This window comes from Lissotriton helveticus, chromosome 3_1 (assembly GCF_964261635.1).
Source record: "Lissotriton helveticus chromosome 3_1, aLisHel1.1, whole genome shotgun sequence".
Lineage (NCBI taxonomy): Eukaryota > Metazoa > Chordata > Amphibia > Caudata > Salamandridae > Lissotriton > Lissotriton helveticus.
The window spans coordinates 1073676186-1074829618 of NC_136061.1; the positions used below are offsets into that span (position 1 = coordinate 1073676186).

The 1153433-nt window shown below is 45.1% G+C and overlaps 1 protein-coding gene, 1 long non-coding RNA gene and 1 other non-coding gene across 3 annotated transcripts; 1 reads left to right on the forward strand and 2 right to left on the reverse strand.

Annotated features, from left to right (window-relative positions):
* The first annotated feature begins 349428 nt into the window (after window positions 1-349428).
* On the forward strand, window positions 349429-839366 carry SLC38A11 (solute carrier family 38 member 11). The gene is made up of 9 exons (XM_078683357.1): window positions 349429-349591; window positions 398563-398628; window positions 402799-402905; window positions 413314-413393; window positions 677998-678068; window positions 690990-691151; window positions 769927-770039; window positions 827396-827527; window positions 839091-839366. The coding sequence occupies exons 2-9, from the start codon at window positions 398565-398567 to the stop codon at window positions 839364-839366; spliced, it is 1005 nt and encodes a 334-aa protein (XP_078539483.1). The 5' UTR covers window positions 349429-349591; window positions 398563-398564.
* Window positions 676046-676177, reverse strand: LOC144825879 (small nucleolar RNA SNORA26). Its single transcript, XR_013609644.1, has one exon. It is a non-coding gene; the product is annotated as a small nucleolar RNA SNORA26 (small nucleolar RNA).
* Window positions 839367-1023976: 184610 nt separating the features above from the next.
* LOC144824867 (uncharacterized) lies at window positions 1023977-1074902 on the reverse strand. Its single transcript, XR_013609153.1, has 3 exons — window positions 1074881-1074902; window positions 1073559-1073815; window positions 1023977-1025501 (listed from the first exon to the last, which is right to left on the reverse strand). It is a non-coding gene; the product is annotated as an uncharacterized LOC144824867 (long non-coding RNA).
* Window positions 1074903-1153433: the final 78531 nt, after the last annotated feature.

Genomic DNA, 1153433 nt, shown 5'->3' on the forward strand with positions numbered 1-1153433 from the left:
CCACTCTTATGGAGGCAGCGAAATCTGCTTTTCAGCAGTCCAAAAGTGCGTTCCACCACGTAACGTGTTGTTCTGTGTGCCACGTTGTACCGCCTTTCACTCCTGGTGGATGGGTTCAGGTAGGGGGTGAGGACAAATGAACGCAGGGCATATGCACTGTCACCTGGATGGAAAATGAAATAATCACATACTCATGATTGATCCTTCTGCATTGACTATCAGGGTGTCTCACAGTTATTTACCTAGCAGGTATCCATCCCCAAAATCACCAGCAACAAGGTGTGTGAATATCCCACTATTCTGGAAGATGTAGGCGTCGTGGGTACTCCCTGGAAATTTGGCAAAAATGTCGGTAATGATGTTGGCAGCATTGCATATCACCTGCACATTGATTGAATGCGTAGACTTCCGGTTTCTATAAATGTGTTCTGTTGCTGCAGGTGGGCATAGTGGGATGTGCGTGCCATCGATACAGCCTATGATGTGCGGGAAGTGTGCAAGTTGGTAGAAATTGGTTTTGGTCTTTGCTAGTTCAGCAGGTGTGTCAGGGAACTCAATGTAGTGTCCCATCCTCTGCATCATGGCGTCAAGGAATTTCCTGAAGAAACGTGACGGGCAGCTCTGGGACAACCCACCTGCCACAGCAATCACATTCTGGTAGCTCCCAGAAGCAAGAAGGTGTAGGCAGCACAGCACCTGCACATGGGGTGGGATGGCGTGTGCTCTTGGGGTTGGGTGTTCCAGATATGGGTGGAGGTCCCTGATCAAGTCCAGGATGGTTCTGGGGTGTAGCCTGTACCTTTGCAGGATCTCTGGTTCAGTCAGTTGGAATAGGGTGATCCTCTGCCTATACACCTGCTCCTCCCTTAGCCAGACCCTCTCTCCTGATGCCTGTATCCATAGCCGCCTTGTCATAATGTAGAAAGCCGCCATTGTGGTTGCACTGTTGCATTTTGGGGCCTTCTTTTATATCCTGCACCTGGTTTCCACCTGCTTTCATTCCGTGGTAAATACCGACTCTTAAATACCGATTTTCATGGTATTCGGTATTTTTTGGGTTTCCTACATCTCGATATGCCATTTTTACCATTTCTGATTTACCGATTCGGTAAATAGGAATTCGGTATATTCCGAATCGTGAAATACCGAATCAGTATTTTACCGACTGGTTTTTATCGATTCGGACACTTTTTTTCCACATACATCTCGATACTCCTATTTCGGTCGGTAAGGGCCGAAATTACCGAATTTTGGCCATTACCGAACGGTATTTGGCTACCTACATCGGGCCCATAGAGAGTAGACTAGAAAATTGCATAGACCTTAGTAATTTGTTAATTTGTTTTACAGTGTCTAATAACTAAACTGCGGATGTTGGACACCTAGAAGTAGTGGTTAATTTGAAGACACCATCTTCAAGAGGACGAAGGCTGTCTCTTCCCTGTCCCCACCCCTTTTCCTCTTCGGGAATTCCTTCATTCTCTCTCGAAATATTCTTGGGTTGCGTCGAAGGGGTCCTAGAGAGCATGGGTAAAAGGCATGATTCTGTTCCTGTGAAGTGTCTCGGAAACTTCAAGTAAGACTCTTGACACTGGCATTCAGGATGCCTCCAGGAAACACATTGGAACTGGTGGATATATATCTATATCTATATCTGTATGACTTTCTAAGTGAGCAGGAATAAAGATTTTCACGCCAAATCCAAGTGGAGTTCGCGCCTTCTTTATCGCCGTTGGGAGGTTGAGGAAGGTAATCCAGTTTTGACTATATCTATATCTATGCACGAAATGGTGTTGTGAAAAAATAAAAATTATTCCTACCTGAAGTATCACGTATTGGATCCTGTTTGCGCTGTGGTGTACTTGGACTGCCTGGCTGCACACTGGAGCTTGGCTGGGTTCGTTCTTTTTTGAAAGAATATATATATATTCATATATATATGTGGAGAAGTGTGGCTCACTGGTTAGAGCAGGCAGACCCTGAAGCAGAGGTCAGACCCGGGACCAGGGTTCAATTCCCGACGCGGCAGGGTCTCGAGCTCAAATGTCAACGTACTCGATAATTCTCGCTTCGGTGCCTGACCTAATCATGGGTTCACACTCTGCAACTCTGGGCATTAAGCTTGCTTAATCTCCACAACGGCCCCCCGCGGCGGGATGCCTGGCTTTCACCTTGGGGATGCCCTGTAGGGGCTATCTCACAGGGAAAAGCCAGGACGGGTTCCCAAGGCAAAGCGCTTAGAGACCCCTGGGTTATAAGCGCTATATAAATCCAAACATACATACATATATATATATCTATATATATATTCACTGAAAAAACCATAGGTTATAGACCATATATAGTTAGGAATTAGCATTTAAAAAACCTTATTTTACTCACACAAAACCATTGAAATTCCATATATAGTTAGTTGCACTAACTATATATCGCGCACCCGCAATCCACTGCTGATCATGTCACATATTACATCATTCATGACATGGTCAGTGACATCACTGATGACATCACTGATGACATCTCAAATGACATCACTGATGACATCACTGATGACATCTCATTTGACATCATTCTTGTGCTAATACGATAAACCTCTTCAGACTCTAATATAACCTTAGATACACTCAGTGTATACAGACACTCACACACTGCCACTCATCCATGGAGTTACTCACACACCCAGTCAGTCATGCAAAGAAACAATCTCACCTCCATTTCTTCAACTATACAGTTAAACACACCTTACTTATTGAAACATATACTAACACATATTTACTCTCTTATACAATCCCTGATACAAGTTCACAATGATCGATACAACCACTCACTCATTCAGTGGCTCTCATGCACAGTTATTTATATATGCCAACTCTCACATGTACTGTGTTTTACATATGTACTTACTATGACATGTAGCATTGAGATATCCATTCACTCATCAATACACTCATGCACACAGTCAACTGCCCATGTAGCTGTTTCCACATGCACTCTTGAACTCATACACCTAGTGAATAAACTGTTCACACATCTATGCATAGAGTCACACACCTTCCAGCCACCCCCACACAAACTCAATCTCCCATAGAAATACTTGGGCAAGCAATTAATAACACATATAGCCTCTCGTATAGCTAATGATCAACACATGCAGCAGTTTACAGAACAACAGACATAATGATGCACAAATTAAGACAGTTTAGTCACTAACCCATGCATTCAGTGAGACACATTTAATCACTCACTCATACAGTCAGTCACGCACCTACTAAATCCTTCATCCAGACACTTATACATCCACTCATTCTTCAATATGTAAGATATATTTTAACTTTACAGAAACATACAGTCACTGGATGTTGTCATCAGTGATGTCATCAGTGATGTCATTTGAGATGTCATCAGTGATGTCATCAGTGATGTCACTGACCATGTCATGAATGATGTAATATGTGACATGATCAGCAGTGGATTGCGGGTGCGCGATATATAGTTAGTGCAACTAACTATATATGGAATTTCAATGGTTTTGTGTGAGTAAAATAAGGTTTTTTAAATGCTAATTCCTAACTATATATGGTCTATAACCTATGGTTTTTTCAGTGAATTTTCAAGGTTTTGTAAATGCTAATTCCTAACTATATATGGTCTATAACCTATGGTTTTTTCAGTGAATTTCAATGGTTTTTTAATAGCAAATATCATAAGCTGTCGAATGTCAAGTACGTGGTGAGTGAAAACATTTTCGTGTTTATGCACACTGATCTGCTTTGAATGGTGCCCCCCCCCCTCATTTCTATTAGGAGTACTCTCTCTTTGCAGATAGTGAAAGGTAGTTAACGCAGGTCTTTGCCCCCATTGTAATCCGTCGTGCCTGCTTCTCTCTCCATTTGATTGATTGTTATCCAAGTATTTACTGTTTTAGAATTAGTTCTCTTTGGTTCATTCTCTATTTACAAACAAACACAGAGTCGCAATACTCTGTTCAGTCTTTGCAGATAACGAAAAATCGTGTAAAAAAAAAAGAAAAGGAATCGAGCAAAATCAGTAGGCCACTAATGGGATCTCTTTTTGACCTCGCTAAAATAGAAACATTAGGAACAACCCCTCATGACAAATACAAAACTAGTGAGATGAACTGAACTCCACACAATGATGGCTGCAAAACAACTCGGCTCCGCCACCCACCCCGCCCAAAATAACGATAAAGAACGGCTGCCATGATTGGTTGCGGAATGACCACGACGGAGCTACGAAATGGTGCTGCTCTCATGCTAACCCCAGCTTTAGTCTGAAACATCCAGAAACACTGTAGACTACCAATTCGATCAGTTCCGGTAGCGCCCCAATGTAACCCGGTAGAGAAGAACTAGCTCTCCCCTCTTTGACTGATGGTTCTTGTTGCCTGTCCCTTCTGTTGTCATTTAACAGAACTATTTAGCCTGCTGAAAGGGGTTGTGTTCCGACCGCTGGTTGGTGGAGACATTTTGACTATATTCTGTACCTGCGTTGTCGCGTAATGCGTCATATGACGCGCCGCGTTAGCGCATCCGGAAGTCATCCGGGGCGCGCAGCGCGTAACGTAAGCATAACAAGTCATGTGACTTGTTAATAAAACTTTTCATTGGTTCATTTTACTTTTCTTATTGTAATGATGAAAGGCTTGGTCATATGACCTAAAAATTACGCTTTTCATTACTTCCGAACATTATTTTTTCTTAAATATATGTTATAATGTTCCAGGCTAATGTACTTTCCCGGAAATTTTACAACTGCCCTGCAAGTAAAATATATTCTTTTTTCGAGAAAAAGAGCGTTTCTTCGTCCCATGACGGAGCCGTTGAGCAAAAGAGGGTCGACCTGCTGTCTTAGTCGCCGATACGCCTGAATATGAGATTCTTATCGATCACTTTATGTTGCAGGAATAGAAAACACAACAGCCCTTGACCATTTATCTTTACTGCGTTCCTTCGTATTATACCTTTTACCCTTCATGTAATTGGTCTGCTTTATTTCACTTGCCTTTTAATGATTCTAAAACAGTCACTATTATTAAAAACTTTACCAATGTATATACTACTACCATGTTTTCTTTTAAAAACCTTTATTGAGAAAATTTCATTATACAAATACGAGCCTATAACCACGTGGGCCTGCCACAGAGCAAACTGTAATCGTATATGATGAATAGACATTTACACTGTAGAGGAACGTAACGGGCGGGCCATTAGGTTGCAAGAACTAAGGTGTCTAACAGTTACGGAATCGGTGGACGTACATTTTATAATTAAAATACGACAGGGCCAGTTACAATAAAATTATCTAGATATACATTTGCGGGCAAGTACCATGGGTGACGTTAATTCGAACTTTCAACAGTACAGTAATCAATAACACATCAGAACTTAATATCAATAGGGATGTCGAAATATTCAATCAATTCTCGTCCCCGCCCGCCATGTGCTTCAAAACTGCATACGTATCTCGTGATTTCAAGGTTCTGCAACCAGTACACAACAAGGAGTTACGAGTCCCATTTATTCTGGCGCCATTTTGGGCGAGGACGGGCAGGTCCAGGATATAGTCAAAATGTCTCTACCAACCATCGACTATGATGATCTTCATATGCTGTATTTATTAGAGTAACACTCATCTGTCCACATGAAATTAATTTGCCACAATCTAAACATGTCATTTTAATCTTTCCAAAGTTCTTCTAAATATTTGGGACCGTTTCCCTTGCCTCTGAAGCTCTCAGTGCCACTTCTTTGATGAATGTACTAGCAGGTCAGGGGTTCTCCTCCAAATCTCTCTTTTATGCAGCACTATAATTAATTGGTGCCACCTCTCCATATGACGATGCATGGTATAGTTACCACAACTATATTTTTTTTCGGTTCCTCTGGAGAGTTCATCGTGGCAGATGAAGCGTGTAACGTACCGGGCATTTACCTTTTTTTGCATGTACAGGAAAGGAAAAAAAAATCGAGCGTCCGAGTTCTAAGGTGTCCCAGGGCCATTTTGGTGGACCAGGCCCAAATCCAAAGAACAGCCATCTCACAGGCTAATGGGGCGACCCACGCCGAGTTTCAGCATTGTAGTATGACCACACAAGTACAGCAACTTGCTAGACATCACCTCGGTGCCATCCGGATCTCGGCGCCCCACTGCAGATGAAGTGCCTCTCAACTATGAAACCACCACGGTGACATCCGGATCTTGGCGCGTTGTGCTGCCTTCGGCCTATTCGCACATCGGTCCGCTACTGACGCCATCTCACAGGCTAATGGGGCGACCCACGCCGAGTTTCAGCATTGTAGGATGACCACACCAGTACAGCAACTTGCTAGACATCACCTCGGTGCCATCCGGATCTCGGCGCCCCACTGCAGATGAAGTGCCTCTCAACTATGAAACCACCACGGTGACATCCGGATCTTGGCGCGTTGTGCTGCCTTCGGCCTATTCGCACATCGGTCCGCTACTGACGCCATCTCACAGGCTAATGGGGCGACCCACGCCGAGTTTCAGCATTGTAGGATGACCACACCAGTACAGCAACTTGCTAGACATCACCTCAGTGCCATCCGAATCTTGGCATCTCAACGCCTAGTGGTATCTTCCATACAAAAAATATTGTTACGCTGCCTTTGGCCCCATTCGCACATCAGTCCGCAACTTAGACACCACCTCGGTGCCATCCGGATCTTGGAATGTCAGCACCTTTTGGTGTCTTCTCGTCAGAAAATATTGTTGTGCTGCCTTCGGCCTATTCGCACATCGGTCCGCTACTGACGCCATCTCACAGGCTAATGGGGCGACCCACGCCGAGTTTCAGCATTGTAGGATGACCACACCAGTACAGCAACTTGCTAGACATCACCTCAGTGCCATCCGAATCTTGGCATCTCAACGCCTAGTGGTATCTTCCATACAAAAAATATTGTTACGCTGCCTTTGGCCCCATTCGCACATCAGTCCGCAACTTAGACACCACCTCGGTGCCATCCGGATCTTGGAATGTCAGCACCTTTTGGTGTCTTCTCGTCAGAAAATATTGTTGCGCTGCCTTTGGCCCCATTCGCACATCAGTCCGCTACTGACGCCATCTCACAGGCTAATGGGGCGCCCCACGCCGACTTTCAGCATTGTAGAATAACCACACCAGTACAGCAACTTGCTAGACATCACCTCGGTGCCATCCGGATCTCGGCGCCCCACTGCAGATGAAGTGCCTCTCAACTATGAAACCACCACGGTGACATCCGGATCTTGGCGCGTTGTGCTGCCTTCGGCCTATTCGCACATCGGTCCGCTACTGACGCCATCTCACAGGCTAATGGGGCGACCCACGCCGAGTTTCAGCATTGTAGGATGACCACACCAACTTGCTAGACATCACCTCAGTGCCATCCGAATCTTGGCATCTCAACGCCTAGTGGTATCTTCCATACAAAAAATATTGTTACGCTGCCTTTGGCCCCATTCGCACATCAGTCCGCAACTTAGACATCACCTCGGTGCCATCCGGATCTTGGCATCTCAGCGCCTTGTGGTGTCAGTCAGAAAATATTGTTGTGCTGCCTTCGGCCTATTCGCACATCGGTCCGCTACTGACGCCATCTCACAGGCCAACGGGGCGCCCCACGCCGACTATCAGCATTGTAGGATGGCCACACCAGTGCGGCAACTTGCTACACACCACCTCGGTGCCATCCGGATCTTGGCATCTCAGCGCCTTGTGGTGTCTTCTACTCCGGAAATATAGTAGAAAATATTGTTGCGCTGCCTTTGGCCCCATTCACACATCAGTCCGCTACTGACACCATCTCACAGGCCAACGGGGCGCCCCACGCCGACTTTCAACATTGTAGGATGGCCACAGAAGTGCGACAACTTACTAGACACCACCTCGGTGCCATCCGGATCTTGGCGCGTTGTGCTGCCTTCGGCCTATTCGCACATCGGTCCGCTACTGACGCAAACTCACAGGCCAACGGGGCGCCCCACGCCGACTTTCAGCATTGTAGGATGGCCACACCAGTGCGGCAACTTGCTACACACCACCTCGGTGCCATCCGGATCTTGGCGCGTAGTGAAGCTGCAGCAGCTGCAAATAAGCTTCAGACAGTGTTACAACCGCTGCTCAGAACTCTCAACTATGACACCACCTCGGTGCCATCCGGATCTTGGCGCGTTGTATTGCCTTCGGCCTATTCGCACATCGGTCCGCTACTGACGCCGCCTCACGTGCCAACGTATTTTCTCCGCATTTTATACCCTATGCCGCATAACAGGTCATGTGACTTGTTTATAAAACTTTTCATTGGTTCATTTTACTTTTGGTTTCCTAATGATGGAAGGCTTGATCATATGACCTAAAAACAACACTTTTCATTGGATGAAAACTTTTTTTTTCCCCCAAACGATGAAAGCCCCACCTTGTTTCTGGATGTTTCAGACTAAACTGGCGTCACCATGAGAGCACCACCATCTCGTAGCTCCGTCGTGGTCATTCCGCGAGCAATCATGGCAGCCGCTCCCCACCAGAAGCCTGCAGGAGTCGGGGCCCCCAAAACTTTTGATGAATTCTCAAGGCGGAGGGGACGCTTTCGAGAATGGGGTCCAAGACCTAGCAGACAAGCGTCCGATTTCCAAGGTGTCCCAGGGCCATTTCAGTGGACCACGCCCAAAAAGGAAAGAGCCTGCCGCCATTTTGAGAGTCCTGTGGCAGCCGCCTATCGCTGCACCGCAAGAGTGGGCGCAACTCAGCTGAATGGCGGATTTTGACACAGTGGACCAAAAGCGGACGGAATGGCAACTGAAACGGTAAAGGGGCGCCCCACTAAAACAGATGAGACTCCACCTGGAGAGGCCCGTTCACGCCGCCTCCCCCGGGGCGCTCCACGCCGTTATTCGGAGCAGCATTGTAGGATACCAAAACCAGTGCGGCAACTTACTGGACATCACCTTGGTGCCATCGTTCTGCTGCCTTGGAACTATTCGCACAACAGTTTGCTACTGATGACCCACCCCCCGCGACGCCCCACGCCGTTATTTGCTGGGTGGCAACTTACTAGACATCACTTTCGTGTCATCTAGATTTCGGCGCGTTCTGCTGCCTTGGAACTATTCGCACAACAGTTTGCTACTGATGACCCACCCCCCGCGACGCCCCACGCCGGAAATCTGGACGTTGTGCTGCGTTGGGACTATTCGCACAGCCGACCGCTACTTCGTTGTTTTTCTCTAAAAATGTTTATATGTTATTACTATTTTTGTTTTCTTGTATATATTTATAAATTATTAAAGTTTTATAATCTTACTACTTTGTCGGAGTGCTATATATTTTTAATGTGACACATAATTGTAAAAACTTTGATGTACAAAGAGTCATCCCTGGAATCTTCCGCTTCACGCTCGGTCCCCTCCCCAATCACAATACAGGATGGTTTTCAGATAATAGCAACGCTTCTGCTGTGACGGATCTCATCGAGTGTGGGCCTTGATCTACTATAACTCCTTTGAAGAGGGGTGATTCTTTACAGCTGTGGCCATAAACTACATCTGCAGGGCTAGCTGATAGCCTAGGACCGGCCTGGACAATCGGACACAGAGGAAAAGGAGTGTCAGAGGGTGCGGTAGTGAATAGGGCGAAAGGGAGGTGTCGGGCGGGCACAGGGTGTGATTCTCAGGGAAGAGCAGCGCAGATGGGGGGAGGTTTATTACCCATGCATAAGACAGAGAGCGGGGGTGACCACTGCCTGGGTGAGATGCTTGCGAGGGTGGGGAGCCATGCTAAGGATCGACAGCGTGCACAGAGTGGGTCTGGTCAAGGCATCTAAAATGGCTGCCGTGCACGACAAAAGTGTGGCATTTGAAAAAAGACAAGATGGCGCACACAATGTTTTTCAACAATTCCTGATTTCCTTCGAATCGAACGTTAACAGACGTTGGGGCATATTACCAAAGTTAAGCGATATTTATCCCTAACGATGCATTGCAAAGATTTTTTTACCGTCAGAAATTATCGCAGATAAACCTTGCTATTATCAAGGTTTATCGCAAATACGATAAAAAACGAGCGCAATGCATTAATATCGCTGAAAACTCCGCGATATTCATGCATTACCGAGCTAATGCTCTTAGCCATGTTATCCACCTCCCATTGGATAACATGGCTAAGAACTGCTCAGGGCAGCTGTTACTTTTTGGAGATATTCGCGCTTATCTCGAATATTTCCAAAAGTTGATAATAGGAGATAGCGATGTTAGCGACTGTTTCCAGTCGCTAACATCTTGGCATGCCCACTTTGCATGTCATTAGTGATAAATATCACTCACATGCAAAGTGGGACCCAAGATGGTCGCTATCTCCTACTAGCCGTCGCTAACTGGTGTTAGCAACACCTAGGTAATACAGATATAATTTTATCTCCGCGAAGCGGAGCACTGTTACAGATATATATCTTGTTTTTGAACGTTAATTTCTCAAAATGCACTGAAGCACATATATTGAGACATAGCAAAGGCACATCGGGCTACCAGTCCCTAATATTTTACCAAGTTTCGTGCAAATCCATTCAGCCGTTCGATTATTATTATTATTATTTTTTTTTGCCCCGCGGGGCCCTTTTAAAACCTCCACATCAAACCTAGGGGGTCAGCGAGGATCTACTATGCCCCCTTATGGTCATTTGCCCCTTCGCTTTGGCCTCCTCTTGTCTCTCGATCCTACCGAGAGACAAGATGGCGGCCGCTACGTACTGTCTGGAATGTTTACAGACACCGGTGAGCCAATCAGCTTCGCTTCGCAAAGCTCCGTAACGCGAAAAGTACGCGAAGCGGTGCGCTGTTACAGATATATATCTTTTTTTGAACGTTAATTTCTCAAAATCCACTGAAGCACATATATTGAGACCTAGCAAAGGCACATCGGGCTACCAGTCCCTATAATTTTGCCAAGTTTCGTGCAAATCCATTCAGCCGTTCGATTATTATTATTATTATTTTTTTTTGCCCCGCGGGGCCCTTTTAAAACCTCCACATCAAACCTAGGGGGTCAGCGAGGATCTACTATGCCCCCTTATAGTTATTTCCCCCTTTGTTTTGACCTCCTCTTGTCTCTCGATCCTACCGAGAGACAAGATGGCGGCCGCTACGGACTGTTTGGAATGTTGACAGACGCCGGAGAACCAATCAGCTTCGCTTCACAAAGCTCCGTTGCGCGAAAAGTCCGCGAACCAGTGCGCTGCCTGGTCCGCGCTTACAGATATATATCTTTTTTTAAACGTTAATTTCTCAAAATCCACTGGAGCACATATATTGAGACCTACAAAAGGCACATCGGGCTACCAGTCCCTACAATTTTGCCAAGTTTCGTGCAAATCCATTCAGCCGTTCGGGCTAAAAGTGAGGCCAACCGCCCTATGGAAATTAACATGGGAAAAACGCGTTTTGGGACCCCCCTTTTTTCTCGGCCCCCCCTTGACTAACCCCCCCCAAATTTTCAAAGGCTGCTCAGAAACAAAATGTGCCATTTTCCTGAAAATTTCAGCCAATTCCGTCCACAAACGGCAAAGTTATATATATATATATTACCTACTGGCGGTCGCCAGTAGGTATATATAGTTCGAATTTTTTCCCTATGGGATTTTTGAAAATTCTATGTCTAATAACTTTGGCGTTTGTGGACGGAATTGGCTGAAATTTTCAGGAAAATGGAACATTTTGTTTCTGAGCAGCCCCTGAAAATTTGGGGGGGGGGTTCGTCAAGGGGGGCCGAGAAAAAAGGGGGTCCCAAAACGTGTTTTTCCAATGTTAATTTCCATAGGGCGGTTGGCCTCACTTTTAGCCCGAACGGCTGAATGGATTTGCACGAAACTTGGCAAAATTGTAGGGACTGTTAGCCCGATGTGCCTTTGCTAGGTCTCAATATATGTGCTCCAGTGGATTTTGAGAAATTAACGTTCAAAAAAAGATATATATCTGTAAGCGCGCTCTGGGCAGCGCTCCGGTTCGCGTACTTGACGCGTAACGGAACTTCGCGAAGCGAAGCTGATTGGCTCTCCGGTGTCTGTCAACATTCTGAACAGTCCGGAGCGGCCGCCATCTTGTCTCTCGGTAGGATCGAGAGACAAGAGGAGGCCAAAACAAAGGGGGAAATGACCATAAGGGGGCATAGTAGATCCTCCCTGACCCCCTAGGTTTGATGTGGAGGCTTTAAAAGGGCCCCGCAGGGCAAAAAAAAAAAACCATTATTTTTTTTTTTTGCGTGGGGAGCGCCCGGTTCGCGAACCGGGAAGCGTTCTGGGGAGCGTACTATAAGGAAAAAAGAATGATAGACTTTTCAAATACTGTATGTTAATTGATTGTTGGTTTTGTTGATTATTTTTTAAGCAATTATTTATTATTGTGATTGTGTTTCAAAATTTAATAAACTTTCTAACATTTCACTGTCTGAAATGTCATTATTTTCATTGAACATAGTTTGTAATCTCTGAGGGTGTAAAATGTCCTCATTTTGAAGGAGGTCATCTACTGCTTGCACACATTGCAGTAGTTCTTGGTCCCAAGTTTTCATCCATAAATTCTATATATTTTGGATCAATTATTTCTTGGCTGCTCTCTTGCAGGACAATTTGAAATGAAACTTTGTGTTCGCCTTCCATTTTGCCTGAAATTTGGATAAAAAAAATATATATTAGTAGAGATAGGGCACTGTTGGGATTAATTTTAGATAGGCAGTTTTTATCAGTGAATTTATCTTTGGGCAGTGTATAGTATCAGAGTGGAAGTAGGAATATAAAAAAGTGTATGTGATTTAACGTAAGTAATTTCATAATTATACAAGAGAAACCTAACTCCATCCATAACTATAACAGAGAAGTCTATCTAAATCTATAACTACTACAGAGGGATAGTATATAACTATCAGAAAAAGTTTACCATATTAACTTATAGTGCACAATATACTTCAGTTTTAAAAATAACAACTTACCTTTACAAAGAAGTTGAAGTGATTAGTGAAAATCCAATTGAAATGTACAAGAAGTAGTAGTCAAAATGGCTGTGTTTCCTTCTCTTCCTTTATATATATTCAGGTGTATAACCAATCAAATGTCAGGTAATAAAAGTAGAAAATGAAAGTAACATTTTCATTGGTTGTCAATTCCAACACTTCAGATGTGTTTTGAGAAGTAATTTACCTCACGGTATTTAGAGAGGTCTACAGGCTAAATGGCTAAATGGAATTTCAATCAAATTTGTGAAAATGATAGGGATTGGTATGTAGTATGAGCTAATCTATATTTGGTGAGAGTGTCTCCAGTCGTTTTTCTGTAAATTACTTTCCCACCTTTTTTGATGGTGCGCTTCCCAGGGAGCGACCCGGTACGCGAACTGGCGAGCGCCCCGGTACGCAAACCTGAAGCGTTACGGGAGTCCACCATTTTGTGTTTCGGTCGACTTAAGATACAAGATGGAGGGCAAATAATGTTCAGAATGGGTAGAAGGGGGCACGGTAGACTTATCTTGACCCCCTAGGTTTTCTGAGGGTGGCTGAGGAGGCTTATATGTGCGAAAAAAACATTTTTTTTAAAAATTTCGCGAGGTTAGCTTCCGGTTCGCGTACCGGGTAGCGCCCCGGGGAGCGTACTTTGTTGAAAATTAGTGAAAAAAGTTAGAGAAAAATAATAATTGTGAGTGATCAGATGTAGGGTAGCTCTGAGAAGAGCTTTTGGGTTTATGGTACATTTAGGTACTTATAAGTAGGTACCAATGCACAGTCTTAAATTCAGAATGAAAATTCTGTTGCCCTCATCTGAGAAGTGAACTCCATCTCCTCTGTAGATATCTTGCATGTAGTAACGCAAGTTATTGTTGTACATGGAGCCCATTCCATGGTCTCTCATGTAAGCTGAAACAGATTTGTTCACATGCTTCCTCGACTTCTCAATTTGTGGACAAAATTGGTTTGACCACCTCCATTTCTGTCTTTAGCATATATTTGAATATACCAAGGCAGTTTGAGGAAAAAGTGCCATCAATTGCTCAAAGGTGTCCTTTAAAAGCATTTCCAGACCTACCCCAGTCAAAGTGCCCAAATCATTACCTCCACAGTGCACAATTAACAGGTCAGGTTTTGGCAAATGCATAAAGGTTTTCACTAATGGTATCAATTGGTGACATTTTAATCCTCTGTGGCCAAACCACTTAATTTCCACATCTTGTAAATTGAGGTTAGGTAAATTTCTGTTCTCAGCATACCTCTGAGCCCAATAGATGTAACTATGTCCAACAATCCAGACAGAAAACATGGTGAGAGAAAGTTCTGCTGCAGTCAGATGAAGTGTGGCAATGAAATGGCAGTTGAAAAAATAAGAGTTTAAAATTAAAAAAACTGTGGAGTTTCTGTGTTAATGAAGCAGTAACAGTGATTGGTGGATTTTGATTGCTGAAAACAGAAAGTTAGGGTGCATGGATGAGTTCTTTGAAAGATGTATTTTGAGTGGTCAAGAAAAAATCATTAAATGAAAGAATGCACTGGATATGCAGGTGCACTGAGAGTTCAGAGTTCAATTGAAACATTGTTGTGTGAACTTGCAAACACCAGAGGTCTTCCAAGAGGTGGTTGCTATGCAAATTTGGCAGAGAGGGCAGAGGGGGGAAGGGTTTTGATTTGAAAAAAGTGAGGGAAGAGTTTTGATTGGGTGACATGAGAGATATGTGTGAAGAATTACAGCATTTCTGTGCTTTTGATAGCTGCAGACTCTGGAGTGCATACCTTTTGCTCTGCTGAAGACAAATTGGTGTGTTTCTGAGACTGTTTTGAAACTCATAAAGTATTTGCTAAGGTGAGAAAAGATTTCTTTAATTTAGATAGAGAATAGTGTTCTTTAAGGAGAAAATTATGAAGAAAGTTGTGTTTTTCAAATGTTGCTTTGTCTCAAGTGTTTTACAAATAGATTTTGTTTCTTTGAGAAATTGTATTTGGAGAAAATGTGAAGTATTAGTACTGACAGGGTGTTTTTGTGCATAGGAGCTGTGGAGTGTTTTCAAATTATGACTTGAAAATCGTTTTTGAGGAAAAGGAATGGTTTTAAAATTTATGACAAGGACATAATGGTGTATGCTTCTTTATAAGGCAATTGAGTGTCTCTGATGTTATTTTTCCCATTTTAATGTAAGACCTTTCCCTGTGGAGCAAATTGCTTGTAAATATGCTCCCACCTGTGCATGGCAAATTTGGATTTTGAATGTTTGCGTTACATAGCCATGTTAAAAGTGACCCAAAAAAGTTGCAAAGGCTTTAAAAAAACACTTTCATGTGTCTTAAGGACATTTTAAGTCATTTCCCCGTGGGCAGTGTTTTCAAATTATGACTTGAAAATCGTTTTTGAGGTAAAGGAATGTTTTTAAAATTTATGTGCGCCATATGCCCCCAAATTTCTTTTTCAGGGGTGCAGCAGGGTGTTCTTGAGACACCCCTGCACCCTTGAAAAAATTCCTAATTTGCGATGAGCTAATTGCTAATCGCAAATTGCACCTTCATTCCTATGGGCCTCCTGGCCCATGGAAATGAATGGGTAATTTGCAATTAGCAATTTGCTCATCGCAAATTAGGAATGGTAAAGAATCGCTATTTATTCCTTAAAATTCGCTATTTAGGAAATGCAAAATAGTTTGATGATACATATGGTGGTTCATCTCTAACAAGATAAGAAGCTTAGGGATAGATTTATGATGACTGGCGCAATGAGGTCGACATCACTTACTTCATTGGTAGGCCTTTACATGTATTATCTCCTCTGTATTCTTCAACAAGCGTAACTTTGATCTGCAACCCTGAGTAGGCCTCACCTTAAACAAACCTCTGGATAGGCCACAGCTTATCGTCATCCTGAATTAATCATTTAAAATGCTAGGGACAGATTTATGATAGGTGTATGCCTCTTTTGCGCCACTGTGCGTCACTTTTGTGATGCAGCGGCGGTGCAAAAGATTTGCTATGAGGCGACAAAATTACAAATTGATGCATTTAGGCAGATGTGTCATGCTGTAAAAAAAACGTGCCACATGAAACCGATGCAGCAGTGATGCAAAAGATGCACCATGTTGCAAGACAGGCCTCACTTGGGGCCATATGTATCAAGCTAATTAGCATTCGCAAAGGCCGAAATTCTGCGAATTTCGGCCTTTGCGAATGCTAATTAGACAAATGGTATGTATCAAACAAGTTTGATGCAAAATAAGGAATAGCAAAATTTGCTATTCCTTATTTTGCGATTGCACTTAAGGATTTGCAAATTTTGCGATTCCTTAAATGCAATGTATCAAACAAAAAATATGCAAAAAATGCCATTAAGGATTTGCAAATTACCACCAACTTCTAGTTGGTGGTAATTTGCAAATTCTTTTCAAAAAGCTTTTTTTCCAAAAAACAAAAGGTGCCATATGACGCCCATACATGCCCTTAGGGCATGTATGTGCGCCATATGCCCCCAAATTTCTTTTTCAGGGGTGCAGCAGGGTGTTCTTGAGACACCCCTGCACCCTTGGAAAAATTCCTAATTTGCGATGAGCTAATTGCTAATCGCAAATTGCACCTTCATTCCTATGGGCCTCCTGGCCCATGGAAATGAATGGGTAATTTGCAATTAGCAATTTGCTCATCGCAAATTAGGAATGGTAAAGAATCGCTATTTATTCCTTAAAATTGGCTATTTAGGAAATGCTAAATAGTTTGATGATACATATGGCGGTTCATCTCTAACAAGATAAGAAGCTTTGGGATAGATTTATGATGACTGGCTCAATGAGGTGGACATCACTTACTTCATTGGTAGGCCTTTACATGTATTGTCTCCTCTGTATTCTTCAACAAGCGTAACTTTGATCTGCAACCCTGAGTAGGCCTCACCTTAAACAAACCTCTGGATAGGCCACACCTTATCGTCATCCTGAATTAATCATTTAAAATGCTAGGGACAGATTTATGATAGGTGTATGCCTCTTTTGCGCCACTGTGCGTCACTTTTCTGATGCAGCGGCGGTGCAAAAGATTTGCTATGAGGCGACAAAATTACAAATTGATGCATTTAGGCAGATGTGTCATGCTGTAAAAAAACCGTGCCACATGAAACTGATGCAGCAGTGATGCAAAAGATGCACCATGTTGCAAGACAGGCCTCACTTGGGGCCATATGTATCAAGCTAATTAGCATTCGCAAAGGCCGAAATTCTGCGAATTTCAGCCTTTGCGAATGCTAATTAGACAAATGGTATGTATCAAACAAGTTTGATGCAAAATAAGTAATAGCAAAATTTGCTATTCCTTATTTTGCGATTGCACTTAAGGATTTGCAAATTTTGCGATTCCTTAAATGCAATGTATCAAACAAAAAATATGCAAAAAATGCCATTAAGGATTTGCAAATTACCACCAACTTCTAGTTGGTGGTAATTTGTAAATTCTTTTCAAAAAGCTTTTTTTCCAAAAAACAAAAGGTGCCATATGACGCCCATACATGCCCTTAGGGCATGTATGTGCGCCATATGCCCCCAAATTTCTTTTTCAGGGGTGCAGCAGAGTGTTCTTGAGACACCCCTGCACCCTTTGAAAAATTCCTAATTTGCGATGAGCTAATTGCTAATCGCAAATTGCACCTTCATTCCTATGGGCCTCCTGGCCTATGGAAATGAATGGGTAATTTGCAATTAGCAATTTGCTCATCGCAAATTAGGAACGGTAAAGAATCGCTATTTATTCCTTAAAATTCGCTATTTAGGAAATGCAAAATAGTTTGATGATACATATGGCGGTTCATCTCTAACAAGATAAGAAGCTTAGGGATAGATTTATGATGACTGACGCAATGAGGTGGACATCACTTACTTCATTGGTAGGCCTTTACATGTATTATCTCCTCTGTATTCTTCAACAAGCGTAACTTTGATCTGCAACCCTGAGTAGGCCTCACCTTAAACAAACCTCTGGATAGGCCACAGCTTATCGTCATCCTGAATTAATCATTTAAAATGCTAGGGACAGATTTATGATAGGTGTATGCCTCTTTTGCGCCACTGTGCGTCACTTTTGTGATGCAGCGGCGGTGCAAAAGATTTGCTATGAGGCGACAAAATTACAAATTGATGCATTTAGGCAGATGTGTCATGCTGTAAAAAAAACGTGCCACATGAAACCGATGCAGCAGTGATGCAAAAGATGCACCATGTTGCAAGACAGGTCTCACTTGGGGCCATATGTATCAAGCTAATTAGCATTCGCAAAGGCCGAAATTCTGCGAATTTCGGCCTTTGCAAATGCTAATTAGACAAATAGTATGTATCAAACAAGTTTGATGCAAAATAAGGAATAGCAAAATTTGCTATTCCTTATTTTGCGATTGCACTTAAGGATTTGCAAATTTTGCGATTCCTTAAATGCAATGTATCAAACAAAAAATATGCAAAAAATGCCATTAAGGATTTTCAAATTACCACCAACTTCTAGTTGGTGGTAATTTGCAAATTCTTTTCAAAAAGCTTTTTTTCCAAAAAACAAAAGGTGCCATATGACGCCCATACATGCCCTTAGGGCATGTATGTGCGCCATATGCCCCCAAATTTCTTTTTCAGGGGTGCAGCAGGGTGTTCTTGAGACACCCCTGCACCCTTGGAAAAATTCCTAATTTGCGATGAGCTAATTGCTAATCGCAAATTGCACCTTCATTGCTATGGGCCTCCTGGCCCATGGAAATGAATGGGTAATTTGCAATTAGCAATTTGCTCATCGCAAATTAGGAATGGTAAAGAATCGCTATTTATTCCTTAAAATTCGCTATTTAGGAAATGCAAAATTGTTTGATGATACATATGGCGGTTCATCTCTAACAAGATAAGAAGCTTAGGGATAGATTTATGATGACTGGCGCAATTAGGTGGACATCACTTACTTCATTGGTAGGCCTTTACATGCATTATCTCCTCTGTATTCTTCAACAAGCGTAACTTTGATCTGCAACCCTGAGTAGGCCTCACCTTAAACAAACCTCTGTATAGGCCACAGCTTATCGTCATCCTGAATTAATCATTTAAAATGCTAGGGACAGATTTATGATAGGTGTATGCCTCTTTTGCGCCACTGTGCGTCACTTTTGTGATGCAGCGGCGGTGCAAAAGATTTGCTATGAGGCGACAAAATCACAAATTGATGCATTTAGGCAGATGTGTCATGCTGTAAGAAAACCGTGCCACATGAAACCGATGCAGCAGTGATGCAAAAGATGCACCATGTTGCAAGACAGGCCTCACTTGGGGCCATATGTATCAAGCTAATTAGCATTTGCAAAGGCCGAAATTCTGCGAATTTCGGCCTTTGCGAATGCTAATTAGACAAATGGTATGTATCAAACAAGTTTGATGCAAAATAAGGAATAGCAAAATTTGCTATTCCTTATTTTGCGATTGCACTTAAGGATTTGCAAATTTTGCGATTCCTTAAATGCAATGTATCAAACAAAAAATATGCAAAAAATGCCATTAAGGATTTGCAAATTACCACCAACTTCTAGTTGGTGGTAATTTGCAAATTCTTTTCAAAAAGCTTTTTTTCCAAAAAACAAAAGGTGCCATATGACGCCCATACATGCCCTTAGGGCATGTATGTGCGCCATATGCCCCCAAATTTCTTTTTCAGGGGTGCAGCAGGGTGTTCTTGAGACACCCCTGCACCCTTGGAAAAATTCCTAATTTGTGATGAGCTAATTGCTAATCGCAAATTGCACCTTCATTCCTATGGGCCTCCTGGCCCATGAAAATGAATGGGTAATTTGCAATTAGCAATTTGCTCATCGCAAATTAGGAATGGTAAAGAATCGCTATTTATTCCTTAAAATTTGCTATTTAGGAAATGCAAAATAGTTTGATGATACATATGGCGGTTCATCTCTAACAAGATAAGAAGCTTAGGGATAGATTTATGATGACTGGCGCAATGAGGTGGACATCACTTACTTCATTGGTAGGCCTTTACATGTATTGTCTCCTCTGTATTCTTCAACAAGCGTAACTTTGATCTGCAACCCTGAGTAGGCCTCACCTTAAACAAACCTCTGGATAGGCCACACCTTATCGTCATCCTGAATTAATCATTTAAAATGCTAGGGACAGATTTATGATAGGTGTATGCCTCTTTTGCGCCACTGTGCGTCACTTTTCTGATGCAGCGGCGGTGCAAAAGATTTGCTATGAGGCGACAAAATTACAAATTGATGCATTTAGGCAGATGTGTCATGCTGTAAAAAAACCGTGCCACATGAAACTGATGCAGCAGTGATGCAAAAGATGCACCATGTTGCAAGACAGGCCTCACTTGGGGCCATATGTATCAAGCTAATTAGCATTCGCAAAGGCCGAAATTCTGCGAATTTCGGCCTTTGCGAATGCTAATTAGACAAATGGTATGTATCAAACAAGTTTGATGCAAAATAAGGAATAGCAAAATTTGCTATTCCTTATTTTGCGATTGCACTTAAGGATTTGCAAATTTTGCGATTCCTTAAATGCAATGTATCAAACAAAAAATATGCAAAAAATGCCATTAAGGATTTGCAAATTACCACCAACTTCTAGTTGGTGGTAATTTGCAAATTCTTTTCAAAAAGCTTTTTTTCCAAAAAACAAAAGGTGCCATATGACGCCCATACATGCCCTTAGGGCATGTATGTGCGCCATATTCCCCTAAATTTCTTTTTCAGGGGTGCAGCAGGGTGTTCTTGAGACACCCCTGCACCCTTGGAAAAATTCCTAATTTGCGATGAGCTAATTGCTAATCGCAAATTGCACCTTCATTCCTATGGGCCTCCTGGCCCATGGAAATGAATGGGTAATTTGCAATTAGCAACTTGCTCATCGCAAATTAGGAATGGTAAAGAATCGCTATTTATTCCTTAAAATTCGCTATTTAGGAAATGCAAAATAGTTTGATGATACATATGGCGGTTCATCTCTAACAAGATAAGAAGCTTAGGGATAGATTTATGATGACTGGCGCATCACCAGGGATGTGCCAGTCATCCTGCGCCGCTGTTCCGCCACCCATGGTGTGCTGCATTTACAATGCGGCGCACCATGGGGCAAAAACGGCACAGATGCGTGACGCATCTGTGCCGTAAAGGTGGCGCATTGCTGGAGTTGTATCGCAAGTGCGATGCAGCTCCAGCAAGGCTCAGGGGTGCCCCATCTCCACAATGCTGCGTCAAGACCTATGCATGCTTCAAGCAGGCGCAGGGTTTTGACGCAGCTTTGTCCTATCTGATTGTAAATGCGGCACACCATGGGTGGCAGAGCAGCGGTGCACGTTAACTGGTGCATCCCTGGGGATGTGCCAGTTAACATAAATCTGCCCCTTTACATTTAAGTATGTGCAGGGGACACAGAGTCGGTGAGGCTTATCCAAGGTTAAGAAGAGATGAGTCCTGTTCACTGAAAAATTGGACATAGGCTTCACCTCCTCAGCATCGCTGGACATGGCTAAATAATAGCTGCAAAATGTTACTCTTGTTAAACAATTTTACTATTATAATCTCTGAGATTTGTCTCTTACTCTGCAACATCTCATTGTTGTTATCTTTCTTTAAAGATAAAGACAACATCAACATGAGCGACAATCAGCAATCAGTTGATTTCGACCTCATCATTGAACTCGTAATTGAAACATCAGTGGATGTTGATCCCTTGGATGATTTAAATCCTGAGGATGAAGAAGAACGTGATGAGGATGCAGATTTGTCAGAATTGTATGACATAGGATGGGAAGCTGACGTGCTTGAGCCTATGGAACTATAAACATTTATTTTAAAAATTTATAATAAATAAAAAGTAAAAATGTAAACCGTTTAATTTAAAAATAAAGACACCTTCAAAAACAGGTTATGTGTAGTGTCTTCAATAAAATATTAAAATATGCTCATAAAATTAGATCAGATTCACATATAAAACAGCACAGGTAAAATGAATATAAATTCCATTTCTTTTCTGCTATTACTGTATTCTAAATTTGCCAAGCACTAAAAAATCTTCTATGTAAAAATGTCAAGTAGTGTGTTAAGTTTTTGATGACTGTTATTGATTTACTGTTGGGTAATAGTGGTTAATAACATTTTTTATTATATTTTACCACAGATTCAACTGCAGATCATTTCAAGATTTCAGCATGCCAACCAAAGAAAGACTGAGAAAGGCTGCAAAACGTCAAAGACAGCAGGTCAATGAAAATAAGCCGCAGTCCTCTAACAAAAAGATTTGTCAAGTCACCAAGAAAGCACCGGGTAAGAGTACAAAAACATTCATAAGAAATATCTGTAGTAAAAAAAATATTACTACAGAAAATGTTTCAGTCCAGAAAAAGAGAAGCAATTCAAACGGAAAGGAAAGGCCAATGAAAAATGTTACTGCTAGAGCAAGAGATAACTCTGTGCATGATAGTAGAAGGAAACAACAGTTTAGGGACATTCGTAAACGAATGCTCCGCAACAGGATAATTGGCAATTTGTTAAAAAATATTAAGAAAGGTCAACAGAAAGTGGTTTTTTATAAGAGAAAAAAAATAGTTGAGAAAGTTATTGATCAGGCATTTGAAATTAAACGTAAGTTATTTATTTTGATAATCAATAGAATTAGGAAGCTAAACAAGGCAATTTATGATTTCAAAAGAAATAGTAGATGGGAGAGAATAGTTAATCGTAGTAATTTTTGTGAAGTTTTTTCTGGAGAATGGATGCATAGTTCAAGCTGTGAGGCATTTTTTAATGAGGAGAGTTATTTCCAGGATAATGATTTGGTGCATGCAGTTGACACCAGTGGTCGAGCTTATGAAGTGAAAGATGGTTGTCCAGTTGAAAAAGAAAAACTTGTGACAACAGAGATAGAAGAGGTGTTAGGTAATGAGGTTTTAGGAAGACGTCCTAAGGGTCTTGTGTACACCTGGAAGTGTAGTAGTATTTGCAGTGTGCGACAGGATTCCATCAATTTGCTTTGTGATTTTGTAAGGTCATTTAATAAGAAAAGTTTGAAGCAGAAAATGAAGTTGTTGCAAGAATTAGATCCTTGCAGAGTGAGAGAAGTGACAGGTTTGCATGGTCATTCACTGGCTTGTCTTTCCAGGAGAGTATGCCAGAGTCCAGCAATTATGCTTAAACAATTATGCGCTGCTCTTTTGCATGGTTCTGAAATAGATGTGAAGAATATATGTGAAGAAATTGAGTTTTGTTACTTTGGAAGTAAAGAGGAGAAGAGGAGAATGTTGAAATTGACCAAGAAGAAGAGGGTAATGTGGTAGTGTACAGGTTTCCAGTACAGATAATTTCCAGAGGGAAATTGCGACGTTTGAGGTGAAATCAAGTGAGAGGCCAAATTTCACTTGTGTGTGTTGTCGACGCACTTATTATAAGAATCAGACTAAGTTAGTGGATTTATATGCAAAAAGTGAAAGGGAAAATAATAGTGAATGGAAGGATTTCACAACATACTTGATGGTAGAAAATTGTTTTGATTTGGGATTGGATCAACGTGTGTGTACTTATTGTTGTAACAAATTAAATCAAAACCAGATGCCTGCTAGAGCAGTTCATAATAATCTGGAATTGGTTGAGATTCCTTCTGAATTGAAGGATTTAAATACTTATGAATCTATTTTGATTCAAAGTATCCATCCCTTTCAGGCTATTGTAAGAATGGAGCCAAAGACAGGGAAATTGCCTCCATCAGATTTACAGAGAGGATTAAAGGGAAGAGTTGTTTATTTGCCTCTAGATTTGAAGAAAAACATTAACACAATTGGAGTAGAAAAAGTGGAAGAGGAACCTCTGGTTATCTTAGTTAATGGGGTTCCGACAAAGAATAAGAAAATATGGCAAGATTTAGTGGATGTTAGGAAAGTTAAAAAGGCAACATTGTATTTGAAAAAAAATAATAAATACTATAAGAATGTATATGTTGCAGAAGAGGAAGTAAGTGAGGAAGAGGATAGAGATTTGTGTGCTGGTCAAATTGAGAAAGTAGAACCCTGTACTAGTGAAGAAATATATGAACATTATAGTGTTCATCCTTTGCATTCCAAGGAAGTCATGGGGAATGCTATTGAGTTGTTTCAAATGAAACAAGCCAAAGGGAGTCCCATTAGTGTTTGGGAGGAAAGTTTGGAAGCTCGGTGTTTCCCACAGCTTTTTCCAACAGGTCAGGGAGGAAGATATGATGAGCGACCTCATCAAATTCCTGCTTCTGAATACCGGACTTTGCGATTGTATGCAGGAGATGCTAGGTTTCGACAATGCATTCCCTATTTGTTTCATCTCCTGTTTGAAAGCGATCTGTCTGGACTGTCATATGCAGTGAACCACATCTTGAAAAGTGGTATACACATGCAAAACATCTCGGCAAGTGACTTTATGGATAAAGTCAATGTCCAAGACAGTATTTTGGATTCTCACCTGATTAATCTCATGGCGTGTCAGCGTGGTACTAATGAGTACTGGTACCGTCGTCATGGTGATTTAAAATGTATGCTGAGGAACTTAGGAACTCCCACATGGTTCCTCACTCTGAGCTGTGCCGAGTATGGCTGGGAAGACTTACTTGAATTTCTACGAGAGGCAAATGGAAACATCGAAAACATCGAATTCAAGACACCCGGATAACTGTGCTCTTTGGATCCAGTCAATGTATGCAGGTACTTCAATCATAGATTTGAAGCTACGATGTCTTTCATCATGAATAAGAAGAATCCACCTCTTGGAGAGGTGTTGGATTTCTTCTGGAGAAAGGAGTACCAAGCATGAGGTGCTCCTCATATACATATGCTGCTGTGGATCAAGGATGCACCTAAATTTGGAACGGATCCAGAAGACTCAGTGATGAGTTTCATACAACAGTATTCTACGTGTGCTGTTCCAAACGCAAAGGAGAAGAAAAGCCTAAGAGAAAAAGTTCTACGTTTCCAAAGCCATCGATGTGGAAAGTACTGTCGTCGTAAATTCCGAAACAAGGACAAGTTCTACACCAAATGTCGTTTCGGCTTTCCACGACCGGCGATTTCTAAAGGAAGAATAAACAGTTTGATGTCTTCGCTGCGACATAATGTGATGAAGAAATCACCTAAAAACACATACAATTTGAAGAGGAACGAAGAGTCTAAGTACATCAACGACTACAACCCGGTGATTTTGTCCATGTGGAATGCTAACATGGATATACAGTTTGTGGCTGATAACTGTATGGCAGTGGCTCGGTATGTGACATCTTACATCACCAAAAAAGAGAAGACAGAATTGAAGGATATGTGGGAGGACATTTCCCATGAAAAGAGCCTCAGTAAGAAGTTGTACAGTTTCAGTCTGAAGATGTTGTCGCATCGAGAAATCGGAGCTTACGAATGTTCTGACCGGTTGTCTTCAGCAAGTCTCTATGCCAAGTCCAGGAGTATCGTTTGGGTGAGTCTTGGTCTTGCTGCAATGCGTAATTGAGTTCTGAAACCTGTGCGGGAAATTGAGTATTTGGCGGAAAAGGAGCCAAACAGTACCGACATTTTGAAGACCAACATGTTGGATACATATTATCCAAATCGAAGCAGTCACCTCGAGAATGTTTGTCTGTATGAGGTTCTTCAAAATTCCATATTCAAGAGGAACATCAAAGAAGATACTGAGAAAGGAGTGTATGCTGTAATAGGAAGTGAGGGATGTCTGGTCAAGCAAAGAAAATGCCACTTGGTAAACCATCGAAAATTGAGTGGCGAATCTCCTGAAAAAAAGGAGTTTTTCTATTTAGCACTTTTGCAACTTTTCAAGCCTTGGCGTGCAGAAGAGGAACTGCTTGAAGATTTCCTCTGTTACGAAGACTCTTTCAATGCTGCCAAGGAGACCATAGAATGTCCTGCTTTTCCCAAATATGTAGAAATGTTGAATGCGGAAATTGAGCAGGAAGCAACGATTGCAGCCGAGATTGCCAGAGACAGTTCTCAGGACAGTCAGAGTTCTGCTTCATTGAGTCAGGATCCACTAGGAGGACCTGTTATCGAAAATGAAGCTGCCACTGCTATGAATGAAGTGGAAAGAGCCATGGCACATGCTCAGGAGGATGCGGTTAACTTAGAAGAGTTGGAAAGACAACTCAACGTTGAGCAGAGGAAAATATATGACGAAGTTACCATGCAAATTGATCATGGATTAAGTCATGACAAGAAAGAGTGCTCATGTACGTCGTTGAAGCCTGTCCGACTGTACGTGAGTGGAGAAGCGGGAACTGGAAAAAGTTTCCTTATTAAAGCAATTTCATGTTATTTGCAGGAAAGGACAGAGTCATCGCTGTCTTGTGTTGTCACCGCTCCAACTGGACTGGCAGCACATAACATTAAAGGGATTACTTTACATCGTTTACTGATGCTGCCAGTGGAGCATGACAACAAATTACAATATCACAAGCTATCTGGAGATGCTTGTTGTGAAGTTTCAAGAATCTTGAGGAAAATGAAACTTCTTATCATTGATGAAGTAAGCATGGTTTCCAATGTCATGCTTGCCTTTGTGCATTTGAGAATGCAAGAAGTTCTCAAAACAGAGTATGATGTGTTATTTGGTGGCAAACACATCATTGTTTTCGGAGATCTTCTGCAGCTGACACCAGTGAAAGGGCAACCTGTGTTCAAAATGCTCACGCATGAAGATACCAGGAAGTGCCTAGGGAGCATTGGCAACGTCAATATATGGTTAAACTTCAATTATGCTGAACTGCATGAAAATATGCGTCAGGCGAAGGATGAAGTTTACAAGACTATTCTACAAGATGTTAGAATTGGAAAAGTGACCGAGCATGGGAAAGAAGCTTTACATGCACGATTACTGTCAAACTTATATCCAGAACAAGATGTTGTGCCTGAGAATATTTTTCAGAAAATTACTGAGAAGAAATCTGGAATATGTTTGATGCCAACTCTTGCAGAATGTGCCAAATTCAACAACAAAATGTTGCATTTAGAAAAGCAAGAGATTGTGAAACTGGAAGCTATTGACAGAGTAGAGCATATGGGATCAACAATTATTTTGTCTGAGAATTTGAAAACAAAATTGGATTCATTAGAGAAGACTATATCTAAAACTGCAGGTTTTGAAAAGACTCTGAATGTGTGCTTGAACTGCCGTATAATTTTAAGAAGGAATTTACATGTTGAAAGAGGTCTGGTAAATGGATCAATGGGTAATGTTGTTGATTTTGTAAAATACAGAAATAGAGATGGAATTGAATTTTTAAAAATTAAATTTGATGGCATTGAGGAAGTACAGCTAATTGGTCGTTGTTCTGCTAGATTTTTGCTTGTAAAAGACTTATATGTTCGCCGTAAGCAGTTTCCTGTTTGCTTGGCATATGCGGTGACAATCCATAAATCGCAAGGTTTAAGTGTAGACAGTGCATTGGTGAATATTGGCAGTTCTGTGTTCAAGGAGGGTATGGCATATGTGTCATTGTCACGAGTTAGAACTTTATCGGGATTGTACTTGATTGAGTGTGATGTCACAAACATTTGTGCGGATCTAGATTGTGTTAAGGAATACAATAGGTTAAGAAGAGAGTATGCGCCACATTTGCCTCAATATCCTTTGTTTGAGAAACGTGTGGTAGGCCGGAAACGAAGAAATGTGACCAATACTGGGGAGGTTGTAGCAAAAAGACGAAAAGTCGATGAACCTGAAATTATAAGCAGAAACAAAAAGGATTATGTTGAAGATGTTGTTGGTTTTCAATTTGAAAACAGTTCTGGTGTCAACTGCTATGCTAATGTAGTGGTTAATGTTTTGTTTTCTCTAGAAAATGTAAAAGAAGAGATTGTGGTCAATTCTGATCAAAGATTTTGCAGTTTGTTAAATTCTGTGTTAGAGAAATGTAGCACTGATAGAACAAAAATAGAAAGTGTGTCTGAAATTCGAAATCTGTTAGACAGATGTTCAGGCCAAACACAATTCTCTCAAAATATTCAGCAAGATTGTCAGGAGTTTTTAATGTATATGCTTGATGTATTGCATGCTGAAGGTGTAGATGTAGATCACCTGTTTGGGCTTTCTTATCAATGGCAGCATGATTGCGAGAACTGTAGGGTATCAAGTACTACTAGTGTAGACTCAGAAAGATTTATATATTTAACTTTGCCAGACAGTAAATCAGTCTCTTTTAATAAACTAGTAAAAGCAGCTGATCACAACATGGAGTGTAGCCAATGTAAATCTGAAATGATGTCCACATTATTTATACGAACATATGGCCAGTATGTTATTTTAATGTTCCAACGATGTAGGCCTGATGGAACAAAATTGACAACTTTAATTAAAAATGTTGTGGCTTCACAGTTGTCAATATCAGGAAGGACTTTTGTAACTGCAGCAATTATATATCATGACGGTCCTTCAATAACATCAGGACATTACACAGCTTATTTAAAGTCTAGAAATGGCTGGTCATTCTGCAATGATTCTGTTTTAATTTTCACAAAAAAAATGCCGTATGACCTTAAAAACTCTTACCTGGTGTTTTTAAAACCAAAATTTTAGGGAAAGAATCTCAGGATGTGCTCTGAGGAATTTCAAGAAGTTCTAATGGCTCCTACACGATTTGGCCTTGAGGATAAGTGTAGTACAGAGACATAACTTCTTACCATAACACTGGACGTCATGGAGAAATAACTGCACTTTGAATGAATTCAGAAAAACTGTTTCTTTTTATAAGCAAATTGAAGCAGCCAATCAAAACATGGAGTAGAGGGAATGTAAGTCTGCAATGCTGTCTACTGTTTTATATTGCTTTGTGATTAAAAGTGATGTAGAGAATTAAATAATTGTAGTAGTCATAGAGATAGTGTAAGTCTGCTTCATAGTAAGCAGTATCAGTGTCATAGGAAATGTAGAACATGACTGAGCAAGAAGGGGAAGATATTACTAGTCCAGGATTGTGAAAATGATCTTCAACATTTTAATTGTGAAAGTTGCGGAAATACAACATGACGGGATTGGCTTACAAGAATTCTAAGAGTTATAAATGGCTCTGACATGATTTGGCCTTGTGGAAACGTGTGGTAGAGAGCAAGAAGTCATTTATTGTATGTAACATGTTTTTCAAAACGATGGAGGTTTTCTTTCAGAAAGTGGCGGTCTGAAAGTAATAACAGCACATCAGAGTGTAAGCTGTTCATAGGACATCCTTCGACGTCATGGAAAGTAAGTTAACTTTAAGGAGTTCAGAATTCTGATTTGTTATGTTGTATGGGTTTTTTAAACACAATCATTTTGATTGTGTTTTTTTTTCCCCGCTGTTATATGATGAATACCTTCAAGTCACTGTTTTTAGTGAAATTTGATACATTCTGAGAACAGCAAAAATAAACCATTTAACATGTATAATTAATTCTGTACTGTTTGCATTTATGATGTACATTTAGAACTGTGTAGGAGGCATGGAGAAGGAGAGGCTTCTGTAAGTGTCAAAGTTGTTGCATACAGTGCTCATATTCTACGTAGTCTTTCATATGATAGACTACATTTCCACAATGAGATACCTAAGCAAAGGAAACACAGGTGATATGATTGTGGAATGAGCAAAATAAATTGCACGTTTTTCAATTATATTACCTGTGTTTCCTAACATTACACATCACATTGTGTAGATGAGGTTTAGGCCTGTTCCTGGAGACAGAGGAGGTCTGACATTTGTTCAAGAGTGCAGTGGACATGACTCACTTCGTTGGTAGGCCTCCACATGTATTATCTCCTCTGTATTCTTCAACAAACCTAAATTCCATCTGCAACCCTGAGTAGGACTTACCTGAAACAAATCTGTGCATAGGTTACACCTTATTGGCATCTTGAAACAATCATTTCAAATGTTAGGGTCAGATTCATGGTGGCCGTGCGCCTCTTTTGCTCCATTGTGGGTCACTTTTGTGTAAAAGATGCACCATGTTGCAAGATAGGTTTCAGTTCATCTCCAGCAAGATACCATCAGTTTAAAATGTATATAATTAGCACTGTGTAGGGGGCATGCAGAAGCTGAAGCTTTTGTAAGTGTCAAAGTTGTTGCATGCAGTGCTGCACTTCTGGGTACTGTTTAATATGCTGCACTACATCTGCACTATGAGATACCTAAGCCTAGGCAACACAGATGATGTGATTGTGAAATGAGGAAAAGAAACTCCACATTTTTCAATTACATCACCTGTGTTTCCTAAGTTTACGAATGACATTGTGCAGATGAAGTTTAGGTCTGTCCACGGACACAGAAGAGGTCTGGCCTTTGTTCAAGAGTGAAGTGGACATGACTTACTTCATTGGTAGGCCTTCACATGTATTATCTCCTCTGTATTCTTCAACAAGCATAAATTTGATATGCAATCCTGAGTAGGCCTCACCTTAAACAAACCTCTGGAGAGGCCACACCTTATCGTCATCCTGAATCAATCATTTCAAATGTTAGGGACAGATTTATGATAGGTGTATGCCTCTTTTGCGCCACTGTGCGTCACTTTTGTGATGCAGCGGCGGTGCAAAAGATTTGCTATGAGGCGACAAAATTACAAATTGATGCATCTAGGCAGATGTGTCATGCTGTAAAAAACCCGTGCCACATGAAACCGATGCAGCAGTGATGCAAAAGATGCACCATGTTGCAAGACAGGCCTGACTTCATCTCCAACAAGATAAGAAGCTAAGTCTTCTGTAAATGTCAAAATTGTTGTATATACTGCTCAACTTCTATGTACTCTTTGATATGCTAGACTCCATCTGCACTATGAGATACCTAACCAAAGGCAACACAGGTGATGTGATTGTGAAATGAGGAAAAGAAACTCCACATTTTTCAATTACATCACCTGTGTTTCCTAAGTTTAGGAATGACATTGTGCAGATGAAGTTTAGGTCTGGCCACGGACACAGAAGAGGTCTGGCCTTTGTTCAAGAGTGAAGTGGACATGACTTACTTCATTGGTAGGCCTTCACATGTATTATCTCCTCTGTTCTCTTCAACAACTCGAAATTTCATTTGGAACCCTGAGTAGGCCTCACCTCAAACAAACCTCTGGATAGGACACATCTTATTGGCATCCTGAAACAATCATTTAAAATGTTAGTGTCTTGCGACACTTTTGTGGGACAACAGCAGTGCAAAAGATGCACCATGTTTTAAGATAGGCCTCACTTCATCTGCATCAAGATACTGTTAGTTTAAAATGTATATCTTTAGGACTGTGTAGGGGGCCTGGAGAAGCAGAAGCTTCTGTAAGTGTCAAAGTTGTTGAAAAACTGTTTGTCCTTCAATCTTTTCCCTTGTCTTTTCTAATTTTTAAATACATGTTTTAATATTTTTCAAATGTTTGTTCTCTCTTTCACAGATTGAAAGTATAAAAACAAAAAGTGAGTAAGTTAACGACAATTATAAGGTAAATGTTTTGTACTCTTTTCGTTACATTTCTATCACATTCACCTACTAGTAGTTCGACAGCTTCATTTCTTTAACCCTCAGTTTCCTGCCTTTGCTACTTCCCTCATTCCTTTCTCTATTACCTACTTACTCTACTCCTTCCACTCCTTTTCTCAGTCCCTCTCTTCTCATAGTTCCTCACTCTTGTTCACTCACTCCGTCTCTATTACTCTTAGTGTCTTTGACTGATCACTCTTTCACTACTTGTTCATTATGCTTCTTCTGTGTAGTTGAAGCACACTAAGGGGCATATTATGAACACAGCCAATAAAATTATTGCTGTTTTTATTGGCAGAAAACTGTTGCAAAAGTGGTTTTAGCGGCAGTTTTCCTCCGTAAAAGCGGCTTTAGCGACACATTTCTGCCGATAAAAGCTGCAAAACTTTTATTGCCTATGTTGATGATATGGCTCTATGTTATTTACATTTCTTTGCTGTTTCAATTAATCTTTTTCTGTTATTTTTTCTTTTCTGTTTTCTGTTTTTTCGCTCTGTTATTCCACATGTTTTAATCTGATTTTGAACATTCACTCACATTCTCCAAGAAACTCTTCTTTGTTATTGTTCTACTCTCTTTTTTTCTTTCACTTCCTTATCTATTTTGTTTTTCATAATTATACCCTCTTCCATCTTTTCTTCGGTAAATAGATCTATTAAACAGTATCTCGGGTTTACTCCCTATAGCTGTCTTTCTTTTAACATTACTCTCTGTTTACTTCCCTTATACTTACTCTTCTTTTTTTTTTAAAAAAAACAAATTTTTGGTTCGCTCCCGGTTCGCGAACCGGGAAGCGAACGGGGAAGCGAACTAAAAGAAATAGAGCTTGCCAGAGTGCTAAACATTCTAGCAATTTTTTTTTGAAAGGGGAGGTAGTTCTGAATGTTTTTGTTGTTTTATCCCCATACAAATGCTTGGGCAACCAATCAATAACCCATATAGTTAATCATATAGCTACTGATCAACACATGCAGCAGTTTACAGAACAACAGACATAATGATGCACAAATTAAGACAGTTTAGTCACTAACCCATGCACTCAGTGAGACACATTTAATCAGTCACTCATACAGTCAGTCATGCCCCTACTAAATCCTTCATCAAGACACTTATACATCCACTCGTTCTTCAATATGTAAGACATATTTTAACTTTACAGAATTATACAGTCACTGGATGTAGTCATCAGTGATGTCATCAGTGATGTCATTTGAGATGTCATCAGTGATGTCATCAGTGATGTCATTTGAGATGTCATCAGTGATGTCATCAGTGATGTCACTGACCATGTCATGAATGATGTAATATGTGACATGATCAGCAGTGGATTGCGGGTGCGCGATATATAGTTAGTACAACTAACTATATATGGAATTTCAATGGTTTTGTGTGAGTAAAATAAGGTTTTTTAAATGCTAATTCCTAACTATATATGGTCTATAACCTATGGTTTTTTCAGTGAATTTTCAAGGTTTAGTAAATGCTAATTCCTAACTATATATGGTCTATAACCTATGGTTTTTTCAGTGAATATATATATATATATATATTCACTGAAAAAACCATAGGTTATAGACCATATATAGTTAGGAATTAGCATTTACAAAACCTTGAAAATTCACTGAAAAAACCATAGGTTATAGACCATATATAGTTAGGAATTAGCATTTACTAAACCTTATTTTACTCACACAAAACCATTGAAATTCCATATATAGTTAGTTGCACTAACTATATATCGCGCACCCGCAATCCACTGCTGATGATGTCACATATTACATCATTCATGACATGGTCAGTGACATCACTGATGACATCACTGATGACATCTCAAATGACATCACTGATGACATCACTGATGACATCTCAAATGACATCACTGATGACATCATGACACACCAATACCAGTTACTACATACGCACTCACTGATTCCTACGTCTACACACACATTCACTCATTCACCCATACAATAACTCATACATACAGTCACTTATTATTACAACACTATCATATGCACTCATACACCTATGCAGACAGTCACACACTGCCACTCATCCATGGAGTTACTCACACACCAAGTCAGTCCTGTAAAGAATCAATCACACTTCCATTTCTTCATCTATACAGTTAAACACAGAACACCATACTTCAGTGACATCACTGATGACATCACTAATGACATCTGAAATGACATCACTGATGACATCTCAAATGACATCACTGATGACATCATGACACACCAATACCAGTTACTACATACGCACTCACTGATTCGTACGTCTACACACACATTCACTCATTCACCCATACAATTACTCATACATACAGTCAGTTATTATTAGAACACTATCATATGCACTCATACACCTAGTCAGTCCTGTGAAGAATCAATCACACTTCGATTTCCTCATCTATAGTTAAACACAGAACACCATACTTTTCACACATATACTAACACATACTTACTCTCTTATACAATCACTGATACAAGTACACATTGATATGCACAGAGTCACACACCTCCCAGCCAGCCACACACACACTCAGTCTTCCATACATCCAGTCATTCTTCAATATGTAAAACGTATTTAAACTTTACAAAAACACACAGACACTAGATGATGTCATCAGTGATGTCATTTGAGATGTCATCAGTGATGTCATCAGTGATGTCACTGACCATGTCATGAATGATGTAATATGTGACATCATCAGCAGTGGATTGCGGGTGCGCGATATATAGTTAGTGCAACTAACTATATATGGAATTTCAATGGTTTTGTGTGAGTAAAATAAGGTTTAGTAAATGCTAATTCCTAACTATATATGGTCTATAACCTATGGTTTTTTCAGTGAATTTTCAAGGTTTTGTAAATGCTAATTCCTAACTATATATGGTCTATAACCTATGGTTTTTTCAGTGAATTTCATTGGTTTTTTAACAGCTAATATCTGTAGCTGTAAAATTTATTCTTCTTTAAATCCAAAAATATATTTTATATGTTTATGAATAATTATTTTTTTAAATATTTTTTTTTCTTCGTTCCCGCTTCGCGAATCGGGAACCTTACAGTAAAAAAATGTTCAGCAAAATAAAAAAAAAAGTTCTTTTCAGAACTACCTCCCCGTTATTAAAAAATTGGTACAATATTTGGAACTGTGCCAACCTCTATTTCTCTTAGTTCGCTTCCTAGTTCGCTCGCTGGTACGCGAACTGGAAGCGAACCAAAAACAGTAAGTATAAGGGAAGGAAACACACACTTATGTTAAAAGAAAGACAGCTATAGGGGAGTAAACTAGAGATACTATTACCCATAATCCACTACTGATGATGTCACATATTACATCATTCATGACATGCTCAGTGACATCATCAGCAGAGGATTGCGGGTTTTTTGGCAACATGCCTTATCGACGGTTTAATAACGCTGCCTTTTGCTTTATATAAGTTTTCAAATTGTATGAAATATATACCAATAGGTCTTTATGAACCTTTAGGTAGTGCTTTTGTTCATGAGGTCTGGTCGCTTCCATACACATACAGATGTTTCAAAGATGATCAAGAAGTTTATCTGAATGGAGAGGAATGCACTGAGACGCCAGATCATTCACTAATGTGTAGGCACATACAGTTACACGATTCATGCAACAAACAGCGACCAAATATGGCTTGCGTGATGCAAGGCACGCCAGTTCCTGCTATCATCCCCACGTTCAAGTTGTTGGAAAATGGTAGTTATTTGATGCTCAATAATGAAGATTGTTCTGAGTTAATTAAAAGTATTCCTTTTATCGTAACAGTAAGTGAACGGGTTATTTGCTGCAGAAATGTTCTATTTCCTCCCACACATGAACATAGGGAGTTTTCAATCTGGCCACAAATACCAACCTTGGGACACGTTTCAACAGCATGACAAGAATAAGAGCTCTTTTGTCTCAGAGAGAGGTGGCCTTGAGTTCGGCCCGTGAAACTTTCGTACTTCACATAGCGAACACCCGTACACAGGTTTGCCTTTCAATTTCAGCAACATGTTTCCGACTATCTTTAACGCATCCTCCACAAAATCCCTGGCACACTTTTTTAAAGTTGTTACCAGTGGTCTCGTGACTTCATTTGAGAAAATCTTTGGAGTCATCCCTACTCCCTTTCATTCCATTTTCTCCACTCTGGTTCGTGGATTGCATTTTTACTTGCATTACCAGCGGACGCTCTTGTACTTTTTTACATTTTTAAATATGGATGTCCCTCCTATGCAACCTCCGACCCTGCAGCTGCTGACACTGTTCCGCAATCGCATGCTAGAATATTATGGCACAATGCCGTTGGCGATATTAAGCACGGCATATGGATTATCTTTTCGGTTCTCCTACTTCACCTGTGTCCAGCCTGTATTTCACTGCCTGACCTGTGATTTCGATTGGGCCATTGATTTGTGTCTCTGCGGACCGGTTTCTCCTGACGTCGACTTTAATCAGCTGATGACTCCTATCATTACTCACGAGTTGATTTGTCCTGGCGAAAGGATTATGGCTGTGGCATTGATGCATGGACTACTTGGTCCCTGGAATTTACTGGCGGCAGCACAGTCTTTCTTGGAACACAGCTTTCTTGAAAACCCACCGAGCTGTCCTCTGATGGTGATAGAGGATCCGGTGCTGGGAGAGCACGTATGTTCTTTTCCGCTTTTAAATTGGATGGCTGAACTGTTTTCGGATGAAGACGGTGACTTCCTGTTGGAGGCTGTTGCAGCTTATTTTGCATACACAGTTATGTCATAGACCTTTTTCATGTTTCATATGCTGAGTACTAGCATTTCATTGACAATTCATTGACTTAATTGTCAAGTTTTTATTATTTACCTTGCCTATTGGCTTAAGACTCGATAAAGTACTTGGCTGTTTTATTTTTCTTTAGCATTGAATTTTCCTAGTTTTTAATGCTTTACCTTGCGGACCGTCCACATATAAACTTGCAATCTGCTCTCATGAGATGGCACTTCTATTATCTTATTCAGTTCGTTTCCGGATCATGAGGAGGTGTCATCTAGGTCCTGGATATCTTTACACCGTGTTAAGTTAGCATGGGCTCATTACCGGTTTAAACGCCATTTTTCCTTTTTTGCAACTTCTGCACACGACATTTAGTTGTTGCTTTAGCTTTCCACCTAGTAGTTCATCGTGGTTTACATGAGAATAATATGTTATTGCTCTACTATCTGCTTTGCTTGTTAAACTATATCTGTACAGCGAGTGCTAAAGTTTCAAGAACAACACGATACAGAATTGTTATGAGGTCTGATCTCCACGACTTCATACTCATAACATAAGTGCAACTTCTGCCAATTCTGGGCATGAGGCGGGTTTTATATTGCTTTGCCGAACACACATACACAACAGTTGATGCGGTTCACATGAAGAGAGAGCTGGTGTATGCTGATGTGATTCCTTCAAATCTAAGACACTAAAGTATGGGCACGCCCTAAACCAACACAAAGAGACCTTCTTAGCAAATAATATAATATGTGTATTAGGGAGGGTGAGATATAAGCAGCCGCGGGCCGTGGAGGGAGTTACGGTGAGGCAGGGAGGCGGGGAGGGGGAGAAGCAGGGTGGAGCCCTCTCTACCTTGCCCCTCCCCCTCCCCGCCTCCCTGCCCCACCGTAACTCCCTCCACGGCCCGCGGCTGCTTATAAGTGTTGCTAACTCTTATTCATTTACAGCATGTTAACATACTGTCACCATTCGCTTTTTATGTACTAGTAACTATGCTGGTAATTTTGCTACTGATAATATGTGTACTTGTATTCTCCACCCTGCTTCTCCCCCTCCCCGCCTCCATGCCTCACCGTAACTCCCTCCACGGCCCGCGGCTGCTTATAAGTGTTGCTAACTCTTATTCATTTACAGCATGTTAACATACTATCACCATTCACTTTTTATGTACTAGTAACTATGCTGGTAATTTTGCTACTGATAATATGTGTACTTTTATTATCTAAGGTACTACGCCTGAGAAGACGGCATTAGTAAATAAACATTTCAAATACACATGTGTTCTTCTTAACTCCATGTTCTGGTTTCTAAGAAATATATAACGACCGACTGTTCATGAGTTCCACGTATCCTGAGGTACTATAAGTTCATATTCTGGATTGTCTAAACATTGAGAGTTTGTTATATCCAATGTGACACTGTACCTAGCTTGCTAAATAGTTTTTGATTACTAACGTGAGTTTTGGGACACCCTAATTCGCCGAGGTTCCAATCCTCTGTCCACAGTTCTGTGTGAGAACAGAAACCCTGCGACAGGGGCACCCCCGACCCTTCCTGGAGCTTCATCACACTTGCGATACAACTCCAGCAATGCGCCACCTTTACGGCACAGATACATCACGCATCTGTGCTGTTTTTGCCCCGTGATGCGCCGCATTGTAAATGCAGCACACCATAGGTGACGGAACAGCGGCACAGAATGACTAACACATCCCTGGTGATGCGCCAGTCATCATAAATCTATCCCTATGCTTCTTATCTTGTTAGAGATGAACCGCCATATGTATCATCAAAGTTATTTGCATTTCCTAAATAGCGAACTTTAAGGAATAAATAGCGATTCTTTACCATTCCTAGTTTGCGATGAGCTATTTGCTAATTAGCCGAATGTAGCCCAATGAAGCCCAATGTAGCCCAATGTAGCCCAAAGATGGCCGCCAGACACACAAAAAAACAAATGTAGCCCAAATATCAGCCAGATGTAGCCCAACTATAGCCCAGTGACAGAATGACCAATCAGCTTCGCAAACCTCCGTTACGCGAAGCGGAGCGCTGTTACAGATATATATCTTTTTTTGAACGTTAATTTCTCAAAATCCACTGGAGCACATATATTGAGACCTAGCAAAGGCACATCGGGCTACCAGTCCCTAATATTTTGCCAAGTTTCGTGCAAATCCATTCAGCCGTTCAATTATTATTTTTATTATTTTTTTTTGCCCCGCGGGGCCCTTTTAAAACCTCCACATCAAACCTAGGGGGTCAGCGAGGATCTACTATGCCCCCTTATAGTTATTTCCCCCTTTGTTTTGACCTCCTCTTGTCTCTCGATCCTACCGAGAGACAAGATGGCGGCCGCTACGGACTGTTTGGAATGTTGACAGACGCCGGAGAACCAATCAGCTTCGCTTCACAAAGCTCCGTTGCGCGAAAAGTCCGCGAACCAGAGCGCTAACCGGTCCGCTGTTACAGATATATATCTTTTTTTAAACGTTAATTTCTCAAAATCCACTGGAGCACATATATTGAGACCTACAAAAGGCACATCGGGCTACCAGTCCCTACAATTTTGCCAAGTTTCGTGCAAATCCATTCAGCCGTTCGGGCTAAAAGTGAGGCCAACCGCCCTATGGAAAACTCAATGTTAAAAACACGTTTTGGGACCCCCCTTTTTTCTCGGCCCCCCCTTGACGAACCCCCCCCAAATTTTCAAGGGCTGCTCAGAAACAAAATGTGCCATTTTCCTGAAAATTTCAGCCAATTCCGTCCACAAACGCCAAAGTTATTAGACATAGAATTTTCAAAAAACCCATAGAGAAAAAATCCTAACTATATATACCTACTGGCGACCGCCAGTAGGTAATATAGATATATATATATATTCACTGAAAAAAACATAGGTTTTACACACGTTATAGTTAGGAAGTAGCATTTAGAAAACCTATGATATTCACTGAAAAAACCATAGGTTTTACACACGTTATAGTTAGGAAGTAGCATTTACAAAACCTATGAAATTCACTGAAAAAACCATAGGTTTGACACCAGTTATAGTTAGCTGGAAATTTTACTGATATAAAACCAATGAAATTCCACGTTATAGTTATTTGGACTCACTATAACTTGCGCGTGTAATGCACTGCTGATGACGTCACATATTACATCACTCATGACATCACTGATGACACCATCCAGTGAATGTGTGTCTTTCTGAAAAATAAATATGTGTTATATATGTATATATTATTGAATATCTTAGTGAATATATATATTACTGAGTAATGCTTAAATATTTAAATATATGTATTAGTGTTTCACTTTGTGTATAAGTGGCTGCATGGGTTGATGAGTAGGTACATGTGTATGTATATAGGTTATTAGATGTTTTTCTTAGTATCAGTATGAGTGTTTGCATGGTTTGGTGGGGGTATTACTTACTACATAGATGCAAGAATGACTGAGTCTCTGTTTGTATGTGTTTTGTAGACAGCATATGTGAAGGACTGTATGGGTGAATTAGTGTGTATATGTCTGTGTTAGTGAGTGAATGACTGTCTTATTAGTGTCTTTATCAGTAACTACATATGTTTTAATGTAGTATATGTGAATATTGATGTATATAAGTGAGTATATGTGAGAGTGAGGGATTGTAAGAGTTCCTGTTTAAATTAGTATGTGTTTCTATAAGTGATTTTTTAAGAGAGTAAGTATGTGTAAGTTTCCTTAGAAGTAAAGTGGTAGTGTGTGTATAGCTGTTTATGCAAATAAATGGATGTTCAATAGTTTATTTGCATGTGTGAGTATGTGTGTGAATAACTTTTGGATGACTGTCGGTGTGTAACAGGATGTGTAGGTGTATCACTACATATGATTAGTGAATATATGTATGAGTGACTATATGGAACTGTTGGTGAATTAGTGCATGTGTATATAGATGGTGGAATTATTGAATTGTTTGTTGTAACTGGTATGGGTATCTCCATTTTTTTGAAAATGTTAGTTTCTATTTTTGAATATGTGTTTCAAGGGTTAGATTACAGTGAAAGGAGGTCTGTCACTGTGTCACAAGGATGGTGTCATCAGTGATGTCATGAGTGATGTAATATGTGACGTCATCAGCAGTGCATTACACGCACAAGTTATAGTGAGTCCAAATAACTATAACGTGGAATTTCATTGGTTTTATATCAGTAAAATTTCCAGCTAACTATAACTGGTGTCAAACCTATGGTTTTTTCAGTGAATTTCATAGGTTTTGTAAATGCTACTTCCTAACTATAACGTGTGTAAAACCTATGGTTTTTTCAGTGAATTTCATAGGTTTTCTAAATGCTACTTCCTAACTATAACGTGTGTAAAACCTATGGTTTTTTCAGTGAATTTCATTGGTTTTTAAAATGCTAATTCAGAAATATCTCGTGTATACAACCTATACTTTTGTCAATAAAGTTCTGGCAATATTTTTTTCGGAAACAAGCCGTTTTCTTCACTGTTCAAGTTGCATAGAGACTCCTTGTAAAACGATACAGAATTAGAAAGTCTGTACCTTGCCTTTTTTGAACGCATTAAAATTTGTCTGTAAATAAAAATAGCCTTTCTAAACTTTCGTGCGCGACCCGGTGTGCGCACTCTCGGCAACAGTTCTCAATAAAATGGATATCGCATTTCCAGGCTCACGTGCGCGACCGTGTGCGCGCACCCACCTATATATTTCGTGAAAACTTTGCAATCTGAACTTATTGAATTTCTTCATAGACCCATCAAAGAACTTATAGTACGTCAAAGAGACTAAACCTAGACTTAAAATATAAAAGATTTTATAGTTTAACAATTGTATGCTTGAATCGAGCTCAGAAGATATATAAAATCCGGATGTGTTTAGATTTACCCCTTTTCACGTTTTGAAACTTCGCTGAATTAGACCGCTACTTCCAAATGACGTACGTGACCAGATACTATCACCGCGTAAACGTATCTCCATCGAGTGCTGTGATGGACTTGAGACCATATCTTGCAAAGGTGCACATGAAATGCAACGAGTGTGGAGAAATTCTTCTGTACGGAGAGCAGAGCCTCATTCTTATTAAACTAAAAATTGAGAGTCATAAATGCCCCGAGAAAAGATAAATTTCTTCATTTCATTTTGATCCTGTGTCACAACTGAAAATGTTCTTGCAAGTTTAAAAAATCCAAAACAACATAACACTTGTTTTAAAAAAAAAAAAAAAAAAAAAGTTCTTTTCAGAACTAACTCATTGTACCAAAAAGAGCTCCAGGAGCATATTATAAAGTGGGTTTATCTCCGCCTTTTTGGCTTTCGTTCGTGCGCGACCGTGTGCGCGCACCCGCCTATATATTTCGTGAAAACTTTGCAATTGCAACTCATTAAATTTCTTCATAGACCCATCAATGAACTTATACTACGTCAAAGAGACTAAACCTAGGCTTCTTTTTTATTATTATGAACATTTTCATTAAATGGAGCCCAATGTCTTTTTAAACTTTCCTGCGTGACCGAATGTACACACCTTGGTATTTTTAAAAAAAATATAAAAAGTTTTATACTTTAACAATGGTATGCTTGAATCGAGCTCAGAAGATATATAAAATCCGGATGTGTTTAGATTTACTCCTTTTCACGTTTTGAAACTTCGCTGATTTAGACCTCTACTTCCAAATGACGTACTTGACCAGATACTGTCACCGCGTACACGTCCTGAGACGCGCATGTGAAGTCATGTGACTTGAAAACAACACTTCCAATTGGTTCTTAGTAGTTTCTATTCTGCAATTTACACGGAGCACTCCACCCACTTCCCTCACTATCTTTTCTACTCTCAAAAGAGAACAACGTTCAACATCTTTCGGAAGATTTTCTTTTCACGCGATAATGTGAAATACTGAGATTATTACAGGATTTTCTAACAGATATGTGTTCCCATTGATGTTGAAGCACTAACACCGTGGAAAATTCCACGGACATCTCTACCCTGTTATCTGCAATTGTGAGCATCAAAAGGAGCTGCGCTACGCCCCTGTGAGAGGCCTCACTCCCACTGCTGCAACGGCTTGGCAGTCCTCCAGATGCACAGGAACAGCCCCTCCGATCCATTGAAGTTCTGTGTCGGTCTCAATACCACTTACAAAATGAAAATAAGCACTGAAGAATATTCAAGTATGTAGTACTCCTCGTGCTACAGCATACAAAATGCATTCTATTACCTATAAAAAAGTCAAACACCCACGCTACAATCATATAGAACACTTCCTCTAAAGAAGCCTGTGAATAACTTTAAAACATCAGGTTAACCTTTTTTTACTCTCTCATCATTATTAAAGAGAAGTATTTACAATGCTATATTAAACAATGCCATGGTTCTTGCTTTTTAATTTTAAAAATCTTGCAATCTTTCACAAACCCAATACTCATGGCTTCTTTTTCGTGACAAAAATCTTGCAATATTACATACCTACATAGAATAACAGAAAAAACATAACACTACAAAGGCCGAACACTCTACTAAACGCGGATTTGTAACCTATGGGGCAGATTTATGTTAACTACTTCATACCCAGATATGCACCAGTTAATGTGCACCACAGTATGCTAGTGCTCCGTTACCCATGGTGTGCCACATTTGAAATGTGGCGCACCATGGTACAAAAACACCATACATGCGTAACACATCTGTGCTCAAAAAGTAATACATTGCTAGAGTTGCATCGCAAGTGTGATGCAGCTCCAGCAAGGCTCACCAATGCACTATATTCACAATACTGCGTCAATACCTACGCCTGCTTCAAGCACATGCACAGTTTTGAAACAGCATAGGTCTGAAAGTCACTGAGTGAAATATCATGTATTACAGTCAGCCACTTTCAAGACGCATTCCTTCAGAGGAACACTTCCTTATGGTGCAGGGCTTTAGAATGTGACATATCTCCTAGATCCATAACATTGTAAATATGGTACATTATTTCCACTGTCATTGTATTAAATAAACTGACGAAATTGTGGCGCAAAGAGACGCATCGTCAACATAAAGCTGCTACAATGTGTTTTAAAGTGCCCTTTAAATTACAACCAAACACTCTCTTTGAAGAGACCCCTCATGTTTTTTTAACACCTGTTAAGTCCTTCCATGCTCATGACAGAGCCGCTCCATCAAGAGCATTGCCTCAGCTGTCCTCAGAATAGACCAGTTTTGTCATGGGCTTGCCGCTGTGCTTGCACAGCACTAATATTGTACCTCCATGACACGTTCTATTGACTAAGCAGAGCCATGACAGAACCACTGTATCATGAACAGATCTCAACCGTGGCTCATGAAGGAGTACCTCTATCATGAGCATAGAAGTACCACTCAGCCCCCCGGCCCCTAATGCTGAGGCAGAATTGCCACTGCAGCAAAGGACTTAAACTCCTGGAAAGAACAACATGTAACATTTAATATCATTTCCCACCAATGTTTTCATATATCAGTGTTGCTGAACTCACTCAGTAAAATGTCGCTCATTTCATTAAATCACTTTTAAAGCATGCCTTATAACAATGCACCCAATCCTATGTGGAAGTGCTTATATTAAACATGACATTGCTTTAAGCAGGATAGACAAAGAAATGACACAGTGATGTAAAAGTTTCTTTATTTTTTATACTTACCTAAAAAATAGTAAAAAAGTAAAGTACATTTCTTTTAAAAACGTAGTACCTGTGGAAGAAAAGTAAAAATAAGATTATAATGTACATTTCATAAAATAAAAAAAAGTAGGAGTCAATAAGAGAGAGGCAGAGAAAACTCTCGGATGTTATTAGTTGTACTTACCTTATAAATATAATATCTGTGGAAGACAGTAAAAAAATATGTTTTAATACATATTTCTAAATTCAATGTAACAAAATAACTCAAACAACATATTAAATGGTTTATTTTTGCTGTCCTCAGAATACCTTGATTTTCACTATAAACAGTGATTTCAATATTAATCATCATATAACAGCGGGGAAAAAAAAACACAATCAAAATGATTGTGTTTAAAAGAAACATCCAAAATCTCCATACATATTATAAATACCTGAAAAAAACATATCTTAAATGTTTTTCTCAAATTCGCAATTTCTTGAGTAAGCCCACTACATCTTCCACAGTTACAAACTAATTAAACTATACGACCTATTTTTAAATATATCTCAAAAAAACACCGTGCAAGTATCTCCTATAAAAATCTATCTTAACTATACATTTTCTTCTCTCATACCTTTCCGCGTGGCCAAATTGTATAAGTTAACTCATTATCTTTTAAATACCTCTCCCAAAAACTTGCGTCCATATATGTTCTAAAATAATTATCTAAAGTACTCATTTTCTTCTCTCATATTTTTCCACATGGCCAAATACTATGAGTTAAGTAGTTTTTTTCAGAAATTTTTTAATCTTAATCTTATCTATTCTTTTGTGAACCTTTACAGTAACAATGTGTAACATGTTTTATACCATCAAACATTAACTAAATTTCTACCTGATGTTATCACTATACCAAACACAAATTTCATTTATAGATTTGTAGACCCTCAGTCACATGATATTTGTAAACAAGAAAGTTTCATATCTTTACAGTATTAATCTTCCTACAGCAAGTGATTCTACTGAAATTTGGGTCCAAAAAATAGCAGATAGGAGTTAGTTAAGGCAAAAGGCAAACGTTTCTTAAAAGTCAATTGGGTATCATTGCAAAGCGTCCAGCCACTTCCACACTTCAAATAAGCTGTATAATGTCCTGATGATGTGGAAGGCCCTTCATGAAAAATGATGGCTACAGTTACAAATGTTCTTCTAGAAATAGATACTTGAGTAGCCACAACATTTTTAATTAAAGTTGACAATTTACTCCCATCAGCTCTGCACCGTTGAAACATTAATATTACATATTGTCCATATCTATGGATAAATAAAGTTGATAACATTTCAGACTTACATTGAGAACAGACCATGTTCTGATGCGCATCTTTTACTAGTTTATTAAAAGACACTTCTTTACAGTCTGGTAATGTTAAATATATAAATCTTTCACTGTGTATATCAGTACTACTTGAAAATGAGCAATTATCACACTTATGTTCCCATTTATAAGAAAGGCCAAAAAGATTATCAATATCTACACCTTCATCTTCCTAAACTGTAAAAATATACATAATAAATTCCTGACAATCTTGCTGAATATTCTGTGAAAATTGATTTACTCCTGCACATATGTCTAAAACATTCCTTAGTTCTGAAACACTTCCTACTTCACTTTCACCACTACTACATTTTTCAAATATAGAATTTAAGGAATAGCAAAATGTTTGCTCTTGATTTTCTACAATCTGTTCCTTAACATTTTTTAGAAAAAAACAACATTAACTACTACATTTGCATAACAGTTGACACCAGACCTGTTTTCAAACTTAAATCCAACAATCTCTTCAATACTAACCGTTTTCTTATGCCTACTAACAACAGCTACATCTTTTTTTCGTCGTTTCTCAACTACTTCAGCACATTTCTCCTCATTTTTCCTTTTCTGACCAACCATACGCCTTTCAATTAAAGGATATTGAGGTAAACTTGGAGCATATTCTCTTCTTAACCTATTACACTCCTTCACACAATTTAAATCTGCACTAATCTTTGTCTCATCATAATCAATTAAATAAAGTCCACATAAAGTTCTAACTCGCGATAAAGCAACATATGCCATACCCTCTTTGAATACAGTGCTTCCAATATTTACCAAAGCACAATCTACACTTAAACCTTGAGATTTGTGAATAGTCACTGCATATGCCAAACAAATTGGAAATTGCTTCCGACGGACATATAAGTCTTTCACAAGCAAAAAACGATTTGAACAGCGACTAATTTTCTGAACTTCCTCAATTCCATCAAATTTTATTCTTAAAAATTCAATCTCATCTCTATTTGTATAATTGACAAAACCAACAACATTACCCATTGATCCATTTACCAATCCTCTTCCTACATGTAAATTTCTCCTTAAAATTATCCGACAATTTAAACATACATACAGATTTTTCTCTAAACCAGCAGTTTTAGATATACTTTTTTGAAGAGAATCCAATTTTAACTTCAACTTTTCAGACAAAACAATAGTACTACCTTCATGCTCTATTCTATCTTTAGCTTCCAGTTTCCTAATTTCTTGATTTTCTAAATTCAACATTTTCTCATTAAAAACTGAACATTCTTTCACAGTTGGCATCAAGCATATCACTGATTTATCTGCTACCTCTTTACTATATATTTTCTCAGGTACATTATCTTCATTAGGAAACAGCTTGGAAAGTAATCGTGTTCGTAGAGTGTGTTTCGCATCTTCAGTTAGTTTTCCAATCCTTATATCTTGAAGAATATTTCCATATTTGGTATCCTTTGCCTGTCGCATATTTTGAATCAGTTCAGTATATTTGAAATGTGACCATATATTAACATTTCCAATACTGCCCAGGCACTTTCTAGTCTCCTCATGCGTAACAGTTTCCAATAAAGGTTGTCCTTTCACTGGAGTTAGTTGGAGTAGATCTCCAAAAACTATGACATGTTTACCTCCAAATAACACATCATACTCTGTCTTAAGTATCTGTTGCATTCTTAAATGCACAAAAGCAAGCATTAAATTAGATACCATGCTTACTTCATCAATAATAAGAAGTTTCATTTTTTTAAGCACTCTAGAAACTTCAAAACAAGCTTCTCCAGATAGCTTGTGATATTGTAATTTATTTTCATGTTCAACTGGCAGCATCAGTAAACGATGTAAAGTAATACCTTTAATATTATGTGCTGCCAATCCAGTTGGAGCAGTAACAACACACGACAGTGTTGACTGAGTTCTTTGCTGTAAATATGTAGTAATTCCTTTAATTAGGAAACTTTTACCAGTTCCAGCTTCTCCACTTACATATAATCGAATAGGTTGAAATGACATACATGAGCAATCTTTTCTCTCATGACGAAAGCCATGCTCAATGTGCTCTGTCACTTCATCATATATCTGTCTTTGCTCAACATTAAATTGCTTCTTTAATTCTTCTAAGTTGATTGCTTCCTCTTGACCTTGCTGCATTGCTCTTTCCACCTCATCCATGGCGGTGGCTGCTTCATTTTGGATAATTGGTTGTCCCAGTGGATCTTGACTTAATGAAGCCGAACTTTGACTATCTTGTGAACTATCTCTAGCAATCTCCGCTGCAATTGTCGCTTCTTGCTCTATTTCATCATTCAACATTTGGAGATAATTACTAAAAACAGGACATTCAATACTACTTTTAGAAGCGTTGAATGAATCTTCATAACTATGAAACTCCCCAAGTAGTTCCTCTTCTCTACGCCATGGTTTAAAGAGTTGCAAAAGAGCAAAATAGTAAACTTCTCTTTTGTCAGGTGTTTCGCAACTCAGTTTCCGATGATTAATCAAGTGTCCTTTTCTTTGTTTCACCAGACATCCTTCTTGTCCAATTACAGCGTATACACCTTTATCAATGTTCTCTGTAACATTCCTTTTAAAAGTATAGTTTTGAAGTATTTCATACAGACAAATGTTTTCTAGAAGAGTACTTCTATTTGGATAGTATGTATCCAACATATTTGTTTTCAGAATGTCTGTACTGTTTGGTTCTTTCTGGGCTAAATATTCAATTTCTTGCACAGGTTTTAGAACACGGTTTCGTGTTTCTGCAAGACCCAAACTCACCCAGAGAATAGTCCTTGATTTAGCATAAAGACTTGCTGATGATAATCGTCACAACATTCATATGCTCCAATTTCTCGATGAGACAACATCTTCAAACTGTACGTATACAATTTCTTGCTTAGGCTCTTTTCATGAGAAATGTCTTCCCACATCTCCTTCAGTTCCGTCTTTTCAGATTTTGTGATGTAAGACGTTACATATCGAGCCACAGCAATAGAGTTGTCTGCAACATATTGTATGTCCATGTTAGCATTCCACATGGACAAAATGACTGGGTTATAGTCATTTATATATTTGGATTCTTCACCTCTTCTTAAATTGTACGTATTTTTAGGTGACCTTCTTCTGATGTTATGTCGCAAAGATGACATCAAATTGTTGACTCTTCCTTTTGAAAGTACCGGTCGTGCAAATCCAAAACGACATTTGGTGTAGAATTTACTCTTTGATTTGAATTTTCGCCGACAATATTTTCCACAACGATGACTTTGAAAGCGTAACACTTTTCCTCTTAAGTCGTTATCAGTTGTACTATTAGGTATGTCACAAGTGGCATACTGTTCAATAAAAGACAGTACAGTCTCATCCGAGTCTCTTCCAAATTTAGGAGCATCCTTGATCCATAACAGCATATGAATATGAGGAGCACCTCTTGCTTGGTATTCTTTTCTCCAAAAGAAATCCAGTACTTCACCAAGAGGCGGATTTTTCTTGTTTGTAAGAAAAGACATCATAGCTTCAAATCTATGATTAAAATATCTGCAAACATTAACCGGATCTAACGAACACCGTTCTCCGGGTGTGTTGTAGTTTATATTTTCTATGTTTGCATTCGCCTCCTGAAGAAATTCAAGTAAATCTTCCCAAGCATACTCTGCACAGCTTAGAGTTAAAAACCATGTTGGTGCTCCTAAGTTTCTAAGCATGCACTTCAAATCTCCATGACGACGGTACCAATACTCATTAGTACCACGCTGACAAGCCATTAAATTAATTAGATGTGAATCCAAAACACTATCTTTCTGTTGCACTTTATCCATAAATTCCTTTGCTGAAATATTATGCAGATGAACTCCACTTTTTGAGATATGGTTTACTGCATAAGAGAGACCAGATAAGTCACTCTCAAACAGAAGATGAAACAAATATGGAATGCATTGGCGAAACCTCGGATCTTCTGCATATAATCTTGTTGTCCGGTATTCAGATGCAGGAATCTGCATAGGTCGATCATCATATCGTGTACCTTCACCTGTAGGGAATAACTGTGGGAAACAACGACCTTCCAAACTTTCTTCCCACACACTAATAGGATTTCCTTTCGCCTTTTTCATCTGAAATAATTCAATAGCATTCCCTATTGCTTCTTTGGAATGCAGTGGATGAACACTGTAATGTTCATAAATTTCTTCACTTCTGGATAGGTCAACTTTTTCAATTTGTCCAATAGACAAATCACTCTCCTCTTCTTCACTTACATCTTCTTCTTCTACGTATACATCTTTATAGTACTTATTGTTTTGAACTAAATACAACGTTGCCTTTTTGACTTTTCTAACATCCACTAAATCTTGCCAGATTTTCTTACTCTTTGTAGGTACACCATTAACTAGAATAACTAGAGGTTCCTCTTCTACATTTTCAACACCAATTGTTTCCATATTTTTTGTAATCAAGTGGCAAATATACAACTCTACCCTTTAATCCTCTTTGTAAATCTGAAGGATTTAATTTACCAGTCTTAGGCTCCATACGAACAATAGCCTGAAAAGGATGTACACATTGGATCAGAATAGTCTCATAAGTATTTAAATCCATCAATTCTGATGGAATATTTATCAACTCTAGATTATTATGAACAGCTCTAGCAGGCATTTTATTTTCATTTAATTTATTATAACAATATTTACAAATACGTTGCTCAAAACCCAAATCAAAATAGTTTTCCACCAACAAATAAGTTGCAAAATCTTTCCATTGACCATTACTTTCATCTTCACTTTTTAAATATAAGTCAACTAACCTAGTTTGACTTTTGTAATGAATGCGTCGACAACAGACACAAGAAAAATTTGGTTTCTCACCTGCAATTACCTTTAACTTTATTATTTCCTGTTCAAAATTTTCAATATTAACATGTCCAACATTTTCTAACACATTTCCTTCTATAATTATATCAGTTTCTGCATTATCTTCCTCTGGACCAAAATAACTTACCTCAATTTCTGCACAAATCTTCTTAACATCTAATTCACAACCATGCAAAAGAGCACTATTTAACTGTTTAAGTTTAAGTGCTGGACTTTTTGCATAATACAACTTTCTCACTAATTTTCTCATTTTAGTATGATGCACTGCTAACATCCTGAAGTGATGAAACACACTCTGGCATATTTTTTTAGAAAGACAAGCCAGAGAATGACCTTGCAGACCTATTTTTTCTCGCACTCTGCAATGATCTAATTCTTGCAACATAACAATTTTTTTTCTAAGACTTTCTTTAGTGTACTAACGTGAGAAATTGCGAAAGAAATCAATTGAATCCTGTTGTACACTACAAATGCTACTACAATTCCAACTGTAAACAGGAACATTAGGACGTCCCCCTGAAGCTTCTCCAGCCATCACCTCTTCTGCATTTCTAACCACAATTTTCTCTTTCTCAATTACACATCCCTCCTTCACCTCATATCCTCGACCACTGGTGTCAACTGCATGGAACAAATCGTTACTTTGAAAGTAACTCTCTTCATTAAAAAATGGTTCAGAAGTTGAAGTATGCATCCACTTCCCAGAAAACACTTTACAAAAATTACTCCTATTTATGTGTCTCTTCCATTTACTTTTAGCTTTTAAAACTCGTATTGCCTTATTTAGCGTATTTATTCTATTAAGTACTAAAATAAATAATTTTCTTTTTGTCTCAAACGCGCGCTCAACAATACCCCCTATATATTGTTTCTTCTTAAGAAAAGCAGATCTTCTTTTAGAAAGTTTCTCCTTTTGTAATAAATTCGAAACTACTCTGTTGTAAAACATACGCTTCCTGATTTGGCTAAATTGGTTCATCCGAGTTTTACTGTACAGATTTTCCTGTCTGCTGATTCCAGAAACATTTTTATCTTTGGTTCCATGTCTCCTTCTCGATACTGGTATACTTTTTTCCTTGTGGACTTCAATACTAAAATTTTTCCTTCCACATATTGCTCTCAAAAACTTTTTGGTTTGCTTACCAGAAGCACTCTTCTTTTTATCCGTCCTATGTTCTTTTGATACTTCTTCAATTCCTTTCTTCTTCAAATTGTAAGTCCGTTTATAGAGCTTTCTTTTTTCAGTTCTGGTTGGCATCTTAATTTAAGATTTTGATGAAATTCTCAATCTGTAAAACACAAACATAACAAATATTATAGTTGACTACTAGCATATAACGTACAAATTTAAACCACAGATTCATTTTCTAAGTAGAATAAAGAAAATAACAGAAAGTCTCTGAACAGAGTAGGAAATCCTGTAGTAAATGTTGGTTCTTAATTTTATCACACTCCACATCTGTTTTAACATTATAGACAGTTTTTAATTCGAATTTTTAAAGCATACAAACAGTACACTTTTTTCAAGAACTATGGGTCATCGTAGATGTTTTAACCTTTTTTACTACAATCTCTTTTACACTTCATGAGAACATGTCTTATCACTCTCATAAAGCACATCATCGATGAATAGGACAAGAAAACTGTCTTCAAGAATGCTTTACTATCAAATTTTTTTTATTCATTGAAAAGTTCATAATCTAGTAGAACTTCCAGCATTATATCATCAGTAACTTCTTCAAGTCCAAAGTCCTCATCTCCTTCTACCATCTCTAAGTAAGCTGAGTCTAAAGACATGTCCATAAAATCATTATTTTCATCAATTTCCTCTTCAAAGACTGCATCTAAAATTTCCTCCATCACTTCGTTAATGATTTCAAAATGAATTTGTTTCTCTTCTGAGGAATTCTCCATAACTAGACTCAGTTTATTCTTCTGTATCCTTTTAAAAAAATATACAGACTAAATTATATATTTTTTCATAAATGTATAACTTAAAAGTACCTTTACTAATTTTTAAACTACATATATTTTTATAATTTCTAACTTATTAACTGTATATATATTAAGATACCACGTTCCGCTTGTTTTGAAAAGAAATTGGCAATATAACCCTAAACATTAACACTGATTTTTTTTTTCCATTAAATAATTACTGTTCTTAAAAGACATTTTACGGTAAAATTTCTTTTTAGATTTTCTAGATATCACAAATATTGATTAACTGTAGAATTAATTTTTAGAGACCCATTTTTTCAGTTCACCAGTACAAAGAGCTATGTAAACTATATGCACTCTGAAGAGAAGGCTCACACTATACAAACCATAGCATTCACTTAACAGATTACTACTTTCCACAGAGACAGTTCCTTTTATGTTTCAACAGCATACTCACCATGTAAATGTCATAGCATATACAAAATGTCATACTAAGCATGAAGAACAACCTCATAATAAACCTCTGCATGAATATGTAAAATAATACCTATACATAGTATAATCACAGATATGCAGGAAAGATACCCATCACACCTAGAACCATATCATAATACCTCTCTGTAAATAAAGGAGAAAGACTGCCAAACATAATGCAACAAGATTTCAAAAATCATGAGCACTTCACAAGATTTAAGTAATGGAAACATGAAAGAATTATACCCCAATGATCCATAAATCTGAACTCCATCAAAAACAACACATGCACCAAGCCCATTAAAAGATAATTTCAACTGTCAGTGGAGAATATCTCAAAATACATATCTAGTATAAGCAGATACAACCCATGTGAATAATTCAAAATAAAATCATATTTCAAAATGAAATTTTACAAACATTTAAAAAAATCTTCTTCATTATTTTCATGTGCACCCAAAAAAATTGCCTATGCAAAAATACCAACTCACCTGAAAAAAAGAATATAATTCCTCAAATTGTGTAATTCAGAAGGCAGGTTGTTGCTTTTCACCACCAAACACTGTAAAAAAGAAAATAATAAAATTTAATTAACTTATTACAGACTTATTTCTTACACAACATAGAGCCATTATAGCAAAGAACAAGCATAACAGATAAATTCCCCAAGATTCTCTATCATTACAATAAGATACAAAATGTCTCATTTATGAAACCATTGCGCCACAGATATGTCACTTTTTCTCATGTTAAAACTGATGCACCAGCGACACAAGGCCTTCATAACTAAAAGCCCATGTGACGGAGAACAAGTGCATAGACAGAAAATACAGGGCCAACCTTGGGCATATGCAAGCAGTACACCTGCACAGGACCACCAAACCCCAGGAGCCACCATATTAATATATATCCTTAATATAATAATCCTCTAAGGATGCATACATATTTGCGTAGCGGCCCATGGCAGGAATTTGGCGTGCTCTGGCTCTGTTCCACTTCCAAACACCTTGATCCACCCCCCCCTATTCAGTGGGCTGCACGCTTCGCCCCGCCCAAACCCCCTGTTACAGAGCCCCCTACCTACGCTCCCTGCCCAGGGCTGCCATGACCCTATACCCGCCCCTGGAAAATGTATAAGACACAGCAACAGTAAAAATCAAAGAATAGGCAACATGCAGAAAAACTGCACAGTAGATAAAGAAACATATGTTTAAGATAACCCCACTGAAAAACATGTAGTATTTTTTTTAATCTGCCATGCATCTGGCCCTCCAGGACCGCTTTGGAAACTCCTGCTTTAAACCTTTACATTTCATTTTCACCACACACACGTTTTGTAAAAACCCATGTAACGGACAACAACTGCATACACAGAAAATGCAGAGCTGGCCTTAGGCATATGCAAGCTGTACACCTGCACTGGATCACCAAACCCCAGGGGCCACCATGCCAATATATATCCTTAATATAATAATTCTCTGACAATAGATACATGTTTCTGTGATGGCCCATGCCAAGAATTACGCGTCCTCTGGCTCTGTTCCACTTCCAAACACCCTGACCCCCCCCCCTCTTCACTGGGCTCCGCACTCCGCCCCGCCCGGACCCCCTGTTACAGGGCCCCCTACCTACGCTCCCTGCCCACGGCCACCATGACCCTAGATCCGCCCCTTGAAAATGTATAAGACACAGCAATAGTAAAACTCAAACAATAAGCAACATGCTGAAAAACTACACAGTAGATAATGAAACATATTTTTTAGATAGCTCAATTGAAAAACATGTAGTAATTTTTTTAATCTACCATACATCTGGCCCTCCACGACCGCTTTGGAAACTCCTGCTTTAAACCTTTACATTTCATTTTTAAACCATACACACGTTTTTTTTCAAAGCTGCATATTAAACGCCTAAACATGTATTTAGTCGTCCACATGCAGGCACTTTCAATTACATGACTTATTTAAGTGGAATCCCTGTAATGTTGCATATCTTTCCAAAAATACACCAGTGCCTATTATTATAACGATTTTTTTTCATTCTTCATCAGTGATATTATTTTTTACATATAATGAAAATCACTATGACTTTTTAAACGACAAAGCTTACGCGGTAAAAATCACTCTGCATTTGCTTCCCTTTAAGAATGTAGTTTATCTACCCCACGCATTTGAACCTTGATGTTTCCATCTGGCAGCGAATTCCGGCCTTGAATCACAAGACATGAACAACAGCCTTATTGTCACAAAAAGAAGTTAGCGTAGCATCTGTTCGCGAACATATCTTTCACTTAGCTAATATTCACAGACAACACCATTCCTTATAAAAGAGTGGCCTTCCTTTACAATTTACTGAGGTGACTCCCTTAATCTTAAACGCATCCTCCACTTCAAGACAGGCTATTTTTTTTATAACTACTAAGCAATGGTTTAGTGACCGGACTGCCAAAAATTATATCAAGTCATTCTGCTACTCTTCACTCCATGCTCTGCGACCTATTTCTGTGGACTTCCTGTTGAACTGCCAGTGCTGCGACGTTTGTGTTCCCATCTCGTTTATTTAAAAATGGATGTCCCTCCTGTCTTCGCAAACAAGCCGGAACACTTAGAACTATTTCGCCAGAAGATGCTTGACTACTACGGCATCTTAGCACTCTCGACTCTGAATACTTCATATCGATTATCATTTCGATATTCCTATTTCACCTGTGTACAGCCTGTATTTCATTGCCTGAGCTGTGATTTCATGTGGGCCCTGGACTTATGTCTCTGCAACTTGGTACCTCCTGAAGTGAATTACAATCATCTCATGAATCCGTTAATTGATCATGAACAGCTATGTTGCAACGGAGGGATTATGGCCTTTGCAGCGATACAAGGAGTTCTAGGTCATTGGAATATATTCGCAGCGGCGCAAGATTTCCTGACAGACAGCTACATTGAAAACCCACCGAGCTGTCCTCTGATGGTACTAGAGGCTCCGATAATAACAGATCATGAATGCTGCTTTCCTCTTTTCAATTGGATGGCTGACATGTTTTCGGATCATAACAGTGACTTCCTGTTAGAAGCAGTTGCTGCCTACTTCGCCTATACAATACTTGGATGACTGTTATACAAGCCATTGACGTCCACATTTCGTTTTGCCTCCCTATCTTTTTCACGTTTTCTTGGATATTTTCTTAACATGAACAGACCTATTGGCTTTACTAACAGTGGACATTATGATTTCCTGCTGGTTAAATTTTGATCTTTTCTGTGGACTAAATTTTTTTTCTTCAGCTACTCGATTTTGAACTTTATTTTTTATTAAAGTCTAATCTCAACAATTCTATTGTATATCTTATCTTATGTTCTTTCAAACGTACTCGAAGCAAAACTCGGTAATATATGCTACATGTGCCCTAATTAATGTGTAAATATAGAATGAGTTTTTTATAACTGTAAACGCCATTTCGCATTTGAACTGCTTATTTCCGCCTCACACACCTCTGCTCCTTTAATTTTCCATAAACTAAAATATTTTTTAATACATAAGAGAAAAATATGTTCTTTCAATAATATTTCCATTGTTTTTCGTACTGTACTTCAAATGCAATACTGCAACCTTCAAAAGATATCTCAATACAGTAGTTCTTCTCAACACTGATTTGCGAACGATCCAACACATTACATACATGCACCTCTCGCCATTTTGTCGGTTTTGGCGCGTTTTTTTTCCCTTACACAATAGCATAACAGAAACGTGATAGTGCTTCGCATGCAGAGAGCTCATTGATAAAGACATATTGTCTAACCACTAGCATTTTCATGTATCGTTCCTAAACTGAAAGGCCAGAGACCTTCTTCCATTTATTAACATATAATGAGCCTTATTTATAAAGGCCTTGCGCCGCCAGTGTGTCACTTTTTCCCATGTTAAAAGTGACGCACCGGCGGCGCAAGGCCTTCATAAATCTGCCCCAATATACTTCCTCATAAGAGTGTATAATTAATTTTGCTGAACCATATTCATTTTTCATCAACTATACCGTTTGTATTTTATGTACTAGTGGCTATACCGATTACTTTGTTTTTTGCAATGTCTGTACTCGTATTCGATAAGAAACTTGCCTTGAAAACAGTGCATTTCTGAATAAACATTTCAAATATACACGTTCTCTCTTTTAATCCATAATCTCAACTAAAATGATTGTATATTGAAACAGTATTCATGTGTTCCACGTAACTTCAGCTGTACTAACTTAATATTTTCTTTTGTCGACCTGATTTACTCATACTAGAACCCACAGGCCTATAACAGCCCGTGAACCCTTTCTCAGTAGGTCGCGCACCATGCAGACAGTTGTACCTCTGTAAAAAAATAATGTATTACTCTTACCAAGCACTACCACAGTTCCGCTTCTCTCAGTGTTAATCACTGCTCCCACGCTTCTACAGACCAGACGCTATGTCGTATTTCACTCCTTATCACGCTTTAATCTCCACAATAACAAACACTTCTCCGCCAGCCACCAGAGAACAGAGTGCAGATGCAGAGGCACTAAGTAGTGAAATACAACATACCCTCTGCTCTATGGAAACAACCGAGCGGTAATTGTGAAAGAAAACATTCACTAGCGCTTCAAAAAAGCATTTCAATTATATAAATAGTTTTTTAAAAACGTTCCAACTACTTTGATGAGACTATCTGTGTGTGCCTCCACAGCAAAGTTCCTCAACCCGGACTGAAGGCAGACACAGACAGACACACACACAATAAGATAACACAGGGCAACGGAGACGGAAAACAGAAGGGAGATGAAGATGCAGTCAAACAGCAGGAGTGAGAGAGATATTTTTATACTCCGTTTGGTACCTCAATTTACGAACACATTTACTGCACAAATCTGTGTACAACCTCATGGTCAGAACTTTTCATTTTATTTTACTCGACCACCTCCCCCTCTCACCCCAGCAGTGCAAGCAGCGGCCACAAACTACAATGTAATTTTGTCGTCTGTCAGAAAGTTTAAGAATTCATTAAGCATTACCACTTTTTCAAGACGATATCACATGTAATGTACCAACTTTTCATTTTATTTTACTCGACCACCTGCCCTTCTCACCCTACGCCCACCATCGCAGGCCGCGGCCACAAACCGCACTATAATGTTGTCGTCTGACACAAACTTTAAGAATTCATTAAACATTACCACTTTTTCAACACGGTATCACATGTAATATACCAACTTTTCATTTTATTTCCCTCAACCACCTGCCCCTCTCACCCTACACCCACCAATGCAGGCCGCGTCCAGAAACCGCACTCTAATTTTGTCGTGTGACAGAAAGTTTACGAATTCATTAACCATTAACATTTTTTCACGACGGTATCACATGTAATTTACCATTTCTCTCTCTATCTGCATTATCTGTCTCTCTGCTAATATCATTTTTTCACTTCATAAACAACTTCTCTCATTATATATAAAGGCTTCAAAATCACACACATAATTACTCTTTATATTAAACATATTTTAAACTTCATATTTCACATTTAAATTAAAAATAGTTTTAGAAATACAACACATTATGACAGCCAAAAATGAGTTTAGTTTCAAACTATGAGGAAAATCAATCATTGTTTGTGAGTAAACCATATTTTACGGTACATGACAAAACAAACAGTTACAGACTTACCTTTACCAATGCTTTGTACGATGTACAACAGTGACAGTCACAAAATAGATATTCGTTTGACGGAAGTCTCAATTATGCTGCTATCACTGCAACCAAAATTCAATGGCACAGATATCCAGTCAATACAGACTCATATATGTCTCTTCAGCCAATCATATTTCCTCCCGCAAAATTTTGTATTCAAATTTACATTTCAGTTGGTTGTCCCTCACAATATTTTCAATGTCACATAAAAGTCACCCATCACCCACTGCCATCCCTGGCTGTTTCCATGGTAACACCTCACTCTGCACCTGGCTGAAGGCACAGGTCAAAAGTTCATATCTCAACGTTCTACAGCAAACTAACAACACTGTTTTCCCTCCAGAAACACCTGCCTATCCACAGCTCTGTTACATGTCATTTTTTTCACACCCAATACTACTTTTTCTTTTACATAATATTAACATGCAACGTAGTCTTCAATCTTCACGTATTAAAATCAACCAATAATTTTTCGTTTTTCAACCACACCAAGCTTCATCCATTTTTTTATCCTGACTTTCAGCATCTAACTGCCATTCCACTTCCAGAACCCATCGGAGTACGAGTGCATCTGCCTTGAAAATGAAGGTTTGGCTTTTAGGACACAGCTATATTCACTGGAGTGGAAAATATGCAGCAAGCAGACGAATTTCCAACCTTGATTTACCAAATGTGCAGATAACGTGGATTGGGCAAAGAGGATTAAGATGTCACCAATTAATACCATTGGTGAAAACTTTTATGCATCTCCCAGAACCAGACCTTATAATTGTGCACTGTGGTGAGAACGATCTAGGCACATTGACTGGGGTAGGTCTGGAAATGCTTCTAAAAGACACCTTTCGACAATTGATGACACTTTTTCCTCGAACTGCCTTGGTATATTCCAATATATGCCAAAGACAGAAATGGAATTGGTCCAATCAACATTGTGCACAAATTGAGAAAGCAAGGAGACATGTTAATAAATCTGCTTCTGCTTTCCTCAGAGATTATAGCATGGGTTCTATTTACCACAACAACTTGCGTTACCACATGCAAGACATCTATAGGACAGATGGTGTTCATTTCACGGATGAGGGAAACAGAATCTTCCTCTGCAACATCAGACTCTGCATCGGTACTTACTTATAAATGCAGAAAAAACTCAATTAACACAAGGGCTCTTTTCAGAGCCACCTTATATCAAAGCACTCAAACTTCTGATTTATCTCCATTTTCACACTCTTGTAAATAGGTGTGCGCGCCCGAGTGCGCGCACCCCGCAACTTTAAAAAAAAAATATATATATATATATTTTCGCGTTTAAGGGCCTTACTGCACACCCTGAGAGAACCTACGCAGCAAAACAATCTCTACCTTCTCCCCTTTCCATGTTCCAACGCTTTGAAATGACAATATATTTACTCGCAGTGACAAAATGGCGGTCAACACTTCCTGATTTCCTTCGAATCGAACGTTAACAGACGTCACGCAGCAAAAAAAATTCCGCTCGCGCGCAGCCGCTTGAGTGCGCTCACCCGTGCGCGCTTATAGATATATAATTGACTTTAACTTTAATTTTCTCAGCAACTACTGAACAGATTTACACCATTCTAAAAAAAGCGTAATCTGCGAGCCGGACTCTACAGTTTTGCCAAATTTCTTATAAATCCATTCAGCCGTTCGACCTGTAGCCGTGTCTAAAGGTCCTAAGGAAAATAACATGGAGAAAACACGTTTTGGGACCCTCCTTTTATCTCAGCCCCCACTTCACCATTCCCCCCCAAACTTTCAGGGAAGGAGCGCAGCGGACCAAGCCATCTTCTTTGAGAAATTCGCAAAGATTCATCCACCAGGGCCAAAGTTAATCCAAATAGAATGTTGAGGATTTCCTATGGAAACTAGGTCCTAACTATAACTACCTACTGGCGGCCGCCAGTAGGTTATATATATATATATATATATATATATATATATATATATATATATATATATATATATATATATATATATATATATATATATATATATATATATATATATATATATATATATATATATATATATGAAGAGAGGATCCCAACCTGTCAATGGACGACAGGCTACGGCAGGGTGCAGACCTCAAAACGCCACATCAAACGGTCAGCAAGGCTCAAGAATGCATCAACTCCAGTGAGTAAGCAGGAAAAACGTTTTTATTTTAAATAACGCGTTTCACTCCACAAGGGAGCTTGTTCATATATATATATATATATATATATATATATATATATGTGGGATTTGTCGGCCAACTTACACCTAGAGCCACTGACTGACACAGCGACACATGGGATGATACCTAGCAATGTGCGCACACATGGAACATAACAAGCGTTGTTGTGCATTATGGGTTTGAGAAAAACCAGTGTACATTTTTTTCACTATTCTATTTACGTGTCACTATACTGCTGTTTCTTTATTATTTAATTTCTCTCCACTAATATTGGTTAATGTACATAGGAATAATTGACATAATATTTGTAATCCGAGTACAGGTTGTACATAATGTGGAAACACAGCTCATGCCGACAATATGTGAGAGTGACGAGGCAATAACTCTTCTATGTTGTTTTTTAGAATGGTGTCACAGGGTTGCCATGGCAACCAAAGCAGTTCTAACATGTCAAGCTTTCTAATGTATAAGAATGTTACAGCATTGAGATTGGATGTAGTAAGCAAGGTGGTTCTGTCCACCGAAATGCATCTGAGCATTTAATTGGTGAATAAAACCTTTCTTACTTTGGAGTACACACGGAGTCAGCGCTTTCTTTGTGAAGTATAAGGTTGGACTGGTGTTCGATATATATGTATATATATATATATATATACACCGCAAAGTTCCCGCTTTACTGGAGCCCAAGATCCTACAGAGCGGCCTCACAAAGAATGGGCATGGGGCAGCCCATTGAAAACATCACTGTAGCACAAAAGGGAGTGAGGCCCAATACTGCAAATGGCATTTATTTTCAGGTACAGCAGCGCCTTATTCCGTCTTCTAACGTTTTGGCTTCTTGCCTTGTTCACAGAAGGAAATGAATAACATGCAGGTGTGCTAGGACGCGCATTTACAAAGATAAATCACATGACTGACTTTTGATTACTAGACGTTCCATAGTGCCTTGTGTTAGTATTTTAAAGTTCAAAGGGAAGCCCTCTGAAAATCTTTACCTTGGTGTTATTTCCTACAAAGCACAAGCACTAGTCTTATTGCGAGAGTCAGTCAGGTGAGTAGAAACAATGTTTGAATGTTGATAGATAATCTGACTTGAAAATCAAACATCTCTCGCAGCACGATCACGGCAGCAAATAATCCTGCCTGAATCTCTTCCTCGCGCCATCCTTTTTGCACCATTGGCTTCTCCTAAGTAGGTTAGGTGCGTGAGTGGATCAGGCTCCTCCATTATTATACACCACAAAGTTCCCACGTTACTGGAGCCCAAGATCCTACAGAGCGGCCTCACAAAGAATGGGCACAGTGCAGCCCATTGAAAACATCACTGTAGCACAAAATGGAGTGAGGCCCAATACTGCAAATGGCATTCATTTTCAAGTACAGCAGCGCCTTATTCCGTCTTCTAACGTTTCGGCTTCTTGCCCTGTTCACAGAAGGAAATTAATAACATGCAGGAGTGCTAGGGCGCGCTTTTACAAATATATATCCACCACCAAACTTACACGATCAAGTAAGCACGAGCCACACTGATCCAAGGTTTTAAAGATTAAATGTATTCCGGACACAAATGAGGCATTTCGAGCTAAACAGCTCTTGGTCACATGACCTCACCTCAGAGTTCACTTTTTTTATAACCACAAATCGCATCACAGACGACGCATAACATAAAGGAAAGACTGTGCTTTTACCCAACGTCCCATATCACATCAGTGCTCATAAATAACAATAGTATATTATACGAAAATTGTGAAAGACGGAAATTAATAAATTTTGACCTGTTTGCTTAACATAACATGATAATTAATTACACCTCATGATATATCATTGTAAATCTCATATCTTTGATACTGGTTATGTCTGTTTAGAAAGACCACAAATTCTCAATATATACATATTTTGGACAATAAATAATATGTTAATAGTCTGGTTCATCATGGGTTTAGTACCCCCTAATTAATCATGACTTATGTCTTATTGAATCACATATCAGTGGTTAAAAATAGTTCATATTTTATCAATAGTGGATTGAATTTCAGACCCTCCATTTACGCTGGGCAAACACTCTAGGGTGTAGTACCCATGTGTTCAGAGTTCCCCCATTCTAGCCTTATATAAGATGTACCAAGGGATGTTTTACCCCATCCGATACTAATAAAGAGAGAGCGGTTGTTTGATGAAACATCCGGTTCCCTGTGCTCTTAGCTTCTAAAGTTTTAGCTTGTGATGGAGGTAATCAAGTGAGTCACTAGTGGATCTGCAAGAAAAGCAATCAAACAAAGCAATGTGTGACAAAGCTCGTTAGTAAAACTGTCATTGATAATATTAAAAAACCTCAAAGGTATTTTTTAACAAGAGTCCAACTCAAATATTCTCTGTCCAGGAAACTATTTGGTTGCTATATTTGTAAGTAATAATCAGCCATTTTTGGTATTTAAAAAAAAAATCTATCTTCAAGTCACATAGCATTAAGGGATACAAAAGGAAAAAATGAAAAGGTGAGGGACGGGTAATACAGTAAATATCAACAACACATACGAATAACATACATAGGAGGCAAACTCCAGTTCCTGAAATAGTTACATAAAAAAGGGCAGATGTATAGATGCACATGCATCTCCTCGTCTTTATTCATTCCAAACGGAAACACACTTCCAGCTTGTAGAATAAATCTAGATTCAGAACTTCTCAAGGATTGGACTCGGTTAGCACCGCTAGGACGTTAGGGGATGGTATCAAGGGCAAAGTATTTCGCAGTATTCCAATCTCCATTGTGTGCTTGGTTAAAATGACTAGCAGTGCTATAGCTAAAATCTTTGTTTGTAATGGCTCGCCAGTGCATTAAAACTCTTTTCTTCACTGGGAAAGTTGGGGATCCAATGTACCATTTGTCACAGGGGCAAGTGATAACATACATTACAAAATCTGTTCCACAGCTTATGTTCTTTCTAATGATCCACTGCCTGTTAGTTCTCTGAAGTTTGACTTCCTTCACATTTTGACTGTTGCTGCACGCCTTACATTTTCTACACTTGTGGAAACCCCCTGTCCTCTCCAGCCAGTTGGGTTTGTGATGCTCCATATGGCTCCTGACAAGCATATCCTTAAGAGACGGGCCCTTTCTGTATGTTAAAGCAGGATGTTTTCCTAATTTATCTCTCAACATGTGATCCTGCATGAGAATATCCCACCTACTCTTGATGATTTTACTAAACTGTGCAGATTGTGTGTTGTATGTTGTGATCAATCTGATCGGAGGTCCCTCCTCAGTAAGTTTAGTTTTGGGTGCTTGGTAAGAGCCTCATTTCTCTTAATGGAGTCTGCTTGGTTTTCACCTAGCTTCAGCATTTTGATGGGATATCCTCTTGTTCAAAATGTGCCCATCATCTCTTTTTTGTTCCTCTGATAGTTAGCTTCAGAGCTGCAATTTATTTTGGCCCTTAGAAACTCACTAAATGGAATACTCCATCTAAAGTCAGGAGGATGGCAACTGGCTGAGTGCAGTATAGAGTTGCCTGCTGTGCTTTTTCTGAACAGATCTGTGACCAATTTGTTGTCTTTGACAGTAAGCCTAATGTCAAGAGAATCCACTGTCTGTTGGCTGTGGTGCATGGTAAATTTCAGATTTACAGTATTTTGGTGTAATTAATTTATAGACTGTAAGAGGTCGACCTCTCCGCCTACCCATACAAAAAAGACATCATCGATGTACCTTAGCCATATATTCACTTTGCTTGTCCAGTGTTCAAAGGACTCACTCCAGAGCACCTGCTTCTCCCACCGGCCTACCAACAGATTGGCATAACTGGGGGTGAAGCAGGTGCTCATCGAATTCCTGTACCCGCTTGTACAATGAACCGTTCAACATGAACACATTTTCTTTCAAACACATCTCTATTATCTGTAACAACATGTTTGTGTGTTCCAGAACCCCTGGCCCTCGATGACACCAGCTCACCCGCAGGACCTATGATGCCGCGACCCTCCACGCACTCAACGCCGGCCAGAACACCGCCTGCCACCGAGCCACCCCGAAGCGCAGCCACGGACCCTTCACCTGCCAAGCCTGCAAATTCACCTGCCTCCGAACCTGCACCGCACCCGCCAAGCCAGGCACCAGCAACGATCACCTCAAGTGGATCCTGCTCAACACTCGCTCCATCCACAGGCACGCCGTCGAACTCTGGAACCTCCTCGACACAACATCACCAGACGTCGCCTTCCTCACAGAAACATGGATGAACACCTCCTCAGCCCCGATATCGCCATAGCCATCCCGGATGGCCACAAGATCTCCCGGAAGGACCGCGTCAACCAAACCGGAGGAGGCATCGCCATCGTCCACAGAAACACCATCCGAATCATGACCAACTCCGACGACACCCTCACCGCCGCTGAGCACCTTCACTTCCAGATACACACCTACCCCAAGACCACCCTCAGAGGCACTCTCATCTACAGACCCCGGGACCACGCACACAGTTCAGCGATGCCATCGCAGACTTCCTCAGCCCACACGCCCTAACCTCCTCAGACTACATCCTCCTAGGAGACCTCAACTTCCACTTGGAGAACAACAAGGACAGGAAGACCACCGCCCTGCTGGACAACCTCGCCAACCTCGGACTCAAGCAACTGGTGAACACCCCCACCCACTAAGCCGGCCACACGCTTGACCCCATCTTCTCCTCCAGCAAGCACATCTCCTTTAGCCACTCCACCGGGCTACACTGGACAGACCACAGCTGCGTCCACTTCAACTTCAGGAGAACCACGACCCACCACCACCCGCAACAGGTGCCCCGCAGAAGCTGGAACAAGATCACCGCCGACCAACTCACCACCTCCCTTAGCCAGAACCCTCCCACCAACACAACGGACCCCAACGAAGCAGCCAGCAACCTCACACAGTGGCTCACCAACTGCGCCGATGACCTCGCACCACTGAAGAACCCCCCCAGCAGACACGGCAGCAAGAAAGCCTCTTGGTTCACCAACGACCTCAAGAACTCCAAGAAAACCTGCCGCACCCTCGAGAAAGCCTGGCGCCATGACCAGACAACAGAAAACATGACAGCCCTCAAGAACGCCACCCGCAAACACCACCAGCTGATCCGCACCACCAAAAGGACCACATTCAAAGAACGACTGGACAACAACTCCCACAACAGCAAGGAACTCTTCAGCATCGTTAAAGAGCTCTCCAGCCCCAGTGCCTGCAACAACGACATCGCACCCTCGCAAGACCTCTGCGACTCACTCGCCTCGTTCTTTCACCGCAAGATCGCCGACATACACAACAGCTTCGGCGCACAGACCACGCACCCAACCACTGATCCAGCACCCCCCGCCACCACCCTCTGCACCTGGACCTCGGTCAGCACCAAAGATACCACCCGCACGATGAACACCATCCACTCCGGCTCCCCTACCGACCCCTGCCCACACCACATCTTCAACAAAGCCGCCTCCATCATAGCACCCCATCTCCGAGACACCATTAACAGCTCCTTCGCATCGGCCACCTTCCCGGAGAGCTGGAAACACGCCGAGCTCAGCGTCCTCCTGAAAAAACCCACCGCGGACCCCACGGATCTCAAGAACTACCGCCCCATCTCGCTCCTCCCTTTTCCGGCCAAAGTCATCGAGAAGACTGTCAACTCTCAGCCTTCCTCGAGACAAACGGATCCCTCGACCCCTCGCAGTCCGGTTTCCGAGCAAACCACAGCACCGAGACCGCCCTCATCCCAGCCACCGACAACATCAGGTCCCTGCTCGACAACGGGGAAACAGCTGTCCTCATCCTCCTGGACCTTTCAGCAGCCTTCGACACCGTATGCCAGCGCACCCTGATACAACGCCTCAGCAACATCGGAATACAAGGAAAGGCCTTGGAGTGGATCATCTAGTTCTTCGCCAGTAGAACCCAGAGAGTCCGCCTCCCCCCGTTCCGGTCAGCGGCCACCAAAGTCATCTGCGGCGTCCCACAAGGATCCTCGCTCAGCCCTACCCTCTTCAACGTCTACATGACCCCCTTCGCAGCCATCGCACGCCAACACAACCTAAACATCATCTTCTAAGCAGACGACACCCAGCTGACCCTGTCCCTTACCAAAGACCCGCCACCGCCAGAGCCAACCTCCAGGAAGGAATGAAAGATGTCGCGGAATGGATGAAGCTCAGCCGGCTGAAACTGAACTCAGAAAAGACAGAAGTCCTCATCCTGGGAACATCCCCCTCCACCTGGGATGACTCCTGGTGGCCCCCTGCCCTGGGCACCGCCCCCAAGCCAACGAACCATGCACGCAACCTGGGCTTCGTCCTGGACTCCTCCCTCATGATGATCAAGCAAGTCAACGCCCTGCGCATGCTCCGAAAGATCTTCCGGTGGATCCCCACCGACACCAGGAAGACGTTCACCCAGGCCCTCGTTGCCATCCGACTGGACTATGGAAACACCCTCTACACTGGAACCACAGCCAAACTACAGAAAAGTCTCCAGCGCATACAGAACACCTCTGCACGACTCATCCTGGACACCCCCCGCCACAGCCTCATCACTCCCCAGCTGAGAAACCTGCACTGGCTCCCCATCAGCAAGAGGATCATGTTCAGACTCCTCACCCACGCACACAAGGCTCTTCACGACATTGGGCCCAAATACCTCAACAGCCGCCTCACATTCTACACACCCACCCACCAGCTCTGATCCTCCAGCCTCGCACTCGCCACCGCCCCACGCATTCGCAGAACCACCACCGGAGGAAGATCCTTCTCCTACCTGGCGGCCAAGACATGGAACTCCCTCCCCACCCGCCTACGACTGAACAAGGACCATCTCTCCTTCAGGAAACAGCTCAAGACCTGGCTCTTCGAGCAGTAGTGGATCCCCCCCCCAGCGCCTTGAGACCCTAACGGGTGAGTAGCGTGCTTTACAAATTCCCTGATTGATTGATTGATTGATAGGTGCATGCTTCTGGTTTTTAAGAAATGCTCACAAGCCTTGAGACCGTCCCTGTGTCTGATGTTGGTGTAGAGACTTTCAACGTCCAAACAATTTTTTGCAAAAAGTCTTTCGTATCTCTGACATATGAAGTTAGGTCTTTAACATAACCTGACAAGAAATAATCAGCATAAACAGATACCTTCTCAAAAAGGCTATTATTTAATGAAACTATTGGACGTCCAGGTGGATGTAGTGGATCTTTGTGCAACTTAGGGAGTAGGCAAAAGGTGGGAACCATTGGTGTATAGTTCTTTAAAAATTGCTGCTCATCCCAATTAAGAAGGTTGTCATCAGACCACCCTTTAAAAAGATTATTAAATCTACTGTGTTGTTCTGTCAGGTAGGATTTATCCACTCTGGTATAGCATACAGTGTTATTGAGTTGTCTCATAGCCTCATGTATGTAATCTGCCTTGTCCCATAGGATAATGTTGCTGCCCTTGTCTGAGGGTTTTATCATAATACTTTCATCACTTTGTAGTGCCGATATGGCCTCCCTCTGAGCTCTGGTTACGTTAGAGCTTGACACTGTTTTTAGTAGTTGTAAGATATGTTGGTTGACAGCTTCATGAAAGATATCTATGTTGTCTCTAGCAATTTGTGTCATGTACTTAGATTAGGCTCTAAACCCCGTAATGTTAGATGTTACTTGTTCAATACCCAGACCAGCTATTGCGGAAATATTTCCGGGATCAAAAGAATCCACAGCTTGTGTACCCTGGATCCCAGGTACCTCATCTATCTCTTGGAGTGATCTAAGAATGTTCATATCCTCAATACATAGTGATGTGGTTGGTCTGCTATCTTGGGTGGTGCTCTGACCTCTCTTTTTTAAGTTGTGTATTTTAAAATGTTTAAGCTTGCATGCAAACAGGTAAAGGTCAATGTGGGTCTGTGTGTAATTAAGTGGCGGGTCTGGACAAAAAGTAAGGCCTAGTTTAAGTACTTCTTCTTCTATTTCAGTTAAATGTCTTTGAGATAAATTCATTACCGTAAAATTGTTGTCCATCCATTACTTATCCTTTCTGTTCTGGCCCCTTGTTCCCATGCCAGTGCTGTAGGTTGTGTTTGCGGCGGTTTCGTCTTCTTTTGCCCTTGTTTTTCCTCCTCTGCCTCTGCCCCTTGTTCTCCCTCTTATCGACTGTTTGTTTAGTTCTTGAAAGAGGTGCAGTTCCTCTGAAAAAGACACAATTTCGGAGGGGTTGGAGTTACTGCGGTCCACGGAACCCATGTCAGAGCTCAGAATGCTGCCAGACTCCCATCTTCCTCTGTCTGCTGCTCCCAACGCTCGGTCTTTATTGAGGTTAGAGTGGAGTTTATCAAATTTCCTTGTGAACGTTAGAATTCTTCCACACCTGTAGTCTCTCTCGTCTCTCTCAAATTTTCTCTGATCCGTTCTATAATCTCTTTTTCAATTATCTTGATTTTGTCATTGACTGCAGACAGGATCTTCTTAACTTCATTTTGGTCAGACTCTTTCAACTTTGCATCCAGTAGATTCTGTATCTGCTCCAACAGATCTTCCCCCATGCGTTTTTTATCAGGATTTGCAGCATTGTTTTCAAGCAGGCAGTAGTATTTTCCATCCACGCTTTAAGTACTTCCTGCTTCGGATTATTCAACGTAGGAACTATGACGATTCTGAGCCCTCTTGGGATACGGTCGACCTCCAGGTAATTTTTAAGAGAGGTCACTTCCCACCATCGGCTCAATTCCTTTCTCCATAGTTTTTCTAACGGGTTACCTTTTTGTTTGATGCTGGATGCTGTTTGCGTTTGGGGAGGGGTTGTTCCATCTCGATTGTTCTCCATGGCGTTTGTTTTTTTTTAAATTAAACTCGCAGATGCCTCTCTGCCCTTCAGGAGCTCCATTGGTCACAATGCACTTCGATCATCTGATCTTTTACCCTTGGATCGCGTTACAATGAACTACTGTCCAACGAACCCTGGCTACTATATATATATATATCAATGAAATTGATTTCTAACAAGCACTTTGGTTTGCACTATCATAGATTTGTTCTTTTAGGATAATTGGTTTTGCACATAAAATATTTTAAAATTGTAAATATTTTACCCGGTATGTCTACATTTTACAATTTGTTGTAAATCTATGCGACTTGTAGGCTAAACCATGTGATTACAATTGTGCTTTTTTAAACCAATGTCCTATTAGTTGTCTGTGTCATGTGATCAAGCGCTCTGGGCAGCGCGAAATGCGTCATGGCGATTTGAAGCACCTGAAAAAAAATCTTCACGAGCACTTACTTTGGGTCCATATGCGTTTCTTCAGTTTTCACGAGTCTGGCAAAGATCGGAAATCCTTGGAATGTTTGAGCTGGTGTGAGTCTCTTTACGGCTTATACGGACCCCCTCTCGTCTTGGGCCACAGCGTTTGGAGAGACACGTTTTCCCGCGAAAAGGAAAGCTTTTGAAAAACTCCGGTAGGAGCAGGGCTGTGGAACCCCCTTATGCCGCACAACAAACACAAAGCCTGAAGACGGACCGGGACGCGACTGCTTCGGAGGAATCAGCGCTACCTGTTGACTGTTCGAACGTACGTGTGAAACTGCGGAATTGAGAAGGGGTGAGAGGCGTGCACAGCCGAGAATTCCCCGTGAGCTGATTACAGCGAATTGGAACTCCGAGGCACAGAAGTTAAAAATAATTGCAGTGCTAGAATTTCGTCGGACACATTTAAAGAACGCGAGACAGCAGCGTTATTGATGTTTAAAGAGGCAAGAGCAGAACCTGTAAAAGAAAATAATGGCACAGATAAAACGCAGGAAACTAACAGTACATCAAAAGACAAATTTAAAATACTTGAAAAAAAGAGCCGCGCTGAACAGAGCAAATGGTGGGAAGCGAGGTCATTAAGAATGTACTTGGATGTAGATAGAATCCCACGTGGACTACATATCCTTCTGGCACCCAGTTATGAGACACCTAACCCTCTAATGATGCGCGAATGGGCGGAATGCAATTTGGATTCCTCAAAATGCCTAATGGCAATCCTGAATAAATATGCAGATACTGACAGAATGGTGCTTCTTGAAGAAATTAAAAAAATTAATGATGAAATAGAAGCCCTCAATCAGGAAGATGAAGCAAAAAAACTGCGACAGGATATGGGCATAAGACTTAAAAAGGAGGAGGATAAAATAAAGGACGGTAAAACCTACAAATTTTTCCGCGACAAAACGGATTATAAAATGGGCCAAATTTTTACTTTCCCCAAAAAATATGAGGCTCTGAGAAAGAATAAGTATACGAACAAACAGTTATCCACCAAACCCAAAGGAGTAAGAACAGACACTATTTCGTCAGGCACCTCATTATCTGAAACCAGTTCAAACCCTGACAGTGACTCTGAACGGGAAGGGCAAGCCCGTGAAGCAGGTCCTAAACATACTCTGGACGAAGAGCTAGCCCTTTTTTGCGAGGACCGGAGACAAACCCTGCGCCCCCGGACAAAACGAGCAAATTATACCACAGCAAAAACTGGAACCGGAGGCAATGCAGGAGGGCAAACAAACGTCGGAACAACACGCAAAAAGAGAGGTGGATGGGGAAGAGGGAAACAATAACTGTAGTGGATCTAGACAAAACCATTATCGGATGTTGCTCAAAATCAAACTGAAAAGGAAATATTGAGCTTGGGTCTTACATACTGCCCTAGAAGAGATTTCAATTATGTGAATACAAGATTAGACATCTTTAAAATCACGCGCAAATTGAAACTCAAGAAGTACTTCACCTTAAATAAAAATACAAAGGACCAAATGCCACCACAAACAACCTTAAGTACAATGGACATTGAAATGACACAAACTACAGTAACACTGATGGAAGAAATACAGGAAATGTGGGAGTCGGACTCTATAAATGACAGTGCAGTAGTATTGACCCAGACTAGACAAACTCCTGTGGAAAGGAACTTTTCAACCTCCCAGACAAAACTACCATTAACCGGATTTAGAGCAAAATCCACATTCAATCCAGTGATGTTGAAAGATGCAATTGATTTATTTCATGATCAAGTCACCAAACAACTTAAGGATTTGAATATCAAGGTGCGTTGGGGCAAAGCCAAATACAACAAAGAAACGGCAGAGTACAATACTTTGGTAACAAAATTTCAGAAAAACAACAAAGTAATCATCCGGGCATCTGACAAAGGAGGAAATATTGTTTTGATGCACAGGGATATGTATATCAAAGAAGCCCTTACACAATTGAATGATAAGCTCTGCTACACCAGATGCACTGGGACAGAATTGAAGGCAATGTATTCTAATTTTAACAAGAAAATATCCAAATGGAGATCAGAAGGCCTAATTACTGGACAAGAACACAAATTCCTAACAAATGAGTTTCCGGTGGTACCGACAATATATTTTTTACCGAAGCTACATAAGAATGCAAAAACCTCCCTGGACGACCGATTATCTCAGCCAGAAATGGATGTCTTGAACACATGTCCCAATATATAGACTTTTTCTTACAAGGTCACGTCAAAAATCTGCTTTCTTATGTGAGTGACGCTAGTGATTTCCTCTACAAAGTAAAAGACGTCAAGTGGGAGGACAATTATTTATTGATAGCTTTTGATGTAAGCGCACTATACACTAGTATTGTTCACTCGGATGGCCTTAATGCGCTTGATTTCTATTTAAAAAAAATCCCTGAGTAACAAGTAAATGCTGTTGGAAATGGTGGAGTTTTGTCTAAGCAACAATGTTTTCATGTTTAATAATTTGATGTACAGACAGTTACAGGGTGTTGCCATGGGGGCCAGCTTCTCTCCCAGCTACGCGTGTCTTCACATGGGTTGGTGGGAGGAGCTGGTCCTCATGACCGAATACTTAGAACTCATGAAATCCAATGTAAAGACTTGGTTACGTTTCATAGAAGATTTATTTGTAATATGGGACGGGAGCTTAGAGTCAGCTGAAAGGTTTGTGCAGGACATTAATGTTAACAATTTGAATCTGCACTTTTCTGCAACCATCAGCAATACATCAGTTACCTTTCTGGATACAGAGGTCTTTATTGAACAACATAGAATTGAGACTAGACTCCATCGCAAACTAACTGCAGGGAATTCTACCCTACACGCCAACAGCTCACATGTGAAACACCTCATTAATAGTATCCCGTATGGGGAAATGTTGAGGCTTAGACGTATTCACAGCAGAGACAACGATTTGAAGCAAGCGCAGAATGAAAGCAAAGTAAGATTTATAGAGAGGGGCTACTCAGAGAAAACAATTGAAGCTGCTATCTTTAAGTCAATGCAGAAAAACAGGTTGGATCTTTTGATGGGAGGGTTAAATACCACCGTAGGAGAGATACAGACCCCAGAAACCAAACAGGAATTTAGGATGATTATCCAATACAGTACACAGCACAAACAAATTGAAACCATTATTAACAAAAATTGGCCCTTGATTTTAAGTAATTGGCAAAGATCTTCCTAAAAGACCCTCAATAACGTACAGTAGAGGTCAATCCATGAAGGATGAGCTCGTAAAAACCAGTCCAGAGATTATGGAATCAATTAATTGGCTACAGACGCATGCAGGCTTCTTCAATTGCAAAACTTGCAAAGCCTGTTTACAAGCGGTGAACAAAACTACTTACCTTTCACTGTTTGATTTGAAGGAACATAAGATCAATAAATTACGCACGTGTAAGACGGAGTATGCAGTCTATGTTTTGTCCTGCCCATGCAACTTGCTCTATGTGTCTTCAGTTTTCACGAGTCTGGCAAAGATCGGAAATCCTTGGAATATATATATTTATGGCACTGTGCCATTTATTTAATACAAACAGACACTGGTTAAAAAGTAGAACATCAAAGGGTTAACGAGGGTAGGCCATGAACTTCTAGCGCCACCCCCTTTTTGAGCTCCATAAGTATCCTCATCACTGTCAAGCAATGTATCATGTGATCAAGCCACTGGCTAGAGGCGAAACGCGTCATGCGGGCTTGCTGGGTGTTATTCGATTTAACGGAATAAAACACTGATTTGCACCGGAAATTGGGTCTGACTTGTTCGTTTGTCAAACAGTCCAAGCGGAGTGACTGTGATGCAGTAGCGTTGAACGAAGTGAATGAAAATATATATATATATATATATATATATATATATATATATATATATATATATACATATATAAAAACAATTCCCTTGCAGGCATAGAGTGGCGCATAAATTATGCACAAAAAAAGGAGAGAACTCTGGGTAGTTCCCAAGTTTAGGTGGAAGGCAGCTCCTGTATAGAGCACCCTCAACACCAGCGACACTCTAAATTTGCTCACCTCAAATGTCTGCTTTTCTATCAAAGATTTTAAGCATAGGATTAGCACAGTGCTATCCACGCCGAGCTGTAAAATGACAAAAGCCATTTACCACTCCAGGCACAATATTACAGCTTTGGATTGGTAAAATACAATCCAAGCCAACCTGAAATTAATAAAAGCAACCCCTGACACGTGTTTCGCTGTCATTACAGCTCTTCAGAGATGTTTAGCTTCGTCCAGACACAAGGGAGCACCCACTATAAGTCAAAACAATTCCCTTGCAGGCATAGAGTGATGCATAAATTATGCGCATATATATATATATAGCCAGTAGGTATATATAGTTAGGATTTTTTTCCTATGGGATTTTTGAAAATTCTATGTCGAATAACTTTGGCGTTTGAGGACAGAATTGGCTGAAATTTTCAGGAAAATGGAACATTTTGTTTCTGAGCAGCCCCTACAAATTTGGGGGGGTTTCGTCAAGGGGGGGCCGAGAAAAAAGGGGGGTCCCAAAACATGTTTTTCCCATGCAATTTTCCATAGGGCGGTTGGCCTCACTTTTAGCCTGAACGGCTGAATGGATTTACACCAAACTTGGCAAAATTGTAGGGACTGGTAGCCCGATGTGCCTTTGCTATGTCTCAAGATATAGGCTCCAGTGGTTTTTACGAAAATTAACTTTAAAAAATATATATTGGGCTACATTGGGCTATATATATGTTGGAGCCCAAATGTAGCCCAATGTAGCCCAATGTAGCCCAATGTAGCCCAAAGATGGCCACCAGAGACAAAAAAAACAAATGTAGCCCAAATATCAGCCAGATGTAGCCCAACTATAGCCCAATGACAGAATGTCCCAGAGTGTTCTAAAGAACAACTAGAGTGCTAACAGTCCTACTTATTACAAAGGTATGGCACACCTGAAGCCATCTTGATTGGAATAAAGTGGTAACTCTTAAAACATTTAATTTAAAAAGGAACAAAATGAGGGGGTTCATTTTGCCATAGAAAGTATGATTAGCGAATATATGACGAAATCCCGCATACCATCAGTCCGCCAAAAAAATCCCGCATGTACTATTAGGCCGCAAATTAAAATAACGAAAACTTTTAGAACGAATATGCCTTTAGCATACACTAAACAACTAAACTACCCTAAACCCTAAAACACTACCCCCAGCATGACCCTACACTACACAAACAGTACAACACTACCCTAAACCCTAAAACACTACCCCCAGCATGACCCTACACTACACAAACACTACAACACTACCCTAAACCCTAAAACACTACCCCCAGCATGACCCTACACTACGCAAACACTACAACACTACCCAAAACCCTAAAACACCACACCCCAGCATGACCCTACACTACGCAAACACTACAACACTACCCTAAACCCTAAAACACTACCCCCAGCATGACCCTACACTACACAAACACTACAACACAACCCTAAACCCTAAAACACTAGCCCCAGCATGACCCTACACTACGCAAACACTACAACACAACCCTAAACCCTAAAACACTACCCCCAGCATGACCCTACACTACGCAAACACTACAACACTACCCTAAACCCTAAAACACTACCCCCAGCATGACCCTACACTACGCAAACACTACAACACTACCCAAAACCCTAAAACACTACACCCCAGCATGACCCTACACTACGCAAACACTACAACACTACCCTAAACCCTAAAACACTACCCCCAGCATGACCCTACACTACGCAAACACTACAACACTACCCAAAACCCTAAAACACTACACCCCAGCATGACCCTACACTACGCAAACACTACAACAGTACCCTAAACCCTAAAGCACTACCCCCAGCATGACCCTACACTACGCAAACACTACAACACTACCCTAAACCCTAAAACACTACCCCCAGCATGACCCTACACTACGCAAACACTACAACACTACCCTAAACCCTAAAACACTACCCCCAGCATGACCCTACACTACGCAAACACTACAACACTACCCTAAACCCTAAAACACTACCCCCAGCATGACCCTACACTACGCAAACACTACAACACTACCCTAAACCCTAAAACACTACCCCCAGCATGACCCTACACTACGCAAACACTACAACACTACCCAAAACCCTAAAACACTACCCCCAGCATGACCCTACACTACGCAAACACTACAACACTACCCAAAACCCTAAAACACTACCCCCCAGCATGACCCTACACTACGCAAACACTACAACACTACCCAAAACCCTAAAACACTACCCCAGCATGACCCTACACTACGCAAACACTACAACACTACCCAAAACCCTAAAACACTACCCCCAGCATGACCCTACACTACGCAAACACTACAACACTACCCAAAACCCTAAAACACTACACCCCAGCATGACCCTACACTACACAAACACTACAACACTACCCAAAACCCTAAAACACTACACCCCAGCATGACCCTACACTACGCAAACACTACAACACTACCCAAAACCCTAAAACACTACCCCCAGCATGACCCTACACTACGCAAACATTACAACACTACCCAAAACCCTAAAACACTACCCCCAGCATGACCCTACACTACGCAAACACTACAACACTACCCTAAACCCTAAAATACTACACCCCAGCATGACCCTACACTACGCAAACACTACAACACTACCCAAAACCCTAAAACACTACCCCCAGCATGACCCTACACTACGCAAACACTACAACACTATCCTAAACCCTAAAACACTACGCCCAGTATGACCCTACACTACGCAAACACTACAACACAACACAACCCTAAACCCTAAAACACTAGCCCCAGCATGACCCTACACTACGCAAACACTACAACACAACCCTAAACCCTAAAACACTACCCCCAGCATGACCCTACACTACGCAAACACTACAACACTACCCTAAACCCTAAAACACTACCCCCAGCATGACCCTACACTACGCAAACACTACAACACAACCCTAAACCCTAAAACACTACCCCCAGCATGACCCTACACTAAACAACCACCACAACTCTACACTACACTAACACAACACTACACTACACAACACTACACTACACTACACAATCACTAACCCACGAAAAAATTAACACAAACCCACTTACCTCTCTCGTCATCGTGGTTTTCACAACGCAAATGCATTTACCATACATGCCTTTAAAACGTAATTCTTTGTAAAGGCATGCGTGATAAATGCACATGCGTTTTGAAAAAATGCGGGATAATGGTATGCGAGGTCAATGACCTTGCGGGATAATGGTATGCGGACTGAAAGTCTGCGGGATAAAAAATGCGGGAAAATGGCTGCAAACCATGATTAGCAGCAGACTTCCCTGGTGAGCACTAGCTTTACTACAGTGATCTAATGAGCAACTAGAGTGCTAACATTCAGAATTTATGGCAAATGTGTGACACATCTGAATGCCTTCTTGATAGAACCAAAGTAAACAAGCATTGAAAATGCAATAGATCGCGCCCTCGTTTAAGTTAAAGCCATTCTGTTTGTAATGAGGTGGCTTTTTAGCTTTGCTTTTATTAGTGTTTTTAAAACTTTCATGTAAATAACATGCATATGTATGCATATATGTATATGTATGCATGCATTTATATTTATATAGATATGCAGATTATATATGTTTATATATGTATATTACCTACTGGCGATAGCCAGTGGGTATATATAGTTAGGATTTTTTCTCTATGGGATTTCTGAAAATTCTATGTCTAATAACTTTGGCGTTTGTGGACGGAATTGTCTGAAATTTTCAGGAAAATGGCACATTTTGTTTCTGAGCAGCCCCTGAAAATTTGGGGGGGTTTCGTCAAGGGGGGGCCGAGAAGAAAGGGGGGTCCCAAAACGCGTTTTTCCCATTCATTTTTCCATAGGGCGGTTGGACTCACTTTTAGCTCGAACGGCTGAATAGATTTACATGAAACTTGGCAAAATTGTAGATATGGTTTGCCCGACGTGCCTTTGCTATGCCTCAATATATATGCTCCAGTGGATTTTGAGAAATTAACGTTTAAAAAAATATATATATCTGTGACAGCGCTCCGGTTAGCGCCCCGGTTCGCGTACCTGACGCGTAACGGAACTTCGTGAAGCGAAGCTGATTGGCTCTCCGGTGTCTGTCAACATTCTAAACAGTCCGGAGCGGCCGCCATCTTGTCTCTCGGTACGATCGAGAGACAAGATGTGGTGAAAAACGAAGGGGGAAATGAAGGAAAGGGGGCAAGGTAAACCCCTCCTGACCCCCTGGGATTGATGAGGGGGATATTAAAGTCCCCCGCGATTTTTCGCGGTAGAGGCGCTTCCCGGTACGCGAACCGGGCAGCTAACCGGCAGCGTAACGGGAGTCCGCCATCTTGTGTTTTTGGAGCGTCCGGTTTGCGTACCGGGTAGCGTCCCGGTAAGCATAACAAGGGGAAAACCAAGAGAAACAGTAAAAAAAAAATTAAGGGAATAGATTTCCAGCAAACTTGACAAAATTGTAGGGACTGTTTGTTTGATGTGCCTTTGCAAGGCCTCAAGATATGTGCACGTGTGGATTTTGTCTAATTAAGGTTAAAAAAAATATATATATCTGTAAGCGTGCTCCGGCACACTTACGTTACGGGTTTTGTTTGCGCTGCAGAGCCGATACGTCACGGTTATGCGACGCGTCATGAGGCGTCTCACGTGGCTACGTGATACGTCACGTAATAAAGAATATATTTTACAGCTATAGATATTAGCTTTTAAAAAACCAATGAAATTCACTGAAAAAAACATAGGTTATAGACCATATATAGTTAGGAATTTGCATTTACAAAACCTTGAAAATTCACTGAAAAACCATAGGTTAGAGACCATATATAGTTAGCTGGACATTTTATTGACATAAAACCAATGAAATTCCATATATAGTTAGTTGCACTAACTATATATCGCGCACCCGCAATCCACTGCTGATGATGTCACATATTACATCATTCATGACATGGTCAGTGACATCACTGATGACATCACTGATGACATCTCAAATGACATCACTGATGACATCACTGATGACATCTCAAATGACATCACTGATGACATCATGACACACCAATACCAGTTACTACATACGCACTCACTGATTCCTACGTCTACACACACATTCACTCATTCACCCATACAATCACTCATACATACAGTCACTCATTATTACAACACTATCATATGCACTCATACACCTATGCAGACACTCACACACTGCCACTCATCCATGGAGTTACTCACACACCTAGTCAGTCCTGTAAAGAATCAATCACACTTCCATTTCCTCATCTATACAGTTAAACACAGAACACCATACTTCAGTGACATCACTGATGACATCTCAAATGACATCACTGATGACATCTCAAATGACATCACTGATGACATCATGACACACCAATACCAGTTACTACATACGCACTCACTGATTCCTACGTCTACACACACATTCACTCATTCACCCATACAATCACTCATACATACAGTCACTCATTATTACAACACTATCATATGCACTCATACACCTAGTCAGTCCTGTGAAGAATCAATCACACTTCGATTTCCTCATCTATACAGTTAAACACAGAACACCATACTTTTCACACATATACTAACACATACTTACTCTCTTATACAATCACTGATACAAGTACACATTGATATGCACAGTCACACACCTCCCAGCCAGCCACACACACACTCAGTCTTCCATACATCCACTCATTCTTCAATATGTAAAACATATTTAAACTTTACAAAAACACACACACTAGATGATGTCATCAGTGATGTCATTTGAGATGTCATCAGTGATGTCATCAGTGATATCATTTGAGATGTCATCAGTGATGTCATCAGTGATGTCACTGACCATGTCATGAATGATGTAATATGTGACATCATCAGCAGTGGATTGCGGGTGCGCGATATATAGTTAGTGCAACTAACTATATATGGAATTTCATTGGTTTTATGTCAATAAAATGTCCAGCTAACTATATATGGTCTCTAACCTATGGTTTTTTCAGTGAATTTTCAAGGTTTTGTAAATGCAAATTCCTAACTATATATGGTCTATAACCTATGTTTTTTTCAGTGAATATATATATATATATATATATATTTATTACCTACTGACAGTCCCCAGTAGGTATTATAGTTAGGATATAGTTTCCATTGATTTGCCAATAACTCAGGTGTCATTCGATGAATCCTCGCAAAATTAGCAATCTTACTTGGATGCTGACTTCAGCGACTGTCTTAAAAATTTCGGGGTGATCCATCAAGCGGGGGCGAAGAAAAAGGGGGAGTCACAAAACGCTTTTTCCCCATGTTAATTTCCATAGAAAATTTTAATCAAGACTACTACAGCCTGGACTGCTGAACGGAATTACACCAAATTTGGCAGAATGGTAGCTGTTGGTCCAGAAAGCGCCCTTTTTGTTAAATGGTGTAAATCCGTTCAGCAGTTTTAGAGTTATTTAAAGAAATTTTCAGTTGTATATCTAGGGACCAGGTGGATACGGTACCTCTCCCGATCTTGTGCTGAGATGTGATTGGCTGCCAACACTACAAACCAGGAAGTGTTGGCAGCCATCTTGTGACTCGGTTGAACTGTGTCACAGAAAAAACCATTAAAAAAAGAAAAGGGCACAGAGTAGAAACACCCTGACTCTCTGGGCCTCTTGAGGGGATCCCGCAGGGGCAAAAAAGCATTAAAAAATATGTTGGTGGGAGTCACGCTGGATCCGCGAATTCCCTCGAAAATAAATTAAAACAGAAGCGAAGAGCGGGTTCGCGCGCTTCATTTTGAATCGCCAGGTCCCGGGGGCATGTCTATATTATGTAGGAAGGAGGAGCACGTCCTTGGGTCCAACTACCCCTCCTGTTGCCTTCAGTATGTCCTATACAGCAGGATTGCTAAGAGGTCTTTGGAGGTCATTCCCCCATTCTCCACCACTCTGCAAATGCGCCTCCTGCGGCACTACTGTTTGGATGATTAAGTACACTTTACTCTTGAGGGACCTTGGGGGCTAAGAAGCCATCCTGGTAACTCCTCTAAAACCTACACCGTGGGATTTGGTAGAGCTGGTTGGCGGCTCAGCCCCCTTTCTCCACCATTCTGCAAATGTGACTACTACTCAAAAAACCATAGAAATTCACTTAAAAAAACAAAGGTTACATGGACATTATAGTTAGCAATTAGCATTTAAAAAACCTTTGAAATTTACAGAAAAAAACAAAGGTTACAGGGACGTTATAGTTAGGAATTAGCATTTTTTTTAAAACGTAGAAAATCACTGAAAAAAATTAACGTTACAGGGGCGTTATAGTTAGGCTCAGATTTCACTTGTACAAAACCAGTAAAATTCAGCAGTTGAGCTAACTATAACTCACACACCCACAATGCCCTGCTTATGACCTCAGATATAACATCACTCATGATATGGTCAGTGAGATTACTGATGACATCTCAAATGACCTCACATGACATCACTGATGACATCACCAACAGAATCACTGATGCACCCACTCATACCCCATAGAACCTTTCATACACCCATTCCCACTCTCTCACAACCATTCACAAATCCATTCACAGACCCATGTCTGTACTTACACAGCCACTCACTGATTCATAGATCTACACACACATCCACTCACTCACTAATACAGTCACTGACATATCCACGCATCGACCCATACAGTCACTCGCACACTGAGTCAGTCACCCATAGAGCTACTCAAATACCTAGTCACTCACCCATACAGTCAATCACACAGCCACTTACTCACTCATACAGATACACACACACCTACTCACCTACTCATACAGATACTAATATGTACTCACTATGCAGTCACTGACACAAGCACACACTCACCCATATATCCACTCTCACATTCACTCACTCAGTCACACATACAGTCACTCATATACCCCATCACTCACCTATACTGCCTTTCACATACCCAGTTACTCACCCATATACCAGTGACACATTTATTTACTCACCCACACAGGCACACACACACTCCCCCATACAGCCCATCACATATGCACTCACTAACCCATACAGCCAATGACCCACCTACTCACTCATCCATGCAGGTAGTCACACACCCTCTCACCCACTCACACAGATACTCAGACAACCATACAGGTACTCAGAAAACCAATCACTCACCAATACAGCCACTCATATACCCACTCACACACCCACACAGTAACTTAGACACCAACTGAAAGACTGATACAGACATGCACACAGTCACTCACCCATACATTCACTGAGACACCTAATCACTTACTTATACAGTCAGTCACGCACCCATTGAGTCACCCATACAGGTAATCATACACCCACTGATTCACCATTACACCTTGCTATATATACACATAAACTTTTTAAAAATACTCACAGTCTCTGGCTGATGTCATTAGTGATGTAATTTGAGATGTCATCAGTGATGTCACTGACCGTGTCATGAGTGATGTAATATGTGAGGGCATAAGAAGTACATTGCGGGGGCACGAGCTAACTATAACTGCTGAATTTCCCTGGTTTTAAACGAGTGAAATCGGAGCCTAACTATAACACCCCTGTAACCTTTGTTTTTTTTCAGTGAATTTCTAAGGTTTTCTTAAATACTAATTCCCAACTGTAACGTCCCTGTAACGTTAGGAGCATGTTTCTATCGGAAAATCGTTTTTTGACTTGCCTATAATTTCAAAATCTTTATTCGATTGTAGGTTTTACAATCATAAAAGTGCAATTTATAAACACACAATAAAAATAACATTAAAAACAATTCACTTCAATTGGCAAATAGAGACACAGTATACAGTACAATATATTAGGCAGTACGGGCATGGGCAACATGTGATTAAAAATATAAATAACTGTAATATTAAAATCACCTAAAAGAATTGCAATGTAATTAGCCATCCATGCTTTTCCTAAAGCTGATGGCTTTTTTAAGAAAATTACAAACAAATAAAGTGCAATCGCTATTCAGTAGTTGTAAGTAATAAAGTGCAGGTTTAATTTGTGAAAAACTCAGCTTTTTGAGGCACGGTTTGAGGTATAATTTCCGTGGGATCGAATAATAGGGGCAAATGAAAAGGAAGTGTGCCAGGTCTTGTGGAGACTTTCCGTCGCAGCCACAAGCTGGCAACACTTCTCCCCGTTGAACCCCACTGGGGACTGCCAGTAAAAGATGGAAGAGGTCAAAGCGGAACCTTATTAACAAAAATCTTTCATAACTGGACATAGACCAGGTCAGGTAAGGTTCCATTTGCAAGCAGGTTTTTAATAGAAAATGTTTCCTAACACTGGCCTTCTGCATCTCAACCTCTTGCCTATATCTTTGGAACCATTTGAAGAACCTTAATAAACTTTTCCCAAAAAAGTGTGCCAGTGATTCTTGTTGTGCATGGAAAGTTTCGGGGTGATCCGTCAAGCGGGACAAGTGCGGTCTCCTGTGCTTCTTTACAGTATAGCCCCCGGGAGGGCCCGTTCCTGGGGCATGTGGGAATACAAAACAAAGGGAGGAGATGCCCGGGGCTCCATTCTAAGGCTCTTTTGAGCTCAGGGACCACCCCTCCCAGGGCGTTTTAATATATTGGAGGTGGCACAGGCGACCCCCCTCCATGGGCTCATTTGATCACCCCGGGGATTGAAATCTAATATAGAGGGGGGCTTTGGGGACCCCCTTACCGGGGTTAAATTATGAAGGTCCGATAATTTGTCCACCACTCCTCAAACATACCTCCTGGCACTCTACTTGTTGGGGAAAGCATTCCCCTTGGATGCTGAAGGTCCTTGGGTGCCAAGAACCCCTCCTATTACCAATAGCAATTCCCATACAGGAGGACTGCTGAGAGCTCATCAGAGGCTCCGCCCCCTTTCTCCACCACTCTACAAATGTGTCTCCTGGCTGACTATTCATTGGGGAATGAAGTCCCCTTGGATGCTGAGGGGTTTTTGGGACTTAGAACACCTCCTGTTACCAGCAGTAAGCCCACACAGCAGGATTGCTGAGAGGTTGTCGGAGGCCCTGCCCCCTGGGTCCACCACTCTGAAAGGGATATTTTCCAGTTTTAGTAGTGCATCCTTGGTATCTTGGATGTATGAGGGAAGACTTTTCATATACCGTTGAAGATGGTAATCTATATATTCACCTATTTTCGAGCAGATGGGATTTATGCCTGCTATAATAGTTAGGTCTGCCCGGGGGTGCAAAACCTTTTTTAGTATTTTGGAAAGAAGGTATAGTGTTGCCAACTTCTATCTTGTGTTTATCATAGTCTTCCTAAGCTATATCTATCAGCTGCTGTATAATATTATTAGATGCTTCTCTCATATTTTCTTCCGCTGCAATCTTCTCCAGTGTTCTACTGTTCTTTCCTTCAAAATGGCTAAAGTGTGGGTTGTGGGTTTAAAACTATGACTTCTAAGCCTGAGAGAGTGCTGGAAAGAGTGACATTGACAGAGACTTGGGTTTGTCTAATGTGGACATTAAATGGATTGTCCAGAAAGGGTTAAAGTGACACCAATTACTGCCTTTGGTTAAAAGCATTGTGCATTCCCAAAATCCTGACCTCATAATTGTGCACTGTGGTGGCAATGCCCTAGGCCCACTGACTGGGGTAGGATTGGAAAAAGCAATGAAGGAGACCTTTAGCCAATTAATGGCACTTTTCCATCTTACTGCCTTTTTGTACTCCAACATATGCCAATGACAGAAATGGAAAGGGTCAGAAAAATGTTGTTGACAAATAAACAAAGCCAGGAAACATGTTAATGAAACTGTTCTGCATTCCTTAGAGACCACAACATGGGCTCCAGCTACAACAACAACCTTCATTTGACATGCATGGAATGTATAGAAGTGATGGAGTGTTTCTCAGCAACCTGAAACTCTGCATCCGGTCCAATGTATAGCTTTCCCATACTCTTAATGAACACAAAAGTTATTCTCAGGGCCACACTATTGCCCAACACTAAATAATATTTGTTTCATCTCCTTTTTAAAAAAAACATTTTTAATGGAGATGTGACTTCATTGCGGTTCCGCAAACGAAGAGCACAAATTCACAGCAAAACAACACTTTTAAGATGTATAACTGTGATTTTGACCCTATACAAACTGAGAGTGTCTAAGTTTGTATGTAAGTGGGTGCATGAGTGTTTGAGTGGGTCTGTAACAGACTGTCTGAGTCTGTAAGTGGGTCTGTGAGTTGGTGCATGAGAATATGAGTGGAACTGTGAATGGGTGCATGAGTGTACAAGTGGCTGTCTGACTGGGTGATCGAATCTCTGAGTGACTCCTGAGTGGGTGTATCACTCTGTCTGGGTGAGTGAGTGGGTATGTGAGTGTCTGAGTAGGTTTGTGAGTGGGTCTATGAGTCTCAGAGTGGTTCTGTCTATAGAAACATGAGTGTCTTAGTGGGTCTATGAGTGGGTGTGTTAGTGTCGAAGTGCTCCCAACTGGTTCCTTCTTTTTTTTGTCTCATTGAGTTTAGCTTCTATGGAAACGAGGAAGACTAAACCTGAGGTTACCACTCCATAACACAGACTATCATACCACACAATTATTCTCCATAATCCCATTCTACATAATTCCTATACAATAAATACCACATACTTTCTATCCACATAATTTCACTGCACAACATACCACATAATTCCACTACACACAACCTACATTCACTCCACTCCAAGAAAGATTAATAAAAACACTTTTACATTTACAACGCCAATAACTCTAACTCTGGCAAATGCAAAACGTATTACATTGCAAATGCTTCATTAACTAGTAGTCGCCTTTGCTGAGAGGTAGAGAAAGGGGGCTGGGCCTCCGACCACTGCTCCGGAATTCCGCTGCATAGGACCTACAGGAGGTACCAGGAGGGCTTCATGGCCCCCAAAGTCCCTCAGGAAAAAAGAGGACTTCATCCCCCAACCCATAGTGTGCCAGGAGGTGTGTTTGCAGAGTGGTGGAGAAAGGGGTCATGGCCTCCGAAGCCCTCTTAGCAATCCCACTGTGTGGGACTTACTGGAGGTAACAGGAGGTGTAGCTGGCCCCCAAGGACAACCTTGGGGGCAAACTACCCCCTATTTCCTTCAGTAAGTCCCACATAGCAGCATTGGTAAGTTCTCACAGCAGGCCACGCCCCTTTTTCCCACCAATCTGCAAACGTGCTCCCTGGCACGCTCTTTTGATTGGGATTAAAGTCCCCTTTGCTGCTGGGGGTGGTTTAGGGCCAACTAGCCTACCTGTTACCTTGACCTTGGAGTGACCCTTGACCCTGTCCCAGGCAGGTCGCTCCCCACGCACAACAGCACCACCAGTTGTGCCCTTGTCTCCCAGCTTGCTGTTGCTGCCTCTGACGAGAGTTCGAGGCCCTCCTCCACCCACAGGCTACCATCTGCACCTCATCCCTGGTGGCCAGTGGTAGGCGGTAGGTAGCTGTGTATTCTGGTATTGTATTGTATTGTGCCTGTATTCCGTTTTTTCACCTTGTATTCCTTGCATTGTTGTGGTATTGGAGGCAGCTGATAGGGTTTGTAATTACAGATGCCCAGGCGCTCTACCTAGGGTACACGTTAAAATTTCATAGGAAAATGATGTCTAAAATGTGGTGCGTAAAGAGCGAACGGAGTAACCCTAAACCGTTCCAAGAAAATCTGACAGACTTTCGTTCATGAACTAAGAGCTAAACTCTCGCAACCAACAGTGGTTGCGAGAGTTTAGCTCTTAGTTGTTGTGGTATTGTATTGTGCCTGTATTCTGTTTCCTCCTTGTATCCCTTGCTTGTTGTGCCCTTGGTTCCCCGCTCGTTCTGCTCTTGCATTTCCCGCTGCTGAGTCCTCTGCAGCCTGCCCCCGCTCACCCATTCATCCCACTCCTGCCTCCCAGCTGCTCCTTCCTCCCTCCTCCCCTTCTTATGGCGGCCGCTGTGCGGTGAGGAGACCAAACCATGACCCTGTCCCAGGCAGGTCGCTCCCCACGCCGCAACAGCACCATCTGTTGTGACCGTGTCTCCCAGCTCGCTGCTGCTGCCTCTGACGTGAGTTTGAGACCCTCCTCAACCTGTAGGCTAGAACCTGTATCTCATTCCTGCTTGCCAGTGGTAGGCTGTAGGTAGCTGTGTATTCTAGTATTGTATTGTATTGTGCCTGTATTCCGTTTTTTTCTCCTTGTATTCCTTGCATTGTTGTGGTATTGTATTGTACCTGTATTCTGTTTTCTCCTTGTATCCCTTGCTTGTTGTGCCCTTGGTTCCCCGCTCGTTCTGCTCTCGCGTTTCCCGCCGCTGAGTCCACTGCTGCCCTGCCGCCCTGCTCGCCCCTTCATCCCGCTTCCGCCTCTCAGCTGCTCCTCCCTCCCTCCTCCCCTTCTTATGGCGGCCGCTGCACGGCTGCGCCGCTGGCGCGTCTAAGTCAAGCCCATCTGCGCCCGTCCGTGCCTGGACCGTGCCCAGCGCCAGACCCTCTGGCCCCCGCGAACGCCACAACACCCTACGCCACTACGACACTAGTACCCTCCACGCACTCAATGCCGGCCAATCACACACCTGCATCTAGGCCACCCCGAAGCAGACACATGGACCCTTTGCATGCCAGAACTCTCACTACACCAGCCTCCAAACCACCACCACGCCCACCGTGGTAGGTCGCAACAGCCTCTGATGCCTTCTACTTAACACCTGATCCGCCCGCAAACACGCCATCGAACTCTGGTACTTACTCAACTACACCTCCCCAAACGTCGCCTTCCTGATGGAGACCTGGATGAACCCCTCCTCGGCACCCGTCATCGCCATAGCCATCCCTGTCAGCTGCAAGATAACCCGCAGGGACCGCACCAACGGAACAGGAGGGGGAATCGCCATTGTCCACAGAAACACCCTCAGAATCTCGACCAGCACTGATGACACGCTTATCACCGCCGAACGCCTGCACTTCCAGATCCACACCGACTCCAACACCACCCTCAGAGGAACTCTCATCTACAGACCACTCGGCCCCCGACCGCAGTTCAGCTACTCCATCGCCGACTTCATCGGCATGCATGCCCCTGCATCCACGGACTACATCCTCCGTGGAGACCTGAACTTCCACCTCGAGAACACCAACGGCAGCATCTCCACCACCCTGCTCAACAACCTCGGACTCTAACAGCTCATTACTACTTCCACCCACTCCGCCGAACACACGCTCGACCCCAACTTCTCAGCCAGCAACCATGTCACCTTCAGCCATACCACCGAACTCTACTGGCCCGACCACCGCTGCGTCCACTTCACCTTTGAGAAGCCCATCACGCACCACCGCACACAAGGGCCCCCCCACCGCAGCTGGAGCAAAGTCACCGAAGACCAGCTAGCCAACACCCTGGCCCGAAACCCACCTACAGACACTACCGACACTACTCCGCCACCCTCAACCTCAAGCAATGGATCGATGACTGTGCCAACACTCTTGCCACGATCAAGAAGCCCTCGAACAGACGCACCGACAGAAAAGCCATCTGGTTCACCACCGACCTCCAAGCATCCATACGGGTCTGCCGTAGGCTCGAGAAGAAGTGGCACCATGAACAGACACCAGACAGCAACACAGCATACAAGAGCGCCATCCGCAGACACCACCTACTCATCCATACCGCCAGAAGGACCTCATTCAAAGAGCGCATTGATAAAAACGCACACAACAGCAAAGAGCTCTTCAACATAGTGAAGAAACTATCCAACCACAATTCCAACTCCAACGATATCCCGCCTTCACAAGATCTCTGCGACTTTCTAGCCACCTTCTTCCAGCGCAAGATCGCAGACATCCACGACAGCTTCCGCAACCAGGCACCTCCAACAGACACTGACACCTCAGACGCACCGCCCTCCAGCCACATCAACATTGACCCCTGCACTCCTGGACCCACGTCAACGTCGAAGACACCATCAAAATCATGAACACATCCACTATGGTTCACCATCCGACCCCTGCCCGCACCACATCTTCAACAAAGCAAGCTCCACCATGGCACCACATCTTCGCAGATCATCAACTGATCCTTCGAGACCGCCACCTTCCCGGAGAGCTGGCAGCACGCCGAGATCAACGCCCTACTCAAGAAACCCAAAGCTGACCCCAGGGACCTCAAGAACTTCTGGCCTATCTCCCTCCTGCCGTTCCCGCCGAAAGTCATCAAGAAGATCGTCAACAGGCAACTGACCTCCTTCCTCGAAAACAACAACATCCTGGACCTATCCCAATCCGGATTCCAAACAACCACAGCACCAAAACAGCCCTCATTGCCGCAAACGACGACATCAAGGCAATGATGGCCACAGAGAAATTGAGGCCCTCATCCTCCTGGACCTCTTGACCACCTTCGAGACCGTCTGCCACCACACCCTCCACACACGCCTCCACAATTCAGAATCCACGAAACAGCACTGGACTGGACCTACCTCCTTCCTCACCGGCAGAACCCAGAGTGCCCCCTTCCCCCCATTCCGCACCAAAGACACCAAGATCATCTGCGGCATACCCCAAGGATCGTCCCTCAGCCCGACACTCTTAAACATCTACATGGCACCGCTCGCCAACATAGCCAGAATGCACAACCTCAACATCGTCTCCTACGTCGACGACACCCAGCTGATCCTCTCCCTCACCAAGGCCCCCACCACCGCCAAATCCAACCTCCATGAAGGAATGAAGGTCATCGCCGAACAGATGATGATCAACCGCCTGAAACTGAACTCAGACAAGACGGAGGTCCTCATCATTGGATCCACCCCCTCTGCATGGGACGACTCATGGTGGCCGGCTACACTGGGAGCCGCACCGACACCCACCAACAGCGCACTCAACCTGGGAGTCATCCCTGACTCCGCATTGTCAATGACCCAGCAAGTGAACGTCATCTCCTCCTCCTGCTTCAACACCCTCCGCATGTTCCACTAGAACTACCGATGGATCCCCACTGGTACCAGAAGGACAGTCACCCAGGCCCTCATCACCAGCAGACTGGACAACGGCAATGCTCTCTATGCAGGAACATCAGCCAAACTCCAGAAACGACTACAACGCATACAGTATGCCTCTGTAGGCCTCATTCTCGACATCTCCCGCCACAGCCACATCACAACCCACCTGAAAGACCTACACTGGCTCTCCATCAACAAGAGGATCACCTTCCACCTCCTAACCCATGCTCACACAGCCCTCCACAATGACGGACCAGCATACCTCAACAAACTTCTCATCTTCTACACCCCGAACTGCCAGCTTCGCTCCGCTGACCTCGCCCTCGCAACCATCCCCAGCATGTGTTGAGCAACAGCCGGTGACAGATCGTTCTCCCACCTCGCCACTAAATCCTGGAACAGCCTCCCCATCCACCTACGACAGACCCAGGACCTGCTGGCCTTCAGGACACTCCTCAAGACCTGGCTGTTTGAGCAGTAGCAGCACCCCCCCACCCCCCCCCCCAGCGCCTTGAGACCCTCATGGGTGAATTGTGCACTCTACAAATGTACTGATTGATTGATTGATTGATTGATTGTTATCTCCAGTGAGCCCCACACAGTGGAATTGCTGAGAGGCGGACACAGGCCATGCTCCATTTGTCCACCACTCTGCAAACGCACCTCCTGGCTCTTGGTTGGGGGATGAAGTCCCCTTGCCTCCTGAGGGTCCCTGGGGGCCAACTAGCTCTCCTGTTACCTCCAGTAAGCCCCACACAGCTGGACTGCTGAGAGTGGTGCGTGGCCATGCCCCCCTTATACGCCACTCTGCAAACCATCCCCCTGGTGCACTGCTGCTCAGAGGATGAAGTCCACTTCAGCCCTGAGGTCTCAGGACACAAGAGGTCCTCATTACCCTACCAGCAGGGTGCCCAGAGGCGCGTTTGCAGAGTGGTGTCAAAAGAGGCATGGCCTCGGACCACCTCTCAGCAATCCCACTGTGTGGGGCTTACTGGAAGTACCTGGTGGGCTAGTTGTCCCCTAAGGATCCTTAGGATTCAAGGGGACGTAATCCCCCAAAACGGGAAGGCAGCCTACCTCCTGAGGACTTTTTCTGCCCCGGGGACCCCATCCCCCGGGGCTGTGCCTCGTTTTTTAAATTGTATTTTACTACGGAAGAGGGGAAGCGTGGCCCCCCTTCCCTGGGCCACTTTTTACCCCAGGGACTCCATCCGCCAGGGCCTGGCCTCATTTACTTTTTTGACAGGAGGAGGGGTGCATAGCCCCGTTCCCTGGGCCTCTTTTAGCCTCGGGGATCTCACCTCCAAGGCCTGACCTGCTTTTTTAAAACTTACTTATGGAGGGGAGCTGCGTGGCCCCCCTCCTGTGGACAATTTTGTCCCTGGGACTCCATCCCCCGGGGCCCGGACTTATTTTTTCTTTTATTTAAAACAGGGAGGGGGCTGCATGGCCCCTTTCCCTTAGCCACTATAGGCCCCGGGGACCCCATGCCCCGGGGCCTGGCCTCCTTTAAAAAAATAATTTCTTTTAATTAGGAGTGGGGAGCCATATGGCCCCCCTCTCGTGCCACTTCTGGCCCAGGGACCCCCATCCCCCAGGGCTGGCCCTCAACATTGGGGACCGTGGGGGAGCCCCAATGCACCCGCGGTCCCAGATGGCTCCCCGCCTCTTGCGGGAGCTGACATTGCTTTTGGATAAGGGGAGCTGCTGACATGCAGCTCCCCTTGTCCAAAAACAATACTGCTTTGCTTCATGGAACCGAGAGCAGGTTTCCTACTCTCGCTTCCACAAAGCAAAGCAGAGTTTGCAAACTGCAATATCCAGGGGGTGGGCACCCCGGGACATTGCTGGAGCCGGCACTGGGGGGTGGTAGTCCCCAGGGCCATCTAGGGCTCCTTGAGGGGGACCATGCAGCCCCCCTCCTATCATTTGCACATCCACGGGGAGGTGGTGGTCCCCGGGGCGAGGGGTCTGCAACGGATCGCCGTATTTAAATAATTAGTGCCCCTGGGAGGTGATGGTCCCCATGGCAGTGTGGTTGGCTCGAGCCCCATACTTACTATTTGTTATAGCCCCAGGGAGGTGGGGGTCCCCAGGGCTTGGGGGCCCGCGAGGATACCCAAACAGAATTAAGTAAAGCCCCAGAATGTGGCAGTCCCAAGTGGCCCCCAATATCTGGATGCCCCGGGGAGGTAGTGGTCCCTGGGGCAGTGTGGGCAGCAGGAGCCCCTCACACATTTCATTAAAAGCCCTGGGAGGTGGTTTGTCCCCAGGGCCCGGGAGAACGTGTGCCCTGAACATAATTAATTAGGCGCAGAGGTGGCGGTCCTTGGGGCTGCAGGAGTCCACGTGGCCCCTGCTTATATTTAGCATATTGCCCCCAGTACCTGGCCCACCCGGGGTCTCTCGCCCTTTGTTTTTAAAATAAATTCTTGGTAGGTTTCGGGCACCCTGCACGAATCCTGCCGTTTAGAAAAAAGAATGCTTTTTGGGGCCCTGGGTGGTCCCTGTGGAACCCCCTGAGCAGGCTTAGGGGGTTAGGATGTTTACTTTATACCCTGCCCCCTTTTGTTGTTTTTTATCCTTTTTTCACCCTTTTTCTTGTAACTCGGTTTTACCGAGTCACAAGATGGCTGCCAACACATTTTGGTTTGGAGTGTTGACAGCCAATCAGAATGAAGCTTGTACTCTGGAGGGTTCGCGAATCCTCCTCTGCCACCAGAAATCAATATTTGTTATTTTTGAAATTCTCAGGAACTGCTTAATGGATTTACACCATTTAAAAAAAGCACGCTTTCTGAACCAAGAGCTACCCTTTTGCCAAATTTGGTGTAATTGCATTAAGCAGTTCGGGCTGTAGCTTTGTCTAAAGTTTCCTATGTAAATTAACATGGAGAAAACACACTTTGGGAACCCCAATTTTTTCTCGGCCTCCGCTTGACGCATCACCCCGAAACTTTCAAGACAGGAGCTGACAGGAGAGCCCCATTAGTTTTGAAAATTTTGCGATGATTCGTCAACGGCGCCTAAGATATTGGCAAACCAAAAAACACTTGCCCTATGGAAACTAGGTCCTAACTATAACTACCTATATATATATATATATATATATATATATATATATATATATATATATATATATATATATATATATATATATAGATATATATATATTTATTTATTTAAATCCAGTAATTGAATGATTCATTGCAGCCATGTCCGTTATTCAGTACCCACGTACAGGCATTCCACATATTTTACATTACCAATGGTAACAATGCCGGATGAATTGAATTGATAACTCCTAGTAATCTTGTATATGGCGGCCACTAATGTAATCTTGTCTGTCAAGGTCATTATTACAAAACTAATAATATTAGTACCATGTGATAGTTTTCATGAACCTAAATAACCCCTAGTGTAGACAGAGGTATTTCAGTCATTCAGTAAAAATGTTTATTTGTTACTCTACAGTAACATAAAAGTACTTCAATACATAAAATCACATAAAAGAATAAACCATCACAGTTTAGAAACTTGCAGAATAAAAAACTTAAAACATTCAAAACAGCATTTCATTTAGATGGGATACAGCATCACACTTTTCCAAATTGTTTTAATCTGCCACATTTAAGAGGCCATAGCCCAACTGACCTACAGATTACTCAATTGTTACAGGAATAATAGAGCTGGTCTTACATTAAACAGTAAAAAAATGGGGAGCACAAATTTGCTTCTTGGCAAATCATAAAAAGGATAGATAAATACAATATGCAGGTTTGTTTGGGAGGAAACACCATCACAGGATCACAGAGAGATACTTGATAACGAATGGGAGTTTGTAGGATGACCCACCATCAAAGGCAAAAGATCATCCCTGAATCTGTTCAAAACAAAGTGATGCTGGATGTTCAGAACAAGGGTTAGGTAGAAATGCAAATCATCTTGGAAAGACGTCACAGTATAAGCAATAACAGATATCTTTATACTCTAAATGTCCCATCTTTTACTCTGTGCCTTTACATGGACCAGTTATTTCAGCTTGCACTTCGCAAGCATTCTACAGGAATCAGGTTTGTTGAAGAGATCGGGTGGCCAATCTCTTCACAATATGTTTTTACATATCCCAACCACGGAATCTATAAAGCATGATCTATGGCAAACAATCCCTGAGTATTGCTTTATTCAGACTCGCTTCCTTTTGTGACCATATAGAATGCCAAAGTAAGAGTGGGGCCATCTTAATCTTATCTGTGATATATGGGGCTCCAGCTCAGAATGACAAATAAAATTAGAGCAGCTTGGGGGAACTGCTACAAGATTTTTCATAAATACATTTTCCACCCTTTGAATGCTCTGCTCATTCATCATACGCCATACCCCTGCACCATAGAATGCCACTGCCACACATTTATTCTTATAAATTGTCAAGAGTACCCTCATTGGCTTCCTACCCAGTTTTATCATGAAGGAGTAAAGTCCATTAATGGATTTCTCCATCTGGGCACACCTACTTGATACCATGGGAAACTCAATCAATCAATCAATCAATCAATCAACAGAATTTGTATAGCGCGCTACTCACCCGTTAGGGTCTCAAGGCGCTGAGGGGGGGGGGTCGCTACTGCTCGAACAGCCAGGTCTTGAGTTGTTTCCTGAAGGACAGATGGTCCAGGGTCAGCCGTAGGTGGGTGGGGAGGGAGTTCCAGGTCTTGGCTGCCAGGTAGGAGAAGGATCTTCCTCCGACGGTGGATTTGCAGATTCGTGGGATGGAGGCGAGGGCGAGGCTGACGGAACGGAGCTGGCGGATGGGTGTGTAGAATGTGAGTCGGCTGTTGAGGTACTTCGGGCCCGTGTCGTGGAGAGCCTTGTGTGCGTGGGTGAGGAGTCTGAACGTGATCCTCTTGTTTTTTTTTTTTTAAATCTCTTTATTAGCATCAGATCGGTCCGTATAAGCATACAAGCACATAGTAAACCAAGTACAGTGAAAACCTGAGTAGTCATCATACAAAATAGGCAGCTGGAGGACGTGACCAATAATATTACAAGCGGTGCAACACATTCTAGTAGTCTTATTTTCCTTTTTCTAGTTCTACAGTGGAATCGCACATGTGGAAGGATAACGTAAAGAGATATATATGCTTTCAAACATAACGAAAATGAATATGCCATCGTGAGAGAGAGAGCGACAAGCAACACAACAATCATGATTAAGGTGGTAACAGCATTGGCATAGGCAGACGAGGATCGATGGAATGACATATGAGGAGATGTGAGTAGTGCAATATCGTCAATCGGGGCCAAGTAGGCAAAGACACAGAGAAGAAAACACCCCTTTCTCAAACATCATTAACCATGGAATCTGCAGTTCCCGCCACCCCGTCCCAGTAGTGTTTTAATGACAAGACCTTCATAACGCAACAGGCAAAGCTCAACTGTCATGTTAGCGATACCTATCCCACCCCTTCCGGGACAATAGAACTGGCAGCTTGGGATTGTGTAGCCTGTGTTAATTTGCTGATGTACTGTCGGTATGGGCCCCAGATATCAGCTGGGCATGAAGCTGTTGGGACCTGCGTGGAATATTCCACACTATTGATGTTACAGTGGGCAAGACTGCGTAACCATGCCTTGGAGTTGGGGATTCGTCTGGACCCCCATAATAAAGCAATTTCCCTTTTTGCGAGCAAGAAGCCTATGGCAGCCAGCTTCCGCGTGGCACGGGGGAACTCAACCACAAAACCAAGCAGTGCAATCTCTGGTATGGGCTGCAACTCGCATTCTAAAATGTCGCCTAAGATGTGGTGTACTTGCAGCCAGTAGTCATGCAGTTTAGGACAAGTCCATGTAAGGTGTGCAAAATCGGCATGCGGGGCCTTGCATTTGGGGCAGCAATGAGGCCTGGTTGGGTCAATTTTGTGGGCCAGGGCTGGTGTGAAGTACAGCCGCCTCAAAAACTTGAAATGTATCAATTTATGCCTACTATTAATGGAGACGTCTTTAGTAGCTCGACAACAAGCAGCCCATTGGTCATCTGAGATAGTTCTACCCAAATCGGTTTCCCATGCCGCACGGACCCTCGCGTCCGAAGTAGGAAGGGCCGCCACACAGAGTCCGTACAGCTTAGAAACCATATGTGCGCCTGTATGGGACTGGAGTAAGAAAGTTAGGGCAGCCATGTCATCTGGGGGTAGTGGGAACGAGGGGAACTGCGCTCTTAGCATGGGTCGCACTCTGGTCAATACAAACGAATCCATAAACGTCCGGTCAGTGAATCGCTGATCCTCTGACACTGAAAAGACATGTCCGTCTGGGAACAGGTCCCCTATTGTGGTGAGCTGATATTTGGACAGTGTGTTGCAAACCACTTTTTCAGCGGTAATAGAGAACCAGTGTGGGTTCGGTAGTGGAAGAGCCGGAGAATACAGCACGTCTAACTGGAGTAGTCTACGCAGTTGCATCCATGCCCATGACGTAGTGGAAACAGTCTGTATGTCTTGCGGGTCTCAGGGTAAGCCCTTGGGTAGTACCGCGTTGAGGGCAAGCGGTAACACCAAGTCCGCCTCCGGCCGCAGATATGGAATCCGAGCGTCCGGGTGGAACCAGGGATGTGCATAAGCGCATTGCGCGACTAGGTAGTAAAGATAAAAATCGGGCACTCCAAAGGCAGTGTCAGGATTTGCCAGGAAACTCGAGGGTTCTTGTCTCCCCACACCAACCGCAGCAACAACGAGCGCAGTTGGGTGAAGAAGATTTTAGTGAGTGGGATCGGAATGTTGTTAAAGAGATATAAAAAACGGGGGAGCACGATCATTTTAATTATGGCGATACGGCCAGCCATCGAAAGAGGAAGGCGAAGCCTACGTGCCAGATTATCTTCCAGGATGTCCAACGCCCGGCCATAGTTCAGACGAATCATAGATACCGTGTCCAAATGAATGTGGATACCCAGATATTTCACCGAATCAGCATTCCACTCAAGCGGGAACGGGCAGTCCCAGCGTTCAGTGGAGGGGGTGAGTGGAAAGATGTCGGATTTGTGCCAGTTAATACGAAGGCCAGAGTATTCCTTAAAGCGGGTGACCTCCAGAAGCAGGGGCGCCAGATTCGTCTCCGGAGATCTGACATATAAAATGGTATCGTCCGCGTATAGGGAAATGAGAAGCGGACCCGTTCGAAACTGGAGCCCACGGTGCATGTGGTGTTCTTGAAAGTGCCGCACCAAAGGGTCCATGGCCAGGATATATAGCAGGGGGGACAGGGGGCATCCTTGTCGGGTTCCCCGAGAGAGAGGGAAGCTATCAGAAACTGTGCCATTAAGGCGCAGCCGCGCCCTAGGGGCGGTATAAAGCAGTTCGACCGTGGAGACGAACAGCGGTGGCATGCCCATCCGTCTCATGACAGACAGAAAAAAGGGCCATTCTAAAGAGTCAAACGCCTTTTCGGCATCAAAAAACACCGCAGCCGCTGGTGTATTTGGGTCTATTCTGTGGAGCACCGAAAACAACGTTCTGAGATTAAAGGAGGTGGATCTGTGGGGGACAAATCCAGACTGAGCCGGCGAGATATTAGACTCCATCAGTAAAGACAGTCGGGTTGCGGGGACTTTGGCTAAAATCTTGTAGTCAAGGTTGAGTAGGGAAAGGGGTCTGTAAGAGCCACACCTCGCGGGGTCCCGACCCGGCTTAGGAAGTAGAATGATGACTGCCTCTCGGAGCGTGGGCGGCAAAACCCCCGTTTCGAGTGCCTCCGCATACATCTCTATCAGGCGCGGTACTAGCTCCTCCTTGTATTCTTAACGTGATCCTCTTGTTGACGGGGAGCCAGTGCAGGTCTTTCAGGTGGGCAGAGATGTGGCTGTGGCAAGGGATGTCCAGGATGAGTTGTGCTGAGGCGTTCTGAATGCGCTGGAGTCTTTTCTGGAGTGCGGCTGTGGTTCCAGCGTAGAGGGTGTTCCCGTAGTCCAGACAGCCGGTGACGAGGGCCTGGGTGACCGTCTTCCTGGTTTCGGTGGGGATCCATCGGAAGATCTTTCGGAGCATGCGCAGGGTGTTGAAGCAGGATAGACGAGACGGCGTTGACTTGCTTGGTCATCGTGAGGGAGGAGTCCAGGATGAAGCCCAGGTTGCGTGCGTGGTCCATTGGCTTGGGTGCGCTGCCCAGGCAGGGGGCCACCAGGAGTCGTCCCAGGCGAAGGGAGATGGTCCAAGGATGAGGACTTCCGTCTTGTCTGAGTTCAGTTTCAGACGGCTGATCTTCATCCATTCCGCGACGTCTTTCATTCCTTCTTGGAGGTTGGCTTTGGCGGAGGCGGGGTCGTTGGTGAGGGAGAGGATCAGCTGGGTGTCGTTGGTGTAGGAGATGATGTTGAGGTTGTTTTGGCGTGCGATGGCTGCGAGAGGGCTCATGTAGACGTTGAAGAGGGTGGGGCTGAGTGAGGATCCTTGTGGAACGCCGCAGATGACTTCGGTGGCCGAGGAGCGGAATGGGGGGAGGCGGACTCTCTGGGTTCTTCCGTCGAGGAACGAGATGATCCATTCCAGGGCCACTCCTTGGATTCCGGTGTTGCTGAGGCGCTGTATCAGGATGCGGTGGCATACGGTGTCGAAGGCTGCTGAGAGGTCCAGCAGGATGAGGGCAGCAGTTTCTCCATTGTCGAGCAGGGACCTGATGTCGTCGGTGGCTGCGATAAGGGCGGGCTCGGTGCTGTGGTTTGCTCGGTACCTGGACTGTGAGGGGTCGAGGGATCCGTTGGTCTCGAGGAAGACGGAGAGTTGTCTGTTGACGGTCTTCTCGATGACTTTGGCTGGAAAGGGGAGGAGCGAGATGGGGCGGAAGTTCTTGAGGTCCGTAGGGTCCGCGGTGGGTTTCTTCACGAGGGCGCTCAGCTCGGCATGTTTCCAACTCTCCGGGAAGGTGGCGGATGCGAAGGAGCTGTTGATGATGTTCCGGAGTTGGGGTGCGATGATGGAGTCGGCTTTGTTGAAGATGTGGTGTGGGCAAGGGTCAGTAGAGGAGCCGGAGTGGATGGTGTTCATCAGACGGGTGGTGTCTTCAGTGCTGACCGGGGTCCAGATGCAGAGGTTGGTGGTGGGTGGCGTTGGTTCGGTGGTTGGGTCCGTGGTCTGCGCGCCGAAGCTGTTATGTATGTCGGCGATCTTGCGGTGGAAGAACGAGGCGAGTGAGTCACAGAGGTCTTGCGAGGGTGTGATGTCGTTATTGCAGGCGCTGGGGTTGGAGAGCTCTTTAACGATGCTGAAGAGTTCCTTGCTGTTGTGGGTGTTGTTGTCCAGTCGTTCTTTGAATGTTGTCTTCTTGGTGGTGCAGATCAGCTGGTGGTGTTTGCGGGTGGCGTTCTTGAGGGCAGTCATGTGTTCTGCTGTCTGGTCGTGGCGTCAGGCTTTCTCGAGGGGGAAACATCCTTTACAACGCAACTTTTATCACGCAGTGCCTTTACAACGCAACTTTTACAACGCAAACCATTACAACGAATTGCACTGGGGGGCGCTCTAGGATAGGCAATAGGTTTGATATACTATCCAACACCTTCCCTACTATCCAAGGGGACTGGAGTTGGAATAGTAAATTAAACAATTCACTATCCAGCGCCCCAAAGCACTATGCGTTGTAAAGGCATGCATTGTAAATACCGCGTTGTAAAGGCATGCGTGGTAAAAGCATGCGTTGTAATGTCATACATCCTTCTCGAGGGTGCGGCAGGTTTTCCTGGAGTTTTTGAGTTCGTTGGTAAACCACGCGGCTTTCCTGCTGCCGGGTCTGCTGGGAGGATTCTTCAGTGGTGCGAGTTCGTGTGCGCAGTTGATGAGCCACTGTGTGAGGTTGTGGGCTGCTTTGTTGGGGTCCGTCTTGTTGGTGGGCGGGTTCTGGCTGAGGGTGGTGGTAAGCTGGTCGGTGGTGATCTTGCTCCAGCTTTTGCGGGGAACCTGTTGTAGTTACTGTAAAACATGACCCCCAGATAGGAGGAGGGAGCTTCACTCAGTTTCGACCCTTCAGCTAAAAAGGCAGGTTTTTTTCCTAGGTCTAGGTCATGACATAAGTCTTATCTCGTTGACTTTTCAGTCCAGCCCCAGCATCAAGGAAATTTAATCATCGATATGACCTTACATCTCTCTCCCTGTTCTAATAATCAGCCCTGCATCGTCTGCATAGTGTAGAACAGGGAGGAGACGCAAACCAATATAGGGTGTTTCTCTCACCTGTGTCCTTAGGGCTAACTCCACCCAGTTAATGTACAGGGAAAACCAGAAAGGAGGTTACAATGCACCCCTGTCTAAGCCCTCTCATGATGTTAGCACTACCCATACATTCACCGTCGCTACCAAAACTTATGCGGGCATTATTATCACCATGAAATTGCCTAATAAAAGTAAATAAATCAACCTCCAACCCAAAACCTCCATAATTGGCCACAATTTCGAGTGCAAAACGCAATCAAATGCTGCTGATAGGTCCATAAATGATAAAAAGATTATGCCTTTTTTTATCCACTGTGTACTTCCCAATTATTATACTCAAATTCAAACATTGATGAAGTGTGCCCAGCCCCTTTTTTAACCTATATTGCATATCTACCAATGTATTGTTGCCAATCGCCCAATCCTTCAGCCCATGCAACAATGTAAGCCCCATAACCTTTACAGTAGTAAACAGTCGCGCTCGGGAGTGGGAGTACCTGCCGGGAGGTGATGTGGGGAGGGGAGGGGCAGGGTGGGGGTTAGTAAACTATGGATCACGGAGGTATGCAGGTAAGTAAACATATAATAAATAAAACGAATTTTGTTGCGTGCACTGCATCCCCAAATGCGATGCAGTGCACGCAACAAAATTCGTTTTATTTATTTATATGTTTACTTACCTGTAAACGTCTGTAATCCATAGTTTACTTCCCCCCCTTTACCCTGCCAAGCCCTGTCCCCACGTCACCGCCCGGCAGGTACTCCTACTACCAACCGCGGCTGGTAGTATCTAAAAAAGAAATGGGCCGGTAATTTTGCAGTAGCGCTTTATCATCTTTTTAATAGATTGGGATGATAATGGAAGTTTTTCATGAAATAGAGGGTCCAGTCTGCTTAACTGCATACAAACATTTGTGACTAACGGGACCGTAGTTCTTGCTAATCACAAAATAAATCCAGAGGCATCCCATCTGGTCCTGGTGCTTTCCCTTTACTGTTTTCAGTCAAAGCCCTTTTCACCTCACTCAAATGGAATGACAATGGATTGATCTGTGAATTATTAGGCCCAGGAAAAGGAAGTATGCCAGGGGTTATCTGAGGGCCAGATTGTACACTAGAGCTATTCTGAGAAGTAGTCAAACCATTCCTCTTCTGCTATATGTATATCCATTGAGGGATTATTGGAATACCTAAAATATATAAATTGCTCATTCTCCAAAAGGACCTGCTGTCTTTAAGGGCACTATCCTGTAGCAATGCCTCCCATGCAGCATCTTTTATCAGTTTCTTTCTGTGTGCTATAGCAACCTTAAAGTAAGCACACACCTGTCTTATTAGTACCACGTTGAAAGGCCTCTGCTGAAGGATGTTTTGCAACGGAGTGTTAGCTTTATTGAAATTTGCATTAAACCAACCCCTATATTAAGCCCTTGGTGCCTAAGTACTACGGCTCAGAGCCTGTTTTAAATGTTTGGCTATAACCGAAAAAGCTCTGGTAATTTTCATAGTTCCTCCTCGGGGTCTAAGCATACATTAACCTGTGCCAGGATATCCTTCACAATGTCACGAAGGAAAAATGCATGTTCGACGTTGTGCCATTTAATTGATTAGCCATTTTTGGTGGCCAAGATTGGTTTAAGGGCTATTTTCTGAGAATTATTCAATTTCCTAGCTCAGCATATCCTCAACTTCAAGAGTGCTTGGTCACTAACACACTATATAGGACTCAAAACCCTCATAACAGTATCTAACTCTTCAGACACCATGATATAATCAATGGTGGAGAGATTATTGTTTCTAACAAACAGGCGCTAAGCTCCCATCTTCATCCCTCTATGTGTTCAACATCTTGAGGCTATTCTTCATCATTGGAGTGTTCAAGGCTTTACCATAACCATCATGTTTAAAATGGGCAAGGGCTTCCCCAGATGCATGTACAATCCCACAGATTGGTTCGACAACGAAAGGGCAATAGTGTACAATAAACTCTCCTACCCAAAAGATTCTCAGGGGTTGTGATGCAAGGACAATACAAACTGAATGGTTAAGTCAACATCTGCAACTACCTAGGTTCATTGATTATCAAAACAATTATTGCAAACGTTAATTAGGAGTAGGTCCCATGTCTCCCCCACCTGACAAACAGACAATAAATCAACTTGCCCCAGTAAAATAAGACTTATAATGGATAGTGTGAGCCTGCATGTTCATAGAGACTCGGGTTCAATCTCATGTACCCAAGACACACTCTGTTAGCCATAAATAACTCCCAAAGAGGAGCCAACACCTTAAGGCAGGGCATAAATAGGGCAACAGTCAATGTCATTTATAGTAGAACTCTACGATCGTTGCAACATGTCTCAAAACAAAAAAATAAAACCATCATCCGTGCACTAAACGTTTGTCGTGGCAAGTTGTGTAATGAAAGAGATTTCTGGCCAATTTTCCTGGACGGTATCTAAAATGCATATCTGTGTTTTTAGTTATATAAAGCAGCATTTCTTTCCAATTGCATTTTTGATATGAAAAGGCACTGCAGAAAAATCCAATCTAACATGCAACGGATTCTTGTGCTCAATCTATTTAGCTGTTTTGCCCTGTGGTAGGCATGCATAATAAATTGTTTTCTGCAACATTTGACATACATTTTCAACACTTGTCTTTTGCTGCCTCTGGTACTGCTACTAGCCACTGAGAATGTGCTCAGCATATGCATCAGTAAGCACATCTTTGGACAGCGTCTGTTTTTTCACCCTACTACCTTAATTTGCTTTTTACAAATTGCACATTTCTAATTATTTACCAGTGTGTTGTGAATAATAAATAAATATGGTGAACATTGTAGTATATTATTTCATTAAAATGTTTGGCTTAGGAAACAATTACATGGAAATCGCTTGCTGTTTCCTCTATCCGTTTTAATAATGAAACATTGTCCTATTCTTTGGCCCTACCAGTGAAAATAGATTATTTCTAGTTTGAACGCATAACGCAATATCTTAAAAATAAGTGTGAATTTCATATTAGAACATGCACGCACAATTATTTTTCTTTAAAAAAATGCACAGATTTCGTCTACATCAGCAGTCTCGAAAATAAGCACAGAAGGACCATTTCCATCACAGAGTGTACGAATTTCCAATGCATATGCACATGATTCCCATGTAGGCCTCAATTACGAACTCCTCATTCTCTATGGGGGACATATCGGGTTGGTGTCTGGCCGTGAGATGATGGGGATTACAAGCAAACGCCCCAGAATGGAGAATGAACTTCCAGTCCTGGAATTACGGGGGCAGAATCAGATTCATCTTTATTCGGCCATTATTTGACCATAAAGACACAAAACATACATAAAAGAAGAAAGTGTCCATAAAAGAATCTACAATAAATCATCACATCTTTAAATCCTCTTAAAACAGTGATTAACAAATAGTAAAACACAGCCTTAAAAAAAATTCTAGAAATTAAGGGCCTCATTTATGAGATGTGTCGCATCAGTGCCTGAAAGCAGCGATGCAACACTTCTCAGTGCTGTCTCCTTGCGACACAAATGATGCATCATATTTACTGTATGACGCATCATGTTGCAAGGAATGACAGATACATCAGTATTACTGACGTATCCGTTGGCACAAAAGTGGTGCATTGCTGGAGTTGCGTTGGAAGAGTAACGCAACTCCGGCATGTTCCTTTCACATGGGGTAAGCCCCATATGGAAGGGCCTGCGTCACCCTTATGCCTGCCAGGCATAAAGTTTTGAGGCATTGGTGTCTTAGAAGTGGCGCAGCGAAATCTCATAGATTTCACTGCGCCACTCCTACGACCCATTCTTGCGGAGAAACGCCGACCCTCCATACATTATACCTGATGCAGGTACAATGTAGCGCAGTGGTTTACTAAGTGGCGCACCTGCCTAGATGCTTCACTTCGTAAATGTGGTACAACATGGCGCATTATTTAAGCCGCCGTTGCATCACAAAAAGTGATGCAACTGTGGCGCAAAAGTGATGCTGGGGCTCATAAATAAGCCCCTAAGAGTTATGCCAACGCAGGGCACATTTATAAAATCCCCCCACTGCATAACAAACGGCCGGCACAGACATAAACAGAAAATAAGATGGCGGCCTGAATTGTCGAAACCCATAAACTTTGAAAAAAGTTAATACATGACTGCACTGCGCCTGAAAGGCTTGTAATAGCAGCACAAAATATAACGTGCTCTCGTGGCTTCAGAGAAGAGTTGTCACAAGGGAAACAGAGACGACCGAAATCAGCCTGCCCAAAACTTGTCTCACAGTCACCGTTTGCAAACATTTCTCACCAAGGAAAGGGAAGGCTCAGGGCCGTGACTAACTTTGATAGCTAGATATTCTCTCATCATAGATTTATGCAAAGCTCGCCACTCCCTGGTATCAGAAGCAGATTTCAAGAATAACACCTTAATCTTACCCCTTGCACTCTGGCCCAACCTATGGAGAGAGGAGAACAAATCAGGTCTGCCAAAACCCATGGCGGTTCTTTATTACATATTCCGACCATGGGATCTTGTCCCTTCCTCAAACCTTTAAACAATCTAAAATCGCCCCTCATTAAGGGACATATGTTGATTGCTACAAATCGCCTTCCACAAGAGAAGGGGAGCAGGTTTGATATGATCTTCTACATATGATAAACCCAGTTCTTCATGTGGGAAGAAGTGGAAATACTTGTGCCAAGACCCAATAATCTTCTACAGAAACGAATTTCCTCTTGTAGTTTTGTGCAGTCATGATAACCTGACATGACTGCACCATAGGTCATAATTGGTAAACACTTAAGTCTATAGACCTCAAACAGGTGAAGATGGGCTTGCTCCCCACTCTGTCTGCAAACCCAAATAGTATCCCTGCTGATTGATTAAATGCAGACAACTGTTTGCAAGGCATGGTAGCCAACTATTTCTAGAATCAAAGGTTATGCATTGATAGGGGAACTCACTAACCCTTGTGGCACTTTTGGCTTCATGGAGATTGGCCTTATTTTACAGTTTTGCTTCCTTATGACCATATAATGGGTCTTAGCGGTATTGGTTTCTAGATCGAGACTATCCATAAAAAGGATAAAAGCATCAATAAGACCCATAAGACCATTTGGTGTACAGGAAAGCAAGCCCACGTGTAATGACCCATTGCTGGAGTTGCGTCACTTTTGTGACACACTCCAGCAATGCGCCATTTTTGAGCCTACAGATATTTCAGAAATACTGACGTAACTATAACTCCTTACGACATGATGTCTTGTATCCTGAAATGTTTTTGTTGTGGGGGATTTTAATTTTCACTTTGACACCACTACTAATATCGATACAGTAAATCTGCTAGCAGCCATGGAAACGTTAGATCTTTCTCCCAAAGTATATGAGCCAACACAAATAGCTGGCCATACACTTGATAATATTTTTACTAATATGTCGAATTTTATTATTGAACCTCCTCAAGCAGTACGCTGGTCTCATCATATGGCGCTGAGCTTCTCCTTCTCCGCCCCTAAAAGTCTAGGTCAGCCTCAAGGGCGTGAAGTCACGCGTAGACAATGGAGGAAAATAACACCAAAAACATTTGGTTCACTATTCTCCCCACCGTCCTTTAGTGAGTGTAATGACATCAATGAAGCCATAAGTAAATTGAGGTCAGAGATGACAAGGACTTTTGATATTATTGCCCCAATCAAAACAAAAATAATACATAACAGACCCACCCTGGCTCCCTGGCATTCTGATAGCCTAAAGGCAGAGAAAGTCTCATGCAGAGTTAGAGAATGTAAATGGAGGAAATCAAAACTAGAGGAAGACAGACTGGCCTATAACACAGCACACAGGATATATCTCAGGAATTGCAACATAGCAAGGCAAACATACCTAGCCACCCGAATAGATGAAGCCAAGGGCTTTTCCAAAGAACTCTTTAGGGTTCTCAAAGAGTTCACCAATCCAAGAGACAGCAATCCTGGCTGCCCCTCCATGCAGGAATTTTGCGATGAGCTAGCCACGCACTTCACAAGTAAAATACATAATATCTATGACTCTTTTGAGCAGGTTCTGGAGACTAGGGTAGAAATCCTGGCTCCAGGTAATACTCTCCAGCCGAGACTGGAGACCTTTGAAACCATCACGAGGGAGCAAGTCCTACCATTGTTAAAACATATTAAGGCAGGCTCCCCGTCTGATGTGGCTCCTCCGCACATCATGTCCGATTTTGTGCTGGAGTTGGCCAATCCAATTAGGGTAATTTGCAATTTGTCTTTAGCAATTTCCTCTTTCCCATTGAAATGGAAGAAGGCATTTATTAAACCTCTTCCCAAGAAACCTTCAGCAGACTGTGCTGACCTACAAAATGATAGGCCCATTTCTCTTCTTCCAGGGTGCTAAAAAATAATGGAGTCCCTGGTTAGCCGACTACTCTCAGACTATCTGGAATGTCATAATCTCTTGGACACTTCGCAGTCAGGTTTTCGTGCTGGATACAGCACAGAGTCTTCCTTAACAGAGGTAACAGACACGATCAGGTTGCTGTTAGACGAGGGGACTCCTACTTGGCTGGTTCTCTTGGATCTATCAGCAGCCTTTAACACCATCTCTCAGAGAATTCTATTAGATAAACTGCGAGAGATTGGTGTAACGGGAATGACATTGGATTGGATGCAGAGTTTTCTTACGGATAGATCCCAATGTGTACAACTGGACACCTATGTATCCAGGACTACAACTGTGGATAAGGGTGCGCCTCATGGCTCCATATTAAGCCCTACTCTGTTCTATATCTATGTGTCATCTCCGGCCTCTCTTATTAAATCCTGCGGTTTCCAAACCTTCTCCAATGCGGATGATACGCAGGTTATTGTCCCCATAGAGAAGGACCTGGTAGTGACCAGAGATAGATTCAAGCTTTGCATGACAAAAATAGCTGCATGGATGAAAAAGAACTTCCTGCAACTTAATTCCAACAAAACTGAGATCTTATTGTTTGGGAAAGCTGAGGACTTATGGACTGAGGAATGGTGGCCGGGGGAACTTGGAGAAGCTCCCTCCCCCAAAAAATGGGCTAAAAACGTGGGCGTTTTAATGCACAGTAAACTATCTATGGAGGAGCATGTGAAGACCCTATCTGACAAATGTTTTGGATTGATGCGTACGCTAACGAAGATCTTCCCCTGGATTCCTCTCTCCACCGAATGGTTCTGATACAGGTACTTGACTATGGAAATGCTCTACTGGTGGGAATGAGGGAATACCTGTTCTCAAGGCTACAAGTCGTGCAAAACACGGCGACACGCCTAGCCCATAACAAGCCAGCAAGCACCCCTTCCTTACCATTATTGAGAGAGTTACATTGGCTCACCATTTGGAAAAGAGCAGTTTTCAAACTTTTGAGCCTGGTTTTTAAAGCCCTAGTCGGACTGCGACCCAGATACCTAACGAAGAATTTAGAGTGGTATACCCTGGCCAGGCAGTTAAGATCTAGTGGCCAAAAGCTCCTTCAAACCCGGAGAATTAAAAAGGCTAAGATGGGTGGTTGTGCCTTTTCCCATCTGACCCCCAAATATTGGAATACATTGCAAGAAGACCTGCGGGCATGACCCACTTTTACGATCTTTAAGAAACACCTAAAAACCTGGCTATTTTAACTGATCATTGCTGCATTATGTTGCCTGCTGTTCGGGCGCCCAGAGATACTCCTGGGGATGATTTGTGCGCCATATAAATAATAAATAAATACATAAATACTGTAAATATGACGCATCCATCATGTCGCAAGGAGGGCGCAATGAAAAGTGACGCAACGCTATTTTCTCACAGCGATGCGTCACTTTTCATAAATGAGGCCCTGAGTTTCTAATCAGAGTGGCTAGACTCCTTGCTCTCTTTGGCCAGACGAAGCAACAGCAGGTACCAAGAAACATTCAAAACCAACTACACAATTTTTCTATGGACCCAGTTTCTTGTAGCAGAATAATATTAAATTTGGTGACAAAGTCCAACCAAGACAAGTCCTCCAATTTGTAGTGAATACCAGCAATATTCCAACTTTATAGAGAGGAATAGGTATTAGGGCATTCCTCCATGTCCAAGGATAGATGCCTCTCTGCAATGTCAATCTTTGGAGAAGACCCAGAACGTTCATTCCAAAAAGATGTCCAAAGTAGTACTATGGGAGGTATTGACTTTATCAATGGCTTTTCCGGTGTCCTCACCCCCAGGTAACTTTTTCTTCCCATGGTCCTTCTCACAATACCCCCAAATGACATAAAAACAGTACAATATCACAAAAGGAGGAGAATCAAGAAAGACCCAGAGGGTAGGCCCAGCCTGGCCTCTTTCGGCCGATGATGGGCGAACACAGGACGGGTCTTGGCCCGGGCACACACCCGGCATGTGTCCCACACCCGCAGCTCCTTACTGCACTAATAAGCTCTCCTTGTGGTGAGCCCCTCCTTTTGCCAATAATAGTTCCTGGGGGTTGTTGTCCCCCTGTAGCCCAGCAACACTGAATGCAGGAGTGAGGGCAGGTAGAATCATGCCCCATGGCTCCGTACCACACTAATAAGTTCTCGGGACCCCACACACCCACGGACCACGCACGAAACCTCAGCATCGTCCTGGACTCCTCACTCTCAATGAACCACCAAATCAAAGTCTTTTCATCCTCCTGCTTCCATACGCTCCGTCTGCTTCGCAAGATCTTCAAGTGGATCCCCACTGAGTCCAGGAAACCAGCCACCCATGTGCACGTCAGCAGGAGACACAACAATGTCAATGCACTCTATGTGGACACCACCTAGAAGCCCCAAAACAAACTGCAGAATGTCTAGAATGCCTTGGCCAGTCTCATCCTGAACATCCCATACTGCAACCACATCACTGGCCACCTACGCTGCCTACCTGTCAACAAAAGAATCACAGTCAAGCTCCTCACTCATGCCTACAAAGCCCTCCACAATGCCGGACCAGCATACCTCAACCACTGCCTCTCCTTGTATACTCCCACCAGACATCTTCACTCCACCCAACTGACCCTGGGCACCATCCCAAGGATCAGCAATACCACAGCTGGAGGAAGAACCTTCACAAACCTCACCGGGAAGACCTGGAACTCCCTGCCTCTGCACTTTCGGCAATCACCTTCACAACAGCAATTCAGGAAAGACCTCAAGACCTGGTTCTTTAACACTGCATTGTAGCCCGCCCCCCTCACTGAGCACTTTGTGACCCTCACAGGTGAGTAGTCATGTTTTATAAGATCATTGATTGATTGATTGATTGATTGATTGATTGAATAATAAGTGCTCCTTGTGGCAAGCCCCGCCTCCTGTCAGTGCTAATTCCTGCAGGGTGTAGTCTCCCTGATAGTTCCTGGGGATTGTAGTCCCCCTGTAGAACAGCCACACTGAAGGTATAGTGAGGGCAGGCAGAATCACAGAATTACAGGGTTCTTTTGCACAGTTGTTCCCTGGTACTTGGGATTTTAATTCAGACAATGTAGTTATGGTTCAGCACTTTAGCTGAAAAGCCATTTTTTGATTTACCTATAACTTTGGCTCCCATGTACAGATCTGCACTAGACCTGGCACTCAAAATTGTAGTCAGCTAAGGTCTGCATGACAGTTTTGATGCATTTCGGCGAAGAGGAAAAAAGTTTGAGGAGAAGGTGAAGAAAGAAGTGTTTTCTCATTTTAGATCCCATAGAAAAAAAAACGATGACAAACTTCTCACAAAAAGCATGCTTTCATTGATTTTGTGAAATTCTAGTATGTAGTTTACGTGCTTTAAAAAGTTGCTGAGGGGGCTTTAATGTTTAACTCTTCTGATTATCTTGACTTGTTTACTCAGTCTGATTGGCTGATGAAGAGGATTCGGCTTTTATTTGACCATCTTTAAAAAAATTCTTTTAAAAATCATGATTTATGTTCCGTGGAAAACAAAATCCACAGATATTGAGGGGCAGCATGAGAGGAGTCCCACCACAGTGGAGTGCTGTCAGCCACTCAGGTATGGCAAACTGTGATAAAATCTGAAAAAAAACAAGATCACAACCATACAGTCACGACTTTTGAAAAATCACAATTGTGCAACCACCCTTTTCCTTTTATGCCTTCAAAAAAATGCCTCTTTTTTTTAAAAACAAATTAGATTTTCATGAAAATCACAATTTTTAGAACTTTTAAAAAACGGAAATCAAATATTCATTCACCAGCAGTTATAGTTAGGACCATGTTTCCAAAGGAAATGCATTTTTTGACTTGCCAATATCTTTGGTGCTGTTTGAAGATTCTTAAAGAAATTCCCCCAAAAAAGTGTTTAGTTGTTTCTTGATGTGCATGGAAAGTTTTGGGGTAATCCGTCAGTGGGGGCAGAGAAAAAGGGGTGGTCAAAAAAGTGTTTTCAAATGTTAATTTCCAAAGTGAATTTTCAACACAACTACAGCCCAGATTGCTGGGTGGAATTACTCCAAACTTGGCAGAAAAATAGCTCCTGGTCAAGAAAGAATGTTTTTGGTTATTTGGAATAAATATATTCTTCAGTTTTGGAGAAATTAAAAAAATATCAAATTTGTATTTCTTGGATTTATATCGAGGATCCAGCAGTCCCTGTGCTGAAATCTGATTGGCTGCTGACTCCCAAAAAACATTTAAAAAAGAGAAGGTGCTAGGGTAGGAATACCCTGACCCCCTTGGCCTGTTGGGGGAGGTCCCACAGGGACCCTGCCTGGAGCAAAATATCATTTTTTTTTAAATTTTTGGGCCGCAGTCGCGCTAGAGCCACAGCTCCACCGAAGTATAAATAAAAAGTGGGGGCTCCTGTGATTCCATAATGTTGAGCCCCCCTCTTGGAGCCAATAATGGCCCGGGGGACCGCCACCCCCAGGCCAGGCTCCTGCTGTGTCCCAGGGTGCCAACCCCCGGTACATATCTGTTTGCTGTGGCTTGGCAGGAGCTTTAACCGCTCATGCAAAGCCACAGCAAACACTTCACTTCAGCATGCAAAACAGGAAAAATGTTCTCACTTGCCTGAAGCAGAGCATTCGTCTGTTTCCCTGCCCACTGTCAAGTGAGTAGGGAAACAGATGAATTGCTTTCACACATAGGGGGCTGCATGTTGTGCAGCTCCCCGTGTGTGAAAGCAATGCTGCTCCCGCATGAGGCAGGGAGCCGGCAGGGACCGCAGAGATCTTCAGGCTCACCCCACAGTCCTGTCACCAAGACAACCATGGCTGGGTCCCGGGGGATGGGGTCCCCGGGGCAGAAATAGGCCACGGGAGTGGGGCCACAAGGCCCCGTACTCTATGTAAAAAATGAATACATGTCTGGGCCCCTGGGGATAGGATTCATGGGGCTGAAATCAGCGTAGGGAACAGAGCTGCATGGCCCTTCTCCCCATTTGGTAAAGGCCAAGCCCCGGAGGATGGGGCCCCCTGGACCAAAATCGGCCAGGGAAGTGGGGCCGGGCCCCCCCCCTCCCATTTGGAAATGGCAGGGACTCAAGGATAGGGTCCTCTCCTCTATTTAAAAATAAATAAATAAAAGGCAGTGGCTCTTTCTTTTCATCTGCGGCTGAGAGTAGGGATCATGTTCTAAACTTTTAAAACCTAGAAGTATGACAACTTGCCTAGAAACCCCGCCCATTTGGCCCTGCCCCATATACATTAGCTGTATGCAATGTCTTTCCAGCCTTTTTCCAGGATGATGGAGAGCTTACTAAATGCCCGCCGCAATTTTTGAGATGGGGTCTTGATGCCTATGAATACTATTGCATCTCCACCAAAGTACTCACTTCTGTAAAGTACAAAGCATCCAGGTGTGTTTTCCCTGCAGTTCCATCTTGTAAAGTTATCTGATGTAGACGCTCGAGGAACAATCACAGTGGCCAAGTTACAGACACACAATGTCATTAGAGACATTTCCACTGTGTCCTTTATGAAGCTGTAGTGTAGAAGATGAACTATACATTTACCCTACGAGGTAGCACTTACTAATTAGCCAGTAGAAAGTACTCAATGTGGTTAGAGGTGTTCCAAAAATGGTGGCCTCTATTTTTTGTTTGCAGTTTTATAAAGCGTGGACTCAACTCGAAGGTATCAGAGCACTTTACATGAGCACCAGTTGCATTACAGATAGACACATTCATTTTTTTGGCACAGGGATATTAAGTCGTTTACCCAGAATCACATGATATTTGAGCCTTCTGCTAGCTTCGCACCTGGTTCCCCAGCTTCAAAGTCAGCCGCTCTAAACGTTAAGCCTCCTCCTTAGATAAATACACAGGGCAGGATTGATAAGTGACGTCATTTGAAATGTCATCACTGATGACAACTCAAATGACATCACTGATGACATCATCCTCAGAAACACTCACACCCCATACAACCTCCCATATACCCCCTCATACACCTACACAGCCACTCACATACCTATTCACAGACCTGTACAAACACTGACACACACATTCATACAGCCATTCACACAGTCACTCAAACACCCATACCGCCACTAACACACCCATAATTCCACTCATACACCCACACACAGACCCATACAGCCACTCACATACCCATATAACCAATCACTCACATAACCACTCACACAACTACTCAATCACCCATACTGCTACTAACAGAGCTACTCACTCACCCATACAGCAACTCACACATCAATTTACTCATCCACAAACCCACTTACATACCCATTCACACATTGATACAAGCACTCACACACCCACTCACTCACTTTGCAGCCAGTCATACAGATACTTACTGTGCAAACCAGTCACTCACATGCCTGCTCACAGGCCCATACATCAACTCAAACAGCCATTCACTTACCCATACATTCACTTACATACCCAGTCACTCACCCGTAGACCCATTCACACAGTCAGTCAGTCACCCACACAGCCACTTGCATATACACTCAACCACCCATAGAGCCGCTAAAACAGCCACTCAGTCACCCATACAGAAAGTCACACACACTCACCTACCCAAACAGCCACTAACCCACCCATACAGCCACTCAAACAGCCACCCACTCACTAATACAGCTACTCACACAGTCACTCACTCAGCCATACAGCTACTCACACAACCACGTCTCCCATACAGTCACTCACACACCCATACAGCCACTCAGACAACCACTCATACACTGATACAGACAATCACAGTGCCATTGGGATTACATATATAAGAAACAGTATCACTTGTTAGTAGTACAAAGAGAATTGTAATTTAACCTATGCAGTAGCTTAATATACATCTGTAAGCATCAAAACGTCTATGAAACACACACTCTAGATGATGCATCAGTGATATCGTTTGACTTGTCATCAGTGATGTCACTGACCATGTCATGAGTGATGTAATATTTGAGGACATAAGCAGTGCATTACGGGGGTGTAAGTTATAGTTAGCTCAGGTAACTATAGCTGCTCAATTTCTATGGTTTGGTATGAGTGAAATGTGAGTCTAACTATAATGTCCCTGTAACATTCATTCTTTTCAGATAAACTACCTGCTGGCAGTCACCAGTAGGTAGTGATAGTTAGGGTGTAGTTCCAAAAGAAGACTGCTTTTTGATTTGCCAATAACTTTGACGTTGTTCGATTAATCCTCACAAAATGTTCAAAACTAGTTGAATGCTCCCTTCAGCTGCTGTCTTGAAAATATCCGGGTGATCAGTCAGGCGGTGTCCGAGAAAAAGGGGATGTCCCAAAATGCTTTTCCCATTGTTAATTTCCATAGAAATCTTTAGACAAGGCTACAGTTCGAACTGCTGAACAGAATGACACCAAATTTGCCAGAAAGGTAGCTGTTGGTCCAGAAAGCGATCTGTTTATAAAATGGTGTTAATCCATTCAGTAGTTGCAGAGATAATTAAAGGTTTTTAAGATATACAACAGGGGACGCGGAGGATCTTCAACCCCACCTGAGATCTTGTGCTGAGATCTGATTAGCTGCCAACATTTCAAACCAGGAGGTTTCGGTAGCCATCTCGTGACTCGGTTGAACTGAGTCATCACAGGGGAAAACGTAAAAAAAGAAAAGGGGGCACGGTAGAAACACACTGACCCCCTAGACCTCTTGGGCCCAAAAAAATGTTGGCAAGAATCACACTGGATCCGCGACTCCTGCCAACTTAATTTTTTTAAATGAAGCGCGGTTGAGTCAGGTGCCGGGGTCATGTCTATAATATGTAGGAGGGAGCCTGCTCCTAGGAGGCATAAAGCCGTGGAGACCACTTCCTCCCGAGGGCAAACGTTATATTGATGCGAGAGGCCCGCATGGCCCCCTGCAGCCCCTGGGACATCCACCTCCCAGGGGCTAAATATGACATGCAGGGATGCCTTGGGACCCACCCACAGCCTCGGGAACTGCCACCTCCCGGGACTAAATGAAATATTAATGTGGTAGGGCTTCAACCCCCCTGCAGCCCCAGGGATTGCCACCTCCCAAGGCAAATTAGTATAATTAAAGTGGGGGGCAGCATGGCGCCTGCAGCCCCTAAGACCACCACCTCACAAGGGCTGTGTTCTGTAATGGAGGGAGCTGCACAGCCCTTCTCCTGGAGCTATAGATGGCCCTGGGGACCTTCCCCCACAGGGTTGGCTACTGCTACCTCCAGAGGTGCCCACCCTCAGGAGGTAGCTGTTTGCTATGGCTTGGCTGGAGTTTAATGGCTCCAGCCAAGCCATAGCAAACTGAGCTTGCTTTCAGCAAGCTGGAGCCTTGAAATGCTCTCGCTTGCTGAAAGCGAGCACAATTGCATTGACAAAGAGGAAGCTGAATGTTAGCCGCTACCTCTGTGTCAACACAGTGCCTGGTCCCGCAGTAGGTGGGGAGTAGGCAGGGACTGCAGGGGCCTTGAGGCTCCCCCACGCTCCCCAAATCTACAGTGTGGGTGCCCTGGGTGGGACTAGGGCATCCACACTAGAGTCTGGTCCCCATCTGATTAGGTCACTAGGGCCAAAATCAGCCCAGTAGGGGGTGCTAGACCCCCCTCCCATTGGTATAAAAAAAATAATTTGAAAACAATAGGCCGGGCCTCGGACATGGGGTCCCTGGGGCTAAACTCCGTAAAGGGAGGGGGGCCGCTTGGCACACCTCCTCCTTCCAGAAAAGGCCAGGCCCTGGGGGATGGGGACCCCCGGGATGGAAATTGGACCTGGAAATAGGGGCCATAGGGTCCCCTCCACTAATATTAAAAGAAAGGACGGGCAAGTCACCGGAGGCCCAGCACCCTTTTAGCAACACTCTGCAAACGCACCCTGTTGTGCACTTCTGGTTGGGGAAAGAAGTCCCTTAGGCTCCAGACGGTTTTAGGGGGCCAATAGGCCCTCCTGTTACCTCCTGTAAGTCGCATAAAGAACGATTGCTGAGAGGTCTTTGGAGCCAATGCCCTATTTCTACACCACTCTGCAAATGCACCTCCTGGTACACTTTTGGTTCGGGGATGAAGTACGCTTTGCTCCAGAGGGTCCTTGGGGGCCAACAGCCCTCCTGTTACCTCCATTATGTCCCACAGACCGTAAATGCTGAGAGGAATTCAGAGGCCATTCCCCCGTTCTTCACCACTCTGCAAACATGGATCCTGATGCACTGCTGGTAGGGTGATGAAGTCCCCCTGCTCTAGAGCATTCTTGGGGAACAGCAAGCCCTCATGTTACCGCCTGGAAGTCCCACAGAGCACCAATGCTGAGAGGACTTCAGAGGCCATGCCCCTTTCTTCATGACTGTGCAAACGCGCCTTCTGGTATACTGCTGGTTGGGTGATAAAGTCCCCTTGCTCCACGGGGTACTTGGCAGACAATAAGCCCTCTTGTTATCTCCAGTAAATCCCATACAGTGCAATTGCTGAGAGGACTTTGGAGGCCATTCCCATGTTCTCTCATTAATCTGCACACATGCCTCCTGGTGCACTTCTGGTTGGGGGATAAAGTCCCCTTGGCTCCAGAGGGTTATTGGGGGCTGTTAACTCCAGTAAGTTCAACAGACCGCGATTGCTGAGAGGTCTCCTGAAGCCATGCCCCCTTTCTCCATCAGTGTGCAAAAGTACCTCTTGGCACACTGCTTGTTGGGGAATGAAGTCCATTTGGTTGCTGTGGGTTCTTGGGGGCCCAGGAGTGCTCCTGTTTCCTCCTGTAAGTCTGACACAGCAGGATTCCTGAGAGCTGGTCGGAGGCCTCACCTCCTTTCTCCATCACTCTGCAAATGCGTCTTCCAGTTAAAAAAGAATCAAAATTAACTTAAAAAAGCAAAGGTTACAGGGACATTGTACTTTGAAAATAGAATTTGAAAAACCTTAGAAATTAACTTAAAAAAAACAAAGGTTGCAGGAATGTTATAGTTTGGAAATAAAATTTAAAAAATCCTTAGAAATTCACTGAAAAACCAAGAGTTACAGAGACGTTATAGTTAGTCTCATATTTCACTCTTACCAAACCAGTGAAATTCAGCAGTTATAGTTACTTGAGCTAACTATAACTTATGCCCCAATAATGCACTGATTATTACCTCACATATTACATCACTCATGATATGGTCAGTGACATCACTGATAACATAACTAATTACATCTCAAACGACATCACTCATGACATCATCCACAGAACCACTTACAGACCCACTCACAACATGCTCAACCTCTAGAATGCCCAGTTGCACACCCACATAACCACTCACACGCCCATTCACAGACCCATACCAGTACTCACACACCCATTCACTCCTCCATAGTCACTCATACACCCACTTACTCACTTGTACAGCCATTCATTCATACAACCAGTCACCCACCCATACAGCCATTCATTCAGCCAGTCACTCACCCATATAGACAATCACATATTCACACACTCACCCATACAGAGACTCACATACCCACTTATTTACATACACAGTCACTTACACACCCACTCACTCACCCGTACAGCCTCTGAACACAGCCACTCCCTCATCCATACAAGCACTCACATACTCACTCACACACCCACACAACCACTTACATACCCATTCACACATCCATAGAAGCGCTTACACATCTAGTCACTCACACATAGAGCCATTCACACAAACACTTACTCTCCAACACAACCACTCACACACCAGCTCACTTAACCAAACACCCACTCACACAACCACTCATTCACCCACACAGCCACTTACACAGTCATTCACTCATACAACCATTCAGACACCCACTCACTCACCCATACAGTCACTACACACACCCATTTACCCACCTATAAAGACACTCACACAGCCACTCACTCACCCATATAGCCACGGATACAACCACTCACTCACTAATACAGCTACTCACACAGCATCTCACTCACCACGCAGCCATTCACACACCCATATCCATAAGGATACATACAGTCACAGAGCCACACACATGATATATGTTAGAAATAGTATCACTCAGTAGTAGTGCACCTAGTATACTAATTTAACTTTTGCAATAGGTTAGTATATATATTTAACACCCATAATCTCTTATAAACACTTACACTCGCTTGATGATGTCATCAGTGATGTCATTTGAGATGTCATCAGTGATGTCATCGGTGATTTCACTGACGATGTCATGAGTGATGTAATATATGAGGTAATAAGCATTGCATTGTCGGGGTATAAGTTATTGTCAACTCGAGTAAATATAACTGCCGAATTTAACTGGTTTTATACGAGTGAAATCTGAGACTAACTATGCCGTCCCTGTAACACTTGTTTTTTCAGTGAATATACATGTATATATATTCACTGAAAAAAACAAGTGTTACAGAGATGTTAAAGTTAGGCTCATGTGTCACATTTACAAAACCAGAGAAATTCAGCCGCCATAGTTAGTGAGCTAACTGTAATTAGCACCCCCGCAATTCACTGCTTAGGACCTCAAATATTACATCACTCATGACATGGTCAGTGGCATCACTGATGACATCTCAAGTTACATCACTGATGACATTCTGTGACTGTGAGTGTTTTTAAAAAGTTTGAGTGTTAAATTACATACCAAGGTGTATTGGTGAATCAGTGGGTTTATGAGTGCCTGATTGGATGATTGAGTGGGTGTTGGACTAACTGTATAAGTGGGTGATTAGGTGTCTCAATGAATGTATGGGAGTGACTGATTGTGTGAATGTCTGTGTCTGTCTGCCAGTTGGTGTCTAAGTGGCTGTGTGTGAGTGGGTATGTTGGTTTCTGTATGGGTGAGTGATTGGTTGTATGAGTACCTCTATGGGTGTCTGAGTGTCTATGTGGGTAGGTGATGAGTGAGTGGGCGAGTCAGTGGCTGTATGGGTCAGTGAATGCATGTGTGTCAGACTGTATGGGTGAGTGAGGGTGTGTATGGCTGTATGGGTGAGTGAGTGAATGTGAGAGTAGCTGTATGAGTGAGTACCTGCTTATGTTGGTGACAAAATAGGTGAGTATGTGTTAGTATCTGTATGAGTAAGTGAGTGTGTGTGCAACTGTGTGGGTGAGTAAGTGGCTGTGTGATTGACTGGGTGAGTGAGTTGGTGTGTGAGCAGCTCTATGGGTGACTGACCCAGTGTGTGAGTGGCTGTATAGGTATATGAGTGACTATGTCAGTGGTTGTATTAGTGATTGAGTGGCTGTATAAGGGGCTGTATGGGGAGTGAGTGGATGTGTGTGTTGATCTATGAATCAGTGAGGGGCTGTGTAAGTGCTAGTATGTGTGTGTGAAAGGTTTTGAGAATGGGAGTGTGGTAGTTGGAGTGGGTGTATGGGGGTGTGAGTAGTTGCATCAGAGATTCTGCGGATGATGCTATCAGCGATGTCATCAGTTATGTCATTTGAGATGTCATGAGTGATGTCATTTGAGATGTCATGACTGATGTCACTGACCATGTCATGAGTGATGTCATATGTGAGGTCATAAGCAGTACAATGTAGGGCCGTGAGTTATAGTTAGCTCACTAACTATAACAGATTAATTTCTCTGGTTTTGTATGAGTGACACCTGAGCCTAGCTATAATGTCCCTGTAACCATTGTTTTTTTCATTAAATTTCTATGGGTTTTAACTAGTTGTCACATTTTTAAAGTGGTGGGGAAAGGGGGCTGGGCCTCTGGCCAGCTCTCAGGAATCCCACTGTGTAGGACTTACAGGAAGTACCATAAGGTCTTCTTGGCCCCCAAGGTCCCTCAGAGTAAAGTGGACTGTATCTCCCAACCAGTAGTACACCTTGAACCACATTTGCAGAGTGGTGGAGAAAGGGGGCATGGCCTTCGAAGACCCCTTAGCAGTCCCGCTGTGTGGACATAAAAGGAGGGTTATTTGGCCCCCAAAGTCATCCTTAGGGGCCAATTACCCCTCTTGGTACCTCCAGTAAGTCCCACACATCAGGATTAGTGAGACCTGGTAGGAGGCCATGTCCCCTTTCTTTACCACTGTGCAAATGCGCCTCCTGGTGCACTGCTAGTAGGAGAATGAAGTCTCCTTGGCTATTGAGAGCATGTTAGCAGCTCCATTGGTTTCAAAGAATTGCCGGCTCTTGCAGGGTCAAGAAGCTCACAGGACCACAGGGACCTTGAGGCTCCCCCGCGGTCCTTGGCAGTTTCAATGAGGGTGCCCTGGATGGGACCAGGGCACCCACATTGCTGGCTCAGCCAAGATGGGATCCCTGGGGCTGGAAATAGCCTAGGAAGTGAGGCCCTTTGGCTTATCTCCCTTTTAATTAAGTACAATTTATTTAAAAAGGGGCAGACCCCAGGGGATGTCATTTGAGATGTCATCAGTGATGTAATCAGCGATGTAACTGACTATGTCATGAGTGATTTAATATGTGTGGTCATAAGCAGACTATTTTTGGGGTGTAAGTCATAGTTAGCGCCGGTAACTATAACTGCTGAATTGCTATGATTTTGCATGAGTGAAATATAAGCCTAAGTTTTTTTTAGTTCCGTTTCCTAACTATAACGCACCTGTAATCTTTATTTCTTTCAGAAAATTTCTAAGGTCTGTTCAATTCTATTTCTATCTTATAATGTCCCTGTAGCCTTTGTTTTTTCAGGGAATTTCAAAGGTTTTTTAATTTTATTTCCTAACTGTAACATGTAACCCTTCAGTGTGGGTGTGTGAGTGGCTGTATAGGTTGGTGAATGGGTGTGTGTGGTTGTATAGATTGGTGAGTGGGTGTATGAGTGGCTATATGGGTCTGTGACTGGGTGTGTGAGTAGCTGTGTGGGTATGTGAGTGGGTTTGTGAGTGAATGTGTGAATGGCTGTTTGGGTCTGTGAGTGGGAGTTGCTGTGTGGGTCAGTGAGTTGGTATGTGAATGGCTGTATGTCTTTAGAGTGGTTGGAGAAAGGTGCAAGGTCCCCAACTAGATCTCAGCAATCCTGCTGTGTGGGACTTACTTGTGGTAACAGGTGGCGTTCTTGGCCACCAAGGACCCTCAGCATCCAAGTGGACTACATTCCCCGAGTATTAAACCAGGAGGCATGTTTGCAGAGTGCTGGACAAACGGGGCGAGGCTTCTGACGAGCTCTCAGCAATTCCTCAGTGTGGGACTTGCTGTTGGCAACAGGAGGGGTTAGTGGGCACCAATGACCCTCAGCATCCAAGGGGACTTCATCTCCCAACGAGTCATGCTCCAGGAGGCACATGTGCAGTGGTGGAGAGAGGGGGCAGGGCCTCAAACGAGCTCTCAGCAATCCCACTGTTTGGGACTTTCTGGGTGGTAAAAGGAGGGGTTCCTGGTCCCCAAGGACAATCAGCATCCAAGGACAATTCATCCCCAACTGAGTAGTTTGCCAAGATGTACATTTGCCGAGTGGTGGACAATGTGGGCAGGTCCTCCGACAAGCTCTTATCTATCCCGCTTTGTGGACTCGCTGGTGGTAACAAGAGGAATTCTTGGCCCCCAACGACCGTCGCATCCAAGAGGACTTCATCCCTCAATGAGTAGTGTACCAAGAGGTGTGATTGTAGATGTGGACAAAATGGACAGTTTTAGAAATATCACAAATGCGTGCAGTCAGGGGAAGTTAAAAAATGTTTCACACATAGGCGAATGAACACAGTAATTCACCAATGGGAACTGATAAAAGACCCATTTTAAGGTACATTAAATACAAGAGATTTCACAAGAACAGTGCAAGCACTGTGCAGGCAATACATAAAAACAGTTATCACAAGGGCCTCAAAAGACTATTCAAGTGGGGGAGTTCCATGCCTTTTCCAAACCCAAGCAGGGGAAGGATACAGCGGATAGCAACCTTTTTACCCTTGGGGTGTGCCTGAACTGACACAAGCCAGGACATAAGAAAGGAGACTCAGGGGGATATTCTCAAGAACGTGCGATAATCATCGCAAAAATTAGGCTAACACAATTTCTCATATCACCTTCTATCACGGGAAAATAACGCTGTGTTAACGTCGTATTCACAATAGTTTGCTGATAACGCATCAAATGTCCTCAATAAAATTACTGTGACGGCGATAAAAATCCAAAGCCGAACGTGAAAAAAGTGTCGATAGGCGCAACCGCTGTTAGACCTGGCACCATTGGCATTGGTCTCCCTTCCATTTTTTTCTATTGCCTCATATTTTTCTTCGGTGTTAGATGCTTTGGGCACTGTGCCACTGCTGTCCAGTGTCACAGTGCAAGTGCTCCATATTATAAATTGATGTATTAATGAGTGGTTCCATGTTTGGCTATTTGGTTTACTTGTCAGACCCTAGTACAGTGTACTGAGTGTGCTCAGGGCGTGTAAATCCAAATGCTGCTGGTGAGATTCTGGACATGCATTTGTGACTCGTGTACAGTGATTGGTGAACACTACTTAGTAAGTGCAAACCATAACGCAACCACATACTTTTTGACAGATTTATTTTTGAATTTTCTATTTTTGAAAGATGCCTGATTCAGTTGTAGTAGAGAGAGCCGAATCCATAGCCTCTATTGATTGTGAATGGGAAGAAGAGAGGCTGGAAAGCTACAAAGTAAGACACCTGAAGTACTTCTGCAAGTAATTCAAGGTTTCCACTGTTGGGTGCACCACAAAGGAAGAGTTCTACAAGGTGCTGAGGGCCTGGGTAGAAGCAAGGAAACCCCTGAAATTGAGGAGGGGGATGACCATGCAGATGTACAACAGGAAGAGCCATTGGACTCAGGAGGAAGGAAGGTACCTTCCCCCATAGTTAGCAGTGCTTCTGGCAGGAGTCTGTCTCCAGAGGAGTTGAAGGACGGAGAGAGGTCCAGGATGCATGAAATGGAGAGGACCAAGTTCAAGGTGAATAGGCAACTGGAGATAGAAAATCGGAGATTAGATATAGAGGAAAAGAAAATACAGTTTGAGCATGAAAAGGTTTTGAGGGAGTTGGAATTTAAAACCGAAGGTTTAGAGGTTACTCCCTCTGGTGGCAGCGTATCCTCAGCGCCTGTGGAAGCTAGAGTGTACAATCCCAAAGATGTGGTGAAAGAGTTTTATAAAAATGATGATATTGGTCAGTGGTTCAGAGCCTATGTGGTAGCCATGTCTTCCCACCGGGTCCCTGAGAGAGATTGGGGAGCGGGGTTGTGGGGAAGATTCCTTAGTGAGGGGCGGGACACACTGTTAGATTTGCCTTCTGAAGTCCACAATTCATACAGCCACATGAAGGATGCATTAATGTCTAGGTATGGTTTGACTCCTGAACTCGATAGACAGAGGTTCAGGAAGTGCAAGAAGTTAGAGAACAGTACATGGGTGGAATATGTCACTTTCTTTTGCAGAGCATTGGATGGTTGGGTAAAGGGCAGCAAGGTTAATGATTTTCAAGGTCTCTTTGATTCGATTGCATGGGAGCACTTGTCTGATAATTGTTTTTCAGCACCTGATTGATAGCAAGCTGCCCAACCCTCGGAAGCTTGCTGAGGAGGCGGACCGCTGGGTTAGCACCATGGTCACTAAGGGTCACATAGGAGACTCAGCCAAAGGTGGGCAGGTTCTCCAGTAGAAGAGTCGGCTGGGACAAGGGTAAACAAAAGGAGTTCCGCAAAGGGCCCCAAAGTAGTCCCCAAGGGATCCAAGGGAAAGGTTCCCAGCCTCCCCCTGAGAGAAAGCAAGGGGTCCCGATAGGTAGCCCTGTTCCACAGGGACCCTTGAAATGTTAAAAGTGTGATGACCTGGGTCATAAGGCGAATGACCCCAGGTACCACCTGTTTGGTAACCCAGTACCCACTGGTGCTCCGCACCGGAAGATAGCTAGTGTAGCCTTGGGGGAGGAGATTGATGTCCAAGGTGGGTGGGGTCCCACACAGATGACCCTTGTCTCTTTAGGTGACCGTGAGGTGGACCCAGAAACTCAACTGCCCAGAAACACTAAGAAATATGGGCAGTGGGTGACAAACAATGGCCAACGGGTGGAAGCTCTTAGAGATACAGGACAGGAGCCAGTGTGACAGCTGTCAGGTGTCACCTGGTGTCTCAAGAGCAGATTGTCCCTCATGCATTTTGCCGAGTTGTTGCCGCCGACAACACAGAGAGCCGTTGTCCAATGGCTCAGGTTCCCTTTGAGTGGGGGGGTCTCTGGTACTCTTCAGATAGCTGTGAGGCCCGCCATGCCTGTTGGCTGTTTGTTGGGGAACGATTTAGAGAGCTCACCTTGGGAAACGGTGGAGAAGAGTACTCACTTGAAGATGGTGGGCCTGCCTGACTGGGCGTGCGTAACCACCCGGTCAATGGCAGCCAGTAGGGATGCTCAAGAGGACCTGGAGCCTGAGAGGGAGGCCCAGGAACCTGCCTTAGAGAGAAGTGACGGGTGTGCAGGAAACCGGCCCCCGAAGTTCCCACGGCCCAGGAGGAGGTAGACCCTGAGGGGGATGCACTGGAGCCTACCGGAGAACAGGTAGCTGAACTGGGGGACCTGCCTGAGCTGACCCATTGGCAGAAGGAAGGAGGCCCCTCCAGGGAAGAATTCTGCAGGGAGCACAGAGAATGCCCTTCTCTTGAGGGCTTGCGGCAACAGGCTGCAAGCCAGGCAGCAGGTGATCAGTCAGGATCACATTGGATTTACTGGGAGAATGGTCTCCTGTATAGTGAGCCTAAGGTTGCTGAGCTTGGTTAGCCCGTGTGCTGGTGGTACCCCAGCGCTTCAGAGCCTTCCTACTGGGGCTGGCTCATGATGTGCCATCGGCAGGACATTTGGGGCAGAACAAGATCTTTGAGAGGCTTGTCACCCACTTTCATTGGACCAAATGCGCAAGAGTTCAGACACACATTGCAGGACTTGTCAGACTTGCAAGGCAAGTGGAAAGAGTGAGAGGAAGCCATTCCCTGTGGTCAGTACCCCCTTTGAGCGGGTGGGGATTGACATTGTGGGGCCACTGGACCCCAAGACAGCCATGGGCAACAGGTTCATCCTGGTCTTGGTGGACCATGCCACCCAGTACCTGGAAGCCATACCTCTGAGGACAGTGACGGCCCTGTGGTGGGACAAGCACTGATGGGAATTTTCTCCCGAGTGGGAATCCCTCACGAGGTAGTGTCTGACCGGGGCACCAACTATATGAAGTCCCTGTAGCAGGAGTGTGGTGTAACTTACAAGTTCACCACTCCTTACCACCTCCAAGGAAATGGGTTGCTTGAAGGGTTTAACCAAACCTTGAAGGGCATGATAATGGGTCTTGAGGAACCCATGAGGTGTAAGTGGGATGTTCTCTTACCATGCCTACTCTTTGCATACCGGGGGGTGCCACAGAAATCTCTAGGGACAAGTCCCTTTGAGCTTCTCTATGAACACCCGGTCAGAGGACCTCTGAGTCTGGTCGAAGAAGGCTGATAGCAATCTCCTAGAAAATCTCCCCAGGATGTATATAGCTACATGCTGGCCTTCAGGAACTAGACTAGGCATTTCAGGCAACTCGCTGAGGCGAATTTGGAAGCCAGCCTGGAGGAGATGAAGCGATGGTATGACCAGAATGCCACTCTGGTAGAGCTTCAACCTGGCCAGAAAATGTGGGTCATGGTCCCAGTGGAGCCTTGCGTGCTCCAGGATAAGTAGACCGGACCATTTGATTTTGTGGAGCACAAGAGTCCAGTTACCTACTTGGTGGACTTGCGGTCTCCCAATAACCCCTTGAGGGTCCTGCATGTCAACCGCCTTAAGCCCCACTTAGAGAGGTCTGAAGTGGGCATGCTCTTAGCAACAGATGCTAGAATGGAGATGGAGACTAAGCCTCTTCCTGACCTCCTGGCTGCAACAGAGCAAGATGGGTCAGTGGATGGTGTTAACCTATCTTCCACCCTGACCCATGAGCAACAGAATGACTGCTGCCAGTTGCTGGGACAGTTTTCTAATCTGTTCTCCCTGGTTCCTGGTGTCACAGATTGGTGCGTCCAATCTGTGACACCCGAACTCCGGTTCTGTGTGGACTACAGAGGGCTCAATTCAGTCACGAAGACTTACGCGCACCCCATCCCCAGAGTTGATGAGCCCATTGATCGGCTAGGGGCTGCACGGTACCTCAGCACGTTTGACTTGACTTCTGTGTTGGCAGGCTTATTAGTTTAGGGGTGTGTGATGTGTGCGACTTTGGTATTTATGTTTGACATGTATTGCATGTGGCAAATGAGCGGCATCCATGCGTATTACTTTGCCTCACATCTGCTCCTCACTCCCCCCGAGCCTATTTATTTGTGTGCACTGTGCGGTTGCAACATTTGCACCCCTAAGACACATCATTGTCATGACCGTCTGCGCATGTCCACAAGCCTGACAACAACACTGTGATATTGGCCATTGAAGGTGGTCAGCCACATGTGTGTAGGCCTATGGTCAGGATATGGCGGACACAGAGACACATGCAGTATTTATTTTGTTGGCCATCCTGGAAGTAAACCACGTCCACAGTCCAGGGCTATTGATTCCCACACCTACGCTGGACTGGCGTACGCCGGCCCAGCCCATTCCGCTTACCCTTACAGGGAGGGGTGACATAGCTACATGTCCAAGGTCTTCCCCACTGCCTGAGGTAACATGGTTGCGTCTACTGTCCACAACACTACAAACATGAGCAGTATATGGCCACATGTACATGTCTGTGCTCTGCATACTGAAGTCTGTCCAGCACATCACCACCACACATGCAATTGTGTACAATCTTATTCATGGGTCACTTGCCGCCTTCTCTCAGACTTGGTTCCCACCTCTCCCCACATTCAGCAAATGTGTGACAGAGGTGCCATGACGTGATGGTTTGTCTACATGGCTGGCAAAAGTTACCACAGTTACTTGTGTTGTCATGTCTCGGTAGGTGGGCATGTTGTTTGGCATGTTGTCTGTGATTTTGTAACGTGTGCATTCCTACAGTTGTGAGTTGCATGATTGTGGAGTTGAGGTGAGTGGTGTGTTAATTTGGTACTTGCCAACGAGAAGAGCATTTCCATAGGTGCCATCCTGGAAGCGCGGGTTGATGATGGACTGTCGGAAGATGTAAGAATCATGCACACTGCCTGGGTAGTTGGCGGCGATGTTGCTGAAGAGTTACCGGTGGTCCACTATTGCCTGTACATTGATGGAATATGTGTGCTTTCTGTTGCGGTAATTGTGCGCAGTGTCTGCAGGGGGCACAAGTAGGACATGTGTGTAGTCAATTGCCCCCAACACATGCGGGAAGCCAGCTATGGCGTAGAAGCCTTGCTTGGTCTCCAGCCAGTCCTGTGCAGTGTGGGGGAAGTGAAGGTGCTAGGGTACCAAGCTGATGATGGCATCCAAGACAGGTGTGAGGAACTTTGATAAGGCTGGCTGTGAGACCCCCCAACTCTGGCAGTTGTTGGTTGGAAGGTACCAGAAGCCAACAGGTGCATCACAGCCAGCAGCTTGGTCTGCGGAGGGATGGTGGTTGTCCGCTGTGTTGGTACTGTCAGCCTGTGAGCAATGTGGGTCAGGATGCGGAGGATGGTTGTCCTTTCGAGCCTGTAGTGGGCAATGACATCCTCTGGTGTTAAGTCTGTGAGGCTGGTGCATTTTCTGAAGGTCAGCTGTCTTGTTCTGCGCTGTCCCGGTGGTAGACTGGGGGTGGTGGTGCGGGGGGGCCTAGGGGTGGTGGCGGTGGGTGTTGTAGTCCTTTTGGGTCACCGAGCTGCATGATCAGTAGCTCCATGACATGTGTTGGTCTTCAGATGTGGCTCTGGGCTCGGCTCCCTTTTATACTGCAGGTTGTTGTCCTGCTTAACACCACCAGAAACAAAACTAAAAGGGATGATGGACGGAGTGTTGAACATTGCAAGCACTCACCCCCAGTCAACTGATCTGGGTTTAATCCATTGCCCTAAGTTGGCAGGGTATGCCCAGACATGGGTCCCTTGCTCACTTTGCTACTGGATTCAAGCTAGCCTTGCTGATGATGGCTGATTAGCCAGAAACCGGTCCCAGGATGCTTATTTCCGGTCCAGAGAAAACATGGCTTGTTAGTTCGGGCTGAACTGTTCCCATGAGGCACAGGGTCAGACTGATTTGCATATGTCCATGTCTGCACTGGGGTGGTGGAGTGAGCTAAAGAATGATGATTGATTAAACCCAGATCAGTTGACTGGGGGTGAGTGCTTGCAATGTTCAACACTCCGTCCATCACCCCCTTTGGTTTTGCTTTTTTAACACCATTAGAAGGCAGGTGTTAAATCCCTGCTGCTAATGAGCATTATCGCCTATTTTTAGATTGCATCGCAGATCTGGCTGATTGTTGAGAATATCGCGAAGTGGTGTTTTCCTGTGTTTTGCAAGGGAATGCCTCCTCTGCATATCATTAGCATTAGTTGTCACTCTTATTCGTGCGATATTTTTTGCGGCAGCTATTGCTTGAAAACTGGCGATTTCAGCAGTTTGCACCAGCTTGAGAATAGGGCGAAATCTATCACCACTTTTGCGGCGCTAAAGTGCCATTGACTCTGCGATAAGTCCTTGAGAATATGCCCCTCAGTCTTTTGCAAGAACCCCCTACTGGTGGGCAGTGTCAAGGGCTTGCTGGTGTAGGAATTAGAGTGGACTGAAACTATCTTAGTCTCTGTAGGTGAGGTGAATGTTGAAGACCTTACCTACCAGCATGGCGGAGGACAAGCAATGGCCAATAATTAACTGGTCCAAGGTAGAGGCTATGAGGGATACATGAGCCAGCATGGCCACAGTAGTGGCCCGCTGGTTTCCCTAGAGCAGAATATTTTAGGTACTCTCCATAGGTTAGTCAGAGTGGCCAATGATCTGGTTTCCTGTGACACCCAGGAGATTGGTGATCCCCCAAAAGTACAGGGCCTTCTTCTTGAACTTAACCCATGATTTGCCCTTGGCTGGGTATTTATGGCAGACCAAACCCTGACACAGGTTGGTCAACCTCTTTTACTGACCCCAGATGTCTGAAAAGGTAAACTAATTCTGTCGCTCCTGCCCACATATCAATCCAGTGCCGAATAAGGAGGGCATTCAAAGGCTCTCTTAATTCTACAACTTGTGGTTGGGACTCCTTTTCAGTGAGGGGGATTGAAATTGTGAGTCCTCGGACCCTAAAAATGTTTCAGGGTATAGGCTCATCTTGGTGGTGGTGGACCCTGCTACTAGGTATCCTGAAGCCATACATCTAGGATGGTAACTGCGCACGTGGTGGCCAAGGCCCTGGTTGGTATCTTTACAAGAGAGGGGTTCCCTAAAGAGGTAATCTCAGTTAGGAGAACAATTTTCATGTCTACATACTTGAAGCCCAAGTGTGATGAGTGTGGGGTAATTTACATGCTCACCACCCCTTATCAAAACTAAACCAATAGTTTTGTGGAGAGATTCAGTAAGACCTTACAAGGTATGCTGATGGAGCTGTCTGAAAATCTTTGTAGGATGTAGGTTGTCTAACTCCCATGCTATTTTTTGCCTACACAGAAGTCCAACAAGAGCAAGTGGGCTTCAGCCGCTTTGAGTTTTTGCATAGGTACCCGGCCAGATGACCCTTAAGTCTTGGAGAAACCTCTCAAAGGAACCCAAACAGGACATTTTGGACTATGTGCTGGGTCTGCTTTCCCACATGGCTGAGGACATGAAAAGGGCTAACAAAGTCTTGGAGACCAGGCAGTAGTTTATTAAGCACTGGTGGAATACCAGTCCGATTAGAAAGTATGGATTGTGGAGTCTGTGGCTCTCAGGGCCGCACAGGACTAATGTACCGGGCCGTACACAATACCAGAGAAGATGGGTGATCCATCGGTCTGAAGCCTCATTTTGACAGAGGGACATCACCACTCCTATGGTCACTGATGGAGGGGAGTAAGGAGAGAGTGACCCTTTGCCAGACCTCCCACTCCACAATTCCCAAGATGGTTTAATAGAGGGAGTGGTGCTCTCTACTACAATGACAGAGCAGCAGCAGAGAGACTGTCACCAGTTACTGTATAGTTTGCTTGACTGTTCTCACTGACACCAGGACTGGACTTATGGTGTGTACACGACATTGACACGGGGCAAATAGGCTACAGTGGAAGGACTGCACTAATGTTTCCACTGTAATGTCAAGGGTGCTGCAGTCCACTAGTGGCATTTTACCTACAGGCCATGGGTATAGGTACGTTAAAGATTGCAGTTAGGAGTATAGCCAATTTCAACATGTTTTAGGGGTCAGAGCACATGCACTGGGGCCTGGTTAGCAGTGCCTGAGTGCACAGAGTAATAAGCAGCATCAGTCTAAATAAATGGGGGAGGTCATGCAAAAAATAACTTTGTTACATGACTCCCCTCCAAGTGAAGGGTGAGGAGCAAGTCCACAATGCTCTTGGCAGTAATCATCATATAAGTGGAGGAACCTGGAAAGGCCAATCTGCATTGGCATGGTCAGTCCCAGGTCGGTGTGCCACTGTAAATTCTTTTTTTTTTTTATATATTTTTATTGAGTTTCCCCCCCCCCATTTTTCCAAGAAATCCAATGCATTTTACAGTACAGATATTACATACGCCAAAAGTTCGACATTCAAAAAAAAAATAAAAACAAGAAAAAATAAAAATACAAAATATAACCTGAAAACACAGTTTTTTACCCCTATTTCCCCCTATTCTTCCATTGCTCAATGGGAAACCATATCCTACCCCCCGGTACCCTTGCCCTTCTACCTTTCCTCTCATAGATGGCTTTCTCCAAGTTGTATGTAGCAAGAAGCCTTGCTATCCATGACTGAAATGTTGGTGCCGACTTATCAAGCCAGGCCCTTGCGATAATAATCCTAAAAACTGCCGTAACCATAAACATAAATTCTGGATATTCACTATTATCCCCTATATTCACCCCTAACATTATCAACTCATCTGTTAATTTGATCTTCAACCCTAGATATCCCTCCAGGAATTTTTCAATTGCCAGTTTAAGTGTATAGAGTTGTGGGCAATGTGCAAACATATGTGTAATATTGGCACTACTTGAGTTACAGCGTGGACAGGTTATTCCAGTATTACCCCCCCCCACTGGGCAATTCTAGCAGGTGTATGATACAGGGAGTAAACTGTCTTATAGTGTTGAGTCTGTAACATTGCCGAGCATAACACCGACCGGCCTAGATCTAGTGAGGCTTGTAATCCCTCGGGGTGTGCCCCTACTTGTTCCACCCACTTGTTAGCATATTTCTCTCTATCATCTGTTTTTAATGCATAGAGTTCTGCGTACAGTTGCCTAATCGTACCACAAGTGCTACGCCCCAAATAGTCCATTATTCTACAGTGAGCCATCCCTGCTGGCCCACCCTGTTTCTTATAAAAATAGCTCCTTACTTGTAGATATTTAAAAAAAATTGCTCCCTGGTATCTTAAATTTGTTTTGAATATCCTGAAACAGTAGGAACGCCCCTTTTACATCCAGCAGATCCCCTAATTTCTTGATCCCGTTGCCATCCCAATCTTTAATAACTGCATCCCTAAAAATCTCTGCAGGAAAATCATTGTTTGTATAAAGCCTCAGATATCTATTATACCTCCCAATACCTAATTTTTTCCCGACGGCCATCCAGATTTTATATATCGCACTTAGTGTCTTGAACCTAGTGTGTTTAAAGTAGGCATAATCCACTGTATTTACTAAGGCATTCTCTGCCTCCTTGCCCAGAACCGCTTCATAAACGTTCCTGCCGCCCAATCTCTCACCGTACTGGCTACTGCCTCCTAATAACCCATGAGAGTATTGGAGAGCTACTGCCCAATAATACAACCTAAAATCAGGTGCTCCCCATCCCCCTTCTCCCTTGGTAGTGTCAAGAATCGATATGCTCTACGTGTCTTCCCCTGTGCCCATATTAGCCTGTTCAATGTTGCTTCTAATCTATTAAACCAAGTGCCATCAAAGTATAGGGGAATCGCTCTGAACATATATAAAATTTTTGGAAAAGTAACCATTTTAATCATATTATTACGCCCCATTAATGTCAAATGTAAGTTGTTGATTCTCTCCAAATTTCTTTTAACCTTCCCCAAAAGAGGCTCCATATTAATCTCTACTAATCTGTCCAGATCCGCTGACACCCTAATCCCCAAATACATTGCTTCTGTAACTACCCTCGTGTCCTGAAATGTTGTGAACCTCTGTTTATAAGGTATCCTGAAATCACCCCGAAATTCCTTGCCTCTTGCTCTATTTCGCTCAATGCCCCCCCCGGTTCTGGTGTTGTAATGGCTATGTCGTCCGCATAAGCGAATAATTAGTATTCCTTCTCATGCAGCCTAACTGGGGGAATCCTATAGTTGTAGGTGAGCCTTCTTAACAATGGGTCCAGATATATAGCGAACAGTAGAGGCGAAGCTGGGCATCCCTGCCTAGTCCCCCGCCTAATCTGTACTGCCTTCGTATAGGATTTATAAATTCTTATTCTGGCCGATGGATGTTTATATAATGCCTAGATTGCTTTTATATAGCCAATGCCTATACCCGCCCATTCCATGGCTTTCCACAAGTAGTCCCAGGAGACCCTGTCGAAGGCCTTCTCGGCATCCAAAAAAATAGCCGTGACAGGGTCTCCTGCAACCTCAGCTGCATCCAGGATGGTAATCATCTGTCTTATATGTTGGGTAGTCCCTTTACCTGGAATAAAGCCATGCTGTGCCGGGGATACCAACCCCTCGATAACCTTACTCAGCCTTTTTGCCAAGGCTTTAGAAAATATTTTTGCATCTGCGTTCAGCAGTGTTATTGGCCTGTATGACCCTGGCTCTGTTGGAGGTTTGTCCTTTTTTAATATCACAATTATATCCGCCCCGGCCCAGGACTGTGGGACTACCCTACCCCCCTGCGCCAAGCAGCAAATTGCCCACATGTCCGTTCCTAACACATCCCAAAAAGTCCTATAGAATTCTGCCGGAATTTGATCTTGTCCTGTCGCCTTGCCAGAGGGGAGACTGAATGTCGCCTCCCTTACCTCCTGAATGGTTAGCTGCAGATCTAGCTTTTCCCTCTCTTCCGCACATAGCCCTACCTGTGGTACCTGTGCCAAGTATTCTGTAATCCCTGTCTCTACGTTATTTGAGTCCTGCTCATATAATTTTTCGTAAAACCTCCTGAACACTTCCTGTACCTCCTCCACCTTGTTGACTATGGTCCCTGTACTATCCTTGATTTCTTTTATTTCGCCTGCTGCTAGTGTCTGCCTAGTCCTTATTGCCAACAAATGACCCACCATCTCAATAAATTCATGCCATTTTTCTTTTTTTGCTAGGAAGTTCCCTGCTGCCTTTTGCGCCAGACTGACACCTGCCTCTGCCTTCTGTATCTCCAGGTCCAACAGGATCTGTTCAATAGGTTCTTGCCTACTTATTGCATCTACTAGACCCTCCTCTAAACACGCCAGCCTTCTAATCCTCTTTTCTATCCTCTCCTTCTCCTTCTTGCTTCTTAATATAGTATAGCTTAGTGTCCCTCCCCTCACTCCGGCTTTAAATGCGTCCCATACCATATCTGCTGAAGCCGAATACCTGTTTATGCCCCAAAATTGTGTTATCCAATCCTGCATCCTTCTAACGTACTCCTTCTCCTTCAGCAACCCCCGTTCAAATGTCCATGCATTAGTCGTCCTGTCCCTATTTTTAGACAAAGTCATGCTTAAAACCAATGGATTGTAATCTGAGACTATCCTGGGAAGTCGTTCTATTGCGGCCCCGGACACCAGTGAACTAGAAATGAAAAAGTAGTCCAACCTCGCAACCGTTTTATGTGGAGCTGAGTAGTAGGTACTGCCTGTGCCTATTGGGTTTTTCTCCATCCACATATCCACCAGCGCATTATGCCGTACCAAATTCTGTACTGCTTTGTGTGTCTTTCTCTTCCTCCCCCGATATCTACCCCCACCTCTGTCAATTAGGCCATCCAGACCATTAATATTAAAATCCCCACAGCATACTATGGGCTCTGTCCATAATGCTAGTTCCCCATCCAAAAATGCAATCATCTCAGGTTCATCTTCAGTTGACCCATACAGTGAGGTAAGTGTAAATCTCCCAGCCATGGTTTCCACATCCAGCATAACCCATCTCCCCTCTTGATCCTCCTTTTTCTTTTTGATCTTTACAACACCTTTCCTGGCTAATATCGCCACCCCCTAATTTCTAGCATCCTGTCCTGTGTACGCAAGAAACTCAAACCCCATTTGATCCAGCATGAATTTATCTTTAATAGCCACATGCGTCTCCTGTAGACAGACTATATCGATTCTCCAAAATCGAAGCAGCGCAGCTAGCTTTTGCCTTTTTTCTCCATTGTTTAGCCCGCAAATATTGATCGTAATTAACCTAACTGACATTTATTCATGCTTAGTTTTGCCAACTTTCCAGTAACTACTATGAGATTGACCAACCACTGCCTCCCTCCTTTATAAGCTTTAGAAATCTGTACTGTAAATCTCCAACCCCCAACTCCTACACCTACCCCTACACCACCACCCCCCCTTTGCCCCCCCTCCACCCCCCCCTCCCCCTCCGCTGACCCACCCCCCCTGTCACAGGCAAATAGGTCACCACAGACCTATGCGGGACCATTGAGCATTGTAGTGTCGCCCCCCTCTCCTTCCCTCACCTCTGTTCTATCCACCATTTTCTTACCAGACCCAGATTACGAGGCCCAGCCACATCCCCCCTATCATTCTTCCTCTTTTCCATATATTCTCTTTTACTTCTTCCTAGTTCCCCCTTGTTCTGTTAACTCTGCGAGAAATTCACCCGCCTTTATCTCGGAAAAAAACATTCTTGTGCGTCCTGCTGAGATAACTTTTAACTTTGCCGGGAACATTAGATAAGCCTCTGCCCCTTGTCTCTGAAATGCAGCAATTAGTTGTCTAAGTCGCCATCGCCTTTCCACTGTCACGTGGCAAAAGTCAGGTCTAGCAAAAAATGTTACTCCTTCGAAACATTTCTTGGAGTCTGGCCTGGCTTTCTCCATCAACTCTTGTCTTGCTAGAAAGTTCCCAAAAAAGACCAACATGGCCCTTGGGAGCGTATCTGCGCCCCCGTCCCGCCTTTTCTTCAGTGACAGTGGAAACCTGTGTGCTCTCTGGACTTCGAGCTCCCATTGCCATGGTGCCTCTGGAAAGGTCCCCTTTAGGAGCTTAATGACAAAACCTCTTGGGTCTTGCCCCTCCACTCCTTCCTCCAGCCCAAGGAGTCTGACGTTATTTTGCCGCTGACTATTTTCCAAATCCTCAACCTTCCATTGTAAGTCCTCCACGACCTTTGTCTGTTCCACTCTGAATGTCTGCCAGTCCGTGACTTCATCTTCCAGCCTACCAGCTCTCTCTTCAACTTCTACCACTCTCCCCTCAACCTCTTCATATTTTTTATTTACTTTCCTGATTGAGGCTTGGATTTTTTTTGTGTCGTGCCTTGCTCTCCGGCTTTCTGCTCTAGCTTCTGCTTGTATCTGCTTTAGAGTGGCAAACATAATGTCCAATTTCCCCCCTTCACCATGCCCGTCTTGACCTTCTTCTCTATACATACTGGATGTGGCTGAATAGTCCGATAATAATTTCTTATGGGTGCTCAGGGGAGAGCCTGTTCGTCTTGTTACAGCCTTGCTCCTTTTTTGAGTACATCTCCCCCTGGAGCCTCCACTATCCTCGTAGCTCAAGCTTAAGTCTAAAGTATCTTTCTCCTCATCACTACTGGCAATAGTGGATTCAGATTCTTCTGGGACCGAGAAGAATCTATCTTCCTCGGGCCCCTCAGTGTGTTCCGCCTCTGACTGCCCCTTCTGAGGGCCAAGACTCACCAGACTTCCCCATTTTGCTTCCTTGGCCCCCCGCATCTGAGCCTGTTCTCCCAGCATCTCTGCCTCCACCTCTTTTAGTGCGTCTAACATTTGTGCAGTGTTATGGCATTCTGCTCCAGCAGCAGCCTCGCTCACCCTCAGATCGGCGTTTTCCATCTCTCCTCGGCTCTCCTGCCCCTGCTCCTTCTCAGGGCTGTCAGTCAATACTGCTGAGATTGCCGCGGGAAGCGTGAGGTCTGCGTGCTCTGGTTGCCTGGCAGCGCTGCCGCTTGCGTCCTCAAGGACGTTGCCGCTTGCTCCCCTGGTCGGCTGGCTTGCCGTGGATGTTCCTGTTGCTCCTACAGCCGTTTTCGGCCCGAACACTTCTGACACTGATGGCTGTCTAAAGGTACACTCTTTTTCAGCCTTTTTCTTCGCTGTTAAATCCCGCGCCGGCTTTTCTTGGGTCCCATTGCTTCGAGCAGCCACATCCCTGTCTTGCTTGGTCTCCTTCTCCTTCTCGATTGCTTTATCCAATTTGCGCTGCTGGGCTTTGGTCGCCGCTGAGACAGCTGGTGTGGAGCGCTTAGCCGGCGGAGGCATTTTAGTCTTAGGAATGGCGCCAGATTTCCCCGTGTCTCTCTGACTCGCCTCCATACTCAGGCTGCTAGGCATCGGCTGGTACTTCTCCCTTCCACGTTGTGCCATCCCCTTCACCAATACGTTGCTGCGGAGTGCTTCAACCAGGGATATAGTTAATGACTTTGCCCTTCCCCATATGCATGCAGCTCTGTAAAACACTCCGAGCTTCCTCTGTGAAAATGTCCTGCTGCTTTCACCTTGTTGGTCCTTTTTCCAGCGGAGGATAAGCTGCATACTATTTTTTGAGGGTTATCTGTATCTTGGGACTGGGCTTCGATCTGGGCTTTGGGTCGGAGAGGGGTTGAGATGCGACCTCTCTCTACAACGCTACGGCGGCCATCTTGCCAAGCCCACCTAAGCTCGTGCCACTGTAACGTGCCATCTACCTGAAAGGTATTGAATTTACAGTGCCACTGTAAATTCGATACCTTTCAGGTAGATGGCCCACCTCAACAATGTGGAGCTTTCCCCTCTCATCTGCATCTGCATGAGACATATCAGAGGCCTATGGTCAGTTTGAACCTTGAAGTGAGTCCCAAACAAGGAGGCTTTTTCCTAGACCAAGCCACAGCAAAGTCTTCCCTGTTTATAAATGAAAATGTTTTATCCTCCTGACACACATTATTTAGTTATGATAACACTGCACCATCCCCATGTTCTGAAACTTTTGTTTGGACCCCAAAATCTCCTTGCACCCATTGTGCCACCCTCTACAGTAACAGTGCAAACATTACTGCAGGCCTACCACTGTAGCATGCCTGTGCAGTTTTAAAACAGCAAATTCGACCTTCCAAAATAACCCATTTTAACACCTCATTTTAAATATTAATAAATCACCCCTAAGTAAGCCTTACTGCCCGCAAGGCAGGGTGCATGGTTTTTGAAAGGAACACATGCAAGCGTTTCATGATTAACAGGTCTTTATCATGAATAGGTATCTTACGCTATTTTCACTGTAACAGGGTTAGCTGTCCCATAGGAAAGCAATGGGACACAATAACAAATGTATTAATGTCATCTTTACAGATGAAACAGCTGCTAAGTTTATTCATGGACTTTTAACAATTGTTATTACAAGACCAGTTCACACGTAAAGTCACACATGTGATAACAAATTTAAAAAGGGACTTTTTGATGGTCATTTGCATGAGCTTCCAGCTGTCACCCAGGAACTGAATGGCCCCCTTGATGATGTGTGAACTTGCTTCCAGAGCTAAGACAAAGGCCCAGGATGCGGGTAGGTGTCCTGTTCCTCTGGCAGGAGGACCATTTAGGTGTGCCCAGAATCTTAATTGACTACAAGGAGACCTACCCTGTCACAGACAAATGTTAGCTGACATGCAGGTGCCACCTTCTTTTGTCTACCTAGTCAAGCAGGCACTAATCCCATTGTGAGAGGAGCTGCCCCAGAACTGGTTTGAAGTGACCACAGAGGAGCAGTTACTCATTTCCTTGGTCACACCCCTCCAGGAACTCTGCAGTAGGGAAGAAAGGTTGTGGGACCTTGGTATTAGGTAGAGATTGGCGCTGTGGAATTATTTGGAGTAGAGCACACAGGAACTGCTGCAAACATGGATAGGGTAACCTCTGGGAACCATTTCCATATTGGTTAGGGAGGGGGCGAAAGTCACCCCCACGCACAGGCTAGTGCTAGTCATAAATGTGGCAGCCCTTCTGAGCACTGATGGACATGTGCCGATAAGGACCGCACCTGCTTTTGAGACCTGTGAGGAGACAGGAAAGGTTGGGTCTGCTTCCACTTGTACTCAGGACAAGGAAGTGGACTCCAAAGGTAAGTTGGCTTACCTCCTGTTAAGCTTTAGGGAGACAGCAAGCTACTAGAAGCCTTTTCCTGAAGAGCCCAGCTGAAAAAATTCAACTTGACATGCCCTGGACCGTACTGCTGGAGTAGGTCTTGACCCCCCCATCCCTCCAACTTAGAAGCTTTTTGTGACCATTAGAGCACCAAGACAAACCTGCCAAGTCAATCTGACGAAGGTGCGTCACCACTGAGCAGAAAGATTCAGGTCCCCCCTCTCTGAGCAGCAAATCTGTTGCAGAGCGGGTATACAGTTGGTGGAGCCCTGTTCAGCAAAAACTTGCAGCCTTGCCCTGCTGGCGGAATGCAAGCCCCAAAAAAGTGATGAAGTCGGAACATAAAAAACTTCAACAGGTGAAAGTAACAACAATATCTAGCCGGCGAGCATCCCTTCTTGGGCAGGGATTTAGAATTTCTCCCACTCTGGGATTCCCTCCAAAATTCAACAACTTCACCAGGATATTGTCCAACAACTATCCTGTCTCATGTAATCCATCTTGGACACAGGCTGCTGCCTTGCCAAGCTGCAGAGTTCTGATTTGCATTTCAGATATTGAGTCAAAAAGTACAACTTCCAACTGGGATGAACCTGATTTCTATATCGGGCCCAAGCTCAATCACGGACGGCCTTAAATTGCGCGTAGGTATTGGTCAAGCTAAACTGGGGTTGGCGCTTAATGATTTTTGGTGCTATTTTTATTTAAATCTTTAAAAACTAATTTCTCTGTTTCCCTTTATTGGATTTTTGTCTTTTTAGTTCCATTTTATTAATTACATTATTCCCTATTGCTATAAATTACATTGAGATTTTTTTTTTTTTATTTCAAATCTTTTTTATTGAAGATTAGATAAAATTGAAAATAAAGACAGTACAATAAATCTTCCAGAATATAGATGGATATAGCATTGGCAAAAAGACACCCACAATAATCAAATCAAAGAAGGAGGAAAAAGAGGAGAGATAAAAGGAGGAAAGAAGAGAGAGAGAGGACAGATGTACCCATGTGTCACTAGCAATTGGTATACAGGAGCCTGGGTCGCGGTGTAGGCGACAATAAGTACACAGCTAAGCATATACATTAAAACATATTAAATTCTATATAGACAGGCAATCCGTTGAGGCGTGCATCCGTTGAGGTGTGCATCATGGGGGCTCAAAGTGGGAGGATGATGCAAAGTGGGAGGATGATGCATCCAATGGAGGCCCACAGTTTGTTCTTCGAAGGCTTCCACGTGGTCGACTGTAGTGCCGGGTTGTCCGCCCCTCTCAAGAAGGAAAGCCATTCCAGCCACATTTTAAAGTTGACTTCATTAAAATGTTTCCACTTATATAGAATGACCTTACACGCCAATGTCAACATGATATCAAGCAATTGTCTGTCATGGATGTCCGGCAATTGTGTTTCTAAAGGGCCTAAGATGACATATACAAATTCCTGCACAGGTGAGATTCCGAATACCTTATGAATGTATGCAAATATTTTTCCCCAAAATGACTTTAGTAGGGGACAATCAAAAAGCATGTGTGCCAAGTTTCCAGGTGCTTCCTGGCAGTTCCAGCAATTAGGCGTATCTCTCAGTTTACATGTAAACAATTTCTGAGGTGTCCAGAACACTCTATTCAGCAACATGTATTTCGTTTGACATAGAATCGGGGATATCTTGTTTGTTAATGCAGTATTGTGTAGTACCTCCCAGTCTATTGGTATACCTGTCGAATTAGGTTCTGAGTCCCACTTACTTTCCATTAACTTGTGTGGTTTCTTGGGCAGGGGGAGGAGCAGTTTATATATTCTAGATACAAAATGGTCAGCATAGTACAATAGTCGGAGACGGGTCAGCAACCATGGTAAGTCCGTGCTGAGGGCGCGCTTGGAGATAGCGGCTTTCAATTTCAAGAACTGGTAGAATTCTATGGGTGGCAAATTAAATTTCTTTTGTAGTGTCAAAAAGGGTAGGGGCCTACCATGTTCATAGAGGTCATTCACCATGTGGATACCACGTGTAGCCCACACCTCCCAAAAAAGGGTCTTTCCCTCTATCCGAAACATAGGGTTATACCATAACGAGACTAGGGTGGATTTCTTAATCACCGAAGCAGTTTTATGTGACTGGTCAAGCCTGAGGAGTGCTCTTCTAGTATTTAGTAGGATGTATTTGGAGTGGGATACGTGGTTCAAATCCATGGTGAGGAGAGCTGAGAGGGGTGCATGTGCCATTAACGACCGCTCGATAGATAGCCACACTGGGGTATAAGATGTAGAGTTAACCAGCCAAAGGGCCCCCTGCTTACAGAGGAAGGCCGTCTGGTAGTTCCTGAACGAGGGCAGGCCCAGGCCGCCTTTTTCTTTTGCCAATTGCAACTTTTTTAGTGATATCCTGGCTTTTTTCCCCCGCCACAGGAACTCTCCAAACAGCCTGTCCAATTTTTTGATGAATTTGTCCGAGAAAGTCATCGGGAGCATGCAGGCCAGGTAATTAACTAGAGGTGTGCACATCATTTTAAGAGTTTCAACCCTACCCCACCAGGACAGAAATTTGGGTGACCAGCTATCTAATAGCGTAGATATCTTTTTTAACGTTAAGTCTTCATTCACTTTCAACGTCGTTATTAAGTCTTTCTCAAAATCTAAGCCCAGATATTTAAAAGCTTTTGGCTGCCATGTAAGGCCAGATGATCCCAGTATTTCTTTACCCCCGATGTTGTTAAGTAGCTTGACTTCTGTTTTGTCCTTATTCAGCTTGTACCCTGAGACTTTAGAGAACCCATCAATTGTGTCCATTAAAGCCGGGATAGCCTCATCAGCCTTTTCCGTCAGAATCAGCACATCATCGGCGTATGCAGTTAATTTTACATTACAGTCATCAAATGAAACACCAGCAATGGATTCATTAGTTCGAATATGGCATAGAAAGGGTTCTATAGATAGTAAGAACAAAGATGGTGATAGTGGGCACCCCTGTCTTGTTCCCTGTTTCAAGCTGAAGGAAGAGGAGAAGGAGCCACCCGCCCTAACCTTAGCAGTAGGGCCGGCATACAGAGCCATTACAAGTTTAATGAATGTCTTCCCTAGATTAAATTTGCGTAGAACTGCCTCAAGGAAGGTCCAATCTACCTTGTCAAAGGCTTTTTCAGCGTCTAGTGTGACTGCTACGGTGGGGGTATTCAACAGTTTTGCTTTTTCTAGGGCATGGGCTAATACTCTGGTGTTGTCGCTAGACAGTCTGTGTTTTAAGAAACCCGACTGAGATGGGTGTATGAGGGCAGGAAGAACTTTTTGTAAACGGGCTGATAATATCATGGCTAGTAATTTGCAATCTAAATTAATCAGGGAGATCGGCCTATAGTTTTTTGGTAACGACGAGTCCTTGCCATCTTTTGGTAGAACTGCGATAGTTGCCTCTGCCAACGTGCCCTTCACTTCACCTGATTCCGTGAATTCGTGGAAGAGGTTCAGAAGAGGTGTGACCAAATCTGTAGCAAAGCTTTTGTAGAATTTAGCCGTAAAGCCATCAGGGCCTGGTGCTTTCCCACATTTCAATCCCCTGATTGCTTTTTCCACCTCAGAAGCCGAAATCGGTTCATTAAGGCTGTGTTGGTCTTTTAGTCCTAGTATTGGGAGGTCACACTCCTGTAAGTATTCCTGAATTTTGCCCTCCTCAACCGATTCATTTTTAGCATACAGATCCTCATAGAAGTCTTTAAAGACCTCTGTTATTTTTTGAGGGTCCGAGTGGCCTACTCCTGCAGAGTCCCTTATGACATTAATAGTATTTTTTTGCACTTTGAACTTCAGGTATGCAGCCAGGCTCTTACCAGCTTTATTAGATTCACAGAGCTTAAATCTTCGCCTTCTGTCTAGCCATACCCCCGCCCTTTCGCTCACCAGCTTGTTATATTCGTATTTTCTGCTAGTCATGACATTAAGTGTCTCCCGATCCCTTGTCAATTGGTGTCTGTTTTCCAGATTAGCTATCTCTGTTTCTAACGCTTCCAATTTTGCGTTGCAATCTCTGTTCATTGCTGAACGGATTTTAATACACACCCCCCTCAGGGTACTTTTCAAAGCCTCCCATCGCACTAGGTCTGAGGTGTCCCCCCTCCTGTTAATCTCCAAATATGACCGAATAGCTGTTTGGATGTCAGTTATATTTTGCTCCTTGTGTAAGATTTCCTCATTGAGTCTCCATGACGTTTGTTTTGGGGACGGTGTGATATTACTAAGGGATAGAGATATACATGAATGGTCTGACAGTACTCTTGGTTCAATTGTCGTATCCTCTATTCTTGCTACGCCATTTTGTGTAATGAAAATATAGTCAATGCGGGAGTACGAATCATGGGGAGAAGAGTAAAATGTGTAGTCCCTATCAGTAGGGTTTTGTATTCTCCACGCATCAATCAAATTGAACCTTTGACATAATTTGATGAAAGCATTATGTGATTTGTTTGGCTTAAACACACACTTCGAGTCTCTGTCTAGGGCAGGGTCAAATGGAAGATTAAAATCACCCCCTAGCACATGTACTGCCGTATCAGGTATCGTCTCAATCTGCTTGACTAAGTCCTGCCAAAATTCTAAATCATTAGTGTTAGGTGCGTATATATTTGTGATAAAAAATTCCGTGTTGTCCTTGGCAAGCTTTACTGTGACCCAGCGCCCCTTTTCGTCTGATGAGGAAGACAGTAATTCTACCTTTGATCTTTTTGATAATAGTATCAGGACCCCATTCTTTTTACCAAGTGCACCTGACCCCACAACCTCCGGATAAAACTTGTTGCGCAAAGTATAGAACTGTTTAACATCCAGTTTGGTCTCTTGCAACATAACAATGTCCCCCTTCTGCCTGCACACATAGTCTAATATCTTCTGTTTTTTTACGGGTTGATTCAAACCTTTAACATTCATAGACAGAATCTTTAGTTGGTCAAGTGAGGCCGTCCCAAGCGGAGTGGAGAGCGTTGGATATGACATTTATACTAATGTATGTATCATGAATGCTTTATGAGACCTAAAAAGTGACGCGCCGGTTGGCGCTTCATGTGAGGAGCACCCTGCTTTGACCCTTATGTTGCAAGACAGACAAAGACCACGAGCAGACGCTCGGGCGCCCAGAGATAAAACACGAATGGTCTGATTGTGGGTATGCAGATATAGCACGTGCATGATACAACTTGTCCAGTCAAGAGAAAAGGGATAGGCTAGAGGAGAAAGGAATAGCGAAGAAAAGAGAAGAAGAATGAGAAGAGAAAGCAAAAGAAAAAATACAAACCATAACATACAATACACATCCCCCCCTCCCCCCCACATCCCCCCACCCCACCCTCCCCAACTGTAGTGCAGAAGCATGGCGACGTGAGGAAAATCGCAGTAGCCCTCCCGCCTAAACTAGTCTTGTGTAAACATTGGAACAGCTATGCACAGTGCATAATACTACTTATTAACACTTACGTAAGCAGTGAGACATTGAAATAGTGTGGGGAACCAACATGGAACCAAAAAGACTTCCCCGGTACATTCCTGTTAGCCAGAGATAATCCAGAATACTTCATTAGATGTATAACAAAAGAACTGTAAGTAAACTGTGAGTAAAAGCAATATAAAGCACAACACGGCCCACTGGAAGGTATTACAGCTTCCTATCCTTCATCAATTGCCCTAGGGGCTAGTAGATTCAGGGTCTATTCAGTAATGTAAGTAGCCTAGCAAAGTAGCCTAGCACAATTAGATTCTGGGCCTATTCAGTAAAGATAAGTAGCCTAGCAAAGTAGTCTAGCAAAAGCAATAAATTGTCAGTGAGTAAGCACTTGTTCAGTGTGTCCATGTCACATATTTTTATCTATGAAAAATGACTAAACACAGTTCCAAGCAGAGAATTAGTTCGTTAAGAGGAACTATATCAAGGAATCAGGGCAAAATAATGTGCCATCGTTTATCATCGTTAGCCAAAATAGTAGGTAGTACGTTGTAATCTAATGCAACTCACGATACAACTCCCCGGTTCAGGAAGATGATTTGAATGCAAGACCCAACTTGTTAGTTGTTAGGGTCATAATGTCCGTGAGTCCATACGAGTGGGGACGGTCCGTTGTATGCATCTACTCCAGAGCGATCATTTATATCCTGAAGCCGAGGCCATCATATTATCCGGGTTATTGGTGTCCATGTCGCGTTCATCAAGTTCTCCGAGCATGCGTTTGAGTTTCATGGGATCCGTGAAGATGTGAGATGTTCCCCGTATCGTTACTCTATATTTCGCTGGACCCACAAAACCAAATTGATATCCCCTAGACTTCAGCCGTGGTCGCAGGGCCAAGAATGCCTTCCTTACTTCTACCGTTTCTTTACTATAATCTTGAGAGATATAGATCTTTGCGTCTTTCCATAAAATATGATTGTGCTTTCGAACAAAGGCGAGTATTTGCTCCACATGCTGGTATCGTAACGGCTTACAAACGATGGGCCTGGGACCTTTTTGCGTCTTATTAATTCTTCCAGGAACCCTGTGTGCTCTGTCAAACTCTAGGGGGTTAGTGAAAGTCAAATTGGTGGCCTGAGCAAACCACGACTCCAAGAACTGGATGCACGACCCTTCTGAATCCTCTGATCCTTCCGGAATCCCAAAAATGCGTAGGTTTCCTCTCCTGTTTCTATCTTCCAATTCAGCCAGTCGTCGAGCGGTTTGATCAGAGGAGATATGTAGGTGTTTTAGAGCAGCACAATTCTTGACCTCGATATCCTCCAAGCGACTAATCCTGGATTCCGTTTCCGTTAGACGAGCATTAGTGTCCCTAATATCTTGACGTATCGCCACCACTTCCTCCTTGGTCGTCTTAGCCAAATCTTTTACCTCGTCCAGCCTGTTTAAGATCATATCAAGAGCTTCTGTAGTGACTTTCTTCGTCTTGTTCGGTGATCCCGGGTTCGAATGGTCTGATTTGAGTCTTTTCAGGGAGTTCTGGTCTTTGATATCCATCCTGAGTGGCGCTTCGAAAGCTTCGAAAGCTTTTGCCCCAGGTGTGTAAAGCAGAGGCGATCAATATTTATAGGACTGACGCAGTCACGTTAGCGTAGGTGAAGGTTGTGGATTAGTGGTTGTGGATTAGTTGAGGACCAGTTCAGTAGACTGGCTGAGGCATAGAGGCTCCCACAAGCAAAGAAATTGTATTGTTGCGTGGGGTTTAAGGCCTGGTATGATCCGGAGAGATCCGCCCTGAAGATTGCCACTCGTTCTATACAGTGCCAGCTAGTGCCAAGCCTCAATAACACATGAGTCCAAGGAGATTTCACATATGACCATCCAGCTTGCAGGACACATAGGATACACAGCAGTCATGAAGCACCACGTGGAAGATCAAGGAGTTGCCGTAGGGCGCCATCTGGGTTCACTCAAACTCACACATGGCTTCATAGGAGGAGTCACGTTATTAGGGATATTTGCGCCACATTCAGACGGTGCACATTTATTAGGCCTTCATTGTTGGTCAGGATTGTGTGCCCCCGACTTTCAACAGATAACAATACTGCCAATGGTGTTGCAATGTTGTCTTTCATATATGTAGTCGATATATTGGGGGCTAGTTACACTCGGTCTATTCATTTGCGAAGATGGCGGCCGCCATCTTGGTAAAGGTGCAGTACATACAGGGTCCCCGCATTTCGGGCCGGGCTGGGCTGCACTCACTTGTATGTAGTGTCACCGGATTCAGGGCAGATCCTACCGATCTTTTCTCTTCCAGACCTCCGCGTCCCTGTGTATCAAGAGCGCCGTGTAGCCGCAGTCACCTACAGCTCCTCGGTGATCGCACGCAGCATTCCGCTCTCACTCTCTCATTGGAGACGCGGCAGAGAGCTTCCAGAGTCCCGCTCGACGATTCTCCGGTTTCGGAGCAGCTCCAGCCACGAAAGTCGGCTCACCGCATTCTCTGGATATTCCGATCACCAATTCCGCTTTCACATTGCGGATGTGATCAGAGGAACGTGTTCCAATGTCTGGCTTGGGAACTCGTTGCGGGAGGAGAGACGCCTTAAGCCGCCATCTTCCTCGGCGTCCAAGCCACGCCCCCCTTACATTGAGATTTTTATCGTGCTTTTGACTTTCTAACTATTTTGTACTTCTAAATGCTTTACACAATTTCTTACGTTAAGCCTGTTTGCTCTGTGCCATAGCTATCTGTGGTTAAGCACAGGTTTACATTACTGAAACCTTTAATGAGCCTAACAAGAACAGTGGCATTAATCATGCCGGTGAACTATCATCCACCCCAAATAATAATCCACTTTCTCACGATTATTATTATTATAATTGCATTTATTAAGCGCGCAGCTACCCGGAGGTTTCCCGGCGCTAAAACAAACAGAAGGTGAGTTAAGGTTAAGAGGGAATAAGCACGCATATTAAGTATTAAAAAGCCAGGTCTTAATTCCTTTACGGAATGTCAGGTAACAGATTTCAGATCGCAAGGATTGAGGCATAGAATTCCATAAGAAGGGTGCCAGTAGAGCAAATGAGCGGCCGCCCATATTGGCTCTATTGACCCGAGGGATCTGAAACTTGTATTGTGTAGAAGATCTCAGCGTACGGGAGGGAGCATAATGCTGAACTAAAGAGGACAGGTATTTAGGAGCTTTACCCATTTTAATATGGTGCATTATGCAGAGAGCTTTAAATTTTACTCGGCTCTCAATGCGCAACCAATGCAGCTTGCGCAGATGGATGGAGGCCGATGACCTGGCAGGTAAGTTACAGAGAAGGCGGACTGCCATATTCTGAACCACCTGAAATTTCTTTAATACCTCCTTACAGGCACCCAGAAGCAGAATGTTCCCATAGTCCATGCGTGAGATGACAAGGGCCTGGACCACTGTCCTCAGGGTGTCAGCTGGAAGCATCCACGTGATTTTTCTCAGACACCTTATGATGGTAGTGCAGGTGGCAGAGACTTTTACAACATGTTGCTTAAATGACAGCTGGTTGTCAAAAAGGACCCCGAGGTTGCGGACTGAGGCTGAAGGGGTAGGAGTGGGGCCCATCTGATGAGGCCAATGTTGAGGGCCCCAGAGCGAGGTGAGAGGGCCGAATAGAAGTAGCTCTGTTTTGTCACCATTCAATTTTAATTTATGTCTGTGCATCCAGTTGGAGATTTGTTCCAATCCGGACTGCAGGGAGGACGTGGGGAGATGTTTATTGGTAGATAACGAGTAGACGATTTGCGTATCGTCTGCGTAAGAATAGATCATGAGGCCTGCTTGCTCTGCCAGGAAAGCAAGCGGTCTCACATAGAGATTGAAAAAGAGAGGGCTAAGGATAGACCCCTGGGGCACACCGTGAGGGGAGGAAAAGATGGAGGAAACAGACGAGGAAGAAAAAACTTGGAAAGTGCGATTAGAAAGAAAGCTAGCAATCCAGGCCAGGGTGGGACCATCAATACCCACAGATTTCAGGGTGGACAGCAAGATGGAATGGGAGACGGTGTCAAAGGCGGCACTCAAGTCTAGCAGAATGAGTGCCACTGTCTCCCCGCTGTCCACTTGTCTTCTAATGGTCTCAGACACACCGAGAAGCGTGGTCTCAGTAGAGAAGCCGGCCCTGAACCCAGATTGAGAACAGTGTAGAAGATTTGAGGATTCAACATAAGAGGTGAGAAGAGAGTTAACGTGTTTTTCAAGAACCTTGGAGTAGCAAGAGAGCAAAGAAATAGGACGAAAGTTGGAAGGGTTATTAGGGTCCGCGTTGGCCTTTTTTATCAATGGAACCACCATCGCATGTTTCCATTCGTTAGGGACCGTAGCTTCAACCAATGAAGCATTTAAACGATTCAAAATGATCTGGAGTATGGTTGGATCCAAGGTACGCAGTATTTGTGGAGGCATAGGATCAAGAGGAGAACCAGTTTTTATTTCATTTAGATATTTTTGAAAAAGTAAAAGCGAGATCGGCTCCCAGGAGTGAAGTAGAGGGGCAGTGGGAGTTGGATTAGATGCATTGATATGACCAGGAGTGGGTAAATGAGATACGGAAGTGGAGGAAACAATGGGAGTAGCGTTAAAAATAGCATAGATCTTATCTATTTTCTCCCCAAAAAATTTTGCCAGGGCATTACATTGTGTTGTGTCCAGACAGGGGTCTTTGGGTGCAGAAGACATGCCTGAAAGATCTTTTACCACTTTGAACAAGGCCTTAGGTCGATTTTGGGCATTGAGTATGGAAATATTGGCATGATCAGCTCTGGCGGTATCACAGGCAGAGTGGTAAGCTCGCAAGGCAGCCCTATATCTTGTTTTATTGGTCGTACAGTAATGTGTTCCAATTTCTTGCAACAAGATTTTTCAAGACGGAGTGAATCATTAAACCAGGGTGCCGGAGGATGATGAATCTGAGATTTGTTACTCTGAGTTGGGAGGCAGGAGTCTAGGGCTGATGTCAACCAAGAGCTGACAACAGACACCTCCTTCGTAGTGATGGTGGGACACGTAGGTTTGGAAATTTCAAGGCAGGTGTTCAACTTATCCTTGTCTAATCATTTCCAGTTCCTACTGGCCTTGTGAGGGTGTGAACTAGTGAAAGAGTTGTGATTGGATATCTTAATTGAAAAGTCAATAATAAAATGATCGGACCAAATAACAGGAGAAGAGGAGTGGTGAGTAATACAACTAAGATTCGAAATAAGGGGATCTAATAAATTACCGGCTTTGTGGGTAGGGCCGGAGTTAAGTAGGCGGAGGTCCAAAGCGGCTAAATCCAGTAATAGGCGCGTGCTGATAGGACAAGAAGCTTGATTAAAATGAATATTTAAATCAGCCACTATAAGAAAATTAGTGGATTGTAATAACAAAGGGGCAATAAGCTCAGGAAGAGCAGAGGCCCATGCCGAGGCCGAGCCAGGGGGACGGTAAATGAGGATTCCTGTCAGAGTAAAGGAAGGAGAGAGAGACAGTTTAAAGAGACCTGCTTCGCAACTAGGAAAATCTAAGTCTTCCCATTTGCAGGAGAAATCTCTTTTAAAAATAACAGCAATCCCTCCGCCCTCCTTGAGAGCACGGTTTCTCCCCACAAAGGTGTAGTTGTTGGGGAGGGCCATGGCGATGTCTGGGCCGGAGGTGTCGTTGAGCCATGTTTCTGTTACAAACATGGCTGCCGGCTGGATGACTCAAGGAGGTCAAAGATATCTCTCCTGTGCCTAGGGAGAGATCGGCAATTGATGCTAATAAAATTCAAATCAGGGCAGGTTTTCAATTTAGAAGAGGAAACCTGATGCGTGGTAGGCGAAGTGCCCCAGAAAGTGGATGAGAGGGAATCTGTGACCGAGGTAACAGAGTCTAGTGTGAGAGCACATTTAGGACATTTTAACGGCGCATCTTGACAGTTTAGGCTAGGGGCAAAAGTACAGGGAGGTGGCTGTAGACTCAATAGGGTCGAGCGTGAATATGTAATGTAATCAGGGGCAGAGAGAATGGCCCCTGGTCCCGGGCTGGCGCGGACGGGCGCAGACGGGCAGGACTTTGGCAGGACTTCGGCGCGAAGTCGGCGCTCCCCCGCTGCGCTCGTCCGCTGCGCTTCAGCCATTGCGTCATTAAATACCAGGAGAAAGAAACTCACTAGCCCGCTAACCTGCCAATTGGCCAGCAGGACGGAAGTGAGGATGTGGGGGCGGAAAGAAATTCGCGCTCATGTGGCCCCGCCGCTGCAAACGGCACAAGCCGTGGCGGATCGGTGCCAGGAGCGAAATACAATATTGTGCAGAGGAGAGAGCGTTGCGCCAAAGAGCGGCGATCAAATACAGGTATATTGTTCGTAAAATCAACAATAGGACAAATTAAACATAGCGCTAAAAAGCGGCAAGATAGAGTGTCGAACACAGAGCAAAATTATTAAAAGCTTTAAAATTGTGAACAGTAAATGCGCGGAGCCTCAGCGGCCTCTCTTACCAGCTGTTAGCCCCAACTAAAGGCTGCGCTGGACTTAAATAGCAGCGACTATTCCACTCACTAGCCCGCTAACCTGCCAATTGGCCAGCAGGGCGGAAGTGAGGATGTGGGGGCGGAAAGGAATTCGCGCTCATGTGGCCCCGTCGCTGCAAACGGCACAAGCCGTGGCGGATCGGTGCCAGGAGCGAAATACAATATTGTGCAGAGGAGAGAGCGTTGCGCCGAAGAGCGGCGATCAAATACAGGTATATTGTTCGTAAAATCAACAATAGGACAAATTATACATAGCACTAAAAAGCGGCAAGATAGAGTGTCGAACACAGAGCAAAATTATAAAAGCTTTAAAATTGTGAACAGTAAATGCGCGGAGCCTCAGCGGCCTCTCTTACCAGCTGATATACAATGCCCTACTTTAATCTCTTGAAGGGCAGGGACACAATGAGTCGAAGCAACATTCGTGTGAAGGAGAAGCCACTTAGAATATCATGTGCTTGTATAAAGTAAGTTCCCAGCTGCAGAAATGTTGCTGTAAGGATTTTTAAACATTAGCATTTGTTCCGGTTACAGGTTTGCATCTTCTTATAAATGTATTGTCTTGGTGTTCACAGATGGTATATGCCAGAAACATCAAGTGTTTTTTTTTTCAATGATCTTTGATCACATCCATTGCTCAACGATGGATAGGTTTGTTGCACAGATTAGGTTTGCGCCCACTCTTAAGCCAGAATTGACTTTCTGAACTCGAAATTGTGGCTTGATTAGAGCGTATGCACCTTGTGGTATTGCTAGAGGTCTTGTGAATGCCCTATCAGGTGCACCATTGTAGTTTTTCGAAAAGAGTAGCTGTACCTAATACATTTTAGTAATGCTGTATATAAATGTTGATCTCAGCAGCACTGTATCGCAATGAGTCAAAAAGTTGGGGGGGGGGGTTGAATTGGATGTGCATGAGCATCTGTGCCGCTACTAATCATTCAAGTGTATTCTAAGTTAAATGATCCGACGTGCCTTTTATGGGCTTTCTGCAATTGGCAAATGGCTGCCTAGTGGCCTTATGTCATGTATGTTAGATGTGAAGGACATCTAACATGGGCTTTAATTGGAATCGCATAGAGCATATTATCAAGCCCATTATTGCTGTTTTAGCGGCAGAAAACTGCCGCTAAAACAGCAATAATTTTATCGCCTGTCTTGATAATATGCCCCACAGTTTTTAAGTGCCAAATATATCGCCATTTCCCTATGCCGATTATTGTTTGCATCTCCAGACTTCAGGCATCAACCTCACCAGGCTAAAATTATACAACGATTCTGATAAACATTCTGCTAATACCCCTGTCTTTTCGAGTCATTTATATGCTTTCAATGCCACTTTCTACTGAGATGTTAAAGAAAACAGCTTACTAGCAGCCATCTCGCTCCTTCAGCGGATAGTAATGTGGCTCCAGCAGCTATGCCTGCCAGTAGCAAGGGTGTTCTCTGCAGTATATGTAGTATAACCATCCTGACAAGAACTAACATCTTTTCCTTGAAGATATCCGATATCTTTTTCCATGTGAAATGCCACCCTAATTAAGGGAAGATCAAAGCTAGGAGAACAAAGTGCATTTTCAAGCAACTTTAACATCTTTCTCAGAGTTGAGACAGCTTGTTATTTACCTTATGTCGGCAGAATTCTTTAAAAAAATCCCATCTATAGTTTTTTGTACTCAGTATGACGAGAATCCATTTTTGACATTTCTGCTGTGTAGATGTGACATGAATCTATTTAAGTATTTGCATTTTTTCATAATATTGCATTGGTGTCTGAACTCTCATCAAGCGTTTTTATAGAAATGGCAAATGATTTGCAACCATTCCTCCCATTACCTTTTGTGGATGTGATGTGCAATCATAGGTGGCAAGGGTATTATGTCCAGACTTGGGTCCAGTGCTCACTGTAGCAGTCGAACCAAACTAAACCCAACTGACAAGCCCCAATCAAGGCAAAACCGGTCTTGGGTTGCTTGTGTTTCAGCTCATGGAGGACATGACCTGGCGGTTGTTTTGCATATGGCTTGGTCCAAACTCACGTGGCATAATGGGCAAAAGAACAATCGGTTGGAATGCTTTTCCAAGCGATTGCCAGTAGTTAAATTTATGGCAGCATTCCTCCCATCATCTTTTGAATGTTTGATGTAACACCCAAAGTGGCCAAGCATGTGCCCAGATATGGTTCACTGTGCCACTGGAACCAAGCAACACTTTACTGAAGAACCTCAGTCAGGGTTAAACCAGTCTTGGGTTGCTTGTGTTTCAGTTCATGGAGGACATGGCCTGTCAGTTTGGGATGGACTATTCCTATTGGATGAAGCAGGGGCAAGACTGATTTGAATGGTTGGGTTCAAACTGATGTGGCATGGTGGGCAAAAAAACGATAAGTTGGAATGCTACCCGAAGCAATTGCCAGTGCTTAGACTTATTGCAAACATTCCTCCCTTCATATTTTGTGTGTAAATGTGATTTTCCCAAAATACCTTTTCAGTCCCACTCATTTCTTAAAACAAAAAGTGCACCCCGAACATTTGGCAGTTACTTATTTAGTACACAGCAGAGTTTAAATTGTATTCGAAGTGTTATGATGTTAATGGGCAGATGGCTCTTGTTCAAATGTTCTTCCAGTTAGACTTTTCACCAGGATGGATGCGCATTGAAGAGACAGTCCCATCTGAGACTTGTTCTACTGTTTGTCATTGCAGATGCAGTAATGTGGGTGTAAGCATTTGTTTTTTATTGTGTTGCGTGGATTATTCTTATAAACAGTAACATGTATAGACCTCTTGTTAGATCTCGCCTACAGGTGATACAGCTGTCTGTCAGAGACCTCATGGTGGTCTAGTTGAGGCTCAGAAACCTAGAAACTGGCATCCACGGCATAGAGGATGAAACAACTTCTACAGCAAAAGCAGCAAGGAAACTGAATTCTGCCAATATCATCTCCACCAACACTATCCCTAATTGAAGTACAATAGTGAAATCCTGGTTCTGTACATATCCAGTCACATTTGGCATTAGCCAAAACATTCAGTGCGATTACGCTGAATTACGCAAGAATAGTACATCTGCATTTACCACAAACATGCCAAAAAAATCACAAAATGCAAAAATACATGAATGGAGGCATGAGCAGCTGCTTGCTAAATGTTTACTCGGGGTAGGATTACCCACAAACTTACTCCCCGCATCTAGCGCTATTTTCGTAGCTCAAAATGCTGTGGAACATGTAAACTAGCATGAGCAGCAGCACGCGCCTGGTAAATGAGCTCTTGTGGTTGGAATTTTCCCCCAAATGATACTTAACTATGTGACCGGATACAAATCATATTATTATCGGTAATTCTGCATCAAAGAGTAATGTGGAATTACTGAAATTATTCTGATTCCTCCAGTGCAATTGAAATTCCGCCCAGGCCTAGATGGAAGAGGCACAATGATGTACCTTTAACGCCCAGAAGATGTACCGGATAGATGAAGAGCACATGTACTGCAACCTGGTCCCCTCCTGTTTGTTTAGGAAACATCTTGACAGCATGCCAGATTAATTCTAGGCCATGCACATGGATACCAGTCACACAGCTGTGTTTGTTATGAGTTGATGAATTAACAGAAGCAAAGTACTGGGTCACTAAACGGCATTTCACAACTTCATTAAATATGCATATGCATGTGGGGTGACCAATCACTAGGTAAGAGCTTTACCCACTTCACAGAAGAATAGTAAATCATTTAATGTTTATGTTTATCAGGAAACCCCAGCAAAGGTTTTGCTCTAGTCTGGTACAGCCATTAGTAGGGACCACTAAATGACAAAAGGAAGTGATTGCATTATAAGAACCTTAGACAAAGTAAGACAATGTGGATACATGGTGTTACAGTGTGGATCAAAGTGGGGTGCCATGCGTGATTCTTAATTTGCAAATATAACCACATAAAACTATTTTTTGATATTTTGAAGTGTTGATGTTATGTTCATACTATGTGGGATCACTCGATCCTCTCTAAGGCACTTTTGTGTTAGTGCAGCTTGTGTAGTAGATGGACATAAGTTTACAGTATTGCACAACATGTAACATGTTACTATAAACAAAAAGCGTAACAGTTTCGTGGTTGGTGTGCCTAGAGGTAATTGGCCTGATTCATAAACTGCACTTTGTAGTATGTTTTGTAGTACTACAGTAGTACTGCAAAGTGCTATTCACAAACAGCATATTTGTAATAACTTACACTTCTGAGTGAGTCTACTTCTTTTCATTATTCACAAACTACACTTATGTAATAGTTTACACTTTTACAGTAACTTACACTTTTGTAGTATGTCCCTACATTCATTATTTTACATGGAAGATTTTGCAGTACCACTGGTTGGCCATGTGTGGTGCTGGACTTACTACAGAAGTTTAAGTTACTATAAACGTATGTTACTACAAAAATGCCGTTTGTCAATACCAAAGAGTAGTAAACTTACTCAAATGTGTAAACTTTCTCACAAGTATAAGTTCCTTTATGAAGCAGGCCCAATGTAAAACCCTCAGCCACATGAGTGGCATGTTTCATCATCCAGTTTTGCTATTTATTGCAGGAAAATTATGTAGCCAGGGGTGGACTTAACATGGTAGGGAGCTGCTTTTCTCTATCCAAGTTATTTTATGAAGGGGCTGTGTTTCCTAAGAGTTGAAATTTACTTTTCCTTCTCACTTTCCAATATTGATGTACTCCGTTGCCAAATTATAAACAGATGGACTGATTATGGCTGAACCTTCATGTCTTGTGTGTGGATATGTTTCTTGCCTATCAAATGCCCTAGCATGCCCAGGGGCATTTCTACTAGGCAGGAGGACCCCTCTAGTGCCTGACTACCTAGGTACCACACACTGCTAAAAGAGGTAAGAAGAAGATGATTGCCTCTTGTCCTTGCATGGTCTTTCCTTAGAGCACTCCAGGGTATTAGAATAGGTTACAACACCTGTCAATATTATGCAAGCTCTCTCATAGGGCTAGGTGAGTCAGTCTTGCAAACAGAGCCATACACTAAAAACATTTATGTTGTGTTTTTGTAGGCACAAGAATGTTTGGTAATGTGAATAGAAGCCTGCACAAAGCATTGTGTTGACTTTGTATGCACAGAATAGGGTGTGCTGCTATTTTTCACACTCTGAAGAAGTGAAACAGAGAATCTAACTGTTCTCTTGAGGTAACCATATCACAACCTTGAAAAACAGAGTCCTTGTTTTTAAGACCTATGTCACTGTGCTGTCACAGGGTTTGTTATACTCCCACTGTCGGTAGTATACCAAACCCTGTGACAGCACGGCCTAACAAGTCTATACAACAACAGTGATACATGCAATCAAGGATTTGTATGATTTTGCACCTACGCACAACCCACCTCTATCTACAATACCTATTCATATTTTGGTAGGTAGAGGAGACTTCCTGTCCTGAAGAATTGCCACTGACCCTGTTACAGCTTTTAATTGACAAGCAAAATGTTGACACACAAATAATGATGGCACATAATCAGCCCTCTTGTTTACCTCAGGAAAATTTAATTCTGCATGTCCCAGTCACCCTCAGAAACACCCGAGACAACACACAATTTAGAATGGTAACCCCTCCAAAATTATCTTGAATCGTGAAAAAGAAATCCCACGCTGGTTGACCCCACCTCAGACAACATTATCTTCCTGGGACAAAGAACAACTAGCCCAATGAAGAAATACATGTACAGTGGGTGAGGGATTTGCATCCTTTTTGCTTTAAAACCTTCAAAGTAACATTCTATATGCATTGATAAAAGCAATAGGATTACAGTCACACTCATGTAGCATATCACCTCTTTACACACCTGCCATGTTTTTAGGTCTGGCCTTTGAGAGAGAATTAGCTGTCTTGCCTGACTATTGTTTTTACAAAATAATCATACATAATAAACCAACAAAGAGGGACTTTGACTGTGGGCTTCCTCCATTGGTCTGTTAACTTGCCATTCACATTATGCTTACACTCACAACAGCATGAAGCGTGAGTTAATGAGGAAGTCCACTTTACTCATTGACTCTCTTCACAGTACGTGACTGTGCAAAGCCTATACACTTTGTTCACATCCGCCTACAAACAGCTCCTTTCTCTGTAGTGACAAATATTGTTTAAAGTGTGAGTGTTTTTTTACATTAACTTTAAATACCAGCTATTTATTTTTCATGCACTTAGTTAGTTGGTCATTTATTTTCCTTCTCCTTTTTAAAGTCACTGTTATAAAGTGTTTAAGTGACAGTGTAACATGTTAGATGCTTGCATTTTGATTGCTCTGGTGATTTCTTTTTACTCTTTTCTCCCTAGAAAATAATAATGATAAAATACATGGCACAACAGAAGTGTTACTTAACAACATCACTAAATAAATGAGCACATCAGTTAAACATTTTTATTGCACGCATATGGCTGCTGCATTTAGGCAACTGCATGCTTTATTTTTTCATTTTTATTGCTGGTGCATATGCTTGCAATAAATAATAAATAAACAATTCCAGTTTGCCAAGACCATACCTATTGACTTTGCCAGTGCTTGACTATTTAGAGACTAGTGAATCTGGGAAGGCACAAGACGTGTCTCACTAATCTTTCCTTCTCACTCCTCATTGTAATCCTCATCCTTCCCTGGTCTAAGCCACACGTAACTATGAAGATAGCCATGTCATTGTCCATTCTGCTTTTTTTGATAGGCATGCAGTCAAAAAAGTTGAAAGCAGCCTGCTGTTCTTTTGACTTTCGACTGAGGGCTATAGAGGTCTGCACTTTGCGTATGCCTGTGTTCAGGGTCAGACTGGCCTATAGAGCAATCAGGCAGTGTGAGAGGGGCTGGACTCAGAGATCAGTGTGTGGGCTGTTTTTAGGTCTCGCTAGACGTAAGCAAAAGCGAAGCTTTTGCTGTCTATGCGAGACAACTTATGTAGTTACTTTTCGGGGAATGAGGACAGCAAAGTGCCACGCGCATTTGCAGGCCGAGATTCGACCTCGTGAGCGCGCACGTCGTCACTCACGCATGCGCACAAAGAAAGCCATACACACTGCATATACACACACGCACCCCCCCTTAATCAGACACACAGCGCACACAGACAGACAGACGCACGCACAAACACACTAAAACAGACACACGCGCATACACCCCACCCCCACTCACCCCTCCTCTCACTCAACACACTTACCTGTTCTGGCGGTGCTCGGCGGCGGATCTGCATCTCGGGCGGCGGTAGCGCTTTGCGGGGCTCTCTCACCACATGAGAGCCCCGCCTTCCCCATGCGCCCGCCCGCTCTTCACCCGGTCCCCCATCTCGGGACCGGGACTCAATGCGGAGCCTTCGTGGCTCCTCGGGCAGCTCTCTCTGTCTCTCGCCGCGATGGGGCGGGACTTCCGGTTGGGGCCGCGCTGGGATTGGCCGGCTTCCCAACCGCTTCCGGGTCGTCGCGGGCAGCGTGGCGGCCCGGCACAGCCATGATGCGTATGTTCCCTTTCAACTTCAGACACCGTTTCTTGTCTGATTCCAATCAAGAAACCTGTAGAGTTTAGTTTTTCTGTTTGCTGCTGAGTTTTGCCAATTTCTTGGTTTACACTCGAACTATGCACAAATATATCCACTCCCCTCCCTCAATCAGTAACTCATTCAGTACCTCATTCAGTACGTCATTCAGTTGATTACAGTATTCAAATACTGCTTTGCCTCCAATAAATACTATTTAGCTGATCATACATCACATGTACCGGTTTTGAAATTTGTAGTTGTGAACGCGGTTTCATTTTCATAATATAATAATTCAAAAAAAGTCCAGTTTTATTTGTGTGGATGAAAGCGATTTAGCACATCCCATAATGTAAGAATTACCCTTTTAAACTTTACTGTCCCTTCCCAATGCTGTTATCCCAATTTGTTTCCTTCAACATTTGTGACCTAATTTAACCACTTCGCAGTCAGCACTGCTCCTGTTTTAAAGCATGTTTGCTGCAGTAATAGATCTACCTTTTAAGTTATCTAAACCTTCCCTACGTGAGTATTTTCATACTTATCTTCCACTATCCCACATGACTTCCATGATAACGGAGTACACCATACAAAAGGCTGAGTGTCCACAAGAGTGTGAATACCATCTCCGTCCGAATCCCAGACCCTAGCCCATTCTGAATTACACAAGCTCCAGACTATTCTGATCCTGTTAAACATTTGCCTATAATTATTACAAGCTCAGTTCAGTACCTATTTTACCTCTACTTTGAGTCCCTACCAGAGTCTTCCAAACATCGTATTACCTGTAGCTACACATCTCCATAGTGAGGTTGCTAAATATCAAACAATCAATGTCTGCAGGGTGAAGAGTCAAAAGAATAAGATCCAACAGGTGGAGTGTTTTAAAGATTAGGGATTGCTCTTTTTCCCTCTCTCACCCTCACACACCCTCACACACCCTCTCTCACCCTCACACACCCTCTCTCACCCTCACACACCCTCTCTCACCCTCACACACCTTCTCACCCTCACACACCCTCTCTCACCCTCACACACCCTCTCTTACCCTCACACACCCTCTCTCACCCTCTCTCACCCTCACACACCCTCTCTCACCCTCACACACCCTCTCTCACCCTCACACACCCTCACTCACCCTCACACACACCCTCTCTTCCTCACACACACCTTCGCACCCTCACACACACCCTCGCACCCTCACACACACCCTCGCACCCTCAAACACACCCTCTCACCTTCACACACCCCTCACACATCCCTCAATCACCCCTCACTCACCCCTCACTCACCCCTCACTCACCCCTCACTCACCCCCCCTCTCACCCCCCTCTCACCCCCCCTCTCACCTCCCCTCTCACCACCCTCTCACCACCCTCTCACCCCCCCTCTCACCCCCCCTCTCACCACCCTCTCTCACCCCCCTCTCTCACCCCCCTCTCACCCCCTCTCACCCCTCTCACCCCCCTCTCTCACCCCCCTCTCTCACCCCCTCTCTCACCCCCCCTCTCACCCCCCCTTCTCACCCCCCTCTCTCACCCCCCTCTCTCACACCCCTCTCTCACACCCCTCTCTCACCCCCTCACTCGGCGCTCTCTGTGTGTGTGTGTGTGTGTGGCTCTGTGTGTGTTTGTGGGTGCAAATGCAATAGGTCTCGCATTTGCGAGAGATTAAGCTATTGGCATTGTAAATGACAATGCCATTTATTTATGTTTTAAAAACCAACACATAAGTAACAATTTTGTCATTTACAGTGCCAATAGCTCTAACTTTTGCAAAGGCGAGACCGTTGCATTGTAAATGCTTGTTTGCAGTATGTGGGCCTATTTTATGGCTAGGTGGGCTGGTTTTTACTGTAGATTTATGTTATATGTCCACAAACATTGTTTGCAGCAAACAAAAATGCATGCAATTTCCCGTATCTTGCAAAGCGCCCATATGACATGTCTATCCATGTTCAAAACTGGCCTGATTTTCAAATGCGGGCCACTATTTTAGCTATCTGGTTCACTAATGGGGCCACTTTTATTTTGGTGCCCGTACCTATTTTGTGTCCCAGTCCGACCCTGTGTGTGTTTAAACTAATCATATAAGACAGACTGCCAAGAAAAAGCAATGGGTGCACAAATAAATATTGCTCTTCTGGCGTGTGCTGTGTACTTCTGTATGCACTTTCGCTTGAATTGGTCTGAAGAAAACGTTTTAGCCTGTGGGTTCTGAGTGATTCTTTTTCCACCGCATGCTGTGTTTTTTGTGAAGGTCTTATAACGCACACGTCTGAATTAGTTTAAGACTAGAGAAACGGGACATCTCCCTTTCTTTGTTAATTTCTCTTCAGTGCAGCTACCAGTCTGGAAACTGCATGCACACAAGAGCGTCTGCAGAGGCTTTGACCTACATTCAAGCACTTCGTTCATCAATCATACTGCATGCATATTAATGTAGAAAGGGACCAAAGAGATGCACGCACGTTTATATCTATCTTTATAGGTGGAAGACGGAGAAAAATAAATTGGTCTTTGGGAAGCACTGTTACAAAAAAATCGGGGAGGGGCTATTTCAACTTTCAAAGCACTCTTCAGCAGTTATTCATTGTAAAGTTATTTTTGGCCAACATGTGTTCGTGTCATATGCTTCCTCGAGGCCACATAATATTAAATTATCACAATTTGATAATGCTGCTAAAGAAAACACAAAGGTCTTTTAAAATCATTGCCTTCAAACCAGTTCAATATGCTGAATACACTTTCCCTGGAAAACAATAGTTAGGCTACAGAGAGCCTAATTTAATGTTTCAAGTCCCATCCACAAACTGATCATCATAACATTTTTTAATTTCAACACAAAGGGCCTCATTCACATAATATAATCTTACACTTTTGTATAAGTTTACAATTGTCTGCTGTTCACACAAATATTTTACTAGTAGTATCTTCATGACTGCGGAATCGCGGCACGTAAAAAGATAGGACTGTCCTATGACCACCACTTTTATACTAGCAACAATTCAAAAATGATGTTCGCCATGTCAAGTTCACATTTAAAGACTCTATTGTATTACAGGTTTCTGTTGTTGTTCCCACTCTGAATAAATAATTAAAGATGGTGATGGAGCGGTGTTTTCTACATTTCAGACTACGAGTGTCAGCATTAAAAAATAAACACCAATTGTCATATCGACATTTGTCCGTGGACAAGGAGAAGTAAGGAGCAATCTTCTACATAGCAATAAATCATTAAAGACTTCTAGTTAATAAAGAGAATTAGTGTGTGTTTTATGTTCAAATCTTTCCGTCTTTTATCTTTTTATTCATTAGATAATAATCTTTAGATTTCAGCATTAAAATTGATTATAATCCATAAATTCACGTTTGATTATAAAATAGAACAAAATGTTTGTTAGAATCACAGTTAATATAGTAATAATACAGCAAGCATGTTACATAAAGGAAAATTCCCTATTCTAAAATAAGTTGCAATTATGAGAAAAAAGATGAGGTATTAGATAAGAAACCCAATGGAGAGTTGTGATGAGAGAGTCAGTGCGCAAGCATAACACCTTTGCAGAATAAGCTGCAAAGTATTCTCAACTCAAAAGATATCAGCAGACAATCAACAACATCTAAGTAAGTCAACCTCTCATGAAGAAAGGCATCAGAACCCCAAAAGTAAGTCTCCAGACAGAGAGTCAGGATGGAATCCTGAAATCTGGCCGCTACTCTAGGAACATGCACAGATATAACAGAAAATATTCTGTGTTGAAACATTATTTCTTCTGTCTTTTTCATCCTTCAATAGGATTTCATTTAACTCCTGGAAACAGGCAAACTCCAGATGTTCCCTTTCAGGTACAACAGACTTTCAGACATTAACACTTAAAAAAGTTTCATCTTTGATATGTTGTGATCCAAACAATTATTCCCATGAATCATCCTTCTAGTAGCCTCCTCTCCTCCTGGTGAGAATTCATTTTCAGTTGTCTAATACAAAACAAGTGTTTATTTACTAGGTAACAGAAGGCTTCTGGAAAAATACAACATTTGAAACAAAGAGAAAACATTGTGTGCAAATAATTATTCATTGTGAAAAACAGTCCTTTCCTTGTTAACGCATTATTTTTCATTTAACATGGCATCAACAGTTATGCTAACTTAAATCAGCATATTAATATATTTCAGCCCTACATTATTTAAGTATGATTGCCTACTACAAATTTTGCATGTAGTATATTTTTCTTAAATGTAAGCTTTGCACATTATTAATAGAAGCAGTATGTTAGCGAATAAAAATTGCGTTATTAGTTTCCGCCATCTGATGCTTTAAAATCATCACAATTTCTTGGCAAATGAATCTTTAGAGAGCACTCTTTTTCTTTGCCAAGTCATCCAATCAATTTTTCACGGTTTCAATTTCCTTTGACTTCTCCTATTCTCTATTTTCTCTCTCTTCCATTGCTAATTCTCCTTTGATTTATCTTTTTCTATCTTTAATTGTCTCCTTTTTTAAATAGCATATAATTCCTTCACATAAAGTGTAAAAACATATTAAGAAAATGCTAAGGATTAATATAGGGCTCAATATGACTCTAAATAGTCCTCCACCGACTGTTGCAAACCAGTTTCCAATAATATAAGCTCCATTGCCTAAAGTCCCTAATACACTAGTGGTTTCTAACAGGTCTAATTCAGGTTTCATGTCAGATATATTCTTTACAAATTCTTCCATCTTTCTACTCTTGTCAGGGATTTATGAGCAGCAATGTTAAGCTATCAACATTTTGCAAACTCTGCCTTACTCTGCCAATAATATGTCTAGAGCTAAACAAACTTAAAAGACCATTGATTTAATAGCCACTTATTCTGTGTTAAATGCTAGCAAGACACCAGATGTACTAATAACTAATGTATCTACTACTGTTGATAACTTTCCTTCTTTTGTCGTCATTTAAAACTAGTTCTAAAGGAGGTGTTATTGCTCCAAAAATGTCTCCCACTAATTGTGTTCCATCGTTAGTACTATGTGTATGACTATGGGCTGGTGTTATTGTTAAAGCATCTATGCTAATCACATGATACACTTTAGGACCAATAAAGCTAAGTAGCAAACACCCTCCCAATCAGAACATAATTGAAAATAGGCATCTTGTCCACAAACAAAATAAACTTCTAGAATGACTGCTTATTCGCCTGTTAAAATTTTAACAGATCCTCCCAAAACCTTGAATCCATTTTCACAATTACTCTCAGTATGTCTCTTTCTAAACTGGTTTCTCCTTTTGTAAACACATATTTTCCTTTAATCTAACTAGTTTCAATTTTGGATAAACCATTTTCTTTTTGTATTAATCTTCTTCTTTCTTCCAAACATTTCTCAAGACATCGTCCCCAATTAACCAACAACAATCACATGTGAGATGGGACCCAGCTCTGGAACAAAAACCAGCAGATAAAGGAGGGGCAACGGTGATTATGGATATGGAGATCTATTGTGCAGAATTTTTTAGACGTTTAAATGATACTAAGTATTACATATCCATTCAGCATGATCCCACATTGAGATTGCAAAGAGAAATAAAGACCTTAGTGAATAGAGGGAGAAAATCAGGATGGATTACGATGGGGGATGCTGAGTTTCTTATTCAAAATCACCCGAGAACTCCAGTCTTCTACATCCTCCCGAATATTCATAAAACCCAGAGACTAGCACCAGGAAGACCTATCGTCTCGGGAATAGGCTCAATACTTGAACCGCTCTCACATTTTGTAGACTGTTTTCTTTGTCCCCTCGCAGTTGAGATGCCGTCATATTTACAAGACACCAAGCATGTGCTAACCTTCCATGAGTTGGTTGTTTTTGATCCAAACATACACAGTTTGGTATCATGCGATGTGGAATCGTTGTATACCAACATTCCACAAGATGATACACTTCACACTGTCAGCCTATTACTAGAACAATACACCCGACAGGATCAAACCCCGACTGAGTTCATTCTGGATTGTGCTAATCTAGCCATGAAGGAGAACTTTTTAACTTTTGAAGGACAGTTATACTGGCAAGTGACTGGGACATCTATGGGCAGTACCTGCGCCCGAGCATGGCGAACCTGTAGATGCATGGATTCGAAACTGCACATATTTACTCAGCGGTTAACCCCTTCCAGATGAATCTAAGATTATGAAAGAGATACATTGATGATATCTTGGTCATCTAGGAGGGAGATGTGATATCTCTGAATACTTTCACAACTGGGTTGTACAGTCTAGACTCTAATCTACATTTTACCTGCAAATTTAGTAAAGATGAACTTCCCTTTATGGACCTGTTGCTGTATCCAAAAGAAGGCAAGGTATATACTGAACTTTATCAGAAACCAATGGCATGTAATTCTCTACTCAGCTATTCGAGCTTCCATCCACGGGCATTACTAAACAATCTCCCTGTGGGCCAATTCCTTAGGTTTCAGAGGACCTGCACCGAAATGGATAAGTACAAACAACATGCTGTTAACCTAAGCAGAGAGCTACAGATACGTCAATACAAGGGGTGGGCGTAATTTGCGTAATCGCGTTACGCAAATCTCCGCGAAACGGTAAAAAATCTCTGCGAACATGCAGAAAATCCGCGAACACGTGGAATTGCTTGTTTGCGATGCTTTTCTCCTGTTCGCAATTGCTGTTTGCGTGCTCGGGGGGGGAAATATCTTTTGAACACGCATTTTGAGTACGCAAACAAGCGAAAAATTTCGCGAAGTTGCAGAACGCAGAATTTTGGGCAAATTCGCGTTCTCCGCAGAACGCAAAATTACCCATATTCCGCAAATTCCGCAAGCGGAACCGAATTTACCACCCAGGCCTAGTCAATACCCAAAGGATTTGATCTGTAGGTCTCTCAAAAGGGCACGTAATAATAACAGGGATGACCTTCTGGAGACAAACCCCAAAATCAAAACTGAGAGGATAGTCTGTGTGAGTAAATACATCCACTTAACAAATACAGTTTAGAAGGTTATATATAAAAACTGGGACATCCTCAACAGAAGGAGATAAGGTCATAAACAAACCCTTGAGCGAAGCAGCAACCTGAAAGACTTTTTGGTCCACACAAGGCCACGAGTTGGGAATAGATAAGTAGCCCAACAGTCACTTTGGGGTTGCGCTCCTATCAAGGGACATTTTCCTTGCGGATCTTGCTCTGTGTGTGCGTTCACACAACAGACCAAACAGATAGATTTAGACCTGAAGACTCCATGGCTCTTAACGAAGCACACCAATTGCAATCCATTGGGTGTAATTTATTTGATTAAGTGCCCCTGTGCCCTTATGTATGTGGGCATGACCACTCACAAAGTGAGGAGTAGGATTGTTGAACATCGTAGCTCCATTAGGCGTAAGAAGAACAACACCAAACTGACTTTTTGAGCTGGGTCATACAGAGAATGATCTGATTTGGGTAGTTCTAGATAAACCCAACTATGACTTAGAAATGGGCCCCCTAGACAATATTCTCTTAAAGAGAAAACAACATTGTTTTTTTTTATAATAGGCAGTTACAAGAAGGGACTTAATGATGATATCCCTTGGGGTTCCCTTTAGGTTAACGTATTACTAGATTTTCCTGACGTGAGATTGAGTCGACACTACTTTCCCTGCATGCCAAATGATGAATATGGAATCCTTTTAAAATTAAAATGATGCCCTTGTGTTACGTCCTATGTGACATATCATCCCCAGACCTTATGCTATATAATATAGAGACATTAGGAGAAGACTATTGTGCCTTTGTAAAATGACATGCATGTAATGTACTTAGCGTAGGTATGGGGTTTAATTTTTTTTAATTGCATTTTCGTAGTAGCAATATCCTCTCAATCCAATCTGGATTTGATTGTTTACACCAAGTGGTTCCTTTATGGGTTTTTTTGTGTTGTAACTACAACTCTTATGATTCACTCTACAAGGGATCAGCACATGCACATCACTTCTGGTTCATGATGCTCAAAGGGAAGGGTCTTCCTGAATCTCGTCCCTACCGGCTCTTCTGAGACGCGGCGGTTGAGAATATTCAGGGAAGACTTCTATCATTTGCATTTACACTTATTGGACTTAACTATCGTGCCGACACAATATTGTAGACTTATCGAGTCTCGCAGACTTTGAAATAACGACGCCCATTGTGACGCACACTCTTTCTTCATCCATACCTTTTTTGTTCTCATTACATTTGAGTTATATGAACCTTTAAAGACACACCTCTACCTCTGAGCGTCTGTTTGAAAACAATATGGACTATGTAGCTCGTTGTTATCCATTGTAGGTGATGGTCACCTAATTATGAATCATGTGACCCAAAATATGTTTGCCACGCTCGGCTACCCCTTTCGAGGGTACATTTCTTCTCCCTTTACGATAATTGTCTTTAAGGAGACGAGACATCACACTCATTTTCTGGAGACCAACTCAGATACTCAGCATTTTGATGCTCCCTGTGAATGGCTTGGAGAGGCTCTTAGATATATACATTACATCAGGGAGTATGTACGACTACGATAGAGCCCTTCTATGTTTGTACAGCCAGAGACCTTTTGTGAATCATTGTGGTCACAGTGTGTTTGAAGACATTAAGACTCCAGTGATTTAATTTAATTTACTTTAAGTTGAGATGATCCTGACACCATGTGTATATACCCTTATAGCTCTGATCCGCCATGAAGTGACTAATGAAGGTGGGATTAGTTGTATAGGTTACAATTGGTAAGGATATTATAGTTAATTTAATAATTACATTACACATGGGTTATAGTGTTGGTAATGGACACTAGTTGGGTTAAAAATGAAGGAAAGTAATTGAAATGTTTTCATTTTGTGTTTAGATATTTTCAGCACCTGGTGGACCCTACTAGATGTCGGTACCACAGGATAGCTACCAGACCAATGAAAGTATAGTTTTTCATTTTCAAATACGAGCAGAGTGACTCATAATCTTGGTCTTGATGAATGGCATGAACCTGTTGGCAAATTGAGGCAGAAACATGTCGACCAGAATATGAAATAGGAGAATATCCATAACCATATTTCACAGTGCTTGGTTTTAATCCTATCCATTGGGGGTACCAGAACAGAAGTTGTCCTCACCCACCAAGAGATCATTTTAACTCACATAGAATTTTTCTTTTTGTACTCTGCCCCTCCCTCCCCTACAGATTCGAAAGTAGGGATGACAAAAAAACTCCCTGCTCCTCCCTACGCAGGAGTTGTAGCCCGCATTGGGTATCTTTCGTTCACAGTGTGAAGAGGGGACGCTATGATGAAGCATGTCACCCTAAGGTGAGATAGGGTTCCCATCTTAAAACAGCAGTGCTTCCTAGCCCCCTATTGTCCTCCCCTTTTTTACATGTTTTCGCTCCTTTTCTTTGTTACTAGCCCCATACCTTTTGTGAGATAGTTCTTTAGGAGTAGTACTGTGGGTGGTGCTAAATACTCGCAACCAGACCCTTTCCTGTGAAATATCACATCTTCCCCTTTATTGGCATTATGAACAATTTGATATCTTTTCTCCACTAATGTTAGAATGAACTTCTTTTCTAATGGTCTCATTACATAGGTTAGGTTAATCTCTTATGCTTTAGCAATGATTACAACTATGGGTGATCTAAAGAAATACCATGCAATCTCCATGTCCCTGTGCATGAGGAATCATTCTTTTCTGAAGAGGAACTTTGGAAAGAATCATACCCATAGTTAGAAAAATAATGTTCAAAATGTTCCTGTCTATAAAATAAACAAAGTAAAATATTACATGTAATTGCATATGAAAATGGGGTGTGACGTGCCGTTTCCTCTGCAGCTGAAGAAGGTAAGTGTGAGAAGACATAACAGTCCCTAGATTCTAAAGCTTGAGTGTATTTCTTAACTTATCTAGAGTAAGCATTAGTCGAAAAATCTTCTTTTGAATAGTCTACAAAGAAAGCTTTTAATTTCGTTTATTGTGTGTGCAGGCATAGTAGATGCAAGTAGAAATCGAAGTGTTTCTATCACTGGTGTGAAATGTTTTCCAACTACAAGGGCTATACTTTCTAATACAACAACTATTAATTTGACAGCAATAACTATTCTGCACTTAACTTTGCTAAGGGCACACATGCTTGTCTACAGTCAGACATTTAATAAAATGTAGCAGCAGGCAGGTTCAATATTATGTGTTGACTTCTATTGTGCAAGTGGGAAAATCCTCTTTGGATCAACTTGCAGATATTATATTCAGCTTTTTTACAAAAATCTTCATGAGTCATCCCTACCCCAACTCCATATTCATCTAAATGTGTTATCCCTACTCTTTTACTGCAACCTTGGCCCTGGGGAATTCTTCTTAAATCTTTTTATTCACTTTTGTTAATTGTTTTTTTTTCAATTTCATTTATATCGGTCTTCTATTTTTTCTGCTTTAAACACAGTTCATCATTTGTCGTCCCACTTATTTTGGTTTCAAATTCACTAAATAGTGCCTTTCAAGTTCTTCGATTGTTATATTTGCTTCAGAAATCTTATTTAATCAATGTTGGTTTTTTTAAGTGTGGCATATTATGGAGGTTCAAATGTCTCTGACCTGATGCATTTGGTACATTCTCTAAGTAATTAGGCCATTCAGGTGCAGAATACCTGTGTCAAGGTACACTCGCTCTTTTGGATTTCCTTGGTGTCTGTTGAGCTTCTGTTTCACTTACACCACTAGATTTTGTTTCTTCGGTGATGTTTGTGGCATACGTTCATCTGACACACATGATCTCAATTACCTCCTACCATTTGGCCATCCTAATCTCCATAGGGGTCTTTCTCTTCTCACACTCGTTCCTTCCCCTGGATCATTTGGTTGCTCTGAGAATGATTCAATAGTTATCCTCAGCTCTTCATTCTTCTTCTTTAATGAGTATTTCCAGACCACTTTGCGAGATTTTAGGAACTTGCACCGGTGTGAGATGTTGCTGTACTTTACCCACACTGGTCCTACTGGACTTACGGGTCCAGGTGATCTCAAACTTAGCTCATAGAACACTACTTCCTACAGGCACCATACCCTTTGAGTGTACTAAGCATGCATCAACTTAGGTATCTCTGCTCATTTGACAGCAGTGTTAGTAATCTCGATATCTTGTTAGGGGCCTTTCCACCTTGGCTCCAGGTAAGATGTTCGCACATTTGTTCCCTAAAACCCAGTCTCGTGGGGTAAGGTTATGACACTGCTCCTGATGTGGACTGGCAGTGGCAGCTCTAACCTGACGAGGAACAGAATGCACCACATCAGCTACTTCTTTGCAGTAATCGAGTATTGTGTCTTCTGTGATGTTTACAAGCACATTTTCAGGCGGAGCTGGCAGTCTCATGGTAGGACCCTTTGTATTTCATGTGGAGAAGATCCATTTCTCCTGTCAGGGGTGCTTCGAAGACTCATCAAAAACTGGTGGTAAAATATCTGGCCATTTCAACATAGTGGATGCCCAGATCTTGGCCAATTGAGACTTAAGAGTCCAATGTAATTGTTCCACTTTCCCAGAAGCATTGGGACGATAGCTGCAGTGTAATCTCTGTTCCACTTTAAGGGCCTCACACAGCATTCTAAGGCCCTCATTATTGAAATGGGTCCCTCGATCTGACTCCAGAGAATCCAGGAATCTGAACCACAGAATGAGTTAACGTAACAGCAGTTTAGCTGCCTTGAGACTGTCCTTTCTCTGCGTAGGTTAGGCTTCCGCCCATCGGGAGAAAATGCAATCTATAATCAGGACATAGCTCAGCCCATTGCAGACAGGCTTTTCGATAAAGTCCAACTGCATCCTGTTAAGGGGTCCTACTGATCTGTGTATGTGGTTAAGTGTTATAGGTTCTCCTGTCTACATTCATCTGCTGATGTGTAATGCACCTATGGCATAGCTCTTCAGCTAAAACTCTGAATCAGGGATTGATCCAATCCTGCCTAAATAGTCTAACCATTGCATCCCTTCCAATGTGTGCAGGACCATGGAAATTACGTATCATAGCGAACAATAAACTGTATGGCAACACTGGTCTTCCATCTCTGAAACCCAAATGTTGTTTGCATTTTTAACACATCCTGCTCTGATCCACTGAGTATCTTTGGAGTTGCAGAATGTCGGGCCCGATTCACAAAAGTAATCTGAGACAAAATCCTAACTTTACGACTTTCGGTATTCACAAAGGGCATTTAGGAGTAGTAAAGTTGGGATTCCTAACTTTACTACTCCTAAATGCCCTATGTGAATACCAAAAGTCATAAAGTTAGGATTTTAAGACCAAAACTTAAGTTTAACTGAGACAAAATCCTAACTTTACGACTTTCAGTATTCACAAAGGGCATTTAGGAGTAGTAAAGTTAGCATTCCTAACTTTACTACTCCTAAATGCCCTTTGTTAATACCGAAAATTGTAAAGTTAGGATTTTGTCTCAGATTACTTTTGTGAATCGGGCCCATAGATCTTAAGTACCTTTTCATGGGGTATTTCCATGAAAAGTAAGGGGCATGTGGAGAACATTGGAATAGATCCGGCTATCTTTACTTACACTCCATCTTTTACAACAATTAACATTTTCGGGTGATCACATATTGTTTTCTCTTCTGAGGCACGGGACTCACTTCCAGTATGCACAAGACTCTTCTATAACTCAGTGCTAATATCTTCTGGAATCCTTTTTAGTTGTTCATCTCTAAAATTTGAACTCAAATATATACTTGACTTGTGATATTTCCTCCTCTCTTACTGTTATTTATATTTTTCACAGTGGCTTCTGAAGAAGGGACTGATATCTCAAAATGCATTGGGCAACAAATTAAAATTGTTTGGAATTGAAATCTTTAATTGTAAAATAGGCCATTTCATCCTTCTTCGGTTGTGTTATTCACTCACCGTATAGCGCATTGTTGAAAAAGCTAACATGTATGTATGCTCAGGAATGACGAACATCACGGAAGAATTGTCATATCAAATAAGAACATTGTAGATGTAGTTAAACAAATTCATAGTGACATCACATTATTTTGTACAAAAGGAAATTATAGATTCATGAGCTGTGCAGCCAGGTTACAAGTGATCAGTGACACTTTGAGCAATGAGTAGTATTATGAATGTGTCATGCAGTCACACGCTTCTGACCAGCACGCTAAACAGGCACACTGCTATATTATTCTCTATATCGCTCTTAAATATAACCATCATTTGAAGTGTGCAATACATATACACAAACAATAAATATTTTGCCAGGCTTAAACCTACATTTTTAAAACATATGTTACCCTAAGGTAGGCCCTAGACAGCCCACAGCACAGGGTCGATTGTAAGAAATATGTTTTTTAGTTTTACATGTCGTGGAAGTAAAAAAAACCTCCTAAATTCATGTTTTACTACTGTGAGGTCCATCTCTCCCATTGGATAACATTGGGTTACCTTACTTCATTTGATAAGTGTTAACTTTTGATTGGGAACAGATGGAATTCCAAGTATGGACTCAAGAGAGTTGTAATATAAAATCCTCTTTCATGGTAAAGTCAGATTTCAAGTCACAATTCTGAAAATTACTCTTTTAGAAAGTTGGCATTTTCGTGGCCTAACCATCTGGTTCCTGCTGCCTGTGTCCTGGGTCACATGAGTGGGAATAGCTTGGCAGTTGGCCTCTGCTTATTCCTCCTAGACAGGTGACTAGGTGTTGCTAGGATGAGCTATCATGCCAAGATGGGTGGGGTAAAGCTGTTCCCTGCCCCATTTACATTTCAAAGGGCTGCCTCTAGGAGGAACCTGACACCAGTCGTTTGTCACCCCAGACTTCTCGGAGCCTTGGCTGAGGAAGGGAAGAACTTTTCAGATCTATATGTGGGGGTAGCCAGGATGTCAACCCCACTAAAAAAGGCTGGGACCAGGTATGATTAATGGACCTCCTGAACCACCTCTTCAGTACACTCCTGGAACTGTGGGTTCTTCAGGGGACTGCCCTGCAGCTAACAGAGGACTGCCCTGATTATTGGAGGTGAGAGGACCATTTCCCTGAACCAAACTGCCAGAATTACTCCAAAGGCTAGTTGGCTTGCCTCCTGTGTAATTTACTGGATCACAACAAGCTCTAGAGACCATGAACCCTGCAATTGGCCTCTGTTGGAGTGAGTCCTAACCCCACCCCCCCAAGTGGCGCCACCCAGGTCCTGGATTCTTGGAAGCGATGTTAGAGCTGCTGCTCCTCCATAGCCCTTAAAGTTGAAACACTTTCACCAAAAGTGCCAGGAGAACTGACAGAAGACCAAGACCTACCTACCAACTAATCCTCCCACTGTACATTGCCACCTGGCCTACGACTATTTGACATATGTTGGGCATCCTTGAACTAATCATAACATAATGGAGCATATACTTGCCATATTGTGGGTCTGTGTGGCTTATTTCTGGCCATCTATCACATATCTATGACCTTACATGGGACAAAAATGTCCATGACTGATGTGATGTGGTTCTCAGCATAATGGTGGGCAGTCATGGCACAATTGCGGCCCTGATATAATCATCCTTGTGCTGTACTGTATTGCAGCATTTATGTAGCACGTACTATCCCTGTAGGAAATGCCCTTTTTGTATGATCAACCCCACACTTTCTTTTCTCCTATGCTGATAGTTTTGACTCTGAAAGTGTACTGAAGCCTGCTAACCAGGCCCCAGTGCTTCAACTCGACGCCTCATGGCCCTGATGTTGAGAGTTTGCATCCCCTTCCTCACCAGCACTATCTAAACTGCGGCTTCTGTCTTCAGCACCAAGAACAGGCAGGATTACTCTACCCCTGGGTCCTATGAGCCAGGTAAAATATAACTGACTGTCCGAGCCTGGTCCTGGGACCTACCTCACCTTATCACCTAGTTTTTTCCACGGAACTCGAACCGTTTGTCACTAGTCCATCTCCCCATTGACCTCAATGATAAGGTTTTGCAGGAGTGAAACGCACTGATTTATTTTTCCTTTAAAAATCTATAATTCTGGTTGTATGTCATCTGATTGTATTAATTTTGGTGAATACATTTATATAAAAATCTGCTCTATTTTTATACATTGGCATCTAATTTCTATAGAGTTGTGTCAATTACTTATCACCCATGTTCGTATTATAAAATGCTTAACACGTTCCCCTAGTAAAGTCTGACTGCACTGTGCCACACTAACAGGACTGAGCTAGGGCGATTTTAGTGTGAATCCAAGGACCTATTTGGGATCGTGAGATTATCACACAGTGAAGCCTAACCAACCTCACTGCATAACCCACTTTCCATCAACCCCTATTAGGTGCACTGAAGCGCTTGCCTACATCAGTAAGGGTGTGAGGATGGAAGAATGTTGTTTTTGTTATGATCCTACGTGGGAGTTGTTTCCATGTCATGAGTGATGACAACCGGGGAGCAGTTAACATGTTATGGGGTGCATCATTAGCAGTGTGTTGGATTATGAAGTGTAAGAGACAGACACGCAGTTTTATAGTTTTTTGTATTCTGTTAGATTTGAACAATTCTGCAGGTCCTTTATGGTATTTCGTATGATAAAGCCTGCTTAACTAATTATTGCACTGGGTTGTCCAATCTGAGATTTTGAATTTAGTTTTGGTCCTGAGCTGACATGGTTGGAGAAAGAGAGAAGTGGAGAGATCTGTTGAGATGGACATTTTTGGTTGTTTATCCCATATCTGAGGGTATGATTTTGACTTTGGCAGTCTTCCATCCAGACAGCCGCCATGGCAGTCCGAGAAAGACCGCCAGGCCTGTGGAATCTCGTCTGCCCAAATACGATTTTGTAGCTGGACTGGAGGGGCCGCAACGGTGATCCCATGGTGGGGGCATGCTTTGGCAGAGGATTACAGCCAGCATTCGGGTGCACTGTGTGGCATGCACCATGTAGTGCACGCCACACAGTGCACACAACATGTACCCAGGCACGCACCACCATGGGCAGATTCACACCGGGGCCCTGCTTGGGCCCTCTTCCCTACGATTCCACTATTTATTTCATGGCGGGGTACCTGCCATGAAATGGGCAATGGAAAGGCAGATCATTACCTGCTTGGCGGTGCAGGCATCAACACAGGCAGCATTTCCATCCCTTCTCAACACTGTCGCGGGATCCTGGATCCCAGCGGAGGTGGCGGTCTTGTAGCAGTCCCACCACCACCGTCATAATTGGACAGAAGGCCCAACACAATGGCGGCGGTCGGACAGTTATCCACTGCCGTACTCTTAATTAGACCCTGAGTGTCTACATGAGAAGCAGTCAGATTTTATAGATTTTTGAGACCTGCAGGGAAAGGAATATATTAGAGCCCACCAAAATTGTCCAGTAATGTGTGGCAGATCTCTTCAGTTATTCCATGCCTGTTCATTTGGTGATGTGTGTTTGTTTGCTCTACAGTGCGGGTTGGTGGACAACCCTCATAGCAGATATGTATTATATGAATTTAATAGATATAAGGTACAATTTGTGGTTGACTGCTGGGTATTATGGGTTTAGTATTATTATGGGACATAATGTTTATTTGTGGAAGTACATACTAACATACTGCCATGGCGAAACATAAGCCAGCCCTTTTTTGTTTACCTGCATAATGAAAGCAGTTGAATTGTTTGCAATTCTTGGATTGTAAGCTGAGGATTGTGCTTGAGTGTGTGACTGGTTTCTGGACTCTGTTGCCAAGACGCAGATGGTAGCCTGATCTAGGAAACAACCACATTTTTAACTGTCTTTGGAAGGGAATATGCTCCTGGGTGCTTCTAGCGTTTGTTGATAGTGAGTTCCAAAGCTTGGTGGCTAGTACTGGGAAAACAGAGCTCCCTACAGATTTCTTAAGGTAAGGTGATATGATGATATGAGTTGCAAGCCAGGAGGGCAGTGTTATGTTTGGTTTGTATTGCTTGAATTTATCTTGTATGTATAGTGGTCCTTTCCCTTCAGAGGGTCTGTGGACAATGAAGAGTGCCTTGAAAATTGCCCTTATAGCTGTAGGTAGCCAATGGAACAATCGAACAACTAGAGTCATGCATTTTCTTGGGTGAAAGTAGAGCAGTAGCCTTGTGGCAGCGTTTGAATATGTTGTATTTTGCTTATATTAAGTGTGGGTGAGCAATGGTATAGGCTGTTAATTTAGTTAAGCTTGGGGATTATGAGAATGATGATGACTTGCAGTTTATGTTGGTATGCAAGGAATGGGAAGATATGACGTAATGTTTTTTATTGTGTAAAAGGCACTCTTTGTGACATTATTAACATGAGGTATCAACGACAGGTCTGAATCCACGGTTACTCCTAGGTTTCTAACTTTGCTTGATGGCTTGATGGACTTAAAGTTCCTTAGTAGTTTTGCCATTGTCCGCATGCCATAATGTCTGTCTTTGCTATATTGAGCCGTAGCTGGTTATTCATCACCCATGTGTTGTGATGGGCAGAATTTCTATAGTTGTACTTAAGTAATCACAAAATTACCTTTTGGGGCTATGCATGAAAACTGAACTTTGAGGCAAAAATTTAGTTTTTTTTAAAAATTGATACAAGTTTCTTTCAGTGTGTTAACACAATATTGAAAGTGCAAACTTGATAGAAAACCATCAATTTTGAGAAACTAACATGCTGATGTCCGAAAAAAATGATTACAAATCTAAAACACACTTATAGCTGCTATTTGAATTATAGGTCACACAGGAGATTTTGTGGCTGTTAGTATTTCTTTTGTGTCAGAGGGAACTTTCATCTATGACTTTTATTTCATTAGCCATGTGAAGCCATTTTCAATTGATACAGCTTTTTCTGACATTGCTGTTAGTAACCCTTTTGGGGTAGTTGACGTTCTACTACAATAATGAGTTTTTAAATATCATCCAGCCAAACAATTATATCTAGAATATTAACTACCACAAGATCTTGATGGTAAGTATTTACATGTATGTTTATTTTATTTATATTCTTAACTCCACATCCATTTACCTTGAAGATTTATGCTCCTTTATGGTATGAAGAGGTTGAGTTATTAATAGTATATTTTGCATCTGCCTATGTGTACGTGCTTTCATAATACTATATTAGTCAACAATCTCTTTATGAAATTGATTTTTGTCCTCATTCTGCCATCTCTTTCTTGCTGGCGTAGGTCCCCCTCCCTGGGGGCGAGGGGGATGGGTACCCACACAAGATTATTGCTGTTTCGAAATGGCCTCCCCAGGCTCAAGAAGGAGAAAACACAGAGACACAACAAGCATGGCTTAATCATTGGACCCTCTATTCAATTGCCAATTCACTTAATGTTTTCAGACCCTCTCAAGGCTTCAGGAGTCACAGGTTATGTTCATCTGACTTATTACCCTGATGTTTTTTTAACAGTCTTTAAAAAGCAGTGCATTTGCTGATTTCCAAAGCCTACATATCTCTCGTCTTGCAAGCCAAACCACATAAAAAACGAATTTCATTTTGGTAGATGTTGGACCCGGCCTCGTGGCGTGGTTCGCCTCTGTCCCTCCGCACCCCGTGAGCGTAGTCCTGTACCCCGAACCCCCTGCGCAGCCCCCTTGTTAGCGTAGCCTGCACCCCGAGCCTGGTCGCCCTACTCCAGTTAAGCCTAGATCCCCCTAGCACCTCGACCAGGCCTGCCTTTCCCGTCCCACGCCCGGCTCCAAGCACTTAACATTGCATGCCCGACAAGGCCCGGACGCCATCTTCCCTTCCGACATCCCTGTCTCCCTGGGCCTAGCGTGACCCCGGCCCCCAGCGAAACCCAGACTCCAACGGCGCGCCAGTCCCGGCTGGGGGGTAAAGGGCCCTGAGTGAGATAAGACCAAGGAGTTTCGATTGCACCTCCGGCCTCCCCTGGGAGCCTGGTTTGTCTCACACCTCTGGCCTTCCCTTGTGGGCCGGATTCGATCGCACCTCTGGCCTCCCCGAGTGCTGGCTCCAGACCCGCTGGGCGTCTGAGAATTCCCGGACCCTACTTTCAAAGGGATCAAAGAGCCGACCGCCGGACCTCGCCCACGACCAGCCCCCAGGGCTTGCGACCTCCGCCTGCGAGGGTCCGGACATCAAAGGGCTAATGGACTATATCTGGGCCCGCCTGACAACTAGCAGGCAGTTGTATCTTGGACCTGAAGCCCTGCTGATCTGATCGCGGCTGACCCTAAGAAGAACTCATCTTGAACCTCTGAGCCCTGCTGACGCTGTCGCGGCTCCCTCCTCGCAACCAGAAACTGGACCATCGGAGCCCTGCTGACGCTGTCGCGGCTCGACCTCTAAGACCATCGGAGCCCTGCGGACGCTGTCGCGGCTCGACCTCTAAGACCACCGGAGCCCTGCTGACGCTGTCGCGGCTCGACTTCTAAGACCACCGGAGCCCTGCTGACGCTGTTGCGGCTCGACTTCTAAGACCATCGGAGCCCTGCTGACGCTGTCGCGGCTCCCCACGAACTTCTCCAGGTCGAGCCCTGCTGACCTCGTCGCGGCTCGAGGAGTACTCTGGTCCGGCTGGACCATCGAGACCACCATCACGACCGAGCCGACTCGACGGAAGTGAAGCAGCCAGTACGACCATCATCGTACGTACCCCCCGGCTCGAGGATTGAGAGCTGTGCGTAGGGTACGCCCCGTACTGCCCCAGAGACTAAAAGACTGTCCCGCTTCCCCCTTCCTGAACCCTCAACGACTTTGTGATCTGTCGATCACTGTGTACATATGAGTGCTGCCTTCTTTTATTTTCTTATATAAAGAACTTGTTACTAGGAACCCAACGGTGTGGTGTCTGTTCCTAAGTGTGGTGTGAGCTCAGTGTGTACGATCCTAGACTCGAAGTCCTCCCCGGTGAGGACCTCACGATAAGCAAGATCTGTGGGAGAGGTGGGTCTTGGGGTGACCGGGTGAGCATAACCTGGCCCTCTGAGATTGCCCCTTCTAACATTGGTGGCAGCGTCGCGATAAGAACCTACGTCTAGGGATCGTACAGTACTGACACACTACCCGAACAAAGAAGAACAACCATGAGCATCGTGGAAGGCGAGACTACCTTCCGGGTGGAGCTCCTGAAGGACTATACGCACCGACAAATGAAGCAGTTCTGCAAAGATCTCCACATCCCGACAACGGGATTAAACACCAAAGAAGACTTTCATCAAGCCCTAACCGCCTGGGTGGAGGCCGGAGCACAACCTCCAGCACCGACAGAAGCCGATGGAGGGGGAGCACCCCTGACCGAAACCCACGCCCCAGAGCAAGAGAGAGCAGAGTCCCCGACGCGGACTCACAGCACAGAGATAGGCCTGTCTCGAGAAGAGATGACCGACCGAGAACGCGACTGAACCCTCGAGCTAGAACTAGCCCTTCTGAAGATGGAAGGGGAACTCAAGCTGGCCGAGAAGAAGCTAGCCATCGAGCAGCTGCGGCTGAAAGGAGAACTGGAGGAGAAGAAACTCCAGAGAGAACACGAAGGGAAAGACTCCAGCTGGAGCACGAGCGCAGCATGAAGGAGATCGAACTAAAAGCCAGGACCGAAGACCACAGAACATTGGCGACCCGAGAGTCCGTTCCCCCGGCGGAACCCTAGGTCCACATCCCCAAAGATGTGGTCAAAGAATATTATAAAAACGATGATATCCAGCAATGGTTCAGGCCCTACGAGGTCGCCATGACCTCCCACCGAGTTCCGCAGAAAGATTGGGGAGCAGGGCTGTGGGGGCGATTCCTGAGTGAGGGGAGAGACACCCTGCTCGATCTACCCTCCGCCGAACAGACCTCCTACAGCCACATGAAGGAGGCCCTCCTCACAAGGTACGGACTCACCCCTGAAATGTACCGCCAACGCTTCCAAGAATGTAAGAAGATCCCCGGCACCACATGGGTGGAATATGTCAACTTCTACAGCCGGGCCCTGGAAGGGTGGATCAAGGGCAGCAAAGTATCCACCTTCGAGGGGCTCATCGACCTCATTGCCTACGAACATTTGTCTCTGAACTGCTTTGTGGAACTCCGACAGCACCTCCTGGACAGCAAGTTGGCTGACCCCCGTAAGCTGGCCGTCGAGGCCGATCGCTGGGTGAGCACCAGAGTACCCCGGGGGCCCGGGGGACACTCTGGTCGTAACGAACATGGATCTTCCCGCCAGAGGGGAGGGGGGAATCAGAACAGACAGAGAGGGTCCCAGGTAGGGTCCCCGCGCAGTCCCCCCAGAAACCAGCCCGGCACCTCGCCTCCCACAGCGCGCGCAGGGTTCCCCCCAGCCAAGCCAGGGCCCCGAGTCAGCCAAGCCTGCTTCCATTGCCAGCAACCAGGGCACTATGCCAATGACCCCCGCTGCCCTTTATTCAAGAAGCCTGCCGCTGCAGGGCCCCCCGTGCGCCACATCACCTCAGTAGCCCTAGAAGAGGAGGGGGAAGAGGAGTTCGAGGGAGCTGACCCCGCAGCCATGATGTTAGTCTCCCTGGGTGATAGGGAGATGGTCCCAGGAGCCCCCCTGCCCGACAACACCGAGAAGTACCGACAGCAGGTGACTGTCAATGGCCACCACATAGGGGCGCTCCGGGACACCGGTGCCAGTATCACCGCAGTCAAACGACACCTAGTCACTGAAGCCCAGATTGTTCCCCACATCTCCTGCCGGGTGATCGCAGCTGATAACTCCGTCCGCACCTGCCGGATAGCTCAAGTCCCGTTCGAATGGGGGGGCGTCTCCGGAGAGTTACGAGTGGCGGTCCGCTCCGACATGCCCGTGGACTGCCTGCTTGGCAACAATCTAGAGAGCTCCCCATGGCAGCGGGTTGAGAAAAGGACCCACTTGGAGATGGTGGGCCTGCCCGAATGGGCCTGTGTGAACACCCGGTCGATGACCGCCCGAGGGGCAACCTCAGAGGCAGCACCGGCTACCCCCGAGGACCCCGAGGTCCCTGCACCCTCTGAGACCCCTGAGCTGTTCCCCGGGGAAAGCTTCCCCCCCCCGACGCAGGCCCCCTCGGCCCTGGCGTCGAACCGATCCCGAGCTTGGACGACCTTCCTGAGCTGGCCCAGTGGCGCCAGGAAGGAGGACCGTCCCGAGAAGAATTCTGCCTAGAACAGACCTCCTGTCCGTCCTTGGTTGGGCCGCGGCAGCAGGCCGCCGCCCAGGCCGCCGGTGACCAGTCCGGCTCCCACTTTGTCTATTGGGAGAACGGCCTCTTGTACAGCGAACAAAAGTCTGCCGAGCTAGGGTCAGCCCGAGTGCTGGTGGTACCCCTACGCTTCCGCGGCTTCCTCCTGAACCTGGCCCACGACGTGCCCCTGGCGGGACACTTGGGGCAAGACAAAACGTATCACCGCCTAGTCACCCACTTCTACTGGCCGGGCATGCGCTCCGATGTGGAGGCCCACTGTAGGTCCTGCCCCACGTGTCAGTCCAGCGGAAAGAGCGGAGGGAAGCGCAAGGCCCCCCTCCAAACCTTCTCCGTGGTCAGTACCCCCTTTGAGAGGGTGGGAATTGACATCGTGGGCCCCCTCGACCCCCGGACCTCCCTGGGCCACCGCTTTATCCTTGTCCTGGTGGACCATGCCACCCGCTACCCCGAAGCCATTCCCCTCCGAACGGTGATGGCCCCCGTAGTGGGGCGGGCCCTCATGGCCATCTTCTCTCGGGTGGGATTCCCCCGAGAAGTCGTCAGCGACCGAGGGACCAACTTCATCTCGAAATACATGAAGTCCCTCTGGCAACAATGTGGGGTGACATACAAATTCTCCACCCCCTATCACCCCCAGAGTAACGGCCTGGTGGAACGATTCAACCGGACCCTCAAGGGAATGATCATGGGTCTCGAAGAGCCCCTGAGGCGTAAATGGGACGTCCTCCTTCCCTGTCTCCTCTTCGCGTACCGTGAAGTCCCCCAGAAGTCCCTGGGGTTCAGCCCCTTCGAGCTCCTCTACGGGCACCCCGTCAGGGGACCCCTCAGCCTGGTTAAGGAAGGGTGGGAGCCGGCGGCCCTCGAGTCCCCTCCCGATGTGTTTCGCTACATCCTGGCCCTCAGGAACCAGACTAGGAAGTTCCGAGAACTGGCCGAGGCCAACCTCAAGGCTAATCAAGAAGAAATGAAACGGTGGTATGACCAGAATGCCACTCTGGTCGAGTTTCAGCCCAGGCAGCAGGTCTGGGTGATGGCCCCCGTGGAACCCTGTGCCCTACAAGACAAGTGGGCAGGACCCTTTAAGGTGGTGGAACGTAAGAGCCAGGTGACATATCTCATTGATGTGCAGTCCCCCAGGAACCCCTTGAGGGTCCTACACGTGAACCGCCTCAAGCCCCACTTCGCCCGGTCCGAGTTGAGCTTGCTCCTCGCCACGGACGATGGAGAAGAAGAAGAAACGGAGCCTCTCCCCGACCTCCTGTGCGTGAAAGAAAAAGATGGCTCCGTAGAGGGTGTGAGTCTCTTCTCCTCCCTCTCTCCCGAGCAGCGTGAGGACTGTCGCCAGTTACTGGGACAGTTCTCGGACCTCTTCTCCCTCACCCCCGGTGTCACCAGCTGGTGTGTCCACGACGTGGACACCGGGGATAGCCCACCAGTACGGCACCGAGCCTACCGGGTACCTGACAGAGTGCGGGCCTGCATCAAGGCCGAAGTCTCTAAGATGCTAGGTCTCGGAGTGGTCGAAGCCTCTGACAGCCCATGGGCTAGCCCCGTGGTCCTGGTTCCGAAGGCAGCCGCCCCGGCGCTGTTCCCGAGCTGAGGTTCTGCGTCGACTACCGCGGGCTCAACGCGGTCACCAGAACCGATGCACATCCCATCCCCCGAGCAGACGAGCTTATTGATCGCCTCGGGGCTGCTCGCTTCCTTAGCACGTTCGACCTGACCAGCGGATACTGGCAGATCGCCCTCACCGAGGGAGCTAGGGAAAGATCCGCGTTTTCCACCCCGGATGGTCACTACCATTTCCGGGTGATGCCCTTCGGGATGAAAAACGCCCCCGCCACCTTCCAAAGGCTGGTAAACCAGGTACTGGCGGGGTTAGAAGAGTTCAGTGCTGCGTATCTGGACGATATCGCAGTTTACAGTTCCCACTGGCCCGAGCACCTCCAGCACCTCTGGGCGGTGCTGACGGCCCTGAGACGGGCCGGCCTCACCATTAAGGCAAGCAAGTGCCAGATCGGACAAGGGTCCGTCGTCTACCTCGGGCACCAAGTCGGAAGCGGCCTCGTAGCCCCCCTCCAGCCCAAGATCGATGCAATCATGGCCTGGGAGGCCCCCACGACCCAGACGGAAGTGCGGGCGTTCCTAGGGCTCACGGGGTACTACCGAAGGTTCATCAAAGGGTACGGCAGCATCGTAGCCCCCCTCACGGAGTTAACCTCCAAGAACCAGCCGAAGAAAGTCAGCTGGACCCCGACTTGCCAAGAGGCGTTCGAAACTTTGAAAGACGCCATGTGCACTGCCCCCGTCCTACAGGCCCCCGACTACTCCCGAGAATTCGTCGTTCAGACGGACGCGTTCGAGCATGGCATCGGAGCAGTTCTATCCCAGGTGAACGAGAGCGGCCTAGACCAACCAGTAGCATTCATTAGCCGGAGGCTACTCCCTCGAGAACAAAGGTGGAGCACCATCGAGCGGGAGGCCTTCGCGGTGGTTTGGGCCCTGAAGAAGCTGAGGCCCTACCTGTTCGGTACTCACTTCCGGGTCCAGACCGACCACCGACCCCTCCGGTGGCTAATGCAGATGAGAGGGGAGAACCCCAAATTGCTGCGCTGGTCCATCTCCCTCCAGGGGATGGACTTCACTGTTGAGCACCGGCCTGGTGCTGACCACGCCAACGCAGACGGCCTGTCCCGATTTTTCCGCCTCAGCGAAGAGAACCCCCAAGAGGATGGGTAGTTCTCCCCGACCAGGCCTGCCTTTCCCGTCCCACGCCCGGCTCCGAGCACTTAACATTGCATGCCCCACAAGGCCCGGACGCCATCTTCCCTTCCGACATCCCTGTCTCCCTGGGCCTAGCGTGACCCCGGCCCCCAGCGAAACCCAGACTCCAACCGCGCGCCAGTCCCGGCTGGAGGTTAAAGGGCCCTGAGTGAGATAAGACCAAGGAGTTTCGATTGCACCTCCGGCCTCCCCTGGGAGCCTGGTTTCTCTCAAACCTCTGGCCTTCCCTTGTGGGCCGGATTCGATCGCACCTCTGGCCTCCCCGAGTGCTGGCTCCAGACCCGCTGGGCGTCTGGGAATTCCCGGACCCTACTTTCAAAGGGATCAAAGAGCCGACCGCCGGACCTCGCCCACGACCAGCCCCCAGGGCTTGCGACCTCCGCCTGCGAGGGTCCGGACATCAAAGGGCTAATGGACTATATCTGGGCCCGCCTGACAACTAGCAGGCAGTTGTGTCTTGGACCTGAAGCCCTGCTGATCTGATCGCGGCTGACCCTAAGAAGAACTCATCTTGAACCTCTGAGCCCTGTTGACGCTGTCGCGGCTCCCTCCTCGCAACCAGAAACTGGACCATCGGAGCCCTGCTGACGCTGTCGCGGCTCGACCTCTAAGACCATCGGAGTCCTGCTGACGCTGTCGCGGCTCGACTTCTAAGACCACCGGAGCCCTGCTGACGCTGTCGCGGCTCGACTTCTAAGACCATCGGAGCCCTGCTGACCATGTCGCGGCTCCCCACGAACTTCTCCAGATCGAGCCCTGCTGACCTTGTCGCGGCTCGAGGAGTACTCTGGTCCGGCTGGACCCTCGAGACCACCATCACGACCGAGCCGACTCGACGGAGGTAAAGCAGCCAGTACAACCATCATCGTCCATACCCCCCGGCTCGAGGATTGAGAGCTGTGCGTAGGGTACGCCCCGTACTGCCCCAGAGACTAAAAGACTGTCCCGCTTCCCCCTTCCTGAACCCTCAACGACTTCGTGATCTGTCGATCACTGTGTACATATGAGTGCTGCCCTCTTTTATTTTCTTATATAAAGAACTTGTTACTAGGAACCCAACGGTGTGGTGTCTGTTCGTAAGTGTGGTGTGAGCTCAGTGTGTACAATCCTAGACTCAAAGTCCTCCCCGGTGAGGACCTCACGATAAGACTTGGCAAGATCTGTGGGAGAGGTGGGTCTTGGGGTGACCGGGTGAGCATAACCTGGCCCTCTGAGATTGCCCCTTCTAACAGTAGAGTTTAAACCAAAGTATCCTTCAGAGCTGTTCCCAAAAAGTATAAGTTGAGGGCTTACCTCAATGTGATGTCCTGTTAATTTGCTGATGAAGTTGCATTTAGTGCCCCAGAAAGGAACCAGGAATGGGAATTGCATAAATATATGTATATTATCTGCCGTTACGGACTTACATTTCGGACATCCAATTTCTTCCCCAGCCATTTTTACAGCTTACTTGGAGACCAGTAGACCCTGTGTGTCATAAACAAATGGGTTCTCTTAAGTGAGGCAGATTTCACCACAGCATATAATGTAGAAAAAGATACTAGCCATATCCTCCTTATATCTCCCGCCATGATTCCCTCTTCCCAAATTGAAAATATGTCTGTATATTTCTTTTTTTTTTGTCCTCATTTGCCTCGGAAACACCTTCCATAACACGTTCTTGGGTTTTCCTGACCTTTTGCTGGAAGAAAGAAAGTTTGATCAATACCACCCTTCGATTGTGAACCTTACTTCTGTACACCATTATCCTCCAAGCAGACTCTGCCCAGTAGGATATATGCCAGCCGAGGCGAAGTAGGCTTAACCATCGGACCCCTCACCCACCCTTCCAGTGTGTAACCACTTGGTTAGTGGTAGCCAAAAATCATATATTTTCTTCCCATGATCCAATTGATCTAATCTAGCATTATTCTTTACCGATAGTATACAGTCATTATAGTAGGGGGGGTTTGGGTCTACCCACTTCCTGCAGATTTCCCTGCGTGCCAACAGTACCGCATAAAATATCAGCTTTGATTGCTCTCTGTTACCTTTTAACTGTACATCCAGAAATCCCCAAAAAAACAAAGATATGCTTACCTGAAGTTGTATCTTCAGGATATCAGATAAAGCTTACAAAATGGCAGAATCTTACGACACTGCATAAACATGTGTACATCATCCTCTTTCAATTGCCCGCATTTCGGGCATGCCACCTCTCCTCCATTCCCAAATTTCGATAATCTTAGTGGAGTCCAATATGCCCTATGGATTGAAAACAATGGTTCCTTCTTAAATAGGCGGGTTTTACTACTTTATAAAGCATATGTGAGAAGTTGGCCTGGCATATGCTGTCCACCATTCTAGTGGGCACCTTGCACCAGTCCAAACGGCCCTTATTGATGGTAGGTTTAAGACAACCTTTATAGAAAGCTATCCTAGTGGTAGCTGTGGAGAGCAGCCTTCAGGCTAAGTTTTGAAGGTATGTAAAACAGCTTGTTTTACCAGTCTATAATCTCATGAGTGATCAAATGAAAGGAGAACCACACCAGGTATATATATAAAATATATGTATTTATTCTAAACACACCCCTCAAGTCTCTTTATGAGGCTAGAGGCAAAAGTACAACACAGTTACTTAAATAGCACACAGTAAATTAGCACAGTATACGTTTTGCCCTAGGGGCCTCAAAAACCATATCCTAAGAAAGTGGTATAAGAACCACGAGAGAGATAGATGCAAGGCCTAGGGCCTGTAGAACCGCTGGGGCAAACAGGAACCACCCAAGGTAGGGACGCAGGAGACCCACGGGGGACGCGTGCAGTGTCTAAACACAGCCGCGAATCACCATTGACTTCTATGTAGAAAGTCGCAATTAGATTTTTAAAGATTAAGGACACTTAGGAGTGGACTAGGAACAAACCCATTCAGTACTGGACACTTCGAGAGTCAAGACCCACTGGAGCACTGAAGTACTCGTGTTACCTCACCCAGGGAAGCCGGGTGCATAGGTGTCTTTTCGTGTTGTGTTTCATCGTCATTTCCTATGGAGAGCTGCAAAGAAGTGCTGCAGACGACCAGATGAGGAGTGTCCGGATGGATCCAAGGGTGGATCGGAGATCTGAAGAACCTGAAAGCAGAGGAGACAGAGTCTGGGTCACTTGCCAGGGACCAGGGAGGCAACAGGAAGATGCCAGCCTCTGTCGGGTGATTTCAGGTGATGTAGGTGAAGCTTGACTCTTCAGCCACGTGGACCAGGAAGTGTCGACGACAACCAGGAGCTGGATTCAAGCTGTCCCACATTGGATGATGAGTGCTGCAGCGTTGGTATCCGGATTGGACCCATGCAGAATGGAAAGATTGGCTTGATGCAGACCAGCAAGGTCTGAGGGACTCACCCTTTGGAGGGGAGTCAGGGCACGTCTGGAGCAACCAGGAAAAGCCAAGAAACAAAAGAGATTCCTTCATGGGGACCCACCAGTCAGCGGACCATGGATCACAAATGGGCCTCGAGCAGAAATGCAGGAAGCGGGCCCATGGAACACTCGTGGAGTGTAGGCCCACAAGCTTCAGTGCAAAAGGTGCTCAGGGTTTGGACTTCAAGTCGCCCAATGCACAACTTCGGGAAAGTTGATGCACTAGCTAATGTTTTGGATGTCCAGGAGTTCCGGTCCCATGTCTCTCATGATGGCTACCTGTCTCAGCTTTGCTGGGGGCTCGTGTCAGCCTCGGAGATGTCTGGAGATGTCTGGAAATCCATGTCATGTGTCGCAGATTCTTCAGGATCCGGCGGGAGCCTCAAAAATGCAGACCAGCAGGATGCTTATTTGGTGCCTGCTTAAACAGGGGAGTCAATCCTTGACCCCAAGGGAGATTTCTTGCATCTTCCATGGAATGTCGAAGGTCCAAGATATATGTTGCAGAGTTTCGACCAGGGTAATCAAAAGTTCTAGGGACTGGGTTCCTATACTTATACCAAGTTTAGGGGATGTACTAACTCTAAGGTCCTACCTATGGGAGGACCTGGGGAGGGGGTTTTTACCCCCTCCGCCAGAACTGGGGCTAAGTGCACCAGAAACCGGTTCGAACTGGGAAATGCACAGGGGAACCTTGTGGGCCCCAAGCACTGTCTGAAAAGCAATCTGTGAATGCACCCACCCTGCTCCAATACACTAAAGCCTGTCTGGGGAGGTGGTTACACCTCCCTGGACAGGAAACCTATTGTCCAGGCCTCCCCTGCTGGAGTTTCGTCCAGCAGCAGGAGGTCAGACTCGTGTCTGTGGCAGCAGCATCCATTTTGTGATGCTGGGGCTCTGTTCAACTTTTACTGGGTAAACCAGTGTATATATGTCTTCTCCCTCTAGAAGGGTGGAATGCTACCCCCACAGCCAGAACTGGTGGGGGTGGTATTCCAAAGTGTTTGACACCAAACACAAAATGTTTTGATGCAGCCATTCCAAAGTTGTCATTCACCGCAAGGTTATAATGCACTTAAGAGTATATGGTATGGCTGTATCACATAACAGCTATAAGGAAGGGATTCCAAAAGCTGTAGAGGGGCTCAGCTCATGCTGGGGCACCCTCTCACACAAAACCAAGCACTCTGCCTCCAGGATTGTCAAGGCCTGCCATAGGAGTGACTTATAGGTTTATATGTGTCTGTTTTAAAAGGTAGATATAGGTATACTATATCTAAGTAAGAGGTGCAAGCACCACCTTACCCAGGCTGCAGTAGCAGACCTGTGGTGTCATTTTGATAGGCTTCCCAGGGGTGGCATAATACATGCTGCAGCCCCTGGTAGGATTCTGGGGTACCTATGCCCTTGGTACCTAAGGTACCATATACTAGGGACTCACAAAGGTAACCCAGTAACCAATCTAGATTGTACCTAATGTACATGCAATCAGTTTAGAGAGGGAAACAGATAGGCTGGGACTCTGGATAGCAGGATCCCAGCCAAACTAAGTCAAAAACGATCAAAACACCAGGCAAAAAGCAGGGATAACCGTGCAGTCGTATTCCACCTTCCTACAGCATAGTCATAGATACTTGCCATAAGATCTCCAGCAAAGACTCCAGCAAGCATTTTTCCCACAGCTCCAGCGGCAACGTGAACTCCCCATCTGTCATGTCAATCATCATCCAATACCAGACTGTCATTTCTTTCTTCATGACTGTTCCTGACATCAGTTTCTCTTCAAATTCATTTGGTCCCCCTATCATTGTACTAGGGGGTTGGTACCAGCTCTGGATTTGGAGGAATTTGAATCTCAACACCATTTTGGCTGTCCTTTCTCTGCACATCTCCCATGTTATCAAATGTCCTTCATTCCTTAAATGTTCCCATCTCAATATGCTTGCTTCCCTCAATGAACTCGCCAACTTATCCTTTGTCTAGTCCGGAGAGTCCAAAATTGGGGCCAAATTACCAAAATAAGGTAACTTTAAGTTTCTTTTAATCCTGTACCATGTCTCCGCCATGCCCTGTAATATTTTCATTCTGAACTTTTTGGAGTATTTGGGATATGCATACTTATGCAAGAAAACAAACTCCCCTCCTTTCACATCTTTTAACATCTCAACGACCAATCTGCCTATTTTTGAGCACACAGGTCTGTCCAGGAGCATTTTCCAGTATTTTAGCAAGAACACCCAAAAATAAAATTGTAAGTCTAGTAACGCTAGACCCCCTTTCTCTATTTTCCTTCTCAGTTTCTTCCAAGCCATTCAAGGACCTTTTGAGGACCAGATAAATCTACTGATGCGGTCTTGCAACTTTCCAAACCACTCCTTCTTGAAAGGTAGAGGGATTGAATTAAATAGAAAAGTGAACTTTGGTAGGATCCACTCCTTGAAAGGTAGAGGGATTGAATTAAATAGAAAAGTGAACTTTGGTAGGATGACCATTTTTACCAAATTGACTCGGTCAAATATGGTTAGAGGCAGGTGTGACCAATTTGACTATCAAGTTAGACACTTCCCTCTTGGTTTTTTCAAAGTTTGCCTTAGATAGTTCGGTGATGTCTTGCGTTATCTTAATCCCTAAGTACCTCATCTCTCCCATAACTTTTTCATTTCCCTTTATCTCTGTCTTTCCTCTGTTAATCTCATTTCCTGAGACCGTGGCAAAATCCATTGTTAATATCATAACTTGACTTATGGTCTTCTGCAGATCGGTCGTATAAATCAAAACCTCACCAGCGTATAAGGCTAATTTCTTCTCCCAGCCTTTAAATCTGAAAGGAGGAATCTCCGGGTCATTTCTGATTTTCTTCGCCAGAGGTTCAATATATAGGTGAAATAATAAGGATGACAGAGGACAACCTTGTCTCGTTCATCTGGTTATTTTGAATGTGGCCATCAGAGAGCCATTTACCATTACCCTTGCGTATGGAGAGATATATATTCCAGCAAGTGTCTTACAAAACTTTGTTCCCAGATTAAGAGATTTCATAATTGCTCGTAAAAAGACCCAATTTAAATGATTGAATGCTTTTGTAGAGTCTAAAGCTATTACTGCTAGGGGAAGTTCATATACAGTAGCCAGATCTATGGAACCAATAAGGGTATATGTCAGCTCATATAAGGATATTCCTCGTATAAACCCCTTCTGATCCTCATGTACAAGATCTTTCATAACCCCATTAAGCCTTTCAGCCAGAATCTTTGCAAAGACTTTGTAGTCGCAATTTAATAACGACACCGGTCTATGTGAGTCGCAGTTCTTAGCACACTTCCCTGGCTTCAAGATTAATGTAATGATGGCCTCCTTCCAAGAATTAGGCATGCTACTTCTTTTATAAAAATCTCATTAAATACATCAGTTAGAATTGGTGCTAGAGTTCCTGCCAATGCTTTGTAAATTTCGTGAGGTCGGCCATCTGGACTGGGTGCCTTCCCCTGCTTTTCGAACTTAAGTGCTTGATCTACTTCCTTCTTTTTTATCTTCTCATTCAAAATCGTACTTTTTTTCCGTTAAGGCTTCAAAATGTTCCTGCTTTAGCCAATTTCTGACCTCCTCTTCAGTTGTCTCTATCTCTTCTTGATAATACTTTTTTGAAATACCTAAAAAGGCTCCTTCAATCACCTTCTTGCCATTCAGCTCGGCCCCAGTGTGTTTAGATTTAATCTCCTTAACCAAATTACTCACCCGGTCATTTTTTATTTTCCATGCTAGCAATTTGCTGCATATTCAAAATGAGCTAGCCTGCTTGCCTCCCATATCTTACTGACCCTACTCTCCAATCTGCTAGCTAAATTTGTTTTAGCCTCCGCTATTTCCAACAGTGAAGCCTGAATGTCGCCCTGATTTATTCTTAAACTGACAATTTCCCTTTCTTTTTCTCAGATGTGCTTTTCCAGATTTGTAACTGCATCGCGATAAGCCCGCCTTCTTGCTGTCGATAAACTACCTACTCTGCCTCTTAGATAGGCATTATATGCATCCCACACTATTCCCACTGGGGTAGAGCCTAAATGAACTTTAAAAAACTCTTTTGTTTCCTTATTCAACAGCTTTACTGTATCTTCCTCTAACAACAGAGTACATTACGTTGTCCATCTAGACTGAATATTTTTCTCTATTAAGTTTAAATCCAGCATCACCGCAGAGTGATCCAATAAATGAGTACCTATCTGATGTCTTGTGCCTTATTTTTTTAATTTATGTCTATTAAAAAGTAGTCAATTCTTGACTGATGACTCTATTTCTTATTATTATATGTGCATCCTGTCTTAGATCCGTCCCTTTATTGCCAAATATCACAAAGGCCCATTTGCTCAATAATTCGTCTTATCTGTCCTGCCATCTTCGGATTCACTGCAGCTCTGCTTTTCGTAGATCTGTCTAAGATATTATCCAGAACTACATTGAAATCCCGAGCCATGATGATCGGTTCTGGGAAGTTCATAACTCTGTCAACCTCTTCTTAAGGGGAGCAGTCTCATACTTATTCGGCCCATAATATCCTACCAATGTAAAGCCTTGCCCTGATATCCTCAGTTTTGCTATAACCCATCTTCTCGCACTGTCTGAAACACTCTCCATAATGGTGATCTTAGCATCTTGTTTACCAGAAAGGCCAACACCTTTGTTACGGTTGAATGCCTTGTACGTACTAATTTTTGCACCCCTCTTTTTGCCTTGAAAATCTCTAGGCAGTCTTTTTCAGTCAAGTGCCGTTCCAGTGTGATTATTATCTGAACCAGGCAATCCTTTATGTACAGCAATAGTCTCTCCCATCTTCCACTTCCCCTTAAACCGTTTACATTCGAGGACAGGATTTTAATGTATGTTATTTGTTTCTCACCCATCCCGTTTATCATCCGAATGCGAGATCTGTATTACTGAAACTTCTGAGGACTTTTTTTGCTTTTCTACCACATGCTCCCCACCCAGTGCCCACTAACTCCTCCCCGCCTGGAGAACCCATCCCTGACTCTCCATGACCTCAGCCTTATGGATCTCCCCCCCCCCCCACTGTGCCTACCTCAATAAACTAATACATAGGAAAAAAAGAAAACTCAACCATAATTTAATCCGTATTAACCTTCCTTATTCCGAGTATTATACTCCTGTTTGTACACTCTCAATAAATTCATCTACCTCCCTAACTGACCCAAAATTTTGCATTTTGTTGTTTAACATAATTTTCAATACGCCTGGCAACTTCAGCTGAACCATGGCCCCTAATTTCTTCAATGGATCTATCCTCTTTCCCAGTTCCCATTTTCTGTTAAAGGTAACATTAGATAAATCTGACCTGACTTCACATTTGACACATCCACATCTACTGATTTTTTATTCAGGGTTTTTAGCAAAAAAAAATCTTTTAACAAGTAAGTGAGGAAATGTACCAATATGCTCCTTGGCTTAGTGCTTTTGGTGTTCAGTCTGAAGGGGTCTCTGTGAAACCTCTGAATATCCTTGCCAATTTACTGCTCTGAGTCTTCCATCTGTAGTTCCTTATTGACCAGCTTAACTACAAAAGCCTTAAGATCTTCCCCCTCTTTCCACTCGGCACCTTCAAATCTGCAAGTTGTTCCGTCTCTGAAAGTTTTCCATTCTCTCCAGTCTATCCTGCTGCTCCTGTTCTTTCAATTTTAGGCCTTTAATCTCTGCACTATTTGTTTGTACAGACTTTCTTAGATCCCTAACTGTTTCCTCCAAAATGGCCGTTCTATTAGTGAGATCATCTATCTTTTTCTCAAAAGTTTTGCATGCCAACCTTATCTCTTTCTGATTCGTTTCTGATACCTCAAACCTACTTTTGATTTCTGAGGAGAGTGTCGCTAAAAGGGATCCTACCGTAGGCTCCTCACTACGTATATTACCACCTCCTCTCTCCTTTTACTTCAGACCTCTTTCTCTCATAAGCTGTCTTGGACTTCTTGGCAGTCCAGATACTGTTGCCTGGTCACTATCTGTCCCAACCTCAGAGACTGCTGGGTCCTCTATCAATAGTGGTTGAAATCGATTAGGATTCATGTCTTTAACCCATTTAGACATGTCTAGTACCCCCGAAGAGTCTGGCAGCCCCTGCTGATCCGCCTCTGTTGAACCTCCTTGTTTGCCATATTACCTTCACTTAGTATTATAGTTTTTGGCAGGACTTTGAAGAATGTTCTGAGGGAGGGTGAGATCCTAACCCTCTGATCTAAAATACTCTGTCTTGATTTTATTATTTTTTATGGCTTGTGGGTTTAACCAGGGCTGACCTGTTACAAACTGCTGGGTTTATAATCTCCTTTTTGTCCTTCTTTTCCCCCACCCCTCCAGCAACTGTTTTTACCCCACCAGTGCCCTGACCCAGAAGCTCTTTTCCTCCCTGCACTCCTCTAGGCGTACCTGGAAAACCCCTTCTTCCCCTCCAAAGTTTCTTTCTCCAGCTTTCCCTCACTCACGTTCTTACTTGGCTCAGTGACTGCCTGCTCTTTTGTCCGATGAGTCACTCACAGCAGCGACAGTGGTTTTGTCTCTGCCTGACCTTGCTCCTCAAACTCCTGCTTCTGGCTGATCGCTCGTCCTCGCTCCCGTCGCTGCCTCCTCTACCCTGGAAAGGGATTCTAGAAGCTGTGCGCTGTCCTTTATGCACCTGCGCGGGCCTCACCCAGGGCTGTTTGTTTTAGTCTGCCATGGTTGCTCCGCATGCCGTGGCTCATTCCTCCTTCAATCTATGCCTGTTTAGTTCCTGCGGGCCCGTAGTTTCGGTACAGCTTTTCGCGAGGTAAGATGCCAAAAATATATTTCTTTTTCTTTTATTCGTTTTCAGACGTAACAAAAAACAAAGTGAATATATACAGTACTTATGTACAAATGTTCAGCATTGGCATAATTACAATTAAGCTGTTGATTCTGAATAACACATGACATGGCTTTATGGACAATCACAATACGGATATACACTAAAATGGCATTACATGACAATATACTCAAAAGAGAAAAACAAAAGGGACACAATTCATGACAGTATAAGGCAGAGCATTCTTTTTTTTTCTTTTTTTTAAATACAGTACATCAGATAGTGGCTACAGTCAGCAAATAACCAGTAAGGGGCGCCCAAATGTCCCGTGGTTATGATATTGTGGGCAATTCTTCTGCATAGCATGTAAAGTGATCACGACAATAGGTCAGGTCCTGAAGCCATGGTTTAGTGGTGGGCACAGGTCAACTCCCCCCCCCCAGCCCCCCCCCCCCCAGCATATAGAGACTCTTCGCTTGGCCATTAGTAATGCTATTGCCACAAACCTCCTGTAAGAGCCTTAATGTGAGTGACCAGGCCCAAAAGACATAGTCGGGGGGTACAGGTTAGAGGCATCCCAAACATCAAGTGTATAATCCTTGTGACAGATCCCCAATATAAACACACCTTCGGGCATTCCCAAACAAAGTGATAAAAGTCGGCATTAATCGCTCCACATCGCCTACAGGTATCTGAGTCCAGCAGACCGTATTTATACAGATAGGCAGGTGTGTAGTATAGTTGATGTAAATACTTAAAGTGGACCAATCTCAAGTTACCATTCGCTGTTAAGTGCCCAGTCAGACGGCAGCATTCAGACCACATGTCTTCAGATATGGGATTTGGTAAAATCACATTCCATTTATTTAATGCAGATACACCTAGGGCAACCACCTCCCTCTGTGATACCTGATATAATCTAGTGACCAGCTTCGCCCGTGAAGTGGCGGTGTATAAAAGTTGCAGTGCTTCTAGCGCAGTTGGTTCCGCAGGAAATTGTGGATAAAGCGCGCGCAGAGCAGATCGCAGTCTTGTATAGATAAAGAGCTGCATAGCAGTAACGCCGCCACCTGCAGCAACAGACACCGAGGCTATGAATTGGCCATCAGGAAACACATCCTCCATTTTCACCATGTCCATATCTTAAAGGGTCTTTAGAGCACCTAGCTCAGCAGTGACAGAGAGATCTGTATGGTATAGGATTGTCATATTGGGCGCATATAGCGCCGATTTCTGTGCTCGTTTTCCCAGTTCCCGCCATGCTTTGGCCGTGATTTGAACTGTGTCGAACTCCCCCTTCTCAAAGATTGTATGTGTATTCACTATCATGGCTTTGAGTGGTATTGGGTGAACGGCTCCTGCCTCGACCGCAACATGGGGCATGTAAGCTGGATGCTGCAGCCAGTAGTGGGCGTAGTGGGCCTGTGCGCAAAGGTAATATAGATGAAAATCAGGTGCCGTAAAACCTCCCTGATCATAAGGAAACGTAAGTTTCTCCCATTGAAAGTGAGGTTTCTTTCCCCCCCCTGCCAGTTCAACCAGGAGGGAGCATAGGTATTAAAAAAGTGACATGTCAATTGGACAGGAATGTTTAAAAATAGATACAGAATACGCGGAAGAATTACCAACTTGATCCAGCGGGCCACTTGCCCTTTAAGTCGTGTGATGGCTGTACCATAACTAGCTTGTATCACAACTTGTGGGTCTCTATGGAGCCATATTCCTAAGTATTTTGTCATATCGGTACACCATACTAAGGGATAGTCCAGGTCGAGTGGGGTTGTGCAATCCGTAAGGGGTAGGATAACCGATTTGGACCAGTTTATGCCAAGTCCAGAGAACCACTCCAATCAGATATATTCCCTGGTGAGGGGTGCCAGGTGCAGAGTGGGCCAACGGACATACAACACCATGTCGTCTGCATACATAGAGACTGCTATAGGGCGTTGGAGAAATCGCAAGGCCGCGTGAGCATAGCGCTGTCGCAGGATACAGGCCAGCGGTTCAAGTATGAGTGTGAAGAGTAAGGGGGACAACGGACATCCCTGACGTGTGCCGCGTTGAGGATTACCTCTAACAAGTGACGGTTGACTCTCACCCGTGCAGTAGGACGTGTGTAGAGCAATTTTATCCAATTGGTAAAAATAAAGGATACCCCCATGCGATGCAGAATTGCAAACATATAGGACCAGGAGATAGAATCAAATGCCTTAGTGGCATCAAGGAGCACTGCCAATGCCGGCGAAGTGGGCTCCAGTACATGCATGAACCATGAAGAGTGTCGCAGATTATGGGATGTTGAGCAAGTAGGGACAAACATAGATTGATCTGGCAGTACCATTACTGGAAGGAGTAGCTTCAACCTGGTCGCCAGAACTTTCGCTAAGATCTTTACATCAGTATTAATTAAGAATCACACCTGTCTGAAGGTTTGTCAGGTTTGAGCAATGTAACCACCAGCGCCTCTCGCAAAGTCAGAGGTAAACATTGAGTCTCATACACTTCTTCATAAACCTGATGAAGACAGGGGGCGAGGATGTCTATATATGCCTTATAAAATTCCGCAGGCAACCCGTCGGTACCAGCCGACTTTCCATTAGGTAGTGCAGTAATGGCGTACGGTATTTCGTCCTGGATAATAGGATGCATTAAAAACTCTAGTTGTCCCTTTGAGAGCCATACCAGCGCTATATCGTCTAGATACCATTGCAATTCAGTCTTATCTGCAGCTTGTCGATGAGCATACATTTCAGTATAATACTTTGCAAAAGTTTGCAGTATATTTGGTGTGTCATAATGCATTACATCATCAGCGAGGACTGCATTAACTATAAATGCTTTGTCTCGTGGTTCTGCTATACGGGTGGCAAGCGCTGTACCAGGTCTGCCGCCTCCAACATAGTTGAAACCACCGCAATGGAGCGCACACCGCTAGCCCCTCCTCCGGATCGCCCCTCAGGATTCTGGTACTTGTAGTTCAATAGTGGATCACCCAGGTGGGTGCAAGTCGGTACTTGTTGGACTGATGAATCTCTAGACCCGATACATGTCCGGGTTTTTGGATATCGCCCGAGACATGGCTCGGGTTTCGGGATAACTTCCCTCATCAGTAGAGAAATGGTTAGGGGTGGAGGAGAAGGCCGCCAAACAACCGTCAATGGCCTCGATGCCCGAACTGGCACGCAGGGCAGCATCCAGGAGCCCGTCGGCTCAAAGCTCAAGGGAGCCAATTAATTGAAACCACCGCAATGGAGCGCACACCGCTAGCCCCTCCTCCGGATCGCCCCTCGGGATTCTGGTACTTGTAGTTCAATAGTGGATCACCCAGGTGGGTGCAAGTCGGTACTTGTTGGACTGATGAATCTCTAGACCCGATACATGTCCCGGGTTTTTGAGTATCGCCCGAGACATGGCTCGGGTTTCGGGATAACTTCCCTCATCAGTAGAGAAATGGTTAGGGGTGGAGGAGAAGGCCGCCAAACAACCGTCAATGGCCTCGATGCCCGAACCGGCACGCAGGGCAGCATCCAGGAGCCCGTCGGCTCAAAGCTCAAGGGAGCCAATTAATTGAAACCACCTCAATGGAGCGTACACCGCTAGCCCCTCCTCCGGATCGCCCCTCGGGATTCTGGTACTTGTAGTTCAATAGTGGATCACCCAGGTGGGTGCAAGTCGGTACTTGTTGGACTGATGAATCTCTAGACCCGATACATGTCTCGGTTTTTTGGGTATCGCCCGAGACATGGCTCGGGTTTCGGGATAACTTCCCTCATCAGTAGAGAAATGGTTAGGGGTGGAGGAGAAGGCCGCCAAACAACCGTCAATGGCCTCGATGCCCGAACCGGCACGCAGGGCAGCATCCAGGAGCCCGTCGGCTCAAAGCTCAAGGGAGCCAATTAATTGAAACCACCGCAATGGAGCGCACACCGCTAGCCCCTCCTCCGGATCGCCCCTCGGGATTCTGGTACTTGTAGTTCAATAGCGGATCACCCAGGTGGGTGCAAGTCGGTACTTGTTGGACTGATGAATCTCTAGACCCGATACATGTCCCGGGTTTTTGGGTATCGCCCGAGACATGGCTCGGGTTTCGGGATAACTTCCCTCATCAGTAGAGAAATGGTTAGGGGTGGAGGAGAAGGCCGCCAAACAACCGTCAATGGCCTCGATGCCCGAACCGGCACGCAGTGGCAGCAACCAGGAGCCCGTCGGCTCAAAGCTCAAGGGAGCCAATTAACAGAAACCACAGCAATGGAGCGCACACCGCTAGCCCCTCCTCCGGATCGCCCCTTGGGACTCTGGTACTTGTAGTTCAATAGTGGATCACCCAGGTGGGTGCAAGTCGGTACTTGTTGGACTGATGAATCTCTAGACCCAATACATGTCCCGGGTTTTTGGGTATCGCCCGAGACATGGCTCGGGTTTCGGGATAACTTCCCTCATCAGTAGAGAAATGGTCCCTAACCTAGCGGTGTGCGCTCCATTGATGTGGTTTCTGTTAATTGGCTCCCTTGAGCTTTGAGCCGACGGGCTCCTGGATGCTGCCCTGCGTGCCGGTTCGGGCATCGAGGCCATTGACGGTTGTTTGGCGGCCTTCTCCTCCACCCCTAACCATTTCTCTACTGATGAGGGAAGTTATCCCGAAACCCGAGCCATGTCTCGGGCGATACCCAAAAATCCGGGACATGTATCGGGTCTAGAGATTCATCAGTCCAACAAGTACCGACTTGCACCCACCTGGGTGATCCACTATTGAACTACAAGTACCAGAGTCCCGAGGGGCGATCCGGAGGAGGGGCTAGCGGTGTGCGCTCCATTGCTGTGGTTTCTGTTAATTGGCTCCCTTGAGCTTTGAGCCGACGGGCTCCTGGATGCTGCCCTGCGTGCCGGTTCGGGCATCGAGGCCATTGACGGTTGTTTGGCGGCCTTCTCCTCCACCCCTAACCATTTCTCTAATGATGAGGGAAGTTATCCCGAAACCCGAGCCATGTCTCGGGCGATACCCAAAAACCCGGGACATGTATCGGGTCTAGAGATTCATCAGTCCAACAAGTACCGACTTGCACCCACCTGGGTGATCCACTATTAAACTACAAGTACCAGAGTCCCGAGGGGCGATCCGGAGGAGGGGCTAGCGGTGTGCGCTCCATTGCTGTGGTTTCTGTTAATTGGCTCCCTTGAGCTTTGAGCCGACGGGCTCCTGGATGCTGCCCTGCGTGCCGGTTCGGGCATCGAGGCCATTGACGGTTGTTTGGCGGCCTTCTCCTCCACCCCTAACCATTTCTCTACTGATGAGGGAAGTTATCCCGAAACCCGAGCCATGTCTCGGGCGATACCCAAATACCCGGGACATGTATCGGGTCTAGAGATTCATCAGTCCAACAAGTACCGACTTGCACCCACCTGGGTGATCCACTATTGAACTACAAGTACCAGAGTCCCGAGGGGCGATCCGGAGGAGGGGCTAGCGGTGTGCGCTCCATTGCTGTGGTTTCTGCCTCCAACATAGTACCTAGCCTTACATCTACAGGACATATGTTGTATCTTCTGGTCAGCAAAGTCGTTATATTCTGTCATTTTTGCTTTTATGAGTGCCAGTGTGGCGGGATCGGCCATGACTTCATATTGTCGCTCTAGTTCTTTCAGCTCACGTTCAAGCAAAGAAATGGTGCTGCGCAGGGATTTCAAAACACCGGCCTGTAGACCTATACAGGCACCGCGTATGGCCACTTTGAAAGCCTCCCATAATGTCCCCACTGTCTCGACCAAACCAGTATTATGTGAAAAATAGACAGTGATAGCCTCACGGATCCCCTCACAGAACACCAGATGCAGTAGAGAAGAGGACTGCAATCGCCATTGAAATTGAGAGGGGGTATAAGATGGTAAAGCCATATTAAGATTTATGGGGGAGTGGTCTGATAGCGTCCTAGGTAGGTGATTTATCTGTACTATCCATGCGTTAGGGTCCTGGGTGACTAACCAATAGTCAATACGAGACCAAACTTGTCGCGCATCCGAGTGACATGTACCTTCTTTAGAACCAGGGTGACATAATCTCCAGACGTCTGTAAGCCCCAGGGTTAGCATACCATCATGTAGTGATGCAGCAGCCCTCTTAGGAGTGGGGTCAGCCGTGGACACCCTGTCAATGGCAAGGTCCAGAATCACATTGAAATCACCGCCTCAAATAATAGTAGAAGGAGGTAGGCCGTGAAGCTTACCCCCAATGCATCATAAGAGGTTGGATCGTCGACGTTTGGTCCATACACATTTACTATTACCATCGATGTACCATATAATGTTCCCTGCACTATTATGTATCTGCCACAGTCATCTTCATCTACATGCATTGGTACAAAGGGGATCCTTTTCTTAATCAGAATCATTACACCCCACGCATAAGAGGAGTAGGATGCAGCCATCCTCTCCCCCGCCCATCTAGTGGCTATGGTGGAAACCGCCCGCTTAGTGAGGTGAGTTTCTTCTAGAAGGGCTATCTGGATATGATGACGATCCAGATAGGACAGTACCTGACAAACTTTTGGGGGGTTATTAAGTCCCCTGACATTCCAGCTAAGCCATGATATGGTCGAGACTTTGGATTCAGTCATGTCCTAACTGCACAATGTATTTGTTTGTGATATTGCCTAAATAGTATCTCCTTACTAACCATGCCATACCAGTACAATGCCGCCAATGTGCTATCCATAAAACATTGCCCCGCAACAACCCCTCCTGCCCACACCAGCAAAGGAACCTGCTGTGACACTCCCCCCCAATTCAACAAAAACACAAGTGGATGGTTGCATATCTGAATAAGCGAGCCTGAAAGTTAGGAACATATAAATCATTACAACCAAGGCACTGAGAAGTGCTCTGACAGAAGGAAGAACTTTGTGAGGAATTCCCATACAGTGGGATACTAGTAGCCAACGGCACCCCGTAGAAACAGGGTGGGATGAGATATAAAGTGATAGGCTAAACATTCATGAGCATGAATACAGGACAGTGGATCTAAACCATGAGTTTCTTTATATACCATTTTAACATAGGCAGCCCAACTATCTAAAAATCACAAAAACATCAGATAGGTACATATGGCCTACGTAACAAGTAAGAAAACAGCATTTGGGCCTACTTTGATATATGGGTTACATAACACGAAGAGATAAGTAAGAACAAAATGGAGCGCATGTAAAATATATCTGTCAACAGTGAGCAACACAACAATAATGGGTAAACAACAATGCCAATCCGCAGATGGGCTGGGTACAACATTGCGTATTGAATGTGTAAGGCTTGCAATTTTTTTTTTAACAGATTGAAACTCCCTGCGCGCTTGCTGCACCACCACAGTGAAGTCAGGAAACAGCTCCACCTTCTATCCTTGATAATTCAATTAGCCTTTCTCGCTGGCCAAACAAAGCGCAGTGTTCTGACGGGAGGTGCTCCAGGTACAGGTCGGGCAGCTAGTGATCGGTGGGCTCTCTCAACAGTTAACACTTTTAAAAACTGTTCCACCCCCAGTAAGGTTGTGAGCAGTGTCTCCACATATGATTCCATAGGCCCAGTGTTGGTTGTTTCCGAAATGCCAGTTATACGCAGATTGTATCTTCGGGAACTGGCTTCAATATCCTCATTCTTGGCTGGTACTACTTCCAGTAGTTTCTCCATGCTAGCACAGGATGTGCTGACCGCCTCTACCCGATCCTCTGTGGTAGAGATGTGCTGTTCAGCCTCCGCGAGCTGTGTACCATGTTTCTCCAGCTTTGTCGCCATATTGTCTATACTCAAATTCAGATGGCCTATCTTGGCATCGATGGTGTGAAGACTCTATTGTACATTCATCATTCGTCGATTTTATCAACAGGCTTATGTGTGGGTTCACCCCTCTTTAGGGGTGTGTCTACACCCATGAATTTTTAAATGGAGCGCAAACTAGTTGACCCAATCTAGTTTTAATCAGAACACTACTCATAGTTTATTAACTTTATTTTGCAAATTCTGGACAAATTTACGGGAGCCTAATAAATTGTAACGCTACCACTAGACTAAATATACCTCTTTAAGATGGCGCCCGTGAATTCTACACACACGCGACCACGCATCCGAAATCACATGTGTCTTACTGGAGGACCTAATATCCTGCGTTTTGGAGCCGTTGGGATACTCGCACTCGAGTTTCCAGGCGTGGATGAGAGGCAACGCGGATTTGGCGTTTGTCGGAGCAGAAACAGGTAAGGGGCTGGGGAGTCAAGGGGTTATATTCCCACTAGAAACCGAGCACTGCATCCGACTGTCCACTACTTGGGAAAACAATTTGATTGCTTACACGCCGGGTCGGGTTTCACCTGTGACTATCGTTGACCTTTTGACGAAAACTTCCCGAATTACTATTGTTTCGGGTTCTGTGCATCCACGGAAGACAATTGGTTTTTAATTTAAACCATCTCTTTTATTAACTGAATATGTAACTATTCATATGTGGGGTCGTGTACGCTATTTTGTAACTATGGATTTGGTTATGTCACCTAAACTTAGATCCCCATTTAACTCACCAACTTTTTTAGTGGCATTTACGGCTAGAAACCTGGATATTGAATTTGGGGCATTCATTCCATTTTAGATTTTGGAGTGCTGATATTTGGCCAGTGAATATCATCTCAACATCCTACAAGGATTTAGTGTTTACACGCCACGGGACCGGGTGGATTGGAATTATCTCCACATGAAAGGTAATTTTACCCTTTTTACTAGCTGTCCCAATATATATGATTTGATAGGAAATGTGTTGGCATACTAATTTTAGATAATGACCAACACAAGTTTTTGTCCTTTTCTTGATACTTTTGCAGAAATACATCAAAGGCCTCATATTCAGGTCAGTGTGTGTCTTTTCCTATTTGGTTTGGAGAACTCTTTACATTCCATTCATAGTACTTAGAGTGTTCAAACAACCGCAAGGTTTCTCTGTCTCGTCTATGGAGACGTTGGTCATTTCAAGCATGACTCGCTTTTGGTCCGCATGACAGGGAGGTTAACATGTATTGCTAATACGGTGCAAACATAATACACATATATATTTTTTCACAAGCTTGTGGTGATTTTCCATGTTATTATTTTAGTCAGCCTTTAATTCTGCACTATTTGTACTTCTGAACCGTCCTAAAGGCTTTTTTGACTATGTTAATTATGAGATAACTAAGAACAACACTGGGTGTTGTTTTTTGCTGCGGGGGCGCACATTATTTGGAACTACTCACAATTGTGCATATCCAAATGAGAAACTGAATTCCTGACAATGTATCATATATGTTTTACACCTAGCCGTGAACAAGTCGCATGTTCTAATGTGTACAGAAGGCGACGAAACACGTGTTGGCTTGGCTTGAAAATACATGGACCCCAAACTCTGGGATGTCGGATTAAACAAAAAAGAAGAGAAAAGAATAAGACTCATCGCTTTTTGTTGTATCTACTTTGTCTGAATTAGACTATATTAACTTTACGTGTGCTAGGGTACATGAATTGTGCTCCTGTAATAGTGTTGGTCTGTGTATGCTCCACCATGACAGGCAGAATAATGTGTCCCACGGCCCTCTACATGCAATAACCACCAGGGCTTCACAGTGCCATTCGACAGGCCGCGGGAGAGGCAGAGTCTCAATGAGCAGTGCCTGTCCCTCTATGCTGAGGGGAAGATAATTACTGCAGCGTAGGTGCGCAGCCACTCACCCATCACCTCGCGGCAGGCCCAGGCAGTGAGAGCCGTGGCAGCCACAGCCAGAATCCCGGTCAGGCAGCTGGAGTCAAGCAGCGCTGCTGCAGCGAACAGGCCACCCAGTCTCGGGAAAGTCACCACGGCTATCGCACTCCGCCCCGGGGTCCGCACAATCACACAGCGGCCTGACGGGCGAGTGGTCGTCACGCAGATGCCTCACCTCCGCACCTTGGGCCCACGTTGGCAGACGAGCTCCACAGTGTGGGCGGTGAGCCAGCACACCTCCCTGTGACAGGATGAGTATTGTACTGCCTTCCCCTGCTTGAGCTTGCCTCAGCAGCAGGAGGGCACAAATGTGTCTCTGGTCGGCAACAACCATGTTGTGCTGTCTGCGACTATAAGGCTGGTACCGGGAACATTGAGAGCCTAACATAGGGCTCTTTCAGTGCTTGGAATCATACCTCCCACACGGTTTATGGTGTGTGGGTATGATTCCAACATGTTTGATACCAAACATGATAGGATTTGTTGCCCCCGTTTTCAAGATGGTCATCGTGTGGTCACGTGATGCTCCTCTATATAGTATATGGCTGCTTCACTGACAACCCAGGAGAATGGACTCCCTAGGCTGCAGGGGTGTTCTGCTCATGCTTGGGCACCCTCTCACTAAGAACCAAGTACCCTGCCCTAAGGATTGTAAAGGCCTGTTATAGGGGTGACTTATAGGTTTTAAGTGCAGTGACTTATATATAGTAAACCTATATCTTTAGTAAGTGGTGCATGCACCAACTTACAGAGGCTGCAACAGCAGGCCTGTTGTCGCGATCTCTCTCGCCACCACAGCCAGAATAAAGGCACAAAAAGGCACGTCGCATGGGGCGTCCTTACCAGACGGACTACATGTCCCAGAGGGCAACGCGGCGTTGGAAGGCTGGAAAACGGGCTGATCCTATATAGGCTCCTCCCCTGTAACAGAAAGGTGCTTGACAAATGTTTTTGTAGTCTAGGTAATGGCGGATGGTGTTGTCCCCGCCGGATTTATTGCCGAGAAGCCCAACGCCGACGAAGAGCCTGCGAGGTCAGAGTGTGTGTCCCAGCGCCGACGAAGAGCCTGCGAGGTCAGAGTGTGTGTCCCAGCGCCGACAAAGAGCCTGCGAGGTCAGAGGAGAAGCTGTTTTCCTGCTGCAAGTCGCAAGTATTGTTAAAGAAGAACGGGCTCGTTCTTCTTTCAAAACCTTTTTCCTGATTGAATTCCAACCGCGCGGATGCGCATCTTATGTTTATTTCTCGCACCAGAGTTTTTCTGACTTTAGAGGTCAAGTATTTGATTTGTATTCCGTAAACTTTCCTTTGATACATTGGCCATCATTTGTTCCCAAGAATTATTGTGAGCAACACGAGACTGACAAGAAACACCGCTTCTTGTCACAAACAATACCTTTCAGAGCCGGAGGTTAGAGACGTCTCTCTGGAACAAACTATCTCTATTGAGGGAAGTGACTATAACTTTCCTTTTCAATGTATCCCGTTATCTTGGAGTAGGGGACAGCGCCATAACATCGCACAAATCATATCGTGGTGTTTTTGGTAAGTGTAGTAACCAATGGATAGGGGGCGTTGATGATAGGCAGAGGAGGCTCTTACTCTTGCTCTCTGTCTCCCCACGCTGCAGTACCTTCCTCATCCGAGATCTCGTGGATAACTCAGACCAGACCCAGAAGAGAGTGCAGCAAACCCTGATCATACTATTACCTTCTCACCTCCCGGCTTCTTACAATACTCGCTCAGGAAGTGGCTGTAGATTCACTGCTGAGTGTTGTGTTGGGAAAAGTCGAGGGGACTTTCCATCCGATCGTCTCTGCTGGACATCTGAATAAGGTTAGTGGCGCCCGTCTATTCTTGCGCTGCTTACAATCACGACAGATTGTCAAGCCCAAGAATACCGCCCAGCCCAGACGATGGATACCAATACTGTCCTTGCTTCATTATTGGAAAGTTTTTCGGAATTACAACAGGAGGTCCAAACCTCTCGTGCAGAGAACCAAGCGTTGTATCAAGAAGTTTCTCTGATGCGCAAGGAGTTATCTCATATGGAGCAACAGGAATCAGGGGTGAGACCCTTACTCAAGCCTGCCACGTTGCCCCCTCCTATTTCGTCTCGGCCAGGGGTTTTTTTTGTACCTACGTCTACTCCACCTACAACTACAGATGCCGTGCCTACGGTCCAGATAATCCAGAACACTGGGATACCTCTTGCTCCTCCCGAGAGGTTTTACGGAGACCCTCGAAAATTTGAGACCTTTCTTAATCAGTGCCGTCTCCATTTTCTGTACAAGCCAACGGTCTTTCAGGATGAAGCAGCAAAAACTGCGTTTATGATGTCGTACATGGGGGGAATGCGTCGAGTTGGACCATCCCCTTACTGGAACGTAATGACCCAGTGTTACATAGTTTTCCCGATTTTTGTCTCGAGTTGAGAAAATTATTCGACAGAAAGTCTCACATGTTAACTCTTGACCGTGAACTAATGACATTGAGACAGGGTTCGCAAGATCTTTTGTCATATATTACCACCTTTAATCGCCTCCTAGTTGAAACTGACTGGCCTGTGGAGAAACGGATTTCCCTCTTTTATCAGGGTTTGAGAGGAGAATTGAAGGACGTGTTAGCTCAAGTGGTACAATTGCCGACAACTATAACGGAGCTCATTGACTTGACCGTCCAGCTAGACCATCGCCTGCTGGAAAGAAAAGGGGATAGAACTAGGGGGGAGAACCGAGTCTACTATCCTCTAGCAAGACAACGAGTAGGAGGAGAAGAAAAAGCCAAGACACCAGAGGAGCCGGAACCTATGCAGATAGGAGGGATTAGAGGCCCCCTCACCACTGAAGAAAAGGAGAAAAGGACACGGCTTAAGTTTAGTCTATATTGTGGCAAAGGGGGGCATTTTATCAAAGAATGCCGAGCTCGTAATTACGTTCCAGGACGCGTTTCCCTTCCTCGAGTCCAAGCCACGATGTAGGCCGAAGACCAGTCGGAAAACTGAAGATCTCATATCAGACGGAGGTCTCTGATTTGAGATGCCAGCTTCCCATGATCTCCCCTATTCTTGCCAACACCCTCCATCCAGCAGTGGCCCACATGAATGTCAGTGTGTCTCTCTGGATTACTTCAAGAGATAAATTGCAGATTGAGGCCCTCTTGGACTCTGGGGCCACTGGGAATTACATCGACCAAGACTTCGCATTGCGAATGGGAATCCATTGCGAAAAGAAACTGAAACCCGAAACTGTGAAGGCGGTGGACGGAACGGTCCTTTCATCGGGCCCGGTGGTATATCACACCCTTTCACTTTTGATGGAGTTTGGGGGGGATCATCAGGAACATATACAATTCGACCTGATCGACGCACCGCAATTTCGTCTTATCCTGGGGATGCCATGGCTCACCCTGCATGATCCTTTTGTGAGCTGGTCATCCCGCACCGTTAGTATGACTTCGCTCTATTGTAAGGAACATTGTAGGAACCAGGAAGTCCTTCCTTTACCTACTGAACCCTCACCAGCTACCTACTTGGCGAATGCATGCACCCTCGAGAAGTTCTGTTGTGCCACGGTTCTGCCTGCTGAATACCTAGAGTACCACGCATTGTTTGACAAACAAAAGGCTACCCAGTTACCACCCCACAGGGTCTATGATTGCCGTGTAGATCTGGTACCGGGAGCGGATATTCCTTGCAGCAGGGTGTATGCACTAACGGAAAAGGAGACCCAATATCTGAAAACTTATATTGACGACAATTTGGCAACCAGGTTTATTAGACACTCCACCTCACCTGCTTCCTCGCCGATGTTTTTCATAGCCAAAAAGGACTGTGATGAGTTGAGACCCTGTATTGATTACCGCGCCATCAACAAGGTAACAATAAAGAACCGTTATCCTCTTCCCCTGATTCCAGTCCTGATGAATCAATTGAAAGGAGCACGTTACTTCACGAAGCTCGATCTCCGGGGAGCGTACCATCTTGTAAGAGTACAGAAAGGGGGCGAGTGGAAGACGGCGTTCAGGACCAAATTCTGCCTTTTTGAGTATAGGGTAATGCCCTTTGGTCTCTGTAATGCCCCGGCCGCCTTTCAATTCATAATGGACGAGGTGCTCAGAGGGTGTTTGGAGTCATTTTGTGTGGTCTACATTGATGATATTTTAATTTATTCATCAAATATGCTAGATCATATCACTCATGTGAAGACCGTGTTGAGAAAGCTTCAACAGAATTCGTTGTATGCTAAGCTGGAAAAGTGCCTCTTCCATGTCCAAGAAGTCGCCTTCTTGGGGTACGTGATAGATGCCCAAGGGTTCAGGATGGACATGAGCAAGGTTGAAGCTATTCTTAACTGGAAGACTCCGCTGAACGTGAAAGCTGTACAAAGTTTTCTTGGCTTCGCCAACTATTATCGGCGCTTCATTCAGGACTTCTCCATGACCATACATCCCATCACAGCCCTCTTAAGGAAGAATGTACCTTTCCTATGGGGAGCAGAAGCAGAAGCATCCTTTCAACTCCTGAAGAAGAGGTTCACTCAAGCCCCCATTCTCAGACATCCGGATCCTTAGTTGCCATTCATCCTAGAGACCGATGCGTACCAGTTCGCCCTCGGAGGGGTTTTATCCCAACGGCATCCTACTACAGGGAGCTCCACCCGGTGGCCTACTATTCGAGGAAACTTACACCCTGTGAGGTGAATTATACCATCACTGACAAGGAGCTCCTTGCAATTAAAAGAGCGTGTGAAGAGTGGCGACACTACCTCTTGGGGGCTTTGCATACTGTTGAAATCATTACGGATCATAGGAACTTGTTGTTCCTAAAGACGGCTAAGGCTTTGACTCCACGGCAGCTTAGATGGGCCCTGTTCTTCTCCGACTTCGACTTCATGATCAAATACAGACCTGGATCCCGTAATGGAAAAGCAGATGCTTTATCCCGTTTGGGAGAAGAGGAGACAGTCGAACCTGAGGAACCCCCTTGTATCCTTAAGGTAGGAGAATGTCCTAAGACGTAGATTGCCCTGATCACTTCTAAAGACTTTTTGGAAGATGTCAGAGTTGCTTTATCTGATATCGATGTCCCCGCATGGGTACAGGAGGCACCGGAACACCGACACACAAAAGACGACTTGGCATATCATTATCATGCATTGTACATACCCCTGACTGAGTTACAACAACAGGTGTTGAAGTGGGCACACGATTCCGTACTGGGAGGACATATGGGAATATATAAGACCACAGCAAATGTGGAACGTTCCTTTTGGTGGAAGGGTGTACGAGCTGATGTAAAAGAATATGTTAAGAACTGTGCGATTTGTGCCCAAGGCAAATCCGTCCACACTAAACCTTCGGGCTTACTCCATCCATTGCCCATTCCTCCTAAACCATGGCATACACTATCTATGGATTTTATCGTGGAGATGCCTCCCTGCATCAATCAGACGGTTATTTTGGTAGTGGTAGACCACCTCACTAAAATGGGACATTTTGTAGCATTACCTGGTCTACCAACGTCCGTGGAGTTGGCTACAGTGTTTCTCCAACACATTGTGCGGGCGCATAGATTGCCGAGTGTGCTGATAACTGATCGCGGTACGCAATTCACGTCCCACTTTTGGAAAGCTCTCTGTGCCATCCTGCAGATTGACGCGCGACTTTCTTCCAGCTACCATCCTCATACAGACGGTGAAACCGAACGTCTGAATCAGACGTTGGAACAATATCTCCGCTGTTTTACCTTGCAAAACACCACTGAATGGACCACCCTTTTGTGGTTAGCGGAATTCGCATATAACAATGGTGTTCACACCACTTTGGGGTGCTCTCCCTTCTTCTGCCTCTACGGTTTCCACCGCATATGCTTCCATTCGACTGGCCTGCGGAATCCTTGGTTCCTACCATACACAAGCATCATGCTCATTTAAGAGCTATTTTGATCGATGCTCGGAATAGTTTGGAGACCGCTCAAGCTGCTCACAAACTCTTTGCTGGTCGGAGGAGGTCCGAGGAGCCTGCTTATAAAGTGGGGGGACAAGGTGTGGCTTTCCACACGCAATTTACACTTGAAAGGGGTTAACAAACTGAAACCTAAGTTTATCGGTCCATATGGGATCTGTGAAGTGGTGAATCCCGTAGCGATGAAGCTATCCCTGCCTGTCTCTTGGTCTATCCATCCTGTATTCCATGTGTCTCTCCTCCGGCCCTGTCCGCTGAGTATGCGTTTGCCGGAGCGTCCTCAAGCTCTGGAGGTTGAAGGTCAGGAAGAGTATGAGGTTCAGGAGGTTCTGGATTCACGTATGGTGCGTGGCAGAATCCAGTACCTGGTCGATTGGAAAGGGTATGGTCCCGAGGATCGGACATGGGAACCCGTGGATAACTTGCATTGCCCTGACTTGGTCGCTCAATTCCACGAGCGGTTCCCTGGTAAACCGGGTCGACCGCCGGGACGGCTGTCCTCGAGAGGGGGTACTGTCGCGATCTCTCTCGCCACTACAGCCAGAATAAAGGCACGTCGCATGGGGCGTCCTTACCAGACGGACTACATGTCCCACCGGGCAATGCGGCGTTGGAAGGCTGGAAAACGGGCTGATCCTATATAGGCTCCTCCCCTGCAACAGAAAGGTGCTTGACAATTGTTTTTGTAGTCTAGGTAATGACGGATGGTGTTGTCCCCGCCGGATTTATTGCCGAGAAGCCCAACGCCGACGAAGAGCCTGCGAGGTCAGAGTGTGTGTCCCAGCGCCGACGAAGAGCCTGCGAGGTCAGAGGAGAAGCTGTTTTCCTGCTGCAAGTCGCAAGTATTGTTAAAGAAGAACGGGCTCCTTCTTCTTTCAAAACCTTTTTCCTGATTGAATTCCAACCGCTCGGATGCGCATCTTATGTTTATTTCTCGCACCAGAGTTTTTCTGACTTTAGAGGTCAAGTATTTGATTTGTATTCCGTAAACTTTCCTTTGATACATTGGCCATCATTTGTTCCCAAGAATTATTGTGAGCAACACGAGACTGACAAGAAACACCGCTTCTTGTCACAAACAATACCTTTCAGAGCCGGAGGTTAGAGACGTCTCTCTGGAACAAACTATCTCTATTGAGGGAAGTGACTATAACTTTCCTTTTCAATGTATCCCGTTATCTTGAGTAGGGGACAGCGCCATAACATCGCACGAATCATATCGTGGTGTTTTTGGTAAGTGTAGTAACCAAGGGATAGGGGGCGTTGATGATAGGCAGAGGAGGCTCTTACTCTTGCTCTCTGTCTCCCCACGCTGCAGTACCTTCCTCATCCGAGATCTCGTGGATAACTCAGACCAGACCCAGAAGAGAGTGCAGCAAACCCTAATCATACTATTACCTTCTCACCTCCCGGCTTCTTACAATACTCGCTCAGGAAGTGGCTGTAGATTCACTGCTGAGTGTTGTGTTGGGAAAAGTCGAGGGGACTTTCCATCCGATCGTCTCTGCTGGACATCTGAATAAGGTTAGTGGCGCGCGTCTATTCTTGCGCTGCTTACAATCACGTCACCTGTAGTTCCATTTTGATGGTCTCTCATGGGTGGCATAATACATGCTGCAGCCCATGGGAGACCTCTGGAATACCTATGCCATGGGTACATGGGTACCATGTACTAGGAACTGACATGGGTACCCCATTATCCAATCTGGGTTGTACCTGAGTACATAGCAGAGCAGGTTAGGGAGAAAGTGGATAGACTGGGGTCCTGATTAGCAGGTTCCCAGTCAAACTAGTTAAAAACAGCATCACATCAAGCAAAAAGTGGGGGTAACCATAAGAAGCAGATCCTACATTCCTACAATGAGCACACCTTGTAACAAACTAACATATTGAGTTATGCTCAATACCGGCTGGACAGTTTTGCTTACAACCTCAATAAGTGCATCATCTATGCCGCATCCACTGAGATAAATTCCTGTACACCACAATGCAACTTTTGTAAAACGCCCATCACTGGATAAAGATCTTCAAATTCTACTGGATTGCTCATAAAAATTTCAGCATCTATACGGAAAACACCTTCATCGCAGAAAATTGGCAGGATAGAATGGTCCTCAAGCTGAGAATGCACATTTTGGAGTTCATTTAGAGCTGTGTATGCTGTTGCTTAGTTTGTGACTGGAGATGGTATTACCAGTTAAAATACAATCTTATTTGGTGGGACGGTATTCTGGGAGATCAGAGCATGAATTTGAGCCCTTGGAAGAACTGTTTTTTCTTCATCCTTCAGTCTGCACCAAATAAGCAATATGATAAATTCAGTTAAATCAGCTTTGCGTACCACAGCATAGGTAAAAGAAGATTCTCAGCCACTTTGATACTTTATGTTAGACTGGGGTGTGTTGCTGACTTGTAGTGATTTTGCACACATTGGCAAGGCAGTTGGGTTATACATTTGCTGTTTCATTTGTTTATGCCTACAGCTGAAGCAGCTTGTTTTCCAACAGCTACTTCATTGGTACAGTCTTGGAAAAAGCTCCATCGCAGTATCATGTTTGCTGGACTTTCTAGACAAAGAAGAGCTGTCTTCAAAATCTAAATTATCAAGAGCAGCAATTGTAAATCCTTTCCTGGTAAAGTGACTTTGAAGTGGTGTGCTGTCTGATAACGCATTTAAGATCCTCTGCTTTCTGATTAGTTGTTGACGGTGTACGAGGGGTATCCATCGATCTTCTAAGTGCATGGTGATTTGGTTTGGTTGTCATCGCTTTCTCAAAAGACTTAGGGCCAGATGTAGGGAAGTTCCATTTACCAATTCTAAAATACCGAATTTTACCGATTTGGTATTTCAGAATCGGTAAATGGTATTTAGGTAAGTATTCGGTAAAGTTTACCGAATTGGTAATATTCAGTAATTACCGATTCAGTAAATACCGAATCGGTAATTCCCATTCATTCCTATGGACCTGGAGGCCCATAGGAATGAATGGGAATTACCGAATCGGTAAATACCGATTCGGTAATGGGGGGACACATTCAAGGGTGGCAGGGTGTCACATTGACACCCTGTTGCTCCCCCCTGAATAGTGCATGGGTGCACATGTGGCACACATACATGCCCTAAGGGCATGTATGTCTGCCACATGGAACTTTTAAAAAAGCATACATTTGCTTTTTCAACGGTTTTCAATACTTAAGACCAACTTTTATTTGGTGGTAAATACCGAATCCTTAACCATGCAATGCACTGCATTGAGTGCTCCTTACATTTCAGATTCGGTAATTTACCGATTCAGTAATTTAAGGAATCAGTAATTTACCGAATCCTTAAATTACCGATTCGGTGAATCTGAAATGTAGCCACCTACATCTCAATAGCCTAATACTGGTCGGTAACGGCCGAAATTCGGTAATTTCGGCCGTTACCGACAGGTATTGGGCTACCTACATCTGGCCCTTAGATTCTTGTTGTGATTCACTGATTTCTGCTATTTTATGACTAATTATTTCCTGGCTGTTTCCCATTATATATGACTTGTAGTACTTGTTGGTACAATGAAAAAATATTTGATTAACGTCACCCATCAGTTTCAACCTTTTGTGAATTTCGTTGTGCCGTATTTCTACATCATCTCAAACTCTATCCTGTCTAGGCCGCTGTTGATGTGAGCTTTTCTTTTGGATTAGATTGACATATGACACATTTTTCTTTATTTAAGGAGTCCTCAGATTTTGTAGTTAGTAACACTCTGGCAAGAGGTAAATGGAAAACCTGAATTAAAAACAATATTAAAATAAATGAGCAATATGATGGCTAAAACAAATTCTTATCGAACTGCCATTTTGGAAAATGGTGAATGGGTGGCTCTGAGGAGTTATTTTGAGTCTCTATAAAACTACTTGACCCCCAAAAAACTATGTTTTGACACCAAAATAAAGTATATAGGTTTCATGCTCACTGACAAATTACATCATCCCTGCAACATATCTGCCATTTTTAAAAAGTCATCCATAAAAATTTGGCCTGGATTAGCAATGTCTACCCAAGCTAAATTACTTCTCTAATGATACAAAAACACAAATCGAAAATGAAAATCTCTGGACAATAATTTTTTACAGAGGTTTATCAAGGGGCCAGGACTATGGGTCTCACAATACCTACTGCCCCATTCATATTGAGGAGGCAGGACATTGTGTGACCTCCTGCCAATGTGCTTTTTGTGATGCAATTGTTCAGTACTGTATGGAGTGTAAAATGATCCGGTGCACTGGCTCAAAACAGACAAGCGCCTGAAGTTTGTAAAGTGAATTCATTTAACCTGCCATTCCTCTGAGTTAGAACTTGGTTTTCAGACAGTTCAGCGGAGAAAGAGAGTTTGCCTCTTTCTAATTCTGAGCTGTACTATCTAAAATAATGCACCAAGTCAGAGAAACATCAGCTAATGTGAATGCACTTTAGAAAGTGCATGTGCATAAAAACTGGTTCTTGGCTCTGCACTGATGCAGTGTAGCTCTTTGCAATACAGCCCTAGCTGCAACAGGAAATGAAAGGCATGTCACCAACCAGTCAGTGTGCAAAAACTCTGACTAGTTTATGACCGGCCTTTTCGTCTTCGGAGTACTGGTATGGGTGACAAATAAGTGCATGATCTGCTCCAGGAGCCATAACTATTTCTGTCTTTTTTATAAACTTGGGGATAGGAACGGAAATGAGGGAGGGTTGTACTTTTAATAATCAGTACTTTTGTATACTCTATTGGTCTTCCATGATTGTCTTTCGTGCCTTCGCTTTATCTTTCATTTTACACATAGTAGTGTTCTTCATTAAGTCTCTCCTATTTTCTTGCATGACATGCAACATTAACTCTACAGTATGGATTAGACCAATATAATTAAAGTCCCATTTATTTGAAGGAAGCAAATGTTTATAACAGCTACTGTTTCCAAATGTGTACCCCATCAGTGAATGTTAACTGGGTATCGAGCTCTGAAAGAATCTGGAACTTATTTTACTACTTTGCTTATTGTGCATCCAGTCATATTAATTTCTATTCAATTTATTTCTATCCAGTGTATTCGCCTCACACATTTTTTTATTTGATTCTAATTAATATACAGCACACTGACACCAAAAGCATTCCTGGTGCTGTGTTTAACCAAAAACACAAACCAGTGAGAGTGCTCACTAAGAGACGAGTCTTAGTACCTTTCCTAAATGCAAGAAATTGAGGATTCGGCCATACATAAAACAGCGGTTGGGTCCATAATTTTGCTCTTTGAAATCCGAAGGAGCCACCTTTCTTCTTGCTAGATTTGATTAATTGGCACTCGCAGGAGTAAAAGTTTCTCTGAACGAAATGAACAAAGAGGTCATAAGGAGTAATTCAATTATTCACACAAAATGTTTGAGGGGGATAAATAGGCTTATCCGCAAGGTAGAGGCATTTAAACTAAATATTTGATTCATAGGGATCCAGTGAAGCATCTATCTTGTTTCTGTTATGTAATAAAAAAAATCAGATAACACCCTCGAGAGATTGCCATATGCATTTTGTGGTGTTTGTGGTTTCGAACTAAGGTCAGCTGTGAGACCCAAGTAAGGCGGTTACAGTACCATAAGAGTGCATAGTGTCTGGGGTATATCAGAGTACTATTCTCAGCAGGTGCAAGGTGTTGTGGCCCGAACTACATATTGAATTGACCTGGGATTATCAAGAGATCTCTCGGTGCTGCTGATGGAGGAGAGCCCATTCTAGTGGGCCAGTATTCCTCATCCCACTGGTTGTTGTACTTTCCTAGAATCATTAATTCAGCTTTATAAGAATTAATGGCCATGTGTACAAAAGTTTTGCGATTCAGTAATTAGTCGCAAACTTGTTACCAGTTACAAAAACACCAATTTAATATGTATGTTAGAAATCCTGTATGTTAGAAACAGGGTTTCTGGTTGGCTGTGGTATGCATCCAGGCCAAGCAGGAACCCCCACTTTAATTAGGGTAAGCTAAGGGCTTGATTACGACTTTGGCAGTGCACCGCCGTGTCTGCATGCCGCTGCACCGCCAAAGCCGTGGTTTCCTCCTATCTGGAAGGATTTGTTTTTGGTGTTCCCATGGCAGTGCCATCGAAACGGGAAAGTCAAAAACTGTTCCTTCATGCATGGACTTTGGCAGTCTGGCAAAGCATATTTCTGCCTTCTGCCATTTCAACAGCTGCCTGGCGGCTGCAGCGGGACAATGGTGATCCAACCACCCTTACTGTAATAGGGTGGTGAGAAGACCACCACTACCATGCCTTCACAATCTGATGGTTCGTGGAGCGTCAGACTCGTACTCTGCCCCTAAAAGATAACCTGTGTTCACCCTCTGGTAGCTTGGCACACAGCAGTCAGGCAATTCTAAAGAGGCAAGTATTTATGCAATACACGCACATTAAAAACAATGAACACACCACAGAAAGACTCCACACATGTCTAGTAAAGAGTATTATATTGTTAGCAAAACAAGACCAGAACGAAAATTCAATGTATAGAAGTTGAGATTTTTTTTTTAAAGGAATAAATGCAGCAAAGCACTTAGAAGCAAGTAGCACTAAAAAGGTTACTGTAGGTTACACTGGACCAGGGCAAAGTCAAAGCTCGGGCTGACCACAATGGAGCACACAGGCCCTGGTGAAAAAAGTACCTTTCCTAGTCACAAACAATTAAATGCGTCAATCTTCTCTGCGAAGTGAAGGCAATGCATCAGTTCCAAAGAGTGGATGGAGTTGAGAGGCATTGATGGATGCAGCGGGTTCTGCCACACAGTACAAGGGATGCATGGATCTCACCAAGCTGCAGCAGCGGTGATACGCTGTCCAATATCTGTAGGCAAATTGCTGGTTTTGATGTGATGCAGTGATTTTTCTCCTGCACCTGGGTGGATGCGCCGGTTCTGCTAAATGCAGACAGGAGATACAATGAAATCCATGCTGCAAGTATCTGGGCCACTTCCAGTGAGCCAGGTGTAGCGACTTTGAAATCCCTGGATCTCAAGCAACAGGAGGAAATCCAACAAGCCCTTGGCGATCACTTGGAGTGAACGCACAGTCCAGCTCTCTTTCAGCAGAGTCAGAGAGCAGAAAAGCAAGTCTTCCAGATCAGTAGTCCAGTTGAGTCCTTTAAGCAGCAAAGCAGTTCTTCTGTCGCAGCTTCAGTTACAATTCCAGTAGTGCCTGATTTTTGGGGGTAAGAGACCCAGTACTTATACCCAAAACTGACTTTAATATAGGGAGTGGCTTCAAAGGAGCACTCTGAAGTGCACAAAGACCCCTTTCAACACAGTCCTGTCTCTCAGGCTATCTGTGGGGGGTAGTCAGACCTTTGTGTGGGGACAGGACACAGCCTATTCAAGTAAAGTATTATCCCCTCCCTTCCATCCTGCTTAGGCAAGGTATGAAATTCATTTGCAGCTGTAAATTCTGCAATGGAATGAATCACAAATCAGTATTTTACTGACTCCAAATAACAAATAGTTATTTAGAAATCGTAATAGTGATTCGCTATTCCTATTTTAATCACATTTGCAATGAGAAAATAGTCGCAAAATCATGATTTTACACATGCAATTTACCAACCATGTGTTAACTATGTGCAAACTATAAAAGTTGGCCCAGAACGCATCTGAGGTTTTCCGAAATGGCTAATATGTATGTGAAGGCAAGGGGAATGTGTATTCTTGCTGGATTGCAGACAAGAAAGAAAAGACAGGAGGGGAGCTTCAGACTGAGAATTACACTATGTGTGCAAAGGGAAGAAGAGTTGTATGTAAAGGAAGGCTATGCAGTGCTGTTATCCGGGAGCTCTTAGCTGATTTAAAACCTCCCCTTCAGAGAAACGCCTTGTGCAGTATTCTATCCCCACTCATGGGCAGGTGTTATAAAGTTTGCATCTGTTAACCTCTGGTAGCTATGAAGGTGTCATTGCAGCACCTGGTGGTGAGTCACAGAGTGCCCTTTCCTGTTTTTTCCCGGGCATTTTTAGATACATTGTTAATGTGATGCCAGAGCACCTTTCAGAGGGACACAGGGCCCAACGGTGGTGGTTAAAGCCTTTGACTCCTGATATCCTGGGGCCTGACCTACGATGGATCCCGCACTACTGGGCTAAGTACCACTTATGCACTTGACTCTCAGTAGTCGCTGAGGTCAAGCAATCAAGGATCCATGTATGTAGATACAGGTCAGTGAATGCGACTCATAACTCAAAATGCAAGCTGTGCAAACAATAAATCAATGTCCAGCCAAATACTTTCTTTCATAAGAAAAAGAGGTATTTTGTATCTAATTCTACACATGCAAAGAGATGCAATGTTAAAGACAATAACACAATTCCCCTTGAGGCTGGAGCACTAGTAGTGGTCAAGCAAATCCCTGTCCCACCCTCCTCCATGTAACGTGTTCAGCGTTATTGTCCATTCACTGGTGGCCGCATCAAGGAATGCAAACTATTAGGCCATACTCAGGAGTTATCCCTTCTGACTTTTGAGGAACATAGTCAAACATCTCTATGTTTGCACAGCTCCATTAGCAGCAAGTCCCCAGAGCCCCACAGGCCCAGTTTCAGTCTTACCCACTCTGGCTGTATAGTGGTGTTCAGCGGTGCAGTGAATGCTCTCTCCTCAAGCGCTCCCAAGTCCGGATCCTGTACAGCGAAGTCAGGTCACTCGTCGTGGATGCTGCAGGACCCAACATTGCAGGCCCTTGCCATCAATCAGCAGGTTAGCTTCCAGTGATGGGAGCTACTCCTGCTTGCTAGACACAAAAGGTAAGTAGCTCTTCCCTCTAGTGGGGACGGTGCTGGTGTGATTCTCCAGGTTCTAGAGGCACTAGTACCTCTATGCATTGTACTCTCACATGTACCCATACATCCAGCACATGCACTCGGTTTGTGCGCACTGTCCAACACTGAATCTTCCCTGTCTTTCACCAGGCTGTGTTAGTTCAGAACACATGCACTGCCAACACACACACTGTCTATATGCATGCTGCTCAACTCTTCACCCCTCACGTATTGTACGTCACACAAGCCCACACACACCAGGTGTAGGAAAGTGCTAGGAAAGTGCCCCATTTTGCATGGCTATCACCCAACTTTTTACCTGATACCTGATGCCAACTTGACTGAGTGTGTGCTTGGACCATTCTAACCATGCCCCTGCACCTATGTTCTTGCCAAAAATGGAATGGTGTACTAGTCTATAGACCGCATGACCCATGATCCACTTTTATTCATGAGATTACCTCCCTACTAGAGACCGGGCTATTTTCGCATAACTTTAACATGCTAGGGGATTTTAATTTTCATCAAGAGTTGCGGACACTGAGGATCTATTGGATATGTTATCTTGCTTTGGTCTCACACAGCTAGTGGATGACCCTACAAATGGTGTGGGCCACGTGCTGGATGGCGTCTTTTCTAATGGGCATTTAGTATCTCTAACCAACATTCTCCCGCTATGCTGGTCGGACCACCATGCGGTTCTTTTCAACCTGAATATTAAACAGGTCAACACAAAGCCCTGCAATAGCCATTCATCCAACACTTATCAGCCCTGGAATAAAAAATATCCTTATATTTTTAAACAGGTCTTAATCAACTCCCAGACTCAAAAGTACATTTATTTAGAGCACCTCACTCATGACTATGATAATTGGATTCAATCCACAGTGCAGGCTTTAGACCATGTTAAGACAGCTAAATGCGGTAGATCTAAACCCTCCTCGCCCTGGTTTTCTGCTAGGTTGAGAAATCAAAAACAGGTCTGCAGGAAACAAGAAAGACTATGGAGAAAAGATTACAGTCAGGTAGAGAAAGCTAATTATAAGCAGTGTATTGCAGCCTATAAAACCATGATAAAAGAGAAAACTAAGTTTGTCACGCAGAAAATAGAGTCTGCAAAAAATTCTATAGAAGAACTGTTTTTAACAGTAAAAAATCTCTCTAATGTGCTCTCAAATGATACAGAGGAAAGTAGTATCTCCTTTTGCAACTCATTGGCAATATTTTTTCAAACGAAAGTGGAACTTATATTTAATAAATTTACGGACTCGTAGGAAGGGAGAATGACCGGTCAGTCAAATCTCAGCCACAACTACTCTTACAGCTTTCTCCCCCGTAAATGACAGATTATAAAATTGATTAAAACCACAAACTCTGGCTCTCCCTATGAACCATGTCGTGTAAATATCGCGCAACTGGCCCCTGAGATCATTGCGAGTAATCTTACGACTATCTTTAAAGAAATGATCACCACTGGGGCTTTTTCCGAGTGATTGGAAAAAAGCATCAATATTCCCTCTTCTAAAGAAGCTGAGCTTGGATCCTAGAGAGCCCAACAGCAACCTCCTCATCTCCAGACTTTCCCATTCCTGCGAAAACTATACTTATAAAGCTTTTATTAGCCATTAGGTACATTCATATTAATTTATACAGCTGGTTCCAATTTTTTTTTTTTAAAACAACAAAAAAACAAATATAAAATACGAACATTAATACAGTCCATCCATACATAGAAATACTAACAAGCGCATATAATCAAAAGATACAACCTTACAGTTTTGCTTCAGCAAAATTAAACTATTCCTAGTGTCTTACTTTAACCTACACCCATTCTATCTCCTAATGTACTAATGTATCTTGGCCTTTTCCCAGCAGTTTTGCTAAGGTGGCGCAGATCTTCTCCCCTCTCTTCCTGGCTCGATAGCCCTTGTTTTTATAGAGCACCATTTTCATATTATATATATTCAATAGGCGGTGGAGCCAGGCAGTATATGCGGGTGGGTTCGAGTGCTTCCACGCCGCAGCTATTAGTAGCCTTGCAACTACTATTGAGACAGGAGGAGTCAGGGATGTACAAGCATAGAACATATGTGTACTGTGCGCAGGACTGAGCTGGTATCCGGAGCAATGATAGTTATCTCTTTTCCCCCACCCAAAGAGTTTTGCTGGGTTTAATATAGGTTAAACACCGTTTTATAGTGTTGGGTTTGAAGATTTGCGGCCAAAAATATTTTTTCTCCCAATTTAATTGACATATCAATATCTATATCCTCATTCCCCAGCTTTAATACCCACTTTGACTCTGTTTTCTCCATATCATCGGGTATTGTTTCTATTAAGATTTTATAAACATCCCCAATCCTCCCACCCCCCCCGATATACTTTATCCATAAGCGGTATTGCTCGTAGATTTCCCTGTTTCTTCACTCGGTTTTGTATATATCCCCTCATTTGTATATATTTAAAAAATGTTCTAATTCCAAACTCAAATTTCTGAGCCAATTCTGAAAAAGACTGCAAATAAAAAAATTTGTTAAATATATCCCTAATGCGCCGTATACCCGCCTGCGCCCATTCTCTAGCCATGCTATCTCAAAATTCTGCAGGAAAAATCGATGATCCCCATAATACGGTATATCGGTTCCATTTTAGAATTTCCATGATTCTACACACTTTACTCCAAACCGATCTAGCTGCTTTCAAGAATTTGGATTGGGATTTTTTATAAAAGCTAGGTTCTAGCTGTCTGAGCAGGAGCCCTGCTGCATCTCTCCCCACAGCAAATTGATAGATTGAGGGCACTTTATCCTCACTCACGCATTCATCTGCACCCAATAAATCGCCCATTTCTAATACGAAATTTGCCAGATAATAGAAAAATAGGTTTGGAGCAGCCAATCCCCCTCTCTCCCTTGGCAATGTTAATGTCTTCAAAGCTCTCCTAGTTTTTTGGTAGTTCCAAATAAAGTCAGAGAAAATTGAATTCATTTTCTGAAATGTGCAGCGTGGCAGTTCTAAAGGAATTGCTCGAAATAGATAAAGTATTTTAGGGAAGATCTTCATTTTTAGGACATTAATCCTGCCTACTAATGTTAAATGCAGGTTATCCAACCGTCGTAGCTCGGTGGATATCTCTTGTAACACAGGGTCAATATTATTTGCCCATAATGCATCCATATGTTATGTTATAAGCTGTTTTGTAATGTGCTCAATTACTACCGGAGTATCCTGGCACGGTATACCGCTGGGGAACCCGTCCTGGCTTTCCCTGTGGGATGGTCCCTACTGGGAGTCCCCAAGGTGAAGCCAGGCATCCCCGGCGTTGATGGGGCTGTTGTGGAGATTAGGCAAGCTAATGCCCAGAGTTGCCGAGTGGGACCCCTGGTTAGAGTAGGCACCGAGACGAGAATTATCGAGTCCGCTGACCCTGGTCCATGACCCTGCCGCGTCGGGAGTTGAACCCTGGTCCCGGGCTGACTCCTGCTTCCGAGTCTGCCGCCTCTAACCAGTGAGCCACACCACTCCACCACTCCACTCCACTAATGCATCCATATCCGTCCGATCTTTACTCCCAGATAGGTTGCACTATCTGTCTGTGTCTGATCTTGAAAATTTCCCTGTCCGGTTCAGACTCTCTGTGTCTTTCCTTTATTCAGACTATATTATTTTTATATATATTATATATATATTGCCTGATCTGCTACCGAATTCCTCTGCCTTTCTCTCTATTTCTATCATTGTCGTTTTGGGGTTTGATGTCATTACCGCAATATTATCCGCGTAGGTCACATAGGGGTCAATCGTTAAGTTTTCAACTACCTGTCTGATAAATGGATCAAGATATATAGCAAACAAGATTGGAGAGCAAGGGCAACCCGGCCAAGTGCCCCTTGCTACCTCTATCAGATCTGATGCCATTCCCATCGTTTGTAATCTAGCCGATGGATTATAATACATTGCCTTGATTGCTGTTATCATTTTTGGGCCCAACCCTAGTTCTGCTAACGCCGCCCACAGATACTCCTACTTCACTCTATCGAAGGCTTTCTCAGCGTCCAAGAAATCACAGCCAGCCCGTCCCCCCTTGCTGCAGCTAGATCTAGCAAAGATATTACTCGCCGAGTGTCATCCGTTGTTCCCCTTCCTGGCACAAATCCATGCTGCCATGGAGAGACCAAGCCGGCTATGATTCTCTGAAGCAGAGTAGTTAAAACCTTTGAGTATACCTTCATATCGGAATTTATCAGGGATATGGGTCGGTATGACCCAGGTACTGACGGAGGTTTCCCCTTTTTATGGAATATAATTATGTCTGTCTCCTTCCATGAATTAGGCGGAACCCCCCGATATTGAACAGCCAGAAAAAGATCTTGAAGGAGGATAGCCAACTCGCCTTGAAGTAATTTATATATCTCAACTGGAATTTTATCTGGGCCGTAGGAGCTGTCATAGTACTGAAACCGCAGTTATACCGGCCTCAGAGGAGATCAGATGTATCCTGTATAAAGGAGGACGCGCTTCGCTTATATCGTTAGATCTGTCTGCGCCATGTGACACGGTCAATCATGCCCTCCTGATTGACACCTTGGCTTATATTGGAATAAGAGGACTTCCTCTCTCTCCTTTTTAAGATTTTTTGGAGTGAGCGTGAACAGACAGTGTCTTTAAAAGAGTTTGAATCCAAGTCCTTCTCTTTACCCTGTTGAGTGGTGCACTGGTCTTCATTGAGCCTGACACTATTTAATGTGTACGTTACGCCTCCTGCAGCTTTGGTTAGATTGTTTGGTTTCTCTCTGCTATCATATAGTGATGACACCTCTGATTCCTCTGATAACACTTTCTTAGATTCCATGATTGCATGCTGGCCGTCGATGACTGGATGGACACAAATTGTCATAAACTGAATTCCAGCAAGATGGTGGTCCTCCTTTTCAGAAAAGACACCAACTTTTGGACACCCTAAATGCTGGCCACAAAATCTTGGGCTACTACGTCTCCTGTTAAGAAGGTTAGAAATCTTGATGTCCTTATGGACAACAAAATTGCCTTTGGTGACCAGGTCAATGCTGCTATCTCGACCACTTTCTATACACTTCAGCTAGTTAAGAAGAGGTTTCCTTTTATTCCACCTACTCTGCAGAAAATAGTAGTAACAGCATTAGTACTGTCAAAATAGGATTACTACAATTAACTTTATCTAAACCTACAGGCGCAGTATCTTAACAAGGTGCAGCCCCTTCAGAATGAGGCCATTAGGTTTTGGTCAGGAACCCCCAAATTCCAATCCGCGAAACCAGCTATACGGATTCTTCATTGGCTCCCGGTCAAACAAAGAGTCAATTTCAAAGCCCTTTGTATCAACTTAGGGCTTTGCATGACGTAGTCCCAAGCTACCTCAAGGACAAGCTGAAATGGTATTTTCTGGAGAGGTCACTCGGTATAAGTGCGGCAAAGAACATTATGACACCTAAGTTCAAGTGCGCCTATTGGGGCAGTAGAAGTTTTGCGACAGGGGCTTCAATACTCTGGAACTACCTGCCACTGCTCATTAAATTCCAGACAAACTTACTTTCCTTTTTCAAGTCATTTAAGACCTGGCTCTTTACCTATGAGCCTATCTTTACACGCTCTGTAATTCAGCAGCGTGTTGCGGCCTCTGGGCAATTGTTTGCGCTTTATAAAATAAATAAAAAATTGTTGCTTTGTTTCCACAATTGGCACAACCCTGGGCCACATGTACCCCTGGTACCAAGGGCCTTGTGACCAGAGAAGGCCTCTGAGGGCTGCAGCACGTATTATGTCACCCTCAGAGACCTCTCACCTTAACACTCACACACTGCCACTGCAGGTTGCATGTTTTGGTACAGACCAAATTGACGAGTCAACATGGCACATGTCCCTGTGTGCCATGCCCCCCAACACTACCTATGGCAAAGGTAAGTCACCCCTCTAGCAGGCCTTACATACCTAAGGCAGGGTGCACCATACCTATGGTTAGGGCACAGCTGCATGAGCAATATGCCCCTATAGTGTCCGTGCCATTTACAGACATTGTAAGTGCAGTGAAGCCATTTTGAGTACATGGGCTGGGAGTTTCTCATTATGAACTCCATGGCTCCATGATGGCTTTACTGAAAACTAAGAAGTTTGGTACCAAACTTCTCAGCATAATAAACCCACACTGATGCCAGTAATGGATTTATTATAAAATGCACTCAAAGGGCATCTTAGAGATGCTCCCTGAAAAATTACTAACTTCTAGTGTATAGGCTGACTGGTTCCCACCAGTCAGCCACCACCAGACAGGTTTCTCACTTCATTGGGTGAGATCCTTTTGCTCTCAGAGGTCAGGAGCAAAGCCAGCTCTGGGTGGAGGTGCTTCACACCTCCCCCTGACAGGAACAGCAACACTTGGCTGTGAGTCTCAAAGGCTCTTACCTTGTGATGTGCTGATTTGAGTATCTCCAACTAGTGGAGATGCCCCCACTGTCCAGGCCCCACTTTTGGAGGCAGGACAGGCAGGAAAATTAGTAAGCACAGTAGGAGTGTCCACCTCAGCCTGGCACATCCCTAAGTTCCCCAGGAGCTGATATGAACCCCTCTCTTAGAAATTTCCCATGCTGAATGGGAGAATTAGGCCTAAAAGGATCAGGGATGCGTGCCTCTCCCCAAAGGGAGGGGGCACCCAAAGAGCATAGTCAAAATTGGGGATGTGGTGGTGAGCATCAGCAAGGCCTACCAGTGCAAGGGGTTCGCCCTTCTCTGCACAAGTCCTCAGACCATATGATAGAAGTTGGCACAGAAACTGGAATATAAAACAAAGTATCTATTAACCCCATGAGGTGGAACTACATTCACACAACACCCTTCGGTAGTGTATGAAGTAGCACCCTGAATCGAAGGAGTTGTTCCTTTTATACCCACACAGGGGCTCAAAAGAAGGCGGTACAAGTACAAGAGAAGGTTTCAGGTACTTATAAGGTCATACAGAAAATGCACAGTCAACAAGAGGGAGGAGCTAACAGTTGCTAATTCTGGTGAACACATCTTGACAGTTACAGACTAACAGCAGCTGCATGGACAGCTGCAAGCTCAACTGAGCATGTGCGAAGCAGAAGAGGCTAAATATAACCTGTCTCTAGGCAGATTTCAAGAGCAGACAACAGCAAGGTAGGACAGAGCACATGGCACGCATGTGGTAGCACATGGCAAACAAGATGGCTGCCAGAAATACAAAATGGATTCCACAAAACTGACAAGATAACTTCTAAATACAGGATGGCTTCTGCTAATACTAACCCAATCACTGCAAAATTACAGCAGGGACAGTAGCCATTGGCTATTGCCCCCCACCAACCTCAGCAACGCCCTTACATTTAGTATTTAAAGGATCCCCTGATCCTTGTTCCTCAGAAAGACCAAAAGAAGAAGATGGAAGAAGACTGCTGCCAGACCATGAACTGAACCGCTGCTGAAAGAACCCAAGAAGAACCTCGCCGCCTGTAGCCAGTACAAGACCTGCTGTCCTTCCAGAAACCCTGCCAGGCCTTCAAGAAACCCCGGAGACCTTCCAGCCTTCAAACAATCTCCAAGAACCTCAGTTTAGGCTATAGGCACTAGTCCCCAGAGTCCCCCGGTGCAAAGACCGCAGGTGAGGACTGACACTAGTGTTGATGTGACTCACTACTGCAAACAGATCCCCAAGACCACAGTGGTAAAGGATCGACACTTGTGTCAACGTGACTCTGCCCTACCAGAAGAAAACTCTGCAGCTGGACGGCGGTCTCTTCGAGAGGGCCCAACATCAGGGTAACACTTCTATCCCCTGCGCATCTCCATCTCCATCCCCATTGCCATGACTGCTGGGCTGGTTGTGCCTCCCTTCAAACTATATTGACTCGCTGACGACTACCACAACAGTACCAGCATTGGTGGCCTACTGACTCCCATTCATCCCCATTGTTCTCTGCTGACCGCAAGAGCAAATATCATTACCGGTATCGAACGCTGCAGCGCATATACTGAATCAGTGAAGTAGTGTGGCTCACTGGTTAGAGGCGGCAGACCCGAGAGCAGAGGACGGCCCGGGACCAGGGTTCGATTCCCGGCGCGGCAGGTTTCTGGACCAGGGTCAGCGGACTCAATAATTCTCTCGCCTCGGTGCCCACTCTGATCAGCGTTCACACTCGGCAACTCTGGGCATTAGCTTGCCTCATCTTCACTAACGGCCCCACCAGACCGCCGGGGATGCCTGGTCTCACCCTGGAGATACCCATTAAGGGACCATCTCTCAGGGAAGCCAGGAAGGGTTTCGCAGCGGTCGAAGCGCCTTGGGACCCTACGGGTAAGTAGTGCGCTATATAAATGCCTATACATACATACTATACATACAACTCCACACCCCTCTGGGTGCCCCCAGTCTCAATTGCCTAGCCTTGGTGAACTCTGCACCTGGCCGCCCCAGTGCCGCTCGTGGTGCAGTGCCTGCCTTAAACTGATCCTTGCCCAGGGCCGTTCTAAAACCCCCAAAGACTTTAAAAGTATGTTGTGTACTTACCTGCTCATGCATAACCCCGATTTCCTTTCATAGGATGGCATTGCATTTTTATACAACTGTCAATCTTTTTCAGGAAATATGTGTTACTGTTTCAGATTGACAATACCAAAGCATTCCCAAGACCAAAAAGTATTGCACTGCCTTAGTGAAAGTATTACCTGCCAGAAATGTTTACTTACCTGTAACTGAGTTCAACATCATTCCTAAAATAAAAGTAATTAAAGTAATATTTTTGCAAAACATTGGTCTGGAGTTAGATATTGAGTGTGTGTTCCTGTCTTGTATGGGCGGGTACAACAAATACATTCACACTACCCTCTGAGAAGCCTAACTGCTCAGCTCAGCCAACCCTAAATTGAGTGTAAGGTATTATCTACTTTAACCTCTGCCATACCTTTGGGGACTCACTGCACTCTGTGCACACTATACCTCTTTTTGGTATAGTATATACAGAGTGGGCATCCTATACTTAGTACATGCGGTCCCTGCACATACACTGCACAGCTCTACATCTCTCATGTACTGTATTCCTCAGGCACACATACATTCAGCACATGGACTAAACCACATGTACTATACAGTACTGCTCCACTCATGTGCTCTCCCCTTCACCTAGCGCAGTCACCACTCCTGCACTATGCAGTACTCCACATCTACCTGATGTAGCCATGGGTGACTTAAGCTGACAGCAGACAAACGTTTAAAAAGCTGAGTGAGGCTGTAGGTCTCACTTCAGTGACATAGGGTAACTAGCATTTGCAGTGCAATAGGTCTCGCATTTGCTTGAGTTTGAGCTATTGGCATTATAAATGACAACGCCTTTCATTAATGTGTTTTGCAAACCTGCAAACGGTGCGTAAGCACACACTTTGAACATCTAGTCATTGCTTATGAGAAGCAAGGCTGGCAGTAACCGTGCCTCTTTTAATGCCAGCATTGCTTCTCGTAAGCAAGGACTATAAGTACAAAGTGCGTGTTTATGCACCGCTTGCAAGTTTTCAAAACACAAATAAAAGGCATTGTCATTTACAATGACAATTGCTCAAACTCTTGTAAATGTGAGATATTGCATTGCAAATGGTTGTTTAAGTATATGCCACAAAATGTGGAAAAAAGCATATGTCCACCATACACTTCCATTAAAAGTTTATGTCATACTTTGACTAGTAAGGCTTATTAAATAACACCTTTAAGTTGTGCCATACATTTTGTTATTATTTGTCAATGAGACAACAATACACCACTAGCTAATTAACTACTAAAATTGCAGACAGCTACAGTGTTACAATGGCACTTAAACATTTTATACCAGCAACCTTAAAAAGGAGATGGAAAATAAATCACCATCCAACTGGCAACCCAATATGCAAGCAAAATAAAATGCAAGAATTAAATTCAAAATAAAATTAATTAAATAAAACAATTTCAACCAGACTGATCTGCTGACGAGAAAGGAACTATTTTTAGGTGGGTAATGTAATGTATGTATACTTGTAAAGCGCACTGTTACCTCGTTACGTGGTGTCCTGGCGCTGTATACCGCTGGGGAACCCGTCCTGGCTTTCCCTGTGAGAGGGCACCCCAAGGTGAAGCCAGGCATCCCCGGCGTTGCTGGGGCCATTGTGGAGATTAAGCAAGCTATTGCCCAGAGTTGCAGAGTGGGACCCATGGTTAGCGTAGGCACCTAAGCGAGAATTATCAAGTCCGCTGACATTGACCCAAGACCCTGCCGCGTCGGAAATTGAACCCTGGTCCCGGGCCAACCTCTGCTTCAGGGTCTGCCGCTTCTAACCAGTGAGCCACACTTCTCAAATGGGTGAGAACAATATGAACATACTTTGTGCAGTCACTCAAAAGCAAGGGAGCCAGTGGGCTATGTGGGCTGGCTGATTCCTATGCAGTGTGCTATGCTGGATGGAAACTAAATGTGAATGACAATTTAACTGACTAATGGATGAAGACCACAAGCAAAAAGCCTCTTATAGTACGTGTATTATGTACTTTTTTTTAAAGAATGGTCTGGCAAAATAGCTAAAGGGGTCCTCAACCCAGGCCTAAAAGGGGCTGAATTATATACGAAGGTGAGCAGAATGGCAACTATTAGGGATTCAATTAATGTGATTGGTCAGACGGCTATTAGAAAAAGAAACAAGCTTAGATCAATGCTGGATAACAAAAGGCACACTTCTTTAAAGTATTCCTCGGTTCAGGAAGTTCTTCAGCAAAAACTAAAGAGGCGAGTGATAGAGATGGGTGACAGCCTTTAATCAACAATGTTTTATGGTTTAAATCTCTTTATTAGTTTCAATAGACAGAAAAGGAAACATAGGCTCCCTGCTCCAAAACAGTGTTTGTAAGCCCAGCCGGGTGCTAGGAGATGTATTACCAAAGGCAAATAGTAAGGAGCGGGCCTTCAAACAAAAGACAGTCGAAGACCACCCTAACAAGAAAAGCACCTACCCCCACCTTCCCTTCCCTCCCCCCCCCCCGTCCACCATGAATTAAAAGGAAAGGAATAAAGGGAAAAAGGGGAGAAACTCAGGGCCATAGTGGTGTCCTCAGCGTTTAGCTTGACGTGGCTTTCGGCGTGGAGCATCCGGAATTGGTGTGTCAGGGAGGCGGAGAAGACGTAGATATCTAGGACACATCCACTCCTGGAATTCAGTCGTTAACAGTGTGAGAAAAGGTCGCCAGAGCTCCGGAAATTCAGACCCCTTCCCTGCCATCGTCAGTGTAAGTTTCTCCATGCCCAGGACCGACCATAATCTGTGAAGCCATCCGGTGTGTGTCGGGGGTCAGTTGGCTAGGATATTCTGGGTCGCTGCTTCCAGAGCGATGGCAATCAGGCGGCCTCTGCGTGATTTAAGAGGGTAGGTCAGGGGGTTGGGAAGGCCCAATCGGACATATGATGGACAACGAGGGATCTGGGTGTCAAGGTGTATGTCTACCACATCCAGGATCTGAGTCCAATAGGCTTGTATGGCCTGGCAGGTCCAGAGGATGTGTTCTAGCATGCCTGCCTCCCTGCAGCCCATTCAGCAGCGGTCGCTTCTACCTCTGTCAAAGTGATGAATACTCTCGGGGTGTAGTACCAGTACGTGGCGACTTTAGTAAGCGTCTCTGTGAGACCCATGTGATACGCTGAATGTCTAGCCCTATATTATACTCACTCCAACTCTTTATGACTCAAAGTCCTACCCAGGTCCCTTTCCCATCTGGCACGGCCTGCATTATATGTGTGTGCAGTAGGGGTCAGCAGCCTCTTATAAATATCTGAGATAAACTTCTTATCTGAGGTGTGTGTTATTAGCCACTTTTCGTATGTCGTCAGCAGACGCTGCACGTTTGGTGTGATTGTAGGTTGCAGCGCCCAGTGTCTAACTTGTAGGTAAGGCAGACGTTCCTGTTCTGATAGGCCGTAATGCTCTTTAATCTGCAGAAAAGGAATGATGCCTCCCAGGTCAAAAAGATGGCCCAACGCCCTACACGGGGAGCGGCTCCAAGTACTAAAGGCAGAGGCCGCCATGTTGGGGCGGAAGTCAGGGTTATCGAATAACGGAGTTAGGGGGGACGGGAAAGTGGTAAGTTGTTTGGAAACGTTTGTACGGTCCCAAGAGTCGAAGATGGTGCTTGTGACATAGGAGGCATAAAGGTTTGGAAGTCTGTGCTGCCGAGGTAAAAAGGGCACCCCTTGGAGAGGACGACCTGCCACTGCCTTGTCTTGGTAGAGCCAATGTTTAGCTGACTCAGGGCGGTGCCACTCCACTAGGTATCTGAGTTGGGCCGCATGGAAATACAACTGAATGTCAGGGATCCCCACCTCATCCTGCTCCGGCGGCAGAACTGCCACCCGATGGCGGAAACGGGGCTTACGGCCATGCCATATAAATCTCGATAAGCCCGCCTGTGTTTTCTGGATCCAACTCAACGGGGGTCTGAGGGGAAGGGTCTGAAAAAGGTACAGAATTTGGGAAAGGATAGTCATCTTTATAGCTGCGATCTGGCCTAACCAGGGCAGGGTGCAGCGTTGCCAGTTATTGAGAATCTTACAAATCCGTTTACGCAAGTTAAAGTAATTAATGTCAGCCATGGCAAGGATGGTAGGGCCTAGTTGGATCCCCAGATATGGGATCGCCGTCGGGGACCACAGGACCCGGTGTTCCTCCTGTAGGTGGGTGAGAGTGGCCGGCGGCAGGGATATACCAAGGGCTATGGATTTATCCATGTTTATCTTAAACCCTGACCCCAGTGCAAATTGGTGTAGATCAACAGAAAGGGCACGCATAGCCACAATCGGGTTAGAGAGGGAAAGGAGTATATCGTCCGCGTATAAGCTAATTGTGTGGGTATCCCCCAAATGTTATGCCCGTGATAAGGGGATGTTGCCGAATTCTATGTGCTAGGGGCTCCATATAGAGTGCGAATAGGAGGGGTGACAATGGACACCCTTGTCTCGTGCCTCTCCCTATGGAGAATCGAGAAGATGTGTGGCCATTCACACAAACTGTAGCCCAAGGGGAGCGGTAGCAATTCAGGATCCTGGTCCGCAATTTCTCCCAAAGCCAGCCGCCAACAGAACTAGTTCAAGATAAGGCCAATGAACCCTATCAAAAGCCTTCTCGGCATCAAATGTCAGGAGCATACATTCCTTCTGGGTGCGGGACGTCTGCTCAATTAAGTGATGGATACGTTTAGTATTGTCGCTGGTTTGCCTTTGTGGGATAAAGCCTGCCTGGTCGGGATCAATCAGCTGGGGCGATACGTGGTGCTATAATACTGGTATATAACTTTAGATCTATGTTCAAGAGGGAAATGGGTCGATATGCCCCACATGTCGTCGCCTCCTTCCCTGGTTTGGGAATAACCACTATGGCCCTCAAGCATGTCTTGGTGGATGGCTCCCACCCCATCGAAGGTGTTGTACAGGGTCGCCAGGATCGGCGCCAACTGGGCGCAGAAGGTCTTATAAAAGGCAGCTGTCTAGCACGTCTGGGCCCGGGGATTTGCCCAGTTTTAGCCTAGAGATTGCAGAGACGACTTCCTCTTTCTGGATCCAACGGTCTAGATACTCAGCTTGGGACTGCGTCAGAGAGGGCAGGCGGGCCTGAGCGATGTAGTCAGCGCTATCTTGGTTATCTAAGGTGTCCCCAGCATAGAGGCCGGCGTAGTAACCCCGGAATGTCTCTGCTATGGTAGCATCCTCAGTCATCAATTCTTCTCCTGGAGTTTGGATCGCCGGGATCCCTTGCCTCTGTCTAGCCTCTCTCAGTTTATTTGCTAAGAGACGACCGCACCTGTCCCCCCCCTACATAATATGAATGGCGAAGTCTAAGGGCCGCATATTCGGCCCTATCCTGGTCCAGAGTCTCCAGCTGTTTACGTTCCGTGCACAGCTGGTGCCAGGCGCCTGAGGCCCCTGTGCGCTGGTGCATCTGGTCCAATTCAGAGACTCTTTTCGTGAGTTTAGCGCGCTTAGGTTCCCTGTCCTCATTATCAGCAGCCGATATGTCTATAAATACCCCTCTCAGGACTGCTTTCAGAGCTCCCCATTGTGTAGCTGGTGTACTGTCAGTATTGCTGTTGTGCTCTAAAAAGTCTGTGATAGCCTTTTGGACTTGTTTCACCACCAGAGCGCACTGTAACAATGTGTCTCGCAAGCGCCAGTGTCGCTGAGGTTGGGTCAGAGTTGGGAGCGAGAAAGAAGCTAGGACCGGTGAATGATCTGAGAGAGAAACTATGAGGATCTGAGCGCTGGAGACATAGGCCCTGAGTGAGGAAGAGCAGAGGAAGTAGTCTAGCCGTGCATAGGTCGTGTGTGCTCCGGATTAGTATGTATAGCTACGAGTGTGGGGGTGGAGGTGGCGCCATAGGTCAATCAACCCAATTCTTGAAGGCGAGCCTGCCCCTGTGCTGGGAGCACCCCAGTCTGGTGAGTTCTTTGACAGGATCGGTCTAGGGCATTATCAAAGCCAATGTTGAGGTCTCCCCCCTGCAACAAGTGGCGATCTGGCGTGGCAGCTGCCTCACTGAGAGCCTGCATGAGAAATTTGAGCTGCCCATCGTTAGGTGCATAGATGGATCCCACCACAAATGTCAGCCTGCCTAGGTAGAATTGGTACGTAAGCAGACGGCCCTTTACCTCGGCCTCTTTCTGAAGAATTCTGCCCTGGAAAAGGCAGGAAACTAATATGGCCACTCCCGCAGTTTTGGAGGTGTTAGAGGAGAACAATTGGATCGGGAAAGCTCGGGATTTCAGCCTATGATGATCTTTAAAGAGGAGGTGTGTCTCTTGTAGCAGGCATATGTCAGCTTTGGAACTCTCCAGGTAGTTAAGGACCGACCGTCTCTTAATCGGGTTGTTTAGGCCCCGAACATTAAGCGTGAGGATAGTAAGGGGAGCTTGTGTCATCCCGATGTGTTGTGATGGGGGGAGCGCTGGGGACTATGATACCTAGGAAGAACAGGGCCAGGAACTAACAAAAAAGGTGGACGAGGGAACCCAGACCCAAAACAAAACCCCCAAAAAGGTAGAAACTCCAGAAGAGTATCAACAGCAACAGGAAAGGGAAAAACAGGGGAAATGAGTACATCCAAGAACATTGTCCGCCATCCTGGGCCAACCAGGAGGTTGTCGTTGTGGGCACAAATTGCGACCAACAGAGGGGGTCATGGCCCCACCCACCGTCCGCCACTGCCAAAAAGGCCAGAGCCGAGTCCATCGAGGAGCTCGCTACCCTTCAGCTAACTGGTTCTCCCCGGCTAGAGCCTCTGAGGCTAGAGCCAGAGTGACCCGTTGATTCTTGTCGATGTGCGCCTTGTCTGGCTTCCGAAACCGTCTGCGGCGCCGTTGACGCTGCCACCCCGAGGGTGTGACCTCAGGCCCCGATGCGCCGCTCTGAGCTTCGTCTTCCTCACCCAGAAGTGCCAGACCCAGGAGGCGACAGGAGTCTACAAGGGAGTGCAGCTGGTTTAGCTTGCCATCAAGACGAAATATAAGCCGGAATTGGTGGCCCCAGGCGTATTGAATACCCTTCTGTCTCAGATGTTCCGTCACAGGGCGGAATTGTCGCCGGCGCTGCAAAGTAATCAGAGCGAGGTCTTGATAAAGAACTGGGTTGTGCCCCTTGTAGGAGATAGGATGAAGAGATCTTGCTTTGGTGAGGATTGTCTCTTTGACTTTAAAGTCTTGAAGGCATACCAAAATGTCAGCCGGCGGAGTGTTAGGTGCATGTGGGGAGCTCACTCGGTGTGCTCTATCCAGCACGATAGTCATATCGTCTGGTGCTGCAAGGACGTGGCGAAACAGGTCCTCTGTGAATGCAAAGAGGTCCGCATTGTCCTCTGCAGGTTTAACCCCATGTATTCTTATGTTATGTCTCCGAGACCTATTCTTCCAGTCTTCCAGATGTGTTTGAGTGTCCAGATGCTGACCCTGGAGTCGGAGTATCTCTTGTTGCAGCATGTTGACATCAGTTGTGGTCGCGTCGTATTGTTCCTCCAATGTGGTCATTCTTTCCCCCACACTATCCACATCCCTGCGTATTTCTTTGAGCTCGGCTGTTAATTCCGTCTTGACAGCCTGGATGTCCGCCCGGAGGGTGTTGAAGAGGGACTCCACCGCGGAACAGTGGAGAAGCGTGGCTCAATGGTTAGAGCGGCAGACCCTGAAGCAGAGGTCTGGCCCGGGACCAGGGTTCAATTCCCATCTCAGCGGCTCTTGGACTCAATTTCCCCGGACCTGATAATTTTCGCCTTGGTGCCTAGTCTAATCATGGATCCCACTCTGTGACTCTGGGCAATAGCTTGCTTAATCTCCACAACGGCCCCAGGAGTGGACATTTCACAGGAAAGCCAGGATGGGTTCCACAGCGGTATGAATACAGCGCTACGAGACCTCTGGGTAGAAGTGCGCTATATAAATACAAATACATTTACATTTACATTTACATAAAGGCTTTAGTGATGGGTTCACTGCCTGACTCCAGGGTGGGTCGCGGGGATGTCAACTTAGGCGCGGTTACCGTCGCACCAGGGAGCGTTCTGCCAAAAAAGTCTATTGGAGCTTTTGTTTTCCGTGATCTAGATGAGGACATGCTCAGTAGTGGGGCGGCGTGCAGGAATTACCAACCTACCCTCCGCAGTGTGCCAATGTGTGAAAGTTTCGGTCCAGTCACTAGACCCTGCTGTTATGTTGTGTCATACTCTCCACAGGGGAGGCGCAGTATCAGGTCCTCTGACAGGAGGCCATTTAGGGGGTGCACCGCCTCACATACACCCAAGTGTCAACAACCGCTGTTATCTGCCAGACGTCCTCGCTGTCTCAAGCCACGCAAGGCCCCAGTGGTAAATCTGGCCAGCGGAGCTCCCAGAGCTCCCGATCAGAACAGTCCGGTGCGATTGACCAGCAACAGGGCACAACTCGGGCGTCACGCTCCCCCAGTGGTTGTGGAATGCACACTGACCAAGCTGCAAAAGTGAGAGGCCAGGCCTTCAATGTCCCAATGCAGACCCTCGCTGGTAGTCCTGGCAACTCTCCTGCGCCCACCTCTGCGGGTCGAAGGCGTCAGCCCGCTCGCCCCAAAATGGCGGCCGCCTGTCTCTCCCGTCACCCCGGGCACCGCGGAACTAGGGACACAAGGGGGCCACACTCCGCTCAATCGCCGCTGCAGTATCTGCCATCTGCCCGACTGCACAGTCGATATTCCCAGTATCGACAGCTCAGGGGTCGCTACTCCACACGCTGCTATACCCCAGTACCTCAAGAGGCTGCTCTCTCCTTATGGCCGCAGGCCGTCAGGCTACTGCTCTCGGTCCAGCCAACGGGGCGCATGGGCGGCGAGTTGCCGTTAACTCATCCCTGGAGCTCGTGCCTGCCCTCAGAGGGGAGGACCTCACCAGCACTGCCGTGCGATTCCGGCGACCTTGCCTCGCCTCACCAACCCGTTCCTCACCAGCTTCTCTCGTTCGTGGTCCGGGGCTCCACCCGGTGCCCCTTTCTGCCGCGGGCCGCCTGCGTCTAGTAGGCTCATCCGGACATGTCCCGCAGGCCCCTGCTGATGATGCAAGCCTCGACAATTGCCAGCGGGACTGCCTCTCAATCAAGGGCGCGACTGCGGCGTGTCCCTAGGGCTGAAGGCCTCTCACCACGCGGCGCCAGTATGCGGCACCAGAGTCATCTCAGCACCAAGATTTGTCACCGGCGGGGTCTATACACGTTATGCGAGTCTCAGGGACACTCTAGGGTCCGGGCTGTGCTTGTAGAAGTTGAATCGCCGGATGGAGAGCAGGAGCTCGGGTAGACACGTCCTAGCTCTCCGCCATCTTGGCCATGCCCCCCCATCAACAATGTTTGAGATAAAGCAGGGAACTACTCCTGTGATTACCCTTACACCCAGTTTATGCAGTTCTTTATTAGGGTAACTTGTGTTGTCCTTCAAAAACAAAAACATTCAATTGACAGAAACAATTCGACCTCGAGAAGAGGGGTGAGTGGTGACCGGCTGGCAAAGAGTTGAAGCACAATCATCCTGTCAATAAATCCTGGCTACATCACTGCAAGCCTTACCAAGCACTGCAGTCTGCACTGCTCTGTCCCCAAGAATACTAGATGACTTCCCATCACAACAGATGGTATGCTCTTGTTTAACAAAATGGTGCATTGTTATAGTTGTTGCCTTAATTCATCTAATTTTATTCAACTGAACTAAAAACAGTTGAAAAAACATTATCTGTAGAAGAAAAGTTAAGGGTTAATACAGCACTGTGTGCTAAGTGACAAGGACTCCTTTGGCAATCTTATCTCTTACAGGAATTGCACTGTGCACTGCTATCTCAAATGTACTGTGAGGTATACAGCTAATATTAATACAGTGACCACCGGTCCGCTACTTACACGGAACCTCCGTAAACACAGCGTTATGCCAGTCGTCCGTAGGTGATGTTGTTTGGCCATAATTTTAACACTTCCGAGGGCACAAAAAAACAATCCGACAGCTTAACATAATATGAAAGTCATCTGAAGTAGGCGGTACTGCTAATCAGCCGCGGTCGGCAGTAGGAGTTCCTGCAGGGCGGTGACGTGGGGAGGGGGAGGGGCAGGGTGGGAGGTAGTAATGTATGGATTACGGAGTTTAACAGGTAAGTAAACATATAAATAAATAAAACAAATTTTGTTGCGCGCACTGCATTACCAAATGCGATGCAGTGCGCGCAACAAAATTTGTTTTATTTATTTATATGTTTACTTACCTGTTAAACTCCGTAATCCATACATTGCTACCCCCCACCCTGCCCCTCCCCCTCCCCACATCACCACCCTGCAGGAACTCCTACTGCCGACCGCGGCTGCTGCTAATGTGTAAAATGACCTAGGATTGGAGCATTGGTGGCCCCCAAACCAATCTTAGAGCGCCATATAGAAATCCAAAATGCTAATTGGATGTGGAGTGTACCCGTACATTTGTCCTGTCCGCCCTCTTACAGCCAGCGTGTGCCGCCTTCCTTAAATAAACAGGGCCATGGTGGCAGTGCAACAGGTAACACCAATCTAATATGAGTTAATAAGGAAGCCGGTAAAGACAGTCTTCTTCGAGCCTGGCAAGCCAAATCGGGCTGTTGCTGCTTAATACACGGGCGGTCCAATTCCCAGGTGATACATGGGAGCGATGGTTGAGCCTTGTAACATTTGGGAGTGTTTCAGGGGTCAGGCTTGGCATGACAACCCAACCGTACGTTGCACTGTCGGGACCCGGTAAGTCATGGTGCGTTCCTTGTAAGGCCAAGGTGGCATTACTAGAATTTACCGACATTGGGTAGTAGTCTGTTAATGATGTGACACTCATTTAATTGGCACCCTAGTGCTACTTTTCTCTCTCACGTGTCTGACAGCGTCCTAAACGTTTGTAGCACTTTTAACAGGGCAGATCCCTTTTCCAGTGTCATTTTGCATGGCATGCATACCCCAGGGGATTTTGGCTAGACCATCAGCTCTTCTGAATTTGTGTGTTGGGTTGTTTAGCAGCTACATGCTTTTCTGATTCAACTCTTATCAAGTAAAGCACCACTTAAACAACTACACATATTGCTGGCAGCTACCGCGTAACATTGTCACTTAAACATTATAGAGCAGCAACTTAGTGTACTTCACAGCTCAAGCGGTCTTCTGGGGTGAGGACGACGCTCACTGGGGAAGCAGATACAAGAGTGGCTTTAAAACAAACAGAAACAAGACTAGCCCGGCTTCCAAAGTGGTGAACCCGCGAGCGAAAGTGAAAGCTGCGTGTTTGCACATATGTTTACAATTTACGCTAGACGCGGTGGGGGAGGGGCGGAGGAGTGTTGAAGGAGCAAGCGAGAGGAAAGCCAGATGGCGCCTGATCGGGCGCTGAAAGCTGGCGGCTGCGGTCTTGACGCGCACGTAACCGCAAGAGCTAGGCCAGCAAAAGCATGTGGTAGCACTTTTAAAAGCCCACTTACTAAATGTCTCGCAGACGCAGTGGGGGAGGGGCGGAGGAGCGTTGAGAGAGCAAGCAAGAGGAAAGCCAGATGGCGCCTCATCGGGTGCTGAAAGCTGGCGGCTGCGCTCGTGCACGCGCGCGTAACCGCAAGCGCTAGGCCAGCAACAGCGCGTGGTAGCACTTTTAAAAGCCCACATACTAAATGTCTCGCAGAGCGGCGTATGCGCTGGCTCAGGCGAGACCTAAAAAGGTGCTGTTCACTACTACTGATAACTATATGGTATGCTGCCACTACTGCGCTCATGCTGCTTAACTCATGGTGAACGCAGTAGCCTTCCACCACTATGAGAGTAGTGCTTTGGGCATCCCTCCCGCTCTAACAAGACTGCAATAAGTGAGGCAGGCCCATGCCATGGTACAGACACCTGATTCATGTTTGCCTATGCCAAGAAAAATCAGCATTAGGGATCCAGACAAGAGTACATTTGTGCACTCAGGGCAGGGGTACAGGCCTCTTAACATGCAAAGTACTCTTCCGTCTCAAAATGCACATTAAGACCTATAAATATTTACCCAGAAATGCACAGGAATTGCACACCACTAAAATATAATTTATTAGGATTGCAAAGTTTTCCTATACCATAGGTTGCATAGATGTGCCTAAATGCCCACCATTTGACCTTCAAATGTATTCAGAAATCGGTAAAAAACCCATTCATTGAACATTCAATTGGTGAATGGTGCCAAAAACATCTTAACAAATATTGTAGCCCAGTTTCCAGAGAGCACGCATGACTCGTTCATCTTTGGACATAGTGAAATTTACCAAAGGCTATAAAGAGGATATTTTAATGATATATATTTAGTGGGGAAATACACATACATTAACATAACATAGAACTTAAATGTGATTTTTATTTCATAGCTAAATATGTTTTGTCTGTTTCTGGTTTACCTTTATTTTCAGGTAAGAAATTGTATATCTCAAAAGAAGCTTCTCTTTCCAAACATTTTTTTGAAAAAATAATATGAACGTGAAATGCTATGTTACTATGTAACAGTTCACCCTTTCTAAGGCTTGCGAGCTGATGGTTTCGCTCCAACTATTTCAGCAGCACCATTATGACTCCGGCTTCGCAACAGATTTAAAGAGTCTGTAGCTGAGATGCTGCTGGCACTTGATTGTTCCTCACTTTCTCCCACTCCAACCTGCGTGCCACTTGCAATGCTAGTTGTTTCCATTGTCTCCACTGCCTTTGTCATCTGGATTAGGCATCTTGAAACACCTGCACTGTAGTGCCCCATTTCCACCTGTAAGCTAATGGTGCGCCATAAGGCGGTTGTGGCTTGTGCCATGTGGCACGAGTTAGCTCATCATTGTGAGATAATGTATGGCGCTCACTACGTATTTGTTGGATGCTTTCATGGTGCAGTTCTTGACACTAGGACTTTATAACATCTCTGAGTTTGGTGAAATTGTCATTAATTACCAACTGATTCGTAGCTATGACACGTGTGGCACTTTCAAACCCAGTTGGTTTGTTTTTATCTAGGTTTACCAGTTTTTGTTAGTCGTTTTTGTCTGCCTATGTTGCAGGTGCTGGACCTTGCGCATATAGGTTTCGAAACCTCCAAAGAGTTATTGGTTTGCAGGACTCATGAAATTTGGAACAGGGGACTGTGATTGAGTGGGTTGAGGATGACAAGCATCAAGTCGATATCTTTCCTGCAATTGGCGTGACCTCACTGCAGGTTCCTGTGCAACAACAGTTGGTGTGATATCCGCACTCTCTTCTTCAACTGTCTCTGTATGTTGTGTAACTGCAGGACCTGTTTGCAGTGTGTGTTGGACTGACCTGGCTCCCACTATCATTGGAGTCAGCTACCTGCATGTGCATGTCTTCTGGACATTCCCATGCAGAGTTGTCACTTTCTGGAGGTGGACTGTCTGTGAAAAAATGGATTGAGCAGACCACCGTGATTTGTTCTGGATTATACATTGACTATAACTTATGCCATTTACTATTCAATGTATTTGTCCTGCTGTTTGTTGTACATTTTTTTAAACTGCATATCCCATAATGCACTTTGAAAGTACATGGGCCACTACTATTGTATATCTGAGATTCAGACTTGGTCTTTAATTTCATTACATTACTGTGGGTTAACAGTAGGTTCTTTTTGACTTAATGGCACCCCCCCAATACACTGTTTAGTTTTAAAAGTCTATTTTTGACTTATCTTGTGAGATCCAGAAAGGTCTAAGGTGTCTGTTGCATCATAACTCCTGATGGGTTCTGGTTCCACGGTGCTTTGCACAGCGGCGGGGCTCCTCCTGTTCCTCGTGACTCACGTTGACAGCTTGACACTTTTTCCTTGGTACGCGATCTTAGATCATACCATCTATTCCTTACCTCCTCAATTAATCTCTTGGTGACTCCAACTGCAATGATCTTCTTCATCCCCTTCCATTTTTTTCTTCTCGGTCTCAGGAACTGTCAGGGATGACTTGCCAAACAGTTTGTCGTGGTGCCCAAAACATTCCTCTGTGAGAGTTTCCAGTTCCTTTTCAGAAATCTTCAGTTGTTTCTCCCTGCTTCTAGCATCCTTCTCACTGTCCTAACATGACATATTGCATTGGCTCAAGGCTGGGTGGCTATCAAACACTGTGATACAAGCAGGATTATCCTAGGGAGATGTTGCACTAATTCTCTCCTGCTTTAAGGGGAGGCCCACTTCCTGGTTCTGATGTCATCTGTATGCCCAAAATTCCGGTCTCTATTTGTGACTGCATTTGCTCTTTAGAAAATCTCTAAATGTGATCTCCTCAATACCAAACTGACTACTTAAATAATTGCTATTAATTTCACCATTCATTTTGGACTTACCAATTAGCAATTACCAAATATGATTCATTAGGATTTGCTTTTATGTAATCGCTATTCAATATTTTTGTATGTATGGCCTCCTGGGCCAGCCTTTCCGCAGACAGCGCCCTGGGTGAAACTAAATCTGGTGCCCGTCCTAATCATCCTCCTCCATTCCTTCCCTAGCTGTCCCCTTCCATTGATGATCCTAGTGGGGGACCCTTTGGTGCTCACAGGTCACCTCCTGGCTGAATACCTCAGAGCAATGACTTGCCTGTGAACGCACATTAGCACCTTTTCTCCTCACCTCAATCTCCTATTAAGCTGCCAAACTAGAGGTGAGAGTCCCTGGGAAGTGCTGTGGGGGAAGAAGGTGGAGTGGAAGACAGATAATCCAAGGAGGCTATGAAAATGAAAGAAAACATGATTTGCACATACCCCGAAGGCAATGAACTGAACTGTTGGCTGATAATAAAAAATGTATTCAGGGCAACTCACAAGGTCAGCTACTTGTGCGGCCCTCCAACTTTAGGTGCCCTGGGCCTGGGCCCAGCTCATCCACACCAAAAGCTGACCTTGTATGTCCCTAAGCTTTAGACAATTGAATGCAATCCAGCATTCCACCTCCAAGAGGCAGTTATGAAATGGGCTAAGGGAGGATTCAATATACTGGTCGAACAAAGGTAAGGATATGAGATGCATATGAATAGACATTGCATTTGCAAGTATGGATCATTTTATAACTGGTTGAACACAGATATTTTATAACTTTGGGTATAAACAAGATCCATGAGGCACTCTGAAAGAAATTAGATTAAAATCGAATAGAAAATGTTCCAATTTAACTGTATGAATGAGGAATACCATTCAAGCACATGGGCCCCAATACCAATGTCTACAAGATGTTGAATTTAGATACGGTGGTCAACTGTGTTGAATACTACAGACAGGTCTAGAAAGGCAATCACTGAGTGACCTTCAACGCAAATGGTAAATTCCTGAAGCTGAATTGTCTATCATCTAAAATGCTATCCTTTTCTAGGTAGTCTGATCATTGTTTGGTGATTGTCTTTTCTATCACGTTACACATTGCAGGTTGCAGTGCTTAATGTGTAAAAGAATAGGTGCCTGTGTCCAACATTTTGCTCAGAAGTAGGGGCAGTTATTGAATGTCCAGGGTGCCACACTGGAAGGGTGCGTAGTCTTGATTCCACCACATGCCTCTTTCATCGGCCATTGTCACTTTATCTTACTCTTTCAGATTCTCTTTCATCCTTGCTTTCTTTGTCTCTGTTTTCCGTCTTTCTCTTCCTTTTCCTTCCCTTCAATGTTTTTCCCTGTCTTGCTCTTGGACCAATTGTGATGAGAAAAAATAAGTGCTGTTGTTCTTCAAAAATAAGTGCTGGTGGGGCCCACCTGCAACCACCGGCTCAAATTAAGCACTGCAGGTAGGAGTTTTGAGACGACAGTTAGAAGTGTCTCCTGGAATATCTAGTTTCCTGCTCACTAAACTCACAGTGAAGCCCTAGGATTCAGAGTACACATTATAGAACATAAACTTATAGGTTACTAATAACTGAATATGTTCATTTGTTACACAACCACTGAGTATGTAATATAGGAGCCTACTCCAAAAACAGACAGAATTATACAAAATAATAGATACAGTCACCATGGTAATCTATTCGAACAGCCGCCCCCTTAGACAAGCACTTTGGCACATTGATTGAGAACATCAGATCCCCATAAATTATGTTTTCTTTTTGTCAGCTGCGTGGAACTACCTGCAAACGGTTTCATATTTACAGATTGCATTTTTGACTGAGATCATAATTGGATTATACTGTTCGGAATTGTCTCACACTTACATCCGGACAACTGCAGAGCGCCGTAGGGTAGCAATAAAGAACCTGAAATGACGCAGACCGAGCAGGGCAGGATGTTCAGATAGTAACAGCAGTCCGCAGTAACATATTTTATCTTAATTGCAGTGCCGACCTTTCAACAAATTATACGGGATTTCAGCCGAGGTTGGGAGTGATGACTCGGAGGATAACGCAGTTTGGAAAATGCCAGCTGGACCGCGATGAAAATACCTCACACCTGGGTCTGGCTAAACTTCCGGTGCCGCAGCCGTCCGACAAGGAGGCGTGATACAACACAGAACGGATGCAACGGAGACGAAAAAGCCCTGTCGGTTCATTTGACAAGTCAGAACCGATCCAGAGATTTGCTTGTGGCTAAATAGGCATGTGTTTACGCGATAAGAGGGGTACAATTCACGTCGTTTGTAGTGTGTACGCCAAAAGCATTCGTTATCGCCATAAAAATATCTACGTGTTTGCCATGATGCTTTGCAGAGAGATGGTGGGGAAGAGAGTTCGAAGAAAGAACAAACATTTACAATGCAATAGGTTTCGCATTTGCGAGAGTTAGATTTCGAGCTATTTTCAATGTCTTTTACCTGTATGTTTAGGTTTAGATTGTAGTGGATGTATGTATGTGTACATGCTCTATTATCTGGGCATTTGCATAAGTTAATGGTATAGGACAGGGGAGAGAGGGTGCTTAGTTTAATGTTTTGTAGGTACTGGATAAGTGAATCATTTAAGAACTGTGGTGGGGGGCGGGGGCGGTGTCAGGGGGTAGCCCTGCAATGATTCCGCGAGACAGCTATAATTCCCGCATATCATAAAAATTCTTACTCAGGGTAATAATAAAAGGAGAGGAATAACCATGCCTGAGAGAAAAGGATGAACTGTAGTTCTGTTAACTGTTTCCCCCCTTAGAGGGGAGAGTGTCACGTTATGACTGTACTGCATCATTACTAAAATAGTTTGAAATCCATATTACAATATAAATAGGTGAGGTGATACATTTAAATCCCATTCTAACACACCTAAAACAGAAAGTCTTGCCCGGTTCATGACAAAATACGAACATTATTAGACTAATCTGCCGCCATTTGTTTTTTTACGATGTCTCATGAAGCACTGGAGGTGGCAAGGTTAAGACACTGGATGTAAAGAATAGAAATGTCACAAGAAACACACTGGCCATAATTAGCTAAAATTCTTCAAGCACTACATGAAAATCAGCAGTGCTGTGTTGTGCAAAGAGAAAAAAATGTGCAATGCCGGATTCACAGACAGCTCTGTGCTGATAATGTCATTATTGGTGCTTGCGGCCTAACTGAGCTGTTTTACTGCCTTATATTGGGATAGACGGGGACATTGGGGCAAACAAATGCAAGCTGTAATTTAACAAGCAGCTACTCTGTACTGACGTCTTAGAAAATGGGAAACGCAATAAACCCTTGGAGGCTTGAGAAGTTTAATATGGGCAGGTAAGTGCGCCTGCAAGGGATGTATTCAAATATGTATTTGTAACAGTTGATAAATACAATTTGGGCAATCTCTCTCAGAGTAACTCGCAGTTGAATCACTCAAAAACCGATTCAGATTTTTTGGCAATGAGAGAATCATACAAATAAATATAGAAAAGACACAGGTGTATATATTCAAAAACTGATTTTGTATTAAGTAAAACATTCTTAGTTATAAAGGGTACATAATCAAAAACAACACAATGCAGCCAGAAGTAACAAACATATCAAATTAGATGTCCTTCGTCGTTACAATTTTGAACACCTTTTTCACAGAAAAGTTTTTAAGGCAATCTGAAGAACTCACACAAAGCAAACATTGAGTACAATATAATTAAATGAAAAATTGGTGTAATAGTAGACGTTTCGGTCTAATGATGTCTTTGTCCTTTAGACCATCTTCCGGACTTTGAATATGTTGAAAAGGAAAGACCCTTCACACTTAGTAGGATTATTGTTTGATTTATCTGACCAACAATTTGGAATATACCATAAATTCTTTATTCCAGCAGACAGTTGTAAGTTCTTCAATTGTGGACCAGAGTGTTAACGGGCTCGTATTTTTTAGCAGTAGAGACAAATCTGTATATAATGTGGAGGAAGTTCCAGTGTTCACGCTCGCTCGGCAGTCGGCGTTTTGCCGAGTGACCATGAACACTTGGAACTTCCTCCACGTTCTCTACAGATTCGTCGCTACTGCTAAAAGTACGAGCCCGTTAAATAGTTTGATGTAGGTGAAACTGTCCGGCACAATTGAATATGCTGCGCCTCAAAGGTAATCACACAAATCTCAATTTGCCACGGTGCCCTCATAAATGGCCTTTTGTGAGCTGTGTGATTCCGTGTGGCTAGGCTAGGCTCCCCTACAACTCTGCGCCAAATATGACCCCTGGACTGGTTGTACCTTGTGTGCTTTTGAATAATTTGAGGGGATACACATTCCCAGTTGTTGCTGATGTGCCATTGAAGCTTAAAAGAATGAGGCTTTGATTTTAGAATCCTTTTCATGTGCCACGCTGGCTTTATCAGATATCTCGCTCTCCTTCCGCTGTATTTATAGCTGTTCGTTTACTAATCGAAGAAACTTTGTTGCCCTACAAGCAAGCTGCAGCTTGTCATCATGGCTGGTTGAGAGGTTATCTGAAGAGACCGGAGAGCTGATGGTATTAATAAGTGCTGTCTCACCGCAAGGTTAATGCACAGAAGATGTAGTATGGTTTCCTCAGAAAGGCCACATAGCCTACAGACGTGGTTCAGCCAGGTTTTTTTCGACAATGGAAAAGCTCCCAGATGAATGAGAAGAACAGAGTGCTGTATTGGGGGATGTATGACTTATGAGATAGGGTTGTTGACCCCAACTCTCATATGATGCCATAGGATCCATCCATTTTTTTCACTGCCATTTCTGCTATATCGAGTGTCCAAGCTTGTATTATTGATGCTTTATTGGATATTTTTTCATAGGCGGAAAAGCTTATGTTTAGATCCCAGGCTTCGTTTGTAATTAACGCCTGGTGGAGCATTGTTGGCCAGGCGTTCTTAGATTTTGGCTGTTTTTTTATTTCTTTCCAGCATAGGGTGGCCAGCCAATCAGGATATGCTGCTCTACAGCATAGTTTGATGAGTGCGGCCGTCCTGACCAGGACTGGTGGAAAAGGCGAATTTTCCAATCGCATCTGTGCCTGAGAGATGAATCATGGGAAGCGGAAGATGCCTTTCAACAGAGGCGATTGCTGTTGATTCAATATAGTTTCATCCTTTCCCTTTAAAAGTTATGAACCATAAGTGAGTGCGGGTAGAAATTTGACTGCGATTACTTGTAAAAGTTGAGCATGGGACAGGCACCCTAACTTTGTTCGTAGTGTATTCGGTGCGAATTGAAGTTTGTTTGCCAGGGCCCGTCTGTGAACTAGATGTTCTTTATATTTTCTTTATATTTTTGTTTAAAATCTAGAACCACCCCTTGATATATGTATGATCCGACCTGATCTAATTTTTTCCCTGCTACCATTCACTTGAATTTCACGTTGTGAGTATGCCCATTTGCAGGAAAACAGATCACCTTTGTTTTATTATAGTTTAATTTCAAAACAAGCTCCTCTGTATAGTCATGTAATTTATCTATCAGGCGCTAGAGATCGATTGGAGTCTGACTGCACAGGACTATGTTGTCCGCATATTGTCTGCATATTATAAGCACCTCACTGGCTGATTTGCTAACTTGGATGGGTCACTTTGAGCTTTTGACAGCCAATCATCTAGGTCTGCCATATACATAATAAAAAGGCTCAAGGCAAGCCTGCACCCCATGTGTGCAAGGGAATCTTCTCCATGGCCCTGTCACCTTTGCCTACTTTGCTGAGGACCCATGTTTCTGAGTAAAGATTAGCTATGGCCTCTAGTAGCCTGGGGGAATGCCCCATTTAACCATCTCTGACCTTAGACGCTCTCTTGGAACTGTGTCAAAAGTTGCTTTTAAATCAACAAAACAGGTGTACAGTTTGGTACTGTTTGGTGGATTTGTGGAAAGCTTTTTCAACAAGAATAGTGATGCATAAAAGGTTGCTCATTGTGCTAGTGCCTGATCTAAAGCCAGTTTGTGTGATCGGAATGATGTTCTTCTCCGTGGCCCATGTCTCAAGGTCTAAAAGGAGATTAGAGCCATACAGTTTGGCTTTGATGTCTATGAGCGTGATCAGTCGGTAGTTCACAGGATCTGATCTGCTTTCTGCTTTGAAGATTGGGCGGAGGATACTACCTCTCGATGATGCGGGTATGGGGTTAGTTATAAACGTGCAGTTGAACAATGGGGTTTGGGACAAGGCCCAACATGATTGATTGAACTTAAATAGAGCATTTGGAAAACCATTTGGGTCTGAAACCCCGTCTGCTCTCAGTCTTTTTGAGGTGTTCCAGACATGTAGTTCATTCAACCATTGTTCCCAGGGCTGATTTTCAGGATCCATGTTTGTCTGAGTTTTTCGACCTTGGAAATCTTTGAAGGTTAATGCTTGTGAGTTAGCAGATTCCAGGTGCCTTGTCTATTCTGTATTAGAGATGTTTGCATTATGGTGAAGGAAGTTGCCATTAGCTATGTTGTTAATTTCTGCCCAGAATTGTTTATTGTTCCTTGTTTTAGTCAGGTGCAGCAAATGTATCCAGGTATTAGATTGATGTATTTTGTTTTCTAACCAGATTTCTTTTTTGTAGAGACGCCTTAACATTCTGATTTGTTGTTCCATGTATGGGCTATGCCTTGAATCTTGTTTCCGGAGTTTTCTAATCTCCTTACTTAGTTTCCTTTTTTTTCCTAAAAGTGATTTGGTAAACCAATGTGCATCTTTCCTGTGACTAATCGGATGGTAAAAGCGATGAGCTGAAAAATTATCAATGAGGTGCATTGCTATTGATTCCCATATTTGCCACAGAGACTGTAAGTGGTTAGTCAGGTTAGTCAAAAGCACTCTATTCGATTAATTAAAATGATAAAAGCAAGTACAACATTTCATCCCTCCAAATAAATACAAATATTGGTGCAAGTTCATCATACAATATACAATAAAAGTAGTAAAAATACCATAATAAGGGTTAAATACAATCTACAGGCAGATAATAAAATCACACAGAGAGATCACTAGCCGCTATTCTTTTTGCTTTGTTGCGAACAGCGGCCACCAAGAAGCTAGCAACCCCAAAAATTACCCGGGTACTACTTAACAGTTGTAAATAAGTGAGGGCAGGCCTAACTTGAACAAACCCACCCTCTCTCAATAATGGTACTAAAAACTGTATCCTAATATCAACGTAGTGCTCACAGAACATTGATGAGGTGCATCGTATCTTGGATAGACAAATTGTCACAGCTGCAGGGGATGGAAGATTCAGGTTTGCCCCAAGATGGAAAATGACCCAGAGAAAAATGAATTATGTTAAACCTTAATCTAATTAAAAGGTGACGGTGAAAAGGAATTGTGACAATCTGTAGGTATGACTCAATGAGTAATGAAGTTGAAAGGACATAATTAACTCTAACACAAGGTTTCTTCAACTCCATTTCCTCCCGTTCAAGTGCTAGCATACCCAAGAAATTTTTCTTAATCCAGTTCAAGTCTTCCCTTCTAATCAGATCTGGAGACATATACATTTCTGGGCGTCCAAGTTTAAGAAACATCTCTTTAATATAGACTAACCAACGAATCTTCTTAACCTTCACCAGAGCCATACAGTCTCTTAAAATAATATGATTTAATGTAATCTCGCTGTTCATCCAGGTTTTTGTCCAGCAAATCAATGGGGCCACTTTCAGTTGGTCAATAATGTACCCCAGCCCTAGTTCAGAATGCACGGAAAATGTGGGGGTAGATTGCGGAACCACCAATAAAGATCTTAAAAATTTATTTTCTACTATCTGTAGTTTTTCTTGGGGTAGAGAGCCCCACAGCGAGGCTCCATAAGAGGCTATGGTCAGACATTTAGACTTTTATACTTTTAAAAGAGCTTCAATAGGTCGTGACCCCAGCCGCTTCGCAAAGCTTAATAATGCAGATGTTGACCTTGCTACGGAGTTGCATTTAGCTTTCTGTTGGGGACCCCAGGTGCCCTTATCATCAAAGATGACACCTAGGTATGTAAAAACCGGTACCCTAGATACCTTCGCCCCATTACAGGTAAAGCATTTTATTTTTTGGGCCCTAGAGCGTCTGCCCACAACCATAACGTGCGAGTTTTTATTATTCACCTGCAGGTTTAACGAGCCCATAAAACCCCCAAAGGCGTCCAGCAGATTCTGCAGTCCCTGTCCAGTACGGGCCAATAGCACCGCGTCATCTGCGTAAAGGAGGACTGGGATTACAGAATCTCCTACACGCGGGACGTCTAGAGATGCCCCCTCCAAAGATTTATCCAGAGCATTTATATATAAAGTAAACAAAAGGGGTGCCAGGATGCAACCCTGCCTGACACCCCGCTTAGACTTAAAATACCTAGTGCAACCCCCCTCCTTATTAACCCTAATTGATGCTAAAAGCCCCTGGTGAAGGGCAGCTAAAAAATTAACTAAAGATGGATCTATCCCCAAGTTCAATAAAATTGCCCATAACTTGGCCCGATTAACCAGGTCAAAGGCTGATGAAAGGTCCATAAAGCCCATATAGAGCATTCCATCCTTTGCCTGGGTATATTTACTGATTAACAGGTGCAAATTTAAACATTTATCTAGGGTACCTCTTTTAGGTCTGAACCCGTATTGAAGATTTGAGAGGACCCTCTCTCCTCCAGACAGTCACTAAGCTTATGCAGAATGACTCTGCCCAAGATTTTAACGGCCAAGTCAATCAGAGAAATAGGTCTGTAGCAGGAGGGGTCACTCCTCAGGCCCTTTTTAAAAACTGGGATTAATATAGAGGTCGCCCAGGATAGCGGGAACCCATTAATACTTGAGGCATTAAAAACATTTGTCAGGATCTTTTCCCAGAACTTAGGAAGAGTCCCATATAAGTCCTCGGGGACGTTTGGGGAAGGGAACCTGGCAGCGCCTTGACTAGTTAGTTGCCACAGTCCCCTGTGCTCTTAAAGGACATAAAAGAGGCACCCCAGGCACCCAGACTTTAACTCACATCTGTACTGAGGAGGGAACCAAAGAAGGACTGCCATGCTGTTCGCTGGACCCAGCAAAGAGAGTCTGTACCAAAGACGGGCCTGCAACTGCTGCATCTTAGGCTAGCAAAGAAAGGACTGTATCTTTGTTGTCCCGCTCAAGGAAAAGTCGTCCCCAAATGACAGACAGAGAAGGTGACTCCAAAAGTCAGTTGGTTGACTCCCTTTTACAGCCTTTACAGGGACATACAAGTGAAGAAACCTGCTACTTTGAGATCCCCACACCAAGAAGCCAGATCACCGCTGGACGCTAAGGTGCAGCCTGGAAGTCTGAATCCCAACCCTCACAAGTTGCATCTGAGTGTGCTAGACTAGGAAAGTTCTCAGAGTGCAGTTTGGTCACCCTGCACAGAAGTTACTGTAAGTTAAAGGAAATTGCTGATGTTGCTGTAACTAGAGACCAGTAGACCTTTGGGAATTGGTTTTGTGCTGGACATCAAACCCTAAGGTCAAAGTCACCCCTTCATGTTTGTGGAAGAAGGGGTGGACACAGGAAGACCCCAACACCGCCTCAGCATCCTCAAGCAATTTCAGCATACTGCATCCCTCACATTAAGATCACTCCATTGACTTCTATGGGGGTTCGTCCGTCGAAACTGGAACTGGACTGAGACTGTGTGAGGTAACTGTTTAACTGGACCTGTTTGGTCCCTGTGACTGTCTCCCTGTCGGAGGTGGTCCCCGCAAGAGTCGCTTTATAGCTATTTTCAAGTAACATGCCATGGCTAAATCTAAACTGTGATTCACAGTAGATTCCAATGATTTATTGCATTAAGCAAAATGTTGTGATTTATTGTTTCTTTAAAAATTAATATCTCCAGAATTCTCTGGTGGATTTTTGTCATTGAGGTGTCTTTTTATTTATTTATTTATTTTTTGCTTTTACATTTTTTTATTTTTCAGTGACAAAAAAAGTACAGAAGTATGATATTTAGACCACCCACCCTGCCCCCCCCACTCCGTTTAACTAGCGATTCAGTGACACAGAAAGAAGAAGAAAGAAAAAAAGAAAAAGACAGGCCACAGGTAGATAGCACTGCCAAGTCAAGAAAATAATAATAAAAGAGGAGGAAAAGAAGAAAAGCGGGTGAGGATGAAAAGAAAAGAGAGGGAAAAAAAGAAGACAGGCGAGGAGGAAAAAGCAGTCCGTACTAACCCGGCTGCTCCAGCCAAGACGTTAGCATTTCCCATACGTCCAGACCCTTCTTCCGCCTTTTACGGCCTTTTTTAGAGTAGACAGCTTTCTCTAGGTGGTAGGTTGCGACTAGCCTAGCCAGCCACTGAGAGAATGGTGGGGGATCGGCATCCAGCCATGCGGAAGCGACACAGATCCTCCACACTGCCATTGCAATAAAAATGAATCCCCTTCCTTTGTTCCTAATGGTTTCAGGCTGGGTCCCCAGCAGGATGACTGTTGGGGTTAGCACAATGGTCTGAGTGATGACTTCCCTTAAAAATTCCTGTACTTTAAGAAGGATTGGAACAAGTTTAGGACAGGTTGCAAATATGTGAACTGAGTCGGCACCAAATTCAGAACATCGGGGCACAGTGTCCCTTTACCGAATCCCCATTTGGCAATCTTACTGGGGGTGAAGTACAGAAAAAAGATGGTTTTAAAATGTTGTGAGAGAGTTCTAAGGAGCTAAAAAACGTACTGTGTGGAGATTCAAGTTTGGTGTGCCACTTGTCAGCTATTTTCAGTAAGTCATCTGGGGTTTGTCTATTTAATATATTATGCAAAAGACCTATCCGGGGAGTTACGGTGTCACGCAGTGTTTTGACAAGTTCCACTTCCGCAAACCCTACGGTACCCCCAACCTTTCTGGAAAGAAAATCCCGTATGGAGAGATACTTGAAGGCATCTTGGCTTTTCAAACCATATTTAGATTGCAGATCTGCGAATGATTTGACTCCTTCACTGTTGATGAGATCCCCCAGTTTCGTAATGCCTGCCTTGTGCCAATCTGAGAAGAAGGACCTACTGAAGATAGCGGGGAGATTGCAATTTGTCGGGAAAGGAGAGTAATAGTTGAATCTTCCCAGCCCAAATATTCTGCGGATATTACGGAAGACCTTGTAGGAATTCATTAAGGTCTTGAAACTCACACGTTTTTAGTATCCTAACGAGGTCTGTCGGAAGAGACAGCCTCGGTGCTCTTCACCCAGTAGGAGCTGAAAAGGCGAGGCGAGCCCAGATGAAGATGAGAGGGAGAGTTCCCTCACCATTTCAGTGCAGTATTGCATAACTGAGGCCCAGTAGTATAGCATAATGTTGGGGAAGGCCCACCCGTCCCGTTCTCTGGGGAGAGACAGTTGCCTTAGAGCCCGCCTTGGTTGTGAGTAGGCCAAGATAAACCACGTAAATATTTGCTGGAATTTCTGCAGATTGGTTTTGCTGAATTCCAGGGGTATGGTACGAAAGAAGTAAAGTAGTTTAGGAAAGTATGTCATTTTGATTAAGTTACATCTTCCAACAAGGGTCAGGTGAAGATTATCGATTTGTTTAAGTGCCTTCTTGGTATCGGCCGTGAGAGGGGCTAAGTTCTCTGTTACAATTTCATCGATGTTAGCAGAGATGACAACCCCCAGGTATTTAGCCTTTGGCACTCCCCGGGCGTCGGTCCAGGTTATTTCCCTGTTTACAGTTATTTGGGTTTTCTTGTTGTTTAAAGCATAACCCAAATTTTTCCCAAATTTTTGTGCCTCTATTTTCAAAGCCAACATAGCATTCTTGGGATCAGGGGAAGTTATGGCCAGGTCTCAGCATAAGCCATAATTTTAGTGTTGTTGCCCTGGATGCTAGTTGCTATAATGGCGGGGTTCCTTTCGATTTGCTTAATGAATGGGTCTAGAGGGCAAATAACAGGGGGGAGCAGAGGCAGCCTTTTTTTAAATGAAGCCGTGCTTCCATTCTGAGACTAGGGACTCGGCCACAGAGGATATTCTAGTTGCCAATATTTTAGAGAAGACTTTGGAGTCGCAGTTGAAGTGTGATGAGCCCATTTCTAATGGTGACTTACCCTCTTTGGGGAATATAGATATTTTAGCATTAGACCAGGAGGCAGGAGGGGGAGCCCCATTAAAGATAGAAGTTACCACGTTGGTAAAAATTGATTTGATTTGAGGAGCAAGATTTTATAGAACTCCACAGGAATGACATACATTCCTGCAGCTTTTCCATCTGGTAAACTAAATATGGCGTCCTTGATCTCGTCCCAAGTTGGGGTGAGATCTAGCAGTTCGCAAGAGGCAAGCAGTCTAAGGTCGACCTCACTTAAGTAGCTAGCTATCTCACTTTCGATTAAACTGGCAGCACTGCAGTTCTCTTCAGTGTATAACTCAGTGTAAAAGTCTTGGAATCCCCTTTGTATTGTATTAGGGTCGTTGGTCTCAAACCCTGTAGTCAGTTTGATTGCGTGTATTTTACTGCTTGTGGACTGTTGCCTGGTCTTGACGGCAAGGTGATGCCCAATACAGTCACTGCATTCGTAATTCTTTTCCCGCAATAGTGCCCATTTGGCTGCAGTTTTTTCAGCAAATACTGCTCCTATCTCTGCTTTAGCTAAGATTACATCTTTTTGGACATTCTCAATATCCTGTCCCGACTTAACCATTCGGGCCAGTTTAATTTCTGATCTCCTTAGTTTCTCCTGAAGATCACTAATTAGCGCATTCACCTTCCTATTCTTCCTTGCTGTAAACCTCAAGGTTTCGCCCCGAACACCTGCCTTTAGCTTATCCCAGACAATCATCATTGAGGCAGTTCCGATGTTTATTTCCAGGAACTCCTGAATCCAGCCTTGCATGGGCACCCGGTAGCCTGCGTCTTGCAAAAGGGCTATCTCAAAGCTCCACCTTACTGCCTCTTTCCAGTTCCCTAAACCCTTGATGTTTAATATAAGAGTATTATAATCTGGCATAAAAGGAGATGCAATGTTTATAGTGCAGTTACTAAGTAGTGAAGACGAAATAAAGAAATAATCAAATCTAACAAGAGTGAGATGCGGGTCAGAAAAGTAAGTGTAGCCAGGTTGCATAGGGTTTAAACTAGCCCAAATGTCGCTCAGCCCGTGGATCTGAGCTAGGTTAGCTAGTGCTTGAAATACTAGGGGTTTTCTGCCCTTGCACCTCCATTTGCTATCTGTTTTGCAGTCACTGGGCAGATGTATATTAAGGTAGCCACAAAGGATAATTGGGGTGGGCCAGTGGGCTAACTCCCCTGAGACCAGGTTAATGATCCCTGGATCATCTGTATTGCTGCCGTACAGTGAGCAGAGGGTAAAAGGAAGATTAGGAGGAAGGTGGCATTCAGTTATTACCCATCTGCCAAGTGAGTCCGTTTTAACACGGAGATTTTTAAGAGAAAGTCTTCTGTCTGCCATGATTCCTACCCCTTTTATTTTGGCGCCCTTTGTGGTAGCCCCCACGACTTTAAACCCCAAAGTGTGTAACAAATGTTTCTGAGAGCCCTCTATATGGGTCTCCTGGAGGCAGATGAGAGCATAGACCTTGTGCTACATTTTGCCTTTCTGAGGCGTCCTTCAGCCCGCAAATGTTGGCGGAGACAAACCTAAGTGAGTCTATCTTAGCCATTTGAGTGTTTGAAGGAAACATAATAAAAGCATTTCTTGAGCCTTAGAGTGTGCTTCCCTTGGTGAGTTTTTTTTGTCCCCACCTACTCTCTAACCTCGCCCAATATCTTGAGAAGTGAGCGTGTAAACGTGTGTGTGTACGTGCCAAAGAGTACCCTTGGTTCTTCGGTGCCATTTTCGGTGCCCGTCCAACCCCACCCCCCACCACCCTCTCTCCCACCCACCTCTGTTCTTCAATCAGAGAACTTGTAAAGCGTGCTACTTACTAGTGAGGGTCTCAAGGTGCTGAGGGGGGGGGGTTGCTACTGTTTGAAGAGCCAGGTCTTGAGGAGTCTTCGGAAGGCGAGCAGGTCTTGGGTCTGTGGTATGTGGGTAGGGAGGGTGTTCCAGGTCGTGGTGGTGAGGTAGGAGAAGGATTTGCCGCCGGAGATCGTTCATTGGATGAGGGGGACGGTGGCGAGGGCGAGGCTGGCAGAGCCTAGCTGTCGGGTGGGGGTGTGGAAGGTGAGTCTGCTGTTCAGGTAGGCTGGTCCGGCGTTGTGGAGTGCTTTGTGTGCGGTGGTGAGGAGCTTGAAGGTGATCCTCTTGTCGACGGGGAGCCAGTGTAGGTCTCTCAGGTGGGGGGTGATGTGGCTGTGGCGAGAGACGTTGATGATCAGTCGGGCGGAGGCGTTTTGGATGCGTTGTAGTCGTCGTAGGTGTTTGGCTTGGATTCCTGCGTAGAGTGCGTTGCTGTAGTTCAGTCTGCTACTGACGAGGGCCTGTGTCAACTTTCTTCTTGTTTCGGTCGGGATCCACTTGTAGATCCTGCGGAACATGCGGAGGGTGTTGTAGCAGGAGGAGGAGACGGCGTTGACCTGTTTACACATGGAGAGGGAGGAGTAGAGTATCTAGAGATCCTAGGTTGCGTGCACGATCGGTGGGTGTTGGTGCTGCTCCCAGTGTGGTCTGCCACCGGGAGTCGTCCCAGGCTGAGGGGGTGGGTCCGAGGATGAGGACCTCCATCTTGTCCGAGTTCAGCTTCAGACGGCTGCTTCTCATCCAGTTGGCGACGGCTTTCATTCCCTGGTGGAGGCTGGTTTTGGCGGTGTGTGGGTCCTTGGTGAGGGAGAGAATGAGCTGGGTGTCGTTGGCGTAGGAGATGATGTTGAGGTCGTGATGGTGGGCCACTTGTGCGAGGGGGCAATGTAGACGTTGAACAGCGTCGGGCTGAGGGATGAGACCTGGGGGACGCCGCAGATGATGTCGGTGGCTTCGGATCGGAAGGGTGGGTGGCGGACGCTCTGGGTTCTGCCGGAGAGGAAGGACGTGGTCCAGTCAAGGGCCTTCTCTTGGATCCCGGCTTCAAGGAGGCGTGTCTTTAGATTGCAATTGCAGACCGTGTCGAAGGTGGCTGACAGGTCCAGGAGGAAGAGGGCTGACATTTCGCTGTTGTCTAGTTGGCACCTTATGTCGTCTGTGGCGGCGATGAGGGTGTCTCAGTGCTGTGGTTACATCTGAATCTGGACTTGGATTGATCCAAGATGTGGTTGTCTTCCAGGTGGCGGACCAATTGCAAGTTGACGATTTTCTCGATGACTTTTGCCGGGAACGGGAGCAGGGAGATGGGCCAGAAGTTCTTGAGGTTCTTGGGGTCCGCTTTGGGCTTCTTAACCGCATGCGTGCGGGCGGAATTCCGCTCGCACGCTGAGATTTTGTAAAGCGCATGTTACATGACGAGCTGGGCTCGTCATGAGCGTGCGAGGAGGCTACCTCATGACGAGCCCAGCTCGTCATGAGCGTGGAAGGGGTTAAGGAGGGCGTTGCTTTCGGCGTGCTTCCAGCTTTCCGGGAATGTCGCAGTTTCGAAGGAGTTGTTGATGACCTTCCGTAGTTGGGGTGCGATGGCTGCGTCTGCTTTGTTGAATACGTGGTGTGGGCACGGGTCTGACGAAGATCCTGAGTGGATGGAGTTCATGACCTTGCATGTCTCGCCGTCGTTGACATTGGACCAGGAGGTCAGGCGGTTGGCGCTGGTGGTGTTCACATGGGGGATGGAGCCTGGCGCAGTCACGGCGGTCGTGGTGTTGAAGCTGTCGTGGATGTCAGCGATCTTGCGGTGGAAGAAGGTGGCTAGTGAGTTGCACAGTTCTTGTGAGGGTGGGATGTTGTTGGCATTGGCGCTGGGGTTGGAGAGTTCCTTAACAATGCTGAAGAGCTCTTTGTTGTCTTGTGCGTTGTTGTATCCAAGCGGTCTTTGAAGGAGGATCTCTTGGCTAGTCTGATGAGGTGGAGATGTCTGTGGGTGGCGTCCTCGTGGGCGGTGTGGTTGTCCGGTGTGCGTTCGTGGAGCCATATTTTCTCCAGTTTCCGGCATGCGCGTTTGGAGGCTGGCGTGGCTGTTTGAGGGGTTTTTTTGCGGGGCGAGGGTGTTGGCGCAGTCGTCGATACACGGTCTGAGGTTGTGGGCTGCGGCGTCTGGATTGGTGGGGTCGGTGGGTGGGTTCTGGCCGAGGGTGGTGATAAGCTGGTCTTCTGTGACTTTGCTCCAGCAGTGACGAGGCAGCTGTTAGGTGCGGTGGTGCATGGTTGGTTTCTTGAAGGTAAAATGGATGCAGTGGTGGTCGGTCCAGTGGAGTTCGGTGGTGTGGTCGAAGGCGACGTGGGGGCCTGTGAAGAAGACGGGGTCCAGCATGTGGCCGTCGGCGTCGGTGGGTGCGGTGACGAGTTGCCTGAAGCCGAGGTTGGCGAGGTTGGCGATCAGGGTGGCGGAGCTGGTGTCGTTGTTGTTCTCGAGGTGGAAGTTCAAGTCCCCGAGGAGGATGTAGTCCGTGGAGGCAAGTGCGTAGGTGCTGGCGTGGTCGGCGATGGAGTCGCTAAACTGAGCCAGGGGTCCGGGGGGTCTGTAGATGAGTGTTCCTCTGAGGGTGGTGTTGGGGTTGGTGTGGATCTGGAAGTGCAGGTGTTCGGCGGTGTTGAGGGTGTCGTCTGCGTGGGTGGCGACCTTGAGGGTGGGCTTGTGGACGATGGCTATTCCTCCTCCGGTTCAGTTGTTGCGATCCCTACGGGTGATCTTGTAGCCGTCCGGGATGGCTATGGCGATGTCGGGCGCCAAGGAGTCGTTTCACCAGGTCTTGGTCAGGAAGGCCACGTCTGGGGCGGAGGTGACGAGCAGATCACAAAACTCGATGGCGTGTTTGCGTGCGGAGCGGGTGTTGATGAGTATGCAGCGGAGGTGGTTGGGTCCAGTCCTTGGAGGTTTGGTGGTCCTGTCGCAGGTGAAGCTGCAGGTGCGGCAGGAGAAGGGTCAGTGGGTTTGTTTTGGGGCTGCCTGGAAGCAGGTGTGGTTTCGGCCAGCGTTGAGTGCGTGGAGGGTACTGGCGTCGTAGTGGATTCTGGTGTCGTGGTGTTTGCGGGGTCCAGGGGTTCTGGCGCTGGGCACGGTTCAGGCGCAGACGGGCGTAGACGGGCTTGCCTAAGGCGCACCAGCGGCGGGCCTGCTTTGCGCGGCCGCGCAGCAGCCGCCATTATAACGGGAGGTGGGAGGAGCAGCTAGGAGGCGGTAGGCGGGTGGCAGGGGGCAGCGAATGGGCGCGGGGGCGGGCTGCAGGGGCAGCAGCAGCGGGAACTGCGGGGAATGGGGAATGGGGAATGGGCACGGAGGGAAAAGGCAAAACGGTTACACAGGGCACAGCAGGGTTACAAAGGGCAAGGTTTACACAAGGCAAAATGAACTCAATAAGGGGGAGTGAAATACAATGGTCAGTGGGCACAGAACACAAAACGGCAAGAGCACTGGTGGAGGTGCAGCGGGGGGAGCGACCTACCTGGCAAGGTCAAGCTCAAGGTCAAGGTCGTCTGAGCAATCAGGAATAACCTGAGTGATGGTAGTCAGTCATTAGCCCCGACTGTCGACCACGCCTGAAAAAAAAAAACTTAAACTTTCATTCGGCTAGTAACCCCTTTTTTTAGAGAGAAAAAGAAAAAGAGAAACAAAAGACTGCCCAGGTAATCAATCATCAGATTCCCATAGAGCTGCCCTAATGTGGCCAATGCCACAGCCCTAGGAGGCTTGAAGATTTATAGAGCATTGCAAGAACGAAAGCAGAGACCAAAAGAAGACAGCAAGGGCCAGAGGGTGAGCTTTTCATCTAAGACTCTTCTTGGATTTCAGCTCATTCAAGTATTCGCCCGCTTTAACTTCGGACAAAAAGACTTTGGTCCCCCCGTTGAAGATTACTTTGAGTCTGGCGGGGTTCATTGGATATACTTCAACCCCCAGCTGCTGAAACGGGGAAATCAGTTGTCTCAGATGCCATCTCCGCTCTACTGTCTTGTGGCAAAAAATTGGGTTTTGTGAAGAATGTTATGCCATTAGCCCCTTTTTTGGAGTTAGGGCGAGCCTGGTCATAGATAAGCTGCCTAAGGAGAAAGTTGCCAAAGTAAACCAGGAATACCCTTGGCTGTCCCCCAGTGGTGTTGCCACCGTCGCTCTGCCGTCTCTGATTGAAGGGAAAGCGGTACGCCGCTGTACCTGGCGATCCCAGTCCCAACCTGGCTGGTCTGGGAAGGATTCCTGCAAAAGTTTTACGATGAAACGTCTACGGGCTTCCCCTTCCTTCCCCTCCGGAATACCAAGCAGGCGGAGATTGTTCCTGCGCTGGCGGTTCTCCTGCTCCTCCATCTTGGACATTAGGTCTACTAGGCAGGCAGTGTTGGACTTGCTCTGTTGTTTAGCTGCTGTGGATTCGGTTTCCAGGTGTTCGGTTCGTGCTTCCACCATAGAAACACGGTCGCTTATATTGGTACAAGATTTATTTAGCCGTCTTAGGCCTCCCTGAAGTTTCTTGGCAGAACCTTTAGCTGTGCGATTGTCTGCCCAAACCTCCTCCTGAAATTCTTTGATGGAAGCTAGAATAGAGGCTAAGGAAGGCTCAGCAGTGTCTGCAGGCAGGCTTTTTGTTTTCCCCCACTGTGCTGTGCTAGGATCATCCTCATCCAGAGGATAGGACATTTGAGAGTCAGAGTAGTCCCATTTCAATTGGCTGTGCCACATGCTCTTGCTTCTGGGCTTCTTTGACCATTGGACTGTGCCAGTGTCTTTATTTGAGACCTCACTATCACCATCGCTTGTGTCTGACCCCCCCTCGCATGATGAGGTTGGTGTGCCATCATAGACTGAGTAGAAGTGCTCAGGCCCTGCTTCTGGGCTCCAAGGAGCTTGCGCACCAGCAGGGGCTTCTAGACACTGAATGAAGTTGGCTATACCTGTCATCTGCATCTCCGGCGCTGTAGGAGGGGTGCCTAGGTTGACAATATCGGGGCCATTGCCCAAGTTCTGTGTTACAAAGGGCAAGGTTGAGAAGGTTTGATGGTCAGTTGCCCCGTCTAGAGGATTAGTAGCAGGCTCGCAGGGAGAGATGCCTGGGTTCATGACAGGGTCCAGTGGCCCGGCTGAGGTATATGTGGTGTTAGTGTTGGTGAGAGGCCCTCCCCCGGGTCCAACTCCCACCAGATCAGTCTCTAGGACAGTCTCTTGATTAGCTATTGAGCCGGCCTCTTGCTGTGAGCCAGGTGCAGGTGCTGGCATGGTCAGCCTGATAGATGGGGTTGCGGGGGGATTCTCAGGGGGAAGCGCGGGCAAAAGAGTCTTGGAATTAGTGCCTGAGGGTTGGGCTCTAGCTCCCATAAACATTTTAGCTAGGGGAGGCTGTGTAGATGCTGGGTCTTTAAAGTCTTTTAAGTCTTTGGGCAGCCCACTCCCCCCTGCTTTTTCCAACATTTTTTACTGCCACTGACCTCTTGCCTGGCTTTTGCAGCTCTCTCTGTGGATTCAGCGTCCCTGGGTTCTCTGGGCTCGGAGATGGCATCTGCTTTCGTTTTGCCACCCTTCCTGGCTCCCCAGGCGCTCATACTGATGTTGCTGCCAAAGTTGCTGCCAAAGTGAAGCTTCCGCCATGTCCGTATCCCGCCACATCTGTGGGTAAATGATCGGGCCAAAGAAGTTGCAGACGGTATAATCCAAGTCAGGGCGAACAAGCACAATGCGGGCAATGCTCGGGGGTCCGCCGAGAGGATGAAAGGAGAAGCAGTTGTAGTGTGTCGCCCAAATTCGGAGCCTCCCGCAGGCAGCCTCTGCGTAGAAAGCATCCTCTGAGTCAGCATTGCATCGCAGGATGCAGGGCGGCTAGCCGATCGTTCACGCATCTGGCGTGAGCAGCCGAGCAGCGCGAACACTCATGCTGGTTCCATCTTGCCCCCAATAAAAAGGAGGTGTCTTTTTAAAGATAATAAAACAACCTATTTTTATCAACACCCCACACCAGTTTAGAAACATAAAGGATATTTATATGAGTAAAACAAGAGTAGAACAACAAAAATCCAAAAAGTCGAACTTGAGATACACATTTTTAAAGAATAAACTGCAATATAGTGCTTAGAAGTCAATAGCACTTAGAGGTTACCTGAGGACACGCTGGACCGGAGTAAATCCGAAGTTTATGGCCGAACATAATGGAGGGTAGGCCGGCTGCATGGCCTATGCAGGGCTTGCTTAAAAAATACCTTAAATGGAGCAAGCGTCGGTGTCAAAGACTCAATGTATCAGTTCCGATTCACGCAATTGGGCTGATGTGTCATTGTTGAACCTCACAGTCAGGTCCCGCGTTTTCGTCAAACCCGTTATGACGCAGACATTGTGTTGTTGTCGAGTGGGCAGGGATTTATTCAGCGCTGTATTGCCATCGATCCTCACAGTCGGGACCCGCGTTGTCGTCGAGCTGCTCAGGGATGTAATTGGCTCTGAGTCAATGTCAAGGGCACTGCGTTGGTTCCGATCAACGCAAAGTCGTCACTGCATCGATTTTGCAGAAAACAGCAACTTACGCCACGTCCAAGGCCCTGGACTGGATTTGCACCTCTTTGCAGGACAGGACTCACAGTTGCCAGAGTCCAGCAGCAGAAGCAGGTTGGAAGGAAGTCTTTGATGGCCCTGACACTTCAAGAACAGGAGGCAAGTCAGCCTGGGCACAAGGATGTAGAGAGCCCTTCCAGTCCTTCTCACACCCAGGCAAGAAGCAGCAGGCAGCAGGCCAATACAGCAGAGAAGTTAGCAGAAGGGCAGTCCCTCCAGTGCAAGGCCAGTCTATGTTTGTTATATTTCTGTTCTTTGAAAAGCAGGCAGTAAATACCAGCAACTGCCAATGTGCCCAATTTGTTACCTGGACGCAGATTGTCGTGTACGGTGTACACAATCATGTGTGAATTTTCTTGTACATTTGTCTAGAACTACTACATTTTATAATATATGAATATATGACATATGAAGTCATTGAAATACCATCATCCTATGAAAAAAAGACATCATTATATTGTGAACATATGTAAATCAAATGATGTACAAAAGCACGCATAATAAAATGTATGTAAATGAAAATAAGAACACTAATAAATGTTTGCTGTCAGGGGCTGAAAAGTAAAGGGAAGGCATATTGCAGAGGGACTGAATCATAAGTAGATTAAGAAGACTAAAATGTTTGAAGAGTGTTAAGGATTTTAGAGTGTGAAAATTCAGTGAAATGAGTCAGCAGGTCATGGGAAGGGATAATAGCAGAATGTTGACATTTTCAAACACCACACTCATCTGAATAGGGGAATACCCAATGCATTGTTTGAAGTATGCAGACTGTGATGTCCTAAAATGTATTTTGTAGATTTCCAGATAGATAGCGTGATCTAAAGCACTATAAGTGGTATGCCAAAGCTGCACAGCTTTGTGCACTTGCCTCTGGCAAGATGTCTCATCACTGAATGCATGCCTTCAAAGTCCTGACCCATTGCAATACCTTCTTAGCTTGTTCAATTCTAGCTTAGCTGACCTCTCTTACAGCAGATTGTCCAATCAATCTGTGGCTAGATCACAAAATCACAAGGTTTGCGACCACAAAAACACTTTCTTAAACGGGAAAAATATACTGACTTTTGCAACTCTTTCAAGATCACAAATAGAAGGGGACGTGAAAAGAGCACTGAATCTCATGTTTGATTTAGAAAGGGATATACCAATGGTTTGTGACAGCATATTTAATTTGCAAACAGTTGCTAAGTTACCAGTTCCTGAGTTGGGGTGGTAATTGATTCACAAAAAGGACTCTATCCTGGGGTGACAGCAACCTCTCTGGGAATCCTGCTGGTGGCCTTGGGGAGCAGACTGTGGACCACCGCCTGCTCCCTCAGATGCCTTCATAGATAGAAAAAATATTTTTCACTGGCTCCTAATCACCAAGAATCACAAACTGCATCCTGCTTAATTAATATCCCTTATGTAAGGTGTTTTGCAACCTCTTATGTCATTGGACAATTTGCAATGATAAATATTAGTGCTTAAGTTGCACAGCAAATTGCAATCCCATTCACAAACAAGTCGGTGTGCAAATTGCACACCCCTGTTTTGCGAATGGCAATAGTACATTGAGCCCTTAATACTGAACTATTATCATTCAGTGATATGGTGAAGTTATTAAAAGTTCTGGGACTCTTTCCACAAATGTAGCCCAATGTTGCAGCTGCCAGCGCTGGTGCGGTGCAGCTGGGAATAAACCAAAAGGCCTGGCACCACTGTGCTTCCCCTGTCCCACTCAGGGACTTCTTATCACAAAAACGCGGCCAACGTTGCAGCTGCCCGCTATGGCGGTGCAGCTGAAATGAAATGAAATGTGATATTTATAAAGCGCAAACTGTCACTCCGGAAGGAGCCTCCTGGCCCTACACGAATAACAAACTTAGCAGTGGAGAATGGAGACCTAGATGAGGGCTTGACAGAATTCATCTGATGCTCCATAAGTCCAGGTCTTTAGGGCATTCCTAAACTGCATTTCAGGTTCTATCGATCTCAGTTTATTTGGCATTAGATTCCAGGCGTTTGCACCTAACACGGTTGCAGATTTCCCTCCCCGAGTTTTAAGTTTAAAACCAGGTGGTTTAAGTAGGTTTGCTGACGAAGATGTAAGTGCCCTCGTTGTCGTGTATGGTGTGACTCTTGTGGAAAGGTATACTGGCCCCAGTCGGCGAATAGCTCTGGAGGTACTGACAAGAAGTTTGAATAAAATTCTCTTGTGTGGCGGGAGCCAGTGAAGAGATTTCAGCGCTGCAGAGGCTGAAGCCCTACGAGGAAGGCTTAAAACCAATCTGGCTGCTGCGTGCTTCACTACCTGTAGCCTCTTCAGGGATGATTTATTAGCCCCTGCCAAGAGGCTGTTACAGTAGTCTAGGCGCGAACGTATCAGTGCCACTGCAACTGTTTTCCTGGCTGAAAGCGGAATCAGATCAAAACATTTTTTCAGGGTTTTGTTTAAACCAAAGCAGGTCCCCGCCACCTTAAGTGCAGGGGGTTTAAAGGAAAGGGAGGAGTCAAACAACCCCCCCAGATTTTTAGCGACCTCCACAGTGGATGGGGGCTGCTACATCCTCCGGCCACCAGGCCTTGGGTTGAAAGGGATTGTCTTTTCCTATCAGCAGGATTTCGGTCTTGTCTGTATTACATCGGAGGTGATTGTTTTTCATCCTTTTGATGACCTCCGTAAGGCAGGATTTAAAGGTTTCTTTCTTTATCAAGGGACAGGATCAGCTGCGTATCATCAGCATAAGATGTTATCTCAATCCCATATGATGAAATAAGGGAGATAAGAGGATCCATGTATATATTGAATAAATGTGGACTGAGTGACGAGCCCTGTGGGACCCCTGCAGTAATGGTGTGTTCTGAAGATAGGAAGGGGCCAAGAGAGACTGCTTGTCTCCGGTTGGTCAGGAAGGACTTGATCCAGGCCAGTGCAGTGTTGGAGATGCCGCAAGATTTTAGTCTGGCCGAAAGTATTTCGTGTGACATGGTATCAAAGGCGGCAAACAAATCAAGCAGGATCAGCACTGCCTTCCTGTCATTATCTGTGATGAATTTCAGAGTGTCTGTTATCTCTAACAGTGCAGATTCTGTAGAGTGTTTGGAGCGAAAGCCGAACTGTCGAGGGTGGAAGGTCTGAGATGTTTCAAAGAAATTAGAGAGCTCCTTATAGACCATTCTTTCGGTTATGTTATCCAAAATGGACAGAAAGGATATAGGCCTGAGATTGGAAAGGTTGGATGGGTCCATATTTTGTTTTTTCTTTAGTGGCTTCACTATGGCAAGTTTCCACTCATCCGGCACCCTGCCGGAGCTAAGAGAGGAATTCACAATGTGATTAATCACAGCGTTTACTATATCCATGATTTGATGTAATATCACAGGGGGCATGCACCCAGTGGTGAACCTGATTTACACGCTAAGATTGCTGCGTGTCTTCGCGAAAGAGTGACAGGTTGAAAAGCATGCAGGGAGGGCCTATTATGCCTATGGTCCAATTCATGATCGTTGAGAAGTTCTTGTGAGCTTAAAGTTCCAAAATCCTTCTGGATATTCTTAATCTTATCCTCAATATATATCGCAATATCATTGCAGAGAGTCTGAGAGGTGGGAATATCTGAGTAAAAAGCTTTGGGGTCAATAAAGGATTTTACGATTGAGAGTATCTCTTTTTGATTTTGCTTGGCCATAGCTATTCCTTTAAAAAAATAGTATTTTATTGCTGATTTAAAAGCTGAATGGTATTGTTTCCTATGAGCTTTAAAGACATGCAAATCGGCTAACTTGTAGCCCCTTCTCCATCTACGTTCTAGTTTTTTGCAGTGTAGATGCTGCTTTCCTAGATCTTTTGTAAACCATGGGTCGTTGTGCGATTTTGCTTTGCCCCTTCGGGTAGTGTGTTAGGATGGAATGAATTCCTCACTTATAACCGTCATCCAAGTGTGGAAGTGGTGGGGATCTTGTACGGGCTCACCAGTAAACCAGCTTGTTTTCTTAGGCAATTTTGGGAAGATTAGGGTTGGTTGCTAGCAGATGCCATTTACGCCTAGGCACCGCCATAGGGCTATTTGTAGCTGCCTGTGCAGTCCTGGGTGTTAAGATGGTCAAAGGGGTGACCTGACCAGGAATGCGGAGTAGGTGTCTCTGTACTGAGTGAGCTGAATTTGGAACAGACTCCATCCAGTGTATGTCCTACCCTGTGTGTCGGCCCCCTAACCAGTTCATTCAGGACAAGGGGAGTAATTGTTTCCAAAAAGGTGGCGACCCCCGGGGTGTTACCACATTCTAAGTGCAGATTAATATCACCAAGCATGGTAAAATTGGTGTATCTGAGTAGAACGTGGCTAAGTGTTTCCCCTAATGAGTCAAGAAAGGCACTACTATGGCCATGAGGGCGATAAATCAAAGCCCCAGAGAATGAGAGGGATCCAGTTATAGCACAGCAGAAGCCAAGGCTTTTGCTTCCTTATGCGTGTGTAGGTCGAAATGTTTCCATTGTAGTGAGTCTCTGTGGATAATGGCCAACACCCCTCCCCTGATAACCTCTCTGTCCTTCCTACAGCTCGTATAGTTAGGGGGCAGGGCAATATCTGGGTTACAGTCTTTACAGTCTTCCTTTAACCAAGTTTCTGTTATACATAAAAAGTCTTATTCTTGTTCTATGGTGAGCTCTCTGATATCAAGTGCATGATTGACAAGGGAACGTGCATTGATTAATCCCCCTTTTATTAAAGCCTGATGGTTGACTGCTTTGTTTCCTTCCATTGTGTGTTTAATTTGAAGAAATGGTAACTCTGATTGGCATCCCCAGCAAGTTACAGGGCCTCTGATTTTGTCTACTTCCATATGGTGGCCGCACTTAATGTTATTATTTAAATCCCTTAAGAGAGTCGGCGAAAATACCTTATCTAGATGGAAATAGGCAGCATAGCTGGCGGTGGAATGCTCCGCACGCATACGGGCGCAGACGGCTTGCCTTTGGCGCGTCGGCGCCATTCCCCACTTTTGTCCTGTGAGGCCGGTATGCCTAAGGAGATACTAGACCGTCTCCCTCACAAGATGGTATCCACTAGTGGTGCTGGCGGAAGTGAGGAGAAATCTAGCGTTGATGCTCCCTCCACACAATCAGCAACAGCTGTGGTGGAACGGGGAAGTAACGTGGGTGGTAAAACAAGAGGAATTAGCGAGGTGAGGGCACAATTTCAGTTTTAACACATCACTTCCAGTACCCAGAAATATAATTTAAATGCAACCAAGAAATTAGTGGCATACAAAATAAAAGAACAGGAAACTTGAGCGGTGCAGTGCTATTTAAAAATCCAGAGAACAGTGACTGACAGTTTAAAACAACGTAACTGGCCCCTAAAGTCTCCCTCACAAGGTGCCGTCTGCTAGTTGTGCTGGCGGAAGTGAGGAGAACTCTAGCGTTAATGCTCCCTCGACACAATCAGCAACAGCTGTGGTGGAACACAGGGTAATGCGGGCGGTGAATCCACAAGACAGGCACAGGCACCTCGGTGCCCTCTGGACCCCCACTGGGGCCCTAAGAACAGATCTGGCCCAAAAAGAACTTTGCACTGGCACTCATAGTGCCTGAGGAGCCCTCTTCACCGGGCTCCTCCTGGGACCATCACTCAGAAAGACAACAAAAACAGAAAGAGGACTGAGCCAGAAGCACACCACAAGAAAAGAAAGAAGACTTCTATAGTGGCCATCTTGGCATGGGCATAGGATTTATAGACCTCCCAATCTATTCCACTGCAAGAGACCTAGTAAACCTCCCACCTTGGCGATGAGCATATGATTAATAGCCCCTGCATGTGTTCTCGCTGTCTTAAGACTTGCCTCGTAGCGTGGGAGCACTTTCCCTAAAGTAACCCTTGACAGTAGGGCAGACCCTCTGATACACTCCCCACACAAACCTACCACTGGGGCGGTAATTTCGTAACTCTGCCCAGCATGGCAGAGCCCTGCTTGTCCCCCGCGGGCGACAACTACTATACCTTTAACTATCCTCCTAATCTCCCCAAATCCGCCTCTAAATCCCTCAAGCACTCCATCCTGAAAAGCCATACCAAGACCTTGATATCTGATCACCATCTCTGCGTGAACCTGGGCAACGTCATCAACTACCTCATCTTTCACTCCAGGAAAATATCTCTCTGGCGTAATGCCTTCTCGAGCCTCCTCAAAGTACAGGAAGCCAGGAACATCCCTCACGGAAAAAAACTCACCATCTCTCCATCGGCAAACCTGCGTGCTGACCTCACCATCACCTTATATAAAAGCGGCATTATCCTGATTCAAGGCCCTCCCAAAGACCGCATCAAATTTGCAGTCCTCTTTACCCTCCTCAAACAATATGTTCACAACCCTTCACAATCCACGCTCCCATCGCTCCACCTATTACCTAATCCGCCAAGTGTACCTAACCTCTCACTAACCACAGATGCCAGGATCAAGTCATTGGGCGATCAGGCCTAGTCAGATATGTCAACCACTGCACGCCCATGCCACTGAACTTAGACCCACAAGCGCTCCCCGCTCCGTCGGCTTCTGAAGCGCCCCCTAGGGCCCACATCGCGAACCAATCTAGACCCGCTATCACTGATCCTGCACTAGCTATCAGAAGCACCTCCAAACCCCTATCCTCCTGCCCTCATAATCCTTCCATATTTTGGGCTGTTGAAACGCCTACTAGGGCCCACAGCACTACCTTGGACACGTCCAATAGGGCCTTGAACTACAGTCTAGTTAACCTCACCACTAAGCGGCCAACCTAGTCCGACAGAAGCTTCCACCCTTTTGGCCCCCTGCCCGCAAGGTCTTCCATCTTTTAGGGACAATCGACCCTGCCCCCAACACTCCGACCAAACTGCTCACCTGAAACCGGCCCTTGGCCCTCCACGTCTCACGCCCAAGTCACTAGTACACCCTATCAGAATCTCTCCCTTGCAACTGGCCCACTGCCTGCCTGAACCCACCTCTCTTAGTTAGAGATATTCATCATCTCCACCGCAGAGCCACTGAATTAACCCTAAGAATCCATAAATCCATCCTGGACCTAAAGCACCTCCTTCACATCACCGAACTTTCCTTCTCAAATCTCCGGCTCTCGCAAAACATGACCCTCATCCCCCCGCCAAGCCACTCCTTCACCCACTTCCACTATCCCCAAGACACTCACGCCCCTGCTAGCAACCCTGCCACCTCTCGGAGGAAGAAATCATTGCACTCCTCCAGACCTCCAAACCCTCCCATGGCACGCTTATCCCGCCGGACCTCACGGAAAAAGAAGTGGCTGACCTCCTCATTAGCTACAAGTCCGCCTTGACAACCCAGTGCCCCTCAATCCTGATGGAAGAACACCCTATCCGTTCGGTGGCATTCAACCCCAACAGATCTTCCACCCTCCGGGACAGAGGGGTGGTCAATAGCAACCTAGCTAGAGTTCCCATCTCTGCACCTACCCCTGACATTCACACCTACCCTTCCTTAATAGGCCTCCAAATAAACTGTTGATCAGCAGTAAAGCATGCATCAGATGTCGACGACCTCATCCTGAGACATAAACCGGACTAATCGATCCTGACGGAATCTTGGCTCAAGGAATCCTTTTCACCCTACCTAGACCTCTTAGTCTCACCCAATTACAACATCGTAAGGATGGACAGGCACTCAAATAAAAAAGGGGGTGGCATTGCCTGCATCTACCGCTCTAACCTCCTGGTTACGGAACTGCCGGTAGTCCCTACAGACTCCTGCGAATACCTTGCAGTCTCCGTCTGCAACAACACCTCTCAACTGTGCAAACCTCACATATTTTGCCACCCCCAGGCAAGAATAACACCTTCATGGACCTCCTCATGGAAATCATCACAGCCAAGGTCTCTCCAAACTCTAAAGACATTTTCCTTGGCGACTTCAACTTGCACTGGAATGATCCCAAGGACCCTCAGGTCAATGCCATCAGTGACTTCTTTGCCGACCTAGCCCTCACCCAAGCCTGTTCTCTCCCTACTCACTCGAAAGGCGCCACCCTAGACTGGATCATTGCTAAGGAATCAGCGGTCAAAATTATCTCTATTGACGCGTGTGATTGGTCAGACCACCACACCATCACCTTCCTCCTGCCCAGCTCTCACAAGGCATGGACACTTCAACCCGTGATTCCCAAACGATGGGTTAGAGACACCAGGAACCTCGATAACGGGAAACTAGCAGCGCGATGTGTCACCTCCCCCCCCCCCTCAGTGCACCTCGATTGACAACCTAGTGGATCACTATTCCTCAACCATATCAGACATTCTCGATGACTGGCACCTCTGAAATTAAAAAGAACCCAGATCAAGGACAGGAATCCCTGGTTCAGTGGATCCCTCAACAAAGAGAGGACATCCTTGTGACAGACTGAACGAAACTGGAAGCAACACCCATCAGCAGCCCATCTAAAACTTCTCAGCCGGGCCAGAAATGCTTATAATAAGAAAATACTCGACTCTAAAAAAGAATTCTTCAAAACCGAACTCGAGAGTGGCAAAAACCGACCTCGCAAGCTGTTCGACTTGGTCAAACACTAATCCAACAAACTAGCGAAAACCTCCAAGGAAACACCCAAACCCCTAATATCAAGCGAGGAATTTTCTTCCTTCTTCTGTGAAAAAAATCTCTGCCCTAGGAAATGAACTTAAATCCGCAACCCACCACCAAAATCAAAATCTATCAGATCCACCTCCTCTCCACGCACTATCGTCCTAAACCGCACCCAAAAATCTAGCGCATTGGTCCAACTTTAAATTCCATGACAAACACTCTATCTCGAAAATTCTCGCCTCCTTAAACCCAAACAACCACTTCAATGATTCTCTCCCCTCTAACTGCCTAGCAGCCACCTCGCAGGCCATCATCCCCTCCTGGACCTCAATAATCAACGCCTCCCTCCAACAGGGCTCAATTCCTGAATCACTCAAGGCTGGCCAAGTTGTCCCTATCATAAAAAAACTACCTTGGACCCTGCTTCCGCTCAGAATTACAGAACCATATCCAACATCCCACTCCTTGCCAAAGTTCTAGAAAAATGTGTACAACAGCAGCTGAGCCTACAGCCTAATAACTTCCACCTGCTAGAGGACTTCCTATCCGGTTCAGACCTGGGCACAGCACGGAAACCACCTTCCTCCACATCGTTGATGACGCCCTCCAAGCCCTCGATCAAGGCAAAACCTGTCTCCTAACCCTAGCTAGACCTATCTTTTGCCTTTGATACGGTAACCACGAAATCCTCCTTAAACGACTCAAACTCATGACGGGGTTAGATGGCACCGTTCTTGAATGGTTTAGATCCTTCCTCAAAAACCGCTCGCAGAGAGTCCTCATCAACAGTAATCTTTCCGCTCCCTCTCCGGTCATGGTTGGTGTCCCCCAAGAATCAACCCTCTCCCCTACCCTTTTCAATCTTTACCTCGAACCACTCACCGAGGTATTACGTTCCGCCAATATCTCCTACCAGCCCACTTCTGCAAGAAAAAAACCTACAATCGGGCCTTCTCTGTGGCCGCTTCAAGAATCTGAAGCTCCCTCCCACCCGCCATTAGAAGACTTCCATCCTTGGCACACTTAAAAGGAAAACCTAAACCTTCTTAACCCCTTGGCTTCGGGGCTGTTTCCCCCCGCTGTGCTGGGGGGAGGGGAGGGCGTACAGCGCCCCGGTGCTCATGACGAGCGTTTCTCATGTGTTCATGATGAGCTGAGCTCGTCATGACCATGCCCGTTCCTTAGAACGCCCAGCACAGCAGGGGAATTAGCCCCTCACCTGAGCGTTCTAACGGTCATGACGAGCTCAGCTCGTCATGAGCACACGAAAACCGTGGCTCATGACGAGCAGAGCTCGTCATGAGCGTGGGAGAGGTTAATGGGCAAATACCTCGTCTGATGACTACATCGCAATCACCTTAGCGACTTGTTTCCACCCTCCACCTTGACATCATCCACTGCTCTGTGAAGGTTACCTAATACTGCACTCCTGGGCATCCCTCTCAAGAGTTGACACTGCAGGCCTTCTTTTATAAGTTTCTACCTATTGTTAATTTTGTATCCTTCTTGTAGCCGGGACATTATACTGCGTGCTTTTTTCTTGTAGTCAATTGTTCCCTTCCTTCCTAATGCTTTGTATACCACCCTCAAACCTGTAAAGCGCTCTGATACCCTCACGGGTCTGGTTCGCGCTCTATAACACTTTGAAATAAACAAATAAGTTCCACTGTGTGCCCTCTGCAGCCCCCACTCACCGGGCTGTTCTGGGGAGGTTCTCCTGACTTCACCCGGGCTCCCTCCTGGGACCCGGGAGTTCTATGGGGGGCTCGTGGGGCAGGACCACGATGCGGGGTGAGCTCCCGCTGGCCCACACTCTTCTACTGGCCGTCAAACGCGGGGCTCTCCTCGTTCTTCCGGGAGCCCTGCCAACAACAGCCATAACTCTCTGCTTCCGGTCTGCCTTTTTCTGCATATCGCCAGTGCGGGGTGGGATCCCGCCTGACTTCTGCTACACGCAGGCCGGCACCTATTTCCGAACTCCGGCCTTCGGCCACGCTGCGTGTCAGGATCTGTAGGCTTGTAAAACACTGACTGCACGATAACGCAGTAAACACCAGGAAGTACTGCTAAAAACTTCACTTCCCAGCGTCCTTCGTGTGAGCGTGCTCCACGTGACTCCGACGCTGCTCGAACCTGGATATAGGGACACCAAACACCTCTAACGCTGCCGATTATTCCTGGATTTCCTGCGGCTGTAGCAGCATTCCTCTTTGGCTATTTCGAGGTGGTAAGGATGCTTCCCGCACCTCGCTCTGGTTCTTTGTTATATTTGCACTTTGTACTTGTTCGCTGAGAACTGCTTTCTCAGTGTGCCCTTGGCCTTCGTTTCTCTGTTGGGGAAAACAGCGCTTTCGGCTGTTTACATGAAGAGAAGCATAACAGGCAGCATTGTACTCATCCCTTCATGACTGGCTGGTTAAGAGTAGGACGAGCTCCTACCTTCTTGTTCTTGTTGGTGGAATCAATCAGTCAGGGATTCTGTGAGGTGAGTCGCTTGTGTCTTAACAGTGGTTCACTCTTTGGTTATTCATTCCCTGTTGGCGAGACCAATAGCACCTGGATTCTCATGCAGGGAGTGGATCCGTTTCTTTTGGCATTTCTTTTTTGGATGAAGTATTAACATTCTTGGGATTCCCTGCATTTGAGGATCTATGAACCTTGCTTTCCTCTTACACGCTCACCTAAGCACATCTCTGGATGGCCATAGGGGTACTGAACACCTCCAAATGTATTTTGGTGAATTCAAAGTGCAGACAATTTAGTGCACCTCGTTCTTAGTTCTATTCATACATAGTCTGTTCTTTTATACAATTCCTAGGAGAGAGAGAGATAAAAGAGGGTGCTTTAGAAGTTATATATTGCATTTGGGACTGTTTCACACATGACCCGGGTAGGTGGAGTAAATACATGGTATTCCTATATCAGAGTGTACTGTGGGGGTATGTTTAATACTAATGGATGTTTTCTCCCTCGTACAGTGGTTCATGTTGGAAGTCGGCAATCACCCTCTCCTCTCTTCTGGTAGACCTCTACTTTATTTCCTTTACAGGTAGAGTGTTCTATAGGTTCCCTAAGATACCCTTCTAGAGCGTTCATCTGTTTTCACTGTATTGTTGCAACACAGATGGGTACTTACCTTGTTTTTCATGTGTCTTCCGTAGGTCTCCCTCCCTGCTGTTCCTACTCTTTCCTTCCCTCGCTTAACTACCCCACTAGTCTGCGTGCATCTATATTCCGGACTTGGGACAGTTGAGAGGTGGACCCCTTTTGAGCATCAGCACAATCCCGAGGATTCTGGACGGTGGAACCTGACACTGCGATTGGCGGCCTTGGCCGCCTCCTCCCATTGGCTACGCCCGAGTAAGGCAGCAGGAGCCTGGCTTCCGGGTCGCTATTCCTCTCAGTGGCGGCTCCCTCTCATCAACGGCAGTTTGCAGGGTGGGCACCTGTTGTAATTCAAATAAGCATTGAGGTTGGGTGGACACTGGCTCCTCCTGGCAAACTCCGGGGTAGGGTCCTGCCATCCTGATGCACAACATGCGGGGTGGGCACCCGATCCTTGCCGCAATTCAGGGGAATCTCTAAGCCGGGAATTCCTTCCCTCTCCACACAGTGCAGGGTTGCAGACCTACACAATGCTCCTCTCTGGAAAGCAAAATCAGAGCGCTTATGAGGCGCTAGGAGCAAAAAGTCCAGAGCAAAGATCTAGCTCCATAGGGCATTGCGGGCCCAGGGAGGCCAGCACACAGGGCCCTCCAGCAGGGAGGCAAGCCCCAATGGCGGTTCCTCCTGGGCCCCAGCAGCAGCATGCTCCAGCAATGTCAGGAACAAGCACACAATCATGGGGTCACAGCCCCTATACTTATACCCAGATTCTCTGTCTGCAACACAGGGCTTGGGGGAACCAGATGCAACTGGATCAGGGGGGAATTGGAGCACTTTGTTTACCAAGCTCTTCTTCCCCTTTGCCAGGTTGGGGTTCAGTGATTATACACACCACAGGGGGCAGAGCCAGCATTGTACAGGCTAGGCACATACCCATTCAGGGTCAGGGGATTACTCCTCCCAGTACTCCTAATGCAGATTTCCCATTCAGCCTAGTACTGACTCAGCCTGACCCTCCTGGAGCCACACACACCTCCCAGCCCCTTTCACTCAAAGGCCAGACATGCAATTCACATCAGGCAGGCAGACACATAACCCACAGAAATGCAAACTTCTTAAAGTGGCATTTCTAAAATAGTCACAATAAATCTGCGCACATCATTGCGCAGCATTATTATTCCAATTCCAAATATACTAAACTTGACTACACTGCTCCTTCCATATCAGGAATTACCACTGAAACACTTATCAGAGAATCCCCAATACATTCCTGAGGGAGGGCAGGCCAATCCTACCAAATGTAACACAGAGAGCGCACACACATTACACTGGACAGCAGTGCTAAAGTGCCAAGAGGCCTAAAACTACCAACACCATGTCAGAGAACAAGCAAGGAGAAAGGTAGAAAGTTTAGGGATGACCCGGCAAAAAGGGACAAGTCCAACACCAACCACAACATTTAAATTCCATAGGATATAATGAGATTTATGTTTCAGCGGACGAGATACCCATCCCTGTTGTGACGGAATAACCCATCTTCCAAGATCCAATTCAGGTACTACATCTTCCCTGCTCTGCTACAAAACGCTGACCTGATCTCTTAAAAATGGAATCCGCTTTTAAGGACAGGATTCATGTTGCAAAAACATATGGTCTGTTCTCGTCTCCATTCAATGAGGATTCCCCATTCTCCAAAAGTTCCCTTTCTCTTATTTGTTCCCACATGTAATCCATCATCTGAGCTGGCTATCTTCTTTAATGCAAACATAAATCCCCATGGTACTTTCCTTAACTTGAGTCTTTATTTAAAATTACTTCACTTCCCTTAACCTTCTAATAAAGCATGAATGTATTTTAACTAAGCAAATAATTTGTGTAAAAATATTGCACTAGCTGTAAGAAAAGTATTAAGCAGGAAATTCATTCAGCAGAAATATAAATTGTTTAATACGTGGGTTTTCTCAGCATGTAGTCAATTGTGAATGGTGCTCTGTGTCAGCAAACGAAAGGTATCATTCCTGTTATTTTGAAAGCTAAGCTGATGTCAGCCCTTTGAAACGTTCATGTACTTGCATTTTCTCAAGTCAAGCAATTATTTTGGTAAGCTGTCACTGTTTTCTCCACTTTTAAATGTTGTGTTCATTTAATACAAACTGTACATTCATTGTGCATACATTTTTTTACTTTGTAAGTTTAATAAAAAAGTACATTTCTACAATTGGGATAAAATCTTAAGGCAGTCACATTAAGTATATTTGTTCATGGTTCAGTATTTCCAAAAGAATTTATTAATTAAAGATGGAGGGACCGATTACAATGTCGGTGAGACTGACATCGATGTGCCGTTGGTCCCACCGACATCTATAACCGCTTTCAGACAGCTACATTACGATGCGATTGGTAGGACCGCATTGCCACAGGGACCGACCAACAGCTTCCAACGGGCTCAAGGAGCCCATCGGGCAGTCGGTCACAACGCATTCCCCAAAAGGGAGGCAGTGCCTTCTCAGGCACTGCCGTGGGGGTTACAATTGAATGTATGACATTACAACGGATACATTTACAACACATGCCTTTACAACTCAGTTTTTACATAGCAACATCCTTTACAATGCATCATGTTACATCGCATGCCATTACAATGCATTTTTTAAAACTACACTTACAACACATTCCATTACATCGCATCATACCATTACAACGCATACTGTTGCAACGCATACCATTACATTACATTTAAGTTAAGTATTGGATAGTGTAGGGGTAAAAATTACTATTCTAACTCCCGTGGGTACAACAGTAGGGTAAGTGTTGGATAGTGTAGTGGTACAATGCGTTGTAATGGTATGCATTGTAATGACATGCAATGTAATGCCTGCGTTGTAATGACATGCGTTGAAGAGACTTGCAATGTAATGGCTGTGTTGTAATGACATGCGTTGTAAAGGATGTTGCGATGTAATGACTGCATTGTAAATGTAGTGCGATGTAATGACTGCGTTGTAAAGGTTGTTTCCCATTACAATCCACCTTTCTGCCAGCCATTTCACATTGGTTCTTCCTACGTGAAAAGGCTGGCAGAAAGGCTTTTTGGGGGCCTTAACAGGGCCCCTGGCACCTGTGGCCCTCCACTATGGGTCCTGGGGGACATCGCTAAAAATTCCTACATCGTCTGGCAAGCACCGTATGGTACCTGCCACAGGGTGCAGGGATGTTTACAAACATGCCTTTTGGCATTGGGGCTTGTGCAGCGGCCCTTTTCCTGGCCGCAGCAGAAGCCTCAAGGCATGTTTCCGACCACCTACACGGTGGTCGTATCGAAATTTGGCAGGCGGGACAGCCAACTACCTGTTGGCCGGTCCCGTTTCCCCAAAAATGGTGGTTGGACGCTCGTCCAATTGCCATCGCACTCAGCCCCAAAGTGTCTAGTTAAGGCATGGCATGAAAGTATGAAAGCCTAATGTTTCCAGCACCAATTATCTTCAGGTCATTTTTAAATTCATGTTTGAAGCCTAAGGCAGATTATCATTAGTATTGACACATTTTTCATTAAAATGTTCAACTTCCTCACAATCTAAAGCTAAACAAAAATGAACGAACTTGCGTCCAGCCCTTGCAGAATGGCAGTCCAATTGGCTTTGCTAGTGGTCGATTTTCATGAACTGACGCTCTTCAGATTCTTGGCTGTAGGCGTTTCAGGTCCAAGTCTGTCTCAAAACTATTGCCAGCCCAAGCATCAGGCTACTGCTGACCTTCTCCTGCCTCACTTCTAGTGCTTACCATATTGATGTATTTACCAACTATGGACCTGAGTCACAATCATTGTGTTGTAAGTAGGGGTGAGTAACTCTTACAGTAATACTGGCTTACCATTGGATTTCAAGAGTAAGTCAGGAGTACTACAAGACCAAGTTACAGTAAATGTAAATGTAAATGTACAGGAATTTATATAGCGCAAATCACCGAGCGGTTTCTAAGCGCTTGCTTAGGGAACCCGTCCTGGTATTCCCCTGTGAGATAACCCCGGCAGGGTATCCGCAAGGTGAAAGCCAGGCATCCCACCGCGAGGGGCCGTTGTGGAGATTAAGCAAGCTATTGCCCAGAGTCGCAGAGTGTGAACCCATGAATCAAGTAGGCACCGGAGCGAGAATTGTCGAGTCCATGGACATTTTAGGACTCAAGACCCCACCGAGACGGGAATTGAACCCTGGTCCCGGGCTGACATCTGCTTCCAGGTCTGCCTCCTCTAACCAGTGAGCCACACTTCTCCACTGACATTGTGGATATGGCCATTACTTGTTACGCTGTTTTTTTTCTCATCACAACCTTTTAGAGTTAATACATATTTGTTTTCTCTGAACTTCTCAGTGTTGTCTGGAGTGCTTTACTCATTTTAATACTAGCTTTATTAAGAATTATATTACTCATCGTCGCCGGACACCATAATTCTTAAATCTACTTGTTTACATGTATTTGTATCTAAGTTTAACTTACTGATCAAATATATGTGAACAAGTAAATTTATAATATTTGAAAAAATACCTGACTCTCCCATTATTCCGGATGTAGCTTCTACTGCATTCATCCCCTTTGCATACAGTGATGTCCAGGGGTTTGCTGGAGTCAAACAGCCTGATTCATGTACGGGCCGTTTTGCGTGGCCCTAATAGCGAATCATAGCGACTCGCTATTGAGGACACGCAAAACGGCATTCATGTAGGAATTGCTAAATCAATAGCGATTCCTACATGTTCTCTATTTGCGAGTAGCAATTTGCTACTCGCAAAAAAAGGAATAACTCCCCATTCATTCCTATGGGCCAAAAGGCCCATAGGAATGAATGGGGAGTATCCCTTATTTGCGAGTAGCAATTTGCTACTCGCAAATCAGATAGCGATTTTAAGGGTGCCAGGGGTGTCCAAATGACACCCTGTAGCACCCCTAAAATGCACATTTGAACAGGTGTTGCGCACACACATGTCCAAAGGACATGTGTGTGTGCAACATGCAACTGACAAGGTAGCTGCTGCTGCGAGAGCGCTTCGCGAGTTTTTGCAGTAAAACTGCTGTTTTAAAAACGCTTATTTATAATTTCTGCTGGCTTTGGTCATTTTGACCCTTTTTTAAATCCCCCCTTACCTGCACCATAATTTTGTGCCCCTCACCGCCGTTTGGGCGGGTCTGGTCCTGGGGTGGGTGCCCTGCTCGTTTTTGGTGGCCATCTTGGAGTGGGGTGAGTGGAGTGAGGCATTTCCATCTGCTAGCGCTTGTTTGCGCATGTGACGCCTGGGAACACCTACTTAAGGCGAGTCCCTCCTGTTCTCAGCCCCTGACAAGGTAGCTGCTGCTGCGAGAGCGCTTCGCGCGTTTTTGCAGTAAAACTGCTGTTTTAAAAACGCTTATTTATAATTTCTGCTGGCTTTGGTCATTTTGACCCTTTTTTAAATCCCCCCTTACCTGCACCATAATTTTGTGCCCCTCACCGCCGTTTGGGCGGGTCTGGTCCTGGGGTGGGTGCCCTGCTCGTTTTTGGTGGCCATCTTGGAGTGGGGTGAGTGGAGTGAGGCATTTCCATCTGCTAGCGCTTGTTTGCGCATGTGACGCCTGGGAACACCTACTTAAGGCGAGTCCCTCCTATTCTCAGCCCCTGACAAGGTAGCTGCTGCTGCGAGAGCGCTTCGCGCGTTTTTGCAGTAAAACTGCTGTTTTAAAAACGCTTATTTATAATTTCTGCTGGCTTTGGTCATTTTGACCCTTTTTTAAATCCCCCCTTACCTGCACCATAATTTTGTGCCCCTCACCGCCGTTTGGGCGGGTCTGGTCCTGGGGTGGGTGCCCTGCTCGTTTTTGGTGGCCATCTTGGAGTGGGGTGAGTGGAGTGAGGCATTTCCATCTGCTAGCGCTTGTTTGCGCATGTGACGCCTGGGAACACCTACTTAATGCTCCTCCCCTAGCGCAGCGGGATTGCGCAGCGGGCGTGTCCTCGCGTGGCCGGAGTCGTGCCAGAGTCCTGCCCGTCTGCGCCCGTCCGCGCTCGGTTGCGCTGGTTTCGCGGTGGCCTTAACATCAGGTACATCATTAATTATGCTTACGTACACCAGGGAAACTCTCCTGGCGATTAACAATTGCCTGCCTCCTTGCGCTGGAGCCCGTGTTGACCCTTTGTGTGGCCCCCACCATTGTGCTTGTGGTGGTTGGCTACTCGAAGCACCATCTTGCTTGGGGTCCAGTATAGTGCAGCCTGCCATAAGCAGCAACGTCTCTTCGCGACATCTCACCATCTGGAATTTGAACGTAAGATCGGCGGTCAAGCATTATCAGGATATTGCTGATCTTATGGACAATGACCCCCCTGACATCTTCTGTCTGACAGAGACATGGCTGCAGGATACCGATTCTACTGTATTGAATTTGGCGCTCCCCGCGGAGTATTCCATCTACACGCTCAACCGCTCTTCGAGAGGGGGTGGAGTCGCTCTTGCAGTTAAATCTTGTTATCCTTGCGCCTGGAGAGTGCAGAACATCACGGGATGCGAGAGCGCCCTGTTCAAGGTTGCAGTTACATCGCATTTTACCATGTCAGGATTGCTTATTTATCGCCCACCTGGTAGTTCCGTGGCATTTAGGGAGGCTCTTCCCGAGGCAGTTAGTTCACTAGCAGTAGGGTCTGCCAATTTTTCTATCATTGGAGACTTGAATCTCCATTTTGACACTCTGTGTCTTTCTTCAGTGGGAGGGATGGTGGCGGATCTCGAGGCCCTTCAACTGTTCCAGCTGGTCTCGGACCCCACTCATAAGGGTGGCCACATTCTGGACCCCTTTTTCTCCAACTTAGAGGGGGCTACAGTGGCCCCCCCTCTCCCCCTGACCTGGTCAGACCACTCGCTCGTGACTATCTACTGTCCTCTTATAGAAGCCCCACTTAAGGCGCCACTGCGAGCTATGCCCAGACGGCGCTGGAGCAAACTTAAGGCGGAAGATCTCCATCGCCTTCTCACTGATGATCCTCTGGGTGCAGTGGAGAACGTGGAATCTGGTTATGACCATTTCTGCGGATGGGTAACCAGAGCCCTCGACTCCCTTATCCCGATGGTTTCCAGTAAGTGTGGCCTCCGCGCCCCCAGCCCCTGGTATGATGGCAATCTGAGGGCTCTAAAAAGTGTCTGTAGATGTGCAGAGAGAGACTGGAGGAAGAGGTATGACAGCAGCAAAAAAAACCTGTATATGGCTGCGGTTAAGTCCTATCACCGCGCGGTCTGTAGAACCCGGGCGGCATATTACGCTCTGGAGTTTCGCAGCAGTGGGAATCCTGTTAAAACCATCTTTAAGGCCCTTAAAGACCTTGTGGCTAGGAAGCCTGCCGGCAATTCCATCAGCTCCAATACCCATTGTGAAGCGCTGGCGGCTTTCTTCCTGGAGAAGGTCCAGACCATCTATAGGGCCTTCCCCACCACTGCACAAACCAGTACGGGGCCACCCATCCAGCAGGATCAGGTGGTGCTAGATTCTCTCCCCTGTCTCTCTTTGGAGTCTTACACGGCATTGGCCCTTCGAGTCAAGTCTGGGTCGCCGGTTGACCCGCTCAAGCCACCAATGTTCAGAGACCAGACTTTTGCTCGCCCGGTCTGCGACTTAATCAACATGTCGCTATCATCTGGCCAGGTGCCTTTGAAATGGAAGCATGCGGTAGATATGCCCATTTTGAAAAAACCATCTCTCGACCCCTTAAAATCGGAGAACTACCGCCCGATTTCGCTTCTCCCGTGGCCAGCCAAACTCGCGGAGGTGCATGTTAACACCGCCCTCACTGATCATCTGTCGCGTGCCAACATTCTGGACGACACCCAGAATGGTTTTCGGGCCGGCCACAGTACGGAGACAGCATTGTTATTTATGGTCGAGCACCTGCGGGCAGTTCTGGATGCAGGTCAAACGGCGGCGCTTGTTTTGTTAGACCTAAGCGCCGCCTTTGACACGGTCTCCCATGAAATTCTCCTGCAGCGGCTGGAGGAGATAGGGGTGACTGGCACTGCACACCAGTGGTTTCGTTCGTTTCTCAGGGATCGTTCCTTCTGTGTGGCGTCCCCGCCCTATCAGTCCAAATGTCATCCTCTGTCTCTTGGGGTTCCGCAGGGTTCCTCGCTGAGTCCCACGTTGTTTAACATCTACGTGAGGCCGCTGGCTGAGGTGGTGAAGCTCTGTGGTATGACCATGGTGTCATACGCAGATGATACCCAGCTAGCGGTCACGATCAGCGGGGACTCTGGGGTGGATGCCCCAAGATTCAGAGAAGGACTTAGGGCGGTGGCTGGTTGGATGACGTCCAACTGTCTCCAACTTAACGCCAAAAAAACGGAGGTGATGGTCTTTGGGAAGCGGACGGACCTTTGGGGAGATACCTGGTGGCCCCCTGAGTTGGGTCCCACCCCCACTCCGGTTGCGGAGATCAAAAATCTTGGTGTCTGGCTGGACCCTTCCCTCAACTTTGTTGGTCACACTAAAAGGACGGCGGCGTGCTGCTTTGGCATCTTGCGCAATCTGCGACCTGCCCTTAAATATTTTGATGCCGCAACCCGTCAACTTGTGGTACAAGCAACGGTTTTGGCTCGGCTGGACTATGCCAGCTCCCTTTTCATAGGGTTAAACCAGGCCGAGCTAACCCGACTTCAAAGAGTGCAGAACGCAGCGGCCAGAGCAATCGTAGGTCTTCCTAGGTTTTGCTCGGCCGGTCCAACCTTGCGAGCCTTGCATTGGTTACCCGTTAGGCAGCGGATCCATTTTAAAGTACTGTGCATATCTTTCAAGATTCTGAAGGGCCTACCGCCTCCCTTACTGTGCCAACTTTTGTGCTCTTACATCCCGGGCCGCACTTTGCGTTCGTTGGACCAAGAACTAGCGGCAGCCCCTCGGTTCAAACTCAGTCGGGCGGGGGGTCGCTCTTTTAGGGTGCGGGCAGCCGCGCTCTGGAACGCTCTCCCCTTGAAACTCCGGACCCTTGGCGACTTGCTTTCCTTCCGCAAGGCCGCTAAAACCCTTCTGTTCTCTGAGTTATGTTAAAATCCATACCCCCATTTTTAAATAATATTTTCTGTTTTCTGTTGTGTTGTGTTCGCCACCTTGTCGGTGCGCCGGGACGCTCCTTCGCTGGAGCAGCCGTGCGCAATACAAATAGCCCTAACATAACATAACATAACTTAGAAAAATGCTTTTAAAAGCATTTTTCTATGTTTTTGCTATTTACCGAGAGGTCTGACCTCTCGGTAAATAGCGGCCCAATTTTGCTAAATCGCAATTTTTGCAAGTGTCATGAATAGCATTTAAGGAATCTCTAATAGAGATTCCTTAAATGCTAATTCTCGCATATTTGCTAATTCCTCATTAGCGAATTTTGCATTTGGGATTGTGAATCCCAAATGCCAAAATTGCACTCGCAAAAGGCAAGATTCTGAGAATCTTGCCATTTGCGAGTGCAATTTTGCTTCATGAATCAGGCTGTTAGTCACACCTGTTACCAGCGTTGTAAGAGTTTACATTATTTCCGGTGCACCTGTTTAAAGTGGTGGGAACTAGCCGTAATTTCAAACATTTTACTTTGATCCCACTCACAAGTGTGTTTAGTTTCAAATACCTCGATGTGTTTTTTCTTCATTTTCAATGTACTATATTCTATTACATAAAAAAATATTAAATTCTATTAAAGAATACATGATTTTGTGTACGCAGTATTTGGTTTGTTTCAGGGATAGAAACATAATTTGGGCTTGAGGGTCCTTGGTCATTTCCTCCAGATGAGGATCACAGGGGAAGAGAATGTATTTAAAAAGAGTGAAGCTGTACAAAACACCAGCACCACACGCACCATTAACAGACACTTACCTGACTGATCTACCGCCACTACACCACATCCGTTTCTGCTCTTGCATTAGCTGGTTTGCTTGCAAAACCCCCAAGAGGTTTAAGTATGGCTGCCCCTTGCACTCACACTCAGTGCCTGACTCACAAAGCTATTTAAATCAATCCACCTAATTCTCCATATAAAAATGATCCCATTTATTTCTGACCCATGTCTACGAAAGGATACCTGTCAGAAGTAGTTGGTTTTACTACAGCATCCTTGTACACAAGGACTATACACAATGATACAGCAGTAACCCCCACATACAGAATGGGATTGGAGGAACAAGGGTTGATTTGCCTTCAGAGTTTATGAATGCCTACAAACCCATGAGATTGTTGGCTTACGTAAACTCCTCTCCGGCCCCTTCCCACCTTGGAAATGGTTGGAGATTTACTCCAGCAAACAACTCTAATAACTCCACTTTCAGTGTGGGAAAGGCAATGGATCTACCCCAAAGTTAGGATTTTAGTGGAAGGAGTTTATCTCATAGGGAAAATGTTTTCCTCATTGAGAAAGGAAAAATAAAAAAATACACATTTGCACATAGGTCTGCATTTACTCAATGTAAAATTATACCCTAAAATTCCCCTTATATAAGGGATAAAGTACCCCATGCCATACATTATAATTAAAAGTCACTAAGGAGTTTTATAAACATATAGAGGAACGAGGCCAAAGGCCGATTTCCTTTATATGGTTATGGAACTTAGAGCTGACTTTCAATATCCTGATCATGTATGCTGGGGGTATTTTATCCCGTATAATATGTGGCCACATCATCAACTTTTTCACAGACTACTTAAAACCTTGGGGCCTCATTTATGAGGCCTTGCGTGAGTTTTGGGCTTCTGATACGTCACTTTTTGTGACGCATCGGCGGCGTAAAAAATGCCTCCTGATGCGCACTATTTACAAAGTGACGCGTCTGAGCAGATGCGTCACTTTGTAAACCCCTGCGCTACATTATACCTGAGTCAGGTATAATGTATGCAGAGGGGGCGTTCACCCGCAAAAAGCCTCGTAATAGTGACGCAGTGAAATCTATGAGAATTCACTGCGTCACTTTTAGGACGCTGTTGCGTCAAAATCTTGCGCCTGCCTCACAGCTGGCGTAAAACTGACGCAAGCCCTTTCACATGGGGCTTTCCCCATGTGAAAGGAAGCATTGCTGGAGTTGCGTCACTTTTGTGACACACTCCAGCAATGCGTCACTTTTGCGCCTACAGATACGTCAGAAATACTGACGTATCTGTAACTCCTTGCGACATGATGCGTCATATTATAAATATGACGCATCAATCATGTCGCAGGGAGAGCGCAGAGAAAAGTGACGCATCGCTGTTTTCACGCAGCGATGCGTCACTTTTCATAAATGAGGCCCCTGGTATATAGCTCTTTCATATGAAAGAGCAAGCATGTTTGCAAAACATGAAGAAAAACATAGACTCTAGTACAAAATTGAACACATCAAAAACATGTTAGATATTTGTTACAATCAGATATTCAAAACAGTTCAATATTAAAAACAAAAAAGCTGCAGTAGCTCGGAATGTGTAGAAACATGCAGAAAATTAGCTTTTCTCTATCTAAGGAGTGCAAAAAATAAAAATATTCTTTCTGCTTGTCATTGTAAGCTATTAAAATAGAGCAGAAGAAAGAAAAGCAACATTCTGGTTTCAATGCTTTAAACAGCTGCTTCAATTGTGCTCGGAAAATTGAGCTGCCTTGCACCCTTGTCAGCTGGCTCTGGCAGCAGGCATTGTGACGTCAGAACTCAACTGTAATAAACTTATAATAGTCGAGTTCTGACCTCGAGTAGCCGCCTATTTATAAAGAAATTAGAGACTTGCATTTATATGGGAAACAGCTGTTATAACAGGGGTGTTTCGATACAACGTAGCCCTTACCACGCGCCTAACATTACCACGTGATGGGCCCGATTCACAAAGGTAAAGTGAGACGAAAGTCTAACTTTATGACTTTCGTTATTCAGAAAGAGGATTTTCTTCTCATAAATGCCCTTTGTGAATACCAAAAGTAGTAAAGTTCAACTTTTGGTATTCACAAGGGGCATTTACAAGAACTTCGTCTCACTTTACCTTTGTGAATTGGCCCATAGCCTTTACCACGCATTGTTTCACAACGAGTATACCTTTACCATGCATGCCTTTACAACGAATTACGTTGTAAAGATATGAATGGTGAAGGCATATGCTGGTAAAGGCATATGTGTTGTAAACTTAGAGACCCTCTGCAGGAAAGACATCATTTCAATCTTCAGAGCCACGTTTCAGTCTTTTCCCTTTTCTCTGAGTTTAATTTTTGCTCTTCCGTTTATAACAATAAAAAGTCTGCACGTCGGTTGAACTTCATGCGCCCTCATCCCCCTTTAGAAGCCAAAGGTAAACATGGGGTTTTAGGGCTCAGGGCTCGGGCAGGGGCTTTTAGGGCGGGTGTCACGCCGGGTCTGGCTTTAAGGCTCGGGGCTGGGGTCGGGGTTTTTTACAGGGGTGGGACTCAGGCCAGGGGAGGATGGTTTACAGGGCTGAGGAGAGGGGAAGAGGGGAAGGGGAAGAGTGGTGTTAAGGCTTTGGAGTAGGGATATTTTGAATCTGGGGGTTGGGGAGAGGCTGCTGCAGGGTGCTGGTATTAGCTTTCAGGGCTGGTATAGGAGCGTTTTTAAGTGTTCAGAGTGTCAGAGGGGCCGTGACGGGTACTGTTACCACACATAACCTTTACCATACATATGCCTTTACTATTCATGCCTTCACAACACAATTCGTTTTAACGGCATGCGTGGTCCAGATATATTTGTTATGAAAAAAATGCGTAGTAGAGATTATTTTGTGGTAAAGGCATTTGTGTTGCAATGCATGTGTGGTAAAGACATGCGTTGCAATGGAATGAATTGCTCCGTCATACAATCTATTTATACAGGGATTTCAGAATTCCATGTATTATAACATTCCCAGGACTATGGCCAAATGATGCGACTGGTACAGCTGACCTTGCATTTCACTTGGAATATCTGTGAATTCCCAAATGTCGTACATTTACATCCGATGAAGGATTATATTGTTTTGAATATAGGAGCATATTTTGGCACTGGGGCCCTTGACGTTATGCAGGTTCATCTCTGGATCCCAATTTGCAGTTACATTGATTTTCTGCATAAGTACCCATTTAAATAAGATGAATTGTAATATTTTAGACAGTTGCCAAATCAAGAGAATTGCTCTGCCAATGTTCGTGAATAACTCAATGTACTATATAATTCAGATAAAAATCAATTTTGTGACGATAACAGCAATGTACCTTTTCAAATTACATAGTCCAATGCTGCCATCTAGTGGCTGATATACATATAACGTTGTAAACTATTATTTTGAACATCTTTCTTCGCGTGTTCCGATGTCAATTCTGCAGAGCTGGGTAGAAAACAAATAGGGGTTTATTTACAAGCCCATTGCGCCGCCGGTGTCATTTTTTTGGCGGCGCAGTGTGCCTGTCCTGATTGACAAGGCCACGCAAAGCCACCTTGCGTGGCTTTTCAAGGTCTTATAAATATGGCCCCCTTTCACGCATTAGTCTGCGTGAAAGGGGCGGTCCATGGGTGTTGCGAGGGGTATTTCCATGCAACATCCATGGAACCTGATGCATTCCCAGATTTACAAGGTTTTATAAACCTGGGAATCCGTCAGATTCCTATGCCTCCCCAGGGAGACGCCACAAGGAGAAATACCTTTACTTCTCGCCGTTTTTAATTTTTCTGTGTGCTGTATTCTGCAGCACACATAGAAAAAGGACAACACCTCTTGTGATTGTTATTGTGCAGAGAAGTGTGCCTTTCTTTACAAAAACAATCACCCCTACAACTCAGACACCCTTACACCATGGGGCAATGGTGCCTGCATAGGCGCATGGTAGCCCATTGTGCGCCACTTCAGGGGAAAAGGACAGGAATGCGCCGTGTCTTGTAGATATGGCACATTCCTTCCCTTTTCTTTTGACGCACGGCAGCACAGCAGGGAGGTTTGCTGTGCTGCCGTGCATCAAAATATTGTACATGAGGCCCCAAGTGCATATCTGCATTTTCTGTATGGATCTCCAGTTCAAAAGCCAGTGGCACTGACTCAGGGCCAGATGTAGGTTGCCCAATACTGGTCGGTAACTGCCGAAATTACTGAATTTCGGCCGTTACTGACCGGTATTAGGCTTTTGAGATGTAGGTGGACAATTTACGGATTCGGTAATTTACCAAATTGGTATTGTAAGGAATCGGTAAATTACCGATTCCTTAAAATACCGATTCGGTAAATTACCGAAACCTTAATGTAGGGAGCACTCAAATGAGTGCTTTTCCTATTTCAGGATTTGTTATATACCACCAACTACAAGTTGGTGGTAAATATCGAAAACCCTAAAAAAAGCAATTTTTTGCAAATTACAACAGTGCCATGTGGCAGACATACAGGCCATTAGGGCATGTATGTGTGCCACATGTGCACCCATGCACTATTCAGGGGTGCAACAGGGTGTCAAAGTGACACCCTGCCACCCTTGAATGTGTTTCCCCAATTTTACCGAATCGGTATTTACCGATTCGGTAATTCCCATTCATTCCTATGGGCCTGGAGGCCCATAGGGAAGAATGGGAATTACAGAATCGGTAAATACCGATTCGGTATTTACCGAATCTTACCGATTCAGTAAAATATACCGAATGAATACCTACATCCCATTTACTGATTCTAAAATACTGAATCGGTAAAATTCGGTATTTTAGAATCGGTAAATCTGGATTACCTACATCTGGCCCTAAGTCTTTTATCTATCCGAGGATGAAAACATACGATTTGCACAGATACAATGGTTTCACCGACTCCTCAAGCCTGAAAGGACTGTATCATTATTAAGGATGTTATCCTTCTCATGCCTATGTCCTCCACAAGTTTCGAGAGTTCATGAGTAACAGAATAACTGTGCACCCTAGTGGCAGTTTCAGGTATGGCAGGTAACAGGACTGATTAATGCCACTTCTAAATGCATTATATTTAGTAGGTATGCATGCTGTTCTTTCCTGATAGTTTACAGCAACCAGGATCATATTTGGAGTGACACCACGGTGTAGCTGTTACTATTATTGAGGCATATGTCAGTGCATGAGCCCAAAGATAATAAATATGAAACAAAAGAGGAAAGAAAGAGAGGGGCAAGAGAGCGAGAAGAGACAGAGGGGTGGCATAAAGGAGTGAGAGGAAGTTCTGATAGAGCTAGAGAGAAGAAAGAGACAGAGACAGATAGCTGGGTCAAAAGGAGAGATAAATAGAGAGAATAGTGGGGGGGCAAGAGAGACTAGGATAGAGAAGGAACAGACAAAAAAAGATAAGCCATGGGGGCAGTGAAAAAAGAAAGATCAAGAGAGGAAGGGCGCGTAGTGAAGGAAAGTGATGCAGACCGGAGACCTGAAGAGTGAATTTGATAGAAAGAGAGGGCTAGGTGAGAGGAATATAGAAACAGAAAGTATGGTACAGCGAAGGGAGCGGTGCACTGCTTCCATTCCTGTACATGAGAAAGGGGAGCAGTAGTCAGAGAAGGTTTTAGAAGAGGAAGGAGAGCTACAACATGGGATTGAGACAGAGTGTGAGAGGGGGTGACAAGAAAGAGACCATGATGAAAAAGCACACTGCACGCTGAGAAAGCGATGAGGTGAGACTGAGTGAGAGGGTGAAAGCAACACGAAGAGGAGGTATTTTGAGGCAAATCAATTCAGAGGCCTGTGATATCCAAGTCTCTTCTGTTCGTGTATTCAGATAAAGAGTGAAATGAAGATATGCCTAGAAGAGCACATAATCATGCCTTGTGATGACATTGACTTACGCCACACATTTCCTTCCTATGGGTGTGTCTAATTGTGAATGAGAAAATCTCTATTTCTTAACTGAGGTCAATTTCTTTGTTTTAAAACCTCACATTTGATTGGTGGATCGGTCAGGGCCCTGCCATAACCAGCCACAGCCCACTTTTGGAGTTTAAACATGGCCACGCGTCCTCCCCATTTCTGTTGGGCAAATTCAGCACCACAAAGACATCCCAGAGGTTCCTTTAGCTCTGCACTGAGGAAATGGCACCGTAAAGTCCTTTTTGGAAGAATGGCATCTGCATTTGGGTCAGTATCTCTTGGTCAGCACCCCGGAATACCTCTTGAATATATTCAAAACAGTGACGTGTTAGTGGGGGAGGTTGGTGTGGTGTGGAGAGGGCCCACCAGTTGCTGCATCATCTTCAAAGCGCAGGGATGTGGCGTATTAACAACAATACAACGCATTCCTGTGCTTTTCCCAATCCCTGGTGCACGGTTGGCTGCCATGCATCAGTGCAGGCACCCTGGCATCATTTTGCAAGGTTGCCTGCGTTGTGGGGATGATTGTTTTTGTGCAGGAAGGGACACTTTCCTGCATAAAAAAAATCATTAATGACATTTGCCTCTTTCTATTGCAGCATGCATAGAAAGAGGAGAAAACGAGGAGAAATAAAAGTATTTCTCCTCGTTGCGCCATTCCTTTGCCTCCCCTGGTGAGGCGTAGGATTTTGACGCATTCCAAGTTTTACAAGTTGTAAATCTGGAAATGCATAAAAAAAGTGGCGCAATAGGCTTCTAAATAAGCACCTGCGTCTTCCTGTTTTGGCCTTTGCTCATTACATTGTAAATATGATCCTTCAAGCCTGAGCATGGAAAGTCTGTCGTTTAGTGGCATAAACTACTGACAAAGCCTTTTTCTTTTTGTCCTCTTCTGTGTGCCACATGCCAACAACTTCTTCCCATGTGAGCTCTCACAGTGTTTCTGTCCCATGTGCTTACTGAGCTGGTACCCACTGTGTAGAAGTGTTATTCATCCAATACTTCTGTCTGTGGCTGGAGTATGTAACATTGGTGTAACCTGTCTGCTCTCTCATCCTTGCAATCGCTGTGTAATTGAACAGTTGCATTGCTGTATGTGTCTAAAGTATGTGTTTGTTAGATTAGTATAACTTTTAATTTCGGCAACCTATCCTTCAAGACAGATTCTCATCCGAGTGAAGAAAGATGCGCTTTATATTTTGGTGCCTGATACACCACCTAACATTGCATTCTCATTTTCATTTAACTACTTGTAATAGTTATAATGCTTTTTGGCATATTTTAGGCAAATTGTCCAGAACTTACTGTTTGGCCATCCTTTTCAAAGGCATGTTGGGAAGAATGAGCTGCAGTAACTTCTCAGGAGTTGAAGGCTTGCCTGTAGGCCCAGTGTTATGGGGAGGGCCGGTGGGCAAGGCCCACCCAGTCAGGCATAAAAACAATTGCAAAATGCACATGTTAAATTCCTCTTTCTCTGTGTCATTGGTCTGAACGTTGTGGCGTTCTTGAGCTGCTGTGGGCTCAGCTCGGCTGTGTCTGTCATCCTATCTCAACCACACCACGAGTTTGCCACAGGTGTTTAAAAGACCATTTACGTGTCTGTTTGAACTTGTAGGCTACCTCCAGAAGACCCAAAAATCGTGCCCGCCACGTTACACCTGAACGCACCCTTGGCCCATCCAAATAAAAATTCCTTGATACAATAGAAAAGTAGCGAAACATGCCTTTAGCGCCCTTTCAGAGCATGTCAACAGACATATTGGGAAGAGTAAACGTAAATGACCCCTGTGGGGCGAAAGGCTTGCCTGGCTCACCACAAAAGTATCAATATGTTTAATTAGTGCCACTTCAGAAGAACTCTAGATTGCTACTCTGTTTATATCAATATGGTGCTATGCAATACATTAGGCAATGTATTTTTTCCAAGTTTGTTTCGGGGGGAGGGGGGAAGCCCCCAAATCTCTGCTAAAAAAAAGTCTCAAGCTTGCCTTCTGTACTTACTTGCCTGGGCCTATTTGAGGCAGAGTTGCGCTCAGCCATTTTAAAGGTTTGACAGCCATCATTGCTTGCACAAAGGTTCGGTGCTAGCACCAAAAACAGCGGGCAGTGCCCATAGTCAGGGGTAGAAGTGGGTCATCCCAGCAGTGGCAGTAGGTAATGCCCATCTTACAAAAAAATACAAATTAAGAATTGTGTTGATGTAGTTACGGCGCTGTGTTCTGTTGTTTTCGTTTAATTTTATGTTGCATTGTTCTTCTGTGTCGTGGATTCTGTTGTCCAGTTAAATTATGTTTGTGTTCTCATTTTGTATAGTGTAATTATTCCGTGTCATTGTGGTGTTCTTGTGGCACTTTGTGGTTGTGTTGTCATATTACATAGATCCTCTACAGATTTCAACAAATGCTGTCCAGGGCCCAGCCAAAGGCTGCTCTAAATTCTAGTGAAATAGCAGATTATTACAACTCACTCTAAAATCATGTTAAAGATAATGTCTTCTAATAGCATTTCCCGAGTTCACTTTATGTGATCGGTATCAGATCTCTCTCTCTCTCTCTCTCAACGCTGCACTGTTTCTGAGTTGCAGCAGAGTAACCTCAACACACGAGGAGCACAGAACATCAAGAAATAACATTTACACAACAACGAGCGCCAACATTATTATCTACAGCGCCAAGAAGCTCTTCGGTGGTACCATGGACAGCACAGGCGAGGGTGCTGAGCTGCACAGAGACTCTCCGCCGCAGGTAAATCTGCTTTTTTCTGAAAGTGTGCCCTACTTATTCGTGCAATTCTCTTCTTTTTTGTGATCCCCGCCTATTTTAAAATGTTTTATCAGCAGCTGCTTTTTTATTAGTTAATATTGCCTCTGATTGTGCTGACTTGTTTTGTGAGTGAATCTTGTTTCTTTCTTTATTGAGGAGGAAACAGATAGCAAGACCCATCTCATCCGCGAACGATTACGAAGCACTAAAGGCGCAGTGGGAGCTTGTAATCTGCCTTCAGCCGGATTAAACCTCCTCAACGCTATCATCGGATCAGGCATGATAGGTAGGCTCGTTGGCGGATTAGCATAATCTCGCGCTAATTCCAAATAATCTGCGAGCGAGGCATCCATGGGCTGCTTTCACGCAGTGCCTTCTTAATGGCATAAACGCAATCGCTGCTTAGTCTCAGCCTTTTGCGGCATTAATCACGGTAATTGTAAAACGATCAGCATCCTCCTAGGGAAACAGCGCGCTGAGGGAATATTATTCATTCATGTATCCATGCATTCATTCTAATTTTCACATAATTTATTCCAAAAAGTTTTAAAACTTGATCTAGTTCATCAGGGTCAGTTTTTAGGAGGGTGGTGGACGACGGAGCACTGGCCTGTCTCTCAGGGGTTGGATGACACATTGTGGAGAGCACTGTTGTTGCAGGAGCACCTCGGGCCTGATACCCTGCACAGAGAACACTATGGGGGCTTATTCACAAGCCCTTTATTCCACTTTTAACATGGGAACAATGACGTCCCTGCGGCGAAAGGGCCTTGTAAATAAGCCCCATGCAGTGTGGGTGCTGTCTGGGGCTTTAGTGGCCACGCTGTGATTGTAGGGGGTGGGAGGGGAGGCTGGGAGCATGTACTTGTGGCACGTGAAGACAGCTCACCGGGTTGATCATTCTGTACATTATACATGTATTTATAAGGTAATGCATAGCGAGGTGAAATGGTTTGCCCAGGCTCACACAGCGGGCTGTGCTACAGGAACTTTACAGCCATGCATAACCGTGTTCAGCATTGAAAGGGGTGAATAGATGTGTACTTCAGCCCATATCACAGGTAGATATTTGAACCCGGGGAAAATTGAGGAAACCGATAGTGAAACCATTGGTTACATACAGGAAATTACACATGAATTATTTTAAATGTTCAATCTTCTTTAGATAACCTACTTTCATTAGAACATAATATAATAGACCAGATTGTTTGCATTCCTACTGCTAGACATTTACTGAAAATGTAGCAAATCAGTTATGTCTCAAACATAATCCCCTACTCCACGTTTTAAAAGGGTAGAAGGGGTGCCTCAGTGCAGAAGTTTAGTTAGGAGCAACTACACACAGCAATACCACAAGCACCAACAAATAACAGGGCTTAAAATACAGCGCCATTAAATCACAACATACTTACAAACAAAGAAATGATCTTGTATATAAACTGATAGCATTGATAATGTTAACATTAAGGCGATATGTAACGTCACCAGTGATGACATCAGCGTCATTTGTGGTATAATCTAACACATAATGGGTGAGGTCCCGAGAACTGCTTGTAGGTTGCAAGTTATGGTTTGTTTACCAGGGGCACGAGAAATGAACTGCTCAGGCCAAGTTTACCTTGTAATGTGGCACACGGGGACAAGACACATCCAGTATCCCCCCTTAGCTACACAACCAGCTGCGCATGGCGTTAAACCAGCAGTGTCTGTATGAGCCCCATATCCACTGACTCAATCATACATAGCCTTGGGTACAACTGGATGTACTAAATGTCTGGCACGCATGCTAAATGTCTGCCAAACATTATGGAGAGTGATCAGATGACCCCAAAGTTATGAGGAAATCAACATTCGCACTTACGGTGGAAACCGCAACGTAACTATTACGTTTACATACTTACAATAAAGATTTCAATGTAAGATGCAATTTCGTTTTACAACGCTGTCCGAAAATCATCTTATAATTGAGCTTTTTCATATTCAATAATAATCTTTTATCTTCTCTGGGACTGGTCAAGGGTTAAAAAGGTACTATTTTGTAATCACTCTTCATGTCTGGTTACATTGGGAGAAATGGAACAGTGAAAGAGTTTTTTGTTGCCACTATTCTTGACTATAGGCTTGGAAGCCTTTTGTGTTCTTTAACCTCTCTGTTTTACCCAATGTTGGTGGGTGTATTTTGTTCCCAACCATTCCTTCCCCAGTAGTGGGAGTGTTGTGTGTTCCCTCTGCCGCTTTGACAAATGGCCAGTGGAGAATTTGTTCTGTTTAACACCAATCCTTGTCCAAAGGAAGTGGGTGAATATAACCACTACCATGGTCGTGCTGAAGGGTGGTGCTAGTGTGGGCAATGCCCCTTCTTTGCCCAAGGGTGGGGGTACATTTCCTTCCCATGCCTTATATAGGTAGATGATATTCTATTAACCCCTTGCTCCCCCAGTATTTGTGCATGGCAGAGGATAGTGTCTTATATATTTTTTGCTTCTCTCCTAATGCTTAGAACATCGAGAAAGCTGAAGAAAAACCCCAGATTGATTTTTGCAGCAATATTCTAATCTCATCATGAAAATAGTCAATTTTGAGCAGAATTGCCATTTTGATTAAAAAAAACAGCACATCACCCTGTTCTGAACCTCACCCCGTCCCGTTGAAGATAGAATGCTTTGCATTTTCAGTGGCTATGCGGGTTGCACCTGGCCAGGTTGTGTATTGGAAATGCCTTGTGCCTTGACCAAACTTGGGTACTAGAATGGTTAATTCCTCTTCACTTTGCCCCAGCGTAGAGGGTATTACTTACTGCCCCGCCATACTCAACAGCAGGAACATTAAACCGTTTCACTCCCTGCCTTGCCCAGGAGCAGGATGAAGAGTACATTTATCTCCTGGCCTTGCCCAAGGGTGTGGAGGTATTTTTTTTTATCCCCTACCTCTTCTCGAAATCCAGAAATTATCATAAAGAGTGACTCAAGTGCCAGTTGGACACAACAAATGAAAGGGATGAGTTATGTGGTACCCCAAAAGTTTAGATTCAATGAATGTAGAAAAAAGACTCCGCTTGGCTTGTCACATATACACTTTGTGTACATGTTGCTTAACTGCATTGTGCAAGTAGTGAATTATTTATCTGGTTGGGGCGTGGGGGAGAGTATTGTTTTAAAATGTGACACCATGTAAAATAGTATTCCGATCATTCACTAAATTACTTTTCATAGGTTTGCCCTACTCCATGAAACAAGCCGGTTGTCCATTTGGAATTCTACTTTTAATAGGAGTTGCATGTGTGACAGGTACTGTACCAAACCTCTCCTTTTTAATACTTTTGCTATTAAGTAATGTGAGTGTATAAGATTTCACTCTTTTTTATATGCCAATACTAAACACAATTAGCGACACTTAATTCAAAATCAACCCCATGTGAACACCCTAAAGTCAATGTGCAAAACGTTGGTAAATTTGTTTCTACTCTGACTATGCCGGAGTGAATGAGTGGTGGTTCCAACACTTATAGAAACCGAAAAATAGGACAGGGGCTGTATTATGATGGGCTGCGCGGATCCAAGCATCTGTTTTTATGTACATGCAGTGTGAGTTCATGTAATCTAATATTTCTTCATGTTAGTGCATTATTTGCGAAGGCAAAAACCAAAACAGAAAGCGGCAAACCTTGCTCACTGCATCCTGAGCTTTACTGTCTGAAAACAAAGCTCCAGCTCAGTGTTCTTACTGTGATTGATCCATTTTTTGAAGCTGTTTTCATACCTTGACATCATCTGCTTCAATTGATGCAGGTTACTGATGGACTATGTTTCCTTACCTTCGCCTCCTCTTGTTTGCTTAAAAGGTTTGTAGAACTTTTCAAAATCAGCCAGATTTCTAGTTTTTGCCTGGATCATGATTCTGCTATTCGTTTCTTTTGTTTCTGGAACTCTAACTAGCCCTGCAGGACTGCATTTTATCTTTTCCATCAATGCGCCCTTGGACTGACCTTCCACTTTTATGGTAGCTGAAAGATATTAGCTAGTTCCTTTGTTGCAGCACTCTGCCGTCACCTGTGTAAACTCTGTAGGAGGGATGCAGTCAGAAAAGATCCCGGTGGTCTCGTTTATCAGCCCTGTACTGTCTGCTGGACCATCGAGGCTGAGAAGGACTGAGTGAGGCTGGCCATTTGGCAGGTTTCAACAGCCCTGGCCTCCCTATTCTCTTGGCCCTTCTTACTGCTTGCTTCAAGATCTTTGGTCATGTTTCCTTGTTCAATCAGGTAAGCCCTTTGAGAGAGGGGACTGGGACCTGAGTAGGAGTTTACAGCCTGAGAATCTCTTGGCCTGGTGTTGGATTTCGAGATTGCAATCTCATTTCCGACACTCATGCACTATCCTCATCTGGTTTGAATTTGTGATCAACTTTCAACACTGTTACAAGACAATTTGACAAAATGTATAATGTGCTCTTTTACAGCCTCTGCCTTCCTCTCTATTGGTATGATATGGAATTCATCAGATATGGATACTTCAAAGTAAAGTCTTCAACATTTTTGCAAGCCACTGAAGATAGATTATTGCAGTTTTTTCTCAGGTTCCAAACATTCGGCATTATCTTTAAGTTTGTTTGTGAGCTTGAGGAATCTTCCATTAAACTGTGGGATTTTCAGAGAAGTCATCCAAAGCAAAAAATGCTGCGCTGCGTTGAGTTGTGTAAAAGGGAGGGAGCAGGAGAGTGCCATATCTACAGAGATATTGCTCTCTCCCTAGCGCCGGCGCTGATTGCAACTGCCGAGCGCCAGGCATACACATTAGCGCCATTGCGTTAAAGTGGGTGTCAGAGTCTAGCACAGGTTTTCTATAGGAAGGCTACCCTTCCTGTACAAAATTCTATGAAAACATTTTTCCTCTTAACGCCTCCTTTCAGATGGCATTAACTTTTGGCTCTAAACCATATGTACAGTTTTTTGCAGGCAGGGTTTTGCGTCAAAAGGCGTGGGTGGCTGCATTGTAATGCCCATTTAACTGCCTCTCAGTGCTAAGTAATGCAAAGCAATGCTTTGTGCTGCTTTGCATTACTTGTAGGGTACTTTCCAACGCAAAACAAGTTTTGCACTAGAAACATTTTGTGCTGGTTAGCATCACTTTAATAATGCTAACCCAATGCAAAATGTTTAAAAATCTACCCCTTTGTGTCATCTGCAAGCAGAAGAAAACGCAGTTGTATTTTTTAAGCTTGACGTGTAATGGTGCGTGCCATTTAGGGCATCACGTTGTGCCCTCTTCACAAAGATAAATTCAGTTACAAATGCACATTTCCAGCTTAATTTAGATTCACAAAGTGATTCCTCGCAGGTGCAAACCCCTTTGCAAGTCTGGAGATCTCTGCCACCAGAGAAGACATCTCTGTAGTCGTAAATCCAACTGAAGGGGATGAAAGTGGGTGTTTTAAGGCATGGTTTACCTTGGAAATTTAGGAATGCCTACAAACAAAAACATCGAGGTGAGGATGTAACCTAATGGCCAAATCTGTCCACTTTGGAACTTGGGAACCAGGTTCATGTCTCGGAATTGGCTCAACATCTGATTCTGAGCTAATCACTTAATCGCCATGTACCTAGTTTAAACAAAGAAAAATATATATATGAACCTGACCTTATGTAATGTAATCTGGTGCTCACATAAAGGTATCTAATACCCTTAGGCCAATTTAACACTATATAAAAACTGGAAATAAAAACATTTCCAAACTCTGGTTTGACCCTTGCCCACCATTAAAGTGGTCAGAGATATTCTCTTGTACAGGGCTAGAGTTCCTCCCTTTAGAGAGTCCGAAGGGGAGCAGAACACACCCAGATTTGCTTTCTCCCCAGGAATTTTTTTTCCTTGGGATTATAACAAGAAATATGGATTTGCACCGGGGATCCTACTCCACTTTGGTGGAACACTGCACAGCTGCAAAGTCACCTCACCTTCTAAAGAGTACGCCTTAAAGCCTGGCGCATGCGCAGTATTTAAGGCATATTGCTGGGCATGGTGGTAAATAACAAAAGGTACGAAGACAACATTCAGGTGACGGCAGAGTTCTCTGAAGGCACTTTTCCCTTTTTTTTGTGCATTGGCCGCATTGCATTCTATATATACTTGATATAGGGGCTGATATAGGGCCTCCTACATCTAATGTACTGTTGGGCTCCGAGAGCTTCAGTCATTGGTTTGAATCAGCCCACGAGTATTTCAGCCTCAGCATTTTTCTATTTGGCCTTTTAGTTGTGCTCCAGCCTAAGAAGTTGGGTTATTGGCTGAGGGGGTGGAAGCCCTAATCACTCAACAACCACAATCCTTATCAGGGTTAGCTACAGAAGTCATTAAACCTGTGCTTAACCCTCTAGTATCTAGGCACAAAAGCAGTCAGAAATTACTTTAGAAGGAATGTGTGAAGTATTCATGCAGCACACAAAAATAATAAAGTAAAAACAGAACAAAAGAAAAACCCCAAACCAATTTTGAAAAATAGATTTGATTTTAATAAATAAAATGATACCAGAATAACAAAAATCAGATCAGTAGAACTGGGGATATTACTTTTAGAGAAAATAACACCTAAAGTGCAAAACGCCACTCATGGTCGTCTGGTAGCACTAGATTGGGGGAAAGTCACATGTTCAGGCTAACCACGATAAAGCATGTGTCGAATGCAGGGGCCAGGGAATTCCTGCTGAAGGGTTACCTTCTCAAGACTGGTGTAAAGAGTTTGTTCATGTTGGAGTAGGCTGTGATGAGGAGGCTTTTGGTGCAAAAAACAAGTCTGGTGTCATAGGCATTCGTTGCTGTACCACAAAGATCCGGTCGCTGCTGGAGTTTTACATTGGTGTCGCCTTTGGCTGTCATTGTTGTAGTGCGAACTGAAGGTCTCGCGTTTCTGGTCATTGTTGACATTCACTGTCATTGCGAAAAGCAGGTCTCACCAGAGCTTTGCTTTGGCGATCTTTGTGTGCGGCAGGCTTTTGATGTAGATTCGCCTGTTCACGGTCATGTAGCGCCGCCTTCAGGATGTTCACAACTTTCTTCTTGGAGGAGCTCCCACTGATGCCAGCCAAGGGTCTGGGGGGCATCTCACAGTCAAGTGATCTAGGCCACTAGTAGAAAGGCACAATTGGTTGGGACAAGAAAATACTAACTTCCTAACAGGGGCATTTTAAGAACTGTAACTTAAAATCTGACTTCACCATGAAAGAACATTTTAAATTACAATTCATTTAAGTATAAACAGCATTTCTCTATCTGCTCCCAATCTGAAGTTAGCACTGAATACATGTAATAAGGGACGCCAGTGTTAGTCAATTAGAGAGCTAGGCCAACAGTGAAAACGACTTTTGACAGCCAGGATAAGTAAAACGTCAACTCACATGTCCTACATTTTAAATACCACGTGCCCTACCCTATAGAGCTGTTAGGGCCTACTTTAGGGGTGATGTATACATGTTAGAAAGGAATGTTTTGGCCAGGCAAAAGGTACATTTTGCCAGGTCGAAATGGCATTTTAATATTGCACTAAAAGCTGCAGTGGCAGGCTCAAGACATGTTTTAAAAGGATACTTTAGTGGGTGGCACAATGAGTGCTGAAACCCACTACTAGCATTTGATTTGTAGGCCATGAGTATGACTTGTACCATTTACTGGGTACTTAACAGTAAATTAAAATTAACTGTGTTTATTAGTTGTAGGCCAATTGTACCATGTTTTAGGAGAGAGCACAAGCACATTACCACTGGTTATCAGGGGTGAAGTACACTAATGCCATCCAAAACTGTTTCAGAAAAAAATCCGGGAGTGAAGGCAAACCGTTTCAGATAATACTACACCCAGCAAGTCAGGTATAGCATCCACCATCTCCATTGGAATGCTCCAGGGAATATTTCCCATCTGGAAAAATATATTGTCATCAGACATTCAAGATGCTGAAATTATTGTAAAAACCAATACATTTCGCTATGTTTGTGGGTAAAGTTCATGCATATGTATTGTGAGGTCTACAGTCATAGAAAGTGCCATGGTATTGCCAGTAAGTCGGAGCACTTACTTCGACTAACTATTTTGACTTATTATCCCAGACCATTACCAGCAACCTGGTATAAACCATTAAACTGAGCTCCCTATTCGAAGCAGACCAGGTGAGAATTCTGCATATTGGAATCGACAAAAAGAGCCCAGATTTGACATCGCTGTGCAAGGCATCGCTTATAGGTGCCTCAGTGGCAGTTATCTGGAAACAAGCCATAGAGGTAAATGTAACAATTCCTTGTGACAGGTTTGAGAAATCAGGTGGAATGTGATTTTCAGTACAAAAAGCCAAAAGATGGAATGTGAAGCCAGGCGCATTAAGATATACTTTAGACTACCTCACTTTGAGGAAAGATCTCAAGACTACTTTTTACAACGATATAAAATTGGCAGTGGGAGGTTGAATCCTTTTAGATTTAGGATTATGTACGATTAACAGATGGGCTTTATAAATAATTTACCATGAATAATTTATTATCGCATAACATGGTCTGCATCACGTTAAGACTGAACTCCAAAGTATATGCTGACACGACACCTAATTGTATAGATTGCACATTCATTTTAACCTTATCATGGAGGCAATGCAATACATTTATTCAGATTCCATGCGGGCACCGCTAACACTCTTAGAATGTTAATCATTTTATTCATAGGCATCTGCAGGAGAGGAATTGACCCACCCCCCTGGATTTTTCACTTGCCCTTATTAGGGCATTGACCCTCTGACATTTTGGCCCCAAAGTGAATATATACAAAGTATTGTTGGAATCCAATTAGCGTGAACGTGAGTTAGCTTTCAGCCATGGGCCTGATGACTGCTCTGAAGGGGGTGGGGCTTCAAAGAGATATATACACTCATGGGTAACACTGACAGCGCAGGGCAGGTAGACTACAAAGTGTGCATGTCGGGTTGGACGGCTGCCTATCTCCAGCCAGCCTGACATGCGCACTAGAGGCTTCTCCCTACCGCTCATTAGAGAGCGGAGTTTGCTGAAAGCTACAGACCCCTAGTCTCCTAATGAGCGGTGAGTTTCCCCACTCAAGCCAATCCTGGCTGGCGCTGCTCTCATGGTATGTAACGTCTGGATTGGCTGTGAGATACGTGCTTAGCCAGCCTGTCTTTCCCTCTTCCCCCTCTCTGGGAGGCAGAGCCAGTCAGACCACACCTGTGACCTATGCTTCTGTGGTCAGTTGAGTACGCTTTGATCAATCGTCACGAAGATCCGAGTCTACTGGACAATCAGACCCAGTAATTATAGCAAAATTTGCTAGTATCAAGAAGAGAAACAAATGCCTCCTCCCCTGGCTCCTTAAATGAGTTGCAGTTGTGACTTTATTAAAAAGAATAACTCACTGTTGTCTCCCAAATGGCTCAATTTGGGCATACGGTGGAACAAATCATCCCCACAGTTCCATCTAAAGGCTGCCGAGTAAGCCTCGCCCTGTGCCACCAATTCTCATTAAATGGTTGATATTGACAACTAAAAGTCAGAAATGTTATGAGGTCTGTGCATAGCTGCAAAGTGGGGTCTTGCATAGTAAGAGCCACGTTATACAAAATGGCTCTGTCACTATACACACGTGTAGATAGTGGTACACAAGAGAGGTGCACATTAGTGAGTTATGGGAGGTGGCACAAGTGCCCTGTGCCGTTTGACCAGCAGATGTACCTCCTTTTTCCCACTACTAAAGCTGACTATGGACAGAGGACAAGGAGCTCAATTTGCCACGTCACTGTTTTTCTTCAAAACCACCATGAAATGGCCTCCTAACTCTTCTGCAATTTAAGCAAGAATGTTCACATCATTCACAGCTATCCCTGTGCATCTTACCTTAAGTGAAACTACAATTCTCATAGCATAAATAATAAGAGAGTAACAAGACCCAGCACATGATGTAGTCAGATCCGTTAATGTCGCCAGCATGCGACCATTTGTATCAGCCTGTGCATGTTATTTCTTCTGTTGGTTTATATTGTGCTGGCATTTGTAAAGCACCTTGCTCTGTAGTATGGGAGTCATTCAAGTCAGAGCTTCTCAGGTTGGCTTGTTTGCCCTATTTTATGCAAGTCCTAGTACGGACGTGAGGGTGGTGGGATGGACTGCCCTGGGGTCACTTATTTTGGAAGCATTGTTTTAGGAGTGAGGGAAAGAGTGGGGCACTGGTCATCTTGCTGCGACTTTCTCCTGCCTGTGTTTGATTTTTAATGACAAGAAGGGAGTGAATTAGTTAATTGAACAGTTAATAGTTCAGTTGTTTTTTTCCTGTTCTCATCAGTACCTGAGAGAGACCTTGATACAGTTCATTCGATGTTTCTGTACAGGTATATATTTATGCAGCAGGAAAATGTCATGAATAATTTTTAGTTCCCGAAGTCACAGAAAATGAAGATGACTAAATGCTTACTCCTTTAGCATCAGCATTAACAGTTTCTTTAAAAATACAGACCATGAGTCACCCCCAACCCTTTCTCCACTATCGATCGATGCTTTACAGGGGAACGCATTTGCAAGTATACTGTATCATTTTAATATTAATGGTAAAGTCGTGTGCAGAGGTAGTGTTGTCATCTTTCACTGCTGTATCCCATTTAGCAAATGAACACATATCTATTTTAAAGAAACAGTAAAGGCATACACACAAGCTTCTACATTTGCATTTTAACAGTCACAGGAGGACTAGTGAAAAGAATTAACGTCTTGTAAATATCTGAAGAAGAAAAGCTGCCAAGAAGCCTGAAGTGCACACGTGACGTGTCCTTTTGCATCCAATAGGTTGTGATACTCAAACCAAGTGGGTTTTGGGGTTGGGCAACTATTTGTGCTAGTGAGTGCGCAATACTTTATTTAGTTGTAAGTGGCACTACAGTCATTAGCCTCATTTGACATTAACATTTTTAATCCTGTGAGAAGAACCATGGCAGTGGGTGGATATAGTTTAAAAAAACGTTATTGTGTGTGTAAGAGTTGGGGTTGTGTCAGGATTAGGAGATGCACCTTGAAAGTAAAAGGCCTACTTGTGTTGGCAGCTGTGGTACCTGCCTTACTTGTCGAGGCCTAAAATACTGGGCGGTGATCCATCTGGGTCTTAGTGACAGATCTTAAGTTAACCCTCAATTTAAAAAAAAGTGGACAAGTGATAACTTTATCAAAGTCACCTCCTGGGTATTTGCAGGGCACTGGAATTATGGGATTGTGTGACCACGGCAGTTTTCACATAATTATAGATTTTCAGCCTTTGCCACATAATCCACCATCTGCTGCATAATCTGCAAATTTAACAAAAGAGAATTTGCTTCTAGCCCACACGGTTCAAAAATTACTGAAAATGTAGCAACGTGTTGCCATGCAGTGGAAGTCTCTTTGCAAAGGTTGACTGGTCACCTTTTTGTTTCTTGTTGCTATATTTGGTTGTTAAACTAGTACTAATGAAGCCTAACCAAAGCACAGCCAGTCAGAGGACAAACCAGCCCTGGCAATACTGCTCGACGAGTCCTGGGTGGCCAGGGGGAGGATGTCGGTGCTAGTAAGAAGCACTGGCCCGGTGGGGGGGGGGGGATGCTAATGCGAAGCACAGCTGCTGCTTTTGTTACAGGGGGAAGATATTGCAGCACTGTTGCAAAACCAGCCCCTGTAACAAAAGTGGCCCCCACCACTCTAAAACCACCCCCACCCTTCCAGCACACCAGGAAAATGCCCAGTGCACGCTATGGCCAGTCTGGCCCTGCAGCCAGTGCTAACATATGTAAAAATGACAAATAATGAAGTAATGCTATCACAAACTCTGCTGCATTATAAATAAGCAGCTACTTATATCATTATCTTTTTTTGTATTCTTTTTTGCTCTATCCAGAACAAAATAACAATCTCTATACATTACATACACATCCTTTTAACATACTAAATGCTTGTACCTTTACATACATAAAAAATCTGTAAATCCATATCCAAACAGAGAGTACATTTTACAGTGGCCTTCTCCTCTAAACTAACAATAATATTCTACCAGTACATTTATTTCAAATGTTCTATCACAGGTCCCCATATCTGAACTCCCAATTTCTGCAGTTTTACAGATTTCACTGCGTATAAACTATACTCCAGATTAAAGATATAGAATTTATCTCGCCACATCTCAAATGAGGGAGCTAATTGCTTTAACCACACTGATGCCACACATAGTCGTGCTACCGCCGCCGCAATACGCATCAAATATCTGTATGAATGTGCAGGTTGTCCCTGTTGCAAACTATCTCCATCTCCGGTTAACATGATATCCATAGTCATATGTATATCTATCCCTGCGATCTCAGACAAGAATCCCTCAATCTACCCTATTAATTGTTGTAGATAGCTATAGGCATAAAATATATGTCTGATATCTGCCTCCTCCCTTGCAGATCTAAATCATTTCCCATTGTTCCCTACCCCCCTCCTTCATTTTTTTTAATATGACTATATTAGCCTCTGACCACGATACTGGAGGATTTCCTAATTGGGCCTCCTGAAATGTTACTAGCATTTCCCTCCTTAATACTGGAAAGAATGTTCGATACACCTCAAGAGGTAATTTGTCAGGCCCTGCCGCTTTCCCTCTTGCTAATGACACTATTGCCATTTCCAGCTCTTCTATTGTGATCGGGTCTTCAGGTGCTACAAGGTCTTCCTGTCTTCCACCCACTATCTCTGCTTGCTGAACAAATTGTCTAATGGCTTGTTCACTCTAATCCCCTTGTGTGTACAATTTCTTGTAAAAATCGTGAAATTCTTTTAATATACCCTCCAAGGTTACAACCTATCTCCCCTCGTTGCTAATAATTGAGGAGATCTTTTGTGCTGATTGCTTAGCCCGTATTCTCTGTGCCAAACAGCGGCCTGTAGATTCCCCATATTTATATCTTTCCTCTTTAAAGATTTTATACCGGAAGGCAATCTCCTTACTCCATATCCTATTAATTTTAGCTTTACAGCAGGCTATCTTTGTTTGTATCCCCTTTAACTCTCCTCCCCTCTTTATTCCCACTATCAGTTCTAACTCTCTACCTCCTAATTCATCCAGCAGGACCTTCATGGTATTTTGCTGCATCTTCTGCCTCCTCCATCCAAAACTAATTATTTCACCCCTCAACCCCCCGGCTTTCAAAGTATCCCATACCACCTTACTACTGGCAGACCCTCTGTAAGTTTCAAGAAATTGTTCAATCTATTTTTCCATATATTCTACAAAAGAGCTATCCAATAAAAGCTTTGTATCAAAGGAAAAGTATCTCCCTACTTTCTCCTGAACTATTGAGTGAATATCAAGTAATAATGGTCCATGATCCGCCGTGATCCTAGGCCACACCTCTATTCGGGCCCCTACCATAAATAGGCTAGATGCAAAAACATAATCCAGCCTAACTAATTTTTTATGGGGATGCGAATAGTGCGTATATCCCGGATCTGGATACTTCAGGGTTTGCCACCCACCGACTAGCCCATGGTCCTTAATAAGTTGTCTCAATGCTTTAAAGACCTTCGGCTTCCGCCCTCCATATTTATTCGTCTCCAGCTCCTTTGCCTGGCATTCCAAATGTATATTAAAATCCCCACATAAAAGTAAGGTAGTGTCCCAAAGGGCTAGCTCCACGATTAACTCTTCTAGTACTGATTCTTCATCCAGGTTTGATCCATGTATTGTACATACTACTAACTTGCTGCCCCCTACTTGACACTCTGCAATAGCCCACCTACGATACTTATCTGACAACACCCGCCCCGTCCCAGAATTCCCCTGCCTAGCAAGTATACCTACTCCCCTATTCATAGTTGTTGGTCGGGAAGCAATAGTTCATGAAAATCCGAGCTCTATTAACACCATACGATTTGCCCAGGGTATATGTGTTTACTGCACACATAAAATATCTGGTTTCATCACCCTCAGATCGGCAGCTACTCTCTTTCTTTTATTAAAATTATTCAGGCCACAAACATTAAATGAACAAATCCGTACACCGGAGGTTGTCTCTCTGCTAGCCATAATCTAAAACCCAGCCTAATGCCTTGCATATCAGTCTTAGCATACACATACTTATATCATCTTTGTTCAGGATTGATTTTTTATTCACCCCCCTCTCCCTACCCCTCCCATCTTCCACCCTCGCCCCATGCCCCTCCCCCTTCCTACCACCCACCTCTCCTCCACTTACCCCCTCACCCCTCCCAAATACACAGACTGTAGAGCTAACAATAGCCTTGGGATGGGGAGTAGTTTGCTGCCCAATATCCCCCTTCCCTCTCCATACCTTTCAAATAATTATTGAGCAAAGAAAAGTTCCAAAGCATACATTCTAACAGGAAGACTTTTTAAAAGAAAACAAAAGTTATCACCCTGCTCTTACTCTATTTTTTTAATAGATTGAAAGAATTCCTTCACTTGCACCTCTGATGTAAAAAAGTGTGTCTGACCCTTATATATTATTTGAAACATAGCAGGGTTTAACAAAAACGATTGCGCCCCCTTATCCTGATATGGCGCTATTAATTGCTGCAACTGCCATCTTTTTTGCACAGTATAGTGACAGTAATCAGGTTGCACAAAAAACTATTGACCCTTCCCCAGCCTCTTTTTATCAGGCCTTACAAGGTCATAGACCACCTGTTGCGCCAAAAAATTATTTACACAGATCAATATTGCCCTTGGCCTACTATCAAGTTGCCCAGCTCTGGTCCTCACTTGTTTAAAGGGGAACCTAGGCGCCCTCTGAATCTCACTCGCCTAATTCCACATTGAAAGCTCCAGTAAAGCCTTTGATAATGCTGATGTGTTCACGGTTCGAAAGAAGGAGGTGGCTAAGGAGGGAAATTTGCTAGCCGAAGACACTAATAATCTGATGTGGGATGTATCAACATCATTGGAGGGAGCCCCTGCGGGGATGAGTATTAATGGTCAAGGTTTGGAAGGGGTTGAAGAAGGGCAAGCTGGAGCAGTATCATTGGAATCAATCTACCAGAGCATAATAGATCATAGAATGGAAACTCGGGGAGAAAACGCCAAAACACATACAGCATGTCGTAAATTACACAGTAAGGAAGCTTGCCAAGGTCTGTAATGAGTTTACGGATAGGATGAACGAGGCTGAGGCAAGGATATCCACATTAGAGGATGAAGTGGTGGCTCAAAAGGCGGCGCTGGAAGCTATAAGCTCCCATAAAGAAGATACACAGCTTAACCCCTTCCATGCTCATGACGGAACGGTTCCGTCATCATCGTCGGTGCTCCGGTGCTGATGACGGAACATTTCCGTCATGAGTCAATGTGATTTATGACCCTTCAGCACTGCAGCGAAATTCGCGCAGCACTGAAGAGGTTAAGTTAGTGGATTTGGAAAGTCGGCTATGAAGAAATAATTTAAGGATACTTGAAATACCGGAGGAATTTGAGGGACGAGGTGTCCAAAACTTTGTAGTCGAACTGTTTAAAGAGGCTTTTCCTGAACTCACCTACATCATTATCATAGGAAATCTCTAATGAAATCATAACTACACTTTCACAATTGCCTTATAACCTTCTTGTTTTTTCAAATTTGCTTAAAAATGCACCATTTGCCACAGTTGTTTTCAAAATTTTCTCGGGGGAGAGCCAACCCAAACCTCCCTTATAGTAGTCAGGCTTGCTCCCTATGCTCGCTCGCCACATGTCAATCATCTGGAACGATTAAACCCCCCACTTCCACCAGCCGCCACCGTAGATGACATTAAAAGGATGCGTCCCCCAATCCCCCTGAAAAGAAATTCAGTGTACGTCCATCACTTCATTATAAACAAATGTGACAGGATGCCATAATCTGCACAAAACAATGTTTGCACCGTGGGGTTTAGATTAAATAAATCAGGTCCACAAAGGTGATATAACGACTTGAATGGCTGAAGACAAACAGGCAAAGACAAAACCCTTATGCCATGCTTAAGAATGGGCCTGAGTTTTCTGACCACTGCCCAAACTACTCTTTAGGTACCAAAATACACATGTTCTTCATAAAAAACTGTATAAAGGTGCAGGTTTTTAGATTACCAGTTATTACAAAAACAGTTCCAATAATGAGTACCTACTCCTCGGGCACTTGTATTGAGGGCCTTAAAATGGCTTTATTTGAGTGCATGTAAACAAAAGCATGCACATACAAACACATGTAAACATGCAGACAGACGGAACAACACAATTACCATCGTTAATGCCCAGAAAAACAACAACATAGTGACACCCACACACACAAAGAGATGTCAGGGCAGGCAACCACACACATGGATCTGCCGACCACTTAGCACACGTTCACTTACATACAAGCTACAGACAGACACCCATATGAAGAGACAACAGAAAGAAGTCTAACACACATGTAAGTAGATTGATAGACAAGACTACATATATATACATACAAGCATAGGTGGATTCATTTCTTCCCTTTTATTCAATGTTCTTTTTTCTCCTTTCTTTCCCTTTTCTTCTTTCTTCTCTTTTCTTTCCTTCCTTTCGCCCTTTCTTCCCTTCTATATCCCTTTTTCTTTTTTCCACATTTCTTTCTTTTTTTCTTCTTCCCCCTTTCCCTTCCATCACCATAGAAACATCAAACCTACTGGCATTGCTGGTCTTTATTAATTTCAGAAATATTATTTGAAGCCACTTAAGAATTGAACTGTTCATATTGTTTATCTAAATGTTAATGTAAATGAGGCAAAAGGCAGTCAGGTCTCTTTCCTCATTTGGTTTTGAAATGTCTTCAGAGTTTGTACTCTTATTCTGCCCTGTGCTCATGTTTTTTTTTACAGTATACCACTTTTAGATGTCAGTCGGACATAAGTTTGGTGACTAATTCTTACAAATATAAATACATAGGGGCAAATTTATGAAGGCCTTGCGCCGCTGGTGCGTCACTTTATTTGACGCAACGGCGGCGCAAACAATGCGCCCTATTTACAACGTGACGCATCTAGGAGATGCGTCATGTTGTAAAGCCCTGCGCCATCAGGAGGCGTTCCGGCGCAGGGTGGGCGTTCCAGGGCAGGTGCGCCTCGCAAAAGTGGCTGAGTGAAATCTATAAGATTTCACTCAGTCACTTTCAGGACAATGCTGCGTCAAAAGCCTGCGCCTGCTTGAAGCAGGCGTAGGTCTTGACGCAGCATTGTGGAGATGGGGCACCCCCGAGCCTTGCTGGAGCTGCGTCGCGCTTGCGACGCAGCTCCAGCAATGCGCCACCTTTTCGGCACAGATGCGTCACGCATCTGTGCCGTTTTTGCCCCATGGTGCGCCGCATTGTAAATGCGGCGCACCATGGGTGGCGGAGCAGCGGCGCAGGATGACTGGCGCATCCCTGGGGATGCGCCAGTCATCATAAATCTGCCCCAAAATTTATAAGATCTTGCCGCATCTTCTTGTCAATGTGGTACCTTTCTCTGCCTTCCCTGTAAGGCTGCCTTCCAAAGATTGATGGACTATTTACATCTAAAAACTACTGAAAATTATGACACTTGCTGTTGCATTCCATCCTTTCTGTCACCCATATTTTTTAAACACAAAGGGGATTATTTATGAAAAGTCACGCAGCGCAGCAAGTCACTGTGCTGCGCTGCACTGAGTAACAGGGAAAGGGTAGGAATGCACTGTATTTAAGGCAATACAGCACATTCCCGCCTTTTCCTCAATGCTGGGACACTTTTGGCAGCCTTGCACCAACACAGGTACCCTTCCATCATGGTGCAAGGGTGCCTACATTGCAGGCAGGATTGTTTATTGCAAGAACAGGTACCTTCCAGCCGCGGCCGGTAGTGGGAGTACCGGCTGGGCGGTGACGTGGGGAGGGGCAGGGTGGGGGGTAGTAATGTATTTCGTTGCACACACTGCATCGCATTTGGTGATGCAGTGTGTGCAATGAAATTCATTTTATTTATTTTTATGTTTACTTACCTTTTAAAGTCCGTAATCCATACATTACTACCCCCACCAGGCCCCTCCCCACATCACCGCCCGGCCGGTAGAACGAGCAGGTAATGAGGAGAAATAAAGAGATTTCTCCTTGTTACACTTTTCCTGGGAAGGCGTATCTTTTATGTGCATTCCCAGGTTTACCATGTCTGGTAAACCTGCAAATGTGTCAAAAACCATGAGGGTTGCATGAGGATATCCACGCTATGCCCAGGGAACGCCGTCCCAAAGCAGAGAAGAGCACTGCAGCGATTTGCTGCAGCATTTTTCCTTCCTGTCAAAAAAAGTAATTACACTTTCCTTAGTATCTGAGAATAGGTTTACAACTGGGTCCAAAGTCACTAATTCTTTTATGCCATTCAGCACAGCATTCCAATTTGCTGGACTACATTTCACAAAACCACAGCATCAAATCTCAAAAGACTGAACCTGCTGCTTCTGTCAACATCTGGGTTGACATACAAGATTCCCTTGTGCAATGCACAGCCTCGCAGCATGCTACCGGGATGAGTGTGCGCTGTCTAGCATAGGATTTGTAGAGGAGGCATAGCTTGCCAGTGCAATTCGTATGCGTAAACAAACTCAGAAAGTTGCCATACATTGGATGTGCTGTGCACAGCAGCACACATGCAGTGTCAGTCTTTGTTAAGAAATGGGCACATTTCTCCTCGTTTGCTTCTGCTTCAAGTAGGCCTTAGTTTTTAATGCAAAGTACGGGCTGGCTAACATGCAAAGCAGCACACACTGGTGTTTGTTTTGTAAAAAGTGCACCTTTCCAACACAAAACATCTTTTTTGTTGGATAAAAATAGCATGCACTGCTTTGAATCTGGCTATATTCATGATGCAGATGAATCATGTTTGAAATTTCAGCAATACAAGTGCAGAATGTACTTTTATGTATTGTCAGATATTGTTAAGCATACTTCGAGATGATAAGCTACAATTTTTATAGCGTGCTTTCTTATATACTATTATGGCATTCGGTGCTCTTTACTCTTTACTATTAAATAACATATTGTCATTTGTGTTTAACATTTTAAGAATTTGTTCATTGAATTAAAGGAAACTTTTCCTTGCAAGAATAATTGCTGTCTAATAAGCCACATCAAACAAAGGGGAGGGCAATCGAGGTAAATTTCCCCCCTCTAATTGCGGGTTTATATAGCGCTAGGAATCGACTCCCGGAGGAGTATCTCCACGCTTCGACCGCTGGGGAACCCATCCTGGCTCACCCTGAGAGATGGTCCCTGATGGGTATCTCTAAGGTGCGACCAAGCATCCCCGGCGGTCTGGGGGGGCCGTTGTGAAGATGAGGCAAGCTGATGCCCAGAGTTGCCGAGTGTGGTTTCTGACTAGAGTAGGCACCGAGGCGAGAATTATCGAGTCCGCTGACCCTGGTCCACGACCCTGCCGCGTCGGGAATCGAACCCTGGTCCCGGGCCGTTCTCTGCTTACAGGTCTGCCGCCTCTAACCAGTGAGCCACACTTCTCCACTCCCTCTGCCCAGCATTATGGGCTTACTCATACCTGCCAACTCACACGATACCAACGCGTGTCATATGATTTCAGCCCCCTTCACACAGTCACCCAGTGACGAGGCGAAATCACACGGTGGCAGGGAAAATGAGCTGAAAACCACTTTAAGCATGTCCATTTATAGGTGCGAAAACACCCCAGGACAACGGCGACAGTCTCGATGACCTTTTGTTTTTTTCGTTTTTTGGGAGAGGGTGGGGGGCTTGGTGTGGGTCAGAGTGCCACTTTGCTCTCAGCCCCAGGCCTGCCCCCTCCTCACACAGTAAAGTTATTTTGTAAATTGGCTTATGATGCCTTGAGAAACTGCCTCATTTATCCATTTGCATAGCCAGCGTCTGTTACTCCATTCTTGTTTTGCATTTAAACTAGAAAGACCATATTTCAGAACATAAATAACATGCCACTAGCGGGGGGGAATATTTAATCAGCGGCGCATGCTGTTCCGTACTCTTGTGCTTCCAAGACACGTCATATGTAGAATTTGAAAAATTGTAACCATTATCTGTCACTCAATTTTAAGCATCCCTGATAGTGGTTGATTGAAAGATACAAATGTTTCCACTAAAATGTATCATAGGCTATGCTAATGCACCCAATAAGGGATTGATTTACTTATCAATCACTAATAAGAATATGCAATATTCATATGCAACATTACTCCCCATGCTTGTTTGTAAGATATTCATACTGATCAAAACCTGGATAATGCACACTTTTTGGATGGACAGAGCATTTACATGATTGGACAATTTGCATATTTGCATTGAAGTAACTACTGCGAATGGGTATTTTTTTCTTTTGTTTTGCAGTTTTATATAACCCAAACTCGTCCCGAAGATATTAGAGTGCTTTACGTGAGAACCAGTTGCGTTACACAAGGACACAAATTTATTTTTGGTAGGCACACGGAGATTAAGCTATTTGCCCAGAATAATAGGATATTGAGCCAAGGCTCGAACCTAGGGCCATATTATCAAGCAAGGGCGATACATTATCGCCACTTATATTGGCAGGAAACTGGCGCTAAAGCGGCAATAATGGGCTTGATAATATGCCCTTGTGAATTCCCATAGAAGCCCAGGTTAACACCAGAACCTGGGCTTCAATGGGAATTCACAAGGGCATATTATCAAGCCCATTATCGCCGCTTTAGCGGCAGTTTCCTGCCGATAATAGCGGCGATAATGTATCGCCCTTGCTTGATAATATGGTCCCTGGATCCCCAGCTTCAATATCGGCAGCTCTAGCCGTGGCGGCTGCATGCTACTGATTCACTAAGGTGTGAACTTCCATTCCATCCCTCTCTCAGGAGAGTGCATCAGCCCAAATACTGTCTAACCTATGCTTCTACGCATTAACAGTTTACATGAAGCCGTGAGTTATGTGCAGATCTATCAAAAAGTTCGTATCTGGGTCTTCCTTTGGTACAAGCTAAAAGTGTATTCAGTGCGAAATGTGTAAATTAATGCTTGCTGCTGTCCAAAGCTCTGCTCAGAAACCTGCGCCCAGTGCAATTAAATGTCAGAGCACCGAATACTAAAGCTGTGTAGGCTTGACTTCACCTCAGTCCTCTTTAATCCACTCCCAGCCCTTTATCTCACTCTTGCAGTGCCTGCTTTCTCCCTTTGTGACGACTTTTCCGTTTTTCTTTTCCTCCCTCTTTCTGCTTTCTGTATTTTCCCCCTTACTTTGTCTTACCGCAAATGTCTGATGCGGAAAAATAAGTGGCAGTCAAAAATAAGTGCTGGTGACCCCTACCAACACCCTCTGGCTCAAATTTAGCACAAGGCATATTTCTGTTGGGTCAAACAGAGAGCAGCCCAGCCATTTTATTAGTGGGGTTTGAAACAATCTGGAGAGGTAATGGTTTGGTAGCACAGGACCACCAGGTAGAAATCTGGAACAGAGAAACAGATTTTTTTCCCCCAATGAACATATGCTAGAGTTGGTTTGAATATTCCTTTACCGACATATCTTTTGTGACTCTTAGGACAAACGGGTAGAATGTGCTGAGAAAACGTGGAATAATTGAATTCCCACAAAGTGTGCTTTTGACAGATTTAATAAAGTACTTTATGGACGTGTACTTTTGGGTGCGCTTTATTTATTTAAGGTAATTATAAAAGACACAATTGCCAAAAATTGCAACCGTGTGCTATAATAAGATTAAGCAACCATTGCAGTTAAACCATAGGAAAAAAGCAAACAAATAAAGAAACTTGCGTTTTCTATCTACCAGTATATAAATAATGTAACTAACAGTAAGCCCCTAAAAAAAGCATTATACAGTATTTAACTGTTTTCTAAATTGTATTAATTTGGTCCGAGAGAGCAGAAGCCCATTACATTCTTTAACCCTCTTGTTAAGTATAAAAATGGCCATCTTGACGTGCCTTGACGATCTGAGGTACTTTAAAAAAACAAGCATTTGCAATGCAATAGGTCTCGCATATACGCGAGATTGAGCTATTGACATTGCAAATAACAATGCCTTTTATTTTTGTTTTCGTTTTTAAAACATAAATAAAAGGCATTGTCATTTACAATGCCAATAGCTTAAACTTGCATAAATGCGAGACCTCTTGCAGTGCAAATGCTTGTTAAAACAGAGTTTAACTAAAAACTTGCCACCAGGCCACTCCTCAAGACAATTAATATGTGAAAGATGCTGTTTATCGGATACACAAATATGAAATATATAATTTTTATTCCATTTGAATTATGAGTACACGATCTATGGGCTGCGATCAGAAACGTTTTGTACAATTATATATTGAATTTTTATACGTTTTGTATGATTAGTGTACAGTACAATTTACCGTAATTTATTATATTACTTTACCAGACGGCTCGTGCAGCAAAAAGAATTAAAAAGGTAGAAAAAGTATGCACAATGCAGCACACATAGAAACAGTAAAGCGAGGAGAAGTAAAGCATTTCTCCTTGTTTCGCCATGCTAAGTCCAGGTTTTCCCTAGTCATAATTTTGGCACATCCTCTTATTTACACCACCCTTGTAAATAGGGCGAAGCGCCAAAATCAATGGGTGTTGCAGTGGAACCCCTGCAACACCCTTTGTCCACCCCTTTCACATGAAGTATGGCGTGAAATGGTGTCTCATTTACAAGGCTGTGTTAAGCCACGTTAAGTGGCTTCATGCCGCCTTGTAAATAAGGCAAAGACCCTATCCCCACAGGGACATCATTAAAAGTGATGTTTCTGGAGGGCGTGGCATGGCCGCCAATATGAATGGGCGCACAGAGACAGCACGAGATAAACCCCAACATCCGTCTTTAATCTGTTGCCCCAAAGGGCATCCCAGACTGAAAAGTGAGGAGGAGGGTGGCGGGACTGGCTAGTGAACACCACACCGATGAGCAGTGTGCCTCATCGCGACCTACATGAAACCGGCGGCCGCCCTGGAAGTGACGACATAGCGAAAACGAGCTATAACAGACAAGCTGCACACCACCGGCGACTGTAGTTCTGGAAAGAGGTGAGGCCATTTGATCCTGCCTCAGTGCGGATCCCCATGAGGGTGGGCCATGAAAAACTGGGTTGCGGCGGCCGGAGACAATTTGGGCCAAAGTGTGGAGGCCTGGAGGTATGGCCCTCGTGGGCTGTCCGGACTGCCGAGGTGACGTCATTACCAGATCTGTCCTCGAGTGGCGGAGGACGGATCAACAACCCAACTATTGGAGCCAGGGGTTGTGGTGGGCCCACAGAATGGCAAGAGGGCGGGGTTGAGCCCTGGCACTGTCTGCAACACAGGCCTGTAAAATGAGCGGCTGCCAGGAGGCCCCTGGAGAGGAGTGAGGCGGGAGCAGTTCACCAGGCAGCAGAGACTGATGACCCATGCGAGTGATTGGCAGTCTTGGTCCTGTGGAGGGGAGAGTGTGCACTGGCCCTCTCCATCTGGGCTGCACCCCATACAGAGAACAGATCTGGCTGCCGGGTACACAGAGGCAGTGCCAGACCGGTGTGCAGAGTCATTGAGGCCTAGTGCTATTTGTAAAACAGAAAGTGGAGAAGGCCATCCCTTGACTGTCTGGAATGACGGGCCCAACTAGGCAGATCATGGAACCTGCAGACACCACCTGCTGAGCATTGCTAAAAACAAGTGAGGAAATCGGACAACACCCAGGCCAGTAGCCTGGCACAAGGACCCTGGGTGGGGAGATCGGGAGGAAGGATTGCAACGGGTCAAGCGAGGAATAACGATCTGAGACCAGTCTGTAGCTGGATTGTCAAAGGGGTCTGCATTTGGGGTATATTGGGGCAGCTCGGGACACAGGTGTGACCCTGAACGGGAGCCCGGTGAATGAAGGTGCACACAACCGGGCATTAGAAATTAACCATGGTGAAGCCAATGGGCACAAGAGTGCCGCAATCCAATAAAATGAGTAACTATACAGTTCCAAAGCCAACACTGATAGGAGAGGGTGAATGTGCAGGGGACCCTTCCTTAGGGGCAATCATGGCGGCGAATAAAGAAGTCAAAGGCACCCAAAATTGATGCAGTGAAGGTGGAGGTCAACCTGATCAGGGCAGACCTGCACGGGCTAAGTGAGAAAGTCTCAACAGCAGAGACACATATATCCCACCTACAGTCCACGATGATGCGGCTGGAGGCACAGGTGCAGACCCTGACACAGCAGGCTTCGACCATGGTGGCAAAGTTGGTGGACCAGAAAGGAAGGGCTAGAAGGAACAACATTAGGGTGGTGGGGGTTCTGGTTTCCGGGTGCTTGTTTACGGTCCAGGGAAGACATTGCTTGGCAGTTCGACTGGACTGTTCCCATGAGGCACAGGGTTAAGACTGATTTGCATATAGCTGTGTCTGAACTGGGGTGGTAAAGTGATCTAAGGAATGATGATAGATTCAACCCAGATCTGTGACTGGGGGTGAGTGTCTAAAAAGTTTCAGCGCTCCGTCCATCATCTCCTTGTGTTTCCTACTATAAGAAACTCATTTAAAAAGGCAACCAGTGTAAAGCACTGGACAGGTTTGGGTATGTGCTTTTAACTCATGTGGGATACACAACCGGCTCCAGGGGGATGATGATACAGTGTAAAAAGAATCGCTGAAAGTGCAGTCTTGGAATGTCAATGGCCCTAATGGCAAAATTAAACGTTCAGTACTGATGCACTTCATCAAGAAACATGCCCCAGACATTGTCCTACTACCCTAGGTGATGTTTGGAGAGGGCAGGCAGATGTTACGTTTGACACCCTTCAGAGGAAGTACGAGATGGGGCAGGGAGTGTGGCTGAAGTACATGCAGCTAGGACACGCACTACGAAACGACATCTGGGAGGGGGAGGAATTGGCAGATGTTTCTCTCCTAGAAGAACCCTAGAGGAGAAAGCAATGTCATTAATATACAAGAAATAGTAAACAATGCGCCGGACCCCCTAGGGCCACTGAGAACAGCCTGAGGAAATTATGTGGGCCACATTGAAGATGATGCGTGGATAGAGGCCATGCGGGGCCCAAGGGAGGTTGCAATACATTCCCAATTTCGCCTAGATCAACTAAAAAGATTCCATCGAATATACTACCCTCAAACACTACTACACCGTTTAAGTCATGTGGGCAATACACCATGTCATTGGAGGTGTGGGCAAGAGGGAAACTTCTATCACCCGTTGTGGGAATTTCCAGAAATACAGAACTACCGGAGGATTATGGCAAGGTCGCGGGGTGGAGGTTCCAAAAGAGCCAAAGTGGCTCCTGCTACTGATCCCGGGAGATAAGACCTGGCCTAAATATTCAAAGCTGTAGCTGGCTCTAGCTGCGGTTATGGCAAAGCACAACCTTGCACGACTCTGGGGGGTCCCAACCCTACCAAAAGTAGCGGACTGGGAAAATTATCTTGATTGGTGTAGGCAAGCATAACCCACAATTTATTTGAGTAGAGGATGTCAGAGGAAATGGAAAAGATCTGAGGGAACTGGCAGGGCTATAGAGGGTTGTAAAGAGGGTTGGAGAGTTGAGGGAAGTCTGTTGTCCCATTATGTGGATTATTTATTTACAACATGATGCAATACTAAATGTAAAATCAAGGCGAGACCGAAGATGCGTTTACATTGTATTCTTGAACTACTGTTGTCCGAATACACTGCAATAAAAATAAGGTAAAACATTTAAAAAGTGATGTTTCTGTGGTGATAGGGACTTGTAACTATTTCACTTAGAATTGTCACAAGTCTTAAAACAGACACAAAGGGCATCAAAAAAAGTGACGCACCTTGCGTTACTTTTCATGGCCTTGTAAATATGGGCCCCTTTCATGAATTACGCGGCGTGAAAGGGGCGTTCCGTGGCTGTTACTGTGGGTGTTCCCACTCAACATCCATAGAGCCTGATATATTCCCAGATTGACAAATGTTTGCAGCACACTTATAAAGAGGAAAATGGCATCAATTATTGTTTTTGTGCAGGAAGGTGCTCCTTCCTGCACAAAACCAATCATCCGCACAACGCAGACACCCTTGGAACATGACAGAAGGGTGCCTGGGCTGGGGCACAGCATCCAATTGAGCACCAGCACAGGGGAAAGCACACAGATGCATAGAACTGTTGTTATTCCGACGCATCCCTGTGCTTTTAAAATGACACAGCTTGGTGCACCGTAATGGCGTGCGGCGCCACGCTGCATTATTTATTTTTATAAATGAAGGCCAAACTCTTTTAAACAAAAAGATTTTGCCAGCCGATAACCAAAATAGGTTGTAAAAATGCTGGCTAACACATGCATGCCGTGGCAGAATGAGGACTCTGAATCAGCTGCAAACAATTAATTGAGCGAGAAGGAAGAACTGCATATCTGTAATGCAATAGAGCTCTGATAATACCACAAACACTGCCTGTAGCAAGCACAAATGCATGCAGTCTCTCATACCATGCAATTAAAGTTAAAAACTGCCAGATTTGCAAATAATTCACTAATTGCTGGAGTTTTCATTTTGGTTTCGGTTCTCTGGTTTTAAGCCCTAAACAGAAATGTTTGACTATAGGTCCAGTGCCATCTAATCTAAGAATGATGTGCTTTTCCTCTGCATAACACAAACAGGACAACCGGAAGTTCTCGATTAAGGCAGAGGGTGGGGCCACATAGAGATTACACAAAGAGGGAATAAGGGATGACCTATGGAACCTCACAATAAAGAAGCTGAGGGCACAATCTGTAAGGTAGCTGAAACATTGACTGACTATGCCCTATTAAAAAAAGATTGAAGCCAATTCAAGGCTTGTTTGTTAACTCCTGTCCTGCAAGTAGCACGACGTTCAGTATCAAAAGCAGCAGACTGATACCTAAGGATCAGTGCACCAGACCCACTTTGTCCAGAATCATATGCAGTTCATTCTGAACTGCTGTAAGTGCAACCTAGGTACCATGACCAAATTGAAATTTAGCCTGAAAGGAATAAAAATACCATTAGTGGTAATCAGCTCAGACGGCTTTCACAGACAATTCTCACAGTTTACAGCCCAAAATCCACCTACAGTACCAACCTATTTGGTCACTCTTATATAGTATTAATAAACCCTATTAAAAATATATTTTTGAAGACACTATCAGACTTTCCAAAATCAATTTGGATACTCAGTTTGGCAAAATGAAACAGGAATGAGGTATTGACTAATACCTTCTTCTTTATACTAGAATGTGGAATAACCATGATATACTTCAGTATTGTAATGTCGCACAGTGTGTTCTCTGCAGATCGGGAGTGGGAGAACTTGCCTGGCTCATGCAAACAGGGCCGACTGGCCGTAGCGGGCACCGCCGCACGGGTGGGGGCCGTTGTTGGGCCGCTGGGGGCCGTTTTTGTTACAGGGCTGTGTTTGCAGCATAGCTGCAAAATCGTCCCTGTAACAAAATCGGCAGAAAACCGGCCCTGGCAAAGAGCTAGGCGGCACCTCCAACACCCCCGAGTGGGGAGGGGGGATCGGCCAAGCACTTTGCCAGGGCCGAATTTGGTTCCCAGTCTGGCCCTGCATGCAAACCAAGAAGTGGCATTTAACTTTGGCATATTTGATCTGTGGACCTACACCTAATGCACAGCAAAGCATGATATAGCACTGTATTGATTTATTTAGCAGTAAATGTAGAGCAGTAACATATTTTGTATCTAAAGACCTGGGCCACATGTACAACCATTTCCTTTTGCGACTCACAATTTGCAAATTTTTGCAACTCGCATATTTTGACTCGCAAATGTAATTGTACTAACGTGTCTGAGACACATTTCGCGATTCCTTATGGGGTTGCAAATGATCTGCCTCATCAATATTCATGAGGCAGGTCAGAATTTGCAACCCATTGGGAATGGGCTACAAGCAGAGCAGACCACCATGTCTGTGACTGCTTTTTCAATAAAGCAGTTTTCGTTTTTGAAATGCAGCAGTTTTCCTTCAAGTAAAACAGATAACATTTCAAAAATAAAAATGAAATATATCAGTATTTTTTTTTAAGAGCAGGCAGTGTGGTCTGTGGACCAATGCTTGCTCTTAAAAAACATTTTGCTGCGAATATTGATGGACACATTTTTCAAACTTGTAGCATCTTGCTACAAGTAAACACAGACACTTCTTGTGGTGTAAACTGGAGCTTTATTGTCTACATCCAGTACCTTCCCTGTCCCTACTCTAACTGCCCACGAGCCGGTCCCGGCTCCTCCTGTTCCCATTCCTGGCTCCGCCCTCCCAAGCACTAGACTGCACAGAGCAATACTACATCTCCCCCTTTCTTAACAAAATTAAATTAACTTCTACCAAGTTCGCAACTGTCCACTTAGCCCCATGGGTCGGCAGACAGTCTGTTTGGGCCACAGGAAGGTGGCTCCATGCATGAGCTCGGACTCAGTCCTGTCTTCAAGCATCAGCAAGGTCGAATCAGTGATGGGTCTGTCTTTGGTCGATCTTTCGGTTGTCTCGCCACAAACATCTTTGACCACGGGCGCGCGTTCTTGAAAGCGTGAGACATCGTGCGTGAACGGCTTGTTCTCAGATCCCACAGTTATCACTGTTTCGTTCTGCTGTGTGACTACTGATGTCTCGGCGTGGCAGTGGCAGTCCGTTCTCCATTGTGACACGTGTTTTCCTAAGCATCCGCTTGTAAGTTCACTTCCTTTACCCATTCGGTCAGGGGCATCAATGCTCTCGTGCTCACGATTCTGCATGTTGGAGGATAGAGCGCTGAGTGTCTTGGATCGGTTTTGGGACTCATATGCCTGTTTTATTGATCCTCTCGGCTCCCACCCACATACGTAAATGTTGAGCTCAGTGGGCACGGAGTTCTCAGATTCTATTGATCCTATCTGCTCCCACTCGCGTTTGAAGATGTTGAACTCTTCGAGCATGGGAGTATGGGCATGTTCCGTGCTCGTCCCTTCTTGTCTCCACGGTGCGGACCCATCTTTGCCAGCACACCTTGTCTCCTTGACGGAGTGATGAGACAGTCCTTTCCCACGCCAATGTGTAGTGCCCCATATGGCTGCCCCTTTTCTGACAACTCGTGGAGTCAGCCTCGCAAACCCCGTCAGGGGTGACGGTACCCTCCTCAAGTCCAGATATGACTGCGACAGACGGGACAAGTTGCTTGGCGGGGTAATCAAATGTTCCGAGACATCTGCGTGCAATATGCTGTTTTGGGTGAGTGAAGTAGTCTCTGAGTTTAAGGTCCGTTCAGGTGATCGGTGCCATGTATGTTGTTGTGCACTTGATTCTGTTGGCCTCAGTGACTGTACCGACCTGTCCTCTGAATCAGAGAGATCCCTTGCTGCTTTTCTACGAGACCCTTCTTTCAAATGTGTTTGGACTGATGCACTTCTTGAACTGGTAGGATGTGACAAACGGCTCTCAGGTTTAGAGTTGTCTGTGGGACACTTCGTGGGGTATGTGTCTCGCCATGTCTTCCATGCTGTTTCAGTGAAATGATTGTCTGAAAGCCAGGCGTGTATTTCTGTTGTTTGATCCCGAGGCTTTTCGTTGCTGCCCTTCTCGTATGATGTTACTAGTCTTCTCTCAGTTCCCTCACTTTCATGGGTGTCCTGAGTGTACTTGCCTCTCACTTTCTGGTGTCGGAGTGAATCACCCAGTTTTGCAAGGTCTCTTTCGTCTTCTGGCTCGCTGGGGGTCCTGGTGTCTGTGTCCTGGGAGTGGTGTTTTCTGCGACTGCATGTTTCTTCGGACTTGTCTGTGAAGGTCGGTGACCCGCTGATTGCTCGGGTGTGTTTGTGTATCGGCTCCCAGAGTTGACATGACTGGTCCGATATTCTATAGCTTGTCTTTTCTTCATACTTGTTGAGTAGGCTGACATCGGTTCCATCCATGTGCGTTATCTCACTTAACTCTTCTTCAGAATAGTTTGTGTCATTTGCTAAGTGACTCCTTGAAGTTGAATAACTCCCTGAGGTTATGTCTGTGAGGCTGTCATGATTCTGGATCATCCCAGTCTTTTGTTTTCGCATTGTTGACTCAGAGTGTTTTATGTCACTTTGCCTTGCCCACTGTCTTGTCTCTAGTCTACCTTCGCCTTTTCTTTGTCTGGTTTCAGTTGCCTCTTGAATCTTATGCTCTGACCTGGAGGAGGTCTCCTTTCGCTTATCTTCTCTTCTTGCATTGATGTGAAACTCTCTTGACAATTCTCTTGTTTCGGCTCGCTCTCCAGCTTTGGTCCTCCTGACAATTTCCTTCAACGAGAATTGCCATTGAAGTATCTTGCGCTGAGTATCCGGTTCTGAACAGCTCTCAATCACCCGCAGGCGGATAGCTTCCTCGTTTGTGAACGTGTTGAATTGACAATATCGTACCAACTTGTGTAACCGCGTTACAAAGTTTGATAAGGATTCTCCTGGTTCCCGCCGTGCTGTATTGAAAACAATGCGTTCATGATCGACGTCTTCCTTTGTGATGAAATGAGCACATAACGCCTTTTTGAGTTTTGTATATGTTCCTGTATCCTTTGTTGAGAGGGTTCTGATCAGGCGTCGGCCTTCGTGACCCAATAATTGGAGTAGTAATAATAGACGTTTACTATCTCTTCGCTCTCCGATAATGTCCAGAAATGCATCCAGTGACTCCAGCCACCGGTTCCATTCTGGACCTAGACTCTGGTCGCTGGTCTGTGTCACTGGGGGTGGCACTCCAATGCAGGGGCTCGATGTATGTGTTTCTTCTCTCACCGACATGATGGTGGAATGTGTTGGCATGCCGATGTCACAGGACTGTTTCCTCCTTTCTTCTTGTGTTCTTTTGCTGACCCTTATCGTCCGCTAGTCTTCGCTTGGTCGTCTCCTTTGAGTTGTGGTAAGGTTCGCCGCTCCCGGGTGTCTACTGAATGTTGTCTGCCCTTGGCGCGACTGTCTCGGTATGTTACTGTCAGTTGGATATGAATTTCCTGAGGTCAACTGGCCACCATTCAGCTGCACCATACGTGACTCGTGGCTCTGCGAATTCCCGCTTTCCTTGGTGTTGCGTGCCAACTGCAGGTGGTCAGTGGTACTTCCGCAGTGATACGTGGCAACGCTGTCAGTGTTCTTGCGTTCCGTTTCAAACTAATACAGGTTATCCAGTCACTTAGTTGACAAGAGAAGACTTCTTCTACTTTTGTAGCTATTTGTCTTCACGTGGCGCTGAAGTTTGCTTTGGTACTTGTCTTTGCTCGCGCTTGCTTCACCCTTTCTTTGCATGGGCTTGTTTTCTTATTACGCCTCTTGCGTTTGCTTGGGTTTGTTTTCTTATTGTACTCCTCGCATTTGCTCGTGATTATTGGTGTCCACTTATCGCTTCTATCTAGCTCTCGCATGTGTCTATGCTTGTTGGCTTATCTTATTTTTGGCTTTGCCCATGCTTGTCTGCTGTTTCTCTTTTTGTCTTTCTCAATGCTTGTTTTCTTAGATTGCTTCTTGCATTTGCATGTGCTTGTTGTGTCACTGTAACTTACTCTTGCCAATGTTTGTTTCCTTGGGTTTGCCAATGCTTGTCTTAGTATATTCGCCAATGCTTGTTGCTAAATTTGGCTCGCCTGACCTCAAAATGGCCGCCTCCAGTTTGCACAGGGAAGACGTCCCAACAGTTGCCTGACTCGAAGATGGCCGCCGTAGTTATCTGTAGGCACTACTTTCTCTCTCTTTACTCGACCCAGTTCTTTACACAGGACTCAGCGGCAGTCGTTTTCAAGGGCAGCACCCTCCAGATTCGGCTCCCTTCGGTCACTGCTGCAGTCAGGTGAGGTTGGGGTGGGCTCCCGCCTTACTTTGCAGGGTCCCGCGCTCCTTCGGCGGCGGCGTGCCGAAACTCACGCATCCGGCGTGAGGTTTTCCGACGTCGGATCTCGCTCGGGCTCCAATTTCAACGCGCTCAGTAGCGCTTGGCAGCAGACCTTCGTGGGGCGATATCCTCCACACTGAGGCACTTTTCTTTCCTTCTGGGGCTTGGCAGAGTCGGAGTGGGCTCCCGACTTCTGCTCGTGCAGCGCTCACCAGTTTTACACGCTTCCCGCGTGAGTCGCGTTTCGGCGCGAACAGCGTCTCTTCTTCGAGCAGTTTAGCGCTCGGTGCTTCGGCTCCCTCTTGGGTCCCTCTCGACTGCTGGAGGGATAGGGCCACCTGCTGCTAGCCTTTTTCTCAGGGGCAGCTCCACACAGCGGCGTTTTCTTCTTCTCGGCGCCGCATGTGACAGGGTTCTGTGGGCTAGGTTCGTGCCCATCCCACCCTCGTCGCCAGTTGTAGCATCTTGCTACAAGTAAACACAGACACTTCTTGTGGTGTAAACTGGAGCTTTATTGTCTACATCCAGTACCTTCCCTGTCCCTACTCTAACTGCCCACAAGCCGGTCCCGGCTCCTCCTGTTCCCCTTCCTGGCTCCGCCCTCCAAAGCACTAGACTGCACAGAGCAATACTACAAAACTTGTCCTAGATCCTTCTTGGAGTCAAACTATAGTTGGATGTCATCCACATGCATGTGATAATATGGGTCAATGATGTAATGTAGCCATTGAAAAGGTTAGTTGAGAGAGTCAATCCATAGGGAACAAAATTGGATACCATTGGTACCCGTGGAGGAGCTAGCCCTGATAAATGACATCAACAGTAAGGTCCAGTGCATGCTCAACTTCACTCTGCACTGTATTCTAAGGGGTCTAAACAGAGCATTCAGTTCCACACCGAGTTCAAGAACAGTACATATGACTGCTAGGTAGTTCATTAGTCCCTGGGGCTGAGGACAGTTGAGACATGACCAGTGTGTGTACTGTTTCCTCATTGCAGGAAAGGTCCTATAAATATCTTGGGTATCAGAAGTCATATTTGAGCTGCTGAATGGCTTTTCATTTGCTGTGATTGGTTGGTGCCTGGTCTCCTATTTGTCATAGTGTTCTGATTGGTCAGAGCGAAGGTTTCCATTGGCTGAAGGTGCCACCTGACCACTAGGGCATCTCAGCCTGGGTGGAGAGGATAATAGCAGTTTCCTGTTTGGGCCTGTTCCAGACTGGTCGGACCTGGGGCCAGATATGCTGCCCTGTTTTGCATTCAGCAGCACCCTCCTTAGCCTATTCAAAAACATATTAGCACACTCACAGCAAATGCACTCCACACATTTACTACAAAAAAACCTACACACATTCCAATGTCAACACCAACTAAAAACCCCACAAACCACACCCATACACCCTTCTACCTCAACTATCACACAATGGCACCTGCACGAACACACAAAACACATATATTTGTCTTATGCCGCTAACCAATCCGTTCATCACCAACACAACCCAAATCCACACCATACATATATATATACCCCATCCAGACACACACTCCCTGCTCATAAAAAGCACCAACTTTGACACAGTTGGCCATGACACTCTAATACAAAGACTCCAATGAGACAGCATAGAGGGGATTGCTCTTATCTGGATCACATCATACCTTCAAAGCAGATCTAATGTCATCCACACCCCCCTTTCTCATCCAAACCGTACCACACAAAAGCAGGGGTCCCTCAAGGCTATATTATCTCCCCCTTGCTTTAAAACATCTGTATTAAGTCATTCCCTGCTCTGATTAATACATTTCACCTTGCATGCTATGACTATGAAGATGACACATAAATACTACTTAAACTGGAAAGCCCCAAAATGTCCCAGTGTGTAATAGATTTGCTTCTTTAGATCTTATTGATTTACTTGATATAATTAGCAGCTACTCTCGTAGTTTACAAGCCCACAGACCTAGCAAGGAAACCTGTAGGAGAGTGAGACACTCCAATGATCATAACATTAGCCCGAGGATATTATTGCCCAGTCCGCTCAATGAAACCTCTAGAGCAATTAGATCTCAGGTAGGGGTCTTTCTTAACCTGGACCTTACCCCTAAGGTGACAACGTCATCTAAGGCAAAAATACCTTATAAGCCCCTACGCTCTCTGAACAAGTGAGTGGGAAAAGTGCAGAGACTCCTAGGGGATCTCAGTTAAGTAGTAATCTGCAGGGGAACCTAAGAAAACTAAGGCTAATCTCCTGGAATATCGCCGGCCCTGGTACTAAATTGGGAGATCCTGACTGGGGCAAATATATCAATATGTTTGATATTTGCCTCTTTCAGAAGATGATGCAAAGTCATGAAATAAGTTATCCTAACTTTGCCATCTACAATGTTAACGCCAGGTCTTGTGGGAAGGGTAGGCCCTCAGGAGCTTTGGACCAAACAATTGAGCAAGATATTCTCTGTGTGACTATTAAACTACCTAACGGCTCCGGATTAAACATCTATACCAAATACTTGAGACACACTGTTAAACGCTTGGAATCCATCACCATTAATAAGCTAATTATCCACACTGCATGTCCCCATCCACATACTCTAAAACATGTGGAGGGTGATCTAAAGTGCCAATTTGAACCACTGGACCTGGCTAATCACCATTCTCTGGCAGAGGAGGATAGGATATGGTCAATCCCTGCTCCCACTATTAACCGCATCAGAAGATGGTCCCACTTGGCATTACAATTAACTCTGTACCCCTGAATAGTATGATCCGAGCCTGTAACGGTCGTACTAAATCCAATAGAATCCCATACTTTTAATGGAATAAGAAGCACTAGTCTTATTGACTATTTATTTTTAGATGTCAAAATGTGGCCATTCCTAGTAGACATGGCTATGGAAATCAGGCATGATAGTGACCACAACACGCTTGAGATTGATTTACAATTCTCTAACAATTTAAATACGCAAATCATCCCCCAGCCATTTGATGAGAGGGGTAGGCGTTCTAATAATAAACATAGAATCCATTGACAGGCAGTGGCCAGGTCAGAGAGGGCCTTGAGATCCATATACAATAAGATGGGCACAATTCGGAGGTATTTAGTACTTTTGAGCTAGGACCCAATGATGAACTAGCTCTACAATGGGCAGAAGAAGTGCATAACTCCCTTTTCCATAGTTTAAAGGCTAACCTTTATCAGAGATGCAACTAGCCAAGGAGTAGTGTACCACCCTGGTTCAATAAAAAGTGTAGTCTGGCTAAAAGTGCTCTGATAATTGCCATCAAGAGCTGTAAGAGGGACGAGGTTCAGGAAAAAAGAGTCAAATATAAATTAACTATAGCAGCGTAAAAAGGGAATGGCTTGCCAGAACTGTGACCTTCTTTTAGCTGCTTCTAGGGAAAATAACCAAACCCTGTTCTGGAATCTAATTGCCACTGGGAATAGAGAAGGAAGAACTAAAATGAATAACAATGTAGCAGCAAAGACAAGGATAGCCCACTTCACCAACTTACACCAACAAAACCCTGAGGTGAACATACTTCCTGAATCTCTAGTCGTCTCCCAGTGTGCTGGACTAGAGAGGGAAGATAGAGATTTCCCCCAAAAAATGTGTAAGGAGCTGGAAGATGCCATTAGAAAGATAGCCCCGCAGAAAGCACCTGGCATTGATAAGATCTCAGGAGATATTTTACTATCAGAAAAAGAGGTGTGGTCTCCATACTTCACTGTGGTATTTAATGCCATTTTAAAAGGTGCAAGAATACCTAAGTCATGAACCGGGGCTGGGATTCTCCCCATCTATAAGAAGGGCTGTCCCTTAGACCCTGCCAATTGCAGACCAATCAAGAAGATAGTTAACCTCGAGAAGGGAAGGCTTTCTGCAGTATTTGTTGACCTAAGAGCTGCATTCAACCTTGTTCCAAGACCCATGTTGTGGAATCGCCTTGCAGAACTGGGCATCCTCACCTACCTGTGCAGAATAATTGAGAAACTGCACCAAAACAACTACTCACAAATTGGATGTGGTAGTTGGGTGAAGATACCTGTCCTATACCAGTGAACCATGGGGTAAGGCAGGGCTGTGAATTGGCCCCAACTCTTTTTACTTTGTTTTTAAATGGCCTGGTAGATTTTTTGAGTAGCAGTAAAAATGATGCCCAGCTTCTAGTGGGCATGAGGGTCCCAGCACTCATGTTTGCTGACGACACACTTTTGTTGTCAAAGTCCCCCAAGAGCTGCAGAAAAGACTCGATGGTTTCAGCAGATTCTGCGGGTTGAGGGGGTTGGAAACTAACGTTAGCAAAATTAAATTTATGGTCTTTAACCCATGTCCCGCAACACGCTCCAAACCCACCCTAGACGGCGTCCCATTAGAACCGGTACATCGCTTTGATTATCTAGGGATTACAGTTGATGAGAATCTGGACTGGACTGGACATCACATGTTGCTAAAAGAAGATTACAATTAAAACAGCAAGGTGGGGGTCTGGGGAAGTTGTAAAGAGGTTTGTTGTGTAAGTTTGTAGCACCAGTAATCCAACTATATGTACCAGGCATTAGTGGTTGCACTCCATGGCAAAGAGCTATGGGATCATAAAAACATCAAACCCCTGGAAATGGTTGAGAACAGATTTATCGGGCAAATTCTGTGTCTACCAGTCAGCACTCCCGTAGCACCATTGAGGCTTGATCTGGGTCTCCGGTCTATTACAGAGAAGATTTCACTTCGCCTATTAATTTTCTGGAGAGGAATCTGGGTCACACCTGAACTTCAGCCCTATCGAAATGGGCTGGTGTAAATATTTAGACATCCAAATGCTATTAACTTAGCATGGATTAAATATGTGAAAGAACCCTTAATGGGGATGGGTTTAGATAACTCTGGATTGACCCAACAAACTGTTGAACCAATATTACTGTGAAGGAGTTAAACAAAAATTCCACTAGTATAGCTAAAACAATATACATTTAGCTCCGACATGGAAACCTGCCCCTCAAAGGTTTTGCATCAAAATGCCCAACCTTTTAAATCATATAGACCAGGGCTGTTGCTTGTGTGGCTTTAAGAAAGGGCAAACCACACCTGCTCTTTTTTTGCCCAATGTACAAAGAACCGTGGGCCAAATTATTCCAATTTGCCGAAAGCTGGGTGTCAGAAGGTATAAGGAAGGTATCAGGATTTTGCAAGCTGACACAACTCCCTATCTGGTCTTTTCCGTATCCAGATATTTGTTTCATGCTTGGCTAATAAGAAATCAGTCGTAGAATATTAGCAAATCCCTACCTAAAGTGGCCTTACCACTATTAATAATTTTGTAATTTGAGTGCTTTTTAACTTGTACGTGAAGCTGTAAGGATCTAGTGTGATTTTATATCTATCCTAATGTTGCATTGATTTGTCTTATCTATTTTAATATTTAATGTGAATCTTTTTTATGGTATATTACCAAAATAAAGAGTTTTTGAAGTTGGAAAACCCCAAAGACATTGGAAACTCACACATTTTTAGCTGCCTCAGAGCCGTTGATTAGTGGATGCCATGAAGCCATCTCAAATTGAATGCTTCTAAAACATAAATGCTCACATGTGGTGATTGGAAAAATGTTGACCCACTTGCTGCCTGGCCTCACTATCTGGGAACACCGCGTAAAGTATCTAAGGAAGTAAGAAACTTCAGAATTACCATGAACTCCAAGCTATCAATGAATGACCAAGTATACAAACTAGCAAGATCCAGCTTTATTACTATAAAAATTATGCTACACATCGTCCCCCACCTGGAATTTCCACACAATATCCAGGCTACTATATCTCCTATTCTGGCTAAACTTGATTAGGCCAATAGCCTCTACCACGGATCCTCTTTAACAACTATGAAAAGACTACAACAGATTTAGAACTCTGCTGCTAGACTACTCTTACATACAAAGCCATAAGCCCACATCCCCCCTGCCTTGAAGCCCCTACATTGGTTGCCAGTCGCCAGAAGATCCAGATTCAAACTGCTTTGCATCACCCACAAAGTTATACATGGAACAGGGCAGCTCTTCATCGGGAATAAAATCACCAAATGCATTCAACAAAGGAACCTCCGCTCTAGATTAGCACCTCGCATCAAAATCCCACCATACAAGAAAAAAACCATAGGTGGCACATCCTTCTCTGTTCAAGCAGTCAAACTATGGAACTCTTTATCCCCAAACATAAGATCCATGGATAACTACCTTATCTTCAGAAGACTACTCAAGAGTTGGCTCTTCCTCACATAATCATCATACTCAAACATAACTGTACAGCATATCCCTGTCTATATGAGCATTTATTTGAATTATATATGTCTACCTAGATATGTGTATTCCTTTGTATAAATGTGTATAATAATCATATGTATAAATGTATAGCTATGTTAGTTCTTCTTAACAAATATACATATTACTTATGTTTATATTATATAGGTCACTGCATAAATAAGTAAATATTTATCATAACAATTAATCTACGATTGCATCACTATTGAATTAAAACATTTTTATAGAAGAAAATAAATTAGTTTAAAGTACAGCAACACTTCAAAGTCTGAGTTTCTTAAATATGAATTAAATTTAGATATATTACCTTACGTATACATTTATACCTTCCATTTACTTATAGACCTTCATATTTATTACTTTACTCCTAATTCAGCATCTCAAACGCACTACCCTATATTTCACCCTATACCTTGCTCTATATTTCCTCTACCTCCACTCTCTGACTCATCCCAAACCTCACTCTACTACTCTCTCCAATGCACTACCCTCTTTCTCACTCCATACCTCTCAGTATATCCTCTACCTCCCCTCTCTGCCTCATCCAAAACCCAATTCTACTAATATTATCCCCAAAATAACCCTTTCTAGACTCTTCCCTCCTCTAACCCCTTGCATCTTCTCAAACCTCTTTTACTATTCAGAGCGCCAAAAAAAGCCTTTCTAAACCCTTCTCTCTTACTCTTCCCCCATCCATTCTTCTCATCCCTACTCATCCCATTTGGGTTCCGAAGCAGCGCACTGCTTGACGAAAAGCACTTTGAAGCCTCATCGTGGTACCAAGCACTATATAAATGTAAACTCTTTCCTCTTCTATCTCTCCAATCCAAATAACAGACTCACATCTTCACCGCTCAAATCAACTTTACATTTGCATATACAGATTCAACACTAATATTTTTTGGGTTCTGGAGTAACATGCTACTCGCCGAAAAGCGATTGAATGCCTCGTCAGTTGTAGTAAGTGCTATCTAAATGCAATTACAATTACTGAGATGTTAATGAGATTGTTGTTGTGGAGGACCAGGAGGCAAAGGCCTAAGCTGAAGGTGTTAGCGGGCAGTGGCTGTGCTGCTATCCTAATGGTACGAGCACTATTGTAATTTTTTATTTGCAATATATCATGATGTTATGCGGCTGAGTTTTGGCAGACAGAGGGTACTCCGTCGGGATGGTGGAGCACATTGACCCCTCCATCCCCAGGGACAGCGCTTAACATTGTCAGGAACTGTGGTCACAGAAATTTTAAAGAACAAAGCAGTAATTTGTTTTTGAAAAGCGAACATCTTATAACCCCCACACAATAGGAGGTTTCTCCCACAGTGTCGGGGCAGGGTCACACTGGGAGAGAAAATAGGCTTAGGCAGCCCTATTAGCGAATCAGATAGCTAAAAATGTGTCCCAGGATTGCAAGTTTAAGCAATTTTGAGCTTATAAAGGGCATGCAGTATGAGTACTTTGAAATGTATGTGAAGACAGCATAGATTTGAGCTTGCTGCAGGCAATCTTTGTTTTAATATCAGGGAAATTAATAGTAACAACTGGTGCAGCAGACAATAAAACAGGCCCACAAACAGCCAAAAAACGGCCCATACACTGACTCGTCAGACCAGTCCATCAGGCTCTGCCTGATTGCTGTATAGTTATTTATGCACACTAAAGATCGTAAAGGAGAGAGCCCCTCAAAAAGGAGCGTAGGAGGGCGTACCACTCCTGATCTACCGTAGCATTGAGTTGAGTAACAATAAACATCTATTATTCAGCACCAAGATACCTCAGGTGAGCGTGCGCTTTACAAATACACATGTTATGTCATGTTATGTTATCCAAATAATTACTCACACTAGGTACGGTCTCTACCAAATTACAACAGATACAGTTGCATTAACTCATGCCAAGGGAAAATCAAGGGTGTTATGCAGAATGGGGGGGGATCCTTTTTTAAGGACGAGTACCCTCACTCAACCGAAGGTGACATGGTTCATCATAGGGTTCCCTCCTCACACTGGGATCACAAGGTCCCCAGTGTGGGCTTCAACTCGCCAAAAAGAATGGAAGAGGAGCTGAGGTGTTTTATTTGATTATTTTATAGAGGGGACCAAAAAACACGGTGAGAGAGGGGCAGAGTGCAAAAATAAAAAATAAATGTGTGAAAAATGTTAAAACTGTCTCCAGGATACCTAATACCTTTATTGTGCGGTGTCCTGGGGCAGGATTAAAAACTCAGAGGACTAGGCGTTACCAACAAATATACCCTTATTATTGGGTCAACATGTCTCTTCCCTCTATTCGACCCCTAACGGGGTATAATGGGTATTCGTCAGGACCAGAAATATGATTAGTCACTCTGCACATAGAACATAAAGATAATGTGCAAACAGGAAACAGAGGTTTATACTGGCCATCAAAGATTAGCAGCCGTATACACAGAATTTGTGGACTATGTCGTCTCAGCTGTAAAAAATAAAAACAAAACATAACCAGAATTATTCCGGCTTGCATGTGCACAAATAATCTTAGAACGAAGAGAATGATAAGTGGAGAAAGATCCCCACCCAACAATAATCCCTGGAGTCTTAAAAAAATATGTTTGAGGTTACCTGGTCAAATGCATTCGATTACCTCTCAGCAGCCAAAGAGTACCCCATTAATGCTCCGCTAAAGGAGAGAATCCATACAAACATGGCAGTGACAATAAAAACAGTCAGTGTATCACAAATCAGTGTACGTCACCCTCATGTTGTTATCTCATTGACTAAAATCTGTGGAATAATTTGCCTACCTTCATAACATTATATACCTCTGCCCTGAATATTATGCACTCCACTGGATCACTCATGTGATTGTTCACTGTGCTCAGGGCTAAAACGGGATTATGGCTGTCTCGACTTGAGACCATCAAGCTAATCCCACGTGACAGTCCGTTTTACCCTGCCATGGGTTGGAAAGAACGAAATCCCCATGTAACCAGAGTCTAATGGTCACAGTGGCCCTAAGGTGACTCGCTAAAGACGCAGAGAAAGCGTAGTGCCCAAACAACTACATGACTCTCTAATCTATTCCACTATGCTCAAGACTAAATGGGCACCCTTTGGAATTATCCCAGATAATCTTCCAGGAATGGAAAAAAGAAGAAGGTATGTATCAAATAGTACTGAGGTTCAACCCGAACAGGGCTTCAATGTGATAGGGTCCCGCCGAGAGGCAGCGGGACGCTGACGTTAACTGCTAAAGATGGAAAATCCAGAAAGTGACGTCGTCACTATGCGTAAAGTCCGTGCGAGGAACATGGGAATTGTAGTTTCCTCTACTGCCCCTACAGAGTTCCTTTCTCTCTGCTATAATGAAGCGTATAGCAAACTCATATGTGGGAATGTGACATCAGGCATATCCTACATAGATGACAGTCTCCTTAATGTGTCTCTGTGAAAACCGAAATGTTAATGGCCCAAATCCTAAAAAACTTCATGTTTTACTAGTCATAATCAGTACAATTTACTCCCTACTGTAAGCAGTGTTAAAAAGGGTGTATATATATATATATATATATATATATATATAGAGAGAGAGAGTGTACATATATAGAGAAAACATGAAGGATGAAGGGCTGGGTTGGCGTCATTTCCAAGCTTGAAAACAGCATCCATATCAGGTTAGCTGACAAGGCTGGTCCAAGGAATGTCATCAGTCAGTCCTTGGGTATCGCAGCAGAGTCTGAAAATCCACCTTTGTTCTCATTGAAACAGGACGGATTCCAAGAGCCCATTGTTTCCACAAAGTGGGGCTTATCAATGGCAGTCCATCGGATGTCATTCTCTGTGTGGCCTATACTGAGGAAGTGCAGTGTATGTTTTGTGTTGTCTTTCTTACACCTTATGGAGCTCCGATGTTCGACTGTCCTTTGTTTAGCTTTTCGGCTGGTCATGCTCAAATAAATTGTAGTGTAGTTCCTATTATCCCAATAGGCTCTGCGCATTGGAATAATATCTTCAATAGTATAGACGTAGGACTGTGGTTAACTAGGTCTTCTACCGACGATATTAAACTTAAAGTTATGTGTGTGCCAGCTAGCTCAGAGTTCACTAGAAACTTTCTCGAATAGGCAAGGAGGAGTTTAACCTCCCTGGATAGACAAGAAGGGATTTAGTTTCTGACAACCATCGAACATGACAACTTTGCTCTCCCCTAATCAAGAGTATATCTCTAGAGTCGTGTGAAAACAAAAGACAACTTATTTTACTCAGTCAGTATGTGCATTCTTAGTTTCACCAGATTGTAGAGAAAAGGAAGAGACAGGCGTGTTCAATAAAAAGATGTTATTTATTGATCAGTCTCCTTTCTCATACAAGAGAAATGAATCGCTATTATTGCAATACTTATAGTTAAGTAAAGTGCATACAGTAAAAACAGAATTATAAAATAATACTGTAAAAGCATTGATATGGTTTCTTAGCCATATGATACTTAAAATGGATAAAATAGATACATACATATATACATTGACTAATCGTACTCAACTGGTGCTTCTAACTACGCCTACCCCGGTGTACCTGACCTAAGCCTAATACGTGGGCGGGAGTAGATAAGTAGCAGTTTAAGTTAAGTTTGCTTTGCAAAGAATCTGATTCAAGAATTCTCTGTGAGGGGTTATTCAGTTCAGTACCTGGGATTTAGAAGGCTGGAGGGCTGGTATCTCAATCTCAGGACTCGATATCCCAGTTGCCCGCAAGGGCGGCTGGAAACGCCGGGGCTGGATTTCTCGGCAAGAGAAAAGGCAGCGTCTCTCTCTCAGCGCGTCAAAAGGGAGGGGCAGCGTCCGTGGGCTTTTTCTGCAACAGCTGGGCTCCTCGGCAAGTATCGCTGCTCCAATCTTGTCACCACCGTGTGTTTGCTTAGGGCAATGTCGGTAATATTTATACCTGAAAGGTGCCGAGATTGATGTAAGGATGGACATGAATACGTCAATAAGGATGTCATAAGAACTGGTCGTTCGTACATTCTTTACTGGAGTTCGTGGTTAAATCAAAACAATAGCTGCGGGGGATTTCCCAGGTTGCTGGAGGTTTGATTTGTTTTGAGAACACGGTATGCTTTCTATGGGGCTGGGGGAATAGTGCTTGCCTAACGTGGTAGCATGCGCTATGACCTAATCAGAAAACGGGTTTCTGTGCCGTTGTATGGCCACTATTGATTTATTAACCGGACAAGGGTCAGAAACAGGAATATTGATACAGTTCCCATAGGAAATACATCACACCCACTCCACGGAATCTATGTCCATATTTACTAACCTAAGCATAGTAAACATAACTAATATTGTATGTGTATTAAAACCGCCCCAAAATACATTAAATTTGCATTAAATTTGGATTTGCGTAACACATCAAAAAAAATTAATATAGTTACTGTATGCATTCAAGCAGTGTAATCATTGAAAGAGGATGCACATTGTATATCAGCACGAATGATTTGTGAAAATAACACATGAAATGGCTCTTAGTACAGAAGAAAAAGTGCGAGTCCATTTCATCACATAGAAATACAATCGTATGTGTAAATAACCCAGAGGTCGAGGTAAAGTTTTCTTGAGGTACCTAAAAATAGAAGTTTCAGTTCTCTAAGAATAGTTTTACTTTAAGCAGAAGATAAGTGCCTGAAAGGTAAATATTTTGGAATTTGGAGAAAAAGTTCCCGTTTGCAGGAGCAGAATCGAAAAATTCACAGTGGCTTTGTTATTTAAAATTGAAGGCCAAATTCAGAGTTCATGGAATGCTGTGTGCACGTTTGCTCAAAGTCATTCTTTCTGTTCTGGTGAAAACATCATATCATTAAGATGTTCGAAAAAACAGTCAACAGCTTCTGGTGAAAGTTCGACATGGTTGGAAAATGACGCTACCATGCAGTCATGAGCATGATCGCTTTCAGTGATGGTCTGATCAGCATTGCTGACAGATGGTCGTACCTGATCGATGCTGCTTTCATCTTGTACTTCACTACCCTTCAATCGCAGTGGTGAAGCCTCCACGAATGCCGTCATCAGGATTGGTAGCCGCTGGGGACAGCACAATGCATGAGCCTTAACTGGACTCAACAAAGTCTCTGCATCCAATGGCACTTCTGATTGTAGTGTGAGACAGGTGTCCAACAAGCATTCTTCGCCGCATAGCAAGCACCTTAATACAGGCATAACACAGGTCTGCCACAAGGGTCTGAATGAAAGAAACCAGGTCATATTTAAATCTCGTAGCCGTGCTAGTCCAAGGACTTTAGTTATGCGGTCCCGGTAGCGTATAGCTAGGATCGTTTCTTCCATTGTTGTTGGAGTCATGTCTGTGACACGGTTTGCCATATCGAAGCAAAAGTAGCAAAAATAGGACGCCTGCTACTAGTCCCAACAGGAGAGGTAGTCCGTCGAAGAGGGAATGGACGAAGTTTGGAAAAATACCCAGGATCGCTTTGAATGGTGTTAAAGCGCCTGAAAAAACTGTCTTAAATACACTGGTGATGCCACTCGTATCAGAAATATTTAAGATTTCGTTTAGTATTTCTGCGAAGTGTAGGGGGCTATTCGTTGATAGCAGTGAATGAATCTCTGCCGTTGTCCTTGCAACTTGGAGATCATACGTTTCTTTTGATGACGTCAACCTGGTTGGCGTCTGTAGGAGCACAGTCTTCATTCTGCTTAAAGTATCAATTCGAATAGAAGAGAAATTAAAACTGGGCCATAACCTTGCCTCCCTGTCTGGAGTATCGTTCGGGACCAATACTCTTTCACAGCACATGACCCTGGTAGTCACGCTTACGAGATAAGGTTTTCCGGGCATTAGGCTGCAACATCTGCGGTCTACAATTAGAATGTTTTTGAACTGCCTTTTGGTGGAGTCGCACAATGTTCCCATTGATTAAAATTTAAAACATTTCTAGGCTGAGTAGATTTATGCAGATAATGGTTACCATAATGGTTATAGCAAAACATTTGATCGTAATTTGATGAACCTTGTAAATAATCATGTTCTGTAAATTTGGCTGACATCACTAGATCAGACATCATATCATTAATACTTTCAAAATCCCAATCATCAGCGAATGTGCTTGGTTTTACAAAGTCACTTAATTAAATCTTAAATTGGTGTGGGTACTTCAGGAGTTCAACCGGACCATATATTTCATATTCAGTTTTGTCCCATGCTACCCCGCCGGGTATAGGATTGGCTGTGAAGTTGACAGAAGAAAGTTCTCTTTTCTCGACGTGTGAAGATGTGTGTGGTTTAAGGACCAAGTTGATATTCTGGCTTGCTGTGTCCATTTTAGCATATCTTCCCTCAATGAAATGTCCCAAGCATAGTACCATGATGAGCCAAAGTATGAGGATAAATGCACCAAATGCCACCCAAATTTCAATCCATGGAGAAATCAGATAGGTTTCTTTTAGTTGATGAAAAAGTTCCTTTGCTTTGTCTTTAAAAGTTTTTGTTGATGGCTGTTCCTCAGGTTCACTCAGATCTTCAGAAAAATCATCGAAGTTGATGAAGTACCCGGATGCTGTTCTGTCAATTGTTTCAATTGCTTCTGGATTACTTTTTGCTTTTAGAATTTGTTTTGTTTCATTAGCATAGTCCGTTACATCACTGAAGAGTGGAGTTTCTTGATGTAAAGTTTTGATTTGGGTTTTAAGAGGTTCAAGTTCTATTGCTTTGTTGCATAGTCCTTGTTGGTTCACTGTAGATTTTTCAAATGTGATTAGTCTTTCAGTTGGAACCTCTGTGGATGTAGCAAACTTTGGTGTTCTACTACTTCTTGGGAGTCCACTTGGCCTACTACTTGTTATCGGCCACATGATTGTGGTTTAACCAGGTCGATGGATACAACTCGGTTCTCCTTTTTACCAGCAAGGGGCGGTAGTAATACTGATCTTGTTCCGTTGACAGACAAGACAGGAACTGCTTTTCTGTAAGAAGGCCCAAATTCCTTCTTCACCGCGATCTTCTCTCTGACTAGATCCCCGATTTTTGGAATCCAGACAGGCCTTGCTGGGACAGGTGGTTTCTCTTCAGTGGTTGTTGGCTGTTGTTTCAACTTTATGTTGCTCAGGTCTCTTCTTGTTTCATTTAAGTCCTGTAAAATAGCCAAGTGATCTTTGATATCAAAGCATTTTTCTTTAACCACTGAAGTCTGACTATCCAAGTCCTGGACTAACATTCTAGTCCCAAACAATAGTTCGTACGGACTGAGACCTCTCAGAGAATTTCTTGGCAGATTATTAAGACTACGTTGGACACTTATTAAATGTTTGACCCACCCAGCTCCCGAACCTAATACCTTTGTTGTTATCGATTGCTCTATGCCTTGGTTTTTTCTTTACACCATCCTGTTTCCCTCAGGATGGAAGTGAGAAGAGTCCCACAATGCAATGCTCATTCTGGCCAAGCACCCCCCCACAAGCTTTTTGGAGCTAAAGGAAAGATGTTGGTCAGGACGTAGCCTGCTTCTAGCGTATATGCCATTATAGACTCGCAAATCTTTTTATAACAGTTCAGACGTCAGCCGAAAGTTGGGGTCTACATTATAAGTGAAAATAGTCTCTACATGTTAATAAGACGTATTATTCATACTGGGTGAGTTTATGTTGTTAGTCTATTGCTTATTGAGCAAAAGCCGTGGGAATACACCGTTTCGTTCACCACTGCGATGTCTGTTGCAGTTTGAACAGCTTATCGCGAATAGGTGTTGGTCCAGACTCATTCCTGGCCACCAGTATTTTGATTGTAATTCTGATAGAGAATCCTTAATTGTGCGATGTCTAAGACCCTCGCCAATATGTGCGTCTACTATTAACAAGACTCTCTTGTTCATGTTTGGAATCACTCTATCCCCCACTCCAGGGATTCGAGCAAAAGGAACGGAGTTTGCATCGATTATGTATGTATAATTGAGTGGATAGTTGATCGGTAAAGCTGAGCAGTCGCTTTTTGATGACTTTTTCACCGCCAGCACTGTTTCACCATCAATGTATTTTACTAAACGCTTTTTTGTAGCTACTGAAGCCGATTTGGTTGCTACTGCTGTGGCTGTCTCAGCCAATGAATTCCCTGCAACGTGAACGCCATCACGTTGATGACTCAGTGAATGTATCACGTGAGTTTTTGGTAGTTCTTTCTGTAAAAGAACTACTTGTTCCCAAAGCGATTTTTGCTTTATTGTTGCACCTGTGTCATCTTTGTAACCGTTTTGAATCCATTTCTGTAAATCGTTATTGTATGATTTGACGCAGTAATACGAATCGCACACAATAAGTGTCGGGAATTCGCGATCGGCATTATCTAGCGCCATTTTTAACGCTATTATTTCAGTTTGTTGTTCTGAGTTATTTTCTACAGAGTGTGTTTTTGTAAATAGAGGTCTCAGTTTATCTCCGCGCCACACGTCTTTTACAATCTCGCATGTGGCGTTGTATGCTTGCTCTCCCCATACTGAGGGTTGAGCATGTCCGTCTGTATAGATTACACAGGCGTACTGTCGTAAAGGCAGAATGTTGATTGGCAGAGGATATTCTCTCTCATATTCTAGATATTTTAATTCATTCATTTCTGGATCAAAATAGTATTTCACTTTGTCTGTAGCAACAGAATTTACCCACTGTATCCATTCTGGATTCAGTGCCGTTGTTGGTAAGTTACATGGGGTTGTTAATGCCTCAAAAGCTGATTCTGCTGTTCTGACTGTAATACGTCTACCGTCAGCTTGGTATTTTTCTCTTGCTACAGCTGTTTGAACCGCATGACCAATGTTTTCCTTAATGCTGAACTTTTTTTCAGCTTCTGTGTATAAGTGTGATTTGTATGCTATTGGTACCTTTTCTCCCTCATTAGAGGTCAGGTATGTGAATCCGCATCTTCCTGGGATGACTCGAATCACAAGATTGCGTGTGTTGTCACGTGTTTGTAATTTTGTTTTGACTAACATGTCTGTTTGTAATGATCTCAAAATTTCTGTGTGATTTTGAGTCCAGTTGATTCTTTTAAAATCTGGTTTTATTAAATCATAGAGGGGTTTAACCCTCTCTGCATAATTTACAATGTATGTTCTTCCGAAATTCAGGAAACCTAGAATTGATTGTAAGTTTTTTAGTGTTCTAGGTGCTTGGATTACAGCACATTTCTCTAGGAAATTGTCAGCCAGGCTTTTGCCTTCACTTGATAATTCATATCCTAAAAATAGGACAGTTAGATGGGCAATTCTCGACTTTTTAAAGTTGAATTTGAAACCCTCTGCTGCGAACCCAAGTATTATGGTGTTCACTCTTTTCAAGTGAGTATCCAAGTCATCATCTGTTAGATAGATGTCATCGACATAAGATAATGCCTCATCATCATATATTTGTAGTAACTCTGTTACTCTCGCTGAGAATAATCCTGGGCTGTTCTTGAACCCCTGTGGTAAACGACAGAAATTTTTTTGTGCGCCATTTATTGAAAACGCGGTCAAATATCTGCTTTCTGGTGCTATATTTTGACAAAAGAATCCATTAGAGATGTCTAATGTAGTTTTGTATTTTTAGCGCACTATGCTATTCATTAGTGCTGCACTGTGTGAGTTTTGCACTGCAAAAGTTTTGCAACATGAGTTCAAGTGTCTGTAGTCCAAAACAAGACGATATGAATTATCTGGTTTGGAGACAGGAAACAAAGGATTGTTCATTTGTGAGGTGCATGTTTCAATCACCCCCTGGTATTCAAGTAGATCTAGGATCTCTTTTACCTGTTTTTTAGCTTCTTGCTTAATTGGGTACTGCCTCTGTGCAGTAGGTTGTGATTTTAACTGGATTTTGTGAGGAGGAGAGTCCTCATCCCATCCCACATGGTTATTATATAATGCAGGAGCTTGGGCTACTGCCCACTTTCTTGCAAGTGTATACTTTTTATGTATTGGAATATGATTTGAGAAGGCAGGCATAATTATTTCTTCGCCATGAGGGCACTCCCTGGCAAACTCTGGTGGCCAGTCTTTTTCAGCTAGAAGGATGTCATAGCCTTTAGAGAGATTATCCCAAAACAGACCCCTTATCTTCCTAGTCTTATCCCCTTCTATACGCAATGTTATTTCATATATTTTATGAGGTTTGCTAACTCTGGTATCTGCAGTTTCCACCTGAATGTATTCATTCGTGTCCACTGTCTCCAGATGATTCATCAGGATCTTGCGAGCTATGCTCACTTCTGCTGCGCTGTCTAGCATTGTCTGAGCCCATTCTCCGTTTTTCAGTTGTGTCCTCAGTATTCTCGGCATGGTTGATTACTTTAATACTGGCTACCTTCTTCTTTGGAAATTGTAATTTTTTATTTTGATGAGCAGGTTCCTTGTATTTGGACTTGACGTGCTCTTCCGTGTTCTGATCGTCCTCTTCTTTCCGATTTCTGCGAGGAAGTCTGAAAAGATTGAGAGGGACGTGTATCAATATCTTGATATCTGTCAGGTTTCTTTATATTATCCCTATTTCTAAGGTTGTATTTTTTCACAGAGGGCTCCCTTTGGGGAGACTTGTGTCCTTGGTCCGGAGATCTTTCTCTCCGTCGAGGAGACTTTCCTCTGGTTTGGAATCTTTTTTCTTTAGGAGTGGATTGTTTATTTCCATTCCAGCTCTTTTTTGAATGTTTAGATTATTTTTAATAAATACCTTTTCAGGATTTTCAATTAGTTGGGGTTTCACAGGTATTCCACCCAAACTATCTCTTCCTAGTTCTTCATAGGATTTTTCTATGATTCTGGCAATTTCAAATGGTTGGTCTGCTATGTCTGTCTCTTTCAACCTCTGGCCGATCGCCACATTTGCTGCTTCTCCCTTTATATTGGCTAGTAATATTGCCGAGACCTGCTTGAAGTCTTTTAGTAATTTCATACCAAGAGTTAAGGCAGGTTCTGGACCGTATTCATCTTGAATGTGTTTTAGCACATCTGGTATTACTGACATGGATGGAACACCATGTGTTTTTTTGGAAACGGAAGCAAAGACTGTACCCGAAGTGTCACAGTCCTCCACATGTTCTCAACCGGGGTGGTATCCGGAAATACCGCCTCTATTTGAGTGATTTTTTGTGCTAACCAGAATGGAATTTGTTCCCGTTTTGCGGGTACTTTACCTAAACAGGACTGTATGTTCTGTGGTGTAATTTTATTTGTGTTCCCCTGATGAGGGGTCAGCTGTGGAATTTTAATAGCTGGTTGGACTGTTGAAGTCCGCATTACATATTGGACTAGTTGTCTATGTATTTTGATTAGTTGTTTTAGCTGTGCTAAAATATCTGGTGCAGACATTTCTTCAATGTCTGGATGTGGTGTGTATCCGGCTAGGACCGGCCAAGTTGCTCCTGGTCTACCTAGTGGACCGAGCCTGGTGATGTGATTATTATGTTTTAGGGCGCCATTAAACCAGAGCAGGTGCTCTTGGTATTTGAGTGGTATTTCCACCTCCTCGAAAGGAGTGTACTCATTCGGAGGTTCCTCTATTTTGTAATAGTGGAAGTCCTTTGTTACAGCGTTTGCTGCTGGAAAGTTTATCCATGAATAGAATACCTCTGTCTGCCGATATTCGTGTGCCTCAATTACGAATATGACTGTACCACCTCTTGGTGTCAGTCCATTTTCTATAAGTTTTAAGGTTATAGTTTTTCTTATGTTGACCGGGATTAGTATTGCCTCCGGGTCATTCTGTAGCAGAGTTGTATCATCTGCTAGGAGTTGAGCTGCTACTCTAGCTGTCTCCCTTTCTTCTTCAGTTTCTGACATTTTACTGTCAGGAAGGTTATTTTGTTTATGTGCAGATCAGGTTTCTGTGGAAACAAAGATTAGATGCACAATATTTTGGAACAGTGTATCCTTCAACGTTGAATAAACCAAGAACCATACATAGGAGTCTCCTCCTACGAAGTTTGGCGGATTTACCTTTCACCCACTACAGACGTCTTTGGAGTATTATGGGAAAAAAGGGGTCTGTGTGAAAAAGCACGACTGAGTTACTCTAATGTCTTACGTTAGATTTATCGCCTATCCAAACAGTTGGGCGCCATGTAGTGTAGTTCCTATTATCCCAATAGGCTCTGCGCATTGGAATAATATCTTCAATAGTATAGACGTAGGACTGTGGTTAACTAGGTCTTCTACCGACGATATTAAACTTAAAGTTATGTGTGTGCCAGCTAGCTCAGAGTTCACTAGAAACTTTCTCGAATAGGCAAGGAGGAGTTTAACCTCCCTGGATAGACAAGAAGGGATTTAGTTTCTGACAACCATAGAACATGACAACTTTGCTCTCCCCTAATCAAGAGTATATCTCTAGAGTCGTGTGAAAACAAAAGACAACTTATTTTACTCAGTCAGTATGTGCATTCTTAGTTTCACCAGATTGTAGAGAAAAGGAAGAGACAGGCGTGTTCAATAAAAAGATGTTATTTATTGATCAGTCTCCTTTCTCATACAAGAGAAATGAATCGCTATTATTGCAATACTTATAGTTAAGTAAAGTGCATACAGTAAAAACAGAATTATAAAATTATACTGTAAAAGCATTGATATGGTTTCTTAGCCATATGATACTTAAAATGGATAAAATAGATACATACATATATACATTGACTAATCGTACTCAACTGGTGCTTCTAACTACGCCTACCCCGGTGTACCTGACCTAAGCCTAATACGTGGGCGGGAGTAGATAAGTAGCAGTTTAAGTTAAGTTTGCTTTGCCAAGAATCTGATTCAAGAATTCTCTGTGAGGGGTTATTCAGTTCAGTACCTGGGATTTAGAAGGATGGAGGGCTGGTATCTCAATCTCAGGACTCGATATCCCAGTTCCCCGCAAGGGCGGCTGGAAACGCCGGGGCTGGATTTCTCGGCAAGAGAAAAGGCAGCGTCTCTCTCTCAGCGCGTCAAAAGGGAGGGGCAGCGTCCGTGGGCTTTTTCTGCATCAGCTGGGCTCCTCGGCAAGTATCGCTGCTCCAATCTCGTCACCACCGTGTGTTTGCTTAGGGCAATGTCGGTAATATTTATACCTGAAAGGTGCCGAGATTGACGTAAGGATGGACATGAATACGTCAATAAGGATGTCATAAGAACTGGTCGTTCGTACATTCTTTACTGGAGTTCGTGGTTAAATCAAAACAATAGCTGCGGGGGATTTCCCAGGTTGCTGGAGGTTTGATTTGTTTTGAGAACTCGGTATGCTTTCTATGGGGGCTGGGGGAATAGTGCTTGCCTAACGTGGTAGCATGCGCTATGACCTAATCAGAAAACGGGTTTCTGTGCCGTTGTATGGCCACTATTGATTTATTAACCGGACAAGGGTCAGAAACAGGAATATTGATACAGTTCCCATAGGAAATACATCACAACATCAAATCACACGGGTAGTGTAACATGTAAATGACTTTGTGTTGGCGTTCGTCAGTTTGCGTAGTTCCCAGGGCGTATTAAGACCTAACTTATAGATGTTGAGGCTGAGGTGAAGGGACAGACAGAGCATGTTCCACAGGGGTAATGCTTTTAGCTTGCGTCCTGGAACACAAGGTGTTTTGACCTGTCTGAGTTGCCGGAATCTGTGGAGAGATATGGACTAGCATATCCCTAATACTCCTACTCCACTTCAGGGCACAGAGAGGTCTAGGCAACTGGTTCTCACCAATGTTCAAGATGGCCCAGTTCTTATTGATGGACTTCTTCACTATGTCAGTTAGGTAACTTTAAGTGCTTACACAAACCAAGCGATCCATAGGGCTTTGTGTGCATGCATCAAGTAGGAATTCTTGGTTAATATTCCTTGCCCTTTTGCATGCTCTTTCTATTAGCCCTGTAGGATATGGAGCGGACCCGAGCTTAGTTTGTTTACATATTCTTTGAATTTCTTGACCTCCGTGCAGTTCCACCGCAACCCAAGGAACTGACCTACTGGGAGGTTATGTCTAAGTGCGTGTGGATGAAAACTGGTAACGTTCTGTAGAGAATTCTGGGGCATAGACTTCTTATTGAACTTAGAGTATATTCCACCGTCCTTCGGGTAGAGGCGTAAATCTAGGAAGGGCAAACAGACCATGCTAGATTCACACATAAACATTTAGATGTGTATTTCTTGTGTTCAACCAGTTTGCAAAAGTCAAAAGGTAGTTCATCGAACCTTTCCACACCACTAATACATTGTCAATGTATCTCTTCCACACTTTCAAATTTTATGTAAAGGGATTGTCTTGTGGATAGGTATGCTAAACTTCAAAACTATGCATGTATAGATTGGCCATACTTCGAGCAAAAGTACTGCCCATCAATGTTCCAGTCACCTTCCAATACAACTGTTCTTCAAAATGGAAAAAAATCTCTTTAGAGTGGCACATTGCAACATGAATGAAGTAGGAGTTAGATCATCACGTCATCGTTGGCTCAATATTTGTCTCACTGTTTCAAGAGAATTATCCTGTGGAATGTTTGTATATAATGATTCAACATCAAAAGATGCTAAAATGTGAGTCTCTGGGTTGAAAGGCATTTCCGTAAGTATATTCAATATGTGTTTAGTGTCCTGCAAATATGGCGGCATCTCTGTTACCGTAGGATGCAAGAAGCAATCCACAAATTGTGAAAAAGTTTAAAGTAATATACCTATACCCGAGATGATGGGTCTGCCCGGGGATGGTCTAGGGACCTTATGTACTTTGGGCAGCTCAAAGAAATAGGGTATCTTTGGTTCTTTCTGAATCAGAAACTTGGCTTCACCTCCTGTAATCCAGCCTTCGGCTTCTGCTTCATCCACCATTGTGCTTATGGTGGTCATGATTTTGGGGGTGGGATCAAGACTTAGGTGCTGATAGTATTTTTCATCATTGAGTTGGCGAAGACATTCACTTCGGTACTCCTGTTGGTGTATGATAACAGTGGCCCCACCTTTATCTGTTGTTTTAATGACTATCTCCAGCTCACAAACTAGATGATGTAGGCACTGTAACTCCTTCTTGGAGAGATTGAAAAATGGCATCTTCACAGTGGGTCTCAATTTATTAAATTCTTTGATAACGGCTTTTCAAAGGTCTCCACCTCTGATGGAACCAGATGCAGAGGAGGATTGAAAGTAGATTTCGGTTTAAGACCAGTATTAGTAACTTGATTTGGGTCCTCCGTCTGTGTATTTTCTGCTAAGAAGAAGGTCAAGAGAACTTTCCTAAAGAATTGGGACATCTCAACAGAGATTAAAAAGTCATCACCCAGGTGAGTCGGCACAAATCCCAGACCTTTATTCAAAACATCAATTTCCAAAGATGTCAGCACGTTCATGCTGAGGTTGATAATCAGGTCATCACGGTGCTCATCGAAGGAGATGGATCACACGTCATGCTACTCATGATTCGCTGTTCGATCACGGGGTCCCACTGCACCCTCTGGGTCTCTTGTCAGTTCCCTGGTCTGGACCCTCTTCTCCTGTGTCCTCTTCCCTCCCGGCCATACTCTAAATAAGGATAATAGTTGGGTGCTCCAAAGGGCATAGGATGGACAAGTTGCATTGGACACCCCCATGGCTGTGCTGGCCACCATGGGGCTGCCAGAAAATGTGTTTGTGGTCTGTTGAACCGTCCTCTCTGTTGTCGGTTCCTTGGCTGGTAAGGGGTGTTGGATCCACTGGAATCCGTACTCCATTCTTCCGAGTTGAAGCCCACTCATCTGTCCCCTGTCACCAACCTCTTGTTGCTCTCCAGTTGTTATTCTTCATAGAGGATGGTGCATAGTCATCATTAATGTAAGCATAAACCTTCTTGTGAGTGAATCTGTCCATGTCCTTTTTTCATTTATTGATTTTGTATTTAAGAATAACCCCTCTCGTCTCTGCAAGGAGTTTGTTTACTTCGTCCAGTTTCTTCTTATACGTGGTTATCTGTACAGTTACTTTAATCTGTAACTCCAGTTGTATCTCAATTAGCAATTGGTCAGCTACCTTGGCTGTATTGACCAATTCAATTAGCCAATCAAGCGTGCATCTCCACAAGATCAAGGACCAATTCTTTTTAAAGACTTTATTATCAAGGCATGGGGCATTAGTGACAATGAGGTCATGAGGAGCTAGATTCCCTCAGAGATATTCAGTGAGAACAGCTGCATGCATCTGTTGTAGTTTGGTAGAGACCGTACATAGTGTGAGTAATTATTGCTATATAGGGCAGTCTGACCCTGTATGGGGACTTACTATTTTTTTTTTACTGTACCTCATCACCAGGACAAAATTTAACAATGACAGACACTGCCATCGTAGCAATATTTTCTAAAACAAACTCCTGGAGTGGGAGTTTGTTTTTGAAAATTGAATAACGAATGACCCTCACACTATCGGCCACTCTATTGCTAGACTTAACTGTCTTATAGGCCAACACTGAGTTGCCCTATTACACTTAATAAGCACTCTCCTCTAATTAGGAGCAGTTAGAGAAGTGATGTTTACCCTCTAATGAATTGTAATGTACATCCTCTTTAATGGTAAAGTCAGATTTTAAGTTACTATTCTGGCAATGCCATTTTTAGATGGCCATACGGGTGCACGTTAGGAATGAGGTGAAGAGTTTAAAACGTGGTGTGTAGCAGTTTCCCGGTTCACTATTTGAGCACAAGGAATAAAGGTGTCTGAACACTTTTGAGTGTCACGCAACTGACAGCTGATTACGTTCTCCGGGCACACTGTGACTGGCTATCTTTACACGGAATTCAAGCACTTCATGATTCCTCCCTGTTTCCTTTTCAACTCAAGATATTGACAGGTTAATGTGGACAGTGTACATTGGCTTTGTTAAGAATGATATTGGACACATCTCACCAGAATTTTTGTGGTATCAGGGACTCGTAGTACCTTTACCAGTTTGTGTGCATAGTGGATTCGGAGTCTGATTATTTGGGAAAACCAACACTGTTTTCTTTCAAGCTGGTTGACACACAGACATAAGGGCGTGAAGATTCCCCTGAGGAAGGGTGTAATCTGCACCCAAAATGCATTGGGCTAGAGTGATTCACGCCCAGCATTTATGATGCTCAATAGATATTTTGTTGAGAAAAAGAAAATGTCAGCAAAAGAAACAAATAAAACAAGGATTCATGAAGGAATGAATCAACGATACCACGCCCCATTGTTTGATTAAGTTGTTTATATGCACGTGAATGTTGTTTGGTTATGTGTTATTGTATTATCCATTACTAATACAGTGGTATATTTTGATGACGCAGTAATGAAGCACACAAGGAGTGCAGACTCTAAGACTTTTTTCGTCCTAGGAGGTTCACTCATTTAATATTGGCGGGGGTAGTACTGCCACAGAGGATGCACACTAAAAATTCATATTTATAGATTCTTTGGGTCACTTGTTTAGTGTTAATAATCTGAGTGTACCGACAGCTGTTTTTGTTCCCCTTACATTTTTAGATGGCTGGTATTTTTGTGCCCTAAACCAAATGTGCCATTTTGTCTATGCCCTGGGTTACATGACTCTGAATGGTTCTCCTGTTGTGTTTTGAGTATTGCTTCCAGACATGGAACAAAGAACGCCTAGGTGAGAGGGAAGTGGATATTCCTGACATGATAGATGAGGAGGAGATGTATCCTGCCCTGATTGCAGTTCAAAGGGCTCTGCATGCAACACACACAAAGGAACCTAACACCAGGCCTTCCCTTGCCTTTGTCCCCCTAGACAGTTGGAAGCCAGGACAAGAGGAAGAATTGACGAGGGCCATTTTTGATGGGTAAGTTAGAGAATATACCCAAAGGCTGGTATGGGGCATAGAAGTGGGTTCTTCGGTACCTCTCATCAGAACATTCCTGGACCTGTTGAAGATTCTGAAGAAGAACTGTCCTGGTGAATGCTCAGACGTGAGTCCCTTGCTCACTTTGCCACTGGATTCAAGCAAGCCGGGCTGAAGACGGATGGAATGCCAGAAACCGGTCCTCGGAAGCTTGTTTCCGGTCCAGGGTAGGCATGGCTTGGCAGTTCGGGCTGGACTGTTCCCATGAGGCACAGGGTCAGACTGATTTGCATATAGCCATGTCTGAACTGGGGTGGCAGAGTGGGCTAAAGAACGGTGATGGATCAAACCCAGATCTTTTGACTGGGTGTGAGTGTTTGATTGGTTCTGATGCTCCGTCCATCACCACCCCCTTTTGTACCACTTTTGGCCGCCATAAGTGTGGCAGGGTATGCTCAGACGTGAGTCCCTTGCTCACTTTGCCACTGGATTCAAGCAAGCCGGGCTGAAGACGGCTGGAATGCCAGAAACCGGTCCTCGGAAGCTTGTTTCCGGTCCAGGGTAGGCATGGCTTGGCAGTTCGGGCTGGACTGTTCCCATGAGGCACAGGGTCAGACTGATTTGCATATAGCCATGTCTGAACTGGGGTGGCAGAGTGGGCTAAAGAACAGTGATGGATCAAACCCAGATCTTTTGACTGGGTGTGAGTGTTTGATTGGTTCTGATGCTCCGTCCATCACCACCCCCTTTTGTACCGCTGAGCCAAGCTTGAGCAGGGAAAGGCAGAACAATAGGCATCCTGTCGCAGGGAGGTGTAACCACCTCCCAGACAGGATTTAGTGTATTGGGGCAGGGTGGGTGCGCTTGCTAGTGCCACTCAGTCTGCATGGGGGGCACATTTGGTGTCCCCATGCATAGTGCAGTTAAAACCAGTCCTGGGGGCTGTTGGCCCCCGCTGTGACGCGAAACTGGACAAAGGACATGGGAGTAACCTCCCCTCTGTCCAGACCCTCCCCTGAGAGGGTCCCCTGATTCTTCCTAACCCTTTACCTAGGGTACTTAAGGGCTTACCTGGTTGTCGGTCCCTAGAATCGTTGTGAGATAAGATTCAGACTGACTAGGGCCCTCACTAGAACATGATCAGTTAGAGCTAAATCCTAAAAATATGTACAGCCGAACTAGTAAATACACTATTTCTCTCAATACAAGTCAATGTAATATGACCATGTGACAGAACTTGTTGTTCTGAGCCAAAACGTATCTAATGTGCTGGTGCCAGAGACTTCCCTACAAAGAAGCGCAGAACACCCTTGAAGGTAAAAAAACAATACTAGCTTCATTCTTCTCACAGAAATTCAGCTTCCATTGCCTGGTTTGAAAGCCAGATTACGCTACTGAAAATGTGCAGTGTACAACATTGAGCATTTTGGCTTCTGTGTGATTAATACAATGCCACAGGAAACTTCAAACAAATACAAAACAGTATTCATATTTGATAAACAGTGAATACATTTGTGATTACATATAATATAATTAGCATTTCTATTCATAGATGAATATGAACATAATATATACAAATCTTAAGTATATTTTGACAAAAGCCGTTGTCGAAACATTGTCTTTTATGGTAGATAAATATCTTAGCAATTATTGATTACACTTCTTATATTGGTGTTCTACTTTTAATTTAATCATATTGTGTCAGGATTTTAGGTGAATAATCTACTCGTTGTACATGTCATTCAGGTACGCCTTTTTGGCTGACTGGGTTTCAGTCCTTCTTTTTGATTATTTATTCTATGCTTTTAACAGTGAAATGTTAAATAGTTCAGAATTATTTATTTCAATAATACCTTTCAAATATGATATAGTTCATAAGTCATTTCAGCAGGAAATATGTGTTTCCTTTACTGGTAATTGTTTATCATTAGCACTGTTTGATAGCTCATAAAAACTGTAACACGTGAACTATTCTGACATTCTGACATAAACGATTAACACTGTTCGGTATGCTAATTAAATTACACCTTTCTTTAACAGATTACTCTATCATATTGTTGATAAAAGGGGGAAACATCTCAGGCACACCTACCTACCAGTCTCTGGTCAACAAAGCCTTTGGAGTGATTGGGTTCCTGTTGGTTTCATTACTGCAGTTTTTGTATACATTTATCGGTAAGTTTGATTCAGTTATACACACCGCTACATTTTGGTCAGAGGAAACAGAAATTGTAAAAACGCTCTCCACAAAGTGATCCCTTTCAATGCCAAGATTGGGGCCATTTAACTGACACATATGTATTCTGATCGCTAGAGGCTTCATGGCAAATATGAGTAGAAGCTTTCCCTTGAAGAGGTTTTTTCAACTGTGGTCTATATATAATGGTAAAACAAACTATGCATTTAAGGCTCTGTCTGAATTTCCATCGAAAAAGGCATTTTTTTCTCTGCTTATAATTTTGGTGTCTTTTGAGGAATCTGTATGAGACTTTCCAATCAAAATGCGAAAATGGGGGTGTTCTGGCCAGTAGTGTTGCAAGGATGCCAAGGACCTTGGTGCCAGCAGAGAAAATGGCCCCTTTAATGCTGATAGAATAGTATAGTATAGCCATTATCAGGGCTCAATAAGCCCTTCAAGGCTCTAGGTCCCTGTGCCACTGCACTTGCTGCACCAATGGTGGCTACGCCCCTGGTTTTAGATTGTCAACTTTCAGGCAGATCTGTTTGGAGGAACTAAGGGGAATTAAAAAAATGAGACATCGAATAGCAATGTTTGTTCTCCATTTAAGCAAAAACTGATAAACAGTATTAGACCAAACTTGGCATGAAAGTAGAATGTTAGTCAGGGCTGTGATTATGCTTACTTTGTTGTAAATCCTTTCAGTAGATTGTGACAAATGAGCCTCACAAAAATGTGCTTTTAGTGCCTCAAAGAACAAAATTATAGCAATATCTCAACAATATTTTTCAAAGCAGGTTTGTGGACTACCCATAGACCAAAATAAAAAATAAAAAAATTCTATTGTGCAAGGAAACTTTTACTGTTGTCATCTGTTTCAAGTCCACTGACCTAAACTGGACCCCATGGACCCAAATGTTCATAATGTCCAGACCCAACTTGAAAATTTTTCTTGTGGTCACCATTTTTGGATCCAGAACATGAGGGCAGATGTATGAAGCTCAAACGAATTCTGCGAATTTCGGCGTTTGCGAACTCATTTTCGCTAAATGGTATGTATGTAGCAAATTTGAGTGCAAAATAGGGAATCGCTAATTTGCGATTCCTTATTTTGCGATTGCATTTAAGGAATCACAAATTTTGCGATTCCTTAAATGCAATGTATGAAGAACCCAAGTTGTGCGATTTCTCATTAAGAAATCGCAAATTACCACCAACTTGAAGTTGGTGGTAATTTGCGATTTCTTTCACAAAAGCACTTTTTTTCATTTGTGAAGGTGCCATGTGGCGCACATACATGCCCTTAGGGCATGTATGTGCGCCATATGCGCACACATGTGAATTTCAGGGGTGCATCAGGGTGTCTTTATGACACCCTTGTACCCTTGCAATTATTCTCAATTTGCGATTCTCAAATTGCGAATCGCAAATTGAGAATAACTTCACATTCATTCCTATGGGCCTCCTGGCCCATAGAGAAACAATAAGAGCGGTGCACAGCGAGTTTGTAATGTTGCTAGGTATGTAGTTAGTTTGGGTTCCTTCTATAAGGGTGCTCCTGCTGGTGGCGTAACTGTCCGTTTGCGCCGATAAGGTTAATATTAACTAAGTGGGCACACAACTTGTGTGCACATCCCAGCGATGGGCACTCCCTCCGGTTCGTCATACAAGACAGACTCCTCTCATTTTACAATTGGTTTCTTTGTAATTTATTTGAATTTAACGAATGTAGATTTAGTTCATCGCATTCACTTCAAATTTCAATCCATATGGTTCAAATGCTTTCAACAATGTTGCTCCAATGCATTTCGGGCAAGGGTCGCCCTTTCTCAAGGAGCCCTGGAAATAAGAACGGCAATAATTTACTTCATAGCTCATCATAATGACGGTTTGCACAATAGAATCAATGTTTACAAAAAAACGATACAGTCTAAATTAGCCAAGTTAAACATGCTTAAATGTAGTGTGACAATGTTCATTGGTGGAACCAGAAATATCAAGCGAACGAATTTAATGTGCCTAGTGTGCTCAAGTAACGTCACACAGAGTGGATGAGCGAATGTGATTTACAACGAGTGTTTACCGGAACGTGAAGGGTTGGGGAATTCGTGATCATGCAAAAAGCGAAAACTCAACGAAAAAGGTGCTCACGTGATCTTGAATTGAACTGCAATGTTCACGGAAGCTGCAATAAAGAGTAATATCAGAGTAAGTAAAAGTGGTGTGGGTTATCGAGTAAATGACGCGGGTTAGCATGCGAGCAGGGAATAAACTTACTGAAGCGTGTTTAGCGGGTACGCGAAGTCTCCATCAGTAATCATGGTCGGCTTAACGCGGCTAACGTGAAGCGTGAGGATGTTGTTATAACGCAGCTGCGTTATCGTGAACAGAGACGTGGGACTAATACTTGTTAGTCAGGCTTCTGCAAGCGCCATAAACATAAACGGTGGACGATATCTGAAGGACTAAAGACCAAAACTGTGTCGGCCATCTTAAAAGGGGGTGAACCTATAGAGTGAACGGCCATATAATGACGATGTTACAAAACCAATAAAGAAATTGTGCGTTCGCAGTTTGAGCGGTGTCTATGACGATGTGTAACATACTTTACAATGGTTACTAAAACATGTTCAACATATTACAACTACAACGTTTCATAAGAAAATCATGTAAACAAAAATATACAATGGCACAAGAGTTTCGTGTCTATATGTACCTCAAGGGGTACTTATAAAAAACAGCTTAGTTCAATACGGTCATTCAGACCGAACGGTTTCAAGGATTGCAAACGGTAAATTCAAGCCGTTTCTTTTTTTAGAAGAATTTTGTTATTGTCATTTCCTTCTCTTTTTTCAAGCGTTTCCAACACCATGAATTTCAGTTGTGCCACATTGTGGTTGTGTTCCATGAAATGCATAGCCACACTAGATCTTTCTTGTTTAGTCCTTATGTTTGACTTATGTTCATTCAGACGGATTTTTATTTTTCTCTCAGTTTTGCCTATATAGATTTTCCCGCAAGGGCATTTCAACAAGTAAATTAAATTGGAAGAGTCACATGTGGCATTTACTTTGATTTTGATTTCTGTGCCCTTCATAGGATGATTTATTTTATTGCCTTTGATGATATCGTTACAACTATTGCAGTTGAGACAAGGTCTGGTGCCTTTGTATGTTGTTTCTTGAGCTGTGTCTCTAGATAAAATCTCTCTCATGTTATTCGCTCTTGCATAGGCAAATATTGGTGGGTTTTTAAAAAGGTCTTTGAATTCAGGTTCTGATGATAGGATTCTCCAACGTCCCAATATGATTTTTTTGTATCTTCCACTAAGTGTGGAGTATTTAGATACTGCCACTATCCTGGTTTCTTCACTTTTCTTTGCTCTTGTAAGTGCTTTGTCACGAGTAATCTTGGAGACTTTGCTCATGGCTTCATCCACAATTTCATGTGGATACCCTCTCTCAGTGAATCTTAAGTTCATTTCGGTCAGACGTTTCGTGCAAACTTCCGGGCACGAGACAATCCGTTTCACTCGCAACATTTGGCTAAAAGGCAAGTGGCGTTTGAGTGAGTTCTGGTGGAAACTGGACAAGTGCAATGTATTATTGCGGTCAGTTGTTTTCCTAAAGAGGTCAGTTTCCAAACCTGTGTTGGTCCTTGTGATGGAAACATCCAAGAAATTGATAGTTTGTTCATTCATGTTCCAAGTGAGTTGAATTCGATGGTCTTTGGTATTAAGCTCATTTAATTCCTTCTCTAACTTGTTTTTCGTGCCTTTCCAAATGAAAAATAAATCGTCTATGTAACGAACATACATAAGCAAGTTCTTCATCCATTGGGAGTTGTCATAGATATATGTTTGTTTGAATTCTGCCATGTATATGTTGGCATACGTAGGTGCGGCGCAGTTGCCCATTGACATGCCAGACAGCTGTTGGAACCATTTATCATTGTAAGTAAAATAGCTATGATATAGCGTAAATATCATGAGTTCCATAAGTAGGACTTGCATGGATTCTGGGATGTCGCTGTTTAACAGTGTCTTCTCTACTGCATCAATTCCTCCACCGTGTGGGATGGAAGTGTATAGACTATTAACGTCTGCTGTACATAATACCAGGTTGTCATTTTCATTGATGCTAACTTCCGAGAGTTTAGGTAAAAACTCCGTGGTATCTTTCACGTAGCTCTTAAGTTGCTTGACAAGGGGTTGAAGATAACGATCAAGGAGTTTTCCTACAGGCTCGTGAAGAGACCCCTTTGTTGAGACAATCGGCCTAAATGGTGGATCCATTAGGCATTTGTGGATTTTCGGCAGTATAGTTATTGTTGGGCTTCTTGGATGTTCAACCAGTAAAAACTTTTTGGTGCGTTCGTCAATTGTCTGTTGTTCATGTGCTTTTGTTACTAATGTAGTTAAAGTTGATTTGTATTGGCTGGTGGGATTGGATTCTAATAGCATATAAGTATCAGGGTCCGAAATGTGTTTGGTCATTTTTGCTTGATACATGCTGGAATTGATGACGACCAAGGCGCCACCCTTGTCAGCTTGTATGCATTTAATCGCCTTGTTTCCTGCAATTTTTCTTAAGGTGTCATAGTCTTTTTGTGTGATGTTCTTTTTGTTCATTTTTTTACTGTAATTAATTTTCTCCAAATCTTGTTTGACTAGTGTTTCAAAAGTGTCAATGCTCTTATGACTGGTCGGTGGCATATAAGTAACCCTGGGCGGGCGGCTACGCTCCGTGCACGGAGTGTGCGTAGTGCCGGCTTCTACGCATTTTGCGTAGCAGGCGTAGAATCCGGCACTACGCACGCTCCGCAGACGGAGCGTAGCTGGCCGCCACCCGCCTCCCTCCCGCCCTCCCTAAATACTTTAAATTAATAGTGTAAAAGAATTAAAACGCACTTACCTTGCCCGCCGCTGCCCGCCGCGTCCCCGGGGCTCGCTATCTTCATTGCTTCCGTCTTGTGTATCTAATGCGCATGCGTGAGCGGCCGCGCATGCGCATTTCTCACGAGAAATGCGCATGCGCGGTCGCCCGCGCATGCGCATTAGTACACAAGACGGCAGCCATGAAGATAGCGAGCCCCGGGGACGCGGCGGGCAGCGGCGGGCAAGGTAAGTGCGTTTTAATTCTTTTCCACTTTTAATTTAAAGTATTTAGGGAGGGCGGGAGGGAGGCCTGCGGTGCGTAGTGGGGCTACGCGGAGTGCGGAGGTGGGCGTAGTTTCTCGCCCACTTCACGTAGCTCCGCGAAGCCCCACTACGCCCACTACGCCCAGGGTTACATATAAGAGCTTAACGGGCGCAAGCCGCAAAGTTGATCCGGTTGCTTTTCTGCTACCGGTGGAAGAACGTTTTCGAAAAAATGGCGTAGCCTCAGTTTACGTGTTAGTTTAAAGGTACTTGTCTCTAATTCGAGGTGGTTGGTGAAAGTAGTCGGAATGAATGATGTGTCTTTCTGTAAAAGGTTGATTTCGTGAGTTGATAATTTGGTATCCGAAATGTTAATTACTAGCGATTCCCTTTCTTTTTGTTGTCCTTCTTGGAGCTTCGTGTGGTGGGAACTTCTTTGTCCTTTTCTTTTACTCCGCCTGGGTCGTCGGTTTCTCGTAGGCCTCCCTCTAAAAAAGATCCTGATGTAGATGCATTCTCCTCTAGTTGAATTGTTGTGTGTTCTTTGTTCCTATTTTCATCAAATGTTGGTTTTTTGGGTGGACGACCGGAAACGTCACTCCCAGATGAGGAGGTGTCTGTATATTGATTAAATGGTTTGTTACGTCGACGTTGTGCATATATGTCAGCCCAGGTGTACACTTCATCTAATTTATAATCGAGCGTATCACGTCGAAATTTCCTGATCTTCCTGTCATTAATATCTTTGGTATGTTTTTCTATTTGTGTCTTCACTTCTTCTAGCATTTTAGATAATTCTTCAGATGAGGTGAATCCGTCCAGCTCCTTTTCGACTTCATTGATTTCATTTGTTAATTCTGAAAGAATGGTTGACAGTTCCTCCACTATGAGGAGAATTAAATCGAGGCTACACTTATTCAAGATAGCGTTCCATTTGGCTTGGAAGATCTTCGAAATTTTACATATGGAGGGCTTTAACGCGATCCTGAGTCCACGGGGAATGCGTAGGGCTTGATGGTACCTCCTGGCCCATAGAAATGAATGGGAAATTATTCCTTAATTGCGATTCACAATTTGCTAATCGCAATTAAGGAATTTTGAGAAACCGCAAAAAAATTTGATTTTCTACATACATACCAATTTGCAAATCTCAAATAACGATTTCTAAAAAATCGCTATTTGAGATTCGCAAATCTGGATGTTGATAAATCTGCCCCATGGTCCCCACATCCTGAAACAAAAAAGCCACATAAGGGGACAGGGTTAGCAGACCCCAACCCCTAGGCTCTGTGAGGGGCCCCAAATGGGACCCACATGCACAAATATGTGCATGTGCCTAACAATTTTGAAGATCTAGCTCACTAGGCCATGAACTTGTGAACCCAGTTTGAGCACTACTGCAAAAATTCACAAACAGTTTGATTTTCTGGGCAAGAGGCCTGCAAATATAATGAAATATAATAAAGATAATATATAATACAACATTTCCACCCTAAACATAATCATCAAAACTGGGGCGTCTTGCCTTGAAATGCAGTGAAAAGGTATATGAATTACAGGTATTACTAATTTTTGCCATATTTTTAATGGTAGAAGCTTGTGGCCTGGAAATGGAAGCCTGCAAGTCAAAATCAGGAAGAATCTCTCTAAAAATGATAGGCATAAATGGAACTTCCTTCCTTGACCCTGCTGGCTCCTGTCCTGCGAGCTTAAACCTTACAAAACAAATTATAAATAGAAGCAGTATTAATGATATTTAGTGGGCAGGCAATTCCTGGGATCGTGTTGTTGATATCATTTTCCAGATATGGTAAACTGAGATTTCTTTATAATGTTGTGGGTTCATGGCACTAAAAGTGGAAGCATTCTGGCATACAGATCAAATTACCATTTAACGCCTGATGCAGAGCAGGACCTATGCCCACTGTGCATGGCCAAAGCCAAGTTGTAGTTCAAGTCATTTGAATGTGGAATATCATAAAAAATATCACTGGAAAAATAGAATCAAAGTACAGCATGTATGCCCAATTAAAACTTAAAACCTCTGAAAATTGCCAGCTGTGGTTAAGTGCAATTACCATATTGCGTGTCATAGCCATGCACTGCATAAGACCTTACAGAGGACATCACTGATGGCATCTCAAATTGCATCATTAATGACAACACTGATGACATCCCTGTAACATCGCTGATGACATGACTCGTATAATCACTTTCCATTAAGTATTAATTTGATCAAAATACAGTAAATGTCTAGAACTCATTATAAAATCTTCATACTACTATACACCCCCCTCATTTACCCATGCAAGAACCATATAACTATGACCTACCAAATATAATCCACAGACACACACACACTGCATCAATGAATAACATATTTACCATAACTTACCAAATCAACCAACTTTACATAAAACATACATGACATCATATTCCTATCAACATGTTCGTTGTTGAGAGGGCGCATCGAGTCCCAACTCGGAGGCCCCTCCCTGGAACGCGGCCTAGATCCTTCTTAATCCGTCTCCTCAACTTCAGGGACCAAGATGCTATCCTACGGGAGACCCGGAAAGCCTCAGACACAAGAGTTGACAATACCCATGTCATGTTCTTCCCAGATTATACAGCGTTGGTCCAACAGCGCAGAAGCTTTTTCGAGAAACGCCTTCAGGAACTAAACATGAGATACTCCTTCCCATTCCCCGCCCGCCTCCGCGTGACAGTAGATGGTACTGCGCACTTTTTTGAGTCACCCGCATATGCCTGGTCCTGGCCAGGAGTCACAGTGAAGACACGATCAACCAGGTGCCGCCGAACGTGCAGCAAACATCAGGTAGCAGGGTCACCACCCTCACGGGTCACGTCACCCAACTTGGACCAAATCATTGTGGAACGGTTGAGGGCCATACAAGTTGCGGCGACACTGGGCAATCCATCCCAAAGTTCAGACCCGGAAAATGACTCCAATTAATCCATGGCTGAAGATGAGCAGTCCCGGTCATGGTCGAGCGGGCTCGACTCCCTCCACCCTCCTGAAGTAACGCCACAAACTGCAGACGACATCATCTAGCACCTGTAGCCTCGACAAATATTTATCATCGTCAGGACTCTTAGGTCCTTAAGAAGCAACAGCAGTCACTCCTGAACACTTTTGTTCAAAGGGCCATGAGTGGACTAGGCGGAACTGTGCATCGAGAGGCGGCCCGCCGAGCTGTACTACCGTGCTACATCAACCCAGCAAGTAGCCAGCTTTCTTGGCACATGCCGGCCTCTAGTAGAGGTCATACCAATGACAACTCATGAGGGCACAGCGATTAAGCCACCACTGCACACTGTAAGCCCATATTGTACTGATAATGTTTGTTGCACAATGTTCCTGCACTATGGTTTGGGAGCGTTCCCGCTGGAGCTCCACTCCATAAGTTTCTTAAGTTCTATTATTCTCCCTCCCTTACCCCTTCTCTCATAGCCCGTATCACAGTGTACCCCTTATGAAGTCGGGCACTCACACACTTTTCGTGTCACAGGGTCGTGGGAGCGGCGGAGAGCGGGGCACCGTACCTAGACATTATGCACCCCAGTATGGCGCACATTAATGTTATAACATGGAATGTCAGGGGCATCTAAACGCTATGCCATATACTCATATCTTCAGTGCAGAGCTGCCAACATAGCGCTGCTACAGGAGATGCATATCACGCAGCTGGAGGCCACTATACTTCGCAGGTGATTGCGTGGACAAGTGTTTAATGAAGTTTTCCGCCCAGGCAAGGGGGTCACTAGTTTGGGTTCATGCTCGCACTCCATTTATCGCAGAAGAGGTGACCACCGAGCTGGAGGGGCGCTATGGTCTAGTATGAGGTAGGGAAAATGAACAGTCCATTCTCACAGGGTCCATATATGCTCCAAACATAGAACAGCCAGTCTTCCTACAAAAACTCACCAGTGCGCTTGAACCTTGGGCTGGGATCCCGTGGCTGTTAGGCGGGGACTTTAACTCAGTGCTCGAAAGCTCTTTAGACCGCTGCTTCCACCGCTGATGCACATCTCTGACTCCTCCAATGCCCAGGCCCTTCGCAATTGGCTTATCCACTGTTCCTTGACAGATATTTGGCGAGCTCGACACCCAGAAACCCGCATATACTCATTCACCTCCCATGTGCATAACTTACATGTTCAGCTGGACCAAATTGTCGGGTCCTCCTCGCTATTGCCGTTCGTTAGATCCACTGACTATCTAGGTCACACACACTCTGACCACAACCCCCAGATACTGCAGCTGGCTTGGGAGGCTGGCCCCACACCGGTTCCCACCTGGCGCCTTCCGCCAGCAGCATTGGAGGACCCTGCGTCCACGCTTCAGTAGGAGTTGCTACTGCACAATACTTTGAAGACAATGCTGGTACAGCGCACAATACCCCTTCAGAATGGGAGCCATTTAAGTCGTTGTCAGGGGGCACAGTATGGGACTGGGCTAGTATATGCGAAAACAACTCACCCGAGAGATAGAGCAACTAGAACAAGGTCTTCTACCATGCAAAATCCAAGTAGCATCAGGCACAGGGAGCTCACAACCATTGCACGAGAAACAGGGCAAACACATCAGTCTCCTCGAGCGGCTGCGCTGCCTCAACTACAAAGCACACTTGGCACATACGCATGCACTGTCCAACAGGCCTGGCAGATTGTTGGCCTGGCTGTTACGGCATGACCAACCCAGACAACCCATACATGCCATACCCCCTGCAGGCGGCCCTATAGTATACACCCAACACGAAATCCACGAGGTGATGACCAAACATTATGCAACCCTGTATAAAGCCACAGGCACACACAATCCCACCAGGCTGGATGCGTTCCTCTCAGCGATTCAACTGCCTACCATTACACCGGAGCAATGTGGGACGCTGGGCACCCCTATTAAACCGGAAGAAATAAGAGGTGCATATCAGCATTAGCAACCGGCAGAACCCCAGGCCCGGATGGGTTACCATCCGAGTTTTATAAAGCTTACGTAACAATACTGACACCACGTCTCCAAGCAGTCTACACTGCTGCAATAGATGCCTCTTCCCTTCCACCCTCATTAAATGAAGCACGGCTGGTCTCACCGCTTAAACCAGATCGGGACCCTATGGACCTAGGCTCTTATAGGCCCCTGGCCCATTAAAATATCGATTATAAAATACTAGCGAAACTGCTAGCGGACAGGCTAGCCCCCTTAGCCTGAACGCTTGTGCACAACAGCCAAAATGGGTTTGTCCAGACACGCAGCACCTGACTCAATCTTCGCCACTTCTTCAGAGTAGCCGAATATGCTCCGCAACATTGGCCCTGCACAGGATGCCTGATCTTAGATCTGGAAAAGGCATTCGACACCCTGGGATGGGAATTCCTATTCGCCGTGCTGCCACTGTATGGGCTTGAGAAAGCCTTCATCAGGATGGTCCGGCTACTGTATGACGACCCGCTAGTGAGGGTAAAAACGGGCCGTACATGTCAGCCCCCATCAAAATACAAAAAGGTACCAGGCAGGGGTGTCCTCTGTCCCAGGTGCTCTTCTCACTCGCGGTTGAGCAGCTGGCAGTGATGTGTCTGGCGAGGTGCGTGGGCTGGGGGATCCCCCAGGGTGATAGCATATACATCAGCTCATTGTATGCGGATGACCTCCTTCTATACCTAAGGGATACACACTCTATCCCAGGTGAAGTGCGGGAATTTGCCGCAGTGTCAGGGTTGGTAGTTAATGCATCTAAATCCTGTCTCTACTCATTTAGTGCAGACTCTCCTAATTCTCAGTATGCTCTTGACAGTATGTGCATCAAGTGGGAGGCCCACACACTCTGAGGATCTGGGTGTACCATCGCCCAGAGGACCTGCTTGACGGGAATCTGGGAAGAGCAATAAAATCGACTCTGTCGCAATTAGCATTCTGGGGAACACTTCCTCTAACCACCATGGGCCGAGTAGCATTAACAAAGATGATAATCCTGCATCGGTTTCTATATTACTTCACCAATCTGCCAGTATCTCTCCCACCGGCCCTTTTCTAAACGCTGGAAAGATTAGTGAGAGAACATATCTAGGCGGAGTCCCGGAATAGAGTAGCAATCTGGAAGCTATATCTACCGACAGACCATGGTGTGCTTGCCTTACCCAACCTGGAACACTACTACCTAGCTGCTCAGCTGCAGTGGGTAGCCATGTGGCTTTCAGAACAGCACCTGGTAGACACTGCATCAGACCTTCCGGCCCTAGCCCACCCGACCCTTCTCGCTCTCTTCCATCCATGTTGTAAGCAGAAGCCGCCGTCGCAGCTCATGTTAACCGTGGCACATCGATGCTACCTCAGAATTCTACACTTGATGAAAGATACCAAACCGTATGCCCCTACCCTCCTGATAATAAGTTCACCAAATCGACACTGCGCCATCACGTCTCGAAAAGTGTGTCATCTAACTGATGGTGGAATACAAGATCTCGGGTATCTGTACCAAGATGGCACCCTGTTGTCTTACGCCTCACTCATTGATGCTTACGGAATAGCACCGGGGCAGTTTCCAGAACACCGTCGCTCATAGCTGCTCTTAACGAGGATTGGGGAGACATGTCCATAAAGCCGCCTATGCATCTATCCACCCAATACCTACACATGATGGGGAGGGGCAGATATCTCAAAAAGTGGTTTACGGCATCCCTTAAGTCCCATACAGCACCATTGTTACTCCCTGCGTGAGCATTGGGAGGCAGACCTTCAACACCCGTTCACAGACACTGAGTGCGACAGGATACTGGAGAGCCTGATAGGCATTCCGCGTAACATGCGGTACCGGCTCATACAGTACTTCATTACGCAGATGGTTTATCTCACGCCAGCGAAAATCAACAAGTACTATGCTGATGCGTCCGCTGCCGCCAACGCTGTAAGGCTGTCGACACAGATTTGCTGCACATTCTGGGGAACTGTCTGAAACTAGGGGAGTATTGGTAGTCAGTAGTGACAGCACTATGCTGTTACACAGGCCGCACTATCTCCCTAACCTAGGAGACATGCATTCTGCACCTATATGCGAACAAGAAATGTTTGTGAGTTACCTCTCGCTTTCTGGCACTGGGGTTGATTCCTGCAAAGAGACTGATCATGAAGCATCGGCACTGCAGAACCAACGATGGTGCAGGCCTGGAAGGGCTCGCAACAGGTCTTGGCCTCGGCAGAAAGCATTGCACTGTGCTGGGAAGATGCACTGGGTCTTCATAAGATCCTAATTGCAGAAGACTGGGACGCAACTCTTGAGTAACGCTGAGGCTCTAGAGCCTGATGCTGGCCCTGCAGCAGGAGATTAGCAAAGGAGACCCCTCACAAGTAGCATGTAACCTAACACGCGTAGAACACGCACAGTGGCACACAGACACACGTCGACTCTATTAGAGTGCGGTGCCTTCGCCCTCCCCGTAGCACGCAGGTCACCCTCTGGTGCTACAGCGGAGACATAATCTGCACTCCAGCGACCCACAAACATTCCACCCACCTAATGCCCCCTTACTCAGTTATTCATAGTTACCCCTGACCCCTGGCTCTGGCACACGGAAGCAGCAAGAGTACATCCCATAGGAAAATGATCACCCCCTCTCGGCGCACAATTGCGAAGTGCAGGGCACGCACCATTGAATAATCCTTGTGCCCCAGCCCGTAACTCACAATCACAGCATAGCGGGTACAGCCATTCACCTTCCTCTACTAGGCAGCAGCCACCCCGCACCTTCAGCTCTGGCCGCGCCTGCACGATGACTAAATGTCACAGAAGGCCAGGGGAGGCATGTCCCTATGATCAGACCATTTAGTGTCATCAATGTTCACAATTTGTTTACAGCATTAACTTTTTACATCTGCAATCTCAAATGCTGATACCACAGCTGTATTATGACATCCCATCAGCCGAAAAGTGTCCCGCACTTGTGTCGATGTCATATTATTCTGATGGCAAAGTATTATACCCCCTTTCGTTAGCACGTACTGTGTATGTCAGAGCTGAAGAGTTGTGAAACGTTGTGAATTGTATTAAAATATGGTTTCATGAAAATGCAATAAACAGAGTTAAACAAAAAAATCATATATTAGTCTGGAAGAATCAAGAAACACACTCATATTCAAATAGCCGCATATCCACTATAACAACACTAGACAATCACCCTAATGTAACAAACAAATGGTAAAAAAAACACAGAATATGGTTGTTAGACCTGTCAGCCTTAGGGTGGTCTTCCCCCAAACATTTTGCCTGATTGCCTCCAATTTTGCTGATCTCGGTTTTGTTGGCCTTAGGACTATGTGTACATTACCTCTTCTAACCTGCACTTCTCCCCTAAACATGATTTGATTGGATTATCCACAATTGGCATATATAATTTACCTATACAGTGCCTGTAAATTAAATGCTATCAGTGGGCCTACAGCACTGATTGTGCAACCCACTTAAGCAGCCCTTTACATATGTCTCAGACCTGCCACTGCAGATCATATGTGTGCAGTTTACACTGCCATGTAAACTTGGCATTTAAAATCCCTTGCCAATACATATGTCACCCATCAGGTAGGCCCTACGTAGCCCAAAGGGCTGGGTGCTGTGTAATTAAAAGATAGGACATATACCTTTAATTTTTACATATCCTGGTAGTGAAAACACCCACATTTGTTTTTCACTACAGTTAGGCCTACCCCTCCAATAGGTTAACATTGTGGATTCATTATTACACAGGATAAGCTATTAATTCCCAATTGGAAGGAAGAAGAGCTGTCATGTTTAGTACCGATGGAAATGTAATGATAAATCCACTTTAACTGTAAAGTCGAATGTATCATTGCAATTTTTAAAATGCCTCTTTTTTCAGAAATATGCAAAACACAAATCTGCTCACTCACTGGTATCCTCAAAAGCCTTTTGGATCCTCTCTCCCTTAAATTAGATTCTATAGAGGCTAGACTTATAGCTATAGAAAGACTAAGTGGAAGTGGTGGCGGTCAGCTAGGGCCAAGAGTAAGCATACATGGAGCCCATGGGGATAATGCCAGGACTTCTCATCCCCTATTGTTACAACCACTGTGGCCCCTATTCCACCAATAGCCCCCTCTGGGGATCACACTAGCATAGCCACGGTGCCACAGCCTGCCCCTGTACCTCTTCCTAGGCAACTGCCTCCGGTACCAACTGTAAGGAGGTCGAAGCTACCTGCCTCGGCCAGCTTACTTGGCCAGGAGAGAAATGGAACAGCTAACTGCTCAAACCGGTTAGCTAGTTCTAAAAACGGGCGAGAAACAGTTAACTTGCCTCCTGAGGCGGCATCCTACATTGTGATTCTGATGGGGGTACCAGAGCTTTCTAGCGATGTGGTAGAATCTTATGATTCCCTACGTAATAAGGTAATCAGTTGGTTAAATATTCAAAGGCCCTTACCACCTAATCTAAAAGGAGAGGTTCTTATGGTTAGAAGGGTTCCATGGGTTGGGTACACCGCCAAGAAATGTGTAGGGGACTGCATAATTGTAAGCTTTAAGAGTCCCCAGGTTGCTACCTACAATCTTAATTGGCTTGGGGGTGCAGGAAATACTTCCATAGAATTGGTTCCCCTGTCATACTTCTACCCTAATGTACGTGATTTGACTATGAGGAGGGATGATGGCTGGACAAGGGTGGGCTTTGCAGTTGATGGATCAAGATATAGGCCCACTCACAATGTTACTCCTGCCTGTGGCACCTATGTACACCCCAACAGATTCAGCTGCCTCGATCAGGTCGATTGACTCCAAAAGGGTGCATATTCACGACGTATCCAAAGTATCGCTAGTGAATCTGCAGGCGTCATTGATGATATCATTCTAGAAATTGATGTATCCCCCCGGGAAAGCTTCATTCCAACTGGCTCCCAGGGCCGAGTAAGTGACTTGCCCTGTAGTCCACCTGGTCATAGTCTATCACCCGTAGTTCCGCCTGGTCCTAACTTAATACCCACTGCCTTATCCATCCTGGAAACATCACTGCAAGGGCCCGCAGTTCCATCACTGGACAGCGAACCAGAGAAAACCGGGGGGTTGGGCTCAAAACCTCCAGCTAAAACCCTGAAGGTCCTCTCTTGGAATGTAGCGGGTATTGTTAATAAACTACACACAAATAATTGGGATTCCCTAGTAGGCAGTAGTGATATCTGTCTTTTCCAAGAGACATGGGCCAGGGAACCTCTGTGTAGGGTAGGATATGCAGTTTTTAAAATTCAAGCCAGGTGGAGTGGTAAAGGGAGGCCCTCAGGCGGTTTGGCGGTTTGGGTAGCCAGTCACATTGGGTGTAATACGGAGAATGTACCGACGTTCTCGCAAGACATCCTGTGTGTTCTACTCAAGTGGCCTAATGCAGTAAATCTGGCAATTATCAATGTATACTCTCGCCCAGTCAGTGCGGCCATGGATGCACCTACACTAGAAGATCTCTCGTCATTCCTGGGCCAACTCCCCACTGATTGTAAGATAGTGATGGGCGGAGATTTTAATTGTCACTTTGAACCATTGGAAGGTTTAAAGGAGGGTGCCCTTACTGCTGAAGATGACTTTTGGGGTGTTCCGTTATGTAAATCCCCCCACCCTAAATCCTGGTCCCCTCTCGCAGTGCAAATTATGTCCCTAACACTAAATTTCGCATTAAGGGCCTGTAATGGACGCACTCCTTCTGACACCCCTTCATCGTGCACCTTCAATAGGAAGGACAATGAATCAAGGTTGGACTACATTTTTGTGGACATTGGTTTGTGGTCCAAGGTTCAGGATTTTAGGGTAATTGTAAGAACAGACAGTGACCACAACGCACTTTTATTAGATATGGTGCATCCTGCACCTGCGGTTGGGTCACTACCCGTTAATCCCAGTGAAGATCCAGGGAATTTGGTTCTTAGCTCTAATAGACGCAGGGTAAAATGGGGGAAACTGGCAAATTCAGAAGAGAGCTTAACTAAAATCTATGAATTAGCACTCCCTAAGCTAAAAGAACTGGATGTACTAATTAATCAGCCTAGACCACCAGACTTCAATCAGAAAGTAGCTCAAATCCATGTAGACCTAGTGGGAGCTCTAGGTGAGATTTTTTAACCAGTGGTAGTCCCACGGAAGAGAAAGATTCGTACTCCAACTTGGTACAATTCTTCCTGTAAAAAGAGCAAGACAGAGCTACAATAAAAGCAGGTTCTGATAAGGGTAAGGTCGCCGAGCTTAGGCGGAAATATAGGGAAGCCATGGCAAAGGCAAGGTCGGAATGGGATTGGAACAGATGGCAGGACCTCTCCCTAGCGCTAGACGCAAGGGATGCCAGAAAATTTTGGTCTTTGGTAAACACAGGCACAGGAGAACCCAAAGCTGCAGTGGAGCCAAACATTGCATCTTCTGTCTGGGAAGACCACTTTGGCAAATTATACCAAGATACCTTTGAATTTGCCAATGATGTGGATCCCGATGCTATATCCGATTCTGTAGCCGGATTAGAATACACCCTCGGCGAGGTGGTCAGTGCAATAGAGAGACTGGCGAAGGGGAAGGCCCCGGGACTAGACAGATTGCCCGGCGACCTCTTTAGACACCACCCAGAGATATGGGGCCCGTACCTCCTCATTCTGTTCAATTCAATCGCGGGCGTTATGGAGATCCCCTGTACTTGGCTGGGGGTGGAGATAGTGCCTATTTTTAAAAAGGGCTCTCCTCTTCTCCCAGCCAACTACAGGCCGATCAGCCTCATAGATGTCCCCCAAAAACTATTTTCCCGCCTCCTCCTGGACCACCTTCTAGATTGGATGGAGGAAAATGAAATTCTGAGTCCCCTCCAGGCTGGCTTCAGAAAAAACACATCCACCATGGATCAGATTTTCCGCCTCGTTCTCCTCTATTGGAAAACTGTGAGGATCGAGGGGGGGAGGCTGTACATGGTGTTCGTGGACCTGAGGTCAGCCTTTGACCTTGTCCCCTGAAAAAACTGTGGGAAGTCCTTAAGGAGCTGGGTGTCCCTACCCACCTACTAAATGCCATAGTTAGGCTCCATGCCAGTAATTTTGCACAGGTTAGGTGTGGGAGGGATGGAGCATTGTCATCTAGGTTCTCAGTTCTTAGAGGGGTAAGACAGGGTTGCGTTTTGGCGCCAACCCTGTTTTGCCTCTTCGTTAACAGTGTCATATCTCATCTCGACAATGTTAGGGACAATGACGCTCCTTTCTTGGCAGGCAGGAGGGTACCGGCTATTATGTTCGCCGAGGATACCCTCCTGCTTTCCAAATCCCCGATGGGGATCCAGCAGATTTTAGATGGATTTGGTCTTTTCTGTAGACAACATGGTCTTGAGATCAATACAGAAAAGACCAAATTCATGATATTCAATCCCTCCCCCAAAACTAGACCTAACCCATCCTTGGGCCCAGCAAGACTGGAAAGGGTAAAAACCTTTCAGTATTTGGGTGTAACCCTACATGAGAACCTATCTTGGGACCCCCAAATAGCAAGATCCCGGCTAAAGATGTCTCAACTGTCGGGTGCAATTTTGAAGGTCGTAAACACTTCAACTTTTAAACCCATTAGCCCGGCATTAGAAATGTATAAAACCCAAGCTAAAGCGGCCGCTTCTTATGGAAGTGAGCTATGGGGGTATAAAGCAGGGACAGAACTTCTGAGTGTAGAAAATATTTTTCTTAGACGTCTCCTAGCCCTCCCCCGTGGCACACCCCTGCTCCCCTTGAGATTAGACGTGGGTCTCCCCTCCATAGTTGATGATCTGGAATTAAAGCCTTTAAGATTCTGGCACAGGCTTTGGACCACAAGCGAGCTTGCTCACTATAGGCAAGATCTCATTCATGTAATGAACTTGAACAAGTGTGACAGAATTCCTTGGTTGGTCTTCATTAAGAAAGAACTGTATCGTCTGAGACTACCGGAGTTATGGGAGGTTCCTGAACAGGGCTGCCAAAGGGTTTCCCGTAAAAGACTGGCGGAAATATACAATGAAAAAAGTTTATTCCCTTTGGTAACTGCACCGAATAATGGCATTTTAACAGACCGATTTCTGGATTCCAAAAATTCTTACCAATTTGAAGGTTTTATGGACATCATTTTCCCCATTTTAGCACGAAAATTGTTCATCCAATGGAGATTAGGCACTCTGCCCATTAAAACCTTTACCTGCAAATGGACTAAGAGGGATGATAAAATCTGTCCAGGGTGCAACAATCATGATGAGGAGGAAATTCATGTTCTGTTCTTCTGCCCAGCCTACAATAGACCAAGGAAATATTGGCTTGTGCTACTATGTAGGAACCTGGGCATAAGGAGTTATCTGCACTCTTACAGAATATTGAAAACTTGTACTCTGCCCCACATAGTCTTCGCAGTTGCCAAATACATAATGGCCATGTGGCAGATAAGGAATAAACTATTAAAAGACTGACATTGATATGAACTCTAATGCTATCCCCCTCTATGAATTGATTCCCAAGGAAATGATTTTTATGATATGTTTTTTTAATGTTTTTTAATGTTTAATGTTTTTATTGTATCTTTTATGGTCTAAAAGACTGAAATAAAGAATTTTTGGATTGGATTGGATTTGATGGGCCTCTTCAGTCTGCTGGTCCGCAGACAAAGGCCCATAATGGACTTGAAAGGGTGGGTGAGTGAAAGAATGGATGAATAGATGCATGTATGAATAAGTAAAAGGGTGGATGTACAGATGCATGGATGAATATGTGCAAGAGTTGATGATAGGTGCATAAATTAATGAGTGAAAGGTTGAATGGATAGATGCATGTATGAATAAGTGAAAGGGTGGAGTATAAATGCATGGATGAATACGTGCAAGAGTGGATGATAGATGCATAAATGAATGAGTGAAAGGGTGAATGGTAGATGCATGGATGCATGAGTGAAAGGCTGGATGGATAGATGGATGAATGAGTGGAGTGAAAGGGTGGATGTTTAGATGCATAAATGAATGAATGAGTGCAATGATGGATAGGTGCATGGATGAATGAGTGGATGGATAGGTGCATGGATGAATGAGTGGATGGATAGATGCATGTATGAATAAGTGAAAGAGTGGATGTATAGATGCATGAATGAATACGTGCAAGAGTGGATGATAGGTGCAAGGATGAATTAGTGAAAGGCTGGATGGATAGATGCATGGATGAATGAGTGGATGGATGTAAGGGTGGATATGTGAAAGAATGGTAGGATAAGTGCAAGGGTGAATGAAGGGATGGGTGAGTGGATGGATAGGTTGAAAGTGGATTGATGAGTGAAAGGATGGATGGCCTATTGAAAGGGTGGATTAATTAATGAGAGAGTAGATGAATAGGTGGCTGAGTGGGTGGGGGGATGGATGGGTGGCTGGGTGGAAGGGTTGATGGATGGGTGGGTGGGTGGACAGTTGAGCGTAAAGGTGGATGAAGGGATTAGTGAAAGGATCGATGGATATATGAGCGAAACGGAAGATGGATGGGTGAAAGGGTGGATGGATGAGCGAAAGCATAAATGGAGGAAGTGAAAGGGTAGGTGGATGGATGGGTGAAAAGGAGGATGGATGGGGTGGATGGATAAGTGAAAGGATGGATGGAGGGATGAGTGAAAGGATGGATGTAGGGATGAGTGAAAGGGTGGATGAATAGGAGTGAAATGGAGGATGTGTGGATGAGCAAAAGGATGGATGAGTGAAAGGAAGGCGGGATGGATCAATTGGATAGATAGGTTTGGAGATGGCAGGATAGGCTTGAACAGGGGCTTCGTGAACGCCCCGCTTTAGCAGCTGCAGTAGAGGTGGAGCTCTTGATGGGCCTCTTCTGCCTGCAGCTCGGCAGACAAAGACTCGTAATTAATGTGAAAGGTTGAATGGATGTGTGGATGAAAGGATGAGTGAGGGGAAGTGTGACTGGCTAGAGGGATGGATGAATGAGTGACCGGGATGGTTGATTGACCGGGATGGTAGATGGACAAAGGATGTTATAATGAAGGAAAGGGTGAATGAGTGGATGGGTTACAGGCTGTAAGGATTAAGAGTGAAAGGATGGATGAGTGTAAAGGATAAATGGATAGATGAGTGGAAGGATGGATTGATGGATGGGTAGAAGGGTGGGTGGATGGATGAGTGAAAGGGAGGGTGGATAGATGGAGTGAAAGGAAGGGTGTAGGGATGAGCGAAAGGATGGATGGATGGATGGTTGAAATGGATAGGTTTGGAGATGGATGGGTAGGTTTAGATATGGATGAGCGGATGGACTGACGGATGAACAGATGGACGAACAGATTGGTGAAAGGCTAATGGATAAAAGAATGAATGGGTGCCAATGTAAAGGTGAAATGCTAGATATCAGTGGGTGAAAGGATGAATGGATAGATGCTTAGATGGAAGAGACAAGAGAGCTATTCTGGAGAGGATTCCAATGACTTTTCGCTTTCTTGGGTTCATAAGAACTTTGGATCAACGTGGGGGGTATTTAAATTTTCTGGTTACTCACTTGGCCTACACTTTGCTCCTTTTTCTACCTGGGGATTATCAGGTAGGCGTGGTGCTGTTTGCCTGCGCGTTCTTACTAGACAGCTAGTATTTGGTCTCATAAAGGCCAACTTGCCATAGAAATTGCTGGCACTGAACAAAACTACTTTGTAAAAGAGCAGAATACGGTCACACACAATGAAGCCAGCTCACAGATAGGAAGAGATAGCATTTTAATAAAAACAAAAGGTCTTGGTTAACTCAGATTTAATTACGGGCTCGACGGTTAAAGTCACAAAAGTGCACCCATGATATATTTCCTTGTAGTAATACAGATTTACGTTTTTCCTGAATTCACATGAATTTCCTTAAGTAGGCTAGGAAACCATAGTCCTAGAAAATATTTGTGAATTGCATCGTAGCATGAGCAAATATGAATATGCCTCAGCAGAAATCTGGTGAGTGCTTACAAGTTCACTTTTTCTCCAACCACATTTTTCCCATCCCTGGAAGAACCTTTAATTCTGCCGTTGTCAGGGGTAAATTTCCAACCTTTCTCGGTATGGGAAAATATTAGAGAAGAGCTGGTGAAAACCTCCAAAATTCAAATCCTTCCATAGTATTAGCCTGACCTAACCAGAGAGGCTATTATCTGAGCTCTTCTATAAAGAGATTGCAGCCATTATTTGACGGCGCACTACATAGCACCAAAGGGACAAGTGGATTTTGTTACAGGACAAGTATATTTATGAAGCTACTTGTTCCATGGACAAGTACATATTTCATTCAATTCCACACCCCTGTTGTGCCATATGTGGCGGGGAGGCTGGATAATGCACTTATTCTTGAAATGAGCGGGACTGAATTGAGTCGAACAATCTAGCAAATTGTACCATGCAAGCGTTTTAGGGTAAAGAGACAGGGACTACATTGGGATGTCCCTTTGCTCCAGAACTGCCAGTTCTGTACATGGCCATCGAGGAACGATTCACCTACCAGAACAACCGTTTCCTTTACCTAATGTCAAGTTGGCAGAGATAAATTGACAATATTTTTTTTTTTCATCTGGACAGGAGATGAAAACTCTTTCAATCAGTTTTTCACCTGGCTTAAAAACAGATCTCAACAGTAGTGAGAGAACAATCACATTTGTGAATGTGGAAGCCCTGGTCAAAGAGGGTCAGTTGGGTACAACATTACACACAAAACCAACAAACCACAACAAAGCTCTCCTTTATTTTAGCTACCATCCTCGCAGCCTCAGAGATAACTTGGCCTACGGGAATTGTCTGAGAATCAGGCAAAACTGTCACTACAAGGAGGATAATTTCCATCATGCTGCAAATTTGGTTGAGAAATAAAAATAGCAGGGTTATCTATGCAAATTACTTAAAAATTCAGTGAAAAGGAGGGGCGTGGCCAGCAGCATGGAGGAGTAGGACGTGCCTCGGCTCGGCTCCCGGCCTGCTGCACTAATCCGACTCACATACACCTCCAAATCTTCCTAAAACTACCCACAATTGTAGCCTGGGCAAGCCCCATTACCTTTGCTGCCGACACTCCGAGGATTCCTGGCTGATTGAGAGCGGTAGCCGGCCGAAAAGAGAACAACACCGGAGCGGAGCTGCTTCACCAAGATGGCGGCCGGGCGGGCTCCGACGGCCCGGCTCTGACTTCCCCCCGGCATCAGAGACTCTTGCCGTGGGGCTCCCCGGACATCGGGACCGGAGGGGAGGCGAGCCCGATTGGGGGAGATGCGGACGCCCGCACCACAACACTGCCGCCGGTGGGTCCCTCCCTGGAGCGCGACGGGGGTTGGCGATTGCTGGGCCAGGAGGAGACGCCCGGCGGACCAGACACCGGGTGAGGACCTGGAGGCGGCCGCGTATCGGAGGCGGGAGGTGCCGCTGCTGCGAAAAGTGCGACGCTCCCCGACCTCGGGGAAAGCTGTGAGTGGCCCGGCCTGGGAAACTGCCGAGGGAGATCCCTCACGGAGCTGAGTCCCTGGCCTGCCGGCGCGGACACTCCCTACCTCCGAGAGGCACGAAACGACCTGCGGCAGAAACCGGCCGCACTGGGGGACACGGCTGTGAGGTGACGCCGGGTGAGTGGGCGCCTCCTGCTCCATCGCTCCCTCTTCCCCCCCCTTCAGGCGGAACATACGACCGGCCAGGCAGGTTGTGACGTGCAGAAGGGGGGGCCCGTACTCAGTGGAGCTCCGGATACTTGCCCTGCCTGGCTCGGGCCTGCGCCTCGGCCCACTCTGGGGAGGCCCCGGGGGGAGACGCACCGCGCCACGAAGAGGGGGCCCAGAGTGGGGTGCTCCACACTCCTGTGAACACACTGCCCCCCCGGATCTCCTGGACACACACCACAATTGGTTAGGGCGGTGATCACCCGAACCCACCCAGCTCAATCCACCTGGGGCACCCCATCGCTACTCACAGGAGAGGAGGCGGCCCATCCCACAAGAAGACCACAGACTAAGGGTGCAGCCGTGCCACGGGGGAGACGGAGACCAGAGACTGACCGCGGAGGCGTTGCCTGTCCCCGCTGAGTGGCCCACTTGTCAACTGCGGGGCTGTGGGGTTAGGTGCTGAAGGGTGGGCTTCTTGCCTCCCCCCACCCCCCCGTGTCGGTTGTCTCCGGGAGACCCTGGTCATACTCGAGAACCAAAATGGGGAAGAGGGACCCGGCTGCGAAGCCAGCTAGACAAGAAACGATCGAGAGCTACACCACGCAGAGGGCCCAGAGAGAGGTGACCCAGGGACCGCTGGGAACACACACGGACACCGCCATGCTTCTGGAGGCGAACCAGGCCTCCAGAACAGATATAAAGGACTCTAGAGCGGCACTCGAAACCAAAATAGGCGAGGTGGGCTCTGAAGTCCTTCTATTACACCAAGATTTCCGGAATCTCACTGAGAGGGTGACGACGGCGGAGTCCAGAATAGGTGAGACGGAAGACTCTATCTCCACCCTCCGTAAGGAAATGGCGGAGCTACGGGCATCCCACAAACAATTGCTGTGGAGGGTGGACGATGCCGAAAACAGGGCGAGGCGAAACAACCTCCGTTTCGTGGGCTTTAGAGAGGGCATTGAAAAGACGGATGTGGCAGCCTTCCTGCAGGACTGGTTACGAACAACATTTCCGCAGGCCCAGTTTTCAAATTGCTTCATTATTGAGAGAGCGCATAGGGCGCTGCTAGTGAAACCGCCGGAGGGCGCACGACCACGGCCGATAATTGCACGCTTCTTGAACTATGCTGACAGAGATCTTATCCTCCGGAAGGCTAGAAGGAAAGGAGAACTTAAAATGGAGAACACGGCCATCATGATCTTCCCGGACTACAGCCAGGACGTCCAAAAACAGAGGCGATCATACGACTCGGTCAAAGCGAAACTCCGAGACCTGCGTATCTCGTATATGCTGCTCTTCCCGGCGAAACTGAAGGTGATGTTCAAAGGCAAGTCTCACTTCTTTAATCGACCAGAGGAGGCCTGGCAGTGGCTGGAAGAGAGACCCCTACTCCGAGAGGCTGAGGAGGATGGCCGCAGAATCCGAACAGAACTGGCGGCGGCAAACTTCCGGAGGAATTCACCTACGACCAAGAGGTCCCAAATCCCTAGAATGAGACGAGGCTCATATCCATCGCCCTATCCGGACCTCCATGCGGCGGGCCGGGGGAGGGGAGGCCGGGATGCACCTACAACTGATCTTTCGGACCGGGGTTCCAGATTCGGCCCATTAGCCCACCTACCGGACACCGTGGTGGGAGGCTTGGAAAATGAACAGATGTCGGATGTGGAGGACTCTACGGATCGCTCCACACACCCCCTGGTCGAGGTAATCCGTGAGATGGAGCAGGGAGCTACAGGCGGCACAGACGAATGCGACACTGAAACACAAGACTCCCACTCGTGAGGAAGATTGGAACTGTCATCCGTAACAGCAGCACGCCGCTGCTGGAGACGCGCAAGTTACAATCACTTTTCTTTTTTGGTATTGACTCAAAACACTGTTAACGGGGTTATTGAGGGTGGACCTGCTGTCTTGCTTGACTCCGGCAAGACGAGGCTTGCAATACAGAGCACTCACAAAAGACTTAACCCTACTGTGGCTCACGTTTGAGCCCTGGGAATAGTTTAAACTTGGGATCCAGTGGGTGGGCGACAGACCTCTACCACCTGAAAGTCCTATTGGTCAATGGCTGCACAGATGGGATGGACGGGGGGGAGAGGTGGGGAGGGGGTGGGGGGAGAAGGGAATGTTGAACCGGTTTTGTTGGTGGGTTCCTGGTTGGGAGGGAGGGGGGGAATGTTGGTTAAATGCAGTCATGTATTTCAGTACCTCATGCCACACCTTCACACTGGGCAACATGCTCACACCACTAGAAATGCCCGAGAATGCAGCAGTAAACACTACATATATCCACGGACCGTCCCATGCCAGGGGACTGCCTGTCTGACTACACGAGACCCAAACCATGCTGGGTGACATTGAGACACACGGGGGAGGAGAGAGGGGGCTTAGCGTCCTGTCCTGGAATGTCAATGGCCTAGGTAGTATGATTAAGAGAGGACTGGTTAACTCTTACCTGAAACGACTAGGCCCGGATATCACACTGTTACAAGAAACCCATCTTAAAGGTACAAGTTGCGCCTTCCTAGCCAGAGGCCGCTTTAAGCTTCTAGCGCATGCAGGATACACGACGGACTCTAGAGGGGTTGCCATCATTCTAAAACAGACCACTCCATTTACTATAACCCAGACGTGGACGGATCCCCAGGGAACATACGTAGGCATCAAGGGAACGTGGAACAGGCAGGCCTACACCATAATCTCGGTCTTTGTTACCCCGAAACTCCAAGCACTCACACTAAAGAAGGTGGCAGATATACTGCTTGACACGGCGGACACTATACAGATTGTAGGGGGGGACTTTAATGTCTTGGATGTCACGCAGGATTGAACAGGCACGTCACAGAAACTAGGGACTCAGACCCCCTTGTCACAATGGTCGGTTAGCCTGGGTCTTACTGATGTCTCAAGGTGGCTACACCCAGAGTCAAGGACTTACTCGTACTTCTCGGGCGCCCATAAGGTCTTCTCGAGACTGGACTACGTTTTCATGTCCCGTCAATACCTGACAGTTCAGGATGCAGCAGAATATAAAGCCAGAGGCGTTTCGGACCACTCACCGTTGCTGATCAAACAAGGAGTGAGACGCCAAGGTGACACGCGAATGTTGCAATTGACGGCATGGTATCTGCAGAACCCGAATGTCCTACGGGGTCTGAGAGCGGATATAAAAGTGTATATCGCCGAGAACGAGGACTCGGTAACCTCGAAAGTAATTTTATGGAAGGCGCTAAAGGCAGTTATGAGAGACAGGGCGAAAACTAGACTGGCTGAGGAACGAAGAAAGGTTCACTCAGACGCTGAACAGATAGAACAGGACATACTAGTCCAGGAAAGGGAATACTAGACCTCGAGAGACCCAGTGGCACTCAGGAGACTTACGGATAGACAATCACAATATAAGGAACTGGTGACCGGAGAGGCGAAAACCCAAGCCCTAGCCACCCTACACCACCTTTATGATGTAGGGGATAAATCGGGGAAACTCTTGGCATGGCTAAGCAAAAAAGAGCGTGCGGAGAGGTGGGTGGAGCAGATCAAAGATCCCCAGGGAGCGGTCCACCGATCGGATCCGCAAATAGCTGAGGCGTTCGCAGACCACTATGAAAGTTTCTACGAGGCCAGGAATTTAGGGACGCATGAAGAGGCCATGCATTATATGGACCAAGCCGAACTCCCGACTTTGTCGGCTGAGGACGCCAAAGACATGGACACTGATATCACCCTCGACGACATTTCTGAGGCCCTGGCCAAACTGAGACCAGGGAAAACACCGGGACCCAATGGCTTCCCAGCGGAATTATTTTAACGTACGGCTGACCTCCTGGCGAAACACCTGAAGGGCCTGTACGAAGGTGCCCTGCAGGATGGGAGACTCCCCCCAGACCTAGCCCTGGCGACCATTATCCCAATTCATAAGGAGGGCAAACCGAAAGAGGACTGTGCGTCCTATCGCCCCATCTCGTTGTTGAATACGGAGACGAAACTGCTAGCCACCATCCTGGCAATGCGGCTGCGCCTGGTGATACCGCAGCTGATGCACCTTGACCAGACGGGATTCATACCGGACAGGGCCACCAGAATGAACCTCCGGCGCTCCCACAACTGGCTGCAAGAGGTCAGGGACAGGAAAGACCCGCACTGGTTCCTGTCTCTCGATGCGAAAAAGGCCTTTGACGCAGTTCATTGGCCGTTTCTTGAAGGCGTCCTGCAGAAATTCGGTTTCGGGTCAAAGTTCCAGCAGTGGGAGCGACTGCTGTACACCGAGCAGAGTGCCAGAGTGAGGGTGAATGGTACCTTGTCGCGCGAGTTCAGGGTGCGACAGGGGACCCGGCAGGGATGCCCTCTCTCCCCCCTTTTGTTTGCTCTGACCATCGAGGTCCTGGCGACTAGGATTCGCCAAAACACAGGCATTAGGGGATTTAGATTGAGTGAAGATGACACGAGTGAGGAAAAGATTTCGCTTTATGCGGATGACGTACTCCTCTATGTCACATCCCCGGAGACTACGATCCCAGAGTTGTTCCATGAATTGGAGCGATATGGTGGTTATGCCGGATACCGAATAAATTGGCACAAGTCGGTTCTATATGATCCCGCAGGGCGGGAAACATGGTCGGACCTCCCGAGGACACTCTTGACAACAACGGAGGGCTTTCAAAACCTCGGGGTATATCTCACCCTTGATAGAAACATTGCGTATAAGCGAAACATAGAACGCATCATGATGAATTCCATTGCAGATATGGACCGTTGGAGCCAACTCCCACTCACACTTCTAGGCCGCGCAGCGATGTACAAGATGATTATTCTCCCCAAGTACTTGTACGCCCTGCAAAATGAGTATTATCCACCCCCCCCAAAAGTCTTCTCCAAGATACATGCAGACCTACGGGCCTTCATATGGCTGGGCAAACACCCTAGAGTGGCATTGACCACGCTACAAAGGCACCAATACAGTGGGGGGATTTCGCTCCCGAATTTGGAGGCATACTACTAGGCGGAACACTTGACCCCGATCAACGATTGGTTGCATGCACAGGCCGACCACCCCTCCTATGCATTAGAGCGCCACAAGCTAGCATCTAGACACTTACTTTCTTACCTATATGGGGGGGCCGGCCGGAGACGTCTCCTACCGGCAACCGAAATTACTCTACTTGCTTGGACTGCAGCAACGAAACGCATGGGATGGGATAGGAAACCCTCGAGACAGACGCCAATCTGGCACTGCACGTGGCTGACGGAACTCCACAAATTGACGGGTTATGGACGGTGGGATGACATAGGAATCTCCACCCTGGGAGACGTAATCGCCAAAGGGCAACTGAAGTCCTTTGCGACACTGTCCTCAGAATTCGGATTGCACCCCTCACAGAGATACAAATACACTCGACTACAGCATGCCTGGGGGGCCCAACATCTCCAGGAGCACATTTCGCAGAAGGCGGTCTCTCTGATGTATAAAACTCTCACGAACAGCATGTTAGGGGACCTGGCCAAGCTCCGGCGGCAGTGGGAAGCGGACGTGGGTGGCATGGAAGACATTGACTGGGAACTAGTGTTAACACATCCTAGAGAAGTGGCAGTTAAATCCAGACTCCGTCTCATCCAATTCAATATATTACATAGAACTTACTTTGATAGGGTGCGGCTCCAGAAAATGGGGAGGATCGACAATGCAAGGTGCTTAAGATGCCAGGACCCCGGGGGGGACTTTTATCACGTTTTGTGGTCATGCACTAAAATACAGGGATACTGGTCGGACATTTTTACGGAATTATCCGCGGTCCTGGAGAGCCAAATACAAATCGACCCCAAGCTGGCCCTACTGGGCATGACAAATGACAAATGATGTAGACTTGACTTTCTGGTGCTGGCCTTGGTAGTGGCCAAGAGGGACATAGCGAAACACTGGGGGACATCCGAGGTACCATTATTGGAAGAATGGAGGAGAGGCCTGGACCTATATATGGCGGCTGAGAGAGTCACTTATAAAGCGAGGGGATGTCCTAGGAAGTTCCGCAAAGTCTGGGGGAAATGGAGAAATTATCATGGCTTGGATGGTGGGCTGTGACGGGACAATGTGGGATGCGCATAGTGGGACTCGGAGGGATCGTATGACCATTAGATTGTTAGATTGTACATTGGAGGGTTAGCCTAGTGGTCTTTTTCAAATTGGAACTGTCTGCATTAAAGTGGGTAATGACATGGAGGGAGGCGGGTGTGGGGGGGGAAATGTGGACTTTGCTACTGAAATGACTGTAATGTTAAGTTATGGAGAAAATGCAAATAAAAATGTTTTAAGATTAAAAAAAAATTTTTTAAAAAAAATCTGTGAAAAAGCATGGTTCACACCCTGTGAATCTCTTCTGGTTAAAATAAACAAAACACATTCAGAGCGCCTAGTGTGTGTTTCAACATTTTGCCCTTAAACCAATCATTTTAAGAAAATCATCCTACAGAATTGGCATTTAATCTCAAAACGTGACCAATCTTTTTAACAGCCTTTGTTTGCACGCAAATAATGTTGCAACATAGGCAGACAGATTGTTCGGGTGTATACCCCACCCATAAACTACCAAGTGTAATCTCAGACAATTTTTGAATCTGGCACCACTAGAAGGTCATCACAAATGAGTTCCAACATAGCAACACAAAGTGGAAAAATACTGCATTTGAGAATTGCAAAATCAAAAACGTTGTCTATGGAATCATCTGTTCGTGTAACAAGTCATATATCTATAAAACAAACCAAGAGATCAGACAATGAATCATTCAACACAGATCGGGTATACGTCAGAAGGTCATCACAGCACCCCTGTACAGTCATTTTATTGAAAGGCTGCACACAGAGGACGACTTTAATTGACAGTGTTGAAAGTTGTCAAACCAAGCCCTCGTGGTGCTGATGTGAAAAGAAATTTGGTGCAAAAAGAGGCTGAACTGATACTTCGTTTAAACATAGTGGTTAATGGGTTAAATGAAATGACAGTACTGCAGAATCTATGTAAATATGGTTTCTAACTAGGATCTAAAACCATCCATGTTCTCAAAGCTAATTTTAGACATAGACGCAGTGTGCCAATTTTCCCACAGTACATCTACCAACTTTGAATCAAAAGGGGGGAGTGAAGAGGTAGTGCTAGAAAGCACTCAGGTGGGCGCACCCTCCTCCAGTCATTGGTATAAATAAACAACAAGGTCCACCTCTAGAAGGTTTCCTGTGAGCCAGAGTATATCAGGCATGCACAGTATTTGTTAAAATACCCTTCACACACCAAAAGGGCCCTTGGTGCCCTTGGTGTCATGCTTCATCATCGGGGTCTTCCCGCCCCGCTGGAGCACTTAGATATTGTAAGTGCTATGTGAAGTGTATTGAGTGAGTGTGAGTAGGGTCAGGTGTGATATGGAAAAGTGAGATTTAAAAAAATACCTGGCCTTATGAAAGCAATAAATTATTTATTAGTCATAGGCTGGTATCGTTAAAAATAGTGTGGCGGAGACAATCTAGCTTAACAATGGGCTAGTTCTCCTGGTGTTGTCAACATGTTTCGAAGCTGACTGCCTCTTCGTTAGGACGGGGTCAGATCCCTCTGTCACTCACTAAGGTTGGCAACAATGTGTGCTATGTGTATATACAAGTGAATAAAATAAGGATTATAATACAACTGAAATATGGCATTCAATTTTGAACAGTTATAGCCCTGTCAAGCCAAGGAAGCCGCGGATGAGGGAGGATGCGAGGACTGCTCGAGAACTAATGGAAGTTCCATGTACCCCTTTTCCAGACTGGCTCATGGGGCACTGAGTCCTAATTATTCCAGCCCACGACTCAGAAATACTGACAGGGCTCCTCCACACTATTTTTAACGATACCAGCCTATGACTAATAAATAATTTTTTGCTTTCATAAGGCCAGGTATTCTTTTAAATCTCACTTTTCCATATCACTCCTGACCCTACTCACACTCACTCAATACACTTCACATAGCACTTACAATATCTAAGTGCTCCAGCGTAGTCGCTAGTTGTAGCACGCCCCGTCCCGCAGCGGGCGGGAAGACCCCGATGATGAAGCATGACACCAAGGGCCCTTTTGGTGTGTGAGGGGTATTATAACAAATACTGTGTATGCCTGATATACTCTGGCTCACAGGAAACCTTCTAGAGGTGGACCTTGTTGTTTATTTATACCATCTACCAACTTTGCCATAGCTCAATTGTTTATGAGCTACCCCAGCCACCGATATGTAATTTCTATGGAACTAGGGGTGTAAACACACCAGTTAAGGTTAACCAACACAATGGACACCATATCATCAAATTTAAACAAGTAATGTCAAACTGCCTGGAGCTGGTGCCATGCTAACTTTCAATTCAACGCAATCATTAACATGGTTGGAAACTACGTGCCCCACTATACATTGTGTTCTAGAAGCGCTCCCGAGACCACCAGCACAGAGCGCTAACAGCGAATATTGTTTCGATTGCCCACAATCTTCAAATATAGAACTAATTGACACAGGTGTTCGCAGTGCCATTGTACAAATAATGATAGTTGTGAGAATCCAACCTAACTAACAGTCTGACGTCGTTGGTCAGTGACCAGAGGTTTAACACCCATGGACTTTGAATTTTGAAGTAAGTCATAACCATGTAGTCATACATGCATTGAACAATTCGCTGTGTCACTTGTGTCACTGCAGCAGCCCCTTCACTTTCTTGAACACATGCTGATCAATGGTATGGGCTTCACACGCACCTAATACATTGTAGCAAGATTGGCCACACCAGCATCTCAGAGTGAGACACAGCATGCTTCCATGCGCAATTTTTCTTATACTGACACAACATAGCAAAACTGGTCCTAATAATGCACCCCTGAGTAACCTAGCATGAAAATAAGCTAGTGAGAAAGAAAAAAATGGGCAGTGGTGCCCTGTTCAATACAGCGGACCCCGTTTAGAAGATTGTCCTGCCTTTTTACCCTAAAAACACTTGCATGGTTCAATTAGCATAGCCCCGGCCCTTTGCCTCTCCCCAACTTTCCATCCTTGTATTCCTTATCATAAATAAGCCAACGTACACTCTTGTCTTGTGGTGGTCATTTGTTGGCTGCAGTTTTATTAGGAGTGCATGTATATATATATTGCATACCTTTGTGTATCATGCCATAAATCATTATTGGTGAACTGTCATCTTTGTGTCATGCCTCATTTGCATCTCATTATACATTGCATTTGCGTAAATCATATGTACATTGCCCAATAGCAGATTATACTGACAGTTCGTTGCATAGGTTATTTGCGGGCTTTTATTATCTTTTGGCCCCACTGGTTTCATTGCTTCGTTTGGTTGGGTTTGACCTCTCTTTGCGCGGGGGGTGTAGCTTCTGTCCCGGAGTTAGGCCACAACTTGTTACCTTGTCTGACTCTTGTTGTGCCCTGCAATCCGGCGGGGGCTGGGCAGCGAGTGCTGTCTCCATTTGCTACCCCCTTGTGGTAGGCCAACTCACCCAGAAGTAAGGCATCCCAAAGTGAGTGGTTCTACACACCGCCCTTAGGCCAACTCACCCAGCCATGAGGCATCCCAAGGTGAGTGATCCTATTTCGGCACACCGCCATCCGGTGTGCCTCGGTACCAACCATTATCCCCGTAGTTTCTCGCCACACCACCAGGGAGGCTTCCATCTTCCTGCGGCTACCCCCTTCCTCCCTTCTTAGGCCATTTAGTCTGCATCCTGCTAAAGCCATTGCATCTCACAGGTTGCTCCAAAAGACTCCCATGCCCTCATCATACAGGTGCACCCCATCTTTTACATAAAACTCTGGGCAGCCCGTGTGGATGAGCCCGTGTCTAACCGATTCAAAACCATTGGTTCTGCAGGACTTGCTCACGGTGAGGTTCAGCTATTTTTGTGAGTTCTCGACCGCTCTTTGCGATTGGGCCTCACGCCATTCGTTTCTGCTAATCAGCTCTGACCAGATGATGGCGGTGCCCCCAAAAGCCTTGCCTGCCTATGACAGGTCCCTCTGTATGTCTTGAAAAAGGTCTTTCCCCCCTTGCCTGGCCAAATCATTCCCCCCTAAATATATGATCAAAATATCCAGGTGCCAGGCTGCCTCCGCCTGCAGTTCGTGAGGGTCGCCGGCAGCTGCTCCCATTTCCTTCCCGGTCAGCCAAACCACCTTATGCAGGTGTCCACTGGCCATCCATCTTGCTTGTGCCCCTTCTGCCACCACCAGGATTGCATCTGCGTTATGAAGGAGTGGCCCACCACCCACACCAAGCGTGGTGTCTGTCCTGCCGAGGTAATGATAACATGTCCCTCTATTGCTCGGCTGGGGGGGAAACGCACCTCATCCTCCCCCGGCAATCGCTGCGGTTTATAGCAACTGGGGGTCTACGTAGGTAGGTCCGGTATGCCTGTGACAGTCATCTTCCTACGTCCTGTATCCCAGCCTTGGTCATCCCATGTTGCGCGGCCGTCGTGGCGGCCCCTATCTTGAATGAATGGGAACCGAAACATGACGGTGGCAGACCTGCTTTGCTGAGTGTGAGGTGCATGATCACAGTGAACTGGAATCTGCTACGGTGTGTGTCATCTCTGTGCTTGAATAGGGGCCCTTCGCTGGCTGGTCGCATTGTCATGAAGGCAAGCAAGCAGCACACCGCACAGCAGTTCCGGTTCTCAATGCACCATAACCTTACTACCGCCCCTCTACCGTTTTGGTCTGTCTTTGATTGCCTCAGTAGGATCTCTATTTCCCCTGTTTTTGGTGTGATATCACCTGCCTGTAGGCAGTAGGCAGTATGTTGCTGGTCCTGTCCTTGAAGGTGCTACTAATTCGCTAATGCGGAACACCCCAAAGAAAGCGGTAGAAAATGCTGCCCTGAGCAGGAAGTGCTCAAAATTGTCCTTTGTGGTGCCCGCAGTGCTCCCAACAAAACACCCAGCTTTGTGTAGTCTATTGGGTGTCTGTTATCCCTCCTTGCGCCTTCTGTGCGCCTCCACCCCTTCATTGCCGCCTTGATGTAGTGCATGGCCACGGGATCCAGCCTGGTCTCTTGCTTGGCGTAGTATAACACGGCGACAGGTGGGCTTGTGTCCATGACCTGGATTTCTGGGAGGTAAATGCCCAATGTAGGAATTGTTCTGCTGCTCTGTGAGCGGCCCCCATATCGTCCAGAGACTGGATACCCCCCACCCGCATTACAATGCCGATATACGTTTTTTATCTCCTGGCGGCTTCTGGGGTGAGGGTTTGGCTGACAATCTCTGATAAATCTGTCCCGCCAGGTCCCACAGCTGGCCCGGGGAAGGGGTCATGTCCTGCTCTGCACCAGGTGCCAGCTCCCTGAAGTTCTCCCATGAAGGGGGCGTTTGCAACTTCGTTGTCCACCCCTGGTACGTGGTGCGCTCTCAGGTCTATGTTGCCTTCCAGCTGTAACCTAACCAATCTGCGCATTAATCGTAGTGTATCTGGGCACCTTGCTGTTCCTTTGTTAATCGCCTGCACTACCCCCTTGTTGTCATACCAAAGTGTTAGCCTCATGCTCTGCAATTCTCGCTTCCAAACAGTGAGTGCGACTATGATAGGGAATAGTTCCAGAAAGGTGATATTGCTGGTTATGCCCGCCCTGTGCCAGCTGCCAGGCCACTGCCCTGCACACCACTTCTTGCCTGAATTGCCACAAAACCTGTGCTGTTAGACACGTCTGTGTACAGCGCGATCTGTTTGCTGGTTACCCAGACTTCCCTCCAGATCAGTAGTCCATTATTGTCTGCTAGGAATGTATCCCACATCAATAGCTCTTTCTTGACTTCTGCCCCGAGCCTGACGTGGTGGTGCTTATGGGTGAGCCCACATGTCAATCAGGTCAAATGCCTGGCGAATGCCCTGCCTGCTGGGATTACCCTGGCTGCAAAGTTCAGCTTGCCTATGAGACTCTGGAAGACCCTCAGTGTTGCCTTCTCAAGCCCGCAGAGGCTCCTGATTTCTTCCCTGAAATCCTCCACCTTTTCTGGGGGGAGCCTTGACATCCTGGCGGCTGAGTCTAATTCTATTCCTAGGAATGTGATTTTTGTCGCCGGGCCCACTGTCTTTTCTGCTGAAAGGGGGATCCCTAGTTCCCCAGCCAAATCTACAAATGCCATCAAGGTGTCGCCACACTTGGCTGACACCGCGGGACCAGTGAAAAGGAAATCGTCCAAGTAGTGGAGTTTCCCACCGAGGGATGCCAGACGTGTAGTGCCCATTCGATAAAGGTGCTAAATAGTTCAAAATAGGCACATGATACCGAGCACCCCATTGCCATTGCTTTGTCAAAATAGAGGTTTGCCTCCAATTGGAAACCTAATAGATTAAAGCTCGAGGGGTGAACTGGGAGTAAGCGAAAGGGAGACTCAGTGTCCGCCTTTGACTAGGTTGCGCTCTAACTAGGTTGATGGCATTGTCTATCGTGGCGTAGTTCACAGAACATACCTCTGTGCTGATCCCACCCTTTACTGAAGCACCGTCTGGGAATGACAGGTGGTGAATTAGCCAGTATTGCCCTTGATCTATTTTGGGGACTACCCCTAGTGGACAGATTACCCGTTCCTTGCTCCTGTGAGCGGGGAGGGTGCCCTCTATTCTACCCAAGAACCTCTCCTTCTCTATTTTCTTTGCCACTACCCGTGGGTGCAGCATCACTGATTTTAGATTTGTGTGACTGCCTGGCGGGAGGGGGCCTGTAAACGGGATGGGGAAACGTTCTTCAAAACCTTGAACTTAAGTCTCAGCGTCTATCTTGTTGTGGTAACCATTGGCTAGCTTGGTGCGTGTTGATGGGGGACCGTGCAAGCCTGTAATTTTGGAACCAATCTATCCCCCTCGCCCCCCCCGTGTCTGCTTTACTGTCTCTTTTTCTCTTTCCTGTCTCCTTTGTGATCTTTTTTGCGTTTGCACCCTGCTGCCAGGTGACCTCCCCTTCAGGAGGTGCAGATATGCTGGAATTTGCATGATGCCCCGTAGGTACATTTGTTCGCTTCGAACTTCCAGCAAATTGCTGGTGTCCCGTTGCTGTGTGGTGCTTTCCATGAACTGAATTGTTTGGGTTTTTTAAAAGGTCTCCCCTTCCTTTTGTGGGAGGACCCTCGAAAGGACTTCTCGTTTCTTCCCACCCATAACTTGGCCTCCCTAGCCAGCATCATTTTGTGAATTAAACCAGATACATCCTCCTCGTTCCACTCCATTTCTTGGTGTGTTTGCATTTTTAGCCTGAACCCTTTATCATATTCCAGCCATGCATCGCCTGGGAATTGTCTCTGCGCATTATGGATATTGGCTTCATAAAGCCATAGGTCGGCTGAGCAGCATGGGAATTTCTCCACTATTATGCAGGCCATTATTCGGAATGCGTCTAGCCAATTATCACAATTTCTCTCCTTACGCTCTTTCTTTCTTTCCCTTTTATCCTCATCCTTCTTATAACAGGTGGTCAAGTCAAACCCTTCTAACTGTATCTCCAGCAATGAAAATATATCAATGAATTCCTTCCTCCAAATTCTTTCCTTGACCACCAGCGGTATGAGGCTAGCTATCCCTGTGGCCCTGGTGGTTAATGACGCTGGACCAGGTGAGGGCCGTGTATATGCGTCGGGTGCCTCTGTTGTGGTGGGAGCTGTAAAGCAATATGTCTTCTTGCTTTGCACTTACACACCTACATGCCCTATATTAGGTGTGAATTGAAAGCTACGGAACAATATAGATATAGGCTTGAATGAAGAGCAGGCAGTGAATTAAAGGAGTGGAGATACTCAGAAAAAATAGAAACATACAAGAGAGAGGGAGCTAGAAGAGAGCAAATAGAAGGATTGGAGAAATACGGGTAGCAAGGAAAAGTGAGGCGGATGTAGAGATACATGGTAGAAAGAAATGTGCTGGGGAAAGATGAAGAGGGGAGAGAATGTGGAAGATGAGTGGGGACATGTATCAGAAAATGTGAATGGGAGAGCATGGAGTGAAACAACAGATTACAAAGCAAAAACAGAGAATATTAAAGAGGGAATATGAGTGGAAGGATACAGGAGAGAGGACAAAAGGTAGACAATAGTGACAAAAAAGGACAGAAAGAGAAGAGGGGAGTGATAACGTACAAGAAAGGATTCAGAGATAGATGAAGAATGGTAGGAGGAGAAGAGAGCCTAGAGAGGCAGGGCAGAGTAGGGAGAGTGAAAGATGTAACATATCAAGCTACAGATGAATGCAGACACTCAGGGAAGAGCGAATGATGGACAAAGTGAAGTGAAGGGAGAGACGAAAGTGAAATAAAGGGGCCTTGAGTTATGCAGGAGAAAAGAGAGATGCAAAGGGTTAGAGAAAGGGATGGGGAAGTGGAGAGAATGAGATGGTAATGGGCAGAGTGAAAGGTAGAAAGTAGCAAGATAAGGAGGAAGCAGGAGTAGGATAGAGTTGAGATTCACAAGAAAGGAATATTACGGTATGACTATGAGTAAAGCAAGTTGACACCTTCTTCGGGACACATTAATAAGAGCTCTCAATCTTGCCCTGCCATGAGCACCGACTCATCATAACCTGAACTCCCCCAGATACCTAGAAGCAGCTCAGGTCACAGTATTTACTATAAAAGAGTCATATTTTGCGTGCAAAACAACTCCAGAAATACAACATCTGGAAAAAGCAAATAATGTTAGGGAATGCAAGATGACAACAGTGACTACTTTGCTGACTTGGTTACCCTTCGGGTTCTTACAGCCATTGCTGAGAAATCAGCCGTGGTTTTGCCTGTAAAGTTAAGGACATGAGCATGGGGCCGGATAGGGAAGCGCTTGAAAGTCAGTTTTCAATTACTACAGGGTATGAGACCCAGCAGGACTAGGCCTGAAATGTGGCAGGCCCATCACACCTAAAGTAAGGGCCCTGCATCAGGATGTACATTACATAACCATAGCCTAACCTAACCCAACATAGCATAGCATAGCATACACAAACATAACATAATATAACATTACACAACCTAACGAAACCTAACCTAACATAGCATAGCATAACATAGCATAGCATAACATAACATAAGGTACTCCTGAGTCATCTTGCGACTGAATAACAGGTATTCATTTAGTTCTACACTGCACTCCATCCCAATTCTGCTAAAAAAAACTGGGGCAATACAGATGTGTCATTGTATGTATGTCTGCAACCAGCTAGTAGTCTACACGTCAGTGAGGACACCTGGCACAAACAATGGTCCCAAGGTACTATCCTGAAACCCTATTATCTGCATCTTTGGGTACATCTCTCATTATTACGGTGTACCAAACATGTTCATGCGTGGCTTGTTTCCCTGCTAAGATAGTCGACAATAAGTATGCTCTGTCATCAACGTATCACACGACTCAGTAATATTGGCTGACAACGTGTTATGATTATTGTAAATATCATACCCTCCACTCACCGGAATAATCAAGCACAGGTGTGTTTAATTATATATTTATGTGATGCCATGGCCTGGTGCACCATTGTTCATAATTAGGTCATTCAAGTTATTAGACCTGCAACTTTCAATATTATGTCTATGTGGTGTAATAATCCCGCTGAACTGTTACAGTTTAGTGTTTTACTTTTCATACGTTTCATTTTGTGTTATATGCAGAGAAACAATTATGACTTAAGATTAAATTGTATCTTTTTGCTTTTCTATTTTCTATCCTATTTTAAGCCTCTCTCATTCAATGTAGTGTTATTTCATGCCAACTACATGTAACCTGAAATGAACAAAGTAAAAATGCAAAAGATACACTCCTGTGGAAACCACTCAAAATAAACAACACGCACACCCATCCTACATACAAGCAGTCTTTTGCACTCTGGCCTGCAGTATGGCTGGGGATCATGATTAGGGTCCTCAGCTTTATTTGAGATGGGGAGATTGTCACTGTTGGAGGCCTCACAAAGTGCCCTCAGATCTACGAGTGTGCAGACAACGAGCTGGGCTTGAATGGAAAACTAGGTAGGTGCAGCCGCGGCCCGTGGAGGGAGTTCCAGTGGGGCAGAAAGGCGGGGCGGGGCGGGGCAGTGTGGGGGGTGCTAAAAACCGGAATATGGATAATTGGAGGTAAGTAAACAATATTGTTTACTATGTGCAAAGCTCTAGCCACATGATAAACTTCAAGGCGGAGAGTAGCCTCTTTATGTATAATTCGTACTGCTCAGTATACTTATATGCCACTATTTGGAGTGGCTAAAAGATTACCATCTTGATAGCCCTGTTTGTACCCGATCACATGAGGAAGGCTGTGTGTGCCACATTCGGTGGTTCCCTCACTTGCTGACTGGCCCTGAGTCACAAATCAATATTCATTTTGGGTACAGAATGAACTGCAAAGTACGTAGATGGAATTGTGTACATTGTCATCAGTAATGGATCATTTTGTAATACACAATGAATAAACATACTTAGAAACTGATAACTGATACATGTGCCATCTTAGTTATAATGGCACTTCTTGAACATCAGAGTGATTATCTAAATATTTGGTTGTGTTAACTTTGGGATACAAGCTCTTGCCCTGGGAATATGGTTACCCTATAAGGTTTCAGGAGTCTGATTTTCATTTGTCATATCCTCTCACGCACAATACTACGCTAATGGCTGTTGTATCGCAATCGGACAGAACGGTTGGGTAACTGTTGCATGTTGCATGAAGTGCCCAGATTCTCCTGTGACAACTTCATTCAAGCCTTTATGGTTTGTTTTTGGTCCTTAACATTAATGCCCATGGTGGATAAACAGTAGCCAGTTGAGATGTGGGTTACTCCATGTGCTTTACCTCTTGTCTCAATAACCCTTGCTGGATGTAGAAGTAGAGGTGGACTGGCCTGTAGGGCATTCAGGCACTGGTCTGACAGGTCAGTTTGTTGGCTGTGTTTTTTTAACTTTTAGTGGGCCTATTTTATGGCCTGTTGGGCCGGATTTTACTGTTGATTACCCTGATATCAAAACAAACATTGACTGCAGCAAGCTCACATCCATGCAGTCTTCCATATCTTTCAAAATACTTATACAGCATTTCTTTGCAAGTAAAAAACTGCCTCAGTTTGCAAACATGGGTCACTTTTTTAGCTGTCCAATTCACCAAAGGGGGGGGCACTTTTATTTTGGTGCTCAGGACTATTTTCTCTTTGTAGATGTGTTCCTCGCAAGGACGGCAATGCCATAACCCCATCCACCCCACATGAGCGGATGAGACTTCCTGTGTGCATGAGGTTAGCAAGGTTGAGGTGAGACTTAATGAGATGGAAGATGTGGGGAATGGAGTACACATGATGGCTAATCCTGCCTTGTGGAGTCCCGTCTGTATCATTCAGGTCAGAACAATGGAGATGTACTCAGCATGATGTGTAGGAAAAACATCTGGGGTCACAACACAGTGCTTAGAAAACATGGGTTTTGATATAAGGGATATTGATCCAAGCATCCGCAACCCAAGAATTCCCGGAAGGCTGCCTATTGACATGTTATCCATGTTCGCCTCAAAGGATACAAAGGATACAAATTGCCGTCTGTATCATGGTGTACTTCTCCGGCACATGCCTTGTCTTACCTGGCCACTTTTATTTATTTTGTCCTCCCCATAATATTCACCATGTCATTGAGCTCTTCCTCATAGCATGCATTCCTGCTGCTGCACTGAGGGTCATTGAAGGCAGACTGAACACTTGTCAACAGCCTAGGTACCACATTGATGGGTTCTTCACTAGTAAAATTCCTCTTCTTCATCATAGGTACTGGCTTCATCTTCTGAGTGTGTGTGGGCCATGATGTGCAGTTGAGGTGATAAGGACAAGGCATGACTAGGAGCTACTGGATGAGGAGTTGCTACGTATGTGTTTAGTTGTGTAATTGTTTTCAGGTGAGTATGTCTGGAGTTATGTTCTCTGTTTACGTAGTTGCTATATTAAAATATTGTATTACGCTTATCAACATCTGGTAAATATTCTGTTTCATCTAGTTGGAAGTTTTGCTTGCAGAAATCTATGCCTGATAATATTACATGCAAAAGTACAGTTGTACACTTTGCCAGCATGATGTCATATGTCGGTGGTCTCCACATTGATAATAGTCTCTGGGTAGAATTATTTCAAAAGAGGGAATTCATATTTCTATACCCAGGCAACGTTGCAATATTTTATGTGCAAGTAGCATAATGCTTACACATTTGTGGGGGAATTGTGACAAATGTGTTCTCTTATTTTTATCACTAAGATCTTATTATAATATTTTTTCAACTAGCAGTTAGTTTATATAATTATCCATTATTTTCTAAATTTAAAAAAGCAAGTATTTAATCAGAGTTGTTTTCATACAAATCATTTGCTGTATTAAACCTCATATAATATCAGCTAGCATGACTCAAGCTCAGCAACTCAAAAAGTCAAGTTACAATCAGAAATACTGGAGCCATTGCTCCAGCCCTATCTGGGTAATTACTGTCTGTGGTACACGCATCAAACATATGCATTTGTTGCTTGAATGTGAATTTATCTTAAATAAACTAAAAGATGAGAGGCGTTTGGTAAAACAGGAACACGTTTATTCAATTAAATGCAGCAGCCGAAAGAGTATTGACAAAGACAGTCTCAAAGTAGAGAAGTTTTGGTCACACATATATCAATTTTTTGGGTACAATGAAACACTTCGACATTCATTGAAAAGCATCATAGTAATAAGAAAAACCATCTGATAAGGGGGGCACAGATGGCTCTCAGTAACATGGAGAGCTAGTGTGGGCAAGTGTGTGCATGTTCAGATGTCTGGTGTGGTGAGCACGCGATCACCTTGTGCGGTGTGCATGGTGTGTCCTTATTGGCGGAGTGTTCTTAACTACATATGGCATCTAACTTTGTGGTATTTTGGGAACACGTGCCTTTGGCAAAACATGCTGTATTGGGGCCAATCTTCTCGGTCCTGCTTGTGGTTTGACTACCAGTGGCAGCTGGTGAAGTTTGAGAGTGGTGAGGCTGGACTGGGCGCGGAGGCAGTGGTGGGTTTCACTTTAAGGGGACACAGCTGTTTAGGGAGACTAGTCACCATTTCCCATTCAAATCTTTTTTTTTTTAACATAACAACCAATGGGATAAAATAATGCATTTTTCAGCAAAATGGTTTGAAAGAAAAAGAAAATAAAGCAATAGCTTTTTATATGTTTTGAACAAGAACTCTTAAAGTATCTTGGAAATGTCCTAGCTTAATAGGCAAGCCAGACAAGGAATGTGTGCAGCAGGCAAAACGTTTTTTGATTGGTATCACCCTCACAAAATGTTTAGAAAATTAGTTCTCTTACCTCTATGTGAATGCAAGTCAGGCTGAGACACTGAGGGTAATAAGACTCAAATGTGGCACAGCAAGTAGGCCCACCTCTACTCAGAGTGGCAGTAGAGATCTCCAGAGAAAATTCAGGAAATTACAGGGTTTAATAGCATATTTCATGCACTATTTTCACGTGATTAGCTGCAATTCCAGAGATACTGAAGAATCATTAATAAAACATTTTCCAATCATTTTGTGGTGTGCCAGGCAAACCTTACAAGCTGTGTTAAAGTTTGTATTTCCCAAGGAGACCTCTTATAAATGGCAGTGGAACAGTGAATCTTCCAACTTAATTTCCTGGAAATTAGCTGAAAGAATATGCATATAAGACTAAGTTTAAAAATCCGTTTATGCAATGACTCTAGGGCCGTCTTTTTTTAAAAGTAAAATATTTATGGAAGTCTCTACTCTTCATTGTTCCACCCTGCAGCTTCCAAGCACTTTATCACTTATCTATTACAACAAAAACACTAATTGGGAAAGATAAGGTGGTAAAACCAAACTTAACATCTCACAATACTGGCAACAGCCTGCAGTGCTACCTGCACATTCTTTTATAAGAATTATGCTGCCAAATGATATCAATTCAGTTAATTATTTCAAGATTTCACACACCACTACCATCAGACAACTGCAGATTCTGCCTTTTACATCTATTTTACATCATCATCAAGCAAAAGTTATCTTCATAGGAAATGGATTTTCCCCACAACTGTGCAAAGGACAGCCCCCACATGCATCAACCTATTTAGGAAGTGCAAACGGTGCGAATCGGTAAATTCGGCCGTTTGCACTTCCTAAATACGTTTTTGGGATGCATCAAACAGAGTGCCATATTTCGCTATTTTTTGCATTTCTTAAAAATGCAAATGCAATTAAGGAATCGCGGCCCACATGCATCAAGCATTTTTGTAGTCGCAAACGGTGCGATTCCTTAAAATCGGCCGTTTGCGAATGCAAAAGTGCTGTTTGGGATGCATCATGCCATTTTAGAAGTCGCATCTTTTTTACGATTTCTAAAATTGCGTTAGCATATAAGAAATCGCAATTGTGCGATTTCTGAAATGCTATGCATCATTACAGAAAAATGTGCGATTTTTAAAATTGGAAGTGCAAATTACCACGAAGTTCAACTTCGTGGTAAATTGCGAAATTGTTTAAAAATGCACAAAAATGCATTTTTTAAACTGTTAAGCTACAGACACACATGTCCTTAGGACATGTGTGTATGTAACTTATGCTGAAAAGTACATTTCATGGGTGCAGGGGGGGGTCATTTTGACCCCCCTCTCCACCCTTGAAATGCATTGATGAATTGCAATTGCACATTGTGAATTCGCAATTCCCATTCATTCCTATGGGCATTTTGGCCCATAGGAATGAATGGGAATTGTGAATTCGCAATTGAAAATTTGCATTTTTTTTGCAAATCGGTAAAAATAGCGATTTTTACCGAATTGCAAAAAAATATATATATATTCATGCATAGGCTTTTGCGAATTCTAAATTGCGAATCATTATGTTTCGCAATTTAGAACTCGCAAAAGCCGATATTGATGCATGTGGGCCCGCATTTGTGCGATTCCTTAATTGCAATGCATAATTTTTTTTTAAATTGCGAATTTTGAAATTGGAAGTGCAAATTAACACGAGGTTGACCCTCGTGTTAATTTGCGAAAATTTATAAAAAAGCAAAAAAAATCATTTTTTAAACTTGCATGTTACAGACACACATGTCCTTAGGACATGTGTGTGTGAAACATGCACTTGAAAATAAATTTCAGGGGTGCAGGGGGGGGGTCCTTTGGACCCCCCTCTGCACCCTTGCAATGCATCAACAAATTGCGAGTGCAAAAAAAAAAATGCAAAACGGCATTGATTCCTATGGGCCTCTAGGCCCATAGAAATCAATGTAATGCCATTCCTTAATTGCGATTCGCAATTAAGGAATCGCAATTTCCGAAAATTAAGAAATCCTAAAAACTTTTAGGACTTCTTGATGCATAGGATTTTGCATTTCCTAAATAGCGATTCCTTAATTTTCGCTATTTAAGAAATGCAAAATCCTAGATTGATGCATGTGGGGGAAAGCTCTCTAAAATGTGGAAATACATAGGTGATTGGCTGGTGTACTTATATAATATAATAAAAAGCTGAAATGTGTTATTAGATAACATCAATGTTGGATAGATGCAACCACAAGACAACTCAGGTAAGATGTGGCAGCCTCCATCTTCTGTGTTTAAATGCTACTGGATGGTAACTTTACAAACCATTTCTGCAAGTGGCACATTAGGATCAATTCCCATATTGACACTGCAGTACTCTACTGAGTAACCATGGAAGTTAAAAGAAGATTTATGTTAATTTGACTGGTGGCTACTGAACAGTTGTGAGGCGCCATAAACAAATACGTTAAGATATTTTGCTAAATACTGCATTTACTACATACAAATGATATCCAAATACAATATAATTATTACAGGAAACACTTTTTGTCTGCAGTCAGTACTTCACTGTAGAAATATGACATGTTCAAACTACAACATCACAGTAAAGTCTCAACCTAAACGTTTAGGACACAGGACCCGAAATTAAATTGAAGAGATCGGGGCTGCATTAATCATCATTTTCAAACATTATCAGTGGAGCATTGTACCTTCAATTTGCAGTTAAAAGTTTAAGAGAACGTGGGCTTTGGCGACAGCCACCTCCAGTACATTGCCAGGCAGCAGTACATGCAGTACTTATCAGTGCAGACAGCTCCCACTGATTGAGTCTTTAATTAACCGCTGCCACTTCCCTGTCCCTGGGAGACTCTCTGAATAACTTCAACACTTATGGCAAGGACCAATATGAAAATTCAACTGTGGATAAGGCACACATTTTTCTCTGCATAAAATAATAGGAAAATAGTTTGATCCTGTACAGTGGCATTGGCATATAACAACCTTTGACAACGTGTTAGTCCCTTTGCCCAATTACATTGAAAGAGAACTGAAAACTTGCTGAATGCAAACCTATGGGCCATGAAGCAAATAACGCTGCACACGAGAACAGAGAGAGCTACAGAATTTGGCAACATCCAGGGCTAACACGGATGTTCCAGCTTTTGTTTATTTTTTAGAGGTGATAATCTTGCAACGGTCACATGCAACATCATAGACATTCATTGCCTGGAAGAAAAAGTCGGATTTGCACGGCGGCTAATAAGCTATCAGTCATGACATAAACATAGTATGAGAGACAGGAGTTTTTTAGCCATTTTTACACTAACATGAAGATGTGAATCAAGCTCTATCTGTGGGTGCGTTCTCAGATTGTCTCATATCAGAAAAGTCTGAATATGGTGCTGCCTTTTGTCAAGATGGCACTTTCTTCATTACCAAAACTCTTCACACAGTCATTTACCGGTAGATGTTGTGGCAGGATTTGCAGACAGGCACCTGTGAGTGAATTTATGGCCCGTGCTATCTACATGAGACCTTCCCCTCTGACAGCCTGCCCCCCCCCCCCCCCCTCCACTGTCTTGTCCTTTACCGAGAGGCCAGCGGGCAGATTTGCACTCGCAGGCCATGAGCGCATTTTCTGTCGAGATGATTTAAACAAACACTTCATGTAGTGTAGCAAGCAATTATCTCCCTCAGTACGAACGCCCGTCCCTGTGACTTTTTAAGTATTTTACTTGCTTAACAGAATTACAGTAAATTTAGCGTGCCAGTGCCTGGAAACTTGCTAAGCATTTTCTTTTGCTTACCGAGTAGTAGCTTGGTGCAGTAGTGTACTCACACGGTGGAGAGCTGCAATAGGTATCCTCAGCCGCGGCCGTGGAGGGAGTTGCGGTGGGGCAGGCAGGCTTGGCGGGGGAGGGGCAGGCGTGGCGGGGGAGGGGCAGGGTGAGGGGTGATAAGCACCGGAATATGAATGATTACAGGTAAGTAAAGAATTAAATTAATAAAAACGAATTTAGTTCCGTGTCCTGCATCTCAAAATGCAATGCAGGGCGCGCTACGAAATTCGTTTTATTAATTTAATTGTTTACTTACCTGTAATCATCCATATTCCGGTGCTTATCACCCCCCACTCTGCCCCTCCCCCACCCCGCCTGCCTGCCCCACCACAACTCCCTCCACGGGCCGCGGCTGTGTATCCTTCCGGACTTTCATTGCATCTCAGCTACTCGCTACCAGAGCAGATTCAGTGGAACTCAAATAATGATGTCCACACGGTCCTGATGTTAACAGCAGCACGGGAAGCAGATAACTGGAGTCTGCGCAGTTTATCTTCAAACTCTTTGATGACAAACTACGCAGTCTCAATTTCTCTGCTTCACGCCTGCCTGCAGCCTTCACCCCACCCTTTCTCAACTCGCCACAGGGTGGGACCACCCCCGTGACGAGTTGGGAAAGGGTGGAGTGACCATCCTCTCCACTCCCTGACTGACGTGAAGCCACTGTGAATCAGGGCTTCAGTCTAAAACGCCCGGGGCTAATTTCACCCCCACGTCGTCAAAGGGCGGAGACTGGCCCTTTAGGCTGTGTCTTTACCGAGCTGATGACCTCACAAGCCTCAGGACTGTGAGCTCGTTAGCCCAGCAAATACATTAGGCCCTAGCCCCACCCTCAGGCAGCAGATTTTGGAAACGGCATGCGTCAACATCGTTTTCTGAACTGTGTCATGAGAGGTAAGCACAGCAAAAACATACAGCCTTGACCCAAAAAAAGATGTGTGTGCAGTGAGCACAATTTTTTGTAAACATTAAAGAGTTTGTGTTTTTAACTTTGGTAATGATCTACTTTGGCCGGTAAAAGTAAAGGGGGCGGAGCCCGAACGCCCTGGCTCAGAAACCGCCACTGGTGACTACCTATCTGTGGGGTCGATCAGGGTTTCCACTGGGTGCGCGTTTGTCTTTGGGCCAAGTGTAACCCGACTTGTGACCTGTCAATCGGTAGGCTTGGGTTTGGGTCGCCGGGCCTATTTGACAACGTATCACTGACTCTGAGAGGATGGAGAGGTCATCTCGAATGAATCCAACGGCAATAATTTGATTTTATGAGTGTGTACACGTGTAACATAGCAGCCACTGATATCATATTTACCAATATTCTTGTTATCATATGTACAGTATTTACATTGCACATCAACATTGCACTCATTGAGATTGACATCATTAAGCGTGCATAAGTTACAGTGTACATCGACATTGGATTTACTGATATTGACATCATTGTGTGTGCAAAGGGTACAGAGTACATTGGCATTGTAATTACTGTTTTTTACATCACTGTGCATGCATAGATTACCCCAAATATCAATATTGTATTTATTGGTACTGCCTCTGCTATGCATGCATATACCAGAGTGTACATTGCTATTGTATTAATCAACCTGAACACATATGCATAAACATTATAAAAAGTCAAATTATTTTATTGATATACATTATTGATGACTTAAATTATTTATCAAGATTCGTGTGAGACTCTGATGTGCAATTTCAAGTGTCTTGGTACTGAAAATCTAGCACAACAAAATGAAATTTAAACCACTACGAAGACCTCATTTAAAAATGTCCAATAACTGAAGCCTGCTCAAATTCAGCAGTTTCTTTGGCTGCCTCCCTCCCTGTTCTCCTATTTCATCTCCCATGGCGGAGCTTCAGCCGGCTCCACTTTTGGAATCCCCTTCATTGTGAGCCAGCCACCACCAAGCTACAATCTCTACAACATCAGAGGTTGGAACGTCTGCTGTGGTTTGTTCCTGCCCGTAACTAAAATGCAAGACTTGTTGGTCCCAGCAGTAAAATATGAACTATGTACCCGACACACTAGCTGAAAGCTCCCAGCATATTTCCCCACATGTATTCTAAAATGTAGTCAAATATAATTTGATGACATGATGTAGTTAATATGCTTGACATAATTTAAGGTAGGATGCTATGCTGGTTTATCTGAATTCTAATTGTTTTTTTTAAATTTAAAAAGAAATCATTGATTAAAATCAGGACATTTTGTCATTTGTTTCGTATAAAACAAGTAAATTCAATGAACATGTTACTGCTACAATATACTGTAAAGGTGAAGAGATATTGATAAATAATTGGGAATTTTACAGGTGAAACATAGCACTTTATTTTTATGGCATTACAATATGTTAGCTATTTGGAGGATATATAGAATGGGAAATTATTCGCTGGACAGATCGGAAAATCTGATGGGGGGAAAGACTGTACCGAGGTGATATGACCTTATTTCAATAAAATAATCAAGGAAACTATTATTCTCTCCATAGAATGTTCTTATGGAAAATACATACATTTAGGGAAATTCAGTTCTGACTAGAGGCTGTCAATGTTCTGGAATTCAGTGTATATTTACGCTATGTCTGCAGTACATGCATAAAACATAGTAGCTTGTTTCAAATGAACACATTTGAAAATGTATTGTAAGTGAGGCAATCATTTCACTAAATTACTTAGTGTGTTTTATTGTTCATTAATATTTTTTTTCTTTTGATTCTAACTATTCGATTAAATTGCTTTCTGTTAACATAATGCTGTACAATTTAACATCTTGGTAATGGAGCCAATTGTAATTTAAAACTGCATTGTTATAGTTATATTTACTCATGTGTTTTACACGATTGCAATATAATGCCAATTGCTCAACAGTGTAGATATTTTCTAACTGTAATATAACGACCGAGCATTGCTGTGACATTTGAAGATAGTTTTAAAACAGTACCAAGAGCTACTGAGTATTCTTTGTGTATTTTAAAAATATATGTATTTTCTTTCAGCCATGATTAGTTATAACATAATAATAGGAGATACTTTGACAAAGGTTTTTCAAAGAATACTTGGGGGTAAGTAATACAGACTTAGTTATTATTCTAGAATGTTCTTTGTTTAAATTGTGAATTTTAAAGTGGATTACTTGTCTTGAAAAAATGTAACACTCAATGTGCATTACAAAGTTGGATACATTCCAAATTAGACAACAACAGTGCTATATGTTTGCGATATTGGCCATGTTTGATTGATACATTTCAGTGATGTGGAATAAATCAAGACAATCTCATCACTGTGTGTGGATTTGCATAGTATGCTAATGGGATTTGTAACACTTTATTATGTTGCTAATTATATAACTGTTGAAGAAGTGGATAATAATTCAATGTCTTTCCTTGTAAATAACACTTATAATATTACAAAGTTAATAATCTGTTAGGGAGCTGTGAGAAATTGTTACTTTCATATATTTGTTTTCTATTGAAAGCTGAAATGTAATCTCTGGAGCAGCCATTCCATGTTGGCAAAACTCAAGCTCCATTTTCTCAGCCATAAAAAACAAACGTATTTTGGCTAGAAAGTTGGCACAAAGTTCAATTTTGAGGTACAAGGTGGAATTCAATAAATGTTCTACTACAACATAACATACTGTATTCTTTAAAGGTCCATGGGGACCATTGAGAATTTGGTATAGAAGTAACACCGCTATAAATTAGGGGTGCCCTTGCCCCACTGAAATCACAGTTCCCCAGTGCCATTTAAAAGCGGGACACAGAAGGACTACAAATAGTGGAGCCACAGCTGGCTCCACTGTGGGAATCCTCTGACTTGACTGGTTGAGGTAATAGTGGCAGTTGCCCCACACTGTTTAGAGCTTTGCAAACTTCACTAGCATCTGTTTTTTCTCGGATGCCAAATAATGTATGATGTGCACAGGCAGAGAAATCATACAATGACACCAAAGCGCTTTGGGAGTTTATTTGAAAACAAAAAAACCTTTGCTAGGCAGGTGCAACAAACATCTCAGCTCAGGTGAAATAGCAAATATTAGCACATGCCTAGTAGCGAACAATTATTTTTAGCAGGTGGTCCTTTGTCATGGAAGCTTCAGTCAAGTCCGCTGCGGCGCTGACGGGCCAGCGGGCCACCAACCATGTTTTTTGCATTAAAATGAAAGGCATACTTTTAACGTGTCACGTTGATAAAATCCCCTACATTTATTTAATCAGTAAGGGAGTATTGAGCTCAGATTCACAGCATTTATGTACATAGGTGTAACAAAATCAACAGGACTTTTGTTTTTTCTTGCTTAAGCTATTTATATTATAGCATTTGCAATATCGCCTGCCTAAATCTTAGGAACTCATTAGATTATGGTGGACAGTCCACCAACCCGCTAGTAAATGGAGACTCACAAAGTGCCTTTTATAACTGTCTTTTTTCTCAAAACACAATTAAACACTATTTAGCAATCACACACAGTTGTGGTGACATGTCAAAGGGTTTCATATAGTGGAGAATTTGTTATATATTATCCTAGCTTTAACTCAGCCACTTCTAGTCAGGCACAGATAGATATGAATAGGAGAACCCCCAACTAGGAGCAGGGAGGGGCAAACAAGAAAAAGTGCCCTCCCTAGTCTATTTTGTTTATTCACTAACAGTCTCTGGAAAGAAGTAATTACTTCCTCAACGATGCCCAATGTATCAAAGTATCACTGGGCTAATTTTGATCTATGTAGTTGATTTTTTGTAAAGATTGCTACAGTAAGATAGGCCCGTGAGTTGAAAAAAAACGTTTTATTGCCAGACAAGTGAGTAAACATTTTGGGAAATGGACTTAGCCTAAACATAAAAGTTACAAAGCACATATTCAAGCTACATAGATGTGGAGTTAGGAATAATAGATCTATACTTCGTCTATATGCATTCATCATTTTAGTCTTTTATAATGTGTCCATGATATTCTTGTAGCACGATATTCATATCTTCGATATTCAGTAGTACAGTCTCTTAAAATGCAACGCATGGGATGAAAACACAAAGCTGAAAACTCTTCCATAAAGGGCATAGCATTAAAACAGGAATTTCTGAAATATTGATCTAGAAAGTCTGCTTAAACCTGAAACCCACAAACAGGGGGCAAAATTATAACTACAGGCCCTGCTGAAACACTCCTTTCAAAGTAAAAAGCATAAACAAGAAAACATTGAAAATGATTAGCACATCTGGGTTGGTAGAGCTTCTAAATTGTGCTAAATTAGCTCCCAACAACATTACATGCCAACTCTAGCAAAGGTGCTTGAAAGATGACTCTTTGCTACGGCAAAATGTAAAGTGATACCTCTTGCAAATAGTCTGGCGAGGTGAAAGTGAGTAGAGGAAGAGTTTCGAAATGATTTTCGTTTATTTTGCCGAGAAGAGACCCTCGGACATGAAAATTAATCCTGGACAGAAGACAGGGCCTTAGGATACCATGGAAGATTTGAACAACTTATAAAGGTGTTGGTAGCTCCAATAAGAAAATAACTAGGACCTAAAAGAAATGCCAAATGATATAAAGGATTCGAATTTTAAATTTAAATCTGTAGGCTTTATTTCATTTAATCAGATTTTTAAAAGTTGCTGCACCTAATTTTTCATTTTTCAGTTTCCTATTTTGAATGGGTGAAAAGCATTTTGTTGAAAGGCCAATGAATATTTATCAAATATACTTTAGTAGTACTTTAGCAACTCTTTTTTTGGAAGATGTGAGAAACAGTTGGTTAGAAGCTTTCAAAATGATTGCCCGGCGACATTTCAGTAAATGTTAAGTAGAAAACGTCAACCATTTTACCGTCTAAATCAATGCTTCATTTGTAAAACAATAAATGCTGGGGTCCAAATTTTTCATCAGAAGCCTGCAGCGGGCGCTACGGATATCAGGGGTGCAAAATACCAAGTCTGTGTAGTTTTGATTCCACTTCTTACCTCTTTCGTCCACCACCTGACAACTCATGCCTCTTTAATTCACTGTTGCAGGTTCTTTTTCATCACAGCTTTCTTCTTTTGCCGCTGTTTTTCCGTCTTTCTCATTCTTTCCCCTTTTTGCACTTTTCTCTCTAATGCTCTGAGTGAAAGTCTGAGGAGGAAAAATAAGTGCTGGCCCCCAATGAGTAACAAGACTGACTGGCTGACACAGCTTTCATCAGTGGTGGGCCCCCACTAAGACGGAGTAGCGTCGCCCCACTGCTTTTAAGCAAAAAGAAACATAAAATGGTATTAACTCAAAGTCATTATCATTTTATGTTTCTGTGCTGCTTTGTGGGTGAGCGTGACTGCTCTCCTCTCAGATCAGGGCAGGGGAGGAGTGGTTTGCTCACTCCAAGTGTATATGACTGTTTGGCCGACTCGCTGGGGCCGGCCAAACAGTCATGCACACTTTGAATGGCCTCCAAGCAGGCTGCATTACAGCCTGCATGTAGGACATGCCTAGGCTCCCAGTCCCTGTCTGAGCGCCGAACCACGGCGCTCAGACCAATCCCAACACTGCATTGCAATGTTGTGATTGCTCAGGGAAACCTGGGTGCTTACCAATCACAATGCAGCATTGTGATTTGTCAGGGGTTCCTGTTCGGCCGAGTCCTGATGCGGAGGATTGACGCAGCGGCGATAGGGTAAGTTAAATATGTTTTTTTTTACATCCCCCCCTTGCCCCTAAAATTCACCCTGCCACTTCCAATTGGTGCTGGCCGCCACTGGCTTTCATGGATGAGACAGATGGTCAAATAACCAGAAAGCCAAATTTGATTACCCCACAGAAACCACTCTAAAAAAACTTCATCCTCACATGAACCAGATCAGCTGGTCACATTGATTCATTCACCTTTATAACACTTAACAAGGAAAACCTAACATTTTACGTAATAGGGGCACTGACTATTCACAGACAGTCCCACAGATTCCTCTTCATGGGAAAACTCACCACCACAAACACATATATCTACAAGAAAAAGCTCCAAGGTGCCAAGTAGTTGTGAATGTCTATTATTATTTTTTTAAGCACGCAATATAACATGCTATATCTGAAAAAGATCTCTGAACAAAACTCTTTGGATTCATATGTGTGCTCTTATACCTCCCGTTGTATAAGCAGGCACCACTTATTTCTGAGTTATGTTTCTGGTTTTCTCAGCTTTGTTATTTTTCAAAATCTTCTTTGCATTCTCTTCTTTTTTTTCTCAAACCTGTTTTCTTTCTTTTAGTTGACACTGATAACATCCTCACAGATCGTCACTTCGTTATTGTGGCTGTCACTATTACATTTACCTTCCCGGTGTCTCTTTTTCGTGATGTAGCAAAGCTAGGAAAGGTAATATCGATGTACCATTTGTCTATGTGTTTTCATTTCGAATATGTAGTGTGTCAGTGAAAATGAAGAGTCTACTACCTTTTCTAAGTGTTTAAATGATGCAGAATACTTATGTCTTTCAATCAAATGTTGTGTTCTTTAATGCGTATTAGCAATATAAGAGTTATACACTGAAAAATAAATAATGCGGTCTTTTTCAATTAGAGGTTTGTCGGGACATCAAATAGACAATAGGATTGAAGCTTGAATTATTTATGATGTCACACAGAACTCTAGGGGTGAACATCATCCCATTTATTTACAGTTACCCATCTACAATTTTATTAAATTAATGCTCCTTTCAAATCCTTTCACCTTTCCAATATCAGCAGTGTAGGGGTAGAGTAAATATTTTGGACTGGTGGACTTGGCCTTGCTTCCCTCAGACTTCCATCCTCATTTTGAGTATTCATTAAAAATCGTACTTTGTGCCCTCCCAACCACACCAACCTGCCGCTGTCCATCTCTCTCGGAAATAAATAAAACAAAACAATCCTTGGCATCCTTCCTTCCACGCCTCAGGTAGCATTATCCAATCTGCCCAAATATTAAAAAATAAAATAACTTAGTTTCCTGCCATCTACACACCATCCTCAGTATTATCCGTCCCTAACCCAAATAAGAAATATTAAAGTACCCGGTATACCAATACTCACCTCAAAACCCTCAGCATACCCTCTCCGACACCCTACCAAGAATAACAAATTTAAATATCCTGCTAGCCATACTCACCACCCTCTGCTCCATACCTCTGCTTGTCACTCATGGCCACAGTCTCAGCGCAAAGAATAGTCGACTGTCAACTTGGATCTGTGCAGATCCATGCTGACACAGAATATAAAAGATGGTAGCACTTCCACTAGAATTCTCCTACCTCTCTTGAGTTTGGGAATATCAAAGGAAGCAGGGAAAGGTGAATATCAAAGGAAGCAGGGAAAGGTGAATGAGATCGCGATCATCCACCATTTGACCACTTGACGTGGGTCTCACGATACCTCAGGAAAAGCAGGGAAGTAGCTCTTCCCGTGACATTGCACTTATAGCTTTCAATGGAATTCTTTTATGAATGGTTTCCAAGACAATTGCCTTAAATCATACTACAACCTTCCAGGACTTATGAAAAATCATCTACATTGATTTTTATGCATCACCCCATATCAGAAGAGTGTCTCTTTAATTACGGGGAGCTGTCTGCTTCTGGTGGCTGGAGACAGATGCACTGTCTCTCATGAGTCGCCCACATGTGTGGGAAACAAATGACGTATTAATACAGTAGTTGAAAGAAGGCAAGTTGAATAGTATATGTTCTTGGTAATGCACTCACTGCAACACTTCACAAGTGAATTACCTGAACCAGAAGGTTCAGCTGCTGACAACTGTCTCCCCAACAGTAACCTCTGAGAAATGGTGATAAATCCCTCTGAAAAATAGTTGTAAACGTGCACAAATGTAAGTCAGAATAATGAATCCGAGATAAAACACCCAAAGGATAGTTCATATGAATCAGGAGTAGAAATATTTCAAAATAATCGGGAGCAGGAAAGGGATCCATAGCAAGGAGGAAGAAGAATCAAAGGAGCGCCCCTTAAAGAGGTAGGAAACTGGAACAACATTAGTGCAAAGCCTAAATACATAAACAGTTTCGGTAGCAAAGCTGGAGCAGATCTGGTCAACATAACCAGTCGTCTCTCATACTGAGGAGGTTGATGATACACTACTCTTTGTGGCTGTGCCTTGTTTATAGAGGTTAACCCTGCTTATTAATTAGTATAAGGTGTCCTGGATAGGTGTGTGTAAGAGAGGGAGGACCCCATTAGAGTGAACTGTGATATAGAAGAAGAATTTGACTGCCAACAGCTTGCCGGTCACTGCATGGTGCAGGCATTTCCTGGAGCCCCTCTTTTGCAATTGGGTTCCGCCCATTCCATACGTTTGGGGTCTTTTGCTTTCTGGATCACCAGCTTTTGGACTTTTTTTTGTGGTTGAGTCTCACTAAAAGTGTCTCACTGTTAAGTTGGCACTTTTTCCCTCTCGCATTGTTCCTTCCTTGTCCCCGTTCCTGCCGCGCGACCCCGCATTTACATGCGTGTGACGTAGGTACCCTTCCATCTTGCTATTGTCCCCTGCATGTTCCCGTCCCTGCCGCGCGACCCTATTAGCATACATTACGTTGGACGGTGTGTTGTGTTGTAATCTGACAGTTAGTTGAGTTGATGAGGACAGTAGCAGCTGTCCATGATATTGAGCCGGTGACCGGAGCGCTCTGCCCGGTGTGTCGTGTCTAACTTAAAATAAAGTGACACTTTCAAAAATACCGTGTGTCTACTTTACACTCACCCACGGTAATCACGTGGCTAATGGACTGCGCCTGTTTCTCGCCAGTGTCCACCTTTTAAGATAAGGCCTCTGGGATGCAGCAAGGGTGAGGGGCACTTGGCTGGTTACATGTGAACATGTGTACACTCGTGTGCGAGCTGCGCGTGTGAGACTGCCGATGTGCCTAGCCTGGTTAAAGAGCACTAGTAGCCTGGTGCAAAGGGGACTCTGCAGGATCAGATATTGAACTGGGGTAGTGCTTATAATTTTAGTGTACACTAAAAGGGAAAGTCAGCATGATTTATTGTTTTGTCTGTAGTGACACTCTATGATACACATAGGGGAAAACTGCCTTTGAATGCAGTTTCGTTTCCCTTTGGCTGTAGAGAGCAGTGACGTATGGAAATAAGGTGTACCCTATGTGACAAAATCAAATGAGTGAGTTCCAAAATGATATCTGTACAATTGTCATATTTTTCTGGCTCAGCTCATGATCATAGCACAGGACTTTTATCACCCTTCTGTACCATGTTAATTACATTTCTCTCCAGCAGCAAGAAAAAGGTCTCCCCACACCAAGGGAGCAATTGCCAGTGCTTCACCCAAATCCCGAGGTGGAAGGGGGTGAGACTAAATGAGCTGCATCAATCAATCAGCTACCACATTGTACCAGGGATAGGCCTGCCCAAGCCCACTGAACTAAGGGGTGCACCCAGACCTCTGGAGCATCACAGGAAGGGGCTCCTCTTTGAACGTTTAGTGAGAAAGGCCCTGGCACTGATGTCCGGACAGGTCTGTCTCATTATTTCCTCAATTGACACATTGCATGTAATTTTTTCCTGCGCGGATAGAACTACAAGTCCCATAAACCATAGCACACGGCGGTGTGCTTTTTGTCATGGCAACACCAGTGGCGTCCATCTTTGGATCCATGCAGTATGCTGGACACGTTCACCGAGTAAGACGGAGGTAAGCACGGCTCCTGCGGAGCCACGCCGCCCCCTTTGTTCACTCTCGCTTTTTCGCGCAACCAAACTAACCCGGTTCCGTTTGCTCATAGTGATTCGGAGCCTGGCGAATATTGCACGCGCTGGCTTTTGAAGTTAAGTTGACCCGCAGAACCAGACCCCTCGCGCAGAGCGATTGAAAAATAAAGGTATGTTTTCTCGCCACTCAGTTTAGTGCTTGTTGTTCACATCAACTCCAGCCATACATATTAACCCCGCACTGTTTATGCACAGCGCCCGGACTCACCCTTCAGTGTAACCCCACGGAAGGATCTAATTTTACATCCAAAGGCGACTGCCCCCGTACAGCAAAGAAGCAGCTGACGGTATGTGCATTTTTTGCATTTTCGAGTCTTCCCTTCAACCGATTTGTGTACTTTATATGTTCTAGCCACGCTAATGGTAATCCACCTCATTGCAGGTAGTTCTGCCCCCCTGACTCCTTTAGGAGCCGTTCCAGCCTGCATTCCCAACTTTACCTTGAATTTGTTTCTGCTGAAGACCCTGTAGGTCCCTTTGCTGTATGTCACTTCACAGGGAGTCCTGTCTTTTCCATCCCAAACACTGAAACGCCATCTCTTCTCTTTAAAATTTTACAGACAGAGTAATTGTGCCCTGATGAGAATCCTGTACATAATCGCCTGGATTCGAAACGCGTCGGCCAATTAGAAAGGACAATTTGGATAGCAGCATTCGCTGGCTGACAATTAATTTTGAATCTGTTTCCACGCTCCTTTCCTAATTTTTCTATTTTCATCACCAATTTTGTGTTTCGCACAAAGTCTTTTTTCAATAAACAGAAGCAACCAGCAGCTGACTAAGGTTTCGCACATCCACTTCGTCTGTTTCAAAATTATTAGGCGGTGCGGCTACTCTCACCATCCGCTGCCAAGGATGTATATCAGACCAATGGTTGTGTAAGAGCAGAGAGGCGCACACAGTGAAGTCAATAGTATACGGAAGTCCAAAAAGAATTGTAGGTCTTCGGTTCTTATTTGTAAAAGTTTTCTTTATTTTCATGTACAGCGGCACAGCCAACGCGTTTCATTCCCATTCGTGCCTTGGGAATTTCATCAGGGCTGCAAAAATACATTGACATATATAAGTATTTATCAGATATTAAAAAGACGTTTGCCCAGAGGGGGCACCAGTCCAAGTCAAATTGCATCAACGTGCGCACCCATAGATCCAGATACATTAGCCGAGTTATACAATTACTAGGTGTCAATCTCAAATTTTAAAAAATTACCTCATGACAGCATATACCCCCTCACCGGTACTATGCAGTCACAACGCAAGTCCAAGCAAAAAGTGCTTGGTCCTGATTAAAAACACCATGCCATGCCTATTGGAGAATTAGGCACCGAGATGTGCAAGTGTTCGGGTCGTACAGACCCTTGAAGAAGAGAGAAAGAAAGACGGGTTGTGATTCAGATGTCCTTGTTCCCAGTGTAGCGCGCCGTGTTTTAAAGCAGAGAGAGTCGTCACTAGACGAAAGTCACGTGACGCCGGGATCAGCCCCTATCATGGAGGGTGGAATGTCCATTCTAATGTGGCGGCCATCTTAGAGTGAGGCCGGTGAAACGATTTAAGTTATAGTATAAAGCCGGCAAGGCGATTTCAATTATGATACCGTATAATGGTCCAGTAAATATGAAAATCCTGGCTACTTTCCACTAGTGTTAATTAATAGAGACAGGGTTAGTGTCCGAAATATACGGTGTTACAATAACGAATGACAACCCAGGTGATACCCGACTGAAGGTCAAATCTGCAAACAATATTGTGCTTACGAACCCTCGTATTATATTTTTATTATAGGTACACATTGTGACCCACTGTGACTGCCCTTCAAACTGTTCTTGAAGAAGCACGATATCGAGAGTAACCGCACAGACTAGACTGTCTAAAACATGGTGAGCGGTAATATTCTCTCAACCATCTCCTCATGCATCTCAGGGTCTTTTTGACCTGTTGACTTTGGACCTTTTCACTAGGGAACTTCCTCCTTTTCCTTGGTTTTCAATCTCACAAACTGTTGGATTTCAAGCATGAGCACAGGGTAGTCGGATCACTTTCTCTCACTATGTCGGATCACTTTCTCTCACTATGTTCTTTATTTATTTCTTCACACTGGGAACAAGGACATCTGAATCACAACCCGTCTTTCTTTCTCTCTTCTTCAAGGGTCTGTACGACCCGAACACTTGCACATCTCGGTGCCTAATTCTCCAATAGGCATGGCATGGTGTTTTTAATCAGGACCAAGCACTTTTTGCTTGGACTTGCGTTGTGACTGCATAGTACCGGTGAGGGGGTATATGCTGTCATGAGGTAATTTTTTAAAATTTGAGATTGACACCTAGTAATTGTATAACTCGGCTAATGTATCTGGATCTATGGGTGCGCACGTTGATGCAATTTGACTTGGACTGGTGCCCCCTCTGGGCAAACGTCTTTTTAATATCTGATAAATACTTATATATGTCAATGTATTTTTGCAGCCCTGATGAAATTCCCAAGGCACGAATGGGAATGAAACGCGTTGGCTGTGCCGCTGTACATGAAAATAAAGAAAACTTTTACAAATAAGAACCGAAGACCTACAATTCTTTTTGGACTTCCGTATACTATTGACTTCACTGTGTGCGCCTCTCTGCTCTTACACACCCAAAGTCTTTTTTCATTTGTCAATTTGTGTTTCATTTATTACATTGTAAATATTGTTGTCTGTTGCGATAAGCTTTTGTATTTAAATCTCTTTGTCAATAGTGAATATTATTTGTTGTGATAACATGTCGTTATGTACATAAGCCACACTAAATGTTGAATGTATATTGTATATATGTGTTTGTCTGACCATAATAAGGTTGTTTTGACAAAATAGAATTTGAAATCAAAAATTGATTGGTATAAATAAAAATACCCAGTTGAGTACGACAAACAGTGTTCTTAACTTTTCCTCAAGTGTGGGATAAAAAATAAGTGGCGAGGCATTTTTCTTTGTTCATTGATCTAATTAGGCCCAGCCTCCCCATTTGTCCATCAGGGCCAAGCTCCTCTTGTGCTTCTCTGGCACTGATGTCAGCAAGGGCTGGAGATGAGTTGTGGCTAGTAACTTCTGGATGATGATATTTTGAACTGTACCAGCATACTGTGCTGGAGGGTTGGGATGGAATGGAGAGGAGATGTGGCACCAGAGGATTCCAGGGGGCCTGGCTTCTGGAACCTTCCACCCTGTTTTAAAAACTCTTGTACAAGGAGTAGACTATCTATTGCCTGGTGATTTATCTGCACTTCACTGCTGGGCCCTGGGGCCGCCACAGACAACTGAAAGGAAGAACCCCTTGATTACCACCAAGGACTATTGTCTCTGCCCAGTTGACCCCAGAACCAGTGGGTCTCCCCAGGGACCAGTGGGGCTGGCCCCCTTAGACCTCCTGAGGACCAATTGGAGGAAAGCCCTGGACTTCTGCCCCAAGAGACAGAGGTTAGCACAGGGCACCAAGAGAACCAGCTCCCTAAGGATTACCCCGTTATAGAGGTGAGGAGGTCTGCTGCAACTGCCCCTGGTGGCTAAAGCTCGCAACCAGAAGTAAAACAAGCTCAATCTCATCAAAATTGGCCCAACAGGGCCCAAGTTATGGTATTTTAATGTTTGCCAACCTTTGACCTTTCTTTGACAGACCGCGCATGGGGCTCCTCTGCTCTTTTCCAAAATTACCCCCAGTATGGGCTAGGGACTAGGAGTTGGCGCAGGAGTTGTTTATTAATTTGGACTCACTGTATTGCCCAAGGCCCCCAAACCCCTAGCTTTTTTTATCATGGAGGGGTGCCATGACCCCATCCTTGAAGGCCAAACATGAAGTAGGAGTGCTGTCACGCCACCCTAATGGTGGTGGCTGTGCCCCCGTTCCTCAGGCCTCGGGGTAGCAGAGCAGCCACCGCAGAAGGCTGAATCCAGACTGCCAGAGCGGGTAGAGAGTCTCTTCCGTCTCCAGTGACCACACGCATAGGAGCCGGCGATGCAGGAGCCAGCGGCACAGGGAGTGGTGAGCTCCCTCGACTGTCCCTAACATGATGGAGGCAAGAGGGTGCCCAGGTGGGACCAAGCACCCCCCAAAAGTACAAACAACACAAAAGTAAAGCTATGCGGCTCACCTGACACAGCAGGAGAGCACCTCATAATTCTCTGCAGGGCTTTTGTATTGCCCACGTTTTCTGCTGATGGTGACCCCAAAATGGTAGGGGCACCACAGAACAAAGTGAAAGAGGTGTACCACCAACGAAGTCAAAAAGGTGTAGGGGAGCTGTAGGAGCATAGCAGCTCCCTCTCTCAGAGTTTTTTAAGTTACTCACTCTATGTTTGCGGGCTCCTTGAAAAGGGACCCCTCTGAAATGTCCTAATGTTTTCAAAGCACTCCACCCCCCCCCCCGTTTGAGCTTCAGCTCTAGCGCTGTGAGTGCTGCACTCTCTAGTTTTAGTTATTGTGGCCTATAAATGTATGAAAGTAGGACATGTATTGAAGTGCCATCTGGGGGCTATGTCTATGGTTGCATGTAATGCAGTCATAGACCTGTAATGCAGTCAATATGTTATCCGTTCTAAGGGCTGCATTTTCATGGTTGGAAAGTTTATAAACAATGTACAGACACATGTTTTTCTCCTTTTAAATGCTTTATTGAGATAATAATGTTGTTGATGATTATTGATCACCATGAATATGCTTTATTAACAGGAATAAGTACACATGATTATTATTATTGATGACTGCATTTATACTCATAATTATGTCTTCAACCTGTGGTTTGCTGATCTTTAACCTTTGACCAAGCCAATAGAGATACAGTATATATTTGTATAACCCCTTTATGGGTTCAATGGTGTTTATGTAAGGTCATCTATGGTCTTTTCCATCTACCAATATATATATTTGTAAATTACTGTGTAGTATTTAGCAAAGTGTTTGTAATAAATGTACTTCTCCTTTTTCTAAAGGAAAAGTACTGAATGGACAGTCATTTATTGAGTGTTATTGTTGTGTGCCAGTGAAAGGGGGAATACTAGCCCACACCACCTCTTCTGGGTAGGCCTTGTACTGTTCTGCTTCTGTACCCTAAGAGAGTCAAGCACAAGAAAGGGGTGCTTGGTTCTCAGTAAGGAAAATTACAGACATTTTACTTGTGCAGGCCACTTAGTGATTAGCCCAATTTCCTACACCCATAGGAGCCTATTTCTGAAAAAGTCATGCAGTGCAGCACAGAATGTAACCTTGCTGCACTGCACTGTGTGACAGGGAAAGGCAGGAGTGCATCATATTTAAGGTAATACTGCACATTCCTGCCTTTACCTCTGCACTGACGCCGGTTTGGTAACCTGTCGCCAATGCAGTCACCCTTGCTCCATGGTTACAAGGGTGCCTGCGTTGCATGCAGGATTGTTTTTGTGCAGGAAGGAACAATCCTGAGAGGCATGTTACCTTTCTATGTGTGCTGCAGAATGAAGCACAAAGAGGAAGTAACAAGGAGGAATAAAGATATTGCTCCTCGTTACACCTCTCCTAGGAAGGCATACCCAAGTATTCCAGTTGTGGTAAATCTGGGAATGCATAAAAAGCCGTGGGAGCTATGTGTGAACACCCACACAATTCCCGTGGAATGACTTCCCAAGGCAGAGTGAGGTAATGCAGCAATTTGCGCTGCGTTGCCTTACTCCAGATTTATGGAGCCACTTAGGGCCATAACTCTGAATTAAGGTTTGCGTCGCTCTTGGTCCATGTTGCGTGGTGCAAGAGCCAAGCAAACCAGCTCATAAACAGGCCCCTGAATGTGTGGACTTCCAGCCCCTCAGTGGCCACGGTCTCTATTGTGCTTTTCTCCACCACGTCAGTCTCCAGATTACCCGCCTTCCGCTGTAACCAGTGACTGTTTATGTAGTGCTAGCAATGGGGAGGCGATGGAAAGATGAGCACATCAGTGCTCAGTCTTAACATAATGTCCGACCTCATCATGAAATAGTTTATTTCAGAAAAATACTTTCCTTAAAAACACATTACACATACTTTCAATTATACAATACAGCAACATATCACAAAGTAAAACATTTTTAGAAATACAATATAGATTAGTGGCACTTCGAATAGTCATATGTCATTGAACAGCATACATGCTCGGAGATATACATCCGTAACAGGCATACAAAAGATATAAAAGTGAATGATCAAAGGACAATATGTATTCTTTAGGCATAATAAGGTTCATGAAATTATATTATTTCTATAAGAACATTTTTGACGTATAAGGGGAAGACATTATCATTCTGCATTTTCTTTCTTTTCAAGGGTGGCTGCTTTTTATCTTTCTACCTCCTCTAAAAACACACACACACACACACACACAGAGACACACACACACACACAATACCCATGGCAATATTAGGTCTATGAGACACTTATTAGGATTCGTAAATTACCAATACAGTTAAGGAAGCATAACATATAAGCATCATTAAGTGCAAATGGAAATAAATGTTGAATAACATCAGCAGTCATCAGACTTTCTGAAGTAAACAAGTACAGTGTACTGTAAACTATTTCCTGTAATTGTTTTTTTCATTCACACAGTTCAGCAACACTCTATCAGGAGCTCAAATCTCCTGTAAAACGCATGATATACAGTGCAAAGGACCTGGTACTATTAGCATAACTGTGGTCCTGTCTCCCTCCAGACTGCACTTCACTTAAAAAAACAGTTGGTAATCTTTTTCATTTTGTTTTCTCAAATGCATCCCAGCTCCTTTTAGGAAAATGGTCTGCATTTTAAATTAAAAAATTGCTTTATTGAAATGCAATCACAGACATGGTGGCCTGCTGACATCAGTAAGTCTACATGACTGGGACCTTAGGCAATAGTAAAGGGTCGCAATTTGCGAAGTAACTCAACAATATTTATCAGGTAGGTCAAATTGCGACCAACTATGATTCTGTATTTTGTAAACCGACATGTTAACTGGTATAAACTCTAATGTGTCTTGCTTTCTCTTCCAGGTGTCTTTTATTTCTCTATTTCTAACAGCTGTGATCGTTGTGATTATAGTTACAAGAGCAACTACTCTCAGCACAGAAGTGTAAGTATTTTAGTTCTGTTACTGTACATGTAAAAAACACTTCAACATGTATTCATGATGTTCCTTCTGAATGTTGCTTCACATTTCATACAATACAATTCTAAGTACAATGCATCTCAGTTTTAGATATGCTTTTCTCCAGTCCCTTCCACATGTACATGACTTTGTCTGTCAAAAACATGAATGGTCAATGATTGAGATCTAGTAAGTCGTTTGTTGTCAATTAAGCTGTCGATTTCCCCTTTGTCTGTGGTTTCCATTTTTACTATCCATTAATTTATCGTTTTAAAGCAGTTTATTATGTTTAACTTGTTTCTTTTTTGTGTTTTTTAGTTGCCTTTCTCTAGTTTTGCTTTTATTCTGTATTTTGTAGCTCACCCGATGTGTTAAATTTATTTTACATGTGGATTCACATACACCCACACTTCCTGGACTCTTTAGTGGAGCTGTGGAGACAGGCCACAGACTCAAAAGGACTGCAGCATGTGGCGTGTGAGTTATGGTTTGCATGACTGCTGTGTGAGTTATTGTTTGCAAAACTAACTGTGTCTGGCAGTTTTTCTTATTTTATCATTTATAAAGAATATACCATCACCAACAGCTGGGTATATTCTCAAAATAGTATATTAAGTTTTACGAATATTAATATCCCAGAAGAAAAATGTGCCTTAAAAAAACAGAAAGGTTTTGAGTCTTGAGGTATTTTTAGGTCGAGCCTAGACAGCGCATGCACTGTCGCATGACCTATAGTAAACACAATATCGAGGGTAATTTCTCCTGCCGCTTGCCATTGGTTAACTTTTGCATTGCTCTTGTTAGCTGGCTTATCGTTGGCTTGCAATCCCGTAGGTCACTTACGTTTCGCAGGAGGCAGCACCTACCGACTACAGTTTAGTTCCGCTGCTGGGACTACTTCCTTGTTTACCAAGTGCCCTGTTGTGCGCTTTCATGTACTGGCGGACGCCACATTTTGTTTTTTAACGAGCGCCCGTTGTGCGCTTTTGTGTAATGGCAGACACGCTACTTTGTTTAACAAGCCCCCGTTGTGCACTTTTGTGTAATGGCGGACGTGCCACTTTGTTTTTTACCAAGCGTTCTGGTTGCCACGTTGTTCCGTCAGCTCATCTTCCTTTTAAGCTTTTCTATGGGGAGGGGAAGCACACTGGCTTTATTCAACTCCCCATGCTATAATCACGGACATTATAGGACAGCACATGAAATGATGACGCCCCGTTTCTTCATTTAGTTTCAATAGAGGGGCATGTTTTGTTGAAAGCAACAATAGTTTTGTTCATTAATGTAGCCCGAACCTGCCAGTGAACTGTCACTCTGCCCTTGAGGTGCTGTGTTCATAAATATTAATCGTATGCACTAAAAACCGCTTCTCCTGTTTAGCTGTGCACCCGCACAAAGCACAGCTGCCTTTTGGAAAGGCGTTTTTTTAAAAGGGTTTTATGTGTTTTTTAGAGCGCTGCCTTCGCGTCATTATAAATACAGAACAAAGCAATGACTCCCTGCATCAGACCGTTATTTAGTTAGACACATTTACGGCCTGCTTCACATCCATTAAAGGCGTTTTCCTCCCTCATAATTAATAAATACTTGATTTTGTTTTTGTCTAGGGGCCGTGAAACGCTGACACTATTGCACAGTGTAACTCTTGAGATCAAAGGCAGCCCGACACAAAACTTTTATATCACAGGCAGAAGTAATTCAATGATTGCCGCAGTTTAGTTATGGACTGGACGTTATCTAAGCCCATTGTTGCTGGGGTCTCCACGGCGCCATATGGAAGTACAGTATGTGATATGCAAATTTGCAAAGTGGAAAATATTCTTTTTTTATGTGCCATCCCGCGTCCTAACCCACTCAGCATGATATCTTGGGTAGACACATCTTCGCTTTGGCTGCTTTTCTCATCGCGCCTTTTTTCATGGTGTCACCTCCAGTGAACTGCAAGCTGCGTCTTTATGCTATTGTGTTCGGGGCCTAGCAGCAGGGTTTTAAGTGGGCCGGGTCTCACCGGTGCTGAATACTGGCAGTTTTTTTAAGGGGGGCTTGAAACCGGTCTCTATCGGTCTCTGTCTTGTGCCCTGGCACAGGTGGTCAGTTATTTTCTGACCTGCAGTGACAGCAGGCTCATCGATGTGCGCATGCTCACACTGCTCACTGCTCACTTCTCACTAGTGGAGAATTTACAGCATGACGTCATGCCAGGTGCACGTTGTAAAGGAAGAGAAATCCCTTAAAGAGAGCCATTTTCTCTCTGGATTTCCCTTCTTTTTGAAACTCAGGAGCAGCAACAGTATTGTGGTGTCACCAGGGCTTTAAGTGGAAACTTTTTCAATATTATATGCAAGGCATAGTTGCTTCTTATTTACGCAATACACAGATCACGTAATTTTTCAGTGATTGGTCTTTGACATGTTTGAGGCATACCAAGTGTCCTGGACTATGCATTACTTTAATGCACATGGGTTGATTGACTGTGTTCCCCCTCAGTATGGGATTTGTCGTATTGTTTAATATCCTATTTTCCAATGTCAGTAAATTACAGTAATCTGGGTCTCCTGATGAAGTGAGCACTAATCCTGCCTACAGGTCCATACTACAGTACAAAGTACACATCTTAGTTCATGCTGGGTGCAGTGTGTGCACAGGCTTGGCGCACCAGGGTGGTACATGGCCTGTCATTGCTGAGAATGGTCTGCTCCAACCACACATCCCGTCGCCTCCAACCCCCCTAGATTTAAACTTTGCTCAAATCTTTGGATTAGGGGTCGTATACCCCAGCCGTTTTTTATTACACAGATGATTAGCAGTAAAAGACACATCATTTCAACTATTTCATACACAGTAACCCTTACAATCTTTAGCATGTCTGAGGCTTTTAAATGAAAATTCTAGGTCTCAAGAGAAATTGACTATCCTTGTGCTACTTTTCATTCTTTCAAGGGCAATGGAAATAGTAGATTCAACTGGCTTAAACATGAAGTGGCTTTATGGTACCATCACAAAATAGACATGTTAAATTATTGGAGTAAAAATACAGATTTCTGTAAATTCTGCTGAATCAGCCAGCAGCTTCCCTAATGTCAGCCTTTCCTTCCTTCAGAAGAATATCAAATAAAACAAGCATTTGAGATGTAATAGGTCGAGAGGCAAGGCTGGCATTAACCTCACCTCTTTTACTGCAAGCCTTGCTTCTCGTAAGCAAGGACTATAAGTGCAAAGTGCGTGTTTACGCACCACTTGCAGGTTCTCAAAACATAAATAAAAGGCATGGTCATTTACAATGGCAACAGCTTAATCTCTTGCGAATGCGAGACCTATTGCATTGTAAATGCTTGTTCAGATAGCATGGGATTTAGGACCCATAAATCCCAATGGTCTACTTCCAGTTCTCTGTGGAATTTAGGAACTCTGAAACATTTAGGGGCCTATTAAGAGGTTGACAGTGCGACAGCAGGACTCTCCCGTCACCAAACCCGGGTGAGAACTGCCCACTGTATAAAGACTTTTTTAGTAATTGCCGGCGATTCCTTTGCCAAATAGGCACCACAATGGGAACGTCAAAAACAGTTTGCACGGCATGGACTGAAAAGTACATGCTGTGCTGGAATTTCTGTGCATGTACACAGGGGGGCACATGTTGTGCCCCCCCTGTGTGCATCCACAGGGTGTGAGGCACAAGGGGGCCCTGTTCTTCCTCTCTGCTAGGGTTGTCATGGAGGAGGAACCGCCATGAAAACCCTGGCAGAGAGGAAACACCTAATATGCTTGGTGGGACCTTGGTGGTCCCACCAAGTATATGGATGCCTCTGGACCCCTGTGCCACTGCCTGTGACTGGTGGTGTCAGCGGTCTCAGTGTGGCAGAACCACTAGGGTCATAATGTGGCGATTGCAACACCACCACCGCTGCTCCACCACGAGTCTGGCAGTCCGGGGACTGCCAGACTCGTAACCAACCCCTTAGAGTCCATAGAGCTAAGATTTCTATTCAAGGCATACGTAAAAAAGCACCTTTCTAGAAGAAACATTTCTAGATCATAAAATGTCTTGTGAATTAGGCAATGTACTTTAGACAGATTCCTCTGCATGACGGGGAGCAAGAGAAGAGGTTTTCTAGCTTGTGAAACACTTTCAGCCCTCTTCATGCCACAGAAAATCCTCACTGCATAATTCTGTATAGACTGGAGAGGCAATATAATAGTTTCAGGCTTTTCAACATATGGCGCATTGCAATATTTCAGCCTAGACAGAGTGCATGAAGTCCTAGTTTGAATACGGAAAGCTTTGGGCAAAAAGTATAGAACATATTTTAAACTTTTTGGCTTGTGGAAGCACATAGAAGATAAAGAATAAACTAGATGTTTCAGAGACAGTTAGTCATCTGTCCAAAAGCGCAGTGATTGTACTTTTGCCGTTGGGTGAAGGCCACTGGTTGTCATTCCAGTTCTCATGATGGGTGCCAACTATTATTTGTTCTGTTTTGTTTACATTCAATTGAAGGATGATTTGCGACACCCAATCAATTGCACTTAGCATTCAATTGAAGGATGATTTATGACATTCAAGTTTGAATGTCGAGGAGACAGTCTGTTAGTTTAGATTTATTCTCTAATTGACCCTGTTTCGGCCAGAAGATGGGTTGTGTGTCATCTGTATAAAAGAATACAGTACATCCATAATTTTTAATTAGGGACATTTGCTGAAGGAGTTTAGTGGGCAGACTACAAGCCCCAGTCAGTACCGCAGGAGAAGGCAAAGGCTGGGAAGCTGCACCGCACAGGTCGCAAGCATTTTAAGCCCTCATTGTTTCCAGCGGCGTGGGAAATTTCCTGAAGGAGTTTTCGCAGGCGGACTACAAGGCCCAGTCAGAGGCACAGGAGGAGGCAGAGGCTGGGGAACTGCCTAGCGCCATTTGGGCACATTTAAGATCTCAGGGTATATTCACAAGAACGTGTGATAACTACCACAAGAGTAGTATACGCAACTATCAACATCGCAGCCCATAGTGGGAAAATAATCCTGTGTCAATGTTGAATTCCCCAGAAGGCGGTAGCATGCGATAGACACCAGATTACAGAGGAGTGTGGCTCACTGATTAGAGTGGCCGACCCTGATGCAGAGGTCTGGCCCGGGACCAGGGTTCAATTCCCGACGCGGCAGGGTCCTGAGCCCAAAATGTCCACGGACTCGATCATTCTCGCCTCGGTGCCTATTCTAATCATGGGGTCCCACGCTGCAACTCTGGGCAATAGTTGCTTAATCTCCCCTACGGTGGCCCACCCGCTGCGGGATGCCTGGCTTTCACCCTGGGGATACCCAGTAGGGGTTATCTCACAGGGAAAAGCCAGGACAGGTTCCCAAGGCAAGCGCCTTAATGCCTTCGGGTGATACGTGCGCTATATAAGTCGCAATACATTTACATTTACACATAACACGGTGATAATCAGCATGAAAATCTACACCGCGCCGCTAAAACGCAAACGCAAAAAAACATGCGATGAGGCCAATCGCTGTACAAAAATCAGAGTAAACCAGCCACAAGCCTGCTAATCCCACGTGCCAAGCGGGAAAATGCACTATAAAAGAAAGAGAGAAAAAAAAACTAAAATGCAGAGGACAAGCCAAACCCCACAATCCCCATGGAGGACCAGCAAGGAACCCCATGCTCGGAGAAGGGCAAGGCCAAGAGGAAGAGGAAGAGGAAGATGGGGTTCAGTCCGCACAAAGACTGGACCATCGTCACGGAGGTTACAGGACACTACCAACAACTGTTCAGCACCTCCACTGCGGCACTGGAAACCCAAACGGAATTATGGCAGGCCATCGTCAACAACGTCAATGCAGTTGGAGTGGAGAGGAGGACACCGGAGGAGGTCAAGAGGCACTGGCATGAAGTGTACAGCCAAACCAAGGAGAAGCTCGCTGCCAACGGGAAGGCAGCAGGGGCGACTGAAGGTGGGAGTCCTGCGACACAGGAGGTGACTGATGTGCTGGAGGAATGGTAGCCACAATCAGCAGTGTGGAGACGGTGGCAGGAATTTGGGGGCTGGACACATCACGATATGACCTGACCCAACAGCAAAAGGGTGAGTAATGACCAGGGCCAGGGGGGGTGAGGGAGATGGGCACAATGGCACACGTGCACAAATATGTGTAGCACACTGCACCCCTACAATGATCGTGGAACATGTCACTGAGAGCCTTGACACACTGCAGCACACATAGAAATGCCAAGTAGGCCCCCGTCCACAATGTGCACAGAGGGGCCCCCTCCAGATCCCCAACATCATAATGCAGCACACACATAGCAATCACAGAACATCAGCAATGATGGCAATAAGGTACAAAGTGCAACACCAGCACCATAGTACACGACTCACAACAGGTCCCGTACTTGCGTAGTAACGGTCCACTCATGTCTGGCATTGCCTGACACTGCGTGATGACAAAGCACGGGTACTACCACACATCCGTCATGTAGATCAAATACACTGACTGCCATCAAATAGCCAGCAACCCCAAAACAGCCACAATGTACATTGGCATGCAGTCAGAACGCATACATCTGCAAATCTCCAACATACATGTACAACTCTGTAACCCTGCTTCTCCCCATACACATTGCAGAGGGAGAACCAACACCTCCTGCAGAGCAGACCAGACACATCTTCAATGACGATGAAGAGGACCCCCAGGTTATCTGCACTGACACCCACCAATGGATCGTAGATAGCCTCGCATCCCATCCCCAGAAGCAGGGCAGTCCAGCTGCCCCTAGGTGAGCCCACCACCTGCACAGACCACACAGCAGGAAACACACACCACCACGGCTGTCTCCCAGCACCCCCGACCAATTCATGGATTTCCAACAACGTATGTGCCCTTGCCAGGTGAAGTTGGCTGACCAGCTACAGGTGGGCTTCGAACTCGTGGCAGTCAAACTCAATGCCATACGTGGGTGTCTGAGTCCCATCAGGGACCACGTACAGTCCCTATTATACACCCCCTAAACACACCATGCGCCAGCACAGACCTTGGCTGAATTCACTGGGGCAATGAACACTATTCAAGAGCTGTGTGGTCAGACAGGCACCAGTAATCAGAGCATAGGGTTGGCACAGATGCAGAGGTCAATGGACACCATGGAGCAGATGCAGGCTGGAGGTTTGTCTGCCACGGCTGGACACCAGCAAGTAGTAACTGGGAACCTCAATGCCCTGCAGTACTTCATCTTGCCATTGCTGCCACTGAGCCATTCCCAAATGACTGAAGCGGGAACTTCGACACACACAGCTCCAAGCCCTGATGTGCCCGTGGCACACAGTGATGCTGCTCCATCAACTTCGCAGTCTGTTGTGTCAGTGGCACACAGTGATGCAGCCATCACCCCGCCACACACACCGGACACACCGGACACAGAAACCCGTATCAGGGGAGTAAGAAGGGGAGGGGAATTACTGTGTGAGGAGGTGACAGTAGCATCCATCACTGCCATGTGCCCTGTCCCTGCCTGGTGATGACCTATGCAGCATGCCCTGGGAAAACCTCGTACTGACCCCCAGAAAACTTTGTGACATTCACCCGGACCCCGACACGGACGGCCAGTTCATCACTGCTGAGCAAGTACAGAGCAATCCTGCTGTAGAATGCACTCTCCCAATTTCTAATAACTGCTCAATCCCCCAAGGACTGTGTTTGGCCCACCATGTGATGTGGGTTTGGATGGCCATGTACAGCACCAGCTCTGTCAATCACCTGAATGTGAATAAAACATTCTGAATCACACAGATGTGTCATTACTATGTTCTCTCATGTATGGGAGTATGGCTGAATGTGGGGACAATGATTTCACATGAAGGTACACCATGGTAACGTACGTCTATGCGCATGTGTATCCCTGAGACACTTGGCAAATTGGATGACTTTGAAGGTGAGTACTTGCTGTGTCCCTATTGCACAGCATCAATAATCTCATGACCCCCCACACTATAGCCCCACGTCCATGTGTTGAATAGGGCTGTGGGTAGGAGAGACCAAATATGTAGCAGCCCAGGAACGCTGCCCTACATCACATGTGACAACAAAACTGCACGTCGCAAGCCCACATACACACATCTGTGTGGCAACATTCCGTTAGGATGTATGACAGTGCTCGACATGGTCAGGGGTTGCACACCATACTCACATTGTTGTAGTCACGTAAGTGCACATGTCGGCCAGCACCAATCCCATGACAATGACTGGCTCACAGAGGTTGAACTTGCAAAAGGGACATACCACCATTGCACATGCGTCAGTCACTTCCTCCCTGTGTAGGGACGATGCTCATTGTGGCACACGAGTGGAAAATCAAATAAACACACAACACACTTAGACACCAGTGGGGTGACATGGACTTTATTGGGATGTGCGTGTCATTACGGACGAGGCAACGGCCACAATAGGCAAGAACATGCTTACGACACTTTCACGCAGCATGGGTACATGTCAAGGTTCAGACATTTTTTTTTTTTAAATTTTAGAAATGGATGAAGGTCATCACGGATGGCAATGCTCCCAGCCCACCTTGCCATGCTGGATGAGTTATGTGTTGTTTGGCGTCTACCTGTTGCCCCGTTTGAGGGGGCACGACTCACTGCCCATGGGATCTGCATGGTGCTCTGCCACTGGGGTGCATATTTCGTCTGCTCTACTGACAATGCTCAGGTGAAAGGGTCTGACGTGTTCACAAGTTGTGCCACAGTGCTGTGTGTGTGCTGTCCCCCAGCAGTGTGTCCAAATTGGCAACAATGCCAAACGAAGTTGTGTTGCTACAACCATGGACCTACCTCACCTTGCACAGGTGTGTGCACACACACGTTGTTACACGCACATGCATCCAGGGATCGGACGAAGGCAGACATGTCATTTGTTGTGGTGGGACATGTGAGCAATCGCCACGTAGCAACGTGTCGTTGGGACCTGTGTTGTGGGTGACAGTTGGATGTGGCTGCAGGGACATAGTTACTCATCCATAAATGCCTGTGCAGCTTCATATGCAATGTGTTCAAAAAGTACATCGTTATCGTGTTAAAGGAACACCAGGGTGAGCCAATCCATTAACTGATCCGGGCAGGTGTGCTCAGCACACGCCGTTTCACCAATCCGCAATACAGCTCAATAGGGTAGCACCTCGATGTGGTCACTGCACACGAGGAATTGTGCAATCTCCCATGCACAACTGCCAATACATATGCAGGATGTCAAGGCATCCCAGGCTCGGCTGTCTCGGTTACACTCCTGTTCATGTTCCAACAGGGGGCACACACTCAAGTCATAGTCCAATTCTTCTACGGTTGTGTTGGATAGGCAGACTTCCATGGGACACTTGAATGTGCATGTTCAGCAGTGGAACCAGGGCTGGACGCAGGTGATGTAGGCAATGCCGAAGCTGAGCAAGTAACTGATCCGCAGCAGTGCCAGTGGCACTGCGCCCAGTAAATGCAGCATGCGTGCAAGGTAGTGTCCCACGTGACGGGGGTCGTGCATGTGCCCGTTATGGCCTGCCATTACCTTAGTTCGTCTCTTGGAACCTGCACTCTTCTGTGCTGCGGCAGTTGTGTGGAGGATATGCCACGGCTCTGAGAAATGGTTCGAATGTGTGTGCATCGTTGGACAGCATGGGTTGCTGTTTCCGTGTGAGTCAAGGCCATCCCATGCAGGGGTACCTCAGGCAGGGGCTTCGGTGTGTGGGGTGTAGTTAAGTCAGATAGTTCTTTTGCGCAATGTGTAGTGCGGGAGTCATCCCCATCTGCTATGGCATCTCTCTCAGGGTGTTCCAGGCATGTTCGGGACCAAGGTCAGAGGAGCAGGTGTCCTCCAGCCTTCTGCATTGGGACAATGGAGCTTACATTCCGGAGGTTTGTCTACCTACTACTTTCTGTTTCGGAATGTAATGTGGTTTTGTGGCTGCGATTGGGACACAGCCTTGGGCTCATGGTGTACGGATGGCCATACACACACACGTTGGCATGTGTTGCCAGGTGCTCTGCAAGGCCTTGTGCTGCTCTGCAGTCTCACTCCCTCTCTCTCCCTCGCTCTCTCCCTCTCTTTACTTCGTTGGGCGCATGGCACACCTTCTTCTGTTGTATTTCGTCTTCCAGCCTGTGTCCTACGGACTGTCCAGTGTGGACCCGCTAGGACTCACCCGAATGGTTGTTTATTATTTTTGTTTGTATGGTGTTTTGTGTTGGTGATTGCAATGCTGTATGACTGGTTCTCCATTTTCTTGCCAGGCATGTATGTTGATAGTTGTCCTTGTGCGACCTCAGGCAACATATTTGTTTTGTGATTCGTGGTGTTGGTGTGCAGTTTTTTGGTCCGGGTTTGGGAGTGGGCCCGGGGGAGGATGTTGCGGGCATGGGTTTGGTGTTGGTGGGTGTTGTGGCCTTCTTGGGTGTCCGTGCTGCATGTTCAGTTGCTCCATGGCATCTGTTTGTCTTCAGGTGTGGCTGTGGGCTGTGCTCCCTTTTGTGGTGCAGACTTTGGTCTGACTCTGCACCAGGTCAGGGCAGGTGTAAAGTTCCTGCTGCTAACGTGCCTTATCGCATGTTTTGTGTTCTAATCGTCGATCTGTCTGGTCATTGTGAATGTTGAGGTGTGGTGTTGTTGCGGCTTTTGTCACGGGAACGCCTACTCTGCATCTCATTAGAGATAGTTGCGGGGGTCCTCTTTGGCGATGTTATTTGGGGCTGGTATCGCGGGAAAAGTGGTGCTGTGGGCTGTTAGCACCAGCTTGTGAATGGTGGGGTAAATTTATCACGACTTTGGCTGCCATAAAGTGCAGTTAATTCCACTATAGCTCCTTGTCAATATGCCCCTGTATTGTTTCCTGCAGCGCTGGACGATCAGGGGCTAAGAACGGGCCGTCTGTGTCCGTCCATGGCTGTGCGAGGCTGGGCTGGGTCCACTCTCTTTGCTCTTCGTGAGGGTACTAATTTGAAAGTAAGACTGAATTTTATTTTGGCTTTTCAATCTTTTAGTTACCCAGTGCACTGTATCTCTGGCTTGTGAGATGGGGAAGTGGAAAGCTACACTCACTAAAGCCCCTTGGACTCCTAATTGTACAACCATTGATCATTATGTGGTCAGGGCTGTGGGGTAATTACCAAAGAAATAGATTTGGTAGAGAGACGCAAATACTTGGATTTAGCTGAACCCCAAAATCTTCTATTGGGAACTGCATCTGATCTGGATTGTGCAGAGCACATAGCTTCGACAGTTCCTCTGAGCATATAAGACTCACAGCCCACTGACCCAGCTTTGGGCCTGTTGGCGGAGAACAGCCATTACAATGCGGGGATTACCCCGCACTACCATTACAACGCGGGGATTACAACGAAAGTCGTTACAACGACTTTCGCTGGAGGGCGCTGTTGTATAGGGAATAGTTTAATTTTCTATCCAACACCTTCCCTACTGTTAACGTGGGTTGGAGTTGGAATAGAAAATTAAACTATTCCACTATCCAGCGCCCTCCAGCGACAGTCGTTGTAACGACTTTCGTTGTAATCCCCGCGTTGTAATGGCATGCGGGGTAAAAGCCCGCGTTGCAATGACATACAACCCCTGTTGGCACAGGAGTCACCCCATGGTCAGAGCCCTGCACTTAAATGCAAGTGGAAGCTGAAAAATGTTGTCCATACCAGAAAGACTGATTCAAATGGCCCGAACCTGGCCACTTAATGGCTTTTAGTGGTGGTCCCCTTTAGTGCAATTCCTGAGCCCTTCTCATTACACTTTTTGGCGACACCTTGAAAACCTGCTTGGCACCTTTGATTGTCAGACTTGGTATGATAAAATCTGAAGATGTCTGGTTCCTGTGAGAGTTGAATATGCTGTTCTGCGTCAACAGCGTCTAAGTCTTCTCCTGGCGTGCCTTTGATAGCCCCTCTGTATGTTCCCCAATTCTAAATGTTGTCCTGATGTCAAATTAAAACTGATCTGTGGGAACATGGCTGGAATGACCTCCAACATAGATGATGTAGACTGGATTGAATATATATCTGGCTTTGATCTTATGCTCTTGCAAGAGACTTAGTACCTGGATTTTCCCACTTGGGAAGGTGTCCAGTGTTTTAGTGTGTCCACTTGGAGGTTGCAGAGGGGAAGGTGGCTGGGGCTCTGGCAACTTTATTCCACACGTCATGTAAACTTAAGATCTATCCAGTTCCATCATACTTGTGGAAATGTAGATATTGTGGGTGGTTCTCCCTTGCTCCTTAATCTTTTATCCAATTTGTTTTTACAACACTGTGGATCCTAAAGACTCTTCTTGTAACTTATAGGATTTGTGTTTGGTAGTACAGTGCTTACGGAAACGGTTTGTACATGTTTTTCATAATTTTGACATATTAGCAGGGGGTGATTTCAATGCCAAACTAGGATTAAATGCCAGTTGTGAGAGACTAGTGCTCTGGGTAACATAGGTCGTAGGGGTAAAAAGTTGCTTAAATGTTTACTTGAAGTTGGGCTTTATAACAGAATGGAACAAAGAGGAAATTTAGATTCTTCCATTTCCATGTTTACAGGGAAGGGCTTAGGCTTTATTATTGATTACATTGTTACCTCACCATCTCTGGGTACCATTATTGAAGCGATCAACGTTCCAGCCAGTGCATTTAGTGATAATTACCCCATTTAGTTACCCTAGTTCTACCTGCTTATACTGAACCTCCTGTTAAACACAGTTCTGTGGCGGCTCGGTCCCCATGACTAAGGATGAGGCTTAGGTGAGGTGCTGATTATTCTCAATTTCATACCTTATTGGGAAAAACTAATTTATCCTTCATTTCGGATGATTTATTGGGGGAAACACAGTCTAGTGATACTATACTTATGGCCCTTAGCTCTTTGAATGTACAGGTCAAACACAGGGCCTGATTATGAGCTTGGTGGTCTTGCAGCGGGCCATCACACCAGTGCCCGCTGCAAGACCTCCAAACCCGTAGTTACACCGCCTGCCGGAATCCGACTGGAATCCATGTCAGGTGGTGGTCCTTCTGCAGAAGACCCACAGTGTCAGAACCCCTAGTCCACTGGTAGCGACAATCTCGCATCTAAGGCATGATTACATCCGAAAGAACTCGATAGGAGGCTTATGGTCCGACTATGTGCGCAAACGGAACTCCAATATGGCCGAAAGGCTGGAGCTCGAGTTTGCGGTCTAGTGTTTCACTGCAATAGAGTCCTGAGTCCTGGAGCGGCGCGCGCACCCGGGAATCTGCGCCATCATCGTGTGAGGAGAGGAGTTTTCGAGTTCAGCGTTCCGAAGTTTGTAGAAACCGTACGCGAGTGTATGAATCACTCGTACCCCAGGCTTGTAACCCTAGATAAATCCTAGAGCCCGTAGCAGTTTAGAGAGACCCTGCGCGCTAGAGAAAAAGAAGCCAGAGACCAGCCTTCGTTTACCGAGACGACCGTGACCGGAGTCAGCCAACTGCTGTTTTCAGTCACAGAAGACGTAAGCGGAAAGCGACCTGCGCTGGAGAGTCTAACGAGGCAACCTGACAAGGAAAAATAGGAGATAAGTGAAAACGAATTAGCTGTGTTATTCGAAGGCGAACGTTATAGTAAAAGCCTTAGAGTTCGTTTACCTGAAAAAGAGTGAAAGCCAATTATTCTGTGACACAAGTGTGAGTGATTACCTGATAAGTCTACCAGCGTAAAATTCCAGTTACGCTTCTAAGAACCAAAACGAAGAGAGAGAATCCTAGAGGAAATAGCAATGAGTTTAGTCAGTACTAAGCAGAGGGCAAACTCCAAGACAAAAGAAAGAAAGAAATAAAAGCAGTAAGTCAGAAATAATAATAGTATATTAAAACAGGTAGTGCGGGTAGACAAAAATAATTAAGTGTAGTGTGTACCTTTTCCACAGAAAAAGAAGAAGAGATTGACAGAAGAGAAAATAAGGCACTTAGGATAAAGGCACAGGAGGATAGTGAACAAGTGAGTGAGAATAGACAGTGTAACAATAATTAACCAGCATAGTCACAGATCTAAGAGACTAATGATATATTACTATATGTACCTTGCAGGAGAAAACGTACTCAAAGATTCATTCCTTCAAAGCCAGAAGTAAGAAAAGATAGAAGAGAGGGCAAACTCTTGAAAAGCGAATGGTAGGTGAGGAATAGGGGGGAACAAGTGTGTAGAATTAGGTAGAGTAGGGAATACTAAGTTAAAATGTGATCTTTCCCAACCGAGTTCAAAATCAGAAGTGGTCTGCAGGACGGACTGACGAGAGGACCCAGTCAAGAAATTCTCTTCTTGTTGTTTATTATTTTATCCAATTTCCCCCTTCCCCCTTGAGGTAACAGGTTGGAGACTTAATTGAATTGAGCTCTGGGTTGTTGCCAAAGGAGGATTCGGGAGCTAGCATCTCTGTTCCTGTGCAGTAAATCCATGAGTATCCTTTAAGATTTAGAAGACCTGACAGAGTGAAGTGCCCAAGTTGGACCTGGCACCCGAACAGAGATGGCAGAGGGTATAGACGTGCAAGGTTTAGGAGTAATTTTAGACACAATACAAAAAGAGCTCAGTGCAGTTAGAGAGGAGAATCAGAATCTTAAGTTGGAGATAATGAATTCCAGAAAGGAAACAGCAGAGTTAGTGCAGAGGTTTAGGCAACCCCTTAGTTCTGGACAGTAAGCTCAGAATCCTCTAGGGGAGAGTGCCAATAGAATGACCACACAAGTAATCCATTCATTGTCCCCAGTGATACCCTTGGCAGCCCCTGAGCGATTTAGTGGGGATCCACAAAAGGCGCAAATATTCATAACTCAGTGCTCACTACATTACATGTGCCGCCCTTCGATTTTCCCTGATGCGCAATCCAAGGTGGCATTTGCTTTATCTTATCCGAGTGGGGATGCTGCAGCTTGGTCCTTACCGCTCATAACTTGAAATGATCCAATATTGAGAAACTATGATGAATTTAAAAAGGAATTTTTACCGATTTTTAACAGGAGAAGAATATCTCAAGTTGTGGATAATGAATTGCTGGACCTGAAGCAAGGTAATAGGGACCTGGTCTCGTACCTAGCACAATTTAACAAACTTGTAGTAGAAACCGAGTGGCCAGAGAGCAAGCGAGCAGCGGTATTTTACCACGGGTTGAAGGACGAGTTGAAAGACACCCTAGCTGGAATTCCTAACAGACCCACTGAGGTTTCCGCATTAGTGGACCTTGTATTAGAAATCGACTTTCGGCAGGGAGAAAGGAAAGGATAAAAGAGAAGGGAATTCAGACCGTTGGTTCAGAGATTTGATCGAGCGAGATCAGAAAATAGACGAAGCATTGAAGGGCCATCGGGAGTGGAACCTATGCAAATCGGGACTATACGTGGACCTCTGTCGAAAGAAGAAAAAGAGGAAAGACGGTCTAGTAACTTGTGTATGTATTGTGGAGCTGGAGGTCATTTTGTCAGAAACTGTCCTAAGAAACCAAAGACAAGTTATAAGCCGAAGGAAAACTACTAGCACCACTTGTTGGAGGAGTTGAACAGGTGGGTGCGACTCAAGAGAAAACTCCAGAAGAGCATAGGGTGGCCAACACTTTACAGTCTGCAGCACCTCATTTGAGTCTATCCATGGAAGTCAGATTCAGGGATTTAGTCCTAACAGAAGTATCGGTAATGATAGACTCGGGAGCCACGGGAAATTTCTGCGACCTCAAGTTTGCACAGAAGGTGGGAATTCAAGCCATTATGAAGAACAAGAGCGAATCTGTGAGAGCAGTTGACGGCACGAATTTATCTTCCGGTTCCATAGTCAGTCATACCGAAATGATTCATTTGGTTTCAAATAATGGTCATGAAGAAGAGATCCAGTTTAATTTGATTGATGCTCCCCAGTTTGAATTAATCCTAGGTCTGCCTTGGCTCACTGAGCACAATCCGACAATAGACTGGAGTAATCGGACTATCAAGATGGATTCCGAGTATTGTACGGAGAACTGCTTTGGGAACACGGAGGGAATGCAAGAAGTCAGTCAGGCGCATTCACTGTGCTATAATGGAGGAACAGTATGTGTAATTAATGTGCCAGAGATTCCTGAGGAGTATATGGAATTCCAAGATGTTTTCGGTGAAGTAGAAGCAGATCAACTACCCCCGCACAGAATCTACGACTGCAAAATAGAAATCGAACCTGGCTCTAACCTGCCCTGCAGCCGAGTGTATGCATTAACGGAAAAGGAACATCACCATCTTAAGTAGTATCTGGACAAATATCTCGCCAATGGCTTCATTCGACCTTTGCAATCCCCTCTCTCATCACCTTTATTTTTCGTACCGAAGAAAGAAGGAGATTTTAGAACCTGTATCGATTATAGAGCAATTAACAGGATCACCAAAAAGAACAGGTACCCATTGCCTCTCATATCAGAATTATTGGACCAAGTGAAAGGGGCACAGGTGTACACCAAACTTGACTTGAGGGGGGCATACCATCTAGTCAGAATGCGAGAAGGGGACGAATGGAAAACAGCCTTCAGAACTCGATTTGGATTGTTCGAATACCAAGTTATGCCCTATGGTCTTTGCAACGCCCCCGCGGCCTTTCAACATTTCATTTATGATGTACTGAAGGAATACATTGATCAATGGGCCATCGTCTACATAGACGACATTCTGATGTATTCCGCTAACAGGGAAAGGCATCAAGATCAGGTCCGAGGGGTCCTCCTGAAATTGCGAGAAAATCAGCTGTATGTCAAGTTGGAAAAATGCGCTTTCAACGTTACACAGGTGGAATTTCTGGGTTTCGTTATCTCCCCAACTGGCATACTAATGGACCAACGAAAAATTGAAGCGGTAATCAATTGGAAGTCCCCAGTGAGTGTAAAGGAAGTTCAAAGCTTCATTGGGTTCGCGAACTTCTACCGAAGATTTCAGCAAATTTTCTCACAAGATTCTACCACTCACAAGGTTGCTCAAAAAAGGAATCCAATTTGAATGGACTGCAGAAGCTGAAGAAGCCTTCAATTTGTTGAAGAAAGATTTCACCTCGGCTCCAGTTCTTCAACATGCTGATCCTACCCAGCCTTTTTATGTTGAAACTGACGCCTTGGACCAAGCCGTGGGAGGAGTTCTGTCCCAACGCAGCAAGGTTACAGGGCAACTGCATCCAGTTGCTTACAGATCGAGAAAACTGTCTCCAGCAGAATGTAATTATACCATCACCGAGAAGGAGTTGTTAGCGATAAAAGACGCCTTCAAGGAGTGGAGGCATCATCTCATGGGAGCCCAGCATCAGATAATGGTGTTTACACACCATCGAAATTTAAAGTTCTTAAAGACTGCCAGAACGTTGACTCCAAGACAGTTGCGATGGTCCTTGTACTTCGCCGATTATGATTTTGTAATTACCTATCGGCCAGGGACACAGAATGGAAAAGCATATGCCTTGTCCAGAATTAACACTGAAGGTCAGAAGATGCCACTGGAAAACCAATCAATCATTGCAAAGGAGAAAATAATAGGTGTTACCGCTTCAATTAGCCTGGAAACCAGTATTTCAGAAGTGATGAGTATAGAAGCAATGGAAGAGTGGGTTAAAGGAAAAGAAGGAAGAAAAATCATTTGGCAACTTCCTTATTACCTGGATAATTTATATATTCCCACCAAAGAGCTGCAAGAACAAATTATGCAAGAGTGTCACGACGCAAAATTGGCAGGACATAAAGGAGAAGCGAAAACCAAAGATATAATTAAGCGACATTACTGGTGGCCGGGAATGACCAAGGATGTAGAGGATTATGTCAAAACTTGCGAGATCTGTGCTCAGGGAAAATCTGAACGGCAGGCTCCGAAAGGTTTGTTACAACCTTTGCCCACACCACCCTATCCTTGGCACACAATCACATTAGATCTCATCACTGATTTGCCACTCAGTCAGGGATACAACATCATTTTAGTAGTGGTAGATTATTTTTCAAAGATGGCACATTTCACAGCTTTGCAGAGCCTACCATCAGCTAAACAGTTAGCTACTCATTTTAGTACAGAAATAGTTAAGACTCACGGAATACCCAAGATTGTAATTTCAGACCGAGGGCCACAATTTATTTCTCACTTTTGGAAATCTTTTATGGAGAGCTTAGGGACAGAAGTGAGATTCTCCACCAGTTACCATCCTGAGACCGATGGTCAAACAGAGAGAGTGAATCAGGAATTTTTAATATTTAAGGCTGTTTCTCTTAAAACAGGATGGCAACTGGTCCGAGTATTTATGGGCAGCAGAGTTTGCTTACAATAATGCTGAGAACGTTTCCACAGACTTCTCTCCCTTCTATATGAATTATGGAAGACACCCAAATTCCACTCTTAGACAAGTTGATATCTCAGTTCCAGCAGTGAAAGATATAGTGTCCCATCTAGAGTCGATTCATCAAGAAGCAAAGGAAAGCTTGAAGGTCGCAAAGGAGAAATATAAGAACTATGCGGACAAGAAAAGACGAGAAGGCCCTGTCTTGGAGATGGGAGATGAGGTCTTGCTGAGTACAAAGAATTTGATACTGAAAGGAAACCGAAAGTTTCAGCCACGATTCATCTGTCCATACCCAATAAAAGAGAAAATTAATCCAGTGACTTATCGACTAACTACCACCAAAACGTAGAATTCACCCAGTTTTTCATGTCTCATTACTAAAGAAGGCTCCGACCAATTTGCGAAAGATGTTGCCACCACGGCCCTTAAGTTTAGAAACGGGAGCTGAGTACGAAGTCAAAGAAATACTCGATTCAAAATGTTCTAGGGGACAATTATACTACCTTGTAGACTGGAAAGGTTATGTTCCCGAAGAACGGTCTTGGGAGAGAAAGGAGGATGTTCATGCTCCAAGATTGGTCAAAATCTTTCATCAACGATTCCCTGCAAAACCAAGTTGGAGAGGATCTACCTTGTTGGGGGGTACTGTCAGAACCCCTAGTCCACTGGTAGCGACAATCTCGCATCTAAGGCATAATTACATCCGAAAGAACTCGATAGGAGGCTTATGGTCCGACTATGTGCGCAAACGGAACTCCAATATGGCCGAAAGGCTGAAGCTCGAGCTTGCGGTCTAGTGTTTCACTGCAATAGAGTCCCGAGTCCTGGTGCGGCGCGCGCCTCCGGGAATCAGCGCACTTCACCTGCGCCATCATCGTGTGAGGAGAGGAGTTTTCGAGTTCAGCGTTCCGAAGTTTGTAGAAACCGTACGCGAGTGTATGAATCACTCGTACCCCAGGCTTGTAACCCTAGATAAGTCCAAGAGCCCATAGCAGTTTAGAGAGACCCTGAGCGCTAGAGAAAAAGAAGCCAGAGACCAGCCTTCGTTTGCTGAGACGACCGTGACCGCAGTCAGCCAACTGCCGTTTTCAGTCACAGAAGACGTAAGCGGAAAGCGACCGGCGCTGGAGAGTCTAACGAGGCAACCTGACAAGGAAAAATAGCAGATAAGTGAAAACGAATTAGCTGTGTTATAAGGCGAACGTTATAGTAAAAGCCTCAGAGTTTGTTTCCCTGAAAAAGAGTGAAAGCCAATTATTCTGTGACACAAGTGTGAGTGATTACCTGATAAGTCTACCAGCGTAAAATTCCAGTTGCGCTTCCAAGAACCAAAACGAAGAGAGAGAATCCTAGAGGAAATAGCAACGAGTTTAGTCAGTACTAAGCAGAGGGCAAACTCCAAGACAAAAGAAAGAAAGAAATAAAAGCAGTTAGTCAGAAATAATAATAGTATATTAAAACAGGTAGTGTGGGTAGACAAAAATAATTAAGTGTAGTGTGTACCTTTTCCACAGAAAAAGAAGAAGAGATTGACAGAAGAGAAAAATAAGGCACTTAGGATAAAGGCACAGGAGGATAGTGAACAAGCGAGTGAGAATAGACAGTGTAACAATAATTAACCAGCATAGTCACAGATCTAAGAGACTAATGATATATTACTATATGTACCTTGCAGGAGAAAACGTACTCAAAGATTTAGTCCTTCAAAGCCAGAAGTAAGAAAAGATAGAAGAGAGGGCAAACTCTTGAAAAGCGAATGGTAGGTGAGGAACAAGTGTGTAGAATTAGGTAGAGTAGGGAATGTGATCTTTCCCAACAGGGTTCAAAATCAGAAGTGGTCTGCAGGACGGACTGACGAGAGGGCCCAGTCAAGAAATTCTCTTCTTGTTGTTTATTATTTTTATCTAATTTCCCCCTTCCCCCTTGAGGTAACAGGTTGGAGACTTAATTGAATTGAGCTCTGGGTTGTTGCCAAAGGAGGATTCGGGAGCTAGCATCTCTGTTCCTGTGCAGTAAATCCACGAGTATCTTTTAAGATTTGTAAGACCTGACAGACAGCGGTGCCTATCTAAGGCACATAGGTGTGCCTTAGACATGTACCGCTGTGAGACTGCTGCAGCCCATTCCTGTATGGAAAGAAATACACTATATTGTGCATTTCTTTCTGTGCAGGAACAGGGGCTGTAAAAATACAGGGGGTACAACATGTGTCCCCCCCCCTGCATGCACCCCTATGCACAGAGGCGTCAGGGTGCCCCCCTGTGTTACCGCACCGCCACCCTTTTCATGGGGAGCTCACCGCCATGAAAAGGAGGGCAGTGAGGAAACTTGTAATATGCTGGGCCGTGTTGCTGCGGCACCACCAGCATATTGCAGCCTCAAACCGCTGCACCACCATAGTGGGATGAAGTATCCCGGTGGTTGCAGTAGTCCAGTGGCAGTCCAACTGCCGTACCTGTAATACTGTGAGTCGACTGCCAGTCTGTCAGTCCACGGACCACCAGCGAAAGTAAGGTGGTTCGATGGTCCTGCATCCAACCCTATGGACAAGGCTTTAGTAGGGGCTGGCTATGTTGCCTATAAAGTGACCATTAGCAACAGGAAGCAAACTATTAAGCAAAGCGGCTATCCATCTCTAAGATACAGGAGCTTTTTGGAAAATCATTAACATGCCCAAATCGACTAAAGCCTTGACCATTGGTTTGTGGTCCAACATTAATGAAGAAAAATGAGTTGCCTACTTTAAAGCTATCTATTCTTTTACGTCCTCTAGGGATGCCAAGCTAGAGGATTGTTCGTCTTTCTTCCCCTTTTCTATGAAGTTTGACTTTTTCAAAGTAAGGGAAGCGATCTTAGAAAGCCTGTCAAGAAAGGCACCAGGACCAGAATGCGTTCCGATGGGCTTAAACAAGGGAAATGTGGAGCTTTAGACCCCGATCATCATCGCTGTCCTTCATATTGCTCCTTTACAGGGCTTCACTCAATCTTGGCATGGTGCTGTGATTGTGCCAGAATATAAAACAGGATCTAGAGACGATCCACAGTGCTATAGACCATTTTCACTCCTAAATTCGATGGTGAAGATAATTGGGCATATAGCCCTTAAAAGGATTGAAGATTGGATGAGCATTAATCAAATAATCTCACCTGTGCAATATAGGTTCAGGGCTGGTCTGAGTACTATTGAGCAATGCCTCAACATCCACTTAGTAGGCAGTAAATATACACTTGCCAAGGGAGGCCATCTATTTCTTTTTTTTATGGAATTAAGCAGCATGGGGCATCTTCTTGGTGAATGGACTTGAAAAGGATTTGGGTACTTTCCTTCAAGCCGTACATTGCGGGGTAAATGTTCCGTCAGATATGAGCAGGGAGGGGGGATTGCATGGATGCCTTTGAATTACACCAAGGAGTTTGTTAGGGTTATGCCCTGGCCCAATCCTGTTTTTATTACATGTCAATGGATTGAATACATGTTTAATAAGTGCAGGGTACGCCTATGATTATGGCTACACTGATCCCGACCCTGCTCTATGCAGAGGACACCTTGTTAATGTCTCGCACCCCAAATGGGCTAAAGATTTTAATCAGCAGTTTTGTCACTTTTATGGACGGCCTACACTTAGATATTAACACTATCAAAACTAAGTACATGGTCTGTGGCCCTAGATCAAAGAAGGAAGGTTCCTTTCTGATCAAAGGAAGGTGCATTGAAAATGTCTCCGACTGCCCCTATTTGGGTGTCATCTTTGACCAGAAATCCTCATGGTCGCCTTGTACAGCATCCCAGTGTTCCAAATCCAATCAATCTGTGGGAGTGCTGTTTGACTGTGCCAAGACGGTGATCAATCAACCAGTACAGCTCCTCCTGGAGGTCTTTCAGTGCAAATGTCTGTTAGTTCTAATGTGTGGTGTGGGTGTGTGAGGCTATAGAGAGGTTGCTTCTATTCAGATTGAGGAGAACCATTTCTGCCATCAACTCCTCGGCCTACCACCCTCGACACCACACTTTTTCCTCCATGCGGATCTGGCCATCACTTATGTGTCAGATCTGATCAGGGTGGCCCTGCTAGTCCTGTGGATCTATGTGTGGGCTAATAAGTCTACCTCTTTAAACAGAATGCTCATACTTGATTGTTTGGGCTGCTAAAAGGGTCTCACAATTCTCTAGTTGAACTATGTGAAAGAATAGGGGCCTGATTTAGGTCTTTGCACATCTGGTCCTGCCGTGACTTTTACATCTGATTCTCCGTCCGCCTACTAGGCGTTCCGCCCGCTTTATTTAAATGCTGGTGGGCCGATGGATGAGAGTCCATCCAAGTGTCACAGTCTCACACAGATTTTTCCACCAACATCGATGGCGCCATAGGCAAAAACGACTGTCAGAGGGAGTACAGCCAGTATTTCTTCTGGGCCAATCACGATGTGCCTTCCTCCCAGCATAACTGTGGCAGGTAAACAACGACAACAGAGTTGGCAGTTTTTAAGGGATATAAGAAGGAAACAAATCCTTTTTTCCAATTCCTTTTCTGTCATGGACCCGATCGTAGGTAGGATTTGCTTTTACTTTACATTAGCTCTGGACTCGTGTATTTTTAAGCCACTCTTACAAACAATATTTTACTAATGTGTAATGCATATGTGTGTCTTGTGGTCATTTAAGAAATTTAAAGAAACACACCTGTATAATGTTATTTTATTTTTAAATTTGGAGCACACTGCCTTCATGATATTGGACACTTCACACAAAAATTGCCATCAATCAAAAAATCTAAATAAGTGTCCAGCCAGTTGTTCCTAATTATTTTTCTTAAGCTATGAAATTATAAGCATATGCATTACACATTATTGGAATAATTGAAATGTAATATAATGTAGAAATTGCACTAGACAAAAGAGAATGTTTTTTTTAAATAACTGCAAAATGAATGTTCATTCTAAACTCAAATCATCTTAAATATTAATTAATGTAACATTTCCCCTTGTCTAGTATATTTCCTGTATTTTATTATATTTGAATTGTTTCTTTATTTTTGTAAGGTGTAATGCACATGTGTTTATTGATATCACTTATCATTTTCAAATGAACACACATGTATTAACACTTTAAAAAACAAGAACAACTATTTTTGGGGGGTAAGGGTCCATTATCATGCTTGCACCAACATTTAAATGCCCATCATGTTCTTTGTTTTACTAGTGTATGAACTTTACAAATTGGACACTTAAAAAATTGGTGTATTTCCTGTCATAAATATAAGTTTAAATATGTCATTCAGATTTTCATTATTAACATTTCTAGGAATCAATGAATTGTAAATGAAACATAATGTTAGGACTAACTTTGTCAAATTGAAACTGATTTTAATTAACAAATGAGATACTTCTCCCATATTTATTTTTTATTTTTAATCATAAAAGGGTAACAAAAACCTTTCCCTTCACAGCAAACTCTTGCCCAAAACGTGCCTCCTATACACACTGCCAAAGGGTAACCACCTCAGGAAGAGGCATCTATTGGGCACAGAACAGGCACCTCAATGATTGGGGAGAGGGGTTGGCCTAACGGCTAAGGCGCTCGACCTCGGACCTGGGGAACTTGGTTCGAGTCTCGGTAACGACGCCAAAAAACCCCTGTGATTCTGGGCAAATCACTTAATCTCCCCGTGCCTAAAATGAAAGTGTGTCCTCATGTAACGTAACTGGTGCTATGTAAAGCGCTCTGATAACTGATTTGGTTCGGTTCTAGTTCGCGCTATATAAAACTCTGCAAAAAAAAAAAAAAGATCTTTCTTGGGGGGGTGGGTCTAGGTTTAACAGGGTTAGGGACAGGTAAGAGGTGAATTTGGGAGAAGGAGTACATGTAGGAGGGGTAAGGGAGGATTGGGTTTGGGAGGTAGAGGGTGCTGGAGTGGGTGATGTGCCGTTGTCTGTATGTTTGCATTTGCATGTGGGTCTGGTGTATGTTTTGAAGTGTGTTTTTGGCAGGGGTTTGGATGAGTGTGTGCATTTGGGTTTGGTGGGTGTTGTTTTACATGTAGGTGTGCTTGTGTGTGAATGTGTTGGTTTAAATGAATGTGCTGTAGAAGTGGTATGTGTGGTTGTGGTTCATATGTCTGTATATTTTACAGTTGCATATGAGTCTGGTGTATGTTGTGTATGTTTGGTTTGCCTGGTATTCTGGTGAGTGTGTGTGTTTGGGTTTGGTGGGTGTTGTTTTGCGCATAGGTGGGCTTGTGTGTGAGTTTGTTGGTTTTTATGAGTGTGCTGTTGAGGTGGTTGGTCTGGTGGTGGTTGTGGGTGTGCTGGTGGTTGTGGGTGTGGTGGTGGTTGTGGGTGTGGTAGTTGTGGTACCTGTAGGCTATCTTTGGTAGTGAGTTCTGCATGCCAGGCATTGAACTGTGAATGGGATCCAGAAATGCAACCATTTGTTGCCTTTGGCAATGAGTCCCTGGATGCCATTCATGATCACGGTTAGGCCTACAGAGATGCTGCGTAAGAGGTCAATAGCCTCCTCACTCAGTGTAGCTGAGGTGACAGGGCAGGGGGTGAGGTGCCTGTGGAGAAGGAGACCCCAGTCCTTTTAGGGAGGTGAGTTCGCCCAACTGGATGGGGGAGCAGGAGGAAGGGTGTAGATGGGTCTCTGGGTGGTGGACAAGGATGCAGTTTGTACAGTTCCTGTCGGGTACACCACCACTAGGGACTGTTGCTTGTGGAGGCCTCTGAAGATGATGATGAGGAGGTGACTTCCATTCCAGTCCTCTCACCCTCTGTGCCACTGTGTCCATCGGTGTCCGATGTCTCACCACCCAAAACACGGTTGCCAGCTGCTCCTCTGCCTTTGTGGTCAATGTCCACTTTGCCTGCTCTTGAAGAGGCTGAAAAGACATTTACAATAGTTTTATTGTATCTGTTTAAATAGAACTGATCATGAAGTTTTTTCTCAAAAGAATTTACAAATATTTGTTTTCACCTGCTTCAAAGCTTTCAAACTTTGGTATCATTTGATCGTTATCTCATGAATTTAAAGAACATCTCCAGAAACAATTCGGTCATATTTATGTTATTTTCAATATTGCTCCTATCTTATTTTTGATAATTTCTCTTAACCATTTTCTCCAGGGACTGTTTACCACCTTTGAATGGTTCTAATTGATTGTTTTGAATAGTGAACTTATGTTACAATAATCAATATAAAGCAAAACACCCTTTGTACATTGTGTGTACAATGCAAAAAAACTGATTTTAATTTATTAACAAACATACAAATATGAATTAATGTGTGTTAATATTTACTGCAATGTTGTACCAATATTTGTAGAAACAGAATGCCTGTTTTTTTTGTTTGGCCTTTTCACAAAGGTAACACTTCAAGTAACTTAAGTATTTTTGAAATTTTAAAATAAATGTTATGGACTCAGTACTTAAATTGTACATTAATGTCTCACACCTTATGTATTAACTTATGCTGTTGTGGACATTGTAAAATAATTGTGTTGCTATTTTCAAATGACTTCTGCAGCATAAGTAAATACATAGGGCCTGATACATTTCTAATCCACTTCAGTATAGATCCAAAATATGTTTATATTTGACTCAAAAATATCTTAAGTTATTTTCAGTTTGTTTTACCATTGTGAAAACAATTGAAAAACATGCTGGCTATCATTTTATGCAAACATTGGTACAACATTACAGTACATTTTAAAGACACTGATTCAGATATATATTTTTTCAAACAAAATGCAAATCACAATATGATACACATTAGGGCCCTCATTGGTGAGATGCCTCGTGACATTCCGTGGCCCAGAAGCCTGCGTGATATTTATCAAGCAGCACTAAACCACTTTTTTTGGCTTAATGCTGCCTGATAAATATCAGTCCCTTTAACGCAGTGTTGTGCCTTAAAGGAGCGTGCAATGGGTGTTGCTGGGACGTTCCCAGCAACATCCATGGCCTTTTGACACTGCCCCAGATTTACGGGAAATCGTAATTCTGAGGCAGCGCCAAGAGCTTACGGCTCCCCAGGGGAGACGTAAGGGAGGTACAACGAGGAGAAATATCTTTATTTCTCCTAATTTTTCCTTTTTCTATGGGTGCTGCATTCTTTAGCACACATAGAAAGAGGAAAAAGCCTCTTGTGATCATTTTTGTACAGAAAGGTTTCCCTTCCTATATGAAAATAATCATCCCCTCAATGCAGGCACCCTTGCACCATGGTGCAAAGGGGCCTGCGTTGGCACACGGCAGCCCATTGTGCGCCGGCGCAGGGGAAAAGTACAGGAATGCGCTGTATCTTATAGATACGGTGCATTCCTGCCCTTTTCTTTTGTCGTAGGGGAGCGCAGCAGGAAGGCCTGCTGCGCTTCCCTACGACAAAACCTCATAAATGAGGCCCTAAACCTTGATGCATTTCTAAAATTTCCTAATGAGTCATGAGTTGTGCCTGATTTTGAGTTTTCTTGATGGGATACTCCAACATATATGTGACGGAACATATCATCTGCAAAAGTCCCTTTAAGTAGCCTATTTTGATTCATCATTGATTTATCATCTGGACATAACAAGGACCATTTAAACATGTTTTTGGGTATGTGTTACTCTGTCACCAATGTGTTCACATTCCTGTCTTTTTTCCAAAAATGTATGCACATTTGTGAAGGAGTAGGACATTATGCAAATCTGTCACTTTTAACATATATTAAAACATATTTTGGATTCAAAATGTAGCCATTTAATCATATGTATCTAGTCATTGTGGCTCACAAGCTCACTCTTGTTTGTTTTTTAAAACTAACTCACAAATTTGATGTTTGGAACATCCACTGTATCATAAGTGCATTTCATGCTTTGTCACCTGTAATAGAGCTAACTTAACATCCTTCACAATTGTGACAGGGCATCATAACTGACACAATCCTAAATAGTGGGCTGTTTGCTATAACTGTCCCTTAGAACATCAAACAAAGTCATGTAAGCTGGAAAGATAGGTCACCGCAAGTATGCGGGCCATGCAAGGGGGTCAGGATGCGGCACACATGCTTGGCGTATTGTGAGGACTGGCCAAGCTGGACTTCAGCTGAATTTTTGTTCCAGCAACGTAGGTCCTCCCATCTCTTTCTGCAGTGGATGCTGTGCCACTTGTAGACCCCCAGGGTCTACATCTTCTTCGTGATGGCCTTCCATATCCCATTCTTTTGATGGGCGTTGACCTGTATGGATACAAAAATGGAAAACACCCAATGTTGTGAGTGTTTGTTTGATTGTACTGATGTAAAACCATTTTGAGAAATCAATCACAAGCAGTTTTTATAGCTACAACATATTTATTAAATTTGAAAAATTGGTAGTAACCTGCTGACTACCCTTATCCCTTGTCATGTCCTTATTTTACTAATCCAGGTCAGTGGCATCATCTAGGCCGGGGTCTCCAACATTTTCTGTAGTGAGAGCTACTTCTGTTCAGTGCAGATCATAGCAACTGGAGGCTAAACAACTTGCGCATTGTTACCAGACACCCCGATGCCCAACTTTATTGACTTTAAGCCTAATGTCCATAGAGCCCGATACTACGGTTTGAACAAAATATTATGCAGCATATTTACGAGAAACTGTTGGAGCCCGGAGCTACGGAAAATTTGTCAGCGCCACGCTCTGACATTTTCAAAATGCAGGGATGTGCCATACTCATAAGAATACAGTGCACCCCTCTGTTTTCCCTAGCTCTGGTACTAAATGTTGCTGCCTAGCACCAACGCAAGCACCATTGCACCATAATACAAGGGTCTCTGCGTTGCAGGGAATTATTGTTTTTATGTGCAGGAAGGTGTCTCTTCCTGCAGATAAATAATGATGGCATTTTGCTCTTTCTATGTGTGCCCCGGAATGCAGCACACATAGAAAAAGCAAAAAGGAGAAGAAATAGAAGTATTTCCCCTACATCTAAATAAGGCGGGCAAGAATCCGTCATCTCAACGGAGTACTTATAAACTCCACCACGAAGGGACGACGGGAGTCCTGCCAAAATCTAAATCAGTCCATATGTCTAGGCCTATCTGTTGGGAGGGTATGTTGTCATCTTCCTCTCTGATTAAAGCTGGTATCTTGAAGGATAAACAATTAGTTTTAGGATTTGTACAGACTTCCAGGGAGCAGGCACAGTTGAGTAGATCTAACCTGCGAGAGTATGTAACTATACAATTAACAAATTGCCTTGAGCCATACCTGAGTTGGGTCATGAGCCCCTGGGAGAGAACACTGTTAGCCACATTTCGCTTAGGGACTGTAATATCTCTACTTTGCTCTCGCTTTGGCCAATATGAAAACATCTCTGTTTTAGTCTGCCCTTGTAACAAGTCTGCTGGGCAATCCCTTGAGCACTTTGTTTTTTATTGTAAATATTATGCACAGCATACCAGAAAGTTCTTAAACCAATTTTAAATATGTATGGATTCACACAACGTAAGCCTGGCCTGTTTTCTTTATGTATATTACCCCATATTCAGGTTTGTATTAATATTGGCAGCTTTTTAAAATCAGCCGTTTCTAATTGGAAACTTTTATCTATTTGCTTGGTTGCTTTTATCTTTGTTTTTATCTATGGGATTAATTGTGAAATGTTTGTACCCCTTTTATGAATGTTTGTTATTATTCACATAAAGGTTTGTTGACTGACTGATTAGTGGCTGTGTGTAAATATTAAACAATATAGGCGACTGATTCAATCCCACACACATCATTATAAGTCTTAGACCTGAAAGGTGGCTAGACAAACTGTGAGTAGTTGGACAGAAAGGATGAGAGGTGCCTCAGTATGGTGCTTTTTAGTCTGCAGCTTTCAAGTCTTTCCATTAGAATTTTATGGATGAGAGTATCAAAGACTGAAGACACATCCAGGAGCAATACTGCCACTTAGTCACCCAAGTCCATAATGGTTCTGATATCCTGCATCATTAAAGCTAGAACTGATTCTTCACTTTTAGCTGCTCTATTAGAGCTGGGGTTTCTGGTTGGCAGAGGTTTGTACACTGTCCAAGCAGGAACCACCACTCTTGTAAGGGTAAGCTAGATCCACTAAAAGATAACCTATGCTCACCCTCTGGGGGCATAGCACACAGCAGTCAGGCTTATCTAAAGAGGCAATGTGTAAAGTATTTGTGCAATACACACACAAAGTAATACAATGAATATACAGCAAAAAGACTCCAGGGTAACAGGGTTAGGACAATAGACTATACTTATCTGAGCAAAATGAGATACAAAACGCAAAAATCCAATCAGTAGAAGTCGAGATATGAATTATTTAATATTAAATGCAAAAACAGTGCTTAGAAGTCACTAGCGTTCAAAAGATTACTTGAGGTCACAAGGGACCAGTGCAAATCCAAAGTTCAGGACGACCGCAATGTGGCACAAACAAATGATGGATGGAATGCTGAACAAATCAAACATTCACCCCCATTCAAGAGACCTAAGTTAAATCGATTGTTCTTTTGTTCACCATGCCACCCCTGTTTGGACCAAGCCATATGCAAATCAGTCTTGACCCTGCTCCTCATTGTAACAGTCCAGCCCGAACTGCCATGTGAGGTCCTTCCTGCACCAGAAACAAGCATCCTGAGACTGGTTTCGGGGTATCCCCCCCTCATCAGCCAGGCTAGCTTTAATCCAGTGGCACAGCTAGGCAAGGGACCCACACCTGGGCATACCCATCCCATGAGTGGGAAAATAATGCTGTGCAAACAAATGATGGTCGGAATGCTGAGCAAATAAAACATTCACCCCCAGTCAAGAGCTCTGGGTTAAATCCATCATTCTTTTGCTCACTGTGCCATCCCAGTTTGGACTCAGCCATATGCAAATCAGTCTTGACCCTGTTCCTCATGGGAACATTCCAGCCCGAAATGCCAAGCCAGGTCCTCCCTCGACCCGAAACAAGCATTCTGGGACTGGTAACGAGGTATCACTCCTCATCAATCAGACCATCTTGGATCCAGTGGCACAGCAAGCAAAGGATCAACAGAATGCTGAACAAATCAAACATTCACTGACTGACTGACTGACTGACTGAATTATTTATTAAGCGCACTTATGCCGCGGCGTCTTGGCGCTGTAGGAGGAAGATGACAAGGACTAACAATTAGACCATGGAAAACAGCCAGGTTTTCAGAGCTTTACTAAATCGGGTCTTATTAGTATCAAAGCGTAGCACAGAGGGCACAGAGTTCCATAGTTTCGCTGCCTGGTAGGAAAAATATTTGCCACCCCATCGGACTCTCTTTGTTCTAGGCAAACAGATCAGGCCCAGACTACCGGATCTTAATGTACGGGACGGCACATAACGAGAAAAATGGTTTGTCATGTCCTCCGCCCCCTTCCATTTAGGGATTTATGGACTAGACAAAGGGCCTTGAATTGCACCCTTCGCCTAACAGGGAGCCAATGGAGTTGTCGAATGGCATTAGATGTTGGGTGACACTTAGGAAGATCCAGCAATACTCTGGCTGCCGCATTTTGTAGTGACTGGAGTTTTGAGATCTGTTTTTCACCCGTTCCTAAATACATAGCATTGCAGTAATCAATGCGGGACAGTACCAGGGCTCCAACTACTGTTTTCCTCAATGTAAAAGGTATAAATGGTAGAATTTTCCTGAGGACCTTAATTGTAAAAAAACAGGCCGATGTAACTTGACTGATTTGCGAGGTACACGTTAATTCTTTATCAATCATAATGCCTAGGTTCTTAACTTTTTGTGCTGGGACGGGTCAGGTACCAGCTTCTGGAGGCCACCATAGATGACTCCAGATAGAGGGTTTTTGTCCAAACTCAATCACCTCAGTTTTTTCGGTGTTGAGCTTCAAAAAGTTCTTATTCATCAAGCTCTTTACACTTAGGAGACAGTTACGAAAACGCTCCGCTGTGACTTCCACCGTCTGGGAGAGTGACACCACTAACTGAGTGTCATCAGCATAAGACACTAATTGCAGACCATGGGATTTTATAAGTTTTGCCAGTGGGGTCACATACAAATTAAACAAGGTAGAAGAGAGTGCTGATCCCTGAAGGACACCACATGGGAGAAAAAACTCTCCAGACTGAAAACCCTCCCAATGGATTTGCTGTACTCGGGCTTCTAGGAAAGACCTAAGTAGCGTTAAAGCAGTATCTGAGATTCCTACAGCTCTGAGCCTATCTAATAGGACCCCATGATTGACGGTATCAAAAGCTGCCGTCAGGTCCAACAATATTAGAACATAGTCCTGCGAATTTCCTCGGTGGCCATTATTAAAGCAGATTCCGTGGAATGACCTGACCTGAATCCAAGCTGGGTGGGGTCTAAGATGTTATTACGGTCCACAAATTCCATTAGTTCCTGGTTCATAGCTTTTTCAAGTATCTTGGACGGTAAAGGAAGGCAGGATATTGGACGATAGTGCTTGGTTTCCAGTGGGTCCAGAGATTCCTTTTTCAGGATGGGTCTCATGCAGGCCTTTTTCCAACTTTGAGGAAAAACTCCAGACCTTATTATCTCATTAAATAGGGAGGTCAAAATGGAGCTAATTACTTCAGGTGCCAGATGAAGTATATAAGGAGGACAGGGGTCCAGGGGCGAGCCTGATTTTGTCTGAATTAACAAATTTGTGACAAGGTTATCATTTAAAAGAGAAAATTGGAAGAGATGATTCACAGGGGTTTCAATTTGTTCCTTGTGGTCAGTTCCTACTGTTGCTGACAAGTTATGAAGCTCGTCATAGACAGCTTGAACTTTGTGCTGGAAAAACAGGGCCAACTTATCCACAAAATGTTGATCCGGGACAAAAATTATGTCTCAAGGGCACTTCGCTAATTTAGAGACAGTTTTAAACAATTCCTTTGAGGAATTTGAGGCCTCTTGAATTTTATTGGTAAAAAAAGCCGACTTGGCCTGTTTTATCTTTATTTTATAATCATGTAGGACACTAGTGTATTCTTTCCTGTGTTGAATGCTATAGTTGGATCACCAGATCCGTTCGTATCGTCGACATTTAAGTTTAATGAGTTTAACATCAACTGTATACCATGGTGAGGTGACTGATTGTCTCTTTGGTTTATTTACTTCCTCGGGGACCAGCTCATTTATCGCCTGGTTAATCCATAAATTAAATATATTGGCCCCTCCATTGCTATTATCTATTAAGGGGGCATTAGTGGACAAAATTTTAGTTAACTGATCTCCTTGAATGTTCTTCCAGGCTCGCGTTTTGGCTGGGAGGGAATAATCCCTTCGGCGAATGATAGGGGGGTTGGTTTTTATATTAAAAAAGATGGCCGCGTGGTTGGACCATGGAACAGGCTGAATCGATGTTATCCCAATGTGGTCATTATTAGTTAAAATGCCATCGAGCGTATGGCCCGCATGATGCGTACATTTAGAAACTATCTGTTCCATCCCAAATCCCTGAAAGTTATCAATAAGGGCAGAGTCGTCAGTATCATTATTTTCCTCTAAATGAAAATTAAAGTCGCCTAGTATTGTAAACGTGACTGTGTCAAGGCAAGATTCTAGAAAGGTTTGAAGTGCTCTAATAAAAGGGGTTCTAGGTCCAGGGGGCCTGTAGACCAATAAGCCTGACAGAATTTCTTGATTCTTGTCCTTGACACTAAAAGTCATAGTCTCAGCTTCCAACCCAGATTGTGGAAGGATATTTACTTTGAAATGTGAATGATATCATAATGCAATTCCACCCCCTGCTGCCCCTGTTCTGTCTATCTGTGCCACTGAATATCCAGTAGGAACAGCGATGTTCCAATCAGGTTCTGATGTATGAGATGCCCATGTTTCCGTGAGGTAGACCAGGTCGGCGGAGTTGTCTGATATTAAGGTTTCTAACTCATGCTTGTGCTTGGGCATAGATCTGGTATTTAATAAGATACATTTTATTATTTTATAATTATCACCTGTGGGCCTATTAGTAAGTTTTCTATTTACAAAAGTAGTCGCCGGGTTAGGGATTGTGTTGTTAGTCTTGCACCGAGTAGTGTTTATATGCTGAGGGCCATCCCTTGCATGTACTAATGGATTCGTAAGCATAAAGCCGCAGGATGGGCAGCCGTTGAGGTCAATAACACGGTGGTCAAGCATAATGGTAGGATTAAAACAGTTATCCGTATTTAACTCCAGCAATTCTTCACGGAAGAGGCTAACCTTAGAAAAATGGGCAGGGGTGGTGTCACTGGGCACGGTTCCGGCGCGGACGGGCGCAGACAGGCTTGCCTTTGGCGCGCTTTCGGCGCACCAGCGCCCGCCCGCTGCTCGCCCTGCTGTGCATTGGGCTAAGTAGGCTCTCCCCGGAAGTAGCGAGAGCTGGAGCGCGTCCCCACCTCACCCAAGATGGCGGCTATGCTCCCTCCTGAGACCCGGAGTAACCCTGCTCTCCCTCCGCACAAACGGGACTTCCCGCGGCAGACCAGCGAGACGGGCAATAAGGTGCAGTACAAATTCTAGTCACATTTACAGCGCATTAAAAATAATTTTCAAATGTATGGTAGTATCATAAAAGATTTCAGGTTTCGAAATAGCAGCAATTTCCAACTAGCAGCATTCACTCGTTAAAACTCTGAAAGCTGTGCATTCAGAATAAGTGGTCAACTGAGCTAGCAATGTTCGAATGCAAGTTCTTCCACCCTGCCCTTAGGGTTACTAAGGGGCTACAGTAGGAAGCTGGCTCTTTATATAGTATAGACAAGGAGATGATGGAAGGAGCGCTGAAACTTTTCAGACACTCACCCCCAGTCACAGATCTGGGTTGAATCCATCCTCATTCTTTAGCTCACTTCACCACCTCAGTTCAGACCCAGCTATATGCAACTCAGTCTGGACCCTGTGCCTTATGGGAACAGTCCAGCCCGAACTGCCAAGCCAGGTCTTCCCTGAACAGGAAACAAGCATCCTGGGACCGGTTTCTGGGTAACACTCTTCATCAGCCAGGCTAGCTTGAATCCAGTGGCAAAGTGAACAAGGAACCCACATCTGGGCATACCCTGCCAACTTAGGGCGAACAAAGCAAACACAAGGAGATAATGGACTGAGCGCTGAAACCTTTCAGACACTCATCCCCAGTCACAGATCTGGGTTGAATCCATCATCATTCTTTATCTCACTCCGCCACCTCAGTTCAGACCCAGCTATATGCAAATCAGTCTTGACCCTGTGCCTCATGAGAACAGTCCAGCCTGAACTGCCAAGACAGGTCTTCCCTGAACCAGAAACAAGCATCCTGGGACCAGTTTCTGGGTAACACCCTTCATCAGCCAGGCTAGCTTGAATACAGTGGCAATGTTAGCAAGGGACCCACGCCTACTTTTCATACTAATTTCCCACCTGTCCTGGTGCCAAATGGCCCTCAGGGCAGGGGGTGGCATCTCCTAGGTTAGGGGTTTGATGGGTCGCATATCAAAGGTGGCAAGACTTTGATGCCTCGGACCTTGACACGTTGATTGCTAGCCATCCTGTTTGGAGCAGGTTTGAAAGACCTCCTGCCAGAGCAGGCAATGTTACTGACCTCTGAGAGTGGGGCTCTCATCTCCTAGGGGTATGAAGTGCATCTTTGGTGGCAGGCTGGACTGGATCAGTCAGCCAGCACACAAGTAGACTAGTAGGTTTCAGTGGGTACCTCTAAGGTCCTCTGGGTGCATGTATTAATAAATCCATCACTAGAATCAGTGTGGGTTTATTAATATGAGATGTTTGATACCAAACATCTTTGGTTTCAGTGAAGCAATCATGTTGCTGGGGAACACGTAATCACCTGTGCCCAGTACATATACTCAACTGTCATCCCTGTTCTCTGGTAATCTCCAAGATTAAACTTGGCCATCACAGGGGCATATCAGCTCATGGAGAAATGTCCTTACGTGTCATATAATGCACCCTGCTTTAGAACTGTAAGTCCTGCTTTAGGAGTGACTTGCATATATTGCAGGCAGTATTGCAGGCAGTATCTGTAGGCATGGTACAAAGGTCTGCATGCTGCAGACCTAAGGGACCCTCTTTAGTACCCATGCCCTCAGTACCAGGGATACCTTTTACAAGCGGCATACAGGGGTCCTAAAGGAATTGCCAATTGGGGGAATTATTTTACCGTTTTAGGGAAAGAGATCTGGCACTGGGGACCCGGATAGTAGGAACCCATAGCGATTCAAAAAGGGGGTGGTGATAGCACTTCTGTCAACATTGCATAATTTATCAGGCAAAAAGAAGGGGTGACCATGTCAAAAAGGGACACTTTCCTACTCCTACCTTAGGTTTGACTTATATGCAATAAAAGGGGAGTTTAAGGTCTGGCAAATAGTTTTAAATGCCAAGTCGAAGTGGCAGTAAACTGCACACACAGGCCCTGCAGTGGCAGGCCTGAGACCAGTTTGAAAGGATACTTTTGTGGGTGGCACAATCAGTGCTGCAGCTCACAAATAGGCTAATTAGGTATACACCAATGTCATCATGTTTATGGGAGAAGCGCATGCACTTTAGCTCTGGTTAGCAGTGGTAAAGTGCTCAGAGTCCTAACACCAAGAAAAATTATCTGCAAAAACGAGAGGCAAAAGATAAAAAGTCAGAGGAAAGTGCACTCTAAGGATGACATTTCTAACAGGTAGACACCAAGCAATAAGGTGACAGTAAGGAGAACACCATACCCACTTACTTAATTGTGAGTCGTTGTAGCGACAAAGTTATGGCCTCACTGTGTGAAATCCAAAACACTCTGAAAGGGAGAAATATACCCAAAGGTTGCTTAATAGGATCCCTAGAGACCTAAGAGAAGATATAGGTGCAGTTAGAGGCACTTGCACTCACATGATGAAACAAGGTGTATTCAAAAACTGGGCTGTGTTCTTAAAGCAATCTAAAAGGGAACAGGAGAGTAAGGGTTAAACTCGTGTAAAACTGATTAGATTAAGCATGAGAATATGTGGGAGAAAGTTAGAAGGCGTGACATATCTGTGTGCCAAATCACGGTGAATCAGCTAATTTAATGGATTGATAAATTAATTATTCCATCCTGGACCTGGAAAGATCAAGAAAGGGACATTGGAGTATTCTTTATGGGAAACTCCATCGTATGGGACCTCAAAGTCAATCCAAGAAGAAATAAATTAAAGCAGGCTGAGAGCTGCAACATACCTGTCAGCTCTCGTCCGTGGCGATCAGGATACTGATGAGCGGGGCCGGAAAATGTCATCAGCTATGTCAGAAACAAAAGCGTGCACGCCTGGCACGCCGTCCGAACAGCCGCTTGATGCAGGCTGTGCCATTTTCACACGGCGTGTGTCATGTGTAACGATGACGCTGTCATCAAATGTGGTACAATACTCCGATAGTAACAAACCCGTCCGGGTTGTATAAGGATTAATGAAAGTGTCTCCTTAGGCATAGGTAAATCAGATTAAAAGGTGGCTGATATCAAGCAACGCATCTTAAGAAGACAGCAGGTATCATGAAGATAATGTGACTGCCGTTTGTGAATCCAATGTACCGACCCGGACAGGTTCGGTTTATTTTTTCCACCATGACATATGTAGTTTCAGAATGGCTCTGCTTGCCATAAGCGGCGGATTAGTTTCCAATTGATGATACATGCCGTCTTCTTAAGATGCGTTGCTTGATATCAGCTACCTTTTAATCTGATTTAACTATGCCTAAGGAGACACTGTTATTATTCCTTATCCAACCCGGACGGGCTTATCAATATCAGAGAATTGTACCACATTTTATGACAGCGTCATTGTTACAGATGACACCCGCTGTGTGAGAACAGCGCAGCCTGCATCAAGCTGCTATTCGGATGTCGTGCCAGGCGTGCACGCTTCCGTTTTTTACATAACCGGCGGCACATTCCGGGCCCGCTCATCAGTATGCTGATCGCTGGCCGTGTTTAGCGTGCAGAAAATTAACTCCGCCTATCGTCGGATTCTATCACCCGGTGTGCGCACTAACAGCAACGCGCATCTCCGAGGCGATAGAAATCCAGGCAATATCGGCGATAAGGGGCAATAATGCAGGATTACCGGTGATGAAAAAAAAAAGTTAGACAAAAACATTGCTGATAGGGAGATGTGGACTCAGCATAATTATCCACCTCCCATTATAGACATAGCTAAGTCAGAAAATTAGCAGGCGTAAGAAACCTGAGATAAAGCCGGTTACTGCTAGTTTAAATGTCGCTAGACCGGTTAGCGATTTTATTGATGATAGGGAGAATGTCTGTTAGTGATTAATATCGCTGTAGTTCACATGGGAACGCCTACCTCGCATCTCATTAGTGATGCGAGGCGATAAGATTATGGGCGCTAAGGCATGGATTCATGCGTTAGCGTGTCCATGCTGATTGGACGTTAACATTATCGTCGCTTTTCGCCCGAAAACAGACTCAAAAGCGGCGATAATATTAACGCCGGCCCTTGATGATATGCCCCTCAGTATTTTGTAAGTTAAGTGTGAGTGATACTGATCTTGCCTACAAGGTTCTCTGCCTCAGAATTTTTGCACAGGGTTTTTGCAAGATCTGGAGAGAGGAACAGAGGGTAGCATGTGGCAATGTTCTTAAGTGATTTCCTCGGCCGCTCAAAGAAGCTCACTTTGCCACAGTCTGAATTTCCTGTTTACACCGCACATTGAAGAACTAAGTGTTGCTAAAAGAAAAGTGTCCCTGATTATCCAAAAATACTAGGGTTACTGATAAAGGCTCTTAAGCAGGTAAAGTTAGAAGAGCAGGTTTATTGGTACAACCATCAACAGCAATCCACAGCAACTGACAGGTATTAAGAATATCAACATTCTAACAATGATGTAAGAAACACAGAGTTCTATTAAAGGGAAAGCAACCATAACAGTTACCTCCTCTGAAGGGAATGTGTGTGATGGGCCACACATGCAGCACAAAGAAAAATGATTGCTGGGTTAACCTGCTCAAAGTCAAAACTGAGTTAACGAGAAACCTTCAGTAGCTGTAGATTGAGACGGGGGTCTCAATGAGGGGGGTTTGCGAGGAACAGAGGTGAGGTTTCACAATTATAACGTTATTTTTTTCAGTACAGAAAGTACGATTCTGATTGCTAAATTGGTGTTACTACACAAACTGTTTTAGCATAGAGGCTCAATCGCCTTTTAAAATATAGACCCATATATAACTTTTTTTACAATTGTACTGACCTAACACTCCATGGATCTGTTGAATATTGAGTACCCTCTCCTCAGGAGGGGTTGCGGGCGATGGCACTTTTAGGTGAAGCAAAAGGAATGGGCAACCCTCGGAGGAACATTCCAGGACCTCTGCCCCTCGCTACAGCAGGAAATTGGAGCCGGATGTGGAGAGCAGCGGGGGATGGATTCTGTTGCTGCAGTCACTAGTGGAAATCTAACAGCGACTATTAATGTAGGGTGAAGGGCCAGCTCTTACTAATGAGCGTGGAGTGTCAGGAAAATGAATGTCAGAATCGGGTAAGGTAAAAGTGGCAACGGTGTCTCTAATATTGGGCTAAAAAGCAAAGGAAGGAAAATGAAAGAATGTTAACAAGGTTGGCCATGCAGGAGTGGTATCAAGTCACCTGGGATAAAGCACATGGGCCTGAATAAGACATCAAAATAAGCAGAAATCATCAATTAAGAGATGACACTGCTGACACATCTTATTAATTACTAACCCTAATTAGAAAGTAAACAGGGCCGTTCTCAGAGCAAGTAAACAAAGATATTTTCTTACTTTTGGAAAAAGATGGGCTTCTCCTTGTCTACCTGTTCCTGCAACCATAATCAGAGCAGGACTACACCATCTTCACACTGAGCACTAAGACTGCTTCACCTTTTTAAGTGAGCTAGCATTTAATAGCGTCTTAATTCATTTTGGCCATTGCTAGTGCTGAATATGGAAACGTTTTCCTAAGCAGCTGTGAGAAACAAAAACAAGCCCAATCCCCCTTAAGAAGAAGCCCAAACTAAGTAATATCCTGCCAAAAAAAGCCCAACTGGCGGTCGACATCGAAAATTGCAGAACGGCTAAAAAATGACAATCAACGGAGTGGAAGGCATAGTGTAGGAGGCAGCACACAACTATAGCATTAAGAGGAGGTGTGAGGGAAAATTCTGTAGTTAAATCTAAGCAGTTATGGCACCAAAGCTGAGCACAGGTAAACAGTAACAGAGCAGGAAATCAAGAAAGAAATTGTCCCCCAAATAACAGATAAGGAACCATAGAGTAATGAGACAGTACTTAGTCCCTGCTGCATGGGAGGAACAGAAGAGAAAAAGGAGGGACAAAAAGGCTCGACTGACCATTAGCAAGCAAAGATTTTTAAAGGACACTGAAACAAATAAATGAAAAGCAGGGGGTTGGCATTAAGCCCACAAGGGAAGTTACAACAGGTCTCTAATGCTCAACCTAAAAATAGTGGTCCCAGTTTGTCATCCCTGTTTAGTCATTCAAATAGACTGCCTTCTGGAAAAAAAACACTTAAATGTTTGCAGACCACAGCTGTATAGTGTGCGAAAATAAGCCTTTTGTTCACCACAGTAAAAGAAATGTAAAGTTTGAAACGAACAGACCACAAACACCCAAACCAAAATTGCAACGTACTAATAAATAACATCTAATAAGAAAATCACAACCTGAACACACTGGTAGATACTGATCTCCAGGAAAAGGCAGACATGTTGTCAGTGGGCTCTGCAAACAGAGCGGATATGCAGTAGCCATAAATGTGCACTTTCCAAAATGGCGGTCTATCCGTAGGATGCTATCTGAGATTACCAATCCTACATTTAGGGGTCAATTCCGATTCGGGAAAAACCGCTCCGAATAGCCGTTCGGAGCGTTTTTCCCGTACGAATCGTTCCCTGCAACGTCCCCTGTACGTACGACGAAGTACGATTCGTACCAGGAGCCGTACTCCGTACGAGTCGTACAAGACACCGTACGACTCTAATCTCCGTACGATTCTCCCTCGGAACCCGCTGTACGTGACATCTGTACGGTTCGTGGCTGGTTTTTACGACCCAGCAAGTACGATACGTGTCGGGTACGCACCGTACGACCCTTTTTCTACGGGAGCTGAAAACAGCCGTAAAAGCAGAGTTCCCCCATTTGTCCGATCGGTGTACAAGCCGTACCCCCATTGTACGATCGGTGTACGAGCCGTACCCCATGTACGATTGGTGTACGAGCCGTACCCCCATAGTACGATGGGTGTACGAGTCGTACCCCCATTGTACGATCGGTGTACGAGCCGTACCCCATGTACGATGGGTGCACGAGCCGTACCCCCATAGTACGATGGGTGTACGAGTCGTACACCCATCGTACAATGGGGGTACGGCTCGTACACCCCATGATCGTAGGGGTATGGTGCGTACCCCTGCGATCATGGGGGCTACGGATCGTACGGTGTGTATGTGTTTGTGTGCTTTTCTGTACGACTCGCCCTTACCTGACGTGGACCATACGAATCGCGTCCTTATACCCCGGTCCGGATCGTACTCGTCGGGTCGTACGGCATGTGTACGAGTCGTACGGTTCACGGTTTCAGCCTTGCAATACGTACGGATCGCGACGATTCGGACGGATTCACGGAAAACGGATCGTACTTCGCGACTCGGACGGACGGGTACGATTCGTACGGAGAGGGCTCCGGATACAAATCGTACGGACGTTTTTTTTCCCAAATCGGAATCGACCCCTTAAAGTACAGTGTTTTCCTGTGATATCAGTTTCTGTTTAAATCATATATAAATGAGGCAAGACACATTTGTTCCTTGATGTTTCATCACATTCGTTGCTCTCTCTCGGCTACTTTTAGACCTGATTTTTGTTGTTGGAATTTCTTCTGGATTCTTTTTCTGGATATTTTACCTGGTTATTTTCTCTTACATGATGGCAAGGGAGTGTGGTACCATGCTAATCACTTCAGTTTTAATCTTAAACTTCAATCAATAGCTATAAGATTGCCAGTGATTTTTTGTTACTGTTTTGTGTTTTGGTCTTTATAACGTTTTAACTGGGACCCTCTGAAGGAGATACTTGACACATTTTATGTATACTAATCTGTGTAGGTGGCACCGTGGCTACTGAGTGGAGTTACCCTGTCATATAATTTCAAGTCCATTTGGGTAAAAAAAACTATTGTCGGGCATGGGATTAATGCGAACAAAGAAAACTTGAGTGGCTATTGTTCGTGGCGCTGTTGTTTTTTATCCTTTTTTATCACAAAATAAAAGTATTGTGCACTAAAATAGAGCACTACTTTTGTGTAACTTCATGTGATTTTACTTAATTTTTCAAAATTTTGGATAATTATGCAAAACTAAATTGCTCAAATTTGCAAGAGTCATGGGTCATATTGCTCTTGCTTTTTATGTTCCTAATTCAGACATATAGACATTAATCTCCAAAAGCTACAGCATTTCTCAGGAGGAAGAGTCATAAGGTGAGTGTAGGTTTTCTGAATCTGACCCTTCTTTTGGGAAAGCACTTACTGACCATACATTGGTGGGTGCAACAACTGCAGCATTTTTCCCAGTGGTGTAAGGTTCTGCACCTCTGGGGTGATGGAGAGGGTACTGCATTGCACTGGCCATTTTCGTGGAATTCGGAAATGGCCTATTGCAGCAGCATGGAACACCATGTTAGTGTAATTCAAAGAATTCACGGCTGTGGTGGTGCCACTGGTATCTGCTGCATCCTGATGGCTCCTATGGTAAAATCACTCTTAAACACCATTCATTCATATCATAGAAACAAGTTTAAATTGTGATGATTATTATTCATCCGGATGGGTGGCACTCTTGATATGCCGGGACTTCTCCCATAACCTGACTGGTGGGTGTTGTGAAGCTCAGCATGTATTCCGTTTCACTCTCTGCCCGGCAATTCCTCCTGTCCGTCCACCAGCCTATTGTTTTATGTTATATGCTTGTGTGCTCCTCTTTGTTTCCCCTTTCCAAGTTGTAATTCCCTATCATTATAAACCTAGTGTCTATTGTATTTGGGAGACTGAAAACTTGAAAAAGCTGCACAGTTACCATCTTTCGCATTTGTATAACAAGTATTTTTTATCTTCATTGTGTAGCAATGCTTTATTATGAACTGAGAAACAGTTTAAAACAGTTATTAATTTATTGAAAACCCCAATAAAAATAATTTGAAATACATAAAAATAAATCCTCAGCTATAATTATCCCACTGGCTAATTTAACAGAGAAGACAATATTTTAATTTTGCCCGCGATTTGGGTGTTTGACCGGGGTACTGGAAGGTCAGTGTTCATCACCTATTATATTTTTTCTGAACCAGTTATATTGATACTGGATTTGTGTCTGTAACTCTTGTTGGGATATTGAGAGGAAACGGACCATTAGTTGTGTGGCCTGAATAAGTAACAGGTCCACATTCACTCTCCACTGGGAACCAAACACCCTATTGTAGCGCTTGACTCCCTCAGGGAAGTGAAGCGGAACAGTCCTAGGTCTACTCAAGAGAGGTGATGTGGGACAGTAACCCCCACTCGCTGGCACACAACAATAATACTCAATAAATGATTGTCCAGGCTGTGCTTTTTTTCTAGGAAATTAAAGGTGCATTGCAATCATATGCCACATTATCAGTAATAAGGCAAAACATCCCGCATTATCAGTAGTAAGGCATGACATACTCTTCTGCACTTATTATGAGTAATCAGACATTGCAATAGGGTGCTCACATCATCAGTACTAAAACATTGCAGCCTCTCAGGAATATGAATTACTGTCAGTGTTAACAATCCTTTAAAAAAAGCATTGACATCTTTGAATAAAGCAGTGCTTAACTCTTCTTAATTAATACGTTTCAAGAAAGAATTGCCAAACCGCCATGCAGAAAACTTTCCAATAAAACATTTTCCATTATCCACCATGTTTCTGTCTCTTCTTCGACAACCTTTAGGCAACTGAGCTTGAAGCCATAAACGTAGCTAGACGAAACAGCGCTCCCAGCTGTAGAGCTCCAGCTCCAGTCACATGAGTGCTTAGCAAACATAAGCAAGGCCTCTAAACTTAGGGGCACTACTTTTCAGACGGTTCTTGGGCATGCTTGGGTGGAGCTGCGGTGCTTATGCAGCTCCTCCTCACTCTCTCTCACTTGTTGGTGTTGGCCCAACTGTCCTGGGTCCCACCACTGATAAAAATGGTTTTATCCATTTTAAGCCCTGCAGGTTATTATGCGGGGCTCCCTCAGAAGCTCGTGCATACTTTATTAGCGGCTTCGGGTACTCCCTTTGTTTTTTTATTTAGATATCTTTATTGCATTTTTTATCTTTTCTATTACATACATTTCAAACATCGATACATATCAGCACATCTAATGACATCACTTGTCCCATAACGTTTCGTACATAATTTTAGGTAGATCTTTCACATATTCGTGACATTATTCGCATCATCAGTGTGAAAATGCTTATTGATTTATATATCGCCTTGGGCATCTATAGCCCGCATATTCTGTTATCTCCAGTGAGGGGTCGGATTAGGTCTAGTGAATTTGCCTCCCTGCGGCAGCGTTTGTTAATGCAATAATACATCTATATGTGCAGAAATATGCAGTTCGTAATTGACTCGATGCTTTGGTTCACAGTATGGAGCACTTCGTGGGTGACTGAAAGCAATGTGCATGTAAATGTCGTATCTGCTCATCAGATATCTTTCGTTATAGAAAAACAACCACTTCTAATAAAAATGAATAATGTATCAAAACAAAAGAGATATCAAAGAACTGAAGGAATACGTATCTAATGTGTGATGTGCCATCTGGGTGTGGTCACAGCTAGGCTGTTGTGCGAGCAGTGAATGTGGGCCGCTATTCTCTTGCTCTATATGGCTTGTATCGACGTTAGAGTATTATGTGGCCAAAGCCACGTCTTCATGATAACCTGTGAGGAATGCGAGGTCTGTGCCTGGTGCAGTGATTGTGGTCGGGGTGACATATAGGCGCAACGTGTCTTCTACACCCGCGTGGTATGTAGGGCGCTCGGTCATGCCTGCTGTGCAGGAGGCATCTGTAAGGCGGTATCAATACGTATGAAGGTTTTGAGCATACCATCCCAGGTCTGTGCAATTGGATATTTTCGCAGCACTGCCGTTTCTTCCCTAAAAAGGGTGGTGCCCTCCGCTAGTGGCCAGACTTCTAGGGATTTCACCCAGTGTACTACTTCCGGTGGGTCCTTGTGTTTCCATCGCTTAGTTATAAGACGCTTTGCTGTTATTAGGCCCAGGTAGCGGAATCTGGAGCTCACTTTATTTGCCTTAGGTCTTTTATAAAACCCCAGAATACAGACCTCCCATGTGGTAGGCATAGCATATGCAATAGGTCAGCACCTAGGAATCGGCATCTCAGACATTCGGAGTTATTGATGCTAAAATATTTGTTAATCTTATCTGGTGAAAGGTATGCTCTGTGTACTATGTACGTTTGTATGAGTTTGAAGTGCGAGTTGTGTGGTATGTGTGTAGCACTGGCCAAAACACATTCCCACTCGTTATCAGTCCATCGCGCACAAAGTCTCTGTGGTGGCTTCAGTACATGGGCGAGTAGGGCTTGTACTAACCAGTGTATCACATGCGATCCCTCCCCCATTACGTGTAGGTACTGCAATAATTGATGTGTCGGTGGCTCAACATTCATGTCTCCCCATGCCAGCGTGAGTGTACGTATGATGGCTGCATACTAAAGGAATTGGCCTGCAGGTAGTCCGTTCTCTGCTGTTAATGTCTCAAAAGGCAACAAGGTGCCGTCTGCGTACAAGTCTCCTAGTGTTTCCACTCCCGCTCCAACCCAGGTCGCCATGGACGTGTCTGTTATAGGGTCTCTACCCCTGGGTGTCCCAATGAGAGGCAACATCGGAGCATACGGCATCGTGTCTTTCGTGAGGTAAAGACTTCTCCTATAACATTTGTGCGCCAACTCAACATATAACTACGTCAGGCGGGGAGCTTTTTCCAGCGGATGGAACAATCCATACATTTGAGTCTGCCTCAAGATCGTTGTCTCAGATGCCGTATCCATCAAGTTTTTGCCACTGAACCATTTTGCGACCCATTGTAGCTGCACAGCTAAATACGATAGCTCCAAATAGGAACTGCCAAGCCTCCACTCTCCGGGAGCGCATATAGCTTCTGTAATGCTATCCTGGGTCGTTCCATATTCCATTCCACACTAGGCCTCTGACTAATCCCTCTATTTCCCTAAAAAGCCGCACTGGGACAAGTACCAGAAGGTTTGCAAAGTGATATAATAGCCTTGGTAGTACTATCATTTTGGTTAAGGTGGCATGGCCCATCTCGTTGAGCAGCTGTGTCTTCCGGAATTGTATCTGTGATCTTATAGAGGAGATAGCATGAACCAGATTGCCCTCCAGTATGTCCGTTGGGGACCTGTAGATGGATGTATGACATTACAACGCATGCTTTTACCACGCATGCCTTTACAACGCGGTTTTTACAACGCAAACCTTTATAACGCATAGCGCTTTGGGATGCTGGATAGTGAATAGTTTCATTTACTATTCCAACTCCAGTCGCCGTGGACACTAGGGAAGGTGTTGGATAGTAAATTAAACGTATTCCCTATCCTAGAGCGCCCCCCAAGCGCAATGCGTTTTAATGGTTTGCGTTGTAATAGTTGCGTCGTAAAGGCACTGCGTGGTAAAAGTTGCGTTGTAAAGGATGTTTCCCCCTGTAGATATATATACCTAAGTATCTGAAAGTGGTCGGATACCAGTCAAGCGCTATCCTGTTGAATATTATATCCGGCGCAGCCACATCTTCACGAAAAGAATAGGCGCCTGATTTAGCCCAATTTACCTTGAGGCCCGATACAGCCTCAAAGCTGTGGAACAGTGCTGGTATCATCGGCGGTACAGCATGTAGGTCCCTGACGTACAATAACAGGTCATCCGCATATAGGGACACTACGTGAAGGGCGTCACTCAAGGGGATGCCCCAATCCTTGCCACCCTCTCGGAGAAGAGCCGCCAGGGGCTCAATGGCCAGGGAAAAGAGCAACAGGGACAGAGGGCATCCCTGCCTAGTTCCCCGCCGCACCCTGATTGTTTCAGACAAGAGCTTGCCCATGCGAGCGCGCACTGTAGTGAGTTGATACAGCAGTTGGACCAGTTGTAAATATCCATCTCCCAACCCATATTTACGCAAGACAGCTGCAGGATAGGGCTACTCCAACGAATCAAAGGCCTTCTCCAGGTCCAGTACTAGACAGCCAGAGCGAGGCCAGTTCCCTACTGCATATTTCTGAATTCTAAATAACCTGCGGATATTCAGAGAGGTACTTCTGGTGGGGACAAAGCCATTTTGATCAGCGTACACCAGTGTCGGCACAAACGGGATAATACGTTTGGCTAGGGTGGAGGCAAGGATTTTATAATCTATGTTTAACAAAGCCAACGGGTGATAGGAGCCCAGGAGTTCTGCCCGGCTTCAATAGAGAGACCAGCGTCGCCTCATTTTGTGTGGGAGTGAGCGTGGAATATTCAAGAGCCGCGTTGTACACCCGTAACAGCTCCGGCACTAGTATGTCTCAGTATGCCTTGTAAAATTCAGCCGGCAATCCGTCAGGGCCCAGAGTTTTACCATTCGAGAGGGAATAAATACTATCCCTCAGTTCCTCCAACAGCAGAGGAGCACCCAATTCCCCCTGTTGGTGTTCAGTCAGTTGCAGTAATATTAGGGTGGAAAAGAAATCTTGCACATCAGCGGCTGTAGCCATCATACAAGATCTGTACATTGTGGAATAGTGCTCCACAAAAGCGCAATGTATATCACTTTGGGTTTCCATCATAGTTTCTTGCGTATTTTGTATTGCCATCACGGGTACAGTAGCTATCAATCAATCAATCAATCATGGCATTTATATAGCGCACTACTCACCCGGAGGATCTCAAGGCGCTAGGGGAGAGGGGTCCGCTACTGCTCGAACATCCAGGTCTTGAGTTGCTTCCTGAAGGCGAGGTGGTCCTGGGTCAGGCGGAGGTGGGTCGGGAGGGAGTTCCAAGTCTTGGCGGCGAGGTAGGAGAAGGACCGTCCTCCTGTGGTGGCTCTTCGGATGCGGGGGACGGCGGCGAGGGCGTGGCTGGTCGATCGAAGCTTGCGTTTGGGAGCGTAGAAGTTGAGGCGGCTGTTGAGGTATCCTGGGCCTTGGTTGTGTAGGGCTTTGTGTGCGTGGGTGAGGAGACGGAAGGTGATTCTCTTGTTGACCGGGAGCCAGTGCAGGTCTCTCAGGTGTCCGGAGATGTGGCTGCGACGGGGGATGTCCAGGATGAGTCGTGCTGAGGCGTTCTGAATCCGCTGGAGTCTTTTCTGGAGTTTGGCGGTGGTTCCGGCGAAGAGGGAGTTGCCGTAGTCCAGACGGCTGGTGACGAGGGCCTGGGTGACCGTCTTCCTGGTTTCGGTGGGGATCCACCGGAAGATCTTACGTAGCATGCGCAGGATGTTGAAGCACGACGAGGAGACGGCGTTGACTTGTCTGGTCATGGAGAGGGAGGAGTCCAGGATGAAGCCCAGGTTGCGTGCGTGGTCTGTTGGTTTGGGTGCGCTGCCTAGGGCGGGGGGCCACCAGGAGTCATCCCAGGTGGAGGGTGAGGATCCCAGGATGAGGACTTCCATCTTGTCCGAGTTCAGTTTCAGGCGGCTGTTCTTCATCCATTCGGCTACCTCTTTCATCCCTTCGTAAAGGTTGGCTCTGGCGGTGGTGGGGTCGTTGGTGAGGGAGAGGATCAGCTGGGTGTCGTCGGCGTAGGAGATGATGTTGAGGTTGTGCAGGCGTGCGATGTTGGCGAGGGGGCTCATGTAGACGTTGAAGAGGGTCGGACTGAGCAAGGAGCCTTGAGGGACGCCGCAGATGACTTCGGTGGCTTCTGATCTGAACGGGGGGAGGCGGACTCTCTGTGTCCTTCCGGCGAGGAAGGAGGTGATCCACTCCAGTGCCTTCTCCTGGATTCCGACGTTGCTGAGGCGCTGCACTAGTGTGCGGTGGCAGACAGTGTTGAAGGCCGCGGAGAGGTCCAGGAGCATGAGGGCCGCTGTTTCTCCGTTGTCGAGCAGGGCTCGGATGTCATCGGTGGCTGCGATCAGGGCGGTCTCGGTGCTGTGGTTGGCCCGGAAGCAGGACTGCGAGAGGTCGAGGGATCCGTTCGTCTCGAGGAAGGCGGCCAGCTGCTTGTTGACGGTCTTCTCGATGACTTTTGCAGGGAACGGGAGCAGCGTGATGGGGCGGTAGTTCTTGAGGTCGGTGGGGTCGGCTGAAGGCTTCTTTAGTAGAGCGCTGAGTTCGGCGTGCTTCCAGCTCTCCGGGAAGGTGGTGGTGTCGAAGGAGGTGTTGATGATGTCCCGCAGGTGGGGTGCGATGACAACGTCGGCCTTGTTGAAGACGTGGTGGGGGCAAGGGTCGGTCGGGGATCCGGAGTGGATGGAGTTCATCGTGCGGGCGGTGTCTTCGGTGCTGATCGGGGTCCAGGCGCGGAGGGTGGTGGTGGGGGGCGGGGGTTCGGTCGTGGCGTGCGTTGGTTGAGTACTGAAGCTGTTGTGTATGTCCGCGATCTTGTTGTGGAAGTGGGTGGCAAGGGAGTTGCAGAGGTCTTGCGAAGGGGTGATGTCGTTGTTTCCGGCGTTGGGGTTGGAGAGCTCTTTAACGATGTTGAAGAGTTCCTTGCTGTTGTGTGCGTTGTTGTCCAGTCGTTCCTTGAATGCAGTTTTCTTGGTGGCGTGGATCAGTTGGTGGTGTTTTCGGGTGGCGAGCTTGAGTGCAGTCATGTTGTCTGGTGTTGGGTCTCTGCGCCAGGCTCTCTCGAGGGCTCGGCAGTTCTTTTTGGAGCTCTTGAGTTCATCGGTGAACCATGGGGCTCTCTTGCTGCAGGGTTTGCTAGGCGGGGTCCTCAGGGGGGCGAGGTCATCTGCGCATTCGCTGATCCACTTCGTGAGGTTGGTGGCCGCTTGGCTGGGGTTCGTTGCGCTGGTGGGTGGGTTCTTGCTCAGGGAGGTCGCGAGTTGGTCGGTTGTGATCTTGTTCCAGCTTCTGCGTGCAGCCTGTTGCTGGTGGTAGTGGGTCGTGGTCCTTCTGAAGCTGAAGTGGACGCAGCTGTGGTCCGTCCAGTGGAGTCCGGTGGAGTGGCTGAAGGCGATGTCCTTGCTGGATGAGAAGACTGGGTCGAGTGTGTGTCCGGCGTAGTGGGTGGGGGTGGTCACCAGCTGCTTGAGTCCGAGGTTTGCAAGGTTGTCCAGCAGGGTGGTGGTGTTGCGGTCGTTGTTGTTCTCCAGGTGGAAGTTGAGGTCCCCGAGGAGGATGTAGTCAGCGGAGGGGAGGGCGTGCGGGCTGATGAAGTCTGCGATGTCTTCGCTGAATTGTGTGCGTAGTCCCGGGGGTCTGTAGATGAGAGTGCCTCTGAGGGTGGTCTTGGGGTTGATGTGGACCTGGAAGTGCAGGTGCTCAGCGGGTGCAAGGGTGTCGTCGGCTATGTCTTGTCGTATCAGCCACGATAGCAACCTTCCAGGCTTGTCTCCCATATGGTGAGTGCGCGCAGAGTGTGCTGCATAGTTAAGGTTACGGAGACAATCCAGCAATCTAGAGTGGTCTTCTCTAACCTGTTCCAGGGGTCCAGTATTCCCAACTATCGCTTCACCCTCTCTTCGGAGCATGTCAGTTTCAAGTCACGTGATGTCTGCCTCCAACTGTCTTCACATACCCGCCTGCACACCTGGACAATCTCCCCTGATCACTACCTTGAATGCATCCCATTCTACCTGAGGTGTTGTAGCTGTACCAGTGTTATCCTCAAAGTATTGGGTGATGTTGGCGGCTAGTAGAGTACGAAGGGGTGTGTCTAATAGTAAATCAGGTTGGAGCCGCCAGGTCGGAATTGCCGGCTGAGGGTGCTCCCATAGCATCTCTAGCACATGTGGGTTATGGTCAGAATGTGTCCTGCCTAAATAGTAAGCTGATGATACATGGGGGAGCAGCGCTTCTGAAAGCATATAACGGTCTAACCGCACATGTAAGTCATGAACCCCCGAGTAGTAGGAATATACTTTGTCATGGGGATAACAGTGTCTCCAAGCATCTCTCAAGTGCCATTGCGTCGCCCAGTTAGTCAATGCCTTCATAGCATGGTGTGCGGTTGTACCTGGAAGGGGTGGAAAGGACCTGTCTAGTGACACATCCAGTACGCTGTTATAATCGCCTCCTAGTAACATGGGGACTTCATGCCATGGTGCAAGGATGTGCGACACCTTTTCAAGGAAAGCAGCTTGCTCTGTATTAGGAGGGTATAGTGATGCGATTACTATATGTCGGCCATCCAGTGTGCCCCTAACTGTCATATACCTGCCCTCTGCGTCCACCAGTGACTGTGTAACTGTAAGCGGAACCCCCTGACCTCACCCAGATTAGCGTACCTCGCGCAAAAGCCGACTACCCCGTGGCATACAGTAGGCCGCGCCAGCGGCGGTGCAAACGTTGCAGCTCCATTGTGGTCAAGTGGGTCTCCTGCAGTAAGGCTATGTGTATATGATGTCGCTTGAGGTATGAATATATCTGATATCAGCGTGACGGCGTGTGCATGCTCCTCACATTCCAAGTACAAATTCTAAACGAAGACATACATCCTACAGTCCGTCAAATGAATCTGTGCCCGTAGCAGTCGTACAGGTGTATGTGGCGAACCTGGCGTAGCATTACCCATCCTACCCAGCACGGTTACTTGTGGCACATTCCAGTGTATGATTCCACACAGAACAATTGATATCTCACAATAAAACCAAAACAAAAACATAACCATATGCAATACCAAAAGGGCGAAAATGCAACTAGCAATCGTCCAAATTCCCATATGGAGACAACAGTCAAAACAATCCAGAGGGGTGCACTGCAAACTGCTGTTCGTTACCTAACAATCCGCATATCTAGCGGCACAGAGGCTCCCATCATCAGTAAAACTGGCTATGCATATTAAATTAGGAGCATTGAACAATTTAGTGGTGTACATTAGTGTCCATACAGTATCATCAACACAAATAGCAAAATTCCACCACCCCATCATGCAGTCCCAACTGTAAATGAATAAGCTGCAGTCATAGCAATATCTACCGCAGATGCCCACCCTGGTAATGACTCCGTACCCCCGCAGACACACCCTGATACCTCAAATTGTAGTCCATACAAAGATAGGAGCCAGCAGCGCTCACACTATTAAGTCCGCCGTCTGCGGAGTGACATCTGGTTGTTCAGTCGAGTCCTGTGAGTTCTGCAGACCATAATTCTGTTCGTCATCACTGGACAGGTCTGTTTGGCTAGAGTTAGATGCATCCTCAGTCCCCAATGAACCACTAATTTCTGCTATCGCCTGCAGGGAGTCCCGCTGCCCACTGAGGTTTAGTTCTGAGTGTGGGCCCACAGGTGGCGAAGGCGGTGTTCTTATTCCCGTGGATCTGTGCTCCTCCCACCCGCGGCAAAAGGGGCCCTTCAGCCTCGGCAGTGTTGACGTTGCGGCATGATCACGAGACCCCGTGCTGGTGAGAGTGTCCAGCCAGTCCTCCGCCTCCTCCGATTTGTTAAAAAAGTGTGTTTTGTCACCAGCAACCACTCGTAAACGCGCTGGGAATAGCAAAGAATATTTCAGGTAATTTTGTCGAAGACGCTTTTTCACCTCCATAAATGAAAACCTCTGGCGTTGTACCTGGATAGTGTAGTCCGAAAAAAACATTATTTTGTGGTTGTCAATGTGGATATCTTGGAGTTTTCTGGTTTCTTGTAAAATTGAATCACGGTCCCGATAGTTGAGGATCCGAAGGAGCATGGGCCGTGGGTTTAATCCTGTTGGGGAGGGCCTCGCCAGAACTCTGTGTGTGCACTCTATGACAAAGTGTGGTGAGAGGGACCCCTCCAGCAATAAATCTCTGAGCCATTTTTCCATGTGCAGGATGGGCTCCCTTCCTTCCCATCGTTCCGGTATACCTACTATGCGCACATTGTTCCGTCACGCCCACCCTTCGGCATCCTCAGTTCTATCCTCCAGGAACTCCACGCGATTTAGCAAGTCTTGTACATGCTTATCTGTTTGTGTCACCTGCGGTTTGATGTCAGCAAGCATAGATTCCAATACAGTTGTGCGATCTGTCAGCTTCCGATGATCAGCATGTATATGGGTAAGGTCAATGGCTACCTTGTCAATTTTGGATTCCAGGGAGGTGCGGGACTGGTTGGGTGTTTCTTCATCCGTTCCATGACAGCCAGCACCACATCTAGCTTGTTGACAGTCTGATCCAAGAGTCCCTGCTTCACCATTTTGTCCAGTTTAGGCTTGGATGGCGGTGGCAGGGTCTGCGCTCCCCCGTCCCAGTCCGCACCCGGGTGCCACCCGACATCGGGTGCAGAATCCGCTTATCCTTTCTGCTCTGCGTCTAGGAGACTTGTAGTATGATATCTCCAAGGCTCGAGTACCACTGTAGGTTCTGGCTTGGTAGCAGTAGATCACAGCTAGCCGACTCCCAATGGCATACAGCTGAAGTCATGGGGTCCCGCACCTCATTCGCCAGTATGCTCCCCGCAGCTCGGCCGCCAACCGCGTTCCCCAGCTGTCCAGGTCCCAGGAGGTAGTGGTGAATCAGTTCGCCTCTGCAGGAGACTTCGCTTGGTCAGGGTTGGTGCCGAGTGCAGCAATGGGTATCAATGAGCGTGGTTCCCAGGAGCTATCCAGGTGGCCTGCGCGATGCACACCAGGCATAACTTATCTTTACAGCAATGCATCTCTGCCTACCTCACAGCGAGTGCGGAAGCGGGAGTGTGCAACCCCCCACCGTTCCAGTACATGATAGGTCGGACATCTGGTTAGCGTCTCGGACCTTGCTTAACAGCAACTCTGTAAGTGCAGCAATCTCGCTGTTTGCATGTGTCTGGCTAAATAGGGTTAATGGGTTTCCAGGTGGTGCCACTCAACTCCCATAAAGGCTTTAGCAGGAAGTTCTACCTTGCTGGGCCCTAGGTAGAGTACTGTATGCTTTTTCACTTGCCAGCATCATCTGCTTTGCTAATGTGTGAGCGCCTGCAGGGTTAAGAGCTCACCATTAGGACGCGGCCAGCAATCTCCCGGGGGCGGGATCCTTGCCCCAGGTGCACGTCGTTTAGATAATGGCGGCGGCAGCAGCCTGAACGGCGCAGCCATGTATTGTCCTGCCACTCTCACTGCAACAAGGGCCGCGATCTCCTTCATCACCGCATCCCGCCGGCAGCACAGCAGGGGCTTCAGTCACACCCTTCATCCCCGCCTGCGGATGCTCTCAGGAGCGATGGACAGCCAATGGTTGCTGTGTCTGGCTCACCGGCGGGGGATATATACACCGCGACCGCATAGACAGCAGGGGGTCAATTAGAACGATGGGGGGCCCACACACCACAACCATGCCGCGTGAGCGGCAGCAACACAGGTGGGCCATGCAGTGCCCGTGCACGCCGCGTCTCTTCAGCCACTTCGCTGGTCAGCAGCCAAGTCAGGGGGAGCCACAGCCCGGGATCGCGCAGGCAGCGACGTGGGGGTTGTAATCATATCCCGCTCGTCGTTTAATAAGGAACTGCACGGCAAAAGGATATACACTCCCAGGTGGGCATCATGAGTGTAGAATCTCTCATTGCAACTCCGCCTTGAGGGCAATGGCCATGCAGACGATCCATGTGGCCCCGCCACACATGGCTCGCCTCCAGCAGAGCAGCGGCCAGTAATTGGGGCAAAGATGCACAGGCGGAGGCGATCAGGCAGTTCAGCAGCAGCCCCAGTCACAACTCGCCAGGAACCAATAGGCATATACTCAAGTGGAGACAGGATGTGCGCCAGTGTCACGACATGTCCTGCGACCTCATGGGTGAAGCCAGACCACGGGCTCTCGTAGATGGACTCCCCTGGCTGGAATCATGCTGCAGTCGGCCTCTGCAGTCGGGCTCCACACAGCAGTCGGGTGAGTCAAGAACCACAGCGCTGCTTTAAAGTGTTCTGCTTGTTCCCATCTCAGTCACAGCCTCCATAATCGACTACACATGGAGTTAGCAGCCTGTTTAGGGGAGCCTCCGGCAGAGCTTTACCCAAACACATCTGCCTCCATTGCAGTCGCAGCCACGCCCCCCTTCGGGTGCTCCCTTTGTTGAGACACATGGCTTTGTTTCCCTTTTTTGTTTTTGATCCTGGGGTGCCTGGTCCCACCCAAGCACACTTACATGCCGCCAACATTGGGTAAAGCTCTGCGGAGCCCAACCCTGGCTGCCCAACCAGCTCCTCATGTAGACAGCACTTCCTTGTGTTATTCCCTGGCAGTTCTTGTCCTGTCCTGTTCCCCCCCAGACACAGGCACGGGGTGTAGGGCAGCTCCACTAATTCACGGGGTCATGGTGGCACTCTTCCAGGCACTTCTCCTGTTGCGGACCTTGTGTTGGGGGTCCTGGGCCTCTGGCTTCACTCACAGGAGGGTGCAATGCCACTCCCCACTTTCTTGTGGTGGTGGGGGTCCAGAGTTGGCGGTCCTGAGCCCCTGAAAATCAAATACGGCCAAGCAGTTGGGATCCCTGGGCCGTCAAAGCTCTGAGGAGGGGCCCACGCACAACCCTCCAAGGACTTAAAAATTAAAAGCTCCTTGTGGTCACCCCTGGCATCCCTCGGGCATGTTTCAATGCCGAAGTAGAGCCCCACCTGCACAGTAATCAAATCCCTTTCCTGCTCAAATCTTGGGCACTGTCTGCCGCTTTGCTTCATCCTGGGCTCGTTTTGCTCCTAGTGTCGAGCCCATGCCTCCTGAAGCTCTTCTGGCCTCCAAGTTTTCAAACTTTGCACAGAGCTGGTTTTACTTGCTCCCTGCACCTGCCTTTCTACTCTTTCTCCTCTGATGCTTCTCTCCCCCTTGGGCATAATCCAGTTCCTCCCCAGCTAGTCCTTATGAGGTATATAGGGACCGGATTCCCTGATCCTGGGGAGAACCTCACTGGTCCTAGAGACAGCTGTAGTAGCAGAATCCTTAGTCCAGATCGATATCAGGGGTTCCTCCTTCCAGTTGTCCTTGACTGCAACCTTCAGTCCCAGTCTACAGCGAAAATCAAAACCAAGAAAGAGCGCTCCACCTTGTGAAAGACCTCTTAAGTGGGGGTGGAAAGTTCTAGAAGCCAGGCACCTCTGGCCTATCCTGGGGTGCGGTATCATCTTTCTGCCCCTGCCCCAACCCTTCTACACAGCATGCTGGGACAATTCAGAATGGCGCCACTAGGGAGTCACTGGGCACATCTCTGGGGGCCTCAGCCCCGCACCTTACTGACATCACTCCCAGTGCCTTTACCAACAAAACTTTAAAGCAGAGCCCCCTCCTGTGTCTGCACCAGAGGTCTGGACACCCTCCTTTATTCAGTGGGCTTGGCCTCACCCATCCCTGGGACAGCGTGACAGCTGCTCCTTCCTCCCCAGGGGATGCAGATCTTTCATCCCCACTCCTTTTCTTTTCAGGAGCTGAGTGAAGCATTGTTAATCACTCCCTTTCTGTGGGGTGGCATTTGCTCCTCCTCCTGGAAAGAAATTGAATTAACTTCGCACAGCAGGGCAACAAAAGGCCTGGGCTTTGATTCTGAGCTGAGCCAGAGAAGTATGACAATCCTTGATGACCCAAAAGTTGTACAGATATCACTTATGAAGTCTTACCCATAGGTGTATAATGGAGTGTCACTGCAGACAAGACAGTAAACTAAACTGACTTTCTCTATGAGTGTACACTAACATTATGAGGCCTAACCCAGGGCAATATCCAATCCTGCAGAGTCCTCTTTGAGCCCGGCTACCTCTTCACAGTTAGTGTGCTGCACACAACAGAAATCTCACACAAGCAGCCCTCAAAGGTGTGCACCCACCATATACGTTCATGTTCACATATAACTAGCCATGTGCCCCTTACCCTTGCTGCATCATAGTGGCCTTATCTTAAAGGGAAGACATGGCAGTAAACACTTGGTGTCCATTTACAGTTTGTTTACAGTGGGTGAGTCACCAGTTGTGAGGCTTGCTCACAGTAAAATGGTCCAAAACCAGGTGACCAAAATGCAAAACATCTGTGTGGATTTGATGAGCACACCCCATTGCATAACAGAGATAGATTTAAAGTTCCCTTTTTCATGCTCCATGTATGTTAGAGTACAAAAACTGTGCCTTGATAAAATTTACAATTTTTTTAATGGAAGGAAAATAACCATGAAGTTGCCTAAATCAGGATCCTGAATATTGTTTAAGAGATTATCACTGCTACAGGGCACATAGGAGCTACTGGGCCTTACATCTAGCAACCCCAATAAATGATTGTCCATTCAGATATTTGCTTTTAAGTAAAAGTGTTATTTATACACATACACAAAGTGAAATATATCACCGCCCCCACCGGCATACGGAGATAGTGTACAGCGCACTCTAGGCAGCATCCCTGTTCAGGTCACAACACTGTACAGGGCGAAGGCCCTACATTCCTCACCAAACTGCACCCAGGTGACAGCTCTTAAAATTCACTGTGGCGCCCACCTGGCTTACAGGGGTGGCAAACAACGTACATGGGCAGATGAGCCGCTCTGTGCAGAGAGCTCAACTGATCTGAATCTCACACTGAGCTCCGGGATCCACCCAGTAGGATCCCCTCTGGACCTTGCTCCCACCGGGCAGTTTGCTTCTCCTCACTGGGTTCTCTGATCTCAGATCAAACAGAAGCTGGTGCTCTAGGCTCCAGAGACAGTAGTCTTGATTCTCCTGGCTGATGTCCCTTTACCTGAAGCTTCCCTTTTTATAATGTGTTTTGAAACATAAATGTAATTTAGTATCATCTGTCTTATTCTTCCTCCAGAGAGCAGTCTATAACAGCAGGAGTACCTCTAAACTTGATTTACCCAAACCACAGCCCATGGGTGTTTCTAAAGGCCTTTTGAAGTGAACTGAAAAGCATGGCTCTCCCTTCTTCGAGTATGTGTGTCCCACCCAGCTCTCAGGAATGCAGCAATCCACAAATTTGTCTTGGGAGTTCCTCAACCTCCAGATGCTTCTCCAACAGGCCCTGGGTCTTCACAAGCATACTCACATCCCTGTGCACACTTGTAACACATGCATGCAGGCTCTCATGTACTGCACCACTTCACAGACTCACATACATCCCAGCATCCTTACGCAGATACACACTGACTTCTATGCATTGCACCACTCACAGTTACACATACATCCCAGCGGCACCCTGTCAGGCACAACATCCATCCTAATGTAGGCCAAGGGTGAGTTAAGCACACAGCATCAGAATGTTACATGACTGGACCAGTAGGGACCACTCCAATGACCAGTGACATAGATAAAATGGTCTGTTCGCTCTACTGGTCATTACTACTTACAACACAGTATGCTTCCACCGCCGCACTCATGCTATTTAACTCATGATGAAGGCTGTAGCCTTCCACAACATAAGAGTATCTCTGTGGGTGCACCCCCCAGTCGAGGCAAGACCACAATCCATGAGACAGGCATAGGTCATAGAACAAACCCAGGGTCTGTGTATGCTCATGACCAAAAATCACCAGCAGTAACACAGAGATCACTACAACTCGGGTCTCTCACGGCGGTGGTGCACGTCCATTACCATGGGAAGGACTCTTCAATCTCAACAGAAAACAAACAACTTGTCTAATTCTTACTTTCATCAGTCATGAAAGCAGTTTTTTGTTTTATTTTTACTCTGCATGTTTTTTAGACATGTTCAGCATCCTCTCCTAATTGTGCAGCTACTATCAGATATACAAACACTTGGCCAAAGGACCACCATTTTTTTTTCTCTTCATTCAGTCAATCGTGGGCCATGCAAGTGGGTAGAGGTATAAATTGTACATTTCTTTATCAGTTAGATGATCTGTTTTGTAGCACTATCCTCATAACGTAATACTTTTGTAGCCTGCTGTTGGGATGGGAAAGTCATTTTCATGGTAAAAACATACTCCTACCTTGGGTGCCCAACTGTTTTGCTATTTGGATCCATAATGCTGATGTTTGTTGTCATATGCATACAGGGTTTATGCACGTGCACCTTCACAAAGGTCTGTCTCACGGGTTGCAGTCTTATTGGGCCGGGAAGGGCGGCCAAAGTGCTACCATCATAGTGGTGTAAGGCTACTGCCTTCATCAGGAGTTAAGTAGCATGAGCACATTGATGGCAGCATACAGTGTAGTGATCAGTAGGAGGGAACATGTCCTTTCTACCCTCCATCACTGAAGTGAAGCCTACAGACTTGTGCACCTATTTAAAGTTCCACTGCAGTGTGCTTTGCTCACCCATGGCCTACATCAGGTAGATGTAGTGCGTTGTGTAGCACAGGAGTAGTGACCCTGCACTGGAAGTATTTGTGCTTAGGAGGGCTACAGTACAGGGATAGAGCAGTGCTTTGCAGTACATGCATGGTGTTTCTGTGTATGAGTGAATGCATATCTGGTAAGGATACATTACATGGGATGTATAGTGTTATTCAGTGCCTACGCAATGAAAGCATGTGCTGGGTGTATGTGTGCTTGCGAGAAGTACAATACATAAAGGGAGAAGTGCTGTGCAGCGCACACATGGTGAGTGTGTGCACTGGCAGCGTGTGTTTGCAAATAGCACACCACAGTATAATACAGAGAAGCTACTGAACAGTGCACAGCAGATGGAATGTGTGTTCTAAATGTATGCATCTCTGTGGTAGGTCAATACATGGAGGTAACAGTGCTGGCAGTATGTTTTCTGTGTATATACACTGAAAGCAAGTGTTCCTGCAATGGTACATTACATGGAGGACCCTGTCTTGCATGTTGGGAATCCCAGGCCTGCCTGGTGAAGACATGAGAAGTAGAGGAATCCCCCAGACAGATTTGTGTATTACTGCATTCCTGTAACCTGGGTGGGACTCGCCAGAGGAGGAGAGAGAGACTCCCCTTTACACTTCAAAAGGGTGCTCTTTGTTTCCACAAGGAAGGGCCCTGTACACATCTAATGTTGGAGCAGTGAGGTTCCGTGAGAATCGTTATGATGTTTTGGGCGTGATCGAATATGGGCAAGTTTGGTATCTATGAACCGTAAATGACGAGTTTAGTAAGTGTACGCGTTTTCGCTACACTACTTGGAAGGGTTCGCCTTATTTACGTGTTTCTTCATCTGAACCCTCGGGTTCCATTTTAGATACGGCATCCATTTTGTTTCTTGCCCTCACGTAGTTAGTTAGCAGGCAACTGTCCGCGTCATGACCCTTAGTTCCCAAGCCTTACGGAAGACGCATATTCCTTTCATGCGTCTTTTATGACCAGGGGAATGACATTGCAAAGGCAGATGGCTCCGCTTGAGGGTAATCTTGCCGTGCCGGTCTATTGTTTCAGCCGTGCATGTGCTAGGATCGAATCCTTTGATCCTGTGATCATGCTTCCGATATTACCCTCACACTCTTTTCTCTACTGTTGTCTGTCTTCCTTGCAGCTGTTCTTGTCTCCTTCTTTCGTCCGTTTACAACTAGAGTGGAATGTGCCTAACGGTGAGAAGATGTGCTTTTACAGTTGAGAACCGGCAATGTTACTGTAATTATGTTCCGGGTTTCAAGAAGTCCTTTTGAAGTTTATTGTGGGAACTGAGTTGTAACCTTTTGTTCGTATGTCGTGCAATGACGAAAATGTGTATAAAAGGAGCGATCCACATTTGCAATTTGAAGCAGACTCTCAGAACCTAGACTCTGTTGTACTTCTTGTGACTTTTGCCTCCCTGCAGTAATAAACGCAGATCTTTGACGCCGAAGGAAGTGTCCCGTGTCTCTGTCATTTGTGCGCTGAACAGGTATCCCACAAAGGTTTCAGGTGTTGTTCCCTGGCACCGCTGGACCTTAGAAAAAGTCCAGTCCTTCAGTTGGCGCCCAACGTGGGGCGACATCAGCGGTACCGGTCCAAAGCCTGACGATTGTGAGGAACTTCGTGTGAAATCTCCGAGGGAAGGTGCACCCCGCTTCATCGATCCTGTTGTCGAAATAAGTGGTCCGAAGATTTTTCCCGCGAAGATTCCCGCCTCCTGACGGCTGCGACGGACCGATGCCCTGACTGTCGACCTGTTTTGGCACCTGGCGTAGTCCTTTGTACGGCGAGACGATAAACGGGCCTTCCTGGTGACGCCATTGTACTCTCAGTTAAGTATTTGTGGGTCGCTCCCAGTATCCTTGGTTTTGTTGAAGCTTAGTTGTTTTGCATGGTTCCATTGCATTTGTGGTGCTTAGTTGTTGGTTCTTAGTTGTTATTTGACAGTTGCAATTGCCAAAAACCGAGGGTTTTGTCTTTCACGAAGATTTAGCGCTTCGATAACCCTTGAAGTTTGATACTTGGTTAGTGAGCAAGATGCCTAGCCTTAGTGGTTTCTTTGGTTTCTTTAAATGTTATAACACTGATTCCCGGTTGGAGGACTCGTGTCCGATACCTCCAGTTGGAACTCCAATTTATGAGCTCTATAGTCGACATGGTGTAGGCCCTATTATATATAATGAATATTGGGTTTGTTATACGAAAAACGATGGTGACCTTAGTTGGCCACCGCATGGAAGTTTTGAAATTACGATTTTAGATAATCTTGAAGCTAAATTGTTTAAAAAGAAAGCTAGGCCTGCTATGTTTGATTCTTTTCGGTTATGGCGTAAAGAGGCCAAGCAGAAAGAAATCAAACAGCTTAAGAAAAATAAAAAAGAAGGTATCATTACAATGATGCAAGGTGCAGAACAATATCAGCGAGATAAAGCAGAAAAAGAGATAGAAATTTCTACTAGATTGCATCACATGCAGGTAGATAAATGTTATCCGGTTTTACCATCTAATCATGTTAAAAAGGAAGAAGATGTGAAGGAGGATCCCTTGTTAGCCTATTTATTGAAATCACCACCTCCTTATGCACAGGGTGCTACAGCCCCTGTAGTTCCTCCTGTAGTTCCTCCTGTCGTTCCAGCGGCTGCTGGTCAGCCTGTTGTTGGTCCTGTAATTGTCCCTTCTACTGCTCCTTTGCCTGTACCTCCTCAGTCCATTGTTCCTGTTACCTCAACTGTCCTGGCTACCTCTGCTGTCCCTACGTTCACTTCTAATGTTGTTGCTCCAGTTCTTCTTTCTCCTTCTGTTCGTAATCGTATCCCTAATACTGTTGCTACCCTTTACTCCCCACTTTCTGGATCGTTATTTCGATCCGATGTCTCTGAAACTCCTCAGAGACGAAGTCAAATCCCTGGTGGAAGGGAGAGTGCAACGTTGGTAACTATGGCGCGTAGATGGATAAGACACCCTGCTAACTACCCTCCGCGCATGGTTTTTGATACATTCTCTCAGTTTAATGAGCCCACTCAGAGATTCGTGTTTGAAGAAATGTGTAACTTCTTGAGAGAAGAATGGTATAATGATGACTTGGATAATGTACCGCCTGAGATGACGGAACTCCAGAGTCAGTTTTCGAACGGTATGATTGTGGGTGGAAATGTACGACGAGCATTAGAGCGATTGTTAGCCTTTAGATCGACAGTGGCTTCTTGGGTGTCATTTGATGATGACACCGACAATACGAAAACAAACTCTGGTCAGTATCCTATGAGAGAGGTTCCGCCAGTATGGATGCCAGGTGATGCTAATGCTAATCCTGTGATTCTTCCATACTTCCAAAGAGTTTGGATACACCTCCCATGGAAGCGATCAGAAGTTTTGCAGGTGAAACAATCCTTGCCTGATCCACGCAAGAATCCGGCAGGTTATTATAAGGAGTTATCCCAACTGGTGGATGCTTCTATTATGAACCTTGCTGACATCGACATGCTGTTTGGAAATGTCGTACCACAACCAATTTGGGCAAAAATTCGCCAAGAGAATCATTCAGTTGAGTTAGGTGGTGACTGGGCTCCACTAGTAGCGGCTGATGGACGACAAATTGGTGGGGCTAAGCCCGAGCAGTTAATTTTGGATCTACCCCAGAAAATCAATATACTTATGAAAACACTCATGCCAGCGATGAGGGTGAATTGGGATAAATTATCGGCTTGCAAGCAAAAGAAAGACGAGAGTGTCTCCGATTTCTTTACTAGATTCGAGGAGGCATTTGTCGACCATAGTGGTCAGGACATGAGCACCGAAGGAGGCCAACGGTTGTTTGTTGATAAGTTTGTGTTAAATTTGTTGCCAGAGCTATGCAATAAATTGAAAAATTCGGAAAGTTCATGGGCTGTTTCAACCACTGCACAGATATTAGCGACGGCTCAATATTATGAGAATAGGGAAAAGGAAGAAAGTGATCGTTCAGACAAGAAAACGAAGTAGCTCAAAACAAAGGTTTTGTTGCAGCAGGCATATCCTCCACGTTCAAATCAAAATGATTTACAACAGCAGTATCGACCACGAGCCCAGTCCACTAGGATGCAGTCGCGCTCTGACTCCTCTGACTTTAGATCTACGCTCGGGTATAATCAGTGTGCATATTGTAGGAGAGAGGGCCATATACAATTTGATTGTCCCGCTTTACGTGATCGTTATAATAATGTTTCGGTTCGGGGAGGTCGTGGTGGTCCTCAACAGGCCTCTCGAGGTAGAGGTCGAGGTTTCGTTCAAAATCATGAGCACTCTACTGTTTCATCAGACGCGAATAATTGTTTCGACCAGCGAAATGCGAGGTCCGATAAATCTGCACAGTACCATGTGGACGATTATTATGTTGAGCATGAGATTGTTGCGGACGACCGTTACTAGGACAGCCATCGACAAAGAGAGGGAGTAGTGTCAGTTCCGGTTGATCAGAGAGGGCCTTACGTTGCGGTTGCCACATCTGGCATAGTTGAGCCTTTTCTGTTGGACACTGGTGCAGCAAAAAGTTCCATCACGCATTCAAAACTCCCTGGCGCACCTTTGTCTGGCTTAACGAATGTTTCCATTGGATTCTCTGGCGCCCCTGTTAGCAATCCTGTCTCTAGCCCTTTGTCCCTTGCGATTGGTCCTTGTGAGCTGGAGGCTCCATTGATTCTATCCACTGGGTGTGGTGAGAATCTTTTGGGTCTGGATTTGTTGAAACGGTTATATGCGACTTTGTACTGCTCTCCTGCGGGAGTGGAGCTTACATTGGGTCAGAGAGTAATATCTCCTATGTACTTATCAGTCGATAAGTTCCCACCGGAATTGAGTTCTCTTCCTGCGTCTTTATGGGCAACAGGTCCCAATGATGTGGGCCTGTTAAACATTCCACCCTATGTGGTCCAGTTGAAAACGAATGTTCGATTACCACGTATACCTCAGTATCGTATCTCTCTTGATGGTGAGCGAGCGCTATTAGCGATCATTTATGACCTGATCGAAAAAGATGTCATCGAAGAAACTCTGGGAAATGTGTGTAATAGTCCTGTGTTACCCATTTTGAAACAAACCGATACAACTAAACCTCCTGTGTATCGTTTTGTAATTGATTTAAGAGAGGTAAATAAAATAGTGATCCCACAGTTTCCTGTGGTGCCTGACATCACAGCCTTGTTGACCCTGATTCCAGCTTCTGCCTCCTGGTTCACGGTGATCGACCTAAAGAATGCTTTCTTTAGTATTCCGATCGCTGAGGAAAGCAGAGATCTATTCGGATTTTCATTAGGAGGTCGAAGTTTTAGGTTTAAACGCGCACCTCAAGGCTACTGTGAGAGTCCATCGATCTACAGCCAAGCCCTTAAAAGTCAACTTGATGCATTTGTGTTAACGACGGGTGCGGCTTTGATTCAATACGTTGACGACTTGTTGGTGGCAGCCGATACCGAGGATATTTGCAGATCTGCTACAGTATCATTGTTGCAACATCTATGTGACCTACATCACAAGGTGTCACCTTCTAAGCTGCAATATTGTTGTCAAGAAGTAACCTATTTGGGTCACTTATTGTCAAAAGAGGGGAGAAGGTTGACCCCAGAACGAATTGCAGCGATTGCTCGAATGACTGTGCCAAAAACTCAGAGAGATGTACGTGCCTTTCTAGGTATTACGTCATACTGCAGACAATGGATTCCAAATTTTTCATTGTTAGCGAAACCATTATTAGCCCTCACGTGTAAGGATGTTCCGACTCCTTTACCATGGACTGAAGAGTGTCAGAAAAGTTTTTCTGAATTACGTGATGCGTTGTGTTCGGCTCCTGTGTTAGGCACTCCTGATTACAGTAAGCCATTTACACTATACGTTCACGAGAGGGATGGTTGTGCGTTGAGTGTCTTGACGCAACAATTTGGTGACAAACAGCGTCCATGTGCATATTTTTCCTCGACCTTAGACCCAGTAGCTAGAGCATTGCCAAGTTGTTTAAGAGCAACAGCGGCAGCTGCGGTGTCCATTCGACAGTCCGCAGGTCTTGTCATGGATAATGTGCTTACGGTGATGGTTCCGCATGCAGTTGACACTCTCTTGAATCGAACAAAAACTCAACACTTGACGAGTGCAAGGTTGTCTGGGTATGAGTTAACCCTTTTGGCGAGTCATATACGGATAAAACGTTGCAATGTGTTGAACCCTGCAACATTGTTGCCGATCGGCATGGAATCAGGTGATACAGTACCACATGATTGCTATTTAAGAACTGAAGAAGAGACGAAGGGTTGTATTGACCTGAAAAACACTCCATTGGTAGATCCCGATGGTACTTTGTATGTTGATGGTTCATGCTTTAAGTTGCCGAATGGTGATGTAACGACTGCGTATGCTGTAGTGACGTTGAGTACGGTTGTGGAATCTGCGAGATTGAGTCAGAATTCGGCTCAAGCGGCCGAATTGATTGCGTTGACAAGAGCGTGTGTGTTGTCTAGAGGCAAGCGGGTGAATGTGTTTACCGATAGTCAGTATGCATTTGGTGTAGCGCATAGTTTTGGTCGATTGTGGAGAGAAAGAGGATTTTTCACGTCGCATGGCACGAAGATTCAGCATGGACAGCTTGTGAATGACCTTTTGGATGCACTTACATTGCCTAAGCAGGTGGCCATAATTAAATGTAGTGCGCATCGGAAAGTGACAGATGATGTGGGCCGTGGTAATGCGTTTGCGGATGAGACTGCTAAAGAGACAGCCAGAGATCTGACAAATCGAATGTATGTTACGAGTTCAGTGAGATGGCCAGCGGAGACTAGCATGTGTGAAGACACAATTGAAAGTGTGAAGGAAATACAGAACGAGGCCACTGAGATGGAAAAGACTAAGTGGAAAGAAAGCACGGGGAAGTTAGACGGGAATGGATGTTGGGTTGACTTGTCAGAAAAACAGAGATGGATGTTACCGGATGCATATGTGCTTGCTGTTGTTACAATGGCCCACGGCACAGCACATATTAGCGCGAAAGGCATATGCAAGTTGTTGTCTCCTGTATGGAAGAATGATGGGATTACTAAGTGTGCGGAGAGAGTGGTTAAGAACTGTATGGTATGTTTGATGTATAATCCTGGTAAGGGCACCCCCACTCCACCTGGTCACTTTGCTCCCCCTACATGTCCCTTTGAAGTTATCCAATTGGATTTCATCCATATGGAGAGATGCAATAATCTGAAATATGTTCTAGTTGTGGTTTGTGCGTTCTCCAGATGGATTGAGGCCTACCCTCTTAAGGATAATACTGCCCTGTCAACAGCAAAAATCCTGCTCAAGGAATGTTTCCCTAGGTATGGAATGCCACAGATTGTATGGTCAGATAACGGAAGTGAGTTTGTGAGAAGTGTGATGAAGAGTGTGTGTCGTGGCCTAGGCATAGTCCAAAAATTTCATAGCGCTAATCATCCTCAGTCGGCAGGTTTGGTGGAAGGATATAATGGCACCCTGAAACTAAAACTTGCCAAAATCCAGGCAACGACTGGTTTATCGTGGCCGGATGCTTTGCCTTTAGCTCTCTTATCGGCCAGGGCAACCGTGCACTCTCGAGTAGGGCTTAGCCCATATGAGATTGTGTTCGGCCGTCCTGCGAATATTTGGGGAGTTCCGAGGCCTAAGGAGTTTAACAGAATTGAATATCCAATGTTGATTGACTATCTTTATGATCTGACTGCTAAATTGAGTTTGATTCATCAACAGGTCTTTGAAGCTTTACCGGCACAAACTGAGGGACCTGGTCATCGGCTCCAACCAGGTGACTGGGTGCTTACCCGAAACTTTGGACGAAAACGCAATCTCGAGCCAAGGTTCGTGGGACCCCACCAGGTGTTACTGGCAACAAGGACGGCGGTTCGACTGGAAGGCAGAACGCATTGGGTGCATGCCACCCACACCAAGAAAGTTCCGTTTCCTTTGCCAGCAGATGCATGGATCAAGAAAGGAATCGCCTCGACAGAGACCAGTACGGTCCCGGGTTTTATACCATTCAGTGATGCTCAATTTATAGAGACCGATGTAGTGCAATCAGACATCCCTGTTGAATCAACCGAAACTTTACCTACGTCATCACTAGTGGAGAGTTCAAGTCCTGGATTATTACCTGAGCAATCGAACACTGCTTTGCCATCTGAACCGTTGTTTGAAGAACAGACTCGACCCGGGAGATGTCGATATTTTCTTCGACCACGCAATAAGGACAAATACATTTCTTTTATTATTTTTGATTTTACATTACCCCCTTACATTTGCCTTGAATATTGTGGACATTTTATATTGTGTGTACCCTTTCCTTTTCGTGCAGCTAAGAGACTTATATTAAATTGAATGCTCAATTCATTTAAAACCTATCATCTGGGTTGGCCGTAGGGCCGTGCGGGTACTTCCTTCTGTTTAGCAGGTTATTGACACTAGGTCGATTTCTTTTGTCGATTTCTGGGAACTCCTGGGAATTGATAATCGCTACTCAGAACGAAGTGCGTCAAGAACGCCACGGACGGTTTTTAGAGGATGGAATTTACTATGCTGTCGAAAAGAGAGGAAATGTCGGCGCAAAGATCTAAATTGCATAAGGTATTTCGCACAAAATGTTTTTTGTTTCAGGTTTCTATATTATTTCTAACTGTTTCTATGCTATTGGTGGGTGGAGTGTACTTTGGAAGTCAGTTACTATTGGATACCATTTCACCTACCTCTCCTCCTCATGATCTAAATTTTGTTCCCACTATTTCTCCACATTCTTTCCATCTCCTGCCCCAACATGAACAGGTTAGACGTGCGGAATTTATGAATAATTCCTTTGTTCAACTCCTACATCAGCATCAGTTGGTGGTGAATACCACTAATTGTTGGGTGTGTGGGTTAATGCCACATACCATGGATAAGGGTATTCCGTATTTAGTTCTTCCTTATAGTCCCCAGGGGTCAGCTCGAGCATTCCAAAGTATGTTTCGCAGTGCCTTAGATTCCTACCCCCATCGAGAACCACGCTCAGTAAACCTTGGTCCTGGCCCGTACCACAAGTCTTTGGCGATAGCTATTGCTGATTTAGATAGAGACATTTTTGATGCATCGCTTATCCCAGAGGAGGAGGTGCGAGCATATAAGGATCTGAGTGAGGTTGAGTATAGTATATCAGTGGGTGATAGACAGCTTAAGAGCTCGTCCCCGATTTGGATCGTACCTCACCTTGGTCACTTCTGTCTGCAAGGTCTTGGTCAAAATCCGAGAGCTCAGTTTGGGAAGAGTGCTTGTACTGAGACGTATGTCTTACCGATGCTCTCTTCCCCTGTCTTTCTGAGTGCCAAGGGTACCTACTTTGTGTGTTATGACCGCGCATATACATGGTTGCCCCATGACTTCTCGGGCACATGTTATATCGCGAATCTTTTACCTCCGACTTTTACCGTTGCCTCAGACTATCACAAGACTAGAGTTGTGAGAGGCGTTATTAGTAGAGAGGATACTGCTGGTCAAGAGGCAGGAGACTTCTTTAAGGGTTTTCTACCGTTTTGGGGTCCTATGGTTAATAGTAGGAACTTGAGACAGCTGACTCGTGTGGTTGAATCGACTGCTAATATCACTGCAAGCGCCCTTGGCAACCTGACAGCAGAGCTTCAAGCGGATAGACTTATGACGCTACAGAACCGTATGGTTCTAGACGTTGTACTAGCAGATAGAGGTGGTGTGTGTAAGGTCATCCATTCGAGTTGTTGCATTTTTATACCTGATAATGCTCCAACTGTCTATCAAGCCATCTCAAAGTTGCATAAAATCTCGGAGTCCATACACGTGGACCAGGGAGATTGGACGCTTCTAGGATGGTTTTGGGGCCTGATGTCGACCTGGGGTTGGAAGATTCTGATGATTATAGGGATTGTTGTGACGTTTCTGTTTACGTGTTGTCTTTGTGTGCAGTGTGGTCCTGCCTATGTGGCCTTTGTGCTACTACGTGTATAAGACGGCCATCTGTTACCAAAGAGGCATTGATGGATAGGATAATGTTCCAGCAACACCTGAATGATCTGATGAATATTGAAATCGATTCTGATTTCGACTAGTGCTTGCCTACATGAGGGCAAAAGGAGCGTCTGAGGTTCCGTGAGAATCGTTATGATGTTTTGGGCGTGAGCGAATATGGGCAAGTTTGGTATCTATGAACCGTAAATGACGAGTTTAGTAAGTGTACGCGTTTGCGCTACACTACTTGGAAGGGTTCGCCTTATTTACGCGTTTCTTCATCTGAACCCTCGGGTTCCATTTTAGATACGGCATCCATTTTGTTTCTTGCCCTCACGTAGTTAGTTAGCAGGCAACTGTCCGCGTCATGACCCTTAGTTCCCAAGCCTTACGGAAGACGCATATTCCTTTCATGCGTCTTTTATGACCAGGGGAATGACATTGCAAAGGCAGATGGCTCCGCTTGAGGGTAATCTTGCCGTGCCGGTCTATTGTTTCAGCCGTGCATGTGCTAGGATCGAATCCTTTGATCCTGTGATCATGCTTCCGATATTACCCTCACACTCTTTTCTCTACTGTTGTCTGTCTTCCTTGCAGCTGTTCTTGTCTCCTTCTTTCGTCCGTTTACAACTAGAGTGGAATGTGCCTAACGGTGAGAAGATGTGCTTTTACAGTTGGGAACCGGCAATGTTACTGTAATTATGTTCCGGGTTTCAAGAAGTCCTTTTGAAGTTTATTGTGGGAACTGAGTTGTAACCTTTTGTTCGTATGTCGTGCAATGACGAAAATGTGTATAAAAGGAGCGATCCACATTTGCAATTTGAAGCAGACTCTCAGAACCTACACTCTGTTGTACTTCTTGTGACTTTTGCCTCCCTGCAGTAATAAACGCAGATCTTTGACGCCGAAGGAAGTGTCCCGTGTCTCTGTCATTTGTGCGCTGAACAGGTATCCCACGAAGGTTTCAGGTGTTGTTCCCTGGCACCGCTGGACCTTAGAAAAAGTCCAGTCCTTCAGTAGGGGTGTGGCGAAACTTGAGGGGGCCCACCTGCAAAGCACATGGAGGGGCCCACCCCTGCCTGCCCGCACCACCACCTACCACTTTGCCCCACCACCCAAAAATCTGGTATATTTTGATTTGAAACCACCAACATTAATAAAATGCTTGACTCAAAGTTTTAATGAGAAAGTGCGAAACCCTTTTACCATATAAGCTACGCCATTTGTAACAATACTGTCAAAAGCAGATTATTTAACTGAGGCAGTAATCAGAACAATGCCAAGGAGCGGCCCTATTGTCTCAGGAACGGCAGCAATCAGAACAATGCAAAGGAGCGATCCTATTGTCTCAGGAACTGCCTCTGGCTGAAGATCAAAGAACAACTATAAAGGATCTGAATTAGAATTGACATTGATGGACAATAATTTGAAACTTTGAAAGACAAACCCAAACCTGCAATTCAATAGACTCGACTGACAATATACATGAGAATTGCACAAGATATAATTCAGTATCCTGCAAATTCCAAGAGAAATAGACTAGTGAACTATCAAAATGACACACCCTTGCGACTGTCTAGGTCTGTGCATGATAATAATGTGAACTGAGGACGCAATTTCAATTTCTACCATCATGTCTTTATTAGTAAGCAGGACAAAACAGGCAGGGAAACGAGGCTGAGGATGAAAACAGTTTGGATGCTTCAGAACATTGATGTAGATGTTTGTCTGTTGGAATTTATAATTTCTGTAGTATAAAGAATGATAAATACAAGATTTAAGGCACACGTATTACAGACAAGTGCAAGCAACACCATAAATAACGCTGCATGTAGAATAAAAACAAACAATATCAGCAAGTACCTAATGACATAATCTATACAAACTGTAGTTGGTAAAGCAAAAGAAAAGTACAAATACTTCCAAAGTGCATAATAAAGCAATCACCAGTCCAGCAATATACAAAACTCAAGCATGTTTTGTAAAACAATCCAACTTTCTTGCATCAAGGTGAAAATACTTTCAAACTGCATGATATAAACAAGTCCAGCAGTATGCAAAAATAAAGCCAGGTTAGTCAAACAATTCTTCGTTTGGTGTGTGCATAAAGGAACATATATTCCAAAGCAACTGGTAAACCATAACAACTACAGCAACATACAATAATCAAACTGGTATAGACTACCAATTCCCTTTTTGAAGGCTCAAATATTTCAAAGTGACTGGCAAAACAGTAACAAGTACCGCAGGAAGCAGCATACAAACATCAAACCACTTAGGTCAACAAATGCCCTTTTGGTTTGTGCACAAAGGTGCAACTATTTCAAAGTGACCGGTAAATCAATAACAAGTACAGCAAGCAGCAGCATACTGATTCAAACTATATTCATACTGATATATTGTCAACTCACGCCACAATCCAGCACTATAAGGACCAAAGTCAAAACATTGTGCATTGAACCTCCCCCCTATTTAGTAGTAACTATTGCTCATTTCCAAGCAGCTTTCCATTGTCCCTCTGACATTTACAGTTAAATCGTAGGTTTATGTGTGCGGAGACCTTCAACACTTTTACAGAAATCTCGACAGAGAAAAGATAGGAGGCATGGAGGGCTCTGCTTGTAGGTTTGCGAATAGCATTTTATAGTACATGAGAAGTACTACATAGTACTACTTTATGTACTTCAAAATTCAGTTTGTGAATGGACCCCTTTTTGATCTGTTTCAAAATCTTAACCAAACCCCATGTTAAATACCTACAACAGACAGTGTGTTGTTTTATGGTCACTTATACAGGTGCCAAAATGGCGCATCCTCTGTAGCCTGTAAAGAGGTCCAACCAGCTGTGCATAGCCTCCACTGATGCATGAACATGGATTCTGCCAGCTCTGCTAACAGCCTCCTCTGAGGCCTGGAGTGGTCCCTACCAAATGTGTTCACAGCCTCCTCTAAGGTCTTAACAGTCCTTGCTAGCTGTACAAAGTGTCCTCTGAGGGCTGCAAATGGATCCTGCCAGCTGCGTACACCGGCTGTTCATAGGTCATAGTGGGTCCTGCCAACCAGCTTTGCACAATCTACTCAGGCATGTAAATGGATCCTGCCAGCTGTGGACACCGGCTGTTCAGAGGTCATAGTGGGTCCTGCCAGCTAGCTGTGCACAGTTTCGTCTGAAGCATGTAAATTGATACTGCTCACTGTAGTCAGCCTCTTCTGAGACCAGTAAATGGATGCTGACGGCTGTGTGCACAGCCTCCTCTTAGTTTCTAATGGGCCCTACCAGCTGCGTATGCAGCTTCCTTTCAGGCATTTACATGGATCCTGCCAGCTGTTTATGCAGCTTGCTTTGAGGCTTGTAAATGGATGCAGTCGGATGTGTGCACAACCTCCTCTGAGACTGTAAATGGAGCCTGCCAGTTGTTTGCTCAGCCTGCTTTGAGGCCTGTAAATGGATGCAGTCGGTTGTGTGCATAGCCTTTTCTGGGGCTTTAAATGGAGCCTGCCAGTTGTTTACTCAGTGCCCTTTGAGGCCTGTAAATGGACGCTGTGAAATACGTGCACAGCCTCCGACTGAGCAGGAAGACGTGCACGGATGTCTTTGTTAATTTGGGCTCATTTCCAGCATTCCCTTGGGTCTTGTGTTGTGGAGGAGCCTTAGTGTGCCTGACCCCTGACGTAAGTTAGGGGCCAGCAGAGGGCAAGCACCCAGGGTATGGTGAGGGAGTCTCAGCTTTGAAGAGCACTCTGGGATATGTTTACAGTGGGCCGTGGCACTTGCACTCTGGGGATGACCCCTGTGCTCAGCATCTAGCTGGCCACTCTCCCAGCACGTGTCTGGCCTGTAGGACAACCCCCCTTCTGCAATTCCAGTACAGAGATACACTCAGATTTGCACTGTGCACAATCATTTCTGATCTGCAGCTGGCACTTCTAGCCCAGTACTGGGCACCTCACTCACTGATACACCTCTTCCCAAAAGTGTAGTGGCAAAGAGTAGAGTGGTGTAGAGTTCAGGCCATCAGCGCAGTAGTTGTAGCGCACAGCTGCAGCATGGGTGCACCAGTTACCTCATATCAGTACTGCGGCCAGGTGGCCTGCCTCATAAATTGAATGAAGCGCTTCTGAGCCTCTCCATAGTGAATATGGGTTGACCCTCTCTCCTGTTTACCAGCCCAGCATCATTGTCTTTTTTGAGCACATTCTGATGACCAAGTTATAGACAGAGCTACACAACTATAGGGGCAGCAGTTACATGTTATGGTACGTTATTTCTGTTTATATAATGCATTCCATGGAAAATATGGCCCACTGCCCAAATGCCATGTCTGTGCTTAGTTAGACATAAGCAAACTGTTCTATTTAATGTGTTGTGTTGGAAGTTTGTGTGTGTTGCATGTTATTGAAAAGTGCTCTTCGGGCCACATTGCAGCCAGCTGTAAAGTATATCTGCGCTATGTGGGGTGTATGCAAGGTCTGTCCAGAGCATTCTTTTCGATACTTGCGTGTGTTTTAAACTACTTAAAATGCTTTTGGGATCTGCATGCCATTCAACTATATGGTATTTCTGAGCTATGTGCTATATATGCTCTACCCAGTGAGCGCTATTAAATGTCGGCGTGTGATGTACAATATTGAAAAGTGTTGTTGGGTGCTACAGTGCACCACAACAGTCAGCTTTATGCTCTATCTGAGGTGCACAGTCAACATACCTTTGTAAACTGTTTACCGAGGCTTGGTTCTTTTCTGGTTCCAGTACCCCCTGGGCCCCCACTCTGCCTATTCCTTGTATTTGAAATTTACATTTACTGCTGTAGTGTGAGAATCCATTGAAAAGGAATATAAAGTAGGGTTGCAGAAAGAAAAATGCAGCCATGTGTTTAAAGGGCCTGGAAAGACCTCGTCTTGGCACTAAATAGGGTTATAAACAAAAAAGTATGTATTCATTTATAATGTGACTTTTCTGTCTTTGTTCCTTTCAATTATCAGTCATGGGTCTCATCGTTCAGGCAGCCCTAGAACACAATTAAAGTGCATTCTATTTATATTTGCTGTTCGAAGTATGCACAGATAAGTGCTGAAAATACGGCTTTAGGTGACTGCTTATTTTTGTCGGTGGGGCAAAGTGGTAGGTGGTGGGCTGCGCCGCTGGGGGCCGGGGGGCCTCATTGTGCTTTGCAGGGGACCTCCTCAAGTTTTGTTATGCCACGTGGGAGCAGCCCGACTCCGCTGAGCAGGATCAGCGCTTACAAGGGCCCACCATCAGGGCACCCACTGACACGCTGAATCCTTATGAGCTGTAGGAGCAGGTAAGACGTAAATCTGGTCTATTTTCCCCCAGAGGATTCGCTGCTGGAGGTACTACGGCACCATAGACACTTTTGACGAATTCCTGAGAGTCAAAGGGAAACTCTTGAATACAGCCTACTAGTGAGCCGTTCACGGATACGGCCAATAGTGCATGTGAAATTACCCTGGCCACATTTCAAGGAAGAGAGTGGGACTGGGATTGTCCTCAAAAACACCAGAGCCTGACCTCAAGCAACTGTTTTTGCTTAGTAATGTTGGTATTCCCATGCATGTGTAGAGTTAGAAATAAAATACTTATTTTTCTTATAAAAGTAAGTATTTGACTGGATATTGAGTTATTGAGACTATTGCATCCACTTTGAGTGATGAGTCATGTGCACTAATCTGGACCCACATTTCCCCTCCAAGAGTCTTTGACTGCTTGTCCACAGCTGCCACTGAGAGTCAAGTGCAGAAGTGGTACTTGTTCCAATTGCTCAGGATCCCTAGTAGGTTGGGCCCCAGGACCTCAGGATTAAAAGGCCTCAGCCGCCATGGGGCGGGACCAGTAGCCACTGCATGCCCTGTGGCCTTCTAAAAGGGGTTCTGACACACGCCACGCGTGTAGAACTAATTGTACTCTGTAGCACCCTTTCCATTATGTGGCATCTTTGTCGCATACATTACATATGTAGTGGAAAAGGTATGATTGCAACTGAGATTTTCTGTTTTTCAGCATTTGTGTGCTACTTCCTGATAAATGTAGTAAAGTTTTTTTTTTCTTGTGTGGTAATTTTGATTACAAACTTTCTAAATTGTATCCATCTATTAATCCTCACATAACGTTTTCTGTGCAACCATACACACAATGCCATCCATCTGTCAATCTACCTATGCGTTTCACCAAACATCCAGCCATGCTTATACTACCATTCATTGTCTATCATCACATGTTCATCCATTAATACGCTCATTTGCACATCCACATATTGATAAATACATCCATCCTCAAACACTGCTTTAGCCTTGCTTCCAAACTGAATCTCGCATTCGTCCATGTATCTGTCTTCACACTCTAATTCATTCATCCATCCCCGCATTCATATTCATTTATACATTCATCCTCAATCACCACCCATCTGTATCTGTTAATTTGTATTATTTAATCCATCTAGCCATCCATCATTCATCCATACATACTAACATTATTATACATGCATACGCACAAACACACATCAGCAAACACACTTGTACAAAATCCAAAGTTGCTCGTCCTGTCATTCCTTTACAGTGCTCTTTTTAAATGCTGCGTACGGCTGTTACTTTCTCGAACTAAGGGGCATATTACCAACCAATAGAGATAATTTTTGTCTCTAACTTATTTAGAGACAAAAATTATCGCCGCAAATCGGCGATTTTTATCGCAGATAAACCTTGCTATTAGCAAGGTTTATCGCAAATGCGATAAAAAACGGCCGCAATGCATGAATATCGCTGAAAAGTCAGCGATATTCATGCATTATCGAGCAAATGCTCTTAGCCATGTTATCCACCCCCCATTGGATAACATGGCTAAGAACTGCTCCTGGGCAAGTGTTAGCTTTTGGAGATATTCGCGCTTAGCGCGAATATCTCCAAAAGTTGGTAATAGGAGATAGCGATGTTAGCGACTGTTTTCAGTCGCTAACATCTTGGCACGCCCACTTTGCATGTCATTAGTGATAAATATCACTGACATGCAAAGCGGGGCCCAAGATGGTCACTATCTCCTATTAGCTGTCGCTAACTGGTGTTAGCGGCAGCTTGTTAATAGGGAGATAATTTTATCTCCGCTTTCTTGGCTTTTAAAGCCAAAAAAGCGGAGATAAAGCCCCTTGAAAATATGCCCCCTACTTTGCTGTCAAACCTTCTGTTTGTATGCAGTTCTAACTAAATATGAATACAAATTTTAGCCCATGAAATTTTAAATTTTATAGAATGTGTAGAATTTGCACTATAGTTTTTTTTTTCTTACCTTTTAATTACATGTTCGCTAACATCTCACAAATTCCTAAATGCTTGATATCACCGCTTTATCCCGCCTATTTAATCTCCATTACTCGGGTTAGAAGAAGGTTTCAGTTTCTTTTTATGCTTTGCTCTAGATTACTGTATTTCACTCTGGATAAATGTCGGGCACTCTGATGTCCCCCAGATGTTTGTTCGCGCTGATAAGAAATATTCGAACATAAAAAACTTAAAATGGTACCTTCCAATCGTCAATACAAACAAACATTTCTAAACTAGAGTGAAAGGTCGCAATAGATAGAACTCGTACATTGTTAGCAGTACTATATTTTCCCACAAGGGTGCAGCAAATATCTTCAAAGCAATACTTTCACACACATTGTTTTGCTGAAACAAATTTAGGCGACGTGAAAGCTTTAGCGTCTGACCCTAAATAAATGGAACTGTCATGCATGTATAAATAGCAGTACTGATATTAGTTTCTGCCCACGTAGAAAGTATGAGCAGATCCCCCCAGCACTGGCTCTGCCACCCTCTGAGTAAGGAGCTGGGGAGTTTACATGCTTACCAAGATGGTGAAAGAAGATTCATTCTGTGTTTATACTTATCGTTTTCGCACTTTGGTTCAGTAGTTCTTTGACAGGTTGTGAGTGTCTTGAATTATGTAAACGAATACGAAGGATTAAAGTTTCAAGGCATCAGCAGTAGTTTCCAGGTGACCTTTTTGTATTTCAGGCTTTGTGATTTGCCAACACATCATTTGCGCAGAACGAGTTCGCACAATGTTGCCTTTCTTCTGTCTCCTTCAGCCACCCAATTTTGGTTAAGGACATTTGACAAGTCATAGAAAAGTTATAGGAGTCTTTCCTTGGTTGGTATTTCTGGCAGATGGTTAAACGTTTTAAAATATTATATAAATCACAGGCACACAAAAATAAACACATTCTATATTTCAGTTTTTAAGTTGATGTATTTATTTGCCTTGACTCTTCCATAGCAGTAAATTAGGGTTTGTTAGGGTTTGCTTCTGAGGGGGGGAGGGGGGGTGGGTAGGGAGAGAGAGAGAGAGAGAGAGAGAGACCCACACAAATTGCAGCCAGACCAAAGTTAAGGAACCCAAGGGAGCAAGAAAATATTAAGTGATCTGCAAAACACTTAGGACCCATGTACAGAGTCCTGGGGCTCAAATTATTCACTGTTTTTTCTGGTCTGTAAACGCTGGGATGCATTTTGTGCCGACAAATGGACTGATCTGTTGCAATGCAAAATTAACATCCAGCTGTGTTAACATGACCCATAGCTTTTATGTATTAATGGGGTGAGCTTCTGTTTGCATAGCCTATCAAAAGGGCTGGGAATGTAGAGACAGGGGGCATCAGACCTCCAACTCTGCATTCAAAATCTCAAGAGACCATTTGTTTAATTATTGCTAACCCAAAAATGGCTTTGTGCCCCCTCACTTCCACATCCTGCATTCAGAATGTGACAGTTGTACCCTCATGAACAGTTATCACTTTGCAAATCGATACACCCGTTGTATGCCCCTTTTTACAAATACTTCTTAATGGATCATAAAGCATACATTCAATTGCCTTTAATGCACTGAGGGCCTGATTCACAAAGGTAAACTTACAATTTTGTGAAAGTTTACTACTTTTTGGTATTCACAAAGGTAAACTTAGACAAAAAGTCTAACTTTACTACTTTGCCGTATTCGCAAAGGTAAGTTACTACTAGTAAAGTTAGACTTTTTCTCTAAGTTTACCTTTGTGAATACCAAAAAGTAGTACATTTAGACTTCTGGTCTAAGTTTACCTTTGTGAATACCGAAAAGTAGTAAACTTACACCAAATTATAAGTTTACCTTTGTAAATCGGGCCCTATGACTTTGCATTCTGGGTCATAAAGCTGTGGTTTTGTGAATCACAGGATTTGCGAACACAAAATCCTTTGCTACATCATGCGCTTTGCATTCTCACTAGCAGTGTGACTGGCTTTTCTAGTGCACAATAGTGGTTTGTGATTCATAATTACCATGTACACATTTTAAACGTTTGTGAATCACAAAGGAAAAGGGTCAGCAAAAAAAGTGTTTACCCACTTGCAATTTGCAATGGTGTGCACAAATGTTTCATAAACTTCTTAGCAGTGGCAAAGCTTGAAATGTTTAATGTGTACTGAGTGTGGACGGTAAACATACGAAAAGTGTAAACTCTAAATATGCCTGGGCTGGGAAAGACTTCGAGGTAACTTCATATATCCTTATTCGTAAAGTGGAAGGGGGCATATGATCTTCCTGCCACACCCATGGAGAAATGATACAAGCCAGAAAAATGCATGGTCCCTTAAACCTAGCTCCTGTAAACATGACTAGAGCAACAAGTGACAGCTGCAGAGGGGTCTAAAGGGATAATGGCCCTTTGTGTCCTTTAACAACATCATAAAGAGATTGTGCAAGGAAGCTGACACAACTCATTACCCTACTAATTTCTAAAGCCAGCTTGAGCAGTATTAAGGGATAGCATTTCCCCCAAAAGCTGTGATAGGTCAACATTAACAGTAATGATCCAGTGAAGTTGTTTCAAGAAGGGGAAACCAGATGTCTTGTCTGTACATGGCAGGAACTGTGGCCGTCTCTAAGGACTGACTGCTGATGTCACTTAAAATTGGAACACCAACACCTGGTGCCTATATGATGTGTTTCACAGGACAGACGTTCAACATAGGGCCAGATATAACAACTCTAGATTTGTATAATCCTCAGAGAGAGCAGGGAATAACATGAGTAGTCGCAGGGTAGATGGGATTGCCAATGGCTCATCAGAATTGGTGATGCAGGATTCCTGAAACCTAAAGTGAAACACTCAGTTTGGGTTTAGAAGTGATGATGCCTGACAGGCAGTTCACGGATTTGAGGGAGTGATGAAGGCAGAGCAACTTTGAGGGCTGTAAAGATCCTTAAAGATGCTTAAAAAGTATGTAGGAATATGTTTTGCCTAAAGAATATTGTTTTCATAAAAATACCACAAGCATTGAAAATCTACTTTTCATACTTCAGTATTCCAGATTTGTTCAGCTTTCTGTTATGTTATGTTTATGTTATGTCTATTTGTAAAGTGCACTGTAACCCGCCCCGGTGTCCTGACGCTGAGCAGGTGTGTGTGCCTAGCCCTTGGTTAATTGAATGCCAGGTCTTCAACTTCTAGAGGAATTCAAGAGGAGAGGAGAAGGCTCTTATGTGGACAAGGAGGCCATTCCACGCTTTAGGAACGATTCAAGGGAATATGCATCCTCCTGATCTAGTTCTGGGTATGTGTGGAATGCTGGTGAGTAGGTGTCCTGCAGAGCTGAGGTGTTTGAATGATTGGTATAAGGAGATGCATCTGTTTAGGTAGGTGGGTTCTGAATTCTGGAGTGCTTTGAATGTGTGTTTGAGGAATGAAAACTGAGTGTTTGTGTATTGGAAGCCAGTGTAGTTCCTTGAGGTGTAATGTGTGTTCCGTGTGGAAGGGTAAGATTAAGCCTGGCTGCTAAGTTCTGGATGGTCTATAGTCTTCCAATGAGTTGCTTTGTGATCCCGGCATTGAGGGTGTTCCTTTAGTTCAACCTACTAGTGACTAGCGTGGGAGTGACAGTTTTACGTTTGTTGCTAGGGAGCCATTTGAATATCTTCCTCAGCATCTTCAGAGGGCGGAAGCAGGATGCAGTGACAGTGTTGACTTGTGCAGTCATGTCCAGTTTGCTGTTTATTATTCCAAGGTTTCTGGCTTGGGTTCTGGTTGTGGGTATGGGTCTGTGTTCGGCCAACAAACAGTTGGAGTCCCATGGCGAGGTGTTCTTGCTGAAGATCACTGCTTCTGTCCTGTTCATGTTGGGCTTGAGAAAGTTGGCTTTCATCCTTTTAGAGGCTCTGGTCATGCAAGTGGTGAACTTGTTACTTGTGTTCGGGTCTTGTCCAAGAAGGAGAGTAGGAGTTGTGTGTCATCTGCGTAGGAGAGGATGCTGATGTTGTGTGCAGGGATGACATTGGCCAGAGATATCATGTATGCATTGAAGAGGGTGGTGCTGAGCGCTGAAACTTTGGGAGCTCCTCATATGAGTTTGCGGGCTTCCAAGGAGTAAAGTGCTAGGCTGACAGTTTTTGTTCTACCCATTAAGAAGGAGCAGTTCCAGCAGAGAGTCGGTCCTTGGATGAAAATCACATGCATGTACTTGGTGAGGTAGGGGTGTGAGATTGTGTCAAATGGTGCAGTGAGGCCCAGGAGAGTGAGCGCTGCCATGTTTCCGCTGTCAAGGATCATGCACATGTTATCTGTGGCAGCAATGAGTAATGTTTCTGTATTGTGGTTGGGCCTGATTCCAGATTGCGTGGCATTGGGAGTTGGTAGTTGCGGAGGTGGTCGGCAGCGGCGGTCGGTAGTGGGAGTACCTGCTGGGCGGTGATGTGGGGAGGGGAAGGGGCAGGGTGGGGGTAGTAATCTATGGATTACGGAGCTTTACAGGTAAGTAAACATATAAACAAATAAAACACATTTTGTTGTGTGCACTGCATTCCCAAATGAGATACAGTGCGTGCAACAAAATTTGTTTTATTTATTTATATGTTTACTTACCTGTAAAGCTCCGTAATCCATAGATTACTACCCCCACCCTTCCCCTCCCCACGTCACCACCTGGCAGGTACTCCCACTACCGACAGTGACTGGTGGTCGGTAAAGTGTCAGTTGATTAGTTACTCTCAGGACCTTTTCTGGATATGGTAGGAGGGATCTGTAGTTGGAAAGTGTGTCTGGGTCAGCGGATCTTTTCTTGAGCAGGTGCATGAACGTGGCATGTTTCAGGTGGCTGAGAATGTGGCTGAGACATTGGAGGCATTGAGAATGGGTGTTAGTGCTTCACTGATTGACAGGAGTCCTTTGGTGAAAGAGTGGTGGAGACAAGGGTCAGATGGAGCCCCCAATTGGATAATTTTCATACGAGCAGCGATTTTGATAGTGGTGATTGCAGGCCACAAGGTTAGAGTTTGTTCATTGGCTTTGATGGGAAGTTGAGTTGCAATGATAACGGGGTCCGGTTGATGGTTGAAGTTTCTGTATATGGTGGTGATTTTGTTGCAGAAGAATTCAGAGCGGTTGTCACAAAGGTTTTGCGAGAGGGTGATGTTACTGGAGGTGGCAGGAGGAGTGGTGAAATATTTGATGACAGAAAAGATTTCCTTACTACTGTTAGTGCTGGTGTTGATGCAATCTGCGAGACCTGTACACCTGATATTCCGTATATGCTAGTGGTAACGTCTGAGGGCTGATTTGAAGATGTGTTTTTCTGCAGTGTCTTGACGTGTTCTCCATTTGCACTGTAGTTGCTTGCAATGGCTTTTTGTCAGCCTAAGTTCCTCCATGTACCATCTAGCCTGTGGTTGGGTCCTTCCCTTTGGATGGCGCTTGAGGGGAGTAAGGGAGCGGGCGCATGTGGTGATCAGCTGATGAGGTTTTTTATGGCTCTCAGCAAGTCACTGATGTGCTCCGGCCGATGAAAAGAGAGGGGTGCTCTTTCAGGTTTAGTGGGTGGTTTCTGTAGTGGTAGGTCTGGTGATAATGCATGATGGGTATACTGAAACTGACATGGGCGTGGTCTGTCCAGGTCATAGTTGCTGGCATGTTGATTGTGAAGTTGCTGATTGAGGAGAAAATCATGTTAAATAGGTATCCGGTGGTGTGGATGGGTTGAGTAATGTACTGGGTGAGACCAATGTTTGTGAGGTTTTCTAGAAGAGCCTTAGAGTTTGGGTCAGTACAGTCTTCTAAGTGAAAGTTAAGGTCTCCAAGGAGGATAAAGGTGCTGGCTGAGATGATGAGGGGTGGGACGAAGTCCATGATGTAACTGGCTAAACTGGTGCTGAGGGTGCGACGAAGTCCATGATGTCACTGGCGAAACTATTGCTGGGTCAAGGTGGTCTGTATGAGGAGGTTTTCTCCCAATGAGAAGCTGGCTGTGACGTGTATCTTGAAAGTGAGGTGTTCCATGTAGCTAGTTAGTGGTTTTGGTGTAGGTGGTGCAAGTGATAGTATCTTTAATATGATTATGATTCCACCTCCAGGCTTGGGCTGACAGTCTTGCATAACAATCTGGTAGCCAGCATGGATGGCAGTAGTGTAAGGGTGGGCGGAGCTCATGGAGCTAATTCCACAGAGTTACTGAAAAATTCCACATAATCCTGTGGAGTTCCGCAAGCGGGCAGAGTTGCCTGCCACCTCTAGTTTTCTGTAAATGGCAGAGACTCTGCGGGGTCAAAGTGCAGCCTGCAATCTCGCACACTTATGGGTTCAGCGGATGTCTGTGTTCACGGAGCTGCCAAGCTTCTCACACGAGAGAGAGATTATGGAAAACAGGCTTAAACCCACTAAAGTCAATAGGACCTGGGTAATTATCGGTACAAAGGGAAGGGGTCCCAGACAAACAACACAGTACTGTGAACTTATATCGTAATGCACAATTAATTCTGGGAGCAAAGCTAGTAAATGCAAAAAAGTTTTATTCAGATTTGCATGATTTCCTTTCGCTGGTTAGAGTTCATCATACATTTCATTATATACATAACAAATTGATAATAAACGGACGTGCCCACATTCACAACGAGAAGGGGAAAGGTGAAGGAAGTGTCGGGGACAGGGTGGGGTCAAGGAATAGTCAGATTCATTCAGTGGCAGATATTATTTTCAATTTAGAAACTAAATACATGTGGTCCCTTTAGCCAAAGGGCCACCTCATACGGCTCTTAAAGAGTCCACCACATAATTGATGCACAAAACCAAACTCCGTTTCAGCCGTTAAGGTCCTGCTTGGGGTAGGAGATTGGTCGTAGTTGAGTAGTCAACGTTTCGACCCGTAGTATAAGTAGGTAAGTAGTCCTTACAAGGCGGGTCTTCTTCAGGACAGAGGAGTTGTGGGTGGGCAACCTCCTAGGGAGTAGTTAAAAAAGATCAGTTAACACACAACCCTCCTGTTAATTATTACAAGGAGGGCGGAAATTGGAGAGAGCAATTTTGACAATTAAAAACGTGCTGTCAAAGGGGTTTTTATCACGGACACCGTTTATGCAATATGGGAACAGAAAAATATATACAGAAGACATGTTAGTGGCATATTGCCCAAGATTCATTGCACATTGCAATACATCCACACAAAGCCTAGGTCTCCCTAGTTCAAGATACAATTGAGAGGTCATTAGCAGTAGTAGTTTCCCTACTACTAAAAAACACTATAGAGATTAAGTTGGCACAGGCTTGCTATTGGTGGCCTGTTAAGTATACGACTCCGTTGGAGCTGCCTCGTGCACTATATGAACTATATGAAGGTGTACCTATAGGTTCTGAGGTCCCTCAGAGCTTCTTGTCAATGAAGATCAAGATCCTTGGTGATTGTTATTTCCGTTACCTTCGAATTAGGAAAAGAGGATTAATCATGGAAGCACTCGTACACAGGGTCTTAACTGTATACATATAGTTCATATAGTGCATGAGGCAGCTCCAACGGAGTCGTATACTTAACAGGCCACCAATAGCAAGCCTGTGCCAACTTAATCTCTATAGTGTTTTTTAGTAGTAGGGAAACTACTACTGCTAATGACCTCTCAATTGTATCTTGAACTAGGGAGACCTAGGCTTTGTGTGGATGTATTGCAATGTGCAATGAATCTTGGGCAATATGCCACTAACATGTCTTCTGTATATATTTTTCTGTTCCCATATTGCATAAACGGTGTCCGTGATAAAAACCCCTTTGACAGCACGTTTTTAATTGTCAAAATTGCTCTCTCCAATTTCCGCCCTCCTTGTAATAATTAACAGGAGGGTTGTGTGTTAATTAATCTTTTTTAACTACTCCCTAGGAGGTTGCCCACCCACAACTCCTCTGTCCTAAAGAAGACCCGCCTTGTAAGGACTACTTACCTACTTATACTACGGGTCGAAACGTTGACTACTCAACTACGACCAATCTCCTACCCCAAGCAGGACCTTAACGGCTGAAACGGAGTTTGGTTTTGTGCATCAATTATGTGTTGGACTCTTTAAGAGCCGTATGAGGTGGCCCTTTGGCTAAAGGGACCACATGTATTTAGTTTCTAAATTGAAAATAATATCTGCCACTGAATGAATCTGACTATTCCTTGACCCCACCCTGTCCCCGACACTTCCTTCACCTTTCCCCTTCTCGTTGTGAATGTGGGCACGTACGTTTATTACCAATTTGTTATGTATATAATGAAATGTATGATGAACTCTAACCAGCGAAAGGAAATCATGCAAATCTGAATAAAACTTTTTTGCATTTACTAGCTTTGCTCCCAGAATTAATTGTGCATTAAGATATAAGCTTCTCACACAGCCAGCCATTCAACAACTTGACAAACGTTGCTAAAAAAAATGCAAACTCTCATGCACTCTTGATTACAGTTCCCAAGTCAGCAATCAGTCCTGCTGCTCGCCATGTGCACCACCATCCACACACTTTTCTCCCATGGGTCCATCTTCGCTTATCCTAGTTCGTCTGCATCCGTGCTATCTCGATCTCGGAGATTTTCTCCAGGATCTCCACGGTGGTTGCAGGGCAGAAAGACGAGTGTATGTCCAAAAAGAGGTGGTGTTAGGGCTGCTGTAGCCATGAGATGTAAAGTGTAAGGAGGATCCAGTAAGCTGTCAGGCAATCCGGAAGCCAGCGCTCCATGTCTCCTCGATTCAGTGTTATTCACTAGAAGCTTGATGCAAAAACCAGTGATTGACATATGGTTCCACCTTTTTCTTTGCTGACGCGCTTCCCCAGCACAGTGCACAACACATGGCGGCCACAGCAAATTGTGAGTGGTCCTTTTGATAAAATGGCACCTTTTGCCCGCCCCTGGAAATGACCAATGCTTTGAAGCCATATATCAAGCCCGGATGTCATAATCAAACCAGTTTACTAAACTGTGGACAGAGAATTAAAGTGCACTACGGGGCATGTAGGATGAGAGAACCTCATCAAAAGGCATCCTGCCTTGCTAACTGTGAGCATGGTTATATGTTGTGGGCTGGTGAAGTTAGGAGCACAGCTGGGATACAGCAGTTGTGGACATGGAGCTATGTGCAGAAACATAATAGATGTCATATTTCTTCAAGTGCAACTGTGCTAGGGCTGTGTATATGCTGGTGGGAGCTCATGTGTGACACACTTAGGTCTCTTGTGGTCCATGTGTAAATATCGCATTCACTCATACTTTTAGGAGCATTCTGGTTTCTGTAGTCTTGCTTATACATTCATGACTTTACGAAAGCACGAAAAAGCTAAACTCAATGACTTCCTCAGGAGCCTAGCTCAGTATTGTGATCTTAATAGCTGTTTGGCGACAAGAGGCGCATGTGTGCTCTGCTACTATGTGTCTGCTTTGTGTTGGTGCTGTGGCAAATTCATATTGTTTTGAGGACTGTACGACTACAAGAACTAGAACCATGTGACTGTATGGCGCTCGCTCCCTAGCGTGGCCTGCCTGTGGCTTAGTTTACCTCAGACTGCTTCCGGTTCTTCGTGAGTCCCACTGCCTGCTGCACCGCTGCTGTTGCTATAGGAACCACGTTGGTGTTGTTGAATCCTTTTTAGAGCAGATTTTGTAGCTCTGGTGCCTCAAGGTATAAAGACATTCATATTAGGCAGTTTCTTTATGAGCATGGGCTGCCAATGATTGGCAAACAATGTAGGGGTGAGTGTGCAACAGTAAACTCCACTCCAAAGGCAGTTGACGGAGTTTACCGAATTCCGTGATCCAAGCGGAGTGCGGAGTAACCAAACTCCGCAAACACCACCGGCAGAGCGGAGTCCACTTCCGGCTCCTACAGTAGTGATGTCCCGTGGTGAGTTTGGTAATCAGCAGGGTTCAGAGCATGGAGGAGCGCAGCAGGGTATTGGTGGGTAGAGGAAGAATCAGGCTCTGGGTACAATCCAGGCACGGAAAGGGGCAGACAGGCTTGTCTTTGGTGTGCCTTCAGCATGCCAGCGACGCACCCTCTGCAAGTGACAGCTGCACATCTGCACTGCAGCCACCAATAAATAGGTCCTTGTAGGAGGGAGGAGCACAGGGTGCAGTGAGCAGGAAACCAGTGATGTAATTTCCTGTGAAGATGGATGATGAGAAAAGAAGTCCTCTTGCTTTTCTTCTTATTTTAAATAGAGTTTTGGCAGGGAAACAGTGATGTCACTTCCTGTACAAGTGTATGTTGAGAAGTCCAGTGATGTCACTTCCTGTGCAGATGGATGATAGAAAATGAAGGCCTTTTGCTTGGCTTCTTCTTTTAAAGACAGTTTTGGTGGGAAACCAGTGATGTCACTTCCTGTGCAGATGGATGGTGGGAAATGAAGATAGGGGGTTCCACGTAGTCTTCTCCATTTGATTCATCAGCTCTATGCAGATAATTTTTCTAAAGTAAGATGGGGCGCCAATTGGGAAACTACAGAGGTTTTCCCGATTAGAGTGTGGTAAATAAATAATTAATTACCGGTACTATTTTTGACAATAATCAATAAACGGTTAGCTCAATAAATAAGAGTCAAGATACGAGGTAGCTAGAGTATACAGGCTTTAATTAAGCATAAAGGACATGAACAGGACAGCCTGTACGGGATCTGGGAATGATGCGCATCGGGGGCAGGGACAGGATACAGGGATAAGGGGTAACTTTTAATAACAGTACATTGGTATATATAGTTAAACAAAATACATTGAATTCAATACAGTAGGCGTAGCAGTAGGCGGAGTTTGTAACAGTCGCGAAAGATAAGGCATGACTGATGCAACAAGAAGGCGTGTACAGGGCGTATACATAGACATGTGATGTAAACGTAACAGAATATGTCATAAACGGGGCGGAAACATGGAGGGGGCTACCTGAGCAGCTGGGACCTCTAACCTAGTGGTGCGCGCAAACTGACAATGACGTGTTACTAGGGAGAACTGGGGGGCTATGACTTCTGCGCTAGAAGAGGAGACTAAAGTCTGGAGTGTCAGAGCGACACGTACCTAAAGCCTATCTAGTATCTAGTGTTTAGAGAACATGTTGATAGAATCCAAAAGTTATCAGAGTAAAGGCTAACAGACATTAAGACTGGTGCATACATAATCCTATATGTAGTGCGTGTGCGGGGAATATTCTATGAATATTAATACAGTATTTCTCTTACATGGAGACATAAAGGCTAGACCATGACGGAAACTATTGATGCGATTCAGTAGCTAAGGAATGCAGAGAAGGAGGGCTGGACTGATAACTAGAAACATAACATACTCTTGGCAGACTCGGACGCAGAGCCAGGCCGAGCCGGGCACTGTGAGGCATGAAAGTAAGCTAAGGGTCAGGGATACAGGTGGGGGCTGTATCGCTCCTCGGAGAGGGTTCAGAAAACAGGAGCTGAATCTGAGTCTGGGCCCTTTTGAGGCCTAGAAACGGGGATATTTCAATGAACTAACGTGCACACTGTGAAACGTGGCAGCGTAGCTTTACATAGGCCTGATATTCGTTGTATTCACGAAAACTGGAAACTGGCATACTAGAGATGGACACAACTGTAATTGCGTCTTTAATCGATCAAAGGGGAATACATGCATATCGATCATGCACATATGATATAACATGGGGAACACGTAGGCACATATAACATGGCAAAATTTACTTTTCCACAAGAGGAGGAGTCCGCCAGGGATGTGTTCTAGCTCTGACCCAGTTTCCTGTTGTTTATTAATGGTTGCATCATGTATGCAATGGACTGTGAAACTGACTCACCAAAAATTGCTTGGTTGAAAGTGCCTGGATTCTGGTGTAACTGATGGGCAATTTTATGAAGTCTGGTTATAGCTGAATAAACAGACGGCGCGTTATTAGGAATGAAAATGCAGCAACTAGATCCGATGACTCTACATGCTCCTCCTCTATCGGCCAGTATGACGTCAAGAACGAGACGATTCTGGAGCACGACAAATCTCATAGCAGATTGCTCTTCGGTCAAGTTACCTAGAGCAGAAGTAGTCTCATTCACTACTGCTTCAAGGGTTCTGGTTAATCTACGGATTGACTTACTATTCTGGACAGGGCCTATAAAGAAAAAGAAACCTCTATTGAAATCTGTATACTGTTCTAGAGCAGTTTCAGTTTGATCGACAATTGGGGACTCAATCTCCCTCCTATGTCTGACGTGTACTAGATGTGTGTTTCTGTGGTAATCAGATGGGGCTAGAAAAACTGGTGGCAGTAGGAAGGCAATGTAACATGTTCCATCCCAATCGAGGGGCAGACGCACATATGCGGTCTGACCACAAACAAAATAAGAATGACGTGAAGCTTTAAAAATAGATTTCCCACTGTCACTATACTCGACAGTAGTAGTACAATCACTATGTCCTACATGTGCGGAACCATTATTTCGGACACATAATTCGCCTTTGACTGGTAGTACTGAAATAGCAGGTAAGTCTGGAGTAGTATCAGACTGAACATTCAGGACCATGAAATTCGAAGAATAATTACCTAAATTATAAACTTCATTTTCTAGATCTAACCCTGTTCTATGGGAGAGACCTTGCTTGTCTGGAAAATATGTTCTATTCAGAAGGGACATATCATTTGAGGATGACGTTAACATGGACCATGCTCCACACGAACCATTATGTGAAAACGGATAAGGAAAGAGTGGCAGAACTCCCTTCGGTGTCTGGAAAGGGGGGAGTCGACCACACACCCAACAATTGGTAGCATTGCTGGTCTGGTGTGAATAGTGTAACATTCTAATGAACGTGTTATTACGCATAGCAAGACGATAGGATAACTCGTGAGGAGGCAGATCACTAAATGTGTGCTCTACTGTAGCATTAGAAAACTTATTTACATGAGAAATTGGAAAACATAAATGAAATGCATAACTTGTGCAGGTAACCATCAAACTTAGAAACAATAGAAAACTTAGAAAAACGATACATCGGATAGAGTTTTGACTAACTCTCTCACTATGGGGGTCTATCTCATACATGTCAGATACCTGTCTAACCGTTTCACCCGAGGGGGACTTAGACAATTAAACTGGCTGACTTATTTTACTAGACCGGAGTTTTAATTTATACTCCTGCTGCGGAGTTTTCTCTAACAGAGGAACATTCAGTTCTGGATTTGAATTAATGTCTGATTTAGAGTCTGGTTTCAGGCAGTCTTTAGAAAAGGAACAGTCCTCGGAAATGTTCTTGGCAAAAGTTTTATCACGGAGTCCATGAAATTTCTTGATATGCGACAGATGGACCCAACCCTTGCGGCCTTCCAACTTCACGGCCGTACGGGTGGTCAGAAGGACTAGTTTCGGTTCTTTCCAGCGAGGCTCCAACGGACTTGAACAATCAAAATTCCGTACGAGAACTAGATCACCGGGAATGACCTTGTGCTGTTTCACTTCAGTATTGTCTGGAAATGCAGCGGCAACCTGTGAACGACAAGAGTGTAGGGCAGACATCAAGGAAGCTAGGTAATCTGTCAGCATATTACTGGAAACATCTGTAATACTGCAGGGTCTGGGTGTACCCCACATATTTGGGGGGCGGCCGAATACGACCTCATACGGAGACAGACCTGATCTGGAATGTGCGACCATGCGCATAAAGAATAAAGCGACTGGCAGGGCAACTAGCCAGTCTACACCTTTCTCTTTACATGTCTTAGCAATACGGATTTTCAGGGTCTGATTATGTCTCTCTACGAGACCGGCTGCTTCTGGATGGCGTACACAATGGAACTTCCACTGGTACCCTAACAAAAGGGAAACATGTCTCATTAGCTCAGATGAGAATGGCTGGCCGTTATCAGAATACACGACCCTAGGGAGTCCATAACGGGGGAAGAATTCACGAACCAACTGCTTGGCAGTGGTCGCTGCTGTATAATCTGGAACTGGATATGCTTCTGTCCACCTGGACAAAGCGCATACAACTACAAGAACATACTTGAAACCTCGACATCGCTCCATCTGAATATAATCCATCTGGAGGACTTCAAAAGGGTGGTCAGGGGGCTGGAATCCACCTTGTTCCACCGGGACACTTTTACCTGGATTGAACTGGCAACATATCATACAAGTACAGACTTTCTGCTTGGCTGCAGCTCGTAAGTGCTTGTTAAACCAAAGGTTCTGGATACTGTCTAACATGGCTTTTTCTCCTAGGTGTGCTGGACTATGTGCGGTATTGATAATGACTTGGACCATAGAGTCGGGGAGAAACCATGTGGCTTTTCCCTTCGTCAACCATCCCTGATCTGTCTGGACCCCTCCTTGTTCGGACCATTTCTTGATTTCATCAGGAGTAGCATGTAACTGTATGTCTATGACATCTTGTGTAGGGTCCTTAACTGTCATACATGTAGTCGGATCTGGAGTGGATGTCTGTGTCTTGTTAACTGGAATGTCTGGTGTCTGAGCTGTAAGCTTGGCTGTTCGATCTGCTAGATCATTACCTTGGGAAATAATGTCAGTAACTTTCGTATGTGCTTTGCACTTCATGATAGCAATAGCTGTCGGTAAATGTATTGCATCTAACAGAGCTTGAATGAGGAGACCATGCTGAATCTTTGTTCCATGAGAAGTCATGAAACCTCTCTCCTGCCAGAGCACTCCGAAGTCGTGTACAACTCCGAATGCGTAACGTGAATCTGTATATATGTTTACTTTCAGGTTCTTGGCACGTATGCAGGCTTGGGTCAGAGCAACTAGCTCTGCTGCTTGAGCAGACAGGGTATCAATACGGTGTGTTTCAATAACTTCAGTGTCAGTAGTCACTGCATACGCGGCTACTAGTTCTCCTGTACTTGTTCTCATACATGAACCATCCACATAAAGTGTCAGGTCAGGATTAGGTAATGCAATGTCTGTCAGATCTTGTCTTGGCTTAGTCATAGTGTTAATGACTTCCACACAGTCATGTGTGGCAGGATTTGAAGTAACTGACGGTAACAGTGTAGCAGGATTTAAAACGTTGCAGCGTCTGATTTCTATGTGTGGCTGGAACAGTGTCAGTTCATAACCTGTTAAACGTGCAATTGTCAAGTGCTGAGTCTGTGTTCGGTTTAAAAGAACTTCCACGGAGTGTGGAACTTGTACTGTCAGGGAGTGTCCTAATACTATGGAATCACTTTGTCTGATTGCTAGAGCTGTGGCTGCAACTGACTTGAGGCACGCAGGCAGAGCCTGGGCTACTGGATCTAATGTGCTCGAAAAATAAGCACAAGGCTTGTACTGTCCGGCTTGATCTTGTGTGAGAACAGATAATGCAGTACATCACGTTCTGTGACAAAAAGTGTAAAAGGCTTACTGTAGTTCGGTGTAGCTAGAACAGGTGCTTGGCATAAAGCTTTCTTTAACTCATTAAAACTAAGTGTATGTTCAGATGTCCAAGGGAGAACAGTCGATACGGCTGCCTCCTGTGTCGTTAACTGTATCAGTGGCTTTGCTAGAAATGCATACTGAGGAATCCATTGTCTGCAGTAAGAAGTAAGGCCAATAAAAGCACGTACCTCCTTCTGTGTCTTGGGCTGTGGAAGACTCGCTATTAACTGGATACGATCTGGTGTCAACTGCCTACCCCACTTGGACAGTAAGTGGCCTAAGTAGATCACTTGCTGGACACAGAACTGGAGCTTTGAAGGGGACACCTTGTGCCCCATCTCGGCTAGGAAATACAGGACTGTAAGTGATGCTCGCTCGCAAGCACGTTCAGAACGGGCTGTGATCAGTAGATCATCGACATACTGGAGCAGGGCAGTGTCAGTTGGCATGTGAATATTGTCTAGTTGTCTTTTAAGTGCTTGACTGTAAATGCTAGGACTTTCTGTGAAACCTTGAGGAGCTCGTGTGAATTTATAGCTCGTTCCATTTAAACAAAAACCGAAAAGGTACTGGCTATCTGGATGAATCGGAACACTGAAAAATGCATTCTTGAGGTCTATTACAGTAAAAAATACAGCTTCAGAATCAATAGCTGTCAACAGAGATGAAATATCTGGGACTACTGGATACTGGGGTATGATACATTTATTAAGTTCTCGAAGGTCAATCACTAATCGATATACTGGAGGTGCATTTGGATCAGTACGTTTCATGACTGGAATGATAGGAGAATTACATACATTGGAATCAGTTTCTACAACCACTCCTTGAGCAATGAGTTCGTCAATAATTTTGGATAAGGCTGCTACAGCCTCAGGTGGCAATCTGTACTGTCTGATTCGTGGCAGGACTATACCTTGCTTGAGAGTCACACGATGGGGTGTGATTTGCATAAAACCTACATCAGTTGGACCTTGCGCCCATAAATGCTGCGGTACATTAGACAATCTTGGATCAAAATCTCGTAATACATAGTGACCTTTGAAGTCTCTTAAAAACATACGTATTCTTTCTGGAGAACAGCAAATAACTGCACCTAATTCTTTCAATGTTTTAATGCCTAACAAATTTTCTGGACATGATTTCGTAAGTAACAAATCAGTAGTTCGGGACAATGGACCAACTTCTAGAGTAACTGGCTTTGATATCTCGTTTACAATAGGCTTTCCTGAAAATCCAAGGGAAACATTTCTAGAGCCTGAGAGCGGAGCCCCTGGAACCTCGTCATGACTGATAGTAGTCCTACTTGCCCCTGTATCAATCAAAAACTTTCTGTCTTTCCCTAATACTTGACTGTGTACATAGGGACCCTCTTGATCTACAGGTATCTCGATGAGAGGCAAGCCTACCTCCCTCTCTAGGCTGTTTCATGAATACGGTTGATACTCTGGATACTCTGACTGGGCATACTGGTACATCTGCTGTGTAACATGCTGTGTTGCAGCAATAGGCTGCGGTGCTGGAACTGTCTGTTGTGCATTCTGTGGCTGAGAAGTCTGTGAAACTTGCTCTTGTCTAGGCGGACGTGGTCTTTCTTTAGTCTTACCAGTGGCTATGTTGTGTTTCAGAACTGCACACTCGTTTATAAAATGACCTGGCTGTTTACAATAATTGCATGTCCCTTTAACGGGAGCAGCAGGATGACTGGCTTGATTCGGACCCCTCTTCTGACTGTCTTGTGGAACAGATTGTGCAACTAGTACTTTCATTTTCGTGTCTTTCATACGTCTCCTTTCGTGTTCTTGCTCTTCCCTGATTCTATTCTGGTGATACTGGAGCATCTGGAGCATCTGTGACGGGGTACTAGCTTGCCAAGTACTTTCGACTTTCAAAACTCGATTTTTAACTTGTGGACTTGAATTCTTGACTAGTTTAGTAACAAAAAGATGAGGGTATGACTCGCTACCTGTCTTCAAACCACTGTTGATAATAAAACATTTCTCGAATCTAGAATAAAAATCACTAGTATCTTCATCCTGTTTCTGTTTGCATGCTGAGATTGCATCCCAATCTTCCTTTTTCGTGGCTAATAACCTAGGCAAAACCTGAATCAATAACTCTGGTAATTCTTTACATTTCTCTCCAAGACCGGTACCTGGTACTCGTATCTTATCTTCAGCTTCTAGAACTGCCCAATCAATCTTTTTCTCTCCCACCTCCCATTCTTTTTCCTTGAGTTTTTCATATACCCCTGCGGGCAACAGGACTTTTAACATTTTAATGATATCTGGATACGTGTATTCTCCCATACGGAGCATGTCTTTTAATTCTCGATGGAACCCTGCTGGATCTTTGTCGTGACAGGGAATTAATTTCTTCATCTCTAAGAGTTCCATCTTTGTGACAGGGGTGTAAACAAATACTCGTTGCATTTCACCATCCTGTGTCCTAACTGGATGTACTTCTCGTAACGGAGGCTGTCTATCTATGTAAAATGGTTTACTTTCTGGAGGTGAGACGTGAACAAAATGCGGGTTCAGAAACGTTCTATATTTGTGGCGCTGTTCTAGAATGACACTAATTAAATCTGTACCTAAACCTTTCCATTTATACTGGAGTAACTCGTTCAGGACATCATGTAACGGATCTGGATCAGAATGTTGACCCTCATATAATGTAATGAGGTGCTGGATCATATACATACCCACCAGTCGCTGCTCGGCTGGGGGCAGTTTCAGAAACACTTGTGCCACTATTTCGTCTGGAAAAGTGGTAGAATCAGTAATCCATCGGACTGCTGATCGGGCTAGTTCTTGTTCATGCATGGTACTGAGTTCGCTATAACCGATTCGTGATTTCAGAATGTGATCGGTAGCTTGAAATACTTGTTCTAGAGAACCTTGTTCTGGTGCTGGAAGATGAAAGACTTTCTGGTGTTCTAGGCGTGAATGTCGGTCTGGAAATCTAGATTTACCTACATACGCTATTCTGGCGGTATTCTCGTCTTCTACTTCTTCGGTATCAGAGTTACTTTCTTTCTCGTTTACTTGTGCTTTACGATTGTCGTGTAACCTTATTATTTCCTTACGAATTTTCTTGTACATACTCTCTATACTACTGAGTGTCTTGTGTCTACCCTCGGCTATATTATCACTCCACCTTGTCAGAACTTTCATTTCGGTCGGATCTTTGGTCGGATAATCTTGTTCCCTTATTAAACAATTGATTAGAAACTTTAATAACATGAGCTGGGTCTCAGCTTTCCTGAGAGACATGATTTCGCCAATACTTTCTGGATCTTCTCCTGTACGGATGAATCGATACATTCTGTCTAGATCTTCTTTCATATTCGGTAGGGTGTCCAAATACTCGGTCACCCGTCTTACACGCAATGAATATAAAACCATACTATCATCGCCTGGGACTGGATCATAACAGCATTCGGTAAGAGCTCGTCTGATTTCTGCGACGGACTGATGTTTGGGCGTACGCTGTAACGCACGTTCATGTAACTCGACTAACGTTATACGTTTATTTGGCGGCGGGGTACCAGGAGGACCTCCTCCCGCGGCCCCTAAGCTGGAATCGTCGACTGATACTCTTCGTGCTGGCAGAGTGACTGATGTAGCGGGAACTTGTATTACGGGCTGGACCGGGGGTACCGTAACAGGTGCTGTAACAGGTGCCCCGGTGGCTGGAGGAACAGGAATTACATTATTTACTGGAGCTGGCGGAGCAGGATTCGCATATTCTGGGACTGTGTCGTCCAAATAGGACGAGAGAAAAATATCAGCTGCGGTCGGTTTGTGACGTAGCTTAATCGGAACTAATGGCGGCGGAAAATTACATGGTGCTTCCAGGGTTGCTTTTGACAAGCCCTCGGCAAGAAGAGGATACATACCCTTAATGAGGGCATTTCTCTGTCTATCTGACTGTTCGGTTTTAACTCGTTCACCTACTTCGATTAATTCCCTTTCTTGGGCTCTTTCTAAGGATTCTCTACTTAATTCTGACTTTCTGATTTCTTTTTCTGTTCTTCTGTGAGATTCTTTGCGCCATAACTCGATGGCATCTTTCTGGGACTGTCTGGCTTTCTTTTTCCATAATGCTTCTTCTACTCGCATGATGCACTCGGCATCCCACGTACCTGATACGGGCCATCTATACTTTTCCTCTAATTGTTTGGTGTACTCCACCCATAAATCTAGATACAATATGGCACTTATGCCATGCTTTTGATACATAAAGTGACCTGGACTGTCCCTAGGCGGGACAGGAACTGCTTCTTCGAGCAGACCTTTTCTAGTTCTTAACTGACGTAATTTTGAGAACAAAGGCATAACTAGACTGGAGTCTGGACACAATACAATACACAATGAACACAATAATTACTTGAATACAAATCATTCATACCACGACATTGAAAACACATGGAATAACATTGAAAAATAACGGTTCGGACAAAATACTACCTGAAATACTGAGAACAGAACACATGAATTTCTCGAGAACAGAACTGACTAGAACAGAAACTAGAATGACTGGATGCACTGCTAAAAACAGTACGAAACTTACCGGTCCCATAAAGAGACACGTCAGGACCCGCATCCACCTAAGTGGACACTTCGTGTTGGATCTGTGTACCCAAACCCACGGACCAGAGACAAATCAATTGACCCTGTCTAGATACTACCCCAGCAACGGTACTCACCGGGCAGCAAGAACGGAAGGCCTCGGACTGGACTGGACTGCTACGACGACGGACGGACGAACTTCGGACTTCAGTTACAGGTGGGCCTCCGGATACCTCGGACCTTGGACTCTCGGCTTGGGCTCTGGTCGGGACTCGCCGCTTTCCTCCACCGCCTCGTCTGGACGCTGGACCGCAACCTCCGTCTCCTCCGTGGGCCTGAGGGATACTTGAAGCAGAAATATCTGCACGTGCACGGTATGGTTCCGTCACGGCTGCAGAGGATCAGGGGGCCTGCGTGGCTTCTCCGGCGCGTGGGGAAAGGGCAAGTCCCTATTCGGGCGCCATTATGTGGTAAATAAATAATTAATTACCGGTACTATTTTTGACAATAATCAATAAACGGTTAGCTCAATAAATAAGAGTCAAGATACGAGGTAGCTAGAGTATACAGGCTTTAATTAAGCATAAAGGACATGAACAGGACAGCCTGTACGGGATCTGGGAATGATGCGCATCGGGGGCAGGGACAGGATACAGGGATAAGGGGTAACTTTTAATAACAGTACATTGGTATATATAGTTAAACAAAATACATTGAATTCAATACAGTAGGCGTAGCAGTAGGCGGAGTTTGTAACAGTCGCGAAAGATAAGGCATGACTGATGCAACAAGAAGGCGTGTACAGGGCGTATACATAGACATGTGATGTAAACGTAACAGAATATGTCATAAACGGGGCGGAAACATGGAGGGGGCTACCTGAGCAGCTGGGACCTCTAACCTAGTGGTGCGCGCAAACTGACAATGACGTGTTACTAGGGAGAACTGGGGGGCTATGACTTCTGCGCTAGAAGAGGAGACTAAAGTCTGGAGTGTCAGAGCGACACGTACCTAAAGCCTATCTAGTATCTAGTGTTTAGAGAACATGTTGATAGAATCCAAAAGTTATCAGAGTAAAGGCTAACAGACATTAAGACTGGTGCATACATAATCCTATATGTAGTGCGTGTGCGGGGAATATTCTATGAATATTAATACAGTATTTCTCTTACATGGAGACATAAAGGCTAGACCATGACGGAAACTATTGATGCGATTCAGTAGCTAAGGAATGCAGAGAAGGAGGGCTGGACTGATAACTTGAAACATAACATACTCTTGGCAGACTCGGACGCAGAGCCAGGCCGAGCCGGGCACTGTGAGGCATGAAAGTAAGCTAAGGGTCAGGGATACAGGTGGGGGCTGTATCGCTCCTCGGAGAGGGTTCAGAAAACAGGAGCTGAATCTGAGTCCGGGCCCTTTTGAGGCCTAGAAACGGGGATATTTCAATGAACTAACGTGCACACTGTGAAACGTGGCAGCGTAGCTTTACATAGGCCTGATATTCGTTGTATTCACGAAAACTGGAAACTGGCATACTAGAGATGGACACAACTGTAATTGCGTCTTTAATCGATCAAAGGGGAATACATGCATATCGATCATGCACATATGATATAACATGGGGAACACGTAGGCACATATAACATGGCAAAATTTACTTTTCCACAAGAGGAGGAGTCCGCCAGGGATGTGTTCTAGCTCTGACCCAGTTTCCTGTTGTTTATTAATGGTTGCATCATGTATGCAATGGACTGTGAAACTAACTCACCAAAAATTGCTTGGTTGAAAGTCCCAGGTTTGTTATTTGCAGATGACACCCTTCCTCTTTCTAAAACTCCTATGTTTTTTTTATGCTCCCTCTTAAATAAATTTGGGGCCAGATGTACGACCCACCAATTTGCAACTCGCAATTTGCAATTTGCAAATTGGAATGTACAACAGTGTCTCAGACACTGTTTGCGATTCCTATTTGGGTCGCAAATTGCATGCCTCATTAATATTAATGAGGCAGGCGCAATTTGCGACCCCATTAGGAATGCCTACCACTCACCACCATGTCTGTGACTGCTTTTAAATAAAGCAGTTTTTTTAAATGCAGCCCGTTTTTCTGAAAAGGAAAAAGGGATGCATTTAAAAAAAAGTTAAATTAAACTTTTCAGTTTAATTTTTTAAGGCTAGTCAGTGGTCCCTGGGACCACTGCCTGCCCTTAAAAAATATTATCTCTCATGTTAAATTTGAACCTGAAGCCAATTGCTATGATTGCTAATTTGAAGTCAATTTTATATTTGATTAGCATATGGACAACTAAGGGCCTAGAACCTTATAGAGAGTATCTTTGCGACATATTAAGTAATCCCAAGTCTCATGCGATCCCTTGGTTGGATTATATAAAGATGTGGCTGAGCAAGCTTGGGCTGTGAGAGTTTTTGTTCCATGCCCTCTTGCTTCCCAAACATGCACCCACTATTCTGACATCCAGACACTGGATTACCCTGTTACATTTATGGGGCATTAATGTTCCAACGGGTAGTCTGCCAGATAAGTTTTAGTTGGTTAAATGTGATTTCAAATTTGAAGAATTTATGGACATTATTGCTGCTGCATATACTAGAATATTGTTCAGAAAGTTCAGATTGTGAATTCTTCTACTTACAAGTTTTACTTCCTCGTGGTCTAAAGAAAGCACTCAATCCAAATTATGTCCAATGGGGTGTTTGAATGAAGTATATGAAGAGCACTTGCTATTTTTCTGAAAAGAATATAGGAGACAACGTGCCTTGAGGGTATTCAGGACTGAAAGAAATTGTGTTGTGTTTTCTGTTACAGAATTTTTAGAATCAATTTTGCGTCATATAATAGAACGTTAAGGTTGTTGCTGCTGCACATGCCTTTAGATTGCATTTAAACATATATTGCACTGTGAACAATATTGTATCTTTAACTGGATTGTCCCCACACCACCGAACAGCATTTTAGAACATTAAAGTTTAAGATTGTTAAATCCCCATAATACACTGCTTTGCAAATGGTATGGAGTGTTAGGGACCACGCAGAAGGATCGACTGTGGCAGAATATGTTGCTTTAGATTTGCCATAAAAATAGTCTGCAATTTTGTCCAGTTTTTAATACTAGATGCATAGAAAATCTTAACTATTTATATATGTATTGCGTTATAAGCTCTAACATTTTTAGAACTTAGCTTGCCACTTTAGAGCTAATTCAGAAAATATGTTATGCAGTTTGAAAACTGGTAAATTCTTAGAGGTGGACTTTTATTTTAAAGTCTTGTATGGAGTATTGTATGATATTTTATGACAGCACTGAAGATTACTTGTTATTTTAGGCAGGCATAGTGGACCCATTCATGAGGTTTTTTAGATCGTTATGAGTATTATATGGCACTTTTGCTGTAAATAGACATCTTTGTGAACGTGGAAACGTGTGGTATTGTAATAATGCTTTTTATGTCTGTTATTTTTTTATGTGAACTTTTATGGCTATGATTAACCGAAATAAAAATGTTTTAATCGAAAAGAAGATGATGGTAAATAAAGTCCTCTTTCTTTGCTTCTTCTTAGAAAGAGATTTTTTTCTTGCAGGGGAGATTCTCTATAGTCATTACAGCTTTGTGTCAAAATAGTTTGGACCAGGATCAATTCTGGGTGACCACAGTTCCAAATCATAGTGTAACAGGGTACAACAGAAAAGACTATTGGTGTCTTTAATATTTTTATATTCTGCACATTGTATCTTATTTGATGCAATATTTCTAGGTTATTATAACCAGTATATAAAGGAAATACAAGGGGACTGTGGATATTTCTCAGAGTTCCTTCACTCTTCAGGGTTCCCTGGATCCTCTCTCTCTCTCTGGTCTCTCACTCTCCCATTCTTTGTTGCAGTAACACAGTCCCTTGGGAAAATAAGAGACATCCTGAGTGTGGTGCCTATGTCCTTTCCATACCCTTCACCAGTCACCACTGCAGTGCTCAACTTAGTGGAGTATCACTTAGGGTGCTTGGGGTGTCTTTGTACAGAACTTGGGCTCCTTAGTTCTATTTTTAAATGGTTTGCACTCCTGGTGCACCCAACACGCATAAAGAAAACTCCCCTTGTGGTAATGCCACTCATGCATCACGCAAGCCATCACTTGCCTGGTGACACGGCCCAGAACACAGCTGTATGGACCCCAGAACCCTCTTTCCGTAGATTGCTGGAACTGTGCGTGATTTCTCTGTCTCCTCTTTTGGGCATGACCTCCGTCAGTTCCCGGATTCTCCCGTCTTCTTCCCCTGGGTCGTGACTTCCTCCTCTCAGCGTGGCACTTCTCTCCGGAGCTGTTTCTCACCTCGCTCGTCCTCTGCAGTGTTCCGATGCCTCCCTCCTTGTGGCAGTCATGTCCTGGTATGGATGTTCTCCTCAGCGGTTTGGCGTCTTCCTCCATGAGGGCCTGCTCTTTGTCCTTCCTCTCTTTATGGGCCTATCATTGTGACTACATCATGACACTGTGTTTGTTTTTGGCACGTGGCGTTAAAGCTGGCACTTTCAAACTCCCATGGACTTCCTCAGCGGCCATGATGGAACAGTTGTGATCGCAAGCAGGGCACCTGTCACAGTTAGTTGACTTGATAATGTAGGTAAGCTGAAATGTAACTGCACATTGGCATTGCGTCAACAATATTCGGGTTTCCTTCAAAGCCCCTGCCTAGATAGTGGCACTGGGCCTTCAACTCTCATTGGAAAGTACCACATGGCTCACTTCTTGTCAGGAAGTCCAGCAGAGGGTATAGGTGGGTCTTCTCTACAACGCTGGATCTTCTGTCTCCACTAATATATTGGTGAACTTTAGTCTGTATGCTGAGAAAGAGGTGTGTAATTGCAGTGACTGCCTGTGGGTAATAAGCATGCGATGGAAGCACTGTAGCCCCATTTCTAAGGTAGAGCCTGGTAGGTCCCTCTCATCTGATCAAGGATGTCCAGTTCACAGTTTCCTTCGATGTGGGAGTTGATAAGAAAATATGAGCTGCACATGAGGCCACGCTACTAAAATTGTAGTTGATCCAGTTTTGATCTACTCCTTGGGCCATTTGGTAACTGTTTCCATTGTTCTTACTGATTAAAGAAAGGATGGTTAGCCCAGGAGGTGTGTCAGTAGTCCTTTTGTCTCTTTTGACTCCGCCCTAAACATCTCCAGTGTCCGCCTCTACAGTGACAGTTGCCTAGGAAGATGCATCAAGAGGCAGACTGTAGTTATCATCATCACAGGTGGACATATTGTGTAGGAAGTGTTTCTCCAAATCAACAGATTTAGTGATAAGAGCAGAGTTGGAGTGAGTGAATCATGTGATATTCTATTTCGATGCATATTTGGTAGGCACAATGCAACTATGGGCTGTCAAGATGTTTTCGACAGGATGCAGAGATTTTTACTGCGGTTAGTTAAAATCTCACTCTGCTTCAAGCCTGGGAGGTCGGTTAGATAGCTGCTCATGGTCGAACCTGATGCTAATCGATTTTGCACAGTTTTCATTTTTGGTCTTTAGTGACCAGACCTCAGTCCTGCTTTAAAACGGGAAGTTCCTCCCCCTCCCCCCACCCCCACCCGCAGGAAGTGTTAACATGACAGAAGGCCGATCACCACACTGTCACTGTGAGGTGTAAAATACTCGAAACCAATGCACTATACATTCGCTGCATGTGTACAGAATGACCCCTCTTCAGTCAGAAATGTACTTGTGTTGATAAACTTAAAGGGATAGGTCTTTTTCTCCAATGCAGTGGTATTAGTCACATTGTTTTTGTCACCTATAATGTGGTACCGTGGCCTGGGGGCAGGCAGCTTTCGTCCCTATCCAAGTCCAGCTCAACCTCTCCTACTTTTATATTACTATTAATCTGTACATTTTGATTGGAGGCATTTTTGAGTTTATAGATTTGAGAATAAAACTCTCAAATGTGCATGCTAATTTCCAAGTAAAATAATGCAAGATTTAAGGTTTACTGCTTTAGTCATTCACTGAATTAATAAGAATGCATATATTCTCGAATGTTCTTGTGGTCAATGACATCCCAACCAAAGGACTCTAACTTTGGGCCTCTGCCAGGCCATACATTGAAAGTGTGAATTATATCATACGCACCCTTCTCATTATGTGGCACATTTGCAGAAAACATCACACGTACAAAAGAGGTATGCTTTCACTGCTGTCTCCAAATCAACAAGCGGTGGCAACAAACACTAAAGTGATAGAATAAATAAATAACTATGTCTCAGCCACTAGCAATCGGTTAGGTCAAATTAGCCTAGGTCCTGCACCAAAAGTCACACCTCAGCCAAAACTACCATGCCAGGTCCCCTGCAGAACAGAAGCTACTCCAAACTGGTTTAAAATATCTAGTACTCATTGGTGAGGTGTAGCTTGCATCCCAGGCACAGTGAGCAATGGAAATCATTGATGGACTGAAATGTGGCCACAATAATTACCATTGGCTAAGATTAATTCAAGCATTTCATTTGTTATTCATGTTGGTGTCCTGCTGCCCAAACTGGTTGCTGTTTTTTTATAAATTGCTTGGGGAGTGGGCTCCATCTCCCATGGTGGTTTTCTTTAATTAAGGTTAAGGGGCGTGCAACCCCCTCTCTGTCCCTCTATGGGCCCCAGACCCCTTCTCCTGGGGCTATTTTCTTAATTTGAGGGTCCTCCAGGCTCCTTTTGTTTTAATAGGGAGGGAAGCGTGTAGCCCCCTGAGCCAATAATGGCTATGGGGACCCCATCCCAGGGCAAAAAACATACTACTAAAGGGAAGGGCGCTCGCATACCCGATCCCTGAGCCTTTAGGGCTCTGAGGTGTTACAGCAAACAAATGATGGATGGAATGCCGACAATGCAAACATTCTCCCCCCGGTCAAAAGAACTGGGTTAAATCCATCTTTTCTTTTGCCCACTATGCCACCTCAGTTTGGACCCAGCCATATGCAAATCAGTCTTGACCCTGTGCTTCATGGGAACAGTCCAGACCGAACTGCCAGGCCAGGTCCTCCCTGGACCGGAAACAAGCATCCTGGGATCGGTTTCAGGGTATGTCACCCTTATTCAGCCAGGCTAGCTTGAATCGAGTGGCACAGTGAGCAAGGGACCCACGTCTGGGCATACCCATCCCACTTAGGGCGAAAAGTGTCATAGCAAACAAATGATGGATGGAATGCTGAAAATGCAAACAACTGCTGCCGGCGCCGAGAGAGAGGCGACATATGTACAAGGTGTGGATCGGCACCAAAGAAACCCCAGACTGCGTGGTGCGGCCTAAGCATTGATGACAAGCCGGGGACTTGAGTGAGGCGGACTGGCCGCCGACGAGGCGCAGCAGAGGGGGGAGGTGCGTCCTGATGGAAGAACTTTGGCAGGGTGAGTGACAGCGGGGGGGCACAAAACCTTGGTATCGACAAACGTTGGCAGACCGCAGTCATTCCCCGGAGGCCCCATGGCAACAGGGGCCTTGGGCAAGCCTGGGTTCCGGCCATCCGGCCGTGAGCTGAGCTGCCTGCATGGAGACCCCCCGCGTCCTGCCCATAGCAGCGCTGGCATTGCAGCCTCCCATTGATTCCCCCCACGGGGTGTTTGTTGTGGCAGGCCCGCAGGGTAAATATGTGACGCCTTTGCCCCCTCCTGAAAAACGAGGAGTTACCATCAACCGGGGCTATGAGCGGATACCCGGAGACAAACGGGTAAATACGATTCTTTGGCACTAACCCCTGGTCATGAAGGCGGCAAGATAGTTGTATTGGGAGCAGAATGGGGGACAATTCAGTGGTACTGGGAGGAGGCTACTGACATTGGAGGGTGTGACTGACCGACTGCCCAAGGCTGCGGCCCTACAATACACGCTTGACCTGAGCCCCGGTGAGGCCGGACTGCCTATTGTTGCCGAGAGGCCCCTGTGTCCCCCAGCACTATATAATAGAACACCAGTATCGGTTGGAAGGTGGTGTGGGTCGTAAGGATCCTAATCAGACTACTACATCTTTTAAAGCACCAGGCACCAGTACTACCGCACAGAGGGACGACATGGCCGAAAGCAGATTACCGCCGACGACGGAGCCAGCGGGCCCGGATACCATGCTGCAGGAGCTTAGGGCTGGCTTCAAGGCGTTGGACACTCATTGTGACGCACTTGACATATGTTTGGAGTCCATGGGGGCTAGACTTGACCAACACGCCCCCGCGTCTGAATATGGCTGAAGGCAGGATCTCCGACCTGGAAGATGGCACTGTCCAGACGACTACAAAGTTGGGCAGAATGGAGAAGCTCCTCAAAGCAGTTGCCGTTAAAAACAAGGATTTAGAGGCGAGGGGGCAGCGCAACAACATTCATATAATGGGGTGCCCGAATCTACAAACACCGAGCGGCTGGACCGGTTCTTGGAAATGCTTTTAACAGATCTATTTGGAGGTGAGGCCTTCACGACCACGTTCGTGGGGCAATGTGCACATCGTATTTTGGGGCCGCGCCCAAACCCGGGCTGCCAATTATCACCCGCCTTCTCAATTTCAGGGACAGGGATATCGCTTTACACATGGCACGTGAGAAGGGCCAGCTGGACTAGCAGGGATCATACGTATTCCTTGCACCCTGATTTCACTGCAAGGGTGCAGGAAGCGCACCGCAAGTACGTAGGAGTGAAGGCGCATCTTCGTAAGTTGGGCCTTCGGTATGGGATGTTATACCACACAAGGTTAAAGGTTGACGTGGATGGCAGCTCGAGAATCTTTGACTACCCGCATGATGCCCAGAAGTTTTGCCAAAGATACTCTAAGAAAGACATGCCGTCGAGCTCTGGGACCTGCTCGACAGAACATCCCCGGACGTCGCGTTCCTGACAGAGACCTGGTTTAACGACTCCTCCGCACCCGGCATCGCCATAGCCATCCCAGACGGCTACAAGATCACCCACAGAGAACGCACCAACGGGGTCGGAGGAGGAATCGCCATCGTCCACAAGATCAGCATCAGGGTCTCGACTAACACCGACGATGCGCTCAGCACCGTTGAACACATGCATTTCCAGATCCACACAGACCCTAACTCCACCCTCAGAGGCACCCTCGTCTACCGACCCCCAGGACCCCACCCCCAGTTCAGTGACTCCATCGCCGACATGATCAGCATGCACGCCATGACCTCCACCGACTATATCCTCCTCGGAGACCTGAACTTTCACCTTGAGAACAACAACAACTCCACAACTCTGATCGATAACCTCACCAACCTCGGACTGAAGCAACTCGTCACAACGCCTACCCACTCCGTCGGCCACCCACTCCGTCGGCCACACGCTCGACCCGGTACAAAAGGGGGTGGTGATGGACGGAGCATCTGAACCAATCAAACACTCACACACAGTCAACAGATCTGAGTTTGATCCAGCACCGTTCTTTAGCCCACTCTGCCACCCCAGTTCAAACATGGCTATATGCAAATCAGTCTGACCCTGTGCCTCATGGGAACAGTCCAGCCTGAACTGCCAAGCCATGCCTTCCCTGGACCGGAAACAAGCTTCCGAGGACCGGTTTCTGGCATTCCAGCTGTCTTCAGACCGACTTGCTTGAATCCAGTGGCAAAGTGAGCAAGGGACTCACGTCTGAGCATACCCTGCCACACTTATGGCGGCCAGAGCGGTACAAAAGGGGGTGGAGATGGACGGAGCATCTGAACCAATCAAACACTCACACCCAGTCAAAAGATCTGAGTTTGATCCATCACCGTTGTTTAGCCCACTCTGCCACCCCAGTTCAGACATGGCTATATGCAAATCAGTCTGACCCTGTGCCTCATGGGAACAGTCCAGCCCGAACTGCCAAGCTATGCCTTCCCTGGACCGGAAACAAGCTTCCGAGGACCGGTTTCTGGCATTCCAGCCGTCTTCAGCCCGGCTTGCTTGAATCCAGTGGCAAAGTGAGCAAGGGACTCATGTCTGAGCATACCCTGCCACACCTATGGCGGCCAAAGCGGTAAAAAAGGGGGTGGTGATGGACGGAGCATCTGAACCAATCACACACTCACACCCAGTCAAAAGATCTGAGTTTGATCCATCACCGTTCTTTAGCCCACTCTGCCACCCCAGTTCAGACATGGCTATATGCAAATCAGTCTGACCCTGTGCCTCATGGGAACAGTCCAGCCTGAACTGCCAAGCCATGCCTTCCCTGGACCGGAAACAAGCTTCCGAGGACCGGTTTCTGGCATTCCAGCCGTCTTCAGCCTGGCTTGCTTGAATCCAGTGGCAAAGTGAGCAAGGGACTCACGTCTGAGCATACCCTGCCACACTTATGGCGGCCAGAGCGGTACAAAAGGGGGTGGTGATGGACGGAGCATCTAAACCAATCAAACACTCACACCCAGTCAAAAGATCTGAGTTTGATCCATCACCGTTGTTTAGCCCACTCTGCCACCCCAGTTCAGACATGGCTATATGCAAATCAGTCTGACCCTGTGCCTCATGGGAACAGTCCAGCCCGAACTGCCAAGCCATGCCTTCCCTGGACCGGAAACAAGCTTCCGAGGACCGGTTTCTGGCATTCCAGCCGTCTTGAGCCCGGATTGCTTGAATCCAGTGGCAAAGTGAGCAAGGGACTCACGTCTGAGCATACCCTGCCACACTTATGGCGGCCAGAGCGGTACAAAAGGGGGTGGTGATGGAAGGAACATCTGAACCAATCAAACACTCACACCCAGTCAAAAGATCTGAGTTTAATCCATCACCGTTCTTTAGCCCACTCTGCCACCCCAGTTCAGACATGGCTATATGCAAATTAGTCTGACCCTGTGCCTCATGGGAACAGTCCAGCCCGAACTGCCAAGCCATGCCTTCCCTGGACCGGAAACAAGCTTCCGAGGACCGGTTTCTGGCATTCCAGCCGTCTTCAGCCCGGCTTGCTTGAATCCAGTGGCAAAGTGAGCAAGGGACTCACGTCTGAGCATACCCTGCCACACTTATGGCGGCCAGAGCGGTACAAAAGGGGGTGGTGATGGACGGAGCATCTGAACCAATCAAACACTCACACCCAGTCAAAAGAACTGAGTTTAATCCATCACCGTTCTTTAGCCCACTCTGCCACCCCAGTTCAGACATAACTATATGCAAATCAGTCTGACCCTGTGCCTCATGGGAACAGTCCAGCCCGAACTGCCAAGCCATGCCCTCCCTGGACCGGAAACAAGCTTCCGAGGACCGGTTTCTGGCATTCCAGCCGTCTTCAGCCCGGCTTGCTTGAATCCAGTGGCAAAGTGAGCAAGGGACTCACATCTGAGCATACCCTGCCACACTTATGGCGGCCAGAGCGGTACAAAAGGGGGTGGTGATGGAAGGAACTTCTGAACCAATCAAACACTCACACCCAGTCAAAAGATCTGAGTTTGATCCATCACCGTACTTTAGCCCACTCTGCCACCCCAGTTCAGACATGGCTATATGCAAATCAGTCTGACCCTGTGCCTCATGGGAACAGTCCAGCCTGAACTGCCAAGCCATGCCTTCCCTGGACCGGAAACAAGCTTCCGAGGACCGGTTTCTGGCATTCCAGCCGTCTTCAGCCTGGCTTGCTTGAATCCAGTGGCAAAGTGAGCAAGGGACTCACGTCTGAGCATACCCTGCCACACTTATGGCGGCCAGAGCGGTACAAAAGGGGGTGGTGATGGACGGAGCATCTAAACCAATCAAACACTCACACCCAGTCAAAAGATCTGAGTTTGATCCATCACCGTTGTTTAGCCCACTCTGCCACCCCAGTTCAGACATGGCTATATGCAAATCAGTCTGACCCTGTGCCTCATGGGAACAGTCCAGCCCGAACTGCCAAGCCATGCCTTCCCTGGACCGGAAATAAGCTTCCGAGGACCGGTTTCTGGCATTCCAGCCATCTTGAGCCCGGATTGCTTGAATCCAGTGGCAAAGTGAGCAAGGGACTCACGTCTGAGCATACCCTGCCACACTTATGGCGGCCAGAGCGGTACAAAAGGGGGTGGTGATGGAAGGAACATCTGAACCAATCAAACACTCACACCCAGTCAAAAGATCTGAGTTTGATCCATCACCGTTCTTTAGCCCACTCTGCCACCCCAGTTCAGACATGGCTATATGCAAATTAGTCTGACCCTGTGCCTCATGGGAACAGTCCAGCCCGAACTGCCAAGCCATGCCTTCCCTGGACCGGAAACAAGCTTCCGAGGACCGGTTTCTGGCATTCCAGCCGTCTTCAGCCCGGCTTGCTTGAATCCAGTGGCAAAGTGAGCAAGGGACTCACGTCTGAGCATACCCTGCCACACTTATGGCGGCCAGAGCGGTACAAAAGGGGGTGGTGATGGACGGAGCATCTGAACCAATCAAACACTCACACCCAGTCAAAAGATCTGAGTTTAATCCATCACCGTTCTTTAGCCCACTCTGCCACCCCAGTTCAGACATAACTATATGCAAATCAGTCTGACCCTGTGCCTCATGGGAACAGTCCAGCCCGAACTGCCAAGCCATGCCTTCCCTGGACCGGAAACAAGCTTCCGAGGACCGGTTTCTGGCATTCCAGCCGTCTTCAGCCCGGCTTGCTTGAATCCAGTGGCAAAGTGAGCAAGGGACTCACATCTGAGCATACCCTGCCACACTTATGGCGGCCAGAGCGGTACAAAAGGGGGTGGTGATGGAAGGAACTTCTGAACCAATCAAACACTCACACCCAGTCAAAAGATCTGAGTTTGATCCATCACCGTACTTTAGCCCACTCTGCCACCCCAGTTCAGACATGGCTATATGCAAATTAGTCTGACCCTGTGCCTCATGGGAACAGTCCAGCCCGAACTGCCAAGCCATGCCTTCCATGGACCGGAAACAAGCTTCCGAGGACCGGTTTCTGGCATTCCAGCCGTCTTCAGCCCGGCTTGCTTGAATCCAGTGGCAAAGTGAGCAAGGGACTCAAGTCTGAGCATACCCTGCCACACTTATGGCGGCCAAAGCGGTACAAAAGGGGGTGGTGATGGACGGAGCATCTGAACCAATCAATCACTCACACCCAGTCAAAAGATATGAGTTTGATCCATCAGCGTTCTTTAGCCCACTCTGCCACCCCAGTTCAGACATGGCTATATGCAAATCAGTCTGACCCTGTGCCTCATGGGAACAGTCCAGCCCGAACTGCCAAGCTATGCCTTCCCTGGACCGGAAACAAGCTTCCGAGGACCGGTTTCTGGCATTCCAGCCGTCTTCAGCCCGGCTTGCTTGAATCCAGTGGCAAAGTGAGCAAGGGACTCACGTCTGAGCATACCCTGCCACACCTGTGGCGGCCAAAGCGGTAAAAAAGTGGTGGTGATGGACGGAGCATCTGAACCAATCAAACACTCACACCCAGTCAAAAGATCTGAGTTTGATCCATCACTGTTCTTTAGCCCACTCTGCCACCCCAGTTCAGACATGGCTATATGCAAATCAGTCTGACCCTGTGCCACATGGGAACAGTCCAGCCCGAACTGCCAAGCCATGCCTTCACTGGACCGGAAACAAGCTTCCGAGGACCGGTTTCTGGCATTCCAGCCGTCTTCAGCCCGGCTTGCTTGAATCCAGTGGCAAAGTGAGCAAGGGACTCACGTCTGAGCATACCCTGCCACACTTATGGCGGCCAGAGCGGTACAAAAGGGGGTGGTGATGGACGGAGCATCTGAACCAATCAAACACTCACACCCAGTCAAAAGATCTGAGTTTGATCCATCACCGTTCTTTAGCCCACTCTGCCACCCCAGTTCAGACATGGCTATATGCAAATTAGTCTGACCCTGTACCTCATGGGAACAGTCCAGCCCGAACTGCCAAGCCATGCCTTCCCTGGACTGGAAACAAGCTTCCGAGGACTGGTTTCTGGCATTCCAGCCGTCTTCAGCCCGGCTTGCTTGAATCCAGTGGCAAAGTGAGCAAGGGACTCACGTCTGAGCATACCCTACCACACTTATGGTGGCCAAAGCGGTACAAAAGTGGGTGGGGATGGACGGAGCATCTGATCCAATCAATCACTCACACCCAGTCAAAAGATCTGAGTTTGATCCATCACCGTTCTTTAGCCCACTCTGCCACCCCAGTTCAGACATGGCTATATGCAAATCAGTCTGACCCTGTGCCTCATGGGAACAGTCCAGCCCGAACTGCCAAGCTATGCCTTCCCTGGACCGGAAACAAGCTTCCGAGGACCGGTTTCTGGCATTCCAGCCGTCTTCAGCCCGGCTTGCTTGAATCCAGTGGCAAAGTGAGCAAGGGACTCACGTCTGAGCATACCCTGCCACACTTATTGCGGCCAAAGCGGTACAAAAGGGGGTGGTGATGGACGGAGCATCTGAACCAATCAAACACTCACACCCAGTCAAAAGATCTGAGTTTGATCCATCACCGTTCTTTAGCCCACTCTGCCACCCCAGTTCAGACATGGCTATATGCAAATCAGTCTGACCCTGTGCCTCATGGGAACAGTCCAGCCCGAACTGCCAAGCCATGCCTTCACTGGACCGGAAACAAGCTTCCAAGGACCGGTTTCTGGCATTCCAGCCGTCTTCAGCCCGGCTTGCTTGAATCCAGTGGCAAAGTGAGCAAGGGACTCATGTCTGAGCATACCCTGCCACACTTATGGCAGCCAAAGCGGTAAAAAAGGGGGTGGTGATGGACGGAGCATCTGAACCAATCAAACACTCACTACCAGTCAAAAGATCTGAGTTTGATGCATCACCGTTCTTTAGCCCACTCTGCCACCCCAGTTCAGACATGGCTATATGCAAATCAGTCTGACCCTGTGCCTCATGGGAACAGTTCAGCCGGAACTGCCAAGCTATGCCTTCCCTGGACCGGAAACAAGCTTCCGAGGACCTGTTTCTGGCATTCCAGCCGTCTTCAGCCCGGCTTGCTTGAATCCAGTGGCAAAGTGAGCAAGGGACTCACGTCTGAGCATACCCTGCCACACTTATGGCGGCCAAAGCGGTAAAAAAGGGGGTGGTGATGGACGGAGCATCTGAACCAATCAAACACTCACACCCAGTCAAAAGATCTGAGATTGATCCATCACCGTTCTTTAGCCCACTCTGCCACCCCAGTTCAGACATGGCTATATGCAAATCAGTCTGACCCTGTGCCACATGGGAACAGTCCAGCCTGAACTGCCAAGCCATGCCTTCCCTGGACCGGAAACAAGCTTCCGAGGACCGGTTTCTGGCATTCCAGCCGTCTTCAGCCCGGCTTGCTTGAATCCAGTGGCAAAGTGAGCAAGGGACTCACGTCTGAGCATACCCTGCCACACTTATGGCGGCCAGAGCGGTACAAAAGGGGGTGGTGATGGACGGAGCATCTGAACCAATCAAATACTCACACCCAGTCAAAAGATCTGAGTTTGATCCATCACCGTTCTTTAGCCCACTCTGCCACCCCAGTTCAGACATGGCTATATGCAAATCAGTCTGACCCTGTGCCTCATGGGAACAGTCCAGCCCGAACTGCCAAGCCATGCCTTCACTGGACCGGAAACAAGCTTCCAAGGACCGGTTTCTGGCATTCCAGCCGTCTTCAGCCCGGCTTGCTTGAATCCAGTGGCAAAGTGAGCAAGGGACTCATGTCTGAGCATACCCTGCCACACTTATGGCAGCCAAAGCGGTAAAAAAGGGGGTGGTGATGGACGGAGCATCTGAACCAATCAAACACTCACTACCAGTCAAAAGATCTGAGTTTGATGCATCACCGTTTTTTAGCCCACTCTGCCACCCCAGTTCAGACATGGCTATATGCAAATCAGTCTGACCCTGTGCCTCATGGGAACAGTCCAGCCCGAACTGCCAAGCTATGCCTTCCCTGGACCGGAAACAAGCTTCCGAGGACCGGTTTCTGGCATTCCAGCCGTCTTCAGCCCGGCTTGCTTGAATCCAGTGGCAAAGTGAGCAAGGGACTCACGTCTGAGCATACCCTGCCACACCTGTGGCGGCCAAAGCGGTAAAAAAGTGGTGGTGATGGACGGAGCATCTGAACCAATCAAACACTCACACCCAGTCAAAAGATCTGAGTTTGATCCATCACCGTTCTTTAGCCCACTCTGCCACCCCAGTTCAGACATGGCTATATGCAAATCAGTCTGACCCTGTGCCACATGGGAACAGTCCAGCCCGAACTGCCAAGCCATGCCTTCACTGGACCGGAAACAAGCTTCCGAGGACCGGTTTCTGGCATTCCAGCCGTCTTCAGCCCGGCTTGCTTGAATCCAGTGGCAAAGTGATCAAGGGACTCACGTCTGAGCATACCCTGCCACACTTATGGTGGCCAAAGCGGTACAAAAGGGGGTGGTGATGGACGGAGCATCTGAACCAATCAAACACTCACACCCAGTCAAAAGTTCTGAGTTTTATCCATCACCGTTCTTTAGCCCACTCTGCCACCCCAGTTCAGACATGGCTATATGCAAATCAGTCTGACCCTGTGCCTCATGGGAACAGTCCAGCCTGAACTGCCAAGCCATGCCTTCCCTGGACCGGAAACAAGCTTCCGAGAACCGGTTTCTGGCATTCCAGCCGTCTTCAGCCCGGCTTGCTTGAATCCAGTGGCAAAGTGAGCAAGGGACTCACGTCTGAGCATACCCTGCCACACTTATGGCGGCCAGAGCGGTACAAAAGGGGGTGGTGATGGACGGAGCATCTGAACCAATCAAACACTCACACCCAGTCAAAAGATCTGAGTTTGATCCATCACCGTTCTTTAGCCCACTCTGCCACCCCAGTTCAGACATGGCTATATGCAAATTAGTCTGACCCTGTGCCTCATGGGAACAGTCCAGCCCGAACTGCCAAGCCATGCCTTCCCTGGACCGGAAACAAGCTTCCGAGGACTGGTTTCTGGCATTCCAGCCATCTTCAGCCCGGCTTGCTTGAATCCAGTGGCAAAGTGAGCAAGGGACTCACGTCTGAGCATACCCTACCACACTTATGGTGGCCAAAGCGGTACAAAAGTGGGTGGGGATGGACGGAGCATCTGAACCAATCAATCACTCACACCCAGTCAAAAGATCTGAGTTTGATCCATCACCGTTCTTTAGCCCACTCTGCCACCCCAGTTCAGACATGGCTATATGCAAATCAGTCTGACCCTGTGCCTCATGGGAACAGTCCAGCCCGAACTGCCAAGCTATGCCTTCCCTGGACCGGAAACAAGCTTCCGAGGACCGGTTTCTGGCATTCCAGCCGTCTTCAGCCCGGCTTGCTTGAATCCAATGGCAAAGTGAGCAAGGGACTCACGTCTGAGCATACCCTGCCACACTTATTGCGGCCAAAGCGGTACAAAAGGGGGTGGTGATGGACGGAGCATCTGAACCAATCAAACACTCACACCCAGTCAAAAGATCTGAGTTTGATCCATCACCGTTCTTTAGCCCACTCTGCCACCCCAGTTCAGACATGGCTATATGCAAATCAGTCTGACCCTGTGCCTCATGGGAACAGTCCAGCCCGAACTGCCAAGCCATGCCTTCACTGGACCGGAAACAAGCTTCCAAGGACCGGTTTCTGGCATTCCAGCCGTCTTCAGCCCGGCTTGCTTGAATCCAGTGGCAAAGTGAGCAAGGGACTCATGTCTGAGCATACCCTGCCACACTTATGGCAGCCAAAGCGGTAAAAAAGGGGGTGGTGATGGACGGAGCATCTGAACCAATCAAACACTCACTACCAGTCAAAAGATCTGAGTTTGATGCATCACCGTTCTTTAGCCCACTCTGCCACCCCAGTTCAGACATGGCTATATGCAAATCAGTCTGACCCTGTGCCTCATGGGAACAGTTCAGCCGGAACTGCCAAGCTATGCCTTCCCTGGACCGGAAACAAGCTTCCGAGGACCTGTTTCTGGCATTCCAGCTGTCTTCAGCCCGGCTTGCTTGAATCCAGTGGCAAAGTGAGCAAGGGACTCACGTCTGAGCATACCCTGCCACACTTATGGCGGCCAAAGCGGTAAAAAAGGGGGTGGTGATGGACGGAGCATCTGAACCAATCAAACACTCACACCCAGTCAAAAGATCTGAGATTGATCCATCACCGTTCTTTAGCCCACTCTGCCACCCCAGTTCAGACATGGCTATATGCAAATCAGTCTGACCCTGTGCCACATGGGAACAGTCCAGCCTGAACTGCCAAGCCATGCCTTCCCTGGACCGGAAACAAGCTTCCGAGGACCGGTTTCTGGCATTCCAGCCGTCTTCAGCCCGGCTTGCTTGAATCCAGTGGCAAAGTGAGCAAGGGACTCACGTCTGAGCATACCCTGCCACACTTATGGCGGCCAGAGCGGTACAAAAGGGGGTGGTGATGGACGGAGCATCTGAACCAATCAAATACTCACACCCAGTCAAAAGATCTGAGTTTGATCCATCACCGTTCTTTAGCCCACTCTGCCACCCCAGTTCAGACATGGCTATATGCAAATTAGTCTGACCCTGTGCCTCATGGGAACAGTCCAGCCCGAACTGCCAAGCCATGCCTTCCCTGGACCGGAAACAAGCTTCCGAGGACTGGTTTCTGGCATTCCAGCCGTCTTCAGCCCGGCTTGCTTGAATCCAGTGGCAAAGTGAGCAAGGGACTCACGTCTGAGCATACCCTACCACACTTATGGTGGCCAAAGTGGTACAAAAGTGGGTGGGGATGGACGGAGCATCTGAACCAATCAATCACTCACACCCAGTCAAAAGATCTGAGTTTGATCCATCACCGTTCTTTAGCCCACTCTGCCACCCCAGTTCAGACATGGCTATATGCAAATCAGTCTGACCCTGTGCCTCATGGGAACAGTCCAGCCCGAACTGCCAAGCTATGCCTTCCCTGGACCGGAAACAAGCTTCCGAGGACCTGTTTCTGGCATTCCAGCCGTCTTCAGCCCGGCTTGCTTGAATCCAGTGGCAAAGTGAGCAAGGGACTCACGTCTGAGCATACCCTGCCACACTTATGGCGGCCAAAGCGGTAAAAAAGGGGGTGGTGATGGACGGAGCATCTGAACCAATCAAACACTCACACCCAGTCAAAAGATCTGAGATTGATCCATCACCGTTCTTTAGCCCACTCTGCCACCCCAGTTCAGACATGGCTATATGCAAATCAGTCTGACCCTGTGCCACATGGGAACAGTCCAGCCTGAACTGCCAAGCCATGCCTTCCCTGGACCGGAAACAAGCTTCCGAGGACCGGTTTCTGGCATTCCAGCCGTCTTCAGCCCGGCTTGCTTGAATCCAGTGGCAAAGTGAGCAAGGGACTCACGTCTGAGCATACCCTGCCACACTTATGGCGGCCAGAGCGGTACAAAAGGGGGTGGTGATGGACGGAGCATCTGAACCAATCAAATACTCACACCCAGTCAAAAGATCTGAGTTTGATCCATCACCGTTCTTTAGCCCACTCTGCCACCCCAGTTCAGACATGGCTATATGCAAATTAGTCTGACCCTGTGCCTCATGGGAACAGTCCAGCCCGAACTGCCAAGCCATGCCTTCCCTGGACCGGAAACAAGCTTCCGAGGACTGGTTTCTGGCATTCCAGCCGTCTTCAGCCCGGCTTGCTTGAATCCAGTGGCAAAGTGAGCAAGGGACTCACGTCTGAGCATACCCTACCACACTTATGGTGGCCAAAGCGGTACAAAAGTGGGTGGGGATGGACGGAGCATCTGAACCAATCAATCACTCACACCCAGTCAAAAGATCTGAGTTTGATCCATCACCGTTCTTTAGCCCACTCTGCCACCCCAGTTCAGACATGGCTATATGCAAATCAGTCTGACCCTGTGCCTCATGGGAACAGTCCAGCCCGAACTGCCAAGCTATGCCTTCCCTGGACCGGAAACAAGCTTCCGAGGACCGGTTTCTGGCATTCCAGCCGTCTTCAGCCCGGCTTGCTTGAATCCAGTGGCAAAGTGAGCAAGGGACTCACGTCTGAGTATACCCTGCCACACTTATTGCGGCCAAAGCGGTACAAAAGGGGGTGGTGATGGACGGAGCATCTGAACCAATCAAACACTCACACCCAGTCAAAAGATCTGAGTTTGATCCATCACCGTTCTTTAGCCCACTCTGCCACCCCAGTTCAGACATGGCTATTTGCAAATCAGTCTGACCCTGTGCCTCATGGGAACAGTCCAGCCCGAACTGCCAAGCCATGCCTTCACTGGACCGGAAACAAGCTTCCAAGGACCGGTTTCTGGCATTCCAGCCGTCTTCAGCCCGGCTTGCTTGCATCCAGTGGCAAAGTGAGCAAGGGACTCATGTCTGAGCATACCCTGCCACACTTATGGCAGCCAAAGCGGTAAAAAAGGGGGTGGTGATGGACGGAGCATCTGAACCAATCAAACACTCACTACCAGTCAAAAGATCTGAGTGTGATGCATCACCGTTCTTTAGCCCACTCTGCCACCCCAGTTCAGACATGGCTATATGCAAATCAGTCTGACCCTGTGCCACATGGGAACAGTCCAGCCCGAACTGACAAGCCATGCCTTCACTGGACCGGAAACAAGCTTCCGAGGACCGGTTTCTGGCATTCCAGCCGTCTTCAGCCCGGCTTGCTTGAATCCAGTGGCAAAGTGAGCAAGGGACTCACGTCTGAGCATACCCTGCCACACTTATGGTGGCCAAAGCGGTACAAAAGGGGGTGGTGATGGACGGAGCATCTGAACCAATCAAACACTCACACCCAGTCAAAAGTTCTGAGTTTTATCCATCACCGTTCTTTAGCCCACTCTGCCACCCCAGTTCAGACATGGCTATATGCAAATCAGTCTGACCCTGTGCCTCATGGGAACAGTCCAGCCTGAACTGCCAAGCCATGCCTTCCCTGGACCGGAAACAAGCTTCCGAGAACCGGTTTCTGGCATTCCAGCCGTCTTCAGCCCGGCTTGCTTGAATCCAGTGGCAAAGTGAGCAAGGGACTCACGTCTGAGCATACCCTGCCACACTTATGGCGGCCAGAGCGGTACAAAAGGGGGTGGTGATGGACGGAGCATCTGAACCAATCAAACACTCACACCCAGTCAAAGGATCTGAGTTTGATCCATCACCGTTCTTTAGCCCACTCTGCCACCCCAGTTCAGACATGGCTATATGCAAATTAGTCTGACCCTGTGCCTCATGGGAACAGTCCAGCCCGAACTGCCAAGCCATGCCTTCCCTGGACCGGAAACAAGCTTCCGAGGACTGGTTTCTGGCATTCCAGCCATCTTCAGCCCGGCTTGCTTGAATCCAGTGGCAAAGTGAGCAAGGGACTCACGTCTGAGCATACCATGCCACACTTATTGCGGCCAAAGCGGTACAAAAGGGGGTGGTGATGGACGGAGCATCTGAACCAATCAAACACTCACACCCAGTCAAAAGATCTGAGTTTGATCCATCACCGTTCTTTAGCCCACTCTGCCACCCCAGTTCAGACATGGCTATATGCAAATCAGTCTGACCCTGTGCCTCATGGGAACAGTCCAGCCCGAACTGCCAAGGCATGCCTTCACTGGACCGGAAACAAGCTTCCAAGGACCGGTTTCTGGCATTCCAGCCGTCTTCAGCCCGGCTTGCTTGAATCCAGTGGCAAAGTGAGCAAGGGACTCATGTCTGAGCATACCCTGCCACACTTATGGCAGCCAAAGCGGTAAAAAAGGGGGTGGTGATGGACGGAGCATCTGAACCAATCAAACACTCACTACCAGTCAAAAGATCTGAGTTTGATGCATCACCGTTCTTTAGCCCACTCTGCCACCCCAGTTCAGACATGGCTATATGCAAATCAGTCTGACCCTGTGCCTCATGGGAACAGTTCAGCCGGAACTGCCAAGCTATGCCTTCCCTGGACCGGAAACAAGCTTCCGAGGACCTGTTTCTGGCATTCCAGCCGTCTTCAGCCCGGCTTGCTTGAATCCAGTGGCAAAGTGAGCAAGGGACTCACGTCTGAGCATACCCTGCCACACTTATGGCGGCCAAAGCGGTAAAAAAGGGGGTGGTGATGGACGGAGCATCTGAACCAATCAAACACTCACACCCAGTCAAAAGATCTGAGATTGATCCATCACCGTTCTTTAGCCCACTCTGCCACCCCAGTTCAGACATGGCTATATGCAAATCAGTCTGACCCTGTGCCACATGGGAACAGTCCAGCCTGAACTGCCAAGCCATGCCTTCCCTGGACCGGAAACAAGCTTCCGAGGACCGGTTTCTGGCATTCCAGCCGTCTTCAGCCCGGCTTGCTTGAATCCAGTGGCAAAGTGAGCAAGGGACTCACGTCTGAGCATACCCTGCCACACTTATGGCGGCCAGAGCGGTACAAAAGGGGGTGGTGATGGGCGGAGCATCTGAACCAATCAAATACTCACACCCAGTCAAAAGATCTGAGTTTGATCCATCACCGTTCTTTAGCCCACTCTGCCACCCCAGTTCAGACATGGCTATATGCAAATTAGTCTGACCCTGTGCCTCATGGGAACAGTCCAGCCCGAACTGCCAAGCCATGCCTTCCCTGGACCGGAAACAAGCTTCAGAGGACTGGTTTCTGGCATTCCAGCCGTCTTCAGCCCGGCTTGCTTGAATCCAGTGGCAAAGTGAGCAAGGGACTCACGTCTGAGCATACCCTACCACACTTATGGTGGCCAAAGCGGTACAAAAGTGGGTGGGGATGGACGGAGCATCTGAACCAATCAATCACTCACACCCAGTCAAAAGATCTGAGTTTGATCCATCACCGTTCTTTAGCGCACTCTGCCACCCCAGTTCAGACATGGCTATATGCAAATCAGTCTGACCCTGTGCCACATGGGAACAGTCCAGCCCGAACTGCCAAGCTATGCCTTCCCTGGACCGGAAACAAGCTTCCGAGGACCGGTTTCTGGCATTCCAGCCGTCTTCAGCCCGGCTTGCTTGAATCCAGTGGCAAAGTGAGCAAGGGACTCACGTCTGAGTATACCCTGCCACACTTATTGCGGCCAAAGCGGTACAAAAGGGGGTGGTGATGGACGGAGCATCTGAACCAATCAAACACTCACACCCAGTCAAAAGATCTGAGTTTGATCCATCACCGTTCTTTAGCCCACTCTGCCACCCCAGTTCAGACATGGCTATATGCAAATCAGTCTGACCCTGTGCCTCATGGGAACAGTCCAGCCCGAACTGCCAAGCCATGCCTTCACTGGACCGGAAACAAGCTTCCAAGGACCGGTTTCTGGCATTCCAGCCGTCTTCAGCCCGGCTTGCTTGCATCCAGTGGCAAAGTGAGCAAGGGACTCATGTCTGAGCATACCCTGCCACACTTATGGCAGCCAAAGCGGTAAAAAAGGGGGTGGTGATGGACGGAGCATCTGAACCAATCAAACACTCACTACCAGTCAAAAGATCTGAGTTTGATGCATCACCGTTCTTTAGCCCGCTCTGCCACCCCAGTTCAGACATGGCTATATGCAAATCAGTCTGACCCTGTGCCTCATGGGAACAGTTCAGCCGGAACTGCCAAGCTATGCCTTCCCTGGACCGGAAACAAGCTTCCGAGGGCCTGTTTCTGGCATTCCAGCCGTCTTCCGCCCGGCTTGCTTGAATCCAGTGGCAAAGTGAGCAAGGGACTCACGTCTGAGCATACCCTGCCACACTTATGGCGGCCAGAGCGGTAAAAAAGGGGGTGGTGATGGACGGAGCATCTGAACCAATCAAACACTCACACCCAGTCAAAAGATCTGAGATTGATCCATCACCGTTCTTTAGCCCACTCTGCCACCCCAGTTCAGACATGGCTATATGCAAATCAGTCTGACCCTGTGCCACATGGGAACAGTCCAGCCTGAACTGCCAAGCCATGCCTTCCCTGGACCGGAAACAAGCTTCCGAGGACCGGTTTCTGGCATTCCAGCCGTCTTCAGCCCGGCTTGCTTGAATCCAGTGGCAAAGTGAGCAAGGGACTCACGTCTGAGCATACCCTGCCACACTTATGGCGGCCAGAGCGGTACAAAAGGGGGTGGTGATGGACGGAGCATCTGAACCAATCAAATACTCACACCCAGTCAAAACATCTGAGTTTGATCCATCACCGTTCTTTAGCCCACTCTGCCACCCCAGTTCAGACATGGCTATATGCCAATCAGTCTGACCCAGTGCCTCATGGGAACAGTCCAGCCCGAACTGCCAAGCCATGCCTTCCCTTGACCGGAAACAAGCTTCCGAGGACCGGTTTCTGGCATTCCAGCCGTCTTGAGCCCGGCTTGCTTGAATCCAGTGGCAAAGTGAGCAAGGGACTCACGTCTGAGCTTACCCTGCCACACCTATGGCGGCCAAAGCGGTAAAAAAGGGGGTGGTGATGGACGGAGCATCTGAGCCAATCACACACTCACACCCAGTCAAAAGATCTGAGTTTGATCCATCACCGTTCTTTAGCCCACTCTGCCACCCCAGTTCAGACATGGCTATATGCAAATCAGTCTGACCCTGTGCCTCATGGGAACAGTCCAGCCTGAACTGCCAAGCCATGCCTTCCCTGGACCGGAAACAAGCTTCCGAGGACCGGTTTCTGGCATTCCAGCCGTCTTCAGCCTGGCTTGCTTGAATCCAGTGGCAAAGTGAGCAAGGGACTCACGTCTGAGCATACCCTGCCACACTTATGGCGGCCAGAGCGGTACAAAAGGGGGTGGTGATGGAAGAAACATCTGAACCAATCAAACACTCACACCCAGTCAAAAGATCTGAGTTTGATCCATCACCGTTCTTTAGCCCACTCTGCCACCCCAGTTCAGACATGGCTATATGCAAATTAGTCTGACCCTGTGCCTCATGGGAACAGTCCAGCCCGAACTGCCAAGCCATGCCTTCCCTGGACCGGAAACAAGCTTCCGAGGACCGGTTTCTGGCATTCCAGCCGTCTTCAGCCCGGCTTGCTTGAATCCAGTGGCAAAGTGAGCAAGGGACTCACGTCTGAGCATACCCTGCCACACTTATGGCGGCCAGAGCGGTACAAAAGGGGGTGGTGATGGACGGAGCATCTGAACCAATCAAACACTCACACCCAGTCAAAAGATCTGAGTTTAATCCATCACCGTTCTTTAGCCCACTCTGCCACCCCAGTTCAGACATGGCTATATGCAAATTAGTCTGACCCTGTGCCTCATGGGAACAGTCCAGCCCGAACTGCCAAGCCATGCCTTCCCTGGACCGGAAACAAGCTTCCGAGGACTGGTTTCTGGCATTCCAGCCATCTTCAGCCCGGCTTGCTTGAATCCAGTGGCAAAGTGAGCAAGGGACTCACGTCTGAGCATACCCTACCACACTTATGGTGGCCAAAGCGGTACAAAAGTGGGTGGGGATGGACGGAGCATCTGAACCAATCAATCACTCACACCCAGTCAAAAGATCTGAGTTTGATCCATCACCGTTCTTTAGCCCACTCTGCCACCCCAGTTCAGACATGGCTATATGCAAATCAGTCTGACCCTGTGCCTCATGGGAACAGTCCAGCCCGAACTGCCAAGCTATGCCTTCCCTGGACCGGAAACAAGCTTCCGAGGACCGGTTTCTGGCATTCCAGCCGTCTTCAGCCCGGCTTGCTTGAATCCAATGGCAAAGTGAGCAAGGGACTCACGTCTGAGCATACCCTGCCACACTTATTGCGGCCAAAGCGGTACAAAAGGGGGTGGTGATGGACGGAGCATCTGAACCAATCAAACACTCACACCCAGTCAAAAGATCTGAGTTTGATCCATCACCGTTCTTTAGCCCACTCTGCCACCCCAGTTCAGACATGGCTATATGCAAATCAGTCTGACCCTGTGCCTCATGGGAACAGTCCAGCCCGAACTGCCAAGCCATGCCTTCACTGGACCGGAAACAAGCTTCCAAGGACCGGTTTCTGGCATTCCAGCCGTCTTCAGCCCGGCTTGCTTGAATCCAGTGGCAAAGTGAGCAAGGGACTCATGTCTGAGCATACCCTGCCACACTTATGGCAGCCAAAGCGGTAAAAAAGGGGGTGGTGATGGACGGAGCATCTGAACCAATCAAACACTCACTACCAGTCAAAAGATCTGAGTTTGATGCATCACCGTTCTTTAGCCCACTCTGCCACCCCAGTTCAGACATGGCTATATGCAAATCAGTCTGACCCTGTGCCTCATGGGAACAGTTCAGCCGGAACTGCCAAGCTATGCCTTCCCTGGACCGGAAACAAGCTTCCGAGGACCTGTTTCTGGCATTCCAGCTGTCTTCAGCCCGGCTTGCTTGAATCCAGTGGCAAAGTGAGCAAGGGACTCACGTCTGAGCATACCCTGCCACACTTATGGCGGCCAAAGCGGTAAAAAAGGGGGTGGTGATGGACGGAGCATCTGAACCAATCAAACACTCACACCCAGTCAAAAGATCTGAGATTGATCCATCACCGTTCTTTAGCCCACTCTGCCACCCCAGTTCAGACATGGCTATATGCAAATCAGTCTGACCCTGTGCCACATGGGAACAGTCCAGCCTGAACTGCCAAGCCATGCCTTCCCTGGACCGGAAACAAGCTTCCGAGGACCGGTTTCTGGCATTCCAGCCGTCTTCAGCCCGGCTTGCTTGAATCCAGTGGCAAAGTGAGCAAGGGACTCACGTCTGAGCATACCCTGCCACACTTATGGCGGCCAGAGCGGTACAAAAGGGGGTGGTGATGGACGGAGCATCTGAACCAATCAAATACTCACACCCAGTCAAAAGATCTGAGTTTGATCCATCACCGTTCTTTAGCCCACTCTGCCACCCCAGTTCAGACATGGCTATATGCAAATTAGTCTGACCCTGTGCCTCATGGGAACAGTCCAGCCCGAACTGCCAAGCCATGCCTTCCCTGGACCGGAAACAAGCTTCCGAGGACTGGTTTCTGGCATTCCAGCCGTCTTCAGCCCGGCTTGCTTGAATCCAGTGGCAAAGTGAGCAAGGGACTCACGTCTGAGCATACCCTACCACACTTATGGTGGCCAAAGCGGTACAAAAGTGGGTGGGGATGGACGGAGCATCTGAACCAATCAATCACTCACACCCAGTCAAAAGATCTGAGTTTGATCCATCACCGTTCTTTAGCCCACTCTGCCACCCCAGTTCAGACATGGCTATATGCAAATCAGTCTGACCCTGTGCCTCATGGGAACAGTCCAGCCCGAACTGCCAAGCTATGCCTTCCCTGGACCGGAAACAAGCTTCCGAGGACCTGTTTCTGGCATTCCAGCCGTCTTCAGCCCGGCTTGCTTGAATCCAGTGGCAAAGTGAGCAAGGGACTCACGTCTGAGCATACCCTGCCACACTTATGGCGGCCAAAGCGGTAAAAAAGGGGGTGGTGATGGACGGAGCATCTGAACCAATCAAACACTCACACCCAGTCAAAAGATCTGAGATTGATCCATCACCGTTCTTTAGCCCACTCTGCCACCCCAGTTCGGACATGGCTATATGCAAATCAGTCTGACCCTGTGCCACATGGGAACAGTCCAGCCTGAACTGCCAAGCCATGCCTTCCCTGGACCGGAAACAAGCTTCCGAGGACCGGTTTCTGGCATTCCAGCCGTCTTCAGCCCGGCTTGCTTGAATCCAGTGGCAAAGTGAGCAAGGGACTCACGTCTGAGCATACCCTGCCACACTTATGGCGGCCAGAGCGGTACAAAAGGGGGTGGTGATGGACGGAGCATCTGAACCAATCAAATACTCACACCCAGTCAAAAGATCTGAGTTTGATCCATCACCGTTCTTTAGCCCACTCTGCCACCCCAGTTCAGACATGGCTATATGCAAATTAGTCTGACCCTGTGCCTCATGGGAACAGTCCAGCCCGAACTGCCAAGCCATGCCTTCCCTGGACCGGAAACAAGCTTCCGAGGACTGGTTTCTGGCATTCCAGCCGTCTTCAGCCCGGCTTGCTTGAATCCAGTGGCAAAGTGAGCAAGGGACTCACGTCTGAGCATACCCTACCACACTTATGGTGGCCAAAGCGGTACAAAAGTGGGTGGGGATGGACGGAGCATCTGAACCAATCAATCACTCACACCCAGTCAAAAGATCTGAGTTTGATCCATCACCGTTCTTTAGCCCACTCTGCCACCCCAGTTCAGACATGGCTATATGCAAATCAGTCTGACCCTGTGCCTCATGGGAACAGTCCAGCCCGAACTGCCAAGCTATGCCTTCCCTGGACCGGAAACAAGCTTCCGAGGACCGGTTTCTGGCATTCCAGCCGTCTTCAGCCCGGCTTGCTTGAATCCAGTGGCAAAGTGAGCAAGGGACTCACGTCTGAGTATACCCTGCCACACTTATTGCGGCCAAAGCGGTACAAAAGGGGGTGGTGATGGACGGAGCATCTGAACCAATCAAACACTCACACCCAGTCAAAAGATCTGAGTTTGATCCATCACCGTTCTTTAGCCCACTCTGCCACCCCAGTTCAGACATGGCTATTTGCAAATCAGTCTGACCCTGTGCCTCATGGGAACAGTCCAGCCCGAACTGCCAAGCCATGCCTTCACTGGACCGGAAACAAGCTTCCAAGGACCGGTTTCTGGCATTCCAGCCGTCTTCAGCCCGGCTTGCTTGCATCCAGTGGCAAAGTGAGCAAGGGACTCATGTCTGAGCATACCCTGCCACACTTATGGCAGCCAAAGCGGTAAAAAAGGGGGTGGTGATGGACGGAGCATCTGAACCAATCAAACACTCACTACCAGTCAAAAGATCTGAGTGTGATGCATCACCGTTCTTTAGCCCACTCTGCCACCCCAGTTCAGACATGGCTATATGCAAATCAGTCTGACCCTGTGCCACATGGGAACAGTCCAGCCCGAACTGACAAGCCATGCCTTCACTGGACCGGAAACAAGCTTCCGAGGACCGGTTTCTGGCATTCCAGCCGTCTTCAGCCCGGCTTGCTTGAATCCAGTGGCAAAGTGAGCAAGGGACTCACGTCTGAGCATACCCTGCCACACTTATGGTGGCCAAAGCGGTACAAAAGGGGGTGGTGATGGACGGAGCATCTGAACCAATCAAACACTCACACCCAGTCAAAAGTTCTGAGTTTTATCCATCACCGTTCTTTAGCCCACTCTGCCACCCCAGTTCAGACATGGCTATATGCAAATCAGTCTGACCCTGTGCCTCATGGGAACAGTCCAGCCTGAACTGCCAAGCCATGCCTTCCCTGGACCGGAAACAAGCTTCCGAGAACCGGTTTCTGGCATTCCAGCCGTCTTCAGCCCGGCTTGCTTGAATCCAGTGGCAAAGTGAGCAAGGGACTCACGTCTGAGCATACCCTGCCACACTTATGGCGGCCAGAGCGGTACAAAAGGGGGTGGTGATGGACGGAGCATCTGAACCAATCAAACACTCACACCCAGTCAAAGGATCTGAGTTTGATCCATCACCGTTCTTTAGCCCACTCTGCCACCCCAGTTCAGACATGGCTATATGCAAATTAGTCTGACCCTGTGCCTCATGGGAACAGTCCAGCCCGAACTGCCAAGCCATGCCTTCCCTGGACCGGAAACAAGCTTCCGAGGACTGGTTTCTGGCATTCCAGCCATCTTCAGCCCGGCTTGCTTGAATCCAGTGGCAAAGTGAGCAAGGGACTCACGTCTGAGCATACCATGCCACACTTATTGCGGCCAAAGCGGTACAAAAGGGGGTGGTGATGGACGGAGCATCTGAACCAATCAAACACTCACACCCAGTCAAAAGATCTGAGTTTGATCCATCACCGTTCTTTAGCCCACTCTGCCACCCCAGTTCAGACATGGCTATATGCAAATCAGTCTGACCCTGTGCCTCATGGGAACAGTCCAGCCCGAACTGCCAAGGCATGCCTTCACTGGACCGGAAACAAGCTTCCAAGGACCGGTTTCTGGCATTCCAGCCGTCTTCAGCCCGGCTTGCTTGAATCCAGTGGCAAAGTGAGCAAGGGACTCATGTCTGAGCATACCCTGCCACACTTATGGCAGCCAAAGCGGTAAAAAAGGGGGTGGTGATGGACGGAGCATCTGAACCAATCAAACACTCACTACCAGTCAAAAGATCTGAGTTTGATGCATCACCGTTCTTTAGCCCACTCTGCCACCCCAGTTCAGACATGGCTATATGCAAATCAGTCTGACCCTGTGCCTCATGGGAACAGTTCAGCCGGAACTGCCAAGCTATGCCTTCCCTGGACCGGAAACAAGCTTCCGAGGACCTGTTTCTGGCATTCCAGCCGTCTTCAGCCCGGCTTGCTTGAATCCAGTGGCAAAGTGAGCAAGGGACTCACGTCTGAGCATACCCTGCCACACTTATGGCGGCCAAAGCGGTAAAAAAGGGGGTGGTGATGGACGGAGCATCTGAACCAATCAAACACTCACACCCAGTCAAAAGATCTGAGATTGATCCATCACCGTTCTTTAGCCCACTCTGCCACCCCAGTTCAGACATGGCTATATGCAAATCAGTCTGACCCTGTGCCACATGGGAACAGTCCAGCCTGAACTGCCAAGCCATGCCTTCCCTGGACCGGAAACAAGCTTCCGAGGACCGGTTTCTGGCATTCCAGCCGTCTTCAGCCCGGCTTGCTTGAATCCAGTGGCAAAGTGAGCAAGGGACTCACGTCTGAGCATACCCTGCCACACTTATGGCGGCCAGAGCGGTACAAAAGGGGGTGGTGATGGACGGAGCATCTGAACCAATCAAATACTCACACCCAGTCAAAAGATCTGAGTTTGATCCATCACCGTTCTTTAGCCCACTCTGCCACCCCAGTTCAGACATGGCTATATGCAAATTAGTCTGACCCTGTGCCTCATGGGAACAGTCCAGCCCGAACTGCCAAGCCATGCCTTCCCTGGACCGGAAACAAGCTTCAGAGGACTGGTTTCTGGCATTCCAGCCGTCTTCAGCCCGGCTTGCTTGAATCCAGTGGCAAAGTGAGCAAGGGACTCACGTCTGAGCATACCCTACCACACTTATGGTGGCCAAAGCGGTACAAAAGTGGGTGGGGATGGACGGAGCATCTGAACCAATCAATCACTCACACCCAGTCAAAAGATCTGAGTTTGATCCATCACCGTTCTTTAGCGCACTCTGCCACCCCAGTTCAGACATGGCTATATGCAAATCAGTCTGACCCTGTGCCACATGGGAACAGTCCAGCCCGAACTGCCAAGCTATGCCTTCCCTGGACCGGAAACAAGCTTCCGAGGACCGGTTTCTGGCATTCCAGCCGTCTTCAGCCCGGCTTGCTTGAATCCAGTGGCAAAGTGAGCAAGGGACTCACGTCTGAGTATACCCTGCCACACTTATTGCGGCCAAAGCGGTACAAAAGGGGGTGGTGATGGACGGAGCATCTGAACCAATCAAACACTCACACCCAGTCAAAAGATCTGAGTTTGATCCATCACCGTTCTTTAGCCCACTCTGCCACCCCAGTTCAGACATGGCTATATGCAAATCAGTCTGACCCTGTGCCTCATGGGAACAGTCCAGCCCGAACTGCCAAGCCATGCCTTCACTGGACCGGAAACAAGCTTCCAAGGACCGGTTTCTGGCATTCCAGCCGTCTTCAGCCCGGCTTGCTTGCATCCAGTGGCAAAGTGAGCAAGGGACTCATGTCTGAGCATACCCTGCCACACTTATGGCAGCCAAAGCGGTAAAAAAGGGGGTGGTGATGGACGGAGCATCTGAACCAATCAAACACTCACTACCAGTCAAAAGATCTGAGTTTGATGCATCACCGTTCTTTAGCCCGCTCTGCCACCCCAGTTCAGACATGGCTATATGCAAATCAGTCTGACCCTGTGCCTCATGGGAACAGTTCAGCCGGAACTGCCAAGCTATGCCTTCCCTGGACCGGAAACAAGCTTCCGAGGGCCTGTTTCTGGCATTCCAGCCGTCTTCCGCCCGGCTTGCTTGAATCCAGTGGCAAAGTGAGCAAGGGACTCACGTCTGAGCATACCCTGCCACACTTATGGCGGCCAGAGCGGTAAAAAAGGGGGTGGTGATGGACGGAGCATCTGAACCAATCAAACACTCACACCCAGTCAAAAGATCTGAGATTGATCCATCACCGTTCTTTAGCCCACTCTGCCACCCCAGTTCAGACATGGCTATATGCAAATCAGTCTGACCCTGTGCCACATGGGAACAGTCCAGCCTGAACTGCCAAGCCATGCCTTCCCTGGACCGGAAACAAGCTTCCGAGGACCGGTTTCTGGCATTCCAGCCGTCTTCAGCCCGGCTTGCTTGAATCCAGTGGCAAAGTGAGCAAGGGACTCACGTCTGAGCATACCCTGCCACACTTATGGCGGCCAGAGCGGTACAAAAGGGGGTGGTGATGGACGGAGCATCTGAACCAATCAAATACTCACACCCAGTCAAAACATCTGAGTTTGATCCATCACCGTTCTTTAGCCCACTCTGCCACCCCAGTTCAGACATGGCTATATGCCAATCAGTCTGACCCAGTGCCTCATGGGAACAGTCCAGCCCGAACTGCCAAGCCATGCCTTCCCTTGACCGGAAACAAGCTTCCGAGGACCGGTTTCTGGCATTCCAGCCGTCTTGAGCCCGGCTTGCTTGAATCCAGTGGCAAAGTGAGCAAGGGACTCACGTCTGAGCTTACCCTGCCACACCTATGGCGGCCAAAGCGGTAAAAAAGGGGGTGGTGATGGACGGAGCATCTGAGCCAATCACACACTCACACCCAGTCAAAAGATCTGAGTTTGATCCATCACCGTTCTTTAGCCCACTCTGCCACCCCAGTTCAGACATGGCTATATGCAAATCAGTCTGACCCTGTGCCTCATGGGAACAGTCCAGCCTGAACTGCCAAGCCATGCCTTCCCTGGACCGGAAACAAGCTTCCGAGGACCGGTTTCTGGCATTCCAGCCGTCTTCAGCCTGGCTTGCTTGAATCCAGTGGCAAAGTGAGCAAGGGACTCACGTCTGAGCATACCCTGCCACACTTATGGCGGCCAGAGCGGTACAAAAGGGGGTGGTGATGGAAGAAACATCTGAACCAATCAAACACTCACACCCAGTCAAAAGATCTGAGTTTGATCCATCACCGTTCTTTAGCCCACTCTGCCACCCCAGTTCAGACATGGCTATATGCAAATTAGTCTGACCCTGTGCCTCATGGGAACAGTCCAGCCCGAACTGCCAAGCCATGCCTTCCCTGGACCGGAAACAAGCTTCCGAGGACCGGTTTCTGGCATTCCAGCCGTCTTCAGCCCGGCTTGCTTGAATCCAGTGGCAAAGTGAGCAAGGGACTCACGTCTGAGCATACCCTGCCACACTTATGGCGGCCAGAGCGGTACAAAAGGGGGTGGTGATGGACGGAGCATCTGAACCAATCAAACACTCACACCCAGTCAAAAGATCTGAGTTTAATCCATCACCGTTCTTTAGCCCACTCTGCCACCCCAGTTCAGACATAACTATATTCAAATCAGTCTGACCCTGTGCCTCATGGGAACAGTCCAGCCTGAACTGCCAAGCCATGCCTTCCCTGGACCGGAAACAAGCTTCCGAGGACCGGTTTCTGGCATTCCAGCCGTCTTTAGCCCGTCTTGCTTGAATCCAGTGGCAAAGTGAGCAAGGGACTCACATCTGAGCATACCCTGCCACACTTATGGCGGCCAGAGCGGTACAAAAGGGGGTGGTGATGGAAGGAACTTCTGAACCAATCAAACACTCACACCCAGTCAAAAGATCTGAGTTTGATCCATCACCGTACTTTAGCCCACTCTGCCACCCCAGTTCAGACATGGCTATATGCAAATTAGTCTGACCCTGTGCCTCATTGGAACAGTCCAGCCCGAACTGCCAAGCCATGCCTTCCCTGGACCGGAAACAAGCTTCCGAGGACCGGTTTCTGGCATTCCAGCCGTCTTCAGCCCGGCTTGCTTGAATCCAGTGGCAAAGTGAGCAAGGGACTCAAGTCTGAGCATACCCTGCCACACTTATGGCGGCCAAAGCGGTACAAAAGGGGGTGGTGATGGACGGAGCATCTGAACCAATCAATCACTCACACCCAGTCAAAAGATATGAGTTTGATCCATCAGCGTTCTTTAGCCCACTCTGCCACCCCAGTTCAGACATGGCTATATGCAAATCAGTCTGACCCTGTGCCTCATGGGAACAGTCCAGCCCGAACTGCCAAGCTATGCCTTCCCTGGACCGGAAACAAGCTTCCGAGGACCGGTTTCTGGCATTCCAGCCGTCTTCAGCCCGGCTTGCTTGAATCCAGTGGCAAAGTGAGCAAGGGACTCACATCTGAGCATACCCTGCCACACCTGTGGCGGCCAAAGCGGTAAAAAAGTGGTGGTGATGGACGGAGCATCTGAACCAATCAAACACTCACACCCAGTCAAAAGATCTGAGTTTGATCCATCACCGTTCTTTAGCCCACTCTGCCACCCCAGTTCAGACATGGCTATATGCAAATCAGTCTGACCCTGTGCCACATGGGAACAGTCCAGCCCGAACTGCCAAGCCATGCCTTCACTGGACCGGAAACAAGCTTCCGAGGACCGGTTTCTGGCATTCCAGCCGTCTTCAGCCCGGCTTGCTTGAATCCAGTGGCAAAGTGAGCAAGGGACTCACGTCTGAGCATACCCTGCCACACTTATGGCGGCCAAAGCGGTACAAAAGGGGGTGGTGATGGACGGAGCATCTGAACCAATCAAACACTCACACCCAGTCAAAAGTTCTGAGTTTTATCCATCACCGTTCTTTAGCCCACTCTGCCACCCCAGTTCAGACATGGCTATATGCAAATCAGTCTGACCCTGTGCCTCATGGGAACAGTCCAGCCTGAACTGCCAAGCCATGCCTTCCCTGGACCGGAAACAAGCTTCCGAGAACCGGTTTCTGGCATTCCAGCCGTCTTCAGCCCGGCTTGCTTGAATCCAGTGGCAAAGTGAGCAAGGGACTCACGTCTGAGCATACCCTGCCACACTTATGGCGGCCAGAGCGGTACAAAAGGGGGTGGTGATGGACGGAGCATCTGAACCAATCAAATACTCACACCCAGTCAAAAGATCTGAGTTTGATCCATCACCGTTGTTTAGCCCACTCTGCCACCCCAGTTCAGACATGGCTATATGCAAATCAGTCTGACCCTGTGCCTCATGGGAACAGTCCAGCCCGAACTGCCAAGCTATGCCTTCCCTGGACCGGAAACAAGCTTCCGAGGACCGGTTTCTGGCATTCCAGCCGTCTTGAGCCCGGCTTGCTTGAATCCAGTGGCAAAGTGAGCAAGGGACTCACGTCTGAGCATACCCTGCCACACTTATGGCGGCCGGAGCGGTACAAAAGGGGGTGTTGATGGAAGGAACATCTGAACCAATCAAACACTCACACCCAGTCAAAAGATCTGAGTTTGATCCATCACCGTTCTTTATCCCACTCTGCCACCCCAGTTCAGACATGGCTATATGCAAATTAGTCTGACCCTGTGCCTCATGGGAACAGTCCAGCCCGAACTGCCAAGCCATGCCTTCCCTGGACCGGAAACAAGCTTCCGAGGACTGGTTTCTGGCATTCCAGCCGTCTTCAGCCCGGCTTGCTTGAATCCAGTGGCAAAGTGAGCAAGGGACTCACGTCTGAGCATACCCTACCACACTTATGGTGGCCAAAGCGGTACAAAAGTGGGTGGGGATGGACGGAGCATCTGAACCAATCAATTACTCACACCCAGTCAAAAGATCTGAGTTTGATCCATCACCGTTCTTTAGCCCACTCTGCCACCCCAGTTCAGACATGGCTATATGCAAATCAGTCTGACCCTGTGCCTCATGGGAACAGTCCAGCCCGAACTGCCAAGCTATGCCTTCCCTGGACCGGAAACAAGCTTCCGAGGACCAGTTTCTGGCATTCCAGCCGTCTTCAGCCCGGCTTGCTTGAATCCAGTGGCAAAGTGAGCAAGGGACTCACGTCTGAGCATACCCTGCCACACTTATTGCGGCCAAAGCGGTACAAAAGGGGGTGGTGATGGACGGAGCATCTGAACCAATCAAACACTCACACCCAGTCAAAAGATCTGAGTTTGATCCATCACCGTTCTTTAGCCCACTCTGCCACCCCAGTTCAGACATGGCTATATGCAAATTAGTCTGACCCTGTGCCTCATGGGAACAGTCCAGCCCGAACTGCCAAGCCATGCCTTCCCTGGACCGGAAACAAGCTTCCGAGAACCGGTTTCTGACATTCCAGCCGTCTTCAGCCCGGCTTGCTTGAATCCAGTGGCAAAGTGAGCAAGAGACTCACGTCTGAGCATACCCTGCCACACTTATGGCGGCCAGAGCGGTACAAAAGGGGGTGGTGATGGACGGAGCATCTGAACCAATCAAACACTCACACCCAGTCAAAAGATCTGAGTTTAATCCATCACCGTTCTTTAGCCCACTCTGCCACCCCAGTTCAGACATAACTATATGCAAATCAGTCTGACCCTGTGCCTCATGGGAACAGTCCAGCCCGAACTGCCAAGCCATGCCTTCCCTGGACCGGAAACAAGCTTCCGAGGACCGGTTTCTGGCATTCCAGCCGTCTTCAGCCCGGCTTGCTTGAATCCAGTGGCAAAGTGAGCAAGGGACTCACATCTGAGCATACCCTGCCACACTTATGGCGGCCAGAGCGGTACAAAAGGGGGTGGTGATGGAAGGAACTTCTGAACCAATCAAACACTCACACCCAGTCAAAAGATCTGAGTTTGATCCATCACCGTACTTTAGCCCACTCTGCCACCCCAGTTCAGACATGGCTATATGCAAATTAGTCTGACCCTGTGCCTCATGGGAACAGTCCAGCCCGAACTGCCAAGCCATGCCTTCCCTGGACCGGAAACAAGCTTCCGAGGACCGGTTTCTGGCATTCCAGCCGTCTTCAGCCCGGCTTGCTTGAATCCAGTGGCAAAGTGAGCAAGGGACTCAAGTCTGAGCATACCCTGCCACACTTATGGCGGCCAAAGCGGTACAAAAGGGGGTGGTGATGGACGGAGCATCTGAACCAATCAATCACTCACACCCAGTCAAAAGATATGAGTTTGATCCATCAGCGTTCTTTAGCCCACTCTGCCACCCCAGTTCAGACATGGCTATATGCAAATCAGTCTGACCCTGTGCCTCATGGGAACAGTCCAGCCCGAACTGCCAAGCTATGCCTTCCCTGGACCGGAAACAAGCTTCCGAGGACCGGTTTCTGGCATTCCAGCCGTCTTCAGCCCGGCTTGCTTGAATCCAGTGGCAAAGTGAGCAAGGGACTCACGTCTGAGCATACCCTGCCACACCTGTGGCGGCCAAAGCGGTAAAAAAGTGGTGGTGATGGACGGAGCATCTGAACCAATCAAACACTCACACCCAGTCAAAAGATCTGAGTTTGATCCATCACCGTTCTTTAGCCCACTCTGCCACCCCAGTTCAGACATGGCTATATGCAAATCAGTCTGACCCTGTGCCACATGGGAACAGTCCAGCCCGAACTGCCAAGCCATGCCTTCACTGGACCGGAAACAAGCTTCCGAGGACCGGTTTCTGGCATTCCAGCCGTCTTCAGCCCGGCTTGCTTGAATCCAGTGGCAAAGTGAGCAAGGGACTCACGTCTGAGCATACCCTGCCACACTTATGGCGGCCAAAGCGGTACAAAAGGGGGTGGTGATGGACGGAGCATCTGAACCAATCAAACACTCACACCCAGTCAAAAGTTCTGAGTTTTATCCATCACCGTTCTTTAGCCCACTCTGCCACCCCAGTTCAGACATGGCTATATGCAAATCAGTCTGACCCTGTGCCACATGGGAACAGTCCAGCCTGAACTGCCAAGCCATGCCTTCCCTGGACCGGAAACAAGCTTCCGAGGACCGGTTTCTGGCATTCCAGCCGTCTTCAGCCCGGCTTGCTTGAATCCAGTGGCAAAGTGAGCAAGGGACTCACGTCTGAGCATACCCTGCCACACTTATGGCGGCCAGAGCGGTACAAAAGGGGGTTGTGATGGACGGAGCATCTGAACCAATCAAACCCTCACAGCCAGTCAAAAGATCTGAGTTTGATCCATCACCGTTCTTTAGCCCACTCTGCCACCCCAGTTCAGACATGGCTATATGCAAATTAGTCTGACCCTGTGCCTCACGGGAACAGTCCAGCCCGAACTGCCAAGCCATGCCTTCCCTGGACCGGAAACAAGCTTCCGAGGACTGGTTTCTGGCATTCCAGCCGTCTTCATCCCGGCTTGCTTGAATCCAGTGGCAAAGTGAGCAAGGGACTCACGTCTGAGCATACCCTACCACACTTATGGTGGCCAAAGCGGTACAAAAGTGGGTGGGGATGGACGGAGCATCTGAACCAATCAATCACTCACACCCAGTCAAAAGATCTGAGTTTGATCCATCACCGTTCTTTAGCCCACTCTGCCACCCCAGTTCAGACATGGCTATATGCAAATCAGTCTGACCCTGTGCCTCATGGGAACAGTCCAGCCCGAACTGCCAAGCTATGCCTTCCCTGGACCGGAAACAAGCTTCCAAGGACCGGTTTCTGGCATTCCAGCCGTCTTCAGCCCGGCTTGCTTGAATCCAGTGGCAAAGTGAGCAAGGGACTCATGTCTGAGCATACCCTGCCACACTTATGGTGGCCAAAGCGGTAAAAAAGGGGGTGGTGATGGACGGAGCATCTGAACCAATCAAACACTCACTACCAGTCAAAAGATCTGAGTTTGATGCATCACCGTTCTTTAGCCCACTCTGCCACCCCAGTTCAGACATGGCTATATGCAAATCAGTCTGACCCTGTGCCTCATGGGAACAGTCCAGCCCGAACTGCCAAGCTATGCCTTCCCTGGACCGGAAACAAGCTTCCGAGGACCGGTTTCTGGCATTCCAGCCGTCTTCAGCCCGGCTTGCTTGGATCCAGTGGCAAAGTGAGCAAGGGACTCACGTCTGAGCATACCCTGCCACACTTATGGCGGCCAAAGCGGTAAAAAAAGGGGGTGGTGATGAACGGAGCATCTGAACTAATCAAACACTCACACCCAGTCAAGAGATCTGAGTTTGATCCATCACCGTTCTTTAGCCCACTCTGCCACCCCAGTTCAGACATGGCTATATGCAAATCAGTCTGACCCTGTGCCACATGGGAACAGTCCAGCCTGAACTGCCAAGCCATGCCTTCCCTTGACCGGAAACAAGCTTCCGAGGACCGGTTTCTGGCATTCCAGCCGTCTTCAGCCCGGCTTGCTTGAATCCAGTGGCAAAGTGAGCAAGGGACTCACGTCTGAGCATACCCTGCCACACTTATGGCGGACAGAGCGGTACAAAAGGGGGTGGTGATGGACGGAGCATCTGAACCAATCAAATACTCACACCCAGTCAAAGGATCTGAGTTTGATCCATCATTCGTTCTTTAGCCCACTCTGCCACCCCAGTTCAGACATGGCTATATGCAAATCAGTCTGACCCTGTGCCTCATGGGAACAGTCCAGCCCGAACTGCCAAGCCATGCCTTCACTGGACCGGAAACAAGCTTCCGAGGACCGGTTTCTGGCATTCCAGCCGTCTTCAGCCCGGCTTGCTTGAATCCAGTGGCAAAGTGAGCAAGGGACTCACGTCTGAGCATACCCTGCCACACTTATGGCGGCCAAAGCGGTAAAAAAGGGGGTGGTGATGGACGGAGAATCTGAACCAATCAAACACTCACTACCAGTCAAAAGATCTGAGTTTGATCCATCACCGTTCTTTAGCCCACTCTGCCACCCCAGTTCAGATATGGCTATATGCAAATCAGTCTGACCCTGTGCCTCATGGGAACAGTCCAGCCCGAACTGCCAAGCTATGCCTTCCCTGGACCGGAAACAAGCTTCCGAGGACCGGTTTCTGGCATTCCAGCCGTCTTCAGCCCGGCTTGCTTGAATCCAGTGGCAAAGTGAGCAGGGGACTCACGTCTGAGCATACCCTGCCACACTTATGGCGGCAAAATCGGTAAAAAAGGAGGTGGTGATGGACGGAGCATCTGAACCAATCAAACACTCACACTCAGTCAAAAGATCTGAGTTTGATCCATCACCGTTCTTTAGCCCACTCTGCCACCCCAGTTCAGACATGGCTATATGCAAATCAGTCTGACCCTGTGCCACATGGGAACAGTCCAGCCTGAACTGCCAAGCCATGCCTTCCCTGGACCGGAAACAAGCTTCCGAGGACCGGTTTCTGGCATTCCAGCCGTCTTCAGCCCGGCTTGCTTGAATCCAGTGGCAAAGTGAGCAAGGGACTCACGTCTGAGCATACCCTGCCACACTTATGGCGGCCAGAGCGGTACAAAAGGGGGTTGTGATGGACGGAGCATCTGAACCAATCAAACCCTCACAGCCAGTCAAAAGATCTGAGTTTGATCCATCACCGTTCTTTAGCCCACTCTGCCACCCCAGTTCAGACATGGCTATATGCAAATTAGTCTGACCCTGTGCCTCACGGGAACAGTCCAGCCCGAACTGCCAAGCCATGCCTTCCCTGGACCGGAAACAAGCTTCCGAGGACCGGTTTCTGGCATTCCAGCCGTCTACAGCCCGGCTTGCTTGAATCCAGTGGCAAAGTGAGCAAGGGACTCACGTCTGAGCATACCCTGCCACACTTATGGCGGCCAAAGCGGTACAAAAGGGGGTGGGGATGGACAGAGCATCTGAACCAATCAATCACTCACACCCAGTCAAAAGATCTGAGTTTGATCCATCACCGTTCTTTAGCCCACTCTGCCACCCCAGTTCAGACATGGCTACATTGAAATCAGTCTGACCCTGTGCCTCATGGGAACAGTCCAGACCGAACTGCCAAGCTATGCCTTCCCTGGACCGGAAACAAGCTTCCGAGGACCGGTTTCTGTCATTCCAGCCGCCTTCAGCCCGGCTTGCTTGAATCCAGTGGCAAAGTGAGCAAGGGACTCACGTCTGAGCATACCCTGCCACACTTATGGCGGCCTCAGCGGTACAAAAGGGGGTGGTGATGGACGGAGCATCAGAACCAATCAAACACTCACACCCAGTCAAAAGATCTGAGTTTTATCCATCACCGTTCTTTAGCCCACTCTGCCACCCCAGTTCAGACATGGCTATATGCAAATCAGTCTGACCCTGTGCCTCATGGGAACAGTCCAGCCCGAACTGCCAAGCCATGCCTTCACTGGACCGGAAACAAGCTTCCGAGGACCGGTTTCTGGCATTCCAGCCGTCTTCAGCCCGGCTTGCTTGAATCCAGTGGCAAAGTGAGCAAGGGGCTCACTTCTGAGCATACCCTGCCACACTTATGGCGGCCAAAGCGGTACAAAAGGGGGTGGTGATGGACGGAGCATCAGAACCAATCAAACACTCACACCCAGTCAAAAGATCTGAGTTTTATCCATCACCGTTCTTTAGCCCACTCTGCCACCCCAGTTCAGACATGGCTATATGCAAATCGGTCTGACCCTGTGCCTCATGGAAACAGTCCAGCCCGAACTGCCAAGTCATGCCTTCCCTGGACCGGAAACAAGCTTCTGAGGACCGGTTTCTGGCATTCCAGCCGTCTTCAGCCCGGCTTGCTTGAATCCAGTGGCAAAGTGAGCAAGGGTCTCACGTCTGAGCATACCCTGCCACACTTATGGCGGCCAAAGCGGTACAAAAGGGGGTGGTGATGGACGGAGCATCTGAACCAATCAAACACTCACACCCAGTCAAAAGATCTGAGTTTGATTCATCACCGTTCTTTAGCCCACTCTGCCACCCCAGTTCTGACATGGCTATATGCAAATCAGTCTGACCCTGTGCCTCATGGGAACAGTCCAGCCCGAACTGCCAAGCCATGCCTTCCCTGTACCGGAAACAAGCTTCAGAGGACCGGTTCCAGGCATTCCAGCCGTCTTCAGCCTGGCTAGCTTGAATCCAGTGGCAAAGTTAGCAAGGGACTCACGTCTGAGCATACCCTGCCACACTTATGGCGGCCAAAGTGGTACAAAAGGGGGTGGTGATGGACGGAGCATCTGAACCAATCAAACACTCACACCCAGTCAAAAGATCTGAGTTTGATCCAACTCCTTTCTTTAGCCCACTATGCCACCCCAGTTCAGACATGGCTATATGCAAATCAGTCTGACCCTGTGCCTCACAGGAACAGTCCAGCCCGAACTGCCAAGCCATGCCTTCCCTGGACCGGAAACAAGCTTCCTAGAACCGGTTTCTGGCATTCCAGCCGTCATCAGCCCGGCTTGCTTGAATCCAGGGGCAAAGTCAGCAAGGGACTCACATCTGAGCATACCCTGCCACACTTATGGCAGCCAAAGCGGTACAAAAGGGGGTGGTGATGGACGGAGCATCTGAACCAATCAAACACTCACACCCAGTCAAAAGATCTGAGTTTGATCCATCACCGTTCTTTAGCCCACTCTGCCACCCCAGTTCAGACATGGCTACATGCAAATCAGTCTGACCCTGTGCCTCATGGGAACAGTCCAGACCGAACTGTCAAGCCATGCCTTCCCTGGACCGGAAACAAGCTTCCAAGGACCGGTTTCTGGCATTCCAGCCGTCTTCAGCCCGGCCTGCTTGAATCCAGTGGCAAAGTGAGCAAGGGACTCACATCTGAGCATACCCTGCCACACTTATGGTGGCCAAAGCGGTACGAAAGGGGGTTGTGATGGACGGAGCATCTGAACCAATCAAACCCTCACACCCAGTCAAAAGATCTGAGTTTGATCCATCACCGTTCTTTAGCCCACTCTGCCACCCCAGTTCAGACATGGCTATATGTAAATTAGCCTGACCCTGTGCCTCATGGGAACAGTCCAGCCCGAACTGCCAAGCCATGCCTTCCCTGGACCGGAAACAAGCTTCCGAGGACCGGTTTCTGGCATTCCAGCCGTCTACAGCCCGGCTTGCTTGAATCCAGTGGCAAAGTGAGCAAGGGACTCACGTCTGAGCATACCCTGCCACACTTATGGCGGCCAAAGCGGTACAAAAGGGGGTGGGGATGAACAGAGCATCTGAACCAATCAATCACTCACACCCAGTCAAAAGATCTGAGTTTGATCCATCACCGTTCTTTAGCCCACTCTGCCACCCCAGTTCAGACATGGCTACATTGAAATCAGTCTGACCCTGTGCCTCATGGGAACAGTCCAGACCGAACTGCCAAGCTATGCCTTCCCTGGACCGGAAACAAGCTTCCGAGGACCGGTTTCTGTCATTCCAGCCGCCTTCAGCCCGGCTTGCTTGAATCCAGTGGCAAAGTGAGCAAGGGACTCACGTCTGAGCATACCCTGCCACACTTATGGCGGCCAAAGCGTTACAAAAGGGGGTGGTGATGGACGGAGCATCTGAACCAATCAAACACTCACACCCAGTCAAAAGATCTGAGTTTGATCCATCACCGTTCTTTAGCCCACTCTGCCACCCCAGTTCAGACATGGCTATATGCAAATCAGTCTGACCCTGTGCCTCATGGGAACAGTCCAGCCCGAACTGCCAAGCCATGCCTTCACTGGACCGGAAACAAGCTTCCGAGGACCGGTTTCTGGCATTCCAGCCGTCTTCAGCCCGGCTTGCTTGAATCCAGTGGCAAAGTGAGCAAGGGACTCACGTCTGAGCATACCCTGCCACACTTATGGCGGCCAAAGCGGTACAAAAGGGGGTGGTGATGGACGGAGCATCAGAACCAATCAAACACTCACATCCAGTCAAAAGATCTGAGTTTTATCCATCACCGTTCTTTAGCCCACTCTGCCACCCCAGTTCAGACATGGCTATATGCAAATCAGTCTGACCCTGTGCCTCATGGGAACAGTCCAGCCCGAACTGCCAAGCCATGCCTTCCCTGGACCGGAAACAAGCTTCCGAGGACCGGTTTCTGGCATTCCAGCCGTCTTCAGCCCGGCTTGCTTGAATCCAGTGGCAAAGTGAGCAAGGGACTCACGTCTGAGCATACCCTGCCACACTTATGGCGGCCAAAGCGGTACAAAAGGGGGTGGTGATGGACGGAGCATCTGAACCAATCAAACACTCACACCCAGTCAAAAGATCTGAGTTTGATTCATCACCGTTCTTTAGCCCACTCTGCCACCCCAGTTCTGACATGGCTATATGCAAATCAGTCTGACCCTGTGCCTCATGGGAACAGTCCAGCCCGAACTGCCAAGCCATGCCTTCCCTGGACCGGAAACAAGCTTCAGAGGACCGGTTCCTGGCATTCCAGCCGTCTTCAGCCTGGCTAGCTTGAATCCAGTGGCAAAGTTAGCAAGGGACTCACGTCTGAGCATACCCTGCCACACTTATGGCGGCCAAAGTGGTACAAAAGGGGGTGGTGATGGACGGAGCATCTGAACCAATCAAACACTCACACCCAGTCAAAAGATCTGAGTTTGATCCATCACTGTTCTTTAGCCCACTCTGCCACCCCAGTTCAGACATGGCTATATGCAAATCAGTCTGACCCTGTGCCACATGGGAACAGTCCAGCCCGAACTGCCAAGCCATGCCTTCACTGGACCGGAAACAAGCTTCCGAGGACCGGTTTCTGGCATTCCAGCCGTCTTCAGCCCGGCTTGCTTGAATCCAGTGGCAAAGTGAGCAAGGGACTCACGTCTGAGCATACCCTGCCACACTTATGGCGGCCAGAGCGGTACAAAAGGGGGTGGTGATGGACGGAGCATCTGAACCAATCAAACACTCACACCCAGTCAAAAGATCTGAGTTTGATCCATCACCGTTCTTTAGCCCACTCTGCCACCCCAGTTCAGACATGGCTATATGCAAATTAGTCTGACCCTGTACCTCATGGGAACAGTCCAGCCCGAACTGCCAAGCCATGCCTTCCCTGGACTGGAAACAAGCTTCCGAGGACTGGTTTCTGGCATTCCAGCCGTCTTCAGCCCGGCTTGCTTGAATCCAGTGGCAAAGTGAGCAAGGGACTCACGTCTGAGCATACCCTACCACACTTATGGTGGCCAAAGCGGTACAAAAGTGGGTGGGGATGGACGGAGCATCTGATCCAATCAATCACTCACACCCAGTCAAAAGATCTGAGTTTGATCCATCACCGTTCTTTAGCCCACTCTGCCACCCCAGTTCAGACATGGCTATATGCAAATCAGTCTGACCCTGTGCCTCATGGGAACAGTCCAGCCCGAACTGCCAAGCTATGCCTTCCCTGGACCGGAAACAAGCTTCCGAGGACCGGTTTCTGGCATTCCAGCCGTCTTCAGCCCGGCTTGCTTGAATCCAGTGGCAAAGTGAGCAAGGGACTCACGTCTGAGCATACCCTGCCACACTTATTGCGGCCAAAGCGGTACAAAAGGGGGTGGTGATGGACGGAGCATCTGAACCAATCAAACACTCACACCCAGTCAAAAGATCTGAGTTTGATCCATCACCGTTCTTTAGCCCACTCTGCCACCCCAGTTCAGACATGGCTATATGCAAATCAGTCTGACCCTGTGCCTCATGGGAACAGTCCAGCCCGAACTGCCAAGCCATGCCTTCACTGGACCGGAAACAAGCTTCCAAGGACCGGTTTCTGGCATTCCAGCCGTCTTCAGCCCGGCTTGCTTGAATCCAGTGGCAAAGTGAGCAAGGGACTCATGTCTGAGCATACCCTGCCACACTTATGGCAGCCAAAGCGGTAAAAAAGGGGGTGGTGATGGACGGAGCATCTGAACCAATCAAACACTCACTACCAGTCAAAAGATCTGAGTTTGATGCATCACCGTTTTTTAGCCCACTCTGCCACCCCAGTTCAGACATGGCTATATGCAAATCAGTCTGACCCTGTGCCTCATGGGAACAGTCCAGCCCGAACTGCCAAGCTATGCCTTCCCTGGACCGGAAACAAGCTTCCGAGGACCGGTTTCTGGCATTCCAGCCGTCTTCAGCCCGGCTTGCTTGAATCCAGTGGCAAAGTGAGCAAGGGACTCACGTCTGAGCATACCCTGCCACACCTGTGGCGGCCAAAGCGGTAAAAAAGTGGTGGTGATGGACGGAGCATCTGAACCAATCAAACACTCACACCCAGTCAAAAGATCTGAGTTTGATCCATCACCGTTCTTTAGCCCACTCTGCCACCCCAGTTCAGACATGGCTATATGCAAATCAGTCTGACCCTGTGCCACATGGGAACAGTCCAGCCCGAACTGCCAAGCCATGCCTTCACTGGACCGGAAACAAGCTTCCGAGGACCGGTTTCTGGCATTCCAGCCGTCTTCAGCCCGGCTTGCTTGAATCCAGTGGCAAAGTGAGCAAGGGACTCACGTCTGAGCATACCCTGCCACACTTATGGTGGCCAAAGCGGTACAAAAGGGGGTGGTGATGGACGGAGCATCTGAACCAATCAAACACTCACACCCAGTCAAAAGTTCTGAGTTTTATCCATCACCGTTCTTTAGCCCACTCTGCCACCCCAGTTCAGACATGGCTATATGCAAATCAGTCTGACCCTGTGCCTCATGGGAACAGTCCAGCCTGAACTGCCAAGCCATGCCTTCCCTGGACCGGAAACAAGCTTCCGAGAACCGGTTTCTGGCATTCCAGCCGTCTTCAGCCCGGCTTGCTTGAATCCAGTGGCAAAGTGAGCAAGGGACTCACGTCTGAGCATACCCTGCCACACTTATGGCGGCCAGAGCGGTACAAAAGGGGGTGGTGATGGACGGAGCATCTGAACCAATCAAACACTCACACCCAGTCAAAAGATCTGAGTTTGATCCATCACCGTTCTTTAGCCCACTCTGCCACCCCAGTTCAGACATGGCTATATGCAAATTAGTCTGACCCTGTGCCTCATGGGAACAGTCCAGCCCGAACTGCCAAGCCATGCCTTCCCTGGACCGGAAACAAGCTTCCGAGGACTGGTTTCTGGCATTCCAGCCATCTTCAGCCCGGCTTGCTTGAATCCAGTGGCAAAGTGAGCAAGGGACTCACGTCTGAGCATACCCTACCACACTTATGGTGGCCAAAGCGGTACAAAAGTGGGTGGGGATGGACGGAGCATCTGAACCAATCAATCACTCACACCCAGTCAAAAGATCTGAGTTTGATCCATCACCGTTCTTTAGCCCACTCTGCCACCCCAGTTCAGACATGGCTATATGCAAATCAGTCTGACCCTGTGCCTCATGGGAACAGTCCAGCCCGAACTGCCAAGCTATGCCTTCCCTGGACCGGAAACAAGCTTCCGAGGACCGGTTTCTGGCATTCCAGCCGTCTTCAGCCCGGCTTGCTTGAATCCAATGGCAAAGTGAGCAAGGGACTCACGTCTGAGCATACCCTGCCACACTTATTGCGGCCAAAGCGGTACAAAAGGGGGTGGTGATGGACGGAGCATCTGAACCAATCAAACACTCACACCCAGTCAAAAGATCTGAGTTTGATCCATCACCGTTCTTTAGCCCACTCTGCCACCCCAGTTCAGACATGGCTATATGCAAATCAGTCTGACCCTGTGCCTCATGGGAACAGTCCAGCCCGAACTGCCAAGCCATGCCTTCACTGGACCGGAAACAAGCTTCCAAGGACCGGTTTCTGGCATTCCAGCCGTCTTCAGCCCGGCTTGCTTGAATCCAGTGGCAAAGTGAGCAAGGGACTCATGTCTGAGCATACCCTGCCACACTTATGGCAGCCAAAGCGGTAAAAAAGGGGGTGGTGATGGACGGAGCATCTGAACCAATCAAACACTCACTACCAGTCAAAAGATCTGAGTTTGATGCATCACCGTTCTTTAGCCCACTCTGCCACCCCAGTTCAGACATGGCTATATGCAAATCAGTCTGACCCTGTGCCTCATGGGAACAGTTCAGCCGGAACTGCCAAGCTATGCCTTCCCTGGACCGGAAACAAGCTTCCGAGGACCTGTTTCTGGCATTCCAGCCGTCTTCAGCCCGGCTTGCTTGAATCCAGTGGCAAAGTGAGCAAGGGACTCACGTCTGAGCATACCCTGCCACACTTATGGCGGCCAAAGCGGTAAAAAAGGGGGTGGTGATGGACGGAGCATCTGAACCAATCAAACACTCACACCCAGTCAAAAGATCTGAGATTGATCCATCACCGTTCTTTAGCCCACTCTGCCACCCCAGTTCAGACATGGCTATATGCAAATCAGTCTGACCCTGTGCCACATGGGAACAGTCCAGCCTGAACTGCCAAGCCATGCCTTCCCTGGACCGGAAACAAGCTTCCGAGGACCGGTTTCTGGCATTCCAGCCGTCTTCAGCCCGGCTTGCTTGAATCCAGTGGCAAAGTGAGCAAGGGACTCACGTCTGAGCATACCCTGCCACACTTATGGCGGCCAGAGCGGTACAAAAGGGGGTGGTGATGGACGGAGCATCTGAACCAATCAAATACTCACACCCAGTCAAAAGATCTGAGTTTGATCCATCACCGTTCTTTAGCCCACTCTGCCACCCCAGTTCAGACATGGCTATATGCAAATCAGTCTGACCCTGTGCCTCATGGGAACAGTCCAGCCCGAACTGCCAAGCCATGCCTTCACTGGACCGGAAACAAGCTTCCAAGGACCGGTTTCTGGCATTCCAGCCGTCTTCAGCCCGGCTTGCTTGAATCCAGTGGCAAAGTGAGCAAGGGACTCATGTCTGAGCATACCCTGCCACACTTATGGCAGCCAAAGCGGTAAAAAAGGGGGTGGTGATGGACGGAGCATCTGAACCAATCAAACACTCACTACCAGTCAAAAGATCTGAGTTTGATGCATCACCGTTTTTTAGCCCACTCTGCCACCCCAGTTCAGACATGGCTATATGCAAATCAGTCTGACCCTGTGCCTCATGGGAACAGTCCAGCCCGAACTGCCAAGCTATGCCTTCCCTGGACCGGAAACAAGCTTCCGAGGACCGGTTTCTGGCATTCCAGCCGTCTTCAGCCCGGCTTGCTTGAATCCAGTGGCAAAGTGAGCAAGGGACTCACGTCTGAGCATACCCTGCCACACCTGTGGCGGCCAAAGCGGTAAAAAAGTGGTGGTGATGGACGGAGCATCTGAACCAATCAAACACTCACACCCAGTCAAAAGATCTGAGTTTGATCCATCACCGTTCTTTAGCCCACTCTGCCACCCCAGTTCAGACATGGCTATATGCAAATCAGTCTGACCCTGTGCCACATGGGAACAGTCCAGCCCGAACTGCCAAGCCATGCCTTCACTGGACCGGAAACAAGCTTCCGAGGACCGGTTTCTGGCATTCCAGCCGTCTTCAGCCCGGCTTGCTTGAATCCAGTGGCAAAGTGATCAAGGGACTCACGTCTGAGCATACCCTGCCACACTTATGGTGGCCAAAGCGGTACAAAAGGGGGTGGTGATGGACGGAGCATCTGAACCAATCAAACACTCACACCCAGTCAAAAGTTCTGAGTTTTATCCATCACCGTTCTTTAGCCCACTCTGCCACCCCAGTTCAGACATGGCTATATGCAAATCAGTCTGACCCTGTGCCTCATGGGAACAGTCCAGCCTGAACTGCCAAGCCATGCCTTCCCTGGACCGGAAACAAGCTTCCGAGAACCGGTTTCTGGCATTCCAGCCGTCTTCAGCCCGGCTTGCTTGAATCCAGTGGCAAAGTGAGGAAGGGACTCACGTCTGAGCATACCCTGCCACACTTATGGCGGCCAGAGCGGTACAAAAGGGGGTGGTGATGGACGGAGCATCTGAACCAATCAAACACTCACACCCAGTCAAAAGATCTGAGTTTGATCCATCACCGTTCTTTAGCCCACTCTGCCACCCCAGTTCAGACATGGCTATATGCAAATTAGTCTGACCCTGTGCCTCATGGGAACAGTCCAGCCCGAACTGCCAAGCCATGCCTTCCCTGGACCGGAAACAAGCTTCCGAGGACTGGTTTCTGGCATTCCAGCCATCTTCAGCCCGGCTTGCTTGAATCCAGTGGCAAAGTGAGCAAGGGACTCACGTCTGAGCATACCCTACCACACTTATGGTGGCCAAAGCGGTACAAAAGTGGGTGGGGATGGACGGAGCATCTGAACCAATCAATCACTCACACCCAGTCAAAAGATCTGAGTTTGATCCATCACCGTTCTTTAGCCCACTCTGCCACCCCAGTTCAGACATGGCTATATGCAAATCAGTCTGACCCTGTGCCTCATGGGAACAGTCCAGCCCGAACTGCCAAGCTATGCCTTCCCTGGACCGGAAACAAGCTTCCGAGGACCGGTTTCTGGCATTCCAGCCGTCTTCAGCCCGGCTTGCTTGAATCCAATGGCAAAGTGAGCAAGGGACTCACGTCTGAGCATACCCTGCCACACTTATTGCGGCCAAAGCGGTACAAAAGGGGGTGGTGATGGACGGAGCATCTGAACCAATCAAACACTCACACCCAGTCAAAAGATCTGAGTTTGATCCATCACCGTTCTTTAGCCCACTCTGCCACCCCAGTTCAGACATGGCTATATGCAAATCAGTCTGACCCTGTGCCTCATGGGAACAGTCCAGCCCGAACTGCCAAGCCATGCCTTCACTGGACCGGAAACAAGCTTCCAAGGACCGGTTTCTGGCATTCCAGCCGTCTTCAGCCCGGCTTGCTTGAATCCAGTGGCAAAGTGAGCAAGGGACTCATGTCTGAGCATACCCTGCCACACTTATGGCAGCCAAAGCGGTAAAAAAGGGGGTGGTGATGGACGGAGCATCTGAACCAATCAAACACTCACTACCAGTCAAAAGATCTGAGTTTGATGCATCACCGTTCTTTAGCCCACTCTGCCACCCCAGTTCAGACATGGCTATATGCAAATCAGTCTGACCCTGTGCCTCATGGGAACAGTTCAGCCGGAACTGCCAAGCTATGCCTTCCCTGGACCGGAAACAAGCTTCCGAGGACCTGTTTCTGGCATTCCAGCTGTCTTCAGCCCGGCTTGCTTGAATCCAGTGGCAAAGTGAGCAAGGGACTCACGTCTGAGCATACCCTGCCACACTTATGGCGGCCAAAGCGGTAAAAAAGGGGGTGGTGATGGACGGAGCATCTGAACCAATCAAACACTCACACCCAGTCAAAAGATCTGAGATTGATCCATCACCGTTCTTTAGCCCACTCTGCCACCCCAGTTCAGACATGGCTATATGCAAATCAGTCTGACCCTGTGCCACATGGGAACAGTCCAGCCTGAACTGCCAAGCCATGCCTTCCCTGGACCGGAAACAAGCTTCCGAGGACCGGTTTCTGGCATTCCAGCCGTCTTCAGCCCGGCTTGCTTGAATCCAGTGGCAAAGTGAGCAAGGGACTCACGTCTGAGCATACCCTGCCACACTTATGGCGGCCAGAGCGGTACAAAAGGGGGTGGTGATGGACGGAGCATCTGAACCAATCAAATACTCACACCCAGTCAAAAGATCTGAGTTTGATCCATCACCGTTCTTTAGCCCACTCTGCCACCCCAGTTCAGACATGGCTATATGCAAATTAGTCTGACCCTGTGCCTCATGGGAACAGTCCAGCCCGAACTGCCAAGCCATGCCTTCCCTGGACCGGAAACAAGCTTCCGAGGACTGGTTTCTGGCATTCCAGCCGTCTTCAGCCCGGCTTGCTTGAATCCAGTGGCAAAGTGAGCAAGGGACTCACGTCTGAGCATACCCTACCACACTTATGGTGGCCAAAGCGGTACAAAAGTGGGTGGGGATGGACGGAGCATCTGAACCAATCAATCACTCACACCCAGTCAAAAGATCTGAGTTTGATCCATCACCGTTCTTTAGCCCACTCTGCCACCCCAGTTCAGACATGGCTATATGCAAATCAGTCTGACCCTGTGCCTCATGGGAACAGTCCAGCCCGAACTGCCAAGCTATGCCTTCCCTGGACCGGAAACAAGCTTCCGAGGACCTGTTTCTGGCATTCCAGCCGTCTTCAGCCCGGCTTGCTTGAATCCAGTGGCAAAGTGAGCAAGGGACTCACGTCTGAGCATACCCTGCCACACTTATGGCGGCCAAAGCGGTAAAAAAGGGGGTGGTGATGGACGGAGCATCTGAACCAATCAAACACTCACACCCAGTCAAAAGATCTGAGATTGATCCATCACCGTTCTTTAGCCCACTCTGCCACCCCAGTTCAGACATGGCTATATGCAAATCAGTCTGACCCTGTGCCACATGGGAACAGTCCAGCCTGAACTGCCAAGCCATGCCTTCCCTGGACCGGAAACAAGCTTCCGAGGACCGGTTTCTGGCATTCCAGCCGTCTTCAGCCCGGCTTGCTTGAATCCAGTGGCAAAGTGAGCAAGGGACTCACGTCTGAGCATACCCTGCCACACTTATGGCGGCCAGAGCGGTACAAAAGGGGGTGGTGATGGACGGAGCATCTGAACCAATCAAATACTCACACCCAGTCAAAAGATCTGAGTTTGATCCATCACCGTTCTTTAGCCCACTCTGCCACCCCAGTTCAGACATGGCTATATGCAAATTAGTCTGACCCTGTGCCTCATGGGAACAGTCCAGCCCGAACTGCCAAGCCATGCCTTCCCTGGACCGGAAACAAGCTTCCGAGGACTGGTTTCTGGCATTCCAGCCGTCTTCAGCCCGGCTTGCTTGAATCCAGTGGCAAAGTGAGCAAGGGACTCACGTCTGAGCATACCCTACCACACTTATGGTGGCCAAAGCGGTACAAAAGTGGGTGGGGATGGACGGAGCATCTGAACCAATCAATCACTCACACCCAGTCAAAAGATCTGAGTTTGATCCATCACCGTTCTTTAGCCCACTCTGCCACCCCAGTTCAGACATGGCTATATGCAAATCAGTCTGACCCTGTGCCTCATGGGAACAGTCCAGCCCGAACTGCCAAGCTATGCCTTCCCTGGACCGGAAACAAGCTTCCGAGGACCGGTTTCTGGCATTCCAGCCGTCTTCAGCCCGGCTTGCTTGAATCCAGTGGCAAAGTGAGCAAGGGACTCACGTCTGAGTATACCCTGCCACACTTATTGCGGCCAAAGCGGTACAAAAGGGGGTGGTGATGGACGGAGCATCTGAACCAATCAAACACTCACACCCAGTCAAAAGATCTGAGTTTGATCCATCACCGTTCTTTAGCCCACTCTGCCACCCCAGTTCAGACATGGCTATTTGCAAATCAGTCTGACCCTGTGCCTCATGGGAACAGTCCAGCCCGAACTGCCAAGCCATGCCTTCACTGGACCGGAAACAAGCTTCCAAGGACCGGTTTCTGGCATTCCAGCCGTCTTCAGCCCGGCTTGCTTGCATCCAGTGGCAAAGTGAGCAAGGGACTCATGTCTGAGCATACCCTGCCACACTTATGGCAGCCAAAGCGGTAAAAAAGGGGGTGGTGATGGACGGAGCATCTGAACCAATCAAACACTCACTACCAGTCAAAAGATCTGAGTGTGATGCATCACCGTTCTTTAGCCCACTCTGCCACCCCAGTTCAGACATGGCTATATGCAAATCAGTCTGACCCTGTGCCACATGGGAACAGTCCAGCCCGAACTGACAAGCCATGCCTTCACTGGACCGGAAACAAGCTTCCGAGGACCGGTTTCTGGCATTCCAGCCGTCTTCAGCCCGGCTTGCTTGAATCCAGTGGCAAAGTGAGCAAGGGACTCACGTCTGAGCATACCCTGCCACACTTATGGTGGCCAAAGCGGTACAAAAGGGGGTGGTGATGGACGGAGCATCTGAACCAATCAAACACTCACACCCAGTCAAAAGTTCTGAGTTTTATCCATCACCGTTCTTTAGCCCACTCTGCCACCCCAGTTCAGACATGGCTATATGCAAATCAGTCTGACCCTGTGCCTCATGGGAACAGTCCAGCCTGAACTGCCAAGCCATGCCTTCCCTGGACCGGAAACAAGCTTCCGAGAACCGGTTTCTGGCATTCCAGCCGTCTTCAGCCCGGCTTGCTTGAATCCAGTGGCAAAGTGAGCAAGGGACTCACGTCTGAGCATACCCTGCCACACTTATGGCGGCCAGAGCGGTACAAAAGGGGGTGGTGATGGACGGAGCATCTGAACCAATCAAACACTCACACCCAGTCAAAGGATCTGAGTTTGATCCATCACCGTTCTTTAGCCCACTCTGCCACCCCAGTTCAGACATGGCTATATGCAAATTAGTCTGACCCTGTGCCTCATGGGAACAGTCCAGCCCGATCTGCCAAGCCATGCCTTCCCTGGACCGGAAACAAGCTTCCGAGGACTGGTTTCTGGCATTCCAGCCATCTTCAGCCCGGCTTGCTTGAATCCAGTGGCAAAGTGAGCAAGGGACTCACGTCTGAGCATACCATGCCACACTTATTGCGGCCAAAGCGGTACAAAAGGGGGTGGTGATGGACGGAGCATCTGAACCAATCAAACACTCACACCCAGTCAAAAGATCTGAGTTTGATCCATCACCGTTCTTTAGCCCACTCTGCCACCCCAGTTCAGACATGGCTATATGCAAATCAGTCTGACCCTGTGCCTCATGGGAACAGTCCAGCCCGAACTGCCAAGGCATGCCTTCACTGGACCGGAAACAAGCTTCCAAGGACCGGTTTCTGGCATTCCAGCCGTCTTCAGCCCGGCTTGCTTGAATCCAGTGGCAAAGTGAGCAAGGGACTCATGTCTGAGCATACCCTGCCACACTTATGGCAGCCAAAGCGGTAAAAAAGGGGGTGGTGATGGACGGAGCATCTGAACCAATCAAACACTCACTACCAGTCAAAAGATCTGAGTTTGATGCATCACCGTTCTTTAGCCCACTCTGCCACCCCAGTTCAGACATGGCTATATGCAAATCAGTCTGACCCTGTGCCTCATGGGAACAGTTCAGCCGGAACTGCCAAGCTATGCCTTCCCTGGACCGGAAACAAGCTTCCGAGGACCTGTTTCTGGCATTCCAGCCGTCTTCAGCCCGGCTTGCTTGAATCCAGTGGCAAAGTGAGCAAGGGACTCACGTCTGAGCATACCCTGCCACACTTATGGCGGCCAAAGCGGTAAAAAAGGGGGTGGTGATGGACGGAGCATCTGAACCAATCAAACACTCACACCCAGTCAAAAGATCTGAGATTGATCCATCACCGTTCTTTAGCCCACTCTGCCACCCCAGTTCAGACATGGCTATATGCAAATCAGTCTGACCCTGTGCCACATGGGAACAGTCCAGCCTGAACTGCCAAGCCATGCCTTCCCTGGACCGGAAACAAGCTTCCGAGGACCGGTTTCTGGCATTCCAGCCGTCTTCAGCCCGGCTTGCTTGAATCCAGTGGCAAAGTGAGCAAGGGACTCACGTCTGAGCATACCCTGCCACACTTATGGCGGCCAGAGCGGTACAAAAGGGGGTGGTGATGGACGGAGCATCTGAACCAATCAAATACTCACACCCAGTCAAAAGATCTGAGTTTGATCCATCACCGTTCTTTAGCCCACTCTGCCACCCCAGTTCAGACATGGCTATATGCAAATTAGTCTGACCCTGTGCCTCATGGGAACAGTCCAGCCCGAACTGCCAAGCCATGCCTTCCCTGGACCGGAAACAAGCTTCAGAGGACTGGTTTCTGGCATTCCAGCCGTCTTCAGCCCGGCTTGCTTGAATCCAGTGGCAAAGTGAGCAAGGGACTCACGTCTGAGCATACCCTACCACACTTATGGTGGCCAAAGCGGTACAAAAGTGGGTGGGGATGGACGGAGCATCTGAACCAATCAATCACTCACACCCAGTCAAAAGATCTGAGTTTGATCCATCACCGTTCTTTAGCGCACTCTGCCACCCCAGTTCAGACATGGCTATATGCAAATCAGTCTGACCCTGTGCCACATGGGAACAGTCCAGCCCGAACTGCCAAGCTATGCCTTCCCTGGACCGGAAACAAGCTTCCGAGGACCGGTTTCTGGCATTCCAGCCGTCTTCAGCCCGGCTTGCTTGAATCCAGTGGCAAAGTGAGCAAGGGACTCACGTCTGAGTATACCCTGCCACACTTATTGCGGCCAAAGCGGTACAAAAGGGGGTGGTGATGGACGGAGCATCTGAACCAATCAAACACTCACACCCAGTCAAAAGATCTGAGTTTGATCCATCACCGTTCTTTAGCCCACTCTGCCACCCCAGTTCAGACATGGCTATATGCAAATCAGTCTGACCCTGTGCCTCATGGGAACAGTCCAGCCCGAACTGCCAAGCCATGCCTTCACTGGACCGGAAACAAGCTTCCAAGGACCGGTTTCTGGCATTCCAGCCGTCTTCAGCCCGGCTTGCTTGCATCCAGTGGCAAAGTGAGCAAGGGACTCATGTCTGAGCATACCCTGCCACACTTATGGCAGCCAAAGCGGTAAAAAAGGGGGTGGTGATGGACGGAGCATCTGAACCAATCAAACACTCACTACCAGTCAAAAGATCTGAGTTTGATGCATCACCGTTCTTTAGCCCGCTCTGCCACCCCAGTTCAGACATGGCTATATGCAAATCAGTCTGACCCTGTGCCTCATGGGAACAGTTCAGCCGGAACTGCCAAGCTATGCCTTCCCTGGACCGGAAACAAGCTTCCGAGGGCCTGTTTCTGGCATTCCAGCCGTCTTCCGCCCGGCTTGCTTGAATCCAGTGGCAAAGTGAGCAAGGGACTCACGTCTGAGCATACCCTGCCACACTTATGGCGGCCAGAGCGGTAAAAAAGGGGGTGGTGATGGACGGAGCATCTGAACCAATCAAACACTCACACCCAGTCAAAAGATCTGAGATTGATCCATCACCGTTCTTTAGCCCACTCTGCCACCCCAGTTCAGACATGGCTATATGCAAATCAGTCTGACCCTGTGCCACATGGGAACAGTCCAGCCTGAACTGCCAAGCCATGCCTTCCCTGGACCGGAAACAAGCTTCCGAGGACCGGTTTCTGGCATTCCAGCCGTCTTCAGCCCGGCTTGCTTGAATCCAGTGGCAAAGTGAGCAAGGGACTCACGTCTGAGCATACCCTGCCACACTTATGGCGGCCAGAGCGGTACAAAAGGGGGTGGTGATGGACGGAGCATCTGAACCAATCAAATACTCACACCCAGTCAAAACATCTGAGTTTGATCCATCACCGTTCTTTAGCCCACTCTGCCACCCCAGTTCAGACATGGCTATATGCCAATCAGTCTGACCCAGTGCCTCATGGGAACAGTCCAGCCCGAACTGCCAAGCCATGCCTTCCCTTGACCGGAAACAAGCTTCCGAGGACCGGTTTCTGGCATTCCAGCCGTCTTGAGCCCGGCTTGCTTGAATCCAGTGGCAAAGTGAGCAAGGGACTCACGTCTGAGCTTACCCTGCCACACCTATGGCGGCCAAAGCGGTAAAAAAGGGGGTGGTGATGGACGGAGCATCTGAGCCAATCACACACTCACACCCAGTCAAAAGATCTGAGTTTGATCCATCACCGTTCTTTAGCCCACTCTGCCACCCCAGTTCAGACATGGCTATATGCAAATCAGTCTGACCCTGTGCCTCATGGGAACAGTCCAGCCTGAACTGCCAAGCCATGCCTTCCCTGGACCGGAAACAAGCTTCCGAGGACCGGTTTCTGGCATTCCAGCCGTCTTCAGCCTGGCTTGCTTGAATCCAGTGGCAAAGTGAGCAAGGGACTCACGTCTGAGCATACCCTGCCACACTTATGGCGGCCAGAGCGGTACAAAAGGGGGTGGTGATGGAAGAAACATCTGAACCAATCAAACACTCACACCCAGTCAAAAGATCTGAGTTTGATCCATCACCGTTCTTTAGCCCACTCTGCCACCCCAGTTCAGACATGGCTATATGCAAATTAGTCTGACCCTGTGCCTCATGGGAACAGTCCAGCCCGAACTGCCAAGCCATGCCTTCCCTGGACCGGAAACAAGCTTCCGAGGACCGGTTTCTGGCATTCCAGCCGTCTTCAGCCCGGCTTGCTTGAATCCAGTGGCAAAGTGAGCAAGGGACTCACGTCTGAGCATACCCTGCCACACTTATGGCGGCCAGAGCGGTACAAAAGGGGGTGGTGATGGACGGAGCATCTGAACCAATCAAACACTCACACCCAGTCAAAAGATCTGAGTTTAATCCATCACCGTTCTTTAGCCCACTCTGCCACCCCAGTTCAGACATGGCTATATGCAAATTAGTCTGACCCTGTGCCTCATGGGAACAGTCCAGGCCGAACTGCCAAGCCATGCCTTCCCTGGACCGGAAACAAGCTTCCGAGGACTGGTTTCTGGCATTCCAGCCATCTTCAGCCCGGCTTGCTTGAATCCAGTGGCAAAGTGAGCAAGGGACTCACGTCTGAGCATACCCTACCACACTTATGGTGGCCAAAGCGGTACAAAAGTGGGTGGGGATGGACGGAGCATCTGAACCAATCAATCACTCACACCCAGTCAAAAGATCTGAGTTTGATCCATCACCGTTCTTTAGCCCACTCTGCCACCCCAGTTCAGACATGGCTATATGCAAATCAGTCTGACCCTGTGCCTCATGGGAACAGTCCAGCCCGAACTGCCAAGCTATGCCTTCCCTGGACCGGAAACAAGCTTCCGAGGACCGGTTTCTGGCATTCCAGCCGTCTTCAGCCCGGCTTGCTTGAATCCAATGGCAAAGTGAGCAAGGGACTCACGTCTGAGCATACCCTGCCACACTTATTGCGGCCAAAGCGGTACAAAAGGGGGTGGTGATGGACGGAGCATCTGAACCAATCAAACACTCACACCCAGTCAAAAGATCTGAGTTTGATCCATCACCGTTCTTTAGCCCACTCTGCCACCCCAGTTCAGACATGGCTATATGCAAATCAGTCTGACCCTGTGCCTCATGGGAACAGTCCAGCCCGAACTGCCAAGCCATGCCTTCACTGGACCGGAAACAAGCTTCCAAGGACCGGTTTCTGGCATTCCAGCCGTCTTCAGCCCGGCTTGCTTGAATCCAGTGGCAAAGTGAGCAAGGGACTCATGTCTGAGCATACCCTGCCACACTTATGGCAGCCAAAGCGGTAAAAAAGGGGGTGGTGATGGACGGAGCATCTGAACCAATCAAACACTCACTACCAGTCAAAAGATCTGAGTTTGATGCATCACCGTTCTTTAGCCCACTCTGCCACCCCAGTTCAGACATGGCTATATGCAAATCAGTCTGACCCTGTGCCTCATGGGAACAGTTCAGCCGGAACTGCCAAGCTATGCCTTCCCTGGACCGGAAACAAGCTTCCGAGGACCTGTTTCTGGCATTCCAGCTGTCTTCAGCCCGGCTTGCTTGAATCCAGTGGCAAAGTGAGCAAGGGACTCACGTCTGAGCATACCCTGCCACACTTATGGCGGCCAAAGCGGTAAAAAAGGGGGTGGTGATGGACGGAGCATCTGAACCAATCAAACACTCACACCCAGTCAAAAGATCTGAGATTGATCCATCACCGTTCTTTAGCCCACTCTGCCACCCCAGTTCAGACATGGCTATATGCAAATCAGTCTGACCCTGTGCCACATGGGAACAGTCCAGCCTGAACTGCCAAGCCATGCCTTCCCTGGACCGGAAACAAGCTTCCGAGGACCGGTTTCTGGCATTCCAGCCGTCTTCAGCCCGGCTTGCTTGAATCCAGTGGCAAAGTGAGCAAGGGACTCACGTCTGAGCATACCCTGCCACACTTATGGCGGCCAGAGCGGTACAAAAGGGGGTGGTGATGGACGGAGCATCTGAACCAATCAAATACTCACACCCAGTCAAAAGATCTGAGTTTGATCCATCACCGTTCTTTAGCCCACTCTGCCACCCCAGTTCAGACATGGCTATATGCAAATTAGTCTGACCCTGTGCCTCATGGGAACAGTCCAGCCCGAACTGCCAAGCCATGCCTTCCCTGGACCGGAAACAAGCTTCCGAGGACTGGTTTCTGGCATTCCAGCCGTCTTCAGCCCGGCTTGCTTGAATCCAGTGGCAAAGTGAGCAAGGGACTCACGTCTGAGCATACCCTACCACACTTATGGTGGCCAAAGCGGTACAAAAGTGGGTGGGGATGGACGGAGCATCTGAACCAATCAATCACTCACACCCAGTCAAAAGATCTGAGTTTGATCCATCACCGTTCTTTAGCCCACTCTGCCACCCCAGTTCAGACATGGCTATATGCAAATCAGTCTGACCCTGTGCCTCATGGGAACAGTCCAGCCCGAACTGCCAAGCTATGCCTTCCCTGGACCGGAAACAAGCTTCCGAGGACCTGTTTCTGGCATTCCAGCCGTCTTCAGCCCGGCTTGCTTGAATCCAGTGGCAAAGTGAGCAAGGGACTCACGTCTGAGCATACCCTGCCACACTTATGGCGGCCAAAGCGGTAAAAAAGGGGGTGGTGATGGACGGAGCATCTGAACCAATCAAACACTCACACCCAGTCAAAAGATCTGAGATTGATCCATCACCGTTCTTTAGCCCACTCTGCCACCCCAGTTCGGACATGGCTATATGCAAATCAGTCTGACCCTGTGCCACATGGGAACAGTCCAGCCTGAACTGCCAAGCCATGCCTTCCCTGGACCGGAAACAAGCTTCCGAGGACCGGTTTCTGGCATTCCAGCCGTCTTCAGCCCGGCTTGCTTGAATCCAGTGGCAAAGTGAGCAAGGGACTCACGTCTGAGCATACCCTGCCACACTTATGGCGGCCAGAGCGGTACAAAAGGGGGTGGTGATGGACGGAGCATCTGAACCAATCAAATACTCACACCCAGTCAAAAGATCTGAGTTTGATCCATCACCGTTCTTTAGCCCACTCTGCCACCCCAGTTCAGACATGGCTATATGCAAATTAGTCTGACCCTGTGCCTCATGGGAACAGTCCAGCCCGAACTGCCAAGCCATGCCTTCCCTGGACCGGAAACAAGCTTCCGAGGACTGGTTTCTGGCATTCCAGCCGTCTTCAGCCCGGCTTGCTTGAATCCAGTGGCAAAGTGAGCAAGGGACTCACGTCTGAGCATACCCTACCACACTTATGGTGGCCAAAGCGGTACAAAAGTGGGTGGGGATGGACGGAGCATCTGAACCAATCAATCACTCACACCCAGTCAAAAGATCTGAGTTTGATCCATCACCGTTCTTTAGCCCACTCTGCCACCCCAGTTCAGACATGGCTATATGCAAATCAGTCTGACCCTGTGCCTCATGGGAACAGTCCAGCCCGAACTGCCAAGCTATGCCTTCCCTGGACCGGAAACAAGCTTCCGAGGACCGGTTTCTGGCATTCCAGCCGTCTTCAGCCCGGCTTGCTTGAATCCAGTGGCAAAGTGAGCAAGGGACTCACGTCTGAGTATACCCTGCCACACTTATTGCGGCCAAAGCGGTACAAAAGGGGGTGGTGATGGACGGAGCATCTGAACCAATCAAACACTCACACCCAGTCAAAAGATCTGAGTTTGATCCATCACCGTTCTTTAGCCCACTCTGCCACCCCAGTTCAGACATGGCTATTTGCAAATCAGTCTGACCCTGTGCCTCATGGGAACAGTCCAGCCCGAACTGCCAAGCCATGCCTTCACTGGACCGGAAACAAGCTTCCAAGGACCGGTTTCTGGCATTCCAGCCGTCTTCAGCCCGGCTTGCTTGCATCCAGTGGCAAAGTGAGCAAGGGACTCATGTCTGAGCATACCCTGCCACACTTATGGCAGCCAAAGCGGTAAAAAAGGGGGTGGTGATGGACGGAGCATCTGAACCAATCAAACACTCACTACCAGTCAAAAGATCTGAGTGTGATGCATCACCGTTCTTTAGCCCACTCTGCCACCCCAGTTCAGACATGGCTATATGCAAATCAGTCTGACCCTGTGCCACATGGGAACAGTCCAGCCCGAACTGACAAGCCATGCCTTCACTGGACCGGAAACAAGCTTCCGAGGACCGGTTTCTGGCATTCCAGCCGTCTTCAGCCCGGCTTGCTTGAATCCAGTGGCAAAGTGAGCAAGGGACTCACGTCTGAGCATACCCTGCCACACTTATGGTGGCCAAAGCGGTACAAAAGGGGGTGGTGATGGACGGAGCATCTGAACCAATCAAACACTCACACCCAGTCAAAAGTTCTGAGTTTTATCCATCACCGTTCTTTAGCCCACTCTGCCACCCCAGTTCAGACATGGCTATATGCAAATCAGTCTGACCCTGTGCCTCATGGGAACAGTCCAGCCTGAACTGCCAAGCCATGCCTTCCCTGGACCGGAAACAAGCTTCCGAGAACCGGTTTCTGGCATTCCAGCCGTCTTCAGCCCGGCTTGCTTGAATCCAGTGGCAAAGTGAGCAAGGGACTCACGTCTGAGCATACCCTGCCACACTTATGGCGGCCAGAGCGGTACAAAAGGGGGTGGTGATGGACGGAGCATCTGAACCAATCAAACACTCACACCCAGTCAAAGGATCTGAGTTTGATCCATCACCGTTCTTTAGCCCACTCTGCCACCCCAGTTCAGACATGGCTATATGCAAATTAGTCTGACCCTGTGCCTCATGGGAACAGTCCAGCCCGAACTGCCAAGCCATGCCTTCCCTGGACCGGAAACAAGCTTCCGAGGACTGGTTTCTGGCATTCCAGCCATCTTCAGCCCGGCTTGCTTGAATCCAGTGGCAAAGTGAGCAAGGGACTCACGTCTGAGCATACCATGCCACACTTATTGCGGCCAAAGCGGTACAAAAGGGGGTGGTGATGGACGGAGCATCTGAACCAATCAAACACTCACACCCAGTCAAAAGATCTGAGTTTGATCCATCACCGTTCTTTAGCCCACTCTGCCACCCCAGTTCAGACATGGCTATATGCAAATCAGTCTGACCCTGTGCCTCATGGGAACAGTCCAGCCCGAACTGCCAAGGCATGCCTTCACTGGACCGGAAACAAGCTTCCAAGGACCGGTTTCTGGCATTCCAGCCGTCTTCAGCCCGGCTTGCTTGAATCCAGTGGCAAAGTGAGCAAGGGACTCATGTCTGAGCATACCCTGCCACACTTATGGCAGCCAAAGCGGTAAAAAAGGGGGTGGTGATGGACGGAGCATCTGAACCAATCAAACACTCACTACCAGTCAAAAGATCTGAGTTTGATGCATCACCGTTCTTTAGCCCACTCTGCCACCCCAGTTCAGACATGGCTATATGCAAATCAGTCTGACCCTGTGCCTCATGGGAACAGTTCAGCCGGAACTGCCAAGCTATGCCTTCCCTGGACCGGAAACAAGCTTCCGAGGACCTGTTTCTGGCATTCCAGCCGTCTTCAGCCCGGCTTGCTTGAATCCAGTGGCAAAGTGAGCAAGGGACTCACGTCTGAGCATACCCTGCCACACTTATGGCGGCCAAAGCGGTAAAAAAGGGGGTGGTGATGGACGGAGCATCTGAACCAATCAAACACTCACACCCAGTCAAAAGATCTGAGATTGATCCATCACCGTTCTTTAGCCCACTCTGCCACCCCAGTTCAGACATGGCTATATGCAAATCAGTCTGACCCTGTGCCACATGGGAACAGTCCAGCCTGAACTGCCAAGCCATGCCTTCCCTGGACCGGAAACAAGCTTCCGAGGACCGGTTTCTGGCATTCCAGCCGTCTTCAGCCCGGCTTGCTTGAATCCAGTGGCAAAGTGAGCAAGGGACTCACGTCTGAGCATACCCTGCCACACTTATGGCGGCCAGAGCGGTACAAAAGGGGGTGGTGATGGACGGAGCATCTGAACCAATCAAATACTCACACCCAGTCAAAAGATCTGAGTTTGATCCATCACCGTTCTTTAGCCCACTCTGCCACCCCAGTTCAGACATGGCTATATGCAAATTAGTCTGACCCTGTGCCTCATGGGAACAGTCCAGCCCGAACTGCCAAGCCATGCCTTCCCTGGACCGGAAACAAGCTTCAGAGGACTGGTTTCTGGCATTCCAGCCGTCTTCAGCCCGGCTTGCTTGAATCCAGTGGCAAAGTGAGCAAGGGACTCACGTCTGAGCATACCCTACCACACTTATGGTGGCCAAAGCGGTACAAAAGTGGGTGGGGATGGACGGAGCATCTGAACCAATCAATCACTCACACCCAGTCAAAAGATCTGAGTTTGATCCATCACCGTTCTTTAGCGCACTCTGCCACCCCAGTTCAGACATGGCTATATGCAAATCAGTCTGACCCTGTGCCACATGGGAACAGTCCAGCCCGAACTGCCAAGCTATGCCTTCCCTGGACCGGAAACAAGCTTCCGAGGACCGGTTTCTGGCATTCCAGCCGTCTTCAGCCCGGCTTGCTTGAATCCAGTGGCAAAGTGAGCAAGGGACTCACGTCTGAGTATACCCTGCCACACTTATTGCGGCCAAAGCGGTACAAAAGGGGGTGGTGATGGACGGAGCATCTGAACCAATCAAACACTCACACCCAGTCAAAAGATCTGAGTTTGATCCATCACCGTTCTTTAGCCCACTCTGCCACCCCAGTTCAGACATGGCTATATGCAAATCAGTCTGACCCTGTGCCTCATGGGAACAGTCCAGCCCGAACTGCCAAGCCATGCCTTCACTGGACCGGAAACAAGCTTCCAAGGACCGGTTTCTGGCATTCCAGCCGTCTTCAGCCCGGCTTGCTTGCATCCAGTGGCAAAGTGAGCAAGGGACTCATGTCTGAGCATACCCTGCCACACTTATGGCAGCCAAAGCGGTAAAAAAGGGGGTGGTGATGGACGGAGCATCTGAACCAATCAAACACTCACTACCAGTCAAAAGATCTGAGTTTGATGCATCACCGTTCTTTAGCCCGCTCTGCCACCCCAGTTCAGACATGGCTATATGCAAATCAGTCTGACCCTGTGCCTCATGGGAACAGTTCAGCCGGAACTGCCAAGCTATGCCTTCCCTGGACCGGAAACAAGCTTCCGAGGGCCTGTTTCTGGCATTCCAGCCGTCTTCCGCCCGGCTTGCTTGAATCCAGTGGCAAAGTGAGCAAGGGACTCACGTCTGAGCATACCCTGCCACACTTATGGCGGCCAGAGCGGTAAAAAAGGGGGTGGTGATGGACGGAGCATCTGAACCAATCAAACACTCACACCCAGTCAAAAGATCTGAGATTGATCCATCACCGTTCTTTAGCCCACTCTGCCACCCCAGTTCAGACATGGCTATATGCAAATCAGTCTGACCCTGTGCCACATGGGAACAGTCCAGCCTGAACTGCCAAGCCATGCCTTCCCTGGACCGGAAACAAGCTTCCGAGGACCGGTTTCTGGCATTCCAGCCGTCTTCAGCCCGGCTTGCTTGAATCCAGTGGCAAAGTGAGCAAGGGACTCACGTCTGAGCATACCCTGCCACACTTATGGCGGCCAGAGCGGTACAAAAGGGGGTGGTGATGGACGGAGCATCTGAACCAATCAAATACTCACACCCAGTCAAAACATCTGAGTTTGATCCATCACCGTTCTTTAGCCCACTCTGCCACCCCAGTTCAGACATGGCTATATGCCAATCAGTCTGACCCAGTGCCTCATGGGAACAGTCCAGCCCGAACTGCCAAGCCATGCCTTCCCTTGACCGGAAACAAGCTTCCGAGGACCGGTTTCTGGCATTCCAGCCGTCTTGAGCCCGGCTTGCTTGAATCCAGTGGCAAAGTGAGCAAGGGACTCACGTCTGAGCTTACCCTGCCACACCTATGGCGGCCAAAGCGGTAAAAAAGGGGGTGGTGATGGACGGAGCATCTGAGCCAATCACACACTCACACCCAGTCAAAAGATCTGAGTTTGATCCATCACCGTTCTTTAGCCCACTCTGCCACCCCAGTTCAGACATGGCTATATGCAAATCAGTCTGACCCTGTGCCTCATGGGAACAGTCCAGCCTGAACTGCCAAGCCATGCCTTCCCTGGACCGGAAACAAGCTTCCGAGGACCGGTTTCTGGCATTCCAGCCGTCTTCAGCCTGGCTTGCTTGAATCCAGTGGCAAAGTGAGCAAGGGACTCACGTCTGAGCATACCCTGCCACACTTATGGCGGCCAGAGCGGTACAAAAGGGGGTGGTGATGGAAGAAACATCTGAACCAATCAAACACTCACACCCAGTCAAAAGATCTGAGTTTGATCCATCACCGTTCTTTAGCCCACTCTGCCACCCCAGTTCAGACATGGCTATATGCAAATTAGTCTGACCCTGTGCCTCATGGGAACAGTCCAGCCCGAACTGCCAAGCCATGCCTTCCCTGGACCGGAAACAAGCTTCCGAGGACCGGTTTCTGGCATTCCAGCCGTCTTCAGCCCGGCTTGCTTGAATCCAGTGGCAAAGTGAGCAAGGGACTCACGTCTGAGCATACCCTGCCACACTTATGGCGGCCAGAGCGGTACAAAAGGGGGTGGTGATGGACGGAGCATCTGAACCAATCAAACACTCACACCCAGTCAAAAGATCTGAGTTTAATCCATCACCGTTCTTTAGCCCACTCTGCCACCCCAGTTCAGACATAACTATATGCAAATCAGTCTGACCCTGTGCCTCATGGGAACAGTCCAGCCTGAACTGCCAAGCCATGCCTTCCCTGGACCGGAAACAAGCTTCCGAGGACCGGTTTCTGGCATTCCAGCCGTCTTTAGCCCGTCTTGCTTGAATCCAGTGGCAAAGTGAGCAAGGGACTCACATCTGAGCATACCCTGCCACACTTATGGCGGCCAGAGCGGTACAAAAGGGGGTGGTGATGGAAGGAACTTCTGAACCAATCAAACACTCACACCCAGTCAAAAGATCTGAGTTTGATCCATCACCGTACTTTAGCCCACTCTGCCACCCCAGTTCAGACATGGCTATATGCAAATTAGTCTGACCCTGTGCCTCATTGGAACAGTCCAGCCCGAACTGCCAAGCCATGCCTTCCCTGGACCGGAAACAAGCTTCCGAGGACCGGTTTCTGGCATTCCAGCCGTCTTCAGCCCGGCTTGCTTGAATCCAGTGGCAAAGTGAGCAAGGGACTCAAGTCTGAGCATACCCTGCCACACTTATGGCGGCCAAAGCGGTACAAAAGGGGGTGGTGATGGACGGAGCATCTGAACCAATCAATCACTCACACCCAGTCAAAAGATATGAGTTTGATCCATCAGCGTTCTTTAGCCCACTCTGCCACCCCAGTTCAGACATGGCTATATGCAAATCAGTCTGACCCTGTGCCTCATGGTAACAGTCCAGCCCGAACTGCCAAGCTATGCCTTCCCTGGACCGGAAACAAGCTTCCGAGGACCGGTTTCTGGCATTCCAGCCGTCTTCAGCCCGGCTTGCTTGAATCCAGTGGCAAAGTGAGCAAGGGACTCACATCTGAGCATACCCTGCCACACCTGTGGCGGCCAAAGCGGTAAAAAAGTGGTGGTGATGGACGGAGCATCTGAACCAATCAAACACTCACACCCAGTCAAAAGATCTGAGTTTGATCCATCACCGTTCTTTAGCCCACTCTGCCACCCCAGTTCAGACATGGCTATATGCAAATCAGTCTGACCCTGTGCCACATGGGAACAGTCCAGCCCGAACTGCCAAGCCATGCCTTCACTGGACCGGAAACAAGCTTCCGAGGACCGGTTTCTGGCATTCCAGCCGTCTTCAGCCCGGCTTGCTTGAATCCAGTGGCAAAGTGAGCAAGGGACTCACGTCTGAGCATACCCTGCCACACTTATGGCGGCCAAAGCGGTACAAAAGGGGGTGGTGATGGACGGAGCATCTGAACCAATCAAACACTCACACCCAGTCAAAAGTTCTGAGTTTTATCCATCACCGTTCTTTAGCCCACTCTGCCACCCCAGTTCAGACATGGCTATATGCAAATCAGTCTGACCCTGTGCCTCATGGGAACAGTCCAGCCTGAACTGCCAAGCCATGCCTTCCCTGGACCGGAAACAAGCTTCCGAGAACCGGTTTCTGGCATTCCAGCCGTCTTCAGCCCGGCTTGCTTGAATCCAGTGGCAAAGTGAGCAAGGGACTCACGTCTGAGCATACCCTGCCACACTTATGGCGGCCAGAGCGGTACAAAAGGGGGTGGTGATGGACGGAGCATCTGAACCAATCAAATACTCACACCCAGTCAAAAGATCTGAGTTTGATCCATCACCGTTGTTTAGCCCACTCTGCCACCCCAGTTCAGACATGGCTATCTGCAAATCAGTCTGACCCTGTGCCTCATGGGAACAGTCCAGCCCGAACTGCCAAGCTATGCCTTCCCTGGACCGGAAACAAGCTTCCGAGGACCGGTTTCTGGCATTCCAGCCGTCTTGAGCCCGGCTTGCTTGAATCCAGTGGCAAAGTGAGCAAGGGACTCACGTCTGAGCATACCCTGCCACACTTATGGCGGCCGGAGCGGTACAAAAGGGGGTGTTGATGGAAGGAACATCTGAACCAATCAAACACTCACACCCAGTCAAAAGATCTGAGTTTGATCCATCACCGTTCTTTATCCCACTCTGCCACCCCAGTTCAGACATGGCTATATGCAAATTAGTCTGACCCTGTGCCTCATGGGAACAGTCCAGCCCGAACTGCCAAGCCATGCCTTCCCTGGACCGGAAACAAGCTTCCGAGGACTGGTTTCTGGCATTCCAGCCGTCTTCAGCCCGGCTTGCTTGAATCCAGTGGCAAAGTGAGCAAGGGACTCACGTCTGAGCATACCCTACCACACTTATGGTGGCCAAAGCGGTACAAAAGTGGGTGGGGATGGACGGAGCATCTGAACCAATCAATTACTCACACCCAGTCAAAAGATCTGAGTTTGATCCATCACCGTTCTTTAGCCCACTCTGCCACCCCAGTTCAGACATGGCTATATGCAAATCAGTCTGACCCTGTGCCTCATGGGAACAGTCCAGCCCGAACTGCCAAGCTATGCCTTCCCTGGACCGGAAACAAGCTTCCGAGGACCAGTTTCTGGCATTCCAGCCGTCTTCAGCCCGGCTTGCTTGAATCCAGTGGCAAAGTGAGCAAGGGACTCACGTCTGAGCATACCCTGCCACACTTATTGCGGCCAAAGCGGTACAAAAGGGGGTGGTGATGGACGGAGCATCTGAACCAATCAAACACTCACACCCAGTCAAAAGATCTGAGTTTGATCCATCACCGTTCTTTAGCCCACTCTGCCACCCCAGTTCAGACATGGCTATATGCAAATTAGTCTGACCCTGTGCCTCATGGGAACAGTCCAGCCCGAACTGCCAAGCCATGCCTTCCCTGGACCGGAAACAAGCTTCCGAGAACCGGTTTCTGACATTCCAGCCGTCTTCAGCCCGGCTTGCTTGAATCCAGTGGCAAAGTGAGCAAGAGACTCACGTCTGAGCATACCCTGCCACACTTATGGCGGCCAGAGCGGTACAAAAGGGGGTGGTGATGGACGGAGCATCTGAACCAATCAAACACTCACACCCAGTCAAAAGATCTGAGTTTAATCCATCACCGTTCTTTAGCCCACTCTGCCACCCCAGTTCAGACATAACTATATGCAAATCAGTCTGACCCTGTGCCTCATGGGAACAGTCCAGCCCGAACTGCCAAGCCATGCCTTCCCTGGACCGGAAACAAGCTTCCGAGGACCGGTTTCTGGCATTCCAGCCGTCTTCAGCCCGGCTTGCTTGAATCCAGTGGCAAAGTGAGCAAGGGACTCACATCTGAGCATACCCTGCCACACTTATGGCGGCCAGAGCGGTACAAAAGGGGGTGGTGATGGAAGGAACTTCTGAACCAATCAAACACTCACACCCAGTCAAAAGATCTGAGTTTGATCCATCACCGTACTTTAGCCCACTCTGCCACCCCAGTTCAGACATGGCTATATGCAAATTAGTCTGACCCTGTGCCTCATGGGAACAGTCCAGCCCGAACTGCCAAGCCATGCCTTCCCTGGACCGGAAACAAGCTTCCGAGGACCGGTTTCTGGCATTCCAGCCGTCTTCAGCCCGGCTTGCTTGAATCCAGTGGCAAAGTGAGCAAGGGACTCAAGTCTGAGCATACCCTGCCACACTTATGGCGGCCAAAGCGGTACAAAAGGGGGTGGTGATGGACGGAGCATCTGAACCAATCAATCACTCACACCCAGTCAAAAGATATGAGTTTGATCCATCAGCGTTCTTTAGCCCACTCTGCCACCCCAGTTCAGACATGGCTATATGCAAATCAGTCTGACCCTGTGCCTCATGGGAACAGTCCAGCCCGAACTGCCAAGCTATGCCTTCCCTGGACCGGAAACAAGCTTCCGAGGACCGGTTTCTGGCATTCCAGCCGTCTTCAGCCCGGCTTGCTTGAATCCAGTGGCAAAGTGAGCAAGGGACTCACGTCTGAGCATACCCTGCCACACCTGTGGCGGCCAAAGCGGTAAAAAAGTGGTGGTGATGGACGGAGCATCTGAACCAATCAAACACTCACACCCAGTCAAAAGATCTGAGTTTGATCCATCACCGTTCTTTAGCCCACTCTGCCACCCCAGTTCAGACATGGCTATATGCAAATCAGTCTGACCCTGTGCCACATGGGAACAGTCCAGCCCGAACTGCCAAGCCATGCCTTCACTGGACCGGAAACAAGCTTCCGAGGACCGGTTTCTGGCATTCCAGCCGTCTTCAGCCCGGCTTGCTTGAATCCAGTGGCAAAGTGAGCAAGGGACTCACGTCTGAGCATACCCTGCCACACTTATGGCGGCCAAAGCGGTACAAAAGGGGGTGGTGATGGACGGAGCATCTGAACCAATCAAACACTCACACCCAGTCAAAAGTTCTGAGTTTTATCCATCACCGTTCTTTAGCCCACTCTGCCACCCCAGTTCAGACATGGCTATATGCAAATTAGTCTGACCCTGTGCCTCACGGGAACAGTCCAGCCCGAACTGCCAAGCCATGCCTTCCCTGGACCGGAAACAAGCTTCCGAGGACTGGTTTCTGGCATTCCAGCCGTCTTCATCCCGGCTTGCTTGAATCCAGTGGCAAAGTGAGCAAGGGACTCACGTCTGAGCATACCCTACCACACTTATGGTGGCCAAAGCGGTACAAAAGTGGGTGGGGATGGACGGAGCATCTGAACCAATCAATCACTCACACCCAGTCAAAAGATCTGAGTTTGATCCATCACCGTTCTTTAGCCCACTCTGCCACCCCAGTTCAGACATGGCTATATGCAAATCAGTCTGACCCTGTGCCTCATGGGAACAGTCCAGCCCGAACTGCCAAGCTATGCCTTCCCTGGACCGGAAACAAGCTTCCAAGGACCGGTTTCTGGCATTCCAGCCGTCTTCAGCCCGGCTTGCTTGAATCCAGTGGCAAAGTGAGCAAGGGACTCATGTCTGAGCATACCCTGCCACACTTATGGTGGCCAAAGCGGTAAAAAAGGGGGTGGTGATGGACGGAGCATCTGAACCAATCAAACACTCACTACCAGTCAAAAGATCTGAGTTTGATGCATCACCGTTCTTTAGCCCACTCTGCCACCCCAGTTCAGACATGGCTATATGCAAATCAGTCTGACCCTGTGCCTCATGGGAACAGTCCAGCCCGAACTGCCAAGCTATGCCTTCCCTGGACCGGAAACAAGCTTCCGAGGACCGGTTTCTGGCATTCCAGCCGTCTTCAGCCCGGCTTGCTTGGATCCAGTGGCAAAGTGAGCAAGGGACTCACGTCTGAGCATACCCTGCCACACTTATGGCGGCCAAAGCGGTAAAAAAAGGGGGTGGTGATGAACGGAGCATCTGAACTAATCAAACACTCACACCCAGTCAAGAGATCTGAGTTTGATCCATCACCGTTCTTTAGCCCACTCTGCCACCCCAGTTCAGACATGGCTATATGCAAATCAGTCTGACCCTGTGCCACATGGGAACAGTCCAGCCTGAACTGCCAAGCCATGCCTTCCCTTGACCGGAAACAAGCTTCCGAGGACCGGTTTCTGGCATTCCAGCCGTCTTCAGCCCGGCTTGCTTGAATCCAGTGGCAAAGTGAGCAAGGGACTCACGTCTGAGCATACCCTGCCACACTTATGGCGGACAGAGCGGTACAAAAGGGGGTGGTGATGGACGGAGCATCTGAACCAATCAAATACTCACACCCAGTCAAAGGATCTGAGTTTGATCCATCATTCGTTCTTTAGCCCACTCTGCCACCCCAGTTCAGACATGGCTATATGCAAATCAGTCTGACCCTGTGCCTCATGGGAACAGTCCAGCCCGAACTGCCAAGCCATGCCTTCACTGGACCGGAAACAAGCTTCCGAGGACCGGTTTCTGCCATTCCAGCCGTCTTCAGCCCGGCTTGCTTGAATCCAGTGGCAAAGTGAGCAAGGGACTCACGTCTGAGCATACCCTGCCACACTTATGGCGGCCAAAGCGGTAAAAAAGGGGGTGGTGATGGACGGAGAATCTGAACCAATCAAACACTCACTACCAGTCAAAAGATCTGAGTTTGATCCATCACCGTTCTTTAGCCCACTCTGCCACCCCAGTTCAGATATGGCTATATGCAAATCAGTCTGACCCTGTGCCTCATGGGAACAGTCCAGCCCGAACTGCCAAGCTATGCCTTCCCTGGACCGGAAACAAGCTTCCGAGGACCGGTTTCTGGCATTCCAGCCGTCTTCAGCCCGGCTTGCTTGAATCCAGTGGCAAAGTGAGCAGGGGACTCACGTCTGAGCATACCCTGCCACACTTATGGCGGCAAAATCGGTAAAAAAGGAGGTGGTGATGGACGGAGCATCTGAACCAATCAAACACTCACACTCAGTCAAAAGATCTGAGTTTGATCCATCACCGTTCTTTAGCCCACTCTGCCACCCCAGTTCAGACATGGCTATATGCAAATCAGTCTGACCCTGTGCCACATGGGAACAGTCCAGCCTGAACTGCCAAGCCATGCCTTCCCTGGACCGGAAACAAGCTTCCGAGGACCGGTTTCTGGCATTCCAGCCGTCTTCAGCCCGGCTTGCTTGAATCCAGTGGCAAAGTGAGCAAGGGACTCACGTCTGAGCATACCCTGCCACACTTATGGCGGCCAGAGCGGTACAAAAGGGGGTTGTGATGGACGGAGCATCTGAACCAATCAAACCCTCACAGCCAGTCAAAAGATCTGAGTTTGATCCATCACCGTTCTTTAGCCCACTCTGCCACCCCAGTTCAGACATGGCTATATGCAAATTAGTCTGACCCTGTGCCTCACGGGAACAGTCCAGCCCGAACTGCCAAGCCATGCCTTCCCTGGACCGGAAACAAGCTTCCGAGGACCGGTTTCTGGCATTCCAGCCGTCTACAGCCCGGCTTGCTTGAATCCAGTGGCAAAGTGAGCAAGGGACTCACGTCTGAGCATACCCTGCCACACTTATGGCGGCCAAAGCGGTACAAAAGGGGGTGGGGATGGACAGAGCATCTGAACCAATCAATCACTCACACCCAGTCAAAAGATCTGAGTTTGATCCATCACCGTTCTTTAGCCCACTCTGCCACCCCAGTTCAGACATGGCTACATTGAAATCAGTCTGACCCTGTGCCTCATGGGAACAGTCCAGACCGAACTGCCAAGCTATGCCTTCCCTGGACCGGAAACAAGCTTCCGAGGACCGGTTTCTGTCATTCCAGCCGCCTTCAGCCCGGCTTGCTTGAATCCAGTGGCAAAGTGAGCAAGGGACTCACGTCTGAGCATACCCTGCCACACTTATGGCGGCCTCAGCGGTACAAAAGGGGGTGGTGATGGACGGAGCATCAGAACCAATCAAACACTCACACCCAGTCAAAAGATCTGAGTTTTATCCATCACCGTTCTTTAGCCCACTCTGCCACCCCAGTTCAGACATGGCTATATGCAAATCAGTCTGACCCTGTGCCTCATGGGAACAGTCCAGCCCGAACTGCCAAGCCATGCCTTCACTGGACCGGAAACAAGCTTCCGAGGACCGGTTTCTGGCATTCCAGCCGTCTTCAGCCCGGCTTGCTTGAATCCAGTGGCAAAGTGAGCAAGGGGCTCACTTCTGAGCATACCCTGCCACACTTATGGCGGCCAAAGCGGTACAAAAGGGGGTGGTGATGGACGGAGCATCAGAACCAATCAAACACTCACACCCAGTCAAAAGATCTGAGTTTTATCCATCACCGTTCTTTAGCCCACTCTGCCACCCCAGTTCAGACATGGCTATATGCAAATCGGTCTGACCCTGTGCCTCATGGAAACAGTCCAGCCCGAACTGCCAAGCCATGCCTTCCCTGGACCGGAAACAAGCTTCTGAGGACCGGTTTCTGGCATTCCAGCCGTCTTCAGCCCGGCTTGCTTGAATCCAGTGGCAAAGTGAGCAAGGGTCTCACGTCTGAGCATACCCTGCCACACTTATGGCGGCCAAAGCGGTACAAAAGGGGGTGGTGATGGACGGAGCATCTGAACCAATCAAACACTCACACCCAGTCAAAAGATCTGAGTTTGATTCATCACCGTTCTTTAGCCCACTCTGCCACCCCAGTTCTGACATGGCTATATGCAAATCAGTCTGACCCTGTGCCTCATGGGAACAGTCCAGCCCGAACTGCCAAGCCATGCCTTCCCTGTACCGGAAACAAGCTTCAGAGGACCGGTTCCAGGCATTCCAGCCGTCTTCAGCCTGGCTAGCTTGAATCCAGTGGCAAAGTTAGCAAGGGACTCACGTCTGAGCATACCCTGCCACACTTATGGCGGCCAAAGTGGTACAAAAGGGGGTGGTGATGGACGGAGCATCTGAACCAATCAAACACTCACACCCAGTCAAAAGATCTGAGTTTGATCCAACTCCTTTCTTTAGCCCACTATGCCACCCCAGTTCAGACATGGCTATATGCAAATCAGTCTGACCCTGTGCCTCACAGGAACAGTCCAGCCCGAACTGCCAAGCCATGCCTTCCCTGGACCGGAAACAAGCTTCCTAGAACCGGTTTCTGGCATTCCAGCCGTCATCAGCCCGGCTTGCTTGAATCCAGGGGCAAAGTCAGCAAGGGACTCACATCTGAGCATACCCTGCCACACTTATGGCAGCCAAAGCGGTACAAAAGGGGGTGGTGATGGACGGAGCATCTGAACCAATCAAACACTCACACCCAGTCAAAAGATCTGAGTTTGATCCATCACCGTTCTTTAGCCCACTCTGCCACCCCAGTTCAGACATGGCTACATGCAAATCAGTCTGACCCTGTGCCTCATGGGAACAGTCCAGACCGAACTGTCAAGCCATGCCTTCCCTGGACCGGAAACAAGCTTCCAAGGACCGGTTTCTGGCATTCCAGCCGTCTTCAGCCCGGCCTGCTTGAATCCAGTGGCAAAGTGAGCAAGGGACTCACATCTGAGCATACCCTGCCACACTTATGGTGGCCAAAGCGGTACGAAAGGGGGTTGTGATGGACGGAGCATCTGAACCAATCAAACCCTCACACCCAGTCAAAAGATCTGAGTTTGATCCATCACCGTTCTTTAGCCCACTCTGCCACCCCAGTTCAGACATGGCTATATGTAAATTAGCCTGACCCTGTGCCTCATGGGAACAGTCCAGCCCGAACTGCCAAGCCATGCCTTCCCTGGACCGGAAACAAGCTTCCGAGGACCGGTTTCTGGCATTCCAGCCGTCTACAGCCCGGCTTGCTTGAATCCAGTGGCAAAGTGAGCAAGGGACTCACGTCTGAGCATACCCTGCCACACTTATGGCGGCCAAAGCGGTACAAAAGGGGGTGGGGATGAACAGAGCATCTGAACCAATCAATCACTCACACCCAGTCAAAAGATCTGAGTTTGATCCATCACCGTTCTTTAGCCCACTCTGCCACCCCAGTTCAGACATGGCTACATTGAAATCAGTCTGACCCTGTGCCTCATGGGAACAGTCCAGACCGAACTGCCAAGCTATGCCTTCCCTGGACCGGAAACAAGCTTCCGAGGACCGGTTTCTGTCATTCCAGCCGCCTTCAGCCCGGCTTGCTTGAATCCAGTGGCAAAGTGAGCAAGGGACTCACGTCTGAGCATACCCTGCCACACTTATGGCGGCCAAAGCGTTACAAAAGGGGGTGGTGATGGACGGAGCATCTGAACCAATCAAACACTCACACCCAGTCAAAAGATCTGAGTTTGATCCATCACCGTTCTTTAGCCCACTCTGCCACCCCAGTTCAGACATGGCTATATGCAAATCAGTCTGACCCTGTGCCTCATGGGAACAGTCCAGCCCGAACTGCCAAGCCATGCCTTCACTGGACCGGAAACAAGCTTCCGAGGACCGGTTTCTGGCATTCCAGCCGTCTTCAGCCCGGCTTGCTTGAATCCAGTGGCAAAGTGAGCAAGGGACTCACGTCTGAGCATACCCTGCCACACTTATGGCGGCCAAAGCGGTACAAAAGGGGGTGGTGATGGACGGAGCATCAGAACCAATCAAACACTCACATCCAGTCAAAAGATCTGAGTTTTATCCATCACCGTTCTTTAGCCCACTCTGCCACCCCAGTTCAGACATGGCTATATGCAAATCAGTCTGACCCTGTGCCTCATGGGAACAGTCCAGCCCGAACTGCCAAGCCATGCCTTCCCTGGACCGGAAACAAGCTTCCGAGGACCGGTTTCTGGCATTCCAGCCGTCTTCAGCCCGGCTTGCTTGAATCCAGTGGCAAAGTGAGCAAGGGACTCACGTCTGAGCATACCCTGCCACACTTATGGCGGCCAAAGCGGTACAAAAGGGGGTGGTGATGGACGGAGCATCTGAACCAATCAAACACTCACACCCAGTCAAAAGATCTGAGTTTGATTCATCACCGTTCTTTAGCCCACTCTGCCACCCCAGTTCTGACATGGCTATATGCAAATCAGTCTGACCCTGTGCCTCATGGGAACAGTCCAGCCCGAACTGCCAAGCCATGCCTTCCCTGGACCGGAAACAAGCTTCAGAGGACCGGTTCCTGGCATTCCAGCCGTCTTCAGCCTGGCTAGCTTGAATCCAGTGGCAAAGTTAGCAAGGGACTCACGTCTGAGCATACCCTGCCACACTTATGGCGGCCAAAGTGGTACAAAAGGGGGTGGTGATGGACGGAGCATCTGAACCAATCAAACACTCACACCCAGTCAAAAGATCTGAGTTTGATCCAACACCTTTCTTTAGCCCACTATGCCACCCCAGTTCAGACATGGCTATATGCAAATCAGTCTGACCCTGTGCCTCATGGGAACAGTACAGCCCGAACTGCCAAGCCATGCCTTCCCTGGACCGGAAACAAGCTTCCGAGGACCGGTTTCTGGCATTCCAGCCGTCTTCAGCCCGGCTTGCTTGAATCCAGTGGCAAAGTGAGCAAGAGACTCACGTCTGAGCATACCCTGCCCCACCTATGGTGTTCAAAGCGGTACAAAAGGGGGTGGTGATGGACGGAGCATCTGAACCAATCAAACACTCACACCCAGTCAAAAGATCTGAGTTTGATCCATCACCGTTCTTTAGCTCACTCTGCCACCCCAGTTCAGACATGGCTATATGCAAATCAGTCTGACCCTGTGCCTCACAGGAACAGTCCAGCCCGAACTGCCAAGCCATGCCTTCCCTGGACCGGAAACAAGCTTCCTAGAACTGGTTTCTGGCATTCCAGCCGTCGTCAGCCCGGCTTGCTTGAATCCAGGGGCAAAGTCAGCAAGGGACTCACATCTGAGCATACCCTGCCACACTTATGGCAGCCAAAGCGGTACAAAAGGGGGTGGTGATGGACGGAGCATCTGAACCAATCAAACACTCACACCCAGTCAAAAGATCTGAGTTTGATCCATCACCGTTCTTTAGCCCACTCTGCCACCCCAGTTCAGACATGGCTATATGCAAATCAGTCTGACCCTGTGCCTCATGGGAACAGTCCAGACCGAACTGTCAAGCCATGCCTTCCCTGGACCGGAAACAAGCTTCCAAGGACCGGTTTCTGGCATTCCAGCCGTCTTCAGCCCGGCCTGCTTGAATCCAGTGGCAAAGTGAGCAAGGGACTCACGTCTGAGCATACCCTGCCACACTTATGGTGGCCAAAGCGGTACAAAAGGGGGTGGTGATGGACGGAGCATCTGAACCAATCAAACACTCACACCCAGTCAAAAGATCTGAGTTTGATCCATAACCGTTCATTAGCCCACTCTGCCACCCCAGTTCAGACATGGCTATATGCAAATCAGTCTGACCCTGTGCCTCATGGGAACAGTACAGCCCGAACTGCCAAGCCATGCCTTCCCTGGACCGGAAACAAGCTTCCGAGGACCGGTTTCTGGCATTCCAGCCGTCTTCAGCCCGGCTTGCTTGAATCCAGTGGCAAAGTGAGCAAGAGACTCACGTCTGAGCATACCCTGCCCCACCTATGGTGTTCAAAGCGGTACAAAAGGGGGTGGTGATGGACGGAGCATCTGAACCAATCAAACACTCACACCCAGTCAAAAGATCTGAGTTTGATCCATCACCGTTCTTTAGCTCACTCTGCCACCCCAGTTCAGACATGGCTATATGCAAATCAGTCTGACCCTGTGCCTCATGGGAACAGTCCAGCCCGAACTGCCAAGCTATGCCTTCCCTGGACCGGAAACAAGCTTCCGAGGACCGGTTTCTGGCAATCCAGCCGTCTTCAGCCCGGCTTGCTTGAATCCAGTGGCAAAGTGAGCAAGGGACTCACGTCTGAGCATACCCTGCCACACTTATGGCGGCCAAAGCGGTACAAAAGGGGGTGGGGATGGACGGAGCATCTGAACCAATCAATCACTCACACCCAGTCAAAAGATCTGAGTTTGATCCATCACCGTTCTTTAGCCCACTCTGCCACCCCAGTTCAGACATGGCTATATGCAAATCAGACTGACCCTGTGCCTCATGGGAACAGTCCAGCCCGAACTGCCAAGCTATGCCTTTCCTGGACCGGAAACAAGCTTCCAAGGACCGGTTTCTGGCATTCCAGCCGTCTTCAGCCCGGCTTGCTTGAATCCAGTGGCAAAGTGAGCAAGGGACTCACGTCTGAGCATACCCTGCCACACTTATGGCGGCCAAAGCGGTACAAAAGGGGGTGGTGATGGACGGAGCATCTGAGCCAATCAAACACTCACACCCAGTCAAAAGATCTGAGTTTGATCCATCACCGTTCTTTAGCCCATTCTGCCACCCCAGTTCAGACATGGCTATATGCAAATCAGTCTGACCCTGTGCCTCATGGCAACAGTCCAGCCCGAACTGCCAAGCCATGCCTTCCCTGGACCAGAAACAAGCTTCCGAGGACCGGTTTCTGGCATTCCAGCCGTCTTCAGCCCGGCTTGCTTGAATCCAGTGGCAAAGTGAGCAAGGGACTCACGTCTGAGCATACCCTGCCACACTTATGGCGGCCAAAGCAGTACAAAAGGGGGTGGTGATGGACGGAGCATCTGAACCAATCAAACACTCACACCCAGTCAAAAGATCTGAGTTTGATCCATCACCATTCTTTAGCCCACTCTGCCACCCCATTTCAGACATGGCTATATGCAAATCAGTCTGACCCTGTGCCTCATGGGAATAGTCCAGCCCGAACTGCCAAGCCATACCTTCCCTGGACCGGAAACAAGCTCCCGAGGACCGGTTTCTGGCATTCCAGCCGTCTTCAGCCCGGCCTGCTTGAATCCAGTGGCAAAGTGAGCAAGGGACTCACGTCTGAGCATACCCTGCCACACTTATGGTGGCCAAAGCGGTACAAAAGGGGGCGGTGATGGACGGAGCATCTGAACCAATCAAACATTCACACCCAGTCAAAATATCTGAGTTTGATCCATCACCGTTCTTTAGCCCACTCTGCCAACCCAGTCAGACATGGCTATATGCAAATCAGTCTGACCCTGTGCCTCATGGGAATAGTCCAGCCCGAACTGCCAAGCCATGCCTTCCCTGGACCGGAAACAAGCTTCCGAGGACCGGTTTCTGGCATTCCAGCCATCTTCAGCCCGGCTTGCTTGAATCCAATGGCAAAGTGAGCATGGGACTCACATCTGAGCATGCCCTGCCACACTTATGGCGGCCAAAGCGGTACAAAAGAGGGTGGTGATGGACGGAGCATCTGAACCTATCAAACACTCACACCCAGTCAAAAGATCTGAGTTTGATCCATCACCGTTCTTTAGCCCACTCTGCCACCCCAGTTCAGACATGGCTATATGCAAATTAGTCTGACCCTGTACCTCATGGGAACAGTCCAGCCCGAACTGCCAAGCCATGCCTTCCCTGGACCGGAAACAAGCTTCCGAGGACCGGTTCCTGGCATTCCAGCCGTCTTCAGCCCGGCTTGCTTGAATCCAGTGGCAAAGTGAGCAAGGGACTCACGTCTGAGCATACCCTGCCACACTTATGGTGGCCAAAGCGGTACAAAAGGGGGTGGTGATGGATGGAGCATCTGAACCAATCAAACACTCACACCTAGTCAAAAGATCTGAGTTTGACCCATCACCGTTCTTTAGCCCACTCTGCCACCCCAGTTCAGACATGGCTATATGCAAATCAGTCTGACCCTGTGCCTCGTGGGACCAGTCCAGCCCGAACTGCCAAGCCATGCCTTCCCTGGACCGGAAACAAGCTTCCGAGGACCGGTTCCTGGCATTCCAGCCGTCTTCAGCCCGGCTTGCTTGAATCCAGTGGCAAAGTGAGCAAGGGACTCACGCCTGAGGATACCCTGCCACACTTATGGCGGCCAAAGCGGTACAAAAGGGGGTGGTGATGGACGGAGCATCTGAACCAATCAAACACTCACACCCAGTCAAAAGATCTGAGTTTGATCCATAACCGTTCATTAGCCCACTCTGCCACCCCAGTTCAGACATGGCTATATGCAAATCAGTCTGACCCTGTGCCTCATGGGAACAGTCCAGCCCGAACTGCCAAGCCATGCCTTCCCTGGACCGGAAACAAGCTTCCGAGGACCAGTTTCTGGCATTCCAGCCGTCTTCAGCCCGGCTTGCTTGAATCCAGTGGCAAAGTGAGCAAGGGACTCACGCCTGAGGATACCCTGCCACACTTATGGCGGCCAAAGCGGTACAAAAGGGGGTGGTGATGGACGGAGCATCTGAACCAATCAAACACTCACACCCAGTCAAAAGATCTGAGTTTGATCCATCACCGTTCTTTAGCCCACTCTGCCACCCCAGTTCAGACATGGCTATATGCAAATCAGTCTGACCCTGTGCCTCATGGGAACAGTCCAGCCCGAACTGCTAAGCCATGCCTTCCCTGGACCGGAAACAAGCTTCCGAGGACCGGTTTCTGGCATTCCAGCCGTCTTCAGCCCGGCTTGCTTGAATCCAGTGGCAAAGTGAGCAAGGGACTCACGTCTGAGCATACCCTGCCACACTTATGGCAGCCAAAGAGGTACAAAAGGGCGTGGTGATGGACGGAGCATCTGAAACAATCAAACACTCACACCCAGTCAAAAGATCTGAGTTTGATCCATCACCGTTCTTTAGCCCACTCTGCCACCCCAGTTCAGACATGGCTATATGCAAATCAGTCTGACCCTGTGCCTCATGGGAACAGTCCAGCCCGAACTGCCAAGCCATGCCTTCCCTGGACCGGAAACAAGCTTCTGAGGACCGGTTTCTGGCATTCCAGCCGTCTTCAGCCCCGCTTGCTTGAATCTTCCCCTCAAGCCTGCACGTCTCCGTCAGCCACACCACCAAACTCCTCTGGACCGACTACCGCTGCATCCACTTCGCCTTCCAGAAGCCCACCACACACCACCGCACCTAACAGATCCCCCGCCGCTCCTGAAACAAAATCTCCGAAGACCAACTACATGCAAACCTCGGTCTCAGCCCACCCACCGAACCCTCCAACACCGACGACGCTGCCCACAGCCTCAGAGGCTGGATTGAGGACTGCGCCAACACCCTTGCCCCGCTGAAGAAACCCCCCCCACAGAGGCACCAGCAAGAGGGCCAGTTGGTTCACCCCAGAACTCCTAGCCTCCAAGCAATCCTGCCGGAAACTAGAGAAAAAAAGGCACAGTGAACAAACTCCAGACAGCCACCAGCACACAAGGATGCAATCCGCAACGACCACCACCTCATCAAGGCGACCAAGAGGACCTCCTTCAAAGACCGCCTCGACAACAACGCACGCAATAGCAAGGAGCTCTTCAACATCGTGAAGGAACTGTCCAACCCCAGCTCCAACACCGACATCCCACCGCCGCAAGTCCTGTGCGACTCCCTCTCAACCTTCTTCCAACGCAAGATAGCAGACATCCATGACAGCTTCAACACCCAAACAGCCCCAACAGACAGCAACACAGCAGACCCTCCGCACACCATCGACCACGACCCCCTGCTAGCATGGGCCAGCGTGAGCATCGATGACACCATCACGACCATGCAAACAAACCAATCCGGCTCTCCGTCAGACCCATTCCCGTACCACGTCTTCAACAGAGCAAGCAGCTCCATTGCACCCCACCTGCGCACCGTCATCAATCTCTCCCTCGAGACCGCAACCTTCCCAGAGATCTGGAAATACACCAAGATCAACGGTCTACTCAAAAAACCTAAGGCAGACCCAAGAGACCTCAAGAACTTCCGGCCCATCTCTCTGCTCCCCTTCCCGGCCAAGGTCATCAAGAAAACCGTCAACATACAGCTAACCCGAATCCTGGCCCTTCCCAGTTAGGGTTCCGCAGCAACCACAGCACCGAGACTGCCCTCATCGCTGCCACCGATGACATCAGGACCCTGCTGGACAACAGCGAGACCACAGCACTCATCCTCCTAGACCTCTCTGCCGCCTTCGACACCGTCTGCCACCGCACACTACGCACATGCCTCCATGCCGCAGGGATCCGAGACAAGGCTCTGGATTGGAGCACCTCCTTCCTCTCCGGCAGAACACAGAGCGCCCGCCTCCCCATTCCTTTCCAAAGCCTCCGAGATCATCTGCACGTACCCCAGGGATCCTCCCTCAGCCCGACGCTGTTCAACATTTACATGGCCCCGCTCGCACACGTAGGCCGACAGCACGACCTTAACATACTCTCCTACGCTGACGACACTCAGCTGATCCTCTCCCTCACAAAGGACCCCATCACCACCAAAGCCAACCTCCACGACGGAATGAAGGCCGTCACCGACTGGATGAAGACCAGCCGTCCGAAGCTGAACTCGGACAAGACGGAGGTCCTCATCCTCGGCTCCAGCCCTTACAGCCTGGGATGACTCCTGGTGTCTGACGGCACGGGGGCAGCCCGACACCCACCGATCATGCACGCAACCTGGGAATCATCCTCATTGACCAAGCAAGTCAATGCCTTCTCCTCCTCCTGCTTCAACACCCTCTGCATGCTCCGCAAGATCTACAGATGGATCCCGACAGATACAAGAAAGACAGTCGACCAGGCCAGCACCAGCAACAGACTGGACTACGGAAACGCCCTCTACGCAGATGCCCCGACCAAGCTCATCAAACAACTACAACGCATCCAAAACGCCTCGGCACAAATTATCCCTAACGTACCACGCCACGGCCCTATCACCCCCCACCTGAGAAACCTGCACTGTCTCCCTGTCAACAAGAGGATATACTTCAAGCTCCTCACCCACGCACACAAGGCACTCCACAAGACTGGCCCAGCCTACCTCAACAGATGGCTCTCCTTCTACATCCCCAAACGCCAGCTACGCCCCGCCGACCTCTCACTCGCCACCGTCCCGCGCATCCGAAGAACAACCACCGGTAGGAGATCCTTCTCCCACCTTGCCGCCAAGACATGGAATACCCTCCCACTGAGCCTACGACAGACACAAGACCTGCTGACCTTCAGGAGGATACTCAAGACCTGGATGTTCAATCAATAGCGCCCCCGCCCAGCGCCTTGAGACCCTTGCGCGTATGTAGTGCACTTTACAAATGATTGATTGATTGATAAACGTCGTGGATCACGATTGCAGCAGCAGTAGCAAAATATACCTAACTCTGGGGCCAGTGCTGATCTTTTTACAGGCAGTTGAAAGTTTTTAGTTGCCGATCTGGCCCCTTGCCATGTTAGTGTAGAGAGAGAACGTTTACCGGTCTGATCTGATCTTTGCCTTGTTTTCTGGTTCATTTATGATTATTGTATTGCCACCAGGGATGAAACATATTAACATAGTCAGGCACTAACGTGCCTAGAAGATGGGGGAAGCGCGTAGCGTTGCCACCCCCTAAATGCGGATGCACCTGTTTCCTTTGATGCAATTTCATAATGGATCTATTTTGCATTCTAGTTTAGTTGTTTTGTTTCTCTTCATTATTGCATGGGTAAGGGTGCTCTCCCTGAAGTTGGGAAAGGGGGATGGGTGGAGGGAGGGGGGATTTGGGATGTTATAACACATGGTTTATTTGTCAACTGCAATCGAAGTATGCCTACCAACAGTTGCGTCTTGTCAGGTTGCATAGTGAGGGTACAGATTATGGCTAAGAGGTAGAAGTTGCTGTTACAATAATGTCCTGGAATGTTAGAGGATTGAACAATGCCTGCAAATGTAAACAGGTGACAAACTATTTGCAACGCCACCAGGTGGACATCGCTTTTATACGAGAGACGCATTTAGAGCCGGCAGCAAAAAACCCTTTAGCAACGACTTGGGGGGCCCACAGGTACTTTGCGGGATACAGTAAATACGCCGGTGGAGTTGCAATATTAATACATAAGAGGGTACTGTTTTGAAAGGTGGAGATATATCGGGACCCGAGTGGGCACTTTTTGCTGGTTCAGGGATGTATGCTTGAGCGTTCTGTGCTATTTGTTAATGTATATGCACCAAATGTCGATGACCCCGCCTTTTTTTGACACTGTCTATACAGCTATTGCACGCATGGGGGTAGATCATATATACGGGGGGACTTTAATCTCCTGCTCGACCTGATAAGAGACAGTACAGCACACACGGCGGACACCAAACCCAGGGCAAGACGTTCATTGCTAGACACCATGGGGCGGTTTGGATTAGTGGATGCCTGGAGACACTACTGTAGGGACCGTGATGGCTACACTCATTAATCTGCACCACACGATATGTGGACTTGCCTAGGTTATTGTTGTCTTTCAGAAGGGGTGGCGGTGTGGATAGATGTGGTTAGTCACCCTCCGCGGACGCTGTCTGATTATGCCCCGGTTATGGTTAAGTTGAGAATCCCTAGGGCCGGGGTGGGTGGAGCGTCCCTGGAGGTTTCCCAGATATGGCATTAAGGGACACTGACTTTGCGGTCAAGCTAGGGGAGGCGGTCACAGAATATTTTGCCATTAACGAGGTATCTGTTGAGTCTAAGGCAACATTATGGGAGGCCTTTAAGGCATACATAAGAGGTGTGTGCATAACCAAAAGTGCTGGGGTACTCAGAGATCTGCGGCGAACGCTAGCGCAGATAGAAGGGCAGCTGGCGGAACTAGATCACATCGAGGCAGCCAAGATGAGCCATCCTGACTTACAGCGTCATGCAATGCTCCTGTCTGACTTTCGGGAAGCGGTGGAGCGTGAAGCTCCCTACTTGGGAAAATACACAGTCTCCCGGAGGTACAGGGAGGGCGAGCAGCCGGGCAGAACGTTAGTCAAACTAATGCAGCAAACCTGCAGGCCAACATACATAGCGGAACTGGTGGATAAGAATGGACACGCGTACTTGGGAACACGAATATTCTTCAGGAGGTGCTTACCTACCATACTACATTGTATGAGTCTCAGGTGTCTGGGTGCCCTGAGGATCACAGTAGCTACTTGGATGAGATAGCAATGGTGTGGATGGAAAAGGCGCACCAGGATTTCCTCACAGAGCCTTTCTCAGAGGACGAAATCAGTGAGGCTATTGATCAATCAATCATATCATTTGTAAAGCGCACTACTCACCCGTGCGGGTAGCAAGGCGCTGGGGTGGGGAATGCTGCTCCTGCTCCAAAAGCCAGGTCTTGAGGAGTTTTCTGAAGGTCAGCAAGTCTTGGGTCTGCCGTATGTGGATGGGGAGGGTGTTCCAGGTCTTGGCGGAGAGATGCGAGAACGATCTGCTGCCTGAGGTCGCTCTTCGGAAGTGGGGGACTGTAGCGAGGGCGAGGTCGGCGGAGCGGGTGGGGGTGTTGAAGCAGAGTCGTCTGTTGATGTACGTTGGTCCGGTGTTGTGGAGTGCCTTGTGTGCGTGGGTGAGGAGCTTGAAGGTTAGCCTCTTGTTGACCGGGAGCCAGTGCAGGTCTCTCAGGTGCAGTGGATGGCTCTAAGGCCAGGGCTCAATGGATTTGTGGGATGCTTCGACAAAAAATAAAGACCCTCATTATCCCCTATCTCAATGACATGTATCAAGAGACAGTGGAGACAACGGTGCTTTCACCGACCTTCAGGGAGGCGGTCATAACACTGCTGCCGTAGCCAGGAAAAGACACACGGTACTGGAATTCATATTGCCCGTTGTCGCTCCTCAACTTTAATAATAAAATACTGGCGACTGGGCTGGCTCTCATTGTTGAGAAACTGATATCACCAGCACAGTCACGTTTCATTCCTCATAAATCCACAGCTCTAAATCTACGCACATTGTTTGCCACGCTAGACAGGATAGCACCCACGATTCCAGCGGTCACTGTATTGCTGGATGCGGAAAAGGCGTTCGATTAGTTGGAATGGCCGTTCTTGTATGCTACGCTGGGGCACCTCGGGGTGCCAGAATGCTTCTTGGTGTTGGTTAAGCTGCTGTACACTTTGCCCACAGCTCGCATCCGTCTTAATGGAACACTGACTGAGGAGTTTAGGCCAACTCCTACACGGGGTACGCACACGGGGTATGCGGCAGGGGTGTCCGTTGTCCCCTTTGTTGTTCGTGATCGCCCTCGACCCGTTAGTGCGGCATTTACAGGATAAGCACAGTCACCGTGGGCTTCAAATAAACAGAGGACCCCTGCTTTTAATGCTTTTCGCAGACAATATCATTTTATACGTTTGGCACCCGGATGATAACCTGACCCCGCTGTTACATAAAGTGGCTCGATTTGGCACCCTATTGGGGTTACATAATAATTGGGAAAAATCAGAGGCCTTCCCCTTAACAGTGGCACCTTGTGATAGATTGACGGAATACCCGCATACCTGGTGTGAGGAGTCAGTGAAGTATCTTGGGGTTCACATTCACAGGGAAAAGGATAGCCTTCTACAACACAACTACGGCCCGGTTATGGAACAATTGGAACATAATATAGAGCATTGGTTGTCACTACCATTATTGATGGCTGGAAGGATTGCCATTATAAAAATGGTGGTTCGCCCACGATTTCTGTACAACTGGTGTGGGGCGTAGGCAACCTAGCATTTGTTGGGATACACTGATGCTCCCATATAAGAGAGGTGGGTTTGGGGTCCCTAACTTCAAGGTTTACTATCTGGTTACGCAGGTCAGTTTTGCCCATCACTGGTATCATAAGGATGTTAGGATCCCATCGTACAGACCAGAGGCTGACTTGGCTCTGCCGGCGCCCTTCAATACTCCATTGCCAGCTGGGTTTCCGCGAGCCCCCATGACATCCCAACGCTATCCACGACTAGTTGGGCATGGATGAAACTAAAAAGCATACACTGTACTCTTCTGCATTGCCCCTATCTGGGAATGGTTGGATCCCTATACTATGGGAGGGCTTGGTCAGGCGTACCCTGGCCAAATTTTACTTGGTGACCTTTGGCGATCTTTTCTCCAGGGGTCATGTTTTTTCGCACACGGAAGACACTTGTTTCTGTGATGCAACGGTGATGGATCATTTCGTGTTACTGGGATTGCAGAGGGCACTGCGGGCAGCCCTTCCCTGCTATCCCCTAGAACCACCGGATTTTACAATATTGACAGGGGTTACAAAAGATAGAGATGGTAGCCACCTCACCACTAGAATGTACAAGGCAGTGATCTCTATGTTTCCTACTCGGGACACGGGGATGAGGACAGCGTGGGAGCATGACCTTGGGCACCTTATTACAGATATGCAACGGGGCCAGTGCTATACTCGGGTTCACCGGGTATCCCGCAACCATCAGCACAAGTTGCCACATTTTAAGTTTTTGTGGAGGGCATATGTGATGGCCAGTAAAATGCATAGTATAGATCCCTCTCGTCCTAACACATGTTTGAGATGTGGCTGCCCGGATGCCGATTTCGCACATATTACATGGACATGTACACGGATAGTGACATATTGGCAGAAAGTATTTGTGGAACTTTCCCATATGGTAAAGATGGTGGTCACACCCTCACCCTTCATGGCACTATTGGAGTACAAATATAATCTCCCTGAGACTAAACAACGCTTTGTTGCTATAGCGCTCCTGATTGCTAAGAGAGGAATCGCCCTTGGATGAGGCAGTAAACGGGCCCCCATGCTGCAGGATTGGTTATTTAGTATGACATACTGTAACACTACCAGTGAGGCGTATGCACAGTTGCAGCCACCAGCCGCACCACCAGTTGATATATGGCAGCCGTTTCAAAATTACCTATTGACGACACGGGAGGGGACTGACACTGCAACACAACCCCAACATAACGGTGCAGGGGGTACGATGGATGAGGGGTGCTGGACACTGCCATATCCTCACAAAGTCTGTAGAAGGTTGCTATTTCCTCCCACATCAAGGCACACATTACATAGTAACTCCACACCCTAAATAAGCCTAGACGATTGTCCACATAGACCTGACATATGTTTTATTTTCATAGTTTTATGCTGTAAACTGTGACATGTGCTGCCTTTCTGTATTATAATGCCATGTGAAATGTATTTTCATACATTTTTCATCCTTGTTTGGATTTTCAATAAAACTTTAAAAAAAAGGTAACTATCACTCGTGCCCCCACCATGTACAGTGTAGTCATCAATTATGTCATTTTAGATGTTGCAGTGATATTATCAATGATGTCATGCCATGAGTGATGTAATATGGGATGTAATTAGCAGTGCATGGCGAGGGAGCAATTATCGTTACTTTATTGCATGAGTTATCATAACTTGAGATAACTATAACTAATAAGTTCCATGAATTAAAAAAAAATTGTTAATGTAGAGTAAGTTATAATTACAATTCTTAACTATAATGTTACTTTAAGCTTTGGTTTCTCATTGAATTTGTAGGGTTTTTTAATGTAAGCAATCTTTTATTAAGATACATAAAGCCAACCCCACAACACGCATGTGGTGAACTTCACCAATCCAGTGAGTCTCACTAACTACCACTCTAGGTTCTTTGCTTTCAAGGTTATGAGTAGGGGAGCTACTCCTTCACATCCAAGTGGATCTCACAGGCCTACTGCGGTATGTCATTTGTTTCCAAGATCATTGCTAGGATAGCTTCATATTCATATCTCAGTAACCTCACAGACATGTTTCTGTGTATCCAGTGCCTCCAAGGATATCACTAGGGAGGCTGCAGCTTTATGTCTGGGTGGATATAACAGACCTACTTCTGTATGTCCCATCTCTCCAAGGGTGATGAACTGCCTGCCGCTTCAAGTTCACTACTTTTTTTGGCTATGCTACCAGTTGCCTACTGTATAATAAACAAACATCCTCCACTTTGTACAAATACTACCTTCCAAAACAGCTGGCAGAGAAAACGTAGACCAAAATAGCTCTATATTTTTAAACCCTAGTATTCCATTTTTTATTTTTTAAGTAGAAAACCATTTGCAATATATTATATTGCTATCTCAATGGATTACCAATGACATCACTAAAAGGAATCTAAAGACAATGACTGCATTATCTACTGCATGGATTATCTGTTGGCAAAAATAGCACACTGTGCCTCACAAGCATTTAACCAGTGGAATAACCATTACCTTATCCAGAGGAGTTCAAACTAACATGACCATACTCTCCACCTGAAACCTTTATTGAACTTTCTTAGTCATTCCTAACTTTCAACACAATCTCTGTCTCCCTAAATTGATACAGATTTTGACTCCAGCTTTTCATGGGTAGGGGCACCTGGCTGCCCGATTCTTGATTTTTGAGCTTCAGCTTTCTTTGAATCACCAATGCAAGATCTGCAAATATTTTCATCTATCTTGAACTCTCTCTGACAAGTCACATCCATTCCCAAGAAGTGCTAGCCCTGGGGCAGAATCCTTGTTGTGCCTGCAACCAAATGAAGTTTCTCAATCACTCTCTGCTAATAGTACCATGACCCTGAGAATGCCACATAAGAGGATAAAATATTCCCTTTTGGGCACATCCAATTATATACTGAGAAGAGGGAGAATATCCAAATGATCAAACTGACTTCTAGAATAGTACAGTATAGTTAAGATATTTAGTTCATCTAATTGAAAACCTGCCCTAATTGGCACTTCTCTATCGTCAGTATTTTGAAGGATGAAGAATAGCACGAGGCATTGATTTAGATGCCTCCCACCAATCTTCCTTCTTATGTTCAAGGAATGTAATCCACTATTATCAATGTTTTGTGTCACAGAAATTGCTGTTGAAGTTATCTACTCCAAAAGCAGACTATTTCTTATTGATATATTGTAAGTCACTTTCCCTCTTTACCTATTTGGAGGTATCTAAAATAATGTTTTTGGGCATTTCATGTTCCAGACACATTTGAGTCAAGTGAAGAACAACATCATATATGCACCCAAGCCATCCTGTATTTTCAATATGCCTAATGTGTTTCATCTCTTGAATCCCTGCTGGCTACTAACTTCCCTTGTACTACCTCCCACCCATAAAAGAGTCTATTACAAAAGAATGTATCAACACATCCAAGACAATCAGGAACAATATAACTTTATGGTCATCCCAACAACATTAGGGGGTCCATTAGGATGTCGGGTGGATTTCCTCCGCCAGGCTGGCGGTAGCCACCGCCAGCCTGGCGGAGGAAATCCGCCCGACATCCACAGCCCAATTCCCCCCCGCCATATTAGTATGGCGGGGGGGACCGTGCATGTTTTCTGCCCTGGTCGCCTTGCGGCCGGGGCGGAAAATGAGTAACATGGTGGCGGTGTCTGTTAGACACCGCCCGCCATATCACAATGGGCTTTCACCAATGCATTGCCGCCACGGAAAGGCATGCGGAGACTCCCTGCGGGGGCCCGTTGCGGGCCCCCCTGGGAGTCCATGGCTTGGGGGGTTGCACATGGGGGGTACCTATGGTACCCCCCCCGCATTTCAAAGTGCAACATGGCAGGCACCGCGTGGTGCCTGTCATGTTGCGCTTTGAAAAGCACAACGTGCACTTTTAACATTGCGGTGGGCGGAGATTTCTGCTCCGCCCGCCGCAATGGTAACCATACAGGATGCGCCCACCTGTGTGGCGGGCGCATCCTAATGCCCTGATCGGGACCCCCGCCCTTATAGCGGGCGGTCCCGGGTTCCGATATGATGGCGGGCGGACTAAGTCCGCCCGTCATCATAATGGGCCCCTTAGTATTGATCCTCATCAAAACAAGCTCCTTAAGAAAGGAGTGGTGTGGCTCACTGGCTAGAGGCGGCAGACCCGGAAGCAGAAGTCGGCCCGGGACCAGGGTTCGATTCCCAACGCGGCAGGGTCGTGGACCAGGGTCAGCGGACTCGATAATTCTCGCCTCGGTGCCTACTCTAACCAGGGGTCGCACTCGGCAACTCTGGGCATTAGCTTGCCTAATCTCCACAACGGCCCCATCAACGCTGGGGATGCCTGGCTCCACCTTGGGGATTCCCAGCAGGGACCATCCCACAGGGAAAGCCAGGACGGGTTCCCCAGCGGTATACAGCGCCAGGACGCCGGCTGGCAACAGTGCGCTTTACAAGTATACACATTACATCACATTACATTTTAACATTCTGAAGAAACAGACCAGGCAACCAGTGTGGTGGAGAACCAGCCAAATGCTATGCAACCTTCCTAGCAACTACCATGAATAAAGATCACTAAACTCCAGGGTGTGCATCCTTTCTTATTTATTGCTCATACTACCGACCTTCACTGTCTCATTCATTCTAATCTACTGACCATCACTGTAACAATTGATTTCCACAAAGGACCCACTGGGCCCTGCATTTGAAATCTTATTTGATCATGTGAATATATGTATTGTAAGATACCTCAATTTGTCTTTTATTTTTATCTGATGTCCTTCAGATTACAGCCCTGCTAAATATCCTGAGATACACATGATGCAGGACATACATGTAGTACCATATTTGCATCAAAGCATTTCTCAGTCAAAGAATTACAACCAAGTACCCCATCACTTATTTAAATGTATGGCAGGCAGTGGTACAACCACTATCAACATTACTAGCAATAACTTTTTTAAAAGATCATGGAATAGTTTCAAAAGAGAACGGCTTGACCCTGTTCCTCATGGGAGCAGTCAAGCCTGAACTGCAAAGCCTGGTCTTCCCTGGACTGGAAACAAGCATCCTGGGACCTGTTTCGGGGTAACACCCCTCTTCAGCCATGCTGGCTTGAATCCAGTGGCAAAATGAGCAGGGAACCCACGTATGGCCATACCCTGCCAACTTAGGGTGAACAAAGCAAACACAAGGAGATGATGGACAGAGCGCTGAAACTTTTCTGACACTCACCGCCAGTCACAGAACTGGGTTGAATCCATGATCGTCTTTAGCTCACTTCCCCACCCCAGTTCACTGTTTTTCTCCACTAGGATTTTTAAGTAGTAGCAGTTTGCCACTCTGTGTTACCAGCTGAAATTTGGAGGGTGGCAATTATCACAATCACCCTCTTGTGGCGAATTCTGCTTATGTGGAGGTGAAGCAGTGTTGACCGACCTTACATCTGGGCAGCCTCTTCAGCACTGAGCAAGCTGGGCAAATATCAGACTATATATGTGCTTGAACATATGTACCTTTGAACCAGTTCCGGTGATGAGGGTGTCATGCATACCTGGTAATAACTGCTTTCCCAAATTTTATAGGCCATATTAAGGATACTGGAGAGCAATCACACTCTGTGGCGCTGTTTACTGTGGTGACAAGCATATCATTCTCTTTTTCATTTTTCCTTTTTCACTCTTATTCTTTATTCATAACCTAACACTGAACAACAATGATCAGTGAAAAGAGTGGGCAATGATTAGGACTAAATTCCTGAAGAATGGTCTGAGGAATGACTATGAACTTTGCTAGGCTAAAACTGAGGCAGAAACATGTTGATGTCTTAAGACATGAAGGGTGCTAAAGCTTGCCTTTTGTTTTTATATGTTTGAAAGGGAGATATCAATAATATGACAACCATACTACTGTAACAACATTTTACATTCATTGTTGCTTGCTTTGTCATCACTGATCAAAGAAGTGAGGCACGACTAGGGCATGTCTTACAAATAGGAATAAACCGGGACCAACTAGCATAGCATTACCAGGCAAAAATGAACTAACAGCACTTATATTTTGTTCTAACATAATTCCATTTTCCAAGAAGAGCAGGGAACTAACCCATACATTTAATGTCTCTTGCATTTCCACACCTCTGCCAGTAGTGGTATATTTTTGATGAGGGACATAAGCATGAATGAATATTTCAAAAAAGCATAAAACAGACTGAGGCTTCATGGCACTATTAGATGAAATACTAGATGATCACTAGGCAGAGCACCCACAGGCAAGACACTTCCTAACAGAATATATAAGCTTGGGAGGGAGGAGCAGCTAGGAGGTGGGAGGGGGCACGTGGGAGAGCGGGGGCGGGGTTGCAGACAGAAGCATAGGTACAAAGCAGGAAGTCAAACCACGAGGGACCCTTGACCCCTTGGTAGGTTGCTCCCCACACCGCACAGCTCTGCCTGTGCCCGTGCCTTAGCCTGCTGCCTCCGCTGCTGCCAGGGGCTCGAGGCCCTCCCTGTTCCCTCATGGTTTGACTTCCTGCTTTGTACCTGTGCTTCTGTCTTCCCCCGGTTAAGGTCACTGTTGGTCTGTCTTCTGTTCCCCCCTCCCATCTGTGCCATTACTGTGCCTGTGAGTTGATTTCTGTTATTGTAATTTGTGCTCTCTGCCTTGTAAAATTTCACTGTTCATCCTGTTATTGTAATTTGTGCTTCTCTGCCTTTGTAAATTTCACTGTTCATCACAGTTCTTCCCGCCCGTTCCCGCCGCTGCAACCCCGCCCCCTCTCTCCCACGTGCCCCCTCCCACCTCCCAGCTGCTCCTCCCTCCCAACACCCCTTCTTATGGCGGCTGCTTTGCGGACGCACAGCTGGCACGCCGAGGGTGCGCCAAAGGCCAGCCCGTCTGCGCCCGTCCGTGCCTGGACCACGCCCAGCACCAGAACCCCTGACCCCCGCGAACGCCACAACGCCCAACTCAACTACAACTCCAGCACCCTCCACACACTCAACCCTGGACGATCACGCACCTGCTGCCTGGCCGCCCCGAAGTGCACACAAGGATCCCTCTCCTGTCGGAACTGCAGCTTCACCAGCCTCCGCCCCGTCATGCTGCTGACCAGGACAGAACCCAACCACCTCAGATGCATCCTCCTCAACACCCGCTCCGCCTGCAAACATGCCGTTGCTTTCTGGGACCTACTCGACTCAACCTCCCCAGACGCCGCCTTCCTGACGGAGACCTGGATGAACCCCTCCCCAGCAGCCGACATCGCCATAGCCATCCCAGAAGGCTACAAGATCACCCTCAGGGACCGCACCAACGGAGTAGGAGAAGGAATCGCCATCATCCACAGGAACACTCTCAGAGTCTCGACCAACACCGACAACACCCTCAGCACCGCCAAACACCTGCACTTCCAGATTCACACCGACCCCAACACCACCCTCAGAGGAACCCTCATCTACAGACCCCCCGGACCCCGACCACAGTTCAGCGACTCCATCACCAACTTTTCAGCATACACGCCCTAGCCTCCACGGACTACATCCTCCTCAAGGACCTGAACGTCCACCTTGAGAACAACAATGACACCAACTCCACCATCCTGATCGATAACCTAGCCACCCTCGAACTCAGACAACTCGTCACAACACCCACCCACTCCACCGGCCACACGCTTGACCCCATCTTCTCCGCAAGCCCCCACGTCTCCTTCAACCATACCACCGAACTCCACTGGACCGACCATCGCTGCATCCACTTCACCTTCAAAAAGCCCACCACGCACCACCACACTCAACAGATGCCTCGCCGCTGCTGGAGCAAAGTCACCGAAGATCAGCTAACCACCACCCTCGCCCAGAGCCCACCCGCCGACCCCACCGACCCCGACACCGCCGCCCGCAGCCTCAGACAGTGGATCAACAACTGTGCCAACACCCTCACCCCGCTCATGAAACCCTCCAACAGTCACACCAGCAAGAAAGCCAGCTGGTTCACTGAAGACCTCCGGGCCTCCAAAAAGCAAACCTGCAGAAAGCTGGAGAAGATCTGGTTCCTTGAACGAACACAGGACAACTACACAGGCCACAAGAATGCCACCTGCACACACCATCGCCTCATCAGATCCACCAAAAGGGCCTCCTTCAAAGACTGCCTGGACAACAACGCGCACAACAGCAAAGAACTCTTCAACATCGTGAAGTAACTCTCCAACCCCAGCTCCAACACCAACGACGTCCCACCTTTGCAAGACCTGTGCGACTCGCTGGCCACCTTCTTCCACCGCAAGATCACAGACATCCACGAAAGCTTCGACGCCACAACTGCCCCGGCAACCACTGAGACCATCGCCCCCATGACAACCATTCGCATCAACCGCCTGCTCTCCTGGACCAACATCAACGATGACGACACTATCAAAATCATGAACACCATCCACTCCGGATCTCCATCAGACCCATGCCCACACCACATCTTCAACAAAGCCAGCACAGCCATCGCACCCCATCTCCAGAAAGTCATCAACATCTCCTTCGAGACAGCAACCTTCCTGGAGAGCTGAAAGCATTCCGAGATCAACGCCCTACTCAAGAAACCCAAGGCGGACCCCAAGGACCTCAAGAACTTTCGGCCCATCTCCTTGCTCCTGTTCCCGGCGAAGGTCATCGAGAAGACCGTCAACAAGCAACTGACCTGCTACCTCGAAGAGAACAACATCCTGGACGCTTCCCAGATCGGATTCCGCAGAAACCACAGCACCGAGACTGCCCTCATTGCCACCGATGACATCAGGACCCTGCTGGACAGCGGTGAAACAGCGGCCCTCATCCTCCTGGACCTGTCAGCCGCCTTCGACACCGTTTGGCACCACACACTACGAACACACCTCCACGACTCTGGGATCCAAGAGAAGGCCCTGGATTGGACCACCTCCTTCCTCTCCGGCAGAACACAGAGCGTCCGCCTTCCCCCCTTCCGCTCCGAAGCCACCGAGATCATCTGCGGCATACCCCGGGGCTCATCCCTCAGCCCAACTCTATTTAACATCTGCATGGTACCGCTCGCCCTCGTCGCCCTTCGGCACAACCTCAACATCAACTACTACGCAGATGACACCCAGCTGATCCTCTCCCTCACCAAGGACCCCCACACCGCCAATACCAACCTCCAAGAAGGAATGAAGGCCGTTGCTGAATGGATGAGGAACAGCCGACTGAAGCTGAACTCAGACAAGATGGAGGTCCTCATCCTTGGATCCACCCCTTCAGCCTGGGATGACTCCTGGTGGCCGCCCGCACTGGGAACCGCCCCAACACCCACCGACCACGCACGCAACCTAGGGGTCATCCTCAACTCCACCCTCTCCATGACTAAACGGGTCAATGCTGTCTCCTCCTCCTGCTTCAACACCCTCCACATGCTCCGCAGGATCTACAAGTGGATCCCCACTGAAACGAGATGAAGGGCCACCCAGGCCCTCGTCAGCAGCAGGTTGGATTACGGAAACGCCCTCTACGCAGGAGCCCCGGCCAAACTCCTGAGACGGCTCCAACGCATGCAGAACGCCTCTGCACTCCTGATCCTCAACATCCCTCGCCACAGCCACATCACACCCCACCTGAGAGACCTGCACTGGCTCCCAGTCAACAAGAGGGTAACCTTCATGCTCCTCACCCACGCACACAAGCCGCTCCACAACACTGGACCTCGTACCTCAACAGACAACTCAGCTTCTACACCCCACCCGCCAGCTCCGCTCCACCGACCTCGCCCTCGCCTCAGTCCCCCGCATCTGAAGAGCAACCTCCGGCGGCAGATCATTCTCCCACCTCGCCGCCAAGACATGGAACACCCTCCCCATCCACCTACGGCAGACCCAAGACCTGCTGACCTCCAGAACACTCCTCAAGACCTGGTTTTTCGAGCAGTAGCAGCATTCCCCACCCCCAGAGCCTTGAGACCCTCACGGGTAAGTAGTGCGCTTCACAAATGATATGATTGATTGATTGATTGTTATTCCTTTCTAAAAAATAATACATTTTCTTTCAACTGGCTAGAAACCAAGATAGAATTCCATAGAGCAGGCAAAAGAAATTAAAATGCTCTCTTTCATGCTCTGTACTAATAAAACCCTTGAACGAATAGTAATAAAAAACTGTTTATTCTTAGAGACCACTTTGAGGTACATCTAGGAAAGAGGTTTTGATAGAATGTGGAGCCTTTTTTAATGAAATTCTATGTAACAGAAGCATAGTACTTGAAAGGAATCTACTTTTCTATGACTAACCAGTGAAGAGCCTGCCAAGCCTCTGATACATGATCATGTTTCAAAAGATTGGAAATAAACCTTACCCCAGACTCTAAATCATCTGAAGTTTTTGTACTGACTTAGAGGGTAGTAGTGATTGCGGCAGGGAATATTAAATTCCAGATATCAATTGGTGACAATATTGTGGCCATAGTATCGAGGGGCGAAATATGGAAGAGTTAAGTGCACAGAGGGAGGTATTACTTCACTATTCTCCATACCATGTATATCACCAAAGTACATGTGTGGGGTTAGGTATAGAAAATGTATAGAAATATATTTTTTGTGTTTTTCTCCCTCAAAATTCTGGTCATGATAGTAAGAACTGTGGATATTTGGGATTCATTCTGCCCAACTTACACCAGCGTACTAAATAGCAAACAAAGGCATAATCCATTCTTGAGTTTACAGCACAACTTAACACTATCTCCTTTTATGTATCAGGAGTGAACAGCAAAATCTTCCTCAAAATAGTTATTTGGAACATACCAGATCACACCACTGATTTAAGTTAAGGAACCAGTCCCATGTTGCTATCAATTATGATCCAAGACTATTCCCCTATTAAGACAGTAAAGGAGATGTTCCCAGGCCATAAAGTTGAAGATAAGTTATAATTGTTCTCAGATACAAGATTTCTGTTTTAGCTCCATTTAAATCTAGAAAGTTGCTGTTATTCCAATAGAATATTGATGTAAGGCGTGCAGGCAGATCCTTCTGTAAATTCTGCAGGGGCCTCTATAGACTAAGAATTAACTGTGTGCCATCTGCCTATGAGATGATATGAAACCCAAAGCTTTCAATAATTCTTGCTAGTGGATGATCATTCATGTTAATCAAGATAGGTGAAAGCACGAAGCCTTGAGGCTCTCCATGTCTTACATGAATCTTTGCAGATTGATTGGAAGGTAATTTCTGAGTAAATTCTGAGAATATTGAAGAATGATCTGAGCAAATTTAAAACAAGTTATCTGATTCCTATCACCCAGGCCGCCTAATTTAAATAGTACACCCCACCATGTCAAAGGCGGCATATAGATCGAGCAGTATGAGGCAAGCAGGATTTCCTTTTGTCTAGATCGATTCTTAGTGTATCTTAGTATCACTTACTGATACAATCTTCAGTACCTAACTTAGATCTGAAGCACTTTAGGTTACTATCAAGGAGCATACTTCTAGATAGCCTGCTAATTATTGAGCAAGAAATGTCCCCCTATTTTAGCAATATCAGGCAACGGAGAGAAAGGCCTAGAGTTTGCAAATTTCTCTAGATACAAATTAGATTTTATAAGCAGGTATGTGACTTCTACAGATTTCTTTCCCTCTCAAGGAACAGTCACATTACTAAAAGGGGAAGGTAGTATATTAGAGCTAGCAGGGATTATTACCATGGTCCATATTTCTAGCCCCCCCCCGGTAGAGTTTCAACCATCATATTATCCTCTGAAAGAACAGCCATCAAGAGACAATAATCTAAAGGTACCTTCTCCCTCTCAGAACTAATGGAGGCAGGAATAATCTCAATCTTCCTAACAAAACAACTAGCCAACTAATTGCAAAAGTGTTGTGATGTTGGGATAGATGGAACCATGCAACTGACTGAGATTAGCCACCATCTGAAATAGTTTCCTAGGGGTGTTGTCTACATATGAAAGAATTGCTGCAATGAGAACCTGTTTCTTTCTCCTCAATTGTACTTACAGAACAGTATAGCTTCTTTACAATACTTTATTCTCCAGCTTTCTTCTGGTTGACTAACCATTAGTCTATGCACTACTCATTTCCTTAGTAAACCAAGGGTTATTTCTTGTTTCGAATGGCTATGAGCTGTTAGCTCGAGAACTGTCTTATTAGTATCTATAAGATGACTCAAAGGTTTTCATATAATTCAATAATAGTATGAGGGGAATCATGTTTCGTTCATTTCCATCTAATCCCAAGCCCTGCAAGGTATCCTTCTACTTTCAGGAGTCTATCCCATCTTTAGCTGATCGATACTCAACAAAGGGTAATCAAAATAGTGTTAAGCCTATGTCATCGATTGACTTTCCCTTATCTTGACTAGACTCCCCAGAGACCACATTATATCATTAGTTTGTCCAGCTAAATATGTTAGGGCCAGATGTTTCAAAGAGTTTTACCCATTCTGTGTCTATGGGAAAATGTGTTCGTACATATGGCCCTCAGAACCCTCACCTCCAGAAACAGCTCAACACTACCAGCATTGTCAATCAGTTGTTTGATTGTTTTTGCTTGAATCATGTCTGCATTTACAATAAAATCCCATAAAGCTACTGCTTTGTCACCCTTCACAATTAGTTGACCTGCTAATTCTCTGAACCTTTCTAAAAAGTGAACTTTGACTGATGGAGGCTGATTGACAATAACAAAGTACAAAGTTGAGTTCTTCGTTTCTTCATATTGTATAGTTAAAATGTCATCAGAAGAGGGACAGAGGCACCCTAAGATGGATATCTTGACCTTTAGTTTTAATATGAGAGCCTTTCCTTCCCCATTCCCTATTTTCTATTAGCACATATAACCGTTAAATGATCCCAGGCTGATTCCTCCCTTAGCCAGGTTTCTGTCAAATATCACCCCACATTGTTCTTCAATTAATTCATTTACTTCCCATTTGTTGATAAATAACAATTAAACATGTTTAAGGGCAGTGGTAAGAGTCTCGTCTTTGTTGGGTAAATTTGAGGATAGAGCAAGCAAATTATCACCACCATAGCTTTCAGCGTCTCTCAGATTGGATGCATTAAAATTCTGGCATATTCAAAAAATCATCATACATCACCAATGTAATGGGTAAGGATGCAGATATAAACCTTAATTCATTTAGTATTTTCAAGCTAAACTCAACCAGTAGCATCTCCTACAAGTCTGGTAAGTCTGAATGAGTGCATGCACAGAAAGGCTTGGCTTTGATGTGCGACCAGCACACCTCCTATGCGGATGTACATCCTTTGCATAACACATGCTCTGAGAACACTATACTGCATCTGATTCAATCCCACTGTTGCTTGCAAGATGGCTGCTTGGAAGGGATATCGGTCAACCAACAGTGCCCTCTTAGGGACAGAAAGAAATGGCCTAGGACTCATACTCTGGGTCAAATATTAAAAACGAAAGTGCAAACTACATGCAAGAGCAGATGTTCCCAGTAATCCTCTATAATGCAGATATTATATGGCGTGCAGCACTGCCTAGCATGTCTTACTTACCTCATCTTTGTATGTGCCACATCCAGTCCCAGATGCCTGACAAGATCCTTTGCAACACCAGACCGAAAAGTACGACAAACAATTGCCGTAACATTTTCAGGTCTGATAAGTTTAACAGCGACATATATCTTCTCAGTTGCACATTATATGGCCTGTACATTCCATTCCATTTGGTACAATACATTTCCTCTATAAGTCTAACATTTCCTCTATTATTGACCGGTTGCCTTGTAGGATGCATGTTGTCTTATTGCTTACTACACAGGAAGAAATACCTGCCTAATGCATGAGTCTTGCTGAGGCATTCAAGGCAGCTTCATGTAGAGCAAGTTTCAACCACTTCATGAGTTTAGAGAAGTATTTTTGTCTGAGTAGCTGCTGTCATCTGTTAGTCACTTCACAAATAATCCTGTTGACCGTCTTTACTGATCTTCTCAACAAAACACACCTGGTGGTGCCTGCTGATATCGAGCTCATGTACTCTGTAACAATCGGTCTTAAGGCACAGCATACTTGAATTGTTCAAAACCTACAAAATGTAGTTTCATCGGAGAGGCAAAGCACATTTTGTACAGTAAAGAAATTATCAGGTAACCATGGACATCATTTCAGTGTCACCAAGTGTAGCAACCACTACCAATGACTCTCACTTTGGCATCCATGCACTTCACCCACAACCTAACCTTAGCGGTCACAAAACTAGGGCTATAATTCAGTGCACAGACCTTGAGGAAAGGGTCAATGGATTTCTCAACCACCCAAAAGAACATAGCTTCTCCTAGAAGGGAAGTGAAGCCTGCAGATCATCATTACCAATACCTATCTTCCCCATGTACTCTGTCCCTCTTTCAGCCAATCACTCTGTGTGCACGGCAGAGATTGCCTGGAATCACATGCTGCGGTTTTGAAGTAGAGGAGGCGCTGACACGTTCACAGCTCCCAGTATTTTGGTGATGGTACGTCCATGAAGGCACTATCGCAGTATCAACATGAGAAGGTTTTGTTCAATCTTCTCCCTTCCTACTGCCTTGTTAAAGTTCTTCAAGATTATTATCTGTTCATTATCCAACTGTTAATTACTTGTGTCCTCCCTCGCTTCCAGTAACAAACATATCCTTCCAGAGTACCACCACCAACCCTTCACTTCTTCCATGTTTTGAAAGTCCAGCAAGGAGACTTGACCACCCCATCTGCTCTACAATGGAATCTACAGTGAAGGCATCTGAGTGATGGAACATCTGGTTCATTGTGGTGAGCTTTATAGTGGGAGAAAACGTTACCCTAGTTTCCTGCTGAACAGAAATAACGTTCTCATCTAAAAACAGTCGCTGTGGCCAGTGCAGACATTTCCTGTGCTCGCTTTCGTGATTTCTGCCTGCTGGTTCCGGGAGATTAATGTTGAAACCACTATCTGTGATGTTCATCTACGTGCCCACAGAGAGCACATAGTATTTCTGAGAAAGTTGCCAGCAGTTTTTAGTTTTCAACCTTAGCAAAAGTTTAGTTTCAACTGTGAAGTTTATCAGGGTTTGCAACCCTTGAGAATTAAGTCGTCCTCTTGAATGTCGACATGATGTTCCCACCATGCCCCCAATGCATTGGAAACATCCTCTTCTGGGTGTCTTTATGCATCTTCTGACAAGACCACACAAACCTTGATAAATTGTTATAAAAAAATAAAAAAAAGTTAAAAAATCAAGTTTAATGAAATCTATTGGAGGACTAATTTGGATTTCATAGTTATTTACTATAACAGAGTAGCTAAACAGCACAGGGAAGATCAAAACATAAGGAGTGGAAACCAAAAAAGTGCGAATGGTCACTGACGATATTGAGTACTATATACATGTTATCTAGGAGTGCTCTAAATTTGTGATAATGCATTACTAGTCTTCACAACTCCAGCGAGATTCTACTCAATACAGAAAGTCTAAAAGGTTTTTCAGATTATGGTAGTCATTTAGTATCACACACATATCAGCTCACAAATCAATGAGCATCCATTTATTGCAAAGGCGTGTGAGTAATATTCTGTATTTAGTTTATTGTGTATATCAAGAATATAAATGTGAAGGCTATGGGTGCATGTAGTCGAAATGTGCCTTGTGCAAAATAATTTTATTAAAAGGATTTTTCTATGATTTTTTTGACCCTTGTTTACTTTGGAATTACAGTGTGTAATTGTGATTTTTGTGATTTTTGCACCCTGGATTTTTTTTAGTCCCAAAATCGCAGCACGTTGTACTTAAGAAGAGAAGATTTGTGCTTGGCAAAGCACAATGCAAATCAGTTCCGTCCTCATCTGCTAGTGGAAAACCTTTAAATTTACAGACCTCCAAAAGGAGCTAAGTAGTGCAGTTAGGGATCCATCCTTATACATCAAAATTATGCAATTATGTACATATAACTGACATTATATTTACTGTGTACCTTAACTTCATTAACGTGTATGAATCATTAAAATGCATTAATGAAATGGATTTCTTGTAGGGATTAGAGATTTATATACGTGTACACTAATATTTAATTGTAACATGTAATTATGTACTCTGTTACTCACATTTTACATTTATTCCTCAAGTTACACATGCATATGTATAACCATATATTTAAAGTGCATATTAAATGGTTAGCTAAACTTAGCCTGACTACAGGCCTCAAATGAAATGTGTTGTGCTTTGCCAGCATATTCTCTCTTTCTTTGCAGGTGCATTATCTTGATTATCATTAGTTAGAGAAAGGCTTATTGTTTGACATCTGCTGATAGTGAATCCTGAAGGGAGGAACTTGGCAGTGAACATAGAGAATTACTAATAGAAAGAGGCCTTCTGTTCATCCTGCACCAGGACGGGGAGATGTTCATGGCTGAGAACTTCAGTCCAAGTTTCGATACGATGGGAAACTGAAGGGATGTCGCAGATGCACACAAGTAAAAATGTGGTTGGTTTCTGGTGGTGAGAAAGGAGATAAGGATGTTTCTAAATCTCCTGTTACTGTTTAAATTGGTGTTCTACACAGTCAGAAGACATGAGATTCATGTCTTCCAACTGCAGTAGCGGGGGGTGCAGGGCGGAACAGAAAAAAATAAAAGAAACAGTTACCTGGGCCGTCTGGCCGGCCTCTGCCTCATTTCCATCCTTTTCTTTCTGTCTCCGCCGGCTGCGGGAAGGAGCAGGAAGCACCAGGGCTCACAGGCTCCCCATATACAATGTTGTGATTGGTCTGAACGCCGAACCACAGAGCTTAGAAGGGGACTGGGAGGCTTTGCATGTAACTAACTGGGCTGTGTAATGCAAAGTGTGCAGGACTGTGGCCAGCTAGGCAGTCTTGCGCTCTTAAGGAGTGCAAACCACTCCTCTCCCTGCTCTGGTCAGCCCTGCCCCGCCCCGATATCCACTCACTTCCATAGTAAAAAGAAAATTATAATAACACTACGTTATTATCATTTTCTTTTTCCTATTGAAGTCAGTAGGGTGACACTCCTCCACCATAGCGGAGGAGCTCCCACTGTATAACAGAACAAAACTAATGATTCTAATATGGTATTATTTTAGTAATTCTTCTAGTTGTTCTATAGTAGTCTTCTTGCAAGTAGACAAGGAGACATTTTTAACAATTGAACCCCTCAAATTTAGTGTGATCTGCAAATATTTGATGGCAATTTGCCTCTGAAGTCCTGAGGTCTATCCAACTATGGCTCTGCAAACTCAGACAGTATAACTCTTTTAGCAATTCAGTAGTAGGAATTGCAAGTAGTGACAGGCTTCTTATGGAGCTTAGTGCAGGGGTGCAACAAGCTCAGGACTCAACAGACACTCACTAGTGAAATCACTTGATTGTCCAGCCTAGTGCTTGTATTTTTACAAAAGAAGTACGTAATACACAATAAAACTCAATACAACATACTAGAAAAGGTATTGGGTACTCAGAACCACTTGTACGTGGTTACTACTTCCCAGTGAGGATGCTTCCTCTGCTGCACCCTTTATCGTGAAGACACTCTGCTGTGGGTTCATGTGCATTACCCCTCATCTTTGGTCTGGTATGCAATAGCAGGCACTCTCAGCGGTTATCTCAAGCACAGTCTCTGTCCCCAGGAGGCTTTGCTCTGGTCCCCCGCACTTCAATCCTGGTCCTTCCACCTAGTAGGAAGACACACTTGCCGCAGGTGCATCAGGTGTCTGTCCCACTTCCTAGAAACAGCCACAGGCCTCACAGCAGTGGCAGGTGTGTAGTTTTCTTCAGTCAGCACACAACAATGGCTAGATATTTGGCCCCACATGTCACGGCAGGGTCTCATTACTCCTGGACATGCCAGTGAATTGGCGACTCAGCTGAACCATCCTCCCTGGGTCAAGGCAGCAATACAGTCTCTTTTTTGGCTCAGGTTTGTGGACAACAGTCGAGTCACTTCAAGGTGCTTCAGTTCAGCGGTGGTGGCTAAGTCTGATCTGGTGCCTTCAGTCAGCACCTCAGCCAACGACACAGTCACTTGGACAGAAAAAGGCTTAACACAAGTCTCTGCAGCACAGACCACTCAGGAACACTTGGGGCAAGTGCAGGCCTGCAGCAGCAAAGTGAATTCATGCACATGAGGCTAGTACGAAGGCTGCACAATGACCTCTTCTACAGCTGCATCAAGCACTCGGGTAGACTTGAGGCAAGTAGCATAGCTATGACAACAGAATCGACAGGGCGACCCATTTGTGCACACTTTGGCACTACTGCAAATCCTCCACTTCAGTGATAGTAACTGGCTCCGATCCAGTCCCATTTTCAGGACTTTCTGTTAGATTGATCCATAGCACCAGGGTCAACTGCTCGTGGCCACACCAGTAGTCATCACCTCAAGGAGGACTGATTTCTTCCTTCCCTCTTCTTCCAAATAGTAATTCCAAGGCATTCTGGGGCAGAAAAAGAGTTAATTTTCCACATCCGACTCCAGGTGATGTTCTCTTATCTCTGGGAAGTTGACTGTCAGGTAGACACCAACTCTGACTGCAAAGTAGTCCTCTGACTGCTCTGATGGGTTCCATGTTCTTGGAAGTGGGTCACTAGTTCCCTTTCATTTACCAGTACAGGAAAAAGTGGTTATCTATTCTAGCTGCACTATGGATGGCAGGTAGCATGGCTGCATGGCAGGGGCTGCAATGAGTAGTTGTAGTGGCAAACGAAGAGTGAGAGATGGGAGATGGCATTTTACAACAATAAAAAACTTGATCTGCCATATGTGGTCTTGCAACCCCAACAGGGCATTACAAAAAAACAAAAATGAAAACTGTAGTGCCACTGAACTCAGCCAACTAACCTTGTAAGTCAAGCATTAGCATTTCAACTGAACAATATGATTCGTGAAGCAGATGAGGCTAAAGCTGACTTTTTGGTGCAGATTCTTGAGTTCACTTATAGTGATGCTAGAGCCAGCCACAATGATTCTGAAAGACTAAAGCTCAGTGTTACTGCATGTCTGCAAGTGTACAATAGTCTGTTTGTGTCCTACTAAAAAAAGTGTAATCAAGAAACTAAACAAGATCAGTTACTCCATATCCTTTTACCACATTTCCCCCAAAAAAGGTGAGTGCAATTTCTTCCTTTTGTTTGCTTACAGTCTCTTGAAACAAGTATTTAGATTGTTTGGCTTCCTTGATAAGTTGAATTCTGATTAAGCAGCCCTTTTGTGGGTAAATAACGACAGGAAGTCTCCATATAACTACAGTACTTTACTTGTCATTTGGATGCATTCCAAAATGGAGTGCCTCAAAGAAATAAAACAATCAAATCAGAGAATATGGGACCAATGCTTGTCAAAACACCTTAATCTTTTTACCACATGCCTACTGAAAGATTATTAATAATATAACTAGAGATAGGATGTAGTGAGTCATGCATTTTTGATGTTTGTCTGGAATTTGGCAAACTAAAAGAAACGTTGGCCTGCAACACACTGTGCATACTACCTTTCTTAAAAAGTCTATCTACAAGAAGATGGAGCAAGTGCTCAAGGAAGAACACATTCCTTCTGTGAACATCACATGCAGGCTCATCCCCTGCTCTCTGAATCTGACCCATTCTCAATGAGCCACAGCAATCATAGAGTTTTGCTGAACAGTAGTCAATGACAGCTATTTTAATATCCCAGTAGATTCAGCTATCCAAAATTGCTCCACTGAAGTTGTACCCAGGCTTTTCTGCAGTGATCACCTCGCTGCATTGATGCACCTAGACTCTGCCGCAGTGCTGCCCTTGTGTTTTACCCTAGCACTACCTCTGTCCTGCACCTCATCTGTTTCTGAAATCGTGATTCTGACTACAGTATGCTTGCACTACTGGCTGTATTCCTTACTACCTGCTCAGACACCTGCCTGCCCTATTGCTGCTGCAGTCTCTTCATATGAGGTTGTGCGTGCAGTTTTTCTTCAATTTCTCGTCCTTCGTACTCAAACCTTATGAACTCAACTTCTTTGCTTCAGTAAATGTTGAGTAACAATTGCACTAAGAATCTGCTGCTGCCTGAAAGGTGTACTTTGTTCCCTATATAACTAGTATTTGATCTTTCCCAACGAAATCAATACATAATATTGTAGGTCGGTAACACTGAATAGTGGGGATGTTTTTCATCAAAGGGTTCTCAGTGACATCAGGGGCTGTATTATTGAAGGGCGAACTGTCTGATTGCAACACAGTGCCCCTTTAAACTAGTGCACTGGGCATAAATAGAGACAGTGCACCCTATTACCAAGAATGTGCTGCCACTAGGGCAGTCGCAAACTCGCGCTGCCCTGGGTGTAGTTTTGTTATCAACTTTTGCACATCATAGCAGTGAGATCTTAGATTCAGAAGCTGAAATAAATTATAGAGATTCTTTAACAAAGCCATACATAGCAAGTGTTTCTGCTCTTAAATTGTGTTCATACTTGAAGCTGGATATATATTCAATGATTTATGCTGAAGAGTTCTCTGAACTCCTAGGATACTTGCTAAAATTGTTCATTTTAAAAATGTCAGGATAATAATTGCATTAAATATAACAGATATTTTTTCAGAATCCAAAAGTCTATGTCAGTGTCACCAAACTGTTTATTTGATTGTTATGTTCTGTTCATTAACCTGTTGCTACACTATTTCTCCCCAGTTTTATCTAGCACTGTCTTGATGCTTCAGGTCTTAACCTGTCACCTATGGTGCATGCGCCTGCTGCTCCCTTCACCAACCCACACAGCAGGGCAAAACTAGAGAATCTTTTCCCACTGAGATTGAGATGGTAAATGCAATGCAAGTCGGGTCAGGCGCCTGTCTATCACTGCCAGAGCTCCACCTCTTCTCCTCCAGCAGACATTCCTCCGCCAGTTTTCCCTCCTGTCAGGCAGAGCAAACCATCCCACTCTCTTATCATCTCCCAAATTTGCAGTGAATAGTTCCGCATTCAGACTTAGGGCCTGATTTAGATCTTGGCGGGACTCCTATCCTTCCTCTGTGATGGAACTTTAGAAGTACTCCGTCAAGCTTACAGATTCCCGCCAGCAGTATCTAGATGTTAAATGGCTGATCCGCCATCTGCATTGACAGTTTTGCATCGCGTAAACAGTTCGCCAATGAGGCAGACTCCTCTCCTAGCTACCCTTACTCCATCGCCTATTAGATTTCACAGTTCTATTTATTTTTTATTTATTTTATAACAACATTTATAGAGCGCGAACGAAGGCCCTTGGCATCTCGGCGCTAAGGTTGCTGCAGTGTTTATCCAACAAAAGGGGTGGGAGTTCATTGGTTGAAAAGCCAGGTCTTAAGTTGCTTACGGAAGGACAAAATGGTGGGGCTGGCTTTAATGGAGTATGGCAATGTGTTCCACAGTTTAGGTGCGGCTACAAAGAATCTTCTGTCACCCCAAGTGACAGATTTGGTTCGGGGGACCGTCAATTCAAGTGAGCTGGATGAGCGCAGCGTTCTGGGTGGGCAATAGGGGGAAAGGTTTTGGGTAAAGAATGAGGGTCTGGCATTGTGAAGCGCCTTGTATACCAAACACAAGGACTTAAACTTGATCCTCGTTCTCACCGGTAGCCAGTGAAGCTGTCTTATGGTAGGTGACACCGGTTGATATTTGGGGATGTGCCCTAGAAGCCTGGCGGCTGCGTTCTGAATAGCCTGCATTTTCAGTAGCACTCTTTCCTGGGCACCCAGGAACAAAGCGTTGCAGTAGTCTAAGGTCGACAAGACCAGGGAGCTCACCAGTGTTTTGCTCGCGTTCTCGGGTAGGAAAGGCAGGATTTTCTTAATAAGCCTTAGCTTGTAGAAGGCTAAGGAGGAAATCTGGTTAGCGTGTGGTAGGAAGTTCAAACGATTGTCGAACACGACTCCCAGATTCCTCACCTTGTTGACCGGGTCTGGGGGCTGGCCCATGGATGGGGGCCACCAGAGTGGGGACCACTCCGGGGATAAATTGCCCAAAATTACGACCTCCGATTTATCGGAGTTAAGCTTCAGGCAATTGTGAGCCATCCAGCTCTCGATTGCCAGCATGCCCTGATTGAAATCATTGACTATTTTAAACCCGTCATTCTTGACGGCGAGGACCAATTGAGTGTCATCTGCGTAGGAAGTCAGGCTCATCCCATGTGCCCTGATGACTTTGGCAAGGTCCGACACATAAATGTTGAATAGTGTCGGACTTAGGGATGAGCCTTGAGGAACTCCGCATGGCAGTGACAGCGGAGAGGATTTAAAAGGTCCAACAGTGACCACAGTTGTGCTGGCATTGTTTTTAGTGACAGATTGCCTCCGGAGGGATTTCATCGCATGAGTCATTCACCATTTTACTATTTCTGTGGCTTTTGGATGGATGTCAGCATCATACACCTGATGTGTTTTGGCTAATTGTTTTCACCTGCATACCGCACTATAATACACACACCATTTCAGACCATGATACTTTGCCATTCCACAGCTGCAGACCTTTGTTCCTGATCACTTTTTCAGTCAGGTCAGATTTCTTTTTGGTTTTCTCTGTTTCTTTTCCATTTTCTCTTTTTTAATTACCTTGTGGGTTAATAATTTCATTTATGTTTTTATCTCATAGAGGTATGGAGGAATACTCCCTGTTTAACTGAGGGAGAATTGTCAGTCATGGTGAATGAAATCATTAGAGTAGAGCCACAACTGTTTGGGGCACAAGTGCAAAACACAACTATAGTTCAGAAATGGCAAATGTGGGTCAGAATAGTTGACAGAGTGAATGCTGTAGCAGACAACCTGAGCACACAGGAGGAAATAAGGAAGAAATGGAATGACCTGCGGGAGAGAGTGTGTTACTTGGCGCGAAGAATCACAGTGAGGCCCAGAGGACTGGTGGTGGTCCCCCCAGCAACCCTTTACAACTTTTTCCCTGAAAGAAGAAGGTCTTGCACATCTTACATCCGTAAGGCTTGACAGAATCCTCAGTGGAGTGGAGACTGGTAAGTTATAGTTCTGAATGTGGCACTAAACCTAAATGTCATTTTTGCTTTTATTTTAGCTGTTGCTAATGTGTTTTGCACCCTTATCTAACATTATAAAACCATATATCAATATTTTTCTCGCAATTTATTTAGGAAAGTTGTAGCATTATTGTTGTTTTTCTTGATTGTTAATATGTGTTGTCAATGTGTGTGTTTTTCTTTAAATGTTGTTTTTCTTTTAGTTTGTTCCCTTATTTCTTTGTTTGTCTGAACGTATTTTGTTGTACTTAAGATTACAGGGGCCAGATGTATCAAGCTAAATTGCATTTGCAAACGCTGAAATTTGCAGAATTTCAGCGTTTGCAATTGCAGTTTAGCTTTGTGCTATGTAGGTATGCAAAAACCTACTCGCAAAATAAGGAATTGTAAAAACTGTGATTCCCTATTTTGTGCATGCATTTAGAGATGTGTGATTCCCTAAATGCTATGCTAGTAGGAATTGCAAATTGGGATATAGCCTTAAGGAATCGCAAATTACCACCAACAAGTTGGTGGTAATTTGCAATTTCCTGGAAAAAAAGCACTTTTTTGCTTTTTTCAAAGTGCCATGTGGCAAATATACATGCCCTTAGGGCATGTATGTGTGCCACATTTCCACACATGCACATTTCAGGGGTGGAACAGGGTGTCCTTTTTTAACCCTTGCACCCTTGAAATTGCATGCGCAATTTGCGAGTACCTATTCGGTACTTGCAATTTGTGCATGCGATTCCCATTCATTCTTATGGCCCATAATAATAAATGGGAAGGGATTCTTTAAATGCGACTCTCAATTTGCGAGTCACAGCTAAGGAATGCAAAGGAAACGCAATTATTATTGTGATTCCTACATACATAGGAGTTTGCGAGTCCTTAATAGTGATTCGCAAAAAATTGCTATTAAGGATTTACAAATGTGTTATTTGATACATATGCCACCAGGTTTCTTGAGGAGGTTACATAATAACTTGGGCCTGTAGAGCACCAATAAGGAATGAAACAAGGCATTTGATGCTGTTGAATGGCTTTACCTTTTTGGTGTTATGGCTGAAATGGGATTCGGCCCCAAGTTTATCAGATGGGTTAGACTCCTATAGGACGGCTCCAAGGCATGGATTAGGGTTAATGGCCATCCATCAAGAATATTCAACATACATTGGGGAACGAGTCATGGTTGCCTTTTCTTGTCACTGTTGTGGCATTGCCTATGGAGGTCCTAGCAAAATGGGTATAGGTGGATGCACAGGTGTGGGGATGTCCGGAAAGAGGGGGTATAGAGGAAATTATGACACTCTACATAATGATATTTTATTGTATCTAACAAACGCCACCTGATCCCTAGATAAATTAGGAGAGGTATTCCATATTTTCGAGGGGCACTTGGGATTCAACATTAATTGGGTAAGTCACTCCTGTTCCCAATAGGGGGGCACGGCTGGGAGTGCACACTTCCTCTACTTTTGAGGGTGCGAACATCCCAATTCAAATATCTGGGACTAACCCAAATATCTGGGGATAGCCCAAACCTCAGATGAATTCTATGAAGCCACCTAGAATCCCAACTTAAACAACTAAAACAGAAGGTGAAACATTGGCAATTGTTGCTGATTTCATTTTTAGGAAGGGTGGCAATGCTTAAAAGATGGCACTTAGAGATTTTAATATATTCTACAAAATAGCCCATACAGGATTCAGCATCAAGTTTAATTGGGTGACCCAGTGACCCTCAAACCTGGGTATGTAGAATATGCAGTGATGTTGGTTCTGTCGAGTACAGTAATTACTTTAACAATTCATCAAAAATTTAACACAAAGAGAGAACACACCTGTTTTGAATTAATCAAATGACAATATATTGACAGCTTAATCACTTTTTGCTTTTTCCAATTTCAGTTAGTGTGGTAATAACATAGTATGGCTATCACAAGCAATCAGAAACTCATTGAAAAACAGGAAAGGATAACCTATGGGTGATTAGGTGATCTAAAAATGACAAGGTGCTGTAAGTGAGTGAACTATATAGAGTGCTGTACAAAAGATCCGTCCCTAAGCACATGAATCTCCAGTCCATCTAGGGCTTAGTCTGCCTTTCACGTGGAGTGGAGAGAGTAGGGTATGGATTGTACAGGCACGTCGACGTTTCGACCCAGAAGAGTGCATGATTGGAGATGGAGTCATGGCGGGTCTTTTTCAGGACACGGGGGATTGGTGGACAGCCTGTGCAGATAAATTAATCGGAGTGTTCAACAGGTGATAGAGAAGAAACGATAGGCAGTGGGACCTACCAGTAAGAGTGGTATTGAATGGCAATAGAAGTCTTCAAAGCGTAATCCACCAGGGGTTTGATTCTGTAAAAGGGTGTAGTACAAGGATGAGAAAAAAGGCAGCTAGCGTAGTGTCTCCTGCGACTCATCAAAAAATTGAATAGTTACCTTATGGGTAATGTGAATGAATCACATCAAAGGACAGTCAGTTCATGAATCAATTGCTGCCAGGAATAGAAATGCAGGGTATCAAGAACTGCTAATGGCAATTAACAATAGGTGCTCAGTAGACTAAAGAGAGGCCAAGAGTAGGTGTGGAGGCAGTCAGGTCGAAATCCTGAGATAGTTCACTTATAGAAGAGGAAAGTGGTGTGCCTTGGCAATTAGAACAACATTAGGTATAACAAGAGACTCGTTATACCTAATTTTGTCCTAATGTGTCTTAATTGCCAAATGCAAAAACAACAGTTGATGGACAGAATGCAGAACAATGTCATACATTCACCCCAGTACAGAGATCTGGACCTACATCCATAATTTTTTTGCACTCCACACCACCCCAGTTCAGACATAGCCTTATGCAAATCAGCCTTGACCATGTGCCTCATGGGAACAGTCCAGCCCGAACTGCCAAGCCATGTCTTCCCTGAACCGGAATCAAGCATCCTAGGACAGGTTTCTGGCTATCAGCCATCATCAGCCAGGATAGCTTAACTCCAGTGGTGTGGAGAGCACGGGACTCACGTCTGAGCATACCCGTCCCACTCGGGGTGACAAATGCAAAAACAACAGTTGATGGACAGAATGCAGAACAATGTCATACATTCACCCCAGTACAGAGATCTGGGCCTAAATCCATCGTTTTTTTGCACTCCACACCACCCCAGTTCAGACATGGACTTATGCAAATCAGCCTTGACCCTGTGCTTCATGGGAACAGTCCAGCCCGCACTGCCAAGCCATGTCTTCCCTGGACCGGAATCAAGCATCCTAGGACTGGTTTCTGGCTATCAGCCGTTATCAGCCAGGATAGCTTAACTCCAGTGGTGTGGAGAGCACGGGACTCACGTCTGAGCATACCCGTCCCACTCGGAGTGACAAATGCAAAAACAACAGTTGATGGATAGAATGCAGAACAATGTCATACATTCACCCCAGTACAGAGATCTGGACCTAAATCCATTGTTTTTTGCACTCCACACCACCCCAGTTCAGACATGGCCTTATGCAAATCAGCCTTGACCCTGTGCCTCATGGGAACAGTCCAGTCCGAACTGCCAAGGCACACCACTTTCCTCTTCTAAAAGTGTTCCAGTGCCCTGTCCTGGCATGCTGACTCCAAGAGGTTGGAAATAGCAGCAAAAGTTGATGAGGTGTTGTTGGTTGCAGTGTTAGGAGGCAAGTGAGCCAAGGCTCCAAATCTCACCAGAGGAGCTGGAGTTGCTGACTACATAGGTCCTGTCCCTGTACAGCTAGGGACAAGATACATGTTTCAAATATAAATAGCATCCTGATAGAAGTGAAGTTTCAGTTCTTTATAAATTACGGAGTGTATTTTTAAACACATTTTAATAATACAACATATTAGTACGTGTTGTGTGTTTTACACCCTATTTCCTTTTTTGGTGTGTGTGTGTGTGTATGTATATATATATATTACAATTTCATGTGAAATCTACAAAATGAAGATTATGTTTAATTCGAAAATATATAATATACTTTTTATGCAAATTAACATGTATATATTTTTTTTACATACCAAAGAAAAACGACTTTTTGCTATTTGTATTGTCCCACAAAAAACTCAGCCTAGATGATGTCATTGGCCTGGATTAGAAAAATAAGGACATAACAAGAGATAAGGGTACTCAACAAGTTCCTACAATTTTTATTTGGTTTTAGAAAAATAAAAATTATGCTGTTGTAACTTTTTTTAAATGTTTGTGATTGATTCCTCAAAACTGTGCTTCATCAATACAAACAGACAAAAGTCTGTGATGTCATCAGTGATGTCATCAGTGATGTCATTTGAGATGTCATCAGTGATGTCATCAGTGATGTCACTGACCATGTCATGAATGATGTAATATGTGACATGATCAGCAGTGGATTGCGGGTGCGCGATATATAGTTAGTGCAACTAACTATATATGCGAATTTCAATGGTTTTGTGTGAGTAAAATAAGGTTTTGTAAATGCTAATTCCTAACTATATATGGTGTATAACCTATGGTTTTTTCAGTGAATTTTCAAGGTTTTGTAAATGCTAATTCCTAACTATATATGGTCTATAACCTATGGTTTTTTCAGTGAATTTCAATGGTTTTTTAATAGCAAATATCAAAAGGTTTAAAATGTATTCTTCATTAAATCGAAAAATATATTTTATATGTTTTTAATATAATTTTTTTATGTATTTTTTTTATTATTATTTTTTGTTGCGCTACCGGTCCGCGAACCGGGTAGCTTCCCGTTAGCTCAATTTGGTGCCACGACTCGGTCCGCGAACCGGTAAACGTTTGCGCAACTGCAGCGTTAGAAAACAACATCGTGACGCGTCGCGTAAGCGCGACGTATCGCGTTGTCGCGTAATGCGTCCTATGACGCGCCGCGTTAGCGCTCCCGGAAGTGCTCCGGAGCGCGAACCGAGGCGCGAAGCGCAGCACCCCCGAAGCAATCGGGGGGCGGTGCAGAGCGCGTAACGTAAGCGTAACAGGTCATGTGACTTGTTAATAAAACTTTTCATTGGTTCATTTCACTTTTGGTTTCCTAATGATGTAAGGCTAGGTCATGTGACCTAAAAATAACACTTTTCATTGGTTTAGAACTATTTTTTTTCCCAAATGATGAAATCCCCCACCTTTTTTCTCACTCTGACTTTCAACTTTGTGAGAGGAAGACCTATTTTGATTAATAAGAAATGGCTTCGTTAGTAGCTGCAGCTGGTGCACCCCCACCACCACCACCACCTCCTAGGAAGAGAGGACCACCTCCTCAGGTTATCCTTCATCAAGAGGAGGAAGAAGAGGAAGAAGAGGAAGAGGAGCAAGAGAGGAGGCAGTTTTTGCCTGAAGAGCCAAGGAGGTCCCATGTGAAAGAAAATTACATCTGGCAATTTTACACATTTCCCCGGGGCCAAAAAAAAGTAAATGCCCGCTACGTCACCTGTCTCATCTGTAAAAAAGATCTGTCCAGAGGGACTGATAAGAAGTACAGCTATGGCAATTACACCATGCATCGGCACATGGAGAGGTGGCACCCTATAAATTATAGTGCTGCGCAGGTACGTGACCTGCAGGAAAACCCCCCTCCTGTGGCCAGTACATCATCTGAACAGGCAGTGACGGGACCAGAGGCGAGGGAGACGGTCCCAAACATCCAGTTGAAGTTCGGGGACGTGAAGCAAGTGTGCATTTTTTGCGGCAAATTAATTTGCTATAGGGAGAGTAGCATAAATTTGATCAACACAGCTATTGAAAATCATAAATGTCCAAAACGCCCCCGAAAGTAAATTATCTTTTTTTTTGTTGCTCCTGTTGAGCCCTTTACAATGAGTGATTTTCGTTTCCCCCCCAAAAAAAAAAAAATATATAAAACCGTTCAAAAAATACAAAAAAAGTAAATAAATGTTCAGAAAAATAATAAAAAAATATAAAACAACAAAAACAATAAAAAAAAAGTTCTTTTCAGAACTACCTCCCCTTTATAAAAAATTGCTAGAATATTTAGCACTCTGGCAACCTCTATTTCTTTTGATTCGCTTCCCGGTTCGCTCTCCGGTACGCGAACCAGAAGCAAAACAGAATTTTTTTTTTTTTTTTTAAAAAGGAAGAGTGAGTATAAGGGAAGGAAACAGAGAGTAATGTTAAAAGAAAGACAGCTAGAGGGAAAAACACAGAGATACTGTTTAATAGATCTATTTACCGAAGAAAAAATGTAAGAGGGTATAATTGAGAAAAACAAAATAGATAAGGAAGTGAAAGAAAAAAAGGAGAGTACAAGAATAATAAACAAGAGTTTCTTAGAGAATGTGAGTGAATGTTCAAATTAAGAAGAAAAACAGTAAAGGATGTGGAATGAGAGGTAGGGATAGAACCGGACTAAAAGAACAACCCTGAGGGAAAGTGTTAAGAAAACAGTGAGCGAAAGTAAATAGGAATAAAACAAGATGTATGACAGTGACTAAGGTTAAAACATGTGGAATAACAGAGAGAAAAAACAGAAAGCAGAAAAGAAGAAGTGACAGAAAAGGAATGATTGAAACAGCAAAAGAAATGTAAATAACATAGTGTGCTTGAACTACAGGGAGAAAGCATAATGAACAAGTAGTGAAAGAGTGATGAGTCAGAGACAGTGAGAGTAATAGAGACGGAGTGAGTGAACAGGAGTGAGGAACTTTGAGAACAGAGGGACTGAGAAAAGGAATGGAAGGAGTAGCGTAAGTAAGTAATAGAAAAAGGAATGAGGGAAGTAGCAAAGGCAGGATACTGAGGGTTAAAGAAATGAAGCAGTGGACCTAATAGAAGTTAAATGTGATAGAAATGTAACGAAAAGAGTACAAAACACTTACCTTATAATTGTCGTTAACTTAGTCACTTGTTATTTTTATACTTTCAATCTGTGAAAGAAAGAACAAAAATTTGAAAAATATTAAAACATGTATTTAAAAATTAGAAAAGACAAGGGAAAAGATTGAAAATCATCCAATTTTACAAAGATATAAAGTTAGAGATAAACATGCAGAAAAAAAGAGAAAGAAACGGTGATAGACAGTCAGAGACAAAAAGAAATTGTAATAGAGTAAATTACTAAGAGAAAAAAAAGGAAGATACTTTCAGTGACAGAAAAGAAGGATAGAAGAGAAAATTAAATTGAAGTTGTGGAAGCTACTAAAAGAAAGTGAGTAAGGTAAACTATATAAGGAAAGGGTGAATAAGGAAAAGCGAGTGAGGGAGAGAGGAGATAGAGGAAGTGAAGGTAAGAGTGTCAGATACAGACTGAGTGAGGCAACAAAGAAAGATAAATGAGTGAGGGTGAGTTATACTAACTGATTGCACCAAAAAAGGAGAACCCAAAAACATTTAATTTAGAAAACAAAGGGAGGAAAGATGGAAAAGACAAGCGAAGCAGAAGGTCTAAAAGCTGGAAAATGGTGCAAGGGAGAAAAGAAAAAAGCAGAGTTGGAATAGGGAAACAAAGGTTGAAAGATAAGTGGAGTTAGAGAGCAAGGGTGAAAGAGAATAAAACAAAAGGCAATGTGAGTATGTAAAGAGGATTGATAGAAGGTAGTAAAAGATGAGTGAGCATGAGACAAGACGAGTACAAATTAAAATTCACTATACAAAGTACAGAATTAATTATACATGTTAAATGGTTTATTTTTGCTGTTCTCAGAATGTATCAAATTTCACTAAAAACAGTGAGTTGAAGGTATTCATCATATAACAGCGGGGAAAAAAACCCACAATCTAAATGATTGTGTTTAAAAAAAAACATATAACATAACCAATCAGAAATCAGAACTCCTCAAAAGTAACTTACTTTCCATGACGTCGAAGGATGTCCTATGAACAGCTTATACTCTGTTGTGCTGCTATTATTTTCTGCCCGCCACTTTCTGAAAGAAAAGCTCCATCGTTTTGACAAATATGTTACATACAATAAATGACTTCTCGCTCTCTACCACACTTCTCCTCAAGGCCAAATAGTGTAAGAGCCATTTATAAGTCTTGGAATTCTTCTAAGCAAATCCCGTCATTTTCTTTTTCCGCAACTTTCAGAAAGAAAACGTTCAAGATCACTTTCACAATCCTGTACTAGTAATATCTCACCCTTCTTGCTCACTCATGTTCCACATTTCCTATGACACTGATACTGCTTACTATGAGGCACACTTACACTACCTCTATGACTACTACAATTATTTAATTCTCTTGATCACTGTTAATCGCAAAGCAATTTAAAACAGTACATAAAATTATATCAACTCCTAGAATCATTATAGGCCAGTTACCTACCCTAAATTCTCTCTTCTGAAAACACAAAGTAAGAATATTTTAAGTCAAAAGGCAACATTGTTTCATAGTCAAATGGGAATCATTTCCGAAACACCAGCTTTTATTTACATTTTAAATAAGCTGTGTAATAAGCGGATGTTGTCAAAGGACCATCATGTCATATAATAGCTGCAGTTACAAATGTTCTTCCTAAAATCAACGACTGTGTAGCCACAACATTTGTAATTAAAGTTGAAAACTTACTTTCATCAGGTTTATATAGTTGGAATTTTAAAATGACATTATAACCAAAAGTTTGTACAAATAATGTGTACAGCCTTGCAGACTTACATTACCTCTACTCCATGTTTTGATTGGCTGCTTGAATTAGCTTATTAAAAGAAACAGTTTTTCTGAACTCATTCAAAGTGCAGTTATTTTTCCATGACGTCAAGTGTTATGGTAAGAACACCATTTGCTTTGGGAAATACTCTGTTGTCCTTTAACTAATCCGTGCCCACCACTTTCTGTAAGAAAACCTTCTTTTTTTCCAGGAACTACTTAAAACTCAAAAATAACTTTTCACTCTGTACTACACTTATCCTCAAGGCCAAATAGTGCAGGAGCCATTAGAACCTCTTGAAATTCTTCAGAGCAAATCCCGTGATTCCTTCCCTAAAATTTTGGTTGTAAAAACACCAGGTAAGAATTTTTAAGGTCAAAAGGCAATCTTTTTTTGAAAGTTAAAACAGAATCATTGCAGAATGACCAGCCGTTTCCAGACTTCAAATAAGCTGTGTAATGTCCTGATGTTGTTGAAGGACCGTCATGATATATAATTGCTGCAGTTACAAAAGTCCTTCCTGATATTGACAACTGCGAAGCCACAAAATTTTTAATTAAAGTTGTCAATTTTGTTCCATCAGGCCTACATCGTTAGAACATTAAAATGACATACTGGCCATATGTTCGTATAAATAATGTGGACAGCATTGCAGACTTACATTGGCTACACTCCATGTTTTGATCGGCTTCTTTTACTAGCTTATTAAAGGACACTGATTTACTGTCTGGCAAAGTTAAATATATAAATCTTTCTGAGTCTACACTAGTAGTACTTGATACCCTACAGTTCTCGCAGTCATGCTGCCATTGATATGAAAGGCCAAACAGATGATCTACATCTACACCTTCATCTTGCAATACATCAAGCATATACATTAAGAACTCCTGACAATCTTGCTGAATATTTTGAGAGAATTGCGTTTGACCTGAACATTTGTCTAACAGATTTCGAATTTCAGACACACTTTCTATTTTTGTTCTATCAGTGCTACATTTCTCTAAGACAGAGTTCAGTAAACAGCAAAAACTTTGATCCGAATTGATCACAATCTGTTCTTTTGAAGTTTCTAGAGAAAAGACAACATTAACCACTACATTAGCATAGCAGTTGACACCAGAACTATTTTCAAATTGAAAACCAACAACATCTTCAACAGAATCCATTTTCTTTCTGCTTATAATTTCGGGTTCATCGACTTTACGTCTTTTTGCTACAACCTCCCTACTATTGGTCACATTTCTTCGTTTCCGGCCTACCACACGTTTCTCAAACAAAGGATATTGAGGCAAATGTGGCGCATACTCTCTTCTTAACCTATTGTATTCCTTAACACAATCTAGATCCGCACAAATGTTTGTGACATCACACTCAATCAAGTACAATCCCGATAAAGTTCTGACTCGTGACAATGCCACATATGCCATACCCTCCTTGAACACAGAACTGCCAATATTCACCAATGCACTGTCTACACTTAAACCTTGCGATTTATGGATTGTCACCGCATATGCCAAGCAAACAGGAAACTGCTTACGGCGAACATATAAGTCTTTTACAAGCAAAAACCTAGCAGAGCAACAACCAATTAGCTGTACTTCCTCAATGCCATCAAATTTAATTATTAAAAATTCAATTCCATCTCTATTTCTGTATTTCTCAAAATCAACAACATTACCCATTGATCCATTTACCAGACCTCTTTCAACATGTAAATTCCTTCTCAAAATGATACGGCAATTTAAGCACACATTCAGAGTCTTTTCAAAACCAGCAGTTTTAGATATAGTCTTCTCTAATGAATCCAATTTAGATTTCAAATTCTCAGACAAAATAATTGTTGCTCCCATATGCTCTATTCTGTCAATAGCTTCCAGTTTCACAATCTCTTCGTTTTCTAAATTCAACATTTTGTTGTTGAAGAAGGCACATTCTGCAAGAGTTGGCATCAAACATATTCCAGATTTCTTCTCAGTAATTTTCCGAAAAATATTCTCTGGCAGAACGTCTTCTTCTGGATACAAATTTGACAGTAATCGTGCATGTAAAGCTTCTTTCCCATGCTCGGTCACTTTTCCGATTCTAACATCTTGTAGAATATTCTTATAATCTTCATCCTTCGCTTGACGCATATTTTTCACGCAGTTCAGCATAATTGAAGTTTAACCATATATTAACGTTGCCAATGCTCCCTAGGCACTTCCTGGTATCTTCATGTGTAAGTAGTTTAAACACTGGTTGTCCTTTCACTGGTGTCAGCTGCAGAAGATCACCGAAAACAATGATGTGTTTGCCACCAAATAACACACCATACTCTGTTTTAAGGACTTCTTGAATTCTCAAATGCACAAAGGCAAGCATGACATTGGAAACCATGCTTACTTCGTCAATGATAAGAAGTTTCATTTTCCTCAAGACTCTTGAAACTTCACAACAAGCATCTCCAGATAACTTGTGGTATTGTAATTTGTTATCATGCTCCACTGGCAGCATCAGTAGACGATGCAAAGTAATACCTTTAATGTTATGTGCTGCCAGTCCAGTTGGAGCGGTGACAACACAAGACAGCGATGACTCAGTCCTTTTCTGCAAATAACATGAAATTGCTTTAATGAGGAAACTTTTTCCAGTTCCTGCTTCTCCGCTCACGTACAGTCGGACAGGCTTCAACGACGTACATGAGCACTCTTTCTTCTCATGACTTAATCCATGATCAATTTGGTTGGTAACTTCGTCATATATTTTCCTCTGCTCAACGTTGAGTTGTCTTTCCAAATCTTCTAAGTTAACCGCATCCTCCTGAGCATGTGCCATGGCTCTTTCCACTTCAATCATGGCAGTGGCAGCTTCATTTTCGATAACTGGTCCTCCTAGTGGATCCTGACTCAATGAAACAGAACTCTGACTGTCCTGAGAACTGTCTCTAGCAATCTCGGCTGCAATTGTTGCTTCCTGCTCGATTTCCGTATTCAACATTTCTAGATATTTTGGAAAAACAGGATATTCTATGGTCTCCTTGGCTGCATTGAAAGAGTCTTCATAACAGAGGAAATCTCCAAGCAGTTCCTCTTCTGCACGCCAAGGCTTGAAAAGTTGCAAAAGAGCTAAATAGAAAAACTCTTTTCTTTCAGGCGATTCGCCACTCAATTTTCGATGATTTACCAATTGGCATTTTCTTTGCTTGACCAGACATCCCTCACTTCCAATTACAGCATACACTCCTTTATCAATATCTTCTTTTATGTTCCTCTTGAATATGTAATTTTGTAGAACCTCATACAGACAAACATTCTCGAGGTGACTGCTTCTATTTGGATAATATGTATCCAACATGTTGGTCTTCAAAATATCTGTACTGTTTGGCTCCTTTTCCGCCAAATACTCAATTTCCCGTACAGGTTTCAGAACTCGATTACGCGTTGCAGGAAGACCAAGACTCGCCCAAATGATACTCCTAGATTTGGCATAGAGACTTGCTGAAGATAACCGGTCAGAACATTCGTAAGCTCCGATTTCTCGATGCGGCAACATCTTCAGACTGAAACTGTACAACTTCTTACTGAGACTCTTTTCATGGGAAATGTCCTCCCACATATCCTTCAATTCTGTCTTTTCATTTTTTGTGATGTAAGATGTCACATACCGAGCCACAGCCATACAGTTATCAGCCACAAACTGTATATCCATGTTAGCATTCCACATGGACAAAATCACTGGGTTGTAGTTGTTGATGTACTTGGACTCTTCATTTCTTTTCAAATTGTATGTATTTTTGGGTGATTTCCTCGTCACATTATGTCGCAGCGAAAACATCAAACTGTTCACTCTTCCTTTAGAAATCACCGGTCGTGGAAAGCCGAAACGACATTTTGTGTAGAACTTGTCCTTGTTTCTGAATTTACGACGACAGTACTTTCCACAACGATGGCTTTGAAAGCGTAAAACTTGTTCTCTTAGACTTTTGTCTTCCTTTGTCTTTGGAACAGCACATGTAGAATACTGTTCTATGAAACTCATCACTAAGTCATCCGGATCTGTTCCAAATTTGGGTGCATCTTTGATCCATAGCAGCATATGTATATGAGGAGCACCTCTTGCTTGATACTCCTTTCTCCAGAAGAAATCCAACACCTCTCCAAGAAGTGGATTTTTCTTGTTCATGATGAAAGACATCATAGCTTCAAATCTATGATTGAAGTACCTGCATACATTCACTGGATCCAAAGAGCACAGTTCTCCGGGTGTCTTGAATTCGATATTTGCAATGTTTCCATTTGCCTCTCGTAGAAATTCAAGTAAGTCTTCCCAGCCATACTCGGCACAGCTGAGAGTGAGGAACCATGTAGGAGTTCCTAAGTTCCTCAGCATACATTTTAAATCACCATGACGACGGTACCAGTACTCATTAGTACCACGCTGACATGCCATGAGATTAATCAGGTGAGAATCCAAAATACTGTCTTGCACATTGACTTTATCCATAAAGTCCCTTGCCGAGATATTTTGCATCTGTACACCACTTTTCAAGATGTGGTTCACTTCATATGACAGTCCAGACAGATCGCTTTCAAACAGTAGATGAAACAAATAGGGAATGCATTGACGAAACCTAGGATCTTCTGCATACAATCGTAAAGTCCGGTATTCAGAAGCAGGAATTTGATCAGGTCGCTCATCATATCTTCCTCCTTGACCTGTTGGAAATAGCTGTGGGAAACACCGAGCTTCCAAACTTTCCTCCCAAACACTAATGGGACTCCCTTTGGCTTGTTTCATTTGAAACAACTCAATAGCATTCCCCATGACTTCCTTGGAATGCAAAGGATGAACACTATAATGTTCATATATTTCTTCATTTTTAGAGGCTTCTACTTTCTCAATTTGTCCAGCACACAAATCGCTGTCCTCTTCTTCACTTACTTCCTCTTCTGCAACACATACATTCTTGTAGTGCTTATTGTTTTTCATCAAATACAATGTTGCCTTTTTGACTTTCCTAACATCCACTAAATCTTGCCAGATTTTCTTACTCTTTGTCGGAACCCCATTAACTAAGATAACCAGAGGTTCCTCTTCCACTTTCTCTACTCCAATTGTATTAATGTTTTTCTTCAAATCTAGAGGCAAATAAACAACTCTTCCCTTTAATCCTCTCCGTAAATCTGATGGTGGCAATTTCCTGTCTTTGGCTCCATTCGTACAATAGCCTGAAAGGGATGGAAACTTTGAATCAAAATAGATTCATAAGTATTTAAATCCTTCAATTCAGAAGGAATGTCAACCAATTCCAGATTATTATGAACCGCTCTAGCAGGCATCCGGTTTTGATTTAATTTGTTACAACAATAAGTACACACACGTTGATCCGATCCCAAATCAAAACAATTTTCTACCATCAAGTATGTTGCAAAATCCTTCCATTCACTATTATTTTCACTTTCACTTTTTGCATATAAATCCACTCACTTAGTCTGACTCTTATAATAAGTGCGTCGACAACACACACAAGTGAAATTAGGCCTCTCACTTGATTTCATCTTAAACGTGGCAATTTCCTTCTGAAAATTATCTGTACTGGAAATCTGTACACTCTCTTCCACATTACCTTCTTCTTCTGGGTCAATTTCAACATTGTTCTCTTTACTAGCAAAGTAACAAAACTCAATTTCTGCACAAATATTCTTCACATCTACTTCTGAACCATGCAAAAGAGCAGTGCATAATTGTTTAAGCATAATTGTTGGACTCTTAGCATAATACAACATTCTAACTAATTTCCTCACTTTATTATGATGCACTGCTAGCATCCTGAAATGATGAAAAACACTCTGGCATACTCTCCTGGAAAGACAAGCCAATGAATGACCATGCAAACCTGTCACTTCTCTCACTCTGCAAGGATCTAATTCTTGCAACAACTTCATTTTCTGTTTTAAACTTTTCTTAATAAATGTCCGTACAAAATCACAAAGCAAATTGATGGAATCCTGTCGCACACTGCAAATACTACTACACTTCCAGGTGTACACTGGTCCCTTAGGACGTCTTCCTAAAACCTCATTACCTAACACCTCTTCTGCCTCTGTTGACACAAGTTTTTCTTTTTCAACCGGACAACCATCTTTCACCTCATATGCTCGACCACTGGTGTCAACTGCATGCACCAAATCATTATCCTGGAAATAACTCTCCTCATTAAAAAATGCCTCACAACTTGAACTATGCATCCATTCTCCTGAAAAAACTTCACAAAAATTACTACGATTAACTGTTCTCTTCCATCTACTATTTGTTTTGAAATCATAAATTGCCTTGTTTAGTTTCCTAATTCTATTGATTATCAAAAGAAATAACTTTCGCTTAATTTCGAATGCCTGATCAATAATTTTCTCAACGTTTTTCTTTCTCTTATAAAAAGCCACTTTCTGTTGACCTTTCTTAATATTTTTTAACAAATTGCCAATTATCCTGTTGCGGAACATTCGTCTACGAATGTCCCTAAACTGATTTTTCCTTCTACTACCATGCACAGAGTTTTCTCCTGCTCTAGCAGTAACATTTTTGAGTGGCCTTTCCTTTCCGTTTAAATTGGCTCTCTTCTTCTGGACTTAAACATGTTCTGTAGTGATACTTTTTTTTCTGGAAATATTTCTTAAGAAAGATTTCGTTGTCTTACCCGGAGCTTTCTTGGTGACTTGACGAATTTTTATTGTAGAGGACTGCTGCAAGCATGTAGTTAGCTGCTGTGTTTGACGTTTTGTAGCCTTCCTCCTTCTTTGCCTCGAAGGCATGCTTTACTTTTGAAATGATCTGCAGTTGAATCTGTGGTAAAATATAATAAAAAATGTTATTAACCACTAATACCAAACAGTAAATCAATAACAGTCGTCAAATAATGAACACACTAGTTGTCAATTCTACATACAATAATTTTTAGTGCATTGACAAATTTAAAACTCACAAATAGTAGCAAAGAAATGGAATGCTTCCACATTTGACCTGTGCTCTTTTATATGTGAATCTGAACTAATTTTATTAGCATATTTCACTATTTTATTAAAGACACTTCACACAAGCTGTTTTTGAAGTTGTATTTAATTTTAAATGAAACGGTTAACATGGTTACTTTTCATTTCCAGTAACTTAAATTTATTTTTAAAAGTCTTTATAGGTTAATAGGCTCGAGCAGGTCAGCTGCCCACCCTATGTCATACAATTCTGACAAATCAGCATCCTCATCATATTCTTCATCATCCACAGGATATAAATCATCCAAGGGATCTACTTCCACTGATGTTTCAATCACAAGTTCAATGATAAGATCGAGATCAACAGATTGCTCATTATCACTCATGGTTGATGTTGTCGTTATCTTTAAAGAAAGAGAACAACAATGAGATGTTGCAGAGTAAGAGGCAAATCTCAGAGACTATAATAGTAAAATTGGTTAACAAGAGTAACATTTTGCAGATATTATTTAGCCATGTCCAGCGATGCTGAGGAGGTGAGGCCTATGTCCAAGTTTTCAGTGAACAGGACTCATCTCTTCTTAACCTTGGATAAGCCTCACCAACTCTGTGTCCCCTGCTCATACTTAAATGTAAAGGGGCAGATTTATGTTAACTGGCGCATCCCCAGGGATGCACCAGTTAACGTGCGCCGCTGCTCTGCCACCCATGATGTGCCGCATTTACAATGCGGAGCACCAATTAGCAAAAACAGCACAGATGCGTCACACATCTGTGCCGCAAAAGCGGCGCATTGCAGGAATCATGTCGTAAGCGCGACATGACTACTGCAATGCACAGGGGCAAGCCACACATTGCATGGTGCGTCACTCCTTATGCCTGTTTCAAACAGGCGTAAGGATTTGATTCAGCAATGCCATAAAGCTGACTCAGTGAAATCTTGTAAATTTCACTGTGTTAGTTTTACAGGGCTTTCATGCAAGTGAATGCCCACCCTGCAACAAAACGCCCACATGAAACCTGACGCAGGTTTCATGTGGCGCAGGACTTTACAGCGTGACACATCTGCCTAGATGCATCAAGTTGTAAATATGTCGCAACATAGCGCATCTTTTGCGCCGCCGCTGCGTCACAAAAGTGACGCACAGCGGCGCAAAAGAGGCGCACGGCCATCATAAATCTGCCCCTAACATTTAAATGATTGGTTCAGGATGCCGATAAGGTGTGGCCTATCCAGAGGTTTGTTTGAGGTGAGGCCTACTCAGGGTTATAGATGAAATTTAGGCTTGTTGAAGAGTACAGAGGAGATAATACATGTGCAGGCCTACCAATGAAGTGAGTCATGTCCACTGCACTCTTGAACAAAGGCCAGACCTCCTCTGTCTCCCTGGACAGGCCTAAACCTCATCTGCACAATGTGATTCGTAATGTTAGGAAACACAGGTGATGTAATTGAAAAACGTGCAATTTTGTTTGCTCATTTCACAATCAGATCACCTGTGTTTCCTTTGCTTAGGTATCTCATTGTGCAGATGTAGTCTAGCATATCCAAGAGTACGCAGAAGGTGAGGACTGTATGCAACAGAGCAATGTACATTACTCACCTCCCTTGACACTTACAGAAGCCTCAGTTTCTCCATGCCTCCTACACAGTTCTAAATGTATATCATTATCATCATAGTGACTATGAAACTCTAGCAGTACATATTGTGAATCCTAAATGTCTTAAAGTAACGATTTTTTAACCAACAAACAAGTAAATTATTCTCCCAGATTGATGGTCAAAAGCGATATATTTACTTAAAGAAGCAGACACCTTTTTGTCATTGACATAAATGTAAAAAGCATTCCTTTTCTTTATGAACCATTTTTATGTCATAATTTGAAAACACAACTCCTATGTACAAGTACACCCTGTCAGTATTTAAATTTGCCAAGCACACATGGGGGCGTTGTGATCGTGGGGCTATGGCGGGCCGGAAAATCAGGCAAGGAGGCCGTATGTAGTGTGCAATGATGGGTCTTTAATAGTCTCAGGAACACAGTCTTTACAAGCGGGGAGAAGGTATTGCTGGAATGGAGCTCCGGGCGATGATGTTCGTCTTCTTCGGGCGATGGAACAGGTACTCCGGTGGGGGTTTTGGACTGGGCGGTCCTCGGAGGAAAGGGAGAGAACACAAGGAGCGGTTAGTCCTGTCTGTTTTACTCGGTTCTTGTCCCGTAACCAGCACCGGCAGTGCACAGGAGGTGAAAGCGACAGTGAGGGAAGGGTAGCGGGACGGAATCGGAAGGGAAGAGGAAGAGGGTGTCAGGTGAGGGATCGTGATCGGGAACCTACTAACTACGTGCTATACAAGTGGTGCCGTGCTATACAAAGGTTATACAGTGAAGGCCAGGCCTGGTGCAACTAAAGAGAGAGAGGCGATATTTACAAGGCACCTAGTGTGCTACTGAGGTGGATTAGGTAGTACTCACACGCTCCGCCGCAACTCCCAAGTGAGTTGCGGCCGCTCTCCAGCCTCCTCCTCTGGACTCCACCAGTCTTCGCTCCACTCTTCTTCTTCTTCTTCTTTCGCCTGGTCTGCTACAACGCCGGTCCGAGCCTCCTGCCACGAGATCGCTGCTCCGACCCCGTCTCTGTCTGTGCTTCCGCTTTTTCCTGGTTCCGGCGGTGATTCCGAGGCGGGACTTCCGGGGTCAGGTGGTTGTGGTTCCGGGAGTCGTCCGTTCCTGATTGGCCCCTGGAAGACAGAGAGGGGCGGGGTGCTGGTTGTCAGGGCCGTGTCCATGGACGCATCTTCGCAAGCCGCCGTGAAGGGTGAGCGTCCGAGAACGAGAGGTACGGGCGGGGCTGGCGATAGACCTGTACCACAGGCGTATTTACAAGAGCCTTGCACCACAGAGAAATGACTTAAATTTACCAAGCACTCATGAGGGCTTATTTACAAGGACCTTGCACCACCTTTAAAGTCACTTTTAACATGGGGAAAATGACGTGAATGTGGCTCATAAGCTTTGTAAATTTGCCCCCATGTTGACTATGAAACTCTTGCAGAACATATTGTGAAACCTTAATGACTTCAAGAAACGTGTTTTTAAACCGGCAAACAATGAAATTATTCTCCCATATTCATGGTGGAAAATGAAATATTTATTTAAAGAAGCATACACCATATTGACCTTCTTATAAATGTAAAAAGCATTTCTTTTTTTAAAAAAACGATTTTCTGGTCATAATTTGAAAACACAACACAGCTCCTATGTACAAGCACACCCTGTCAGTACTTAAATTTGCCAAGCACACATGGGGGCGTATTTACAAGGACCTTGCACCACGGGGAAATGACTTAAATTAAAATGGGGAAAATAACGTCAAAGTGACTCAAAGGCCTTGTAAATATGCCCCAAGCAGCCTATGAAACTCTAGCAGTACATATCAAGAAACCTAATTGACTTCAAGAAACGTTTTTAAACACATCAAGTAAACAAATTATTCACCCAGATTCATGGGGAAGTGACTTAAAATGCCCTAACACACATGAAAGCGTATTTTTAAGGCCCTTGCACCATTTTTGCGTCACTTTTAACATGGCTATGTAACTCAAAGAAACAAAATCTATTTGTAAAACACTTGACACAAAGCAACATTTTAAATACACAACTTTCTTCATAATTTTCTCCCTAAAGCATACTATTCTCTATCTAAATTAAATGAATCTTTTCTCACCTTAGCAAATACTTTTTGAGTTTCAAAACAGTCTCAGACACACACCAATTGTTCTTTAGCAGAGCAAAGGGTATGCACTCCAGAGGCTGCAACCAACAAAGGCACAGAAATTCTGTAATTCATCACACATATCTCTCATGTCACCCAATCAAAACTCTTCCCTCACTTTTTTCAAATCAACACCCTTCCCCCCTCTGCCCTTTCTGCCTTTTTTCCAAAGCAACCACCTCCTGAAACACCTCTCATGTTTACAAGTTCGCACAACAATGTTTCAATTGAACTCTGAACTCTCAGTACACCTGCGTATCCAGTGCAATCTTTCATAAAATGATTTTTTCTTGACCATTCAAATTACATCTTTCAAAGAACTCATCCATGCACCCTAACTTTCTGTTTTCAGCAATCAAAATCCACCAATCACTGCTACTGAATCATTAGCACAGAAACTCCTCAGTTTTTTTCATTACAAACTCTTACTGTTTCAACTGCCATTTCATACCCACACTTCATCTGACTGCAGCAGAACCTCCTCTCACCATGTTTTCTGTCTGGATTGCTGGACATAGTTACATTCACTGGGCTCAAAGGTATTCTGATAACAGAAATTTACACAACCTCAATTTACAAAATGTGGAAATCAACTGGATTGGCCACAGAGGATTAAGATGTCACCAATTGATATCATTGGTGAAAACCTTTTTGCATTTGCCAAAACCTGACCTGTTAATTGTGCACTGTGGAGGAAATGACTTGGTCACTTTGACTGGGGTAGGTCTGGAAATGCTTTTTAAGGACACCTTTGAGCAATTGATGGCACTTTTTCCTCAAACTGCCTCGGTATATTCAAATATATGCCAAAGACAGAAATGGAGGTGGTCCAACCAATTTTGTTCACAAATTGAGAAATCGAGGAAGCATGTAAATAAGTCTGTTTCAGCTTACATGAGAGACCATGGAATGGGCTCCATCTACAACAATAACTTGCGTTACTACATGCAAGATATCTACAGAGGAGATGGAGTTCACTTCTCAGATGAGGGGAACAGAGTTTTTATCCTGAATTTAAGACTATGTATTGGTACCTACTTATAAGTACCTAAATCTACCACATACCCAAAAGCTCTTCTCAGAGCTACCCTAACTATGATCACTCTAAACAAATTTTAAATGTAACTTTTTTTTTACTAATTGTCACGATTTACGCTTTCCGGAGCGCTACCCGGTTCGCGCACCGGACGCTAACCGCGCGAAAATTTGAAAAAAAATGTGGGGTTTTTTCTCGCATATATGGGCCTCCTCAGCCACCCTCAGAAAACCTAGGGGGTCAGGATACGTCTCCCGTGCCCCCTTATACCCATTTCCCACATTGTTTTTCCTCCATCTTGTGATTAAATTTCACCGAAACACAAGATGGCGGACTCCCGGTACGCCTCTACCGCGAAAAAACAGATTTTTTTTATTCTTTGCCCCGCGGGACCCTTTAATAGCCCCCTCATCAATCCTAGGGAGTCAGGAGGGGTCTACCTTGCCCCCTTTCATTATTTTCCCCCTTCGTTTTTCTTCACCTCTTGTCTCTCGATCCTACCGAGAGACAAGATGGCGGCCACTCCGGACTGTTTAGAATGTTGACAGACACCGGAGAGCCAATCAGCTTCGCTTCGCGAAGTTCCGTTACGCGTCAGGTATGCGAACCGGGGCGCTAACCGGAGCGCTGTTACAGATATATATATTTTTTTGAACGTTAATTTATCAAAATCCACTGGAGCACATATATTGAGACCTAGCAAAGGCACATCGGGCAAACAATGTCTACAATTTTGCCAAGTTTCGTGGAAATCCATTCAGCCGTTCGAGCTAAAAGTGAGTCCAACCGCCCTATGGAAAATTGCATGGAAAAAACGTGTTTTGGGACCCCTCTTTTTTCTCGGCCCCCCCTTGACGAAACCCGCCCAAATTTTCAGGGGCTGCTCGGAAACAAAATGTTCCAATTTCCTGAAAATTTCAGCCAATTCCGTCGTCAAACGCCAAAGTTATTCGACATAGAATTTTCAAAAATCCCATAGGAAAAAAATCCTAACTATATATACCTACTGGCGACCGCCAGTAGGTAATATATATATTATATATATATATATATATATATATATATATATATATATTACCTACTGGCGGTCGCCAGTAGGTAGTTATAGTTAGGACCTAGTTTCCATAGGAAATCCTAAACATTCTATTTGGATTAACTTTGGCCCTGGTGGATGAATCTTTGCGAATTTCTCAAAGAAGATGGCTCGGTCCGCTGCGCTCCTTCCCGCAGTTTGGGGGGGATTGGTGAAGTGGGGGCTGAGATAAAAGGGGGGTCCCAAAACGTGTTTTCTCCATGTTATTTTCCATAGGACGTTTAGACACGGCTACAGGTCGAACGGCTGAATGGATTTATAAGACATTTGGCAAAACTGTAGAGTCCGGCTCGCAGATTACGCTTTTTTTGGAATGGTGTAAATCCGTTCAGTAGTTGATGAGAAAATTAAAGTTAAAGTCAATGATATATCTGTAAGCGCGGACGGGTGCGCGTACTCAAGCGGCTGCACGCGAGCGGAATTTTTTTTTTGCTGCGTGACGTCTGTTAACGTTCGATTCGAAGGAAATCAGGAAGTGTTGACCGCCATTTTGTCACTGCGAGTAAATATATTGTCATTTCAAAGCGTTGGAACATGGAAAGGGGAGAAGGTAGAGATTGTTTTGCTGCATAGGTTCTCTCAGGGTGTGCAGTAAGGCCCTTAAACGCGAAAATATATATATATATATTTTTTTTTTTAAAAGTTGCGGGGTGCACGCACCCGGGCGCGCACACCTATTTACAAGAGTGTGAAAATGGAGATAAATCAGAAGTTTGAGTGCTTTGATATAAGGTGGCTCTGAAAAGAGCCCTTGTGTTAATTGAGTTTTTTCTGCATTTATAAGTAAGTACCGATACAGAGTCTGATGTTGCAGAGGAAGATTCTGTTTCCCTCATCCGTGAAATGAACACCATCTGTCCTATAGATGTCTTGCATGTGGTAACGCAAGTTGTTGTGGTAAATAGAACCCATGCTATAATCTCTGAGGAAAGCAGAAACAGATTTATTAACATGTCTCCTTGCTTTCTTAATTTGTGCACAATGTTGATTGGACTAATTACTTTTCTGTCTTTGGCATACATTGGAATATACCAAGGCAGTTCTGGCTTCGTTATTACGAGCACTAGAAAACAAGACATTCTGCGCAATACCATCCTTGACGCAGCCTTTTATTCTACAAGATGGTGTCTTTCAAAAGCCAGGGGTATAGGAGTATGTAACAAGCGAGCCATTTAATTGAAAAAACTAATCGTGACAAACAGTTGCAGGATCAGTGAAGGTTGATTTTTTAATTGAAAGTATAACAGGATCAGTTACAATAAAATCGTCAATACGCATACCATGGGCGAGTATCATGGGTAACATTATTTCGAAGCTTTATTAATACAATAATCAATAATGAAAAATCGACATCAATAGGGTTGTCCGTATTCCTAGTCAGTACCCTTCCCCGCCCGCAATGTGCATAAAGACCGCATACATCCCCCATAACGTCAAGGCTAAGTAACTAGAACGTCATAAGGAGTTGCAATTCGCTCCCATACTGGCGCCATTTTGGTCGAGGTCAGGCAGGACCAGAGTATAGTTCAATGTGTCCAATAAGTAGCGGCAGGACCAGAATCCCTTTCGGCAGTTCTGGCTTCGTCATTATGAGCACTAGAAAACAAGACATTCTGGGCAATACCACTCTTGACGCAGCCCTTTATGCTACAAGATGGTGTCTTCCATTCAGAAAATATTGTTGGCAGCATTTTGAAAGGAAAGATAAACGGCCGTTCTCCTAGTGAGTCTCATATTGTTACATTTATGAAGAAAAAGCCTGAAGAATGTACAAACTGAAAACCAGTTTTTGTCTGCATAGCATCAGCAGCAACACTTGAGTCAGCTTTGTGTGAAGCCGCCATCTTGATCCAATCAATACCGTCCCCCTGCACACATTCAGGGACCAGGCCGCATTGCGAGGGCACCGCAGGATGTGTCTTCAGGTCAAACGGATTGTGGGACAAGGTCCAGAAGACAAGAGTCACCAAAAGGCTAAAAGTCCCGCCGGACCCCGGGGGCCGGCCGCCTATGTCGGGGGCGATCTCAGATGGTGTCTTCCATTCAGAAAATATTGTTGGCAGCATTTTGAAAGGAAAGATAAACGGCCGTTCTCCTAGTGAGTCTCATATTGTTACATTTATGAAGAAAAAGCCTGAAGAATGTACAAACTGAAAACCAGTTTTTGTCTGCATAGCATCAGCAGCAACACTTGAGTCAGCTTTGTGTGAAGCCGCCATCTTGATCCAATCAATACCGTCCCCCTGCACACATTCAGGGACCAGGCCGCATTGCGAGGGCACCGCAGGACGTGTCTTCAGGTCAAACGGATTGTGGGACAAGGTCCAGAAGACAAGAGTCACCAAAAGGCTAAAAGTTCCGCCGGACCCCGGGAGCCGGCCGCTTATGTCGGGGGCGATCTCAGGCCACACCAGGGCAACAAGACTGAGATCAATTTGCTCATACTTATCCATAACGCCCCGGCCTCTCCATGTCGTAGGCCGCAAGAGTGGGCTAAACTCAGCTGGCCGAGCAAGACTTGGGGAGGGCGCAGGAGCCAAGCGCCCCATCCCAGTCCGCGCTACCACACCGTCCCTCGGGGGCCTCCGTTAAGCTGTTCAGGGAGGCATCGCAGGCAGCGGTTCTTTAGATCAGTGGCTCTCACCGGCAAGGCTCCCCTCCGTCAGCAGCGATCGTTGGCGCTGTGGTTGTGGCCGGAGGCTCCGCCTAGTCAACGCCCCGGCCTCTCCATGTCGTAGGTCGCAAGAGTGGGCGAAACTCAGCTGGCCGAGCGAGACTTGGGGAGGGCGCAGGAGCCAAGCGACCCTTGTCAGTCCGCGCCACCACACCACACCGCCCCTCGTGGGCCTTCGTCTAGCGGCTCATGGGGGCACCGCAGGCAGCGGTTCTTCAGATCAGTGGCTCTCACCGGCAAGGCTCCCCTCCGTCAGCAGCGATCATTGGCGCTGTGGTTGCGGCCGGAGGTCCCGCCTAGTCAACGCCTCGGCCTCTCCATGTCGTAGGCCGCAAGAGTGATCAGAACTCAGCAGGCCAAGCGAGACTTGGGGACGGGGTAGGAGATAAGCGGCCCCTCCCAGTCCGCGCCACCACACCGCCCCTCGGGGGCCTTCATTAAGCGGTTCTGTGAGGCACCGCAGGCAGCTGTTCTTCAGATCACAACAGCGTCTCATGCTCGATCGATTGAGCTGGCCGAATCAGGCAACATGAAGGTGGGGAGCGGGGGCACCTCTTGCTCAACCACCACCTGAGGAGGTGTGGTTTAGTTCTAAACCAATGAAAAGTTTTACTTTTAGGTCACATGACCTAGCCTTACATCATTAGGAAACCAAAAGTGAAATGAACCAATGAAAAGTTTTATTAACAAGTCACATGACCTGTTATGCTTACGTTACGCGCTTCGCGCCGCGCCCCGGATCGCTTCCGGGAAGCTGCGCTTTGCGCACCGGATGCGCTAACGCGGCGCATCATATGACGCATTACGCGACAACGCGATACTACAGTGTTTCTGGATGTTTCAGACTGAAGCTGGCGTCAGCATGAGAGCACCCCGTGGCTACGTCGTGGCCATTCTGCGAGCAATCATGGCAGAAGCTGCCCACCGGAAATCTGCGGGAGTCGGGGGCCCCGGTGACTCTTGTAGTATCTTCAAGGCTGAGGGGACGCTTTTGGGAATGGGGCCCATGCCGTAGCAGTCAAGCGTCCGAGTTCCAGGGTTGTCCAGAGCCATCCTTGCAGGCCAGGCCCAAGTCTGTGGAGCCGACCGCCATTTCCTGAGCTCCGTGGCAGCCGCCTGTCGCTGTACCGGAAGAGTGGGTGCAATTCAGCCGGATGGCGGGTGAGATGCTGTAATAGCAAGAGCAGGCGTAATTCAGCTGGCCGAGCGAGGCACTGTGCCGCAGGAGCGGGCGCAACTCATCTTGTCGAGTGAAGCGCTGGGGTGCAGCTGACAAACCTCCACTTGGGGAGGTGGGGTAGGCTCGTTCGCGCTGCCTCTCCCTTCCAGTGCACCCCACGCCGTCTCCTGGCGCAGGTATATGTGATGGTTGGACCAGGGCACCGCAGGACGTGTCTTCAGGTCAAACGGATTGTGGGACAAGGTCCAGAATGGAAGAGTCACCAAAAGGCTAAAAGTTCCGCCGGACCCTGGGAGCCGGCCGCCTATGTCGAGTGAAGTGCTGGGGTGCAGCTGAGAAACCTCCACCTGGGGAGGTGGGGGAGGCTCGTTCGCGCCGCCTCTCCCTTCCAGTGCACCCCACGCCGTCTCCTGGCGCAGGTATATGTGATGGCTGGACCAAGGCACCGCAGGACGTGTCTTTAGGGGTGTAGCTGAGAAACCTCCACCTGGGGAGGTGGGGGAGGCTCGTTCGCGCCGCCTCTCCCTTCCAGTGCACCCCACGCCGTCTCCTGGCGCAGGTATATGTGATGGTTGGACCAGGGCACCGCAGGACGTGTCTTCAGGTCAAACGGATTGTGGGACAAGGTCCAGAATGGAAGAGTCACCAAAAGGCTAAAAGTTCCGCCGGACCCTGGGAGCCGGCCGCCTATGTCGAGTGAAGTGCTGGGGTGCAGCTGAGAAACCTCCACCTGGGGAGGTGGGGGAGGCTCGTTCGCGCCGCCTCTCCCTTCCAGTGCACCCCACGCCGTCTCCTGGCGCAGGTATATGTGATGGTTGGACCAGGGCACCGCAGGACGTGTCTTTAGGGGTGTAGCTGAGAAACCTCCACCTGGGGAGGTGGGGGAGTCTCGTTCGCGCCGCCTCTCCCTTCCAGTGCACCCCACGCCGTCTCCTGGTGCAGGTATATGTGATGGTTGGACCAGGGCACCGCAGGACGTGTCTTTAGGTGAAACCCTCAACTATGGCACCCAACATCCAGGACTTATGACATTTATGGAAGGCAGTGACATCGTAGAATCTCAGGGACCAAGCATATGCAGAGTCTTCCCCGGGGTATTTGCACAACGGTCCTCCACCCCTAGGCCGCCAGCTATGCTACCTTGACAGGAACAGTGTCATGCATTTGGATCGATATTGCAGCAGGCTGCCATGTAAATAGTTAATTAATTAAACGTTTTACCATGTTACTTTGTTGGTGTGTTGTATATATTTATAATATTTGCATAGGGTTTCTCGTTATTTTGGCTGGGGTGGGCGGCGGAGGAATTTCACTGAAAAAACCATGCATTTGGATCGATGTTGCAGTAGGCTGCCATGTAAATAGTTATTTAATTAAACGTTTTACCCTGTTACTTTGTTGGTGTGTTGTATATTTTTATAATATTTGCATAGGGTTTCTCGTTATTTTGGGCGGGGTGGGCGGCGGAGCAAATTCACTGAAAAAACTATAGGTTATAGACCATATATAGTTAAATATCTCAAGTCCATCTCTGCACTCGATGGAGATACAGGTCGTCGATCAAAAAATGTGCTGGCCACCTCTAATGGTAATAGCGTGGCCAGGGCTTTTGTCAATCCCTCTGCAAATTGCACAGGGTGCTCTTGTTTGACATGCCGCACCATGGTATGTATGGAAAAGGAATATTTTTTTGTTGGATTGCCTCTTGAGAGAAACGAGTCACATATCGTGCAGGTTACTTTTGGTGCATTTACTTTCTTTTGATCTTCAGGATAAGTGAAAAATTGCTAGATGAAAGATTCTTTTTTTCTTCTTAAAGGTAGTCGATCATTTTGTTCAGATTCGGAAGATGAATGAGATACGGTAGCCATTTCACCAAAGTCTTCCGAAAAATGTAGGACTTTGTTCTCTCTTGAGAGTAGAAAAGATAGTGAGAGAAGTGGGTGGAGTGCTGCGTGTAAATTCCAGAATAGAAACTAGTAAGAACCAATTGGAAGTGTTGTTTTCATGTTGCAGCAGGCTGCCATGTAAATAGTTATTTAATAAAACGTTTTACCCTGTTACTTTGCTGGTGTGTTGTATTTATTTATAATATTTGTATAGGGTTTGTCGTTATTTTGGGCGGGGTGGGCGGCGGAGCCGAGCTATCTTGCAGCCATCATGGCGTCGAGCTCGGTTTCTCTCACTAGTTTCATATTTCTCATGAGGGGTTGATCCTAATGTTTCTATTTTAGCGAGGTGAAAAAGAGATCCTATCAGTGGCCTACTAATTTTGCTCGATTCCTTTTGTTTTTTCTAACGATTTTTAAGTTAAAGTTTGCTAGCACGATACAGTGGCTAGTTCGCATTTTATATATGTCTTTTTTATTAGGGGTCTCCTCCGGTGGAGTCGGCGATCTACCTCTAATAACCGGTAAGTGTTCCTCTGAAGGAATGCGTCTTGAAAGTGGCTGACTGTAATGTATGATATTTCACTCAGTGACTTTCAGGCCCATGCTGTTTCAAAACTGTGCATGTGCTTGAAGCAGGCGTAGGTATTGACGTAGCAGTGTGAATATAGTGCATTGGTGAGCCTTGCTGGAGCTGCATCACAGTTGCGATGCAACTCTAGCAATGTATTAGTTTTTGAGCACAGATGTGTTACGCATGTATGGTGTTTTTGTACCATGGTGCGCCACATTTCAAATGTGGCACACCATGGGTAACGGAGCACTACCATACTGTGGTGCACATTAACTGGTGCATATCTGGGTATGAAGTAGTTAACATGAATCTGCCCCATAGGTTACAAATCCGCGTTTAGTAGACTGTTTGGCCTTTGTAGTTTTATGTTTTTTCTGTTATTCTATGTAGGTATGTAATATTGCAAGATTTTTGTCACGAAAAAGAAGCCATGAGTATTGGGTTTGTGAAAGATTGCAGGATTTTTAAAATTAAAAAGGAAAAATCATGGCATTGTTTAATATAGTATTGTAAATACTTATCTTTAACAATGATGACAGAGTAAAAAAAGGTTAACCTGATGTTCGAAAGTTATTCACAGGCTTCTTTAGAGGAAGTATTCTATATGATTGTAGCGTGGGTGTTTCACTTTTTTATAGGTAATAGAATGCATTCTGCAAGCATGTAGTACTCCTCCTGCTACAGCATAAATATTCTTCAGTGCTTATTTTCATTTCGTAAGTGGTATTGAGACCGACACAGAACTTCAATGGATCGGAGGGGCTGTTCCTGTGCATCTGGAGGACTGCCAAGCCGTTGCAGCAGTGGGAGTGAGGCCTCTCACGACAGAGAACTTCAATGGATCGGAGGGGCTGTTCCTGTGCATCTGGAGGACTGCCAAGCCATTGCAGCAGTGGGAGTGAGGCCTCTTACAGGGGTGTAGCGCAGCTCCTTTTGATATTCACAATTGCAGATAACAGGGTAGAGATGTGAGAGAAGTGGGTGGAGTGCTTCGTGTAAATTGCAGAATAGAAACTACTAAGAACCAATTGGAAGTGATGTTGTGAAGTCACATGACTTCACATGCGCGTCTCAGGACGTGTACGCGGTGATAGTATCTGGTCACGTACGCCATTTGGAAGTAGCGGTCTAATTCAGCGAAGTTTCAAAACGTGAAAAGGAGTAAATCCAAATATATCCGGATTTAATATATCTTCTGAGCTGGAATCAAGCATACAATTGTTAAAGTATAAAACCTTTTATATATTTTTTTAAAATATCAAGGTGTGTACATTCGGTCACACACGAAAGTTTAAAAAGACATTCGCCTCCATTTAATGAAAATTTTCATAATAATAAAAAAGAAGCCTAGGTTTACTGTCTTTGACGTAGTATAAGTTCTTTGATGGGTCTATGAAGAAATTTAATAAGTTGCAATCGCGAAGTTTTCCCGAAATATATAGGCGGGTGCGCGCACACGGTCGCGCACGAACGAAAGCCAAAAAAGGGGAGATAAACCCCCTTTATAATATGCTCCTGGAGCTGTTTTTGGTACAATGAGTTAGTTCTGAAAAGAACTTTTTTTTTTTTTTTAAACAAGTGTTATGTTGTTTGATTTTGGACCAGGGCACCGCAGGACGTGTCTTTAGGTCAAACCCTCAAGTATGGCACCGAACATCAAGGACTTATGCCATTTGTGGAAGGCAGTGACATCTAAGAATCTCAGGGACCAAGCATATCCAGAGTCCTCCCCGGGGTATTTGCACAACGGTCCTCCACCCCTAGGCCGCCAGCTATGTTACCTTGACAGGAACAGTGTCATGCAGTTTTTGATTTTTTTAACTTGCAACAACATTTTCATGTGTGACACAGGATCAAAATGAAATGAAGAAATTTATCTTTTCTCGGGCATTTATGACTATCAATTTTTAGTTTAGTAAGAATGAGGCTCTGCTCTCCGTACAGAAGAATTTCTCCACACTCGTTGCATTTCATGTGCACCTTTGCAAGATATGGTCTCAAGTCCATCACAGCACTCGATGGAGATACAGGTCGTCCACCAGAAGATGTGCTGGCCACCTCTGATGGTAATAGCGTGGCCAGGGCTCTTGTCGATGCCTGTGCAAATTCCACAGGGTGCACTTGTTTGACATGCCGCACCATGGTATGTATGGAAAAGGAATATTTTTTTCTTGGATTTCCTCTTGAGAGAACCGAATTGCATATCGTGCAGGTAACTTTTGACGCATTCACTTTCTTTTGTTCTTCAGGATAAGTGAAAAATTGCCAAATAAAAGATTCCTTTTTTCTTTTTAAAGGTAGTCGCTCATTTCCTTCAGATTCGGAAGATGAATGCGGGGCGGCAGCCATTTCAGCAAAGTCTTCCGAAGGGTGTTGAACGTTGTTCTCTTTTGAGAGTAGAAAAGATAGTGAGAGGAGTGGGTCGAGTCCTCCGTGTAAATTGCAGAATAGAAACTACTAAGAACCAATTGGAAGTGTTGTTTTCAAGTCACATGACTTCACATGCGCGTCTCAGGACGTGTACGCGGTGATAGTATCTGGTCACGTACGCCATTTGGAAGTAGCGGTCTAATTCAGCGAAGTTTCAAAACGTGAAAAGGAGTAAATCCAAACATATCCGGATTTAATATATCTTCTGAGCTCGATTCAAGCATACAATTGTTAAAGTATAAAACCTTTTATATTTTTTTTTAAAATACCAAGGTGTGTACATTCGGTCACACACGAAAGTTTAAAAAGACATTCGGCTCCATTTAATGAAAATTTTCATAATATTAAAAAAGAAGCCTAGGTTTAGTCTCTTTGACGTATTATAAGTTCTTTGATGGGTCTATGAAGAAATTCAATAAGTTCAGATTGCAAAGTTTTCACGAAATATATAGGCGGGTGCGCGCAGTCGGTCGCGCACGAAAGCCTGGAAATGCGCTATCCATTTTATTGAGAACTGTTGCCGAGAGTGCGCACACCGTGTCGTGCACGAAAGTTGGTGGTAATTTGCAAATCCTTAATGGCATTTTTTGCATATTTTTTGTTTGATACATTGCATTTAAGAAATCACAAAATTTGCAAATCCTTCAGTGCAATCGCAAAATAAGGAATAGCAAATTTTGCTATTCCTTATTTTGCATCAAACTTGTTTGATACATACCATTTGTCTAATTAGCATTCGCAAAGGCCGAAATTCACAGAATTTCGGCCTTTGCAAATGCTAATTAGCTTGATACATATGGCCCCAAGTGAGGCCTGTCTTGCAACATGGTGCATCTTTTGCATCACTGCTGCATCAGTTTCATGTGGCACGGTGTTTTTTACACCATGACACATCTGCCTAAATGCATCAATTTGTAATTTTGTCGCCTCATAGCAAATCTTTTGCACCGCCGCTGCATCACAAAAGTGACGCACAGTGGCGCAAAAGAGGCATACACCTATCATAAATCTGTCCCTAGCATTTTAAATGATTAATTCAGGATGACGATAAGGTGTGGCCTATCCAGAGGTTTGTTTAAGGTGAGGCCTACTCAGAGTTGCAGATGAAAGTTACGCTTGATGAAGAATACAGAGGAGATAATACATGTAAAGGTCTACCAATGAAGTAAGTGATGTCCACTTCATTGCGCCAGTCATCATAAATGTATCCCTAAGCTTCTTATCTTGTTAGAGATGAACCGCCATATGTATCATCATACTATTTTGCATTTCCTAAATAGCGAATTTTAACGAATAAATAGCGATTCTTTACCATTCCTAATTTGCGATGAGCAAATTGCTAATTGCAAATTACCCATTCATTTCCATGGGCCAGGAGGCCCATAGGAATGAAGGTGCAATTTGCGATTAGCAATTAGCTCATCGCAAATTAGGAATTTTTCCAAAGGTGCAGGGGTGTCTCAAGAACACCCTGCTGCACCCCTGAAAAAGAAATTTGGGGGCATATGGCGCACATAAATTTTAACAACATTCCTTTACCTCAAAAACGATTTTCAAGTCATAATTTGAAAACACTGCCCACGGGGAAATGACTTAAAATGTCCTTAAGACACATGAAAGTGTTTTTTTAAAGCCTTTGCAACTTTTTTGGGTCACTTTTAACATGGCTATGTAACTCAAACAGTCAAAATCTAAATTTACCATGCACAGGTGGGACCATATTTACAAGGAATGTGCTCCACGGGGAAAGGTCTTTTAATGTAATATGGGAAAAATGACATCAGAGACACTGAAATGCCTTATAAAGAAGCATACACCATTATGTCCTTGTCATAAATTTAAAAAACATTCCTTTTCCCCAAAAACGATTTTAAAATCATAATTTGAAAACACTGCACATGGGGAAATGACTTAAAATGTCCTTAAGACACATGAAAGCGTTTTTTGATTGCCTTTCCAGCATGTTTGGGTCACTTTTAACATGGCTATGTAACACAAACATTCAAAATCTAAATTTGCCATGCACAGGTGGGAGCATATTTACAAGGAATTTGCTCCACAGGGAAAGGTCTTACATTAAAATGGGAAAAATAACATCAGAGACACTCAATTGCCTTATAAAGAAGCATACACCATTATGTCCTTGTCATAAATATTAAAACCATTCCTTTTCCCTAAAAACGATTTTCAAATCATAATTTGAAAACACTGCACATGGGGAAATGACTTAAAATGTCCTTAACACACATAAAAGCGTTTTTTGATTGCCTTTGCAGCATGTTTGTGTCACTTTTAACATGGCTATGTAACGCAAACATTCAAAATCTAAATTTGCCATGCACAGGTGGGAGCATATTTACAAGCAATTTGCTCCACAGGGAAAGGTCTTACATTAAAATGGGAAAAATAACATCAGAGACACTCAATTGCCTTATAAAGAAGCATACACCATTATGTCCTTGTCATAAATATTATAACCATTCCTTTTCCTCAAAAACGATTTTCAAGTCATAATTTGAAAACACTCCACAGCTCCTATGCACAAAAAAACCCTGTCAGTACTAATACTTCACATTTTCTCCAATTACAATTTCTCAAAGAAACAAAATCTATTTGTAAAACACTTGAGACAAAGCAACATTCGAAAAACACAACTTTCTTCATAATTTTCTCCTTAAAGCACACTATTCTCTATCTAAATTAAAGAAATCTTTTCTCACCTTAGCAAATACTTTGAGTTTCAAAACAGTCTCAGAAACACACCAATTTGTCTTCAGCAGAGCAAAAGGTATGCACTCCAGAGTCTGCAGCTATCAAAAGCACAGAAATGCTGTAATTCTTCACACATATCTCTCATGTCACCCAATCAAAACTCTTCCCTCACTTTTTTTCAAATCAAAACCCTTCCCCCCTCTGCCCTTTCTGCCTTTTTTGCATAGCAACCACCTCTTGGAAGACCTCTGGTGTTTGCAAGTTCACACAACAATGTTGCAATTGAACTCTGAACTCTCAGTGCACCTCATATCCAGTGCATTCTTTCATTTAATGATTTTTTCTTGACCACTCAAAATACATCTTTCAAAGAACTCATCCATGCACCCTAACTTTCTGTTTTCAGCAATCAAAATCCACCAATCACTGTTACTGCTTCATTAACACAGAAACTCCACAGTTTTTTTCATTTTAAACTCTTATTTTTTCAACTGCCATTTCATTGCCACACTTCATCTGACTGCAGGAGAACCTTCTCTCACCATGTTTTCTGTCTGGATTGTTGGACATAGTTACATCTATTGGGCTCAGAGGTATGCTGAGAACAGGAATTTACCTAACCTCAATTTACAAGATGTGGAAATTAAGTGGTTTGGCCACAGAGGATTAAAATGTCACCAATTGATACCATTGGTGAAAACCTTTATGCATTTGCCAAAACCTGACCTGTTAATTGTGCACTGTGGAGGTAATGATTTGGGCACTTTGACTGAGGTAGGTCTGGAAATGCTTTTAAAGGACACCTTTGAGCAATTAATGGCACTTTTTCCTCAGACTGCCTTGGTATATTCAAATATATGCCAAAGACAGAAATGGAGGTGGTCAAACCAATTTTGTCCACAAATTGAGAAGTCGAGGAAGCATGTAAACAAATCTGTTTCAGCTTACATGAGAGACCATGGAATGGGCTCCGTGTACAACAATAACTTGCGTTACTACATGCAAGATATCTACAGAGGAGATGGAGTTCACTTCTCAGATGAGGGCAACAGAATTTTCATTCTGAATTTAAGACTGTGCATTGGTACCTACTTATAAGTACCTAAATGTACCATAAACCCAAAAGCTCTTCTCAGAGCTACCCTACATCTGATCACTCACAATTATTATTTTACTCTAACTTTTTTCACTAATTTTCAACAAAGTACGCTCCCTGGGGCGCTACCCGGTACGCAAACCGGGAGCTAACCTCGCAAAAAATTTTTAAAAATGTTTTTTTTTCGCACATATGGGCCTCCTCAGCCACCCTCAGAAAACCTAGGGGGTCAAGATAAGTCTACCGTGCCCCCTTCTACCCATTCTGAACATTATTTGCCCTCCATCTTGTATCTTAATTCGACCGAAACACAAAATGGTGGACTCCCGTAACGCTTCAGGTTCGCGTACCGGGGCGCTCGCCAGTTCGCGTACCGGGTCGCTCCCTGGGAAGCGCACCATCAAAAAAGGTGGGAAAGTAGTTTACAGAAAAGCGACTGGAGACAATTTCACCAAATATAGATTAGCTCATACTACATACCAATCCCTACCATTTTCACAAATTTGATTGAAATTCCATTTAACCATTTAGCCTGTAGACCTCTCTAAATACCCTGAGGTAAATTACTTCACAAAACACATCTGAAGTGTTGGAATTGACAACCAATTAAAATGTTACTTTCATTTTCTACTTTTTTTACCTGACATTTGATTGGTTATGTACCTGAATATATATAAAGGAAGAGAGAGAAACACAGCCATTTTGACTACTACTTCCTGAACTACATTGCAAGATCATTTTCACTCACAACTTAAACTTGTTTTTAGAAGGTGAGATATTATTTTATAAATTTGAAAACATTTTCAGATAGTTATATACTATCCCTCTGTAAGAGTTAGACATTGAGAAAGGCTTCTTTATTATTAATTATGGATTGATTTAGGTTTCTGTGGTATAATTATGAATTTACTTAGGCTTCTTCACAGGCACTTTTTAATAGTACTACTTCACGCCTGAAACCATACAGTGCCCATAGATTACTTCTCTGTTATAAACTCACAAGTACCTGTCTGAACTTAAACCCAACAGTGCCCTATCTCTACTGATATATTTATTTTTTATGCAAATTACAGCAAGAAAATGGAAGGAGAGCAGAATATTTTCTTTGAAATTGTTCTGGAGAACAACACAGAAAAAGATATTGAGGACAATGATGACTCAGATTTCATGGATGAATCACGGGACCATGAATTAGTTCAATGTGTAGAATCTGTGGATCATTTACTTCATTATGATGACGGTCAAATGTGGGAAGTTATGTTCACTCAACAAGAGGACATATCTGACAGTCAAATGTTAGACATTCTATTAAATTTTGAAAAACAATCCGAAAAATAAAATTATATGTAATAGTAAAAAATTATTTGAGTCTTTAATCATTTTTATATGTAATTCATAAACTAGTGAAATGTTAGAAATGTTATTAAATTTTGAAACACAATTACAATAATAAATAATTGCTTAAAAAATTAAAAAATTAAAAAATAATCAACAAAACCAACAATCAATTAACATACAGTATTTGAAAAGTCTATCATTCTTTTTTCCTTATAGTACGCTGCCCAGAACGCTTCCTGGTTCGCGAACCGGGCGCTACCCACGCAAAAAAACAAATTTTTTTTTAATTTTTTTTTTGCCCCGCGGGCCCCTTTTAAAGCCTCCACATCAAACCTAGGGGGTCAGGGAGGATCTACTATGCCCCCTTATGGTCATTTCCCCCTTTGTTTTGGCCTCCTCTTATCTCTCAATCCTACCGAGAGACAAGATGGCGGCCGCTCCGGACTGTTTAGAATGTTGACAGACACCGGAGAGCCAATCAGCTTCGCTACGCGAAGTTCCGTTACGCGTCAAGTCCGCGAACCGGAGCGCTGCCTGGAGCGCGCTTACAGATATATATCTTTTTTTGAACGTTAATTTCTCAAAATCCACTGAAGCACATATATTGAGACCTAGCAAAGGCACATCGGGCTACCAGTCCCTACAATGTTGCCAAGTTTCGTGCAAATCCATTCAGCCGTTCGGGCTAAAAGTGAGGCCAACCGCCCTATGGAAAACTCAATGTTAAAAACACGTTTTAGGACCCCCCTTTTTTCTCGGCCCCCCCTTGACGAACCCCCCCCCAAATTTCCAGGGGCTGCTCAGAAACAAAATGTTCCATTTTCCTGAAAATTTCAGCCAATTCCGTCCACAAACGCCAAAGTTATTAGACATAGAATTTTCAAAAATCCCATAGGGAAAAAATCCTAACTATATATACCTACTGGCGACCGCCAGTAGGTAATATATATATATATATATATCCACGCTCCAGATTCTCCCCAAATCCTTGGAAAAGAAAGGCAGCACTCCCGGAACACTTCAGTTTCACGAAAACTTTATTTACAAGACAGACGCGTTTCGGGAAAGCTCCCTTCCTCAGTGTCTGAACACATACGCATCGTGCGGCGGCATTTTTAAGACAGGCAATTCATCAAAATAAATATTTTTTTAATTTCTTAAATGTAAATGCGACATAATTGGCGCAGGATATGCAATTGATGCTTTAGCACTTTATAAATTGCGCGTATATTGAATTGAATTGTGCAACTGCTGCATTGTGCGTTATATGGTGTAAGTATTATACTTCCAATATGGCGTCTGCCGTATGGCGTGACGCGATACCCCTCGTTTATTTTGATGAATTGCCTGTCTTAAAAATGGCGCCGCTCGATGCTTGTGTGTTCAGACACTGAGGAAGGGAGCTTTCCCGAAACGCGTCTGTCTTGTAAATAAAGTTTTCGTGAAACTGAAGTGTCCCGGGAGTGCTGCCTTTCTTTTCCAAGGATTTGGGGAGAATCTGGAGCGTGGATCTATATCGCGGCACACCACCGTGTGGCAGCACCCGCCGACTGAGTGCCTCACTATTTGGTGTATCGGTAGCTGGAATTAATTTTAGTGAGTGCACCGCCGCCATCACCGACCAACAAAGCGTGGAGTGAGAACTCCGCTTACACAAGGAGGAATTATAGCTCTGAGCGCTGGACTAACTGCCGCCATTTAACAGAACGCAGGGAAGCGGCAGCAGGGTTGTTTAAAAACAAGAATCCCAATATCACGCTAACCCTTCACAAGGCAGCAACTGAAGTAAAAAGTACTTTGGCCAACCAATATATAAAGCTTGAGAAACTGTATGAAAGGGAAATACGCAAGTGGTGGGAGGGTACCTCACTACAGAGCTTTATAGAGGTACAAAGAGTCCCCCGAGGTCTGCGCATTTTCACTATTCCAGCATATGAGAATCCAGATCCTTTGCTGTTGGAAGCCTGGGCGGCGCACATAGCTCTATCAAGCAAGGGAATGCTGGAAATCCTGATACAGTTTGCCTGGAGCGACAGAGATAAGGCTCTGAAGGAAATTGAGGCTCTGGAGGAAGAGTTACTTAAAGATCCTGAAAAAGACCAACAAGAGCAGTTAAGAGCGGCTATGAAGAAACGGTTAGAGAAGTACGAAAGGAAAATCAAAGTACGCAAACAAGAGAAATTCGACCGTGATGAACGGGATTACACAATGGGCAGAGTCCTGACGTTTGCGAAAAGATACGATCAAACTCGCAAAGAACTGGCAAGTAAGAGTCAAACACAGAAAGGAGTTGTTCAACCTAGGGTGGAAACCTCGAAATTTGAGGTTACTGAAGTTGAACAATCTAGGGAAGAATTGGCAGGCCCCTCCAGAATATCGACTAAAACCCCTTTTCAACAGGAGTTCAATATCATCCGACAGAACTGGCTGAGAGGGGGAAAGAACAAGCGCCCCGAGGAAGGAGGAAAACCAGACGGAGTGGCCGGAAGGGGAAGAGCCAAACCGAATCCAACCATGAGAGTGACAAGAAGCAAAAGAGGGGCCAAATGGTAATGAATCAAGACAATCTGACCATTGTGAACCTTTCACACAGAATCCTAACACTAACTGAGGAATCTGTATTGAAATTGGGACTCACCTTCTGCCCCAATGATGGCTTGGAATTAACCCAAACAAGGATAGATTTGTTCAAATTCATTTGAAAAATGAAACTACACAATTTTCACAAAATAAAACCAACCCCGAGAGAAAGTAAACTCCTAAAAATGAGTCAGTGAGAGACAGATCTTCTTAATGTGAATGACTTGACAGCACTGGAGCTACTAGAAGATCTACGACAAGGTGGCCCCATAGAAAATGTAAGAGCATCGTTCACATTAACTCAGAGACTGTCATCAGTGGAAATTGAACAGGAGGCACCGAGCAGTGGTTTGAAACCCGTCTCAAAGTTCCTACCACTGATGCCCCCGGATACCATAGATACCTTCTCGGATTTAGTCATCAGGGAGCTGATGAACTATAGAGACAATAAAAATCCTAAGAAGAGTCATGATAATTTAACTAAGGCACAACGTCTGGCGGTTAAAAGCTTGTCAGAAGATACCTCCATCATTTGCAAACCATCAGACAAGGGGGGCAACGTCGTTCTTCTCTCTCGGGAACAATATGTGGAGGAAGCTATGCGCCAACTAGGAGATAAAGAATGCTACGAACTTTCCTCCAGAACTCTGTATCTTAAAAGCATTGAACAACTGCATAGTTTGTTGAAAAAATGGCATGACAAACATATGCTTGATTTGGATGAATATCTATTCCTGAAAACCATCAATCCTATACTACCCACCTTCTACCATCTACCAAAGGTCCATAAGAACAAGGACAAACCACCCGGGCGGCCCATAGTTTCTTCAATGGGCGGCCTGACGGAAAACCTTTCAAGATTCTTAGATCATTTTTTGTTTGAATCGGTTCTCAATCTCAAATCATACATCAAGGACACCAAGGACTTCATTGAAAACATAGAGAAATTGGACTGGCAACCTACGTACTGTTTGATTAGACTAGACATAACAAGCGTCTATACGTGTATAGAACACACGCAAGGTCTTCGAGCGGTTGAGTATTTCTTGAAGAAACGACCATTAAAACTGGCGAAGCATAATGCGATGCTATTAGAACTCATCGAATTTTGTCTTCATAATAACATCTTTCTTTTTCAGGAAAATGTCTTTAGACAGGTCTCTGGCATGGCGATGGGCTCCTGCTTTGCCCCCAGCTACGCAAATTTATTTGTGGGCTGGTGGGAGGAGCAGGTAGCCTGGGCCCCAGAGAATGAGGGATGGTCACAGAAAATTGTATCATGGTATATATACATTGATGACCTGTTTTTGGACTGGAATGGCACTACAGAGGAAGCTGAACTATACATTGGAGTTCTTAATAACAATAGTAATAATCTAAGATTCACTGGCCACGCAAGTCAAGTGACAGCCAATTACTTGGATTTCAATGTAGCAATAGCAATATGGGACGATCCAGACAGCTCTCTATAGAAAGCCAACAGCTGGCAATAGCACGCTACATGCGTCTAGCAGCCACCCCCGTAGCCTAATTAACAGCATCCCTTACAAGGAGTTCCTTAGACTAAGACGTAACTGTTCGATGAGCAGTCATTTTGATGAAGCAGCCAAAGATAGCATTGACAGATTCCTGGCTAGAGGATATAAGGCGGAACTCCTCCGAAATGCATTAACTAGGGTAGAATCTATACCTAGGAGGGATCTGATCAACAAGAAGCATAAAGCTAGTCAAGAAAACGAGAAATTCAGGCTTATCACCACTTTTTCCCGTGACTCCACCTGGTTGAGATCCATTATGAGGAGACACTGGCATGTCTTGAAAACTGACAGCATTATTGGTTCTGATGTACCTTCCGTTCCCCTGATTACCTTTAGAAAAGCCCGGTCTCTGCGAGACCACCTGGTACATAGTCATCTAGAACCAGTTGTTAAGAAAACAGGGTCATTACAGGAGGCAGGGGGATTCTTCCAGTGTGGAAGATGTAAGGCTTGTGCCTTCAGTAGGAGAATGTTGTCCTACGAGGTAAAGGGATGTAAGGGAGTCAAGAAAATCAACAAATTTATGTCATGCCATACTACCTTTGCTGTATATCGCCCTAAATGCCCTTGCAATCTGAAGTATGTAGGGAGCACCATCAATCCAGTGAAGCTTAGAATCCTCGAACACATGCGGGCCATCGTGAAGAAGGACTTTTCTTGCCCGGTGGCTAGGCACTTTGCAATCAAACACAAAGGTGACAGAAATGTACTTCAATATTTCTGTCTGGACTATGTACCTGAGAGTCTGAGAGGCGGAGATAGAGTGCAGAGACTGCGAAGATTGGAGTCCAGGTATATAGTAGATCTGCAAACTAAGGTCCCTGGTGGCTTGAATAGTGGGGAGGAATTGGCGGTGCACCTTGGTGTGTAGAGCAGTCATTAATGGAGTACGCGAACATATACAGGGCCTGAACACAGATTGTCCCTACAACATCCATGATTTAAGAGTTTTTTCTCCGAATTGACTGTTACCATTTGTTGTTTAGATATATATGTAGATTATTTTGCTGCTCTTATAAGAATGAAGGGAAGTTGTTAGACTAAATGCAAAGGATGAGAGGATAAATGAGGAAGTGTGTACGTTAGGACCACCTGTAGACCATCCACTCTGCATTTAAATAGAATGTTTTTTAAGGTTTCAGGTTAATCATCAGATTTTGAAACTTAGAGGGACATGCAACCCATCTGGGTTGCCTTTGCCGATCCACGGCAAGATAAATGTAAACGCGACATAATTGGCACAGGATATGCAATTGATGCTTTCGCACTTTGTAAATTGCGCGAATATTGAATTGTGTAACTGCTGCATTGTACGTTATATGGTGTAAGTATTATACTTAGCCAAAAAGAGAAAGTCCCTGTTAAAGTTGTAGCAGACTGGGATCGCTGATGAAAAACTAAGAGGAGGTAGTAAGTTTATCTTCTAATTCTAGTGGGTATGTCACAAAGCAAACTACCTAACTCAATGAAGTATGTTTACACAAAGACACAAAAGTAACTAGCAATGATACAAACAATTTATAAAAATACGCAAAATTTATTATAAGCCTCCCAACTGGGTCACATTCTAAAACATAATTCAGACATTTTAAAATACCATCTAGGGTGGCAACAAATTAAAAGTTACAGTCAAAACTTTAAAAAGGTCGACGCGGCGTTTCGGTGTTACTTAATCTTGGCACTTTCATCAGGACATTAGGACATTTGACTCCGTATCTACAAGTGAATAACAGTGTTTTAGTATCATTGTGTACTCCATATTCTGCATGTCCTGTTTATTTACTAAAATGTTGTCTGGACTATTCGCATTATAATTACACCCTACTTACACCTCCCCCAGTTTAAAGACCTATTCTCGTTTCTCTATCAGAGCAACAGGATGGTCCTACTGGAACTGGTTCCATTTAACTGATTTGTTCCAAATTAATTCTTTTGTTGTTAAGAAACAGCTGTATGTACCTGTATCTTAGAGTGGGTGAGCTTTTCAATTGCTATCCACCTTGATGCAAAATTTGCCAATCGTTGTACCTGTTCTTTTATTAGCACAGGGTGATTCTGTGAGGAATACATAAACAAAATTCACCTTTGATTTCTCTCTGGTGCCCAAATCTCACCCGTATGTAGACAAACTTGGTACTAGATGCAATTTCCAGGTGTACGGCTCAACAATGATAATAAAAAATGACGTTGCTATGTCTTCCAAGACGTAATCATAGATCATAGATAATCAGAGAACGCTCTAAACGACTAACATCACTGCACTATTTAAGTAAATTTATCCTGTCAACCGATGTAGGTCTAGATACTTAAAAACCGGTTGAAAGAAGTAGTAAAATGAATAGAAACCTGTACAAAATTAGTCATCTCATAAACTATAACCAGTCTTTTTTCACATTTAGATCCATAGCCATCAAATATTTGACGTTTCCTGAAAAGCGGGAAAGTTTAATTCAACTGCATCTAAAGACCATATTCAGAAGATACTCATAAGTTAGCTGGTGAGTAACACTTGATGGGTTATTTATTAAAGATAAGAGACCTTCAGGCCCTGCTATTGGTCACTATATATATGAGACCAATGATACGTGATCTCTTTTTATACTCAGGCAACTAATATACTGAAGCTGTCGCAAAATCCACTTCGATCCCTAACGGTGGTTCCTCCGTGCATATAGATAAATTCAAGTTCCATCAGAAAGGTAATAGGATTGATTTTAATGACTACATACGGGTGAGATTTGGGCACCAGAGAGAAATCAAAGGTGAATTTTGTTTATGTATTCCTCACAGAATCACCCTGTGCTAATAAAAGAACAGGTACAACGATTGGCAAATTTTGCATCAAGGTGGATAGCAATTGAAAAGCTCACCCACTCTAAGATACAGGTACATACAGCCGTTTCTTAACAACAAAAGAGTTAATTTGGAACAAATCAGTTAAATGGAACCAGGTCCAGTAGGACCATCCTGTTGCTCTGATAGAGAAACGAGAATAGGTCTTTAAACTGGGGGAGGTGTAAGTAGGGTGTAATTATAATGCGAATAGTTCAGACAACATTTTAGTAAATAAACAGGACATGCAGAATATGGAGTACACAATGATACTAAAACACTGTTATTCGCTTGTAGATACGGAGTCAAATGTCCTAATGTCCTGATGAAGGTGCCAAGATTAAGTAAAACCGAAACGCCGCGTCGACCTTTTTAAAGTTTTGACTGTAACTTTTAATTTGTTGCCACCCTAGATGGTATTTTAAAATGTCTGAATTATGTTTTAGAATGTGACCCAGTTGGGAGGCTTATAATAAATTTTGCGTATTTTTATAAATTGTTTGTATCATTGCTAGTTACTTTTGTGTCTTTGTGTAAACATACTTCATTGAGTTAGTTAGTTTGCTTTGTGACATACCCACTAGAATTAGAAGATAAACTTACTACCTCCTCTTAGTTTTTCATCAGCGATCCCAGTCTGCTACAACTTTAACAGGGACTTTCTCTTTTTGGCTAAGTATCCCCCTACCTGACATATATTACAGGGGAACCTCCCTCTTCTTTGATGGGTAAGTATTATACTTCCAATATGGTGTCTGCCATATGGCGTGACGCGATACCCCTCGTTTATTTTGATGAAATGCCTGTCTTAAAAATGGCGCCGCGCGATGCGTGTGTGTTCAGACACTGAGGAAGGGAGCTTTCCCGAAACACGTCTGGCTTGTAAATAAAGTTTTTGTGAAACTGAAGTGTCCCGGGAGTGCTGCCTTTCTTTTCCAAGGATTTGAGGAGAATCTGGAGCGTGGATCTATATCGCAACACACCACCGCCTGGCAGCACCCGCCGACTGAGTGCCTCACTATTTGGTGTATTGGTAGCTGGAATATATATATATATATATATATATATATATATATATATATATATATATATTGTGGTTTGCCAATATTTATACTTTATAACAAAAAATCACCTAGTACTTCTTCGCAATTGATTTCTAAATCTAAAGGCAAATGTACCAGTCATGTCAAATTTCTTTCATTTAAAAAAAGCATTAGTAGCTGGTTCCGCAGACCGCCCCCCCCCCCCCATCGCCGCCCCCACCCCCATCCCCCGCCGCATAAAAAGTAGAGAAAGGGCATGTCTCTTCATCCTGACATGAGTGTTTCCCATTTTGGAGCCTAAACATATTTGTTCATTTCAAAACATATTAAGACATATTTTATGTTTACATTTCTGCTTCATATAAATCTTTCTTTCTTTCTATGCAAAAGTTACGCGACCATTTCCCAATTAATGGACACTCCACCACTTCTCTAATTCTAACAATAAATAGTGTATAACCTGAAATAGAGATGTAATATGTGGGAGCCTGCAATCCTTGAAAACAAACCTGTGCCTAACTTCCATATGAACTTGTGATGCAGCTAGTCCCCTATAATAAAAAATAAAAAAATACGCCACCACTCAACTGTAATAACGCATTACAGTTGGGTTCTGACGTCACAATGCCTGCTGCAAGAGCCAGCAGTCAAGGGGAAAGGCAGGTTACAGAGCTCATTTCTAATCACCGATCTATAGCAAACATTATGTGCATGACCAGCAATGACGAAGGGCTTATTTTGTTTCAGTATACTAGAATTGTCATCAAAGAGCTCATCCATCATTTAGATCACTGTGGCATCTTGTCTGAATAAATTCACTCATGGCTTGATTATTATAAAGCCTAAGTGGATTATTTAAGGTATGGGAAGCAGTTTTCCAGGTCACCGAAGGCAGTGGTAGCTCTTTCAACCACACTTAAAGCTGACCAGCCACCGTGCATTGCAGACAGGTCGGCATACTTTCTTGTTTTGCAGAGAAAAGTCGCTGAAGTAGGGGTTTATTTCTGCAAAACAAAAAATAATTGGCCCTGTTTCACTGAGAAGCTTCACCCAGCATGTGTTTCTTGTTCCTGTTGTTTCCTGTTCGGGATCACCAGGTTTTCTTGGCTGTCCCGAACGGGAAAAATATACAGCACAAAAAGGGCAGACCTTCTGTTGTACAGGCCATCAGTGAATGGTTTGTGCCAGTGAAATCAGTTGAGGTTACTCTGGTGGAATCCTGGTTCTTCATCCATCTCTAAACAGTAACCTCAAGTATTAGGGATGGGGCATTTATCACTTTATTTTGGCAGATGCCAGTCACCAACCTGTTTAATTGCTTGCATCAACAATAAATGCATTTTCAGAATGGCTCTCAAACATTTAGTGATATAATCCTTTAGAATTTAAATATTTTTCTAATTTCCTTAATATAGCTTCATTTTTGGACTCTCAGAGGGAACTGATAAGTATGCCCTAGACAATGTTTCCTTTGTATATTCAACCACAAATTACATCATTATAAATATCTATCAATGTAAGCAAAAAATATGGTGCATCTGTTATTGCCATCGCATTAATGCCCCTGACAGAAGCAAAGGGGTAAAAGAAAACGAATGGAGCAGCTTAATTTAGAATCCAACTTCTTTAACATGTGTGATACATTTAATTTCAAAGACTTATTAGTATGTAACTGGTGTATCCACGAAGAATTCACATATACGTTTATTAGACTGGTTAATCAACTCATGTATTGATGTTCTTGATATATATTCACGGATAAAAATTATCATTTGTTTCTCATTGATTTATACTGCTATAACGTGCATCTATTTTGATTCTCAAGTTAAATTACCCTGACATTAAGACTCAGCCGAACAGTTTGCTTTAACACTGCCAGTAGATTGGTTTCTTTGATTTGCCGGTGTGTTATCATATTTATCGTTAGCTAGAGAAATGCCTGTTGTATGTATTAGACTGCTGATAGTGAGATTTGGAAGGAGAAAGTTCACTATGAATGCGGGGCAGTGATGGTGAGAGAAAGCCACCCGTTCATGGTGGACCAGGAGGATGAAACATCCAAAGCCAACAGCTGAACTTCTGAAGGGGTGGAGATGGAAACTTAGGGCCAGATTACGATGACAGTGGGACCGCCACCAACAGCCCGTCAGTGGCGTTGTCGCCGCCATCGTAATAGTGATTCCCGCCCGCCACATTAGGATGGCGGGCAGATGTTTGGCAGTCGAAGAGATCGACTGCCAGGGATCAGACGGGCTCAGTGAGCCCATCAGAATGTCACACAGAACCGCAATCCCTAAAATGGTGGCAGTGCCTGCCAGGCGCCACCGTAGGGATTACGATGTTCCTTCCTGACGGTCATTTCATGGCGGGTTACTCACCATGACAAGCATTTACAATGCAATGGTCTCGGCATTATTAAAGGTAGAGCTATTGGCATTGCTCATGACATTTTTTTTCTTTTTTTTTAAAACATAAATAAATGGTATTGTGATTTACAATGGCAATAGGTGAGGATTAGAGAGTAGTAGAGAGTATTCGCGGACACAGAGCCACACACACAGAAAGCCACACACACAGCGAGCCCCACACACAGCCAGCCAGCCACACACACAGTTAGCCCCACACACAGCCTGCCACACACACAGCCAGCCACACACACAGCCAGCCACACACACAGCCAGCCACACACACAGCCAGAGACACACACAACCAGCCACACACACAGCCAGCCACACACACACACAGCCAGCCACACACACACTCAGCCAGCCACACACACACAGCCAGTCACACACACACACAGCCAGCCAGCCACACACACACACAGCCAGCCACACACACACAGCCAGCCAGCCACACACACAGCCAGCCAGCCACAGCCAGCCAGCCATCCACACAGCCAGCCAGCCATCCACACACACAGCCAGCCAGCCACACACACAGCCAGCCAGCCACACACACAGCCAGCCACACACACAGCCAGCCAGCCACACACACAGCCAGCCAGCCACACACACAGCCAGCCAGCCAGCCACACACAGCCAGCCAGCCCCACACACAGCCAGCCAGCCACACACACAGCCAGCCAGACACACAGCCAGCCAGACACACAGCCATACACAGCCAGCCAGCTAGCCATACACAGCCAGCCAGCCAGCCACACACAGCCAGCCACACACAGCCAGCTACACACAGCCAGCTACACACAGCCAGCTACACACACACAGCCAGCCACACACAGCCAGCCACACGCACACAGCTACACGCACACACACACAGACAGAGACACAAACGGCCCTGCCGTTGACTATTTCCAATACTTAATCAATTAGCAGGCAGCCTTATACCCCAGGAAGACGCACACTCGCCGGGCTATAAGCAAAAAACCACTTATCCCCCAAAGCAGAATGAAACAGGATGCATAGGGTGCATGAAAGGGCGCAGGTGTCGGGCTGCGGCTCTGCCTTCAAGAGGGGGGAAGCGAGCTGCAGCCGGCAAGTATTTGGCGTCACCATCATACCTGAAATCCACCAGGCGTGTCTTCCACGATAAGGATGAATGAATAGCGCGGCACCTATAGGTAGAGGGAACCAGAGTTGTTACGCCCGCTCTCCGGTTGTGTGAAGCACCCAGAAAGACAAAGAACTCTCGCAGCCTAGACGGCATTGGTATCGTACCTGTGATAAGGCGCAGCCGCAACATTCACCAAAGTCCGGCGAGAGCGACAGGTGATGGGTCCCGCCATGTTTAAAGGAAAGAAGGGGGAGCTGAGTGTGTCACGAATCATGTGACCACGCGAGCGTTGCTGCTTTTCTGTTCCCGTCAACAGTAGGCTCAAACGAGCAGCCATCTTAAAGTGGAGTTAGTTCAGATCGCAATCCATACGGTGATACCATACAGATAGATCACCATAACGTATTTATTACCGTAAATCAAAGTAAGAACTCGAAATCCGTTCCTTCATTATATAATTAATTTAAACCAACAACTCATCGTCCAGATGAAATCAATTAAACAAACCTACACGAATACTAATGACGATATCGGAGACACATAGTCATGGGGATTCCTCCAAGTAATCTGTTATAGTCAGAAAAATTTTGAAACGCCTTCCCATCTGTGCTGGCTATCGTTCCAATAGCTATCCAAGTGGCGGGTCCAATAGCCAGTATGGTCACAATAATGTATTCCGGTAAGCCAAATAACATTAAATTCCACTCCAAAAGGAGTACTTCAGTTCATCTTCAAATAAAATAAAATGTATGGCAATGCATGCAAATCGCCATTAGTCCCAGAGTTAAAACCTCTAAATAGAAGGTAGTAAGTAATAGTTAACCACATTAGTGATATCCTAGAGTGCTGCAAAATTATGAAGAAACCTTCCTCATCATGAAATCTTATTAGAAGCATCATCATATCATTTAAATGTACAGATCGGCAAAGTAAAAGGAACAGGGACAGAAGAGGGAAAAGAAGTATTGACAGGACAAGTGAAACAAGAAAAACACGAGTGCAATCAGGGGGAAGAAGGCAAGAGGACAGCGAGGAACGGCTCACCTTCACTGCGGGTGAAAACAAAATGGCGGCCTCAAGCTTCCGAACTTTTTCGGATTCAGGGGCGTGTTTCGCTGTTTTGAGTGACAGACAACGTCACTGTCTAAAGAACAGCAAAACTTACTCCCCCAAATCCGAAAAAGACAGAGCCTATTCGGAGGGACAGCTCTCTCCTCCAATGGCTGGCCTCCATTTAGGAAGCCAGCCAATGGGAGAGAGGCAAAAACAGAGGCGGGACAAATAGTCCACACTAAGCAACATTAAATCTCGGTACTACCGGTTCTGCCTTCGGCAGACCGGATATTACCTCGACCTAAAAAGGCATGCGGAAAGGGATATTGGGGGCCTGTAGTGGGCCACCCTTCACCCCTGATCCTCCGACATGGGTCCTGAGAGCGCTCAGATACCCCTAGGGGTGACAGTGCTGTGCTATACAAATGCTGATTTATTGATTGATATATATACTGTTAGGACTAACTTTTTTAAATAAACATTTATGGTTGAATTTATTGATTGTTGGAGTCATATATGCTTCAAAAAATTGGAAATGAATTTCAGATGTTATCTTTCATATATCGCTTCACGTCGGCTATCAACAAAGGTCCATACGACCAATGGTGACATATATTTGATGATTTTACCCGAGAGATTGGATTCAGATATCCATGCTCCATCATTAACATGCCCTACTCATCAATGCACATACTCAACCCACCAAAATGATAATAGAAACGCCTACAAGAATGTACCACGTAAGAAATACATCCGCCTGGCACAACATCACCAAGCCACATCACGTGGCTGATCCTAAACATACACATGTTAACATAGCATAATAAACACATATGAGACCTTGAGGAAACCACCCTTAAAAGATTTGCAAATGAGATGACAGGTGTACCAAAAACAAAAACACAAAGCAGCTATAGAGAGACAAAGTAAACCCAGAAGAAATACTGGAGCACACCAAGATCCATTGCAGGAGTACCAACCATCTCTGTTCAGCAGCCTCATGACACTCTGGAACTGAACACGTCTGACAAGTGGCATACACAATGTTCCCACACCGCCACATCTCATTCTACTGATAACACTGCCTATAACACCACAAGCTGCTATTGCCCATGAAAAGGTGCTGGCCAAGACATAGCTGTGAGAAAAAGCAAGCATTAGAAAAGTCAATATGTTTGGCCTTTTCAGGCATTCATTGTTGTGGGTGTCACTCAGACGTCTATCAGCTCAGGTTGTGTCATTGGTCGGTGTAGCTGTTATTTGTAGTGGGTGGAGGTACACAGCTGGCAACCCCCAGAAAGCACTAGGCTTTGAAATGAAAGACCAAGACTCAGAGCGCAGCACTAAGATGACATGGAACGATGTGGCAACCTGTCTGTCAATCTAACTGTGCCCTTCTTACCCAAAAAGATCTCAGGGCATGCGTGTCGATTCTTGCTAGACCATTAGTGTTGATACATTTTTTTATTTTTCGCAAGGAAAGAAAAACCATAACAACCCAAATTTAGCGGAACAAAAATAGGCTCTGATGCATTTGTCACATCTGTAGAGTGTTCACACGGGCTCAAGATATGTAGGGCACCCATACCAGCCACGAGTGCCGTGCATGCCATGACCAGCTGGCCCATACATGTAATAAGAAAAGGGAAACAACAGAAAATAAGCTGTCCAAAGCAAATTGGAGCCTAAAGCAAAAAACTCTCAAAACCATTCAACAATCATAATGACTACGGGATAAGAGTGCATCAAATGGTGTACCCGTTGCAGTCTAGTATGTCCTTCTACACACCACTATAATCTAGTTCAATTGGTTCTATTGAGATAAACCAATGCTATGACTGCCTGCTTAAATGTAGGTCTTTAATGAATGCCCAGGAGTGGTAAATGGTGTATCTAACCACACCGAGTCCTCTGCTAACACTAACAATAACAGACCAGGCTGCAGCATGGGTGTGATTGGTATGATTCAGGTGACATGCTGTCAGAGTAGTTAAGCTATTGACTGTTTCAAGAGTAGCAGGTAAAGCACACAAGAAATATATAGGCTGCCATTTGCTAGCAAAATGTCCCCGCTGCAATGACAAAAGCACACTTGGCGTTACTTCTGCAACACAATACATGACTCTGCAGGGAAAAGGCCCAGAGTGTAATTTGTTTCAGGTACACAAACAAATTAGGCTGTCACCAGTTATCCTCAATCGATGTAAGACAGCAAGTATAGGAATAGTGCAGAAATATCCTATGGGGACGCTCCTGTAACTGTGGGTAAATGTGGGTACCAACTCAAAGAGTAGGAGTGATAATGAGATATTCTCTGGCACCTTCCATAAGTAAGTAATCCTCTAACCCTCAAGGCATTACCACATCATGAACACACCATTAATGGGTACCATTTGAGAAATATTGGCTGCAGAAAAATCAACAAATCATGTATTTAGAGGTATTATCACATGACTCATCACAGAAAAAGCTAGGCAACATCTCTAGGGAGCTAACAGTGCTTTTGCAACCGATTCATGCTTCCCAAAGAAGAAGCATCAGAGCAGAACGTCCTTCCTTCTAAAGGAACGTAACAAAGTAAGGTGTGTCATAATCTCTTTATCGAAAAACAGAGTATAATTGTGTTTTGTGCCACCTCATCTCAATGCGTTATTGTTTGTTATAGTGGCAGAACGTATGCACAGAAGAGAAGTAGTCCTTTGTCTGGCCTCTTCAATGGCAACAGAGTGTGGAAAACTCTGTTGTATAAAATGGACACTGGGGGCCAGGTGTTTGAGAGGCCTTTCATCACAATTATTATTTTTATTTTGCTCCTCAATTGTGAATCGTAGGGCTCATTGTCCTTGCTTGCATTAAGGCCAGTTTCTCGTGGGTTTACAGAACATAGGCCACACTGTAAAACCACTTTTGAGTAGCCTGGGTAAACAGATACAAAATTGAATACCCCTCTCAGTTTTATGCTGTTTACTATTTCAGTCTGTCCGTATGATGTTTTCAGAATTAAACATACAGATCTCAACACGAAGCATGACAGAAACAGGTATAGACAAAGCCAATATTTCTGAACCCAAAAATGCTACTGCTTGATTACTGATTGCACGTGTCAAGATCCTTGCACACAAATGGCAGGCAATAAACCAATTCCAAGATGGCCCCCAATACCCACACACATGCTTTGTGATGCATGCGTGCATATCCTTTGCGATGCGTGTGCACATGTGCTACATAACATGTGCCTACACATGTAGCATAAAACAAGTGACCACTTTTATCTTACCAAGACGGACGAAATGTAAAATAATATATAAAGCTGAACAACTTGTGCAACTCACGAAAAAGCAAAGAAGTAATCTAGTAGTGATTTACAGCGGCTGGCTATGGTAACACAAATAATATTAAACAAGCATTTGCAATGCAATCGGTCTCGCATTTCTGAAAGTTAGAGGTACTGGCATAGTAAATGATGATTTTTTTTGCTTTTTTTTGCAGTGGAGCAACGTAACGGGTAAAGCAGCTGACTTTGGAATTGGTGAATTAAGTTTTAGTTTTAAGATTGATTAACCGTCCTGTGCTTTATGTTAATTATTTTTTTTGTTCTTTTGAGGAAGAAGGGCACATGGTGCACTTCAATGACCTCTTGTTGGTAATAAATCAATCATATAGTGTGTCTGATATTAGTACCACACTTAATGAAACATGCAACGGGTGTGTAAGCCACACATAACATTTATGTAGCTTGAAATTTTGTGACACCAGTGGCTTGTTCCATCTGACTGCAGTTACTCACAGTTTGGTGTCGCCTCCTGGCAATCTACTGGCTCTGTCTGCTCCTGATGAGGAATGTAAGGGGCGTAGCGAGCAGATACATCTTTCCCACCCCCATGGCCCTGATTGGACAGATTGTACCACTTAGATTGTGTCCCTCGAGATGACAGATGCTCTGGAGATGCCTTTTTCTCCAAGAAATAAAGGGCGTCATTAAACAGTTGGCACGTGGTAAGATATCAGGCAGGGATGCATTACCCACTGAATTCTATGCAACGTTGGAACCGTTATTGGCAGCCAGGATGCTAGAAATGTATAATTCTGTAAAAGACAAAGGGGGAGTAGAACCTCACCCTCCAAAGGAAGTCCTAATCCCTGAGTGAGACATGTTGCGTATGAAACTAAATCAGCCAATATGACTGCTGAATTTAGACAGCAAAATATCGGATGCTCCGCTAGCCATGATACCAGGAACAATTCTACCCACCCAGGTGCATACAGACAAAAATGCATTTGTATCAGACATGAGTTCCTCACCCTATATTTACAGGCTGCTTCACATCGTAGACTGCAGTGTTCCAGAAGGGAAGCCATGTGCATCAGTAGCATATATAGACATGGTAAAAGCCTTCAACACATTGGGATGGGATTATCTGTTCCATGTTTTAGGATGTACGCAGTTTGGCAGACATACATTTGTCTGGATTTTCTTACTGTATAAAGTGCCAACAGCATGAGCAAAAACATGGAAGAGAGGGATTATGGCAACAAAACATGATATCGACCAAATACAAATCATGTCCGCACTTGTAATAGCAGGTTCCCTGTTCGTCTAGGGGTGGGAGGGATGGGCTGGGGGTTGGGTAGGTGTGTGTGTGTGTGATTATTCCCTTTATTTGATATTTTGCCCACGTTACTGTTTTGTTCTGTACAACTCTGAACAATTTCCGTAATAATGGATATGTTTGCGAATGTAATCCTTATTAAAATCAATAAACAAATATTCCACAGAAAAACTGCCAGGTAACTACATTTGTTTTGTGAGGCATTTAACAAGCCAAGGACCGGTTCTACCATTTCTAAATTAGGCATTAAGCGATGCCCGCAAGTAACATTTTAACAGAAATACAGAACGTAAGAGCCCGTTTGGCGTAACAAATCAGAATATGCACAATTGCCAATGGATTATAAAAAATCCACTTCCTGGCCTTTAACCAACTAACCTGACCAACTGTCCAAGTACACTTTATGATGCTGTGCCTTTTTCCGTGATATTAACCCAATTAGGTCAGCCAAAGGGCACCCTCCCTATACACAGAAATAGCTTAAACATGTAATGGGGGGTGGGGGGGGTTGCTATGCATTAAACTAGGAAAGAAATGTGTCTCACAACAAGATCTGGAGTGAAGGTTGCAGCTTCCTTCTAAATTTTAGCGAGAGATTCTCTCCCCCCAGAGATGTCCGATACAAAGCATGACACGCTTTGAATGGGCAAAGCTAAAAAGGAGTTAAGAAGCTAGCAAGACTAAATAGAACAAAAGGAGCACAGAGATACCCTACTCTTAATAGGGAGCCAATAAATAAAGCTACACTCTGCAATTCAAGTCCACCTACAGCACTGATTAAACAGCAGAGACCGTGCACACATTTACTACACAACTTGTTACAATCATGCACATCCACTTAAAAGAAAATCTGCTTTTACTTGTACAAAGTATAAGTACTCGGAACAAGGAAATTACTGGTTTTAAAGTTGCCAGTTAGACGCTAAGTTATAATGACACTACTCGATGTGATAATTATGTAATGCCCCAAATTACAACAAATGGCTATTAAAAGCTAGAAATTCTTACCTTGTTAGAGTAAGTCCACAGCAGAAGGATCTCAAGACCGAGGCAACTCAATTCGTAGATTGGGTTGCCTCGGTCTTGGTAAACTATAGCAACTTGTCCATTGTAGGAGACTTCAACATCCATTTTGATGACCCACAGAACAATTCAGGCAAAAATTTGATCCATGATCTTACACATATAGGTGGTCATCTATTAGACCCTATTTTTTCCAGCATTCCCCTGTTACATTGTTTTCCCGCTTTGCCCCTACACTGGTCAGATCACTTTCTCACCAAATTTAGCGTGTCTGACCCTGTGGTTTCTGCTTTCCCTAACACGTTAGTACAATCCGGTAAAAGGAACTGGAAGAAGCTGGACATGAATCTCCTCATTTCCACCTTAGACTCTGCACCACATGGTGAGATATTAGACACGGATGACATGGAGACAATGGCTACGAAGACCAATAAGTGGCTTTTGGGGGCCATAGACACATGTCTGCCACCTGCCCACAATAAAATTAAAGCCCATAACTCTCCGGCGTTGTGGTTTAACGATTCACTGAAGGCTGAAAAGTCCAAATGTAAACGTCTGGAACGCCTCTGGAGGAAAGATTATTCTCCAGCAGCTGGCCAGATTTACAGGAAGGATCTTAAGCTTTACCACAAAGCCTGTATTACAACTAGAGCCGGTTATGTGGCGAAGACTATTTCCGAGGCCACTAATAAATCGAAAACACTATTTAACCTAGTAAAAGAGTTAGCGGGCTCCAAAACCATAGCTAAACCCCTTCCTCTGAGTAATGCTCAATGTGAAGAATTGGCGCTGTTCTTCACTAGTAAGTTTGATACCATCTATCAGGATATCTCCAAACAGCATCAGGCACACACTGCAAGGAATCCTGATCTTGGCCCCGAGGAGTAGGGCATCTCCTATTCGCCAGATCTGCTCTATGAGCCATTAACGCCCTGGCCGGAGATGAATGTTCAAGGCCTTCAGGAGATTTTAGGGAAATTGAAATCTGACTCTCCAGCCGACCCCCTCCCAATTTCTATTCTCAAACTCCTGGATACCCCGCAACTTTCTGTAATTTGCCAGGCGCTGAATTTGTCCCTCTCCACTGCCACGGTCCCGTCTGTGTGGAAACATGCCATGGTCTCACCGTTGCTAAAAAAAACAACGGCCGATCCTAAAATCCTGGCTAACTTTCGTCCTATTTCCCTCCTGCCTGCCTTCTCCAAAGTTTTAGAGAAACATGTTCATTGCCACCTTGCCCGGTATACGGAGGCGAACGACATACTTCATCCCTCTCAGTCAGGCTTCCTCCCTGGTTTTTCGACAGAGACAACACTGCTTGGGGTGATAGAAAACCTGCGCCATTTGGTAGGCAAAGGAGACTCAGCTGCGCTGATTCTACTTGATCTCAGCGCAGCGTTTGATACAATCTCCCACAACATTTTGTTAAAGTCACTCTCTGCCATGGGCATTAGGGGTAAAGCCTTGGATTGGATAGCATCATTTTTGACTCAAAGGACATTTCAGATTACTTCCAATACCGCGTCCTCTAATGTCCATCCGTCCCCTTATGGAGTTCCCCAGGGCTCGGTGCTCAGTCCCCTGCTTTTTAATCTATATGTAACCCCTCTTGCTCAGATCGCCGAAGCGGTAGGTCTAACCATGTTTACTTATGCAGATGACTCGCAGATTGTTTTCTCACTCTCTAATAGAGACCAGGATTCCTCCTCCCTTCTGCAGTCAGGCCTTAGCAAAATTGCAACGTGGATGAGGGACAACCTGCTTAAGCTAAATGGTGGCAAAACGGAGGTTTTAATACTTGGCCCAAATCAGGGTCTTTGGAGCCCAAGACATTGGCCCCCAGAAATGGGATCTCTTCCCGTTCCGTCGCACCAAGTACGTAATCTGGGCATCATCATTGACAATGGCCTAACTATGGAGCCCCAAGTTATTAATTTAACAGCAACCTGTTTCACCATCCTGAGGTGGCTCAGGAAAATCATTTGGATGTTGCCTGGTGACACACAGAAGTCTGTAGTCAACGTCCTAATTACCTCCCGTTTGGACTACGGAAATGTCCTCTACTTGGGGTCATCACAGGCTGTCATGAGACGCCTTCAGCTTGTGCAAAACGGCGCCGCAAGATTGCTTTGCAAGTGTCATAGAATGGAACGCATGTCAGGTCATCTCAGGGCACTCCACTGGCTAAGAGTCGAAAACAGAGATAAAGTCAAAACACTTAGTCTTATGCACAGAATCAAATGGGGCACTGCCCCAAGATACTTACAATCCCTCGTTCATACCTACACCCCTGCCCGCTGCCTGAGATCCTCATCTCATGGCCTCTTCAGCGAGCCCAAAGTACGTCGCGCCAGGATGGGGGGAAGGTCCTTTTCCCTGTTAGGTCCTAAACTATGGAATTCCCTCCCTCTGAATTTACGCATGGAAACAAGCTGTGTTCATTTTCGCAGAGCCATTAAGACCTGGCTGTTTAATCAATAATTTGCCCCTGATCTGCTTAACTGCTTATTATTTCATCAGCGCCGGGAAACCCTTTTTGGGTAGCTGTCGCGCTTTAAAAACTCAATAAATTAATAACTAAATAAAGGATCCCGCACCTACAGAAAATATATCACAGATTGATCAGTGCATGCTATTACTTTCTCTGCGTTTGCAGAAGGCTGAACTATCACAGTGACCATTATAGCACTCGCCATCAATTAGCGTTCTGCCACGATTACTATTTGAAACATACATTTTACACAGTAAGCCTGTTTGCATCAGTTTACTTTCAATGTTCAACACAAATTCTTTTTGCATTAAAAGTATAAATAAGTAATGTCGGCAAGGGATAACTACTCAAGAACATCATAGGCATACAATTGAGCCCTTAATAGCACTTAGCATGAATTAATGTACCTCACAACAGGATCCAGAGAGGCATGCGAATCACCATCTCCAGGTTTTAGTGAGAAATGCTCTTTCCCCTTGCGTTGGCCATTGCAAAGCGCAATATGCTCTGAATGCAAACTCAAAGGGAGTCGCAAGATTCGATGAAACGCGCATGGTATAAAAGTATAAAAATAAAGCCACTTAACCAAGCAGGAAGAACAAGCTATAAGTCAAATGGTGCTTAATCTAGTTGTTTAGTAGAAAACATCGAGGGGTGTTCACCACAAAAGAAACGTTTTAAACTACTACCACAAAACTAAACCATTCCCGCCCACGTGGAACACAACCATCACAGTCCTCTGAGAAGATCAACGAAACCTTACCTCTTAAACTCTCTACAATAACAAGTATCGGCGTAAGCTCAATAGCCTGTGATTTTGAGCAAACTACTTAATCTCCCCGTGCGGGTCTCACAGGTAGCCACGATATATACATTTGCTATATTAATTAAATATACATTAAACAGAAAATAAAACAGCACAAACCTCAGACCGGTCGTGGGGGCGAGGTTTGGCGCTCCATAGTAGACCACCTGGGCCGGCTTCTCCGCCCTCCTTCTCAGTGTCTACTGGTTTCGAGGGTGGTTTCACTGTGCCCATGAGGTTTCTGGGCCTATACCATGCCTCCAGCGGCTGGACTTGAAGCAGAGTACCCGCCGGTCAAGCCTTCTTGTGACAGGGTGCCCTACCTATACCCAGGCGCAGCCAAGCCTGGCTTCTGTTTGCTGTCCTCTTTCCCGATTTATACCCGCCCACAACCGGGCAACTGCTGGCTGACTTTTGGCACGCATGCGTACGATGTAAGGCATCGCTGCGCACTACTTTAAAAACAAACATTGGCAATGCAATAGAATTCACATTTGCGCAAGTCCTATTGCATTTTAAAAGGGAGTACAGGCGGGAAAAAAGGCAAGAACTGGAGTGCGGGGTGGTGGTGTCCCGAGAAGTCATGGACTGCGGGAGCGGACGGGGGGAGGCACAGGAACAAAATAGTGTTTACAGTAAAAGGGCCAATAGCCATGGAAGGACACAAATGACGACATTCCTGTCAGGAGGGGGGACTAACAAGCCTAAAACCAATGGGAAGGCTGCGTTTAGGATCTAAGCCAATACAAAAGATGGGCGGAGAGTGGGCGGAGCTTCCACAAAGCTTCCACGCTATGGTATATGCTGCATGCCTCGCAAAGCGAGCAGCGCATGCGCGCTGCAATGCTAGGCGATACCTACAAATTGGGGGAATGAGAGCATCAGGTGTGGGACGAAAAAGAGAATGCACATGACCACTTATTGTAGGTATAGAACTGCCACTGTATTTATCCCTAAACTGCCACGGCTGTGCTGATCTATGCAATAAAATGTGGAAGATGAAAGTTAGTACAATATCTTTTAACTTCCATTACGTATTTATAACTCAATAAAACATTGGCACAGTAAAAATTTTAAACAAAACAGCCATCCAAGTTTGGTGCATTTTAAGTGCAATGCTAAGTCAATAGAACAGAAGCAAGGCCTTTGTTCACTTCAAACCCCATTCGCCGATAGGCGCATTGTACATGCAGGGGCATGTATGTTACTTGGATCCCTTCTGCTCTTGCTCAGTAACTCTGCACCAGTTTGCCACTTGGTTTTTGATAGAAGCATATTATTGAGTTAAGGCCAGTTTTATTCTGTGTTGCTTAGCAGCTTGAAATTCATCAGATCTACTACCACATGAGTACTACGACATGGGGGGATGCCTAAATGGGAAATTCCGATTCTACTGGTCTGTGGTTATACCACCATTTTCTACTTGAATCTGTGGGATCTAAGGCTATTTATTCATTGCTGACACTCACTAACATATCTTAATGGGGAGGGTGAAATCCAGATGAATTGGAGAAGAAAATATTTAAAAAATTGCTTTATCTTTTAGATCCCGAACAGAAGATGCATGGGTATTTGCAAAACCTAACGCCATGCAAGCAATTGGTGTCATATCATTTGGTAAGTTACAGGAAGTGCTTTTCTTAGTTGTGGTCACTTAAAACTGTGTCAAATATACAGAATCAATTTCCTTTTTCCCCATACAGTTTTCTTTCTTCTGTTTAAGCTTTTCCAGTCGAATTGGGTTGCTTGAGTGTGCACTAGTGGCCTTGTGGAATTACTGGTAATTAATTGTGAGTCACTAAATTATTCAGTTTACCAGCACCCCACAAGTCAAAGTATAGAGCTGGCTGTCCTAGGAACTAACGCGACTCTGTTTGGGCTGCAAGTTGACCTCCAACCACACTCCAGTGAATAGTTACACCTGATGTACAAATATTACACTCTCAAACAGTGGTTGCAAATTGAGCATTGAGGGGCCTATTTACAAGCCCATTGCGCCGCCAGTGCATCACTTTTATTGATGGACCGGCAGAGCAATGGGCTTCCCTTGGCTATGCAAAATCATTCGCATAGCCAAGGGATTGCTTACCATCACCTCTCCCCCCATTTTTTCTGAAAACACTTTAGCGCGCTGTAATGCCATCGCAGAATTCTTTTCCAGTAAAATCCTAACCATATATTCCTCTTTCCCTCAAATAACAAGTCAATCAAACATTGGAAAGCAGGAGAACGTGGACAAAGTGAGAGCTGGTATAATGGAAGAAATTCCTCCACTTAACCCATCCACTTTGCTCGAGGCCTTGAGCAAACTGAAATCTGGTTCCCCCATTGACCATGCCCCTCCCAATATCTTAAATTTGGCCTCTGAAACCCTTTTTCCAGTAATTCTTAACTTGATTAATGCCTCCTTTTCCTCAGGGATTGTTCCCCCACTGTGGAAGCGGGCTATGGGCCCTTTTGAAAAACCCAACCCTGGAACCGGAAGTGTGGAGCAATTATCGTCCTAGCTCCCTGTTGCCAGTGATAACTAAGATTGCTGAGAAACATGTGAACTCTGCACTGTCCTCTTTTTTGGAGAATAATAATTGTCTTCACCCCTCCCAGATGGGTTTCAGACCTCAACAGGGTACTGAGACGGCTCTTCTGGTGGTAGTGGAAGAGGCTAGAAAAAAATTAGATGCTGGAGACTGCGCAGCCATTATTCTTTTGGACCTGAGCGCGGCCTTCGACATGGTCAACCACCAGTTGTTGATAAAAAGACTAAGCGAGGTGGGAATTGCCGGGGCCATGCTTAACTGGCTGCAGTCATTTTTAGAAGATCGATTCTTTGAAGTTTTTGAAGGCGGAACTTCCTCTAAGCCTATACCTCTTAACTGTGGGGTTCCTCAGGGGTCCTCCCTGAGCCCCACACTTTTTAACGTTTATCTGAGACCTTTGGCAGAGGTGGTGTTACTTTTTGGAATCCAGATTGTCACTTATGCGGATGACACCCAGTTGCTTGTTTCCTTCAACCAACGGCACTCCACCAGCTCTGGTCTCACCCTCTGTTTGGATAAAGTATCAAGATGGAGGGAAGACTCGTTTTTTTAACTTAATGGGTTAAAAATTGAGATATTGCTCTTAGGGAATAAAGAAATGGCTAATAAATGGCTAATATCGGACCATTCTGGCCTAGTTCTCTTGGTCCTATCCCCGTTCCTGAAGACCAAATTAAAAGTCTGGGTGTTTGACCGGAACCTGGATTTTAAAGAGCAAGGGCAGAAAGTAGCAGCAAGCTGCTATGTGATCCTGCAAAGGATCTGTAGAGTGCTTTCTCTACTCCCTTTCCCAGCAAGAAGAGTTTTAGTCCAGGCCCTTATCCTGTCCTGTCGTGACTATGCTAATGTCCTATATCTTGGAGCCCCCTGCGCCTCGATAAGGAAGCTACAAATTGTTCAAAACTGCGCAGCGTGCATGCTTATGAACATCCCAAAGCGCTCTTCGGCGAAACAAGCTTTAGCATCTTTACACTGGCTTCCTATCCGGGAGTGTATTCAGTTCAAAGCATTATTCATAGCACACAAGGCTCTCTCAGGTAAGGGATCCTTGGCTGTTCAGTCCCTTGCCCAACGGTACCGCCCTAATAAGGTTCTGAGGTCGATCACCCACTGTTAACAACAAGAATAAAGAGAGCACACAGTGGTGGCCGCCTCTTCACTTATAATGTGGCTGAAATCTGGAACAGTCTGTCCCTGCAGATCCGTGCCCAACCTAACTACCTCATTTTCCGGAAACAGATTAAAAATTCCTCTTCCCTTAAACTACGGTTCAGTGTTCAGTGTGTATGCAGGCAATAGCGCGAGGATGCCCACGGGTAACCAGGTGCTTTAGGAATACTGTTTAAATTTCATTTACACTCAAATACCCCTCATCTGATGAAACTCCACTGGTTGCCTGTTACTCATCGCATCCAGTTTAAATCCCTGGTCCTGGCTTTCAGAGCTCTAAATGGCCTGGGCCCGGCTTATCGCAGATGTAGGCTAAAGCCTGTTCAGTCTGCCCGAGCTATCAGATCCAACCACCTTCGCCTGCTCCCCCCTTCCCTCTTCCGCCGTTCCAGAACAGGGGGCAGAGCTTTTGCTGTTGTGACTGCCAAACTGTGGAACAGCCTACCACTGTGTCTGCGGCTGACCGAATCTGAATCTCTGTTCCGGCGCGACCTAAAAATCTGGCTGTTCACCAATCTCTAAACGTGATAGACATCCCTGCTGCTCTTAGTCTAGAGTGCCGGGACATCCCCGTTGGGGGTAGCTGCGCACTTTATAAGCTTCAAGAATAAATAAATAATAATACATTTTCTCCATATTTACAAGGCCATGTAAAGTCACCCTGTGTGACTTTTCATGGCCTTGTAAATATAGTTCCCTTTCAAGCACAACTCTGGGTGAAAGGGGCGTTCCATGGGTGTTGCTGTGGGTGTTCCTACGCAACATCCATGGAACTTGGCGCAATACCAGATTTACAACATTTTGTAAACCTGGTAATGCATCAATATCCTAGGAGGCGCAACAAGGAGAAATACTTTTATTTCTCCTTGTTTTTTCCTCTTTCTATGTGTGCTGCAAGAGGAGATGCCTTTAATGGTTGTTTTTGTGCAGGAAGGTGTCCCTTTATCTACAAAAACAATCATCCCCTCAGTGCAGACACCATTGCAAAATGACGCAAGGGTGTCTGTGCTGTGCACGACTGCTGTTTGTGCACCGGCGCAAGGAAGAAGGACAGGAATGTGCCGTATCTTGTAGATACTGCTCATTTCTGCCTTTTTAGTTTGGCACACAGCAGTGCAGCGGGAAGCCTTGCTGTGCTGCCCTGCATCAAAATATTTCAAATGAGGCCCTGACTTGTTAATGATGCAATCTTAATTTGTGAACCGACCTATGCACAACTAAGTCAAAACAGAAGATACAATATTGCAGGACTTTACAAAATCACTTGCCTGATTAATATTAATTTGGCACATCTCAATTTGTGACTCCCCTATGATTGGCTACAATCAAAGGACTGCAGACCACCATCCCTGTAATTGCTTTTCAAAGCAGAAATGTGTTTCTTTTTAAGTTTAGAAAGCTTTAACAATTAGGATATACAAAGTAAAACCTCATTACAAAAACAAATGGCAATGAAAAGAGATAGAAATATTAAAATGTAACAATATGTAATGCAAACCTCAAAGGGGATATAAAAACTGTACCAAGGAACAAAGCTTTTTAAAGGTATTTTGTTTTGTGGGAGGGAGAGGAGAAAGGTGTTTCTTTTTAAAGTAGCTCAGGTTCCTTCTCACTCCCCCTAACTAATGGACCACTGCTTATTCCCCTAAACCTACAACACTGATTCCCAAAGGAGAAGGGGTCCCAGGGTTTCCAAGGGGTCCTTTCCCCTTTGTGAATCCACTACCACCCCAACTTGGTAGTCTGTAATAGATCAATGGTTTGCAACTGGATTTATGGATGTAAACCATTGATACATACCTTATTGACTAGCAATTTAGAAGGAACATGATTAACTTTCCCTTCCAAATTGCAATTTGGTATGAGTTCCTGAATCAATGTTTCGTTTGTAAAAACTTGTCTGAATTGCAAAATGGGTTTGGTACATCAGAACAAGTAATTTAGCTCCCACAAATAATGTAATTGAGGATCTGCTACTGTTAAATCACTCTGTACATCAGGCCCTACATTCTCTTCCTTCTCCGTGCGACCTTGTGGTGCTTGAGCAGCCGGCTAACGGTTTCTGACAAAGAAGCAAATTGGGGATCCACAAATGTCCCAAACAGTTAGGTTTGTTCACTGTAGTCTTATGGTCTCCAATTTGCCAGTCAGCACTTAAAAACACCAACAAACACAATAGCAAGCACAAGACTAAATGGCAACAAGTTCTACATTCTTCAAGAGATGCAAAAACAGTTGTGAAGTGTAGCCCCTGTTGGGAGACAAAGTGGATATTGTGAGGTCAGCAGAAACAATGTGGCAGAGCTGTGTTGCGCTGTGAGGCCACTGGCACCTGATCTATCATCTCTAGGGGAGCCACAATATCTACAGCTATCCAGTACCCCATTTCTAGATACAGTCATTGACCCCAGTGAAAACATGCATATACCAGGTATACAGAGACACCCTGATTACTAGAGCAGGTTTCAGAGGTCACAAAAACGCCAGTGCACACTAAACAAGGATCAGAAGCTTAGCAGATTCAAACAGCTTGCTCTTTACCGTATTTTTAATAGTGTTACATTTAATTCATCTAGATTGTTTATTTTTATTATCGATTTGTATGCTACTTTGTTACATAGAGATGGGTGAATATATACATTTAGTCAATAAAGATGGTGTTATAGAGATTGATTTATGCCCAAAAGTAATGTTTGGAAGATACTATGTTATCTGTAAATCGGAGATGAATGCACAACGGGGCCAGGCACCTTGGGATTTACTTAGACCATAGGTCCTCCAACATAGGTCGTCCATTCAGTATTATGTGGTAACTGAGCCTAAGACAGTTCAACGTTTGAAAGAACATAGTGTTTCAGTGTAACAAGTGAGCTGACTGATGAATGACTATGCTTTGTTGCCAGGGCACTATACCTTTAGGGACTTATTAATGGAAGCAAATGGCACCTTTAATTACTTAACTACACCCCTGCATGTCTTACAAATTTTCTGTGCCACCGATTTTACAGTTGTTTGGAATGTTCATTTAAGGGTAAAAACCTTGAAGTTGCAGCATATTTTCATTCTGTTTTTTAGTTTCTATATTTTTATGTAGTGAAGAGCTACTCTAGCATAGAGCATCAAGCTGACCATGGTGGTATCCAGGCGCTTTGCAGGTGGGTAGTTAGCTATGCCATTGGTTAGATTATTCGAAGAGTCTGTTCTTCAGCTTCTTGTGATACTCAAGAAACAAGGAGGAGGCATTGATATGATGTGGGAGGTCCTTCTACACTTTGTGGGAGATGTAAGACAAGGCACGGCCTCAAGCTTTTTTTTGTGGATGCAAGTAACGTATGCTAGTGAGAGTCCGGCTGAGCGTAGGTACCTGGGAGGTGAGGTGAAGTGATTGCAGCTGTTGAGGTAGGTAGGACAAGTGTTGTGAAGTGCTTTATATGTGTGGGTGAGGAGTTTGAGCTTGGTGAGTTTGTGTATGGGAAGCCAGTGAAGTTTTCTGAGGTGTAGGGTGATTTGTGTGCAGTGAGGTAGGTTCAGGATGAGTTTTGCTACAACATTTTGGATGGTTTGGAGACTCTTCTGGAATTTCTGCATAGTTCCTGCATAGAGTGTGTTGCTGTAGTCAAGTCTGTTTGTGATCAGAGCTTGTGTGACCATCTTCCTAGTGTTCTCTGGTAGCCAACTGAAGATCTTTTGTAGCACTCTCAGGATGCAGAATCACGTGGAGGTAATTGCGTTTACTTGTGCTGTCATGTCAAGCTTATCATCCAAGATATTTCCTAAATTTCTAGCGTGGGATTTTTGAGGTATGTGTGGAGCTGAGGTCTGCTGATCATCAGGTCGTCTCCCCAGCCAAAGGTTTCCTTCCCAAGATCACCACTTTCATTTTGGTTGCCACATCTAATCCAAGCACGGGCATTCAGGACTTGCTTAGACACTTCTGCCATAGCCTGCAGAAAACAGGGAGGAAATGTGGCCTAATGTCTAGAGCAGGCAACTCTGGAATTGGAGAGCCAGGTTCCAGTCCCGGCGTCATCACTTAATCACCCGATGACATAAAAAACATGTAATGTAACATGGCCTTATGTAAAGAGCTCTACTGCCTTTGGGCCATGAATTTGTGCTATTTAAAAGGGGAAAAAAACATAAAAACAGCAATTGCCACTTGACTGTTCTGGCTGTCATCTAAAACGGGCAAACTCTCGACACCAAGGTACCGCCAGGAGCTTGCTGACAGCAGCAAGAAACATCGAGGGGAGCACAGCAAAGCTAAAGAAATCCCAGCATAGCCCACTTGCAGCTCTGGTCACATAGTACAAAGCTGTCATCAATGATGCCTCCAACAAAAGCAATGTACTCCTCCACGTAATCAAGTAATGTGCAACCCCAGGCCTGATCTGCCATGCTCCAGCTGAAAGGAGAGAGGAAAGAAAACAACAACTTCTTAAAGGGCCAACAAACATTCACTCCAATCAACAGACATTTGTGTATCCATGCACACAGACCAACAGACAGGCAAAAATTCAAAGATGCAGACAGATTTACATGCATCCGTGCACACATGTGGTTTTCAGCAATTTACTCCTCTTGTGTGGCGCACCCACCACTGCAACCATTTCCCCCTGATTGTCATAGCTTGTGTTAGCAGCATTTTAAATTGCAACTATTGCAAGTACATTAATCAGAAATAATTTACTTTGGTTGAAACAATGGGGCTTATTATGATGTCGGTGCTTCTAACCCCTACGGAATGTCGGTGTTGAACCCACCGACATCTGCTCCTGCGGTTTGCCCACCGCATTATGATGCGGTGGGCGGAGGCAACGGGCAGAGGGACCATCTGCACCGCTTCCGACGGGCTGCGTCGCAACCCACCATAATCCCCTTATGACAGCGGAGCCAGGCTTGGCTTCGCCGTCAGGATTATGATGGCATTTTCCAGTATATACCAAATTGGATGAAGAGGTCTAGAACGTGTGGTAACACAAGAAGACTACAAAAGAGTGGATACTAGAGTAATAGTTGGCCGAGATATTCCCATCAAACCGCCCTAATTTGGCGGAGTTTCATCATATGGGATCTTTGTAGTAACACCCGACTCTACCGCCCAAACCATCAGCTGATGGTGCGGGAGTGGATGTAGATCTTACACTCGTGCCAAACTTATACTCATAGAGTGGTGATGAAAGTGTCTGTGCAGTGCTGTGGTGAAAGAATGTTAAAATTAGCGACTCAGACAAGAGCACATTTAATAAAGAAAGTCCGAGTGTTAAAGTTAAAAACACGCCAGGTAGTTGAAGCTAAAGACTACACTATGGCGCTGTGCAGGTGGTCAACATGTTTCAGCCCTATAGACGTGTCGTCAGGCTTTCGTCAGGACCAAAGATTTAAAGCTACTGCCACAAAAAGTGAATTATAACGAAGTGAAGTGAGAACATAAATAAAATGCAATCAGCTACCATGAACTTGGAGCCCCAATGTCCATATGTAGAAGATGTTTTCCTTTCACAATCCTGAAAAAAATATAACCAAGATTATGTGCATTACTAATATATACCACAATTAAATAGCAAAGACATGTGTGTACCACACCATAAACGGGATCAAAAGATATCCCGTCCACCATTAGAGTCTACTTACTCATTTACAGAACACGCCACTTGTGTCTATAAATACTCACCAAGCTTTGCAAGGAAGTGGACCTCACCTCACCCGGCAACCGCTCGGGAATATGAGGCCCCGCTCTAAAAAGTGCATAAGAAAGCAAAATATCCAGAAGAATTATACGCTTTCCACCATTAGTTGCAACACTTATTTATCACAACCCATAAACTGTGAACTTGCATAAATGCGACCATAATACAACTTAAAAGGGGTGGCTGTAAGTGATGATATGCTATGGCCAAAAAGCAGGGGAGTTTAACTCAGGCCAAAGCAACTACAACAACTTAAAACATAGGATAGATGGAGACTAACAAGGGTAAGCAAGAGCGCTACCACATGACAGCAGAGAGCAGCAACTTAGCAAACAATCTACCTCACTGTAGCATACTTCCAGTATGTACTGTTTAGACTCTCACCTTACCTGTCCGTCGGTACCTCTCTCAGGCGTCCGAGAGGAAGTGGAGGTACCGACCGGATCAGGAAGACTGCTTTAAATACTGCCGTCAATTGGTAGTTAACTTCGTCATTGACACCAGCTGTTTAGAAAAAATCGCGTCTTAGACCGCGATGCGCATGTGCGTGAAACGGCCACTGCAGCAGTTCTTGCCGTCAATTGGTTGTTTGACAGAATCCGCGTTTCAGACCGCGATGCGCATGTGTGTAAAATAACCACTAAAGTAAATGTCACCGTCAATTGGCTGTTTTAGCAGAGATCGCGTCTCCGACCGCGATGCGCATGTGCATGAAACACCCGCTACAATGACGCGGGAAAGTATGCGCCGTGTTATTAGCCTCGAAGATCTCACAAACCATAGGCGCATGCGCACACAGGGAGTCCGTTACTCGTGCGCGCATGTGCTCTGCAGGAATATCTGATAAGACTGCGCTTTGAAAATTCAGGCGCATGGCCCGTGTGAGCACAGCAGCGAAAGTAGATGATCAGTGACGCGCTGTGCCCATGCACAATGTACATGTGGCTCAGGAAGCTAGATAACCGCCATTAACACACATAATTATGTAGATAGATAAATAAGATTGCTGCAAGTGCCCAGAACAAATTTACAGTTTACAAAAGCCTCGATTGATGAGAGGTCAGGAAGAGGAAATAAACAAGGTGATAGCTAACCATCCCTCCTGCAACCAACGGGTGTATGTGAGACAGTCGCCTAAAGAGGCATGCTAGAGGAAGTGTAATAATAATGGCTGTCTCACCACCTACAGCTGGTCATTATGGAACAGAGTGGATCACCCTAACAGACTACGGATGTTCTTGTGCTAGATACAAGCCTACTAGAGGATTCTAGTTTATGATGGAAAAACAGATGTTAAGATCCCTCATCACATAGACGTCCATGGAATGGGATCGTTCAACCCTATGCTATCACTTCGGAGCCTAAACACCCACCTCTGCTCTTTCACAAATAGGAATTTAGATTTGTCAGTAATATGGGGTGGAATGTAAGGGTGTTCTAAAATCACCCACTTTAGATCTTCAGCTCTGTGTTTCTTTTCAAGAAAGTGGTTGGTGAGACCAGTCGATTGCTTATGGCAGCGAATAGTGCTCTTATGCTCACTTATTCGTATTCTCATTTTCCTGGTAGTGTGTCCTATGTACTGTAGGGAACAAGGACAAGTAATCAGATATATAACACCTTCTGTGTTACAGTTCGTGTGTTTGCGAAGTATCCAAGGTGTCCCTGTACCTATGTCGACCTGGTCTGTTTTATAGGTCTGTGGACAGGCACTGCACGAGCCACATGGAAAATGCCCACGCACTGGTTGGGTGTTCCAGAGGGTATTTTGCTGTTCCACTTTCTTCATAACTGGTCTAGTATGCACCAAACTGTCTCTTATACTACGAGCTCTTGTTAGGGTGATCCACTCTGTTCCATAATGACCAGCTGTAGGTGGTGAGACAGCCATTATTATTACACTTCCTCTAGCATGCCTCTTTAGGCGACTGTCTCACATACACCCGTTGGTTGCAGGAGGGATGGTTAGCTATCACCTTGTTTATTTCCTCTTCCTGACCTCTCATCAATCGAGGCTTTTGTAAACTGTAAATTTGTTCTGGGCACTTGCAGCAATCTTATTTATCTATCTACATAATTATGTGTGTTAATGGCGGTTATCTAGCTTCCTGAGCCACATGTACATTGTGCATGGGCACAGCGCGTCACTGATCATCTACTTTCGCTGCTGTGCTCACACGGGCCATGCGCCTGAATTTTCAAAGCGCAGTCTTATCAGATATTCCTGCAGAGCACATGCGCGCACGAGTAACGGACTCCCTGTGTGCGCATGCGCCTATGGTTTGTGAGATCTTCGAGGCTAATAACACGGCGCATACTTTCCCGCGTCATTGTAGCGGGTGTTTCATGCACATGCGCATCGCGGTCGGAGACGCGATCTCTGCTAAAACAGCCAATTGACGGTGACATTTACTTTAGTGGTTATTTTACACACATGCGCATCGCGGTCTGAAACGCGGATTCTGTCAAACAACCAATTGACGGCAAGAACTGCTGCAGTGGCCGTTTCACGCACATGCGCATCGCGGTCTAAGACGCGATTTTTTCTAAACAGCTGGTGTCAATGACGAAGTTAACTACCAATTGACGGCAGTATTTAAAGCAGTCTTCCTGATCCGGTCGGTACCTCCACTTCCTCTCGGACGCCTGAGAGAGGTACCGACGGACAGGTAAGGTGAGAGTCTAAACAGTACATACTGGAAGTACTCAGCGCCTTGAGACCCTACGGGTGAGTAGTGCGCTTTACAAATGACCTGATTGATTGATTGATACAGTGAGGTAGATTGTTTGCTAAGTTGCTGCTCTCTGCTGTCATGTGGTAGCGCTCTTGCTTACCCTTGTTAGTCTCCATCTATCCTATGTTTTAAGTTGTTGTAGTTGCTTTGGCCTGAGTTAAACTCCCCTGCTTTTTGGCCATAGCATATCATCACTTACAGCCACCCCTTTTAAGTTGTATTATGGTCGCATTTATGCAAGTTCACAGTTTATGGGTTGTGATAAATAAGTGTTGCAACTAATGGTGGAAAGCGTATAATTCTTCTGGATATTTTGCTTTCTTATGCACTTTTTAGAGCGGGGCCTCATATTCCCGAGCGGTTGCCGGGTGAGGTGAGGTCCACTTCCTTGCAAAGCTTGGTGAGTATTTATAGACACAAGTGGCGTGTTCTGTAAATGAGTAAGTAGACTCTAATGGTGGACGGGATATCTTTTGATCCCGTTTATGGTGTGGTACACACATGTCTTTGCTATTTAATTGTGGTATATATTAGTAATGCACATAATCTTGGTTATATTTTTTTCAGGATTGTGAAAGGAAAACATCTTCTACATATGGACATTGGGGCTCCAAGTTCATGGTAGCTGATTGCATTTTATTTATGTTCTCACTTCACTTCGTTATAATTCACTTTTTGTGGCAGTAGCTTTAAATCTTTGGTCCTGACGAAAGCCTGACGACACGTCTATAGGGCTGAAACATGTTGACCACCTGCACAGCGCCATAGTGTAGTCTTTAGCTTCAACTACCTGGCGTGTTTTTAACTTTAACACTCGGACTTTCTTTATTAAATGTGCTCTTGTCTGAGTCGCTAATTTTAACATTCTTTCACCACAGCACTGCACAGACACTTTCATCACCACTCTATGAGTATAAGTTTGGCACGAGTGTAAGATCTACATCCACTCCCGCACCATCAGCTGATGGTTTGGGCGGTAGAGTCGGGTGTTACTACAAAGATCCCATATGATGAAACTCCGCCAAATTAGGGCGGTTTGATGGGAATATCTCGGCCAACTATTACTCTAGTATCCACTCTTTTGTAGTCTTCTTGTGTTACCACACGTTCTAGACCTCTTCATCCAATTTGGTATATAAATGACTGTTGTTGGAGATGGGATGTTAGGTCTTTAAATATATCTCCTCTGACCCTTCTCAAATTTTGTAGTTTTTGGCATTTTCCAGTAGCCTTGCCATGTTGGCCTTTCTGACATGGGAAGGCTGGTGGAAAGTGTCTTTGGGAGCCCATAGCAGGACTCCCTTTCCCCTGGCCCGCCGCTATGGTAATAGGTGCCCCCCTAAACATTCCTGCACTATGTGGCAGACACCTCATGGTGCCTGCCACAGGGTGCAGGGATATTTAAAAAAATACATTCTACAATGGAAGCTTGTGCTGTGGGCCTATTACGCCTGCCGCACAAGCTTCGATTTTAGAATGGATGTTTGCGACCACCAGTCCTAATACTGCAGTTGGAAACGCCGGCCTAAGGTTAGGCGGTTCCAATCCACAACGGTGTCAGGGGCGGCCTTAGGCATGTGCAAGCTGTGCACCTGCACAGGGCCACCAAACCCCAGGGGCCACCATGCCCAAATATATCCTTAATATAATAATCATCTGAGGATGGATACATATTTGCGTGGCGGTCCCTGGCAGGAATTTGGTGGCCTCCGGCTCTGTTCCACTTTAAAACACCCTGACCCCCCCTCTTCACTGGCCTCCGCGTTCCGCCCGGACCCCCACTTCCGGGGCCCCCTACCTACGCTCCTTGCCCAGGGCCGCCATGAGCCTAGAGCCGCCCATGACGGTGTCGTCCGCCCAACATCGTAATAAGCCCTAGAGTATCAAATGTTGTGCTCTTTCTTTTGCTACTACTTTGTTTTTGCTAGTTTGTGAATCCCTGGTCTGTGCCTGACCGATGACAGGGCTATCTTGCATAATGATCATCAGTCATATTATGTTTCTCGGAAATGTTTTATCATTAAATTGATTGTGTGACATTTATTACGTTGTAAATATCATTGATGTGATGGATTGATTCAAGGTCAGAACCTAAAACTTTGGAATACCTTGCCACTCGCTTTTCGGCGTGCCATGAAAACTTGGTTTTTCACCAGCATCTAGCTTTCTCTTCTCTCCTGTCTGCTTCAGTCTGCCTCGGCACCGGGACACCCTCGTTGGGGGTAGCTGTGCGCTCTACAATTTCCGTAACAAAATTCGTTAATAAGGCGTATATATTGTTTTATTATATTGTTTCTTGATCTAATGATTCACCTTAATGATGATTGTCCATCAAGAACAGATATGTTCTGTTTTTGTTTACTTATAATTGGCTGCAGCATAATTTCTGGTTTCTCTTCATTTCAGTGTTTATTTGCCATCACAATATATTTTTCATTTTTGGATGCATGGAAGAACCCTCACTTCATAACTGGTCCCATGTTACTCATGTGTCAGTAATGTTTGCTGTATTCGTCAGCTTGTTGTTTGCTGTATTTGGGTATGTGTCCTTTACAGGCTACACGCAAGGTAAGCCGTTATAGATTCTCTCTTATTTAGCTTAGCATGTTTGAACTGTCTATATAGTGCTTTCCAAATTAACTGATCATAATGCAAGTTCATGCAATCCCCTTTCATACATTAATGCAACTTGTTTATTAAAGAATTGAATGTGCAGAAACCTGTGCAAATTTCGGCAAGCGAATTTCCAAATGAATTACTGAAATTGACGAAATTACAGCATTTGCATATGTGCAACTTCTGATGCAGAGACACAAAGGCAGAATTAGCAAACAAATGGTAAGTCATTGTGGGTATGTAGATATTAGTTGTCTACTATTATAGCCTTATAGCCCGGTGCTGAGGGCTATACCGGCTGTCAAAGGTCCTGAACCTGAGTTATAGGCCTGAGCCAAAATCTGACAGGAGGCTGGCCCACCAAGTTATGGTATATTAAAAAACAACCAGCGATGAACTGGGTATCATTCTAAGCAGGAAGAGTTTGCCCAGTTTATAGACAGTAGTAATTCCTTTCTACTGTCTACTGCCAGAGACCATATTTTGCATGATTATTTATATTTTCTCTGCGCCTTGAGGACACTGATATTTTTTCTTTCCAGGACAGCAATACATGGCTAACATGATGTTAGAAGACATTAGAACGTGTGGGCTTCACAACCTCATCTTAGGTGACAGACAGATACCCGATGGGACGTTTCCAATGGCAGAGCCAGCTATTGCTCTGCAGGTGAAAACACGTCACTTCACCTATCTTTTCAGGAGATGGGAAACCGAGATCGAGGCTGACAGGACGCCTGATAGGTTCAGATGTATGCCACATTACCGCCTTCCTCTCAGTGGCCCCAGCCCCCGCTGCCAGTTATTTCCTCACTTAACTGAGCCCTCGTGTCCCTGGGTTTGCCATCCTCTAAAATGTAAAAACAACAATTGATGGACAGAATGCAGAATAATGTCATACATTCACCCCAGTACAGAGATCTGGACCTAAATCCATCGTTTTTTTGCACTCCACCCCACCCCAGGTCAGACATGGCTATATGCAAATCAGCCTTGACCCTGTGCCTCATGGGAACAGTCCAGCCCGAACTGCCAAGCCATGTCTTTCCTGGACCGGAATCAAGCATCCAAGGACCGGTTTCTGGCTATCAGCCTTCATCAGCCTGGATAGCTTGACTCCAGTGGTGTGGAGAGTATGGGACTCACGTCTGAGCATACCCATCCCACTCGGGGTGACAAATGCAAAAACAACAATTGATGGACAGAATGCAGAACAATGTCATACATTCACCCCAGTACAGAGATCTGGGCCTAAATCCATCGTTGTTTTGCACTCCACATTACCCCAGGTCAGACATGGCTATATGCAAATCAGCCTTGACCCTGTGCCTCATGGGAACAGTCCAGCCGAACTGCCAAGCCATGTCTTTCCGGGACTGGAATCAAGCATCCAAGGACCGGTTTCTGGCTATCAGCCTTCATCAGCCTGGATAGCTTGACTCCAGTGGTGTGGAGAGTATGGGACTCACGTCTGAGCATACCCATCCCACTCGGGGTGACAAATGCAAAAACAACAATTGATGGACAGAATGCAGAACAATGTCATACATTCACCCCAGTACAGAGATCTGGGCCTAAATCCATCGTTTTTGTGCACTCCACATCACCCCAGGTCAGACATGGCTATATGCAAATCAGCTTTGACCCTGTGCCTCATGGGAACAGTCCAGCCCGAACTGCCAAGCCATGTCTTTCCTGGACCGGAATCAAGCATCCAAGGACCGGTTTCTGGCTATCAGCCTTCATCAGCCTGGATAGCTTGACTCCAGTGGTGTGGAGAGCATGGGACTCACGTCTGAGCATATCCATCCCACTCGGGGTGACAAATGCAAAAACATTAATTGATGGACAGAATGCAGAACAATGTCATACATTCACCCCAGTACAGAGATCTGGGCCTAAATCCATCGTTTTTTTGCACTCCACACCACCCCAGGTCAGACATGGCTATATGCAAATCAGCCTTGACCCTGTGCCTCATGGGAACAGTCCTGCCCGAACTGCCAAGCCATGTCTTTCCTGGATCGGAATCAAGCATCCAAGGACCGGTTTCTGTCTATCAGCCTGGATAGCTTGACTCCAGTGGTGTGGAGAGCATGGGACTCATGTCTGAGCATACCCATCCCACTCGGGCTCTCCACACCACTGGAGTCAAGCTATCCAGGCTGATGATAGCCAGAAACCGGTCCTTGGATGCTTGATTCCGGTCTGGGAAAGACATGGCTTGGTAGTTCGGACTGGACTGTTCCCATGAGGCACAGGGTCAGAGCTGATTTGCATATAGCCAGTGCCTAACCCAGGGTGGTGTGGAGTGCAAAGAAACTATGGATTTAGGCCCAGATCCTTGTACTGGGGTGAATGTATGACATTATTCTACATTCTGTCCATCAACTGTGTTTTTTGCAATTTTCACTCCGAGTGGGCTGGGTATGCTCAGACGTGAGTCCCAGGCTCTCCACACCACTGGAGTCAAGCTATCCAGGCTGATGAAGGCTGATAGCCAGAAACCGGTCCTTGGATGCTTGATTCCGGTCTGGGAAAGACATGGCTTGGTAGTTCGGACTGGACTGTTCCCATGAGGCACAGGGTCAGAGCTGATTTGCATATAGCCAGTGTCTAACCCAGGGTGGTGTGGAGTACAAAGAAACGATGGATTTAGGCCCAGATCCTTGTACTGTGGTGAATGTATGACATTGTTCTACATTCTGTCCATCAACTGTGTTTTTTGCAATCCTCTAAAATGTGACACATGATTTTCCAGAGTTTCATATAGCACAAACTTGACTGGAAGGTACCAGGTATCTGAGCGCTTTACATGAGCACCAGTTACTTTACACAATGACACATTCATTTCTGTGTTAGGCATGGGGAGATTAAGTGATTTGCCCAGAATCACAGGATGTTGCGCGTCATTGCCGAGACTCAAACCCAATTCCCCAGATTTGAGATCGCCCACCAGAGCCCGTTAGGCCATATCCTCCCCCCAAACATTGAAGTCCTATCTTGTTTTGACATCCTACATTATTCTACTCTTTTGGAATTTCAGGAAGAGGTCCTTGTGTAATTTTGATAAAAAGTTCATGTTTTGAATGAAACTGTCAAACAGACAAGCCTAATAACATTGTGCTCCCTCCACGGATGTATGACGATACGACGCGTACCGTCACAACGCGTGCTGTTACAACGAGTTTTTTACAACGCAAGTCGGGACAACGACTTACGTTGGGGGGGCCGGATCGAGAATATTTTAATTTACTATTCTAACACCAGTCCCCGTGGACACTAGGGAAGGTGTTGGAATAGTAAATATACTATTCTTAATCCTGTAGCGCCCTCCAGCGCAAGTCGTGGTTACGACTTGCGTTGTAAAGGACGCGTCGTAAAAGCACCGCGTTGAAACATCCGCGGTGTAAAGGATGTTTCCCTCCCTCCACGCTTACTGTCCGAAATCTTTTAGTATCCAATGAATGTAGATGGACATGATCTGTTTTTGATTAAATTACAGAGTGAGATTTTTTTTTTTGAGGATGCAGTTCCTAGCACACTTAGAAAAAATGTTTACTTACTGAATACTATACACCATGTGACGTTGTAATTTAGTATGTGATGTCTTCATGGATGTGATCTATGACGTCAGATGTAATATTATTTCTGAGTACACGAACACAGTGTTGTGACAAAGGCAGACGCAGGAGCATTATTTGCTGGCTCTAGATTCTCCCACCTCCAATTTCCGGTTGAGTGTGGCATGCAGCAGTGAGATCTGCTCTATTTGGCGCAGAGCTTACACGAACACAGTGTTGTGACAAAGGCAGACGCAGGAGCATTATTTGCTGGCTCTAGATTCTCTCGCCTCCAATTTCCGGTTGAGTGTGGCATGCAGCAGTGAGATCTGCTCTATTTGGCGCAGAGCTGCAGCCGTTGCTAGGGCTAAGACTGACTTCTGATACTTTGTCAGGGATGCAGATGTACTCTTACATAGGCCCTGGCATTTGCAATTTGTTTGTGTCAAAATATTCATTTTACCACCTTGTCAGTGGTTGTTTCTCTCCTTTGCCCCCTCTGAAGTCATATTTCCTCAAACCATTGCATCTTGAAGCCGTATCAGTGGTTACTTTCATTTCTGAACCAAGCACTATCATGATACCTGGGTCTCTACTGAATATAGCACAAGGCGAATCTTCAAGACTGAGCCCCTTCCCCATATTATCATGAGCCAGACACAGCTGCTTATTCAATTCCATGTCTAATGTGCATTATTTCAGGCAGAACATGGACGAATGGAACAGGGAAGCAGGGAATTGTAGTGTTGTGATGTGCTGGAACAGTGCTTCTATGTTACGGCTATCATGACATTAAAAGGCTTCTGATGACAACCCAGTTTCCAGTAGTTCACCTGAGGAGGTTGCACTAGTCTGGAACCAACCTGCCGTGTTACTGGAGAATCTATGACATAATACCGAAACACACATTATCGTAGTACAAAATTATCGACACAAAAATATCGACATCAAATATATCGTCATCCTATACTTATTTAATCACATACACAAATATCGAAATTAAAATATCGCAATACATAAACATCGATATCAATTATATCGACCCCATATATATCGCAATATTTAAATATCGATAATTAAAATTTATAAACAGTACGTTAAAAATATCGAGAGTAAAAATATCGGCTACAATAATATCGTTATTTAAGCAATATCGAACAATTTTATTATTATTCTATAACACTTTTAAACATTAAAAAAATACTATTAGCACTACAATTCACATTTTACAACAATTTATAAATACATAAATTTTCACATTTAAAAATTTATGATTTACACATGTATAAATTATTTCTTTAACATATTATATAAAGGTATGTATGCTCAACATTAATTAGCGTTTACCATGTATGGTAATTAATTACACCAACAGTTTTTCAAAAATACAAACCAACGAATCAAAACAGTACAAACATAAACTCACCAATAGCTAACTAATTACTAACTCCAAAACACTATATAAACAATTACATCCAACAAACAAATTACCTGAGAAAAGTAGAAGACAGGAAAGAATACTGTGGATACATTTGACGACGCCTACAAGAAAACTAAGATTCAACCTACCATTAAGAGGATTGAAAGTAAGTAACAAAATGTAACTTAATTAAAGGAACTGCTAAAATTACACATGTAGTAAAAAGGACAAATTACTCATACATATGTATTGTATATTATCTCCTACCACTACAGAAAACTTCACTACTAAAGAACAGAAAAAACTAAGAAGAAAACTACGAAACTACTAACAAAGTAATCATTTTATATTTTTTCTCAAACAACATTAATTAATTGAAGCTTTAACATTAAAACAGCAAACAGACCTGCTTCCAAAAATATGTTTATAAATATGGATTTTAATGAATATTTTTTTTTTTTACAGATAAAGACATCAAAGAAAATACAGGCCACAACTGAAAATTGAACAGATTGCCTTACACCTACAACAGCATTAAAACTCTGCATAACAAGCAACTAATACAAAGTAAGTCAATTAAATGATGTGACAAACAGTAACTCCTAAAGAATGAAAAATTGCTAACATATTGTAATAATTTATGCATATATCCTTCTTTTTTTCTAGCACCACTACAACATCCACTAACAACAAATATCAAAGAACAGAATTCAACAAACAAAGATACAACTACCAAAGTAAGTATATCCAAACACTTTTCAAAAAGATAAAATAAGTAAAAGCTTTAACTTATAGCAAAACATGTAAAAGCTACCCAAAAAAATATAACTAAACAATTAACACAAATAAATGTTTTTTTTCAAGCAAAGAAACACCAGAAAAGACAGACCACAAGGAAAAGAGTAAAGAACATCAAAATCACAGACTAAACTTCAACCAAAGGTAAGCATGCACAATATAAATATTTATAATTCCCACTTACAATACATATAACTATAACTATAATAACTATACCATATATTTCTAATAGATTTAAAAAGGAGAAAATGACAGAAGGAGCTGAATTTGTTACCAGTCAAAAAGGGAAACTATTACTCTGCTACATGGTTTATACTTATACCCAAGAGAAACAATGTGGGATGAAAGTAAATTGGAAATGTTGCAAATATTACTCTAACAAATGTTATGGAAGAGCAACAACTAGAGAAGCAACTGTCCTTTACACCAGGGAACACAACCACCCTCCAAATATAACAGAAATAGAAGTCAGAACAGCATTAGAAAACATTAAAGAAGCTAGTACATGTTCCCAAAAACCTACAAGCCTAATTTTAAAAGAACAAATTCCACAAATCCCCAAAACAGCCACTACCCAAATGCCTAATATAATTTCTCTCAAAAGAACAATATCACGTACCAAAAAAGAAACTACTACTACCACTCCACCTCCTAAAACATATAGTGATATAAATTTAACTCATGACCAAACTATAACTTTAAACAAAATACCTTTTATAATTTACGACAATAAAAACAATGAGAAAAGAATAATAATCTTTGGTACTGCTATAAATTTAATAAAACTCCAACAATGCCAATTTTGGATGATGGACGGTACTTTTAACATCTGTCCCAGACCTTTCTACCAACTTTACACAATACATGGCTTATATCAAAACTGTAACATACCTCTACTATATGCACTGCTTCCAAATAAAACTAATTCAACATATATGGATTTATTAAACATTATCAAACAAAAAACAAATGACTATTCCCCTGAAAAAATTATACTGGATTTTGAACAAGCAAAGCTCTCAGCTATTTTAAAAATACACCCCCATACCTGTATCCAAGGCTGCTATTATCATTTTAATCAGTGTCTTTGGAGGCATTTACAAAAAACTACTCTAAGCATAGAATATGCTACAAGCTCATCTTTTGCATATCAAATAAAAAAACTGATAGCACTAGCTTACGTCCCTGAAACAGATGTGGCCGAACACTACAACCTTTTAATAGACAGCCAATTTTACAAACAAAATGAAGCAAAGTTAACTCCTCTCTTAGACTACTTTGAGGACACTTGGATAGGTAGACTCCATAGATCTGGCCACAGGAGAAATCCTAAATTCTTAATACCCTGGTGGAATGTTTACAGAAGCACCTTAAATGGAGAATCTAAAACAAACAACGCAGTTGAAGGTTGGCACAATGCCTTCCTCCAATCAACAGGCCGAACTAAACCAACATTAGAAAAATTCATTACATTCCTCCAAAAAGAGCAAAGTTATCAGGAATTCAGAATGGAGCAATCCATTACTGAACTAACTCCAAAAACATCCAAACAAACAAAACAAATGCACAAATACCTAGAGCAACAAGTAAAGCTGTACCCTAGCACAACAGGCATGGAATACCTCAATATAATAGCCAAAACACTACTGTAAACTACTCTAAGCCACAAACAATCTCAATAGAAAAATGTTCTAATACAATAATATTACATTCATATAATTTATCTCGAAAAAAATTAATGTATGGAATATATATTATATAATTAAATATATATACACACATTAATTATGTTTGAAATAAATAAAACTAAACAATATTCATTAAAACATTACCCACCGACAATTATAAAAATGTAAAAGAGCTTACCAAAGATATTCCAAATGATGTAGAATCCATTTCCACCAAAATAATCCAGTTTCGAATACCAGTTACCCAAAAAAAAATGAAAAAAATACAACTGTCCCAAAATAGATAAATCCATTCCACGAAGCTCTTTCGAAATACCATAAAAAACCCGAAAAATGTAAAAATGTAGAAAAAACGCTCCAGGAAAGCCGAAAAATTTGAAGAAGTGTCTACAAACTATTAGTTAATAAAACTAACGAACACTTCTCCCCAAAAAAAAACGCTTCCTTCGGACATCAGGAACTCCTGCAAGTGAAAGACATAAAAGAAATATTCCCACCCACATAAAATAACACATACACTCCTACTAAAAGTAATAGCAACATAATATTTCGAATAATAAACTTAAACATCTAAACACTAACTCTACACACAAGGCAATACAACACTAAAAAGTACGTTAAATGTACATCCGCAAACACAACATATCATAATCGCCAATACAACACATTTACTTCTAACAACACTAAATACGACCAAACTACTCTCAAAATTAATTCAAAACACAGTTAAAACATATTAAATAAACCTTACCTTCAGAGACGTGAAGTGTTTCCCAACCGCTAGCTGAACTTCCTCAAAATGACACAAAACGACCTAAAGCGGTTACAAAATAAAGGACCCAAAACTAAAGAAAATGATAGAAATTACACACTTATTATTTAATGCAAGCAAAGTATTTGTTAATTTAATAAACCAAGGAATACTATGAAAAAATAGTAATTTTTTTGTATTAAATTACTTAGAAAAATTTACACAATTTGTAAAATTATAAAAATAAATATTATAAAATACATAATATTTATTATTATAATTGTAAAAATGTTGAAATGGTGTAAAAAAAATTAACAAAATGTTTAACAAAATGTATAAAAATAAATCTATTCTACAATATTTTCTTCAATTAAAATGTTTGTTACAAAATGTAATATTAATATATTTATATTAATATAAATACAAAACTATTGTTTACTAACAACATGTATTTGAATATATACATTGTATATGTATTTTTCAAACAGTATATTTTATTTGGATGTATGACGTTACAACTCATACGTTTAGAACGCATACCATTACAACGAAATTTTTACAACGCAAAAACTATTACAACGCATGTATTTACAACACATGTTTTTACAACGCAGATACCTTTACAACGCATAATTAAGGAAAGAAGGGGGTTCCCCGGTGGGTTTTAGTGATATGGGCAGGCAGAGGGGGAAAAACAACTGGAAAGAGAGCAAAAGAACAACCCTGCCCTTGAGATATTATGGTCCCGGAGGGGATCCAACTAATAATAAAGGGGTGACATGTCTAGGAGCCAGAACTGCACAAGATACACGGCAAGTCAATTTAAATATACATCGAGAGGATTTAATTTTTTGTACATTATTTATAAATTTTTCTTTGATTTTATGTATCAAAAAAACAGGGTACAAAGAGTAATTTACATTGTTTGAGTCCACATAATCTATACAACATCAAATATACAGGGATCTGCAGGGATCTGCAGGGATCTGCAACTATTTTTTAGGAAGGTTCGCCTCCAAAAATTCTTTCAAGAGGCCCCTCCGGCAAACAGCGAGGATAATAGATCTGGATACAAACCACCTTCTTCCTTTACTCCCACATTGGAAATGGTGGGCCCTGAAGTAAACTTCTTTGAGAAGACAGTCATGAAAAAAGTAAACAAAATGACACAATATGTGCCCACACCGAAAGCGAACCTGCCCAGACAAGAAGACAAGGCTCTTAAGGAACTCAAACAAAATAAAGATATCACAATTAAACCTTGTGATAAAGGGGGCGGTATTGTCCTATTTAACACCTCTGATTATAAAAGGAGAATGACTGAACTCCTATCCGCCTCAGGCCATTACATACCTATCAAAAGGAACCCTGAAAATGCTCTGAAAAGACGTATATTGACCATGGTGCAGAGAGCAGTCAACCGAAATTACATCTGTGAGGCTGAAGCGGAATTCCTCACTCCCAGCAACACCAAAAAACCCATTATTTATGGAGTTCCGAAGACACACAAAAGCAGTGTTGACCCACCCATGCGACCCATCGTCTCAACAATTGGCTCTGCCACTGAGCCACTGTCCAAATATATTGACAGATTTTTGAATCCGATGGTCATGGAACTGGAGTCATACGTTCGAGATACGGGACATTTTATCCAACAGGTGGAAGGCACCCCATTTATTGAGAATGCTGAGATAATGGTCACCTTAGATGTTGAATCGTTGTATTCTAACATCCCTCAAGAGGGTGCCTATGAGGTCATTGAAACCATACTATCTAGAAACAATGATATCACCAATGGTGAGTTTATCCTGCAATGCCTCAAGGTAGTGCTCTTTGAGAACTACTTTGAATTTGACCAAACGTTGTACAGACAGGCTACTGGAGTTAGCATGGGAGCGAGCTGTGCACCCAGTATAGCATATCTGTATATGGGAGAATTTGAAAGAACTAATATTTTCAATGAAATGGCTCCCTTCTACGAGAACGTCAAATATTGGAAGCGATTCATTGACGATATCTTTTTCGTCTGGAAGGGGACCCAAGAAGAACTTTATGAATTTATTGAATGGCTGAACGCGGCTGATGCCAATTTGAAATTTACTAGTCACATCAGCAAATCTAAAATTGAGTTCTTAGATATCTGGATCGAGCATCATGAGAACACCATCAAGGTATCCCTCTATACCAAACCCACAGCACGAAACACCTTGCTCCAGTATGCCAGTTTCCATCCGCGGAGCCAGAGGGATAGTATCCCATACAGCCAGTTCCTCCGTATTAGAAGGAACTGCTCTGATATGCGTGACTTTCTAGCTCAAGCAGACATCCTGAAAGAAAAATTACTCTTTCGAGGGTACCCAGCCAGATTGATTAAAGACTCGTTCAAACGGGCGAGGTACACAAACCGAGAGGAAATGTTTGGATCAAAAAATACTGAGAAGACAAACCAACTTGTTTGCATCACTCGTCATTCGGAAATGAATCACAAAATCCGACAAGCCATTAATTCGAGTTGGCACATCCTTAATTTGGAAAAAGACAGGACCCACCTGAGCAGACCTATGTTTGCCTTCAGAAAGAATCCTAACCTGAAAAACCATCTGGTAAGAGGCAAATTACAGGAAACATCGGAGAAGACCCAAATTTCCATTACTGGGTTGGAACCCATTTATGGCAACCATAAATGTGGGACATGTCATGTTTGCCCACAAGCCATCGTGGGTGAAAATGTCAGCACCAACACTCGCACTATTTCTGTGCGACGTAATGCTACCATGACCAACTGTCGCACCAGTAATATCATATATCTGATATTGTGCCCATGCAATCTCCCCTATGTTGGGGAAACAGGGAGAGAATGTCGAGTGCGAATAGGGGAACATAAAGCAAATATCAGAAACAAGAAAACTGCAGCCCCCATTGTAGCACACTGGCTTGAAAAAGAACACAATGAATTGGAACTACGTTGGCTCATTTTGGAAAAAATAAAAGCTGGACCTGGTAGTGACCCTGTGAGCCTTCGAAAAAAACGAGAGGTCTTCTGGATATTTTTTCTGAACGCGGTGGACAAGGGATTGAATGAAGAATGCCCTTGGCACCAGGCACTATTATAAAAAATATTGCCTCATCTTGCTCTTTGCTCGGACCATTACCATATACATTGTATATGGTCAGACTAACTGCTGTCCTATACCCGACCTACCTTGATCATTGGACCACACTACCTTGGAGACCGTTCTATCAGACCGACTATATATGGGAAATAACGAATTTTTGACCGTCTCAATTGGTTTTCTGTTTACAAATCAAACAGTCATGCCAACTCCCTATGGGGAACAACAAAACTATGACCGCTTTAACTGGTATCTTTCAATATAGACCGGATAATCTTGTTTTCAGTTGACTTTATGAAATTGTGGACCGAAGCTATTCATTTTCTGTTTATGAAACTGAAACTCGCCGTCACCAGATTGCCACCGTTTGACTTTTTGCAGTATATATGCCGTATATTAATATTTACAGTCTAGCTCAACTGGCTCCTTTATTTATATGCAATAAACCGTACATTGTGGCAATGAATAAAATGATGATAACCCTATCGGTTTCTCAGTTCTTGTCGGGCAAACGCTAGGAAAACCGAACATTTGGGGGAATAAATTGAAATCTTTCGTATCTATCATTGTAAGTAAAATACACCGTTCCAAGATGGCCCCCGTGCATCTGTGGAAGGAATTTGTGTCCTCCATCTATTTTCAGCAATTACAGCACAGCTGATTAACATCATTGGACACACAAGTGACCGCCTATATAAATACAAACAGACTCGACAATTGTGAGACACCTTTTTCCGGTTGCAGTTGGTCGGCCGATCGGCGTCGACGGAACCCCACAGGAGGACGAATCCCGGGCATCCCCAGGTAAGAGCTGCTTTTCCTGATAGGTGTAGGTGATCTCTCTTGAAGAAAGCTCTCACAGGTAGCCCATATGGCGGTCCTGTGTTATCTTTTAGAGGTAGCTAATGCAGCAGCCCGACATTTGATTACAACAGGTTTTTCTTTCTCTTCCTCTCTTTTTTAACGGTAGGACCCCTGTCCACATCCTACATCGCGGCATAGGTTCGCCAGCACGGTCCGCCGCCTCTGAAGAGTAATTGGAATCTTTGCTCGGATTCGTAGCCCGGGTAAGCAACTAGTCACATAGAGAGTGTGTTGCCATGGATCTGCATAGTGTAACATTACCGTAAAATCACTGAACTCTTAATCCTTTATCCATCCATTAGGTCCCCCGTTTGACCATTACAAAAAATTATTCATGGAATCATAACTACCTTGTTAGTACTGAACTGTGCCTTTGGAGAGGAATTAAAAAAAAACCTTTTTTCGGTAAGCAGCCAGAGACATAGAGGATATCTGTTACAGATCCGAGTAATGGATACCTAAATTAAACTACACAAGTGACTAACAAAATAAAATCATAAATTAGCCTTTCTTTTCCTGATTAGGTGCCCCTGGCGACTACTATGAGTACCATCCATTGAAACACAGTAAATCTCTACCATTCCCGGAAGACTACCGGAAATATCTCCTTAGGTAAGCAGCGAATTGCATGGAGAAATTTACGAACTGCTCGGGACATAGAGACGATGGTTCAACACTGATTCATATCCCGAAACAAAAGAATGGAACTTATATATAAGATTCCACCTTCAGACATATACATAGAGTCGAACTCTATTTAGTAGAAATTCCATTGCGCCCCTTAACTTTAAATATGACTGAACTATTTGTGCATTAGGGGCTATAAACAGTGAATGACTCGTTTCTCCACTCATTAAATGTCATTGTGATTTCAGGAGATCCCTATACTACACAAGTAAAACCAGATGGTGTCACCACCCTGCCCTATGGATTAACTTGACCTCCACTATGTGTTCGCTTAGATAGGTAATATATCCTTATACTATTTTCCCATCCATTAGCTTAAATTGTGCCATGTTGAGAGAAAGTATGTGATAAATGTTCATGTTTTCTTTCCTTCAACAGTCCATCTTTGCCAAATAGGAGACCCCTAATAAACCTTGCCAGTAATTTCTATGTTGCTCCCAATACTGTGTCAGTTTAAAAGATGTTTCTGGATCAGTTGACTGATGTTTAATCAGGCCTCCTTAAATGAACCTGTATTAGCTAGGGAAATGGAAGATATTGAGAATTTAAAACCAAATGTAGCTATATTCTAACTAGGAAAACCTAGTAAAATATGCTCCAGATTGAGTGTGTGTATGTATGAGGGAAGTTCCACCAGCTTATATATGAGTGAAAAAACGTGATACGCATTCAATGGTTCACCACGACTTGGTTATCTAATTGCCTTAAATAGACTTTACCGAACGGGAAGTCTTGTCCAGGGAGTGCCCCTAGGCTATCCGGTACTGCACAGCCACTAGAAACGATGGTTCGACCAAATGTTAAAAATTTAAAGAAGATACTCCTATTAAATAATTAGAACATGTAGATGTATATGACTTGAAATTGCACATTGTATGAAAATCTAAGATACTGTTTTTACTTCCAGATCCTATCCCCCTCCCAGCTAACATCTCCCAGCCCTGACGAAGGTGTGGCCCTTCTGGCCAATCACCGAAACGCGCGTCGGCTTGCGCATCCAGGACAACGACACACTGATCCATACTCATCAGGATTTCCTTGTACCCATCAGGATCTCCTTATATGTCGTGTGCCCTTTTGGAATATTACCTAGATCCATGGAACAAACCTAACATCTCCATGTTGTAAATATCAGGATTATATTAGTGAATGAAAGTTGTATATAAGAACTTGAGAATGAGTGAAATGAAATGAGTGAGTATGAAATAATGAATGTTGTATGATACACTGCTGGGTAGGGTTTGTTATAGGCTTAGGACTATTCTTCTCTATTTTATCTTTTTCCTTTTATCATGTATATTTGATGTTGTATAGATTATGTGGACTCAAACAATGTAAATTACTCTTTGTACCCTGTTTTTTTGATACATAAAATCAAAGGAAAATTAATAAATAATGTACAAAAAATTAAATCCTCTCGATGTATATTTAAATTGACTTGCCGTGTATCTTGTGCAGTTCTGGCTCCTAGATATGTCACCCCTTTATTATTAGTTGAATCCCCTCCGGGACCATAATATCTCAAGGGCAGGGTTGTTCTTTTGCTCTCTTTCCAGACCTTTACAACGCATACCATTACAACGTACGTATTGGTAAGTATATAATAATTTTGTTAATTTAAATTAATAGAAAATAATATAATTTAATTAAATGTAATATAATTTAATGTAATTTAATATCATTTAATTAATTTAATTTAAATTTTAATAATTAAAAATAATATAATTTAATTTAATATAATTTCATTTCATTTAATTAAATTAATTTAAATTTAAATTTATTTTAACCCTGTACCCCTGTACCCCAAAAACCCAAAACTGACACTGAACCCTAAAAATACCCTTTTACCCAAAAACCCAAAACTGACCCTGAACCCTAAAAATACCCCTTTACCCAAAAACCCAAAACTGACCCTGAACCCTAAAAATACCCCTTTACCCAAAAACCCAAAACTGACCCTGAACTCAAAAAATACCCCTTTACCCAAAAACCGAAAACTGACCCTGAACCCTAAAAATACCCCTTTACCCAAAAACTGAAAACTGACCCTGAACCCTAAAAATACCCCTTTACCCAAAAACCCAAAACTGACCCTGAACCCGAAAAATACCCTTTTACCCAAAAACTGAAAACTGACCCTGAACCCTAAAAATACCCCTTTACCCCAAAACTGAAAACTGACCCTGAACCCTAAAAATACCCCTTTACCCAAAAACTGAAAACTGACCCTGAACCCTAAAAATACCCCTTTACCCAAAAACCCAAAACTAACCCTGAACACTAAAAATACCCTTTTACCCAAAAACTGAAAACTGACCGTGAACCCTAAAAATACCCCTTTACCCAAAAACTGAAAACTCACCCTGAACCCTAAAAATACCCCTTTACCCGAAATCCCAAAACTAACCCTGAACCCTAAAAATACCCCTTTACCCAAAAACCCAAAACTGACCCTGAACCCTAAAAATACCCTTTTACCCAAAAACTGCAAACTGACCCTGAACCCTAAAAATACCCCTTTACCCAAAAACTGAAAACTGACCCTGAACCCTAAAAATACCCCTTTACCCAAAAACTGAAAACTGACCCTGAACCCTAAAAATACCCTTTTACCCAAAAACCCAACACTGACCCTGAACCCTAAAAATACCCCTTTACCCAAAAAACCAAAACTGACCCTGAACCCTAAAAATACCCCTTTACCCCAAAACTGAAAACTGACCCTGGACCCTTAAAAATATCCCTTAAAAAAACCAAACATATAAAATGTAAAATATAATTATATACTTACCAATACTTACGTTGTAATGGTATGCGTTGTAAAGGTACCTGCGTTGTAAAAAAATGCGTTGTAAATACATGCGTTGTAATAGTTTTAGCGTTGTAAAAATTTCGTTGTAATGGTAGTGCGTTGTAAAAGTTGCGTTGTAATGGTTGTTTCCCATTTTATTTACTTATAACAATACTTATGTTTATTAAATATGTACTCTTTGAATTAAGTAATATTACCAATATTGTTTGAAATGTTTAATAAAATTTACACAAAATCCACTAATATATTAATAAATATAAATGTAAAAAATATATGTTATACTAATGTTTATTGTTGTTCTTTCTCATGTTAATAAAAAATTTAATTTGTTCCAAAAAACACTACAGTATTTAATATTTTACTTCACTAAAATATTTATTTAATGACATTTCAATCTACATAACTTTACTATTGCCACTCCAGTCTACATTAATTTGGTGTAGGTGCTGGACACTAATTAAATATAATTTACTATTCCCACTCCAGTCACCATTAATTTGGGGTAGGTGCTGGACACTAATTAAATATAATTTAATTTTCTCACTCCAGTCTACATTAATTAGAGATAGATGGTGGACACTAATTATATATAATTTACTATTCCTACTCCATTCTACATTAATTAGGAATACTTTAGCACACTATTTACATATACTTTTAAATTCCCACTCCAAGGTACATAAAATGCATGTATATATATGTTTAGTTAAATAAAAATACATACCTTAAACACTATATACAATAATAATGTTTAAAAAATAATCTTTTATAATTAATAATTTTTATTTTCACTATTCAAATGTAGTATAATATACAAAACTGTACAGCAATATAGATTGTTAATAATTTTACTCACTCCATACACTCAACAAACAAATATACTTATTCCGAATGTGTAAATATCAAATAAATGTAAAAAAATATTCCGATTATTTATATAAAATAATTTGTTAAACATATTTTAAAGTAGAACAATATTGTAAAATGTTATAGAAAAAATTTCGCAATTTATTTTAACATTTTTGCGAAATTCGAAATTTTAAATTTGTATTTAATGTACATATTGGTTTTATAAATGTTTTGACATATTTTAACAAAAATTTATAAAATATAAATTTTTAAATTATAAAATATATTTTTTTTTAATTTTCCCAATAAATTTAAAATTTATAACACTTTTTTTATGTAGAATTATTTAACCATTTTAAATTTTTTCTCTTATTTAAATGTATTTATTTATAAACATTTTTTATATTAAATTATTTTAAAATAATTATTATAAAATAACAACTATTTCAAATATCAAATTTCTAAAAAAATATATTTGAAAACATATTTTTAAAATTTTGAATTATTTTAAAAAATATTAAATTTTTAATTTTTAAATGTGTTTGTAAATGTATTATATTTTTTCAATTATATCAAAAAAATGTATAATTTTTTTTAAAACACTCCCCACCCTTATCCCCTATAAACCCAACATCCCGCTCCTAAATTTATATATCAATTAATTACTTTTGATATAAAATTTATATTTAAATTTTTTAAATATATTTTCTAATTAAAATAAAAAATCTGCAATTTAATATTTATAATATATACATTTTTAATACACTCCCCACCCTTATCCCCTATTAACCCAACATCCCGCTCCTAAATTTATATGTGTTTTATTTTTTTTATTTATTATATTTTATAGGTACACATTACTATTAATAAATTGTAAATATTATTAATTATTACACAACAATAAGACATATTACTACATAATTATTACTATATATTTTATTTTGATATTTTTACTATTTATCGATATTTCTTTACAACGATATTTTTACTTAGATATTTTTGTTATCGATATTTCAGCACACATACTTATTACGATATTTTTGTAATCGATATTTGTGATTCCGATATTTTTCATCATCGAAATTTAAACTTCGATATTATGTCACTTCGATATTAAAAGTTCGATATTATGTCTGAGTACCGTTACTGGAACCCAAAAAGCATAGCGTTGCTTGTCATCAATGGTGTATGACGACAGAGCCCAAACATAAAATGGCAAGCGCTGGTCAGGTATTCAGGGTGTGAGGCTGATGGGAAAAGTAGGATGCTCTCAAATGGGTGGGCCACTAGGGTCACAAATGGATGAGGATACAATAAGCCACGGAGGGGGAGGTGCCAAATGTATGAGCCATGTCTGTGGCCATAGTCTGTGCTTTGCATGAAGGCCCACCATTCCTGGACTGCAGCTAAATGCCTTTTGTCGCTCTTATGTGGTTGGTGCTTGGGGGTGACAGAAGCGGGTTGCTTATGACAAGGTATTTAATGGCTCCACCGACCTTGTTTGCCATGCAGGCCAACTAAACATAGATAGAGCACACCCACATACAATAAGGTAGACCTCCAATTATTTGGTGGACCACCTTCCATGATCCTTGCTCAACACTCAAGTCATCAAACTCTGCCCAGAGTGTGAGGCTGTAATGTGGTGAGTCTCACGACTTGGGGTCTAATGCTACATAATAGGAAGCTGACAAAGCCACATTTTCTGTGATAAAGTTAAGCTACCACCTGCAGCCTAAGGCAATGTTTCACATAGGCCATGGTGCATCGTCAGAACCACAGAGATGCATCAAACACAGAAAGTGATTGGCGACTACAGATCATGTTTGGGTGAACTGTAGGAAAGCCTTGTACTGTGGTCACTGTCAGACAGGCTGACTGGCTTCATGGGCTCACCTTGCAACCGATGCATATCACAGAGTTCCATTGAACACGTAACGCTCATGGATATATCATTTGCCTTGCATGCTTTATACAATTTCTCTTTGGTATGGCCAGCAAATTGCTGAAATACCAGAAGAAAGAGGACAGCTGTTGCAAAGGAAGCCCAGTGGCTATAGTGTAGGTTATAATAAGGTGTTAGTTACAAGGTCTTAGTTACAAGTAGCTAAGTAGATAGCTAAGCCCCACCAGGAGCAGCATTCTTGCTGCTGAGCCCATATCTCCAACTGACACTCAATTCAACACCAACACTCTCAAATGTCCACGTGACCTCACACACTGGCTGAGCAGCAGGGACTCGGAACACTGGGGAGGATGCAATAGGTTACAACAAGCGCATAGTAATGGTGTCGTAGCATAATTTTCCTGGTTGCAGGCTGAAGTAGGGTGAAGTGAACACATCAAGAATAATACCTGAGGAACACCATCAGAAACAATGGCTTCCCCAGACCTTTGCTGTATTTGTACAAGAATACTTGCCAGGACCGAAGTTTTGCTCGGAAGCCCACGCTTTTTGCTACCGAATGTTGAGGTGGCCGACACACTAAATCTGCCTAGCTTTGAGTCCAATTAGTGCGCCTTTTATCCACCACTAGACACTCCCTGTGTCCCATCCTGGACTCCAGCAGCAGCAGCACACCCTGTTGCAGGCTGCTGTGAATGTTCCAGAGCAGGGTTTTACCAGGTAAGTGGGACAGGCGACTGGTGGCCTTCAATCATGCCTGCCAGCCTGTGGTTCGTTTGTACTGTTTTTTAAACAATAAAAACAAACCGCAGGCTGGCACAGCAGAGCACACAGCCGGAACTTAATTATTTAAAAGTGTTCCCATTGTGTGCTTTTTAACTCCTTCCGTGCTGATGACGGAACCGGTCCGTCATCAGCCGTGGTAGCGCTAGGCTGATGATGGAGCGGTTCTGTCATGGCCCGCCCGACGCGCCTGCGCGGCGCTGATTTTGCGCCTGCGTGGCGCGTTCTATTGAGCGGGCGGGGCCATGACGGAACCGCTCCGTCATGAGCACAGCTCAACCGAGGCTGGTGACGGAGCGGTTCCGTCACCAGCATGGGCGCGCCGCTTGGCCCCCCGCAGAATAGCCGCCGCAGCGAAGGTGTTAATCATGCGGGGCGTTTTACTTTAGTGCATCAGGTTATAATATTGAGAGGCATTTATTAACAGTTATATTAAATTCCTCCGAATTTAGAGGTATAGAGTCCTAAAGTGAAATGCTCTTGCAGGTTAAAAGCATATAAGAGAGAATAGGGGACTTTTACATAATTGAGTTCAGGATGTGTCCTATACTCACGTATTTAAAAGTGCCCTTTTCTCTTGTATGCTTCTAACCTGTAGGAGCATTTCACTTTAGTGTATCAGTTAATATCACTATGTTGAGAAGCCTTTATTGACATTTTTAATAAATGCCTTTTACTATATTGATGTAAACTGATGTACTAAAGCGAAACTCTCCCATATGTTAAAAGCATACAAGAGATGCTCACACCTTTCAGGTTCCACTAGCCGCCACTGCCCTGTACCTTAATCCCACTCTTTTAGGTTCTGTTTGGTCCCTGCTTTCTCACTGTTTTTACGTCTTTCTCTTCCTCCTTCTTCTTCCCTTTTGTGTTCCTCTCTCTCTTGTTCTGTAGAAGCTGGAGCAGGTTTCTCCGTTGCACCTTTTTAGGGACATACTCTGCGTCTAGCGAGAGTGTGATTTCAAAAGATCACTGTGCCAGTTCGCTGACAGATATTGCCTTCTTCTGAAGCCACATGAAGACAAGTTGGGACCCTCAAGCGAGCGCCTAATGCAAAGATTACAGTCACCTTTTAGTATTGATTTAGTCACATAGTTTTATAAACAAGTGATCCTGACTCAACGTCACTAACAATTTGATAAATCTTTATATACCTGCGTCATATTCGCGTATTAGACTGCCTTGAAGCCCACAGGGATGTCACACAGGTTTAAAGAAGAACTGGAAAGTTTTGAATTTCATTTTAAATGTCATTATCTTGGCATTCCTTCAAGAAACTTTCCCGGCAAGGGGCTGAGAGTTGCCAATTTAACCTTATAAGCCGTGAGCAGTTTATAAAGAAATATCCTGGCCTCTAGTGCCAGAACTGGAAAGATCAGGACATGGATGAAAGAACTCATTTAGCTGTGGCTGGCGCACTGCAGTGAGAGTTTTCTGCCAGGGTGGCAGTCTGTGTTTCCTCTGAAGCAGTGCCCACTTCCAGGAGCCACCAGGCTCGAGCCATAGTGGGATGTTGGTCCTGCCAGCCCTTTCCTTTGGGTCTGTCTGTCTGCAGAACAGGTGGCGTAGCTTCCGTTGGTGCAGCAGCTGCAGTGACAGAGCTCAGAAGCCGAGGACCCACTGAACCCTGTTTATTGCTGTATTTTATAAGTCGGACAGTAGCTGAGGGAGGGGGGAGGAGGCTTTTTATTCCCTTCACTAGTGCCCATGACACACTAGCTACAGTACTGTTTAACAATAAACGCAAATCTCCAATGCATGGTTTGTTTTTTCTTCCAGCATGTGGGCGCTGCTTAATTTGTAAAAGAATAAGTGGCAGTTGCCAAAGTTTTGCACATAACCCCATGTCCGTTACTATTGAATGTCAGGCTGGGGGGATTCTTTGTCACCTCCAGGTCCCACCAAACACTACAGCAGGATGAGATCTTAGCAGCCTGCAGGGAGGTGCCTAGAGACTCATGCTATAAAGCGCTGTTAGCAGGACCGGCTTTAGCGCTGGTGGCGCCAGGTACAACAATCATTTTTGGTGCACCGCACTCCCCACATGACCTCCTTCTCGGATTCTTTCACTACTCTCACTAGCACCAGGCAAAAGTCCCCCTTGTCTCTCCATAGCTCCCTCTCACATACATTTCATTTGTTTTAAGGTACTGGTAAATGCCGGCTTTACTAATAAGAATGTATATCTACGCAAATGAATCCTTTTTTAGTAACATTAGGAATATATAATGAAAGACTGGGCAAAAAAGATAAAGTCTGAAGATATTTTATGCACCTTTTTGATGACAGTTCATAACAGTTACTGGTCTGTATTAGGGTTGTATCTTATGAACTGTAAGGATCTCTGTGTGACAAAAGCAGTAAGCCACTCTGCTAGCCACATAAAGTACAGATCTGTCATCTGCACTGTAGGAGTTCTTTTCAGTAGGCATATTAACCCTCTGCGCTACTTTATGGCGAGTTAAAAATGCCACTAGACAAAACTCCAATCTCTATATCTAGCAGGAACATTAATCACAAGAGTTATCTTGACATTTTTTTTGCTGCCGCAAAGCTGAGCGCATAAGGAACTTTGCAGCCGCTGTTTTAAAATCAAAAGTTACTGCTATACGCAGCAGCCCCCTGAGGTCAGTGCCCCACTCTAGAGGTCAGCAACCAGTGCAGCTGCAATGGTCGCACCGACCCTAAGCCGGCCCTGGCTGTTAGTGCCCCTGTGCATAGGACACGTGCGAGCCTTGCCTGGACAAAGCAGGGGTCCAGTTGCCCGTCACCTACCGGAGGAGGTTGGGCTGGAACCCCTCTTGTTGTTGCCTCAGAAGCCAGGTACCATTTCTTTAAGATCTATTTTTGGTCTTTTCGCCAGCGTTCTTGTGGCCCGGCACCCACAAGCCTGACCTGGCCTGATCTAGTATGAACACATAGGTACATCAATTTGCACTGGCTTAAGCTGTAGTAGAGGTACATCCTTATTTCGGCCTTGGACTCTTTTTCATAATCCTTATCTGAGGATGGCAAAACGAAAAAAACCTATTTCTGATCCAAATACTTGGACTATTGATGCTTTTTGGAGAGGATGGTTGAGGTTATTTCCAAAGAAATTATTTTGGTAGAAAGATGTCTTGAGTTGAGTGACCTACCTAGCGTTGACCAGTTGCACACTGAGAACTTGGCCCATGATATTGAGAATGTCCTTCATCGGAATCAGTTGCAATTCTGAGCCCCCCCCTCAAATTAGGTATCCCTCTGGATTCTTCCTTACCCTAATTTCCCTCCCCTGCAGATCGGTAAATATTAAAAAGAGGGGTCCAAAGAAAAGTGTCTCCAAGCAAAGGACCTGTCCCACTGAAGGGTTCGATCAACTGAATTCTTATGAGTGGAGGATAATGCCCACACCTGGGATACTTTTTATAGCAAATTAAAATCCGCAGTGGCAAGCAGTTTGTGTCTACTACTAGAACAGCTAGATGCCTTGGCAAAGTCAATCGATTTAATTTTAACCAAGCAGTCAATTGTCTTTTCCCCAGGGAAGAGTCTATTCATATTATAGTGCCTGTCCCTCTGCCCCTTTCTGTGCCTCCTGCTAATTCAGGGCAAAGGTTAGAACCACATCCAGATACTGTTCTGGTGCATGTTTCTCCTGTTCCATCTCAGGTACCACCAGTCTTTGTGTTATTACAGGAATTACTTAATAATTTAGGGCACACCATCTATGACATCAAGGACACTGACTGGTCACTGAGGCCTTAGTATTGCCACCACCAAGGCTGACTCTAGGCTGGGTCCCTCCTCCTCCCATCCCTGTTTTAATTTATCGCTATAGACCTGCCCGTATGAGGTGGTTCTGGCCAATGTACACTTGTTGAAATGTAGGTCTGTAGAATCCTCAGAACAACTTAAGACTAAGGTCTGTCACTGGCTTTCTATGCATACAAATTTGAATACAGCTGATTATGAAAGGATATTGCTTGTGAGGAGAGTGGCCTGGGTACGTGCCTTAACAAAGAGGTTCAAGGGGGGATTGTATTGCAGATTGCCTGCATTAGTTTAGAATCAATCATTTTTATTGGGCAGTTTAACTTCGCATATCACAGCTCGGCTGCCTACATCCACCGGCCGGCAGAGCAAGAACCTTCAGATTGGAACACAGCGTTTGGGCCTACACCCCGCAGGGCGACACCGCGAGGAAAAATGCAATGCCTTGATGAGCAGCCAGTATAATCACCAATCTACTGCACTCAATTATAGAAAGAGGAAAACAAAGAACAAAAGAGAAACCCCCCTCCCTCCTGCCCCACCCCTCCCCCACCTCCCACCACCATCCTCTGCATCAGTCTCATCTACCCCCCTAAACTCCGTGTCACACCCACCACTCATCACCCCCCAAACCACTTAAGTCTTCTTGTCGGAACCCCGAGTCTCCAAGGGAATAAGTTGAAGAATTTGGAGATACTTTGGACATGTTACTTCCTGCAGATCCTTGGATAGAAGATGGAGGAAAGGCTCCCACAGTTCCACATACTCTGCCCCCTTCCCATCCATACGCAGCGATAACCTTTCCATAGCGAGAAGATGCCACAGTCGGCGGATCCAGTCCCTTGGGTCAGGAGCATCAGGGGACCCCCATCGGGCAAGGATAACTAAACGCACCACTAGCAAAGCCAAAGCAATTTGTCTACCCCTCAGCAAGCGCAAGGGAAACACCTTTGCATGAGGAAGCCCCAGTAACACATGCTCGGGAGCCCGTGGAAACGCAATGCAGAATGCCTCATCTAGGTCATCAAGGACCGCTTGCCAACACCGCTCTAGCTTCGGACAATGCTGCAATAAGTGTGTCAAGGTGCCCGGGTAACCACATCCCCTCCAATACAGGCTTGAGTGTTTCCGGTCCCAAGTCTTAATACGAGCTGGCGTATAGTACCAATAGGTAACCATTTTATAGCGGACTCCGTGCCCGCCACATTGGCAGTTATGTGGTGCGCACGATAGAACACCCACTCCCACTCTTTACGCGACAGCGGGCGCCCCAGCTCGGTCTCCCAGGGTACCTGCACTTTGGTGTGTGGAGCGTTGGGGAGGGCCATAATCATGGCGTACAGCTTAGATATAGGTTTGCGGTCATCTTTCTTACAGACCACCCATTGTTCAAAAGCCGTCATCGGGTGGGACATGGCAGCCACATTAAAGGGATGGGTGATCCAATGTGCGACCTGTGAGTAGGGAAATGCGTCGGATTCCAAAAGAGAAAAATAGTCCCGGCGGAGCACAGGGAATGGGATTAGGCCATCAAGATCGAAGAGGGAGCCCACTCTCTTGCAACCTTCCTCCCTCCAGCGCTGAAAGGTCAGGGACGCACATCCTGGAGGAAAATCTGGATTGTCCACAATGGGCGTCATAGGAGACGGGAACGTAATCCAACCTTTACGCCGTGCTAAACGGTCCCAGACTTGCATAGTCGGGCCGTAACAGGGGAGGAGTAGAGACCCCACGCTCTATGCTTCCGGGGAATCCACAATTCTTGCCATACATTGCACCCTGCCATCGTCTGGTCCATGAAGTTCCAGTGCTTACAGGACCATGGCCTGTTCCATTCAAGGACAAATCGCAGACAGGCAGCCTGGTAGTACGCCTTTAGCAGGGGGAAACCCAGCCCGCCGCAGGACTTAGGGGTCGTAACCAGCGATTAAGCGAGCCGTGGACGTTTATGATTCCACAAGAACTTATTAATAAGCCCCTGCAGCTTCTGAATGGCACCCGGCGGAGAGCTCAGCGGGAGCAGCTGAAAGAGGTATAAGATACGCGGCAGCACTGTCATTTTAACTGCGGCCAATCTACCAAACCAGGCCAGATGGAGACGGGACCAGTCAGACAGAGATTTAGCTGTCTTATATAGTAATAGCTTATAATTTATCAAAGCTGTCTGCGCTATAGAGGGGGCAAGGCGGATACCCAGATACGGAATTTCGGAGGGAACCCACTGAAAAGCGGAGTATTGCTGCAGATCCAGCACTTCAGCCGCCGGAACCGACACATTAAATATTTGCGATTTGGCAAAATTAACTTTAAATCTCGCCACACTGCCAAATTTGTGCAGTTCTGTCGACAGGTGCCGCAAGGAGGAATGAGGCTGCGTAAGTGAGAGAATCACGTCATCAGCATACAGGCTCAACCTATGTGCTAGCATCCTGCCCCCTTTGTCTCCACTAAGATAAAACTTGTGACGCAAGCGCAAAAGGGCATATTCCGCTCGATCCAAGTCAAGGTGTTTCAGCATGCATCGTTTAGTTTCTAACATCCTCCGCACACGTGGGGCCCCCGACCTCTTATGCATCATCTCCAGTTCACCTACCTTCTTCTCTAGCTCCACGCGTTTCCCCCTACGCAGCTGGGCATATGTCGCTGACAGCGCAATAAACTCCCCCCGAACCACAAGCTTGAGGGCCTCCCAAACGGACCCCAAAGACATACCATCCCTATCGTTGGCAGCGAAGTACTGGGTGATAGCATCCCTGATGCGTTTGATGGCAGATTCCGAGCTGAGGAGAGAGTCTCTAAGGCGCCAATCCGCTGACGGCGGCCACTGCCCCTTACAAGTAAGCTGCACAGAGATAAGGGCGTGATCTGACAGGGAGCGCGGGGCAATGGCAGCCTTGGTTAAGTGTGGTAAGAGAGACGTTGTAGCTAAAAAGTGGTCAAGGCACGCATATGTTTTATGAGCGGAGGAGTAGTATGTGTAGTCGTGCTCTAGAGGGTGCTGGGGGCGCCATACATCGTGTAACCCCCCTTCTTGCAACCGTTGCTTCCCTCATTGCGAGAGGGCCCCCGCTTGGTGTGAGAGCACAGCAGATCTATCCATACCTGAGTCCATCACTACATTCAGGTCTCCCCCCACCAATACAAACGCATCTGGGGAGGCAAGCACTTCGGAGAGAGCCGCCTTTAAAAAGGGCTCTTGACGCTCATTTGGTGCATACAAGGAGCCCACAGTAAGTTGCATGTTCCCCCATTGAACCCGGACCGCCAGGAATCGTCCTCTAATGTCAACAACCTGGGAAATAATCTTACAGTGAGCCCTGGCACTAAAAAGAATCGCCACTCCAAGTTTCTTAGCCAGGCCTGATGACCATAACTGCACGGGGAAGCGCCTGTCTTTCATCCTCCTAGTATCTTTGGAGAGGAGGTGAGTCTCCTGTAACAGACAGACATCCCCATCTTCATTCTCTAACAGAGACAGAATGACCGCATGCTTAACCGGGTTATTTAACCCCCTCACATTCAAACTAACAATTTTCAAATCTCTACCCATAGTCAGTAAAAAAAAAAGCAGAGGAAAGCATTAGCCAGCGTATCTAAGACATGGTCCCAGGCGATGATATCGGCAGCACACAACCATTCCCACCCAGACCTAACCCCCCAGAGAATTGATGCGGGCCCCAAAAACAACCCATCCTCAAAAACCCACCCCCAACCTCCCCATAACAAAACAGAACCACCCCCAACAAGACAAAGAGCTGCAAAAGTCTCATTAGATGACCAAAGTTCGTCATAAGTATCACTCTGGAAGGGGAACATGGCACCATTCGGAACCTCACCCAACCCTGATACAGGGCACCGCCTCCCACCAAGGACAAAAAGGGAACAGGCGACAGAGACCTAACCCTCCTGCCCGCCCTCTGACGCCACTATGCAGCCTCACCGGGGCCAAGCAAACAGCATTCAAGGAACTGTCGGTCACTAGTGCCACCAAGGAAACAGCTGCTTCTCGCTCCATAAGACTCGCAGAAGGGTCCGGGTTCCCCATCGGAGGCGATCTCCCAACTCTCTGCCACTCCGTGGAGTGCCTGCGCCGTCGAACAGGTGATTCAGGTGACCCAGCCTGTGTAGCAGACCTCTTCAAGCCCAACGCCTCGTAGGCCGCATCCAGAGAACGAAGCTGCAGAAGTTTACCTTTGAACTTGAAAATGATGCGGAACGGGTGCCCCCACGAATAAGGTGTAAAGGAGTTAGCAGTCCAGTAGCTGGGGTGGGCGGAGCTAGGTGGGCAGAGGGGAAGAGGTGGGGACAGGACAGGAAAGGGTTAGACAGAGTAGGGACGGGGAAGTGAGTAGACGTAGCAATAAAGGGTTGACCATAACCAAGCACGTGTCCGTGTATTATTGTAGTAGGACACTACAACTGGCGACGGAGGACGGGATCCAGCAGCAAACCAACCAAAACGAACCCCGTCCCGCAGCGTGGAGCGTCCCGAGCTCCGCTGCGACCGTGATCCTGCGGCGCCAGAAGAGAGGCCCCCAGGAGCGACCCTCGAGAGCGGAGAAGAGCCGAGGGAAGAGGAAAGAGCGCCGAGTGAAAGCGCCAGAGAAAAAGAGCCAGTCGCGCTGGACGCGCGAGATCCACGGGCGCGAAGACCCGACAAAAACCGTGAGTGAAAGTCGGGAGCCCACTCCGACATTGCCCCATCACTGTCCAAGACACCGCGCAGGCAAGAGAAGCGCCCCACAGGCAAGCGGCAAGACACCCCCAGCCAGCACCGACACCGTCGGAAAGTGAAGCCTCGCCGCCGGATGCGTGAGACTTAGCATCAAGTCGGCGCGCACATCTAGAAAGCCGCGCTGAGCAGCGGAAGACTCCCTCAAATCATACCTGAGAGGCCACAGTCTGCAACCACCTGCATCTGTGAGTCCAGTAGCCCTGGGTGTGTGTGTCTGGAGCGAGGGAGAGAACCTCGTGCACTGCAGAGGGGGCGGCCATCTTAAGGTCAGGCAACTTGGAAGACAAACCCCACACGAATGGGCAGCGGCCATCTTTGAGTCAGGCAAGAACCCAAGACGAGCACTTGTAGTGAACTTCTCCGGCTGTGACAGAGAAGCCAGCGGATCTAACAAAGCAAACACCGACAACTTGAAACAAACAAGCATTGACAGCCACAAGAGGACAGCTCTTGGAAACGCACACCAGTCACTGAAATAAAATCACCGCCAGGATGTCTAACCCTCCCGCGCAAAAGGAAATTAAGGGAGGCACACACCTGCGAGCACCTGAGCCACTGACAGTCACAACAGGAAGCAGCATGGGCCTACAATGGCAAGAGTGGCTAGAGGACTTTGAGGACTACATCGAAGGGTCCTAAATAGAACCAGACAAAGACAAGATAATAGCCCTTCGCAATCTAGGGGGGCGCGAGATAAGCAAGATTGTACGAGAGATCCCAACCGCAGATGGTGACACCTATGTCAAAGTGAGAGATGTCCTAAATAACCGTTTTCTGCACAAGAGAAACGTCGACTATGAGCGACACAAATTCCACCAGCAGCGCCAGGGAAAATTGAAAGGCCGGCAAATCCATCTGCACATCAACGAGCAAATCAAACCGGTGGCTCAACACCCGCGACGGGTGCCATTTCACTTGCAATCTGCGGTTGAGAGTGAACTGCAGGAACTTTTGGACGCCGACATCATTGAACGCACTGAGGGCCCCACTCCCTGGGTGTCCCCGGTGGTTATCGTCCCCAAGAAAGGGACCCACAACAAGGTCCGTCTCTGTGTCGACATGCGCCTACCGAACACGGCCATTGAACGGGAGAGACACCCCGGCCCACTCCTGAGCGACATGATCACAGCGCTCAACGGGGCAACAGTATTTTCTAAACTGGACCTGAACAAGGGCTACCATCAGCTCGAACTAGATGACAGTTCTCGTTCCATCACGACATTTGCCACACACCTTGGTCTATTCCGTTACAAACGGCTCCGCTTTGGCGTTTCATCAGCCGCTGAAATCTTCCAGGAGGCCATACGACTCGTCATCCACCACGTACCAAACGCCATTAATTACAGTGATGATATCTTGGTCTACGGATCGGACGCGAGAGAGCATGACACCGCTCTTGATCGTGTCTGCCACGCCCTGATGGAAGCCGGTCTGACCCTCAACAGGGAAAAATGTGAATTTCATCAGTCGACCCTGAAATTCTTTGGACACATCTTCTCGGCTAATGGCATGAAACCGGACCCGGACAAGATCGCCACGCTCAATAACACCAAGAGTCCGGCTGACGTCAACGACCTACGTTCCTTCCTCGGAATGGCGAGTTACTGCGCCCGCTACATTCGTGATTACGCCACTGTAAGTCATCCACTGAGGCTCCTCACGAAAGCTGGCACGAAATTCATATGGACCCCGGAGTGTGAACGTGCTTTCAAGACCATCAAACGCGCTGTGGAATCGGCTGAGTGCCTCTCCTATTTCAACCCCAAGAGGAAAACAGAAATCACTGTGGACGCAAGCCCCGTGGGCTTAGGAGCCATCTTGGCACAGTACGACAATGAGTCGGATCAGAGGAGAATCATCGCCTATGCCAGTCGGAGCCTCACCGACCCTGAGAAACAGTACTCCCAACCAGAGAAAGAGAGCCTGGCTGTTGTGTGGGCGTGCGAACATTTCCACATCTTCATATACGGGAAACACTTCACACTCATAACCGATCACCAGGCACTTATCACGATCTATGGGAATCCCAAGTGCAAGATGCCCCCCAGGATCGAAAGATGGGGCTTACGGCTGCAAGAGTACACGTTCTCAATCATCCACAAACCGGGGAAGGCTGAGAATCCAGCTGACTATATGTCCCGCCACCCCCGAGACTCCTCAGAGACTGCACCCTCCATCGCGGAAGAATACATTCACTTTGTGACTAGTCATGCTCGTCCACCAGCCATCCCCATGCACGCTATTCGGGAAGCGACCAATCAAGACACCATCCTACAAACAGTAATGAAGCGTACACAAACCAACAGATGGAGATACCACCCGCAGGAGGAAGAGGAAGACCCCGCTGTCAAGAAAGAACTCCAAGCCTTCCGACATGTCTCTGACGAACTCTCTGTAACCGGTGACGACCTCCTCCTCAGAGATCACAGACTAGTCATCCCAGCGGCACTGAGGCAAGGAGTAATCGACCTGGCCCACGAAGGCCATCGAGGGGTCGTGTCCACCAAAAGAGCTCTGAGAGAACGTGTCTGGTTCCCAGCCCTCGACCAGATGGTTGAAGACACATTGAAAGACTGCCACCTCTGCCAACTGACCAGCCACAGTAATCCACCCGCACCTCTACAGATGACCCCATTGCCTGATGGGGTATGGCAAGAAGTTGCCATGGATTTTTATGGCCCCCCGCAATCAGGGAAGTACGTAGTCGTCATCATGGACGAATACTCCAGATTCCCAGTGGCCCAGTTTATATCATCCACCAGTGCCACCTGCACCCTCAAGGTACTGGAAGAAACCTTCGCGACATGGGGCGTCCCCAAGGTCATCAAGACGGACAACGGGCCCCCATTCAATAGTCATGAATTCAGCGACTTTGCGAAACACATGGACTTTCAACACCGCAAAGCCACACCACTCTGGCCCCAAGCCAACGGCACTGTGGAAAGATTTATGTCCACCATTAAGAGAACATTCCAGCAAGCCACAGTCGAGAAGAAAGATCTACAGTCAGCGCTGAACGAGGTCCTCAGTGCCTACAGAACCACTCCCCACTCCACAACGGGCCAATGCCCTGCGACCCTCATGCTCGGGAGGACAATGAGAAATCGGATCCCCACATGGGACGGAGCACTGAGGAAGCCTCTTTCGGATCAACAACACAGAGACATGGCCGCAACAGATCAGCGCCGCAAAGACAAAATGAAAGAATATGCGGATCACAAACGAAGAGCCCGGTCCCCCTCCCTGAGGGAAGGCGACAGAGTCCTTGTCAGACAGGAACAGCGCCAAAAGACTGATTGTCGTTTCAAGGATGAGCCTCTAACAATTACCCAACAAAAAGGCACTATGGTGACCGCGGAATCAGAGAACCGGCGAGTCACCCGCAACGCTTCTCATTTCAAGAAGTGCTCTCCTGAAGACCATGAAAATATGAATGTGATCCCCCCACCTGAAGGCCGAGACAATCCTGAATCTGTCGCACCCGACACCGGACATTCATCAGTAAAGGAACCCTCAACTGAAGGCGCCGTGTCCACACCGGCGAGACCCCGCCGTCACGTGCAGCCTCCCAAGAGACTGATCACAGAGATGGACTAATCTCTATTTTCACTTGTTGCTTTATTAGGAAAGGGGGAGATGTAAAGGAGTTAGCAGTCCAGTAGCTGGGGTGGGCGGAGCTAGGTGGGCAGAGGGGAAGAGGTGGGGACAGGACAGGAAAGGGTTAGACAGAGTAGGGACGGGGAAGTGAGTAGACGTAGCAATAAAGGGTTGACCATAACCAAGCACGTGTCCGTGTATTATTGTAGTAGGACACTACATAAGGGATGCCTTGTTCCCGCAGGTGAGTGGTGATTGGCTTGAAACTGCGAGGTTTAATAAGGGTCGAGGCTGCCAAGTCCTGAAAAAGGACGGAACTGCACCGAGGGGAGAGCCCTCGCCTCACGCAAGATTCGTTCCTTAACCCTTTAACTGTGGCGGAAATTCCGCCGCGGTGCGGGTGATTTATAGCGTGGGCGAGGTTCGGACGGCCCCCGGCCGTCCTCTGCACACGCCCACCGTGACGTCGGACGGCCAGCGGCCGTCCGACGCACGGAAGGGGTTAATCTGAAAATCTTGGACGCAAACTAAAATGTCAGGAGGAGGAGCCTTGGCGCCCCTCGGTAGGCCAACACGATGCACCCGGTCCAGCTAAAGGTCAAAGTCGTCTCCCTCACCCAAGATTTTGTCTAAACAGCGCCGTCACGTACTCCCGCAGGTTATCCCCCTCTCCGTTCCAGGGGACCGCTCGGATCCTGATGTTGTTTCTTCGCGAGTGGTTTTCGAGGTCCTCGGTGTGCGCCTCCAGGTCTAGGTTCTGTTCTGTCAGGCGGAGAACGTCCTGCTGGAGCTGATGTATCTCCTCAGCCGCACCCAGGTCATGTTCTTCCAGTGTCGCCACTCTCTCACCTATGGCGTCGACGTCCCTTCGCATCTCCCGGACATCTGATGAAAGCTGAGAACGGAGTTCCAGAATGTCCTCCTTAATGGTGGCAAAGAGCTCCAGCATAAAAGCTTTGGTAGCCGGCGCATCAACATCCTCATGCTGCGTGGACTGGGCATCCGACCGTGAAGCCGGCCGACCTGCCAGCTTTTGCAATGAGTCCTTCAGGGCTTTATCTTTCTTGCCCCTAGAAGCCGACATATTGGCGTCCCCAGGGGTCCAGCAGGGCAGCAACAGGCTTCAGGGGCTCCGCACCTCCCACTGCTACCCAGACCTAGGTCTCTGCCGTCAAGTGCCGAGAGAGCACTGCCCGCCAATACGCGGGCCGATGGCAGACCCTCCGCTCTCCAAAAAAGCGCTCTGTACTAGGCCAAGCAGAAGGGGGGGAACACTAGTGCGAAAGATCTCTCTGGATGCAAGGTGATATGGGGCCTCAACCCGGTCCCGCGGCGGCCGCTACCAAGGCGTCGCCACCAGCAAGGGAGAAGGGCCCACCGCTGCGCCGCCTGCCGATCTGCAGGCCGAAACAAAGCACCACTAGGCCCCAGACCTGGAGGAAGCAGCTATGTGGAAGGACACCGTAGCTCTCCGGAGCCCAATAGATCAATCACCTTCACAGGCCACCCAAAGCCATAAATCAGCCAGCTAAGCGGGTAGTCAATGGGGGGGGGGCACACAGTCGCGGGCCTCTGCCCGCCAAAAGGTGGATCAATGCTAAGCCGCTCACCAGCTCCACAGCGGCACACCCCGGGCACCCTCAGCAACAGGGGAGGGAGGCTCCACAGGCGCCCCAGCGCTCCCCGCCCGCCGATCCGCGGACCGGCACAGGGTATCACAGAGCTACAAGCCCCCGTAACTCTTCTTCGGGCACCACCCACCGCAGTCCAGCCCAGCGAGGGGAGCCACAGGTACCGCCCACGCCAGGACCCGTCTCCGCTGGTCCCTGCAAGGCACCCCCGCGCTGTCAGCCAAGTCAAGGACTCGGGGCGCCGCCGCCTCCTCAAGTGTCCCAACTAGGAAGGGGTGGCAGGATCCCACCACTGGTCCGAGGCGCCGTCCACCGTTCCGCGGGCCTGAAAAGAGCGCTGCCGGACCCCAGCACCTCCGAGCCCAGCCATTCGGCGGTCACCACAGGGGGATGAGGGGGGGCCTCATCCGTCCCCGCTCCCGCTGCCGAAAGTCCTCGCGCGGCGCCTCACCTCGTCCGATCTGCCAGCCACCAGTTAGCCGCCCCCGCACTCCTCACCTCGGCAGCCCGGCAACCACCTCCTGATGCGCTCGATAGCTGGAGCCACAGCGGGAGCCCGCCGCTAGCACCAACTCCTCCCGGGCTAGGTCTCCGCTTGCAATGGGGCCGGAACCTCCCCAAGCCCAGCAGCCACCGTTAATACAGCCTGTCAGCAGTCCACAGCAGCGAGGGCGGCCGCCCACAGCCCAGGGTGCGCCACACCGAGCAGCACAGGCCTCAACTCCACTCGCCACGAGGCTGGTCGCTCTCAGGGCTCTCCGGGGCCGAGCAGCCGCAAACAGGCGAATCCCCCTCAGCCAGCACCAAAATAAGGGTACCGTTGGAACCAGGACAGCGAGAGGAACTCCGAGCACCCCCTCAGCAGCGTGGATGGGCACCAGGTAGGGCGATATTCAATGCTAAATGCCAGGCGGCATCGGAGGGACCAAGAAACCCGTCCTACACCGCCGCCATCTTGGCCACGCCCCCTGCATTAGTTTAAAGCTTGTCACAACAGTCCCTAAGAGGCTCAATGGAATTAGTAGAGGTATTACCCATGATTTAAATGGATGAATACAAAATACTTGGGAACTGCTTTCCAAAAAATCCCTTAATCAGGCGAAAGCCTTTTAATGCACCCCAATGGCAATAGTGTTTCTATCACAACTGCATGCAGCACCGTATCTACACCAATGAGGTTGCCTTCGTCCAAGCTGGTCTTGATAAGGTTAGTAACTGTCAGAATAGTTGTCTCAGTGCTGTGCACAGCCATGAACTCTGATTGGGAAGGGTCCACTATTTGATTATCCTCGAGATATAGGCAGATTTGTCTATTGATCAATTTCTCCAACATTTTAATAGGGAATAACAGCAACGAGATCGGTTGGTAGTTAAAAAGGATGGCCAGATGAGCTGTGGATACTTTCAAAATAAAAGAAACATAGGCAGACTTCCAAACTTTAGGCACCTTGGCCATTTTTAAGGAGAGATTGAACAAATCAGTGAAGCGGGGAACAAAAAGAGAGAAAAGGGAGGAGAATAAGTGGGTTGACAAAGGATCAGCAGGAAACACAGACTTAACTTTGAAAAACAGCTCCTGAACCTTTTCAGCAACAATAGGATCAAACCCTCACAGCTGACCATGAAATAAAATACTAGTGGTGACTGGGTAGTGGAAATCTGCATTTAGGGTACATGTGGATTGTTTTTGTAAGTGAGTAACGTAATGAATGTTATTCTCGGAATAGGGTATGTGTTGTATGACAAGAAACAAGAAATAGTATTGGCATTTTTATATTGAAAACCAGCTTAGGTACATTGTGATAAAAATGGGGAACAACCTTTACTACGCAACTATTAGCACGCAGTGCTATTACAACGCAGACTTTAAAACGAAAACCATTACAACGCATTACACTGGGGGGCGCTCTAGGATAGGGAATAGTTTTAATTTACTATCCAACACCTTCCCCAGTGTCCACTGGGACTGGTGTTGGAATAGTAAATTAAACTATTCACTATCCATCACCCCCCAGTGTAATGCGTTGTAATGGAACACGTTTTAAAACTTGCGTTGTTACAGCATGCGTGGTAAAAGCATGCGTTGTAACAACATACATCTGATACAAATATATGAAAGTGTGAACATGGACATTTGTAAAAAAAAATGGAAATTCACATACTGACTAGATGTGGGCAGGAGCGGCCCGTGCAGCTAAGAGCGGTGGGGCAGTGTGGCCTGGTTGGGGGAGGGGAGGATTCGACAGACGACCACAAGAGAAAATTAAATAAATAAATAATTTTCTCTCGTCGCCGTCTGTCGGAATCCCCCCCACCCGGTCCCACAGCTCTTACCTGCATGGACCGTGGAGTGTGGTGTTAGTAAAATTGTGTTTGTAGATTATTTTATATGGGTGTATATTGTGAGACATGTGGCCAGGCAGGTAGAATGGCTAACTTGCAGTTAGAAATGTTTTGAAGTACATAAAATTATACTTACTTGCATTGCTACATATCATTGTGCATTTAAAAAAGTTTAGAAAAGTTTTACTTTCCTTTTGTTTTGTGGGGGATTGTGCTATTGTTCATTCAGCACTGCCAGGTTGAAGCCAAAGCCTTGGAGTAGCAGAGGCATTTTGTTTGAGAAGGTTACATGGTTGTTATGGGCATTGCTTGGCTATTTATGCTTTTGTACCTCCAACACAGGTGTGGAGGATGTAATGCCATGTTTCCGTCAACTGAAAGTATACTCTAAATATGGTGGATGGATTATTGGATTTCTGTCACTCCATCTATGTTGTTTGGAGTATAACTCGATTGATGGAGAAAGCAAAATGTGGTAGAGTTGGCCAACGATTGATGGATGTTTCATATTCAGGGAGGGTAGCTTTAAGTGGTAGTAAAGGGTGTTTAAGGTTCAGAGTTGGGTAGCTGCAAGGGGTGGGGATGTGTTTTAGGTTTCTGGGATGATTAAGGGGTAGTAAAGAATTTTTTTCGAATGAGAGAAGAGTAGTATTAAGGTGTAGTGGTGAGTTTTTAGGGTGTAAGGGAAAATAGGATTAGAGGTAGGTATGAGTTTGTAGTGTTCACGGAAAAGTAGTGGTAAGGGTTAGTAATGGTGTTTTATGGGTCAGGGATGGGTGGCATTAAGGGGTAGTAAGGGGATTTTGGGTTTCAGAGAAGGGTAGCATTAAAGGTTAGTATGAAGTTTTTAGGGTTCAGGAAAGGTTAGCCTTAATTGGTAGTACTTTTTTTTTAGGAGGTGCAATAAAAGGTAGTATTGATGGGTGCTAAGGAGTTTTTAGCGTTCAAGGACGGGTAGCATTAATAGTTACCAATGGGTTTTTAGGGTTTAGGGATGGGTAGCTGTAAGGAGAATAAGGGTTTTAAGGGTTCAAGGGCGGGTGACATTAAGGGATAGTAAAGGATTTTAGGGTTCATGGAAGAGTATGTTTAAGGGGTAGTACGTTTTTTTGGGAAGCGGGAAGGTTAGTTTTAATCATCAGTAATGGTTTAGGGTTCAGGAAATTCTAGGAATAAGTGATAAAATGGTTTTTTAGGGTGCAAGTAAGAGTAGCAATAAGGGGCTGTTAAGGTTCAAGGAAGGGCAGTGTTAAGTAGCAAGTGTTTTTAGAGTTTAGGGATGGGTAGCATTAAGAGGCAGTAAGGTTTTCTGGTTCAGGGATCGTTAGCGTTAAGGTTCAGGAATGAGCTTTTAGGGTTCATGGATGGGTAGTTATAAGTGGTTGTAAGTGTTTTAGGTATTAGTGATGGGTAGTGTTAAAGGGAAGTAAGGGATTTCATGTGTTTTTGAAGGGAATCTTTGGGGTAGTCATGGTACTTTTCAGGTCGGGATGGGTAGTGTTTAGGGGTAGTAAGATGGTTTAGGGTTGAGGGAAGGGAAGTGAAGCGTTAAGCAGTAGTAAGGAGTTTTAGGAAAGGATAGCATCAGGCTATAGTAAGAGTTTTTAGGGGTCACAAATGGGTAGCTGTGAGGAATTGGGTTGTTGGTTGTGGGAGTGGGAGCCCTTCTCAAGCAACAGTAACATTTCTGGTCAGGGTGAACCCCACACAGTTACTAAATTATCTTGTGCTTAACCCCCAGGTAGCTTAGGACAAAAGGAGTCAGGTATAACTTAGATGCAATATGTAAATTATTTTTGGCACACACAAACAGTAATAGTAATAAAGTGAAAACACAACACGAGCAAAATCTTACACCAATTCAGAAAAAAGAGAAAAATGTAATTAATTGTTGACACCGAAACCGGAGGGGAAGAGCCAAGATGGCGGATTGCTGCCGCCAGCGAAGGTAGCGAGGTCGAGAGGCTCGCGTCTCCTCTGATAACTGCTATGCGGAGAGGGAGCCTTTATTCTTGAGGTTTTGAAAATTGGAATTATCTATGAGATTGCGCGACGGTGGACTGCGGGCTGCGGTCTATGGCCTAGGACGGGTTGACGGACTGACAAGTAATGCCTAGTCGAGTCTTTGAGTAGCTTGGCGGTGCGGCTACGGGTGGGGTGTGTTATCCCACGGACTATCCCACAGACTATTAGCACTGCTAACACCCCTGCAAAAACGTATCGGTGGGTCTCTGTGCACTGGCCCAGGAAGTCGACGGTGGATGAGGTTGCTGAATTCCCGCTGGAGGTGGCAGACGCTGCCTGTGTGGAGGCTCGCTCTGAGCCGGCTGGCTCTGGGGCGCTGGGCTCGGTGGGCGGCTCTAGCACTACTGATAGTTAGCGAGGAGCAGGATCGGAACGAGGAGATGGGAGCCGGGCTCATTAACGAGGAAATGGCCCCCAAACAAAATACACGCTCCACAAGGAAAACGGCGAAAATGGATTCCCCCGCTGGGAGCATATCAGAGGCCCAAAAGGTAACAGTGGGGGGGTCACATAGTTCAAGCACCGGACAGAAAATAAGGGCGGCGTCAGCAGAGAGTTCAATAACTGTACAATCCACTACGAAACAGTTAATTAAACCTCCAATGTTTGTGGTAGATTTAAAGGGCAATGCTACTAATGGTATGAATGAAAGCGCACCATGCAACTGCGTGGCAAATATAGCAGAAGAGACAATGAGGCTGGGCGACACATGGCCTGAAGAACAGACTAACATGCAAAAGCGTCGCTTAATTACTGCTGCATCAGCCGTAGTAGAGAGCGATTCCAGCAAAGAAAGGGAACACCCTCCGCCACCTCTTAAAGACTTATCAAATGTAATGGTGGAGAACATCGAGGAGAATAGAACAAGTGAGGCGAGCCTTCAGCTGGGAGGAAACGGGGAAAACATACCGTTTGAACAGGCGGAGGGGGAAGTGGATGTAGGGACTGTTGGAGGTACAGAATTCACCACGGATAATGTGCCTAAAGATGGGGGAGAAAAGCTCCTTAAGGCCACGGGAGATATAATAGGAGATATAACAGAAGAACGCCCCTCTAAATTAGTGGATCAATTAGAGAACTCACATGATATGAGAGATGATACCGAGGATAACAATGCAATAGGAGATGACATCGTTGAGACTCTTGATAAGGAAAGTCAAATTGCTATAGACCCAGATACGGTCGAGGAGGGACCAAACTTGGACTACGAAGATATGTTGGGTGAAGAAGATCAAGAAACTATCGATAATAAGGCAAAAAACTCCAAAACTTCCAAAACACCAAGCTTAAAAAAGGGTCAAATGAAAGCTAAGACTAAGTTAAGGAAAACTATCAGTAGCCCTCTGGTTAAATATATATCGGCAAACTATGTGGGGGGGAGAAAACTGAATAGGGATGAGAGCCCCATAAGAAAGCGGATGCAGGCTAAGGGCGGAGTTAAAAATATGGCCTTGAGACTTTCTGGAGCGAGCCCTTAAGAAGACTCAAATTCGAGGACTTGCTCAAACTCAACCTTATGTACTGCTATTCTAACTTCGCCTGTACAGGAGCCGAATGCAATTGTCTTGGATATACCTGCTACTGTAGCTAGCGAATTAAGCATGGAAGCAATAACCATGAGTACAAGTACAAGTATAAGTATTAGTACAGAGCGAAATAATATGATACATGCTTTGGATACTATATATACTGGAGATGTTGTACAGCTGCAGACTTGCAATTTAACTACTCAATTGCCCATGGTACAAGGGGCAATAGACACAACTATAATTAAAGGGCTACCTGAAAGACTCGGAGGAGTGAATAACAATGGTATTGCTACTACTGAGACTTTGGCCGGGGACCTACCAACGCCTACTTTAGTTTCGGATACGGAATCTAACGTACTTGCTGAACAAGCTAGAGAAATAAACGAATATTCAGATAATGGCGAAAAAGAGGGGGACGGTAACCCCAATATCTCCTCTATGGATTTGATCATGAGGACATTAATGGCACAGCGACAGGAAAGTCAACTACACTTTCTACAATTACGAGAAGATAACTCTAAACTCCAGACTTTTATGTTAGAGGTATATAGCAAGTTAGGTGGAGTAACACATGAAATAGAGGAACTAAAACAGAGAGTTGGGGGGGTGGAAGAAGGGGCTGCTAGATATGAAACTATAACTCAATCACATAATGGAAGAATTGCTAAGTTAGAGGCTAAGGTTGAGGATTTAGAGAACAGAGCGAGAAGACACAATCTTAGATTATTTGGTATACCCGAGGGGGCCGAAGGGGCGGATCCTAGGACTTTTGTTGTTAAACTTTTTCAGAAAGCCTTTGTTGATCTGTCCGATTGGGATTGGGATTCCCAATTACAAAGAGTCCACCGGCTGCCATTATTCCAGAGAAATAAGGATAGTAAATATCCAAGACCATTATTGATTAATTTTGGGAACTTTTTGTTACGCCAAGCAGTATCCTTAAAGGCGAAACTTAATAATCCAGTCACAGCAGATAATCTCACTTTTTTTGTTCGATCAGATTTGAGTAAAGAAACGATGGATAGGCGATGGCAATTACGAAAGATGATAGACTCATTTAAAGCACTCGGATGCACAGTATATCTACAAGAGCCAGCCAGGCTTAAGGTTATCAAAAACAGTCAGGTGTATTTTTTTACTGAAGAAAGGGAGGCGGAGCAGTTATTGAATAAACTAAGTAGTTAAAGTCAGTAAGAGAAATTAACTTGGGGTATTTTAGAATAGGATATTTGATATATAGGTTATGATATCGCCTTGCAGAATTATAATCCGAGGCTAGACTCTGTCCCTTCTATCTCTTTTCTTCCCCTATTCTGTGGTTCTTTTATGGGCCGTCTGATAATTATTTTAGTAATTATTTGTCTAATACTGACATATCGGCCAGAAGTCTTAGAGTGGGGGAGGAGGGAGTGGGGAGGGAAGGGATAACAAGTAAATTAGCTTATGGTATTTATTTTCTTTGGGGTATATTTAGGCTCCTATCTCCTTTAAAGAAATGTTTGAAAGACCTATTCCGAGGTAGGCGATCGTAGTCTCTCCACACGCTACTTCGTGATGCTGGCACTCCATTCGCAGCAGGGTATAGAGGGGAGCTCTCCCTCTGGACACTTTTGGGTGGGTTGGGTGGGATGGGTTTGGGGGTTGGTTTGGGGTAGGGTTAAAAGGGGAAACATTGTATTGCAAGGGGAAAAAAATAGTAGTTTTAGAGATAAAACTTTAGTTTTTTCTTTTACCAAACAATATATAAAGCAGAGGTGTTTGAAAAATACAGTTACCAGATATGTCTTTTCTTAAGTGTTTGGTGTGGAATGTTGCTGGTCTCAATAGTAAATGTAAGAGGAGATTGGTGCAAGAAGAAATCAATATGTACTAACCTCATATGGTATTGATCTCTGAAATTCATATTAGATTTCAAGATCGCAGACTTTTGTCTCAAATGGGTTATGATCTTGTTGTCTGTTCAACGCTAGGAGCATCAATTCGTGGTGTAGCTATTTTGAAACAGAAACATACAAGAATGAATATTATTAAAACTGCAGCTGACGATAGGGGGAGGTGGGTAATTGCACAGATGCAATTTGATCAAAAATGCTGTGTTTTGTTTGGTCTATGGTCCTAACATTGATGAACCTAAGCTATATGAACAATTAAATAGAGAGTTACTTGAGTGGGAGGGCGAATTGTTGATAATGGGAGATTTTAATTGTGTCATGAATTACAAGATTGACTCTACAAGTAAAGGTAATAGTACCAGGATGCGCAAAGTCAGGGCAGCCATAGTGGAATTGGGTAGGATACACAATTTGAAAGACGTTTGGCGCATTAAACATCCTACCATAGCCGGTTTTACATACTACTCGGCCCCTCACAAAGTCTGTTCTAGAATCGATATGGTATGGGCAACAGATAATATTTTGGAGAATTGTAATATAGAGGTCTGCCCTAGAGTTACATCTGACCATAATCCTATACTGTTTGAATTTAAAACTTTTAACAAAGAACAAACTCCCCGACAGTTTACATTCCCTAGATACTTATTCATAGATCCTGAATTCGTCTCAGATATCAAAACCCATATAAAAGAATTTATAACATTTAATATTAACTCTACAACTGTTATCTTTGTATGGGATGCATGTAAATGTAGCATCAGAGGCTTTGTACAACAATATATTCTAAGGAAAAACGCTGAAAAACGGAGGGCGGATAAGCTGACCACATCTAGTATTTTATTAGCTGAACAACATCTGGTGGATGCTCTAACACAAGGTAAAACAAATATTGAAGAGTTAAGATTAGGATTAGTGTCATTGCGGTCGGCACTAAAAAAGACTCTCAGGGAAAAATATAGCTCTAAAATACATAAATATAATTTGGCACAATATGAGGGGGGCGACAGAATTGGTAAAGTCTTGGCTTATAAGGTAGCTGATAAGAAAGCCAAAACTGTTATTAAATTAATAAAAGGGTCAGACCATATCGAATACAAAAAATTGGAGCAGATTTTAGATCAGTTTGCTAAATATTACTGTCACTTATATACCCCAGAAAACTCACCTTCTCAAGAAGCAATCAGACGCTATCTAGATAAATACTTGCCTGGACGACCAGATTCTGAAGCAATTAAACAACTTGGCTCTAAGATCACAGCTATCGAAATAGAGATAGCCATACAGGCATTACCTTCCGGCAAGGCTGCGGGAGAAGATTGCTGGCCTATAGAGCTATATACGATCTGTGCGAAGGAACTTCTCCCGCTCTTTCAACTGGTGATAGACTCTATGGGGCAATCAGTAGGCGCTCCTAAATCTTGGAGAACCGCTAAAATAGTTTTCTTCTTGAAAAAAGGCAAACCGCCAGAGGATTGTGGGTCATATAGGCCGGGTCATATAGGCCCATCTCATTAATTAATACAGATGCGAAAGTGTTCGCCAAAATCTTGGCTAACCGCTTGGCACCCATCATGCCGGATCTAGTGAATTGCCAGCAACATGGGTTTGTGGTGGGGAGAGACACCACTACCCATGTTAATACGGCTGTGACTGCATTCGATGTGGCTTCAACTACTCTCACCCCACTCGGAATGGTTATGTTAGATGCGGAAAAAGCATTTGACCGAGTGGGGTGGGAGTATTTGTGGGCGACATTAAGCGCATCGGGTATACGGAGGCAATACCTTGGATGGGTCCGGTCTCTGTATGATTCTCCGATGGCAATAGTAAGTTATGCAGGAGCTTATTCGGCTAACTTCCCAATCAAGAGGGGGACTTGGCAGGGGTGCCCTTTGTCACCCCAGCTTTTTGCTTTAGCGTTGGAGCCTTTTTTAAATGCACTTACAGCCCAGGATAATATAACACCAGCACAGCATGGAGGCAAGAGCTTGAAAATAACCACTTTTGCGGACGATATAGCTATTTTTACCACTGACTTAGTTTTGACCATTCCCAAGATAATCTAGGAAGCTAGTAAACTGGGGGAGATATCAGGGTGCAAATTAAATGTGAGTAAAACCCAAGTAATTGCTAACTACAAACCTGCTCAACTGATACCAGGACTCTGTTCAAATGCTATCTATTTAGGAGTTAAGCTTGCTGTAGAAGTAGAGAAAATTATAGCATTGAACTACGATCCTTTATTCAAGGAGATAACTGCTTCATTAAAAAACTGGCACAAGATCCCACTTAGTTTGGTAGGACGAATAAACCTAATAAAAATGAAGATTGTACCAAAGCTGTTGTACTTATTTAGATCCATCCCATTACAACTTAATAATCTTTATTTTAAAACAATCGAGGGTATATGCAGTAGCTCTATATGGGGCTATAAAAAAGCTCGCAGATCAATAACGATTTTGAAACTGTCGATAGAAAAAGGAGGTTTGAATTTTCCGGATTTTAAAATATATTTTTTTGCAACTTTTTTCCAACGTATACGCAGCCTTTTGGCCAATAAAAATTCCCTATTTTACCATCAATTTATGCTGGGACCAGATAGTAATCAATTTTTGTTCCGTGTACATGACCCCAACTATTACAAGAGAGTCAAGTTCAAGACCGCGAGACATATTAAGAGAATTTGGGATCAAATTATGATCTTTGACAAGATCTAATTTTCAACGCTTAGTTACAAATCTGGGGGAACCTGGGGTTACCAGGTATATTCTCCGACGGAGCTGGCGCTCTGTGGATAAGGCAGGGCATAAATACTTCAGGGGACCTATATGGTTCGGATGGTCTCTTAAGCTTTAATACACTAAAATTACTATATAAAATTAGCGACGCTATGTATTTTAAATACATTCAGATTAAAGACTTCTTGGTCAATCAAATGAAAATTGAGAGAGTTGAACATTCGGACACTTTAAAATGCCTCTGTTCGTGTTAAACTAAAACACTTATTAGTAAAAGCTACGCTTATTTAAATAGGGGTAAGGAAGGGGATTGTGCAAAAATGGCGGATAAATGGTCCAATAGACTAGGAGTCAATATTAGCCCTAATCAGATCGCTTAGACAAATAAACCAAGTGGTCCAATCTTCCAACTTAAGGCTACAATTCTATAGAACTGTGAGCCAAATTTACTATACACCTCAAAGAATTGCTAGTTGGACTTCTGGGAATGTCTCTAGCGAGCAAACTAAATGGCCGAAATGCAGTTTGGAAGCTGCCGGTATAGAACATATGCTTTATCAATGTCCGGAATTAACTCTGTTTTGGAAAGGAATAATAGAGGCTTTAAATAGTAGGCAAATAATACATCCAACACTCTCGGCTCATTTAATATTGCTTGACATACAAGATACTAACAACAATTATAAAGATTTGATAACAATTGTTTTTGCTTGTGCTAGGTTGGTCATTGCACGGACTTGGATCTCTAAGGAACCTCCTAGTTTTATGGAGTGGTGGAATCTTATTAATGAAATATATACAATGGAACTTTAATTGGCTAAACTAAGGGGTCCTAAGGCATTGAAAGGGAGGGAAAAAATGTGGGGAACATTTATCTGATTCACATGTAACTATTCAAAGAGACCAGCTCATTTTCTTTCTTTCTTTTTATTGACATCATGCTATGATTTAAATACCTGTGATTGTATGTACTGTAACCCTCTGCTTGTATTCAATTGTGAAATCTATTTTAGATATTTTTGTCTATTATATGTGTATTTTAGGGGGACGTTGTTTTTTTCTTGCAATAAATAAAAACAATAAAAAAATTAAATAAAAAATTTGTTGACACCAAAACCACAAAAATTCAATCAGCAGAACCGGAGATATGCAAAGTCTAGTGCCTAAAAGCACAAAGTGCCAACTGTGGAGATCATGTCACGGTACTGGAACAAGTCACAAGTTCAGGCCGACCACGATGGAGTGCGGGCCAGACACAGGGGCCAGATTAGTCCCACTGAGAATCATGTCTTATGTATTCGTCGCACTGCTCCAGTTCCGACGAGGAGCTGCGATGGGAGGTCCTTCATGGAGTTGCGTCACGCAGTGTTTGTTCTAATGAGGCCGCCAATCAAGAGCTGTGAAGTGCAGCAATTAAAGGTCCTGTGTTGTGTTGTGCTGCATTTAGTTATGGTAAACTCTGTACCCACAGTTGGGCCAAAGACCTGGGGGCACCTCTTGGGGAGCAGGACTCAATCCAGCAGAGGCCAGCGGGAGGGCCCAGGCAGGTCCAGTTTAGTCTGGGTAGGTGGGCAGATGCAGGACTGGTCTCTGGAGCATATACCCTGTACCTCAGAATAAGTGGCCAGTCTGCCAGCCCTTGGAGTCACTCTGGTATTTCTGAGGTCAAGGAGCAGGTCCAATATTCCTTCCAGACTTTTTAAATACGATGAACCCTGCCCCATGGGCTGTTTAGGACCTATCTTAGGGATGACATATATATTAACAAGCATTGGCATAGCCAATAGGTCTCGCCTTTGGGACCTTATAAGTGTTTAGCCATGCAACAGTTGATGTTGTTGCACCAAGGATATTGTGCTGCATAACTAAATACTTGTTAGGTCCCAAAAGCTAGACCTATAGGCTATGCCAATGCTTGTTCATTTTTGGCAGAGAGCTTGAGAGGGTATTGCGGACCGGAGGCGAGAGCAGCGCATCAGGAGAAGCTCATACGGACCCTTACTAGAGCCCCTGGCCCGGCAGCTCCCGGGCAGCTCATCTCAGGAGCGGGTAAAAGGTGAGTAATACTGCAACATAGTCTAGTTTGCTCTGTTTTTTGCGTGGTAGTTTTGCAGCAGATGGTGGGTCATGCTCTGTGCAAAGTTGCTGGTGCAGTCCACGGCGATCGTCTTTGTCTGGTGTAGTGATGTAATCCTTCAGTTGTAGAGTTGCATAAGGGGTAACGTGCAATGGAGAAGTGTGCTTGGTGCACCCCCGCTCTGTTGCACAGTGAGCAGGTATGTATATCTTGTGCTGCGCTGATGGTGTCTGCGGGGAAGGGAAGTGCCAGCGATCTTTGTTGGGGCTTGAAGAGGGTTGGGTCCCTGGCTGTACTCGACCCGAAGTTATTTAAGCACTTTACATGAGCACCAGTAACATTCCAGAGTGACGCATTTGTTTTTTTAGGCACAAGGAGACTCATATTGCTAAAGCTATGAGTGGGTATGGAAAGGAACAGTGTGAAGAATTACCCCGAAGGTTCTATTCACCCGCTGTTGGGTCCTCTGAGTAACTTTGAATGCCTGTAACTGGGCAAGTGCACACTTATGCACCAATATCCTTTGTGAGTGCGGGTGCAGTGAGGTAGTGGAGCAACAGTCCATCTCCTTTCTTCCTTCTTCTCCTAAATGGGCAGCTGGGTGCCAATTTAGACCTGTGCAAAGGTTTTGGTTTGCACCAGAGACATAATGCAAAGATACTGACTTCAGCTCTCTACAGTTTCTCTGTTTACCTTTGCCTGAGACTTTTTTTTCCATATTGCGAAATCATTTTTATCACATAGGCTTTCGCTTTAATTTTTGGAAATATATTTAATAAGTTTACCATTTGCGCAGGTTATCTATGCACAGTGGCATAGCGCAGAAGGGCGTTAGCTGTTTTTAGTGAAATATACCTATTGCAGAGCCATTTTGTTGCTGTTAAATATACATGTGCAACACCAACTATCGCAAAAAATCAAGCTATTCTAACCGAAAAGGAAAAGCAAAGAGTTTTGAAACTTTGCAGAGTAGTGAATGTTTACATAAACTCGTATAGATCAGCAGATGTGGATTTGTGTAGTAAATGACCGTAGATTTACTCTTACGCATAACATCTTATTTATTGTAAATTTACACAGAGGTTTGGCACACGGCACCCATCGTTTTTTTTGTGGTTTTAATACATTCATTTACTTCAACACACTTTACAGCTCTCTTCCCCCAAAAAATATCGCTCTCAGCAGCTCATAAGTAGGGGCAAAACTTCCATTGGTGAAGCTTGTGCAGTGGCATCAGTGCACAGAGGCCTGAGGGGCCCACTGAAGCCTGTTTATTGATGTATTTTACTATTAAACCCGCAGCCAGGCGGCAATTTCCTACCTTGCGTGAGGCTCATGAAGCACGGTCTATGCCACTTCTCGTAAGAGCGGTCACAAATACTGTTTCGTCAAAACAGTGTGCCTGTTTGGAACTTACAATTATGTCACATTAATGGCTGGTGAGATAACTTTTCCGAGACCCCCAGCATTTCTTCAGCTGAGTCCAGTAGATGGAGTGAGCATCCCGGGTGTGACGCAGCTGTTTTGAACGGAGTCACGGAGGGCCTGGAGTATTTTTAGCAAACAAAAAGGAGCATTTGACTGGGAAAAGTGCCAGAAATTATTGCTTGTGTTTGGGTGGAGATGGGTAATGAGGACAATAAATATCTACTTTCATAATCCTCATGATTTCCCACACACACATTACCCTATTCAATCCAACAAACAGACTCACAAGTCCTCGCTCAAATGAATTCATATTTCCCAAAACAAATTCATCACTAATCCATTTGGGTTTCAGAGTAGCGTGTTAGTTGCCGAAAAGCACTTCGACGCCTAGTCATGGGGAGCAAGCCTTATATAAATACAATACAATACATCCCCTCAAACACCGGCTAAATATAAGTAAGGAAGGAAGTGGGCGTTCCAGGGCGCAGTAGGCATAAATGGTTATTCATAAAAGTGCTAAGTACCAGGAACCTCCCCTATAGATTTATGCCTGTCATGGGTAGATGTAAATCCGTTTCCAGATTTGGAACTGAAAGGGAACATAATGGGAGCATACCCAGTGTTGTTTGAGGTGTAGTACAAGGCGGGTTTCCCGAAGGGGCAAATTAATTTATCTGACGAGAGACAAACAAAAAACAGAAAAGCCCAATTACGCTCATTTAGAAGCATTTTCACCTGCACAAGTATGCCCTCTGCCTAGTTAAGCATGCAGCACTGCCTTCACACAGATGTAATCAGGAATTCATTAAACCTTTTCAGGAGCACTCTTCGGGGTTGTAAAAAAAAGCCCCAGGCATCAAAATACAAGCACGTGCGCCTCGTGCGGCAGCAGGGAGAGGGGGGAGAGAGGAGGGGGCCTGCGCGATTCCCTTGTGAGAGCTAGCGGCAAGGCGCGATAATTGTTACCATATGATGCTGCCGCTCACTCCCGCAAGGGAATCGCCACACGTGCACGCGTTGCCATTGAAGGCAATGGAACGCGTGCACGTTTTTACCTCAAAAAGGGAATCAACGGCTAAAGGTCTCTTTCCTAAACAGCGCATGCGCGCTGCGTAGGCGAGACCTAAAAAGGAAAGTTTAGGCCTGGCAAAAGGTTTATTTTGCCAAGCTCAAATGGCAGTTTATTAAATGGTAGCGTTAAGGGGTTGTATGGCGTTTTTAGGGTTCAAGAAAGGGTAGCATTATGGGGTAGAATAGATTTTTAGGGTGCAGGGAATTGTGTGTTAGCTGGGATTATGGTCAGGATTCAAGAAAGGGTAGCGTTAATAGTAATATATTTTGAATGCTGGGCAGTTCTTTTTGGATCACTGTTACTGTGGTATTTTAGTGGTTTGTATCCTGTTTAACTAAGCTCCGTTTCAAGAACTATGGAGTGAGGAGTCATTTTGGGAGAGGACCCAACAGTTTTGGAGCAACAGCAAGTCTGAGTTTTCGCCAGACCGCTACACCACCAACCCCTTTTAAAAAAATGTTATCATCTTGAACCCGGCCTTTTAATTGATGTTTCTAGACACAGCCACCCATACTGCATGTAGTACATACTACACTTGTAATGTGCAGTGTTACAAAGGCGCACCTAAAGCAGAAGAAGCTATATAAAAAGCAAGTTTGTATATTTGGTTAAAATAAGATGCTTAACAGTGAACTAAACAGGCAGGCCACCACTACCACACAATAGTTCTACGAGACAAGCTCTCTTTTTCTAACTTAACATAGACTGCCTAACAGTGAGGGCAATTGAGATTTTTGGCCTCTTCCCATCACAGAGCTCCTAAATGCAGCGGGTTGCAAATTACCTACTTTTTACCTGAACGATGCTTGTCATCAGAAACAGTACTGAAATTGTATGAGAAATATGAAGGGATGTTGTCGAGTGTTTTAGGTATGATTATGTGACAAAAGGATCTTTAGTTTCTTATAGGTCGCATAATACAGGTATATTTCTACTATCCCAAATTTATAAAGGTAATCAAACAGTTAGGGAAAGAAAGATTAGGAGAAGAAGAATAACAAGCATCGTAAGAGAAATTTCAGCCATCCAAAAAAAAAGATGGCCGGCGCTGTTTTAGAGCGCATTATTGAAATGTTTTTTAATTGTGCGTTCCAAAGGAGTGTCAGCCATCTTATATGGTGAGCTCAATGTCTATGGAGATGAGAGATGATGTGGCATAACGTTTACAGCAGTTGATCTTGTGGCTGGGGAACCAGGTTCGAGTCTCGGCAGGAGACTCAAAATCCTGTAATTCCTGGAAAAGTAATTATTCTCTATGTGCCTGGGAATGCGTCCTATTGTAATGCAATTGGTGCACATGTAAACCGCTCCAAAAGATTTTTCTAGTTTTTGTGAAAATGTTATTAACAAGCACATTTGAAATGCATGTAGCCATGGAGAAATTATTAAAGGGCGAGGACAAACAAAGCAAGAGCTGGGCAGGAAAAAGCTTAAAAACAAAAGCCCCACAAAGCGGATAAAACAGTACTTGGGACAGGGGAGAATGATAAAAAAACACACAGAGGAACAAGAGGAAATAGTATGTTACAGCAAATAGAAACAGAAGAAAAGTAAGTGGCAAGCACACCAATCATGGAACAGTGAGGGTGGGATTTAAGCCACTTTTAAGAAGTATAGTATATATAATAGATTTCACAAGCACAGTGCACGAGCTTGCAGACGAAATCTAGAAAATGACTGAGGAGCAATCACACACAACTAATTTGGATTGAACATGAGAATTAGAGATAGAAATGTCTCCTTGTTACATTTGGCAGGAACTTCAAGTTATTTTACCTGGAACTCTTGTAACACCAAAGAATGTCTTTTAATATTTTCATCCTTTATTTTAGTTTGATGTTTTAACTTTTATTTTAGTTTGTGGTTGACATATATTAAGCATGGCAGCAGTTAACATGTCTCAACTGCCTAATTTTCTTTCTGAAGTGGGTGAGCCTATATTGGCTTGGAAGAAATCGAGGAAATATTTTTACTTCTATCTGGTAGTAGTAGAAGGCGAAAACTTTCAGCATCCAGGAAGCACAGAGCATTATTACATGAATTAGTAATTGAAGCTTGTAATATTTATGAGAGTCTTGAGGAACTACCGTTGAGTAATGTAGAAGGGGAGACCTGGAATGTTTACAAAATGTCTCTCAAAATGCTTGAAGAACATTTCGGTCTGCGTATAAATGTTGTACTGGAGAGACATAAGTTCTTCACTCTGCTCAAGCCAAGTAAGTAAAAAGTGGGGAACTATGTAATATGTTTAAGACATTTTGCATCCACCTGTGAGTTTGGAAATTTGCTTGAGTCAATGATAAGGAATCGAGTGCTAAGTTGTACAAATTACAACGCAGTACAAGAAAAATTGCTATCAAAGAATCAAACCCTCAAAGAAGCTTTGGATATTGTGGAGATTATGGAGCATACTTCTTGATGGGTAAAAGAGATGAAGGGAAGTTTGGTGCAGTGACTAATGGAACACAAGTTAGTATCACAGACAACTGGAGAGCAGAGTTTAAGTAGTGGGAAAGGACAAAAATTGAAGTGCTACAAGTGTGAAAATCTAGGTCGCACTGTTCACAAAGAGCTATGCAGGAAATTGCAACTTTAGGAAATTCGGGAAACATGGCCATTTTTCCAGGGTATGTAAAGTTGGCACAGGGTAGAACATTGAAGATGGCAAAAAGAATGATCAAGATGCATTGGCGAACATTCTTCAGTTTGAAATCAATGACATGGTAAATTAAGTGGATGCTGTGGCTTTCTGTTTTGTTTATGCATGGGATTTTTATGCACGGGCTTTTCATGCATGGCTTTTTTGAGTATGGCCATCAAAATGCTACAAAGTGCTCTTGGCAAAAATTCCAGAACTGCATGAAGGTGTCACACTTGACTTGTGACACTTGGCAACTATGGTATCACGTCCCTGAAAATATTGCATAATTTTAAAGAGATTTCAAACAATTACATGTAGTTATATATTTCATTTTTTTGTCATAGTCTGATGATTGCACATACTTTTACAAAACATTCGGCAACGGCGTGGGCAATTACATTCTTTTCTTTTTGGTTTCTTTTGAGTCATGTCCTATTTCCATAACAATGACTCATAGGGATAATACTGGTAGCCCTTAATTGGTTTTATTACGGCCTGTCAAAAAGGTTTCGTTTACAGGATATAAAACTGCTAATTTGCAAGTGAAATGAGTTCAGATATGAAAGTTAAGTGGCCCAGTGAAGTTGTTTTGAAAAGGGGAAACGATTTAGATATATTGAATTGCTATTTATTTGAAGCATGGTTAAAAAAAAGTGTGCAATAGCATTTTGTTTTCTTTCCATAAATGCATAGATACACAAAGAAGCTTCAGTATTTTTAGTCACACGGGAAGAATGAGTAATCATTCTCATTAGAAAACTAGCTGCATGCCAGTTATAGCCACCAAAATTATGCAGCAGTGAAGGACTAATTTATTTGGGAGAGCTGACTAAATAATGCAATAAGAAGGCAACATGTTACATTCTTAATGATCCTTTTTGATCTTAGAGCCTGCACTGTATTTGATGGGGTAGGCCAGGTGTGTTGCCCTCATGTCACCTGCGGTATTAGGACACAGGTAAGGCAGGCCTTGGGCGTGGGCGAGCTGGACCCAAGGCCGGGGAACCAGTATTCTGAGGAGTGAGGCAGGAAGCTGCCTGGCTTAATGACATGCAAACAGCAGCTCGTCCATTCCACTTGGTCTCCAATGGTTCCCTTTAAAGATTTATTATCAGCCCTTGATATATATCAGCATAATTGTTAGCACCCCATCAACCCCCTGCTCTCCTTCCATCTTCCATACACCTCCTGCCGTCACGCCATAACGATCCACCACCCCCACAACAAACACACAATATTCTTTTCACACATGTAGCTGTACGATATAGGGCCGGCCCTGGACACAGGTAACTAGGTGAGTGTTAGAAAGCACTGAATGCTAACATTTCCAGTACTTTTGCTTTTAATGTGGGGTGGAGCTAAGTGATGAATGGGCTCTGGATAATATTACAGTGTTCTATCTGTATGAAAACCCACAATCCTGGCTGAGCATTCACACATTTATTTTCACTATGATAAGTGCCTTGTATTGAAGCCAAACCTATCGCAATTATACCTTCTGAAGCTAAGCCTTAATAGCCCAGAAGCACTGGAAGTTTGGCACAGAATAACAGAAAAGATAGGATTAAAGAAAAAAGTGAATATGGAGGGCCTACCGGGTAGTGAGTTCAAGACTTTGAGAAAATTAAGTGATCGCATTGATAGTAAGTCTGATTCTAAGATGATACTTTAAACACTCTTCAATAGGAAATATTCATTGATTGTAACTGAAAAGAGAATACTAGTAAACATTTAGGCCATAAATACAATTTGGGGCAGACTTGAGTTTCCACCCGCAGCACAAGCTCCCATTGAGAACCTCATCAATCAATCAATCAATCAAAGACATTTGTAGAGCGCACTACTTACCCGGAGGGTCTCAAGGCGCTTGGGGGGGGGGGTGGGGCGCTGCTACTGCTCGAACAGCCAGGTCTTGAGCTTCTTCCTGAAGGAGAGGTGGTCTTGAGTCAGGCGCAGGTCGGTCGGGAGGGAGTTCCAGGTCTTGGCGGCCAGGTAGGAGAAGGACCTTCCTCCTGTTGTCGCTCTTCGGATGCGGGGGACGGCGGCGAGGGCGTGGTTGGTCGATCGGAGGTGGCGTTTGGGGGCGTAGAAGTTGAGGCGGTTGTTGAGGTAGCTCGGGCCTTGGTCGTGTAGGGCTTTGTGTGCGTGGGTGAGGAGACGGAAGGTGATTCTCTTGTTGACGGGGAGCCAGTGCAGGTCTCTTAGATGTCCTGAGATGTGGCTGCGTCGGGGGATGTCGAGGATCAGTCTGGCTGAGGCGTTCTGGATCCGCTGGAGTCTCTTCTGGAGCTTGGCGGTGGTTCCGGCGTAGAGGGCGTTGCCGTAGTCCAGTCGGCTGGTGACGAGGGCCTGGGTGACCGTCTTCCTGGTCTCGGTGGGGATCCACCGGAAGATCTTCCGTAGCATGCGCAGGATGTTAAAGCAGGATGCGGAGACGGCGTTGACTTGTCTGGTCATGGAGAGGGAGGAGTCCAGGATGAAGCCCAGGTTGCGTGCGTGGTCTGTCGGTTTGGGTGCGGTGCCCAGGGCGGGGGGCCACCAGGAGTCGTCCCAGGCGGAGGGCGAGGAGCCCAGGATGAGGACTTCCGTCTTGTCTGAGTTCAGTTTCAGGCGGCTGGTCATCATCCACTCGGCTACTTCTTTCATCCCTTCGTGCAGATTGGCTCTGGCGGCGGCGGGGTCGTTGGTCAGGGAGAGGATCAGCTGGGTGTCGTCGGCGTAGGAGATGATGTTGAGGTTGTGTTGGCGTGCGATGGCCACGAGGGGGCTCATGTAGACGTTGAAGAGGGTGGGGCTCAGCGAGGATCCTTGAGGGACGCCGCAGATGACTTCGGTGGCCTCTGACTTGTACGGTGGTAGACGGACTCTCTGTGTTCTTCCGTCGAGGAAGGAGATGATCCATTCCAGTGCCTTCTCCTGGATTCCGACGTTGCTGAGGCGCTGCACTAGGGTGCGGTGGCAGACGGTGTCGAATGCCGCGGAGAGGTCTAGGAGGATGAGGGCCGCTGTTTCTCCGTTGTCCATCAGGGTTCGGATGTCATCGGTGGCGGCGATGAGGGCGGTCTCGGTGCTGTGGTTGGCACGGAAGCCAGACTGTGAGGGGTCGAGGGATCCATTCGTCTCGAGGAAGGCGGCCAGCTGTTTGTTGACGGTCTTCTCGATGACTTTGGCTGGAAACGGGAGGAGCGAGATGGGGCGGTAATTCTTGAGTTCGGTGGGGTCCGCTGTAGGTTTCTTGAGTAGGGCGCTGAGTTCGGCGTGCTTCTAGCTCTCCGGGAAGGTGGCGGTGTCGAAGGATGTGTTGATGATGTCCCGCAGGTGGGGTGCGATGACAGCGTCGGCCTTGTTGAAGACGTGGTGAGGGCAGGGGTCGGATGGGGATCCGGAGTGGATGGAGTTCATCATGCGCACGGTGTCTTCGGTGCAGATCGGAGTCCAGGCGCGGAGGGTGGTGGTGGGGGGCGGTGGTTCGGTCGTGGCGTGCGTCGGTTGAGTGCTGAAGCTGTTGTGTATGTCCGCGATCTTGTTGTGGAAGTAGGAGGCGAGGGAGTTGCAGAGGTCTTGCGACGGGGTGATGTCGTTGTTTCCGGCGTTGGGGCTGGAGAGCTCTTTCACGATGTTGAAGAGTTCCTTGCAGTTGTGTGCGTTGATGTCCAGCCGGTCCTTGAATGCAGTTTTCTTGGTGGCGCGGATCAGTTGGTGGTGCTTCCGGGTGGCAAGCTTGAGGGTGGTCATGTTGTCCGGTGTTGGTCCCCTTCTCCAGGCTTTCTCGAGGGCTCTGCAGTTCTTCTTGGAGCTTTTGAGTTCGTCGGTGAACCATGGGGCCTTCTTGCTGCCGGGTCTGCTGGGCGGGGTCCTCAGTGGGGCGAGTTCGTCCGCGCAGTTGGTGATCCACTTCGTGAGGTTGTCGGCGGCCTGGCTGGGGTTCGCTGAGCTGGCGGGAGGGTGCTGGCTCAGGGAAGCGGCGAGCTGGTCGGCTGTGATCTTGTTCCAGCTTCTTCGCGCAACCTGTTGCTGATGGTGGTGGATCGTCGTTCTTTTGAAGGTGAAGTTGACGCAGCTGTGGTCCGTCCAGTGGAGTCCGGTGGCGTGGTTGAAGGTGATGTCTTTGCTGGATGAGAAGACGGCGTCGAGTGTGTGTCCGGCGAGGTGGGTGGGGGTGGACACCAGCTGCTTGAGACCGAGGTTGGCGAGGTTGTCCAGCAGGGTGATGGTGTTGCGGTCGTTGTTGTTCTCCAGGTGGAAGTTGATGTCCCCCAGGAGGATGTAGTCAGCGGAGGGGAGGGCATGCGGGCTGATAAAGTCGGCGATGTCCTCGCTGAATTGTGTACGTGGTCCCGGGGGTCGGTAGATGAGGGTGCCTCTGAGGGTGGTCTTGGGGTCCGTGTGGATCTGGAAGTGCAGGTGTTCGGCGGTTGTCAGGGTGTCGTCGGTGTCGGTCTTGATGCGGATGGTGTCCCTGTAGATGATGGCGATGCCTCCTCCTGTGTTGTTGATGCGGTCCCTTCGGATGATTTTGTAGCCCTCTGGGATGGCGATGGCGATGTCGGGCGCTGAGGAGTCGTTCATCCAGGTTTCCGTGAGGAAGGCGACGTCAGGGGCTATGGTGTCGAGGAGGTTCCAGAGTTCGATGGCGTGTCTGTGGACGGAGCAGGTGTTGAGGAGGATGCACTTCAGGTGGTTGCTGCTGGTGTTAGGCTTGGCGGGTGTTGGTGCGGGGTTGGTCCGGATGCAGGTGAACTTGCAGGCATGGCAGCTGAAGGGTCCGTGGGTTCGTCTCGGGGTGGCTCGGTAGCAGCCCGGGATTCGGCCGGTGTTGAGTGCGTTGAGTTCGGTGGCGTGGTAGGTCCGTCGGGTCGGCTTCCGTCGGTGGGGGCCAGGGATCCTGGCACTGGGCGCGGTCCAGGCGCGGATGGGCGCAGACGGGCTTACCTTTGGCGCACCTTCGGCGCTCATTCGGTGCTCCCGCTGCGCGCGTCCGCTGCGTTGTCGCTCGGGGGGTGACATAAATCTGTAGCCGGGAGGGCGGGTCAGCTGGGAGGCGGGAGCGGGGCGGCCAATGGGATGGAGGTGGGCGGGGCCGCAGGGAGGCAGCCGCGGGAATCGGCGATCGGCGATCACGGGCGGCTCAGCGGCGGCTGGGTCGCTCTGGCGGCAGGCAGGCAGACAGGAAGGCGAGTGGCAGCAGGGGGGGTGACCAGGCCTCGTGGAATGCACTGTGGTGCCTGCCACAGGGTGTAGTGATTTACAGGGGGGCCACGTAGGTGCCCCCTCGGCCCCCCACCAGAGGCCATAGGGAGAAGGGGGCCCTGCTAGGGGCTACCAGTAAAAGTCACTTTCTGACAGGCTTTCCACGTCAGAAAGCCCAACATGGAAAGCCTGTTTGAAACCAACATCAAAATCCTGATGGCAGAAACGCTGGACGCATGGGATTAGGGCGGGTTTCTGACTGCCCATCAGACTCCATGAGTCCGTCAGTAGCCAGCCGGAATGACCGGCCGGTTTGGATTCCCACCGCCGTAATCCTAATGTGGCAGTCGGAATTCAAACCTGGGATGTTGGGACATCCTAAAGAGGCCCTTAAGTGTAAATATTCATGAATATGAGTATTTGAGTCTTCAAAAATGTATATTTGTTTTTCTTTTACTTACACATTTTGGTTTTGATTGTTGATAGATGAGGGAAAGAAATATTCTTAAATTTTAATTTTCAGGAAAGGATCCATGTAAATTTGTTCTTGGGTATTTTGTGACGGTTGAGATTATGCCAAATTGAAATTTCCACTTAGCAGTGAAAAAACTCCAAGGAGCAGTAAAAAGCATTCCTTTCAAAGAGACCCATTTCAGACATAGTGGAAGAGGGATCCATTACTTTGCTAATATTGTATACCCAGTACATTTTCTTTATTCCCGCTATAAATAATAATAACAATTTAAATAATGAATGATATCCTATTTTATCAACCATGTGTCTGTGTTTGCGCCATTTGGTTTCCCTTCAGTGCTTCTCCTCTTTCACTGATTCTGACTATATGTTAGTGGTTGTTAATAGGCAGGGCCCTGGACTGTCAAACAGTACAAATGCAGCAAATATATTCTTCATGAGTTTAGAACCGAAGTAAAATGCTGCTACACAGGAGGGTTCCACCAGTGTTAAGGTTAGATGATCCTGCATTTGGCTTTCCATGATCTCAATGAAAAATACAAATTAAGCATTTGAGCCTATCACTGAGGGCAATGTTGGTTGTTTACGGCCATGAACCCCCATTATAGTAGGCTGAAGCACCCTATGAAGGTCTATATAGAGGGTGGGTGCCTTTAACAACCATTTTAGCACAATACAGAAGTTCAATAATGGTATTAGAATATTCCATTCAGTGGTGTAGAATGTTAAACATTAAAAAGGGAAAATAGAAAGTCAGACATTGGAATGTTTTATAGGAAGGTCCGTGTCAATCCATACTGGCCCTGAGCCCCATCATTGTCTTCAATTAAGCTCCCATTATTGTAATGTTCTAGTATAGCCTCATAGCCTGAAGGCAATGGCTATACCAGTTGTTAAAGCCTATGAATTCAAGTTGGAAGCCCAAGTCACAGGATGAGATGCATAACAAGGAGGAGGGCCTTTAATACCCAGAATAGCCTGAGGCAGAAGGGCTCTGACATGATTAGAAAATTCTATCCACTGAGGATAGAATCTTCGAAATGAAACATGAAGAAACAGAAAGACAAACATTGGAATGCTGGAGTAGAATATTGAGGCTGAGCCTCTCTCTTCATTCCCTTCTATGGAGCTCTCAGCATTTAAAATTATTTTTTTATTAGAGGTGTGAATTAATGGAACACAAAATAGATAAAAGAAAGTGATTTTTCTAAGTACTAGACCTAGTAGTCAAAATGAAAGCAACTGACATTTTACAAAAAATGACTTTTAATGGTTGAGCTTTGTTCTGTATCGAGCACTAATCTGTCAATGAAAAACAAGGTCTGTCACACTAAGGACCAGTAGTCCTGTAAATAGCCTGGCAAAGTTCCCCAGCCAGATGGTAAAATGTCCTAAAACCAAAATGGGATGAAGAGTGGATAAGCTGCCTGTTAAGATCTGGAGCTAAGTAGCACATTATCTAGTTGTGTAGGTAAAAACGTACGTTACACCAAGGGGCAAAAACAATCCGTGCCCCAAATAGATAAATCAGGTCCTCAAAAGGGATCCTTAAATAGAACTACAGTCCAAAGAGCAAATCAGGGAGCAAAATGGCAATCTCACACAAGGATAAACACAAAATGTACAAAAATATTTTTTATTGCCATTTATATATTTTTGGGGGATAGGAAATCCATCATTTTATAAATACATACATTTCAATGGTCCATAATGGTTCATAATACAGTACATCAAAATCACATAAATTCTGTCCCACAGTCTAGATTCATACGTTACCTTCACACGCTCACTCGTTCCCTAAGGATCCTCATACAAAATTACAAAAAATTACACATCACTCCTTTGCATACACACATCAGGTACTACACATAAAAATTGTACATCAGGGCCACAAATGGTAAAATGGCAGAATGGAGAAAAGTCATTAAAAGGTAGGAGGGGGGGCGAGGTGGATATCTTCCAGCTGCCCACACACATTTTGTGTTTATCCTTGTGTGAGATTGCCATTTTGCTACCTGATTTGCTCTTTGGACAGTAGTTCTATTTAAGGATCCCTTTTGAGGACCTGATTTATCTATTTGGGGCAGGGATTGTTTTTGCCCCTTGGTGTCTTTGATCCCCTGTTTACCTGCCCCTAATTAGCTCAGGGGTCCCCCTTCTTATATGTAAAAACGTACGTTACACCCAGGCATTCAAAATGTGGTCTATGTTTGATTATTAATAAGCATGGGCGGATTTTGCGGATTGGCAATCCGCGAACTTGCGTATTTACGGATTCGCAATCCGCGAAGATCCGCGAACTCTAGCGGATTTGCGGATTTTTCCGTTTTTTGTGTTGGCGCGTGTTCGCGCCGATTTTGGGACAAGTTCGCAATTGCGAACTTACTTTTCGGCTTGCAACGGCCGCGACTATGTTGTTTCTACGTCTGGTTTATCATCACAGGTTCACAGCACCCTCTGTTTCACCACTGCCACCCTCTGGGACACCCATGCCACCCTCTAGTACATCCTCACTGGCACCTATTAGGTTTATTTATCACTGTAGATTATGGTGGTTGAAAAAAGCAAGCACACCTGCCCTTCTTCAACTGCCATCAATTAATTTGTGTTTCATTAATGTGTCAGTAATTTTGAAAGTTCCAGTCTGGCTGGCACCTGCTTCCTTCCTTATCTGTAATTTGCTTTTTGTTGCAGTGAATTTTTTTTTTCACAGGACCTTTATGGTGCTATTCTATGAGCCTGCTGTTTGGGTCATAGCAGGGTCATAGAATAGTTGCAAACTCTGGAGGGGCCCATCAGGAAGCACTACCTTGAATGTTACTAATGTTAAGTTTGAACTTTTGCACCTGCTCATTGCTTTCAGTTTAGCTAAAATCGTTTTTTCTGCAATTTCGCGCGTTTTTTGGGGCGCGAATCCGTGCGAGATCGATTTCGGAAGCCGCGAATACGTGCGAATACAAAATTGTTTTTGTTGCGACGTGTATGTTCGCGTGATCTTGCGCGTGTTCGCGAGGCGCTTCTAGCTATACGTTTGCCAAGTTACCCTATCGGTCGTACACGGGCGCGGCCATCTTGTTGGCGTGACGTAATTCCGTTTCCGCCCGCTATGTGTAATCTCGCAAAGTGTGCTGCTCGCTAGTACAATTTCGCGCGTACTCGCAAGGAAAATCTCGCGCGAACTTACCCACGCGGTCGTGAACGGGCGCGGCCATCTTGTTTCTCATTCATTGCTATGGTTCTGGGCATGCTTTCTCTATCCTCTCTCAATCTCTGCCATCCTTTGCTTGTTTGAAGTTTTTTTGATCTAATTTTACTTATTATCTAACCCTCTATTTTTCTAGCTCTATATTTTTGTGTTTTCTGCAGCTTTTAGTTACTTTTAAACTACTTTTTTAAACTCTTTTCTTTTCTTCTTCACTATTCTATTTCTTCTTTATCATTTAAGTTTATTTCTGCCCAGACCATGGTAAAGGGAGCCGGGAAGCACCCTGAGAAGGGGAAGGGTCCCGCACCCCGTGCCCGGCTCCCGTGCGGGCGTTTAAGGGGGGAGCAAGTGGTCCCGAGGGAGATCTTCAGCGCGAAGGAAGTGGCGGCACTGATCTTCCACGTCCAGCGCCGCCTCCCCAAGACGATCCTGGGAGGCGGCAAGATCGCGACCGGCTATGGCATCCGGGAGCGCCGCCAGCGGTGGGAGAAGGTGTGCCGGGCCATGTACAAGATCTCTGGGGTCCGGCGCACATATAACCAGGCCACCCACCGCTGGACCGATGTCATGGACCGGGAGCGGGACTTGCTGGACGCGCTCGGCGTAGAGGTCCCCGGGCTTGGTGAGTAGTAGTAGTAGTACATTTACTACTCTGTTTTATCCTGCTCTGTTATTTGCAAATCTTTGTTCTTTACCAAGAGCAATAATGCTGCCGATTACATTGAGGTAAATTATATTTCAAAATCTTCTATGCATTTCATTTTCAGGTGCACTGCTCTCCTTCTCAGTAGCCTTGCTTGCTACTATGCTTCTTTGTTTTGTATGTTGTGTTCAGAAGCATTTCATTGGCCTGAGAAATTATGTATGAGTGTACTGTAAAGAAAAGAACTGCGTAATGCTAGACAGTAAGGGTCATATTTTCAATTACCGGCGCATCCCTGCAAAGTAGCAGGGATGCGGCAGTAATTGTGTGCCATGCCACCACCACCCATTGGCCCAAAACGTCACAGAAGCCTTACGCATCTGTGCCGTAAAGGCAGCGCATTGCTGGAGTTGCGTGCCAACGATGGCGCAGCTCCAGCAATGCTCTGGGGTACCCTATCTCCCCAATGCTGCATCAAGCCGTACGTCGGCTTCAAGCGCGCAGGGTTTGAGTCATGCATCATTGTCCTAAAAGTGACTGATTGACATCTTGTAGATTTCCCTCAGCCACTTTTAGGATTCGTTCCTGCGCAGGTACGCCCTCCCTTGCGCCGGAACGCCCCCTGATGGCGCAGGGCTTTACAACGTGATGCATCGCCCATATGCCCATATGTGGTTTTTTTTTTAATATATACGCCGCACCAACACCATGGCGAGTCTTTTGTTCTGCCGCTGCGTCAGAAAAGGCACGCAACAATGGAGGAAAATCAGCCGCAACTTCCGCAAGGGACTTATAAATCAGCCCCAACAGACTGAAGTCCAGTCCTTCCTTTAGACAGTCACATGGCTATCAGAAGAAATAGTGGCGGTGGTGGCGGGTGGATTGATAGTTTGAGTATTCACTGATCTGCAAGCAGGATGGACTTTGTCTGTCACGTGTTGCGCACTGCTGCCTGCAGTGCCAGGCCTAGGCAAACCTCTTTAGTAGTCTGTTTTTTGAGTTACATAGGAACTTTCTAAGTCAACGTTCCGCAAATCAGGCAATACGAATAACGTAGTATACCACATGAGATAGATCCCGTGGAATAGTTGTCTATCTATTTGCTATTTTTCCAAAATATGTTGTTATTGTTCTTTTCAAATGTTTGATTTGGTTGAAAAATCTCATCCATGTTTTCTGGTTTTTCTTTCTTTCATGTTGTACATCAGCTCCCCCCAAGGGCAAGAGGACACAGGAGGAGGGTGCTGAGGATGCAGGCCAGGATCGGGCAGGCGAGGGCTCCTTTGCTGGCCCCAGTAAGTTTACATTTTAATAAACAGTACCTATTTTTTCCTAGCGTTCCTCATTCGATTTTTTCTAAATCGTCTTTGATCTTCTTGTAGACTGGATATAAATTCTTATCCTGCCTCGAATATGAATCCCTGTGGTATTACTAGACTATTCTTATTAGTCTGTCTGTGTAGCTAACTAAGATTGGACATTTGGCAATTCCATTGGACTCCCATTATATTCAGCAATACCTCTATGCACTGTCTCCTTACTGACTAGATAGTGTGGCAGAGTCATTCAGCTCCCGAAGTCACCGATTATAGATCCCCAATGATCTCTAGATTATCGTACACAGGACAAGAGAGTAGTACGGAGTCACAGCACAGTCAAGAAGTGTCAGAGGCACTCATGCTTGCAAAAATTCCAAAACCTTTAGCTCATCCACTCTAGTCTAGAGGAACAAAAACCACAGAGTCTATTTAAGTGTAAAAGCTTTATTAAAAGTAAACACATTTATTAAAATCTACTTTGTCATAAAACTATTTAACTGTAAACGGAAAAGTGGTTAGTGCTGACGATTAATTGGACACATTTCTTGTGGTCGAGCCGAACTCTCACCTAGTTTGAACTTGATCCTGGTCGTGTTCTTAGGACTCAGGAGTCAAGCTTCTGTCTGTTAGGAGAAAAAGTGGTGCGTGTTAAAAATCAAAAGCAAGCATTCATCAGTTGTGCATAAAAGTGCAGCAAGACAACAGCCTTCCCTGGAAAATGGGACATTTTTACTATGGAGTAGACAGTCACAAATTATTACATTATATTCAGTTTTTTTAACATTTCTCCTAGACCAAATATTATATAGTAGTGAGTGGTGTATTCTAACATTCTTAAATGTACTTTGTAGGTGTAACATCTGGTGACGGGGCCAGCGCGGAGGTGGCTGTGTTGGACTTGGACTCGGAGGCCTCTGGGGAGGAGGCGGCGTTAGAAGAGCTGGTGGCCGTTCCTGTGGGGGATCAAACGGTGGTGGCGGAAACAGGTAAGCTATATATTCCTTACTTATTGAGATTGAAGACTGCATAGTGTGCTTTCTGCACGGGTGTATTACAATTACAAATCAACCAGGTAGTAGCCTCCTCGAAATGTACTTCGACTTAGCTGTGAAGTTTTTGGTGAGAAGAATCCCAATAAGTTCTTAGACGAACGTGATGGATGGGATGAACGAAAAGCGAAAGAAGGGTGTAAGTAAGTGGGACGCGAACTTGTATGATGGCTGGCAAAGAAGAACGATATGTGTTTGCTTGGACCCAGAGGTGGCTGGGAAGGAAAGAATATGGTATGGTGCATGGCTGGGTCAATGATGAAGCAAGGATGGGTGGAAGGACAGCAGCCTGGGTGGGTGAAACAGAAACTGTATGTGTGCGTATACTTTGACTGAATGGATGCCTGGAGCATGGTATTCTCTGACTCTTACATAGCACATGTGTATCTAGAGAGAGTAGATGGTCGCCAGGTGAAGTAAGTGTTACCTTGAAGAGCATGTACCACCGCACCCGCACGTCCGTCCCAGTGCAGGGAAGGCAAGGAAAAGAAATTGTAAATGTGTCCAATACTACCATGAATAGTAGCAGTACTTTGTATTGCGTTTGCATTCACAGCATATATCTGGTTATTACGGTGGACACTCCGCACCTCTCTTAATAACTTTAGTTTACTTGTAGTACGTCATTCATGTGTGGGTGTATCACTGTTCACTCAATATTAAGCAAAGCACCTAAAGTCATCTCATCTGTCATTAAATACGTCCCATGTGAAGTGATAGATAATCAAATTAGTTAGCTTCTTCAGTTTCCTTTTCTAGTACTCATTTGCACTGTAGGCTGAAAGGTAAATTAATTAAGCAGTAGCCCTTGTAACAGAGTATTCTCAGTGCCACCCGTAATAGAAAAGTAATAGCTTCACCACCTGCATGTACTGGACCGGTACAGTAACGCAAGTCTGTCTCCATCATCATGGTGTGCAACTTTTTTTCTCGGGTGCAACTTCACTGTGCTGTGTCCATGTCATTCTGCCGGCTTGCATAAGATAACGTACCCATTTCCCTAAACAAGAGAGAAGAAGAAGAATAAGACTGGTGTACTGTCATAGTCGACTGTAATGGAAGTCCATAGTGGTCGTAGAATTAGTTCATTAAACTACCACTACTGTTAGAGCAAGGATGCAGAAGTGGGAGGTTACATAGATACTGTCCTCAATAGTTATGTACTGTGCTTTCAATTTGCTACTTGTACTCTGTGACCCAACTTTCGGCTCAATCACTTTGTGTTATTAATAAGGAGCATTGGTTACAGACTATGTCTTTCTTTCTTCATATAGTTGCTCCTTCCAAATCAACAACAAGGAGGGAGCAGGCTAGATTGGCCCGGCAACGGAGGCTGGAGGCCACAGTCGCCGAGTATCGGCGGCTGGTGGCCCTGGAGGAGGAGGAGGACACGCAGTCGAGCGGGGCAACATCTTCGACTGTGACCACTGCATCCTCCTCCGTGACTAAGCCAGCGGGACCGAGCCGGGCTAAGAAAGCCGACCGCCACCGCCAAGCAACCAAAATACCAGCTGCCCCCCACAGGAGCTGCAAGGAATGCCAACGCCGCCTACGAGTCCGCATGTCCAACCTGGAGCAGGAGGTCCTGAGGTATAAGAACTTGGTTAAGGGCCTCCGCTCCGAGCTTGCCACCCTCCGCAAGGAGTATGATGCCCATGCCGCATCATGCACCAGCACCAGCACCCTCCAGTAGTGGAGTGTCCCTTGCCCTTTTTTTATAGACTTTTGGGTGGTGGGATTTGGGAGTTGGGATCGTTTTGGGACGTTTCAGAGACAATCGTTGGGGTTAGGGTGGGTGAGGGAGATTATTTTGTTAGGGCTAAATAAATATATTTTTCAACTTTATCTGACCATACCTGTTTTTTACTGCTTTTCAGTCTGGTGGGTGGGGGGCGGGGGTGTAACAGTAACTTTGTTTTCCTGAACAGTCGTAGGACTTTAGTAGTACAACCGTCAATCTCTTGTCTACTCCGAAATAATACTCCATTATACTACCTCCCACCAAACGCTTATCTTACCTGTAATTTGTGTTAGAAATTAGGGCTAGGCCCAGGGCTGGCTCCAGGTGAAATGGGGATTAACGTTGTCAATCCTGGGCGGGTGACATTTCCTCATTGCGGTGGTACTAGTGGTGTGACACAGTGGCAGTTGCATGCCTATGGAAAAAAAGAAAACGAAACCTTGTTTGTCCTCCTTACTGTAGCATTACAACGGTTACGGTACGATCGAGAAAATAGCAGGTGACAGTACACTAGAACAGTGCCATAATGTAGCCTAACAAATGGTAAAGTATTTGCTTGCAAGTATAACTAGTACTTGCGTTGAATTTATTTGACATTGGCTACTACTACTAGAAGATATAGTACTGAAGCTGAGTAAGTCTAGAAGATATCCTCGTATTCCTTCACCAGCCTGTTGCTGCTATCACCTTATCCTCCCCAGCAAGTGTGTGGAATTATTGATGTCATTTTAGTCAGACATCAAGCAAAACAACACAGCCCGGGGGAAGAGGGTTAGGGTTTGTAAAATGGATGGGAATGGGGGTTTCTTTTTGGGTAGGTTTTGTTGAGAGAAGAAAAAAAAAGCAGAGCATGGACAAACAATAATTGAAGATACAGAGTTTACAGACAATCTTTGGTTACAAACTAAAGGTAAGCACATGCAGTCACACTCATAGAATAAAAGACAACAATGGATACTGTATCTGTATTGCGTATGTTGTTGGAGTTGTCCTGTTGAAATTGGTAAGTAAGTTGCATGCAGCAAACAATTCCTCTTATTGGCGGCACTCCTCCATTCCAGCTGACGCTTCGTCCATCAATGTGGTGGTGACCACTGACAGAAGAGACACCCTGTCCACTGCCTGCCTGGCGGATGTTGACTGAAACCCGGCCTGTAATTATTGAACGGAAAACAGGAAGTGCTATTACAATACCACTGATAAATAAATAAAAGGTATGTACGCTGTGTGGTTCAAAAAGTGACACTTTGATTTCCCTAATAGACAGTACAATATTTTTGAAATTGCGTGCTCTGTCTGAGTCACCTTTTTAAGGATCAATAAGTATGGCCAAAATATTATAGCGGATCTTTCCCCTCAAGGTGGGTGTACTACTGTGTTTTAGAACAAAATTTGACCTTCCCAGCAATGCTCCCACCAAGACCCTTACTAAAGCCAGTCGCAAAAATGTAGAAGAACCCAATCATATCTCCAAAAACGATGCCTAGCAGAAAAATGGTTACAAAACGTACTTTGAAAGTAACAGTAGGCCCAAATACAGACCGTGGATTGTATTCAAACCACTTGCCTGCAAGCAAAAGTATCCATAGCCAGCATCGCTCCAACAGTGCTCTACAACAACAGAACCGCGTTGCAATAGAACCCCCCTAAACACATGCAATCCTGCTGCTAGGGCTAACCCTAACGAACCCTAACTTACAAAAAGTGCCAAAACTGGTGTTTCCTTATGGATTTTGTCCAACAAACTTCTAGCCGGTATTAGACCTTCCCAGGAATGCCCCAGGCAAGACCCGCCAACCCACCCGCAAAAAAACACCCGACACAACACCACCAAACAGCGAAAAAGCTAAATCTCATACTTACAATGTCTCTCGGCCTTCGGTCCAAACGCGGCGCTGTGCAGCTAGGTCGTCATCATCATCAATCATCATAACTCCTGTTTTCCACCACGGATTTCCTGAAAAGCAAATGCAATCAAGATTAGACTGTCGCAGCAGTGCTTCGACAGAGACCCCGGCCGCAACCCACCCACGAACAGCAGGAAGCCCCCCAAAACGCTACATTGAGCAAGATGTCTGAAGAAATGGCAAAAAAAAGGCTTTTCCTTAAGGATTTTGTCCAAAACACTTCTATCCGGCATTAGACCTTCCCAGGAATGCCCCAGCCAAGACCCGCCAACCCACCCGCAAAAAAACACGCGACAACACCCCCAAACAGCGAAAAAGCTAAATCTCATACTTACAATATCTCTCGGCCTTCGGTCCAAAGTAACGCGCTGTGCAGCTAGGTCATCATCAATCATCATAACTCCTGTTTTCCACCACGGATTTCCTGAAAAGCAAATGCAATCAAGATTAGACTGTCGCAGCAGTGCTTCGACAGAGACCCCGGCCGCAACCCACCCACGAACAGCAGGAAGCCCCCCAAAACGCTACATTGAGCAAGATGTCTGAAGAAATGGCAAAAAAAAGGCTGTTCCTTATGGATTTTGTCCAAAACACTTGTATCCGGTATTAGACCTTCCCAGGAATGCCCCAGGCAAGACCCGCCAACCCACCCGCAAAAAAACACCCGACACAACACCCCCAAACAGCGAAAAAGCTAAATCTCATACTTACAATGTCTCTCGGCCTTCGGTCCAAACGCGGCGCTGTGCAGCTAGGTCGTCATCATCATCAATCATCATAACTCCTGTTTTCCACCACGGATTTCCTGAAAAGCAAATGCAATCAAGATTAGACTGTCGCAGCAGTGCTTCGACAGAGACCCCGGCCGCAACCCACCCACGAACAGCAGGAAGCCCCCCAAAACGCTACATTGAGCAAGATGTCTGAAGAAATGGCAAAAAAAAGGCTGTTCCTTATGGATTTTGTCCAAAACACTTCTATCCGGTATTAGACCTTCCCAGGAATGCCCCAGGCAAGACCCGCCGGCGCCAACCCACCCGCAAAAAAACACCCGACAACACCCCCAAACAGCGAAAAAGCTAAATCTCATACTTACAATATCTCTCGGCCTTCGGTCCAAAGTAACGCGCTGTGCAGCTAGGTCATCATCAATCATCATAACTCCTGTTTTCCACCACGGATTTCCTGAAAAGCAAATGCAATCAAGATTAGACTGTCGCAGCAGTGCTTCGACAGACACCAAAAATTACACACAAACCCCCGGAACCCCGCCAAAGAGCACCTCAAAGGCAAGCAAGTCAGCAAAAACGGCAAGAAATTTCCACCTCATATTTGGTCCAAAACACTTTTGTCCATTATTAGAGCTTCACAGCAATGGGCCCAAAACCGTCAACTCACCCGCAAAGAAGTACAACACCCCCACAAGTGCTGAGTCTTTCTTCATTGTGCGTAATCCAGCACTCTGCTTGGAGGGAAATCGCAGTCTGGAGGAGGAGGATAGAGGAGCATGTTCTTCAGAACTTGTGAACCTGAGGAATGTAGACTGCGGCACCTTCAAATCAATAAGCAAACAAGTGAAGACAGTTCTGATGATGGTCTTGTTTTTGGGATTAGGTGATTAAAGTTTGAATTAAATTAACTGTGCAAAACAAAGAAAGAGAGACACAAAGCACACGAATAAAAGTGAATAAGGACGAAAAAGAAAGTTCTTGATTGATTGTCTCATTTTCAGGGCTCGGTGTCAGGGAATAAGAACAAGATTTCGTCATCATACTCTGCGAATTCAGGCTGGATGAGGTCAGTGGCACCGAACAGAGAAAAAATCCCCTCATCTACGTTGCTGTCCTCCTCGTCTTCATGCGGCGTGCTTTCTCGTACTTTGTAATCTGGTGGTATGAGGTGCTGATTCATCTTGATCATTGTCAGCCGCTCCACATTTTTGGGCGAGAGGCGGCTCCGTTTGGGAGTTACAATGCCACCAGCAGCACTGAAAACACGTTCAGAAGACACACTTGCGAGTGGGCAAGACAAATAGTTTATAGCCAGGTTGAAGAGCTGTGGCCACAATTGTTTTTTGCCATGCCAATACTGCAATGGCTCATCATTAAGGAAGACCTCTGTTGAGTCATTCAGATAGTCCTGCACCATCGACTCAAGGTCATCAACTGTTCCTCCACTTTGCTTACTTTTTGCTGTGCCTGTGACATTTTTTCGAGAACCATACCCCATCAAACTTAGCCAATCCTCCTCCCCAGCCACTGTTAGTGTTGTCATTGTGTGTGGTGCAGATGATCCAGTTGCCGGTGTCTTTAACGGCTGAGAGGTCACTTGTGCCCCAGCCACAGGTGCAGAAGTGGATTCTTGTGACTGCGGATGGCCTGCTGATGCTGATGCTGATGTACTGGCTTCTCCTTCAATAACCTGCCGTTCTTTTTCAAACCTCTTGGCTGACCAGGCTAACCAATGTTTGTACTTTTGAACATCTGCATCAGCGAAAGGAAAGAATGCGTTGTCTGCCAGCGCCTTTTTGTAGCGTGGATCCAGAATAGTAGCACAAATGTAATGCTGATCTGAGTTGATGTTTTGAAGACGTTCATCACCACGTAGGCGATGTAATAATTTCTCAGACAAAATGAAATGTTTTTTTTTTTTTCATCTTTTGCAAACTCAGAAGAAACCGCCATCAGTTGGTGCTCCAGTATGCACAACAATGGGATAGCTTTTCCCAAATTACAGTCCTCCTGGCTGACTGCACGCGTGAAGAACTCAAAAGGACGAAGCATGTCTGTCAGGCTTTTAACTATGTCCCATTGCGCCTTACTCATCCGCAGGTCCTCCTTCTGAGATGTAGCCTCTGTCAAGAAATAGTGATCGAGTACCGTATACTGCTCATGCAGACGCTCAAGCATGTAGAAGGTTGAGTTCCAACGTGTTGCCACCTCCTGGATGAGTGCTTTCACTGGCATTCCACGTTGAAGTAGCAGTCTCCGCAGATGCTTCCGGGCCTTAAAAGAATGGCTGAAATGGTTGCACATTTTGCGGCAGGTGGCCATTACCTCGAACGCTGGACTCTCTTTATCACTCAAGAATTTTTGAACTACCAGGTTGATACAGTGCGCCAAACACGGCACTCTAACATGGTCACCAAGGAACATGGCCTTAACTACATTGGCGCCATTATCCGTGGAAACATAACCAATCTTGCGTTTTAGGGGGGATAGCATTGTCAAGACCTTTTTGTCAAACTCTTCCAAAAGGTTTTCTGCTGTGTGACTTTTCTCCAAGCCAAACATGGCTAGTGTTGCATGTTTCCGAGCAGCTTTGAAAACTTGGTCCGGGTCAACACCTGCGTTTAGCTTTGCTATAACACCTGAAAAAGAGACCCAGTGTGCAGTGATGCACATGTAATCATCGCCTGGGCCACTGGTCCACATGTCTGTTGTCAGATGTATTGTGTGAACAGCACTCTTCTGCAAAGCTGCCCCAATCGCCTGCAGCACATCTTCATGTAGTGCTGGAACCGCAACTCTGGCAAAATAGAACCGGCTCGGAACCTTCCATTTAGGGCAGAGCGTTGCAACTAATTCAAGAAAACCTACCGCTTCTACAAAAGAAAAAGGTAGAAGGTCCACAGCTAGCATTTTAGCCAGCTTAGTGTTATACAGACGCGTCAGTGGGTGGTTGCGTTCATATGGCACGTCTGAAGTAAGCATTGTTCTAATGTTGGCCTGGACCAAGCATTTACGGGCTGATAATGACTTCGTTGACCCAATTTTGCTCGCTGGTGAACTTTTGTGCGTTGGTGTCTCACTCGCTCCAACACTCTTAGTGTGCCTCACATTAGGTGTGCTGCTGACAGGGGTACTGGGTGTAAGGGAAGTGTTTGACACGTCTTCTTCCTGCTCGTCAACATCAGATGAAACATCAACGTTTCCTTGATTTTGGCCTTTCTTGATCGCAGCTAGGTGCGCAAACCATTTGACAGCGTGCTTTCTCTCAAGATGACCACTCTGGCCGCCGGTACCATAGTTGGTACCTGACTTACCACGACTAACTGCAAGCTTACAAAGGGTACAAATGGCAAACTTTGGATTTTTGGGACAAACAGTAAAGAAGTCCCAAACTGGGGACTTGAAGTGTCCGTGGGACCTGGAGGAGGCGGCGATACTGGTGGTGGTGGTCATGAAGCTAATGCCAGATGAAGTGGAGGATCTGGATTGCCCAACTTTTGTACGTTTTCCACTTTCACCGCCACTAATTAAGGTCAAGGTTGACGCAGGTCTCTTCTTGCCAGAAAGAAATATGGAAGCGGGACGAGTTGGTGTACTACTTAACTCCAATGATTGTGGTGTTTCCACTGCCTCCTCATCGACAACATCATCATCATCATCATCACGCGCAGCAGCTCTTCGGGCTAGGGTCAAAATGTCTGTTTGCTGCATGCCCGCTGGGGCTGCAGTGACCTTTATGATGACTGGGTCGTCGTTGGCAGAGTCTTCATCAGCAGCAGTATCCGCCACTTCTTGTTGAGCCTCATCACACTCCATAAGTCTGAGACTTTGGACGAGCTTCCTTTTACGCTTAAGTACCTTTGTTGGATCATGGTGTGCCTCACTCTCAGACGGCTGTGGTGCTGGTTCCCAAGTTTGATCCGTATCATCAGAAGGAGGTGTGCTTGAAGAGGATGTAGACACCACCCTTGATCTCTTCCTTGCTAGGGTTGTGGAAGACAATGAAGGATCAGCAGGAGGAGTGGCTTCCTCAAATGATACCTCGCCTTGATTGTCGATTTCCTGATGTGCCCCTACTTCGGGAGGAACAACTATTGTGGGCACTTGTGACCCTCCATGCACCTCTGCTTGCGCATCTCCTTGCGCTGCCTCTCCTTCCACATGTACTTGGGCTTGTACTTGCACATGTGATTGTTGTTGCGGCTGTGGTTGTTCAACACTCGTCAGATGAGCTACAACAACCTGTGTTGATTGAGGGACATTGCTGCTGCTTTCTTGCGATGAGCCAACATCACTGGTCGATGGTGATTGAAGAACTATACTGGCTGCCTCTGCAGCACTCAAGGGCTTGGACTTAAGTTGGCGTGGTGGTGGTGGTGGCACTGAGCCCAATGGAGCGGGGGGGGTGCTGCCAGCTTGGTCCCCAGCAGATCCCGCTGCTGCTGCTGCAGGCATACTTTTTTATTTACTCCCAAAAAAAGGGGCGGGCGGCACACCAGTCTCCTTGGTAACTTGCTTCTTCTGCTCCTTACTGGCACCTTTCTTGCTAGAGGAGCTACGGGTTACTTTTTTTGGGGCCATCCTCTTCAGAGCAGGTCAGCAGGCAGCAGTTGCACGAGTTGCAGAGGGTTCTGTGTCCAGACGTGACGTCGCGTGACGTTATGCTGCACACACCGCTGCAGGACTTCTTCCTGGCACTGGTGGTTCTCTTGAGTCTTCTTGTGCACCTAAAAGCAATGGAAGACAGAGGAACATCAGTTCAGTTATACACCCCAAAAATTCGACAAAACACAGAAAAATGAGCACAATCCCATGCCATCCTTGATGTTTACATTGAAGACACCCCACAGAAAGACTACGGACATGCAAGTATGCAACACTCACTACCCCTGGGCATAATGGATGAAAAGTAGGCAAAAGAAGTGCAGGCCTCAGACACTGCCTCTCCTCAAAATGGCCCCTTACACCCCAGGCACATGTTGCCTGTACCAGCCAGCACTCAAGATGGCCACCACCACCACCCACATGGCCAGTCCACATCAACAGTACACCCCCAAAAAACAGAAAAACAGCCAGAAATCACCACAATCCAACGCCATCCATGATGTTTACATTAAAGAGAGTGAGACCACACCACAGGCACACTCAGTCCATGCACCACCCACCACCCCTGGGCAAAAGGCCACACCAGCAGCCCCCCAAAAACGACAAAAAACAATAAAATAAGCCCAATCCCAGCCCATCCATGGCCTCAATTATGTTTAAATTCAAGAAGACACCCCACAGAAAGACTAGGCCCATGCAACACTCACCACCCCTGGGCAAAGGGCCCCACCAGCAGGCCCAAAAAAACGACAAAAAACAATAAAATCAGCACAATCCCAGCCCATCCATGGCCTCAATGGTGTTTAAATTCAAGAAGACACCCCTCAGAAACACTAGGCCCATGCAACACTCACTACCCCTGGGCATAATGGATGAAAAGTAGGCAAAATAAGTGCAGGCCTCAGACACTGCCTCTCCTCAAAATGGCCCCTTACACCCCAGGCACATGTTGCCTGTACCAGCCAGCACTCAAGATGGCCACCACCACCACCCACATGGCCAGTCCACATCAACAGTACACCCCCAAAAAACATAAAAACAGCCAGAAATCACCACAATCCAACGCCATCCATGATGTTTACATTAAAGAGAGTGAGACCACACCACAGGCACACTCAGTCCATGCACCACCCACCACCCCTGGGCAAAAGGCCACACCAGCAGCCCCCCAAAAACGACAAAAAACAATAAAATAAGCCCAATCCCAGCCCATCCATGGCCTCAATTATGTTTAAATTCAAGAAGACACCCCACAGAAAGACTAGGCCCATGCAACACTCACCACCCCTGGGCAAAGGGCCCCACCAGCAGGCCCAAAAAAACGACAAAAAACAATAAAATCAGCACAATCCCAGCCCATCCATGGCCTCAATGGTGTTTAAATTCAAGAAGACACCCCTCAGAAACACTAGGCCCATGCAACACTCACTACCCCTGGGCATAATGGATGAAAAGTAGGCAAAATAAGTGCAGGCCTCAGACACTGCCTCTCCTCAAAATGGCCCCTTACACCCCAGGCACATGTTGCCTGTACCAGCCAGCACTCAAGATGGCCACCACCACCACCCACATGGCCAGTCCACATCAACAGTACACCCCCAAAAAACAGAAAAACAGCCAGAAATCACCACAATCCAACGCCATCCATGATGTTTACATTAAAGAGAGTGAGACCACACCACAGGCACACTCAGTCCATGCACCACCCACCACCCCTGGGCAAAAGGCCACACCAGCAGCCCCCCAAAAACGACAAAAAACAATAAAATAAGCCCAATCCCAGCCCATCCATGGCCTCAATTATGTTTAAATTCAAGAAGACACCCCACAGAAAGACTAGGCCCATGCAACACTCACCACCCCTGGGCAAAGGGCCCCACCAGCAGGCCCACAAAAACGACAAAAAACAATAAAATCAGCACAATCCCAGCCCATCCATGGCCTCAATGGTGTTTAAATTCAAGAAGACACCCCTCAGAAACACTAGGCCCATGCAACACTCACTACCCCTGGGCATAATGGATGAAAAGTAGGCAAAATAAGTGCAGGCCTCAGACACTGCCTCTCCTCAAAATGGCCCCTTACACCCCAGGCACATGTTGCCTGTACCAGCCAGCACTCAAGATGGCCACCACCACCACCCACATGACCAGTCCACATCAACAGTACACCCCCAAAAAACAGAAAAACAGCCAGAAATCACCACAATCCAATGCCATCCATGATGTTTACATTAAAGAGAGTGAGACCACACCACAGGCACACTCAGTCCATGCACCACCACCCCTGGGCAAAAGGCCACACCAGCAGCCCCCCAAAAACGACAAAAAACAATAAAATAAGCACAATCCCAGCCCATCCATGGCCTCTATTATGTTTAAATTCAAGAAGACACCCCACAGAAAGACTAGGCCCATGCAACACTCACCACCCCTGGGCAAAGGGCCCCACCAGCAGGCCCAAAAAAACGACAAAAAACAATAAAATCAGCACAATCCCAGCCCATCCATGGCCTCAATGGTGTTTAAATTCAAGAAGACACCCCTCAAAAACACACTAGGCCCATGCAACACTCACTACCCCTGGGCATAATGGATGAAAAGTAGGCAAAATAAGTGCAGGCCTCAGACACTGCCTCTCCTCAAAATGGCCCCTTACACCCCAAGCACATGTTGCCTGTAGCAGCCAGCACTCAAGATGGCCACCACCACCACCCACATGGCCAGTCCACATCAACAGTACACCCCCAAAAAACAGAAAAACAGCCAGAAATCACCACAATCCAATGCCATCCATGATGTTTACATTAAAGAGAGTGAGACCACACCACAGGCACACTCAGTCCATGCACCACCCACCACCCCTGGGCAAAAGGCCACACCAGCAGCCCCCCAAAAACGACAAAAAACAATAAAATAAGCACAATCCCAGCCCATCCATGGCCTCAATTATGTTTAAATTTAAGAAGACACCCCACAGAAAGACTAGGCCCATGCAACACTCACCACCCCTGGGCAAAGGGCCCCACCAGCAGTCCCAAAAAAAAGACAAAAATCAGCACAATCCCAGCCCATCCATGGCCTAAATGGTGTTTAAATTCAACAAAACAGTTGTATCATGCACCCCTAACCAACCCTGGTCCTACTGGATACTGTGGCTACCCACAATATAATTTATTTAATGTTCTGAAAAAGTTCCAAAATTTTACTTGCAGCAACTGTAATGCCCCAAACAAACTTACTTGTGAAAGTTGATTTCTAATCCAAAAGTGATCCAAAGACAGTCAAAAAGGCCTCAAATCCAAATATCCAGCAGCACCCACAAAAAGTAATCCTTCCAGCTCCAGATCCAAATGAAAGTGACCAGGAGATGGACAAAGCACTGGGAGGAGCCTGCTGGACAGGAACAGGAAGTTGGAGACTGTGGGGCACTTCCTTCCTCCCCCCCCCCAAAATGGACTCCTTGCAAAAAAAAAGGCCATGCAAATGTCAACCTGAGGAGTGATTCTGATAAAAATCATAATTTTCTGAAGGTTTATCCTGTTTGCTGGTGATTTTCTTGTGCGAAATTGCAAAATCTCTATTTCGCAAGTGCGAGATTGTTCCTTTCCGCCGCAACTACGTGTTCGCAATTGCGAACTCTCGCGAGGTGTGCTGTGCAAGGTGGCAAGCCGCGAGTACGTATTCGCGGGCGACAAACTCCCGCGGGAACAAGCAGCAAGATCTAAAATGGCGCGTCACTCGCAAAGAAAAACAACTCGGCAAACGCTAAAATGACGGAAAGTGAACGCCGTGCACCACGCAGCGCGCCGCAACCAAGCAAAAAATCCGCCGCGAGCGGATTCACGGATTTTCGACAAATTCGCGAGCGTTCGCGGATTGCGGATTTGCCGAAAATCCGAAAAATCCGCGAGCGGAGCGGATTTTACGCCCATGCTTAATTATTAATCTAGAAGGACAGAATCAGTTTCAAACATTGCTAGAAAAAAAACTGGTATCTTTCAAGAACCCTCTTATAGCTGCTTCACCAGTCTTCCCACCCAAAAGCCTTTGCCATGAGTTAAAGCAGTTTTCATCAAAAAAACGAAAATTGGTCATTGAGAAGCTCATCTAAGAAGGCTCTGCATTGTACCAGGCCACTGATAATCCTCAATCTGGACTCATAGTTATTTGGAATGCGTTGGAAATGGCAAATAAAAAATAAGGTTTAACTATTACTGCCTTATCTTTGTTTAATTCACTCTTATTTACATTTTACAGACAAACGTTGAGTGCTTTACACAAAACGACAAAGGAAGTAAAAAGGGATACATACTATAAGGGAGATAGGGTGTGCCAAAGGGGAATGGAGGAAAGAGCAATAGATGTTGTAGCTTTACGGCGAGATGAGAGGTCGCATGTCCTGGAGAAAAATAGTGATGAGCATGTGTTTCATGTTCACTTATATGTGATAAGCATGTGGAAAGTTTTATGTGAAAATATACATTGTGCCATATCAAAATTAATGGATACGCAAAATGGAGCATGCAGTGCCTCCTTCCTGTCTCTGTTCATTTATTGTTGGCCAGCTACATCCCAGCTGATCAAAAAATACGCGGAATCCTATCAGACTCTCTGATTTTTAGATAGGAAATAGGAACAATGTCATAAGTCTTCCACTCTGATATTCACACATACACGGTATGCCTTCAACAAAGATCAATTCCAAGATGACAAATATAATCCCAAATCATGTAACGTGGGAAAAATCATTCAAACCTTTAGCAGTCTCAGAAACTAGTTAAGCCCTCTCACTATAAATTCCACAACCATATCCTACGCCTCTTTCACAAACCCTCCACCTTAGGACAGGCGTTGGATACACATACAGCAGAAGTAAATGTAGGCTAAGCAGTGTCATTTTAAGGATTATTGGGGCCCTGGTCAAGACATAGTTCAGGGCCACCTGTTCAAATACATCTCTACATTTTATTGTCCAATTTTCTAACTTAAGCCATGCTTGATGCCAAATGAATCTTCAGAAATATGGTCACACAAAACAGTTGAAATATGTCTTTCAGAGGCATCAAAAATCCTTAAGATGACATTGGGCAAAGAAAAAGGTAGCTGTAGGCAGAGAGCAGGAATCAGGTCAAGATAAATAAATACACAGAGGCAAGATGCAGAGAAAGAAAGTTCATCCTTCCAGGGGGCATCTTGGATGGTGCCCACTTTACCCATGCGTTAACGTTTCTCAGACCTTGGTATGATAGGTATGGTAGGTTATGTAAAGTATATATGGAAGTGTAGGCAATCTAGGTAGGTTTCATTTGGTAGGTATGCATGGCAGGTGGATGTGGCATACTAGGTATTGTAGGTACATATGATAGATAAGTAGGTATGGTCACCATGGTCTGTAAGTTTGATAGGTATGTTAGGGTAGGGTAGGTATGGTAGGTATGATACGTTAGGTATGGGAGGCAGTTATGGTAGGTACAGAAGGTATTGTAAACTAGTTATTGTAGGTTTGGTAAAGTAGGTTGTGTTTGGCAAGCATGGTAGATTTGGTAGGGATGAAAGGTAGGTAAAATAGGCTTGGGATGGAATGTGGATATGGCAGTTATGCTCAGTATGATAGGTGAGTATGGTAGGTAGATACGGTATTTGACATCTAGCTAAGGTAGGTTAGGTTTGGTAGATACACTTGATAGGTAATGTTGGTTAGAGAAGGTAAGTTAGGTGTGGTATGGTAGATGACATGTGGAAGGACATAATGACATATATATATTTTCACTATTTAATCTTTTTGTAGACTTCTGGCTTACAATCATATCATTGTTAATAAAAAATACAAATGTTTAATAAAGCACACATTTTTGCTTATAGATGAGTGTTTTATGTGCACATATGTGTGCTTCCTTAATAACAATAATAATAATAATAATGATAATAAATGACAATGATAATTTGATATACAGTGGGACCCTTTGCTGCACAGATTGCTCTATCCGAGTAGTGCCATGTCCTCAAAGAAGAGTGTTATGATATTGAGACAAAATAACATGCTTGGATTTTTGTACGTGGTGAACGTAAAAGACACACACAGCAAAATATTGAAAAAAAAGACAATTTCACAAATGGCTAGCACAGTTGTTGCTCCTTAAGAAAGACTGCATGTATGCATATCTTTACTTTGTGAGCAAAACAGCTGTAAATCCAACACATTACCATGACTACAAACTAAAATAAATAGAAACGCAAAGTGATTATTGAATGGCTCAGGTATTTCATTTTAGGACTGGCTTAGGCATCCAAAATGTAGGCTTTGTTGTCACAAATGAGGATTTAAACTGTTGTTTTACCAGCAAATGAAGCACATCAAAAACATTATGTTGTATCTGTAGTTTAAGAAAAGGACTGCTTGTCATAATGATCTTCAAAATGTCTTGACAGACAACCCATTGAAGCAGTGGCAAACCGTGAGACACACATAAAAGCCAAAGGCTGGAAAAGGCTGAGCTTATTCTCTGTATATATTTCTTTGTACTTCTTTTTCATCGGTTTATGTTAAGAATCTCACAACAGACAGCTAAGGTTGCTAGTAGTGAGACCTAAAAAGGACTTCATTGTTTCATTACTACAGTGAGTTCCCTTCTATAGAAGAAGACTGGACTTCCAACTGGACACTCCTCCCTGTAACGTCCAGCTCTTTTGACCACTATAATATGAAATGGCTGTACGTTGGTGCATGGGCAAAACTCCCTGCATCATGAACAGCAGTTACAATAGACCAGTGAATGCCGAATATGATGGGGTCAATATGTGGATAAACATTGCAACAAGCAATGTCTGTGTGGGGAGGCTGACCTTTTTCCCCCTTCTCTGCACAGACCGGATACGTTAACCTTAATCTACACAGAGCTGCTAATAATAAGATTATAAAAATATTACTGCACAAATAATACTTATCAGTGTCTTCATGTTTAATGAAGTAGCAGTACTATATGCTTGTGCAAAATTATATATATATATATACTATATATATATACTATGCCTCGTTACATCTGGTGAATTGGAAGTATTCCAATGTTGAGAAGTATTGTTGATGCAATAAGAAGCAGAATCTATCTACTATTCATATACATTATTTAGTTCCCGAAGCCAATGAACATTTTATAATTTGTTTGTAGGCAACATATTTGAGAATTATTGCAGAGATGACGACCTTGCAACATTTGGGAGGTTTTGCTATGGATTTACTATGATTTTAGCATTTCCATTTGAATGCTTTGTAACACGCGAGGTAAGTGGGATATAATTCAAATAATTGTAATAAAAATGTTAAAGAGGCAATGTGTAATGTTTAAATGTTTAAATGTTTTCATTCACTTATAAGAAATATTGAACACAGAGAAAACATGGATAAAATGTTAAAACTTACTTGTATGTCCTGTTATTGTTTTCATAATAAATATGCAAATTAAATAACGTGTATACATCAAATACAAACAAAATATTATCAGAAATGTTGAACTGATTTAACTCCTTGTATCAAATATCAAAGACCCATTCTAGCACATAATTATTGAGCCACATGATTTTTCTAGCTATTCAAAAAGGCTTCCTACTTGCTTACACATTGCTCAACAAGAATGTTGCTTTACAGAGCCTTGACAAATATATTTTCAGAAAAAACATACAGCAGTGGTAGATGGGTGATGCACAAGTGTCTGAGTTACAACACTCTAATTAAATATTTAGACAAACCAGTGTTGGAAAGTAGGGAGATCGCTCCTGATCTGGAATCTGGTCAACCCAGACAAATATGCAGATTTTGTCCCAGTGTTATTTGATGACACCGGGACACAATTCAACAGCGCCAGTACGTTATCTGCATTCCTTTAGGTGCACCAACCTTCAGGCAGTGAGAGGGATTTCACATTTTGTCTTCCAGCCTGGCACAAACAAATTCCTGATTTTTTTTTTCCACCAACGGACAATCCAAAACACAAAGGCCTGATTTAATGGGCTATCAGCCCTCCTGTTGTTCAAGTAGTATCCTGGTTGGGAGCCATCTGGAGCCCAATACCTACATGCCAATGGAAGGAAACAAAGACACACAGCTTCTTATCACTTCACAAATAAATTAGCAAAACTATGACATGGAAGTAGTTTTTTGACTTTATACACCCCCCCCCCTCATTTATGAGATGTGCTTCCAATGTAAGAATGCAGAATTCATCTGTTTGTATGAGTAATTACTCTAATAATGATTTAAACAGTACCTACCAATTAATTTTCTATTTAGTTCTTTTATTGCGCTGCTCGTCCCAGTGTAGGGTGTCAGACCACTTTACATCACACACAGAGACACAATAAATCATACAAGTGTGCAAATCAACGTACAAGGAAATTTTACTTAAGACAATGAGAGTTACAAGGTATAAGAATCACATATCGTCCATTCTTGTAGAAATAATATCTTAAGAGTGAACAATCAGGAGAAATTCAAAGTCAGTATCTAAAATGTAATGCAGTGATTAGAGTTGTTTGTACTAACAAGGTTTTATTAACTTCCACAGGAGCCCTTAATTGCAATCCTAAAATAGCAACAGATTGAGAAAAAAAACAATAAGGATCTAAACCCATGACATATATTTGCACACAGCCAATCAATTGCAGTAAACAGATCACTGTGCTATATTAGAAGGATTGCAACTTGGGAACAAGGAAGTAACAAAATGAATTCAGTGTCAACGGCAGTAACACACTTACCTATCTACATAAACTACAAGTCTCTGATCTGATCTGCATGTTACCCCATGTTCTTTCGAGCAGGCACATTAACCCTCTATGATACTTTATGAGTCAAAACTATTATTGGACAAAACACAGAACTCTCCAAGAAATGCATTAACCACCAGAACTACATTACTGCTATTATAATCTCCTCAGAAGGGCTGGGAACACAAAGATCACTGCAACAGGTGTCTTAACGCTGTAAAATATTTCAAAATGCAGCCTCTTTGTAATCAATTAAATAAGGTTGAACAGATTTGTGTCACATTTGTCCAAATTGCCAATTTCATTGCTACAGATTTAAGACTTGCAAAAAAATATACATTGACCGTCAGACACACTCTTCAAGCTCCATCCCTTGTGACTCCACCCCCTTTCCTCTGCACACATAATGGGTTCCTAGAGTACATTTTGACTAATTCCCGCACTGTACACAATGAGACAATTAAAAGGATATATTAATAAAACCCTGCACTTTCTGTTCATTATTTTTGTTAGTTCACCATTATATCATGTATAATAGGTGCTGGAAAAGGAAAATGTTTAGAATCATGGCCGGCTGAGTCAAGAGGGGCAGAGTCATAAGGAGTAAAGTCAAAGGCTGTGATCTAAGCGTATATGCATCTACACCTCAAACAGTGGCGTAGCTAAGGGGGGGGTGGCGGTCCGCCCCAGGCGGCACTATTTTGGGGTGGCGCGGTAGCTGTGCCACACACGTGTTTTAAGTGCAAGCGCAAATGCTTGCGAATGCTGCTGCACGCACGTTTCCAGGCCAGCCTGGAGTCTCCTAGAGAGTCGAGGCACGCTGCTTCCAGCAGGCTTGGGGGTTGGGGGAAACTACTCGCAGGCAGCTCTAGTTGCTACTGTAACAATTTGACCGCCAATCATTAATAGGCCCCGGGACATCCTGCCGCCCGCGGTGCATGCAGAGGTAGAGTTAGTTGCAGTTCGTTGTCTGCTAAGCCTGATGCTAGCAATCACTGTCTGGGGTTGGTCTGGAGCCGTCCTCTAGTCAGTACACTGTACAGTACTGCAGCACCGACCGTCTCAAACTAGTGAAGTCAGGCAGCTCAGCATAGTTGTTCTGTGCACGGTGCACACCTCGACGCCGGGCCTGGCCCCTGCCTGTCCCTGGGCCCTGTGCTGCTGGGCAGGATAAGGCTTGCTGAGTTCCTTGCGCGCTCAGCGCCCCTGCCTGCGGCTGCCTACCTGCCCAACGACGACGTAGAGGAGAAGAGATTGGTGTTGTCGGTGAGTGCCACTCCCAGCGCAGCCCGCTCCCTCTGAGTGCCCCCGCCCACCCAGTCTCACACTAAAGTCACTCTCACTCACACGGTGACATTACTCGACTCGAGAGTTCATCATAGGCTCGTATATTTATTACAACTAATTTAGGTCCTAAAATATTTGAAAACAAATCATTGTCCTTTGGTGGAAAAGGGAGGGGGGTGTAGATATTCATCAAGTGGCTTAAATGCACAATGTGTAATTCAAATCACAACTTTACCACTGGACCAAAATGATCCTACACAAATCACTTTACTACGCTGTTGCTCATTTGTGAGTATCAAATCTGAGACCACTTTGAAGGGCTTCAGTTCTGGGTGTGTGCTATTCAACATCCCTTCTTACTGTGGTTTACCAAACAATTATGGCGGCGCACATGCATCATAGGGGGCATCTATAGAGTTCACTTTACAAACTGTCTGAGCCCTCCTGGGTCATTCATGACAGTGCTGCCAGGGCATTGGGTGGGTGGCGCGGCGGGGGGCTTAATATTTAAATTCTGTCACTTTAAGCATATGCCAATCCGTTGATGCAAAATAATGTATTGACGTGACACATACACAGGTTCAAGAAATAACTTCTCTTTAGTCTGAAAGAGCCCTCGCCATACCTGTACATGACAAGGCTGCGCACCTCGTCCTCGACGCCGGGCCTGGCACCTGCCTGCAGCCTGCCTACCACCTGTGCATAAGGCGTCTTGAGTTGCACCGCATGCTCAGCAGTGCCCAATGACTAGAGCTTGGTTGGTGAGTGTGTTTCCTGCGGCCTCAGCCAGGCCGCAGCCCGCTCCCTCTCAGTGCCCCCCCAGTCTCACTCACACCTGTGATGTGAGGGTCATCATCAGGGTCAGAGAGTGGAGACTAGGAGACTCCTCCACACTTGAGAGTGACTAGTGTGCAGTGTTGTCTGTTGTGCACTACTGACAGGCAGTCTGAGTGCCTGTCTACTGCTGACTGTCCCAGGCGCACAAGTTCCATTGGGCTCAAAGGGCTTCAGCCCCCGTAGTGTGTGGCAGCCCAGGCTGCGACAGCTTTCTGGGCACAGACAGCTGCACCCGAGTACTTCACAGGTCTTTAAAAGACCATTGCTTGTTAATGAGGTTTTGTTGGTTTTTACCCCTTCTTAGAGCCCCTGCATCTCCACTCTGCCTATTGCTTGAAGAATTAAAAAAATGTCTTAGCCCCGCCCCCCTCCTGAAATTTGGCTCTAGTTGTGCCTCTGCTACTATCTGGCACTGGTTGGTTAATCTTCTCACGCACACGTTCACTGGGCTGCCTGGCCTGGGCTGGCAGGCCTGTGTCACTCTGTGTGCACTTACTGCACTGTCTGTTGCCACAAGTTGATTTGCGGCCCCGGCCCCAGCATTCAATCCTGTGACTGTCCTTGAGTTAGTAGCTGCCTTCTTCAACTTCAGGACGATGCCACACGTGAACCAGGATGGTTCGTTGACTGACTGTATCCTGTCCTAATCTAAGTAAGTGACATTTAATTTGTACCTCTCCCTCCAGGCTACCTATACAGCAGTGGCGTAACGAACCTTGAGGGGGCCCCCCCTGCAGGGTACGTGAAGGGGCCCCCCTATGGACTCAATCTAGAGCTCCCCAGCAAAAGTGCGGTGCTGACGGGGCCCCCTGGAGGGTGAGGGCCCCCCGCACCGCGGGGGCTGCAGGGGCCTGTGTTACGCCCCTGCTATACAGTAGGAACTTGTCTAGGGTACGATTCATGCCACAGAGGGGTGTGGGCGTGTGTGCACTGACCGATGCGTTGTTCCATTTTTCAATGTATATTTTTAATGTGTCGCTATCCTTTTCCCCCGCACCCCACCACCCCCTACCTGCCAAGGGTGGCAATCTGGGGATTAGCCCCGTGCGCCAGAAACTCTAGCTACACCACTGACCTCAAAACATGTTGGCAATAGGAAAAAAGTCTATAGTATGCTGCAATGGATCACTTAGTTTGTCATAAACCGACTGCAGTTTAAACTAGCTTTTAAGGTTTTGGACACTTGGTGCAGAGACCTACGAACATCCAGGATATAACACTGTTCAGATATCTCTGGTGGTTAATGTATTTGCTTAAGAGGTCTGTGTGAAACCTCTGGAAAGGTAGCTCGGTGGGTTAATGACTTTTTTTTAAATAAAACACTGCACTTTGTATTCATCATATTAATGAAAATATCATGATGCCATGTATAATCAGTGCAGAGGTCCACAAATTGTGTTACCAGTAGGTTGCAAGTTACAAACCTGACGTAATAGCTCAGTGAAATAAATAAATACCCTCTTCCAAGAGCCAGCAGGTTAGCAAGGACATAAATTGAACCCTTGCAGATTTTAAGTCAATCTTGTATCAGTCTAACATTGATGGATAAAATGGCAATAAACACATTATTAAGTGCCAATAAATTCAGATTGAATTGTGTGATTCATAAAGGATTATGAATAGAGTGCTTACACAATTAGAGAGATATACCTGGCATTTCTACGCTCCACACATAAACCTAGAAACCTTAAATATACCATGAGCTAAGACTGTCAAACACACTTCAACATCTTGTTACCTCTTAGTTCCTTGTGAAGTGGCACTACGGGGCATTTTTTCCCTTAACTGAGGGGCTAGCGAGTGTGTAAGCAGGAGCTTCAAGATTTGATCTATTTGATATCCAAATGCTCCCAGCCATTATGCAGCTTGTACAAATGGAAGTTGAGTATGAATGAAGTGAGGATTCCGCCCAGACATCTAGAATGGACAAATATGCAGCCGTTGTACTCAAAGTGCACCACTCGAAAATCGGCTAGTTCTCTATCAGCCAGATTCATCAGGCGAAATGTGCTCGCAAAAGGGCCAGATTCTGAGAATCTGACCCTTTGCAAGTGCAATTTTTGCATTTGGGATTCATCATCCCAAATGCAAAAATCACTAATAAAGAATTTGCAAATTTGCGAGGATTAGCATTTAAGGAATCTCTATTAGAGATTCCTTAAATGCCATTCATGAAACATTTAAAAATTGCGAATTCACAATTTAGGACCGCTATTTTCTAAGTTGCATGTTACACACACACATGTCCTTTGGACATGTGTGTGCACAACATCAGTGTAAATTCACATTTCAGGGGTGCTACAGGGTGTCCTTTGGATACCCCTGCACCCGTGAAATCGCATCCTTATTTGCGATTAGCAAATTGCTAATCGCAAATAAGGAATAACTCCCCATTCATTCCTATGGGCCTTAGGCCTTAGAGCCATAGGAATGAATGGGGAGTTATTCCTTATTTGCGATTAGCAATTTGCTAATCGCAAAATAAGGAATGTGTAGGAATCGCAATTTATTTAGCAATTCCTACATGAATCCCGTTTTGCAAGTCCTTAATAGCGATTCCTTATGAATCACTATTAAAGACTCGCAAAACGGCCCTTTCATGAATCTAGCTGTATGTGATTTGATAAAAACTTTTAAGTAAAAAAAATTCAAATAAACTTTGATTTTTTTTTGCAGAAACTGTTTTTCATTGAAAACTAAATAGGATAAAGGTATGCCCCTTGTTATATAACAACAACTTCACTGAAGGCAAAGCCATCACGAAGAATTATCGTTGCGCAAACCAGCGCTAGCGTTCAAGTTTGCTGCAACTGGAGTTGGAATACCAAATTATTCCGATCAGGGTAACTGTGAGTCTGGTGGTGACCAGAGACCAAAAGTCGAAGTAGGGGTAGTAGAAGCACAATTGAAGAGAATATTAACATTACAAAAACGGTGCTAGGGAGGATAGCAGCCCTCACAAGAAATATAAACAATTGGCCTCATTCAGAGTTTGGAGGGAAATGAAAATCTTCCAATTTCTGGAGCAAACTGCAAATATGTACTACAATCATCTAACTCCCTTCACCATTGGGATAGTATTGTGGAGGAAATTCAGCTGACGTATTCTACTCCATTTTTAGATTTTTTTTTCCACAGATCAGGTGATTTTCAGGTCTGTCCAAACTATAAATGAGGCCCGTGTTTTCTAAAAAGATGGAAGTTCCATTTCTACTCATGTACTGAGGCTTTAGAGATGCTCTCACTGCCAAATGAAACATTAAAGCAAGGAACAAGGCTTGAATGCTGGGGAAATGTGCGCACAAATTACGAGAGAGATGAGTTAAGAAGAGCTAAGCAGATAGTAATGTAATGAAGAGAATCTGAAAAGAAGACCACATTTCTCAAATTTTTCAAACAGCTACCCTTTTTCACATTTTCCCAACTAAAATATGAAGGGCTTTATTATTGTTTTATATATATATATGTTAAAGTATTCTATTTAAGTTGTTCTCAAACAAAGGTTTGGGGGTTTTACACACAGGCTTCAAGCACCCATTCCACTCCTTCAAGAACTGCCCTCATCACACCATGAGTGGGGTGGTCCTTTGCTTTCAGTGACCTCAACCACAGCCCCCAGACAATGTTAAACCCTCACAAAATTCATGTTGAGCTCAATAGAAATCAAGATCTCTGTACTATGGTATATCCAATATCTCATTGAGACCAAGCTCTCTATCAAAATACAAAAGACAACATATCATCTCACACACCTGCCAGATCAACTGATGACACAGAAAATCCTTCTGTCATCCCACAGAAAGTTTACCCTAGTGGGTCAGGTAACCAACTACATTACCACCATCTACAAAGTCCTCAGCTCTCTCGCTCTGAAAAGACCTCCACCTGTAAAAACCATTCTCTCTTATATAACCTGTATGTAATTCTCCACTTTCTCTGAATCTTAATGCTAAATATGTCTTTAATGTAACCTTTTTACACAACACTAGGTAGCTTAGTAGCCAAGTTTGTGCTTTATAAATACTGTTTCATACATACTTTGGGCCGGATTTACCAACATATCACGGAGCGCAGCGCAGCAGCCAACAATGCTGTGTTGTGTGACAGGGATGGAGAAGAAGAGCCCCATATCTGCAGAGATATGGCTCTCTCCTCCCCTCTCTCCCTAGCATCAGTGCAGAATTTTGCTGACGTGTGCTACGCACACACCTTTGAGCCATAGTGCAAGGGTATGTCTGTGAGTCTAGCATAGGTTTTGGGTTAGATTATCTAACATGTCGCCCAACGCAGAACAAAACAGAACAGATGATGGACAGAATGGTGAACAAATCAAACATCCCCCCCAGTCACAGGACTGCTGCTGTTACTTAATTGTCTTTTGTGCCCGCTTTCAGTTCAGCCTAGTCCGTGCTATTACTGTCTTAATTCTGCTTCCCCCGTTCCCGCCACTGCTGCCCCGGCCCCGCCTCTTTTCCTACGCTCGGTCTCCCACCTCCCAGCTGAGCCTCCCTCCCCTACATAATGCAGACCGCTGCAGGGGAGCGCTCGTAAGACCGTGACTCCGGTCAGAGGTCTGCACTCTCCCTGTAGCTCCTGCTCTCCGTCACTGTCTGCGAAGTCCCGGCCCTGGGTGTTCGAGGCTGCTGTCTCCTAGGTTTTGGTATCATGTGCTTCCGTTTTTGTAAAATCACTGTTCGAGACTACTGCCTCCAAGGTTTTGGTATTGTGTGCTTCTGTTTTTGTAAAATCACTGCTGCTGTTACTTAATTGTCTTTTGTGCCCGCTTTCAATTCAGGCTAGTCTGTGCTATTACTGTCTTGATTCTGCTTCCCTCGTTCCCGCCACTGCTGCCCCAACCCCGCCCCTCTTCTTAAGCCCATTCTCCCACCTCCCAGCTGAGCCTCCCTCCCCTTCATAATGCAGACAGTTGCGCGGTCGTGCCGCTTAGGCGCCGGAGGCGTGCGTAAGGCAAGCCTGTCTGCGCGCATCCGCAGCTGGACCGTGCCCAGTACCAGAACCCCTAGCCCCGCGAGTGCCACAACTCCCGAAGATGCTACAACGCCGACTTCCTCCACGGACTCGACACGGGCCGATCCTCAAACTGCTTCCAGGCCTCACTCGCCCATGGACCCTTCACCTGCCGTGACTGCAGGTTCACCAGCCTCTGTGCACAGGCACGCCCAACCCCTCTAGTCAGCGCAGAGCGCAACCACCTACGATGCATACTACTCAACACGCGCTCCATCCACAAGCAAGCCATCGAACTATGGGACCTACTCGACTCAGCATCCCCGGACGTCGCCTTCCTAACAGAGACCTGGATGAACCCCGCCTCGGCACCCGACAACGCCATAGCCATCCCAGACAAATACAAGATCACCAGAATGGACCGCACCAACAAATCAGGAGGAGGAATCGCCATTGTCTGCAGAAGTACCATCAGAGTCTCGACCTGCATGACAGACACCTCCAGCGCCGCAGAACACCTACACTTTCAGATCCACACCAACCCCAACACCACCCTCAGAGGAACACTCGCCTACAGACCTACCGACCCCCAGCCACAGTTCATCGACGCCATCTCCGACATCGTCGGCACGGACGCCCTCGCGTCCGCAGACTACATCCTCCTCAGTGACCTGAACTTCCACCTCGAGAACGCCGATGACAGCAACTCCTCCGCTCTGCTTGAGAACCTCGCCAACCTTGGACTCAAACAGCTCATCATGACCTCTACCCACACCGCCAATAACACCCTCGACCCCATCCTCTCAGCCAGCAACCACATCACCTTCAGCCACACCACCGAAATTCACTGGACCGACCACCACTGCATCCACTTCACCTTCAAGAAACACGCCGTGCACCACCACCCGCCAAGGATCCCCTATCACAGCTGAAACAAGGTCACGGAAGACTATCTCATCACCACCCTCGCTCGGGACCCACTGACAAATACCACCGATACAGCCGCCAGCAACCTCAGGCAATGGATCGACGACTGTGCCAACACTCTCGCCCCGATCAAAAAACAGGTGCACCGACAAAAAGGCAAGCTGGTTCACCACCCACCTCTAGGAAACTAAAAGGACTTGCCGGAGACTCTAGAACAGATGACGCCATGAAAAGACCCCGGAAAACCACACAGCCCTTAAGAACACCATCCGCAGGCACCACCAACTAATCCGAGCCACCAAAAAGACTGCCTTCATGGGATGCATCAACAACAACGCACACAACAGCAAAGAGCTCTTCAACATCGTGAAGGAGCTCTCCAACCCCAGCTCCAACTCCAACAACATCCCACCGTCGCAAGACTTCTGTGACTCCCTAGCCACCTTCTTTCACCACAAGATCGCAGACATCCATGACAGCTTCAAACCCAGACCTCCCCAACAGCCGCCAACACTGCAGAACCAACGCCCCACAGCCTCACCAACCACCTGATCTGCTGGACCCGCATCAACGACAAGGATGCCATCAAGATCATGAACACCATCCGCGCATCATCGCCCCCCAACTTCGGAACATCATCAACAGATCCTTTGAGACCGACACATTCCCCAAAAGCTGGAAGCATGCCGAGATCAACGCCCTACTCAAGAAACCCACAGCAGACCCAAAGAACCTCAAGAACAGCTGGCCCATCTCCCTCCTCCCGTTCCCGGCAAAAGTAATCGAAAAGATTGTCAACAAGCAACTGATCCACTTCCTCGAGGAGAACAACATCCTGGACCAGCACCAAAACCGCCCTTATCGCTGCCACAGATGACATCAGGACCATACTGGACAATGGCAAAACCACGGCCCTCATCGTCCTTGACCACTCGGCCGCCTTCGACACCGTTTGCCACCACACCCTATCCACACACCTACTTGATGCGAGACTACGCAACAAAACCCTGGACTGGATGACCTCCTTCCTCACCAACAGAACCGAGAGGGTCCGCCTCCCACCGTTCCGCTCCGAAGCCACCAAGATCATCTGTGGCATACCCCAAGGATCATCCCTCAGCCCCACCCTCTTCAACGTCCGCTCGCACAACCTCAATATCGTCTCTTACGCCAACGACACTCAACTGAACCTCTCTCTCACCAATAAACTTGCCACCGCCAAAAACAACCTCCATGAAGGAATGAAGGCAGTCGCCACCTGGATGCAGACCAACCGCCTGAAACCTAACTCGGAACTCGGACAAGACAAACGTCCTCATCCTTAGATCCACCCCCTCTGCCTGGGACGACTTTTGGTGGCCAACCGCACTGGGAGCCGCACCCACACCCCCCGACCGCGCACGCAACCTGGGAGTCATCCTGGACTCATTGCTCTCAATGACCCTGCAAGTCAACGCCGTCTACTCCTCCTGCTTCAACACCCTTCGCATGCTCCGTAAGATCTACAGATGGATCCCCACCGAAACCAGGAGGACGGTCACCCAGACCCTGGTCAGCAGCAGGCTGGACTATGGCAATGCCCTCTATGCGGGCACCACGGCCAAACTCCAGAAGAGACTTCAGCACATACAGAACGCCTCCGCTTGCCTCATCCTCGACATACCCCGCCACGGCCACATCACTGCCCACCTGAGAGACCTGCACTGGCTCCCCGTCAACAAGAGGATCACCTTCAAGCTCCTCACCCACGCTCACAAAGCACTCCACAACGCCGGACCAGCATACCTCAACAAGCATCTCACCTTCTACACACCGAATCACCAGCTGCACTCCTCGCCCTTGCCGCCGTCCCTCGCATCCACAGGTCCTCCACTGGCAGCAGATCCTTCTCCTACCTCACGGCCAAGACATGGAACACCCTCCCCACACAGCTGTGACAGACCCAGGACCTGCTGACCTTCAGGAGACTCCTCAAGACCTGGCTGTTCGAGCAGTAGCTGCACCCCCACCCCCTTAGCGCCTTGAGACCCTCATGGGTGATTAGAGCGCTCTACAAATATCTGATTGATTGATTGATTGGGTAAATCCAATGTTTTCTCGCTCTGTAATTCCAGTTTGGATTCAGCCATATGCAAATCAGTCTTGACCCTTCTCCCCATGGGAACAGTCCTGTCCAAACTGCCAGGTCCTTCCTAGACCAGAAACAAGCATTCTGGGACCAGTTTTGGGGTCCCATGCAGAGCAGCAGCCAAAAATTCTGCAATGCATTGCCGGAGAGCACCATATCACCAGCGATATGGCTCTTTCCTCCCTAGCGCCAGTGCAACCGTTTGCTGCCGTACACCGCATGCACACCTTTGCGCCATAGTGCACGGGTGTGTATGAGAGTCTAGCATTGGTTTTGTATTGGAACGGTTGCCTTTGAGTACAAAATACTATGCCTACACAACTTTTAAAACGTTTCCTACTATGTATGTGTGCGGCAGCACACATGCAAAGTCAGAAAAGAAATGAGAAATGAAAACATTTCTCCTTTTAACGCCTGCTTTCCAATTACATTATTTTTGCTATTACTGTCTTGATTCTGCTTCCCTCGTTCCCGCCACTGCTGCCCCAACCCCGCCCCTCTTCTTAAGCCCATTCTCCCACCTCCCAGCTGAGCCTCCCTCCCCTTCATAATGCAGACCGTTGCGCGGTCGTGCCGCTTAGGAGCCGGAGGCGTGCGTAAGGCAAGCCTGTCTGCGCGCATCCGCAGCTGGACCGTGCCCAGTACCAGAACCCCTAGCCCCCGCGAGTGCCACAACTCCCGAAGATGCTACAACGCCGATGCATTGCCGGAGAGCACCATATCACCAGCGATATGGCTCTTTCCTCCCTGCTTTCCAATGACATTATTTTTGACACACAGAATTTTTGATAGATTGGGTTTAGCATGGGTGGTTGCATGGGAATGCCCATGGAGCGCCCCCTTGACGTTAAGTATCACAATGCAGTGCTTTGCTCTACTTTGCATTACTTTTAGGCAATTTTCAGTGCAAAAGAAGTTTTACGCTGGAAACTAAATATTAAAAAACATTCTGTGCTGGCCCTGAAAGTTTGTGTCTTGGTGGCGTGCGTTGGGAGGAGGCTTGGAGACAGTAACAGGAAGGTTGAAGGTTAGAAGCTGGTGAAGGGGGCAATGTGAACCCACCTCATGTTTTTGCATGGGCCCCAAAAAACGATGACGTCTGGCTAAGATGTAGTTGTACTTGAAGAGTTACATGTGGCATAGAAGGGGGTGCAGACGCAGTCTTGTGGTTTACTGGCAAAGCTATACATGAAAGTGTTTGGTTTCGAATGACCTAGTGTTCATCAACATTGATTTGCATTAGTAGAGACTATGACCTACTGATGGACTGACTGTCAGAGGTGGCTGAGATGTTTTCGCAGACCTGTGTTTATGAGCATTTACTGGAATAACAGAGGGTGGTGCTGAAAGGATTTAGGAAACCATCTGATTCTCACTTGGATCCTGGTGCTGCAGCATCAGGTAGCTACAGTTCAGTATTGAGGTGATAAGTTAGTTCTTATATAGTACGTGCACTGGAATTCTTCTCCATTTTGTTGCAATATGAATAAAAGTTGAAACTAGTCAGGTCAAATGGTGCAAATGGTGTCTGTAAAAGATATGCTTCTTCTCAGGAGACACAAAGGTAACAACAACAATGTCATAAAGACAGCTAAATAGGCTGAATGCAAAATACATCTAATAAGCTTCCAACCAAACAAGGGAAATCTTTAGCATCTATCATGAAACTTCTAGCCCAGATGCCTTGAATATTACCCCATAATACAAAAGTTAGTAGTTCTTTCGGATCATTTCGCTAACATTTTAAATATTAGGGAATACATAGACTGTATCCCAAGTAACTTTCCTATCTTCTCTCCCTTCATAGATTCGTTCATGGTCAGTTAGCTAGTGTTACTTCTTTTCACAGACTGAATCTTCTTACATCGCCTGCTTCCAGAGGAAACATAAGTAAGCAGCTCTTACGTTTCTGACTTTTTTAACTCAACTTTCACCTGCACCTGGTTTCATTTCACATAGCTCCTCTAATTCTGTTTTTAGCAGGTTGCTACTGTTCTAATCTAAATGTCCTCATGATGACACCCTGAACTAGCGCATTTGGTTTTGAAACGTCAAAACATTTTTTATGTTTTGTCCTGCATACACAATATCCCTATAGACATGGATTTTGTAGGGAAGTGGCCAGCATCTACCCACCTGCCAATCATCTTTAAATTACAACAGCCAATGAAATGCTTTTTCCATGTAACCATTTCTTTCATTTTCTTGCATATGATTATCACTTGAGGAGTGCACTATCACTCACCCACCATCGTAGTACCCTATTTGTTCCCAATTGCATTTAGTATGTATTGTATCTCCAATTATGTTCTGATAAATTATTGATGGTGCTTGTGTGGTATGTTTTCGAGTGATTAATATCATTGGGTTCCAAATGAGGTTTTCACTAATAGTTAGGATGTTATGGAAATTACCCCAAAAGAACCATTGCTATTTGTATTGTACTGATTACTCCAAGGTTTCTAAGGATTTTAGGGTGCTCTTGTTTTTTCTACTTGAATACTACACTCACCAACATTGTGATGGCTGGATGGACTTTGTCTAGCCCTCAATAACCAGCATCTTTGACTTTATCTCCAAGAAGCCTGCTCCATCTCACTATCACTAACCACTAACTTAATCTACTTTCATGACTTTCATTCTGCTGGGGACCAAGGAGGACATGAAACTGGTTTATAAGATATTGGTGTTTAATTGTCTATTGAACAATGCCCTGCCACACTCATTTAGCAATTCTTCCCATGGCTCACTGGAGATATCACTATGCAAAATATGATTAAAACCTTCCTCACAAAGAGAGTTGTTCGTGGCCCTCTAAAACGCACCACCATTACCCCACTACTTCAAATGGGAATAAAAAGCCAAATAATGCTTAAAAACGATCAACCTAACACTAACCTTCGTTAGCAAGACCATGAAAGGAGAAGGTATGAGAAAAATCTAAAATCATATACAACAAAAATAGCTCCTCTACCATCACAAGTCAGAATGTAGACAAGCTGTGACACAGATTCTGCCCCAGCTAATACCAGTCCAGTCTTTCCAACCACACCCTTCACAATTAGGATCATTTGCGGACCCCCTATGATCAGTGATTTCCTGCTTGCTTCTCAACACCTATGTTGGCCCTTTTGTATCTCCTCAAACAATACAAGGTGAATTTCCAAATGACACCGAAATCTGTTTCATGCTGGAGAGCAGCCTAGAAAACCAGGCTAACATCAGTGTTTGGACCATGTTTTCCATTGGATGAGGCAGGCTTTCTTCCACATGAACGGAGCCAAACTCCTAAGTATGTGAGGGAGTGAACCTATCTCTTCGCCCTTTGCATGGACCACGTGCTTTGGCTCACCTTCAAAAACGTCACTAAATCTAAGGAATCTTAACATTATCTTACAAATGGAACTCTCCAGCACATCCCAAATCAGCACTGTGGCCAGGTGCATTATAAAGCACCCCCCTTCCTGTGAAAAAAACCTTCCCCTTTGTCAAAGCAATCAGCATGTGAAGCTCAGAAAAGCATTGGTCATGGCATGCATTGGCTATTGTAATGTTAGTTACAGAAGAAACCCATGGACAGGCTCCAGAGGCTGTAGAATCGGGCAACTGAAAAGCCTAATCCTTCACTAAAATTCATCAAACCGGCACTGAAACCACTAAACTGACTCCTGGTTGAAGTAAGGTTTAACTTTAAGGTATTCATCATTGTGCTTAAGCCTCCTGGTATGACTGCCAAAATATATACATTTATCAGTTGCAATATACCAACTGGGAACCTTAAAAACCTATAGCAAAAAAAAGAACGGTTCTTGAACCTGTTAAATCCAATTCAAGTATTAACATTTTTTTGGTCTCCAACCACCACGTCTGGGTCACATACCCAAGATGTGTGAGATGGCAATTCTTCACTTGACTTTTGATAGGGAGATTGCGTTAAGTGAGATACTGGGTATACCGTGGTACTTGGTTCTTGTTTTTTGTAAAGTGCAAATTGAAAGTTGAGAGGGGTTAACATTGTCTGCGGTGTGTGGCTGTGGCCAGAGGGCACAGGTTTGTCCTCACTGTTAGGGCGTGATAAAGGCAATTCTTTAAGGAGTGGTACTGTTGCTTGGATAAGGTGTATAAATCCCAAAACCTTTGAGAACAACTTTAATCGAACACTTTTTTGAAAACATTGTTAAAAAATAATGAAACCCTATATTTTAGTCGAAAAGATGCGAGTAAAGCTAACTCTCTGAAAAATCACAGAAATGTGGATTTCATTTCAGATTCTAACCATAACATTGCTATCTGTTTAGCTATGATTTACTCATCCCACTCAGGGTGGCGACGCACATTCCTGCAGGTTTAAAGCCATGTTTCTTGCTTTAATGTTTTACTTGGCAGTGAAAGCATCTTTAAAGCTCCAGAAAATGTGATGAGGGCAGTTCTCGATCCTTTACTTTTTAGAAAATATAGGCCTCATTTATAGTTTGAACAGAACTCACAATTTTTGATTTGTAGAAGAAAATTGAAATATCGTGGAGTGAAGGTCAGGATTTAGTTGCACTGGTAGAGCTGTCAGGGTTTCTACAGCACCTAGTAGACCACTGTGACGTGTGATACCTTTAGCCAGTCCTGGATTTCTAGCCAACAGGACTTTGCTTTTGCCGTTAGACGTCATGGACTTAATAAACCTACCATGAAAAGTACAGTTGTCAGGGCTTGCTGACTGTGCTGCAAACGACATGATTTCGCAAAGCTGTTGTGGAGCTCTGTACTGGAATAACTGGACTGCATGTCGGAAATTACAGCACTTTCTATTTTGGATTTAGCTCTTATGTTTCATTGGCAAAAGCAATGGGTAGTAATGATGAATATTTTATCAACCTTAAAAGGATGAAAGACTGATTCAGTCCTGCCAAGATTCTAGCTTGTGAACAGCAGTTTGTAGATACACATCAGCAACAAATGTTGCCTTTGTAAAGGCACAGCTGTGTGGGTGTTTCTTAACTAAAAAAGCAGTACAGCAGGATACAATTATATTCATTGTTGTGCTTTTTCAGTTCTAACAACAACTGACTTATAGTGTCAGATGGAATCTCTTGCTTAGCAGATGTCCTAAGACAGCAAAAAAACAGTGTACAATTAAGCATTGTTTGTCACACATGAAATGTCTGGCATTCTCAGGCAAATTATTTTGTGAGCCTGAAATGTTAGGTGAAACAGAAAAAATAAACATATTTTTAACCATTTCATTGCTTAGGGATGAAATGCATTAAATTGTGTAATAGAAAAAAATCAGATTTTTCAATGTATTCCTGACGGGAAAAAAATTATAAGAAAGTTGGAATGAATAACAGTATGTTAAACTGGCAGTATTTGTAGGACCTATATTCAACAATCCCAAATGATGCTGCATGTATAAGAGCCTGTTATTAAAGATCGACTAGCAGCTCTTAAAGCATGGTGCAGCTACAGCCCAGTTTTTAAACTGAGACAATGAACCCCTATCCAGATGCAACTGTAAATAAATTGATATTTGGAGGGTCCCTTTTTAGGTCTGGCTAGAGACATCATTAGCTCTTTGCCTCATGTGTGCACCACACACAATGCACATGTAATATATTGAAAGGGGCACTGGGTCAGTACATTACAAGCCATTGGCTTGTCTGGTTGAACCCATTTCTGGCGTCAGCTTCCTGGGTTGCTCTTCATGGTTTGGTTCAGCCCCCTCCAGGTGTTGACTTCCTGGGTTGTCCTTCATGTTTTGGTGGTGACCCATGGCAATTTGTGGATGTGTACATATTTTGCAGTTCTCACGTGATTTGCAGTAATTAGCTCTTTTGGTTGTTTTTGCGTTTGGCATGGCAGCATGATTTTTTACATGTTTTTCCAGTGGTGCTGTTGCTGTGTGAGGCATCACGGAGTCCATATGCTGTTGAACACTTAGGTTACTGGGGGCCGTATTATCTATTTCCCTGGTTTGCGCCCGGCACAGTTTTTAAAAGGTGCACCAAGCGCAAACAATGAAATCCAAGCAGCCCCTCCGTGTTTTCACAGTGCAGACGGCAACCCGCCTTCACTTTTGAAGGGGATTAGAGATCCCCCTGCAAGGAAATATAGAGAGCGCTCAACTAGGGGCGGTTTGGGACACATTGAAAGCAGCGATATGGGGGGAGACCTTGCAGTATACTTTGAAACAAAGTCTGGGAAATTTATATGCAGCAGTAGAGGAAGAACAATTAGTCATGGCCACGCGCAGAGAGACTAGGTAGCTGAAGTACATCTGGGGACAGCTACCGCTAAAGCCCCGATTGTGAACATTTCAGCAACAAAAGCAGCAGACAAACTCATAGTTTGGAGGGAAAAAGCATACAAATGTAGCAACAGATAGGACAGCATCTTGCTACGAGAATGAGACTGAAAAGTGTGCAAAGCGATGTCCGAGAAATAAAAGATCAGATATTAGAGATGGGTTCTGACCCTGTAGGTATCAGGGCAACATTTCAAAAACACTATCAATTTCTTTATACAGATAGTGCCTGAGGGAGAAGAAATGGACATACTTCACTATTTATATACAGCCCTCTTAGATTAACTTAGTGAAGGAGAGCAAGAACTCTTGGAGGGGCCTCCATTGTGGGAAGAGATTCTCCTGGCTTTGGTCAGTCTTCCTCCGATGAAAGCTGTAGGTACAGAAAGCATACAGACAGAGTTTTATAAAGTATTCTCGTCCAAACATAAAGAGTGTTTAACTAACTTGTTTGTGCTAATTTATAATGAAATCAGCCCTCCGAGCTCTTGGCTCTTAGCAAAAATTGTTGTTCTCCCTAAAAACCACTGTAAGTTTGAATTAAATAAAAAAATTGCCCAGAGACCTAAAGCCAACAAAAACAGGTCAGACAAAATACAGGAGGAAGGTCAAAATGTTGGGGATAACCCTGAAAAAGGGGCCAAGTCCAACCCCAACCTTCTACTAAAATATTGGGGGTGGTCTTTAGGGACACTAGCCATCAGAATGTGTCCTGTGTCGTTAGCTCAATTGTGGAGATTACTAAATATTGGTGTTAAATTAAGGTTGCCTGTCATAATATGTACGCAATTAGGGCGTTTCTGAAATACTTGTGCATAGTGCATTTCAACTGAATCTTTATCAAACACAAGATGGCGACAAGGTGAGTTCCTGTTAATCGATAATGAGTTGCTATATCCCCTTTGTGAAACAAATAGCACACAATTTCCAGTGGTTGAGTAAAAGTTGTCACATTTATACACACTGTCTATTGCCAGGGAATTCGGTTTACCAACATTTCCAATTCACTAGGAATAACATTGACAGAATAGTCCACAATTTCAGAGGAAGTCTAGGGTCTCTAATTTGGTCAGTGGGCGCTCTGCGTCTGAAGGAGTGGCCAAACAGCATCAGCAGGGACACAAAGATGCTCCAAGCCGCTCACTAGCTTCTCTACAAATCATGGAGAAGCTTTTTGTTTGTTTTATTTTTGTCCTCATAACCACCATATAGACAAAGTACCAAAAGGAATTAACAGAGAATAGCTGTCTCAGTTTATCTGAAAAACTGGAAGGGACACGAGTCTTATGGGGGCCAACTATCCCTCAGCTTTCGACTGTATTCCAGGGAGGCACAGAGTCCATGATTTACCAATCTGCGGCAAACCTTGGGGTAGTTTTAGCAGCCAAATGGGGCCGGGCATGAACCGGATAACGGCTGTTCCATTGGTACTATATATCGAAGCACCATAGGAGATCAATCATTGGACCCGGGGAAAAGAAAGAAAAAAAAACAGAAAAAAAAAAACCCGGATGAGTCAATGAAGCCATGAAAGTAGATACCAGAAGGCCCTTTTACTGTGATTACCAGATCTGGCCAGATCTGTACATGAGGTCCGCAAGACTGAGTTTTGCCAATCTCTAAAAGTAGGAGGTGAAGAGTCTTTCCATTTCCTGCAGATTTCCCTTCTTGCAAGCAGGATAGCATAAAAGACTAGACATCTGGCTGGATTTTGTACGCCTTCCAAATACTATTAGAGGCAAATCTATGGTGACAAGTCTTCCCAATGATTCTGTGAGGGAATTACTGATATCCTCCCAGAATGTGGTTAATAGTGGGCATTCAAAAAACATGTGTGTATCTGGTGCAGCAATCAAACCGCATTTAGCACAAGACACTGACTGTCCTCCTGCAAATTTAGATAGTCTAAGAGGGGAATAGTATGCCCTATGCAAGGTAAAGATATGATTTCTGCGAAGCCAGGATGGCTTAACAATCTTCCACAGAAGTTCAAAAGAAGTCATCCAAAGATTTTGTAAATTCTGGTCCGTCAAAACAGAACCCCATAATGACTCCGGCAGAACGAAGTCCCCGTCCGACTCCTCCAGGATGAAATTGTACCATTTAGATATTTCTTTTTTAGCAGAACCACAGCTTAGTAGATCAGAGATAAATGGGCTATGTCCTCCGAGTTTAAATTTATTCCTATTGGCGGGAGATGTTTTATAGGCGACAGTCCAGCTATGGATCTGTATGTATTTGAAACGTGAAAGATTGGGGCCAACCTTGGCTTGCAGATGTTCCCACGAGAGTAAGTCCCCCTCATAAAAGAGGTCACCCCAGACTTCCAGGCCTGCCTCTCTCAAAGGGATTGCTAGAGTGTCATCAAGCCAAGCAGGATTTTCAGGCAACCCCCACAGCGGAGTTTTTTCACAAAAGTAATTTAATTTTATGGATTTCATGACTTCAGCCCATGTTCTGGCAAGACCTTGTAGGGTCTTCGATTTAATTTTTTTTTTGAAACTTAGGATTACCAAACTTAAAAAGAAAACCAGAATGATTAATTCTTTCCCCATCCAACATAGCTGCATACATAGGCCCCACCCCCGAGACTGCGGGACCCTTCAACAACATTCGTGAGTGGGATAATTGAAAGGCCCAAGCATAGATTTTTAGGTCTGGAGCCGCCAAGCCCCCCTTATCACGTTGCCGTCTTAGTTTTTTCCAAGCGATACGTGGAAGATGATTATTCCAGATAAAGGATGAGATATTAGATTGGAACTTGGCTAAAGTAGTTTGATCAAAGTATAAAGGAATAGTGTTAAATAAAAAGGAAATTTTAGGAAGAATAGACATTTTTATAAGGTTGGCTCTACCTAGTAATGAAAGAGGCAAGTGCGACCATGATTGAAGAAGCTTACGGCAATCTTTAAGAACTGTAGATAAATTAACTTGGACAAGTTTGTTAATGTCCTTCACTATTGTCAAGCCTAGATATCGCATTGAACTGCCTGCTTGGAGTTCTGTTACAGAGTTCTCATCATTCCAAACAAGCATTTCAGTCTTGGCTGCATTAATTTCGTATCCCGACACTTGTCCAAAAGTGTGAGCCAATTTCAAGATAGCCGGAAGAGCAGTAGTGACTTCTGATGTTAATATAAGTACGTCGTCGGCATATAATGCTACCTTCCTCATCCAACCTTGATAATAAAAAGGTTTAATGGAGACCTCCTCCCTTAGATATTGCGCAAAAGGCTCAATGTAAAAGTCAAAAAGCAAGGGAGAGAGCGAGCATCCCTGTCGGGTTCCCCTAGTGATGGAAAAAGGGCTCGAGAGGTCACCATTCACGAGAAGGCATGCAGAGGGATTGCTATATAACAGGCCTATCGCCCTACGGAACCTTTCCCCGACACCAAATTTGGCCAAGGCCTCCGACAGGTACACCCAGTTAACCCTGTCGAAAGCCTTGGTTGCGTCCAGCGTAAGGGCGGCCAATGGGAGATTGTTGGTTGTTGCGATATCTATGGCACCAATTAAATCATAGGTTAATTCGTAAAGTTGTCTGCCCTTCAGGAACCCCTTTTGATCAGAATGAAGGACAGAAGGCGCGATAGCGGCTAATCTAGAGGATAGAACTGTGGTAAAGATTTTATAATCCACGTTCAGAATGGAAATTGGCCTATACGACCCACAGGCCTCCTTAGGTTTACCCGGTGTTAAAATAAGGGTGATAGAGGCATTATCCCAAGGTGTCGGAGGGGGCATTCCTTTTAAAAGTATTTGATTAAACAAATTAGTGAGGAAGGGAGCGATCTCTGAGTCTAGGATTTTATATAGCGCAGCTGGCAGCCCATCAGGTCCGGACGCCTTCCCCTTCTTACCCTTCCTAATGGCAGATCTCACCTCATCCTCTGTGATGGGATTATCCAAATATTGGGATTGTTCAAAAGAAAGAGAGGGTAAAGTGATATTATTACACCAACTCTTGATAGACTCAGCCATGATTACCCTATCTTCTTGATATATTTCTTGGAAGAACTCCCTAAATACCCTCCTAATTTCATCGTCTGAAGAAAAGTTGTTGTTTCCTACCTTTATAGATGCGATGTTGTTCTGGACCTGATCTACTCTGGTCTTCCAAGCCAGTAGTTTACCAGCGCCTTCACTGTATTCGAAGTGCGCCAACTTACTGGCTTCCCATCTCTGTTGAACCCTCAGATTTAAGATCGAAGCCAGGCTTCCTTTCAGAATCAGCAATTGATTGTGAAGAGGATCTAAAATAGACCCTGAAGCTGTGCTGTTAATATCGATCTCAAGTTGAACACGATCCATTTCTGAATCAATGGAAGAAATCTTTTCATTATAATTCTTCCTCCGAAAGACAACTTTAGCAACAATCAGTCCTCTCAAAGTTGCCCTAAACAAATCCCAGATAATTCTATTTGTGGCAGAACCATTGTTTAATAAAAAGCAGTTTCGAGACTCCAACCTAAGGTATGAGATATCCTCATCATTAGTAAGGAGAGAGCGATCAAAGGACCACGTAGTCAGGGTTTTTTTACTACGGAGACCTAACACCAATTTAACCGCAGAATGGTCTGAAAGATGCGAGGGGAAGTAATCTATTGTCTTAACGGAATCGACCAATCTTTGAGTAATTAAAATAAAGTCGATCCTTGACTTACAAAGGTATTTAAGATTCCGAAAAGAAACCCCTTGTTGTTTTCCTGACCTTTGTCGCCAGACATCCACAAACCCATACTGCCTCATAGCGTCTAATAGGAAGGATCTAGTCTTAGACAAAACCAAAGATCGATTATTGGGAGACTTATCCAAAACGGGGTCCAACACGATGTTAAAATCGACGGCTAGAATTATAGGTCCTGAAATGGAAAGTAACTGCGAGAAAACAGTTTCCAGACAAGAAGGGTCATCCTGGTTCGGACCATAATAGCCAACGATTGTAACTGAAAACCCAGCCATAAGGACTGAGGCTATGACCCATCTACCAGAAGAATCTGCAGCCTGTGAAATCAACTTAGCTTTAGCTCCTTTTTTAAAAATAATCGCAACCCCCCTAGTATGGGAAGTTTGAGTGGTAGAGACCACAAAATCAATCCATCTATTCTTCTTGGTAAGTGCAGTCAGTTCTGAATGTGTTAAATGGGACTCCTGCAACACCAAGACCTGCGCATCCAAGTCCTTCAGATATTGTAGGATTCTATTGGCTCGGGGCTTGGTGCGGAGGCCATTGACGTTCCAAGAGAGAAAACCGACACTACTCATCTATCATCCATTAGACCAAGATGATTAAAAAATACTATACCAAAGAGAATATTTATGATCGCGTTCATGACTTGCTTACAATAATTGTGTGTAATGTGCGTATTACCATTCCAAAAACTACTATTTCGGTTATTGAGGACTTTTTTATATTTTTGCCACCCCTTAGCACTCACCCCCTCAGGGTGAGAGCCCCTCCCCCCGTGAAGAACCCTTGCATTATCTAACCAGAACAGTGTCCAGTAGATAGTGCCCGACCGGTTGACCCCCAGCAAGAAAGATCACCCACCTACTATTCAAGTGACTGATAAAGAGTGAAAAGAAGAAGAGAAAAAAAAAGAGACGAATTAACTAAGACCGTGAGCATATTGACTAGTGCAAATAAGTGCATATAGGTAAGTACGTCTGCATCTTGATTTTCCAGATCAAAAATAGAGGATTAAATGGAAGGTCCTCTTAAATAATTGAGGTAGAGTAATGGGCGCCTAATGTTAAACCTTACGAGCAGGCCCGGACTGGCCATAGCGGGCACCGGGCAATCCCCCGGTGCGCCGCATAGCTGCAAAATCGGCCCTGTAACAAAATCGCCGAAAACCGGACCTAGCAAAGCGCTCGGCGGCACCTCCAACACCCTCCGAGTGGGGGGTGGGGGCTGGCCGAGCTCTTTGCCAGGGCCGGTTTTGATTCCCAGTCCGGCCCTGCTTACGAGCCCCTTTGCCCAGATCCATTAGTAGCTCATCAGCTGCTTGTACAGACCTGATGTTAAACATCTTGTTATTGTACATTACTTTAAGGGCTGCAGGAAACACAAGCTGAGCTGTTGCACCCAATTTTCTAAAGGCATCCAGGCGCCTCCCAAATTCCCATTGCTTTTCAAGTGTGATTCTGGAAAGGTCGGATCTTATCAAAAAAGTAAAACCTTTCCCAGACAAAGACTTTTGATTCAAAGCCATATTTAGGATGCGTTCCTTTAATACGTAGGTGTGAAAATTCACTAAGATTTTACGAGGTTTAGACCTCTGAGGATTCAGTTTAAAGGGATCCCTGTGAACCCTCTGAATGTCAACCGACAGTTCTGCGAGATTATGCTCTAAATTCAGTGAATCCTTCAGTAAGGACACGATGTATTGTTTGATATCTGACCCTTCAGATCCTTCCGGAACATTCAAAATACGGATGTTCCCCCGTCTCGCATTGTTTTCGAGAGTCTCCATCCTCTCGCTGAGAGCCAGATCTTCCCTTGTGAGTTTCTGAATGTCCACTTTCGCTTGGTCCAAATAAATTGAATGGGCACCAACCGTTTCTTCTAGCACACCAGATCTTATAGTGAGCCCTTCAATTTTATTATCAAGCGTTTCACAGTAGTTTTTAAACTCTAATTGATTAGCAGATGATTCCGCGAACCCCTTTCTTATCTCCAGGGTAAGAGCTGAAAACATCTCCAGAACGGAGGCTGCCGTCATCGGAGAAGGAGAAAAAGAGGAAGGGACAATACTGAGTTGGGGTCAAGTAGGGCAGGGACAGCAGAGTTATCCATATCTACACCCCCAGTTGCGCCTCCTAACTCAGTAAAATCGAATTCTTCAGCCTCGTCGGAAAGTACTGTAGTACGAACTTGGAGAAGCTTGACAGGAACATCTTGGGACGTGTGGTAGGGATTTCAGTTATTGGTACTTTGAGTTACTTGCTTCTCTCTCTACAAGTAATATGCAAGTCTGGGTTGACGCCAGGAGTAGCACAAGTAAACTGTGACTTGTTTGACAGGCACTCAGGGAAGACACAGGGCTGGAGTGTAGGTATCTGCTCAGGGCTCGGCATGTAAATGAAATGCCTGGCTACTGCACTGGGAGTGCTCTGAGTTAGCATGAGATCTGCATGCTAAAGGAGTGTTCTGGCCACAGGAGAGGTGTGGGAGGGCTCTGAGATGCTTGACAGATAGATTTGCTGTTAAAAGCGCATCCTGGGGCCGTATTATAGTAAGTACCCCGGGGGAGCAACGGGCACTTCGGTATTACAGAGGGGGCGCAGACGCTTGTGCATCCGCTTCAGTAATACCGATAACTTAAAGCACCAGCTCTACCTTCAGGGGGTGGTTCCTCATTTGCATAGGTGTGTGCCCTATGCAAATGAGGGAATTCCTTTGCCTCTGCACCTGTGCCATATTACAGATGTGGGCCCAGAGGCAATGAAGCTCTCAGGGGGCACGATGTGGCGCACTGTGTGTGCGCCCCGTGAGAGCAGACCTCTGGAAGAGGAAAATGGGCTGCTATGGACCCCTCAGACATCCCCTTGCTGGCAAGTGCTGACACTGTCAGTGCGAATGTGCACGTGTTCTCTCCTTTAAACATGGTTGACTTATCCTCAGCCTTCAATACTGTTAAACACAACAACCTACTAGACCTCTTGAAACATAGAATGGGTTTATCTGGAACGGTGTTAAACTGGTTCACTTTCTTCCTACAAAACAGAACACAAAGATTCAAGATCAACCAATCTTTATCTAACCCCACCCCAGTCACCTTGGGAGTACCACAGGGATTTTCCCTCTCCCCAACAATCTTCAGTCTGTTTATGGGACCACTCACTGAGCTTCTCAACTCCTCAAATATCCAATATCACATGTACGCCAACGACACACAAGTCTACATTACGGTCCACTCTCTTGACCACATCAAGTCCCTTAACTCAACGCTCCAAAAAACACAGACCTGGCTGGCAAAGAACCATTTAAAACTAAACCCACTAAAAACAGAATTCCTCTTAATCGCTCCCCTCAACCAAACAACCATCATACCCGAGTGGATAAAGCACCTAACTGCACTTGCCGGTCAACCTCTCATCATTGATTCAGCTAAATCTCTAGGAATAACTGTGGACAATAAGCTAAATATGCAGAACCACATCAGCGCTGCAACTAAAGGAGCTAATTTTCAGATGAACACCCTGAGAAAACTGAAACCCTTCATACCCGCAAATGACTTTAAACAGGCAGTTCAAACACTAGTAATTCCCAGAGTGGACTATGGGAGTGTCGCTCTCTGCAGCCTTCGCATATCAATGACCGCTCCACTAAGAGCCTCAATCAATACAGCCGCTAGACTCATCACAGACTCCAAAAGAAACTGCCACATTTCCCCTGACCTTCTTTCCCACAACTGGTTACCTTTTGAGCCCAGAATCCATTTGAAAATTGCCTGTATGACACATTAGGCATTTCACCACAAAACCCAGAGACCTTGTGGAGAAAACTAGTACTATCGGGTGGTAACAGATCTACTAATAGTTCTGATAATCTTCTACTTAAACCACAACGTTTCTCCAAGAAGAAAACATACAATTGTACCTTCTCAGGAATTGCTCCCAGGATTTGGAACGCCTTACCCCCAGAAACAATACTTAATTCGTCTGCTGCTTTTTTCAAAAAGGAAGTGAAATCGATGCTCTTGTCCAAATTCACAAGAACGTTCTTATACACTCTTGTAGATATGTGCTGTACTCTAATAGTTACCAGTAATGTATTCACATAATTCATTGTATTTATATGTATATGTCAATCACCTGTATTTACCATGTAAAGCGCTCTGATACCCGCAAGGACCTTGTTCGCGTTATACAAAACCGTCAAAATTAAATTAAAATAAAAAATGGTATGATTGGCCTCCACCCGCTAGGCATATTTAATTTACCTGTAAGTTCCTTGTAGAGTGGTATCCCACATACCCAGGGCCTGTAAATTAAGTAATACTAGTGGGCCTGCAGCGCTGCTTGCGCCACCCACAGAAGTAGCCTTTCAAACCTCTCAGGCCTTTGCCACTGCCGGGACTGTGTGCACAGTTTACTGCAACATTGACTTGGCTTTTAAAGTTACTTGCCAAGTCTGAAACTCCCCATTAATACACATAGGTCACCCTTAAGGTATGCACTCGGCAGCCCCATGAGCCAGGCGCTGTCTAGGTAAAAGCTTGGATATGTGCTTTTATTGTTTGGCATGCCCTGGCAGTGACAAGCACCCTGTTTTGTTTTTCACTACTGTGAGTGCTGCTCCTCTCATAGGGTTACATTGGGAATTTCCTGATATGTTTTTCAGTGGTAATTTCTGGTCTCAAAGTAGTAGTGTTCTCATGTTTGGTATGTTTGGAATAGTGGTGAAAAATCCTGCTATTGTAGAAATGCCACTTTTAGAAAGTGAGCATTCTTATATGTTTATGACTCTTTGTGCATTGCAGCCTGACTCCAATCCACATCTAGGCAAGAGTGACAGCTGGGTTGTGTGCATACTTTCCAGACAGTAATCACACAGGAAGGGTTGGGTGTACTATGGTTGTATCTGCATTAATCTGCAAACTAAAAGGTCTTCTTGGGCTAAGAGAGAGAGAGTTGGGGTGCACTTACATTTGTATAGTCTGGGCCCTACCCTCAAATAAAGGGCTTATTTACCCAGTATTGATGACTGGATGCAGGGCTGGGATTGAAGGGGTGGTGTCTACTTCTAAGATTTCTTTTGAAAGTTGCCTCCACCTCAAAGACATTTTGAGTATAAGTACCTGGGCTCTGGCCTCAAGTTTTTTAGATACTGCGTGGAACTTGAACCAGACGCTGCTGGCTCTAAAGACTGCATATTGCCAGAAGGAGCTGCAATGCTGTCAGGGGGTACCACAATTGACCTACTTGCTTTGTAGTGCTGACCTGCTGCCTGTAGGGTCGAGTATGACTCCCACTTTGCTAAGTGTCAGAGTGCCACTTCCTCGGAGTCTGTACATTGCTCTATGGGTCCACCTCTCGGTACCTCCAATTCAGGACGCTATTACAGCACTGAAACTTAGAGTGACCAAGTGGAGGGAAGGGTTTGAGGAAGGGAACAGCTGGGAGGGAGACCTGTAAAACAAACAGATAAACTTACAAACAATAACAATCAGTATAAATAATTCTCAGGTGCCAGAATCTGCTACGCTGAGTCTTATTGCTAATAAGTCTCTACTTTATCACGAGCCCGTGATACAAGTTATACAGAAAATACACTTCCAAGGAATGTGTTGCAGATCACACCTTCCTAACAGTAAAGTTCAATAATATACAGAGCATATACTCATAATTATGACACAGTACACAAATGAGCCCCTGTGCAAGCTTGCCCAAGCGATTGAAACATCAACATACCAAAAGTACCAAAGGGCTAATCCGAAAGTTCCACATACACTATGCCAAATGGACCCAGAGCACTAGCTCCTTTGTTCACAAACTCAATATGCAAAGATGAGCCAGAGCTCTAAATCATAATGCTGGACCTAATGCTCGCCAACACAATGTTTTAATGAATTCCAAACGCGTAATCAACAGTGTGAGTGTAATCATACAATAGTCAAAATAAACTCCAGAGCCCACAGTTGTATTCTTGCCAAAATGTAGTTTGCAAAATGAACCCCAAAGTCCACGATAGTGTGCTGCCAAAACACTGAATGCAGCAAATGAGCTCCAAAGAGCACCAAATACCAACAAGGAAATTAAGTTACTCTGCTGCTTTCAAACAACAGAGGCTTACCTGCAGGCTCAAAGTAAATTGGAATGAACTCACAAGTAAGCAGAAGAGAGAGAGAAGCTGCTTTCACACAGGATCCAGAATAGTGAGCCACGCCCAATGGGTGTGGCTCCTTTTATAGGCAGACCACACTAATAGGCAACCACACCCAAAGTGACTGCTGTGTGGGGATTCTGGCATATGTAGTCCCCTAATGTTACATCCAGCAGGGAAAAACGAGAACATATAAAGGAAAATGAACAATGAAAGGGAAATACAAATAAAACATATTGCAATGTTTAATGTACATTTACAGAACACCACAGCCACCATTTAACAACAGGAAAATGTAGTTTCCAACATCGTACCACACTGTGGGTGGGCCCTAGAACGTGCCCACAGAGGCGACGCTAACACTAAGAGAACCCTTGTGCAGGCCTTCCTCCCTCCTCACGGCTGTGTGTACCAGTGCTCTCAAAGTGAGCTTGTTGGCTTGCAGCCCCCTCCCTGTTCTCTTGGAATTCCAGGGATCACAACGAATTTTAACAAAGTAACCCCAAACAGCTGTGGGATTTGTGAATCTGGCCCTGGGCTTGTTGACCAACTCAGAGCAGGGTGAGCACTGTTCTCTGCTCCTTGTTGGGGCAACCCAGCATGTGCTGAGCGCACCTTCTTCTGCCCGGGTTGCCAAGATTAACAATTGCCTCTAAACCCCTGTGTCTGCCCAGCGTGGTACTGTGGACAAATCCAGTGCTACTCCAATTGTTATTGGAGGTGGCAGAGGTTGAAGAATGAGCCATGCAGCACCTCACTGTTCTAGCACATACTGAAGCGGAAGAACTCCACCACTGTTGGGTGACGGGAGTGGCTTGAGGGCCCAATGAAGACACCGCTGGCACCACAGGCAAGCTGATGCCATACTAAAAGCTCTGCTGGGGAGCTACCCCTTTGCATGGTTTATTGAAGCATGACAGCGTTAGTGGGGTCTTGGCCTGTGTCGTAGGTGGAGTGAGCACTTGGGGTTGCCCCAAGCTGCACTGGGTGATTGGTGGCAGCTGCCCTTGACTTCCAGGCCAGCGAAAGGTATGTGGGTCAGATGCCTGGATCTGCGGGGTCTGCGTATCTACCTCAGAGTAAACAGGCTATCTACATGATCGGGCATTATCTGGCTGGGCCCGGGTAAGCCGGAGCACTGAGCCTAGCTCCGTGCAAAACCCTAAGGCCAGAGGGCTCATTCCCGGTACTGTAACTCCCATAATGGGAGAGCCCGCATCTTTTGGCAAAAAAAATCTGAGTTGAACAATCGAACCTACGAATCATTGTACTACTGCTAAGAGACATTCAGGTGCTGAAATGCCCTTCCCCACGTACCTATTTACCATATAAAGCATAGCAGGAGCACAGTAGTGTGGTTTCCTGTGTTTTAATAGTAATAGGTGGTCATCTCTGTGCCTTAATTCATTCCATGTTGCATGTCATACTCTGAGATTGGTGCATGTCGTGTTTATGCCTTCTAGTGACAGGATAACAAATTCTGTTCCAGGGGCTGTATAACATATACAGCAATGGTGGTTTTCATGACATGTGCAAAACATAAGTCGTGATCTTATTGCACTGACTGTGATGTTTTGACAATTGCCTAGTCTGCAAAGTGATTATTGGTTTATGTGATTTTGGTCTATGTTTATATGTAATACAGAAACTTATTTTTATACAATATTGTGTGGAGTCCCTTTTGTGTTGTATTTATAGTGTCACTAGTATGTGTTGTGCAAACGCTTTACACATTGCCTCTGGGATAAGCCAGACTGCTCGTGCCAAAATACCAAGGGGGTGAGCAGGGGTTTTCTTGGGTGTGCAACTCCCTTACCCTGACTGGAGTGGTGAGTTCTGCCTGGATTAGGTACATAGCCTAACAAACCAGAAACCCCATTTCTAACAAGTGGTTTTCGACTACAGTGCAGGGTTATAATGTCAGGACACTAAATGTTTGTTTTTATCGCGTGATCAGATACAGATAACAAATTGATCAGAAAGGAGATTGGCAATACTGGACTATACATTTATTACTGTCCTTCATTCCCAATATATTTTTCCCAAAATCTGCCTAACCTAGAAATTGATTAATCTCAAATACTGGCAAGGCAAATAGGTCTGTCTTATAATTGAAACTGCAAGACAAACCTATTGGCTTTGTCAGTTCTTGTGTGTAAGAATAACTTAGGAGGCAAGGAAATGCAGCATAGTAGGTGTCATACTGAACTTTCTTACATAACACTAGTGAAGCATTATTAAAGTATATTTTCTCTCTTGAGGATACCCCAGGTTTGGTCGGTGCAAAGGATAGTGTAGTGACTTCATGGAGAGATGCTTTGCTAAATAAATAGAGGAACTGCTCTGAATGTTTTTTGTCAGCTGTCCAACTGTCTGCCTTCAACTCGATCCCCCTCGCAGGACCTCTGCAAGAATCACAGCCAATTACAGCAATTTCGACATGCAACCCGACCTGACAAATCTCACTGTAAGAAATTGGGTTACTGGTTGATTGCAATGTGAGCCCTGGTCAAGCAGCAACCACGGTCCTAATCAGAGTAAGGCACAAGCAAACCTTAAATTAACCTGTGCTTAAACCCCTTGGTAGCTTGGCATAGAGCAGTTATTTTTAACTTATAGGCAATGTTGAAAGTATTTGTGCAAAAAGTCCAACAGGAAAACACCACACAAAAAGATCCCACACCAGGTTAGAAAAATAAAGCTTAATATAATAAATAAAACAAGACCAAAACAACAAAAATCCAATTATTAGAACCGCAGATCTTACATTTTAACCTCTTTAGAGAATATGGCGTAAAGCACCAACTGTGGATATCTGGTCATGTCAGACCCTTATAAAGTCAGGCCCAATGCGATGGAGCACGGGCTGGCTACAAGGACTCAGTTAGGTCAGACAACAGAGTCCCTTAACCCCTTGGCCGCCGCGGTAATTCCGCCAAGGAGCTAGGTGGGAGGGGGGGCGCGCGCCACCACCATGCTCGTGACGGAACCACTCCGTCACGAGCCATGGGCGCGCTGTGCTAATGACGGAGTGATTCCGTCACGGCCCGCCCGTGCAATAGAACGCACCACGCAGGCGCGGAAATCTATCAGCGTGGGCGGGGCGGCAGCGCCATGACGGAACCACTCCGTCATTAGCACATGGCCCGTTGCTCGTGACGGGGTGGTTCCGTCACGAGCACACAAGGGGTTAAATACCTATTGAGGTAGTGCAGCATAGCTCAGGTGTCGATAACTACAAAAGTTTGCTCCAAAGAGAAACCTACTGGTTGACACATTAAAACCTAGAGGGCTCAACGATAAACTCGAAATGAGCTGTTTTCTATGATTTCCTACAGCAATTTTTTTTCCCGTAAGCGTCCACTAGTCTACAATCCTGCAAGTGTTTATATGATAGTATTCCTCTCACAAGTGTTCACTAGAGTTCTCTTTTCTCCAGTTACAATACTTGGACAATTCACATGAGGTATCATGTAGCTGGTCAGGGTGGGGGTGAACAAAGTTAGCTTTTTAGTTTTTTCCATCATTTTTGACAATGTTCGACTCACAATTTCTACAGGATGGACTGAGGGAGACAAGTTTTAATGATGGGAATGACCGGTTGGTTTTTTGGACAACTGAATGTGTACAGCAGTGTTTATTGTTTTGTTGACTAGTATTCCTAGGTTACATATCGTAATAGATTCGGGGAAGTTTATTGTTATCCTATTTTTTCTTTGACACAGGTGAAATTATGTATGCTTCTTATCTCGGGTTTTGTAGCTGAATTATAAGAGGAATCGGCGCACAGAGATTATGTTCTTGTGAAAGAATAGGTTGGTATTAGATGTATTGAGAGTTTAAGGTGGCGCGGCCGAATTCAGTTTGATTTTATTTTTGCGGCTTATCGCGGAAAAAAATTACTATTGGAGTTAGTTTGTCTATTTTAATTTAACGTAATGAGCAAATTATTGTTAACAGGCCAGAATTTGAACAGCCGGGCTTCCTTTTTTTAACAAAACAGATCGGTGTATTATTTTGGTACCTCATAGGTCCGTTGTAATATGGTAACCATTTTGATGGTCAATGGTGTTATTTTTGCCTTGATCACGTGAGACGACAACATGATTGGGCTCATGCGAGTTTAAACACGGATGCGTCGGCAATGTGTTTAGCGGGTCCTTTCTGGAGGGAAGTTTGACACATTTTTAACAGTAAGACTTTAAGTTTATGGCCAGTTACTGTCATGGTGTCACTATATAAGTGAGTATAGAGATATTCACGGGCTCTCGTTTTTGTTTTGACAAGAAAGTTCTTTGGATACCGGCATTCTCGCTTTGGTAAGAGTACAGCTACTTTTGAATTAAGCATATGGGACAAATTCCTTGATTGCACCCAATAGTTGTAACGGTTGTTTTTGTTTCTTGTTTTTGTTTTTTCTAAAGGCAGAGTATATGTGGTTTTTGTCACTCGGAGGTATGTGAGTCACTTTTTCCTAAATCTGTGCATAGATTAAATCTACAGGAATTGTTTTTTTTTAATTTTAGTAAATGCCACATCATATGACTGCCTGGACATTTAAGTACCTGATTTTCTAATATTCCATGTCAAGTGAGTAACTTTGATGACACTGTGGGAATATGACACGGCTACCATTATAATGGACATGGAACGTTATGGACTGGTGTACTTTTTTCATGACACTATTTTGGAGAAGGATTGCTAACACGGATATGATTATGACACTGGTTTGTAAGGAAAAAGTAGGGATGATGATGTTATGATGGATATCGATCCATGAATGTACTTTTAAAGATGATGTTTGTATTTTTTTACAGATGTGCCCCCGATGAAGGGACGCTGGTCCCGAAATGCATTGGGCCGATGTTAATCAAATTGTATGACATGTATAATTGAATTGCTTGTACAAAATTCGAAGTTGATATATGTATATTGTCAATTTACCTTGAAAATTATTGTGAAGAATGCCCTTGTCTTGGGATCCATAATAATTAAATTAAAAGCAAAGTGATAAATGCAAACAAACTTTATTGTTGATATGTTTTAAAATGTTTGTATACCATTAACCTTGTGCACACCTTTGTCCAAGAAGCTAGTTGGCTTCAGGTCCCATTTACATAACTTTCTGAAAGTGGCATTTCAGAATTGAAATTTAAAATCTGACTTCACCATGAGTTAGTATTTTAAATTGTGATTCCAGAGATCTTGTAGTGGTGAAAATGGATTTAGGAGTTTTTCACTACCAGGACATGTAAAACTTTAAGTATGTGTCCTGCTTTTTAAATACATTGCACTCAGCCCTCTGGTCTGTCCTGACCCAACCCTAGGGGTGACATATGTATTAAAAAATAAGGTTTGGCCCTTGCAAAAGATTACTTTTGCCAGGTCAAAATGGCAGTATAAAACTGCACATGCAGGCTCTGAAGCAGCACGCATGTTTAAGGGGTACTTTAAGTGGATGGCACAACCAGTGCTGCAGGGCCACTAGTAGCATTTAATTTACAGGCCCCGCGGTACATATAGAACCACTTTACTAGGGACTTCTAAGTAAATTGAACGTGCCAATTGGGGATAAGTCAATAGTGCTATGTTCAGAGGAGAGATCACAAGCACTTTAGCACTGGTTAGCAGTGGTAAAGTGCACAGAGTCCTAAGGCCAGCAAAAACGAGGTCAGTAATAATGGAGGAGAAAGGCAAAAAGTTGAGGGGAAGACCATACTAATGTTGACAGGTCTAACACTTGCCAGACACCTCCCAATCTTATCCAAAGAACCAAGGCTAACCACATGGCCCATCATCACCCCAGAAACGCCACCACCATGAAGCTCATCCACTCAGGGGGCCCATCGGAACACTGCCCCCACCAGGTCTCTTCCAGAGGACTTCATCCCATCAGCATCATGCTAACACCCACTCTGAATGCCTCCACCTCTTCTGTGAACTTCCTAGAGGCTTGGAAATGTGCTGCTGTTTCTCCATTGCTAAAGAAACTCCCCATTGGCCCCATTGGCCCTTAAAGCTCGCCAACTATAGACCAATATCCATGCTACCATTCCTGACCAAATACCTCAACAACTACTAATTTCTTGAACCGACTCAGTCTGGTTTCAGATCCAACCACAGCACGGAAACTGCCCTCTCCGCTTTAGTGTAGTGTTAGTTAGTAATGACGGAATGTTTTTGGCTCCTGATGGACTCTGTAGAACTGTCACTTAAGAGTTAGGGCATAATGAAGTGAATGCAGGTAGAGTATGTTGAGTTCACGGTTATACACAGACTAATAAAGACATGTTATACTAAGCTCCATGTGTGGCATAGTCATGGGTTACTACCCAGGCTGGGGAGGACACTACAACTGACGATGAGATAGGGGATAAGTAACCCGAAGAGCGACAGCGCTCTCCCAGAGAGCTTACTGTGTCCAGCAAACTGCTTGTGTGTGCCACATGTGCCTCAGTCGACGTGCAGAATTGTTGCTTGGCATATGTGGAGTCAAAGCTCAACTCCAGCCAGTGAGAAGCATTTGAAGATAATGAAATCTTTACTGAAAAGTTTATACATCGTTGGCCAAGAACCTGCTGCAAAGGCTGTGAAATAAGCTACTGCGCTACTTCACAACCTTAGGCCATACAATATGCGGAGTGACAACATTAAAGGCAGATCCAGCCAGGTTTTGAAAGAGCAGCAAATTGCAAGATAACACTGCAATCAGAAGCGCTGCGAGGACGAGATTTACCAGGCGTCAGATTGTACTAGCCTAAAAGCAAAGCGATCCAGATATGAGAATCGGTCATCTGCTTACCAGAACTGATTAATGAGGGTCATCATACCACAGCGCTGGGTGAAGAAGTGCCCGGGGTTATGTTGACGGAACCGTCCATACAAGAAGCGGCACACCACCAAAGCTGCCAGGTGGGGGCTCAGAACAATTACAGAAGAGCTCCTGGAAAGTAAAGGCTCCCATGGAGACCAAGAGGGAGGTCAAGGTTCCACAGACTGATACAGATGCCAGAACAGCACAAGGCCTTAGAGATGGCATGGATGAAGAGGGTCCTAGTGGACATCAGCATGATATCATTGTGCGTTCTGCTGGTAATACCCAAAAAGGATAGTGAAGGACCTGTACACATCTGTGTGGATATGCGTCAAGCGAGCAAGATAATTGAAACAGAATGACATCCAGGTCCGCACATTGCGACATGATACTGTAATTGAATGGTGTGAAGGTATTCTCTCACCTTGATTTGAATAAAGGATATCATCAGTAGGAACTCGAGGAGAATTGCAGGTACATTACAACCTTTTCTACACATGTTGGTCTGTTTCATTACAAAAGACCAAGTTTCAGTGTGTCATCAGCTGCAGAGCTGTTTCAAGATGTCATTCGACATATCATAAAGCCTGTCATGAATACTTTCAATTATAGTGATGACATATTGGGTTTGGGAGCTTCACGGGAGGAGCATGATAAAGCTCTCAATCAAGTGTGTAGTTTGCTAGCTGATGCAGGTTCATCTTTAACCCCTTCTGCGCTCATGACGAGCTGAGCTCGTCATGAGTTGTGCCGCTCGCACGCTCATGACGAGCTCAGCTCGTCATGTAACGCGGCTTTTTGAAAAAAGCCGCGCAGCGCAAAAATAGTGGCCGCACGCATGCGGTTAAATGCTGAGAAATGTGAGTTCCATAAGACAAAGCTTAAACTATTTGACCATATCTTCTCTTATGGGAATATGACACCCGATCCAGCTAAAGTGCAAGCGTTATCAACTGCCAGTCCCCCACAAGATGTTCCCATGTTACGTTCTTTCCTTGGCATGGCAAGCTCTCACTTTAGATACATGTAAGACTTAGCCTCTGTAAGTGCTCCGTTAAGAGACTTGACAAAAAAGAATGCTTCATTTCAAGGGGGACAAGAATGCAAGCAAACTTCAAGAAACTCAAATAAGCTATTGATAACGCTACTGAAATAGCATACTTTGATCCAAAGCTTCATATCGAGGTTGTTATTGATGCTAGCCCCATAAGGTTAGGCGCAATCCTTGCACAGCACAGCGGATACCAAAATGCCAGAAGACATATTGTGGCATATGTAAGCAGACGTTTGTCGCAAACTAAACGTGCTTAATCACCACCTGAGTAAGAAAGTTTAGCAGTGATGTGGGCTTGTTAACATTTACACATCTTCTTTTAGGAAAGCCTTTCAAGCTTGCAGCATATCATCAAGCATTGTTGGCCATCTTTGGCAATGCAAAGGCAACAATGCCTCCTCACATTGCACATTGGGGTGTATGATTGCAAGAATACAACTATACCATTGAGCACTGTCTAGGGGAAGATCAAAACCCTGCCTACTACTCCTCACGGGTGCCTCTACAGTGCCATGGTACCCCTTTGAGACGGCTGAAACCTACATAAATTTCATTGTGAAATGAATTACACCAGCTGCCATTTTGTTGAAACAAATTGCCACTGCCACGAGTCAAGATAATGTCATATTAAAACTAAAAGACATTATTACACATCAGTCTTGGAATCAGCACCCTCGACTTCTTACCAGTGACAGTAAATACCAGAAGTTTAAAAATGTAAAAGATGAACTGCCCATTACTCAAGAAGGTACAAAAGGGGGTGGTGATGAACGGAGCATCTGAACAAATCAAACACTCACATCCAGTCAAAAGATCTGGGTTTAATCCATTACCGTTCTTTAGCCCACTCTGCCACCCCAGTTCAGACATGGCCATATGCAAATCAGTCTGACCCCGTGCCTCATGGAAACAGTCCAGCCCGAACTGCCAAGCCATGCCTTTGTGATGTATTCCTATAGGTTCTGTATCGATCCCCCTATTCCTGACCCTATTCTGGTTAACAAGTTAACTAGCAGCCATCCCATGAGGCAGAAAACCCCCATGATGCAGGAACCGTTATCTGATAAAGCCACACTATGGCACAGGAACGTGTTATCTGATTAAGTCATAACGCTTGCCATCTAATTAGACAAGCGATATTCCTCCAGCCCCTGATAAGGCATCCGGAGTTCTCAAAACAAATCAAACCTATGACAGACCTGGGAAAAACCCTGCGGCCATTGTTTTGATTTCACCGAGAACTTCAGCAAAAGAATGTGCTAACGACCAGGTCGTATGACATCCTTATTGACGTATCTATGTCCATCCTTACGTCAATCTCGGCACCTTAAAGGTATAAATATTACCGATATTGCCCTATGCAAACACACGCGGTGGTGACGAGATCGGAGCAGCCAGACTTGCCTAAGCCCAGAGCAGAGCAGACCCCGCTGGCGCAGCCCCGCCTTCCTGACGCGCTGAGAACGAAACACTGCTTTCTCCTGCCGAGAAATCCAGCTCCGGCGCTTCCGGGTAGCCCTCGCAGGCAGCCTGGAATATCGAGACCAGAGACGAGAGATACCATCCCTCATTCATCCTAGATTCCAGGTACAGAACTGAATAACCCCTTGCAGAGAATTCTTTAGTCAGTCACTTGGCAAAACAAACTTAACTTAAACTGTAACTTTCTATTCCCGCCCACGTATTAGGCTTAGGTCAGGTACACGGGGTAGGCGTAGTTAGAAACACCAGTTGAGTACGATTAGTCAAATGTAAATGTGTATGTATTCATTTTATTCATTTTAAACCTTCATATGGCTTAGAAACCATATCAATGTTTTTACAGTATTATTTTATACTTCTGCTTTTATTGTATGCACTTTACTTAACCATAAGTATTGCAATAATATCGATCCATTTCTCTTGTATGAGAAAAGAGACTGATCAATAAATAACATCTTTTATTGAACACGCCCGTCTCTTCCTTTTCTCTACAATCTGGTGAGACTAAGAATGCACGTACTGACTGAGTAAAATAAGTCGTCTTTTGTTTTCACACGACTCTAGAGATACACTCTTGATTAGGGGAGAGCAAAGTTGTCATGTTCTATGGTTGTCAGAAACTAAATCCCTTCTTGTCTATCCAGGGAGGTTCAACTCCTCCTTGCCTATTCGAGAAAGTTTCTAGTGAACTCTGAGCTAGCTGGCAAAACCCAAAACTTTAAGTCTAATATCGACAGTAGTAGACCTAGTTAACGTCTGGTCTAGGCCTATACTATTGAAGGTATTATTCCAATGCGCAGAGCCTATTGGGATATTAGGAACTACACTACATGGCGCCCAACGTGTTTGGAAGGGCGATAAAACTAACGTAAGACATTTAGAGTAACTCAGTCGTGCTTTTTCACTCAGACCCCTTTTTTCCCATATTACTCCAAAGACGTCTGGAGTGGGTAAAAGGTAATATCCGCCAGACCTCGCAGGAGGAAACTCCTATGTATGGTCCTTGGTTTAGTCAACGTTGAAGGATACACTGTTCCAAAATATTGTGCATCTAATCTTTGTTTCCATAAGAAACCTGATCTGCAAACAAACTAAATAACCTTCTGGACAGTACAATGTCAGACACTGAAGAAGAAAGAGAGACAGTTAGGATAGCAACTGAACTCGCAGCAGCTGATAATGCACTGCAAGATGCTGACCCGGATATAATACTCATCCCGGTCATCAAGAGGAAATCTATAACTTTAAAACTTATAGAAAATGGACTGACACCTAGAGGTGGCACAGTCATATTCGTGATTGAGGCAAACGAATATCGGCAGACAGAGGAATATTATTCATGGATACATTTTCCAGCAGCAAATGCTGTAACAAAGTACTTCCACTATTACAAAACAGAGGACCCTCCTAATGAGTACACTCCTTTCGAGGAGGTGGAAGTACCACTTAAATTTCAAGAGCATCTGCTCTTATTTAATGGCGCCCTAAAACATAATAATCACATCACCAGGCTCGGTCCATTAGGTAGACCAGGAGCAACGTGGCCGGTCCTAGCCGGATACACACCACATCCAGACATCAATGGGATGTCTCAGGCAGAGCTTTTTACACAGCTAAAACAATTAATAAAATTACATAGACAATTAGTCCAATATGTGATGCGGACTTCAACAATTCAACCAGCAATTAAAATTCCACAGCTGACCCCTCACCAGGGGAACACAAATAAAATTACACCACAGAACATACAATCCTGCCTAGGTAAAGTACCAGCTAAACGGGAACAAATACCATTCTGGTTAGCACAAAAAATCACCCAAATAGAGGCGGTGTTTCCAGACACCACCCCGTTAGAAAAACACAGGATTCTGACTATCTGTCTTCCAATGGGAATCGCACCACACGTGGAGGACTGTGACACTTGGGGTACAGTCTTTGCTTCCATCTACACAAAAACGCACGGTGTTCCATCCATTTCGGTAATACCAGATGTGCTAAAACAAATTCAAGACGAATACGGTCCAGAACCCGCTTTAACTCTTGGTATGAAATTACTGAAAAACTTCAAGCAGGTCTCGGCTATATTATTAGCCAACATAAAGGGAGAAGCAGCAAACGTGGCGATCCGCCAGAGGTTAAAGGAGACAGATATAGCAGACCAACCAGCTGAAATTGCCAGAATTATAGAAAAATCCTATGAGGAACTAGGTAGAGATAGTTTAGGTGGAATACCAGTAAAACCACAACTGATTGAAAGTCCTGAAAAAATATTTTTTTATAATAATTCAACATCACAAAAAAGAACTGGGATGGAAACAAACAATCCAATCCTAAAGAAAAGAAATTCCAGTCCAGAGGAAGGTCTCCTCGGCGGAGAGAAAAATCTCCGAACCAAAGACACAGGTCACCCCAAAGTGACCCCTCTGGGAAAAGATATAACCTTAGAAATAGGGATAATATAAAGAAGCCTGATAGATATCAAGACATTGATACACGTCCCTCTCAATCTTTTCAGACTTCCTCACAGAAATCGGAAAGAAGAGGACGATCAGAACAAAGAGAAGAGCACGCCAAGTCCAAAGACAAGGAACCTGCTCATCTAAAAAAGAAATTACAATTTCCAAAAAAGAAGGTAGCCAGTATCAAGATAGTTAACAATGCCGAGAATACTGAGGACACAACTGAAAAACGGAGAATGGGCTCAGACAATGCTAGACAGCGCAGCAGAAGTGACCATAGCTCGCAAAGTCCTTATGAATCTTCTGGAGACAATGGACACGAATGAATATCTTCAAGTGGAAACTGCAGACACCAGAGTTAGCAAACCTCACAAAATATATGAAATAACTTTACGTATAGAAGGGGATAAGACTAGAAAAATAAGGGGACTATTTTGGGATAATCTCTCCAAGGGCTATGACATCCTTCTAGCTGAAAAAGACTGGCCACCAGAGTTTGTCAGGGAGTGCCCTCATGGCGAAGAAATAATTATGCCTGCCTTCTCAAATCATATCCCAATTCATAAAAAATATACACTTGCCAGAAAGTGGGCAGTAGCTCTAGCTCCTGCTTTATATAAAAATCATGTAGGATGGGATGAGGACTCTCCTCCTCACAAAATCCAGTTAAAATCACAACCTACTGCACAAAGACAGTACCCAATTAAGCAAGAAGCTAAATAACAGGTAAAAGAAATCCTAGATCAATTAGAATACCAGGGGGTGATTGAAACTTGCACCTCACAAATGAACAACCCTTTGTTTCCGGTCTCCAAACCAGACAATTCATATCGTCTAGTTTTGGATTACCGACACCTTAACTCATGTTGCAAAACTTTTGCAGTGCAAAACTCGCATAGTGCTGCACTAATGAATAACATAGTGCGCAAAAAATACAAAACAATTCTTTTGTCAAAACATAGCACCAGAGAGCAGATATTTGTCTGCATTCTCAATAAATGGCACTCAAAAACCATTCTGTCGGTTAGCCCAGGGGTACAAGAATAGCCCAGGGGTATTCTCAGCGAGAGTAACAGAATTACTACAAACATATGATGACGAAGCATTATCTTATGTCGACGACATATACTTAACAGATGATGACTTGGATACTCACTTGAAGAGAGTGAACACCATAATACTTGGGTTCGCAGCAGAGGGTTACAAATTCAACTTTAAAAAATCCAGAATTGCCCATCTAACAGTCCTGTTCTTAGGATACGAATTATCAAGTGAAGGCAAAAGCCTGGCTGACAATTTCCTAGAGAAATGTGCCGTACTCCAAGCACCTAGAACACTAAAAAACCTACAGTCAATTCTAGGCTTCCTAAATTTCGGAAGAACATACATCGCAAATTACGCAGAAAGGGTCAAACCCCTTTATGATCTAATAAAACCAGATTTTAGAAGAACCAATTGGACTCAAATACACACAGAAATTTTGAGATCATTACAAACAGACATGTTAATTAAAACAAAATTAGAAACACGTGATAACACACGCAATCTTGTGATTCGAGTCATCCCAGGAAGATGCGGATTCACATACCTGACCTCTAATGAGGGAGAAAAGGTACCAATTGCATTCAAATCACACTTGTACACAGAAGCTGAAAAGAAATTCAGCATTAAAGAAAACATTGTTCATGCAGTTCAAACCGCAATAGCTAGAGAAAAAGATCAAGCAGACGGTAGACGTATCATAGTCAGAACAGCAGAATCAGCCTTTGAGGCATTAACAACACCTTGTAATTTACCAACAACAACATTGAATCCGGAATGGATACAATGGGTGAATTCAATTACAACGGACAAAGTATACTACTACTTTGATCCAGAACTAAAGGAATTGAAAAATCTAGAATATGAAAGAACATTCCCTCTGCCTATCGACATTCTGCCCTTACGACAATACGCTTGTGTAATCTATACAGACGGACATGCTCAACCCTCCGTTTGGGGAGAACAAGCATACAACCCAACATGTGAGATTACAAAAGAAGTGTGGCGCGGAGGTAAACTAAGACCTCTATTAACAAAAACACACTCAGTAGAAACTAATTCAGAACAACAGACTGAAATAATAGCATTGAAAATGGCGCTAGATAATGCGGATCGCGAATTCCCGACACTTATAGTGTCCGATTCATATTACTGCGTCAAATCATATAACAGCGATTTGCAGACATGGATTCAAAACGGTTACAAAGATGACACAGGTGCAACAATAAAGCAAAAACTGCTTTGGGAACAAATAGCTCTTTTACAAAAAGAACTACCAAAGACTCACGTGACACACTCACTGAGTCATCAGCGTGATGGCGTTCACGTTGCAGGGAATTCATTGGCTGAGACAGCCACAGCGGTAGCAACTAAATCGGCTTCCGTAGCTCGAAAAAAGCGTACAGTGAAGTATATGGACGGTGAAACAGTGCTGGCGGTGAAAACTTCATTAAAAGGCGACTGCTCGGCGCTAGCGATCAACTATCCACTCAATTATACATACATAATCGATGCAAACTCCGTCCCTTTTGCTCGAATCCCTGGAGTGGGGGATAGAGTGATTCCAAACATGGACAGGAGAAACTTGTTAATAGCAGACGCACATATGGGCGAGGGTCTCAGACACCTCAAACTAAAAGATTCTCTGGAAGAATTACAATCAAGGTACTGGTGGCCAGGCATGAGCCTGCATCATACCATTTTTGTAAAGAACTGCCCAAACTGTAACAGAAATCGCAGTGGTGAGAGAAACGGTGTAATACCGTGTCGTTTCACTCCAAAAAAAAAAAAATCAGCAGTAAAAAGCAAAGCGTCCGATTAACATATACAGGCTAGTTTCCACTTATAATGTAGATCACCAGCACTCGGCTGACGTCTGGACTGTTATACAAAGATTTGCGAGTCTAAATGGCATATACGCTAAGAGCATGCTACGTTTGACCATTGTTTTCAATCTGGCCCTCCAGCCTGAGGGGAAACATGGCCAAATGAGCATAGCACAGCGGGACTCTTCTCACTTCCTTCCTGAGGGATACGGGATGGTGTAAAGAAAAAACCAAGGCATAAAGCTATCTATAACAGAAAGGATATTAGGTTCGGGAGCTGGGTGGGTCAAACATCTAATAAGTGTCCAACGTAGTCTAAATAACTTGCCAAGAAATTCTCTGAAGGGATTCAGTCCGTACGAATTATTATTTGGAACTAGGATGTTAGTCTTAGATCTCGACAATCAGACTTCAGTGGTGAAGGAAAAATGCTTTGATATCAAAGATCGTTTGGCTATTTTGCAGGACTTAAACGAAACAAGAAAAGACCTGAGCAACATAAAGTTGAAACAGCAGCCAACAACCACTGAAGAACCACCACCTGTCCCAGCAAGACCTGTCTGGATTCCAAAAGTCGGGGATCTAGTCAGAGAAAAGATCGCGGTAAAGAAGGAATTTGAGCCTTCTTACAGGAAAGCAGTTCCTGTCTTGTCTGTCAACGGGACAAGATCAGTTGTACTACCACCGCTTGCTGGTAAAAAGGAGAACCGAGTTGTATCCATCGACCTGGTAAAACCACAACATGTGGCCGATAACAAATAGTAGGCCAAGTGGACTCCCGAGAAGTAGTAGAACACCAAGATTTGCTACTAACACAGAGGTTCAATCTAAGAGGCTAATCACATTCGAAACGCCTACAGAACTACAACAAGGACTATGCAACAATGCAATGGAACTTAGACCTCTGAAAACCCAAATAAAAACATTTAGCAGAGACACACCAATCTATAATGAAGTAACAAACGACTATGCAAGAAACAGTAATCCTGAAGCAATTGGAACAATTGACAGAACTGCATCCGGCTACTTCATAAACTTCGATGATTCCTCTGAAGGCTTCACTGAATCAAAAACACAGCCATCAACAAAAACCTTTAAAGATAAAGTTAAAGTACTTTTGAAACAACTGAAAGAAACATATCTGATTTCTCCATGGATTGAATTTTGGGTGGGTTTTGGTGCATTTATCCTCATACTTTGGCTCATCATGGTACTAACTTTGGGACGCTTCATTGAGGGAAAATATGCTAAAATGGACACAGCAAGTCAGAAAATCAACTTGATCCTCAAACCACACACATCTTCACACGTCGAGAAAAGAGAACTTTCTTCAGTCAACTTCACAGCCAATCCTATACCGGGTGGGGTAGCATGGGACAAAACTGACTACGAAATTTATGGTCCGGTTGAAATCCTGAAATATCCACACCAAATTAAGATCTCATTGAGTGACTTTGTAAAACCAAGCTCATTTGCTGATGATTGGGACTTTGAAAGTATAAATAATATGATGTCTGACTTAGTAATGTCTGCTAAATTTACCAAACATGATTATTTGCAGGGTTCGACAAATTATGATAGTATGTACTGTTATAACCACTATGGTAACCATTTTCTACATAGATCTGCACAACCTAGAAATGTTTTAAATTATAATCAATGGGAACATTGTGCAACCCCTCCAAAAGGAAGCTCAAGAACCGTTTATGACAAATATTCATACTTTTCAGGTTTTAACACAAGTAATGCTGAAACATTTTATTTCAAATTGTCAAATAAGACAGGGACAAAGACCATGATAACAAACACAAAATTGATATATTCAGACTCATTCTTTGAACAAATGAATACTTTTGGTTTTGATTATTGGGACAAAAATGTTGAAGTAAAAAGTGTTTGGGGTACAAAAGAATGGCAAGTACAGGGTATAGAATCCTTGTTTAGAGCCTGCATGATCCCAGAACAAATTATATTTTTAAATGACACTGTTCAACAAACTACCTGTCTTGGCTTAGCCAAAATCAAAGACTTAAATAAACCGTCTATTCCAAAACCAACAATGAACAGCAATAGCTCCACAGATGAAGAGATAGACGTAAATTATGTATTAAACCAAAACAGAACACATCCTGATTGGAAACAGTGGTTGATCTGGCCCACAGATACTAATAACTGTCAAAACAGATTCCTGAACAAAACACAGGGGTTCAAAATGACCAGGCCAGACCCTAGATATTCCCAAAGACAACACCCAGGAATAATAACCACCTACAGTGTGGGCAAATTATGCCTTCAATGGCCACAGACTTCCACACTGGCAGAAATTAAGCAACACCTAGCTTTACTTACTGATGGTGCTGACTTGCGTGATTTCATTATGGGACCGCGCAAACAGCGTCAGAAACGTTTCATAGCAGCCTCTGTATATGCAGCATACAACGAGGCCTGGAAGGTGACTCAAATTGAGACAGCAGAAAGAATACCGGAAATTGACCATATTAATTTGGAAAAATCACTTTCTGTAGTGGACAATGGGTTAATGACTCTGTCCTCCAGAATTTTTTCTCTGGACAGCATTGTGTCTTCAGCAATCGACATAATATCACAAGACTTACTGTTGTTACAACACGGTCAGTCTCAATTGCGTTCTATTGTACAGCTTGGCTGGACGTTACAAAATCTGCGTTCAGGCTATGTGCCTTGGCGTTTAATCAACACAACGTCACTATTCAATATCTTTAACCTTACTGATAAACAAATCAGTATGGCCCAGAAGGGTGCTGATTATACAATCCTGAGCATTGAGAGACTCGAGAGATTACCAGTGACAATGTCAGAACGACCTGTCAGTGAATGGATAATACATGGGATAATTAATATTCCAATATCAACCTTCAGGTTTCAATACTGCCAAAAATATATACAGGCTGGCATGTACGAAAAATTGGGAAAGGGGTACATTAAAACAACATGGAACTTGCCCTATTCACATGCATGTGTCAGTAATAAAGGCCAGAAAGTGTTTCTTAGTGGCAATAATTGTGCAATGTCACTGAGCGGTACACTTCTGTGTAATGGAATTAGTTTGCATGGAGCCTGTGAAGGGAACTCAAATAACCTTTCACCAGCTAGGCGCACCTGCAACAGAGATAGAACCATTCTTTCAAAGACTCTATAATGGGAGTTACATTCTAATTGTAGATCGCAGATGCTGTAGTCTTATGCCCGGGACTCCTTATCTCGTAACTACGACTGCGAAGGTCAAGTGCTGTGGACGCTTATTGTTCCCCAGCTCCCTTCCAGACAGGGAGGCAAGGGCATGGCCCAACTTGAAAATTACTTCTATTCGAATAGATACTTTAAGCAGAATGAAAACAGTGCTTCTTCAGACGCCGACCAGACTCACGTCATCAAAAGAAACGTATGATCTCCTAGTCGCAAGGACGACTGCAGAGATTCACTCCTTATTATCAACTAATTCCCCCATACATTTCGCAGAAATCCTGAATGAAATCTTAAATATTTCTGATACCAGTGGAGTCTCAAAAGTATTTAAGACAGTATTTTCGATGGCATTAACACCATTCAAAGCCATACTGGGTATTTTTCCAGATTTCGTCCATTCGATTTTTGGCGGACTTCCCCTCATTTTGGGACTAATTGCAGGAATCCTATTCTTAGTCCTCATATTTCGTTATGGCAAACCATGTCACAGACAAAACACCTGCGACAAGGGAAGAAACAATCCTAGCCATTGGATACCGGGACCGGATATCAAAAATCCTGGGACTATCCCGGCTTAGAGACCTGAACATGACTTGGTTTCTTTCATTTCGACCAATGTGGCATTGATGTGTTTTACCTGTATTAAGGTGCTTGCTATGCGGAGAAGAATGCGTGTTAGACACCTGTCTGACTCTACAATCAGATGCGCCAATGGATGCAGAAACATTGTTGAGTCCAATAAAGGCTCATGCTTTGTGCTGCCCTCAACAGCTACCAATCCTGATGACGGCATTCGTGGAAACTTCACCACTACGATTAAGGGGTAGTGAAGTTCATGATGAAAGCAGCATTGATCATGTACGACCTTCTGTCAGCAATACTAATCAAAACGTCAATGGAGACAATCATGCGCACGAATGCATGGTTACACCTTTTTCCGAGTTAGTGGAACTCTCCCAGGAAGCTGTTGACAACTTTTTCGAGAGTCTAAATGATATGATGTTCTCACCAGAGCAGAAATAGAGACTTTTGAGCAAGCTCGCACACGGCGTTCCCTGAATTTGGCCTTCAACTAGAATAGCAAAATACCATGAACAATTTTCCCTCCAGTTCACGGACAGCAATTTTTTTCAGCAGCCCCAAAATATTTTTACGAATTTTTCGGGTCACTTATTTTCTGCTTAAAGTAAGAACTATTCTTAGAGAACTAAGATTTCTATTTTTAGATACTTTATAGACATTAGCTGCCCGCTGGTATGTTCATAATTATTTTATTCTGTGATGGAATGGTCTCGAAACTTTTTTCTGTATTAAGAGCCATTTCATGTGTAAATTCTCATATACAAATTAGTGATAATGTATAGATATGCGTGATTACTTTAGCATTATTGTACAGTTTGAGTGCATATATTACATGTGACTATTTTTTCCGTATATTTGATAATTTCAAAATGCATTTATGTATTTTGGGGTGGTAAGGTATACACGATACTGTAAAGTATGTTTTACTATGCATAGATTCTTAAATATGTCCATAGTTAGCGTGGAGTGGGTGTGATGTATTCCTATAGGTTCTGTATCGATCCTCCTATTCCTGACCCTATTCTGGTTAACAAGTTAACTAGCAGCCATCCCATGAGGCAGAAAACCCCCATGATGCAGGAACCGTTATCTGATAAAGCCACACTACGGCACAGGAACGTGTTATCTGATTAAGTCATAACGCTTGCCATCTAATTAGACAAGCGATATTCCTCCAGCCCCTGATAAGGCATACGGAGTTCTCAAAACAAATCAAACCTATGACAGACCTGGGAAAAACCCTGCGGCCATTGTTTTGATTTCACCGAGAACTTCAGCAAAAGAATGTGCTAACGACCAGGTCGTATGACATCCTTATTGACGTATCTATGTCCATCCTTACGTCAATCTCGGCACCTTAAAGGTATACATATTACCGATATTGCCCTATGCAAACACACGCGGTGGTGACGAGATCGGAGCAGCCAGACTTGCCGAAGCCCAGAGCAGAGCAGACCCCGCTGGCGCAGCCCCGCCTTCCTGACGCGCTGAGAACGAAACGCTGCTTTCTCCTGCCGAGAAATCCAGCTCCGGCGCTTCTGGGTAGCCCTCGCAGGCAGCCTGGAATATCGAGACCAGAGACGAGAGATACCATCCCTCATTCATCCTAGATTCCAGGTACAGAACTGAATAACCCCTTGCAGAGAATTCTTTAGTCAGTCACTTGGCAAAACAAACTTAACTTAAACTGTAACTTTCTATTCCCGCCCACGTATTAGGCTTAGGTCAGGTACACGGGGTAGGCGTAGTTAGAAACACCAGTTGAGTACGATTAGTCAAATGTAAATGTGTATGTATTCATTTTATTCATTTTATTCATTTTAAACCTTCATATGGCTTAGAAACCATATCAATGTTTTTACAGTATTATTTTATACTTCTGCTTTTATTGTATGCACTTTACTTAACCATAAGTATTGCAATAATATCAATCCATTTCTCTTGTATGAGAAAAGAGACTGATCAATAAATAACATCTTTTATTGAACACGCCCGTCTCTTCCTTTTCTCTACAATCTGGTGAGGCTAAGAATGCACGTACTGACTGAGTAAAATAAGTCGTCTTTTGTTTTCACACGACTCTAGAGATACACTCTTGATTAGGGGAGAGCAAAGTTGTCATGCTCTATGGTTGTCAGAAACTAAATCCCTTCTTGTCTATCCAGGGAGGTTCAACTCCTCCTTGCCTATTCGAGAAAGTTTCTGGTGAACTCTGAGCTAGCTGGCAAAACCCAAAACTTTAAGTCTAATATCGACAGTAGTAGACCTAGTTAACGTCTGGTCTAGGCCTATACTATTGAAGGTATTATTCCAATGCGCAGAGCCTATTGGGATAATAGGAACTACACTACACCTTCCCTGGACCGGAAACAAGCTTCCTAGGACCGGTTTCTGGCATTCCAGCCGTCTTCAGCCCAGCTTGCTTGAATCCAGTGGCAAAGTGAGCAAGGGACTCACGTCTGAGCATACCCTGCCAAACTTATGGCGAACAAAGTGGTACAAAAGGGGGTGGTGATAAACAGAGCATCTGAACCAATCAAACACTCACACCCAGTCAAAAGATCTGGCTTTAATCCATCACCGTTCTTTAGCCCACTCTGCCACCCCAGTTCAGACATGGCCATATGCAAATCAGTCTGACCCTGTGCCTCATGAGAACAGTCCAGCCTGAACTGCCACGCCATGCCTTCCCTGGACCGGTAACAAACTTCCTAGGACCGGTTTCTGGCATTCCAGCCGTCTTCAGCAAGGCTTGCTTGAATCCAGTGGCAAGGTGAGCAAGGGACTCACGTCTGAGCATACCCTGCAAAACTTATGGCGAACAAAGTGGTACAAAAGGGGGTGGTGATGAACGGAGCATCTGAACCAATCAAACACTCACACCCAGTCAAAAGATCTGGCTTTAATCCATCACCGTTCTTTAGCCCACTCTGCCACCCCAGTTCAGACATGGCCATATGCAAATCAGTCTGACCCTGTGCCTCATGGGAACAGTCCAGCCCGAACTGCCAAGCCATGCCTTCCCTGGACCGGAAACAAGCTTCCTAGGACCGGTTTCTGGCATTCCAGCCGTCTTCAGCCAGGCTTGCTTGAATCCAGTGGCAAAGTGAGCAAGGGACTCACGTCTGAGCATACCCAGCCAAACTTATGGCGAACAAAGTGGTACAAAAGGGGGTGGTGATAAACAGAGCATCTGAACCAATCAAACACTCACACCCAGTCAAAAGATCTGGGTTTAATCCATCACCGTTCTTTAGCCCACTCTGCCACCCCAGTTCAGACATGGCCATATGCAAATCAGTCTGACCCTGTGCCTCATGAGAACAGTCCAGCCCGAACTGCCAAGCCAGGCCTTCCCTGGACCGGAAACAAGCTTCCTAGGACCGGTTTCTGGCATTCCAGCCGTCTTCAGCCAGGCTTGCTTGAATCCAGTGGCAAAGTGAGCAAGGGACTCACGTCTGAGCATACCCTGCCAAACTTATGGCGAACAAAGTGGTACAAAAGGGGGTGGTGATAAACAGAGCATCTGAACCAATCAAACACTCACTCCCAGTCAAAAGATCTGGGTTTAATCCATCACCGTTCTTTAGCCCACTCTGCCACCCCAGTTCAGACATGGCCATATGCAAATCAGTCTGACCCTGTGCCTCATGGGAACAGTCCAGCCCGAACTGCCAAGCCATGCCTTCCCCGGACCGGAAACAAGCTTCCTAGGACCGGTTTCTGGCATTCCAGCCGTCTTCAGCCAGGCTTGCTTGAATCCAGTGGCAAAATGAGCAAGGGACTCACGTCTGAGCATACCCTGCCAAACTTATGGCGAACAAAGTGGTACAAAAGGGGGTGGTGATGAACGGAGCATCTGGTGGGAGTTTTTGATTGGTTCAGATGCTCCGTTCATCACCACCCCCTTTTGTACCACTTTGTTCACCATAAGTTGGCAGGGTATGCTCAGACGTGAGTCCTTTGCTCACTTTGCCACTGGATTCAAGCAAGCCGGGCTGTAGACGGCTGAAATGCCAGAAACCGGTCCTCGGAAGCTTGTTTCCTGTCCACGGAAGGCATGGCTTGGCAGTTCGGGCTGGACTGTTCCCATGAGGCACAGGGTCAGACTGATTTGCATATGGCCATGTCTGAAATGGGGTGGCAGAGTGGGCTAAAGAACGGTGATGGATTAAACCCAGATCTGTTGACTGGGTGTGAGTGTTTGATTGGTTCAGATGCTCCGTTCATCACCACCCCCTTTTGTACCACTTTGTTCGACATAAGTTGGCAGGGTATGCTCAGACGTGAGTCCCTTGCTCACTTTGCCACTGGATTCAAGCAAGCCGGGCAGAAGACGGCTGAAATTCCAGAAACCGGTCCTCGGAAGCTTGTTTCTGGTCCAGGGAAGGCATGGCTTGGCAGTTCGGGCTGGACTGTTCCCATGAGGCACAGGGTCAGACTGATTTGCATATGGCCAGGTCTGAACTGGGGTGGCAGAGTGGGCTAAAGAACGGTGATGGATTAAACCCAGATCTGTTGACTGGGTGTGAGTGTTTGATTGGTTCAGATGCTCCGTTCATCACCACCCCCTTTTGTACCACTTTGTTCGCCATAAGTTTGGCAGGGTATGCTCAGACGTGAGTCCCTTGCTCACTTTGCCACTGGATTAAAGCAAGCCTGGCTGAAGACAGCTGGAATGCCAGAAACTGGTCCTAGGAAGCTTGTTTCCGGTCCAGGGAAGGCATGGCTTGGCAGTTCGGGCTGGACTGTTCCCATGAGGCACAGGGTCAGACTGATTTGCATATGGCCATGTCTGAACTGGGGTGGCAGAGTGGGCTAAAGAACCGTGATGGATTAAACCCAGATATTTTGACTGGGTGTGAGTGTTTGATTGGTTCAGATGCTCCGTTCATCACCACCCCCTTTTGTACCACTTTGTTCGCCATAAGTTTGGCAGGGTATGCTCAGACGTGAGTCCCTTGCTCACTTTGCCACTGGATTCAAGCAAGTCGGGCAGAAGACGGCTGAAATGCCAGAAACCGGTCCTCGGAAGCTTGTTTCTGGTCCAGGGAAGGCATGGCTTGGCAGTTCGGGCTGGACTGTTCCCATGAGGCACAGGGTCAGACTGATTTGCATATGGCCAGGTCTGAACTGGGGTGGCAGAGTGGGCTAAAGAACGGTGATGGATTAAACCCAGATCTGTTGACTGGGTGTGAGTGTTTGATTGGTTCAGATGCTCCGTTCATCACCACCCCCTTTTGTACCACTTTGGTCACCATAAGTTGGCAGGGTATGCTCAGACGTGAGTCCCTTGCTCACTTTGCCTCTGGATTCAAGCAAGCCGGGCAGAAGACGGCTGAAATGCCAGAAACCGGTCCTCGGAAGCTTGTTTCCGGTCCAGGGAAGGCATGGCTTGGCAGTTCGGGCTGGACTGTTCCCATGAGGCAAAGGGTCAGACTGATTAGCATATGGCCATGTCAGAACTGAGGTGGCAGAGTGGGCTAAAGAACGGTGATGGACTAAACCCAGATCTATTGACTGGGTGTGAGTGTTTGTTTGGTTCAGATGCTCCGTTCATCACCACCCCCTTTTGTACCACATTACTCAAGAAGGCATTATTCTCAGAGGTTCAAGAATTGTTCTTCCCAAGAGTCTGCAACAAAGATAATTGAATTGGCCCATAAAGGACATCATGAAATCGTTGCCACAAAACAAGCTCTCTTAGACCGAGTCTGGTTTCCTCATCTCGATGAGAAAGTTGAAAGAGAATTAAAGACCTGTTATCCATACACTGCCTTTCTTCGAAAACCCCTCAACACACCTTAAACAAGTCAAAGTTGACAAAGCATATATGGGAAAGAATTGCCATTCACTTTTTTGGTCCTCTTTATAATGGGCATCACCTGTTGGTGATTGTTGATGAATACTCCCATTTACCATTGATAGAAGATAATTCATCTATCACTAAAGAAAGAGTCACTGAGAGATTAGGTGACATCTTCATGATATTGGGCGTTCCTGCAATCTTAAAATCTGACAACATCCACCTTTCAACAGTTGAGAATTCAGAGACTTTCTCAGTCATCTTAAAGTGAAGCATTAGAACAGCACTCTTTAGACATAGCCCAATGGCCTTGTTGATTGTTTCATGAGTACTTTTAAGAAAGCTGTTCAGCATGCTGTATTGGAAAAGCTCAACCTTAAAACTGTCTTGATTTCAGCTCTTCTTGTTTACCGTTCAGCCCTTCACTTGACCACAGGTGAAAGACTTGCAACCTTGATGATCGGGATGAGCCATGATGACCAAATTACCTCAATCGACCAACAGAAGCACAAGTATTGAGGAAGAAATCCAAATAAAAGACTTAGGTTCATAAAAGGAGAATGAAGGCCGACATGAATAAAACATTACTTTTACTAGAAGAGATCGAATTCTTGTCTGTCAGTCAAGGAAAAAAAATGTGTTCATCCCTACGACGCTGAGTCCTTTCATGTTGTGACCAGCAACGGAGACATGGTGACTGCCCAACATCCTGGGAAGACCATTACGCAAGATTCCTCGCATTTCTGACATGTGGCTCATCGCTCGTCAGGCATTGATGTCAATATAGAGACTGGATCTAAAAATACAATTGAAAACCCCTTGAATGCTGTTGTTCCTACATCACATTGCCTGCCCCCTGTTTACAATGACATGATCAGGGTGTGTGATCAGAGACTCATTTGAGGAGCTATGATTGCATAAAGGTTTGTAAAAACATTAGAATTTGTTATTTAAGAGAGGGGGAGATGTAGTGTTGTGTGAGTTACCAATGATAGAACCCTTTTGGCTCCTGATTGACTCTGTAGAAGAGTTAGAGCATAGCGAACTCAATGCAGTTTTAGAATGTTGAGTTCTCAGGTGCACGCTGATGAATAAAGACGTGTTATTCTAAGCTCCTTATGTGGCATAGTCATTGGTGAGTACCCAGGCTGGGGAGGACGCTACAACCGCCACCATGGATGATGTCTGCATGACTTTGGAGAGAGGAGACACGGCAGTCCTCATCCTCCTAGACCTCTCTGCAGCTTTTGACATGTTCTCCCACTCCATCGTCATCCAACGCCTACATAACATCAGAATCCAAGCACACACACACTCCGATGGATCTGCTCCTTCCTGACTGGGAGGACTGAGTCAGTCAGCCTTGCACAGTACACCTCTGAGGTCTGAGACCTCAACTCCATAGTTTCACAGGGATCCTCCCTGCGCCCGACCATCTTCAACGCATACATGATCCATCTAGCCAGCATCATCCGCTCCTACAACATCAATTTTCTCTCTTATGCCGATGACATGCAAATCTCTCATAAAAAAGATGCTCAGTACCCTGCATGACTGGAATCACCCACTGGATGACGGCCAACTATCTGAACCTGAACACCAACAAGGCTGAAATTGTGATCTTCAGAGAGAGCACTTCACCATGGGAATCCACTTAGTGGCCAGCAGAGCTAGGTCTGACACACAACCCGTCATCCATGCCCAGAACCTCGGGATCGTCATCGACAGCAAACACAACGTGACCGCCCAAGTCAACGCTGTCACTGCCTCATGCTTCCATATCCTGAAGATGCTGAGGAAAATGTTTAAATGGCTCCCAGCAGCACCCAGAAAACCATCATGCATGGCCTGGTCACAAGCAAGCTGTAATATGGGAATCTACGCCGGGATCAACAAAAAAACCTACGAAAAGGCTGCAGACCGTTCAGAACTCGGTGGCCAGAATAACTCTCAACCTCTCACATGGCATTCACATCACACAACACCTGAAGGAGCTCCACTGGCTCCACATACAAAAACAAGCACAATTCAACCCCCTCAACCCACTTTCAAGGCACTATATAACAGTGGCCCAGCTTACCTCAGGAATCGCATCTGCTTTCACAAAACTTCCAGACACCTCTACTCGTCTGGACTCCTCCTTGTGCACATGCCTCATGTACAGAAATCCAGATCTGGCATTGCTCCTAAAGCGTGGAACGACCTGCCACTACACATAAAAGCCTTCTCCTCACTTCTTGAATTCTGCAAGAAGTTGAAGACCTGGCTTTTCGAATAATCTCTCTAGGCCCGGGTTTGGATAGGCTCACACCTGCTTGGCACTAGGATACACTCCCAGGTGATAGTGTGCTCTAGAAATCTGCGTAACAAAACATAATCAGGCATCTTCCAGTGCTGTAGTGGTTGAAACCTTACTGAGATGTACAGGACCACCCATTGTGGTGGAGAAAGTGTAGTAGTGCAGCTTGCAGCAACTTTTCCAGGGGAAGGGTTTGAATAATGTATGGCTGAGTTACTAGTTTGACTGGAATTTTAATTTGGAAATGGGGGCCATTATCTGATTTGGGGAAATAGAGAGTTACACCAATCAAAGAAGCTGCAAAGGATGAATGCCGTCCCAGGTGGAAACATTTTCTATTAAAGCTAATGTGCATGAATGATATGTGCAAATTATTATTTATTAATGGCCAATGGTATTGATGTTTAGTGTGTCAGCCTCATGTCTATTGATATCATCTTCTTAGGTATTCTGCTATGTTAATCCTTTACTTACTCGGTGTACTCATATTATTTAATCTAAAAGTTATTGAGCAGATTTAAACTTTAGTTTCAACGATCATAGGAGCATTAGACATGGCAAAGTGTAGGCCTGAGGTTGAAAAACGTGTGGAATTGCCAGGCTTGAAAACTGACAGTCTATTACAAATGGCCTAGATACTTTTCCCTGTAGGCCAGTACCATTGTGAAGGAAGAAGCAGTGCTGATATCTGTACTCACAAATCACAAACACTGAAAGTCTCAAGAGGATGTATTAGGGTAAAAAAAGACACGTTAACGTTCAATGGCACCAAGTCAGCGTTTGCTACCGTGCATCCTAAGGTACCCCAGGAGTGGAATGTCAGTGATGCCCAAGATACAGTGTTGTCTATGAGGGCTCCAAATGAGGCAAATAACAAGCAATACTTTTGTGACTAACCCTCAAAGCGGGTGTATAAATCACAGGTAGCGAAGCGTCAATGCAATCCATCAGAGTAGGGAAGATGAGCAGATCCAATGGGGCCTGGCTTCAGTATTGTCTATTGACAATCCCCCCCCCCCACACACACACACTGCCCCCTGCAAAGTGACAACAACAAACAGTCGTTTGGTGACCAGGACCTGCAGGGTGGTTGGGTGGCATTCATTGTGAATGGATGCATGATTTCCCCTTCGATTCTGGATTAGCTACTCCAACTAGTTTTTGTATTGTATTTCGGTCCACCCTTCTTTAATTCTGTGTGTGGCTGCTCTCCCCCTTGTCACATTCCACAGAACAGCGTTCCATTGTTTTATTGTCTTCATTTTGCATTTCTAGTTTTGCATGATATTCACAATTATGTATTGCTTTCTGCAGTAATGATCCTCACTGGGTGATTTTACTTCCATGCAGTACTGTAGGTCCCGTCTAGAGGTCAGTAGGCCGGCTACTATAAGGCGAAGGCAACGGAAGCACTGCCCCCGCCTCCTCAGAATCAGCTTGACCTCCATATTTATGCCTCCCCATTGCACAGGTGGGAACATTTTGCTGAAACTGCTTCCACTGCCACGGCGGATGTACTTTTTGTAAAAATGCTGAATCCCACCCAGCATTTGTCCTTGTGGCACTGTGGAACAATTGGCTTGTTTTCAAAGACAAAACTCCAACGGGCTCGGTAGGGGGCAAGGGGGCAGAAACTATGGGAAGCGCCGCCATTATTGATCTTCAGACATGAAAGATGTGGTGGTTCTGCAGCAACTGGCCCGTCACAGGGCGATCTTGTACCAGAGCCAGCTGAGGCGAGGGGGGCGGCGGTTCCCATGTCTCTAAATGCGCCAGGGTACCGAGTATTAGGTAGACTGGGGCATCTGCCGATTTTTGGCAGATACCCCCTTACTGTCCACTTCTGAATGACCTCTTTGTCTCTTTGGCGGCCACATTACTTCTCCATGATGGACTACACTGTCACGTGATAGTACAATCAGTGCTTTCTAGCTATGCTTTCTGGTTGGTGATTTTAAGTACACACACAATTCGCGGAACTAATATTGGAATGTTAATGTCTTCTGTGTTTCAGGTCATTGCTAATGTGTTTTTTACAGGAACCCTTACACACATTTTTCATTTGGCACTAACTCTGACGATTGTCGCTGTAGCAACGACTATATCCTTGATATATGACTGCCTGGGAAACGTGCTGGAGCTAAATGTGAGTACAGACGTCAAAATAATTAATAGTAGTTGTTGCTTGCTGAATAACATGTCACGTATTATAAACATAAATCACCCAATAAAAAGATGTACCCAAAAATAATTAATAGTATTGGAAAATGCACAAATTAACAATGATTTTGTTGGAAAAATATCGTGTTCGTGGCTAATCATTTTGAAAATTCCTATTTTTTTATACATCGGTCACTTCAGTCACAAATGTCACAAACAACGAAATACTGTGCATTGTGCGTTGATGCTGCCCTTGCAGTAGTGATCACACTCTCACTGTTGTCCTTGGCGATAATAGTTTTGAAAACATGTTGGGAACAAATGAAATTGGTAATAGCGAGCCCCGATTGCTGCAAAGCGGAAACCCGTGTGAAGTTCAGTGCAGCAGCTGCGGTGCGCCGCTCATTAATTCGGTTATGTAACCAGTAATTGGCGGCGCGAGGTGAGCTTGGATTCAGGAGCAGTGCGTCCTGTTCCTGGCTCTGCAGCCACATTCCACTGATCCGTAACCCTTTCATGGATTCCGTTTGTGAGCCAAATTTACAGCAAGGTTGTGGAAGTGGCTGCCCTGTGTTGCAATACACCCGCATCTTTGTCTCTGTACAGGGCACAAGTCCTAAACGGGCTAACCAAGTTAGGCAGTATGCAAGTGACATAGTTGCCATCCAACGTGGCATCACAGAAAGTGGTATCACAACCCATGACCTCACAGAAAGTGACAGCAATAGAAGTGATATTAGATCTTAAGAATTCACACTTATTTTTAGCAGGTCTATTATGAGTACATTTGAGCGCAGTACAATACTTAACATATGATTTTTTGTGTGGGAGTTGTGCCAAATAGTGATGCAATCCTGACGCAAAATCTGGGTGTCAACTCATACATTTATTTTTTAAATCACTGCCACAAAGACATTGGCAACAAGGAGAAATGTGCAGTAAATCTGTCCTGTTTAATTGGCTGCAAAGTCTGCATTTTAAAAATTCTCATGGGGTTAAGGAACCTGCTGCATAGATCTTTATGTGCCCAGAAAATCACACAGAATATTAATAATAGTAAAATACCTCTGGAGGGTAATGCACTTGTTAGAGAGGTCTGTGTTTTGTCTAGTCCCAGTTTTCGATCAAAGTAGCATAGAGGGTTATTATGTCTCCTGCCAAGCACATCATGTGACAAGCAGATGACAGGTTTTCTATTTTATGTAGCAGGGTAAGTAGGCCACTGCTTTTAACACAGAGCTCCTTTTGTTACTTGCAGTTCATAAATTGTAATCCTTCCAATATAAAACAGTACATTATGAAGGAAATGTGACTTCTACACCTTGCAACCCTCCCTGCCTTGTGTAACATATCCTGTACTTTAATTTACACACATATGATTTATTGCCAATGTATAATATGCAATATATCAGTGGGGAATGGATCACTTGTACCTAAGCAACCAGGATTCAGTGTTCTTGCCGTCTTGTAATAGAAAACCCTCATTCACGTATCAGGCCGTGAGGCGGTGTATCTTGATTATCCTTTATGAGAGCGAGCACAAGTTGTGCTGTGCATGCAACCAAGCAGGCCAAAAAAGCCAGCCGGCACCCAGAGGAAGTCCGTAGTTAAGGACTTAAAGGTACTTTTTGACCTTCGTTTATATTAGGTGAACTGAATACGTCCTCACCTAGACTGCTACAATTCGCAGCCTTCACTCTACATGGCCCTGAAGAAGGCCCCCGACTCGTCAGGGCAAATATATGGGGCTGAAACATGTCGACTTTTCACATGGACACTCTAGTGCATTAGACTGGTAACTCGTCTTCCTAGGCACAACACTGTTTTTATTCACCACCATTCCAAACTGAATAAAGGTACAGTTCAGGCAATACGTGGCCATTTTTAATTCACCTCACCCAAACTCACCTCATTTGAGCACTCTTTTTATCACTGATCACTACTGCAATAACCAGTGGTTTCTCCTCCTGGTGGAGGATGGTATACGAGAAAAAGAAACCCAAGGATGATGCTGTCACGTTTTTAATAAGACAGAGAATCAAGATACACCACCTCACGGCCTGAAATGTGAATGAGGGCTTTCTATTGAAAGACAGCAAGAACACTGAACTCTGGTTACTCAGATAGAAGTGATCAATTCCCCACTGATATATTGCATTACAACAGGAAGCTGAATGAATCACAGCTCCTTCTTCCCCCCCCTTTTTGATTAGATATATAATGTATAATATGTACATGTGATGTAAAGCGCTCCAACACCATGGATTGGGATGAGTAGCACTAAAAAAGAAATAAAACTAAATAGTAGTATTTACATTGTTATTTGTGTAAATACTGGGACAGACCAACAGATCTGACATTCACAAAGTCAAAAGCATGCCTCTCTTAAGTATCTGTGAAGTAAAAACAAGCTGTGAGCCTTTGTTTCCCCTCCATTGCATTTGCAGCTAGGGGTGAGGTTCCAGATAGCTCCCAGCCAAGATACTCAATCAAAAGTAGGCATGATAGGCCCTTAACTTGGCATTTATTTGGGCTCTGTGGGAATTTAAAACAACGAAGCCTCCTTGCCTGCATATTGCTGCTTCGAATGAAAGTAGACAACATGCAGGTGCAGTGGAATGTGTCCCGGTGCCCTATTACAGATGGGGTGCACTTCTCCTGTTTGCGCCGTGGCGCACCTTAAAGCAGGGGGGCCTGGTGCAAAGAAAGAGAAGGTGCTCCATATTATGAAGAATGCGCTGCCTTCAGGTCATCTGTGAACTTGCACTGCCCTGGTGCAGCACATTCTAGAGGAATTCGAAGCAGCTGTTTAAAAGCTTCTTGTGTTTCTATGTGCAGGCGGCAACCCACCTGCACTTTCAAAAGGGATTCAAGATTCCCTTGCAGGCGGTTGCAGTGAGTGACTGCTCCTGTCTGCAGGTGGGTGTCTGGGGGGTTCATGGGACCCCCTTTCATTCCATAAGAAGATGGTCTCAGGGGGCACACTGAAAGTGCACCACCTTTTGTGACACACTTTCAGTGCTCTTCTTAAGGGCATGTTTGACACTGCGCACTTGTCCATAATACGGCGCAGGCGCAGAGACAAAGTGATTCCCTCATTTGCTTGGGGTCACGGGCCTCTAATGGTAGTGCTGGCACTACATGTGTGACAGTGCTATCTGTATTACAGAAGGGGCCACACAAGCGTCTGCAGCCTTTTTTGTAATACCAAAGTGCCCAAGGGGCATCCAAAGTAGGCGCAAACGCCTGTTATGGCCCTGGGGCACTTCTGTAATACCACCCCCAGTGTCTGAAAATTACACCAGGATGAGTTCAGCATATTTCAGTGGGGTCCAACTTCTTGACATGGTGGGGAGACGGTGTCCACCCTGCGAAAAGAGTGGGTAGATGCTGTCTACCCTCGGGTAAGCTCGACTTGTACCCGGTGTCTGTGATACATTTCCTCCACATATTAAGAGTGTAGCTGTTGTTTGTGCAGCAGGTTCAGCGGCAATGGGGCCTATGGATTTGAGAGGTCTACTGCACCCTAGTCTTATTACCTGAGTGGCAGCGTGCAGCAATTACCTTTTTTGCGTTAGGACAAGTAGAACCCTTGTTGCACCACCGCCACAAAACTTCTCTCACGTATGATGCCATGAAGTAAAGATTCATGTGAAATTCAGAGCATCCACAGCGTCAATCATGTTGCTGCTTCTGCAGTCATACGCCTCAAGTTTGATGTTATGCATGTATTTGTCTTTATGGTTGCATTATTTTGCCATTTCATACAGATTTTCAGCCGCGGCCAGTTGTGGGAGTACCAGCCGGGCGGTGACGTGGGGAGGGGGAGGGGCAGGGTGGGGGGTAGTAATGTATGGAATCCGGACCTGAACAGGTAAGTAAACATAAAAATAAATAAAACTAATTTCGTTGCGCTCACTAGATCACCAAATGCAATGCAGTGCGCGCAACGAAATTCGTTTTATTTATTTTTATGTTTACTTACCTGTTATGGTCCGGATTCAATACATTACTAGCCCCCACCCTGCCCCTCCCCCTCCCCCTCCCCACGTCACCGCCCGGCCAGTACTCCCACTACTGGCCGCGGCTGCAGATTTTGTGTGCTTCATTTTGAAAGAGTGCTTTCTGATCAAGCTAGAATGAACAAGGCTTTCTTTGAGGGAAGTTGGGCTTATCGTTTCGCCATTCCCCACATGTTACACAACTGCAGTGATGTAGTAATATGGCGCTGTTCTTCCAGGATACTCTGGTCACGAGGCTGGCTAGGATATCTACAGTCACCAAGGGTTACACTTGGAGGTGATGGGAGATTGATATAGAAGTTTACTAACTACGAATTCGGTGAACCTAGCAGAGTAGCCGAGATGCATTGGGCCCTGGTGCACACAAGGAAAATGGGTCCTTTGACTGCTGTTGAGGTAGTAAAATATAGTAATTATCAAGGTTCTGGGGCCTCTCAGGTCTCTAGGCCCTGGTGCCACTGTACCTGTTGCACCAATGATAGTTATGCCCCTAGGTGAAACAGCAACTCCTCAGCCTTAGTAACATAGGACAGAAGACGAGCATTCAGTTTTCTTTCACAATAGTGAATCAGACTGTAAACTTAAGTGCAAGCATATGTGTAGACCTCCATGACGTAACTGTAAGTGCTTTGGGAACAGGTGCTGGTTTATGTGCAGAGACTTTAGTTTGTTTAGAAGAAAGCAACAACACAAGAAGCCTCTCGTCTAAATACACCAGCAACGAATATGCACATTTCATATCACCTCTAAATTCCCAACAATTTTATAACATAAAAAATTAGACATACAGTTGATTAAAATAAAGAGAATTGTTTTTACTCGTTAACATGTGGTAAGTTACATCACCTGAATAATGGGGCTTAATTAGTTTTATGAAAGTGTTATAATTGCAGCTATTTTATACAACATATTGTTTAAGCCCTGGTAGCACAAAACATTTGACATTTGTGATATTTTAAAATGTTTCGTGAGAAATGTAGTTCTTATAAAAAGGTGTCAGACAAAGGGAACTGGAAATTGAAGTGGTTTACTGCTTGGGCCGGCTTTCCCTTGCCACTTTTAAAAGCACACATTTGGAAACTATGCTTTTTTCCACCATATGCTTTTAAAATTACAAGGTGGTACAGCCCAAGTCCCAGAATATTATATTTATATACATGAAAGGCTGATGATGGCGTATTCTTTTAATAGCAGCAGAAGAGTGGAGGGAAAATAGGTGAGCGCAACAAAATCAGGGCCGGACTGATAATGTCGGCACCGGGCAATCCCCCGGTAGGCTGGAGGGGGAGGGGGCCGGTTTTGAGACGAGGGGCCGGTTTTTGTGCTGGGGCCGATTTGGACCCTGACCGTGAGCAACAGACCATCCGACCGACGTGAGAGAGTCAGTACTAGTCTGACTGTGTTGACAGACAGTCAGACTAGTACTCTGCCGTGTCTCTCCTCGCTCCGCTCAAGGCAGCGCCAGCAACATTCAAGTTCAACTATGCTGCTGGTGCTGCACGCACCGTCCATTACTCAATTTTCTTTTAGTAAAAGAAATCCACCTGTAGCTGCACATACATGCTGGGGCCTGGCGCAGCGCTCAGATGTCTGCGCGCAACGATTTTAAAGTTCACCCTTAGCTGGGTCTGGTGATGATGATCATGCGCATTGGGGCTCGCTGTATATTGCGCGAGCCCCAATGCGCATGATCATCATCACAAAAAGTGCGTGTGACTTGCAGAGAGGACTTAGGAGGTCGAGGATGCAGGCATCTCATGATCTGAGAGGCCAGACATACGACGAGTCGACGCCGAGGAGAGACACTCCATAATTAATTACATCAGACTGTCGCCCGCAGATGAGTCTAGTCGTTTGCACGGAAATATGCCATCTCTGATTATGGCACTGAGGGGCCGGCCGGGCGGCATTAAAAGGAAAAGGTTAGGCCCCAAAATAAACAGCATAACTCAACTGCAGGGAAGTGTCCTCTTCGTCCGATCCATGTGTTTGTGAAACTAAACGATTTAATAAAGTAAACAAATACACATTTTTAAGTCGGTATTTCTGTTATTTGGAAAAACTAAAGCCCATGATGACATTTTTATTTTGGAACATTTTGACTTGTATATAGCTTGCGTTGCGCTAATACATTTCCAGCATGAAACGCACTGGTAGCTTACTCACATTAACAAGCAGGGCAGGGCGCGTGGCACAGGCTGGAACACAATAATTAATCGAACAACAGCGCCAACAGATTGCCTCTTTTCACTGCTTTCGAGGCAATTATGTCTTTTTTTGCTCAGGAAAATGGGCCTTCTCAGCGCTGCAGGTGCGAAATTAGAAGGTACTTTTAAAGGAAGAGGTAAAGGAATGTGTGGAGGGAGGGGGGCAGGTGTGAGCTAAGTGACAGAATGAAAGCTTGAAGAACGGAAGGAGGGACTGAGGTAGAAAGGACAGAAGGAAAGACAAACAAAAGCAAAGGAGTTAAAAAGGAAGGAAAATGGAAGAAAGGAGAGGGAGGTGCGCAAAGGGAAGAAAGGAAAGAGTGTAGAATGAAAGGAAAGAAAGGAAGAATGGGAAAAAAGGAAGAAGGAGTGGGAAGGGAGAAAGACGAACACTAATCATGAAAGGAAGGAAAGGAAAGTGCATAGGAAAGGGAGTGCAGATGAGCAAGGTAGCGAGGGGGAGTGGAGGAAGGAATAAGAAAATGAACAAAAGGAGGGTTAGTGGGGCAGGAAGAATGAAAGCGAGGATGGAATAGAGGGGGGGTAGATGAAATAAGTGTGAGGAATGGCGATGGCCGGTGGGGCAATAAACTCAAATTAGAAGATAGGACAGTAGAAACCAAGGAATTGAATGAAAGAATAACATATAAAAGAGAAAATAAGGGGAAGAAGGAAATACGGCTGAAAGGAATGGGAGCAGATGGAAGGAGTAGAAAGATGGAGATGGAATGGTTAAGGAAAATAGAAACGAAGCAAAAGAGCAACTAAGGAAGAGAGGAAGTAGGAAGAGAATGATGAAATGTTGACAGAAATGAAGGAGGAAGAGCTGAAAGTATGGCAAAACGGTATTAACGAATAAATGAAAAGAGTGAAGAACGAAAGAAGTGAGAAAGAAAAGAAAGAAGGAAGGTAGAAAGTGGGCAGGTATAAAGTAAGGTGGAGAAAGAAGGAAAGAGTAAGTAAAATACAACGGAAGCAAAAAAAGGGAGGAAGAGAAGATAAAAGAAATACAGGTAAGGAGAGGAAGGAATAAGGAGAAAAGACAAGAAAGGAAGGAAGACGAAAGAATGAGGGAGAGTTGAATAATGTACAATAAAATGGAAGGAACAAACAAATGAAAAGGAGTGAAAAAAAATTAAAAAGAAACTTAGCGTGGAGGGTAAAATGGAGGCCTATCTCTGACAGTTGTCTCTAGTGCTGCCCAACGCTCTTCGAATTCCCCTTAGGAGGCCACGGATAAGCCTCCCCTCCCTCGATGAGCAGTGGTGTCAGATGAAGAAACTAACCCCCTCCTAATGTAGTGACGTGGATTTAGGAATTAGATAACGGTCGACAATTATGTTTTTTTTTAATGTAAGGCAGAGAGTTTGGCAGCCGTTATTTTGGAGTTTAGGTTTTTGTGAGACATGTTTTTATGTTTTATGCTTCCACGTGGGCCCGTCTGTTCTCGGTTCGCCCTGGTGATATGGGCATCAGAAGAGGGGCCTCACTCTTACCACCAGAACTGTCGAGGGCCTCTGAGAGCGTGGCTGCAGGACCCTGTCGGTCTGTGGTGAGATGGGTGGTCAGTGGCAGCTACCGAAGACGCCGATGGCTGCTGACACATAGCGCCTAGTGCCGCCGCGGAGGGATGCAGAGAGCGCCTCTCTCTCACCTGGAAGCTTCCTCCGTGCTGCAAAGGGTGCAAGTGTATTTGGTGAAACTTGACTTCAAGTTGTTTTTTTGTGCCAGGGCTTGTAAACGCCGTGTCTGAGGCCTCGCCCAGAGTAATAAAACACCTCCTGACCCTACTGCTCCGTGCATCCCGGGTGTGAGGAGGACATTTGCTGAGCAGACTGGCAGTGCGGAGGAAAGGGTGGTGACATGTGCTGAGCAGACGGGCACTGCAGAGGGGGACGGTGCTGTGCACAAGGGTCGTATAACATGAACAGGGCGCAAGCTTCGCACGCTTTTATTGCATTAATTTCCCAAACTTCTTCTGAGGCGACTCTCTCCCCTAGGGTGTACCCTCCTCCCTGCGCACTCCTGTTGTAAAGAGAGTTTAATTTCTGGGAGTGTTCTATAGTGCTTCCCAGAATACTGTGTTTTTACGGCACTAGTGTAGGTTACATGTGTTTAGCGCTCATGAGAAAGGTATCACTTTGCTCTTCTGCTTTCTTACGCATCCACGTGTGCAGAATTTTGTTTCGATGTTAAGATTCCATTCCATCAAATTATATAATTATCTTGAAGGCTACATTAGTTCTGGAACTGTTTCATTCTGTCTTACCTAGTGAATTTCCATATATGTGCTCCAATACCTTGTTTGTGACCTGTGCCCATCAGGATATCCTTGCGTGCTCACTTGTAATCTGGGAGGTGTGAGCTACAGTCTGTAGTCCTAATAGACATCTTCTGATATAGCGTTACTCTATTAACCCATGGGCTTGCCCCATTTTTATTGTTTTAACTTGTAGATGCGGTTTTGATTGCCAAGGAGTGTCAGTCTTTGAATAAGATATGATGACTTCTATTTGTATCCTTAGTAGCTTTTCATCAGCAACTTAACTTCATGCACCACCTGTGCAAGCAACAAACGTTTCTTTTCTGTCACTGCGTAGCAATTTAGAGACAGCTCCTACTCTTACACAGAGTGATTCTGAAGGGCAGGGGGGATCATTGTGCAGTTCGAGGGCTATTCACTCAGTGGGGCCGGCCCGCGCAGGCAGGGACACTGCCGCCCAGATGATTCATGCGTTGAAATGTTTTTTGTTATCCTGGACATCCCCCAGCACAATGCACCTCCTGTTGCCTCATCACTTTCATTAACCTGGAAGCTAAAATCTGGGCCAAAATTCTGGCAACTAAATTGTACAAAGCTGCTCAGTCACTGATACACAGTGACCAGAACGCTGTAGCCTTTATACCCGGTCACAGTATGAGACACTCTCTAGACTAAGACGTCTAATTGTCAACTTGGAATGATCCCAATACTGCAATGAGAGCGAGCCCTTGTCTGAATTGATTTTAAGAAGGCTTTGACTCAAAGCACTGGTATTGTTCCAACTCCCCGTTCGGATGAATTTTGGTAAACTTTTTCAGAGGCATGTGAGGGTCCTCACTAAGGACACCTGGGTGGCGGTCTGGGTTAATAGGACCTTGTCTGTCTTCCCTCTGCCCCATCCAAAGGGGCACAAGGCAGTTGTGCCCCCTCCTACCCCTTCTGTTTACACAGGTTATTGAACAAACAGTCGCATGGGTCCAGTACCATTGTGTAGGTCATTTGTTACGGTGAAGGGTCATCCAAGGAAGACATGATTTTGCTAAATGCGGATAATATTTTAATGCATAGAAGACCCTGAACAATCTTTGCCAAGATATGCATATATGGGATATATGTGGGGACATGTCTGAATTCGTAGTTAAATGGGAGAAAATGATGTATATGCTGATAGCAGGTGACCATATAGACGTAGAGGAAGTGTCTACCCTTCTACGGGCAAATGATCATATTAAATACCTTGGCAATATGACAATCATCATAATTAAAAAATTTAATTTGGTGCATGCAGGCATTGTGTCCACCCTAACAAGAAGTTGAGATGGCTACTATGCTTTTATTTGGCTTTGTACGGGTGGGAGACGGAACATATCTGCTGGATTGTAAACCCTGATTTTTTAACTGAATGCATTAACACAATGAGTGCATAGGACGTGCGATTATAATTTATGATGCTGCACTGTTTGTATTTTGAACCTGCAAGGGTTTTATCTTAGATATACTGTGATAAAGCTGACGGGCCAAACTCTTACAGTGTCCTTCGCAGACACCTTTGTTCTCTCATCAAAGCTCATCCATCCATCCATCCATTCATTTCTCCATCCATCCATCCATTTAAATGTGATTACTCTCCGTAGTCCACTCCAGGTTCTTTTGAGATTCAAAAGGATGCGCACATGCGATGCACATGTAAAGCATAGGACTGTCATAAAGTGTCCTACAAGTTGTCACACAAGAGAATTATCACATAAGTGCCCTTGAGGACAACCTATGCTTCATGTTCATGGTTATGCTAAATGGTTGGTGGTAGGGTCTGTAACTATTTGCTGCTGATACAATGGCAGTGGGATATGCCAGTTATTAACTCCTCAAAGTAAATGGACATACGTGTCTGCTAATCTGCTTCATATAACACTCAGAATAGTTTAAAAGAACTTTAAAGAATATGCATCCATAAATTCTCTCCTGTAGTAAACATTCAATGAAAAATGTGTTGAAAAATGCTTTGTTTTGGCCTTTCTGTCTCCAAAATTTTCTTGGGGGGACAACCCCCCAAACTCCCCCTAGTAGTGGGGGTTGGTCTCACTTTTACTTTGTTCTCTCTGATTCATTACTTGTGTCAATTTTTGGTGCTCTCTGAAAGAATGTCTATGGGTACATGTGACTGGGTGGGTAACCTGGTGCTCTTTAAGGTCATCATCTACTATTTACTGTGATTTGAAAGTTGATACAATTAAATATGTAATAAAAAATGTGCTGTAAAACTCACCATTTTGGCCACCCTTTTTTAAAATTTTCTTGGGGAGAGAAACTCCCCCAAATCCCCCTATTAGTGGTCGGACTCGCTTGCTCGTTAAGCGCACCGGGCGGGGGCTGGTCTGCCAAAATTTGCCAGGGCTGCTTTCAGTTCCCAGTCCGGCCCTGAACACAATGTAAAATACCTCTAAGATTACCTGTTCATCACTTGATAATTTACGAAGGGTAAATATTATACTTGGCTCTCAAGTTGTGAGCTATTGGGGAATCACCCCCTAGGTAGAAAACAAATGTGCACTGAGAGAAAGTCACATCCAGGTGCTGTACTGAACATTGCATCCTGGGGGGTTGCCCCAAACAAATATAGATAGTTTCACATTTTAAATATCAAATTATTTGATTGTATCAATCATTTACCTCTGTCATACTGTGCAGTACATTTGCATTACATTAATATTAAAATATCATGAACATAGCATAATTAACTTAGTTAACAATATTAAAATATAATATAATTAAAACGTTAACAAGATTAACATAAGATAATTAGCATAATCGACATATTAATAATAATTAACAAGTACATAATCACATACTATTGTATAATTGCATACATAAAAACATACAATTATAAAATTAACAATTAACATAATATAAACTATTACCAATATTAACATAGCATAATTAACATACTCGTAACATAATATAAAAATGAACACTATATTATTTGATAATTGTGATAATGCTAATGTGAAACCCCCATGTGAACACTGCCTAACAGTATTTTACGTATTTCTTCAACAGGGAATCCTCACTGCTACTCCACTCGTTTTTGTCGTCCCCACTGCCTGCTTCATTAAACTCTCCACTGAGCGTTGGTACCACTTGGACAATATTATACCTGGCCTGGTTCTCATCACTGGAGTCATCGTGATGATAGCTGGACTAGTCATGGCTGTTTGGAGGCCACAAGATTGTAGTCATGGCAATGAAATGTTTTACTGCTCCTCTGGGAACGCTACCTACAATTTCATCTTTTCTGCTCTCCAAACCAAGAACCTGTCCACAAACGTTAAGTGATTCTGTGACCCCGTAAAACAAGCATTTACAATGCAATGGTCTCGGCATCATTAAAGGTAGAGCTATTGGCATTGCTCATGACATTTTTTTTTTTCTTTAAATCATAAATAAATGGCATTGTCATTTACATTGCCAATACACAGCACTCTGTACTCAACAGCACACAGCACTCTGCACTCAACAGCACACAGCACTCTGCACTCAACAGCACTCACTACTCTGCACTCTGTACTCACTACTCACTACTCTGCACTCACTACTCTGCACTCACTACTCACTACTCTGCACTCACTACTCACTACTCTGCACTCACTACTCACTACTCTGCACTCACTACTCACTACTCACTACTCTGCACTCACTACTCACTACTCTGCACTCAACAGCACTCACTACTCTGCACTCTGTACTCACTACTCACTACTCTGCACTCACTACTCTGCACTCACTACTCACTACTCTGCACTCACTACTCACTACTCTGCACTCACTACTCTGCACTCACTACTCTGCACTCACTACTCTGCACTCACTACTCTGCACTCACTACTCACTACTCTGAACTCACTACTCTGCACTCACTACTCTGCACTCACTACTCTGCACTCACTACTCACTACTCTGCACTAACTACTTACTACTCACTACTCTGCACTCACTACTCTGCACTCACTACTCTGCACTCACTACTCTGCACTCACTACTCACTACTCTACTCTGCACTCACTACTCTGCACTCACTACTCACTACTCTGCACTCACTACTCTGCACTCACTACTCTGCACTCACTACTCTGCACTCACTACTCTGCACTCCCTACTCACTACTCTGCACTCACTACTCTCTACTCTGCACTCACTACTCACTACTCACTACTCTGCACTCACTACTCACTGCTCTACACTCACTACTCTGAACTCACTACTCACTACTCTGCACTCACTACTCTGCACTCACTACTCTGCACTCACTACTCTGCACTCACTACTCACTACTCTGCACTCACTACTCTGCACTCACTACTCTGCACTCACTACTCACTACTCTGCACTCACTACTCTGCACTCACTACTCACTACTCTGCACTCCCTACTCACTACTCTGCACTCTGCACTCACTACTCTGCACTCACTACTCTGCACTCACTACTATGCACTCACTACTCACTACTATGCACTCACTACTCTGCACTCACTACTCAGCACTCACTACTCTGCACTCACTACTCACTACTCTACTCTGCACTCACTACTCTGCACTCACTACTCACTACTCTGCACTCACTACTCTGCACTCACTACTCTGCACTCACTACTCACTACTCTGCACTCACTACTCACTACTCTGCACTCACTACTCACTACTCTGCACTCACTACTCTGCACTCACTACTCACTACTCTGCACTCACTACTCTGCACTCTGCACTCACTACTCTGCACTCACTACTCACTACTCTGCACTCACTACTCTGCACTCTGCACTCACTACTCTGCACTCACTACTCTGTACTCACTACTCACTACTCTGCACTCACTACTCTGCACTCACTACTCTGCACTCACTACTCACTACTCTGCACTCACTACTCTGCACTCACTACTCTGCACTCACTACTCTGCACTCACTACTCACTACTCTGCACTCACTACTCTGCACTCACTACTCTGCACTCACTACTCACTACTCTGCACTCTGCACTCACTACTCACTACTCTGCACTCACTACTCACTACTCTGCGCTCACTACTCACTACTCTGCACTCACTACTCTGCACTCACTACTCTGCCCTCACTACTCTGAACTCACTACTCTGAACTCACTACTCTGAACTCACTACTCTGCACTCACTACTCTGCACTCACTACTCACTACTCTGCACTCACTACTCACTACTCTGCACTCACTACTCACTACTCCGCACTCACTACTCACTACTCTGCACTCACTACTGTGCACTCACTACTCTGCACTCACTACTCACTACTCTGCACTCACTACTCACTACTCTGCACTCACTACTCACTACTCTGCACTCACTACTCTGCACTCACTACTCTGCACTCACTACTCTGCACTCACTACTCACTACTCTGCACTCACTACTCACTGCTCTGCACTCACTACGCTGCACTCTGCACTCACTACTCACTACTCTGCACTCACTACTCTGCACTCACTACTCACTACTCTGCACTCACTACTCACTACTCTGCACTCAGTACTCTGCACTCACTACTCTGCACTCACTACTCACTACTCTGCACTCACTACTCACTACTCTCCACTCACTACTCACTACTCTGCACTCACTACTCTGCACTCACTACTCTGCACTCACTACTCACTACTCTGCACTCACTACTCTGCACTCACTACTCACTACTCACTACTCTGCACTCACTACTCTGCACTCACTACTCTGCACTCACTACTCACTACTCACTACTCTGCACTCACTACTCTGCACTCACTACTCTGCACTCACCACTCTGCACTCTGCACTCACTACTCTGCACTCTGCACTCACTACTCTGCACTCTGCACTCACTACTCTGCACTCACTACTCACTACTCTGCACTCACTACTCTACTCACTACTCTACTCACTACTCTACTCACTACTCACTACTCTACTCACTACTCTACTCACTACTCACTACTCTACTCACTACTCACCACTCACTACTCTGCACTCACTACTCACTACTCTACTCTGCACTCACTACTCTGCACTCACTACTCACTACTCTGCACTCACTACTCTGCACTCACTACTCTGCACTCACTACTCTGCACTCACTACTCTGCACTCCCTACTCACTACTCTGCACTCACTACTCTCTACTCTGCACTCACTACTCACTACTCTGCACTCACTACTCACTGCTCTACACTCACTACTCTGAACTCACTACTCACTACTCTGCACTCACTACTCTGCACTCACTACTCTGCACTCACTACTCACTACTCTGCACTCACTACTCTGCACTCACTACTCTGCACTCACTACTCACTACTCTGCACTCACTACTCTGCACTCACTACTCACTACTCTGCACTCACTACTCACTACTTTGCACTCTGCACTCACTACTCTGCACTCACTACTCTGCACTCACTACTATGCACTCACTACTCACTACTATGCACTCACTACTCTGCACTCACTACTCAGCACTCACTACTCTGCACTCACTACTCACTACTCTACTCTGCACTCACTACTCTGCACTCACTACTCACTACTCTGCACTCACTACTCTGCACTCACTACTCTGCACTCACTACTCACTACTCTGCACTCACTACTCACTACTCTGCACTCACTACTCACTACTCTGCACTCACTACTCACTACTCTGCACTCACTACTCTGCACTCTGCACTCACTACTCTGCACTCACTACTCACTACTCTGCACTCACTACTCTGCACTCTGCACTCACTACTCTGCACTCACTACTCTGTACTCACTACTCACTACTCTGCACTCACTACTCTGCACTCACTACTCTGCACTCACTACTCACTACTCTGCACTCACTACTCTGCACTCACTACTCTGCACTCACTACTCACTACTCTGCACTCACTACTCTGCACTCACTACTCTGCACTCACTACTCACTACTCTGCACTCTGCACTCACTACTCACTACTCTGCACTCACTACTCACTACTCTGCGCTCACTACTCACTACTCTGCACTCACTACTCTGCACTCACTACTCTGCCCTCACTACTCTGAACTCACTACTCTGAACTCACTACTCTGCACTCACTACTCTGCACTCACTACTCACTACTCTGCACTCACTACTCACTACTCTGCACTCACTACTCACTACTCTGCACTCACTACTCACTACTCTGCACTCACTACTGTGCACTCACTACTCTGCACTCACTACTCACTACTCTGCACTCACTACTCACTACTCTGCACTCACTACTCACTACTCTGCACTCACTACTCTGCACTCACTACTCTGCACTCACTACTCTGCACTCACTACTCACTGCTCTGCACTCACTACTCTGCACTCTGCACTCACTACTCACTACTCTGCACTCACTACTCACTACTCTGCACTCAGTACTCTGCACTCACTACTCTGCACTCACTACTCACTACTCTGCACTCACTACTCACTACTCTCCACTCACTACTCACTACTCTGCACTCACTACTCTGCACTCACTACTCTGCACTCACTACTCTGCACTCACTACTCACTACTCTGCACTCACTACTCACTAATCACTACTCTGCACTCACTACTCTGCACTCACTACTCTGCACTCACTACTCACTACTCACTACTCTGCACTCACTACTCTGCACTCACTACTCTGCACTCACCACTCTGCACTCTGCACTCACTACTCTGCACTCTGCACTCACTACTCTGCACTCTGCACTCACTACTCTGCACTCACTACTCACTACTCTGCACTCACTACTCTACTCACTACTCTACTCACTACTCTACTCACTACTCACTACTCTACTCACTACTCTACTCACTACTCACTACTCTACTCACTACTCACTACTCACTACTCTACTCACTACTCACTACTCTACTCTCTACTCACTACTCTACTCACTACTCACTACTCACTACTCTGCACTCACTACTCACTACTCTGCACTCACTACTCACTACTCTGCACTCACTACTCTGCACTCACTACTCACTACTCTGCACTCACTACTCACTACTCTGCACTCACTACTCTGCAATCACTACTCTGCACTCACTACTCTGCACTCACTACTCACTACTCTGCACTCACTACTCTCTACTCTGCACTCACTACTCACTACTCTGCACTCACTACTCACTACTCTGCACTCACTACTCTGCACTCACTGCTCTGCACTCACTGCTCTGCACTCACTACTCTGCACTCACTACTCACTACTCTACACTCACTACTCACTACTCTGCACTCACTACTCACTACTCTGCACTCACTACTCTGCACTCACTACTCTGCACTCACTGCTCTGCACTCACTGCTCTGCACTCACTACTTACTACTCTGCACCCACTACTCTGCACTCACTACTTACTACTCTGCACTCACTACTCTGCACTCACTACTCTGCACTCACTACTCTGCACTCACTACTCACTACTCTGCACTCACTACTCACTACTCTGCACTCACTACTCACTGCTCTGCACTCACTACTCTGCACTCACTGCTCTGCACTCACTGCTCTGCACTCACTACTCTGCACTCACTACTCTGCAGTCACTACTCACTACTCTGCACTCCTACTCACTACTCTGCACTCACTACTCTGCACTCACTACTCTGCACTCACTACTCTGCACTCACTGCTCTGCACTCACTGCTCTGCACTCACTACTTACTACTCTGCACTCAATACTCTGCACTCACTACTTACTACTCTGCACTCACTACTCTGCACTCACTACTCACTACTCTGCACTCACTACTCACTACTCACTACTCTGCACTCACTACTCACTACTCTGCACTCACTACTCTGCACTCACTACTCTGCACTCACTACTCACTACTCTGCACTCACTGCTCTGCACTCACTGCTCTGCACTCACTACTTACTACTCTGCACTCACTACTCACTACTCACTACTCTGCACTCACTACTTACTACTCTGCACTCACTACTCTGCACTCACTACTCTGCACTCACTACTCACTACTCTGCACTCACTACTCACTACTCTCTGCACTCACTACTCTGCACTCACTACTCACTACTCTGCACTCACTGCTCTGCACTCACTACTTACTACTCTGCACTCACTACTCAGCACTCACTACTCTGCACTCACTACTTACTACTCTGCACTCACTACTCTGCACTCACTACTCTGCACTCACTACTCTGCACTCACTGCTCTGCACTCACTACTCTGCAGTCACTACTCACTACTCTGCACTCACTACTCACTACTCTGCACTCACTACTCACTACTCTGCACTCACTACTCTGCACTCACTACTCTGCACTCACTACTCTGCATTCACTACTCACTACTCTGCACTCACTGCTCTGCACTCACTGCTCTGCACTCACTACTTACTACTCTGCACTCACTACTCTGCACTCACTACTTACTACTCTGCACTCACTACTCTGCACTCACTACTCTGCACTCACTACTCACTACCCTGCACTCACTACTCACTACTCACTACTCTGCACTCACTACTCTACACTCACTACTCTACACTCACTACTCACTACTCTACACTCACTACTCTACACTCACTACTCTACACTCACTACTCACTACTCTGCACTCACTACTCACTACTCTGCACTCACTACTCTGCACTCACTACTCTGCACTCACAACTCACTACTCACTAATCTGCACTCACTACTCTGCACTCACTACTCTGCACTCACTACTCTCTACTCTGCACTCACTACTCTGCACTCACTACTCTGCACTCACTACTCTACACTCACTACTCTGCACTCACTGCTCTGCACTCACTGCTCTGCACTCACTACTCACTACTCACTACTCTGCACTCACTACTCTGCACTCTGCACTCACCACTCTGCACTCACTACTCACTACTCTGCACTCACTACCCACTACTCTGCACTCTGCACTCACTACTCTGCACTCACTACTCAGCACTCACTACTCTGCACTCTCTACTCTGCACTCTCTACTCTGCACTCACTACTCTGCACTCACTACTCTGGACTCACTACTCTGCACTCACTACTCTATGTCTAGGTGCACAGGTTTAAAATAAAATAATGTGTTCTGTTGGGTAACAGCTTTTAATTAAGCACGAATAAGCAGTTCAGTTTGTGGAGTTTGATATATACATGGTTAATATATTTAATGTATATCAGAGGAAGCCATTATAGATCAGTTTGGAGTCGGATACACGTCAGATTTTGATGACATCCATATAAAATAAATATACATGTAACTGATCTAAATGCAAACGATTTACTTAGTAAGTTCTTATCCTAAAAATATGGCATGGATCTAAACTTCCTGAATCTACGTTGAATTTTCCTGCTTTATAAAAGAAAAAATGTATACATGAATTAATGACTGAGGTAAATCTGCTCTTACAGGCGTCGAGGTTTCCTTTTTACGCAATATGCTACGATGGGAGGAGGGCAAATGATTTTAAATTATGTGTAAACTTAGGGGAAGATTTATGAAGGCCTTGCGCCGCCGGTGCGTCATTTTTAACATGGGAAAAAGTGACGCACCGGCGGCGCAAGGCCTTCATAAATGTGCCCCTTAATGTCTGCATGCTGGTGCCCACCTTTATGCCTGGAGTTGGGTTAGTGCAGCCTGTGTGCAGAATGGCTCTGAAAAGGCTAGCCACAACAAGTGTTCTACCATAGGTTAGCCACTAATTGATTACTGTGCTCATATCAGATGACACTGTGCATACGGAATTATGCCTGCCCTGCCAATTTATTGTTCTGTGTTAGCATGTGGATGCTGAGTGGGACACATTGCCCAAGGCTACTCAAATAACTTTGCAAAATGCAAAAGATTCTTAATAAAAAATAGTGAAAGACATGTATAAAGTTTCAAGCCAGCTATTAAGTTTATGTTAACGGCAGGATAGGCGATGTAATGTTTCTTTAACATTTTAGATAAGTCATAACACAACAAAAGTGTACTTTTCAAAGAATGTGAAATAAGTAACTTAAATGAAGAGAGGAAAGTATGTTGACAGAAACAAAAGGCCTCCTGCCCTCATAATACATGCAATGCAATGCTGAATGGTGAACGTGCTCCCACCATCTGGATTGCATTTGGAGGAGCACCCTGACAGCTCCTAATTCTAAAAACGCCAACTAATTTGCTGAATGGATCAATCTACAAAGCTATGTTAATTGGGGCAAACCTATCAGTGGATGGGTTTATGTTCAAGTTTGCCAGCCAGAAATTCTTCAAAAAAATCAAACTTAAAATACTACAATCGTGGTCTAAGACCTGGCTCATCATAAGGAAAAAACTCGGGTTGTCATACTACTCAAACTTTGCCCCAATATGGGAATCTCCCGGGCTTCCACTATACATGAGAGACAGTTTGTCAGGTGTACTTGAGCAAGCAGGGATTACAAGATGGGGTCAACTAGTTAAAGACGGATTATTAATTGCATGGGACGAGTTAAAAGACCACGTTGGTCCCGGAATGTCCAGATTTAAATACATCCAGCTGGATAGCTGGACAAGGGGCCAGCGTAGAAAAGATAAACACTTGGGGAAAGTAAACCCCCTAGAAGAACAGCTAGTGGAGAAGCCAGTGGGAAGAAGAGAGGTAGCATTTTGGTATTGGCAGCTGCTTGAAGAAATTGATGGAGATTTCTCTCTCCCAGTCCAACTGTGGGGCGCAGTAATTGGCTCCCAATGTGAGGAGATGTGGTTGACTTCTTTTGCCCTCTTATACAAGACTGTGAAACCATCATGGCTAAGAAGAAACCACCTTTTTACAGCGCATCGAGCATATATCACCCCACTCAAACTTTCCAAATTTCTCCCGGGCAAAAAATGTAACAAATGTAATCTCACGGGAGCTTCAGATGTACACATGTTTTTGGAATGCCCTGACATAACTAGTTTTTGGCTAGAAGTGGAGGCAACTCTAAAATCCATCATGAATACACCACTCTCAATTACACTACCACTCATCATCTTTGGTCTGGATGGCAACATCACAGGTAAAGCAAGATCATTCCTCTTCTATGCTATCTTGCTGGCTAGAAGGCAAATCTGTATACACTGGACGGAGAAAGCAGCCCCTTTACATTCTGCATGGCTTACTTCACTATATGAAACATCTAGATTCGACCTTAATAGATCAGGCAGTAAGCGTAACTTGGCATTTTGGGAGCTGCTCATCGAGTGGAGATAGAATCCGGGTTTTTTTTTTTTTGTTTTTTTTTTTCCCCGGGTCCTGTGATTATGCTGATAAAACTCCATGGACTGGGTATTGCCTCGTTCCGATTATGGTCCTACAGGTGGTAATGCACCTAGATGGAGTCACTCTGTATGCCTTGTGTCACTGGGTTTTATCTCCCACCCACTAAATTACTCGAGTCCTGGTAAATGGATGGAGGGGACCTCTGAGTGAACCCTAAGGCAAGGACTCGCTAGGTGGTTGGTATTTTCCCATACTGAGGTCATGGCAAATGAGGACAAAAAAAAAAAAAAAAAAAAATGTATACATGAATTAATGACTGAGGTAAATCTGCTCTTACAGGCGTCGAGGTTTCCTTTTTACGCAATATGCTACGATGGGAGGAGGGCAAATGATTTTAAATTATGTGTAAACTTAGGGGAAGATTTATGAAGGCCTTGCGCCGCCGGTGCGTCATTTTTAACATGGGAAAAAGTGACGCACCGGCGGCGCAAGGCCTTCATAAATGTGCCCCTTAATGTCTGCATGCTGGTGCCCACCTTTATGCCTGGAGTTGGGTTAGTGCAGCCTGTGTGCAGAATGGCTCTGAAAAGGCTAGCCACAACAAGTGTTCTACCATAGGTTAGCCACTAATTGATTACTGTGCTCATATCAGATGACACTGTGCATACGGAATTATGCCTGCCCTGCCAATTTATTGTTCTGTGTTAGCATGTGGATGCTGAGTGGGACACATTGCCCAAGGCTACTCAAATAACTTTGCAAAATGCAAAAGATTCTTAATAAAAAATAGTGAAAGACATGTATAAAGTTTCAAGCCAGCTATTAAGTTTATGTTAACGGCAGGATAGGCGATGTAATGTTTCTTTAACATTTTAGATAAGTCATAACACAACAAAAGTGTACTTTTCAAAGAATGTGAAATAAGTAACTTAAATGAAGAGAGGAAAGTATGTTGACAGAAACAAAAGGCCTCCTGCCCTCATAATACATGCAATGCAATGCTGAATGGTGAACGTGCTCCCACCATCTGGATTGCATTTGGAGGAGCACCCTGACAGCTCCTAATTAAAATTAATGGACTGCCGTGCGCGAAAGGTACATGTTACACGCGCGCCTGATACGTGCAATGCAATGCTGAATGGTGAACGCGCTCCCACCATCTGGATTGCATTACACGGGCACTCTGACAGCTCCTAATTAAGATTAATAGTCTGCCGTGCGCGTAACCACTCAGAAAATGCCATGAAAATGCCAACAATGGCGGACGGAAATTAAATATAGCCTATGGCGTCAAGGGTACTAAAAAGACAGCACAGCGAAGACCAATCACTAAGCAGATGCCATAAAAAAAGCTTGCGCACTAAGGAATGTGGCTGCCCAGACCCCTAAAGACACTTTTTTTTTTCTTTCTTTTACAATAGGAGCTCGGAGCTCCGCCCCACTTCGTGGTGACGTAGGCCGAGCCCTAAAAATTAATAATGATCCCATAAAAAATTATCAATATTTGAGGTGTTATAACATTCCCATTTCCTTTAGTACTTGTTTTCCGACCGCTTTATATTTTGTTATATTCAAGAGAGGTCAATATAAATGTGCATTTAAAGTTTTCTAAATCGGTGCTTCTTAAAGGCATAATGGTTAATTTTGTTGTGTGAGTTATCTTTGAAACAAGTTGCAATATATGTATCTATATTGTACTTGTTGCTAATACACTGCATGCCATCAGTCATAGTAATTTGTGTTTTTGGTATTATTTGTGATCATAATCATTCTTTTCACTATACAGTAACTCTTTTCCCTTGTTCTAACTTTTTTTGCTGACCAGAACAACATCTAGATATTTCAAAATATATTATTGTTAAACAGCTGTTTTCTTTCTAAAGCAAATCATTTCATAATGATAACAGTTTTTCGTTTGGGATAGGTACAGGCTCGGTCAATCAGATACACAGATAATATAATTGGAATAATGATAATGTAGCTTTGAAAATGAAAAGGGAAGGACATATCTCATTGTTCCTTTTATCGAATTAAAATGTTGTGCCTATCCTAGCTACATGCGATGGGGCTGCATATCAGGAAATTGAAGTAAAACTTTTGAATGATGTTCAATTGACTTGAGGAATAGCAGTGCCCGTTAATAGATGTAAAGTCCCAAACAGTTTCTGTAGTGTGCTATAGAAATGGTTCGTTTTTTTATGAATATTGGTTAGTGCCTGATATTAAAAATAATTATTGTTCACTTAATTTTCCTGAGACTGACTACTTTCTACAATTCCTGAAAGAGAACTTGCATATCAGCCTAAAGGAGCCTGACTACTGCCAGCCAGTTCTGAGTACAGGTAACTCAGGATGTTTGTCTGACACTATACCAAGGTCGTTAACATCGACCCTCAATACTATTAAATACACTACATTCACGCCCCCTTATAGGGTAAGGTAATGGCTCTATTTGCTATCCTTAACTTCAGCTTTGGTGGGAGGTGCAAGCCAAATTAACAATAGTATATGTATAACTATTATTGTATTGAAAAGTCAGTGTAGTAAATGCAAAATTATTGTCATGCGATATATCCTGTGCAATATACTGACCCATCATTAACAGCCCACGTGTGAGACTTAATATAGCCTTATAGCCTGCCGTTGAGGGCTATACCGGCTTTAACAAGGGAGAGGGACTTTAATAGCCGGTATAGCCCAGCTACGAAGGGCTATAAGGCTATTAGAACATTCTGCCACTAGAGGGCAGAATGTTCTAACAAAAAAGAACAAAGCCTTATGAGAGTGTGAGGGGATCGGAACCCCCTCAGGCTCCCTGAAGCCTTTGTTCACAGCCAGAGCAGTGAACAAAGAAACATTGGAATGTTGGAGCTCCAGGCTTATACCAGCCATTATAAGCCCGGAGCACTCCATTGTTTTCAAAGGAGCTCCCAACATTCCAATGTTCTAATACAGGATAGAGCAATTAACATAGAAAATTACTGGATGAAATACAGCGGGCGATCCATGCGATACAATCCGGGAAAGCCCTGGGCCCGAACGGGATCCCCATAGAATGGTACAAGCTCATGTCCGACAAACTCAGCAGGCCACTGTTGGCGATGTACACAGAGAGCTTTGGCAAAAGCGGAACTCCCGCCGGAACAACGTACCGCGACGATCGTAGCCATACCAAAACCCGGTAAACCGCTGGCAGATTGCTCATCCTACCGCCCGATATCTCTTCTCAATGCTGAAACAAAAAGTCTCGCAAAACTGTTGGCTAATAGACTAATGAACCATCTCCAGCTGTTGATCCACCCGGATCAATCGGGCTTTATGCCCAATAGGAGCACGGCCCTTAATCTCAGGTGTGTACACGGGATCCTGGCACAAGCTCCTTCATTATCAGAAGCGGCGGTGATCCTCTCTTTGGATGCCAAAATGGTGTTCGACATGGTGGAGTGGGAGTACTTGTTCGCAGTCTTGTCCCATATGGGCTTTGGCACTAAATACATTGCCTGGATCCGTCTCTTGTACGCCAACCCGGTCACTCAAATCACCGCCAACGGCCACATCTCACACACGTTCCCATTGGCAAGGGGAACCCGTCAGGGCTGCCCCCTGTCCCCCTTGCTCTTTGCCCTGGTCTTGGAGCCGCTGGCGACGCTGATTAGGACAACGCCGTTATTAAAAGGGATCAGTTGGAGGGAGGGATGGGAGGACCGAGTGTCGCTCTACGCCGATGATATGTTGATATATTTAACAGACCCGGACAGGGGCATCCCAGCACTCCTTACGCTCTGTGACACACACGGGAAAACGTCGGGATATACGCTAAATTGGTCGAAATCAGTGATATACATTTTGAAGGGGCCGCAGCCCTCGCCTGCAGCGGATTGCCCGCTTATGCTAGCATCGGGTTCCTTCAGGTATCTTGGCATACATATCACCGACAACGCTACGGAATTCTTCGATAAAAATCTAAAACCTCCCCTGGAACGTCTACGTACTGACGTGAAACATTGGGCAACCTTACCACTGACCCTTCTCGGTCGAGCTGCACTCTATAAAATGATGGCGCTTCCGAGATTCCTATACGCCCTGGAAAACACCCCATACCAGGTCGCGCCGCGGTACTTCCAACAGGTCACAGCGTTGGTTTCCAACTAACTGTGGAGTAACCGGCCGGCACGCATTGCCCATATCAAACTGACCAGAAGATGGTATGAGGGTGGATTGCACTACCAAACCTACAGCTGTACTATTGGGCTGCACAACTCAAAATTGTGAATCAGTGGATTCACGCAGCGAGGGACGACCCAGCCTACAGGACCGACAGGGCACAATTAGGAGCAGACAGCATGCTGTCAGTACTCTACAACAGACACCAGGCAACAAAACTGATAGGACCCACGAGACACACGGCCACACTGTGGCACACGGCGCAGGCGAAACTGGGATGGAAGGGAAAGATCACTAAACTCACCCCGCTCTGGGACACGAAGTGTTGGACAGGCCCCACGAAGGGCTCGCTCCCTCCCCGCATGACAGGGCCCAGACACCGGCTCTCCGGGGGCTACCCGCAGAAGCAACCCGCAACCCGTCCCCTCCGGGACGCCTGCTCCCGGATGTCTCTGTGTCACGGGCCCGGGCCCCCGTCAGCCCCATTGCCCGGCCCAGCCGCCATCTTGGACACTGCACCACGCGGCCGCGTGGCCTCAGCTCGACCCCAACCCTGGACCTGGCCAGGCCCCGCCATCCCGGCACCACCATCCACCCAGGAGGTGAACGGACCACTTGGCAGGCTAATGGGAGAAAGAAGTGTCGATGGCTCTCCCCCCGCCAGGTGCCGATCGCCCCCAGCCTCCCCGGGTGCTGGCTCCACCCCCCTGCTGGGTGTCTGGACTCCCTCATCCCGGACCTCCCGACCTCCCAGTGCGAGGGTCCGGACATCAAAGGGCGCCAGACCTATAACTGAGGCAGCCCCAGAGCAGGAGGGCAGTTGTATCCTGGAGTCGAGAGACACCGAGAAGAACTCATCCTTGACGGACTGCTGGCGCTGCCGCAGCCCTGCCTTGTGAACTATCGCCCTGCCTGCTGGCGCTGCCGCGGCCTTCTGCAACCTTCATCCTCGTGGGACCTGCTGGCGCTGCCGCGGCCCGTTGTAACCGTCATCCTCGTTGGGACCTGCTGGCGCTGCCGCGGCCCGTTGCCATCTACGACCTCTTCGGGACCTGCTGGCGCTGCCGCGGTCCGACCCGTCCGAACACCGAGCTCGAGGATTGTGAGCTACCGCCGTTTCACCTCAGTACCAGTCGGTACCAAGACTGTCCCGCTACCCCCTTTCCCTACTAGAGACTAGAATTGAGAGGATCATCGTGTCCTGACCTCCTTGTATCGTACTACCTTACTTCCAGAACTGCCTATAAAAGGTGTTAATCTGATCTTCGTGTGGTGTCCATCTGTGGGGGGGGAAGTTACTTGTCTGTACGATCGCTGGAGACGGCCCTCACCGGAGGCCTCTCCCCTTGTGCTCGGCCGACCCTCCAGGTCCCCGTCTAACATTGGTGGCCAGCGGCGCGATCCGAACCAACGCGTAACCGTACAGAGAGTAACTCACCCTATGAATAATCCACAATGACGACCAGAGAGAGCGGATCTGCAGAGAAATTCCAGATGGAAAAACTGGAAGAGTACAACCACCGAGAGCTAAAACAATTTTGCATAGAACTAGGCATTGCCACCACCGGTCTGAGCACGAAAGAGGACTTCAAACACGCCCTAGAATCCTGGGCAGAGACAAATATCGCCGGACCCCGGGACCCCGAAGCCCCGGAGACAAACACCACTCTGACGGAAGAAAGGAGAACGGATCTCTCCCGGGAAGAGATCCGAGAACGAGAGAAAAATAGACTACACGAGTTAGAGTTGGCACGGCTCAAATTAGACGGAGAATTGAAACTGGCAGAATAAAAGATGAACTTAGAACACTTACGGCTCCAAGAAGAGCGGGAGGAAAAGCAGAGACAGAGAGAACTCGAAGAAAAAAGACTGGCATACGAACACGAGTGCAAGCTGGCGGAGATAGAAATGCGCAAACAGAACAAAGACCTAGGGGTGCCCGAGCAACCGCGCCCCCCAGGGACTACCGAACAGAAGGTCCACATCCCCAAAGATGTGGTCCGTGAATATTATCGGAACGACGACATACAGCAGTGGTTCAAGGCCTACGAGATCGCCATGACTGCCCACCGGATCGCTCGAAGTGACTGGGGAGCCGGTCTATGGGGGAGATTCGTCAATGAAGGCCGGGATGCCCTGCTGCAGCTTCCGGACCATCAAATGACGTCCTATGACCACATGAAGGCCGCCCTCCTCAGTCGATATGGGCTAACGCCCGAGATGTACCGCCAGAGGTTCCGCAACTGCACCCGGATCCCGGGTACAACCTGGATAGAATATGTGAACTATTTCAGCCGAGCCTTCGAGGGATGGATCAAGGGTAGCAATGTAACAACCTACGAGCAGCTCTTCAACCTCATTGTGTGGGAGCACCTCTCCAACAAATGCTTCGTCGAGCTCAGGCAGCACCTCCTCGAGAGCAGATTGACTGACCCACGGCAGCTCGCCGCCGAGGCTGACCGATGGGAGAGCACCCGAGTGACCCGGAGTGGGCCAAACGAGCAGAACAGAACCAACCAAGGTCATCATCGTCCCCGAGGAGGAGGAGGAGGACAGGGCCGGGGCAGAGACGCCGTCCCGGCCGCTCCCGCAAACAACGCCCCGCCCCCGGCCGGCCGGGGCAACCCCCCGATGCGCCCGGGGTTCCGAGCCAACGTTACGTGTCACCGATGCCAACGAGTCGGCCACTATGCCAGTGACCCGACCTGCCCAAAGAACCAGACCCCCGGGCCCCGCCAGATGGCTGCCGCCGCCCTAGGGGAAGAGCAAGTCTCCGAAGAGCCTGACGAGTACGAGCAGGAGCAGCCCGAGTGGGAACCCGCCGCCATGACCCTGGCCTGCCTAGGGGGAAGAGACCTGATCCCGCGGGCTCCCCTACCAGCCAACACCAGGAAATACAGTCAGTGGGTGAACATAAATGGGCATAAGGCCGAAGCCCTGCGTGACACCGGGGCCAGTGTGACGGCCGTCCGTTGTCACCTGGTGACCCCAGAACAAATCCTGCCAAACGTTCTTTGCCCCGTCCGATCGGCCGACAATTCGGAGAGCCTGTGTCGGATGGCCTGCGTCCCCTTCGAATGGGGAGGAGTGTCCGGTATGCTAAGAGTGACTGTCCGCGACGATGCCCCCGTGGACTGCCTCCTGGGGAACGATCTCGAGAGTTCCCCGTGGGCAGCCGTTGAAAGAAGAGAGCACCTGGGGATGTTGGGCCTCCCGGGCTGGGCGTGTGTAACAACCCGGTCCATGGCCGTCGACACCATGCCTGGATCTGAAGAACCCGAATGGCCAGCACCGCCTCCCCCGATCGCTCCAGAGGGAAGCTCCATCCCTACCGACCCCCCGGAACAAACCCAAGGAGAAGCCGCTCAGCCCCAAGACCTTCCCGACCTGGCTCAGTGGCGTCAGGAAGGGGGGCCCACCCAAGAACAATTCCGGCAAGAGCAAAAGACATGTTCCTCCCTCGAGGGACTGCGACTGCAAGCGCTCGCCCAGAGCGCAGGAGACACCGCAGGAGCCCACTGGGTCTATTGGGACAATGACTTACTGTACAGCGAACAAAGAATAGCGGAGCTGGGGGCCAGTCGAGTGCTGGTGGTGCCCCTCTGCTTCAGAGACTTCCTTTTGAACTTGGCCCATGATGTCCCCCTGGCTGGACACTTGGGGCAAGACAAAACATACAACCGCCTGGTGACTCACTTTTACTGGCCAAAAATGAGAAATGACGTCTCCAACCACTGCCGGTCCTGCCCGACCTGCCAGGCCAGCGGGAAGAGCGGCCGCAAACTCAAGGCACCCCTGCAACCATTCCCCGTTGTGACCACCCCGTTCGAAAGGGTGGGAATAGACATTGTGGGGCCCCTGGACCCCCGAACAGCACAAGGGCATCGATTCATCCTGGTCCTGGTGGACCACGCCACCCGCTATCCTGAGGCGGTTCCCCTTCGAACTGTAACCGCACCAGTGGTGGGTCGAGCCTTAATGGGAATCTTCTCTCGGGTGGGCTTCCCCAGGGAAGTCGTCAGCGACAGGGGCACGAACTTTATTTCAAAATATATGAAATCCTTATGGCAACAGTGCGGAGTCACCTACCGATTCACAACCCCCTATCACCCGCAAGGAAACGGACTGGTCGAGCGATTCAACCGCACTCTCAAGGGGATGATCATGGGGCTGGAAGAACCCCTACGCCGCCAGTGGGACGTGCTACTACCGTGCCTCCTCTTCGCCTACCGAGAAGTCCCCCAGAAGTCCCTCGGCTTCAGCCCGTTCGAACTCCTGTACGGACACCCTGTTCGCGGGCCTCTCAGCCTAGTTAAAGAGGAGTGGGAAATGGCCCCCCTGAAGACCCCTCCAGACGTCTACAAGTACCTCCTGACCCTCCGTAATCAGACCCGGCGATTCAGAGAGATCGCCAAAGCCAATCTTGAAGCCAGTCAGGAGGACATGAAGACGTGGTACGATCAACATGCCTCCTCCATCGAATTCGAGCCTGGCCAGCAGGTATGGGTGATGTCCCCCATCGAACCTTGTGCCTTACAGGACAAGTGGACGGGGCCCTTCAAGGTGATCGAGCGTAAGAGCCCCGTCACCTACCTCATCGACATGGAATCCCCCCGGAACCCCCTCCGGGTCCTCCACGCCAACAGACTCAAACCCCACTTCGTGCGCTCGGAGCTCAGCCTGCTGATGGCTACAGACAGTGGGGCGGAAGAGGACTCCGAGCCCCTCCCTGACCTACTGGGGACCGGGGAAAAAGATGGTTCGGTGGACGGGGTCCAACTCTCCGAGGCTCTGACCCCGGAGCAGCACCAAGACTGTCGGGCCCTCCTGCTGCCATTTGCAAACCTATTCTCCCTCACACCCGGGGTCACCCCCTGGTGCCTGCACGACGTGGACACTGGCGACAGTCCTCCTATCCGACACCGGCCGTACCGAGTACCAGATCGGGTACGCACCTGCATCCAAGAAGAAGTCTCCAAGATGCTCGCACTCGGAGTCATCGAACCCTCGGACAGCCCCTGGGCCAGCCCGGTTGTACTGGTCCCCAAAGCTGCGGCCCCGGGCGCCACACCCGAGCTCCGGTTCTGCGTCGACTATCGGGGTCTGAACGCTGTCACCCGCACCGACGCTCACCCCATCCCCCGAGCCGACGAACTAGTTGACCGCATGGGGGCGGCCCGCTACCTAAGCATCTTCGACCTGACGGCGGGCTACTGGCAGATCGGCCTCACCCCCAGGGCACAAGAACGATCCGCTTTCTCCACCCCGGATGGACACTACCATTTCAGAGTGATGCCATTCGGCATGAAAAACGCTCCAGCCACGTTTCAACGACTGGTGAACCAGGTATTGGCGGGCCTCGAAGAGTTCAGCGCCGCATACCTGGACGACATCGCGGTGTATAGCCGCCACTGGTCAGACCACCTCCGCCACCTCCGAGGGGTCCTGCAGGCCCTCCAACGGGCCGGCCTCACCATCAAGGCCAGCAAGTGCCAAATCGGCCAGGGGTCCGTGACCTACCTCGGACACCAAGTGGGGAGCGGTCTGGTGGCCCCCCTCCAGCTCAAGATCACTGCCATCCAATCCTGGCGCCCCCCCGTAACCCAAACCGAGGTCCGAGCCTTCCTGGGGCTCACCGGGTACTATCGGCGGTTCGTAAAGGACTATGGCAGCATTGTGAGGCCCCTCACGGAACTCACATCCAAGACCAACCCAAGAACCGTCAACTGGACTCCCGACTGTCAAGCGGCCTTCGAGAGGCTGAAGGCCGCCATGTGCACCGCTCCTGTGCTCCAGGCCCCCGACTACAGCCGTGAGTTCATCGTCCAGACTGATGCATCAGACCATGGCATCGGGGCCGTCCTCTCCCAACTGAACCCCGAGGGAGTCGACCAACCAGTGGCCTTCGTCAGCAGGCGCCTACTGCCCCGAGAACAGCGCTGGAGCACCATTGAGCGAGAGGCCTTCGCGGTAGTATGGGCCCTCAAGAAGCTCCGGCCTTACCTCTTCGGAACCCACTTCCGGGTACAAACAGATCATCGGCCCCTGCAATGGCTAATGCAAATGCGGGGGGAGAACCCCAAACTATTGCGATGGTCCATCTCCCTGCAGGGGATGGACTTCACTGTGGAGCATCGCCCTGGCCAAGACCACGCCAACGCGGATGGCCTGTCCCGCTTTTTCCGCCTCGACGAGGAGAGTCCCCAAGAGGATGGGTGACTCTCCCGGCCTTCAGCTGGGGGGGACGCATGTTGGACAGGCCCCACGAAGGGCTCGCTCCCTCCCCGCATGACAGGGCCCAGACACCGGCTCTCCGGGGGCTACCCGCAGAAGCAACCCGCAACCCGTCCCCTCCGGGACGCCTGCTCCCGGATGTCTCTGTGTCACGGGCCCGGGCCCCCGTCAGCCCCATTGCCCGGCCCAGCCGCCATCTTGGACACTGCACCACGCGGCCGCGTGGCCTCAGCTCGACCCCAACCCTGGACCTGGCCAGGCCCCGCCATCCCGGCACCACCATCCACCCAGGAGATGAACGGACCACTTGGCAGGCTAATGGGAGAAAGAAGTGTCGATGGCTCTCCCCCCGCCAGGTGCCGATCGCCCCCAGCCTCCCCGGGTGCTGGCTCCACCCCCCTGCTGGGTGTCTGGACTCCCTCATCCCGGACCTCCCGACCTCCCAGTGCGAGGGTCCGGACATCAAAGGGCGCCAGACCTATAACTGAGGCAGCCCCAGAGCAGGAGGGCAGTTGTATCCTGGAGTCGAGAGACACCGAGAAGAACTCATCCTTGACGGACTGCTGGCGCTGCCGCAGCCCTGCCTTGTGAACTATCGCCCTGCCTGCTGGCGCTGCCGCGGCCTTCTGCAACCTTCATCCTCGTGGGACCTGCTGGCGCTGCCGCGGCCCGTTGTAACCGTCATCCTCGTTGGGACCTGCTGGCGCTGCCGGCCCGTTGCCATCTACGACCTCTTCGGGACCTGCTGGCGCTGCCGCGGTCCGACCCGTCCGAACACCGAGCTCGAGGATTGTGAGCTACCGCCGTTTCACCTCAGTACCAGTCGGTACCAAGACTGTCCCGCTACCCCCTTTCCCTACTAGAGACTAGAATTGAGAGGATCATCGTGTCCTGACCTCCTTGTATCGTACTACCTTACTTCCAGAACTGCCTATAAAAGGTGTTAATCTGATCTTCGTGTGGTGTCCATCTGTGGGGGGGGAAGTTACTTGTCTGTACGATCGCTGGAGACGGCCCTCACCGGAGGCCTCTCCCCTTGTGCTCGGCCGACCCTCCAGGTCCCCGTCTAACACGAAGGCATTAGGGCGACTGAGACAAAGTAAGGGGTTTGCGCAGTGGGACAGCATCGGCATATCCACGGTGGGAGATCTGTGGGTTAAGGGCACTGTGATCCCATTCACCCTGCTCCAGCAACAATATGGACTGGGACCAAACGTAACTTACAGATATGTGCAGATCAGGCACGCCTTATTACAGGCGATACCGGCAGACACCGACGTCCCGGAATCATCGCCGTTGGAGGACAGACTACTCACTGACTAAATGCAATATGGTGTGACTTCACTTACATATTGGAAACTGCTCAATAACCTAACAGACCCTACACTGAAGCTGCGGGAGAAGTGGGTGGAGGAGATTGGCGATATCGATGACACGGAATGGAATGAAGCACTAGCGTCCCCGAGGGAGGTAGGAATCTCGGCTAAATTCAGATTAGTACAACTTAAAATCCTACACCGCATATACTATACTAGACCCATGCTACATAAACTACACAGAGAGTCACACCCATTCTGTCTTTGTGGCTGTGGCGAAGATGGTACACTACTCCATACACTCTGGGACTGCCCACTCATAGCTGAATACTGGCGGTAGGTGATGCGCACTATCTCACAAACACTTCAAGTCTCCCTGGTACCAGAACCACGTAAATGTCTGCTGAATATTTGGGAACCGACCAACTTATCCAGGTATGGCCACATATGGGGCACCCTGGCCATTATGGTAGCCAAAAGAGACATCGCACAAAAGTGGGGCGCATCAGACCTGCCCACAGTGTCGCAGTGGAGCAGGAACATGGATATGCTGATGTTTACGGAGCGGGCGGTGTATGTGCTTAGGGCCTGCCCCTGTAAATGGAACAAAGTGTGGTCTGCTTGGAATGTATACAGAGGGGAACTATGCGACCCATTGCCGGAGGAGGATAGTACAAGCTCAGATGAGGAGGGAGAAGGGGAATAGACAGGGAACAAGAGGGTGTACGACCTAGGTAGGGGGCATTGTGGTGTATCACATAACAAGAAGTACTTCATATCTCCGTCTCCATACGCATATAGATCTAAACTGTATGTCACCACGGACATGGTGACTGGTAACGTGTGTGTTTAATATCTTAACCTCAATTGCAAGTATGGTTAAAAATGAAAATGTTAGACCTAGGACTTATCCGGACATTGAACAGGTTGATTAATAGTACACTTGATATTACTATACCGCCTGACCCCAGGGTTGTCGGCTGAAGGGCTGTGTCTAATCTGACAGTATCGACAAGAAAATGCAAATGGCGCGGCCGGCCCTCAGGGTTATAGGCCTTATGCTGTGTCCTTTTAAACGTGTACAATAAAGGTCTTTTGGAAAAAAAAACATAGAAAATTACTACCTTGGCAGCTACCACATCCATAGGCTCAGAACCAGCTGTGAGGAAAATAGGAGTGAGCTCTATAGACTCAACAGGAAAAGAACCTGTTGGACAAATATTTAAGAGTACATTGCTTGCCACCAGTCTGATCCCAGCATACATGTAAGTGCTGGAATTGCCAGAACATCAGGACTATTTATTTGCAATGATTCTTAGTCAGGAATGGATGCTTCTCATATCTTTCAAAACATTAGAAGTAAACAAATTAATTGCCAGTAGTTTCCAGAAGCCCCCCAAAAAAACATGTTTTAAATCTAAACAAGAAATATGCAAATGGGACACACTTCTCGTTTTGAAAGCACAATTCATTTCGTTTGAATGTACGTAGTCAAGAGAGATAGATAGTGTCTCCTTTCAGAAAACAAATTCAGTAAATGTGTTCATAAGTTAAAACTGTACTCATTTTCACATCACTGCAATAAGTATGACAGAGCGCCATGTTATTTTGAAAATTGTAGGGGTGCTCTATAACCACCCTTAGTCAGCACCCGCATATTTAGAGGACTGTATTAACGTGTGATTCTTAGAAGTGTAGAACTAATCGAGTGTATTGCAAAGTGTAGAAGTGTGTTCATATAATTTGAAGACTAATGTAGTGCCATGTTCGAGAATGTGCCTTAAGTAAAGCAGAAATTGTTGCTTTGTGTTTAAAATGTTGCATTAGATTTAAACGTGCCATATTAAAAGGTGCACGTGTAGGTTGCCTATTAAAGAAACGCGTGTTCTAACATGAGAAGGAATAATGTTTAGAAATGTAATGAAATAATGTTTTAGAATGATTTAAATGTAATGCTTATGTTGTTGTATTAGAAAATGCATTTACAAGTGTAAAGACCTGAGACATGAAATCGCTAGCCGAGGCCTAACTATTTTCTTACTTTGGCTAATGTTACAGGTTTGGGAAAAGGCTCCTTTTCACAGTTGAATTCAAAATGTAACTTAGAGCGTGTGTAAGATTGTTTCTCATACATTTCTTTTGCAGGTCCAAGGCCACGTAGCTTGTTAGGTAGAATAATCCATTGTTTTAGGAGATAGGTTGGTAGGAGTGAGAACGAGGGGAGTCTACTGGTATGCACAATTGCAACATTTGGCGGAGAAGGTGCCTGGGACCCAAGGACACAGCAACAGTTTTTTGAAGAAGATGGACCTGTACTGGAAAAATACGAGAGGCCGCACTTGCCTGAAGGGGTGTGTTTATGGGCGTGTCTAGTATTTTGGGATTTTGTATTAAGGAAAGTGCCCAGAGGGAGGAGAAGTCACTCTAAGGCAGTCCAGCTGGAGATGCAGTTAGACAGCGGGTTTTAGTGGGAATTAAGCAGGAGAAAGGAAGGAGCATCTTAGAATGAGCTCCAGGGCCAGACTGGGAACCAAAACCGGCCCTGGCAGAGTGCTCGGTCGCTGCCCCCTCCCCTCCCCTCCCCCGGGGGTTGGGGGTGTCGCCGAGCTCTTTGCCAGGGCCGGTTTTCGGACAATTTTGTTACAGGGCCATTTTTGCAGCTATGCTGCAAAAACGGCCCTGTAACAAAATCGGCCCCCAGGGGCCCAAAACCAGCCCCCCACCCGTGCAGCGCACCGGGGGATTGCCTGGTGCCCACTATGGCCAGACCGGCCCTGACAAGCTCAGTAGCTTTGGCTACTTACCTGGAAAAAGTGAATGAGCTTCTTAGGGAGCCTTCACAGCTGACACCTTTTTCTCTTGCCTGGGAGGTATGTTATGTAGGGATATCACCTTAGAGTCAGTGTAGGAACAGACTAATCTTTTCTTTCCCATTGTAGCAGATGCAGTCAAGACTTCAAGTGGGAACAATCATAGTATGCCTAATGCTTCTTGAACTTACTCTACTTTTCATTTTGAGTTGGCTGAGACTCCTGCGTAGGATTATGTTTGTATTAGTGCCAGTTTATTTCTTGAACCTCTTGTTGAGATGCTTGTATGTTCAGTTACTTTTGGCTTTGTAATACATTTTAAACGTTACTTTGTAGTCAGTGGTCCTTTGGATTGGGATGTATTTGATCTTTGGAAAATTCTCATAAGTATTTAAATAGAGAACTTCCCTTTACACCTCTTTGCAGATAAAAAGATTCAGTGGGGCCAGGGATTCTAAGGATTGGTAAGAAAAAATCTGGATGAGAATCCCAGCGTCATCAGTTGGTAGCCAGAGGACGGTTTGTCTCTGGAAGTAAGGTAGTCCAAGATTAGGATAAGAGTTTCCCCAAGGCCCATAGAATTCAGGCAATGACCGCCCAGTGGATTGCGTGAGTGGCGTTTCATGGAAACTGACGGAGAGTGACAGTGTGGCGAAAGCAGCAGTTCGTGGGAGAGTGAGTATGAACAGGGTTATATCAGGGCCGGCCTTAGGCATGTGCAAACTGTGCACCTGCACAGGGCCGCCAAACCCCAGGGGCCGCCACGAGGAATCGGATACAATACATATTCGTGGGCGTGGCGGCCCCTGGCAGGGATTTGGCGGCCTCCGGCTTCCACTAACTTGCAAAGACCCTGACCCCCCCTTAACCCCCTCCAGTCCTCCCTTCACCCCCTCCCCTTCACTGGCCTTCGGCTCCGCACCTGTGTTCCTCCTTCCTGATTGGCAGTCAGTGGCTCCGGGGTGTTTCAATCTCACCAAGGGCGTCGCGGTTGACAGACATCGGAAGCCGAGGATTAGAGTGATCTGCGCAGACTCAACCTCCTCATACTGCTACTAGACCGTAAGTGACCCCGGCCATCAGCACACAATGGCCCGGACTTGAAAGGGCCCCGGCGGCCTCTCCGGCTTTGCCCAGGGCCTGCTGCTGCTCAGGCCGGCTCCGGCCCCGCTAACGTGCTGCTAAGTACCGGGGTTCAACCCTTTTTTGCAGCCACAGAAGGGGTGCAGGCAGGGGGTAAAGGGGTCTGCATATCCTGCATGTGGGGGTGGGCAGGGGCTGGGAAGCAGGGACCAGGCAGGAAATGGAGGCCCAGCCTTTCATCCAATTCACACACCCAGGCTGCAGGTCTAGACACAGTCAATACACAAAGATGTCCCATTGCACCCGCATACCCGGCAACTTTTCAAAACCAAAATGAGGGTGGTAAACCTCCCTCTCGCTCGATTTTTGTTGTTGCAATTTTTAATAGCGCCAACTCGGCACACGTGTGTGGGAGCGCTTTACACGAGCACCCGATTACATTCCCCAGAGTCAGGATTTTATTTTTTGTCTGGTGGCGCCCATGGTCTTGCAAAGGAAACCCCCTCCAACCTGTCCCCTCCCCCCTCTTAGTCCTGCCTGCAGTACAGATAGGCTGCGCCGGGGTCCTGCTGCCAGTGGCGATCGCGAGCCGACGAGCTTTGACACAGCAGACTCACCATGAATCACACGCAGACGAGGTCAGCTGTCCGAAGCATTACCTCTGGCAGTCGTGAAAAGTCGTTGCACTACTGAAGTATGGTGCTCGTCACACAGCACATGAAAACACTTTTCACATCGGTGCAAAAAAACAAAAGACAACACCCTTCCAGCCACACGCCCTGCACGGCGTTGCATGCTACCCATGAAGGCAACTGCTTTGTGCCCCTCGTGGCTCAGTAACTAAGCGCTATAAAATGCTACAGTACAAGTAGTCCATTCAAGGAGACTCAGCACGCTGGACCCTTGTTGCAGGTGCACCATGGCCACCGTGAACAGCCTGGGCTAGCGCCTTGAAGCTGACTGCCTGCTCCTTGTCCTTCCTTCTAGGGATGAGACCGCAGTGTCTCTCACAGATCTGACAGGCGCCTGTGAGCGGCAGCTGGTGCCATCAGCATGCCTGGACCCTGCCAGACACATGCAATCAGGCCACGAATTTGTCCTTCTTACTTGCAGGTGAAATAACGAAAAGGCTAAATGCATTCTTGGCTTAGAGTTGGGTTCGGGGCTCCTGTGTCAGCTCTGCTATGTCTTTATTTTTTCTCCTCGTCTAAAAGGTTTTAACTTGTTTTTGTCTTATTAGAAACTTAGAAACATGCAATGGAGATATATATATTCCAGGTTATGTGTTTCGCTTGCACAGCAAGCTTGGATATATATATATATATATATATATGACCAAGCTTGCTGTGCAAGCGAAACGCATAACCTGGAATAAAATCAACTACTGGTGTATGCAACGGTTTTAATTAATCATGCATAATAATAAATTACAGTGCTTCTACGTGCGGCGTGGCGTGTGTCAGTCTGCATTCTTTCTGGTGGCAGGTCGGACTCGGCGGAACGTTACGACGCGTCTTGCTGAGGTCAATGAAATGAGCGGCCACTCTGTTAGGTAGCAGTAACCCCCTTAAAACATTGGTCATATATATTTAGGTTTATATTTTATAACAATATGTTTACATATATATTTTTCTGAATGTGGAGTGCTCTAGGCTAACCTTGAACACTCACAAGTTCACCAGATGAGAAAACCAACTAAGGCATTTGCGGATAAATTAACTTGTACAAGACCACACCACATGTTCAGACCGGGTAGCCAAGATTAATAAAAAAAAAACGTTTTGCCTGCAAGAGTAACTAGAAACTTTAGTTACTCGGCGGAACGTTCGGTGGCTTGTCTGCAAATTCTATTTAAGTTAGATTTATTCGGTTATTATTTATGAGAAACCGGAAAGATACTGAAATAACGCTTTTTCGACTTCTATAGTCAGGCAAAATAAAACAAATTGATTACACCGCAGTCCTCACTTAAATGTGAACAACTGGCATCTCATGCGTGCTCAGAGTGTGGACGATGGGGTTTCGATGGGTTTTAAGCAAACGTTCACTCAGACACCTGTCTGAGGTAGCGCCGAAGCAGCCTCAGGAGGCCCGGCGCCGAGCACAGAGTGACAGGGAAGTGCCGGCGTCACTTCCTCTTTCGAACGGCTACATAGCCACGCTTTGTTGGCGAAGGCTAAACACATCAGTCCTGTGGCAAGAGCAGACGCCGCAGTCCACGCACCGAGGAGGAAATGAGCGGCACAGCCACCAACTACAGGACAACCCCGGGCTCAAACCACTGCGGCCCCGACAGCAGCGAGCAGCGTTGGCAGGAAAGGGAAGGAAGCCGGCACCATGTCAGACCCCTACATCAGGCACATCGAGCTGCTGGGCTTCGAGAAGCAATATTTTCCCAGCCAGCATTATGTAAGCATCAGGGATTCCTCCCAGACTACATATATATAAATTCATCAAACGTTTCTTACTTTTTTAGATCAATTGTCAAAGTTAGCACGAGTTCGTCAGAGGTATTTATATGATTGGAGGCATAATACATTCATAAAATAGCAAAACCTGTACCAGATATCACAGTATTGAGAACACACTTAGGGTAATAAGTGACTGTTAATTAATGAAAGCGTGCATCAAAAAGTTTATGTGAACAATCTTTCTTGAGAGTCCCAAAGTTGGGCATTTTTTGGTCGAGCCTACTAGACAACGCGGGCACTGTTGTGAGACATATTGTGGCTTATCAAGAGCAGAGAGGGGCAGGGGGCCTTCACTTTTGGATTTCCTTTTTACTCTTATTTGCCTGTTTTATTTTCCAGGTTGTCATTATTGTGTTCGAACCAAGCTACTGTAAGACAGCTCCGTTTTCATTTGAGGTTTCTAGCCAAAGCAGTAAAAGAGAATTGCATTCAGTGCTACCTTTATAAACGTGCAGAAGTTGGTTTTCACCTGATATAAGTAAAAAAGAATGAAATGACAATCATTTGTTTGCCTTTCAAAAAGCATCAATGAAGTTGGACATGCATATAGTTTTTCTCCTCTGGTGAACGCCTTTTTCTGGACATTTTATTAAAACACATTCCTGAGCTCCGCCCCGCCCGCACCCCCTCTTCTGGGGCCCCCTACCTACACTCCCTGCACAGGGCCACCATGAGCCTAGAGCCGCCCCTGGTTATATGTTGTTAGATTGCGGTGTTTGTGTTGTGATGTCTTGCGGAGTTGGAATGCCTGTTGTATGAAAGTAGATCAGGCTGTGAGCGCGCGCAGCCCGGGAAAGTCTTAGGCTCAAGGAGTAGCTTAAGCTGTTAGGGTGTAGCAGACACCCACCGTAATTGTCGACCATTGTTAAGGGAATCGTGAGGTACCATTGATTGCCTGCTGGGCCGAAGATAGGGGGAACTAGTGTGTGAGTGCGTGAGTAACTGAGGCTGGTCGTTGGATGCTGAGTGGTTGTAAACTATCAGTTGAGGTGATTGTCCGGTCGTTTCGTGGACAGACAGTTGCCAGTTTTCGGTAGACAATTACACGACTGTAGATGTACAGTCTGACTGTGGACGTACAGTCAACGGAGTAATTGCCTGGACGTACAGGCAATTATTTCAGTGTATGTATGGGACATATACGTGAGTGAGAAGCCAATTGTAAAGAAGGGGAACTGCTGCGAGCGGGGGAAAAGTGACATCAGAAGGTGCTGCGCTGTGATTGGGCGGTTGGTGTGAAGCCGCGCTGGGATTGGTGGATTGTCATTAGGAAGTAAACAAGCGCTGCGAAAAGAGAAACGCTGGTTACATCATGAAATGTTTCAAAGTTTTGCAAGATTTGTTCAAAAGAGAAAAGAATTTAGAGCCCCGGGCGGGGGGGGGGCAAAGAGGCTCCGCCCGAGGACACTCCAGCTCATTACATGGCTACGATTGTGGGTTTGCATACTATATTGTGGCTTAAGAACTGGTGCAAAATGACTGAAGGAAATTAGGAGTTGACCTTTCCCAGATATGGAACTTTTAGATTGGAAGTGTTATACCAGTTCAAATCGATTATGGCTTATTTGCGACCTTTGCCTAGACCAACGCAGTTCGAGTCATTGCATGTGTGGATTAGGGCTGCACACGAAAGAAACAGGGACAGGAGACAGGAACGAGTGAAGAGGTCAGTTAGGGCATTTCAAGATGCGAGATGGGATGTATTGGAAAAGAGATGGAGAGTACAGACGATCAAAGGGTATAAATTGTATCCCTTGTTGGTCAAGTCAGGGGACACGCAGAAAAAGAAGGCCGACGATGAAGACAGTGATATTTGACGATAGCTTGATAGAAGGTCTGTTATCTGAGAGACCACCTCCGTACAATCCGGAGTCAGAGGGGGATACATCACCCCCGACAGAGGGAGCAAGGGAACCACAGGCTCCACGGAGTTCTGAAGTAGTTGGAAAATTCTCAATGGGGGAAATGCAGAGCACAGAAAGTGTCAGTTCTCAGAGGTTACCGGATGCTCTTAGGGTGCCGGTTACCATTGGTCCCATAGTGTCAGTGTACAATCTGGAGCAGGTGAGGAATGAAAGCCCATCACAGACAGGAATGGAAGGGAGTGCTGGCTTTGGAGGGAACAGTGTAGTGAATGGGTTGGTTCCATTACGGAGGCCTGTAGAGTCGAGCACGCCGTTGCCGGCTACAGCAGATTCGTCAAGAGGACCGAAGGATCTGAGAGGACCAAGACCAAAATCTTTGGGAGAACTAAGGTCAGATTTGAGGACATGGGAGTCGGTTGAAGGGACTCAGAGTGACAGGCAAAGTGGAGGACTGGGATCATGGGAGTACCGAGGATAGAGTGGCTTTAAGGGACACATCTGAAGGGAGTAGGTACAGAGAACAGGACAGCGACTGCAGAGAGTCGAGTGGTGCATCTAGTCAAAGTATCCTGAAGGCAGCAAAAAGAGCAAAAAGGCTGGATGTGATGTGACTGAAAGCAGAAGTGGATGAGATTGTTGAAGGGAACTTGCCTTTAGAGAGGGTAGATCTCGAAGGTGTTGTGTATTGATTTGAATACATTGTTTGACATTGTGGTTCCGAGTGACTTGTGGGTAGGTTGTAAGGTTGCTGTCGAATGGCCCACCTCTGAACCGGACAGGGATGTTGTCACTAATGGCCCATCACCTCCTGTTATGAAAAAGTACGAGCAGGTGATCACGTGGTTGAAATCCAAGGTACCACAGCAGGACATTGATCGGGAGAAAATAGATCGGACAGTTCAGGAGCCAAAGGAGACGGTGCATGAGTATTACGAAAGGTTGTTGCAAGTCTTTAAGCAGTACAGTGGGTTGGATGTAATGGATCCTAAGGATATGGGACAGTTTGTGTCGAAGTTTGTTCTAGGATTGAGACCTGAGATTTGTCTCATGATCCAGCAGCATTTGATTTGTTGGCAGAACAAGCCGCTGGACGAGATATTGAGGTATGCTAGATATTGCAGTGATGAGGTAGATTCGAAGCATAAGAAACTCAAGGACAAGCTGATGCTGGTTCAGATGCAAGCGGCCAACAAGGGAGGCCAAGTACAGTCAGGTGGAGGTACGCTGGGAAGGAAACAGAATAGTCAGAATAAGGGAGAGGGTGAAACCCAGAAAATTTCAAGCCAAGAGTAGATCTAGCAACTCTGAAAAAGACTAGTGTCATCAGTGTCATCAGATTGGACACTGGAGATGCGAGTGTCCTTTGAATCCTGCAAATCAGATTAAGCAGGAGGAAGAAGTAGTGCAGGTGCAAGCGCCCGAGGTGACAAAGACAGTAGTAAAACCAAAGTCGATAAAAGGGGGGACTTCGGCTCCTCGAGTTCAGGTTCCCCTGCCTCCGAGGATCCCGACAGGGACTCGGACCTACCAGCAGATGTCTCTGTTTGATGACAGCGATGATTGTTACCTAGACCAGTTGGCATGACGGTGCCTGAGAGGGGAGGAAGACTGCTCTCTTGGAGCAGTCTTGGAGGTAGACCAGAGGGGACCATTTGTGGAAGCTGATGTCGATGGTCACCCTACCACCTTTCTGGTTGATACTGGTGCTACCCGTTCTACTGTGAGATCTGCAGTAGTCCCCAGCCTACCCCTCTCGAGACAATGTATCCAAATTGAAGGTGTTGCAAATAAGAAAATAACAACCCTTTGACTGAACCGATTCCTGTGAAGATAGGGACGTTTCGAGATTGACATCAGTTTGTGGTGTGCAATTCGAGCCCTGTTTGTTTACTAGGGAGGGATCTCCTGTGTAAACTCAATTGCACCATTTATTGTACCCCTAAAGGAGTGGAACTGCAAACTAATGACGATGATGCTGCTTTTAAGGTCACAAATCAACATTTGTGCATTAAAATGTACTCTGTTGTGACAGTGGAAGAGCTTCCACTTGATTTGAATGATTCAGTCTCGGGGGAAGTGTGGGACTTCACTAGTGAAGACATAGGCTTGATCAAAGGAGTTGAGCCAGTTAAGATTCAGGTCACGCAGAATGTTGAATTCCCGGGACACCTCAGTACAATTTGATGGCAGAGACAATTGCAGGAATAAAGCTTGTGATTGAGTCTATGATTAAGCAAGGGATTTTGAAGGAGATAATGGGCAGTCTATGTAACACGCCTATTATGGGACTGCAGAAACCGAGCAGGAAATTCAGAATTGTGCAGGATTTGCACCGGGTTAACAACATATAGGCATATGCATCAACGGAAATACCTCCCGGTAAAACAGCGATTCGGAAAAACAGGCCGATACCGACCGCAAAACCATAAATTGCAATGCATCAAACCGAAAATCGGAAAAAAATAAAGAACCGCTAAATGGCCCCGCGGTAAATTACCGAATCGTTAAACAGACATTCGGAAATACCGAACCACAAAGCAATAGTTCGGAAATACCGAATAGGCAATAACGAATGGAAATGGTATGCATGAACAGTCGCTAATACCGGAAATCCCCAAAATCGCTATTTAGCATGAGCAAAATAAGGGGAATCACAATCAGGAGGTAAAGTTAACAGAAGGACAGAAAAAAAAATTTAAACCCCATCAGCAGGTGCTGACAATCAGTTACCCTTCATAAATGCCCTGGGAAACCCCACATGTACACCAAAATGGCTGCCCTGTACGTGCTTGCTAGGAGGTGGAGGATCAACGCCCAGGCCCAGCGCAGGAGGATGATACAGGACAGGATCTTCAGGGTTCGCATCACTTTGCTGGGGCAGACCGAGGAACAGGTGTACGTCAAGTACAGACTGAACCGTGCCATGATAATGCACCTAATAGCAGACCTGACACCCTTACTGCAGCACGAGACCCGTCGGACCAACGCCATACCTGCCCATGTGCAGGTGCTATGCTGCCTGCACCTGCTTGCATCTGGAAGCTTCCAGGGGGTAATAGCTGAGACAGGAGGCGTGTCGCAAAGTGCCTTATCACGCTTTTTCCACCGGTTTCTAGAGGCCATGCTGACATTTCTCAATCGCCACATCACCTTCCCCAGAACCCCCCAGCAGCTAACCCGCACCAAACGGGAATTCTACCAGGTGGCACAATTCCCCCATGTCATCGGGTGTGTCGACTGCACGCATGTCCCCATCTGTCCTCCATCAGCCACCGAATACATTTACCGCAACCGGAAATCGTATCATTCAATAAATGTTCAGGTGGTGTGCAATGCCAAGTTGATCATTACCGACATTGTAGCCCAATTTCCCGGGAGCACACATGACGCCTACATTTTCCGTCACTGTGGCCTCCACAGGCGCCTGATCAACGGAGAATTCGGAGAGGGACACCTACTAGGTACAAATAGCTGCATCATCGTACTCCCCATCCACTCCTTCCCCACATGTATAATTCCATTAATGCTGATTACCATTCTCTCCCCATCCTGCAGGTGACAGCGCATACGCATTGCGTGAATATCTCCTCACGCCCTATCTCAACCCAGCTACCCCGCAAGAGCAGCGCTACAACAGGGCACACATCAGTACTAGGAATGTGGTTGAGCGAACATTCGGCATCCTGAAGAGCCGCTTCCGAATACTGCACAAGACTGGAGGTGCTTTGCAGTACGACCCAGTGACCTGCTGCCAGATAATTGCTGTGTGTGCCATCCTGCACAACATCGCCACGCGCATGGGGATACACATAGAGGTGGAGGGAGAGGAAGAACTGCGTGCCCAGCAACCCCCCCCACAACACCAACAGGCACATGTGCCCAACACAGCTGAAGGGCAAAGGAGACGGGCATACATCACACGTAATCATTTCTGAGACAGGTAAGAGAGTGACTTGACAACAGGATCAGTTTTGCAAGGGTTTAATGGGCATGGACACCTGACTGGTGCAGAAAAACGTAACACAAACAAGCTGCTGCCGCAGCGAAAAAAACTAGCAATGTCCCTTCTCAGAACAGGTGGCGCGTGAGGCACTTTGGTCTGTCCATGGTTACCTCACCAAGGACAGTGTGACTATGCCACATGTTTACTTCCGTTTGCCGCGTACCCCCAGTCTCTTGTCCTGTGACTCCTCGGGTTGTACACGATGGGAGTCAGTGGCAGTTGCACTGCGGCCACTGCGCCTCCTCACGCTGGTGTCCGGCAGGGAGACGCTGCTGACACTGGAGGCTGCCTCACTCCCCTCTTCCGCCCCCAGACTGCTGACACTGGCTGACCCTGGCTGCAGTTGCTCCACTGCAGTGGTCACCCTCTCAAGGGCCTTTGCCACATCCCCACATAAATGACCAAGATCCACTTGCAGGGACACGGACCTGCGTGACAGCACAGCCGTGCTGTTGCACATCTTATTGATGGCCTTGTTTGTGGTATTCACTGCCAGCATGACCTGCCTGTGACGCCGGCGCTCACTCCTTTGGCCTGCGAGTATGGCACGTGTCAGTTCTTGCAGGCACAGCTTGATGTCTTTGTTGCCCGCAGATACGGCAGTGGTGTGCTCACGCACTGCGGCAGTCATGTAGCCTAGTTTGTTGCATAGTTGTGTCATGCTGAGTTTCATGGCACCCATGTGTCTCCCCTGCAGGCGCTGGACACGCAGCATCCGGGCCTCCACTACTCCGTACCCTCCGGACAGATCGACCGGTCTTGCAGCAGCCCGACCCGGGGACACAACCCTCTGCCTGATGCGCTGTCGGCCTGCAGTGTGGCTGGTTGGAGTGACGACAGCCTGGCGTGGAACATTTGGGTGTGATGAAGATTGATCTGACTCCATCACGGACAGGGCGGCAACATCTGCTCTGTGGCTCTGCGGAGTGGGCAGCACTGGTGGTGGTGGTGTCTTGGTCCGCGAGGGTGGTGGTGGTGGTGTCTTGGACTGGGAGGATGGTGGTGGTGGTGGTTGCTTCGGCCGGGAGGACGGTGGCGGTGGTGGTTGCTTCGGCCGGGAGGACGGTGGCGGTGGTGGTTGCTTCGGCCGGGAGGACGGTGGCGGTGGTGGTTGCTTCGGCCGGGAGGACGGTGGAGGTGTTGTCCGGCGTGGTGGTGAAGGGGAGGACATGACTTCAGCTCCCTCTGAGCACTCCGCTTCTGACAACACTGGCGTCTCTGAGATGACAAGGTGGCCACTGTCGTCTGAATCGATGGGGGATGCATCTGTGTGTGAAACAGTGCATAGTTAATATCATGGTATGGTATGTGACAATAGCTGTGGCATCTCACAATAAATTACTTTTGTTGACTGACATTTGACCCTTGGCAGCTGTATTCATCTCTGGGCTCAGGCATGCACCCATTCATGTATTGACTACATCTCCCATGGTGCAACACAGTGGTGAGGGTGTGTGTGTAGGGCAACGCTACATGTGCACTGGGTCTGGCATGGGGGAGTGGGCAGGGACTACGTACACGCTGCATCGTTACGCTGGCATGCCTCTTACCTTGTCCTCCTTCCGCAGCACCTGAGGTGTCCAGACTTGTGACCCCCACAACAGCTTCACGTTCTATGGTGGCCTCCACTAGATCCTCCAGGTCAGTGTTAGGCGTCACGTTTGATGGTCCCCCTCCTGTGCCAGCAGCATCCCTGACCCTCTGCGCAATCTTCTCCTTGGCCCTCTTACGCAGGTCGTACCATCGTTTTTTGAGGTCGTCGATGCTGCGGTGGGTGACTCCGCAGGCATTCACCTTGTCCATGATGCGCAGCCACATCTTCCTTTTTTCTGCCTCTGGCACCTTAAGCGACAACTTGCCAAATATGCGATCATGGTTGCTGCTCACACTCTGTATGAGGATTTCCAGCTCCTTATCTGAAAACTTTCGTTTTCGCTTTCGGGATGTGTCCTTTCCATGCTGGGGGGCCTCCTTCTCCATCCTGTCCTGCTACCTTTTTCCTGCTTGCTTCTGGTTCAGTGTGGGACCTCAGCTCCTGAGCTCTGCCTCCTCCTCTGTGCAACTCCGGACACTGAATGCAGCGTGGGTGTCCTACTTCCTGGTTGTGATGTCATCAGCCTGCTTCCGAAGCGTCGCGTTATTTTCCCGTTTTCGGTATTACCGATTCCGCTATTACCGGATCCGGTAATACCGACTCGGTATTTCCGATTACGGTTTTTGTTACTCGCGCTGGCGTTTACTCGTTCTTTATTAGCGATTATTACCGACTCGGTATTTTTTACCGATTACTTTGATGCATCGCGGTTTGCATGTTCATATTAGCGATTCGTTATTTTTCGGTATTACCGACTGGTATTTACGAACGTTGATGCATATGCCAGATAGTTGTTCCCTGTTGTCCAGTGGTACCGAATTCATCTGTAATACTGTTTCAGATTCCATGTCAAGTGGAGTGGTTCACTGTGATTGACCTTTGTCAGGCTTTCTTCTCGATACCATTGCATGAAGAGAGCCAATTTCTTTTTGCGTTTAAGCTGGAAAATCGTGTTTTAACATGGTGTTGTATCCCACAGGGGTATATGGAGAGTCCATCAATCTTTAATCAGAACTTGAAGAAGAATCTTGAGAGTCTTGTACTGCCGCAGAACTCCGTTCTCGTCCAGTACATAGACGACCTCCTTGTGGCGTCAGAGACTGAAGATGCATGCAGGATTGATACCATCGCCTTAGTGAACCATTTGGCAGAGAATGGACAAAAGGTGTCGCCAAATAAGCTACAGTACAGCTTGAATGAGGTGCAGTATTTGGGTCATCGCATAGAAAAAGGCAAGAGGAAGGTGTCACCAGACAGGAATGAGGCAATAATGAGCATAATAGTGCCTTCTACACAGAGAGAAGTCAGGATGTTCTTAGGGATGGTTGGCTACTGTCGTCAGTGGATTGCCAACCTCTCATTAAAAGCAAAGCCTTTGCAGAGACTGATGCACAAGGATGTAAGTGATCCGGTACCATGGGACAATGACTGTATGAAGGCGTTCTTAGAGTTGCGAGAGGACCTCTGTCGTGCTCCGGCGCTGGGAATGCCTGATTACAATAAGCCTTTTTCATTATTCTGTTGTGAACGAGAAGGTTGTGCACTGTCAGTTTTAGTCCAAGAACATGGAGGTGTCCGCAGACCAGTTCCCTACTTTACAGCTACTTTAGATCCAGTAGCTTCAGCATTGCCCGGATGTCTCAAGTCCGTTGCTGCAACGGGTGTCAGCATTGAAAGGTGTGAGAGTATTGTCATGGGTCACCCACTAATTGTTCACGTTCCACATTCTGTTGAATTGTTGATGACCAGGACCAAGACACAGCACCTGACCAATAATAGGCTCACACGCTACGAGCAGGTTATACTTGCTGCGGAGAATGTGACCCTTAGTAGGTGTTCTGTTTTGAATCCTGCCACATTGATGCAGTTGCCAAACACACTTGATGAAGATTGTGCGGATCATGATTGTCTTGACTGAGCTTTGCACCAAACCGAGACCTGACATTGTTGATGAACCATTGCCCAACCCTGATGAGATTTTCTTTGTCGAAAGTTCATGCTTAAGAGACAGTGTTGGTCAGTTGAGAGTAGCATTTGCTGTATGTACTATTACAGGAGTAGTTGAAGCTGCATGCCTATAGGCCTAACTGCGCCCCAAGGCAATTGCAATTATTAAGTGCACGGCTCATGGAAAGGGGACAAATTTTGTGTCACTTGGAAATCGCTATGCGGAGGAAGTTGCACATTTCTGTGCTGAACTAGGTTGTCCATTCACTGAAGGTCATGTAGAGGGGAGCAAAGAAAGAACCGAGTTCATCATGATGTTGGCCGTGGCAGATACTTGGGATGAGCTCAAGTGCCTGCAGGAACAGGTTTCAGACCAGGAGAAGAATGTGTGGATCAATGCAGACTGTGTGAAAGGGGTTGTGGATATTTGGGTCTCAAGTGATGGAAGGGCAGTGTTGCCAGATGAGTTGTTGAGCCCGATGGCAAGACAGATTCATGGTGCGGTACATCTGGGAAGAGATGCCATGGTGCGAGTGTTCAGACAAACGTGGTACAATCCGTGATTTCGTGAAGTAGGAGAAGCTGTGTGTCAGAGATGCGTTACATGTCAACAGATGAATGCTGGAAAGAAACTATAGTTATGATGAGTCACGTTGGGATGTCCGGGGGACCTTTCAACAGGATGCAGTTGGATTTCATTGAGATGCCAAGGTTTAACGGGCTGAGGAACTTCTTGGTTGTGGTGTGTGTGTTCTCAAGGTGGGTGGAGGCTTACCCTACTCGTAGGTGCGATATACTCACTGTATCAAAGCTGTTGTTGAGAGAACTCATTCCTAGGTTTGGGATTCCGACCTCTTTGGAATCGGACAGAGGAACACACTTCCATAACGAAATCATGAAGATGCTTTGTACAGCATTGCAGGTTAATCAGAGACTCCATTGTAGTTATCATCCAGAGGCTTCTGGGATAGTGGAGCAAATAAATGGGACTTTGAAAGCTCGAATGCCGCAAGTGTGTTTGTCCATGTCTCTAAAATGGCCTAATGCTTTTCCTTTGATGTTGATGAGTATGCACAGTACCCCAGACAGGAGAACAGGTCTTTCTTCACCTCATGAAGTACTGATGGGGAGGGCTATGAGGTTACCAGCGGTTCCATCGACAGCTCTGATAAGCGTCACCGATGATCTAATCCTTGATTATTGCAAGGGACTAGCTGATGTCATCCGTTCTGTGTCTCATCAGGCGAAAGCTGCTGTGGTTCCGCTTCCAGTGATCTCTGTCACGACCTAAGCTCGGGGGACTGGGTGCTGGTTCGAAAGCACGTGAGAAAGAGCTGCTTGGATGTTCGCTGGAGAGGCCCATACCAGGTTATCTTGGTGACGAACACTGCAGTAAAGTGTGGAGGATTGGCGAATTGGGTGCATGCCTCTCACATCCGTCGAGTTTCAGCACCCTTGGAAGAAACAGCTCCTCTCCCTGATGAAAATCCAGCTGAAGTGGCAGGGCCACCGAAGGGGACAAGTCAAGCTGTGAGGGTGTCTGAAGAAGCTGGTTGCTCACCAGATCGAGCTGAGGAGGGTCACGATGACAACGACACTGAAACTGCCTACGAAAGGGGAAGTTGCTGTGAGAGTGGTCCAGAGTCAGACTCAGCCGAGAAAAGATGTTAGCAAGGTGAGAAAAGAGAAAGCAGGAGAACAAGCGGAGCAGAAGAACAGTGGCCAGAGAGACAGAGGTGACTGAACTTGAGACTGGTCTCCGAGAGGGATCTTGCTCCCGTGTCTGAAGAGTCTGAGTCAGACAAAGGTGAAGAGGAGTAAGCCCGTGGAGGTCTGAGGAGATCAAGACAAAAGAGAGTGCCTTGTCGGAAGTACGCGACTCCAGAGTGGTCATATGCTTTGACTGATGCCAGGAGTGCTGAGATCGGGGAGGTTGAGGGCAGTGACAGTGATTAGTACCAGCCCTAACGTGAAGTTGGATATGGTGTTGTTAGTACCAGGACTTGAAATTGAAGAAGTGCTGACCATCACAGTTCTGAATCCTCCGATTCTGAGCTGAATTCGCAACTTGATCTTGAATAGACTGATATTCCTTACCTTTGGAACTGAAATACCATCTCATGAATCTATTGTTCTTCGTCTTTAACTTTTGCAGCATGTCCTAGAAGTTGTTGGAGCAAATCTTATTTTGGATTAAAGAGACTTTGTTGTAAATAAGCTGAATTAGATAACCTAGGTTCGATTGGAAGAAGAATAATTTTAGGGGCTTTCCACAGAGGACAGAGAAGGGTTAAGGTTGTCTTTTGCTTGCTGTAAATAGGGAACTGAAACAAAAAGGGGACTTCCAGCTTTCTGAGGTGTGGTTCGAGTTGGTTCACAAGCATCTGAAGAAGGATAAAAGAGACTTTTGAGCGCTTATTGCTGAACCAAGAAGCTGAAAATATTTCTGAGAACACGGAGGCTGGTAACCCAAACCGTAGGGCTAGGTGCGTAGTAGGCACACTTGTAGGAGGAGTGATACTCATCATAATTCTAGTAGTCGTAGTTTTGTATTTAGCACCACGTGAGCAGGCAGTGGAGGTAGAGGGAACGCCTACACCCACTACTCCTAGCAAAGAAGAGGTCAAAATAGGAAACAAAAGAGTTTAGCTGCTAGAGTAGAGTCATAGGTTACATGCAGACCTGTCTAGAGGTGACTTTAAACTTAATGCGTATGCAAAGTTGTTGTATGAGTATTTTGATGCAATGGATGCGAAATATTGTTATATGTGTATGCAGTTGCCAGCTTTAGTAGATGAGGGTATCAGATACCACCATCTCCCATTGACCTATGGTATTTCATGTAGTTTGCTGCTTAGCATTTTTTATGGACGAAATCATTTTGAGTATTTCTTTTCGAATTATGATGCAGTACTTCCTGAAGTGCCCGCTTATAAGCATTTGAATAAGTATGATTACTATAAATTAGAAGATTGACTTAGAACGTATTTCATTCCGACTCGAGTTGGATACAGCTTATGCTCATCGCCATCATTTGCCGTGCTTGTTGTCCGATGTAGAGAAGAAATTCATAGATCAAGTAGAAGAAAGATACAGGAAACAAAAGCAGTTGTGAGATTCAGGACAGGGTAGAGTAGACTGGACAGATGAAGAGAAGTTACACAAGTCGAAGGGGAGTTATGGTCCGATAGCTCTAGATGAAGTGCAGAAGGGCAAGTTGTGTATAAATAGACCACAGACCTATTATGAGAATGTCAATGGGGCAGACCACATGTCGGCATACCTTTACACTGGAGTATTATGCAAAAGACTTTTTACAAAGTGTAGTGCAGATAATTCAAACGGTCTATTTTGTTTGTGGGAGGAATGCATATGTGCGATTGCCTGAGAAAAGGTATGGTACATGTTATTTACCGATCATTTTCCCCAAAATTTATCATACAGAAGATTTGGAGCTCTCAGAAGGAGGACAGCATGTGAGAGTGAAGCGAGGTGAAAGTGCAGCAGCTGTGGTTGGAGATAGTTTAGGAGCAATGATACAAACCTTGGGAGTGATTTTGAATGAAGTGAAGATTAGAAGGTTGGCGACTGTTTTGGATGAATTGTCAATGAATACAGCTAAATCGCCAGTGTTGGTGGAAGGAGAGATGTTATCGATAAAGACAATGGCTTTGCAAAATCGTCTTGCTTTAGACGTCCTTCTGGCAAAAGAGGAAGGAGTCTGTAAACTTTTGAAGGTCCAAGAGTGCTGAACTTATATACCCGAAAACAGCAAAGATCTGGAGAAATATATAAGTAACATCAACAGTCAATACCAGAATCTGAAAAACATGGAAATGCTCAGGAGAGGAAGAGTGGCAACAAGTTCTGTTTAAGTCGGTTCTTTCCCCAAGGATGGTGTAGTTTGTGATGACACAGGTCTTCAAAGGGGGGGACTGATAGAGCGCCATGTTATTTTGAAAATGGTAGGGGTGCACTATAACCACCCGTAGTCAGCACCCACATATTTAGAGGACTGTATTAAAGTGTGATTCTTAGAAGTGTATAACTAATTAAGTGTATTGCAAAGTGTAGAAGTGTGTTCATATCATTTTAAGACTAATGTAGTGCCATGTTCGAGTATGTGCTTTAAGTAAAGCAGAAAATATTGCTTTGTGTTTAAAATGTTGCATTAGATTTGAACATGCCATATTAAAAGCTGCACGTGTAGGGTGCCTATTAAAGAAATGAGTGTTCTAACATGAAAAGGAATGATGTTTAGCAATGTAATGAAATAATGTTTTAGAATGATTTAAATGTAAGGCTTATGTTGTTGTATTAGAAAATGCATTTAAAAGTGTAAAGGTCTGAGACATGAAATCGCTAGCAGAGGCCTAACTGTATTTTCTTACTTTGGCTAATACAGGTTTGAGAAATGATTTCCTTGGGAAAAGGCTACTTTTCACAGTTGAATTCGAAATGTACCTTAGAGCGTGTGTAAGATTGTATGTCATGCATTTCTTTTGCAGGTGCAAGGCCACGTAGCTTGCTTGCATGTAGAATAATCCATTGTTTTAGGGGTTAGGTTGGTAGGAGTGAGAACAAAGGGAGTCTACTGGTATGCACAACTGCAACATTTGGCGGAGAAGGTGCCTGGGACCCAAGGACACAGCAGCGGTGTTTAGAAGAAGATGGACCTGTACTGGAAAAATACGAGAGGTCGCACCGGCCTGAAGGGGTGTGTTTATGGGCGTGTCTACTATTTTGGGATTTTGTATTAGGGAAAGTGCCCCGAGGGAGGAGAAGTCAGTCTAAGGCAGTCCAGCTGGAGATGCAGTTAGACAGGGGATTTTAGTGGGAACTAGGCAGGAGAAAGGAAGGAGCATCTTAGAACGAGCTTGGTAGCTTTGGCTACTTACCTGGAAAAAGTGAATGAGCTTCTTAGGGAGCCTTCACAGCTGACACCTTTTTCTCTTGCCTGGGAGGTATGTTATGTAGGGATGTCACCTTAGAGTCAGTGTAGGGACAGACTAATCTTTTCTTTCCCATTGGAGCAGATGCAGTCAAGACTTCAAGTGGGAACAATCATAGTATACCTAATGCTTCTTGAACTTACTTTAATTTTCATTTTGAGTCGGCTGAGACTTCAGCGCAGGATTATGTTTGTATTAGTGCCAGTTTATTACTTGAACCCCTTGTTGAGTTACTTGTATGTTCAGTTATTTTTGGCTTTGCAATAGATTTGAAACTTTACTTTGTAGTCAGTGGTTCTTTGGATTCGGATGTATTTGGTCTTTGGAAAATTGTCATAAGTCTGAAAATAGAGAACTTCCCTTTACACTTCTTTTCAGACAAAAAGATTCAGTCGGCCAGAGATTCTAAGGATTGGTAAGAAAAAATCTGGATGAGAATCCCAGCGTCATCTAGTAAAAGCAGCATGTAACGTATCATCATGCTTTACTCAACAAAGTTAATCTTTTCTTTAAATTCTGTATATTAGTTTTTCGTTTCCAAATCTCAGTCCCTATAATGCGATTACACTTATACGTAACACCAGCCTCAAGCATTAGCAACAAAGACATGTACTCCAATAACCTACTTCTAGGGTGTTACAGCATAGGTTCCTGTGTCCTGGCTTCATGTGTGAGTCGTTATTGTTCTATGTCGAGCATCAACTAGCTCCCTAGTTGGGAGATTGCTCTACATCAAACTTCTGTATCACCTCAATTGATCCCATATTTTCTCGCATGTTTTGGCCAGCCCCTCAATTTGTATACATATTTTTGGGCCATCATGTGCCAATTCACATCCTACATCCATTTATCAACTTTTGTGGGAGGCATCCTCTCCCCAGAGTTTCACATAAATTCTACTTGACATCCATAACCCATTGGCACACAGTGTTTTAGAAAGCTTGTGTGTGTTGTGAGGGCATTTTGAAGTTGTAAGCATCTATAAGCAATGGTTTCCGCTAACCTTTTCTCCTTCTGCAATGTCTAAAATGATATTGATTCGTCCCCAGCCCAGACTTCTTTCAAATTACTGATCCCTGTGAGATTCCACTTCTGGAAGACTTGAGGCCACCCACCTCCTTGAGCAAATCACTATCCCAGAGCCGAGTTTCTTTAATGGCCGGGTCACCACTCTCCAGAGTCGTTTGTTATAGGGGGTGCACTGATCTTATAATGTGTTTGTTGTATAATGTCAACAACTTAAATCTTCAATAACAAAAAAGAGCTCCTACCCCACAAGCCCAGAAAAGGTTTAGGTAATTAGGACTTAGTGGTGAAAATTCCCCGATACTCGGATATCCACAATCTTTAGGTGCAGTTCTGAATGACAGACAATAAAGTATTCTAATACTTCGAGATATGCTGTAATACCCAGCAGAAAATACATTTCTAGAAGCAATAGACAACAATTTACTCGGTGGAAACATTGGATGCCAAACAGACATATGTTTAGGCCAATGCGAACTACGTGTATTAGTAGTTCGTGTTTTTGGTTAGTGAGCTGAAAAGAGTGGGTATAAACATGCGCTACTTCTAATAATTTGAACTGGGTAGATGCATTCTAAAAGAACATTATAACTATAACTTCAGAACTTCTAAAGAAGTGTATTTTAAATTTGCTTTATATAGGGAGGAAAACGTTTTCTAACTATAACCTTTGGTTTTTCATAGAATTTCAATGTTTTAAAAACTTTTTAAATAGAAATGTTATAACTTGGAGTAACATGTTGTACAGTAGAGTGTAGTGGCATGTCATGCAGTATTGGAAAGTGTTGTAGACAGCATGAGAGTAGAGTGGCATACAGGTAAGTAGAGATGAGTGGTGCGCTCCACAGTAGAGTGTTCTAGAGTGTGGTAGAGTGGATTGGCATACATTGTTGTAGAGTCCAATACAATAGAGTGGAGTGGCATACAGTGGAGTAGTGGAGTAAAGTGGAGTACAGTGTCATAAAGTAGAGTGGAGTAAAGTGTAGTGCAGTGGCATAAAAAAAGTTGCGTACAATGTTGCATAGTGGACTAGAGTATGGTAAAGCAGCATAGAGTGGAGTAGAGTGTTGTACAATGGCATAACGTATAGTGAGGTGTTGTACAGTGGAGTGTAGGGGTATAGATTGGACTACAGTGTTGGACAGTGGCATACAGCGTAGTAAAGGTGTCACCTACAGTGTAGTACAGTATTGTAGGATGGAGTTACATAGAGTACAGTAGTGTCTCAAATACTGGAGCTGTGCAGAGTGTATTGTTGTATAGTAGCCTAGAGTGAGGTAAAGTCTCATACAGTGGAGTACAGTGGAGTGGCATACAGTAGTGTACAGTAAAGTATAATAGACTGAGTTGGAATTCTACTCTACTAGTAGAGTGGCATGGAGTGTAGAATAGTGGTGTAGCGTAGCTAGTAAACTGTTACAAATTTGAATAGGGTTTCATACAGTAGAGTGCAGTGCTGTGTCTTAGAGAATAGAAAAGTATTGAATAGCAGAATAGAGTGTTGTAAAATGGAGTGTATGGGCATAGAGTGGAGTAAAGAGTTGGACAGCGGAGTGTACAGGGATAAAGTGGAGTAGAGTGTCAGCGAGTGCTATAAAGTGTAGTACACTTTTATAGAGTGGAGTTAGATAGAGTGGAGGAGAGTGTCTTATGATGGAGTGGCGTAAAGTTGAGTGGCATACACTGCAGTGGTGTACAGTTGATTACTGTACAGTGCAGTAGCATAGAGAGGAATATCGTACAGTGGAATACAGTAGAGTGGAGCACAGTTGAATAGTGTAGACTGGAATGGCATACAATGGAGTGGCGTAGCGTGGAGTGTTGTTTGGTTCAGAGTGTGATAGCGTATAATGTAGTAGCAAGCAGTGGAGTGGTGTAGACTGGAGTGGCTTACAGTAGACTAGGATATAGTGTTATAGCATATAGGGGAGTTGCATACAGCAGAGTGGTTGCCAATGGAATAGCGTAGAATGGAGTGGTGTATGATGGAGTGGGGTAGAGTGGAATACTATACAGTATAGTGGCGAAGTATGAAGTTGCATACAGTGCAATAGTGTACAGTGGAGTAGCGTAGCGTGGAGTACCGTACAGTGGATAGTATACAGTGGAGTACAGTGAAGTGGCATAGAGTGGAATAATGCAGAGTAGAATAGTGGACAGTGGAGTGGTGTACAGTGGTGTACCATACATTGTAGTGGGCTAGAGTGGAATAGCATACATTGGAGTGGCAGAAATCTGAGTGGCATCCAATGGATTAGCATAAAATGGAGCAGCATAGATTGGAGTAACGTGCACTAGAGTGGCACAGAGTGTAGTTGCGTACAGTTGAGTGGCATACAGTGGAATAGGGTACAGTAGAGTGCCATACAGTGGAGTGGCGTAGAGGGAAATAGTGGATAGTGGATTAGCATACAGTGCAGTGGTGTACAGTGTAGTAGTGTAGGCTGGAGTGGAATACACTGGTTTGGGTCATACAGTGGAGTGGCATAGAGTGGAGTGGAGCTGCATCCGATGGAATAGCATAGAATGGAATGACATAGAGTTGAGTAGCATACAGTGTAGTGGCAAACAGTGAACTACCACAGAGTAGTGTTCTAGATTGGTTTAGCACACAGTAGAATAGCGTACACTGGAGTGGCATACAGTTGAGTGGCTTACAGTGGAATAGCATTTAGAGGAGAAGCGTATAGTGGAGTGGGGTAGAGTGTAATAGCATGCAATCGCATGGCGTACAGTAGAGTGGTGTTCCATGGAATAGCATAGAATGGAGTGGCACAAAGTGGAATGGCATAAACTGGAGTGGTGTACAGTTGGATACCATACACTGCACAGGCATACAGTGGAAGAGCATACTGTGCAGTGTTGTACAGTAAAGTAATATACAGTGGAACAGCATAGAGTGAAGTAGCGTACAGTGGAAGGGCCTAGAGTGGGATAGCACATAGTGGAGTAGCGTATAGTGGAGTGGCATACAGTGGAGTGGCCTACACCGAAGTGGGTAGAGATGAGTTGCATACTGTGTAATAGCATAGAGTGGCCTAGCATAGAGTGGAGCTGTGAACACTGTAATAGTGTAGAGTGGCAAAGTTTGGTGTGCTGGACAGTGGAGTGGCGTAGAGTGTAATTGTGTATATTTGAGTAGAATGGGGGGATGTAGACTGGAGTGGCATACAGTGTAGTGAGGTAGAATGTAGTAGCAGAAAGTGAAGTGGCATACATTGGCGTGGCGTCCAATGAAATAGCATAGAATGAAGTGGTGTAGAGTGAAGTGCAATACACTGGAGTGGCATAGAGTTGAGTAGTGTATAGAAGAGCTGCATAGCGTGGAGTTTCATACAGTTGAGAGGCATAGAGTGGAATGCTGTAGAGCCCAATAGCGTATAGTGGAGCGGCATACAGTGGAGTGGTGTTGAGTGGAGTGGTGTACACTGGAGTAGCATATACTGGAGTACCATAGAGTGGAGTGGTGCATAGTTTAATTGTGTGTGAAAGCTGAATCCCACTGGACCTGCATTTCTTCACTGTTGACTTAACCAAGCTCTATGGGCTAACCATAAATTGGCTTAATACATACAGATTATACTCATAGACATACTTTCTTTCCTTATTTCTTTATTTTTTGTTTTTTTGCAATCATTTTGAAAATATCTTTTATATGAAAAACCGTTTTATACACACAAACAATTTTAGTCAGTACAAAATACACACTTCTTCTACAATGCAATACATTCTTTTTGTATCAGATAAGAGTAGAGTGGTGTTGAGTGGAGTGGTGTAGAGTTGAGTGGTGTACACTGGAGTGGCGCAAACTGGAATATCATAGAGTGGTGTATAGTGTAGTTGTTTACCGTGGGGTCGCGTGCGGATGTATGTGAAACACTGAATTGTGCTGCATTGTGTTTCTCCAAATTTACCAATCAATGCAGGGCCACGTATAGTGGCCTTGGGTTGCTTTGTAAATCTGACTTAAATATTGCGCATTGCCCATGTGACACCATGCTTGACGCAAGCGTACCTCAATACAATAATACAGCTAAGTCTTACTTATATTTTGGGCAATGTATAACACGGTACCTTTGTGGTATACCATGGCAAATGGTGATGACAAGCCAGCATATAATAAAGTAATGGCTGTTTTATAAAAATGCAAAGGCAGCCATACTGTTTTCATTACACTTTGGCTGTGTTCTGTGTTAGGGACTTAGATATAGATAAGTAGTAGGTTTTATTGTAGTTCCCTACCTATTGCCACTTTATTTTAGCGGTAACAGGTAGGAAAATGTATTTTTTTTAAAACATATTTTTAAATACATTTACGGACTACTGTGCCAGTACCTAGTAAGTACCACATTTATTAGGAAATGCATATTTGTTTAATTTGTTTAAGTTGCACAGTATTTGTGCAGTATTTTTAGGTATTTTTTAGGTACTCCATACACTATGTTTTACAAAATTAAGTGTGTTAAAATTGTAAATACACTGCACCACACTATATATATGAAATATGGTGCATTGCAGTGTTTTATTTTCAATTTTTTCAGGTATTATTTTTAATTTCTTTTTAAGTACGGCAATACTCCCTAGGTAGTACCATGGAACTCCATAGCATTTCTTTAAAATATGTAGAAATATAATTTGTTTTCTCTACTTATTACCACTCTACTAAAGTAGTAATAGGTAGGGAAAAAATAAAAATGTACACTTACTTATATCATAGGCCGTAAGCCAGAATGCTAGTAAATTGGCCTTAAAACAACGTGGCTGCCTGAAATGTTTATAAAGGCAATTATTATCCAATCAGATAATGACCTGTTGTTACCATGTACTGCCGTAGTTTCGTGAAATTTCATGAAATTCTGCTAAAGTACCACAGTCACAGACATCACTAAGTTTAAATGCCTTATAACCTAAAAAATTCTTACTCTGCTTACCTGCAGTATCCAAAATGGATCATCTGTGCACCATAATGGATAATTCTGTCAAATGTCATGTAAATCCATTCAGCCATTTTTCTACAACGTCAAATACAATGGTCTATGGTAAATACATTAGTGGAATAATGGGTTTTGGGACCCCTCTTTTATCTTTGCAACCCTTAAAGATTGACCACAAATATTTACATCATCACAAAATGTAGAAAATGCTATAGGTCTACAAAGTTTTATGGTAATTCGTCAAACAGGTGAATGTTATTAGGGAACTAGAATCTGAGCAATTCCCATCTCTGGGAATCCTAACTATAACTACAGAGTGGCAATCAAATTGAATGTAACTTCTTTCTTTTTATCTTTTGTATTTGTTATGCATTTGTCAGGTGACCATAAATGTGTCTTTTAGCTGTTCATATAGTAATTCTGAAACTTTACAAATGCATTCCAATTTATTTTTGGGTTGAACTTCCTTGCTAATTCTAGTAGTATTGTGCTACATATGAAGACCAAAAGAAAAGAAAGCCAATCATTGTTGTTATAAAATTTGAGATTATAAATTATTTTGCTAGTGGCCAATTATCAAGTCCTTTTTTCACAGGCTTGCAAAAGGAGCATAGTTTTTGTTTGACTGGTTGGGCAGTTTTCTTTTGTGACCCAGAGAGCATGAAAAGAAAACTTCTGTTGATTAAGATGAAATCTATTTGTTATGTATTTGTTTGTTGTTTTCAATTAACATGTGACAATAAATGAGTCTGTCAGTTGTTCATGTAGTAAATCTGAAACGTCCAGTAAGCGCCATTGCAGAGAGGAATAAAAAGGGGCACGGCCTGCACCACCTCTCTGCAACGCAGTGCAGTGGCGTTTACTGAAAGCACCTGGTGGACTAGCTGGCCCCCAGGGGTCCCTCAGGATTGAAGGGGAATTATTTCCCCAACTTAAAACGCACTACAGGGCGTGTTTGCACACGTCACCTCAAGCCCCGTTCCCTCCCTTCACCACTGTGTAAATGCCGTGGTGCAGGCCGTGCCCCTTTTTACACCTCTCTGCAATGGCGCTTACTGGACGTACCAAGTGGGCTAATTTGCCCCTAGGTGTCCTCAGGATTCAAGGGGACTTAATCTCCCAACTTAAAACGGCCACAGGGCGGGTTTACACAGCGGGGAAGGGGGGGCGGGGCCTGAGGTGACATGTGCAAACACGCCCTATGGCGCGTTTTAAGTTAGGGAAATAATTCCCCTTCAATCCTGAGGGCCCCTGGGGGCTAACTAGCCCACCAGGTGCTTCCAGTAAGCGCCACTGCACTGCTTTGCAGAGAGGTGGTCCAGGCCATTCCACTTTTTACACCTCTCTGCAACGCAGCTCTGTGGCGCTTACTGGAGGTACCTAGTGGGCTAGTTGGACCCTAGGGACCCTCAGGATTCAAATGAACTTAATCTCCCAACTTAAAACGGTCACAGTGGTGAAGGGAGGGGACGGGGCCTGAGGTGGCGTGTGCAAACACGCCCTGTGGCCAGTTTTAAGTTTGCAAAATAATTCCCCTTCAATCCTGAGGGCTCAGGGGGGCCAACTAGCCCACCGGGTGCTTCCAGTAAGCACCACTGCGCTGCGTTGCAGAGATGTGGTCTAGGCCGTGCCCCTTTTTACACCTCTCTGCAATGCAGCTATGTGGTTCTTACTTGAGGTACCTAGTGGGCTAGTTGGACCATAGGGACCCTCAGGATTCAAGGGGACTTAATCTCCCAACTTAAAACTGCCACAGGGCGCGTTTACACAGTGGAGAAGGGAGGGGACGGGGCCTGGGGTGACGTGTGCAAACACACCCTGTGGCGCGTTTTAAGTTGGGGAAATAATTCCCCTTCAATCCTGAGGGACCCTGGGGCCAACTAGTCCACCAGTCGCTTCCAGTAAACGCCGCTGCGTTGCAGAGAGGTAGTCTAGGCCATGCCCCTTTTTACATCTCTCTGCAACGCAGCTCTGTGACGCTTACTTGAGGTTCCTAGTGGGCTAGTTGGACCCTAGGGACCCTCAGGATTCAAGAGGACTTAATCTCCCAACTTAAAACGGCCACAGGCCGCGTTTACACAGAGGGGAAGGGAGGGGACAGGGCTTAAGGTGATGTGTGCAAACACGCCCTGTGGCACGTTTTAAGAGATAGTTTTCATCCCCCTGCCCTATTATATACTAGGGGCTTACAGAGGAGGTCATGCTAATCACAGGGAGACCCCAACACATAGGGTTCCCTAGTGTATGTAGGTGTTTTCACTGTATTCTAAGTGTCTTTTAACAAGGATGTACGACGGTACGATGCATGGTTTTACCACGCGTACCGTTACAACACGTTTTTTACAACGCAAGTCGTTACCACGACTTGCGTTGTAGGGGTGCGGACTTAGGAATTTTTTAATTTTCTATTCCAACACTAGCCTACGTACAGTAGGGAAGGTGTTGGATAGTAAATTAAATTATTCCTTGTCCTGTAGCGCCCTCCAGCGCAAGTCGTGGTTACGACTTGCGCTGTAAAAGACGCGTTGAAAGGGTACTGCGGAGTAAAATCCGCATGGTAAAGGATGTTCCCCCTTTTAACATAGCACTGGCTCCAGGACTGGTCAGTCAGACTAAGTTACCACCAGTATCCAACTGAAAAAGTGGAGGGTACAGGATGATTTTGCAACAAGGCTTCTTTCTGCTCTTCTGTTTGTGCTTTCTGCACGTTTTCCTTCTTCCTGCACTTTTCTTCGTCTTAGAGGACTTCTGTTGCTTCTTTCTGCATTTTTTTTTTTTTCTGTGCGTTTTTTCTTCTTTCTTCACATGTCCTATCTCTGTAGGCATAGTTAGAAATTAGCGTTTAAAAAACCTTCAAAATTCTCTGAAAAAAACATAGGTTTCAGGCACGTTATAGTTTGGAATTAGCATTTAAAAAACCTTAGAAATTCACACAAAAAAACATAGGTTTCAGGGGCGTTATAGTTAGCTGGAAATTTCACTCGTACAAATCCATTGAAATTCCCCCATTATAGTTAGTTCAGCTAACTATAACGCGCGCGCCTGCAATGCACTGCTGATGACGTCACATATTACATCCCACATGACATGGTCAGTGACATCACTCAGGACATCACTGATTACATCTCAAATTACATCACTGATGATATCACTGATGACATCATCCTTGTGATAGAGTGGCAGACCTCCTCTCACCCTAATATAACCTTTGATACACACATACAAAAATAGAAACTACAATTTTCAAAACAATGGACATACCAATACCAGTTACAACAACCTATTCAGTAATTCTAAGATCTACATACACATCCACTCATGCACCAACAGTCCTATATAGTCACTCATACATGTACTCACTCATAATATCTACTCATACACCTATACATCCTGTTACACACCACCACTCATCCATAGAGTTACTCACACACATAGTCACTCATGCTAATAAACAATCAAATATCCATTTACTTGCATATACAGTTATATACACACCACCACACTTACTTGTAGAGAAACTTACACATACTTACTCTTTTGAACAATCACTTATAGAAACACATACTTATTCATACAGGAACTCTTCTAATCTGTCACTCTCACATATACTCACTTATATACACCAATACTCACATATACTAGTTTAAAACATATGCATTTACTTATAAAGACACAATTGAGACAGTCATTCACTCACTAACACACCCATACACACATTCATCCACCCATACAGTCCTGCACACATATTGCCTTCAACAAATACAAATAGTGACTCACTCATTCATGCATGTGTGCACTAAGTAATACCCCCCACTGAAGCATACAGACACTCAGACACTCACACTGATACTCGAAGAACCAAGTAATAACCCATATAGACACTCATGTAGCTACTCACCAACCCATGCAGCCACTTATGCACAAAGTGAGAGACTGATACAGATATCTATATATTTAAACATTACTCACTAACGCATGTATTCACTAAGATACACTTAATCAGTCAGTTATACAATCAATTTTTCATTAAAAAAATCATCCATTTAGACACTTATATACCCATTTATTCTACCATCGACCTTGAGATACACATATATAATACATATTTAATTTTCAGAAAAACACACATTCACTGGATGATGTCATCAGTGATGTCATCAGTGATGTAATTTGAGATGTCATCAGTGATGTCATAAGTGATGTCACTGACCATGTCATGAGTGATGTAATATGTGATGTCATCAGCAGTGCATTGCGGGCGCACGAGTTATAGTCAGCTGAACTAACTATAACGGGGGAATTTCAATGGTTTTGTATGAGTGAAATGTCCAGCTAACTATAACGTCCGCGAAACCTATGTTTTTTTCTGTGAAAATATATATATATATATATATATATATATATATATATATATTGTCGCTCCAAGGTTGTCCAACTTTGAGAAGCACACGAGCAGCAGCTTGATTTATGTGTAGGTGAGGACGGGGATCCGCTTGTAGATGCCGCTCTGTAATGGATCTGCCCGACACGTTTCGAAGTTCCATATGCTTCTCTTCAGGGGCTTTAACGGAAGCGGTGTGCGCAACCGCTAACCCACTTCTCCATTTTCCATATGTCACACCCACCAATGGGTGAGATATATATATCTCCATGGAAATCCAATCTCCTGATGAAAGTAATTTCCCGGCAAAGAAGCGGATACGGACCACAGAATCAGTGTATATGGATTTATTTGGTGCAGTAAGTCGCCATGACGCGTTTCGCGCTGCAGAGAGCGCTTCATCACATGACACAGAGAATCGTTTAGGCATTGGTTAAAATATACTGTGAGTTATTGGCGCTTGCAAATCACATGATACAGCATACAAGTCGAACTGATATAGAAGAAATACTACATATGTTAAAACTACAAAATATCGTAGTATACATTGCATACAATTTAGCTTATTTGCAACAATTGCAATAAATAAACGCAAGCTAAATCACAGTTCACTCAAAATAAAATACAATCACAATAAAATGTAACGCCTGTATAAAAAACCAATGACTCATGGTTAATGTGCAAAAAAATGCAATGTAGTGCAAAATTTAAATTATTTGAACATGAAGAATAGCAGGAGTAGGTTTATAATCCATGTATTCCTTTGTTCATGAATAACTGTTTAAGTATATTTACACAGTTATTTAGGGCCAAGAAGGGAGACCAATATCATAAAGACAACATCGGAGCCCCAATGTTATCCAATTTAAAGGGACAGGTTCCTTATTTCACACATAAAGTGCAAGTGCTTTAGGCAGTTTAGGACTTTTGATTGATGTATCGGTATAAATACCGTAATTAAATAAGAAGGGGGAATCATAATGCTTACTAAAAATATACAGTTAGTTTTTAATGGATGACAAGAAAGGGTCCACTATCTTTCAAAGGTATATTTAAAGAGACCATTGTATGTATAATCCACTATACATAATTGTTAAACAAAAAATATAAATAAGCCATAAAATAGAATCCTATGATGGATGTAATATTAGCTAAAAATATTTTCGTGTAAAAATTATTTTTGTTGTTTTCTTGTCGTATAAAATGGTACATAAAAAAGTTACTTAATATATTATAAATAATCCATACATATAAGTATAAATAGTATATAAAACCCCCAATTATAAAACAGTCCTTTAAAATCTGTTGTTGTTTTGTACTCAAATATAAGAGATCCCGATAGAGTAACAGAATACACCTAATTATTGTTTACCTTTGCAAGTTATTAAAGACAAGTAAATAAATCTTCTGTTATATTGAGACCTGACGGCTGTTTTGTATTTAATTCTAAGATGTACCTGGTCTCAAGGCAGCGTAATTTCTCTTCTCTATTTCCGCCTCTCCTACTTGCTGGGACACAGTCAATGACAAAGTATTTCAAGTTGCGGCTTTTCGAGTCATGTTTGGCTTTAACATGTCTCGCAACTGGATATGTGTTGTCCTGATTGTTTATTGCCCTTAAGTGTTGTAAAATTCTTTTATGAACTTGGAGCTTAGTGCTCCCTACATATAACAGATTACACGGGCAAGACAGGACGTAAACCGCATATTCAGTTTTACGTGTGAGCAATCTGCCAATCTTATGTTCTTTCTGATCAAAAGGTGAAAAATAAGTGGTTCTATTTTCACCCTGTTGGCAGGCTTTACATGACTTGCAGTTAAAAAAGCCTGTATGTGTTTGTAACCAGCTGGATGACTCAATAACTTCTGGGCTGGTTTTGACTAACTCATCTTTCATTGACGGTCCTCTGCTGTAGGTTATTGATGTTCTTTTTGGTAATTCTGCATCTATTATGGGATCACTTAAAACTAAGGGCCAGTTCTTTTTAATAATAAACTTAATTTTCTTATGTTGCTTACTGAATTGGACAACAATCCTGAATTCCTTATTGATCTCAGTGTTGTTTGTTTCAGTGGCTATGTTATTGGTATCATCTCCTTTGCCTAATAGGTCTGACCTGTTTTTTTGCATGGATTTGGAAATAGCAGCATTCATCATTTTATCTGAGTAGCCCCTTTCTTTGAACCTCTTTTTGCTTTCTTCTTGGGCTATTATTAAATCACACTCCTTGCTGTGAATGCGTTTTAACCTTAACATTTCCCCGTAAGGAATACTGCTAAACAAATGTTTTACATGCAAACTATTAGCATGGAGTGTTGAATTTCCTGCAGTTCATTTTCAATGAAGTTTTGTCTCAATTTTGTTATTTTCAATGAAAACTTCTGTGTCTAAAAAGGTCACTGCTATGGAGCTTATATTGGCAGTAAAATGCAAATTAAGATTGTTAGCATTTTCCTTGGTGGATACTGCTCTTACTTAGATTGGCCATTTTGGTCGCTAAGGTCCGCTCTATATTAATTTTGGGATCTTCCTTTTGTTCATAGCTTAATACTTCAACTTGAGATCCATGTGCATTATCAAATTGATGCCGAGGCTCTAAGTCAGTTATATCCGACTTTATAGTTTGCAGTTCCGTAGGTTGTTCAAGGGCGCGTGAAGTGGTAATTTCGCTTATAATTATACCATCCAATTGTGTACCTTGGGTTTTGTTATTTAAATTTGATTTTTGGGAGACGTTAATATCCACATTATGTTCTTTTTTTCCAGATGGAGCCAGTGCATAATAGACCCTTTATTAGTGTTTTTACCTTTGTTTGATTTATTTAACTTTTTACATTTTTTCTTGTTTTTTCTGGATAGGTGTTGATATTCTAGAGTTGTTGACTTTGATTTATTATTCATTTCGGGGCATTTGTCTAGGAGGAGACAGAGTTTTCTTTCAGGTTGTGGATGAGATTTTAGGTCTGGGTCTTTGTTATTTGATGTACATTTAGTGCTATTAGCATCATGCCTGGTAGTTTCCTGTATTGGCTCCATTCTGGCCTGGGTGACTTTTGGCCTTAACTGTACAGTTATAGATGTTGGCAAAAAGTCATCGGCACTTGTTCTATTTGTTTGATCACCCATAATCCCTAAGGACTCCTGAAAAGCTTTTTTCTCATTTACTTGAAGATCATTCATACTTGTATTCAACTTTGGGTTTAGTTGAGGAAGGAAGTTTGTATTGTGTGGCCGCCTAATTACCTCTCTCTTGAGGTCTGTGATGAGAGTGCTCATTATCTCAGGCAACTTTTCTACATTCTGTAGTATAGAACTACATTCACAGCCCTCCTGTTTGGCCTTTAATTCCGAATTTGCCTGGGCTCTATGGATCAAGGAGTTTAGATGTTCTAGTTTTAGGTCTAATCCTGAGATCAAGCCCTCATCTGTTTGTAAAATATTTATTTGGATATCCAACTTATCTGCATGCATTATGGCCGCATTTGCCATTGAGATCAGGGCATCGCTGATCAATGCAAGATGATTCTCGATTTTTTGAGGCGACAAGCCAGTTTCCACTTCTGATTTGGGAGGTCCAGAGGCCCTAGGTTCGTTAACATAGGGAAGGAAACTTGAATTTGGGTTTGAGAAGTTTAGGCTCCAGGTGGATGGGGAGCGCTGATTTATGGACTGAGTAGGCACAAGAGGGGTGGAGGTATTTACTGATGTAAAATATGTAATGTTTTTGTAAATATAACTGAACAAGTTTTATTTTTTTAAATAATGTTTTGGTACAGTGGTACCCCCAAGGTGCCAAAAACATAGACGGGACTACAAGTACTTTATGGTTATTAATTCTAATCAAGTGATCACAATAAATCCACAAATTGTGGTTTGCTGAGTCACCAAAAAATTTAAACATTACTTTAAATATGTACATCCCTCTACTTTTTATTAATTACATCAGTGTGACCATATGTTTGTAAAATATTTATTTGGATATCCAACTTATCTGCATGCATTATGGCCGCATTTGCCATTGAGATCAGGGCATCACTGATCAATGCAAGATGATTCTCGATTTTTTGAGGCGACAAGCCAGTTTCCACTTCTGATTTGGGCGGTCCAGAGGCCCTAGGTTCGTTAACGTAGGGAAGGAAACTTGAATTTGGGTTTGAGAAGTTTAGGCTCCAGGTGGATGGGGAGCGCTGATTTATGGACTGAGTAGGCACAAGAGGAGTGGAGATATTTACTGATGTAATATATGTAATGTTTTTGTAAATATAACTGAACAAGTTTTATTTTTTTTAATAATGTTTTGGTACAGTGGTACCCCCAAGGTGCCAAAAACATAGACGGGACTACAAGTACTTTATGGTTATTAATTCTAATCAAGTGATCACAATAAATCCACAAATTGTGGTTTGCTGAGTCACCAAAAAATGTAAACATTACTTTAAATATGTACATCCCTCTACTTTTTATTAATTACATCAGTGTGACCATATGTTTTTCAAGAATGTTACAAATTTTACGAGTTTTGTGAATTTCCAAATCTGCAGGCTAGAATTGTGAATTTGCTCAATGATACACCCACCCCTTGCCTTTTGATTGGGCACATTAGGACACCACACATGTACATGCAAAACCACGCCCAAAAACTGTCATTATTTCTCCGGTGGATATATTAATAGAATGGCTTAAGCTTCAACTTGTGTCTAGGATGAACATCCAGAACCTGTTGAGGAGGAGGAGCAAGATACACCACCTCAATGAAAACAAAGTGAAGTCTGGAAGCCTTTTACAATACCTTCAGGGGAAAAGAATTTTACTGCTAAATTTGTGCAGTGCAGTTTTTGCTGCAAGCAGTTATCCAGGGGGACTGCAAAGAAGTATTCACATGAGCCAACACTTAAAAACAATTCATGAAATGGTCTACTACTGTGTGATGAGGGAGAAAGCAGGTGCATCAGGACAGTCCACCTCTACACCACCCTTGGGAGAACCATCATCAGCTACAGTCATTACTATTTCAGCTGCCTGCAAAGAATTACGTGAGTTGTTACCCACGGTGTGAAATGCCACATGCTTGTCACAGTAAAATTATCCTCTGTGGGTCCATACTTGAATACAATGAAGAAGCATCGCTGTTAGTTATTTATTTATTTTTTGCTTCCAGTTGCCACTTGATTTTTTTAACACTGAAGCAAATTGCTTCTTTGCATTTCGCTTACCTTACCCTTTTAGTATCCTGTTTCCTTTTTTTTTTTAAAACCAAGAAAAAACTGTTCAAAATACCTTGTACAAAAAAAGGTTATTTTTACAACACCATCTGGTCAAACAAAAAGCTAACTCTGCTTTTTAATGTTTCGGTGACTGTATCAGTGTGAGACTGGGTGTGTAAGTGCTTCTATCGATGTGTGAGTGGGTGTGTTATTGGGTGTATGAGTATGTGCCTCAGTGTGTCAGTGGCTGTATCGGTGTGTGCCTAGGTGTATCATTGGCTATATTGGTGTGTGTGAGTGCATCAGTTCTTGTAAGAATGTGTGCCTGGGTGTGTTAGTGTCTGTATCAGTGTGTGCCTGGGTGTCTCAGAGGCTGTATCAGTATGTGTATGGGTTTTTGATAGGCTGGATCAGTGTGTGGCTGGGTATGTCAGTAGCTGTATCGGTGTGCCCCTGGGTGTGTCCGAGGCTATATCTATATGAGCTTGGATAAGTCAGTGGCTATATCGAACGGTACATGGGTATGTCAGTGAATATTGGTATGTGCTCAGTACGTAACTTGATGCATCAGTGTGTGCATGAGTGTGTCAGTATCGAATAATGTGTGTCTGGGTTTGTCAGACTCTGTATCAGTGGGTGGCTGGGTGTGTCAGTGTCTGTATCTGTGTGTGTATGGGTGTTTGAGAGGCTGTACCTTTGCTTGGCTGTGTATGTACGTGAGTGTATCACTGTTTGGCTAGGTTTGTCAACAACTGTATTGGTGTGTAGCTGGGTGTGTCAGTGACTGTATCTGTGTTTTCCTGGGTGTGTAAGTGGCTCTATCAATGTCTGAGTGGGTATCTTATTGGGTGTATGAGTGTGTGCCTTGGTCTGTCAGTGGCTGTATTGGTGTGTGCCTGAATGTGTCAATGGCTATATTGGTGTTTGCCTGGGTGTGTCAGTGTCTGTATTAGTGAGTGGCTGGGTGTGTCAGTGGATGTATCAGTATGTGTATGGGTGTTTGAGAGGCTGCATCAGTATTTGGCGGAATATCTAAGTGGCTGTATTGATGTGTGAGTAGCTATATAGGCCTGTGAGTGGGTGCGTGCGTGGTTTTTGTTGGTGTGTGACTGGATATGTAACTGCCGGTATGAGAGTGAGTGTGGGTGTGTGAGTTGTTGTATGGGTGTATGAGTGGGTATGTGAGTAGTTGTGTGGATGTATGAGAGAGTGTCTGAGTGTCTATATGGGTCTGTAAATGTGTGCCTTAGTGGTTCTGTGGGTGTGTGAGTGGTTGTATGGGTGTGTGACTGTATGAGTGGGCAGGTGAGTAATTGTGTGGGTGTGTAATTGCATGTGTGGGTAGCTGTATAGGGTGGTGACTGGGTGTGTGAATGGCTGTATGAGTGAATGAGTGGGTGAGTATTTTATATTGGAGTATTAATAAGTGTGTGTTTTTAAACAGGTATCTATTTTTTAAATTGTTGTTTGAAACACCCTGGCAATGTAATGTTAGTAAAGTACATTACTCCAATACATGGTGTCTTTGATTTGTATAACAAGAAAAAGAAGTGAAATATGAATTAGTATTACCATTTTATTATTAGAAAATAAACTTACAATGTCATTAATGCATAACGTCATAATTCAAATAAATCAGTAGACAACTGTCATGCTGTAAAGGTATTTTATAATATAAATAAGAATTGAATTCACCTTTTTTTACTGTTCTCAGTTTCTATATTCATACACCACAAATGATGATGCACTGTTGAAAGAATAATCATCGAACAATGGGGAAAAAACAATCATAAAGATTGTAGAGAACAACCCCAAAACTGCACACTATGTCACTGCAATTAAGCAACAGTATACATTGCAGTAACAAAATTTTTTTTAAACAATTGTCTTACCTATATTTGCACTACTAATTTGAGAAATCGTAGGCTGAAAATGAGACCCTTCATTATCTGAACTGCTTATATATACACAATGCACACAGCATCTGGTAAGCCTTATAAAGACATCACCTCTGCTAGGCCGAATGATGTCATAAATACTGATAGTAGATCTAGAACAAATACTGTATAACGCTTTCACAACTGTAATCCTCATTAGAACTTCAGTTTGAACATCAAACTATAAGAATTCTGTAGCTTAAAGGCATCCTTTGCTTAAATTTGAGGTAGTTATCCTTACATTCTGCCCATCCACTTTTACTTTTTAGACAGACAGTGTAGTGAGCAGATGTAACAGTAACACCTACATGAAATATGATAGCCATAGTAGTTTATGTTCTTGCAGAAATAGATAGTTATCCTGTTTAAAGTTTGTAATCTCTGTTTCCAATTTACTTCAATCTGCTCTGCATTGTTGTAGCTTTATAATAAGATATTGCCCACTTATTCCTATATATAATGTTGACATAAGATCTGATTGACAATTTGGGCAGGTATTGTTTTGTGTAGGTTGTTTGAGCAATCTGTCAAAAGACACACGTTTGCAATCTGGCAGTGTTATATAAAGAAACTGCTTCAAATCTATTTCTGTTCTTGTTGTGAATGAGCAATCTTCACACTCATGGTTCCATGAGTAAGTAAGTCCAAATCACTCATCAATACATAATTCTTCTTCTACTAATACTCCAAAGACCACCATTATAAACTTCTGTGCATCCCGTTGAGTGTTTGGAGTAAACTGTACACTACATATATCTACAAGGTCTCGAATATCTGAAGCATAATGTGTTATAGTCCTTTCAGTTCGTACAAAATTGCAACAAATGCTATCAAATACAAACCGTACAATTTTCTAACTTGAGGTAAGGCTACATTTGACATTCCTTCCTTAAACACTGTACTCCCAACATTAACAGATTCCAAATCTACACTTAAACCTTGAGATTTATGAATACTTTCTGCATATGCCAGAGAAACTGTTTCCATCACACATACAAGTCTTCCACAGTCAAAAAACATACAATGAACCTTACAATCTGCTTTACAGAATCAATCTGATCACATTTAATTGCCAGGAACTCTAGCTAATGAAATGAAGAATTTTAACTATAGCACCATTAACTAATCCTTCATCAACATTTAAATGTTGATGCAAAATTACTCTACAGTTCTTACAAAGACATGCACATTTCTCCAATCTTGCAGTTTTTGGAACAGATTTTTCCAATGAATCCAATTGTGTTTGCCATCTTTCATTTAAGAATAATGTGACACCCTGGTGTTCCATTTTTGTCTATGGCCACCAGTTCCAAAATGTATTCTTTCTCCAACTACAGCAATTATTTGTTGAAAGAGGCACACTCTGCTAGTACAGTCATTAGGCATACTACTGGTTTTTCTTCTTTAATGAAAGTGAACATTATCTCTACTGCTGTTTTGTTAGTTGGAAACGCTTTCTTTATCAAGATATTAAACACATATTCCTAACTAATTGTTTGTATTGGACGTTTAAACAAATATTGACATTTACAATGCTTCCCAAAGAATTCCGAGTACCATCGTGGAGCACTGTTTTGAACACAGGCTGTCCTTTCACAGGTGTAAGTTGCAGTAGATCTCCAAAAACAATCAAATATTTCCTCCAAACAGGCATTGTAGTCATATTTTAGAATCTGTTGCATTCTTAAATGTTCAAAGGCAAGCATTAAGTTTGAGAACAAGCTCACCTAAAGCTTTAACACTGGATAATACTGGATAACTTTTGATATTTTACTTGGTTTTCATGCTCCACAATTTGATGTAAAGTAATTCCTTTCGACATTATGTGCAGGTAATCCAGTGGGTACTGTTACTACACATTAGTTATTACACTCTAGTCTTCTGTAGGAAAGCAGTGAGCCCTTGTATTAAAAAGCTTTTACCAGTGCCGGATTGACGGCTGACATACATCAGTATAGGCTCAAATGACGTGCATACACACTCTTTCTTGTCATGGAGGAATCCATGCTTAACTTTGTCTTTCACCCCCATTTATATTTCTTCCTGCTCGTCATTTAGTTGTGTAACTAGCTCTTCCTGCCTTGCAAGTTGCATTGCAGTCTCCACTTCATTCTTGCAATGGCAGCTTCATTTTCAATTATTGGCTGTTCAAGAGGATCTTGACTTAGAGGATCTGAACTTTGGTTGCTTTATGAGTTTTCCTTAGCTATCCCAGCAACAATTGTTCCTTCCTGCTCCATTTCATCATGTAATATATTCAAATAGTTAGGAAATACTCAACACTCACACAGCCTTCATAGATGTCAAACTCTCCTAGTAATTCTGATTCAGAACGACAAGGCTTAAAGAGCTGTAAAAGTGCCAAATAGAAAAACTCCCTTTTTTCGGCAGTCTGGCAATGCAGTTTTCTATGATTATTAGATTGCCTTTGCTATGTCGTACTAAACGACTATCACAACCAATTACTACAATTTACATTCATCAACATTTTCTGTCACATTGTTTCTATATCTGTAGTTTTGAAGTATTTCATTAATATATACATTTTCAAGATGTGGACTCCTTTTTGGATAGTAGGTGTCAAAATGTTTCTTTTGACAATACCTGCACTTTCTGGGTCACATTATGCAAAGTACTACATTTCAGGAAAATATTTCAACATGCTATTTCACATGCATGCTAGGACTAGACTCAATAAAGCAATTCCTCTCGACTTAAACTAGCTGAATTCAACCAATTGCAGCATTCATAAGATCCAATTTAACTGTGTGAGAGCATCTTCAAACTGAAGCTGTACAGTGTCTTTGTAAAAGACTTTGCAGCAAAAATATCTTCCCACATATCCTTCATCTCCGTCTTTTCAGATTTCATTATATATGAAGTAACATAACGAGCAACAGCTGCAGAGTTGTCTGCCACAAACTGAATATCCATATTGACATTCCACATTTTAAGAATGACAGGACTGTAGTTGTTGATATATTTTGAAGCTTCTGTTCGCCTCAGGTTGTAGGTGTTTTTGGGTGAGTTTCGAGTAAGCATATGTCTGACTGCCAACAAAAAATTGTTGACTCTTCCTTTGGAAATAACAGGTCTTTGTAATCCAAAATGACATTTAGTGTAAAAGTTTCCTTTCGCTCTGTGCTTCTGCTAACAGTACTTCCCACATTGATTTGATTGAAAACGCAGAACTTGCTGTTTTAGGCCTTGCTTGTAACTGTCTTTTGGGTATGGTACATGTAACATACTTCTCTATGAAAGAAAGCACAGACTCATCTATGTCTGTTCCAAATGTTGATGCATCTAATCTACAACAACATTTGAATAAGAGGAGCACCTCTTTGTTGGTACTGTTTATGCCAATAGAAATCAGTGACTTCTTCAAGAGGTGGATTTTTTGTTGTTGCAGATAAAGGCGAGCATGGCTTGAAATCTGTGGTTAAAATACATATAAACATTTTCAGGATCCAAAGAGGAAAGTTCACCTGGTGTCTTCAGATTGATGTCCTTAATATTATAGTTTGCTTCCCTCAAAAGGTAATGTAAGTCAACATATGCATACTCTGCACAACTGAGGGTCACAAACTAAGTTGGTGCACCTAAATTTCATAACATACATTTTAGTTCACCATGACGACTATACCAATATTCACTTGTGAACATATTTTGTAGGTTAACTCCTGTTTTAGGAATATGGTTAGCAGCGTACGATAGTCCAGACCAGATCACTTTCAAATAACAATTGGAATATATATGGAATACTTTGATGAAATCTAGGGCCCTCGGAATATGATTTGGTTGATCAATACTCAGTTGCTGGTATTTTCACTGGGCAGTCATTACACCGTCTGCCCTCTCCAGTTGGCAATAGTTGTGGAAAACAGCGAACATTTAAAATTTTCTCCCAGACATCCATTGGAGTTCCTTTAGCTTGTTTCATCTTTTTTTGTGACCACACCATTCACTAGAATAATAAGCGGTTCAACAGTATCTCTCTTTACATCCACAGTTTTAATATTACTTTTAAAATCTAAAGGTAAACATATAACTCTACTTTTAAGGCCTTTGTGTGGCTCAGTCAGTGGTAGTTTCCCTGTCTTTGTTTCCATACAAACTATAGCTTGAAATGGGTGTATAGATTGTATCAATATGTGTTGATGAACATTTAGATGTCGAAGTTCCTCTGGAATTTGAACCAACTCTAACTTATTATGTAGTGCTCTAGTAGGCATTTTTTTATCCTCTAATTTGTCATGGCAATACTTACAACCTGTCATGTTGACAAATCAAACCATTCCTCCACAAATAAATACACAGCAAATTGAAGCCATTTTCGCAGTTTTCCTGCTTACGTTTTGAGAACACAGCAACATTTTGTGTTTTATACCTTTGTAGTGAGTGCGCCGACAACATATACAAACATAGGTTGATTTCTCGGTAGATACTGCAGTGAACTTTACTATTTCTTCTGTATAGTTATCAGTACTAACATCTGTTTTCTCTTCCTCTGCACCTAGACATGCCAACTCCTCATTTTCCCCAGACTCTGCTTCAAAAAACCAAAGAAATGGAATTGTATATCATCATGAACTTTTTAAATCTCTGATACTGTACCAAATAAAAGTGCTTTGTTAATTTCTCCTTAACACAATGCCTGACTTTTTACGAAGTGAAGTCTTCTAACTAAATTTCGCATTTTTGAAGGATGAACAGCCAACATTCGGAAATGATGAAAGAAGCTTGTGCACACTTTCTTGGTCAGACATGCCAGTGAAAATCCATGTAAATTAGTACATTTCCTTACTTTAAATGGATCTAATCCTTGAAATATTGCAATTTTCTTTTTCACACTTTTACCTGGAAAATGACATGGAAAATGTCTTAATATATCTATTGATTCTTGGTGAACATTACAAATTCTGCTACACTCCCATTTCTACACAGTGGCATGTCTACACCTTCTTTGTACTCTCTTCCTCTACATTTCTAGGAATCATCTCTTCTTTTGCAATGGGAGTGTTAAAGATTGCAGGGATCACTGTTATCATGAGCTGAAAGCCATTTTGTACTTGGAAGCCATCTTAGTTAGCCATGTGCTTGCCATGTGCTTTCTCCCTCTTCTAGAGCATTGCACGTGCTCAGAAAGGCCTAGCTGAGAGAATGCACCTGTTCCTAGTATAGAACTGTCAGGCTATTCTTGCTGATGGAAGGAGAAATGTCTCTCCCCCACTTTGTTGAGCAAGCAAATTTTATATAGCCATATTATTCAGTAAGTATGCTGTAATGTGCCAGGAACTCCCCTTGGTTTTATGCTGATTATGTAACCTATGCATATATAAGGCCTTTTTCTCTGTACTCCTTAGAATGCCTCCTACAGTGGCCTGAGGGTACTGTGTGACGTAGCCTCCCTCATCTGAGGTTAATAAATATGTTTTCTTGATATTAGACCTTCTGTGCCAATCTCTTCTTTTTGGTTAATAGGACCAGGTGTATCAGTGAGAACCCCTTAGGAGGTTTATATTTCTTCAGGAGTACCTACTTCACCTCATAGCATCACCCAGTTGTTTCAGCTGCATGCACTAATGTGTTCTCTTGCAAGTGGCTTTCTTCATTAATGAAAGGCTCAATACTAGATGTATGCTTCCATTCTCCTCTGAATGTTTTACAAAAATTACTTTTATTAACATTTCATTGTTTTTGTTTTTTCTCTTCATAGACAAGACTATTTTGTCCAGTGTTCTCATTCCCTCCAGTATATAAATTAATAGTTTCCACTTCACAATAACTGCTTTATCAACTACACTCTCAATATGTTTTTGCTTCAGTGTTTCCCTTCTTTTCCTATACTGCTTCATGTTTCATACCAAATTCAAAATTATGATACTAAGAAACGTTCTCACTCTTATTTCCTTAAATTGTTTCTGTCTTTTTTTTATTTTAACAAACTTTATTAGGGTGTTACAGATCATGCATCAAAGTGGTATACATAGTCAGATGGTGATAATAGAACAGCAATGCATTGGAGTATCTGGGACCCAATGGTAACAAACCCATCCTTCCCTCCTTCCCCTGCCCCCCATGAGTCAGTACAACATCATACAATCTTTAGCAAAGAGTGATATGTCTGTGTACTGCAGGGAAAAGTGTGAAACAATATGTGCTAATCTCTGAACCATGCATAGCAGTTCTTGCAAGCATCAGGGGGCCTCCAGAGTATCCGATGCACCTTGCTGTGATTCTAAGCTTGGTGATCCCATGTGCAAGGCCATGGGAGTGTCAGATTCTAGGGTGATAAACCTATCTATCAACGCCTCCAGTGTGCCCATCCCACGTCTAGCCTCCTTGCAGTAGCAATCTCTCTCGTAGCTCACCCAAATTTCCATTTCCCTTCTCCAAGCGATTATTCGGGGCCCTCCTGCAGTCTTCCAATTCCATACAATTTCGTGTTTGGCCAAAATGTATGCCAAATCTTGGAATTTGCTTGGGACTTTAGTTTTAGGTGTATGTGAGAACCACCCTAAAAAGCAATGTCCTGGGATCAGGGAACCAGCCTCTCAATGATGACTGACATTGTAGCTGTTACCTTCTCCTAAAAAGTGTGCAGCAAGGGGCACACCCAGAACATATGCAGAATATGGGCTTTCCTCTCCCCACATTTGGGACAGGCTGCCTCAGCTATATGGAAATACCTTCAAATCCTCTCTGGTGTAAGATATGGTATATGCAGCACATAATAATGAATTTGTTTGAAGCACGCATTCCTGGGAAATTTTGGTGCTCTCTTCAGAATAGTGTCCCATTCCCAGAAAGTGATAGGAATACCCAGATCGTCCTCCCATTGTGTCCGCAGAGTACACTGCTTTATATAGGCAGGAGGCTGTCTTAACAGTGCCTTCCTATAAGGCTGCGCATTGACAGCTCTTGAATGTGCGTGCTCTGTGCAACAGATAATAGCGCTGTGGTAGGTGGAACTCTGACCAAAACTCCTCAAATTGCAACAGCTCAGAGTCTCTAAAGAGGTCCCCCACCTTTGCGGCCCCCACTTCAGTCCAAGTATCAAGATCCCTCCAGCATGCACCATGGGGCAGATGTTTGAGCATGAGGTAAGTCAGGCGAAGATGGTATTTTGCTATGTGTGATTTTTGGAAGCATCTATTCCAACAGTGAGCGACCACCCGGAACTCCTGGGTATCCCCAGCAGCAGGCTGCCTCACTCTCATCGACATCCTAGTGATGTCCGAGAGAGTCAGCACAAATGGGCTTGGAGACCTGTCAGGATCTCTCGTAGTCACCAGCAATTGGACTAGCCAGTTAAGCTGGGCTGCTATATAGTACGCCTTAAAGTCAGGGACTGCCAATCCCCCAGTCATCGTTGAGCTCAGCATCATGGCTAGTGCCACTCGCCTACAGCCTGTTCCCCATATAAAAGCAATGATTAAAGAATCCAAGTCTCAAAATATTGCTTGCAGGAACCAGCTCAGTAGTTTTTCGAAGATATAAAGGGGACGCTGCAGGGCCACCATCCTCAGGAGAGCAACTCGGGCCACCACCGAGAGCAGTAACGTTTTCCAAAAATCCACACAAGAGAGGAGACAGTGGATGGTCAGCACGATCATGGTAGATCTTGACCCCGCCAGGTATAATAGACCGCGGGGCTCCCTCTGCAGGTGCTCCAATCCCTTTGGCAGGTCTCTGTTTGGTGCTGTAGAGAAGAGTCTGGGCTTCTGCCAATTTTCCTTTAAACCAGATAGCAGGCCAAACCTCTTCAGCATGCCTCTGCCTACGTCCAGGTCCTTCTCAGCATCACAGAGGAAAAACAGTCTGTGATCCGCATACAGTGCAATGCGGTGATGGTGACCCCCCAATACTTAAGCTCCAATAGCTATAACCTGTACATGCATAGTTGGCCAAGGGCTCCAAGGCCAACACAAAAAGCAGTGGGGACAAGGGGCAACCCTGTCGCATTCCAGGTCATAAATTGTTTCTGCCTTGTTGGTGAACTAGTTATTTTTTTATAAGATTTTTCACTTTGAATTTCACTTACTCCTCCTTTCTGAGTTGATTTTAAATATCGATTTTTATAAGCATGCTTTTGTACCGTTTCTATTTTTCCACATACTATTTTTAGAAACTTCTTTCTTTTCTTACCAGCAGCTCTTTTCTCTTTAACCACATTGTGTTCATTATGTCCCTTTCACTGACAGCCATAAGCAGATAGTACTGTTTCCGCTATTATTTTCTTGTTTCTGTCTTGTTTGGCATTATTAGTTGTCCTTTGTAAATATAAGTAGATGTCTGAAAAGCAAATTAACAATATATTTACATTTACATTACATACTATAATCAATTAAATAGCTACATAAATAGTTATATCAGTGTGTAACAGGCAGCGTAAGTCTGCCACTTTGGATGTATAAGTGCATTTATGAGTTAGTCTATGGATAAGCGACTTGCTCACTGTGTTAGTGGGTGATAGGGTATGTGACCTTTTTTGTGCAACCCTCTCAGTTACGGCTGGATACATAAGTGCTGTGTGGGTGTGTGAGTGAATGTGTAAGTGGCTCTGTTGCTGTCTAAACAGGTGTGTGAGTGGCTCTATTGTATTCTACATAGGTAGACTTCTGGAGACTTCTTTGTTCTTTGCCTTTGTATCTTGGCTATCATTCTCGAAGTCCCATAGTGATCCTATCTCTTTAGAAATTGTGGAGAGCCATGACGTTAGCTGAATAACTTTAAATTTCAATAGTTTATTTTCGGTTTTAATTTTCAATACTTCCCTGGGGACTTGCCTTCATATAAAAGTTTGCCCCACTTAATCAACCAGGCTTTCTTCAATGGTAGCGCCAGGCCATCTTTTAGGCATTCCGGTGTACCAGGGGAGTTCCAGATTGGGGCAAACTCCAAGAAGTATCCTATATTGAGCATCTGTCTCATTGTAAATCATAAATTTAGGAATGCCGTCAGAACTTTTAATCTTACTTTTTTTAAAACTTCTGGGCCCCAAACTTGTACAAAAAAGCTGCTCCGTACTCATTTGTCATTTCCCCCAATATTAGTCCCCATGTAGTTGGGTCAGGTTCCCTTGTAAGCATTCAAAAGTTTTAAAATTGGAATGCCATGCAGTATAACTTAAGATCTGGTAACGCTAGACCTCCCCCATGGAGTCGTCTTCTTAGCTTTTTCCATGAGAGGCATACTCCTTGAGAGGCCCAAATAAAACTAGTTATTTTCCCTTGAATTTTACTTAGCATTTCTCTAGGGAATTTAAGCAGCAAACAGTTAAATATATATGTTAACTTGGGAAGGATAGACATTTTTATCAAGTTCACCCTCCCATAGATAGTAAGTAGGAGGATTCTCTATCTGGCCAAGGTTCTGTCTATCTTCCCATCCATCTAGGTTCCACACCATCACTTCAGTTTTAGTGGTGTTTACTAAATAACCGGAGATTTCCCCAAATTCTTTGGTTAACTGTTTCATCCTTGGTATCGTTATATCTGGGTCGGAGGCAAATAGGGTTATGTTGCTACAGAAGCATATGGGAATGGGAATTATCTGGTCATCCTTAAGCAGAAGCTGAGCTAAGGGTTCAATGTAAATATCAAAAAGGAGAGGGGACAGTGGACAGCCCTGCCTCGTACCTCTAGTGATCTTAAAAAGCTCAGTTAACACTATATTTACCAGGATCTTGGCTGTAGGGCCTTAATACAGTTAATATAGCTCATACTAATGCCTATTGATTCCAGCACCGCCCATAGGAACTTCCAATAAGCGCGATCGAATGCCTTGGTGGCATCTATAGTGATTACAGCCAAGGGAAACAATCACGCAGTCACTAAATCAATAATCCCAATCAAGGACAGAGTCAATTCCTGAATTTGTCTCCTGGGAACAAATCCCTTCTGGGCTGTATGGATTAGCTGAGGAGATACCTTGGGCATTCTCCACCCCAAAATTCCGGCATAGATTTTATAGTCGACATTTAGCAGGGAGAAGGGCCGGTACGAATCTGCACTCTTTGGATCATTTGTGGGCCTAAGGATCAACGTAATAATGGCTTCCTTTCATGAGGCAGGGATTTCTTCCTCCCCTTTGTAGATCGAATGAAACAATAACGCCATATCTGGGATTATTTCTTCTACAATTTTCTTGTATAATTCTCCTGGCAGAGAGTCAGGGCCTGCCGCTTTTCCTCTTTTTAGATGCTTAATTTGTTCTCTAATTTCACCATCAGTTATTTCAGCTTCTATTATCTCTATGCCATAGCTTGAGAGAACTGGGAGGTCTAATTTATCCAGTCAATTTTTTACTATACCTTCTTCTGGTCTACTTTCCTCCATGTATAATTCGGAGAACAGGGAGACCAGATGGGCCTTAATCTCATCTTCGTTATTTGCAATGTCCCCCTGGGCATTAATAGCTAGTTCTCGAATATGAATTTATTCAAGTATGGGGAGAAAGCCGGCGCACTATTAGCCTGGAAGTCCAGGGCCGGCCCTGGACTTCCAGGCTAACAGAGTGCCGGCTTTCTCCCCATACTCGAATAAATCCATATTGCCTGTCACCCACTTCTCACGGCACATGGTCTCAAGGGTCATCCTGTAGTGTAGTCTTGCCTCTTCCAATTGGTTAATTAAGGACTCTGCATTTTGAGAGGGATCAAGAGACTGTGTCATTAATTCCAGTTCCCCAACTCTTCCTTCCCGATACTTCAGCTCAGCTTTATCACATTTATTTAGGAATGATGCTTGATTTTGTAATAGCCCTCGCATAGATGCCTTAAAGGCATCCTATATTTAAAGGAGCGGACCGGGCATTCTCCCAAAAAAACTCCTTAGCCCTTTCCCTCACAATGGTGGTCACCTCTGCCTTTAGTAAAATTGATCTTTTTAAGGTCCATCTTGTGCTTAAGCTTGCTCTCGCCTCAACTAATGTAGTACTTACCGGGGCATGATCTGAGATATGGGCTGGTAGGATATTTATATCTTTTAGTTTCCCCGTCCATACTCGGTCTACTAATAGGTAATCTAATCTGGAGACTTGGGAGTATTTTTTGCTATGGAAGGTGCCCTACAGCCTACTTACAAGTGAAACAAAACAGGAGTAAACCCGTTAACCTATCTGAGACCAGTTAAGTATTATAGCAATAGAACAATGTCTGAACTGGTATATCATACAGGGGGACTGTTCATCAAATGTTTATCAATCACAAAGCATGGAAAGGGACAAGGGAGACCAAGTTAGGGCGGAAAGGTTGTTATTTGCATATAGAAGCACTAAAACACAACTAGATTGCAGTAACCATAACAACCAAATGTGCACTGGAAGTGGTGCAGTGAGTGAACAGTGCAGTGACACAGGTGATTAAGAAACAACGTGTGGCGGCAAAGAAACAATAAATAGTGGGGGTCAAACGAAAGTACTTACAATTACGAGTACAATTTCATTGTTTGTCAATGACCCTTTGGTTGCCGCGAATGGCGTTGTGGAGTCGATGGCGTTTCGACCTATTTAATTCCAGGTCATCATCAGAACGGTGGTTCCATGATTCTTGAAAATTGCTCTATAGAATCGGGAAGGAACCGATGGATAATCTATTCGAATAAAGCCCAGAGAAAGAAGAATCAAGCAAAGGAATGAGAGAGAGCACTGGGTAAGTAGTAGGGAGGATACCTGAAGTCACTGGGAGGGGCAAGAATCCAGGGGGTGACATCCGCTCATCTGGAACTGCTGGAAAACCAAAGTGCATGGGATCAGGATAAGGAAATGGGGGCACAGCATGTGAAGGTAAGCTGATGTCCACCTGGAAGTTACCTGTAAAGCGTCACTAGATGGGAGGCAGTGTGGAGTGGCTGGGATGAGGTCTACAGAATGGAGGGAAGGGTACAAGTATGGGAGTTACTAGCAGGGAACAAGTAAAGGGTCATAGAATGAGACGACCAGTGCTGTAAAGCGCAGTGGTCTTACTTTGTAAATAAGAACCAAAGTCAACGCTGGCTTTACAACGCAAGTCGTTACCACGACTTGCGCTGTAGGGTGCTGGATCTAGAAATAGTAAGATTTACTATTCCAACACCAGCCTACGTACAGTAGGGAAGGTGTTGGAATAGTAAATCTACTATTCCTTAGCCTAGAGCGCCCTCCAGCGCAAGTCGTTACCTTGCGTTGTATTGCCCGCGTTGTAATGGTAGTGCGGTGTAACAACCGCGTCGTAATGGATGTTCCCCCTTAAAGCATATTCTCGGTTAAAGCACTACATTAGTCTTTACATAATATGAGCATGTTACTACATATTGAACTGATCTCGGCCTATTACTACATCTTAAGAGTCAAACATTAACATTGTCCTCTAAATATGCGGGTGCTGACTACTGGGGATTATAATGCACCCCTACAATTTTCGAAATAACTTCACGCTCTATCAGTCCCCCCATTTGATGACCTGTGTCATCACATACTACACCATCCTTGGGGAAAGAACCGCCTTTAACAGAACTTGTTGCCACTCTTCCTCTCCTGAGCAACTCCATGTTTTTGAGATTCTGATATTGACTGTCCTGCAGTCTTTTCATTCGTCTCTCTTGCACTCTCAATGATCTCTCCAATCTACTAGATCTATACCACTTGTAAGCTCTTATCAGACCCCACAATCCAATCACACATACCACAGCTATAATAAGAAGTTTCAACACAAAACCAAGGAACCCTTTTCCAAGGTTCGCAAACCAACTCCCTACTTTGCCAAAACCCTTCCCAACTTTTTGCCACACAGTTTCTTCAGTCAAGTCTTCAATTTCATAATGGATTGCAGTGATGTTACTTATATATTTCTCCAGATCTTTGCTATTATCTGGTATATAAGAACAGCACTCTTGGACCTTCAAAAGTTTACAGACTCCTCCCTCTTTTGCCAGAAGGACGTCTAAAGCAAGACAATTTTGTAAAACCATTGTCCTTATCGATAACATCTCTCCTTCAACCAACACCAGCGATTTAGCTGTATTCATTGACAACTCATCCACAACGGTCGCCAACCTTCTAATCTTCACATCATTCAGAATCACTCCCAAGCTTCTTATCATTGCTCCAAAAACATCTCCAACCACAGCTGCTGCACTTTCACCTTGCTTTACTCTTACATGTGATCCTCCTTCTAAGAGCTCCAAATCTTCTGTATGATAATCATAGGGAAAATGATCGCTAAATAACTCGTACCATACCATTTCTCAGGCAATCGCACATATGCATTCTTCCCACAAACAAATTACACTGTTGGAATTATCTGCACTACACCTTGCAAAAAGTCCTTTGAATAATATTCCAACGTAAAGTTGTGCTCACATGTGGTCTGACCCAAATTGACATTTTCATAATATGTCTGTGGTCGACTTAAGCACAACTTTCCCTTCTGCACTTCATCTAGGGCTATCGGACCATAACTCCCTTTCGATTTATGTAATTTCTCTTCAACTGTCCAATCTACTTTACCCTGTCCTTAATCTCGTAACTGCTTTTGTTTCCTGTATCTATCTTCTACTTGATCTATGAATTTCTTCTCCACAACTGACAACAGGCATATCCTCTGTGGAAAGCCCCTAAATTTCTTCTTCTTCCACTCGGACCTAGGCTATCTAATTCAACTTATTTACAACAAAATCTCTTTAATCCAAAATAACATTTGCTCCAACAGCTTCTAGAACATGCTGCAAAAGTTCAAGACGAAGAACAATAGATTCATGAGATGGTATTTCAGTTCCAACGGTAGGAAATATCAGTCTATTCAATATCAAGTTGCGAATTTTGCTTAGTGTCGGAGGATTCAGGACTGTGAGAGTTAGCACTCCTTCAATTTCCAGTCCTGGCACCAACAACACCACATTCAGTTTCACATTAGGACTAGTACTGATCACTGTCACTGCTCTCACTCTTCCTGATCTCAGTACTCCTGGCATCAGTCACAATGTACGTCCACTCTGGAGTCTTGTACTTTTGGCAAGGCACTCTCATTCGTCTTGATCTCCTCAGACCTCCACGAGCTTGCCCTTCTTCACCTTCGTCCAACTCAGATTCCTCAGACCCTGGAGCAAGATCCCTCTCGGAGACCAGTCTCAAGTTCAGCCGCCTCTATCTCTCTGGTCACAGCTCTTCTGCTCCGCTGGTTCTTCTGCTTTCTCTTTGCTCACCCTGCTCACAGCTTTTCTCAGCTGAGTCTGACCCTTCACAGTCACTTCCCCTTTCTGAGGCAGTTTCAGTGTCACTGTCGTCGTGACCCTCCTCAGCTCGGTCTAGTGAGCAACCAGCTTTGTCAGTCACCCTCACAGCTTGGATTGTCCCCTCCTGTGGCCCTGCCACTTCAGCTGGATTTTCATTTGGGAGAGGAGCTGTTTCTTCCAAGGGTGCTGAAACTCGACGGGTGTGAAAAGCATGCACCCAATTCGTCAATCCTCCACACTTCACTGCAGTGTTCGTCACTAAGATTACTTGGTAAGGACCTCTCCAACGAACATCCAAACAGCTCTTTCTCACGTGCTTCTGAACCAGCACCCAGTTCCCCAGACTCAGGTCGTGACAGAGAACACTTGAAGCCAGAACCACAGCAGCCTGCACCTGATGGGACACAGAACGGAAGACATCAGTGAGTCCCTTGCAATAATCAAGGATCAGATCATCGGTGATGCTTATCAAGGCTGTCCATGGAACCGCTGGTAACCTTATAGCCCTCCCCATCAGCACTTAATGAGGTGAAAGACCTGTTCTCCTGTCTGGGGTACTGCGCATACTCATCAACACCAAAGGCAAAGCATCAGGCCCTTTCAGAGACGTGGGTGAACACACTATTGCCATTTGAGCTTTCAAAGTCCCATTGATCTGTTCCACTATTCCAGAAGCCTCTGGACGATGATTACAATGGAGTCTCTGATCAACATTCAGTGCTGTACAAAGCATCTTCATGATTTCGCTATGGAAGTTTGTTCCTCTGTCCGATTCCAGAGAGGTCGGAATCCCAAATATAGGAATGAGTTCCCTCAACAACAGCTTAGCCACAGAAGGATTTTGATTAACTTCCTGACATATAGTTTAAAGGAAAAACTTCTGGCCGCGGCTCTGAAGAAAGGAGCCTTGATGGTAGATAACTCTAGAGTTGAGGTCAGGTCCGACTTATCGGTGGTAACAGCAAACAGACAATGGGAGCTGGGCAAAAGGATCGAGCCATTAAGAAGTATGGGAGCTACTGTCCAACTGAAATTTCCGGCCTTTTTTAAAAGTCATGTGGAAGAATAGAATGCATACTTTTAGGTTTGTCTAGGATGTTGATGCTTTTCTGGATCAATGCCGGAAATGTGTAATTGGTAAAGGCTCTAGAAGAATGGGTATGCACTGGACGCATAGAGGCTTATTTTTCGTGCATAAGAAAGATAGTGAAGAAAAACGCCATACCTCCCGTAACGGGTACTCGAAAGGCCTTGGTAGGGCCTAAGGAAGCTGGTTGGGTTTTCCAGGGAGGGAGGACTGGGGGGAAGTGGGAGGAAGGCAGGGGAGGGGGTTGGGGAGAGGCGAGTAGGGAAGAAAAAGTTAAAAAAAATTCTTATAAGGTATTTTCTCACCTGGGTGTTAGTGAGTTCCGAGGGGATATGTGAGGATGGGGGGTAGTGTTGCAGAGCTGACCTTGACTTCGTGGAATGTAATCGTTTAAGAGTAAAGTCTAGGAGGGACTTGATAATGAAGTACCTAAGGGATCTTTCAGATCTTTCAGTACATATTATGATTCTACAGGAGACTCATTTAACCGGGGAGGAGAGCAAGAAATATTTTGCATCACAGCGATGGCTGAAGCATGTCTTTTATACTCCACAATCAGCGGTAACAAAAGGGATTGCATTGTTGGTTAGACAGGGGGTAGACTGTATTATTGAGGGGGAGGTAGCTGACACTAAAGGAAGATGGCTGATTGTTACCATGAAATTTAGAGGCCTCGTATATAACATCATAGGGTATTATGGTCCAAATCAGGACGATGTGGGGCCTTTGGATGAATTAACTAAAGAGATGGTAGGTCTTAAAGGTAATATTATTCTTGCTGGAGATTTTAACACGGTACTGGATCATAAACTGGACAGATCTTCAAACAGTAGGGCGCAGGTAAACAGCAAAATGTCAAATAGGGTTAAGGGGGTAATAGATCAGTTTGGTTTATGCGATGTGTGGAGACACAGGTCAGATCAAGCACTAGGCTACACCTATTACAATAAAAAAATACCGTCATAGATCACGGATTGATTATATCTTAATACATTTAAGACTGTTGGAGAGAGCGAAACAGACCTTTCATGTTGGGGTACATCTCTCAGACCATTCAGCAGTTACTTTAGTGGTCAAGATAGGGGTGAGCGTTTTGGGTTCGGTCTGGAGGCTGGATCGAACCATATTGTATGACTCTGAGTTGATAGAGAATCTCAGGCAGGAAATAGATGGATTTGTAGAACACAATGTGGGGTCAGCGGAAATTGATGTTGTTTTGGAGGCTTGTAAAGCTTTTCTCCGAGGGAGATTGAGAGCTTTGGCGGCTAGTAAAAGAAGAGCATACTTCAGTAGGGTAGAATCTTTGGAAAAGGAGGTCCGTCAAAAGGAGAGAGGGCTAGTGGAGGCAGTGAGTAGCGAGACTAAAGAAAAGATTGTTCAAGATTTGGAAGAATTAAAAAGAGAAATTGTTGCAGTGGTTTCTAATAGGGTTAGGGAAAAATACGAGGCTAGTCAATTAGCGCATTTTGAATATGGTGAAGCTACAAGTAAATTATTAGCCTGGAAAACTAGGAGTGAGCGGGTACGCAGCATAATTAAAGAAGTAAAAGATGGTGAACAAGGACAATTTGTTACTGGTACAAAGGATATTGCGGAGGCTTTTTATAGATATTTTGAAGAGGTCTATAGGGAGGACCATGTTCCGGCTAAACATGCAACAGATAAGTGGGTGAAGGTTTTAAAAACCATTGACGGAAGAGCTTCAGGAACTATTAGATCAAGAGATAACGTTGGGAGAAGTTGAGAGGGCTATAAGCAATGTGAAAAAAGGAAGGCGCCAGGACCAGACGGGCTTCCTGCTGAGGTCTATAAGGCAGTGGCAGGGAGCGTAGCACCCCTATTAACGAAGCTCTTTAATGATATTTTCTTAGGTGATGCGGTCCTCCCAGCGTCATGGAATGAGGCAAACATCATTGTTATTCCTAAACCCGGGAAATCACCAAAATATATGGACTCCTATAGGCCGATGTCGTTGTTAAACAGCGATTATAAGCTGTTTGCTAAGATCCTGGCAGATAGGCTGGCTAGAGTTGTCCCATATCTAATACACACAGATCAGAAGGGGTTTATTAAAGGGAGGTATCTAAAGGAGCTAACGTTTTCCCTTATATCCAGTATAGATGCAGCAGCTACATATAATCTTCCCTTGGCGGTGGTTGCCCTGGACGCCGCCAAGGCATTTGATCGTGTTAACTGGGTGTATTTGAAAGAGTTAATAGCTCATATACAGATGGGGGTCAATTTTGGCTCGGTCTTGACACGGTTATATCAGTCACCCACTTCGAGGGTACTAGTAAACGGGAATCTAACCCCACCAATAAAAGTAATGAGGGGCACAAGGCAAGGATGCCCTTTATCTCCTCTCTTGTTCGATCTTTATATAGAACCTCTAGCGTGTCGAATAAGAGAGGCAGAGTTGATTCCTCCTTTTGAGTTTCGAGGTTGGGCCAGAAAGATTGGGCTATATGCGGACGACATAGTCATTTTAACCCCTAAACTACATCAATCATTGAGTTGTATAGAAACCATGACGAAGGAATTTGGTGAGGTTTCTGGATATCGTTTAAATAGGGATAAAACCGAGATTATGTCCTGGAACTTAAATGCAGGAGTCACAGTATGCAAAACAGAGATAAGATATTTAGGGGTGCAAATAACACAAAACATTAAGGATCTTACTAAAGTAAATTTTGCTAAAGTAAGGAAAGAAATTTCTCAGGCCATGAGAGGCTGGTCGTATTTGCCGTTAACATTATACGGCCGAGTTAATCTTGTGAAAATGATGCTGCTACCCAAGTTAACTTTTCTCTTTGACTCCATCCCACTTATGTTCGAGAAGGAGGAGATTAGAAAGCTGCAAAGTGAGATTGGGTCTTTTATTTGGGCATCTAAGGGATCACGTTTATCCTGGAAAAAAATGAGGAGAAAACTTTTGAAAGGAGGTTTGGCAGCCCCGGACCTACAGATTTATTCTTGGGCTTTTTTGTTAAAGAACTGCAGAATGCTTTTGGGAACCCCAGGGAGTTCAGACATTGGCATACTACTCTCAGCACTGTTAAGAACGGAGAAGACTTATCAAAGCGCTTTTATGTATAAATTTGCCGACCCGAAATACTTTAAGAAAATAAGGTTAAAGGTTTTGAAAGACCTAGCAATGCTATGGTATAGAGTTAGGAGGGCAACGAAGATACCATACTTTAGTGCAATGGCACCAATTTGGGATACACCAGGAGCTCCGAGTTGGACCGAAGATGCTCTGGCAACACCATTAAAAATAGTAGGACCTCAGAGATGGGGGGATTTGTTTTTAGAAGGGAGTTTAGTACCGTGGAGGTACTGTGAACAGAAGTGGGGCAATAAGTTCTCTAAATTTAAGTACCTGCAGATACAAAGCTGGTCTGCAGGGAAGGAAAATTTACTCTGGCACTATAACGTTTTTGAAGAGAAACTGGCTTTGGGAATCCTGATTAAAAAAGAGGTGGCGATGTGGTATTGGTCGATAGTGGACCTAGAAGATGGACCCTTCGTATTGCCGGAGACCTTGTGGGGAGAGTGCTTGCCGAGGATTGCGACAGAGGATACATGGCAAGTATCTATGTTGATTCTATACAAGGTGGTTAAACATGCGAATTTAAGGAGAAACCACTTGTTCACTCTCCACAGGGCGTATTGGACACCAAAAAACTGGCGAAATTCAAAGACGGCGGTACAGTGAGGTGCTCCAAATGCAATAGCCCGAATGAAGACGACTTACACATGTTTGTTACATGCCCGGGGATAGAAGATTTCTGGAAAGCAGTGAGTAAATGCTTGTCCACTGTATTGGGCCAACAATTGGAGGTAAGCCCTGAACTTGTTATGACGGGAAAGGCAGACCTACAAGGTAAGGGCTATAATGATAAAGTGAAGTTGGTGTTTTATGGTATCTTGGTTGCTCGAAGGGAAATTTGCAGAATGTGGATATCTGTGGACCCTACGTCCGAGCTGACTTGGTTAAGAGCTATGAGAGCAATAGCAAAGCTAGATATGGCTGGTCGGAATAAGAAGAGATGCAAATTCTGGACTCCGTTCTTACAACACTATGGGTGATGGTGGGGGGGACAAAGACTTAGATGTAATAATAGTCCTATGATTAAGCTTCTCTAGAATCTCGGTGGAAGTTTTGTTGTAAGGAGGAAGGGCGAACGAGATACATTTTACTCCTTAATAACACTACGCCCGCTATATGAGATGAAACTAACCCAGGGTGGATCCGCGACAGCATTGGGTGAGGAGAGGCGTATGAGGACAAAAAAAAACAGCTTAGCCACTGTAAGTGTATCGCACCTACGTTTTGGGTAAGTCTCCACCCACCTTGGGAACACACACACCACTACCAAGATGTACCTCAGCCTGTTGCACCTAGGCATCTCAATAAAGTCCAACTGCATCCTGTTGAAAGGTCCCTCGGACCTCCCAATGTGACTCATCGTAACCTCAGTTTTCTTTCCAGCATTCGTTTGTTGACATGTAACACACCTCTGACACACAGCTTCTGCCACTGCACAAAATCTCGGATTGTACCACGTTTGTCTGAACACTCGCACCATGGCATCTCTTCCCAAATGCACTGCACCATGAATCTGCCTTGCCATCGGGCTTAACAACTCATCCGGCAACACCGCTCTCCCATCACTTGAGACCCAATGTCCATATTCCCTTTCACACTGCCTGAATTGATCCACACATTCTTCTCTTGGTCTGAAACCTGTTCCTGCAGGCACTTGAGCTCATCCCAAGTATCTGCCATGGCCAACATCATGTTAAACGCGGTTCTTTCTTGGTCCCCTTCCACATGATTTTCAATGAATGAGTAAGCCTGTTCGGCACAGAAACATGCAACTTCGTCCGCATAGCGATTCCCAAGTGACACGAAATCTGTCCCCTTTCCATGAGCCTTGCACTTAACAACTGCAATTGCCTTGGGAAGCTGTAAGGCCTTTAGGAGTAACCTCAGAAACTCTCTGCTTTGAAAGGGCGATTCAGACGATGTCATGTAACCTCTATGGGACCATAACTGTCCGAAGTCATGATCCACACCAAACCCATACTGGCTGTCTGTGTAAATGGTGATCCGAATCTGGTCTGCTGCCAAGTAGGCACAAGTCAAAGCAATGATCTCACCCACCTGAGCAGAGTATACGCCTTCCAGGCACGCAGCTTCAACTACTCCCGTAATGGTACCTACAGCAAATGCTGCTCTCAACTGACCAACACTGTCTTTTAAGCATGAACCATCGACAAAAAAACTTCATCAGGGTCAGGCAATGGCTCATCAATAATGTCAGGTCTCGGTTTGGTGCAAAGCTCAGTCACATCAAAACAATCATGGTCCGCACAATCTTCATCAAGTGTGTTTGGCAACTGCATCAATGTAGTAGGATTCAAAACTGAGCACCCCCTAAGGGTCATATTCTCCGCAGCAAGTATAACCTGCTCGTACCGTGTGAGCCTATTATTGGTCATGTGCTGTGTCTTGGTCCTGGTCATCAATAATTCAACAGAATGTGGAACATAAACAATTAATTGGTGACCCATGACAATACTCTCACATCTTTCAATGATGACACCTGTTGCAGCAACGGACTTGAGACATCCGGGCAACACTGCAGCTACTGGATCTAAAGTAGCTGAAAAGTAGGCAACTGGTCTACGGACACCTCCATGATCTTGGACTAGAACTGATAGCCCACAATCTTCTCGTTCACAACAGAATAATGAAAAAGGTTTGTTGTAGTCAGGCATCCCCAGTGCCGGAGCACGACAAAGGTGCTCTTGCAATTCCAAGAATGCCTTCATACAGTCATTGTCCCATGGTACTGGATCACTCACATCCTTCTGCGTCAGTCTCTGCAAAGGCTTCGTCTTTAAGAAGAAGTTGGCACTCCACTGCTGACGATAGTAACCAACCATCCCTAGGAACATCCTGTCTTCTCTCTGAGTAGAAGGCACCATCATGCCCATAATTGCCTCTATCCTGTCTGGTGACACCTTCCTCTTGCCTTTTTCTATCCGGTGACCCAAATACTGCACCTCATTCAAGCAGTCATGTAGCTTATTTGGCAACGCCATATGTCCATTCTCTGCCAAATGATTCAGCAGGGCGATGGTATCAATCCTGCATGCATCTTTCGTTTCTGACGCCACAAGGAGGTCGTCTATGTACTGAATGAGAACAGAGTTCTGTGGCAGTACAAAACTCTCAAGGTTCTTTTTCAAGATCTGATTAAAGATTGATGGACTCTCTGTATAACCCTCAGGGATACAAGACCATGTTAAAACACGGTTTTCCAGCTTAAATGCAAAAATAAATTGGCTCTCCTCATGCAATGGTATCGAGAAGAAAGCCTGACAAAGGTCATTCACAGTAAACCACTCCACTTGACATGGAATCTGAAACAGCATCACAGATGGATTCGGTACCACTGGATAACAAGGAACAATCCTGAATTTCCCGCTCGGTTTCTGCAACCCCATACTAGGCGAGTTACATGGACTGCCCATTACTTCCTTCAGAATTCCCTGCTTAATCTTGGATTAAGTCACAGGTTTTATCCCTGCGACTGTCTCTGGCGTCAAATTGTATTGAGGTGTTCTGGGAAACTCAACATTCTGCTTGATCTGGATCTTAACTGGCTTAACTCCTTTGATCAAGCCTATGTCTTCACCAGTGAAGTCCCACACTTCCCGTGAGACTGAATCTCTCAAATCAAGTGGAAGCTCTTCCACTGTCACAACGGGATACATTTGATGCACAAATGCTGATTTGTGACCTTAAAAGCAGCATCATCGTCATTGGTTTGCAGTTCCACTCCCTTAGGGGTGCAATAGATGGTGCAATTGAGTTTACACAGGAGATCCCTCCCTAGTAAACAAACAGGGCTCGAATCGCACACCACAAACTGATGTCTATCTCGAAACGTTCCTATCTTCACAGGAATTGGCTCAGTCAAAGGGCTTGTCATTTTCCTATTTGCAACACCTACAACTTGGATTGATTGTCCCGAGAGGGGTAGGTTGGGGACTATTGCAGATCTCACAGTAGAACGGGTAGCACCAGTATCAGCCAAAAAGGTGGTAGGGTGACTATCAACATCAACTCCACAAATGGTCCCCTCTGGTCTACCTCCAAGACTGCCCCAAGAGTGCAGTCTTCCTCCCACCCTCAGGTACAGTCATGCCAACGGGACTAAGTAACAGTCATCACCTTCCTCAAAAAGAGGCATCTGCTGATAGGTCCGAGTCCCTGACGGGATCCTCGAAGGCTGGGGAACCTGTACTTGCGGAGCCGAAGTCCCCCCTTTCACCAACCTTGGCTTCATTACTGTCGTTGTCACTTCAGGCGCCTGTACCTGCACCACTTCTTCCTCCTGCTGCATCTGATATGCAGGATTCAAGGGACGCTTGCGTCTCCAGTGTCCGATATGATGACAAAGGTGACACTCAGTAGTCTTTTTCAAAGATGCCAAGTCTACTCTTGGCTTGAAATTTTCTGGGTTTCCCTTTCCCTTATTCTGGCCATTCTGTTTCCTTCCCAGCGTACTTCCACCTGACTGTACTTGACCTCCCTTGTCAGCAGCATGCATCTGGACCAGCATCAGTTTGTCCTTAAGTTTCTTATGCTTCCAATCTACCGCGTTACTGCAATATCTAGCATACCTCAGTATTTCGTCCAGCGGTTTATTCTGCCAACAAATCAAATGCTGCTGGATCATAAGACAAATCTCAGGTCTTAACCCTTGAACAAACTTCGAAATAAACTGTCCCATATCCTTAGGGTCCATGATATCCAGCCCACTGTACTGCTTAAAGACTTGCAACAACCTTTCGTAATACTCATGCACCGTCTCCTTTGGTTCCTGAACTGTCCGATCTATTTTCACCCAGTCAATATCCTGTGGTGGTACCTTGGATTTCAACCACGTGATCACCTGCTCGTACTTTTTCATAACAAGAGGTGACAGGCCATTCGTGGCAGCGTCCCTGTCTGGGTCAGAAGTGGGCCATTCAATGGCAACTTTACAAGCTACCCACAAATCACCTGGAACCACAATGTCAAACAATGTATTCAAATCAATCCACAACACCTTTGAGATCTTGACAAACCTTTCAACCTGTTTGTACCATTCAAGTGGGCTCTCCCTCAACTTTGGGAAGTCATTTGTGAATGCCGCCAAATCTCCTCGACTCCAAGGCATGTGTACATACCCTCCGCTAGACACCTCTCGTAAAGGGTAGTTCCTAATTCCTTGTAGCCCCCCCGGAGGAAGTGTCTCTGCCACATTTCTCTTAACACTCTTTTTCTTAGACCATCTTTCCCATTTGTCAAGCCTATTCCATGCCCGTATCCCTATGATCAACTCTCTGATGTGGGTCTTTAGTCCAATTACCCTCTTTTCGTCTAAATCTTGATCAGTATACTGTAACCTGTGACTACCCTGCAACATTTTTGTTTTAGACAGATCCACCTCATATCTGTTTGCCAATTCAACTAATTTTTCATGCGTTGACCTTGCTTTGCGAGTCACATCCTTAGCTACAAACAGGAATTCATCTGGTTCATAGAGTTCCACTCTCTCTAAAGGCAAATTTCCCTCGACTACCTCATTGACTTCTGCTTTCAACCGCATCACATCCAACCTTTTTGCACTTATTACTGACTTCAGGGTACCTCGACTAGATGCACCACTCGACTCTCTGCAGTCACTGTACTGTTGTAATGTAATGTAATGTAATGTAACGCATACTTTTATAGCGCGAACTGTCACCCAGAGGGTATCCCTGCGCTATAACTCTACAACCCTTACACAAAGCACCAATTACGCTGCCCTAGGGAAGAGTTAAGACTTCAGCCCTTTTTTGAAGGAAGAAACTTCCTTCAAGCTCCTCAAAGAGAGTGGCAAAGAGTTCCAGAGCTTGGCAGCAGTGAAACCAAAGGAGCGGCCGCCCATCCGAGACCTTTGGATTCTAGGAACTACCACCAGGTGAGCTGAGGAGGACCGTAAAGGTCTGGCTGCTGAGTACCATGAAAAGAGCTCTTGCAACAAGACAGGCCCCTGTCCGTGAAGAGCCCTGAAGACTATACAAGAAGCCTTAAAACAGATGCGTTCTGGGTTTAATGGTTCCAGATGTTCCGGGGACTGGGCTATCTTGTGCAATGATTACACAGGCTCTGTTGACTGAATGTGACGCGACCGGCCCTTATGGGTTGTAGGTAAACCGCTGTGTATAACCTTGAGCTTGAGTACTGTCAATGGTTTTCCATTTTTTCATGGTGTAGGCTTAACGCTGTGTACAAGTCACTCCACTGCAAACCTCTGTTATGGGGGTGAAATAAAAAGATTTGACAACAAAAAAAAAAACAGATGCTTTGATGGACAGGCAACCAGTGAAGGTCCTTGAGCGCCAAAGAGGAAGAATCTGAGCGCATCCGAGAAAGGGCCAGCTTGCCTGCCATATTCTGTATACGCTGCAGTTTGCGCCCAGAAGCAGAGCGTTACAATAATCAAGTCTGCTAAGTATGATGCTGCGCACTACTTCAGGTCTGGCCGATGCAGGTAACATAGGAAGGATCTTGCGCAGTGTTCGAAGCAGCAACATACATGTAGCAGTTGTCTTATTTACAAAGGTATCCAGCTGTAGATTTGGGCCAAACATGACGCCCAGGTTGCGAGCAGCATCCGCTACTGCGACCGTGCCCGAGGAAGAGACAGGCCAGAAATCCACAGGCAGGGGGCGAGGGGTTCTATCCAATGAGCAGTGCAGCACCTCAGTTTTAGATCCATTAAACTGGAGAGAGTTGTGGCGCAGCCAGTCCGCAGTGGCTGTCATGAAGCGATGGAAAGTCTCCTTAGAGACAGCGTCTCTACCTTCAAAGGAGAATATAAGCTGCGTATCGTCGGCATAGTTGATTACAGAAATGCCAAAGCACTTGATCAGCCTGATCAGAGGACAGAGGTACAAATTAAATAAAATGGGGCTGATTGCCGATCCCTGAGGCACACCTTGCCCCACCTCTCTGATGCCAGATCTAAACGGCGGCAAAGCCACCACCTGATGCCTGTTATGAAGATAGGAGACTAGCCAGTCCCGGGCCAAACCGGCTACCCCAATCTCTTCCAATCTGCTAATTAGAGTGGCGTGGTTGACCGTATCGAACGCAGCCGACATGTCGAGCAGCACTAAAAAAGCTGCCCGGCCAATGTCGACCCGCGAACGAAGGTCATCCAGGACAACCACCAGCGCGGATTCCGTGCCTTGAGCTGGCCGGTAGCCGAACTGAGCCACATCCAAGCAGACATTAGTCTCCAAAAAACTGGACAGAGATTTAGTGACAGATTTCTCCAAGATCTTAATAGGCAAGGGGAGCAGCGAGATTGGCCTGTAATTCGCAGGGCTGGTGGGGTCCAGCGTGGCCTTCTTCAATAAAGGGGAGACCATCGCTAGTTTCCAACTCTCAGGAACCGTGGCAGTGCTAAGAGACTGGCAGCAGATGGAATAGAGAGGGGGAAAGAGTTCCTCATGGAACAGCTTCCAGAACTTATGAGGCAACGGATCCAGCGGAGAGCCCGAAGACACACCGTTGGCCAAAATGCAGAAGTCCTCATAAGAAGGAAGGGTGAAACTAGCCAGCAACGGGTGCACAGTGGCTTCCCTGGAATCACCAGAAGTGGACAGGGAAACTAAATCTGAGAAGGACTGGGAACTGGGAGTGCAGGGAGCAGAGAGGCCACTCAGAATGGTGGTAATCTTGTCCTCAAAGGCGGACGCCAAGGAGTCGCACAAAGTCTGGGAGGCCGGGATGCTGTTGGTGGCGCAGGTAGGATTAGAGAGATTATTAACAATTTTAACCACTTGGCTGCTAAGGTACATCCCCCTCTTCCCATTGACTTTCCATTGAAATCAATGGAAACTCCATGACGAGTTACCCTTGTCATTAGCACTGAAGGGGTTAAACAAGGTCTGTGATTTATTAGCTGCCTGGACCAGCATGTCCTCAAGATACTTGGCTTTGACACACTTAATCTGTGCTTTATAGCCCAGGAGTGACTGTTTGTAGAGAACTCTGTCTGGCTCTAAGTAATGCTTCCTCCAAGTTCTTTCAGCCTGTCTGCAGGGCAGTTTCAGCTGGAGGAGGTCGCTAGAATACCAGGGGGTGGTATGCTTATGCCTATCCTTCGCTTTCCGCAGGGGAACTATTTTATCCAGAGAGTCTATGATCTGTTGACAAAGGCTCGAGTAGCTAGCCTCCACTCCTCCCTCCAAGGTGAAGCCACCGGGTAATAAAGTTGGTATTGTAGAGCCTTTCAAGAGTCTAGACCACTGCCTGCTAAGTTTGGTATTACCTGACCTGATCTCTAAGAGAGTCAGCTGGGAGATGTAGAGAAAAATGGATGAGGGCATGGTCGGTCCAGCATTGAGCGATGATATCCCTGATCTTAACCTGAGTGTCTTTTGCAAAGACCAGATCCAGGATATGACCCTTCATGTGGGTTTGGGAGAGCACCAGCTGCTGAAGGTGGATATTACTACAGGCCTGGCATAAATCTCTGTAGGCTGTGTCTGAAGGCCCATTTAGCCAGAAATTGAAGTCTCCCAAGACTATAAGCCTGGCATGTGTATTGGAGAGGTCGTAAATAAGATCTACCAGATCATGTGAAGCTGTCAAGGCTGTCAAGGCACTGCCAGGTGGTCTATAGCTCAGCAGACCAGAGTACAGAACTCCCCTCTGACCTTTTAAAGAGAAACCCATCAGTTCGAAACCTTGGATGTCTTTAACCTCAACCTGTGACATGGCAAGAGTTTCCCTGAAGATGAACCCCACACCTCCTCCTCTGCCACCCACTCGAGGGTTATGCCTGATCTTATAGCCCAGAGGGCAGGCCAGTCCGAGCTCTACCCCACTGCCAGCTCTTGTCCAGGTCTCCGTAAGAAATAACACATCCAGATCCTGAGATTCGATTAAAAGTGCAATTTCCGCATGATGTTTACATAAGGACCGGACATTGAGCAGGTCGCAGGATAATACCCTAGAACCACTGGTGGTTGCTACAGACTGGTTGCCTGCGCTGAAACGCTGGCCTACCTGAATGAGCTCTTCCCTGGAGTAGACTTGTCGAGTAGAGGCAGAAGAGGCAGCGTGGCTGGCGCTGGTCGCGACCTGTGCACGAACGGGAGCAAACGAGCTTGCCTCTGGCGCGCCTCCGGCGCGCCATCGGTGCACCTGCTGCGCGCTTGACTGCTCTGCATCATATACGCCGTTAGCCGCGGGAGTCCTCTGAGGCAGCCTTTGGACCCGCGACCAAGCTGGCGCCTGCAAATCGGCACCTTTCTGGTTCCCACACCCAAGATGGTGGCCAAATCGCCGCGACGCGGTTAAAACGAGCCCTGGATCGGCCTGAATCCCGCAAAATACGGGGTGAAAACCATTTAATGTGCAGGTAAGGTCTAAAAAGGAATTATCATACCCAGAGATGTCACAAAGTAAAAGAAGCGCCTGCGTTCTAAATCAAGCAGCGCAGTAGTGCAGAATGTTTTTAAAAGGAATAAAAAGCTTGTCAGCTCAGCAAGGTAGTAACAAAGTAAGCGTGCGCGCTGCAGGTAAATAGAGTCTACCTGTGCCTGAGTGAGATCCTACTTTTAAATGCTCCTCCAAGCACGGGAGTCCTACGAGGCAGCCTCTGGACCCGCGACCAAGATGGCGCCTGCAAATCAGCACCTTCCTGGTTCCCACACCCAAGATGGCGGCCAAATCGCCGCGACGCGGTTAAAACGATGCCCTGGATCGGCCTGAATCCCGCAAAATACGGGGTGAAAACCATTTAATGTGCAGGTAAGGTCTAAAAAGGAATTAGCACACCCAGAGATGTCACAAAGTAAAAGAAGCGCCTGCGTTCTAAATCAAGGAGCGCAGTAGTGCAGAATGTTTTTAAAAGGAATAAAAAGCTTGTCAGCTCAGCAAGGTGGTAGCAAAGTAAGCGTGCACGCTGCAGGTAAATAGAGTCTACCTGTGCCTGAGTGAGATCCTACTTTTAAATGCTCCTCCAAGCGCGGGAGTTCTACGAGGCAGCCTCTGGACCTGCGACCAAGATGGCGCCTGCAAATTGGCACCTTCCTGGTTCCCACACCCAAGATGGCGGCCAAATCGCCGCGACGCGGTTAAAACGAGCCCTGGATCGGCCTGAATCCCGCAAAATACGGGGTGAAAACCATTTAATGTGCAGGTAAGGTCTAAAAAGGAATTATCACACCCAGAGATGTCACAAAGTAAAAGAAGCGCCTGCGTTCTAAATCAAGCAGCGCAGTAGTGCAGAATGTTTTTAAAAGGAATAAAAAGCTTGTCAGCTCAGCAAGGTGGTAGCAAAGTAAGCATGCGCGCTGCAGGTAAATAGAGTCACCTCGGCACCTGTTCACTTCAGGTGTCTCTCTGAAAGCCATCCTATTCTCAACACTCCCGTTGTCCCAGTCCTCCCTTTGCCTGTCACTCTCAGTCCCTTCAACCGACTCCCATGTTCTCAAATCTGACCTCAATTCTCCCAAAGATTTCAGTCACAGTCCTCTCAGATCCATCGGCCTTCTAGACGAGTCTGCTGTAGCTGGTAACGGTGTGCTCGACTTCTCAGGTCTCGGTAATGGAACCAACCCATTCACTGCACTGTTCCCTCCAAAGCTGGCACTCCCTTCTATTCCTGTCTGTGATGGATTGCCATTCCTCACCTGCTCTGTATTGTACACTGACACTATGGGACCAATGGTAACCGGCACCCTAAGAGCATCCAGTAACCTCTGGGAACTGACACTTTCTGCGTTCTGCATTTCCCCCATTGAGAGTTTTCCTATTACTTCAGTACTAGGTGGAGCCTGTGGTTCCCTCGCTCCCTCTGTCGGGGCTGATTTCTCCCCCTCTGATTTCAGATTGTATGGAGGTGGTCTCTCTGATAACAGCCTTTCTACTAAACTATCATCAGTATCACTGTCATCATCCCCAGCATCCTTTTTCTGCGTGCCCCCTCCTTCACCAACAGTGGGTACAATTTATTGCCCTCAATCGTCTGTACTCTCCATCTCTTTTCCAATGCATCCCATCTCGCATCTTGAAATGCCCTAACTAACCTCTTCATTCTTTCCTGTCTCCTGTCCCTGTTTCTTTTGTGTGCCTCCCTAATCCACGCATGTAATGCCTCGAATTGTGTTGGTCTAGACAAAGGTCGCAAAGAAGCCATAATCGATTTCAACTGATATAACACTTCCAATCTAAAAGTTCCATACCGGGGAAAAGTCAACTCTTCGTTGCCTTCAGTTATTTTACACCAATTTTCAAGCCAAAGTATGGTATGCAACCCCGCATTCGTAGCCATGTAAGGAGCTGGAGTATCTTTGGGTGGAGCCTCTTACCCCCCGGGACTCTATTTCTTTTCTCTTTTAAACAAATCTCGCAAAACTTTAAAACATTTCATGATGAAACCAATGTTTCTCTTTTCGCTGCGCTTTCCTATTTCCTGATGACAATCCACCAATCCGAGCACACCAACCACTCTATCACAGCACTGCACCTTCTGATGTCACTCGCCTCCGCTTGGAACAGTTCCCCTCCTTTACAATTCAGTTCTCACTCATGCATACGTCCCATTCATACACTGAAATAACTACTTGTGCGTCCAAGCAATTACTTTGCTGACTGTATGTCCACAGTCTGACTGTACGCCCACAGTCGTTTAATTGTCTACCTCAACTGGCAATTGTCTGTCCACGAAACGACCGGACAATCACCTCAACTGATAGGTTACAAACACTCAGCAACACACGACCAGCGTCAGTTACTCACGCACTCATACATTTGTTCCCCCTATCTCGGTCCAGCGGGCAATCGATGGTACCTCACGATTCCCTTAACAATGGTCGACAATTAATGGGGTGTCTGCTACACCCAACTGCTTAAGCTACTCCTTGAGCCTAAGACTTTCCTGGGCTGCGCACGCTCACAGCCTGATTTCCTTTCATACAACAGGCATTCCAAATCTGCAAGACATCACAACACAAACACTACAATCTAACAACATATAACCCTGTTCATACTCACTCTCCCACGTACTGCTGCTTTCGCCGCACCGCCACTCTCCGTCGGTTTCCATGAAACGCCGTCTTCCGCCGATAATCCACTGGGCAATCATCTCCTAATTCTATGGGCCTTAAGGAATTTATTATCCTAATCTAGATCTCCCCTTACTCTAGAGACAACCATCCTCGGTTGCTACCAACTGGCGGAGCCGGATTCCAATCTGGATTTTTTCCTTACTAATCCTTAGAATCCACGGTCGACTGGATCTTTATTGTCTGCTAAGAAGTGTAAAGGGAAGATTTCCAAATCATACCTTTTGATTAACTTATAAATAGTCAATCAAACAATTTTAAAAGGACCACTGACCACGAAGTGAAGTTTCAAAATGTATTACAAAGTGTAAAATAACTGAACATACAAGCACCTCAGCAAGAGGTTCAAGAAATAAACTGGCACTAATACAAACATAATCCTACGCAAGATCCTCAGACGACTCAAGATAAAAATCAAAGTAAGTTCAAGAAGCATTAAACAAACGATAATTTTTCCCACCTGAAGTCTTGACTGCATTTGCTTCAAAGGGAAAGAAAAAGGTTATTCTGTCCATACACTAACTCTAAGGTGACATCCCTACTTAACATTCCCTCCCAGGCAAGAGAAAAAGGTGTCAGCAGTGATGACTTCCTAAGAAGTACACTCACTTTCTTAGGTAAGTAGCGTTAAACTACAGAGCTCGTTCTAAGATGCTCATTCCTAACCCCTCTCCTGCCCGTCTTGTTCCAAGTCTACATTTTGCTCTCCGTACCCAGATCTATTGTAAAGTCTGATCTCAGATTCTGCTCTCCAGCCCATATGCCTAAAAATCTGCTCTCCACCCTCGGGGTACTGTCCCTAATACAAAATCCCCAAAACAGTAAACACGCCCAAAACACACACCTTCAGGCAGGTACGGCCTCTGGGTTTCTTCCATCAAGAGACCATCTTCATCCAAAAACCGTTGCTGTGTACTCGGGTCCCAGACACCTTCTCCGCCAAATGTTGAAATTGTGCGTTCCAGAATACTCCCTTCGTTCTCACTCCTACCAACCTAACTCCTAAACAATGGATTATTCTACCTAACAAGCTTCGTGTCCTTGCATCTGCAACAAAACGTTTGGGAAACAACCTTGCACACACTCTAAGTTACAATTCGAATTTGACTGCGAAAAGGATCCTTTTCCCAAGGAAAATTACACATTTCAAATATACATATTAGCTAACCTAGAAAATAAGGTTAGGCATCTGCTGGTGTTTTCATGTCTCAGGCCTCTACACATTTAAATGCATTTCTAATACTACAACATAGTGTGGCTCATTGGTTAGAGGCGGCAGACCCGGGAGCAGAAGTCGGCCCAGGACCAGGGTTCAATTCCCGACGCAGCAGGGTCATGGACTTGGGTCAGCGGACTCGATAATTCTCGCTTCGGTGCTTACTCTAATCAGGGGTTCCACTCGGCAACTCTGGGCATTAGCTTGCCTAATCTCCACAACGGCCCCATCAATTCCGGGGATGCCTGGCTCCACCTTGGGGACTCCCAGCAGGGACCATCCCACAGGGAAAGCCAGGATGGGTTTCCCAGAGTTATACAGCGCCAGGAAACCTACGGACGGGTAGCAGTGCGCTTTACAAGCTCAAATACATTTACATAAGCATTACATTTATCATCCCAATGCATTTAATTTCATTACATTTCTAAAACATTATTCTTCTCATGTTAGAGCATCAAGCATTTCTTTGATAGGCAACTTACACATGCAACTGTTAATATGGCACATTTATTCCTAATGCAACATTCTACATGGGAAGCAATAATTTCTACATTACTTAAGGTATATTCTGGGTTAAAGCACTACATTAGTCTTCACATAAGATGAGCACGTTACTACATAGTGCACTGATCTCGGCCTATTACTACATCTTAAGAGTCACACATTAACATGGTCCTCTAAATATGCAGGTGCTGACTACTGGGGATTATAATGCACCCCTACAATTTTCAAAATAACTTCACGCTCTATCAGTCCCCCCGTTTGATGACCTGTGTCATCACATACTACACCATCCTTGGGGAAAGAACCGACTTAAACAGAACTTGTTGCCACTCTTCCTCTCCTGAGCAACTCCTTGTTCTTGAGATTCTGATATTGACTGTCCTGCAGTCTTTTCATTCGTCTCTCTTGCACTCTCAATGATCTCTCCAATCTACTAGATCTATACCACTTATAAGCTCTTATCAGACCCCACAATCCAATCACACATACCACAGCTATAATAAGAGGTTTCAACTCAAAACCAAGGAACCCTTTTCCAAGGTACGCAAACCAACTCCCTACTTTGCCAAAACCCTTACCAACTTTTTCCCACACAGTTTCTTCAGTCAAGTCTTCAATTTCATAATGGATTGCAGTGATGTTACTTATATATTTCTCCAGATCTTTGTATTTATCTGGTATATAAGAACAGCACTCTTGGACCTTCAAAAGTTCACAGACTCCTCCCTCTTTTGCCAGACGGACATCTAAAGCAAGACGATTTTGTAAAACCATTGTCCTTATCGATAACATCCCTCCTTCAACCAACACCAGCAATTTAACTGTATTCACTGACAACTCCTCCACAACGGTCGCCAACCTTCTAATCTTCACATCATTCAGAATCACTCCCGAGCTTGGTATCATTGCTCCAAAAATATCTCCAACCACTTTGCCACTGGATTCAAGCAAGCCTGGCTGAAGACGGCTGAAATGCCAGAAACCGGTCCTAGGAAGCTTGATTCCGGTCCAGGGAAGGCATGGCTTGGCAGTTCGGGCTAGACTGTTCCCATGAGGCACAGGGTCAGACTGATTTGCATATGGCCATGTTTAAACTGGGGTGGCAGAGTGGGCTAAAGAACGGTGATGGATTAAACCCAGATCTGTTGACTGGGTGTGAGTGTTTGATTGCTTCAGATGCTCCGTCCATCACCACCCCCTTTTGTACCGCTACATCTTAAGAGTCACACATTAACATGGTCCTCTAAATATGCAGGTGCTGACTACTGGGGATTATAATGCACCCCTAAAATTTTTAAAATAACATGGCGCTCTATCAGAGGTACTGAAGGCAAATAGGGAACGGGACAAATCCAGATCGCCTATGTAACAGGATATAGACACAGGCAAGTGAGTAGTGTGGTGGGCACTCATTACACAACAACTCACACAGCGTTTACCTCTTTTCTGAGGAGATCAGATGGGCCAGGAGTCAGTGGGTTTTCTGTGCCCACTGACTTCCTGACCTTACTCACCCCTGATGTAGGAGTGTCGCTTCTGAGTACCATCTGCGGTTACACCCACCCCCATGGATAGTGCTGTTTTCTTGCCAATATGCACACTCTGTCCACCATGTCTCTCCATCCTCTTCTCTCGAGAGGGGGCTCTGCAATCTTGTAGTAACACACATATTCTCTCTCACAGTCCTCTTCTTTATACACTTAGGGTCTAATTTATGAAGCTAAACTTTTTAGTAAGTTTACTATTGTTTTGATATTCCAAACTACAGGTCTGAGTCGCAAAAGTAAAGATACATTTGTGCGTAAGTTTACTCTTTTATTGGTATTCACAAACTACAATTTAATAGTAAGCTTATAACTAAAGAGACTCTACAGTCGGGTCCAAGAACTCTGCATCTAAAAAGATAGGGCAGGCCTTTCTTTTAATGTGCGCAGTTCTCTGCCCCAACTGCAGAGTCTCCTCAGTCGTAAACGTACAATTAACTTGTTGTTTGTGAATGCCAAATAAAGAGTAAAGTTAAACAAAAGTGTAAGTTTACCTTTCTGAATCAGGCCCAGGATTTCTAGTGTACACACATAGGACCAAGAGTAATTGACCTGTAGCCAACCGCTATACCCCCACTGTCAGTAGCCCCTAATTTTAAACCTTTAGCCCATTGTAATCACTTCACATGGCATCTGGTCCCTCCTCCCCTTGTACATGTGAAGACCCTGTTCTAGGCGACTAATTGATGTTGTTGACCAGGATCACGGCGGCTATTAGTGGTAGCTCCCAGAAGTTTAGATTCCATAGTTCTAGTTTTAGTTCTAGTAAGATTAGCCTTTAACCCATAATTCAGCACATTACCTGCATTTAGGCTCTAATAGAGATCTTACCTGATTTTCCTCACTCTTCTCCTTTCCATTTCTATCCTGTACCAAGACACTGCTCATGGCTATTGCCCGACCTGCCCCGGGCTCCAATGACACTTCTGGTACCCTTTTGTGACAAATTCTAGATGACTTAATGCCCCTACAGGTGTCAATATTGCAGTAGAAGTTGGCACTCAACGGCAACAGGGAAAACAATCCCATCCTGACATACCTAGCTCCCATTTTTTAACCCTCCACAAAAGTAGAGACAGCAGACATCTTTTATTTGGGTTTGACTGCCGGAATGGCATTAATATACATGACAACTGTCACATTCTAAGTGAATGGTTTCTCATAGTTTGTAAAATACAAGACATTATTGTCCTATATTGCCTCAAAATATACTGACATCATAATCCTGCAAGAGACTCATCTATCCCAGTCTTGTGGAATAAAAAGCCTTTTTATGGGCTCACTGATGCACCAGTCCTTAAACCAACAAAGAAGAAATTTACCAAGCCACGCAAGGCCACCTTGCGTGGCCCTGCATGGCTAAGTAGATCTGAAGTAATGCCTTGGATTACTCAGCCCAAGGGAGGCGTTCAATGTGTGGATCTTAGGTTGTTCCCCAGCATCCACCCATGGATTTTGGCCAATTTCCAGATTTACCAAGACTGATAAATATGTCAATGCTTCAAAATGCTATGCCTTCCCAGGGGAGGCCTAACAAGGAGAAATATATGTATTTGTCTTCCTTCTTTTATTCTGTTATTGTACTTGCTTTTAAAATCGCCGGAATCCTCACTTGAGCCCTGACACTTCACCCTGATCACCTCTCCCCGCACAGCCGAGTTAGGCGCTGCAGCGGGTCGCAGAGGTATCCCCGTCATCCCCGAGGAAGCCCTGAGCCCAGGCCACGCCCACAGCCTCAGGCCACGCCCCCCAACACTATTTAAATCGCGCTCGTGCTCACGCGCATCGTAGGTGTAACTGACGACTTCCTGAGGCGGAAGCCGGGAGCCACGATCATTTTTAAAAATTGTACTGTTATTGTACTTGCTTTTAAAATCGCCGGAATCCTCACCTGAGCCCTGACACTTGACCCTGATCACCTCTCCCCGCACAGCCGAGTTAGGCGCTGCAGTGGGTCGCAGAGGGATCCCCGTCATCCCCGAGGAAGCCTTGAGCCCAGACCACGCCCACAGCCTCAGGCCATGCCCCCCAACACTACTTAAATCGCGCTCGTGCTCACGCGCGTCATAGGTGTAACTGACAACCTCCTGAGGCGGAAGCCGGGAGCCACGATCATTTTTAAAAATTGTATTGTTATTGTACTTGCTTTTAAAATCGCCGAAACCCTCACTTGAGCCCTGACACTTCACCCTGATCACCTCTCCCCGCACAGCCGAGTTAGGCGCTGCAGCGGGTCGCAGAGGGATCCCGTCATCCCCGAGGAAGCCCTGAGCCCAGGCCACGCCCACAGCCTCAGGCCACGCCCCCCAACACTACTTAAATCGCGCTCGTGCTCACGCGCGTCATAGGTGTAACTGACGACCTCCTGAGGCGGAAGCCGGGAGCCAGGATCATTTTTTAAAATTGTATTGTTATTGTACTTGCTTTTAAAATCGCCGGAATCCTCACTTGAGCCCTGACACTTCACCCTGATCACCTCTCCCCGCACAGCCGAGTTAGGCGCTGCAGTGGGTCGCAGAGGGATCCCCGTCATCCCCGAGGAAGCCCTGAGCCAAGGCCACGCCCACAGCCTCAGGCCACGCCCCCCAACACTACTTAAATCGCGCTCGTGCTCACGCGCGTCGTAGGTGTAACTGACGCCCTCCTGAGGCGGAAGCCGGGAGCCACGATCATTTTTAAAAATTGTATTGTTATTGTACTTGCTTTTAAAATCGCCGGAATCCTCACTTGAGCCCTGACACTTCACCCTGATCACCTCTCCCCGCACAGCCGAGTTAGGCACTGCAGCGGGTCGCAGAGGGATCCCCGTCATCCCTGCGGAAGCCCTGAGCCCAGGCCACGCCCACAGCCTCAGGCCACACCCCCTCCCCCTCCCCACTTTACCATGTACCTCCCCCGGACGCGCAGCGGGCGGGCGCAGCGGGCGCGCCGACGGTGCACCGAAGGCGCGCCAAAGGCAAGCCCGTCTGCGCCCGTCCGCGACCGAGCGGGACCCGGGGCCATACCCCCTGCATCTCACTCCTCACACACTAGAGTTTACAGCTCGGACACCCTTTATAGTGTGAGGATTATGGAGACGCCGGGCTGCCTACACGCATCTATGGCCACTGAACTGCCATTGTCCTGCCCGATGTGCAGACACACATTTAATAACAATCAGCCACAGGTCACGAATCAGGAATACAATATGCTATTGTTAAACTGCAGGTCACTTCCCAAACACAGGACGGAAATCGCCCTCATGCTAGAAGAGCGCATGCCGGATGCAGTTTTCCTGACAGAAACTTGGCTGACCCTAGATTCCGAGCCGGATATAGCAACAGCCCTGCCCCCAGGCTTCCAAATCACCCGTCTTGATCGGGTTGAAGGGAGAGGAGGAGGCCTGGCAATTATACTTAAAGAACAGTATCGCTGCCGTACAACCCCCGAATCTATCCCAGACTGCGAGAGCCTTGCATTCAGTTTTGAGTTCTCCCCCAATAACTGTTACTCTGGTATTTTAGTTTACCGTCCCCCGGGTCTGCCCAAACAGTTTCACAAATCCCTCCCAACCATTCTAGCCATGCAAATCACCACCGCCTCCAATTTCACACTGCTAGGCGACCTCAACCTACATTTTGATACCACCCTTGATCACGTAGCCATGGAACTGGCAGATGACCTAGCGGCCCTTCAGTTAGATCAACGGGTCGAAGTCCCCACACATATTAAAGGTCACCTCCTGGACCCAGTTTTTAGTAACTGCACTGAGCTTATGGTCGGTCAACCAATCTGTTTCCCCTGGACAGACCATTCCCTCATCCCCTTTATATGGACCACGTCTAAATCACCACCCCCCACTCCTTTGGTTAGGAACTCCAGAAACTGGGCCAGATTACCTGTTGACCTCTGGCTCCACAATCTGGTGCATACCCGCCCACTCCATAATGAGGACCCGAGTGTAGCTAACCAAGAATACGAAGAGTGGATCGCAAAATCTCTTGAAGCTACTCTCCCCCTCCGCAAAGTCACATCAAAACGATCACATAAAACCGCCCCCTGGTTCTCAAAGTCCCTCAGAGATAAGAAACGTCTCTGTAGGAAACTGGAAAGAAGGTGGCGCATGGGTTACGCACCAGAGGTGAAAACCCTATACAGAGAGGCAATCAATTCTTACAAGGGCGATGTAAAGGCTGCCCAATCAGCCTATTTTGCGGGTAAGATCATGGAAGCTAAGTCCAAACCTAAGGAAATTTTCCATATAGTAAAAAGCCTCACCAAAATTTCCACTTCTGCCATGCTTCCTGCTAAAACCTCAGCTCACTGCAACGACCTAGCAGATTTTTTTCACCAGAAGGTCAACCAAATTTACTCCTCCTTCCCGGCCGTAGTAACAGACCCTAGAGCACAGAGACAGGGGAACCCAAGGGTGGTCTCCCCTCAACCTCTGGCGACATTAGATCATTTCCCTCTGCTAGACCTTGAATCTTTGGACCTACTAGCTCATCAAGTAAAATCGGGATCGCCATGCGATCCAGCCCCACCAGAGATAATGTTGCTGGCAAGCCAAGCCGTGCTTCCCACCATAATGAACCTTCTGAATGCCTCCATCACCTCCTGCACCGTCCCGCCTGCCTGGAAGAAGGCCAGGGTTCGGGCCCTGCTTAAAAAACCAAATCTTGATCCCGAGGATCCCGGCAGCTATCGCCCGATCTCCTTGCTCCCCTGGGTGAGCAAAATTCTCGAGAAATATGTCAACACCCATATTGTGGACTTTCTCGAGAATAACCAACTGCTAGATGCCTCGCAGACGGGCTTCCGACCGAGGCACGGAACAGAAACCGCACTGTTAGCAGTCACTGAGGAAACCCGAAAGATTCTAGATCAAGGGGGATCAGTGGCAGTGGTCCTCCTTGATCTGAGTGCTGCTTTCGATACGGTCAGCCATGTCACCTTGCTGAGCCGTCTATCGGATGTTGGAATAGCGGACAGGGCACTGCAGTGGCTCGAATCGTTTTTGAACACCAGGACTTTTCCGGATCTTTGACGGGGACACTGTCTCAACTAGCAGGCCACTGAGCTTTTCAACATCGATATGAAACCACTAGCTGAGGTTGTTCATCCGTTTGGTATTAAAATCATCTCATACGCAGATGACACTCAGCTAGTGGTCTCCTTGGTGCAGGAGGGCGGTCAAGCATCATCATCAAGACTAATGAAATGCCTGGAGGAAGTCAAGGGATGGATGACAACATCCTCCCTTAAACTCAATGGGGATAAAACGGAGTTGATGCTTCTCGGACCCACATCACCGGTACACTTCAATTCCCTTTGGCCCCCCTGCCTAGGCAACCCTCCAGCCCCCAAAGACAACATTAAGAGCTTGGGGGTTTGGCTGGACAAAGCTCTTTCCTTTAACACTCAGGCTACGAAATTGTCTGCAACCTGTTTTGGTCTTCTTAGGATGTTGAGGAAAGTCCTTCTTCTCCTGCCTATGGAGGCCAAACAGGTAGCCGTACAGGGCCTGATTCAATCTCGGCTGGACTTTAATAACGCCCTGTATCTACGGGCCCCAGAATATACATTGCGAAAGCTGCAGATAGTGCAGAACTGTGCAGCCCGCACATTGCTCCAACTGCCCCGCAGACAATCAGCCAAATCTGGACTGAACAAGTTGCACTGGCTACCCGTACGACAAAGAATCGCTTTCAAGGCGATGTGCATTTCCCACCAGGCTTTTTGGCACACAGGACCAGCAATCGGCTGCCAATTATTAACTCAGTATCATCCTAACAGAAATCTTAGATCAAGTCAGGCTTTTATGGCCTCAGTACCCAGAATAAAAAGGGCAAGAGCTGGAGGAAGGATGTTCTCCTTCAATGTCGCCAAAATATGGAACTCCCTTCCCCTCCAAATAAGGTCCACCCCCAACCTTCTTTTGTTTTGGAAACAACTGAAAACTTTTTTGTTTAATGCTTATCATTAATCTCCTGGCTTAACCCTCCTTTGTTCAGCATTTACACCTCACATCAGCGCTTGGACGCCCCTGGGCAGCAATCGCGCTTTATAAATACACATTTCATTTCATTTCAATTCTTTCTTGTTTCTATGTGTGCTGTATTTTGCATGACTAAGTGTAGCTGACAGACTTTGTGAATTCCTCCCAGGCATTCACACAATAGAGGAATTAGGTGTGCCTCAATGGGCCATCTGCTGGCAGGGTGGGGTGGTGGAACTGAGCACAGCCCCACTTGTAACTGAAAAGAGTGTGCTCTGCCTTCACACAAAGGACTTTAACACCTTCCCATTGTCTCTGCAGCCAGCTTGGAGCCAGGGCAGGGCAGTCAAGAAATTCCATGCATTTCAAAGAAACTTTCTAGAAGCTTTTCCCACCTTCCAGAGGAAGGGCACTACGGTATAAAAATAGGACCTTCAGGCCCACTCTTTAGTTCACTACTAGACCTGCGAGACGCCTCTCAGAGGACTGCCTGCAGCTGTGCCCTCTGCAAGATTGCTGTTGCTCCTGGGGGGACTGCTCTACTGTCTGGAGCCTGCCATAAACACTCAGAGGCCAGTCCTGCATCTTCACCTGAACCAATAACTACCAGAGTGACTTCCAGGCCTAGTTTGCTGGCCTCCTGTTCAGAGCCAAAGGGACACAAATGGCTCCAACCATCTTGAACACACACCTGAACCTAGCCTGAGTAAATCCTGAAACCCCAAGAGGTGTCCCACCAGTTCTGGAGCCACAAAATACTCTGAGAACCAGTAGGAGACCAGGATCCAACCTGCTTGCATATCCACCAGAAGTGCATCGCCGGTCAGATTGACTTTGCGGCTTCTCCTGCTATGTTCTTCTCCACAGCATCAAATCCTTTTCAGTAGTCCTTTATCAAAGCAGTATCTGGCCTCATGGAACTGTATTTGGCTACAGCCCTCTGCCTTATCCCACTAGAAATTTTCAACTTCCATTCGGAGACTAAGTCTAAACGAAGAAATCTTCACTGTGGCTTTGACATAAGGCCATCTGACAACAACATGCCTCCTCGGACAGCTCCTGCAGCCTTGCCCCACTGAACTTTACCTTTTCAGACACTTTTTTTCAGAATTTCTTCTTACCTTGAAGGTAAACTCTGGCCGGGCCAATCCATTTCTTATATCCGAACCAGGCTCCATCGCGGTTAGACATGTTTTTCAATGTTGACTTGGCCTCGCACATCTAGGTGTCCAAGGTTGCCACTTTTAGGCACAAGTTTTCAATACAAATTAAAAAATGCATTACTCTGGTTTAAATGATTGCATTTTGGCAGTTTTGGTGTGAAATAAGTTTTTTTTAAATTGACTCTATTTTTCTTAATTGGTTTGGGATTTTTCTTGTATTGTGCTTTCAGTTCATTGCAGTTTGTGTGCCACAAAAATAATATACACATTGACTCTAAGTTAAGCCAGACAGCTTTTCATGCCAAGGTACCCAAGGTTAAGCACAGGTTAATTTAGTGACTTTTTGTGCTTCACCCTGAAGGAACTACGGCATTTGCTTGGCCAGGCACACACCCTTGTCAACCAACAACCCAATTTCTCACACCCACTTTTAAATAATAGTATTGTGAGAACTTGCTCACCCACCCTCTTTAAAAGACTCACAAAAGCACAAACTCTAATTTCATGTTATACATATTTGCTAGACTTGTTTAGTAACCCTAGTATTTCTAATGCTGTAATTGTGGAGACATTACACACCACTCTCCCGCACCCCTAGTCTGATAATTGTTCTAGCATCTCTGTTGGCCTAGGGTTGCGCATTACGAATACTAAAACGTTGATGCCCTACATTGGCCTTTTTTGTCACAAGGTATTTACATTATTTTCGGAGACTGTCTCACAAATAACATCGAGACAAAACAAAACTCAATTGCTTGAAGGCACGCGCTCCACTTAGAGTAATTGTGGTTATTTTTAACGTGAACAAAGGGAGCTCTTATTGAAAACGTGCCTACGTCGTTTCAGACAAGCATCTTGTGAAGACATTATAGGTTCTCCTCAGCTGACACTAAAATAGAAAGACGTGACTGGAAGGAAATTCCACAAAGAGTAAAATAATAACATCTAGGCTAAACACTCATCAGTCAACAATTTGACTTGGCAGTGTGTGCATCGCTGATTGACGGACAAAGCACATACTTTTGGAATGGTACAACTTAAATATTTTTCTGATTTAGAGGAAGTTAGCAGGAAGAGGAAAGGCGAGTGTGTTCCAGGGTCCACCAGATTTAATGCAAGCTATCCCACTCGCTTGGTTTCCGCAGTTGGTGGTTTTCTCGTATTTATTTGTGCTATTTATAACTTCTCTCATGTTTTTCATTCATTTATACAAGCATCGTGTGCTTCATTTGTGGAAGCCCATTATTTTTTCCCACACTTTCACATACGATTGTTAAGCAACCTCCTGTGGGAAAAATAGCAGGATTCATTTCCCACAGATGCTCTTCTAATTCTGCTCTCACGATTGCTCAGAATAAGCCCTCAGAGGAGGCTTTCTCTCTCCCGCTCTCCTATCAACAACAGACTTGAACGTTCCTCTCCCAGGGCCCCAAATAATTCACCTCTTTACTTGCTGGCAGATGCACTGTGCCATCATTCTGTGTCACCTTCGCTTTGACTCCTTGTACAGCACAAGTGAGGCTGTGAGTGTGGCGGGAGGGGGTGGAGGAGTTCCAGGGGTCCCCACAGCACAGGACCCTGGCCTGAGAGCTCCTGAGTGAGTCTAGAGGGGGACCTTCTCCATGCACTTTTTCGGGGGGGGGGGGGGGGGCTCAAATTTCGTTAGGCCACTGCAGTGAGGCAGATATCAACTCGTGGTTACCGCATGCCAGCAGCCAAGTTTTCTCCAATTTACGCGATGCTCAAGTTTTTATTTCATAGTCAACAGCCCATTACCAGTCGGATCTACTGTAAACACACAATATCAGCCATGAAAAATGGGGGGGGGTGGGTGGGATGGGGGGAGGAGGGTAGTGAAATGGGATCATATTACCCAGAAAAAAACAAGAAGTAAATAACTATCGCCAGTCATCAATAATAGTGAGTGTGGCAGATAAAGAAGTCTGTGAAGGGTTCAAAACAATAACCAAGTTTAAGTTCGAAAATTTCAATCTGTCATAGTGCGGTCCAAAGAAATGTAATGTAATACCACAACCGGAAATCTCAATAAAATGAAGTGCGCTAATTTCTAAGTGCAGTATAGCCCCACTTAAAAGATTCATCCACTAAGAAAGGGGAATAATCGTGCTATTCCTTGCGAAATTTCACCTGTTTTTTCCAGGTGAAATGTGTGTGGGAAAAACACTCAGATCAGCAGCATTCCTAAACATGTTGTAAAATCGATTGGGATGGTAACTTCAATAATTAGACGATCTAGTGGTAACAAATTCCTGTAATGAGGACCCGAGTAGTTAAGTACCAGTCCCAAAAACAAAGTGCTTACATTAATAGTAAAACTTTGAAGAAATACATAAACATATTAGATGCAAGTGACAGAAAATTCAATAATGAACCCAGAAATTAAATTCATGACTATCAGAAATGCCAACTAAGGTCAAATACGTAGGAGCTCAGAGAGCATAATAACCCAAATACATCTAGAAAGAAAGAGACCCGAAAGAAACTCTATTGGCATTAGGAAGCATAAGAGACGTGATAGTCTGATGCAAACTCCTAGCCAAACAAATGCATGTGGATTCAGAATTGCTGTAAAACCAAACAGGAACAACCATATTAGAATTGATGATAAATGCAACTGAAACACTTATGTTACTAGTCACAAATGGTCAATATTATGCACCACAGCATTAACGCTATCTGTAAATAATGTGGCTCACCAGTTGCAAAAGTTCGAGAACCTGCTGCTACAGGCAATTGTGGGAAGAAAGAACATAACTAATATAGCCCTTGAACATTCCTCTTACGATGCCCAGGATTGGTTTGATGAGGGATGCGTGAAACCTAAAAACAGCTCTGTTATTAGCTTTAAAGAATCAACATTTGTCTGAAACCAATGAACGGGTATTCCTTGAAAGAAGAAAGCAGTATAAAGGGCTATTAAAATATAAAAAGTATATGGACGGGTACCGCCTAAACCGCCTCCAGCAATCTGCCTGAGACTCAATGTGTGGTGGGGACCCTGCCATTGCTTTTCTCCCCAAACGTTACATATTTCAGACACCACAACTTCTTTGGATTAGGAGTCGTAGACCCTGGCCGTATTTATTACAAAAATTAATACCATTAAAAAATGGTGATTATTTTCATTATATACAATATGCAGAAAGTCCAATACATGGATAGGTACAAGGTGATCATTGACTAACTTTACCATGTCTCTAATACATATCCATTCCTATCTTTTACTTATTGCTGAACATGATTTACTTTCTACTTAACCCTGTTAGAGCCTACAGCAAGGTCAATGACTGGCAGCCCCCAGATCCCACTCTAAAAGCTGTGTCTTGCAGCGAAGGGCAGCAGAGCGAAGAGAAAACCTCTTCGCTCCGCTCCCCCTTTTAATGCCTGTGATGGGGCAGACCAGTTTAGACCGGTTGACCCCTTACGTTGCAAAGCCGCTACCCGACCCGGAAGTAATTTCAAGCACTTCGGGTCAGGCCACCACGCACGTAGATTGGTTGACCCCTTGGGGGAGGTCGGCGGGCGCATTACTGTTGTGCGAGGCCGCCGACCCCCCTCTCCCCTGACTACCGGAGGGCCGGAGGGACCGTCATAATGGCGGCAGGCGCGATGCCGAGTCCGCCTGTTCAAACATCACTTGCATAAGCTGTGGCAAGGGCTGGTGTATGCAATATCCTCACGAAATCCAAAGAAAGTTTGGGAGATCATCAGATGGGGCTGTAAAGGTTCCCCAATGAATTTAGAGATGAATATCAGCCTACATCTGTGGGTAAACCACTTTACTATTCTGTACCAGGGAGGTCTCATTCCGTTGCATGGATCGAACGACCTTCCAGTACAACATCAGGCGATGATTGGGGTGACCCCAATCTGAAGATCATAGTGGGAAACTACATCCAAAGATAATGATTAATAAGCACAAAGTCTAAAAAAGCGCACCTCAGATTATGCACTTTTTGTGATAGCTCCTACAATTCCTGGAAATCCATGGACTTCGGAGCAATTGCTTAAATTTAACGAAAAGGAAGTTGCACAAGTGATTATGGCCATCAGATAATTACTGAAATCAGCTAACATCATGGTCGCCGATCATGACCCATACTTATTATAACATCTGGTCTCTATAAGAGATTCCTTTATCATGGAGAAAATCAATTGTTGGGCCCCTACATAAAAAAGACTCAAGAGACGTGATGTCCAGCTACCTGCTGATTTCGTTGCTCGATGGCGTGGGCAAAATATTTGGAAAGCTGTTGCTATCACATTTGGACCAGAGGTTGGAAGGAACAGATCTAATTTCACTGTACCAAGCAGGCTTCAGAAGGGGCCAGAGCACAGTTGATCAAGTATTCAGACTGAGCCTAATTTGCTCCAAATATGCCTGTTTAAAAAAGTCATCGCTATACTTTTTTTTTGTCGAACTTCAAACACCTTTTGACAGTGTCAAAATATTAAGGGAGATGAGAGTCCCGGAAAATATCTTAAAGCTACTAATTGCCCAGCATTTGGATAATACTACAGGGATTCGATACAGCACTAGAGGTGATCATATCACGGAGATCCCAATAGAGAGAGGCATAAAACAAGGCTGTGTCTTAGCACAAACCCTTTTTAGTTGTTCCGTATATGATGTTGTAAACACTCGGAAGGATCATAATCTCGATGTACTAAAATTAAGCAATGAGTGTATACCAATATTGCTGACAACGCAGTGCTGTTGGCTAGAATAGAGATATTGATGCATCGTTTCCTAGAAGGGTCTGTTTTGGCAGAAGATTGACCATAAATTTCGGCAAAACCAAATATATGATCCTAAATTAAAAGCAGAAACTGTGAGCCTCTTTCAAGGTCTGTAATAAACCTTTACAACAAGTATTTACATATGACTATTTGGGCATTCGTCTGGATGGTAAACTTTCATGTACTTCGCAGTTATCCAAAAGCAATACCATCTTGGCTCAGCAAGCTGGAGCAGTGCTGAGATTTTCAAAAGTCTGTGGTAATCACACACCAAAGTTAGCCTATAAATTTAAAGCAAGGGCAGCAAGTCTATACAGCGCTGAGATTTGGTGACATAAGAAGATCCCACAAATGCAAATCACTGAAAATAATTTCATGTAATATTTATTGCATCTGAGCCATGGAACGCCAACGTTTGTGTGAGAACAGATAAAGGTATTGGAAAAATTGAGGACTACATCGCACTGGCCCCATTAAAATACTGGCTACGTATGTGGTCCACATTGGCACTTGCATCATATAGATCCACCTTCATAGATATCATGAAGTTATGCAATTATCATAGGCGGCCGTAGTTCACTCATTTGTCAAATGTCCTAGCCAATATTGTCCTCAAAGAATTCTAGCTTCATCCTGAAACAATTACAAAGGATAGTTTTGAAGTAACAGCCAAGGCAAATTGGGACCATAGCAATTGAGTAAAGTTTAACCAACTAGGCCCCCAGTTAAACCACAATTTGTCATTTAACGAAGATCAAGTATTGCCAGTGACTTCAGTAAACAAGATGTGGACACCAAACTTTGATGAGAGGTCAGATCATTGTCTGTGTTCTTTGGGTGGTAGAGAGACACTATCCCACTTCCTCTTACTGTGTCACTCTACGTTATGCCTTTGAAAGCAATATCTACGTCCACTCTCCTTAAGGCACAAGGTCAGAAAGTGCAACAAGGCGGAGGCTCAGTGTATGAGAACAGATGACAGAGACATTGTGTTAGTTGTTTCATCCTATATTTATGCAGCATAGAAACAAAGAGCTGAAGCGCATAAAAATGTTGCATGCAGTTAGATTATGTCTATAGAGCCGTAGCAGTGGCGTAACGAAACTTGAGGGGGCCCCCCTGCAAAGCACATGGAGGGGGCCCCCCTCCACGGCGCGGCCCACCATGCCCCCTCCTGGAGGCGTGGCCCACCATGTACCACTTTGCCCTACCACCCAGGCGAGACCTAATGGCTATGCCAATGCTTGTTGTAGAGTGTTTTAGATTCTTAGTTGTATTCACTGCTTGGGAACATGTGAGGCACCCCTTAAGAGTGGTGATGGTGTTCAAAACACCCACACACACAGCCCTTATGATCTCTTGCAGCCGCCTCTGTGGCTCATGGTATACTCTTGTGGTTGCAGTGCTCTGACACATTTTGTGCTCTTTTGCACCTTCGTATATAGATCTCACAGTCACAGAGGGTATTCGCTTACGATCCCCAAACACCCCGAACATACCTTGTGCTTTAGGGCAGTCTTCTCTCGGAGATCTACAGGCTTCGTCGTGACCCTTGGATACCTACAGACATCTTGAGCTACTGTGATGCCTCTTCTATGAGTCTCATAGTGCACACCCTGATCTCCATGAAAGTGGACATACATGTGCTGTTTGCCTCTGTGAGACTCGGTGTCTAAACTTCAGAATCCTGAACACACACACACACACACTCTATGTTCTCTAAGGCACCCTTCTGTATGGGACCCGCTGGGTGAAATTTAAATCCCATATTACCAAAACCCATTCTCTGTATCCTTTTAAAGACTTAACAAGTCAATTCACCTTTGAACCCTGAACTCCTACACATATACACCTTTCTTCTTTGTAAACACCCATTTAACGTAGACATCCAAATCACGCCTCTAAACAGCCACCGTCCTCCCATAGACACATACTTTCACCATGACATCTGTATCCCTTCCACAGAGAGACACTTTCTTTCGTTAGACACCCACTGTGTACCCTGCACAGCAACCTACCCACCCTAGATATAATTTTTTGTTGAAAGGTGGTTCGTTGACAGGGTTATGGCGCTCCTAGGGGAAATAGTGCTAAGTATCTGTGGTGCGGTGCTTGTAAGGTAGAATGAACCACCCCTCTGCCTGTACAGTGGCCAAGGCCACCACCTAATCAAGGCAAAATAATCCCCAGCACACGCTCAATTTGTCTTGTAAAATAAATCGTGTCGACAGTAGTGTCCATTTCCGGCCCGCCCTATTCTTTTTATTGTAGATCCATCATTCTCAGCCAACACATGCTTCGTAGCTTGCCAGGCACCAAATCCTGCGACTTCTTCAGGGCTAAGAAATTGTACATAATAAAAATTTTTTTTTGCTATAACGCTATGCGCCGCTTGCTCAAGGTGTTGGCTGAGATTGATGGATCTACAATAAAAAGAATAAGACGGAAACGGACACTACTGTCGACACAATTTATGTTACAAGAGAAATTAAGCGTGTGCTGGGGATTGTTTTGTCTCAACCCTAGATATACACATCCCTTACTTAAAGACCCACTGACTTCCACTAACGACCAGCATCTACCTTAACCAGCCACCTTCATTCTCTCGGGGGTCCCCAAAACACACTCATTCCTCCCCAAGAATCTGAATCTCCTCTTATGTGCACCCCCATCTTTCCTTTAATACACACCTCTCTCTTATACCCAACCACAGTCAACACCCTGGGCAGAGACTTTCATTCCATGCACAAATGTCTTCTTAGGAATACCCACCGTCCTGCCCCGACACCCCCCCCCTACAGACTCCCAACTTCCTCAAGACATTCACATTCCTTCCCAAGAAACATACCTCCCCCTCTCCTAGATACCCACACGAATCTTCTAAGGTGTTGAGGGCAGAAAGGTAGGTTTCTCATAATGTGAGCATTCCTACCTTAGACCCCACCTTCCTTCCTAGGCACCTATCCACCCACTGACTCCCACCCTCGTCCTGCTTCCTCCTGAGACACTTGCCATTAACTCACAGACATCCATCCCCTATTACTCTCCAGCCTCCTACCAAAATCACAAACTTTCCTTCCTAAGAATCATGCTTACCTCCGCAAGACAATGTCAATATGTCTTCCTAATCTAGACAGGCACTGCATTATTACCCTCCAGCTTCGTCCAAAGATGCTCACCTTCCTTCTCTTGGTACCCATTTCCTCCCTAGGGTACCTGGCTCGCTTCCACCCCTAGTCGCATATTACCATGAGCACCTACATTCCTCGTCATACACACACACTTTGCACCTAAGGGGTATGTGCCTTCTCACCACCTAGAATACACAAAAATGCCTAAACCACACTTACTTCAAACGAAAACCTTTCGAGGGATGGAAAAATATTTATTCAACCAAACCTGGCAACTTTATCTTTTGCCAATTATTTTATACTTCATCAAAAACTACTTATGGTTTAAACAACAGAAAAAAACACTGTGCATTGAAATATTTTACACTTTTGTACATAGAGAGCTAAACAATATTTGAACAAATGTACCAACATCAAACATCGTACAAAGAAATAAATACATTACACCAAAAACACAAATACATACATTAATAATCAATGAATAAGAAAAATCTAGTGCATGGGGAATATTGTCAAATAAATGACAGTAATTCAATATTCACTGGACTCATGAGTCCTAGTTGTCTTTGCTAATGGAATTGTATTCCAGACGCAGTTCACTGTATGTAGCATTCGTGGACCTAAGAGCTGCTTTCGATTTGGTTCCTAGAAAGAAACTCTGGACCAACTTAAGCGACTTAGGAGTGCCCATTGAATTACTAGTACAAATAATTAGAATTCATGAAAATAATTTTGCAAAAGTAAGATGGGGGCCCGAGGAGAACTCACCAGAGAGATCCCGGTGAAGCGTGGAGTGCGACAAGGCTGCGTGCTTGCGCCAACCTTGTTCTCCCTTTACGTAAATGACATTCCCTCCTTCCTTGAAGAAAGCAATAGTGACTCGCCCAAGCTAGGGGGGGAGACAATCCCCGCATTACTTTTTGCAGACGACACCATTCCAATATCACAAACTTCTGGTGGGCTCCAAAATCTGATACATTCTTTCCACTTATACTGTACCAAAAAGGGTCTTGAGATCAATCCGAGCAAAACAAAATACATGTCCATCAACCCTAGAAAATAAAAAAAAAAAAAGTTGGAACTTCAAGGTGAAAGATTAGAATACGTGAACAGCTTTAATTATTTAGGTATCACGTTAGATTCCAAAATGTCGTGGAAACCCCAATTAGAAAAAAACAAACTAATTCTGCTCCAAAACTCTATGCCGATACTGAAGAAACATGGAGGGAGTACCTCGAAGGCTATATCACCTGCCAATGAGGTCTATACGTGCAAGGCACAATCTGCAGCCCTCTATGGAGCAGAACTTTGGGGCCCTAATAGCAAACGTAACTTTGAAGTGGGTGAGCATGACTTTTTGTGAAGGTTACTATTGTTGCCAAGTAGAACACCATTGGTACCTGTCTTTTTGGACATTAATTTAAAACGCACCAATAGTCTAGTAGTACTACGTCCCCTCATGTATTGGATAAGAATCGGGACCACCGATGAGCTTGTTCACTACAGACTGGGCCTACAAGAGTTAATGCCCTTTGGTATTTTAAAGGATATCCCTTGGTTTAAGCATATTGCCACCTGGTTCAAAAAAATAGGTCTATTAATTTACTGGGAAAAACCTGAGGAGCTAACTAAATCCTGTAGCAAAATAGTAAAGAGACGATTTTGAGATTACCAACGTGAAACCCAACTACAGGATGCTAGCCTAGGACCCTTATCTTTGAGGTTCCTCCAGTTTAAAGATGAGCCTAAATTCGAATCTTTTTTAGATGAAGTTTTTCCCCCGGTGGCAAAATCTCTATATCTTAAATTTAGATATGGGATCCTACAGACTAATGTTACAAAATCCAAATGGGGCAAAAAGACTCTTGATAAAGACGCAGATAAATGCAGTTTCTGAAAAAACGTTACACTGGTAAAGGAAAATGTTCCACACATTTTACTTTTCTGCCCAGTATATAAAAACTTGAGGGACAGGTGGATCAAGCCCCTATGTAATAATCTTAAAATAAGACACTATAAGGATCCTTACATCTGATACTGCACGACCGATAGTATTTTGTGTGTCTAGATTTCTTATGTGTGTAATGTTTCATAGAGCCAAAAATGACTTGAAAATGTAATTCTAGTTGTCTATCATGCAAGCAGTTAGTGGATAGTATGCACACTGCTCCAACATTCGCTTCTAATATATAAATTGCGTCTACCAAATTGATTGACTGTTGAATAGAAAATTTTCAGTTTTTCCTATTCTCTGAATAGCAACAGTTTGTAACTATAATAGGAATGCATTAACTAAAAACTTGATATATCCCCGCTTATTAATTACCCGATGTAAATATTTTAAACTTTTTATTTCCTTTTAGCGTTTTTAGAAATTATTGATGGATTGTGTAAATCTCTCCCCCACCCCTGATATAGGCTTTAGTCAATTACTTATAATCTTTTTACTGTGACGATGATTTTCAATTTTTAATGTGATGTTCTTATATTATGTACTTTTATCGTTTAGAAAAAAACGAAATAAAGTTTGAATGAATGAAATGAATTGAATTCCACCAAAAAAAAAAAAAACTGCAGACGCGTTTCAAGGCCAGGACAAATGTCCCTGGTCTCTCATCAGGGCTTTTAATCTTTGTATCAGGCTCTTTTTGTAGGGAGGAGGCGGTATGCTGGTAAGTTCTGGGGCACCGAGGGATTCAATCGTAATATTTTGGGCAATCTTCAGTTTGCCGTCTAGCGGCTAAATATCGGGGAAAGTGTGACCATCAACCAGTTTCCTTGTTAATGCTTCGTTTGCCTGTAAACTCGGTAATTCCTCCGCACACCGCACCTTCTCTACTCGCACTTTCTCTGCACTGGATTACTTGGAATCCCAATCTCACCACCTAGAGCATAGAAAACAAAGGGCGAGCACTGAGTGAGAGCACGAGCCTCGCAGAGGGAATGTTTCAGCCCCCATAACCGGCTTTGATTTGGTTTTCCCTGCCAGGCGCTCAGTTGACATTTCACAGCTTCGCTTACCTTGTAATCACGTAGCGCCGTGTGCATACATGATCAAAGCTACATGTTGGCACGAGTCCACACCCCTCCACCCTGTCCTAATTAAGTAAGTGTAATTGTTAACTTAAGCCTGAACTGAAACATATGTGTTAGCGTGCGATGAGTGGAAGATGAATGGACCTAGCGGCCCGTGTTAACCGTGACCGACACCCACACCCCCTCAACACCCACATTCCTTTCAGTACACCCACCCTCGGAATGGATAGCACAACATTTTACCCTCATGACACCATTCTGCCCCATGACCATCTACCTTGAATCTCTGGTCCCATGGACACATACCCTGTACTTCACGGACACCCGAACTTACACTTCAGGGGTACACGTTCTCCTAATGAATGCAAGCGTTGCGTTCCACCTCACAACCTCCCACCTTACCCGCACAGACATCCAACGCTGCGCCAGTGCCACTCACCATCTCCCTATTACCAACCCCTGGTCCTTTGGAATGATACCTTCCAGTTCACACACCCTGCCTTCCACTCCCCTCCCTCCACATTTTACCTCACGAACAAACGTTCTCCTCTTATGGGCCGCTACCACCTTACAGACCGGTGCCCATATACCCCACTTGTGCTCCAGGGCTTGGGGTGTCGTTTCCGGCCGAGGCCTTCTCAGTGTAACACGCGGCTCTGTTTTCACTTTCTGATTCAGCAGCAGCAGCAGGCAGCGTGTGTCTGTACAGGGAAACCGAGGCTGTCATAGGTGTGTTTCCATTTCTTTCAAACGGGGAGAAGGCGGGCGGGGATAGAATACATGCATCGGCGGGGGTAAGGCAGGCGATGTAACGGCAACAGAAGATAGCGGAAAGATTGCAGCGCCGTAATGACTGTCTTTTAAATCAACATGTGTCAGAAGGGAATTGGTATATACCAGGAACAAGGTTGGGTATCCGGCGAGCATCTCTGGAGGTGTAGAATATCTAAGTGGGTGATCACATCCACGGGAGGGACAGTTCGTCCTCATGCGAGAGGAGACCTTTGATGAGGAGGTAAAGTTATGTACCCGGAGCTGGAGGAAGACAAATGCTATGGGAGACCGAAGACCGCCTCCGGTCTGCGAAGTCGAGGGGCGTAGCTGCTGGTTCTCCTATCGGGCTTGTCATCTGCTCCGTGTCAGGCTACTTATTTTCATTATGCTGCCCTGATTCGAAAGCCTCCGACTTCCTGCAGTTACGCTCTTCATGGTTCCGGTACATTGATTTAACATAGGTCCGGATTTGGCATCGACCCCTGGTGCCCTTCAGGTCTCGAATCCTTAGCTCCACTGTGTAAAGCTGCCATTTTATAATTTCCTGCAATTTGTTTGTACCTCTGGGCGATCGTTTATACAGGACCTACGATGAATATTTAAGTCCTGACTGTCCTCATCATTTTTCTGGCCTTTCCGGATTTGAAATCGGATTTTTCCGGTAATTCGTGTGAATACTGAGGCTGAACTTTACTCGCCTTGAATACCCATGACTTCTTGAGGGCCTTTTTTGTAGACAGTTTTCAGGATACGTTTTGCCAGCCTTGATTGTTATTAGGACTCCTTCCCAGGATTGGGTTGTTGGATCTTGAAAGACCACGCTTATCCATTCCATCAGTACCTTGCGCCCTGATGAAGGAAGCCTGTATTGGCACTGTTCCGAAACGCGCGTCAGCGCTTTTCTTGGATGTTTCTTGATTGGGTGTGATTTTGGGTTGACTGGAAGAGTGAGTGAGCTGTGTGCCAATTTTGATTTTTCCTTGTTGTCCTAAGGCTGTGTTTATATATTTGGTTTGTGTTTTCCTACAATAACCTCATACAAAATCAAGACAAAGAAATGTATTGTACATTAAATCTCAATAATTGAATTATTTTTCTATGTTAATAAAAAGAAACATTTGATATATATTTTAGGTGTTTTGTGGGCTTTTGGTTCTTTCCTTTATTTAGAGAGTTGTGAATACCTCCTTCTTACTATTGGGAACCCCCCTTTTCATGTTTTCTTGTCTATTATCTCTCCCTGGCGGGTTGTTCCCCTCTTAGCTTGCTTAGTTTTCAGGCCCCCTCTTCTGTTTTTTGCATTGTATACATACTTCCCAACACTTAACAAGGGAAAGTGGGAGATTTGGGGGGAAAATTGGGCTAGTGTAGTTCCCCCAGTTGACTACTATTGAAAAGGATTCTATTTTAGGAGGGAAACAAAATTGGGGCTCTAGCGCCTGAATCGGGTTTGTTGGCATGTAGGTATGAACTCAGGAGGATCATCACCACTCTGAGGGCAGTGATGGTTCAACGCAAGGATATAGGATAACAAAACGAGCAGGAGGCATGGTGTCCTTTTGAATGTGTACCTTTGATTGAGCTGAACCAAAGCTACAAATCCCAGAATTCCTTGACTTATTAACTAAAAATACAAGATGTGAAGCAAGCTATCCCGATGGCATTGTCATCTCATCCTTCCCACATCCCCCCCTGCCCCGTTTGCCCTATGCCCATTCAAAGCTCTACGCACAGTCGCACACCCCATTGCTGTGATGCGCCACCCCCAGGGCACACCTAGATCGCAAGGCTAGCCAGGACAGGGGCCGGGGCCGCCGGGCCGGGCAATTTAAATTATAAAGGCCCGCCGGTGACGGGACAGACTTACTTCTTCGGACAGTCCTGTCTGAGCGTGGGCGGTGATAGAGATCGTGGGTCACCCGACCAATAATTTCACCATGTAGTTCTCGGGCCCATAAATTTCAATTCACCATATACATTAATCAGGTGACCTCATAAACCAACTACCAACAACCCTGATTCCTTCCTATTTAGTTCTAGTGTACCCGACTTACCAATCCACCGTTACGGGTACCTATGACCACAATGGATCAGGGAGCGAGCTGTAAAAGAAGGCAGGCAAAATACAAAACCCAACTTCATAAAACTTTGAATAATCTTAAAATAACCACGGACAACTGGAAAGTTTCAAAAGTTTATCTAGAATTCATTCTCAGAAATCATTAAGTTTACAGTCAAAAGGCAATCAATAATCAAGATGACTAAAATAACATATCCGTATAGAAAGAATGCTAAGGCAACCATTATAAAGCTAATATGAAATGGAAACAAGGATATACTATGCAGGTTCCGAAGTGAAACTTAAGGATGGACAATTATAGATGGGCGAACTTATGCACGTACTAGAGTTACACTATTGGGAAGTACCTCAAAGTATGGGTTAACTTAGAGATCCTATACATCTATAGGACGGGTAAGAAAAGGGAACACGCTATAGATCTAGAAAGTTACTTCAGTCGGTTTTATAAGAGAAAATTATAGACCACATCAGAAATTCTAAACAGCAATGGAGAAAATGATTTCTAAAAGGTAGGGTAACATAGGAACATGCTATGAAATGTTAGCAATAATGTATGAATTTTCATTCAGTAGCTTTGCGAAAGCATGGAAAATAAACATATGCAAAGGTATGTCTTTATTAAAGCAAAGACAGAAAATAGAAGGTGCAGTATAGAGTTCTCAGCTATATATTTACCTAGAATGGTGTGAAAACCAACCCTGGCCACGGGTCAGTCAGGACAGGAAAATACCCCCAGGAAGGACAGTCATCAATGGGACAGCCAGGTGCAGAATGGACACCCCAGGACAGGAAAACCAGATTAGGATCAGGACAGGACCACCAGGACACGACCAGCACCCGCAGTTTGGAAGCAACGCCTGCGCTCCACCCTCTCTGCAGCTATCAGTCGGAACCCCGATTGGGTTAGCGAACTCTCCAGCAAAGTGCTCCGCCAGCACTTAAGGTTTAGTAAAACCTTTGAGTCTATGGTCAAATTCGGACAGAGTGCTCCGCAGCACCTCTGTATCAGTCACCTATTGAGTGCGTTGGGTCAGTGACAGGTCAGCTATTCAGACAAGTCGGACAAATTCCCTAGGTGAACCTAGGCTAGTTATACTGTTTTTGGGTCAGTGTACCACCCCCAAATGTTGCAAAGTGTCAGAATCCCCAATTTCGATTGGTCCTAAGGTAGGATGGGTTAACACACCAATCAGAACAGACCTCTCCAAGTCCTAATTTACATTCTAGGGTACCGCCTAGCAAGTTTGGGGTTCCCACAGAAAAGTAGCACAGAATACAATAGAGAATTACAAATGTAGCGAGTTAGGAGCACAATTTCTCCATCCTCCTGGGTCAGAGGTGGCTCTCACAGGAGCATCTTGTCTGTGGCTGCCAGCTGGCTGAGTTCCACTGCTCAAGGCTACTTCTCCCTGGGCTGCGCGGTCATGCGCGGAAGGGACCTTCAAGATGGCTCTCGACCCATTCGGACCCCCCGTTTACCATGATACATGAAAAGTAAGTGAAAACAAATTAAAACATAGAAATAAATTAATATACTACATATCATGATTGTGCACTTAAGGTTTCTCATTATAAAAATATACTATGCAATTATAGGTTAGAGCAACACACAATAACACGAGAGCATCTGCACGAGCTTCACCACGTTACTACATAAGCAGCCATCTTAAGGCTATTACGCATGCGCATATTCTCCCACCAAAACTACAACTACGTCACGTCACGTGAGAGTGACTAACGCATGCGCAGAGGCAAAATTCCAAACAGCGGCCATTTTAGAGACGAGAGTTAATCATTTTTGTAAAACACATAGGCAAGCGTCACTAAGATACACACATATTCGAAATAAAGGGAAATTAGTACAACATACGAATTTTATTACCGGGTTATAACAGATTCGAGGTTCATGACTCGAGCAAGTCGCGATGCGAAATCTTGCTCTATCAATCCCCTCTTTGATGATATTTACTATCATCACAAACAAAAAAAAATGGAACCAGATGCCAACTTTTCTCACACCTTGTACAACTCAATCTCCTCCCACAGGCGATTCAATTTTTCTTTCGCATCTTTGGTAGGGTGAGAATTTTTCACTTTTTTGTAAATCTGATTATTCATTTCTTCCAATTCAAGTTCATCCACACTCCTTTTCACACCTCTCGCATTCACTGGGTATTTCTTTGTGTGTTTGCGACATTTGCAACAAACGAATATGAGGAATAGGATAAAACCTATCACTCCAATTGGCATCAGTACCTTAAACAATAAGCATTTACCTAAACTAGCAAACCAATGACCTACATTGGAGAGACCATCAACCAGTCTCTTCCAGGCACTGTCAACCTCGAGTGGTTTGAGTTCCCTTTCCAAATTAGTAATGTTTTTCACATATTTCTTGATCTGTACACTTTTGTCCGGAATATAAGTGCAACAATGTTGCGCCTTCAACATCCGGCAGACTCCGCCCTCTTTTGCTAATAAGGTATCAAGAGCAAGTCTGTTCTGTAAAACCATTGATCTGATCGCAACCATTTCGGTATTGACCAATAGAAATCCATGAGCTGTGTCAGTAGACAGCACATCCACTATTGTGGATAATTTGCAAATTCTGTGTGTGTTCAGAACCACTCCCACTCCAGGTATCAGTGCACTAAAAATACAACCCATTATTTCACCTACACTTTCTCTTTTGCTACGCACTAAGCCATTAGTGTTTTCACTGCTTCCAGCAATTTCATTCACATGGTATATTTTCGGGAAGACAATGCCAAAATAGCAGCTTCTATGCCAGTGATCCGGCAATTTGAAATAAGCCTTGTCTCCACATATATAATAAATTCCGGGAAACACAGGTTCTGACCCATTTTTGAAACCCCAACCTCCAATTACCTTGTAATTGTGCTCACATTGACTAGAACCAATGAAAATGTTATTATAATAACTAGTCTTCTCGCGATGAAGACAGAGTTTCCCTTTCTTTTCGAAATCCAGCAACAAAGCAGGACCAGCCCCACCATTTGAGGTGCTTCCCATGTTTTCAGCCCATTTAGGAGTTTTCTGCTTTTTATCATTTGCCTTTCTTTGGAAACTCTCCCTTCTTTTCTCTGCCATGTTTAGGAAAATTTTCTCTTGTTCATGTAATGAACAGGTCAAGTTGTCTCTGTGTGCTTCATTTAAGTCTATAGTACCTATAGTCAGAAAGTATTCTCCCATATAACGGGTAACGTCACTTTTAGTATGTACAGGATTTAGATTTCCACGTATAGGAAGTTCAGAAAATATCACGTCATTATTAGAGTAATAGTACTGTAACGGTCCTCTTTTGTAAAATAAGCTTGCTAAAATGCTACAGGAAATTCCATAAGTCAAGGGTAGGTGATGATAAGTCACGCCTTCAGCTACAGAAGTGGGTAGCTTCATGCAGACATAGCAGTCTTCTATCTCCATAGTTTCTACATAGTGCACTAACAAGTTTGCGAAAACATTTAAATGAGTCTGGTTCTTTACTCCGTGATAATGTAGTCCTTCCTCTCCTGGTGCTTCTAAGTCTCGTTTTGTTTGTCTGAATGTCTTTTCACGTCTTTCTACACTTCGTGTTGTCAGTTCTTCAGTGTCAGTAATCTGAGTAGGGTCAATATTGGTATTTTTGCTCCCCATAAAAGGAATGAAAACTGTTAATCCTATCCAAACTATTAATACTATAGCTATACTACAAATGCATACCTTGCAGCATGTTTTGCAACAACTGCGTCTAGGCCTTCCATTCACGTTTGAATCAGACATTTTGCTCAGATGAGGTTTTCAACCCCTCTTTGTAACTTTACACAGGTAGCTTAATTTACACACCTTCAGGTGAGTTCGTCTTCTTCGGCAGACAGATCAGCAATCAGTTCTCCTTCATTTTCGTCAGAGATATCAAGATCCTCAAATTCCTCTAAAACTAGGTATGTCCATTCAGGATCCTGGTATTTTTCGTTCAGTCTTTTTATTCGATCACTCCTTCTCTTGGAGCTTTCTCCAGTTTGCTCTGCAATTTGTGGACTTTTTCTTCTATCTGCAAGCTTCTCTTCGACGGTTTCTATTCTCAGTCTCAGTCTCTTAATATATCTTGGTTCGATATTTTTCCTTTTCTTGAGTCTTTTGGCTGGCACTGAGATTTGGCTTTCTTCTAATGCTCTTTTATTTTCCTTTGCTTGTAGCACTTCTGCTTCTATCTCTTCCCTCCCTGTCTGACTAGTCCCAGGTCTTGTATCTATTTCTTCTGCCTGGTTACTAAGCTGGCCTGGTTCAGGTGAATTTTGGGTTTGGCTTTCGAATGTTTCTGTTTCTGCGTCCTGAACACGTTCTTCTAGTTCTATCTGATCCTGTTCAAGCACTTCGATCCCTTGATTTTCTTCTGCTCGATATTTCACACTAGTTCTAGTCTGTCCTTTTTCAATTTCAGGAGTTAGTGGAGGTGTGTTGATCAGTTGCTCTGTCCCTGTCTGACCTTCCTCTTTGTCCTCAGACTTGATGTGAATCTCAATAATCTGAGGGTCTTTGCCTGTGCCTATCTCGTCCTCTCTATTCCACTCTCTGTCTTCGTAGGTTCGCTCTCTTGTTCTGATTGGGTCTTCGGTTAGGTCGATTATGGGTATCCAATTTTCTTGGCTGGTGCTCGGTTGTTCGTCATCAGCTACTTCAGGACCAACGTCTGCAGACCCCTCAGCTGGACAACCTTCGGCTCCAGGTTCTTTGTCAGGAATTACCTTCTGTGTATGACTGGCATGGATCCACTCGGGAACGCCTGCACACTTCACCGCTGTCGTGGTCACCAGTATTATTTGGCGTTTTTCTCCCCACCTCGGTGCAAGGCAACTCGAACGAGTATGTTTCTTTTTTTTTTTTTTTTTTTTTTTTTTAAAAACCTTTATTGAGAAACAGGTATAGGTACAAGCGCAGGCCTACAACCACAAGGGCCGGCCGCAAAATCAGGAGAGTCAAAAGGGAACAACATCATGTGTACGGTAGGATGAATACAGGATAGACGAGTAATGAAATCGTTACACAGTAAGCGCCAGGCTAAGAAAGGTTTCATTTTATGATGTATAGAGGAGGCAGAAGCCATATCTACCCATGTGTCATGCAACATACTCAGAAAAAGAGGGGGGGGGCGACAGGGATGCAGCCCCCTACGCAATCAAATAACCACAGTAGAGCAAAGCCACAAGTATGTTTCTTGATTCTAACCCAGTCGCCAGGAACCAACTTGTGAACTGGTGTTGTCGGGTTGGCGACGGCGTCTTCCCCAATCTGGCGAGAGATAGAACGCACTTGGTCACCCAGTTGCTTGCAGTACTCAAGTACCAAATCATCAGTAATGCTTAACAGTTTGTATCCTGGTACCCATGCTTGTCTCATCACTCTTCCCATTAGGATTTCATGCGGGCTCAGGCCGGTTTTCCGATATGGAATACTTCTGAGTCCCATCAGAACAAGAGGCAAGGCATTTATCCAGTTCATTCCAGTAGAGTCACACATCTTTGCCAATCTCGATTTTATAGTGCCATTTATTTGCTCCACCACTCCAGAAGCCTCTGGACGATATGCACAGTGCAGCTTTTGTGTGATTTCAAATGCTTTACAGAGCTGATCGATTACCTCATTCTGAAAATGTGAGCCTCTATCTGATTCAATAGTGACTGGAACCCCGAACCTAGGTATCAATTCTCGTAGTAACAACTTGGCTACTGTTATGGCATCACTTTGTTTGGCAGGGTAGGCTTCCACCCATTTTGAAAAGAGGCAGACAATGACAAGGACATATCTTTTTCCCTCACAGCGAGGCATGGTGATGAAGTCAATCTGTACTCTCACAAAGGGACCCCCTGATTTTCCAATTTTCCCCAGTTCAACTACTGTTCTTTTGCCAGCGTTGAACTGCTGACATGTCAAGCACCTCTGGCAGAGCGATTCTGCTACTTTCCTGAACTTCGGATTATACCAGGTTTGTTGGAAAACCAGAACCATGGCATCCCTACCAGTGTGTGAATTTCCATGTATCAACCTTGCCATAGAGGCTAGTAGATGCCTAGGTAACACAGGCATGCCATTTGGACCCACAATGATACCATCCTCTCTTCTTGGTCGACAACCAAGTGTCCTCCACTTCTCTTTCTCTTTCGATGGCACAGCATGCTGCCACTCTCTCACCTCATCCCAGGTAGGCACTTCTTCAAACACCATAAGTTGGCAGCTGTTTCCGGTCCCTCCCAATCTGATATTTATTGACATGCGATCCCTAGCACACTGTTTTGCCACTTGATCAGCAAAATCATTTCCCAATGATACAGCGTCAAGGCCTTTTTTATGGGCAGCACATTTGACCACTGCTAATTCTTTTGGTAATTGGATTGCCTCCAGTAAATCTTGTACAACCCTTCCATTTCGAATGGGGGTACCTGATGAAGTCAGGAATTCTCTTTGTAGCCACAATTGGCCAAAGTCATGCACAACCCCATAACAGTACTGACTGTCAGTATACACTGTTATTCTTTTGTCTTTTCCCAATTTGCAAGCTCTTATCAGTGCAATCAATTCGGCTACTTGTGCAGACTTTATTCCGAATAGACATGATGCTTCTTTAATTTTGTCTAATGCAACCACAGCATATGCAGCACTTAGACCCACCAGTTCGTGTCTCATACATGAGCCATCCACAAACCATTCCTCATCATGTACAGGCAAAGGTGTTTCTTTAATGTCTGGGCGGGGTTTAGTACTGAATTCTGTCAGGTTAAGGCAGTCATGCTCGTTCTCTCCCCCAGCTTCTACAATCATTGAGTCAGGGAGTAGGGTGGCTGGGTTCAAGATATTACACCTAGTGATGACTACATTGGCAGCACCCACGAGAATCCTCTCGTATTTAGTCAGCCGACTAGGGGTGAGATACTGGGTCTTAGTTCGGGTCAGTAAGATCACAACTGCATGTGGAACATACACAGTTACAGGATGTCCCATAACAATGGACTCACTCTGTTCTAAACTCGTGCAAGTTGCAGCTACTGCTTTCAGGCACCCAGGTAATCCAGCAGCCACTGGATCCAATGTGGCAGAAAAATATGCCACTGGTCGTCTAGTCAACCCGTGTTCCTGTGTTAGGACTGACAATGCACAATTGTCTCGTGTGTCACAGAACAGTGCAAATTCCTTCGAATAGTCAGGCATCCCTAAAGCAGGGGCTGTACACAGACAATCTCGCAATTTCGTAAAAGCTGTCAAGCTCTCATCAATCCATTCCACTGGGTCTTTTGCTCCTTTCTTAGTCATATTTATCAGGGGCTTTGCCAGGACTGCGAATCCCACAATCCATTGCCTGCAATATCCTACGACTCCAAGGAACATTCTGATTTCTTTCTGAGTACGGGGTAACTGCATCTTTTGAATTATTCTGACTCTCTCTGAGGTTACTTTTCTGATTCCTTTTTCTATCTGGTGCCCCAGATATTTCACTGATTTTGAACAGAACTGCAATTTTTCAGGAGCCACCTTGTGTCCTTTTTCACCTAAGTGGTTTAGTAAAGCAATGGTGTCAATTACACAATCTCTATGACTTTTAGACGCCACCAGGAGGTCGTCAATATATTGCACCAGAACAGACTTTCCAGGTAAGACTAAAGATTCAAGGCATTTTTTCAAGATCTGATTAAAGATAGAGGGACTTTCGGTGTACCCTTGAGGGACCCGATTCCAAACGTACACGTGACTGTTGAAAGCAAATGAGAAAAGAAATTTGCTGTCTGGGTGCAATGGGATCGGAAAAAATGCGTGACACAAGTCAATCACGGTGAACCACTCAGCATCCCAGGGGATCTGATACAGGATTACTGCTGGGTTCGGGACAATAGGACAGCAAGGAACAACGATCTTGTTTACCTTTCTCAGGTCCTGCACTACTCTGTACTTGCCACTAGGTTTCTTGATTCCAATTATGGGTGAGTTACAAGGACTACTCAGTACTTCTTGTATGATGTTTGCTTCTAGTAACTTTTGTATTTCAATGGCAACTCCTGCTCTCACTTCAGCACTCATTTTGTATGGCTTGGTATTCGGGTAAACTGAATTTTCTTTCATGGCTATCTGTATTGGGTCTACATTGGCCATTAATCCTACATCCTTTCCTGTAAAGTCCCACACTTCTGGTTTCACAGTCTTTTGGAGTTCTTCGGGTAAATCCTGTATAGTCATCCGTTTAATTTCTGAGTCAGGCCTGATTAGCATTAACTTGTAGATGCCATCTTCATCTGGGGTTTGGATTTCGACGCCCTTTGGTGTGCAAAAGATGGTACAGTTCATTTTGCACAACAAATCACGTCCCAGTAAGTTTACTGGACTAGTATCACAAACTACAAATCTATGCATTTCTTTGAAGTTCCCTATTGTAATCTACATGGGTTCTGTAACGGGGGTACTAATCAATTGATTAGATACACCCACTACTTGGATTGCTTCTCCCGAGAGGGGTAGGTTTGGAACGTCTGCTGTTCTCACAGTAGAACGGGTAGCACCAGTGTCCAATAGGAAGGTGACATCATTTCCATCAACCTTTCCTTCAATGTATGGCCCTGACTGGTCTACCGGCAAGGAGGCGCCAAGTACACACTCCTCGTCCTCCCCCCTCAGGCCCCGTCAGTACTGGTTGTCACAGAAAAAAGTATCATTTAACAAATACTGCGAAGTTGCTGCATTTCTGTTCTCATTTCCTCCCCAGATCTCTATGTCGTCACCCTGCGGTGATTTCCCCTTAAAATTCTGTTTTGGCGCACGGGGCACTTGAATAGTTTTTACCTGAGGCTGGGTCTTTCTTGATCTTTCATTCTGCGTCTGTTGAGTTAAATCAGGGGTTTGGGCATTATCATGCTGTAAATATGGACACTCGTCCCTCCAATGCCCGATTTCTCCGCACTGGTGGCAGGGAAATTTCTTTTTCGCTTCCTCTCTGCTCATTTTTACTTTGGGTTTTCCCCCGCCCCCAGAGCTTTGATTTTGGGTACTTTTGGTCATTTTACTTAACTGCTTTTCCTGTTGTTCCGCTAGTTTAACCTGTGCCCACATTACTTTCTCCTTTAGAGCCTTTCGCTTTTCTGCCATTTCGTCCTCACAGTACTTTGCGTACCGTAGGACCTCATCCATTTTCTTGGACTGCCAACAAATTTTGTTATCTTTTATCCATTGACAAATTTCGGGTCTTAAACCGTTTACAAACCTGTAAATGAAATGGGTCATATACTTCATCTCGATGTTATCTATACCACTGTATGTTCTAAACACCTGCAACAGTCTTTCATAAAAGGAATGCACAGTTTCGTCCCGTTCCTGCGTGGTTCTATCTATCTTGGTCCAATCAGTTTCCTTAGCAGGCACCTTTTGCTTCAGATGTTGAATTACCTGTTCATATTTTTTCATTACTTCAGGAGAGGGTGCACACGTGACAGGGTCCCTTGGGTATTCCTCACTAGGCCAAGCAATGGCAATCTTACACTCGGTCCATAAATCTACAGGAACTACTATGTCAAAAAACCCATCCAGGTCTTTCCATAGGCATTTCTGCACCTTTACAAATCTCTCTACCTGTCTGTACCAATCTACAGGCTTCTCTCTTAATTTCGGGAAGTCATTTGTAAAGGACACAATATCCTGTCTGGACCAGGGAACGTGCACATATTTTCCACCTGGCACTTCGCGCATAGGGTATAACTGTTCTGGCTTGTCTGCTTCCCTTAGAACGAATTCAGGAGTTGTTTGTTTGGATCGAGCCTCATCTTTCTTCCTGGCCCATCTGGCTTTCCATTTTTCTACATCTCCCCATTTTTGCAGGACTGTCAATAATTCTTTGACCTGCGCCTTTTTCCCGGACACATTCAGGTTGTCTAAATCTTTGTCTGAAAAATCTGCTCTGTACGGTTTTTGCAAAGGTTTCAATTTTGATATATCGATTCCCATACTAGCTGCAGTGTCGGTCAGCTTTTCATGGAGTACTCTGGTATTTTGGGTAAGACTCTTGCAGATAAACAGCAACTCTTCCTCCGAGTAGGTATTTAATCTATCTAATCCTACGTTTCCTGCCATCAGTTCTTCTATTTCTACTCTCAGCTTGTAAAGATCTAGAGGTTTCGACTGAGGAGTTTGTTTTTCCAATTCTTGACTCCATCTCTCGATTTCTTCCGGAGTCACTGGAGTGACACTCTTAGTACCTGAAGCTGATTCCATTTGGATCTCCCTCGTATTGAAAGGATTATGCCTTTTCTGCATCCTTTTTCCTGTCTCCCTAATGGGCAGGTCCAATAGCGAGACTTCAGACTCGCATTCACTTGTCTGGTCATCTATGATTAAGGGTTCTGATTTCGGCTGCGCTATAATTGGGGAAATAACTGGAGTCTTTGGACTTCCCTGTCGATCCCCATACAACGGAACCACTGGTCCAATAGTTACTGGGATAGTCAGGGCTTCAGAGCTGGTATTTAACTGGGAGATTTTCTGAATTATTTCAGCTCTCTGTTTTGCTAGAGCCCCTCGCTCTTGTTCTTCTAATAATCTGTCTAAAGATTTTTCATGTAATACCCGCGGGATGAAAGTCGGAACATAACTTGGGGCAGTGGGATGCGTCTCACTTGGTCCTTCACCATAATTCGGTCTTGGGAACAAACGTCCTATACTTAGGGATATTGATGCTTCCTCACCTTGAGGTTGTAGGAACGGCATTCCTGAACTTGAGGATCTCACCTCACCTCCGTAGGAAGGGCGAAAACAAAAGTCTTTTTCACGGGAGTACTTCATCTCTCCACTAGTGGGCATTCTGGGGTAAATATCTTTCGTATCTACGGGTCCTAAACCCTCGTTATAGGGAGGTATTTGGCAACTCCCTCCTACACTTACAGATCTGGCCTCATCTTTGGGAGGAGGTCTTCGGAAAACATCCCCTTCACTAGAAGGTCGGTGTCCTTCATTATAAGGAGGTTGACTTCTCATAAACATGTCGTCTAACAGTTCATCATCCGACTCCCCAATGGGCACCCAGGGTTTACATTGTTCTGTCTTCTTTTCCCCTCCAGGAGGACCACCCATTGGCATCATTGGAAACAATCCTTCTACAATCATACTCTGTCTCCACTGTTTCATCTTTTTGTCTCGGGTTTCCTGCTTCAATTTCGGATAAAATTTAGTTAACCTTTTATCCATGCGGGGCTTATCTCTTTCAAAAGCCTCGATCTCCCATTCTTCTAGAGCTTCGTACTGTGTTAATCTAGGTCTGGGATGTAAACCATTCATTCGGGTTCTCAAATTAAATAAAATCCTGCCATTAAAGGTACCTTCTAACGGAAAAGCCAAGATTCCGTCATCCTTTGTATATTCTGCCCAGTTTTCTAACCACACACACGTATTGTACCCTCTATCAAACATCATGAAAGATGCGGGAGTGTTTGGTGGAGGTATGACAACACCTTCTCTGGTTCTAATCGGCTTGTCCTTTTTGAAGTAATTCTTTACTTTATTTACAAGAGACAATTTTCTCTTGTTTCCGTACATAATGTCGTGTTTTACACCTTTAAACTGATCTCTCTCGAACCCTAAACACCGAGGATCAGGTCTGGTATGCGGTCTATACGAATGCCACATACGATTCCTACGAGTGACCTTTGTTTACAAAATCACTCCCAAATCCAAGTGCGTCTTTTATTTTCGTGCGACCAATGAAGTGCACGGGTTCAAATAATCTCGACCAATGGGTGCGCGGCCTTTTCGCGAGACAGTTCTCACGCTTCGGCACTCACCCCTCCTTTACAATTCCAGCTCCGCTACACACCCGCTGCGTCTACCAATCCCAGCGCGGCACGGAGTGACGTCAGAGCAGCTTCGCGACTGACTCCCTCCTTCACAAGGTAACGGAAACTTTCTTTCTAAAGTGCTAGTGCTTGGTTATTTAACAACGAATACACATTCGCCACTGTACTCAAGTGTCTAGACAGGAAAGAATTTGTTTCACTGCAAGTAAACTACTTCCATTTACTTTTCACACACTACGGATAGATCTCTTCTGCCTATCCTTCATTCAAGCATTGGGGAACCTGTTACTTCCCTAGACTCATCCACCTTTCCGGGATATATACTAAGCCTAAAGTTTCACCAGCGAACCCTTTTTGCTTTCACCCAAGCTTCGATGAACCTGCTACTCCTTCCGGTGTGATCCTTACTAGGTTATGCCACAACAGAATTTTTGTCAGCGAACCTCGTTGCTAGCATGTACTCAAACATACATTCAGAAAACCCTAGTTAGTGCTTCCAGTTCTGCCTAACCTGCACCAACTTTCCTTAAAAGCCAGTGACCTCAGAGCAAGTGGATTCTCTTCACCACTCACTATTTCAATTCCCCGGGGATTCCCAACAACAACATAAAAACACTTTACGAACAAATGGGTTAATACATATATCAGTATAATAATAAGAAAAACAATTTAAAACATTTCATAATTTTTCAAAGCAAACATTTCAAGTGAGCGATCAAATCACGTGAACTACTTGCCCTTGTAGCAGCATAAAAACCTTATTTAGCAGCATCCAACCTAGCTAGTTTAACTAGTCCTACCTAACTTTTAACTATTCCCTAACCATCCTCTGCTACCAGTAAAATTACTGATAGAGATCGTGGGTCACCCGACCAATAATTTCACCATGTAGTTCTCGGGCCCATAAATTTCAATTCACCATATACATTAATCAGGTGACCTCATAAACCAACTACCAGCAACCCTGATTCCTTCCTATTTAGTTCTAGTGTACCCGACTTACCAATCCACCGTTACGGGTACCTATGACCACAATGGATCAGGGAGCTAGCTGTAAAAGAAGGCAGGAAAATACAAAACCCAACTTCATAAAACTTTGAATAATCTTAAAATAACCACGGACAACTGGAAAGTTTCAAAAGTTTATCTAGAATTCATTCTCAGAAATCATTAAGTTTACAGTCAAAAGGCAATCAATAATCAAGATGACTAAAATAACATATCCGTATAGAAAGAATGCTAAGGCAACCATTATAAAGCTAATATGAAATGGAAACAAGGATATACTATGCAGGTTCCGAAGTGAAACTTAAGGATGGACAATTATAGATGGGCGAACTTATGCACGTACTAGAGTTACACTATTGGGAAGTACCTCAAAGTATGGGTTAACTTAGAGATCCTATACATCTATAGGACGGGTAAGAAAAGGGAACACGCTATAGATCTAGAATGTTACTTCAGTCGGTTTTATAAGAGAAAATTATAGACCACATCAGAAATTCTAAACAGCAATGGAGAAAATGATTTCTAAAAGGTAGGGTAACATAGGAACATGCTATGAAATGTTAGCAATAATGTATGAATTTTCATTCAGTAGCTTTGCGAAAGCATGGAAAATAAACATATGCAAAGGTATGTCTTTATTAAAGCAAAGACAGAAAATAGAAGGTGCAGTATAGAGTTCTCAGCTATATATTTACCTAGAATGGTGTGAAAACCAACCCTGGCCACGGGTCAGTCAGGACAGGAAAATACCCCCAGGAAGGACAGTCATCAATGGGACAGCCAGGTGCAGAATGGACACCCCAGGACAGGAAAACCAGATTAGGATCAGGACAGGACCACCAGGACACGACCAGCACCCGCAGTTTGGAAGCAACGCCTGCGCTCCACCCTCTCTGCAGCTATCAGTCGGAACCCCGATTGGGTTAGCGAACTCTCCAGCAAAGTGCTCCGCCAGCACTTAAGGTTTAGTAAAACCTTTGAGTCTATGGTCAAATTCGGACAGAGTCAGTGACAGGTCAGCTATTCAGACAAGTCGGACAAATTCCCTAGGTGAACCTAGGCTAGTTATACTGTTTTTGGGTCAGTGTACCACCCCCAAATGTTGCAAAGTGTCAGAATCCCCAATTTCGATTGGTCCTAAGGTAGGATGGGTTAACACACCAATCAGAACAGACCTCTCCAAGTCCTAATTTACATTCTAGGGTACCGCCTAGCAAGTTTGGGGTTCCCACAGAAAAGTAGCACAGAATACAATAGAGAATTACAAATGTAGCGAGTTAGGAACACAATTTCTCCATCCTCCTGGGTCAGAGGTGGCTCTCACAGGAGCATCTTGTCTGTGGCTGCCAGCTGGCTGAGTTCCACTGCTCAAGGCTACTTCTCCCTGGGCTGCGCGGTCATGCGCGGAAGGGACCTTCAAGATGGCTCTCGACCCATTCGGACCCCCCGTTTACCATGATACATGAAAAGTAAGTGAAAACAAATTAAAACATAGAAATAAATGAATATACTACATATCATGATTGTGCACTTAAGGTTTCTCATTATAAAAATATACTATGCAATTATAGGTTAGAGCAACACACAATAACACGAGAGCATCTGCACGAGCTTCACCACGTTACTACATAAGCAGCCATCTTAAGGCTATTACGCATGCGCATATTCTCCCACCAAAACTACAACTACGTCACGTCACGTGAGAGTGACTAACGCATGCGCAGAGGCAAAATTCCAAACAGCGGCCATTTTAGAGACGAGAGTTAATCGTTTTAGTAAAACACATAGACAAGCGTCACTAAGATACACACATATTCGAAATAAAGGGAAATTAGTACAACATACGAATTTTATTACCGGGTTATAACAGATTCGAGGTTCATGACTCAAGCAAGTCGCGATGCAAAATCTTGCTCTATCAGCGGCGGGCCTGGCTTTGTCTTCTAATTCTTGCCTATGTCTTAGTTGGGCTATGCGCGCCCCTGATGCCACACGCCACACCTTGCATTTGCGTGTTTGCGCCGCCGGCGATTGCGCATGTGCTGTGCCGACAAATGCAATGAGGGCATTGGTCACCCTCACCAGCCAGCCCTGCCCTGCCCCCGCACCCCGCGCATACGCGGCAGAATTGAAAGTGAAAGTCACTCAGGACTGGAGGGAGTAAACAAGTGTGTGCGGGCTGCGCCCGCGCGCATCCACCCTGTCCCGCCGCCATTTCATCATCGATTCATTCGACTGAAAAAAATAAACTGCTCAGGCCTCAGGGGCGGCCCCGGCACCATTTATAATTGCATCAGAGTGCCCGGGGTGCACCTGCCTGCATCAGACAGAGGAGGCACCTGGCAGCACTGCCAAGAGGTCTGTGGTGTGTGCACTGACAGACCTGTGCTTTCTTGTATCATCATTATCACGCCCCGCCGTCCGGGGCCCACCCACACCAGAACAACAACTAGTGCCTCACTCACTCACACGGGTGACGGGCCCCGGCAGGGGCGCCCTGCCCCCACCATTTCGGACTTGACTCTCGGAGCGGGCCCCAGCCGGGGGATCCCGGCTCCGCCCCGCATCATTTCGAAGACGGCCGGTCGGCCCCGCACAATACCATTGCGAACTAAAGACTCACTGACTCTCGGGGCCCCGGCCGGGGCCCCCGCCCGCACCATTTCAAAGACTCGCAGGGGCCCCGGCCGGGGCCCCCGCCACCATTTCAAACTCGCAGCGCACCGTTTTTGTCACAGGCCAGCTACTGTGCGGCAGATGATGATCATGTATTGAGGAGGGGCCCGGCGGGGCCCCCCGGAGCGCTTGGCCCCCCCACAACACGGAAGCTGCGGTGGCTTGTGTTACGCCCGTGAGCCGTAGTAGGGTAAAGTGATCTATTGAGGATCTCTCAATCTCTAGAGCCTTGGCCTGGCACCCGGTACAGCTTATTAGAAACAGTATAACTGCGCCTTTCTTGTTGTTAGAACATTGAACTGTCCATATATGTTTTCCAATAAAGACTCTAGCACAGTACCAACTCCTAGTAATAGCACGCAAGCACTTTATAATGCACTTAAAAACGTTATTATGTAGATAAGATTAAATAAATCGGGGCAAAGTAAATTATGTGTTGCTCAGTCCCAATGCTATAATTAGGTTGCTTTTACGGCTCTTTCAAATGTGTTTGTACTTCATGCAGGGCACATTATCAAGCTGATTTTGACTGTTAATGCCCCTCTTTTCGAGTATTTAACTGTAAGGGTTGGTTGATATTCTGTTATTTGTGGCTGCTGTTCGATCTAGTGTTGGAAGGTGAATAGATACACTTCCACTCTAAGTGCAATACGATTCTAAAGCTATGCCTTGATATAGCAGTGCTGGGCTCATCTATGAAAGGACAAAATGCACTAGGACTTTATGTCTCTCGCACGTTAAAATGTCATTTAACATGACCCTTTCCTCAATAGATCTAGTTACAATACTCCTCGCACTTTACGCCTAGCGAACCTCTGAATGTTAGTTATACTTCTGAGCCACCTTACTAAGTTATAATACTTTTTATGAACACAGAGGCCGCATTAGCTAAGATGTATTTGTTCGACTTGAGACTAATGTCCTTTTTAAAAGTTATGTTGCACTTTTGTTAGATGATCAAAAAGTAATTGCTTTGACAGAAAACTGGTTGTAATGTATTTTTAATTGAGGAAGTAATAAGAATTAACTGTGATTTTATGTCTCAGATTGCACAATGTTATACCAATTGTTATGGTCAGTTTGGCTGAAAACAATAAAAGATGTTGATATTTTATATTCAGTTCCTGGGACTTCCAATTGGGTCTGTTATTGTCTGTGCTGGATTTTTGTTGAAAGCAGTAATACTGAAACTAAATGGTGTGTTCCTTATAACCTTTCATGTTTCTGTTTACCTAAGCCCTGTCACACAGTACAGGCAATGGTAAAAAGGACATTATTTACAGGAATGAAGAGTTGATGGTTCTGTAACCAACTGTTGCTCAAAAACCAGTAACATTTCAAAAGTGAGCTTCCTTTTTTGTTTTTAGAGAAGTTGCCTTCACTTGTAATTGGAAGAACGCTCATAGACGCAAAATCCTCACATATAATCTGTGATTTAGAAGTAGAAAGCTGGAGAGAAAACAATGGTCCTCTATTAAGCAACATTTCTATTTTTTGGGAGTGGAGAAAGTTGGGGTGGAAGAGTTGGACAAAAGTAGACAATATCCCTCCTTTATATTTTTTTACAGGAATAAGTATGAACTCTGATTAAACCACCCGTATGGCACTTCTTACTTTCCAGCTGCCCCCTTTAGCACGACAGTCCTCACCTATAGTCAGGATAACTGGAATTATGTGAAGATGCAGCCCTTGTATTTTCCACATAGAATAAACCCAAAACTGAAAAACATTTCTAAATCCTATCTGAGATTCACCGAATAAATGATGTACTCTTTTTGTTATAATAAGTGTGCACAAGTAAACGTAAATAACTACACGAGCTCAGCTGAAAACATCAATTTGTGTGACACATAATGCTGCCTAATTTGCCTTTCCTTGTCCCAAAATCTGGTGCCCCACTACTATACAACTGCAGAAGCCCTGCCTAAACTTGTAAAGATTATCTTATTTTTTTAACTCAGAAATGTATGCAGTCAAATATGATATGAATAGGTGGGTGAAAACTTCACTGGAAAGTAAAATGGAGAAATCAACTTTTTCTTAGAACACCAGAAAAAAATGAATTCGGTTTGAAAAACTGCCAAATCCGCTCTGCAAAGGAAGTAGAAAAAAGGAACAATTTGTCTTCCCAAACACCGAAAAGCAACTGTGTTCAGGCTTCCTCTGCTTCCCACATGACAAAACATGGTTTACCCATTCGGCTTATAAATAGTTGCCAGCAGTCAATCAGAGAGCACCTAACTTGGGTTCTTGTCTGACTGACTGAAATCTGACTATACAGATTGCAATCTTTTTTACCATACTTTTAACCAGTCAGTGTAGGCCCCCTATAGTAGGCCTATTCTGATTGGCCACTGGCAATCAAACAGTATAGCCTTAGGGCGAACAGTCTGTGATGTGTGTAGGACAGTAATTTTGCAGTGGTTCATGAACCACTACAAGTCTACCAGTTTTTTGTGTTCTTATCTTGGTCCAAAATAGGAGGAAACAGATCACCTGTAAAAAGCAGCTACACCACAGGATTTGCTTCAGCATACAACAAACTGAAGTGAAGAAAATTGTCTAGTTCTAGTTGTGTAGCATTTTTTCTATTTTTGGAGAGAGCAGATGATGAAATTGGCCGCATGTCAATTTCCCACAGGCACCTAGATTTTACCTAATGCTGGGCTAAAAGAAACCTTCACCTCTGCATGTAGGGAATCTCGTGAAATAGTGTAAAGCTCACTGATTTCGCTAGGCATTGGTTTTCCTTTGATGACCAGATTCTCTGCTACTGAAACACTGCCAACATGTACAGGATATTAGGCTGTAGGGATTGTGAGCCCTGACTGAATGCAGGAAAACACAACAACTGACACTCAATAGCCCTCTCCATCCCTTTTCCTGTTGCGTGAATGCCTGCCTGAGAACGAGCAGATGTGTGCTGCAGCTGGAAGTAAAAGTGAGCAACTACTCAGTGATGTGAGCATGTTGCTCTGAAGCAGAGTGAACCTTCCCTCTGTACAGGACCACTTTCATGCATTCACTTTTTCTGGTTTTACCTGCACAGTGCTTGTGCTGTGCTTGTGAAATCTATTGTATTTAATATAAATCTTAAAAGGGGCTTACATTCCTCCCTCCTTTGTTTGCATGCTTGCCACTTACTTTTCCTCCATTTCTATTGGTTGTAGCATACTATTTCCTGCTGCTCTTCGTGTGCTCTTTCTTATCAATGTCCCATAGTCCAAGTACTAATTTCATCTGCTTTTGCCTGTTCAGCACTTTCCCTCTGTTTGTTTTCACTAATTCCACCCTCGAGTCTCGATTGTGGTTTGATGCACGCTAGTGGTTGGAATCTGACTTTCCTCACTCTACACAAGCTGGGCTGTGCCGCCGACGTGCAGCAGGTTGCACTGCCGGTAGCGATTTTTTACTCTGCTCAATTGTGTTTACTTGTTTTTTGCCTTAGTTTCCACACACACCCAACTGTCACTGTCCCATGTTTTAGACGCCTCTCCCTTCCCTCCGACACCCCCTTGCAGAGTTGGTTTTCTGCTTCCTTGTTATAGACTTTGGCACAGCTGTCCACTTTCTAGTTTTTCTACTGGTTATCTGCACAGTACTGCCTGCAGGAAACTGCCTCCTAGAGTCCCATTATGGTAATTTTCAGAAACATTATTTGCCATTTTTTTTATGGACGAGTACGTCTGCATGTCCACGCCCGAGCTTCACATATCTAAGCACTCGCCGCCTGATAAGTAAAGGTTGCTCTGGAGGCGTTCATGTGTATGATTTTGCCCAATTTAAGTTTGAGTTCAGCACTAAATTTGTAAATTTGCTTCAAGTACTACCTCTCAAATCGGGAAACAGTTTTTAATATAACCAGACTGAGAAGTACTTATTAAGAATTTGGAACTTGCAGATCATGTTCCTGTGTTTCGCCATATGACGAACATTGCCTATTTGAAGGTAAATTAATGTATCTCCCTGAAGCTCTAAATTTGAATGATGTAAAAAATATATGTAAGATGAAAACGAACTGTACTTTCTGCTGTCTAGTAATGTTGCACATACAAAGTTATTATCTGTCACCTCCTCTTCATTATCACAACTGCTACTACTAATACCGCTAACACTACCACTTCCACTGCAAGACTTTCAGCAAAAAAAATCTACAACATCCATAGCAGTACCAATACTACCACAAATACTACCACCGTCACACTAACATTACTACAGACACCATCATTACTACTACTGTCACACTTACACTACTACAGCCTCCATCGCTGCATCATTACTCCAATCACATTCTTATGTGTCTGTATTTGTGAAACGACACTGTGTGCTTGAAAATGATGTGTATGTGTGTAAGAAAAATGATGATGTGAGAAGTTTGTGAGACACTGTGCGTCTGCTTTCAGTTATAGGGAAAAAAACGACTGATTGGCTCTGCCAATGCTTGTTTGCATCATGATTTCATTTGAAGCCAACATTCAAAATACTGTTCTAGTCAAAGGCCTACAATGTTGCTTGAGTCTAATGACATACAAATACTCACTGGGAAGTGCCTTGCGGTTGCTAACCTTTAGGACAATGAAGGACACACTTGTGCAGCAGGTGTGTTAAGCCACCAGACTATCTTACTGTGACTTGCAGGTTATGCACTGCCACACTCAACCTCCACAGCTATTTTACTGGGAATGGATCTTTTTCAGGTGCCCAAGTCAGTGTTCATTTGTGATAGTGATCAATTTAGAGATGGCTTCTCTAGTGCTTTTTTTTTATAAAATGCTGGATAATATTTCAAGAAACAACCACAATTGCCAATATTGCAATTTGCTTCTTACTACAAATGCAACAAAAAGAACAGAAAGAAAACTAGTTCTTCAAGCCAATTACTTGGCGATTTAATCTATTTATTTCCAATACAAAGTCACTCGACATTATTTAAGTGGCAACTTTCCTTCATTATCAAAAAGATTAAGCAATACAATACAAAGGAGAGAAAAAAGGAAAAGAATCCTTTTTGACAATATTTACACTCACTTAAGGCTCGCATTCAAACAAGCATTCACTCATAAAACCTCAGTCAAGCTCATACATCTTTTGTGGAAAAAGTGTGAAAGGAAAAAGGAAGGGTGAGAGCAGGAGGGATAGAAACCCAATCTAAACAAATACAGAACTGTGTGTAAACACAACCTGACAACAGTTTTTGAAAATTATTTTGTGATGCAGATGGCCTATTATATAAACTAGCAAGTGTTTCATTGTAAATACACTCTAAGTGTAATATTTGACTGAACAACAGTTGTGTTTAACACAGTTCTGTATTTGTTTAGATTGGGTTTCTATCCCTCTTGCTCTCACCCTTCCTTTTTCCTTTCACACTTTTTCCACAAAAGATGTATGAGCTTGACTGAGGTTTTATGAGTGAATGCTTGTTTGAATGCGAGCCTTAAGTGAGTGTAAATATTGTCAAAAAGGATTCTTTTCCTTTTTTCTCTCCTGTGTATTGTATTTCTTAATCTTTTTGATAATGAAGGAAAGTTGCCGCTTAAATAATGTCGAGTGACTTTGTATTGGAAATAAATAGATTAAATCGCCAAGTAATTGGCTTGAAGAACTAGTTTTCTTTCTGTTCTTTTTGTTGCATTTGTAGTAAGAAGCAAATTGCAGTATTGGCAATTGTGGTTGTTTCTTAAAGTTTCAGGTTTGGCCTTACTGCAAAGGAGCCAGACCCTTTCTTTGTTTATGCGGATAATATTTCAAGGCATTCACAAATATGTATTACTTTTCAGAATACTACCATGCCATTGCCAGCCCTAACACCCCACAGGCTTTTAACATCCCAATACCCTACATCTCCCACTTGAAGCACAGCTTTTTTTGTTTGCTATTTCTAAGTGCTTCTTGGCTAAATCTCAGACTCACATCCCTCTGAATCTCACTGAATACCAGTAGCGGTAGTGGGAGTGCTGCCGGGCAGTGACGTGGGGCAGGAGAGGGGCAGGGTGGGGTGTAGTAAACTCCGGGATACGGGCAGTAGCGACCCGTGGTGGGAGTACTGGTGGGCGGTGATGTGGCATGGGGGAGGGGCAGGGTGGGGGTAGTAAACTCCAGAATAAGGCCGCAAAGTGGTAAGTACACAAACAAATAAATAAAACTAATTTTGTTGTGCGCGCTGCATCGCATTCGGCATATCATACCAATGGCAAGGAGTTCTATAATGGAGTAAATTAAATGGGGTATAGTAGTCATTCATGCCTGGTTCCATGTACAACTTTATGAAAAACAATATCAATTTACAAATAGAATTCACAATTAATCTAGCCCTCGCTCGTTTATAAAGTTTAAAGAGTACCCTCATTAATCGGGAAGGAAATCCAAAGGCTCTTAAAATTAAAAGAAATGACTTTTTCCAATCTTGTGAGCTCAAATGCCTTTTTGGAATCCAATACAAAAATATGACCTGAAATTCAATTACTGTTGAAAAAATCCATTGCTTCGATTAGACAATTTGTGTTGGTAAATAATTGACTATTTATTACATGACCAGCAATTTGGTTTATTCTATTTGACAACAATATTTTAAATATTTTTATAATCTGTGTTAAAAAAAGACTACTCAGCCTTTAGGAGTTTACATTTTCAGGGTTGTTACCTTTTCTAAGGAAACTCACCACTACGTCTGTTTCGCAAGAGGGTGGTACTTTCCCTCCCTTCAGTATGTAATTTGCCAATTTTAAAGTATGCTGATTTAAAATTATCATTAAAAAAAACAAGAGCGACCCATACGTCCATGCGAACAGGTTATTAAGTTATAGCTTGCAACAAGTATTCACATGGAACTCATTTCGAAAACTATCTTATTTTATCACACATTCTTATTTTGTGTTGGTTTAGTCAGGGGAGGGAAAAGAATAACAGTAAGGCAGGATTTATCTGCTGCAAATTAATTTTAAAAACACAAGTATAATTATTTTTCAATTGAAGGTAAGTAGCCCAATGGATATCTTACATTATACTCACTCCAGCCAAACTGAGTACTGTATTTATTCATTTGTTCACCCAATTAATATGACACATATTCTTTTTGATTATGACGCAAAAAAATTCAGTGAGTGGTGTTTTAGAGAGAAGAGTGGCATATGAAGCCCCACTGAAGTGACCATAACCAAGCATAAAATTAAAAATTTGACATTACAATGACTTAAAATCAGGAACGGTTAAACTGGTATGTACAAGGATGTCTACGTATTTTCTTTTTAATTCCACAGAAGAAGCACCAGAATTTTCTTTGGTGCTTTCTTTAATAGCTATTCCTAGGTATTGTCGATGACGTTTCGCCCCTGCTTGAAATGTGAGGGTCTCTTCAGGACAGGAATACCCTGGGGACAAAGTGGGAGCTGTGCTTCCGTTAGTGTGCCCAGAGCAAGTTCTTTTAGCAACTACAAGATTATGAGTAGATAATACTCCTTTATGACAAGGTCTGGGAATACCATATAGTTAATGACTTCCCACCGTGAGCTGTTCTTTAAGTTATGGTCACGTGAGGGTATGCGATAACATCTCGATAATCTGGCTGGATATCTCAGTAGATCGTTATGCCGTCAGGATTTAATTGCCGAAAAAGGATGTGAAAGGCCTTGGATCAAGATGGTCTGATAGACTAGCCGCCACTATTCCATTTCCGATCTGCGGGCTCAAAGGGATATGCGAGGAGATGGAGCACCTGCTTAATGGCACTCTGCATTCCAGTAGCAATTACATATTTTTTTTTTAATCGGCAGTAGAGCCATCCATCCCAGTAGTTTTCCCATTTGATAAAGATGTTACAACTGTTTCCTCTTATTTCATTGTACACAGTTTTACCAATGCTTGCGCCGAAGTCTGGGCCAGTGTTAGAAGAGGAAGCCTTTACATTTTTTTTGCTTCTTAATAGCTAATTCTTGTTGGTTGTTTTAAATTTTTTTTATAATGGTTCAATCCTATTTCTTGTGTTATCTTTGTATCTGTGATTCAAGTATTCGCAGCAGAATCACAGAGTATCGTAATCAAGTTTGCCAATCTGACCAACTACATCGCTGACATTGTGGGCAAGAGACCCCGCGGTGTGCTCTAGCCAGGGAAGTGATGAGACATTTCCGAGACTGCTTTGGAGACAAGCAGCCCATGACGAAGCAGCGGAATGCTGAGGACCGCAAGGAGAGCGGAGCGGCCTGCTGGCGCCGCAAAGGCCCAGAACCTGCAGAGAAGGAACCCTCTGCGCCCTTATTTGCTCCTGAGGGACAGTGCCATCGAAACAAGCGGAAGGCAGCCCTGATCTGTTAGAGGTACTCCCAGAGTGCTGTGAGTGCTGCTGTGTCTTGCAACTCCTGGCTGGCTGCCCATCCTGCCTAGATCTTGCGGCCTCCTCAAGCCAGCTAGCATGGAGAAACTCACCTGTGCACTTCGTCATTGCTGGGACAAAGGAATTGCCCCCCCACTCACTTTTGAAGGCCTCCACCATCATCTGGAGTCGGCCGGAGCCCCAACAACTCCTCGACTCGATGCCCATACCTAGTCTCTCCGTTTCACCAGCTGCAGCCCTCTCCTGGGGTTGGAGATGCCAGTTTCACACGCAAGTGGAGGCCTCAAACATTTGAGAGGCACGGATCATCCAGTGAGTAGGCCTCCTCCGGGACTCCCAGTGACCAGACTGGAGGGTCCCCCGCTGGACACATCACTCCTGAGGGGACCCCCTTTCTGTAGACCGGCCAGGAGTGAGTTTAGCTCCCGGGTCTTATTTCATCCGGTGCCAGACATTGGAAATACCCGCCTGTATTGGGCCATACCCGCCAGAAGACCCTGCTTGGCAGCCACCACCGCAGAAGAACTCCCTTCAACCAAGCTGAACCCTCTCGAGCTTTGCACCCTGATGGGCTTCACATGTAGCAGAGGGGCAGTTGCTCTCATCTCTCTGCGACTCCCAGTGTGACTCAGAAGTTCTTTTGAGACACAGAGTCTACACCTGGGTGCCTGCTTAGGGCCAACCGTACCATTGCCAATTGCATTATCGGATACCTCTGGGGTTTGGAGCCCTGACTGCCTGGTGCAGACCTTATATCCTCTTGTAGGACAATGCAGGCTGCAACAAGGTCACCTTACTAGCGGAACACAACTCCTTCCTCGAAGGGGGCTCTTCCACCACCAGCCTGCCCCTACTTACTAGGGAATAATGCCAATCACTATAAGCTACTGAACTTAAAGCCATATGCATACTGAGACTGGCCTATCTAATGGTGTGGCCAATAATCACTTCATTGCACCCCTCCAGTCTCTTCCTTGAGTTGGGAAACACAATGGAACCTGCTCTCCCTCGCATCAGCCTACTCCTCACCACCACCAGGAGCAATGACTACTGGGAGGCGGAAAAAGAATAGTTCACTGAAGGACATGCTCATTACATGTGTTGGGCTGTGGAGCAGTGACACCCCACCACCCTCAAAAACTGAGCCCATGCAACATAGTGCTGAAGCAATCCTCCCAGTAACTTGCTTCTTCTTGGAAGCCCTCTTCGCGTCCCTCAGGGAAGAACTCCAGACCCTCAAGAAGGTCATCTCCAGCAATTTCAGGGAGGCCCACCAAGACCTGGAGAGTCTGGGTGACTGAGTTTCCTCCTGGGAAGACCATGAGGCAAGCGGAGATGAAGAGATTGAGAAGTTGCAAAGGAGGTTATCCCCCAAAAGACCAACAGCTCGACTTGCAAGCCCACACTGAGGACTTAGAAAACAGGTCCAGATGCAATAATATGCACATCAAAGGCATATCAACTGGAACTGAAGAAACTGACATAGCTCTGATCATCAAGGACCTCTTCAGATTGAATCTGGCAGCATAAATGGAGCTCGATATCAAGGTGGATGGAGCACACAGAGTAGTCCCCAAATGACCTGACTTGGCACCACCAGCGGATATACTAGTATGCGTCCACGATTTTCCATTGAAGGAACAAATTCTCTGGGCAGCCAGAGACCAGCATCCAATACAGTTTAGAGGGCACAAGCCTATGCTATACCAAGACCGAGCTGCCTCTACACTCCAGAAACGCAGGCAATTTCACTCGGTCACGGCTCACCACTGGAGCAAAAACATACCATACTCTTGGAGGCACCCATTCCAGATCATCTTCTGCTCAAATGGAATACTCTACCAGCTTTAATCTCTTGAAGAGAAGTGTCAGTTGCTTGGCATTGATGACACCCATCTTGATGACTCCCCAACCAGCCAGAAACAAGGGGAAAAACTGAATTTCACTTACGAGACTCCGTCCTGATCTGGCGACCATGGTCAAAGAAAGGCAGCAAATACTAGAGACGCTCTCTGGTGACACCCCTCATATGGACGCAACGTGAGTCTGGCTGTGATGTTGTCCTTCCATGCTTTCAGGCTGGTGGATTTGACAGGGAGAGTGAGACTCTATTGGACTATGTTTAACTTATTTTTTACCTTGCTTTCCTTTCTTTTAAAGTTGTTTGTGGGCGAACTCGTAAATATTGGTCACTCTTTTTTACACCAACAGGTTATGCTCTTGGTTCTTCATGACTTCGGTCCCACGCACCTAACGCAGATATATACCACCGTTTCATGCGACCTCACCACACTCTCCCCAGATTTACATTGCACCATATCTACAAATCCTCATCCTTAATGTGAAGATTTTAATAACCCAGTTAAACACCGGGCTATCTTGTCCTACCTAGAAAACTCTAGTGCACATAGTCTTCCCAGGGAAACACACTTGGTTGCTAGCGATTGGCAAAGGATACATTTGCAGGCTTCCCACAACAACTCTTCTTCTCCAACCCCTCTAAGACTGCGGGAGTAGCAATTTTAGTGTTGCGTTCTGTTAGAACTGGGGTCTCTAGTTGGCTGAGGTAGGTACCTTTATCGAAATACGGACCCTTGCTTCTAGCCAGGGTAAGGGGGATACATACTTTAGATAATTCCTGCTCACCCCCTTGGTAGCTTGGCATGAGCAGACAGGCTTATCCCAATAGCAATGTGTAAAGTAACACCCACAGTAACACAATGAAAACACCACACCAGTTTAGAAAAATAAAATACTAGACAAGACCAAAACGACAAAAATCCAACATACAGATACTCAGTAGAATGTCTTTAAAAAGGGTTGTTGCAAAAATAAATTTGTAGATGGTAAATGCGACACTTTTCTCTCAAAGTACCTTAGATGCGTAACGCAGAACAAACAAAAGGGTTGCAGAGAAGGCGATGCGTTGACTCTTCCTGCGCTCTGGTTGTGATGCGACAAGATGGCGCCTCAATGCGTTGCGACGATCCGGTGCGATGCGATGAAATGGCGTCTCTGATGCGATGCGACAACCTGGATGCGATGTGTGCATGCCTGACAGCCATGCGGCAAAATTGCTGGTTTCTTGAGCCGCAACACACTTCTACAGGTGATGCGATGGAGATCAGCGGCAGCGGCGACATGTTTTCTTAGCAGTGCGATGGTCCGGCAACGCGCTTCCATGGGGATGCAACGGCGGCTGCTGCGGTGGCGTCACGCTTCTCCCTCATTGCATCATGCTTCCAGCTCCCATCAGCAAGGGCCTCATACACAGTTACAGGCACCTCAGGGGAGGTCAGAACTACCTCAAGGAAATCAGGAAAGCTGGGGGTGAAGTCCTTTTGTGCCTGGGACTTCAGAAACAGGAGGACAGCCCTTCTCAGGCTCTTGGAGACTTTTCTTCAGATGGACACAGCACACAGCAAAGTCTTTTTTCAAGCAGGGGACACAGCACACAGCAAAGTCCCTTGATCCTCTCCTCAGCAGAAATAGCAAACTGCAGCCCAAGCCCCAGACACACAGCAAGGGCAGAACTTCTGCCCAGTCTCTTCAGCTGACCTCTTTGGCAACCGGTTACTCTTGATCACGACGTAGTCTAAAGTTCAGGGGTTTCAGCTCTCATATTATTACCCCAAAAGTCGTTGTTCTCTATCAGTGAGGGGTCCTGGACCCAGTCCAAACCAGTTCTGGGTGCACTCTGCCAGTGCACAAATTCTTCCTTTGTCAGTGTGGGCCTGGGTCATCAGACGGACCACAGGAGGTGGAGCCAGCATTGTGGAAGGCAGGCACAGCCCTTTTCATGCCCAGGTGCTACTACTCCTCCCACCACTCCAACTTCAGCCTAGTGCTGACTCACCCAGACTCCCACAGCTATCCCAGCCCCTGTCACTCTCAAACCAGACAGTCAATCCACAAACAGGCAGAGGCACACAGAAAGGTTGAACAAGAATGTAGCCACTTTCTAAAAGTGCTATTTTCAAACACAGGATTTAAAAAACATCCTTCCCAAACAATGTGTATTAAATTCTGAGTTTAGGGATACCAGACTCCAAGTTTCTATCCCACTCCTATTGGGAGACATGCAGCTAAACATGTTACACAGCATTCCCCATTCTGTCCCATGGGCAAGATAGCCTTTCAATAGTGAAAAACAAAATTGGCAGAAGTTCACTATCAGGACAAGTTACACCCACTAGTACGTGTCCTACCTTTTACATACACTGCACCCTGCCCAGGGGGGTGCCTTGGTCCTACCATAGGGGTGTCCTAGATGTAAGAAAAGGGAAGAGTAAGGCCTGGCAAGTGGGTACACAGGCCAGGTCAACATGGCAGTTAGCAAATTGCGCACAGGCACTGTGGTGGTAGACCTGAGACATCCCTTCGGGGCTACTCATGTGGGTGGCACAATCAGTGCTGCAGGCCAACTAGTAGCATTTGAATTACCAGCCCTTGCACACTCAGTGCACTCTACTAGGGACCTACTGGTAAAACAAATAAGTCATTCATGGATAACCAATCACAATGACAATTTACACAGAGAGCATATGCACTTTAGCACTGATCATCAGTGGTAAAGTGCCCAGAGTCCTATAGCCAACAACCACAGGTCAGGAAAAACAAAGGAGGAAGAAGCAAAAAGTTTCTGGGATAAATCTGCAAAAAGGACCATTTCCAACACGTTCCTTCCTGGGTAAGAGAGGTCCCAAGCAGTTAGAAATCAGGAGAAGGTTGTGGACCTACTAGATGACCCTATGTAGCTACACATTCACCATGGGGACCATTTACACTCCTAATGAGGGACAAGAATGTTTCCTGCATTGCACAGTGGATGAGGTGGTGTGCACACAGGACTATATTGTGCTCTTGGGAGGGGATCTAAACCTAGGGGCAGATTTATGTTAACTGGCGCATCCCCAGGGATGCGCCAGTTAATGTGCGCCACAGTGCGCCACAGCTCCGACACCCATGGTGCGCCGCATTTATAATGCGGCGCACCATGGGGCAAAAACGGCACAGATGCGTGACGCATCTGTGCCGTAAAGGTGGCGCATTGTTGGAGTTGCGTCGCAAGCGCGACGCAGCTCCAGCAAGGCTCGGGGTGCCCCATCTTAACAATGCTGCGTCAAGACCTACGCCTGCTTCAAGCAGGCGCAGGCTTTTGACGCAGCATTGGCCTGAAAGTGACTGAGTGAAATCTTATAGATTTCACTCAGCCACTTTTGCGAGGCGCACCTGCCCCGGAACGCCCACCCTGCGCCGGAACGCCCACAAGCGGCGCAGGGCTTTACAACGTGACGCATCTGCCTAGATGCGTCACTTTGTAAATCGTTCGTAGAGATGCGCCACGTTTACGCCGCCTTGCGTGACGCAACAGCGGCGTAAACGTGGCGCAAGAGCCTCATAAATCTGCCCCCTAGTGTTTAACAATGATATGCGTAGATCAGCATAGCGCCATGGTCAGACTGGGGCACTCTCCAGACAGGAGGTGCTTTGGCTGTGCAAGATGGGACTGGGGGATATAATGCACATTGCACCTGCACACACACAGATCTATTTATTTTACTCCATTGCTCACAAGGCATATGCTAGCATAGAATACTTTTTGGGTGCAAAAGACCACAAGCCTATGGTCACAAGTTCAGATATAGTACCATGCTCCTTGTCCAACTATGCAGCGGAGTGCTTTTGGTCATGCGTTTCGTGTTGATTTTCAGTGCCTGATGTTTGTCCCGCACTGTAAAATCAGTGCGAACTGTACCATGTTTAGTGCAAGAGGGCGCTGCTTCTTTTCTTGCCACTGGAGTAGATTTTCTAACTGAGCAGCAACTTTCTCAACATTAACGGAATGTTACTCAACTCAAGCGATCGTGACCATCTGTGACCTCCCGCGTTGAGAAATCTGATCGCCAGCGTTGAGAAATCTCGCCAGAAGGTGGATTTTCCTCGCTCGCCAACTTAATTTTGCGAGGAAAAAACTCAGCTCCACATAGCGGGCAGAGTTTTTTGAACTATGCGTACTCCATGGAGAACAGAGTGTGGAAAACTCTGCAAACTACATGAACGGAGCAGAGTTCACCGCCCAGGCATAGAGTTAAGTTTTTGGCCTAATTCTGCACAATTGGTATCGTGCTCACCACATACAGAAAACACACTCTATAAATAGTGAATTGTCAGCTCAGTGCAGCCAGACACAGACTGTAAACAATGCTGCTAATTTTTTTACCCATACTTGTTTCCGTAGTCATGCTGATGTAGCACCACATGTTACTTTTTTTACCCTAAAGTGATTTCGTACCTACATGTATTTTTGCACCTAAAAGTCCTGTCTGTCCGACCATGAACCTGGCCTGTAGATCTCACATAAATAAATGATTTACAGATGCTAGAGGGTGGTGTCTGTGGGATGGATGAAGTGCATCCGAGGGATGCATGCTGACTCATGAGTTACTGAACTGTAGACACACATTCGTATTGCTTGTTCTTGCTCCCTTCCCTGTGATAAGTACAAACACTATCTCCTATTTACAAAGGGGTTTCTCAGATTTACAACTGGTTTATGCCTGTAAATGGGAGTAAATTACGTTTTCATACATTACATTGTATTAAAAAATTGCATACATTCAGTGACCTGTGACTGCATATCTTACTCACGTGTTTAGGGAAAATCCCATTTAAATGTGTTTCAACGTTAAACAATACGTTTGAGTAAATGCAAGATTGATTAGTTCAAACGTATGTATAATTTGCACTTCTATACTTTTGTGACTCACGCTCATTGCTCTTTTCCCACACTGCTGAGTCAGATTCATCTGAGGTTTCTACGCGTCTACCTTTTTCTTTGTATGCGGGCACTATTTGCATTCTTATGACTTGTTCAACGCAAATGGGATGATTCACGAAGGTAGGAGTCTAACTGAAAACAGAATGCAGAAAAGTATATCATTATGTAGACTGATCATTAATGCCTAAATGGTCATCGGCTTCAGCTTAGGTATGCGCAAAGGTATGACCATCGATGCCTTAGAGGCGTATGAATGGGATTCATGTGCACATTGTGGAAGCAAATATTGCCTCCGTTTTCATAGCGATTGTGTGGGAAAGAGTGACGTGAGAAAATAAAATGTTCACACAAATTCTATGTTACATTATGTGTTTTCAAATTCACCAACTCTACACGAACACCGAGCTTGTTCACATTAAGCAGGGTGAAAATCTTAGAAAGTTACTACCAGTGGGCTACTTGTACATAGAGTAAACAATTTCAGAATTTTCGATACTCACAAAGACTCTTAGGGAAACTGAAATAATTTTCCTTTCAGTACCCAGGTGTAGCATGTGCTCAGTTCTAGGTTCCCAGGTGTAAACCTGAAGAAAGTATGTGATTTTGGTTTCTTTAGGTCGGTCTACAGACCTACAGAAGTCTAAAAGACATTGGGGTAGATGTATCAAAATTCCATTTTGCGATTTCTTAATAGCGATTTATAAGGAATCGCTATTTAGAAATCGCAAAATGGAATGTATGTAAAAAATCGCTATTTTTTAGCGATTTCTTAGTCTTCCTTATTTGCGAATTAATAAGGAATAATTTCCCATGCATTCCTATGGGCCAGGAGGCCCATAGGAATGATTGTGAAATATTTCTCAATTTGCAAATCGCATTTTGCAAATTCGCAAATTGAGAATAATTTCAAGGGTGCAGGGGTGTCTCAAAAACACCCTGCTGCACCCCTGAAATTTACATGTGTGTGCATATGGTGCACATACATGCCCCATGGGCATGTATCTGCGTCACATGCCACCTTCACAAATGCCAAATAGGGCATTTTTAAATGAAATCGCAAATTACCACCAACAACAAGTTGGTGGTAATTTGCGATTTCTTAACCAAAATTCGCAATTTCAGAACCGCACATACATCGCATTTAAGGAATCGCAAAATTTGCGATTCCTTAAATGCTTAAGAAAAATAAGGAATCGCAAATTATTGCGATTCCTTATTTTGCGATTTTTTTAATACATTCCCAGAAATGCAAAAAAAGCCTTTTGCGATTCGCAAAGGCCGAAATTCGCATCACAAAAGGCTTGATACATCTAATTGTGTCATAATTTCTTCAAAAACATTCAATACTAGTTGCAGAGAGGAAGTGGGATTTGTGTCAGTCTCTTTCCGCCACAGGTTTTCGATCGTTTTTTATGATTTGCAATTGTTTTGCATGGACTGTCAATTAAAATCCATGACATTTCATGGATGCTTACACTGTCTCATGTTTGTGCCCAATAAGGTCCTTTGGTTAGACTGCTCACGTGACATGTCGAATAGCTTATAAACAAGCCACTGTGCCTTCCTTGATGCATTTACTTTGCTGACATAACATTTTAATTGCTGATTTGTGAGCACACAGGCTTTCCTAATGATCCAATGAAAATGCTTTCCCTCTGTCTAAAGAACCCACTATGTAATATTTTACTGTGCATATCTTTTAAATTCACCACTTACAAAAGTGTTATTCAAAGAATTCAGAAGACGACGCTTACACAAGCGTCGTCTTCTGAATTCTTTGAATAACACTTTTTTAGGGTACAACTTACCCCAGCTATTGCGGTCTGTCCAGCTTACATATTTTTGAAGCCAGAATATCGTTTCATTGTGGGCTTTTCTTTCTACAACAGCTGTAACGACGCATACAGAGTCACCAACCAAGCTGTTACTAAATCTTTTCCCCATAAAAAAGCAGGAGATGTTGGCTTTGCTAATACTTGTTTTTGTTTGTGTTGGAACTTCCCCCTTGTAGAACTGTATGCATGGTACAATTCTATAATGTGGAAACCAAGCGTCTTTGTGCAATGGCCCAATTTGTTTATTTGTTGTTTTTTTACAAATTATTTTTTTTACACCTTGCCGTCCACATACATGAAGTTTGGTGGTGTTTACTTCCTGGAAAGTGCTTTACTCCAGAAATTAAGGGGCTCATTAGGATGGCGGACGGAAGGACGTCCGGCGTCCTGGAGTAGGCGGAAATAGCCCTTTGCCGTCGGCCTGCCGCGGACAGTCGGACCGCCATATTAGGATGGGAAAAACTGTCAAAACTCCGTACGCGGCGGAAGAGAACGCACCGCCGCGGAACTACACCCAACCCCGCGGCGGACGTAACCAATCCAGAGACACCGCCGTACGGAATGACGTCTCCGACCGTGCCCCAAATCACGATTGTGGAAAACACACATAAAACCGCTGCGGAAAAACAACCTGCCTGAACACGGCGGATTCCCCACAGCGAAGATACAACACATTGCAGAGAAACCCACCACAAGCAGCTCGCCCACATGGACCCAGCGCTACACGCTTTTCCGATACTCTTCGCGGTCCTCCACCAGCAAGTCATGGACCATCATCGACGATGACGCAGGTACGCTACACACCATTTACTTCCGGAAGGGGAGAACCTGGCAGGGCAGTGACGTTGGGAGGGGGATTGTCATGTCACAGGAAATACATTGACGAATGCACAAAAATATAGACATTTGAAGTACACAACCAGGAATGACAGCGACAAACCTCCAAACATGATTTATTAGCTTTATTCAACATAATAGGTGCATAATATCAGAAATTCCAAGAGCATGGGCATTGTGCCCAACAGAGCATGTACATCATTCGCAGCATGTGAGAGGGTAGAATGCTGTATCAGAACAGCAACAGGGCATTGTGCCCAACAGAGCAGGTACATCATTGGCAGCACGTGAGAGGGCAGAATGCAGTATCAGAACAGCAACAGGGCATTGTGGACAACAGAGCAGGTACATCAGAGGCAGCACGTGAGAGGGCAGCAATGCAGTATCAGAACAGCAACATGGCATTGTGGACAACACAGCAGGTACATCAGAGGCAGCACGTGAGAGGGGCTAAGTGCATCAACAGTCCATTGCACTGGACAGGTCCATCAGAGGCAGCATGTGAGAGGGGCTAAGTGCATCAACAGTCCATTGCACTGGACAGGTCCATCAGAGGCAGCATGTGAGAGGGCAGAATGCTGTATCAGAACAGCAACAGGGCATTGTGCCCAACAGAGCAGGTACATCATTGGCAGCACGTGAGAGGGCAGAATGCAGTATCAGAACAGCAACAGGGCATTGTGGACAACAGAGCAGGTACATCAGAGGCAGCACGTGAGAGGGCAGCAATGCATTATCAGAACAGCAACAGGGCATTGTGGAAAACAGAGCAGGTACATCAGAGGCAGCACGTGAGAGGGCAGCAATGCAGTATCAGAACAGCAACAGGGCATTGTGCCCAACAGAGCAGGTACATCATTGGCAGCACGTGAGAGGGCAGAATGCAGTATCAGAACAGCAACAGGGCATTGTGGACAACAGAGCGGGTACATCAGAGGCAGCACGGTAGAGGGCAGCAATGCAGTATCAGAACAGCAACAGGGCATTGTGGACAACACAGCAGTTCCATCAGAGGATACACTTGACAGGTATCAGCATTGCTGCGCACGTGCTGCTGCTGGCGCTTCTGTTTTTAAACTGCCCTGATTTTATATTTCGTTTTGATTGTTTACCTTTTCATTTTTTCCCTGCTTTTAGCGGGACCTGGCTGGGTTTTGCCTCCCTTCCTCTTACCGCATTTAAAGGTGACTTCACCGCCGTTTTGGCGGGTCCGGGCCCCGAGGGTGGTCGAGTGTGGGCGCCATCTTGCTTTGGGCTTAGTTTTCAACTACGGGCGCCATTTTGGAGCGTCCTCGCGCTGGGATTGACTGGCCTATTTAAAGCTTTCCTCTCCCGCGCAGCGGGACGTGCAGGTGGGACGCCCTCGCTTAGCCGGAGTCGTGCCAGAGTCCTGCCCGTCTGCGCCCGTCCGTGCCTAGGCCGTGCGGGACGCTGCGGGTAGGAGGACTGGGGTAGGGGAGACATCAGTCCACAAGCCAGAATGCTGACATACTCTAGAGAAAGTCTATATTCCATCGGGCAGGTTAGTCAGAGGTGTAGCCTCCCGCCTGTTCATCCGCTCTGTGGCCCTTACCGTTGCCGCTGCAACAGTTGGGCGCTTGACCCTCCGGGGTCTATCCTCCGGAAGGGTTCATTAGTTGCCCACCGTATAAAGGGCCCTCCGCCTTTTCTGCGGGTTTTAAACCTCAATGTTAGATCGGCATTGAGACACCATCAAGACATCCATGATTTAATTGAGGATGAAGCCCCTGATGTCTTTGCCATCACTGAAACCTGGCTCCAGGACGCGGATGCGGCTATTTCCAATCTAGCATGCCCCCCTGACTACTCTATGTTAACTCTTAATAGATCTTCTAGAGGCGGTGGTATAGCTCTCATAGTGAGGTCCTGTTTTTCCTGCGTGTGGAGCGGCCTTAACATCGCCGGGTGTGAAAGTGCATCTTTTAAGATCTCAGTCAGTCCTCAGTTTACGTTCTCTGGGATGGTTGTGTATCGTCCGCCGGGTAGCGATGTGGTGTTCAGAAACTCTTTCCCCGATGCTGTTGGCACACTTGTTATAGATTGTGCCAACTATTCCATCTTGGGTGATTTGAACCTACATTTTGATACTCCTTCCAACTTGACGGTACGCAGCATCTCTGCTGACTTAGAGGCCTTTCAGCTCTCCCAGCTGGTTTCTCAGCCTACCCATATGGGGGGACATATCCTCGACCCCTTTTTCACTAATCTGCCGGAGACTAAAATCATATCTATTTCTCCATTAGTATGGACCGATCATTCCCTGGTGACCATTCAATGTCCTATACCTGTGACCCCTTCCATCCCTTCGGGCAGACGGGTATCTAGGAGACTCTGGAACAAACTCAGGCTAGAAGACTTTCATCGCCTTCTAGTTGAAGATCCGCTGGACCCATTGATTGGCGTGGAAGAGGGCTATGACCACTTTTGCTCTTGGATTACCAGGGCTCTGGACACCCTGATTCCCATTGTATCGAGTAAAATCAGTACTAGAGAGTCGAGTCCCTGGTATGACAGCGCCTTACGTGCCTTGAAGGGAGCCTGCAGACGGGCGGAGAGAGCATGGCGGAAGACGTATGAGGCTGATTTAAAAGCTGCGTATGCTGCTTCCGTCAAGGTTTACCACCGGGCCATCTGTCGAGCTCGTGCGGCATTTTATGCTGCAGAAATTCGCAACAGCTCGAACCCTTCAAAGACCATCTTCAAGGCCGTGAAAGATCTCTTGGCAAAGCGGACTCCCTCTGTGACTGTGGGTTCCATCTCCCACTGTGAATCCCTTGCTTCTTACTTTCTGGGAAAAGTCCAAGCTATTTATCGGGCATTCCCTAGCACAGGGATCAACCTGGGAAGTTCCAATGGGGCACTATGTCATACTACCCTGCTTTCATTTCCCCCTCTTTCTCTGGAGGGGTTTGACAAACTTGCTTTGCAAGTTAAATCTGGCTCCCCATCGGATCCAGTAAGGCCTGCTCTTTTTAGAGACCAGGCCTTTATGGGACGCTCAGTCATACGCTCCCTAGTCAACCTCTCACTGGAGTCTGGTGTGGTTCCAACTAAGTGGAAGCAGGCGGTTGTGTCCCCAATCATCAAAAAGCCCTCCTTGGACCCATCGAAGCCCGAAAGCTATCGTCCCATATCACTGTTACCCTGGCCGGCGAAGATAACGGAGGCTCATGTCAACTTGGCCCTGTCAGAACAACTCGCCCGGACCAACGCCCTCGATCCCACGCAGAATGGTTTCCGTGCTGGTCACAGCACGGAGACTGCGCTCCTCGTGATGGTAGAGCATCTACGGGCTGTGCTGGATGCCGGTCAGACGGCGGCGCTGATATTATTAGACCTCAGCGCCGCCTTTGACACGGTCTCTCACGATATCCTTCTGTGTCGGCTCGAGGAGATTGGTGTCGGGGGCCGGGCGCTGCAGTGGTTCCGCTCCTTCCTCAACAATCATTCCTTCTGTGTTGCCGTCCCTCCCTTCAAGTCCAATTTCCAGCCACTGGCCATGGGGGTTCCGCAGGGATCCTCGCTGAGTCCCACGTTGTTCAATCTGTACGTGAGACCGCTGGCTGTGGTCGCCAGGCAGTGGGGCCTAACCTTGGTCTCATATGCCGACGACACTCAGCTGGCGGTTACTCTCAGCGGGGATGCGGAACAAGATGCCCCCAGGTTTCAGGATGGACTGAAGGCGGTGGCTAGCAGGTTGACGGGGAACTGTCTCCAGCTTAATGCCACTAAGACAGAGGTTATGATTGTCGGAAAGGGAGTGGAACTATGTGGTGACCAATGGTGGCCACCAGAGCTGGAACCAACCCCGACGCCGGCGTCGGAGTTAAAAAATCTGGGAGTTTGGCTGGACGCTGGCCTTACTTTTGTAGGACACACCAAAAAAACAGCTGCCTGTTGTTTTGGCCTGCTGAGAGGCTTAAGACCAGTCCTCAAATACTTTGATGCCCCAACCAGGCAGCTGGTAATCCAGGCCACTATTATCTCTCGACTGGACTATGCTAGCTCTCTCCTGGTCGGGGTTAATCAGGCTGAGCTTACTCGCTTGCAACGGGTACAAAACGCTGCGGCCAGAGCGATTGTTGGCCTGCCCAGATTTTGCTCGGTGTCGAGTGTCCTTCGCTCCCTACACTGGCTTCCAGTGAGGAAGCGTATCCTTTTTAAGGTTCTCTGTTTGACCTTTAAGATTCTGAGAGGTATAGGCCCTGAAATTATGTCCAGCTTTCTTTCTTTTTATGTCCCAGCACGCACTCTCTGTTCCCAAGGTCAGGCCTTTGCTGTAGTTCCTAGATACAGGCTTTGCCGCGTGGGGGGACGTTCCTTCAGCGTTAAAGCTGCAATAATTTGGAACTCTCTTCCGGTTGAAGTCCGCCTGCTGGAGGACCTCACGGCTTTCCGGAAAGCCATAAAAACCTTTCTGTTTTAGTTCCCCCCTTTTTAGTTTTTAGTTTTCTGTTAGCACCTGTTATGTTATGCCTTACCTGTCAAATGCGCCAGGACGCTCCTTAGCTGGAGTAGCTGTGCGCATAACAAATAACAATAACATAACATAACATAACGTGAGAGGGGCTAAGTGCATCAACAGTCCATTGCACTGGACAGGTCCATCAGAGGCAGCATGTGAGAGGGGCTAAGTGCATCAACAGTCCATTGCACTGGACAGGTCCATCAGAGGCGGCATGTGAGAGGGCAGGAAGCAGTATCAGAACAGCAACAGGGCATTGTGGACAACACAGCAGGTACATCAGAGGCAGCATGTGAGAGGGGCTAAGTGCATCAACAGTCCATTGCACTGGACAGGTCCATCAGAGGCAGCATGTGAGAGGGCAGAATGCTGTATCAGAACAGCAACAGGGCATTGTGCCCAACAGAGCAGGTACATCAGAGGCAGCATGTAAGAGGGCAGAAAGCAGTATCAGAACAGCAACAGGGCATTGTGCCCAACAGAGCAGGTACATCATTGGCAGCACGTGAGAGGGCAGAATGCAGTATCAGAACAGCAACAGGGCATTGTGGACAACACAGCAGGTACATCAGAGGCAGCACGTGAGAGGGGCTAAGTGCATCAACAGTCCATTGTACTGGACAGGTCCATCAGAGGCAGCATGTGAGAGGGGATCAGTGCATCAACAGTCCATTGCACTGGACAGGTCCATCAGAGGCAGCATGTGAGAAGGCAGAATGCTGTATCAGAACAGCAACAGGGCATTGTGCCCAACAGAGCAGGTACATCAGAGGCAGCATGTGAGAGGGCAGAAAGCAGTATCAGAACAGCAACAGGGCATTGTGCCCAACAGAGCAGGTACATCATTGGCAGCACGTGAGAGGGCAGAATGCAGTATCAGAACAGCAACAGGGCATTGTGGACAACAGAGCAGGTACATCATTGGCAGCATGTGAGAGGGAAGAATGCAGTATCAGAACAGCAACAGGGCATTGTGGACAACAGAGCAGGTACATCAGAGGCAGCACGTGAGAGGGCAGCAATGCAGTATCAGAACAGCAACAGGGCATTGTGGACAACAGAGCAGGTACATCATTTGCAGCACGTGAGAGGGCAGAATGCAGTATCAGAACAGCAACAGGGCATTGTGGACAACACAGCTGGTACATCATTGGCTAGCCAAGAACGTGTGTCAAGCAACCCGTCACAAGGAGATTAACAAAACATAGGTGGTTACATTCATCAATCTACACACAAACTTAAATGACATGTGACTGATGGCAACTAGACCTCACACCACAGAATCTGGTGGACTGCTTGAACAACTCGCCTCGGACACACCGCCAGCACCAGCACCAGCACCAGGAGTGTGAGACACAGCCACCGATCTACTCACTGACACATGTGCCATGGACCCAGACACACCGCCAGCACCAGCACCAGCACCAGGAGTGTGAGACACAGCCACCGATCTACTCACTGACACAGGTGCCATAGACCCAGACACACCGCCAGCACTAGAAACAGGAGTGTGAGACACAGCCGCAGCTGTGGTGACGGATACATGTGCCATAGACCCAGACACACCGCCAGCACCAGCACCAGGAGTGTGAGACACAGCCACCGATCTACTCACTGACACATGTGCCATGGACCCAGACACACCGCCAGCACCAGCACGAGGAGCGTGAGACACAGCCACCGATCTACTCACTGACACATGTGCCATGGACCCAGACACACCGCCAGCACCAGCACCAGGAGCGTGAGACACAGCCACCGATCTACTCACTGACACATGTGCCATGGACCCAGACACACCGCCAGCACCAGCACCAGGAGCGTGAGACACAGCCACCTATCTACTCACTGACACATGTCCCATGGACCCAGACACACCGCCAGCACCAGCACCAGGAGCGTGAGACACAGCCACTGATCTACTCACTGACACATGAGCCCTAGACCCAGACACACTTGCCGTACAATGACCAACAAATACCATGCCTGCACCTGACACATGTGAGTGAACAGCAGCTGAGCCACTAGGACCACTGAAATGGTGAGCCACAGGGCTGTATGGGCCAGGAGGCAGGGTGGCTCTGGGAGCTGGGGACAGCTGTACTTGAGCGACATTTGGGTGTTCAGGTCTCACTGGTGTGTGTCTCCGTTTCTTTGTGAAGTGTAGGGGTACCCCGGACATGCCTGGACTGGTGAGTGGAGTGGCATCACCAGACATCAAAGGTGTATCATGTGCTTGTGGTGGTCTGCTCTCTGGGGACGTGCTGGACCCTGCCTGCCGTTTGCTGTGGGCCTGCCTTCTGCCCTCTGCATCATGTGTAATGGGGGATGCAACAACAGTGTACTCCTTCCTCTGCTTTAGTGGGCCATGGATGGGAGTAGAGGTATGGGGGGAGTCGACCGCTGATACATGTGTTGTACGTTCCTTGAACATCATCCTCAGTGCAGCCAGGGGTGAAATATGCCTGTCCTTGATGGTGCTCGTGTCCATGGGAGAACCCTTGGCCATGGGATGTGCCTTGGACGTCGGAGGTGTCCTGTCCCTGGAATGGCCCTGATCCCTTTCCGGTGCCCTGTCCCTGGGTGCAGACATGTCCATTGTAGTGTCCCTCTCCTTTGAAGCTACCCTGCTTTTGGGAGGAGCCCTCACCTTGGTACTGTCCTTGTCCTTGTGAGTGTCCCTGCTCTTGGGAGGTGGCCTTTCCTTGCCACTGTCCTTGTCCTTGGGAGTGTCCCTGCTTTTGGGAGGAGCCCTCACCTTGGTACTGTCCTTGTCCTTGGGAGTGTCCCTGCTCTTGGGAGGTGGCCTTTCCTTGGCACTGTCCTTGTCCTTGGGAGTGTCCCTGCTTTTGGGAGGTGGCCTTTCCTTGGCACTGTCCTTGTCCTTGGGAGTGTCCCTGCTTTTGGGAGGAGCCCTCACCTTGGTACTGTCCTTGTCCTTGGGAGTGTCCCTGCTCTTGGGAGGTGGCCTTTCCTTGGCACTGTCCTTGTCCTTGGGAGTGTCCCTGCTCTTGGGAGGTGGCCTTTCCTTGGCTCTGTCCTTGTCCTTGGGAGTGTCCCTGCTCTTGGGAGGTGGCCTTTCCTTGGCAGTGTCCTTGTCCTTGGGAGTGTCCCTGCTCTTGGGAGGTGGCCTTGGCTTGGGAGTCACGTTGGTGGGGGATGGCTTTGTAGCATGTGAATCCATTTCCATACACACCCCTCCATGATCATGTCTGTCAACTCCAGTGTCGGACACGTCATCTTCGGATAAAGAGATCACAGGCTCATGGGATGGTGTCTGTGCCCTCTGTGCCCTGCCTTGCTGCCTCTGGCTGCTCCTAGTGTAATAACCAGAATAAGAGGCCTGGTCTGAAGACTCACTCTCCCCTGTAACATCAAGTGGTGTGGATGGTTGTACAGAAGTAGCACCCTGTCTATGTGACTGTACAATGGCTGAGGACACAGTGTTTGCCAATGACTGAACTGTTCTGTGGAGACCAGCAACATCGCCATGCATCCCCTCCATGAATGCCACCACCTGCCCCAACTTCCTATCGTGGTCTTGGAATGCATTGATCATATTGGTCTGCCCTACACACAGCTGTCGCAGCAGATCAACAGCCTCTGCACAAAGTGCATTTTGTGTCACTGGGGCAGGGGCGGCTGTTCCTGCACCGAAGGCAACTCTGCTCCCCTTCCTCTGGCGAGCACGAGCAGTACATGTTGCAGTGGGTGGCAGTGTGGGCCCTGTGAGCTGTGTCCCGACTGAAGGTGTCGATTGCCCACTCCCTGTCTGTGCCAACAGTGCGGACTCACCAACACTTTCTGAGGATGAGGGCGATGGTGTTTCCATATGCGAGTCCTCAGGGACGGTCCTGTCCCCCTCTCCGGGGCTGCCCTCTTCAGTGTCAGTCTGCGTGTGTGCGACCTCTGATTCGGAAGCATTGCCACCACTCATCTCCGTCGTCTGCGGGTCAGTGCCCTCTGCCAAAGCTGAAATAGAGAGAAATGCGGTGTGAGTAAGTGCCACACACACGTACTGAAGGACAACAGATCTAGAATTAAATTACATACATTGTACATGTAGCACACATCCTGCACACGTCCCACCACTACTATCTGCACACATGTCATGCCATGGGACCACAGACCTCAACGGCATGTCCTGGAACCCTCAACTACCAAGCAAGTGAGCTGTCCACCTGGCGGACATGGATGCCAATGCCTACTCCGCTAATGGCACCAGCATGGTATTTCAGCTAAACATACGCACCACGGAAGCCACTACTGTGTCCGAGCAGCAATACATGCATTGCGGCCCAAGTAACATACACATACAATCTGCTTACCGCTACTTTGCTGTGGTTCCCCACTCAGCTGGCCGGACAGGTCAGGATGCGTCACAGCAATGATACGGTGCATAAGAGGGGTCATGGTGCGGCGGGCCAGACGTGTAGATCTTGGAATCATCACCAGTGTCATCTCTGCCACATTCTTGCTAAACCTGGAGATGTCGTGTCGTCTATCGAACCCCTCCACAGCCAGTACATCACGTGCTATCGTCCTCCACAAGGCCTTGCGAACGTGCAGCTTTACCTGCCATGATGGGAGACAAGAGGGTAACGTAAGTGGACAGTATGACATGCACAAACATCGCAGCAACACGATACAACATGCAGCCAAGTTCAGCACTACATATAAAAGTCCCACAGCACACCGGCAGGCCTGCAGAAGACAGGAGCCACTGAACACCTCATGACCAACAACATGTACACCACTGTACTTACCACCTGTCCGGGTGCACCGTAGAGCCGTTGGTAGTGGCTGAGCACACCGTCCACAAGGACATCCAGCTCCGCTGCGGTGAAGGGACGCGACCGGCTCTCTCGCACTTCCTCCATGGCAAGGTCCTGGACTGTGGCACAACAGCCGCAGCCGTAGGTCAGCTCAGCAGCAGTAGGTCGAGGTGATGGTCACAGACAGCAGCCGTAGGTCAGCTCAGCAGCAGCAGGTCGAGGTGATGGTCACAGGCAGCAGCCATAGGTCAGCTCAGCAGCAGCAGGTCGAGGTGATGGTCACAGGCAGCAGCCGTAGGTCAGCTCAGCAGCAGCAGGTCGAGGTGATGGTCACAGGCAGCAGCCGTAGGTCAGCTCAGCAGCAGCAGGTCGAGGTGATGGTCACAGGCAGCAGCCGTAGGTCAGCTCAGCAGCAGCAGGTCGAGGTGATGGTCACAGGCAGCACTGGATCGAAGCAGTGAATGTGTGCTTCTGAAAGTCACCCATATATAGGGACCAGAGCCCATGTCAGTGGCACACGTGGCCAGCTATTGGTTCCCCCTGGATGCCTCATTCGAAAAGGCCCAATGACAGACCCTGGTGTGGCGGTGCACTGTTTCCGCCATTGTCGATGGCGCATACGCGCCCCGCGTGACCCCTTCCCATTGGCTGCCTGTGCATGTGCCGTCATGGACACACATCGGCAACCGCAAGTGCACCCTTCCGCGACGGTTGCATCTTTTGCAACAATGTTCAATCAGTGGCGCCACCATGGCGGTGCACGCCTTCCGCGGGGGAGGTGCAGGCCAACACATCCTTCTGATGAAGTCAATGGAGATGTCAGTTCATGACCCCCCTTACAGTCACGTTGCATCATCCACCGTACACCGTCCGTGCCCGGCCTGGTCACCCACCGCCGGGCCAGGCCGATCACCCACCGCCGGCCCGGCCCGGTGTTGTAAATAGCGTTATCCATTCCGTCTGTTTTCTCTGTTTCTTATGTGAAACTTTAGTGTGTTGCTATGGTCATGATTCAACTTAGGAATTGTTATGCTTGCAGTTGGTGCCTGGCCAGATGGTGATCTGCTTGTTAATATCTGTGCTGCGAATGAACCTAACATGTACAAGTTCCACCTGCGTGATTCATCTATACAAGTTAACTACACACGGTCACCCACCGCCGGCCCGGTCACCCACTGCCGGGCCAGGCCGATCACCCACCGCCGTCCCGGCCACCCACCGCCGGGCCAGGCCGATCACCCACCGCCGGCCCGGCCCGGTCACCCACTGCCGGCCCGGCCCGGTCACCCACCGCCGGGCCAGGCCGGTCACCCACCGCCGGGCCAGGCCGATCACCCACCGCCGGGCCAGGCCGGTCACCCACCGCCGGGCCGGCCCGGTCGGGTGACAGCTGTTACAATTGCCACACGGGTGGTGGCCCTTTATCCCTTGTAGTCTTGTTTGTTCCACTCTGTGTGGAGGAGGTCTTGTATGGACAAGCATGTCTTTTAGATTCCTACCACGTCTGTGGGCGAACAGTGGTTTTTCCAGGGATAGTGTGCCACTTGTGAGTATGCGCCAATGTCTATTTACCAGTTTCGCCACTTGGTTGGTTACCGGGCTATATGTGGTGACACAGACTGTTCTACTCATTTGGTCATCTTTTGTGGGTTTGTCTTCAAGGAGAGCGTCACGGTTGTTATTCCTAGCTCTCTTCATAGCTTTCTGGATCACAGGGTTGGGGTATTTTCTTTGTCTTAGTTTGGTGCAGAGATCCTTAGCTTGATTTTTATACTTTGCCAGGTCACTGCAGTTCCGGCGGAGGCGGAGGAACTGCCCGTACGGAAGATTCTCCCTCAGGTGACGTGGATGGAAACTGTCAAACCTGAGGAGGCAGTTCCTGGCCGTTGGTTTAAAGTGGGTGTCTGTTTTAAGGAAACCTGCTTCATGGTAGATGTTGAGGTCTAAAAAAAACATAGTGCTATTTGACACTTGGTGAGTGAATTTGAGGAAGGTGTTCTGATTGTTAAGCCATTGCATAAACTCTGAGATTGAACTTTCATCCCCCTCCCAGATCACCAGGATATCGTCAATATAACGTCGCCATGTGTTGATCCTCCCCCTGAAGGGGTTGCTGGGGTGGAGGATCTTGGAGGACTCCAAGTGATGGACATAAAGTCCCGCCAGACTTGGGGCAAAGGTGCTCCCCATGCTAGTCCCATGGCTCTGCCAAAACAGGGTACCCTCGTATTCGAAAAAGTTTTTCGTGAGAGCTAAGGAGATACACTCCATAACTACACCGCGAGGGGTTTGGTATTTCCAGTGTGTAGAGTGGAGTACTTCCTCGATAATCAGAAGTGTCTCATCGTGTGGGAGGCTTGTATAAAGACTCTCCACATCCAGGCTCAGAAGCATTTGTGAGTCGGGATCAAAAGGGTGGTTCTGTAATAGTTGGAGCACCGCCTTTGTATCTCTTAGATATGTATCGGTTGCCTGCACCAGGGGCCTCAAAAAGGCATTGGCAAACTTAGATAGTGGTTCCAGGATGGATGAGATGCCGGATACAATCGGGCGTCCCGGTGGATTTTCGAGGTTTTTATGCACTTTGGGTATGGTGTAGAAATAAGGCGTGCGAGGGTTTTTCTGAACCAAAAATTCTGATTCTTTTTTGGAGAGCCAGTCATGTGCAAGGGCCTCCTCAATCATTCCTTCTATTTGTACTCTCAGGGACTCGGTGGGGTCTTCAACCAAGACTTGATAGTTCCTGTTGTCAGACAGGAGTCTTCTACATTCCTCGTCATAGGCGGTGGTGGTTTGGATAACCACTGCTCCCCCCTTGTCAGCAGGTTTGATGGTTAGTTCTTTGTTGAGTCTGAGTTCCCTTATTGCTTCATTTTCCAGTTTGCTAGTATTTTAGAACACTCTTTGCTTGGTGTCCACGTTCTTTAGTTCCTGCATGATAGCTTTTTCGAAAGCCAAAACTTCCACTGGGAGTTGGTTGTCCAATGGTGTGAAGTTAGACTTAGGTTTTAACCCTGTATCTGAGATCTCTAAAGATGGTTCTTTATCTTTAAAGAAAGCCCTCAATTTAATGGTTCTTATGAAGTCCTGCATTTCTTTATGTAGTAAGAAAATGTCTGGTTTATTAGTAGGGACGTACCCTAAGCCTTTGTTTAGTACCTTCTGTTGTACCTCAGTGAGGGGCCAAGGGGTTATGTTAATAACTAGGTCCCCCTCTTGCTCATAGATGCTCGGTTCGCTGTCATACTCCTGGTTAGGACTCTGAGGTCTGTTCCGTCTCCGGGTTGCCAGTTCACATTGTTGCTCCCTCTGCTCATTCCCTGGCCCCAGGATAAAAAAGGCTGGGCATTTTGGGGTACATTAGTTTGCTCCGGGACCCATTGTGGATACATTTGCCCCATTGGTGGTGGGACAAACTGATATGGTGGGAACTGGAAGTGATTCTGATAGGGGTTAAACTGGGGTCCCTGAAAACCTCGCCACCCTCTCTGGCGGGGGAATTGAGATCTCTGCTGTCGATAACCACCCTTTTCTTTGTTGAAAACCACCTGAATTCGTACTTGTAGTACTCCCATCAGAGCTTGCATTGTCCGTTATCTTTCATCACATAGTCCGCTTTAGTGTAAGGATACGCTCTCTCAGGGGTGAAGCGGTCTTTATCTTTTTTCAATTTGTTGAATTTACTCTGTTTCAGAGTGGCCTCGAAATCCATCATTTGTTGATTAAGTTCTTCTAACCCTTTCTTCAAATCAGCTGGTGAGATGAAGGCTTTTAACTGTACTTCCAGTCTAATGATCTCTGTTTTAAGTTCCAGGGATTTTCTTGTCGCAGTATGCACTATCAGGACCAGCCAGTCTCTAGTGCAATGCCATGAAATGAGTGACCATGCTTTTTTTAAAAACAAGGTCGTCCTGGAAAATGAAAGGTTCATTCTTAACCAATAGGCCCTGTGGGGCTATTTTGTTTCTTAGATATTCCCTCATCAGTAAACCATGTAGGGCCGCTCTTATTTGGATTTTTCTAGTGTTCATTAGCTCATCCCAGTCTGCTACTGCTGGGCTCGGGTCATTATTGCTAAGGCCTTCAAAAGGATTAACATCAGCAAGAATTCTGTCAATGTCGTCCTCACTGAAGGTCAGTCCATGTTCATCCTCCATGGTGGTATCCGGAGGAGGGGGAGGTCCAGGATGTTACAAATATGTGTATGAAAAAGTGTTTATGTATGTCCGAGGTGTCTTCTATTAAATGGGAAAGGGGCTCCCACAGCTGTGCGCTGTCTAGAACTTAAATATAACAGAAGGGGGGAGAGAGAGAGAAGTGGATTCAGTCTCCCTAGGCATTATGAATAAACAAAGTGGAATCCACTCAGAGGGTGGCATTGGTCCCTAAAGTGATGGGGAACACACAGTGTTGTTTAAATGCCCCATGTCGGTCGGTGCACAGGCAGCCAATGGGAAGAGGGAACGCGGGGCACGTTCGCCCATTTGGAAATCGCGGAAGCTGTGCACCGCCATGGCGGCGCCAATGTTGTTAATATTTGGACCGCTGCACCGTGCTGTATAGTCCGCTCTTGCGTTATGAGGGTTGTGACCGTGCAAGCAAAACTGCATATGTCATGCACTTTGTCATGTGTGTTCAGTCTATGCCCATTGATGTGCACACAATGTGCTACACATGTGCATGTCGACGTGTTGACGTCTTGTATTTCCCTACACACGTTTCAAATACTTCACATCTACACAGTACATCAGGCCTGTCTCGCCACTATCTGAATCTGTTGTCAGTGTGTAGTTAATGTGTGCTAATCACAATGGTGGGGGTCCACATGCATTATTTGTATGCGTATGTGTGTTGCCTGTTTGACCATGCATGTAATGAGCGGATGCTCATCATTGTCTGTGTTGTCATTGGTGCATGATGACATGGAGTGTGTGTAGCATTATTGTGTCGTGTTTGCACGTGCATGTGTGTCTGTGATGTGGCTTCTACAAAATTGGGTCCTAACACATGTCTTCTTGGCAGTAATGTTGACATGAGACTAAGTTGCATTGTACAAGTTGACGCACTTCATGTTGCTAGTGGCAGCACATTGTTCATAGGGCACTCCGTATTGTTGTAACTTTCTGACATGTCGCACATATGACTATTGTCCACAACATTTATCTTCTTGGTAGTGTTGGCTTACATGTAATGGAGTTGCACAGCCATGCGTTGTTTGTAAGTTGACTTATATCACGTCTACTCCCACACAGGAGGGCTCCAAATGTCCATCGCCCATACACTGTGCTGGAGGATATGGTTGACGAGGAGGTGATCAGGAAATTCCGGCTAGATCGACGTAGATTGATGGAGCTTGTAGACCAATTGTCTCCTCATCTGCAGCCACGAAGGACGTATCCTGGTTCCATTACACCCACAGCTAAGGTGATGGCGGCACTACACTTTTTTGCTACTGGCACCTTTCAGTACACAGTTGGACATGCCGGCGGGATGTCACAGTCCATGTTCAGCATGGTACTTCGGGATGTTCTAAAAGCCATGATGCTGTACAAGGATGACTACATCCATTTCCCATGGCCGGCAGAGTTGGCAGCAGTCAAAGCAGACTTCTATGCACTGGGACAGATACCACACGTAGTGGGTTCCATTGATGGCACACATATCGCTCTGATTCCACCTCGGGCACGTGAGCCGGTATATAGGAATAGGAAGCACTTTCATTCACTCAACGTGCAGGTGGTGTGCCTGGCCGACAACATCATCTCCCATGTGTGTGCAAGATTCCCAGGCTCTGCACATGACTCCCACATCATGCGCAGCAGCATTGTCCCCCAACTGATGGCTAATCTGCGTCCAGGACACGCGTGACTTGCTGGTGAGTATGCTGTGGGGACAGTTGTGATTTCTGTGTGGCATGGGGTACCCACCAATTCTGGTTGTGATATTTGTGTCTGTCATCCCCCTACATAGGCGACTCGGCGTACCCAAACCGGCCCTGGCTCCTGAGTCCCATACGTAATCCTACTACAGCGGGTGAAATGCGCTACAATGATGCCCATGGAAGGACACGTAGAGTGGTGGAACGTACTTTTGGACTGCTAAAGTCCAGGTTTCGGTGCTTGGATAAGACCGGAGGGGCCCTGCCTTACTCACCAGGCAAAGTATGCAGGATCGTGATTGCCTGCTGCATGCTCCACAACCTGGCAGTGCGCAATAACATTGAACTGATCTTGGACCCTGAAGACCAACAAGTTCCTCGGCCTCCCATCCCACCCATGTCGACTGATGAGGATAGTGGTGAGGAGGAAGGTGTGGACCAGAGGCGTCAGCTCATTGATCGCTATTTCCCTTGAATGTGAGTGACTACCTCATGTGCCGGTTGACAATGCGTTTTGTATGTTTGCTGGTGGTGTGTATCAGTTGCCTGTTCTGGTATGTTATGTTTGCATGTGTGTGTGTTTATTTCTATGGACATGCAAGTCTCCATGATGTGTGTCCTCTCATCCACTGATTTTGTGATGGGTGTGATTTGTGGAATTTTACACTGCTGTGTGTTGTGATGGTTGTGATTCACTTACCTGACGTGTGTTTGCTGCCTCTGATTTACCCTAGGTCACTCCCACAGTGGAAGGATTCTGTACGACATGGTTCCCTGCACCTGGTCAGGTCTGTTTCTGAGACAATCATGTGAATAAACATGGAGTCAACACATCATTGAGTGTGTAAGTGAAATTTATTTACAGGTTGTGCATTGGTGCTGGTGGATATATACAAGTAAGTGTTGGGTGGGGGGAGTGTGAGTTGAAGGTCATGGTAGATGAAATGTCCGTGCTGACACCACATTGCGTGATGTCCGGCTAGTCCAGCAGACCTGTGCCAATACTTGGCGTGGTGGGACAGGATAATTTGCGGGTGGATGGCAGCCTCAGGCAGTGTTTGAGTCATTGACGGCCCCTCTTTGAGCGTGTAGATGGAGCATCCACACTGCTCTCCCCTCCATCCAGCCTCGGACGGCCCCTTCGTCTTGGAGGCGGTGCGGAGTCATCTTGTTGGGCAGGTTGCTCAGGGGCCACATCCGTCTCCAGGGGCACAGGTGGCGGTGGCGGTGGTGTTGCTGACCGTGGCGGCTGGACACTTGGTTGAGGGGGTGGGGGGGGTGTTGCGTTTTAACCATACCCTCCACAGTGATGTGTGCTGGGCCACGAGGTCCACTATTTGGCCAAAGTGGCTCTCAATGGACCGCAACACATTGGTGTTTTCAACCATGTCCTGGTGTGCACGATCAGCATGTCCCTGCCCACGCTCATAGGCAGCCTGGACTCTGCCTAGGGCTTCCAGTGTCTCAGCGGCAGGATGGGGTGGGTGTCCTTCCCCAGCTCGCCGGTGTGAGGTACTCCTGCTTGGGGGATGTTGCCTCGGTTCTCTCCTTTCCCGTCCACTCTCCCTGCTTGCCTGGGATGTGGATGGCCCTGCGTCTAGCGGTGGGTCAGGCAGGGTGGCACAGGCAGGAGTGGTGGTAATGGTGGTGGTGGAGGTGGTGGTGGTGGTTCTACAGCTCACTATGGCAGGTGTTGCAGGAGTGACACAGGCCACGGTTCTTGAGGCAGGGATTACCAGTGTGCCAGATGGCCCTGGCAGTATGCATTGGCCCACTTCCTCCTCCGCACCGGAGCTGGCTGTGGCATCGTCCCCAGAGAGTCCTGGATGTGTGTGAGGAGAATGTGGCGGCGGGTTGCTGGTTCCACCAGTCAAATTGCGATCACCTGTGGGAAAATGTGTGATGATCAATACTTTGGACATGACATGTTTTGATTGGCATACATTACTTTTCAGTGTCCTCTCTCACACACCCCACCCTCCACCACCCTCCCTGTGGACATGGGGGCCTGTTGGGAGTTGTAGTGCTGGTCTCTCTCACACACCCCACCCTCCACCACCCTCCCTATAGACATGGGGGCCTGTTGGGAGTTGTAGTTGTGACCTCTCTCACACACCCCACCCTCCACCACCCTCCCTGTGGACATGGGGGCCTGTTGGGAGTTGTAGTGCTGGTCTCTCTCACACACCCCACCCTCCACCACCCTCCCTGTAGACATGGGGGCCTGTTGGGAGTTGCAGTTGTGACCTCTCTCACACACCCCACCTTCCACCACCCTCCCTGTGGACATAGGGGCCTGTTGGGAGTTGCAGTTGTGACCTCTCTCACACACCCCACCCTCCACCACCCTCCCTGTGGACATGGGGGCCTGTTGGGAGTTGTAGTGCTGGTCTCTCTCACACACCCCACCCTCCACCACCCTCCCTGTGGACATGGGGGGCTGTTGGGAGTTGTAGTGCTGGTCTCTCTCACACACCCCACCCTCCACCACCCTCGCTGTGGACATGGGGGCCTGTTGGGAGTTGTAGTTCTGGTCTCTCTCACACACCCCACCCTCCACCACCCCCCCTGTGGACATGGGGGCCTGTTGGGAGTTGTAGTGCTGGTCTCTCTCACACACCCCACCCTCCCTGTAGACATGGGGGCCAGTTGGGAGTTGCAGTCGTGACCTCTCTCACACACCCCACCCTCCACCACCCTCCCTGTGGACATGGGGGCCTGTTGGGAGATGCAGTTGTGACCTCTCTCACACCCCACCCTCCACCACCCTCCCTGTAGACATGGAGGCCTGTTGGGAGTTGCAGTTGTGACCTCTCTCACACACCCCACCCTCCACCACCCTCCCTGTGGACATGGGGGCCTGTTGGGAGTTGTAGTGCTGGTCTCTCTCACACACCCCACCCTCCACCACCCTCCCTGTGGACATGGGGGTCTATTGGGAGTTGTAGTGCTGGTCTCTCTCACACACCCCACCCTCCACCACCCTCCCTGTAGACATGGGGGCCTGTTGGGAGTTGCAGTTGTGACCTCTCTCACACACCCCACCCTCCACCACCCTCCCTGTGGACATGGGGGCCTGTTGGGAGTTGTAGTGCTGGTCTCTCTGATAAGCGTGGCTCAAATCCACCTGAGCGACTTACCTCACTCATCTATCATTCTCATATAATAAGCCAGCCAGGCAGTGGAGAAGGATTAGAAATATATTTATTAGGATACAAATGTTCATCTATAGATGGGCCCTGTCAGGTCTGCACTCTAGAGAATGCATCGAGAGGACTGACTCATCCTATCATGATAATACATTATAACATAACATGGCAGGGTAAAGACACGCCCAGCCTGGAAAATTACAGAACTAGCGAAATGGTGAACAATGAACTCATACATGAGGCATCTGCGCCTGCGCAGGCAACCCTGTTATCTCCCCTCAAGGACACAGAGCCGAAGCTCTGCTCTGCCAGGGCATGGAAACATTTTCTGCAAAACTAACTCAAGGCAAGAAATGCTGAAATAAGGATTTTCTGCTCATAAGGGAGGGGGGAAAAACTGTACCATGAGACATTGGAACTGCAGAGCAAATGTCAGCATCAGAAGTCTGTCTGCCATAGACAAGCTTCTCTCTCTTATAGGAAAGTATACAGAAATATCAATAATGGGAACCTAACCAAGGGAAAAAGTAATGTACCACATCAGGATTTCTAACTTAGAAGGCAATAATAAGACAAAAGCTTACACATTACAGAAAAATTCTATCCAACTGAAGCTTGCACATTACAAAAATAGCTCGGTGGGTTTCAGCACATGAATTTTAAACTGTGACTGCATATTGGTTAGACACATCATGCTAACTCATAAACATAATATATACAGTGGGCGGGGCATCGAAAACTGAAACCTATCAGACCCTCCTTTTAGCACGATGTGGCTAACATGAGTGCAGCTTTTATTAACCAAAAGGAGAGTCTTTACATAACGTGCTAAGGGACAGAGCGCTACACTAGTCAAAAATATCATCATCAATAAGCATCCACCAGTCTATATTATGGAGCTCAACGTCGTTGGAAACAGGATATTGGCGTGTTTGTCCTTTTAGAAACTCGGATATTGCTGGCACACATGGAACAACAAGGGGGAAGGCAATAAACACATAGGCCTCAAGTCAGTAATACACCCACAATTCCTACAACCCCCATCAAAATTTTCCGACCAGTATCCGTCTGATCTACGTCTTCAACTTGGGGAGCCCTCCTTTTACGCTGCCCAGGCATTATAGCAAACCGTCGATGAGTCTTATGATAGTCCGAGGGTGCCACATAAACAGGGGTAAGTAAATAAGCCAAATAACAAATCCCACCCCATCCCTCAGGCAACCACAGATATCCAGTGTCCCCACACACAAAGTAAATGTTCAGGGGAGTAACTAGTAAAGGACTAAGGGGCAGGCGAATTGAGGCAGTCACATTGCAGAAGCTGTCACCCACTTTAACGGGACCTCTTCCCTGAATACAAAAATAAGGTAAATGTCCAATAGTCGCTAGGGGTATCAGAGAATGACCACTACTATTTGCCCCAGGGGGTGTCTATAGGCTAAGGAAGAGTTCAATTGCAGAAAACTCTCCCTCACTTTGTCAGTGTCATTGGATGTCACAAATCGTTCTACCTTCTTCGAGCAAGTTTCTAAAAATGTTTGATCAAAACGTCCGTCAGTGGACAACCGTACAAGGGATGAAGGGGGCAGAGGGCGTACTCGCATTGTCAATGTTGACCCAGTACCAGGTAGTCGGGGAGTCAGGAAATCAGGCTGTTGAAAGAATTTCACCCTACCAATCAAAGTGTACCAGCCCACGCAGCTACTCACAGGTGTCAAGGGAAGTGGCAGTAACCTGTCCTTCTTATATGCAGCAGAAGGAAGCAATCCACAGACCCAGCAATCTGTCACATTATACACAGCATGAGCATGATGTAAAGTTTTAATGAAAACATTATCACGATAGCCCTTCCTCATGCATTGTTCACCATAATCAACAGTAATCATATTATGTTCTGGCAAGGGAGAGGGAGTAGGAACCAGTTTGTGGACAGGGTAAGCTTCATCTAGGAAGAACAGTATTCCAAGTATTATCAAGAATATAATAATGAACACCACAATATCCATCATTTTTCCTTTTCTAGGCAGGGCATGCCATGGTGAATCTGGTTCTGATCTGCGAGGAGCAGCAAAAGGCTGTTCCTCCTCGGGGATAGGACGGCCAAAGGTAAACATATCACCTACTGAACGGGCCAAGGGATAGCCTAAAAGTTCCAGACACTAAGGGGCACTTCTAAAAAGTTCCAGACACTCCAAAACCGGCCGGAGGGGTTCTTCACCCTTCAAAAGGGCTCTTCTCCCTATGTCCGTTAAAGCCTCACAGGCAGGCTTTCAGTCTCGCAAACCCTAATCCCTCGATGGAGTCGCACAACTGCAGCAACTCAGGAGCACTGAACCTGGGCTCACACACAACTCTAGCGTCCCGTTCAACAATGTCTCAATAGTGCACCAGGGCTCTTTCAGCAGTCCATCCCTATTACTAGGCTAACCTGCTCAATATAGTCCGCTTCTAATCCCTACCTCAGCCCTTCTTGCAGTACTCAGTTCTTTTGCCTCTCTTTCCTGAGCCGCAGGTTATAACAAGTGCTCCCATTGCATTTCAGGATCTGTGAACAGAATTGGGGAATCACTGTCAAAAGAGGTAGCTTCCGGTGTCTGCGCACTGTGACCAAAAGAAGCCTCGCTACTTGTACTCAGGGCTGGCCTCCGTTCGTTCTCATTTTGTTCCTCCCCGGTCAGTAAGGCATCCGAGAAAGGAATATATCGAGGAACTGTTTCGGTCTCGTGATCTGCAACACCACCTCTTACCCATGCATCATAAGGTAGTGGAAGGGGGACCTTTTTCACGTGAGAGGCATGGGTCCACGCCTTCCGACCCTCCACTCGAAGTGCCGTGCGGGTGGTGAGGAGCACCAACTTGGGCTCCGACCACCTAGGCTCCAAACAGGACTTCCGCTGATACCGCTTGATGAGGACCCTGTCCCCTGGGTTGATGTTGTGAACAGGCCCCTCAGGCAACGGCTTCAGGGTGTCTGCTACCTGCTGATGAATAGAACGAAGGTCTTTAGACAAGGCATATGAATACAATTCAAATTCAAAGAAACCAAATGAGGTCTATTCTGTGCTTTCATATTGCTCTACTAATGTCAATTTGAAGGTGAACACATCGTACCTATCAATAAATTTGTGCACTGACAATAGGTAATACATTACATATCTGACTTTTCGCTGTATTACCTGTAGATGGACGTATGCATTTATTGAATTCTAAGAGAAGAGAAAAAATAAAACAAAACAGACATGTTGTATTCCCCCATTTGCACTTGAGAAACAGCAAAAAGGGAAGTTCAAACCGCTCTTCCTATAGCGAGCACACAGCGTCTACTTTATGAACCTTCACTGTTGTGCAAAACTTCAAACACTTCTAATATTATTTTTCTTTACTCAAAACAACTATATTTTTGCTCATGACCATGCTCACATATTATAGAGGCAGTAGGAAACTAACTGCTACAAATCTTTAATTTCTAAAAATATTTCTGCTGAGGATCACACAAGCATCTTTTCACCTTTCTCACTATTTAGACCATGTAACATTTTAATTAGAGTTAAACCTGTTCACCAGCTCTAATAGGGAATATCAGCTCAACTATACCGGCTAACTGATAAGAGACTTAAACACCTTTACTTAGTGCTGCACAATAATGATGTTGTTACCTAGGAATGTGACACAAAGGTACCGACCTATTGTTCCCTTCAAAGGTCAAATAAGGAAACACTAGTCAGGAGACAACTCAAGACCTGGCTGTTCGAGCAGTAGCGGACCCCTTCCCCCAAGCGCCTTGGGACCCTCCCGGGTGAGTAGCGCGCTATATAAGTGTTATGATTGATTGATTGATTGATTGGGCTGTTCCCTTCCTTTCATCCCTATCCAATAAAAATAATTCTCTAATAAAAACTCTCAGTTTACCCAACACTTGTAGAACAAAACTACCCACGTCTAATTCCCCTTTTAGATCAAAGCAGGACAGGAGGGAGCAAAACACATGTTACCTAGTTTTAATTTATATGAGAGCTAGTGGGGAGCTAGCCTCCTACCCCATTTTGACAGAAGGAAATCTGAAACATATTTCACTTCGGTCAATACCATCAACCACTGGGTGTAGCCCTGAGCATAAACAAAATTCTAGGGGATACATAGCACTTTTGAGAGGGCTAGAACATCTTTTAGCACATGTAGAAATGTCATTGCCATAAAATGATATGTGTGCCTATTAATATCTAAGTCCCCCATAACTAGGCACTATGCAACATTCATTAGGGAAATGGCGGCAAAAGGGAAAATCTATAAATGTACAAAAATTACTTAGGTAATGGTCAGACTTGTGACACAACACCATGAGTACACCGTAGAACTCTCGTATTTTTCCCTCCATACCCCTTTTAACCAAATAGACATACACTGCTGAAGTGTTGTCTGTGAAATTTAGGGACCAGAACAAATTCCCCATAGAGGAGCTTGTTCTAGTATCAATAATAGAATTGTCAAAACGATACAAGGCAGCAGGTATACTTGCTGTGCTAAGCACAGAAAGCATAGACAAATCACAGTAACACATGCAAATGAGCTGTGACACACAATACGATGCCATGCATTTCATGCACAGTGAGCCTGTGGCCCAAAACCCAGCATGCTGGCCTACTTAATTTGTCAGGCTTAAGATCAATCAGCATACCATCCACGCAGAACAGAGCAAGCAATGCACAATAAGCCAAAGGAAACATAAAACACACAATAGCACAAAGGCCACAAAAGGAAAACACAATATTAGTTACTCAAAGGACTATATTTTTCTCATGCATATCATGCATCATGCGGTGTCAGTGCACACTTAATCTGTCTAGCACAAAGCTGCATCAATATCACCGTAACACACAGATAAAAATATTTCCCATTGCACTGAAACGAAATAAATCAAAACACACACAAAAGAAACAACAACACAGAAAATATTGGACAAAAAAAATACCTTCCACAAATACTTACCGTAAAACCTATGCTTGGAGCTCATTCACACCAGTTCACCGTTCACTTTCCGTTCTGAAAACCCTGTCTGCTGTCTTAGACAAGAACCAGTTCTAACCTCTTTAACCGTCAGCCAAGAATATAAAACATTTAGCAGCATTGAAAATCACATGAGAATATGGTAATGGCATTTAATGCAGCATCAAAAAGGGAAAATGATATACATTTACGTTCACATCATTCACTTGTCATGAGCCAGGAATTTCCATATTTGCGTAAAATTTTTATTCTTGTTATTAAAATACCAAATATTTCTGCACAGTCATCTTTCGCTGTGTAAATGAGCCCTCTTATAACCAATGCCATTTCTTAACTTTAAACAAAAGGGCGCCATATTCTCACCTCCAGAACATACTGAATACTCCAGTGCACACTAGCAGACGTTTGCACACTCAGCGGGTGGGCCACTGGGCCCACTGTAATGGTATCCCATGGACAAACTGCATACAAATACTGTTACACACATATAGACATTACACACATATATACATTCCCACCAGGCCGCTCCTATGAGCAACACAATCAATATTTTTACCTGCCCTCACATCATCAGTACTCTCCACTGGTATCCACTAGCAAAGACACTAATCAGTATGCCAATCAGGGACCCCCCAACTCAAGTATTATTGAACTAGAAAAAAGTTATACTATGACCTGGTCCAACAGTGAAACAAACAAAAAATCAACAACAAACAAAAAAGGACACGACAGACAACCAATAAATCTCTCTTTTCTTTTTGCCATTAAACTGCACACAAATCAATCACTTACTGAATACCATTCAAACAGTAGGAGTAACACTCACTAACATATTTAGTAAATTAATTTTTCTCAAAACAATCCTTCTTTTCTCAGGCTAGGCCATGTTAAAGTGTAATTCTCTATGTCCAAATGGAATAACCTGTTGAAAGTTATTCATAATTTTGTTCCTTATTCTAAATCACATGTGTTCTGAACAACTGCATTATACTTCAGTCTAAACCAGCAGCAGTCTGCTGGAAAGAGCAGAACTCATAATTATGCAGACTCGCTGATGCTGGCTCCAACTGTGTATCTCTGCTGTCTGTGCCAGGAGCAGAGTCTCCTAGCCCCCCCATAATCGTCTGCCTGTACTCTTCTCTCGCTCTCGGTGCTCTGCGAACCCATTGGAATGGTGCTGATAACACCAAGGTCACACCTGTCCTGCTCTACGGCTGCAAGCATCTATGTTTCCATCCTACATAATCTTCCAAAACTGAATAAAAATGCACACACTGTTATTCTAAACCTTACCAACTCAGAGTTCTACAACCTCCTTTATTTTATTGTGGACTGAAACACATTCATTCAACAAGTCATGTTTAAAACTAACTAAACAACTGCATTTCACTCTCACCGTCTTTCAAGAGTTCTGGGCTGCTAGCCAGCCTTCCGCCTCCCCTGGCATTCACCACCAAGGTCAAATCTGCCTCGCGCTCGTTGGTCTGGCGCTGACAAAGCCAATAAGCCTTCCTAACTCTTTCTAACATTCAATAATGAACACTATTTTGGCACATACATTTCTCTTTCTTTGTTTTTTATTCTTCTTTCTAACTTTACACTCTTCCTAAATTCTATTAATATACATTCTGATTACTGGTAATCAAATCCCCTTTTCTTCATCTTCTACTGTTCACAAATTAAGGGATGGAGGAAACCAAATTCTTTTCCATAGAGCACAGCCCTGCATGCACTTTTAAACTACACGAAAAACACACTGATAGTCAGGCACACCCATCTCAGATAGCTCACAAGGACCAGACAATCTAACTTATGCAACAAGACGCACTCACTTCATTCAAACAAACATTTACACAAACAAAAGGCAGCCCACAGACTGCTCTCAACCCAAACCTATTATAACAAAATAAAACATGTTATATGAAATACATACCCCATCCTCTTAATCACTGCTCACATTGGCTCACTGAGCCACTAAAAGCAACTTTAAATGTACACATTTTGTCTTCTTTTAAAACTAAAATTTCCTCTTTCTGCCACAACCTTAGGGAATCAAACATACTCTGACAGCAGTGCCTAGCCAACAATCTCTCTTGCAAGTGATCTATCTTAACTGCATCAGAAATATTAAACAAAATCAAGAGTCTTCTACAGGAGCGGGTTGGCTCTCGGCCAATCTGACATCAGTTGAACTGCAGCAACACCTAAAACATTGCAACTTACTGAAACACGGCATCCTACACACTCAATCAAACACCACCAAACTCACTCAATCAGATACCGCCAAAGAACCCACACATACCCAGGCACAAAAGAACCAAACAACTATCTCCACACACAACCACACACGCACACGCACGTCCTATGCATTGAATCCCTGCCAAACACGTGTTACCATAATAGGACAAGGCCCGTCGACCAAGTCCTGGGGAACCTGGACCCTACCGCAGACTGAACAGTACACTAACTGTTCTGAGGTTGGAGGACACATCCGCCACCCGGGCGGCACTGCAGACCGTTGCGCACTTTTCCCCGGAAGATCTGGGACTCTTCCATCAAACCACTCACACTAGGGGTTTGGGTCCTTTCCCAGTATTTAACCGTGGTGAGCCACACTCCAGTCTCAGTACCACCCGGTCGGATGCTCTAAAACAGACATCCACCCGAAACCCTCATCACCAATAGTCTGTCAGAGCGCCACTTGCACTCTGAGTTCCCCGGAGCACACTAGCCCCAGGAGCACACCGGCTCCTCCAATCACCAGAGACACACCGGTCTCAGAGACACACCGGTCTCATGGAGCATCCCAGGTCCCTCAATCAACAGTCGGACCACTCACCTTCTGCTCGCAGAACCGACATCCACCGTTCTCCACCGCCGGCTGCTGGGACCAACACGGTCAGCTCCAAGGTTCCGCCTTCTGGACTCCGGCGCAGGATCATGAACCAGGACCTCTCCCGATCAGCAGGGTGGGGCAGCGCTGCGAGAACCAAGCTCGGCATCAAAGTGGGTACCTGGGCCCACCGTGCCGACCAGAGGGTCCCTGGCCTTCTGCTACCCACTTACGGGTGAGAAAGATCCTTATCACGGAGTCCCTATTCGGGCGCCATCTGATAAGCGTGGCTCAAATCCACCTGAGCGACTTACCTCACTCATCTATCATTCTCATATAATAAGCCAGCCAGGCAGTGGAGAAGGATTAGAAATATATTTATTAGGATACAAATGTTCATCTATAGATGGGCCCTGTCAGGTCTGCACTCTAGAGAATGCATCGAGAGGACTGACTCATCCTATCATGATAATACATTATAACATAACATGGCAGGGTAAAGACACGCCCAGCCTGGAAAATTACAGAACTAGCGAAATGGTGAACAATGAACTCATACATGAGGCATCTGCGCCTGCGAAGGCAACCCTCTTATCTCCCTTTAAGGACACAGAGCCGAAGCTCTGCTCTGCCAGGGCATGGAAACATTTTCTGCAAAACTAACTCAAGGCAAGAAATGCTGAAATAAGGATTTGCTGCTCATAAGGGAGGGGGGAAAAACTGTACCATGAGACATTGGAACTGCAGAGCAAATGTCAGCATCAGAAGTCTGCCTGCCATAGACAAGCTTCTCTCTCTTATAGGAAAGTATACAGAAATATCAATAATGGGAACCTAACCAAGGGAAAAAGTAATGTACCACATCAGGTTTTCTAACTTAGAAGGCAATAATAAGACAAAAGCTTACACATTACAGAAACAATTCTATCCAACTGAAGCTTTCACATTACAAAAATAGCTCGGTGGGTTTCAGCACATGAATTTTAAACTGTGACTGCATATTGGTTAGACACATCATGCTAACTCATAAACATAATATATACAGTGGGCGGGGCATCGAAAACTGAAACCTATCATCTCTCACACACCCCACCCTCCACCACCCTCCCTGTGGACATGGGGGCCTGTTGGGAGTTGTAGTGCTGGTCTCTCTCACACACCCCAACCTCCACCACCCTCCCTGTAGACATGGGGGCCTGTTGGGAGTTGTAGTGCTGGTCTCTCTCACACACCCCACCCTCCACCACCCTCCCTGTAGACATGGGGGCCTGTTGGGAGTTGCAGTTGTGACCTCTCTCGCACACCCCACCCTCCACCACCCTCCCTGTGGACATGGGGGCCTGTTGGGAGATGTAGTGCTGGTCTCTCTCACACTCCCCACCCTCCACCACCCTCCCTGTAGACATGGGGGCCTGTTGGGAGTTGCAGTTGTGACCTCTCTCACACACCCCACCCTCCACCACCCTCCCTGTGGACATGGGGGCCTGTTGGGAGTTGTAGTGCTGGTCTCTCTCACACTCCCCACCCTCCACCACCCTCCCTGTAGACATGGGGGCCTGTTGGGAGTTGCAGTTGTGACCTCTCTCACACACCCCACCCTCCACCACCCTCCCTGTGGACATGGGGGCCTGTTGGGAGTTGTAGTGCTGGTCTCTCTCACACACCCCACCCTCCACCACCCTCCCTGTGGACATGGGGGCCTGTTGGGAGTTGTAGTGCTGGTCTCTCTCACACTCCCCACCCTCCACCACCCTCCCTGTAGACATGGGGGCCTGTTGGGAGTTGCAGTTGTGACCTCTCTCACACACCCCACCCTCCACCACCCTCCCTGTAGACATGGGGGCCTGTTGGGAGTAGTTTACATTTTGGTGAGTATGTAGCCCACATGCATAGGTTAGGGCCTGGGAGCATTTTCTTCTCAGTTGTGTGAGGCAGGCCATGTCTATGTTCTCGTGGTGCTTGGTTTTTACTTACCAGCCTCTTCTCCTTCTTCAATTCCTTCCAGGCTCTCTGGGTGCAGTATGCCCAGCACCTTTTCCTCCCAATCAGTGTAGGGTATGGGCTCCGGGGGTGTGCCGCCGCCAGTGTGATTTGCTCGTAGATGGTTTTTGGCACGGATGCCTTTGACACTGGTTTTTAGGTCATGCCACCGCCTCTGAATCTCGTGCTTTGTCCTTGGCACAGTCCCTGAGGCATTCACCCGAGTTACAATCCTGTCCCACATGTGATTTTTCTGGGCCACGGTGGTCTGCTGGACTAGTGTCCCGAATAAGTGGGGTTCAACACGGATGATTTCATCCACCATGACATTCAACTCTGTCTCCGTGAATTTGTTTTTTTTTTGGGTGCCATGGTGTGTGGTGCTCAAGGTGTGGGTTGATTGTTTTGGAAGGTGCAGGTGTGTGGTGTGTAGGAATGGTGTGGTGAGTGTTTGTATGGTGGGTGTGTTTGGGTGGTGGTTGTATTTGTGCAATTTGTCTCTGCTGTTCGTCGTCTCATTCCTCTTGCTAGCAGCTATGCTGTGATGCAAAGGACTGTGGTAGTGGGTGGGAGTAAATTTATAGTCTGAGTCGTGGTTGAGTCCCAATGGTTGATGGCAGTCAGGTGCTAGGTGGGTGTGTTAACTTGAGTGGATTAGTGGGTGCTTGGGGGGTTGTCATTGAGGCTTGTGATTGGTGTGGGTGTTTCAGGTGGGTGGGTGTCCTGTGTAGTGTGTTTTGTATTTACTTCCGTCAGCCATTTGTGAATTGGTTTGACGGTAGGGATGTTGTCCGTGTAGTCCTTCCGCTGGGATGCTGGATTTCTCGTAGCATTGTTTCCGCAGCGGTCGTGGATGGGGGTGAGTTCCGTGGGACTGGCGGCGTTATCCTAATCGCGGGAACGAAGCATCCGCAGGTATTGCGGAGGCTGTGCCTGTTCCCGCGGTCATGGTCGTCTGCGGCGGACAGAGTTTCTTAGGTTCCGTCTGCTTGCGGCGGTCTCAGGTGTACTCCGTCCGCCGCGGACGGTGTTTGCTGTACTCCGTCTGCCGCGGACGGAGTTTAATTGCATTTTTATCCTAATCGCACCGGCGGGTTCTCCGCGGCGCGGTCGGGAGTAACTTGGCCGCGTCCGTGGCAGACGGATCCCGTTTCCGTCCGCCATCATAATCGACCCCTAAGTGTAGTAAATGACATTTCCGTTGGTGAAAGTGGCCAGACAGCATGCTTAATTTGTGCTGGTGTTTGCTGGTGTTCGGCGCTGGCATTTATTTCTAAACACTGGCATTTATTTATGTCAGTCCACCACATGGTGGCACTGTCTGTCTATTTTTTAATAGAATAACTTAGTACGGCATGTAACAATTCAACGTACCTTAAAAAAAACGAAAGCAGGTAACTCCATTACATTATTCCATCATTACAGCATTAGGTTAAACTGGTATAGCCCAACATTTCCCAGGTGTCTCAGTGGGATGGTTAGCAGGTGGTCTGACACTGGCATGTAAACAGCACTGACTTTAGCAGTGGGTGGTGCAGCCACAGTGGCATCCCAAAAATTACCTTGGGCTCCGGCAAGAAAGCATTGCCAAAGAGATGTTTGTAAATGGTGATGGCGCGATGGCCGGGGTTATCGTTTGCATTCAGTAGACCTTTGTGGTTGACTGAGAGATGAAGGGAGTTGGCATTCAACAAATTACAATTATAACTGTGTAACCCATTTGGTTACACAATAAGCACCAGGAATCTATAGTCAAAATTAAGGTGGATGTATTAAATATTTAGTATCGAACCACCAGGAGGCAGAACAGAAAAATATTATGCACATGAAGCATTATAACAAATACATTAAGGTCACACCTCCACCATGGATGGGGGGGATGCCAACAAACATTGCTGCACCAGGCACATGTAGCGCTAACATCATATACATTAATTAAAGCACACAGATATAGTCTCATGATCTGATCGTCACGCCACCTTTCCTCGGATCAGGGTGGTAAACCTTTTGTTATTTTAGTAACATTGGAGTTTTCTCCCATCTCATGAAACCCAGGCGTTCCCATGTCCTTGAGCACCTTAATTGTTGTAGATATACAATGAATAAAGCGCTTCTTCACAACGTTAGCTTCTCCACACTTCCTGAGAAGATTTTCATCTCAGGCCTCTCTATCTCTAATACGTTGTACTCCTTTCTCTAACTAATGAAGCCTTGGGAAGACTGATTTGCATATGGCTGGGTCTGAACTGGGGTGGCGAAGTGATCTAAAGAACGATGATGTATCTGTGACGGGGGTGAGTATCTGAAAAGTTTCAGCGTTCAATCCATCATCGCCTTTTGTTTGCTTTGTTCGTCATAAGTTGGCAGGGTATGCCCAGACGTGTGTCCCTTGCTCACATTGCCACTGGATTTAAGCTAGCCTGGCGGATGAGGGGTGTAACCGCGAAACCGGTTCCATGATGCTTGTTTCTGGTCCAGCGAAGACCTGACTTGGCAGGTCAGGCTGAACTGTTCCCATGAGGAACAGGGTCAAGACTGATTTGCTTATGGCTGGGTCTGAACTGTGGTGGCGAAGAGAGCTAAAGAACAATGATGAATTCAACTCACATTTGTGACATGGGGGTGAGTGTCTGAAAAGTTTCAGCGCTGTGTCCATCATTGCCGAGGGTTTGCTTTGTTCACAATAAGTTGGCAGGGTATGCCCAGCCGTGGGTCCCTTGCACACTTTGCTACTGGATTCAAGCTAGCTAGCCTGGCTCATGAGGGGTGTTACCCCAAAACTGGTCTCAGGATGCTTGTTTCCAGTCCAGCAAAGACCTGGCTTGGCAGTTTGGGCTGGACTGTTCCAATGAGGAACAGGGTTGAGACTGATTTGCATATGGCTGGGTCTGAACTATGGTAGCGGAGGGAGCTGAAACACTATGATGGATTCAACCCAGATCTGTGACTGGGGGTGAGTGCCTGAAACGTTTTAGCACTCTGTCCATCATCGCCTTGTGTTTGCTTTGTTTGCCTAAGTTGGCAGGGTATGCCCAGACATGGGTCCTTTGCTCACTGTGCCACTGGCATCAAGCTAGCCTGGCTGACGAGGGGTGTTACCCCGAAACCAGTCCCAGGATGCTTTTCTCTGGTCCAGGAAAACCTGGTTTGGCAGTTCAGGCTGGACTGTTCCCATGAGGAATAGGGTCAAGACCGATTTGCATATGGATGGGTCTGAACTGGGGTGGCGAAGTTAGCTAAAGAACGATGATGGATGATTCAACCAAGATCTGTGACTGGGGTTGAGTGTCTGAAACGTTTCATCAATCCGTCCATCATCGACTTGTGGTTGCTCTACAAGATAAGAGCAACATGGTACATGCTGTGATTAATTTGTTAAAAATGGTTGCCGGGGGCCCACATTTTTCTCAGAACCCCAGCAGGACCACTGCCAAATGCCAGGCTGCCAAATACCAATACTGTATAGTCTCCATTCTATCTCAAGCTTTTTCCCTACATCAAAACACTCTCTGCCTCATTATCTTACTCTTGCAGGTGATTTTTGTTGTAAACTCAATAAATCCAGGATTCCAGAAGAGTTTAGATGAGTTTATTGAAGAATAACAGGTGTACACAGCTAATCATCTGCCAGCAGTCTTCATAAGATCCCAGTTAACCACCCAGCATTGAAACAAAAACATTCCAACAGCAGTGACATCACAAACCCAGTGACATAAGCTCAGTGTAAAATCTACAGCAATACGTAGGACATTGACAGAGCTTTTAACATAAGTAAAACAGCAATCTTAGAATTTAACATACCTTCTTTTCTTAAACCATGAAACAAAAGAAACACTAAAAAAACAAGAACAAAACCGAAGGAGAGAAAGAGAAAGAAACATAACAGAACCTATAAATAACCGAACCTACAAATCCCTAAACCTATGTGGAACAACCTTAACTCTTGTGCTCCTCCTGTTCTGCATAACAGAAGTAGGTTGATGTGAAACACTACCCTCAGCACCCTCAAAAACATTACTACTGGAACCACCTACAGAACATGACTTAACTTTGACAACCTTGGACACATTCCACCAATTACCACCTACTACTTGAATAGAATTGTTACCAATTTTGATCACCTCAACAGGATCACTAAATCTACCACTTCCTTTCTTGTAATGAATGGATTTTTTGATCCTTACAAAATCACCAACACACAACGGAACAACTTTGACTTTTTTTTCTTATCAAACCACACCTTTTCTTTATCTTGCATCACTTCCACATTAGATTTAATCCTGTCCATCATTGCTTCAACATCACTCACAGAGTCAAACCACTTGTTCATCCACCCAGGACAAAAACTGGTATTAGCCTTCCTTCCCCTCAATACCTCGAAGGGACAACATTTTGTGCTGGAATGAGGAGTGGTTCTGTAAAACCACAACATACTATCTAGCGAAGACAACACATCATGCCTTCCCTTGACAGCCAACTTAATAGATTCTCCCACAACTCTACTCATCCTCTCCACCAGGCCATTACCCTGTGGATAATACAGCGAACTCCTTAGGTGTTTTATACCACTGAACTTAAGAAAATTTTGAAACTCATTGCTCACAAACTGGATTCCATATTCCGACACAAGCAACTGAGGAAAACCTTCCCTCAGAAACACTTCCTTCATAAACGTAATGACACTAGAAGTACCTGCTTCTCTAACCACTTTGACCTCAGGCCACTTAGAAGCATAATCTATCATAACAATAATAAACCTCAAGTTCTAAGGTAAAACATCATAAGGACCCATTATATCCACACCCACTTTAATCCATGGCCCAGCCGGACATTCAACAGGGGATAAAGGAGGTGTGTTGGCTTTGAGTGTCTTATCAGAAGAAGAACACAACAGGCAATTTTCAACAGAAGTCTTGATTTCATTATCCATACTAGGCCACCAAAAATTCTCTCGAACTCGTCGTATAGTAAGTGAAATGCCCAAATGTCCATCATGAGATTCTTTGACAATGGCTGACCTAAGAGAATGTGGGGGAATCAGCTTATCACACCTCATCAGTAAACCATCCTCTAATGAAATCTCAGACTCAACTTTCCAATAAGGCTGAAGCTCAAAGGAAAGAGCTTTCTCATTCGGCCATCCATTCCTTATGAACATGCACACATCTTGAAGAACCTTGTCTTCAGAAAAAGCCAATCTCCAATCCTCCTCAGACCCAACTGCCAAAACAGGAATGTCAACCGATGCCACAAAACAATCTTCCTCATCTTCATCACACACTTCTTGAAAACCAGTACCTTCACTCAAATCTGAAGATTGTGGAAAGCATGACAGATAATCAGCTCTAACATTTTTACCCCCAGCAATGTGGGTAATATCAAACTGATACTGTAACATTTTGCTGACCATCCTAGTGATCCTTGGGGTACAACATTTACTTGGACCAGACGATAATATAGACACAAGAGGTTTGTGGTCGGTGACCAAATTGAAATGCCTTCCCCAAACATACGGACGAAACTTGTCAATAGCCCACAAGCAAGCTAGTAGTTCCTTTTCGATTACGGAATAATGTTCTTCAGCACCTCTCAGGACTCTGGACGCAAATGCAATAGTACATTCTTGTTCAAAAGACTTTTGCGTGAGGATGGCACCCAAACCACTTTTACATGCATCCACCGTAATAAAACAAGGTAGTGCTGGGTCAAAAGGCGTCAATGCATTGCTCTCCTGAAGAGCCTTTTTAATCTCCCTGAAGGCACTGTCACAATCGGATGACCAAACTTTTTTTGAGGAGCTCTTAAGGAGATTACTGATGGGTCTAACCATGGACGCATAATTGTACACAAATCTGGAAAAATATTCTAACAGTCCCAATAGAGACTTAACTCCCGTCTTGTCACTGGGTACAGGGGCTTCCAATATGGCATCAATGAGACCTTGTCTGGGCTTGATTTCATCCTTAGATAAAAGATGACCTAGATACTCTATTTCATCACATGCAAACTTACACTTCTCAATCTTTAATACCAATCCGTGTTTTTTGAAAATCTCAAGCACTCTCCTGATAATGTCATCATGAATTACATTATTCTTTGCATAAATAAGAACATCATCCTGGAACACTAGAACTCCCTCCACTCCCCTCAACATATTCTGCATAACCCTCTGAAAAACTGATGCCGCGGAGGCTAGCCCGAGTGGCATCCTTTTATAATGGAACGTACCAAGAGGGGAGACAAAGGCAGTCAAAGAACACGATTCTGGATGAAGCTCTATTTGATGGTAGGTGCTAGCCAAGTCAAGCTTAGAAAAGACAGTAGCACCTTTGATACATGAGAACAAATCAGTTATTTTGGGCAATGGATGTGAATCGACCCAGATCTCTTTGTTGAGAGACCTGAGATCGACACACACTCTCAGTTTACCATCTCATTTGCGGGCAACCACTAAGGGAGATAACCAGAGTGAAGAGTCAGTGGGTTCAATGACCCCCTTCTCACATAAAGAAGTAAGTTCTTTATCGAGATCTTCCCTGATGCTAAACAGGACACTCCTAAGCTTGTGTTTAACGGGAGTTGCGCCTTTTTTGACAATAATTTTGTGCTTAAAACCTGAGATCTTGCCCAACTCAGTGCTGAACACAGTGGGAAATTCGTTAACCCACCTTGTGTTTGCTTCGTCACAAGTGATGAGCATAACTTGTTCTTTAGTCCCCGGTCTCAACTGAATACCAAACAAACCTTGGTGAAACCACCCTAGGATGTTAAGACCTTTAGCAGCTACATATACCTTACCCCTGATCTTCCTGCCTTTGAATACCAAAAAATCTTCAATGAAACCCATAAGATCGATCCTTCTTCCTTCGTAGGAGACTGGTGATCGATCAGGAGGAAAGAGGTCCCTCTCTCCCCATGTCTCTTGGAATAGTTTTTGGGTTATCCTGGTAATCCTTGCCCCAGAATCAACAAATAAGTTGATTACTTTATCACCGACTCTGATCTCAACAATAGGATCAACACATGTGGAAGGATCCCAAGTGAGTGGAATGTGAGACTCATTCGAATAACTGCGGTCTCTGACAACAGAGACAATCTCATCTTCAGAATCAAAATCATCAGACTCCATAACACAGCCCACAGATTTTTTTTTTAATTTCTTTTTTAAACAAACACTAGCGAAATGACCAGTTTGTTTGCAGTAATTACATGAGAAATTGAGAGTAGGACATTTTTAACCTTTAGTGTGAGGTGAACTACCACAACGTAGGCAGATGTTTGAAGGAATGGGGCTATCTGTCTTTTTATTTGAAAAATTAGACCCACCTTTTTTTCCAAATGGAGTCTTAGACTTATTTGATTGACCCACATAATTAATAGAGTTAGAATCAGCAGGTTTATCTTCCAACTCTTTGAGAGATATATTGGATGTCTCAATGCTCTTGGCTACTTTAATTGTTTCATCGAGGGGAGGGTTGTCCATGGACAGCAACTTTTGTCTGATATACTTATCCTTGCAGTTGCCAACAAACTGATCACGAATTAATTGTTCTTTAAAGTTCTCAAACAAACATACAGACGCAAGTTTTCTGAGAACAGAGACATAGTCATCAACATCCTCGCTGTCAGATTGCTTTCTCTTAAAAAACTTGTGCCTTAATACAATAACATTTGGTTGTTTATCAAAGCGTGCTTTGAGTTTAGCAACAGTGCATAGATATTCATCCAATATTTCCCCCCCATCAGGTAGATCTGGTAAGTGCTTAAAAATTGATCTGCCTTCAAACCCCAGAGAATGTAATAACTAACACTTCTTCCTTTCTGGTTGAAACCGTGATGCACCAATAGCACCTTAATATGTTTCAAAAGCACCAAACCAGATGTCCCACTTTACTGCCGGTTCACCAGGAGTTTCAAGGAAAGAAGGAGGGGCATTGATCGGTTGCATGGAAGACATGACACGTACAATACTGTAAATCAGGTGCACATAAGCACACAAATTAAAATAAAATAAACACTCTATTGAAAGAAAAAAAAATGCTTGCAGAAAATCACAACTGTGTGCAAATCACAGAAGACTTGCTTGAAGAGAATATCCAAAGTGTGTGCGAATCACAGTGGTATTGAAGATATGATTCATCAATGAAAATCACAACAGTCTGCAAATCTCGGAAGACTTGCTTGTAGGGAATATACAGAGTGTGTGCGAATCACAGTGGTGTTGAGAAGTTAATTCGCAATGAACTCATTATTGTAGATAAAAAAATAAAGAAAAAGTTTTAGTCTTGAAAAACGTTTTTTTTTTTTGAAGTCTTGAACCAAAGTAAGCAATCCTTTGTGACATGAAAATTAGAAGCTAAACCTTCCAGGAAAACACAGTCTTCAAAGAAAACAAAAGGACAATGTCAATTCTGTTCAGAATTCTTCCAAGAATAAGCCTTCTCTGTACTTTGATTATGACCTCATGGTTGGCATATACGGCAAAAGACAAAAAAAAATGGTTGGAACACTGTTGGTTGGCAATAATGTGGTTAGAAAAGAGAAAAAGGACTCTTTGTGTGTGAACGAGATTCGAGGTTCGAAATCTCGCTGTATAACACAGCGCGCATGTTGCACGTAGCTCAGAACAAGAACAAACGCCAACCGCGTGATTGGCAAAGCAGGATTTTCAGATTGAGCATGCGAGAGAACACAGCCTCACGAGAGCGTTGACTCGTGACTGAAGGAGGAACAACAATGACGCTGGGAATGTGCGATGTCTCCTGCTCGAGGAGAAGTAACAGTCAGGTAAGGCTAAATTCAAATAACAACATGCTCAAAGTCACTTTTTAGAAGGCAAAATACTGCTTGAAAGTATTTAAGTTACAACGTGACAGAATTATACTGTAAGGTCCTTGAAACATTAAAGCCAAATCTGGGCAGATCGATTGAAGGAATAAAAACGAAATGAAGAAAAAAAAATTAACCACCCTTGCCAATGTCAACGAGAAACATTTGCCAAAGTATTATTGTTTTTATAAAATGACTAACCACACTTGCCAATGTCAACCAACAACATTTGCCAAAGTATTATTTTAAAAAAATTATATCGGTAAGTAGCGGTAATCACAAAAGGTTTAAGATTCAAAAATGAATTTTTTTTAACTTATCTTGACCAATTCGCGTTGAATGTTGAAAGTAGAGAAGAATAGTAGAAGGATAAATCCATAGGAGTAAGAGTCTTGAAATTGAAGCAGCAGATGATGTTGAATTCTTGATAGTTCTTGAAATACTTGAATTTTTAATTTTGAATATTGAAAGTAGATGTGGGTTCAGCTGTGTAGAGTCCTTGTCGGCAAAAATATGTTGTAAACTCAATAAATCCAGGATTCCAGAAGAGTTTAGATGAGTTTATTGAAGAGTAACAGGTCTACACAGCTAATCATCTGCCAGCAGTCTTTATAAGATCCCAGTTAACCAGCCAGCATTGAAAAAAAAACATTCCAACAGCAGTGACATCACAAACCCAGTGACATAAGCTCAGTGTAAAATCTACAGCAATACATAGGACATTGACAGAGCTTTTAACATAAGTAAAACAGCAATCTTGGAATATAACAATTTTACATCCCTGCTTTCCCACTTTGTCACTGTTTTCCATCTGTCTTTGTTCCCCCCCCCTTCCCCTCCCCTTTGCTGCCTTTCACTACTTTTTCCTTGGACTGTCTGATTATTAAAAATAAGGCCCAGTCCTCTAAAAACAGTGCTGGCGGGCCCCACCAGAAACCACCAGTTCAAATTAAGCACTGGGTACAGGTGAGCCCAATGGAAGGTAATCTCCAGCTGCAGAATGTAACAAAAGACGCAGTTGAAGGGAATTTAGCAAGGCAGTTCAACTGCTGATAAAGAATGTCATTGTGTGCACAGCGCAGTGCGCAGAATGGAACATTTATCTGCAAACACACAAGATAAGAATACAGCAGTACCAGCCAGTTAGAAATTCAAACCACTTCACAGTTATGATTTTAAAACATGGCTAGAAAATACAAACTTTAACATGCACGTCCACAGCAAAACAATACTATATTAACAAAGGAATTAGTTTTGTACATGCAAAACAAAAACATAGAGGTGCGGAAGAAAGTTGCAGAGGAAACTGATTAAAACAAAGAAAATGTCAGCCTTTATCTATTTGTATCTGTTATTCACCAGTGATTAAGTAGGCCCCCTTTTTGGCTGCAGACTACTTCATATCAGCATACTAAAACAAGCACAAGGCGCTAACAAAGGAAAAGCCCATACAAAGAAAGAAAGATATCAGCGATGATAGAGAAAAAGACGCCATTAATTAGCAAATACGAAGGCCTGTGTAAATGTACAGTCTCACAGAATCAGGGAACACCATTCTTGAGGAGGGTAATGACTTGGACTGCAAGGTCCTCTGCGGTGATAGTCAGCCCAGAACCTTGCTTCCAAGCCACATCACAAAATTACAGTTGTCAGATATGTATGAGTCGCAAAACATTGTCATATAGATGAATAGATGGTGCTGGCCAGGGCAGGTTTAAAACAAGTGAGACCATCAAGACAGTAATTCAACAGATAAGTTAACTTGTATTCAGTAAGCTTCAATTAGAAAATTACTAAATTACATTTGAGCGTGTTCCAAACACAGTTCCAAAGGAGAGATGAAGTTCCCTATACACAGTCTAGTAACATGAACCCTCTCTGTGACAATTACACACATGACAATCAGAAATGATGCACCAGTCTGAGTGTGTAAATGGTGTGTGCCCTGCACTAAATAGAATGCTCGAATTGTCTTTTGTGTAGTTCTACCAGATCTGGCAAGCAAATCCTCATGAAGCGGGACAGATGTTTTGCATTTCTTTCACATAAAATGTCAAATAGGTCAACCTCTAGTTGAATGTACTGAGAAGAGGACTGGCACTCACCAACAGTAGTCAATGTGTCAAACGAAATACAAGTCAGTAGCCATTCCACTGCTTTGTGGTCAAAGTGGTTCATTTTTTGGTCTCATCTACGGCAGCGCATGTGCTGCATGCGCTCTCAGTTGTGAGAGAAATTGTATACAAAAGAGGGCTTGCAACCCACCCATTGCTTTCCATTTGCTGACTTCATTTTTATTATTTGCTGCCTTCTTCTTTTGGCTGGAGCATGGACCAACTACTGTTTGCATTAGCTTGATCGCTGTCCTTCCACTGATTGCTCTGTGATTCAGATATGAAAGAAAATTATTTAACAAAATGCAAAATAATCAAGTTAAAATCACCTGTGAAACATTAAAGTGCAATTTATATTGAGCTAACACACATTAAAATATGCAAGACGCAGTATGTAGTTATATTTTTTTAGTATTTATTAGTACTAGGCCTCAAAATTTAAGGAAGCTTAATTTTACAAGCAACTAAACTAAATGTGCTGAGACACACACAAAATGCTTAAATGCTGACATTAGCCTGACATGCCTTCAATAAAAGCTTCACATTGCATTGCTGAATGATCCTCATTATTAATAACGTTTTGAAATGTTTGCTAGAAACACTTTTGTTGATTAAAATGAATCCTTATATCACACACTAAACACAAAGCATGAGTACAAAATGTTGATTTTTTATCATATTTTAATTAGATTTTATAATGAAGAGATGTGGTGCTGAATAATATTCGTTGCAGCTAATGTTTCTATTTCACATAGCCTATTAATTAGCTAACATACAATTAATTTTTTTAAGGTTAAGAATGCGATCATACCCATGGGAAAGGAGGTCTAAGAATCGAAAGGCCTCATATACAGATATAGTTTCAATAATGTTTCATACTCTGTGATAATTTTTCGTAAGTTCATTGTGTAGAATCTTGAGAAAGGAAGAAGAGAGTCTGTTCTCAGAAGAAGACCGCAAGCTGATCAGACGAGAGGAGAAAAAGATACAAAATAAGCTACAACATTTCTTTTCAATTGATTATATTAGTGTATGTTCCTAGAGTAGGGTAACACCCTATGCTGAATGCCTTTTTCCAGACCCTTGCTCCATAGGCTTGCCATTTCGTTTATGCTGGATGCTAACATGCTATGACCTGCTTTTGCTTGTAATGAATTCTCTCCTTAGATTCTTTGTTCTAAGCTCTGCTCAGCCAGTGTGTGATGTCATGGAATGTTGGTGTGTGACTAAAGGTAGGTTGGCAGTTAGACATAGCGGGCTGGGAAGAGAGGATGCTGCCCCTGGTGGGGTATTTTACTATGCAACCAGTAACCTGTTCAATAAACCTACAACTTGTTATTCCACATGAACTGGCTACCTGACTCCAAGTACCAAGAAGGTATCTTAAATTACAACACTGGCAACGACCGGAAATCAAACCTATGTGTGAGAGAAACTGATGTAAACAAAGATAAAAAGAGATTGAAGACTTACGAAGAAAAAAGAGATGGAAGATATGAAAGAGAAAAATAAATACTTGTACCCCACCAGTGTCTTTTCCAACAGCCTTCGGACAGTGTATCCAAAGACTGTAAGCCTATGAGAGTGGCTGCTGAACTCCGTATGTTCACAGATGAACAGAGAGGATCGCCGACTAGGAATATCTGAGAATAGCAGGTTTATTTCCACCAACAACCCGGCGTGAGCATGAAAACCTGTGCAGCGCAATGTGCAGCATAAAGAAGTTTAGCAGCGGGCTGTGAGAGACCTTGGGGACCATATGTGAACCTTTTGTCACTATTGGGAGACAAATCAGCAGTGAGTGAATCCGCAATGAATAATGGAGTAAATCAGAGGGCCATGTATACCTGCTGCCACTGCAATTAACATTAAATTGCTAGATTAAGCCATTCCCCATGCTTAACACTTGGAGGAGCGAGCGTTTAGATGCCGAGTGTTTTTGTTTGAAGTGACCCTCGACCGGGACAGTGCCCGTCATCAGATAAGGCAGGTTAGCTCATCAGAGGCGAGTGCTCAGCTGGAAAGAGCATGCCACACTGCGACCGTTGCAGTAGTAAAAAGCATTGGCATAGCCAATAGGTCTCGTCTTTGGAACCTTATAAGTGTTTAGCCAAGCAACACTTGATGTTGTTGCACCAAGGATATTGTGCTGGATAACTAAACACTTATAAGGTCCCAAAGGCAAGACCTATTGGCTATGCCAATGCTTGTTTATATTTGGCACAGCAATCACGGCTGAAGTGACAAGTGCTGTTATGGATCATCTTTGCATTTAATGTGCAGTGGTCATGTTTATTACTGGTGAGCACTGGTGGGTCTTCTTGGTTCATGATGGGTAAAATATTGTGCCTTGGGTGCTGGGTGATTACCGGATTGGCTTCCTTGTTGAAGAATGGCGAGTGTCTATGGCATTATGTTATTGCTCTATGAACAGAGTGTAGATGCTTCTATCAGTCTGAGGTGCACATTGAATGGTAGCCTTCAAGTGATTCATGCATGGGAGGGCTTTACTGGACTGAGACAAGAATCTCAGTGAAAGGGCTGAGCTAAAGAGTTCTGGAGTCCCTGCCGGGGTTTACTTTCACTCTAACTAAACTTCAGAAATAAAGTAACAAAAACATGAGCACTGTGTGGACAATCAGTCATCTTAACACAAACATAGCCAGTAGGTTGCAAAAATATCTACAATATGTCATAGATGGGCAACCAGTATGGCACGGATAGCAAGAATGTTGCTTCGAATGACACATTAGATCATGAATGAGCTACTAATAATCCACGGAGAACAAATACATTGCCATCAAAACCAACAATATGTAAAAGATGGACACAATGTTCACCTCATACCTATGGACAAAACACACACCCACAAACGTCACTCAGGGAGACAATAACAGCGTACACACAGTTTCTCAAACGGGCATCAGTAGGCACACTTCATCTGTGAATTCCTACAACAGCCATCTGCTCTGCATATGAGCCATCGGGTCCGGTGGATTGTGGTATTTTAATTGGCCTCTATGTATATGTAAGTCTACGGTCACCTTCCTCTCTGGAGAACCAAGACTGGAGCAGAATAGTTTAATATGTCGGAAATTACAGCCTTAACTCAGAATATGTGAAATATGGAGTGAATATGCTTGTGTCAGAGGAGTCAAAAGCAAACTGCACGAGTGTACACCTTCCCCTCTATAGAAAAAGGAACTACAAATAGAGATAGGAACTTAGAACAAGGTCCTGGAATTGTTAAGTAGTTAATGGACAACCGAAAACTGTTTCACGTCTGTTATGCAGGTGCTTCTCTTCGGTGTATGTCTGTAAAATGTTTGATCTTTTGTTTTCGGCTTACAACAGATGTTGATGTGCAGCTCTTTTGATGTGTGAAGTCTTTGAAAAAGAGTGGTCACTTGAGGGATCTATGGGAGTCAGGTTCTTAGGAGACCACATCCATGGATCAAAGCTCAAGGTAGAAACGAAGGGAGATCTTCCTACCGAAGAGCAGAGTTATTAAATACAAACTCTGCCAATGCAATCCACAGTACCAGACATTTTGATGATCCATCAAGAAACATTGTGGGTATTGATCTATTGGCAGGTTCAAGAATTTGGGCCTGATTCACAAAGAGCCTCCACAATCATGGCAGAGGCGACGCAGTCGTTCGGGACCGTCCGCACAACAAGAATTCTCATTGCAGAGATTCCGCCATTAGTCCTGAGACTCTGTCATGACTGAGGAGTTTCCGCCATGACTGCGTAGGCTCTTTGTGAATCGGACCCAAAGCACGTCTGTGGAAGATGGTATCTAGCAGGATTGATCCTCCTGATAAGCACTATTCTCATCAGTTTTTTTCCCAGAAGCGACCTGTGAATGGAGCTTCTCTACCCGTGTTGATGGTTTCTGCAAGAGAATGTAAATGGAGGAAGTGAATGATGATGGAGAACGTAAATGAAGGAAGTGAATGATGATGATTTCTGCTAATTCTATTGCAGTGGTGAGTGGCTTAGAGTGGATTGAAGTGTCCCATCTCAGTGAAGTAGTCCACCACTACTTACACTGTTGTATAACCATTCAATGGAGGTAATTCTACTATAAAGTATATCAGGTCACGTTCCAGGATTGTCAGAGTAAGAAAGCGTTGCTTGACTCCTGCTACAGGCAGCCGCAGCCGCTGCAGGTAAGAGCGGTGGGGCCGGGTGCAGGGGGGGTGGGGATTTTGAGAGATGACCACAAGAGAAAATTAAAATAAATAATACATTTTCCCTTGAGGTTGTCTTTTGAAATAAACCCCCTCACCCGGCCCCACTTTCCCACCGCTCTTACCTGCAGCGACCGCGGCTGGATATAGGCATATGTACCTTACTTGTTTCATTGAAAACAAGGGGGACCCAATTGGTAGCTGTGGACCATGGGTATTAGTTATTACGAAGAACAAAGGGTCCAAAGCTTAAAAGGATAGCATAATTATATTGTATAGACCACAATAGGCTGCTATACGTTTTCCTTGCCCAGCCGGGCAGGGAATTTTATTATAAGTAAATTCAAGTGTTTTTGGTTTTTAAATACATTTTTGCAACAAACAATTTTCGCTATAAGGCACAGTCCTGCGCCGTTCATAAAGGGTTAAAAATAGAAAGAGAAAAAAAGAAATAAGAGGGAAATACTTCAGGCAACAGAGAAGTGAGCAGTCTGGGCACTGTAAGGGTAAAAAAATGTCAGTGTTTCCCAGAGCAGAACATACATTCATTAATAACAATGGTCAACAGTACGTCTACTAAGAAAGGTCGACGTTTCGATCCCGCGCTCTAATTAAATTGGGATCATCATCAGGACTTTAACAGAATAATTGCCTGGATAGAACACTAAATGCGCCTTGGTGAGGGCTGGTCGTGGCCTCTAGGTGCTCGTGAACACAATGTATTCAGCGGGCGCTGAGTGGAGCTCCCGATTGGAGCATGGGAGGCTGCCGGGGGCACCGGAATGAGGAAATTGTCGTTTTGGGCGCCCCTATGTCCTATTCCTCTGGTGATGCGGGAAAGGGGAGTTTCTGGTTAGGTGGCGGTCAATTTAGAAAGGTCGATCCGCAACTTGGAGGATGCACGATGGCCACGCTCGAGGTCCCTCAGGGGTTAGGGAATCAGGGGTTGGCGGTCGATAACATTCGATCGATCCGCGTATTTGGGAGCAATGTCCCGATGCAAGCCGATCTGGCTGTTGGTTCCTCGCTGCCACCTAACCAGAAACTCCCCTTTCCCGCATCACCAGAGGAATAGGACATAAGGGCGCCCAAAACGACAATTTCCTCATTCCGGTGCCCCCGGCAGCCTCCCATGCTCCAATCGGGAGCTCCACGCAGCGCCCGCTGAATACATTGTGTTCACGAGCACCTAGAGGCCACGACCAGCCCTCACCAAGGAGCATTTAGTGTTCTATCCAGGCAATTATTTTGTTAAAGTCCTGATGATGATCCCATTTTAATTAGAGCGCGGGATCAAAACATCGACCTTTCTTAGTAGACGTACTGTTGACCATTGTTATTAATGAATGTATGTTCTGCTCTGGGAAACACTGATATTTTTTTACCCTTACAGTGCCCAGACTGCTCACTTCACTGTTGCCTGAAGTATTTCCCTCTTATTTCTTTTTTTTTTTTTTTTTTCTCTTTCTATTTTCAACCCTTTATGAACGGCGCAGGACTGTGCCTTATAGCGAAAATTGTTTGTTGCAAAAATGTATTTAAAAACCAAAAACACTTGAATTTACTTATGACAAAATTCCCTGCCCGGCTGGGCAAGGAAAACGTATATTAGCCTATTGTGGTCTATACAATATAATTACGCTATCCTTTTAAGCTTTGGACCCTTTGTTCTTCGTAATATGTACCTTACTTGAGCACGTACAACACATTTCTGAATGTACGCCTTTAACAATGTTTGTAGATCAAACCACCAAAGTCTTGACTGATTATTTCCAACATCTTCCTGCGTTCTGTGTGTCCATCTCCAAGGGAATAATGACACAATTTCATGCATGATAACTTAGTTTTGTCCCATGTAAGGAAGAAGGCTTCTCCTCTGTATACTAATTATTTTTGTAAATCCCTATTGCCAGGTTTCTGAGGTTTCCGTTGTTGACTCTTAATATCCTGTTATGTTTTTGGGCAAATTCTGTGAAATTAGATGCATTAGAAGTAGACAATTCAAGAATACAGGAAGCAGGGTTAGTTATTACAGAGACATCGGTCTGCCGATAGAGAGAGTGTATCCGCCTAGCCACGTCTATTTCCGGGCTTGTGAGATATGACGTACTCGACTCTGGAAAATAATAAATCCTATCGAGCAGGACTAGCATTGGCACGTTTCATGGACGTAACCCACTGTGTGATTAAATGATGTGTTTATTCTGGATAATGTCTCCAGTGAGAGAAATGTTGTTTAAATGCTAACAATTTTCTATTGTAGATTGTATAATCTCTTACAGTTTCTGAAAGAGTTTGTGAATATTAAACCATATGATGCAAGTTATTAGTTTGAGATACAGGGTGCAATAATACGCTGCCTGTTACAAGTCATTAGTCTCCGAATCTCGTTGAGATAACACTCCTCCTAATGCAAACAACGAGGCATCAGTCTCTACTCCGAAGGGGAGAATTTAATTCACATGTTGGTACAGTATAAATTATGTCTTAAATCTTTGAAAGGCTTGCTTCTGTTCTGCACCTCAACAAAAAGAAAATCCTTACTCAGATGAACCATGTGCTGGATGATGGTGAAGAACTTTTAAATGAACTGCAGATAGAGATTTGCAAACTAGAGGAATCTTTGTACTTCCTTTAAGGATCAAGGAGTAGTTCACTCTAGGACTCCTTTGACTTTGAAAGTCTCATGCTGAATCCTTTCCTTGAAATATCAAAACCTGCTTTTGCATATAGTGACCATTTCCTTAGTTGGTGGGAATTACTTAAACCTTATGATGATGCTGTTTCAACACATCAGAATATATCAGAATGCCATCTAAGTAGACCACCATGTAAACTTCAAAGAGACCATGCACCATCCAATAAGTCAAACCACTGGCAATCACTCAAACTATTGTTCTTATACCCAACATGCCACCTCAGATTATGCCCAGCCACATGCAAATCAGCCTTAGCCCTGCTTTAGTGGGAACTGTCTAGTCCGAACTACCAAGCCAGGTCCTCTCTGAACCAGAGCACGAGCAACCCAAGACCAATTTCAGCCTAGTTGACCCTCTTCAGTCGGTGCAGCTAGGCTCCAGTGGCACAGTGAGCAAAGGACCCATGGCTAGGCAAACCTGGTGCACTGAGGGCATCATACTGAAATAAACAACAAGCATTTACAATGCAATGATCTCGGCAGCATTAAAGGTAGAGCTATTGGCATTGCTCATTATTTTATTTTTTTTTAAATCATAAATAAATGGCATTGTCATTTACATTGCCAATAGCTTCATCACTTGCATATGCGAGACCTATTGCATTAGCACCCACACACACAGTAAGTAGTAGAGTGAGAAGTTATAGTGAGTAGGAGAGAGTTATTAGTAAAGAGTATTAGAGAGCGCATCAGAGCTGAGCAGCAGCGGTGCGTCCATTGGGGCGTAGGGGCGTAGCCCCTCTAAGCCTGGACGCACCTGCGGCTGCTGCAGCAGAGAGCTAGCTAAACACCATAAGTAAAATACACGGCGGCGCTTAATCCGACCGGGACAGACCCGATACAATAGGGAGTGCGCAGGGGGTGGGGCTGGTTTACAAATCAACAACGTGCGGTGAACGTGATGTGACGTCACAGTCTGTCCAGGGAGGACTGCGCATGAGGAAATCTGGAGGATACTTGGCAGCGCATGCGCTTTTGCCAGGTTAGCGACCGTTAGCCGACGTAGCCGTCAACTTCGAAGGGGCCAGGGGGGGGGGGGGTGTGTCTTTGGCTGGGCCCCGTTGTGTAAAAATGCGCCAGGGCGAGTAGACTGTGTGACCCCCTAGCCAATCCTGGCGCTCATACAGCGCCAGGATTGGCTGGGCCACCGCGCCGAAAATACAGGCAATCACTATTGGATGCCGGCGCGTGGGTGGGTGGACTGATTGGCCCTGGATTCGGGGGACGTGCGCCGGTGCGCGCCGTGACGTTAATTGCAATGCTGACCGACGCGACGGCTGTATTTAAGTTTCTTTAGGGCGTGGGCTCCCTCTCTGTGTCTCCTCGTGCGCGCAGGGCCAGCAGTCGACCGTCGTCACACTTCATCACTGTCTGTGTCAGTGTCCGACTCCGACCGCTCTTCTTCACTGGAGTCGTCTCTGTCTGATGATGATCTAATTGGAATTTGGACATCGATCTATGTGAGTGAGAGAAAAGCGTGTAATAAAATGGAATATGTGATTGTGTGTTCTGAATCATGCAGACGTCACCACGTGCCTGTTGTATATCACACCTGTTCAAAGAAAGTCACATCTCGGTCTCGCATAGGCTGTCTGTTGAGAGCGGCATGTAATCACTCAGTCAGTCATGCTGGACAATTGGTCTGTTCGAGTCCCTCCCTTCTATGTCAGGGTTGAGGGTTCCAATTAAACTCCTGGATCTCCAACCCGCTTGAACTAAAGTTTATTGGGATCTCTAAAGCGCTTTGAGAAGGGTTATTAATACAAAGGATTGGAAAAAGTATGGCATGGATTATCTGCAACTAGGGGGATGAGATATCTTAAAGGCCGCGTGCCAGGCAGGCATTCTCTACTCAGCAACTGTCTCTACTTTCACTGGCACAGGCTTGCTCGTGTCTGAAACAATACGAGAGGCAGAGGTCAGAGAAGGGCTCGAATAACGAGCGTTGCAGAACTTGCAGCTCCGGCCTCCGGCCCAATCCGAATCGGCGCTCCGCCATCCATTCCCGGGCCCACACATAGATGTCGGCTCCTGTCGTGACCACCTTAGTTTATTAGGCCCTTGGTTATCATTTGCGATTGGGGAGTATCCATGTTTGGGCCGGGTATGCACGGACTAGCAGCAAAACTGGAAGGCAGATGAGCAACACACGGCTGCTACCTCTCACATGTCTTTACCTTTGATACTTGCACAAGTGCCACCATGCCCATGTAACGCTTGTTCCTGAGCCTGTCGTGTCTAGCACCTATGTACTATACCTCTAATTATACTCTGTTTTCTCTTATAACTGCACACTTGTCACTTTCATTTCCTAAGCGTCTTGTGCACTTTTGACTACCTCATGTATTTTGGTTGCTCACAATTTTTACTCAAGCATTTTGTTTGCTCACGATTGTCACTATTACCTTACCTCATGTATTTTTGGTTGCTCACAGTTTTTACTACCTCATGTATTTTGTTTGCTCACAATTGTCACTATTACCTTGTATAAGTAACGTATGTTTTTGCAATCTGTTCTTTTGCAATGTTTCTCTTTATGTTTCATTTCTGTTCCTAATGTGAAGCGCTCTGACGCCTTCGGGTAAAGTCTGCGCTATATAAAAATGCATAAATAAATAAAAGTCTAGAATGTGAACGGTGGTGGAAGTATGAAACACGCCGATGACACTTGCTGTGCAGTCTGCAGCAACGCGAGGTGAAGTGCAGACAGGGCGGCTGCAATATTGCTGCTTTATTAGCTGGCATATGGTTAAGCGCTTTTGTAGCGAGGGCTCTTCATGTGGGGCAATGGGGCACTGTGGGTGGTTTAGTGCTCTGCACTATGTGCACAGCTCGTGCATGGTCACGAAGACCCTCTCAGATCAGATCCTCGTCACTGCTGAAAGAGAGCGGACTTCTGTTCTATACTCAGTGCTTTATGCAAACACTTCACCATCACTGCTATGTTCACTGTCATCAGAGTGAATACATGATCCTAAACTCTGATATTTCCTGCTTATTAGGGGATATTCAGTCATGCTGGACATTTGGTCTGTTCGAGTCCCTCCCTTCTATGTCAGGGTTGAGGGTTCCAAACTCTTGGATCTCCAACCCGCTTGAACTATTAAAGTTAATTGGGATCTCTAAAGCGCTTTGAAGGGTTATTAGTATTGCGTCATAGAGTGCTTTACAGCATGCTAACAAAGTGAAAGAAACAAATGTTATATAAAAAGACTTGGACTCGTTATTGACATTGTGATTCTTTTTGGATAAAAAAAACGATCTGAAATAAAGGAAAAAAATGTTTAAATTCCCCAAAATATCTGAAAATAATACAAATATATTAAGTGCTTAGTACCAATCATCTGGTGCTGCGGACGTCATTCTGTTTTTCTTTGGCAGATGAGTTTCAGCAGCACTTGCATTGCTGCTCGCCATTGGTGTTTCACATGGTGGCAGTAAGCAGCACACCACAAAGATCTGGGTTCTGTACTGATGGCTCAGACTGATTTATGGATGTTGTTTTGTGCAGTAAAATTTCTAATTTTAGTGAAATAGCCTGCATTTGGCAGGCATCGATAACAAAGTGCCACTTACATTATTTACGGAAATAAATGAACAGTTTCGAGCACAGTCGGTGGCTGAGTTTCTGGTGCGGCTTTTGTTTTGCTTTTGTCGTGCAGCAGTATTTATGGAAGACTACCAATCTCATTCTCAGAGTGGAACATTTTTGGTAAATCGTAAGCTCTATGTCTGGTTGCTGTCATGCTGTGTGCTAACATTTTCATCTGCTGCATCCCTCTTCGTGCACTATATCCCAAACTCTTTTAGCATTTTATACATGCACAAGTTATGTCACATTGGCAGTAATGATTCGAACGTAAAGCTTAAACAAAACAACGTGGCTTCTGTAAAACTTCCATTTATATTATTACATTTAAACATGCGTACTGTTTTTCCTGTATTTGAAATTCACATTTCGACATTGATTTCATCACGGCATAAATAAATCACAGCTTGCTTCGATTAAAAAAATGAAGTTGGCAGGCTCTGGACAATGTTTTTCATTAAGCTGCACATACCATTCCCGGTAAATTGGAATATTTTGGACTGCAGTGCTCAGCTGACTGTCAGACTGCTGAATCAGGTGTAGCAAGTGTAAGCGAAGGAGGGCTGCTAGCTGCTAACAGCAGAAGCCAACTAGAAATCTAGCACAGGTCACCTTGAAAGGCTTATTTTTCCCCGACGAGAAAGCACCGCTGTTGTGCATCTCTGTGTCACAATTGTTGAAATTGTGGGCGCTCCTTTGTCAGTGGAACAAGCAAGGGACTATTGGTTACACGCACTCTCAGCAGGAGAATGGCTTAGAAGGGGAGCTTTAAGGGGTCTGTAATGCTATTAAAAGGCACTCGTCATCAGGGACAAACATACTTGTAAGACCCCCTTGGAAATCTTTTGTTCTTCTGTAAATATGTGTCTTCCTTATCCTTCCTCCTTTGTTGTGAGATGTGCTGCCGGCAGCCACAAAGGAGGCCGCCGGTCGAGGGACAGACAACATTTAATTATGACTATTTCCGAATTTGAATGCCCCCCAGCCGTCTCGTCAAAGGGCGGGCAGTAAGGTAGAGAAAGACACCCATTGGTTATGAAAAGGGTAAAACAAATGTCCCTCCCCACCACATGGGAACAAGGCCCCCCTGCTGCTCGGTAATTGGGAGGAAGTCACCTCCCACAGACTGGAAAGGGTTTAGTGCATTCCCTGAGCAGCAGACACTACACGCAAAAAAATAACCAAGCCGGTAGAGCCACAAGGGGCAGGCAGATGATGCGGTGTGGGCAAGCTAAGGGAAGGAGAGGCAGATCATGTGTGCACACACCGAGCTATACAGTATCAAAACAGTATTGGCAGTGAAAGGGAGGGATGTGTGCGCAGCACAAGAGAAGCAGATAATAAGATGTTGTGTGCACGTGATCCAGGAATGCTGCATCAGGGAGTAGACGTCTAGCACAGGAGAGGCAGATCATGTGTGCATACAGCAGGCTATGCAGTATCGGCAGTGAAAGGGAAGGATGTGTGCACAACACAACAGAGGCAAATAAGATGCTGTGCGCACATGGTCCTGGAACGCTGCATCAGGGAGTAGACATCTAGCACAGGAGAGGCAGATCATACTATACTGTGTGCACACATGATACATCCAGCTATACAGAATCGAAGCCCTATCGGCAGTGAAAGGGACGTGTGTAAGAGAAAGAGAGAGAGCGAGAGAGAGAGGGACTTAGTTTACTGGAAGGCCCTGTGACAAGTGCACGCTCTGAGAAGCAGGACGAAGGGCTGTGTGTGGAGAGTGGAGATTCAAGTAAACCACTTTCATATAGTTTCTATTGGAATGCAATTGCTGACTTATGTTATGGCAACATAGATGTGTGTACACGGATTAGTTGATCCGAGTTGCACCTTTGACCTGGTTAGTGGTCCCTTTCTTGGTCTTTTGGCTTCACCGAGCACTCCTATTTAACCACTTTTGTGTTTTTGATTGACTTATATGGCCCAGTGTCCAATAACCCATATGCTGTCAGTAGATCCAGGTAAAACCACAGGAACCCACTTAGAGACAGAGTCCCGCCTGCACATCTGGTTAAGATGGATCACACAGATGCACTCACCTTTGTTGCTGGAGTCCGCTTTCTGGCTGCCAAACATCCTCAGGGAGAATTTATTTTGACCCCCACTTGGAGCAAATGACATAAATAGGTCGGTGAGTGACTGCTTTTGTCAGAGAGATCCTTTTGTTACTTGCAGTTTCTAAGTTACAATCCTAACATACAACAGCGCGCTATTAACTGTCATCTAAGAGCTGGATGCAAACTGCAACGAAAAAATTGGAGCATTATGTTTTTTCCCCACAGTCTGTTTGATTACCCTACTGTTTCCAAAATAAATTGTTATCTTTTCATTTTCAGCACCTGACAACCTGAAACATTATTGCATTTTGGTGCCATTTCTCAGCAAACAACAAGAGGACCCCAACCTCTTTTGCTGCTCTTGACTTTCACCCCGACTACCACCCAGCAAACACCAGTGTTAAAGGTAAGCAAACTGATGCTATATTTTTTTACATGGGAGTTAGGGCTACCTATGTATGTGGTCACTCTCGAGGCCCTCAAGCAGTGTCTCAGTGCCTCCAGCAACCACTATGGCACAGAGGCAGGAGCGAGTACGGCTCTATTTTTAGCAGTCATTTGAGATGTATTAGGATAATGCACAAGATATATGTATAATGTATTTATACTGAAATTTGATATTATTGCACTGCACCTTATACGTTGTACTTTGATTATTGACAGGTTTATCAGCAAACAAGAAGAGGACCCCAACCTCCTCCTTTGCTGCTCTCTCACCCGACCCCGGCTACAACCCAGAAAACACCAGTGACCAGTGTTTAAGGTAAGGAAACTGATGCTATATATTTTTTTACATGGGAGTTAGGGCTATGTATCTGGTCACTCTCCAGGCCCTCAAGCAGTGTCTCTTTCAGTGCCTGCCTCCAGCGACCACTATGGCACAGAGAGGCAGGAGTCAGTATGGCTGTATTTTGTATTTGTACTGAAATTTCATGTTATTGCACTGCACCTTATACATTGTATTTTGATTATTGACAGGTTTAACAGCAAACAAGAAGAGGACCCCAACCTCCTCCTTTGCTGCTCTCTCACCCGACCCCGGCTACAACCCAGAAAACACCAGTGACCAGTGTTTAAGGTAAGGAAACTGATGCTATATATTTTTTTACATGGGAGTTAGGGCTATGTATCTGGTCACTCTCCAGGCCCTCAAGCAGTGTCTCTTTCAGTGCCTGCCTCCAGCGACCACTATGGCACAGAGAGGCAGGAGGCAGTATGGCTGTATTTTGTATTTGTACTGAAATTTCATGTTATTGCACTGCACCTTATACGTTGTATTTTGATTATTGACAGGTTTAACAGCAAACAAGAAGAGGACCCCAACCTCCTCCTTTGCTGCTCTCTCACCCGACCCCGGCTACAACCCAGAAAACACCAGTGACCAGTGTTTAAGGTAAGGAAACTGATGCTATATATTTTTTTACATGGGAGTTAGGGCTATGTATCTGGTCACTCTCCAGGCCCTCAAGCAGTGTCTCTTTCAGTGCCTGCCTCCAGCGACCACTATGGCACAGAGAGGCAGGAGGCAGTATGGCTGTATTTTGTATTTGTACTGAAATTTCATGTTATTGCACTGCACCTTATACGTTGTATTTTGATTATTGACAGGTTTAACAGCAAACAAGAAGAGGACCCCAACCTCCTCCTTTGCTGCTCTCTCACCCGACCCCGGCTACAACCCAGAAAACACCAGTGACCAGTGTTTAAGGTAAGGAAACTGATGCTATATATTTTTTTACATGGGAGTTAGGGCTATGTATCTGGTCACTCTCCAGGCCCTCAAGCAGTGTCTCTTTCAGTGCCTGCCTCCAGCGACCACTATGGCACAGAGAGGCAGGAGGCAGTATGGCTGTATTTTGTATTTGTACTGAAATTTCATGTTATTGCACTGCACCTTATACGTTGTATTTTGATTATTGACAGGTTTAACAGCAAACAAGAAGAGGACCCCAACCTCCTCCTTTGCTGCTCTCTCACCCGACCCCGGCTACAACCCAGAAAACACCAGTGACCAGTGTTTAAGGTAAGGAAACTGATGCTATATATTTTTTTACATGGGAGTTAGGGCTATGTATCTGGTCACTCTCCAGGCCCTCAAGCAGTGTCTCTTTCAGTGCCTGCCTCCAGCGACCACTATGGCACAGAGAGGCAGGAGGCAGTATGGCTGTATTTTGTATTTGTACTGAAATTTCATGTTATTGCACTGCACCTTATACGTTGTATTTTGATTATTGACAGGTTTAACAGCAAACAAGAAGAGGACCCCAACCTCCTCCTTTGCTGCTCTCACCCGACCCCGGCTACAACCCAGAAAACACCAGTGACCAGTGTTTAAGGTAAGGAAACTGATGCTATATATTTTTTTACATGGGAGTTAGGGCTATGTATCTGGTCACTCTCCAGGCCCTCAAGCAGTGTCTCTCTCAGTGCCTGCCTCCAGCGACCACTATGGCACAGAGAGGCAGGAGGCAGTATGGCTGTATTTTGTATTTGTACTGAAAATTCATGTTATTGCACTGCACCTTATACGTTGTATTTTGATTATTGACAGGTTTCTTTAATATATTGGTAAGGCCAGCAACACACCATCATGAATACAGTACAAGAGCTGATTGCAAGGTCATTCCAGTCACGGCCACTTGAACAAAAACTACAGATAAAGCAATTAGGACCTCATCAGCCTGAAATAAACCTACAGCAAACTACCCAGGACAGAGGAAAAATGTCAAAACGTACATTCTCAAATGCCTGGTACAAAAAAGCTGATTGGCTTACAGGGTGCCCTATAAGAAATTCTCTGTTCTGCTTCCCCTGCTTGCTGTTTGGCGGTGACTTTTCTTGGACACGGCAAGGAATGGTCGACCTGAAGCACATCGCTGAAAAAATAAAGAAGCATGCGCTCACAAGAAATCATCTGGAAAACCTGACAAGACTGGGAATGTTGGGGGAAGACGCACCAATTGAGCAGCAGATAAATGATGCGTATCGCAAATCCATTCAAAAACACAATGAAGCTGTTGATAAGAACAGACAAAATCTATCCAGGATCATTGATTGCATTCGTTTCTGTGGTGCTTTCGAACTGGCATTGCGAGGCCATGACGAATCAGAAACTTCCTCAAAACCTGGGATCTTCCGAGGCCTAGTGGATTTAATGTCAACCATAGACCAGGATTTGGAAAGACATTTAGCACGTGCTACAGTCTTTAAGGGCACCTCTAATACAATACAAAATGAACTCCTTGACTGTATGCTCGAAGTTATAAGAAGCCATATTGTGGAAGAGTTGCGAAACACAGACTTTGTGGCTATTCAGGCTGATGACACCACTGATGTGTCCACTCAAACACAGTCCGTGTTAGTGTTTCGGTACCTTGACAGTGACAGAAACGTTGTGGAAAGATTTTATGGCTTCACACATTTAAGTGACTCTAGTGCAGCAACCATCACTAAAGCAATACTGGATCAACTGGACTTAATTTTCCCGGACCTGCCTCAAAAACAAAAACTTATCGCACAAAGCTATGATGGTGCGTCCGTAATGAGTGGAAGCCTTAGTGGAGTACAGAAACGAATTCGAGATGTGTACCCTAATGCTCATTTTGTGCACTGTTACGCCCACCAACTCAATCTTATTATGCAACAGGCGGTATCAAAGATCAGAGAGACACGAGTTTTCTTTCAGGATATCGGAGGCATAGCAGCATTCTTCACACGTTCCCCAAAAAGAACAGAAGCCCTTCATGAAATTGTGGACAAAAGTGTACCAAGGGGATCCTCAACTCGTTGGAACTTTCACACTCGTACAGTCAACTTAATCTTTGAACAGAGGGAGGGCCTTCATAAATGTTTTGTCGCCATAGCATCCAGAGCAGACTTTGATCACACCAGTCAGGCTGAAGCCCATGGCTTTATTAGAACAGTAGAAGACAAAGAGTTTCAGTTCTTACTGTTTTTATTTCATGAAATAATGACTCCTGTTGAGGTGTTATACGATCAGTTGCAAAAAAAAGACCTAGATACTGTCTCTGTGAAAGCCAATACATCTGCATTTGTACAACAGATTATGAAAGTGAGAGATGGGGTTGACGATTTAGAGAGCAAACTGCCGGAGGGTTCTATTTTTGCAAACCGCAGACAAAACATCACCTCTCTGGTTCGAATTGGAAAGGAGGTATGTGACATTGTAATTGTGCAGGCAAAAGAACGTTTTTCATTCACAAAACATTTGGTGAGTGCAACTTTATTGCAAAGTAAAGACTTTGCACAATATGATGAATCCTTCCCTGAGCGTGCTCTGAATCAGGCTGTGGAAGCATATCCTATGCTCATAAAAGAGCAGCTGAGAACTGAGCTATCTGTACTCTACAGAATGCCTGTGTACCGGAAGGCCAAAAGCGCCTTGACTTTGCTGAGTTTAATTCATAAACTGCATATGGAAAACTCACTTACAGAGATAGTGACTTTACTAAAAATTGTGATTACGACTCCAATGACAACAGTAGAAGCTGAACGATGTTTTTCAGCCTTAAAGCGCATAAAGACATTCCTCAGGAACACCATGCTAGAGGAAAGACTAAATGCTTTGGCGATGCTATCTGTAGAGAGCAAGCTAGTCCAAAAGATACCGGACTTCAACATGAAAGTAATTGACAAGTTTGCTACACTGAAAGAAAGACGTGCGGATTTCATTTACAAAAAGTGAATGCTGCTACTTGTTTGTTGAAATCAAAAAATTCTGATTGAGGTAAGAAATGCAGTGTTATCTCTGTTTTTAAAAGTTTTGTAGTGTTTGTTCTATTTGGAGACTACACAGATTTGCTCACCTTTGTTCACTGGCCGGACCTGTCTCCCGCAGGGTGAACGATTCGTTGCTTGTGTTGCCTATCAAAACTTTCCCCTTGGCTAATTACGAAAACCTTAATACCATTTATATTTGGGGTACTTGCGTGGACCTATGTGCAGCGAAGTGTGTGTACAAAGCTCAGCTCAACCAGAATCACGGTAACAGCGCATTGCGCTGCCTCTTTTATATTCAGTATATTGTAAGACTGTTTTTCTTCCCCCGCCTTTCCTTGTTTTGTTTCCCTGTTTTCCCCTTGCTTGCCATTCGTTACTTTAGAGTCTAATCAGTATGTTGCAAGACTGTTTTTCTTCCCCCGCCTTTCCTTGTTTTGTTTCCCTGTTTTCCCCTTGCGTGCCATTCGTTACTCTAGAGTCTAATAGAGTCGGAAGGCCGTAGGGGAAGACTGTGGACTTTTCTTCAAGTTCCTGACGCTCCTGCGGAACGAGCCTGGCAACCATTACACTGCTGTGCAACTTCTTCTACTCTTAGAGCTGAGATTTCCATGAAAGTCTTATAGTCTGAATCAGCACCTGAGCATAATAGGACAGAATGTATGAAGCTCTGTGGTAATACTGAATAAGCAGCTACCTATGTTATGCCATCTATTAATGTAATAACTGCACTTTCACAATTGCTTTATTGACCTTCCTGCTTTATCAAATTTGCTTGAAAATGCACGATTTTTCTTCTTTTTTTTCAAAATTTTCTTGGGGGGGGTTATCCCCACAAACCCCCCTTTTGGGGTTCGGGCTCGCTCCCTACGCTCGCTCGCTACGGTGCTGTATGCTAATTAGTTTGCGCCCCACCACTTTAAAATCTCACCCACCGCTACTGGAGCTGAGTGAATAATAACAGCTGTGAGCCCGTGCCTGAGGTGCATCGTCGGAGCTGTGTGAATAATAACTGCGTCAGCCCCGTGCCTGAGGTGCATCATCAGAGTTGTGTGAATAATAACAGTTGTGAGCACCTGCCTGAGGTGCATCATCAGAGCTGTGTGAATAATAACTGCGTCAGCCCGTGCCTGAGGTGCATCATGAGAGCTGTGTGAATAATAACTGCGTCAGCCCGTGCCTGAGGTGCATCATGAGAGCTGTGTGAATAATAACTGCGTCAGCCCCGTACCTGAGGTGCATCATCAGAGCTGTGTGAGACTGCTGATGAGAAATTCATTCTGCAATATAAAATCAGTTGCACCACCAAAGATACACCTGCTTCACCATCAGACACAATACCAGAGAAAATCTTCACCCCATCTAGCATAAGTGGAGTTGCTGTAGAGGCGTCTTTAAATCAAATAGCAACAGGCAGACAATTATTGACGAATGCCATATACCAACCAGTACAAGACAAACTCCCAATAATACATGAACTACACTATTTGATCTCAGACAAGTCGCAATTGAAAAATCCTTAGCCCAACAGCCAGACATGGTTCCAGTAACATGCCCTCTACACCAGCTGTTACCAAAACACCTCCAATGACAAATCGATTTACACCCTTCAATTCCCAGTTCCACTTAAACAATTTACCAACAGTTTATTAAAGCAGCCAACTCACCTGATGGGCTTCTCGATGGTACTCTCTGCCTTTGATACACTGCCTCAGCTTTCTAACATCTGATGCACGCTGACCACTAACCCTCTGTGCTGTCTCCACGCGTGTCCTTAGATCCAGGTGACGCGCCCTGTAGTGTGTGGCGGGATGGACCTCTCTCTCTCTCTCTCCCCCTGCAACCTTTTCTCCAGTCTCTTCCCCTATGCGGCTCCTGTCCACGGCTCTCGGATGTCCTTGTCTCAGTATCCCCTCAGTGTGGGCAGCCAGGTTGGTGGAGATGTTATGACACCTGCCACAGGCGCGGCTTTCTCAGAACAAGGGTTTTCTTTGGTGTCTCCGTGGACACTGGGTGGAGCATGAAGACAACAAGGATGTCAAGACACGGGTTCCATGAGCTCTGAATAATTGTATGGCAGTATTTCTGCTTTAAAGGCAGTGCATCTGTGGGACTATCAGTTTTTTCTAGGATGTTTACACAACCTTCAATTTAGAATTGAGGCAGGTGCACAGCTTCCCTTTGTCGTTCCTTTATCACAAATTTAAAGTTGATTTAAAGGTGCTCCACAAGTGGCGTCCAAACGCCCTATGACGCCTAAAATGAATCAAATAACGTGCTCCTAATGGGTCATTAGTTGCATCCTTGCAGGCACACCATCACCCCTCAATAACCAATGAGGGTTCTGAACACAGTACTCCTTCAATATTTCTTCATGTTTTATTTCACAAAATTTCAATGCTTTTACATTTTGCTTTCATTTGTTCTATTCATTAGCTGATTTCATTGTTATACATGCGGCATATATTGCGTCAACATCCAATGCATTTCGGGCATATATGACTGCCCTTCATCAGGGTGCAATACTAAAGAAAATTCAAAGAATGCAAATAATCAACATATAAACTATACATCAGCAAATTATTCGTACATGCGACTTGTGTGACTTTGTGTTCAATGTTAAAGTGTGATTCCGGAGTGAAAATATCCTACATGCCACCGCACAACCACTATTAATCCCGTGGATTCCAAAAAATCCTTCTAAGTATCAAGTTTATAAGCTATGCACACTGCGAATTTTACATTCGAACCCTTATAACCTTATAACCTGTGGGAGTAATTTACAAAATTCAAAAAACCCCACATGCCAGTGTCACCGCGTATAGCGAGAACTCTTCTAAGAAAAAAACTAAGGAAACCAAATTGTAACACCTATACTCATGCGGATTATCGCATTCAGATTATTCAAAAAAATCTAATCTCCAACAACAAACAAACTGACCTGTTCTTAACTCACACCAAAGTTTCTTCAAAGTTGCCAAAAGTTCCAGCTTGTTTGGACTATCAGTTTGCTTTCAAAACTAATCTCATTTGCCTACTCATTGGCCATAAGACTGATCATGTGACAAAAAACGAGCTAGACAACATACTCATGCACTAAAAAGTCTCCCTCCAGGAGTCTCACACTGTCTGTTGCCAAATAAATTCCATAAAGTATCACCTTCTAATACATGCAATAACGCGTAAAAAATTATACAAATTAAAAAAATGTAACTGCTCCTCCCAAAGCAGATAGGGGGCGCGAACCCTCAATAGCAAAAAAACTGACTCCAATGTCTGATGTCCTATGTGTAGAGCTATCAATCAATCAATCAATCAATCATGCCATTTGTATAGCGCACTACTCACCCGGGAGGGTCTCAAGGCGCTTGGGGGGAGGGGTATGCTACTGCTCGAACAGCCAGGTCTTGAGTTGTTTCCTGAAGGCGAGATGGTCCTGGGTCAGCCGAAGGTGGATGGGGAGGGAGTTCCAAGTCTTGGCAGCCAGGTAAGAGAAGGATCTTTCTCCGGCGGTGGCTCTTCGGATGCGTGGTACGGCTGCGAGGGCGAGGCTGGTGGACCGTAGCTGGCGGGTGGGCGTGTAGAAGGTCAGGCGGTCGTTGAGGTACTTGGGGCCCAGGTCGTGGAGAGACTTGTGTGCGTGGGTGAGGAGCCAGAACGTGATCCTCTTGTCGACGGGGAGCCAGTGCAGGTTCCTCAGGTGGCTGGAGATGTGGCTGCGTCGGGGGACATCCAGGATGAGTTGGGCGGAGGCGTTCTGGATGCGCTGGAGTCTTTTCTGTAGCTTGGCTGTGGTTCCGGCGTAGAGGGCGTTTCCGTAGTCCAGTCGGCTGGTGACGAGTGCCTGGGTGACAGTCTTCCTGGTCTCGGTCGGGATCCAGCGGAAGATCTTGCAAAGCATACGCAGGGTGTTGAAGCATGATGAGGAGACGGCGTTGACTTGTCTGGTCATCGAGAGGGAGGGGTCCAGGATGAAGCCCAGGTTGCGTGTATGGTCGGTTGGCTTGGGTGCGGTGCCCTGGGCTGGGGGCCACCAGGAGGGCGAAGATCCCAGGATGAGGACTTCCGTCTTGTCCGAGTTCAGTTTCAGGCGGCTGTCCTTCAATCAATCAATCAGGTCATTTGTAGAGCGCACTACTCACCCGTAGGGTCTCAAGGCGCTGGGAGGGGGGGGGGGGTGCCGCTACTGCTCGAACAGCCAGGTCTTGAGCTTCTTCCTGAAGGAGAGGTGGTCTTGGGTCAGGCGCAGATTGGTCGGGAGTGAGTTCCAGGTCTTGGCGGCCAGGTAGGAGAAGGATCTTCCTCCTGTTGTCGCTCTTCGGATGCGGGGGACGGCGGCGAGGGCGTGGTTGGTTGATCTGAGGAGGCGCTTGGGAGTGTAGAAGTTGATCCGGTTGTTGAGGTAGCTCGGGCCTTGGTCGTGTAGGGCTTTGTGCGCGTGGGTGAGGAGCCGGAAGGTGATTCTCTTGTTGACCGGGAGCCAGTGCAGATCTCTCAGGTGTCCGGAGATGTGGCTGCGTCGGGGGATGTCGAGGATGAGTCTCGCCGAGGCGTTCTGGATCCGCTGGAGTCTCTTCTGGAGTTTGGCAGTAGTTCCGGCGTAGAGGGCGTTGCCGTAGTCCAGTCGGCTGGTGACGAGGGCTTGGGTGACCGTCTTCCTCGTCTCGGTGGGGATCCACCGGAAGATCTTACGTAGCATGCGCAGGATGTTGAAGCATGACGAGGAGACGGCGTTGACTTGCCTGGTCATGGAGAGGGAGGAGTCCAGGATGAAGCCCAGGTTGCGTGCGTGGTCCGTCGGTTCGGGTGCGGTGCCCAGGGCGGGGGGCCACCAGGAGTCGTCCCAGGCGGAGGGCGTGGAGCCCAGGATGAGTACCTCCGTCTTGTCTGAGTTCAGTTTCAGGCGGCTGGTCGTCATCCATTCGGCTACGTCTCTCATCCCTTCGTGCAGGTTGGCTCTGGCGGTGGCGGGGTCGTTGGTCAGGGAGAGGATCAGCTGGGTGTCGTCGGCGTAGGAGATGATGTTCAGGTTGTGTTGGCGTGCGATGGCCGCGAGGGGGCTCATGTAGACGTTGTAGAGGGTTGGGCTCAGCGAGGATCCTTGGGGTACGCCGCAGATGACTTTGGTGGCCTCCGACTTGTACGGTGGTAGGCGGACTCTTTGTGTTCTTCCGTCGAGGAAGGAGGTGATCCATTCCAGTGCCTTCTCCTGGATTCCGATGTTGCTGAGGCGCTGTACTAGGGTGCGGTGGCAGACAGTGTCGAAAGCCGCGGAGAGGTCCAGGAGGATGAGGGCCGCTGTTTCTCCGTTGTCCATCAGAGTTCGAAGGTCGTCGGTGGCGGCGATGAGGGCGGTCTCGGTGCTGTGGTTCGCTCGGAAGCCGGACTGTGAGGGGTCGAGGGATCCATTCGTCTCGAGGAAGGCGGCCAGCTGTTTGTTGACGGTCTTCTCGAGTCCTTCATCCACTCGGCGACGTCTTTCATCCCTTCGTATAGGCAGGTTCTGGCGGTGTCGGGGTCTCTGGTGAGGGAGAGGATCAGCTGGGTGTCGTCGGCGTAAGAGATGATGTTGAGGTTGTGCTGGCGTGCGATGGCTGCGAGAGGTTTCATGTAGATGTTGAAGAGGGTGGGGCTGAGTGAAGATCCTTGCGGGACGCCGCAGATGACTTCGGTGGCCTCGGAGCGAAACGGGGGAGGCGGACTCTTTGTGTTCTTCCGGCGAGGAACGAGATGATCCACTCCAGTGCCTTCTCTTGGATACCGATGTTGCTGAGGCGCTGGACTAGGGTGCGGTGGCAGACCGTGTCGAACGCAGCGGAGAGGTCCAGGAGGATGAGGGCCACTGTTTCCCCCTTGTCGAGCAGGGTCCGGATGTCGTCGGTGGCTGCGATGAGGGCGGTCTCGGTGCTGTGGTTGGCTCTGAAGCCGGACTGCGAGGGGTCGAGGGATCCGTTCGTCTCGAGTAAGGCGGTCAGCTGTCTGTTGACGATCTTCTCCATGACTTTAGCAGGAAAAGGGAGGAGCGAGATGGGGCGGAAGTTTTTGAGATCGGTGGGGTCCGCTGTAGGTTTCTTCAGGAGGGCGCTGATCTCGGCGTGCTTCCAGCTCTCTGGGAAGGTGGCGGTGTTGAAGGAGGCGTTGATGATGTTCCGGAGTTGGGGTGCGATGGTGGAGTCGGCCTTGTTGAAGATATGGTGTGGGCAGGGGTCGGTCGGTGATCCGGAGTGGATGGTGTTCATCGTGCGGGCTGTGTCTTCGGTGGTCACCGTGGTCCAGGTGCGAAGGGTGGCGGTGGGGGGCGTTGGTTCGACGGTTGGGTGTGTGGGTGGGGTGCCGAAGCTGTTGTGGATGTCGGCGATCTTGCGGTGGAAGAACGAGGCAAGGGAGTCGCAGAGGTCTTGTGACGGAGTGATGTCGTTGGTGCCGGTGCTGGGGTTGGGGTTGGAGAACTCCTTGACGATAGTGAAGAGCTCTTTGCGGTCGTGGGCGTTTCTGTCCAGTCGTTCCTTCAGGGATTTCTTCTTGGTGGTGCGGATGAGCTGGTGGTGCTTGCGGGTAGCGTGTTTGAGGGCAGTCATGTTGTCGGTGGTCCGGTCGAGGAGCCAGGCTTTCTCGAGGGTGCGGCAGGTCTTCTTGGAGTCCTTGAGGTCGTCGGTGAACCAGGATGCCTTCTTGCTTCTGGGTCTGCTGGGAGGGTTCTTTAGTGGCGCAAGGTCATCGGCGCAGGCGGTCAGCCACTGTGTGAAGTTGCGGGCTGCTTCGTTGGGGTCCGTTGTGTTGGCGGGTGCGCTCTGGCTGAGGGAGGTGGTGAGCTGGTCTGCGGTGATCTTGCTCCAATTCCTGTGAGGTACCTGTTGCGGGTGGTGGTGGGTCGTGGATCTTTTGAAGCTGAAGTGGACGCAGCTGTGGTCGGTCCAGTGGAGTCCGGTGGCGTGGCTGAAGGTGATGTACTTGCTGGAAGAGAAGACGGGATCAAGCGTGTGGCCGGCGTAGTGGGTGGGGGTGTTGACCAGTTGCTTGAGTCCGAGGTTGGCGAGGTTTTCCAGCAGGGCGGTGGTGTTGCGGTCCTTGTTGTTCTCCAGGTGGAAGTTGAGGTCCCCGAGGAGGATGTAGTCAGTGGAGGGGAGGGCGTGCGGGCTGATGAAGTCTGTGATGTCTTCGCTGAATTGTGTGCGTGGTCCCGGGGGTCTGTAGACGAGGGTGCCTCTGAGGGTCGTCTTAGGGTCGGTGTGAATCTGGAAGTGGAGATGTTCGGCTGCGGCGAAGGAGTCGTTGGCGTCGGTCGTGATGCGGATGGTGTTCCTGTGGATGATGGCGATGCCACCTCCGGTCTGGTTGATGCGGTCCCTCCTGATGATCTTGTACCCGTCCGGGATGGCGATGGCGATGTCGGGTGCAGAGGAGGCGTTCATCCAGGTTTCCGTGAGGAAGGCGACGTCCGGTGATGTAGCGTCGAGGAGGTTCCAGAGTTCCACGGCGTGTCTGTGGACAGAGCGGGTGTTGATCAGGATGCACTTGAGGTGGTTGCTGCTGGTGTTTGTCTTGGCGGGTGCGGGGCAGGTTCGGAGGCAGGTGAACTTGCAGGTGCAGCAGGTGAAGGGTCCGTGGGTGCATCTCGGGGTGGCTCGGCAGCAGGCGTGGGTCCGGCCGGCATTGAGTGCGTTGAGAGTGGCGGCGTCGTAGGTTAGTCGGGTCGTCTTGCCTCGGCGGGGAGGGCCAGGGGTCCTGGCGCTGGGCGCGGGCCAGGCGCAGACGGGCGCAGACGGGCTTACCTTTGGCGCACCTTCGGCGCTCAATCGGCGCTCCCGCTGCGTCGTCCGCTGCGCGGTCGCTCTGGGGGCGTCATAAGTAAGGAGCCGGGAGGGAGGAGCAGCTGGGTGGCGGGTGCGGGGCGGCGAATGGAATCACAGGGGGGCGGGGCCGCAGGGAGGCAGTGGCGTGAAATTCCAAGAAGCAGCGGGCAGCGGGAAATTCCCAGGAGCAGCGGGAAATTCCCAGGAGCAGCGGGAAATTCCCAGGAGCAGCGGGCAGCGAGCGAAGGAATCTGCAGGCAGGAGGCGGTAAAGGCAGGCAGGAGCGGCAGCAGTGAGTGGGGCGACCAAGCCCTGTGGAGGGCTGAGCGGTTACACCTAGCTATCTAGTGTGTCTGGGTGAATGTGCATATTAACTAAAGCTATCCACAAGTCTAACCATATAATTCAATATACAAATATATAGTTCATACAAAGTAAAATACACAAGAGTCATCCATTTGTTCAAGGAGCATTAAAGTCTTTATAAGTAACATGATAGTTCTGTGAGATCATTGAGACCATTAGGTTTTTGGGTAGATAATTTCTGAATCCAATGCTTTTCTCGCTGTAACATATGATTAGTATTGTCTCTCCCTTCTTTTTTCTCCACAATCTCCAGAATCATGAATTTCAATTGCGATATATTGTGTTTTTCCTCTATGAAATGTGTAGCAACTGAGGACTTCATGTTTTTCGTACGTATATTGGATTTATGTTCGGTAAGTCTTATTCTCATACGTCTTTCGGTTTTCCCAATATACAATTTTCCACAGGGACATTTAAGAGCATAGATGACATTTGCTGTTTCACATGTGGCATTGACTTTAAGTTTTATCTCATGGCCTTTCATAGGGTGATTGATCTTGTTACCCTTGATGATGCTATTGCAATTTCCACAGTTCAAACATGCTTTTGTACCTTTATATACCACAACCTTCGGTGGTTTGTTTTTCAATATTTCTCCCAATTTACGGGCTCTCGTGTAAGCAAACAAAGGTGGTTTTTCAAAAATTCCATTGAAATCAGTTTCCAACTTCAGTATTGCCCAATTCTTTGTGATGATTCTCCTGAAACGATCACTATGTGTGGAAAATTTAGAAACTACCACTATTCTTGACTCATCCCTTTTCGTTTTTGTTTGGAGTAATTCTCTTCTTTCCATTTCAATCACCCGTTCTCTAGATTCATCAATAATGTTATCCGGGTAACCTCTATTCGAAAATCTTGTGGCCATCTCATCAATTCTACGTTTCAGTGTAATTTCATTGGAAACGATTCTTTTTACTCTCGTCATTTGAGAAAACAGAAGATGTTTTTTGAGGCTTGGCTGATGAAAACTTAGGTAATGGAGCATATTATTCCTATCAGTACTTTTCCTGAAAATATCAGTCTCAAAACCTTTATCTGTAATTGTTACTTTTACATCCAAGAAGGTTACTTGTGTATCTGAAATGTCCCAGGTTAATTGTATGCGGTCATCCCTTTCATTAAACTCTGTAAGTACCTCCTGCAGTTTTTCCTTTGTGTTTTTCCAAACGATGAATATATCGTCGATATACCTCACGAGTAGTTTCAGATTATCCTGCCATTCAGTTTTTCTCAATATGTTTATCTCCTCATAATCCTGCATGAAAATATTGACATATACCAGTGCCGCCGAATTTCCCATGGCCGTACCAACCAGTTGCTGGTACCATTCATCATTGTAACGGAAGTAGCTCTGGTACTGAGTGAATAACATCAATTCCATGAGGAATGTCTGGAATGGAAGTTCTAGATTGGTGTTCATTAGTGCTTTTTCCACTGCCTCTATGCCTAGTAAATGAGGTATCGATGTATAAAGTGAACGGTATGAAGAAAGGTGGTCCTTGACATAAATTAGAATACCACTTATATGAATATCATTTGTTTCTTGGTAGTGCAATTAAATCTGCATACATTGATTCAAGCAACATGGGGGAGATGTATTCGAGTTGGTATTGGTTATATGCACAGTAAATGTAAGAATAGACAGTACCCAAAAATAAGCAAGTTTGGCTTATGGAAAGAACAATAGAATATAACCACACTCTGGGTATTGATTATATCAAAATTCACATATTTATTTACAACTTCATAAAACAATTTTAAACGGCGCAGAAGACTATCAGAGTATAGTCAGTGGAAAGGAAAGGAGTGCTCTTGTGGTTTAGAGAAGAAAGAGGAAAAATAAGCAATTATGATATACAATTATAATATTTACATAAACCAAAGCGGCAGAGCTTCCGCTATCATATAAGCCTGTCCACAACAATTGAAAAGGGGGGAAGAAAATTAAACTGAGCGGGGTACAGGCATACAAATTAATAAGCGTCGACGTTTCGACCCTAGTGCTCCTGGGGTATTTGGCACCTCGGCTGCGGGTCTTCTTCAGGACAAAGGTGATAGGGTGGGAGCGAGAAAGGGGGGGGAAAGAAACTTGGCCGTGATCCAACGAGTGGTCTGGATTGGACACCAATGATGCTGGTCAGGTTGGACCTCCGTCCGAGCTGCTAGGGGGTGGGTGACCTAATTTCTTATCGGCGGTCTCACACTCAGTTGGACTGATCTTTTCAGTAAGGCCACTAATAGTAGATAGTAGGGGAGTCCTACCGGTGCCCCCTCGGGCACTCCGGTGGTAGTAGCACTCTATGGTACCGACGTTGCTTCTATAGTCTAATTGAGAGGTCTCACTTCGATTTCCGTCTGGGTTCCTGGTATAAGGTACCCAAGTTACCTCTGAGGAATATTAAGAAGGGCTGAATAAAGCGGGGCGACTTCTACCGGCGTGTAATCAGTCTATTCTTACATTTACTGTGCATATAACCAATACCAACTCGAATACATCTCCCCCATGTTGCTTGAATCAATGTATGCAGATTTAATCGCACTACCAAGAAACAAATGATATTCATATAAGTGTTATTCTAATTTATGTCAAGGACCACCTTTCTTCATACTATTCATACCCAGGTCCTTTGACTCTATGGGTGAATCCCATTGATTTAATGGCCTAAAGTGAACGGACGTCAGCTGTGCATAGGATCAGTTTTTCACCAGGTTCCATTGTACATGATTCCAATTTTAGTAGAAAATCCGTAGTGTCTTTGACATACGTCTTCATACCCTTAACAGTCAGCTGCAAATACTTGTCCAGTAGCTGCCCTATCGGCTCATGCAAACTCCCACAAGTTGAAACAATCGGTCGGAGAGGAGGATCCCAGAGATTTTTATGGATCTTAGGTATCATATAGAATACCGGACTTTTGGGTTTAGTTTTAATCAAAAAATTCTTCGTCTTGTCGTGGAGGGTCCCCCTTTCGTACGCTTTGTCAATGATATTCCTCAACACTCCCATGTACTCCATTGTAGGATTGTAATCCAATCTCATGTACGTGTTGGTATCCATTATGTGTTCTCTGACTTTATCCTCATACATTGTGGTGTTCATGATCACTAGGGCACCGCCCTTATCTGCCTTAGTACAAGTTATCTCAGTCTTGGCTGCCAGTTTTCTTAAAGTGTCCATATCCTTTTGGGTGATGGTTTTTTTGCCCTGTTTTCCAAATTTTAGTTTCAGTATATCTCGTTTCACTAGTTTTTCAAAAAGATCCAAAGTTTTATGGCTAATGGGTGCCTGAAATTTACTGATCGGTCTTAAACCTAACAGTTGGTCTGACTCACTCGTGTCCGGTTTAGGTAGAACATTATCAAAAAAGTGCCTTAACCTCATCTTGCGCATTAGTTTGAACAAGCTTACTTCCAGCTCCTGATTCGTTGGAGCTCATAGCCTATTTTGGTGTCCCTTTTGGAGATTTTCAGCTCACACCCACGACCGTTTCACTCTTAATTGCACGTGAGCCAAGTGTCCTCCAGGGCTCAAACTTGATAGGCTGAAAAAATGGACTGCCTACACTGAATTGCCAAACGCGACCGCGTTTCGGTTGTTTACAATTCCACAAAGAAAGCCAAGTTCTCGGCAGAAGCCCTTTATGGAGAACGAGAGCAGGTGTTTAAATAAAGCGGCAAAACAACCAATTAATCTTGATTTATTTTGTCTCTTATTTTTGATAATTTTGCCCTAGAGACTCGCCGGTGAGACATCCACTGGCTCCAAGCGATGGACAGCAGGGACACACAAGCCACCTTCTGCTGATACTCTGGCGGCCGCCGCTCAGCTCCCGGACTCTTAAAGGCGCAGCACCCTGCCAAAGAGAAGGGGCGGAGCGAGTGAGTAAAGACAGCACAGCGCTTCATGCACAGCATGGGCGCTATAGAGAAATGAGACCCTCGCACACGCATTTCACAAAAAGATTATATCTACTCTACCATCGCACCCCTTGAAACTGCAGCTCATTGAGATTTAATCGTGGATGGGCGTATTTTCAAATACTGGGTGAAATAAATACACAATTCTTTTCATACGCTTAATGTGTTCACAAATAGACGTCACGGAATCATCGGAATGTATAATTACCTTGAATATTCAGTACGATAATTAAGGTACCATTAAATAATTCATGGAGAATCCACGCATGAATTCCCCTACAATTTCAACAAGACACGGACAGCGGGCGGGACACGACAGCGGCCGGGACACGGACAGCGGCCGGGAGGAAGCAAAGCCTGCCTGTTTATCGGCGCCGCACCACGGAGTCTGCAGCCAGCCTGTTTATCAGCGCCGCGCGCCTCTCTGCAGACTCTCCCTGCATTCCAGAGAGGCGCGCGACGCGATCCGGTCTGCATTGGCATGCTCTGGAGACAAGACCTGGCCGCGCGCACAACGTTATCCTACGGGGAAACGCTGCACGCAGCCAGATCTTGTCTCACTTCAGCGTTCTCAGACTGCTGAGACGCCGACTATAGTTCTCTGGCAAGAACGCGCTTTCAGCGCGTTACTAGCCGAGACCTAAAAAAGTGACGTATAGAGTGCTTGAATTAATCTCAGCCACTGGATATTACCTGGGCTGTAGCCCAGTACCTCATGATTTTCCTTAACATGCCACCTCAGTATAGACCCAGCCATATACAAATCAGTGTTGATCCTACAGCAGTAGGAACAGTGCAGCCCAAACTGCTAAGCCAGGTCCTCTTTGGAATGGAACACAAGCAAACCAGGACTGGTTTAAGTATAGATGGGTCTGTTCAGTTGGTTGCAGCATGGTTCTAGTGGGACAGTGAGCATGGGACACATGTCAGGGCATACCCATTGCACTTAGGGTGTTGCCCTAAAGTTAAAAAAAATGATGAGTGGAACACTTGAATTAAAATAATGGTCTGGAATGTGGACCTGAGTGTTCACCAATGGCTGAGATTAATTCATTCATTCCTTACATCAACTTGTTGTTTATGCAGTAGACATCCTTTCTTACTGGAGACATCCATGTTGTTCCCTGGATGGTAGGAAATGCTGGTGCATCAATAAGATCAACGAGCAGATCTAGCATTGGCACGTTTCATGGAAGTAACCCACTCTGTGATTATATGATGTGTTTAATCTGGATAATGTCTCTAGTGAGAGAAATGTTGTTTAAATGCTAACAATTTCCTATTGTAGATTGTATAATCTCTTACAGTTTCTGAAAGAGTTTGTGAATATTAAACCATATGATGCAAGTTATTAGTTTGAGATACAGGGTGCAATAATACGCTGCCTGTTACAAGTCATTAGTCTCCGAATCTCGGTGAAATAACACTCCTCCTAATGCAAACAACGAGGCATCAGTTTCTACTCTGAAGGGGAGAATTTAATTCACATGTTGGTACAGATATAAATTATGTCTTAAATCTTTGAAAGGCTTGCTTCTGTTCTGCACCTCAACTAAAAGAAAATCCTTACTCAGATGAACCATGTGCTGTATGATGGTGAAGAACTTTTAAATGAACTGCAGCTAGTCATTTGCAAAACCAGAGGAATCTCTGTACTTCTTTTAAGGATCTAGGAGTAGTTCACTCTAGGACTTCTTTGACTTTGAAAGTCTCATGGTGAATCCTTTCCTTGAAATATCAAAACCTGATTTTGCATATAGTGACAATTTCCTTAGTTGGTGGGAATTACTTAAACCTTATGATGATGCTGTTTCAGCATATCAGAATATATCAGAATGCCATCTAAGTAGACCACCATGTAAACTTCAGAGACCATGCACCATCCAATAAGTCAAACCACTCGCAATCACTCAAACTATTGTTCTTATACCCAACATGCCACCTCAGATTATGCCCAGCCACATGCAAATCAGCCTTAGTCCTGCTTCAGTGGGAACTGTCTAGTCCGAACTGACAAGCCAGGTCCTCTCTGAACCAGAGCACGAGCAACCCAAGGCCAATTTCAGCCTAGTTGACCCTCTTCAGTCGGTGCAGCTGGGCTCCAGTGGCACAGTGAGCAAAGGATCCATGGTTAGGCAAACCGGTTGCACTGAGGGCATCATACTGAAATGAACAAAAAAGTGATGTATAGAGTGCTTGAATTAATCTCAGCCACTGGATATTACTTGGGCTGTATCCCAGTACCTCATTAATTTCCTTAACATGCCTCCTCAGTATAGACCCAGCTATATACAAATCAGTGTTAATCCTACAGCAGTAGGAACAGTGCAGCCCAAACTGCTAAGCCAGGTCCTCTTTGAAATGGAACACATGCAAACCAGGACTGGTTTAAGCATAGATGGGTCTATTCAGTTGGTTGCAGCTTGGTTCTAGTGGTACAGTGAGCATGGGACACATGTCAGGGCATACCCATTGCACTTAGGGTGTTGCCCTAAAGTACAAATAAAATGGCGAGTGGAACACTTGAATTAAAACAATGATCTGGAATGTGTACCTGAGTGTTCACCAATGGCTGAGATTAATTCATTCATTCCTTACATCAACTTTTTATGCAGTAGACATCCTTTCTTACAGAAGACATCCATGTTGTTACCTGGACTGTAGGAAATGCTGGTGCATCAATAAGATCACATTTCACTTGTTGTTTATGATTACTCTCCTGAGCCGTCAATAGCGGTAATTTTTTTTGCAAAGTGATCTGGAGGTCAATGTTGTTCACTGATTCTTTGAATTTCCTCATGGTAGGTTTCACTGTGATTATAATCCGAAAATCCGTATGAGATTTATTATTGATGAAGCACCCAGAGGTCCCAGGGGCAACTTAGGCAAAAACTGAAATTGGACCTTCTGGTATGGTCACAGACACTTGTAAAAAGACATAGAGGTCTCAAAAATGACAGATTTCAGTTACTCTATTACTCTCTTACTGTCTGTTACTCAAGTCCAAAATAATCTGTTTTCAGCCAGCTGGGGACACACTAAAAAAAAGGACACTCTTTCTACAGTACAGACGCTGTCCTGTCTTTCTCATACATTCTTTTAATTCCACAGGAAAATACTTTCAACTTCTCCAACTTGCAATGGGTCAACAGTATTAGCCAGGATCTCAATGTTTTACGACATCTTATGACTGCAGGACCATGGAATATAACTCCTCCTTTAAGCTGTGCGAGCCTTCTATTAAGCATCTATTTGGAGCATTACATCTATTAACAGTGTGAAGGTAGTAGGTTGATTAGCTGCCAAAGCATCTTCTAAATCCTCACGAAGAACTCAATAGAACACCAAGGCCTTACTGGTCTAGGCAGCTTCTAAGACTAGTTGTTGAAACTGCCTAGTATCATTTATACGTTTCTGTTTGCCTTGTTTACAAAACATCAGCAGCCCAGCATGCGTTGACTTGGCTATGTGTCTCGTACCTAAGATAGCAGTAAAATGTGTAAGGAATTCATTTCAATAAGTTATCAATTGACTGTGAATGAAAATCAGCTGTTACCCATGTAAGACCATCTTCGTTTGATGCATCCATCCAGTTGTCATCCTTACCTTGAAAGGAATAAGTGATTCCCTTCAAAGTCTAAGATGTTTGGTGGACAGCTGCCATCGGTTTAGATGGTAATTTTTGTCTTTTTTCAAAACAAACTCTCAACGTGAGAGTTTTTTTCTGAAAAACAAAAAATGAATGACACCAACATCCTGAGATAGTTCTCCCAGAGCGTGGGGGGTTATTATTTGTTTTTTCTGTCTCTCAACAAACTGGGAAGAAAGGGCTTTATTACGACCACCCTAAAAAGGTCATCCAGTAGACTGCCTTCCTACAATGTCCTTAGTCCATCAGCCCATCAGAGAAAATTTCATATCGACAAAGCCAACTGGGACTCCATCAATGGAAAGCTGAGGGCTCGAACAACACTAAATGAGGCTGGCAGACCGAGCGTTCGGCAGACAGAATACTTGTGTGAAGGAGACACCCCCAGACCAAGCACGTTAACCATTAAGGTTCTAATGACCTCTCCTATGAAGCGTTGGCCTTATAAACCTTATGGCAACGATTGAACTCTAGATGGATGAAGAGTGTATATGTAGTAGAATGTGTAGTTTGAGAATAAGTGTACGCTGGTTCCCCACGTGCCTTTGTTAATTGTTCCTTGGAACATCCCAGATTTTCTGCGAAGTTTATTAGAATATATGGAGTGATTGGAGCTATCAGAGCCTAATATACGCACTGTTACTCGTTTATATAAAGAGGAAACGATGGAGCAATGAAAATGATTAATGAATTTTGTTACTACTCCTGTAATCTCAATGCATTTAAACTTTGTATTTGCAGTGTTTTTTGTCCCTTACTCCGTGGTACCTCCTTGCCCTGATGAAGGTGTGGCCATAAACTGGCCCTACACTGAAACGCGCGTTGGCGTATTTCAAGTTTGCGGCAGTATAAAATCAATCTGTATATGACCGTGTTCATCCTTGGTCTGTACCGCTTTTTTCCTACAGTGACGCTAACATTATCCAACGTGACTGCACCTTCAGGAAATTGATGTACCATTGATGCATTTGTGTATGGATGTTTTGAATGAATGTGTATGTTAGATAGCATAGATATCTTGAATGCTTAGTGAGAATGATGTACACTGGGTAATTGGGATTTTTATAGATACTGAAAATGTATTTTTCCTTTTTTAACCTGTTAGGTGTGTGCTAAATCTATGTTGAAGTATCCTGAATCCAAAAAGAACACACCTTTTTATAAATATGTATAATGTTAAAAAAAATCTATTTTTGCTAAATAAAATAAATCCCATGAAGTAATCATGCTTTTGGCTCTGATATTGTCCATGATCACCCAATCTTTGAATTGAAGGATCCTCTTTAAGGACCACAGAAATATAAGGTGGGCAGGGTTCTTTGATTTTCTTTACACTACTTGTGATGGAGTACCCTGTCCATCAAACTCTAAGGGCCTGATTTAGATCTTGGCAGTGCGACTGCTGGTCCACTACAGCGGCGGTCTCTGAAACACCGCTGAGCTGACAGCGATCCACCTAACCTATCCAAATGTATATGCAATATACAGAAGACTGCTGCTGCCATGGTCTTCTGTGCTGGTGAACTGCCCGTCGTTGCCATCCCGATGGCAGGATCCAGCAGAGCAGATCTGGATGCTCCCATTGGCCTGGCAGTGTCCTGTCGGTGCAGTACTGACGGGGGTGACCATGGAGGTGGGGAGACAGGTGATTTTCTAAATGTAAATCACATATATGTTTGTTATACTGCTGCTCAGCCGGGGTGTCTGAGTGAGAGAATGCTGGTGAATGGAATGTTCATGTGAGTGAGAGTCAGTTGGTGATGGGCTGAGCAGCAGTGAGGCTGCTCCTGGTGGGGCTCTCATCCTGTAACATCCTACTTGAATAAAGATACCTGAAGATACTACATGGACCAGTCTACTTTATTACAAAATATTTTGGCGATGATTCAAGGAAGAACTTATGTGTGCCACCTGATTGGATTGAAACTGTCAAGCTCAAAGTAACTGTATGGAAACTGAAGTAATTCAAGTGGATTTTGAAGAATCTGGCACCCTTGAGCCCCACCAGTGACTCCTTCATCGGTCGCCCCAACCTGTAAGTGCCAGTTTATGTTGGTCTTTCTCCTCCTCCACCCTGCTGCCTTGGAACTTCTTTCCTTGTCGTAACGTGAAAGTGCCAGTTCCTGCTGTATTTCAAGTCTCCTTGCCTTGCTGCCTTGCTTTAAGTGTCCCTGTCCTGCTACATTAGGACAGTGCCTCCCTAACCTGGAGTAACCCTGACAGGATTAACTAGTTCCAGCCTCCTTGTGTTTTGGCTACTTACCCAGAGACCTACGTTACCCTGATATTGTTGTGTGGGAGAAGACCCGCTTTTCCCGTGTTTAACCCTGTCATTTAGAGGAGCGATTTTCAGGCATTTTTGTATTCCCTTAAAGGAAGGAGATGTGTTATACTGCTGCCCATCCTGGGTGTCTGTGTGAGAGAATGTTGGTGAATGTAATGTTCATGTGAGTGAGAGTTAGTTGGTGATGGGCTGAGCAGCAGTGAGGCTGCTCCTGGTGCGCCCTCATCCTGTAACATCCTACTTGAATAAAGATACCTGAAGATACTTGGACCAGTCTACTTTATTACAACAATGTTGTGTAGGTGTAAATATGTGTCTGTAGGATATGTGTTGTGTGCATTATGTGTATTTTCTGCACTGCACCCCACCAACATACACACACAATGCAATGTATACCCTCACACACCACCAACACTTACCTTCCAGTCCGTCAAAACACGGGTCCGGTCAAGGTGCAGCAGGACAGAGTGGGCCTGGATGAAGGAGAAGAGGAGGAAACCACAGCGTGAACCCCCAAAAAAAGGTAAGTATTCACTCCTTTTTGTTCATTTCTGCCGACTTGTAATAATAGGCATTTCCGTTAGAATTCCCTCCGAAACCAAAACCAAATACTGATAGCGGCTATCTTGGCTGGAGTCCCATTGCAGCCTCTCACAGCCCATATTGCCGAAGGGGCAGGGAGCGAAGTCCTGGCAGTGTCAGCAGGACAGCAGCGGTCTTTTTGCCCACTGCAATGCCGAATCTAAATCGTGCAGATGGCCTGCCAGGTAGGTGGGTGGTAAGACCACCAACTAAGCCCACTCCAACATCTAAATCAGGCCCTAAATCTGGCACTAAGTTGTTCAGTGGTAGCAGATTTTGGGGGGTTTTCATTTCTGTTGTTTTTGGTTGCTATTCCTTGTGGGACGTTTTTTCCAAGGACAGGGGGAATCAGCAATGGTAGCGGGAAGGGGTGTCATATGATTGATTAGGTATAACAATAACACTTTTTCTTGCTTGACAGTGTTTAATTCTTCACGTATCTTGGCAATAGGTTGAGCTAACATTTAAAAGGAGTTTTCAGTCAAGTATTAGGTTAGCCTGGAGTAACTGTCAGGTTCCTGATGAGCAGATCTGTGGAAAAGCTCCTGGCATCCCTGAACACTTACATGGGCACACACAATGAAAAACTGGACCAGATCTCACTCTTTAGGATGGATTCATCACAACCACATCAGTGCTTGAAGAATGAAAGCTTACTGAACCAACACTTGGGGAGACAGAAGACCTCAGATAAGTATAAGGATACGAGCCTAAGGGAACTCATATGATCTAGAAGTGATGTGAGGTTTAATGGTTTCAGTAGCGGACGTTGTAGTGTGGAGCAATCAAACAGACCGGGAAACCTGATGAACCCCAAGATGCCACTGCAAACCAGAATGGCCAGATGCTGGGTAGGTATGTTAAAGATGAATAATTGAAGGCACCGAGCACAGCAAAGCACATAGTAGGGAAGAAGGCATAAAGGGGAATATAAAGCGAGGCGAAAAAACAATAAACGTGAGTGAAGAACAGCACGTGAAAATACAGCAATCTCACTACACATTGTCAGGCAAAGGCTACATGTCAGAAATTGTCCATGAAGGTCCCGAAGTGTACCATAACGTAGAAGTGAGTGTAATCCTGAGTCAGTAAATTAGTGAGTCAAGTTTTCCCAAACTCTTCAGTTTCCACGAGTCCCTTCACCACAGCCTCCAGACTCCTTTAGCCCCATGCTTGGACTGCCACATCTGCTGGGCCTGATCACTGACATAGAGACAATAGAAGAATGGCTCCACATCTAGAGGGAACAGATAGTGAAAACGTAGGCGGGCAGACAAGGGTCTGATTCTCAGGGGAAATTGGAGCCTCACATTCCGACTATCATACAAACAAGATGGATGTTGAACTCTGTTATGCTTGACAAATTCAAGAGGCCACAAGTGTACCTCAAGGATGTTCCTCCGGCACCCAGACCACTGAGGGTGATGATGGGTCTTTGCTCACAGCATTGCTGAATGAGGATAGTCAGTACCGGGCAAGTGACAAATGGGAGGGAGGTCTCACATAGGTGAAAAAAGAAAGCAGAAGTTGACACACACAAGTAGGAAGAGGGCTCACAAAACAGTCACCACTCAACTTACCTGAATTTGTAGATGGATCTTAGAAAGCCTTTCTCTGTTCTCAGTTAACCAGCTTTGGGAAGCCAGACTCCTGGGTTGCCTATGGATTTATACGTGGACAAGCTCAGCATCAGTGCAGTCCAGTATAGCTTCAGCAAGGCATCAAGCTTATTCCTGGCCTTGAGGAAGAGTGTACAAGCAGCTCATCTTTCAGCAAGTACTGGTGGAGGTATGTGCTGGTGTAGATCTTTCAGTAGCTGAAGTGGAGCTGCAGCCTGTATTCACAGTCCTTCGCAGTTAGACAGCAGCCTACCGCCAATCTGTTCATGTGCATTACAATTGCATTACAAATCGGACTAAGGAAGATGCTGTGGCAGCAGTATTGCAAACTCCCATCACACAAAATAGGGGCTGCTGGGCAGCAACACTTCAAGATTATATGGCATGCTGCATGTCATCAGCACTTCAAGTTTCCTTTATGCTGGACAGCAGCCCTGCACTCTTCCCCACACCTCAAGCTTCCCTCACACTCAGAACAAGTGATGCTAAAAAGAAAAAATGTAAGCTGCCCTTACATGCAAAGAATGGTGCTGTAGGGGGGCAACAAGTAGACTTCTTTCATATGCACAGATTACGTGCAGCCTGGGATCAGCTCTGCAACCTTTGTCTGCACATGAAGAAAAGATGCAACAGGGCAGCTGCCTTTCAGTCTTCCCTCACACACAGATTAGATGCTGGAGAGGAAGCAGCAATTCCATCTTCCCTCTCACACAGAAAAGGCACTTTTGGCCAACTGATCTGAGAGCTCCTCTCACAAGCACAGAGCAGAAACTGTAAGGCAGCAGCACGCACGCTTAAGCAATAAAAAAGAAGGCACAGACCTCTTAATGCAAAGAAAAAATCCAGGCATACTGGTGTTGCCAATGCCTGTTACACCACATAGGTTGCAATTACTGTATGATTTCCCTTGGAAAATAATACCTTGGCAGGAGGTATGTTCATCTTACCCAAACACTTGGTTCATTTCTTTTTCAACAGGGGCAAGAAGGCTCATTCAGTTACAGGCTTGCTGGATACTTTCATTGTAACAGCAGAACCCAAGTTCGAGTGCCATTAGGGCCAACAGAGCATTCCATCCTTTATCTCATCAGCTGGTAAATTGAGTACTCTTAATGTGAGTAATAGTAGCAATTGTAATTTATAGTAAATGAAAAAAATATCATGCAAATCACTGAACAAATTCTTATTGCATTAGGTGTGCACACAAAGGTTTCTAGGGTTGTGTGACTGCAGCAAAGACACTGTCTTGTAGATCAATATAAACTGCATAAATGTCCTTACTGCTCAAGTGCTAAGAGAGTGGGTGCATGATTCGCCCCAATGCCTGCTTGCGTTGGTGACTGAAAGTCAGTTTCATAGATGTTTGTCAGCTGGTATGAAGATCTAACTACTTCAAACCAGGGAAGACAAGAAGGGAGCGAACATGTTCACCGTATACATATGGCCTAGTAAAAAAGAGGCCGCCTATTTTGACTATTGTGCTCTAACTTTGTAAATATACAGTCCCTGAAGCGCTATTAATGATAAAGCATTCAGACAGCTGCCTTCAATGAAACTATGGGGCACATGCATCAATATTGCATTTTGCAATTCCTTAATTGCGAAAAATAAGGAATCGCAATTAAGGAATTGCAAACTGCAATGCATCAAGAAATCGCTATAAAATTAAAGATTTCTTAAAATTCCTTAATTGCGATTCTCTAATTGAGAATCGCAATTAAGGAATACCTCCCCATCCATTTCTATAGGCCTAGAGGCCATAGGAATGAATGGAAAGACATTCTTAATTTGCAATTCACCATTAGAAATTCGCAAATTAAGAATGCAATTTCAAGGGTGCAGGGGTGTCCACAGGACACCCTGTTGCACCCCTGAAATCTGCTTAGAAGTACATTTTACACACTCACATGCCCCAAGGGCATGTGTGTGTGTGTAAAATGGAACTTTGAAAAATGCACTTTAGTGCATTTTTCAAAGTTTTCGCAAATTACCATGAAGGTCAACTTCATGGTAATGTGCTCCCCTTATTTGCGAATTCGCAAATTTTTAGAGTTTGATGCATTGCATTTAAGGAATATCAATATGAGATTCCCTAAATGCAATTGCAATTTAAGAAATCGCAGTTTTGTGATTTCTTAAATTGCGAAAAATAAAAAAATGTTAATGCACCCCAAAAATGGAAATTGCATTCGCAAACGGCCGAATTTTGCGATTCGCACCATTTGCGAATGCAATTTCCTTTGATGCATGTGCCCCTTAATTTCCAATGAGTTTTGTGGGTCATTTATTGGGGTCTGGTGCAGTTGCAAATTCTCTGGAAGATCTCTTTGGAGCAAGAGATTTCGCATTCCAACAATCAACACCCCCCACCCTTCTCTCTCTCCCCTCCCACCTCGAGATGAAATAAGTAGCCACTCCATCTTCCATGGTCAATTTGAAACTTTTACTAAGCCATATTTTCCTGCGATCTTACGTGTGCACAGGTTTAGTTACGAACAATGTAGGTATCACTTTTTGAAGTATTGCCTGAAAGACAGGAGTTCATGGTAAATTCAGTGAAAAAGGGTGAAAAATAAATTTCATAAACCCTTTGCCACCTTCGCTCCCTCTGCCTTCCGGCTTTTCAGAGGATTGAGGGTCTTGAAGTCACCAATCTGCGCACGTGACTCTTACTGGCAGTAAACAAGCTGTTTTAGATTTCAGAGAAGAGTCCGGCAAAACTGCTTGTACACAACTCAGCAACACTTTTACATCTTAAGTATGCAAGGACAACTGAGCAACGTAATGTTAGCTCTGCATACATACATCCATACACATTTTGGGGTTTGTGCATGATTTCCTTGACCTTTCAGCTCAGATTTCACCCTTCATCCACGTATGTATACATGTAACTCTACGTTATCTACTAAACAATCAATTTGCGCTGTGCAGGTCTCGGTGGCATTACTCCATTACAACAGAGGGTCAGTGAAACAGAGCTCGGTGCCAGGACTGAATCTGAATGATGAGAGACGTACGGTTCTGAGTGCTCTTGCCTCTCTCTTGGTACACGTGACGTTCATATGACTTAGCTGTGTGGTGTTGAATGTCCGAAAGACTTCCTTAAAGTCTGTCACAATTAGCTTTGGCAGTGCAGGCAGGGCCATTATCGCGGCTGGACTCCGACCTGTGGCAGCACTTGGCGTTGTTAGGCAGAGAGCACGAGAGACTGCTTTCTATTCAAATGCGCTGCCTTAATATCATGCATTCTCCTTGGCTGACATTTCAATGTACTGAGCCAGCGCTCAAGGTCACTTTGCTCCAGGAGTGTAATGAGAAAGCAAGGTGCGTGTATTTGCGGGCCAGCAGGCGTGTGTAAGCTTCCTCCACGTCACGAGAGAGTCCCAAGCTGCAGAATAAAATTAATAAGAGGCGTTTTAATGGTGCTCAATTTACTTATGTTCGAAGGATGTAAGACTGAGTCGGCCTTGTCAGGGTTCCAACTGGCGACCTTCTGCTCAGCATATGTTTCAGCAGATAGTGTTAATAACTTGGCTTTCGTTTTGCTGCTCATTTAGGGGTTTTCTTCCAGTTCTGTGGTGATGGTGTTCTTTTTTTGGGGGCGGGGGGTTGGGGGGGGGGGGACTTTTATATAGCGCGAACTAGACCCGAGAAATCAGGTATCAGAGCGTTTTACATGAGCACCAGTTTCGTTACAAAGGACACATTCATTTTTGTTAGGCACAGGGAGATTAAGTTACCCAGAATCACAGGATGTTGAGCGTGGTTGCAGAGACTCGAACCCAGTTCCCCAGCTTCGAGGTCTACCGCTCTAGCTAGCCGTAAGGCTACATCCTCTCCTCTGTTCTGTATTTGCCACTTCATTTGAAGCCTCGGTCTACTCGGAGGTGCTCTATGACGTAGGGGCAGGAGAACTGACTGGATGTACAAGGTGCAGAATGTTCATCTGGGATTGGTGTCTGAGGGAGCATGGTGGCGGCACGTGGATTTGCCCATGTTTGGTGGGCCTTCCCTGGGATCTGATGTGAGGCCTCATAAGCATTTGGTTTTAGAATATGCTTCAGTTGCTGTATTTCAGCTTTATTGGCCTCTAAGGGAGTCTGGGATGCTTCTGAAGATGGCAGTCATTCAGGATACTTTTGTAGAGACGTTTTATGACATGGGCAAACTGGGCAATTTCCCAGGGAATCCCACTTTTCAAAGCCACCCCCACCCCTTGTAAAGTGATTGTGCCCTTTTCTCAACGTAAATAGCGCACTGTCATGCTCTACAATACCTTACACCAAGGGGGCCTTACTTGGGTGTAACCTGGGCAGATTAGTGCAAGAACCCATAGTGTTTGACACAAAGCCCGATCCATTAAGATAGCCAGGTCCTGGCGTCAAGAAATAATGCCTCCTTGAATCAGGCCCTAACATGAAGAAATGTTTCAATTTCTCCAAACATTCTATACATTGCATGTGTACCTCACTAATACAGCACACATTCAACGTTTTAATTTTACCTCATGATTAGTTCAGTATCCCTCTTCTCCTCCTCCCTTTTCTCTTGTCCTACCTCTGTTCCCTTTTCTTCACCTCTCTAAATATCTTACTCTTGTCTGGCTACCTCTACCACTTTTTTATTTATCAGCAAACCCTTTCTTTATATCTCTCTCTCACACAAACACATTTCTCTCTGGAACTCTCTCCATTTTAAGTCACCCCTCCACCTCAGCTATCTACCTCAACTGCTTTTTAATAGATTTCCCTAGTTTACCATCTCTTCCTCTCTGAACTCTCTACCTCTGTTTAAACCTTAGATTTGTTTTTTTATTTCACAGATGTCTTTTACCTTCCTCTTTTGGCTCTAGACCGCATTTCTCTTTCTACTCCTCTGCCCTCTCTATACATTTCTTTCTTCCCTGATAATCTCTTTATCTAAACAGTTTATTTTTGCATCTTCTTATCTTATTCCCCCTCTCTACCCTGCTTTTCTTTGTTTTTCTTCAGTTCTCTACTTCTCGCTGCATTTACCTTTATCTAATCCACCTCGTTTTCTACGCTAGCCATCTGTAAACGTACCCCTTGGAGCACTTTGCTACACTCTCTCTCACTAAATTTCCTTCTCCCCATCCCATCTCTCTCTACAGCACTCTAACCCTTACCTATGTATCTTCTTTTCCTTCTCTACCTACATCTTGTTCTTTCTACCTCTCTTTATCTTTCCTTCTGGCTCCCTTACCCTTCTCTGTTTACTTTACTTCACTCTCTACGTCACATATCATTATGCATCATCTAGGTCTCTAACCTCTTCTATGCTGTTATCTTTATATCTCTGTCCATTTCCTGTATCATACCCAGTCTCATGTCTCTTACTCAGCAGGAGGCAAATAGGTTAAAGGTGCACTCCAAAATACATCTAATGGTTATCTACTTGTTTGGTATTAGCTAATTGGTGCTACAGTACTTCATCCACTGTCAAAACGGATGACTGAGGGATAGGGACAATAGCTATAGCAGGAAGACCTGCTAGTACCATGCACTGTTCACTTGTTTTTTTCTCCAAAACTCTTATTTGAAATTAAAATACACAAAGCTAAGCGAATAAATGAACTGTCGTATTCAGTTTGTACAAGAATACATCAATACGTGTCAAATAATAGCATTCATAATACAGAACAATGTTTCTGTGCTTAATAATGCATGACATTAATCATTCTTAATGATGCACACAATTCCATTGACAGTCTTAAATGATTCAAGAATGTAGTTATTCAACTCTTCATCCGTATTTAGCGTATGGCCCGATGCATTTCGGGATAAAAGAGTCCCTTCCTCAGGGGAAAACCTAAAACAAATATTCTAAAATTACTCATGATATCAGTTAATTAACGGTAGAAAATATTGACTCAACAGCTGATAGCTTAATTGACCTAAGGTCATGGAAAAAGAGTGTGATCGACACTAAATATCTACACCAGTAGATCAAAGAAGAAGTCAGAAAATCACCGCTAAAGTGCTCTCGTGAAGTACAAGTAAAGAAGACGGATGGGGTCATGTGAGTGGGGAACTACACTGGATAGATACCAGTGATGAAAAACAAATAAATGTGCTCATCTTAAGAAAAAGAACACCGTACGGTGAATACACTGCTGGAAAAAAAACTAACCATGGCACCAAATACAGATATAGTCTAATGGGTATAGAAGATTGAAACAGAAACGCTGTAAAAAACAAAATGCATGATGTACAAACGTCAAAAAATATTGAGATTAATCAAAATGTTATGCTATGCAAACTAAAGAACTCAGCGTTCAATGAGGTTCACCTTGAGTTCAAACGTGTGTGGCGCGTTGCTTAAAGTGCTCAATTTCGGTGGCTTGTGTGAATGGTCACGAGAATCTCTAAATGAAGTAAAACATAGTATGAATTCAAAGTGCACTCAATACTACACCGTCTGGAAAACACTAAAAAAAGACTAGGGTCTTACCGGAGAAAGGCTCTGTATATCCAGAATAATCCTTGTTGAACACGAGCTCTCTGAAAAATCAGCGTGTGTCGAGGTGTAAGACGTGGAGAATATAAAAAGCCGGGAGAACACGGAAGTCGCCCGTGTCACGTGATAGGTGTCAAAACGAGCGATGCACAGTCAGTAGTTCAATTGAGGATAGGAAAACTTCCCATGAATGTACAGATCAAAGAGAACTCTTTAAATAAAAGTAAAAATCGGTAGTGACAATATCGTGGCGCGATATCATGAAACTATACTGACTCATAAAGTAACACAATGGAGCATTAAAAACTCAAGACCTTAATATCAGCATGGTAATATAAAATGGACTAGTCACTGTAAACAATAATGGAAATGTGAACCGGAGGCATGTGCAAAAACCAATTCAGTAACGATGGATGTAGTGTAAACATGGAATATAGGGAAATAAAGTAGTAGGGACAATAATGCGAAAAAGATATAGATAGTGGTAACGTTGGGTGAACACGGCTGAACACCCAATGAAATGAAAATACTCAGGATGACTAAAGAAGGGAATATGAGGTGTAAAAAACAGATATAGACAGCCATCACCATAGATGCATGAGATTTAGATATTATGTCAAAGACCATAAACCATAATGATGGTGAGTATTCACAGAAAAACATACTGGACAAATAAACAACTCATATTGATCACCATGACAACTTTAGGAATAAATACCGTAGCAGTAATCCTAAAGTCAATTACAGTAACTTATCACAGTGACTATGCTTCATAGAAAACAATTCATGTCTAACCGATCATTTAACCCTAAGGGCATCATGGTATTAAGATATTTAATCTAGTATATTACTCTTTGGAGAAGTTTTTTAGTAATGTCTACCCCTGGGTATGTTGTCAAAGATTCTACAATTTGTAACCTCAATTGGGAGATAACGTGTCTGGATTCGTCCCAATGTGTTGCTAGAGAGGACGTAGAGCTGTGATTTCTGATTTTACTTTTATGCTCTGTTATCCTATTCTTAAGTTTTCTTTCTGTTTTACCAATATAGGCCTTGCCGCATGGGCATTTGATGCATCATATTACATTTTTAGAGTTGCAGTCACTTGTGTGTTTTTGACTAATCTTTTTGCCAGTTATTTGATGAGTAAGTACTTTGCCAATGATCACGCTATTGCAGTGAATGCAATTGTTGCATTTGGTAGTTCCTTTGAATTCAACGCCAGTTTTTAGTTGTAAGAGAGATGACAATAATGTTCGTAAGTTATTGGCCCTCGTGTATGCATAGAGGGGTTTCTTTGCAAAGATGCCATTGAAGTCAGTTTCATTTTCTAACATTTCCCATCTTGAGTTAATAATTTTTTTCACTGATTTAGAAGCTGTAGAGTACTTAGGTACAAAAACCCTTCTATCCTCCTGCTGCTGCTTTGTGGTTGTAATAAATCACGCCAGTCTTTCTTTTGCACTCGTTTCAGACAGTCTTCAAGAATATTTTCTGGGTAACCTCGAGCTTTGAAGCGTTGTATGTATTCTTGTTCCTTCTCTGCTGTGGTGTCAGGATTTGTACATATTCTCCGCACTCTAATCAACGGAGAAAATGGAAGGTTCTTAAGTAAACTTCTGGGATGAAAGCTGGTGAATGCAAGTGTGCTGTTGCGATCTGTCGGTTTCTGGTATACTGCTGTTTCGAACTTCTGTTTGTCAGAGGATTTGGTGAAGAGTACATCAAGAAAATTAAGACTATGGTTCTGAATACTGTAAGTAAATTGGATCCTTGGGTCAATTGTATTGAGTTCATCAATCATGGTCCTTAGTTTGGTGCTGGTATCTGTCCATAAAATGAAGATGTCGTCAATGTATCTGCAGTACATTTTGATGTTCTGCCACCAGTCTGGGTTCATCATGATATTTTCTAATTCAAAAAGAGCCATGAATGTGTTGGCGTATGCTGGGGCTCCAGAAAAGCCCATGGATGTACCAGTGAGTTGGGCATAAAATCGTCCCTGCCATTCAAAGTAACTGTGGTTGAGACAAAATGTCAATAATTTTATGACAGTTTTTCCATGTCAATGTCTTCTGTACGTAACAATGCCCACTCGACTGCTTCAAGGCCAGCTTGATGTGGTATGGACGTGTATCATGCAGTAACGTCTATTGTGCATAGCACAATTTCTGAGATGTCCATACCACCAATTGCTTCCAACTTTTGAAGAAAATGTGTTGTATCCTTCACACATGAACACCACGTCAGGACAAATTGTTGCATATAGTGGTCCAGAAACTTCCCCAGTGGATCAAAAATTGATCCGCATCCTGACCCAATAGGACGAAATGGTGGGTCCAAAGCATCTTTGTGTATCTTGGGTATCATATTCAGTTTTGGTCTTCTCAGGTTTTTAGTTGTAAGATAAGATTTGGTTTGGTCAGTAATCCATTCTTGATCAGTAGCTTCATTCAATATATCAGTTAGAATGTTTTGCAATTGTGCTGTCGGGTCATTCATAAGTTGCATGTAGGTATTGTCATCAGACACATGGGCATTAATGTTCGAGATGTAGTATGATGTATCCATTACAACAATTGTTCCCCCTTTGTCCGCCGGTTGCATGGTGATGTTCGAATTATTAGCTTAGGTTTTGATAAGTGATCTCTCCTGCTTGGTGGTAGATTGATAATTAATGCAAGACAAATCTTTTTGAACCAGAATTTCAAAAGAATCCAAGATTTTATGGGATACTGGTGGAATAAAATTGCTCCGTGGCTTAAACGGATTTGTGATGGTGGTGGTTGGATTGTGTTCAGGGGGCCCTACATTCGTGAAAAAGTGGCGTAACATGAGTAGTCTCATAAATCTGTAGAAATCAGCTTCAACCTGAAAAAGAGTTGTTCTGTTTGTTGGAACAAATGACATCCCACGTGATAGAATGTTTTTTTGCTGTGTGGTTAATGTTTGAGATGAAATATTTATCACTATGTCACTGTCTTGCCACTTCGAAGGAATTTGCCGCCTTTTTCCTTGTCCTCTCCTTGTTTTTCTGGTATTGATATGGCACTGCTGTCTAATGTTAATGGAGGGCGGCCTTGATCTGGAGCTTGGGATAAAAAAGGAGTTTGGGAGACTGTTTGTAATGTTTGTGTCGATTCTGTTGATGGTCCAGCTATTTGGACTGTAGAGGTAAGTGATCTGGCTGGTGTTCTTTTGGTGGTCATCTCCTGGTCAGAGACCGTACTCTCATCGGATGATGTAGTGCCTTTCTTGTTGTTAAATCGTCTCCTTGAGTAAATCTCAGCCCAAGTATAGACTTCATTTAATTTGTAGTCTATGGTGTCCCTTTTATAATTACGTAGTTTGCCTTTGTGTAATTCCTTTTCATATTTATCTCATACTTATCAAGTTTTTGATTTAAAACCTCAAGTTTTTGTTTCCAAGCATTGACCTCCATTCTTTGCTGTAGTCTTCCTTTCAGATTAAACATCTCTTCTTTAAGTTCTTGTATGGTCTTAGAGAATTATTCAATAATGAGTAAGATTAAATCAAGCGAACACTTATTAAGAATTGCATACAAGTTATCCATAAATGCTGGGTTGAGATGGAACTGGAATAACATAGGTTTACATAGGTTTAATTGCATATCGGAGTCCGTTGTTTAAAGAGTTCACTTTGATCTATACATTCATGGGTAGTTTTACTATCCTCCATTGAACTTGATTGACAGTGCATCGCTCATTTTAACACCTGTCACTTGACACGGGCGACTTCCATGTTCTCCCGGCTTTTTATATTCTCCACGTCTTACACCTCGACACACGCTGATTTTTCAGAGAGCTCGTGTTCAACAAGGATTTTTCTGGATATACAGAGAGTTTCTCTGGTAAGACCCTAGTCTTTCTTTAGTGTTTTCCAGACAGGTGTAGTATTGAGTGCACTTTGAATTCATACCATGTTTTACTTCATTTAGAGATTCTCCTGACCATTCACACAAGCCACCGAAACCTTTAAGCAGCGCGCCACACCTGTTTGAAGTCAAGGTGAGCCTTATTGAACGCTGAGTACTTTAGTTTGCATAGCATAACGTTTCAATATATCTCAATATTTTTTGACATTTGTGCATCATGCATTTTGTTTTTAAACAACGTTTCTGTTTCACTCTTCTATATCCATTAGACAATATCTGTATTTCGTCCCATGTTGACTTTTTTCCAGCAGGGTATTCACCGTACGGTGTTCTTTCTCATAAGATGAGCACATTTATTATTCGGGCAAGATGGCGGCCGCTAGCGTGGCTGTGTGAGTGGACTGCAGACCGCTCCTGGTGACTCCCTACTCGGTGGCACTCACCTGTGCGTGGCGGCTTTCGGAGTAAGCAGTGGGCTGCGGCGGGTGTCCTTAGTGTGTCGGAGGACTCTGTGTGGAGTTAATCTGCCCCCGAGCCGTGTTCGTGCCGGTCAGTTCGGCCAGACTGCACGCCGCACGCCGGACACCTACCCCAGACGCGGCTACAGGGCTCCAGCAGGTATTGGTGGATCGTGTCAGGTTTACCTCCACGGGATCCAGCTGATGCACTAGTGGTTCCACCTCCAAATGTCAGCAACACCCTGATGTGAGTATACAAGGTGTTCAAGCCATTAGGCGAGGGAAAATAAGAAAGAAAAAATAAAAAAAAGGAAGGGAAAGGAAGGGGTCAGCAGGGAAGGGAAACCTGTAACGACAAAAGACACCTTCAGTAAACACTAGGTGTAAACATAAAGCTACTCTCATAAATTCTCGCTACACATGCACCGTTGTATACCTGCTTCAAAAGAAAGAGTATAGACCCTTGATAATGAGCCTCTCTTCGCACTCTACTAGTGCCTTTGGATTTCCTATGGAAAAGCATAAAAAAGTATGAACATGACTTTCACCAAGTAAGTACTACAAACAACACTTTGCTTCTAAATAAACCACCTATAACATACCACATGGCAGCACAGAGGGCTTGATGTATTTGGGGTCCGTATGCTCAAAAACAAAGAAAGAATTTCCATAAGATCCAAACCAATATACCAGACGATGAGCTGAGGATACGGAAGTGTGTTGGATGCAAGAACCACAACACTCCGCCCCTCACTGCCCCTGTTGAAGGTTCAACTTGGTAAGAATGAAAGCAATCAACAATCAATGCAATTTAAACAGCAACGCGTAGTTGCGTCCACCACTGCGTTCTGTCCCCTCCAATAACACTTGTCCCAACTCAATACACGGTAACGCGTAGTTACTTCACCACAGCGCTCTGGTAAACTGTTCAGGGTCTTTAGAAATTATAATATGCCAGGAGAACACGGTAACGCGTAGTTTCAACCACCACCGCGCTCCGCAAAACTGTTCAGGGTCTTTCGAAATTATAATGTGCCAGGAGAACACGGTAACGCATAGTTTCGACCACCACCGCGCTCCGCAACCTAAAACAACTGCCACCTAACTTCTTGGTTACAAACCGCAGTTCCGGTAAAGAATATTCACCTCGTATCACAATAGAAGGAAGGCAAAAGTCCTGAAACACGCAGCCACCAGCCGCGGTATAACGTGCACCGTTCACTGTTCAGAGTAGACGGGAGCAAAGTCTACCCGCTGCCAGGAAACAGCGCTTTAACAAAGGAACTCCCCAAACGAGTGAATCCTACCTTAGATTCATGTATCCCCGGGCCTTTGGAAACAGGAACTGGCGTGCAGAGAGTCCGCTCTCACGCCAAGGGCGAAATCAGGAATAACACGCAACCGGAAGCGTGTCTCCTCCTCTGAAGTACTTCCTGAGGAGATCAGGGAGGGATCATGGGAAATGTAGTCTCACGGCTAGGCAGCGCATCACGACGGAATTCTGACAGATCGGTTGTGGAGCAGAACACCAGCGCAGAGCACCGCGGAGGAGTGGAGGTGTGTTGTGGAGCCTCCCGAGGTGCAGAGCAGCGCTGACATATGGAGCCTTGATGGTGCCTGGCGGATTGGCGGCATACGCCGTGGTTGCAGTTACAGTCGGCCATCAGGGGAAAAAACAACGGCAGAAAATCTGGACTCGGTCATTTGGAGGGCTGAGTAGTCAGCTTAGCTCGCTGTAGTGAGGCAGTGGCAGGGGCGGATTACCTGCTGAAGTACTCCAGAGGAGCTGTGGTTTTCGGCAGACGCTCTGTGGAAAGCCCGCTGAAAGGAAAAACCTGGTGACATACGCCTTAGGTTATCTAAAGTGGTGGGTGCAGAGTAACTCTGGTGTTTGCGCTGAGTGGTGTATTAACTCGGCACGGGACTTGTAAGGGGCGTTCTGTCCTGCTGCAGTTGGTGGTCAGTATTGCCTGGCAGTATGGCAAGAGGCAGAGGCACAAAAACCCGGGGAGTAACTGTGGTGGATTCAGCGAGCTCTGCAAGCTAAGCTAATCAGACCGGCTCAACTGGGGCTACGGATGGAACAATAATTACTGGTGCTGATACTGAAGTTCCAACAGGCTCTGATCCTGCTTCCCAAACCCAGAAATCGCGGAGACAGAAAGAGCATACCCTTGGGGTCCAGCAGGAAGTATGTGAAAAAGTGCGTACAGTCCTGGCAATATTCAATAAACAGGCAGTAGGCAAAGGAAACACTGTTAAAGGTCTAGTAGCCCTTGGGTCAGAATTGGGGCTTGATGTGGGGTCAGGTGCTCAGAGTGCGGTGCAGAGAATAGCAGCAGTAACCTCAATGCCTGAGGTGCTCAGTCAGCCCCCCTCAACTTCACGGAATAGCCGCACAACCAACTATTCGCCGCAATGATGAAGTAATCGAGGAAGCCCCTAGTATGGTAATGTTAACGGATAAGGACATTGATGCTGATGCTTATGCTGGCTCTGAAGGCAAGTTTTATTTAATGTCCGATCTCTCAGTAGTCTCGGAGCCCGATGATGATGATAAGGAAGAGGATGATGAAATTGAGGGGCTAAATATTACAGGTGACTGGGTTGATGAAGAAGAGCCTGAGTCAGAACAATCCTCTTCTCATGAAACGGTAAAAAAAGCATTGGACCCGGCAGAGCGTCCTCCCAACGCACTATCAGGAAGAATTATTCAACCCAGATGGGATAATATAGCTACTGGGGATCCAGTAACCGAAGACGCCTCAAATGCAGTAAACGAGGATGTAGGCACGGATGTAGGCACAGATCCAGGCATGGATGGGACTCCTATAACTTTGGAAATAATTTACAAGAGCATCATGGATCTTCGTGCTGAGACAAAAGCTGAGAGCCTGCGCATGCAGCGGGCGGTACGCAAACTGCAGAACTCGGTTAGAAGGGTGGTAAAAACATCAGCAGAAATAAGTACAAGAGTAGTGGAGGCAGAAGAGCGGATTTCGGGGGCTGAGGACTCTCTGGCTAAACAACATTCAGATGTTGCAAAAATCTAAACAGGATGTCGATTGGAAACTGACTGATTTAGAGAATCGATCCAGACGTAACAACCTGCGAGTACTTGGGGTAGCAGAGTCTAAAGAGGGGCAGGACGCAAGGAAATTCATTGTGGCTATGTTTAAGGAGGCATTTCCGGAACTCAAGGATTGGAATTGGGACACTGAAATAATAAGGGCACACAGATTCCCTTTTGTGTTACGCAAAAGAAAAGGTGATCTGAGATCTGACACTAATAAGTTTCCCAGGGCGATTCTTATGTGCATCAACAACTATCTGCTCCGCGAGGCAATATACAATCTGGCCCAAAATTTATCTTCTCCTTTTTTTTTTTCTCTATAACAAAACTGTTGGATAAAGGGATATAAGGGGGGGAATTAGACAATATATAGGAAGAAATTATGTGCTGTGGATGTTGTCTAGTGGGTGTCAGGGGGGGGCGGTCTGCAACCATTTCCCATCACAGAGGACCAGATCCTCAAGCCCTGTTGTGGGTGGTTGGGCTTGGGAGGAGGGTGGGGGTGGGAGTGGATGGTGGGTAGTGTGGGTGGGGTGTTGGTGGTGGGGATGTGGGTGGTAAAAATGAAAATAATACATGAGTACAGTATCGAAATGAGTGTTGCGCGCGATTTCTCTGTTTGTTCAATTCAGTATGTGTGGCGAGTGGAGGGAATTCATCTCCAATTCGATGGTGGTTAGGGGTATCAGGATAGGCTCGCTGAATGTCAGGGGTTTGAATTCTTTAGATAAAAGACAACGGATGGCACAGGAACTCTGGCTACTTTGTTGTGTTGTAATGTGTCTCCAGGAGACCCATATAGTTTGGGCAAAAAGGAAACTGTTAGAAGAGCTGGGATTTAATCTATTAGCTTGCACTAAACACACTCACACGTGTAGAGGTGTTGCAATCCTGGTTAAAAAACATATAGGCAATACTGGTAGAATCTTAACTGATGGGCTGGGTAGGTGGGCAATCGCAGAATGTTTCATAGGTGCCACAAAATTTACGATCTGTATAGAATATGGGTCCAATATAGATGAAGCTGCCATTTTAAATTTTTTTAAATGTAGAGCTTGGGACCTGGTCAACACCTTTGATCCTGTGCGGGGACCTAAATATAAATCTAGCACCAAATGTATTATGTAATGAGAAAGCGATGTATAGTGGCAGGAAACCGCGTGTCTTCAGAGCACTGCAATCATTACTTTATGCACATGGGCTAGTAGATGTTTGGGCCTCTCTTCGAGGGGCGGATACCGAATATACCTTCTTCTCCTTCCCTCACCAAAAGTTAGTGAGATTGGATTATTTTTATGCTTATCAATTGTTACTGAATCAGGCATCTATTCAGGTGTATCCACGAATTACATCAGATCATGGTCCAGTGGTTATTTCTATACCAGGTATTGCAAAAGTTAGTAAGCCTAGGGGGTTCTCTTTTGATCGTAAACTATTATTAGACCAGCAATTCGTGGAGCATATGAAAGAATGGATTACTATCTTTTTCAGTATAAATCGTGGGAGCACTAATGTTGGTTGTGTCTGGGATACCTTTAAGGCCGCCTTCAGAGGAGAAGCTTTGAGTGTGGGACTATATAATCAAAACAAGCATTTGCAATGCATTAGGTCTCGCATTTGCCAGAGTTTGAGCTATTGGTATTGTAAACGACCATGCCTTTTATTTATGTGTTGTTTTTAAAACAGGTAAATAAAAGGCATTGTCATTTATAATGCCAATATCTTAAACTCTCTCTAATGCAAGACCTGTTGCATTGCAAATGCGTTTGGCGCCCGTGCTATAAAGATATTAAAAAAAAAAGTGTTAGGAGAGAACGTGTCCTTCCTGCAACAACAGGCAGGGCAAAGAGATTTGAGTAAAACGTGCCCTGAGTCTGTATTTAAAGCCTAACAAATAACACGTAATAGGGGGCGACATCATGGGAGGTTACAAAATGGGACATGTCGGTACTCACAGCTGGACTCTCATACCGATACTTGCAAATATACCCCGACCACGTTAAAGTTGAAAGCGCGTTAAGTTTAGGGCGTGCTAAACATCCAGAGATGAAATAAATAACTGTTGAAAAAAAAAAAAAAGATGAATGCACTACAGTGCAGATGACAGCGAGAGCGAGGCCTGACACGCAAATAGGATTTCCCCCCGGGAGAAAGGAGAGGTGTGACACGCACGAACTGTCCGGAAGGGGCGGAGAAACAACGGAGCGGGCTGCGGAGTCTGGATACGGAGGAACAGGACGAGAGGAGTATAACAGACCCGGTGAGGGAGGGCGTCGGTGCACATTGACGGTGCCCGACCCCCCAGTGATGGAAGCCCTGCGTGTGCCCGGTGAGTGGGGTTGGGAGTGTGTGTGTGTGCGTGTTTGTGTGTGTATGTAAGCCCTGCGTGTTCGGGGGGGGCGGGAGGGGTGAGTGTGTGCGCGTGGGAATGTGTGTGCGCATGCGTGAGTGTGGCTGCGTGTGTATATGTGGGTTTGTGTGCCTGCGTGGTTGTATGTGTGTGTGCATGCGTGAGTGTGGCTGTGTGTGCGCGCGGGCGAGAGCCTGTCTTGCTGTGAATCTGAGGCAGGGGCTGGCCGTGCGCACCCACGAGATTAAGTCAATGCTCGTGCCCGGCCCCTGTCTCAGATTCCCACGAGACGGCTGACTATAGTTGTCGAGCTGGACTCAGCAAGCTTCGCTTGCTTTCTCCAAGGCTCGACCTAAACAGCAGGCGGCAAAACTCCAAGAGTTATACTAGGGTCTTATAAGGGCTGAGGAGTTGCTCATGCAGGGTATTCATGCAGGGACTGATATAACCGCCCTTACAACGGCGGTAGCACGGCTCAAAGCAAGGATAAATCTTAACTGGTCTCAGGAAGCTGCAAAGAAATTTTGTATCAAACGGCAACTGCATTATGAGTATGGGGAGGCAAGTGGCAGGTGCCTCGCCCAAAAACTTACAGTGAGAGAGGCAGCTCAAAGAATCGATAACATTTTGGACTTGAACGGTTGTTCCATTGAGGGAGAAAGTGACATCCTAGAGGTGTTTAAACAGTTTTACGACACACTGTACCATGGAGATGATTACGATGAGGATAGGGCGGGCATTCTCCTGCGTCAATACTGTGCGACGGACCTTCCTGTGGATGAGGCAGAAAGGTTGGAAGCTCCAATCTCACTTGAGGAATTGGAAGCTGCGGTGAATGGCTTAGCTATGGGCACGCAGGCCCAGATAAACTACCCTTGGAAATGTATAACATTTTCTTTACTGTATTGAAGTTTGATCTGTTAGCAACGATCAGAGCGGCTCAAAAAGGGGCTGCCCCCAAGTCTTGGGATGAAGCGTGCATAGTGGTGTTTCATAAAAAAGACAAACCTGCAAACTTACCCGGCTCATATCGGCCCATATCGTTATTAAATGCGGATGGGAAGATCTATTCAAAGATACTGGCTAACAGGCTCGCATCAGTTATTACCCCACTCGTATCTATTACGCAGCATGGTTTTATTCCGCATCGGGGTACGACAAATCATGTTAGTCGGGTAATAACATTTTTTGATTACGTTAATACTGTGATGTATTCCTATAGGTTCTGTATCGATCCCCCTATTCCTGACCCTGTTCTGGTTAACAAGTTAACTAGCAGCCATCCCATGATGCAGAAACCGTTATCTGATTAAGCCACGCCACGGCACAGGAACGTGTTATCTGATTAGGTCATAACGCTTGCCATCTAATTAGACAAGCAATATTCCTCCAGCCCCTGATAAGGCATACGGAGTTCTCAAAACAAATCAAACCTATGACAACCTGGGAAAAACCCTGCGGCCATTGTTTTGATTTCACCAAGAACTTCAGCAAAAGAATGTGCTAACGACCAGTTCGTATGACATCCTTATTGACGTATCTATGTCCATCCTTACGTCAATCTCGGCACCTTACAGGTATAAATATTACCGGTATTGCCTTAAGCAAACACACGCGGTGGTGACGAGATCGGAGCGGCCAGACTTGCCGAAGCCCAGAGCAGAGCAGACCCCTCTGGCGCAGACCCGCCTTCCTGACGCGCTGAGAACGAGACGCTGCTTTCTCCTGCCGAGAAATCCAGCTCCGGCGCTTCCGGGCAGCCCTTGCAGGCAGCCTGGAATATCGAGACCAAAGACGAGAGATACCATCCCTCAACCATCCTAGATTCCAGGTACAGAACTGAATAACCCCTTGCAGAGAATTCTTGAGTCAGTCACTTGGCAAAACAAACTTAACTTAAACTGCTACTTTCTATTCCCGCCCATGTATTAGGCTTAGGTCAGGTACACTGGGGTAGGCGTAGTTAGAAACACCAGTTGAGTACGATTAGTCAAATGTATATGTGTATGTATCTATTTTATCCATTTTAAACCACCATATGGCTTAGAAACCATATAAATGTTTTTACAGTATTATTTTATACTTCTGCTTTTATTGTATGCACTTTACTTAACCATAAGTATTGCGATAATATCGATCCATTTCTCTTGTATGAGAAAAGAGACTGATCAATAAATACCATCTTTTATTGAACACGCCCGTCTCTTCCTTTTCTCTAAAATCTGGTGAGACTAAGAATGCACGTACTGACTGAGTAAAATAAGTTGTCTTTTGTTTTCACACGACTCTAGAGATACACTCTTGATTAGGGGAGAGCAAAGTTGTCATGTTCTATGGTTGTCAGAAACTAAATCCCTTCTTGTCTATCCAGGGAGGTTTAACTCCTCCTTGCCTATTCGAGAAAGTTTCTAGTGAACTCTGAGCTAGCTGGCAAACCCAAAACTTTAAGTCTAATATCGACAATAGAAGACCTAGTTAACGTCTGGTCTAGGCCTATACTATTGAAGGTATTATTCCAATGCGCAGAGCCTATTGGGATAATAGGAACTACACTACATGGCGCCCAAACGTTTGGAAAGGCGATAAAACTAACGCAAGACATTAGAGTAACTCAGTCGTGCTTTTTCACTCAGACCCCTTTTTTCCCATAATACTCCAAAGACGTCTGGAGTGGGTGAAAGGTCATATCCGCCAAACCTCGCAGGAGGAAACTCCTATGTATTGTTCTTGGTTTAGTCAACGTTGAAGGATACACTGTTCCAAAATATTGTGCATCTAATCTTTGTTTCCATAAGAAACCTGATCTGCAAACAAACAGAATAACCTTCCTAACAGTAAAATGTCAGAAAGTGATGATGAAAGAGAGGCAGTTAGAATAGCAGCTGAACTCGTAGCAGCTGATACTACTATGCAAGCAGCAGACCCGGAGATAATACTCATCCCGGTCAACATAAGAAAATCTATAACTTTAAAACTTATAGAAAATGGACTGACACCGAGAGGTGGCACAGTCATATTCGTAATTGAATCACACGAATATCGGCAGACAGAGGTGTTCTATTCATGGATAAACTTTCCAGCAGCAAATGCTGTAACAAAGCACTTCCACTATTACAAAACAGAGGAACCTCCTAATGAGTACACTCCTTTCGAGGAGGTGGAAGTACCACTTAAATTTCAAGAGCACCTGCTCTTGTTTAATGGCGCCCTAAAACATAATAATCACATCACCAGGCTCGGTCCATTAGGTAGACCAGGAGCAACGTGGCCGGTCCTAGCCGGATACACACCACATCCAGACATCGAAAGAATGTCTGCAGCAGATCTTTTAATACAACAAAAACAATTAACAAAAGTACATAGACAATTCAGTCCAATATGTAATGCGGACTTCAACAATCCAACCAGCAATTAAAATTCCACAGCTGACCCCTCATCAGGGGAACACAAATAAAATTACACCACAGAACATACAGTCCTGCCTAGGTAAAGTACCAGCTAAACGGGAACAAATACCATTCTGGTTAGCACAAAAAATCACCCAAATAGAGGCGGTGTTTCCAGACACCACCCCGTTAGAAAAACACAGGATTCTGACTATCTGTCTTCCAATGGGAATCGCACCACACGTGGAGGACTGTGACACTTGGGGTACAGTCTTTGCTTCCATTTACACAAAAACGCATGGTGTTCCATCCATCTCGGTAATACCAGATGTGCTAAAACAAATTCAAGATGAATACGGTCCAGAACCCGCTTTAACTCTTGGTATGAAATTACTAAAAGACTTCAAGCAGGTCTCGGCAATACTACTAGCCAACATAAAGGGAGAAGCAGCAAACGTGGCGATCCGCCAAAGGTTAAAAGAGACAGATTTAGCAGACCAACCTGCTGAAATTGCCAGAATTATAGAAAAATCCTATGAGGAACTAGGTAGAGATAGTTTAGGTGGAATACCAGTAAAACCCCGACTGATTGAAAGTCCTGGAAAAGTATTTTTTAATAATAATTTAACATCACAAAAAAAGAGCTGGGATGGAAACAAACAATCCAATCCTAAAGAAAAGAAATTCCAGTCCAGAGGAAGGTCTCCTCGGCGGAGAGAAAGATCTCCAAACCAAGGACGCAGGTCTCCCCAAAGTGAGCCCTCTGGGAAAAGATACAACCTTAGAAATAGGGATAATATAAAGAAGCCTGATAGATATCAAGAAATTGATACACGCCCCTCTCAATCTTTTCAGACTTCCTCGCAGAAATCGGAAAGAAGAGGACGATCAGAACAAAGAGAAGAGCACGTCAAGTCCAAAGACAAGGAACCTGCTCATCTAAAAAAGAAATTACAATTTCCAAAAAAGAAGGTAGCCAGTATTAAAGTAATTAACAATGCCGAGAATACTGAGGACACAACTGAAAAACGGAGAATGGGCTCAGACAATGCTAGACAGCGCAGCAGAAGTGAGCATAGCTCGCAAAGTCCTTATGAATCATCTGGAGACAGTGGACACGAATGAATACCTTCAAGTGGAAACTGCAGACACCAGAGTTAGCAAACCTCACAAAATATATGAAATAACTTTACGTATAGAAGGGGATAAGACTAGTAAATTAAGGGGACTATTTTGGGATAATCTCTCCAAGGGCTATGACATCCTTCTAGCTGAAAAAGACTGGCCACCAGAGTTTGTCAGGGACTGCCCTCATGGCGAAGAAATAATTATGCCTGCCTTCTCAAATCATATCCCAATTCATAAAAAATACACACTTGCTAGAAAGTGGGCAGTAGCTCAAGCTCCTGCTTTATATAAAAATCATGTAGGATGGGATGAGGACTCTCCTCCTCACAAAATCCAGTTAAAATCACAACCTACTGCACAAAGACAGTACCCAATTAAGCAAGAAGCTAAAAAACAGGTAAAAGAAATCCTAGATCAACTAGAATACCAGGGGGTGATTGAAACTTGCACCTCACAAATGAACAACCCTTTGTTTCCGGTCTCCAAACCAGACAATTCATATCGTCTAGTTTTGGATTACAGACACCTTAACTCATGTTGCAAAACTTTTGCAGTGCAAAACTCGCATAGTGCTGCACTAATGAATAACATAGTGCGCAAAAAATACAAAACAACATTAGACATCTCTAATGGATTCTTTTGTCAAAATATAGCACCAGAGAGCAGATATTTGTCCGCGTTCTCAATAAATGGCGCTCAAAAACAATTCTGTCGGTTACCCCAGGGGTACAAGAACAGCCCAGGATTATTCTCAGCGAGAGTAACAGAGTTACTACAAACATATGATGACGAAGCATTATCTTATGTCGACGACATATACCTAACAGATGATGACTTGGATACTCACTTGAAGAGAGTGAACACCATAATACTTGGGTTCGCAGCAGAGGGTTACAAATTCAACTTTAAAAAATCTAGAATTGCCCATCTAACAGTCCTGTTCTTAGGATATGAATTATCAAGTGAAGGCAAAAGCCTGGCTGACAATTTCCTAGAGAAATGTGCCGTACTCCAAGCACCTAGAACACTAAAAAACCTACAGTCAATTCTAGGCTTCCTAAATTTCGGAAGAACATACATTGCAAATTACGCAGAAAGGGTAAAACCCCTTTATGATCTAATAAAACCAGATTTTAAAAGAACCAATTGGACTCAAATACACACAGAAATTCTGAGATCCTTACAAACAGACATGTTAATTAAAACAAAATTAGAAACACGTGATAACACACGCAATCTTGTGATTCAAGTCATCCCAGGAAGATGCGGATTCACATACCTGACCTCTAATGAGGGAGAAAAGGTACCAATTGCATTAAAATCACACTTGTACACAGAAGCTGAAAAGAAGTTCAGCATTAAAGAAAACATTGTTTATGCAGTTCAAACCGCAATAGCTAGAGAAAAAGATAAAGCTGACGGTAGACGTATCACAGTCAGAACAGCAGAATCAGCCTTTGAGGCATTAACAACACCGTGTAATTTACCAACAACAGCATTGAATCCGGAATGGATACAATGGGTGAATTCCATTACAATGGACAAAGTAAAATACTACTTTGATCCAGAACTAAAAGAATTAAAATATCTAGAATATGAAAGAACATTCCCTCTGCCAATTGACATTCTGCCATTACGACAGTACGCTTGTGTAATCTATACAGACGGACATGCTCAACCCTCCGTTTGGGGAGAACAAGCATACAACCCCACATGTGAGATTACAAAAGAGGTGTGGCGCGGAGGTAAACTAAGACCTCTATTAACAAAAACACACTCAGTAGAAACTAATTCAGAACAACAGACTGAAATAATAGCATTGAAAATGGCGCTAGATAATGCAGATCGCGAATTCCCGACACTTATAGTGTCCGATTCATATTACTGCGTCAAATCATATAACAACGATTTGCAGAAATGGATTCAAAGCAGTTACAAAGATGACACAGGTGCAACAATAAAGCAAAAACTGCTTTGGGAACAAATAGTTCTGTTACAAAAAGAACTACCAAAGACTCACGTGATACATACACTGAGTCATCAGCGTGATGGCGTTCACGTTGCAGGGAATTCATTGGCTGAGACAGCCACAGCGGTAGCAACTTAATCGGCTTCCGTAGCTAGAAAAAGCGTACAGTGAAATACATTGACGGTGAAACAGTGCTGGCGGTGAGAACGTCATCAAAAGGCGACTGCTCAGCGCTACCGTTCAACTATCCACTCAATTATACATACATAATCGATGCAAACTCCGTCCCTTTTGCTCGAATCCCTGGAGTGGGGGATAGAGTAATTCCAAACATGGACAGGAGAACTTTGTTAATTGTAGACACACATATAGGTGAGGGTCTTAGTCATCTCAAACTAAAAGATTCTCTGGAAGAACTACAATCAGTATACTGGTGGCCAGGCATGAGCCTGCAGCATCACATTTTTGTAAAAAAATGCCCGGACTGCAACAGAGATCGCAGCGGCGAGAGAAACGGTGTAATACCATGGCGTTTCACTCAAGAAGGGCTAAGCAATAATCAATAAGACCAGTGTAAACAAGGCGTCCTATTAACAAACAAAGACTAGTTTCCACTTATAATGTAGACCCCAGCACTCGGCTGACGTCGGGACTGTTATACAAAGATTTGCGAGTCTAAATGGCATATACGCTAGGAGCATGCTACGTTTGACCAATGTTCTCACTTTAGCCCTCAAGCCTGTGGGGAAACATGGCCAAATGAGCATAGCACAGCGGGATTCTTCTCACTTCCTTCCTGAGGGATACAGGATGGTGTAAAGAAAAAACCAAGGCATAAAGCTATCTATAACGGAAAGGATATTAGGTTCGGGAGCTGGGTGGGTCAAACATCTAATAAGTGTCCAACGTAGTCTAAACAACCTGCCAAGAAATTCTCTGAAGGGATTCAGTCCGTACGAATTATTGTTTGGAACTAGGATGTTGGTCTTAGATCTTGACAGTCAGACTTCAGTGGTGAAGGAAAAAAGCTTTGATATCAAAGATCGTTTGGCTATTTTGCAGGACTTAAACGAAACAAGAAAAGACCTGAGCAACATAAAGTTGAAACAGCAGCCAACAACCACTGAAGAACCACCACCTGTCCCAGCAAGACCTGTCTGGATTCCAAAAGTCGGGGATCTAGTCAGAGAAAAGATCGCGGTAAAGAAGGAATTTGGGCCTTCTTACAGAAAAGCAGTTCCTGTCTTGTCTATCAACGGGACAAGATCAGTTGTACTACCGCCGCTTGCTGGTAAAAAGGAGAACCGAGTTGTATCCATCGACCTGGTAAAACCACAATCATGTGGCCGATAACAAATAGTAGGCCAAGTGGACTCCCGATAAGTAGTAGAACACCAAGGTTTGCTACAAATACAGAGGTCCTAACTAAGAGGCTAATCACATTCGAAATGCCTACAGAACAACAACAAGGACTATGCAACAATGCATTAGAACTCAGACCTCTGAAAACCCAAATAAAAACATTTAGTAGAGACACACCAACCTACAATGAAGTAACAAATGACTATGCTGAAGCTGCAAGAAACAGTAATCCTGAAGCAATTGGAACAATAGACAGAACGGCATCCGGCTACTTCATAAACTTCGATGATTCCTCTGAAGACCTCAGTGAATCAAAAACACAGCCATCAACAAAAACCTTTAAAGATAAAGCTAAGGAACTTTTGAAACAACTGAAAGAAACCTATCTGATTTCTCCATGGATTGAATTTTGGGTGGCCTTTGGTGCGTTTATCCTCATACTTTGGCTCATCATGGTACTATGCTTGGGACGCTTCATTGAGGGAAAATATGCTAAAATGGACACAGCAAGCCAGAAAATCAACTTGATCCTCAAACCACACACATCTTCACATGTCGAGAAAAGAGAACTTTCTTCAGTCAACTTCACAGCCAATCCTATACCGGGTGGGGTAGCATGGGACAACACTGACTATGAAATTTATGGTCCGGTTGAAATCCTGAAATATCCACACCAAATCAAGATCTCGTTGAGTGACTTTGTAAAACCAAGCTCATTTGCTGATGATTGGGACTTGGAAAGCGTTAATGATATGATGTCTGACCTAGTGATGTCTGCTAAATTTACCAAACATGATTATTTGCAAGGTTCGACTAATTATGATAGTATGTACTGTTACAACCTCTATGGTAACCATTTTCTACATAAATCGGCACAACCTAGAAATGTTTTAAATTATAATCAATGGGAACATTGTGCAACCCCTCCAAAAGGAAGCTCAAGAACCTTTTATGACAAATTTTCATACTTTTCAGGGTTCAACACAAGTAATGCTGAAACATTTTATTTCAAATTGTCAAATAAGACAGGGACAAAGACCATGCTTACAAACACGAAATTGATATATTCAGACTCATTTTTTGAACAAATGAGTACTTTTGGTTTTGATTATTGGGACAAAAATGTTGAAGTAAAAAGTGTTTGGGGTACAAAAGAATGGCACGTACAAGGTATAGAATCATTGTTTAGAGCCTGCATGATCCCAGAACAAATTATATTTTTAAATGACACTGTTCAACAAACTACCTGTCTTGGCCTAGCCAAAATCAAAGACTTAAATAAACCGTCTATTCCAAAGCCAACAATGAACAGCAATAGCTCTACAGATGAAGAGATAGACGTAAACTATGTATTAAACCAAAACAGAACACATCCTGATTGGAAACAATGGTTAATCTGGCCCACAGATACTAATAACTGTCAAGACAGATTCCTGAACAAAACACAGGGGTTCACATTGACCAGGCCAGACCCTAGATATTCCCAAAGACAACACCCAGGGATAATCACCACCTACAGTGTGGGCAAACTCTGCCTTCAATGGCTACAAACTTCCACACTGACAGAAATTAAGCAACACCTAACTATACTTACTGATGGTGCTGACTTGCGTGATTTCATTATGGGACCGCGCAAACAGCGTCAAAAACGCTTCATAGCAGCCTCTGTATATGCAGCTTACAACGAGGCCTGGAAGGTAACTCAAATTGAGACAGCAGAAAGTATACGGGAAATTGACCGTATTAATTTGGAAAAATCACTTTCTGTAGTGGACAATGGGTCAATGACTCCGTCCTCCAGAATTTTTTCTTTGGACAGCATTGTGTCTTCAGCAATCGACATAATATCGCAAGACTTACTGTTGTTACAACACGGTCAGTCTCAATTACGTTCTATTGTACAGCTTGGCTGGACGTTACAAAATCTGCGTTCAGGCTATGTGCCTTGGCGTTTAATCAACACAACGTCACTATTCAATATATTTAACCTTACTGATAAACAAATCAGTATGGCACAGAAGGGTGCTGATTATACAATCCTGAGCATTGAGAAACTCGAGAGATTACCAGTGACAATGTCAGAACGACCTGTCAGTGAATGGATAATACATGGGATAATTAATATTCCAATATCAACCTTCAGGTTTCAATACTGCCAAAAATATATACAGGCTGGCATGTACAAAAAATTGGGAAAAGGGTACATTAAGTCAACATGGAACTTGCCCTATTCACATGCATGTGTCAGTAATAAAGGACAGAAAGTGTTTCTTAGTGGCAATAATTGTGCGATGTCACTAAGCGGTACACTTCTGTGTAATGGAATTAGTTTGCATGGAGCCTGTGAAGGGAACTCAAATAACCTTTCATGACACCAGCTAGGCGCACCTGCAACAGAGATAGAACCATTCTTTAAAAGACTCTATAACGGGAGTTACATTCTAATTGTGGATCGCAGATGTTGTAGTTTACTGCCCGGGATTCCTTATCTCATAACTACGACTGCGAAGGTCATGTGCTGTGGACGCTTATTGTTCCCCAGCTCCTTTCCAGACAGGGAGGCAAGGGCATGGCCTAACTTGAAAATTACTTCTATTCGAATAGATACTTTAAGCAGAATAAAAACAGTGCTTCTTCAGACGCCGACCAGACTCACGTCATCAAAAGAAACGTATGATCTCCTGGTCGCAAGGACGACTGCAGAGATTCACTCATTGTTATCAACTAATTCCCCCATACATTTCGCAGAAATCCTGAATGAAATCTTAAATATTTCTGATACCAGTGGAGTCTCAAAAGTATTTAAGACAGTATTTTCGATGGCATTAACACCATTCAAAGCCATACTGGGTATTTTTCCAGATTTCGTCCATTCGATTTTTGGCGGACTTCCCCTCATTTTGGGACTAATTGCAGGAATCCTATTCTTGGTCCTTATATTTCGTTATGGCAAACCATGTCACAGACAAAACACCTGCGACAAGGGAAGAAACAATCCGAGCCATTGGATACCGGGACCGGATATCAAAAATCCTGGGACTATCCCGGCTTAGAGACCTGAACATGACTTGGTTTCTTTCATTTCGACCAATGTGGCATCGATGTGTTTTACCTGTATTAAGGTGCTTGCTGTGTGGAGAAGAATGCGTGTTGGACACCTGTCTGACGCTACAATCGGATGCGCCTATGGATGCAGAAACATTGTTGGGTCCGGTAACGGCTCATGCATTGTGCTGCCCTCAACGGCTGCCAATCCTGATGACGGCATTCGTAGAAACTTCACCACTACGATTAAGGGGTAGTGAAGTTCAAGATGAAAGCAGCATCGATCAGGTACGACCTTCTGTCAGCAATACTAATCAAAACGTCAATGGAGACAACCATGCACATGAATGCATGGTTACACCTTTTTCCGAGTTAGTGGAACTTTCACAGGAAGCTGTTGACAGCTTTTTTGACAGTCTCAATGATATGATGTTCTCACCAGAGCAGAAATAACGACTTTTGAGCAAGCTAGCACACGGCGTTCCCAACACCCTGAATTTGGCCTTCAACTTTAATAATAAAGTAGCATGAACAATTTTCCCTCCAGTTCACGGACAGCAATTTTTTCAGCAGCCCCAAAATATTTTTACGATTTTTCGGGACACTTATCTTCTGCTTAAAGTAAGGACTATTCTTAGAGAACTAGATTTCTATTTTTAGAAACTTTATAGACATTAGCTGCCCGCTGAAATGTTCATAATTATTTTATTCTGTGATGGAATGGTCTCGAACTTTTTTTCTGTATTAAGAACCATTTCATGTGTAATTCTCATATTCAAATAGTAATAATGTATACATATGCGTGATTACTTTAGCATTATTCTACAGCTTGAGTGCATATAGTACATATGACTGTTTTTTCCGTATATTACATAATTTCGAAATGCATTATATGTATTTTGGGGTGGTAAGGTATACCCGATACTCTACAGTATGTTTTACTATGCCTAGATTCGTAAATATGGCCATAGTTAGCGTGGAGTGGGTGTGATGTATTCCTATAGGTTCTGTATCGATCCCCCTATTCCTGACCCTGTTCTGGTTAACAAGTTAACTAGCAGCCATCCCATGATGCAGAAACCGTTATCTGATTAAGCCACACCACGGCACAGGAACGTGTTATCTGATTAGGTCATAACGCTTGCCATCTAATTAGACAAGCAATATTCCTCCAGCCCCTGATAAGGCATACGGAGTTCTCAAAACAAATCAAACCTATGACAACCTGGGAAAAACCCTGCGGCCATTGTTTTGATTTTACCGAGAACTTCAGCAAAAGAATGTGCTAACGACCAGTTCGTATGACATCCTTATTGACGTATCTATGTCCATCCTTACGTCAATCTCGGCACCTTACAGGTATAAATATTACCGGTATTGCCTTAAGCAAACACACGCGGTGGTGACGAGATCGGAGCAGCCAGACTTGCCGAAGCCCAGAGCAGAGCAGACCCCGTTGGCGCAGCCCCGCCTTCCTGACGCGCTGAGAACGAGACGCTGCTTTCTCCTGCCGAGAAATCCAGCTCCGGCGCTTCCGGGCAGCCCTTGCAGGCAGCCTGGAATATCGAGACCAAAGACGAGAGATACCATCCCTCAACCATCCTAGATTCCAGGTACAGAACTGAATAACCCCTTGCAGAGAATTCTTGAGTCAGTCACTTGGCAAAACAAACTTAACTTAAACTGCTACTTTCTATTCCCGCCCACGTATTAGGCTTAGGTCAGGTACACTGGGGTAGGCGTAGTTAGAAACACCAGTTGAGTACGATTAGTCAAATGTATATGTGTATGTATCTATTTTATCCATTTTAAACCACCATATGGCTTAGAAACCATATAAATGTTTTTACAGTATTATTTTATACTTCTGCTTTTATTGTATGCACTTTACTTAACCATAAGTATTGCGATAATATCGATCCATTTCTCTTGTATGAGAAAAGAGACTGATCAATAAATACCATCTTTTATTGAACACGCCCGTCTCTTCCTTTTCTCTACAATCTGGTGAGACTAAGAATGCACGTACTGACTGAGTAAAATAAGTTGTCTTTTGTTTTCACACGACTCTAGAGATACACTCTTGATTAGGGGAGAGCAAAGTTGTCATGTTCTATGGTTGTCAGAAACTAAATCCCTTCTTGTCTATCCAGGGAGGTTTAACTCCTCCTTGCCTATTCGAGAAAGTTTCTAGTGAACTCTGAGCTAGCTGGCAAACCCAAAACTTTAAGTCTAATATCGACAATAGAAGACCTAGTTAACGTCTGGTCTAGGCCTATACTATTGAAGGTATTATTCCAATGCGCAGAGCCTATTGGGATAATAGGAACTACACTACAATACAACTGGGGACGCGCTGTGTCTAATTTTATTGGATGGCAAGAAGGCTTTCGACCGAGTCTCATGGTGTTTTTTATGGGATGTAATGAAGCGGCGTGGTTTTGGTTCAGAGTTTATCACTTCGGTGCAGACATTATATCGTCAACCCGTTGCTCGTATTTGCACCATGGGACTCAAGTCGGCGGCATTTTCTATACAACGGGGCATGAGACAAGGGTGCCCGTGCTCCCCATTGCTCTTTTCATTATACATCGATATGTTTCTAAAAATGTTGGAATCTAGCACCAAGATTCAATCAATAAATATACAGAATTATCAGTTTAAGGTCCTCGCTTATGCGGATGACGTTGCCGTTGTCACGCCTAGACCAAATATAGCGATGCATGAGACTGAGCATTTGGCAGCAGAATTTGGGGAAGTATCTGGCTACAAGCTAAATACAGCTAAAACTCAGATGCTATGTGCTAACTTACCAACTTATTCTGATCAAAGGGCTTGTCAAGAGGTTACTTATTTGGGTGTTAAGATTAGGGTCTCAGCAACTGCCTTAGTTAAAACAAACTAGGATGCTCTTTTGATGGGGGTAAGGAGACAGTTAGACGGGGTGAATGCCTACATCTCTCTCTTGAATGGAGATGTAACTTATTAAAAATGATGATACTGCCTAAAATATTGTATTTTTTTGGATGTGTGCCTTAGGAAATTCCAAAGGCGAGTTTGGCACAACTGCAATCTATCTGTATGCGGTTTGTGTGGTCTAGGGTGAAGGCCCGTCGGGCTCTGCGATATATATGGTTTTACCTAGAGTATCAGGGGGCTGGTCTATACCGGACTTTACTTTGTATTATTACGCATGTATGATCCAAAATATGAATATACTGCTTATAGGGGTGGGACCTCTCGATATTGCGGAATATCCCTCTATATATCAGATGTTATTGGGAGTAAAAGCTAAAAATTGCTTGTTTCTAAATTTAGATTGGAGCTACTACAAGCGTACTAGATTTAAGGTTTTAGGTGCAGCATACAAAGTATGGAAAATAATCAGGAAAATGTATGGGTTCGAGAAGATATCTTGGTATACACCACTGGCAGCTACAACATTTTTTCCAACTGTATTTTGGGACCGTGTGGTTTACAATTGGAGATCAAAAGGCATAAGGTTGGTGGGAGATTTGTACTCGGAAGCGGGCCTCAAATCATTTGATCAACTTAGGGAGCAATATCAGTTGCCTAGGGAGGATTTTTTTAAGTATTTACAAATTAGGCATTTTCTTTTAAATGCGTGTGGTATTATCCAATCTAATCCCCTGGTAGAAGCAAATAGTAAATCGGTAAGAATCGGCATTCTATATGGCCTTATGCTTGGTACCAAGCCTAATAATTTGGAAGCGATACAAAAGGGGATGATGGACGGAGCGTTTGAACAAATCAAACACTCACCCCCAGTCAACTGATCTGGGTTTAATCCATCACCATTCTTTAGTTCACTCAGCCACCCCAGTTCAGACATGGCTATATGCAAATCAGTCTGACCCTGTGCCTTATGGGAACAGTCCAGCCCGAACTGCCAAGCCATGTCTTCCCTGGACCGGAAACAAGCATCCTGGGACCGGTTTCGGATTCAAAATCCTCATCAGCCAGGCTATCTTGAATCCAGTGGCCAAGTGAACAAGGGACTCACGTCTGAGCATACCCTGCCACACTTAGGGCGAACAAAGCGATACAAAAGGGGATGATGGACGGAGCGTTTGAATAAATCAAACACTCACCCCCAGTCAACTGGTCTGGGTTTAATCCATCAACATTCTTTAGTTCACTCAGCCACCCCAGTTCAGACATGGATATATGCAAATCAGTCTGACCCTGTGCCTTATGGGAACAGTCCAGCCCGAACTGCCAAGCCATGTCTTCCCTGGACCGGAAACAAGCATCCTGGGACCGTATACTGCCCAACACTTTAAATCAGCCTTTAATCTTTATTATACCCCAGATAAGGTCTCAAAATGGAGTGGGGATCAAATAGGGAAATGTTTTCGCTGTGGGTATCCTTCTGCAAATGATGTACATATTTTTTTTTGCGTGCCCATCATTAGCTAGGCTATTGATACAGCTGGAGAAATTTTTAACAGAGATCATTGGTGTTCCTACGCAATTATCAGCTGCTCAGATTCTCCTACGGGTGGAGATGGGATCTGGGGCGGTAGGAACACCAAAGCAACAGGTTTTTTTAATATTCCTAGCTACAGCTGTATTTAGATTGAGTATAGCCTCACATTGGCTTCAACAAGAACCGCCCACATTTGAGGGCTGGAGGACACGTTTTTTTTCTGTGTACGATATGGAGCATAGTCTTTATGCCCTTAAAGGCTATTGCAGAATAAAGTTAGGGCGGCAAATCTGGGGCGCAGTTTCAGACTATTTGGATGCGGATACTTAAAATGAGGGTACATTCTGGTCCCCCGACTGGTGTTTATTATATCTGCAGTTTAACATTTTATGATCAGTATAATTTGTATTTGCTCCATTGGATTTGGGTGATGTATATATATGGAAATATATATATATATTTTTTTCTCTTGAATTTATTTGTAAGATCTTCGCGCATACTGATTGTATGATTTTGATTTGAACCTACTGACTCATGTATTTTCAATTAAAAAAAATTAAGCACAGAAACAATGTTCTGTATTATGAATGTTAATATTTGAAATGTATTGATGAATTTTTGTACAAACTGAATACAATGACAGTTCATTTATTCGCTTAGCTTTGTGTATTTTCATTTCAAATAAGGGTTTTGGAAAAAACCAAGTGAACAGTGCTAAATATATTTTGCCCAGAGCCCCATAAATTCTTAAGATGTCCATTGGGCCACGAGTTCTCGTTGTAAATTAGGGAAGCTGGTTTGTCCTGAGTCTGGACTGCCCACCAGTTCCAATGCAGTAGAGATGGCAAAGATGTGGGTGACATCACATCAGAGCAAGAACATTTTTCTTTCAACCCCTCAGCTGTCAGCCTTGCTGAATTCTCACTAATCTCAGGTCGAGTTGAAGGAGACTAACATAGAAGTGATGTTTTTGATGTGCAGGGGTCTATGTTACGCCTGTGATGCAATTTGGTCTGTATGATTGGAAGATCTTTGGTTTAATAGCAATAGAAGCAGGCTCCTATTTTTTTTATTTTTTATGTAATTAAAGCAAATAATTCAGCATATCCTACAGCAGACATATCAAAGAATAGAAGAACCATACACGGATACTATACAGACATATGGGGACAGTATACACATATAAATTCAACATCAACAAGATAGCAGGAATTAAAGTTGCAACAGTGGGAAAAGCCCTAAAAACCAAAAAAATACATAATTCAATCTTATTACGATTTGGCAAAAATGAAATGAAATCAGCTAACGATTATTCTCAGACATAGAATACTACAACACTACTACCCCCATAATCCATCATGGAAATCAAATCATATACTTTTTAAAATACAGAATATATTAATCAGCCTATTGTTCCATTCACAAGGTAATCAGGCCCATTTTCCTGTTCCCCTGCACTGATTCTTGCGCCTTTACATTTGTATAGAGAAATGTCCATGTAGTATGTCACACAAAACCTTGACCTCCACATTGGAAATATTGGAGGATCAGGATTTAATCAACCTGTAGTAATACATGGTCGAGCCACTGCTAAAGCAATAAATAATAAACATGATTCTCACAAAAGATCAACATTATCTTCCATGCAGTCAATCACACCTAATATCATCCTAGCAGGAGTGATTCGAACCGGCGTGCCAACAACCCTTCTAAGAAATCTTCCTAACTCCTGTAAAGACTGTTCTTACTTTGGGCATGAAAAGAACATAAGAACTATCTCCGCATTCGCAGAACCACATCAACTACATTTCCCACTGAACGTACCGCCCTACTTTGCTACTTTTGCTGGTGTGTGATAAAGATTAAAGATCATCTTAAAGTGTTGACTCTTCAAACTAACTGTCAACAATAACTTATTGCCCAATACCAGAGATTCCTGGAGCAAGATGCATTTGATACTTAGCCTAATCTGCCATTTTCTAATTCTGCAGCTTTAGATCATCAGGAGAGGCTTGTACTAAAGCATCCTATATTAGACCAATCTATCCCTCTGTCTTTTTGCTTCCACTAGAGGGAACTTTGATAGTGACTTTATATCCCTAACATTTAACCAAGAAATCTTGCAATTGAAGATTCTTTTTTTTTTTAAACCCTCACCAATCCATAATTATCCTGTAGCTCAATGAAGGATCAGAGATTTCTGTTACTATACAAGTTCCCCACATCAGAGTGGCCCTACTGTTCCCACCTAATCATAATTGGATTGTAAAATACGGATGGGAAGACTAACAGGCTTTCATACTTGTATACAAATGTATCCCAGTTTCACCCTAACTTGCACCCACACTTTGAATGCTGCTCTTAAAATCTTAAATCTTAGTAGCAAGGCTCTAATACTTTAGTCAGGTGTCCTTTAGATTTGCCCCCAAGATCATTTCATATATAGTTGGCAATTCTGCCCTGCACACCAAGCTGGGGGCACTAGTGAATTTGACTGCCATGTATTGGAGCATACTGGCCCAATAATAAAATGTAAAATCTGGAACCGACCATCCACCACGATGCCTCGGAAGAATCATATATTTGGCAGCCCTCCTTGAGCTCTGGTATCCCCAAAAAATCCTAAAACAAGCGTTTTGCAAACCTGACTTCCAGGTTTTGCTAATTTCAAGTGGGACACTCTTAAAAATATATAACACTTTGGGGAGGGTGGATATTTTCAGCACATTACACCTTCCAAATAATGATAAGTGTAAGTGATTCATTCTGTCCAGGTTTCGCTTAATCTTGCCCAATAATAGTGCCATATTCAATCCCACCAACTTATCTAGATTTCCTGTCAGTCTGACCCCAAAATACGTTACCTCATCAGTGCAGAGGAGTAGGGTTTCGCCCTCATTCAACTTATACCCTGAGCATAAACCAAACATCCTAGTTAAGTCTTCAATTTCTAGTGCCATCGCAGGATCAGCTATTAACACAGCAATATCATCGGCATATGCGAAGACCCTATATTCCGCCTGATTAACGATAACTTATTTAACAAACACCCTTTTTTCAAGCCTAGCTATTAAAGGGTCGATATATAGGGTAAATAGCAAAGGTGAGCAAATGTGTGTATATGTAAATGTATTTGAGCTTGTAAAGCGCACTGCTACCCGTCCGTAGGTTTCCTGGCGCTGTATAACGCTGGGGAACCCGTCCTGGCTTTCCCTGTGGGATGGTCCCTGCTGGGAGTCCCCAAGGTGGAGCCAGGCATCCCCGGAATTGATGGGGCTGTTGTGGAGATTAGGCAAGCTAATGCCCAGAGTTGCCGAGTAGAACCCCTGATTAGAGTAAGCACCGAAGCGAGAATTATCGAGTCCGCTGACCCAAGTCCACGAGCAAGGGCTACCCTAGTAGCAGGCTCCTAAGGGAATGTCTGCTATGTACTTTGTTCTTTTTCCTTTGATTGTGAAGACTATCACTATGTTTACTTGAAATGTTCTGTGAGTTATTCCAAAGGTGTTCTTGAAACAGAGCTTAGCACAAACACTTAACACAGCCATGATATGTCATAAACTGGTCATGAGGCCCCAAGAGCACTCAGTAATAACACACCTTCTTCAGAACACTTTAGACAGATCTCTCAGACTACTCACAATGCAGCACAGATATGCCATGCACTTGGGAGTCAGCATGTTCACAACAACACTGCTGACCAAGATAAACCACAAACCATTTGTCAACATCACAAATTAAGACACATCTCTAAACATAAACCAACACAATTATACAACTATCTGGTGAATGAGAAATCTGACATCCCTTACTACTGATGGTTACTTATCACAAATATACATTTGCTGGGCAATAAGCAATTATGCCAATCAGGGAAATATGTACGCAATCTGGTATCTTGTCTCCAACACAAGAAAACATAAAACCAACTTAAAATTGGCATACACATCCTACCTACCACAGACCTCCATCAAACAAATCAGACTACAGTATTCAACAGGGGAAGTCTGGAAAGTGATATGCTAATTTTACAAAGACCTGTCCTTTTGTTCAAATGCCTCAGCTGTAACAGCATCTTGCTTTTCTTTGCTAACATTACTTAAAAAAATCAATCACTTTCTACCTGCCACTAGGCATAAAAGAGTGATTAATGCTGTGATCACATCAAGGCTAGAGTATGGTAACTCTCTTTATACTGGTCTGCCCAAATGTTTTATTCAATGGCTACAGATTGTCCAGAACGAGTTTCCTCACCTTAATCAGAATTTACCTACGCTTGAGGCGCGCGGTTCGGCGATTGAAGATGGCCGCATCCTAAGATGCTCCGTGACGACGAGCGGTGCTCGTAAAAGAAGGGCTGATTTCGCAGCGGCGGTTCCTGATGAAAGTGGCTGATTTCGCCATCGGAACCTTCCCACCACCTGTGGGCTTACTTTCGCTTTCCAATGCTGCTTTTTAAGTGAGTTACATGCTGACTTGTCTCCTCCTCAAAAGCGGCAGCCATTTTGTTTGTGTTTTTCCTACGCAGCGTTTTTTTTCTTCTTTTTCTCGCTTCTATCTTTGCGCTCCAATCTCATGGCTCATTTTTTTGCTATAACTGGAACTGGTCTTCTTGTTTCTTCGTTGGACATATTGCGCTGGGCTCTAATTTACTGACTATGCCTGTTTTGATGCTCGCTGTTTACCTCAGGCACACATCTGCACTTGGGGTTCCGACTTCTTTTGAGCCATGCCTCTTTGCTCATTTATTTGTATATTTGATGGCTTGATATCTTTACTGTTTGGCACTCCATTTCACAGATTTTTATAGTCATTTCAATTTACTTATTTTGGCCTCTCAATCTAACATCTCCTGCTTCAATTTTATGTCAGACTATGGTTCAATTGCCTGTTCCCCGACATTGATTTTATTTCTGTCAATATTGCTTGGTGCTGTTGCTACTTGGCTCCTGTTTTGCCTTCATTTCTGCTCTTTTGGGCTTATACTTTCCTAATGGAGTCCTCACACACCACTAGAGCTCACGGCAACGCTTCTGGCATGCGTAAAGACCCTGCAACTGGTAAGCGTCTTAAAAAAGACCCTCCATCTCCGTCAAAATCTCCGCTTCCTGTTACGTTGGAGGATATTATGGAGGAACTACGCCTTATTCGTCCATTCATGACAGATACAACTAAGACTCTTCAGAGGCTAGACGATAAATGGTCTAGTTTGGATATGAGACTGACGGACGTGAAGCAAAGGGTTAGTGATGCTCAAGATGTTGTGGCCAAGGTTGCCAGCCTTATCAAGGAGGTTGACCAATTTAAGAAAACCTCAGAAGATTTGGAAAAACGCAATCGACGCAATGGTATTCCGGAGGACTCTGAGGGGTCTAATAATTATCCAATTTTTGAAGACTCAAGTCCTTCCTATTACTGGTATTCCAAAGCACTTGGAAGTTAATATTCAAAGAGCACATCGCCTTAGCCCAAAAACATAAGCAATTGCTCTGGTCTGGTCATAAAGTGCTCCTTACTCAAGATGTTTCCAAAGCAACTGCTGCTCGACGGAAAGAATTCCTGGACCTGAGACCTGCGCTTCGCTCGATGAACGCCCGATATGGTCTAATTCACCCTTGTTTCTTCAAAGTAACCTATAAAGAACAGACTTTCCGCTTCGACGATCCTGCTGACCTTCGGAAATTCATCCACACCAACAAAGGAAGAACTCAGCAAACCTTAGTTCTTCTCTTTTCTTGTTCGATGTACTTTTTTTTCTCTCTTTTTATTCTCTCTCTTAATGTAATAATTTTCTGCTCTCTCTTCTTGCTGTAGGTCTCCTCCTTGCAGTTTTGTTGCATATTTTCCCTCCTTGTGCTACCCTGATGTTTGTATTGTACAACCCATCTCGCTGCCATTCCTTCCTAATTATTTGGTAAGTCCCCTTCATTCGTCTTATTTGGTTACGTCTAGTCTTTGGACTTCTTCTCTTGCCTTCTTTCTTTCATTATAATTATTGTGTCCTTATTGTTATTTTTGTCTCCTGCTCGTGTGGTTATCTGGTTTCTCGCCGCCCCCCTCCCAATCTAATGTCTTCTGTTCAAATGTCTTCTATGACTGAAGTCATCTGGCTTTTTGTCATCTTTTCTCTGTTTTCATTTTTTGGGGGATTTTTCCCCTCACTCCTTTCTCCCTCCTATATTTATCCTCTTCTTTTTCCCCTACTTTGTCCCTTCCTTCTTCTCTCTTGCTGTCCTTTTTCTTATTACTCTCCTATCCTTCTTTTAGGCAACCTTTTTCCTATTCTGCTTGCTCTTCACTTTTTATCCTTTTTTTCATTCTTCTCCTTACTCTCTAATTTTTTTCTCAATTCATTCTTTTTTACTCCTTCTATTATTGTGGTTATGGGGTTCACTGTTTTCTCAGCTTATTTTTAGTCGATTGCTCTTCCCTCTTTTCTACTTTTCTATATCCTTCGTATAACTCCTCCATTCTTTCATTTCTCTTTCCTACTTGTCTGCTTATCTTCCTTGGATTTCCAGATACTTTATTATATATCTTCTTCCACTCTTTTCCCTTAGGCATTGTTTATCCTTTTTTGCACTTTTCCTATGACAAATCTCCACATTGTTTCTTGGAATGTTAAAGGTATGCGTAATCCTGTTAAGAAACAGAGAGTGTTGTCCCACCTTGCTAAATTGAAATGTCATATTGCTTTGCTGCAAGAATCACACCTCAGGTTACAAGATTTGCCTTCTTTACGTAAACAATGGGTGGGTGAAATCTTCTGCTCCCCTGCTGATGGTAATAAGAATGGTATGGTTATTCTATTCCATAAGTCATTGTCTGTTCAGTTACAAAATGAATCTAAAGACTCTAATGGTAGATGGCTTATGTTAGATGTAACAATAAATAACTCTCCTTTCTCTTTTTGTAATGTATATGGCCCTACTGGTATTGACTCTACCTTTTGGTCTGAGTTTTCCATTCTTCTCTCATCACATGCTACTGACAATTTGATAGTGGGTGGAGATTGCAACCAACTTATGGATCCTTTTCTGGATCGAAAATCTCAAGCCAAATATGTCCCTAATAAGATGCAGAAATTCTTTCATAAAGCAATTACTACAAGAGGTTTAGTTGATGCATGGAGAACTTCTCATCCAGATGTTCTAGAATATTCCTTTTTTTCTCCCGCCCACGGATCCCCTTCCCGGATAGATTATATTTTTCTCACTCAACATACCCTGCAATTCATGATTAATATAGAGATTGGTTCTAATCTTATCTCTGACCATGCCCCCATCATTTTGGACTTAGACCATCCTTCTCCTGTGCCTTCATCTAGGCGTTGGGGCTTTAACAGTTCTCTTCTTTTAGATTCTCAATTCTTGGAAATGTTTTCACTTTTTGCTCAAGACTTCTTTCTCCCTAATATCTCTTCTGTCTCTCAATTTCACTTAATTTGGGACGCCTTTAAGGCCTCCGCCACAGGTTTTATTATTGACTTTGTCTCCCATAAAAAGAAGAAGGCTTTCTCGGATTCCACTTCACTTCTTAAAGAAATTAAAATGTTGGAACATCAATATTTCTCTGCTAATTTTCCAGATACATAATCCAAACTTATTAAAGCAAAAATGCAATACAATAAGCGCTCCATAGATTTGGCCTGCAACAACCTTCTTAAATTCAATGCAAAAATGTATGGTGGGCGGAATAAAGCGGGTAGATCCCTCGCCAATTACCTCAAAATTAAAAAGCAAAAAGCTAAAATTGCTGCTATTAGGGACGCTTCTGGAGTTTTGCATCTCTCAGATTCTAAAATTCTTGATTGCTTTACCGATTTCTATTCCATTTTGTACACCCCAGAATCTTCTCCGTCTCCTGACCTTATTGATTCCTATTTTCAACAGATTCCTAAGTCTCCCGAAAATCAAGTTGATCTTTCCTCCATCCTCCATCTCTGAACAAGAAATTATTGATGCTATATCTATTTTGCCCATGGATAAAATCCCAGGTCCGGATGGTTTCTCGGTTCGATTCTTTCTCCAATTTAAATCACTTCTGACCCCTCATCTTCTCTCTTTAATTAATCACTTTCTTAGCACCGGTACAGCGCTTGGTACTTTTACTCAGGCTATGCTTTGCCTAATACCTACAAAAGATAAAGATACGTCCCTTTGCAAAAATGATAGGACCATCTCTTTGATTAACACAGATTGCAAAATATTCGCAAAATTACTTACCATGCGTATTAATAAAGTTATCCATGATCTTGTTAATATACACCAATCCGGATTTGTTAAAGGTCGTTCCATTACAGATAATTCACGTACCGTTCTTAGCATCCTCCATCTGGCCTCTAAATTAGATTCTCCTTTAGCTGCCATAACATTAGATGCTGAGAAAGCTTTCGATAGGGTCAATTGGGTATTTGTCTTTGGCGCTCTTAAATGGCATGGTTTTGGCCCCCCTATCCTCCAATATATTCAACTCCTTTACTCAGCTCCTACTACTTCTGTTTGGGTAAATGGTCATCAGTCCAATTATTTCCCTCTTCTCAGAGGGACTAGACAGGGTTGCCCCCTTTCCCCCCTTCTTTTTGTCCTTGCATTGGAACCCTTCTTGGAATCCACTGAATCCCCTTCTCCCTTTCCGTTTCAAGTCACTTGATATTAAATTTACTGCTTATGCAGACGATATCTTTTGTACATCTCTAACCCATCTACTTCCTTGCCAGCCTTTTTTTCACTTTTACAGGAATACTCTAATGTCTCTGGATATAAACTCAATGTAGATAAATCTGAGATACTACCTCTCAATAAATTTTGCCTTCCTTCTATGTTCTCTACTACAGGTTTTGAGGGGAATTCTAAACATATCAAATATCTTGGTATTCTTTATGCTAATACCATTAAGGAAACAATTAAAATTAATCATGTTGATATCCTTATGAAATGGTCTGCTCTGACTGATGTCTGGTCTCCTCTTTTCCTCTCATGGTGGGGTAGATTAGCTACCGTCATGATGATGCTCCTTCCTATTATTCATTTTTATTCCTCTATGCTTCCTATTTCTCTTCCCAACTCCTTTTTCCATGTTATCAATAGTTCTCTCTCCAAATTTCTTTGGAACAATCGTAACCCTAGGATCTCTTTGGCTCGTCTTCAGTCTTCTAAAGAATTGGGTGGTGTCAATTTTCCTAATATTCGCCGTTACCACTCTGCTTTCACTCTAAAACAAATTTGGACTTCTTTATCCGAATCCTCGGATCCACCTTTAACTGCATGGAGCTCGTTGGAACAAGCTCAGTATTCTCCTTTTTTCTTTTCTCTCTGCTATTTTTTTGTCCCAGCCACCTCACCGTTTCTTGTCTCCCTTTTTTACCCATTCCAAAGCAATCTCCACCTCTCTGCTGCACTCTCACTTACCTTCTATTGATCCCTTTTTACGCATCCCAATTTGGTATCATAAGCACGTTAAGATTAATAGACGGTCCTTATTTTGGAAAGAGTGGATTGACAAAGGTATTATTACACCTCATCATTTAATGAAAGATGTTTCTTTTATGGCTTATTCAGATCTCCAAACCTTTTACAACATTTCTTCTCTTCATGCTCCTCATTACCCTCTACTCATAGACTCCCTTACTCGCCTTTCTCCTCAGAAACTCCTCACGATCACACCTGACCAATCTCTCTCTTCCTCTATTGATTTCTCCACTCAATTTAAAGCTGCTACCATTCATAAAATACTGTCCCACCCCCTCCAGGTTAGGACCAAGTCCAAATTAGAGCTTGTATGGGAAAAGGATCTGGCCCTAATAATCCTCTTAGACACTTGAGACAACCTTTGGAAGAAAATTCACACCACCTCACGTTCTGCTAGCACTACACAGACTGTATATTATTTTTACAATAGACTTTTTCTCACCCCTTGTGATTCCTTTAAATTTAGGTCACTAGACTCCCCGAAATGCTGGTCTTGTCCTCATACTAATAGCGATTTTCTTCATATGTTTTTCCATATGTTTTTCCTTTGCCCTCTAGTTAAAGTTTTTTGGTCTCACGTTTGGTCAAAATTGAATGAAATTTTATCTACTAATGTTATTTTTGATATTTCACATGTTTTTTTGCGTAGCTGTTCATCTGTTTGGAATGTTCATGTTATGGTGGGTAAATTCATCAACTTATTTTTTTGCTATTACTTTTCAAATTATTACTACCAACTGGAAAGACACTTCAAAAATCTCCTTCCAAGCCTGGTGGAATTTGCTCTGCCATCACCACAGACTTGATCGTGCTTTCGCTAATTCTACTACTTTGTTGATTAAAAAGGACTTGTTATGGTTGCCTTTAACTTCTTTTCTTTCTAGGTCAAGCAGTTAATGTTTTCATGTACATTTAGTATTGGTGTTGTATTCTCATTATTGTTCTACCGTTATTTTTCCTTTTTCCTTTTTCATCAGACCTTTTCTTTTCTTCGTTCTTCTCTCTTCTCCTCTTTTTTCTTTCTTACTTTCTTTTCCTCTTCCTCTGTCTCTCTCTCTTTTATTTTTTTTGTTTATTTTTTCTTAAAATCTAAAAAAGCATTTGGTTTTGTATAAGTTTTATTTTTAGCTGAGGTGTGATTCTTTTTTTTTAGGCTTTTTACCTTGTTGTTAACTTTTTATTCAAGAATTGGCACCTCTCACCATATAACTTGTATTGATGTTTTACTTTGTTTATTACTCCAATAAAGCTTTCTAAACTTAAAGAATTTACCTATGCACCATTCCATCTCCTCTCGGTTATTGGACCTTCAGGGTGCTGTTTAAAGCAATGGTCTTAACTTATTGAGTTCAAAGGGAAGAAGACACAGCCTATATGCAGAAGCTATTGCAATTGTAGTTTCCTGGAGACTCCTAAGGTCTAAGGGGGTTGAGGCTTTTGGCTCTTCCCAAAGTCCTTGGCGCCAGAAATGGCAGGCGCTCCTTTGCTTTCCTTGCTTCTAAACATAGAATTTCATTTCTATTGATTTGTATATAACTCCCTCAATACAAAAATAATGTAAAATCTGGCATATTAATCTAGACTAGCCTAGTGGTATTCCATACTTTGCACTGTATTCAGCGACTGAAGGCTCTAGCCGTAGTGCTCTATAAGTCTTTCATTCATTCATTCATTGATACCCTTAACTAACGAACACCACCACAACGTCCTTTTAATGGCAAATTGTGTGCCATGCAATTTCTTTTTAACAATAAGAATCTCACCGAGTCCTCGGCCAGTGTTTACATATGTGGAGATTGACACCTTAGTCATTAAACACCTGTCTAGATTATTACCACCAGATTGCATGGCCTGACATTCTCACTCTGTAGTTCTCATATAGATAGTGCAGGTTCTGCTCTGCAAAAAGGGTAGGCAGATCTTCATGGGGAGAAGGTTATCGATTCACGTAATGTTCAGCATCCAAACATGGCCAATTGTCCGTGTGTTTAAACCAGTGTTTTGCCCTAGAGCTCCAAGTGTTGAATGTTCTTGAAGTTCCTTTTCTTTATAATATGAGTGTATCTCGATATTTTGAAGATGATATTGAGGTAAAATACCACAAAAAAGTCAGTTCTGCTGCAGGTGTAAAACATATGGACCTCCTGATATTCAGTACAATCACTTTTCCCAACAGCAGCTTTTAAGGAGTAATCATCCCTCACCCACCAGGGATTCCGACACATCTGAGATGTTAGACAAACACATTCTCACCTTTTGCAGCTGTAGACCCAGACACACAGAGCAGGCATCAATCGATAGTTGTCATAAACAAAGACCCTCACTCCCTCTGGCAATCTGCCCAGCATTACATCTTAATGCAGTACAAGATAGTTGCATCACCATAGCAGCCAAAGGGCTCATCTGTTGCTACTGTTGCCTAACCTGAGTATACTCTACAACCTGTACAGAGTGAGTATTTGCACCATTAGGAGAGGCCCCTGGATTTTGGCATGGAATGTTTGCATTCTGTACAATAATAAGCTCGAGGCCTCAACTGAAAGGGGGTGGTACTGGCCAATGAGGGATCGCTTTCACAACAAGTATCAATGTGGTAGCCGTTTCTCAGACTCCTTCTCAGGAATCGAACCCTCTTTCCCCGTTACTCATGGTCATCATGGTAGGTACAGAAAGTACCTTCAAAAGTAAATAGGGCAGACATACGAATATATCATCACCATCGCGAGGAAGTGCGATCATCCCGAGGTTATCTAGAGTCATCAAAGAGGCCTGGAAAGCCCTGATCGGTCTTGGTCTGATAAATGCATGCATCCTGGGAGATCAGCGATCATCAACATGTATTAGCTCTAGAATGACCACAGTTGTCCAAATAACAGATGGAGTGATCAAAGGAACCATAACTGATTTAATGAGCCATTCACAGTTTCACTGTACTGGCTGTGTGAACTTACATGTGCATGGCTTAATCTTTGAGACAATCATATGCTCCTGGAAGGATCAACCAGGTAGCCGCACTTGCTGGATGGATTGTTGCTCATCCCCCAACCTACCTTCACACCCCTCGGGAGCCTTCTGGGGCAGCCCACCCAACTGGGGGGCCTTTTGGGGGTAAGGTGCAGTCGCACGGGCACCGGCAAGCCCAGCCATCTCCGTTGGGAGAGAGAAGCGGGCTGAGACGCAGCCTGAGCGAGACACAGTGAGGCCAGCCTGGGTGGCGACGACACCCCACGGAACAGTCATGCTAAGCTGCTGCGGAAATGCGCTAGGCAAAGGAGGGCAACAGCGTGGTGCACAGGGTCCCAGACTAGTAGGCAGCATCCGGGACCTGGCACCACCTGTTCCCCTTCAACTCTGATCAGACCACTGGGGGATTGGGGAACAAGCTGCCAAGGCTGCTCGACCTTCGCTCTGCTGGGTAAGGTATCCACAAATTGCAAGCCCTCAAATCATACAGTTACTGGCAGGGTGGAAGCTCTTTCCTTGAAACAACAGCAAAGGCTGGACAAGCAGTCCATCCCAAAACAGACCAAGCACGCCCAATCAATCAAAGTATACTGTGCTGGCAGGACCCTCCTTATGCAGTTCGCTCGGCACTGGGATGTCAGCTTCATATCCCTAACTGCTCTCGAGGAGGGTGGGCTCAGAGGAAAGGCCTATCAGGCAGGGCTGGGAGGCAGGTGTGGACCCAGGCCCCTGGAGGACCAGTCGGGCCAGCCCGGGCATCACCTGGCTGAGAACTGCTGGAACCCAAGTGGATCCAGAGTACCCAGTCCCTAGTAAGCTGGAGGAAGGCTACCACTCTTTCTTGTAATCCGTGCACATGAGTTACAGAGTGGGCCACTGGCAACAACGCACCCAGTCTTCTGAAGCTCTGCCTGGACATGAGGAAGCAAATGAGCCCTGGTCAGAACTTCCAAAGCAGCAGAGATGTTGCTTTATGTCCATTGAAACAGTAGGAGAGGCAGGCCAAGAAGCCTATCCCTCAACGGACCAAGGGTGCTCAATCGATCATAGTATATGACGCTGGCCAGACCCTTCCCGGGCAGGTGGCCCTGTGCTGGGATGCCAGCTTCATCTCCCTAACTGCTCTCGAGGAAGGTGGGCTTGGAGGAAAGGCCTATCAGGTAGGGCTGGGAGGCAGGTGTGGACTCAGGCCCCTTGAGGACCAGTCGGGCCAGCACGGGCAGCACCTGGCTGAAAACCGCTGGAACACAAGGGGATCCAGAGTACCCAGTCCCTAGTAAGCTGTAGGAAGGATACCACTCTTTCTTGTAATCCATGCACACGAGTGACAGAGGGGGACACTGGCAACAACGCACCCAGTCTACTGAAGCTCTTCCTGGACTTGAGGATGCAAATGAGCCCTGGTCAGAACTTCCAAAGCAGCAGAGATGTTGCTTTATGTCCCTTGAAACAACAGGAGAGGCTGGCCAAGAAGTCTATCCCTCAAAGGACCAAGGGTGCTCAATCAATCAGAGTATATGGCGCTGGCCAGACCCTTCCCAGGCTGGCGGCCCTGTGCTGGGATGCCAGCTTCATCTCCCTGCCTGCTCTCGGCGAAGGCAGCCTCAGAGAAAATGCCCATTGGGCAGGGCTGGGAGACAGTGTGGACCCAGGCCCCTGGGAGACCAGGGGCCTACCACCACCCAGCTAAGACCACTGGACAACAAGGGCATCCAGAGTACCCTGTCCCTAGTAATCCGGAGCATTATCTACTATTCTTTCTTGTAATTTGTGCCCACTGAGTTACAGAAGGGGCCACTGGCACCAATGCACCCAGCCTCCTGGAGCCCTGCCTGGGCTTGAGGAAGCAAATGAGCCCTCATCGGCACTTCCAGGGCAGCTGGGATGTAGGCTTCAAATGCCTTGAAGCACAGTCTGCGGCTAGCTAAGCAATCCATCCCTCTATGGACCAAGCGTGCCCAATAGATCAGAGTATATGGTGCTGACTAGACCGTCCCTGGGCAGGCCTTCCTGAGCCCGAATGTCAGCTTCGTCTCCCTGCCTGCTCTCGGGGAAGGCAGGCTCAGAGGAAATGCCCATCGGGCAGGGCTGGGAGACAGCTGTGGACCCCCGCCCCTGGGAAACCGGGTGTGCCATCCCAGGCCCTGGCGTCACCAGGCCAAGAATCGCTGGACCACAAGGAGATCCAGAGTACCCTGTCCCTAGTAATCTGGAGGAAGATCTACCATCCTTTCTTGTAATTCATGCCCACCAAGTGACAGAAGGGGCCACTGGCACCAACACATCCATCCTGCTGGAGCCCTGCCTGGGCTTGAGGAGGCAAATGAGCACTAATCAGGACTTCCATGGCAGCGGGGATGGTGGCTTCAATTCCCTTAAAACAACACCCGAGGCTGGCAAAGCAGTCCATCTCTCAATGGACCAAGTGTGCACAATCGATTGGAGTATATGGTGCCGAGATGTCAGCTTCGGCTCCCTGCCTGCTCTTGGGGAAGGCAGGCTCATAGAAAATACCCATCAGGCAGGTCTGGGAGACAGGCGTGGCCCCGGTCCCCTGGGAGCCCCAGGGGGCCATCCCAGGCCTTGGCAGCACAAGGGGATCCAGAGAACCTTGTCTCCAGTAATCCAGAGGAAAAATAACCCCCTTTCTTGTAATCCATGTGCACTGAGTGACAGAGGGGACCGAAGGCACAACAGCACACGGCCTCCTGCACATGGTCGGGCTCAAAAGGTGGCCATCTGGTCATGCTGTGCCTCAATGAAAGGGCTTCCACTTGCCCTTGGAGGGGATGGGGACTCTGCAGTCCAGGTGCCTCTAGCCCAAGCACAGTCTCAGGCACGGGGCTTTGAGGGGGCTCCTTATGTAGCTCTGACCTAGGGCCGGCAGACACCTTAACATGCAGGCTAAGCGGGGGAGGCCTCCAAGGGCCCAATGGACCTCTGTCCCGGCCCTTGGCAGTGCTGCAGGTCGGAGGACAGAGCCCAGGCTCGTCACTGGCTGAGAACTGCCAGACCATAAGGGGTCCAGGGTACCCTGTCCCTAGTAATCCGGCTACCCTCCTTTCTTGTAATCTGTGCATACTGAGTGACAGAGGGGACCAAAGGCACAAATGCACCTGAACTCCTGGAGCCCTGACTGGGCTTGAGGAAGCAAATGAGCCCTCATCGGGTCTTCCAGGCCAGCCCGCCCATCTGGAAAGCATGGCATGCGACCAGATGATGAGACCCAGGGGGCCCTGCAGCTCGGGTGCTCGGAGCCCCAGCTGGGCCTCAGGCAGAGGTCTGCAAGAGGGGCCCTAACGGAGCTCTGATGCGGGTCGTGCTGGCCCTTAACGTGCAGGCGAAGTGGTGGACCAGATGGGCTATCCAGAATGGGCTGACTTGCATGGCTCTCACTATGTTTTATTACCCAGAATCCTTTGCAAAACTCAAACTTTGACTATAAAAACACATTTTCCTCACATTTCTGTGATGGAAACTCCTGGAGTCTGCAGGGAGCCGCAAACTTCCTTCCACCCGGCTTGTATCTCACTTGTGTGGGTAGGCTAAGTGCTAGTGACTGGAAACGGCCCAAAGCGAAACAGGAATGCAACTCATTTTTCCACCGAAAACTGACCCCTTTTTTTTTCAAAGAGCAGATCGGCTCATTTTACTTTCAATGTAATTAAATTAGCGCACCATGGGTGCTGACCGTCATTACACTAAAAGAAAATGCCTCGGGAGGCTCTTCCCCTGCTCCCGAGGCTGAAAAATGAAAAAAGAAATCCCTCTGTCGTAAACAGCAGTGGGATTTCCTGGACTTGTGCAGAGGACGTAACGGTTATGTCTATGGCCACTGAGGTGGAGGACATAATCATTATGTCCTTTGCACAGAAAGGAGTAGCACATGTAGCCTGTACAAACTTGTGCTCGTTTGAAACAAGGTGAACGGTCAAGTGACAAGTGAAACAGTGAAAAGCAGCGCAAAAGAAACAGTAAGGTCAATATATACAGAAAAATACTTTTTGGTGGTTCAAATTCATTTACAAGGATTTAAAAGAGGTAGGTAATTTGATGAACTACAAAAATTGCGCCAAAAAATTGCACTGGGTGTTTGACAGCGTTTCGACCTGTAGTCAGTTCAGGTCATCTTCAGTACCAGGTTACATATTTGTAAGTGCTGCGTAAATGCTGGAGAGCAATTCCACTGGAGGGAGCATAGATTGCTGCACCCTAGCAGTAGTGTGCTGAGGGAGAAGGTGGACGCAACGTCCATGAGGGTGCCCAGGAGACAACCAACGGTGTCCGGGCACGCGTTATCGTTGAGGCAGATTAATTCGGAAGGAGGGCTTGAAATAGTCAATATGTTGCCAGGATTGTGTGGGAGAAGTCCGATAATCATAGAACGCTGGGCCCCTACTCAGACTCACGCAGAAGCAGTTGTGGCTCGTAGAGTATTTCGCCTCCAGCAGCTGGCCTCCACTCCACAAATCAGGATCCCCAAAGACCGCTTTGCCAGTCTCCATTACCGGAAGATTACAGCGTTCTATGATTATCTGACTTCCATGGGCGTTCAGTGGGTGTTCCATCGCAAATCCCATGGACTTTGATGCATTCCCAGATTTACCATTACTGGTAGACCTAGGAATGCGCCAAAATGCTATGCCTTTCTAGGTGAGGCACGATTATAGAAACAACTTTATTTCTCCTTGTTACTTCCTCCTTCTAGGTGCAGCACACATAAAGGAATATGCCTAAGGCAGTTGTTTTTGTGCAAGAAGGTACTCCTTTCTGCACAAATACAATCCTGCATGCAAAGCAAGCACCCTTGCATGATGATGCCTGAGTTGGCGCTAGGCAGGTCATTGTGCACCAGTGCCTGCCTGTATTGTGCTAAATCCTGCCCTTTCCCTGTAACACAGCACAGCAAAGTGACTTGCTGCGCTGCATTACCTTTTCATAAATATGCCCCACTTTGTACATATGTTTCACGCTATATATTTTACATAAGGCTTATACAAGTTTTGAATATAGATAACTGTCCTTGTACACCTTCTGCTGTCCTCTGAGTAATAAATGTGAGAAACCTGTTTAGATCTCTTTTCTCCCAGGTAAAATATGGAATTAATATGGGACAGCATCTATTTCTTGCAATCAAGATTCAGTGAGCTTCAAAGGGAAGACAACAAAAACTTGCAGAATCAACATGAGTCAAATACTGCTTTGGTTGGCCTTCTAGCATCATCACTGCATGCTTAGGGCGTGGATGTCGTAGATTTCCAGAGATTCTGCCAAAAATTATAGTTTTGCAAGACTTTTTATTGTTTTCAACTGGAACTGACCTCATACGTCATCAACTGCGATTCAGAACACACATTAATGACCAGAATTGAAGCCCATCAGGGAGGAGTGAAATCCCTCTCAACAGCAGTGCTGCAAAGTAATTTGGTATGTATGTCTATGTTTATTTTCCTACAGCCAAAGTATAATAGAATACATTATCGACATAGAATGTTATCGATCACACCTCGTTGTGTTTTTATATTACTGTTCAGATATGATTCCAGAACTGGTTCTTAATTTGTCACGGATAGAAAAATCAGATTTACAAGTCAATGTTGCAGTAGAAAGGCTTATTGTATACCAGACAAAACAGCATGCATCAGTCCAGTGAATACATACATTTAGAGACAAGTCATAAATATTCATCACAACAGCGAGAACAACGCCATCTTTGCCCACTTTATGTTGGCTAAAGTCAGGGAGGAGGCTGACCTTTCGTAGTGAATAATTGCACTTCCTCCAACATACACTGCGTCATTACTGCAAAAAATGGAAAACAAATAAGATATACAAGTAAACAGCCTGCATGTTACAGGGCACGCCATTCTATGACTGTGACTGTGTAGGTGGTAGAATACTTTCTGTTGAGGCAGTTAAAGAGAAGTGTGGAGTTGGAGTTGTGGAGAAGTGTGGCTCAATGGTTAGAGCAGGCAGAACTTGATGCAGAGCTCTGGCCAGGGACCAGGGTTCGATTCCCGCCTCGGCGGGTCTCCGGCTCATTAATTCCCCTGACTGGATTTTCTCGCCTCAGTGCCTGTTCTGATCATGGGTCCCACGCTGCAACTCTGGGCAATAGCTTGCTTAGTCTCCACAACGGCCCCAAAAGCGCTGGGATGCCTGGCTGCACCTGGGGGGTGCCCAGGAGTGGACATTTCCCAGGAAAGCCAGGAAGGGTTCCTAAGCAGTATACGGACAGCGCCGGGACACCTCCGGTGGAGGTAGCTGTGCGCTTTACAAATTCCGACATTTACATTTATTTATTTAATGTACCGCCTCAACGAGGTCTGTCTGTACATCAAAAGTCACTTTCATGACTGGAATTTATGAGCTCAGAGCTGAGGTGAGCACACAACAGGGACCTCCTGGACTTACTACTGACAGCAGCAGTGAAAATGGTCCTCACAAACTGGAAAGACACTAGCAAGACATCGTACAAAGGATGGTTCAACTGTATCACGCATCTGAGAGGTGCGGACAACATGACACTACATAAGTTACCCTGGAAACCAGCCTCAAAAAGGATGTGGAATTCCCTGGACACATTCCTAGACTCTTTTAAGCCCTCATGACAACGTGGTAGGCCGGGGGAGACACATCCCGGCACCCCAAGTGAAGCTCCACCCCCTCAAGACTGTAATTTGAGCCCTAATGATCGCAGCCAATGTCAGACGTATTTTATAAGCAATGCAAATCTCAGGTGCCTTTCCTCTATCTCTTCTTTCACCCCTTGCTTTCCTGCTCCTTTCTGTTTTCTTTCTCTTCTTCACTGTTAAGACAGGTAGGGCATGCAAAGAACTATATAGTCTCAAAGCGAATGACTCATCGAGGCAAACCCTGTAACAGAATTGCTAATGTCTTCTTGTATAAAAATGCAATAAAACATTTTGAAATTAAAAAAATAAGTATTTAAAAAAAAATGACTGTAAGGTCCACTTTACAAGTTAAATGTAATCCTTGATGTTAATGTTAATGTTAAAATAAATTTATTAAGCGCTCGTACGCCCAAGGGCTTCATGGCGCTGTAGGAAAGAGCGTAACAGAGCAATCACGGTAAAGATGAGGCGGCTCAGTAATGCGCCTGCGAGAAGAGCCAGGTTTTCAAGGAGTGTCTAAAACTGAGGATGTTATCATTCAGTTTGAGATCAAGGGGGAGAGAGTTCTAGAAGGCAGCTGCAAGATGGTCAAAGCAGCTGCCTCCGAGACGTTTCCTCTTGTAGGAAGGGACGATCAAAAGGGATTTGTGGATGGACCGGAGATTACGGGAAGGGCTGTATCTTTTGAATAGATCTCTAATGAATAAGGGGCCAGAGTCATGTAGAGACTTAAATAAGATGCACCCTGCTTTAAAAGCTACGCGTTGCTCAACAGGCAACCAATGTAGCTGCTTCAAGCCAAGTCTAACAGACTGCCTCTTGGAGAGATTCAGAAGCAGTCTGGCTGCCTGGTTCTGAACGAGCTGGAGGCGTTTAAGCTCTCCGATTTGGAGGCCAAAATAAAGGCTGTTAGAGAAATCTAATCTGGAAAGAACCAGGGAGATGACGATCTGTGTTAGAGCAGCCGGGGAGAAGAAACAGGCAATTTTCTTAATTTTCTTCAGCTGGAAAAAGCTGGATGACACGACTGCTCCTACCTGTTTTTTTAGAGAGAGATCGGAAACTGTGTTCTAGATAGTATTAAGTCTAGGAGCAGATTTTTAAAGTGGGTTCTAAGGCGAAAATGTCTAATGCCTCTTTGAGTCTTTAGACGGTAGCTTTCATCTTTGACAAGTGTCTTGATGTTTGAGTGCGATTTAAGTTTGAAGCCTAATATAACACAGCAATTTTGCTGATGTCATTGGCGGAAATGTCTGTGTCATTGAAACTGCTGCATACTGTAAAATGAAACCATGTGGTTGCTCATGTTTTGCGAAGCTGTAAACCACAAAAACCATTTCTACAAGGCCGACATTAGTTGTCAGCAGTATCATACATTTTGAATAGTAATGGCTGTTTCTTTCAGAGAAACAGAATCTATCTTCATCTCTAATATGGACATCCACTTCTCCAAATCATATGCAGTGTATCTCAGTATCCCTCAGAGTTCAACTGTCTCTTACAACATCTGCTTCAGCCCTGTGCCTAAGCAGATTCAATCATTCGGTCTGTCTTGCTTCATCTATGAAGATGACACACGGATCATCTTCAAGGCCCAGAGCCTCGATGGTGATCCTCATTCAATATTTTTAGAACGCTAAGATGCATATTCCCCTCCCTAGGTGCATCCCACTCCACCCAGAGTTTAGGCCACAACCACACTTGTGCTCTCTGGCTTGGTTTGTGTGAATGGTCTATGCCTAGTACCCTCGAAATTCTTCCGAAACAAAGTGCAGCTGTTGCAAAATTCAGCGCCCACACTTGTGTCCCACACTTGAAACCCCGGAAGCACATTAGCCCAGTCCTCGTGAATTTGCTTAGATTTTTAGGTTCTCACAAGATCATGTTTACAACACTGTTTAGGACACAGTGGAACAGCATGGAATACAACCAACACTACCAACAAAAAAGTGAGACCGAGTGTCGTGGACAAGCTATCCGACCCAACACACTCTCACACTCAAAGTCCCTTGTTTCAATAAATCCCAGCACAAAGGTCGTTCACTTTCAGTCCAAGTAAGCAAAATCCACCCACATCTAGACAAGGAAATCTCACAACCAGCTTGCATGAATCAGGGCTATAGAAACACGACTCTTCAACATTTGAAACCCTCAAACTAATTTTCAACCACACTTACAAAGCAACCACTATTAACCACGGAACTATGAAATCCTGGCTTAAAGAACAGTATAGTAGACTCACCAATTCAGGCATTTTTAAATAAAGCTCAATCTATCACGTTTGCCACAACATGACCAGCCCATGTGTCAGTACACCAAGCGCCTCGCTTAATTCTTCACAACTAGGTCACACTAAAACCCCATGCCTCTCAAAGACAGCTTAGAAGTCAACATGCAATCGCTTTGGATAATTAGAGTGCCACAAAGCTGCACAAGTAGCAGCTGCAGACTCCACAAATGCCAGATAACATAACCCAAACCAATTACTGGTTGTTCTATCCTCTAGCCCTGACCACTAGTCACAATCCTTGACTAGAGCCTGAACAAACGTATACACATCTTTGTGGATCTGTATCTGCAAGGCCTGAAGTACCAATTGCGATGTTGAGGTCCCCAGTGGTGGCCAAGGGTACCCCTGAGGTTTACTTACCCTGTTTTTGCCAGCTTCTCAACTCCCTTGAACCAATTGCAGGGAATTTGAACTCTATCTAGCACAATATTTGTCTTGGTGACTAATAATGTTCTAATCTTTGCACTGTAATTTACGTACAGGTTTCACTCTTTTTTTGTCTTTACTCATGAACTGTTGATGACACAGGGCAGCTAGCATCCATATTAAACCTGGCTCACTTGTGCCTTGGAGAACAGGTGCTACAGATATCACTCTTTAAATGCCAATACTCTGGGGTTCAGAATTTAAAAGCAGCAATAAATGGTAGCTCTTACACGTTTCACCATTGCATTGGGGACTAACATTCAGATGTTGGTGATTTCCACACGAAAATCTGCATATTTGTGATTTTACCAGGTCTTTTCAACCAGTAAATAGTGGCTGGTTTGACCTGCCAATACTTTCATAGGGAAAACTCTGGGAGGGTCGAAAAATCCCAGCTCGCTCGTAACTGAGACACGTGTGCAAATAAGGCATTCATATTTGAGGCCCTCGTGTGGTTACCGTGGATGCTGATTATTTTGCTGTGGCTGCCCTCTTCCACCGCTGCACTCCAACTGCCTTCTCATTGGTCCTAAGTTATGCCTCCACCCCTTATCGACAATCGACTCTTTCCTGCAGAGACTGGATGCTCAAAGTGTCAACTGACACCCATCTGCCTCCGCCTATTTAACCTTTTCTCACACGGTGTCACATTGCACAAGTGTTCAAGTGAATGGTAGAGAGCTTAAAACTGTATTCCTTTGGTGTATTTCCTGATTGAGCCTGCTGGGACGTGGAAGCCACAATTTTCTTTCTCCCCCCACCCCTCCCACCCTGGACGTCGTATTTATTTTCCTCTGCTAAAATGTTATCAAAATGTTTCCTACATGGTTCGCTGATTGACTTCTTTGAGCGAACTCTCCTCCATACTCGAGAGACATTTAGACTGCAGTGATTGTTGATAACCTGCTTATTGCTGCATAATACTCCCATGTGCATTCTAGCCATACACACAGTATGCTTATACTGTGTGTATCCAAAGAGTTTGCCCTGTGTCGCTTGTGGGTGCTCTTCAAAACAGACTCCCTTACTGGTTAACAGAGGCTCTGGCCAGTTTGGGCAAATGGTTTTTTTTTCTGATTGGACTCTTTATAGTTCTTACTGGTGGCTTAACAGTACCTCCAAAGGGTGCTCTTATGTCACTCCTGTATGGCTTCATTTAGCGCTCCCTTGGTGGCTTAAAAGAGCCAAGAAGGCATGGACCCTGGTTGCTCCTCAGTAGACTCCGTATACTTCTCACTAGTGGCTTACCAGTGACGTCAGAAGGATTTGGGGTGCCTGTGTGGTCCCCATTTAGTACTCTGTTGGTGCTTAAGAGGGTCTGATATTTGACACATTGGGTTGGGCTTCTGTTGCGCTTGAGTGGTCTCCATATAGTACATACCGTAGTAGGCAGCAGTAAGCAACAGAAGTTTACACACCAGTCTACTGGGTAGTGTACAGTGTCCAAGTGAGGTTGGGCCCTGCCACAGCCTATGCAGACTCAATATAGTACATCCTTGGTGGATTAGCTGTACCTCTAGTAGGCTAGACTTCTGTCAACCTTGGTTGGACTCCAGGAATTATATATACCCTGACAGATCCCGCCGATGCACATTAATGGGGCTTTTGACCTATGAAACAGGTCACTCCTAAAGATGGTATGTATCTGCATTGCATACATGACTGTGTGTTGACTATCAATGATATACAGCCTTTACAACGAAACTTTTACAACGAACTACCATTACAACGCAACTTTTACAACGCAAACTATTACAACGCATAGCGCTGGGGGGCGCTCTAGGATAGGGAATAGGTTTAATGTACTATCCAACACCTTCCCTACTATCCACGGGGACTGGAGTTGGAATAGTAAATTAAACTATTCACTATCCAGCGCCCAAAAGCAATATGCGTTGTAATGGTGTGCGTTGTAAAACTTTCGATGTAAAGGTAGGCGTTGTAAAAGTATGCGTTGTAACGTCATACATCCACTATCAATATCTTCGACACGCCACACTGATGTGTAACAACATTTAAACATGAATTGCTACACCAGATTACCAACCCTTTTGCACCTCAACAAACCATGTCCTATATAGGCCATACTAAAACCCACACACTTTTAACTATGCACTCGGAAGGGGTCCAGCAATCTGATGCAATTCAGACGGCTTCATGGTCTTGCAAGGATAGGAAACCCTGTATACCTATTGTAAATGGAAAGCTATTTAATCATACACCCAGAAAGCACTTTGGGACTTGCAAAGGGTAGGAAGGTGGTATGCAAATGCCAATACAATAAAGTAGCACAATTCCACAATTTGGTGCCATCATACGACTGTCAGCAATGTTTACCTTCCTTGCATGTGCTTGTGTGGTGCTGCATGATGGACAGTTGTCTAGATCCACTACATCCACCCAACTCTAAATCAAGCTGTTAGTATCAAAAACGTATTGCCAACTTTCCTCTCTTTAGGTCTTAGCACTAAACCTATCAGGCATTTTTGGATTTCCATTGTAACTATCTGGCTCACCACTGCCTGCAGTCTAGTCCCTCTGTCATCCAGGAAACTCTGCATTTCCGGACATAGTTACTCCATATGAATGAAGTCTGCTTCGGCCTAGTTCCATCTGGAACATGCTGAGGTATGTTCAGAACATATTTTACTGGATACTTTGGTGTTAGGTATGTTGTGTGCAAAAAATGAAACTGGAGTGTAGCCATCACGTCTGCTTAGTGTTCAAGAAACTGGACAAGAGCTGTGTAGGAAACCCTATCTTCTCCTTTCTTTACTCGGACTTCCATTCTCACCAGGACATGGAGTTGCCTTACCTCCGTCTCGATAGACTGAACCAGAGAAAGCCCACTAATTCCCTTTTGTGGGTATGGTTATGCCTCTTGCGTGGTCCTTTTCCCTGACCTCAAGTGCCCTTTTTGCGCAGTTCAGTGCTGATGACAGAAGTCACCTTTGCCTTAAGTAGATTGATATAGTTGTCCATCTGCATGACCTATGCATCAGCACATTTTCATCTGACTGGTCCTGTCAAGAGCCAATGCACAAGGAGAGGAGTGGCATTGTGTCAGAAGCCTGTTGGGTTTCATTGAATGATATGTACTGGGCGGCCACTTAGACTTCTGGTTAAACATTTGTTTACAAATACAGGCATAATGAAGAGGAATGTAGGTGCAGCAATCGTGTCATTGCTATATTCTCTTCATGGGTTATTCAGCTTACTTGTTGCAGCTAGAAATGTCCCAGTGTGGTCCTTGGTCAAAGCTGTTCAAAGGAATCCATATAATCTCGTCAATAAGGACTTTGATATGGAAGAGGGAAAAACCTGCAATGATTACTTGCAAATAATCTTCAGTAAACTGAGTCCTACTTTTCCTTGTAGTGTAGGAAGGCTACACAGAACGTTTTTGGTGTATAAAAAATCGCCCTCGTCTGTAAAGAATAGCAAGATTGTATGTAACTAAGAATCAATTGCATAAATAAATAATCTAGGCTTCTATGGTACCCAGAAGTTGTACACGCACGTGAGCGTGCGACACTCCCACGTGGGAGTGAGATTGCCACTGCAATACTTTTACCAAGTTCCTCCTTTTAACCACTTCCGCTTCTTCCTAGACATTGCTTCTACGCTTCCTTTCTGTCTAGCGATAATTCTGAGAAAAAAAACGGTACCTCAAAGATAAGGCCTCCTGCAACGCAGGCTGCGCTGTTGGGAAATACTTGAGGTTTGTGGTGAAAGAGACAGCAGAATTAATATGCCGCCGAGGCGCCGACTAAATTGACAAGCGCAGGCAGAACCACTCGTTCAGTAGTTTACTTTTGGCAACACGGAAGTAGCAGCAATGTGCTACATGTGCAAGTGTATTTATTAATCATATGTTTTGTTTGTAAGCATGATTGCCTCTTGTGAAGAAACTAGGGGCAGATTTACAAGCCCCTTGTGACACTTTTACACCGCCGTTGCGTCACTTTTGTGACGCAGCAGCGGCGTAAACAATGCCCACTATGCAACATATTTACAACGTGACGCATCTAGTTAGATGCATCACATTGTAAAGCCCTGCGCTACATTATACCTGCGTCAGGTATAATGTATGGAGAGTGGGCGTTCCGTCGCAAGGAAGCCCCGTAAAAGTGACGCAGTGAAATCTACAAGATTTCACAGAGTCACTTTAATGTCCCCGCTGCGTAAAATCCTTACGCCTGCTTGAAGCAGGTGTAAGGAGTGACGCAGCATATTAGGTATAGGGCACACCTGAGCAGTGCTGGAGTTGTATCGCGCTTGCGACACAACTCCAGCACTGCGTCACCCTCACGCCAACAGATGTGTCACGCATCTGTCTATCCTTGCGTCTTTGTGCGCTGCATTGTAAATGCAGCACATCCATGTTGGCACAAGGGGTTTTTTGAGTCACGCACAATAACTGTGGCATCCCTTCCAATATGCAGGGATGCACCAGTTATTGTAAATCTGCCCCTAGTTTTAAATCATAATTAAAGTAATCAACTGAAAAATACCCTTCACACCGCAAAACTATTGCAACCAACTGCTGACATTTGCAGAAGTCCTGATAACCACTAACTACCAAATCCCAGGGTAGCAAAGGCGGGGTGAGGTAGTCATGTTCTATACCTGTAAATTCACCTGCTTAGGAGGGCCAAGTAGACCAGACACTTAGGACCTCATTTACAAGGTGAGCCGGAAACCCGCTTTGGACCAGGAATTTCTGATACAACAGGTTCACTGTGATTACAAGACACGCTATTAGGAAACTATTTTCATTAATGCAATTGTGAGCCAAACTTTTCTGTCTGAATCAGGATTAGCAAGGACCTCATAATGGCACCCTTAGTTGATCCTGAATCATTACTGTTAAAAGTAAGATCATATAGCCTAAAATAAAAAGTTAAATCCCACTACCATGTACCAAAACACACACATACCCAAACCCCACCCTCTAGTTATTTCAGCAATTTAAACCCAGACTTTTTTAGGTCGAACCCACTAGACAACATGGGCCACATTACACAATATGCGCATTTTCATTGTTTGCACCGGGCGCACCTCTAAAAGGGTGCGCCTGGCGTAAACAATGAAAGTGCATCCTATTGCGATGAATGCGCTGCCCCCAGGGCAGCCTCGAACTCATGCTGTCCTCAGGGCAGCACATTCTGGTGAAAAACAGAACGGCTGCTTTACAGCCGTTCCGTGTTTTCACAGTGTAGGCGGCAACCCGCCTGCACTTTTGAAGGGGATTAGAGATCCCCTTGGAGGCGGGTGCAGTCACTGACTGCACCTGCCTGCAAGAGAATGTCTGGGCGGGTCCATGGGTCCCACTTTCCCCCTCCAGAGGGCTGCCATCAGGGGGTGCACTGATAGTGCACCACCTTTTAGGTGGCACACTCTCAGTGCGCCTCCTGAGGGCTTCTTTGCCTCTGTGCCCGCTTCTGTAATACAGCGCGGGCGCAGAGGCAAAGCAATTCACTCATTTGCATGGGGCATGCCCCCATGCAATGAGGGAACGGCGCCCCCTGCAGATAGCGCAGGTGCTTCATGTGTGCCAGGGCTGTGGGTATTACAGAAGGGGCCGCACAAGTGCCTGCAGTCCTTTCTGTAATACCAAAGGGCCCCGGGCGTGCAAAGCGGGCCTGTTGCGCCATCGTGACACTTTCTGTAATACAGACCCATATTCTGTTGCAGCGCATATTGTAGCTTACCATGACGTTAGATTGGCGTGGAGCCCACCCACTGCTAGTTTGTTCACTAATCCAGCTGCAAAAAAAACAAATGAGGGGTGTGCAGTCATCAATTTAATTGGAGGGAGAGTCTTACAAATGTGTTTTTTTGGGCATGTGTTTTAGTGAATGAGAGGAATACATTTAGGAATGTGATTTGTGAAGAATATGTACTGACAAAAACAAAATAAACTCTAAATGTAGAAGGAAGCACAGAAGGGTCGATCTGTTTATGTGATTGATCCAAAATAATCAGGGCCTTGATTTAATATGATAACGTTTCAATGGGGGAAACGTATGCAAAATTTAAAGGCTGATCATCTTATAATCTCATTTAAGAAAATCATGATTATGACCAGGTAGCTCCAGCTCCTCAAAAAAAGTTGCTGGCGTACAATACAAGCAAGGTCGCAGCAGATGTTCCCGGTAGTGCCATGCCTTGGATTACACATGTTCAATATTAGAACAGCAAGAGAATGGCTAGCTGTTATTAGCATTTCAAGCAACCAGACAGCCAACAACAGGTGCAGACCTTGGGAAAGCCTCTTTTTCTATTACTATTTAGAAGTAAGTTTACTGCATCTTTCAATTCAATTTGCTGCGTTAACGAGGGCAATATTTGGAACAGAAAGTTGTACCTCCATATAGCAGCCCTTTAAGCAGTAAGGCACTTTAAGGCATCAGCAGAGGTAAGACAGACAGAAGTACATACCAAAAGTGTGTGACTCTAATATACTTCCACATGGAAATCTATAGTTTTCTAGCTGGATGCATCTACTGCAAAGGCACCACTATCTTCTGTGCGTTGAAATGGTTATACATCTTCCGGAGTTATAAGCTGATTTGAGCTTTTCTGCATTGCTTAATGTTGGAATGTAGGTTACTGTTTGAGGGGGGTGAAACACTACTTAAGCAGACACCACAATTCCTGTCAGAGTGAAGTCACAAGCAACCCCAAATTAGCCTGTGCTCAACCCTTTGGTAGTTTGGCAGAAAGTAATTAGGCTTAACTTTGAGGCTATGTTAAATACATTTATGCAGCACTTCAAACAGCACTAAAATGAAAAAAAACACACAAGGACAATCCCACACCAATTTAGAAACAGAGTAAATTTTTACACGTTATTTGAGACCAAAACTACAAAAATTCGGATCAGTAGAACCAGAGATATTATCTGGTCTTCGTGGACTGGGGCAAAGTTACAAGTTCAGGCTGATCGCGATGGAGTGAGGGACAGATACAGGGGCTATGTTAGGCCTGCTGAACAAAGCACCTTAAATCCTCCCCAGCAGATTGTTGCAAGATCTCACATTGAGGATGCTTCACGCAGCAGAAGTTCAGAGGAACTTGCAGGGATGGGCTGTGGAGTCCTGCATCATTTACAAGGATGCGTTTGAAGTGGGGCTTGCAATGCGAAGTCTGGCATCGAGGATTCATCACGCAGTGGCAGTTCAGGAGAAGCAGAGGGCTGCAAAGCAAAATCCTGCATTGTTGATGAGGATGCAATTGAAGAGGGGCGTGTAATGGGAAAGCCTGCATTGAGGATGTGTCACACAGCAGCAGCAGTTCCAAGGACATTGCAGGTGGCAATGCGAGGTCCGGCGCTGTGAATGCATAGCGCTGCGGTGGTTCTGAAGCCGTGCTGCGAAGAGATGCATCACCCTGCCTCAGCTCTGCCCATAAGACGAGAGCTGAGCTGACAGAGCACATTCAGGCCCACTTCCAAGGGTCCAGGACTGGATTGGCACCTCTTGTGGATAGACGCACGGCAGATAGAGTCCAAGTGTAAGGTTCAAGGTGGTTGGAGCCATTTCTGTCAATGATGCTCTGATCAGGAGGCCAGCCAACTAACCCCTGGTGTCACTCAGGTGGTTCTTCATTCAAGACGCAGGTTCAGTCCTCCTCTCTCAAGCAGCTTGTCAGCAGAGCAATAGTGCAGCAGGGATGTATGACGTTACAACGCATACTTTTACAAAAGCATACCTTTACAACGCATTTTTTACAACGCAACATCCATTACAACGCATTCAATTACAACGCATGTCATTACAACACATTTTTAAAAACTACCTTTACAACGCATTCCATTACAACGCATACTACCTTTACAACGCATACCATTACAACACATACCATTACATTGCATGCATGGTAAGTATGGTAAGTATTGGATAGTGTAGGGGTAAAAGTTACTATTCTAACTCCAGGGGGGTGCAACAGTAGGGTAAGTGTTGGATAGTGTAGGGGTAAAAATTACTATTCTAACTCCAGGGGGTGCAACAGTAGGGTAAGTGTTAGATAGTGTAAGGGTACTATGTGTTGTGATGGGATGCGTTGTAATGGTATGCGTTGTAATGACTGCGTTGTAATGACATGTGTTGTAGTGTCATGCGTTGTAATGGTTGCGTTGTAATGGCATGCGATGTAATGGATGTTGCATTGTAAAAGTTTCATTGTAATGGTAGTGCGTTGTAAAAGTTGCGTTGTAAAGGTTGTTTCCCGTGCAGCAGGGCAGCAAGGCAGCAGAGTAGCAGTGCTTCTTGCAGAGCAGCCAACCAGTCCTTCTGAGTCTTCCATAGGTCCAGAGATGTACAGAAGAGTTGGTCTGATGGTCCACTATTTAAACCTGTTACCCACTTTGTAGTCGAAGGTTCTGGAGTTTTCCACCCTCAGAGCTGTTTGAAATGTTCTGCCTCCCTGCCCATGCCCCAGCTTGTCTTGGGTCACAACGCCTAGTGTCAACCCTTCGTAAGTGTACTCAGGCAGAACTTCTGTGTTGTGCAAGTATTGTATGTGGCGCTCCTCCCCCTCGTCAAGTCAAAGATTTCCCATCCTTCCAACACCTATTCCCTCTTTGTCTCACTGTTTGTCAGCAATACACAAAGACCAACTGCCAGCTACACGTAATCATTTGACCAAGGATACAGGCTGCAGGCACTATAGGGTTGGGACAAGAAAATGACAACTTTCTATAAGTCATATTTCAGAATTGTGACTTAAAATCCAACGTTACCATTTTAACTTTGAATTCTTTACACACCAACCTCGACATTTCTACCTGTTCCAAATGGAAAACTATCACTTTTAAATGTAATAAGTTAAACCAATGTAATCATATGGGAGAGGCATGCATTGCAATAATGAAAAACTAATGTAAGAGGTTTTCACTACCACAACATGTAAAACTTCAAAGTACATGCCAAACGTTTTAAATATACTGCACCTTGCCATGTGTGCTGTCCAGGGCCTACCCTAGGAGGGATATATCCATCAAAAAGAAAGGTTTGGGTCTGGCAAAAGGTTTAGTTTCCAGATCGAAATGGCAGTTTAAAACTACACACACAGGCTGCAATAGCAGGCCTGAGAAATGTTTTAAAAGGCTGCTTAAGTGGGTGGCACAATAGGTGCTGTAGGCCCCATTGTAGCATGTAATTTACAGACCCTGGGTGCATGTAGTACCTTTTAACTAGGGACTTGCAAGTAAATTAAATATGTTCCAATCTGGTTTAACAATTTAACCATGTTTAAAGAAGAGAAAACAAGCACTTTAGCATTGGTGCAGAGTCCTAACGGCCAACAAAAACGATTCAGTAAACAACAGGAGGGTAAAGGCAAAATATTTGGGGATGCCCCTGTGGAGAGGGTGAAGTCTAACACATTAATTCTGAAATAAAATGGGCGAATCATGTAAGCTTTAACAGACACAGATCCCTAATCATCTACAACCCCGACAACTTTGGTTGGGCTTGCCCTATTGTCAGCAAAGACTCAAATTGGCCTTACCTTCCTCCCAAATACCTCAAGAGAATGGGCTAAGGATTGGGAGATGTGTATTGAGCGTGTGGAGTGCTTTTGCCTTATAGTACATGTAATGTAATGGCCGAAAGATGTCCATATTCCCTTTAGGAATTCTACAACCAATTAGGGCGTCAAAGATCGCTTGGACGTCGAAGACAGCTGAAATTTATAAACGTGAATTCACTGAACTCTTTTCAGATGACCTTGTTGGACGGTGGTTTATTTGTGAGATTTACACAAACATAAAAGGACACAGCAACGCTCCACGAATGCCACCTTGCATTTTATTGTAGTGCGTTTACTGTGTACAATGTATAACAGCTGGCTTATGAATATAAAATGTTAATTAAAAATAGACGTTGATGCAATTATTACCTATCTTATACTACAGCTGCTTATTAATAAGCTATAGAAGGCTTAAAGAACACACGCTAAAATGGCTGTATAAAGTAATCCAGCATGGTTGCTTATAAGATACTGTCAAAGCATAAGAAAGAAAAGGATCAAAATAGAAAAACATATCTTCGTTAATCCGGATCGAATTTCAGAATGTTATAAATATATAATAGCAACGACTCAGGTTTTGAAATGTATGGACGTTTTTGCTGGTGGAAAATAAAAGCAATTAACTATCTACTTAAGTTTCACAGGTGGCAGGATAATTCTCCCTTTACTGACCCCCTTCCTATGAAATCTAATTGGTGATTGAGAACAAGTGAGCGCACTTTAACGTGTCTGCGTTGTAACAAGCAGCCAAGAATCTTTACAAAATCGACACAGTACCTGCTTGAAAAAGAGAAGAGAAAAACACTAATGTGAAAAAGGAAGAAAAGAAAAAGAAAGGAAAATTGACCTTCGATGAACAGCGGCTCCTTATTCCAACATTCCTGGTGGTGTTGTTGAATACAATGGTTTAATATCCTAGCAACATTAGCAGGGAAAAGTACTTGGCTCCAAAAAAAATGCAGAAAGCAGCGATACAGTAACTAAGTGTGAAACGTGACTTTTCAGGAATCGAAAAACTGCCTGTACTGCGTGAAAAGCAATCAAACGCGTTAATGAAGCAGCTATGAATCTCCAAGTCTTTTGAAACAGTCCAGACAAGACGTCAGGAGTTTTATGGATACTTCAGTGTTAGATCACTTCCCGTAGAGACAAAGCTAAGTATGGGAAAATGTTGTACAGAAATACGAAAATGGTGCATTCGCTCTTAGTTTTCTTAGGTCAACGGGACAGTGAGTAAAATTAGTTTTTTTCACAAAACAGTTGCTTTTGTGTGCGACACTACCAAGGCATTTATTAAGGCCTAGGGGTGAGAAACTCACCCGAGAAGCGCATTCTATCTTTTTCGGGACATCATTGAATTGAAATTGTATTGAAATTGAATTATATTGTGCTTACTACCCCTGACGGTCCTGAAGCGCTCTAAGGTCAATAGCATGCTACTCCGAAACCCAAAGTTAGTGGTTATTGGTTATGAGGATTAGTCTTGTGATTTCAATGAAACCATTACATGCATTTACTCTATTTTCTATGCGGTACATTAATGAGTTAGGTGCAATCATTCATGAAGGCGCCGTGAGAAGCATGTGCCTGATGTGATGAATGGATATATTGCTAGGATGCAGGGATATGGTTTCAAAGAAAGGGAGATTGATGGAGGCAGGTGACTTAGAGTAGTCAATATACTTAGAAGGCATGCCAAAGATGGAAAGAAAGGAGAGGGTCATTCAAAATAGATAAAGGAGGGAAAAAAACTGGAAGGTAAAGTCAAGGTCATTTTTTTTATGGAGGGTTTTAAGAATATAACCAGTTGCGGCCGGCATGACTCGCGGGTGGTGGGGGCTAGGGGTAGTGCGGGGGTGTATTTTTAATTTTTAAAAAAGTTTCACTTACCTTAGCCGGCCGGTCCGGTCCCGCGTCACATCTGCTTCTCTCTCTTGCAGGAAGCAGGCAGCCTCCCTCCCTCCCCTAAGCCGATCACAGCACTGCAATGGCAGAGTTGTGATTGGCTGGGACGCCAACCGCACAGGCGTCTATGAGGAGGCCATTTTCTACATGTAGGCTGCATGCAGCCTACATGCAGAAAAGGGAGAGTCCGTATAACTGGTTTGGCCGGCCCTTGGGCCGACCAGTCAGCCCCCTCAGAGTGGGCAAGCCATTCCTCCTCTGCCCTTGAGCGGGAAGGGCCACCTGTCCACCCCCAGCCAAATCCTTCTGCTTTCTCGCAGGGCGAGAACCAGCGGGGCGATGCTCCTCGACCCACAAGGAGGAGCCGCCCCTGGGTATAACAGACAAAGGTTTTCCCCTCTCCCCTTCCCCTCCCCTTAATTGTTTCCCCTTTTCCCCCATAAACCCTCTCTCTCTTTTAGATCCTCTCCTCCTTTTGCATACCTATTCATCATCGTGTCGCAATATGACACATCATGCCCCTATGTACTCAGATAAATATATATAGAAGACCCTTGAATGCCCCTCACTTTTCTCAGAGTCCACTGAAGCTATTCAGTCAACTGATGTCTCAATATTCAACCAACTTGAGAAATCTAAGAAATCTAAGAAAAACTACATTAGGCTCCAACTAATGATCCGCATGCTCACTGAGTACCTTAAAGCAGACACGATACCAGTTGGCCTCCAAGTACGGAACATCCTGGGGGTCTTTACTGATAGCAAGAAGTACCTCAATGGATTTAGGTATATTGGTACCACTTGTTCCAGACATTGTATGGTACAAGGCATTGATATAGCTACAGAATAAATTAATAAACTCTTGGTAGAGATTGACAGCATAGTTAACAGATAAATGAATCTAGTGACATTGCAGATGCAAAAACCTTGATAAAGTTGAGAAAACTATATCAGAATTCAATAGGATCGAACAGAATAAAAAGACTGCCAAGGTCAAAAGAGATATTAGGAATTACAAAACTGAGAAAACATACCCTTAGTTGTCTGAAAACTTCTACACTAATAGAACATACACAAACTTCAACCCACAATGCCCATGGAACAGATATAATAAACAACACAACAGCATTGGTTTTTCAGACACTTCAGGGGAATCATCAGAGAATTCCGATTCAGGTGAAGGACCTAGCTCCTAAAAAATAGAAATACAGGCAACAATGATTTTTTAGACAGAGGACAGGGACCCCCAACCAGACGGGGGTCAGAACGCCCGCCCAGATGGTACAGCGAGCCTGGAGACCGACAGACAAGACAAAAATGCTACCAATGATAACTGAGAATAACTCACCTGCTGTTGATACCCCTGACATGGCCAACCATAAGCCAATACCCATCTTTAATCTCTCTAACTACCAACTATCTGTGGAAGAAATATCTTTACTAAGCAAGGGCCTTTCATTTGTTCCAACCGTTAGGTCGAACGTTTTAGAATTACAAACTGAATTATTGCGTTTTCTTAGAAAGCTTTGCCTATATAGCTTCTTCTGGAACAAAACAATGCCAGCAAATACCACCAATACACCATTCCAACCCCCATCTACATTCTCACCACCTTACACAAGCATCCCAGCAGAAAGACACACCTTTGAGAAACTCATCCTACAGGAGGTTTCGGGACTTGAACTCAAACACAGATTTATCCCAAATAACCTTCCATCACAGGAGAAAAACGCCCTCATGGGACTGAAACTGAAAGACGACTTGATTATCAAACCAGCCGACAAAGGTGGAGGTATTGCTCTCCAAGATATAGACACATATCAGACAATTATCTAATATGGATCATTACAAGATATTAGGAGCAGACCCTACTAGTGAGATTCAGGAGCTAATCCTGAGTATTACCAAGGGAGGAAAAGCTGACAGCTTCCTCAGCAAAAATGAATCTCTTTATCTCAACACTAGATCACCCAGAACATAGTGATTTACAATCTTCCAAGATACATAAAAACACAGATGCCCCGCCAAGACTCCCCATAGTCTCCGGCTGAGGCTCTATTTTGGAGCCACTCGGACGCTATGTGGATTGCTTTATCAAAGATTTTCTTAAACACAATGTTATATTAAGGACACAATCCTTAATATAACATTGTTATGTCAACTTAGTTGAAGATTTACCTTTTGACTCTGACAATTACATACTTGCACTTTGGATGTTGAATCTCTTTATAGCAATATCCCGCAGGAGGAGCGGATCAAGGTTATTCAAAACATCCTTGACTCCAGGATTCGTCAAGATTCGTTACCTACCTCATTTATCCTACACTTACTTAAGATTTGTCTAACCCACATTTTTTTGTTATTTGATGGCATGTTTTTTCAACAAGTCAAAGGTACATCTACGGGAGCAATTTTTGCTCCCAACTTTGCGATACTATATATGGATTGGCTTGAAACCAATAAGATTCTATCCACACCCAACCCTTATGTGACCAACAAAATGACGTGGAAGAGATACATTGACAATATTTTTATGATTTGGCAAGGCTCAGAAGCTACCTTGATCATGTTCCATGGCTGGATTAATACGAATTGTATTTGTCTAAAATTCACCATAACACAGAGTAAATTACAAATGGCTTTTCTGGATTTACTTATCAAACCACACAACGGCGAACTGTATACCACACTATTTTGCAAACGACTGAGAGAAACACCGTACCCTCTTACAACAGTCATCACCCACAAGCACTTAGGGACTCCCTTCGATTATCACAGTTCCTACGCAATAGAAAGAATTTTTCCTTCAAACAGGACTATTTTTTTTAAGCCAACAATTTGGCTAATAAACTTGTGAACAGGGGTTATCCATGTAAGCTTGTCAGAAGGTCACTCAAACAGGCATGGTATAGCCAACAAGAAGCACTCTTGACACCCATATCCTAAACAGAAAATGACCAATTAGTATGTGTCACTACCTTCTCTCCTGTCTCCAATCAGATCAAAAAATGCATTTTGAAACATTGACCCGTCCTCAATGCTGGTAATTTGGCATTGCAACAACCATTATTCACCCTCCGTAAAAATAAAAACATGAAAGACCACTTGGTCAGAGCGTCCCTCCCACCTAAAAAATCAACCCAAACTATTATAGACTTGTGGTGCCTGACGCCTGTGCTGGGTCATTTCAAATGTGGGGGTGGGAGTGTTTGCCAACTTCCCAATGAAAGCAAAACGTTTGCTTTCAAAAACATTGAAGTAACATTGAACCCCTATTGACGCTATCATTAATACTCATTAATTTTCCAACTGGTACAAATGCTTGTCTCATGACTCTTCCCATGACAATATCATGAGGACTCAATCCTGTCTTTTTATCTGGAGTACTTCTCAAAGACATCAAAACAAGTGGAAGTGCGTCAATCCACTTTACCCCTGTAGCTAGACACATTTTTGCAAGCCTATTCTTGATTGTACCATTTACTTGCTCAACAACACCTGATGCTTCTGGTCTGTAGGCACAATGCAGCTTTTGTTTTATATTCAGTGCTTCACAAATCATTTGTAATAGTCTGTTTTCAAAATGTGTTCCACGATCAGTTTCAACAGTCACTGGGAAACCGTACCTAGGTATGATCTCCCTTAAAAGCAATTTTGCAACAGTAACTGAATCATTGTGACGTGTTGGGAACGCTTCCACCCATCTTGAAAACAAACAGACTATCACTAGTACATATCTCAACTTATTGTGGGGTGGCATGTCAATGAAATCCATTTGCAATCTGGTGACAGGACCACCCTCCCGTCCTATGGTTCCCATGCTCACAACTGTTTTTCTGTTTGGATTGATCTGTTGTCAGATCAAGCATCTCTGACAAAAAGATTCTGCAATTAATCTGAATTTTGGATTAAACCATGTTTGCCTAAATAACCTAATCATAGAATCTGTTCCAATATGTCCTGGACCATGATACATCCTAGCCATGTCAGCAATCATGCTATTTGGCATAACTGGTCTGTCATCTTTATAAACCCAAATCTCATCTTCTTCTCGCTGTCTGCAACCTGCTTTTAACCATGTGTCTTTCTCCTCATCATCTGCCTCATCTTGTAAATCTTTAACTCCTTGCCATGTCTCAACTACAGATGTTAGCATAAGTGAGTTCAAAACATGTTCATTGTCTTTTTCCCGATTGATTGAAAAATTGTTTTTCGCACAATACCTTGCGATCTCATCAACATAGGAATTACCTTTAGTAATATAGTCCTCGCCCTTTTTATGGGCTGCACATTTCACGACAGCGATTTTCTCTGGTAACTTAATACCGTCGATCAATCTTTTGATCAGTTTAGCATTCCTTATTGGAGTTCCCGCAGAAGTTAAATAACCTCTTTGAGACCAGAGCTGGCCATAGTCATGGACTACGCCATATCCATACTGACTATCAGTCACTATGGTAATTCTTAATTCTTTTGCTCTTTCACATGCACGAATCAAAGCAATTAATTCTGCTACTTGAGCTGAACGAATTCCTTCGAGACAAGAGGCTTCGACTACATCTGCAACTGTACAGACAGAATATGCTGCTCTCAGAACACCTTCATCCGTTCTCAAGCATGAACCATCAACAAAATAAACAAAATCTGATTCAGCCAATGGGACATCTTTAATGTCCTGCCTGGGTTTTGTGCAATATTCTAAAACATCCAAGCATTCATGATAAGCCGCCATAAGTGTGGCAGAGTATGCTCAGACGTGAGTCCCTTGCTCACTTTGCCACTGGATTCAAGCAAGCCGGGCTGAAGATGGCTGGAATGCCAGAAACTGGTCCTCGGAAGCTTGTTTCCAGTCCAGGGAAGGCATGGCTTGGCAGTTCGGGCTGGACTGTTCCCATGAGGCACAGGGTCAGACTGATTTGCATATAGCCATGTCTGAACTGGGGTGGCAGAGTGGGCTGAAGAACGGTGATGGATTAAACCCAGATCTTTTGACTGGGTGTGAGTGTTTGATTGATTACAATGCTCCGTCCATCACCAACCCCTTTTGTACTGCTTCTTATTTGTGTCAATCTTGTGTTTGTCCTTCCTTTTCACACTCTCTTTGATTGGCAGGCATGATTGCTTCTACTGCGCGGTTTTCAAGGACTACTTTTTACTTTTGTGTGCTGCACTCCATTAGAGTGTGTGTGTTTTTAAACCATCTCCCTTATGTATGTCCATCCCCCTGCAATCCATGATACCCTTTGCTGCACACATTTTTCCCTACCCGCCTGTAAATTTGATATTTGCCCCCACCCTCCCTCGTGCTGTTTCACTGTTCCCCCAACATCTCTCACATTGCTTCCGCACCCCCAGCCATTTTAAATAAAATACTTTCTTGCACATTTTCTTTTCATTTTAGTAACTGATCCAACTCCGATAGTGAACTAAAAACTAAAAAAAAAAACACCAGTGTCAAAAAACTTTTGGGAAAGCCAATAGGTCACTTGGATGAGACCTATTGGCTTTGCCAGTGCTTGTTTTAGATATCATGCAATCTGTTGATGTAAACCTATGGAAAGAAAAAAAATCAGCGGTGTGACCCAACTACAGTTTCAAATTCTGCTCTGAAGTAATGTGGTTTTTCGCGAGGTCTTTCTAGAGGCAGTTTAACTTTTAAAAAAAGGAGCAGATAATAGGTTTGACACGAAAAGTGACTCTGGTGCCTGTGGAGGGATACCTTTAACGAACAAGCAGAGTTACATTTAAGCACATCTCAGTGTGCTTGATGGCACAATTGACAAAGATAACGCCTAAAATTATTCATGCCATGAGATAATATTTCTAACTCTTGTGCTCACCAAACCCCGCCCCCCCGCCCACATACTGTATGCAATGCAATCCATATTTGAAAACTCAGAAAGGACCCCCTGAGTGTACCACTCTAGGGAAATATTGTTACAGTTTATGTACAGTCTAAAATGATTTTCAGAAACTACACATATAAAGACATTTTAAAAAATAAAACACCCTTTACTTAAATTATAACAAGGCAGTTGATAAACACGTTGCAGTATTCATCAGTAAATTCAGTCCATGTTTATCTGACCCATTCATGACTTGGTTCAGAAGGGCACCGCTCATTACAGGCAATCTCGTCTGAAGAGCACTGGGCCCCACAGAAGAGACATCACGATTTGCAGAATGGATGAGTCAGAGGCCATATGACACTCCACTGTCCACCTTGTCATGGATCACACCTGGCCCTAAAGCTGACGTTTCAGATCTTTCATTAGCAGGAACTTTGACTATTGAGCCTCTCATTTAAGAACACATAATTGCCACCCAGTCCCTCATCATTTTTGCAGACTTTTCTTCATGTGGAGAGTTCCACCAAGGCACCCAGCTGCTCTACTTGCAAACTATTCACAACTTTGACCCTGAACACACAACTTTTTTTGTAGGCCTCCTTTGAGACAGCTTTGGCTGTCTTCTTTCTTTTCCTCCCAAAATCATACATAATATGTATACACAGAAAAGCGTTTGGAATCAGGCTTCATCCACGGAGCTGTTAAAATGTAATTTATATTTTGTTTCCAACCACCACAGCACACTACATTGGGCAATGGCAGCTCTCTTTACCCATCGACTTCCTTTACTTTGAGTGCTTGCACAAGGCATGTGTGCAATGTTCACATCTGCCTGAAAAGAGCCACTTTCTCTTCAGTTGCAAAGCTGTTTCAAAGAGTGTTTTGTATTTATTTTATATGAATTTGAAATACTGGCTATTTGTTTTTCCAGCACTTCTTTGTTCAGTTTATGTTACAGTGTTTAAATAACACTGTAACGTTACAGCTGTTGAGATTAAAGGGCTTGTTTCGGCGGCAATTTATTCCTATATCGATCATAAATAATTATACAATGCATGACAAAAGGTAAAGTCTTGCTGTTTAAAAACCCTAGTTAAACCCTAGTTAAACTGCTACACCGGTTAATGCTTTTATACAATTACACTTTTTATTGTAAGTGTAAGCGTAAGAGAGACACTTTTCGATAGTGGTATATTTTCTTTTTCTTTTTTAATTTTGTGGAATATGCTTGCAATAAAACACTAAAAAATAGCCATTCACCAGCTTGCCAAGGCCAAACCTACCAGCTTTGCTAATACGTGTGTCAGTCAGTCTCTGTCAGTCAGTCAGTCTCTCTCAGTCAGTCATTCTCTCTCTCTTGCTCTCTCTGTCAGTCTCTCTTTATCAGTCTCTCTCAGTCAGTCTCTCTCACAGTCAGTCTCTCTCTCTCAGTCAGTCAGCCTCCGCCTCTCTCTCTCAGTCTTTCTCTCTCAGTCAGTCAGTCTCTCTCTCTCTCAGTCAGTCAGTATCTCTCTACCTCAGTCAGTCAGTCAGTCTCTGTCTGTCAGGCAGTCTCACTCTCTCTCAGTCAGCCAGTCTCTCTCTCTCTCTCTCTCTCTCTCTCTGTCAGTCTCTCAGCCAGTCAGTCTCTCAGTTAGTCAGTATTCAGTCTCTGAGTCAGTCAGTCAGTCTCTCTACTCTCTCTTCACTCTCTCTCCCTCCACTCTCTCTCTACTCTCTCTCCGCTCTCTCTGCACACACTCTCTCTCTCCACTCTCTCTCTACTCTGTCCACTCTATCTCCACTGTCTCACTCTCTCTCCACTGTCCCTCTCTCCACTCTCCCTCCACTCTCTCTCTCCACTCTCTCTCCACTCTCTCTCTCTCTCTTTCCACGCTCTCTCCCCAACCTGTCCACTCTCTCTCCACTCTCTCTCGCTCTCTTTCCACTCTCTCTCTCTCCAACCTCTCCACTGTCTCTCCCTCTTTCCACTCTCTCTCCAACCTCTCCACACTCTCCACTTTATCTCTCCACTCTCTCTCTCCCCACTCTCTCTCTCTTCCCACTGTCTCTCTCTCTTTCCACTCTCTCTCCAACCTCTCCACTCTCTCCACTCTATCTGTCCACTGTCTCTCTCCACTGTCTCCCTCCACTCTCTTCACTCTCTCTCTCTCTCCACTCCCTCTCTCTCCACTGTCTCCCTTCACTCTCTCCACTCTCTCTCTCCACTCTCTCTCCATTCTCTCTCTCCCACTCTCTCTCTTCTCTCTCTCCACTCCCTCTCTCTCCACTCTCCCCACTGTCTCTCTCTCCACTCTCTCTCCACAGTTACCCTCCACTCTCTCTCTCCACTCTCTCTCTCCACTAACTCTCTCTTTAGTGTCTCTCTCCACTTTGTCTCTCCACTCTCTCTCCACTCTCTCTCTCCACTGTCACCCTCCACTCTCTCTCTTCACTCTATCTCCACTCTCTCACCACTCACTCTCCACTGTCTCTCTCTTTAGTGTCTCTCTCCACTTTCTGTCTCTCCACTCTCACTCCACTCTCTCTACTCTCTCCACTGTCTCTCTCTCTCCACTGTCTCTCCACTCTCCCTCTCCACTCTCTCTCCACTCTCTCTCTCCAATCTCTCCACTCTCTCCACTGTCTCCCTCCACTCTCTCTCCACTTTCTCTCTCCACTCTCTCTCTCTCTCTCTCTCCACTCTCTCTCTCTCTCTCTCTCTCCACTCTCTTTCCACTCTCTTTCTCCACTCTCTCTCCCCTCTCTCGCTCTCCACTCTCTCGCCACTCTCTCTCTCCCTCTCTCCAATCTCTCCACTCTCCCCACTCTCTCTCTCCACTCTCTCTCTCCAATCTCCCCACTCTCCCCACTCTCTCTCTCCACTCTATCTCTCCACTCTCTCCACTGTCTCCTTCCACTTTTTCTCCACTCTCTGTCTCCACTCTCTGTCTCCACTCTCTCTCCATTCTCTCTCTCTTCTCTCTCTCCACTCTCTCTCTCCACTCTCTCTCTCTTCACTCTCTCCACTCTCTTTCCACTCTCTCTTTCCACTCTCTCTCTCCACTCACTCTCTCTCCACTCTCTCTCTCTCCACTCTCTCACTCCTCTCTCTCCACTCTCTCGCTCTCCACACTCGCTCTCCACTCTCTCTCTCCACTCTCTCTCTCCACTCTCCCTCTCCAATCTCTATACTCTCGCCACTCTCTCCACGGTCTCCCTCCACTCTCTCTCCACTCTCTGTCTCCACTCTCTCTCTCCACTCTCTCCAATTTCTCCACTCTCTCTCTCTCCACTCTCTCTCTCCACTCTCTCCAATCTCTCCACTCTCTCTCCACTCTCTCCACTCTCTCTCTCCACTCTCTCGCTCTCCACTCTCTCTCTCCACTTTCTCTCTCCAATCTCTCTACTCTCTCTCTCCACTCTCTCTCTCTCTCCACTCTCTCTCTCCAGTTTCTCCCTCCACTCTCACTCCACTTTCTCTCTCTCCACTCTCTCTCCACTTTCTCTCTCTCTCCTCTCTCTCTCTCCACTCTCTGTCACCACTCTATCTACACTTTCTCTCTCTCCACACTCTCTCCATTTTCTTTCTCTCCACTCTCTCTCTCCACTCTCTGTCTCCACTCGCTGTCTACACTCTCTCTCCACTCTCTCCCTCTCCATTCACTTTCTCCACTCTCTCTCTCCAAGCTCTCCGCTCTCTCTCTCCACTCTTGCTCCACTTTCTCTCTCCACTCTCTCTCTCTCCACTGTCTGTTGGGACAGCAAACAAGGTGTATTGCGCTACCCTGGCACATTACTTTTAATAAGTCCAACTAAGACGATCAAGACCCAAGACGTCTTCAACAAATATAGCGATTTTTGCTTTAAGACTCACACAACGCTCTTTGCAGCGCAGCACCCTTTGCTTGTTATCGGTCCTTGTTGAGAGTTACTTGTATCAACAAATATATAAGAAGGTGGGAACAAGCGCCCGAGCCCAGACCCCATGCATCCAGAACATTCAGCCACCTTCGCACTATAACGTCCCCGCCTCTCATCTGCAACCAGAGTAACACAAACGCAACTTGGCACACTGAGCTCAATTATTAAACACGCCTGACTGAGGGCAGATACAAAGTAGTGTGCCTTCTAACAAGAGTGCTTACCTGAGGGCACCATTTTGCTGCCTCATCCCTTTCCGGGCTCGTGGCTCTGACTGAAGAGAAACAATGCAAGTTGTTACGTTGTTTCTCTTCAGTCAGTGGGAGGGGCTCAGAGCAGGCTGCAGACAGCCTACACCTGCTTTAGAGGGAGAGAGGCTTGCTTTAGCGCAAGCCTCTCTCACAGCTCTCACAGAAGAGCTGAGGGGCCCCCTTCATTTACTGAAGAGAGTGGGCCCCCCCCCGCACCACGGGGGCTGCGGGGGTGTTTGTTGCGCCCCCGACTGAAGAGATGAGGTCAATCAGAGCCATAATACAAAGACAGATCACTGTTGAAGAAATACTCTGCATAGTTATCCAACAATGCATGAAAGATAATGCATACACCTGTGATGTGGGCTACTTTGTAGGTTGTTAGTGTTAAGAGAAGCTAGTAGAAAGGCTCAGAACACGTCAAAATTCACCCAACAAAGTCCCTGAAATATTTAATTTATACCCATAATCCATGCTCTATTCCACCATAGATCACTTGATGGGGAAATGGGACTTTTACAGGCCTGCATAATTGTTAATCCTTTATTATCCTGCCATTAGAAGATGGTTAATGAGTTTGCCCAGATGTGATTGCAACAAGCATATTCTGTCACAATCTGCCTGTGAGATGTGCAAGTTTAATTACCTACTGTTTTGAACAGAACATAAAATTGAGCTTAAAGCCAGCATTACCTTCACAGAACAATGGCAGATGATGTTGATGAGGGTAGACCTTAAGACCTTATCCTTAGTTGATGTCTGGAAACTTTGTTTGTAGAGAGGACGGAGGACTCCCACAAACATAGATACGGAGATCCTTGTAAGTTTTATTTAGGACAAGTTAGTGAAACTGGGTGGTATGGATGAAACTGTTATGGACTCTGGGGATGGTACCTTAATAGGAATCCAGGGGAGGGAGTGGTGTGAGGTCTAGCTCCTTTAGTCCCTTAGTGCAGCTTTCCTCAGACACACTCTAAGTGTGTCCCAAAATTCACTTTCCATGGTTTCCCCGAGACATTCCCTCCTCTCCCTGTTCCAACTGTGCCACTTTTACGGAATCCAGTAGTCATTTCCTTATGTGAATTAAGTCTAGCTGAGACCCTGAACCAACAGCTGGTGCGCCAAAAAGCCACAGATGAGTAGAAGGAGAAGACTGTGAGTTCTAGAGGGAGATGAGCTCATCAGGAACAAGAGGAAAAGAGGCGGGAGAGACATGAGGAATGGTATTGAGAAGAAGGACAAAGGGAAATATAGGAGAGGGAAATGTAAAACATAAGGAAGGAAAAAGAGAGAGGATTGGAGACACAGAGGACAGTATTAGAGAAAGAGATTTGAAAGATGACAGGAGAGACAGCTACATATGTGAAAGGCGATTCCCTCTCCAACAAGGAGTAGCTGCCAGAGTTCCAAAAGAGCTTGTGCCAGTTATGTGGAAGACCAAGGCACTGGCTTTAATGAGGCAGGCATTTACCTATAGAAGGATGGCAGTCATTGGGTTGGAGCGGCATGTCTCTAAGCCAAAGTAAGAGAGTAAATCTCAATAGACTAGTTCCAATTCGAACAGTATGAGCCATGGGAAGGATACAAGTGAGATCTCAGGCAAAAATGGAACAGAAGCAAAAGGAAAAGTAAGGAAATTAAGGTTCCTCCAATTCCAAAGTATATACTTGTTACATTACATAAGGGACTGTCTGTCAGAAGACTGTGTACCAGCCGCACCTAGTATGGCTAGTGTGTTGACTGTGAGTGAGGGTACATGAGAGGGCCTGTGGCAATCAACATAGAAGCAATAGACATTTGGAAAAGGGACTAAGATACTCTAAAGCACATCCTATCAAATACCATGAGGTTAGTGTTGGAAGCAAGTATCATTGGGAAAAGGTCCCTGCCATGAGGGACATAGATGATTACAGGACTGTGGCTGAGTGGCAGTGTCTCAACCCGGATGAGATTCCCCCTGGAAACAATAGCAAAGTCATGGTAGCCAGAGGGGTGGACATAAATTATCTGATTGCCTGTGTTCAGGTAGAAATCAATAACAAGTTATTTACAGTGGATGTAGGGGTGCAGGAGAAGCAAGTTTCTGTAATTCTCTTGGGCAATTATTTGATTGCCCCTGGATTATTATCAGGACCAGGAGTCTACCTATCTTGGAACACAGCAGCCATGTTGAATGCATCACAGGCTACAATTTGCAAGGACCAGGCAAGAGAAGTGAGCAGACCTGTTCAGACTCTGAGAAGGCACAGGCAGTGGGTCCCTGCTCCGGAAGAGAGGAAGACGAGGCACCCAAAGCTGATTAGCTGCTGGATTCTGGATCACTGCCATCCCTGCAGGGTTTATTAGCTCCTTGAGGACCTACCTGGGAAGAATTCTGCTAGGCACAGGTTGGGTGCTCTATGCTTGTGGTATTTTGGAAGGAATCCCAAGAGCAGGCCAGCAAGGGAGTGGTTGAAAGGCATTGTGTCGCCTGCTGGAAGGATGGACTGTTTAACGTGTGAGTGTGAATCATGAGCCAGGAGCCAGCAAGAGGCTGGCAATAGCTCTCTTGCACAGGAATGTCCTGATGTCAGCACACTTAAAAAAGATGCAGGATAGTTTGGAATCTTTGTTCTATGGGCCAGGGATGTGCTGAGACGGAGATTTTTTGTAGGACATATCATACTTTCCAACTGAGTGGTAAGTCACAAGGTAAGATCAAGGGTCAGTTAGTGACACTACTAGTGTTAGGTGTCATATTCAAGTGAGCAGACATTGACATTGTTGGTACGTTTGATACCACTCGGCCTCAGGCAACGAATATATCTTGATTTTGGAGGATCATGCCATCAAGTATCCAAAGACGGTACCTCTGAGGAGCACGATTGTAAAACGTAGCAGCTATGAGACTCCTAGGGATGTTTTCTAGAGTTGAACTTCCTAAGACAGTGCTATCTGACTGGGGAACAGACTTTAAAACCTCTTATATGAGAGCAATGTGGGAGCCAGCTGGTGTGACTTGCCAATTCTCCACACCATGCCACCAGCAGACCAATGGGTTGTTGGAAATGTTTAACAAGACACTTATGAGTATGATGGAACCTCTGCCAGAGAACCTTAGTAAGAGATAATCATTTCTCTGGTTCACCTACTGAGAAATTCCACAGAGAGGAGTTGGGTTCAGTCCCTTTGAGCTATTGTTTGGACACCCAGTGTGTGGACTGCTTACTTTAGTCAAAGAAGGTTAGTAAGGAAGGTCAAAGCTCCCCTATACGGATGCAGTGGACTAGGTGATTGAAAGAAGTTGAACCACTTTCTGACCTATTGCACCGTCATGATGGGTCTGTTGAAAGGCTGCAATATTTACCCATGTGACTATAACTGTGACAAAGGTGTTATCTACAACATAGAAGCACCTGAGAACTAGGACAGAAGTGGAAGCAATATACCTCATTGGATGTCCAGAAAGGAGGGTGCAGTTGGGCAAAACATCTGCAGTGGCATTAGACAGATGGCGCCATCACATCGGGAGGAACATGACGGCTGTTTGACGCAAGCCGCAGGAGCTCGGGATGATTTCACTGAACATTTGCTTATCCCTTTTAGTTCCACTCGATTTTGCCTACTTTATTGTTACTTACTAAATGAGGATGTTGCCTCATTTATGTTTTAATGACTTACTGCATTGTTAAGCTGTTGATACCGAAGCAATCTTGTAGCTTGTGGCCTCGGCTTCCAGGCTTCTGCTGGAGTAGAGCTTAGACTTCCTTGCGGTGTGCCCGAGCAGGATGCAGCATGGATCAGCTGCTGGGGAACCATGGTAAGAGTCAGCTCTGGAGGAGGAGGAGGAGCTCTGGAGTTCGCAGGTCCACAGGCATACACTGATTATATAGGGAGGGGACAGAAAATGCGGAGCACTTATTTTTCATGGATAACTGAGGTGCAGAGGGGCTATAAGTCGCACAGGTACTTTTTGAGGCTCATAACTCAGACACTAGGGGGGAATAGATTGTCTAACCCTGTGGGCAGTTAAAAAACGGCACCAGGGAGGCAGGTGAGAAAAGACAGGGAGGAGAGTTTAGAGGCTCCCTAATTCCAGTGTCAGCTTCAACTTGAACAGTTTTGCTATCCTCCTATAGTACCCTTACTACGATGCCCGCTATTATTAGTAAAGATTTGGGCAGGAATAGATACTCACTATAATCATCAGTCTTAGAAAAGAAATTAGATAATGAAGGGGCCTCAATAAGAGAAAAAGAAAGAGGTGCGGCTCATGGTTAGAGCGGCAGACTCTGATGCAGAGGTCTTGCCCGGGACCAGGGTTCAATTCCTGTCGCGGCAGGGTCTTGGGCTCAATGTCCTGGGACCCGATAATTCTCTCGCCTCGGTGCCTACTCTAATCATGGGTCCCACTCTGCAACTCTGGGCAATAGCTTGCTTAATCTCCACACCTGCCCTAACGCTAGGATGCCTGGCTTCACCTTGGGGTGCCCAGGAGTGGGCACCTCACAGGAAAAGGCCAGGACGGGTTCCTCAGCGGCACAGCGCGGGGACACGCTGGCTAAGTGTAACCAGGCGCTTTATAAGCTCAGGATTATTATTATTATTATTATATTAAGAAAGCATAGACCTTATTCTAGCAGGACATAAACTAAGCCCACAAGTAGGAAAGCAGTCCAATCTATTAAAAAACTGCCTACTCACTGTATTCCTTCTTTAAAATAATGGAACAAAATAAAAGAGGTGTGCAGCTCTCTGGGGTGACTGTAGATATGATATTGATGTCCGAACAACATCTTGGGGTACTGCTGATGGAGAGGAAGCATAGCTTCTTGTCCTGGGAATATGATTGAGGGCATACCTACAGCAAACAGATTTGAGGCACTCTTAGGAAAAGATAAACTAGTAAGTCCTTCTGGTATGTTAATGGACAGCAATCTAGAAAGACTAGATGTTGACATAGTAAGAGACTAAGAAGGAGATGACCTCAAGAGGCCCATGGCAAAGTGAGAAGCCTAATGTCTCTCTAGAAGGTATTCTTTTTGTCTCAAATCTGAAATTATGAGAAGATTTGAGACATCGAAAAACAACCAAAAGAAAACTCAGGGATCATGTCTCAGTCTAGAAGGGAAATTAGACAATCTTGCAGAGTGATTGCTGGCATTTGAAGAGAGTATGGAAAAAGGTAACCTAGGAGTGCAGCAAAAAACTCAGGAGATTGGGACATTTAAACAAAAACGATATAGGCTGCTTATACAAATCATTGAACAATTAGAAAATCACTCAAGGTAAAATAATTTGAGATTTTTTAACAATCCTGAAGGAGGGAATTTTGTTAAATAGACTTGAGTCAGAAATTCAGAGAAGTCATAGCAATCCCTTCAAATAGAACCCAAACCAAAATCTCCTAGGACAATATTCATCAGCTTTCTAACCTATTCAGTGAAAGAGCTCTTTCTAGCCCGTGCCCTAAAATAAAAAGTCTTAACGTACAAAAACGTCTTTTACCAGATAAGATCAGACATCGGCAAAATGATGGGACAACATTAGTGGGAATTAGGAAATCAAATGAAAGAGTTTCAAAAACTGGGAGCTAAAGTGCAACAGAGATTTCCTGAAATGTTAAAAAATTATATGGAAGAACAAGATGTGTAATTTGAAAGAGGACACTGAAGTGGTAAAACTAATTAGGAAAATGAAAGTGGTTCATTAAAGGTCAGGAGTAGTTATAGGAGAGCACGGGGGAGGGATTTTCACCTATATACAGACACAGATGCGTGAATTAAATGAGCAATCATCCCCTCTTACAGGTTCTCGAATGGCAAGAATGAACCCAAATAATGAAGGAAGGGTTCCTCATGGGGGACACTATTGGGTGGAAAGCAGTCAGAGAGAAAATAAAAAAAATCCTTAAAACACACATTAGACTCAGTTAGTAATTCAGAAACAGCACAGGGGAATTCGTTTATAAGAAGGCCAATGGAGGGAACTGGGGAGAGGGACACAAACAATGGAGGAGATGAGCACTAAGGTCAAAATCATCACATGGAATGTGGATGGTTTGAGTTTGAGAAAAAACTAAATATAATTGTTGAATGAGTGATAAATAATGATGCTCAGAATATAATACTACAGGAAATTCATTTAGAAAGGCCAGACTGTAAAACTATGTTTAGGAAATGTAGTTGGGTACAAGACATTGTATGCTTGCAACAACAGGGAAGCACAAAAGGAGTTGCTATTTTTATTTAAAAAAGTTCTCAGGGGTTAGACTAATAAATTATTAGATGGTTGATACAGGGAGATGGCTCGTAGCTATTTTAGGATTGCTCAGTTAACCTGAACATGTGCAGGCTAATGTGGCCCAACTGTGATGGTCTGACCCATCTATGTACTCTAGAATGCCATCTACTAGACATCCTTGCAACTATATTAGTGAGAGGAGGTTTTGATACTGTTTTGGATAAAGAGAAGGACAGGATGTCTAAATGGTATCATACAAACACCCAAAAAAGGTGGCACAAATTAAAGGACATGATCTTAGATTTAAGTTTGACTGACATATGGTGTAGTAGGTTTAGTACAGAGAAAGGTTTTACCTTTCACAATTAAGAAATATAGGCACCATTTCCGAATTGACTCCTTTCTTCTTGACAAACCAATGATTTAAATGGCAAAGTCATTGCTCCACCGCCCAGCTTTGTTGTCGGATCATTCGGCCATGGTTTTATACTGGGAAATTCCAACCAGGAAGATTTGGACTGGTTGGACATTGAATAGAGCAATATTGTTTGACGAGAGTGTTTGTAAGGAACTAGCAAAAAGGACAAATAGTTTTTTGTTAATAAAGGGGTTCAACCATGCAAGCTATTATCTGGGATGGCTATAAAGCATATCTTAAGTTGATCATATGTAAAATTTCACATACACAGAGGTTGAGGCCATTAAAACTAGAAGAGGCTCTGAAGGAGAATATCGTGAAAACTGAAAGAGAAATTCAGGTCCAATCTGTAGTTTACCCTAGTAAACCTTCTAGTTTGCGATATGAACTGGAAAAATATGCAAGAGGAGTTTGAGGAAAAGTTAGAAAAGAAAATAGGGAATAGATGAAGAGCTATCAACATGCAACATTTTGAATTTCCAGGAGAATTGAGGAGCATTGTTTGCCTGGAAGACTATGACTGATAGATTGAGAAAGTTTATAGATTCTCTGACATAAGCCAAAACAGGGAATGTGCTAAGCTACATAGTAGAGATAGAACATGAGATGTTAAAATGCATAGGTTCTCTGTAAAGGGAGAATATTATCCCATATTTAAATAAAATTAAGGAATGGCTACTAAAATAAGGAACTCCTGGTGCTAACAAGAACTCAAACCAAAGCTCTTGCATCTGAAATGATAGAAGAAATTATCCAACAGATGAAAGCATACAGAATGGTAAAGTGCCAGGGCCAGACAGGCTTCCAGTAGAGTCTTATAAGAAGTTCTTGGGGAAACTGGTTCCGGTTTGGAAATCATTGTTTAATTCAATCTACTTGAATGATGAGGAGATTTCCCCTTTCTGGTATGAAACCACTACAGTGATGGTTTTGAAGATGAATAAAGATCCAAAGAAGTTAGGGAAATATGTATCAACACATTTCCCCATAGACACAGAATGGGCAAAACCCTTTGATGCATCTGGCCCTTAGATTCTTACAGACCTATATCACTTTTAAATTGTGATTATAAAAATGTAATGGGTATGGCAGATTATATATTAGCAGGTGTTATTCAAACTTTAGTTCATTCTGCTTAAAATGACTTCATATCAGAGAGGCAATAACATGAGTTATCACATCTAGATAGACATCGCAGAGACATTTACTATCCCACTGACCTTGGTAGCCCTAGATCAATCAGTCAATCAAGCAATCAAACAGGGAATTGTAAGCGCGTTACTCACCTGTGAGGGTCTCAAGGTGCCGAGGAGAGGGGAGGGGGACGGGGTCTGCAGTTCTTTTTAGCAGAAGAGCCAGGTCTTGATAGTCTTCCTGAAGGTGTTCAGGGAGGGAGCACGTCTGATGTCTGCCGGTAGCTCATTCCAGGTCTTGGGTGCAATGTGAGAGAAGGATCTTCCACCTACTCTGGCTCTGTGGATGCGCTGGGTTTCGGCCAGTGCGAGGTTGGAAGATCGGAGGTTTCATTTGAATACGTGGAAGTTTATTCTGTTGTTGAGGTATTTGGGTCCGTTGTTGTGTAGGCATTTGTAGGCGTGAGTGAGGATTCTGAAGGTGACTCTTTTCTCCACGGGGAACCAGTGGAGTTTTCGTAGGTGTTGGCTGATGTGTTCGTGCCAGGGGCTGCCGAGGATGAGTCTGGCTGCGGTGTTCTGTATTGTCTGGAGTTTGCAGAGTAGGGACTTGTTGATGCCGGTGTAGAGTGTGTTTCAATAGTCCAGTCTATTGGAGATGAGCGCGTGGGTGACTGTCTTCCTTGACTCTGGGGGGATCCATTTGAAGGTTTTAAGAAGGATGCAGAGGCTGTTGAAGCAGCTGGAGGTGACTGCATTGACCTGTCGGTTCATGTTGAGTGATGAGTTGAGTACGATGCCGAGGTTTTGGCGTGGTGTGAGGGGGAAGGTAGGCTCCCGAGGGCGGTCGGCCACCAGGTGTTGTACCATGCTGAAGGGGTGGCTCCAAGGACGAGGACTTCTGTCTTCTCGGCGTTGAGCTTCAGCCAGCTGTTGGTCATACAGACTGCTACGTCTTGCATTCCTTTCTGGAAGTTGAGTTTGGCGGTGGTGGGGTCTTTGGTGAGGGAGAAGATGAGCTGGGTGTTGTTGGCGTAGGATATGATGTTGAGGCTGTGTTATTGGAAAATGGCTACGAGGGGGGTAATGTAGATGCTGCGAAGGCTTTTGATAGGGTAAATTGGATCTACTTATAGAAAGTTCTTAGGATCTTTAGTTTCAATCATACGTTACAGACTTAATACAAAACAGAGTCTAGTAGAATGTTAGTAAACGGGGTATTAACAGACAGCTTCACTGTTTCAAGGGGGACCAGATAGGATTGTCCACTTTCACTTTTTCTTCTACTTCCTAGAAATGGACAAGGGGACACAGATACGCATCAGTTGTGCTGAGAAGACACGCAAAAGACAAGCCGATTTTCTCCTACACCCTGGCTGTTTTTCTTCTGGTGAGTTCACCATTTTTACATACTCGAGAGACCAACTTTTAGGTTTGCACAGCAATGCCCCATAATGCCTTGCCACTATGGGGTTCAATGAAATACATCACAATCCTAACTGTAGGTGCACCTCCTGTGGTTTTATTGTCACTCCATGAATTTTCCTCCTTACACTATTTCTACCCCAGCTATCACAGCAGAAGATACTCCTTCTGGAATACCTCATTTCAAGGTTTTTTTGATTAATGCTCATTCCCTCATTAAAAATAAAGTCAAAACTGCAGAATTCATTGTATCTTATGACCCTGACTGGGTCTTTATTGCTGAAACTTGGGCTAAGGAATCCTACAGCCCAGACCTGGTGGACGCTATCCCACCAGTTTTTTCCTTCTTTAGGCAGGATAGGTTGGGAAAAGCGGGAGGTGGGCTGGCTATTTTCTTTAAATCCTCCTGTACCTGTCTTTTTGAGCCATTGTCTTGTTCTACGTTTTGTGAAGCCTTACATTTCTCTATTACAGTCAATCCCATCTGCTCATTTACTGTGATTCTGGTGTACAAGCCCCCTGGAGCTAGGTCTTCCTTTACATCAGAGTTTTTACATCTGGTGGAACCTTATTTAGGTATGCATTGAGCTACCCTCATGGGCGATTTAAAATTTCCACCTGGAGGACGAGAAGTGTAAAGACTCACAGGAACTTAAGGAGGGGATGTCAAGTTATGTAGAAAACAAAAGAAGGAGTACCACCAGCAAGAAATCACAGATTCCTATTAGGGTGGAAGGTTTAGACAAAAGGAAGAAAGTCTCCTTTTGTTAGAAACCCCTCACTCATCACCTAGTGATGACATGCTTCATCATCGGGGTCCACCCTAATGACCTAGCGTCATCAGGGTGTGCTACAACACCTGATTACAGTGGAGCAGGTTGTGAGTGATGGTGCGTGAAAGACGGAAAAAGTAAGTGTGTAAAAAATTGTCCTGGTTTGAACTTGAGGAAAATAAAAATTTTATTAGCAAGCAACTGGACAATGTTAAAATCGTGGCGAGATAAAGTGAGGGCAGTAATGGGCCCGTGTATCTCTGTATGTGTTAGGTCGGTCTACATGTTTCAACCATGAAGGTTATAATTAACCAGGTTTTCTTCAGGACCATAAAACCAAGAGGGTGGACGGTCTACGTCCCCTAAAAGACGCACCAAATCCTACATTCTGGGACCACTGGAAGGCAAAAGTGTGCCCGTGGTATCAGCTCGCACCTCAATGGGTGAGCTCCAAAAATCAAAATACCTGTAAAGGAAGATACGGACAATTGTCAAATATTGGACGGTATACATGCCTGTTACGTAGTGCAGTGGTTCAACATTGTGCCTGCATGCTGTCATTCCCAATGAGGCTGTGTATTGTTTTGTAACACCAATCATTGTGGCGCGACAGGGGTAATATTCAGCTCCGACTTAAATTAGTGGAAGGAAGGATGTGAATGTGACCAATGGGGGGCGGTGGAAATTAACCGCAACTTGCACACTAAGTAACTAAGGTGCTGTGTGTTCGTATATATCTACACAACTTCCACGCAACTCAGTAATTTTGGTGGCGTGGTGCTAACTCGCATACTGACTAGTGTGTGCGAGGACATATCAATTTGATGATGCATGCACTACCATGCTAATTTGCAAAACATAAAACAAAACAAACACGCCAACAATACGAAACAAACAAAGACCAAGGCTCACTCTCAATGGAGTGTTCGAAGACTTCATAGGGCAGGGGAGTTTACCCTCGCATCGAAACGTATTCTGAAAGAAAAGGGTGTTTCCAAAGTAGAGCGTTAGTACGCGGGAGACCGGCTTCGGAAAGCTCAGAGCCGTGTCCTGGAGGCGCGTGATGGCGCTCAATGCGTTAGTACTGCCCTAGTGTAACGGGCAGGATTAGCTGGGTTCTTACTTACAGTTAGGCAGCGAGGTCTCTGGCCGGTAACCTACTTCCTTCTCCGCCCCGCTAGTATTGGGCTGGGCGTCGGAGGTGGCAGTTATCGTCAGCGCGCTTCCGTGATGGGCGGGGCTTCCCCTCCCGATCACGTGAGCGGTATCTAGGAGACCGGGAAAGCCACAAGAATGGTGGCTGCATTGGGACATGGTAGTGGTTACCACGGTGTGTTCGATCCCCGGTCTGGGTACCAAGTGAGGGTGAATTGGAAAACTAGATAATTAAAAAACGGAACAAAGTCCCTGACAAGGATTATATTTAGTAATCGGTAAATGTTAAATAAACCGGAAATCACACAGACATATTCGAAATAGTCGAAATGTGACCAGACATTGTCAGACGGGGGCAGTGCCAGGTTTGTATTTTCAGAACCTTTGGAAATAGAGGGATTTGTTTAAAACTGGCATGATTTCTAAGTGCCCGTGAAGGTAGCTATAGAGAGTATGCTAGGGGACATTGGGAGGAACTGTAGATATTCCAAAAAGGGATTAGTGATATTATATCATGTGGCTCTCGTTTTGGGCGTTTGATGGACTGCCCGGTGGGGAGGCCATATGCTAGGAGGTTGGTATTGGATAGGAATCAGATGGTATTATTTAAGTACTGACGCCCACGGGATATTATCGTTCAGGCCTGTTATGTGGGTAGATAGTCTGTAGACCCAACGTTGTTCTTTTTCATACAGGAGTTGTTGCGAATTAGGTCCTGTCGGGATCTGTTCGATGATGGTCCACCTCATGTCATTAGGAGTGTGGTTTGCATCTAAAAAATGGTCCGTCAGTTTTGTTGCATTTTTCTTGCAGCGTATGGTGCTGCGGTGCTCAGATACGTTGCTTGACCTTCCTGGTAGTCATGCCGATATAGTTCTTACCGCATGTGCATGTGATCATATACACGACATTAGTGCTGTTGCAGTTCGTGTGTTTGCGCTGTTCCCATACTTTTCCTTCTTCTAAATTCAATGTTTTTGTATTCTCTGTCAGATGGCACACACTACAATCCCCGCATTTGAAGTGTCCAGTGACTGGTGGCAGATTCCACAGTTCTGTGATGCTTGGGTTGGGATTGCTGGTTTTTACTTTAGGTCTGGTGTTGACTAAGCTGTCTTTTATGCTTGGTGCCTTTTTTGTAGGAAAAAAGAGGTTTGTCCCATTTGAGCATGCCAGTATTCAATATTGGCCAATGTTTGTTGATACTTTTACTCACTTTGTTAGATATAGTATTGTATGTCGTGACACAAGTGAGGGGAACTGGGTCATTGTGTGCCAATTTGTCTTCTAGGAGCGCGTCTCTAGGTTGATTCCTAGCTCTTTTCTGGCATTTCTCAATTATCTTGTTAGGATATCCTCATTGTTTTAGTTTACAAGTGAGATCTTGTGCTTGAGTTTTGTAGTCCGATAGTTTACTGCAATTGCGCCGTAGTCTGAGATATTGCCCGTAGGGCAGGTTTTCTCTGAGGGGGCGAGTATGAAAACTCTCGTATCTCAGCAAGTTGTTCTTGGCTGTTGGTTTGAAATGTGTTTTGGTCATCAATTCATTCTCCTCCTTAGTGATTTCTATATCAAGAAAGATCATGTGTTGTCTATCATAACTGTGGGTAAATCTGAGGTGTGGATCACAGGTGTTGATCCATGTGATGAAATTTTTAAGTATTTCCTCAGGTCCTTGCCAGATTGCTATGACGTCGTCAATGTACCGGCGCCAGAACTTGATATGCTCAATGTAGGGATTCTCCTCCGTCAGGATGTAGTTTTGTTCAAAGTCATGGACGTATAGTCCGGCTATACTTGGAGCAAAAACACTGCCCATGGACGTGCCTCCTATTTGGAGGTACAGTGAACCCTCATATTCGAAGTAGTTTCTTTTTAGTACGAGAGTGGCACATTGTAAGATGAATGTTTTAGGCGTTTGGTGCTCCCAATTGTTCTTATCCAGGATGGTTTGAAGGACATTCAGGGTGGCATCTTGCGGTATACTAGTATACAGACTCTCTATGTCAAAGCTGAGTAGGATGATTTCATCGTCTACTCTTATGTCATTCAGGAGTGTCAACAGGTTTTTTGTGTCTTTTAGATATGTGGGTGTTGATTGCACGATGGGTTTTAGAAAAAAGTCACAAAACCTTGATAGTGGTTCTAACAGTGAGCCAATTCCGGAGACAATGGGTCTCCCCGGAGGGGGGATTTTCCCTTTGTGCATTTTAGGCACTGTGTAGAAATATGGAATTTTTCCTTCCGTTTTACTGAGGTAGTCTGCTTCCTGTTTGGAGATCCCTCCAGACGCCTCTGCCATCTCTACAAGTTGTAGGATTTCCGCTCTTAGATCTTCTGTTGGGTCTCTTGGTAGGGGTTGGTAACTTTTGATGTCACCTAGTAATCTTCTACATTCAGTGTCATAGTCAGTCTTATTCATGACGACCAGGCCTCCTCCTTTATCTGCAGGTTTTATTATGACAGAGTTGTCATTTTTCAGTCTCATGATTGCTTCCTGCTCTTGCCTACTATTGTTTTGAAATTGCGTGGTTTCTCTCATTTGTTCGATATCATTGAACACTGCTTGTTCAAATGTGTGGATTTCCACAGGAATGGTATGAGGTGGTGGTATGAACGTGGACTTGATTTTTAGTCCGGTTTCATTAGGTATCTCTTCTGTCTCATTACTTGGATGTTTATCAAAGAAGGCTTTGAGTTTAAGCTTCCGGAAGAAATTGGCCAGTTCGCAGTGAAGTTTGAATTTGTCTAAGCGTGTCGTAGGTACGAAGCCTAGGCCTTTGTTTAGCACTCTGGTTTCTGTCTCAAGTTATGACCTATTGCAATTGGTCAATGACCCAACCTATAAGGTGGGCCACACATTAGGTGGTATTTTTTCCAACTACAACACTCGTCTTAAGTGCTGTCGGTGTTGCCATTAAACTGACCGTTATGCTGTCTCTTTATTGTTGGATGGAGACCACCTCCAAGCGAATTCCAATTGCCATACAACTAAAAGTTTTAAAAGGAATTGGAAGGGGCTGTTGGAAGTAAACCTTTCTCAACCTCTGAATGAATGTAGCTAGGTAAGCCATGACGACAATGATTTAGTGGCTGCTGAATTTGATTCAGGGCTTATGTCAGCTGCTGAGACTGTTGCACCCATTAAGGAGAGTCACATAGGAAGGAAACTACCTACCTCTCCATGGTTTTCTGAGAAGCTCAGAGTTTTAAGACAGGTCTGTAGGCACCAAGAAAGGGTTTGGCGTAAAAGCTATGACCTACAGGAGAAATATCTTTACAGGACCCTTCTTAAAGATTACATAGCAGCTACTGAAGAAGAGAAAACACTCTACTGTACTAACAAAATGTAGTCTGCTAAATCCTCAAGATAGCGTTTTAATTTGGTCAATTTGCTCTCTTTCCCCCGCCTCTGCCAGAATAGAAAGATACTCAAGAATTTTGTAATGGGCTGATGAGCTTTTTTCAGATCACAATTTAAAATATCTATAGAGAAATGGATTCTCTTAACACAGACTCCAGTATTTTAATTTGTGAGAATGTGCAGGGGGGTGATACATCATGAAAGTCTGAATAATCCGCTGTTAACCAGATCAGAGGACTGTGGAGTTTCTCTTGCCTGTCTCCAGAGCAAGTTGTGGTTTAGCTCCTCAGTCTGAAGGCGGGCTTACCCTTCAAACCATGCCCACCTACATTCCTGCAGTTACTTGCCAAGAGGATTGCTCCTCAGTTGGCAATCATTATCAATAAATCTATCAGCTCTGGAGTCTACCCTGAATTGTGGAAAAGAGTAATTGTTAAGCCTCTCTTAAAAAACTAACCTGGATCTTACTGATTTGAAAACGTATATGTCCAGCTCTCTTCTGCCTACACCGTCTAAAATCTTGGAGAAGCACCTCAATTCTCAACTGGTTGCTTATCTGGAGGAGTATGAACTGCTTGGTTTCTCTCAATTTGGGTTCATAACTAATCATGGGACAGAAACTGCTCTGGTCTCTGCTATCGATAATATTCAGGTGTTGGTTGATACAGGGAAGGCTGCTCCATTGATCCTGTTGGATCTCTCCACAGCCTTTGATACTATCGCTCCTGCTTTGTTGGCTGACCGGCTGCAGAACCTGGGGGTTTCCGGATCGGTACTAGCTCTGCTAGCCTCTTTCTTGTTGCAAACGCCGTGATTGTGTTGCAAATCCCGTGATTTACCGAATTGCAGGGTTTGCAACCAGAAGATGCATTTGTACATCTGGTTATATGTTCTATGGTATCTAACCGTAGTGTAATTTTTTAGATATTTCTTGATTTCATCTAAACCACCCTCATTCTGTTTTAAATTCTGATGCCATTGGACACTCAGGTGTGATTTCACAACAAATTAAGGTGTAATCATAGGACTCATTAGGCCGGATTTCCACTTGACATCCTCCTGCCAGATGTTCTCTAAACATTTTGAACCACAAGCAATATCCATCTCACTAATATACTTAACAGACTTAATCCAATCTACTGGGGATGGAGAATCGGATAATGTCCATTTTCTACATAATTCTCTCCTTGACAGAAGTACAATGTAAAAGATAAATTTCCTATAAATTGTTTTATACATTGTATTTAACATTAGGTCCATACCAAATAATACCAGAGACTGGCTTACCTTATTTTGATGTGCAGTAACTTCTTTTTGTATCTTCCTTCCAGAAGAGCGAAAGTTGGGGGCAGTCTACAAAATTATGTTTGGTGTCTG

Excerpts from the sequence above, each read along its gene's own strand:
- SLC38A11 (XM_078683357.1), top strand. The coding sequence starts at position 398,565 with ATGATTAGTTATAACATAATAATAGGAGATACTTTGACAAAGGTTTTT. Across the intron at positions 402,906-413,313 it reads ATGTAGCAAAGCTAGGAAAG|GTGTCTTTTATTTCTCTATT; the intron begins GTAATATCGATG and ends TTTCTCTTCCAG. Across the intron at positions 678,069-690,989 it reads AATTGGTGTCATATCATTTG|TGTTTATTTGCCATCACAAT; the intron begins GTAAGTTACAGG and ends TCTTCATTTCAG.